Source organism: Equus przewalskii, chromosome 1 (genome assembly GCF_037783145.1).
Source record: "Equus przewalskii isolate Varuska chromosome 1, EquPr2, whole genome shotgun sequence".
Lineage (NCBI taxonomy): Eukaryota > Metazoa > Chordata > Mammalia > Perissodactyla > Equidae > Equus > Equus przewalskii.
The window spans coordinates 64083494-65133247 of NC_091831.1; the positions used below are offsets into that span (position 1 = coordinate 64083494).

Sequence of the window (1049754 nt, forward strand, 5' to 3'; positions counted from 1 at the left end):
TGATAAATATATAACTATAAGAAACTATACAAACTCTCTGGAAGTATAGTATATGTGTAGGTTAAGACTAAAAAAAAAAAGATATACCTTGCAAACACTAATCAAAAGAAAGCTGAAGCATCTATATTAATATCAGACAAAGTAGGATTTAGAGGGAAAAAATTACCAAGGATAAAGATGGACAATACATAATGATAAAAAATCAATTTACCAAAAAGGCATAATGATCCTAAGTAGGTATGCAACTAACTACAGAGCTTAAAAACTGACTGTTATGGGTTGAAATATATCCCTTCGAAAAATGTGTTGAGTGAGCCCCAATCCAATATAAATGGTGTCCTCATTTATAGAGGAAGAGACACAATTAATAGCTGTTTCCTTTGGAGGGGCAGTGACTGGAATGGGCCATGAGGGATCTTTGGTGGGACTGGTAAAGTATTTCTTGATCTGGGTTATGGTTATATGGCTGTGTCCACTTTGAGCTCTATTATGTTATGTTCTGTTTAGTGTCCCACATATATTCCAATAACAATTTTATTTAAAATTTCTAAAAATAAAGAAATAATATGCCTATTGTCACCATACCTACCTCGTATAGTCCTAGAACCAATTTTGGCTTCTAATACTGTACTCTAGAAAAATAAACAGACAGATACTTGGCAGACAGACAGATAGATAGATAGATCGATAGATATGTAGGTGACAGATAGAGATAGATACTCAGGGCTCCCTGGAGAGTACTCACTACGTGTTTAGGGCAGGAGAGCTTACCTTGATATTGGCACAAAAGAAGAATATCTTCAGCAGTTCCTGGGAATAATACTAACAATAATAGAGCAGTCAGCCTGAAGAAAAGGATGCCTCGCTGTCCCACAGTAACAATTGCAGGCTGTAGAAAATTTTAAAAAGCTATTATGGCAATTATTAGAACTTGCTAAACTGTGAAACATTGTAAGTCTGTTACTGATCCTCAAAAGAGACAGACAAAATACATAATATACTCACAAAAATGGGGAAATTATTCAATTGATGAAATAATGATTCATTTGCTTCATACTATTTCCCGTTATTGTGTAGTTCAAGTCGATTGTATACTACCCATAACAAAAGAGACTTTACAGAAAGACAAAACAAAACAAAAAACGCAAAGTAAGCCAACAATAAAACTAAATCTGCTAAATTGATACTGTGAGAATTTTTAATTTTAGATCAGAGGCTGTATTTCAGGAATGGACCTTACGCAGACTTGAAGCATGAGCCTGCTGGAAAATTAACCACTAATTTATGTAGCCCTGCAGTAAAGAAGAATGTGCTGGGATATAAAGTATTTGTCACTTGTGCCCAAGAAGCAATCAGGACCACAGTCAGAGACTTCACGTCAGATAGGTGGGTTAGGAAAGGGGGAGACAGGAAGGTTTTGTTGTCTTTATTGCTGAGGATAATTGGCCCTGAGTTAACATTTGTTCCAATTTTCCTCTATTTTTTTGTATGTGGGATGCCACCACAGCATGACTTGATGTACAGTGTGTATATCCACACCTGGGATGTGAACTCCAGGAACCCCAGGCCAACAAAGCAGATCTCACGAACTTAACCACTACGCCACCACGCCAGCCTCAGGAAGGTACTTTTAAAGACAGGAGAATGGCAAACACAGGCTTCTTGCAGCTGGCTGAATCCTCATTCCATAGAGGCATTGTTCACAGGGGGTTGTTTGTTCTATGTGGGCCTTGGGAAAGGGAGAAGCCCCTCCCTGTATCTGGTATCTGGGGGTCAAGCTCTCATCTCAGGGTTTGTCAGAACATCACTTATCCTTGACCATCAAAGAAATGTCATATTCTCTAACCACGTCTGTTGGTGTCTTTCACTCAACATTATGGTCCCACTGGCCAACCATCCACACAGACACAAGTTAAATTTTGCAGGGTCTTATTGCCATATTGAGAATGTTCCTCTATATATTAAGTATAATAGGAGTTTATGGAGTGATTTTGTCTTGGACTGACATGATTGTGTTTCACAATGACTACTGGCTATAAGGTGACATCAGATTGTAGGCAGTGACAGGAAACGTGGGCTTCGTTAGGAAGCTCTTGCAGAAATACAGTAAGAGATGGTGGTGTCTTAGATTAGGACAGGAGTCAGCAAACCTTTTCTGGAAAGGACTAGGTAGTAAATATTTTAGGCCTTGTCCACCATATGGTGTCTAGCAAAACTACTCAAAATACTCATAGACAATATGTTAATGAATGGTCATGACTGTGGTCCAATAAATTTGATTTACAAAAGCAGGAAGTGGACTGGCTTTAGCCTGCAGATCTAAGTTTGCTGAGCCCTGGACTAGGATGATGGCAAGGGAGACAGAAGGTTTTAAGATATGGTTAAAAATTAAATTAGATGGTATTCCTCAGGGATTGGATATGAAGAGAGAAGGGGGTGCCCAATGACCCCTAGATATGACTCAACATCCTAGACTGATGGTAGAGGCCCTTAGGCTCTATCTCCATCTCCCCACTCCATCCAACTGTAGTGCTCAACAGTCATTGCTTTTGGCTGTTCATCACATTTGAACACTTTTCCTAAGCTTCCAATTTTTACACCTATGAATCGGCACCACCATACAGTAGATGCCAGAAACTTGGTTTGCCAGTTTCTCTTGCAGTGCAGGCATGTGACCTAAGCTCCACTGATCAGATGTCCCTGTGTGAGACTCTGATTCAGAAGCTATGGACTCAGTGAAGTAGATGCCAGGAAGACTTCACTCTGAGGGAATGGGGGCATAGATGTCCCAGGGACAACAGTGACTGAGACTCTAGTGGCATGTCCTGACTCAGCATCAGGGCTGGGTGTGAGCTGCAAAGCCTTGGCCAAGTTGCAGTGATGTCCCCATTGACACAGCCCATGATGAAAGAGGCTGTGTTTCCCTGAATAGCTTCCAAGCCTGGTTCTCTGGCTCTCCCAGGTATTCTGTTCTACCAGGTATTATGAGCCACATAATTTCTTTCCTTCTTGAACTAGCCAGGTTGGATCTTACTGTCCATAACTAAAAAACCCTCACTGGTATCCTACTTCATCTCTCCTTCAGTCCTCTGTGCAGGCTAAAGAGGATTCTGTAGAAGTTCCCAAACAATTCCTTCCATGAGGGATCTTTTGGTCTCATCAGGGCTGTAAGGATTACACAAGTAAAAGATTTTTAAAAACCCAAATAAACAAAGCAGAATCATTGCAATTAAGCACTAAGTGGTAGAAGTTGAGAGGAGAGAATAATAAGCTTGGAATCAAGTATTCAAAAAATACTAATGTGGATGGCAGTTGATAAGAGAAGAGGAAGTCCTGCAGACTGGAAGTCTATAATCAGAGCCTACGAAGCAGTGGGAGACTGGTCTACCTTGTGTACAGTTCTGAGGGGAAGTAGATCAGGAGGCATTTGGATAGACAAGGCCAGTTCACATGCTGCAGACCTTGGGACATCAATGTGAGAGGGAGGACCCTCAGAGTGCAGCAGCCCTACAACTAGTGACCTACAATTACTTCCCAGTGCTTCTCCTTCTAGGGCTTTGCATGTGCTATTCCCACTGCCTGGAGAGATATCTCCCCCTTCTTCCTACTGCTGGCCTCAGCTAATGCCACTTCTTGGGATGGGCTGTATGATAGGTTGGGTCCTTAGGGAACCAGGCTCTGACACTCTGAGATTTGCATGCAGGTTTATTGAGGAACACTCACTAGAACAAGTCCTGTAAGAGAGTGAGGGGAGAAGGATGAGCAGAGAGAGAAGTTGAATTGGATGCATATGCACTAGAGGCCTCAGCAGATCCCATAGTGGGCCGTGGAGCTGGGATGGTCTTCTGAGCTGTCCAGGCCTGGGGATCAGGGTTTTGCAGCTCCGTGTGAACCAGTCATTGGATGTAAGTATTCCAGCAAGGGTGTGTTTACTTGGGTAGGGCAACTCTCTTCAGCTAAGGACAATTCCCCAAGAGTAGAGTAAAGAGGGAGTGAGCTCCTTGATCCAATCAGAAAGTTAGGAATCCACAGGCTGATTCCCACTCAAGTGGTACCCATCTCAAGTAGATGCCATGTTATTCTTTTTTTATAGCATGCTATTATTTTCCTTCCTAGCATTTATTATGATTTATAATTACATATTTATTTGTATGTAATTGATTACTCTCTCTCTCCCCGAATAAATTCTAACAATCATGAATACAAGGACCATGTCAATCATAATCATTGCTTTACCCCTAGAATCTAGTGGAGTGCCTGGCACATAGAAGGTGCTCAACCAATATTTGTTAAATGAATGAATGAATGAGTTTAAAAAAAAGAACTAGTGCAAGAAAGCAGACATGGCTGACATACGTGGTTGGATCAGAGCAGCAGGTCTAGGTGTGGCCTGGACCAGGGAAGGGGTGGCCAGTATTACAGGTCACCTGAAGCTTCCAGGAACCACAGGGGGAGTGACCACAGTGAATAGGGTACCATAACAGAGTGTGAGTCAAAGACATAATTGAACAGTCTATGTTTTATGGAAGATCAGCCACCTTTGACTTTGCTGACTAATACTGAGGTACTCAGACAAACAGCATTTAAAGCATGAATGCTGAATTGGAAGAACATTCCTGAGATGTCCCGCAGAGGTTGGTGCATCACCAACAAATCTCTAGGAGAATTCAGAGCACTTCCTGTCAAAAGATGGTTCATATCTCATATCATGGTACTGACAAGTGGTAAAATTAAATGTCAGCCAAACAACTTCCTGTGCGGGTGAATGCTTTCCCAATCTGTAATGCATGTTCACATGGTAATACATTAAGGGTGAGATTTGACATCAAGGCTAAGAAACCAGGTAATTAATCAAAACCCTGATTCATTCCCACAAACATATAAGCAAAGAATTGGGCTGTGTGTTGTGGTTGATACAGGACTTCCTATTCAAATGGAACAGACTATATAGCTCAAGACAATACGAGGTGGGAGTGTGAAAATGTCATTAAGAGGGAAGTGACTTGAAGACTGAGGCAAGAGGCATTATGCTCCATTTCACACAAATTTGTGCTTTAAATTACACATTCAGCTTCCCACCCAAGAACATGTTTAAACAAAATATTTCAATGAGAAATTTAGACAAGTTCATAGACAATATAAACTCTTAGCTGTATTAGTTTGTGTATAAAGCAAGGAATGGGAGAGGATCTCTCCTTGAGCTCACAGCTCAATGTGGGTAATTTGCTGGGGGATGACTTTTGGCACCTAATTCAGGTCTTTTGATTAGAGAGGCAGGGTCAGCAGAAGTTCATCATTTATATTCAGCACATACATCATGGGTTGTTCCCCCACTTGTAAGTCTATAGGGCAATGTCTGTGATCCACTGAATCATCATCTTGGTGACAAAAGAATAGATCCTGATAGTCTTAAAAATGGAGTGTTCTTAAAAAATCACTTTTCTGTTTACATTGACTTTCCAAGTGTAGCTTTCCAATGAGAGGAACACAGGGCTGTGACCATGATGAGGTCTGGGAAAGAAACTGAGTGTTAAAGAGAAAGTGAAAATGTCTCAGTGAAAACTGAAGAAACGCCATTTCAGAGCTTTACGTGGCAGGTACCATAGCAGAATGGAAGGAGGACAGGTTTTAGAGTAAGACCTATTCAAGTTCAAATGCTATGTGACCTTGGGTGTATTATTAGACCTCTCAGAGTCAGTTTCCTCATCAATATGATAGGGTATTAACACCAACCTCAGAGAGACACACACAATGCCGCATATGTATTTTCATAATAATGATAGATATTATTGTTGTTGTTGTTACTATCTCTACCAACTTGCCTAAAAGCTAGGAGCTATAGAAGTGTGATCCTTCTCTCAGTAGTTATTTCAGAAAATGGAACTGATCCAGTGCTCCTTAACCCTTTTGCCCTCAGGCTAACTTGTGGCTGAGTGCTTCCTGCAACTGAATGTCCATACCGAAATAGCTACCCTTGACAGAATGCTCCCTGAACCAAGTCTGAGCTTGGCCCTGGAGGATTGGAGAGGATTGAGACTCATGGGGCTCACAGTAACTCAGGGAGGGACAGGAAACAGGTCACTTACTGTAACATGTGGGTAAGGGTACCAAATACAGCCAGGGTGTACCCAGAGGGGATGCCTGAGGGGTAAGAGAGTGCTTTCTGGAAAAGCATCAGTCAGAAGAGCATGCCTGTCTAAAGCACAGCATCAGCTCCCTTGTGCCTCAGGGCCCCAGCAGAACCCTCTATGCAGCTCCTGCAGTCGAGTCACTTCCCCAGCCTCTTCCTCATTGTAGGAGGGCCTTCATCAGAAGACCCACGTCATCTAGAGCTCATCATGCCTTCAAGAGTCTTGCTCACAGAATATTTACAAATTAGGTGAAAACTTGGGATGATTGAAACCTAGGGTATCCTAGTAAAGAGGAGTAGTGATGCAGACTTGGGTGACTTAGCACTGAGAGTCACTTGCCTTATAGGCTTTCTTGATCTGCCACACAGTGACTTGGGTACCTATCAATTGAAACCTAGGGTATCCTAGTAAAGAGGAGTAGTGATGCAGACTTGGGTGACTTAGCACTGAGAGTCACTTGCCTTATAGGCTTTCTTGATCTGCCACACAGTGACTTGGGTACCTATCAATTGCTGTAGCAGATCATGAACTCGGTCCTCTAGCTCTGGGTCAGGAGGAGGCAATAGATTACCTTAAAGAGAAAGCCCCCCTACCTCCATGGAGCCCTTGACTTGGTGGGTTTTGCCTGGAAGAATGTTTACAGTGACTAGGTCAGGCGCCACTTATGCAAATTCTACAGGGACTCCCTCAGAAATTCATTCCCTTCTCAGCTAGATCTTAGACATCTCCACATGCTGTTTCCAGAGAGGGGCCTCGCCTCCGTCCCTCCCTCCTCTTTATACCCCTACTACTGCTCCTCAGTTGGAGAGCAGGGCCTCAGAATAGCCAGGGCTTCTCCAATTCCAGTCCACTGCTGCCTGTTCATGGAAGGAGTATCTTGATGCACCCACATTTCTTATGGTTGTTGGCCACCTCTTTGCCCAGAATCTTGCTCTTTGTATGTTTCCCATCTCTGGGATTCTGGCAGCCCTCATGGCGAGTGAGTGGTTTTATGCCACCCAGTGACTGGGAAATGAATCTTTGCCCTATCTTTGGGTGTGGGAAGAAGTGCGCCAGGGCTGGGGATATAGCAGAAATTCCATTACTGAGTCCAGGGGCAAAAATTGCCCCCTCTGCACACCCTCAACATAGTCACATTGGTCACATATTATAAAATGATAGACTACAACATGGTTGAATACATCACTGATTTGCCAATAATTGGTATTGGTGTATAACTCTAACAGGCGGTGCAGTGGCCTGTGGTATTGATTTTACTGTCTAATAGTTGAGAGAGATGTTATCTTGATTAATTATAAGTCAAAAACAAATACATCTTCTATTAGATCTCTTGTGGCATTCACCTGAAAAAAATTCTATGTGTGTCTCAAAAATGTTAGAAACCTAAAAGGATAGGGTGAGGAGGGAACAAACCACCCCCTCTGCCACCTGTCCTGAGTGAAGATAATGTCTGTGAGTACTGGGCAAGTTGATGTGAGTTTATAGACCAAAAGGAAAGGGAGGTGCCCATCTTTATCTTCTTTTCAACTGCGGCCTTAAATTCAGAAATTAAAAAGAGAAAGCACCACTGAATATAGAGATTTCCCTGGAGTTAAGTACTGCAGCCTTTGTGATCTCGGCTGGATGTAAACGTTCCACTTGCCTGCTATCCCAAAGACTAGTAAATGGTCGAGTATGGGATTTACTCAGCGAGAGGCATTTTGGAAGCACCCAGAGAATAATTTCCAGAAGCCATGGCTAGAGTGCTAAATAATGTTACGCTTAAAGATAAAAGACATATGCATATCATCTGTGCAATTGCTAAATTTTGGTCAAAGTATACTTGTACAGAAAATTCAAAAGACTTTAAGAAAGGGAAATACTACTTGGGTATTTAGTGAACTTGAAAAAAATTATTTACTGACATTAAAACATCAACCCATACAGTATGGTAAGCCATAATATACCACAAAGCTATAACGAGAGTTGATTTCCTTTTGGATTTATGAGCTAATGTCTGTGAAACAATGTACATTGGGTTGCTGTTTTTCTATATTTTTCTTTGTGATCTAGAACTTTCTCCTTTCTTCAACTTGAACACTACCTGTATCAATGAAGCTGAAGGTGCTTTACCTGCCATTGCGGATGTAGCAAGAGGCTGAGTTATTAACATACATGGAAAACATTCTGAGCTGCCTGTGCTAAAATGTAACTGCTCGGCCACTTATGAGCCATTTGACATTGGGAAAGGGATAGGGCATTTCTAAGCCTTAGTGTCCTATTTGCTGTCACTGATTTATTCAACAACGATTTGTTGAAATGAGGCGAATAGAGTGTAAAGAAAAGATGCCTGGTCCCTGCCCACATTGGAGCTTAAATTATGGTTGTGCCATTCTAAATGGGATAATGTATGTAAGAGGACTTTGGAGTCTTGATCTGTTTACTAACTATAAGATACTATTGATATTTTTATTGCAATTGCTAGATGATTTCTGTCTTTATTAGGGCTAAGCATAAGCTATCCTACGTCGTGTTGTAAAATGTCTACTTAGAAGTCTAAGCTACAGATTTGAAAGACTATTTGGCAAGTTCACTTAATTTTTTTAAGGACATTTTCCCAGCTAGGAGAGAAGGTTTTACCTGAAGAGTTAAGACTAGAGAACAGTCACCACGGTCAAGGTCACCTTGCTGAGGGCCCCAGGAGGCAGCTGTCCCCTACAGCTTGACAGAGAGTCTATTTTTCTTTCCAAGTGCCAGCATGTTATTCTTTCCCTAAATGCTTCCCCAATTTCCTTGACATTCCTTAATTTCCACATTAGCCAGATCAAATCAAATCAGATCTTGGCTTGAATTTAATGTGTCCATTCAACTGACAGTTCCTGAGTTGCCACTTGGGCCAGGCTCTGCACTGTGAGTCAGTGGCAAGGTGGCAGACTCTTCCACCCTCGTGGGGCTCAATGAGTTAGCTGAAGGTCCTCAGAGAAGTCCTAATCTCCTCCTTGTCTGGCAATTTTGAGGGAGAAGCACAGCAATGAACCCTTGGCTGCCTGGGAATGGGGTGAGGACTTGCGTAATAATCTTCCTCCTGATCCACCTATTTCAGCAGCTCTGCACACTCAGTGAAAAGAATGGCCTAAGAAAGCTGCCCTCAGCACCACACAATTTATAGGCAGAGAGTTGTTTAAAGGAGCCAATTTTTAAAGCTTCATGTTAAATTTATGTGCGTTTTTCCAAGAAGTTTACGAGGAGAAAAAAATATCTATGGTGTAAAATGTCCACAGTTTAGCTATTCAATTATCCCCTTCCTCCTAGTGGGGAAGAGACTTCATAAAAGGAAACTCCTTTTCTCTGACCCACTGAAATCATTCACTGAAAATAAGAACAAATTCCTCCTAAAGAGGTGCACACATGCATCAGACGTGCTCCTGGGCAGGCCTAATTGGCACCCCATCATCTGTTCAAGTCTTCACATCTACATCCATTTAATTAATGGGCAGTGACTATAGCAACCAGGGTAACCTACATTTTTCCTCCAATTCTTGTGGGATATTTGTGTGTGGCCATGGCTAAGAGCACATGGCTTTTGATACTTACGTGTTCATCTTCTTGGGCATATTCAATCATATAAACATAATTCCCTCGTAAGAATCGTTCAGATGAACTCGTTTATCTCATGGGAGAAGAAATTGAGGCCTGGTGATGAAAAGAATTTTCCCAAGGTCAGTAAGGAGAAAGAAGGGCCCATGATAGGCGTTATTTCTCTGTGTCCATTGGAACCTCACTTATTCTTCAACACCCGATTCAAATCCCACCTCTTCCAAGATACAATCTCTGAGCCCTGTTCTTTCCCTGTGTGGGCTGTGCTTTCTCCTACTTTTTATCCGGCTGGCTCCTTCTCCTCCTTCAGGACTCATCCTCAAATTCATCAGAGAACTTCTCTGATTATGCAACCAGAATTAGATCTCCCCCAGAATTTTCTCTGAGGGTACTCAATTATTTTCTCTTATAATACTCGTATTTTTTTTTTGTTTGTGTTTTGATTCTCCCACAGATTGATCCTCCCCATGAGGTGGGAACAACTGTCCACTTTGTTCACCAAATTAAACCTGGCACTGAGCCCAGAGCTGCCCCAGAGCAGGTACTCTGCTGAGTGAATGAATACAAGAACCTCCTGCCCTCATGTTGTAGCTCCCTGTAGACCCTGTGGTACATGCTTTCATCATCACTTAATGCTCATTATTTCATCACAGGTGGAGTTTTTCTTATATTGTTTATATTCACATGATACTTTTTCTGATAATATTATTTGCTATTATTAGTAACTATATATTCAGTGTTTATTATTTTTCAAGAACTTCAGTAAGTGTCTTACATATATTACAACAATTTACCCTGGGACACACTGTTTTAGAGTTGAGGAACCAGACTTAGAGAGACCAAAAGCGTTATAATGCTGGGCTGGCTAACTCTTATGGCAAGAAAGTTGTCTTATACTTAGATTAATCAACCATCATCACAGTTTTCCCAGGACTGTGCTATGCCATGGATCAGTAACTTACGTTTATATAATATTAACCCTATGCATGAAAACAAGGTCCATTTTCTAGCTACACAAGTGTCTGGAGTTCTGGAGTCAAAATATCAGGTAGTGTCCAGATATCTGGGGTTATAAAGATAGACCTCAAATCTCACACAATTTTCCTTCTCTCATTTGCCTTACACTTACACGAAAATCAAATCTTGTGAGGCACATTGATGTCCATGTCTTTATGGACACAGTAGCTGATGCCATCTCTCCACATACTGAGGAATTCTTTACTGGAATCTTTCTCCTCTAGGGTTCCTGGTTCTTACACCAACTGGACAATGAGTAATCCTGAGGATATGTGTGTATATATATAATCCTGAGGATATGTGGAGAAAGATTTATATATTTTTTTATACTAGATATTTTATGCTGGTTCTAGGGCCTGAAATCCATAGCAGACAGCCAAGAAAGAAAGGCAGATGTGAAGTGGGTAAATCAAGGACAAGCTGGAACCTCCAAGGCTGAGCTCAAGAGGTCAGTCTGGAATTTGTGTTGATCTCTTACCTCCTATATGCCACAAGCTTTGATGAGGGTGTGGGCTGCAGGAGAAGCTGGCCCCATTTTTCAGGCTGGCACCTGTTCCAGGAGTTGGAAAAGCTGAAGCAGAAGACCCAGCAGGAGCTGGAGGAGCTGAGAGCCTCACTTTTGTCCCACACCAATCTGATGAGCCAGCAGATAAGTGGCAAGGCATGAGCTGCCTCCACTGACCTTCCAAGAGCAAAAAAATGTGGCCACATCTCCATCGCTCCTTTCCAAATCTCAAACAAAATGCCTCGTGTGGTCCACATTAACTAGGACCTATGCAAGGAAGGGAATTCTGGGAACTGTTACAATTTAGCTAAGCTAAAATCTACCACAGTCCAGCCCTTGTTGACTTGGCTTCCATAAACAGCCTTTCCAGCACTAAAGAAAGACCGTGGCAAAATTACGTGAAGGATCCCAATACACCTAATACTGCACTAGTGACCCCACAGTCTCAAAGGCTTTCTAAGACCTTTCTCAAAAGAAGCTGTATCCAATGACTTTCCTGCTCCAAAGCCCATATTTCCCCATTGTTCTCATCACTATGCTTTGCAGCTATATTGCAGAGTTCTTCTTTATTCAGTGTTTTTATAATTTTCCCAAATTTATTCCTGCCAAACCTTGTCTGGGAGGCAAGCTGGGGTTATTCAATTCATGTTACAGTGCTTGGGTCATGCTCAAGGCCCAAGTGCAGGGACTTTAATTCTAGCCTCCTGACTTTCCTCCCAACTGAGTAACAATACACAGCTGAGCCTTTCTTTTCTGAAGTGTCTTTATCTTTTAAAAGATAATTCATTTGACAACTTATCTTAGAGAGCACAAAATAGAGCAAAAATACCCGTGGAAGAGAATAAACCAGGTGGTATTTTCAAAGGAGAGTTGCTTCTTTTTGTTACACTTTCCATCATTCCTGTAAATATGTGACTTTCGTGTGTATACCTAACGCTTTCAGAAAGGACTCTTCATGCCTATATGGGCATGTCTTGTCTTCCAAACTAGACTACAAGCTCCTAAAGCAAAAGAATCACATCATTTCTTCTCTTGTGCCTCCTTCCAGTGCTTCACATACAAGTGTGCCCACATTTCAAAGCAATGCCTGATGGAGAAGGTGCTGTGCCTCCAAAAATTGCATGCAAAATAAACCTTAAACACAAGAACAGTTTACACAATTAAATCACAAAGGGGCTTTTGGATAAAAAGTGGCCAGGGAAACTATCCACCTTGCCTCCCTTAAATGGTCCCCTGCAGTGAGCATCCCCAAAATGACCCCTATAGCATCTGCACAAAGCACAGGAGGCTTTTCCACTACCTCCATATCATCACCTGAGTAGGACGCGGTTGACAGTTAAGAAGAGCTTGGCTAATTCAGTAGGCTTGGCTCTCTCTGCCCTGTTCTGACTGACAGGCCAGGCCCCTGCTCATCCCTGAAAACCAGCATCAGGGAATGACATACAGTTTGATAACATAAGATGCTTAGGTTTTTTTGCTCAAGTGAGATGTTCAGAGCTAATAGCCCTGTGAGCTGAGTTTTAGCTGTGATCTGCACCTTGAGATATCCGTTATGTCTGGCTCAGGAAAAAGGGAAAAGAATGAGAGCTTATTTCTAGAAAGGTTTCCGATGAGCAGCATTTGTCATTGAAGGGGAAGATGGGTATAATTAGCTTGTCAGTCTAGTTTGGGCTGAGCAGGCTGTCTCTGCTAAGAAAGATGGACTAACTGCCAGAGCCACTGACAGGCAGTCGATAGCGCAGCAATTAATGTCATAAATAATTCCAGAACCAATTACATCAAAATGGACTCAGAGCTTTAAAAAGGTACAGAATTCTCTTATTCTTCCTGCTAACAGCAAGAAACAGCTTTCATTTTTCTCAGTAATTACTTTTCATTGTATATAGCAATACAGCTGAGCTTTTCTGTCCATATTTAAGCCTTGTCTTTCTCCCAGCCTCTTCCCCCACTGCCAGCCTCCTTCCTTCACCCCACAGGACAAGGCTGTTAAAGTCGATCTTCCCTGCCAGAGCAGTGGGGTGAATGTATAATCTTTTAGCTTGGCTGTTTCTGGAGAACTCCTGCTACACCTAAATGATTAAGAGCCAAGTTTTTGAAAATGTCATGGACAATGACAGCAGAGTGCCCCAAACAATGGCATTTGGAAATGAAGACATTTGTGAAATAAATGGATTTGTCTTATTATTTTAAAGGTTGCTGTGACTTTGCTTACACTGAATTTATTGATTTTTTTCCCTTCTCCCTCTTCTTCTTCGTCTTCCCTCCTCCTTCTATACAGTTGCAAGCATAGAAGCCAGGCTAAACTATTCCCTCTACACTGCAAACACAATTCAATACTGCCTGTGTGTACGAATGGGCATTTTTTTTAGAAGGATGATCAGTCTTTTTAGCATAACATTTTACTTAAAAGCTAGTCTCTTGAGCTGTCTCAACTCTTCAGTTCTCTATGCATTATAGTACATATGTAGATAACACAAAGGCTATTATACCCGTAATAGCAACGATATAGCAGATATCACTGGTGCTAATAGTTTTTTTTTTTTTTTTTTTTCGCTCTAGTCCCTCAGTGGCTTCTGTCGCTGGTTTAGAGAAAGGAAGGGATTGTGGGGGAAAGCAAATTATTATAGTATTCATTCACAGCTTTGTTCTGGGCCTGACAAACATTACCAACTTTTCAACCATGGTGGCATTTACTCCAGAGGGACCAGGGAAAATGGCTTATGAAGCTCCCACTGCTTCAAAACCAGAAAGAGCTGCTGGTGTTGCTTGCAGTTTCCGGAGTGTGCTCTGGCTTTGAGCTCCTGCAGCTGATGGCTCTCCTTTTAGCAGTAGGTGTCACTGTGGTGAGTGGTAATTACAGCGGAAAATTTTAGAGGACACAGGATAATTAGGCCTGCCCGTGCAAGCATAAACACTGACATTTACCATATTGAAAACTGAAGATGTTGGCATTTTCCTCCCTTCCAAGACCACAGCAATAGCAACCTCACCAACACAGACAAGTTTTCAAGAGAGCAAAAGGTCTTTGCATTTGGGTGCCTGGTGCTTGGCGGTTGGTCCTGAACGGGTTCTGCTGATCCCTTGGGAAAGGATCTGGTGAGGATACGTGGCTCGTGCTCTGTACTCATGCTCTTTACCCTTGGACCTGCAGAATGCCACATCCTGGGTTTGAATGGTAGAGGGGGTGGTAGAGTATGATAAATGATACCATGCAGAGAGCGCCACTCCTCTTCTACTTCAGGCTAGACATAGGTACTCTCTCAATACCCCCTTCACATGTACCTGGGTGATTCCATGGTAATAACACCAGGTATATTTTGTGTTTCTTTGGCAAGTGACAGTCAGGCAGTAGGAAGGTAGGTGACCTCAAACTCTAGTCCTATAAATCCAAACCACTCCTCTAAGAGCTGAAGCTGTGGAGATGTCCCTCAACTTCCGTCCCAAATAGAAATGGAACAAATGCCTGAAGAAAAGTTCAATAATACCTAGGCTACAGATGAATTCTCAGTAAGGGAACTCCTTCAGAAGGATACCAGCCTGTTTCAAGTGCAATGCTGTCGAACCAGATGCTTCTGGGTTTGAATCCCAGCTTGGTCACTTTCCTATTAAAGGGACTTAGATAACTCAGACTTGCAATTTTCCCATCTACAAAATGAGAAAATAAAACTATGTAGCTCAGAGGTTATTGTAAGGATAAAATAAATACATACATTTAAAGCACTGAGCACGTAGGAAGAGTCTGGTAAAATGATAGATAAAATGGTAGGAAGAGGGCCACCCGGTGGCGCAGGGGTTAAGTTTGCATGTTCGGCTTCGAGGGCCCCGGGGTTCCCCAGTTCGGATCCCGGGTGCGGACATGGCACCGCTGGGCAAGCCATGCTGTGGTACGTGTCCCACAGACAAAGTAGAGGAAGATGAGCATGGATGTTAGCTCAGGGCCGGTCTTCCTCAGCAACAAGAGGAGGATTGGCGGCAGATGTTAGCTCAAGGCTAATTTTCCTCAAAAAAAAAAATGATAGGAAGATTTTGATAAAATAGTAATTTTTTTTTTTTTGAGGAAGATTAGCCCTGAGTTAACTGCTACCAATCCTTCTCTTTTTGCTGAGGAAGACTGGACCTGAGCTACCATCCGTGCCCATCTTCCTCTACCTTGTATGTGGGACGACTACCACAGCATGGCTTGCCAAGCTGTGCCATGTCCGCACCCTAGATCAGAACCGGTGTACCCCCGGCCACCGAAGCAGAATGTGCGCACTTAACCACTGCACTACGGGACTAGCCCCCTGAAATTCTTTATGATTGCAAAAGTTCATTTGCCTCAAATAGGGAACTGTGTTTGAAGTTGATTTCCCCAAAGAAGAAAGAAGGCTCAAGTCCAAGTTTTCTATGCTTGGGAGACATGGCAGTGATTAAGCAAGGAACCCTGGGTCCTCTCTGAATGCAATACCTGTGAGATATCTGTGCCAGAAAATGAAGTGGTGTGAATCGTTTTTCACATTTGCTCCCTCACGACTCTGCAGATGTAGGGAGGGCTTTATTTAGGCTGAGACTACAAGCTAGCCTTTTGGATAGGAACTTCTCAATATGGTCAGGGCTTAAAAACATACTCCTAAACCTGGAGGCCTTCAGAGTCTACCCAAATTTTACTTCTCTATATGAGAATGGAGAGCATGCATCCCTTGAAGTGGGTTGTGGGGGATGGGAGCATGGAGACTTGTGGTCTTAGAGAGAAAGGTTGTGTGGACCCATGGAAAGAGCTGAAAGCCTTGTTCTTGGTGACTATGTGCCAACCCTGGGAAAATTACTTCAACCATCTGAAATTGAATTTCCTCACTTACAAATGAAAGAAAATAATTCACCTCCACCCACAAGTGCTGTGAGATGAGTAAATGAGCCAGCTCAGGTAAAACACTTGCCTACCAGATACTAGATCCCTGCCCCTTCCTTTGTGTATTCCCTTTCTCATCTGTAAGACACCTGGTCTTCCTCACAAGGAGTTTGTGAGGATCTGATGTCAAATGGTATATAAATATAAGGTACTTCCTTGTTATTATTATTCATGGTACTCTGAGGAGCTTTCTGGATGTGACTACTCCCCTCTTCAGGTTGTTAGGCTCTGAGTTCCTTGTTCTGACTCAGGCAGCAATGAAACCTTTCTGCAGGGTCAGCTGCAACAGGTGCTAGCAAGCTGAACCGGAGATGGGTCTTCTTCTCTCAGCTATATTTTCCAAACTAAAAATAAGCCCAATAAATTTATTTCAACTATTTCTAGGCATAAGAGTCAACGTAAGAGTGTTATAGAGCATAACAATCAGAATTTCTAGAGTATTTCAGTGACTAGTAAAAGAGTAGGACCACATATTTTATATGGTAACTATCTTGGACAATTTGGTCCCACTAGGGATATGCATCCGCACAGCAGAACTGAGAGGATGGTCCACCAGTGATCTACACTAAGCAAAAGCTGGTTTGCACCAGGAAGGTCTAGACAAAATTATGAGCTGGCTTCAGGCCCGGGGTGGTCTTTTTGGATGGTTATCCGAGATGGTCCCGGAGACATGCTCCCTCTGGTCCTCCTTGCTCTGCTAAGACTTTTTTGTACTCTTTAGGATCTTAAGCAACCATTCTTCTCTCTCTCTTTTCCTTGGGTCTGAAGGAGCTAGATTCTTGCCCACCCTATAGGACTATGGATTATTGGACAAGCACATAGGCTTTGAAGTCAAACAAACCTGGATTCAAATTCTAGTCCCACTACATCTTGGCTAGACAACATTGGACAAACTATTTAGTAGATATTAGTTTTACTTTTTCTTTTTCTTTTTTCCTTTCTTGTGTGTTCCTGTTGGTATAATGGGTATAGTAATATCTATTTCATAAGGTTTTATGGTGAATTATATAACACCCAACAAGGTAATTGTGATAGTATTTATAGTGGTAGTAAAAGTAATAGTCGTAGAGTAGCAGTAATAGTAATACTAATAGAAGATCCTGTATTTTACCCTCTTACTCAAGTCACAGCTGAAAGTTATCATAGCTAGAATTTCAATCCATTTTCTGACTTTAAAGCCACTTTTGAAAACACTTTAGAACATGCTCAAAGCACCTGGCGCATGGTAATATACGATTCTTGGTTTCCTTATTATTTGAATTGGATAACAGTCCTAGGTCCTCTCATTGAATTTGGATTCATTTGAGACATTTGGATCATCTTTTGGACTCTTATTCCTCCTAGGGCCCTTCCATGGGGACAGATGACCTCTCAACACCACTGCCAACGTCAGGCTCTCTCTGCTTGGAGGATTAGGAAGTGGGTTTGGTGGAGAAGCTGGCTGTGATGTTCCTCAAGATGCATAGAGGTGGGTGGAAAATTCCAGGCCTGGGGTGAAAGATGCTATAGAGTGTTGGACATTTACGAAATCCTTCAATTTGTTTTATTTTCTGTGCAATTCAGAAAGTTACCAAAGCCTATTCCCACCCCCACCCCAACCAGGATCTCTCTCATTTTCTTCAACTTCCAGGTCTGTCCTCTCTTAATTTCCCTGCTAGTGGAGGTGGGTACCCCTTGGTATGTTCCAAAGTCACTTATTTCCACTTGATTGTAAGCCAGAGAAGAGTAGGAACTTCTACAAATTTTGTTTGTCACTGTATCTCTACCTCCTGGAATAGTAAATGGAACGTGGAAACCACTCAGTGAACATTTGTTGAATGAATGATTGACTTTGATTTAATTACAGTCCTTTGAAATTTCCAATGCTCAAAGAACCTCTTTTCTCAGAATGAGGAAAACCAAATTTTCCAAGAGAAAACAAACCCCAACCTCTAAAATTTCAGGTTAAATTCTTTGAAATCACCAAGCTTTATTCTTATCAGAAGCAATTCAAGTGCTTCTACCAGTAAGGCCTGCTAGAAGCCCAGACTTCTGGTGGCTGACTTACAACTCCTTATTTGGGGGGGATCAAAAGAAAGGGTAAGAAAAGGAGGAGCTTAATACTCCATTTCCTTTGTGTTATTTTGAAACTCATTTTCCTACATTGTATGTCGTATGTATTCTGAATTTTGAGGACTAATGGAAAAAGCATTGTAGATCTCCCCTCAAATGTAGATTCCTTCATCCAAAGTTTGTGTCATCTACAGATTTGATGGGTATGTCTTCATTGTCATCATTCAAGTTTTCATACAAGAAAAATAATATCAACAAAAAAATTTTGAAAAGTTGTATTTTTCTATCATCCAAGATATAATATTTATACATATAATTATGTTAAATATAAATATTAACTACTACCTACATATATTTCCTGTGCTTCTTAACTGGGCAAAAATCCAATTCTGTGGGGTTATTATATTTTTTTAGTTGGTAACTTCCTTCTTCTCACCATTACCATCCATAAATAATTTCATAATAGTCAAGCATAAATAAATTTCTTTCTTTCTCTTCTAACAGAGTCAATTCTCTGAATGGATACCCTAGAGGGACACTTGAGTCTATTAACAAACGAAAATATCATCAGGAGCAGCACCCAAGAACAGGAGCTAGGATCTCAATGAGTGATTCATCTCATGAATGTATGCATGGTAAAGGAGGGACTCAATCCCTTTTGAGTCTGTCATTTATAAACAGAATGCAGAGTTGAATTCTGGGCTTTCCAGCAATTTATTCACCAACTTCTTACTTGACTTGACTGTGCTACTGCTCTTGCATTTCAGCCTGATTTAGACATATATTTTCAAGACTTAGGAAGACATCTCAAAAATCAAATTTAGAAATTCTGTATTTCTTGCACTGAACAAACTGTGTCCAAGTGTGAAGAGTAATGAAGAAGCATTTATCTGGAAACCCTGTAAAAAGGAATATAGATGTAGGTAGAACAGACTCTGGTCTTGTAGTGGGCAGATATTTTAGATTCCTCATGACATCATATGAGCCCTTATCCCAGAAGTGTCACTTGTGAGCCAATAAATGGACTCTAACTGATTTCTGTCTCTTATAGGTGAAAAAGACCTAACACGGTATCAAATGGTTCCCTTTTCCATTTAACTTAGATCGTCTTTCCTACTTCTTTTCTCTTTCTTTTCTCAACTCAAGGAATATTGCACTCTTTTATACACTTAGGAAATTTGCTATCTCATTTCTCACCATTTCATATTTTATAATATTGATTTTTTAATGTACATCCTTGGTTTTTATCAATAAATTGCAAGTTCATGGAAAGTAACATCAAATACTTTGAATAACACCTAGTATAATTTCCTTGCACACAGTAGGTACTCAGTTAGCATTTGAAAATGAGGATTAATGGCAGATTCATGGAAAATTCCACATGCCAGAGGATTAATGAGGTCTTCATTCATTAGTTTGTTCATCAAATATTTACTAGATATTTACTATATGTTTGATATTGTGATAATGAAATTATCCTGAAGATTCATGTGTTCTTCTTCAGAATTGTCACAGATTCCTGGCATGATTGAGGGAGCAAGTAGGAGAAGCAGACTTTGGAAGAACCACTTCTTGATATCATTTCACATTCAGATACAACATACGGCTCTGCCTATTGGAGAAAATTCAGATGAGAATTCCCTGTGTTTAACATCTGTTATTAAAATGACAGCAATAAAACCTAAAACTCAAAAAGGGAAAATAGCTGGGTCCTTATAGATTGTCACAGCCAAAAACAATAAAAACTAAATCCATCACAGATCATAGCAATAGATAATTTAGCTAGTTCTGGAAATTAAATGAAAGGACATTTCCAGTACTCAGCCCCCATTGCGAGAGGATGAACGTGCCCTCAGCATTCAGATGGGCTCATTGAACAGTCTAGGGTCAAGATGGGAAAAAGGGAAAGTTATTTAAATGAGATTTAAATTGCTTTGTTTCCTTATTCCTCCAAAGGTTGCCTTTGTTATTACATCGCAATATTTAGCCATCAACATTTCTGATACACATGGGTTTCTTGGCATTCCCACCTTTGTTCAAGGGGAGGAAAGGCGGCTTTCCTGAGAATGGGCGTGTAGTCTGAGCAGCTAAATCCCAGTCATCAGCTTATTGCTAGGGCCAGTTTTGGAGAAAGGATTTTTGGAACAGAGGCAAATGTAGAGAGGGGCAAAGAGGAGGCAGAAGATCTCTGTTTCAGGCCTATTTCTGCCACTATCAATCACAGATTGACAAATCTGGGCTTCACAGTTCTCACTGGCAAAGGGGAAAGATCTCACTCAATGACCCCTCAGATCTTGTCTATTGCTAGGGCTAGTGATTCTATTATGAATGATCAGTATGAAGAGCAGAGTCCTAGTATTATGGCCTTGACCTTGAGGAGTTTGGCTACTAGACTGAGTGAATGCCTTGAATGTAGAAATTCTTCCTCCCCACCCTCCAGCAAACATATCTAGAATTAATGGATAAATGAATGACCAACAGGCGGTCTTCCATTCTTTGTGGATTAGATCCAGTTCACTGTAGTGTTCCCAGTGAGGGACAATTTTTATTTCAAATACAATATTGCCTGTTCCTTTGGACTGATGTAAGGGGAATCTCTGGATCCATTTCCAATGTTTGCTTTGTCTGAAGAAAACTGCCTGTGTTTAATTTCAGGTTAGGGAATTTCCATTGGATGTTAAGCCACCTTTCCTGACCCCTGTCCGATATGGGCTATTTTCTTAGTATAACAACATGTGGGAAAGAGAGTTTATGCCACTTTCAGGAGAAGTGGATGGGGCTCAGGGGTATTACAACTACCCATATAGACACCAAAGGCAATATTTTAAGGAACAAAACACCTGCCCCCTCCCATTGGCATGAATAGTTAAATCTGGATGAATGAACTTAGATGTAATGTGTTACCTGTAAGGTGGGAAGTCCAGGTAGTAGTGGACTGTGCTAAGAATAAGGAAGGGAAAGGACAGATTAGAGGAGTGATTGGGAAGGCTCTTTGGAGCATATCAACTGATTGCTGAATTTTAAAACCATGTTCAAGGCAATTCTAAAGGCCTGAACATATTTCTTTGGATTTGAAAGTGAACGATATTTAGCGAACCATTTATAAAGGGACACTGATAGCCTCTTTGAAGCACTGTAGGGAAGGAGCGCAGTTTGAGAATAGCAAACAAGTTATGCTCTTACACACTCTGATGTTCATTTCCAGCTCCAGGGTTGGGACATGTTTCTGGCACCCACAGGCTTTCTGTTCTTTCAGGACTCTTATTTTCTCCACCAAAGTACTTTATTTCTTTTTACCTTTTTTTGTGTGTGTGAGGAAGATTGTCCCTGAGTTAACGTCTGTGTCAATCTTCCTCTATTTTTTGTATGTGGGATGACACCACAGCATGGCTTGACAAGCGGTGTGTAGGTCTAAGCCTGGGAGCCGAACCTGTGAACCCTGGGATGCTGAAGCAGAGCACACTAACTCAACCACTATGCCACCAGGCTGGCCTCACTCTTTTTCCTTTTTAACTCTCATGTCAAGTCCCTTCTCAGACATAAAGACTTGCCAGCTGTTGTCAGCAATCTCTTCACCATCTATTTATAGAACTTAGCATAACAGCAGACACTTGGTAAGTGCACCAGCCCCTGTGGTAGGCACAGTTCATGTATTACCTCAACTGGCCCTCTCAACATCACAAAGAGGAAGAAGGCCCACTTACTAAACTCATTTTAAAAATGATAAAGCTGAGGCTTTAAAGAAGTTAAGCCAACTTGCCTAGTGAGATGGGACTCAAACTCATGCATCCTAAATCCGGGCCCATGCCTTGAACCCACTACACTGTACTACATTATCTCTACAGTAATAGTTAGTACTTGGCCCTTCAGAAATAATTATGCATTGTTTGCTTTTGACATAGTTTTTATTTCTGTGTCACTGTAATGCTATTTAGATCTCTTCTGCCAACCTGGCCCTAAGCTCTAAAGACTCAGGCTCATGTCCCTTCCTTCTTTGCTCCATCCCTCCTCTGCCACCTCCAGCCTGCAACCCCAGCACAATGATACCAGCATGGCAGATCCCTCCAAGCCCACTCTCCCCTTGGGACCCTGACTAATTGCTCATCTCAGACTAGTTTCCTTCAGAATTGTCCTGTTGTCTGCCTCCTTCTCTCTGCCAAGCTGCACGAAGCCCTGGGGGCAATGTGAAGTCCCCATGTGTACATACAGCCACAGCACAGCTGGGCTGCACAGCCAGTTTATTATCTTAAGAAGAGGATCTAGTTTAGCCTGAGTTTATATCTCATCTGCATTCCATCCATTAGGTGGGCTCTGGGGCTCAGTTTACATTGAGTGAACTCAGCTGGTATGTATACAATGCCAGCAACATGGAGGAGGCTAACATGTGTTGAATACATCTACTGCATCTTAGGTCTCTGAAGGTCACTCACTAAAGTAATATATGGTGCTAGTCTTGGTGGCTGAAGGTCAAGTCATCTTGCTTTTCATAATGCATAAACCTGAAACTCACTCAGACACCAATCATATGACCTAAACCTTGGAACAAATATTTTACTAAGTAAATCAGTGAGCATGCTGGCATTTCTATTAACCTTCAATGCACTGCTGACAAAAAATGAATAATGATAAATAATAACTCAAGCCTGTAAATCATGCTTAACATCAGAAGCAAGAAAAAAATGCTCATGTGTGCTACCATCTGTTAGGCGGAGAGCAGCAGGGACTTCAGGAGCGAGGTGGGAGAAAGGAGAACAGGCTGCTGTTGGGTGGGGTGAGCACCTTTTGGATTCAATAAACTGACTGAGAAAGGGTAAGCCACTTCTAAGCAGGATTGATGGAATAAGGAAAACCTCTTTTCCTCCTGTCTTCTGTTTGACGGGCATCAGTTTCTGACTTTGATCTGCTACCCTTGGGTGTTTCCTCTTTTCCCCACCTTTTGCCTCATTAAATCTGTTTCTGCTTTACTCACTGGGTTTTGGAGTCATTTATAAATGGGTCCTCTAACTCTAACTACCAAGCCCTCTTGGGGGACATTCCTCTTCTTCCCTCAAATGTCTACTTGTAGCACTTGGTTCTCATTGTCCCATGGGCAGGGGTAGGAGTTAGATGGCTGCCCTGAAGTTGCTACCCTTCTTCATAAACGTCTCTGCAGAGGGAGGTCCCAGACAGAAGGGCCTCCACCCTTCCAACACAGAAAAATTCACTATGATTCCAAGCAGTTTCACACAGCTGAAACTGACCTCCAGATCTCCGAGGTGAGTGAGACAGTGAGGGCTCCATTGAAACATTCCCCTTATAGGGAAACCCTTAGGTCACTTGGGTGGGGAGTTTCTAGAAGTTAATGCTTGACATCCAAGAGCATCTCTTCCTGGAGTTGTAGGGGTACATTTGGTCTTCTCTCCTCTCTCTCCTCTTTCTTTCAGTGGGGCAAACATTTGCCAAGTTGGCATTCTTCAGATGCATTCTAGCCAAGAAACAGACAAAGGACGTTCTATGGTCAGATTTATTGGAATAAAAATCCATCTATACCGTTTTTTGCAGATTCTGTGAGCCCCCAAGTGCCACGGCAGCTCTGGCCCCAGATTCATGAGAAGTCTGACTCAAGGTCACACAGACCCTTCCTCCTTCCAGATGACCCCAGCCTAGCAGACAAGAGGTTTCTGGTAAAGAAGCCAGGACTGTCAACAGACTTTTCATCTCAGACCCCGTATCTGTTTCTCCACGAGAAATGGGGAGCAACCGTCCCTGCAAAGGTGCCAGATCATTGGGTTGAAAGGGATATTGCTGATTAGAATGTGGCCCCTGGAGCTCTATCCATGCTGGCTACTTTGTGAGTTAAATGTATTCTTCTCCTTGGGAATTATATAGTCAAAGGGACAATGCATTCCTTTTATTGTTTGAAACATGAGTCTTCTCTGAACGCCAGTAATTTAAAATCATTCTGTACCCCTTGAGATCAGAGTTATGCTAAGTGATGACAAACCAGATAGTGCAAATGGAAGAAAAGTAGTTCTAGCTGCCCACAGAAAATTTGGCTTTGGCCTTTCCTTTATTTGCTATTGGATCCATTTCCCCATTTGGATTTGGAGTCTCATCAAAGAATTGGCAGGGAAATCCAGCCAAAGAGCATTGAGTTTACAGTGGGAAACTTACTGTGACATCCCCAATAAACCGAGGACTGTGGACATCTCCCTCTGGGCCTCAGTTTCCCCTCCCATAAAACTGTCTAACATTGTGAATTCACATGGTAGGGTTTCTCCTCATCAGCTTTTCCCCTCCCTTTCTCCTTATTTCTCTATCTTTCCCATTTTTCTAATTAGAAGGGAAAACAGATGAAAGAAAAGGATAAAATGAAAAGCATAAAATTAGCATTTTCTCGGCTGCACATTTCAGTTATTAATATTGCAAGCTGAGGTAATGAAATTCACAAAATGCAAAAGGTTTAAGGTTTGCCTGGTGAGGTGGACCCCATCCCATGGTATATGGCTTGAATTTCAAGGTGAGGTTCATTATGCAGAATGCACAGTGTAGGCAAGCTAACAATGCCATAAACCCTTCACTTTTGCATTTCTTGACTTTAATGTTGCATTAGTGTAGGTTTGAGGTTTTAATATGCTGTAAAAATATGGAATACATATTTGTAAGTACAGGCACCATGAAAGGGAGGATTTTTCTGTTTTAAATCTCAGGCTTTAAAAGCCCAACTCTGTTTGCTCTCTGGTTGACTTTGTTAGAAAGCAGGTGGGAAGAAGTAAGGCAGGGTGAGTTACCTAGAAACAATCCTCTTTTATGCCCAAATCCATTATAAAAGGCAGAGTCTTGCTTTTTGTCCTCACTGCAATTTGCAGAGGATTTAGTAACGGAGACCGAAGGCCTCTGCGTCGGGAAGCATCAGGATAAAGGAAAGATTTTGCTTGGCTCGTCCCTGGCACCTGCCCGGGCCAGCCCTTCCTCTGGCTCTGCTGATGGTCAGTGCCAGCTCCCTCCCTTGTTATCTCTCCGATTAATCATGTTGCGCACACCGAGCAGTGGAGTGGAAGCTCTGAGCAACAGAAAAGATGAGAGTAGCTGCACAGTTTATCTCTAGGAGAGGACGTGGCAAATGCCCTGTACATAATATAGACAGTCAGTGAGCATGGGATGGATGCTCATAGTGGGTAATGTTGAGTCCTCACTGCCAAGGACTTTCCTGGCCCCCAGCCTGTAGGTGCTGTCTATTGTCAGAGGCAGCAAAGAGACCACTCTTTTCTCCCTTAGGAGGCATTGTTGTCAGCCTCAGCACTCATGGTTATCTGATGGGAGACCCCTTGTCCAATGGCTGGGCTCCCAAAAGTCTTCCCATTGGGTGTGGACTGAGATGGGAAAGGGCTTGATATTGCAGGAGAGACGAATATTGTTGAAGAAGCAGGTTTTAGGAAGAAAAACAAAAACCAACTTCTAGAACTGAAAGAGAAGATGCTTTATGCCCTAGGACTTCATTTGTGAGCCCTTATGCAGGTGTCCCCAGCACCATTCTGATCCATGCTGTGCCCCTTTGGTGACAGTATCTCTGCATCTCAGAATCACACATGCTTAGAGCCAAGGGAGGCCCTCAAGGTAACACAACTCTTCTCAGTTCTTTCCTTAACTAAACTGGTGTAACCTTTAAGACATGCACCTCTGCTAAGGGGCTTGGCACTTTCTACTTTGCCTTGAAACTATTGGTATAATCTTCTATCTCCTCTACTTTCCTAGATAAGGGAAATGTCATGTTTCCCATGTCATATTGAATCAACTCAGCATTCATTGAGGACCTACCATGTGCCAGGCCCTATGATATCTATGATATCCATTTAATAATACATAAGGCAACGGTCCCTGTCCTCAAGGTGCTCACAGCATGCTGAGGTAGGATATTGCATGAATAAACAGTGCTCATTCATTGGGATGAGGACTAGATCCAGAGGCCCAGAGGATCTACTTCTGAAGAAAGTCTTCATAAGACCAAACTTGGGCCTTCTAGCATCTGGAACCAACCCAGGGCATCCATACTGCAGTCAGTAGCGTTATTTGGGTCCTCTGTGGTCTACATGCTGCATTTGGAAGAGTGCACAAAGTTTCCCCTTTCCTGAAATACTTTTCCATGAGTTTATCTTAAAATGCAACATTTCTGGGGTCTGGTCACATGGCTGAGTGTTTAAAGTTCCCTCACTCTGCTTTGGCAGGCTGGGTTCGCAGGTTTGGAATGCTGGGCGTGGACCTCCACTACTCATCAGCTATGCTGTGGAGCCATCCCACATACAAAAAATAGAGGAAGATTGGTTCAGATGTTAGCTCAGGGCAAATCTTCCTCACCAAAAACAAAACAAAATGCAACATTTCCACCATTAGTGTTATTCATGTGGGTTCAGGTATGGTGTCCTAAAGGTATATATTAAACTTTAAATATTTTACTTGGTAAAGAGAAGATGCTCTGATGTATTTGTCCTGAAAAACTAGGACCTCATCTGGACAACTGCCACCACCACGAACCTACCAGATTACAAACAGGCATGTATCTCAGGGCATCTGGTGCAACTAGAAGATACTAAGTCCATGATAAGATGGAGGAAGCCCTCTTGGAGGGGCAGAAAGGTGGTTCTAGAAGCAAAGATTGCTATCTGTCCTGGCCTAGAACATCCTAGGTTCTCTCAGAGATCTTCTTCCCCAAATCAGTACTGGAGACCTTCACTAAACCACCTGGGGAATGTGTTTGTGTGTACGTGCGCTAATATGAAGGGAATTACACACTCAATGCTGGGAAACAGAGGCAATAGCTGATACATTAACATCCTGATCTGACATGGCTGTCTGAGAAATTATCAGTGACCCAGAAGGGGCCACACTAAAGGTGATTTATCCTCTTACTTGGCTTAGACTGAGCTCTCCCCATGGAAGGCCATACCAATTAAGTAAAGAATAAAACAAATGTGTGTGTTGTGGTGACTGGTGTTGACTGTTCCCGCAGAGAAACCTACAAATTAATTTTCTCATTGTATACTTATTCTGTAACCAGTTCCAAAATGGAAACCTCAGCAGTTTATCTCCTCAATCTCTTAGTCCCTTCTTCATCCACGTTTTTCAAAACAAAATAACAAAATTAAATCATTTAGCCACAATTTTAATAAGCACTAAAAAGTGTAATGAACCAGATAATGAAGAAGAACTCATATTATTCTCTTTATCTACTTTGTACTTAACTTATTTTGCATGTTTCCTTTGCATGGCTCTTCCCTGAGAGTGTTTTAAACAACATTAGGATTGTAGGTAAATGTTTCATTTAGTTCCACTGAAACCTGGTAAAGATCCTGATTTAAATGCTGTATATAATCCTGTCCAGACCACTCAGGAGAGGATCTCAAACTCATTCCCAGGACAAGGCAACCCCTTTTGGGACTTGATGTCACTCAGTCTCCAGTGAATTCCCTCCCAAGCCTCAAGCCAAATGGGTCCCACCTGGGTCTAAGGATGATGCCATGCTGGTTTCCACTTCAAGTGTAGAGTACATAATAGGAAGTATGGCCCATGCTAGACTGGACTTCTCCTTGTCTGTGGTTATGATACTTGGGTATTGGGGGCCCAGACTAGAGTGTGGCTGAAGCAACAGGATCCAAAGTCTCAAGTCCAGGCACTCATGGCTCCCAGGAGTTCTTTCATGTGGCTGGGCACCATTCATCCATTCTCTGTAAGATACTCATAATTATTCCATGGCCTGTAAAGCATGTAGATTGGGTAGGAGGAGTTAGCCAGGTATTCCTTCATGAACTCCTTCAGTGGCTCCCCATAGCAATGGTCCAGTGCTAGGATGAGCAGACTGAACAGATAACTGGAAGAGTACTGCTCTAGTAGACACTGTGTCCACATTCTGTACAGCTTATGGTGTGAGGTAGGCTAAACAGCCTGGGGAGTTTAGGCAGGGTGTATACTAGAGAGCAAGCGCAAAAGCCATTTTGCCTTTTCCCCCAAATACGTAGTACTTCTGCTTCAATAAAAGGAAAATACAAGTATGTATTTTAAACTCAGATCCCAGATTAAAAAAAAATATGAAGGAAGGGAACAGGGAAAAAAGCAATAAGGGAGGGAGAAGGGGAGGGAGAGAGGAAGGAAGGAAGATTAGAGAGGAGGGAGGGAAGATAATTCACTTATTTAATTATTTATCAGGGCAAGGAAAAACACATTAAATGGCTGCAAATATGACCCTACTTGAATTATCCTTGAGGTTGGGATCAAGGGTGAGGTTCCCAGCTACTGCAGGATCATTGATGTCTTTGGAATAAGTGCAAAAGGAAAGGGGATGAAAGGTGGCAGAGGTTTGCCTCCCAGATAAGCAATTTGGGGTATGTCTGAGAGGAGAAACCTAGAATCTGTACAATAGGAGGCACCCTAAGCTTCTGGAACCTAAAAACAAGTGCAGACTGAATTGTAGAGACACATTACTCAGCTCTCTCCAGGGTCCTCCGTGGAAGCCCTGGGTAGAGCAGAATGAGCTGTACAACCTGGCTGGAATTCTGGCTTGGACAATTCCTGGCTAGGAATCCTGGCTCTGCCTTTATTGCCATGCTAATTAATTTCTCAGGGCCTCAGTTTCCTCATCTGCACAACAGGCATGAAAAAATTACACCTATCACATGTGGTTGTTATGAGTATTACATGAGATTAAAACCGTAACCCAAGACCATCAATGCCGGTAGGTGTCTGGGTGCTTCCTATTGCTCTGAGGCTGTCCCTCTCCCCCAGTCCTCTTGCTTTTTGAAAGCTCCCTCCTTCCCCTGAAAACTTCTGATGTCCTCAGCTCTGTGCTAACGAGGGGTTTCGAGCAGAGATTGATTAAAATGTAGTGGCATACCCTCATTTTGCGTCACTGTGTGTGTGACTAATAGCCATGGAATTCGTGCCACAGATAAATAATTGGCCCTTCAGCCATCTTCCATGTCTTCAGAGACGCGCAACCACGATCTATCACAGCCGCAGACATCTCAATGAGCATCATCTCTAGATCATAATAGATCATGTTACATTTGTATATGCTCAGGAACATAATTTACTATTAAACGGGGCCAAGATCAGCACCAAAGAAATTATCCTTCTGCGGAGGCGGACTCTTCAATTGCATTATATGCACGCTGTGGTTTTTAAAATATTAATTATATTGTAAACTAAAGGTTTACTTTATGTACCATAAATCTGAGTGTCTCTTCTTTCTGTGTGCCCAATAAATATACTTCTCATCAACTTTTAATTATGCTGTTTGCATTATTCTGTCCTGAGGATGAGAGTGCATGCTAAATCATGGCCTTCTAATGTGGACTACAGCATAAGTTTACTTAATTAAACCATACATTTTATTAGTTCTTGCACCTCCATCTTGTAAAACCATGCGTTATTATGCTGAAGTTGGGGAGGGCATGAAATAACATAGCAAAGCTGTTTTATTATTATTGTTATTATTTATTCCGGAGATTCAGATAATTTAGGTAAAGTTGAATTGTTTTATCTCTGTGTGGTTCTGCTGCCCTCTGGACTCTGGGCACACCATCTCTCCAAAAGCAGGGAAGGGATGGACATGTTATCAATGGGCCAGGCCAGTTTTGAGACCAGTTCCAGAGCTGATGATGGAAACTCAAGCATGTGGCAGGTTCCAAGCTCTCTTCCAAGCAAAGAGCAGCAACCCAGGCAGACCCATAAAACCCAGTTCTTTTCCTCCTTTACTTGTGCCTTTGGACAAATGGCCTTTGGTCTTTAGGACCATTTCTCTGCTCTTTATGTCAGGTGCAAAATAGCAGGGGCTTCGGGATATAATTCTTCTTCCAGGTTTTAAAGCAGTTGGGCATAGGTTCTAGAATGCTAGTCTGAGCCATGCCTGAAGACAGGCAGCTTGAGAAAGGGACGAATCAAGGGAGAGATTCGAAGCCTGATTGGGTGACATTGCAGGTCTGCCCCTGCATTGCAGGTCACATGGCCCTGACAAGTAGAAGCTTAGGAGCCAAAGGAAATTGAGTTGGAACCTTGTTTTGCCACTTCCTAGCCATGTAACCAAGAAGAGATCTACAGTGGTGCCAGCCTTGGTTTCCTCATCTAAAAATCGGGTGCATAAAACTACACCTTCAAACTAATGTGATGATTGAGATATAATGTAAGTCAAATGCTTGATACAGTGTTGATATACAATAAATGTGTAATAATTGGCGTACCTGTTGCTGCTACTCTTACTGTTTACATTATCAGGATCTAGCAGGTCCCACAAGGGGATATACAGCACTGACCTGCAGGCCTGGGGGCCCAAATGTGTGGGGTCAGTCAATGGCTGTACCACAGGACGGCTTGACCCAAGCCACTCTTGAGTGAACCAGACTGTCACTAATAGCTAAAACTATTGTTTCTGGCAAGTTCCCTATGTTCTCTCTTGTCCTTGTTGACCACTGATTGCACTGTCCTGTAGGTCCCAACTGCTCCCTTAACCCACACCTTGGCATCATCTGTAGTCATTCCCTGGCTTTCCCATCTAGACAAGCATCCCTGGATGTACAATACCCCATGCCTCACAGCTCTTCTCCACACAGGCAGAGGGCAGCCTTGCACACAGTTGCTGGTGACTGCATCCCATTCAACAGCAAGAGGGTCCCTAAGACACACGGGACACTTTCAGTGCCTGCCCCTTTATAAAGGACTCCAAAGGAATGTGCTGGCTTTATCAGCTCCCTCATTCTCCTCCCCTTCCCCCCAACCAAAAAAATAAATAGAGAGCAGAGGCAAGATCTGTTTTGTTTCAACTTTTAAAGCCTTTGAAAGCACAGCTATTTGAGAACCAAAAAAAAAAGCATTTTGTTTCTTTGCTGCTCAGGTGGTGAAGCCCCTCTTGTCCTTCACAGGGAGAGGAGGGAGGGGCGGTTGTGTTTCATGGTTGGCTCAGGCCCTTCTCCTGCATCCTCTCAGCGAGCTCTCCAATTGCGCTGCCCTCAAGGACAGAGTCAGCCGCAGAGTTTGCAATGAACAAAGACAATGAGTCCCAGAAACATGACCAGAGTTGACTGGAAGAGCCTTTGCTTGCAGTCTCCCCTGCGGGAATGTGGGCGGGGATCAGCGGGAAGGAACCCCCAGAGGAAATCTTCTTGCCTGTAATGGATCCCATATGCCAAGGGCTGAGTTCTGATATTCTCCAGTCCCGAAGCACCTAGGCTTTGATTTTTTATTTTATTTTGGATGAGTGGAGGAATAGAATCAGTATGCTTGGGCCTCAGATCTCAAGTTGACAGTTCAGCGTTAAATAGAGCATTAAACTCAAACATGAGGTTTTTTTTTTTTTTCCCCAGTGTGCCTGTGTGTGGTCTTACCTCCCCCTTCTGCCCTATGGCTCTCTACTTCCTTTCCTTAAGACTTTCTTTATCTACCAGTTTTAAAAATTACCAAGAGGTTTATCCTCTTACCTTTGAGAACATCATTCGTCTCCGCCTAATCTGAGGTACTGAAAGGAGGCCGAAACTTTTCATAACGTATCTCCCGGCGGACGGAGTAAAGCTGGAAAACGTAGAGGGACGGAAGGGAAGGGACTTCAACAGAGGTCGCATACACAGGTGTCAACATTGCCAGTCCAATTGAGCAGTTGACAGCATGAAAATCTAATTTTGGAATTTTCTGTGCCTTGAACTAAACGGTACCTAGGCTCCTCCCTTTTCTGTTGCTAGTTTGTAGATAGAAAAGCAAAGAAAGTTTCGGCAAGATCTAGCCTGTTGACAAATAGGAATCCTCAACTATGTTCTAGAAGTCTGTAACTCCTACTCCAAGCAAGGGCTCTCCTGGCTCTATTTTTACACTCTAATTTCAAACTCACACCCCTTTGTAAGACTAAGGAATTTTATTAATCAACGGCTAAAGGCAGAGAACTTTTGAGAGAACGTAAGCTTGAACCACCATAGGCAGATAAGCCCCCACAATCCATGATGAATCCAAGAGGACCCGGATGGAGAACAGACAGGAGCATTGCGCGTTTGATCTGATGGGCTCCGCGTCTCCTCCAGGACACTGGGGCTTTTCAGGACAGCAGAAAGCAAACTGAATTCCAGATGGAAAGGAAATCCACTGTCACCCTGGGATGCTGATGATCTGGTTTAGTCATTATGAATGCCACAGCTAACAGAACGCTTCAATCTGAGCCGTTAAGAATTTACTAGTTTTGTCTCTCAACCCCTACTGCGGGAGACCCCTGAACCTTTATTTTCCTTCAAGGCTGTCCTGAGTTTTCTTCTTTAACAGTGTCCCTGATTTATGGTATGTCCACATTTCCCTGGATAGTACCATCTTTTGAGTTATACATCATCAGAGTGACTCATTCTGATGATGTATGGCCCCAATACATCATCAAAGCTCCTTGCTCTGCCGTTGCACTAATGATATGTTAGTGTAATACATCACTAGGCTGAGCTGCAGCCGTGATGGATGGTGCTGAATGTGATGGGAGCCCATGGAGAGGGAAGCTGAGGAGCAGGCTCTGAGTAGGAACAGGAGGAAAATCAGTCAATCCCAAGTCTACCTCCCTTTCTGGTACAAATGCCCAGGTTAAATTAGTACTGTGGCATGCATCTGGAAACCTTAAAGAAACACAGAAGCATGTATTATCCCCACAAAGGAGTGTGAGCTCAGAGCTCATGCACCTTAGAGGTACTTTAAAGGTTAGGTAGATACCTGAGATCATAGATTTCTTACAGGTTATATATATGACTATAATTAAGAGGTAGTAGGAGTCCAGTGAATTGAACTGGGACAAAGAGGAGCAAAAAAAGAGGGTAGTCTCTGGACCAAAGACTTCTTTGGCAGGAAAGAAGTGAATGCTCACAGAAGAAGGCAGGGATCAGCTGTCTACTACCCATCCTCACAGCTCCCCACAGGGTTGGGAGGGGAGAGCTCCGTGGTTTCTCAGTGGCTTTTCTCTCAGACCACCTTTCTGTCAGTGCTTAGAGCTTCTGAACAGCTGTGAATGTTCACCTTAAGGGAACTTTGATCTATGAGTGTTTGTTGGTAGACAGATCCAAGTGCTAGACTGAACCCCTGTCGCCCATTAAGTAGCTGGGACTCAGTTTCCTTATCTGTATATGGGGATAATAATGTAACCTACCTCACAGAGTTGCTATGAGGATTGTTGGAGTTAGCTATAATGTGCCTAGAACAGAATAAGAAGCAAACACTCATTAATATTAGCTGTTACCACAACAGCAGCTACTACTATACTACTACTAGCATCACACGGCTCTCTTTAAAGTCGGACTTCCCAATACCACTCCCCTACCCCCAGCGTCCTGTGTGTTCCCTCTCACTTGGAAGGCAACAGTGTAGATTGAATATTAAAACAGCTGAGGGATTCTGCAGTTAAACAAACAAAATGCTACTTCTAATTCCAGTGTATAATGGACTGGGTACACTGACGCATCTACCTGCTAAAATACACTGAGAACTGGTAAAATTACCATAAATAATTTTCTATTGAGCTGAAATTTACATTACATAAACTTAACCATTTTATAGTATAATTTAGTGGCATTTGGTATATTTCCAATGTTGTGCAACCACCACCTCTGTCTAGTTCCAGATTTTCATCATCCCAAAAGAAAACCATGCACTCATTAAACAGTCATTCTCCATTCTCCTCTACCCCATCTGCTGGCCACAACTAATCTTCTTTCTGTCCCTATGGGTTTAACTATTCCGGATGTTTCATATAAATGAAATCGTACAATGGGTGACCTTTTGTGTCTGGCTTCTTTCACTTAGCATAATATTTCGAGGTTCATCCATGTTGTAGCATATATCAGTTCTTTTTCCTTTTTATGGCTGAGTAATTATGTATATATCACGTTTTGTTTATCTGTTAGTCCACTGATGGACACTTAAGCTATTTCCACCTTTCGGCTATTGTGAATAGTGCTGCTATGAACATTCATGTTCAAGTATTTGTTTGAATACCTGTTTTCAATTCTTTGAGGTATATGCCTAGGAGTAGAATTGCTGGTCATTTGATGTTTAACTTTTTCAGAGCCGTCAGTTCTTTGAGTGAACGTTTGTTGATGGAAGTTGTCTGGCAATCTCTCTCTTTCATTTTCATTCTGGAAAAGTGGTTTTTCTGGTTACACAACTAAGCTCTTATATGTATTATCCATCATCTTTTGACTTCAATTATTGCTATAGCTTTAATCTCATATCATTTTTAAGTGTCTGATTTTTCTCTCTTGCTATTTTTAGGATCTTTTGTCTTTGGTGTGATATAGATTTATTTTATTATTAACTATTTTTGTTATTGTTATGTGTTTGTGGATTTCCTATTATTTAATAGCATATGTGTTCCTATATCTGTGGATTCCATTAAAAATATTAAATATATAATTATTAGAGAGAAAATACTTGATTATGTCAATAGTTACAGAAAAATCTTTTGATAAAATTAAACAACTATTAACAAAGAGGAAACAAAACAAAATGAGAAAACAAAAAAATCTTAGGAACAGAAGTGTCTTTCCTTAACTTAAAAAAAAGGTATTTAACAAAAAAAAACCCTACAGCAAATAGCATTCTTAACAAAAAAATTTAGAGGGGAGTTATTCCCTAAAATGTCAGGGGCATAAAGGAGTCCCAAATTACCACTTCTATTAAATATTGCAGTGGAGAGCCTAGCTGATGCAGTAGGAAAAGGGTAAAAACTAAAAGGCATAAAGATGGAAATGAAGAAGTATTATCAACACAGAGAATATAATTGACTACATTAAAAACTCAAAAGACTCTAAAGATAAGTTATAAAAATTAAAGTGCACTTTCCAAGGTGGCTGGATATAAGATCTATGTAAAAAAATCTGTTGCATCTCCTATGTCAAAAATAAACATTAGAAGTTGTAATTTAAATAAAAGTACATCATTTATAATAAACAACAAAAAATAAATACCTATGAATAAATTTAACAAAAGACCTTCAATTCCTTGATATAGAAACATTAAAAATATATATTGAAATATATTAAAGAAACTTAAATAAATGGAGAGTATTCCTTGTTTATGAATTGAAAGACTCAAAATCCTAAAGATGACATTTCTTCTAATTCTACGTGTAGATTCAATTCAATTCCAATAAAAATTCCAATTGAGGTTTTTTTAAGGAAGTTGGTAAGCTGTTTCTAAAATGTATAGGAGAGAGCCCCCAGATAGCTAAAGAAGATAAATAGTATGAGGGGACATTCCTTACCAGATATCGGGATTTGTTTCAAAGCCAAATAATTAAGGTGCTTTTGCTATTGTGTAGAGAAAGTTAATACGGAACAAAATAAAGAGCCCAGACAGAATTTCACGCATAAATAAACACTTGATATGTGCCAGAGGAAACATGTCATATCACTAAGGGACTAGTAAATAACAGATACAGAGACAGAAGTTTTTACTTATGAAAAAATGAAATAAAATTATATATTTACCTGATACCACACAATCAACTCCAGATGAATTACGTGCTTAAATAGAAATTAAACAATTAAAATTTGGAAGGATATTTAAGAGAACATCTTCATAAAATTGAGCTAGGAAATGATTTCTTAAATAAAACAGTAAAACTCAAAGAGTGCCAACCAAAAGAGCTAAATTCAACTACATTAAAATAAGGGTTTTTTTTCCCTCTAAGGACACCATAAGGAGAAAGAAAGACAAGCCATAATACCGGGAAAAGTATTTTTGTTGCATATTGCCAATAAAAGATTAGTATCTGAAAAACATAATGAACTTCTCCAAATTAAAAAAAAAAAGACATTTTAAAAAAATGGTTAAAGGAAATCCTAAAGATTCTATGAAAAAAAGACTTAGAACTAAGAAACCAATTCAGCAAAGTTGCAAGATATGAAACCAACATGCAAAAATAAGTTTCATTTCTATACACTGACAATGAACCATCTGAGAAGAAAGGAAGAAATAATTTCATTTAAAATAGCATCAAAAAGAATAAATACTTAGGAATAAACTTAACAAGGGGGCAAAAGACTTTTACAGTGAATACTACAAAGTGTTGCCGAAAGAAATTAAGACAAGACAAACAAATGGAAGGATATCTATGTTTATAGATTGGAAAGTTTAATATTTTATGTCAGTACTACCCAAGTGATTTACAGAATTGACACAATCCCTATCAAAATCGCACTGGCATTTTTTGCAGAAATAGAAAAATTTATCCTAAAATTCAGATGGAATCTCAAGGGACCCTGACTAACCAAAGCAATCTTGAAAAAGAATAAATTTGGGTCTCAGTCTTCATTATTTCAAAACTGATTAAAAAGCTACAGTAATCAACAAAGTGTGGTACTGGCATAAAGACAGACATATAGACCAATGGAATAGAATAGAGAGCCTAGAAGTAAAACCGTTTGGTCAAACAGTTTACCACACGAGTGTCAAGATCATCAAAGGGGGAAGGGACGGTCTTTTTACACACTGGTTTTTAAGACAATTGTTTGTCTTTTCAACAAATCCACTTGAGAAAACTGGATATACACATGTGAAAGAATGAAGTTGGACCCTTATCTTACACTGTATACAAAAATTAACTCAAAATTGATCAAAGAAAGACCTAAAACTATAAAACTCCTAGAAGACAACATAGAGTAAAAGCTTTATGACATTGGATTTGGGAATGATTTCTTGGCTATGACACCAAAAGCATAGGTAATAAAGTGAAAATAGATAAGTTTGACTACATCAAAATTAATCAAAATGAAAAACTTCTGTGCATCAAAGGACACAAAAGGCAATCTACAAAATGGGAGAAAGTGTTTGCACATCATATATCTGGTGAGGGGTTAATATCCAGAACATGTGAAGAGGAACTCGTACAATTCAACAACAATAACAACAATAAAAAAACCATATTAAAAAATACGCAAAGGACTTGAATAGACATTCTTCAAAGAAGACATGCAAATGACCAACAAGCATATAAAAGACAGTCAACATCACTAATTGTTAGGGTAACGCAAAACAAACCACAATGAGATACCACCTCACCTCTATTAGGATGGCTATTATAAAATAAATAAGTTGGCAAGGATTTGGAGAAATAGGAACCCTTGTGCACTGTTTGTGGGAATGTAAAATGCTGCAGCCGCTATGGAAAATAGGATGATGGCTCCTCAAAAACTTAAAAGTGGATATGATCCAGAAAATCCACTTTTGGGTATATATCTAAAAGAATCAAAAGCAAGGTCTTGAAGAGATATTGCACACCCATATTTATAGAAGCTTTATTCACAATAGTCAAAAGGTGGAAGCAATTCAAATGTCATTTGACAGATGAATGGATAAACAGAATGTGATATATACATACAATGGAATATTATTCATCCTTTAAAAGGAAGGAAGTTCTGACACATGTTACAACATGGATGAACCTTGAGGACACTGCTAACTGAAATAAGTTAGTCACAAAAAGACAATATTGTATGATTTCACTTATGTGAGATAGCTAAAGTAGTTTAATTCATTTTAGCAGAAAGCAGAATAGTAACTTATAGGGGCTAGGGGACAGGGAAAATGAGGAGTTGTTGTTTAATAGGTATAGAGTTTCAGTTTTGCAAGAGAAAAAGTTCTGGAGATTGGTTGTACAATGAAGTATATGAATATACTTGACAGTACTGAACTGTACACTTAAGAAATATTTAAGACAGTAAATATTATACTATGTGTATTTTACCACAATTTTAAAATAATAAAGGACCTGAGAAAGTATTTCACAGAAAAATTCTTGTAATGGCAAATAAAAATATGAAAAAATGATCAAATTAACTAGTAATCAGGGATAAGCAAATTACGACCACAATAAGATGCCATTTCACACCTGCTAGGTTGCAAAATTAAGAAGTTTGACAGTACTAAGTGGTGATGGGATTGTAGAATACTGAGAACTCTTCACATGACTCCTCCTAGAGTGTGTGGGCTTATAAGCAAATATATTTTTCAGGGGCTGTATCTATATAAACAATTAGAATCACCTCAAATCAGCTTGTCAGCACTATTCTGGCAGCCCAATCTCACACGACTCTGCGAAAGAAATACTGCCTCAGCCAGCAGAAGCCGTGTGCTAGCCAGGCCAATCGCTGGAACATAGAGCCCACCTCAAGGTCAGGACAGCCCCACAGATGGGAGCCTGGGAACTTCTCATTTGTGGATGGGGCAAGTGGGTTGGGTGGGAGTTTAGAAGGTCAGAGAGAACCCTAGAGAGGCTAAATAAGGCCGAGAATGCCCTACCCAGACACTGCTCCTGGTTCAAGCCAGTATTAGGCCTGGAGGGAATTTAGAAAATGTTCAGGAAGGCAGTCCAAAGTGCACAGTCCTCTGTGGTATAGGCCTGGGCAGAGACTTCTCACCTGGGTATAAAGGTTGTACTGTTCTTATGCACTGCTGGTAGGGACTGCATCAATATAATCACTTTGGAAAGCAATCTGCTTTTATCTTATTAAGTTAAACATGCACATTACTTATGACTCGGGAGTTCTACTCCTAGGTGTATATACTAGACAACTTCTTGCATATTTGTCATAGGAGTCATTTATAAGGCTATTCATTCCATCATTACTCACAATAGCTAAAAACTGGAAACAACGAAAATGTCCATCTACTATAGTACAGACAAATAAACAGTAGGATTTTCACATCATAGAATGTTAGCAGTTCCATAGTCTACAGTTGTGTACAACAACATGGTTGAATCTTAGACATATAACGATGAAAGACAAAACTCAAGTCATTTAAGACTATGTACAGTATGATTCAATTTTTATAAAATTACAAAAAAATAAAATTATATAATGTCTGATGTGTGTATATACGTATGTGTGTCAAGGGGCAGTTAAAGGAAGCAGGAAGGAATTCACAAGTAGATTCAGAGATATTGGCAATGTTTTCTTATTTAATTTGATTAGAGGCTCATGGATATTTATTTTACCATTAAGTGTCATAACTTATAAACACCCTATATTCTTTTTACATATCAAATATCACATAATTATTTATATGATTTTTAAAAAGAAAATAAATAAAGTTAAAAAAACCTTTAACCAAGAATTTTCAAAACATGTTTGAGATCAGGACATTCGTTCTACGGGACCTTCATTAATATGCAGAACTAGTGCCCTTGGAATGCTTTCAGTGCTAACTTGAGAGTAAACTGAGCTTTATTAATGTGGTTTCCCAAGAGAGCAGACTGGGATGAAGTGTGGTTTTGTGTCTCCTCATTTCAATAACAATGTCACCCAAGAGAGGACCATATTCAACCTGGTACTGATCCAAAAATGGGAGAAGAGATTACCTGGGACTATGACAAATAATCCCAGCCTGACTGGCCTTGGCACATGACTCCTTTGCTTTTCCTTCCTTGTGAGTATAAATTATTTTCTATTCAGAGAAGCGTTAGTTCACTCTGAAACAATGAGCATTTTTAGTGGCTGTCTGCCTAAATCTAATCCATCATGGCCTTGCCCACAGCCTATCTCTCCTTTCAAACCTAAACTGTGAGTGAGAAATTATGTGTCAGTTGCCCACCACACCTTCATGGTGAGTAGTGCTGTTGTCTGAAGACCCAGAGATATGAACCTAGTCCTGGATAAGGAGGCGTTTTAGCCCTTTGATCAAAATGTAACTTAAGAAACTGGTTATGCACAATCATACTTTTCCCCTACATGAGAGAAGACGACCCCCAGGGTATGTGGCACTCGTGACCTCTTGGCTGAACAGACTCAGAAATTTGGTTCTTAGCCATGTAACCAATGCTTACTCATTCCTAAATTAAGTAAACAAATATTTGTTGAGATTTATTGAGGGTTGGTTACAATTCCTGAACTGTGTGGAAGGTGAAAAAGATGATTTTTAAATTATCCCCTGACCTCAAGGAGATCAAATGAGAGACAATGTTGAAAAGGAAAGAAGCCCTGATCCTCTTCTCAGCTCTGCTGTTAACTTGCTGGGTGGGACCAGATAACTCACTTTATCTGTCTGGGGCTTTGTTATCTCTTTCATAAATTAAAGAGTTGGGACTGGATAATTTTGAAAGTTTCTTCCCAGGTTAAAAATTGATGTTTGTGTGAAAACTGGTTGAATAGAGAAGACTAATCAGAGAATTTTATGATTGCAAGCCATAAAGGTCATCTAGTGATCCAGTTCCTTAGGTTTGCAAATGTGGAAGTCCAGGCCTGGAAAGATAATGGGACTTACTCAAGGTTACCTAGCTACAATATAGGAAAGTACTGGGTGTCTTTGTGTGTGTGTGGTGGGGGGTGTAACTGGGTGTTCTGGGCGCACTGAAGTCTTTGTTTAGGTTGGAATAGAGTCTGTGGGCTGTGTCAGAAGGCAAGTGGACAACAGGAGATAGCTGACTTTCTTCCCTCAGGTATTTCTGCTATAGAAAGAGAGAGAAAATTAACTCTGTAGATAAAGGAGTTACATGACGAATTGTGTCTAAAGGACCATGTTGCCAGAGAGAGTTTGCTTTTAATACAATGAAAGATCCTAAGTAGAATTAAAACAGAGAATGGATAGATATCAAAGCACATACTTTCCCATTGACCGTAGCCAGTGTACCTGCCCCTCTTTTTGGTCTTAGTAACTCAAAAGCACTTATATACTATTATCATCTCACTTTCTTTCTGCTAATGTCCTCTCCTGATATTAACCTGAGTTAATAGAAGCCTTTCCTTCCCGTGAATCTTGCCTACAGTAATTTAAGAACAGTAATTGTTGGACATGGGGCAAAGCAGGTCAGGTGAACTCACCACAGGACACTTATAGAACAATTCTGGAAGAAGGATCTATGGAGTTATCCCCAAGATTTATGTGCAGGGGACAGATATAGAGAAAATTTCTCAGAGACTGGCGTTCAGGCCATGTCTGTATTGATAAGAATATCAGATCCCAAGGATCCTTGTGGAGATTTTAGAGCAGGCCAGCAATCTCTCCTTAAGTATCGGGAGCTGGAGCAGTTAACTATTGCTATGTAACAAACTATCCCAAATTCAATGGTTTAAAACTACAATCATTTATTATTATAGGGTACATATCTGTGGGTCAGCTGGGTGTTCCTGATAAAGACTAACTTTAGTTTGTCTCAGTCTCAGTTGGGCTTGCTCGTGTGTGTGAGGGTTGTCTGGGGGCTTTCCTTTAAGCTGAGCTTAGCTGAGGCATGTGGGTTGTGGCAGCTCAGAATTCATCATCCTCTTCTTAGGATCTGCAGGTCGGTCCAGGCATGTCTTTCCTAAGATGGCAGTAGCCTAAGAAACCAAGCAGAAACACGCAAGGTCTCTTAAGGCCTTAACCTGGAAATGGCATACTAAATATCTTCCTCATTCTGTTGGAGAAAGCAAATCACAGGACTGAGCCCAGATTCAAGGAATAGGAATATAGCAAGAACTGCACCATCATGTGGTCAAAATGTGGGTAGAGGGAAAGGTGAAGGATTTGAGTCATTAACAGAATCTACCATAGGAGCCTGGAAAGAGTAATACTTTTAAAACATTTTTGAAAATCAATAGATCATTTTGAGAGTCAAATAAAAAAGAATGTAGCTTCTCCCAAGACAAATCCGTGGTATGTAAAATGTTCTTATATTAATGCATGAAGTCTATCTGTAGACGTCAAATTAAAATCCCTGGCCAAGAAGGTCAAGATGGCTGACTAAGGGGTGGCACTACATTTCTATTATAGAGAGAAGAATACCTGCCGGCAAGTGAGTCCAGGAGGATGTTCCGGTATGAGATGTGCTAATCTATTGAGAATAGGAATTTTTCTATCACAGGGTTAAAAGTCTTGAGATCAACAAGTATGAGACCCAGTGCCAAAGACTGTACAAAAGGAAGAAATCTGTATGGGTGGCTATTCTAGAATGCACCCCACTGAAATACCATCTTGGCAGTATTTTCATTAAATACAATACTTTATGAATTCCAACGTTATTGCTTCATTAGCATAGTGACAGGAAGTTATATTTCACTTTTTAAAATAAGATTATTTGTCTCCCATTAATGGCCTACTGCTTCTGGAGAGGACATATGCAGTGAAAGGCAGTTGAGGCTGCAAAAGAGGTGGCAGAGCTGGTTCTTAAGAAACAGGACTTCTGCAGGCAGAGGTCCCCTGGCCCCCTGACCCCTCGCCAGCCAAGAGAAGGTGGGCAGGCCCAGTGACCTGCCAATCATGCCGCTGTGTACAGTTGACAAAGGCAGCTTGAGCAATTCCAAATGAACTTGTAAGGATAACTGGTGAATGAATAGCTCTCCAATAAACGCACATTAGTTTGTTTATTTTCAGTGAATTGACCCTCTGGAAAAGTAAATAAAATAATATCCATTTGATTTATTCACCTTTTCTTGGTTAATTACGTCAGAACAGATGGATTATTCATGAAAATGCGATCTGAAAAAGCAGGGACCCTCTAAAAACCAACTGAGAAAAACAAAATAGGAAAGGCTAAGTGGCAATATTCCGTTGTTTACCATCTTATATTGGAATTGCTTTATCTACAAACCAGAACTCCAGGTAGGAATATTTGCTCCTTGCGGCACTTATCACGTTCACAATTCTTCTTTTACGGCTGCATGCTTCCCTGAACCGTGAGCACCAGAGAGGGTTGAACCTGCACCTGCTTTTACTCCCTGTTGTATTTCTAGCACCTACCACAGTGTCTAGCACACAGTGGGTACTCAATAAACTTGTCAAATGAACAAAAAGAATACTACCAAAGCACTTGAAACAGTTCCTTCCACCACAGTAGGCACAATATTGACTATTAGCCATTTAAAACACGAATGAACCTGTATCTGTAACTAACTAAGATTATTCTCCTTGGGTTTTGCTGTATTTTCAGGATTCCTTGGGGAGGAATAAGAACATGAAAACTTTGGTATTATAATAGTATAATTTTGAGTCAAAAATCTTTTAATGAAGCTGAATTCGACCAAGGATTTGAAATGCAAAATTTAAAAGCTGTTTTCCCACACAGGTTTTATATGATGAAGACGTTTTTAAGGAAGTTTTTTCTTTTAACTCAGTGTTTACTCAGGAAATTTTAACATGTTCTATTTTACATGAAAAGTTGAGCATATTATTAAGAACAGGAATATTAATTGATAGTCACTGTGAACTATAATACTGTCTAGCCTTTGGGGTGAGCAATTAATTATCATCACTTTTTTGTTTTTATTTTAATTAAGCACTTATGTAACACTTTACATATTTGATGTATCTTATAACCATTAATTACCAAATTAATGCAAAAACATAAATTACACATGTTCAGAAGAAAGAATCATCTTTAAATTACAAATAAAGGAGCTGTTAAGTTTGCATAGCTTTTCTCTTTGGGGAGAAAATTCTGCCCATATATAATAGGAGTGTCAAAAAACATTTTCCTATAAAGAATGACAGGAATAGTAAATGTTAACTAACAGTTTATAAGATTGACTTGTAGCAGATATTAAAAAAATGGATATTGTTTAACTCTTAAAAAATACCTGCTGTTTTAAGGAACACACATTTTTAGGCGCCTATTAGTCGATACATGTGCCTGCTCCCCTTGTGCAGCTGGGTCCCTACAGGAAGAGGAGTTTTGTATTTTTCCTCCCTAACGGAGGATTTAAGGAAGGAGAATAAAGACATCCTTTCAGAGAAGGTGCCCTGTGCCTTCAGAAACAGAGGAAAAGCATGAGTTTGGGATGCAGAGGCTTTGTGAGGGTTTTGAGTTTGAAACAGAGAGGTGGAGCTAAGGGTCTCTGAGCTGGGGTGTATCTGTCATGAGCCCATGCAGCCTGCTCCGTGGACCCTGGAAGATCTCAGAAGGGACTGTGCTGAGGAGGGACTGGCCTTAGCTGGCTGGAACTAACTCTTCCTGAGCTAATAAAAAACATTGTGAGAGGGAAAGTGAGGTCTCCAGAACAAGACTGTTGGGGTTTGGTTATCTGAACAACTTTGGGCAAGTTCCTCCACCCTCAAAACCTCAGTTTCCTCATTTATGAATTGGGGACAATAATTATATGTACCTCGTGGGGTTGGTGTGAAGATGAAATGAGTTAATTCATGTGAAGCACTTTAAACAGTAGCTGGTATACAGTAAATTCTCAATCAATGTTAGTCATTTTTATTTGTTAGTATTTGTAGCAAAACTAGGAAATGGTTTAGAGAAGAGGCCCCTGTCATTACAATGCTTCCTTGAGGAAGATGATGGTCCTACTCTAACAGGTATCAGAGCAGGTTCGAAATTGGTCTACTGCCTCCCCATATCTAAGGAAATAGAATTGGTGCACGACCCCAGGCAGCACACCAGATCTGTGTCTATGGAAACGTACAACCCAGTAATTGGATTGGATTTGATAAAGAACTAAATATACGTAGGTTGAATGGAGAAATGAATAAATTAGAAAATAAATTTGTATGAGAAGGAAATTTCTAACAGTATCACCGAAAGAAAGTGAGCCCCTGTCACTGGAGGCAGGCAAAAAAATAGTCTGGGAGAGAACAGTGAGTAATACCTGGATTCTTTGGAGTCAGGTGGACCCGGCTAAAATTTGGGCACTGCCACTTAAAAGCTACATGACCCTGGGAATTTTTCCTAACCCTTCTCAGCTACAGCTCCTGTATCTGTAAAATGTATACATTAACTGTACCAATCTCATAGGGTTTCAGTGGCGGTTAAAAGAGATAATGCATGCACCATAAGAGTCCAATAAACCATAATCATAAATAGCAGTAAAAGTAGTTATTATCATCATCAGGATGGGTAAATACAGGTCAAAGACATTATAAGTGGGCCTGTGGGGTCAGTTCAGAGATGGGACTGAATGACTTCTCGGTTTCCTTTCAAATTTCTTGTCCTGTGCTTCTATTTTCAGCAATTCTATACTCTTTCTTAGAAACTTTTGAGAGTAGTAAGTGTGTGTTATATATTAAAGAGAGAGGGAGAAATCTGCCTGGTAACAGTAAGGAGTGTAGTCTGTGGCCAGGGAAAGGAATAACAACAATAGGTGCATCTGAAGAGGGATTACATCTGAGACCTTGATTTTATTGGCCTATATTCTAATCACCAAATTAAGCAACCACAGAACTAGCCATGAGAGACCAGAGGTAAAAAGAAGTGAACTAACTGTGGTCTCCGAGCAGTCATGAGCTCACCCGGCAAGCTCTGGGTCGCTCAGAGTATGGTCATTCTCCCTGGTCTCTCTATTTCTAGCACAGGATCAACAGGAAACTCTTTCATTCTTGTATTTATTTGCTCGCTCAGTTCTCTTTGGTATTAGTGTTAGACTTCAAGCTGAAGCTTCTACTTCTGGAAGGAATCCCTTGTAAGACAGATCCAACCTGTTCTAGGTGGTCCTAGATGGCAGAACCCAAGTCCAGGCTGTGACGACAAAGCAAGGTGGTGTCAGGAAAAACTTACTCATAGCCGTATCAGGGCCACCATGTTGCGTAATTCAAGGAAGTGCCATTAACATTGTGGTTATGTGCTGCAGTATCTGGATCAGCATGGAGATCTCCAAAGTTACTAGATGCATTGTCATAAGAGATGGCCCAACAGAGACTGGGAGACCTGGAAGTTATGATGATTAGATGGAATGTTGGCTCTCATCAAACCAGAACTTTTGGATGCTAAAACATTTTAAGATATAGCTCTTTCCTGCCTTCTGTGAACTGACATTCTCTCTAGGGAAAGGATTGAGTTAAGACACAGTGTAGCTATTGGTTATCTATGTTTGAATGCCATCACAGTTGCACAGGGAGTGCATTATGTATTATCTCATTTGAAATAAAATGTTATTTTCCTAATCTGGCCAAGGCAGGAAAGAGAGAGTTTACCAATAATACTGAAGTTTGTTTGGAGAGAAAAATGCTTATTAACAAAATCCTATCCACGAAAAGAGAGAGAGAAAGAGAGTTTGTCTTTCCACATTTAAATATATGCCTTCTAAATACAGATTGATAAAACTTGAACAAGAACAATCTGGTACACACAACCTCCTGGTCAGAATCTAAGGTGTTGGGTAAAAGATAAGAGGAAAGATAAGATGAGTTTGTCCACTTTGGCATATGTTAGCCTGGAGAACCAGATTTGGGAGCAGAGCCCCAGTATATAAGAGGGCTGTTACCTCTAACACAGTGGAGTTTATTTTAGAGACCCTTTGAGGATTTCAGTAAACTATGGATTTTTCTCCTCCCCCCAAAAAAGACATATATGTCTGTACTTCTGCACGTGTAAATATCTCACACACATGCATGCATGCACTATTACATACAGAATCCCATTTGTGGACCCTGGAATTCCTGGATTCCACATAAAGAACTCATGTGTAGAATAGCGTTTGTTGCTTGTCAAGTATGCTCCTGCTGTTTGTAGGGTGAAGATTTTGCTTCTGCAGCCCTTCTGGAACCTCCCCAGGAGTAGGAACCTCGTTTTCCTTTCTACCACATCAGTGCCTAGTGCGATGCCAAATGTAAGGGTAAGCGTTTAATAACTTCGTCAAATGAATAAATGTTGAAAGGCTGATTCCCAAGTTAGAGCCAGAACTAGACTTTTCCCCAACCATCCCAAACTGAAAGAAAAATCATGTTTTGATATGCTTTTCTCCTCTCATAGAAAGTACTCACTGGACAAGCAAGACTTTTCAACACCTCTTCTTGAAAGAGGACAGAAATTTCCTCATTCTAAAAAGAATCTAAAACCTGGGTCCAAAAAGGAATTTTCTAACCAGGGAGAAACAGCCAGAAACATGCAAACAAACATCATAAAACATTCAAATAAAATGGCATGAAAGGGTGAGTGACATGCGAGGAGTGCCAGGGAGCTTAACAAAGCAGCCTTGGGGAGGCCTTTAAGGAACACCTCCCACTGAGTTCCCTGCAGTGCCCTGGTCACTTGGGCTAGATTTTGGAAATGTGTCTGCCTCCTTGTTCTTGTCCAACCATCCCCTCAGCCAAAACCAACTAGGACACAAGGAATGTGTTCTGAGGGAGTGTGAATGCTACAACTGGCCCCTTTATGAGCCTTCCTGGAAGCCCCATGGTGCTCCAGCCCCACGGCTGGGATTCACAAGCTGGGATGAGCCTTTAACATGAACCTGGAGGCTCCTCCAGGCCATGGCTCAGCCCCTGGAAAATGCCATTGAGACAGTTGGGAGCAGTTCAGAGAGGACTGAGTAGGAGTGCTGCAGTGGGCCAGACCCCTTCTGAAGAAGGAAAAGCACGGGGTCACTCATTTGACATGAAATAAGAGAAAAGATGCCTACTGACTAGTTTTTCTGAACAACAACGGGCCTCTTGTGGTGGAGAGAAGTGAGGGGAATTCAGCTTCCCAGCTGCCAGATCTGCCCTTTTGGGTCTGAGCCCAGTAAGACTTAAGCCATCCTGGCCCGAGATGCTGACTTACTCATTGGCATTTCTGCCAACATTGGGCTCTTGATCAACCACTTATAAGGCATATTTGTGATTACTTGAGTTCTCAGAGTTTGGAAGACCAGGGTTTTGTGGCCCACGTTAAGCATGAGGCTTTGGGCAAAGAATCCACTTAGCAATATGGTTTATTTACCATTTGTGAATTCAATCATAATTTATTTAACATTGGCTTTGAACAAAAATGAATAAAACTCAATTATTTTCCTTTAGATATGCACAGTCTGAGAGAGAAGATGAATATGGATCTAAGCAATTGCAATGGCAGAAAATGATGATATACATACAAAGACCAATGGAGGACACAGAGGAAAGGGTTCAAATTTCAATTATAAAAATCAAGAAAGTTTCATGGAGGAAGAGGTGTTTGAACTGAGATGCAAATAGGATTATGTGAGAGAGAAATAGATGGTACATGCTCCAGCCCACCTTCAGAGGCTCTAAGAATAAAGATACATGTGATTAAGTAGTTAAAGTGCTGAGATTTACTTGGAAGAAAACATTTGTACGCTTAAGACCTTGGTGATTGATAATCATTTACTGTAATGGCCTCTCAATAATGTTGTGTTAGCCACTAGTAAGGTGCCGGCTGAAGCCTGATAAACACTGCATTGGCCCTAAAATGGGAGCTATGAAGGTGAGAGTTAAGGTGGCGACACTGTCTTTCACACAGAAAGCTTCCACAGATTTGGGTCAAGTTCACATCTTCAATATCCTTAAAACAGAATGTTTTGCAGTGGGATAGTCAGTCTGACTTAAGTTGGAATCCTGGTTCTGCCAATGCTACATGTTTGACCTGGGGCAGGCTACTTAGATTCTCTGAACCTGAATTTTCTCAACTAGGAAATAGTAGCAAATTTACTCACCACACAGGGTTCTTCTTTTTCTTTTCTTTTAGTGAGCAAGACTGGCCCTGAGCTAACATCTGTGCCAATCTACCTCTATTTTGTGTGTGGGACCTCTCTACAGCATGGCTTGATGAGCAGTGTGTAGGTCTGCACCAGGGATCCAAACCCATGGACCCCAGGGCTGCAGAAGCAGAGTGTGTGAACTTAACCACTAAACCACTGGGCTGGCCCCCTTTATTTTTTTAGTGAGGAAGATTCACCCTGAGCTAACATCTGTGCCAGTCTTCTTCTAGTTCATATATGGGATGCCTCCACAGCATGGCTGATGAATGGAGTAGGTCCAAGTCCGGGATCTGAACCCACGAACCCAGGCCACCAAAGCGGAGTGCAGGGAACTTGTAACCACTCAGCCACAGGGCTGGCCCCCCAGGATTGTTCTTAAGAGTAAAAGCAATGATGCTTCTAAAACACCAGCACCTATCAGGTCCCCAGTAGAGGTTAGCACCCCTCCTAAGGTGTCATAGAATTATGACACTTGATAGGGCTAATTCAAACTATCTGTCATGATCCTCAATCTGTAGTGATATTTCTCTTGCCTCTTACCCCAACTTCCGCTTGTATTGAGTATAAATCAAACTTCCTGGACTTGTGTAAATTTCAGGTAAGCCTTGGACTTAAAGCTAACTGAGTTACAAGTGACCACATAGAGGCTGCAACCACTAGGCCCATCATTAGCCCACCCCTTCATTCTCTCCCTTGGCAATTTCCCACTGAGTTCTCCTTAAGATATTCCCTCCAGAAAGGGCTTTAATTTGGTCAATATAATACATTTTTACCACCTCTAATAAGCCAAATTTGAGTGTAAAGAGAGCCAATGGGGGCCAAAGCTTTTGATTTTCATAGGCTTAAATCAAGCTATGAGAAAGACCAGAATTTTTTTGGTATTGGGATAGTCTACTCTCAGATAGTTGGCCCCATAGTGCCTGCATCTACCCACGTCACCCTGTGAATAAATTTTTTAGTGCAGACACTGCTGCCAAGAAACAGAGACGTGCTGGAGATGACCTGACAGAGGGCATCCTTGATTCTTGAAGTGTGGACTATGAACACCTTTTTATCAAGCATGAAGAATCACTTGTGCTACTTGATAAAAAGCAGATTCAAGGGACTCACTGCAGACTTAATGGATAGGGTAGTGAATTGGCATGCTTGACATGTTCTCCTGTTGATTCTGATTCCCACTATAGTTTGGTATTTACCAAACTGATGGGTATAACAGGGGCCTTCCACCAGCATCAAAGGATGGCCATCAACAGGCTTCCAATCCATGGAAAGATGCTGTGGCTGGAACTGAGGTAAGCTAGAGGGGCTGGTGAGGTCATGGTTAGGGTGGAGCCAGAGTTCTGGAAGAGATGAGTAGTCTGGACTGTATTATGTTTGGTGTCATAGGAAGGCAGGTACCAAATGTCAAAACAAGATAAGAGGTCAGAATCAATGCTGAGGAGACACAGCTGAGGAAACAAAGGGCCAGAGTAAGCAGCAGTAAGATAGGTAGTCAGATAGGAGCAAGAAAACTATAATGTCATTTCCAGAGATGTCATGGGTCCTATGAGGATTCTCAAAGTTTCTTGTCCTGGCTTCTAAAGGAGAAGAAGGTAAGATATCAGATGCTTAATTAGAGAAGAATAAGATCATCTTTGTCATTTGTTTACAAAATTCTGCAAGCAATCCTGAATCCCAGTGTCCGGCTCCTGTCTGTCACTTAGCTCTGATCATGGGACATTAAACACCAGCCATGGGTCACATTGGTGTGAGGAGCAGAGCCATACATCAGACAGTGTCCTGCACATTTTGGATATTAATCCTGACAGAAAAATCTTTAGCATTGCGTGGATTAGTCAATGTAAATTCATTAACTACTTGTCATGACTGTAATATAATCTGGCCTGACCGTAAAGACTCAACAGCACAGCGGTAATCAAATCTATGCAGAAAACAACACATTTCTGTTTAGACTCAATGACTGCTACTTTTGCTAGATCAGAGGCTGGGGCTTTAAAGAGAATAAAAAGGTACTCCTATGCACATCCCTGGGAGGGGCCTTCCTGTCTGAAGAAGAGTAGCGCAAGCCACGGCAATTTGAAGTTACCTTCCATTTCTGGCAAACCTCACACCCTCCACATAATAGAAATCTGTCAATCTCTAGACCCCATCAGCAAGAAGTTCACAGATGATAAAGCAGAATGTCTTCTGCAGAGTTGAACATTTCCTCCCAGGATGAGTCATTAACGGGTTTTAATCATGCTCATTAGCCAGCCATTAAAGTCATGTCCAGCTTTTCACCGCCAGAAAGGAGAGGAGAGAATGATTGTGGTGGGGGGACACCTCACCTGGTGAAATACTCACCATCTGTCCCCAGTTGGAACTCCTGGTATGAAGCGCCTTGATTTATGGCTCCAGCACTCTTAGATCACCAGCACTGACTCTACTTATTTCTCTACGTTGAGCCAGGCCCGAGCCCACCAGAACTCGAAACAGTACGAATTGAATATTCACTAAAATCAGAGGCAAGCCAGCGCCAACTGACCAATCACGAGGTCTCCATTTCGGTAAAACATGCATGTTAAATGCTGTAGCTTTGATGCATTAAAGAGCCAGTAAGAGTGTGGCTTTGGAACAAAAGAGTGCAACGGAAATTACTATGAATTTGTTTCTGTTCTATTCTGGAAGCAACTGCTACTAAGTAAAGCAACATGGACCTTATAAATGCAGAAAGAGTGAATATTTAAGATTTTTAATATCTCGCTATTTACCTATCATTCTCTGTCTCTTCCAAATTTTTTTTTACAGATTTTTTTTTTCCTTTTTCTCCCCAAAGCCCCCCAGTACATAGTTGTATATTCTTCATTGTGGGTTCTTCTAGTTGTGCCATGTGGGACGCTGCCTCAGCGTGGTTTGATGAGCAGTGCCATGTCCGCGCCCAGGATTCAATCCAACGAAACACTGGGCTGCATGCAGTGGAGTGCGCGAACTTAACCACTCGGACAGCCCCTGTCTCTCCCAAATTTTACTTGGTCTCTGAACTGTTCTGTGTTCTTTTATCTTTATACAAATCTGTACTTTATTTGAACAGAGTAACTGATGAAGGGCTTCATAAACAGTAGGTGTTTTATAAAGTTTTTTTTAAATGATGAAATAGCACATGTGTATTTTCTTAGCTAAGAATTATGAATACAAAGTGATTTCATTCATTTGCAGCATAAGAGTTTTTCTTTTTGTGCCTCTGTCTAGTGACCCAAAACAATCTGCTTATAGTAACCTATTTCCCTGTCTGAGCCTTTTCATTTATAACCTGCTCATTTAGATTTTTTTTGAGGAAGATTAGCCCTGAGCTAACATCTGTGCCTATTTTCTTCCACTGTATATGTGGGTCACCACCACAGCATGGCTCAGGAGTGGTATAGGTCCATGCCCGGGATCTGAACCTATGAACCTGGGCTGCCAAAGCAGAGCATGCTGAACTTCACCACTGCACATTGGGGCCCACCCCTCATTTAGAATTTTATCTGTACTGTAGAGCAGTTCAGTTTTTAAGTTAAGTTTTTTTTTTCTTTCCCTCCTTGTTGCAGTAGCTATAAAATCTCTCCTTCGTCTCTTCCCTAGACTCAGATTCTAGTCCACATTAATTTCTGTGGTAAATTTTCCTGCCTTTCCTCCTTGCTCCTCACTTAATTGCCTGTAGCGCTCAAACGTGGTATGATGGAACAACTAGGCAAGCCCTTGACCTCTAACTTCATGGCCTCACCTTCCAGTGCAGGAAGTCCAGGCATGTGGTGAAAAAGAGCGTCCTAAAGAGCATAGCATCCAGGATGGTCCAGGGAAGAGTTTGTATATTCCTGCGGGTGAACAGGTGGACTTTGCTAATGAGAAGTAAAGGAAGAGCCAAATAATGAACCAGCAAAGTAGACCACCTGAGTGGAGAGCAGCCACAAGAAACAATGCTATACATGCAGCACTGGGGGCATCCTAGCAAAACTAGAATATGGCCACAGTTCCAAAAGAACTTGATATTAAAGCAAGACCCAGTCCTTGAAACCAGACATTTGGCCTCAGGAATGAGCTAACTAGAACTTCAAACCTCATGCTCAGAGCCAGCGTACTCTCTGAGCATCAAGTTTGAACTCATAGTTACCTCCTACCTAGGACAGGAGTGAGTTGAGACCTCAAGTAGATGGTGGACAAGTGGCCCCAGCAGTGGGAAGAAGCTTGCTGTAAAGATAAACAGAAGGTAGGTCAGGATGGTCCTGGACAGTTAAAATCCATTAACTGACTTACAACAAATTCACCTGAGAAGAGCTCGGTGATTTAGCAATCGTTCTATGCAAATGTGGGTGACTAGGCCCTTGTCCAACAATTCCCAAGAGAATCATGTTAGTGCTAAAATTAAAAATTAGACCACAACTAGCATTGAATTATGAGAGACGAGCAATAACCTGTTATAAATCAACATTTAACTGCTATCCTTAAGGAAGTGTCAGTTATGAAGGACAATAAATCTGAATTACATGAAAACAAATGCTGTTGGTACACTGTGGGTCCTATTTGATTTAAGCATTTCTCACCAAGGCCGTCACTCCTAATATAGGCATAGGATAGAAGGAAGATGATAGGAACTTCTGCTAGAGTTGCCCTGTTCTCCCTGTCTATCAGCACAATTATTCTGCCCAGTGCTACCTATCCCTACCTCCTCACCTCCAGGCAGGACTTTCAGTGGAATCTTGAATTATTTTGGAAGCTGTTAAGGGAGATGGGGAGAAGGCTGTGGAAGATCATCCAATTTAGGTGTTGGATTCTCTAATGATGTCTTAATCTATTTCTTTACTGATGTTTCATTCATATTAGTGACAGAATCATGATGTTATAGAATGCTGAGGCCCTTTCTTTTGCTCATAAGGAAACCAAGACACAAAGAAGGGAAGTATCTTTTTGCGACTGAATAGCCAGTGAGATCCAGAGGTAAGACCAGAACCCAGGTTTTCTGGCTCCTGCTCTGAACCCTTTTCCCAGCTGTTTTTGTAAAGTGTGTAGGCCTCCGAGGACAGGCCCTGGGTGGTACTTTCTCTTCAGGGTTCAGCACAGCCCCGGGCTCACAGAGATGCTAGGTCAGACCTTGTCGTTCAATTAGATATTTGACTGGGCCTCTACAATGATGTTTTCTCCATTTACCGCCCCCCACCCCCATCCAAATGCCAGCCAGGCTGCTCAAGATAGGTCCTCATCTCAGCTGTGTGGCTTCCATTATAGCACAATCCTTGCCACCATTGCAGACCTGGTCTCCCTTTTTGTGACTTCTTTCCCACAAGCTTGTCTTGCTTCTAATGGTTGGGCAGTATCAGATGGTGGCTAAGAGCTTTAGAATCAAGCTCACCTGGATTCAAATCTCACAATTTAGCTCTGAGAACTCAGGTGCATTATCAACCTGCTCTCAGTCTTGGTTTCTTCATTTGTAAAAGGGAGGTAATCATAACTATGTGTTCATGGTGGGAGTGAGAATTACGTTAGATGAGGTATTACATTAGATTAAGTATGAGGAGTACCTGGCTCTTGATAAGTGCCCAAAATCTGGTAGCTATTAATTATAACGTGCATCCACATTAGAGGTGGAGGCAGAAGCTGGTGGAATTCAGTGCCAGAAGGCTATGTTTGAAGATGCCCCACTCTTTTTCTAATTCTATTTCCTGGTATCTAGTATTACATGTTTCCTATTGCATTTTCTCAAATCATCTTGAGCTCAGGCATGGAGATGTATCCTTCATTTATTCCACATTTGTCAAGCACGTGCTCTATCAGTCAAGCTGACAGACAGCAAACACCCTGCCCCCAGCCCTGCATTCCTTGCAAAGTTGGGTTTGCTAGATGGAGGGTAGCTTACAGATTCTATGACCTGAGGGTTCTAGGGGTGAGATGTGACATTTTTCAGTCATATGGGAGGTATAGCATTCAGAAATGGAGTGTATCTGGAGGCCTGCCCCCTGAGGACTCCCTGGGCTCCCTTTGTCTCCTGGAGGGAATCTCAACCCAGACAACAATGTCTTTACACCTCCTTAGATATAGAGACCCTCGTGCTTTTTAATGGCAAAAAGAAAAAAGCCCTCTTTTTGCTGACCCTGAATTGCCATCGCAACACTCCAGTCCTTCCATAGGTTATCTCCAGCTTGTCCAGTTGAGAGTCACTCTCATTCTCTAGTCAGGCCCTGGGGCTGGAGCCTCCACTAGCTGCAAAGCCCAGGTGATTGTGGCAGCCCTAATCAGAATAGTAAAGAAATATCAATTGGAAGACATCTCTACACCTATAAAATAAACCCATTCCAAAAAATAGTGACTTTTGCACTTCTGTGACTTTGCGTTTCCACTAGAATAATGTGAGCTCCATGAGAAAAAAGATCACCCTCATCTTCTATTGCATTTCCATCCACAGTGTCTCACACAGTGCCAGGTATAGTAGGTATTTGGTAAAAATTTGTTGAGTGAATGATCCCCAGTGTATAGAGATAATCTTCCAAAACTAAAGGGCTTATTATATGCCAGATGCTGTATACACACACTGTACACACCTTACACCTTATTATATACTAGATACTGTTCACACACTGTACACACCTTACACGAAGTAACCTCTCTATGCCTCAGTTTCCTCATCTGTAAAATGGACATAGTATTAGGAATGATACTTACTATCACATGGTAAGTATGTGATAAGTATGAGTTTAAGTAACTTGTGTGAGGTCATATGGCTGAGAAATGATGAAGCCAAGGCCGGAAATCAAGCAATCAGGATCTTGAGTCTAGGGTCTTGGCTAACAAGGCTGCAGAGCCATCTTAGTGGAGAAGTGGAGTCTGGGCCAACTGCCCTCATAAATGCTCATGTCTCCCAACACCCACACAATGTGTTCTGATAAAGTAACATTAAAATAACTGTTTCTACTAGCTTAATGGAGAAAGAGTGTGGACCAAATTGCAAGCTTGAAGGAGGAAGTTAGTACTACCCTCTGCCATGTGGTAGTCCTATGGAAAACTCTGGATTTGAAGTATTCCAGGGCTCCTCTCTTCTCCTAAGCACACTTCTCTTATCCCTGTCATATGTATAAGTCATGAGCTAGGCTGAGCTTGATGAGCACAGGGACCAAATCTACGCCATCATCCTATAGCTTTGTTGCCCAGCACAGTGCCTGACAATAGGAGGGTCCAAAAACAAATCTGCTGAATAAATGAAATGAGTGAATGAGGAGATTACCATGTGATGGGTGGGGCTTTTTTAAAAAGAAAGAGTGTTGAGTGTAACTGTTCACGGTTCAGGGAGAAAAAGCCAATAGACATCATTTTCTTTTATTGGGACTCAAGTTTTGAATCAAATCCCAGAACCCAGATTTCAGAAGAGACAACAAAAATAATTATCTTTAAAATTCACTTTGAGTAGTGTGACTTTTCTTTGGAAATTTTCAGTACATAATTTTGAGGATGCCAGTTGGGAGGGAGGATTTTTTTTTTCCTGATAAAACTGTACAGACCACTTCAATTATCCCTGGGAAAAGGGACCTTTGTTTTCCCTCCTCTGGTCTTTCATTGAACCATGCCTGTCCCATGAGGAACTATGGGAAAGAAGATGATGTGTCTGCTTGTCTCTTTTTCTCTAATAAAGTTTGTCATTTACTGAAAACTAAAATGCCATCCTCTTCCCTGCATGATTAATGCCCAGACAGCCTCTCCAAGCTTTAGACTGCTGAGCCACAGTGAAGAATGGAGCCCCATTGCCTTCCCTTCCCCTGGAGCCTGCCACACATGACACATGTGCAACCAGGCACACACAATGCAGATGCATGCGAGAGCACACCACACACAAACACGCCAATCTGCTCCATGTTTGTATCAACCTGGGCCAACATGCTCAGCCAAGGGAGAAGGGTTTTGCTTTACTTCTTACAGGGACTCCAGGTTGTGTTCTTGCTCTCTGCAGGTGGCGAAAAATGAGATCAGAGTTGGCCTTTCTCTCCTTGGGGAATCTAGTGAAGTATAGAACACGTTAGAGCTAGGCGTCAGCCAGCCTGCCTGAAAGGACATGAGGAAGTGGCTGTCCAATCTTCTTGCTGAAACATGGACAGCATCCCTGGTAAGCTACCAGCACGTAAGCTCCACAAGGACAGGGCTCCTTGTCTGCTTTGTTTACTGATGTACCCTAAGTCCCTACAAGTGTGCCTGGTACCTAGTAGGTGCTCAATAAATAGATTTTGAATAGTGGTTGAAAGAATGAGTAGCTGGATAGTTTTTAGAAAAATACATCATCTTTCCTGGAATATATCACCTGGAACATCCTTCCCTCTTCTACCCCTTCCCAAGGCAAAGTCCCACTATATTTCAAGGGCAGCTCAATGTCACCTCCTCTCTGCTGTTTGTGTAGAGTCTCCACTCCAGATATAGGTATTACTCTATCTTCCTAGCCTTCACAGTACTTTACACATTTCACTTAGAAAAATGGGCATATTGAGTTGCAATTATGTAGTTACATGTTTTTGTCTTCCACTAGTAGAACAGTTTTCTAATTAGACACCCCAATTGTTCATTTCTGTGTCCCTGGAATCTACTAAGATTATTACAAGTCACTATAGCACAGTGACTAAAAGGCTGTCTCTAGAGCCAGACCATTTTGGTTTGAATCCCAGCTCTGCTATTTGCTAACCATGCAGATATGCTCAGTTTCTGACTTTGTGTCTTCCTTTCAATTTTTTGTATTCATTTTTTCTGACATTAACAGTATCTCATAATAGTTGTGAAGGCTTTAATGAATTAATGTATGGAAAGCACTTAGACTCTGCTTTGCTTTGTGCAAATTAAGCACTCAGTAAATATTCACTTTTATTTTTTATTTAGAGTGGTGCTTATAATTGACATTTCTTTTTAAAAATGCATTTGTCTTCTGGTGTTTTAGTATTCAAGCAAATCTTTTACCAATAGTAACCCCTGATTTTTGTTTGGGAACTCATCTCACCCTAAATCCTAAATCTCAGTCTCTGTGGTTTCCCAGAGCTCATTCTCCTCTCTCCAGTGCAGCAGGCTTGTGAAGCAGGTCTAGCCAATCATTTCCCTGGTCCAATGATTGGGTCATAGATGGATACATGAGTCCATCACAGCCAGCAAGGTAGTGTGAAGTTTTTATCGGGATTCCTGGCACAAAGGAGAATGCCATTTCCACACTGGACTGAATGTGGAAAGATTTGAGTCACTTCCTCCAGCTGTCTTGCCTCCAGGAGGGCAGAACTTATCTGAGAAGAGTCAACAAGGAGGAGAGCTGGACCTAGAGATAGACAGGGGAAAACTGGAGCTCTCATGACAATGTTTGAGCCCCTGATCAATGTGCCAGGAGCCAGCAATGCTCCTGGACATTTCCTTTTATGAGCACTGTTCCCATGATGGGAACAATTACACAACAATTACTCTTCAATATAGTGGCTTTAAATAATGTCAAAATGTATTTTGCTCTCAAATCTATAAATTGGGCAGGGTTCAGCAGAGATAGCTCACATCTCCTCTATTATGTGTCAAAGGTGATGGCCCGAGGGCTGGAAGCTGGGATCTTTTGAAGGTTCGGTGGTTGATGCTGACTGTCAGCTAGGGGCACCAATTCCTCTCCACGTAGGTGTCTTTAGGTGGCCTTTCCTCATGGGCTAATTGGACTTCATCACATCATGGTGGCCACTTTTCCTTGAGTGAGCATCCCACTCCCACCCCTAGTAAAACAGAGAGCCAGGCAGAAATTGCACCCTTTTTAAGGAAAGTCACTCTGCACCAGTTCTTGACTAGTTGGAACACTCACAAATCAGCTTAGATTCAAGAGGAGGGGAAAGGTAATGTTCTGGAAGAGGATGTGGTACTGGAAATTGAACTGTGCCTCAAATCCTTTTCGACAAAGTCAGTCTGGGTTAGACTTTCTATCACTCATCACAGAAAGAATCCTAACTATACAAAGGTTGATAGACATTTGTTGAATAGATGACTTCATTGTTGAAAATCTGCCTTGCCTAACCTTATAGAGTTTGCTGTTTCCCCTTCAATCAAACCATAACTTTTATCATCTTTCATTCTGCTATACATTTTGTTCAGGAAAAAAAACTCTCACATTGTAGGAAAGCCTAACAAACAGTGGAAACTAAATAGATTCATTCAACTAATTAGTCTTGTCAATCAGGGCAAGCTCACTTCTGCAAGGCTTCAGCCTCATGGTACCTGGAGTACGTATTTGTGAAAACATTCTAAGCTTCTCAAAACAGTTTTATGCTCATATACACCGGGGAATGTCAGGGTAAACCAAAATGAAAGAAGATTTTTTAAAATTTTAGTCCAGGACTTTCAAAATTCTTAATGTGTCACTCACCAACAGGGTCTACAGAGCACAGACTATTCTGAGCAAATTGGACCACAGAACATTTTCTTCTAAGACCCTCTTGCTCAGCTCCGGTGTTCAGAGAAACACGGTTTGAGAAATAATGACATTCCTAAAACAGATCTCGGTGGCAACCATAAACCTTTTGCATTTTTTTCTCTACTTGCCTGTTTTTAAAGTTTTTAAAATTATTTTCTCTAGCCTATTAAATTTCATATTTATTGTATAAACATTCTACAAATGGTGTCCATATGAGTATGACCTTCTCTGATTCATTTGGGGGAGTAACTGCTATCTTCCTGGGTGGGATAATATCTTTCATCTACAGAATGTGAGCCTGTATGGTGTGTGGTAACATTGACACGCCATGGAGTAAGATAAGTCTTCCTGCCACCAAGAGACGTGCCTTTTCCCAATTTAGAGGGGCTCTAATTCTTTCTGACAGTCTCATGGGTGCACTATGTCTGGCATATATTTCCTAGCTCTGGAAACTGGATCCAATCCTTCAAACCAAGACTTCCTTTCAAAAGCAATGCCATGAACCAGCAAACAAATGGTGGGTATTCACTTTCTTCACTAACCATGTTGCTTTGCTAATATTCATTTGTTATGTTTCTTTAGTTATAGTTTGCTTGGAACTTGGCCATTTTGGATTGGTTATTCTAAGCAGAAATGGGAGTGAAGCAGCTCTAGAAATGTTGGCTTCCTCTCAACTGTCTTAATTTCCCAATTAAGTGCTCTGGTACTTGCTGCCTGCTAAGCATTCTTTTCAGGAAACTCCTCTATGGTTTCACATGGTAGCTGGTACCTATTGTTGTTGAATATTTACCAGCTGCCAGAACTCAATAGTTGACACCGAACAGACCCACACTGGACTGAGCATCTACCCAGCAATTTACAATCCTTTTCTTGTGGGTTTCTGATGGAGAGAATATCACAAACAGCAGGAGGAAATTTTATCCACCAGAGAAATGACACACAAGGCTCACTCTCTTCCAAATATCTCTGTCTTTAAGAGAAAATTCAGCCCAATCATACAGAGGTCCTTGGAAACAAGACTGTGACTTTTCTTTAGATCATGTAGGAAATGATAAGATAAAAGGGCCAGGACATAAACAGTGGGCTGAAAGGGCTCATGTTTGACTTGAACGTTGCTCAAAGTATTTTCCAATTAACATCTGTTATGCAGAATATTGATAGTTATTGAAAAAAGGGAGAGATTATTTAGTCAGATAAATTTAGAAAACCTGTGGTTAAGAACTTTTTTATTACAGGACTTATCAGAGCCTTTAATACATTAATGTGTTTTGTACATCTCCAAAAGGGACATGTTCCAAAAGGAAAATTATCTGGACACTTCACACGAGTTAACTGATTTTAATCCTCATGATTCCATGAAGTAGATAGGATTCCTACCCTTGTTTTACAAATGGGAAAGTCAAGGCACAAAGACATGACATTTCTTGTCCAAAGTCACTCAGCAAATAGGTGGTGGAATCAGAAATTAAACCCAGGCTATCTGGTTCCAGGACTTTTGCTTTGACCCATGATAGTGTACTGACTTGATAAATATTGAGAGAAGTGTAAATGTACCATGGGAATCATTACAGGGAAATGGAACGGCACTGCCCGTAAGTAGTTTTACAGTATGTTTAGAGTAGAGAATCTCTGATGGAAAGAATTTTGTGCTTTTTCATGTGACAATCATATTCGTAACTCTTTCTAATGACACCAGTTTCTCCCATTGTATTATACCCTTAAGCATGCAATGCACAGCATATGGGAAGGCACTGTGAATCATAGGGTTGTGTCTGGTGGCTCCTTCTTGAACTTGGAAAACTAATACTTTGGCTTTCTTGTTGCTTAAAATTTCTTAAATTATATTCCAAAATTTCACGTGCTTTTTTTAAAATTGAGACTATTTTTTAAAGCAGTTTTAGTTTTACAGAAAAGTTTAGCAGAAAGTACTGACAGTTCCTACATGCCCCCTTCCCACTCCCACAGTTTTCCTTTTTATTAATATCTTGCATTGTGATAATTTGTTACAATTGATGAACAAATATTGAAAGGTTATTATTAACTAAAGTCCATAGTTTACATGAGGATTCACGTTTTGGTGTTGTACAGTTCTATAGGTTCGTACAAATGCATAATTTCATGTATCCACCAGTATAGTATCACACAGAATAGTTTCACCCTAAAAATCCCCTGTGCTCCAATTATTAACCCTTCTGTCACTAGCCCCAAACGCTGGCAACTACCTTTTCCAGAATGTTATATAGTTGGAACCATAGAGTATGCAGCCTTTGCAGATTGACTTTTTTCACTTAGCAATATAAATTTAAGGTTCTTTCAAGTCTTTCACAGTGTGATAGTTCATTTCCTTTTACCACCGAATAATATTCCATTTTATGGACATACCATGGTTTGTTGATCCAATCACCTTTTGAAAAACATCTTGTTGCTTCCAAGTTTTGTCCATTATGAATATGGCTGCTATCAACATTCATGTGCAGGCTTTTCTGTGGAAGTAAATTTTCAACTAATCTGAGTAAACACCTAGGAGCACAATTGCTGAACCATACAGAAAGAGTATGTTTAGGTTTGTTAAGAAACTGCCGGACTGTCTTCCAAAGTGGCTGCTGTACTATTCTGCATTTCCAGCAGTAATGGTTAAGTGTTCCTATTGCTCCACATCCTCATCAGCATTTGAGGTTGTCAGTGTTTTAGATCTTAGCTATTCCAGTAGGTGGGTAGTGGTAGCTCATTGTTGTTTTCATATGCAATTTTCTAATGATTTATGATGTTGAGCATCTTTTCACATGCTAGTTTGTCATCTGTATATCTTCTTTTCTGAGGTCTGTTCAGCCTGTTTACCCATTTTTAAATTGGGCTGTCTGCTTTCTTATTGAGTTTTAAGAGTTCTTTGTATATTTTGGATACAAGTCCTTTATCACATACGTGTTTTGAAAATATTCTCCCAGTCTGTGGCTTGCCTTTTTATTCTCTTAACAGTAGTCTTTCAAAGAGAAGACGTTTTTAAGTTTAATGAAGTCCAACTTAACCAATTTTTTCTTTCATGAATCATGCTTCTGGTGTTATATCTAAAAAGTCATTGACAAACCCAAGGTCACCTAGATTGTCTCCCGTATTATCTTATAGGAGTCTTATATGTTTGCATTTTACATTTAGGTCTATGATCCATTTTGAGTTAATTTTTGTGAAAGATATAGTGTCTGTGTACAGATTAATTTTTTTTAACGTGGAAGTTCCAGTTGTTCAAACACCATTTGTTGAAAAGACTGTACTTTTTACATTGAATTGCCTGTGCTCCTTTGTCAAAGGTCAATTGACTACAGTAGTCCCCCCTTATCTAAGGGGGATACATTCTAAGACCCCCAGTGGATGCCTGAAACCACAGATGGTACCAAACCCTACAAACATTATGTTTCTTCCTATACATACATACCTATGATAAAGTTTAATTTACAAATATTAGGCACAGTAAGAGATTAATGACAATAACTTCTCTTGTGCATATCCAAATTGCCAGCATCACTACTCCTAAGCTTTGCAGCCATTATTAAGTAAATTAAAGGTTACTTGAACACAAGCACTGCGACATTGCAACAGTCAATCTGATAACTAAGAAGGTGACTAATGGGTGGGTAGCATATACAGTGTGGATATGCTGGACAAAGGGATGATTCACATCTGGGGCAAGACAGAGAGGAACAGCTTGAAATTGCATCGTGATATTCAGAACAGCGCTCACTTTAAAACTTAAGAATTGTTTACTTCTGGAATTTTCCATTTAATATTCTCGGACCATGGTTGCCTGGGATAACTGAAACCACAGAAAGTGAAACCACAGGTAAGGGGGGACTACTGTATATTTATAGGGGTCTACTTCTGGGCTCTCTACTCTGTTCCATTGATCTGTTTGTCTCTTCTTTTGCCAATATCACACTGTTTGATTACTGCAGCTTTACAGCAAGTCTTGAAATTGAGTAATGTGAGTCTTTCAAATTTGTTCTTCTTTGACAATATTGTGTAAACTATTCTGGTCTATTGCCTTTCCATGTAAATTTTATACTCAGTTTGTCAATTCCACAAAATAACTGTGGAGATTTTAATTGGGATGGCATTGAATCGAAGATCAAGTTGAGAAAAACTGCCAGCTCAACAGTATTAGGTCTTCTTATCCTTGAACATGGAATATCTCTCCATTTATTTAGATCTTCTGTTTTTCATCAGTATTTGGTAGTTTTCTTCATATATTTTTTGTATTATTTGTGTGAGTGTGTGTGTGTGTATACGCAGATACATTATATATATTATATAATGTATATATCTTGTTAGATTTATACCTAGGTATTTCTCTCTTTTTTTGGTGCCAATGTAAATGATGCTGTGTTTATCAATTAAAATTCCGGTTGTTCATTGATGGTATATAGGAAAACAATTAACTTTTTTATGTTAACCTTGTATCTTGCAAACTTGCTATAATCATTTATTATTTCCAATTTTTTTTGATTCTTTGGATTTTCTACATATACATAATGTCAGCTACAAACAAAGACAGTTTTATTTCTTCCTTCCCAATTGTATACCTTTTATCCCCTTTCCTTGTCTCATTGTATTAACTAGGACTTCCAGTTCAGTGTTAAACAGGGCTGGTTGAGGGGACATCCTTGTCTTATTTCTGATATTATGGGGAAAGCTTTTAGTTTCTCCCCATTAAGTGTGATGTTAGCTATAGGTTTTCTGTAGATGTGCATCAAGTTGTGGAAGTTCCCCTCCAATCTTATTTTGCTGAGAGATTTTTATCATGAATGAATGTTGGATTTTGTCAAATACTTTTTCTGCATCTATTGATATGGTCATCTGATTTTATATTTTAGCCCATTGATGTGATTGATTTTTGAATGTTGAACTAGCCTTGCATACCTGGGATAAATCTCACTTGGTTGTGCTGTGTAATTCTTTTTATATATTGTTGGATTCGATTTACTAATATTTTGTAGAGGTTTTCTGCATCTATGTTCATGAGAGATACTTGTCTCTAGTTTTTGGTTTTTTATAATGTCTTTGCCTAGTTCTGATATTAGGATAATGCTGACCTCAAGAAAAGTGATAGGAAATGTTCCCTCTAATTATATTTTTCTGGGCAAAATTGTGGATAAGTGTCATAATTTCTTCCTTAAATGTTTGGTAGAATTCATCAGTGAAACCGTTTGGGCCAGGAGTTTTCTGTTTTGGAAGGTTATTCATTTCTTTTTGAATGGTGACCACCATTATCATTTCATCCACCCACCGCCACTCCCCTGCTGTCTGGCAACCACCAATCTGTTCTCTGTATCTATGAGTGCAGTTTTGTTTTTGTTTTTTTAGAATCCATGTACAAGTGAGATCATACAATATTTGTCTGTCTCTGCCTGACTTTTTCAATTAGCCTAATGTCCTCAAGGTACATCCATGTTGTTGTAAATGGTAGGATTTCTTTCTTTTTATGGCTGAAAAATATTCCATTGTATATATATATATATACACCCTGTTTTCTTCATCAGCTCATTTGTCGATGGATACTTAGCTTGGGTATTATAAATAATACTGCAATAAATAAGGGGTGCAGATATCTTTTCGAGATAGTGATTTTGTTTCCTTCAGATAAATGGAAGTGGAATTACTGGATCTTCTGGTAGTTCTATTTTTAATTTTTTGAGGAATCTCCATACTGTTTTCCATAAAGGCACATCAATTTACATTTCCACCAACAGTGCACAGGGTTTCCTTTTCTCCACATCCTCACCTTTCCCTGCACGTCCCATTATTTGTTATTGATTCAATTTCTTTAATAGACATAGGCCTACTCAGGTTAGCCATTCCTCCTTGTGTGAGTTTTGGCAAATTTGTGTCATTCGAGGAATTGGTCCATTTCATCTTGGTTATCAAATTTGTGGGTATAGAGTTTTTAATAACGTTCTCTTGCTATCTTCTTAATGTCCACGGGATCAGTAATGATGGCACCTTTCATTTCTGATGTTAGTTATTTGGGTCTTCTCTCTTTTTTTCTGGGTTAGCCTGACTAGATGGTTATCAATTCTATTGATATTTGAAAAAGAACTAGCTTTTGTTTTCATTGATTTTCTCTACTGATTTTCTTATTTCAATTTCATCTCTAACTTTTATTTTTTCTTCTTTTTTTCTTACTTTAGATCTAATTTCCTCTTTTTTTTCTAGTTTCCTAAGGTGGAAGCTATGGTTATTCACTTTGGTCTTTCATCTTTTTTCATATGTGCACTCAATGCTATAAATTTCCCTCCAAGCACTGTTTTGCTGCATCCCACATACTTTGATAAGTTGTATTTTCATTTTCATTTGGTTCAAGATATTTTAAAATTTCCCTTGGCACTGCTTTTTTGACCCAGGTGCTATTTAAAAATGTGTTGTTTAATTTCCAAGTACTTTGGATTTTCCAGCTGTCTTTCTGTTATTTCTAGTTTAATTCCATTGTGGTCTCAGAAACTACTTTCTATGATTTCTATTCTTTTAAATATGCGATGGTATGTTTTATGGCCAAGAATGTGGTTGATTTTGATAAATGTTCTATGTGTGCTATAGGAAAATATGTATTCAGCTGTTGTTGGGTGAAATGTTCTGTAAATATCATCTAGATTCGGTCAATTGATGGTGCTGTTCTGTTCAACTATCCTCTTATATAGTTGACTGCTGGATCTGTCAATTACTGTTAGTGGGGTGTTGAAATCTCCAACTATAGTATTGAATTTGTCTCTTTCTCCTTGGAGGTTTGTCACATGTGTCAGGTTTTGTCACATGTGTTTTAATGCTCTGTTGCTAGACACATACACATTAAGGTTTCTTATTTCTTCTTGGAGAATTGGCCCCTTTATAATTATTTATCTAAATAAATTATCTAGATAAATCTCTACTTATCCTGAACATTTTCCTTGCTCTGAAGTTTGCTTTGTCTTAGTTTTTGCATAGTATTTTTCTCCATCCCTCTACTTTTAAAATATCAGTATCTTCTTATTTAAAGAGAGCTTCTTGTAGACAACATAAGGTTGGTAGTTGTTTTTTTTAATCCACTCTCCCAGTCTATCTTTTAATTGGTATATTTAAATCATTCCCATTTAAAGTGATTGTTGGTATAGTTAGCTTGTATCCAACACATTTGTAACTATCTTCAATCCATTGATCTTGTTCTTTGTTTCTTTTCTTGTCTTCCACTCTTTTTCTGCCTTCTCTGGTTTTAATTGAACATTTTATATGATTTCATTTTCTTTCCACTCATCATATCAACTGTAAAAGTTTTTAATGGTTTCACTAGCATTTTTAATATACATTTACAGTTAATCTAAGTCCACTTTCAAATAACACTTTACTGCTTGATGGCTAGTACAGGTACTTTGTAACAGAGTTTTCCCATTTCGTCCTCCCCATCCCTTATAACATTGTTGTCATTCATTTCACTTATGCATAAGTGACAATCACTTAATACATTGTTGCTATTGTTATTTTAAAGAAACTGCCATCCGTTAGATCAATTAGAAATAAGAAAAATTAAAAATTTAATTTTACTCTCATTTATTCCTTTTCTAGCACTCTTCCTTTGTATAGATCTGAGTTTCTCCCTTATGTCATTTTTCTTTTCTCTAAAGAGCTTCTTTTAAAACTTCTTTCAAGGCAGGTCTACTGGAGATAAGTTTTCTTAATTTTTGTTTGAGAGTCTTTAGCTATCTCTCACTTTTGAAGAATAATTTTGCAGGATATAGAATTCTAGGTTGAGGGGGGATTTTTTTTTATCCTTTCAACACTTTAAATTTTCCACTCCGATGTTTTCTTTCTTTCTTTTCTGTTTTAGATTGGCCCTGAGTTAACATCTGTTGCCAATCTTCTTTTGTTCTCCCCCAAACCCCAGTAAATATTTGTATATCCTAATAGTAAGTCCTTCTAGTTCTTCTGTGTGTGATGCCACCACAGCATGGCTTGATGAGTAGTGTGTAGGTCTGTGCCCGGGATCTGAACCGATGAACCCTGGGCTGCCGAAGCAGAGCATGCAAACGTAACCACTATGCCACCCAGCTGGCCCCCTTCTCCACTGTTTTCTTGCTTGCATGGTTTCTGTAATTTTTAACCTCGTTCCTCTATATGTAAGGTGACCCCACCCTTCTCTTTCTTTCAAGATTATCAGTTTTTCTTTGATTTTTTGCAGTTTAAATATGATATGCCTATGTGTAGGTTTTCTAGTATTTATCCTTTTTGGTATTTTTTAAGCTTTCTGGATCTGAGGTTTTTGTCTGTCATTAATTTTGGAAATTTCTTGGCCATTATTACTCCAAATATTTCTTCTGCTCCTTTTTCACTCACTTCTCCTCTGGTATTCCCATTATGCACATGTTACATCTTCTTTAACTCTCTTGCAGTTCTTGGATATTCTGTTCCTTTTTACTTACATCCATTCCTTTTTCTCTTTATTTTCAGTTTGTGAAGTTTCTGTGGATATATTTTCAAGTTCACTTATTCTCTCCTCAGTTGTGTCCAGTCTACACATGAGCCCTTCAAAGGCATTCTTAATTTCTATTACAGTGTTTTTGAATTTTCACATTTCCTTTTGATTCTTTCTTAGAGTTTCTATCTCTCTGCTTACATTAGCCATCTTTTCTGTAGTTCACCTGTTCCATTAGAGCCTTAGCATATTAATCAAATTAATTTTTAAATTCCTGGTCTGATAATTCTAAATCTGTGCCATAGCTGAGTCTGGTTCCAATGCTTGCTTTCTCTCTTAAAACTGCATTTTTCCCTCTTAATATGCCTGTAACTTTTTGTTTAAAGTCAGATGTGATATAGTGGGTTAAAGAGACTGAGGTAAACAGGCCCTTAGTGTGGGTTTTTATGTTTATCTGGCTAGGAGTTGGGCTGCATTTACTGTTTGCTGTTGCTGTAGGTATTGGAGACTAAAATTTCCTCTAGCATTTTTTATTTTGCCTGCCCTGTTGTCTTTGAGTTTCCCTAGAGATTTCTTAAATAGAGTCTGGCCCTTGATGTTCTTTTACCTTTTATGCACTGTTATTATGCAGGAGCCTGATTGACATGGTGGTAAATGTGGAAGGAGTGGAAGTGTTCCATAGTCCAGCAATTAGTTCTCATTGTTTTGGTGAGCTCGTGACCTGGGCTGTAACCTTCAGAAGCGATACTCAGCTTTTTTACCACTTAGGTGAGACAGGAAGCCTAGAGGGGGCTGCACATTGGCATTTCCCATCTTTATGTTGAAGGCTAGAGGGGCCTGAAGTTGGGTATTTTCCTTCCTCCAGGCTAGTTAGTCTCTGGTAAAACCCAAGTTATTAGGCTCTGGCAAAATAGTTTCCTTTTTTTTTTTTTTACACAGTTATTTATTTATTTATTAAGGTATAATTGACACATAACATTATATTAATTTCAGGTGTACAACACAATGATTCAATATATGTGTATACTGCAAAATGATCACCACAATGTCTAGTTAACATCTGTCACCATACATAGTGATTTCTATGTACCACCATTCATAGGGGTACATAAAATGGTTTCTTTTGAGGGACATACTTTGTTAAGGAGAATGGACTATCTAGGAGTATTTCAAAATGATTACTTCCCCAATCCCCTTACCCACCACCAGAAACACAAGGTGGTTTTTCTCCAGTGTACACCCTGAGAACCTAGTGGGTCTCCTGGAGGGAAAGCTCACAAAAGTGCATGGTCCCCCTAAGACTTTGTCTCTCAAACTAGTTCACATTGAGCCTCTAGAAAATTTCGGATTACAGTTTAATTGATCCTACCCGAACAGGCTCCAGGGGCAGCCTCTGCTCCTGAGCTTCTGCTCTCAATAAACTATGATTCTTTGAATCCAGTTATTTCTCCAGCTTTCAAGACAGTGGCTTACCCTATGATCTCAATTCTCTGATGCCCCAAGAAGAACTGTTGATTTTCACTTTGGTAGGTTTCTTATTGTTGTGAGGATGGGACTGACAACTTTCAAGTTCTTTACACGCCAGATCAGAAACTAGAAGTCAATTTCATATGCTTTTTTTTTGACTGGTAAACTTTAATGTAATTCATTATTGATTAAATGATTCAGTAAATTCAATAATGACTAAAATAATAATTTCTGAGTTGGTTGGTATAATTAGGTTGACCAGTTCATGCATACTTTCCATTAAAGAATTGTCTTCTTGGAATACCAAATCATTATCATACATAATGCCCAGAATACTGCTTGATTCATTCCTTTCCCTATTAAAAAGTGTACTTTGGAAACAAATAAAACCAGAAGATGTAGCCGTGAAGATTTCTATATTAGTTTTCTTTGCCGCCAAAACAAGTTACCACAGATTCAGCAGCTAAAAACAGTACCCATTTATTACCTCACAGAAGTCCGAGTACACCATAGTTCAGCTGAGTCCTTGGCTTAAGTCTCAGAGGGCTAAAATCAAAGTGTTGGTCAATGTGGGCTCTTATCTGGAGACTCTGGGGAAAACACTGCTTCCAAGCCCATTCAGGCTGGTGGCAGAATTCAGTTCCTTGAGGCTGGTTGGCTGATGTCTCTGATTCCTTGCTGGCTGTCAGCCAGGAGCCTCTTTCAGCTCTTCAAGGCTGCCTGCATTCCTCATCACATTGTCGCTATCTTCAAACCAGGAGTGACAGAAGTCGTTTTCATGCTTCAAACCTCTCTGGCTTCTTTTGCCAAATCACCTCTAACCCCAGCTGGAGAGAGTTCTCTGCTTTTAAAGGCTAATGTGATTAGATTGGGACCACCTGAATTGTCTAGGTAAATCTCTCTATATTTTTAAAATTCAGGTCATAATAGTTGACAGCATTGTAAAATTTCAGTTGTACATTATTGTTTGTCAGTCACCATATAAGTTCTCCCCTTCACCCTTTCTGCCCACCCTTCAGCCCCCTTCACCCTGGTAACCACTAATCTGTTCTCTTTGTGTGTTTGTTTATCTTCCACATATGAATAAAGTCCTATAGTGTTTGTCTTTCTCTGTTCAGCTTATTCACTTAACATGATACCCTCAAGATCTATCCATGTTCTTGCGAATGGCACAATTTTGTCTTTTTTATGGCTGAGTAGTATTCCATGTATATATATACCACATCTTGTATACATATACCAATCATCGGTAGATGGGCACTTGGGATGCTTCGACATCTTGGCTATATGAACATAGTGGTGCATAAATCTCTTTGAACTGTTGATTTCAAGTTCTTTGGATAAATACCCAGTAGTGGGATAGCTAGGTCATATGGTATTTCTATTCTTAACTTTTTGAGAAATCTCCATACTGTTTTCCATAGTGACAGCACCAGTTTGCATTCCCACCCACAGTGTATAAGGGTTCCCTTTTCTCCACAGCCTCTCCAACATTTATTATTTTTTGTCTTAGTGATTATAGCCCTTCTAACGGGTGTAAGGTGATATCTTAGCGTGGTTTTGATTTGCATTTCCCTGATGATCAGTGATGATGAACATCTCTTTATGTGCCTATTGGCCATCTGTACATCTTCTTTGGAGAAATGTCTGTTCATCTCCTCTGCCCATTTTTTGAATGGGTTGTTTTATTGTTGTTGTTCAGTTGTGTGAGTTCCTTATATATTATGGAGATTAACCCCTTGTTGTATATATGATTTGCAAATGTTTTCTCCCAATAGTGGGTTGTCTTTTTCTTTTGATCCTGGTTCCCTTTGCCTTGCAGAAGCTCTTTAGTCTGATGAATTCCCACATGTTTATTTTTTCTTTTGTTTCCCTTTTCCAAGAAGACATGGGATTTGAAAATATCCTTTTAAGACCGATGCCAAAGAGTCTACTATCTATATTTTCTTCTAGAAGTTTTATGGTTTCAGGTCTTACCTTTAAGTCTTTGATCCATTTTGAGTTTATTTTTGTGTATGGCAAAAGATAATGGTCTACTTTCATTGTTTTACATGTGGCTGTCCAGTTTTGAAACACCATCTACTGAAGAGACTTTCATTTCTCCACTGTATGTTCTTAGCAGCTTTGTTGAAGATTACTTGTCCATAGAGGTGTGGTTTTATTTCTGGGCTTTCAATTCTGTTCCATAGATCTGTGTGTCTGTTTTTGTGCCAATACCAAGCTGTTTTGATTACCATAGCTTTGTATACATTTTGAAGTTGGGGATTGTGACACCTCCAGCTTTGTTCTTCTATTCTCAGAATTGGTTCAGCTATTCGGGGTCTTTTGTTGTCCCATATGAATTTTAGGATTATTTGTTCTATATTCATGAAGAATGTCATTGGGATCCTGATTGGGATTGCATTGAATCTGTAGATTACTTTGGGTAGTATGGACATTTTAACCATGTTTATTCTTCTGATCCATATATATGCAGTATCTTTCCATTTCTTTATGTCATCATTGATTTCTTTCAGTAATGCCTTATAGTTTTCATTGTATAGGTCTTTCACCTCCTTGGTTAAATTTATTACTAGATATTTTATTCTTTTTGTTGCAACTGTAAATGGGATTATATTCTTGAGTTCTCTTCTGTTAGTTCATTAATAAAGCATAGAAATACAACTGATTTTTATAAGTTGATTTTGTACCCTGCCGTGTTACTGTAGTTGTTATTTCTAATAGTTTTCCAATGGATTGTTTAGGGTTTTCTATGTATAAAATCATGTTATCTGCAAACAGTAAGAGTTTCCCTTCTTCATTTCCTATTTGGATTCCTTTTTCTTGTCTAATTGCTCTGGTCAAAACCTCCAGTAGTACACTGAATAAGAGTGGTGAGAGTGGGCACCCTTGTCTTATTCCTGTTCTCATAAGGATGGCATTCAGTTTTTCCCCATTAAGCATGATGTTGGCTGCGGGTTTGTCATATATGGCCTTTATTATGTTGAGGTACTTTCCTTCTACTCCCAGTTTGTTGAGTTTTTTTTTTTTATCATAAATTGCCATTGGATGTTATCAAATGCTTTCTCTTCATCTATTGAGATGACGATGTGGTTTTTATTCCTCATTTTGTTAATGTGGTCTATCTCATTGATTGATTTGCTGATGTTGAACCATCCTTGTGTCCCTGGTATAAATCCCAGTTGGCCATGGTGTAAGATCTTTTTGATGTATTGCTGTATTCAGGTTGCCAATATTTTATTGAGGATTTTTGCATCTATGTTCATCAGCAGTGTTGGCCTGTAGTTTTCCTTTTTGTGTTGTCCTTGTCAGGCTTTGGTATCAGGGTGATGTTGGCCTTGTATAATGTGTTAGGAAGTTTTCTGTCTTCCCTGATTTTTTGGAGTAGTTTGAGAAGGATAGGTATTAAATCTTTGAATCTTTGGTAGAATTCTCCAGGGAAGCCACCTGGTCCTGGACTTTTATTTTTCAGGGGGGTTTTGATTACTGTTTCAATCTCTTTGCTTGTGATGATCTATTCAGATTCTCTATTTCTTCCTGATTCATTTTGAGAGGTTGTAAGAGTCCAATAATTTATCCATTTCTTCTAGATTGTCCAATTTATTGGCCTATAATATTTCATAGTATTCTCTTATAATCTTTTGTATTTCTGTGGTATCTGTTGTAATTTCTCCTCTTTCAGTTCTAATTCTACTTATTTGAACTTTCGCTCTTTTTTTCTTTGTGAATCTAGCTAAGGGTTTGTCAGTTTTGTTTATCTTCTCAGTTAAACCGCTCTTTGTTTCATTGATCCTTTCTACTGTGTTTTTGTTTCAATTTCATTTATTTCTGCTCTGATTTTTATTATTTCCCTCCTTCTTCTGACTTTGGACTTTGTTCTTCTTTTTCTAATTCAATTAGGTGTAGTTTGAGATTGCTTATTTTGGATTTTTCTTGTTTCTTAAGGTGATCATGTATGGTGATGAATTTCCCTCTTTGGACTGCTTTTTCTGCATCCTATATGAGTTGGGATGGTATGTTTTCATTTTCATTTGTTTCCAGATATTTTTTGATTTCTCCTTTAATTTCTTCAATGATCCATTGGTTGGTTAGTAGCACGTTGTTTAGTCTCCACAAACTTGTCCCTTTCTTGGCTTTTTTCTTGTATTTAATTTCTAGTTTCATGGCATTATGATCAGAAAAGATACTTGTTGCTGTTTCAATCTTCTTAAATTTATTTAGGCTTGCCTTGTTTCCCAAAATATGGTCTATCTTTGAGAATGTTCCTTGGGCCCTTGAGAAGAATGCGTGTTCTGCTGTTTTTGGATGGAGTGTTCTCTATATATCTATTAAGTACATCTGGTCTAGTTATTCATTTAATTCCAATGTTTCCTTGTTGAGTTTCTGTCTGGATGATCTATCCATTGATGTGAGTGGAGTGTTAAGATCACCTACTATTATTGTGTTGTTGTCAATATGTCCTTTCAGGTTTGTCAATAGTTGCTTTACGTACTTTGCTGCTCCTGTGTTGGGTTCATAGATATTGATAGTGTTATGTCTCCGTGTAGAGTGTCCTTTTGATCATTATATACTGCCCCGCTTTGTCTCTCTTTGTCTTATCTTGACGTCTGCTTTGTCTGATACAAGTATGGCAACACTTGCTTTATTTTGTTTTCCATTAGCTTGGAGTATCATCTTCCATCCTTTCACTCTAAGCCTGTGTTTGTCGTTAGAGCTGAGATGTGTTTCCTGGAGGCAGTACATTGTTAGGTCTTGTTTTTTAATCCATCCCACCACTCTGCCTGGGGAGTGGGTGTGAGAAGTAGTGGGTGGGAAATCATCACAGTTAACAGTGAGCCATGCTTTGGTCTTCAGAACAAAGAGTTTTCTCCCATTTTGCTTATGGGAAGACAAAAGGCCAGAGAATCCATTAGTTTGGTTGACTGACCTAATGCCACATAACGCTGATTTCTTTTGCATCTTAGGTCCAATTAGAACACAAATTCTTGTCAAATTTTTAAAAAATTTAAAATTTAAGGTATAAGAAGATGCTATTCATACATTTTTAAAGGTCCAAATACTGGACAGCTAGGTATTTTACCCCTTTGCCTTCTTTACCTCATCCTGCAGCCCCATCTCAATATCTATTGAACTATTTTCTACAATGCTCTGTAATTAAATGTGAGGACTTTTAGGGGCCCTCAGATACTGAAGAGGACCTGCGACAGTTGGTTGCAAAAGGGACATTAAAAACATGCTCTCTATTGTCTAAAATGTTTCTAATTATTTTTATAAAGTGTATGCCATTTACCAAGGCCCCATGCTCCACAGGGATAATATACTCAGTCTGTTTTATTTGGGGAGAAAACTGATGGGTTTCCCTTTGTATGTCACTTGTGGCCTTTCTCTTGCCATGTTTAGGATTCTCTCTTTATCTGTAATTTTGGACATTTAAATTATCATATGTCTTGGTGTGGGCCTCTTTGGGCTTATCTTGTTTGGAGCTCTCTGTGCTTCTTGAACTTGGATATCTATTTCCTTCCTCAGGTTAGGAAAATTTTCATCTATTATTTCTTCAAATAAGTTTTTTGCCCCTTTGTCTCTCTCTTCTCCTTCTGGGACACCTGTAATCCGAATATTAGCACACTTGATATTGTCCCAGAGTTCCCTTAGACTGTTCTCATTCTGTTCTGCTTGGGTGATTTCCCCAGTCTGATCCATTCTTCTGCATCCTCTACTTTGCTACTGAGTCCCTCTAGTGAATTTTTCACTTCCAGTATTGTATTCTTCATTTCTGATTTTTTTTTTATATCTTCCAGTTCTTTGCTGATGAGCTCACTGTGTTCATTCAGTCTTCTCCCAATATCTGTGAGCATTCTCATGATATTTTGTTTGAACTCTTTGTCAAGTAGGTCACTTGTTTCAGTTTCATTTAGTCCTTTTTCTTTGGTTTTGTCCTGTCCCCTTGCTTGGAAAGTATTCTTTTGTCTCCTCATTATTCCTCTTTCTCTGTGCTTATTTCTATGTGTTAGGTGAGTTGGCTATGTCTCCTGATCTTGGAGAAGTGGGCTGCATATGAGATGCCTTATGAGGCCCAGCAGTGTGCTTCCCTCTTGTCACCAGTCCAGAAGATCCAGAAGTGACCCCTTTCTGGGCTAATTGTGTCCTTCTTCTGTGGCAGGGTTGCTCCCACTGCAGGTACCCAGGGAGTCTAGTCTTTCCTTCACTGGCCAGCTGTTTGTAAATCCAGGCTTATGAAACTTGAATTCATATCTGTTACCATTTATTTTTATTTCTAGGATTTCCATATGGATTTTTCTTATAGTTTCTTTCTTTCTTCAAAAATTCCCCAACTGTTTATTGTTTATGATCATTGTCTACCAGTTTTACTGGAGCCTTTAACATGTTAATCATAGTTATGCTTAATTTCCTCTCTAATGTTTACAACATCTGGTTCACCTTTGCTTCTGATTCTGCTGATTACTTTGTCTTTTGCCAGTGGGTGCATTTTCTTGCTTTTTAACATCTTATCACTTTTGATTGAGTGGCAGACATTATGTATAAACCAGTAGCCACTGAGATAAATAGTATTTATACCTAGAATGGGCAAATTTTTCTGCTGGGCCATTAGTGTGAGGATTTAGTCAGTTGAGTTAGGACTTGAGGTGGTTTGGGTTTTATTGTTTCTGATGTTACCTACAATGTATTCTCACTTTAAATTTCCTAGCATCGGGGCTGGCCCCGTGGCCGAGTGGTTAAGTTCGCGCGCTCCGCTGCAGGCGGCCCAGTGTTTCATTGGTTCGAATCCTGGGCGCGGACATGGCACTGCTCGTCAGACCACGCTGAGGCAGCGTCCCACATGCCACAACTAGAGGAACCCACAACGAAGAATACACAACTATGTACCGGGGGGGTTTGGGGAGAAAAAGGAAAAAATAAAATCTTTAAAAAAAAAAAAAAAAAAATTTCCTAGCATTACCTTGTGTTTAAGTTGGGGGCTCTGGATGGGATAGGGCTTCTCAGTGCTCCTGTTCCACCTTCAACTATCAGCTTTCCCCATGCTCCTGTGACACAGAATGATGTCTCTCCATGCTCTTACCCATTCTCTACTTATGCTGTTGTTCTCTTCCTTGCACTCTTCTAATTTATAACCTCTCTCGCTCTTTTTTTTTTTTTTTTTTTTGCTGAGGAAGTTTGTCCCAAGCTAACATCTGTGCCAGTCTTCTTCTGCTTTGTGTATGGGACACCACCACAGCATGTTTGATGAGTGGTGTAGGTCCACACCTGAGATCTGAACCCACGAACCCAGGTTGCTGAAGTGGAGCATACCAAATTTAACCAATATGCCACAGGGCCGGCCCCTAACTTTTCCATATTTTTGTTGAGCTGAATATGTAATTTACTTACCCCCATTGTTTCATTTTTATTAAAGGAGTATTTATGGCTATGCAGTTTACTTAAATCATTGCTGTAAATATATTCATAGATTCTAATTATTGGTGATGCCATTATCATTAATTTTTACAAATTCTACATTTTCAATTTGTATTCTCCCTTTATATGAGATTGTTTTTCAATTAAGGTAGAAGTGCTTTTGGGTTTTTTAGTTTTCTTAATGGTATCTAGGTGCGTGTTTGTGTCTGCATAGTGATCAGACAGTATTATTTATATTTCTACTTCAAGAAACTTAACTGCCTATTTCTTTGTGACTTAATATAGAATTAATTATGTGATGATCTGTAAGTTTTTTAGAGGAAGGTATATTCTCTGTTATCAGTGTGTTGTGTGTGTGTTTGTCTACTTGAAGCCTCAGGATTTTTCCTTTATCTTCAAAGTCCAATAGTTTTATATAATACGTTTCAGTGTTGATCATCCTGGGTTAATTTTCCAAGAATTTGACAGGCCCTTTCAATATATAGATTCAAGTTTTCTTTTATTTCTGGAAAATAGTATTGAATTAAAGTTTTAAATATTAGCTATGTTCTATTATTTTACTTTTCTTGTTGTGGGCCTCCAATTATATGCATGTTATTTCTGCTTTGCCTGTCTTCCATTACCAACATTTTTTCTCTGACTTCTTCCTTTTTTCTTTACCTCTTTTACATTCTCTTGGCTATTTCCAAACTTTATTCAGTACCATTTATTAAATTTTCATTTGGATCTATTTTCTCCTCACTTTCTTGTAATTTAGTTTTCATTCCTAAAGTAATTTTGATTATTTTTTCTTTTCTTTCCTTGGTTCAGAGAACTATATTTTCATTTTTTCCTGATTTTTATTTATTTCTGGTTTTGTTTTTGGAATTTCTGATTCAAGATGATTTTTCATGTTTCCAAATGTTTGCTTGTGTATATATTTAACTACGGTGTTGTCTTGCAGGTTTTTTCTGTTTCGTGGTTATTTTTTTGAGGGAGAATTTTCATCAACTGAAATGTGTTTTCTTGTTTTCTGATGTTTTATAACTTTGAATAGACTTTTTTATCAGCTTCCATTGATTTCTTTTAAAAGATTTGTTGATATTTACAAGACGTCTAATTCAATGCCACCCTCTTCTGCCAGTGTGACAAAGTCCAGTTCTTTAGTGGATTTTGTGTCTGTGTGTGTGTGATGTGGGGGAGACCGTCCATGGCCTCTATTTTGGGGGTAGTTTTTTGCTTGTTTTCTTGCAGAACCCTGAAATCTTCCATTTTGCTTCTTTTCTCTTTCACTATTCAATGGTAAAAGGAGTCCTCACTCTTTCCTCTTCCTGAAGCCATGATTTTCAGAAAATCCTCTTTCAAATCATGTATACTTTTAAGGCCTGCAAGGACCTTTCTTGTCATTAATGATCACATCTGTTAATAGACATTTTTAGTATTTTCACACCTAAAGTAAACTTTGTCTTTCTGACTATTGTTTTAGAAAAATATTTTGTTTTTCATGTGGTTTTTGCAAGCTGCTTTTGTTCATATTAAATAGCTTTTGGTGGAAGCATGAGTGACAGCTCACTGGGATTTGGTAAATGTTATTTCTGCCATTATTTTTAGGTTTCATACTTCTTTATTCTGGCTATGCTGAGAAAAATGGGTTTTATGTAGTTTTATTTGTTCTTCTTGTTGTTCTCTATTATTTTTATAGGCTATATGGAAAGTGTAGACCTGGGTAGCTGCTATTATTTTCAACTACCCAGAAGTCTCCTATGTACCATTGTAGTACAACACTCCAATTTTATATTCAAAGGTAAAAATTTTGAGGTTGTATGGGTAGTATACTCAAAGTCATGCAGCTTGTCAGTGACAGAAGCTGAGAACAATAGAGTATAGTGCTAAAAGCCCAAACTATAGGATAAGATAAATGTGGTTTTAAATACTGATTTTCTAGCTGTGTGATTATGCATGACATTTAACTACTCTAATCCCTCCATATCCTCGCCCAACAATGAGGGATTATAGTACTTACCTCGTGGTCCTTTAGTGAAAATTAAATGAGATATACTAAAAAGAACTCTATAGTACATCTCTAACATGATATGCCTCAACAGACATAAATGGAAGGCCCCTTCACTAAAAAAATGTTTTCTTCACAACTTTTTTTCAGAGTTCTACAATATCCTGCAGCCTATCTAGTCAGAAAGAGCTTCAACCAATCCAATCTTGGCTTACTGCAAGGAAGAGTTAAGTTCATCCTAACATGAGAGTATTAAATGTAGCCCAAATATTTTCAAAACATCACAAATAATATCTCAGAGTCAGAAGGGAACATGAGAGTCTAATCTATTAGATGTTTAAATCCCTCCACAAGATCTTCAGCAGTTGGTTATTCATGTCATCTTGTAGGTTTCTCATCACAAACAAAAAATCACTATTTCCTAAGCAGCCTATTTTTTGTTTATATTTTTGGTATCTGTGGTTGTACAGATGCCTTTTCTTAGGCATGGGTTAACCTGACATCTCCTTCTCTTCTAGTTCCATCCACTGGATCCAGTGTAGCCAACTAAAAGTCACTATAATAATTCTACTTCCCAGCGCCCTGAGGGCCTCAGAAATACGTCTGGCTCACTGGAGTTGTTATTTGAAACCTAGTGCTCCAGTAAGCCTGTCTTCCTTGATTGTGGAGCTTTCCTTGTTTTGGTGGTTGATTCTGCTCTATTTGCAGAAATAACTAGGCTTCTGCATGATTGTCCCGAAGATAGGTTGTAGGATATTTTTCCAAGTTTTCTAAGTATACCAGATCCCTCTCAGAAATGATCATTTTGGATCTTCTCTAGAATCCAGCCCTTCCATACAGCAGAGCATCTATGGCAGTGATTTCTTTTTCTGCATCTTAGAGGGCATTAGTTAGTTATAGGATATAGACATGTGCCCAGGAGGGCTCAGGACCAGTAACAAAAGCTATTGTTTCTGATTTTCTCTCATACTTTCTCTCATTCACATTGTTTTGAAATGGATTCTCTTATTCTCATTCTCACTCTTCCCATTCCTGGCAGTATTTTGTTCTATTTGATTGAGTAGATCAATAATATAAACTGATGAGCTGCATAGACACGTGATGCAAATACACAGGCAGCTTTCATCAAACAAGTTTGGAATGGCCCCAAGTTTTAAAAATAGTTACAAATAGATTTGTCATGGAACCCCATTTTAGCAGCAAACATGTCAACAAAATAGTCAGAACATCGTCTAGTAGACTTAGGTTACCTGTATAGCTACGGTACTCATCAGTCTGCTATAACGCCCCTGATTTCAAATATAATATTTTTCACCACTTCAAGCCACATCATGAATTTTTCATTCAGTCAACACAATCACCAAACCCACAAAGCAAATGATATTCCTGTTTTCCCAAAGCAGTGATTATCATCCACAAAGTTGTGGTATTGTTAATAGCTGTAGTAATAATAATAATGACAGATAGCTTTTATTAAGTACTGTGTGCCCACTGGGCTAAATACTTTATGCTCGTTATTTAATTTAACCATCACAACAACCCTATACATAACCCATGGGCCATGCCTTTTCCTAAATTTACCACAAAATATCTCTTTCTCTTCACCAAACTTCTTGAAAGAGTCTCTACTTCATGACTTTCCCCAGCAACCCATTGGAATTTGGCTACTGCCCTCACCACTATTGAAACTGATCACCAACAATCATCTTATTGACCACTTCAAAGACTTCTCCTTATTTCTTATCCCACTGGACCTTTTCTGAAGCCTTCAACATTGTTGACCGTTCACTTGTTCATGCAATTTTCTAATGATTATTATTATCCCCATTTGACAGATGAAAACGTTGAGGATTCCAGGGGTTGAAGAACTTGCTCAAGCTTACACAGTTATTAAGTGAAAGAACCAGGTTTGCCAAATTTAGAGTTCAAGCTCTTTACCCCACTAGGCAATCTCATATCCCCAAACTGAAACTTCATACTCCTTAACCAATTCTACTCCAAAGATATTCACTCTCACTCCATCTGGGAAAGCCATCCCTGTGGCTATACTGTGTGGACTTGAGGTTCCAAGATCATAAACTAAAATCATGACTTACTAATCACAACAGTCCCCATGTAACCATGCCTCCTTCTTGAATGATGTTAGTACAGTTCTCTCCAATTCCCTCAGTTGTCTTCTCCCTGGTCACATGGCTGCATTTTTCCCTGTCAACCCCAGAACCAGATAGAGACAGACCTAGTTACTCTATTTATGAATAATTCTCCTCTGTTGCAAAAGAGTATCATTTTAGCAACATCTTTAGTGTTCTTACATTTCATATTCCTGTCCATTCCATTTACCTCTTTCCGTAAGTCCAACACTCCACTTCTGCTTCTTCACTCTCAACAGATGATGGAGGCTTTTACTTCTTTAATAGAAGCCATGGGAGTATGAGATAAGTATATTTTCCTCCCTACTTATTTCTATTCATCCTCATCTTTCCACATCTACATCTCAAACTTAGCTACATTTAGAATCCCATCATAAAAATTATAAAATTCTCAATATCCAGGCAGAACTCTATACCAATTAAATTAGCATCTCTTGGGGGTGGGATCCAGGCATGGATATATTTTTAAACCTCCTCAGTTGTTTCCAATGAACAGTCATATTCATGGACCACTGCTCTAATTGCAAATATTTCTAGAGCAACTTTGTGAACTATCTGATTAAAAGAATCACCTGGAATGTTTACTAGACATTCAGATCCCCAGGTCCCTCAGGTGGAAACAGAGGGAAAGGCCTGTATTGGGGCCCAGGAATATATTTAACAAGTACCCACACGTAATTCTTCTTTACAGGTTAATTTAGGAAACACTATCCTAGACTTTTCTGTAGCTCCTCTCTAATATTTTCATGCTCTATTGGCTTCTCTTCTGATCTCAAATATCTTTAAGTATTTCTCATTCTTAAGTCATCTTCCCTCTCTATATACCTTCTAGAGTTACCAACATATCTCTCATCCCTTTTTATCATCAAAAGTCTTGATCGTGCCTCCCATTTAGTCCTCACCCTAACCTCACCAGGTTAATTTGGTTTCTATTCACATTACTTTTCTAACCCAGGATTGCCAACAATTAGCCCAAAGGCTTTTCTGTTCTGTTTGGTGCTTAACTAAATTCATTTCCCCATAGCACTTGTTGTTAACCATCCCTTCACTTCAGAACTGTTATTCTCCCTTGACTTTCCTCCTGCTTCTCTGAGTAATCCTTCTCTGTCTCTTACAGGGAGTCAGCTCTCTCTGTCCTCTCCATAAGAATCTTTCATAGGATTCTGTTTTTCTCCCAGTTTTCCTCAGACAACTGCTTTTTGGGTGTTCTCATCCATTCCCATGACTTCAGCCACAGCTACATATTGATCAGTCTCAAAGTGTTATGTCTAATTCTAAGCTCTACCTCATTACATTCAACAAGCCACCAGTTAACATGTAGGTGATTTCAATTCATCATGCCCCAAAGTAAACTCAATATCACTGCCTACATCACCTTCTGTTTTCCCCACCTCTGTTAAAATCACCCTGCTTTGAATTGCCCAGCTAGAATTCTTGGAATAATTCCTGGTGTTATTGATTATATCTGAGTTTATATGAGCCCTTATATTAATAATCTCCTTACACTGGCACCACACCAAAGTGAGGAACCATCTCCTGCTCACCTGGCCTGAACGATTTGTCCAACTATGTATGCAGCCCTGCTTTCTGACCTCCACCAACACTGATGAGCTTCCCACCTCAGTAATCCAATACCTCACTCCTACCTTTGGACCTTCTTTCATGGTGATATTCTTGGCTACCCTCTTAGACTACGTGTCTCCCTTGACTGTGCTGCCTTAGTTAGCCCCGTGAAAATTCTTCTCAATGTCATACACTCCTCCAAGACTAACTTTCTAGGAACAGTTGCCAAGGTAACCCTTCAGCCATGTTTGCCCTATCCCGCAGAGTAGGCTCTTGATAGATCCTGTTTATAAACTGTTTCTCACATTTTTGTCCTTCTTTCTATTCCCTGATAGACCCTAATCCAGGATTTTATTCTTTTTTCCTGGGACTATTATAACAGGCTCTGCCTAGTCTTTCCTTATCTCCACACAGCCATGTGATTGCACTATTTCCTGCTTAAAGTCATTAATTGCTTTTTATTACCTTTAGTTGAATAAATCTGAATTCCTTAGCTTGTCATACAAATCCCTTTATCTGTTCCCCAAGTACCTCTCTAGTCTTTTCGGTAGCTAGTTTGTCTCCCAAAGTCTTCTTCCCTTTGCCTTGGCCCTCTTATTTCACTTGTCTGTTTCCGGATCTCCCTCTGTCCCTCCCTTCTCTCTCTCACCACACACACCCCCTCCTTTCTCTCTCTCATCATGCACACACACATGCACACAAACACTATAAACCCTGACCACACTGAATCTGTAATGCCCTTATCCACTCAGAGTTTCTTGAATGTGTAGCCCCCAAATCTCCTGTTTTCAGTCATTGTCTCTGACCTCTTTTGCCCTAGGAAGAATCTATTACTTTCATGTGCGTGTGTGTGTTTTTAAACTACGGCACCTAATGTATTGTATTATAGTCATGCACACAAATAGCTGTCTTCTCCACACACTGCACGTTCTTCACATGCAGGGACTGGGCCTGTGCCATCTTTTTTCTCTAACAGCTAGTCCTATACCTGAGAAATAGAAAGCACTCCATGAATGTTAGTTGGTTGAACAGAACTGATACAATCTTTTTGGTCACGGGTCTGAAAACTGCAGTCAGCAGGCCAAACTCAGTCCACACCCTGTTATTGTAAATAAAGGTTTTCTTGGAATACAACCACTCCTACTCATTTGCGTATTGTCTATGACTCTTTTCATGCTACAATGGTAGAGTTCGGTAGTTGCAGCAGAGATGATAAGGTCCACAAATCCTAAAATATTTACTATCTTACTCTTTACAGAAAAAGATTTGATGACCCCTGCTTTTGGTCATTGAAGAGTATCCTTAGTAAATGTTAAGTGTAATTTTACATATAAAAGTAAAATTTTCATTCTTTTATTTTTTTTGAGGAAGACTAGCCCTGAGCTAACATCTACTGCCAATCCTTCTCTTTGGCCCTGAGCTATCATCTGTGTACATCTTCCTCTATTTTGTACGTGGGTTGTTGCCACAGCATGGCTTGATAAGTAGTGCATAAGTTGATGCCCAAGATCCAAAACACCAATGCCCGGCTGCAGAAGCTGAGTGCACGAATTTAACCACTATGCCACCTGGCTGGCCCCTAAGATTTTCATTCTTGATGTCATTGTTCTACTTTGTTCATGCCAGATCCCATACCTTTAATTGTGTCAAGGATAGAATGTTCCAGTAAGAGAGAAAAAAAATTTCTGTCCACGAATCTCTGAACTGCTCATTTTCTTCCTTGGGAATTTTGTTCTCCTGCCATGAGGCACTTCCCTTATTTTGCTGAACCATCGATGGTTTGGAAAACATTGCTGTGGAATCATGGGCTTAGAAGATTTAAAATAAGGTAAAATATTTCTCCAGGAAAATATATTAAAAACTCTGTGTATTTATGGCTTTCCTGAGCCCAGGTTCATAAGCCTACAATAATCAGCTAGAGCCACTGGGGAGAGTAGCCTTCCCAGCTGATACGGGGAGGGGCACGTTCAGTGAATGCCTTGTATCCTTACACGTTGCCTTGGCAGGGTGTTAATGGGATTACCCACGCTTCATTTGGAGAAGGCTTGGCCCAGAATATATATCTGGATTGTACCTGAATATGAAAGGAAAGCTTCCTCCATCATAAACATCCCTAACGTAGATGTTAAAACCTTGGGTGCCTTTGTTATGGTCCTTAATTCTGTTAATCGCCCTGGGTAAAGATTAGCTGCTCTTGTCAATTTAATTCAGCTTCAAACAAAGCAACAAGGTCACTATTTTTTTCCCTGCTCTCTCTCTCTCCCTCTCTCTCTTTGCCAGTAAATAGGATTGAGTTGTCATGTAGCTCTAATAGGCAGCGCAGGGAATCGTTAGTCCACCTCAACGCCCTGACTGATGGGCACTTCACTTCAATCATCTGCCTGAGCAGTAGTGGCCCAGTACTATTGACACTGTGTCAGCTGCGAGCAAAGATGCCTTAATCGGCCTCGACACGCTCTGCATTGATTTGACAAGTTGCTGTAATGACCTTCTTGTTTTTCTGAAGGATTACTGTTTACTCGGGAGGTGCTGCTGACTAAATGTACTGCATTGTCATGGAAACGCTGATAGTGGAGGCTGCCTCCCCACTACGCCTGGGTGGAGGGTGACATTGATAGGAGACTCTGAATATTTCAATGAACTGGTTGGTCCCAATAGTGATAATTCCAGCCCATTAATCAGACCTACTCTGAAAAGCCAACTGGAATTAGGGCCCAGCCTTGTCAGGTCCCTTGTAAAAGACAGTTTGCTACAAAACTCATTAATTTCCCCAAAATTCATATTTAGGTTTTCATTGTAGTGAGAAAGTGCTGTTCATTGTGACCAACTCCTGAGTGCACCTGCAACTTAGTACCATTTACATGTCATTGAAGGAGGCTGTGTCTTCCCTTACAGACACCCCTTGCATTAGAAAAAGGGATCAGAACAGAAGGAAAGGAAACACCACTTTGAGCACCTACCACGTAACTGGCAATGTGTTAGCACTGTTACATTTATGAATTAACGTAAGAATTGCTCTATAAATGTTAGCTTCCATTATTATCTTATTTCATTGATTCTAGGGTACACCATTTGCCCATCTTAACATTTCTGAAATCAGGTACATCTTATAAATCAATCCCAGTGTACGTTTGTTGTCAGCCAGATAGCAGTTGTGACATAGTTGAGAGAAAAGGTTCTGTTGACATCTTCTAGTAAGAACAAAAAACAACAGCATCAGGGTCTTAGATTCAATATTGCAGATTTTTGCAATGAGTGCTTTATACAGATTACTTCTTGGATCCTTCAAAAATCTTGTACAATTACATATTGCATTTGGCTGCAAGTAACAGAGACCCAATTACAGAGGACTAGACACAAAAGGATTTATTGTTTCCTCAAATAACAGGAAGTCTAGATATAAGAGGTTGCTAGCATTGTTTCAACAGCTCAAGGATGTCAGAGCCAGTGTCTCAGTAATTCTCTTTTGTCTTTTCCTCATGGATTCAAAATAGCTGCTGAAGCTGAAGACATCACATGCTAATTGCAGATGGAAAGAAGAAATAAAGGTAAAAGAGTATAGCTCTCAGCTGCATCAGCCCCCTTGAAGAGGATTTCTCTACATCACTCTTAAGAATTTCCACTAATAGCTCATGGACCACACATATCTGGAAGGAAAGCTGGGTATTTTTAAAATCATAGCATATTGCCACCCCTACCAAAGCTTGGATTATGTCATTAAGGAAGATGAGCAGAATGGATATTGAGCAGACAACTCTGACTAACCCTATGAGCAAGGTATTACTATACGCCCATTGTTCAGATGATAAAATTGAAGCTTAAAGAGGTTAAGAGATTAAACTCTCACAACTGTCTCATGAAGTAAATATTCCTACTCCTATGTTAAAAATAAAGGATAAAGCAAGCTTACAGAGATTAGGTAACTTGCCCTCATTGTCATAAGTCTATCTTACTCTAGAATTTTAGCACCATGTACGACACCACAAGTCACTCTACAGAGGGCTTCTATTCGATGGCAAGATAATTTAGGGATGGAAAGAGGAACTGGGCTAGGAAACACAACTGAGAGTATGTTTTTCTTCTTCTTCCAGGGATCTAGCCAGTCATGAGAAGAACCCATTTTCATGGGTGCCTGTGATTTGTTTGATGTTTATTAAGTGTGCACAGAACATCTGGCTGTTTTTCCAAGACTTTTGAATGGAGACCATCTGCCCATCTTTCACTGCCTATTTTAAGGCTTATTGGCCATGCAAGTATTTTATCTCCTTGGCTCTTGTTGACTCATGACTTCCCTGGGAAAGTCCTGCATGACTTCAGCTGTGATTTAGAGAATGCTTAGGAAAAAAAGTAGTTGAGTCCTAGCTGGAGGGTAAGGGATTGGAAAGTCTCAAGTGTGGTAAAATAGGGAGAGATGATTATGTCAGGTGATCTGAGTCAAGGTACTTGGGTAGCTAAGGTGGGGTGAGGGTTTCTACTTCCATTTCCCCTTTTCTATGGCAGTTGCCCTCCCCAATCTACCCCCAACAACACGCATACCCTTCCATGTGGTTCTGATGGAACTGTTAATCATGGAACCCCATTTAGTCCCTTGGCCCTAAGCTGAGCTCAAGTGACCAGGCTAGACCCAATGTGTAAGCAGGTGCAGTGATCAGTCCAGTGATCTGGGATGTGATCAAGTAGGGCCAGTTAGAAACCTCCCTGAGAGCCTACATTTTGGCACTGAAAGAATATTTCTCCTCCTTTTAGATCATGAGCCATTAGTATAAAGGCCTGGGGATGTTAACAACCATCTTTCTCACCACCTGGAAAGAGCTTATCTGAGAATGAGACATCATACGGTGGGAAGTGAATTCAGACATGGCAAGATAGCTAGAGCCTCAAAAATATTATTTGAGCAGCTGGATCTAGCAATGCCTAAAGCTACATATCCTATAACCCATTTCAAACTAGGTTAAACAAAGCAACAGCAACAAAACATAACAACAAAGGAAATCATTGTCTGGTGTAACTGGAAAGTCATTAGCACTTTTGATAAAAATGATCTGGACTAATACTCTAGGAATGAAGCACCATTGCTAAATAAAGCCAAGGCATAGCCAACTGAAAGGTTTGAAGGAACATAAACAGGGCAGTTATCCAAGACCGCCTGAAGGACAAGTAAGGAATGAGCTGAGAAGAATGATTCAAAACCGAGTTTGAGAACGTGGAAGATGAGATATAACTTTCCTTCACACAGTGACTATATATATGTATACACACACATATTTTATGTATATTCAAACATACGCACATATATATTGTATAATCTCATGGATGTGTGTGTGCTTGTGCGTGTATGTGTATATATATACACTGTTACTTTTTAGATCTATTTGTGTGCTGTTGTGATTGAATTAGTAGTGCTTGTACACAAATTTGAATTTTCTTATGGGTCTTTTTTTATCATTTTCTAAAGCAACAAATAAGAAAAACGTTCCCACCATAATCACAAAAAGGTCAATGAATTTTTTGGCTGTGGTCTGGTGGCTAACTGAAAACTCTCCCCATCTCTTCTCCCAGAAGAGAGCCTCAGAAACGTAAAACTCACGCAGAGTCTCCAGTTCTTAAACTTCCTTCTTTAGACTGTTTCTTGTAATGAGCTTACAAATTCAATAATAATATGCATATTGGAGTAGAATCAATTGTGTCATCCTTGTGTAAATTTTTCACTATTAACATCATATATTTATAAATATTCTCATGGGAGGACAAGTGCATATTTCATACACCATGCTAGATGTGCTTTCTACACAGGTTGTCAGAAGACAAAATACAGTCATATATGAAATGTCCAATTAGATCATATGTGACTCAGTTAAATAAATACTAAGATGGCAGACTCTAACAGTAATTCACTGTAAAGTTGCTAATGTACTGTATGTTGTCTGTTACACCCATATTGTGTTACTACTACTCAAATTAAAGGTTGAAGAAGTTAAATTTGTGTGTCCCTTTAAATTGAAGGATGGTTGAGCATAATAAAAGAATACCTATACACCAGTATATGGTGGCATGGTAATATATAAAGCCAAGTTAAATGGGGTAGTCACCTGAATCAGCAACTAATGATGGCCAAATCTGTGGTTAACAAGACAGGATCCTGAAATGTATCAGGTTTAGAGAGACAGGGAGAAAACATTAACAGTCCTGCTGATCAACATCTGATGAGGATTAAAAAAAAGTTCATTGGATCTTGCTAACTCACACCTAAAAGGAAGTGTCACTTTTTTGTATTAGCAGTGGTTGCAATGTTTGGGAGAATTAGAACTCCTTATCTACATTCCTTATGCCACATCCCCACCTATGTCATCCCAGGATAACTGCCAGATGCCCCCCTTTTTTTTTTTTTTTGAGGAAGATTAGCCCTGAGCTAACATCTGCTGCCAATCCTCCTCTTTTTGCTGAGGAGGACTGGCCCTGAGCTAACATCTGTGCCCATCTTCCTCTGCTTTATATGTGGGACGCCTACCACAGCATGGCTTGCCATGTCCTTACCTGGGATCCGAACCCATTAACCCTGGGCCGCCAAAGCAGAATGTGTGCATTTAACTGCTGCGCCACTGGGCCAGCCCCTGCCAGATGCTTTAAGGTACTCTATAAAGCATACTTCCTGGCAGAAGGAGAGAAAACTGAAACTATAATTGACATTTCAGAGCTTAAATGATGGGTTGAGGGGTGTTTTTTGTTTCGGGGTTTTTCTTTTAGTTTCTATCTTGAAAGATTTGTGCTAGTCCACCATTCCAGTCCAGAATTCTATCTCATTTAGAGAGCAAGATAGTAATATCATGCCTCTGCTGAGCCTACAACCAACTCACTGACCTATGTAAATTCAGCCCACTCCTTCCCCAACAGAATCTTAAGCCACGAGCCTCATAGACAGGAGTTTTGCATTTGGTACCCAGGGCTGCCCCAACTATTCTCTTCTCTGTCCCTCTCTCTCCCAGTCCACTTTGAGTTTACTCCACTCCTCTCTTTCTCTTTATGCTGTATTTTTACACATTCCTAATGACCACCCACTTAGGTACCCACTGTCACCTTCTACCCCTAAGATATGGCTCCTAAAATTTTGATGTCCATTTGTTATTGGGGCAGTAAAACGGTTCTGGAGAGAATGTATGTGTCTACCTATATGAACCCTGAGGCAACCATCACATGGACTGAAATGAACTTGTCAATGAATATCAAATTGGATGTGTGTACAGATGCTCCTGGACACAGCTGTGTGTACATATGTCTGTCACAGTCAGGTGATTATAAATAGCAGTGACTTCTATGCAGGAGGAGACATCTATCAGGGAATAGACCCCAGGGTTGAGATAGACCCCTCTACTCCCCCTACCCCAGACCAGGCCATGGATAACAAGTAGACATCCTGATAAACTCCTCTCTATGACTGTATTCAAGAGGATTATGACAGTAATAAATTACCTTTCCTGCATACATATTTGCATATTAATAGGAGTCACTTGGTGATCCAATAGATTAAAAGGAATGCCACAATAGTTGGATTTGGAACCTCTTGAGCAAACAGTGGGACCTTCCAGTTCATCTCAAAACCACCTGCAGAAGCAGTCACCTATGTGATCACCGTAAAGAGCTGGATTTTGTCACAGACAAAGCCACATCATTGACTTGTGCATGTTTACTATTCTCAGTAGCAACTGAAGCATGAGGTCTGTCCAGCCCAGGCAAATTCTCCAAGAGAAGATGGAGGAAGGACATGTAAGTGATTGGAAATCTGACTTGCCTTTCATATCAAAAGATGACTTCACTTTTTGGAAGCAACAAACCCTATGTGGTACCTCAGTGGGATTTTTAGTGAGGAGTAGACCCTCTCCTGGATTGGGTGAGAGCTCTGTGAAATTTACCCAGCCCCTGAGTTGCCTCTTCGGCACCATCTCCTTTCCCTCACTAGCAGTTACCATTCATTGTGTGGTCTCACCCATCAGACTAGTTGTCCTTCAGAGCAGAGAATGAGCCTGTTGTTGCTTATATCCTTTGTGCCCAGGATGTGTTATTGGGGAAGTTTCAAGCCTGATTGACTGATGCCTAGTAGGGGCTCAATAAATATCTATTGAATGATGGGGCCAGCCCTGTGGCCAGGTGGTTAAGTTCACACGCACCACTTCAGCGGCCCAGGGTTTTGCTAGTTTGGATCCTGGGTGCGCTCATGGCACCGCTTATTAGGCCATGTTGAGGTGGCGTCCCACATGGTACAACTAGAAGGACCCACAACTAAAATATACAACTATGTACTGGGGGGTTTTGGGGAGAAGAAGAAGAAGAAAAAAAAAAAAAGATTGGCAACAGACATTAGTGCAGGTGCCAATCTTAATAAATAAATAAATATCTATTGAATGAATGAATGATTCAAATGTGATTGAGAGGCTGGGTTATAAGGTGGTCAAATGCCAAGACTCTGGAGCCAGACTGTACAGGATCAAATCCTGGCTATGTGGCCCTAGCTACTCAGTCTTTAAGCTTCCTGGAAAAACAGGCATGGTAATGGCCCCAATTTCTTAGGCTTGGCAGGTGGATTCCATATGTTAACACTGGTAAAGTACTTTGAACAATCCACGGTATCTAGTAAACAGCCACTATTAAGCATAAAAAAGGACTTTAATTCTGACGTATTCGTGTTGACAGAAGGATTTCGTTAGACTTCCCCAAAGGATATGTGGAATTAGAATCTGGAATGTGTGTGCGTGTGTGTATATATGTGTATATATATATATATATATATATATATATGTATGTGTATATATATATATACAGACATATACAGATAATCTCCTGATTCTATTTCTTGGAACTTTTTAGCACAGTGTCTTGAGAAGAGCTTCTTTTGATGATGTTGTTTTCCACCTAATTAACAGTGTTTATGAATTTGGAGCAGAGTCGATGAGAGCAGGGATTTGCTGAACAGTCTCTCTCTCACCCTCCCCTTCTCACCTCTCCCTTCTTTCAGCCCCCTTCTTCTTTTTTCTCTCTTTTTCCTTTTATTTACTGTGTCCCTCTTTCCCCTCTTTTCTTTCTTACTGCCTTTCTATCCATCTCTGCCCACCATTCTGTCCACTCCCACACTAAGGACTTCCTCTTTCTCTTCCTATCTCTCCCCCAGAAGCTCTGGATCTATCACAACTGGTTTCTGGCAAAACTTTTAAATGCTACAAAGAATTTGAGATATACAAGATTTATAAATGACTCTTAACTGCCCACAGTTTTTAGCCCAAATTAACATGCTAGGAAAGTGTCAGGGGAAAAGAAAAATTAATGTAAACAAAGCCCTCAAAGTTATTTTCGTTCACCAAACCTGAAACCGAGCTTCTTTTCCATACTTTCAGCTACGGGCATCTTGTTACAAAGCTGTCCACCAAGCAAAGGCAGGAGGGGCCGCCCGGGTGCCATCTTTGGTGTTCCCGGTGTCTGAAACCACCAGCAGAATGCCAATCTCACAGGGCACGCAAAGCAGACAGACTGCAGTTAGCTAAGCTGCTGTCTTGCATCACATGTTTCAACCACCCAAGCAGCATAGTGGAGACCTATAATGGAAAGAGCTAGTGATTTCCCTGTGTCTGGAAACTAAGTCAGCCCCCCGCATGTACTGCAGAGATGATTCTGATGTTAGGTGGGAGATTAGACAAGATTCCTTCAACGTGGAATTTCTATGATTATGTTAATTCTTGACTCCAAACTCTTGTTGGAGGGAACTGAATTTCTGCTGTACTTTAGGTTAACCCACCTAACCCCTCTAACCACGGATGTCTTTCTTAATGGTCAGCATCCTCTCAGTCCTCTGGCAGACAAACACACTTCCTCTGGGTTCTACCTTAGCCCTGTACTCTTTCTCAAGCATAAACAATAAGCTAAATACCTCCCTCTAAAGTGGCCAAGAAGATTGCCCACCAAAGCCAGCTGATGGTGGCTTATAGGCTCAGATGGGAGTATGGCTCGACATAAGAAGGAAGTTATGGTGAAATGGACCATATCCTTCTTTCCTCCCCTCTCAGCAGAGAATCCCTCTGCTCCTCCCAGGGATGCATCCTCCTCCCCCCTTAAAAGCCAAACCAAATTTATGCCCCCCTCTATCTGCCAGCCAAACAGGTGACTCCTGCCAGGTCAGAAAGAGAAAAAGGGCATTGTGTGCTTCTACCTCTGGCTCCCCTTCATTTCATTGAGCTCACGCATTCCCTCTTCATGTCACTGAAAATGTTATTTATCGATCCTGCTGACAGCGGCAGTAAATAGAGCCTGGCTGTTTTACATCGCTGATGAGAAGGCAGGTTCCATAACTCATCAGGCCCAATCTTATTCCACATCACTCCTCTTCCCCTTTTTTCTCCTCTGTATCTCATTACAGAAACAGGAATTAATACACATGGACAGAAGAGAAATGAGTTCAGCTGCTCTTAGGGCTTTTGTGGGAAGGCAAACATCCTCAGTGGCTCCTTAAGAAAAATTGATGGATGGGTCAGCCTGGTTGCTGTCTGCAGGCATACCCTCATCGAAGCCCATTAGCTGTGCCTTGATGATAATAGACTGTGGGGTCATCACACCATTCAGGCTTAAGCTGAGATTTGGGGATTACTGTAGAGATAGCCCCGCAAACATTCTGCTGAATCTCGGTACAGCTGCGGGCCATGGGTTCCCTGAACCGTAAGATAAAATGATACCTTTTCTTGGAATGCTTATTTTACTTCAAGATTTAAGGAGTAAATGTGTATTAAAATAAGCACATATATTTTAATGTGGAATTGACTCAACTGGATGTGAATTTTAATAGGGAACTTCAATGAAATTTCACTCGTGATGAGCCTCTTGGAGCTACGCTTCCGACCCTTGGTGACAGGCAATCGTCTTACTCTGACTTTGGGGCCTTCTCAAATAAAATACTTTCAGAAGTGAGCCAACCTATTTATCCTACTCTTCTGAATACACCACCCTTAAATAGAGACCTCACTTTATGAGATTCACCCCACAAAAACAGACAGTGAGTCTACATTGAGAGACAGGGTATTGAGAGGAATCCTTGGGGATGTAGGAAGGGAAACCTGAGATTATTTTCCAGGCCCACCCCCTTGTTACTGGACTTCTGGCACATAGCTCCCTTTTCCCCAAAACTCATTCTGCCATTCTCTTAAATGGGAATGGTGGTATCTGCCTGCCTGTGTTCTTGTGAGCACTAACTGAGACAAAGAGGGGGATTTTGGTGTTAATGTTCTTGTAAATGGAATTTTTCTGCAGTATTAAAACACAGAATCAGCATGGATTTCTGATGGCAGGTACATCATCATCATAGGGACACGTGGAAAAACTGCAGATTATAAGTTGTCCCACTGGTAAAACAAAATTTGTATCATTATTGAGCACCTGCTAATTGAATTAAGGCCTAGCACTGCGGGATACTAAATGAGACTAAAATATAACTCTGATCTAAGGAATTCCACGTCTAACTGAGAAAATTAGACAAATGTCACCAATGTGGGACAACTAGCAAGCTATAGAAAGAATGTCCAGGTGGGCTGTGTTCAAACTTCATTATAAAAACAAGACAATCACAGAGAACCTTTATGGAGGTCTACCATATGCCAGGCATTGTCGTACAGGCTTTACCTGTAGTTCGCTTCTAAACCTCCGAACGCACATCCAAAATTTATCTTCATTTTATAATTGAAGAATTTAGACTTAACAAGATGAACGGGCTTGCCCATGATCCTATAGTGTTGCACCCAGATCTGTTTGACTTCAAAGCCCCTGACTAAGATTTTTTCCCAGGGATCTGTGGTCACGTGGGAGGGGGTGCAGGAAAGTTGCTGAGAAAACCCAATTTTCTCCACTTCTCATCCCTTGGACACTAAGGATCCCAGCCCCCTCATTGTGCCTCAGTTTCTTCATTTGCAAAATAAAGGGATTGACTTATATGATCTCAATTTTGAGATTCCAGAAACACTTATGAAAAGGGAAACTAGGAAAATCCAACCTCAGTCTACAGAAGCTTCTGGTAGGTTTTAAAGTCTTTATTCTAAATAGAATGAAGAAGGTCACGATACAACCCTAAACCTGGACTCATTTATCTCTCAAGAGATGATGTCTTTTATTTTGGGAAAATACAGGTGGGAAAAAATCCCCACGTCTCATCCATTGCTTTGAAATAAATTTTGCATATATGTGTGTATATATACATATATATTCAAATATAAGGTACAGATATTCATATATATTATATATGGTATATACATATATAAGTCTATGTATCTGCATACAAACGTTTACCATTATTATCACTATAATTTTTATTAATCTACTCGAATTTTAAGCTGACTCTCCCTGTCCTATACTCAGAGTATACTCCTATACTTGAGCCCTGAATATTGAGACATCTGAAAATCCCAGCTCTTATTCCTGTCTTCACCATCCTTAGAAGTTGCTGCAGCTTGTTTTCCAGATATTTCATAGTTCCTAACTTTGCTTAAAAGCATTTCTAATTCCTCACATTGAAAAGCAGATTGCAAATGAAATTTAACATGGAATATTTTGTACCAAGAAAACTAATGCCCCATTCTCCCCCCCTAATGAATGCCCAAATCATCACAGACTCAAGACTCATGAATAATGTATATCGTCCAATTAAGTGCAAATGCTGTTCAGTTCTTGCAACTGGTATGTGATGCCAGTTCTGGCCTTAGAATGGGCACTGAGGCGGTTGGGGATGGGAGAAGGGGTTGGGGAGGATGTGTGGCTGTGAGCATGTGGGTGTGTGTCTGACAACTAAGCCCCCACAATTTGTAGCATGCTCATTATGTCCTGGAAGTTAAACTTTCCATGCTGGAGTCCACAGAGAGATGTTTTTTACAACCATAAATAGAACTCATCTTAAATTTCTAAAAACTCAATCCTTAATAGCTAGGAGCTTTTGCCTGGTCATGCTGTCCTCTGCCTGTAAAACCATCAACTCTAATTGGCCAGCAGACCTCTCTCCCCAAGCTGGACTGCTTCAGAAGGTCAGCCTCTGGAGGCCTCCTCTCCAAGGAAGCCACAGCCATGACTCTGTGGGTAGCTCATTTTATTCTTTTGGCTCCTGATCGAAATGTCCTTTATCACTAAGAGATCCTGGCAGTCCTTTGAGGCAGCTGAATTGGGTGTGTTCCTGATCTTCCTCCACCAAAAACAGATCCAGGAAGACATGGTATCAAGTCACCACCCTCACACACCCAGTGAAGGTGGTCATTTCACATATCTGAGCCTCAGTTTCCTCATCAAAAATAGAAGATAGTAAACAACAACTGTTGTATCCCCAGGTGGGTGTAAAAGCAGTGTTATCTGTAAATCCTGAAGCCTCATGCAAAGGTTTGTAATTACCCTCTTTGCTTTGAGTGTATAGACATCCTCACTTACAGCTTCACCACTAGACATGACAAATCTCCAGGACTTGGGCTGGCCCAAGCCTGACTAATGTTATTCATAAAAATATTCATCCATCAGGGTTTCCATTTGTAGCATTTAGTTGTGCCAAATAACAGAGACAGCCAGTGGTTTCTTAGAATTACGTTGTCTAATAATGAATGCTGGAGACAGAATTTTTTTTCAGCCTGAAATCTCTTCTTATAACTCAGGGCTGATGAAGGCTGCCCTACATTTCTCGATGGATCCAATTTAACACCAGACGAAGCAGTGACTCAGACTAACTTAAATATCTCAAGACAAGTTTCACCTTTTCCTCTGAGGCCGTATCAGTTCAATTGCATAAGTGCAAATTTATTGAAAGTGGTTTGGTGCTTAGCTTTTCTCTATTGGCAGTAATGGAGTTTAAATTTATAGCAGCTGATGAATTTCAGATAAGAGAACCATTACCTTACAACAACATTAAGGAAAAATATATAACTCTGATTGCTGAACCTCAAATGCATATTGTTTGAATGAGGGGAGATGGATGAGGTAGGCTGACATTTGCAAATGCAATTCCTTTTCATCCTCATGGTGCTAGCCCAGGAGTTTGAAAGCATGGCAAATTCCAGAAAGGGCTTGCGATAGTAAAGCACTACAAGTGTATTATAACAAAATAGCAGAAGTAGGATGTAATCTAGAGGTTAGAGATTTTCCCTTCTGTTTAGTAATATAATTGGAGGTGTCTTTTGGCAATGCACCAGGGCTGGCACAGGACTTAGGTCGTTCATTGGGTCCTTCTAATGTGCCTCCCCCAGATGTTATTTTCCTTTTACTACAGGGTGGGACTGTGACACTGTGGAGACTGAAATGAAGGATGCACAGTACAAAAGTGCAAGGCCATGAGAGGTTGAAAGAGGCCTGGGCTTCTCCATTTTTTAAGGCTCTTGGTATATGAAAAAAAATGAAGAAACACTGAAACAGAGTTATAAAAATCATGTTATATTTTTAAACGGTTATGCCAAACAAATAAACTCTTTAAGTTAAAAAAATAAAATAAAATGTGGGGCCAGCCCAGTGGCATAGTGGTTAAGTTAGCATGTTCCGCTTTGGCAGCCTGGGGTTCGTGGATTCAGATCCCAGGCACAGACCTACACACTGCCCATCAAGCCATGCTGTGGCTGCATCCCACATACAAAATAGAGGAAGATTGACACAGATGTCAGCTCAGGGACAATCTTCGTCACCAAAAAAAAAGCAATATTGCTGTCCTACACCTAAGATAATCACAGAATTGATAAAAATAGGGGTTATGGACAATATTTTTCCATCATGGTACACAGCTTCTGGTTGCATGATGAACTTTATTTTTTCTCCAATTCTGTCAGACACCTTACCAACTGTGTGAATAACCTCATTTCAAGATAAAGTTAGAGTCTACACGTGAAATCCTTTGTGTGTTGTGTGTCAAATGGGCTTTCTCCTTTCCCATTTCCATCCCATTCTCCTATAGGGCATAGCTTTCCAAAAAGCTTCATTCTTGGGCAACTTACTTATTTTTTCTGGCTCTTGTTCTCCTCATCTATAAAGCGCATGTGTGTCTGGCAAGGATAGAGACGGGGTTTCTCAGTGCTGCAGTAGTCCAGGGTGAGACCTCAAACCCAAAGGTCTCTAGCCCCTTTCCTCAGGATGAGAGCCAGTCTATTGCTGCAGTTACAGAGAAGAGCACCTTCAGCCAGCCTCCAAGGAAACCGCTTTCGGGGCGGTTTCTCTGTTAGGCCGCCCTCTGTCTGAGGCTTCTTCTCTGCGGTTTGTGCTGTGCAGGGTGAACCAGCCATGACTCTCCCTGAGGATGAGAAGAAATGGAGGAAAAGAATGCTTCATTTCTGTGAATCCCTCTCACCTTCCTGAGAAGGGAGTGGCTGAGGGATGAAGCCAGGAAAACTACCTCTGTCACTTTAGACACCACACCTCTGGCCTTTGTCCCGGCCCTGCAGGCAGGGGATGGAAGCCTACTCGAACTGCACGTGTAGGTTCCTTCTGTCTGGCTCGCAGCCTCTGTCCTAGAACACCAGAGGCAGCCCAGCACTAAAAATGCAGGGAGGTCTACAAGAAAGACCTCAGTTTTCTGTAAATAATACCAGAGGGATTTGTGTGGAATGAGACATTCGTTTTGTAGTTGGACACACAGCAAATTTGAAAGAAAAAGGGCTGAATTTGGTTGACTAGTTGTTTATTTTGAAAAGAACTAGCTGTTAACTGGACTCAGCAAAGTTTGAATGAAATTAAATAGGCAAACAACTTGATGTTTTGCCAGCAGTTTTCTCAGCCAACAAACAGCTTTTGGTGTGGCCCAATCTTGGAAAGGTTGAGACTGTCATTCTGGGCTGAAGCAATCAACTGTGGACTCTTGTTATAATAGCACAATAGAAAAGACCCAGACTAATGTGGCCTTTAGTGGAAAACAGTACTTCAAATGCAAATTGCAAAACAGCATCCAATGCTGCTCCAAGAACATCAACTATAATTTTAATCTGAAGTCTTTGAGGGTCTATCAATAACTACAAGTTGTTTGTTTGTTTGTTTGTTTTTTAATGGAAGGACGATGGCACATCAAAATAATAAAAATAAAAAGTAACAATAATAATCATATTGCATTTTGATTCACAGATAAACGTAATTTTGAGTTAGAGAAAAATGGGAAATTATTTACTTCAATTTTTTAATTTTATCGATGAGGAAGTTGAGGCCTATAGAAATGACTGCAGTGCCTTCCCTGAGGTAGCGAGGCCAGCACCATGCCCTCTTCTTAGCGCCGTGGTTTACAGAAATCGACATCATGGAGCTTCTGAATCAGGATGGATATACCACTCTGTTGGTACCATTTTAATTTTTCTCAAAACTCATAAAATATCATTAGAGTGCTTTTTAATTTTTTCTGAAAAGCAGGAAATCGTAAGAGTGATAAATAGTTTAATGTGAACCTGATGGCTTGATTAATTAATCACCAAGCTAAGGAACCACTACAATTCATATGTCAATTCAGACTATTTTCGGGAAATGATTTGAATCAATTGCTAATGAAATTGAGGAATTTAGGAGCCGCTTTCTGACTTCCAAATGACAGGGCTCATATTTAACTCAAGAGATGTGACAGTTAATGACAACATAAAAAGTGCCATGAATTATTTTCCGGATCATGGGAAAATTACAGCATCTCCTCCATTGAAACAGCGCTCAGCTCATCAGCATGAAAATAAACAGCCTTCATCACATGCTGAGAAATCTTTGATGCTGTTTAAAATCTAGGTTCTTTTTGAAATAAACAAAGACCATCCTCAGGAATAATTGTAATATTTCATAACCTCTTCCTTAATACAGAGTGATAGATGCACCTAGTAACCGATATTACAGCTGAAACCCTGTGAATCGTCATTCATAGATCTAATTACTTTAAACTCTTAAAGCAGGTAGAGTTTAATTTTTCCCTCTCTGCTTTAATTAACAGGCTAAGCTTTCCAATCCTGTTTATGTTTAAAAGGACTTGCTTTGTATATCTTTCCATAACTTTTCGTTTACTGCCAGACTCTTTAATTAATTTAAAGTTACATTCTAGATATAACAAGACGGTTATTGTGTGTTAATGAAATATCAACGGAAAGTGCACTGATCAATATTTAATCTAATTAAGGTGTATACAAAGCAATATTATTATGTAATTAACCTAAAACAGCATAAGTAATACATGCATGTTTAAATTTTTATTAATGTATTTGTTAAGAATTTTTAGATCATGCTGTTTTATGAGCTTACTTGAGAGATATAAAATTAAAATGTTTGTCAAGATACTACTGGAGCAACTATTTAATGTGGCTCTTAATCATCTTAACAGTCCTTAAGGTTCCCGTGCAGTTCTAATAGTCTCACTAAGGATGAAAGATGATTTTGCCGCAAACAAGAGTCCACATGTAAAACCTTTCTGGAATGGTCTTTCAATTTCTTTTTTCAGTCCCCATGCTAATTTGAAAGAATGATGTATAACAGGGCTGGTACATGCAAGAAAGTTTGAAACGTGTTCAATATTTTTAAGAACACTATTTAAAGAGCTATATGTTGCTGGAGAGAAAAATATATTGAACAGTAAATATCACTGGATTACTCTACATATATCTTAAGGGATTTTAATACCACAGGTTCACAAATTCCTGTAGAAATGCAACATAGCAGATGAAATTTGGTGGGACAGTGATTATCTCATACAGAGACCGGAACTGATTGTTATGATTTTCAGAGCTCCAAATATACAAAGTTACAATATGGGAACACATTTAAATAAGAATCTTGAAGCCAAATCCAGGAACAGGCCATTGTGCATAGAATTAACATGGGTCATGTTGCAGAATGTACATTTTTGCTGAGTAAGGTGAAGAACAAGTTCAAGGTTACAAAGTTGAAGCTCTTTTTTAGGGTTATTGCTCAGAAAGTTTGCAGTGTCTCATGGTTCCCTAAATCCCACAAACAAATCTAGTTCTCATATCAGAGAACTATCTACTTGAATCTGCCCATTCCAGGTACAAGTAGATGTGTTTAGAGACTCGGGTTCCTGTAGATGCTGGAATACGCAAAACACTGGGAGACTTTTTTCTTCCCCAAATAAGTATAAAAATTGAATTTGATGAAACAGTGATTTTATTCCAAAGGCTTCCATTGCTTCCCTTAATCCTACTATTTTTATTGTGGAAAGAATATAGGAGTCACTGGGACAATTTATTGTCCTCTGCCATTCCTAGTATGTATATCTTGCCTAAATGTTGAGACGGCGTTTCTGTGTTTTTATCTCTGTGAATGAAGGAGTGAGGGATAACTCATACCTTATGATTCTCTCTCTCTCCTATGAGTGATGATAACAATAGGGTTGAGTCTTCATATATTATATACACAACATAATTTTCTTCCTCTCTCTTGAGAATGGCTGCAAATGCTGAAGATGACAGTTATGGGAGATGAAAACGCTGTATAAGGTGTGGGATAAAGATGTTCCAAGTAGAAGTAAACTTTTAAATACTTCTGTGTGACTGAGTTGGTAATGAAGCCATTGATAGGTGCATGGCAAGTTAACAAGAATGGCTGAAAATGATTACCATCACCTCTGGGTTTTGTTTGTTTGTTTGTTTACCATAGTCAGAAATATCTTGAGTCTACAATTCCTGTTGTGTTACAAATCTTTTATAGCGAGACAGTTGCTAGGCCTAAGCAGCTGTTAAGGCAAGTAAGGGAAAGATTCACAAAGCTCTTCATTCTGCAGGCTATGTCTGAACCCAGACTGACGGTCGGGGCTAATGGTTCTGCAATCAGTCTTGGAGCTGCAGGTAACATGTTCCCGGGTGTTTGTGGAGGGACAGGAGGTAGGGGCTGGTGGGGGGCTGGGGAGGACTTTACCAGCCCAACAACAAACTCTCCCTCTCCCGTTCTGTCTCTTCAGAAATGAGGAAATGAGAATACTGGCATTTGTTTTCTCTTTTCATACCAAAACTGAAATTTTAAAGGTTCTTTGCCAATGAAGTAAAAATTAATCTTTAATCTCAAGAAAAAGGAAATAAAAGAAACTGGAAAGAAACGAGAACTTTGGTCTGGAGCAAAAAACACAGCTAGATTCTTTTGGAGAGTTTCCTCATGCCATCACTTCTGATTTTGGTGAAATTAAAATATTCTAACTGGTCTGTTATAATGCCCTCAGCTTTTTCTTCCAAAGAAAAATGCTTCTTTATTTTCTCTGTGATTTCTGAGCCTTTCTTTTTTTGTTATCAGTTTTATTGAGGTAAACTTTACATACAAAAAAATCATCAATTTTAAATGTACAAGTCTATCAGTTTGTCAAGTATATATAGTCATGTAACAGCAACAACAATCAAGGTATAGAATAATTCCATCAGCCCCACAAGTTCATTTCCGCCCCTTTGCAGTCAACTTCCTCCCATGCCAGCCATAGGTAATCACTGAATTGCTTGTTTTTGTTATGGTTTTGCCTTTTTTCGAATTTTATTCCAGTGGAATCATACAATATGCAGTCTTTTGTAACAGGCTTCTTTTAGTTAGCATAGCGCTTTTGAGATTCATCGTGTCGTTGATTATTTCAATAGTTTGTACTTTTGTACTGCTGAGTAGTGTGCCTTGAACGGATATGCCCAGTATATTTATTCATTCACCAATCACCAATTCACCAAAAACCTTTGGCTTTTTCCAGTTTTTAATTATTAAGAATAAAGCTGACATGAACATTTGAGTACAGATCTTTTGACAGATGTATGTTTTCATTTTCCTTGAATAAATACTCAGAAGTGGGATTGCTGCTTGAATGGTAAAGATGTTTAACTTTAATAGAAACTGTCGAGATTTTTTTAAAGTGGCTGTATAACTTTGTGTTCACACCAGCAATATATGAGAGGTCTAGCTGCTTCATATTCTCACCAAAACTTAGGTTGTTGGTCTTTTTGTTTTAGACATTCTGCTGGATGTGTAACAGTTTTTCATCTGGTTTTAACTTCCATTTCAATTTTTTACAGATGTTTAGCATCTTTGCATTTCTTATCTAGTTATATACACTCTTTGGTGAAGTATCTGTTCAAATCATTTGGCCGTTTTAAAATTTCATGGTAAGAGTTCTTTATTTATTATGAATACAAGTCCTTTATCAGATATGTTTGCAAATTTTCTCCCAGTGTGTAACTTGCTTTTTCATTTTCAAAACCATGTACTCCTTAATGTTGATGAAGTCACTTCATTTTTTTTCTCCTTATGATTCATGTTTATTGTGTCCTATCAAGAAAGCTTTGCTTAACTCAAGGTCACAAAGATTTTCTCCATTAAATTTTTCTAGAAATTGTGTGGTTTTAGCTGTTCACTTCAGTTCTATGATCCATGATGAGTTATTTATTATATATAATGTGAGATAAGGGTTGAGGTTCATTTCTTCTATACGAGATCCATTTGTTTCAGCACCATTTGTTGAAAATAATTTTCTTTATCCCACTGAATTACCTTGGCAGATTTGTTGAAAATCAATTAACCATATAGGTGTGAGATATTTCTAGAGTGTCTACTCTATTCCATTAAACTATATGTTTATGACACTGTTTTAATTACTGTAGCTTAATAGTTAGTCTTGCTAACAGGTAACATGCTCCAATGATCTTCACTTTCAAAATAGTCTTGACTATTCTGGCCTTTGCATTTCCATAAATAGAATGAAATTGTCAATCTCTTTAAAAATCCTGCTGGAATTTTGATTGAGATTGAGATTACCTTGAATCTCAAGATTAATTTTGTAAAATCTGGCGCTACAACATTATTCAGTCTCCAGATATATAAACACTGTATAACTTTCTCAGTAATATTTTGCAGTTTTCAACATACAGCTCTTGTACAGATTGTATTATATTTATCTGTACATATTTCATGTTTATGATATTGCCAATGTTATTATTTTTCATTGCAATTTCTAATTGTTGATTTTTAGTGTATAGAAACACAGTTATGTTTATTGACATCATATCCTGCCATCTTACTAAAATCACTTATTAGTTTGTAGAGCTTTTTATATATTTCTTGGATTTTCTACTTAGAGGATCATGTTTTCTGCAAATAAGCATCGTCTTCCTTATTCTTTTTAAATGTTTTATGTCTATTCACTTTTACCTCTTTTTCTTGCCTTTTTTCACTAGTTAAGTTCTCTCACACAACTTTAAGTAGAGATGATGAGAGCAGACATCCTTGTCTGTTTTCTATCATAGGCATAAAGCATTCAGTCCTATATATAATCTCAGCTGTAGGTTTTTCACTAGGTTGATGAATCTTCCTTCCTACAGCTGAAAGAAATTTAAGAATACCTAAGTAGTTGGAGAGGTATATTATATTCATGGATCTGAAGATTCAGTATCATTTTGATATCAATTCTTCCCAAATTGAACTATAGACTCAATGCAATTCCAACCAAATTTGTGGAAGGCTTTTCAGTAATATTGAAAAGCTATTTCTGAAATTCCTATGACAATGGAAAGGACCTAGGAATGATAAACAACTTTGAAAAATTTTTTTTGAAAAGTTGGAGGAATTAAACCATCTGACTTCAAGATTTATTATAAAGCTACAGTTATCAAAAAAGTGTGATATTAGATTCAAGATAGGTGAGCAACATAACAGAATAGAGAAATTAGAAGTAGACCTCACAGATATGGTTAGTTGACTTTCAACATAGAAGGAAAAGTTGTTTGGTAGAGAATAAAGTACCATCTCCATAAATGATACTGGAAAAAGTTGACATCAATATGCAAAAGAAAAGAACTTTAATTCATATCTTGCAATATTTACAAAAATTAACTCAAAGTGGATTATGGACCTAAATATAACACCTAAAACTATAAAATTTCTAGGAGAAAAGCTTTCTTAGATATAATATTAAAAGGAGAAATCATAAAAAATGATTTTCTCCAAATTAAGGACTTCTGCTCTTTGAATGATACTGTTAAGAGAATAAAGAGACAGACCACAGATTGGGAGAAAATATTTGCAAAGCGCATATCTGATAAAGGACCTGTATACAGAATATATAAAGAACTTCAAATATTTCATTATAAGAAGCAAAAAATCCAATTTTAAATAAAGATCTTCTATTCACAATGGAGTTACATCCCAATAAACACATCATAAGTTGAAAATGTATTTCATACATCTACCTACTGAACATCATAGCTTGGCCTAACCTATCTTAAACCGTGCTCAGAATACTTATATTAGCCTACAGTTGGGCAAAATCATATAACACAAATCCTATTTTACAATAAAATGTTTACAATAAAATGTTGACTATCTCATGTAATTTATTGAGTACTGTACTGAATGTGAAAAACAGAATGGTTGTATGGGTACCAGAATAGCAGTAAGTATACTGGTTGTTCACCCTTGTGATCTCATGGCTGACTGTGAGCTGTGGCTGGCGGTGCTGCCCAGAATCACAGGAGAGTATCATAGGGCATATCGTTAACCAGGGAAAGGATCAAAATTCAAAATTTGAAGTACGATTTCTACTGAATGTGTTTCAATTTTGCACCATTGTAAAGCCGAAAATTGTCAGTCAGGGCCCATCTGTATGTACAGACTATTATCACAGGGATAGAACAGAGTCTCAATACATATGTAACAGATGTTTTGGAGGGAAGAATAGAGAGAATGAATGGAAAGCAATATTTCAAATAATAACTGATAATTTGTAAGAACAAAAAGACATACATTCTTAAATTGAAAGAGATGACAGAGCAGTACTAAAATGCACACAACAACAACAGCACTAATATTGACGTAAATACACTTCAGGGCATTAACAGCAAAGAGAAAATCTGCTTATTATCATATCTTTGCCTCAGAACCTGCTTCAAGAATTGAGGTGACATTATATTTGTCATCAACAGTATTGGATACAAGAAGACAGGCAGCACTTGAAAGTGCTGAGAAAATACTTTGATTCTAGAAGTCCATACCCACACACACTGTGATTTAAGGGTATGTTTGGACACAGAAGGTCTATGACTTATAAACCATGTCTGAAAATAACTATTTAAAGGATGGACTACATCAGGAAAGAAAGTGAATCCAGAAAGAAGCAGGAGTACGTGTGAAGAAATAGTTCATGGAGAAGTGAGAACCACTTGTTATTAAATCTAATTAAGTATTTATTACGAGAAGAAAAGAATTTTAACAATAATATTAACTAAAATTCCTGGCGGTTTCCACAAGGGCATTGGTGGAGGCTAAGGGGAAAACTGAGGAAAATTAAAATTTCTTATGGTTTTTACATTGCTCTCGAGGAAACATAGTTACTAATTAACAGATTTTAAAAATTATAACTAATTACAGAATTACCTCACATATGGACTACTCAGTTAATGACGTTTTGCTATAACAGCTCTTGAAAAAGTATACCACTTTTTGAACACAGTTCCTTTTTTTTTCTTTTGGTGTAATGACTTTTCACCTACAAACACACTAAGTAAATATATTCTAAGATGTAGTATTTCAACATTACATTTTCAAGCAAAGACATGTTCACCAATTTACTAGACACACTTTCTAGTCAGAAAATATCATATGGAACAAATTTAAACTGCAGGTCATGGTTCAATGAACCAAAACATTTTTATTTGTGACTATTTGCCAAGTGAGAAAGATAAAGAGGAGCTGCTGCTTCATCTCTCCAGTCTATTGAGTATGTGTGATTTTCCCATATGTTTCAATGTGCTTTTGGATTTAGTCTTTATTTTTTTAGATGTTTTTCTGTTCTTTGATTTTATTTATAAGAGTTTGAGTGCAAGAACTCCAAAATGTTAAGAAATATGTGCAGAATCATGAAAAAACAATAGGTTTTTAAATTATTGCTTATATCTTATATAAAGTAGTTTAATTGTCCAACCTACATATCTTTCCATTTGTGCGAATTGTGTGGGTCTCTAGGTTTGAAATGGAACACCTTTAATTTTTCCCATTAAAGTTAATAGACACGGGTTTATCCATCTCAGCTCTGACATGTAAGGAGCTTGCAAGTCATCGCTCCTGTCATTACAAGAAAAAGCCTGGCAAAGTGAAAATCAACAACTGTTCTTAAACCCAGCAGAGAATTGAGGTCACAAGGCAAAGTGCCACTCCAAAATCTGGTAAGGCTGGTGAATCCAGAGAGATATAGCTGTAGAGATCTGCTTACCAGGAGCTGAAGTCACTGGAAGCCATAAGTTGTAAAACCACTTCCTTTACCAATTGCTATAGGCTGAGTGCTAACTAGTTTGATCATGACAAATTCCCAGAGACTGCATTCAAAAGAGAGCCTCCACACTTTTCTGAGCTTTCCTTTCAGAAATCCCACAAGTTCTCATAGTAAGGATCCAAGAAAAATCTCCTGTGGCTCTGACAAGGGGAGGCGAAAAGCAGCAAGTATAACTGTCTCATTTACTTTTCTATAACAAAGGCTTGTTTAAGCTCTAAGGATAAGTACTTTGCTATAGAGCAATACTGAAACCTTATCTCACCTGGGGAAAGAGATTTCCTTCTCCTTCAGTCCTTTCTAGCGTGTGTATTTCACCTAAGAGGGGAAAGAAAAAGTTAACAGGGGACAGAGCTTAAAGAAAATATATTGGGAACTTGGTACAAGGAAGATGGGGGGAGCTATGTGCCTTGAGGAGGGACAGAAACACTTGTGAAGGCCACACCCTGAGTTAGAGGTCCACTAAAAGACTGAGACTTCTTCCCTTCCCCCCACCCAGTCACTGCACCAACAAACCTTCAGTTTATTTCACATCATAACGCAGAATTACAACTGAAAAAGCTATAAGACATAGAGTCCTTATGAGAAGTAGTACAAAAAGAAGACTGAAAGCCAAGAGAAGAAACAGAAACAATGACCCCTAGAAGAATTTGGAGTCTCTACTACCTATAGCTACAGGAAACATTAAACACAGCCCAACATTTAATCACATAAACATAAATTCTCTCCTCCAAAAGTCTATCTACTTCAGTACCTACTATTGATCCAACATGGTGACTTTCAATAAAAAATTAAAAGGCACCACCAAAAGGCAAATAAAAACACAATTAGAAGAGAAAAACAATCATCATAACCACACTCAGATATGTGAATTAACAGAGGAGGAATTTAAAATAACTATGACTAATATGTTAAGAGTTCTAAAGAAAAAGAATAGACAACATGCAAGATCATTGAGCAATGTCAGCAGAATGGCAGAAACTATAAAAAAAAGGAAAGGAAATGTTAGAAATCAAAAACAGGAAATGAAGAATATCTTCAGCAGACTTAAAAGAAGACCTGACACAGCCAAGGAAAGAATAAGTGAACTTGAAGATAGATCAATAGAAACTTCCCAAACTGAAACACAAACAGAAAAATATAACAGGATAGAATACCCAAGAAGTATGGGGAGATTTTATATATATATGTATGCAATGTTTAAAGAACAGTTAAAAAGATGGTAGATTTTAATCCAACTATGTCAATAATCACTTTAAATGTAAATGGTCTAAACATAACAATTAAAAGTCAGAGATTGTCAGATTGGAGAAAGAAACATAATTACGTGCCATCTAGAAGAAAGCCACTTTAAATACAAAGACGCTGGCTAAAATGAAGGATGGAAAAGGATATAACATGCTAACATTAATCAAAATAAAGCTGGAGTAACTATATTGATTTCAGGCAAAGCAAACTTCAGAACAAGAAAAGATTATTAGGTATAAAGAGGGATGTTACATAATGATTGAGGGAAGTCAATTCCTCAAGAATACATTAAAAAATTATAAACATGTATGGACCTAACAAAAGAGCATCAAAATACATGAGGCAAAAACTAATGGAACAGAAAGAAAAATAGACAAGTCTACTATCATATTTGGAGACTTCAACAGATCCCTGTCAGTAATTGATAGATAGAGCAGGCCAAATATCAACAAAGATTTAAGTGACTTGAACGGTGCTGTAAGTCAGTTTGACCAAGTTGACATATATAGAAGACTCCCTCAAAGAACAGCAGGATACTCATCCTTCTCAAGCGCAGGTGGAATGTTCACTGAGATGGAAGATAACTGGGCCATGAAATGCACCTTAAAAATCTTTAAAGAATAGAAGTCATACAAAGTATGCTATCAGATCACCACAGACTTAAACAGAAAGATAGCTGGAAAATGCCCAAATATTTGGAGACTAAACAACATACTTCTACATAACCACTAGGTCAAATAAAAAGTTTCAAAAAAAATTAAAAATACTTTAACTAAGTGAAAATATAACATCAAAATTTGCACAGTACAGAAAAAGCAGTGCTTAGAGGGAAATTTATAGCATTAAATACATATATTAGAAAAGCAGAAAGATTTAAAGTCAATAATCTAAACATCCATCTAAGAAAACTAGAGAAAGAAGGACAAATTAAAGGTCAAGCAAGCAGAGGAAAGGAAATTATAAAAACTAGAACAGAAATCAACAAAAGTTAAACCAAGAAAAGTACAGAAAATAAATGAAACATAAAAGTGGTTTTTTTTTTGAAAAGATTAATAAAAATTGATAAGCCTCTAAACAGGCTAAACCTGAAAAAAAGAAATCTACAAATTATAAACATCAGGAATAAGAGAGGGGTCGTTATTGCTACTCCAAGTACATTGAAAGGATAACAAGGAAGTACTATGAACGACTCTATGCCCACAAATATGATAATTTAGAAGAAATACACCAATGTCTTGAATTACATAAACTACTGTAACTCACCTAAGGAAAAATAGATAATCTGAATAATACCACAACTGTTAAAGAAATTAAGTTCATCGTTTACAACCTTCCAAAAATGAAATCACCAAATCCAGGTGGTTTTACTAGTGAATTCTACCAAACATTTAAGGAAGAAATGATGCCAATTCTCCACAATCTCTTCAAGAAAATTTCTTCATGAAAGAAGAGGGAACACATCCGAACTCATTTTATGAGGCCAGCATTACCCTAATACAAAAACCAATTAAAGACGTTACAAGAAAGGAAACTATAGGCCAATATATCTCATAAACATGGACAATATATTTTTAAAAAGATATGAGTAAATTGACTCCAGCAATATATAAAAAGATAATACAGCACTACTAAGTGGGGTTCATTTCAGAAAGTTAAGGATGGTTCAATATCATAAATCAATCAATGTAACTCACTATGTTAACAGACTGAATAAGAAAACCCATATGCTCATATCAATAAATGTGGAAATTTAACAAAATTCAACACCATTTAGGATTTTTAAAAACTAGAATAAAGAGAATTTCCTTAACCTAATAAAGGATACATTAAAGAACCTCTATAGCTAACAGCAGGAGAAACTGAACTCTTTCTCCCTAAGTTTGGGAATAAAACAAAGATGTCTTCTCTCACTACATGTATTCAACATTATAATGGAAATTCTAGGAAGTGCAATAAGAGAAGAAAAAAATAAAAGTTACGCAGATTGGAAATCTGTATAGACATCACAGATGACATGATATCTATGGAGAAAACCTCAACAATTCTACAAAAAACAAATAAGCAAGCAAACTCTTGGAACTAACAAGCAAGTATAGCAAGACCACAGGATACAGGGTCAATATGCAAAAGTCAATTACTTTCCTATATAAAAGCAAATAATCAATTGGAATTTAAAATTTTAAAAATACCATTTACAATAGCACCAAAAACAAGAAATACTTAGCTATAAATCAACAAAATATGTACAAAATCTGTATGTAGGACACTGCGAAACACTGATAAGAGAAATGAAAAAAGATCTAACTAAATCAAGAGATGTTCCGTATCCATGCATTAGAAGTCTCATAATTGCTAAGATGTCAGTTCTTTCCCAACTTGATCTAAAGAGTCAATGCAATCCCAATCAAAGTGGCAGCAAGGCTTTTTGGTAACCGATTCTAAAATTTACATAGAAAAGCAAAAAACTTAGAATAGCCACACAATACTGAATCAAGAAGAACAAAGTTGGAGGGCTCACATTACCCAATTTCAAGACATAGTATACTTTACACTTCCATTAGAGACACTGTTATTGGTGAAAGAATAAACACACAGATCAATGGAAGAAAATAAAGATAACACATAAATATAGTCAACATACTTTTGACAAAGGTGCAAAGGCAACTCGATGGATAAATATTGTCTTTCCAACATATAATGTTGGAGCAAGTGGACATCCATATGATATATATGTATATATAGACGCAGACCTCACAATTTCACAAAAATTAACTCAAAATGGATATATACCTAAATGCTAATTGCAAAACTATAAAACTCTAGAAGAAAACCAGTATGACATTGGGTTTGGTGACAGCCTTTAGATACAAAACCAAAAGCATGATCTATGAAAGAAACACAACAGGATAGTTGGATGTTATTAAAATTAAAAACTTGTTCTGCAAAATACATTGTTAAGAGAACGAAAAGACAAGCCACAAACTGGGAGAAAATATTTGCAAATCCCATATCTGATAAAAGTCTTGTATTCAGACTGTACAAAGAACTCTTAAAACTCAGCACCAAGAAAACAAAAAACCCAATCAAAAAAGAAGCAAATTATCAAATACATCAGCAAAGGGGATCTCCAGATAGCAAATGAACATATGAAATGATACTCAACAACCATATGTAGTTAGGGAAATGCATATCAAAACAACAATGAGATATCAGTACACACCTGTTAGGATAGCTGAAAACAAAAACGAGAAAACAAACTGACAACTAAATGCTGTTTAGGATGTGGAGCAACGGGAACTCTCATTTATCACTGGTGGGAATGCAAAAAGGTACAACCACTTTGGAAACAAGTTGGCAAGATTTTTTCTTTTGATAAAATGTTGTTAAATTCCAGTAAAATATACATTACATAAAATTTACTATCTTAGTCATTTTTCAGTTTATAGTTTAGTGGCATTAAGTGCATTCACATTATTGTATAACCATCACTACTATCCATCTCCAGAACTTTTTTCATCTTCCAAAACTGAAACTCTTACCCACTAAAAAATAACTCCTTATTCCTCCCTCCCTTAAATACCATTCTCCAATAACAGAAACGAGGGCTTCTGGAAGAACTGTTTCCAGGGCTGAGGCAAGGACATACAGGATGATCCCGGAACATCTTGTAGTGTCAGAAAAAGTAACGAAGTGCTAAAAAAAAAAAAAAAAAATAGGGTTACATCAGAGGGACACATGAGCCAACTGAAAGAGCACCTACTGGCCAAAGCTGGAACAATTGGAGCAAGAAAATAAATAATATGTATTGGAATATAACCCAATGTATAAATATAAATATCTATGAGTCTATACTGATATAAATAAATGATTGAAGTAATCAGTTAATAAAGATAGATGTATCTCCCATACATAAGAATTACAAGCAATATATGTAGTTACTCTTCCCTCAAGGAGGCAGATAATAATTCCCCACTCCCTTAAGTGTGGGAGGGACTGACTTTCCTCTAAAGAGTATAATATGGAAAGTGAGGGTAGGAAGAGAGTAACTTTACAATGGAGAAACTTGACAAACACTACTTCAGCCATGTGATCAAGTTTAACATCATCAGTGATAAATCACATCAATAGCATGTACACTTAATATGCTGTAATAACAATGACACTTTAGAAACTCTGTGGTCTTCCAGGAGCCCCCAACTCTAGTTTAATTGTGAGAAGAAACATCAGACAAGCCCAAATTGAGAGACATGCTACTGAACACCTGTTAGTATTTTTCTAAAGTGTCAGAGTAATCAAAAGCAAGGAATATTTAAGAAATTTTCATAGTCTAGAAGGCTCTAAGGAGGATGATAGCCAAAGGTAATATTCTATTCTAGGTGGAATCCTGGAACAGAAATAAGACGTTAAGTAAAAACTAAGTAAATCTGTTTAAAGTTTGGATATTAGTTACCAGTAATGACTCAATACTGGTTAATTAGTTTTCTCAAATATATCATACTAATGTAAGATCTCTGTTTATCTCTGCCACAGAACATGAATGATTTATTAAGGTCTATGAAAACATGATTTATTAACAATAAACCCCTATATTCAACTTCTCAGAAGTTTGATAAATGAAGTAAACTATCAAAAAATATATGACCTCTTCTTTTGGGGCTGGCCCCGTGGCCGAGTGGTTAAGTTCGCACGCTCCGCTGCAGGTGGTCCAGTGTTTCGTTGGTTCGAATCCTGGGCGCGGACATGGCACTGCTTATCAAACCACGCTGAGGCAGCGTCCCACATACCACAACTAGAAGGACCCACAACGAAGAATATACAACTATGTACTGGAGGGGCTTTGGGGAGAAAAAGGAAAAAAATAAAAATCTTTAAAAAAATATATATATATATGACCTCTTCTTTCTTTCAGAGTCCCATCTCTCATTTCCTCATGGTCCAGTCCTCACAAGGCAAGACTATTCAAGAACACCTCAAACTCATAATCATTTGCATTGTGACCCAGTTAAGCTGAACTATTGTTTCTCAGACAAGTTTTCTTTCTGTAGATCCATTGAAAATTTAAGCAACATCCTTTGTGAAATGTCTCTGGTCCTTCACTCTCTCTGTCCTTGCTCAAAGAAGGAGATTCAGTGCTGGAGCTGATTCTAAAATCCATTTCAAAAATAAGGGAAGAGAGAGAGAAAATGACTCCAATCAAAATATCCCTGAGGTTTCTTCAGGGCACACTCCCTAAAGGGGGGAAGGGATACTCATTCCCAAGAGGATATTTTTATCATAAGAAGGAATCATAGATTATTGGAGTTGGAAAAAGCCATGGACACGATCCCTGGCCAAGATGTGGAGACCAAGCCCCAGAGAGATTAAATGACTTCCACAAGGTCATAGTTTATTAGTCTCTGAGAAAAAATAATACATCTTTCTAAAATAGCATGCTTCTCACATTTTAGTCATTTACCTCTTCAGCAAATTTAACCTTTGTTATACAGCTGTTGAGATAACCTTCTGCCGTACAAGCTAAATCAACACAAAGGACATATCTCAGAAAATGCCCCAAACTGCCTCCCTTTTCATTATTGAAAACCCCAAGATGAAAGTCTTTAATAACTCACTGCACAAGAGGACCATTACTGTCAGCGTATACCACTCAGCCATATATTACAGCTTTTTACTTCTCTGCACAAAATGGCTTTGAAATTTACATTTGCTAGAAAGGATTCAAGTTTATCACTAACAATTTTCTTCTACAAATTGTTTTTAATTATTGCCTCTTTCCACCTAGAAAGAAATCCCTCTTGTACCCCTGTCTCCACATAGCTCTCAAGAAGAGTTTCCTTGGCATGAATCTTTGATGGTGATTTCATCTCCCTTATTTGCCTTTCCTTGTCAAGCTCACACAACCTACTTAGAGATCTGGAAATGAACAGTTTGCCTGACTCTGCATTTCCTGCACACACATGAAATCTGGTCTCCCTAAGCAGGGAAAAAAAGGTAACATTTTTCAGCTTTAGCCTATGGACAATTAGGCTAGAAACATTCCATTTTAAGATTCAAAGCACCTTTGAAAGTCCATCCATGATTGATTGCTTAAAAGTTCATATTCTACATATACTAAAGAAACTTCTTGGAGATTCAGCTATGTTTCCAATGCTCCAAGAATCATCTTTATTCTCTCACTCAATTTTAGATTAAATTAACTTTAAAAAAAAAAGAAAGAGAAATCCAAAAGTATATTTTGTTATTATATATTTAATTCCTATGCTTCCTTATTACATGATATCATATAAATAGCATGGCGTTTGGAGTGAGAAACATCAGCAGTCAAACCATAACTCTACCAGAAACTTGGGCAACTTCAGGCAAATCACTGTCTCTGATATCCTGTTCTCTCAACCTTAAACATACAGCTATTTTAAGTTTAACTAAGATTAGCATGTGTTATGCTTGACAAATTCAAGGAATTCACATGTTCATTGTCTTCTCCTTCCATGTTCAATAAAGGAATAATTTGTCTAAAATCTTTTGTCTGCAACTGATCAAAACTCAACTCAAACTAGCTTAAGCAAAAACGGAATTTACTAATTCACATAACTAGGAAGTCTTGGCATGTCTCTGGCCTTAGATATAGCTGGATTTCGCTCCCCAAACAATGTTGTCTTGGCTCTTGGCTCTTGGCTCTGTTTGTCCCTGCTTGGAGTTGTTTTGAACATAAGCCCTAATCAAATGCCTGGCAGAATAGCCAGTGTAAGTTATAGACCTTCTGCCCCTCTCTAAGCAGTCCCTCAGTCATGAAACCTGACTCCTACCACCTGTATATCAAGTTCAGGGAAGAGTCTAATTGCACTTGCTTAACTTTTGCACCTGCCTCTAATCCAATCACTGTGACCATGGAAAAGGGACTACTCAGTTTGGCCAATCTGGGTAAGGATCTACCATTGTGGTAGAAAGCAAAATACCGTGATTTATATTCTTATGAGGATTATATAGAGTGAGAGATCCTGAAGAAATCAGAAGAGTGACTCTTGGAAATAATACTGAGTGGAAAAAATTAAAAATAAATAAAAACTCTAAGTGCCACTGTGAATTGTTGTCAATCAACAAATAAGTATTCAGCTTCATTTTTCATAACCTAGTTTTCTTTTTCTCCCTCTCAGTGGTCTTGTCTAGGAATCTGTAGTCTATGTCAAGGGTCAGCAAACTACAGCCTACAGACCAAATGTAGCCCACTGCCTATTTTGTAAGTAAAGTTTTATTGAAGCACAGCCACGCTCATTTCTTAATGTAGTGTCTATGGTTGTTTTCACACTACGACATCAGGATTTAGTAGTTTCAATAAGGTTCACTTAGACAGCAAAGCCTGAAATATTTACTATCTGACTCTTTTCAGAAAAAGTTTGCCAACCTCTGATCTATGTTACAACAACAAAGATAATGAGAGAGACAGAAAAAAATACTTACTTAGAATATTTACTTGAAATAAAATAGAAATGTTGATGACAATTAAATCTTTATGTAATTTGCATCCACGATCTGTTAGTAGTAAAAGTAATTTAGGAGTTAGAAAAGTATATCTTGCCAAAAAAGAGTCATCCACACGGTAGATGCTCAGTAAAATACAATGTTTAATGTATACTTAACAGCACCACCATCCACTAAACTCAGTCAAGCTTCCAAATTAGGAAGCATCCTTGATTTATCTGTTCCCCTCACACTCCACTTCATCCATACCTTCAAATTCTTTTAGCTCTACCTTCAAAGTATATCCTGAACACCTTTACTTCTCATCTTTCAGCTTCCTCCCTAGTACAAGCCACCATCATTTCTTGTCTAGACTGATGTAATAATTTTCTAACTGGTCTCCCCACTTCTGTTTTTACTCATCTATGCTCCATGATGCCCTCAACAGCCAAGAGAGGACCTTTCAAACACAAATCAGGTAATATTGCCTCCTTCCCTAAAATCATCCAATGGCTTCCCACTTTGCTTAGACTGAAATCCAACTTCTTGTCCTTGGACTGCAGGTCACTACTTGAACTGGCCCCTGTCCAACTCTCAACCTCAATAATTGGCTCTAAACCCTTCACTCGACTCCAGCTGCGAAAGGCTTCTTTGGTTCCTAAAATATAACATGTTCATTCCCAATTTAGGACTTTTCCCCTCTCTCTCCCTGCCCAGAACTTTCTGCTCCTATCCCCACATGGCTGGCTGATTTTCCCTAGTAATTCAGGAATCAATTTAAAGGTCACTTCTTCATTAGATTAAAAGATATTTTCCATAATTTTTATAGACTATATAATATTATGGCATTAAAAGTGATATTCTACTTTCTATCTGGTTACCACATGCATTATGAGATTTACATTATACATAAGTACAAAGTAATTGACATCCATAATCTTATTGTTTGTGACTTACCATCTACTTGTTAATAGCCTGACTTCCTAACGTGGTCTAGTTGGTGACTGGAGTGATATGAACACAATGATATATGCTAGGTGAATGACTCTTTTAATGTTATGTACCAATAGAATAGTCCTATATTTTTTATTTTAATTTTTAAATTTTTTTTAAAGATTGGCACCTGAGCTAACATCTATTGCCAATCTCCTTTTATTATTTGTTTTCTTCTCCTTCTCCCCAAAGCCCCCCAGTACATGGTTTACATAGTTGTATATTCTAGTTGTGAGTGCCTCTGGTTGTGCTATGTGGGATGCCACCTCAGCACAGCCTGATGAGAGATGCCACGTCCACACCCAGGATCTGAAGCAGTGAAACCCTGGGCCGCCAAAGAGGAGCATGTGAACTTAACCGCTCGGCCACCGGGCTGGTCCCCATATTTTTATCTTCACAGACTTTGACTAATTGTTTCATAATTATCTCCAACTCATCTACTTCCTTCAATTACTGAAGAGTTTTTTGGGCTTGTTGTTGAAGTTAACAATCATTGGCTGAAATAGATTTGACACTGATGTGTACTATGAAAATAAGAAACTCTACACACTGTTTAGATAACTCAGTGAGGCTATATATTTCGACCCAGGAGCTGTTGACTTCAGGCAACTCAGACAAAAAATATCATTATCATTAAAACATCAGAGGTCTTGTCAAGATGGTGGCATAGGTGGACTCTGAATTCACCTCCTCCCAAAAGTGCAACCAGGTTACAACTATTCTTGGAAGAATCACACATTAGAGAAAACTGAAAACTGGATAAAAAGAACCCCCACAACAAGAGACAGTCCGGACTGAGGCTGAAGAGACAGAAATTCCTTCTGGGAGAAAAAACCCACCTTCAAGAGCAGTGGAGCTTCACAGCTAGCTGAGTGGGAGCCATCCTAAGGTACGCAGCCTTCCCTGGAGAAGTGAGGACCTGATCCAGGGCACATTACTGCTATAAGCATCCTTCAGGCTCAGCACAAGTGAGATGAGTGTCCTACTATCTGGTTTCACTGGCTACTGACTACAACAGGGAATCTGCCAGAAAAGCTATGGACATAAGTAGAATAAAGCCAGCTCTTAAAGTGCCCATGCACAAATTCACTCATCTCAGAGAGCAACCTAAAATCACCGGAAAGAAAGGTGCACAGTACTTTGGAGAAAAGAGACTCACCTGGTAGGCTCTGGATGCATCTCAGTGAGAAGTGAGACATCTCCGGAGAATGAGACATTGGTGGCAGCCATTGTTATGACCTAGTACATGCATCCTGCCACAGACACTGGAAGACACCATTGGAGTTCTCCCCCTGGCCTGTTAACCCAGGGATCTGCCACACCCATGAGAGTGCAGATTTAATACAGTTCAGCCAGGGCAGGCAGCCTACCCCAGGGACTTGCCCCACCCAATAGAAAGCCCTCAGGCTACTTGTTGGCCTTCATAGACTGTGTGCCTCAATCCACTACAGGCAGGTAAGTGTGTCCACCTCTGTGGAACATGGCCTGTGTGAGGACAAGGTGAGCTGTGGGGCACATTGGTAGAGAGGTGGGGGCCTCTACAGTGGGGGGACTGGGTGCACTCCAGGGGTTCAGGAAGTGTGCATGGGCCAGGACTGTGTTGATGGTGTGTGTGGACCTGTGGTAGGTGGGGCTTACTGGTAGTGGAAGACCTGTGCTTCACAAACAGCCACAAAGGGGATTGGCTCCACTTTCCAAAGCCTGAAACAATTGGGTGCTCCCATGCCTGGGGCCAGGCCCACTCAGCTGCAATCCTAAGAGAGCTGACAACAGCCTTGTAGGCCTGAGGCCTACAACAACTGCAAGCCCCTGAGTTTAGCAAACAGCTACACTTGGTGCCTACTTATGTAACAGGAAAACTGCAACAGGAGTGTGCTATTAGACCTTATAGTAAATGGTGCTGGGGCTTCCCAAACAAGATTTACAAATAGTTGGCTAGGGAAGGAAAGACTAGACTCACTGGGTACCTGTAGTAAGAGCAACCTTGCCACAGCAGAAGGACTCAAGTAGTCCACACAGTGGTCACTCATGGAACATTTGGTCTGGTGACAAGAGGGAAGCATACTGCTGGGCCTCAAAGGGCATCTCTGATATAAGACCACATCTCCAAGATCAGGAGACATAGCTGAGTCACCTAATACACAGATATAAGCACAGAGAAAGAGCCACAGTGAGGAGTCAAAGGAATATATTCCAAGCAAGGGAACAAGACAAAACCCAGAAAAAGAACTAAGTGAAACAGAAATAAGCAATCTACCTGACAAAGAGTGCAAACAGAAACTCATAAGGATGGTCACAAATATTGGGAGAAGACGAGAGGAACACAGTGAGAATGACAACAAAGAATTGTAAAATATAAAAAGGAACCAATCAGAAATGAAGAATACAATACTGGAAATGAAGCATTCACTAGAGGGACTCAATAGGAGAGTAGAGGATAAAGAAGAATGAATCAGCAAGCTGGACTAAAGACTAGAAGAAATCACCCAAGCTGATCAGATAAAAGAAAAAAGAATTTGAAAGACTGAGAACAGTCTAAGGGCACTCTGGGACAATATCAAGTGTACTAACATTTGTATTATAGATGTCCCAGAAGGAGAGGAGAGAGACAGAAGGGCAGAGGCTCGATTTGAAGAAATAATAGCTGAAAACTTTCCTAACCTAAGGAAGTAAACAGACATACAAATACAGGAAGCACAGAGGACACCAAACAAGATAAGCCCAAAGAGGCCCACACCAAGACACATTATAATTAAAATGTCCAAAATTAAAGATAGAGAGAATCCTAAGAGCAGCAAGAGAAAGGCAACAAGTGGCATACTTAGGAAAGCCCATAAGGCTATCAGCGGACTTCTTAGCCAAAATCCTACAGGCTAGAAGAGAGTGGCACAACTTATTTAAAGTGCTGAAAGGAAAAAGCCTACAGCCAAGAATACTCTTTCTGACAAGGTTATCATTCAGAATGGAAGGAGAGATAAAGAGTTTCCTAGACAAGCAAAAATTAAAGGAGTTTATCACCAAGAAATGAGTTCTACAAGAAATGCTGAGGGACTTATTTAAGTGGCAAAGAGAAGACCACAAATAGGCATAAGAAAATTATCAAAAAAACTACAACCAGGCAATAAAAACACTGGTAAAGGCAAAAATACAGTAAAGGTAGCAGATCAACCACCTATGAAGATAATATGAAGGTTAAAAGACAAAAGTACTAAAATTATCTATTTCAGTGATAAGAGGGTAATGGACAGACACACAAAAAACAAGAGATTAGGTATGATTTCAAAAACAGAAAAGGTGGGAGGAGAGGAGTAAAAGAGTACAGCTTTTAGAAAGAGTTCAAACTAAAGAGACTATCAACTCAATTTAGATTGCTATATATGCAGAACATTGTATTGAACCTCATGCTAATCTTAAACCAGAAACTTGTAATAAATAAACAAACAAGTAAGAGGAAAGAAATCAAACATATTACTAAGAAAAGCTATCAAGGGAAGAGCACAAGAAGAAAGGATCAGAGGAGAGTTACAAAAACACCCATAAGAAAAAAGTGACAAAATGGCAATAAATATAAATTTATCAATAGCTACTTTAAATGTCAATGGACTAAATGCTCCAATCAAAAAGCACAGGGTGGATAACTAGAAAAAAATACCAGACCCATATATACACTGCATATAAGAGACACACTTCAGACCTAAAGACACTCACAAACTGAAAGTGAAAGGATGGAAAAAGATATTCCACACAAATGGCACAGAAAAGAAAGCAGGGGTAGCAATACTTATATCAGATAAAATAGACTTTAAAACAAAAACTGTAGCAAGAGGCAAAGAAGGGTCCTACATGATGATAAAGGGAACAATACAACAAGAGGATACAACACTTGTAAATATCTATGCTCCCAACATAGGAACACCTAAATATGTAAAACAATTATTAACAGACAAAAAAGGAGAAATAGATAGTAACACAATAATAGTATGGGATCTTAACACTCCATTTACACCAATAGATAGATCATCCAAAAGGAAGATCAATAGGAAGGATTGACCTTAAACAACACATTAGACCAGATGGTCTTAGTAGATGTATATAGAACATTCCACTCAAAAACTGCAGAATACACATTCTTTTCAAATGCACAGGCAATTCTCCAGGATTGATCACATATTAGGTCACAAAACAAGTCTCAATAAATTTAAGAATATCAAAATACTATCAAGCATCTTTTCTCTGCCTGCTGAAGTATGAAACTAGAAATCAACTACAGGAAGAAAATTATAAAAGCCACAAAAATGTGGAGATTAAACAAAATGCTAATGAATAACGATGGGGTCAATGAAGAAATCAAAGGAGAAATAAAAAAAATACTTGGAGACAAATGAAAATGAAAATACAACATGCCAAAATCAATGGGATACCGCAAAAGCAGTTCTAAGAGGAAAGCTTATAGCAATTCAGCTCTACTTTGACAAACAAGAAAAATCCCAAGTAAACAATTGAACGGTGCACCTAAAAGGACTGGAAAAAGAACAAACAAAGCCAAAAATCAGCAGAAGGAGGGAAATAATAAAAATCAGAGCAGAAATACATGAAATAGAGACTAAAAAAGAAATTAAAAATTGATGAAACCAAGAGCTGCTTCTTTGAAAAGATAATCAAAATCAACAAACCTTTAGCTAGACTCACCAAGAAAAAAGAGAGAAGGCTCAAATAAATAAAATCAGAAATCAAAGAGGAGAAATTACAATGGACACCTAAGAAATATGGAAGATTATAAAAGAATACTATGAAAAGCTATATGCCAACAAACTGGATAATCTAGAAGAAATGGATAAATTCTTAGAATCATATGACCTTCCAAAACTGAATCAAGAAGAAGTAGGGAATTTGAATAGACCAATCACCAATAAGGAGATCAAAACAGTAATCAAAAACCTCCCAAAAAATAAAAGTCCAGGATCAGACAGCTTCCCTGGTGAATTCTACACAACATTCAAAGAAGACTTAATACCTATCCTTCTCAAACTATTCCAAAATTTGAAGAAGAGGAGAAGTTTCTTAAGTCATTCTACAAAGCCAACGTTATCCTGATACCAAAGCCACACAAGGACAACACAAAAAAAGAAAATTACAGACCAACATCACTGATGAACATCAATGCAAAAATCCTCAATAAAATACTAGCAAATCAAATACAGCAATACATTAAAAGATCATACACCATGATCAAGGGGGATTTATTCCAGGGATGTAGGGATGGTTCAACATCTGCAAATCTATCAACGTGAAACACCACATTAACAAAATGAAGAATAAAAATCACATGATCATCTCAATAGATGCTGAGAAAGCATTTGACAAGATAAAGCATCCATTTATGATAAAAGCTCTAAATAAAATGGGTATAGAAGGAAAATACCTCAACATAATAAAGGCCATATATGACAAACCCACAGCTAATATCATTCTCAAAGGAGAAAATCTGAAAGCTATCCCTCTAAGAACAGGAACCAGTCAAGGATGCCCACTGTCACCACTCTTATTTAACATAGTATTGGAAGTCCTAGTCAGAACAATCAGGCAAGAAAAAGAAATAAAAGGGTTCCAAATTGGAAAAGAAGAAGTGAAACTGTCACTATTTGCATACAAGATGATTTAATATATAGAAAACCCTAAAGAATCCATTAAAAAATTTTAACAATAATAAATAAATACAGACAAATTGCAGGATATGAAATCAACATACAAAAATCATTTGCGGTTCTATACACTAACAACGAAGTAGCAGAAAGAGAAATTAACAATACAATCCCATTTCTAAGTGCAACAAAAACAATAAAATACCTAGGAATAAACTTAACCAAAGAGGTGAAAGATCTGTACACGGAAAACTATAAAACATTATTGAAAGAAATCGAAGAAGACACAAAAAAATGGAAAGCTGTTCTTGCTCTTGGATTGGAAGAATTAACATAGTTAAAATGTCCATACTTCCTAAAGCAATCTATAAATTCAATGCAATCCCTATCAAAGTTCCAATTTTTCACAGAAATAGAACAAAGAACCCTAAAATTTATGTGGAACAACAAAAGACCCCGAATAGCCAAAGGAATCCTGAGGAGAAAGAACAAAGCTGGAGGTATTATAGTCCCTGATTTCAAAATATACTACAAAGCTGTAGTGATCAAAACAGCATGGTACTACCACAAAAACAGACATACAGATCAATGGAACAGAGCCCAGGAATGAGCTCACACAAATATGGACAGCTAATATTCTACAAGGGAGCCAAGAGTACATGACTGAGAAAGGAGAGTCTCTTCAATAAATGGTGTTGGGAAAACTGGACAGGCACATGCAAAACGATGAAAACAAACCATTATCTTACACCATGCACAAAAATCAACTGAAGTGGATTAAAGGCTTGAACCACTCCTGAAACCATGAAACTTCTAGAAGAAAACGTAGGCAGTATGCTCTTTGACATCAGTCTTAGCAGCATTTTTTCAAATACCATGACTGACCAGGCAAGAGAAACAATAGAAAAAATAAACCTATGGGACTACATCAAAGTAAAAAGCTTCTGCACAGCAAAGGAATCAACAAAACTGAAAGACAGCCTGTCAACTCAGAGAAGATATTTGCAAACCATATATCAGATAAGGGATTAATATCCAAAATATATAAAGAATTCATACATCTCAACAACAAAAAACCAACAACCCAGTTAAAAAAAAAATGGGCAAAAGATCTGTACAGAGATTTCCCCCAAAGAAAGTGCATAGATGGCCAACAGGCACATCAAAAGATGTTCAATATCACTAGCTATCAGGGAAATGCAAATCAAAACTACAATGAGATATCACCTCACTCTGGTCAGAATGGCTATAATTAACAAGACAGGAATCAATAAGTGTTGGAGAGGATGTGGAGAGAAGGCAACTAGCGTACACTGCTGGTGGGAGTGCAAACTGGTACAGCCACTATGGGAAACAGTATGGAGTTTCCTCAGAAAATCAAGAATACATTTACCATATGATCCAGCTATTTCACTGTTGGGTATTTATCCAAAGAACTTGCAAACAGAAATGCATAAAGACACATGCATCCTTATGTTCATCTCAGCATTATTCATAATAGCGAAGACTTGGAAGCCACCTAGGTGCCCATCAAGGGAAGAATGGATAAAGAAGATGTGGTATTTATACACGATGGTATACTACTCAGCCATAAGAAATGATGAAATCCAGCCATTTAAGACAACATAGATGGATCTTGAGGGTATTATGCTAAGGGAAATAAGTCAGAGAGAGAAAGTGAAATTCCATGTGATCTCACTCATAAGTAGAAGATAAAAACAACAACAAACAAACACATAGCAACAGAGTTTAGATTAGCGCTTACCAGAGGGGAAGTGGGGAGGGAGGAGGGCAAAAAGGATCATTAGCCACGTGTGTGTGGGGATGGACTATAATTAGTCTTTGGGTGGTGAACAGGATGTAATCTACACAGAATTTGAAATACATTATGATGTACATCTGAAAGCTATATAATGTTATAATCCAATGTTGCTGCAATAAAATAATAAATAAAACATCAAATCTCATGATTTTTTAAAATATTGTGAGACAGGAAGCATTTACTGATTTTCTGTTGCAAGACATACAGAGTTTTAACTGATTCTGAATATAATCTTGGTCCATCAGGGTCTTATATATAATGTAAGCTTTTATTGCACTATGACTGACCTTTGCTGGTTTATAGTTATTCTGATATCCGCAAGTTGAATTGAATATATTAATAGAGGTTGAAACTAATATATTAATCCATACCCTTTGGGTATAATCCTTCAGCCAAGTACTAGCCACCTTACTGAGTATGTCAACCCCATATTTGTCCACAAAGATATTTTGAGGACTTGGTCAAATGCTATAAAAAAAAAAATTCCAAGTACAACGTATACAGATGCTTGATTTACAAACAACATCAAAAACAGGAAATGGGGCTTGTCATGATTTTTTCTGAATGACCCCAACTTAGGTCTTGATGGGAACTGCTTTTTCTCCTCAGCACTCATAAAGCAGGTTGTATTTTTTTTTATTAATGTTATGATAGATTACAACCTTGTGAGATTTCAGTTGTACATTTTTGTTAGTCATGTTGTGGGTACACCACTTCCCTCTTTGTGCCCTCCCCCCACCCCCCCTTTTCCCTGGTAACCACCCATCAGATCTCCTTGTCAATATACTAACTTCCACCTATGAGTGGAGTCATATAGAGTTCGTCTTTCTCTGACTGGCTTATTTTGCTTAACATAATACCCTCGAGGTCCATCCATGTTGCTGCGAATGGGCCAATTTTGTCTTTTTTTTTATGGCTGAGTAGTATTCCATTGTGTATATATACCATATCTTCTTTATCCAATCATCAGTTTCTGGGCATGTAGGTTGGTTCCACGTCTTGGCTATTGTAAATAATGCTGCGATGAACATAGGGGTGCAAGGGACTCTTGGGATTTCTAATTTCAGGTTCTTAGGATAGATACCCAGTAATGGGATGGCTGGGTCATAGGGTATTTCTATTTTTAACTTTTTGAGAAATCTCCATATTGTTTTCCATAGTGGCTGTACCAGTTTGCATTCCCACCAACAATGTATGAGGGTTCCTTTTTCTCCACAACCTCTCCAACATTTGTCGTTCTTGGTTTTGGATGTTTTTGCCAATCTAACAGGTGTAAGGTGATATCTTAGTGTAGTTTTGATTTGCATTTCCCTGATGATTAGCGATGATGAACATCTTTTCATGTGTCTATTGGCCATATTCATATCTTCTTTTGAGAAATGTCTGTTCATGTCCTCTGCCCATTTTTTGATCGGGTTGTTTGTTTTTTTGTTGTTAAGCCGTGTGAGTTCTTTGTATATTATGGAGATTAACCCTTTGTCAGATAAGTGTCTTGTAAATATTTTTTCCCAATCAGTGAGCTGTTTTTTTGTTTCAATCCTGTTTTCCCTTGCCTTAAAGAAGCTCTTTAGTCTGATGAAGTCCCATTTGTTTATTCTTTCTATTGTTTCCCTCAACTGAGGAGGTATAGTGTCCAAAAAGATTCTTTTGAAACTGATGTCAAAGAGTGTACTGCCTATATTCTCTTCTAGAAGACTTATTGTTTCAGGCCTAATCTTTAGGTCTTTGATCCATTTTGAGTTTATTTTGGTGTGTGGTGAAAAAGAATGGTCAATTTTCAATCTTTTGCATGTGGCTGTCCAGTTTTCCCAGCACCATTTGTTGAAGAGACTTTCTTTTCTCCATTGTAGGCCCTCTGCCCCTTTGTTGAAGATTAGCTGTCCATAGATGTGTGGTTATATCTCTGGGCTTTCAATTCTGTTCCATTGATCTGTGGACCTGTTTTTGTACCAGTACCATGCTGTTTTGATCACTGTAGCTTTGTAGTATGTTTTGAAATCTGGGATTTTGATTCCGCCGGCTTTGTTTGTCTTGCTCAGGATTGCTTTAGCAATTCGCAGTCTTTTGTAAGCAGCTTGTATTTTTGATCAAAAATATCTCAGATGTATAGTTTGTCGTGCCTTTCCTTTTTGGAAAACCAAATGTTGTCTCTCTCTCTTGTTGTCTAGCACTTCTGTTAATGTTAGGGATCTTATCTTGAAGCTGTCTTCATACCTTGGGATAAAAGTCCAGCCATTAATGAGCTATGCACTCAGGTAGGACCACAACTCACTCTCTTACAATCTTCCTAACTATCTAGGGACTCAGTTACCATACACTCAGTACCACAGATTTCAGTACCAAAAAACATGTTCTGGGGGCTGGCCCTGTGGCCAAGTGGTTAAGTTCCTGGGCTCCCCTCTGGCAGCCCATGGTTTCGCCAGTTTGGATCCTGGACTCAGACTTGGCACCACTCATCAAGCCATGCTGAGGTGGTATCCCACATAGCAGAACTAGAAGGACCTACCACTAAAATATACAACTATGTACTGGGGCGTTTTGGGGAGAAGAAGAAGGAAAAAAAAAGATTGGTGACAGATATTAGCTCAGGGCCAATCTTCAGAAAAAAAGAAAAACTGGAAGACCAAAGGAAACATGACTTTATTTTGAATATTACATGCATTGTTATGATAAGGAAGAGTCAGTGAAAGAGCTCTAGATATTCCGAAAAAAACCTTAGCCTTGTCACTACATGGAATGTGTAGCATTTTCCCCATCTTGAAGTCTCATCAGGCAATTGTTACTCTGACATGAGCTGAGATCCATATGTGTCCCACTCACTGATTAACTGTAGAGACACAGCTTTAACTGCAGGCTTTCCTGGAGCTTGAGTCATTTGTGTGTGTGTCTTAGAAACATGTGATCAGTTTTGGGCAGAGAAGAGGAGAATCCATCAACAGATATTGAATATGGTTTCCATAAATGGATCAAAAGCAAAATTGAGAAATCCTTGGCATTTTTTCCACATCACCTCTCCTTTATAAGTTTTAGCTCTTCTTTTTTCCCAAGGGCTGGATCATCTTGCCTCTTAATGGCTGCCCCAATTTCCCAAAGTGACATTTCCAAAACCTGTACTAAAACTTTGTGTTCCTGATTTTCTTTTTAAGATAGACTCTTAGAAATGAACTACTACAAAAAATTGTAAAAACGTTTTTAAAGACCTTAATATATATTGCCAAAATGGCTTTCCATTTATTTTTCTTAGAACTGAGACCTCCTGCAGCCACATAGCTTAACTCTCAGGAGGGAGAACTGAGGCCGGCTATATCAATATGATTTTACTTTTTCTTCCAGGGCACTGTTGCCAGTTAAGATAAGGATGTAAAAAAATAACTCACTGTTAGCTTCATAAATTTTCTGAAAACTAAGCTATATGAATAATTAATTTTTTCATCTGGATAAACAGATTCCTTGTGAAAAGAAGAGATTGCTCAGGGGGGTGAACAGGCCACATATCAAATTATTATTATTTAGAAGACTTGCTTAAAGATCCTTATCTTACTGTATTCACCAATCTTAAACTATTATGTGATAAACTTTGGCCATTCCTATCAGATCTTTACACTAAAGACCTGCCTTAAACCACTTGCACCCAGATTCCCAAACCCCTATAAATTTGTACCCATGATCTCTTCTGAGACATGACTGAGACTCTGTCAAGGTAGATTTTCCCTTAGTGCAGTAGGTTTAATAAAGTTAGCTTTGCTTCAGCCTCAGTTTATTCTAGTGGTCTTTTGGAAATTCAGCAGTCAAAACATCCAATAACTATGTATCAACCCTCTTATTTTCTGGCACCTTGCTATACACTGGACATTCAATGGTGACTAAACGTTACACAGTCCATGTAATTCTGGGAGAGAGAAACATATTAATCAAAAAATTACAAATATATAAGTTCCAATTGTGATTAGTGTTATAAGGGAAAATTGCAAGGTGTTACCAGAACAAATCACCAGACAATGAGACACTTTTAGGGACAATAAGGAGTCTACATTGAGTAAGTAATGTTTGATCTGAAATTTCAAGGATGAGTAAGTCTTAACTAGAAGAAGGTGGAGAGGAAGGGGAAGAGGAAGAGAAAGAATGGAAAGGAAAATGGAAGGAGGAGAGGAGCAAGGAAAATGGAGGAGGGGGCAGGGCCCCTGAGGAAGAGGGGAATGAAAAGGAAGAGGAGGAAGTGAGATGAGGGAAGAGAAGGGAAGTCTGAGAGCTTTCTAGGCATACGGAAAACCTGTGTGACAACAACTGGAAAGAAAATCTCCTTATCCTGGAATAGAGAGCAAAGGAGAAAGCAATGTGAGATAAGACCAGAGAGGTCAGGAGGGACAACATACAGCCATGTAGACCCCAAAAGTTGTACAATTTAATTAACCTTCATCCATAAGCATATGAGAGTGTCTTGTTTTATCAAATTATTGCTGACATTAAGTAGTATCATATTTTCATCTTTACTGACTTGATAAATGAAAAATAGCTCATTACTCAATTTTTAATACTTTGTTTACTGGTGAACTGACAAAGAAAAGGTAACGTAACACTTTTATTTTCTCCATTGTAATTTCTCTCTTCACCTCCTCGACCTCAGTGTATCCTTTAAGATTCCTGTTTTCTTATTTATATGAACAAGATTTTATATACTGTGATATTAGCCCTTCAGCATAATTTTTACAAGTATTTCTCCTAGTTTGTTGTTGACCTTTAATCTTTGCATTGTTTTGTAGATATACAGAAGTTTATTTTTGTGCATTAAATCCACCAATATTTTCATTTGTAATTTTTCCTTTGCTTTTTTGCTTAGAGAGGCTTTCATAATCTAAAGACTTAAATGACCACCTGAAGGTTTGAAGACTTGTGATTTGGATTTATGCATTTAAATATTGAAATGTTTGGCATTTATTTTGGAGCACAACACCTGTTAAGGATCTAAATATAATTTTTCCTCTTAATACTTTTATAATTTTTGCAGAGCCATTTGTTGACTAATCTTACCCATCCCCTCTCTACACATTTTTGATACCTCTTTTATCATACTTCACTTTTTCAAATACTAGAGTCTGTTACAAAGCCACCTATTCTACTTTGTCTGTTCGTCCATCCCTGGGGCCACCCGATTCAATTATTGGAGCTTTACACTAAATTTTCATATCTGGTTGCAGCCTGTCCTAGCTCTCACCTGGTTATTCCTCCAGTAGCACTTTAGAATAACAGTATTTAGTTCTGAAGAAACAAATCCTTTTGAAGTGTTAGCTTGGAGTGTGCTAACAGGTTCACCACCTTAGATTGGAATGCCATTCCAGACACTTCATAGAGCACGTATATTGTTTAGCCTGCCAATTCAGACTTCCAGAGCTGTAACTAGAAATTCAAAAATCCGAAGACCTGCATTTGAGGTCAGATTTCACAACTTCCAGAATCTATTCAAGGATGTCTTTAATTTCTGCTTTCCCATGTATAAGACGGTGCTCCCTGTGCAGCCCATGAAGTTATGGCAAGGACAAGGTAATAGATGAAAACCTTTCATGGGCAAGAGGCCAAGATGGGTCCTAGAGTCTGGTGCAGGGCTAGGCCTTCCTGTTGGTGGCCGTGACTGGGCCACAGTCACACCAGGCTCTCCCATTTTATCTTCATTGCCCTCCACACCTTAGATGGCCTCTTCAGCCTAAAACCTCGCAATTTTCAGGATCAAGTTTTGTAATCAATACTGTAAAAACAAATACCTCAATGCTTAAAAGATACCACAATATAATCCTGCTATAAAGTGAAGAATATTAAAGACAAGCAAACTAATGGCCTTCCTCAATCCCAAAGAGCTTGGATTTGAGGATACTGAGTTTTTGTCAAGAGCAGAGGGAGAAAAAATGATGGTTCCCTGTGTGTTCATCCTCTGTGAAGAAAGGAAGAGAGATCAGTCTGCCATGTGGTCGAGCAAATAGCTAACAGAAAAAAAATTAAAGAGAAACAGGAGTGCACCCTTTAAAATTCAGCTAGCTCCCTCACTCTATGAACTGAGATGAATTTCAATGAGGAGGAAAATCCCCACACTTTCCTAGATGAGACTCTTTTCCTCCAGCCAGAGTGCTTTTTGCCTAGGTCCAGCCTTATAGGAAAGGAAATCCCACAGAGGCCTCCCTGAAGGCACAGCCACCCTCCCTTCCTCTTAGGCTGGGCTCCAGGTAGTCACACATCCCAGCAAACTCCAACAAGTTAATTTGTAATCTTAGGGGGAAAATGATGGTCACACAGCATCTGTCACTGAGCGCTCTCCTTGCCAGTTTAAACAGCTGATTAGTTAGCACCACTGGAATCGATCCGCATCAGTTCCACCTACATGCACCCAGCAGGAACCACTTTATTGTAAATAAATCATTCTGAAAACATCTCACAAAGGGGCCAGGCTTTGCTAACAAGCCATCAATTCCCTGTGCATGTTGGCAGCACGCAGCAAATGAGGAGTGGAACCAACATTTATTCAAAAATTATCTCTTCAGGTTCTTTTGAGCCTGGGCAGGGGTGGAGAAGCAGAGATGGATTGGGGCTTCCTAATGCATGCACAGGCACAAGGTTGCAGATTTGTCTCCTTGTAATGAGGGCTAAGGTTTGACCAGACCCTATCTTAAAAAAAAAAATGGGCAAAAGATTTGAATAGACATTGCACAAAAGAAGATATATGAATGGACATAAGCATGTGAAAAAGTGTTCAACATCATTAGTCATCTTGGAAATGTAACTTAACACCTCAGTGAGATACCTACATCACCACCACAATGACTAAAATTAAAAAGACTGACAACACTCAATGTTGGTGAGAAGATAGAGCAAACTGAACTTTCAAACATTGGCAAGAGTGTAAAATGAGATAACTACTTTGGAAAAAACATTTGCAATTTCTTGTAAAACTAAACATACACTTACCCTATCACCAGCAATTCTACTCTTACGTATTTACCTGAAAATGAAAACCTACGTGTACACAAAGACTTGTACACGAATATTCACAGCAGCTTTATTCACAATAGCTAAAATCTGGAAACAGCCCAGGTGTTCAACAGCAGGTGATGGATAAACAAAGTGTGATCTATCCATCCACAGGGAATACTACTCAGCAATAAAAAAGAATGAATTGCTGATACATGCAGCAACATGGTTGAACCTCAAAGACATTATGCTGAGAGAGGAAATTTACACAAAAGAGTACTTACTCTATGATTCCATATATACGACACTCTAGAGCAGACAAAACTAATCTATGGTGGGCAAAATAATCATAATAGTGGTTGCCTCTGGGGAGGTGAGTTGAGGATTGACTGAGATATGGCATGAGGGAACTTTCTGAAGCAATGGCCATATTTTATATCTTGGTAGGGGTTTGTATTACACAGGTGTATACATATGTCAAACTCAGCGGAGGGTCCACTTAAGTTTTCTACATTATATTGCATGCAAACTCTACTTCAAAACTCAAAAGTAAGAAGAAGTATAAATAAATATTAAAATTAATTAATGATATGTGTGCTGAAGTATTTGGGGTAAAGTGTATCAAAGTCTGTAACTTACATTAAAATGCACTTTTAATATAAGTTGGATTAATACGTGGATAAAGGAATGGACAGGTGGATAGTTTTGGCATAAAGCAAATATAATAAAACCTAGGTTGTGGAGGGAGGGTCAGTGTAAAATCCTTTCAACTTTTCTGTATGTTGGAAATTTTTCATAACACAAAGTTGGGAGGAAAAAGAGAGTTGAGATGGAAGGTCTTTACCTGGTCAGCATTAACAGAACACAGGGGCTTTGTATGCTCAGAATCCCATGAGTTTCTAAATCAATTTTTACCTTTGTCTATTGACTAGAGAAAATGATTGAATTTTGACTATCTGGGAGACAAACCTGCCCACACGTGGAACACACTCCTTGGTGAAAAGGTATGTAGGAAATATTATAATTGATTTCCAAAAGCCTTCTATGAAATATATGCAATCTTTTTAAAGAGATGGGACAAAGGCAGCTTTTCTTAAGAGATTTTCCCCCTACCTTTGTAGTTTCTGTCTGAATCTCAGTGTGTGCCCAGGAAAGCCGAAGAAAACTGTGCTCCCATTCTGGGTAATGGAGAGCTCTACTGTTTGTGTTTGGTTAGAAGGCACGAAGGTAATAACCTGATTTTGCCAATTATGGTCCAGACAGCCTCATGCAGGAACCACTCAGCTCATTTGCTGACAGATGGTGGCATTGTCAGCGCTGCATGGTTGAGAGCAATTGTGTGATCATGACTTCCTTACAAACCTGGCATCAGGAGTCAAAACTGCAGCAGTAGTTTGAGCAGTGGGGAGGAGTAGAATTGGACTGCAAGGGAGAGCAGCTGAATGCCTGTGGCCCACCGACTTCAATGGGGGTTTGTGGAGGCACAGATGGGAGAATCAGCTTAGAGTCACTGGGGAGACAGTTATGGTAATGAGACATCACAAGGTAATGGTTACAGGATAACCTGCTTAGAAGGAACCTTGGATTGATTAGGACTTAGCAACTGAGGTGGAGCAGGATTTAAGTAGGCAGCAAGTGTGCTGAAACTACTGGTACTGGTATAAGAGTTAAGCACCCAGCTGCTAAATTTAGCTTTGCTGGGTTCAAGTCCCAGCTGGTCACTTACTAGCTCTGTGATCACAGGCAAATTGCTCCAACTCTCTAGACCTCTGTTTTACCATATCTGGAAAATGATTTAAATAATTGTGGCCCACATATGGTTGTTGTGAGGATTGTGAGCAAGGTGAAAAGCTGAGAATAACGCTGGGTGTGTGACGGCATCACACAAATATTCACTGTGACTTGAGGCAAATCGCTCTTCCTCTGGGCCTTGGGTGGGGGTCCTGAGCTACAGTAACACAGCGTTAGGCTGCAAATATTACTCTGTTGCTTCGCTACAATCTGCCCTCCATTCAGGGTGGAATTCTTGTTTTGGGCATAACCTGTTACAGGAAGTAGTATAAATGCAAGATACGAGCAAGGCTGTTCTAGGATGAGCAAGTACTTCTTGAGGATTCTTTCAGAGAATTAAGGCACAGGGTGCCTACCTTTCTAGTGGGTTATCTAACATTTCTAGGGCTTAGCTTCCTCTTCTTAGTAGGGATAATTATGCTAGCTTTTGCAGGGTTATTGTGATGCTGAAATCAATACATGTAAAGTGCCTGTCACCATACTTGGCACTTGGTAGTTGCTTAATAAATTATATATGTTATCATATATATGTATGTATATACACACATGTGTATATACATATGTGCATATATATACATATAGCTATAATAATAACCATATACATAGTTATAGTTATAGTAATAATTATAATTCTAAAAACTATAACCAGATGAATGAGGGTTTCAGGTGAATATTTATTAAGATATATGAGTACCCTTTTCTTTCAGCCCTAGGCAACTTAGAAAGCAAGGATCCAGCAAGTGATCCATCCAGCTGTGTTTGGTGAATTCTATTTAATTCTACCTTACTCTTTTTAAAAACTATATATGTTAGAGTAATAAAACTTGTGAGATATTTAATACCCCCTGTAGAACAAAGATTAAAAGGAAAAATTTTCTATGAAGTACTTATTAATAGTGATAGATTGGTAGTGGTATTAGTGATGTTGATGGTAACACAAAGCATGCAAAGTATTTTCCAGTTTAACAATTTATGTTCATTCAAATCCTTCTCCTCCTGAACACTTGAAAACCACCAAGCAAGATAACATGTATCTTAACTCTCCATATCTTGGATGAGCAAATTGAAAACTCAAGAAAATGCATTACTTCACTCATTATTTCATTAAACAAGTTTGATAATCTATCGTATGCTCAGCATAGTGCTCTATGTTTTGGGAACAAAGAGGACTAAGACATTATAACTGTGTACAGGGGTTTCAAATCTAGGTAAAGTAGTGTTTTTCAAGGTCCCACCAGATTGCCCGAAAAATGAAAGTTTCTGGTTCAACAAAAACATGTGCATTTTAACCTCCTTCTTATTCCCCTGGTGGAGATGTGCACTGCACCTGGGTATACTAAATGTTCTAGGAAGTCCTAGGAAAACCTCTCTATTTAATTCTGCACTTCAACAATTATTTGACCACAGAATCTTTTTGCCAGCAAGACATGTATTCGTATTATTTGAGAAATCCGTAGTAAGAGGGGATGACATGCAAACACATGCAATGGCCTGTAACAAAGTCTGGGACAGCTTGATGGCCTGAGCAGCCTGAGAACAGAGTGCACAGAGGGGTCAGATCTGCCTCTGCATTAGCCAAGGGGTCAAGAAGGGCTCCGCCATCTAAGCCAAGGTTACATAGCCAAATGACGGAGATACTGGGATCATCCCAGAGCACCTTGAACTAGACCACAGTGCTTCCAGCAAGAAAATATTTTCCACATTTACTCTTCCCAACCAAGAGAGATGCTCCAAGAAGTATGATATCTTTAAGGTTTTTGCTCTCTTTGGGAAGTTCAGCATTGGTTTTTCAACATGTAAACCACGGAGATTGAACTTGGTCTTTACAGCTGCCTGCTGGGGTTTCATGATTCTGTGCTTTAAACAGGCAGTCAGCATGGTTTTATTAAGGGCCATTGGCCCACAGGCCAGCACAATAGGACATTTCTGTGGCAGTCACAACCCCAGTCCAGCTAAAACGCAAAGCTCTTTACAAGGAGGTTTATCTAATTAATGGTGAAATGTATTGATTGAAGCTGGAGAGGATTATAGACTGCATCATAACAGTTACCATGAGAAAGAAGCTTCCAGGTTAGATTTGACTGTAATATAGAAATTGGAATTCAGAAAGCCATAGGATAATCACTTTGAAACTTTTGTTTATCAAGGACATAATCATACCAAATGGGCAACTCTAGGTTACTCTAGAACCCAGAGTTCTGTCCAACGGAAATACAAAGAAGAAGTGCACATATGAATGACCACCTTATAGCTCCACCTCTGTAGGCAGTGCTCCCATGCAACAACCCTCTTATATAGTCTTCACAGAGACTATAAGCTCAAACTGGTGTCTCTAACTCCATGCATCTGAATACATATTCTCAGGAGTTCATACATTTAGAAGGTGATGAAAAAAAGATGACAGAGTCCAGGAATATTTTAGAGATATATTTGCTCAGTTAAAGGATGAGGAGAAAGAGATAGAAATCATAAATGAGCTCCCAATTTCTGACTTGAGCAACTTTGTGATTTAGAGAACAATTTCATGCAGGTTTCACTAATAATGATGTTCACATTATCTTTAATCAAAATTGATGTACAGGACTGCCTGCTAGTAAAGTATCGATAAAGAAGGAGGTCTGGTTGTCCTGACCTAGCAAACAAAGTCTTGATGGTACTTGTAGTATTCTGAAAAGCTTACTTTGCAGGCAGACTTCCTCTGAATTAATATTATTAAAGTCAAAATACAGGAAAAATTCACTGTATAACTAGATCTTAGGCTAAATCTTTCTATAATTAATGACAACTTCTATGATTCAGTTTCAGCAAAAACAATATTATCTATCATAGTGAATTAACGTAAATTTGAATTTTATTGGTTTTATAGTTTGCTTGAACTTAATTTTCTATTCTTTTGCTTTATAGCTGATAGTTTCAAACTGCTCTATTTTATAGTTGAGTAACAGCTATATGCATAAAGATTTCATTCTTAGTTTTATATTTATAAAGCATTTTATTTAATACTTATATAACACCTATTAGATGACAGGCATCTGTTTTAAGTGCTTTTCAAATATTAACTCATTTAATTCTCATAATATTATAAATGTAGGTATTGTTATTACCCCCATTTTATAGTTGAAGAGACTGAGGCAAGGGAAAGTTTAGTGATTTGGCCAGCGTCACATAACCAGTAAATGCCAGATCTGAGATTCAAACCCAGGCAGTGTGGCTCCTGAATCTATGTTCTTAAATAATATTAAAAATTTAAGCTAACATTAGGAAGATCTGTGATTTTTTCTTCCTTTGGACATATTACTCAAATTTGAGAAACACTGTCATAGTCCATTTGATTTCTTGAGCAGAACTTAGCGAAGACTCAGTCTAACATTCTTCTTTTTATGTAGGAAGACACTAGGTCAGAGGGAAAGAGGCAAGTATTTTCTGGAATCATTCATTTGTTGCTTTGTAATATTATTCCCATTATTTCAAATATATCTGATCTCCCTATTCAGACTGTGAGGGGACAGAGTTAGTCTTTTCTATCCTCCAGGGACCCTAGGACGGCACTGCATACAGAGTAAAGACCTACAAAATTCACCATGGCTCAAATGGGCTCAGATGAGATTTAGACCAGTTAGGGATCTAGTTGGCTAAGGACAGCTGGTCACATCTCTCTCCTCCAAGTATCACAGAAGGTCCTTAATATGAGACATCACTGACCTGCATGGCCTGCTGGGTTGACACTGTTGACGAAAATAATCCATAACCAATCTACAAATGAAAATTTGGGTGAGTTTATTCTGAGTTTAAATCTTAGGATTATAACCTGGGAGAGTCTTTCCACAAAGGAACAGAGCACTCCAAAGAAGTGGGGGTACACAGGGTGGTTATATACCCTCAAAGAGGGTGTTTCACATATGATTGAAATGCCCCTCCCACAATAGTCACAAGATTGCCCTGTCGGCACAGCACTTGATGGACACAGCAGGTAGTGGGTCTGCTATCTTGGTGGGCGTAGCAGGAGGCAAGTCTATTGTCTCGAGCTGGGCCATTACAGGTGAGCGCAGCAATCAGTTTCTAGCCTAAGGAAAGATACTTAATCCTTAAGGAGATGCCAATGTTGGGAGGGGGAGGGAGGTTGCACCTTTATCTCAAGGACCTTTGCTCTTGCCATAGGGAATCTCTAAAGCAGATATACAATGCATGCTCAATGGCCTCGGTCAGGCCCTTTTGGAAAGACAAGGTCAGGCCAAATTAGGTTTACACCAAATGGCTTCCTCATATACTCCTATTGCTTGCCATTTTTATTTGTCAACCCTAAATACCTACCCTTATAAAATGTCTATACATTTCCTCACCCTTCCTTGATGGCCTGGAGAGCACCTACTAAACCTCAGGACCCTGTATAGATACTGTCTCCTTCTGGAGATTTTCTGTGATCCAGTCAAGCAACTTGCTTACTTTTCCTCTGTGCCTTCACTGTACTCAGTATCTGCCTCTATTGCTTCACTTCTTACACTGGGGTGTAACCAACTTTAGTTCTGTCTCAATGATTGGATCCTTGAGGGGCAGGGACAATGCTCCAATTATTTTTGTTGCAATAGTGCCTAGTGTTATGTCCTGAATTGTATCCCCCCACAAATTCTCATATTGAAGTCCCAACCCCTAGTGCCTCAGAATGTAACCATATTTGGAGATAAGGTCATTAAAGAGGTGATTAAGTTGAAATGAGGCAGTTATAAGAAGAGCAAGAGACACCAGGGGTGAGTGCACACAGAGGAAAAGTCACATGAGGACACAGCCAGAAGGCAGCCATCTACAAGAAAAGGAGAGAGGCCTCAGGAGAAACCAAACCTGCCACACCTTGGTCTTGGACTTCTGCCCTCCTGAACTGTGAAAAAATTAATGTCTGTTAGTTAAGCCACCCAGTCTACGATATTTTGTTTTGGCAACTCTAGTGTGGGGGACTGGAATTGGCCATCCCAAGACAGTCTCTTTCACATGAGGATTATTTTGGGCTGGTTACTTTTTAAAACTGCAGACATGAGAGTAACTCTGAAAAGTAGAATTTAACCCTTTGTAAAGAGACATTTACATTTGTAAAGGAAATCTCCATCTGTAAAGGTGTCTCCCTCTCTGTACCAGGAAGAAGGGAGGAAAACCTTATCTCTAGAAACTCTTATCAATGCAGAAGACAAGGACTGAAATCTGCATAATAATCTTACTCTTGTTTACTGTGCTTTTCTGGTAATCTCCCGTAACTGACTCTCCTCACCCCCAACATCCTCCTTTGTCTTTAGTTAAGGATGGTATTTAAGGTGAGAGGTTCCACCATTTTGGTGAGTTACTCAGTTTTTCTGGGAGTCTCTCCTATGTATACATGTTATAAATCTTTGCTTAATTTTCTCCTGTTATTCTGTCTCATGTGAATTTAATTTACTGTCTGGCCAGAGGGACCCAGAGCTGGTGGAGGAAATGTCTTCCTCCCCTACACTAGCAAACCAATACAACTAGTACAAAGAATTCACCTGTAGTTGGCGCTAAAGATATAGGTAGATAAATATTTGCATTTATAACTTTATTTACATTTATGCTTATATTTTAAAATAAAAATGACTTGTCCAAGGGCACAGAGCAAATTGGTGAGAAAGTATGATTAGAAAAACAGCTCTCTATTCATCTAGATCTCAACCCTATTTCAACCCGAATTAATGTGATTGTGTGATTCAATTTATATGATTTTCAGTTTATGTGAGGACCCTCCAAGAGGTACAACATGTTGGCTTTGACACCGTAAACCACATAAACAAATTCTTACATTTTGAAAGAAGGTGCCTGATTGACTTGACTATATTAGGATCAATTAAAGTAAAGAATAAGGCAACGAATGTAAAGTGTGTGTGTGTGCCCACATGCCCGAGCATGCACAAATGTGTGTGTTTGTGCATGTATACAATCACACACATGATTAAATTTGTCAGAATACTTATGGGCTTTTTTTGGAACCATGATCTCATTCATACTTTTAGAATTTTCCCAAATAAATGCCTGTGCTTTAAGCAGGAACTGCAGACAGGAGATGGGGAAGGATATGAATCCTATAAGAACAGGTAAGAGATGGAAAATCAGCAAAGGTACACATCCAGGTTCCTGTCTGAAGGCTAGGGCTAGAATAACTGAATGTCTGAGACTGGACTCATATGAAGCATCATGGAGAGAAAGGGGCAAAGAGAGAGATGGTGGGAGACATCAAAGCACATCAGGGATCTTCCCCACCAAGTGCCCCTGGCTAAGTTTTGTGCTGCCCTTTCTCGGACTGCAAATGCCTTCTAAGCTCTCCTCTGTGACTGCTGAGCCTCGAGAAGTATGTGTTGAATGGATGAATGAATCAAAGGAGCTGATTTACCTGGGAGCACACTTTTTCTTGCTCATAGAAAAAGAAGGTGAGTTCCCAAACTAGTGCACAGTAGAGAAAGCGATTCAATTACCAGCACTAACGGACAATAAACTCAGGCTAAAACACAGCAATTTTATGAGATTCTCAGCTGAGGCAACCTCACTTTTCTTTTCCTAGTTTCTCCTTTACTTTCCCTCCCGCTGACTATTTATAAGCACCACAGCACAGAATCCCGGCTTTTTTATTTTTTCCTGAATCTCCTCATCACTGTGTGGGCTCCAGGACGCCTAAGTTGGTTGATTAGTCGTTTGTTTTTCTTTTTCCTTCCCATACAGTTGGATAACTCATATAGCCTACAGGCTGAGGAATTTGGCATGTGCAGACAGTGCACACACAATGAACGAGAATCTTTTTTGTTTAGAACTGGGATATAGATTCAGGCAGAGTTTTAAAACACTGAAAAGACCAGAATTTGTCCTGACTCCCTGGTGGTTGAGTAGATCAGAGGATAATTGTAACCTTGAGATTTCTGGGTCTCCGCAAACAGGGCAAAGGTATTCAGACCAGGGGATTAGCTAGTCTGTTAGTTAACACATGAAAATGCCGTCACAGTTTTCCCTGTAGGAGTTTGGAGTAGGCATAGGGAAGAGGGATTAGTTGGGAGGAAAAAGAATCCTGAGGAAAGAAGGATGCTGATTTTTGGAAGCCGAGAGGACAAAGTCAGACGCCCATTGGAATCTGTCTTTGGATGACTGAGGGTAGGATAGGATTTGATCTATATTTAGTTCCTCAAGCTCAGAGCTTCCCAGTCACCTTTGTTATGCCAGAGAGCCTCATGTTGGACCCCAGAACAAAGGCAAGAGAGGACTGCGGGAAAGAAGAATTACAGAAGAGGGATAAGGGCACACAAGGGGGGGTCACTGCAGTGGGGGAAAGGGAACACTCTCTTCCCCTCCTTTGTGAATATCCAGACAGGTCCATCAAGCCCGTGGCAGGCTGCAGTGATGAGAAAGATACATAATATGATAAAGCTTGGTAGCAGGCATGTGTGATTGAACAGACCAATGAAGAGATAACATTTGAAAGCTTTACTGCTTGGAAAGCTGTTAGCAAGCTGGTGTCCCCTTCATCATGTTTAATTTTACTTTTACTACCCTTCATTTGCTTTGACGGGTTGATGTTGCCATGGTGCAGTTGGAATTCTCATAAAAGTGCTGTTACCCTTTCAAGATGGCCATTTTTTTCTAGGGTTTATACCACATTTTATAGTTATGTCAGAAGGTTTACTTGGTTTATGAATTCTCCAAGCTCTAAGATTGCTCTCGAAAAACTCTGGATTGCCTTCGGTTTTTGCTGTTTAATTTGTGATCTTTTAACAATAGTCACATCTTTGGGTGCTGTCCCTACATAATTAGAAATGCGTCTTTTGATTCATGCAAGTAAACATCGGACACAGAGAGAAACCAAGCCCACTTTTCATTGGTTATAAGCTCCTGAATATATGTAACTGTCTCTATGCTTCTGAATATTGCAGTTGATGCATAACATGGTAATAAATAAAATAACTATGACCAACCACAAAATATAATGATTAATATGTAACCATATAACTTGATGACTCCTTTATTTCCTCTCTAACAATTCAAGTCTGGTAAACTGTGTAAAAGGAAAACACTCTTTATTTAATCCCTACTGAGAAGCCCAGGAGGTAGGTTATGAATAAGCCTTTGAGTAGGTCTTCAACTTCATCAATTTCTATAGCCTATTCTCTTATTCAAAGAGATTTAATTACTCACCAGATCTGTTCCAACAATTTTAAGAAAGCAGAGGAATTCAAGGCACTATGTACCACCCCATTTGAGAGGTAACCCAGACTGAGATAGCCAAAAGCAGTGTATAATTGCAAGACACTGTGCTAAGATCTGTCATATGATATAATTTCAATGAGTGGAAATGTGTTTTTATGCTAAGATTTGAGGTGAGACATCAGAAATATATTCCAAGTTTATTTTCCAGGTTTATCCTGGTCAATAAAATATGTAAGTCCATTCCTCCACCTTTAATCTGTTCCTCACTGCCTTGCAAGATCTGACAAGAGTGAGCTTCTCACTGTATTAGTTTCCAATAGTTGATCTAACCAATTACAACAAACTTGGTGGCTTAAACAATAGAAATTTATTAACTTAGCGTTCTGAAGGCATAGTCCCAAATGGGTCTGACAGGGCTAAAATCAGAGTCAGCAGGACAGTGTTTCTCTGAGAGTTTAAGGGAGAATCTGTTTCTTCACCTTTCCCAGCTTCTGTGGACTGCCTGTAATTCCTTGGCTTGTAACCCCTTTCCTTCATCTTCAAAGCCAACAGTGTCCCATGTCTCCAGCCATTCTTTCATAGTCACAACTCCCTTTGACTCTCTTCTTCTTTCTACTTTCACTTTTAAGGACCCTTAAAAGTGGTCCTTAATCCACTAGGCCCACCCAAATAATCCAGGAAAATCTCCCTATTTTAAGGTCAGCTAATTAGCAACTTCAATCCCGCCTGCAACCTTAATTCTCTTTGCCGTATAAAATAACATATTTACAGGTTCGTTGGAATAAAGATGTAGACATCTTTGAGGGGTCTTCATTCTGCCTATCACAGTATCTATTGGGGGAAGCAAGTGTGTCAGAGGACCTCTTGGAGCAGTATATAGAAGACTCTCACTTAAATGAGAGTTGGACTAAATGACCAGAGGTCAATTTGCCAGCATAGAGATTATATGACACTTTAACTTTGTACCAGGAACTGAATCTTTATAACTTTAGCTTCCCTACTGGTATAATGAGTGTGGTAACATTTTACTACCAACAAGCAAGAGTTTTAAAAGCCACAGAGAATTTAATTATATATACATAAAGTGCTTATTTAACCTTTCTCTGGCGATTTTACATTTTAATAGCTTTGAATTTTGCTATTAAAAATAACACTGCAATAAGCATCCCTATGTAGCTGTGATTATTTTCCTATGATAATTTCTAATACTGGATCCAATGGTGTGAACATCTCTAAGGATCTTGATACTTTCCCCAAAAAAGGCAGCATAGGTGCAAGTGTATATCCTGGTGGGAGCACAAGACAGGACAAAACAAGCTACTCACGCTCAGTCCTTCTCGGTTCCTGAGGCCTGTCGTGAAATGTTTAATGATGGACATTTTTATACACTATGGCCACTAAGTACAAAGGAATCACTTTTTATCTATCATGCTCAACAAAAAAAACTTCAGAAAGAAAAAAATTTATTGTAGTTATTATGTGGAAAAATGGTCTAGAATGTCAAAGTTCAGTGTGGCTTACAAAGTCCTCCATGATATTCATCATGTGATAATTTTTATGAGACACAGCTCTCCTTTACAAATTCACTTTGGAATCTAACCTCTGTGTGAGATATGGTTCACTTATACAAATGTACATTTGTGCCAACAATGTGCATTCAATCCAGTTACTTAACCACTATTTATTGAGGGTCAACTATGTGCCATGCCTTGTCCTAGGCACTTGTGATGCATCAGCAAACCAAAGATTCCTGCCCTCATGGAGTTTACATTCTAATGGAATAGATGTGGCTACCGTTAAGTACTACTGATTGATGATGGCATTCTTAGAACAAAGCTAATTTGACTAACCTTGTTATTTTCTGTGGCCTAACTTGACCCATAAATAAGGCTGGAGAACCTAGGTAGATAACATATTCCTAAATTGTCTCCCACAAAGTCCATTGTCCCAGCCACCCTTTTGACTGAAAGTAGTGATGTCAATTGTTTTAATCTATTCAACATCACATCTTTTAGGGAAATACTCCTCCCTCATCATATGTGGCTCTGGTGAGATTGGCAATCATAAGACTCTTCCCCTTGACCACAGAGGTAAGATGATAATCCATGTGAAGATAAGCAGAATCTCTCTCCTATGGATTTAAATATTGGCCTAATCAGAGAGGACATACTGGGATGTAAGATATTTGGTGCCATACTGCAATATGGAGGGGCCCCAGAGAGATGGACCCATTGCTGCAAGCGCTGGGGGTGCTTTGCTTTCTTTCCTTCTCTGTGGCCCAGTTATTTTACTGCTCCTTTTGTTTGTGAGCCCCTATTATTCTTCCAATAAACTCCCTCCTCCCTCAAACCATTGTTTTGAGCTTGAGCTGGGCAGAGTCATTTCCTGTTGCTTAAAACAGAGAACGCTACAGATAGACATCAGATACAATCAGCTGGCTATATCTGCCATAAGAAATTCAGCAAGGTTTTGATTGCAGTTCTTTCAACGGACCCAAAATAAAACCATAAAATGACAAAGCTGTAGGGAGTTTAGTCACCATCTAATGCAAACTTCTTGCTTTTCAGGTAAGGAAATTAAGGCCCAAAGTGGGGAAAGGATTTATTGGTGCATTCAGAACAGTTTTATATGCTTAGGTCACACTAGTATTAACAGCAACCAAACTAAAAGAGTTACTGTTGTGGATTCTAAGAGAAACAATACAACAGTGTAATTTTAACTACTATATACAAAAAGATTCTGTTTGTAAGTAGTAGCTATGAAGATTACACATGTGCAGGTAGTAGTGGAAATGAGGGGGCACCTATAACTGATGATTATATTCTTCCTAGAACAATAATTTTGCTGTAAATATTGGGAAAGAAGCTAATTGATTAGACCCAGCCTCTAATTATCATATGAGGATTGGTCAAGTCTTGGATCCCCATTTGTCCTTGTGGTCAGTGACTTTTAAGATGACTCCCAATGATTGTCAGGTCCTGGTATTCACACCCTTGTGGAATCTTCTTATCTTGAGCATCAAATGAGTGACTTAGCAACTTAGTTCTAATTAATAAGATATGTTAAGGTGATGTGATGTCAATTCTATGATTAATTTAGCAAAGATTGTGACTTTCTCTTGCTAGCAGACTCTCTGGCTGGCTAGCCGGGATAAAACAAGCTCCAATATTGGAGAGGCCATGTGGCAAAGAACTGAGGGTGGCCTCCAGTCAATAGCCAGCAAGGAACTGAGGGCTTCAGTTCAACAGTCCTCAAGGCATTGAAGACTGACAGCAACCACTGAATGAATTAGAAAGCAGATGCCCCTTCAGTTAAATCTTGATTGCAGTCTAATGAGATACCCTCAGCTCAATGACCCAGCTAAGCTAGGCCCAAATTTCTGGCCCAAAAAACAGTGAGATAATAATTCTTTTTTTTTTTATTTCCAGCCACGTACATAGCAATAGGTTACAAATACAGCCCTTGATGGAGTAGAGGTGTTTTTTTTGCCTTCTTGGGAGATTAAGGCTTTCTTCTCGTGGTTACATCAGAAAGTAAGTTGGGCTCTAAGTTTTGAACACTCTCTGGCTAATGGTCCCTGTACAAAGTGGCAGGAAGTGCATTATGTCCTTCAGGGCCAACCAGTTCTAGAGCACCTAAAGGTTGTGCAGTGGGGAATTGGGATTTGCAGCCTTTCTACTACCCCATACAGAGTTTACTACAACTTAGAAGAAACTTCTGCAAGAAAGAAAAGTAAGAATCAAGTGGCAAGAGCAGGAGAGAGAGTTTTTTGAGATATTGTTGGTCTGACTGGTGTCCTTAATTGCACATTTTTAGTTAGTTTTAGCCAACTGGCAGTTAAACACCATTTTAATTATGTTAGCACTGGAAAAAGAAGAGTATTTAGGTTGAGTTTCTTGTTCCAACTTCCTTTCTTAATTGCCTTTTCATTCAAGCCAAAGACTTATGGTGGCAGCCACAGCCCAGTTGAAAAACAATTTATTGTATCAGTGAGTGAACCTCATAACAGAGCACCTTAATAAGACCAAGTTCTGTACTTCCTGACTCCCCAAGATGGATTATGTTCATAGTCCATTATTTGAACAAGGGGATCTGACTTATGGCAAATCTATCTCAAGCAGCATTGTAGAACTGTATTTTATCTTTAAGAAATGTATTTTATAAAAGTAAGATGTTTACTTCTGTTGCAGGAAGGAATTTAAGCAGAAAAATTTCTCTCTAATGTTTGTTGAATCTTACAAGAATGATGAGGGCGAACAAGGTAATACATCAACCAACTAACTTGAAAACCTCAGTTGTATTTTTATTTCAGGAACAAAGGCTGAACTAAGGGTGCCCTATAGTATTGCATGAAATACCTTTTTTCTTTTTCCAAATCACGCATATCACCCAGGAATTCACAAGGGTAGCATCTCTGTTCTCTATTACTTAAATTTGCACAAGTATGTGACCAATTCTTCTTTCCTTTCCTTCCTCTTAAGGGCTTGTGAAAGAAGCTGAAATTCATAGCCTTTGAGGGTGGCAATCTTTGCTATATAGACCGTAAGAACTAGACGGTACCTCCGAGATTATCTGGTCCAACCCACTCATTTTACAAGTGAGATAACCAAGGCCGTGTAGTGAGAGAGCCTATCTGTGACTGACGCTTTTAATGACACCTGGAGCCCTGAACCAAAGGATACCAGGGTGAGGTTTCACAGAGAGCAAGGAAATCATGCACACAGGTAAGGAAGTTTAATTTAATTTCATTTTATTTTCTTCTTATTTGAAGGAAGTTAGAGCAAGAATAGAGGGCCAAAGGTGCACAGACTGTGGTGGCAGAGCCCTGGATTCTCAGCGTGGCTCACCAACTCCCTAACTCTGTGGCCTTGGAAAAGCCACTTAATATGTCAATTTATGCATTGCTAAACATGGAGAAAAACAACAGGACCAGCCACTTGGGTTGTGGTAAGGATGACATGAGCAATTGCATGTAAAGCTCTTAGCGCAGGGCCTGACTCTTAGCAAGAGCTCATGAATGTTTGTAGTCATTGTTATTGGCTCCTATAACATTATACCATCCTTACTCTGCTGATCCTTGCCAATAGCAAATCGTTACACCTCTCGGGCCTCAGTTTGAGCATATGTAAATTGAAGGAATTTTAGCACTAAGACTCTTTTGATTTTGGGTCCTACTATCCTACTGATCTCAATTTAGAAGCTGTCTCCTCTGCCTTGAATGTCGTCTTCCATCAGCTCCCACCCTGGCTGTCTCTCCACCACTAGACAAGAAGAGCCTTGAGGGTAAAGCTCACGGTTGATCCTTCCATGTTTTTCCCTAGAGCCTAACACAGAGTCTTCAGCTAATAGGTCCTCATATTAAATCACCCCTTTGCTATTGAATTTTTATTGCTTCTAGAGATGAGGCAAGCTTGTTGGGTTCCTACAGAAGTAGATGAGAAGCTCCTGAATTATATAATAGCTGAAGATATACCCTAAACGTCTCTGGAGAGCTCATGATCAGTGCCAATAGTTCAGGGAACAGTTGGCTAGCCATGCATAGGAGTCTGTGGGAAAGCTAGGAGGAGGAATATGGAACAAGAATTGGACTGAGACATCAACTAAGAGTTGGAGTTGAATAGAAAGATCAGTTTTAATGGAGGGGGAAGCAAAGTGATAGTGGGAGGTTAGGCTAGAGGAGAGGATAGACAAATATTTATTAGTTATTTTTAGTCAGTTAACCTGAGACAAAAGAAGAAATGGTGCCTCAGTTGATTTTTAAAAAGTGCTTGAGTTGTAGTTTTAAGCATGAAGCTCTGTAGTTCCCAGCACAGTGTGCTCTAGGGAGCGGCCCTGGAGTTATTTTTTGTCCTTCTTTTTGGCCTTCTGCAGAGCTTCTATGACAAGCAAAGGCTTGGGAGAAAACAAAGTGCGGTGCTTGGCTCACTCAAATGGACGGTCCCCTGTTGTCAGGGCTTACGTTTTAAATCATTCTGGCCACTCAGTGTGGAACCCAGCAAAGAATCTTTGTCAGGGAAAGGTCAGATGCAGTTATTAACACAGAGTGACAACTATACTTCAGAAAACAATTGCCCTCTCCGGTCCCTGCAACCTTCACAGAAGTCTTCGCTGACAGCCTCTTCATTCCTCTACAGCGTCAGCCAAGATATTGCACAGCACCTGTCATCCATCTTGGTTCTCTCAGAAGTGTGGGCTGATCGAGTGCAGTGTAACTAGGGAGAATAAAGGCTAGAAAGAACATTTTAATCTCTGGCCAAGTCAATTCAATGCCACTGCAGTGAACATTTAACTTTTTTTTTTTTGGCTAGCAGGATTGAGGCAACTCTGCATCACAACCATGGAGTTTTAGAGCTGGGAAGAGTTCTAACCACCTCCCAGGAACCCTAAAGAATCCCAGGATTCTTTGACCCTGTGGCCAATATTGTGCTCTATATGGGGTCTATTATCCATCATTCTATCTGCTTGAGGTCTTGAACACTAGAGGAAGCTGTTGGCTTCTAGTGACCTCAGGCCAAGTCAACCAACATGCTGCTGTGACTTCTCAATGCTTTGCATCCTGGCACTGCTTGACGTTCTCCATCATTATGAAGTTTAATCACACCTATACTAAATGGATAATTTAATGCATTTCTCTAGACTTTCAGGATCAGGTCAAAATGAGCAAAGCCAAGAGGATATTTTGTTTAATAGATGATGGGGAAGTGACAGGGTTAACCCTTTCTGAACAATCCAGGTGTAGGAGAAAGGCAGTAATGCACAATCTTGCAGCCTTTCATGATGATAAAAGTTATGCAACTTGACCTAGCTAAGAAGAAATTTCAAAAGCAGAGTGGCAAACTGTGTTGACAACCTGCCTTCTACATGTGTGTTCGTGTGTGTACGTGTATGCACATGTGCATATGAGCATGCTTATATTTCCAAAGCCCATCATAGCTATGCATGTGGAGGGATGAAGAAGACTGAAAGCAATGTAAGGAGGAATGACATGTGGGCTGTTGGCAGCCGATGTTATTTCACTTAAGTACCCAAAACAAGTAATCACCATGAATTGCCAATTGCTGGTCTAAATGCTGGTATGAGTCAAGCTACTGGCCTCATGTCGGGGCAGGACCACTGTATCTCTCTGTTTTCTCAGTATGCAACTACCTTAGATGCCTGAACCAGGCCAGCCCTATCCTAGGCAGATTTTACTAGAGGGCTCTTTCCCCAGAATGGGTTGTGCCTGTGGAGGAAAGGCAATCTGCTCTGGAGAATGTGTTGAGACTGAGAGAAGCTGTGACATGTGACAAAATGATGGGCTCCCCAGGGAAATCTCCACAGGCTTGGCACTGGCTCTGTGATTAGTCTTGTCCTCATTGGGGCATGCATGTTGCCTTTTTCCAGCCTCTTGGAAGGAATAATATATGATCTGGATATTACTCTGCTATTGACATGCTGGCATCTATGCTTTAAGAATTTTTAAAGAAAGAAGTAGGAGTTTACAGTGCTGAGTACTTAATAATCCTGGAAGACAGCTGAGGGTGGTTGTATGAATGCATATTACATTTTTCCCAGTCTTCCTTAGGCCATTAAATATACCCTGAGCTCCACGTATAGGGATTGGCACCCTATCTACATTCAGAAAATGATTGTTGATGAGGTGGATTTTCAATAGGTGGGGTTAGAGATTTCAAATCAAAATCCCCCACCTCCTTTTTCCTCCTAACGTTTGGAACTTTTTTATTGCTCTAGTGTTATGTACACGGCTGATCTGTTTCATAGTGTTTCGGTGTCAGGGACTGTAATTGAGCTGTTTTTTCCAGATCTGTACAATAACAAGTCTTGCCAAAAATGGGTTCACCTCTGTTCTATCCATTTGAGTGTAGGCAGACACCACGGGCAGAGCTCATAGTTTTTAAGCCACTTTTTGAAGATGTCATCAATCATTACCTCTAATAATGTTCTCATTCTCTAAATGAGTCTCCACCACTTCAGGTCAATGACATGAGTTTGTTTTCATTTCCATTGTGAAGGAGTGCTGAATGAAAAAAAAACAACCGAGTTGAGGTAGAATAGAAAAGTTTGCAGCTAGATTAAAGAAAGATTTTCTTGTTTACAGTAACGTTTTGGTATTGTGATAGGGTCATTTTTAATTTGACTTTTTTAAAAAACAAACTTGTTCATGTTTATGAAGTTTAGAGTCTTACTTCTTACACACTAATGATTATTTGTTTGCTTTTGTTAGGCATAAATCCTGAGACCCCCAAAAAAAATCTTACAAGGAGATCCATATAGGATAGAAGATACGGAGCAAACCAGCAGAATGATCCATTGGTCTCTACGCTTTACATGTGGCATAGCTGTCTTTGTGGGGCTCGGTCTGAAGTGTTATAAGTTAATGTTTCAAAGGAAGGTCCTCAGATCCCTAAAGGGAACCCATTCACGGGCAGTCACACGGGTGGGAAAGGAATGGGATGCTCAAAGGAGATGCCCATGTGTATATGACTCGGCTTCCTAGAAGAAAGAGACAGGACAAGCTTAGCTGATGATTTACCTCAGGGCTAGGACCCTGAACAGGAGAGGAGAAGATGAGAGGATGGAAAAATATTGTGTGCACACAACTGTTGCGGGCCGAATTGTGTCAGTTCTAAATTCATATGTTGAAGTCCTAATCCCCTACCTCAGAGTGTGACTACATTTAGAATTAGGGCCTTTAAGGAGGTAATTAAGGTTAAATACTGTGATTAGGGTGGGCTCTAATCCAATATTATCCAATATAATCCAATCCCTCGTTCCCTCATAAGAAGAGATTAGAGCACAGGCATTCTCAGAGGAAAGACTATTTGAAAATATAGGGAAACGATGGCCATCTACAAGCCAAGGAGAGAGGCCTCAGAAGAAAAAATTCTGCCAACAGCTTGATCTCTGACTTTTAGATTCCAGAACTATGTGAAAATAAATTTTTGTTGTTTAAGCTAGTAGCTTAAACAATAGTCTGTGGTGTTTGCATTGGCAACCTTAGCATATTTATACACACGCATATGCATACACACAGAGTCACTTTTTTAAAATTTTAAAGAAAAGTGGATGAGTATAAAGTTTTGCAATTCACTTTCGTTTTTCATATTTTTTGTTATTATGAAAATTTCAAACATTCAGAAAAGTAGAAAGAATAATATAATGAACAATTATGTACCTACTATCAAGATTTAGCCAATCTTAACATTTTTCTATTTTTGCTTTGAATCATTTTGAAGGGAATAAAACATTACAGGTACAACTGAAATCCCTTTGGTACTCCACCCAAATCTTAGCCTTTCATTACCAACCTGGAGATTACACTATCAGGAAGGGTTGTTTTTTGTTTCTTTAATACTTTTTGGTGAGGAAGATTGGCCCTGAGCTAACATCTGTTGCCAGTCTTCCTCAAAGCCCCAGTACACAGTTGTATATCCCAGTTGCAAGTTATTCTAGTTCCTCTTTGTGAGATGGCGCCACAGCATGGCCTGATGAGCCATGTGTAGGTCCGCATCCAGTATCCGAACCTGCGAACCCCTGGCCACCGAAGTGGAGCATATGAACTTAACCACTTGGCCATGGGGCCCGCCCCTATCAGGAAGTTTTGTATGTCTGTCTCATGTATATTTTTGAAATTTTAATGCATATATATGTATCCATAAAATTCATGCTACTGTTTTATGTGTTTTAAATTTTTATATTAACGGCGTCCCACTATATGGATAATTCTGTAACCTGTCTTTTAACTAGGCACCCACTTTTACAGTTTACTCATATTGACACATCTGGCTGTAGTTGGTTCATTCCATCCGCTGTATAATGTTCCGTTGCAGGAATATGCCAACTTTATTCCTATTTACCTATTAATGGACTTTTAGGAAATTTTTAATTTGTTCTTATTAAAAACAATGCTTCAACGATTATTCTTGACCATGTCACCTTGTGTATATATGTGAGTTTATCTGGTGAGTATACTTATAAGTGAAATTTCCAAGATACTTTTCAAAATCATTAAACTAATCTGGCTCCCACAAGCTGTATACAAGAATTATTTTTCTTTTACTTCTTGCCAACACTTCATTTTTTCAGACTTCTAAGTGTGATGATTGTGAAATATCTCACTTTTAAAATTTACATTTTCCTCATTATTCATAAGATTCCTTCCTTTTCATAGGTACTGGTCACCCTGTTTCCTCCTCTGTAAGTTGCCTATTGTCACCTTGATAGGGTTGAGCAGCTTTTTCTTATTCATGTGTAGGGGTCCTTTGTCTATTCTGAATTCTAAAATTTTGTCGATTATATATGTTGCAAGTATCTTCTTCCTGTTTGTGGCTTGTCTTTTCACTTTTTTTTTGAAGACTTTGGTTAAACACAAGAATTTAATGTGGTTAAATGTATCAGTCTTGTTCTTTATGATCTGTGCTTTGTGTGTCTTATTGGGATATCCTTCCACAATCATGTAAAGATATTCTTCTATTCTTTCATCTAAAATTTTAAAGTTTTGGTTTTCACACATTTAATTTTCTGAAAAACAATCTAACGTGCGAGGCGAGGACATGATTTTATTTGCTTCCACGTGGCTAAACCGTTACCTCAACTTCCTTTACTTAGTGAGTCCTTTCCCCACTCATCTGTATTGGCACACCTGTCAGACAAGAGATTCCTACATTTATTTATGGCTCTAATGCTGGCTGCTCTGACCTACCAGTTAATTTTTCTATCCATGCACAAATACGACAGTGTCTTAACAAGTATCACTTTAATAAGACATTACTCAATAGGCAAGTTCCCCTCATTTTATTTTCAAAATTGGCCTTATTTTTGTTATATTTTTTACCTTTTCATATGAATTTTAGAAGCACCTTGCTAAGTTCCACAAAATGTCACTGCTGCCATTTTGCATTCTTTCAGATGGGTTATAGGTGGAGGGAGGAAGGGAGACCATACACAGGTGCTGTAAGTTCCTGATTTGTTTACACAAAAATAGAAACTCGACAGAAGTTAGACAGATGTCAGCATACATCAATGTGACTACCGCTAACCCAACGGCTCTGAGAAAGTGTGCAATTGTGGGTGCTGCCAAATCCAAAAACTGCTAAATCCTTGTTGCACTACTATTCCTTTATACTTGAAGATGTATGCGCCATGAAAACTCAATGCTTCCATCCAAGCAGTATTTGTTGACACTGGTCTGTCTTGGCACTTGAAAGCAAGTTCACAGCAAGCAATCTTGATCATTTTATTTGCCATCTGCTTTCTAGCATCCATAGAAGCTGTTTTCCCTCACATGTTTTGATTGAAATTGCCTGCAATTTATACATAAATTTAGACAGAATGAAAAATTTGGGAATATTGAAACTTCTCAGAAATAAACACAGTATATCTCTCCTTTTATCTATGCATTTTTCATGTCTATCAATAAAATGTATTTCTTTTATCCTTGATGTTCTAAAAGATTTGTTGCTGTTGGGAATTATGTTTTTTAAATTATATTTTTCAATTGGCTATTATCAGCACATAGAAATATTACTAATTTTTTCATTTTGATCTTTTATTCAACAATCTTATTATTCCTAATACTTTCTACTAGACTCTCTTGGAGTTTTTACTGTAAATGATATTCTCGTGACAGAATTTGCCCCTTTCTTTCCAATACTTATACTTTTTGTTTCTTTTCCTTCTCCTATGTTGGTTAGGAACTCCAATAAAATGTTAAATAGAAGCAGTGATAGCAGGAATCCTAAATTTGTATCAACTTTAAAGGTTTCTAAAGTTGTGCCACTAAGTAAGCTGTTTTCAGTAGGTTTATGAGAAATAATATTTTATCAGATTAAGGAAGGATTCCTTCATTTTGCGTTTTGATAGGATCTTTCCCTTTTTTAAAAGTGACAATAAGCATTGAATTTTATTAAATTCCTTTTCTGTTTATCAAAATGACCAGATTTCCTTCTCTTTACTCTTTTAATCTCATGATTTACAGGAGAGATTTCCTGATATGGAGCAATCCTTCCTTTGTCTAATACGCATACAGATATAGATTTCTTAATATACGTATTGATTTTATTTAATAAGTATATCATCATATATTATATATTTAATACCCAAATATAATATTTATATACTTAATATATTTGATGGTAATATGATAGAATACACAGAGTTTTCTTCATAATAAACTATGCTTGCATGGTTTTCATAAGTAAATAAGAAGTTAAACCATATACATTCATATACATCCATACAACCATATAGATCTGCCAATTTTCTATATAAATATATAGTCATACTACTGTATTTAATATAAATATTTGATATTATATATTTAATACAATGCTCACATACAATTAATAACATTATATATAGAATTCTTGCATCTATGTTTATAGGTAAAACCAGTCTATCACTTTATTTTCTTGACCTATCCATGTCTGATTATACTATCCAAGTTATACTAACCTAAACCAATGAGTGGGACATTTTTCCCGCTTTTCTCATCTAAAACAATTTATAAAATACACGTTTTTTGAAGGATAGCAAATTTCCTATAAAACTATTTTGTTGTTGCTGTTGTTTGGGGAAGAAAGGATTTTAAAAATTGATTTGATTTTTGATGGTTATTGATTTATCCAGGTCTTCAAGTTTTTTAAAGACAACTGTAGCAATCTGTAATGTCCTAGTCTGTTGTCCATTTTATCTACATTTGTCAAATTTATTGTCGTAATTATTCATCATGCTTTTAAATGATTTTTTATTTCCAGAGTATCTAGATTCAGCCTTCTTTTTCTTTATCTTCTTTATATTGTTTGTTTTGTCTCCCTGATCTATATAACCTAGGATTTGTCTATGTTATCAATCTGTTTTTAAAAAAAGTTTTTCAGTTTATTGTGATTACTGGTACTTCTTTGTTCTTTATTTTATTTTCTGCTTTTAACTTTATTTTGTTCTTCATTTCATTCACTTTGATGTACACTCATAATTTGTTTTGTTTTGTTTTGTCCTTTCTTACATAGTTGCAAGTTTACCTCTTTTATTTTCAGTATCTTTTTCTTTCAGTTTGTCTTTATATATGGACATAAATTTACCTCTGAGTAATATTTCATCTGCATCTTACAAACTTTTACATACAATATTCCTATTGTGATTCTAAATGTGTCATAAACTTCTTTGTGGTTTCTTCTCTAATTTGAGTGTTAAAGACAGGAATGTTCATTTCAAACTTATGTTTGTTCTTTATTGTCTTTTATTTTTTGTTTCTAACTTTATTTTATTGTGATTATAAAAGATGGTTTGCATAGTAGAGATCATTGTAAATGTGTCGAGTTTTTCTGTGTGTAACTGTTCTATTGGATCAAACTGTGAGTTTGAGAGGAGATGGGGAGGTGAACATGTCAACCGATAGTTAAAGCATGATGATTCACTTCTATATTCAGGGGATAGTTCTAAAAATAATTCTTAAAATGTTAAAAACAAATATACATAATAATAATTTTTTAATAATCTATAATTTTCAGTGAGGCAAGAAGGATGAACAGAAGGCAGGGAACAATGTAAACAAAATTCAAGAAAAAGAGATGGAAAAAAGAAAGACAAAATAGGATGGAAAACATGAGAGCAAATACTTCAGGAGTCAAGACAAAGAGAGACAGACTATACTCATTTAAAAAGACTGACTATCTGACTGAATTAAAAAAAACCACCCAATTATAAGCTAATGCCATAAAAAATGATGCAAAAAAGTTAGATACAACAATTTGGAAAAAAAGATAATCAGGAAAGCATCACCAAAAGGAAATTAGCGTGACTTTGCCAATAAAAACAACGTACAATTTAACATAAAAAATATCATTAGAAATACAATGACTACAGATAGAAGTAGCAATTAATCAAGACGTATATAAATCACCAACTCATGTATCCAACTACAACACACACAGACAAACAATTATAGTGAAAGGTTTCACACAGTTTTCTCATAAATTATCAGATAAAGAAGACAAAAAATGTAAGATATCTTGAACATTTTCTTATGTCATTTGATCTTTAATTTCGTTCTTAATGCCTTTATAGTTTTTGTTGAATAGCTGCACCATAAAATTTAATGACCTCTTTTTGTCTGCCATTTAGGATATTTCCAATTTTTTGCTTTTGTAAAGAGCATTGCAATAGGTATACATCTTACACTCTCTTGTTTCAGAGTCCTTTAGATTTGAATGTCCATCTGGTATCATTTTCCTTCAGTCTGAAGAGCGTCCTTTAGTATCTCTTATAGCGCAGGTCTGCTGTTGACGAATTCTTTCAGGTTTTGTTTGTCCAACAATTTTATCCTCATTTTTGAAAGATATTTTCACTGCATTTACATTTCTTGATTTCAGCACTTTAAAGATGACTTTCTATTGTTTTTTGGCCTTCATTGTTTCTAAGAAGTCAATGTTAACTCATGTTATTATTTCCCTGTATGTGAAGATATAAAGTGTGTTTTTCTCTTTATGTTTTCAAAATTTCGCTTGAAATTTTACTCAGCAATTTTACTATGTTGTGCTTAGGGGTGTGTGTGTATGTCTATATCTATCCTGCTTGAGGTTTTCTGAGTTTCTTGAATCTCAGAAAGATATATGTTTTTTAAATCATATTTGGGAAACATTGGCTATTATTCCTTCAAAATATTTTTCTGTCTCGTCTTCACTCTTTCCTCTTTCTGAGATTCCTATTACACATATTTTCTGCCATACAACATTATCCCACATGTCCTTGATGTACTGTTCACTTTTCCTCAACTCTTTTTTCCTGTTTTTAAGTTGGGATAATTTCTATTCATCTATCTTCTTTGCCTCTTTCTTCTGTCATCTGAAATTGGCTGTTAAGTACATTCATTTTTTTCCATTTCAGTATTTTGTTTCAGATCTAGAGTTTCCATTTGCTTTTCCTCTATAGTTTCCAGTTATCTGAAAGATTTCCTATCTATTCCTTTAAAAAGACAATATTTTCCTTTAATTCCTTGAACATATATTCCTTTAGTTCTTTGAATATATTTGTAATAGCAGCTTCAAAGTTTCTGTCTTGCTAATTCTAACATCTGGGCCTACTTGGATCTGTTTCCTGACTATGGACCATATTTTTCTTATTTCCTTCCAGGTCTAGTAGATTTTTGTTTTTCACTAGATATTGTTGACGATACATTTTAGAGACTCTAGATTTTATTACATTCTTCTGCAGAAAGTTGATTTTTATTCAAGTGTATACTTCCATTATGAGTTGATCAAATTAAATTTGTGTAGGCTTGATTTTATGCTTTCTTAAGGAAGACCTGTGAAAATTCTAAAGTTTTCTTAACTAAAAAATTTTGTTTTACCATGGAAGGACTCACCTTCACTTGGAAGGACTCTGCCCTCTCTATAGAATTTGTCAAGTGTCGGTTTTAGGCTTTATTATGGAGGCTCTAGAGTAGGCTTTCTAGAGCAGGTCCCTATTCTGAAGGTTTGGCCTTTTGGGTATCTCAGTTGGATGCCTGAGATGTCAGCAAGAAGTTAATGAAACCTCTCCACTCCAGCTAGGCTGGACTTCCATTGTTCCCTGGCACTGCTTGACCTCTCATTTCTCTGATATGCTCTCATCTCTGATGAACCTACCCTTTGGCAATCCTCAGCTTACCTTGTCCTGTGCATATATAGCCCAGCTCTTAGTCACAGCCTTCCAGAGAATTGTCACACGTACTTCTGGAGCCTCATCTCTGCACAGCTTTCTCCTTTCTCAAGTCCCATTCACAGATTCCAGACTCTTTAGCTGCCCTAAACTCTGATCTCTACCTTCTCAGTTTAGCAAGACCCTTGAACTCTGTTTGGACTCTAGCTTGCTGCATAATGATCTAAAATTTGTCCTCAGGCAGAAATCTAGGGCAATCATTCTGAAGTGGGGCCTATTTCTTCAGTTTCTCTTCTTCAGGGATTACAGTCCCATGCTCCTGATTGCCCAATGCTTTATAAACTTTTGTGGGGTTTGCATTTATTAATAGTAGGAGGGCTAGCTTAGTACCAGTTTCATCATCATAACTAGAAGCTAAATCCAGATACTGTGTTTTTTTAAATCTAGACATTTTATTTGATCTTTTTAATTTATTTGATCTCCCAGTCACTAGTCCCCTACAAGTAACTATTATTATGATTTTCCATCTCTACAAATCAGTTTTTATGCTTCATGTAAATGAAACAACGTTATGTACTCTTTTGTGTCTAACATCCTTCACTTTACGATAGATTCATCCGTGTTGTCCTGTGTATCCCGTAGTTTGTGCTTTTTCTCATTGTGTGTATTATTCCATTGTCTGAATTTACAAACATTGTTTACTATTCTATTCTTGATGGTCACAGAGGCTGCTTCCTGACGGGGGTATTTAAATATAGTTGCTATGAATACTCTTTTATATGACTTCTGATATATATAGCTCTCATTTCTGTTGGGTACATATCAAAGGGTGGAGTTATTGGGTTATGGCTTACATAGATATTTAGCTTTAGAAGGTATTTCCAAATAATTTACCAGATACTTTGCTCTCATCTCCATAGAACCTGCTCTTTGGAAACCTTCAAATAATCTTGTCTTGAGCAAGTACAGCCCAACTCTTAGTCACAGTCCTTCTGGGAATCCCCAAACATAAGATATTCCAGTTGTTCTACATCCTCTCCAACACCTCATTTTAGCCATGATGGGTATATAATAGTATCTCATAATGGTTTTATTTTGCATCTCTCTGATGACTAATGGTAGTAAGCACCTTTTTATGAGTTCATGGGTTCTAACAATTTATTTATTTTATAAATATATTTTAAAAATGTAGAGATGTGAGCTGATACTTCTTCTGAAGAAAGGTTCCCCTTCACCAGGCAGTAGAGGGGAGTTTAAACTGACGATTTCTCTTGCAGGTGTTTTTTGGGCTCCTCTGACTGTAATCCTGTGATATGAGAAGTGTACATTCTCCAGGCTTTTCTCCAGCTTTAGGTTGTTGGAGAACTCCTCTTCCTAAACCTCTCTCTCTTAGAACCCTATCACTCCTCTAGGTGGTACTCAACAGTAAAATTCTTAAATTACCCCAGGCTCACTCTTTTCCCTGGTATGGCCTGCCTTTGGTCCATAGGAAACACTCAATACCATGCTTCAGTGAGTGCACGGTTATTTTCAAATGCAGACATTTACTTTCTCTTAGCCCTGCTGTTCAGGTCAGCAGCCACAGCCCTTTTCTCTGAGATTCCTCAGACATGGCCTGACAGCAGTCAAACTCCAGGGGACATATATCAGCTCCCCAACTGGTTTCCCAGGAGTCATAAAGTGAGGGAGTAGGTGCTTCCTTTCTTGTCCTTTTGAGAAGGACTTACAGCCCAGCTTTCACCAAAGAAATCCTCCTCTCATAATCCACTCTTGATAACGCTATGCCTGGCAAGAGGCTGAGGGGTTTTAAGAGTCATGAAACCAGCTCAGTTAATTGCCTTGAAATTTTGCATGTTGGTGTGTCAGCTCACTTTGGAATTTTATATCTGTAGTATTGTGGTAGGCTGAATAATGGGTCTGAAAATATGTCCACATCCTAATTTCCAGAATTTTTTAATATGTTACTTTACCCAGTAAAAAGGACTTTGCTAACGTGATTAAGTAAGGATCTTGAGATGAGGAGATTATCCTGGATTATCTGAGTAGGACCAATAAAATCACTATGCTCCTTATAAGAGGAAGGCAGGAGGGTCAGAGTCAGCATTGAAGCTGTGATGACAGAAACAAGAGGTTGGAGTGATGTGAAGAAGGGGCCATGAGCCAAGGAATGCAGGTAGGCTCTAGAACCTGAAAAGAGCAAGGAAACAGATTCTCCCTCGGGGCCTCCAGAAGGAATCAGCCCTGCCAACACCTTGACTTTAGCACAGTGAGACTGATTGTAGACTTCTGATCTCCAGAACTATAAGATAATAAATTTGTGTTGTTTTAAACTACAAAGTTTGGGGTAAGTTGTTGCTGTAGCAATAGGAATCTAATACAGGTATCATGGTGCCTCAGGCAAAATTTCAAAATTTATATCTTGTTACCCAGGCACAAAATGCCCTTAGATAGTTGTGTTATATGAATAGTTGCACATGTTGCTTGTCACAACAGGACAGATTTGAAGTACTTGGAGGGCTCCTAAATTCCAAGTCTTATTCCCCCGTGGGTGGTGCTGGAACACATTGTGTTAAGATTGATCACCACTTTTGTGTTATACCTGGATGCAGATACCAACTCTCCCATTTAGCCAAGTGACTTTGGGAAAATGACTCTACCTATTTTTATTTATCTATAAATATATGTATACATATGCATATTTTTATATACATATTTTTATCTATATAAAGGGATAACATTATCTTCCTTTCCAGATTTGTCTGAGGATGAATGAAATTATGTAAAATTTGGAAACTTTTAGTCAGTACCTGCCATGCAGCAACTAATTTTAAAAGTATAGCCATTAAACAGTTAATAGTTAAATAATTGATGACAAAATTGGTGACATTTAAATTCACACTGAAGTCAATTTGGAAGTGTTTATTGAGCATTTACTCAGTGCTCAGGACAATCTGAGGTGCTGTAGTGGGTTTAAAAATATGTACCCTTAAGGTAGTTACAGGGGAGCCACCTTGGAACTTCTGTAGATTAGTACTGGGCCAGTCAGTGCCAGCCCAGTGAGGTGAGGTGTCTCCCTGATTCCAGAGACAGTGTCCCAGTGGAGGGTAGTTACCTTTGAAACATCAGTTTCCTTGTCTGGTAAATATAAGTGCTTGCAGCATACAAAATATATTTAGCAGTTCTATTGATGAATAAATCATAAAAGATGCACACTTAAAAGGTTAATATTGACATCCTGTAAGACATAACTTTATATACAGCACAACTATTGATCTAGCTGTGGTGGTGGATTGGGAAGTTCCAGTGTGGATCTTTTACAGGAAGGGCAAGGTGAGTGCTCAGAGGGCTCAGGCATTTTGAGAATGGGAGACTTTCTCTAAATACACATTTTGGAATTTCCAGTCCAGCCCATGAGTGGATTAGTTTGCCCGGTGCAACAATGAGAACAATAACAACTCCTCATGTAGAAGAAGAATATTTGCTGACCGTATACGTTTGGTTAACTATGACCCTCCCATGTGCCCAGATAAAGAGTCAACAGGAAGCTCCCAAGTGCCTGAATAAAACTTTTGAAGGGAACCATGTGTTTGCCTTGTTCAACCCACAAAAAACAAGTTTTTTGGCGATATCTTGAGCTCTTACTAATTTCTTTCTGGCTAGCAAACATCAATGAGATCACTATTAAAAGAAGATTCTCCATTTAAAAGTAATTTTAATTTCATTAATAAATGGGAGGGGGTGAATCGCTGAATGGCCAATAATTATCTTGGATAGAGGGTAAGATGAATATATTTAGTTTGGCAAGCTGAATGTCCAAAGGGTACTTTACATATTTCTTTCTAACTGCTATATCAAGAGAACACTGAAGGAAGCAGTGGCTAAATCTCTCTGTTTCTTGCATAATTACATAAAGAAAAAGAAAAAAAATGCTGTTGTGTACATCATTGAAGCATATGCCACTATACAAAAAAGGGAAATTTGATTATTAGAAGTTTGTTTCTTTAATTTTTCATTTCAAAATATTCTCAAATTTATAAAAGTGTTGCAAAAACAGTGCAAAGAATTCCTTTGTGAAATTCACCCAGATTTTTCAAATGTCAACAATAACCCAAATCAGGAAATTAGTATTGATACAATAGTATTACCTAAACTATAAGCCTTATTAAAATTTCATCAATTGGCCCACTAATGTCCATTTCCTGGTCCAGGGTCCAATCCAGTATCACACGTTACATTTAATTATTATGTCTCCTTAGTAACCATTAATCGGAAACAGTTCCTCAGTCTTTGTCTTTCATGACTTGACCTGTTTAAAGAGCATTAGTCATTTTGTAGAATGTCCTTGATTTGGGGTTTGTCTCCATATATTTTTTGATTTCTTCTTTAATTTCTTCAATGATCCATTGCTTGTTCAATAGCACGTTGTTTAGTCTCCACATCTTTGTCCCTTTCTCAGCTTTTTTCTTGTAATTAATTTCTAGCTTCATAGCATTGTGATTCGAGAAGATGCTTGTTATTATTTCAATCTCCTTAAATTTATTGAGGCTTGCCTTCTTTCCCAACATATGGTCTATCCTTGAGAATGTTCTGTGTACACTTGGGAAGAACGTGTATTCTGCTGTTTTTGGATGGAGTGTTCTATATATGTCTACTAAGTCCAACTATTTTAGCTTTTTGTTTAGCTCCACTGTTTCTTTGTTGATTTTCTGTCTGGATGATCTGTCCGATGACGTGAGTGGGGTGTTGAGGTCCCCTACTATTATTGTCTTATTTTTGATACCTTCTTTTAGGTTTGTTAATAGTTGCTTCATGAACTTTGGTGCTCCTGTGTTGGGTGCATAGATATTTATAAGCATTATTTCTTCTTGATGAAGTGTCCATTTGATCGTTATATATTGGCCCTCTATGTCTCTCTTTACCTGCCTTATCTTGAAGTCTGTTTTGTCTGATATAAGTATTGCAACACCTGCTTTCTCTTGCTTGCCATTATCTTGGAGTATAGTCTTCCAACCCTTCACTCTGAGCCTGTGTTTGTCCTTGGAGCTGAGGTGTGTTTCCTAGAGGTAACAAATTGTTGGATCTTGTTCTTTAATCCATTTTGCCACTCTGTGTCTTTTTATTGGAGAGCTCAATCCATTTACATTGAGGGTGATTATTGATTTATGAGGGCTTAATGCTGTCATTATATCATTCGTTTTCCTGCATTCCTTTGTTTCTCATACTGTGTGTTTTGATCTACTCATTGTGTTATGCAGTTTTTTATGCTCTGTTTCTTAGTTTTTCCTTATTTATTTTTTGTGTCTCTGTTCTACTCTTTAGTTTAGTGGCTACCCTGAAGTTTGTATTCAGAATTTCATGCATAAAATAGTCCAGTTCGTGGTGGCCTCTTATTTCCTCAGTCTAAACTGTTTCAGTCCCTCTCCTCCTCCCCTGCTAAGTTATTATTCTCATATGTTATTCCAACTTGTGTTGTGAGTTTGTGGTTAAAGTGACAAGATTGCCTTTGTTTTGGCTGTTTTCCTTCCCTTTAGCCTAATGCTATAGTTGAATATTTGCTATCCTATTCTGATTCTGTCTACCTATTTATCACCTTACTCTGTGTTTTGTGACCCCTTTCTCCCTTTTTACTATTTTCAGGTATGAGGGCCTTCTTGAGGGTTTCTTGTAGGGAGAGGTCTCATGGCTATGAAGTCCCTTAGCTTTTGTTTGTCTGGGAAAGATTTAATTTTTCCTTAATATCTGAAGGATATTTTTGCTGAATAGAGTATTCTTGGCTGAAGATTTTTATCTTTTAAAGTTTTAAGTATGTCATTCCATTCTTTCCTAGCTTGTAAGGTTTCTGTGGAGAAATCTGATGAAAGTCTGGTAGAGGTTCCTTTGTAGGTTTTTTTCTTCTGCCTTGTTGCCCTGAGTATTCTTTCTTTGTCATTCATTTTTTCCAGTTTTACTACTATATGCCTTGCAGTAGGTCTTTTTATGTTGAAAAATCTAGGAGATCTGAAATCTTCCTCCACACACATTTCCCTCTCATTCCCTAGATTTGGGAAGTTCTCTGCTATTATTTCTTTGAATATACTTTCTGCTCCATTCTTCTTCTCTTCACCTTCTTGAATACCTGTAATTCTTATTTTGCATTTCCTCATAGAGTCAGATATTTCTTGGAGACTTTTTTCATTTCTTTTTAGTCTCAGTTCTCTCTTCTCCTCTATCTGGAGCAATTCAACATGTCTATCTTCGATTATGCTGATTTGCTCCTCTATGGTGTCCACACGAGCATTCAGGGAATCCATATTTTGTTTTACCTCTTCCATTGTGTCTTTCATCTCTAGTATTTCTGATTGATTCTTCTTTATAGTTTCAATCTCTTTTGTGAAGTAGCTCCTGAACTTGTTCAATTGTTTCTCTATATTCTCTTTTACCTCATTGAGTTTTTTGACGATAGATATTTTGAATTCATTGTTATTTAGTTTACTTATTTCTGAGTCCTCAGGACTGAATTCTGGGTATTTATTTTCTCTCTGTTCTGGAGATTTGATGAACTGTCTGATGCTGGAAAAACGGGGTTTTCTCATTGTGATATTATTCGGTTGCAGTTATAGACTATCACCACTGGATGGGAGTCGAAAGCTGCTTATTCTGAGCCCTCCAACTTCAGCTGAGATGGTGTGATGCAGAGTGGCATGGCGTGGTGCTGGGGGGGGGGGTACTTTCTCCTGCATGCAGTCCCAGGTTTCCCGATCAGTTCTAGCTATCTGGTCTCCTGGGGTCTTGGCTTGCTGAGGTCACCCCGCGTGAAAGCTTTCACCCTGTTGGAGGCCTTCCCTTTAGGTTGCAAGGGCCCTAGGGTGTCCCGGGAAATCCCTCGGATGCACAACCCCTCCACCGCTCCTTCCATCACAGAGCCTCCTGCAGCAGCAGTCCCAGTCTTTAGGAGAGGAACCGAAGATCTCTCTTACCCTATTCCAGCTCCTCCGAGGGGGTCTCCAGCCTCTCTGCCCTCCGTCCTTTGGCTGCCATGACTCTCCGAGGATTCCTGTGCTATTAAGGTATTTTCTGTTGGACTACGGTGACCCCTTTTTGTTGTATGTTGGAGGGGAGAGAGTCCCCAGCAAGCTCACTATTCCATGATGCTGATGTCACTCCTCCTAGGTAGTTTTTAATAATTCAATTGTCCTGGTTTTTCTGTAGAAAAATAAAAGATGTTTTGTCAGAAAAAGGATTCCTTGTATTCTGGCTTAGGCTTGCCCTTGGCTGATTGCATTTGGGCTGTTTCCTAATGACTCTTTTCATCACATGTCTAGAAAAACCATTTAAAAAGTACATCTTCTTTGTTTGGAGATATGTTCTTAGATCTCAATGCCGGGTAGCCTCTTAAAATCACTTCAAAACATGTGTGTGTATGAATTTACATATATGTATATATGCATGCTATATGCCCACATTCTATATACATATGTGTGCATGTATATAAATATATGTAATATTTTACATTTCCTTACCTCAGCCACCCATTCTCAGTGTCACACTCTTTAACTTGTAAACATCGATCTACTACCTTCAGAATCTTGATCTCTAATATTCTGTTCTTAAGAGATCTTCCTATATTTACAGTTCTGTCTTTAATAGTTCTTTAGCTCTCATCTGACCTCATCAAAACTTGTCTTTGATTCATTAATCCTACCACACTCTCATCATCCTTTGGTTTTCTCTCTCTTCTCATTCCTTCTCATGCAGGTAAGAGCCCATCATCTATCACTATAATTCAGGGCTTGCAATCTCAAAAGCTTACAAAGTGAGGCAGGAGACAAACAAGTGAAACAGGCAAGACAGAACACAGCAAGAGCCTGTAGGGACGTGGCGTACCAAACTGTGCTCCATCTAATGGCATTCAAATGTGTAGTTTTAATACAACGTGCAAGCCAAACAAAATCTGCCTCCAGGCTAAATTTGTCCATTCACCTCCCACCTTATTTCCATTGATTGCTGATCTCTCAGACTTCAACTTTTGTTAAACTTACTACCTGCTTTCCCCATGTTTGCATCCAAGTTGCTTCAGATTGCAGAAGAGAAAAACCATACAATCAGACTTACCAGCTTCACTTTCAATTCACTCTCACATCCTGTGGCAAGTTCTCTGCACTGAGAAGCCATCCTTCCATACTTGCTAGTCTCTTCTTCTCTCAGAGCTGACAATTTCATAATTTATCCTCTCCACTTACTTTCTTATTAGGATGTTTTTAGCTGCAGCAATAGAGTTGCCAACTAAAATGGCTTCTATTTATAAGAAATCCACTTACTAACTCAGTTATTTGTTATCCTGTTTCTTTTTTTAATATCAGTTATTACAGCCTACAATCATTTGGGTTTTGCTATTTTTTTTTTTTAATTTCCCTCTGCCAGAACACAAACTTCTTGAAGGCAAGGAGCACATCTCTCTTATTCACCAAGTAGCTCCAAGATCTAGAACAATGGCTGCTTATATTAGGTACTCACTAAACACATGTTAAATGAAGGAATTCATCAAGACAAGGTTCTACATGTTTGAAATTCCAAGAAATCCATGCTAAAAGACTATTTCCAGTAAGATCTAGAATAGGGCTTGGCCTCTCCATACAGGGCGAAATAATAAATATTTTCAGCTTTGCAGGCCATACTGTCTCTGTCACAGCTATTCAAGTCTGCTATTGTAACATAGAAGCAGCCATAGGTAATACACGAAGAATGGGAGTGGCTGGATTTGGGCCACAGTCACAGTTTGCAGACCCCTGTTCTAGATGAACAGAGTTTTTGCATAAACCAAAGTCCTGGGCTCACACTGCTACTTGTGGATGCTCAAGAAATTATACATGAATGAATGTATTCACAGCTATACTCTTTACTGAAAGGCAGCACAGCAGAGTGATGGAGAGTATGGCCTCTAGGGCCAGATTGCTTGGTTCAAGTCCTGGTCTGCCACTTACATGCTTTGTGACCATGAACAAGTCACTACCCTCTCTACACCTCTCTTTCCTCATCCTTAAAATAGGAATAATAACAGTGTCTATGTCCTAGGGGTAAATTAGGATTAAATGAGATAATCTTTGTGAAACCCTTAGAGTAGAGCTTGACACATGGTATGAGCTAGATATGTGTATTGAATAAATATGGAATAGGTTCTTGCTAAGCACTTTACATACATTATCTCATTTCCTTCACGTGGAAGTCCAGTGAGGTAGGTATAAGTATTATCTCCATTTTAAAGACATGGGAAGTGGGATTCAGAGAAACCAGGCAAAATTCTTATCGTCACACAGCTAGTAAGTGATAGCATTAGGGCAAGATAAATACATTTAGAGATTAAAAAGCTCTGAAAAGAAAATATAATACATTTCTCCTACCCAATTTCAATTCAAATAAAGGTCACGAATTCAGATTGGCTTCTGTACTGGTTTTAAAACATGGCTGCTAATACTCTGACACAATTCCCATGAAGAGGAATCCCCTCATCTTGAATCTAGGTGGCTTTGAGACTGCTTAAACCAATAGATTATGGTGAAATTGTCATTATGTGACTTCCAAGGCTAGGCCATAAAGGGCCACTAAGCTTTTGCTTTCTTCACTGGAACACAATCTCCTAGAACTTTGAGCTGCCATATAAAATGCCCAATTATCCTGAGATTGCTGTGTTGTGAGGAAGTCAAAGCCACATAGACAGGCCATGCATAGGTGCTTAAGGCAATAGTCCCATCTGACCCCAGCCTTAGAGTCATCCTAGCCCAGGATCCAGACACGTGAGTGAAAGTCTTCAGATGATTCCAGCTCCCAGCCACGAAGTAAACCACAGGCATTTAACTCTTCCCACCTGAAGCCCCAGACATCATGGAGCAGACAGACCATCCCCACTGTCATCTGTCTGAGTTCTCGAACCACAGAATCCATAAGTATATTAAAACAGTCGGTGTTTTATGAGACTAAGTTCTGGGGTGCTTTGTTAGCACATAGACAAACAGAACAGCTCCTTTTCTGATTGCCCTAAACTAAAATTACTGTTCATCAGTGAAATCACTCATTTTCCAGTGGCCTTGCTTTGCTGCTCCATGAATGTCTTTTGAGTCATCCAGATGAGAAGGAGCTGGGATTTGAACCCAAGAAGACTTCCTTCAGAGCAGGGCTGCTGACCTCCACACTCTACTAGATGACCTTAAGACAATCATTTCATTTCTTTGGGCCAGTTTCTCCTTCTAAAATGGTGACCAAAGCCTGCTTTGCAGGATTGCCATGAGAATCAAATAATACCATGAGCGTAAAACTGATTTAAATGAATTTAGACTCCAGACCTTTGGCAAGAGACCTGGGGCAGAGGGCAGTTTTAATCTTCCTGGGGTTCCAGTCTTGCAAAGAAGCCTATTTTCCCAAACAAATCAATAGTGTTGATGCCACAGCCATCAGAAGAGCAACCACACTTCTCACCATACACTGGGGACTCCTAAAGAGTCCATGAGTGTGCACGTGTATGTAATTTAATAGTGGCTCAGCCTTGTGAATTTGAAACAACTCAAGTGCCTGACGTGAAAGCGAGTGACAGTACTTGGAACGAGGGCCATGAAATGCAAATACATTGCAAATCACTCAGTCTTGCTGTCAGGGGAATCATAGTCACCATATATATTTTCTTAAATGTAGTTTCCCAGAAAACCTTTCATAAAATTCATGACTGTGACTGACCTCTGCTACATTCTTGCCTCTATAGCTCCCACTTCCCTGTCAAATACAACCCAGACTTATAATGCACTTGTGGAAAACACTGTTGATTGGTTGCTGAACAGCCATTCTCAGCCCCCTTCTCTCTTTCTGCCTCCTATATAGTCCTAAAAACCAATGCTTGCCATCCTAGCTTCCTGTGCAGCTAAGGGCAGCCAGTTTACTTGAGGAATAAGCAGAAGTCTTCTGGGAAAGGTCTTTTGTAAAATATTTATCTTTCCTGATATAAGGACACATGAAGCTGACAAAGCCTTTCCCAATTACTTTTTCTACTGCCTTGAATGCATAGTGGATGGAGCTGCAGCAGCCATCTTATGACAATGAGGGAAACTCTAAAAGTGATAGCTGTTCTTTTTTTCCCACATTTTCTTTTTTTATTATTATTATTTTTAATTGCAGTAATATTGGATTATAACAATATATAGCTTTCAGATATACATCATAATATATTTCAAATTCTGTGTAGATTACACCATGTTCACCACCCAAAGACTAATTATAGTCCATCTCCTCACATGTGACCCTAATCACCCCTTTTGCCCTCCCCCCTTCCCCTATGATAAACACCAATCCAATCTCCACTGCTATGTGTTTGTTTGTCATTGCTTTTTCTTCTACTTATGAGTGAGATCATATGGTATTTGACTTTCTCCCTCTGACTTATTTCATTCAGCATAATACCCTCAAGGACCATCCATGTTGTCACAAATGGCTGGATTTCATAATTTCTTATGGCTGAGCAGTATTCCATTGTGTATATATACCACCTCTTCTTTATCCATTCATCCCTCGATGGGCACCTGGGTTGCTTCTAAATCTTGGCTATTGTGTATAATGCTGCAGTGAACATAGGGGTGCATGTATCTTTATGCATCTGTGTTTTCATGTTCTTTGGATAAATACCCAGCAATGGGATAGCTGGATCATATGGTAGATCTATTCTTAATTTTCTGAGGATACTCCATACTGCTTTCCATAGTGGCTGCACCACTTTGCACTCCCCCCAGCAGTGTATGAGGTTCCCTTCTCTCCACATCCTCTCCAACACTTGTTTCCTGTCTTGTTAATTACAGCCATTCTGATGGGAGTGAGGTGATATCTCATTGTAGTTTTGATTTGCATTTCCCTGATAGCTAATGATGTTGAGCATCTTTTTATATGTCTATTGGCCATCCATATATCTTCTTTGGAGAAATCTTTGTTCAGATCTTTTGCCCATTTTTTAATTGGGTTGTTGGTTTTTTGTTGTTGTTGTTGAGCTGTATGAGTTCTTTGTATATTTTGGATATTAACTCCTTATCTGATATATGGTTTGCAAATATCTTCTCCCAATTGTTAGGTTGTCTTTTCATGTTCTGATGTCTTTTGACTACCACCCTTTTCTGTAAGAATAGGTCCAAATTTATATAAGCCACTAGAGTTGTATTTTCTTTTACTCGCAGAAAATTCTGGTATGAAGCTATACCATGGGCGATTGAACCCTTGTCCTGAGTGAGCATGTAACTTTTACTTTCCTGCCCCTTATGCAGATGGTAGAAACTGAAACCCTTGAGTGTAAAGTCACTTGGAGGCCATGGATTTCTCTCCCTCTACTGGTCCATGACTTCATAGACCCTCTCTCCACATCTCCCCATAGCTTTGACACTGCTGGTACAGAGCATGATCTTCATCTTCCTGGACCACTGCCACAGCCTCCCTGATCTTCTTCTGTTCTCGCTTGTGGTGGCCTCCCATCCTCCACACTGAAGTCATACAGGTCTTTCTAAAAGCAAACATTCATCCATACATGCCTCCTGAAGGGAACATTCCAGTGCTCACTCAGGAAAGTCTGAACCTTTTCACTCTGCTGAGAAGGCCTTCTATGATTGGGCCTCTGTGTCCCTCTCTAGCCTCTCCTTCAGCCAGCTCTTTTCTACTGAACCCTCTCTACGAAGTTCTCAGCTCCTCAAACTCTCAGCTTCAGCTACACTGAACTTAAAATCCCCTCTCTCATTCTTTTAGTCCCTCTGCCTAGGTAACTGCTTATTGCCCCAGATTTCTCTGATGTAGGCACGCACACACACAGACACACACACACACACACACACTCCATGTTGGATTTGTTGTTCCTGTCATGTGCTCCCACAGCACTCTACCCCAGTACCTGGAGAAGCAGACACTCAATACAATCAAATATTTTTCTGACTAGATGGTAACCACCTGAGGGCAAAGCCTGAGTGTAACCTTGTTCATTGTTGTAGTGCCAGTGCCTGGAGAAGTGCCTGGCATGTTAGCAGTTAGGCAGGAAAGAAGAAAGAAGAAGGATGTTTGAAGGGTATTCTGATCACCAACTATGCAGCCCATTGGTGTGGAAAGGATCATCTCCCCTAAAAAATTTGAGATAGCCCAACACACAACAGAAGACATTGTACAGTGAAACTGATAGCAGTTGATCAGCCATAAATACAGCCCAGGGGAGGAGGACACCACAGGCCATGCAGGACCACACAAGGATTCCACTTGGGGGCAGAGTGGACCAGCTGGGGCTTTGTGGTGACAAGAGAATGAAATGACCCTTAATCCACATGGGAGGATGTGATTGGCATGTTTGAATAATTTCACAATCTGACATGGAGGCGAAACCCATTAGTTGGTAGGGTGCAGCTGTTCCAACTGATAGGGGAACTTATCAAGGAAGGAGCCTTTCCTGCTGGGTTGGGGGCAGATCTTAAAGAACAGGGAAACTCACAGCTATGCCTTTGGTGTCCTGTGAAGCTCAAAGCTGTCAAGGCAGTACTTGAAATTTCAGATCTTACAATATAAAGGAGGGAGGAAGGGAAGAAGGAATGAAGGAAGGGGGGTGATGTCAGCAACATGGCCACGTGAGCTCACCCAGGACTCTTTCCCCTCCAAATTACGACTAAAAAGAGCAACTGCTTTCCAACCAAAAAAAAAAAATCCTAATAACAGAAATCTTCAGAGACCCATAGCAGCCAAACTACGGAAGGCATAGAGTCTGGAGTCACACTCAGAGGAGCTAGAATGGGGTAGGAGATACCTTCTCTCCCTCCCCTAGAGAAGGGGATTGCTGCCAGGGGCTCAGGAAGGAGCGGGGGAGGGGCTGTGTGTCCGGGGATCGTCCAGGACTCCCACGCCATACAGCAGAAACCCTCTAACGGGGGAAAGCTTTTGTGTGGGGGAACTCCAGCAAGCCACGGCCCGGGAGACCAGAAAGCGAGAGCTGATCCAATCCAGGTCAGTGTGAGTGAAAGTGCCCCTCCTCCCTCAAACCACGCTGCATGCTGCCATCTCGGCTGAAGGCAGAGGGCTCAGAACGCAAGGCTGTTGACCCCCATCTAGTGGCGACAGGCTGTAACTGCAACCAGATAATAGCATCATGTGCAAAAACTGCTCTCTACCATCCAGCAATTTATAAAAGCTCCAGTCCAAAAGGAAAACAATAAAAATACAGAACTAGGTCCTGAGGGCTTGGAAATGGGTAAACTAAGTGAAGATGACTTCAAAATAGCTATCATCAAAATATTCAATGAGGTAAAGGAAAATATACAGAAACAAGTCAACAAGTTCTGGAGTTACTTCACAAAAGAGATTGAAATTATAAAGAAAAATCAATTAGAAATACTAGAGATGAAAAATACAATGGATCAGATAAAACAGAATACAGATTCCCTGAGTGCCTGTGTAGACACCATGGAGGAGCAAATTAGCATAATCGAAGATAGACAGACTGAATGGCTCCAGACAGAGGAAGAAAGAGAACTAAGAATTTAAAAAACTGAAGAAAATCTCAGGAAATAGCTGACTCAATGAGAAAATGCAACTTAAGAATCATTTGAATTCCTGAGGGTGTGGAAAAGGAAAATGTAGCAGAAAGTGTGCTCAACAAAATAATAGAAGAGAACTGCCAAAATCTAGGGATTGAGAGAGAAATGTGTGTGGAGGAAGCTTTCAGATCTCCTAGATTTGTCAATATAAAAAGACCTACTGCAAGGCATATAGTAGTAAAAATGGCAAAAATGAGTGACAAAGAAAGAACACTCAGGGCAGCAAGGCAGAATAAAATAACCTACAAAGGAACTCCCATCAGACTTTCAGTGGATTTCTCTACAGAAACCTTATGAGCTAGGAGAGATTGGAGTGACATATTCAAAACTTTAAAGGATAAAAATCTTCAGCCAAGAATACTTTATCCAGCAAAAATATCCTTCAGATATGAGGGAGAAATTAAATCTTTTCCAGACAAACAAAAGCTAAGGGACTTTGTAGTCACAAGACCTCCACTACAAGAAATCCTCAAGAAGGCTCTCATACCTGAAAAAAGAAAAAAAGGGAGTAAGGGGTCACAAAACATAGAGCAGGGAGACAAATAGATAGAATCTGAATAGGATAGCAAATATTCAACTATAGCATTAGAATAAAGGGAAGGAAATCACCAAAGCAAAGACAATCTTATCACTCTAACCACAAACTCACAACACAAGTTGGGATAAGACATGAAAATAATAATTTAGGAAGGGCAGAGGAAAGGGACTGAAACAGTCTAGGCTAAGGAAGTAAGAGACCACTAGAAACTGGACTATGTTATACATGAGATTCTGAATACAAACTGCAGGGTAGCCACTAAACTAAAAAACAGAACAGAGACACAAAACATAAATAAGGAAAAATCTAAGAAACCCAGCATAAGAAATTGCGGAAGTCAATGGGTAGGCTAAAACACACAGGACAAGAAACAAAGCAAACACAGGAAAACCGGAAAACGAGCAACAGAATGACAGCATTAAGCCCTCATGCATCAATACTCACCCTCAATGTAAATGGATTGAGCTCTCCAATAAAAAGACACAGAGTGGCAAAATGGATTAAAGAACAAGATCCAACAATTTGTTGCCTCCAGGAAACACACCTCAGCTCCAAGGACAAACACAGGCTCAGAGTGAAGGGGTGGAAGACAATACTCCAAGATAATGGCAAGCAAGAGAAAGCAGGTGTTGCAATACTTATATCAGACAAAACAGACGTCAAGATAAGGCAGGTAAAGAGAGACATAGAGGGCCAATATATAACGATCAAATGGACACTTCATCAAGAAGAAATAATGCTTATAAATATCTATGCACCCAACACAGGAGCACCAAAGTTCATGAAGCAACTATTAACAAACCTAAAAGAAGGTATCAAAAATAAGACAATAATAGTAGGGGACCTCAACACCCCACTCACATCAACAGACAGATCATCCAGACAGAAAATCAACAAAGAAACATTGGAGCTAAACAAAAAGCTAAAATAGTTGGACTTAATAGACATATATAGGCCACTCCATCCAAAAACAGCAGAATACACATTCTTCTCAAGCATTCATGGGACATTCTCAAGGATAAATCATATGTTGGGAAACAAGGCAAGCCTCTACAAATTTAAAAAAAATTGAAATAATAACAAGCATCTTCTCCAATCATAATGCTATAAAGCTAGAAATTAATTACAGGAAAAAAGCTGAGAAAGGCACAAGGATATGGAGTCTAAACAATATGATATTGAACAAGCAATGGATCATTGAAGAAATTAAAGAAGAAATCAAAAAATACCTGGAGACAAATGAAAATGATAACATGCCATACCAACTCATATGGGATGCAGCAAAAGCTGTATTAAGAGGAAAATTCATTGCAATTCAGGCACATTTTAACAAACAAGAAAAACCCCAAATCAGCAATCTTAAACTACTCCTAACTGAATTAGAGAAAGAAGAACAAACAAAGCCCAAAGTCAGCAGAAGAAGAGAAACAATAAAAATCAGAGCAGAAATAAATACTATTGAAACAAAAAAGGCAGTAGAAAGGATCAGTGAAACAAAGAGCTGGTTCTTTGAGAAGATAAATAAAATTGACAAACCCCTAGCCAAAATTACAAAGAAAAAAAGAGAGAAAGCTCAAATAAACAAAATCAGAAATGAAAGAGGAGTAATAACAACAGACTCCGCAGAAATATAACAGATTATAAGAGAATGCTATGAACTATATGCCAGCAAAATGGATAATCTAGAGGAAATGGATAAATTCTTGGATTCCTACAATCTCCCAAAGCTCACTCAAGAAGAAGCAGACAATTTGAACAGACCAATCACAAGGAAAGAGATTGAAATAGCCATCAAAAGCATCCCAAAGACTAAAACCCCAGGACCAGATGGCTTTCCTGGGGAATTCTACCAAACTTTCAGAGAGGCTTTAATACCTATCCTTTTCAAGCTATTCCAAAAAAATTAGGGAGGATGGAACACTTCCTAACACATTCTACGAGGTCAACATCACGCTGATACCAAAGCCTGCCAAGGACAGCATGAAAAAAGAGAACTACAGGCCAATATCGCTGATGAACATAGATGCAAAAATTCTCCACAAAATTTTGGCAACCCGAGTACAGAAATTCATCAAAAGGATCATACATCATGATCCAGTTGGATTCATACCAGGGACACAGGGATGGTTCAACATCCACAAATCAATCAACGTGATACACCACATCAACAAACTGAGGAATAAAAACCACATGATCATCTCAATAGATGCAGAGAAAGCATTTGACAAGATCCAACAGCCATTTATGATAAAAACTCTGAACAAAATGGGGATAGAAGGGAACTACCTCAACATAATAAAGGCCATATATGACACACCCACAGCCAACATCATACTCAATGGGCAAAAACTGAGTGACATCCCCCTGAGAACAGGAGCGAGACAAAGATGCCTTCTATCACCACTCTTATTTAACATAGTACTGGAGGTCCTGGCCAGAGCAATCAGGCAAGAAAAAGGAATAAAAGGAATCCAAATAGGGAGGGAAGAAGTGAAACTCTCGCTGTTTGCAGACGACATGATCTTATATATAGAAAACCCCAAGGAATCCGTTGAAAACTTTTAGAAGTGATCAACAACTACAGCAAAGTTGCAGGGTATATAATCAATTTACATAAATCAGTAGCATTTCTATATTCTAACAACGAACTAACAGAAAAAGAACTCAAGAACACAATACCATTCACAATGGCAACAAGAAGAATAAAATACCTCAGGGTGAATTTAAGGAAGTGAAAGACCTATACAATGAAAATTACAAGGCTTTCTGAAAGAAATGGATGACGACATAAAGAGATGGAAAGACATTCCATGCACATGGATTGGAAGAATAACCATAGTTAAAATGTCCATTCTACCTAAAGCAATCTACAGATTCAATGACATCCAAATCAGAATCCCAATGACATTCTTTACAGAAATAGAACAAAGAATCCTAAAATTCATATGGGGCAACAAAAGACCCCGAATTGCTAAAGAAATCCTGAGAAAAAAGAACACAGCTAGAGGCATCACAATCCCTGACTTCAAAACATACTACAAAGCTACAGTAATCAAAACAGCATGGTACTGGTACAAAAACAGGAGCACAGATCAATGGAACAGAATTGAACACCCAGAAATAAAACCACACGTCTATGGACAGCTAATCTTCGACAAAGGAGCTGAGGGTGTACAATGGAGAGAAGAAAGTCTTTTCAACAAATGGTGTTGGGAAAACTGGAAAGTCACATATAAAAGAATGAAAATTGACCATGCTTTCTCACCATTCACCAAAATAAACTCAAAATGGATCAAAGACCTAAAGCTGAGACCTGAAACCATAAGGGTTCTAGAAGAAAATGTAGGCAACACACTCTTTGACATCAGTATTAAAAGGATATTTTCAGACACCATGCCTTCTCAGACAGGGGAAACAATAGAAAGAATGAACAAATGGGACTTCATCAGATAAAGAGCTTCTTCAAGGCAAGGGAAAACAGGATTGAAACAACAAAACAACCCACTAACTGGGAAAAAATATTTGCAAGTAACACATCCGACAAAGGCTTAATATCCATAATATATAAAGAACTCACACAACTCAACAACAAAAAATTAAACAACCCGATCAAAACATGGGCAGGAGACATGAACAGACATTTCTCCAAAGAAGATATACAGATGACCAATAGGCACATGAAAAGATGTTCATCATCGTGATCATCAGGGAAATGCAAATTGAAACTACACTAAGATATCACCTTACACCCATTAGAATGACAAAAATAACTAAAACAAATAGTAAGAAATGTTGGAGAGGTTGTGGAGAAAAAGGAACCCTCATACACTGCTGGTGGGAATGCAAACTGGTGCAGCCACTATGGAAAACAGTATGGAGATTCCTCAAAAAATTAAAAATAGAACTACCATATGATCCAGCTATCCCACTACTGGGTGTCTATCCAAAGAGCTTGAAGTCAGCAATTCCAAAAGTCCCATGCGCCCCACTGTTCATTGCAGCATTATTTACAACAGCAAAGATGTGGAAGCAACCTAAGTGCCCATCAACAGATGTTTGGATAAAAACGATGTGGTATATATATATATATATATACAATGGAATACTGCTCAGCCATAAAAAAGAACAAAAGCGTCCCATTTGCAACAACATGGATGGACCTTGAGGGAATTTTGTTAAGTGAAATAAGCCAGATAGAGAAGGACAATTTCTGTATGACTCCACTCATATGAGGAATTTAAACATGTGGACAAAGAGAACAGATTGGTGGCTACCAGGGGAAAGGAGGGGTGGGGGGTGGGCACAAAGGGTGAAGGGGTGCACCTACAACACGACTGAGAGACAATAATGTACAACTGAAATTTCACAAGATTGTAACCTATCATTAACTCAATAAAAAATTTTTTAAAAAAAAGAAAGAAAGGAAGGAAGGAAGAAAATTTCTCTTTATATTCTGATCTTACTCAATTCAGTAGTTACTGTGATAGACTATTCCAAGCCCAGAACTTTTCATTTACCACCTAGGGCACTTATCAATTGACTGACTCAAACCCCATTCCCAAGCTTCTTTTCTTTATGTATTTTCCATCCAGGCCTTGTCATGTATCAAAGTGCTGGACAAAGGGATATAGATAGAATTGTGCCTTGGGATTTCGGGGAAAGCTTTTGCTTCTTGATTTAGGTAATATCCTTTTCTCCTTATTCCTCCTACCTGCTGGAATGTAGACTTGATGGTTAGTGCTGCAGCAGCCACCTTGTAACTGTCAGAAATAACCAGGAGAAACATAAAGATTTGCAATATCTCAAATAATTTGTTTTTTATTCATCACTTCTCATGAAGCTTTGTATAATTTGGTTTTACATTTTTTTCACTTAAGATTAAATCATAAATGTTTTTCATATGCCATTAAATATTATTCATTAGTATCAGTTAAATTGTCCACATACCATTACCTTGAATGAATATACCATAATATATTTAACCATTTTCCTATTGCTGTGAATATGTTTTTTTCAATTTCTGTATTATTTCCATTTGAGGAATTGAGAGCTATAGGCAGCTGTGTACTGTGATGGGCTGCCATTGTGGGTTGGTGTTGGGATGGGCTGATATGAATACCCTCTGGGTTTCAGAAGACATAATGAATGGATGTGGAGCTTGAAGGGCTTATATCTACACAGTGGTCATATTTCCTAATGCATGGTGGATATCCAAATCTGCCTATAGGGCCCAGGACTCAAGTGAGCCTGTGGACATTGTACCTATATAATAGGAGTCGGGCCTGGAGAGGGCTGGGGCTGGACTGAATTGTAAAAAGCATTATCCAAGGAGATCTGGGGCAGCATAGCTGGCATGGAGAAACAGAATCACCCTTGAGACAAATCATAGTAGTTACCAGAAACTACATAAATAAAATAATATTGACATAGAAAGAATGAAAACAGGAAATGAGAAACGGAGTCATCAGCTGGGAAATCAATACAGCATATAGTCTATTGCACGATTGTGGTCCAGGACTGTAGCCTCAGACACTGAGTAGATGCCAGGCACCCTGTTATAAGAGGCAGGCCTGCAATGTGGAGGTGGATATAAAGCTAAAGGACTCACTTTAGCTAGATAATCCTACTCTTCATTTGTCTGATTATTCTTCCAACTTTTTATAGAGTGAAACTATTTCTATATGAAAAAACAAGTTAAAAAAGAATTGCTCTTACTGAAGTGGGGGAGGCGGGGGCTGACCCTATATTCTCTGTCCTTCTTTTCCTGCCCCTGGTGGCAGCCTTTGAAGATTATTCAGTGGATGTCAAGGGAGTATACACTGTCCCATGTCATTCCTCCAAGCACAGCAGGGGAGGGGCAATTCACAGTCCTCTTTGAGAAGCTGATGAAATCTACCGACCCTCTTCTTAGAGAAAAAAAAATGCTCACATATATACACTCATAAAACTTTGCTCACAATTTCAGAGTATTAAGAATCCCACTTTAAAATCAGTAACACTGAGCTTAAGGGACCATAACTGCCTCTTTCTCACCTCTCTGCTACTAATCAGTCCATTCTTTGGAATTGTGTTCCCGGATCCCAGCCCATGACTGGGCATCCAGATGTGCCAAGGAGCTCAGGAGGTGCAGAGGTAAAGTCACTTTGGGGCACTCTCTTCCTACCAATGAAACTAAAGTTGCTTATAACCAACAAGAGTTAAAGATTAGGGATGAAGAAATAGGATAAACATGACTGTTGATGGCCCCTAACTATGTTGAGTGCCCCATAATTCATTTTGGAAATCTTCTATTTCCCCATCCAGGTTCTATGAACCACTGTCCTCATACAACTTCCCCCACAGAATCCCTATGCTCTAGGGGACTCCTCACACTGCAGAATATGCCCCACTCTCTCTGAGATAGGCATCAGGCACTCATCTGTTCCTCTCCTTTCTGAGCCCCGTCCTGCTTTTCTATTCATCCTATGAGCAGTCTATTCATTCTCCCTCCAGCCTTGCTCTGCCTCTATGAAGACGAGCTTTTTCCTGCACTGATCTTCATCTGGACTGAGTCCCCACCACATAATTTACTCATAGCCTGGGCTGCTTTGAGATTGTGCTTCTCCATGAGCAAAGCCAAAGAAAGAGACTCAGGAAATAGGCCAAGGAGGAAATACTACCAAATGAATTAAAAAGTCAAGAGCTAAACTTGATAGAACAGACAGCAAATATTAGTTGAGTTCAGAGGAAGATAAAATTAACAAGGGCTTTGAAAGGCAGGGTAGGGGTCACAGTGATGCTGGATGCAGGTGGGGCCTTAAAGCCACTACATTTATGGAGTTACCATGTGTTAAGCTCTGTTCTAAATACCTCGCTGTACAAGCTCTTTTAATCCTCATGATAACCCAAGGGAGGTATTATTGTTATGTTCATCTTGTGGATGAGGAAACTGAAGCTCAGAGACATTAAGGAACTTACTCAAATCACAGAGCCAGGATTTGAACCCAGATCCATCTGATGCCAAAGCTTTTACCAGATTCCAAAACATGTGATTAACAGTGCCCAGCACATGGTAACTGCTCTATCAGCATTTGTTAAATGAATATTTATCATAAATGAACAAACGAATGAATGAATGAATGAATGAAGCAGTGATGTGAGAATGAGGAGGCTCATATATCCTGTAATGTGGATTGCACATCCATGCTGGAGAGGCCAGGCTTAAATGCAGGAGGCGACTGTGCAGCTGCTGAATCACTGATATTTATTGAGCGCTTGCTATGTGCTAAGTGCTTTAACGCTTCAGCACTATCCTCTTAGAGTCAACAGAAATATACTGAGCACTAGACACTCTGGCTGGCTTTGTACTGGGCCCTCACAATGGCAAGTTGTCCACAAGCTTTCACAGCCCAAATGCAGAAGAAAGACCTGTAAATGTACTCCACACCATGGATAGGGCTATCGGGGGTTTAATTTACCTGCTCTTGACTCACCCTCTACACCCGCGAACAATTCATCGGGAGTTAGATTTCTTTGGCTCTGGGGATTTGAGAGTGATTGATGGGCTCTGAATATAGTAGGAATCCAGCCCCCTTTCCTAGTTCTCACAAACTCCTCCTAATAGACTCCCATAGAGTGCGAGCAATTTACAGTATAATGAATTTGCTTTATTCTGGTTCAGTCTGGGCACTGCAGCCCCCGCCTGCCTTCCTGTTGTTTTATTTACTCCTCAGCCATTCTCATTTTTGTGGCTATTCCCTTTAGCTCTCCTTTTCTGTAAGGTCATTCTAAGGACAGGATGTTGCAATAACCAAGATGAGTTGTGAACAAGTGCAAGCCAGGTGTGTCTTGGTGGTTCTCTCTCTTCTTTTGGACTCTCTGAAATCTTGCTCATAAAGAAAAATATCACATGCTCAAGATTTAGAACTCAAATTCTGATTTTGAGGTTAGTGTCATTCAGATGAATGCCCCTGAGCCGGGCACAACAGAGCAGTTACTGGAAGAGATAAGGTGATTCAGTGTCATACCTTAGTGAGCTGTAACTCTCGAGGGGTGGGGTGAGACTTTTTTGTAACCACTAAAATGTGTAAGGCCAGCCTAAGCCCTATATATTGCAGTTTTCCAGGATGGCTGTTTCCTGGAAAATCCATCTCTTTCACCACGGGGTGCTAGGGGCATTGAAAATTGGTCAGTTTGCTATACTAGCCTTGTTAATGCTTGTGGTAGGACATTAATGCAGGATAATAGTAATCACACTGGTGTTAAATATTTGCAGTGTTCAAGCAATACCTCTGAATCTCAACCCGCTGCTTTGATTAATAGCGACAGTGATGCTGGCATAAGGGAAGATGGACTCCCCAGCCTTCTTGTTTAGACAGTAGAAACACCCCAGTGATAAATGCTTTGTTTATTTATGAATGCAATTAAGATTAGCTTCTAATTATTTCTGGCACATGCTCTTTAATGCCAGAGCCTTTAAATAACAGTGGCCAAAGGGTAATGCATTGTAATAGGCTACAACATCCCCAAGGATTTCTCGATTGACATAAAAATATCTTTTTCCTCCAACTGATTGGCTCTATGGCAAGTGTGAAGTGATGGTTAAGCTTCTAGCTGTCCATTAAAAGATCTTAAATCAAGGAGGACGTGGCTTCAATAATTAGCTTCTACATTTGGGTGTTGAGATCAGCTGGACTGTGGATAGTGTTCTTTTGGGGGCTAAGGTGCTTCAAGATGGATAATTTTTAAGTTGAGTCTCTCAGTGTAAATAACTTGAGAAATTGATTTCCAAAATTTCTGGAATGTCTTTTGTTTTTTTCTGGGAGAACAAAAATGGAAACCAAAGATTTATAGTGAGGCAACAGGATGAACTCTAGCTAGAGTAGGAAATTTGCCAATGAGAAGAGTTTGTCTTTATCTTTGCAGAAACCTGTGCTAACAGGTGAAAAATGTGTTTACCTTAAAAAATTGGACCATGTATTTCAACTATTCATTGAGAGAAGGAGCAGATGTTGTGTCCCAAGGACTAGAATGCACCATTAACCAAATGAGTATGCTGGAGATGGGTTGCAGAATGGGCATCCCACTGTGTTCTAAAGCTCTGTGTGCCAGGAGAACAAGACTGACTTGATCTGCCCCAACTGATCTCCCATACTCCTGCTGCTTGCTCTATATCACTGCTTTGGTTTGGACAGAGTGTCTTCAAATGCATGTTTGTTCACTGGAGTGTTAGAAGTTTCGGAGGCAAGAAAACCATGGATTTGTAATGTGCTGTCCCCTCAGGAGCTCCTGGGGAACAAGGACCTGGATTTTCCTTCTGTCTGAGTGAACCAATAGGAGGAAGGAAGTATTATTAGGTAAAGGTGCGTCTAACGTCCTGGATAGGCAAACTGTCATGTTTCTGCTTAAAAACAATAAAACCCAAGCATACTGTTCAATGTGTTTGGTTGGGTTAACAGCTCTTAATCTTCTTGCCTTCAAGTTCTCCACCCAGCTAAACTAAATGAAAACTCAGAGTGTCTGTTGTGCAAGTTGATGGTAGAATCAAAAGAAGAAAACAAGCTTTTCAAGAAACTCACTTTGTAGGGTGAGAATAAGAGATAATACATATACTAAATAGTGAAATCCATAGTGCTGAAATACTTGGAAAAGGCAGTCACAAAGTGATGTGGAAAGACAAAGAAGGAAACAATTTCACTGGGAAGGGAGAAATAACCTACAGTGTCAACAAGGCTTAACACAGCAGTTCATATTTAAGTTGAGCTTGAAAACAAGTATGATTGAGCCAAGCGGGAAACACAGTGGCTTGATTTGGAAAAGGGAATTCCCAGCAGCAGCGTCTAAGGGATTAGCATCATGTGCGCTCCACCCAGTAGGAGCAACCCAGCAAGGTGGAGAGGAGGGCAGCAGCAAAGCCTCCCAGGCGCATTCATTTAGTCAGGAACTGTGTGTTGATGGTCCACTGTGTTCCAAGCCCTAAATGATGTGATACGCACCATGATGATACAGATGGGGAACTAACATTTAGCTTTTTTCCCCCCTTCTTCTTTTTCTTTTTTCTTCTTTTTTTTTTTTATTCTGTTACAAATGTGACAGTATTAGGGGCCAGCTGGTGGCACAGTGGTTAAGTTCGCACATTCCACTTCGGCGGCCCAGGGTTCGCTGGTTCGGATCCCAGGTGCAGACTTGCACACTGCTTGTCAAGCCATGCTGTGGCAGGGGTCTCACACATAAAGTAGAGGAAGATGGGCACGGATATTAGCTCAGGGCCAGTCTTCCTCAGCAAAAAGAGGAAGATTGACAGTGGATGTTAGCTCAGGGCTAATCTTCCTGGGGGGGAAAAAAAGGAAAAATAAATAAATTCAATATCATTATAGGAACTCATTACTCTATACATAATTTATATACTATATATTATATAATACATGCTGTTACATACACAAGAAAGTAACTTACAAGAAAATAAGTTAAAAGAATTCATATTTTACAGTAATTTTTGTTGTTGCCAAGTAGAAAAAGTCTGCTGGAGCGAGGGAAGGGAAGAATTGAGGTCTTTTAAAAGCAATGATATATATGAATATTTATAATAAATAATAAGTTATATAAATATATAATTTATATATAATATGTATATTATATATAGTACAATATGTACCTTTCCAAACCTCTAATTTTTAAGTAGAGATAAAGTTCTTGTGTCACGTCACAGTTAGTCATCCCATCAAGTTTATTTTGCTGACACCAGCGCTGAGCATTGATTTGAGGTGTGGATGAAAGAGAAAGGACGAGAAAAAGAAGAGAGAATTAAAAATCACCATGAAGATTGACACTGGGTGCAGTTCCAGGCAAGATGAGTGTGAGGTGTCTGTGGATTATAAAAAGTAGGACGTTCTGAGAGATAAACACATAGCAATTTAGGAGCCACTAGATTTTAAAGAAAAGATAGCGAAAGAATAGCCATTGAGGAAAAGACAGACGGCCAGAAGGGTAGGAGGAACTAAGAGAAGGGAACTAATATTTATCTAGTATCTGTTTTAAATCACACGCTGTTATGAGATTAAGCTGTGTTAGTCCATTGAATCCTCATAATAGGCCTAAAAATAATCTCATCCCATTTTATACACGTGGTTGAGATGTTTTGAAATATTAACTGACATTTTTCCTGCAGTCTCTGTGTACCCATTAGCCTTTTCCCATGTGGCACCCATTAATTCATAGAACGAATGTTACAAAAGAAAGTAGGAGAAAAAGTCTTTTGATTTTAAGGAGCCTAGGACTTAATTTTCAAAAATAAAAAGCTTTAGGCAATTTGAAGACGAAGAGATTCGTGTCTGTAATTCTCAGTTAGAGCCCTAGGAAGCAGGAAGGCCTGGGGCAGATATGGCACCCTGATGTGTCCTGCATTATGGGCCATAGGCAGCTTCACAGAGCTCCTGGTGTCCCAGCAAGGTGTAACGGCAGCAGAAGGATTCAAGTTGAGAGTGGAATGGAAGTGGAGAAGGATCTTAAAGAGCCCCTCTGAGTCTCTTACAGCCCGACAAAGCCAGGGAGAAGCAGACTGGCTCCCGTACACTCACATGAAGGGCATGAAACTAGCTCAGACTGGGGTGGGCCTGCCGAAGCCTTAGGTTCCCAAATGAGGCATGACTCAGGGGCAACCTGCATGGACTGACAACGAAAGACCGGATGGGAGTGGGCATCTCAGCAGATGTCAGTGTGGATGGATCCTGACTAATCCAGGATCAGAAATCCTCAACCCAGATAACTGTATGAGTCCTGGAGAACAAGGAAATCCTTGAAATGATTGAGTATTTGCTCCTCTAGCCAAATAGGAGCCTTAAACACTGGAGAAAAATAAAGGAAGTGATATTTCTTGCACTGCTAAATTTGTGGTCACAGAATCACATCTGCAATAGTCAGTAAAATTGCACCTAGGAGAAGAGGTTAAGGTGATTTCCAAAGGCCATGCAGGTAGGCCATGATGGAAGTTGTATATAGCGTTAGATCTGCCTGGCTCCAGAATTCTTGCTCTTGCTACTATGCTGTTTGTAAGGCACATTCCTATTTTGTAGAGTCAAGACAAAAAAGGCTGGCTGTGTCAGACTTTTAAGTCTAGCCAGGAGGAGGTCCCTAACCTTTCCTGCTTTTATTTCCCTTCAGTGCTGAGGGCAGATGATGGAGTAAGTCAGCCAAGGACCAGACCCGGGTCTTCATCTGTAAACCTCCCATTGTCCCATCTGCTTCAAGAAGCTAGCAACAAAGTCACACCTTCTTCCTTTGACACATGAAGGGAAAGGTTAGAGTTGGGTAAAAACATAAGTTTAGGGAGGCAAGAAAGTAAGTTAATAGAGTCTCTATTTTACAGTCATTCTTGTTGTTGCCAGGTAGAAGAAGTCGGCTAAAGTAGGAAAAGGAAAGATTGAGCTCTTTTAAAGCAATTATATAATGGAAATTTACTATAGGCCAGGAGCTGTATGTTAGTGCCACTGAAAGTGGAGCCCCTGTTCCAATATCATTAATGTCACCTCGAAGCTTGTTAGAGCTACAAGTTTTACTGCAGATCTTGAATCTATTGTAGATCTATTGAATCAGAATCTCTTGAAATGGGGCCAGAAATATGTTTTTAAAATCCCCTTAATTGACTATTATGCATGCTGAACTTTGTGAAGAGCTGCTTTAGAAATATGAAAAGCAAATTGCCCAGAGATGAGAAAATGGATTTGGAGAAATACAGGCCCAGGTGAGAATAGAAATTGTAAGCATGCGAAGTAGCTCGTCATCATGGTTATCAGCATCTCAGCGTGAACTCTGGGTAGTCGGCTGGGAGATAGATTCAAAGAGAAGGGAGGGATATGGTGATCCAGAATACATGAAATTTGAAGGATACGTAAGGAAGATATCAAGAAGATGAAACCAACAAGTCTAAGAGAATGTAGTTGATTTGATTAAACCAAAGTAACCACACAGGTAGGGTAGAAATAATCCCAGGATGGAGATGACTGATGGGGAGGCTTATCCAAGGTTAAGGGATTTAAGGATGCCATGATGTCTAAATGTCACTTTTCTGCAGTGAATGACAGGAGTTGGTCAGAAAAAGGCGTGGTGGTACAAGTAGTTTGCTGAAGTTGAATGGAGGTAAAAGACAATGGAAGCCTTTGCCCTCTTATTCACAATTGATTTCATGCTTTTTCTGATATCACAAGGAGTCCTGGTCACCAGCAATATGGGAACAAACTCCTGGGAAAATCAGAAAAATAATCTTCTTTCTCTCATCTCTATATCGGCTTTTTTCCTCCACGCCTCGTCTCCCCTTGCCTTCCTCAGAGTCTAGCATTTCCTGAGGGTAACTACATCTGCAATCCAGCTCCGTCTCCCCCACCTGTGAATTAAAATGGAGCACCTACCATGTGCACATACACGCCTTGCTTCTCCATGAGAGATTTTTTTCTTTTGCCTATCTAGAGAAATCACTTGACTTCTGTGTGTTGCGTTATACCACTGTCATTATCAACAATGGTGTCATTTTGATGCGCTCTGTGAGGCAATGGGTGCTTTGAAGGTGAGAGACAGAATAGACATGGATAAATAAAACTCTGAGTAGACTTCTATTGCACCATTACTGCCAGCAATTACTTCACCAAGTGACACGTCTGATAAAAATTCAGCCACCTTCCTCCAGAAGCATCTCAGTAGCTGCAACTAGGAATTTCTGCCTGGTTTCTTTTTTTTCAAGTGGACAGAAGCTTGTTAATTCTCTGGCTGGAGACTTGTGCTTCCTCCCTGGTTGGTTCTGTCTCCGTTTCTGTGAATGGGGGTCAAGGTTTTAGATACTGACTTCATGGGAGCTAGCCCAGGTTCAAGGCTGTTTCCTGGGATGAGCTACATAGTGGCCTTTTGATTGGTTCTTTCCAGGTTTCCTTTTTTTGCCCAATTTCTCCTCAGCCTGTCATTATTCTTGACAGTTTTCTTTTTCTGGTCTTGGAAATACAGATATGGCTTCTTAGAAAGTGAGCAGCTATGTCTAAAGAAGACTTTTAGCATTTGATGGGTTGTTGTTTTAATCATCACATACAGCACTAACTGTGTGCATGGCGTTGTCTTAAGCACGGCTACCAACATTAACTCGCTCGTCTTCATAGTAATGATTGTAAGCACTGTTATTATCATCTCTGTTTTTTCAAACAGTGAAACTGAGGAACAGAGATGAAACAGAGGCCACACAGCTAATGGTTAGCAGAGCAGGATTCAAACCCAGGCAGTTTGACTGTAGAAGCCACCCACCTCCAGTCCTGGCTTGCTGTGCTATGTGGAGGATGTGCCTGGCATCAGTGTTGGGTTGGGGGTGATATGATGTACACAGTGCTAGGTTAGAGGGGATGGAGGTGAGCTTTCTGAGGTTTTCACTGACATTTGTCCCTCTTTCTTGTTCTGGGAGGATAGTTGCAAGTACCTAACAAGGACACTGGTTGCTTGAATAGTGACTTCCAATAACATAGGACCCCCTGTGTTTGGGGCCGCTACAGCCAGAACTGGGAGAACTAGCTTCTGGTTAGAAAATTGTGCATGGGAAGGACTAGATGCACCCATTGATGGGGAGGTAGCTCCAATGCCAGTGATGGAGTAATGGCCCACATGTAAATGGGCCTGCGCAACTGAGAGATGCTCAGGAACATAGGAGATAGGAGGTAGGGCTTGGAGCGGTGGTGTCAGGGGTTGGGAAGACTGTTGCTGGCAGACATTCTTTGCAGTTGACTGCCTAATGGTTGGTCCTGTAGCTCTAATTTTAGTCTGGTTCAGTCAAAGGGGAAAGTTTTCTGAAATCTCTGCATCTCTGTATCCAAATTTGATGTCAGAGAACTTGTCTGGGCAGTCCATATGTGTGTGCATTTTCTTTTTTTCCCCCACAAAACTTACTATTTAGGTAGATTTCCTGCTTTAAGCAAGGATATCAGGACCTAGAAGTTTTGCCCATGCCTGATTCCCTAGTGTGACTTAAAGACTGTGTGGTCGAATCAGACGCCACACTGATGACAATAACTAAGGCTGTTACCTAGAAGTGAGCAAGTGTGTAGGCAGCTTTTCACTGTAAATGTGGAAGAATATTGTTACCACTTCACCTTCGTCTTTCCTTTCCTCATTCCTACTCCTAGTTGGAAATTGGGCTTTGGTAAAACTGGCTAAAGAGGCACATTGCCATCCTAAGACGTTTTAATTATGTTGAAAATAGACAAGGCAAAGATTTATTTGTCTTGTAGGTGTTCCAAATGTCAGTTAGTTGTTGGTTTTATTCTTTGCCATAACTCCCACTAATTTCCAATGTGGACAGAAAAGGAAAAATCTAAAGAATTGAATTTTCAAAAGTGTTGTTGAGAAACCAAAGCAAAAGAGCCATTGAGTTACAAGGAGATGGCAAATGTGAATTCAAAGTTATGTACTGAAATCAAAACAGAGGCAATCCGAACACATGGTGCACCCAAAAGTGGACAGGCTAAATAGGAAGTTCAGAAGAACGTATTACAGCCAAGGAGCGAGGAGAGTCAGTTTATCTTCAGCCTTGGGATATGAGGCAGGGGTGGGAGTAAAGGTGAAATAGCTATTGGGTGAGCAAAAGCAGTGTCTGCCATCGAGTGTTTAGGGGACATCTGAATCCATTCTTCCTTCATGTGCAACAATCTTGTAATTTTACTCCACTTTTGGGCCCTGTTTTCTAAGGAGGTATAATACCCACCCCCAGATCCAAGGGTAGACAGTTTATCCAAGCCAGGAAAAGAAATATATATCCTCAGACTTTTCCCGCAACAATCATGAATGGGAGGTTGCACAGCTGCTCAGTTATAAGCCTGGAGCTGCTGTTGGCCATCTTTACCACCACAATGAGAGAGCTTACCTGAGAATGATTTCAACACAGAGGAAAGCAGAGTAAAGGGACATGAAGACTAATTCTTATGATATCATTTGAGCACCTGGATCATGCTGCACCTGAAGCCATAATTCTGAATTTTTTAGACTTGTAAGCAAATAATTCACTCCTTTTGCTTAAGAGGGTTTTAGTTGTATTTCTATCCTTTGCAACTAATATAAAACTGCATCTACTCCATTGAGGCCATAGGAAGTTTTATAACTAAAAGTGGGTTTTTTGCTTCTGAACCAGATCAGTAAGATACACCCAGAATTACTAGGAAACAAACATTTAAATTTCCAAAAACCAGCAAACTTTTTCTCAAAGTGCCAGATAGTAAATATGTTAGGCTTTGTGGACTAAGAGGTAAAACTGAGTGTATTATGTAGACACTTATATAACCATTTAAAATGTAACCATTTAGAAAATGCAACAACCATCCTTAGCACCTGGGCTGAAAGAGGGTAAAGAAAGTCAGCTGCCTCAATTTAGCCTGAAGACCTGACAAAAAAAGCGACAGATCTTACTTTGAACATTCATTGTATTTCTGCCTCTTAGAAGAAAGTGTTCATTTCCTTTTCGTCCTTCAAGACTCAGCACATGTGTCTCCTTCCATGGAGCTTCCTGCAAGTGCCCGGGTTGGCCCTATGTCCCCTCTTTTGTGCTCATACTTCGCCTCGCTCACAACTTTAATTTTATTCCTTCACACATTTTGACATTTTAAAATTGTGAAACTTCAGATATAAAAAATGAAATAAAATATTGAAACAAATGCTTGTGTAACGTGTGTAAACTCAAGCATGACCGTTAAGGCATTATTTAATACATTGGAAGCCCATTTTGGACCCTTCCCAAAACACATTTCCTTCCTCCTCTGCAGGTTCCCATTACCCGGGATCCGGCACCTGTCATTCTTCTGCATTTCATTACAATTTTACACCATCTACCTTTATTCTTATAAATGTGAGTATAACGTTGTTAAATATGTTTAAAACTTTACACAAAACCTATAGAGTCTTCTAAAATTTGCTTTTTTCCTTTCCCTTTTTCTCATCTCCGGATTGTGTCTGTGAGAGTCATTGAAGATGATTTATATAGCTATAGTTCATTAACTTTTACTGCTCTATTGAAATACATTTGATGAATATACCACAATCTGTCTATTTTCCTGTTGATGGACAGCTAGGGTGCTTCTAATTTTTTTCACATGCAAAAATATGCTGCTCTGAAAATATTTTGCCTGCCTGCTTGTGCACATCTGTGAGAGTACCTCTACAGTTTATATGAGGGAGCAGAATTGGTTGGTTGTAGGTTATGCACATCTTCAAATATATTAGAGATTCCTATATTTCTACCCCAAAGTGAACCACTTTCCCCTCTTACCTGCAGTCTGTAAGAGTACTAGTTGCTCCAAATCCTTACTAAAACTTAGTGTTGTCAAAAACTTTGAAGTTTTTTTATGGAGAATTTCAAACATATGAAAAATAGAATACTATAATAGATCCTATGTAGCCATCACCCAGTTTCAAGAGTTATCATCTCACAGCCAATCTTGTTTCATTTGTGCTTCTACCCACTCCCTCCATCATATGTTATTTTTAAACAAACCTCTGGCATATGTATCATCATTTAATCTGTAAATATTTTATTATGTCAAAACTATAAGAAGTCTCCCAAAAAATGACCATAATACCATTACCACACCTTAAAAATAATTTCCTAATAGCATATTTCCACTAGCGTCATCATCATAAAAATGTTTAACAGTTTTTTTAACTAGTATCAAATAAAATCCACATATCACAGTTGGTTTATGTGTCTCTTACATCTTTTAGTCTATAGATTCCCTTTCCATTCTACCCTTTATTTATTTGTTAAAAAATTAGATATTTTGTCCTACAGAATGTCCCACAGACCAGATGCTGCTGACACACCTGTAAATAGCTAGTTTGTTCTACACCTACCGGGTTGGTGGCGTATTTTTCCTTCATGATGTCTGGTTGTCTGATTTCCTTTGATTTTAGCAGTTGGATAAAGATGATTCATTCCATTTATTTATCAGTTCTTGAAAAAATAACTTGGTTTACAACCACCCTTCAATGACAACCAATAAATTTATTTTTTTATCTTGAATTCATAGTGATAAGAAAATTTATAAAAGCTCATGAATTCAGATATATTTAATGAGCTTCAATCCTCTCTAGTTCTTGTTCTTTCTGATGCACAGATTTCTCAACTTTGTCTTGAGAAACAAACTTTGTCTTGGAACTTCCTTGAATTGAATCCTGAGTCCCTTTGACAGTTTTGTTGTCTTCCTTGCTATCTACTTTGACAGGATAGGCCATGCTCATCCTGTATTTATCCTTTCCCAGAACTGGAATCAGCCACTTCCCCAAGGAGTCCTGGTTTCTTTTAGAGGGAAATGGCATTTTGGAGTGCACAATCTGGGCACTCAGGGTTGTTCACAAGGTATTTAAATTCTTGTTAATCTGATGAGTGTGTAATGGCATAAATGTATAAAATCCCACTGTGGTTTTCATTTGTGTTACCTAGATAATTACTTAGGTTGAGTGTTTGTATGAATATTTTGACCATTTGAGTTTCTGCTCCCATATATTGTTAATTCATTTTAATTGTTCATTTTCTTCCATTTGATTATGGTCTTTCTTATCACTTTTGAGGAGTTCTTTACATATTCTACATACCTATTCCTGGTTTTATACGTTTTATTTTTTCAGAAAACTTCTTCCAATATGTGACCTATCTTTTTACTGTTGCTGTACTCTCTTTTAATTAAGAGAATTTCTTAATTCTTTTTTTTTGTGAGGAAGATTCTCCCTGAGCTAACATCTGTTGCCAATCTTCCTCTTTTTTTTGCTTGAGGAAGATTGGCCCTGAGCTAACCAACATCTGTGCCAATCTTCCTCTATGTTGTATATGGGTCACCACCACAGCATGGCTGATGAATGGTTTAGATCCACACCTGGGATCCAAACCCGTGAACCTAGGCCACTGAAGTGGAGGGTGCCAAACTAAACCACTATGCCATGGGGCTGGCCCTAGAATTTCTTAATTTTAATGCAGTTTAAGTATTTTTCTGTCTCTTGTGGTTTATATTACTTTATGTTTTGAAAAAGACCTTCCTGAAGAAGATAATGTCCAAAATGGTGGTGTGAGCTATGCAGAACCTCTCCTGAGTAGAATAACTATAACTGGTAAAGTTTATAAAAAGAACAGACATTTAAAGTCTCTGGAATTTGTCCTAGGGGTATGCAGTAGATGAAGAAACATTTATTGAAGAAGATCGACTAGATCTTGGTAAACACAGTGGGAGGCTGTTTTACTAGAGCCATGAGTCTCTCCCTCCCCTTTCCCAGCTCCGCATGATGGAAGCACTACTCTGAGTGAGTTTGATCCAAGAGATGAGGCTCCCTCTCCAACCAGCCCCCAGTCGTCAAGGAATACTGTATCTCTCTCTGAGAGGCAGGCCACCAGCATTTCTCATCCCCCTTCTAGCTCCATGTTGCAGAGGCTAAATTCCAGGTGGGTGTGACCAAGAGGTCAGGGGCTCCCTGACTCTACCCAGGCCTGACTTGTAGGGCAGAGGCTCTAGATCCTGTGTAGCAGACTAAGAATACTGGGGCCCTGATTGCCTTGCCTGGGCACAGTTGTAAGGCAAAAGTTCCATGTCTGGGGAGGTAATAAAATGCCAGAGACTGCTGTGCCTGTGGCATTCAACATGTGCTCATAAAGCAAGGGTGTCACTCAACAGAAGCATGCCACTGTCCCCACCCCTAGCTCCACAGCAGCTGCTAAAAAATTTTTCTCAGGAGAAGAAGTAGGGCATAAAGAATAGAGAGGTAGCTCCAAAGTTCTCCCCAAGGAAACTTACTTTATTTGGAACAGAGTATGGGAAAGTTCAAGCTTAAGAGCACTCTTGAAAATAATGGAGATTTTGATGGTAGGCAATTAAGAGGAGACTGGTATTTCCATGACCGTATCAGCTGAACTGTAGACCAGCTAGTTTACTTTTCTAGGAACCAGGGAAAGAGGCAGCTAAGAAGAGCTCTCCTGGAGTCAAAACAAGCCTCAACAACTTGCTTCAAAAACTACTCCTTAGAAAGGGAGTAATTTAATTGGATCAAACTTGGAACAATTTATGCCCCAGGGTATTGTCAAAAAACAATAGAGCAATCAGCCTGCAATGCATGGAGCCTAAACAGCTGGGTGTGACACCAAGAGAGAGAGTTTAACAGAGAAACAAGGCAAGAGATAGCCATAGAGCCCTGCCAAACCACTTAATCCCAGCATGACTATCCCCATGCCTTAGGTCAGACCCCTAAGGAGTGACATCAGAGGCTTCATGCTGTAGGGAGAAATAAAATTTACTAAAATAGTCCAGGTGAGTCAGTAAACAAATTAACAAGCAAACAGCAACAAAAACTGTCTAAGAAGATGTACTGATAAGATTAGTATTAAAAAAAAACCTCTTAACAAAGTAGGTATAGAAGGAACTTGCCTTAACACAATAAAGGCCATACATGAAAAATCCATACCTGGAGGCATCTTACTTCTTGAGTTCAAAATTTATTACAAAGCTAAAGTAATAAAAACTGTTTGATACTGGAATAAAAACAGACTTATAGACCAATAGAACAGAATAGGGAGCTCGCAAACAAATCCAGGCAATGTAGTCAACTGATCTTCAGCAAGGGTGCCAAGAATACATAATGGGGAGAGGATAGTCTCTTCAAGCAATGGTGCTGAGAAAGTGGATATTCACGTGCAAAAGAATGAAATTGGACCCTTAGCTCACACCATACACAGAAAATCAAGTCAAAGTGGATTAAAAACTTAAATGTAAGACCTGAAATCCTAAGACTCCTAGAAGAAAACATAAGGGAAAAGCTTTTTGACATTGACTTTGGCAATAATTTCCTGAATATGACACCAGAAGCACAGGTAACAAAGGAAAAATAGATAAGTGAGATTACATCAAACTAAAAAACTTCTGCACAGCAAAGGAAACAATCAACAAAATGAAAAGGCAACCTACATAATGGGAGAAAATATTTGCAAACCATATATGTGATAAAGGGTTTGTATCCAAAATATGTAAGGTACTCCTACAACTCAATAGCGAAAAACCAAATAACCCAATTTTAAAATGGGTAAAAGACCTGAATAGACATTTCCCCAAAGAAGATATACAAATATCCAAAAGTTACATGAGAAGGTGCTCAGTATCACTAATCATCAGGGGAATCCAAATCAAAACCACAATGAGATATCATCTCACATCTGTTAGGCTGGCAATCAGCAAAAAAAGAAAAAATAACAAGTGTTGGTGAGGATATGAAGAAAAAAAGAACCCTTGTACACTACTGATGGCAATGTGAATTGGTGCAGCCACTATGGAAAACAGCATGGAAGTTCCTCAAAAAATTAAAAATAGAACTGCCGTATGATCCAGTAATTCCACTTCTGGTTGTGTACCCAAAAGAATTGAAATCAGGATCTCAAAGAGATATCTGAACTCTCATGTTCATTGCAGCATTATTCACATAGCCAAGATATAAGAGCAGCTTAAATGCCTATCGCAGATGAACGGATAAAGAAAATACAGCATGCACATACAATGGAATGTTATTCAGCCTTTAAAAAGAAGGAAATCCTACCACTTGTGACAATACGGGTGAACCTGGAGAACGTTATACTAAGTGAAGTAAGCTAGACACAGAAGGACAAACACTGCATGATACCACTTATTTGAGGACTCTAAAATAGTCAAACTCATAGAAGCAGAGAGTAGAATGCTGGTTACCAATAGCTTGGCACAGGAGGAAATTAGGAGGTATCAGTCAAAGAGACAAAGTTTCAGTTATATAAGATGAAGTAGTCCTAGAAATATGCTACACAGCATAGTGTCTATAGTTGATGTTGTATTATATACTTAAAAATTAGCTAAGAGAGTAGATCTGATGTTAAGTATTTTTATCACAAAAATAATAAATAACTATATAGGGCAGGAGGAAAATTGTGGAGGTGATAGATATGTTTATGGCATAGCTTGTGGTAATGGTTTCATGCATGTATACTTATCTCCGAACTCATCAAGCTGTAAACAATAAATAGATACAGCTTTTTGTATGTCAATCATATCTCAATAAAGTGGTTAAAAGAGAAGTAGTCTCCAAGCACAAAAAACTTCATCAGTGAATTCTTCGAATAGTTAAGGTGGGGAAACCAACGAATTTCACACAAACTCTTCCAGAGAATAGAAAAAGTAGGAACACTTTCCAACTCATTTTTATCGGGCCAGGATGATCTTGACACCAACACCTGACAATGAATAGAAAACCTTTCCAAAGAGTGAAAAGTTACAGGATATTTCTCTCATGGACGTAGAAAAAATTCTTAACACTTAACAAATCAAATGAAGAGACAAAAAATAATATACCAGAGTTGACAATAGGAATACAAGGTGGTTATCATTCAAAAGCCAATGACTGTACTCTACTTATTGAGGTAAATAAAGGAGAAAAATCATAAGATCATCTCCAATGGCTTAAGGGGGAAAAAGATTTTATAAGATTCAATATTCATTTATGTGAACATGCAAAATTCTATAAACTAAGAAGAGAAGAGGATTTCTTTAATCTGATAATGAGTAACTACAGCAAACATCATTCTTAATGCTAAAATATTGAAAACTTACTCCCTGGTATCAGGAACAACACAAGTATGCTCACTACACCACTTCTATTAAACACTGCACTGGAGGTCTTAGCTGGAGCAATAAGCCAAAAAGGTAAATAGAAGTATTCTGATTGAAAATGAAGAATAGCACTGCCATTATTGGCATACGTAATTATGTATGCAGGATATACAAAGGAATAAAGCCAAGTTATTAGAATTGAGAGGTAAATTTGAGAAAGTCACTGTATTTATAGTCAACATACAAAAATCTATATGAATGTCTATGTGTGAGAAACATAAAAAATATGAAATTCTAAAAATTAATCCACTAAAGTTCATGAAAAAGCATTAAATATCTGGTAATAAATCTTGACCTTTTAACTCTTCATGCCTTTTTAGCTTGCCAATGCCTTTAGAAGACATTTTGTCTTTTAAAAAAATTTTATAGCTTTCCTGGTTGCTCTCAGTGGAACATTTAAAACAATTTACCAGCTTGTGATTATCAGAAATAGAAATATCATCTTTGTCCTTTTTGTTTCCTTTTTATTTTATTTCTTTATGTTGAGGAAGATTAGCCCTGAGCTAACATCTATGCCTATCTTCCTGTACTTTATATGTAGGATGCCTGCCACAGCATGGCCTGACAAATAGTGCATAGGTCCACACCCAGGATCCGAACAGTGAACCCTGGGCTGCCAAAGCAGAACATGCGAAGTTAACTGCTGTGCCACAGCGCCGGCTCCCCATCTTTGTCTTTTGACAAATTAATTTAGGATATTATATGTGATATTTAATTATTTTTTGATAAGAACACTTTAAAAATCATAGCTATTTACAGCAGTGTTTCACTTATGCCTTTTGAATGTTATGTCATAGTTAGAATACTTTTCCCACTCTGAGATTTACTTTTTATATCTGGTATGTTTTCTTCTATTACTTTTTCTTTTTAATCCTTCATTTATTTAGTTAGTTAGTTTTATCTTATTGTATTAAGAACACAACATGAGATCTACCCTTTTAATAGATTTTTAAGTGTGTAATACAATATTGTTAACTATAGGCACAATATTGTCCTGCAGATCTAGAACTTACTCATCTTGCAAGTAATTTATTTTGTGCATAAGGAGTTAGATAAGCCTTGTATCAGTTTCCTAGATCCATAATAAAGTAACACTAACTGGATGACAAAACAACAAAATTTATTCTCTCCCAGTTCTGAAGGCTAGAAGTCCTAAATCTTGGTATCAGCAGGTCCAGGCTCCCTCTGAGACTCTGAGTAGAATCATTCCTTGACTCTTCCCAGCTTCCAGTGGTGCCCAACAATCCTTCATGTTTCTTGACTTATAGATTCTTCATTCCAACCTCTGCCTCCATCATCCCATGGCCTTCTTCCATCTGTGTCTCTGTCTCCTCTTATAAGGACACCAGTCATATTGGATTAGGGGCCCATCCTATTCAGGTGTGACCTCTTCTTAATTAATTGTTTGCAATGATACTATTTCCAAATAAAGTCACACTCTGAGGTATTAGGAATTAGAACTTCAATACATCTTTTTGGGGGACACAATTTAACTCATAGAAGGCATGAAATTTTATTTTCCCCTATGAGTGCTCTATTATCTCAATGTCATTTGAATTACCACATTTTCTCCACTGATAAGTATTGCCATCTTTATCATAATCTAAATTACCAGATATTTGGGAGACATTTCTGGTCTCTCTATTTCTTTAATCAGTCTGCCAAGTTATACATCAGTACTACAGTTTTGATTATTGTCTCTTTATAATATGTCTCTTGTTTTTTAGTCAACTTTATCGAGGTACGGTTTACATGCCATAAAGTGGACTGGTTTTAACTATGTATTTGATTAATTATGACAAATTTATACAACCACATAACCATCACTACAATTAAGACCTAGAAAATTTCCATCACTCCCAGATTTTCCTCATATCACATCTCAGTCAATCCTCTCCTCCTATACCTGTCCTCAGGCAACCACATATATGCTTTTTGTCACTATAGAAGTGTTTTTTCCTAGGGTTTCATGGAAGTGAAATCATATAGCATGTATCTTTTTCGTGTTTCTTCGTTGGTTCAGCATCATATTTTTGAAATTCACCCATTTTCTTGTATATATCACTAGTGCATTCTTTTTTGTTATTGTGTAGCAATTCATTGCATGAATATATTATGATTCTTTTATACACTCACCTGTTGATGGATTTAGTGTTGTTTCCAGTTTGAGGTTCTTATGAATAAAGCTGCTATGTATTTTATTTCTAGAAGTGGGATTGCTGGGTTTCACTGAAAGTGTGTGTATAACGTTACTAGGCACTGTCAAACTTTTTTCCAAAGTAGCATTCCCACCAGCAATGTATGCGAGTTCTAGCTGCTCCACATCCTCACAGCCCTTGGCATTATCAGTCTTTTAGACTTTAGGCGTCCTAGCGGATGTGAACTGGCATCTCATTCTGGTTTTAGTTTGCATTTCCCTGATAGTAATGGTATTGAGTGAGCATGTGTACATGGACCATTTCTTTTAAGCTTACTATTAATATTTTAAAATATTTTTTACGTTATATTTTTACATTTATATGTTTTGTGATTGAATTTAGGAAAGCTATTGACTTCTGTGGTTCAATTTTTTACCCAGCCACCTTATTTAACTCTTTTGTAATTTGTCAATGTTTTCCAGTTGATTCTATTGGGTTTTTCATAGACATAATCATAATCTGAAAATTATAAAAACCGTACCTCCATTCCAAATTTGAAGACATTTTACTTATTCTTATTATCTGTTAAAATAAGCCAGGCATAATAAACAAAGTTAAATAATATTAGACTTTTTTTCTTGAATTGCTCCTTGAATGGAAAGACTTTTAGAGTATCTTCATCATGTGTAATGCTGGGTTTTAAATGTAATTTATCTTATTTATAATATTAAGAATATAATCATTGATATCTATTTTATTATAAGTTTTGATCAAGAATAGAAGTTGTGAGTGACATCAGCATCGTGGCAGAGTGAGCTCTTCCCTTAGTCTCTCCCCACTAAGGTACAATGCACAGGACACTCATAAACCAACAGAGGACAGTCACACAGCACAATAGATGTTGGAGAGATCCACACAGCCATGTGTCTGAAGGTGAGGGTCCTTGACACATCCAGGAGGCAATGGAAGGAGATACAGGGATCTCCTCTCCCTTCCAAGCAGCAGCAATCTAGGGTTAAGGACCTCGCATGGTGGCCGACATGCAACTCTGAGAGGGGAATGGAGAAAGTCTATCCCTTTGGTGGAACACTCTTGCTCTCAGAGTTTTTTCATGGCTCATAGAGTAGAGGATCCCCAACAGAGTGCCTGTGCTTATGTGTGTGGAGCAGTGGTGACCAGTGGGCAAGCACAGATGGGTCCTGTCAGCACAGCTTGCAAAGGACAGGCACATCTGCCAGGGTTCACAGTGGGTATAGAAAACAAAGCTCCTACCCTCCCCACAAGACAACAGGTGGAATCTGCAAAAGATTACCACCACTTTGTGATGGCAAAAGTCAACCACATAAAACAGCATGAAGAGGTATATTAACACTCCAGACCAGAAGGAAAATGACAAGTACCCAGAAATCAATCATGAAGTCACAGAATTTTACAATCTAAATGACAAAGAATTCAAAATAGTCATCATAAAGAAACTCAATGAGTTACAACAAAACTCATAAATACAGTTCAATGAACTCAGGAACAAAATTAATGAACAGAGGGAATTCTTCACAAAAGAGATTGAAACTATAAAAAAAATTAGAAATGTTGGAGATAAAAAAACAGTGAATGAGATAAAAGAAAATCTGAAATCCGTACAAAATAGAGCTGATATTATGGAGGACAGAATTAGCAGTGTAGAGGACAGAAATATAGAAATGTCAGATGGAGGAGGAGAGAGAACTAAAACTAAAAATAGATGAAGAAATTCTGCAAGAAATATCTGACTCAATTAGGAAATGCAAAATAAGGATTATAGGTACTCCAGTGGGGAAAGAGAAGGAGAAAGGAGCAGAGAGCTTGTTGAAAGTAATGGCTGAGAACTTCCCAAACCTGGGGAAGGAGCTGAAATTACATGTAAATGAAGACAATGGAACTCCTAATTACATCAATGTGAAAAGACCTTCTCCAAGGCAGATATTAATAAAACTGGGAAAAGTCAATGACAAAGAAAAAATATTCAGACCAGTAAGTCAGAAGAAAATAACCTACAAAGGAACCCCTTATCAGCTTTTCAGCATATTTCACAGCAGAAAACTGACCGGCGAGGAGACAGTGGAATGATATATTCAAAACTCTGAAAGACCAAAGCTTTAAGCTGTAAATAGTCTATCCAGTGAAACTATTCTGCAGATTCAATGGAGAAATAAAAACTTTCCCAGATAAACAAAAGCTGATGTAGTTCACTGCCCCAAGGTCCCCCCTACAAGAAATGATCAAGAAGGCCCTCATACCTGAAAAAAAAGCAAGGGTTTACAAAGCCCAGAGCAAGGTGATACATAGACAGACAAAACCAGAAAATTGCAGCTCTCTATCAGAACAGGTTAGCAAATGCTTAATTATAACATTAAAGATAAAGAGCAGGAAAGCATCAAAACAACTATAATCACTTTGTTTTAATCACAAACTCACAATACAAAATGGAATAAATTGTGACAACAAAAACTTAGATGGGGAAGAGGAAAGGGATAAAACCTGCTTAGACTAAGGAAATAAGAGGTAATCAGAAAATGGACTATCTTGTCAATGAGATCTTTTATACAAACTTCATGGTAACCACTAAACAAAATATCAGAACAGCGACACTAATGATAAATAAAGAGAAAACTGAGGAAACCATCATAGAGAATAACCAACATGAATGGGCACTCCGAAATACATGGAACAAGAAATAAGGGAAGTACATAACAACTAGAAAAAAAGTAATAAAATGGCAGCATTAAGCCTTCATATATCAATAATCACTCTAAATGGAAATGGATTGAATTCTCCAATAGAAAGACACTAAGGAGCTGGATGGATGAAAAAGCAAGACCCAAGAATATGCTGCCTCCAGGAAACACATCTCAGCTCTAAAAACAAACACAGGCTCAAAGTGAAGGGATGGAAGATGATACTCCAAGCAAACAAAAGAAAGCAGATGTTACCAAACTTATATCAGACAAAGTAGACTTCAAGATAAAACTAGTAAAGAGAAACAGAGAGTGACAGTATATAATGATAAAAGGAACATTCCACCAGGAGTACATAATACTTGTAAATACATATGCACCTAACACAGGAGCACCAACGTATATAAAGCAACTGTTAACAGACCTAAAAGGGAAAATTAACAGTAATAATTGTATAAATTGCTACTATTGAGTAGCAGAGGACCTCAACACCCCACTTCCATCAATAGATAGATCAGAGAGACAAAAGTCAAAAAAGAAATAGTGGACCTAAGCGAAAGACTAGACCAGATGGACTTGGTAGATATATAAAAAATATTTCATCCAAAATCAGATGAATTCACATTCTTCTCAAGTGCAGGTGGAACATTCTCAAAGATAGACCATATATTGGGAAACAAGGCAAGCCTCGACAAATTTAAGAAGACTGAAATCATATCAAGCATCTTTTCTGACCATAACCCTATGAAACTGGAAATCAACTACAAGAAAAAAGCTGGGAAAGTGACAAATATATGGACAGTAAACAGCATGCTACTGAGTAACTAATTGATCAGTGAAGAAGCTAGAGGAGAAATCAAAAAACATCTGGAGACAAATGAAAATACACCATAGAAATTTATATGGGATGCAGCAAAAGTAGCCCTAAAAGGGAAATTCGTAGCAATACAGGCCCACTTTAACAAAGAAGAGAAATCTCAAATAAGTAATCTTAACCTACACCTAAAAGAACTAGAAAAAGAACAGATTCCAAAGTCAGCAGAAGGAGGGAAATAATAAAAATCAGAGCAGAATTAAATGAAATAGAAAGCAAAAGAACAGTAGAAAGGATTGATGAAACTAAGAGCTGGTTCTCTAAGAAGATAAACAAAATTGACAAACCCTTAGCCAGACTCTCTAAGAAAAAAAGAAAGAAGACTCAAATAAATAAAACAAGAAATGAAAGAGTAGAAATTACAATGAACACCACAGAAATACGAAGGATTATAAGAGAATATTATGAAAAACTATATACCAACAAATTGGATAACCCAGAAAAAACAAAGTCTTAGGCTCACACAACCTCCCAAAACTGAATCAATAAGAAATAGAGAATCTGAATAGACCAATCATAAGGAAAGAAATTGAAACACTAATTAAAAACCTCTCAAAAATAAAAGTCCAAGATTAGAATGGCTTCTCTGGAGAATTCTACTAAACAGTCAAATAAGATTAATACCTATCCTTCTCAAACTATTCCAAAAAAATTGAAGAAGATGGAATGCTTCCTAACTCATTCTACAAGGTCAACATCACCCTGATCTCAAAGCCAGACAAGGACAACACAAAGAAGGAAAATTACAGGCCAACGTTGCCAATGAACATAGGTGCCAAAATCCTGAACAAAGCACTGGCAAACTGAATACAGCAATGCATTAAAAGGATCATACACTATGATCAAGTGGAATTTATACCAAGGACACAGTGATAGTTTACATCTGCAAATCAATCAATATGATGCACTACACTAACCAAATGAGGAATAAAAACTAGATGATCATCTCAATTGATGCAGAGAAAACATTTAACAAGATCCAACATCCATTTATGATAAACACTCTCAATAAAATGGGTATGGAAGGAAACTACCTCAACATAATAAAGGACATATATGACAAACCCACTGCCAACATCATTCTCAATGGTGAAAAACTGAAACCCATCCCTCTGAGAACAGGAACAAGACAAGGGTGCCCACTCCCACCACTTTCATTCAACATAGTACGGGGGGATTTGGCCAGAGCAATTAGGCAAGAAAAAGAAATAAAAGGTATCCAAATTGGCAAAGAAGAAGTGAAACTCTCACCGTTTGCAGACAACATGATTTTGTATATAGAAAACCTTAAAGAATCCATTGGAAAACTATTAGAAATGATCAACAACTACAGCAAAGTGGCAAAGTACAAAATCAACTTAAAAAAATGTTACATTTCTATGCTCTATTAATGAAACAACAGAAAGAGAACTCAAGAATACAATTCCATTTACAATTGCAACAAAAAGAAGAAAATATCTAGGAATAAATTTAACCAAGGAGGTGAAAGACCTACACAATGAAAACTCTAAGACATTATTGAAAGAAATCAATGATGACATAAAGAAATGGAAAGATATTCCATGCACATGGATTAGAAGAATAAACATAATTGAAATGTCCATACCATCCAAAGCAACCTACAGATTCAATGCATTTCTAATCAGAATCCCAAAGACATTCTTCACAGAAATAGAACAAAGAATCCTAAAATTCATTTGGGGCAACAAAAGACCCTGAATAGCTAAAGTAATCCTGAGACAAAAAGAACAAAGCTGGAGGCATCACAATCCCTGATTTCAAAATATACTACCAGGCAATTGTAATCAAAACAGCTTGGTACTGGTACAAAAACAGACACACAGATCAATGGAACAGAATTGAAAGCCCAGAAATAAAACTACACATCTACACACAGCTGATCTTCGACTAAAGAGCCAAGAGCATACAAAGGAGAAAGGAAAGTCTCTTCAGTAAACGGTGTTGGGAAAACTGGACAACCACTTGCAAAACAATGAAAGAAGACCATTATCTTATACCATACACAAAAAATAACTCAAAATGGATTAAAGGCTTGAATGTGAGACCTAAAACCATAAAAATCCTAGAATAAAATGTAGGCAGCAGCAGAGACCTTGGCAGAATGGTTAAAGTTCCATGCGCTCTACTGCGGTGGCCCAGGTTTGCAGGTTCGGATCCCAGGTGTGGACATACTCCACCCATCAACCGTGCTGTGGATGCATCCTACATACAAAATAGAGGAAGACTGACACAGATCTTACCTCAGGGTTAATCTTCCTCAAGCCAAAAAAAAGAGCAATATTGGCAATAGATGTTAGCTTAGGGCGAAACTTCCTCAATAAAAAGAAAAGAAAAAAAAAATGTAGGCAGTATGCTCTTTGATGTTGGTCTTAGAAGCATCTTTTTGAATACCATGTCTAGTTGGGCAATGGAAACAGAAGAAAAAATAAACAAATGGGACTATGTCAGACTGAAGAGCTTCTGCAAGACAAAGGAAACCAGGAACAAAATGAAAAGACAACCCACCAACTGTGAGAAAATATTTGCAAATCATATATCCCACGGGGGTTAATCTCCAAAATACATAAAGAACTCATACAACTCAACAGCAAAAAGCCAAATAACTCAACCAAAAAATGGGCAGAAGGTGTGAACGGACATTTTTCCAAAGAAGGTATGCAGATGCCAAACAGGCATATGAAACGATGTTCAACATCACTAATCATTAGGAAAATGCAAATCAAAATTACAGTGCGATATCGTGTTACACCCATTAGAATGGCTATAATTACCAAGACAAAAAATAACAAATGTTGGAGAGGATGGGGAGAAAAGGGAACTCTCACACACTGCTGGTGGGAATGCAAAGTTGTGTAGCTGCTATGGAAAAACAGTAAGGAGATTTCTCAAAAAATTAAAAATAGAAATACAGTACGACCCAGCTATCCCACTACTGAGTATTTATCCAAAGAACTTGAAATCAACAATTCAAAAAGACTTATGAACCCCTATGTTCATTGCAGCATTATTCACAATAGCCAAGACATGAAAGCAACCCAAGTGCCCATCAACTGAGGAATAGATAAAGAAGATGTGGTATACATATACAGTGGAATACTACTTAGCCATAAAAAGACAAAATTGTCGCATTTGCAACAACGTGAATGGATCTTGAGGGTATTATGTTAAGTGAAATAAGCCAGACAGAGAAAGACAAACACCACGTGACTTCACTCATATGTGACAGATAAACAAATGCATGGACAAAGAGAACAGATTAGAGGTTACCAGAAGGGAGCACGGTAGGAGGTGGGCATAAGAGGTAAAGAGGCACATATATATGGTGACTGAAAAACAATAATATGCAACTGAAATTTCATGGTATAAATTATTATAACCCTAATAAAATTTAAAAAAAGAGTAGATGTTGGATTTTATCAAATCTCTTTCACTATATATGGAAATGATATGATGATTTTTGCCTCAGATATAGTGGTATGAAGAATTATATTATTATAATTCCTAATATTGAAAGATTCATTTTGTATATATGCTCAGGGTTCATTTTATAATGTTTACTATATTTGAATCAATATTTATAAGTCAAATTGGTCTAAAATTTTTTATATAATTGGCAGGTTTTATAAGCAATGATTTGAACATTTCATAAAATAATTGGGAGCAATAATTCTTTTTCTATGCTCTGGAATAACATTGGAAATTTCTATTCTTTCAATTTTTGGTAGAATTTACCTGCAAAACTACATAGGCCTAACAAGTTTTGTATTAGAGGTCATTGTACTTCAAAAATTTTGCTATTTTTTTATGGAAATTGGTTAATTTCTATTTATATCTCTTCTAGCACTAGTTTATATTTTCCTAAGATTTTTCTTTCATTCAAATTTTCAAATTTACTTTAACAGAATTGAACACACTTGAGATTTGTATTATTTGTATTTGTAGTTATTTTTCCATTCATATTTTTACTTTATGAACTTGTGCTTTCTCCTTTGTTCTTTCATTTTTTGTTCTCGTTATTTAATTCTCTTTCATATGCATTAGTTCAACAACTTTTTTGTTATCTAATTCATTAACATCCACAGAAATCTTTTTATATTTAATTTCTTTTATTTCTTTAAAGTTGATTTAATTTATTTTCTTTCTAACTCCTTGTATTATACACTGAATTTATTTTATTTCTTGCATATAAATATATATATAAGATTATGAATTTTCCTTTGAGCAGTGTTTAGCAGCATTCCATAGATGTTGCATGTAGTATTTTTGTTATTGTCGTTTTCTAGATAATCTCTCAATTTGGTTTTTGCTTTAAAAAATTATTTAATTTCTTGTTAGTAGGTTTATTTTTACTTTCTGGTATTGTTATTAGCTATTAATTTTCTTGCATTAAATAATGCATATAATTTCTATTTGTGGCATTCATCAGCTTTTTGTGTGGTAATACATGGTATATTTTTGAGAATGTTTCATGGGAATCTAAAAATGGCGTGTATTCTCTGTTTTTAGTATATATATGTGTGTGTACATAAATATGAATATCTGCACATGTATGTGAAACTTACAGAGTGTATACTTTATTGATAATGTCCATTAATTCTTTTATAAACTTGCTTTTTTGTCCACTTGATAATACATGGAATAAGAGAAATGAGCTAATTTCTCTTACTCCTAATTTGCCTCTAAAGATTTATACTTACATTTCATGTATTTTCACTTTATGAAATGTAATAATGTGACTTTCAACTCTGACAACTGTGATTGTTAGACCTTGGTCTAACATTGCATTGTCATTGTACCTTTATCATAAAAAAACACAAGGATTTTTCTCATTTAATGATTTTTGTCCTGATGTTGCACATTGTCTAGTATTAAGAATCCGCTTAAAAAAAATGTGATTGCCCAAAATGCCTTTGCACATGCTTGAATTTTATTCTAAGTCCCTTTTTTGTTAATGTATTTTTTGTTTTTTGTGATTTTTTTGGTGAGGAAGATTAGCCCTGAGATAACATCAGTTGCCAATCTTCTTTTTGCTTGAGGAAGATTACTGCTGAGCTAACACCCGCGCCAATCCTACTGTTTTTTGTATGTGGGATGCTGCCACAGCATAGCTTGATAAGCAGTATATAGGTCCACGCCTGGGATCTTGGCCCACAAATCCCAGGCCAAAACAGAACAAGCAAACTTAACCACTATGCCACTGGGCTGGCCCCTGTTAATGTTTTTATACAGCATAATTTTAGGTTTTACTTTTCCATCATATGTCTTTTTAAAAAACAAAGTCATCTCATTTTTATTTTTTTTATATAATATGTCCAGTCTTAAATTTGCCATTGTATTTTCTATTTTTTGTCACCTCTTTTATCTTTCACAATATGCCTATGTTAGTTTTGCTTTGTGTAGTGTTTTAGTTCTGAAATTTCAGAATGTGTATATTCCACTTTTTGAGTATTACTATGCAAGAGCTGTTGGGGTTTTGGTGAGCAAGGGGAAAACTCTAATCTACAGACCATGATCCTTAAGACTCTTCACTTCAGCTGCACCCTCAATTGCACCCACTTTTTCACCTATGTCTCTTCAGGAGAGCATCACCCCTGCTCTCTCAGAGACTAGGAAGCTCCAGAGGTGGGGAAAGAAAGGAAACAGCCTGAATGTCATAAAAAATAAGTGGCTTTTTCCAGCAAGAGAAAGATAATCTGTGTATGACTCCACTCATATGAGGAATTTAAAACTATGGACCAAGAACAGTTTAGTGGATACCAGGGGAAAGGTGGGGTGGGGGGTGGGCACAAAGGGTGAAGTGGTGCACCTACAACATGACTGACAAACATTAATGTACAACCGAAATTTCACAAGATTGTAGCCTATCAATAACTCAATAAAAAAAAAACTGAAAAAAAAATAAGTGGCTTTTTAACTTAGGTATATGCATAATACAACATAGTAAATTTCAGTATCTTTTTATTGTTGCAATTTAATATGTAAAAGAATAAGCTAAATTTATATCTATTATTCTGGAGGGAATATATTTACATATTTTTAGTTAAGAAAAGCAAATTGCACGTTCATATTTACAGTATGAGCCTTTTTATTCAAAAAAATTGTTAAATATTTCTCCACATATTTTTACATATTTGCATGTCTTAACGTTGATTTCACAGTTGAGGGGCTTGAGAGAATAAAGTCGGTGTGGGGAGATTACTTCTTTATCATCTCATTGTTTGTGGTGAGCATGTGCTGCATTTGAAATTTTAAAGAGAAATTTAATGTACAAATTAAAGAAATGTATAATTTTAAAATAGGTTTAACAAGAAAAATTATAAAGGGAAAAATTGGCACTAAAAATATGAAAAAGCGCTTTGTTCACAATTTAAAAATTTAAGTTTAAGTGACAATGAAAGTCCATTTTGCAACTCCCAGAATGGTCTGCTATTTGGTGGCTGCTCTGTGACCACTTCTTCTTTTTCTGTTTGCTTGGTCCCCAACCCACGTAACGGGAGAGGTGATCACACCTCCAAGACTAACATGGATGAAGCAGGAATGCTGAAAGTCTAAACCAAACACAATTATCAGATCCTTTTCTGGTTATTATTTTGAGTGTGGTCACAGGACCCCATCTGAGCCGATGGCACCTGAGGGAAGTGTTCTGGGTACCTCTAGAAAACTCTTTTTATTATAAATGAGTCTCATGAGAGAAAATATCCTCTACTTCACAGGACATTGTTGTGTCTCGTGTGACTGCTGAAATAACTGAAGCCATCGTCTGTCCGTGAGCACAGACATTGTCAATATGCTGACGGCAACAGGACACAAAAATGGAAAGTGCTGGGACTCTTGGTAAAGACGGTGCGTTCTTGCATCTACCAACCCTGTGACCAAGTCATCTCTGGACTTTTCACTTTATCAGACGATAAACATTTAATGTGTTAGCCACTTTTATCTTCTGTTGCTTGCAGTCAAAAGCACCCTGGTTAATATAATATCCTACTTTGAAGAAGGTATGGAAAACCAGGGAGTCAGTGGTAGATGGACAAACCATGCTACAAGACACTCTCCTTTGGGGATAATTTGGCAATATCAAATACAATTAAAATGTTTTTTAAATGGCAGAGCAATCCCAGTTCTAGGAAGTTATCCTACTGTCATACTCACGTCTGTGCACAGAGATATATGCACAGGATGTTCATTGAAGCTGTGGGTGAAATAGAAACAGACTGAAAACAACCTAAATGTTAGTCAGTAGGAGAAATGCTAAATAAATTACTTTTTAAACAGAATACTATGTAGCCCTTTGAAAGATTGATGGATGGATTAAAAAACAACCTATATGTTATATTGTTTTTAAAAAGCTATATAGGGTGTAAATAAAGTGCATAGCATGCCATGCTTGGATTATGCTTGTATATGCATAAACTATTTCTGGAAGGATAAAGAAGAAAGTACTAACCGTGATTGCCTGTAAGGAGGGAGCTGGGTGACTCAGAAATAAGAGGGAGGCTTTCACTGCTTACTTATTCTATACCTTTAAGATGTGTGCGACTAGTATGCACGATTATAATTAATTAATTAATTTTTCTTTTAATTAGTTAATGGATAAAAGATCCTTAAAAGGCATATCCTTTCTTGGGACTGTGCCTTGATAAAAAAGACTGTGAAAAACAGAATAAGGCCATAATCCAGACTGGTGTTGCCAAGTTGAGGACTGTGCAAGAGTGCAGCCTTGGAGCTCGGAGTGAGGCAGCTCAGTCCTGCAGCCCACTCCTGCGGGTGTGTAGAGGGTGCTGTGTCCAGTGTGCAGAGAGTGCTGTGTTGGTGCTGAGTATGCAATTACAGGAAGAACAGTTTGTGGTGGAATAAGACACAGGCTTGCTAGCCTGGCAGGACCAGAGCTCAGCAAGTGCAATATACTCACAATGGTAGGGAAAATGTCACAGTGTCTCAGGCTTGCTTGCTGTATATTGGACACTTGGAAACAGGAAACTATGAGATGCAGAGCCCTAGAATGATCTACGGAGGGAGAAGAACTTCATTCCCATATTGGTAAAGCCACTTACATCCTTTGTGGCCTTAGGCCACAAATTTGTTTATTTTTTCTAAAAAGAAATATCTTAAGACTTCTCCTGGTGATTATTATGCATATTTAATCTATATAAGCCTAAATAAAACAAAAATGTATAAAATGAAAAACAAAATCCCTCATACATCGCTTAATTTTCTCCTCCACCTCCTGCCTTACCTTGACAATCACTGTTTATTTCCTTCCAAATTTTAATGAATGTATAAATGTACCTAATCATTTAGCATAAATGGAATTCTACTACACATTATATTTTCTCCCTGTATGAAATATAGGCTAGGAGTCAGCAAACTTTTTCTGTAAAAGGTAAGATAGTAAATATTCTAGGCTTCACATGCCATACAGTCTATGTTGCAATTACTCATCTCTGCTGTTACAGCAGGAAATCAGCCGTATATGATACACAATGAATGGATATAGCTGTGCTCCAATAAAACTTTATTTACAAAACAGGCAGCAGACCACATTTGGCCTATGAGACCAAGTTTCCCAACTAAGTTTGCCTGATACACTTAAATCTACCTCATCTTTTTCACTGGGTGCCTAGTACTCCATTGAACGAATAAAGAAATTCACTTAACTCATCCCTCGTTAATAGGTATCTACAATCACTTCCCTTAGAAGCCCTCTTAACCAAACACTACTTATTGACTAGCTGGGTTAGGTGATGCTCTCTTTCCATCCCCTTGTGTACGTGCTCACTGCTTTCCATGGTGCACTGACGTTGCATGCCTCGCAGGCTGCTCTTCACTCCAGCTGTCTTCTTGTGCTTTCACCAGCAGTCCCAGGCTTGTTTAAACATTTGCACTTGTTATTGTAGTAGGAAATTTAATTAAATAGTATGTTGACCAAGAAAGCAATTGTTGTTTCTACAAAAACAAAGTTGGTTATTCTTGGAAAGACCTGATTAAGGTTAATTGCTTAAAAAGAAATCTGTCAAGTTAGATTTGGATGAGATAACTACAACAGAGTGAAAACAAAAGAGCAGGAAGTGGGCAGTGGACGTGAAGGCCTCCACGTTAGCTCTTTGGAAACAGCAGGCCAAGCTGTGAGGGTGTGTCCGGTCTTAGACACTGCCCTCCTTCCTTGGCAGTTTTCATAGGCTGAACTGAGCAGGGGAATTGCCTTCTGCCTGAAGACACCCTAGGCTCCCACCTTGCCCAATCATCCTTTCCAGGTCTTGGGGGACGTCTTATCTCTGGTTTTTAGCCTACATTTTCAGAGTCTGAATATGAAAGGTTAGTAAGCAGGAGATTGTGTTTCTTCTCTCAAAGGCCTGGTCCATTACCATTTAAAATGGCAATAAGCCCGCATTTACATTTTGATGTTGTTCATGCTTTATTTCCTTTGCACACTGTCTATTCTGTGGCCCCTAGTTTTTCTTGCAGGCAGAATCTATCTTATCTGACATCGCAAAGCAGTTAACATTGATTCTGGTGAATGGTCTACTTTGATTTTTGCTACAGGGAGATTTTAGTACAAATTCACATATATTGTTTCCTCAGCAAATAGAAAAATATGTCCCACATTCATTGTGTTGGGAATGCCGAGCCTGCTATTTTGTAACTCACCGTCTCATCTCTTTTATTTGCTTTCTCTGTCACTGTCGATCTTTTCCTAATATTTCATTCGTTATGCAGACTTCTTTCTCAGAGCCGAGTTTGGCAGTGGAGTTTGCCTAACTAATGGGGACCATATGCTCTGCAATTATATTCCCCAACAATGCTCAGAGTTGTTAGCAACCATTAAGAAGGCAAGTTGAGAAACTAGAGTGCAAAGATTGTCAGGAATTGGCACATTGTGATAGGTAAACCTGCTTTTTGCTGACTCCTATGTATGAGTTCTGGTTTGGGCTGGTATTGGTTTAGGAAGAACAGGGATTTGTTTTTGAAAGTATAAGCAATTGGTATATTTTTCTTCAAATGTGTTTTGTTAAGATTGTTCTCTCTCATGTGTTCCCAATGGCATACTGTACTTATTCCTATAGAGTATTTTTTAACACATGACTATTACCTGTTTATTTGTTGGTTGCATCCCTCTCCAGGCTGTAAGCTGAGATCATGAAGATACACCCTGTTGTATCCCTAGCTCCCAGTAGAGGAATGCAAACATAATAGCTATTTGGTCAATATTTGGCTGATGAACAAATGAGACAATCTCTAGAATACTTTTCTCCACAGTTTATCTCCCTCCCTTCCTCCAGGCTAGACCAGCCTTAACCTTGGGAGTCCAGCCTTCCCAAAAGAGTTCAAAGCACGAGTTCTGAAGATTTAAACCATGGCTCTGAAATCACAGCACTAATTTTTTGGAGGCCTTTTTTTTTTTTTGCCTTGAGTTAAAGTTTCACCTATCACCTTATTAGGGGTGAGTGTGGGGCAGGATGAGTCAAACCTTTAGAAAGTTGTCCTGAGTTTTGATCAGTTAAACGCAGGAGAAAAGAACATTGCTTCACTGTGCAGATGTCAAGAAAGGGTAACTAGCTTAGGAGCAGGTGGCTGAGGAAAGAAACGTTCTAACTTTCCATGGCCAATCTGAGGACTGCTTGTTTCTTCAGAGGTCTGTATGCTGGGGCCTTCTGCAGGAGCATGTAGTCCTCTGGCCATGATGTGGCCCTGTGTGGATTCACAGGCGCTGCATCTAATGACGGCAGCTCTCCCTCTCCGCCACTGTCCATTGCAATCTTGGGCTGGCACCCAATGATGGTCTCCTTGGAGGTCTAGGGATCTGTCTGCACTTGAAGCTGGAAAGGCAAGCCCATGGCTTCTAGAAGTCCACAACTTGGCTAAAGCAGCCTGACAGGAACTCAGGGACTTTGCCACCCACCCCCCTATGGCCATGTGGGCGCCACAGAGACACAGAGAACACTCGTTGTTTTAGAACACAAATACATAAATTTTTATTCTGAGAAAAATACAAAATGAAACCATGTACAAGTTATGTACAAACCCTTTTTACAAGACAAGAGAGTTATCACTGGTTGTTACAGATGACAGAGGTGGGTAGATCATTTCAGAGCACCAGCATTCCTTCTTTCCTCCACTTCCTGTTAGGTCATAGTAATTAATCATAACGTAATGCCAGCAATCAAAGATTTGGAAGATAGATGAATAAGCCATGCTCTTTTCCTTAATGACCATGTAGGCTGACATCTGTGTAAGTGTACTTTTTTTCTTCCTCTCCTGAAGAAATGTTGAGTGCAGGTTTTGGTGTTAAGTGGGGGAAGGGTTCTTTTCAGCATCTGGGTGGGAGGATGTGGGCCAGAAGTTTTAGGCAGGATGTGATTGTGCCACCTGGGAATGGAACATTTTAATTAGTGTTTCTAAGCAGATCTTGGTTTATGTTTGAAATGTTGCAGTTCTGGTCAAACATGTCTCAGGCTGTCCTCAGTGGAAGGAAGGAAGAGGAGCAGGCCACTCTGGGTCAGTTGGGGCTTTGGTTTAGTGTGGAAGTGGGGCTCCCTCATCTGCTCACTGCTTTCTCACACTGACCCTGAATCCCCTTGTGAGGAAAGCTCTGGTTTGCTCTGGCAGGCATGTGTCAGTGCCGTTTGTACATTTCTGTCTAAGATTCTGAACAGTGGGCCCAGTAATGCTTCCTAACGCAGGCACACTGGAGAGCTTTCAAGTCACTTTCATCCTTGTTCTGCTGAATAGCAAGGTGGAGGAGAAGAAACACAGAAGTCCTCAAGGGGATAAACAGACCAAAGGAAATCTTTTTAAATTTAAAATCTACCTAGAGATTAAGGTTGGTTTTCACCAGGCCAAAAAAACCTCTCTCCTCATGCTGCCTGTCCAGAAAAGCCACCAACGCAAGGTGATGATCAAATTTATTTTAGGAACCATAAAGTCAAAGCTGCCAATATGTGTGCTGTTTGGTGGAGGATGAGGTACAATGAGCAACATGAACAGGAAGGTGGAATAAGAGGCCACCTCAAGATCTCTCTCTTTTGAGTCCGTCTCCAGGAAGAATGCCAGTGACCTAGAAATCCTGTCCAAACTCCATTACCCATGGCATCCAAAGTAACACATAGTGGCCTACTGACTGCCCACCCTGAGCGAGACCTCATGACAAGCTCTGGAGAGAAAGACAAATAAGCACAGCCCCTGCCCTTGTCAAGTGAGTTCTTTTACTTCTGAGTCACTATCTCCAATGCCCTTTATCTCCAACCTCATAGACGACCCACCCTCTCTATCTTAAAGTCCCCCTCTCTTGTTTCCCACTTTCCTGCTTCTGGAGTACCCTCAATCTCCTATCTCAAGAGTGTCTACTTATTTTGGTTTTTTGAGCCCCTAAAAATGTGGTTGTAGGGGCTGGTCCTGTGGCGTAGTGGTTAAGTTCAGCATTCTCCATTTTGGCAGCCATGGCCCATTAAGCTCCCCCTCCCTGGAAATCCATTATACTCCACATTTCTCTAGCCATCTATTTCCTATTGAAATACCTCCAAAGCCCATCAAGCATCATATTCCTCTGCACTCTTCCCAGTGGATTATAGTTCAATGTAATCTCTTTCTCCTTTCAACACAAAGCACTAACTCTGAACACCACATACATGCTCCTGGTTGATGGTGTCTTAAAATACTTTTTATATCCTTTTGTTTTTGTTCTTTCTTCCCACCTTTTTGATATATGTCCTGAGTTTGGCCTGTCGTTAGATGCAGAAGTGTCAGGCCCGTTTTCACACCAGAAAATGAGGCAAAAAGGAAGTCTGGTACAGATAGTCTAACACACAACTCCTCCCCTAGTCTAATCCTGTGGGGCTGTGATATCATGGTGCCTCCAACCATTGGCTAAAGGGCTACTGCCTTTGGACACACGGGCTCCTTTCTCTTCGTACCTGTTCCAAACAAATTTACCATAGGAATGGCAAATTAGGTTCTGTAATTCCTTGGGAAATAAAATTAAAGATAAAAGTATTCTCTGAATTGTCTTATTTTATGGAAATCTTGAAAATATTAACAACTGGCATTATGTGAGCAACAACCAACCAGAACAGATTTCACTTAAACAGATTTCGCCAATAAGGCACCACTAGTACAAACTGGTTGGAAACGGTTTCTAATGACTACTCTCTCATAAATAAACCCAAAGGGCCACATCACCTCCTCAAAAGATCATGGGATTTAAATGTCAAATCATCTCTACTGGATAGAAAAATAATGCCCTTTGGGGACATTGGGTGAGTAGAGGAGGGGCAGAAATGTAATTTATCAGGGAAGTGGTAAGTGAATTCTCAGTTCCTTCTGCTTTTTACAGAGGATGAGTCAAGCCCTAAATAGCAAAGGCCCTTTCAAGGGCCACAGTGATTGGTGATCTCACCACCATTCCAAAGCAGCAAAGAGGAACAGAATAGAAAATAGACGCTAGGGACAGAATGGAAAGTGGACGGATTCTGCTCTGGAACTTCTATCCACATTGAATGGATTTGCTTTGTTTCCTATGAGCAAGGCAGTTCATGTCGCAGTCAATTGATGTGATATTCTTTTTTTCTCTCTCTTCCTCCTTTTGTCCTTTCCTCCCTTTTTTCCTTTACTGAGATTCTCTTTGACAATAAAAAATGATTGATCAAAATTAGCCTTATGAATGTATGTGGCAAGGAGATAGTATACTAACGAGAAAAAAAAAATCAAACAGAGGATAGGAAATGAAGTAAGATTGGTTACTCCCAAAGCCCAGATCCACATGCAGAAATAAAAATGAGGAAAATTGCAGGAATCTAGGGGTCATGAGGCTCTAACTACATTTTGGAAATTGTAGCTATGGGTTAGAGATGCAGGGACAGACTTAAACTGTGCCTTAAACCAAGAACAAAGGCAGACAGGGATGAGATGGAGAAGAAAACCTTAGGAACATGCAGGAAACTCTGATCAACACGATTCAGGTGGATTAGAATTTTTAAATTTGTATTTTGACTCTAAAGAGACTCCAAAGTGTAAAGCAGAGGAATGAAGCTAACTCCTATATGTCCAGAGCAGAAAATATACATTACCCTCTGGAGTATTGCTTGGGTGATGCAGTAAGAAGGATCGTTATTCTAGGACAGGACAAGACTGTCTCCAAGGGCTTGGCTTGTTCGCATTCTCCCACTCCTAACTTAGGTCAGGTCCTCTCAGATCTGAAAGGGACCTTAGACTCATCTAGATGAACCACTTTCATTTACAAATGAGCTCACTGAGACTTGGAGAGTCTAAAGAACACTTTCGAAGTGCATAGCTAGTTATTTGCAGATGTAGCTGTTGAACCCTCACGTGAAAACTTAAGTAGGAAATTTGGACTCTCTTGCCTTTCGACATGAAAATATCCCCAATTTTCTTATGTTTTCTCACTTTCCTCCTTCCCAACCCTAACCAAACAGTTCTAATTCCCTGTTTATTTAAATTCTTCAATTAAATTTTTATAAAGTGCATCATAAGATGCTCCAACCTTTGGAAGGATAGAGCTTCTAGGTGTCATCAACTTGCTTTAGTCACAATCATTTTTATCTAAGGTGTCCTATCTTGGTTCAAAGTGACATTTTAAAATGTAAAATTGCTCAGACAAAAGTTAAAGTTTTCTTAATGAGAAAGATGATGATGGTGATGATGTCTTTGTAAGTAGGTGCTTTCTGCATTTTAAATAGCCTGTTTGTGAGTCTTTGATTCTCAAAGGATGCAAGAATCATTAGTGAGGGAAAAATGGCTTTTCTGGAACCCTAAACTGGAATAGGAGATCAGAACCTTATAACACAGACTGTACCAATGATGACCATCATTGGTCTATGCTCACTTTAGCCAGAAAGACGGCTCTTTTCACAGGGAGATGGGATGAGGACTCCTTCAAAGCCAGAGAGTTCAACAAATAGAGACAAATCAGGGAAACTCTGGCATGCTTTTGAGCCCTTGAGTGGTCTTACAGTCTAGTTTCTGTTTTGATTTCACTTTCAACCTACCAGGCACCAGTTTTTGCCAAAGGAGTTACCAACCAGTCATTTTGCATGCTCCTTTAAAAAAAAATGCCTGATTTTATTTTCTGGCCCAGAACAATTCATTATTACAAAGGCAAAATAGCATGAGCTTGCTTCTCTACCTTAGAAGAAAGTGGATTCCTGCCAATTGGTTTTTGGGGTGAAGTCTTTTGCTATAGGAAATCATCTTAGCCATTTTGGTTAAAAAAAAAGTAAAGAAGTTTAGATTCGGATCTCTAGCCATTATGGACATGGAGTTTTCACTTCTGCTTCCAGACTGCCTTGGTATGGAGAGATGGGGAGGAGGGGGCATCAGGCATGGGACACTGGCTTAATGGAAGATCTTCCTCTAACGGAAGATCGTTTAGGTGGCCACGGTGCCTGCCAGAGGGGACCACATAGTTACAACAAATTCAGAAAAGGTTATCAGGTTATTAGGATTCATGAAGGGGGTTCATGAAGGAAAGAAGAGCGTGGGCTGATGTGAATGTACTAAGGTGACCCAAATGCAAAATTGTCATATAGAAGAAGGCCTAGCTTTCAGGAAAGTTGTAAAATCCTAGCAAGAGATTTGCCCCAGAAACCTGTTTTACTTCTGTTGGAAACCAGAAAATGTTTATAAGCCTGAATATAGACTGCTGAAGTCATTTTCGTCTTCTGAATAGACTAGTGATTGGTTATAAGTAGTTTTTAAACCATCCAATTAGACATACATTATATTCACAATACTTTTATAGAACTAATGCTACAAAATGTGACGACACGGTAGCCACAGTCTGACAAGTCACTTTAGGATGGCGCTTATAAGGTGGGAGCACAACTACACTGGTTCTGCAGGGAGTGGACAGAGGTGGAAGCTCATTTTGCCTACGTTGACAATTGGAGTACTTAGTGGACATATGTTTTCATGGTGATTTCATTGCTTGGCTCTGATCTGATTTGCACTAACATACTAGGTACCACAGGGTCATGGCATAAAGAATTAATGGACTAGATATCATGGGACTTTAGGGGATATTTTGGTTGGTTTTGTTTCTCCAAGTGTTCACAATTTACATTTTTAAGAAAATAAAAATCACTGTCACAGCCATGCTTCTCCAGAGACCCTGATGATTGCATCAAAGATTGATAATTTTGAAGTTGAAAGACTTGCTAAATTGTTTGGAACATAACAGTTGCCTGGACAACTGTACATGGAGCATGCAAGTGACCACAGAGCTAGGAGACATCATAATTTGTGACTGATGGCTAGAAAAATCTTTTGATCACAGTTTAAAGTGGCTGATAGATTTAATTTCATTACTGGTAATTTTCAAAGGCCTTTTCTAATAGTCTATACTAAGTGCATTCATTGCTTTCCTTTTGTTGTTATTGTTTTTTATGTAGTTGTACCAAGTTTGTATGTTTTATCCCAGCAACTAAAGGGAAGTCTGCAAAATTAAAATCTGGGCAAAAGTCGTCTCTTTGAAAATTTTCTGGCTTTTACACAAAACCTCAGTGAAAAGAATGAATGTATTATCATATCCTATTGTTAAGTAAAACTACTCATTGGTGTTTACAAATTTTCAGGCTAAAAGCTCTGAGACCTAGGGAGTGGGGAGAAAGTCCGCCAGACTCTTGCAAAGTTGAGATTACTTGCTTGAGTGATTTGGAGACACAAAACAAAAAGCATAATAACATGTAGGAGTCCCCATCATTAGAACAACAAATAGAGCAGTATCTTGTATGTGTCTGATCCTCAACACCCGCGTCTTAGGCATGCTCACAACCCTCCAGGTATCCATAGCTGGCCGGGTAAGTCTAATCTGGCAATTACAGAAAAGCTGCAAGAAGGTCTTCCCTTTAAACACATGAACAGAGGGATGAGAAATACAGAAGGAAAACTAAAACTACAAAAATATGACTTTCAACTGTGAAAATAAATGTGTCCATTTATTAAGAGCTGGTGTCAATGCAGCCAAAATATACACCCATCCAGGAAATTCACCTGCTCCCTTTTGTCTTCGTTTTTGAATTTACTAAAATATATGTTTACATCACTGGACCACTTTTAAATTGTTTTAAAAACCCATTTCCCTTAATTGCAATTAATTCTGGTGGTAACCATCATTCTCCTTGAAGAAAAAGAGATAAATAAGAGAAATTGCATTAAAGAGCCTGGCCACAGAGTAAGTCATTTTGATTTTGCATTGTTAGATGAAGGGAAGATATTTGACAATGAAAAAAAAAAAGAAAAAATATATTTTCTTTCTAATAAATAAAAATAATTTAAAATGCTAGAGGCTATACATGACTATTTTAGTATGTTCATTTATAAATGAAATCATTTTCTTTTCCAAAATACATGGAAGCAATATTCAAGGCAGACAAAGAGAAAGATCTCTCTACTTTATTGTTCTTGCTATTCCTGCTTATCCTAACGTTTCCACCAGTGATTCAGCATGTAAGAGGAAGAAAAGTCACATCACCATTTATGAAGTTTGTCAGGCTTTAAAAAAATAGTTCTGGTCTCCTGGGAGTCAACATTCATCTTCAACTTCTCTGATTGGTGGAATCAAGCTGCTTGTGGATTTATATTGATTGATCTGGTTAGCCATGGGCTTGATTTGAATGTTTCTGGGATAGGCATTATCCGGTTCATCTGTAAACCATTTCTTTTCTGCTAAAGGACAAAATGGATAAAGAACAAAAAGGAGAAATGAGAAGCTTAATTAGTCCTAGGGTAAAGATGTTGGAAAGCTCATTGAAAACTGCAAAAAGGTAATTGATAGAAGCTTACGGTGAGTAATTGCTCAGAGACAGTGCAGTGTAGGGAGAACCCCAGAACCTGAAACATACCTCTGCTGCCTGTAGCAAGTGATGAACCAATGGAACACTGGGACTTGGAGGCACCGTGGGTGGACTTCAGAGAATAAAGAGGGTTGGAAGATAAACTCTGGCAATGTTCCCTGGGGTTCCTCTAGTGGCCTGAAAAACTTTGGTGAGGAGGAGATGCTGAGGACATCAAATAATGGATATGGACATTGTGGCTGAGGAAAGAATTGTGCATCCACCAATTTGAGTGGAATAAGTTTCTAGATCTTATTCCATTGTCCCTGCCGCAGAGTGAGTGGCCTAGAATCTTATGCAGGATCTCCTCCTCCCAGCCTTTACTTGGCTTTGCTTGTAACAAGCATACTTAAAGGTATACTCAATTAGACCTCTCTTCTGCTTCTTTTGCAGCCAGTTTTGGGGATCTTAAAGTAAGGCCACAGATTTTTCTGGCAAATGACAGCGAAAATCAGAATAGCACCCAATGTTTTAGAAGGATTTTGAGATGGCTTTTATTTCAAAAAGAAAACTCTGTGTTGGTGTAAAGTTATAAAAAGAATTCATAGTGGCAATATCTTAAACAACTATAATAACCCAAGCTGTCGACAGAAGAACTCCACACAGTCTTGGCATTTCATTTCCACCCTAAATACAGAGAGGGCTGAGAGAGAATGCTGAGTCAGGGCATCCGGGGCTGGGATGAGAATGGAAACAGCCTAACATCCTTGTAGCTGTTCAGTGCTCTTTCACAAGACTTGGTCCTCATCCCCACTGCCTTCCAGGATCAAAAATTTCTACAAAATCACCCAGGTGTGTAGATATGAAGAGACTGGGAGAATAGGACGTTCTAACTTGGGAATTACATGCCTCATTTTAGTTGCTTAGTAAAAGGAAAGAAAGAGGGAAAAAGCTTTCAAGCACACCCACTGCTATAGACAATGGCCTCTCTGGTCTCCTTTTCAGCCTATGAGAACAATTCAAACTGCCTTGTTAGGGGTCCTGGATTGATAACGTTAACAAAAATTGCTCACCTGGCTTGACAGAGGATCACATGTGTGTGTGTATGTGTTTCTCCCTGTTTGACTAATGATTCATAAATTCAGCATCGATGATGAGCTCACGATCACTCTGCTTCTATTCTCCTTGGTCCATACTTTCTCTTGCTGTGTCAAATGCCCTGAGCCCTCAATGTAAACACTGTCACTGGAGTAGGGTGTGCCCTGATGAAAGCCCACTCACTACCTTTTATTCAGCAGCTCAGTTTACCCCCAGGAAACTTACTGCCTCTTGGATCATTCTCCACTGCCCTTTCTCCTGTGCTGGCTCTCTCACCTATTATAATTAAGTTCACTTTGATTTGAACAGATTGGACGATAGGAATTCATAATGCTACATCCTCACAGTGAAGCTAACTGATTAAGTGCTTTAAATTATTCCCCCTGACAGAATGATAAAGTTACAATCTGTTCTGAGATGATCTACAGCTTGCCAGACTCCTACAGCTTCTTTCTACATTCATTTATCTTTTTGTCAAGCAGAGTTTTTTTTTTCCCCTAAGCTTCAATTCCATAGATCTTTTAAAGTCATCAGCACATCTGAATTATTAATGAGGCTTTAGAGGCAAGGTTCCTGATGGGCTGGTTAAAAAAGATTGTATAGAAATCCAGGACTGTGTACACATCAAAATAATTTCAGCTCCATTTAAAAAACCATTTAGTTCAAGTGTGACATAGATGAACCATTATGCATTTGTGGAAACCAATTTTTTGTGATCTACTATTAAACTAACCCTTCAGAGAGAAGTAAAGTGTAGTGGTTATCATGTTTTAAAAGCATTGCCAGGCTGCTGAAACAATTTCAAACCATGACTTTTTCCAACAGTTTATACGTAAAGATGATTTTCAGAAGAGCCCAGATCTGTGCTGTTTGTCTGAGCCGCCCTTGGTTTCGGCCAGCCATTATGTGGACTGATTTTGCAAAGGGATTTCGTACTAGGTTGGACATGCCAGGTTGGAAGGGAGAGTGAACTCTGCTGATGGAAACAAGTAGGTCTTCGGGGTGAAAGACCTAAGACAGCTGCAATTTGCTGAAATTTTATAACTGCTGCAGAGAATAATTGTTCAGAATTTAGTCTTTACAGTTCAATTCAAAGTCGGCATTTTGACCTTTCACAGTAGAGAGAATATCAATTTCCTTCTGCTGTCTGTAAGAAAGAGAACATTATTTCCCCATTTAAGCTTCTTTCTCTCTTTCTTTTTAAATTTCTTGCCATAAAAAAAAATCTAACCAGAGTAACACTGTGTTTTGCTTAGTCAACTTCAACACAACAAGGAGTTGTGTTAAAGCACACCCTGGTGATGAGGTGAGGTTTTCATTGTGCCTGAGAAATAGGCTTTTTAATTCAGCGTCTTGTAAGCTATAAATATATGTGTTGTTGGAGACTTGGTTAGTTTAGATAAATGGCGAGGAAATAGAAATATATTAATGTTCTGAGATTGTACTAAAATGTCTTGGGGCGAAGGTGTTTTTATGAAGAAATTCTCCCAAAGGGCTTCAGAGGGACGCACACTTCATCGATCGCCAGCCACTCCACTGCAATGAAGAGTGCTTCGATACGACAAGGACATTTTGGTCCATCGATTCTTGCCTTCCAAAGAAGAAACTGCACCAATGAGTGACTCCAAAAGGAGCCAGCAGGAAGAGTACTCAGAGAAGGAATTCAAATGAGTGCTGAAGTGGTCCAGGATAAATCCAGTCCCTGAGTTTATCTCCTTTCCCTGCCTCATTCTACATGCTGGAAAGATTTCCGGGAGCTTTATTTTTATCCCTAAAATGAGAAGGGCAATGGATCTGGTTGTGACAGTCTCCTCACTGTGAGAGAAAAATAGCTCCATTTGTTAATAAGCTTCTTGAGGATGCAACACATGATGTCATCACTGTGAGTACAATGTGTGACCTCCCTGGAGGGAGGGAAGGAGAGGATTTCACAGCCTGTGGCAAGCGGACTAGTAGAATATAACTACAGAGAGACGCTGGTAAAAAAAAAAAAAAAAAAAAAAACACTGCTATTGGGAGATGTCACTTGTCAAGACCAGCCATCCTGTGAGCTGTCCACCATGAATAAACAATGAGGCATAGGCCAAGGAGGTGGCGTAAGGCACTTGGTTAAGGTCCAATGGATCTGGCTCTCTCACAAATTTCTGAGCATGCAGAAGGCAACCTTCTCAATGTTGATGTTTCGATAAAAAGGGCTAGTGCCCATGAAGCACTTACCACAGGTCCAGATACATAGTACATACATGTGAGCTGTTAAGACTATCAGTATTATTAGTAGTATTAGCAGGCAATAGAGCAGAGTGGCAAAGTTCATAGACTTTAGTTTTAAATTCCACTCTGCCACTTCTTGGCTGGGTGACTTTGAACAAATCTGTTCCTCAGATCCCGCATCTTTCAAACGGAGATACTACCGGCATCTCCATCTGAGGTTGTCGTGAGGACTGGATGAGTTAAGATACGTAGAGAGCTTAGAAGAGTGTCTTGCCCGTGGTAAGCACTAAGGTGTTAGCTTTTAGTATAAGGTTAGCATTAATATGAGTACTCTCAGTACTAAAGGACTACATAAGGATGGGTAGTACCTTTTGGTGTGATTGAAAATGGCTGGAGGTGGGGAACTGAGGTGTATAAATTGGGGTGCTAGTCTGAAGAATGGGGATTGTGGCAGTAGAGATGACAGGAGGCTTTGGTTGGGTAGTCTTCATTTGGAAGGTGAAGAGAGGAAGGGATGGCCCAATGCTCTGTCTGGGGAGTTCAGGGCTGCTACCCTCCTGTGGTACCTGTGTCTTTGAAATGTTGGCTTTCACTTGACAGGTGTTCTACCCCATCTTCAAACCATCTGTATCTTCCATTTCTACTTTCGTCACTGAACTGAAAGGGTCCAGAATAAGAGTCACGACTTCCTCCAAAGGAGTGGGCTATGGTGGGGAAGGGCCCCAGACCTGGGCTCATATAACTGCCTGGTTACTCAGCAGCAGAGAAACAGACTGCCCTGTGAAAACTGAGCCTCCTTGTTGGTTCCGTGGGTTGTAAGTGCTGAGGGATTTAGTTTTTTCACATAACTACTCCCCAGAGAAGAGTGCATTAAAGGGGAGATGATGATACAGCAAAGGCATTTAGAATAATTGGCCCCGTTCTCACCCAACACAAGCTGAGGTTTAGAGAGAAAGGACTAGAAAGGAAAAAGTTCCATTTGGATAGAGACAATAGTTGAGAACAGTAAGAGCCAACAAGGAGCTCATGCCTTCAAGAGTAATGCTGCGTGGTTTTGCATCTCACATTTCTGAGAGGCAGTCTGGTATTCATCCTCTGCTGGGCAGAACTCAATGTCCCCAGTGGATCTGACCCATCTACACTGCCACCTTTCCTCTCCATGGGCAAAGTATGGCTATTTCATAGAAATGAAAATCATAGTATCAGAACCAGAGTAGTTTCTGTTTATGAATCTGTCTCACTTCTTTGCAACATGTCCACCATGACTGAAAGTCAAATGCTGCCATTCACTGAGCAGAGCTAACTGTACCCTCCTGGCCTCTTTTGTGGCCCTTGGTCCAGCTGACACCTCAAGGGCAGACTTTTCACTCCTCACTTTCAGGTGGCAGGGGATAATCCCTCTCACCTCCCTATGCAATGAATGTGCAACCTCCTGGTGGGAGATAGTCAACCAATATGGTGACAGGTGCTCACAGCTACTTCTTTATCATGTTATGACAAAGGAAGGATGGGCTGAAAGAAGTGATTGAGACATTGATTTTTACCCTGTCTTGACTTTCACAAGCCCTGAAGTTTCTGCGCTATCCTCTTTCTCCTTCAGCAGCCTGTTGCTATAGGAACCTGGCAGGTTGATTTAATTGTCTCTATTGGGACGCAGACACCTTTAGGCTTTTCCCATGTTGAGGAAGAGCCAGTCAAAAGGTTTTTCTGGTCATCTGGGATCTTGACAATGCTGGCAGGAAGCACAGTCAGTCTCTCTACTCACTGAACTTACAAGGCTGTCCTCCTTTTTCAGAAGCTGTGTACTTAGCTGGAGAAAGTGCCGACAGCACAGCAGCTTTCTGAAGCACCTAAAGGCGTCCGGTGTATTTTTTTAAACGATAAGCTGAGGAGGTAAAGATAATTTATAAGATGATGAAAGGTATAAAAGTGTTGAAGGTCAACTTATTTCACAACAGTCATTGATTACCTATTGTGAGTAAGGTTCTGGGTCATAACCTTTAATATTTATCACAGAATTTAAAACTTCTCTCACTTGTGGTAAATTTAACTATATGTATAAGGGTCCAGCTTTTTCTTCCTCCATTTGAACTGGTTTCTAGAAGGACACTGGGTAGCAGTCATTAGGGATGTTGATTTCATGATCATCTGAGCGTTGGGGCTGAGAAGTCTTCACTGCGCCTTCTGGTCTACCCACTTACTTAAGGCTCAACCCCTCAAAGCCTAAAGCAAATTGGACTGAATGGTTGACAAATTGCTTCTCTTCTAGAATGGTGCAGATAATTGAGATTCTGGCAGTTGTTCTTTCTAAATGCACGTACTTTCTCTTCAAATAACTCTTTCACTTTCTATCCTTATCTACTTGTTTCCTTTTTTTGGTGGGGAGGGGGAAGAGGAGAGACCTAATATAAGAGCCTTATATACTTTCTTCCAAAGAGAACCTGAAAGAGGAATGGGAAGTTTGGGGTCACATGGAAAACAATGGAGGAGACTCTTTGTTCTATTGAGGAAAGTATAATATAGTAGTTTTGGCTAATAAAATAGGAGTAATAATGACACTTTTTTCATCATTGAATATATCATTACCCAAGTACAGTCACCTCTTAGTTGTGTGGCCAAAGTCCGGGGAAAATCCCAAAATTTCACCTCATGTCACAGTCTGTTCCCACTCCATTCCCATCACAAATAATCTCATCAGAGTTGCTAACAGATTGTATATAAAATGCATTTCGGATTTACTTCTCTCTATCTGCCCAATCTCTGGTTGGGATTTAACAAATGTCTGAAAGACAGGTGGCAGGAGAGACCTGGGTAATAAAGAGACTGAATCGTCAGTGCCCCGATAACTGGGTGTGGGCTATTGAGTTGATAGATACAGCTAAACAGCTTTAATTCGAGGTCACACTGTTCAAACATAAAGGAGACCAGTGCTTTTGCCGTTAATAACCCTCCTGGTTTAAACCAAAAGGAGGATAAAATATTAACTGAGAAGCAGGTTTGCCAAATGGAATAGCTCCAAATGTTTTCCAGGAAAAATTATCACCTGGCATCATCACTTGATTTAGTAGGTCTTGCCAAGATAAACACAGAGATGTGGACAGACTGATGGGGGACTGGGTTGGGGTGGTGGTAATGGGGGGAAGTGGAGGAAGCTGGGTTTCTTGATGGGAAAATGCTTTTGGACTTGGAGCAAGGTACCAAGGTGGGCAGGGAGGCCACGTGCAGATTTAAAGGCAAGCCAGATGGAGAGAAGTTCCCCCCAAATTACCCAACCCCATACCCAGGAACACCAAAACAAACTCTAAGGGATCTAGCAGTAGCAGCAGCACAGCCTCATTGCGCTGAGCAATTTAGAAAGTGGAGGAAGGAGGAAGAGGAGAAGGAAGGGAAAAGGAGGGGAAATGGGGAGGAAGAAAGCAAAACAAAATAAATAAAACCACAAACAGAATAATATAAATAAAAATAAACAAACCAATAACAGAATAAAATTTTAACTCCTTTTTTTTTTTTTAATTTCACAAAAGTTTTCACAAGGACAACGTTATAGAAGAAAACCCCCAGCAGTGGCTAGGTCATGCAGAACCATTAATTGTCATACCTTGGCCCATTCTATTCATCCTTGTTGCACTTTAGAGAGAGAAGTAAGCTATGTGAGTTTTACAATGCTTTTAAACTGTCATATTTCCTGTTGAGCACTTTAACTGGCACATTCTTATAGTTATAAATGTTCTGAGGGCATAAATTTATGAAAGCATAACATATAGAACTCCTTTGCAAAGAATGCATGAAGAGCTCTTCATGGTCCAAAACTAGGGGATATGTGTGTGTGTGTATATATATATATGTAGTTATTATATATAAAAAGATACATAATATATAAATCAATATATAGGGACAGAAATAATTTGAAAAGAATCTTGCTCTCATAGGGCATTTTGATATACACGTATACAATTATTCCCCACCCCATTACTGGTTTGAATACTGCACTGCCCTGTCTTTGGTGTGGGGGCGGAGGTTTTGACTGAGTCTCACCATTTTGTCAGTAAAAGTGCTTGTCAATCCACACAGCAAGCAAATCTCCAAAACTATCATGCTTGGGGGGACAAGGGATCCAAAATCTAAACCCAAAACATTCACCATAAAAACACCTTTTTAGAGAGGTACAGCTGTGACAGTTTTCTCCTCCCATCGACCCCTATTCTGTTTGGTGGAATTTTTTAAAGTAAACATTTCACATATGTGTATACCAGGCCAGGGCTAGTCCATTCATCCCAGAATTTGGTTACGGTGGAGTTGGTTGATTTTTAAGAACTACTGCACTGCATAAAGCATGATTTGTGTGCATAAAACATCTGACAACTGTATATGGAAAAAAGGTTATTTTTCTACCTTTCCACTCATGCTTACTGTTAAAGAAAGAAAACAAAAGAAAAAATAATTAAACCAAAATGTGTTTGGCTCACTGTTGTACTCATCTTCTTCTCCCCATCTCATAATGACAAGGAGCAGTTCTCCATTTGTCATTCACCTGCCTAAGTGAATTGGCTGTGTTAAAGAACTTGCCGAGGAGCAATGTCTCCCACCAGCTTTCTGCTTTGGGACAGCCTACTCCATGCAGCTGTGCCAGCAGTTAAGGTGGTAGCTGGCTTTTGTGTTTGTTGCGTGAACTGTGGCTTGATCCTCCTACATTCTGATTTATTTAGCATGTCGGCTCCTAGAAAAACATGATCTGCTGCTGGGTTGATCTTCCCCTCCCGGACCATGGCCCTCACCCTGGCTCCTGCCTGGTGCTGGGGACCGAGCTAATCAAACAAAGGGGAGTAAAAAGGTCCCCTGAGAATTCGTGGAAAAATACTTGCTCTTTCCTGAGCATTATTTATTCTGTACATAAGGTAAGTGATTCACCTTTTAAAGGATGTAAAAGTCCCAGGAAGGCAGTTTTTAATGACTCACATCTGATATTTATGATACATATGGCTTTTCATCCCAAATGTCAAAAGTGAAAGAAAAAAACAGCTATTCATATGGCAGCATAAGGAGACAAAATAACAATATGCAATCAAAGCTCTTTTCACTTAAATTAAATGACTAGAATTTGATACATCCACGAATGGATCTACTCTCACTCTATAGTAAGAGTAGAAATGTTCATAGGAACTCCTAAAGGAAGCTAGCTCTGGGACAAAAGGCCTTGGTGAGTAACTAAAAAATCTCTAATGTTCTCTTATAACAAGCAGATACTTACTAATCATCTACACAAATGGCGAAAGCCTCTCAAATGCTTCTCGATACTTCGGCCCAGAGAGCGGAAACAATTGATATGGTTTCATTGCTTTTTGGTTGCTTATTTCAGATAAACGTGTGTATATATATTACTGTGTATGTATAAAAAAGAAAGAAAGGACAACAACAAAATCAAAACCCAAAGCACCCTGATAATCCTGATAAATCAGAATAAACTTTTCTTCTACATGAACTAAACTTGCTTTGCATAACTGACGTTGATCGCACGTGCTCTCTTCTAATCTGTGAACTCGTTCCTGCAGTGAGCTATTTATGTCGGGAGCATGCCTTCGGGTTATTTCTCCCCTAGAATCATAAATAACTTTTGGTCCTTCTGCTTATTTGCTGTTGTGCTCAAGGGTTTTATGGTGGTGAAATAAAAATGACAACCACATGCACACTATCATACATATGCAAATATGTGTAAAAAAAAGGGGGGACTACAGGGGAAAATGGGGAAAGTTACTGTTGGGAACACCCACTGGGGAAATGAGTGGCAGATACAGTTTCACACACGGTGGCAGTGGATACACATATCAAAGCCGCTCTTCCTGCACGTACTTCTGTTTGTCTCGGGACTCCCGGGACTTGGGCCGGTTCTGTCGGTTTGCTGTGGATGGGATGGAGTGAACGGAGGAACTCTTCTTGCTGGAGGACTGCGATGAGTGGGAGGAATGGGAGAGGCTGGCTCGGGACTGGCCGGCGTTGTGGTCAAACTGCATTAAGCAGAAGATCAGGTCCGTCGGCACAAGTTCAAACTCGTATGGGGGGTTGGTGATGACATACCTGGACGGGAAAGCAAAGAGGTCACAGCCTGGGGATAACTGGGTAGAGAATTCACTCCTGTCTGAACCAGAAGGAACTGCCTGGTTCCTCAGGTCTGCCAGAGGATCTGGATGATGGACTTCTAGCTGATCCAAGGCCTTAAAAATTATCTTCCAATCTGAACTAAATCTTCCTCTGTTTAAGACAACAGAAGAGGCCAACCATGAGCCCTGGCAGGGATGCTTAATTAGTGCCAATAATGGGAGAACCAAGCTGTGCTTCCTATGGTCTGTGTGCCCTTTCAATACAATGTCAAGTTCACTGCTGAGCCTGAGTAGCCCAACTGCATGAAGGAGGTTTCATGAACTGCACTGTGACTTTCATTCTAGAATGTTCTGACAAGCCCAGACACATGTCACAGGATCTTTGTTTACCATGACTTAGCATCCTGTTAGTCCTTCCTCATTCTTTACGTTTTAAAATTTGGTGGGATTTTTACGAAATGAAAGACTATCAAGCACACCCCTGCCTATTTGTCAGTCCTACTTTAACTGTTCTCAATATGATCAGGCTTTCTCTGGTTAATATCAGACATGACTAAAAAATCACTATGTTTCATGTACAGTGGTGGATCTCAAAGTGCAGTCCTCGGGTCAGACATATCAGCATCACCTGGGAACTTCTTAAAAATGCAAATTCCTAACCAACCCCACCCCAGACCTACTGAATCAACCACTTTGGATGTGGAGCCCAGCAATTTGCATGTTAATAGGCTCTGCAGGTGATTCTCAAACTTACTAAACTTTGAGAACACACTGGTCTACAGTAGTTACTCTCAACTCTAGGTATACACTGTAATCTCTGGGCATTAAAAAATTATATATATTTTCATTCCAGAACAGTTAAGTCAGAGTAATCAGAGTATTTTTTAAAAAGCACCCCTGGTCATTCTAATATGTGAGCAGGGCTGAGAAAACTCACTTCTATAGCATTGTTTCCCAGGGCATATTATGCAAAGGCACTGATTTTGGTAATTCTAGCAGGTAGTTTCAATTCGGGGCTGCTATGAATTTATTTTAATGCATATTAGAAAAATATAACTAGCACACAAAAACTTATTTTTTTCTTCTGCTTAAGACGATAATATATAATTTTCTTAAAATAAATATATAAAAGTAAAAAAGTGAGTCAATTAAAAACTGTATTAAATAAAAATATAGGTGTCTAAGACATGGCAAAGGAACTATTTATCTTAAACACTAGCAATATGCAATATCTCTATATTAAGTACCAACAGAATTATCCCAGTAGCTAGAGTTTGAAGGAGATGCTTCTATTCAGACTTTTGTAATTAGATGATAAAATTATTCTATAAAACTTGGCTTCTTCCCATGATGCCGTTACATCTGCTATGAGTAATTAAAGAAAAAAAGCTTCCCAAAGGGAAAAATCCTGCAAACTCAGTGTTGGCTGTAATCACGGCAGGGTAATTTGCACACTGAGAGCCTGTATTTAGACCTTTGCCTTCACAGTGGGGGACAGGAGAGGGCATTTGTGTCTCAGCTCTGGAATGAGAGAGCAGAGTGGAAACACACTCACCTTTTTGTGCATTGGCTAGGGGTGCTAAGGTGAGCATCTCTCAGCCGGTAAATTCCAAAACAAAGCATGTTATACGTTTTCAGAGCTTTGCAGAACAGATCACCATAACAACCACCATCCTGGGAGTCAACAAAAGAACAGAGAGAAACATCATCTTTATTTGCCTGAAAGCAGAGGTCCTGGGAGAAAAGGGCCTTTTCATGAAAGCTTGTTTTGGTATCTCCTGAGTTAGAGGGTCTGTACTGATGGATTGTGGCTGAAGAAGTCAATGTAGTTAACAGCCTACACCCAACACTGGTGATTTTTAGGGATCAGATAATAACGAGGTTTTCCTCTGGCTTTCTGCAGTTTTCCATCTGTAGCAATAAGAGCTCTGAGGAAACTGTACCTCTCCCTCACAGTGAGGGCATAAAGCTTCAAAATCTCGGATGTATGCTCACTGAGGAGAAGAAACCAGCTCTGCAAAATGGTGATTACGTTTAGCCCCAGCTCAGCTGTAATCACTGCGATCTGACTGTGTTGTCAAAACTGCTTGAGTGATAATTAATATCACTGCAAGGAGAAAAGACCCCACCAGGTACTATGGTGACAGACTCTTTCAGGGAAGGACTGTGCGAAAAGCACAATTTACAGACCTCAGAAATGGCAAGGGTGGAAGAGAATGTGTTTCCCCAGGAGCTGAAGGTCTGCAGGCTGAATAACTGGGATTCACAGTTCTAATCAGTTCACAATCACCTTCCAAGGGTCTGGGGCCTGATGTGGAAGGTGAAAGCAAATTCATTCACTTGGAAATGCTGGCTTCATGCAGCCAGGTGGCTTCAGGTAGGAGTTATTATAGGAAGGGCACTGAAGAATGACTTCAGTGGGAATAAAGTGACTGCATTTGTCCTTCCTGTCATTGGAATTTCCATGGGGCATCTTATTAGAGGACACAAACAGAACCAAATCTTACCATTATTTAAAGTTTTTGTCCTTTTAAAGTGTATCATTAAGTAAATGATAGACGAAAAGAGCCACTAGCTATGGAAGCTGCCTTTCAAAAAAGCCCAGTCTAACATAGGTCCCTGCCTATAAGCAAATTATAATACGGTACAAGTCGGCATCAGGGTTTCAGAAGAAATGGAGAAAGCGATGCTTTCCTTGGGTGACACTATTGTTTGTACAATGGGTCTACTGGTTCCCAAGGCTTGTGACTCCACCCCTTGAACACTTCCATGGAGTAGGCTTGGAATAAGGATCAAGGCTGCACACTTCTGCCAAAGTGCTTGAATCAGGCTGGTGCGTAGAACCCAAAGGGAGGCATTGGTCCCTCTGCAGCAGGGAGGGCATGGGAAAGAGCAACTGGGTCCAGCCCAGAAATCAGAAGATCTAGGTCTGGAATTGGAGACATTAAAGGATCTGCATGAGATGCTGTTTGTCTGGCCAGTGGTTCTGGATGCACATGATTTCCAGTGGTGTTTTGAAAACCACCAGTGCCTGGGTCATACTCGGATACAAAAATTCAGAATCCTGGAGGCAGCGCACATCCATCAGTGGTTTTTAAACACTCCTCATGGCTATTAATGTGCAGTTGGGGTTAAGTAGCTCTGAGCTTTGCTAAACCCTATAGAAAGGGTCCCCAGAACTGGCTACATGTTGGAATTACCTGCTGCCTCCTATCTCATGGTCAAAGATACCTGAGGTGAGTAAGTCCACTGGCTCTGAAGCCAGGGTTCCTGGTGCGAATTTCTGAGAGGGCTGGTCCTCAGTCTCTCTGAGCCTTAGTTTCCTTAGAGTGTCTGATAATAGAACCTACATCAAAGTGTCACCACGAGGATAAAAATGAATGACTATGCGTAAAGTACAGTTCCGCATACACAGTAAACCATCAACATCACCTCTTACTGTTATTTACCATACATAGAAAAGACAGATGCCTAGCTTGTCACTGTCTGGCACCCAGTTCATTTGGACCAAGCTGTTCCCAAACAGCAGGCCTAGGTGACCTCTGTGCCATGAACTTACCCCCAAGTCTGCAAAGGGCCCATCCAGCAGTGCTAACTGGGCTACGCGGCAGCGGTCCCTGTTGGCCAGCGTCTGGGGGGTGCTATAGCCCCCTCGAAGTGCATTCTCCTCAGCAATCAGAGCCTCGAGCTCCGGCGTAGCTCCTCCGGTCACCAGGGTCCGGATCAGGGTAAGGATATTGTCATTGAAGTATGTCTGGGAGGAGAGAGGGAGATGGGGGAAGAGTCCTTTAAGCAAACACCCTAAAGTCACAACAACCGATGTCCAAATTACAACTTTTCTTCGTATCTTCTGTTTAAAGTTCTGGCCTGTCTCTTCAAATAATTTTATGTGGGAAGTGACAAGACAGCAGCCTCCAATTATTCTAATCTTTTCTCTCCTACTTGGTTCTGCCACAGGAGCCTGACTTTTAAAAAACAATTCATGGGAGATTTTTCTTTTTTCTTTCTTTCTTTCTTTTTTTTTTTGGTGAGGAAGATTGTTCCTGAGCTAACATCTGTGTCAATTTCCTCTATTTTGTTTTTGGGACACCATCATAGCATGGCTTGATGAGCGGTATGTAGGTTCATGCCCGGGATCCAAACCTGTGAACCCCGGGCTGCTGAAGAGGAGCACACAAAATTAACCACTACACTACCAGGCCAGCTCCTCATGGGATTTTTATTAAAGGGCTAAAGTCTAGATGGTTGGTGTTTACCATAATTGGTGTTAGTAGGGATATAAATACTGCTTCCCCTCTTCGAGTCCCATGTGTCTACAAGAGACTTTGGAGGTGTGTAATAAAATGCAGCCTGCCCAGGCTGTTAACCCAAGCAGGACTGCCTCTCAGGTCCTGTCACCCATCTGCTAGGAAGCCACCTCCCCTCAATAGAGGCAAAACTTCTGTCTGTGTTGGAATGAGATGCTCGAGCATCTTAAGTCCACACACTTAACAATGTATCACATGCTTTGATAACAGTCTAACCCAGAAGTCTCTATCAATTAAATACGATAGACAAATTTATGATGAGGTGAATGTCCTGGTGTGTGCACTTTTGGTTTTATTTCTTAAATAACCTCAATAGTGTGAGGCAAAAATAGCTTATTGGAGAAGTTTCCCTCTATGTATATTTTTGTCTCACATCTGAAACATAATAGGTCTGTTAGGAACAAAACAATGGGAGTTTAAAAAAATTAGTAAGATGTCAAATAAAAGAGCTCCAAAAGACATTTGTCACCCAGTCTAACTCGAGAAAATCTCGGTTAAGGGCTGCATTCCATTTTCTGGTGTAAGAGGAAGTCCAACAGGCTAAATAAAATCAAACCAGATTTCACCTGTGGCTTCTGAGTACATATGGCCCTTTAGAAGAGGTTAGAAAAGACAGGTGCATTTTTACTTCAGCAGTCTCTTAGACAGTTTACCTGGAAAAACATAGTGGGGAAAGAACCAGGTAAGGATGAGTTCTCGTGCTTTGCCATCACTCTTTCTGTGTCTTCGGGGAGGCTGCCTAATCATTCTGGGTTTCAATTTTCTCATACATAAAATAAGCACAGCTATTAAGTTCAAGTTTATATGCAAAGAATTCCATGAGGACTTCTGAGTTAAGATGATAGCTGCTAGTGGGGGCTGGGTTCACTTTCCTCAGTGAAATGCTTGCAAAAACACCCAAAGTGATGCAAAATTCTAACAGCAAAGGAGACTGGGAATGTTATTCAAAACCTGCTGGAGGGTGAGGAGAGTGTATCATCCACCAGAGCTCAGATGTGTCCAGGGCAGAGAAGCAGAACACGGACAAGTAGGATGAAATGTTGCTGGAGTGGTTAAGGATGAGAGTCAGGCTGGGGGTTAATGCTGACTTCACCGCTCAGAAGCTGCAGGGCCTTGGAAAGTTACCTTACACTTTTGTGCGTCAGTTTCTTGATCTGTAAAATGTCATAATAGAGTGGTTATGAGGACTGTACAACCTAATACATGTAAAACACTTGGACAAGTACTTGGCTCAAAGGAAGCACCAATCAACACGTTGGGCCTGATATGAGAGAGGTGGGGTCTTTGCTGACAAAAGGAACAGTCAGCTCATTCCCAACCTTCCCTTTAAAAAAATCTTTTTTTTTTTCCAGGAGTGTGGGCAAACCAAGGCTGTTCATTTTACCCTTGAATCCACACTTCTCAGTCTGCTTCCATTCTAAGACCCCAGTGAGGGTCACAGGGGACCGCATCTTGGGATGGGACAGCAGCGGGACAGGCCACCAGAGGGGGACTCTAGTGGTTTGGGGCACATATACAAACATTTCCCAAAGTTTTCAGAAGTAACTCCTCTTCCCTACAGTCCAATAACCCACCCTTAGAAGCAGGAGGCCCCTCTGCAGCCCTGTAGCACACTAAATGAGTGAGTGCGAGACACAGAACTTTGACAAGGCCTTTGGGCTCTAATTACCCTTCTAGATCAAGACCGAGAAGAGTTCAGCAGCACCCAAGGTGGACAGCAAATCATTCAAGACCTCATATACTGAAAACCAGACCCCTCCTTGCTCAAAGGTAGTGAGACAAAAGAAAAGTCAATATAAGTATTTTTTAAAAAGGAATGACGGCGTTTAAGACAGAAAAGCACCCTTTTAACTGGCTAAATAGTTACTGGAAGAAGTAAAAGAAAAATTTAGGAAGCATGTGTTTTGGAATCAAAATGAAAACTTTAAAATAGAGTATCTATAACAAGTAAAAGATCAGATAATAAGAAAATTGAATTCATACAACTATCCAATTATTTTTATGTTAGATATTGAAATTAAAAGGGATGTAATAAGAAACAGTTAAAAGAATCCAATACACTTTCCTGATAAACACACTCAACAAACTAGGAATAGAAAGAAATATCCTCAGCATGATAAAGGGCATGTATCAAAAACCCACAGCTAACACCAGCCTTATTGGTGAAAGACTAGATGCTTCCCCTTTAAGACCAGGAACAAGACAAGGAAGTCAGATCTCACCACTTCTATTCAACATAGCACTGGAGGTTCTAGCCAGGGCTAGAAAGAAATAAAGGTATCCGTATCAGAAAGGAAGAAGTAAAATTGTCTCTATTCACAGAGAACATGATCTAATATATAGAAAATCATAAGGGATCCACTAAAATGCTATTATAGGGTAACAAGTGAGTTCAGCAAGGTTTCCAGATACAAAGTCAACATGCCACTATCATTTGTGTATCTATGCACTTGCAATGAACAACACAAAAATGGAATTAAGAAAACAATTCCACTTACAACAGCATCATAAAGAATAAAATAGTTAGGAATAAATTTAACCAAGGAAGTGAAAGACTGGTACACTGAAAACTACAAAATATTGTTGCAAGAAATTAAAGAAAATCTACATAAGTGGAAAGACATCCTATGTTCATGGATTGGAAGACTTGCTATTATTAAAATGGCAATAATCCCCGCACGATCTACAGATTCAATGCAATCTTTATCAAAATCCCCATGATCACTTTTACAGAAATGAAAAAGTTGATTCTAAAATTCATATGAAATTGCAAGCAATCCCAAATAACCAATCTTGAAAAAGAAAAAAAAAAGTTGGAGGGCTCACACTTGCTGATTTAAAAATGCACTGCAAAGCTACTGTAATCAAGACAGTGTGGAATGAACACCTAGGGAAATCTCATCAAGATGGCGGCATAAGCAGACTCTGAACTCATCTCCTCCCACAAACACAACCAGGTTACAACTATTTTTGGAAAAATCACCCTGGATAAAAAACTGAAAACAGGATAAAAAGAACCCCCACAACAAGGAACAGTCCTGACTAAGGCAGATGAGGCAGATATTCCTGCTGGAGAGAAAAAAGTCACCTTTGGGAGCAGTGGAGTTTCTCAGGTGGCCAGGTGGGAGCCACCATAAGGTACGCAGCCCTCCCTGGAGGAGTGAGGTCTGGAGCAGGGACTGATACTGCTATAAGCATCCTTCAGCCTCACCACAACTGAGACGAGGGTCTTACTATCTGGCTTCTCTGGCTATTAACTGCAGTGTGGAATACCCCCAGAAAAGCACCTGGATGAGAGCTGTAAAGACCCGGGTCTTAAAGTGCCCACACACAAACTCACCCGTCTCAGCAAGCTAAAATCATCAGAGGCTGACAGTCCCTTGGTGAAAAGAGACTCATCTGCTGGGCTCTGGGGGCATCTCGGAGAGAGGAGGGACCTCTCCAGAGACTGAGACATTGGTGGGGGCCATTGTTCTAACCTGGTCCTGGTGTGCTGACACAGACCCCAGAAGATGCCATTGAGGTTCTTCCCCTGGCCTGTCAGCCCAGGGATCTGCCACACCCACTAGAGCTCAGATTTAATCCAGTTCAGCCAGGGCAGGCAGCCCACCCTAGGGACCCATCCCACCCAACAGCAAGCCCTCAGGCTACTTGTTGGCCTGCATTGACTGCGTGTCTTGATCCTCCACAGGCAGGCAAGTGTCTCCACCTCTGTGGGGCAGGGCCTGTGTGAGGACCAGGTGAACTGTGGGGGGCATTAGTGGAGAGGTGGGGGCCTCTACAGTGGGATATCAGGGTACACTCCAGGGGGCTGGGCAGTGTGAATGGACCAGGACTGTTTGATGGTGTGTGTGGTCCTGTGGGGGGTGAGGCTTATCAGCAGCAGAAGACCTGTGCTTCACAAATAGCCCTAAAAATGATCAACCTCACCTTCCAAAGCCTGAAACAATTGAGTCCTCCTATGCCTAGGGCCAGCCCCACTCAGCTGCACTCTTAAGAGAACTGACAACAGCCTTGTAGGCCTCAGGCCTATAGCAACTGTAAGCCACTGAGCCTAGCAACCAGCTACACTGGGTACCTACCCAATTAAAAGGAAAACCGCAACAGGAGTGTGCTGTTACACCTTGTAGCCAATGGTGCTGAGGCTCCCCAAACCAGATTTACAAACAGCTGGGCAGGGAAGGAAAGACTAGACTCCCTGGGTACCTGCATTAAGAGCAACCCTGCCACAGAAGAAGGACACAAAGAGTCCACAAAGGGGTCACTCCTGGATCTTTGGGACTGGTGACGAGAGGAAAGCATACTGCTGGGCCTCAAAAGGCATCTCTTACGTAAGGTGACTTCTCCAAGATCAGGAGACATAGCCATCTCACCTAATACATAGAAATAAGTACAGAGAAAGAGGCATAATGAGTAGACAAAGGAATACATTCCAAGCAAGGGAACAGGACAAAACCCCAGAAAAAGGACTAAATAAAGCATAAATAAGCGACCTACCTGAGAAAGAGTTCAAACAAAATCTCACAGATATTAAGAGAAGACTGGATGAACTCAGTGAGCTCATTAACAAAGAACTGGAAAAGATGAAAAAGAACCAATCAGAAATGAAGACTACCATACTGGAAATGAAAAATTCACTAGAGGGACTCAATAGTAGAGTAGAGGGTACAGAAGAACAGATCAGTGAGCTAGACGAGGACTAGAGGAAATAACCCAGTTTCAACAGATAAAAAGAAAAAAGAATTAGACAGAATGAGAAAAGTCTAAGAGAGTTCTGGGACAATATCAAGTGCATTAACATTCATATAATAGGTGTCCCAGAAGGAGATGAGAGAGCCAAAGGGGCAGAAAATTTATTTGAAGAAATGATAGATGAAAATTGTTCTAATCTAAGGAAGGAAACAGACATTCAAGTACAGGAAGCACAGAGAGCTCCAAACAAGATAAGCCCAAAGAGGCCCACACCAAGACACATTATAATTAAAATGTGCAAAATTAAATATAAAGAGAGAATCCTAAAAGCAGCAAGAGAAAGGCAACAAGTGACATACAAACCCATAAGGCTATCAGTGGACTTCTCAGCTGACACCCTACAGGTGAGAAGAGAATGGCATGACATACTTAAAGTGCTAAAAGGAAAAAACCTACAGCCAAGAATACACTATCTATCAAGGTTGTCATTCAGAATGGAAGGAGAGATAAAGAGCTTCCCAGACAAGCAAAAATTAAAGGAGTTTATCGCCAAGAAATCAGTTCTACAAGAAATGTTGAAGGGATTTATTTAAGTGGGAACATGATGACCACAAATAGGGATAAAAAAACTATCAAAAAAAAAAAACTCAAAAAAACCCCACCAGGCAATAAAATCACTGATAAAGGTAAAAACACAGTAAAGCTAGCAGACCAACCACCTGTGAAGAAAAGATGAAGGGTAAAAGACTAAAGTACTAAAATTATCTATTTCAATGATAAGAGGGAAATGGATAGACACACACAAAACAAGAGATCATATATGATTTCAAAAACAGAAAATGTGGGAGGAGGGGAGTGAAAAACTGGAGCTTTTAGAAAGAGGTTAAGCTAAAGAGTCTGTCAACTTGATATAGACTGTTATATACGTAGAATATTATATAGGTTCCTCATGGTAATCACAAATCAGAAACCTAAAATAAGTAAGCAAATAAGATAAAGAAATCAAACATATTACTAAAGAAAGCCAGAAACCACAAGGGAAGAGACCAAGAGAAAAAGAAAGGAACAGAGAAGAACTGCTAAAACACTCAGAAAAGAAAAGTAACAAAATGGCAATAAATACATATTTATCAATAGCTACTTTAAGTGTCAATGGACTAAATGCTCCAATCCAAAGTCATAGGGTGGCCAAATGGATAAAAAAACAAGACTTATATATATGCTGCATACATGAGACACACTTCAGACCTAAAGACACTCACAAACTGAAAGTGAAAGGATGGAAAAAGATATTCCACACAAATCGCAAAGAAAAGAAAGCAGGGGTAGCAATACTTATATCAGACAAAATAGACTTTAAAACAAAAACTGTAACAAGAGACAAAGAAGGGCACTACGTAACGACAAAGGGAAGTATCCAACAAGAAGATGTAACACTTGTAAATATCTATGCACCCAACATAGGAGCACCTAAATATATAAAGCAATTATTACCAGACATAAAAGGAGAAATAGACAGTAACACAATAATAGTAGGGGACTTTAACACTCCACTTACACCAATGGATAGATCATCCAAACAGAAGATCAATAAGGAAACACTGGCCTTAAATGAGACATTTGAAGAGATTGTCTTAGTGGATATATATAGAACAACCCATCCAAAAACCATAGAATACACATTCTTTTCAAATGTACATGGAACATTCTCCAGGATTGATTACATATTAGGCCACAAAATAAGTCTCAATAAATTTAAGAATATCGAAATAACACCATGCATCTTTTCTGACCACAAAAGTATGAAGACTAGAAATCAACTACAGGAAGAAAACTAGAAAAGCCACAAAAATGTGGAGATTAAACACAATGCTACTGAACAACGATTGGTTCAATGAAGAAATCAAAGGAGAAATGAAAAAATTCCTGGAGACAAATGAAAATGAAAATATTACATGTCAAAATCTATGGGATACAGCAAAAGCGGTTCTAAGAGGAGGGTTTATAGCAATTCAGGCCTACTTCAACAAAGAAGAAAAATCCCACATAAACAATCTAACAGCATATCTAAGGGTCCTGGAAAAAGAAGAACAAACAAAGCCCAAAATCAGCAGAAGGAAGGAAATAATAAAAATCAGAGCAGAAATAAATGAAATAGAAACTAAAAAAACAATAGAAAAAATTAATGAAACGAAGAGCTGGTTCTTTGAAAAGAAAAACAAAATTGACAAACCCTTAGCTAGACTCACTAAGAAAAAAAGAAAGAAGGCTCAAATAAATAAAATCAGAAATGAAAGAGGAGAAATTACAAGAGACACCTCAGAAATACAAAAGATAATAAGAGAATACTATGAAAAGCTATAGGCCAACAAATTGGATAATCTAGAAGAAATGGATAAATTCTTAGAAACATACAACCTTCCAAAACTGGACCAAGAAGAAGTAGAGAATTTGAATAGATCACTCACCAGTAAGGAGATCGAAATGGCAATCAAAAACCACCCAAAAAATAAAAGTCCAGGATCAGATGGCTTCCCTGGTGAATTCTATCAAACATTCAAAGAAGACTTAATACCTATCCTTCTGAAACTCTTCCAAAAGAATTGAAGAGGAGGGGAGGCTTCCTAACTCATTCCATGAAGCCAACATCATCCTGATACCAAAGCCAGACAAGGACAACACACAAAAAAGAAAATTTCAGGCCAATATCACTGATGAACATTGATGCAAAAATCCTCAGCAAAATACTAGCAAGTCAAATACAACAATACATTAGAAAGATCATACATCATGATCAAGTGGGCTTCATTCCAGGGATGCAGGGATGGTTCAACATCTGCAAATCTATCAACGTGATACACCCCATTAACAAAATGAAGAATAAAAACCACATGATCATCTCAATAGATGCAGAGAAAGCATTTGACAACATACAGCATCCATTTATGATAAAAACTCTAAATAAAATGGGTATAGAAGGAAAATACCTCAAAATAATAAAGGTCATATGTGACAAACCCACAGCAAATATCATTCTCAATGGAGAAAAACTGAAAGCTATCCCTCTAAGAACAGGAACCAGACAAGGATGTCCACTGTCACCACTCTTATTTAACAGAGTATTGAAAGTCCTAGCCAGAGCAATCAGGCAAGAAAAAGAAATAAAAGGGATCCAAATTGGAAAAGAAGAAGTGAAACTGTCACTCTTTGCAGATGACATGCTTTTATATATAGAAAACACTAAAGAATCCACTAATAAACTTTTAGAAATAATGAATGAATAGTCAAGTTGCAGGATAGAAAATCAACATACAAAAATTGGTTGCGTTTCTATACACTAACAATGAAGTAGCAGAAATAGAAATTAAGAATACAATCCCAATTACAAATGCAAGAAAAAGAACAAAATACTTAGGAATAAACTTAACCAAAGAGGTGAAAGATCTGTGCATGGAAAACTATAAAACATTGCTGAAAGAAATCGAAGACGACACAAAGAAATAGAAAGATATTCTGTGCTCTTGGATTGGAAGAATTAACATAGTTAAAATGTCCATACTTCCAAAAGCAATCTACAGATTCAATGCAATCCCTATCAAAGTTCCAACAACACTTTTCACAGAAATAGAACAAAGAACCCTAAAATTTATATGGAAGAACAAAAGACCCCAAATAGCCAAAGGATTCCTAAGAACAAAGAACAAAGCTGGAGGTATCACACTCCCTGATCTCAAAATATACTACAAAGCCATAGTAACCAAAACAGCATAGTACTGGCACAAAAACGGACACACAGATCAACGGAACAGAATCAAGAACCCAGAAATAAACCCACACATTTATGGACAGCTAATATTTGGTAAGGGAGCCAAGAGCATACAATGGAGAAAGGAGAGTCTCTTCAACAAATGGTGTTGGGAAAACTGGACAGCCACATGCAAAAGAATGAAAGTAGACTATTACCTTACACCATGCACAAAAATTGACTCAAAATGGATTAAAGACTTGAATGTAAGACCCGAAATCATGAAACCTCTAGAAGAAAACATAGGCAGTATGCTCTTTGACATCTGTCTGAGCAGCATATTTTCAAGTACCATGTCTGACCAGGCAAGGGAAACAAAAGAAAAAATGAACAAATGGGACGACATCAAACTAAAAAGCTTCTGCACAGCAAAGGAAACCAGCAACAAAACACAAAGACAACCTAACAACTGAGAGAAGATATTTGCAAACCATATATCAGATAAGGGGTTAGTATCCAAAATATACAAAGAACTCATACAGCTCAACAACAAAAAAACCAACAACCCAATTATAAAATGGGCAAAAGATCTGAACAGAGATTTCTCCAAAGAAGATGCACAGATGGCCAACAGGCATATGAAAAGATGTTCAACATCATTAGCTATCAGGGAAATGCAAATCAAAACCACAATGAAGTATCACCTCACTCTAGTCAGAGTAGCTATAATTAACATGGCAGGAAACAAGAAGTGTTGGAGAGGATGTGGAGAGAAAGGAAGCCTCCTACACTGCTGGTGGAGTGCAAACTGGTGCAGCCACTATGGAAAGCAGTATGGAGTATCCTCAGAAAATTAAGAATAGATGTACCATATGATCCAGTTATCCCACTGCTGGGTATTTATCCAAAGAACTTGAAAACACAAATGCATAAAGATACATGCACCCTTATGTTCATGGCAGGACTATTCAGAATAGCCACGACTTGGAAGCAACCTAGGTGCCCATCGAGGGATGAATAGATATAGAAGATGTGGTATATATACACAATGGAATACTACTCAGCCATAAGAAATGATGAAATCCGGCCATTTGTGACATCATGGATGGACCTCGAGGGTATTATGTGAAGGGAAATAAGTGAGAGGGAGAAAGTCAAATACTGTATGATCTCACTCATAAGTAGAAGATAAAAATGACAACAAACAAATACATGTCAACGGAGATTGGATTGCTGGTTACCATAGGGGAAGGAGGACAGGGGGAGGGCAAAAGTGGTAATTAGGCTCACATGTGAGGTGATGGACTATAATTAGTTTTTGGGTGGTGAACATGATGTAATCTACCCAGAATTTGACATATATTACGATGTACATCTGAATGCTAAAAAAAAAAAAAGTGTGGTATTGACATAAGAAGAGACATGTGGACCATTGGAATCAAATTGAAGGACAGAAATAAACTCACACACTTTTGGTCAACTGATTTTCAACAAGACTGCCAAGACCATTCTATGGAGAAAGAATATAGTCTCTTAAACAACTGGTGTTACAACAACTAGGTGTCCACATTCAGAAGAATAAAGTTGGACCCCTCCCTCACACCATATACAAAAATTCATTCAAAATGGATCAAAGACCTAAATGTAAAAGCTAAAACTATAAAACACTTAGGGAGGGGCCAGCCCAGTGGCTCAGTGGTTAGGTGCGCTCGTTCCGCTTCGGCGGCCCGGGATTTGCTAGTTCGGATCCCGAGTGTGGACATGGCACCACTGGGAAAGCCATGCTGTGGCAGGCATCCCACATATAAACTAGAGGAAGATGGGCACAGATGTTAGCTCAGGGCCAGTCTTCCTCAGTAAAACGAGGAGGATTGGCAGCAGTTAGCTCAGGGCTAATCTTTCTCAAAAGAAAACAACAACAACAACAACAAAAAACACTTAGGAAAAAAACATAGGGGTAAATCATCAAGACTTTTGATTTGAAAATTGATTCTTAGATATAACACCCAAAACACAGGCAACATAAGAAAGAAATAGATAAGTTGAACTTCATCAAAATTAAGCAAATTTTGTGCATCAAAGAATACTATCTAAAAAGTGAAAAGAAAACCTACAGAATGAGAGAAAATGTTTGCAAATCATATATCCAACACAGGTCTAGTATCTATAATATATTAAAAAAATCTTATAGCTCTATAACGTAAATACAAATAACCCAATTTTTAAAATGGACAAAAAATTTTGACTAAAAATTTCTCCAAAAAAGATAACAAATGGTCAAGAAACAAATGAAAAGATGCTCAACATCGCTAATAATAATTGCAAATGAAAACCACAATGAGATACCTCTTCATACCCACCAGGGTAGTTATAATCAAAAACTTAGATCATAACAAGAGTTGGTGAGGATGTGGAGAAACTGAAACCCTAACACACTGCTGGTGGGAATATAAAATGATACAGCCACTTTGGGAAGCAGTTTGTCAGTTCCTCACATGGTTAAACATAGAGTTACCATATAACTCAGTGATTCTAATCCAATGTATACATTCAAAAGAAATGAAAAAAAAATATGTTCATATGAAAACTTGCAGATAGATGTTTATAGCAGCACTATTCATAATAGCCAAAAAGTGGAAACAATCCAAATGTCCATCTCCTAATGAATGCATGTACAAAATGTGTTATATCCATGCATGAATAAATATTATTTCGCCATAAAAAGGTATAAAGTACTAATACACGCTCCAGTATGGATGAAACTTGAGAACATTATGCTAAGTGAAAGAAAGCAGTCACAAAACACTACATATATGATTCAATTTAGATGAAATGTCCAGAAGAGGCAAATCTCCAAAGATAGGTAATGGTTAGTGGTTCCTTAGGGCTGGGGGAGGGAGAGGAAGGGGCAGTGGGCGTAGTTAAAGTGTATGGAGTTTCTTTTTGAGGAATGAAAATGTTCTAAATTTGACTGTGGTGATGGGTGTACATATCTGTGATTATACTAAAAACCATGGACTTGTACACTTTAAATGGGGGAATTGCTTGATGTTAAATTATATCTCAACAAAGACATTAAAAAAAATAAATAGCTAAAAGGTAGCTAAACTTCTGATAGTCAAGTTTTTATCTGTTATACTGTATTACATACTGAAATATTTGTTAAGTGGGTGATCTCATGTTAACTATTCTTATTACAATAAAGAAAAGAAGCAGCAATAAGTTGTAAAACTAAAAATCACACACACACACACTCACAAATCAGTGATGAGGAAGTAAAACTAAGAAGTTTGCCTAAAGTACATAGAGAAATGTGTAGATTTTCTTTCTTCTTTTTTTTTTCAATGAGAATGCTGGTAGATACTGATGAAAGACAACAGAGGTCAAATTGATAAATAGCAAGCGTCCACAAGTTAAAGCTGTAAACAAATTCAAGCAAGTAAAAATGAGCAAGCAAGGAAACAAATGAATACAACCTGTCCTGCGTTGAAGAATGAACTGAGGATGAGGACCAGAATGTTCACCAAGTAAATGTGGCCAACACTTAGACCTGTACTAGGTGAATGTTTGAATTTAAAATGTTAAATGAAGGAAAAAATGTGACCTAACACAATATTATGAGAAAAAAAATACAAGATCAGGTTAGCCAGAGACTGCTCTAGAAAACTTAAGAGCAATGTCAACTGAGTTTTGAAAGGACACATTTATTCCAAGAATTCTACATGCAGCTAAATTGTCAACCACTTGTGAAGTCAATAAAAGTATTTTTGAATCTCTGAGTACCTAAGCATTTATTGATTTATTCATTAAAAAAATACTCAAAAACAAAAGTCATCTTCCTTCAAGAATATTTAAAACTTTTAAAAATTAAAAAATGAGCATATTTGACTTTAAAATACTAGTGAAGCATACTGAAACATGGAATAGAAAAGCTGCTGTATACATTATTTCAAAAGTGAATGCAAATGTCAAAAGTAATTCTTGAAAGAAAAGAACAGGACAAATTAATACAGTAATATTAAATTATTTTTAAAAGTCAGAAAAATGAGGTAGGAGAAGGATGGACATAAAGGTATGTAAATTCCCTGATATAGAGGAAGGAATCAAGAGCTACCAAATTTTTCTAGATAATAATACTTAGAAAATATAGTTTCAAGTATATTTACAGAACATCTGGTAACCACTAACTACAGTTAAAAACAGAAGGAATAGCTACACACCACTAGAGAAAATAAGCATACAAAATATAGTTCATATACCCAAAGACAGAGACTAAAAGACACACTCATAGAAGCAAGTGCAAAGCATAATGCAAAATTATAGCATTATATGTCATCTAACTAAACATAAATGAGCTAAGTGATTTGATAAAATGGCAAAGATTCTCAGATTTGTTCAAAACCAAAATCAAAATCAAACTCTATCTTCAGAGACCAACAGGAAAAAAACAAAACAGTCAGAGAAAAGAATATTTAAAGGGAAAATTTTAAAGTAGTACACTGAGTTAACTTTATATTGATAGTCAAAATTTACAATAAAGATATAACTTATCTATTGACAAAATAACATAACTGAAATATAGAAAGCAAAACTAACAATTACAGTAAAATAAACATGGATTGAGAGTGACATGTGAAAGTGATATGTGATATATCGCTGTGTTTCTAACTTTCACAGCTCTAACAGACCAAAATATAAGAAAATTAAGGATATAATAAGAGTGATTTAGTAGATTTGTGCTAAACTTTGTAACATTTTTAGACAGCTTCCAAACAATAATTACAAAAAAAGATCAATGGCCCAAAATATAAAACTTCAATATATATAATAAATTATAAGCTATACAATCTACACTTTAAAAATTAATATAATAGTGGAAACAAAAGTAAATATCTCAACACTTCCAAGTTTAAAAAAAAAAGAATCCTCAATAACTGTAGGTCAAGATGGAAGTCAAACTTAGAACATAGAGTACTTCAAAATTAAAGACCATTTGAAAATGACATGTAAAAATTTTATGGATTAAGGCCAAAGCTACAGAGACAAATACAGAGCCTTAAATGCTTTTATTATTAAACAAGAAAATTACAATAAATAATGCTAAGCATTAAAATAATTGTCTTTTATTGTTCTTTTTTATCTAAGAAAAGCAGCAAGATGAAATAATAAAGCATCAATTAATGAAATAGCAAGAGGATATTTATTTAGTGAATTGATAAATTCAAGAAATAATTCTTTGAGATGTGGTATTTATACACAATGGAATACTACTCAGCCATAAGAAATTATGAAATCCAGCCAATTGTGACAACATGGATGGTCCTTGAGGGTATTACACTGAGTGAAATTAGTCAGAGGGAGAAAGTCAAATACTGTATGATCTCACTCATAAGTAGAAGATAAAAACAATGACAAACACACCGCAATGGAGATTGGATTGGTGGTTACCATAGGGGAAGGAGGGAGGGCAAAAGGGGCGATTAGGCTCACATGTGAGGGGATGGATAGTTTTTTGGTGGTGAACATGATGTAATCTACACAGAATTCAAAATATATAATGATATACATATGAAAGCTACATAATGTTATAACCCAATGTTACTGCAATTAAAAAAATTTTAAAAAATAAATAATTCTTTGAAAAAATAAAATAAACAAACATGACAAATATAATAAAAAAACCCCACAAAACCTTAGAAATAGGAAAGAGAACACAGTGTCGTACATGTTTGAGAATTAAGACTATTATTCTGGAAGCTCTCTTTAATACCACAGTCACTGGACATGAGCAAGAAGAAGAGCTACCATTTTTCAGCAGAAAGCAAAATAATGCTCATCTACAGAGAGAGAAGATTATTTTTTAAAAAAGAAATTCCATGTTCCATAACACGTAAACTGGACATTATAATGTCATATTTTTCTAGTAAAATTTTTAAGGTTGATATATGCCTAATTATAGATTCACCTGGATGTTTTTTAAACTTGATACAATTATGCTAAATTTCCACTGAAAATAGTTTATGAAATTGTCCTCCCAGGTATTATAATAAATATTAAAGATTTCATAATTAAACATTTTGAACAATACTAAAAATTAGAAGGTTAATCAACCAGAACAGGTTAATGAGAACCATAGTCTAGTAGTTATAAGATTATAAGATCTTTGCCAACAGGAGTTGGCAAATCCCGCCCTTGGGCCAAATCTGGCCTGACATTTGTTTTTGTAAATAAAGTTTTTTTGTGACCCAGACATGCCCATTTGTTTACAAATGGGCTTTTGTTCCATAGTGGCAGAGTTGAGTAGTTTCAACTCAAGTATGGCTCTCAAATACCTAAAATCTTTACCATCAGGTCCTTTACAAAAACATGATTGCTGATCCATTCCTTAATATGATAAGGAAAGGCTCACACACCATGGGGAAGGAATGTTTATTCATCAAATGATTTAAGGGAAACTGGCTATCTGGAAAAAAATTTCGAAAATATGGTAAAGATTCAATAAATAATGATACACTTACATGATTTGTATTGTACAGATACTAATATGCTTTCAGAGAATATTTAATAGCGTGCTAACAATAATATGATATAATATTACAACATTCAAAAAGGCAGGATCCCAAAACACCATCATCAAAAATTCACGTTAAAAGTACAGACCTGAATTGATAAATTTATATTTATTTAAAAATAACTATACTCAGGGCTGACCCAGTGACATAGTGGTTAACTTCACATGCTCTGCTTTGGCAGCCGAGGGTTCATGGGTTTGGATCCTGGGCATGGACCTAGCACTGCTTGTCGAGCCATATTGTGGCAGCATCCCACATAAAATAGAGGAAGATTGGCACAGATGTTAGCTCAGTGACGATCTTCCTCAAGAAAAAAGAAGAAGACTGGCAACAGATGTTAGCCCAGGGGCAATCTTCCCCACAAAAAACCAAACAAATAAATAACTATACTCAGTACCTTCAAATTTTATTTGGTGATTAATTCTTGTTGATAGAGTTCTGATTTTTATTTTTTCCTATAATTTTATTTATTTTATATATTTTCTACTGTGAAAATGTATTTATTTTAAACTTCTAAAAAAGGAAGTAAATGGAATTCATACAACTCAATAGCAAAAAACCAAAAATTCTAATTAAAAAATGGGCAAAAGAATTTAATAGACATTTTCCCAAAGAAGATATTTAAATCACCAATATGTACATGTAAAAGTGCTCACTCAACATCACTAATCATTAGAGAAATGCAAATCAAAATGTTAATGAGATATCACCTCACACCTGTTAGAACGACAAAAAGAAAAGAAATAAAAAGTGTTGGTGATGATATGGGGAAAAGGAAACCATTGTACATTGTTGGTGGAAATGTAAATTGGTGCAGCCACTATGGAAACAGTACACTGGTTTCTCAAAAAATTACAAATAGATTACCATGTGATCCAGCAATTCCACTTCTGGGTATATATCCAAAGGAAAGGAAATCACTATCTCAAAGAGATATCTTCTGCCTCCCAGTCCATTGCAGCATTACTTACAATAGCCAAGACATGGAAACAACCTAAGTGTCCACTGATGGACGAATGGGTAAAGAAAATGTGGCATATGTATATACAACGGAATATGATTCAGCCATAAAAAGAAGGAAATCCTGCCATTTGCAACAACATGGTTGAATCCTGAGAGCATTATGCTAAGTGAAATAAGTTAGACAGAGAAATACAAACACTGTATAATCTCACTTACGTGGAATCTAAAAAACAGCTGATCTCATAAAAACAGATGATAGATTGGTGGTTGTTGTGGGTAGGAGGTAGGAGGTGGGGGAAATGGGTGAAGGGGGTCAAAAGATGTAAACTTCCAGCTATCAGATGGATAAGGTCTGGGGATGTAATGTACAGCACAGTGACTACAGCTCATAATACCGTATCATATATGTGACAATTGCTAAGAGAGGAGATTTTAAAAATTCTCATACACAATAAAATTGTAATTCTGTGAGGTGATGAATGTATTAAATAACCTTACTGTGGTAATCATTTTGCAACATATACACATATCAAATCATTACACTGTACAACTTAAACTTACATAATGTTATAAGTAAATTATATCTCAATAAAGCTGAGGGGAAAAAAGGAAGTAAATATTATAAAATAGTTAAATACAAAAAATGTAGCCACAAACAACCTGATGAAAATATAGCTGAACACTTAACTGATCTCAGGATACCTGATAGTCCTCTTGTTGGGCAAGAACTTTTTAAGCATAAAAATTATAGAATTCACAAAAGACAACATGATTTATATGACTCCACACAAATTTAAATTTTATATGCTTCAAAACTATCATAAACACAATTAAATGCATAAGATGGCATTTACACACCAGAGATGTAGTGCGAATTGGGAAAATTGTTTCTGAGAGATAATATGGCAACATATATAAAGAACTTTAAAAATGTTTATATTTGTTGAAAATCCAGTCCCATGAAGTCCTGTAGAGGCTTTGCAAATCATGATACCCAAGAATATGACATGTTTAAAATGCTCTGGATAAAACACTAACTGTGAAAAGAAGAACCAAGACATAAAACTGGATGATTCCATATTTATGTACACATCTGGAAGTAAATATACAAAAATATTAACCATGCTTATCTTTGGGTTTTGTGAATACGGTTAATTTAAATTTTCTTCTTTATATGTTTCTGTGCTTTCCAAATTTCCACACTGAGCATGAATAACTTTTCTAATGAAAACACAGTCAATGATTTTTAAACAAAGAACATTCTAAGTTCTGCTTTGCAATGATAATTTTAGAAGATCAATATGAAAGTTTATTGTTTTACAGGTCTTTAGGATTTGACCTTCATATGTTTCCCCTTCGGTGCTGAAATCAGTTACACTGAAACAGCAGAATCTTTTTGATCAATGAGTCGCTGACATTTATTGAGCACCTACTAATCTCTGGCTCTTGGTTTGGCCTGAAATTGTATGCTTTTCAAAGAGAGTGTCACTTTCAAAATTGCCCATCAAAGGGTATAATTTGAGGGTGGGTCACAGGGTGTCAAAGGTGCCTGAATAACTCTGGCATCAGTCACAACTCTGAACACAATTCTTTACCCTCTGAGCTGGCACTGTATCCCAGATGTCTTTCCTTGATTTGTCCATGCAGGCATCAAGGAGCAGCGCTGTGGGCAGCAGTATCTGCTGTGACAGACAAGGATGACGTCTTTCTGTCAGTAGAGCACTCTTGCTCACATTTTAATGTCTCAATATTCAGCCGCAGAGAAGTACCTTGAGCATTGCATATGGGTGTGCTCTGAGTTTGTATCAAGGTCTTTTTGTGATCTGAGTAGCTTGGTGAAAAGAAATGACTTTCCTTGAAAAGAGATATAGTCAGTCATATTAGAGGGCACAAATTTCTTTATGTCATCGGAGTACTGCTCACAGAGCATATGGCAGTCTGCAATTAAGTATCATATCCAGGGCTTTCTGCACAGGAAGTGGCTGTTTCAGTATCATGTGGCAAACCTGGTGTTAGGACTTCAAATGCCAAGGATCAGAGACCATTTCTGCAGATGATGTACCAGCTAGAACAAACCTCTCTACAACTGACCTGACCCAGAAGGCACAATTCTTTTCTGGATTAACAGAAACACCAAAAGCGAAGAAAGAAAATTCTGAAGGAAGGATTGTAATAAGTAGGTGTGATCCTTTGCCTCCTAAGCTTTTGTACTGCTAGTCCTTTCTGTGCCTTACCACAGCCCATGTTCAGTACACCTGTGCTAGAAGTCTTGTGAAGAACTCTTCCATAGAACTTCTAACCCTGGCAGGACTCGTTTCAAGGGATGTTTTGGGCAGAGGCTTTTGCTATGGCTGTGTCTGTGTCACATGGGTATTGGGAAGGTTATGAGAACTGAGTTAGAGTCCTGCTCAGCCTGGAAACAGACCTGTGTACTCTAAGGCATATGTGAGTCCCTCCTCCCACTGCCAAGGTCAGGGTTCCACACCTGGTCAGGGAAGCTTTTCCTCTAAGTAATGCAACACAGCACCCCAGTTACATGTACAGACTTCAGAATACAGCTAGTATGGTTTTAAATCTCTCTTTTGTCATTCAACAATGGGAAAGTTGCCTAACTTTTCTATGCATCGGAATCCTCATCCATATAAGAGGGATTAAAAAAACAAAACAAAACAGCTCATAGGGTAGTGTTAAATGAGATACATCGTGAACTTCTAATGTACAACAAATACTCAATAAATAGTAGTTTATAAAAAGATCAACCAACTAGCCATGCAACCAAGTTAGAAAATTCCCTTCTCGCTGTGCCTCTGTGTTCTGAGCTCTAATATCAGAGAGCTGGCCCAGATCACATGGGTGAGCCCCCCTTGGCCTCTAAACTGATGATTCTCAGATCCTGTAAGTAGATAGAGTAACAGGCATGGAAGGAAACCAAGAAATGCTGGGGAAGGACCACTGATTGCAACAGGGAAATCTGAGCCCACAGCGCCATCTAGCCTGCTCTGTGGACGCCTTCTGAGTGTGTTTCCAACACGCTGGAGCGTCTTCCTCTTTTTATTTTTTTAAAGTATAATTACCAGAGCTTATGTTTCACAGTTAATGCTGTCAAGCCTTTTAAACTAATTGGTCTTTTATAGAAAATTTAACTGAAAATTAACACATCTTTTAATAACATTGCCTTAACTTTAATGGCACTCTGCCTTTCGTTTATAATTGCTCTAAAATTGTCATTTTCCATGTCATAGCTGCCATTTTTTATATTTGCTAGTTTTCATGGTGTAGATTTTTATTTTTAGTATTTTTCTTTCATGAGGGATGAAAACTATTTGAGATTTTTTTTTCAATCCAGGCCTGCCTGGCCTGATGTGACAGCCAGTGGTACATTCTGAGTCCAACAGAACACACTATTGTTTGCCATGCTGACACTGGGCTAGCTCATCTGCCTCAAGACTGCCCATGAATGGTGTCTCTCCTGGTGAACACTAGAAATGGAGGCTCTGGAGTACAGTGTAAGGAACAGGGCCATGGAGGAGTAACTTGTTTATGTAACTTACTTCACACGGCACCGGGTTAGCTTGGGTTGACCAAGAACTTGGTCTTCTCCATAACACACTTCAGGGGTTTGGCCCTAGATGCAAGTACAGTTAGGAAAATAAATCAAGTGAGTTCATCTTCTAGATGGTCACCTTCTCCAGTCTTACCAACATTAAGTTCAGTTATTTCTGGCAAACAGAGGCCAACTCTCTGATGTTAGAAAATAGAACAGAGAAACATTATATGTATATATGTGTGTGTGTATATGAGTGTGAGAGTGTGAGTGCACACACATATACATATGCATACATATACATAGACACACATATGTATATAATAAACCTACTTCTTTGGAGTTACATTTGATCTTGAGAGATATTTGTCTGCTCTGTGAAAGATTTTCATATAACTTTGTCCTTACCTGATTACTTTACAGTGGGAAGGGGTTGTTAATATCATTCCTGTTAACAGTTGGACCCAACTGAGTCCCAGATAGTGGAAAAGACATGGGGCTGTTGGTGAGCTGGGACCAGAAATCTATAAGCCCTAACCTATGGCCCAGTGCCACATTGTTCCTCCTCCAAGTCATTGCCTTTGTTGTGAAATACTAATTTATTGGACAGGCAACACCCACTACGGGTGCTGTGGCGTAGTGGGCAAAGCAAAGACACACCTGACATAATGCTTATATTGAAGCTTCTCTTGGGTTCCTGGGAGATTTGGCAGCAAGGATCCCTCAAGGATGAAGTCCTCTATTGTGCCTATAATGTTTCCTAGAGTGCACTGGCAAAGGGGGCCTCTGGATTTTCTCTACCCTTTCTCTTTACACTGTTAGGGTATGTATTTTTCTTTATTTTTTCCAGATTAGGTAGACCCTACAAATCTGAAACTTCATGAAATCTTATTTTCTAAAAAAGTGACCACACGACCAAGCTGTGTGCACTGAAATTCATTAGCTCTTATAGTAGGTTGCTCCTTTTTCTCCCCAGAAGGGGTTGTCTTCTCACTGCTCCTTCAATACTGGTGGTTCAGTGTGGTTTACATCTGTTTGGGAAAGGTCAAGGGCTCAAGGAAAATGGACATCATGTGCTCAACCTTCTGACTCAGAGGACAGTGAATGGCCAGAAGATCGAGGATGCTGACTGATGACAGACGTTGCAACATAGGCTCACAAAATTAGAAGCAGGAGGCTGGTAAGGCACATTCAGTGAAATGGACAAGGCCGGGACCAGTGGGATGAATGAAGCAGGCCTGGTGGTATGTAATAGGGCACAGTGTGGACTGTGGCTAAAGGGAGCACTGCTCAGCTCTAGCCAATTGTTTTGTGGGAATCTGGGAATCTACCTTATGACTACAATCAAAAGAAGCTGGAAATCCATATTTTATGTAAAATCTTGTAATTTAAAAATATTGTCAATAAATTCCATTTGAAAATTAAAACTTTGGGAAATGTAGAAGTCTATGGGATGGGTATCTCCTACAATGTGCTATTTTGAGAATTCTATGATAAATCATTTATTAGAAGCAAGATATCAAACCAGGTACTCACAGTAACATATTGTTCTGTTTCTCTTCCTTTCTTCTCCTAAAATAAGTGGACAAGGATGGGGTGTTGGATGGGAAAATAACCAGGGGTTACACTTCAGGAATCAACTCAGTGACGGGTTTGTCCTCCCAGTCAGTACACAGGGGAAACAGTGGCATTATGTGGATGCTGGTGGTATCCAAAAGAAAGTGCATCCTCTAACCAAGACTGAAGGGTCTAACCCCAGACCACGAACTGCACTGGATGTGGTCTTTTGTACTCAGAACACTCACAGTGTGGCTGATGGCCATGCCCGTCTGACTGCTTCTTGTGTATTTCTCTCCCACATCTACCATATTCCAACCACGACGGGCTGCAACCATTGTCTCAGATGAACCAAACCCAGGACATCACCACTTCTCAGTCTTTGTTTTTACTTTCCCTTCTGCCTAGGAAAGCTAGTCACTTTCACCCCTAGGTGCCCTCTTCTTCTGATTTTTCAGTGTCAGCTTCAAAGCTGCCTCCTAAGACAGCTTGAATCTGACCACTATGGCTAAAACAGGTCTCCACACCCATTCCAACTATTTCGTGTTCTTCAAATCAGTTACCCATCTAACATTGTTCACTTACTCACTTACAAAGTTACGGCCCACTAGAGTGAAGGTTCAAACAACATGAGAGCAGGGTCTTCACCTTTCTTCTTCACTGTTGAATCCCCAGCTGGTAAATAGTGCTTGGCATTTAGCAAGTGCCCAATAAATATATTGATTAATAACAACAAATACATACAGAGCTTGTCATATGCTCAGCACTACACTAATCCCTTTATGACCTAAACTCATTGAATCATCTCAACAATCCTATAATATCTATGAGGTATTATCTCCATTTTAAATACGAGAAAACTGAGGCACAGAGAGGTTCAGGTCACACAGCCAGTAAATGATGGTGCTGGGATTCACATTCAAGCAGCCTGGCTCTCATGTCCATGACCTATCTTTTCTTTCTAGCGAGGGTCCAGGTGGAACCCCTAAGCGGGATGAGGGTAGGGGGAAGTGGTGGCTGTGTGGAAAAGAAATCTGAATACTCATGTACCAGTTTCAGCTCTAAATAGACAGGCTTCTTTTCATCTTTTGTGTGTGTGTATGTGAGCAGCAAGCTGGTATCAATCTGAAAAATACATTTCTTAGTTACGATCTTCTTCTTAGAGGCATATACCCATAAGAATAATTATTCCCTCTCATCATGTGCTTCAGCTGCTGATTTGCAGGAGAAAGCCATAAGGCCATGTCTGTAACATCCCTATCTGTTCTAGGAATGCCTGTGAAGAATCAAAACATTGTTCTTTTAACAAATGAAGCAGTAAGCAGCAGGAGTTGAGTTATGAAGGACAATATTCAGGGAATGTTTAGACACATGATTAAATGGCAATTTTTGGAGGAGTGCTAGAAAAAGAAGATCATCGACATCTACAGAGATGTGTGTGTGGATGTCGTGATGTTGCATATAAAAGAATGCCTGAGATGGAAGCTGACCTCTGGCTCCTGCTGTTTGGAGGAACCTCACTTTCTCAATTTATATTCCTGCCAACCCTTTCAGTTCCTTCTAGTTATTGCCGCGGTACTTGACTGATCTCCTATTTTTTTTAATAAATTAGGGTTGGGTGGAATGCAAAGAAATCCCAGGTAACATTTTATCAGACAGTCTAGATCCAACTGAGTCTGTTGAACCAGATCCAATTCAAGACCTCATTGTGGAATTTGTTCATCCCAGACAATGAAAACAAGACCTGGAATAATTGGATAGGCATTTGATTAATGATTTGGAAAGTCACCATCAGTAGATCAGTGAAATATGTCTTGCTTCAACACTTAAACCAGGTTTATTCATATTATGATCAAAAGATCATATGCTGTGGCTGAAGTGCTTCACATAGTTCTGAGCCTCAATGCACGCTGCTGCTGCTAATTACAATGACAGTTACTAGATTCCCGACGCCCTCTTTTCCCAGGCTGGAATTCAGAAGAAACGCTGCTCACAGACTATTGTATCTATACAATAATGCCTTAGTCACCCTCTCCCAAACATTTTCGTTTGCATTTCAAAGGAGATTAGAGGTAACTTTTTTTTTTTTTACTTAAAACCAATCTACTTTGATTTCTCATCTGAGTTTCTAAAAACTGACTCCCTAGTGATGCTGAGACAGATAGTTGTGCAATTCAAATTCAGATGTGTCCACCACCCCCACCCTATGGCCACCATGCACCCCTTTGGCTATATAAAGGTAAAGTTCTTTGGTGCTTAAAACCAGTTTTATTCCTTGGAACCAAGGTTGGCTTCATGGGTGTGTGGCCTGTGCAGTCACCCAGGGCCCACGATCAGAAGGTCTTTTACTTGGTTTAATGTTCTTCTGTCACCTATTTTGAAATTCTTAATAATTTATGAAAAAGTAGCCTTGCAAATGATGTAGCAGGTCCTGCCTGGAATATACCAAATGGTCGATATGTAGAAACATAAATAATTTTATAAATTTGGATTTCAAAAAATTTTAATAAAGTATTTTGTAGTTCTGAAAAAAAACTATTGTAAAGAGTTTAATCATCTCTTAGTGAGAATAGTCTTCTGAAATCTCTCGAATTAGGATCAGAAGTAAAATGAAATTTCTAAACAGATGAATTACAGAAATCTGTTGAAACCGAATTTGGAGAATACGAGCACTATTACAGACAACATGGCCCTGTAAATGAGCACATCCTGTAGCTTCTCTCATTCCTTCCAGCCTGCTTTAGGCGTTTGCCCAATCTGAGCTCAACATCACTAGCAGGTAGAAGGGTTAAACTCAGTATCCTCAGGCCATCAGAAGATCCTGAGCCCTGGGAAACCAAGAAAGTCCTTCTCTAGGGACCATTTTCTCTCCTTCTTGGCTTGGAAAGCAATGGTATGGCATGCAGCCTAGTCAACCTTAATTCAGATGAATGTTGTTTCATAATTGTTTTTAAATCCATAATTCTGATTTTTAACCAAGATATGCTTGTAGTTGGACCACATTAAGGAATATAGAGTAACCTAAATTAGTCTTAAAATGCTTTATGTTTTCTTCTTTCTTCAAATAGAGGTCCTTCTGGGATTAGCTTTAATGAATAGATGGGAATAATGCATAATTAGCACATCAGTTGTTTAACACATTCAGGAGAATAGCCTTCTTAAGCACTTTAAGAAATGTATGTGTATAAAAACTCTCTGAGCTATGTTTATGGCTTTAATGTGTTCAATAAAACTTTTCTTCATGGATTCTCCAAAGGTCAATTTTTAGCCAGCCTATGTCTGTATTTTCACAAATCGTAAATTTGAGAATTCCAGAATAAAGAGGCTTTTCTATATAATAAATAAACACACTCAGTGGGAACACTTCACAATTTCCTGGTTATGACCCATTCTAATGTCTGCTTGCCTTTGCAGTTCAAGATGGTTCCATTAAAGTGGGACCTACTTTTTACTCATTATTTGTTTTCGGTCGCAAAAGTGAGAGAACAACCGGCTTGACTGTTTGATGCATATTGAGTTATAAAAGAAACCAAAGATGCTTTTGATCCCTCGTGCAGCCCACCCTTCTCTCTGCCACCACTCCATCCCTTCCCTGCAGCAGAGAACTGGCCAACCCTGGCCCTCATGCCTGGTGCTCTCCTAGGACTCTGTCTCAGTGACTGGCAGTGACCTAGGAGTCACCTCTGACACTTTGTCCTTCCCCCTTCTGCTCATATTCAATCTATTCCCAAGGCCTGTTGATTTTACTGACAAACTCCACTCAAATCCATCCACTGCCCTCCAGTTCTGCCAGCTCTAGCCTAGTCTAGGCTATGAGAGCCTCTCACTGAGACTTCCTGCGGCCATCTTGCCTCCTGAGCCTTTCTCCACACACTAGCTGAGGCAATCCTTTGAAAACATAAACCTGATCACATCACTTGCCAGCTTAAAACCCTTCAATACCTCCTCATTGCTCTTAAGAAAAAGACCAAAACTATGAAAATGGGTTCAAGGTCTTGGGGTCCACACTTGCCTCACCCTCCCCTTTCCCTCTCTCACTGTGGTCCAGCAACACCGGCTTCTTTGGCTTCCTTGAGATTGGTGTTCCCCCTTGCTGAGGGAGGGTCTTGCCTTGATATTGATGGCTGCTGACTGATCAGGGAGGTGGTTGCTGAAGGCTGGGATGGCTGCAGCAATTTCTTGAAATAAGCCAACTATAAAGTTTACTACATCAATTGACTCTTCCTTTCATGAACGATTTCTCTGTAGCATAGGATGCTGTTTGATAGCATTTTACCCACAGTAGAACTTCTTTCAAAATTGGAATCAATCCTCTCAAAGACTGCTGATGCTTTATCAACTAAGTTTATAGAATATTCTAAATCTTTCGTTGCCATTTCAGCAATCTTCACAGCGTCTTCACCAGGTGTAGATTCCATCTCAAGAAACCACTTTCTTTGCTCATCCATAAGAAGCAACTCCTCATCTGTTAAAGTTTTATCATGAGGTTGCAGCAATTCAGTCCCATCTTCAGGCTCCCCCTCTGATTCTAGTTCTCTTGCTGTTTGCATCACATCTGCAGTTACTTCCTCCACTAAAATCGTGAACCCCTCAAAATCATCCATGAGGGTTGGAATAAACTTCTACCAAACTCCTATTAATGTTGATATTTTGACCTCTTCCCATGAATCACAAATGTTCTTAATGGCATGTAGAATGGTGAATCCTTTCCAGAAGGTTTTCAACTTACTTTGCCCAGATCCATCAGAGGACTCATTGTCTAAGGCAGCTACAGCCTTATGAAATGTACTTCCTAAATAATAAGACCTGAAAGTCAAAATTACTCCTTGATCCATGGGCTGCAGTATGGATGTTAGCAGGCATGAAAACAACATTAATCTCATTGTACATCTCCATCAGAGCTCTTAAGTGACAAGGTGCTTTGTCAATGGGCAGTAATATTTTGAAAAGAATCTTTTTTCTGAGCATTGGGGCTCAGAGGTGGGCTTAAAATATTCAACAAACCACCTTGTAAACAGGTGTGCTGTCATCCAGGCTTTGTTGTTCCATTTATAGCACACAAGCAGAGTAGATTTAGCATAATTCTTAAGGGCCCTAGGATTTTCAGAATAGTAAATGAGCATTGGCTTCAACTGAAAGTCACCAGCTGCATTAGCCCCTAACAAGAGAATCAGCCAGGCACTGACTTCTCCTCTGTAGCTATGAAAGTCCTAGATGGCATCTTCTTTCAGTATAAGGCTATTTTGTCTACATTGAAAATTTGTCATTTAGTGTAGCCAAGTTCATTGATTATCTTAGCTAGATCTTCTGGATAACTTGCTGCAGCTTCTATATCACTTTGCAGTTTGATGTTACGGAGACGCCTTCTTTCCTTAAACCTCATGGACCAACCTCTGCTGGCTTTAAACTTTTCTCCTGCAGCTTCCTTATCTCTCTCAGCCTTCGTAGAATGGAAGAGAGTTAAGGCCTTGCTCCAGATTAGGCTTTGGCTTATGGGAATGTTGTGGCTGGTTTGATCTTTTGTCCAGACCACTAAAACTTTCTCCATATCAGCAATAAGGCTGTTTCACTTTCTTATCATTTGTGCGTTCACTGGAGTGGCACTTTTAATTTCGTTCAAGAACTTTTCCTTTGCATTCACCACTTGGCTATCTGGTGAAGAGGGCTAGCTTTCAGCCTATCTTGGCTTTCACTAGATCCTGATATGCCTTCCTCACTAAACTTAATCATTTCTAGCTTTTGATTTAAAGTGAGGGACTTGCAACTCTTCCTTTCACTTGAACACTTAGAGGCCATTGTAGGGTTATTAATTGACCTAATTCCAATATTCTTGATTCTCAGGGAATAGGAAGGCCCAAGGAGAGGAAGAGACATGAGAGGACAGCTGGTCGTTGGAGCAGTCAGAACACACACAACATTTATCAATTAAGTTCGCAGACTCATATGCGTCCATTTTGTGGTGCCCCAGACAATTACAACAGTAACATCAAAGATCACTGATCATAGATCACCATAACAAATATAGTAATAATGAAAAAGTTTGAAATATTATGAGAATTTCCAAAACATGACACAGAGACTCGAAGTGAGCAAATGCTGTTGGAATAATGGTACCGATAGACTTGCTTGATGCAGGGTTGCCACACACCTGCCATTTGTAAAACAAGCAATACCTGTGGAGCGCAATAAAGTGAAGCGCAATGAAAGAGGTATGCCTGTAGTTTGATTAACCTTGGTAACCCCTTCCAAACTGCAAGCTTTTTTGGTGGTTTTGATCTCCACTGTAGCTCAAGCTCCAGCCCAGTGCCTCTCATGTTGGAGGTTGGAGGTGTTCAACTCCCACACCCCCACCCACTCACCGCGCTCATGAGTGAGTCCAGGACGCTGACGGCAAATGCTGTCCCACATGCAAATGGCTGTGTGAGGTACAGTTCTGTGTCAGGGTCATCATCATCGTCTTGGTCCAAAAACTGAACATTAGTATCATTCACTAGAAAAAGCGTAAAATAAGAATTAACTCAAAAGTCACATACAGGCAGCTGAGCCAGAGAGAGAGCAGGCTAGTGGTTTAGAAACACTGAAGTCACTGAAAAGGAAAGAAAAGCATGGGAGAAGCCGGGGATGGATCTTAGGGTGGGGGTCAGTGGGACTCAATGGACTGCTCCTACTTGATTGTTCAAGTTTCCAGGGCCTAGAGAGCAATGAGTTCAAGCAGATTTGCTCCATGGCCAGCTGCTGGAGGACTAGTGACAGTAGTGGTCAATCCTTTGGTATAGTTTTAGAATCATGACTGAAAAACACCTTGAAGCGTTTTTTGGTAGCCAAGTCCTTTGAGAGATGGACATATTTCAATGATGAGTAGCCATGCTGGGATGGTAAGTTTAGCCACAAGGAAAAGAAAGCAACTTTTTGAGAGTGAAGAGCAATAGACTGAGAACACAGCAAAGGTAAACAGCAAGGAATTCACCAGCAGGCACAACCCACAGCCTGCCTGGGGATCTGCCTGAGTAGTGCCTGGTGTCCCTGGCCCTGAATACAGGCGCGCACCCAACAGGCCCTGTTTGGTACAAAGGTGATCCCAGGTGGGATAGATTCCTGGCTGTCTCCAGCTGCCTGCTGACAAGGACTTGCTCTGCATTCTGAGTTGCATGGAGATGCCCACGTGCTCCCTTTCCCCTTCTAAACAGCTGGATCTTTCATGTGCTCTAACTCAAGCAAATGCAGCATTTGATGCTGTATTTCATTTCCATCTGAGGATTCCTCAAGGACTCCTCCGGCATGCATGTGTAGACTGATTGGTTGTGTCACTGAGATGTCTTTAACTTATTAAAAATTAAATGACAAATTAATTTCCATTCCCATCTTGGCTTCAGAAATTATCAGTTTTGAAGAGCAAGTAATAGGAGAGAAAGTGTGTGGCTGGGGAAGAGATGAGCACTCATGATTTCTGGAATAATTATCGTGCTTTTAGGAAAAGAATAGATAGGTTTCCTTTTTCTGATTTCTTTCTAAAGGTATCAGCAGCTAATTCTCTTTCTCAGAGCTATTGTTGCAATTTTTTTCCAAAAGTAACTTTTTGGATACCTTTTCCCCTTTTTTAACATTTGTTTGTTTATTATATGAGGTAGAATAAATGATAATAGGATAAAGGCTAGACATGGAATTATTTTTAAATGACACCATCTTGTTTCCCTAGAGAAAGATCCTAATGGGGGAAATCTTTGCTCTGTTCTTCCACTTTATCACATCTGAGCCCCCCGCTGTCTCAGCAGCTCTTGAATCACAGACTAACGGGTGAAAATGCAAAATGCAGGATCTGACAACTAGGCTTTGAATCCAGGCTCTGCACTAACTCCATTGGGCAAAGTGTTTCATCAGTCTACCTCTTAATTTCTCTTTTTGTAAAATGGGAGAAATAGCAGCAGCTTTCATGAAGTTGTCAGGAGACTCCTATAAGATTGTGCTTGGTGAACCTGGCCTGGCTCCTTGATAAATGTTAGCTGCTCTCATGATCCATGTTCTGTCCACCCACTAAGTTGGTAAAATTCTCAGCTTCCCTGCCTCCCTTCAGAAGTATGTAATGACTTGCTCAGCGATCCTACCAGGGTCAAGTCATAGCCTTTCTTCCCCTTCCTCCATTTACCCAAAAGCATGTTGTGGGCCACAGTTTATTTAGTCTTCCTGCTTTGTGAATCAGAAAATGTGAACTCAGGACAACATACAGAGGAATGTGGTTTTAATTACTTGTGATAGGCAAGAGGGCATGTGCATCACACACCAAAAGAAGCAGTGTCTGTTACCCCTCCTCAGGATGATGGGGAAGTCTTGGGACTAGACTTGGAAGGGAAGTGGCCACAAGTAGGGAGAGATGACTCCAGATTTTCAGGGAGCTGGGGATTTGAGTCATTGGGAAAGAACTCCAAGGCATGAGCCAGGGTTCAGTGAAAATCCTCCGTATTGTTCTGGGTTACCCAGTCTGAGAGGGAGAGCAGCCAGTATTGCCTAAAGCCACTTTCACAGAACAGTAATTATATGGGTGCTAAGAGGTGATTAAAACAATCATTGCCAAATGTATGTGGTCAAATACAGCTAGGAAACAGGTTAAACAGCTTTAAACAAATTTCCTCCCTGGGAACTCCTAGGAGCCTTTGACCCACTAAGATGAAATGAGACTCTCCAAGTGGCTGAAGACTGGAATATACTATAGAGCTCAAAAAACTTGCTTGACCTTGGCATCCTCTGTGTCTTGAAAAAGGCATTTTACTAGTTTGATGTAAGGCAGAACACATCTCAGAACATGCAGCTCAATAGTAAATATTTGTGGGGCTGCAGAGAGGTGAAGTGGTCAGACAATGACGGTATGATTGTCAAAGGTGGTATGACCACTAGAAAAACAGGGCTTAAGGCAGAAGGTAAGGGTGATGTGAACAAATGGAAGGTTCTCTGAGCTCATAGAAGAAATCTGGTGCCAGACAAAGGCTTCAGGAGATTCAGTTACACTATTCGAATGCCTGAACTGTTGCCTCAGTTTTGGCGCACCAGGCTTTCTCTTTTCTTTCTTCTTTTTTTCCTGCTTTTTTCTCCCCAAAGACTCCTAGCACATAGTTGTATATTTTTAGTTGTCAGTCTGTCTAGTTGTGGACTGTGGGATGCTGCCTCAGCGTGGCCTGATGAGCGGTGCCATGTCCGTGCCCAGGATCTGAACCAGCGAAACCCTGGGCCGCCGCAGCGGAGCACGCGAACTTAACCACTCGGCCACGGGGCCAGGCCCTCTTTTCTTTTTCACTAATCACAAATCAAGATATTCTAATTAGTTGGCAGCACATGAATTCCAAATAGAAAAAGAAATTTCCAGCAGTGATGATTTTGAAACCCTCTTGAAGGTTTCTGAGATGGAGATGTTTGGATGAATTTTCCAAGCAGAGGTCTGGGCCACACAAGCTCCCTGGGTCTCTCACAACCCTAAGGTTCTGAGAAGAGCAATCCAGAAACCCAGGCTTTTAGCCCACTTCTCTAAACATGACAAAGACACCTCTTCTACTGTTGGAAATAGAAAATAGTGTGATACTCCTTGACCTGAGAGAATCTGTCCTGATAAATAGCTGTGTCCACAATAATGCAGTGCTGAATGGTGAACAATTTAGTCCTTAGTTTCTAGACACTTCACAAGCAAGATTACTGTGTTAAAAGTCTGATCTCTTATTTTGAAACATATTTTGGGGCCAAGAAAACGGCATGTTAGTTTCATTTGTGAGTCATTTGAAGGCAGGAGCCCCCTACCTCTTTATCCACCCTCCACCAAGCAGCACTTTTGCTGTCTCTATTTAGATCAATCCCCAGTTCTGGGACCTGCTGCTGATGGGTGCCTTTCATAGAATCATTAACCAAGTCATGGGGAATCATGGAAGGGCTTGACAAATGCAGTCGTGACCGAAGCCCTTCACCTTCCTGATAAGTCCTCTCTGAATCTCCCAGAGAGGGCTCTGGGCCAGTGGGGTGGGGGTCAGAGTGCCGGGCTGTGCCTCAGTGACTGCTAACCTCCTTCTTGGCATCCTTCTTGAAATCTGGCTTTAGTGAGAAAATGTCCCCTAGGAGCTGGCTGCTTTTATGGCTTCAGAACCCGAGCTTCTGAGAAGGGGTCTAGTAGGAGAAAAAAGGCAAATGAAGTCAGAATAAAGGAAAATAAACAGCTGGAGGGAAGGCATCGTCTCAGGTTTCTTATCTTAAAATTTTTATACTTCTCCTTTGACTTCCTCTGAGATCTGTGAAGACATGTCAGTCAAACTGACAGTGTGTTGGAAGAGAAATCTAAGGGAGAAGGCGAGAGAGGAGGGGGAACACGGAAAAGAAAAAAAGGCCCAGGCCAAAGAAAATGAATTAGAGCAAAGATGCTTTGGACACAACTGCCAGGTCAGATGGGTGTGATCAAAGGTTTAGTGATGCTGTGTGGGGAAAAAAATCATTAAGAAAGGCCAGAACAAGACAGTCGATTCCAACCAGAGCCACAAATAAAACACATTCAAAGCAGTGCCATGGGGTAGCCTTTCTGTTACAGCCGGTAAAATAAAAAACAAGCTGATGATAGTTGGAAACACCAACAACAGAACAAAAGGAGATACTGATGTGAAGAAAAACAGTGCTTCTTACCCAGTTCAGTTATCATTAGAATGTGCGTCCCACTGTTTTTTTCCTGATTGACTGATACCAAAGGCAACTTGCCAGGTTTAGCTAATTGGATACAGCATTTAAGGGTTGGGGAAAGGGAGTGGAGGAAAGTACAGAAAAAGAAAAGAGTGAGGGAATAACAGAGGAAACATTCTCAAGTAAAGGGACCCAGGACCAGAGGTAGGTAGTATTTGTCTTGGGGGAAAAAGACCACTCAGCAGTTTTGCAAATTCACAAATGGCCGCAAGGAGTGTCACGCCCCATTTAAAAGTTGGATTCCACTGGCCAATGATCATGGCCCTCAAGACCCCATTATGTTTTGGACCAGAGTGGCATTCACTGAAAATGGCCTTTGGCTGAGAAATTCAACTAGGATAGATCAAATGTAGTTATTACACATTAGCCCAGTGCTTCCACTCAGTTCTCAAAATGGGTTTGGCTTAGACCTGAGGCTTTGCACCTCAGTGGATGGTTCAGATAGTAGAAGCTGTCTTGAGGTGCTTCCAATGAAAATCACCAGAAGAATCCATGGTCTCTGCCTTTCTTTTCTTCCTTCTCCCTCCCTAGTTTATGACCCAATCTCAAATCCGTCATCTCAGGCTCCTTTGAAAACAGGGACCAGCATGAAGGAAACTGTCTATTCATCTTAGAGGAAAGACAGATCAGTTTTCCCTTTGATAATCTGTCATACTGTCACCCATACCTCTTTCCAACCTCCCCCAAAACAAACCTCACTAGAGCCTACTACGCTAAAGGAGCTAAGAAACAGGCCAACCTCTTCATATCCTACATGGTTGGAAGAGAGGACAAAAAAATTCATCCAAAGCTGACATTCACCCCTACCTAGTTCAGTGATGATGGGGATGTTGACCCCAGTCGTGATGGATGGCTGGCGTAACATCCCGTGCACTGGGCTGTTATCTGGAGAGGATCTGTCCATTCCTGGAGGTGTGAACCCTAGTGGGAAGGAAAGAGAGAAGGGAGAAAAATCAGAGACATGGAAATTTGGAAATAATGAAAGTATAATGTACATATACAATCCCCCCTGCAAAAAATGTAGCTTATGTATTATTTACAGGTCAAAAATTAGCACTCGCAGGACAAACTGTGATGAGTTGCTTTTTAGGAGAACAAAATAGGAGACCATTCTAAATAATTCCAACCCACTTTGATAGTTCTCTAAAAGCCAGTCTCCACACCAATTAGTGACCTTGCTCACAGATTTTTGTTCCCCTCTCCCTCCAGGTATAATTCACAAGGATTGTACCTCTGTGCCTCCTTGAAGTTAGATATGGCCATGTGACATGGGAAATGCTCTGGCCCATGAAAAGTGAGCAGAACAATGCACATCATCACTTCTGGTACAAGTATTTGACTCTCTGCCTCTCTCCCCTGGTCTCGTCAGCCATGGGAACACGGGTTACTATGGAAATGAAGGCCGGGCAGCAGCCCTGGACAGTAGCCCAGACCCACCAAGCATTCTGAGTGAAAAAGCAATCTGTGTTGTGCTTAAGCCACTGAGACTTATTTAGCTGTTGTTGTTACCACAGCATAACCTAACCTATCCTGACTTTTATCTTAAACGAATTGATTGCTTATTCTCTTGCAGTGAGTGACTTAAGCCTGGGTTTTTGACACAGTTCTAGTCAAGGAGAAGTGGGAGGAAATCTGCTTGGGGGCTTTTAGGAAGTGTTTCCTTGCTCTTAAAAAGAATCACATAGGAAGAGATTCTCTTTTAATCCACTGGGCATAGCTTTTTGGCCTGTAGTACTTGGAACTGCGGCAGCCATCTTGCAACTAGGATGGGCACCAGCTGAGGACAAAGCCAGCTTAATGATACTGGCTAAACTGAATGATAGAAAGATTGAATGACAGAAAGAACTGCCCATGAGTTCCTGAATTAATCAGCCCCAGAACCAAACCAACTGACCTCAGGATTTCCTACTACAGGAGATTTTATATATATACACATATATACACACACACACACACATATATATAAAATGAGGTTATAATATTCAATATGAAATTATATATATTAATAATGATAGATACACACACATATGTACATAGTTTCTTACAGTAAAAAATCCTAAGGTGGGATAATTTTATATATCTATAAATGTATAGAGAGAGAGAGAGAGAGAGAGAGAGAGAGAGTGTGTGTCTGTGTGTGTGTGTGTGTTTGTATTTCCCTTTGTTTAAGTCAATTGTGGAGTTTTTACTCGCACCTGAAGTCACCCCAACTGCCATGTGCGCCATCTGCCACAGTGGACCCTTGAACCTCCCAGTGTGTGCCTAACAAAGACCTCATGAGGCAGGTAAGAAGGCAACTTGGTTTTGATTTTTCCAGTTTGGGCTTCTTTGAGTCTCAGAACCAAATCCCAAGTACATATTAGAATGAGCTTGGTGCAACCACAACTTCAAGTTTACTGAGGGTGAGAAATCGTTTACTGAATGGCTGCCTCTTTAAGGATGTTCATAGAGACATGTAAACATGAGACATTTATTTACCTCATACATTCATTTGGTGAAAATTAATTTTACCAGGTGAGGCACATGACAAGGGGTACCACCAGCTCCACGCTGGCTGCAAGGCCCAATGTGCCCCCACCTTAGAGGACGGGCAGACGGACACTCACATTCACTTTGGTTTCTCCTCTTTGCCCTCAGTGGATGGCTATGCGGGCTTATCGATAAATTAGGGAATTACAGATAAAAAATCACTTGCTAAGTTTTCAAGGACAAAATTCCAAATAGATTGTGTGACCAGATTTCTGACTTACTCTCCAGTAATGTGACAAGATTGGGTTGATTCTAGTATAAGGATATGTGTGAAGCTTTCTCTCTCAGAAATGAAATGACAGGCGTTCAATAATTGCCTGTTGTTTTGGAGGTACATAATGCATGAAATGCCAGAAAAATATAAAGGGTTTTCCTATTTTCTGCTCTCCCCTGTATAAATTTCATACTATTGAGTGCCATACTTTCAGAAAGAAAAAGAAGTTTTATTTACTATTCATTCCCTGATTGCACATAAGCTTTCTCTATATATTGAAATACTGTGCACAGGGTAAGCAATTGTGAATGACAGTGTAGTGTCCATCTTTTCAGACTTTGGAATGTGTGCTTTTCAGCCAACCACATAACCAAGAACATGCATTTTAAATGCTACCTGTTTTCTTCCCCTAGAATAGTAGAGGGGAAAATTAAACTGTTTTCATCAGAAGTTTCACTCAAAAGCATGAAAAACTGCAAGTGACAGCTGTGCAGATTCAGTGGATGTGACGTTTTTGAATTTCTTCAACTTGACAAGTAAACACCTTAAATCGGTAATGCTATATGCATAATACATGGCCTGTATTTTGACATCCATCATCAAATGCTGACTTGAGAAAATACGAGCTTGTACATCAAGGAATAGCACCCGTAAAACAGGGAGAAATGCAGGTCACACGGTATTAGGAAAACTATATTTCATTACAGAATCTGCAACAAGCCAAAGCATCATTTTATTTCATCTTATTTAAAGACTCCATTTTCAGCTGTGAAAAGACTCAATTCCTTTGCATGAAACCTTCATTTAGAAATGACATGCCTGCCTCATAGGCCTCTCATTTTCCTTTCATATTCCATTTTCTCCTTCAGTCACCAAGCCTGGTTCCATTAGCATCTGCAAATGACAAACTAAGGTGGGTGTCCAAAGACATCTCTCCATTAAAGGTCTTCCTCTCTCCTACGCATGACCCCAAGAACAGGGCACTTTTGTTGGCAAGAAAACTTCAGCAATGATAATGTCTCTTTCTATTTGGCTACTTCTCTAGCCACACATCTTTAAAAACAAAAGGCAAAGAAAAGAAATAGGTTCAATTTTTTCCCCTTTGTGTAGAGTTGTGTTAAAGATGAAGAGAATTTATTAGCACTGTTTTCTTCTTCAGAGGTCCTAATATGGGAAAATTATGGTTTGGAATGGCAGCGCTAACCCAGATTCCCTAAGTGAGCTTGCAGAGAATAGAAATTCAGGCACCTTTCTTCTGAAAGGAGGAGGCAATCCAGCCTTTGATGCCATTTGATGACACCTACCCCATTCATCAAAGCAGCCATTGATAGAGGGGCAGGTGTAATTGGGTCCAGGTCTCTGATTGTCTTGCTCCCCATCCCATTATTGTCTGCTGCAGTGGATATATTTGTGGTTGAACTTTAAGTCTCTCTACATAAAACAGGGCTCTACTTCTGCATGTGAAAGTGCTGACACATGGAACATATCCCAGGGATCCTAATCTATAGCTAGAAAATAGTGAAACTGGGAAATACTCCCTTTAGTAGTTAAGCTAACACTTGGGAAATTAATTTTAGAAACAACCACTTTTTTGACAGAAGAGATGACTGAGAATGTTGTCTTTAGAGAGATGGAATGAGAAGGAAAAGATTCAAGTCATCTATACCCCAAGCTCTTACCGAGATGGCCTCCTGAATCTTCAGATGTGTCTGCATTGCTCTCTATTGAGCATGGATGTGGGGGGGAAGTTTGGGACTAAAAATGACTTCTAAAGACTACCGGACCTCCTTCCAATCCTCGGGGGCAGAGGTAATGGGTTTATGTTACCAGTTCTATTCCTTTGGCATCAGGCATAATTGGGCCCAACATTGCCCCATCAGGCATGCTCACTCCATATGCTGTATGAGAACTTTAGGCCAAAGACTGGGTTTTCTATTTCTCTAAACTCCTCAGATTGTCTGCAGAATGCCTGGCCCGTAGAGAAGAAACAGAGTGCAATAATTAAGAGCATGGACTTTGAAGTCTGTAGTCTTGGGTTCAAACTCTGGCTCACCAAATTATTAGCCATGTAACTGTGAGCATAGCACAAACTCTCTCCAAGTGTCTGATTCATTGTCTATAAACTGAAAGTATCTCCTACATAGGGCAGTTTTGAAGATAAAATTAAATAGTGTATTCAAAACGTTTAGTACAATGCCTCGTATGAAGCAAGTACTCAAAAATGTTGACTACTGATGTTAATATTTTACTAGGTACACAATAAATATTTGCAGACAGGCACAGCATCCATCACCACCCCTTCTCTATGGGTAAAGAACTGAAGTGGCTTTTGGTAGATTTTAAAAGGAATTTTCATATAGAGAAAATCCTGGAAAATTAATGGGAAGGCAATTAGAAGTATGAATATATTTTGGTAGAAATAATCAGACTAACCCAGTGATAAAAATATAGCCCAAAATATTTAAGGAAGGAAGATTCAGGATATGGGGATAACTAGGATTTTCTTTAGGTACGTGAAAAACTGGTGACCAGTCTTCATGTATGAATGGTTCCTAATTCCTTCTAGCATCTGGAGAATCTCTCTGTAGTCTTTTGTTTTCTAGACTTGATCTCCCATTTCCCTTAATTATTTAGGGGCATAAACTTTCCTCTTTTGTTTCTCAGGTTCCTTTTAAAATGGTTTTCACTACTCTCTACTTTCTCTTCCAGCATTCGTGTTCTTGACCGCTACTGGGCTCAAGTGAACAAAACCAGCAGGGTCTGATATTCTCTTCATGATGCTGCTTAGCCAAGGGCTGGCAGCACTCCGTCTCTGCCACACAAGTTACTGAAGGTTAAGTGACCTTTAGTTAAATTAGACAAGGATGTTTCAGTTAGGATGGATTGGAATTAAAGAATTTAATAAAAATCCTTGGCCTATTCCTAAGAAGTGCAAGGAGAAGAGACACTGAATAACAAGAAGACAACAGGAAGATTGCCAAGGTTTCATTTTTTTCAGTTAATTGTTTGGGGTACCTGATGCACGTATGCATACATGCACAGGATCGAAGAGGCACCATGTAGTTACAAGAAGAAAGACTGTGGGACTCAGACAAGATCTACCAGAGGGAAAGGCTATAAAAGGGTTCCAGGGTAAAGAAGACATGAATGCATTAGAAAACGAGAAAGACTCAATGGGATGGTCCCTGTGGAACTTAAAGCAAAGGCAAGGATGTTCTCAATCTAGACTAATTAAGATAATTGAGAATGAAGAAGATAGGCATAAACAGAACCTCAAGAAAAAAAAATAGCCAATATTTATTGAGTGCTTACTATACACCAAACTCTGCTCATGTAATAAGGTTTAGTTCTAAAACCTTCCTATGTAGATTCTACCATCTTACAGATGAGGAAACTGAAGCACAGAGAAGGCGAGCAATTAGCCCCAGGGCATACATCTAGGAATTAGCAGACCTCAGATTTAAACCCAGGTACGTTGGCTCCAGAGTCTCCTCTAAACCAGCACACCATATGGCTTCTTATCACGTGCCAAAGCTGTACTGAGGGGTTTTTCACAGGCCACCTCCTTTCCTCCTCATAACAACCCTATGAGTGTAGGGACTGTTGCTATTCCCATTTTGTAGAAGAGGAAAATAAGATTCAGAGCAGCCAAATAACTCCCTCAAGCATACACAGTTGCTAAGCAGATGTGAGAGCTGTAGCCAGGCACTCGGACTTCAGAGCCCAGGGACCACCGTGCCCTCTGCTGCCTCCCTCTGCAGGTGATGTTCTCTCCTCCTCACGTGCCGACCTCAGCAGGTAAGTCTGAGGCCCGAGCCAGTCTTACTCTTTTATTGTTTTCACTTTTAAACAATAGCAGATGACAACTGGGAGCCATTGTGGTTATGCTTAACTTGCTTTGGTATGGTAGCATGCACAGCTCAGTACCTATAACAAATGCTTTATTACAGCACTTTTCCATGGGGGAAAACACAAAGTACTTTCTAAATCTCCCCTAGTTAAATCCCTAAGCCTTTCCATGGAGAGAGGGAGACAGAAATTCTTATCAATCACCTCCCCTAGAATAGATGGAGAAATGAAGGTAAGTGCCTCCACCACCCCCATAGATTTAACATAAAGGAATTGGTTTGAATGGTGGGCCAAATTATCTTTTATTGTGTGCATATAAATGATAGTTAGAAATCCATATGCTACGTTAAACTAGGGAAATAAATTAGGCAGAGTCATCTCGGTTTGCTGAGACAGGTATTCAATATGAAGTTGTAAAAGGAAAAGATCACCATTAAAAATGATCTATAAAGACATGTTAAAATCAAGAGAAACATCTCATATTACATCATCTATGAGATGAATTAAATTTCCTGTTAATGCCGGGGAAAAAAATTCCCAAAGCCAAATGTCAAATGAAGTGAAGATCAATAAAAATATTTTGATAAGTAAACGCAACAATGCTATTTAACACATGATTGGCAACTGCTGAAACATAAATTATCCAAATTTCCCATTGCTGCTTATGGGAAAATTATGCAGATTAGAACTTGATTAGGCTTATATCATGAGACTCAATTTGGACTTTTAATCTATTAAGCTCCAATAAATGAGGCATCTGAATAGCTCCCCTGAGCAAATGCAGTAATAGCCACAGCAGTCATTTTTTTGCAGTATGTATTCCAACAAATTCTTTAGCAGCCGAAGTACAGAAAATTTCATGTATAGATGCACAATTGCTTTCTACCTTGTGGGGGGAAAATCCACATGAACAGGCTTAATTTGGGAAATAGGGGTTTGGAAAACTCTGTAAGAGAGATCTGTCAAAGACAAAACCTCAGTTTAACCTTGTAATATTTTTTACAGTAGTTTTCAGCGGCTTTCCACAAAGTTGGAGTCTTGAGTCCTGGAGGCCAGGCAGCTGACCAGTGTTGACTTAATGAAAAAGGATTATTTACCAAGGCAGTAGCTTCTCCTGACACTGCGCAAAGGCTACTCCAGCTGACCACTTTCCACTTAGGAGCCCAAGGGGGCACTGGCCCCAACAGGGTGCTGGAGGTCAATGTCGGGGAGGCATGGGGGGAAATGCCCCTGACAGTTTCCACTGTGTTGTTATCTGCTTTAGTCTACATAACGCGTGTGCTTGGAGCTGATAACTGCCCCTACCCAGAGGCTGAAAACAGAACTTAGAAACAGTATAAATAGAGAATTCTGAGAAACCTAAACCACACTATTGGGTCTCTTTTGCCTTTTTACCAATCACTCGATGTAAGAGATGCGAGGACTCTGGAAGCCCTCTAGTCAATCCCTCTATTTTACAGATGAAAAAACTGAGGCTCAGAGCAGAGAAGTTATTATATCCAAGGTCACAGAACCAGTTGGTAGCAGAGCCAGGATAGTTGATATCTGCTGTCATCTGCTCCTCTTTAACTCCTTCTCCACCTAAGGAACCCATTCCACAGTGTTTAGTGGTAGCGGTGGGTAGGGGCAGCCCTGTCCCCACTGTGGCCACAGGAGAGGCAACATGAAGACAGGAAATCTGACTTCACAGAGTCAGCAACATGATTTCCCATCATCCTGGACACATGGATGGTTTAAGATTGCCTGTTCCCCAAGCTGGGACCAATCCCTGTTCTCCCTAGGACCTGACATAAAAGATGTTAAAGATGCTGTGGTTGCAAAGCCAGAAAGATGTTAAGTATGGGACCGCTGGTGACCATTTAGCCCATGATGGGGCAAATGAATCAAGAGGTGAAGAGAACGAGGCACAGCTCTGACAGCACCATTCAAGCTCCTGGGCCCAAATGTGCCTAAAGCCACAGGCACCCCAGTTACATGACTCCCTTTTTGTTTAAGCCTTTTTGAGTTGGATTTCTGTCTCTTGCAACCAAAGTGCCCCAAATAGTACAGTAATTGAGAAAAATCTCTGTTCTTTACTTAGTGAAATGGTTCATGTATGTCTGAATTTCTATCAAAACAAGTGACTGTATCTTCATTCAAGGTTTCTTCTTCCTTTCTAGTGACCAGGGACGAGAACTGGGTCAATACTCACCTCTATTTTCTCTATTTGCAATAAGTACAAATGATATTTTTAACAGTACTTTTTCTAGAGACTGTATTTGATGAAGGCCTTGGGAAGTTGGTCCTAGCCACTGTGTAAAGTACCTCGTCTTTTTTAGAGTCTGTGTTTTGGGTCTGAACTAAACCAAAGCAAACTAAACCAACCAACCAACCAACCAACCAACCAACCAACCAAAATTCTCTATAGCTATTTGCTCATCAAGCTTCATAAGATCTATTCAGCACTTAGATAAGTCTTACACACATGAAGCAAATATATTTGCAAGAGTTGTCTCTCCAAGCAGACAGTCTCTTTCCTTAAAGTTAGCTTAAAGAGCTTACTGTTCCTAATATGCATCTCTCAGAAGGGCTGATAGAAAGGCGGAAGGGTGGGAGGGAGGGAGGGAGGGAAGAACCAAACTAGTCATAACTCAAACACAACTTTACCACAGATTTGGAAAGAAACCTAATTATTCACCTGGTCTAATGTCTGCATTTGCCCAAGCACTCACAGTGTCATAGTGAATTTTCCACTTTTCAATTGCTTTTTACCCACCTCTAATTCATCTTACAACTTAAAAGCAAGATATACTTTGGTGATATGAATCAACTGACTTAAAACTTCTCTTATCCTTTAGCGTAATCATTTTCACTCCTAAAAATATGTATACAGCCATAATTTCCTTATATTAAAGATTTGGTTACAACGTTCTTCCTTTGTAGTTATTAAGCAATAATGTTAAATTGAAAACAATGTGAATGTTCAGTTTTAGGAAACTGATTATGTTAAGTACGCATCCACTAAAACTATGCAGAAAAACATTTAATGACATGGAAAAATGGCCATGATAGAATATGTGTGGGAAAATACAGGTCTATACTAATACATATGATCTATTTTTGAAGAGAAAGTATTTATATCTACAGAAATGACACTAACGTGTCCACTTTCTTATATCTGCATGGTAAACCTATAGGGAGTGCATAATGTCTTCCTTCTGCTTATATGTAGCTGCTAAATTTTCTAAAATTAATACGTTTTATTTGTGCAGGGAGAAAAAAATTGCCCAAATCATAAACTAATAAAAGAAAAGAACCTGACACTTTGAAACCTTGTGTGATTTTTACAGGCTGAGACTAGCTGGTTGACATAGTGGATGGACTCAACTTGTTGAGCTGTGAGGATCCTAAAGGGCATTTTGAGAACCCACTTGCTTTGGAAGTTTGGGAAACTGAGGCTCTAGGATGGAAGTGACCAGTTGAAGGTTACAGATTAAGGGGCTTTAGAAGAACAGGGCCAAGAAAGAGTTTTTAGGGTTCCTGGATCTCTTTTATTTCAACTTTCCACCATTTTATAATAGCCACTCAATCTTAGAGCAAAGGATCCTGAGTGTTCATGTGGCTCTAAAGAGCCCATGGAAACCCACAGAGTTCCATGAACATGGCTGAGGGGAGGAGCAGTTACAGCTGGTTTCCAACACAGAAGAGAGGCACTTGCTGATTCTCATCCTTGCTCCCACCAAGGCTTACCCAGATCAGAAATCCATCCCCTGGCGTCTCCCAACCCAGCTCCTACCCCTCCTTCACCTCCTCCAGGAAGTCTGCCTTGACTAACTTCTCTCCCCCATTTACTTACTTCATGAAGACATTTTCTTCTGCACTTTTTTATTCCCTTTATTTACTATTTTAAACTGTGCTAATTACTACATGCTAATGTTTATATGTTTTGGGCATCTTTAATGTTCTCTTTGTTTTATCTTCATACCTGTTGAATTCTTCATTTCAATATGGCATAGACTATGCATGGACTCTTTGCTGCCACTGCAAGAGGACAAAGGCTGTTTTGCCACTAAGACAGGATCTCTTCTTTCATGCTGGATTGCATTTCCAATAAACTAAAGGCATACTGTGCCAGAGAAAAGGTAGATAGATACATTGCAAGCCAGTGATAAAGAGGATACTAATAAACACACAGAAACCTCCTTGTGCTGCCAAGACTATATACCAGTTTGTTTCCATTACATCAATTTTTTCTCCCCCTTTTATGAGCATTAATCAAAGAAATGCAAAGCGCTCATTAAAGTGATAGATTGACTGAAAATGTAGCCATCTTCACATTGTAAACAGTCTCTTTACATTCTCAGGGCTATGGGCTTTGTTTTTTCAGCATTTGTCATGTAGTTCAAATGTCCTTTTGCATTTAAAACACCAAATGCCAAATGGGCCCAGTTGTTTGGTTTAGTGTGAACCAATAGCCAGCGTAGCAAAAACCAGAGCTACGAAATCACAAGCAAACTAAAACATCCGCATCTTCAGTGCACAGAAAATTAAGTAGCTGTAAAAGATAGATTGGCAAAGTGATCCAAAGTATCGCCATGCAATTCAGAAAAGGCAGAATGCCATCACAGAACCTTTCCGCCAGCTGTCTCTGACAGGTTCTACAGACACGGCACCTGGCCTGAGATAGTGGCCAAGGGGCCAAACATTTGATAGTCCTTTAAAAGAAAGCACTGTAAATGTTTTCTTTTGAGTTTTAAAGGCTTTCCTGCATATATGTTTACGCTAGCAGATGAATATACAACCAGGATCTTGGATCTTTGGCGTCAGGCATTCCTACACACACACACACACAAAACCTTCACTAAAGAAGAGATTGATTGGTGCTAGTCTGATTTTGAGCAACTCTTTTTACACCATGGTCAATATCCTTTGACCACAACCTGAAATGAGCCATAACGTTGTGGTTAAGAACTTGAATTGTGGAGTTAGACTGCCCGAGTTTGAGTACTGCCTCATTTGGGTTCTAGTTTTGTGATCTGGGGCAATTTACTTAAATTCTCTGTCTTAGTCTCCTCATCTGTAAAACGGAACAGTAATACGTCAAAAAGATTAAATGAGTTAAGTAATACAGATACACTACTTACAACAGTTCCTGGCATAGAGTAAGCACTTTATAAGTACTAACTTACTTATTATTACTATTATTAAATTATTTCAATATAATAATGGTAATGCTGACAGAGAAATGGACAGAATCCAAAGACATGGTTTTGGCCCCAGGTCCATTACCAACTCCTTGTGAGAACTGAGAGGGATTCAATGTCTTACCCAAACTCAAGGCAATGCCCCAACCCCTTCTGACTCTCAAAAACCTATTATACTAGTTCTGGGGTATTGTATACAATATTGGAACCATGATAACTTTGGGTTTAATCACTCAATATTCAGGAATGACTGCAGGGTTGTTTTTTAAGGAAGTAGAAGATACAAGCCCTCTTTTCCAGCATCCTAGCACATAGTCTGTATCAACAAACACACCAATATATGCATACAAGAGACATAGACTAAATGCACTGTACCATGACAACCATGTGGCTTGCACATCCCAACTCTAGACATGACATCATATCTTCTCTCAGGAGTAACCCAGAAGGCGTGATCTTCCTTTCAGGAGCCCTGCATCCACCCCACTCACTAACAGACAATACAGGTCGATCACCTGCTGTGTGATCATAGTCACGGCAACTGCTCTAGTCCTCAGTCTATTCATCTGTAAAATGGGGATGAGTCTGAGGTCCCTTTCAGCTCCGAAGTTTCTGTCTCTTTCATCAGATCAAATTTAAAAAATAAGCTCACACAAAATAAACGAGCAAGAATCAAGAGACTCTTACAGAGGCTCTTTCCAGCTCTAGTGGTGATCCTGCCTTTCAATTCAATTTTATACCTTTGACCAAATAAAATTTCAGTGCCCAAACCAATGAGAAGGATGTACTTTCTCCAAAGTTGTTATAATGGCTGAAAAGCCCATAAATAACCATTTACTAAACAAACAGTATGGGCTAAAGGAAGAGAAATTGCTGCAATTAGGCTCCCAGAGTCCGCAGGCATGGTACATAACAGTGCGGCTTTCTCCTAATCCTCACAATATGCCACCAGTTTTTCCATTTTCTTGAAGTTATCTTCATATTCAAGATGCTATCCCCAGCCATTGTGGGCTTTAGAACTACTTTTAATTTTAATTTAAAGAGCAATTAAAGAAAGACAATGAATACTTTGGATAATAAAGTAAGTGATTAGCAGCATGCAAATGACAAAGGCTTAATGATAATACAGTTCTAGTCTCCAAAGGGCTTGTCTTCTTGAGAGAAAGCCCTTTCTACATGTGGTTGTTCAGCTAATGTGTCTCAACCCACAATTACAACATCGCTGACACCATTAACCAGTGAAACAACATCACTTCGCAAAATCCTTGTTGTCTCATTAAAATGGAAAGGGTCAGGTAATTCACCAGCATTGTATGTCTAGTTTTGCTGTTGGTAATTAGCAAACATTACCCAGCATGGACTCCTGCAAGGAGCTAGAGAAAACTTTGTGAAATATTAAAGAGGGAAGTCTTTATATTTCACTGGAAAATTGAAGAGGTGCAGTAATATTCTCCTAATATTCTCCCTGTCACTCCCTTCCATTTAGGAAAAGGAAGGAGCAAGCTGAGAGTCTGACTTGGGGAGAAATGTTAAGAATGCATTGGGAAGTCACTGTCCAAATCAATACTCTGAGTTGGGCTGTGTATGGGCAAAGAGAGTCTGTGTCTCTATTTGCAAAAGGCAATTGGGTGGGGAGGACAGGAAAACTGCAGACTATATCTTTATTACTCTTACTTAGGTTTTTTTGAATTAATCTCCTTGAAATAGAGGAAAGGAACTATAAAAAGTTTTCTCTTTGGAACACTTTATCATTTAAATAAGCACCAGAATTGTTTATTCAAAAAGTTATTTATATATATTTTTAAACGTAGAGATTGAGGAAATATATCCCAAGGCCCCGACTTCCTGCCTCTCTGCTTCCTAATGAAAACCTCTGTAGACACTGGAACTGAGACCCCGCCCAAAACGCCAGCCAGCACTTGGTGTGTTGTCAGGAAGCAGAATGGTATCTTATTCTTTAAATGGAACTTTTGGAACATAAAATACATTCCAATAAATGTGAACAGAAAATTATGAATTCATTAAACTACTTTGGTATCTTGTGCTATATATAATATTTATATTCCAACTACTGTAAAATATGCTTTAATATCTTTAGGCAACTGTAAGGACTTAAATATTTATAAAATAGCTAAAGATAAAGTATGGCCCTCTTATTCCTACATACAGATGATGTAAGACGTGCAATCAAAGACAATAACACTGTCTGCCCATTTGTCATCTTAAAAGAGCCGATCAACGCGCCGTCCCTCGTGTGCCATCTACTTAAGAGTTGTTGCCGACACAGGCAACTCCAGAGGAGTTTGTGCCTTAAAAACTACCTAGAGTGCTATACTTCACAGAAAACAGGGCTTTCTGAAAATGGAGACAAAACAATAAATTTGCAGGCAAAACAGCTCCAAGAGGGGCTTCAAAATACTGCTGTATTTATCTCTGGGACATCTGGGAATGGGAAGCATTTTGATTTAATATTTCATAACACAGAGGCAATTGCTTCCTTGCACGGTATATAATTAATGCTCATAAAAAGAGGGTTTTTAAAAAAAATTCCTCAGTATCCTAAAGGCAAATAAATAAATAAATAAATAAATCAGAAATAGACACACCTGGACTTCCTTTAGAAATGTAGAACGGCCTCATATAATCCAGTGAAAAGGAAGCTGCCATGAATTTATAATCACCTGGGGCCCATTAAAAGTAAGTTTATAGATTAAGTGTGGAACATCAACCCTGACATTCTCATTATTTACCATCCTTCCTTGTCGTTAGACCCAGGGTCTGATTGATTTTCAAAATTCTTCATTTCCTAACTGATTAGGCGTTCTGAGAACTACCTGCATCCACCGGCCTTGATCTCTCCCAGGCACACTTTCTGGGTTTATTTTCCCTGCTCTTGCTGGTTCAGGATGGTATAAGGCTGGGAACCACCTGGAAGTCCACGAGTCAGAGTCATTCCTCACATACCTTGCATTTTCATAATGTTCCTTATACCTTCCAAACTCTCGCAGTCACCCTTAGGAGGCTGCCAGTTCTATGGAGATGCAAGCTTGTTGAGTCAGCAGCCCTGGGGAGAGGATCACTGATGGTTACCTTGGGTAAAGAAGGGACTAGGCCTGTGCTTCTCAACTGGGGCAACACCATGGTTCTGCATCCTATGCTTGCAATCTGATGCCTGCATCCTATGCCTAGAGTCTGAGTTAATTGCTCTGGGATGTGCCCTGAGCACGGCATGGTTTAAAAGTTCCCTGGTTGATTATAATGTGCCCCTAAGGTGGAAAAATCACCGGACTAAGTAAACTTCCTGAATTGGTATGCAAATGTTTCAGCATACATCTTTAGGGACAGAGAGAAGATCCATCATTCTATTAGATATTTAAAGGGATCCAAGACCCCTTCCCTAATTAAGAACTAATAATCCCCTAGGTCTCCAGGCTGAGGGCCAAAATTACTTTTTTAAGGGAAAAAGAGGGAAGCCAGGTGCCACTTACCATCTAGCTGGAGTAGCACGGGCCCTATTCCGCCAGTAGCAAATTCAGATTGGTGTCATTTCACCCAATCATTAGGACTCCTGCCACAACCAAATGCCATAGAGCGGATGTGAATGAGGTCTTCTGTCAGTGAAGCTGTCTGAGGCCTAGCCTCTCTGCCTCATAGAGAAGCTCCGTTGTGAGGTGCCACCCTAGCCTGTCTACAGAGGAAAATCCCAGTGGCTGCCCCAGTTCTTCCTCAACTCTTCTGTAGGCTTTTGTAAGCCTACCTTACCTGGACTGCTCACGTCCCACAGCTGTCTTGGTTTCCATGTGTATCTACTGAGAAGCAGAATCAACAGGAATTCTGCCTGCTGGGTGCAAAGAGATAACCCCACCTTGCTATATGTTATTTTGGTGGAACATATAAAAGAAAATGATAAAAATATCAAATAATAATAGTAACAAAAATAGCTAATGTTGCTTGATCTCTATGTACATCCCAGGTACTAAGTGCTTTACATCCATTCACTCAGGGCTGCCATGTATGGTTGTGAACGTCGGGCACGGGACAATAGCTCATCTAAGTGGCCGCTACTCATATCATGGACATGCTATATTTGCATTTATTAAAATTTTTTTTCCTAGAACATGGTAGTAAAGTGTATTGTTCAAACATAATCAGTATATTATGAGAATTTTGCAACAGACGGAAGTAAAGCGTCTTGAGAAAGGAGTGACTTTTTCTGACTCATGTAAAGGTACCACATGGACTAGAGAAAGCCCCGATTCTCACTTATTTCTCACAGCAATTTGATGACTCAGGTGCAGTTAGTGTTCTCAGCAAGAAAATGAGGCACAGAGAGGTTAAATAGTTTGCCCAGATCTAGTAGATGGCAGAGCTGGCGTTCAAACCCAAGCTGTCTGTTCCAGAGCCCACATATGCCATGGTTAAACTTGACTGCAAAGTGCTATTTCTATAGACCCTGATGTTTTGTAAAACCCTTCTGCAGCCATCACCTCTTTGGATTCACACATGATCCCTTAGGGTATTTAGATGGGGCCACTTTAACAAACTCCACTTTACAGATGAAGAAATAAAATCACGGAGTGTTTATACAAAGTCAAATAACACATGATTGACGTAACGGGGAATTAAAACCTGGTACCTTGACCCTACGTGATTGTCTCATCACTCCTACAGCCCTGTTTGTGATTCACCATCATAAACTACAGCAACAAAACCCATCTGCTGAATTCCTCCTGCCAAGGTGCTAGAACACCATTTGCCAGTCTGCTGCTGAGAGGAAGGTCCACCTCCATGTGGCCAGGAAAGCTCTCAGGAACCATTCAAAGCTCCCTGGAGCAGAAAGTAGAGACATTTTCTGCCCTTTATTGAACTTTAGAGGTCTTAATCCTACAGCTTCCTCAGGCCTTGGGCTGGTACTGTGTAACCGTACCTGCAATGAGGCCAGTAAAAAGTGGATGATCAGGAGCTACTAGTAAAAGTTAAAGAAATGGGATGATTTATACTAGAGCTTGGACAAGTCTGACCACAGCTCCTACCAACAAGTCCAACATCTTCCATCTTTGTAAGCCTTGCCTAGTGCCCGGCTGTCAAATGAATGAAGAGTGACTTAAGCCTGGAAGGAAAGGATGTGGTGTTTAATAAAGATATTGAGCTGTTTCATCTCATTGGAGAGCAAACTAAGACAGAGCATCCTGCAAACAACAGATATTGGGCTTAAATCATTTACCTGCTCACACAAACCTCTACTAAGTGACCACTTTGTATGAGGTGCCCCGTAAGCATTTAAATATAGTTCTTACTGTTGGTGGGAGTGGGGAGGTCATTAAGATGATAGAACAGGCCATTCTTTTGAGGGCCTATCCAAGTAAACAGTGACTCACCTACAATCATTTCCTTTGACACTGTGAAACCTTTAAGCCCCCTCAGTTACATCATTAGAAGACACACAGCCAAGTGCCCTTTCATGAACGCACTTGGCCTTTCCTGCTTATGTGCCTTCTCTCACTCAGCCTTGATCCCTTTTATCTTCCCAAAGTCCTTTCACTTATGATAATTATATCTATTTTCAAATTCAACTCCGCTTACTCTGGAGTCCCCTCTCTGATCATTGCACCCAAAGCAACTTCTGCATTCACATAACACATTGTATGGTACCATCCATGGACTTAGAATATCTGGTAGAAAATCTTTACAGGAGATATCTAAGAGGATGCTCAATAACTACTACACTGCTCTTCTAGAATTTGGGGAATAATTTCCCCCCAAATCTTCCTTGAAGTATAATTGAAGTACTTAAGGACCATTCATATCCTTAAATATTCTATAAACCCAGAACTGAAGTCATTTATAAATCAGTTGGCTTCTTTGCAGGGCCTTTCTGAGCTAATGCCCATGCCGATCTTCCTCTACTTTTTAGTATGTGAGCTGCCAGCACAGTATGGCCACTAACAGAGTGGTGTAGGTCCACACCCAGAAACTAAACCCGGGCTGCCAAAGCAGAGTGCACTGAACTTAACCATTAGGGCACTGGGACTGGCTCAGCAGGGCCATTTTTTAAGAAAAGAAATAAACATTTTAGGATTACACATAAGTTTTTTCCTATAAGAGAATGAGTAAAGACAAAAATGCATTGGATGGTTGGCTGGGGTCATTTGCTAGCTTGAGGCGTGCATGCTATCTTCACAGTATGTGGATTAAATTCATGCCCCAGAAAATTACAAATGACTCACACCATGCATTTTGCAAGGTACTCTGGAATATTCCAAATCCCATATTGTTAAATATGTGCATTAAAGTTGTTCCATACAACTTATTTTATATGTCTATGTCACTTCTGCCTATAGATCCCATTAGCATCACGAGAGCATCATGGAAAGAGCAAGGACACTAACCTCAGGCATAGGATATAAACCAAATTGATGCTCAGGAAAAGAACTATTGGTTGATCCATCTTTGTCCAGAGTCTCAACAGGGCCCTTAGAGAGTCCATGGGATGACAAGACTTCTTTTACCTTTCTCTGATTATACAACTGCACTTTCCTCCTACAGGACAATTTGTCTGGACCATTTTCTGAGCATAACATACCACCTGAAACCCTAGGCTTTGGGAGCTAGAGTGGTCTGTTCACTCTCATCTTCTCCCTTCTATGGAAACTTTTACCCAGAGACTGGGATGAGTAGATAAAACCTGGAATTATTTTGTAAGTTTCTGGACAAAAGAAAGCAATATTTGGGTCTCAAACTTTCCACCCTCTTTCTGACAGCTCCAAAATCAAATCTTTTTTCCTGTTTATACAGGAAAAAAAAAAGCTCCAACAATTATACTATTTGAGGAGGTAGGCTAAGCAGAACTCTTCATACTTCTCCCAACTCCATTCATTTGTCTGGTTGTTGTAGTGAGGAAGACTGGGAGCAAGAGAATCCTAGAGTCTCTGATTGTTGAGACGGGGGTAGCCAGAGACCCACAAAATTGAGATACACAGAGACAGGAACATGCAAACAAACTCCAGCCCTTAGGTGCAAGGAGCAGTTTAGGAGAGGAGCTGGCACATGTCTTGAGTGCTTTCATTTTCCTGAATGTTTGTTCCCAGGGATGTTTCCATGGCCCTTAAAAGCAGATGTACAGATTCAGGCCTGTTCTCATCAGAATAACACTTGTTTTCTTTTATGGGGCAGATTGATGTGGTGAGAAAAGCCCAGGCTTTGGAATCAGACAGTTTGGGGATGAACTCCATCTGTTCTTGTCTAGCTAAGAGACTTGGACAAGTTGCTGAGTTTTCTTGAGCCTCAGTTTTCTCATCTGTAAAATGGAGATTATCAGGAAGATCAAGCAAGATATTGTATACGAATGTGCCTGGTGCATCACTTAGCTGAAAAATAAAGGAATTCTAATTTTTAACAAAGAGCATTAACTAGGCACACAAGTTTTGAGGAGTAAAGAAGCTTCTGAAAGCCCGATGCTAGGGCGATGAGTTCAACTCAAGCCCAACACCACCCCACATCTGTTTTCTGTCACTGAAGCTAAGATTTCCTTTCACGGCAATTGTCCCAGGCTGAGCACAGCCTGAGCAAGGAAGCGAATGTGCTCTGCATGCAGTTAGGAGGAAAAGGTCATTTTGTCTGTTGTTCCTTTTTCTTCCCCACATCCACTCCCCAAAGAAGACCTTCATTTATGAAGGGCCTAAAAACCTCCACAGGTTCAGAAAGTAGTCCAGCTTTCTCGATCTCTTGTTACAGCTACCGTTGTTTTCCTTGTTTCCTTCACTAGGAATTTATTATCGGAACAGTAAACAACAGTCTTAAGAGGATCTCTCATGTGGTGAAAAATGCCATGTAGGAAAAATTCTCCCAAGTTGAACTCATTTAGAAAACAGCTCCAATGGTTGCGTTGCTGAAATACATCTGCACCGCTGGGCTGAGATTCGTCTTGTGATGTCCACGGAAGAAATGCAACAGGGCAGGCCCCTTTCTGTATTGGAGACCTGCTCGGAGCCCTAAGCCAGATTTTCTTTATTGTTCAGTAAGCTCTTTTAATGAAATGTACTACTCTTATTATAGAGGACTCAAAATAAGATCTAAATCACAAACCAATAAAAGAAAATTATTGGGCTGGGTATCTAAAGTTACTACCTAGAGGCTACTCCAGTGTGGTATTTATAAATCTCTAAACAGTTAAGTATAATTGTCTTTCTGGTTTTTGGGAAGGAAGCCAACAGCAGTTTCAGTTACAACTGAAGAAAAATATTTTAGCACTGAGCTTTGTTCATTTGGTGGGTATAAAGAGAAATGGCTTCTCCCCCACAACCATTTCAGAACTGAGAGAGAACATTGTGGTCATGAAATGTTATATAGGAGCAGCTGAAAAATTGCTTCTCTGATTTCAGGGAGGGAGAATGTGTGTGAGGACATGTGTATGGGTATGTTTGCAAGTGAGAGGGGGCAACCTGTGTGCAGGGGCAAGGCTTGGAGGAATAGAAGAGGAGAAAAGTGGGAAGGGTGGGTGTTGAAGAGGGTGACGTGGGAGTTGAAGATGGGAGTGGTGTGTTAGATTAATGGAAAAGCCAGATGTGCAGCTGTTCACCCCATTGCAGGCTGCTCCCCATCTTAGACACAAAGACAGTGCCATTCTGGAAGGCTGTGAAAGCTTCCACTAAAAGACCCTTTATGACCCCAATCCTGCCAAACAGCACAGCTCTCTCTCTGGAGTAAGAATGTAAATCATCTAAAACACAGATCTCTATGTCATAAAAATCAAGAAAATACCAGAGACCCTCAGTTATAAAGAACCACAGAACTCATCTCATCCAATTTCTCTCCCATCACAAAGACCACATCAGTAACTTTCCTTTGGCAAAGGGACATGCGAAGATAGGATGCTCACTACATTTTTAGGCAGCCCATTCTGTTCTGGCAATGTCTTCTTCTGTAGAGCTAAAATCTTATTCTCTTTAATCATTAGCCATTGGTCCTGGTTTTGTCCAACGGAGCAGAAGATAAAATGGCCTTCTCGGTCCACTAGCCCCATTCTCTTAACTGCTTGGCAAGAGACATGTCGTCCAAGCATTTCCCCATTCTGGTCATCCCCTTGGCAACATTCTCATGTTTGTCAATTCCTCCCTTCAAATCTTCATAGCTCTTGACACACTCACTCTCAGACTGACCAGGATGAAACTACCACTGTTCAAAATAAATTATGCTTCTATCAATGAGGTCTATCCAGGCTGTCTTTAGTGATTATTTGAAACAATGCTCAATGGTCTTCATTACCTTCCATCCTATGGGTTTTGCCCCAAGGTTTCAGTTTAGGAAGATCATTTTGAATCCTGACTCCTGATATCCAATAATTTAGAGATCCTAATCCACATGGTCTTCCCCAAACATAAGATAGAAGTCACACTTTCTTCTCTGGAACAGTAAAATCTTTCTTAGACCTTAGGATTTTCCCTATGCCCCCAATTAATGCTGCCTTTTCAAGGACCACGGTCACACTTCCAAAAATAATGTCATTTCCAACTTGAGGCTCTTAACCTATGTTGAAATGCAGACAAAGAAAAGCATCCGCTTATATGTGGATATAACTTAGTGTAACTGTGGCTGAGGGCCATGGAAGGTTCAAGGAACCATGTGTGTGCGCATGCACATGCACATGTGTGCATTGTGAACATGCATACATACTTGTATGCCTGTTGGTGTGTTTGTGTAAGTCCACTATAATTTTTTTTAACTTGGTGGTTATAAAGAGGCATAGAATATGGAAAAATAATTTAGAGGAAGTGAGGAAAACCAGGCAGGGGACATTCGTCCTGGGTTTGGGACATATTCTCCTCCCCACTGGGGACATTGGGAGCCCAGCTCAGTTTGTGGTTTCGCTGCTTCTACCAATAGTTCTCTCTGCCCTTTCTAAGACATTCTTCAGACTTCTGTCTTTCACCTGTCTTTCCTCATCCTTTCCTCTGTTCCTAGAGCATGAGCAACGGGGCAGATCTCTAGCTGTGAACCTCTCCTGGATTCAGGACTTCATTTCCACCCATCTGCTTTTCATGCCCACCTGGATTTTCCACCAAGTCCAGGTGGAAATGAACCATCACTAAAACACAATGCTACCAATACCACTTTCTCCTGCGGTCAGCCCCTTCTCTCCACAGGCCTCTTCGCAGGAGTGTGTCACCATCCTCCCTCACTGGAAAGGAAGACCACTTTCATGCAGTCTGTTTTACATCTACTATGTTTCACACTAGAACTTCCTGTTCTTCGTCCATTCAAGGTTCCTGGTCTCCTTCTGGATAACCATAGTTCCTACCCCCTGTCCCTGTATCCTCTTCTTTTCCACTCTAAACAATGCTTCCCAGGGCTGCCAGATCAATCTCCCTAAATCTCAGGTCCAATCCCATGAATCTCTTGCATTGAAACCTTCCATAGCTCCTGAGTGCCTACTGAATTATTTATAGCTTCCTAACTCATAAACTGATAAAAGAATTATTTACAGCTTCTTAACCAAAGAAAAAATCCTCAACGCCCAACCCACACTTCAGCCTCATGCCTCCCTGCTGTCTTATATACATCCTGTATTTCTGCCAAATTGTACTCATTGCTGTCCCTCAAACATGTCCCCATGTACCTCTGCTCTTTCACTTCTGTTCTTCTCTCTGATTGCAGCCAACTCTATCTGTTTCTACTTACTGAAATCCTATGCATTTTTTTCAGAATGTCTCTTAAACCCAGCCTCTTCCTCTTCCTGTCTCTAATATTAGCCTCCATGGATTGTAATTCTCTCACAGTAATAAACCAGCATTCTGAACAGTTATACTTTTGCATCAGTAGTTGCAAGAATCAGGAATGTGTTTTATGACCCTATCTTCCCAGCAATACATGCCATGCACAGTCTGGGCACATGACAGGTGCTTAGTAAGTGTCTATAGAATTAGATTAACACCCTCAGGACAGGCAGCATGAACCAAATGAATGCAGAGCATATAACAGGAAAGGGAACAATAGAGGAACCTTAACACCAACATCCAAATTTAGCCCAGACATTGACATTCACATGCTCCATCTTCTTAAAGAGACCCAGGCTCTAAGGGGAGCCTGGCTGCTGGCTTTGGAGGTGAGCAACATTGCTCTTTAATAGCAGTATATTGCTAGATCTCAGCTCTGCTGCTTTTACAAAGTTGTGGTAAGGAAGACAGCCTGTCTACTGAGCAACTAATATCCTTACTTATCACCTTGAGACATGCGGCAGAGACAAGACTGACAAACACAGCCAGTGAGGCAAAAAGCAGTTAGAGTCTAGTGTCTCTACCACATGCCCTCATCCCTCTTTCTCCACTTAGGGCTTTTCCTTCTTGGGAGAGCTAATGACTATCAAAAAAATATGAAAGGTAGAAGGCAGACCAACAAGTTGAGCCAAAGAATTGTCCTGAAGAAGCAAAATGGTTTAAAGTTTAGGATTCCCAGGAGGTCAGGAGACCGAGGTTTAAATCATTACTCAATCTCTGCATGCCTCAGTGTCTTACTCTTTACAATCAAAATAGTAACCTCCTTCCCTCACACACCTTTTCTGAGTGCCATCTAGAACAGTGGGTCTCAACCCTGGCTCTACAGGGGAATCACCTGAGAGCTTATGAAACTCCTGACGCCCAGGCTGTACCCTAGACCAGTTAAATCACAAGTGCTTAGGTGCAACCCAGGCATCCATATTTATTAAAGTTTCTCAGGTGATTAAATGTGTGGCCAAGGGTGAAAAACAGTGATCTAAGAAAAGCATATTGTCTTGGTTGGCAAAATTCCTACCACAAAATGGCAGCAAATGTTCACAAAGCATTAGCATTATTATCATGGTTGTTGTTGGTAGTGTTGGCTTTTCGTCATGGTTCATTTCCACATGGACTTAGTGGAAAATCCAGGTGGGCATGAAAAGCAGATGGGTGGAAATGAAGTCCTGAATCCAGGTGAGGGTGACAGCTAGAGATCTACTAGGAGCAGAGGAGAGCCTCAGGGGAGAAGATGAGGTGGTGGTAGCAGTGATGGCAGTATTCAGATGGGCTTTGATTTGGGTGTGGAATTCTCATGGAGAAAAACTGTTTTCAGTGTAATACCACCAAGTTCTGTTCTGGCTCTGCAAGGAATATTTCATTCTCTGAGGTCATCACATATTCCTCTCTCTGATCAAACTTCCCACCCTTTGGCTCTCCCACCCCTTACTTCACACCCCTGTTCTTTGACCTCATAGGGATTTATTTCTTGCTTGTTTTCTGGCCTCTTTGTCAATAAGTCTCAACTCTGATTTATCTCCACCTACCATCTTAGACCCGGCAGCCACTCATTTTAATACTCTCTTAATTAACAGCACCATGGAATCCTTTGCCTCCTCCAAATGTGCATCCCAACCTAAAGCCAATTTCCACTTTTTCTGCTCTTTCTGACAAGCACTGCAGAGAAAACTGCAGCACTGTGCTGACTGGGTTCATTACACCTTCTCAGTGCCAACCTCAGCTGGTTCTCACCAGCGCTCACTCATGCTTTCCCCTAACTCCAGTCATTTCCCTTACCTGTTTCTCATGATATCTGCTCTAAGCCTTTATCACCATCAGTTCCCTGTCTCAACTGTCCTGTTCCCTAAACTCCTCAAGGAAAGCAAAACTGGCTGCTTCCTGAAGAAAGTAGAAGCCATGGGACTGAGCTTCCTCCAGCTTCTCTTCCCATCCAGCCTTCTGCATCAGAGGAATGAGTATCAATCCTTCTCAGTTTTAAAGCCACATTATCTCCTGCTTCTCTCTATCATTTAACAACTCTCTCCTATAGCTTCAAACTTTCCCTCTCTTTGTGAGTCTACTCACCTTTGTCTACTGCAGCCAGCAAATATGCTGTATTTCTGCCCATTCTAAAAACAAAAAGGAAATCTTTTCTTTGATGAGATCCTCAAAACATCCTATTTCTCTCCCTATCGGCACTTAAAGAGTAATATATGGTCTCCAATTCTCATCTCACCTTAAGGCTTCAGACCCCTGAATATGGGCTTCTACAGGCAACAAGCTACTCATCAACAACTTCCTGAGCATCAAATGCAGTGCTGCCTCTTTTCGGCCCTCATCTACTTGACTCTTTTGCAGTATCTGATAGCACTAATCATCGCTTCCTTTCAAATCAGTTCAGCTCAACAAATTTTTATGGCATACCAACTCTATGTCAGATCCTGTGCTAGAGGCACTTAGGGACATGAAGATGAGCAAGACAAGGAATAGTCCTTGTCTCTCAAAGAGCTCACAGGCTACTCAAGAAAGACACATATCAACAACAATTAGGATATATTCTAAGTTGCTATCTGGAATTTATTCAGCTCTCTTCTCCTTTGTCTTTCACAGCACCCATTCCTACTTCCCTAAGTCTTTGCCCTCAGCCCCTTTCACGGGATTCCTTTCTTCTGTCTGTCCCTTCAATATTGATGCTTCCCAAGGTTCCATGTTAAATTCTTTTCTCTTAGTTGCTCTGCCTGTCTCCCTGGGAAAAACCCACTTTCAAGGCCTATATACTGTCCATTACCGATGATTTCCAAGTCTATAGCTTCAAATCTAACTTCACCCCTATAGCTGTATGCTCTTATTTCTTGCTGGATGCTCTACAGATACTTCCAACTCAAATGGACCAGGACCAAATTCTTTACTTTCTGCCCCAAGCCTGTTTCTCCTCCTGGGTCCTCTGCTTACTTAATCACTTTTACATCTCCCCAGAAGCCAACCTCGAAACTCATTCCTCACTTCTCATTTTTGTTCACCCACACCTCTTTTCCATCCAACCAGCCTTCATTGGCTATCTTTTCTGTTTCAAATCCATCTGAATTTCTGTCTCACCTTTGTGACTGCCATCACTAAAGATGTACGTCAGCCGTCATCCCACCCCTTCTAGTCCATTGTAATAGTTTTCTTGCATAGCTCAGGCCATTTTCTCTTTTTTACCTCTAAACTGTGTTCATATTTTTGCCTGCTATCTTTTTAAAACATGGATTTAATAATCATCTTCCTATAAACCCGAACCCTTAGCAAGGCAACAAGCCTATGCTCTAGACCTGGGCTGTCCAATATGGTACACATTAGCCACATGCCACTTTTTAAATTTAAATTTGTTAAAATCAAATAAAAGGAAAAATTCAGTTCCTCAGTCACACTAGCCACATTTCAGTGCTCAATAGCCATCTACAAATGTCACTTCTTCTTGGAAGCCTTCTCGACTCCTTGAAATATATAAAATAAGGAGCTCTCTGTGCTCCTGTATTTCTAGCCTGGTCCTGTCTCACTGCACTGTAATTATTTATGGAGGTGCCTCCTCCACTCACCTGAGGATGGTGAGTGGCTGAATCCTAGTCATCTTTGTGTCCTGGGCCTTTATAGCACCTGATGCACAGCAGGAACTCATTTATTCCTCTTTCTTTCCCTTAAGAGTTACCCTTACTGGGAGAATAAGCAGGAAGAAACTATAAGATGCTCATTTCACAACTCGACATAAAGTATAATGGGAAACTCAACCACAGACTCCCTCTTTCCAGGTACTTACTCAAGCGGCTCTGAGAATAGACTTTTCCTCCCTCTGCTCACACTCCCTTCCAAAATCAGACTCAGTTCTTGTCTTTTAGAACCATAGGGAAACAGTCTGGCAAGAGCAACTGTTGTACCAGCTGATTTAAATTGAAATGTTTTCCCCAGATAAATGCATACTAAATAATACACCAGCTCTCCAGCCAAAGGGAAGTGACAGGCGTTCTGTAAATAAAGGCACTTAGTTGCTGGTAAAGAGCTGTAAAGTGGTTCTGAGCTGACGTTTGCTGACCAGCAAGAAGTGGCTTCACCTGCTTTAGATAATTGTCACAGCAGTCTTGCCTGCTGTATATTAAAACTGCATCTCATAGACCCAACTGTCACATCGGATACACCATCCAGCATGGGGTATGCACCTTTCTCTGTAATTGTTTTTGACAAGCAGCCATCACATCTCAGATCTTTTCAGAAACTGTCTGGTCCAGAATCCCTAGGCTTGGTCGGTTCTGACCACCATGTGGGCTAGAACAGTGACACCAGCAGAGAATGTAAAAAGAGAAGAGGGAAAAGAGGTTTTATTAGTCTAGGAGAGCAGGTAACACGCAGTGGCAAGTGTCCAAATACAAATCCCAATGAAGACTGCCTCCTCAATGTTAAGACACATTTTTGATGTTATATCTATTATGTTAGAAAAACTTTCCATAAGGATATAAGGATGTGTGAATACTCTGGTCCAAGAGCACACACATTTGTCCTGAGTCCACATTTCTATCCTGCTGTGTTCTGGAGAGATGATAATGTAGCTCTCAGGACAAAGGATGGGGTTTCGTAAGAACTCCAGAATAAATACCGATGAAAACCAGGCAGGAGCAGCCAAAAATCTATGTAGTTATCACTCAGGTTGGAAGTTAGATTTGTTTCCCAAAATGAAAAGAGTAACATAAAATCCACTTTGTACTCTGTAATTCCCATCCACTTGGAGCATGATCGTGCCAAATTTCCAGATGAAGGGTAACAAAAGTATCTGAAGCCAATGAGCATTTCAGTTGGTCAGAAGGGTCTCAAGAAGGGACAGTGGCAGGGAAATTTAGCTCGTCCATCTGGCTCCGCAGGCCAGGATGAGTCTGAAGAGTGAGCTGCACAGGAGCAGCCAGAGATGAACATACAGCACCCGCCTGTCAGGGAGGAAGCTACTTCCCATGTTGATGGCCACCACTGGACTACTGCCTTTTGGAAGGTCACAGTGTCACCAGAGAAGAGCGTTAGAAACCAAGGACAAGAGAAAAGCAGATGGAGTAAGAAGACGTGGGGAATTATGGGCTTGGTGGGCTATAGCTTCGACAGTCTCTCACTGAGAGAAGAACAGACAGCTGGCTACTGTGGGGCATATGTGCCACTCCACTGCTGACGAGGAGTCTACGAAAATTGCCACTGGCCAAAGGCACATCCTCTGTCTTCTTTTGGGGAGTGTGTGTGTGTGTGTACAAAATAAGGAGTGCCCTTCTCTTTTTTTGCAGGAGAAATGAGCTCCCTTTGCTTTTCTTCCCATCTCCCACCAAAACCTACTTTTCTTACTTATTCCTATGCTAAAAACAGTAAAGAAGGCTTTTGAAAATTGGGTGAATATCATGTGGCGGGGCGGGGAAGCATTTTTACCAGTTTTTCCATCATACAGGATCCGAGAGGCTGGGATAAAGTTTATGAGAGCTGGAAGGAACACCTATGTCAGATCCATACTAAATTATACATTGTATAATCGTGTAACTAAATTATACATTGATATTTTGATCTATGGACTGAAAAACATAATTAGTGGATTGGGAGGAGATAGGCACATTGGGGAAAGGGAGTGTTTTCCTGCCTCTCCTGCTTAGTTCCATCTCCTCCCGAAGGGAGCACTTCTCCAGCTTCCATTTCTTTCCATTCCCCTTACTAGTTCCAACCAGAAGAGGAGCGAGCATCTACTCGAGTTGGTCAGCTTGTTCACCGGACCTGGTTTTGTTAGTGTGAAGATTTATTGTGCCTTAAAGCAGTGCACTTGAGTCACCTGGGAACCCTGTTAGAATGCAGATTCTGGCCCAGAAGGTCTGGGGTGGACTTGAGATTCTGCATTTCTAACAAAGTCCCTGGGTGATGTCCTTGTAGGAGTGGGGGAAGGAGGAACCACATTGGAGAACAAGTACTTAAAAGCAGGAACCAAATGCTAGCTTGCCTCTTCCAGTTCCCAGAAGGCCAGCTTACTGTCTTCTCACATCCTTTGTCACCTCTACTCCCTGAGTAGGCGTGCAGGAGGCAGGCCCTGCCTCCCCAGTATGCACTTGGGTAGATAAGAGTTCTTTCTTAGAGCCTTGACATGTTGCTCTGCCCTGTGGGTACGGCTGAGCAAGTGGATACCAAGAGCTAGATTTGGGGGAGAGGTGGAGGAGGATGGAAGGGAGAGGTCAAAACTAGGCTTCAGGCTGTATCAGGCAGAGTTATGTCAAGAATAGAAGCCACTCTGTTCCAACTGTGGAGAAAATTACAATTGACACAACCATTGCAAGGACTGTAGCAGCACAAGTCAAAGAGGCCATCATTAGCCATTTCACCTGCAACACCAAGTGGAAGGTTCTCTTGAACTTCACCAGAAGGTGCTGTGAATCTCAAGACCCTCGAAGAAGCCCACAGACCCTTTGTCAGTCCCTAGCAGCAAAGCCAGGGGTTCTCAGAAAGCTCCCCTGAGAGTTTCTCTGAAGCTTGCACCTGCTCAGTGTCTGCATGCAGCTGCCTCCAAAGAATCAAGACTTCTTTATCTCTTCTAATGTCCAGATCTTACCCCTGTGCTCCTCTCTCATTAGCAGACTCCAGCCTAGAACCATGCAAGGAAGAAGATTCTAGGGACTCTTCTTCCTGTCTTTGCTGCAATGTTGAGCAGATATTAGAAGGAGGTGTCGTGATGCTGAGTCAACAGAAGATAATCCAGCACACAGGTCCAGGCCGCATGATCGAGCTGAGCTTTATCATATCAATAAGATGGAACTTCACATCCTAGCAGCCATAGTTCTCATGGGCTGTGCTCTCTCTACCTTTGATACTGGAAAGATGGGATTCAGGCCCCCATCAGGAACCCAATGCCACCCATCCAGTAGACTACACACAGTTCATGGCAAGCCTACACTGAGGCGTTATTTGGAGGAAAATGCTTCACATCCTATCCTGCCAGGCCCTGATGAGTGAAGTTGTTTGTTGTGGGGTTTTCCCTGTGCTGCCTCTCTAAGACCCATAGATGACATCTTTACTTGTAATTAGCTTGCTCCAGATCCTGGAGAAAATGACAGGGAAGACCGGGGCAAAGCAGAGAAGGCAGAGGTGCATCATTTCACGCTGTTTTATCTCCTATAGAGAATGTGTGGACTGATGAGCATCACCACTTGCTCAATGACTTTTAACATCCATATAGACATCACTCTCCAGAGATCACCATCCCTTGGTCAGCAGATCACAATGTAAAGCTTAACACCTCCATGCAGCTATAACAATAGCAAAGCTTAATAGGTCAAACGGAAATATATATACTGGGGAGAAACACTGGGAATTGTTCAGCCAGCATCTTTTCTGTGCTCTGACCATTTAGCTGATGACTCTGATCATTAAGCCACAGTTTGGAATGGCTGGGTGGGTGGTGATTTAAAGGTTGGTTTAATCTCTGGGAAGGCAGCCTATTCTGAATGCAGGAGTTCAGGTCTCAAGCCTGCTTCTCAGGACAGCAAGAAGAGGCAGCAGATGCCCTTTTGAAAACCATCACAGCGACCATAGGTTTCACTGCCAGGCAGGCTGATGTGAGCGTCTTTGAATTATTGAGTGAAGGATATCCCTTTTGCCAGCCCCTGTCCCCTGTAGGCACAGCAGAGAAGTATTACAGGCTGTCCTTACCTTGGGAATTAGCCTGCAAGACCCCGATGCTGTCATCAAACTGCATAGATTTGATGTTGAGTGACGCCAAGATGCATTCCTTGTCCTGCAGCGAAGTATCATCAATATTATTCTGATTGGCTGACAGGATAACGCACATGTCACAGAGGTTGATGTTGACGGCCCTTAAATCAGCCCGACTCAATGGCGTACCCTTCGGCATAGAAGAAAGAAGAAAAAGGAGAAGCAAAAGTGAGACTGAGGGACGAGAGGGAAAGAGGAAAAAATAAAAACAAATTAAAGATTGAGCTGGAGCTTTGGGAAATTATTTAACAAGTATCTTTTTTATGCCTTGACATTAAGCTGGCCTAACTGCATTCACGGGACTAGGAGCTGTGTGCTAATCTAAAGGGTAGTCGGTGCTGATGGCAGCATTTTAGGCTTGTTCTCAAAACTCAATCAAGCCATTACTAACAAACAAGGGAAAGGAATAAGGCCAGGGCTCTACATCTTCTTCCTGCCTGGCAATCGTCTTGATTTCAGTAACTGTCCTGTGGCAACCTCTGGCTTTCAGAACGTAACAAGGGGGTGGGTTTCAAATGCCTGTTTATTTAATAGCAGGTCACTTCTGCCTCAGGCAAAAGACAGCAGCTCCAACTAAAATTTCCAAGGCAGCCAAGGGGAAATAGCCAGTGAGGAGGGTGTGTTGGGGGGCGCTGAAACTGCTGCTCAATTTGGAGGATATGGGAGGCAGTGGAATTAATGTGCCTCTTGCAAAGGGGAGACGAAAAGGAGTTAAGCTTCAGGTCATATAATTTTTTTGCATATTTTCAGCAAGAAAAAACAAGGAAATTGGCTAATTGTCCAACAACATAGGAATGGTTAAACACACCACGGGACATATATACAACAGAAGTCTATGCAGCAGGTGAAGGGACTGACACAGCTGTCATGCAGGTGTCACCTTGGAAGGATCTCTAAAATAGATAAGTGAAAAAAAGTTCTAAACAACTCAAAAGGATGATTTCATTTATGTAAAAAGAAACTCACAAAATAAAACTATACATTTATGTAGCTATTAACTATGTATTTATAAGTGTATGTACATTCAGAGAGAAAGTTCAGGAAAAATTCACACTAAACTAATAACAGTAATTACCTCTGGGGAGGAGAATAAGATCAAGGGTGAAGGGAAAAGGTTTTTTTTTACTTTATATACTTCTGTACTGTTTGAATATTTTATAACAAGAATGTATTTGTATATTACTGGAGTAATTAAAAATAAATAAGCCAGTAAACAGATTTTTCAAACATCTCATAACAGCAAAAAACAGTGGGAAAAAACCCAGATCAAGGAGGTAATGACGAAGAGGCTGAGAATGCAAACACAGGTAAAAGAGAAGAGTGGCACGACCTCCACATGCTCTGTGTCCTCATGAGGGGTCACAGCAGAACTAATCAGGCCGTCCCATATTAGAGCTCCCCAGGGCCATGTGGCATTGTTTTGGAGTTCACAGCCAGCCACCAGCCTTCTTAGTCCTCCAGCCTGAATCCAGCTTCTACATGGAGACTCAAGTCACCTTCAACTCACTGACTGTGTAGAGGCCAGGTCTGCCAACTGCCATATATCTCTGGAGGCCTTCCTCTTGTTCTCCTTCCAGGAGATGGGACTTTTGAGAAGATGGGAATTGGCTGCAGAGATCGAAACCATCAACTCCCTTTTATAACTCAGTGACAGTCATGACTCTATTCTCAGCCCCCAAAATATTGCTGCAAAGTGGAATTATCAAGGAAGAGGCATTTAGTGCTACGGGGCTTAGAAGCTACTAGTTCCAGGCTCCAGAGCAGTATCTTGTGAGGGAAGGAGAAGAATCCCCTCTTTTCCTGGGATCTCTTCATACAAAATAAGTCTGACCGACTTTCTGAAACATTTCACCAGTGCATAAGCCTCAATTGCCTACATCAATATTCTTTTCATTTTCACTTTGTAGGGAATCCAGCAGTAATTGTGATATAAGACAATCCCTGCTTAGTCGTGTACACATGATTTTAAAACTCAAGGAATACAAATGACATACATAGAAACACCTTGTGTTTGTCTAGGCTGGCCCTAAATGTAGGGCACTGTTTAAACGATGAAATATGTGGAGACGTAGGTGAAGGCCCATTTTGTACAAATATGTTGTGCTTGAGTGTGCTGAATTTTGGAGGGTTTGAAAAGGACCCACAAATATGGCAGCTCATTTATATATATACGCAGGCAGGTGAGTGAATGTGTACAAGGGCACACAGAAGAAACATGCACACACACAACATGCACACATGCATACCAAACAAAATATACACACACCACCCAACAATACACACACACAAATGCATACCAAACATCACATACACACACCCAACACTCCACACACACACATACACAAATGCAAACCAAACATCATACACACACACCCAACACTCCACACATATACACACACACACAATACACACAGACTCACATAGCCCAGCAAAATAATAAGCTCTTTACAAAATACTTTTAGATCCTAGTCCATGTGTTCCCAGGGTACCATGTGGAAGCACACATGTAGGAAGATCATGCAAATATATAATCAAATCTATCATGTCTGAAATTACCAAGGTCTGTATCTGTTTATGCTCTTCTCTGTGTATGACAATTTGTTTTTCTGCAGGTGACTATTTTTACCTATATGCGTTTATTAAGTCAGTAAGTTTTTGGCCCAGCATTGAAAAGATATCTGTCTATATTTTTCTCACTTCTTTAAACATTTGTTGAGTACCTTGGTGCCAGGCATATGTAAGGTCAAATGGTGGCTTCTAATGAATATTACTTATGGGTAGATTCTTATGCATTCTTCATTGAACTATATTACTCGACTCTTTTTTTCCATTTCTGAGGTTCCAGCAGCTGATAATCGAAATAATGAATTTCAGCTCTGTAAGTGGGAAATAACCCAGATCTCTTGAAATGTAGCATCAAATTTGTGTTGCTCAATTTTAGGAATGTGAACTTCCAAGAAAAATGTGTCGAGAATAAGTGACATGTGCATGGATTTGTGACATGGAGAACTATATCAAATGTTGAAATGTAAAATACAATTTTTGGAAAGCTTATGGAAAATATATTGATTAGTGATTAACAAGTAGTTAGTTACATGACTCCCAGATCATGTATCCCATGTCCTTACACTAAATTGTGGTGTTCCAAACTATTCTTTCAGATTTGGGTACTAGTGTTTTTCAGTCAAGAATCACAAGCACATATGTGCACGCACACACACAAACCCATGAAAACATTGCTGGGTTTCTAAACTAATGGGAGGTAGGGGTTGACCAGCAGAAGAAGTTGGCCTTCTGTACAGCAGAAATAAATAAAGAACTTTGTTAAATACATTTGGTTAAAAATAGAACATGGTACAATCAAGATTTGCCAAGCATTAATAACGTCATAAATAAAATGATCTACATAGTTCCATAAGTAAATTGCGCTACAAGCATCATAATATCTCAAAGCATTAGGTTTGGATAGGCAAGAGAGAGAGTGTTTAGACACCAATATGGTTAATACATTTGAGACCAGAGAAACTTCATGCCTGATGAGCAGCTGAACTTGGCTGCAAATTCCTTTTAATAAGGTCTCCCAGGGTTTGGATATTCCTAGAGAGCACAGGGGAAGGGCTGAGTCCTCAGGCCCAAAACCAGATGAAGAAGCAGAGGCATGATCAAAGCTACAAGCATTATATTCACCTGGGATTTTCTTTCGCGAATGAAAAGAAAAAAACATCAATAACGTGACCTTGGACTTACAGGCAATATGGACACTTTGGGGAAGTTATGAAGTGTCTCCCATTCCCGCTTGAGGTACTCAATGGAGCCCACAAAGACGATGTGCTTGAGCTCATGGTAATGAAAATTGCTGGCACGGAGTGGCATCACCAGGTTCCGGAGGCCGATCAGGGCTGAGCTGACATCGCCAAAGATGCAGACCACGACATGGCCACTCAGGACAGTCATGGCGGCTTCACTTCGAGTCTGCAACAGGGAGAAGTGCACAAGGATTGGCGAAAAGACCTCACAGGGTTGCAGTAAAGACTAAAAGAACCATTTGTATAAAGGATCATGTAAACATTTGTTGAGTGTGTACTATGTGCTATTGTGTGCTATTATTTTTATTTCATTAATGTTATATATGTGCCATATATATTTATAATTTATAATTCATACTACACCATATGTGCATATATATTATATTGGTGTAATAAACATATGAAACATATATCCACACATATCACTACCTTTTTTGATAAAAGATTTAAGAAAGATAGGCATATGAGTAAGAGTCCTTTAATACTGATCTTCAGGTGGTAAAATAAGAAGAAATAGCAATATTTATGACATTTGGAAAGAGATGTCTTAGTTTCCATGAAATTGTTGATAAAATGAGCTGCCTTTTCCATGTCTCCTGCTGAGATGATGATAAAATGGTCAGATCCTATGTTGGTCTCAGCTTGAGAAATTTGAGTTTTGAGTTCTAGGCTCAGCAGTGGGATTTCACAGTACATCATTGCATCAGGGGATAGAACATGCTGTCCTAAGCCAGGTGCTGGCAAACTATGGCCCACGGGCAAAATCTCATCTACTACCTGCTTTTCTATGGCCATGGCCAGTGGGCTGAGATTGGTTTTCAAGTTTTAAAATGGTTGAAAAAATTTGAAAGGAGAATATTTCATAATATGTGAAAATTATGTGAAATTCGGATTTCAAAAAAATTTTACTGCAACATAGTCAACCTTATTCGTTTAGGTATTGCCTATGGCTGTTTTTACATTACAATGGCAGAGTTCATTAGCTGTGACAGAGACCGTATGGCCAGCAAAACTTAAACTATCTATTATATGACCCTTTACAGAAAGAGTTTGCTGACCGTTGTCCATTGCTGCCTTGGAGTTTCCAGGGGAATGTCTGGAGTGGCCCACCTGTGCAGACTGTGTAGAGGAAGATTCCCAAATAATAATTAAAAGGATCCAAAGATAGATCAGGAAGAGCAACAAGCCCACGTCTTCCCCCAACCCCAGGCCTGTATCCACAAAAAAGACAAATTAAAGAATAAAATCACCCCAGTTAAAGGAGGACCCCAGCTTCCCAGGAAATGAAAATGGTTAGCTGCTGCCGGCCCTTTTGCTTACTGCGTTAGTGAAGAGAACAACACAAGGAGGCCAGTTGTGGGCCTTTCTCTGCCTCTTCTAGTCCAATCCCTCTCATCTTGCCTTCCTCCCTCCCTGTCTACCCACGGCATGCCTGGATGGCCCCATGTGGCTTACAATGCTTTGGGGGAGGCATATTAATGTCCACTGCACATATCAAACTCTGCTCGATTTAATCCCTAGAATTGAGCAGTGTATTGACTGTTTAAATGCCAATATTGCAATTCATGACAATGTCACGGTTATTATAGTAACCCCCAAGGAGAGGAAGAAGCTAGCTCTCAGTCCCTAATCATTAGAATAAAGCAAGGGCTGTCACCGTTATTGGTTTCCCTCTGCAACAGTACAGGGACAAGTAAGACAGGGGCATTTATAAGAAATGTCTTATAAATGGTGACCAAGAAGGACACACTGGGGAGTCACATCCCACATCAGCACTTCAATGAAGAAGACCTGGAGTTAGTTATCTTGGCTGCATGGAAGTGTGAGTGCCTGGGTACCACCAGCATAGGGTCAACCAGTCTGTAATATGCTGTGATGGAGCTCCTAATTATTTTTAACTGTCCAGGTCACCTGGGAGGCTAGCTCTCTTTGGCAAGCCCAAGGAATACAAACTGGGTCTAGAGTGGAGGATAGAATTCTAGAATAGGGAGATAGGGAAGGCATGAGTTAGCAGAGTGGCCGAGGCACAGATGCTGACCCCATTAGCTTAGATCTGGGGACCAAGACACCAATCCTTAGACTGGCTACAGCAACAATACCAGGAGAACCTTGAAAAGGTCCCAATTCCTGGGCCTCAACACTGGAGAGTATGATTCTGCCAGGTTTAAGACTCACTAGAGAAACTACTCATGTGTGCATCTTGAGTTTCCTATGCAGCCTTCAAGGTCTAACCCAAGCTGGGCCTTAATGGCCTTAAATCCGTTGAAGCACAATCTGTTTGTGTCCAATAAGACTTTCTGGCCACTTAAATGCACACTAGTCTTCTCCCTTAAATTTGAACAGCACTTTGAGTCTCGTTAACACTTAGCTTCAAATATATTATATCATGGTTACATTTTGTGACTTCTCTCTAATGAGATGATCATTTCCTCAAGATTGAGGCCATCTCCCATTTCCTCACACCCAAAGTAGTTAGCATCCTGAACCCAGTGGGTACTCACAATCCCAAAACTTCACATAGCTGGCTCTTACAAGCATTCTCCTTTTGTGCTCTGATGTTACGTTAGAGAAAGCTTTTTGGACCACACCAGCTAAACAGCACCTCCCAGTCCCTTTCTAGCCCAGGACCCTATTTTATTTTCCTCATAGCACTTTATCAATATCTGAAATGTTATTACATATTCATTTGTCTACTTGGAGGTCTTCTCTTTGCCCCACTGGAATACAAACTTTATGAGAGAGGTCAATGTCAGGGGCTGTGCCCCCTGCAATGAGAACGGTGCCTAACACATAGAAGGCTTGTTATAAATGTTCATTAAATGATACTATTCTTCAGATGAGAGAAGTAGTAACTTGCCTCCTTAAACTCTTTCATGCCGAAAGGGAACTTTGATTGGACGTCAGTTAGCCATTTACTCCTCAGGAATATGTAGGCAAGCTGTTAAAACCCTTGATTCCAGAGAGGGCAGCAAGCTTTGCACCTGCCACAGGTAGGTAACGCTAGGCTGAGTTTAGATCACCAGAGCAAAAGTGCAGTGGACACAACATCAGGATGTAAATATATGGAGCAGCTTTGTGATTAGAACCATTTGCACTCCTGGTAAGTTGGATAATAGCTGTTTCCTGACAAATCTGACTTTCTGTGCTTTTGTCTGTGACTTTCACACCTCCGAGACAACCTCCAGCACAATGCTGTATTGGCCTTGAATGCTCGATTATAATTAGAGAAAACACGCACACTCACATTCAGATAAAACACAGGGAAAAATCTAGTGGATTAGAATACAAAACCATTCTGAGGAACTGGAACAGTCCTTTTTTAGGAAGGGAAGCCGTGACATCAGAAATGATAGGATTTTCCTGGCTGATATAAAGGAGCAGGCCACAGCAATACAGGGATTAGAAGGCACAAGGGAGAAAGAACTCTTCCATCTGACTTCCTGATTAGTAATGCATTTTTCATGGATTAGCAAGACAAGACACTGTAGGAGAGTCCATGTAGGCATTAAAACCTAAAGCTGTTAAGACGCCAACTCTAAAGAGTAGAATGGACTGTTATCTATGCTGACATTCCTGGGACAGACCAGAAGAAGCCTGCTGCTGCTACTGAGATGAGCCAACCAAAAAATAAAACTCTGAGCACCTACTCCCAGAGGTGCAACTGTGGATCATCACTGTCATCATCAGCAAATGCATTCTGCTTGTCTACATTGTATGCTAAGAAGGATCACAAATACACAAGGCTCTTATCTAGAAGGAAACAAGACGTTGTTACAAACAAGTAACAATACAGACAGCATTCAGATTTCTTCATGGCATTTAATAATAACAAACAATACTAATAACATGTAAGTTTATTGAGTCGTATGTTGGGTTTTAATCTTCACTACAACCTACGAGTTAGGGTCATTCTCATCTCATCTTCTTACAGATAAGAGAACTGAAGTGTGAAAAGGTCACGTGACTTGTCCAAGGCTGTGCAGCTACTAAATGGCGCAGGCAGGCTCTGGCTCCAGAGCCACGTCCGCAGGAGTTATGATGCATACTGCCTCCTATGATGCCTTTCATACAGCATGTGATCACTCCCTACTGTAATGAGTCAATAAATATTCAGAGTTTGAAAATACCACTCTCAGTTCATGTTCTGATGAGAGTTCTAGCTTCTTCAATATGTGTCCCGAATTTCAATTATCAAAAATAATTAGGACCAGAGATTGAATCATCCCACCATCCAGTTAGGAAAACTTCACTCCAAGCAAATGTAGTTTGGGACAGTAGTGGATGGCATCGATTCCACCGTCCATCACTCACCAGGATGACTTTCTCTATCTCTTTAGGTGCGCACCAGTGAAACATCCCAGTGGAGTCATATTTCTTCACATTGGAGTCCATGTTGTCAATCTGATCATTGCCAGGAATTAACAAGGGGTCATGCCTGAGGAGAAAGGGACAGGAAAACCTAAGTGGAAAATGTGATAAATTATAAATGGAAAGCATCCCCTGAGTTACATCTCAGAGGAGATGAAAGGTGCAGAGAAAGTGGTTGTTACTGAAGGCCATTCTTTTGCTTGCAGAACCCATTCATCCTTTAAAAGACAACTGTCCCAAACACCACCACCACCTGGAAGTACAGGTGACCTTTGTCAGCTAATAATTCTGTCTCTCTCTCCTGTTTCTCTTTTTCTAAAAGGGCCTTCACATCATTTTGTGGATTTAGTCTCCCTTTTTATGGATCTCTAACTTCTCCTTCTCTCATTTTACCAGCTATCTAGCACACACACATACACACCACAAACACACACACACATACACACACACACCCCCCCCGCAAAGGGTTGTTATTAGCAGTGGCAATGAAGAGGAAGGAATAGGAACAGAGCCTCGTGCTGACTGACTGGCATGAGGATGGAAAGCCAATTACTCGCTCTTTCTGACTACAACTTCTGACATGATGCTCTTCGCAGTAAAAGCTTTAACAGGCTGCACTTTAAATATTTTAGCAATTTGCCCAATCAGATTTTGCTCTCCCCGGCTGAAGCCCTTTAAAGATTCAGCAGCATGTCACTTCAGAGCAGACTGACTACCAATTGGCCACATCTGGAATACATGATTTCAATATTAAACACCACCCTCTCTCCTTGCCTTGACAACTGTATCTGCACTAACTGTCCGATGATTGTCTCCCCCTCCCCCATCTTCACCTTGCAACTGCAGCACTCCTTGGATGAGAGCCTCGAGCTCAGATGCATCTTAATAACTTGTCTTGAATTCTCAGGGCTACATTTACCCTCTCTTGCCTTTTTTACTAGTGGAAAAGGAAGATGCTTCTACAGAGGCCTCCCTTCCAGGGGCCTGGCAGAGTCTCACATACAAACTTAAGAATTTCAATAGAATCAGGCAGGTCTGACAAGCTTACAGCATAAGAAATACACTCCTGCATCTTGGACCATATTCACTGTCCACATTTTCTCTCTGATAGTGATTCTCTACCTCAGTTTTGAGGGAGGTCACTTGAGTTTCTACAACAATGACCGCATATAATTAGGCAATGTCCCAGGAATAGCTAACTGCCTGTGCAGTCGATTTATTTTCTCTGAATAACATTGCCAACTCAAGAGAGAAAATATAAAAAGCTTCAAATTCCAAATATTTACTATAAACTGATTTTATCTTTTAAAAGATCTATTTCAAGCATCAAAGGGTGAACTCGGTTTAGTTTTTAGCATTTCTCCCTCTGAAATTTATCTGATATTTCTCATTTATATATCCATAACACAGAGAGTGGGACAGCAATCCCACTACATGGTTCACAGACGTAGAATTAGGCCTTCGGGATATCGACCATGACCCTCCCAACACATCTTCCACCCCAACTTAAGACAGGAAAACTCTCGCCACATTTATTTATTACTGAGAATTTGATTTAATCCTACACCAAATGACAAATATCATATGAAGCAATCCTGCAAAGCTATCTTTAACGAACATGTTAGATTACTATATGAACTGTTACATATGATCTTAAAAGGAGAACAATCCACCTCTGAACTGCATCGCAGTAGCTGAGTTGTTGGGAAGTCTTGAGGGTGTTATAAACCACCAGGCCACCTTTCAAATACTGAACTTGGTAAAAAATGCTAAAATTAAAAGGCAGTTACTGATAAGAACTGGTCACAGATCAGAACAAGAACAAATTTTGATTTTTTTTGTCCTTGACGAAACTTTAATAGTTCTATAGATATCCATCTGAGATAGGTGGGTGGACAGAAATGACTATAAAGAAGACATTTGAGAAAATGAACAGAATGAACTCTTCCAGCCCCAGAACATATTTTAGTTACAAGAGGATCTTAATAAATGTGCTCTGAAGATATACAGCTAGATTCAAATGTCCTTGCCCTGTTTATTGTTTGGAGAGGAAGATTATCTCAGGAAGGGCTAAGACCTGACTCTAATGCATTCAGGCTTTAAAAGACATCCAGGACTTCATTCGCATAACATCAGCAAGCAAGCAAATTATACAGCAAGCTGGACAAAATTCTTTTTAGAAAATACATCCCTTGGAAGAGAGAACATACATTTTGGTTCCCCACCTTTTTGGGGAGGAATCATTCCTTGGTAATAAGGGCCTCCAACCCTCACCTTAGAAAACTAAATAAACAAGCCTGATGATGAATCTCCCCTCAAAGAAAGGGAGAAAAGACAGCTTTTCAATGGGGTACAGGTTTGGGGAAACCAGACATAATTTGACACTAGGGATGCAGGCCATGATTTGCACTGGAATTCCAGAAGCATCTGAGAAGTCTCAGTGGTATGCCATGCTGCACTCTGTACTCCCCAAAAGTCTCTTGGCCTGCACTGGAGAATTTAAATATACGTCTTCCAAAATTTTCCTCAAAGGGTCTGATCTAAACACCATCAAAAATCTCCCACAAAAAAGAAATTTCCCTTTCTGACCAGTTATGGTACCTTGAATTTGAACTTTGGTTTCCTGAATCAGCAAAGCAACCAATAAACGTGAATCCACTTCGAAGCCAGGAACGGGGCACACCGTAATGATTAAGGTTAAGACACAGTCCCTAGTCAAAGAGAGCTTCATAACATAGCAAGAGAGAAAATGTCAATCAAAGGTTGTGATACACTGTAGTAAGCGTTATAGCAAAGTCATATACTAGGTGGTATGAGAATGTCAAGAAAAAAGCTGTTAATTGCCTGATATTTGAGTAACATCAAGGAAGGCTTCAACAGGAAGTGACATTTGATCTGAGCCCTGAAAGGTGAGGAGTAATCTCAGCATACTTCAGCATTGATCCACTAGTAGCCATTAGGACCCACTCAGACAATTGAGGCCCAGATAAAAAGAGCCAAAAAATGGCACCCAAAACTTTGGTTGGAGATGTCAGTTATGGTAGTGCCTAACCTAAGGTATACAAGACTCAGGCGAGGCACACTAGCTGTCCTTAAATATGCAGTGGCAGTCAAGTGGAAGATGGAGTCAACTGATTGAGTATGACTCATAGAGATCAAGTTAGTAATGATGTGTGGGATTTAGATGGAACAAAAATCAAGTTTCCAAAAAGAAAGAACGTTATAAAAATTGAAGGTTTTTCAAAAATGACACGAGTTGTTTCCCAAGGCAGTGGATTTCTCATCATTTGAAATGTTTCAGAAGAGCTAGGGATATGGAGAGGATTTCATTATAAATGTTTGGTGAGCCTAGAAGACCTTTAAGGTTTGAAGCAGTGTGCTGTCATTGAGGGAGAGATGGCTAAAAGAATTTGGGAAGTATTGGACCACTGTTGGGCATCAAAAGGACAGAGGGTACCGAGTAAGTGAAGAAAAGTTGTTGTTGGAACGAAGATGGGAGACAAGAAGAACTGAAGACTGATTACTTTCTAGTTCCATTAAGGCTAAAACTGTTCCTCATTCACTGGATTCTACTGTCTGGGAGGAAGCTTGGAACATGATTCATTCTAGCAACACAGGAGTCTGTAACTACTTTGGGCCAGACAGGGTAAATTTCTTTACCCTGTCTCTTCCTACAGTAATTTCAAGTGCCTTAGGTTGGCTTAGGAGACATCTCTGACACAGGTGAAGAGTGAAGACTCAGTTTTCCATAGGAACTTATGTCTCTACATTGAGGTTTTTGGAGTTTATATTAATAGAAGAAAGTCCAAGCATTTGCCACTGAGCACAACAACCAACATTGCTGTGTGTCAGGGGAGGCCCAGGAGAAGAATTAGGCAGTTTGTTGTCCATGGCAAGAAGGACCATCAGAAACCTCCCTGAACAAAGCATCCGACATTATCAGTTTCCAAATGATGGAGAACCACTTCCACAGGCTCTTAGACAACTCCTCAAAGACTACTTACTTGGAACTGAAGAGCAATACTGGATATTGTCTTTCACATCTCAATTATTTTACGTATTCCCTCAACTCACAAAGTAATCCCAACCCCCCTAAAATGCACCCTAATTAATTCAAGGTTTGTTTGTCACTTAGCTCTTAGCCAATGTACAATGTACATAGAGCAATAGAAGCTCTATGAGATGAGGTGTATCTGCTGTATAGTTGATAGAGGCCACATTTTGTCCCCCATGAAGTCTGTATGTTCAAGTCCTCATCCCCAGTACCTCGTAATGTGACTATATTTTGAGATTCATTCTTTAAAGAGGTAATTAAGTTAAAATGAGATCATTAGGGTGGGACCTAATCCAATATGACTGGTGTCCTTATAAGAAGAGGAAATTTGGACACAGATATGTACAGAGGGAAGAAAATGCAAAGACATAGCGATAAGACAGCCATCTATAAGTCAAGGAGAGAGGCCTGGAACAGATCCTTCTTTCACAGCCTCAGAAGGAACAAACCCGGCTGACACCTTGATCTCGGACTTCCAACTCCCAGAACTGTGAGAAAATAAATATCTGTTGCTTATTACACCTAGTGTATGGTACTTGGTTATGGAAACCCTAATAAACTAATATAATAGTCCACCTTGAAGAAAAATGAACACATTATATCATATATCACTCCTCTGAAGACCCCTGCTGACCTTCTTGCACTTTAGTCTCACCTATTCCTTTACAGGAGAAAAGCATCCTGCCACCAGTTTAGGAATACATGGAAATATACCTTATCTTCACAATACACAATATATTCTTTAAAGAGTTTGAGCCCATGTCCCTCCCTTCCCCAACACCATCCCCCATGCCCAACATACATACACAATTAGACTTGCTCTGCTCCAGAGGGAACTTCTCTCTGGTCTTTAACTCTCACCTGCATTTGAGGATTAATACCTATCATGGCCCAACCCAAAGGAAAGAGGAAGCCTGGACACTGGCCAATTCATTTGTCCAAAAGTCTTTTTCCAAAGGGAGAGTTTTAGGGTGGATACTACTGAGGGCAGAAAACAACCTATTTCCTTAGTGACAATATAGCACAATGGCTCCTGAGCCAAAATGACTGTCTTCAAGTCCTGGCTCATCTATTCCTTGCTACGTTGTGCCTTGCCTCAGTTTCTTCATCTGTAAAAGGGGAGTGTTAATCATAATCATTATTTAATGGATTCAACTTGAGAATTACATGAGTAAAGTCCTGTTACACATTTAGCATAGAACCTGACACATAGCATGCCTTCAATAAGTGTTAATTACTATTATTATGATCATTCTTTATACTTTGCTTAGAACCCACTCATATAATTATAGCTCTTATAATGGTAAAAGGAGATAGCAAAGGTAGAGCAGTTCAAAAATAAACATGTGGGGTTACTATTACCACTACTGTTGCTGCTATGATGGATAGCTGCCATGAGTTGAACTGTTAAAAATGTTTCTGTGCTAAAACTTTTACCTACATTTTACCCATCACAACAACAGCTGTAGCTAATTTCTGTTATTATTACCCATATGTATGGATGGGAAACAGAGTGGATAGGTGACATGGCTAACGTGGCACAGCTAGTGAGAGGAGAGGGAAGGCTTTGAACAGAGAGGTCTTTTGACTAGAAGCCACTGCTGCTTGGCCCCCATCCCATGCTCTCCCACTTGCAAGAGGCAGCTGGATCTTGATTATTCTCCACTGCAGTGCCCCAAGCCACAGTGCCCTAAGCTGCACAGACAGGGAGACCAGCATGGCGGGCATTTATGAAATGCACCGCTGATGTGAATAATCAAGAGAATCCCCTTGAGCCCTTGTCAGGACACCATGCTAAGGAGAGCCTCAACAATCAATCAAGCCTGGCTGAACTTCTGCCTTCTCCCAATATCTGAAGGCTCCATTTAGGAGCACCCACATTTTAATAACAACCGAGGAGCTCCAGTGAGTTAAATCTTTCATATCTATGCCCCTTGAATCTCAGCTCTCGCCTCCAGAGTCCACAGCTAGAAATCAAGCATGCCTGACTTCAAGTAAAGAATAAAAGATCATTGTTTTGAGGGTTTGCAGAATAAGGAATGCCACTTGCCATCAATTAATCTCAGGAAGTGAACTAAACGCCCTGCTACAGCAGAGACACAAAAAGCTTGCCTTGAAGACAACAGCCTCAAGCAAAACCACAAACCCCTTTTCCAGCAAACCTGCTCTTAGGAAGCCAGCATTATAGTTTAAAGAGCACAGTTCCCCTTACAGGCAAATACACCAAATCCCAGTTTTTCCTGTGGCAGTGGGTACAATGCTGGACTTCAGAAATTTCCATTAAAATACAAGGAAACAAACCTAAAAAAATGTTACAAAAGAGGGAAGTTACAAAATGGTGTTAAAACTGCATCCTTTTCCTTGCTCAATTTTCAAGACCTCATTTCTCATCACAGAAGGTCTCTCCCATCATTAATAGCCCCCATTTAGGTTGAGGTGTACCCTGAATGGTTTCCCTGGGAAGCGGAGACTTGATAAAATGCAAACAAATTTCTATCCCTTTGCAGACTTTTCACCCAAGTGGTAAATACCAATTTTGTTGAGTACCTATGAGTTCAGGCCTCAACACAGGGGTACCAGGACATTTCTGAGGCCTCAAAGTTTGCTTCCAATGTCGCTCTCTAAGCTGTCCTCCTTGATGACACAGAGACAGAAGTCATTTTCCCTTCTAAGAAGCCCCTACAAAAGTCAGAGATGCTCTTTCAGAGATAATAATTTGCATGTCTGTGTCGTCCATTAGATGTGAGCTGCTTGAGGGGAGGGAAGTCCTATTTTACTCTTTGGTGTACTTCCAGAACCCAGCAGAGGACACAGTAGATACTCAATAAACCACTGACTAACAAGAGGAGCTGACCAATGATCTCTAGTCTCTGAACACTCTCAAACCAGTCAACAGAAACTCACCAGACCTTTTATGGAGGCCAGAAAATGTGCCCAGTGTGAGCCCATTATCTTTGCTACTTTGTGACAATTTGTTTGGGGAATAAGCAAGGCTCTTGCACTGTTTTTCACTTTATAGGGACTGTATTTGAAGTAAGGCATCACGATCTGAAGGGAGACTCTGAAATAAGTCTTTAACCAGTCAGGCTGCCTGAAATGTGCCTAGAGCCAGCTGCAGTAACTGATCAGCAGGGAGGACTCATGTTTGATGGCAACAGTGGACAGGACAGGTGTTCTTAATTAAGCAACTATTCAGTGCTCCAATGACAAGTCTGAACACTTCTGCGAGGAGGGCCCCTATCACGTCGAGCTTCCCTCACTGCTCTAATTTGTGTAAGAGTGATTCTCGAAGTGAGCCCCACACCGGCTGCAGCAGTATCATCTGGGAGTTTGACAGACACGCAGATTCTCCAGCCCATCCCAGACCTACTGAATCAGGCTCTGTTTTAACAGGTGCTCTAGATAATTCTGATGCATGTTAACATTTTAGAACTATTGTTATAAAGCTTTTCCCAGATAGAGAAACTGTGAGGTTTGAGTCAATTCTATTCAAGTTAGCAAGTGTTTTCAACATACTGACTGGAAGGCTGTGGTTCTACTCAGCAAGGCGAGGACTAGAGTGGGGCAAGCCAGGGGCCCACATACAAGATATAAGAAGGCACCTCACATGCCTTACCCTAATCCTGGCCATGCTATTCAAATGAGAAGCACAGAACTAGTGACAGGTCGCCTACCCTGACTGTCTCTGTGACTCTGGAACTTGAGGAGTTGTGTCAACACTTGATGGGGATTCCTAACCTAGATGCCACACTGACTCTCTCTTGCTGACCTCTATTTTCATAAGCTAGTCAGAAAATAAAGAAACATGAAAAACAAGTTAAATCTTAGTTCTTGTAAAGTGCAATACTTATAACTCAGTTTTTTTATCCTCCTTTCTCCCCACTGCTTCTTCCACTCCGTAGACGACAACATGGCAGTTAGTAACTAAGTCCCTAAATGCAACGTTCAAGAGGGTCAGGCCACACGAGTGAGTGTCTGGTGGTGCCGGTCACAGGATACCGGAGAGAGTCTCAGATGATGTCCTCAAAAGGGCTCATATTCACCATAAATGGTTCCCACTGGATCTGCCTCATTCTAGGGGTCATTTTATGGCTAGGTGAATACTAGTTCCTGTTGTATGTTACAAGGAGCCTGACTTTTAGATTCTGTCTCCTGCCTCAGCTCATCTTTCAACACTGTCTCTAGCCTCCTGTGTAATGATCATCTCTCCTGAGACACAGCTGGCCCCTACCCCTGCCCCCATCTCCCACCAGATGGCCATCCCTAGACCCACCTTGACAAAACCTTCAGGCTTGGCCCTAGCTACTCTGGCAAAATTATCCTTTTCAACTTCTCTGTAACTATCTACTTACATTTTTTTTTCTGCCTAACAAGTAAACAGTCAGTAACTACTGCCACCTAATACATCATTTCTTGTTAGGCAGCCACCATTCTCAGAGGAAGAAAGAAATTACTGCCTTTATGTTTGGGAGACAACACAGGAGAACTGACATGTTCCAGTCCAAAAGAAGAGTGTACAAGATGCTCCTGAAACAAGAGGACAGGATAACGACCCTCTGCTGAGCATGCATCTTGTCCAGGGACATTGTATCAAATCCACCCAAGCCTTGGTATGATGAGACCCACTATTTCTTTCCTCTCCGGTCCCATGGGGGCCTGCCATTTGCTATTTGTTTGTGCATTAAGAGGTGAATTTACTTAGCTAAGCTGTCCCTGCCTTCCTTCTTTCTTCTGCCCAGTGGAAGGAACAGTGAGAGTGGCATTCTGTCCCCGAGTCTGAGTGGGCTCAGGCCATTTTGCCATTTTCTATTACAAAACCTTTCAAGCTGACAGTCCTGACAAACACTCCATGAAAGGTATGAATCAAAAGAGAGGGAATGGGACTTAACAAGCAGATGAGTTTATTTCACTTAATGATCAGTTAATGCCCAAGAGGGTAATCTCTTTTCCTCAAATCATATTCAGGAAACCAACATCTAACATTTCCTGGGTCTCATGACACAAAGCTCCTTTTATAGTGTTCAATTGCTGTTTTTGGTGTCATCAGTTATCCTTGCTAGCCTGGCTGGGGGCTATCTCTTTGTGTAAATTGTCTACCTGATGTATCCTGCATCAATCCTCATGGCCCATGTTACTCTATCTTACTCCAAGGCCCCTAGATTCTGGACAAATAGGCGTAACATGGACTGATGTCAGGAATGCTGTGTGTCCTTCCTGGGAAGACTGTCTAGCCCACTTCTGGTCCACGGTTCTACAGTAGATCCTGAGTAGTCTGGGACCCAAAGGACTTGGCAGAGGCTGGGGCTGGGCTGGGCCTTCTCTTCCCACCTCTGTATTTACATTAGCTGTTTCTCTGGAAGGCTCTGAGAAAGGGTTCTACTTCCTTCTACTGCCATTAGTGATCTTCCTAAAACACCAGTTAGGGCACTGCCTCCTCAAAAACCTGAAAGGGTTCTCCAATGTCTCCAACAGGTCAAGGCCTTCAGGAGTGGATGCCAGAATACCTTCATATTTTCAACTCCGGTCATCCTACTCTAAGGATGCTCCACCTACGCCAAGTCACCTTCTGAGGCCTGAGCACTTTCCCTATTTCTTCCATTGAGCAGAATAGTGAAAGAGTTAATAACCCGGGCTTGGTAGCTAAATTATCTGGGTTCAGATCTTCTTAATTAAGTAAGACTTACTAGATTTACCAGATTTCACATCTCTGGGACTCAGCTTCCTCATCTGTAAATGGGGGAAAGAGTAATATGTACTCATGGAGTTGTAGTTAGGATTCAATGAGTTCAGAGGCATAACACGCTTAGAATGATGCCTGGCACCCGGGTAACGATGAACAAGCGTAGGTAATATCACACATCATAGCTCATCCTACACAGCTAGGTTAAATGAAACCTCCTTCACAAACCAGGCTCAGCCTCCCAAACCAGAGGTAATGACAGCTCTCTTTGCTCTCACAGCCCATGCTAGTAGATCTCTAAGCTGTTCCTCTTCTATTTTGCTGTACATGCCTGCCTGTCTCCTACATCAACCTGTAAGCATTTTGAAGATAGGGACCAACTCTAGTACATCTTACTTTACACCCCTCAAAGACCTCCCCAAACACCATGAATACAGTGCCATGAATACAGTAGGCTCTCACTAAACATTTCCTGGATCGGAATTAGTCTGAGAAAAGAAATAGAAGCAAGCAGCTGACATGCACAGTCTTTTCGGATTGCATTTGAGAATAAAGTGTGAGAGCCCACGCACTTACTCCATATCATCTACCCACTGGAGAAATATTCTCGGCATCCAAAAAGCATTTGTGAATGCAACTACTTGAAGGGGACTGTGGAATGAATTGAGTGTGATTGTAACCAGGGCAGCAATTTAGGGAATTCATGAATCTGCTCCACCTGTAGTCAAAACTGTGTCCATTGTACTTTTTTTTCTAGAGAGTTTCATTGAATATTCAATGCCGTCTGTGAGGCCCCCAAATTAAGAACGCCTGACTTAGTTATTTAGAGACAAAGTTCTTGCCCTCTAGGGCCTTTCAACTGAGGGAAGACACAGTTATCTTTACAAGGCAAAAACCCACCAAGTAGGGAGAATTACAAACAGGTGCTTGGTGATTTTAGAAGAAAACTAAGAAAAGCTCCTTGAATAATTCCATGTTAGGAGACCAACAAGGAAGGCAAATAACAGGGCCCTGGTAACCTCCATGGCTTGTCCTCCTCAGGGTGTGAAGCCAATGGTTATCTATCATGACACATGCATCCCTGGCTTCGAGCACAGACATTTGCCATTTGGCTCAGTCTGGCTGTGAGGGTTGTCTTCTGTCAGGGTGACTGAAAAACATACTGCTTCAGCACCCAGACACACAAAACAAGGCTGTTCACCTAATGATCGTGCAGAGAGTTAAGTGACTCTTAAAAACCAGGGTAAGTCTGACAGAGACCATTAGTGCAGAGTCTCAGTAGCATTTCATGCTGGCAGATGGTTTGCAAGGGACCCTCACACAGGAACCTGTTTTATTTGCAGAAGCCACAGTGGTAAATTAAAGCCCATCCTAGCCCATTCTGGGCTCTCCAGTTTCTTTTGGAGCTATTCCTACCACTGCCCATAGGCTACTAAAACCTGCCCACGTTCAGAGTGATTGATTCTGCTCAAACAGTAAGCCACAAACTCATGTCAAAACACCCACTTCAAATAAGTCATTAGTTTCTTTTATGGATGTTTCAGGTCATCAGGAATAGAACCTGGGAGTACTGGGAGAACCTGGGAACCTGGGAGAAGATATCTGTAAAGCATAAAGGGAGTGTCTGAAGATGTGAGGGGGACCTGGTGAAGCCACAAGGTCCAGAGGCATGAGCCCCTCTGTTTTCTGTCAATCAACAAGAGGGATCTAGTAAAATAGGTCCTGGCAACCGCATCGCCAGTGCCAAATATTCAAACCAAAGCAAGCTGCCCATGGGTTCTTCATTCATCCCATGGAAATGAAGGGAAATAGAGAGAGGGCTCAGCACCCTGTCTTTGCTCCCACATCAGATAGAGCATGAAGAGCACCTGGAACACGGAAAGTCATGATAAAGGAGGAATGTCTAAGACTTTCTGACTTGTCATGGGACAGCTCACCTATTCTGGCTGAGCTGCAACTGAGACCATTGTGGGCTGGTGGGATAAAATAGTAGCCACGCTGTAGCAGCCAAAGGCACCAATACCAGAAACCCAAGATCTGCAGCTTGGCAAGTTTCAGCTCACTGCCTGACCCACGTTTAGCAATTCTGATGTAGCACAGAGTAGACAGCTCCAGCCCAGGATGACTGCCTCCCTCAGCCCCTCTCCGACAGGCAGTGAAAGCAAGACCCACTTTGAAAATTCTCCCCCATCATGCAAACTGACAAAGGCATGCTTTTCAAAAACCCACAGCCAATCTGTTGATCATTACTTATTTACAAAGGCCTTCGGGCAGAAAGTCCTGTAAAAACCATACTTGATATGGTATACACTAGCTTTTTCTGCTTGTGGAAAAGAAGTCCCCCCAAGGCTACCTCAAACCATCACTTTCTATTGCACGTAAAATGTAGCATGTAACACTAAAGTATTTAATATATATGGTATAATATATCTACAGGAGAGGCATTTGTGTAGAAGTATGTTACCCTGGATTTGGTAATTTGATGTTTTGCTGAAGGCTACGACTTAAAAAAGCTTCCACCTCGTACAGAAGACCTGTCATCTTAGTACCCAAGAGCCAACAGAATAAAGAAGTACCCTTAAGCAGCAAAACTTTGACACAGCTTTGAAGCATATGAAAACAGTATAACTCCTCAGAATTATTATTACTCAAGATCAAAGAAATGAGCCATACTTTACATAGCAAACAGGGACAAATTGCTCCAAAGGTTTCGGATTTTTTAGATTTCTCTTTATTTATTTATTTGCTTCTCTATTTAGGCAAAAGGAAGCACATGGGCTTTTCTCTACTTTAAATGGATAAAACTATTAGCATTAGATAAGACGATTACCTAAAGGTGAATAAATAGGAAATAGATGCTAGCATGACAACTGGAGTCATAAAAATGAGAAGCTTGGCAGTTGGCGCATTTTATTCCTCCTCATAAACTGTAAACAAGCATGTAAATCAGCAACAGTCAAGCAGGACTGAGCCAAGGAGCAGACAGAGAACTGTTAAGGAAACATTTAACAGAAAGAGATGCTCATAATGGAAAAGGCCATGAGTCTGGGTGAGTCTTCCACTGGAACCTGTGTCCTCAACTGCGTGAAGAAGGGCTGCCCACGTCTACATCCTAGAAAGGTGGTTGTGGAGGGCCAGGAAGATGTAAATGTGATGGAGAAGTGGGGAAGGAGGAGAAATCGCCATTATTGTATTTCAATAATCATAGAGAGGAGAGTGGCCAATGGCAATGAAAAGAAGAAAGTAATGTCAAGATGGCAGGTGTTTCCATGGCAGTAACCATTTAGAGGAAGCAGTGCAAATCTGAAATCATTCTTGTTTCATTGAGGTGCTAGAGAGTTAGGATATTGGAAGAAATAAGCACTGAGCTTGGGAGATGGATTGAAGACAAAAAAGGGAGATGAAAGATGAAGAGGCCGAGAAGAGGGCCTTGCAGAGCTCTATTGAAATTTGCTTTCACTTGCCATTTCCTAGAGAAAGCCGTAGTCAAGACAGAAAGAAGGGAAGGAAAGAAGGAAGGAAGGAAGGGAGAAAAGGAGGAAGAAGAGAGAGAGAAAGAAAGAGTGCACACACACTGTATTTCATAATTAATATTCCTTTTAGCCTGAGCAGAACTGGATTACTTTTGAACTTTACTTTGGCAAGTCCACAGATTATTAGACTTTTTTATCAGTCAAAATCAATTAACAGAAATTTGATTTCAATCGACAGGATAAAAGGAAGGTAATCTTCAGGTTCATTTTTGATTGTGATGATACATCTCACATATGGCCTTAAGTACAGAAAACAGTCCTCGGAGGGACTCCAGCAGAAAGAGACTTGCCAGAGGCAAACTAACCACACGAGTGCCTCTGATTGGTTGCTGCCGTCATTAGTGCCACTGCTGTTTAGGAACTACACATAGACAGGACATGGTGACAGCTAAGACTTTAAAGCCTATGTATTTTTCAAACAGCTTTTCAAACTGTTTTTCATGACAGAATTTTTTCAGCTCTATCATTAACTGCTGACAAGCTGACAGAATAAATACTCCAGCCTTTAAGAAGCCATCTAATGATCCCGTCCCCTCCCCCGCCTTATGCTGGCTGGGGAGGGGAGGCTCTGGGCCTGGGCAGGCTAGGGAGGAGCGAGGAGAGGAAGAGAAGGAGCTGGGGGGGACCCCCGCGGCTGAGGCCCCTCTCCTTACCTCATCAGCTTGGGCGAGGAGCTCGGTGAGTTCCGCATGCCTCCGTTGCGTTGCTTCTTTTTTGGTGACAGTGTTGATGGCTGCTCATCTTCAACTGGAAATACAGGCAGCTCATGAGATTATGAACAGTTTGAAGGCAGACTGTGAAATACAGGCAAGATATCAAAGGACACACACTCACGGCTCAGTCACTCACTAGGAATTCATGGCTGTCTTTTAGGACCCAACGACAAAGACCAAATGTGTTAGTTAAAGAGGCCGGCTTAGAAAAGGTGGGAGCATCGCCTCTTCACACGCCAGCATTTGAACGTGCACTTTATACAGACTAAAACAGTTTGTAAACGCCCTGCCATAAGAAAGAATAGAAAGCATGATTTATCTGTATACAAAATATATATGTATATGGGAAGACTCAATCATTATTCTTAGATCTAATTTTGGTTACTTTGCTTTCCTGGGCAATCAAATGGGTTTCCTTGTAACCAAAATCAGATATAAAGTTGTATTTGAAATAGCCACATAATAGCTGCCAGCCTGCTGCTTCTGCAAATGAACCAACTTAACTGGTTCCTAATCCTTGCACATCAGAGGAAGCCTTGGAGAGGCAAGGATTTGAGGCCTCAGGAGCCAATGTTTCAGTCAGTCAGGACTAGGAGGATGGGTGCATGCTGGCTCAAGAATCCCCAGCCCAACCCAGCTCACCGCCCAAGAGGGAGGGCACGTGGGACCATGCACGTGGGATCCTTTCTTAACTCATTAAGACAGGAGGACCAGGCTGTGAGTTTGCAGAACTGGGCTGCAGAAGAGCATCAAATGAAGGAGGAGGTTGCCATTGAATGATTCTCTGATGCTGTGGTTGGGGGCAGGGAGGGAAGGCAGCACAGGGGATTGGAAACCAAAGGCTGTTTTCCAAATGTCTAAACCAGGCAGATCGCTAAGCAATGTGAAGCTCTGCTCACAAACAACGCAGCACACTCTATGGCTTTTGCCCAAAGACACCCACTAATAAGCTCTAGTAGATGTATTAGCCTGCATCATGCTTCTTTTTAAGAAAGCTGCTTGATAATTAGCAGATGCATACCCAGCCTGTCACCCAAGGGCATCAGCGGCAAAATTCTAGTCCTCCTCTCCCCACCCCCACGATCATGCCAAAGCTGTAATGTCAAGAGGGAAAAATAGGATCCTTGGATTCTTATAGTTGACTGCAACACAGACTGGGAGGAAGCACCCCTGAAACCCAGAATGCACAGCAGTTACCTTAAAGCTAAGAAGAGAAATATTAGCAGTGACAACATTAAAAGAAGCTTGACATATGTTAATGGTATACAAGTCTTAGGAGGGGGAGAAAATGCCATCTCAGCTACTTGATACTATCCAGGAAGACCCACATCAGGACATGCATTATATGGCATATCCATGAAAACTCTAAATAAATTTAGTATGTTATGATGCACGGTTCCAAAGGGATTATAATAATCAAACTACCCTCCAAACTTGCTGCAAAGTGTCACACTTGGTACAAAGCCCCTATTCTACGGGCAGTTAGGGATTGTCTAAATTCTGGCCAACACAGGGGAAGAGAACAAGCATGTGGTTCTAGGCGAGAGCAATACCAGAAGAAATGAAGGCCAGAAAGCACCTGCAAATGCCCACAGTCGACTCACTCTACCACCTGCTCCCCCCCGTGCTGCCCACCAGAGGCCCGGGCTCAGGCTTCAACCATATCAGTCACTTAGGGCTCCAAGTAGAAATTGTAACTGGGAGGATATCGCATCTTATCAGAAATGAGTATCCACAGCAAATCACACAGAGACTAAACAGCACTTAAAAGATTAAAGGAAATAAATACAAGCCACATAAATGGTATTGAAAAAAATCACTTAGAGTTGATATGCATCTCTCGGCAAGCAAACAGGCACTCTGAGCTTGACCTGAATTCATCTTCCTTTCACAGGACAGAGGGCCAGGCATCCCAGGCAATAATGGGTAGAAACGCAGTTATATTAAGAGAGAGAGAGAGAATGTGTGTGTGTATAGATAGGTATACTTTTGCACTTTCCCCATTTTAGGATGGGGGAGAAAGTCTTGCATTGACTCCACCCGTAATACAAGGTCATCCCTTTTAGTAGGGACCATTGTAATTGTATTGTGTTCAGGGTGGCCTAGATTAGTTGAGTAGCATGATGGACTAAATAACGTGTGCCTATCAGTGGGTCTCGTGAGGGTGAAACTACTTTTCTTCTCTATCACATAAGCCTTCTTATGATTAGAATGAAATATCCAAAAAGGTCTTTTACATAACCTAGTCTACTAGGGCTAGCTTTATTCAGGGCCACCAGACGTTGCCACAGTTTTGTCCAATCATACAATGAGTCTATATTAGCTAAGATCTGCACAAGAGTCACCCTCACTGGCATTTCTGTTGGATTCTTTGCACTGTGCCTACAATAAATAACCCTCTTCAGGTAAGCGTCCATTATCCTTGCACCTTGTCACTGTTTGATTACGTGTGGCAATCTTCAAATGGAAGACTTGCAAGTTAATACCTGTTACCCAGCTCCAGGGAGACACCTTGTTCTGGTGCTAAATTATGCCTCCTTCTATGCAAGGAAACTATTTTCACTGCAACTCAGAAAGATCATCCAGCATAATCATACTGCACTTAAACTGGGATTTGTTCTTTTAAAGGAAACTCGTGTTCAAAGGTTTCGTTCTGTACTCATAGCCTGGAAATGCAGATCTGTTCCCTGAAGAGATGGGGGAAAATGTCTCCAGCTTAAATATATGAACGTTGTGTAATGGAGACCATTACATACGGCTTAGATCCCACAAGAGAAGCTGTGATAACTTCTTTCTCATAAGTAGGATATAAACCACATTTAATTATTATCCTTTATATGGATTCTATCAATTTCTGCATAGTTAGAGAAAGTAGATCTAGGAAAACTTTTAGTAAAGCCATAAAATACAATTTTCATTTCATTGCTTCTGTGACTACATGAGAGGAATAAAAATTGAATTAAAAGGGAGACAAATTTACTTAATTTCACGAAAGACAAATGTATTGAAGTAACGGGCCACTATCTCATGTCGGCGCACACTTAACAGGTTCATATTTAACCTGCTTTTTGGCTAATTACAAAACACTTCTGTCTCCAGCATTTTCACTTGTATCGTGCTGTGGAAGCTGCATGAAGATATGGTCTTTTAAAAGAAGCTGACTTACCAGCTTCTTTAAAACACAAACAAGTTCAGGAATCCACTGTGGAATTTTTATAGGAGCTGAATTCAATCCAGTCTCCAAGCACTCATAAAATGCAAGGGCTTGTTTCTGCACAGCCCTAAGCATAACACCTAATGTGCTGTGGTAACTTCCCAGTACTCGCTTGTCTAATAGGCACTGAAGCTAACACTTCTACAGTTTGGGAAGACAGTGCTAGAAAAATGTCAGGCAATTCTAATGGGGCTCCAGATCCCTTGGTTTGCACTAGAGTTTAATTTAAAGTTACAATGATGTTTTAACATGTTTGCTTATACTTGACTAAAGAGGATTCATTATTTCAATGACATAACCTCCAGACAATGTTCTGGGAATTGATTTTAAGATGTGGTGGTAATTCCAACAGCCTTAATGCACAGCTGAACATCTGTAACAACATTTTACTCGACTTTTCATTGGCATTCTGTTTTCAAACGAAAGCAAGGCAACATCTTCCAGAAACACTGGCCAGAACTCTGGACTTACTTCAAGATGATCATCTATTTCACTGGATTTTTTTAAAAAAGAAATCTCTTTCTTTATTGGCCTAGCCACCTTGAAAACACTGTGTCAGTGTTCACCAATGCCTCTTTGTGGGCCCTTCCAGTAAAATGGAGCAACAGAAAACTTTCAGCTTTCCCAACTAGTCTAAAGCTGACATGTGATAGATCTGATGCTCAATTCCAGCCTGGGGGCACAATCCTTCTTCCCTGTTTCCTCATTAGTGTTTAGAGGGATAAAGTCCTTTGAGACTTACAGGTGAATTTGTTGGCTGGAGTTAAAAAATAGTTCAAAGCAAATAAATTCGGAAACGTAATAAAAGACAAACAACCCATAAACATGAGTCGACTGGCTATCTCCATTACGTTATTAATCACCACATCTGGAGAAACCCACATCTGCACACACTTAGCAGGTCGTTAGTAACGTCATATTCACACTGGAGCCACTCTGAGTAAGAGGCATGCACAGTGGCTTGACTGCAAAGGCTTCTAGCTAAAAGGCTTCCGACTGGAGTCTTGAGCAAGCTACTAATTTGGGGGCAAGGTAGCTTTAATTATTAATTGTTTTTTATGGTTTTGCTGTTTGGTATTTTGCCATCCGACAAGCTAAATGCATGCTGACATCCACAGCAGTGCATCTTTCTCCTTAACTGAACTCAGCATGTTAAGGTAGAACATTGAGGGGTGCAGTTATTACAAATTGGGACGGGCTCCAGACAGAACTCCTTCACCTGGTTCAGTCACAAGCTGAAAATTGTGAGTTGTGTTCTTGAACACAAATGGATCTTTGGGATAGCGGGATCTAGCTTGAATCTTGACTGCCAAATAATAACGAGAGAAGAAAATGCGAATTAATCCTTTGTGCATTTTTTCGTTAGAAATGTTCCAAACCAGTCTTAACAATGAATAGAAATATAGTTTTAAATTAAAATGGAAGTTTCTCCCTCACAACTGAATTCAAGTGTTTTTTTTCTTTTCTTTTACCCTGATGACTTCTTGAAACTCTTTTTGCTGTGTTATTTTCATCGACATCAGATGGGATAATATGCAGAAGACAATCTTGTGTGTGCAATAATTTCCAAAAACATACAGGGTCCCCCTCTCCTCTACAATATACAATAGACACAGAAAACTCAGTTTAGCAGCAAGACCAGACCATTATCTCCTGAAACCTGCTAAAATGCATCCTACTGAATAAGCATTATATTCTAAGTCATCAACTCTCAATGTTAAACTATCATTTTCATCTCAAACTGCTGGCTTGGTCAGACCTCTTGGTTGTGATATTGCTGCCTAAATTGCATTTAATGCCATGGGTTTGCCACTCTTAAGAAAAGGGGATGTGTAGCATCTCCTTGTATCATGAGTGACGTCAGTAAAACTTGGGTGTACGCTTTCAGTCTTTCAGGATGCAAACATCATTTTACTAAAACTGAGGGTAAGGAGAGAGGGAAAATTGCTGGATTAGGGATCTAACAGTGTGCTTCCTATTTTCTGTGGGCTTACCAAACTTTCCTCCCAAGAAAAATCATGTAAGTCATAGTATTACACTCATTTTGCAATAAGTAATTCAAAATGAACAAAACTCCCAAGTTGACCCGACCTCTCTCTAATATGACTGCCTTAGAACTTCACTGTAAAATCTGGGCTAGTTAACTATCAAGGTCTTACAATGTCACCATGAAAGAGCAGTCCCTGGATTGGAGCACAGAATGGTGCCTGCTTTCCAGATCAACATTTCCTGTCTTGTAATCATAGACTACCAGAAATCTGGCTGCCTGTCACATAAACCAGACTAGTGGGAAGGTATGGACATTTCCATAAGCAATGAAGGAAAAACAACAACAAGATCAACAAATGCCAGATAAATAACCCATACTGTGAGTTTGGTCCTATAACTACCATAAAGGAGCACTGGACTGTTATTTTAGGATGAAGCCCGTGGTGGGGAAGGCCATGTGCCCATCAGTGAGGTTGAGCAGCTAAGCACAGCTAGGAAGGTAAGACAGCCGTTGGAGCCAAGTTCTATGCCTAGAGGGTGAGGGGCAGCTCAATATCAGAACATGGGGGAGTTAAAGTGGGTGATATCCTTGGAACGAGAGTTTCTGGTCTAACGACCTTGGGACAACATCTATCACCAAAAAGTTTGGTGAACATTTTGCAGTATTATTGATAAGATCAATCCATAAAGCTATGTTTTTGAAAGATCTTGGTGAATATTAATACACAGATAATGAAAAGATGAAGGATGCTGCCTCTCAAAAGCAATGCCAACAATAATATCTCCGACATATATATAACTCTCTACAGTTGAACAATCACTTTATCACATACATTATCAGGCAGAATAATGTCACAACTTCTAGCTGAGAAATAGGAAATACATTTATTTGGGAAACCTAGATGATGTAGGTTGAAAACAACAACAACCTGTCATTTTGTAAAATGAGGACAGAAAGCATCTCCCAGTGGCCCGCCCTGCCCTGGCACAGGCACAGGGAGCACCCACCCCGAGGGAGGCTGAGGTGGCAGGGAACGGGAGGCTTGCTGGAGCTTTTTCATTTCTGGCTTTTGTGGTGCTAACAGGAGAATGGGCAGGGAGACTTTAAGGAATAATAGGTTATGTAGAAATTAATCACAGGGTATATTTCTGGCTCTATTCACTGCCTAGGAAACCTGAATTGTGTAAGTTTGAGTCCATCAACATGAGTAATGAAAGAATTCACCTCCTACATGGGAGACAGAAAAAATACTATATAAATATATTAATGGAATCCACATAACCTGAATTGCGATGTTCTCTACATATACACGGCGGGCCTAATGGATCCTCTAGAACCAAATTTGGTGGATTTTAGATGTATCTGCTGTACTTGCCCCCCATCTCAAACCATAAGCCTCAGGTTCCATATGTATCCTGGTAAGAATCCCACATTCATCAGTGTCCCCTGTGCCTAGAGTCTCAGTTCACACATCTTCACTAAAATCTTGACTTGCTATAGTAACTTGCCCAGTGCTCTGCTCTCCTCAGGATTTGGTAAAAAAAAATTCCTTCTAGAGATCTGGTTGTCTTTGGCTCTCCTCTTTCCTTTTTTCTTGGAACAGACTGCTTCTATCACCTCAAGGGCCAAGAAAAGACTCAGGCAAAGATCACTAGATATTAGCTTCTCAGAGATGAGACACAGAGATGAACAATGGAATTCTAGGACCAAATACACAACTGAAAGGAGAAATGTAAGAATTTCCTTGAATTATTGTAATGGAGTTTGGTGATTGGGAAGGTAGTAGAAGATAAAAGATAACTTTCACTTTGAATTAAACTGGAAAAAAAATGTACTGAAGTACAGCAAAAATAGCTTCTTCTTGGGCTGGCCCCGTGGTGTAGTGGTTAACCTTGGTGTGTTCCACTTCAGCAGCTCAGGTTCACCGGTTCACCTCTCAGGCACAGACCTACACTGCTCATCAGCCACACCCTAGCGGTCACCCACATATAAAGTAGAGGAAGACTGGCACAGGTGATAGCTCAGGGCTAATCTTCCTCAGGAAAAAAAAAAAAAAGCTTCTTCTCAACTTTCCTCCTTCTCTCTCTACTCCCTACTGTCACCACCAATGGTAAAGGCTTTGAGGCCAAAAAGTGTACGAGACTCCTTTACATAGCCCTGGCATGTGCAGTACATGTTTGTGGAGGACAAGTCTTTGAATAGGGATGAAACCTGCCAAGTCCCTGGCACAAACAACTACCTTCTTTCTTCTATTTCTCAAGTTGAGAGGCTAGCAAACTGTAGTCTGGAACACGCTTTTGTATGGCCCATGAGCTAAAAATGGTTTTTATATTTTTAAATGGTTGGGGGGGTAATATAAGAAGAAGAGTATTTCTTAAAACATTAAAATGATATGAAATTAAAATTGCAGTGACTATCAATAAAGTTTTTTCGAAACATGGCCATGGTCATTTGTTTATCTACTGCCTATGGTTATTTTCGCTCCACAACAACAGAGCTAAGTAGTTGCAATAGAGAGGTATGGCCCAAAAAGCCTAAGATATTCACCAGCTGGCCCTTGCTGATCCCTGCTCTCATTTATCTTCTCACATTTTCCTAGCTTTCCAGTTTTCAAAAAGGACGCTATCAATCCCAAACTGCCAAGACAGCCAAACAATGAAAGAAACACATATGGAGCCCACTTCAAGTGCACAGATTTGGGGAAGTCAGGCTGGACAGAGGTAGTTTAGTGACTCTAGTGTCCCTGCCACCCAACCTGCTGCTAGTCCTGAGGGTCTCCTTGCATTTAGGGATATGAGTTAGGTGAAAGTCCCATTTTCCAACTCAAGCTAAGTTAGAGTCATCCTATCCGTACTCTGAGAATTAAGGCAAACCACGTGTACCGTGAGCAATTCCTCGCAGCTGTCAGTGTGTGCTGCAAGTCCGCCCTGCAAGAGCCTGCACGAGACAACAGATTAACCATTAGGCCAGATATGCTGCAAATATACAGCCTCAACCTTTCCCCAGCTAGCTCACAGCCATATATAGATGATTATTTCAACCGTCAGCTGCCGCATAGATTTAAAGCCCTGCACAATAACTCCTGGATTCATCTGCCCCTTGTCAAACTTGCACAGCTTTAGTTGGAGGATACATGGTGTGGCAGTTTCACTGTGAATCCAGGATGATCCAGACGGCTGCTGTCTCTTTGTTAACAGGAAGCCAAACTGATGAGTTTGTAATGCATTTCTTATCAAAGGTAGTTTCAGAAAAGAAAATGTGCCACATCAGTTTGGCTGGAATTTCACATATGCTAGATTATGGGCTTAATCAGAACATCTCTGCTATTTTCGTGAGGAAATAGATAATTCTGCAATCATTCCATTAAAATCACTTTATGCCAAGGAATTATGTATTTATGAATTTATAATTATCCTTGATTTTTTTCCCCTCCTGCAGTATATTTAATAAAATCATCAGCTAGAGCCTACAAAGCAATAATGCTTAACAGATACAAGCATGCTAATATATTTTTTTAAGTTAATGCTGGTATTTTTGAGCTGAGTGTCTAAAATCATCATTGTGAATAAAGGGATCATAATCTGCAACTCATACATTTAACAAAGACAAAATGGACTGTAATGGGATTTGTGGAGCCTATAAAGGAACTCTTTTTCTAATACGGTTTATTACCAAATAGATTTGGATTTCCTGGAGGGAAATCTGGTCCCTCTGAAATACATCAAGAGAAAATGCCTGTAAGGTATTGCACACTGTTCCTGGCACACGGGAAGTGCGCACAGAAATGGACGCAGCTGTCAGTTTTCTGTTGTGCTTGTTGTTATAAGCCATACTGATTTGTGAAATTCAGTACTTAAATGCAGCATTAAAATGGCCATTTATTCTGTCTGTGTTTAAAATTCTGACCATTTCGTTCAGCATGGACTTTTTTGCATTTTGATTTTTCAAAAAATATTGCTTTAAACTATATTTATCTTGATTACTGAGGTTTTTGGTGCCCAAGGCAAATGCCCGCTCTCTTCACTCTACTCCTGGCCCTGCCCTGGCCCTTTCTCAAGGGGGTTCTAGGCGTTGGTTCTGCTGCCCTTCCTGTCATTACAAACAAGTTATCTTAGTTTGTATCTGCCTATGTGTCTAAGTGCTCCCTTGTTCAGCACTGGACAAAGCAAGGTTTTTCTGCTGATCACTTCACGCTGTTTGCATGAGATTGTTAAGGAAGAGCCTTGTGAGAAAGGCTTTCTTGTGGATTTACAAATTGTCAGATACCCAAAGGAGTGGAGAAAAGATCATGCTGCCTCAGGAATCTGAGATTTGCCACCTGCCCAGGCTGAGAAGCAGAAAACAGAAAGGGTCCGGTCTCTCATGGACCCGATTTCACACAACACATCACATTCCCCCGGTTAACACACTGTTGATCTACATTTCCACTTTGGGGTAAAAGTTTTTATTTGCTTCTATGTTTTGACTCGGATATTGACTTCCTTCTCTTTTTGTTTTTCCTCCCCTAAGTAGCTTCAAGGAAACATGACTGGCAGAAAATGTCAATCATATTTTCACTTTTCTATTTACATTTTTAAAATTAATGCTTGCCCCAATGATTCTATTTGAAGCCCAGCCTAGAATCTAAGTGCATATGTGAAATTGTTTTCTAAACCATAAAACGCTATACAGATAAAGACTATTATTATTATTAATATCATTATTATTATTTGCTCATCCATAAACACCATATCTTCCATTGAGCCAGTTTTGTCAAGAGCCTCCTAGAATTCTAATATGTATTCTAGATGTTTGCACTTTCTCTGAAACTCAGATAAAGATAAAATGCATGGGTTTTTAGTGCAACCCAGGTGCAAAGCATGGCCTGATGAGGAATGTTCTGCCAGAATACTTTAGAAAGACTGTTTGCTTTTAACCTTGGGAGGTAAGGACCAATCTGTATTGTGATTTTACACTAAACACAGCATTTAGTATATTTCTTAAGGGCATAGTCACCTTCTAAAGATGTTCTTGAACTATAAAATCATTGTCTGTATTCTACTATAATTTATCCTCAGATATATCCCATGCAACATTTTAAAATGCTAGTGCATGGTGGGCCCTGTTCTGATCAACAGAGTTAGAGAACAAGGTATGGAATGCAGGAGCAGGGCTGGAAAGGGCATAGGGATGTTCTGGCCTCGCTTTCTTTTGGCTCAAGGCTACACTAAAATGCAGACCTAGAACCAGGACCAAGGTCTGCTGATTTCTAATCCAGATCATTGCTGTCAGAATTCTGCACATGAGAAGAGTATGAGGATATGAGCTTCTAGAGTCAGGTCCCCTGCCCAAGTTCCAGCTCTGACCCTCGTCAGAGCTGTGATCTCAGACAAGTTACTCAACACCTCAGCGTCACAAGATCTCTTGTTATCCCCTCTGGACAGATGAAGACGCCAAGATTTGGAGACGCTGTGGGGTTAAATGAGATAACCAAAGGCCACATACACTGACAGCTTGAGGACCAAAATAGTGTCTTGGTGTGCTCTGCTTTAAGTCTGAAGATTGTCCATAAAAATATGGATTTCTAACCTCTGCTTTAAAATCTTGCAGAGGACTGGGCTCCTATTCCGGGAAGATAACTGTCTCATGGTGCATGAGGTCACCAGCTGGTCAACTGCCCCAAGGCTGCCCGGTATCCCCACCCTATGGCGGCACCCCGCCGTTACATCTCTGGCCCTGGCTCCAGCCACACTCGTGTGCTATCCCTGAGAAAAGAACTGTAAGGCATAGAAGATCCCTCTACAAATGGCAACTCAAACTGAGCTGCAATATGAATAAGAAAGATAATGGTTAATTAGGCACAAAGTCCTCAAAGCTACCCTGCTGGGTCCAAACCGGGGTATTTGACAAATTATCTAACTTCAATTTTCTCATCCATAAAATGGGAATAATCAGAGTACCTTCCTCATAAGGTTGTTGTGAGAATGGACTGAAGACATGAAAAGTGCTTAGAAGAGTTCCTGGTAAGCTCTTCATAAATGTTACCTATCACCATTATCTTGACTTTGAGAAATCAAAGCAATTAGAGCTCTCAAGCACAGGGTCCTTCACAATGCCCATGTGCTATCTTTCAACTCTCATCTACTTAAATGGGTTCACACTCTCTCTTCTGCCCCAAGCAATTGATCTGGTATTCAACCTCAAGAATGAGGTGAGATGTACCACCCCCACGCCCATCTTCTGCATCTTGTTCGACTGTCACCTTTGCCCCATATTTCTTGTGGCCCTAATGAACTGCTCAGGTCAACATAATTAGGTTATGCCAAGTGTTATAAAAACAAGAAAAGCCAGAAAATGTTTAAACAGGATTCAATTGGAGAAGGCTGGGGCCATTCAGAGCAATAACAAATGAAAATCAGATGGAGACATGGAGAAACCCCCACCATTCCCTCTAAATTAAAGGAAATCATGCTGCTTGATTGTGAGGGGCTCCGTCCCTGGAATTTCTTTGGGAGGTCATGGGATTGGGTGTGCATGTGGGAGATGGTGGGAGCGGCAGGGGAAAGAAGGACTAGAGCCGTGACTCCTTCACTATTCCTTCCCACCAGGTCTTCTTTCGCCTACCTACTCTACCCCCTCTTCAAGAAACAGGTTAGCCTACATCCTCCAGGAAGCCTTCCCTGATGACTGTAACGAGGTAGAATCTCTCCTTTCTTTAAACACCCCTTGGCACTTCTCATCTCACACCCCTCTGACGTCTCCTTACTTTTTGCATTATAATTTGTTTTCCATTTCAATGTGTCCTGCTCCCCAACTGGGACTTATAAGCACCCGTATGGTAGTTTACAAATCTCTGAATCTCTCGTAGTGCTGAACCCCTAGTGAGGTTCCTAATAAATAGCTCCTAGTTGCCAGGGAGGCGGCATTGCGGAGAGGAGAAGCACAGACTAATGGTGAGGAGCCTGGGTTCTAGTCTCAGCTTGGATCCACTGCGTGTCTTTGGCAAAATACTTCCACTCCTGGAGGATCAGTATTAATTAAGTATAAGGACCTTTACAGCTCTGACTTGTAATGGTTCTGGGCTTAATGCTCTCTTCTGTCACTTGATGGATATCACAGGAGCCAGCCATGGACTGACAGCCTCATAACTCTCCTGCCATAAATAATTATCCAGCACTTCCTACCAGACTCAACCCAGAAGCACTACAGAATAGGACAAACAGGATTCCTGGTCCAAGGAAAGTGCGGTCTAGCTCAGTGGTTCCCAACCCTGCTTTTCAATACAATGAAATGAAGAACTTTACAGAACACTGATGCTTGAGTCCCATGTCAGACCAACTCAACAAAAATCTGAGGGTGGGGGCTGGGCTTTGCTTTTTCTTTTTTTCAAAAATCTTTTTAAAGATGCACAATAAGAGAGAATCACAAGTCTAGCTGGAGAAATGAGACAATTGCATTAAATACATATGCATATTTGCAACTTATATGAAATAACAGTACAAAAGATGCATGATAATGGCAGCTGAGGGCTAAATGAAATGCTTTAGACAATAATTGCTAGAAAGATCTGGGGTGGTCAGGGGAAAAAAGCAAAACTTGAAACAAGAGTGGGATGGATAGAGATGTCAGCCTTGCTCACCTGCATATCCCCAGAACCAAATACAGGCCTGGCACACTGGGGGCACTTAAGCCATGATGCTAAATAAACTAGGGGTTGGCAGCAAAGGGTGGGAAGGGCATGCTGGGCAGAGGGGACAGCTTGAACAAAGGCAAGGAGGTAGCAAAGTACTAAGCTAGGGAACCATGAGAAAATCAGCTTGGTTGGAGCAGAAGATTCATTTGAGGGCATAGTCGGGAATAGAAGGGGCAGACAGTGTAGAGCTTTAAATTCCAAATGACAGAATTTTGATAATATTGGGTAATAATCTGAATCCTCTGAAAGTTATTTTTCCTTCAATTTAAATACTCAAATTCAAAGAGGGCAGTGGGTGATTTGCAGCTTGGCAAAGGCTATCAAAACTCCTTAACTCAGCCTATTTTCCTTCTGGCCACTTGAAAGTTATAAGGGTCCACGATAAGACACACACGTACGTGCGTGAAACTAAAGACGAGGAGGCCCCTGGCAATGGTCCAGTTCCACTGGAGGTCTTGCTTTTATTCTGGAGAGTGTATTTGACAGGAAAATAAAGTTATTTAATGCCTTGGAAAGGGGTCCTGTGAAACTCACAAGGCTGTTTCCTCAGAGCCAGGCAGGTGAATCCAACCTGTACCCTGGGATGATTACTTCCTGTCTCCAACTACTCAGGTTGATCCGTCCCCTATAAAAGAGAACTAGAAGGAACGTTAAAGAGAAACTGGTTGCAATCAACATTCCAAAAACATCTTCAACAAAACCAGTGCTTTCGAGCAGATTCACTGAGAAGGAAACGTTTCCCCAATCCTCTCCTCCTTGGTTCCACCTAATCAACAATGCTTCAGGATTTTCCATGCCAAATGCACATGAGTGAACAAAATAAGAGCGTACCTTATGTTATCTGGATCCTTGACCTGGCCCCCCAATCTAGTATACCTAAAAAGCATTTAAAAATTCAAAAGAGAGAATTCCTATTGGAGTCTCAAAATGAATGGTTTCAAATTTTTAAATTACAAAAAGAGTAAAATACTTGCATTCAAAGTTCTTTATGATATGATAGGTAACACTTAAAAATGAAGAATATAAACAAATATATGAGTCATCCTGGGATGTATTTTAATTCTCCCCCTCCATAACCTCAATAAATCCATTGTCTCCTGTACAGGCCCCTGTTTACACCCAAATATCATGTATAAAAGGAATAGTATAGGTTTAAAAGAAAAATAAAGCTAGTAAAAAGACATAGCAGTGTCTTTAAAAAATTTTTTTGAGAAATAGGCTATGTGTAGACTAAACAACCAAAAGAAAATAAATGTTTTGCTTGTACATCTTTTTTTTTTTTTTTGCTTCCTTGAGGCCCACATGGACAAGCTGATCCGCCTCTGTATGGACGATCTTATTAAGAAAAAAACAAATCTCTGATCCTGTTATCAGAAATTTAGTTCTGGCCAAGTAAGAAAAGCAACATTCTTTGGTTACTTGGATTTTGAAGTAATTCTCAGTGAAAGAGCATCACATTAAAATTATTTCTATACGGCACATTAATCTGGTACGTAGTCCACATTTATAAAAATGTTCCTCATTACCCTGGTCTGGAATGCAGCCTAGAGAATTTGTTTGTATAAATAATTATTAGATAAAAATGGAGACTTGCCCCATAACAATAATCAGATGGTGGAGGTAATCCGTTTTAGGGGTGAGAATCTGGCATTGTGTAGTTACCGTTTAAAAACATGGTAACTAGGACTTGTTCCAAACGAGCATTACATCGAACACGTTGGATTTAAAGAAATCTTAGCAATTGAGAGGTGTTGTCTGAGTGGTGGTATATCTCCTCAACAAACAAACAAGCAAACACAGTTTTCGAAATTCATTTGAGAGAAATAAAGGGGCATTTGGAAACGAAAAAGCAGAAAGTTAGGGGGTGGCGAGTACCTAGATACAGCCGGGTAGAGGGTTTCATTTATAGAAAAGCAGCGCCACCTGCTGGTAGATGTGTTTCAAGCCACTCTGCAGTTTGCCCGCCATCATCTGTCTTGCAGTCTATGCATAAATATACAGCAGTATTTCTCAGCTGCCGTTATACATAAGAATTTTATTACTAGTCGGCAGATTTCTAACACACTGGTTGCAGTTTAATAATCCTCTATTACCTGAAGCATGGGTTATATAAAAACCTAGAATGTTAATTGTTGACAAACCAATTCTAATATGTAAAGCACTGTAAGTCACCCAGTAAATATGCAAATAAATCAAAAGGGGTAGCTCTTTTTCCTCTAACAACGTGTTATTAAACACCACAACTTGATCACTTACATAAAAATAATGTCCATACATTTCGATGTACTAAGAAATCAGGAAAAGTGTATTATAATCTTACTGAGAGCTTTTCCCTCATTTACAATTTAGAGGAAAATGTTTTTGCAGAGAATATTTTCCCTTTCTTTAAAAAATGTACCTAAACCAAAATGTCACTTAGGAGATTTTCTCATCTAACAAAATCTGAGTTATAAATAACCTAAGATTACATCTATAAAATGTTATATTTTTTAAATGGCAATAGAGTAGTCATGGAGAATATAAGTCACAGATACAGGAAGCAGAGAAACCCTACCTGTCATTTTTCAGAAAAAGATCACACAAACACGATAGCAAAGGAACATAATAAAAGGAAGAAACAGGAATGTGATAGCTGACTCTGATTATATCTGCAGAGGAAACTGTGAAATAAATTAACACCCAAGCACCCACGAAAGGCATATTGTAGCTTCTACAAGTGATCGTTATGCAACAGAGAAGGCTGGTGATTTTGTAAGAATAGCAATAAAGTGTAGGTTGAGAAATCTGATGGTGATAACTAATGACCACACTGCTTACCACTCTGATTTGATCTCTAACAGAAAAAACTAAGAGTCTTCTACAGGATAGATGTATGCAGGAGGGACTGTATTTTTCACTTGAAACAAATAAACCCCAAATGGGATCAAAGGGCCCCAGTAAATGAAAAATGACAGTTCCTATGGTGCCCTGATTTGATCTCAAGCAAGACCACTATGCTGCGAACATTCCAGAGCTTAGGAGGGAGGCAGCCTGGATTGTTCTGAGAGGAGGCTGAGTGCCACTGCCCATTCCGTTGGTGGGAAGCCCACTCTAATTTCAAAAAGTTATTGAGATTTAATCTTTAACAACTACAACAAAAAAGATTGCTTATGCAGCAACCAAAAGGGTACCCCTTAAAACATGTCCACAAACAATTTTGTTCTTTCCGCCGGGAGCTGTGGAACCCCTCGACATTCAGTTCTTCCATCTGTCTGAGTTGGGTAAAGCATACATGTAAAGAGAATCAAATGTCAAAGTGCTTCCTTTGAGCCCAAAGTATCTCCGGTTACCTATTACAGGGAACTTGAATAGAAGGGTCTCAGGCGTAGGAGAGAGCATCTCATCTCCCACCTCCACTGGTTACCACTAGCTGTGGAGAGACGGGGTTGCCAGGAGCCATTTCACGCAGATGTGGAGCGTGCAGGGGAATCTGGTGGATATTAGGGCTGTCAGGATTTAAGCTGGGGGCTTACGCTGCCTGGACATAACTCCTAGTGTCTCAGCCAGTGTATCAGCAAAGCCAGAGAAGGTCCCCGCAGCCAGCTGGAGCCTGAGTGATTTAAGGTACAAGCCCTGGCTTCAGAACACTTAGGGTAAATTCAAATCAATGGGGAATCATAGATGGATGAAAAGAGCTTATCTGAGTTAGAAACGTGTTGCAGACCTGAAGGGCAGAGTGAGGTCACTCAGGGAGTAGTGAAGCACTAGTTTTGCCATGCATTCCCAATGTGCACCTCTATCCATCCAGACTCAACACCCAGTGGCGTATGGAAGGGGAATACGTCAGCATCCTCAGATCCACTAGAGTCCAAACACTGTGCCTGTCAGCAAAGCAGTGGAAAAAATATCACCTTCAAAAGAAACAGTGATCAATTCTAGTTCAAGTTATTCAAGAGTGCTCCAGCAGTCAAAGAAGCAGCTGTTCAGAAACACGTTTTGTTCAGGATGGTACAAGGTAACAAGAAGCAAGGCCTCTAAGTGCAAGGTCCTCTTTTCTCTTGAGAAAAGTGCCTAATAAACTATGGGAACATAGTCCCAACACAGTTTATAAGTTACTCAGCAAACACTTGTTGAATTTGTACTGTGTGCCTTGGCTGCTGTGTGCAATATGCTGAGAATTTGAAGACCAGTGAAAGTTGTTGTTTCTTGTTGTTGACTTCTAAAACACTCAACACAAAAACTACTCTAAATGGGGTTTATATGAAGTGTTACAGGATTACAGGAGAAAGATTCATTAATTCTGATCTGAGGTGGGGGGTAGGGCAGTCAGGAAGTTTTCAGAGATGCGGATATTTGAGCTGTGTGTTTAGAGCAAGAGTCAGCAAACTTTTTCTATAAAGATCAGGTAGTAACTATTTTGGGCTTTGTGAACCATATGCTTTCTGTTGCAATTACTCAACTCTGTTGCTTTCACTTGAAAGGAGCCATGGACAACATGCAAATGAGTGACCATGGCTGTGTTACAATAAAACTTTATTTACTAAAACAGGTGATGGGCCAGATTTGGCCCGTGGGCCATAATTTGCTGACCCTGCTTTAAAGGACGGGTAAGCTTCCATCAGCTAGAAAAGCAGGAGGAAAGAATCACAGGTACAGGAAAAAGTTATAGAAATATGTTAAGTAACAAAAACAAAAAATTTTTAGACAATGGTTAGACGAAGGATACTTACATGGAGGATAGAATTAGAAAAATAGGTTGAGGCCAAACTTTTTCCTCTTTAAAATGGAATGACAAGATCAAACCTGCGCTTTAACATAATAAAAGTGGTGGTGGTTTAGTGATAAAGGAGGCTAATTCATTGAAGGGCAGTGGTGGTAGGCCAGGTGAGAAAAAAATGAGTGTCTAAACTTGGCAGTGCCACTGAGAATGAGGAGAGAAGATCTGAAATGTAATCCATAGATCAAATCACAGAACTCAGCCATCAGCAGGATGCAGGAGAGAGCAGGATAATGGAATCCTTAGGATTTCAAAATGTGTATTGATACTCACTCAACCAGCTTCTAGACCCATCCTCATATCAGGTCTGCTCAAAGAAAGGGGCAATGTCAGGGCATAGGGAAAGGACTTGGCCTCGGTCCTTGCATTAATCTCATCAATGAGAAAATCAACAACAAGCAGAGCCCAACTACTCATAAAGCAATTCAGGAAAGGTGATGCTGTCAAGTCTCAACACCAAACTCAAAGATGAGTTGAGATCAAGACCATCATCAAGAAAAGAAATTTTAATAGAATTTGAAAGGAAAGAAATGTCATCTCTCTCCACCATCTCTTCCCCTCTTGTTTGCTCTCCAATCTTCCTTCCATCTTCCAAGAACACACTGAATTCGCTATCTCCCTGTCCATTTTAAAGACAGAAAAGTTATAAAGGCAGTTTCAGTAAAAGGAGGGATGATGAGAACCAAAGCCATAGTTGCTCCATGAGATAGGGCCTATTATTATGTCCATTTCACAGATGGGCAAATTAAGGAATAGAGAAGTTCTGGAATTTGCCCAAAGTCCCACGGTAGTAAGGGAGGATGCCTATTCTGAGTTTGCTGAGATGAAATGAGATGATGTTGGTGCCTTGAGAAGCATAAAGACTCATGGAAATGGAAAGCATTACTCTTACAGCAATCGGCAACCACTGAGCATTCATTTGGTGAACATATCAAAACATGATTGCACCAGGACTGATTTCCAAAGTCCCCAGAAAACACACAAATCTCACGCCTCATCTCCTTTTCCTGCTCTGAGGTTCCCTAGAATTTCAGGCTTTAATTGCCAAGGAAATGACTTAGCTCACCGCACATTGAGGAGAATGGCTTAGGAATCCCCTAATATACAGCAGAGAAAAGACAGCAGATGTCTGCCTAACAGATATCTATGTCGATCTTCATTGAAGAAATCTGTGGAGGAGTGGCTCTTCCAACAACAAGCCCCCTGCACATTTCACATCCACATCCCAAAACTTCCAGGCCACATGACCTGATGCCCTCCTCCTCCCCATCTACATTCCTAGCAAGTTTCATTCTGTCATTTTCACCAGCGTCTCTCCTCTCTGCAGGTCATTGACTTCCTTTCTCAGTACCACCTGTTTAGGGCTTTGGCTTTGAAGCATCCCTGCTGGACATGTTCTCTCAGTTGGATATATTACAGGCCATATGTGGAAATTTACTCATCTGCGCTGAAGAAATGGCCACATCAACCTTGACAAAACGCAGAGAGCAATTCAAAGCCACTCAAAGGTAAGAGAAGCCTTGGTGCAGCCTGAGAGGGCTCTGCAAGCAATCAAAAAAGCCCCCTGCCCCCTCCTTGTCTAGAGCAGAATAAACAGAATAATGATACTTAACAGAAGAGATCCATGAGGTACTCAGCCTTTGGACACCTTGAGGTGGGAGGAATTATCACTTGGGTGCTGTTGGATTCAATCTGCCCAGCTCAAGTCCGAGGCAATGATCCTAATAGGTATGACTGGCTCTAAATGTTGCTTCACATTTGGACAGGCAGACGTGGCCATGTGCAGATGGTAACAGCTCTCTACAAATGGGCCCCTTTCCTCATGTTGCCCCTACTTGATGCATTAATATTTTTGTGTCACCCTCACTCACAGGAAAATGATCAGGTTCATCAAAATTAGTAAAACTGAATCATATGTCCTCTATTTTCTAGGACAAATGCTCTACATATACGTGTATCTTTTGTGGGGTAATATCCCTCTCTCTCCTCACTTGAAACATTGGTGGATTTTTGCCTACTGTGATTTTGTGTCTTTGTTTCTAGATCGTCTTTCTTTCCCAATAGTTAACCTTCAGAAAGAATGTGTATTGTGCCTACTAGTTGATGATTTTCAAGACCGTTTAGTTATGTCCTTTTTTCTTGCTAGATTTCCCTCTTAATCTTCTTGTATCCCAGTTCTTAGCTGCTTAGAAAGTTTTAGGAAACTTCATGGATCCAGGGATATCCTGCTTCTCGCGTACCCCTATTCATTTAACTGACAATTGAGAATCGCTTAATTTATTCATTCTTTTACTCATCAAACATTTACTGAACTGGAATCCTTCAGGCCATTTCCTACTCAGGGCTTCTTGCCAACATCTGAAGCCCAGTCAAGGATGCCAGCATGTTACATTTCTGACCTTGGAAGGAAGGAAGGCAGCCCCTAGGTCCTTTCTTGACTGAGTGCAATCCAAGAGGCTCCAGCCCCAAAAGCTGGCATCAGCCAAAATGGAAATCACTGTGACGCAAGCAGTCAGCTCCACTCCCAGAAGAGGGCCCCACTCTGTGGTCTACAAATGCCCCTCTATGCACTGTCTGTACATCCTGCATGGCTCCAGCTCCAGGGAGCAGTCTTGCTCACTGCATTTAAAGCTTTCTTAGTGCAGTTGATCACCCCTGATGCAAATCTTCTTCAAAAGCTTCCACTTTGAGTTTGCATAGGGTTTCTCTGTAGCTCAGGAATATTTGGTGCTACTCACCCTGCCATATTGAAAGGCATAGAATGAGGGCTTCCAGGTTTACCAGAAGAGGCCAGGGGAGTTTTTCTCTTGCTGTTTCCCTTCCTTGTGGGAGGACAGCTCCTCATGAGGATGACTGAATGAGATGGTCAGAGAAGAATGGTCACTTTGGAATCTGCAGACTGTTCACCCAGCTTGTGTGAGCTGGACATCAGAAGATTGTCCCCTCAGAACAAGAATCTGTGAGCATGTCTAGAATCTCCCTCCAAACTAGGCACTATTTACAAAATGATTTTTAATGCCCTCTCAGATTTCAAATGTGTGGGCCTGACAAGGCTGGACTTTTAGAGTCCTCTTGGGAAAATCATTGGCTGGGTAAGCAAATCGTTGCTCTTGTAAGCAAATGTGGGGACGGAAGACTCGCTAATTATCTAATGATAATTCAACACGGTGGTTTGGGAGAAAGCCCCCAAGAGAAGAAAGACAACACATAGCCAATTGAGTGGGTACATTTTGCCTTATTCCACTTCCAGAAGTTGGCATTCTCAGCATTCACACTCTAACACTGTGAGAGAACCCAGGACTCAAGTGCTTTTCTGTGCTGTTTTAACAATCCTTTAGGGTCGACGGTGTGTACAAATCCTACAGTCATGGATGCTGACATACAGATACAATGAATGCAGGCAAAGGCCTTGTACACAAAGAAATAAAAGGGAAAAGAAAATAGTGCCATGGTACTTAGATGCCACATGACTTCCTCGTATTTTGTGTGGCAGTACTTCACAGAAAATGTGTTTTGTATTTCCACTGCAGTAGGATAAGTGGTTGAAAACTACAGTGGATTTTCAGTGAATGGGATGTGAAGCACTTTATTATTTTTTTTCCTCCATAGATGTAAGGGGACGTGCTGTCTCCCTGAGAAAGATGGGAGGAGAAAAGTCTCATTGCCATACACAGGGATTTAAAAAATAATTCCCAGGAGCTCTAACCAAAGCTACTGCATGCAGCTTGAGCCAAGACCCTCAGGGCTGGTCTCATGTCCCACATAGTGGCTTTGATTTGCTTTCTTTCTGCCCCCCAGCCTGGGCCAATGCCATCATGTCAGCAACTCAGAGCTGCCTGCCCTGTTACCTTCAACACACACAAGATGTGAGTCTTACTGGAAATAGGGAGAAATGATGAGGGAAGAAGAAGAAATATTGGTCAGAAAAAGGAAAGAGAGGGAATAGACCCCCAAGACCAGGGGTAGTCGATGCAGCCCTGTAGGTCTCCAGTCCTGGTCAAGACTTTAGTAAATTCTCCTCCAGTAAGAAGAAAACACCAGTGAGCCTAAGTAGGAATTGCGATGAGTGCCGGGTCAGCTGGGGAGAATTGTGCTCAAGAAACTTAACTAATAGAAGTCAACTGCTTCAGCGCCATTAATTAAACTTTCTTTTCAAAAGATTTTAATTCTTTTGATTTGCATTTGGGTAATGTGCTTCAGCTGTGGAGTCCTGGAGGCTGGCGATCCCACCTTCCTTCCTAAGACTTCTCAGAACAGCTCTGTGCTGCTTTTGCCTTCCACAGCCTCCGCAGCTCCAGCCCCTTCTTCCACATGGCCAGAGACATCTTCCCAAAACAAAGCCTCTGTAGCCATTTCCCTGATCAAACACCTTGAATACTTTCTATTGTATTACAGATTAAGAACAGAATCCCATCACCTGGCCCCTACCAAGGGTGGCCCTATTTATCCTTCAGGGCTCTCTCCCCGCACTCCCCTGAACAGGTCTTAAGCCCCAGCCAAACTGGGTGACCAGCTGTTGAGCAGGAGGCTCCAGGCGTCTCCACTGCGACGCCTTTTCTTATGCTGTTAGGCAGAACACCCTTTCTCTCTCATTCTTCAAGGCACTTCCGAAATGCCACATCCCATGGGACCTTTCCTCACTGACCAACAGGAGGTGAAATTTGCATTGTGAAGCACTTCGCACCTCTCTCTTACGGCACTCCCCATGAGTTTTCATTACTAGAATCTTTATCTTTTCTCCTTCCTTGGAGACGGACTGACCTATTAATCTTCTTCAACTGTGTAAGTAACTGAGAACTCAACTGACTCAGACTGTGGAGCCACCCAGTTTGTTTTCCAATCCCAGCACTGTCACTGATTTGCTGTGCGACTCCTGGCAACTCATTTAACCTCTTTGCACCTTCCTTGCCTCATCTGTAAATGGCACAGTTGACAGAGGCCTCAGTTTATAGTGCCTCAACTGTGAATAACAGTTACTACCTCATAATAAGGATTAAATTAATTAATACTCATAAAGGACATAGAACAGTGCCTGCAATGAAGCAAATGCCATGTGAGTGTTAAATTTAACAACAACATACACACATGCATACACACACACACACACACACCCTTCACGTGTTGGCAGAGTACCTTGCATATAGTAAGATTAGAGACTACACTAAGTTTAGTCTTAATGTGAATCCAAATTAAGCAATTGGCCATTTCCTAGAACCATCACATTAACAGCTATTAATGGGTAATGGAAGACACCTACAATGAGAGTAAATCTGTCTGGGGAGTGGGCTTATGCTCAGATAAGACAAAAACATCAACCTAGCCTCAAAAGGGGAAAGCAATTTTTCAGCAAATCTTGGTAGGCCTCACTCTCCTTGTCTCTTCACCACTGAGAATGATCTGTTTATAATCTCCACATCCACTCCACTCTGAAAATGGTTCCCATTACGCTGTTCTGTGCTCATTGCTTCTAGACTTAAACGCAAGTCAAAGATCACAAACACTAAGATCTTTCCCATAGGCATGCTGGCATATGTCCTAAGTTTGTTGGGCCAGATGACAAATGCCCATCTCAGACGAAGGAAGCATCCAACTGAAATGATGGGCACCATATGAGAAGGGAGGATCCCAAGGCATGATTGAGAGCAGAGGTGCTGAGATCAACTGCTCGTTTCCGTCTGGATGGGATTTGAAGGCAGAATGTAGTGGAGCCTGTGCTGTCTCACAGGCCTCTCTCCAGTGGCTTTACACCATTATTGGTCTGATACTAATTTGAGACAATGGCCAATCACAGTACAACAAATTAGCCACAGACACGTGATAGCAGTCAACTCAGGGGGCTATCCTGAACGCGGGCTGGGGGATTCCCTGTCTCCATGAGCCACACGTTCCCACAGATGTTTCTAAAAGCCTCTTCCCAGAGGCCCATTTAGAGAGAAATCAAATGCAACTTCGACTTAATTAACGTTTTAAATGATAATGAATACAATGTAGATTCATAGGAGGCATTTACATTGTGTTGTAAAATTGATAAAAATTTAATAACTCTTTGTTAATAAGTTATGTCTCTCCAGACCCATAAAGCCTAAGGCGATGCAAACTCCAGACTGGTGCAGGTGGAGGCGGGAGGCAGAGATGGACTTGACATTTGCTCCAAGCCTGCTCTAATTCAAACCTCTGCTTGTTCATCAGTACTTTATTTCATACAGTAAAGGTCAGGATTTGGGCTCAAGGCAGAGCCTTGACAAGAAAGCTCAAGTGAAAGGCGGGCTGGCCCTGACATCTGTCGCCCGAGATAGCAGAGAAGAGGGGAGACGAAGAGCTAACTGGCCTCATCTGTCCTCCACCATGGAGGCAAGATGGAGAATGTGCTGCCTGGTGGTAGGAGCTGTCAGGGTGAGTATCGTGACAACTGGCACTGTCTTGAATAGAAATGCAAACATAATTTCCATGTCACCTTGCATAAGGACCTCTGCTCAGCTTACTTGTGGCACGCCAACGTCTTTTCTAGTTTGTCCTTGAAGAGCCCAGTCACCTATTAAAGCATCATATCCCTGGGAAGGGAGGTGTCCAAGCAATGGGGTAAACACAGGGACCCTTTCATCTTTCCTCATTCTGACCTTTCTACTGCTTGTCTCCCAACTCTGTTGCAAAAGATTTCTTTTGAAAAGTTGACTGCCTTTTGCCTACTGTTCTATTCTCTTTCATCTATATGTGGTGCCTCTTCATAGCGTATTTACCTTAAAGAATTTAACAATACTTTTTTGGGGACAAGAGGAGAGCAGAATGAAGACCCCAAATGAAAGCCAACTGCTTCCCTGACACTAAACTGAAAAAAACCAGCTGTTTCCTACGTATGAAAACCTAGTTTGTTTGGAGCTCTTTAGAGATGGGTAATTTAAGGGATTTTTGTCAAAGGAAATTTTGCCCAGGCATGATTTTTGCCTTGCAATGCTGATTGAATGAGCTGACCACTGCGTAAGCACGTAGGAAGGCATATTTCCAGTCAACCATTGCTAAATATGGCTACCACAAAATCAAGTGAGAAGCATTGGCTTCTGTAGCCTTGCCCATTACCAGAGCAAGTGCCATAAGAAGCCCACCCAGGGACATTATTAGTCTCAAGGAATGACTAAGTGGCTGCCTAGCCCTATTGTCCTCCTGTTTTCACTTCCTGCAATGAAGTGCAGATCACCGAATCAGCACTCATGGGCCAGGGATAGCGAAAGAGCTAGAATTCAACAGCAGCTTTAGTGTTTGGTGTCATGAATATTGAGAGAGGGAGAGAGGAGAGAACCATACCAACGTGCATGAGGAAATGAGAGAAACTGCAGACCCAGAATGAATGGGCTTAAAAAAATGCATGGAAAACTATGACAGAATTGATTTGGGCTGAGCTTCCTCTGGCTCTCATGTTTCATATCTTTCTATCACTGATGGGTGATGGTAGGAAGGGAGAATCTTTGGTTTCAGGGCCCAGAAGTAAAATAAACAAATAAAATTTAGGATTGAGGAGCTTGAGGGAGTCATCCAAAACTATACATAAAAGGAATGAGATAATTCTAGGCTGTCGATTTGTAAATGAAGCTTATTAAATTGTCTCCCTTTAGCAGGCATTGGAGACTGTCGGCAGAGAGTGTGTCCTATTTTAGACATTTTCTTAGAGCTAGCTGCACCCCCGCCTCGTATCTGATTTTACATACTCCACAATGCCGTCGGTTCATGGAGTGACTTTAGTTCTATTGGCAATGTTAATTCTCTGCCTGTAGAAACTAAAGTCTACTCGGCATAAGGTGATTTTTGTTTATTATCTGAAAAGATTCAAGATTACACTAAACTGATTTTGGTATGGCTCCCTTCAACCTAATCATATCGGACTTCTCTCAACTTAACCAATGGAGTCGAATGCCTCCCTGTATTATATTTCTGTTCAAAATAAAAGTCATGCACAATTTAAAATTAGCTCCAGTAGTTTGCAAAGGTTGCAACTGTACAGGTTTAAACTATCAGCAAATTGAAAGGTTGATGTGAGTGATCACGCATGTACTTTAGCTAGAACTATTTCCAAGCGCAAGTCTAAAGATCTGTCTCTCTTCCAGCACATGATTAATTTGTTCATGCCAGGGTTACTGACGGTTTGTGGCCAGCCTCATGTCAGGCAGCTCTCAGCAGGTGTGAATCAATAGGATCCTATGTTGTCACTATATCATAATTTTAATTGTCCCTTTTTATTAGACTTAGCAATCAGATATCAAGCAAGACTGAAATAACAAGAATAGATGCTGAACAGAGAAAAAGGACCATTTTACAAAATTATATTGAGGGGAAATGAGACTGATATTTATCTGGGTGTGTATGTTGCTACACACACACACACACACACAGACACATATGCTTTTTTATTGAAGTATAATTGACATACAATATCCTATTAGTTTCAGGTGTACATCATAGCAATTCAGGAGCCCTCGTACACTGTTGGTGGGAATATAAATTGGTGCAGCCACTATGGAAAACAGTATGAAGGTTCTTCAAAAAATTAAAAGTAGACTACCATACAACCCAGCAATTCCACTTCTGGGTATTCATCTGAAAAAACAAAAACACTAATTCAAAGAGATGTATGCACCCCTATGTTCATTGCAGCATTATTCACAATAGCCTAGACATATATTTCTTATATTTGATAGTACTAGAATACAGCTACTTCTGTAAAGTCTGGGGCTCATACCATCCTAGCGTCTTTTAAGAGAGCTAGTACCCCTGCCCAGGACCACACGAAGTGGAAACAAAATTGGGATGATCAGAAAATGGTGCTATGTACACGTATTCTAGCCTACCATATTGAACAATTCAATCTTGCCAAAAATAGAATTATCTTGTGATGCATCATCATAGGTCACTCATTGCTTTTACTTTTCTGACACTGTTCTTTAAATCTTTTGTAAATGAGTCCTTCTTCTCTGCAGATATTTTTGTCAGCACAGTCTGGCCTTACACCTCCTGAGTTCAACAGAAGGAGACAACTGTTAGAACAGCACGTGACTTCACAACCGCCAAAGCAAGGTGATAGGCCACGCCTCCAAGGAGAGGTGCTTGGAGCAGGCAGCGCCTGCTGTTAGAAGGCAGACTTCTAAAACTGTGTGAACACTTTTAATGTATTACCACTCCCCTGGGAATTGGCTACTTCTCTTCCCACTTCAGAAAATGCATAATGGGACTTTGTGTTTCAATTTAAAGCCCCTTGAAAACGGAAATCTTTCCCTTTACGAGAGAAAAAATAGTAAGAAGGCAAGAGAGAAATGAATTAGGCAGTCTCCAAAGCACACTGGCTCAACTGGGAAACTGCGACCAAAGCAAGCACCGTAATAATATAATGACCTTTAATGAGTGTCTTGGGAAACAATACAGCCCTTGCAGAAAAGACAAAGGGCAAAACCCATCATGGCTCTGCTGACACTAATTCAACATGATTTTCAGAACAACTAAAGAATGTATGAGAAGTAATCTGATCCACCCATCTGACCTCACTTTGATTCAAGGGCCCTTCTCCTGCCATTTCTAATTGACAAACCCTCTACATTTCACATCTGCTCATATTTAATGAAAAGCCCACTCTCACCACTGCTCTTTGAGTCAACTAGCTCTGTCAAATGGGCACCACCCAACCCCACCACCAGTGAGGGAAGCCCAGGGATTGCTCTTGGAGCTCTGCCAGTGGAATTCCACAGAAAGAGAGACATTTTTTAATTGGAGAAAAAGGGCTTATGTGGGCACACGAAGGGGCTCAAATCGAAATGGATTTTTCTAACTTATTATTAATGGTCAAAGGTGAGTGGTCTCACCCACAGATGGATGAAATCTGCTTTTGTTTGGTGGAGTGATGACAGCAGGGAGACTGATGAAACAGAGGAGGCGAACCCCCCTGAGCTGTCAGTACCAGTTAAGTCTTCAATATACAACCCAAAGCCCCATGTTTTCCACAGTAAGGCTGATTTCAGAAGGGTAGGAAGGAGAGCAACCTCATGCACAGGATGTTTCTGAGAGGACAGGACAATCCCACCTCAAGTTTTTCTTCTCCTGGCCTCTATCAATGCTTGGATTAATTTGCAGAGCTGAATAATCCCTCCAATTATGGTTTCTCCCAGATAAAATGGAAATTACACACACTGGGTATCATGGGCCTCCTGCAGAGGACACAGATTTTTCTGTGATTGGTATGGGTGACCAGTGCCAAGACATGACCGCAGGGCCCTAGTTTAGAGCCTGAGTGGCTCCTTCCTTTTCTCCACTGAATCTCTGGCCAAGGTTCTAGAGCCTAGTGATTATCTGAAAACAGAAGATGAGCCTTAGGGCAGAAGGATAACCCAGGTGACTGGTGGTTACATGTGCCACAATCAAAGAGATGTGGCCAAACTGTGCCACCAGAGCTCACCCCTTTGCCTTTCCTCTGCAGCTCCTAGTGCCTCTCCACACACTGTAGACAAATTCTTTGTGTGGTTGTGACCTCATCCACCTCGGTAGTGTCATATGGACTAGAGAGAACTCTTAGGGTAAGGATAAAAGGGTAAGGGTTCATACTGTGGCATTTGTAAGAAAGATGTTAAAGGAAACTTCCTTTCTAAAAAGTTTGTTTTTAAGCCAATGTGGTTGGGACAGTCCAAAATCCCTCTCAATACATCCTCCATAAGGTATCACTTTTACAAACAAATGTCTCTTGGCACTGTCTGGAGGGGCAGTGAGTCATGAATCAGAAGATGAGTCTCTGGTCCCAGATGGAACTTCTCCAAATGCCTCTAAGACAGCTCAATGCACAGATCATGCCTCAGACCTGAACTGCAGGCACAAACATCACACCTGGCATGGCACAACACTCCGCTGCACACAGCGAAGTTAGGGCTCCCTCAACCCTGGAAGCCTCTATGGATCACCATCAAACAAGCACACCCCACAGGGACCACCTTCAACACCAGTACATGTGAGTTGAGCAAGTAATACTCAAGAGTTTAGTGCTCTTCTCCATCCTTGTTGCCAGTGTGAATTAACTCCTGTTGGTGAAAGTTTAGTTCAACCAGCTCTGGGCACTTAACGAGAGAGAATGGGTGTCAATACATGTGTTGGGTGCTTCAAGAGGAGGGATGAAGCACAGAAGGAAGAACTTTCTTCTATCTCCTGTGCTGCGAAAATGTGAAAATAAGGTTACAGCCACACTTTAAGGCATCCCTAGTCCTCCTGTGGAACCACAACCCCTTCGGCCCTTAGATGAGGACCCAGGTCCCAGCATCTCAGTGTATGAGCTGGAGCTTTCAGTAACATCACCTACAAACTATGTCAATAAAACACAAGCAAAGTCCACGCTGAATACCAGTGTGAGGGAGGTCTCAGGAATCTGGTGTATCTCAGCTTTGTCAGCTACCAGCTGCAAGACCTTGACAAGTTCTTTAACATCTCTGAGCGCGTGGGTGATAAAGACGACTGACCTCAAAGGCCTGTGCAATGTACTTAGGGAAATCATGGAGGTTCATGGCATACAGTTTTTGTTGTTATTTTGCTAAAATTGCTACAAGATATCTTAGTTAAACAGGGGGTTATATTTTTGGAAAAATAAAAGATATTAATGGAATGATCTTTTGAATTAGTCATCTTTCTGAGGGGAAGCTCTGGAATCCAGCAGTCTATATAGGTTGGCAGAGTTAGAAGACTCTTTTTCAGAACAGAGGACACAATCTGGCACTGGAGGAATGAGGTACAGGTGAGGCAGACACACTAAAAAATATCTCTGTGCATCGAAACCTTGTTGTATTTTGGAAGCCATCTAAGCTCACTAAAAGCAACTTAATGCTGGAGTTGGCTTGCTGTCTCTACACCCTTTTCCTCCCTCCCTCTGACCCAATCCAATGTCTATCCTTTCCCCAAATATTAAGATATACATTTCCACACATCTCTCTATTAACATAGCATTTGATTAGCTGTCACGTTAGTTTCCATCGATATTTACTTACAGGAGAGAGGGAGAATATCACCAGACTGTACTATCACAGTCCTGCATGCTATTACAGGAAGCATGAGTTAACAGAGTGGGAAAGGAGGCCTTCCCCAGCACGTACACAGTGACACAGGCAACTGGGGAAACACGTCACCACACACGAGGTCACACGGGGAAGAAAACATCAGTCTGACGGACTCACAGAACCGACAGGGCAGGACACAAGATGGGGATGATACCACAGACAGCACAGACATGGAAGTGCATGTGTTGGGGTTAAACTTACAGGCACGGAAACTGGTGGAGCAATCATTAACAGAGACAGAAGAAAGTGGGAAGGTTCTCTCAAGGGTGTCCATGTTACCACGCACACGGCCTGACATGCACGAGCAGTCACGCTCAGAACGTCCGCAATCAAAACAACATGCCCGTCGCATTCTCTTGTAGATGGACATCTTGGCTATAACCATGTGGTTGGATGAGAGGAGAGGAAGAGCGGTAGTTAATGGCAAGGTCACACACAGCGAGGCAGCCGGAAGGGAGCTAAAGGGATTTAACACAGGTCTTAGTTCACGTTAACAGTCTTGACCCAGAAAAAAATGCAGAGTGACTTTTGGGAACAGTTTGGTTGTACATCAAAAAAAGCAGCAAAAATATAAATTGCTTTTATAGTCTCCCAAAGCTATTGCATATTATTTTTCTCCCTTAGGTAAAGTGGGAGACCACAAGAAAAGAGCATAGCTGATTACAGTCAGGTTCTTGGATGAGAATAAGAGCACATTATAGACAGCAAAAATGTAACCAACATTTTTCCCCTGGCACAATTAATACAGGAGGACAACATACACACACAGCCAATCCATCAATTGCTTATTTGGTACCATAAATGGTTTTTGCAGATGCAAAAACATCTAATATGTAGGCTTCCTAATTTCCATCCATTTCTGAGCATTAGGCAGAGGCTGGGACAAGCTTTCATCAAATTAGATGTAAAACGATTACATGTTAATATAGAATCTGAGGATGCCTCTGTTGAACTTCCCCAGAGTGAGTTTACATGATGCCTACAGGAATTTAAATTTACTCTTGACAGAACAAATATCCAAATCTGTCCATATAAGAAATGCAGCTACTCAAGGCTAATGCTGCGTATTTGACATTAAAGGCAGTTCACAAATAAGAAATCACCAAAAGCATAAGAGATGTTGGTCTATTGGAATGCATTTAGCTACTCATGGGTGTATTTTCAGCTTAAAGCTTAAGAGAATCTGAAAATCGCATCTGCTCTTCTCTTCCAACCACCAAAAAGTCAGAAAGCAATTGGGCTATTGGTTAATCATAATTTTTTCTTATACAGAAAACATTGATTAAAATAGATTAAAAATTACAAAGCATGAAATAAGAGAATAGATCCCATTTAAAATATCTTATTGAGATTTGCATACAGCAATGATAGTTCTAAAGCTAGTATCAGAGGTTCTGTGCTGCCTGGGGATCCACTGCGGGTGCTAACCTACAAAAGTTGGTGGACATCACTGTAGCAGTTCTCAAGGCCCTTGACCTTTACCCTCAGGTCAATTTATATTCCAGTACAACAAGAAGCTTTTTGTACCTCATTTTGATGCTACAACAGGCAAACATGTTTGCTTTCACTTAGCGTGATCTGGCTTGCTTCTTTCACAGAATGGGAGAAGAATTCATATTTATTCCACGGATCACAGTCAAATTGCAAGCTGAACTGGAGAGGTGTTATTCCCTGGGCCCCTACCTTCCCTTTGGAAAGCCATTTTTTCCCCTCTTTCTTTTTCTTTATGGAGAATGGTTGCACTTTTACTTTAAAATATGGCTTGTGGTTTTGCCCTCTTTGAGTGTTACAGTCACCAGGAAGAAGGGTTTAAATCTCTCGAATGGGTCAAGTCCTGTTCTAAGACCTTTATGACTTGCCATACAGTATATTTGTCAAGCAAGGGTAACGTTATGATTGTGAAGAACAGGCACGGGGGGGATGAATGAGAGATCTCTTCAGCAGCAACTCCATTCCTGTAAACTTGGCTCACGTCTTAGTGGCACGTTCTTTCAGCATCCTAGCTAGTCAGTTGTTCAGATCATCATCATGCAGCCCTAGCCCCGTTCAATGCGTGGAACATCATTCCTGAGCTCAGCATTTACAAAAAAAAAAAAAGTTCCACTATAGCATTTGAATCAGAAGAATTGAGAAGGTATGGTGTGAATGCCCAGACACCCTAAACAGCAGCTGTTGAAGTCAAGAAATGGGAAAAAAGTCTTCAGTTGAAGACATGAAAATAAAGTTATTTTAAATGCATCCAGATCTGGTGTACGACTTGGGGAGAAATCGCTTGTTTTTTCTTTCTTAGTTCTTTTACTAGAAATATTGATTTGTTATTTACACAGAGGAGGGAAACGAAGATGATTTTTTTGTTTCACTGCAGATAAATTGTTTTGAAAAAAAATTTTAATCAAATGCTGTAGTAGAAGAGAAGCCCATCAAACTCTGAAATGCTATGCTTCTCATTAGCAACAGTCCCTGGTTTTCATTTCCATACTGCCATTTTGTGTTCATATACAATAACAGAATCTGACACATTTATAGCAAAAGAAACTTCTTATATACTATTTTTAAGGACAAGGGGAGGGAGGTTGGAGTGAAATAACTTTTGAAATGATTTTGTGAGAGGTAAGCCTATCATAGTGGATGATTTAAACCTCCTACTTGATAAGAGTCCAGGAGGAAACACACTTCAAACCAGTGCCTCTCAGGGACTGTTTGCAACTGTTAATGTTGGCTGTTGTGGAGACCATGCATTGTTCTAAAATTTCATATTGTTAGCATGCAGGAACAGGCTGAAACTGGTAATCGAAGCAGCAAAAAACCATTTGCTATAAGAAGATTAAATGTTAATTATAAGCAGTCACATTCCAAAGCAGCTTGTGCATAAAAAGGAAAACATGCTATTACTCGTCATTCCTTCCCAGTCAGCATGTTTACACTCACACCAAATACAAAATAGAAATCTCAGAAGACAAACAAGCACCGCCACAAAAAGTCAGCAAGAATGATCAATGAGAGGCTCAAAGACAAGACAGAAACGGTGAAAAAATGATTGAGCCCCAAACATTCACAAACCTTCGTGAAAAACAATGCCTAGACCAAGGTGCCACCGACTGGGTGAGTGGCTCTTTTGCTCTACTTCTGGAATAGTTTATTTTCATTGGCCCCCTGTCAGGTGTCTTCACCTATATACTTCCAGGTCGACTTTCTTAAAAGGTAAGGCCCATTCTGAGCTCCCATCTGGTGGAGTGATCCGTCAGACTTGAAGGATGTCTCCCAACCAGGAAAAGCCTTCCTCTGGGCTGTGATATGAGTCACAAACAAGCTCTTTAACTAAAAGCAGATGAGGATTTGTCCCCCTGGTGGTAGCTGTTCCAAAGGTGTGGACACTCTGTGTGTAACATTCTACTCTCAAGTTGTAAAATAAAATTATATCAAAATTACGTTGTGGACCTCCTGATTTGGAAAATACCACCCCTCGTCTCCCTCAACTCTCCCTCTGGCTTCCTGATCCTTTGATTTTGCTTTAGGGAATCATGAATATTCAGAACCACTGGTATTTTACTTCCATTTCTCCGTCATTGTTTCCTTGTCTAGAGCTCACGTAGGTTAGATGGTTAATTTCAGATAGCAGAGTACCACTTAAAACTCCCAAGGTTGGGTTTCAAAGAGCAACTTTGAAAGTTTCAGTATTTATTTAAAACAGAAGTAAATTTCATAGCTCTACTCCGTGGCCACATGAAGTGCTCTCTTTCCTTCGTTGTTTGCTGATCTTTTTTACATAGTCATCCGAGGCTCTCTTCCTAAATCCCAAACCTCAGGAAAGGCAGTTTTCCCCAGGGTTTCAATGGTAAAACAAAGTAGACCTATGAGGACATCTAGTGGATCTGTGTGGAAGAGCAGCTAGTTAACGGACCACCTGAACCAGCTAGCCTTTCTTTGAAAGGGAGTAGAAATAGGACGGTGTGTGTCTCTAGGAAGTGAAATGTGTGCAGTGTCATCTCAGTTCACTGGCTTCTCACAATCTACAGCAGATGTTTAGGGGACAGCGGGACAAAGGGGTGAGAGGTTCAAGGAGGTGGTGCTAGAGTGTTCAAAAGTGGCAACTGGCGAGCACATGGGCTCTGTAGCCATGGCCAAAAGAGTAGGACTGCTTCAGTACCAGCTAGCTGGGTCTCCAAGCCCTACTGCAGCTTCCTGAGACGGGAGACAGACGGAAGCCAGCCTCCGGTAGGTGTGAATGCTGCAGCTACTTGTCATTCCCTCTTAGGGCTCTTGGGACGTTATGCTCAATCAATTGCCCCATAGGCTGGTGTAACTCCAGGAAAGCAGAAAAAAAAGCCTCCAGGGACTCAGTTTTCTCTTTGGCCCACATCATAAGGTTCTTTTTCTTGGACCAGTGCCACAGATTCAAAGAGGTTATGTGGTTGCCAAAAATTAGACCCTGGGTCTCTCCTCCCAAGAACTCTGTCCTAGCAGTTTGACGATTTGCCAAAAAGCTTTTACGTGCTTTCCTTCACCACAATGAAGTGGATATTCAACCAGCATTTCCATATGACTTCCTAGTGCTATTTCTAGAGACAAAAATAAAAGAATTTCCCTAATGGACATCATCAAAGATATCTGTTTACTTTTAAGTGTTTAAAACTGGAAGATTTCTCAGACATACCCTTGGACAACTTTTCCTAAATTTTCAAAAGTGGTGATCACAAGAAAGGAAACCTGTGGAGAAATGGCTGCTGTCGATGTGGCTTAGTTACTGCTCTTTCCTTGCGTCAAACTGACAATCAGCTGTCAAACGCAGGTTCTCGGCTGGTTAGCCCTTCCCAGCCAAGCCTGCAATGGAAGAGGGAGTTGGATTCCATCCTGTTCTCAGCACCATCTGCCTCCCACATCAGCAACAAAATTTTCAGCCAATTTCCAATTGCAGAATCTTAATTTCCAGGGTGGATTGGAAGGGGCAGGAAAAGCAGCACTGGACTGTGAGGCTCAGGTGGAGTCTTCCAACAGCTGGGGAGAGTATTTTAGGTTTCAAATGGAGCAATTTAGGGGAAGACTGGTGTGGAAGAAAAAAAAAATCTGCCATTCAGTTCACAGACACCATCAGATCACAAGCTCATGTTTAAAATCAGTCCAGTGAAGGGCTGATTATTTCAAAGCCAGAACCCTGGAGCTGCTCTTTACATGCCCAGCAGGAACTAAAATGATAAGTAAAAATATGCATGGGAGAGAAAGTCCACCAAGGTGTAAAGCTAAGGCATTTGTCTGATGTGACACTGGGAATCAGAGAGCACTCTTTCACGTCCTATAAATGAGGAATGATGTCTTCACTTTGCAAAATTCCTCCTATTAGCTTCTGGAGGGAGAAGAGAGATCTTCCAGGTGGTTTTCCAAGAACAGAAAGAACGGAAAGAAAACACTAGTTAATGTCAGCAGCAAGAGCACACAGAGCTAGTTGATCCTGCCCTCAACATCATATTGTGGCTAGGGTGGGCAGAAGAAATTGGCACTAGAGTTGTTTGTTGATTGACATCACGTTTTCCCTCCAATTCTGAAGGACCGTTGGATACAGAAGGCAGCTCTGTAGGTATGAAAGTGGTTCATGCGCTCATGCCATCCTTAAAGGTGTTCTGCAGATAAAGGGAACCACGGAGTCAATTTTGGCAGAATTGTGCATCAAACTGAAGAAGGTCATTGTTTTGTGTTGTTTGTACATGGAACATTCTATACCCTCAAACTCTGAAGACTAGCCAAGATCAGACATCCAACTTGACTCTTCTGCTGCAAAGGAATATGAAAGGACTGAGTTGCTGGGACATCTTCTTCAAATATGAGGGTCGTTGGACTGAACTGGTCTGCAGGTTGCTTCTAGTTCTCAGTGGAGTCTTTTGTACATGAGTAAAGACCTGATGCTCATTGCTGGTGCCACTGAAAGCAGCATTGCTCTAAGTCACACACAAAAATACTGGCCTTAAAATTGCCGCATCTTGTCGGCTGAGAGGGATCCTACCCTTGAATCAGTTAGAGGCTTGAAGACTTACATTTACTCGTCCAGACTTCTCCATAGCTCACTAATGAAATGGAACGTTCTCCTTGAGCCATATTTTCCACCTTAAACAAGTAAATGGATTTTCCAAGATGCCTATATTCCTAATACCCATAGAGATAGAGGAAGTGAGTATATCCTAGTGGGTACTGATCGAAAAAGAAACTTTATTTTAAAGCAAGGAAACTTCATAGACTGTAGGAAATAATTACCACTGTGGAAAGACTTGTCTCCAGTAACATGGTTTAAATACTCGCAGTCCCAAAACTGGGCAGCCAGTTAATCCTCTAGCAAGCACTTTCTCGTATAGAGAGGCACAGATATTGTGATAAATATGTCACTCTCTATGAAATATCTCTATGCTTATATATAAAAATATATACATTTTTACATATAAAGTATTGGTACATATCATATATATATCACAACACAGGAATATATATGTAGCATATATGTTTCCTTCAGGATAGGAACTCAAGCTCAATAGCAGAGGAGATCAAGTATAATTTATCAAAGGCAAGCATGACAATGACCCTCAATTGACGAGGCATCTAGAGCTAGAGTGGTAATTACCTCAGCCTACTCAGTGTCCCCTAAAGGTCACTGAGACAAGGCCTTCAAAAGGAACACTGTTGTCAAGGTCTTATTTTCAAATGGAAAAATAAGACAGCACCAGAAGCTGGCAAGAGGCTGGGAGTGGGTGGATGAACGGAGGCGTGCCCTGCTCTCAGGGTTCTCCGGCTCCAGGCTACTCTGCGGACGGCGCTGGATGAGGGAGCTGGGGCAGGATGTCACTGCTACATGCAACACAAATACCAAAAGAAAAGAGGAACTGAAACTGTACAGAAAATAAAAGAAGTATCTCTTCTAGAAAAAGACAGGGGAACTGGACTCTGGGCTTCTGGGAACCCGTTTTACTCACAATATATCACTACCAGTGTGCAGTTAAAATAGAGTAGGGCCCGTATTCCAAGGCAGCAAAGAGGAAAAAAAATAAATCAAAAATATGTCAATGATTAGAAGTTAAAGAAATTCCTTCAAACACATTAATTTAGGCATGACTTGTCCCCTAGGAGTCCACCCTTTGGCAAACTTTTAGAGGCTATGGAGGAGAAAATGTAAATCATTAGACCAGCTTTGTTACACAGAGAAAGAAAATCAGTGAGTAGTGGACTCTGAGAGCTTGCTCCTTGGCCAGAAAGCTGAATTTGACTCTCTTCCTTGATGGAGAGCTATGAAGAAATGGAAAGAAATGCACAAGTTAAACTATACTACCACAGAATTTTCAGAAATGGAATGCCCACATTCAGTAGTTCTCCAGATAGTATGACATGAAGCATTTAAGGTTACTGAATGAAAGCGAACAGGGAGGTGGGGGAAGGGTTAGAAACGGAAGAGCTAGGTTGGGAAGGGAGGGTTAGGAAGTTGTAGATAAAGACCAGTGACTGTCACCAGCTCGGCCCTCATGGAGGTGTATCATTCCAGAGTGAATTATTAATACCTGGCCTAACAGGTTTGGAGAAATGACTATGTGGGTCAACTGCCCTCTCCAACTCAGGGCACCAGGCAATGTGCATTCAAAGGCACAGGAACTCCCCCAAAGCACTATTAACAATTCTAGCTCCTTCTAATGAAAGTTTCTTTGCAACCAAAACCTATCTTCCCCAATTTCCTCACTTTCCTGGTATGCATGGGGAGATTCATGCTTAATAATTCATTTTATTCTAACCACCCCTTACACGTACACATCTGCATCCTGCCCTCTGTAACACAGGCTGCTATGGCCTTTTAATTAGGAAGAACCATGTCTGGACAATTTGATTGTTATGAAATATTAACCTCACAGCTGAGGGTGTCTATGAAATGAAGAGCCCAAGGCAGGCATGGGGTGCAGAGAGAAGGGAGGGAGACCCTTGTCACACTGGCTTGGCTTTGGGGAGGTGGTCCTTTTGCAGCATCTGTGCCGAGCATGATGGGGGATCATACGCTTCATTAGCTGAACCAACTTTAAGGGAAATGAAGAGAATAAAATTATTCCAAACACTTATGTGCCTCTCTCTCCAGGATGAAGTTAACGTCAGCTTCTGTTTGCTTGCCTGGAACCATGATGGAAAATTATCCTAGAGGCCAAATCCTCATTTCTAGAGACTTAATAAACTGTGTGCTGGGTTCCACTACAGTGCCCTGTGAGGAACATTCCAGTACCAGAGTGGAAGTCAAAATGCTCTCTCTTCATCCTTCCACTTCCACTCTTGCCTCCCTAGAATCTGTTCTCTGTCCAGTCACCAGGAAGATTCTTTAAAATAGGAATTGATGATGTCATTTCCTTGCTTAAAATCTTCCAATGGATATATTTATTATAGGACTAAAACCCAAGTTTCTTACCACAGCCCCGCCTTCCTCTCTGATCTCTTCTTGTACCACGCTCTCCCCAATCCCACCAGCCCCACTCACCTTCTTCCTTCCCTCAAACACTACAGACTTATTCCCACCTCTTGGCCTTTGCCCTTGCTCTTCTGCCTACCTGGACCGGGTCTCAGTGTCACCTCCCAAGGGAGGCCTTCCAGACCTTTCAGCTAAAGCAGCATCCCTACAAGGTTCTTCACTCTCTCGGGCGGTCTCCTCTCTCTTCATAGCACCTCTCTCCATCTGAATGGATTTAATGGTTTCTATGATCACTGTTTGTCTACATTCATTAGAGTGAAGACTTCAGGAGGGCAGGGACACTCGTTCCCTAGTACTAAAAATAGCACCTAGCACAAAGAAGGTACTCAAAAATATGTGAATGATTAATCAATAAGTGAATTTCACTGATACCCCCATGGACCTAGGTTCTCTGGCAAACATGCTGTCATGGGTTATTGGCCTCAACACTCTCCTGGGCTTCCCAACCACCTCCACTACAAGAGTGTCCTTACAAAGGAGTTCACCCTCTTGCATTTGTTCCTCTCTGTTTACTTCCACCTTGCTGTGCGCCTTCTGATGGAAATAATCTGGGACATGCCTGCTCAGCTGAGCTGTGCTTCTGTGTTCACAACCAGCCCTGAGCAGAGTGGGGTGCACTGCCTCGTGAAAAGGGCCTTTTGTGTGTCATGGAGTGGGGGGATTCGTGGGGAGTGGGTTTGTTTTGTACCTTACATGCCCTTAGACGCTCTTCCTGGTAGGTGGTCAGAATCAGAGAATTCTTAGGCCCCAAGAAGTTCAAGGCTCTTGTTCTGAGACATCAATAAATACTCATCTTGGTGAGGTGTCAGAATTGAGTGAAGGCTGTGTGTTGTCAGTGGAGAAAAGGGGAACAAAACTGTGGGCCTAAGCTGCCCCAAACTTGGGAATCAGCCTGAGAGAATTTCTCCAGAAACTGCTCTAGACCAGGAGTGGTCCCCATGGGTATTTTCCTAAGAGAATGTCTTCTCCATGCTCCAGCAGAGTGATACTTATATCTCATTGGTTGTGTGTTTACTGTACCCCCCTTTGGGAGGGCAGTGAAAAAAGCCTTTGCTTCAGTTGGTGTATTTCAGGAATGGTGCTCTTCTGTCTGGTTTCTACTTGTGAAAAGTATTTTACGGGATGATCTTTCACAACTGGGTTCTTACTAATCAGACCCAAGGTCACTCACTTGTCCTTCTCTCCTGCAAAAAAAGATGAGGGCATTGAGAGCACAGTACCAACGGGCCTGAACGCCAGCCTGTTGGGTCTGTGTGACTCTCAGCAATCTCACCCTCACACTAAACTTAAAGCCTTAGTGTCCTCTTTTTGTAAAACAGAATTAGTAACACCCCTGCTGCCAATTACACAGGGTTACGGTGAGGATCAAAGAAAATAATGATCCTAAGAAGCTTTGAAAAGACCAAATCACCATAGGAAGGAAGGCATCATTACTACTGTTGTCTTTAGGGCTGTGAACAATTTCTATTAGGCAATGCAACGTAATTAACTGCAAAAGGCACAGGCTTCTCAAGGAAACGCCCACTTTAAGCCCCGGTTTCTCAGGGGCTCACAATCCAACATTCCTGACTGACCATATCTTTTTTAAGAGGCCCCACTGGCAAGCTGCTTTGGAAGGGATTTGAGAGAGGATATGCAGGAGGCTGCTGAGCCCAATCTAGTCCACCCCAAAGGGCATGTGTTTGAGGCTGGTCACTGGGACAATGGCAAAGCCCATGGGTGATGGCCAAGTTCTTTTCTTAGGCTAGTCTAGGGGTATCACAATTGAAAACTCCAGTCTTTGGTACCAAAACCTGCAGCAATCCCAAATGGAAAGAGAGTGAGCTCCCATTTGGGAGACCAAGTCCTCAGACTCAGTTTCCCTCTCAGCCCTAGTACGGCCATCTTTACACTTAGTCCCCCATCTGCTGGAGATCACTACTCAAAAATATTCCCTCCTTCACATCCTGAGCTGTCCTCCTTTTCACACACTGTACTTACTTTGTTGGACTGGATGCATCTACCTGGGCATCCCTTTAGAGTCAAGAAGTGGGGATTAGGCACTAGCTTCACTCCTGGGTGCTGATGGTGGTGATTTCTCATCCTCTGCTTTAATAAAGCGAGGACAGATATTTATTTCCTATCTCTTTAAACTGCTGGGTGAAACACAAACATATGCAAGAAATCTCTTGATGTTTAGTGTTTCTTTAATAGGAAAAGGAGAAGGGAAAGGACTTTGGGGAAAGGGAAGGAGAGAGGGAGGGAAGGGGGAAAGAAACACTACTTACGCCGTTTGCAGCCACATTTTTTTATTCTTTTGGGATCTGTGATGTCATCATGACAGGCCTTGCAGTAAAAAAATGCCCTGGAGAAAGAAAATGGAAAAACTGACACGTTTCATAATCCACCCAAATGAAACGAGTACCACATTTCCTCCACTGTGGTGCCAAATTAATGAAACACGCCAGCACTAATTTCCTTTAATCTTTTGAAACGTTTAGACATTTACAGACGGAAATGTTTGTTCCAAGACCATTTATTTCAAACACAGGACTCTGGAATTTGAGTTAGTGCTTCTTTTAATAAACTTTCATTTGAAAAGGAACGGGGGAAAGGTTGTTGATGTGACACACTGCGTCTGCTTGCTCATCTTTCATTTTTGAGAAGAGCATTCAATGCAGTTCACCAGGACATGTGGGCAACACCTGGATCCTAGGTGGGGAAGTTAAATATATGTCCGAAATTCTCACGATCTAGTCCAATACATTAAAGGGGAAGGATGATGTTCCTCAGTCAAATGAAAATATTAGCCTTGTCACTCTGAATGCACCATTTCTTTTCAAAGTGAGAGAGGTTGAGGAGGAAGGTGGAGTGGAAAAAACAAAAGTGATGCATCAAGCGAGTCTTCTGTCAAAATCCTTCTGGGATTTCACAGCCATATTGACTCCCAAACCGGAAGGAGCAATTCCCATACTCTCCAGCCCTGAAACATGTAATAAATGAAGGTTTTCTTCTCCCTATGGGGCACAGCGCAGTTGACCATTGGACTGGGGTGGGCAGGGGGTATTATAGGGTTGGGGTGGATAGAAGGACACTCACAGAAAGTAATCAACGAGAAAATCCCCTCCTCCGCCTTAAGCATCAATCTGCGATTACAAAGTACATTGGCTGTGTCAAAGTATTCTCGGTGAGACAAAATAAGATCATTCAAGGACTGTTTAAAAGGCACAGGGGCCGGCCCCATGGCCGAGTGGTTAAGTTCGTGTGCTCCGCTGTAGGCGGCCCAGTGTTTTGTTGGTTCGAATCCTGGGCACGGACTTGGCACTGCTCATGAAACCACGCTGAGGCGGCATCCCACATGCCACAACTAGAAAGGCCCACAACGAAGAATATACAACTATGTACCGGGGGGCTTTGGGGAGAAAAAGAAAAAAAAAATCTTTAAAAAATAAAATAAAATAAAATAAAATGCACAGGGCCTAGAAGAAGGGCACTGGAGGCCTACATCCTTTCAGTACTGGGGAGTACAGTGATAAAATTCATTGGAACAACCTTACAAACTTCTGGATATGGGGACTAACAAAATCCCTGGCTTAACACTTTGACTACTCCCCATGTGAAATTGGATGCCCAGGATAAACATGGTCTTTCCTTGACCAGGGCTATAAAGAAATAAACACAACTCTTAACCCTTTTCTTCCTGGATCCCTGTCCATGTTTTCACAGGACTTGCATTTGTGATGGGCACTGACTGGAAGTCAATGTTAAGACTTTTGGATCTGGAAGAGGTCTTGGAGATAAGCAGCCAAAGTCCCTGGGACTCAGTGTCCTCATCCGTAAATTGAGGAGGTCATCATGACCTGCCCACAGCCATCCGGTGCTGGAATCCGGCTGGCCGCAGGACTTCTAAATCCAAGCCCAACGCTCCTTCCAACCCAGCAGCTCATCCACTATTTCGTTTTTTTTTTTTTTTTTTTAAAGATTGGCACCTAGGCTAACAACTGTTGCTAATCTTCCTTTTTTTTTGAGGCGGGGGGTGCTAACAACTGTTGCCAATCTTTTTTTTTTTTTTTCTGCTTTATTTCCCGAACCCCCCTGGTACATAGTTGTATATCTTAGTTGCAGGTCCTTCTAGTTGTGGGATGTGGGACGCCGCCTCAACGTGGCCTGACGAGCGGTGCCATGTCCGAGCCCAGGATCCCAACCCTGGGCCGCTATATCGGAGCGCGCGAACTTAACCACTCGGCCACGGAGCTGGCCCCCACTATTTCTTTAAATGCCAGTTCTCACGCATGTTGCAAAAAAAGAAAAGGTAGCTGACTGTTTGCCTGGAGGGGCAATGTGGCTAAGAACCCAATCAGTGGTGACCTGCCTTGAAAGGGGAAGGACAGGAAAGGAGGAAGCAATTTTGCTTCCACTTCCTTTGGCCATTTTCTGTTCCATTTGATGCTCCTACACATAATAATAATGACAAGAAAAATAATAGCTAACATTTATAGAGCACAGACTATAGGCCAGGCACTAAGCATTTTATGTGTTAATGAATTTGATCCTCAAACAATCCTTTGAAGGAGGTATGATTGGTATCTCTGTTTCATGGATAAGAAAACTGAAGCACAGAGAGGTTAAGTGACCTGCCCAAGGTCACACAGCTAAAAGTGGCAGAGCCAGGATCCAAATCCACGTAGTCTAGTCCCAGAGCCCAAGGTCTTAAACACATCTCTACTAAAGAGGTGATGAAATGATGATGAGTCTGAATAGACTGTTGAAAACATGAAGTGTGATTTCTTCACGAATTAAAGCTAGATTCTGAAATGAAACAACCACAGGGGCCAGACAGGTAATGAGTGAAATGGAGCAGGGGTGAGGGTCTGTGGTGAGCTGGAGGGGGCAGAGTATCTAAGCTCCAGCTGATTTTTGCCGAGTGGCACTTCTTCGCAAGCACCATTCTCTGCCTCTCACCTGCTCACCTGGCAAAGCCCCCGCCTTACAGCACACCTGCACTGAGCAGCTGAGTGTTGCTGGGGAAAGGAAACACAACTGTCCTGACTGATCTCATTTGAAATCCATGGCTGTGGATTTCAGGGGCCTTCCCACACTCCTCAAGATCTGCTCTCTGCCTCCTCCTCCAGTCTCACTTCTCTCTGCTCTCCTTTCCACTTCCTCTCCTGCTCACGTCACCCTTTGCCCAGGCCGCCTTTAGCTGGCGATCTTGACACACGCATCATCAAGAAGACCAGATCCACATCCTAAGAGGCTGGTCTTTAGGGTCTCCTTGTCCTCTGGTTTCCTGTTGTGTTTGGCCAGTGGGAGAAGCCAGCAGGAGACTGGAGGGTGAGAAGAGATGAGTTCCTCCCTCCAGGTCATGAAATGGTAGTGACAACAATTCTCTCCTGAAGGACACAGCTCCTACCAGGCAGCCTTTCCCACACTCTGACCTCTCTCTCCAGGTTCTGACAGTCCTCCTGTCCCTTGACTCTGCACATCTAGGGTTGAGAGTGGCTCCCCTCTGCTGCTAGCTCTGGGGTGCTCTGCCATCCCTTGTTGACTTTCCTTAACTCTCTGCCCACAGCTTTATACAGACCCTTCATAAAACCCTCCTCCCTATTCGCATTTAAGTGTGTCATCTGTTTCTTCTCGGGACCCTTACTGATACAGCGCCCAAACTTACATCTCCATCCCTCACCTTTCCCTGGAACTCTAGAATCTTAGATCCAACTGCCTTTATGACATCTCCACGTGTATGTTTAGTAGATGTCTCTGAATTAATATAATCCAAATAGAATTCTTAATTTCCTACCGCATAAACTTTCTCCTCCTCCAGTTTTCCCCATCTCAGTAAGATGGAGCCATCATCCACCCAACTGTATAAGTTCCAAACCTAGGCTCCATTCTAGAGTACTCTTTTTTCCCCTCACTTCTTACATCCACTTCATCAGTGAGTCCCACAGACTCTCTAACATCTTCTGAAGTGGTCTCATTTCTCTCCACCTCCACTTACCGGTCTAGCCCAAGCTATCCTCTACCACCTAAACTCTGCAGCCGTCTCCACGTCTCTCAGCCTCCTTTCCCGCTCCACTACCTCCCATTCCCAGGTAGAAAGGCCTTTTAATAATAATCAGACTACATCACTCCCAGCTTAAAACCATCAATGACTGCATTGTATAACATATCCAACCACTCTATAAAGACTTATGGGAACCATCCTTCCTTTTTTCTCCAGCCTCATCTCGCCAGTCCACTCCCCACACACACTTTCTTTCCCTCGGCTCCCTAAACACAAGAAAACTGTTCCCACCATGTCTCCTCTTCCCTTCTGATCTTGGTATGATGGATTCTTTCCTATCGCCTCCATCTCTGCTCAGGTGTCACTCCCTCAGAGTAGCCTTCACTAATACCCAATCTCAATCAGTGACCCAGCTGCATTAATTCTTTGCACCATGAATAAACAAAACTACAACTCTCTCCTCCCTAGAGTGTGAGCCCATGGGAACAGGGACTTCCCGCCGTTGTTCACCACTATTTCCCCAGCACCTCGTATAGAATATTCTAGAAAGTGACTGACCTACAGAGATGAATGAATGAATGAGTGTAAGAATGCTGCTCAGTAATGCTGGATCTGCAGTTTTTCAGGAAAAACCAGTAAGGATTTTTATATAAAGATATGACTTCTTCATCTTGGCAACTAATTTATTTTTTAAAATTGTGACTCACATGAATTATGTCTGTAAGCCAAGGTGAGTCAATGAGGCACCATTTTGTGACTCTTACATTAAAGAATATGTTCCAAGGTTATTTAAAAAGGAAACTATTTAGTGGCAAGAACTAAAGGACAAGTGCCCAAATGCTCATCCCAAAGTGAGCTTTCTAAGACTGGAAATGGATGGTTTCACTCCTCTTTTCCTAAAACACCACATCTGAAACTTGCTACAAGGTAGAATCCATTCACTTCTTTGGTTGTTTTTTGCAGTGGAGGGTGCAAATTCAATACTAGATCATCATAATCTACTTTTCCATTTCTACAAAACTTGTTTAGTTTCATTCAAATCTCAAATGTCCAATCTGTGGTTTTTCTGCAGTCTTCATCTATTTGAAATCCCCTAACTGACAGCATTTGCTCTGACACATCACATACCATGGAAAATTACAGGCTGGTGTGGTAGCTGATTGTGTCAGCATGTATTTGTGAATACCATAAAGCAGTGAAATGAGACATACTGCACTCCCTAATATAGGAGGTAATTTGTTTTTTGGACTGCCTGGTATTTGTGACATTCATTAGTGAGAGATGCAATAGGAAATGGAATTACACAAATGGGAGCTTCATGTTATATTTGCTATCTGAGAGACACATGTGATCTGCGGTGCCGCTGTATTCCCCAGCCCCCGGACGTGGTGCTCAGATGCTGCTTTCAGCGTTTGTATCTCACAGTCTGGACGTGGGCACAACTTTCTCTTCCAGAGGTTGGGGGGGCTTCAGTCCCATTCACCCTCACTTTCTTCTCTCAGGTGAACACTGTTCTTGGGATACTCCATGAAATGGATAAGGAGGTTTTCCTCTCCCACATCTGAATAATGGCAATCCTTTCCCAATTTGCAGAAGTAAATTTAAGTGATTAGAGAGCTCACTTTTAAGGATTTTTTTTTTTTGCTTCTCCATCCCATTTTTTTTTCCCTAAAAGCTTCTATACCTGGTATGGCTAGTTTGCATAGAGTGAAGAGGAAGAAAATAATAAGCATCAGTTGTCAAATATTATAGCTCTGTGCTCAGCATGCCAGGCTCACCTCTTGGAAAATAATTAAGAACACAAGCTCTGGAACTGAACCTCCTGGTTTTGAAACCAGGCTTTACTGCTCACTCACAGAGTGGCTTTGGGCAAGTTAACCATGAGTGCTTCAGCTTCCTCACATGTAAAACTGGAATAGTAATGCCCCAAGCTCCTAAGGTTGTTGAGAGGGTTAAATGAGGTCAGCAATACCTGGCACCTGCTATTTAGGACAGTGCTGGCACACATTAAACTCTATGCAAAAATTTGCTAGTATTATTAAATTTGGTAGAATGTGTGGATTTTCGAAAAGGAAAGACCAATTCCAATCTGGGCTCTGCCACTTCCTTATCTGCTGCATGGCCTTGCACAATTCATTTATCTCAGTTTTACAGATGAGAAAACCAAAGCCCTGAGTGTTTTAGAAAACTTACCTTACAAGGTTATTTTGAGAAGCAGCAATAAAATATGTCGAACACCTAGCACAGGCCTGGCTTTGAGTAGGAACTCATTAAATGAAAACAATAGGCTTATATAAATAATTACAGACTTTTATAATTTATTTACTATTTATTTAAAATATTTTATGTGATATTATTGTTGAGCTGAGTGACCTGTCTGACCATGTGAGTCACATTTTCTGCTAATTTTTTTTCTAGTTCATAGGATAGAATCAAATATAACAATATTCCATGGTGTTCTGCAAAGAGCTCTGTGATTTCCTAAGCTGCTTAAACAGGTTCAAGGGTACTAATAAAAGTGTCATAAAACATTGAGGCCAGTGAAATCCTGGGCTGTACCTGCAGATACTTAAGAATTGAACCTGACAACTTCAGCCGCTTACCTAGAAGACCACAAATAGAAATATAGCCAGCTTAGTATTTCATCTGAAGTTAATACAAACTCTTTGAGATTCCATTCAGCATTCAAGGTAGAAAATCGATGATTCTCAAGTAAATTTGCATGCATGATATTAAATAAAGAGTATAGACAAGGAGCCAGTTGTCCTATGTTATATTGTTCTGGTCATTAAGAATCAGGATGATTCTCTTTGGGACTCACTTTCCTCATCTGGGAAATGAAGGAGCAGGTAACTAGGCCCTCCTAGTTCTAAAATGCTATTATTCTAAGTCAAAGATGTGGAATTGATTATGTGAAGAGGAGTCCATGGAAGCATTTGAAAGCACACTCTCTTTTTCCTAAGACTAGCACCTTTTGATGCCCATAGACATGTCAAGAAGTTTTGGGGTTAGGGCCTTGTACATAGTGGAAGCATGCCCCAGCTCAGTGAATCAAGATGTCTATAGCTGGGCCAGAAAGAAAGGCAGGTGAAAATAAACTCTTACCTTTTAACTTCTTTGGCATCACTTGCGATGAAAAATCCTAAAGTACCTTCTTGGATCTTAAGATGGTTTCCAGGATTAATTAATATACTGCTCAACGAACAAAAACAAACAAAGAAGACACATTTGTGAGGTCACACTCTGAGTAAAACTTTGAAGGCACACTGTGCTGTTAATTTTATAGGGGGCCCACCATTCTTTCCCCAAAGATTTTTGTCTAGAGCCTGATGTCCACTGTCCCACACGTTTAGTTGAATAATGCCATCATAAAGCTCTACTGCTTAAGTTCCAGGCTGGCATTCTCCCAAATGCAGAAATCAAAGCAAATCTAGGTTTTAAGGCTGGGTTTGTATAATGAGGCTGCCATGATGGGCTTCTGACTTAAAGCAAAGTTCTAATAATGTTTCCCCTTGGAAACTGCTAATGGATGGTCAACATTGAGTGTTATTGGTCTAATAAAGCTACTGCCACACCAATTTCTCATTACATGACAGAGCATTAATGGGACCCCTATATGTATACAGACACATATATGTATACATACCACGTGTTACTGCAGGGAATGGTACAAGACACCTGTGACCAATGCAGAAGCAAACAGAACAGCTGCATGACACTGAGAAGAACATGGAAGTAGATTCCATGTGCAGCCTATGTAGAAAGAATTAGGTCTACCAGAAAAGTGAAAAATGAAAATGTCAGCAGTTGGAAATACCTAATGATTCCAGTCTGCTGTTTACAAAAATGGATGGGAGTGCTTGAATAAGGTGCATGTGTAGTACATCCTGATTGGGGCAAACTCATTAGAAAACAAATGCAAATTACCCCTAAGAAAACTTTCCCTGCAGGGAACTATGAACCTAGAATTACCCTGTCCTATTTCAGAGTGGTAGAAATAGATTAGCTGACAAAGTTGTGTTTGGACTGACAGAAGAGATAAATGTATACTAGTCTAATAAATGGGTGAAATAAACAAGTTTAATTTTATGCAGATCAAAAACAGAATACAGGAATGTTTTACACAGAGACTGAGATGAGGCTCTGGGCTGAATGGACAGGCAAGTTGGGTCACTAAATGCAGCAGTGTATACAACAGAGAGATTCTTTGATCTGAAAAGCTGGTATTTAAGGTAATAAATGTTTGGAATCAGGCTAAAGGAAGTCCTCAACAGTCTAAAACAATCAAAATGGAGGAGGACAATTAACATGTAATCTTTTTCTGCTGGTAAAACCATTCCAGAAACGTGCTGTAGCCAATGCAGTGATGTAGCAACATAGGAAGGACTCAGGTGAACTTTTCTCCTGTTGGGACAACTCAGAGTAGATGATTATCGCAAAATAATTGTCATCATAAGAATATCCACTCTTACCCATAACAAGAGCTAACAGAAGGTGACCAATCCTGTGTCATCGCTGTTTTTAACGCTAAATAACAGCAAGAGTCCATGAAGATTTGACTGTTCTGCCCGAGAACCACAGGCAACAACGAGAATCCTCACAGATCAGGAAGCAGCAGGCCACACTGACAGCACAGCTTGCAATGGGCAGCAGCATTGTACCGGCACCGACTAATTACCCTGCACCCGCTCTTCGTGCTGGTCTATTAGCGCTCTGACGTTTCAAGATCACGAGAAAAGATTCAGGCCTTATACAGTTTAGATGGATTCTTTTTTCAAAGCCAATTAAATATGCTGTTTTAGAAGGCAGAATTCTGGATTTTACACATTTTCTTACCCTCTTTCCTGCAAGGCAGTTCTTATATGCCCTGGCTCTGTAATTAGAAATTGGCTCCAAATTCCAGCCTTGCTATTTAGTAGCTGTCTGACTTTGGTGGGTTACTAAACCTCCCTAAAACTCAATTTCCTCATCTACAAGTTAGGGATGATGATAATCACGGTCTTTCTTCAGAGAATTAAGGGAGATAATGCCCAGAAGGCTAAATGCATGTTGGTTCCTGTTACTTTTATTATTTATTATTGTAAAAAAAGCCAAAAGTATATTTCATTTCCAACGGAATTTTCAGATTTTCTTTAGCTGGCTCCATGGAACGGAACACAGGACTTCATATCAAAATATCCTGTCTACAATGAGATGAAGTTACAGGGTGAAGAACTGTACAGTCCAGAATATTGTACAAGGACACACAAAAAATTCCAGGTACTTCTGGGGTCTAAAGGAGTTAATTCCTAAAGTAGGAAAAGTCTACTTTCTAATATGTATTCATATAAGAGTATAAAAAAAGCTTCTGAGTGAAAAAAACCCTATCATGATTTCAACAACACAATTCAAAAGGAGAAACTGGACACTCATCAGTGTCTGGGTGATACATATGTGTAAAACAAGCCTCGCACAGAACCATTTCCCATTTGTACATTATGTGCTTCAGCAGCTGCACTCCCATGATCCATCCCACTGTGTCATGGTGCGAATACAATGATGGCAAGGCTCCTATCAATGGAAAGTTTCTTTTCATTTCCTCTGTTCTTTATCAACAGTGAACAAGCAGTGGCCTCCAGTGAGCATTTGGGATTGGCATTCCAGAGACTGCAGGTTGAAAGAATTTATTATAGCCTTCAAGCTTGCTTTAGTGAAGAGGTGGAAAGGAACGATTTGGGGCACAGATGTAAGGCAGATTTTTTTTAAGTCTCAGGTTTTCTGCCAATGTTGGTTAAACAAGCAGGTGCAGTTGTCAGGCCTTACAAGTTCAGGGTCTGGCCCTGGGCATGTGGATGCAGCTAAGCCTCACTCTCCTCGTCTGTAAAACGGGGTGAATAATCACTAGCTTACAGTGTCACTAAGAGAATTAAAGTACATACTATGTGCTGAGTGACTGTCACATAGTAGATCCCTAATACATGGTCACTATTAATGGTAAGAAAGGTGATTACAGCAACTAAATGAGAAGTAAATAATCTCTCACAGCATCATAGCTCTCCATTTTGTTCTTGGGTGCTAATAAACTACCCAGGAGGTACCCATTGTCAGTGAAAGACCTTTTTACTGACTGCAGTATCCAAAACATCTTATTGCTGCATAACATCTGGAGATGGGGTAATTTGGACCGGCTTTTGGCTGCACAGTGGAGTGTCTCTGTTCCTTAAACCTTATGGCTGATTGTGTAAGGCACCAAAGAACCTCCAAACGACATGACTGACCAAGCTACTCCAGGATGCCCTCTTGTTCTCTATGACGGGGTGAGAGGGTTTAAGTCATCTCTGCATGAGGTCTGAGGCTGTATCATTCACAGCTATCTGGATTAGGCTAAGGCAGACTTCTGGGTGGAAATCAAAAGGATGAGCCCAGCTCTTGAGAATAACGAAGGAGAGAAGTCTAGATACACAAAGATGCCCATTGTGCTGGATTCCACTCATATATTTAAGGGTTTGGCAAAGAACCATGTGTCCCTGATTCCAGGGGACCACTACTATAGTACTCCCTGTGTAAAGGTACAAAGTTTCAAAGACTTTGGGGAAATATATTAGCCTTTTCAATATTTTAGACATTAAGTCTTCTATGCACATTCCAAATCTATAAAGTTTAAATAAAGTTTAATCTTTCTCTTTCAAAAATATAAAAAGATAAGGATCCTAGACGGAAGTAACTTTTTTTCCCGGCAAAGTGCCTACTACTCTTAGAATTTGTTATTGACCTTCTAATGGGAATACACAAATCTTTCCAAAGATCTTTGATCTCCTAAAAGAATATCCAACGTCAAGTTTGTTTTGTTCTTATGACTGCCAAAGGTCTCCCTCCCTGTGCATCACTTGAAATTAATCTCTGGCTCCAACTTTGTCTAATTCACTAGTTTATCAGAGATAAACTTTGAGATGTGTCATGTGGAGAATCAAGAAAATCTCTAAGAAAAATACCCACAGATCAATTAGCAGAATTCCATTAGGGACATCTTGGCAAGGGCAAGCTTTCTCTCATTTCAAGGAACCTATAAATGATCCCCATTCTTGTATGACCTTGTTCATTTCCAGTGAAAACATTCAGTGGCAGCTGGAGGCGAAAGGCTGGTGTGGTCTCTTCCCCAAGGATTCTTGTTCTCTCTTTTTCTTTTGCTCTTAGGCTGGTTTTACAGATTTTATTTTTTTTCTTTTTCTCCCCAAAGCCCCCCAGTACATAGTTGTATATTCTTCATTGTGGGTCCTTCTAGTTGTGGCATGTGGGACACTGCCTCAGTGTGGTTTGATGAGCAGTGCCATGTCCGCACCCAGGTTTCGAAGCAACGAAACACTGAGCTGCCTGCAGCGGAGCGCGTGAACTTAACCACTCGGCCACGGGGCCAGCCCCCTTTAGGCTGGTTTTGAATCTAGACTTAGTCTCTGATTCCTCACCCACTGTATGGAGCAAATACATATTTTGTGTAAGGAACTCACAGTTGGGTAAAGGAGTGAAAGGTCTGATCATGTTTTATTTACTTTTGTAAATATGTTTCTCTTAGTATCAAGCTTTGAGCCCTGCATGCAATAGGCACTTTTCAACTGTTTACTGAATGAACGAAAAACATAAATCATTGGCCTCAGTTCCAAAAGCGTTCCTTTCCCTCTCTAGTAAGACCAAGCTACAATCTCATCGCTCATGCCAACCAAAGGAGGGATCACACTTCTTCTAGGAGGTGGGCAGATGAGCTAACAATCTCCTAGATGCAGAAAGTATAAATATGTAAATATAGAAACAGTTGGTAATTCAACTGAAACATATTTTTTAAAGGAAACTTTTATCCATTATGGATAAATATGACAGGTGTGTATTTCTCTCCTCCCCATTCCATTTTTGGTAGGTGTAATGTACCATTCCCCAAGCAAGTGCTAAAATATCACTCACGTGAGAATATAGTTTGTACTTGATACATGGTAATCATATGTGTCTAGCAAGCTACTGGGACTTCATTAACAAGAGCAAGAGAATTAGAACCATCAAGGCCTTCAGTTCATGCTGTGCCCAGATGAATCACGCCCCTGGGAAGTTGCCTCTCTGACCATACAAGGTCATAGACAATTGCTATTGGGTGGGGCTTTGAACCAATTGTTTCGCCTCTCAGGGAGCACAACTGCCCTCTGGTTGTGGGCTGTGTTAGGACACAGCCTACAGAAACCCCAAATCTCAAATCTTATTGCCTTTTTGGAACTTTTCATTTCTTCTGGGCCTTAAAATACATGCTGCTAGAGTCCCACACAACTAGACACACACACTTTTACTAATAAAATATATTTAGGAGACACAGTTGTGTATTCCATGCTTCAGTATACTTAAGCCCAGTTCACTTACACAGAGACAGCTTAATAAAGATTGCTCCCAGTTGGTCAGACTTGAATGACCACCACTGCGGTCTGCCAATGATACGGGCAAAGACTTGCTTAGCCTAAATCAATCTCAATAATTTTAGAAATGGTATTTTAAAATATACTTTGCACATAAGGAAAAAAAGCAGCCATATGAGATGGGGAAGAGGTAGTTCCTTTGGGAAGGACAATGCTGGATATTTGGTTCTGGGAGCAAGCCATGTCACTTTCTGGTACACTTTAGGACAAGTCATGCCTACATCACAACATGCCTTCACCACAAGATAAAAAGACTCAAAGGCCAAAAGCCAACAGTAGAGGTGCAACCACTGTGGACCTCTGAAGATGCAAAGTGTTGCAGTAACTTCTCGCAGTTGGATCATATCAATAATACCAAACTGACAGGAAGCCACCTCTATTTTCACACATCTACTCAAAAAATCATATAAGAATCTGACTTTGGAAAGAATTTCAGATACACACACGCACACACACGCACACACACAAGTACAAACATAAATATGACAGTGATGACAACTATGAAGAAAAACAACTCTTGAGAAGATGAACTAGTAGGCATCTCAATGGTATGTTTTCAACAATACTGTCTTAGAGAACACATTATTGAAAAACTACAGTAAAAATGTTAACCCCCAAATTAAAAAAAACAGTCAATGAAGATTTAGTCATGCTTCATGCAACATAAAACAGCAGCAAAACAGGGTGAGGTCACATGGTGAAAGTTGAGATGCTTCATATTAAGAAATATGCCCAAACACATTAGGAAAAAGATAAAGCCATGAGTTCATCTCAATAAACAGTACTCATTTAGTAAATCAAAAGTGATAATCTAGCAATTTAGTAGCAGTATTCTAAGTCTGTACTGAGTACTGCCTGAGAAATAAAAAATACAAAATATTATCATCAAAATAAGTGTAAGGAAAGAGAGTTAAGTGTAAGGGCTTGGTCTCTGTTTTGTGGATAAAAGAACACAAATTCTGCTCTACAAATTCGAACTAGACACAGGGAGGAGGAGGTCACTGGGAATGTGGATGTGGTATGCAGACAAATGGCACCACAGAGTCTGGCGGACACCAAGACACATCAGGACAGGACAGAAACAGACACCAAGGGCTGGAGAGACACACCCTCCTTTTCAACTTTAATAACATTTGTTCCCATCATTGGTGCCAGGACTGAAAACGGGATCGTGCCTTTCATTTTTTTTAGATTTCCTGCAAAGAAGTTAGTGCGTCATCCAAAAGAATCAACAAATCCAACAAGAAAAGCAATATGCTACTTTCAATTTTTATGTACTCTAGTTGGAGAGGTGTTTATATAAAAATATACATATATATAAAAATATATATATATACTAGACAAGGGAATGAGATTATATATACATATACACATATATATAATCTCTATCTTCCTGAATTCTTGGCAAATGGTTAGTCCTGTGGTTAGAAGTGAAGACAGAGGGTGAACAGTGGAAGGAAAGTTAACGAAGAGTGCATACCGCTTTCGGCTTCTGCAAAACGACAAGAAAAGAGTTTAAAATCAAACAACTTGATAATAAATTGACTGACACCAGAAGGAAAGAAGGAATAAAACCTTTGTTTCGAATTATTTGAAGGATGTATGTGAAAACAAGGTTTTTCAGCAAAGCATGGAAACAGTATCATGGGGTGAAACAACCACAAAGGAGGTAGTTAAACACAGGTTGGAGGCAGGGGCGGGCAGGAGAAGCGGGGTTGTCTGAATTTTAACATCCGGTCACTGAGAAAATGTGAGAGGAAAAAAAATGCGAAATCTTTAAATGAAGAAAAAACTCAAAATTATTATCTCAGGAAGGGTCAAATCTTGATCCATCTTAACATGGATACTGTGTTTGAGAAGTCCTGTGTTTTCTCAAAGACATGATCCACATTCCCTCAAACACACCTTTTTCCACAAGAACCAACGTGCTTCCACACTGAGACCAAGCCACTTTTGAGGATTAAAGCTAGTAACCGCACACAGAAAGCCAAAACAAAGCCAAACAAGTTCTTTCTGCCCTTTTCTGAAAAAAAAAAAAAAAAATCTAAAAAACTATCAACAAAGCTTTGTTGAAAACATCAGACTTGTGAATTAACTGGAGGGCCCATCAAAGAAAAGACTTTTGTCTTCAGGGAGAGCTATGAGTTATTTTCTTAAACTGGTGACAGCAGATTCACACTGAATCATTAACAGCCTTTCACCCTCCCTCCTTGTGACCAAATGGTGGCAGGTGGGAGATGACTGGTCAAGGTTCAGGGTGCAGTCTTCTGCCATGAAATTATTCTGGAATGGCCGAGAAACACTACTCAGCATCAGCATCACCCACATCATCACACTTTTTTGAGAGATGCACAAAAGTGATGAAGAGAGAACGCTGAATTACACAAAGATTTACTAACTTGGCAACATGAAGAATATCGTTTGCAAAAACCCAGGATACACATTTTCCCCAAGACAGGTACAAGTCAGTATTGGCAACAACATGGGCAAGCAGCAATCCCAGAGACATCCACCTTATCTGTTGAACAGCAAATATCCAGGGCTCTAAGGTTTTGCAAATAATGTTCTTCATTTTGCCAACAAAGAAAAGAAGAATGTATATCTGTATACATATTTGTTAACTGCTATGGCCATGTTCTACATGTGGCCACCAAATCTACCATTTTTTTTTTGAGGAAGTTTAGCCCTGAGCTAACTGCTGCCAATCCTCCTCTTTTTGCTGAGGAAGACCGGCCCTGAGCTAACATCCATGCCCATCTTCCTCTACTTTATACGTGGGACGCCTACCACAGCATGGCTTGCCAAGCAGTGCCATGTCCACACCCTGGATCCGAACTAGCGGACCCCGGGCTGCTGAAGCGGAACGTGTGAACTTAACCGCTGCACCACCGGGCTGGCCCCCCATTTTTTCTTTGTGCTGGTTGATTTGGATTTTCAAAATAGCTTAACATTTGATCAGATTGACTTTGTGAGCAATCTGATCTGGAGATTAAGGTAACAGAGAACATTCGATCGACTTGCTTACAGTCCAGTGTTTTTGTCATAGAGACACAGACTGCACATTTGGAAGGCTGGCTTTATTAAGTCATTCATCCAGATAATGAAAACTCCTTAAATGACGATAGTAGGAAACTTCTAGTCTTGCCCTGCACTCTGCTGAGTTATTGAGGCCTATGTTGGAGTGCATCTGTACTCCACACTTGGGCATGTACAGGATGACTAATTTTCTATAGGTGGGAGCAAACCATGAATGTCATTTCAGAGGACAAAAGCCCGGGCATCTCTCAATGAGCTCTCTTTCCCCCAAAACTATTGCTAAGAAGTGGGAAGCAAAAACCATCTGTATTTCATCTGTAATGCGTACAGTACTCCATCAACAAAACTCCTTGTTTATGTGAGGCTTCCTTCTTCCAGCATGAACTCATATATTGACTGGGGTGTTATCTATTCCAACCAGACCCAGGTCCTCATCAGTGTGATTTGCACATAATTAAGTGCAAAATAAATAAATAAAGAGGGCTCCTGCCTCTGAGCCCTGCTCTCCTGGCTAATTTACATGAGGCTGATATTACGCCACCTGGATTTCAGTAGCACCGGGAGAAGCACATATGGTACACAACAGGCTGCTTGTAATTTGGCTATCAAGAGAGCTGGTATCTACCATCACAACCCTACCCCATGCTTGCTGTGAAGGAGACCAGAGTCCACCTGCTTTTTGCTCACAGCAGTAAAAAAAATGGGTTTAGGACAGGGTCTGTCCCCTTGTTTCATGCTGAGGGGTGAAAAGTACAAGTTGACATGATTGGGTGGAGACTGAGATGCCTCATCGCTTTCCCCTGGAGAAACTCTCTGTGAATGCCCAGTGGGCTTGGGACGCCAGGCAGCTCTGAGATAGAAGCGGCAGTGTTTAGTTGAGCATGCCTTGAAATGTGCCCTAGGGTCAGAGAGGTATTGCATCAGGGTTACAAGCAAAGAAATAATGTGTAAAAAAGGAGAAGTGGACTGAGCGTTCTGTGCGCATTCTCACCATCATAATGTCAGCTGGCTGCTGGGTCATGCCAAACTTACCGGCTCTCTCGATTGGCGGACTTGTACTCAATGGCTATCATTAGGAGCTTGAGCTTCACAAAACACAGCCTGCAATGAAATGGAGAAACCTCCTAGTCAGTGCTTCCGAACAACCAGAGCCACATAACAAACACTGTTGCAACCTTTCCATCTCCTAATGCAGTCATTATGCAAGAGACCCTCATTCCACAGTCACTGTGCCAAAGGTAGGGGGGTGGGAGCGACACCTCCCCATCTTCCCCATTAAACCTGATTTCTTGCAAGTGATAAGGCGCTGAATGTTCCAAGTGCAAATTGCGCTCAGGTCTGGATGTCTAGACACAGACCCCAAGCAGGGATTTATGCCTGGGGATTCATGCCTGGCCAGATTCATTAGCTACTTAGTTGGGTAGTAAAATGTTAACTGCAGGGGGAGGGAGGTATTTGGAGCAGCTGGACCTGTTATTTGGATTCCATTTTGTCTTTTGTGCAAATAGCTCATATTGTTGTTCCAAGCAGACCCCTGTGCGCTCGGAATGATGGTAATAATCTTTAGCCTCCGTGTAACTGCCCAGCACATGTCTGCAGCACTGTCACTCCTGGCTTCATCCAAGCTGTCTTACCTCATCTGCCCAGTGCTCATGCCCGCAGCCCAGACAGCTTTGAGGCTAGCTCATTCCTGCCTCCAGGCCTTCACTGATGCTGTTCCTACCCCCCGGGAATGTCTTCTCCTTGCCTCTCCACCCCACCCATCCTTCCAGGCCCATGTCAAATCTAGCCTTCTGTGTAGGTCTTCTCCAGCTGCTGCCAGCCTCTGATTTTCTATTCTCAGAACTCCTCCAGCACCTTCTCTGCAGCCACATCATTTAGCCCTTCGTCAATTTTATACTGACTGTGGCTACTCCTGATGTTTCATGTGTAGGAACTTTCTCTCCTCAACCAGCATAACTTCTTTAAGAGTTTGGGGCTTGTTTAAAATTCCCCATAGTGCCATATATGGAACCACTGATATAGAGAAGCTCAACAAATGAATGATTTCGACTTAGCGGGGTTCAATTCTTAGAAAATAATAAAAGGTCCAGTAAAATATTTATACACAAAGATGTTCAAGGTAGTAATATTTATACAGAGTAAAAAAAATTGAAAGCAACCTAAATGTCCAATAATGAGGCAATGGTTAAGTAAAGTATGGTACAATATAGTAATAGCATTCAAAATAACTTTCTGAAGAATATTTCAAGGTAAAAGGTCAACAAATAATATTATATGGATATGAACATGTGAATAACATGATACAATTTGATGAAAATATATATTTATATGCTCATAGAAATAAAAGCTCACACCAACAAAAAAAGAATTATATATTATATTACAAGTTTCTACTATGAGCATTATCACTTACGTTTTATGGACATTTTGGATAATAAAACATTAGTTGACTGCTAGATTAAGAAATGAGCTGATGGTTATTTAGTTCCAGCATTCTAAGGGGGAGGAGAGGCTGGGGCACAGGTCAGGGCCTTTCTTGGTGGTCTCAATCCCCGTGATATCCCAAAGAGGGAGATATTACCCTCGTTATTCACACTTCTATTTATATCTCTATTTTACGGGTAATGAAACTAAGGCTCAGAAAGCCCATGTAACTTGTCCAAGGTCTCCAGCTAGTGCCTGGCAAGATATACAACATCTTCATCCTCAGTGAAGCCTATTTTGTCTTGGGAGAGATAGGCAATAGGCAAATATATAAGTGAATAAGGAATAAATTTCCAGATGAGGACAAGTACTATGCAGAAAATAAAACAACCTAACAGGATAAAGAGGAACTTGGAAGGTATGTTATTTGCAATGGTCCAGGAGGATCATTTTGAGGAAGTGACCCTAGAGCACAGAGCACAGGAGCATGAGGAGAAGAGGCAGGCAATGAAAGGATCCAGAGAAAGAGCTTTCTGGGGAGTGGAAACAGCGAGTGCATGGGCCCTGAGGCAGGAAGAAACTCAGGGTTTTTGAGGATCAGCAATAAAGACAGAGAGACTCCAGCTGATTGAGAAAAGTCTAGAGTGATAGGTCTAGGGGCTAGGCAGGAGCAAGATCATGAAGCCTTTGCTGACCACGGCAAGGAGTCTGCAGCTTATTCTAAGTGGAATGGGAGGCTTTGTGTCAGTTTTAAATTGAAAAGCAACATAATCAGATGTGTTGGCCTTGTGGATGTGTCGCTTGCAGGTAAGGTACTGGTGAAGGCCCCATGCTCTCCACTAATAAGAGCAACTGCTCATTCTTTCATGTGAAGTCACGGTCCCCGATATTGCTCTGAACAGACAGTCAGATTTCAAAGGACCACTTTCATCCAGGCATATTTGGGCCCTCCCAGTGATTTGCAGGTTTTCTGATTCCTGTCAGACTCTAATGACCTGGGCTTTGTGCTGATCATTCAGTTGGCTTAAGCACCAAGCCATGTATCCAACTACAGCTGGGAAAATGTTCTTCTTAATTTGTCCCATAGAGCACCGTCAACATGCACCATTGACGGGGCTGTTACTTCTGGAGCTTAAGTTGTTTTAAGTATCAGATGGCTTATGCAGTATTTGTTGAACCAAATTACCAGATTAAGTAATCACTTTCTAATGTAAATAGCACCTAAATGCCAAAAACTCAAAGAAAAGACTGGTCTTAACTTAGCATGGATTATGAAGAGGCCACTCAGCTGTTATTCTATGAGCAATGGCCACGCCAGTTTGGGAGTCTGGCAGTTCATGGGATCAAGGATCTTAATTGCTGTAAAGACCTGATCCTACTGGTGAGAAGGGAAGAAACAATTCATAGTAATGGTGAAGTATGTCTTCCTAGCTACTATGATACCATTTACCAACTAGATTTAAAAGAAAGGAGCTTTCTAATGCAGAAAAGTCAATAAAATCTATGTGGCCTTGTGCACATTCCTTAATCTAGCAAGGAGTGGGCCAGCAGATCTCTGAGTCCTCTTTCACAACTTTCGAATACATATCTTGGATGATTCTATATTGCCTTATGGAAGTCTCTTTTTAAGAAGCCCTCTGGCCCAAAACAAACCTTTGCTCACTAGCCGAAGACGCAAAGAGGAAAGGGACAGAGTGATATAAACCAGGTGATCATATGCAAATAGTGCCACAGCTGCAGATTTTCAGACTCAGGCTCCCAAAGTTGGCTGGGCCTGTGCTTCTTATACAGATGACCAACTGAGGTCAAAAGAGGGGAAAGTGACTTGCCCAAAGTCAAATGGCCTTTACGTAGAAAAACAAAAGTGGAAATCAAGCAACTTGTTCAAGGCTAAACAACTTTTATGTAGAAATGTCAAAGTAGAAATCAAGTCTCAGTGCAGTGTGCTACACAGACGCTTCTCATCAAAGCAGAGGAAATGAAGTGGGGGCCAGAAGCCCAACAAGCAGACTTGCTCTATTTGCTCAGTGCAGCGTTTTTAAAAAACTGGAATTAGATACCAACAGGTGATTTCATATAAAAATTAGCTTTTCAGCTTTCCTTGATAAATCAGATATGGCCACCCTGGAGCCACATTTTGTATGGCTAAAAGGGACCAGAGCTTCGAAGCACTTAACCCTCTGAATGGGACATGTGCTCTCCAATGAGCCACAGTCCCCCCCGCTCCCTGTGTCTCAGATCTCCTCTCTCTTCCACTCTTTGTTGCTAATGGCCTGCCCCCTACAGGCATCTAAGCTTTTAATCTCTGCTGTAATGAGTATCATAGTCTGGAAGTTTGCAAAATACAAATCTTGAGTAAGTTACAATTTACATTGGAAACACAACTATGTCTCCCCCTGTTAAAATGACAGTTTTTTGTTAGATTCTGCCACAAAGAGTTGCCAACGTCAGGGTCCTGGGCTTAAGGCTGCAGCAGAGGTGCAGCCTCTGTTGAGGTGCCAGTGGAGAAGAGCAGATCAAGGCAAGTAAACAGGAGACTGGGTGTTGGATTTGTGGTCATCACTTGTTTACTCATCTCTCTGCCCTCAAGACTGAGCTTCTTCAGTGCAAGACATGGCTTTGTCTCCCTGGTATTTTGCAAAGAGCAGAGAGTAAGCTTTGACTAAATGCTGATTAAATACATGTATGAAAGACTGGGGAGCAGAACGTCATGAGTTGCTGGAATGACACAGAGGAGATAAAGTGGTAAACTAGGAAAGGCTAGTTTAGGCAGAGAAGGCTTGGAAGTGGGTACAGAATCCTGAAACAAGATGCTTCTTAACTTGTCTTGCTCCTTAGAAGCAGACAGATTGGAAAAGAAGGCCGTAGAAGGAAGTAACAGTGACATGCTCTGGGGATCTAATTTTTGCCTTCAATCCACTATGCCATGATGTAAGTACAATTCTAAAATATAGACAGAAATTTCTCCTTGGGACTGTCTACAGATCCTGTTCCAAGGGGTTCATTCTCAGGAATGGGCCTTCAGGCTACCTAGAACTGATGTCCTGAGATTACATATTTACTTGCATTATTCAATATCATTTTTTTGGTGAAGCAAAATGGGCTTTGCTCAACCAAGCTCTATAGTCATTCTATGGCTTTACTCAGTCTATGGTGTTTTAACACATACAGGACTAGGGTAGGTGAGAAAAAAGGCTTAGGGTGAGGTAGGGTATTAGAAAGAAGCAAGAAAGCTTTCACAATGTGATAAACAGGAAGAAATTAGCCTTAAGATAGCCAGAATTTATCTCTTGGTTTCTAAAATAAAATGTCTCAATATGTCCAATGCAGAAAGTTGTCACCGGTTGCAAAAATAATTACAGGGGAATAGAAATGCCTTCTTTAAAAAAAAAAAATGCCACGTCACAAAATGGTCTTAAACCAGCAATCTGCAATAAAACTGTTGTAATAAAAAGTTAGATTGCTTTCTTGATAATTATTAAGTAGAGGTCTACCAAATTTGACAACGACATTATACAAAGCCTTCTTTTTTTTACTGCCAACATCATCTGTTAACTACAGTAGTTTCAACCCAGATGTTCCTGAACAAAGGCTCTTAAGAATTAGAGTCCAACTGTTTCTACCTACCCGGAGGGAAATAAAATGTTCTTGCCATTAAATCAGTCCCCTTGACTAGAAAGATTGCTTGCTAGTGTGAATTAAGCATAGAAACTTGCGGTAAGGATTGCACCTTCTAATGTGCTCAGGAAGAGTACGCAAAGACGTGGTTTGGGGCTGCTGAAGATGGCTCCCCCAGGAGCGAGCTGGGCGAGGACAAAAGAGGCAGCTCTCACTGTGCCCTCCAAACCCAATTCCACCCAGAAGCACAGGCTCCTCTTCAGTTATCCAGAGGGACCCTGGGAATGTCAGGCTGACACATGCAATCAGAGTAGATGCAGATGGAAATCCTGGACATTGGGAAACCAGATCTTTAGGATCTAGGGGCTAGAATGAAAAAGACTTACATATAAAAGCTTTGATTTAAATGATAGGCTCTTGAAATGGAAACATCTAGCTAAAGAAAATTTGAAACAGTGTGATTTGTAAAACTCAGAACCAAGAAAACAGAAGTGATTTAAAATGATGTTTAGACTCCATTTCCAAATGACTTTGATAGAGGTGGAATGGGAAGCTTTGGAACACCCCCACCCTCAAACACACACACACACACATACACACACTCACCTTATCTCCACTAGCAGACCTATGACACTTGAATTTAAAAATAATTACATTCTTTGATACAGACAATTAGAATTTTCCTAAAATGTGAATAAATGCATTTTTAGAAGGCTTTGCTATTATTATTAATCAGAAACATAACATGTAAACTGTGTGTTTGTTATGCATACCCAGCATCAAGTCAAGCCCCTAGCATTCATCCCATTTCCAATTGGACTGCATCCCTGACCCCTCCTGTAGAGACTTCTAGACCTGCCATTGCCTCTGTAGCCTTTGATAAAGGGTTTTAATGGATTAAAGGTGATAATAGATTTTGGTTTGTTCACTAGCATGTAGAAGGGTAATTGGTCCTTTTCTGGGTCCCTGCAGCAGAAATAATCATACATACTGTATTACTGTTTTCCTATATGCTCAGCCCTATGTATAAGACCACCAAAATAATTGGATGAATAGGGCTAGTTTTTTGAGGAAAAATATTTTTTAAATATGAGACTTGAGCCTTTCCACAAATTCTCATAAAATGCTCATTTCTGCAGCCTGGCTAAATAAATCGATCATATAATATTCGGGTCTGCCAGTTTCTTTATGCTCCATGTTCAAATTCAAATGTCTTTCTCTAAAAACTAATGATTTCACAGAACTCAAGTTAAACTAGCTGTAGCTTTCATTGGGCAGGAGACCCAGCTTTCTCTAGGTAGCTAGTCTTAAGTTTTGCTTTCTCAAGTGGCTTCACTAGAAAGATCTGTCCATGAAAACAACAAAGGATGAGAGCATGATTTTCTGAATGTTTAGGGGCCCTGAATGCAGGTGGATGAGAGGATAGAGAACCGCCCTCCACCAGGCCCCACACTCTTAAGCCAGCACAAGAGCATCCACACTTCCATCTGGGCTTGAGGGCAGAATTCCTGCCCTTTAGCACAGCAAAGATCTGATCAGAGTTCCCCAAGTTACCCAGGCATTAAATACTCCACATCAAATCTGAATTTTAACTGCTCCATCATCTGCAGGGGACAAAGAGGGACACCTTATTTTAAATACATCCTTTGTCCTAATCCCCTCTGAGCTGTAAAACCTGATACAGTTAAGATTTTCTATTTTGCAGGTGATGACTGACTGGCTAATGTGCTCACTGTGAGATTCAGAACCTGGAACATAGTGTTCTTGCTCTTGGAGTAGCCCAACCTCTGAACCTGTGGTTTCCTTCAGTTCCTCCTTCCCTCCCTCCCTCCCTCCTCTCCCCTCTGCCTTCACATTCTTACCTTGAGGCAGCGGGGTGCATCCTCACCTTTTCTAGCTCTCATCATAAAAACACTATCGCTGTTTCCCCCTGAAAACATCACATGTCAAAAGAAATCTGATTTTTCTTCTTCTCTCATCTAAAGGGGAAACCAATTGGCTGTTATTGGAAAATCTCAAAGAGACATGGGTGTTAAGATGGTTCTGTTTGGTACTGTGTACTCCCAGCCTCCTGATTCCCTACCACTTAGAATTCCCTTTTCCGTCTTTAGTTCCTCTCTGAATCCAACTGCCTTACAAGGCACAGCTCAAATGTCATTTCTTCCAAGAACCCTCTCCTGGTCACCTCCAGCCTACAGGGAGCTCTCTCTCCCTGTAACTCTTAGCATCCGTCCTCCAGTTGCATATATTCATCAAACACTTATCAATGGGTGTTTAGCTCTCCCTGAGGATGGGTATTATGTTCCTTGGCCAGACTGCAAACTCTCAGAAGGCAGCTGCTGTAGGGAAACAGATCCTTTACCTGGCATTCACAAGTACTGGTATTAATCTTTTAATGTGCATATATTTGACCAAATCTAATTGCAGGTTCCTCTAGGGATGGCACCATGCCTGGCATACTGGCACACATATACCAAGTTCATTAAATATCTAATTGATTGGCTGGCTGGTAACTGATGGCAGAATTTTCTAAAAGGTAAGAGTAAATATAACCTGGAATGCCACAATGTATTTCTTTCTTTCTCAATGCTTACATTATATTCCATGGGACAAGATAGAGAGGGGGTGGGAGGAAGAGAGGTAGGAGAGTGGAAAAGGATATTAACTACTACTGAGAGATAAGTAACATCATTCTTGTTTCAGAAATGAGGAAACTGGGGGGCAGCTGGTACCTAGCAAAGGAAGGAGGTATGCGGAAATCAAATACCTTGTCCCAAATCACATATCCAGCAAGTGGCTGATCTAGGGGTTTGACCCCAGGCCTTTGTGACTCCATAGTTCATACTCCATGACATCACACAGCATCTTATTATTGGAACTGCTCATAGTGTCAAACATGGCCTCATACCCCAGCCCCTCACTTCTGCCAGGGGTGAGCTAGCCATCTGCACCCTCCACAGTTGCCTGCTGAGGAAGGAAAGGAGTGGGAGGAAAAAGGAAGCAGGTAGTTTTCTGGTGTTCAGAGAACAACGGGTGGCACTCTCTCCTTCATATCCCAAAGCTCCTTGCCTTGATCTTACAGCCACACAGACCCAGGGGTAAGCCAGCCATGCAAAACCCAGGGGAGATGCTCAGGAGTTGCTGGAGCTTAAAGGGGCATCCTGGGGAAGGTCCAGAACATGTCTACCATGATCTCCAACAAGGCCAAGAGGCATCTTTGAGGGTTGCATCCTGAACTGCCCTTGTTTCCTCTGTACTTCTTTGCATTTTAGCACTTATCAGTTCTCCCACCCTTAAAGTGCTGTTACTATCCTTAGTGAAAACCTGGTGGAGAGCATTAAGGGGCTCAGTGCCCCCAGATCCTTTCTCTATATTGAATTGGATGAGGTCTGGGGAGTAGGGAGAGCAGTCAGAGGTTTACTTGGCATGGTAGAGTGCAGATTTATTCCTGGAGATTGTAGAATAGCCTAAGTGAAGAAGGAATGATGGCAAGCAAGCTCACACAAAGGCTCCAATCCCAAAAACATTAGCTTGCAAGATGTGGCCCACCTACGATTCTATGACTTGGCTACAATCAAAGAAAAACATTCCAGTCACTGAGCCCAAAGTGGGGAATAAGAAGAGGTTATTCCAGCCTGTGGTGTGGAGAGATGGAGTCAGTTGGGGCTCCCAGTCATCAGACTTTGAATCAGAATCACCCGACTTGCATGTAAAAGATTCAGATTTTTTAGAACTTATCCCATACGTTAAAATCTGGAAATGGTGCCTAGAAACCTCTCCACTTAATAAGCTCCCTAGGAGTTTCTTAATTAGCTAGCCTCATCTAGCAGCTACTCCAAGCTGCTCCCAATTGCAAGAGGCCCCAGCATCGAAATCCTGGTTCTATAACTTGTCGGCTAGGTGGCTTTGGAAGGGGCACCAACGTCCTCTGAGTCACAGCGTCCTCATTTATAAACAGAGACAGTGATATTAATATAAACCTCACAGGATTGTTGTGAGGATTAAATGAGAAAACATAAATGAAATATTTAGAAATGATATTGCATTTTGCCTAAATTAGTTACTGTTTTTGGAACAAAGCTGCATCTTCTAGTGATATACATGGTGAAGCCAAAAGGCTGGTGCAGAGAAGTCAAAATGTATAACTGGCATGAGTCTCACCTGGACAGGAGAGCATCTCTCTGCTTGAAATTTTTAAAAAGCTTGCCTCAGGGTGTCTTCGGCCCCTCTTGCCTCTCTTCCTCCCCCATTCTGTTCTCTTTGGAAACAACTTCAAATTTCACCCCTTTCTCCTTCCCCTTTATCTTTTCATAGAATGACTCTCCCAGCTTCTGAGAAAACGCCAAGCTCTCCTGTGTGATGACTCCACTCTTCAAGGGGGCTCTGCCAGCTCAGGGCAAGAGCAAATTTATTTCTTTTCATGCTTTAAGATGTTATTGGCTGCATATTGTTTTAATGCAGCACGTAATTACAGAAACTGCTCTGAAAATCTGTATATTTTATCTGTGCTTTATTATACCCAGAATAATCCCCAATTCTTTTTCTTCTACATGAACCAGCTTAAAATATATTTTGGCGTCCTTTATGTCATCTTGAAATTGAATAGCCAATTCTTACTGTAATGAAAATACTTCTGCACCAGCCTGGTGATATACAACACTACACTCTAATTACGGCTGTGCTTTAATTAACCTGAATTGAAGAGTGTTATCATTAAACTGCTGGTAACTTTGAGTTATGGCTTTTCTTTAATTTAAAGTAGAAAGCACAGATAATTAAGCCTCCAGATAATCAAATGCTTGAGGAGAGCTTCAATGTTTTGGGAGGTTCCTAAATCTCATTAAATGTCCTTTCTTTATTGATTATTTCTACCTCTGCTGTATCATTGTGTTAAACGAATAATAGCACTAAGTTGAACACATTCTCACTCACATCAGAAGTTTCTTTGTATTGCAGACGCTGTACTGAACAAATACTAAATTCTCTGACAAGAAGGTGTGTCTGAGGCGTTTTCTCCTCCTTGGCGACTGTTCTAAACTTGGAAATCTATCAAGGGAAATGTTTTCAGCAGCCACTAGTGTCCAGCACTAGCTCCAAAGGCTCCAAAGGACAGTGAAGTTTCACACCACACAGTGGGTCAGAGTTGGCAAACTGACAGGTCTACAGGGCCAGGCCTGGGATGTAAATGCAAATTTGGTCTGGTTTAAGACATCAGGGAGGGGAAGGCCTACACTAAACCCTTTCTTACAGCAGACTGGAGCCAGTGAGCATTTGGCAGAAATGCAACTCCTGTGTTGGCTCATCAGATTTTCAAGAGAGGCCAGAAATCCAGTTTTTATGTGAAATACAACTCTTTTGAAATATTGGCAACTAACTTTTAGGAAATTAAATACTGTATAGGGCAAAAACATGAGTCAAATTTACCCTGTAGGTATCACAGTTGCAGCCCCTAGGGGTAGCAGTCCTAATCCTCTAGGTTAACACTCTTAAGCTTGGTTCCAAGGAGCAGAGTAAGAGAAGCAGTGGGAAAGTCCCGAGGGAAAACTTATGTTAGACATAAACACTGGTCAAGCCAGGGAAAATCAACAGCCAAGGAAGGGGGCTTTGCACGCTCCCCTGCTAATGCCCCCAATGCCAGAGGACATCTCCAGGCCCCGGCAGCTCTGCTGTGTGCTCAGACTATCCCTGCCTTAGCTATAGGGGGCCTCGATTGCCTTTTTATAAAGCCAGCTTCTATTGTAAGTCCTGAATTCTCCTGGGCTTTCTATCCTAGGCAGGCCAAGCTCCAAGGTGGAAATGATCCCCTGGGACAGCTTCAGTGTTCCAGGACCCAATGTCTCTGAATGGTTAACTTCTTTGTGTGGCAGAAAGAGAAATAGCTCTCAAATAAAGGAACACGTGGGAGTTACAACAGGGCATCCATTTTCAGAAAATAACTCCTTCCGAATCAATTACCTATTCACTTTTCCAGTGCATTGAGCATTTAGACTTTCCCTTAGAGACAGGGTGGGAAATGTCAGTAAACAGCCAAACCATTTTGGACTGCTTCAGGTCTGGGCCAGGGATGGAGAGAGTGCGCCTGCTGTGCTCACTGACAGGAGGCTCCAGGCAAACACCAGACTCCTAGGCACTCTGTCCCCTCTCCACTGCACACCGACAGGAAACCGTGAGACAGAGGAGCCCGAGAGCCCCCAGGACTAGCCTCTTCAGATCTCCCTTTCCAGAAGGCAGGTTTGGTGTGTAGACAGGCAGACAGCACAAGAGAGCAGCTTTGCTTCCTCAGCCCAATGGGTTCCCAGATTCCCATTTCTTCCTAGTTTTTATCAGTGAGACTGAGCTTATCAAATCCTTTGCTAAGGTGTCGGTAATCAGGCTTAATGTTTCAGCATTCCCAGGAAAATTGTGTTTTCACAGGGGACAGAGCCCCTGTTTGACTTAAACCCAACATCTGAGATTCTAAGTGGGGAATCGGAGGCAGTGTCATTAAGGAAGTTTCTTGGGGACCAAGACACCTGGAGCTTCTGAGATTATACCCCTTAGGTATTCCCTGTTCTACCTCGAGGTGCCATGACAGGCTGGGACTGGTCCTGCTCAGATCCATCCTGCTGAGCCAGTATAAGGACAAGTTAAGCCTTCTTCTTTTTAGTGAAGAAGACTGGCCCTGAGCTAACATCAGTTGCCAATCTTCCTCTTTTTGCTTTAGGAAGATTGTTGCTGAGCTAACACCTGTGCCAATCTTCCTCTATTTTCTATGGGGGATGCCGCCCCAGCAAGGCTTGATGAGCGGTGTGTAGGTATGTGCCCAGGATCTGAACCAGCAAACTCCAGGCCGCCAAAGTGAAGTGGGCGAACTTAACCACTACGCCACTGGGCCAGCCTCAAGCCTTCTTGTTGTAACACGGTGGTTGTCCATGTTGGGCCAAATTGCTAAGGACTTTTCCAAGGCCTCCTTCTGTACATTTGGTTCCACATTTTCTCAGCAAATTGAGGACACACTTTGAACAGTGGCTTCTCTGATGTCTCTATGATCTGATTTAATTGAAAAAGAGATTAAAATCCCTTTCATCAAGGAGTTAGCAAGATTGGTTTGGCCTGGTAAAATCAGAGAGTCATGGGTTCATGCCACCCTTCACAAATGAGTCTCTGTCGCAGGAGAATAATTCAAGACAAGCAGGAAAACTGCAGTTCATAATTTCGTACAAATGATACGTCCAAGCCTGAGATTCTCAGGACTGGAGGGAAATGTAGGGCCAGCAGAAATCCCCAAGGCAGGGACCATGTAATGACCCACTTTCCCACTCATCGTACAAGGCTGAGCACACAGGATACCCTCAGTAACTGTTGAGTGCCCCAACTGTGCTGGGCAGAGGTGGGATGTCTGTCCTACAAGGGGCACATTAAATATCCCTGAGAGCCAAAGAGCGTATGGTTAATGGTCACTTACTCACAAACAGTAGGGAAGGACAGACCCACGAAGGCACTGGAGAGATATTCTGTGTACATTTCATTTGAGACTCCTTCCAAGTAGTACTTCTGCCACGTGTCTTCCTCAATCTAAAGGAGAACACAAGAGGAGGGTTTAAGATATGACAGTAGGATGGAAAAGGGAAACTTGAGTTATACCATTTAGTAAACAAATGAATGCACTGGTTATGTGATGGTGACCTTCTTTAGCAACCAGGCACACAATTACACAGCCCACATGAAGCTTTCCATGACCCTAAACTCATAGACTACAAGTATGTCCCCCCTAAGGCACCACCTCTTTTTAACCTGTGTGTTTCCCAAGGGTGTGGAGGCATGGGCGCTCACTCACAATGCTGGTGGGCAGGTAAATAGATACAAGTTTTTGGAAAGAAATTTTACAATTGTTATCAAAATTTATAAAAGTACATAGTCTTTCACACAACAATTCCATTTTAAGCGTTCATAGCAAAGAAACAAGCAGACAAGTATAAAAGACATGTATAAGAATATCCCTTCTATTCATGCAAAATTGGAAATAACCACAAATGGTATGTTTATTCAATGGAATAGAGAAAAGCAATTAAAAATTATGATGAAAATGTGTACCTGTTCATATGGAAATTACGTAAAAAGGTACAGTACTAGTACGTATAGTCCGATCCTATTCTTTTAAAACATACTATAATTACCTGAATGTTGGTAAAGCCATAGAAAAATCTAGAAAGCTTTATACCAAAATACTAATAGTTGTTATCTCTGAGATGTAAAATGACATTTTTTTCTCTATAGATTTCTTCATTGTTTGATATTACAGTGAAACAATACATCTATTTCTAGTTTGGAAAAAAAAATAGTAGATTTTTCCAACTCCACCTTGAATATCACAAAAGGTAAAATATAGTTTCAGAGTTATCTTACCCCAAATATCATTAAAATGCTTTTTTTTTTTTCTAATCAATTAAGTTCAACTGGTTTTCCCAACACCCTTCTTCCTGGTAGTCATTTCTGGAAGGATTTTACATTAGAATCAATCTTTAAAAACTAAAAAGTGAGGGGGCCAGCCCGTGGTTGAGTGGTTAAGTTCACACACTCCACCTGGGCAGCCCAGGGTTTGCCAATTTGGATCCTGGGTGCCGACCTACACACTGCTCATTAAGCCATGATGTGGCAGCATCCCACATAGAAGAAATAAAATAACCTACAACTAGGATATACAATTTCTGGGGCTTTGGGGAGAAAAAAAAAAGAAGAAGACTTGGCAACAGATGTTAGCTCAGGGCCAATCATCTTCACCAAAAAATAAAAAGAAAGAAAGAAAGAAAAAAGGAAGAAGAAGTTTCTTCTCCACAAAACAAGAAAAAAAAAAGAATTCACCAATGACAGGAAATTTCAAATAACATTAGAAAAAAATTATAAAGTGAATAAGAACAAGAATGCTGATGATCTCAGGGATTCCCAAGACAGGCGGGCAGGCTGTGTGGTCCTGGGGTCTCTGCAAGCTGCTGCCTCCCACGTTCACCTCTACTGAGGTTAGCGAGAAGACGATAGGCAGTTTCCCAGCCAAGAGAAAGTGTCTCTTTACAATTTTTTGTGCTGATATTGAATTAAAAGTCATCTTGCCTGTGGCCCAATAGTCAATGAGGGGAAATGCAATGTGTGAAGTTGAGAGAGTTGGAAACACTGGGAAATGCACACCTACCATCTACTTGGTGACATTCTGCAATACAAAAGCCAGGAATAATTTAGAAATAAATTGAATGCTCCCTGCTTCTATGCTATTTGTCTGCTTTGTGCTCAGTCTGGGGGATTAGATTATGTGGGTTAACTTCATTAGCTTGAGCTGCTTCTAACCTACTCCCACCCGTTAGACATTAGCTATGCACTGCTGCTGGGTATGGGTTGTTTATCTACAAATTGGTCTTCCCCAGAGTGCGGTATTTTAAAAAAAAGGCACTCAACCATTTCTATTGTTAAACTGTATGATTTTAAAAATTAACTGCAATGTGTTTAGCTAAGCACAAACTTCTTAATTTCCTTGAATCATAAGATGTCAACTTTTTTCAAATAAAAGATATTCTTGACTTTGTAAGCAAAAGTCATTAATTCTAACTAATTTGAAAAAATCCTAGTCTACATTAGTAAATAACTGAAAATATTTGTTTTACCAGTGGATAGGATACTATATGAGCAACTGCCAATTATAAATCCTTATAGTAGATATTTATGGGCAAGTAGTATTGTTAAAGTGGAAGAATTTAGCCTATTCTTTTAGCAAAGACGTTCTTTTTATAACGTGTTATTTAAATATTACACTTGATTTTCAAAAATAATGAAAATATGAACCTTTATCTCCATTATTATTGATTTTGGTGGTATTCCTCAATTAATATGGTTCTTTTAGTTATGGTCATATTTTCATGTCTCTATGTGCTAATGGAATTACTCTTTAGATCAAATTTTATTAATTACTAAAGTTAATCATTAAACTTTTTAAGTAGAAACAGATTTTTTTGTAGGATAACAATATTATTCATGTTCATTTTGAATTAGCAAAGATTGTTTCATTCATTCATTCATTCATTCATTCAGCAAATACTTATACTCATTCAGCAAATACTTCTGTATCTTAGGACCTATTCTAATTACCAATTAAATCTTATTTAAACTGGTATTTATTTTCCCATATTTTTCTCTTTGCCAGAAAAAGCACCAGCCAGATGTATCTGGCTAAGATATATCTGACTAGATATATGTGACTTTCACTGATTTTTCCCATATTTCTTTTTCTGCAAGTTTGCCTTTGAGGCTGATCTGAAATGCTTGAGGACTGAAAGTCAACAAACTGGAAAAAATATATAGAACTTTTCTAGAAAGCCAAATTCCTCTTCACATCCGTATGCAGATTCCCAGTTGGTGTCTACAGTGCTAGATACAGTAGCACTGAATGCGCTGTATACATGCTGAGGAGTTTAAATTCAGCAGCAGAACCCTTTAAGATTTCCACATCTTTAACAGTATTTCTGAAGAAAACACTTAAAAATGGTTAAGATGTTAAATTTTATGTTACATGTATTTTACCACAATCAAAAAAAATCTTTAAACCCATATCTATAACAGAAGAACAGAAGAATCAATAATCATAATTACACTGAGACTCTTTAATCCGTAAGGTCAAGAATGACAAGTTGTAATAGAACAAGCATAGGAACAGGCCGTCACACCAGGAGAGTCAGGGAGTGGACAGCCAGCCTTCTGACACTGTAGGACGTCACAAACTTAGGCAACAGGCCGTCAACCTTCATCCCAAGGCGAGTGCTTAAATGATCACTTCCTGTCAAGGTTTACCCTTCTAAATCTCAACCTTGACAACTTTGACTGACTTTGGAAAAGCAAAAACAAAAGTGCACCTTTGTCACTTTTACCTTTGTCCGCAGTAATGAAATGCATTCTTAGGAAAGGAAAAATAAGTGTAAAATATGTTGAGTTTAAAACATTTGTGCCTTAACACGGAGAAAATGACAGTAAACAAAGAGATCTAGAGAGGGTGGAGCAAGTTGTTGTCATTATGACTGCTCTTTAACAGATGATAAAACAGAGGCACAGAGAGGTTAGGTAACCCACTGAAGGTCACAAAGCCACTTAGCGGTACAGACAGGATCCAGAGTTCACGTTCTTTACCACCCACCATAATACCTCTTGCTAGAGATGACAAGGTAAATATATAGGGTAGTGGTGTGCTAGGATTTTAGCGGGCAGGGAGGGTTTGCTGTATATAAGTACCTAAGGGGAAAATATCAGAACAGAAGCCCCTCAATGACTCAAAATCTTAAACCCTGGAGCCCATGACTTTGTAAGCGTTCACTGAGAAGTAAAACGGATTTTGAGTAGAGCTGAAAGGAGAGTTCAGGCTCCCTCTCAGAGCATGACAGCATCATTCCTATCCTATGAAATGGAACCATCCTAGCCTACAACTTCTTTCCTAAAATAGTACATGCTGTTCTCCACATTTGTGTTGTCAACGTATTTTTAGCTGTAATGCAAATACACACATCCCAGCAGAAAAATGAAAGAATGGGACCAAAATGACTTAGGGAAAGGCACCAAAATTAATTTGCCAGCCATTCAACAATCAGTCAAAGGCGAAGCATTTCCTGAGGCAGCAATTTCTCCCTTGGCTGTCAGATCAAACTCCGGCTGCTTTAGAAGAGCATCCAGCAAAGATGTGCAGGTGGTGTGCTGTAAGTCCTTATTCATCAAATGCTCACAGAACCTTCAGTGCGAAAAGAGAATTGAGCCATTGGGCTAGCTCGTTTACACTTCTCATGGTCTTATTTATCTACCTTTCATTATCTAATTTTTCAACCAGTCTAGTTCAACCCCCAAAGTAAATGGTTCATACCAATCCATCAAAGACTCCTTCCAACCAGAAACATCAGCTTTGGCTCCCAGGAAAGTAACACCTTCTTGATCCCAGATTCTGCATGTGTTACTAGTGGTAGGTTGATAACGACACCCTTTATTTTTTATGCTTTCTCTGATTAGAGTGAAACTGTGTTTCTCTAATGCTAACAGCCCTGTGAATGTAAAAAATCAACCATCTTGGCTAGGATATGTTACAACCACCATCTTCTGTTCCCAGCAAAGAGTCTGAATAACTGTATTGATTACAGCCAAATAATTTCGCAAAAGTCCATCCCTACCTCTGGAGTCATGTAAATAATTCCAAAGATTAGCATATAAAAATCCTTATTCAATTGAAAACAAGCACACTGTTTTAATCAAAATATATGTCATATTATGCACATCAAAAATAATGAACTAAAAGGAAATTATAAAAACCAATAACCATTATGCTAATAGCTGCAATAAGAAAAGGTGAGTTGTGATATACACACTAACCTTGTCCCAAACTGGTAGTAGGAGGCTACTGTATTATCAGGTATTTATTGCATTTACTAATTTTTAAAAATGTATCCAAATTCTCAGTTAACATGCTTCCTCTAAAGAACGCACAGTTTTATATCATAAAACTGCTTAATAAGAATTAATTGGCCACATGTGAATGAACATTTGTACATATAAATTACACAGTACATTGTCACTATCCTTTATAATGTGACAGTCTAAAACAGAATGCAGTGACATGAACTGATCAACATACCTCAGATCCCATAAAAACATTTAATATGTTCCTACAAAAAAGACAGAATACCCACAGGAAGTGTCGAGCCCTTGACTACAATAATAAACACGGAATCAGCATTTACGGGCTCTAGGCTGAAGAGCGTAGAGGCTGGTTACTAAAATGTATGGGGTCATTTATCCCCATTTCTCAATCGCATGGGGAAAATCTGATTTAATGTCGCATCTAATTGTTTCTTGCTGGAAAGAACAATGTTAAGGACAATTGAGTATAATTGGGCTTCCTGGACTCTCTCCCCCTTTATCTCCCTCTATGGTCCAGTGCTAACAAACTTGCCCAATGGCATGTGGCTATCTCTTCCTCCCTCCCTTTCTCACCTCAACATTATTCAGTTTAGTTACAAATCCTAAAATCAATTCACGGAATTCAAAAACGAAGCGCCTGCATCTTGTTTGTGTAAGTCCTCACAGGTGCCAGAACAGAGAATGTCTCACTGCACAGATTTCCAGGGGTGGAGCAAACCGGTGATAAAGTTAGTTGAAACCAAGGGAGGAGACAGAAAAGACGGGGAACAAATGGTGATTTGCACCTTTTCAGAATATATTTCTTCTCTGTGCCAAATTGCATATCAACACTGGACTTCTTGGATGTGGACTCAGGTCAGCTGCCCTTTCGAGAGCAGCAATGGATTTCAGGAGCTCCGTTACGATTTGGCATTCCACAATTATGGCCTATTTCAGATTGCATTTTCCAGAATGTGAGAATGGACGAAAGGATCTCACACTTTTCCAAAGGCTTCAGGACAATGTCCATTAAAACAAATCAGTTGGGATTTGAGGGAATGCCAGATAACTGGTTGCTTCAGCTCTGAATGAATAAACAAACAACTCCAAAGATTAATTTTGGGTGGACTTGAGCCAAATCTCTTATTCCAGACTAGTGGGCTGCAGACTATCAAATGAGATTTCTTCCATCAGATTTCTTCCATTTCCAATATGAAGAAAAAATTAGCCCACATGAGATGTACAAAGAGAGATTAACAGACCTGCAAAAGTGTTAGAATACGAGTCATTTTCCTCACTACTTTACCCCAAACCAGATTATTTCTGAAGAGACAGAGTGCCAGAGAAACCAAGGTTAAAGGAAGGGTTAGCAGAAAGAGTGATATGAGAACTTTTAAAAATAATTATTATTTAGAAATTATCTAAGAAAGTGTTGCCTATGTGGCAGGAAATTGGTATTTTTTTCAACACGTAGAAGGTTTTCTACCCTCTCCTTATTTTTCTCTCCAACATGGAAGAGGTATTTATGCTCAAGATGTCAGACCTTTCAAAAGATTGGCCTAGTCCCTACCTGTCCAAATAGGACTTCAGTTTTGCAATCTTGCTAATAGTTAAGAACATTCTCATTTGTGCTTCAAATAGTAAGGTCCTTAAAGTACCACTAAAAATAATTCTAATCTGGGCAGAGCAAGCAGGAAGTAAATGTCCTCAAGCAGACATCTGCCGAGCAATCCTCATGAGGACAATTCAGCCCCCAGCATGCAGAATTTTCTAGGACAGAGCTTCTCAGCCTATTGGAAGTGAAGGACCAGGGTTTCGTTTTTATTTCTAATATCCATTCTTTTGCAGGCTCAAACTCCTACAAAATCTAACAGAAATGAATTCCAAAAAGAGAAATAAAAAGACAAGACACACAAAGTATAAGTCTCAAATGTTTACCATCAGAGTCAACCAAGATAAAATTAATCTTTCAAATTGCTATAAAAGCGTCTAAGCACTTACTCTCATTGTCTGTACTTATCTCTTCATGGATAACTAACAAACAGTTCCTTGCAACTAACCACGGACTGAACTTGAAGTTGTGCTGGTCCCACTGTATTTTACAAACCTTACTTCCCACAATTAGCCCCAAGTTTCAGTAGATAAGAATTATCCTCAACTAAGATTTCCCAAAATAAGCTTGAGAGAACTTACTAACAGGTGTTATCTTGCACATAAGAGAGTAGAGAGGTGGTTTTATGGGTTATTTTGAAGGCAGAAAATTTTATCTGAATCTCTAGTGCCTGGAACAATGCACAGTACATAGTAGTGGCTCAATAATATTTATCAAAAGGAATAAGTAAATTTGGGAAGCACTGGATTTAATGAAGCCAAATTGGGGATTTTTTAGGGCCATGCTTAGAGCATTTAACATGTTAATATGAACTGTAAATTTCCAAGGGGGAAACATGGTACTTAGTCTCAGAATCCTGTATTTCAAGGAGCAGCTGCTCCAACATGGAGATGGACAATGTTAATCTAAAAACCTCCTCTCCCTTCCACTGCCTTATTCCCCTTGATCTTCTGTAGAAACGTATCTTTCTATGGCCATTTCCGGTTGTCAAAATCCAACTCTTCCTATAAAGTTCACATCATATGCCACTTCCTCGTGAGACCTTCCCTCATTTTCCCAACTTGATGTGTTCTGCCTTGCCTCACTGGGAACACTAATTGTGCCCACCTCCAGGAAGGTTGGGAGGGGTAAAGGAGATGATCAATATAGGATGCTGAGAACACAACCTGGCCCATAGTAAGCACCCAGTACATGTTAGTTATCGTTAGCTACCATCACAGCATCTGAGTCTTCTAGCCATCTGATGAGAACTACAATAAAGTGGAGTTTGGAACATGAGCCCCTCCCTTGATGTGCTCAACTTTGTATCTTCTAGAACAAGCAGGATATTACTTTATAAGGTAATTATAGTTATTAATAATTAATATTTGTTGAATTTAACTGAGCAAGACAAAACTGGAGAAGAGACACAAAGAAACAAACACAATTTCTCCAGGCATCTAATCGTAAGTGAGCATTGATAACTTCATAGCATTTAATGTCAGACCATGAAATGAACCAACTTCTGCCTGCAAATACTGAAAAACTCTGCTTTCTTGGGATCTAATAGGGAGCATATATAATTGGGTCATTTTTAAACTTCCCAGAAAACTTCTTATTATGAGCAATATTTTTCTGGGAGATGTTGTTATCACAGAACATCTTGGGCTACTTAGCAAGCAGCTTATGCTTTTCTAAATTCTAAATCCCATAACTTAGAAGCCTGCATTTGAAAGAAATAACTCTCAGAAACTAGTGTATCACCACCAATCTAACTGAAGTCCTTCCAACTACGAACTAGGAGTCCCATCACCAGCCCTGCGGAAAGGAGCCCCTTTTCTCCCTTGTTTCGTGACTCTCCTGTCTTCCCCATGAGACTTAGCCCTGTCTTCTGCTTATCTTCACTTTTTGGATTCCAATGTAGAGGTGAACAACAATTCAACAGGAAATAGACTGAGCACAGCAAAGGCTATATTTGGCAATTCCATCACTCCTAAATTCTAAAATTGAGGTCAGAAACAATGATTGGTTATCTATCTATCTATCTATCTACCTACCTATTTAGAACTGGCAGAAGAGGAAATGAGTTAGAAAGAAAAGTATTTGAATCAGCACAGGAATTATGAACTTGCTTTTGAGGAAATAAACCACTAGAAATTTGCCTATGCCTTTATAGAATCTTCAACATTTTAGACAGTTTAGTGAGAATCCCACCACATCCACTGATGTTAACACTCTGGATAATTTCTCACCAAGGGGTGTGTCTGAGGGCTTACTTAACAAACGTCCTTTCAAGCTCTGAGTCCAACATGTCCCAAACACTAATGTGCATGTGAATCACCCAATGGTCTTAGTAAAATGTGGTTTGTGATGCTGGTAGTCCTGGTGGGGAGCAGGGGCAAGGCGGGGTGTCTAAGATTCTGCATTTGTAACAAGCTCCCAGACAACACTGATGCTGCCCGAACATGGACCACTCTTTGAGTAGCAAAGAGCTATTCCAAAAGACAGAGAAGAACAAGAAACAAGTATTCTCCATCATGCCTTTGAGGACCCAAGATTAAAGGGAATCAATTGCAGTCCAAAGGATTTGAGTTAAAGATGAAAAAGAATGCTTTCCATGAGTATCCCTAAATATTGGAGCCACTTACAGAGAAAGCTTGGAGATAATTAAGCACAAGATGGGTATCAAAGTGTTTGGGTTGCTGTGGTAATTAGTCTAAATAATATTTCAGGGGTCCAGATTTATCTACTCAGTCTCTCTCCATTGATCAAGTGACCTCAATGATAGCTTAGTCTCCAGTTCAGCGTGGGCTTGTAAAGAGAGAACAAGAACATGGCTATATTTAATTCGCCTAAAAATAAAGTTTCAGAAAATGGCCCTGATTTGTATCCCTAATTTCTATTCAACTTTCCCATTTTAGGACACAGTGTTGAGTGTGAGGATGAAAATGCTTGCCAACTCAGTTCTGTTTTAGTGACAGCAGATTCTGGATACTTATGTCTCCTATCGCTGTACAATACGGCCTAATAAAGTCGAGCCAAAGAGACTAGATTTCATTTCAGAGCAAAGGGTTCAGCCATAAACTTTTGCTTTCTGGCTGAACAGAGCCATTCCAGCCATGAGCATAAATTCTGCTAGTTTTAGGTATCAGGGTGATTGGGAAGCCAAATGGGTTATTTGTGAGCCAGGTATCCAAGGCTGAGCCACCCGCTTTATTGTGTATTCATTGTTATCTGGAAAATCTCTTGCCAGCTAGAGAATATTTTCACAGGAAGTTAGAAATGACTTCAGAAATTTCCCTCTGTGACTTCCTAGAATGGATTTTAGGCCTCATCAAAAAGACATTTGGTTCAGAGATTGAAAGTGGGTAGCCTATAAATTGCTGAGGTGTTTAGCTAGGCTGAGCAGTTTCCTTTTAAGGGGTGCCATGATCCTGAGGTGCAGTAGCAGTGTAAGAAGTACTGAAGCACATGCAAGCTTGGGTTCAAATCGCAGCTTCACCGAGTGCCCCTGGGCCAAGTTGTATAACCTCTCCAAGGCCTCATTCCCATCACCTGCAAAATGACAACAACAATAGTACCTCCCTCCTAGGAAGGCAGTGAAATGAGATGATGTATATAAAGTGCTTAACATAGTGCCTGGCAAATAGCTAATGTTTGCTGTGTGCTTCCTATGTGTCAGGTGCCCTTGTGGTCTAATCATACTAAAAGATAGCATTTATTGAGCATGTACTGTGCAGATGTTCTATAAATGTTAGCTATCATTATAAGTAATGAGTGATGATGATGGTGACAGTGATGGTGATAATGGTGTTGGTGATGATAATGGTGATAATAATGATGATGGTGGTGATCATGGTGATGGTGATGATGATGATGATGGTGATGACGGTGATGGTGACGATGAAGACATCTTTACTGCTAATACAAAGCAACATAGGCCAGTTAGATGTTGGGCCTGTAATTCATGGCTTCCTATTGCTTAGCTGCTGCTGGAAAAGCATGGAATATCACTGATCATCAAATGATCCTCTGTGCTGAAGCGAAAAACTAAGCAGCTTGAGTTTGTCCCCACAAGATAACAGTGTTCTCTGGAGGTCCTCCTTACTCACCTCCTTTCCCAGTGGCCAGCAAGTTCACTCTGAACAGATATGATGATAAGAGAAAAGTTAAGTATTTGGAAGAAATGATGGTCTCCCAAAATAGGAGAAGGGTCATGTGTGGACAGTACCTTTAAGTGAATATAGGAAGACCCAGCCTGGCCTTCTGAAGGGAGCCCTGAGGCAGCAACCCTGATGAGTAGACAGGATTAGCATCTTCTGGTTCTTGGACTTGACTTTTGTCCACATTCCTCAGCTGGGGACTCCCTACACTTTACTCTTACCTCTCATCCTCCTTCCTAGCAAATGGCTTTCCTTCTTGTTTCCAGCCTTGCCTCCAAGACTGATTTTGAGCTGACACCTGGCACATCTTTGGTCCACAGGATAGATGTGCAAATAAACTGGTGCTTGTTCAAACATTTTTTTTTTTTTTAAAGATTTTATTTTTTCCTTTTTCTCCCCAAAGCCCCCCGGTACATAGTTATATATTCTTCGTTGTGGGTTCTTCTAGTTGTGGCATGTGGGACGCTGCCTCAGCGTGGTCTGATGAGCAGTGCCATGTCCGCACCCAGGATTCGAACTAACGAAACACTGGGCCGCCTGCAGCGGAGCGCGCGAACTTAACCACTCGGCCACGGGGCCAGCCCCTCAAACATTATTTTTAAAAATACTTCTTCATTTTGTATTTGGAGGAGAGGCTGAGCACTGGTTGGGGAGAAAAAAGAGAAGAATGACCACTGGTCAGAGCCCTCAGCCTCTCCTGCCCTCAGCAATTCAATCTGGCCCCAATTTTGAATACTCCCCTCAGTAAAAGCAAAGCCTTGCAGTTAAGTGGACTCACCCTCTTTAGAAGGCAAGTTAGAAAACATCTGTTGTGGGGCCGGGCCGGTGGTGCAGTGGTTAAGTGCGCATGTTCTGCTTTGGTGGCCCGGGGTTCACCGGTTCGGATCCCGGGTACGGACATGGCACCACTTGGCAAGCCATGCTATGGTAGGCGTCCCACATATAAAGCAGAGGAAGATGGGCATGGATGTTAGCTCAGGGCCAGGCTTCCTGAGCAAAAAGAGGAGGATTGGCAGCAGATGTTAGCTCAGAGCTAATCTTCCTCAAAAAAAAAGAAAAGAAAAGAAAACATCTGTTGCTACTTGAACATACCTCTTGGGAAAAACTAACTCGTCCCTCCCATACCAAATAGTTTACCAAAGCATTCATTCCAACCATGGACTTTAAGGCCCCTGAGAAGAGCTCTAGGAGGCACATTTCTCTCCTTGTTGCACTTCTAGGAAGATTTTAGCACTCACTATAGTTCAATGTTCCCAGAAAACTGCCAGGCTGGCCCTCACCCTGCAGTTGGTCTGAGATGAGAAGAAGGAGAGGATTTGTGATGATCCTGTTTGGGTAGGGAGACATCTCTCTGTCCCTCTCCTCACTGGTCCCATGAGCAAGTTCAAGTCAATAGCACATTTCAATCCTGGGAAGGCCCCAGGAGTTTGCTACTCTCTTTGAGTCCTCCACAGGTGTTCACTCCAGCACATAGCCATTCATCCTTCCAGTCACTGCCACTGCAGGGCTCTGTCCTGGGCGCGGCTGCATTTGCTCATTGGGCTTTCATTACACATGAGAAAGAACAGTCATCCATTCACTGCAGAGGTCCAGGAAAAGCCAGACAGATGCACTCAGCTTTCACCTGTATGTGCAGATAAAATCTTCTAGCTCTGGGGGTAGGAGGTGGATTTTTGAGAGAAATTTTGAAGGGGCAGAGGGAACCAGTGTCATTTAGGCTGATGAACAATGCTGCTGCCCAAGAAAACACATCCAGGCCGAAAATTCTGCCAGCTCTGTATCTCACCACAAAGAATTCCAGGGACTTCCCCCAAAATCAGTTATTTACAAAGATGTTGGCAACACAAAATTGCAAGCAATATAGGGAGGGATGGATTTATGCCATCCTATAGGATGGTTTTATATTAAGCCCATCGCTCTACCTTCTCCCACCAGTGACGCAATCCTAACCCAGTCTCAAGTCTCATCAAAAATAGAAACTCAAACAGTACCACCCACTCCTGAGAGGGAAGAAGGGGGTTAGGTGCTATCATACACTGGTAATCTTTCCAACGGCCCTCTAGGCTCTTCCAATTTTTACAGTGGGTGAACAGGAAGCTCAGGAAAATTGAGTAGGCAGTCCAAGTTCTTACAACAAATCATGTCCTACATCAGAGTCTTAGAACTCTTCCCCTACCCCATCCTTCTGCCCGCTGCACAGCTACACAACTTCCTTCACATTTCACAAATGTGAAGAGTGAGGGCTGTGCTGACAAATTTGGATAACATAGTGGTCCATGGATATATCTAGATAGGGAGACACCATCCAAGATCTTCCAACAATCAAGTCTAATACCTAATCCAGTTCTGAAACAGGCACTACATATTCCCCTCTCACTAGTCTTTCCTCACTCATCTATTCACGGAGAAGAAAAAATACCCATCCACTGAAAGAAATGGCCTTCTCACTGCAAAACTTTAACTAAAACAAGAAACCAACAGAAACTCCGTAAAAAATGATGTTTATTTTGTCACAGTCTAGAAAAAGGAGAAACTGATTAAATCCATTGTCCTAAAAAGCAGCACCATAAATAGGGAGGCTAGGAATAAACACAGATTTCTCTTGGCAGACTGACAATAAAGTGTGCAACCTTGCACACCAAGGTCAGTGGGCACAGAGATGTACGTTACTTCTCAGTGGGCAGAGATACCCTTCCTACTGACACGGTATGGGGAAAAGGGAAGAAGTGCTATCTCTCACTCATATAGGTTAATTAATTCCATCCACTTCCCATCCTACTTCTCATCCCCTAGTGTACACAAAGCACAGCACTGAGGCAGGAAATCTGTATTTCTTTGAACTTGAAACCCTAACCAGTGGGCCTGCATCACTCTTCTTACTGTGAAATACATGTGGCAGTTAATGATAAAAACTACAAAAATTATACCCAGTTGACAGGTTTTGTCGCATGTCATTTTTCAGGATGGCAGATGGATGCCTAAATTGATCTCAGCATCATTTTACTGGTGTCCCAAAGTTTCTCTAAATCAGCCAAATGAGTGTGAAGTTGAAACAGCCACCTCACATTGTTCTACCAGGAGAGGCAAAGGATTCCACTGTAACCCGGCTTCCCATATTATGTTATTCATAGCCTCTGATGAAAAGGCGGATTATCTCAAACTCCCCCCAAAGAGAAATGATTATTGAATATGCTAAAAGGACACGATGATGATGACACTGCCTTGGAGGCAATATTCTCCCTAGTCCTGCTATAAAGGACAAACATAGAAAATGGCTTCTAAAATCGTATCTGGGTTTCTGGTTCTGGATAAGACAGCATAAGCACACTACCCCATACCTTTCATCTATTAAACATGCATCTATTAAACATGGACAGAATGCATGGAGCAGCAATTTGAAGACTGAGAAGTAAATAGTAGCAGGCACACTGGGGAAAATGACCAGAATTGGAAGCACCACCAAATCAGCAGTGAGCTTGCCATTGTTTTTCCTCTTGTATCCTCTAGCTTGACCTTAGGGCATCCCAGACCTGTAAGTAAGGACCAGGGTGTAGACAGAGAAAGCTCCAAGAGAAGCTCTCGTTCTGGCTCAAAGACCAGTAGGGTGAATTCCTAGCACTTAAACAGAATGGGGGGAAATCATAGTTTCTCTTTTTTCTCTTTTATTCTCTACTCTTTTCTTGTACCCTCGCCCCTAAGGCATCCAGTGGTAGCAGTAGCAGCAGTGGCAAAGGGAGGTGGAAGGAGATCAAAGGAGGCGAAAGAACCTTCTCTGGCTAGAGAATCTGAGGCACCAAGAGAATGGGGCAAGGCCCTGCTGCTTTTTATCTCTCCTTGTCCTCCCACTGGTTTGCCCCAGGTAAAGGCACAGTATCAGGAAGTGTACAGCAAAGCAGGGTAACTAAAGCCCCAGCTTTCTGTTCAGAGGATAAAAAGGAAGGTCCCACGGAAACTGAAAGTTCCCTGGAGATCACAGAGAAAGAAGACTTGGGAAAGTAGCTCCTTACAATTGTTTGTGAATCCCTGGGCTCACCCTGAGTTGTCCATGGAGAGAAGTGACCCTACACAGCATATATAGATTTTAGAACTAAACTATAATATAGACTACCACCCAGTCTCGGGCTGATGTGGGACAGATCCAAACAGCACTGCCAATACTTTGAAAACTGAACTACCATTCGAATCACAATCCACAGAAGCTTTGTCAGAACTTGCAGCCTAAAATCAAACAGGCCAGTTACATGCCAAAATAAAATTATTAACATTTTTGTAAGATTTAAACAAGGTCCAGACTTTCGTAATAAAATAATCAAAATGTCAAGGATACAATAAAACATTATTTGACATATAAATAATAAGAAAAATCTCAACTTGTATCCAATGCCTAGACGGCACAAATATTAGAATTATCTAACAAGGGCCTAAATCAGCTATTATAAAATGTTCCAATAACTAAGGAATAGCACTTTTGTAAAGAATTGAAAGGCAGAAAGCCCTAGTGAAAAAAAACAAGATAAAAAAAAGACTGGGGCTGACCCAGTAGCATAGCGGTTAAGTTCTCGTGCTCTGCTTCAGCAGCCCGGGGTTCACAGGTTCGGATCTGGGGTGTGGACCTGGCACTGCTCATCAAGCCATGCTGTGGCAGCATCCCACATAAAATAGAGGAAGATTGGTACAGATGTTAGCTCAGCAACAATCTTCCTCAAGCAAAAAAAAGAAAAAAAGAGGAAGATTGACAACAGATGTTAGCTTACGGCCAATCTTCCTCACAAAAAAATAAATAAATAAAAATAAAACTCATATGGAAATTCTAGAATTGAAAAATACACTAATTAACACACTCAGTGGATGGGCTCAATGCAGAATGGAGATGATAGAAGAAAGAGTTATTGAACTTGAAGTTAGATCAATATAAATTGTGCAATTTGAACAACAGAGAGGGAACAAAAAGATTGAAAAAACAACATAACTAGAGCCTTAGGGTCCTGTGGTGCATTAGACAAAGGCCCAACATTTGTGTTATAGGAATCCCAGAAAGAGAGCACAAAGTGTATGGTGCAGAAAAAATAATGAATGAAAACTTCCCAAATTCCTCGAAAGAGAAACCTAGAGATTCAAGAATCTCAGTGATCCCTGGCAGAAAAAACAAAAGAAATAATGCTCAAACACATTGTAATCAAATGACAGAGAACTAAAGACAAAAAGAACAATCTTGAAAGCAACCAGAGAATAATGCCTCATTACTTACAGTTAACAACAATTCAAATGGCTATAGATTTCTCATCAGAAGCAATGGAGGCAAGAAGGAAGTGAAACATTTTTATAGTACCAAAAGAAAAGAACTGTCAACCTAGAATTCTATATCCACTAAAAATGTCCTTCAGGAATGAAGGTGAAATAAAAACATTGTCAGATGAGGAAAAATAATATTTGTTTCCAGGAGACTACTCTGAAGGAATTGCTAAGGGAAATTTTACAGTCAGAATGGAAAGGATGCCAACGGGAAAATTAGAACATCAGAAATGAAGAAAAAACAATAGAAATGGGAAATAGGACAAATACAAAAAGACAATACTTCTACTGAGTTCTTTAAAAAAATGTTTGATGGTTGAAACCAAAAACTTATAACATTGTCTGATGGAGTTTTCAATGTATAGATGTAATATATAACACAACTGTAACATAAAACATGGAAAATAAAGAAAGCTATAGGTTGGTAAGATTTCTACACTACACTTGAAGAGGTAAGTAGACTTGAAAAGTTAAGTATGTACATTACAGTGCCAAGAGCAACCAGTTAGAAAACTATATAAAGAAACACTGTAAATAAAAGGGAATACTACAAACATTCAAATAACCCAAAATCATAAAGGAAAGAGGAGAACTAAAACAGAGGAAACAAAATATTAGATCTAAATCCAAACATATCAATAATTACACTACAGATAAATAGTCTAGCACACCTTTTGACAAACAGAGATTCAGTGAATGGGTTTTTTAAAAATGACCCAACAACAAGCTGTCTACATGAAAATCACTTAAAATTTAAAGTTATAGTTTGGTTCAAACAAAAAATGATGAGAAACGATATATTTTTTCTATGAAAACACTAATCAAAAAGAAAGCTTGAGTGGGTCTATTAATATCAGATCTGGAGACTACTAGACTTCAGAACAAAGAGAATTACCAAGGATATTAAAGACAATATATAACAATAAAAAGGTCAATTCACCAAGAAATACAACAATCCAAATGTATATATACTTAACAGAGTTTCAAAATACACAAGGCAAAACCTGACAGAAGTAAAATAGACAAATCCACAATTACAGTTGGAGACTTCAGCACTTTTCTCATTGTAATGGGTAGAACTAGTAGACGTAAAATCAGCAAGGGTATAGAAGAAGTGAACACCACCATCAACCAACGGGCTCTAATTGGCATTTATAGAACACTCTGCCCAACAACAGCACAACCCACATTCTTTCCAAGCTCACATGGAACATTCACCAAGATAGATCACATAAAACACACTTGAACAAATTTAAAAGAATTGAAGTCATACAAAGTAGGTTCCCTAACTAGAATGGAATCAGACCACAAATCAATAAAAGAAAGATGAAAGGAATATCTCCAAATACTTGGAAATTAAGCAACACACATTTAAATAATCCATGGGTCAAAGAAGAAGTCTCAAGTGAAATTATAAAATATTTTTAACTGAATGAAAATGAAAATACAACATATCAAAATTTGCAGAATGCAGCTAATGCAGTTAAAGCGTGCTTAGAAGGAAATATGCAGCATTAAATGCTTATGTTAAAAAAGAAGAGTCTCAAATAAATAACCTAAGCTTCATCTTAAGAAGCTAGAAGAGGAAACTAACCCCACCATATTAACAGTCTAAAGAAGAAAACCAACATGCTTATATCAACTGATGCACAAAAAGCATTTGGAAAAATTCAACATCCACTCATGAGAAAAACTCTCATCAAATTATTAACAGAAAAGAACTTCCTCAAGCTCAAAAGAAGGCCATCTACAGCTAACATTATACTTAATGGTGAAACACTGAATATCTTCCCCCAAGAGTGGGAACAAATTAAAGATGTCTTCTCTCACTACTCCTAGTCAATACCTTGCAAGAAGTGCTAGCCAGTGCAGTGTGGTTGCATGATAAAAGGTCAACATAGAAAAATAATGTGTATTTCTACGTACCACCAATGAACTGAACAATTGGTAACTGAATTTTTTTAAGATGCCATTTACAATAGCTCAAAAAAATGTAATATTTACATATAAATCTAACAGAAATATACTGAATCTGTTTGCTGAAAACTACGAAACACTGATGAAAGTTAAAGATTATCTAAATAAATAGAGAGTCAATGTTCATGGATTGGAATCCACGTTCATGAATGCCAATGCCCCCTAATTTGGTCTGTAGGTTTAACATAATTCCAACCAAAATATTAGTAGGATTTTTTGTAGATATAGACAAGCTGATCCTAAAATTTATATGGAAAGGCCAAAACACTAGAATAGCCGAAGCAATTCTAAAAAAGAATACATTTGGAGGAATCACATTATCTAATGCCAATTTGAAGCCACAGGAGATTATTCCCAGATCTTGAAAGCTAAAGGAATTTGTTTGATTAGATTTTGAAGGTACTTGGGGGCGGTAGCTCTTTTCTTCCTTCTATTTTCCCCCCTTTGGAATGGGAATGCCTATAACTGTTATCCTATGGCTGCCCTACCACTATATTTTGGAGGCGGAATACTTGTTTTCTAGTTTTTCAGATCTACAAATGGAAAGGAATTTTGCCCCAGTATGGATCATACCCAGAGTCTTACCCATAACTGATTTAGATAATTTAGATGATGAAATTTGGGACTTTTGAGTTCATGATATTTAGATGAAGCTTTGAACTTGAATTGGTACTTCAGGGTTGAGACTTCTAAGGATGTTAGGATGAGTGAATACATTTTGCATGTGGGATGAATGTGGATCTTTGAGGGCCAGAGAGCAGATTATGGTAGACTGAGTAATGGCTCCCAAAGATATCCATGCCCTACATCTCTGGAACCTGTGAATGTTACCTTGTATGGCAAAAAGGACTTTGCAGATATAATTAAGTTAAAGATGTTGGGATGGGAGATTATTCTGTATTATCCAAGAGGGCCCTAATTGTAATCTCAAGTGTTCTTATAAGAAGGAGGCAGGTGAAGATTTGACTAAAAAGAGGAAATAGGAGATGTGACTTAGGAGGCAAAAGCTCAGAACGATGTGAGGAAGGAGTCATGAGCCAAGGAATGCAGGCAGCCTCCATACACTAGAGAAGGCAAGGAAACCGATTCTCCCCGAGCACCTCCAGCAGGAACCAGCCCTGCCAACACCTTGACTTCAGGCCAGTGAGACTCATTTCAGACTTTTGGCCTCCAGAAAAGGAAGAGAAAAACTTGTGCTGTTTTAAGCAACTAAGTTTGTGGTAATGTATTATAGCAGCCATGGGAAATTAATACATATGGTATTAATACATAGGTATCTTGGGTAAATACCTAAGAGTGGAATTATTAGGTTACATGGAAACTCTATATTTAACATTTGAGACAACCTTCCAAATTTTAAAATTTAAAAAGTTTTATCCAGAAAAGGCAGTGTTAAGAAAATGAAAACACAAGCTACAAACTGGGAGAAAAAATTTCCAAATCCCATACCCAACAAGATATCCAGAATATATAAGGAAATTTTAAACTCAACAGTAAAAAACAAACAAGCCAATTTAAAAATGAGCCAAACACTGATTACATCAAATGCCAGCAAGGATTCCCACCACCAAATTGCTGGTGGGAATGCAAATAGTACAGTCACTTTGGAAGACAGTTTGGTGATTTCTTGAAAAACTAAACATACTCTTACCATATGATCTAGCAATTGCACATCTTGGTATTCAACCAAAGAAGCTGAAAACATATCCACACAAAAACCTGCACCAAACGTTTGCAGCAGCTTCATTCATAATTGCCAAAATTTGGAATCAACCAAGATGTCCTTCAGTAGGTGGATGGATAAATAAACTGTGGTACATCCAGACAATGGAATATTATTCAGTGCTAAAGAGAAATGAGCTACCAAGTTATGAAAAGACATGGAGGAAACTTAGAAGCATATTACTAAGTAAAAGAAGCTAATCCACAAAGGCTGCAAACTGTATGACTTCAAGCACGTGACACTCTGGAAAAGGCGGAACTCTGGAGAGAGTAAAAAGATCAGCGTTTGCCAGAGACGAGAGTGGAGGAAGGTTTATCAACTGTAGCGAATGTACCACTCTGGTGAAAGATGTTGACGATGGGGAGGCTCTGCATGTGCAGGGGCAGGGAGTATATGGGAATTCTCTGTATCTTCACTCAATTTTCCTGTGAACCTAAAAGTGCTTTAAAAAACAAAGCCTATTAAAAATAATAGGCCAAACACTTCACCAAAAAGGAGATACAGATGACAAATTAGCATATGAAGATACGTTAAACATCATTAGCCATTAGGGAAATATATATTAAAACCACAATGAGATACCACTACATACCCATTAGAAAGGACAAAATAAAAAATACCAGTAATACCAAGTGCTAGCAAGGATACAGAGTAACGAGAACTCTCATACATTGCTGGTGGGAATAATAAATGGTACAGCCATTCTGGAAAACACTTTGGCAGTTTCTTTTAAACATACACTTACCCTATAATCCAGCAATCCTACTTCTAGGTATTTACCCTAGAGAAATTAAAACTTACGTCCACACAAACTTCTACACAAATATTTCTATCAGTTCTATTCATAATCATCCCAAACTGGAAACAACCTAAATGCCACTGAGGGAAAGAATGGATAAACAAACCAGGCACATCCATAAAAGCCATACTATTCAGCAATAGAAAGGAATGAAATATTGATATACACAATAACCTGGATGGATCTCAAGGGACTTGTACTGAGTGAAAAAAGTTGGTCTCAAAAGGTTACACACTGTATGATTTCATTTACAAGACACTCTCAAAAAGACAAAACAATAGTGATGGAGAATAAATCAGTGGTTGCCGGGGGCTAGGGGGCTGGGGGTGCAGGGATGGCATGACTGCAAAGTGAGGGAATTTGGGGGGTATTGAAACTGTTCTGTATCCTGACTTTAGTGGTGACTGCACGACTCTACATATGTGTTAAAAGGCAAAGAGCTACAGACACACAGACACACAATCAATTTTACTGTAAATTGATTTAAAAACAATTAAAGGAGATATCCAGACAATAATTGAAATTACTTCTGACTCAGTGGGACCACATACTGTGAGCATGTTCCTATAATGGAAAACGGCCAGAAGTAAACACAACTAGGTTTCTCTACTAATCTACAGGACATCCCAATTCAAAGCTCTACCACGTGTGCCCAAGTTGTTTGAGTTACGTGAATGTTTTATTATGATCAGAGGGAGCCTGCCAGGATTAGGATCAGCCATTCTTCTTCCCCTTACACATGTTCATTCCTTCCTTCCTTTGATCAGCACTGCCTAACCCTTCGGCATCACTCCCTGCTCATGTTGGAAATCCGCCATACTGTATTCTGACCCACTCAATCCTTCCTTAAGCTTTTTAGCTTTCTTACATCGCCCTGAGCAAGTGGGTCATCATCTCTCTGCCCTGTTCAATTATAAGACGACGTGAGCAACAAATTCCTGCCCATGACAAGGCATTACGGTCTAGGAAGACAGCACTGCCTGGGTCTTTTTCAGACTAAGGCACCATGGAGGGAATGTGGCAGATATCTGTACTTCCTACCTTTGAAAAATATATTAATTTTTATATCACAGAGTTTGCTACAGCTGGGGAAACCTAGGATGCTACTTTTACAAATATTGCGAAGTGATTTCTATTCTTAGAAGCTATTGATTTGAATACAAAACCAAGCAGTGTTTACATTTGAGACATTTCTCTAGCAGAAGCAACATTTAATGGTGGGGAAAGGATAGAGCTAAAAACTCAATGATCTAGTGGAGTTCTGGCCCTCACTCTCCCATTTCCCATCCAGCTGTGCAACCAGAAGTCAATCAACTTCCTATTTCCCTTCCTCCTATTTCTTCCAACTCTACAAATGAGGAAGAGTGAGAGATGGCAGCTACTCTGAATTAGGCATGTTTCCCAAGTGATATTCAATAAAATGCTTGTGTATCTGGTCAAATAGAAAATAATATAGGTAAAAATTTATGTCTTATAAACTGTAAAGTGCCATGCAAATTTAGGGTACTATTATAATTTTAAAGTCCCTGACAAAATATCCACTGTATTGAATCAATGGTGGCTCCCTGCTTTGCACCCCCTAGATATGTAGAATAGTCCCCTCAAAGTCCCAGGTTCCTCATCATTGCTCTGGGCATAGATTTACATTTGGTATCACTCTAGGGCAGTGACAACCAATAGGTTCAATAAGGGAGTCAGAGATTTTATTACTAATGGTTTAATAACATTTTCAGATTTTTGCTTGAAAAATCACCAATGGTGGGTGGCACCCATAAAACCTAAGTTTGAAAACTGGAAGGAGGGCTAGGCCAGGAGGACTCAGCCTGTGGATGCCCAGATGGACTCAGAAGTGCACACAATTAAAGGCCAATAATCTCTGAAATGGCTCATTTTTATGTTTGACCAGAGGCTCGGTCAAGAGGGCCTCATTTCACATTAGTGACAATGTCTTGCCAGCTGATAAGGACCAGGGTGAATGGCAGTTTCTCCTGGTTTTCATATTGAGTCTTGGCCATTGCAGCTTCTGTGGCTCCATCCTCACTGGGCACAGGGCTCTGTTTGTACGTTACATAATCTTTTTCTGTGCTGCCTTCTTCTTTGTTCAGTCCATGCCAAGAGCCAAATAAAAGAATCCATATGTGATTACAGCTATAAAACCAAAAGGAAAATATTAGAGAAAAATATAACATTTTGGGATTTCTAAGTTTGTTTTACCTTTAATGTTAGGCAGACAGTTTACACAAATCATTTTGCTGCAAAGTAAAGAATAATGAGTTAAATGTGTTCCCTGTCACCATCAATCATGTATGTTTGCCTTTGATTGAGCAAACATATAAGACACATGAAATGACTTTCTAATCATGCTATGGGAAGGGAGGGAGAAGAGGAGAAAATGGGGAGGTGGAGTTTCAATTTCTTTTATTTTATTCAGAAATTTCACTGACATTTTCTGGCAATCTTCTAACATGCTGTATGGGCTTCTCTCTGCTAATAATGTTTGCCTAGAGAATTTGTAAAGGTCTGAGAACTCCTTAATTCAATGTTCTAGAAATTACCAGGGCCAGAGGGGAAAGGAATCCTTGTTAATACTTCATGGATTAATTCTCTCTCCATTTGAAATTGTTTTCAGGGAAGTTGCTCTGCTTTCAGGTGGGTGTTGCTCATCTTGGGCAGGGTGAACAGCATTAGGGGAGGCAGGCAGAGCTGCTAGCTAATGAGATTTGAATAAGAAAAAAAAGGATGGACAATGACATTGACCCAAATGGCACACTGAGGTTTAGCAAATTCATTTCAATTCATGAGTATTTATTTTGATTTGTGAATTTAAACAACACATTGACTGGATTTTCTGGCAGTCCAAATGGTTTATAACCAAATCTAACCAGCCTCCACGAATCCTCGCCAAGGATTACAAAGCTTTGCATTTCAAGTTTCTACATGGAGTCAAAGCTCTTTAATTTGGCAAGGGAACCATGTACAGTAGCAAAGGAAGTTTTCAGCACCAAAATCACCCCAAATCATAAGTTCTTGCTGGTCCTGGCCCCACCGAGCTGTCTGTAACAAAGGCTGGCCAGGCTAGGCTGAGGCCAATTTATTAATTCATTTATTCAACACACATTTATCGAGGACCTGTTATGAGTCAGGTGCTATTCTAGGCACTGGGGATTCAGCAAGTAGACCTAAGCTTCACAGTGCTTACACTGTTTCAGGGAAAAGCGGCAAGAAACAACACGACGGAGAAAAACAAAGCCAGGAGGGTAGATAAGGACATAAGGATGTGGATGTACGGGGTGTGGAAGAGAGAGCGATGCAAATTTTTAAAATGCAATTCTGATGTTTTTTCACCTGGAAACTTTATTCACCCCATGAAGCCAAGGAGAACATCTAGATCCTTCCTAGAGAACATGGTGAAGTAGGACATCTACTCCCTGTAGGGACTTTCAGAAGCCCCAGAGAAATTTATGAGCTTACTCACTTTCTTCTTGACTTTCCTACATTTGCCAGGAAAATTGCTGAATCACAAAGCATCCTTTCACGAGAGATATCTCATATTCATAGACTGGAGAAGTCAACATTGTGGAAATGTCAATACTCCCCAAGGGAACCCAGAAACACACCCACACATATGCTGTTACATGACATAAAAAAACAGGGGCTCCCGGGGTACAGACAATGTACTGTTTCTTAATCTGGGTCCTGGTTACATGGGGGTGTTAAGTTTGTGAATATTTAACAAGCTGTCCATTTACTGGATGCGCACTTTTACGTTTGTATATTACACTTCAACTGAAAGTTTGTTTCTAATCTCTTTTTAAAAATACAATTCTAATGTTTTAGAGAAAGGTCTCACTGAGAAATTAACACTGAGCAAAGACATGAAGGATTTGATGGAGGGACTTCATGCAGCCAAAGGGAAGAGCACTTTGGCCAGAGGGAACAGTAAGCACAAAACCCCTATAGCTAAAAAGAGTGTGGCTGACATTAAGGAGCAGAGGAGCACTTACAAGATGAGATAGTGAGGTCACAGGAACCTGATTGCTTGGGACCTACAGACCTTTGTAAGAACTTTATTCTGATGAGACTGGACATCATGGAGAGATTTTTGCAGAGGGGTGACGGGGATCTGATTCATGCTTGAGAAGACTGTTCAGGATAGATGTTTTTGAGGATAGGTTAGAGTGGAGGAGGAAAAGAGCAGGGTGGCGACATCAGTTAGGAGGCTAGTGTAATACTCTAGGAGATAGATGATGGTGGTTTGGATCTGGTAGGAAGAATAGAAGTGATAAGAAGTGCTCTGATTCTGGGCATATTTTGAAAATTGAACCAAGAGGAAGCTTCCTGCTGAATTGCACATGGTACATGAGAAAAAGAAAGGAGCTGAGGTTGACTCCAAAGATTTTAGTCTGACCAGTGGGAAGGATGGCATTGCCAACAGTGCAATGGTGGAAGACGTGGTTTAAGAATATAGAATATATTCAATTCTGGAAACGTTAGGTCTCAGATGAGATGAGACATTCAAATAGAGATGCTGACTAGCAATTAAATAGATGATACTAGGTTCAGAGGAGAGATTCTGGATGGAGATACAAATCTGGGAGTCATCTGTGTATGCAGAAGTTATGAGAATAAATGAGATTACTGAGAAAGTGAATACACTTTTATTGGGAGGTGCTGTCCTCTGGTAAAGGGTATCTGCAGAAGTCCACTGTCATGACACCATATGTAATTAGGGTGACATTGCCCATGGGTATGGAATAAGCAATAGTTTGCATCTCACTACCTATACACTATGTGGGTTTACTTTGCCTGACAAACCCTCTACTTTGGCACAATTAGCATTCTCTCCTGGAAGTAGGAAAGCCGCCTTGATCCCAGCCACATCAGTTGGAGCCCTGGCCCCATTTCAGAGACCTTGTCACCTACCTCTCTCGCACTCCACACAGGGTCAAGCCTTGCTTCTAGGCCTCCCTCGCCTGGAGGAACACCCCCGTCTACAGAGCTTACACACGTCAGCCAGTAAGGGTTGCTTGTTATCTCCCAGAAGCATCAACCTGAGCCAATTAGCTTTACCGCCCGAGAAAAGCAGTGTGTAATGTCATTTCCCTCTTGAGAGTCTAGTTCATTTCCTCACCCTGACTCATCCCAGCCTAGGCTAACCCCTCATCTGTCTTGATGTAGCAGCCTCTGCCCTTGCAGAGTTGGCCAGAGATAAAGGCCAAGAAGATCCACAGGATGGGGCTGTGCCTACCCATCCCAATGAGAACAGAAGCTTCCTGAAGCTTATAAGTGCCTCTTAGCCTTTAGGATGACAGAGTGATTAGCACACTGCCTGGAATATGGTAAGTGCTCAGGGAATCTCTATTGAATCAATAGTTTCTATAAAATAAACTATAGAAAGCTAAGATGATGGCACTAGCTAAGGTTCCCTCTTGTCATCTACCATATTTCCTCTTGGTATACTCAGGACAAACCTAGAACTAGCTTACCCAGTTTGACACGAGAGTTTGTCGATTCTAGGCTTTATGTCCTCACACAGATTGCTGAACTTCTCCTAACCCACAGTGTCTGTCACTGGAAAGTGGGGATAATAGTAGTGCCAAGTTTGGGTAGGGTCATTGTGGGAATTAAACACGATGATACCTATAAAGCACTTAGCATAGGGCTTCACACAGTTAGAACTCAGTATATCTTAGCTATTATTAAAGATCCTTGTTTATATTTCTAGCTCCCAAACCATAATGTTTTTATACATGCATATATAAAAACACACATATGCACATAAACATAACCCAACATAAAGGTATTAAAAATGATTCCCTTGGCTACAATTAGTGCTAGGACTATATATTGCTGAACGTTTATCTCAGTATGGTAAAAATAATAATGAACAAGTGATTTTCATGTCCAGCAAAGTCTACTCAGCCAAGATACAGTCTGAATAACATGGGCCTGATTTAACAATTCCTCATTCAGAAAATGTGATAGAGAAGACTGTGTTGTGATGAATATTAAGTAACATCTCACTCACAAATTCCAAATCTTGTAAAATAGGGGGAAAAAATACAAGAAGTGCATCACATTCTTTCTCCAATTTCATAATTGATTTATTCAACCAAGAACGCATGCCATGTTTCAGGCTGTGTGAATGTGAGTGTGTGTGTGTGTGTGTGTGTGTCAAATGGTAGATTAGCAGAGTTAAAATAGTTGGCAACCCTGTGAATGATTTCAATGTGCTAAATCTGAAGATTCAGAGTAGACTGAAAAGAAATGTTAAGATTTAATCACTCTCTAAACACACACACCCCGTCACATATACAATTTATCATGTCCAAGGACAGCTAATCCCAGTAAGAATAACAGCACAATTTGCAAAGATGGCAGGTCAAGCTCCAAGTTGAAACCAGATACGTTGAAGAGAAAATTAAGTATTACATGGTAAAACTCTAAAACCAAACAAAAAAAGAATCAGTGGATCTTAAATTATATCCAAGTGAGGAAGCCAAGTAGAGGATAAGTGGCTACTTATTCAGGGAGGAGGTGACAGCAGATAGGCTAAGTCAGTTCATTGTCCTGGTCTTTACAGCAGACATTAGGAAGATTGTGACTTGAACCTGACAAGGGCATGATAGGAGATCAGATAGTGGTAAATGAGCAAGATGTTCCAGGCCTGGAAGATAATGTAGATGCTGATAAGGCACAGGAACCAGGACATTCTCCTGCGCTCCTTAAAGGAACTCAAGGGCAAAAACTGGGTGTTGCTGTATAAAATGCTTAACCTATCATTAGCAGCACGCCAGAGGACTCCTGAGTGGCCAACCTGACCTCTTTCATAAAGGTAATGGCTACAAAGTTAGCATGGAATTGTTAAATAAATCTCAGCACAACAGAAACTGTAGAGAGCATGCCTTGAAGGTTAAGTGGAGCAAATCAGGGACAAATAGCCAGAAAAAAGTCTTTAATTGTAGTTAGCAAACTTAAGGAATTCATTACCCCTGGAGATGTGGGCTAAAAATAGAAATAGATTCCCAAAAAGTGTAGATCGATTTAGAAATAACACACTCAAAATGGAAACCAGGCTTTCAGGGCCAAAGACTTGGATCCTTGAAAGTGACATTGCTGAGGGCATAAACAAGTGACAAATAAAAACGGCAAGCAATAGGATACATTGGAGTATATGAGGAAGCCATTTGGTATAAACCTCGACCTGACTTTGTTTTTCCCAAAAGGGCCTGACTGTGGCTATTGAGCACGCATTGTATATCTGCTTTAAAACACTTCCTATGGCAAGAACAAATGGCCTTAGGATAAAGGTGCAACTTCCCCCCACATTGGAATTTCCTTAGGGATAAGCATCTTTCCTTAGGCTAGGAACTGATTGCTGCATTCACCTTTGACCACCCAGCTCACCTGCGACCACCCAGTTCCACCCTGCTGTGTTCACCGAGAGCAGCAGACATATCGCTGTGCCGACAGAGCAGTCTCGTGACTATTGTAAAAGGGACATTTCAGTCATATGTGAAACATCCTGTTTGGGGTATATAACCACTCTGTGCACCCCACTTCTTCAGTGGGCCATGGTCCTCAGATTTCAGCTCAGAATAAACTCTCCCAAATTTTCATTTATAGATTGGTTATGGATTATTTTCATCAACACAAGTGCTCCCCTAACACTTCCTGGTACCTTTGGGCTGCGTCTCTTTTGTAACTCCTATATACCAACCATCTCTCTCTCTCTCTTTTGTTGAGCTGTATCACTCTCACTTTCAGTCTTGGTTTTTGGTCTCTTGGTCTCACACATACTAAAAGCCTGGTGGATAGTCACTGTGCTTCTGCCTGTGACATAGTATCACTGTTTCGGTCTTGTTTCTCTCTCTTCTTCTTTCAGCAGGAGCAGAGTACAACGCATTCTGCAGAACCAAGAAACAGACACTGTACCTGCCCGGGGCAAGGGAGCAGGTAGGCTCACATTCTACCTTTGGCTTCCAGAAACGCTAAGTGTTCTCAAGAGAGCAAACGCTGCTAAAACCTCATTCCATCTCCCTCCATCCTAATAGGCCCACCTGTCCCCATGGAAGCGCTGATGAATTCTTTCTGGTAGGACATTAAGGGACACTGAGGAAGGAAGCCATTCCTGTAAACAATAATCCATTTATAGATTCCCTTTTTTTCCATCTGCCCCCCAAACAAAAATCAGTGAAGCTTTTGTGACCCCTGGAATGGGAGATAATATATAAGACTTCTCAAGGGGAGCATCATTATGTTTTTATTATGACCTAAAAGAGACATGGATCTGGGATTTGGAGAGTAAGTGCACAAAGAGGACACTACAGAATGGGGAACACATACTGCCTCTATTCTAAATGAAAAAAATATATGAAGGGAGGCCTTGTTATTTCCAGGTCATGTGCCTTAGCAAATTCCAACACAAAGACCATCTCGATGTCAAAAGGCTGTATTCAGAGAGCTACCTCCAAATTCAGAGGAGTTGGCCTCCAACACAAATTACATAACCCAAGAGGGAAATGTGTTTTCAGTTATATCAGGACTGAACAGGCGTCTCCCACAGGATCTTTCTAAATAGGAACTTGGCAATGAGATTTAGTTAGGCCGGAGGGGATGTCTTTGGCTGCAGAGTTGAAGCCCTTCAGGGTCTTGAGGAAAGTTGGACAGAAGTTCTTTCTCCCTGCTGGTAACAACACTGAAGAATCAGCGTCACATTCATTTTATTAATTTTCTTGACAGGCAGCTCTAGTTTCCGTGCAGGCACCACAAAATCAAAACACACGCATGTCAAATGCCCCACGTGTGGTGAGGCTCTGCCAAGGCCATGTTACATCAACATGAGGAAGCAGAGCCCAGGTCCTCAGACCCTGTGCCTGGTCCTGTGGGCAATTCCTGCTGGAAGAAACCACCAGAACTTGGATCAACAAGCCAGAGGAACTCTCTTAGTGACAGTCCTTATCCTGGGTCTGGGCTCCTTGTGTTAAATATAAAAGCCCTGGGAGACACAAGGCTACATCTGGCTTTTGGGCTTGTTTCTAAGTCCAGCCACACAGACCTCCCTGTTGTGCCCATTTTGCCTGCATTCAGCTTCATCCAGGGAGGGGAACAGCAGTCTGGATAAAAGAAGCCATTTAAAGGAATGCAACGCCCTTATTTGTGAGCTGGGTCTGAGCCAGGAGTTCTGTGGAGTTGAGGTCTTTGGGCACATAGTGAGTGGGAGGATTTTTAAATCAAAGCATCCTTTGCTAATGTGATTGAAGGGACTCTCAAACAATTTGTTCTTTTACGTAGAGTAATACTAACTACAAATTGGCTAAATAATGTAAACTAGATGGGTATAGAGGGTAAAGAACCAGAAAAAAACCCTGTTCTAAGTCACACAACTTGTGGATGCCCAGGATGAACATTAACATAGAGTTATTCCATCACCTGCATCCGCATCCTTCCCACCCATCCCTCTCATTGCACCCAGGGCTATTTCCTCAACTCCTTCGAATAACTTATTGCCGGTGGTTACAGCACAATGGCAGCAAAAGGCTGGAGAGCTCACACCTTTGATTTCAGAGCTTCTAGCCTGCTTTGAGGGACCTCCTGGTGACTCACTAATTTCCTACCACAACCACTACTAATTCAGGGAAAGGAATGTAAATCAATGAATAACAGGGAGGGAAATCTAAGCCCAGATCCTGAGCGAATGGCCAAATCAGAAAGGCCCAAACTAGACAGGCTTTACTGGACTGGTTTGCCATCTTGACTGTCTAGCTGAAGAATAATCCAAGGATAAGGACTGGTGTTATCATTCTCCTGCACTCCTAAAGCCCTCTACTAAGAGGCCAGGAACCTCAACGTAATGTCCTGGAAACACTCCTGGCCTGGCCTATGAGGACAGAGTTGGGTCTTTCTTTGTCTGAGTTGATCCAGCAGGCAGGGGCCACTTTGGGAACTTCGGAGCGGCTGCCCAGTCAGCTCTGTGGGGTGAACCGGCTGACAAGGAGATGAGCGTAACCAGACTGCCTGTCTCATGGTGTAAAGGGCGCCGCCGCTGAGGACTCAGTTCATCGTTTAACTCTTCATTCAAATAACCATGGCATGTCAGCCCTGCTGGCTTCCTTGATTGTGCAGAAATAAATAAATGAATTATGTTGTTGGGGTTTGGGCTTCAGCACAAACACATGGTCTGCATTTATCTGCACAGTGAGAGGTCCACCAGCCACTTGATGTAAGAGAGCAAAATGATAATTCTTTTCTTTAGGCGCTCTGGAGCCATATGGAATGGATATAAATCATATTTTTGTTTTAACAGCGGAGGCTTTGTTGATAGATAAACATGTGGTTTATCTAAAAAGAGAGAGGATTGTGCTTTGAACAATCATTTAATGGCCGTGGATGTGCCAAATAAAAATAAAAACATAATTTTGAAAGAAGTTGGCCTCATGCCCAAATCTGTAACAAGGAATTTCTCCTTAACCAAAGTGGTTAAAGCCTGTCGATCTGTTTTGAGTTTAAGCTGTGCTCTCTACTCAACCCCATGACAAACTGAATCCGGGGCTAATGTGCTCTAATAGGACAAGACGTTACCTTTATGAATGACCTCATGGAGAAGAGGTTGGCGAGCATGGTGGAGAGGCCTTGAGCCAGGCAGCTCTGGGCTATGAACCCCAGCTTCAGCTCTGCGAGGCAGATTGCATCATCACCCTCTTTCCAATTCCAGCTTGGGATGTTTAGCAGATGGGCCTGTAGAAACAAAAACAGGTACGAGACCTTACTGTGTTAAATGTTCAATTGTTTAAAATCTCCTCTGAGAAATGCAGCATTGCCCAATGTTCAGGGTCATCCAGACTCCTTTCTTTCTCTTCCTGTGTCTGGTGTTTGGTGTTTTATTCAACTTTTATATTGATCAGACTTCAGTCTCTCTGGAACATTGCTTCTGCACCTACCAAGACCAAGTCCTCCCCTAGGGTCTGTCATTCGGCCAGATAGAGTCCAGAAGGAATTTCATCTTGTAACAGACACATCAGCGCATGCTACTAAGGTGTCTGGCTGGCTAGGTTATTCTAAACTGGATCCTCAAACAGACTCTAAGACTGCCAGATGTCTGTGTATTTTAGATTTCTTTTTTATCTGCCTTCCCAATTCTCCAGATCAGTGGCTCCCAAAGTGGAGTGGGCATCAGAATCACCTGGAAGGTTTATGCAACAAATACATATTGCTGGCCCCTCTCCCACAGTTTCTGATTCAGTGGGCAGGGGGTAAGGCTGGAAAATTTGCATTTCTAACAAGTTCAAGGTGATGCTGAGTGCTGATCTGGGGACCAAACTTTGAGAAGCACTGCCCTAAATCATCAGGGACACACCCAGCATAGACATGCTACAATCTCTTGCTCTCTTGCAGACAGACTGATCCTATTCGACAGCTAGGTCAGACCCTAAGATAAGGACCAAAAGGCACACTTATCCAATTATTTTTAAGGGGCATGAAGCAGAGAGTCAGAGATGATACATTGGATAAAATAATCAAGATTCAAAAAGTTCTCCAGAGTTGAAAAAAATGGGCAAAAAACCAACCAGAAAAGATTTAAAAGATCTTACTGTGAAGTACAGCATTTAGATTAAAAAAAAAAAATCAATTATATCAATTCAAAATGAGAAGAATTAACTTGGCAGCAGACATGAGGGGAAAGAAAAGAAAAACTTGAGTGTATGGGTAACTAAAACCCCAAAGAGAGGCCAACTGTGTGACAGATTATAGAGAAAGCCAAGGCTCGCTTGTTAGAAATGGTCTCAGGATCAAGGGAAAGGACTGTTTCATTCTGCTGGGAACCGGTCAGGCTAGTTCCAGAGTGCTTGACCCAGTTGTAACAGTCAGATTTAAAAAGGGAAGCTGATAAATTGAATAACTTCCAGGGAAAAATGACAAACACAAGGAGAGGTATGGGTTCTGGAAACTATCTTTTGAGGAACAGTGAAGAGAGCCAGCAGCGCTTGGCTGAAGAAGGGCCGCGCCATCGTGGAGACAGGATGGTCACCTTGCAACACCTTGTGCTGCTGTGAGGAAGGGAGATTAGGCTTGTCTTGCTTTGTTCCAGGGCCCAGAAGTAGGACTGACAAGTGTATACAACAAGAAAGCAGTTGTTTGGCTTGTTTTATAAGAGACCTCTCTAAGGATGTAATTTGTCTAATAAATGTAGATGGCTGCCTCCAAAAGTACAAGGTCTTTGTCCTTAAAACTCGGTAACTGCTTCTCCAAGTCGCAGTGGAAGGACTTCTTGCTTTGCATGGGAGGTTGAATCCGAGAGCCCTTCTGGGTCCCTGCTAATGCCAAGACTCTATGGCCCTGAAATGACTATTTCTCTCCAAGTATCCACAAACTCAAAGAGCACTCAGGAGGCTTCCCTTCAGTTTCAGGACAACATACAATAGTTGTACTAGAAGGAGATGGAAGACTCCACTGTGGAAACAAAGAGCAAGTCCAATGGCTCTGTGCTCTGCTTTCGGAAATACCACTCTTGTGAAATTCCTTCTTGCAAAATTCAGTTCTATAACAATATCGTGAGTCCTAACCCAGCAGTGTTTATTCCTGGGAGAGATGATTTATCCTCCCTGACGAGAGCGCAGTTAAAATAGTCCCATGTGTGGGCCGTAGCAGATGGTAATTTCTATCAAGTTGAGTATGAGACCTTCCCACATCCTATACTCAATTCCAGCAAGTAGGCCTGCCCTTTACCCCATTTCTCTACCTACTCTTCACTAGCTTCAGAAGGCCACTTTTCCCCTTACTTCTCTGTCATCATAGAGAATAATACATTAGTCTAAGTGAAGAAATACTCATTTGCATTAACATCAACTGAGAAAAATGAGGAGAAATTAAATCTAAGTAATGAACAAATAAATCATCAAGTATGAAAGGAGATTTGGGTGGTCCAAGACCCAGTTAGACACCACATAACCTTCATGGCACCTCCAAACAAACCAAACCTTTTCATGTGCCATCCCCATGCGCCATCCATGGGATGATGTCCAGGCTTTTAGGCTTTGGGTCCTTCATGTTCCCATCTGGTTTGTGTTCCTTAGACATATTTTACATGTTATTACACAAAGAAAGTCAAGTTTGTTTCATTTCTCAGACTTCCACAGCCTCCTTTTCTTGCCACCATATTTTCTCCAATTGTAGGGCAGGGAGCCATAACGGATGTGCCAAAGGCTGAGAGGGAAGTCTATGTGCATGAAACAAAAGAGAGATTGACCCAGGAATTCAAATTCTTTGCTTCTGGCAACATTATCCTTTTTCATTTGAAGGAAATTTTGGTCTGGTGAAAAGTGCCAGCATTACTGCACGGGAGTCTAGAGGCAAATCCTCTCTAATCTGCAGAAATAGACCTGCTGAAGCAGGTCTAGCAAGACCAGGGCTTCCCTCTGTTTCTGCAACTGGACCACGCCTCATCTCAAGAAGAAGGAATGTAAAAGTAAGCTGTCCTGGGAAACCAGCAGAGATGAATTCCAGTCCCAGTTCCACCTCTCACTACACATGCAACTTTGGGGGAGCCACCCTGAAGAACAAAGAAGGTTATTTCAGTGAAAACACTTAACACTCCTGCCCAAGTGTAAGGGTTTATATGGAGAAAACTCAGAGAACTTGCATGTCCACTGGGCCATTGGGACTTGGCTTCTAGGTCAGAGACAAAGACCTCTTTCTCTGAGTCTGCTGGGACAATTAAAAAAATTCACTAAAAGCTAAATCACCAGGAGTGATGCTTTTCCAAAATGTCATAAACCATTCTTTCCTTGAAGAGCTCCAAGCCATTTACACTCAAGCCAGAAAATGCCCTGCACCATCTTCTATTGGTGTCCAGAGATGGCCAGGCTGAGTGCTCTTCTTCAAGAATTCCAGCAATATTAAACAGATCCACTTGGAGAACATCAGTGCTTCTAGAAGGCCTACTCTGAGGAACCACAGTTTGGTTCATTGGGCTGTGGCCCTATTTAAAGAGCAGGTGGTATTTGGCAGTTCTGTCTGCCAAGAGACTGTGAGTTGTACCCATCAGAGCTGCTGTGTCTGAGACACAGCTTAGACCCTGCTCAGGAGTCACATTGGGATGCTAAAATGCACAGATGGTCAAATGAGGACTAAATGAGATAATGTATGTCAAAGCTCTTTTAAAACCATAAAATATGACACAAATGTCTGAGATTACTATGATGACAAACTCAGGACCAGTTTTACATGGAGAGAAAGTAGGCAGCTTCCCTAAATGCTACTAGGCCCTAGGATACCACCATCACTAGATCATAGGGGATTGAAATTCTTTGTATTTTAAATCAGGTATCAATTGTGGAATTAACTATCTCTTGGAACATGTCAACAGTGACATAAGCTTACACACATGTACCAGGTTCTTTCTGGAAAGCAAGTTTTAATGGTGGAGATCGCTGGACATCTAGTCACAGGTGAAGAGAAAGTGCCAATAGAGAAAGAAAAATAATATTGTAAGGGAATAGGAAAAAAACATATTGAAAGGGAAGGTGGAGCATCTTAGGAAACAGAGCAAAATTGTTAAGCAGCATGAAGAATGCACATGAAGGAATGATATGACAAACAATGACCAGCGGACTTTCTGTTCTTTCTCTAGAAGAAAGAAATGAAATGATAGAGAAAATCCCCTGTATCAAAGTCACTATGTCCCTTGCACCCTTACTAATCTTATAGGGGCAAAGTCTCATAAGTGAGTTTGCCTAACTCTGAAACCCAAATAGACTGGCATGGTTATAAACAAAATGTGTTTTCTGCAAATAATCACGGATCGGTTGATGTCTTCGTCATTGTTTCTGAATAATTACATGGCAGAGGTTTGTAAAAGACATTCCGCATGCTATGATCATGTGAATACTGACCAGGTGCCATCTGGATCCTAGGTCTATTGAGATACTTTGAGTTTGGCAAGAACCACATAGCTGAAATCCTCCTTAATTTCTTGAAGACACTGCATCAGCACTCATTAGAAGGAGAAAAAAAGGAACTGCCCTCCCTTCCTAAACATACAACATTAATTTTCCTATTCAATCTAAATGCAGCCAAAAATCCAAACACCAGCTTAAAGCACACCCACACTAAATGAAATTTCAAATCACAAATGAAAGAAGGAGAGTTCGTTGCCTCAGGAGCTGTCACCAGCCGCAGCCTTGCTAATAAAATTCACCTCCACCTACAGAAGTTGCTGTCAAAAACTTCTCCAGACCGATGCATATGAGTTACCAATTATCCTCACTTTATTTCTTCAGTCCTTGGTTTTTCCAGAGACAGACAGGAAAATGTGACCTTGGGTGCCCACCACCAAACCAACTGGCTGGAGTGCAACATGTTCTGCAACAGAAGCACCTGCCGAGGGCTGGGCAATGGTTGGCACTGGGCAGCAGCCCCGGGTGACAGGCCAGTCACTGACAGCAGGCTCCACTCAACGACAGCCTCTGATGGGCCTCAACACAGCAAAATGGGGCAGCTCTTGCCAGCAATTAAGGAATAATGGCATGGCTCTGGTGCATTTGGCAGAACAGGCTCTTCTCTGGGTCACCTGACTGCCTATTTCGTAGGGAATATGGCCTATAAGATGGGACACACGCTCACTCATAACCGAGCAGGGAGTTATTCTGTTCATACAGGACACCTGGTTCCAGGTGCTGAGCAGCCTCCAGTTTCTGAGCCTCATTAAGGGCATAACCGGTTCCATATCAGAGAGAAAGGTGCCACTTTCCCTCCCCGAAAGCTGTCTTCCTAGGAGTTTAATGACAGTCCAAGTGAAGAAGCCTTGCCTCTGAATGAGAGACTGGACTCTGGTTTACTGAGAAGTAATCACAAGTCTATATCACACCACAGACTCCAACATTTGTTTTCTTTCCAGTCCCCCTTATAAACTGCAAAACTAGGAAAATTCCACTATGTTTAATCTCTGGATAGCCAACTATTTTCCTGAATTCAACCATGCAAATTCTGATCTTGAATTTGGGAATTCCATGTTCCATATTCTCCACCCAGCGTGCGTTCCATTCCTCCTAGCTCACCTGGTCTCAGGTAGAAAAGTCCTACCACTTGTTTGGGACACTCTCTATGCCTTGACTGCTAAATTTCTGAGGGCACAAAAAGGGACTTCTCCTTCAGTTTTATCCCTGGAGGCTGAGAAGGGTCAAGTAGAGTGTTGACCACACAGGTATTCAATAAATGCTGACTGAAGAAATGAGAGCAGCACATAAAAATGGAAGCTGTTGCAATGGGATCTAAGAATGCATTAATATTTCTAAACCTAGGGGTTCAACAGAAGCTTCCTGAATGAATGATCAGTACATGAAGGAGCTTCCTTCTAGTCACCAACTGTAATCAAGGTGTTTGGACTGAAGAACTGTCCCATGGAGGTTTTTACCCATATCCCTCTTTATCCAGGTGTTTGGATTGCATCAGTGGGTTGCAGCTGTATGGTGAGGGAGAAGAGCCTGGACTCACACATGCATCTTTGAGCCCCGGACCGGCTCTCACCATCCTACCTTGTTGTGATACTGCAGCATCTGAGTGATGATTCTTATCTTCGGATGGTAGTTCTTTATAGAGATTACTCTGAAAAAGAAAGAGCCAAAGTGAGGGAGGGTCAACTTTACAATTCGAATCTGATGAGTAGATTAATTTGATTACATCCTTTATGGAGTGAATCTGGGGCCAGCAGCCAGGGCCACCCAGAGGGGTTGCAGGCATTGGGCCAAGTTAAACCCTGTTTCCACCACTGTATCCTGTGGTAGTGTGAAAAAGAAATCACAAAATGGCCACAGACTGTGTCCTGGCCATAAAAGAAGAGAGAGGTCCTGTGGTGCCCTGGTGATGGTGTGTGAGGATGTGTGTACTGGGGCTGCGGGTTCCGGAGCAGGGGTCACGAGCTTACTGCCTATGCAGGCATCTAAATAAAGCAAGCTCAACTCCTGGGGCCAACAGAGGTTTGCAATCTTACATACCCTAGGGACCAGCCTAGAAACAATTTGCTCTGGGTCCAATTCAACAAGATAACAATTTGAGACAATAATGAGAAATCAAACAAGCAGCCTAACAAATGATTCTAATTATCAGACACACATGACCACTCTGACAAAAATGATTTCTAAGCAGGGCTCTTAGGATGGGTTCAATGCTAATAGCATCTAAACGATGACTTTAAGGCTACTTAGAGATAAGCATCAAGGCCTTGTGGGGGTTGTAACCAGGTAGAAAATTCCCTCCAAACTGCCCTCAGTCCATACTCAGGATTAACCACTGCCTGCCTCCACCAGAATCCTCATTTCTGCTCCCTGTGACAATCACTGAGCTCAATGGGGAGTGGCAGGGAGCAAAGGAACAGAAACACCTGGATTCCAGTCCCAGCTATTGTACTAAGGAACTGGGTGATCTTCAGGAAATTCCTGGCCTCTCTGTGACTGTTTCCTCATCAGGACATTGGGAGCAACAGCACCTGCTTTATTTATTTCACAGTCTTGGTATGAAGAGCAAATGAAAGACCAGATGTGAAAATACTTTGAAATCATTAAAAGCTCTCTCCATGTGTAAGTTATGGTTTTTGTCATTACCGACTCTGTCAGAGGTGACATTGTACATTTCCTTCTGTGACAAGGAAGTCTAAAGAATGGAATTCCACAGAAAGGCCCACCTCCTAAGCCTAATCAGAAATGCAAGTGCATTTATTGTGACCACCAGGAAACACTCTACGCTTCGTCCCTTTTTGTGCAAAGATGGAAAGAAGGGAGCCAGGGAGCAGCTTTGCTTGAAAAGCCACAACTTGTGAATTTAGGAAATGGATCATGCATAAGCCTTTCCCTGCACAAATTCACCCTGGGCTTCTGCACTTGAAGGATTTCATTTTATTTTAAAAAATGTGTTGTGTTGGCCTGTGCTTATAACTCAAGGACTTTGAGGCTCTGTCAGCCCTCTGAATTCAGTTCACAGCATCAGCCAGTTTTCTGCATTAGCTCATTTCAAATGGATCTTTGACATTTTAATTTCAAAAGGGGCAGACTGGTTTCATTAAACTAAGGAGAAAGGAGGATTATACAAATAAGGGAAAGACAGAGCCCATTTTTTAACCCTGAACTTTCCCTTTTCCTTTGCTGCCTGGGCCTCAGTTCTGATTCTGGTTAACGCATGGCTTAATTACATTTCTGACACCACCTTTGCTGTTATTTTTATGCCTTGGCATCATGCCAATCACCCTGATAACCTATATGTCTTCATATTAACCCTATTGCAGTCAGGGTTAAGAAAATACTGTGTTTAAGAGAAATGCCCATTTCAAAGCTATTATTCATTTCAGTTATTCACTTTTGAAAAACAAAACAGGGCTAGCCCCAAACTTCTATGTGGGATCAAAATGTTAAACTTCATCCTCTTTTGGTTATTTATTTGCAAATTTGAAGATACTGAAGCCTAGTTCCTTAAAGGCTACATTTTTATCATTTAAAATGACACAAAAACGTGGTGAAGGATGGAAATCCTTGTTCAAGGAAAGGGCCAACTGACCCTAAGCTGAAGCTGTTGCAGTCACTTTCCAGCTGTGACTAGCGAGAGGGTGGACTAGGTATGGAAGCATGTCCCTGCACCACCATCTCCCTGCAGCCTGGCAAGCCCAATGCTTACAAGAGTTTACACATCAACTTCCTTAAAATGAGATCACTAAGCCTATTGCCAAAGAAAAGCAAGTGGAAAGAGAAAATTGTGCCAGATGTCGCTTGCCAGACACAAGGACCAGATGCTGAGGGAAGGCCTTGCTCATCCAAAACGTGCCAGAGGAATTCCCCCACCCCGATGGGAAAGATCGTGTCACTTGAGGCCATTGATTAAAAGCAAAGAAACGGAGATGCGAGCATTATAATGATGTAAAGGCCACCTCCCAGCCCTCCACCTCAGGTAAACTCCCAGGACACAGTAAACCAAGCTGCAGAGAGAGGGGAATCTTTGCCTGGACTGAAAGGATGGCTGTTCACAATCAGGCAAGAGTTCCTGGGAATACAGTGGGAGTGAATTGTTTTCTCTTAGTTCATCTTTTCTCTAGAAGGTTCTCTTTATTATTCCCTCCCAGCTCTCTTAACTATTCTGCAATTTATGCCGAAGGAGAAATAATCCAAAAGGGCTTCAAGTATCTGGAGCAAAATATCTTAACTTTTTGGTCACGTCATAGTCACAAGATGTCTAGAATATGGGTCTATGAAAAGAACAAAAATGGCACGATTTTCTTCTGAAATGAGAAAAGAATGAGGAGTAGGAGTTGAGCGGAGAATGGCTGTAGATGGGTCAGGCATTTGCAGAAAAGGCATTGGGCAGTGTTTTCCAAAGCGTGCTCCCCCAGGAGATGTTCTGTAGAAATTGGGGGCATGGGTTGTGACCAAATAGGCTTGATAAATTCTCTGTAGAATATTATTGTAGAAATTCCTGTCAGTATTAAAAGCACTGAGAAGGCTTTCAGTGAACAAAACTATTTCGTTTTGGGAAACTATTTCATAATCGGTCAACAAACTCCTCTTTGTGGGGAATATTCATCAATGTGCTATAGACACACTTGGAAAGTTCTAATGTGGGGCTCTCAACCTTGGCTCTAGTGACATTGTGGGCCACAGAATTCTCTGCTGTGAGGGATTCTCCCATGCATTGTAGGATGTTGAGCAGCATCCGTAATCTCTACCCACTAGACATGAGTTATCCCCTAGTTATGACACTATCCCCTAGTTATGACAACAAAGAACATCTCCAGATATTTCAAAATGTCCCCAGGGAGACAAAACTGGCCACAGTTAAGATATCTCAGGCCCACTCCTCCTTAGGAAACATAGTACCTTATTTCAGGCCTGCACTCATTTAAATCTGTCTCTCCTTTTCTAGTCCTGTCTGAAGTATCTCAAACCAAGACAGATGGTAAGCCCCAGAGCTCCCACCTGCTAAGGATGAGCTTTCTGTTGACGACGGCTTGCATCCTTGCCCCGCAGCCACCATAGCCTTAATTTCCCCGAGACCTATGCTTGTGGCAAGTTGTGGGGTGGCCTATGGGGGAAAGAGGGTCCCACAGAGATGGTGCTCTGCAGAGGACACAAAAGGGCTGCAGAGTGCCAAGCCCCGAGCCTTCCCGGCCTCCCTACAGTTACCTCATGATGTTGGAGGCATCTTCCGCATCTGGGTCAGCGCAGTACTTATTGGCAAGGATTAGGCACGCATCTGCTGACTCTATCTAAGACACCAAAAGGAAAATCACAGAACAGAAACATATAAATAGCCATGCTTGGTTGTAGTTTCTCTCTGTTGACGGCTCTTAGGGAACCCAGCACTTTGCAAGGAAAGAAAAAAATAATCCTGAGAGATTACAGTTTTTGTCAAAAGTGTAGGTTGCAAGTTCTTGTTATGGTATAAACATTTCATCTGGTTGCTGTTGGAGGGTCCAACATGTACCTTGGTAATTATACTTTTCATTTTGCATAGTCTCTTACATGTAAGCTTTCCAGATTTCTTTAAATAACAATTAATTAAGCCTCAGTCCCCTCCTTGCCTCCTTTCCCCACCATCTGCACCATCATCTTAATTTTTCCAGTCAGGAAATGTTAGGTGGGCTAACCCCCTCCTCTCGGGTTACCAAGTCAACTGAGTAGTTGACGATTCAGAAATTTAGACTCCAAAGTCCTTCGTCTAAACTTTTTCACATCTTCATTAACTACGGAAGAAGAGGAAATGAGAGCCCTAAATCAGATAACAGCCCAGGGCTGTTTAGTATTCAGTTAGCATTCAGATATTCAAAAGACAACAAATCTACGTGTATGAAATGATGTGTTACAGATGAGCTCAAAATACAACCTACTGACTCATCTAAACATGAGCCAAAAAAAATTTACTCCTTTGAGGGGATGATGAGTTGTGCTAATAATTGTTTGCATCTAAATTAGGTCCATGAACAATAAGTATTTTCTCCAAGTTCTATAAGAGTTCACATTAGCTACAACTTGGATCATGTCTGGATAATATTAAGATTAACTGGACTCTAGAAGCATAAGAATTCTCATGCTAGCTCAGATCTGCAATCTGTCCTACTTGGTATGTCGTACTTAACAGGCCATTCCTGCAGTTGGTGGGAGGGCATGGTTTCTTCCATGGTATGTTACAAATTGTCTCTACTTTTCTTTAATAATCCAAAGAATTTACCCAAATCCTCTTGGGCTTACTCATGTTTGCCAGTTATATCATTTACTGAATTATGTGGTGATCACAGTTAGCATTTAGAAATCAGTGGATTCACAATATTAATCTCTACCCACTCACATGCAAATATTGGACATGCTTACAAAACCTGTATAAAATGAGTAAAGTAGCAGATGCCCCTTCCTGTACAAGGTGTGCTTTATAAGAAGATTCTAACTTAGCAGGTTCTGGAAAGAAAGATTAGCCCATTCTCAAGTGACATCAGATACCTGCATATTTAGTTTTGCACCTTTAGTCTTTGGCAGGGGAAAAGAAGAAATTCAAAATGTTTATGGCTTGGTAAATTTTTATTTTACACTTTATCCTTAATGTTCCTGTCTGATGCAAATAATAGATTTCAGAGCTACGATGAGTTCAATTTAAGTATTCAAGATGGGATTACTCGATTATTATGTTGTATATGAGACTACTGAGTCCATACAACTGGTCTGTTTCCTTTGGCAATGCTGATATTGAGGGAACTAGCAAAGTAAATTTCACATTATAACTAGTCCAAGTGTGGAACACTTATAGGTGGTCTAGCATGTGCCAGCAGAATGAGTTCCCGGGACCAGTGCAAGCGTGATGTCAAGGCTGGTGGTATCTGACAACTCATTAGGGGTTTGGAAGTGACTCTTGGCCATCCTGGGAGGCATGTTCCCTTACCACAGAGTCAGACTATCCTCACAGATGGAGTAAAAGCAGAAGTCACCTCTTCCTTCTTACCTTGACTCTTGCAAGATCATGTGGATTGAGGACTGAACCCTGATAAAATTCCACCTGAGTAAAATGTCGTTTGAACAGAGCTTCAAGCTCCAGGTTAGGAGAAATGCTGTAGAGAAAGAAGAAACAGGCATTAATATAACAGACTCAGGCATTTCAGCCTCCATGGCCTCCCTTCTCTTGGATTTCCACAGAGGAAGACCTTGGAAAGGCTTTCACCTTCAAAGCAGCCCCCTTTCTTGCCATAAATAAAAGGCTCACACTCAAGAGAAGTAAAACTCCAGCCCGACAGAAAACCGAAACCAGCACCAAGCTCAAATAAAGAGGCTCCCAACCTTTACAAAGTCTGAGGTCTCTGGGGAGAAATGTCTTTGACTTCATTATGAATGGAATCCCTATTTTAGAATACAGAAACTGAGGTTGTGACATCAGGATTGGCAGAAGGGCCCCCTGGCAGAGCCTCCTGCCCCAACCTCCATCAAAAGCCTCTTCTCTGCTTCTCTACCTCATGGACTTCTCATCCCCCAGGGCCTGATTCAAAAACATCACCCCAGAGCAGCCACATGTAGAGTTAATTTACTCTCAGTACTGCTCTTGAGTCACACATGTGAACTCCCACTGGAGGACAAGAAGTAAAACACTGATTGACCTATTCATTAATTTGTTAATTCTGCAGGGATGGAAAATATCTACTCTCTCTATAGGGTAAACTGCTAGGCCCAAGGAGACAATATTTAGTTAGAATCTACTAGGTGCCAAGGACTGTGTTAATCAACACTTGTCTAACATTTGTTAAGTACTTAGTAATAATAATAATTGGTAATGTTTTTGAGCATTTACTATGTGGCAGACACCATTCTAAGCACTTGACAAGTATTAACTCATTTAAACTTCAAAACAACCCTAGAGAAAGGCATGTTATCAACCCAAAGCTTTGAGAGCTTAATTAACTGGGCCATCTTCCACAATGCTGACACTGATAGATGCAGGGGACACAAAGATGAATCCTAACAATTGAAGCATCAGCAGCCAGCTTGTTGATCGAGACTAAAGCAGTAGGTAAGAGAAAAGCACCTGCCTGTGCAAATGCAACCGGTCTTCCAGGTCCATTACAAGTTAGGCCTCTTTTAGGAAGCCTGCCCTGGTAATGCAAGAATTGGTGGTCTCTCCCTAATACAGACGTCCCATGCAGTTCTGCCTCTTGATTAAGCAGACTTCAGTCTGTTAATAAATGGTCAATGTTGTGGTCTAATATCTTGAAATGTGTGACCACTACAAGGGCAGAACTCACACATTATACTTCTCTTGAACCTTCTAAACGCTCAGCAGAGGACGGGCTCCACAGCTGGTAATCAGTGGCTAAGCACTGTTGGATCTGTAGGTTCTGCTCCTATGCCTATGGCCTAGCTGGTCTTTTCAGAACTTAGAGAAGTCAGTGCTGAGAGGAAAAATGTTGGTGCTCAAACATGGTGGCCAGTTTGGTATTCTGTGAACAAATGCCAAAATGAAGGAGAAGCACAGAATGGAGCTTGTAGGGAAGTCAGCCTCAGTGGGCTCTCAGAGCAGGACTGAGTTCTGGTCAGTCAACCCCATATCGAACCAACACCAATATGTGAGCTTTTATCCCCTGGCAACTTGGGGCTAGAGCTGGCTCCATGAGTGCCTTGTCCCCATAAAAAAAGATGGTGTCACCGTCAACATGCCTGAGCCCTCCAGCACATCCCTGTGGCACACTACCTTTTACCTAAAAGGCAAAGCTTAAAAATCTCAAAACATTCAGTGGATGGAAGCTATCTCGCTTTCCTCACCTGTAAAACAAACATGATAAGAGCTACCTCCTAAGTTGACAATACAGCCTAATATATTTTATCTTTCACATAATAGCTAACATTCATTGAGCACTTACTGTGTGTCTGATTCTGCTCTGCATGTTTTATATAGATTACTTCTGTTCATGTCACAACAGCCCAAGGAGGTAGATAGAAACCGTTATGATCTCCCCACCTTATGGATGTGGAAACCGAGGCTCAGGGAAGTTAAGTAACTTGTTCAGCAAGTAATTGGTTGAGTCAGGATTCGGATAGAGGATGCTGAGTCCAGAGCATGTACTCTATTGATTAAAGGAAGACAGTGCGCATGGTGTCCAGCAGTGTCCCACACTGAAGGGCTCTAGGAACGGCAGTTGTTATTGTTATTATTACCTTATCCTCTGCTTCCTCTTGTATTTGCATCTTGCTTGGTCATTATGTCACTCCTGCAGTCATAAAGCGTCCACACCACATAGCTAATAATTCCACACCAGACCCTGTGGACACACCTGGATCGCACAGATCCAGACAGCTGAGGGGACAGTATGACGTGTTTGACCCATAATGAACTCTACTGTTATTTGCCAGAATTGCCTCCACACAGGCAGGTGCTGCTGTCATCACTGAACTAATGTGTTGCTTCCCTTTCCATTGGTTCCATATCGTCTTCTCCTATGAGGGCGGTAGAGATGGTGCTGATTCAACTCTGCCCTTTCCACAACGGTGCCCCACTCACCACCTACAGACACTCAGGCCCCTCAGGGTGCCTGGTTGGGTAGAGGGTCTCAAAACAGCAGGGGGTGGGCTGGCCCAGTGGCGCAGTGGTTAAGTGCGCACGTTTGCTTCGGCAGCCCGGGATTCACGGGTTCAGATGCCAGGTGCAGACATGGCACTGCTCATCAAGCCATGCTGTGGCAGGTGTCCCACATATAAAGTGGAGGAAGATGGGCATGGATGCTAGCTCAGGGCCAGTCTTCCTCAGCCAAAGGAGGAGGATTGGCTGCAGATATTAGCTCAGGGCTGGTCTTCCTCAAAAAAAAAAAAAAAACAGCAGGGGCAGCAGGGGCCTCTTACTTGTGAAGAAAGACAATCTCCACGTTGACATCATCCCGGTCCTTGTGTAGAAAGTCCTTCAGGAAGTTGGAAACACTCTCCAGAGTGATGTGTCCACAAACCACAATGTGCCTGAATGGGAGAGGCCAGTTAGTGGAGGCCAACCCAGTGACGACCAGGCACCCACACCCAGCAAGACAGAGGAAGCAAGCAGCTGCAGGGAAGCAGTCATCTCCCCCCAGGCCTCAATAAAAGCCCAGCTCCCGTCCCCAGAGGGCTGTGAGGCAAAGCTGCGGTGCTGGCAGGTGCTCAGAGACTCCTCGACAGAAAAGGCATATGGCTTCTCACCTGATGCTGCACAAAATCCTATTAAAAGCCCAACCGTTTGGCCAAGTGATTTTATGCATTTAACAATAAGTGACATAATGCTTGTGCTTAAATGCTGCATTATCAAGTCTCTTGAAGATTCATATCTCTCCCTTTCTGCCCACAAAGCGTCCTCCTGGGAGATTTACCGAATGAGTCTTGGTTTATGACATAGAGCTTATCAGGTAATGAGATAACAAATCTTGCTGAAACGATGATTTTGTGTGTAAGAAAGCGGACTTTTATCAGGGTGGCTAATGTGCGGCTTGACACATTATGGGCTCTGCTGGCCATAAGCAGTAAAAAGGAAATTTTGCATTTTTCTGCCATAACTCCTCCGACAATGGGGGCATGTAACACTTTACAGTAAGTGAGCATTACTCAGGGCTAAATGAAGATGGGATGCCTATGGAATGGGAGATCATGCTGCAGGCTGCGTGTCCCCAGACAGCTGATTCCTTAGGGTGCCTAGGACTTCCACAAGAGCCAAAGGAATTCACCTCAAGATGAGGAGAAGCTAAGAAGGGAGGAGGCTGAAATTGTTTGCCCTGTTCCAGGGTGGTTTGGACTTCTGTTTCTGGAGATGGTAGCTCCCCTTGAGGAAATGAGCCTTTCTTCCAGAACTGCTGAAACAACAATCTCCCCAATATCTTTGCACTCCTGGACTGATTTGACTTTGACACCGGGCTGTACTGTGGCCGCTTATGTTCGATACACGATGCTCGATTGAGAGTAAGCAATTTGGTGCAAGAGTCAGCCCCATGACCAAAAGCTGGGGACTGACCTTGGAGATGAAACCCACTGGCTTCTAGTAAAGAGACTGTAGCAAAGGGCAACCCAGGTCCCTGCACCTCTCAGGCTGAGAGTGATATAGGCTGAATCGCTGGCTGGGCAAGTGGCAAACAGGAAGCACGTAATTTCGTGGGAAAAATTTAGAATGGCCAGGCCCCTTGCACTTCATAATTGCTCTGTACACATTCCAATAAGGCAGAAACTCATTGGCTGGAGATTGCTCATAATAGGAGGCAGTGATGATCACTTACGCAATGTTCCTTTAGATGCCATTACAAGAGCCTGCCCTTTCATTGTAATTTGGTGCTTGACTAAGTATGTGAGAATAAGGCAGCAAACTCATTGGTGAAAGGATAATGATGCAGAACAAAGAGTAAATCAATAATATGCACGATGCAGTTAATAATATCACCATTATGGACTGTTATTTTTACGGCGCTGCCTTAGCAAATGGGCAAGCAGAGGCCATCATGGGGAGGGAAGAATGTCAATGAGCTACCTCAGAAGAGAGGTTTTACCATGATCACTTTGCTCTCTAGCCAGTACCAGGTAGGTTGAGCAAGATCCCTTGGTCACCCATTCAAATTTTATGCCCAAAACCCATGTGGCTAACTTCCTCCTGAAACACACAGTATGTCAGAATACACAACGTAAACTGAACACTTGGATTATATACATTTTTATCATGTCATATCTTAAAATATTTCTTGTGGTATATGTGCATTTATATGGACAAAACAGGCTGAAAATGAATTTTCATGTTCTGAATAAGATTTCTGACGCTGCATTTGCCAAGTGTGTGCAGAAAGTGACCAAGAAACAGAATCTCTGTCTTGATTTGACCTCTCCACAAATGACGGTGAGGCTGCTGGGAGCAATTCTAACATTTTCCGCACTTTCTAACACTTTCTAAGTTTCTAACACAAACTTCCATGATTTAGAACAAAGCCAGCATAAATCCAACTATGGGCCCCTCTACAGGACAGTTAAGTGGTTGGGGCTCTGCCCCTCACCTGGATGTGAAAGTAAGCCAGATTTGGTTCGTACTTTGCCACCAAGAGTGTGTGTGATCTTGGGCAAGCGACTTATGCCCATTCAGTAGATGAAGGAGCTGAGAGGTTAATACCACCCAGCCAGCCTCCTGCACCAGGCATTGCAAAACTCAAAGTTCTGTACCAGCATAAGCCTGGTTATTATTCAAAACTGGACTCAAATCAATGATAAGTCCAGGGAAATGCCTGAACATCCATCCTTTCTATCCTCTATGAAAAGAAGTGAATGAACATCTGCCAGCATTCCCTCTTCCTCTTCTGAGATCATTCATCTCTAGGACAGAGGTGTGAGAAGTGAAAGGGATGGAGATGAGCTCACCCTCCCACCCTTGAATCAAAGGCTCGGCCAGCTGATTTATTCAGCCTTAGAAAGAGTCAGGGTTCTCTTAGTTGAAAATGTGCTGGGTCCATATAAAATATATTCCACTGCAATCAATATTATCCCTTAAGCCTTTAATTAGCTTTCACTTCTCTTAAGAAGTAGACAAATGCTGGCAGGAGAGAGAAGAAAAAAAGGATTGACCTTTCTCATTTGGTGCTAGCTGTCCAATACCATTCTAGACAATTGAAAATATATATCTTTTAGCTACAGCATGATTTCTGGGGTGGAGAACAGTCTTTATCAAAAAGGGAGGAAAAAATCTTCCTTCAACATAATCGGTATTTTTGCTCAGAAAAAGCGAGATTGATTGAAAGCAGATTGCCTTCTTGCCCCAGGAGAGTTATTAGGTACATTATCACGGCACCCTTGGAGAACCCATATTGTTCCAATCTGTCCTATATCTGATTTGAAGATTTATGGCTTCCTCCTTTTGTGCCAATAATCATTTCCGTCCATTTTGTTTTCCATACAGTGAAAGTTATCAAGGAGCCCACATATTGAAAATGTTTGAATGCAGTTAGAGTTGATGGATGAGGAGAAGTCAGCTCTCTAACTCAGCATCTGCATTAGAAGATCTGCTCCTACCAGCCTGTGTCTGTGTCTAGGCATGCTGAGGGCCTACAGGGGCCTGAGGGATGGATGGTGAAAGGGGAAAATTTATTTTCCAGAAATATCCTCAGGACACTTGAACTTTCCAGGGGCAGAAGTTTTGGGAAGGATACTATTTCAGGGAGAAGAGAAATAGAATTTCTTGTATCTCCAATGACTGAAAATATTCTAAGACTGAGAGCAGGGTATGCCCGCCTTGGAAACAGTCATGGTTGTTTGTGGTGCATGATTTGAAGAATGCCAAAAAGATCCTCATCCAGAATTATCCCTGTCGGGTTCCATGACACCTACAAATCTACTGTGTAAGATTCATACTTTGATAGCCCTGTGTTAGCTCAGGTCAGACACTAAATAACTAAATAGTCTTGGGCTACGTACCAATTCTGCATCTTACAACTATAAAGTTAGAGTCTCTGAGGGGCTGGAGCTAGTAGCTGATTCATGAAGTTATCTTGAGGATTTATTTAAATAGATAATACACATGAAGGGCATGGTGAAGGGTCTGGCTCATTGTAAGTATTATTAAATGGCAGGATTCATGAGATATCTGTAAATCAGTGTGTAACAGACATAAAGTGCTCTGTGACCTTTAGAGTCTCACCTAATCCTCAAACAACCTTGTGTTCCTGCTATCTGCATCTTTTCAGATAACTTCTCTGAACTTCAATTTTCTTAAGTCACATGTTTGGCATCTCACAACAAGTAAAAGCCACTTGCCCAGGATGAGATCCAGGTTGCTGACTCTAATTCTCACTAAGACAAAGGTGATATAGAGAGAGCAAAGGCTTGAGTATTTCAGCTTCCGCTCTTTCATGACAGGCTAGGCTGGGTCAACAAGAGATTCTCTCGGACACGTGGTGGAGGGGCTGTTGAAGGGGTCCTCAGTGGGCCAGGAGAGAGGCTTAGCCTGCGGACTGAGGTGGACAGAGATGCACCTCACTTAAAGCATCACAGCACTGCGGCATCACTAGATTCTGACTACACCTAGTCAGCTGGACCAGTGGATTCAAGACAGCAAAGGCTGAGTGACAGTGGAAACTCTACACCAAGTTTTTAACTTAAGCCACACAATTTGGCAAGCCAAGGGGCTACAACATGATGCAAATGTCCATTTTAGATATTATATGCCATGTCCAGCTTAGGACTTCCTCATCAGCCCAAGGATCCAGAAGATAACAGAAAGCTAAATGATCCATTTACGGTGGAGAATAATTAGGAAAGCTATGCCATGAAGGTAGCTAAAATTGTTTCCATCTGTGGCTCTGAATTCGAATTTTTTAGATTACTAGCAATCTTAATGACTGATTTCTAGAGGGCCTGGCAACCTGGTTTGTGAAGATGGCCAACAAACCTAAATCAATAACTATTTCTGTTCTGACAGATCAAAGTTTGATTAAAGTTTGATTAAAATCAAAGTTTGATTAAAGTTTGTCTAGTTCTGTGAACAAGTCTTTCTTGGGATAAAATAATATTAACGGCTTGCATTAAAAGATCCATCTCAGGGGCCGGCCCAGTGGCGCAGTGGTCAAGTTTGCATGTTCTGCTTCTCAGTGGCCCAGAGTTCGCCACTTTGGATCCCGGGTGCTGCCATGGCACCGCTTGGCACGCCATGCTGTGGTAGGCATCCCACATATAAAAGTAGAGGAAGATGGGCATGGATGTTAGCTCAGGGCCAGTCTTCCTCAGTGAAAAGAGGAGGACTGGCAGTAGTTAGCTCAGGGCTAAACTTCCTTAAAAAAAAGAAAAATCCATCTCAAACCCACAAGGAAGCATCTTAAATGTCAAAATTGTAGCAGATGGCATTTTACGGGAACAAGTAACTCTTCCAGTGTAAGCAAGCATGTCCGTTTTGGGGTAAGGGCTCCATAAACACAAGCTAGATTGAAGTAGGGATGGGTAACACTGGGTCATGGAACAAGCATAGCATCAAGTGGCTGAGTGTGACTTAATCAGAGTAAGAATAATGCTTAACGCTTATGAACTCTATCAGGGCTCACCAGAAAAGTGTCAATTGCTTATTTCACGGGTGCATCTTCACTGTATAATGGTGTACCTCTCCCATTAGTAAGCCTCTCCACCTCCAGAATGAAATCCTGGCCATCCTGCTCAATCACTCTGCTCCCTTCTTGGATATGGACCAGGAAAGCTGGAAGGCCCCACTTGAGTTGGAACCTCAGTTTTAGAGCTCAATTCCACTGATGCCTTTCAGAATGGAAAACTTAGGAGAACTGACTTATGGCAGGAAGCATAAGAGGAGGATAGAGAGGAGGCCACCAGATAAAGCTTTTCAAGACTCCAGGGAATGAGGCATCCAGAGATCCACTGAGGTTGAGTTTAGCTCAATGAAAAATAAAATCTACACACTTTTAAAAATACTCAGGTAGTGTTTCTTAGCGCCAGTAGCCCTTTAAAAAGGGAGCCGTGATAGTGATGTGCTCCCTTCCGTGTTCTCATGTTTATCAGAATGACCCTTGGGGAATGGTTAGTCTAGTGCCTGCATTATTTTGATGTGGAAACTGAGGTCCAGAGACTCAGTGCAAGGTGAATGCCAGAGCAAGGGCAGACCTACCCCCACAGTGTAATGCCTTCTAAATAGAGGAAGCAGCTGGTATGGCTGAAAGGAGCCCGGGCTGGGAATCAGGAGACTTGGATGCCAGTCCCGTGTGACCTGGAGCTGGTCACTATAAAACAAAGAGGCCTAGACTGAATGGGCTGCACCCACAGACACTGATGAATCTTCCCACACGGTTCCAGTTCTCTGCTCCCACCGTACTTCGCGCCATCATCCTATCTTGTCTAGATGGCTGCAATAGCTTCCTAATTCAGTTGCCTGTTTACTCTCCTCACAACTCCCAACCCCTCCAAAAGCTAAAGAGTGAAGACTGAGCAAATGCAACTGCATCAGATCCCACAAGGACAGGGGGGTCTTAGCTCTCTCTTTAGCAGAGCCTCACTCTAGGAAGACAATATAAAATGCACAGCTCCGGGCTGTTTATTTTTAAAGATACTATATCCATTTTTACTGGAACAAATATAAATAACTTTAAAAACCCATAGCTATCCTGTCACAATAAATCATACAGAGTAAATTGGAAATCCTATACAGCTTTCCCTGAATACATCGTGCTCACTTTGTCAAAGAGGTAGAGGAAATGTGGCATATATTGATCTAGATGTCTCTGTAAAACTATAATATTTATATCAGATACACAGGCTAGAATCTCTTCTGTCTTTCTGCTAAGCCTTCTCATCATGCATTCCTCGTCCCACCTCCTCCCCAATGCCTCCAACCATTGGTAGCCACTGACTAGATGGGAATGAATTTTAAGAAGGACTTGTAAAGGGAATTCAGCAGCATTTTATCATATAGAAAGCAGTGGGGGGAGACAAGAGACCCCACCATCCAAATCACACAGTGGTCAGGACTCAAAGTATCGTCCAAAGGGAGAAGGCTAATCCAACTCCTGCCTTCCCACCTTCCCCTGTACTGAGAGCATGTCCCAAAGGCTTCCATGCCAGGGAGATCATCAGGCAAAAAAAATGTAAATCCAGGCTGTCTGGGCCCCATCCTTCCCCCTGCATCCCAAGGCCTAGCTCAGGACGCCGAGACTTGCTGGGCTTATAAGAACTATCTGTTGACCACTGAACTGGTTGGCGAAGTGTGCTTGCCTTGGACACCCTATGCTATCGTAAGCGGAGAAGAAATCTAACAGTTAACAGCAAGCCTGTCTGATCATTGGCTGATTCTGCCTCATCAGATCTATTACCATATTTAAAGTTTCTGGGAGAACAGTACATGTGAGGGTCACAAAAACCAAAACAAAACAATTGCAAGCACATATGATGCCCCCAGTCTCAAACCCTGCCTTTAACTATTTCCTAAGAAAACACAAAAACAAGCAAACAAAAAAAAATCCAAGGAGGTTGGAGATAAGATAATTTCCTACTCAGGGCAACATCTAGTGCTTTGCTATCACAAAGCAAGGAAATGCTTTCTCCCTCCCAGTGAGGAAGAAAATAAAGTAACCATCTTACCCAGCTGTCAATAGAGCTCTTCTGAGGGAGACAGGCTATTTTGCTCTTTCCCTAAATGGGGGCAGAAGGCTGAGCAAATCCCAACAGGGCAGCAAAAGCACCTCTGTAAGACAGAGCCCAAGCTCAGAGGACAGACTAATGGCCCCCCCCCGTAGAGAATACTGAGATGTCCTGACCAGATCAGAACTTTCTGCATGAAGGGGGTGCATCTTATCATATGCTAACGGTCAGGATATCCCCACCTTAGAGGGGTGTGAGTCTGCACCTCCACCATCCCAAATCACAATTACACCTCCATAATTACACCATGCCCATGAGGAATGAGCACACATTTTTTATAGCTTGTTGCCTAAAGGGATTCTCAGCCTAAGACTTAAAACTAAATTCTGAGAACCTCAGTGTAGGAGACATTGGTTGTTTCTGCCTGTCTAGCACGCACCCTCCCTTCTGTCAATAGCACCTCATTTTTAATTTGGGGAACCACCCCTCCCTAATCACATACAGTCTTGGGACCTTTAATGAAGGTTCCCTGTCCAAGCTAAGCCAATCAGTGCTTCTCAGCCTCAAATGGAGAGACACTAGTTCAGGTTGGGAGCTGATTCATCCTGATGGCAAAACCCTGTAATGACTGCCCCTGAGTTTCTCTTGCTGGATCCAGAGCTGCTTCTCTGGCTCACCCCTATCCTTTCTGGAATCTTGCTTTTCAGCTTTCTTCTGAATTCCATAAGGTACTCTAACCTTCAAAAACAAAAAAAATTCCTTTTCTGCTTAAGTCAGCACGACTCAGTTTCTGTTGCCTGTAATCAAAGAACTCTAACTGGTTGATTTGTTTACCTTAACTTTAGTTTCTCATTTAAGTCTCACAATAACCCAGTATGCAGATATTATCACCAGCATTTTGGTTTCTTTCTCTCTCTTCTTTCTTTCCTTCCTTCCTGGAAGAGGAATTATATAGCCTTCTTAAGTAAGCAATTCCATAATTGCCCAACTCTCACAAATTGCACTGGTTCTTCCTTGTGTCTCTCCCCAACACCTTCGTTCCTCTGCATTTTATTCATCTCATTACTGCAAGCTTGGTGACTTTTGGCCATTTTTAAGTAAGCCACTCTTTCCTTGACCTGACTCTTCCAATCCTAGATGGTTCTTTCCTCTTACAGATTAATTAGGGCACCACCGAACAGCACTTTCCTCTATTCAGATCAAAGCAGAGTTGCCTATCTCCACATGGTAATTCTGCTTCTGAACAGGAGGGACCAAGAGAAGAGAAGATTAAGGCAAAGGTCAGCCACTCCCTTTGGGGATGAAAGTGGAATAGAGGGAGAATGAGTCCCAAGCAAAGAAATGGTTCTTAATTTTGCCCTGGAGAGGGGAGGTGTGTAGCTTTGACTTGCAAATTGAGCCCCACCTTCCTGCCTAAGACTTCTGGTAACTCATGCATCCTAGCCCTAGAGTACATGATGTTGGTATTGACCCTCCCATAATGACAATCAAATTGACACATCCTGGCCTTGTTCCCCAGCGAGACCCAAGGGTGTTGCCCCAGCTAGCATATGCTGCTAGCCACCACTCTGAGTAAACCCAACACATTTGCAAAGGCCTCATCAGGCCTCCAGGACCCGTTACGCACACAAGACCTGGAAGGAGTTCACAGGTTCCAGGGCATCACATGCCACAGAGGGACAGGTGTACAGTATAGAAAGGAGCAGAACTCAGGATAGCATCAGCAGCTCCCCACCCTGCAACTATCTCTGCACCTCTCTTTTACTGGGTCCATCACGAGATCCATAGGTTTTCAGGTGTGCAAGTCACCCTGCTGTTACCTCTCCCCTAAACTACTCCAGTGGGTACATTTAACAACGTGAACTATCAAATGCTTTTAGGAGCATTCCTTCTGAAATGCTTACAGCCTCCATGATTGTTTCATACCTTAAATGATTTTATTGAATGAAATTCCTGACAAAAGAGCATTTCACTGGGACAATGCTCCTATGTAATCAAGCTTCTGTTTAGCTGCCACTGGCTTCTTGCATGATTCTGATTGGTCAAAGTCTTGGATAAGCTCCAGGAGAGCAAGAAACACATTTCTTGGTCATTCCTTTAACCACAGCACCCGGTACAGTGCCTGGAACATGGCAGGGGCTCAAATAACTGTTGGTTGAGCAAATATGTTGGGACGGGAGCTTTCCCAAAGCTGTTCTATATACTAGCTGACATTTGCCTTTGGGGTCTGTGGCTAAAGGTCACTCTCACAGAGATGAGCACGCATCTATCTCTGAACTGCCTCCATGTCCTCTTTTTGAGAAGGTATACGGAGGAGAGATAAGATTGCTTTTACTGACAATTGGTACCCACACTTGGAGCAGTCACTGTGGTTCTGGGAGTTAGAGCAGGCCATTATTATGCGACACCAGTACTAACTGTGGAGGCTCCAACTCTGAGAGCCAGAGAATCAGGGTTCCATGAGTCTCACGTTGCATCAGCCTCTACAGTTATTTTAGTAAAAAGAGACACTGGACTTGGCCACTTAGAAAGTTTCCTGGTGTATTTTCAATGTGCTATGGCAGCATCAGTGGTATGAACCTTAAATCTGCTAGGAACCACTTTGCACAGCTATGGAAAGACTTCTATCAGAACAAATGACATAGCAGGAAGAGAGAACACAGTGCAACTTAGTCTCGGATGGTTGGGTTTCTTCTATATTCAGAATCTACCCAGCAAGGATTCACCCAATCAAATGTGAAGTTGAGCAGAAAGAATCTTCAGGGGTTATAAATAGAAAAGTCATACTCAGAGGTATTTTAATGGAAGAAAGAATATTTGAAGGCAAAAGTCTAGGCTTGAATATGACTTTTTGTTTTTTTAGGTACACAGTTCATCTCCCACCTACATTTCTATTCTTGTTTTCAGAACAATAGCTGGAACATTTTGATAAGTGTGTGGAAAGGAAGAGAGACAGCAGTAAAGTGCTGAGGGGTGGGGAACAAGTCTTCATTCCATTAGGATTATCAGGAAATTGATTTAGTATGCATCCAAGTCTCTTTAAATAGAGCTTCAAGTTTGAAAGGGACTGAAGACGTGGCTTGCAAGAATCCAAAGCAGAGGCAGAGAAAGAAGTGCCCACATCCACATCCACCAAGACCTCTCTCACCGGAAAGGAATACCTGGCATACTACATTATACAATACGGCATCTAATGACACTTGCTTTTGGTATCTGCCCCTCAGTACTGAATTTCAGAAGTAGTCAAGGGGTCATTTTTCCAAAGTATTAGGGCAATCTTATTTTTTTTCTTCCTCAAAAATTTAATGCTAATCAAAGCAGAATGCCTAATCCATCCAAGATGGCCTGTCAACTTGAATTATCTGTTTGTCTTCCTATTTACTGTATCTGTCTGTCTACAGTTCTTCATATCTTTGTGAAGATCAGTTATTGGGGCCTGTGTTTCCGTCTGACTAGAATGGCTACCAGATGATCCTTCCTGGTGATATGTTGATGATTTGCTAATTTGTGGCTTTTAAAATCTAGGAATCTGAAGACGTTGCTGGGGAGTTCAGGCTGGGGGTCACGTGGGCAACGCAACAAAAGGGCTGAATGGCTTACTTGTCAAGGGATCAAAGTTTGTATAAAATGCGGAGCTTCAGTCACATTTCAACCAGAGTGATGTCTGTGACACAGAAATTTTAAGTGCCTTCTTATAGGGAACATCCCTCACAGGGGCAGTCCCTCCTTGCAGGTTGTGATGAAGGGAGAGTGAGTGTCGCCCAAGCCACATATAGACGAGAAAGGAAAGGATGCCCAAGACAATCAGCCCAAGACAACCCCAGGTAAATTAACACCGCATCCTATTTCCAAGCCCTGGGGTCAGGCCTCCTCAAAAATAATAGAGATGGAAATATTGTTTAGGAAGACTGTCACCTCTGGGAGCCAACACGGGAGATTTAAATAAGCTCTGAGTTTGAACTCCCCAACCACTCTGGTGGCCAAATAATATAACGTGAAGTTCAAGAGAGATGTGGAGTATGTGGAGACTTTTACAAGTGTGTAGAAACACATCTATCCCCAGTGCTGGCATGTAGCAAGCACTCAATAAACACACGTGAAACAGACGAAGATGAAGGCATGACTCATGTTAGTTCTCTTGTAGGTGGGGGTGGACTATGGGGGGAAGATTAAATGAGTCTTTGCAAAGAAATAATCCATATTCTGGCATCTCAAATCATTTAAAACTCTAATTCTCTGAAGGAAAAAAAAAAAAAAGACCTACAAGCATGGTGGGCAAAACCTGAGTGTGGCAGAGAAAATGGAGTGGAATTTCATGCTATACGAGACAGCCAGGCAGAAGGGACTAGAAAGTGGTCTCAGAAAGGAATCCTATTTTTAATAAGAGGAAAGACACAGAGTAAAATAAGGACCCAATAAGAAGGAGCCAGGAAAGGTATGCAGGATGCCCTCTCCTGCTAGGTCATGGGGAGCACTGTTCAGGCAAACTAGAGCCGGAGAGAGAAATCAGGTTTTAAGACTTAGTCTCATGGAGGCAGAACTAAAGACTGATGATTGCGACAGGGGTTCAGGTAATCAGAATTTTAAAACCTAGAGTGTTAGCTCCCCTCAGCATATGAGGTGACAAAAGCTGGGTTAAGAAGTCATTGAACAGGCTGTAACTTCCGTTCCTCTGAGGTGTCACCTGTCAGCACCACTTTATCAAGGGTAAATAATCCCTGTTTTGCTCCATAACAGAAACTTAGTTTTTTTGCTTTCATTTTTGCTGCACGTATTAAAATTTGTATTTCGTATTTCCTTAGTTATATCCTTGCTCATTGCCTGTAACCTCCTGGAGACTGTATCTCCATGAGGACAGGTTCCATGGGTAGCTTGCTCACTACCAAATCCCTGGCACCAACACGACCCAGCACTGTGCCTGGCACAGAGGTACTCAGTGAATGCCCAAGGACTGAATGAATGAACCAACAGAGATGAGAAGAGGAATGGATAGTGAGGCAGGTAACTAACTGTGCCTAGAAACTCTTAGTTCTTGAAATTTTGTTCTAGATTACTGACTACTCTTTAAAATATGAGCATTCACATAAAAGAACAAATTAAAACACTCTATTTTCATTTTTAAGTGGAAAAACAAGATAAATTCTGCCCTCCTCTGTGGCTTTAAGGCTCCTTCTTACAACTCTGAGGATACGTCTGGGGTTGAAGGCAGACTCCCCAACTCCCTCCAGGAGGATGCAGCCCCATGAGGGCTAATAGTCCAACTCAAAGCTGGGAAATAAACCCAGAGAGTGCACCCTGCAGAGGATTTCCCAGGAGAGCTCAGCTACTCTGATTCTCACCAACAATTAAGAAGTCACCCTTGGAGCAGTCCTCTGAGCTGTGCTGCAGACCAGCCAAGGAATGGAAGGGACAGTACGACAGGTCTGCCAGGGCACAGGACGCTCCTCCTAAGGTGGGATGCAGTGAGGCTCTGCCCAGGAACAAGAGTCCACCTCTGGCAGATCATGGCCCCAGAAGGGATGGAGCCGGGAAAGGGTTGAAAGTGTTAAAACCCACAAATAAGGCACACATCTCATTTGGGGCGATGGTGTGTCTGCCCATCCCTGAGAGCCCTTCATTGCTACAAGTGTTCAGGAGGTAAATACATTTTTAGTCTAACCAAATGAGATAAATCATGGAAAAAAGGGTTTAGTCTCCTCCCCACCTTTCTGTCCTTGACCCCAGGGCCAAGATCCTTACAGGTAACAGGTGAGCAGAAGGAGGAGACACTGATACTCATGCCTTTCTCTTCTTCCCCATCATGGGCACGGTGAAGGAAAACATACGATAGGATGGAGTTTAGGGCGGAAAGGGGTCTCAAGAGATGATCTAGAGTGGCCACATGGCCCAATGGAGCAGACTGCCCCTGGGTTCAAATCCAAAATCTACCCTTTACTAGCTGTGTGATGTCAGACAATTCACTTAACCTCTCTGTTCCTCAGTTTCCTCACCCATTCCAAATGAAGATGATGATAATACCTCCCTCACAAGGTTCCTGTGAGAATTAAGAAATACGCAAGTGTTTGTAGGTATTATTACCATCATAGGCCTTTGGGCTGTATTGATCCACGTTCTCATTGCCAGAAGTGTGTGGCACTCTTCTGTCTATATAAAGAAGACTTCTAAAAGAAGCCATAGCACTTAAATTTCACAGATGAGTTGAAGCTAAAGCTAGGTTAGTCTGTGACAACTATTCCCCCAACCAGAAGTGGGGCCCAGTTGCCTCATCCAGCCAGGACCCTTCCTCCAGTTAATCACACTCACTCTCCTGTCCTTTTTTGCCTACTCGTTGTCGTCTGTTATTCATTCTTCTCTTTGTGTCCTCTCAGCATTTGGCTACCAAGAATCAGTACAATCATCCATACCCATCCCATTCTCCTGTCCCAAACATCTGGCCTAGGACTGCCTCAGTTTCAGGCCCCAGAAGCCCATCATGGGAAGTACAAGGTCTGGAGGGCTCCCCGGCCCAACCGCCTCTAACAAGGAGGTTACAGCAGATGGATTCCTCTCTGTGGTCGACTATTTCCCATGGCCCTTAGCCATGTGACCTCGGACCATGATCTTGTCAGTTCTCATAAACTAACCAGGAGTGGGCTGAGTCACACGCAGAGAGGAAACCTCTGGGGGAAACAGCGGGAGCTGTGGGAGGAAGGAGAGCAGGCTGGGATCCCAAAGGCCATGGGAGCCTCAACCCACCTCTGAGCTGCTTTGACCTTACATGAAGGGAAGGAGGAGGAGGCAGTGGACTCCGGCGGCAGGCTGGGCTCTACGAGGGCTACTCTTTTGAATAAGATTTGGGGACTCCACCCAAGAGACTAATTGTCCCCAAGACCTCCCACTCAGAGATACCGCCTGTGTTGGCCACTCATTGAACCCTTGGTTGTTAACACCCAAGTCTCTATTTTTAGGAGCCTGATATCATCATAATGAGATAAACCAGCTGACACTCACACACATGCACATGTCCCCACACCCAATGCTAGCTCTCGACATCCTGCGGGAGGTCAGGTGAGGAATACTGGTGAGAGCATTGAAGTAAGCCACTATAGGCTCTTGGTACCAGGTTGATGGTAAAGATATTCTGCGGATGCTTCTGAAGTGTTTACATTATGCCAAACGCAGATTAAACTGAAAATGAGGTGCCAATGAAATCTTCATATTCCCCAATATCCTGAAATTGGGTGTTGCATAAACAAAACTCTGAGTTTCTCTGTCTAATTTTTCTTTACTTTAAACACTCTTTGAATTTCAAAGTTGTGTGTCTCCGTAGCTTTGGTCAAGAGTTACCTTGAGTTCTCTGACAAGTTAATGCATTGTTAGAGAGGTGATTACTGAGTAAAATACACACATGTAAACAAATCCTTTAATTATGTATATGTTGTAATTACTTTCTGGACATTCATTCTACTAAATCTTAGGGAGAAGCATATATGTACATGTGTCCAAGAGTACAGCACACACATTTATGCATACACAAAAACATGGGCACAGCATTCTATTTTAAGAGTCTGAAGTCTATCTTTCAACAAAGTTTAGCTGCTTTCCTTTTGCAAATGCATTTAATTTTATCTGGAAACTTTTTGACGTTAGAAATAGAACAACTGTAGTTTCTCATTATGTTTGCTGCCAGAATCCATGCTTGGTTGCTCAACTAAAGACCTTATATTGCTAATTACTACCACATGCCCATATCCCAAGCGAAAGAAAACTTATTGATTCTGACAGCCCATTCTCTCAACACTGAATTCCAAATGAAAACTCAAATTTTGGCCAAACATAACATTTCATCAATCTTGTTCTACTGACTGGAAAAACAACATCAAACAAAGGGAGCTAATGGCCCTTTATTACCGTTCCTTTCCCAAGCTTATATTTTCTGATGAAAGATCTAAGTGACCAAAAGGCTTTTTTAAACTACTTAGTAATTAGCTTTGAACCAGGAAACAATGCCTAAAGTGAACAGTCCCAGTGTTGATGACAGAACCGACTCGCTGTCCACAGGGTTGGGGGACACTGGAGACCCAAAGAGAAGATTAAAAGCAAAGTGTGCATTTTCATAAAGAGAGAAGAAAAAAAGAGAGAGAAAAAACCAGGCTAAAAGCGGTGATAAAAGATTACAGAGATGGACCCAGAACAAAAGTTGAGGGAAGTCTATGATCTGAAGTCAGCAGCACGTGGCACTTTGAGTGGAAGCGTCAAGGCAAAAAGATGACTGAATCAGACCAGGGGCCATGAGCAAGCACTAGTCAGAGGGCCTTCTCTGGATCACGCGTCAACAAGAGCTTCCAGCCACCAGGCCCACCCACATTTGACTAGAGAAAGTATTTTGGGGGAAAAAATTTTACTTGGAATGAGAGTCAAAAAATATTTTCAATATAGACTCCCGGGAAACTGATTTTATTGACTTCTTCAGGGCCAGTGATAAGAAAATGCTGGCTAAGACAGTGGGTAGGAAGGCCATAAAGAGCCCAGCCCTCAGAATGCCTTCTGCTTTATGGCAACCTGTCCACACCTTAAAGGCAAAATGAACAGAGAAGCTGTTTTCCTCTTGGCATGGAACAAATGACCAATGGGAATCTCTGGACCTATTTGGCCTTTTGGATCCAACCAATGGCCCAGAACTCAGAACAGCTTGGTTCTAATCTCATGCAGGGCTGTTAAGATAATAGGAAGAGGAGGGCTCCATTAGAGGGAAGGTGGAGGAACGTGCTGCCTCCATGGGAAAGATGCCAACTGGCCTCCTCTCACCCACTGTCCTCTGTTCCTTTGAAAGGAAACTGCTGTCCTGTGGGTAGTTCAAGAAAACGAGGGTTTTTTCCACCTCCTCATTTTCTGAACGGAGGACTGGACACCTGAGCTCAGGATGCACTGGAATTACCGACAGGAGGGGAGGTTCGCTCCATCTAACATGACTGTCAGGCAAAGGAGGAACGGTGATGGAGAGAAATGTGATGCTACTGGTCTTATTCTCTCTTAAAAAATACAATAGACTATCCAAGAGTTCATTTGAAAATGAATGGGGGAAAAAAATAACTAGTTCCCTGTATGGAGCGTCCATGACTGGGAAGGGGCATGAGTGATAAAAATATTCTACATCGTGATCTGGTGGTAGTTACTGGGTGCGTACATAGGTATATATTCCTCAAGCTGCACATTAAAGATGTATATATCTTACTCTACGGCAGTTAAAACAAAAATTCAAAGTCAAAAACCAAAAACCTCAAAAACAAAAACAAAGCTGAGTGCACAAGAAGAAACTTTGAAAAAAAGGTCAAGCATGGTTGCTGCCAGCCCTGCCTCCCTCCAGCACTCTCCTCGCAAGATGGCGCTCTAGCAGAGAGGGCAGAGCGGTAAGATCCTGCCGTTTACTTAGGAGTAAAACTTCTGGTTGATAATGGACCCACATATTGATATTAACAGTGATAAAGCGATCTGAGCACAAATTAAATAGTCCCCAAGAAGAAAGCATTCATGTATGGGGAGCCAAATAAAGACTCATCAAGAAGAATGTGTAGTGCCCTGACATCCCATAAATGTGCTATTTCTTGCCCAGAAGGGATTTCAACTAACTAATAGTCTCTGTGAGGACAAGCTGAGTGTCTCCTGGCTAAAGAGAACTGGTTTCCTGTGGCCACAATGCCTTACAGTTGGCAAGATGACCTTGATCTCGCCTTCCCCAGGACTTCCCTGCTGGAGTATGAGCCCATGTTGCTGCTGCACAAAAACCCCAAAGGATGTCATTACATTAGTCTGAGGGACCAGAACGTAACATTTGTAACAACAGCCACTTGGTGTGAAGAATGAATCAGCTTGGTTTAGGGATCAGAACAGAAAATATGGGCCCAGCGACATACGGACCCCTTCAAGGATAAATCCATTATGTCTCTTGGAAAGATGGGTGGGGAAGAAAGCTGTGAATGGGAACAGGCCTAAGGAGTTGACCATGTGTGACAACTTCCTAGGTAACTTCTGACCTCACACCCCATGCAGAATGTGGCCCTTCCCTCACAGAAGCAGCGAGTGGGGCGGGAGAAGGGCAGGATTCAGGTATCATCGCCAGAGGGACTCTTGAAAGTCACTCAACCACATCTTGTCTGATGCAACTGACTTACTTTCTGCCTCCATGTTTGTTAAAAGTCCCGCCGAATTTATTCCGATTCAGGATGAGAGCAGCAATTTCGGGCACGTAGCGGGCAAACATTGCCTACATGCATGAAACAAAGAAACAAGAGCCAAAAAAAAAATGGCATGCAGAGAGGATTCTACCACAGGGGAGGCAGCAAAACCTCTTGGCATACTTACTTTCTTCCACTAACCGCACTATAGGAGCCCCCGTATTTCTTGCGGTTGCCTATTAACTCTATGATTTCAGGGACGTAGCTGGCAAACATGGCCTGAGGAGAAGATAGGAGACAGAAGAGAGACTAAAAAGACAGGCCAAAGAAAGGGGGAGACCTTTTCAGAAGGGGGGATACTAAGATCTGAAAACACAAGAGGATTAGAACTGCAAAGGTATACATTAATATGTTGAATTATAAAAAATTAAAGCACAAAAAGGTCAAGCTCCTGAAAATACACAGGACAAAACAAACATCAGCCAACCTAGACAACTGAAAAAAATCACAGTTGAGAAAACTACAAGGGAGACAGAAATAAATAAGCTGACATCTACTTCTGCCTGAAGAGAAATAAGTGAAGGGGGTGCATGCTGAAATCACACACACACACATCAGTACAAGAGGAGACCTTTCTTTCTAGTTAAAACTCAAAGGAAAGTCAATGCCTTTATGAGTGATTAAAGACAACAAACACCAAAAGGAGATTAAAAAAATATTAAACTTTTCCATTTAAAAAAAATCGCTAAAAAGCACTAGAGGTAAATCTAGGAAACCACATAGGAGGAAGGGACAGCGAGGAGAAACACAAACCTGCCATGTTTCGTCCAACAGACATTGTGCTCGTGGCGGATAAATGGGTCTCCTTATCTACAAGGACCTCATAGATGCTGAGAAAATGTTCGCCTTAATGTACATATGCACATGGACATTTATATACATTTTCAAATGTATATGTCATATGCATACAAAGAAGAGACGTGTATGCATAATATAAATGCTTGTGCAGTGTACATACGTGAAAGCTGTGCATGAATCAGGATTTTAATCACTTACCTCACACACAGCAAAAATCTAAACTTAAAATGAGCTACTTTGAAAGATAAAATGCAGCAACTGCCAATGTGTTGCCAGAAGTCCCCCTTGAAAATTAAACCATAACAGACCATGATGATCTGTATAGACCAGAAAAGCAAATAGCAAAACTCTGTGACTTAGAATGGGGGAGGAAAAATATCTCACGTGCTGCTGCATATGGAGTTTGCCAGCTGTTTACAAATGCGTCCTCAGCTCATGTGGTGACGTCCACCTGGACGTGACCAGGAGGCTGTCTATCTTCTGACGCGGGACTCGAATCTTGAGGGCAGGCTTCAGCCACAGTGTTTGTTGGAAGTTTGGGGAGGACCATGAAGGGGCTGTGGGAGCTCTTAAAACCGCAAACTGTCTACAGAATATGGGCAGCATCTATCAGGTCAGGTGACAGCCACTGCCCTTGCAGAATATCAGATGCTGAGTTACATTACTAAGGGACAGACACTCTCACTTAATAAGCAAGCATCACTTCCTTAAGACAATTAGATTTTCTCTTGGCTAAATGGCTGTCCCTGACAGGGGCAATCTGCCTAAGTCTCTGGGAAACAATTTAATACACTAAAGACATATGCAGAAAAGTCACCATCGCATTTGGATCCACTTGACTTGATTGTAACACTAAGGCAATCACTTGCTTCCAACGCAGAAACACAATACGAAAATTCAGAGTTTTCAGGAAATGAATAATAGAAAATATTAACGACCATGAAATCAAGAGCATAATAAAGAGTTTTTACCAGTCCCCCGAGGATGAAGAAGACCATGAAGAGGCGCCCGAGTGTGGTTTTTGCATAAACGTCCCCATAACCAACAGTGGACATTGTGACCATGAGTAAATAGACACATTCCCAGTATGTGAGAGCCTGGTTGTTTTGGAAATTTTCCCATGGGTCCCCTGAATTCTCCACCTAAAGCAAGGAGAAAGGGAGAAAAAGGAAAATGTTATATATACACAATAAACCAGGAACAGAAAAGCTCAGGACACGCAGCCCCCTCAACACAAGGAGTCTGCTGCCTGGGCCAAGTCCTGTAAGTGACGGCTCAGAACCCCCAGCAGGTCAGAGAGAGTGGAGTGGTCAGAACACAGACAAGCCTGCCTCGCTGTCTCGGGCAGAGAGGGAAGGAATGGAGGGAGACATCCTCGACTGTTTTTCTTCTCATGAAAATTTTGAGGCCAGCTGAATTTTAGGGCATTGCCTCTGGCCATGTTTTACAGCCTTCTCTTCACAGAAAGAGCCTGAGAGCCCTGCCCCACCCTTTCTCTGAGACTTCCTGCTCCATATCTAAAGGCCGAGGTCAGGGGCTCCCAAAGAAATCCTAGACCCTCCCACAGAGGGCCCCTGTCTTTCATCATTTTGACCAAGGAGACGCCTGGTGGGCCTCGCTCCTTCAGATCTCATGGCCGAACCCCAAACAGCACCTCCTGGAGTCTGACTCTGCTCTCCCTGCTTTGCAGAATGTCCACAATGATTCTATCCTGCACACCGCAGGAATTTCCCCGGGGAGCAGGAAAAGTAAGCTCATGAGAACAGTTTGCATTTGCACAGTCTTTAGACTGAGGGCCACCAAGCTTTTTCTGTAAAAGGCCAGACAGTAAATATTTTCAGCTTTGTGGCCGATAGTTTCTGATCTCTGTAACAACAACTCAAGGCTGCAGTTGTAGCACGAGATCAGCCAGAGTCAATACTTAAAGGATGGGCGTGGTCAGGTTTGAGGAGCCTCAGCCCCAGGGTTGTAGTTGGCCCATCTCTGCTTTAGACTTTACGAAACACTTCCTTTCCTCTCATCACACTTGACCTGCCAACAAAGCTGTGAGGCACCTAGGAGAGGTACTTTAGCCACTCTCAGGAGAGAGCGGGAGACGGGGGCTGGATCTCCAGGTCTACCCCAGATCACAGCCCTACGATATATACCAGATGGCCAAGGCCTATGATCCCCGAGCACGGCCCCAGGCCCCCAGGCCTACAGCTCTGCCTCTGCAGAAAGTTTCCAGGACCCGGCCTGTTCCACACATCAGTATTTGTCCTCACCATGCCATTTTCGTAGAGATTTCCTGGTGAAGCAGAAGGTACTTTACCAGGGGAAGTACCAGGTGGGGTCACTGGGCTAGTGAATACAACTAAGCCCTCTCTATCTGTGATTTGCGCACTTGACAGAATTAGGGCGATTATCTAAGGGTGATTTCAGCCAAGAATCCCGCTAGCAGAAAGTGGGGCGGGGACGACCATCAGATCCAGTGACTGAATGTGAGCCCCGGCTTCCAACCCAGGCTATCTTCCTTTGGATGATAACTACAGAAATCCCAGGGGTAGGTAACTAAATGCATCCTCTAAGCCTTAAGCAGAGAGAGGCTCGGCAAGGGAAGGGTACCTTTACTCAAAGCTTCAGAGTTAGCTGAGGCTCCTTCCAGTTGTAACAGTTTGTGTTTGGATGAAATGTGCTTCCGACAATCGCTATGTTCCCTAAAAGCAGAAAGAAAATCTGCCTTGGGAGGTTAAGAACAGCTTGACTTAATGATACAAGGCTTTCAAAGAGTTATTAATTTAAAGGAATTAATATTTTTGAGATACAAAATAACTTGACAAGTAATCAAGCAAAAGGATCAAAGGTAGCTTTTCGTAAGGGGAAGGTGGAGAGAAACTGAAGGATGTGAATTTGTTGTTTACTGAGAGATGTGGGTCAAACTTCCAACCTCGTCCCCAGGCCTTTTCATGTGTTTGCTGAGGAAGCACTGCCATCTTGTGGCTCATTGGGGTTATTGCAGACAGAATGAAAAATCTACCAAAGCCCCAGGGGCAATACCAGTGCACTGACAAACGCAGGTTAACAGTGTGAACATTGCTCACCATTTGGAACTAGTTTGGGGTAAAAGGGTTGGAAACCCAGACAATTGTGCAATTGCTTCTCCTTTTCCTACATTCTACAGCTGGGCTGAAGTTTCTCTCCAGGGAGAAAAATTTCAGGTAATAAAATGACTGAGAGAGGGGTTTGTTCCAGAAAAGCCAGAGCTAAAGCATCTGCAAAGACACTTACCAAATGGATGAACCCGGCTGCTGTTAGCCACGTGCTGATAAATATGGAGAGCAGATTCACCAGCTTGATGGAATTACTGTGCAAAAGAGACAACAAGCAAAATCCCCAAGTTACACAAGACCGTGGCGGGGCTGCTTCCACAGTGACGATGCCCCCTAGGGGAGAGGCAATCCCCCCTCACTCTGCAGTGTTTTCTCCATTGTAGGGGGATACCCAGAAGGCCAGAGCCTAGAGGAAGAGTACATCTGGGCTACTGAAAATGCTCCCTAAATTAACCCCTCCAATTGTGCGTAGATTTTTTTTTAATTAACTTTTATTTAAAAATTTTTTAAATCTACAGAAGTATTGAAAGAACAGTGTAATGAACACTTGTATGCCCTTCACCTAGATTGATCAACATTTTGCCATATTTGCTTTATCTCTATTCTTTTTCTTTTTCTTTTTTGTTTTTTGAGGAAGATTAGCCCTGAGCTAACATCTGCTGCCAATCCTCCTCTTTTTGCTGAGGAAGACTGGGCCTGGGCTAACATCCACGCCCATCGTCCTCTACTTTATATGTGGGACACCTGCTACAGCATGGCTTGCCAAGCGGTGCTGTGTCCACACCCGGGATCCGAACTGGTGAACCCCGGGCCAACGAAGCAGAACATGTGAACTTTGCTGCACCACCGGGCCAGCCCCTATTCTTTTTCTTTCATTTTATCTTTTTCTAGTCTTTCTCTTCTTTTGGCTGACCCATTTACAGTACAAGTACGTTGCAAACTACATGAGACACCCCCTCAATACTTCAGCATTCAACACCTAAGAAGGACACTGTGCAACACGATCACATACGATTGTCACGCCTAAGAAAGTGAACATGAATTCCATAATGTCATCTAACAAGCACTCTTTATTTAAATGTCTTCAGTTGCCCTGAAATTATGTGTATTGGTGTTTTCATTTCTTCACCCTGATCCAGGAACTAATCGAGGTTCATGTATTGCATTTGGTTATGATGCTGCTTTAGTCCAGGGGTAAAGGACAGATAGTAAATATTTTAGGCTTAGCAGGTCATAGGGTCTGTTACAATTACTCAACTCTGACACTGTAGCATGAAAACAGCCTTAGAGCACATGTAAAGGAATGGGTGTGGCTGTGTTCCAATAAAGGTTTACCTAGAAAAACAGGCAGTGGGCTAGATTATTCATGGGCTGTGTAATTCGCCATTCCCTGCTTTATTTCCCTTAATCTATAATCTGCCCCCTGCTCTTTTTGTTCTTTTTTAATGACATTTACGTTTCTGTGCACCCAGGTCAGCTGTCTTATAGAAGGTCCCAGATTCTGGATTTGTCTGATCGTTCCCCCATGATTAGATTCTGTATAAATTCTTCTGTTATGAACATCTGGCTAGGATGGCGTCACATCTGAAAACCCTAACTCAGTTGCTTGATTCAGGTAGGAACATCAGATTTTGCCACTGAAAGGCATCCATTTCCCTTCATAATTAATGTGTCAACCGTGCAGTGACACTCTGAGACTATATGAATATTTTGTTCCCCAACAACCTTATATCTAATAATTTCAGTATCCACCCGTGTTCCTTGAGTGGCTCAGTTGGAACTCACTAAATTTTCAGCACCCTGAAAGCAGGGGCCTTGTCTGTCTGTATCCTGGGAGCAGTGAGTCCCTGGTGCATAGTAGGGCCTCTATGAAAATGTACTGATGCTAACTGGTCTCCTCCTTGGTACTCTTCCCACTAAACTTCACCCTGTTCACCCCGACTGGGGTATAGCTCCTTGAATGCTACTGTCAGCAGGTCACTTCCCCATCCAAAGGCTCCCTTCCACCTAAATGTTATGTCCAAACTCTCTCCTTTCATCTTCAACACCCACTGAGGTCCCAGGCTCACCTACCATAAGCTCTTGGAACTCTCATCACAGCCAAACTTATTTACTATGTCTACATTTATGCTATTACTCAGCTGGAAAGCCCTGTCCATTTATCCAAATAGTTCCCTCTCTTCAAAGCCTGGTTCAATCCCCACCTCCTCCTTCAAGTGGTTCCACCCACCTGCCATACAGAGTGACTTCTCCTCGTGGCTCTGACCTGCAGGTACTCATTGGTAATGGATCCCACTGTTTTAAGACATCTTTCGTAACGTTGTTTTAGATTGCTGTTTGACTCTTGTGTCCCTAACTGCATCTTGCAGACAAGAACTCTGGGTTCTACCTCTTTCAGTCTCCCCAGAGTGGCCTAACAGCCCACAGTGGGGTGCAGCCCGTCATCATTGATTGATTGATCTCTGCCCTCTCCCACTTCCCTCTCAAGGGGAACCAACGACGTGAATTCTAAGAGTCTATGCTCACAGTAATAGGAAGGGCTAACACTTTTACGGTTCTTTTACAGTGCTTGCCATATGCACCACAGTGCTAAGTGCTTCATGCATATTAACTCTTCTAACCTTCACAACCTCTCTATGAGGTCATCCAGAGGTTAAGAAATTGACCCAAGTTCACACAGAAAGCAGCCGAGTTGGCATCTGAACCCAGGCAGTTTGGCGGCAGAGTCTGCCGTCTGGGCCACCACACTGCAGAACAACAGTCACAGACCGGCATCCATCAGAAAGTCTTTCTTGATCGTGAAAGCAAAGCTGCGCCTCCCCCACAGTCTGCGCACAGGATGTCAAAAAGGTCAGAAAGCGCTGCTCCAAGGAGGAGGGAGACAATCTCGACATATTGATCACCCTCTTGAACTGCCACAGAAAAGAACGGAAAGGAAAAACTCTGCTAACTACGTCTCTATGGGGGCCACATGTGGAGGAATGCAGGAAGAGGCTGTAGTGGGCCAGGCAGCCCAGGGGTTGGAGGAGGACCCCTCAGAGGAGGTCAGGGTCAATGGTTCGAGGACAGGCACGATGCCAGAGCCCAGCTTTCCTTTCTCTTCAATCTTTTTTCTCTTAGTAACTGAGCAGAGGAACCCACGGTCTTAGTCTCCCAGAGTTGGTTCTGACAGTCCAGGGAAAGAAACAGCAGGTATTCTCAGTTTTGTGGGTGAGACTGATCTTTTGAAATGTGTGGAAAAACCTCCTTCTGGTTCAAAAACAGACTAGAAAAACAACAAAGATGTCCATTCTGTCTTTCTTGGTCATTTCTAGAGTTTCCAGATTATAATAATTGTCAATATTTATCAAGCTTTGTTATCCTTTAGGCACTGTGTTGAGTTCTTCATTTTCTTCAGAGTTTTACCATCTATCCTTGGATATAGATACATCATTGGTCCCACCAACTAGATAAGGAAACTGAGGCTTAGTGTGCTTAAGAAGCTTCCCAAGGACACATGGTTGGTAAGTGGTGGGGTCAATATTCAAACCTGAGAGCATCTGATCCAAAGGCTGCTCACCTAAAGCCTTGGGAGAGGCAGTACAGAGGAGCCATGTGGACCACTGTTTCTATCACTCTTTCTACAGCTCTTCCTCAAGGACAGCCCTGTGGATGCGTTGGGTGTCAATCAAAGGTCCCCACCTCTCCCTCTACCCAAGTGGCCTGAGCCAGGCTGGCCAGTGGAGGAACTCCCAGCTCTGAAGAGCTCCGAGGTAGGGCTTATCAGAGACATTTTTCAGAAACTGAATGGGAGAGAGAGATTTGGGTGTAAAAAAACATAAGCCTGGAATGCTAGAGGGCCACCTGCCCTGGAGAAAGCCTGCCTGAGAGGGAAACTCCAAAGAGACAGAGAGAGAGACAGAATCCGGATGAGAGAATCTGAACCCCTTGATCTAGACATGCCTAGTTCCCCCTTGGACCTCCAGTCATTACCAAGGCTAGCTTGAGGTGGACTTATCACTTGCAATTAAAAGTCATCTGCTTATGGGGCTGGCCCTGTGGCCGAGTGGTTAAGTTCGCGCGCTCCGCTGCAGGCGGCCCCGTGTTTCGTTAGTTCGAATCCTGGGCGCGGACATGGCACTGCTCATCAGACCACGCTGAGGCAGCGTCCCACATGCCACAACTAGAAGAACCCACAACGAAGAATACACAACTATGTACCGGGGGGCTTTGGGGAGAAAAAGGAAAAAATAAAATCTTTAAAAAAAAAAAAAAAGTCATCTGCTTATAATGGAAGGGACTGATATCCAAAATGCTCTCTGAGAACCTAACAAGGGATCAGGTCTATGAAGTAGATCTGGGACTCTCCATCTGAGTAAGGAGGGCAGATCCTGTATGACCCACTATTGTGCAATTAGTTCTGTGGCTCTGGAAGCTCTGCTATGAATCTGGCATTTACAAAGGAAAGCACACATCCGGCAAACCCTGGCCTTGGTCTCCTTTTCCAGACACTACCATGGGCCACGTTAGCACCACCTCACCTCTAAATGTTTTCTATAGCTGTGAATGGAGATCACCAACTGACAAAATAATGTTTAAAGTCTTCCATCTAAGCCTCTCCTTAGAGCTGAAAGATACCGTAACTCTTGCCTTTCTGTTCCCTGGAGCAGCTGACCAGCCCTGGAGGCCTAATCAATGGCCTTCTAGGGTCTTTTTGTTTGGAAGGACACCCCCCCACAACCAGAGATTGGAGGAATGGAAGTAAGACACATAGATATAAGGCATCCACCAAACGAGCTGTATCAGGTGAAGCAACCCTGGCAATCGATAAGCTGAACATTGTTGTGGCTACATCCCCACCACATCCTGTCGCCAACTAGTTCTCAATGGGGAGTCAAAATAGAGTGAAATCCTCCTGCCTCTACCTGCTAAGCCCTCCACGGTGTGCTCCAACACAAATGATGAGGAGCAGGTGGCTGGTGGCAAATGGAGAAATCTCAGGGAAGCATGTAGTGTTCACTTTCTCAGACGATAATTAAGTACCAGGTTGCTTCACTTATATACTCCCAGATCCTTGGGGCCTAAACAAAGCAGTGTCCCAACAATAACCATGTGGAGCCCTCTTGAGAGATGAAAACTATTGGAGTCTCTGAGCCTCTTGGTGCTTTGGAAAAATGACCTAAATACGGTGGTGGTTATTAATCTCTAAATGATTGTCACAGTGCTGGTAATAGTGCTTAAGGGAGCTCTTGCTGTGCGTAGAACATTTAATCATGGTTGCTGAAAGGGTCCATATTCAGCACTGAAATCTGATTACTTGTATGGCATCGGCATCATTATGGAACCCCAGTATTAGGAATTTGCTTTCCAAATTAAACTCTACGACCAGGCAATCATCTAAAAGCTCTGTGCAAAAGATGCAAGATTAAGTCTTGGGGGACTTTCTCCATACTCTGAAATTCGATCCTCATCAGGTTGTGTAGGGGTCTTTGAAAGGAGGAGGGGCAGGGCTGTGTGTTTTGCAGGCAAAAGAGGCCACTGGAGATAGTCATAGGCTTCATGGCCAAGCCCAGGGGTCTGAGCCAAACTAAGTTCCCAATGGTTAGAATGATTGGAACTCTTTAGATTCTAGCCCCCTTCCCATGACTTGAGGGAGGGATGGATTGTGACCTTATCATGAGAACCTAACTCATCTAAAGAAAATCATTTTCAAGTTTTCCATTGTTGTTTCTGGGTCCCTATCTTGTGAGTTCTTACCAGCCATTAGAGAAATGTGCATGAGTGGATGCAGTGAATCATCCAAGGGCAGGCACAAGAAACTTTTCTGTTCTTGTGGATCAGAGACCTTTTCCAGGGCTTCATAGATCCTAGGAGACACAGTCTGTCTCCATAGATACCGGAAGAATGAGAGTCTGTCTCCAGAGACACTGGGAAAATGAGAGTCTATTTCTTTCTGAGATGATAGCTGTAAGCCCAGAGCCATTGGGGGACATCTTTGCCTTCAGTGTAGTCAACAAGATATGTTTTGGTTAATATTGAAAATATCATCCATTTTCAACAAAAAAGTGTAAATTTGTCCCTATTCTACCAGTCCACTATTTTCCTCTTTGTTTATGGCTGAGGGTACAGCCAGGTACCAACAGCCTTAATTTGGTTTATGCTCCCTTTGCTGGACAGATGTGAAATACCCACCCTGAAAAGTCGACTGGACTGTACCACACTGAGATAAACGGTCTGAACTATATGATACGGAATGAAGCAAAATTGAGTTCTGTCAATTCTACCCCTTAAATATCTCTAGATCCCTCCTCCTCTGCTCCCCCTGACTCGCACTGCCTGAGACCATTCCCCAATACCACTTTCCTGGACAATTGCCCCAACTGGTCTCTTGGTCAATGACCTTAGACACTTCAAATGCACTCTCTAAACAATTGGTGAAATAGTGGATCTTTCTAAAACGTAAATCTGACCTTTCCCTCTCCTGTTAAACACTTCAACAACTCTCTCTCTCCCTCTGAGTGCAATCCATGACATGTCAGGGCCTTCATGAGGTGGCTTCTACCTACACCTCCCCTTACAGTCTCCACATCAAATATTCTTTTTTAAGACCTTAGCCTTGGAGCTATTTCTGAGGTCATATAGGTAGTACAGTGATTTTAGTTCCCAAAATGCCCTCCCAAAAATGTGTTTTTTAGGTAAATGATGATACATACATATCATGGAATGGAATGCTATGTGAGAAATAAAAGTGACACGGTAGAATATCAGTAATGGTTATCTCAACCATTGGTGGTGGTGGGGAAATTTTACTTTATCTTTGATGTTTTTCCATATTGTTGACATGCTTACAATGAGCACATTATACTTTAATAATTAGAGGAAACAGTAATGCAATTTCCACTTTAAAAACATCACTAGGTGATATCATGTTTTCGTTAACAATATCTACTACATTAAATGAGAATTGGAATGATGGCCTTTACACAGAGCTGTTTACTCTGCTCTGATGGTAGAATAAGTGTCTGGTCACCTGTAAGTCTGCTCGCCAGTTTGCAGGGCAACAGAGGAACTTCCAGAAGTTCAGACAATGACACGGAGTCTCCCAGTGCCCCCCTTAAAAAGTCATTTTCAGGATACAGGGTATTTTAGGCCCTTCTGTTGGCAGGTCCTGATGCTGTCCCATAACTGTGATTTGTCTCTTCCATCTATGTTTTTTTCCTGTAATCCTATTTACTCTGGTTTCCTTTTGCTGCTTCTTAATTCTTTCTCTCTTGTTCTCATTCTCTCCTCTCCAGCCACCCCCAACCCATATAACTCTCTGCTTTGTTTCTTCCAGCTCTTGGCCAAGTGAGGCAGCCAAAGAACAGAAAATGAAACTGCAATTTCAAATCATGTCTGCGATGTCTCCATCCCTACCTGTGCCACAGATTGGTGGGGACTGGCCACCAGAGAAAATCCAGACAAAAACCCCCTAAAGATTACGGGGCTCCACCCACCCTCCTGGACAGTCCCCATGAAAGTAGCAGAGTACAGACAAGTCACCAGGAAATCGCTCAAAGTCTGAAGCCCTACAAAAACCAAGGCTTCCATTTCTCTGTGGCAGAGCCTGTGGGATCTGTGCTTGTGCTTGGTGTACAGAAGGAAGGAGCCAAGATTAGCCAGGCACCTGGAGAGAGAACGGGCTCAGAGAGTTGTTCTAAAGCTCTCGACTTCTTACAATTAAATGAAGTTTTAACCTGTGCCTGGTGATCTGGCCTCTTCACCTGCCCTCCTAACCTCATCTTGCTTTTTTCCACCACAGAACCCCTAGTCTCCAGGAGCAGAGAATCACTCAAAGTTCTTCAAAGGGCCATGTTCGCTCACCTGTGTGCTTTCTGCAGCTTCCTTGCTTGGAAGTCAGCCTCACCTTCCCTATCTCTCACATGCAACCCCAGCCTCAACAGCATAACACCTAGCTTTCCACAAGGCTTACCTAAGATACCCCTTTTGCCTTGAAAACATCATTGACTGCCCCACACTCATGCCAAGCCTTGCTAAATTACCCTCCTCCGTGCCTCACACCCCTGGGCGTACCTGTATCTCAGAGCAAGCACACTGCCAGTTAGTCTGGCTCTCCCGCCCCCAGTGAGCTCTCTAATAGCAGGACAATATCCTAGTACCCACCTTGCTGCTGGCACAAAAGGGTGCTGAATTCAAGCTTGTTGAATGGACTCAATCACCTGATAGTGACCATAAGCAACAGGGACTGGGAAATCCAGGTTGTGGGGTTGTGATGAAAAGCACCCTCTGACAATAGAAGGAGTTTAATTCCAGGGGGCGGGTGGTGCTGGGGAAATGCAGACTGCCCAGCAGCCTGCCACTCCATGACTCTTCCCGAGGGCCACTCTCTCTCAATTTACAGCCACCTCTTTCCCTAGCTGGCTGCTCAGCTTTCTCCCCTCTGCCCTGGGAGAATGAGCCACCCATGGCTGGAGAGTTAGCAGGTGGACTGTTCAGCAGGATGCCAATGCTACTTCCTGCATCCAAAAGAAAGACATTTTCTCCAAGGAATGGGAAGCCCCTGGGTCTCTCAGCAAAAGTCCAGAAAAAGCTATTTTATTCAGATGGCTCATCATTCTCCCAAGTCCAGAAAGGATCCACACAGAATACAAGGAAGGTGAGAACACAGTTCTCTTCACATTATTCCTCAGAGTAATGGCACCTTCCTAAAACGCTGGTGTCAGAGAAGCAAAATTCCCCTAATTTATGAGGTAAATGCAAAACAGGGAGACAGAGGCATTATACCAGGTTAGAGTGTGGATGATTACACATAAAACTGTCCCTAATAGAAAAAACAAAAACAAGTGTCTCTTAAGGACAGCCCCTGTACTCACCGATTCTACCTTTCAAGATATCTAGTGGAGCAAATACAATATGGGCAAACATTGGAGATTGTTAGCTTTGTTGATAATTTTAATTTCAAGAGTACCATGAGTTCATTGCACCGAAGAGCCATAAAAAGGCAGAATCAAGATTATTGTCACTAAAAGGAAATTGGAAGAATAACAATATTCACTCTATATCAATGATATTGATTATTGTTATGTGCCATCCAGTTGGCTCCAACTCCTGCTGCACCTATGAATGCATGATGCCCACAATGTCCTGTCCTCAACAGCCCTACTCAGCTCCTGTAGACTCATGCCTACGGTTTCGTTTTTGGAATCAATCCATCTCACATTTGGTCTTCCTCTTCTCCTGCGGCTTTCTACTTTTCCCAGCATTATTATCTTTTCCAAAGAATCCTGCCTTCTCATGACATGCCCAAGGTATGACAGCTTCAGTTTTATCATTTTATATTACATACTATTAAATAGAGGGCAGATAAATTCTGACTCCAAGATAATGAAAGTGAAGGGTGGTAGGACATACTACAGAAGACTTCTATGACATTAGACGCTCATTTTCTTTTTAACTTGGCTATTAGAAAATGAATTGACCCCACATCCACATAGACCAATAGTTGGGGAGGGGAAACCAATTTGGATTAAAACAAACCAAAATAAACAAATAAAAAACACTGAGACCCAAAGAGGAAGACCAAGATCCAGTTGCATTTATTGGTTGTGACAAAGTTGGGAAGCTGAGTCCCAGCTCAGTTATTGGGAAAACGGCGCTGAATCCAAAGCCCCCAAAATGCAGGTACGTTAATTATAAATCACAAAATACAGAGGTGCCCCGTTTTTAATCACTTATCAAACATGTTAAAGCCAACCAAAGAGGAAATGGAACATTAGCAGTGAGCTTCGTAAAGTGTAATTTCCTATAAGAGAAATTTATGACCTGTACTTATTCTCCATTAGAGCACATCTAACCTCTTTTATTAGTTTATTCATCAAGGCAGCCCTGGGCTCGGGCCAACTCTGTGAAACCACAGGTCATCAGGAAAGGAATCTCTGGGGGATTTTTCCTCCTGGTCCAGTAGTGTTTTCCAGATCACAACACAGTTAACAGAAGTAGCCATGGTGCATTCGGCAGGAGGTTTTTAGGTATTCCCCAAAAGGCAATTCACAGAGCAAGCTCCAGGGGCTACACTAGCTGTAAAGTGAACAACTAAAATGTACTTTGAAATGAAATGATTTTCTGTTTGCCGTATGAGGTTTGTGATTGCCTCTCAAAGAGTATTGCCTCTATTGCTTTTACAGCCAGGTGCAGTTCTTATTTAGTGATGTAATAAAGAGGCGATTTAGAACCTGGGAGCAAGGACTTCCCAGTCAATGAGCAGATTTATCCCTCACCCACTGCGCACCTCTCCCCAGGATGTTAGGCTGATTTCCAAGCAACCTCACACAGTCCCCCAAAACTGTCTCTACTTCCCCACATGCATGGCTGTTTCTCTCTCTTTACCATACAGACCCCAGCCCTGCAAAAGAGAGCAAGCCAACCCCTATTCTGGGCTTTCTCCACATCTCTGTGTTAAACCACTCTTTCTGTGAATGAAAGAACTTCAACTTTATTGTGATGAAAGCAAAGACATTTGATATTTACAACTTGGCATCGGGGACTAGAATGAGGGAAAAATATGAAAAATAACATCTTACCTTGTTTTAAGGATATTCAGAAACTGCAAAATTTCTGAAAACTGGATCAGTCTGAGAGCTCTTAAAAATCTCAAACCTGGAAAGAGAAATGAAATAGAGATGCTTTATTTACAATGTGTGGTTTTAGCTGTTTGATTTACAGCTGCCAGGGGTGAAGGGAGATGAAGTTCTTGCAGAAGATTGAACCATCTGGTGCCTTGGACTTAGTCCTTCCTTTTGATTCTTGACTGGTTTAATCTCAGCTGGTAAACTGACCTCATTACGGGAGGCCTGTGAGAGCCTCTGTAGAGGAAGGTCTGGTGGGGAGAGCCCAGTTCAGTGAGCTTTCTCATTTGTCCATCTCTGATTTAAAGCACTGTTTTTAAGTTACCTCGTTGTCTGAGAGGATTTTGTTTCTGAAAAATACTGGGAATAGCTCAGGGTAACCCTTGTGCTAAGAGTAGATTAGGAAAAAATCAGATAACCTTATATCCTTGACGGACTTTATTAATCTTTATCTTTAGTCCTGATAAAATGAAAAGCATAGCCCACAGTGTTATCTGTTTTCTACAAGGTTCCATATTTTTCTCCCAATCAAAAAAAAAAATCAGATCCGTAAGATCTCACCCCATAACTTTAGGATTCAAAACTTATATATAATTCTACTTTACTAAGTGTCAAGATAAATGTTTGTCCTTTCTAAATCAGCAACCTCTCATGAATGGAGAAGAGCCAGTGTTCTAGGTGGCAGAAGAGAGAGGGAGATGGGGAAGGAAGACACAACTAAGGATCAAAGGAAATATACAATATTGTTGTGTTCTTATAGCCCAGGGTAAAACATATTTCTGTTGAGATCAAATTCATCAGTCAAAAACATTCTGAGTCACTCATGGGGCTTTGATGCTTGGCCATCATGCAAGAGAATTGCTTACAAAATACTGATTAGCACAGCTTGGAGGTACTTTCAATATCATGTCCTCTCCAGAGGGGATCTTCTTTTGCAGATTTTCTGAAAGCATTTTATTAAGTGTCTCCACGTGCCAGGGTGGGCTAAAGTGCTGACAGGCAGGTCAAAGTCAACAGGTGAGACTTTATTCTGCCCCCAAAAGTGAAGCAGAAAGGGGAGTAGAATGCACAGTGGTGGGAAGAAGCAGTAAGGATTCACTAGAGATCCAGGAAGGATCAAGGAAAGGAAACAGACTGAAGTGTTTCCCAAACAGCTCCACTGTGGGCCCAGTTGATTACTTCTTCTTTAGCATAAGGTAACAAGGAAAAACCAACCTAAAGCCCTTGGGGGGAAATCCCCACTGCACAAGAGGGAGAAAGGATAACGACTCAAGAGGAAAATTTCTCATCTGAAAAGGATTTGCCTTCATGAAGAGAAGATTTTTTCAGAAAGCACTGGCCTCTAGCCTAAATGATATTTATATTCCTTTTATTAAACAAGAAAGTGCAGAGATGAGAAGGGATGTTGATGAACTGAAAAGGCTCAGGAGCCAAAACACAGTCCTAACCAAACTAAAGAAAGGTTGACGTAACACTGCTGAAAAGTGAACTGGAAGCAGAGTGCAAAATGGGGAAGTCACCTCAGACCACAGAGAAAATAACAAAAGAGAGGAAAAAAGATGAAAGATGAAACTTCCGAAGATAGAAGTGGATATCACAGAGATCCAGCCTATGAATAAAATGTGTTCCCAAGGAAAGTACAAATCACACAACATGTAGATCATAAGTAATGGCCAGGACATGATGGGAAAGAACTTTCTAGATATGAAATAGTCACTCGAGATTAAAAGGTAAAATGAATGACCAGCTCTTAGAGACCAATGCCAAAAAGTATCTGACCTTTTTTCTTCAAATTTCAAGCATTAAAATAAATGAAAAAAATAAAAATAGGAATGATGTATCAGGGTGGGGAGAGAGTCACCATTAACACAACTAAGATCATATCATATACACAGCAGGTGATAAACAGCAACTGGGCAACACGCAGAATGTTAAAACAAGGAGAGTCCAACCCAAGATTTTTATACCAGTCAAGTAAGTTGTTCAACAGTAAACACAATTGAAAAAATATTCTCAAATATCCAAGGTCTCAGAAAATACATTGTTTGCGCAAAACATCTTCAAAGAAGTTCCCAAGCCTTATTCAATCAGAATGAACAGCGGGGACTGGAAGGCGCATGCTAAACAAACTGCTTTTTGTCCTAAGCATCCAGCACACCAGATACAGCTGATCTCACTCCATCACCATCATCACACACTACGGAAGATAAAATAACAATTTAGAAACTTGAGGCAGAAAAAGACTGTCTGCGCTGAAACCAGTCAGGGACTTAACGAATGCTTTAGTAATGAATTACCCACTAATAGTTTTATCCTGAAAATCTTGTTTGTGCATATTTTTTTTCCATTTATGGAAACAAAAATAGAATACAAATGACCCAAACTTTGAACTGATTTCTTTCTTTTTATCATTAAGTGATGCCTTTTGCATCCTGTAGTATTATTTGCTTGTAGCTTGCCATTGTTTTAAAGTGACTCACAAAAATATAATAGAATAAAAGCTTTCCTTTTAATTGAGATGTACGAAAATAAAGGTGGGGAAAAAAATGAATGCAGCAGCCACAGGTCCTGTACACTTGCTAGAGGTAAAGTGTAGATCTAGCCCCGAGTACTATGTCAACAAAGGCAAGCAGGGAGACACTATAAGATTAATAAGCTATTAAAAAGAAAAACAATGGGGCCAGCCCAGTGGTGTAGTGGTTAAGTTCCCGCACTCTGCTTTGACAGCCTGGGGTTCACGGGTTGGATCCTGGGCGTGGACCGCCACACTGCTCATCAAGCCATGCTGTGGCAGTGTCCGACATGCAAAATAGAGGAAGATTGGCACAGATGTTAGCTCTGCAACACTCTTCCTCAAGTGAAAAAGAGGAAGATTGGCAACAGATGTTAGCTCAGGGCAAATCTTTCTCACCAAACAAACAAACAAACAAAAAAGAAGCCAGTTCTCAGGAGAGCAGTTTTTCCCAGGATGAAGACCAGAGAGAAATGTCTCCCTGCAAAAGGAACTCAGGATCAACAGGAGCAACATGCTCATGGGCTCAACATAGATGGGCTTTCTGTATTTGATTGCTTTGTGTTGGTCATTTTCAAGGCATTGGGTTTCATTAACGTGAAGGAGTAAACAAAGTTCTACATGGGTTAAAAAAAAATCAGTCTACATTTTATCCTTAGATCAAGCCAAGCTATCTGGAGAAAAGGTGGGTCTGAAGTATGTATCCTTCAGCCTGCAGTTCACAACAGCTCCCTAACTGCTTTCTGTCTGGGACCCACTGAGGATTATTCTCGGCACAGCAGCCAGAGTGAGCCTGGTAAAAGGTAAAATGGATCACGCTACCCCTCTGCTCAGAATCTTCCCACGTCCCCTAGTTCACACATAGTAAAAGTCAAAGTCCGTCAAGGACCTGCAGCAACTCCACCTACCGCTTCCTTTTGGAGCTGACAGCCTCCTCTTTCTATTACATTTCCTCTGATCTGGCTGTCTTCCTCAGTGATTCTTGACTGTACAGGCATGCTCTGCCTCATGGCCTTTGCAAATGCTGTTCTCTCTGCTTGGAATGGTCTTTCCCAGATGACCACATGATGCACTCCCTCACCTCCTTCAGGTGTTTACTCAATGTCACTATCTCAGTGAGACCTTCCCTGGCTGCCCTAACCAAAACTGCAACGCCCCCTCACCACCCTCCAAAACTCTTTACTCCTGTTGTCTGCTTCACTCTTCTCCACAGCATGAAGCACTAGTGTTTTATGTACTTATGTTATTTCCTTTCTGTCCTCTTATTTCTAGTGTCAGGTCTGTGAGAGGAGGGGCTGCTGTCAGCTTCGCGCATGGCTTCACTTCACGTACCTAAAACAGTGGCTGGCATGGTGGAAATGCAGTAAATACTTGCTTGAATTGAATGAGTGAATCAAACTTTTGAGAAAGAATTAGATGGTGGAGAGCTAAAGGTTAGATACTCTGAATTCAGAACTCTGAGACCACACACTGCTTACTGAAAGGAAAAGCCACAAGCTCTGAAGGTTCACCTGACAGAGGTCAGGGCTGACGCTCTCAGGAAATATAAAGAAGCCCAATCAGGGAAGAGCCTTCACCAGTGGTCACTCTGCTGCATCCAGAGAGGTTCTCAGGAGCATGGACAGCAACCTCAGGTTACAGAAGGAGGCCAAGGAAAGGGATGGGCAATGCCTAAGTGACGAATTATTCATCTTCTTTGCTTTATACTACTATATTCGTATTATTTATTCCATACAACTTAAAATCTCTGAAATAAAATGATTTTCTAAGGAAATAGGAAATGGCTATAACAGTTGTGAGCAAGAAAATGTGTGTGTACCAAAAAACACAAATTATGCCACCCCCCCACAAAGGTACCAGGTCCAGATGGTTTTACAAGTGAGTTCCTTTAACCTCACTTGAAAATGGAATTTTCTCCCTTGTTCTGTGCTCTGTATTGGTTTAGAAAGCTGGCATTACCTAGAAACAGGTACCCGACACATTTTTAAAAAATTGGCAAGCTCATCACACTAATGACTAACCACAAGAATCCTACATAAAACACTAACATATCCTATCATATATTAAGTGAAAAATGAGTTGTAGTGGGTGTTGTGGGGTGCAGCCCATATCCCTTCCTTCTTCAGGGATCTTGATTCATCCCTGGCTCCTGGGAAGTGACCTTACCCAAGGCATGGGAATTTTTTATAACTCCCCAGATGATTCCATCGTGCAGACAAGTTTGGGAACCACCAGTTTAGAGTATCTTTTCTTTACTTCTTTTAACATTTAACTTGTTAATCCATCTTGATGTGTTTATTTATTTTTGGTTAATAGTGTACCAAAGGGACCAAGTTTTATTTTTTCCCCTAAACAGTTAGCAAATTTCCCTCTACCTGAGTAATCACTTGAAAATCTAAAACTGGTAATATACCCACTAAACCTGCTGCCTCTTTACTTAAAGTAATTTTAAAGAACATGCTGGCTAACTATAAGTTAGAAGAAATCAATAGTATAATAAGAAACTAATTATAAAATAAAGCATTCACCTTAAGATCTTAGAGAAAAAGTAGTCTTAATATTAAGATGTAGATGATTTCTACTTTAGTGTTTATAATCAAATAATGAGAAAACCAACGAAGATTAAAAGTGATAAAATGTTCCAAATTATTTTATGGTGGCAAACCATAACAATAATATTATAGACAAAATAATATAAAGTACTGGCTGATCCAATAAAGAAGCAAATAGAAAAAATGTCGTGCACAATTAATTCCTAATAAAACTTGAAAATCTCAAGGAGGGGACGACTTTCTGAAAAATGTAAACTTTAAAGTTGACACACACTCACAAAAAAATTATAGAATAATAATTGAGATATAACTTGAGAAATTTATTAACAGTTTCCTCTCAGAGAATTTGTACACATATAATTTATTATTAAATTCTTAAAAATGTTTACATTTTACTGCAATACTAAACTATTCCATAACACAAAAAAAGATGGAAAGCTACATAAACCTGGTACCAAAAACTGACTTTCAAAGCACAAAAGTAAAATAATCTCACTAAGATTAGAGATGCTAAAATTCTACATAAAATATCAATAGAGAAAATTCATTAAAATAATAATCCAGAGCATTCTGGTTAAACATAGCAGATTGAACCAAATAGTTTATCTCTGCCTCCTCTCAAAACCTCACTAAATAATACTAAAGGGGGAAAAAAAACAGTATAATCTCGCAAGGACAAAAAGAAGGAAAAAGAGACTAAAGTATATAAGAGAAAACGATAACATGTTGGTAAATGAAAAGTGGATATTCTATTGGAAAACCTAACTTCACATTTGTACAACATATATAGTAAGAATATATATATATATTCTTCTATATATATTCTATCATATGTATTCTAAGAAAAAATATATTATCCATAATAATAACATAATATCAGAAATGTCCTTGGAAAATAAATTTCGATGAGGAATACCACAAAGACTGAGACAGAGATGGGGGGTGGGGGGATCATAGTGAAGAAAAGAAAAACTGTTCAAAAGATGAAATGAGGTGACTGAGACTGGAAGGAGGGAAGCTGCGACAACGACACTGACTGGGGCACAAACAAGATCACCCAGTACACAGTATAAGTGTGGGCATTTTAGTTGTTAAAGCAATATCCTGAGTGAACTGGAACTCCTAGAAAAAAGAGGTTTTGTCCACAGCTGTAAAACCAGCTATTGGACCAAAACGCACTGCTGCACACTCCAGCACTCCCCAGACAAGTTGCAACAAACAAAGACAGCATTCACATACAGCCCAGTAGAAAATCTCAAATGCAAAGAGGAGCATCAAATCAAGAATCACCAAACATCTGAGGAAAGTCAATCCTTCTTTGAAGAAAGGCACAGATTCTAGCAAATTGACACCTTGAGGATACAATATTGACAAAGCAACAACTTTAGAAAAAGTTTAATTGGAACACATAAAGAGTTGTGAGATAATACGTCAACTCAACAAAAATCAACTAAATATCTTAGAAATTAAAATCTTGAGTATTAAAAATTGAAAAGACTAACTAAACAGAAGAATGGACATAGCTACATACAAACCAGAGGGCTGGACTATCTAACAGAGGTCTCCTCATACAAAGAGACAAAAGCATGAAAAGTACAAAAGAAAAATTAAGAGACATGGAAGACAGGGGTTCATTCCAGAAGGAGTAAAGGCAATAGAAAGCAGGAAAAATTCAAAATAATATTAGAAGAAAGTTTCCCAGACCAAAAAAGCAGTCTGCATCCTCAGACTGGAAAGGTCTGCTAAGTATCCAGCAGGCTAAAATTTAAAAGACCCAAATCTAAGCATAGTATGGTCAAATTTTAGAACATCTGCGTGAAGATATAAACCCCTCAAAGCAGTGAGAATCAATCTATTGTCACAATTTTCCTGGCTGCACTAGATGCAAGAAAACAAAGGAAAGATATCTTCATAATTCTCAGGATAAACTTTTTTTTTTTTTTTTTTGGCGTATAAGCCTCCATTTTTTTTTTTTTTTAAAGATTTTATTTTTTCCTTTTTCTCCCCAAAGCCCCCCGGTACATAGTTGTGTATTCTTCGTTGTGGCATGTGGGACGCTGCCTCAGCATGGTCTGATGAGCAGTGCCATGTCCGCGCCCAGGATTCGAACCAACGAAACACTGGGCCGCCTGCAGCAGAGCGCGCGAACTTAACCACTCGGCCACGGGGCCAGCCCCTCAGGATAAACTATTTTGAGCCAAGAAAGACATACTTAGCTGGCTGGTAGAAAAATAAATCCAAAAAGAAGTGATAAACAAGAAGCAATGTGGGAAAAGAGTAAAAGAAACGGATTACTTTATATGTTGACTGAATATTATAAAAAATAATAAATAACAGTAATGATCCAAAAGTAAAACCTCCAGATGACACTATATGGAAGATGGAGGTATGAAGGAGAAAGGGCAGTGAAGGTAAGAAAAGTGTGCTAAAGTTCTTGTCTTGCTTCAGGAGAAGATACTACTGATTATTAATAGAAAATTGATACTTATATTAATTAGACATCAATATTGATACTAATATCAATATTGATATTAATTAGATATCAATCTATAATTGATATTAATAGAAAAATTTACATTTAAGTACATGTATCAAAAACTTAAGAATATATTTGGAATTATAAGTTCCAAATCTTAGAGGGGAAAACAGAACAAAAGAATTTGATCAATTCAAATAAAGGAAAAGAATTGTGAAAAAGGAAACTAAAAAAAGCATATTAATTAGAAAATACTACTGCAACAGCAAAAAGAGCCTAATTATGTTAGTAGTCACAACAAAACTGAATGAGTTAAATTCATCTGTTAATAGACAAAGACTCAGATAGTATATAAACAGCAATAACACATTCCAGTTGCACGCTATTTGTAAGAGATACACTGAGAACAAATTTATAGGAAAGTTAGAAATGAAAGGCTGAAAGATATGTAGACAAATGCTGACAAAAAATGAGGCAAACAAAGCAATAACAATATCAAATAAAGTGGCAGCTGCTGTGGAAATGTATAAAAGAAATAAAGAATAATACTTTATATTGATAAAAGGAACAATCCACCAAGAATATGTGACAGTGAAGAAACTTTATACACCTAAGAATATACCTTTGAGATACATACAGAAGAGAACCTGACAAAAATGCATCAAACAACAAAAAATTGGCAATGACACATCACAGTGGGAAACTCTAATCTCCATTTTTCAGAAACCATCCAAAAAGTAAGCAAAAATACAGAATATTTGCAAAATATAGAATTCCTTGGGATTTATTCATATATATCTATCCGAATGGATGGACAGACAGAACATCTGTATATTCTTCAGTAAACAAGGATCACACATTCTTAAGTAACAACCACTGAACAGTCACAAAAACTAACCATGTATTAGACCACAGAGAAATTTCACCAAATTCCAAAATTCAGAAATCATATAGGCCACATTTAGCACAAAACAACAGAATAAGAAAATCACAAAAGGATAGGGCAAATAGATTATATTATATAGAGAAGAATTTAATATATGATAAAGAAGTCATAACAAACCAAGAGGGAGGCAAGCACTATGCAAGAATAAAGGAACAATTGCTTCAACCTAACCCATTCAATCAATTTAAACAGCCACCTCATATCACAATGGCAATTAATTTGAGAAGAACTAAAGTTAAATATAAATAATAAGCCATGTAAAAACTGAAGAAAATGTAATTATATATTTATTAGTTCTCTGAAGACACGAAGGATTTCTAAACTCAGAAGTGAAAGGAATCATAAAAATTTTTAAATATCAGATCAGCCATCATAAAAACATCAAAATTCTACATGTCAAAAAAAAGTAAGGAAGATAAAATGATAACCTACTAGAAAAATAACTTAATCAAATATGATATAATATGGATAAATTCTTTGTAATGTCAAAAGCATGTCTGTAAAATACTAGTTCACTAGTTCATGAATAGGCAAAAAAAAAAATCATAAACAGGTACCTCACGAAATCAGAAATACAACTAGTAAGCAACCACTAAAAATTATTACACTTGGCTGAAATAAAAGAAATGCAAATTAAACAAAAATACAGTAACATTGTGTTTATTGTACTTCACTAGCAATAAATTTGAGTTTCACCTACTAGAGACGACTCTGCAATGAAACTCTTATAATTTGATGATGGAATTGTAAATTGATACAGCATTTTCAAGTAACTCCGCATTCTGAGACAAACTGACTCCATCTCTGGGAATATAGCCTAAGAAAATATGACAAAATATGGGAAAATGCTACAAAAACAAAGATGTCCATTGCAAAATTATTCATTAAAGAAGAAAAACAGACAGCAGCTTAATATCTAAAAATAGGTCTGCTTAACCTTAGTCCATCTTCTTCCCGGGATATTATATGAGTTCAAAAAATAATGTAACAACGAGGAAAATGCTTATGATATAATGTTAAATTAAAGCAGTAGGCTATAGAAGACACAGAAAGTAGAATGGTAGTTACCAGAGGCTGGGGCAGGACGGGAGGCGGGGCGTGGGCAGCAGGGGGAAGAGTAACTGTTTAAGGGACACAGTTTCAGATTTGCAAGATGAAAAGATCCTGGAGATCTGTTTCACAACAATGTGAATGCACTTAACACTACTCAACTGTACGCTTAGAAACAGTTAAGATGGAAAATTTTACGTTCTGTGTTTTTTACCACAATAAAAAAAATAGCAAACTGGAAACACTGAAGAAAAAAAGTAAAATATAACATGCATGTTCTCTATGATAAAACTATGAAAACTATAGGTATGCAAAAAATAAAAACTAGAAGAATAAATAAAATGATGAAAGTAGTTGTGTTACAGAGGGAAGATTTTTGGATTTCTCTAATTTTCTATAATATTTATAGAAAATTTCTGTTTTTATTTGTAATGTTTTGTTGCTGTTGTAATAAACTCAGTGGCAAGTCAGGACTGAGCGCAGGTCTTCTGGCTTTGAGCCCTGTGCCCATAGCAAAGATTTAACTTGAGGCCAGCAGCTCCAGGTGGGGAGGACCCCCAGCCACTGCTGTCCCTTCAGAGGGTCCAACTCAGTCCAATTCAGTCTGAGACTTGAATAACCAGGTTAGGGTCGTCCTGTGAACTATTGCCATGGAATTTTTCACTGGCCAACTAAGGTTAAGAGATTTAAAACCCCTTTCTCAGATCAAAGCTGGATGGAATACTGACAGATTGACGGACATGCAGGTAATGAAAAATCATCCACCATTCAGGGTTCCCATTATCCCAGGAGAGAAGGGACTCAGGAGTCTCCTACAAGCAAGGTTCCTTTAGAGTACAAGACTGAGAAAACACAAAAGCAAACTCAACCCAGCCCATGGTGGAAAGCCTGCTGGGGGTTTTCCAATTTGCTATTTTCCATTCCCTTTAACTCCTTAATCTTTAAATCCAGAAAGCAGAAACATTCACATAAACCTCTATCCTTTCCAATCCCTCCACCCCCAGGCAAATCCTGAAGAGTAATTATTTTTGTGGTGTCTGACAAGGTCACAGCCATCTGGCCTTGGAGCTCAAGAGAGCTCTAAACGAGGAGAGGAGTTATCAGGGTAAAGAAGGAGAGACACAAGCACAGGGAGGCTTCCCCAGGGTGGGCCCCTGCACCCTGCTGCCATCACCAGGCCCCAGCTCCAGCTCTGCCGGGCCCACGTGCTCCTCAACCCCAGCCCAGAGTGAATCAGAGCCTCTCCTTCCCAGCTAGAGGGAGAGGACTGTCTTGTTCTCAGACGCCCCTGGGCTTTTGTTCCCCTAGTCAGAGAGCATGTTTCATAAACAGTACTTGCTTGTCTGACCTTTTCAGATCTTTTCCCTGGGTAATTGCCCAGGCTGTTTTGTTCCCTACCTTATACCAGTCCTGCTTCCTGTCTCTCAGATACTAAGCATCAGTTGATAGTCAAATTGCGATTGTCACCTAGTCATTCATTCATTCATTGATCCCATACATGTGCAGTGAGTCCCTGCTCTGTGCCAGTCACTCACTGCTCCAGATTCTGAAGGCCCAGGAGTGAAGCTCCTGTTTCAGGAGTCTTCTATTTGAATAGGGGAGCCAGAGAGCAGACATAAATTATTTTTAAAGGCGACCAACAAGTCTTATTGATTTTACCTCTTAAATATATAAGAAATTACTCATCTGTTCCCTCTCCACTGCCAGAACCATGGTCCAAGCCACTGTTGCCTCTAGCTTGGCCAACAGCCCCCAAGCTGGTCTTTTGGCTTCATTTTTATTCCCTCAAGCCTGTCGTGCCCCACTGTCCCTTCTCCAGAAAGCAGCCAGTATGACCTTTTCAGATGTCAATCAGATCACATCACTCCCAAATAAAAGCCCTCAAATGCCTTCCATCTCACCAAAAATAAAGTTCAGATTCCTCACCTTGCTCTGGGAGGCTTTACATGATCTCATTTCTACTCTCCCCATCCTCATACCCTCCACACTGCACCTCTGCTCCTCAAACGTACTCCAGTTCATTCTCAGCTCAGGGCCTTCTCTTCCATTCCTTTCTGGAATGTTCTTCCTCTAGATCATCGTAAGGCTGGCTCAACTGACACTGCTTCAGAGAGGTCTTTTCTGGCCAGCAAATCTGAAGCCCCACCCCAATTACTCTATTCTTCTTGAGAGTATGTATCTCTATCTACAATGATCTCATGTGCCCCCCATCACTCTGTTCTTCTTTAGAGTATCTATCACTATCTAACATCATCTCATTGGCTTGTTTATTTACGTATCTCCCTCAGTAGAAGTCAGCTTCACTACAACACGCACCTCATAAACCTGTTCACCACTGTGTCCATCATCTTCTAGAACAGTGATGGCTGACACATAGTAAGCACTCAACTACTGAAAATGAATGAATGAATTTATAAGAAACCCTTTCAAAGGAAAAGTAAGAAGAAGGTTGAATACTAAGTTAAACCTGTGGTTTTACTCAGTTACAACTCTTTCTCAGGAAATGGTCTGTTTCCTCTCATCTTAATAATCCCATCATTCATGCTCCTCTCTCTAGCTGCTTTAATATCGTCCCTCACCAATGCTGGATGTTATAAAGCATAAAGCAGCTCTTTCCTGAAGTGAAGGGAAAGGGAAGATAATAACCTGGTCAGCAGATCCGGGGTCATAGACATGGGGCATGAATATTGGATTCCAGATGAAGTCCAAGCAGATGCTTCAGACCAGGGAAGACTTTCATGCCAGTTTCTAATGAAAAGGACTGACTAGGAATCACCGATCTCCTGCTTGCTAATTAGAATTTTGCCATACATAATTATATAATGCAGAGGTAGTTCGAGCCATGCCTATCCACATCAGAATCCTAAGTGGGGTTCCAACGGGAATATACATCATTTTAAAGAAGCTCCTGGTACCACTAACCTTTCTGGAAATAAAAGAAATCTCTTCCTAAGACTGGGATTTTAGGTCCAGAAATGTAAATTTAAGCCATTTATTTCAAACTCTTATACATTATGGATGCCCAAATAAAACCAAATCCCTGTCGGAAAGCAGTTGAGACAAGAAAATCTGCCCAGAGTACATCTCTTATGATCTCTGCCGGGTGAGAATAATGAAGTGCCACCCAAGACAGGCAAGAAAGCACTCCTATGGCACAATGTGAGGACAGAAGAAAACATACCGCAATGGCACTGTTGGCCCTGAAAAGAAATATTGTCGATACCTTCAAACGCCTCTTGTGAACACGCTGACTCACTGGAAATTATTACCACTTAATAAATAAGAAGGAGGCTGTTCCCATCATTTGCCAAGCTTTCCCCAGCATTTCTGAAATATATTCTTTAATAGCTCAGAAACATTCAGAAGCACTACAGGGCAGTTAAATTCATCTAAAAAGGAAGGACAGGATTTCTGCCTGGCTCAGCACATCTGAGTTCAGGGGGTATGCCAAGCAAAGGGAAATGGAGAAGGTTATCACCCGTCCATGGGACAGTACACCAAATCCAGTCATTAGGGAGGGCACTTCTTTCCTGGGCAGCTTCCAGGCATATGGGATACTTTGCAGGGGATAAATGCCGGGGTTGGGAGGGACCTTACCCCAAGAGGTGCAAACCCTGCAGCAAGACACCAAAGACTGCCAGAAGTCCTGCGATTCCTCCTTCTCAGGAGTGGCGGGCCCGGACCTCACCCGGTAGCCGTTATGAAACAAATCCCCCAGGGACTTTTTGCGGCGCCTGGTGGGTCTATAAACCTCTGTGCTGGTGCTGTTGGGTTGGTGATGGTAGGCCAGAATCTTACTGGGGATCATTGTAGAGGAAGAGAGCTGGGCTGGGGTCCAGTTCCCTTCGATTCACTTCTTGCACAAGCTGATGCTCTGGAAGGACCTGGAGGAGCCTGTGTTCCCCTGACACAGGCTGCTGCAAACAGGTCCTCCTGTCCAGCACGGTACGGCTCTCCAGCATTTATGTTCTCATGGAGCACACAGAGACACTCCCTTCCTTCACTCATCAGCGCACTTGCAAGAACCCCAGCATGCTCTGGGCATTAGCTGCACGAAGCCACCTCAGAAAGGCGGCTGGGAAGGGAGGGGGAAGTACTCTGATCCATTATGTTCTACAAGCTGATCAATCAGCTTCACTCTGGAAATTACTACATAAGCTCCTTTGGACATGCTTTAGGGGGATGGAAGGAGAAAAGGCTATAATTTTCAAATCAGGGAATATGAAATAGGGTGGGGGGGAGGCTGCAGTTTGGGGCCCACTGGGCCATTTCTTTTATTTTAAGGATCTTGTCTGATGATTGAGGATTCACAGGGAGGACTTCCTTATAGGATGTGATGCCCAACTAGAGAGAAAAATCGAATGGCCCCATTCCTTATGTCCCACCTCCCACCACCAACATAACCCAAATACGTAAATCCTCTGCTAATCCTACGTGTAGGACTGAGGCAGAGGAAAGGCTCTGGGCTTCCCAGAGGAAGACAAGAGGAGACACTCTTGTGAGAGCTCCTGGTCCCCTACACTCCCCTATCCTGTAGTTCTCAGCATATCCTCTCATTACCAACACCATCCCCTTTCCCTCAGGGCACTGAGCATAAACAAAAATATAGCAGGGATAGAGACAGAGAAAATATTAAAAATACAAACAGAGAAATAGCTAGATTCCATAAGTTGTTAGTCAGGGCTCCCCACAATCTGTCCCCGTCCTCTTTTCCAGTCTTCACACTGCTTTCTAGCAAAGCTAACATTATCAGAAGGAATTTTCATAAAAAATAACTTATTTCTCCTCAATGTAGATTCTTTCATCCACTCGAGCATGTCATATTGAGCATCAATCATATGCCAAGCATGGTGCTGGGAACCAGGTACTCAGCAGTCCCCTGGAACAATGCAAGTCCAGCCTTGATGGAGTTTATAGTGTAGTAGGCAAGAGAAGCAATGTAAAGGTTCTATCATAATTTTAATTAATTAATAATTTTAGTAAAGTGCTGCAAAGGAAAAGCACAAATAGCTATCTATGTGAGTGTGGGTGTGTGTATGGTATGCATATGTCTATCTGGATGCATACGTGGGTGGAAAATGTTGCGATGTATGTATCAGAAAGGGCTTCACATTAATTGTGAATACTAACAGTTGAGTAGCAGGTAGCCAGGTGAAAAGAAACAAAGGTTGTAGCGAGGGGAATTTTTTTAGGCTGAGGAAAGAGCATGACAAATATCCTGAAGAGGGAAGAAAATTTCCTGTTCCTGACTTGAAGTGAACTCAATGTGTCTAAAATGAAACAATTGAAAGGAGACTAACTTTTTTACACTGTAGGCTCTCTAGAAATGATAGATGTAACTATAGGTCCTACAGGCATTAACAAGACAATGAAGAAATATCATAAACAATATTATGTGTACAAATCTGAAAACTAAATGAAACAAATTTTGTTAAAAATACAACTTTTTCAAAATGACACAAGTAGAAATAGAAAATCTAAACAGCCTTATATCTGCTAAAGAAAATGAAACTTCAATTAAAAACATCATCACAAAGGAAATTCCAGGTAAGGTGGTTTCCACTGGAGAATTCTACCAAACATTTAAGAAGGAAACAATACTAACCTTACACAAACTTTTTTTAGAGAATAGAGGAAGAGGAAACACTTCCAAAATTGTTTTATGATGTCAGCCTAACCATGACACCAAAACCTGACAAGGGCATTACCAAAAAAGAAAAGAAATTACAGACCCATATACCTCATCAAATAGGCACAACAATCCTTAAATACATACTATTACAATTAATCTGGAAGAATATAAAAAGGATAATACATCATAACCAAGTAGAGTTTATCCCAGGAATACAAGATTAGTTTAACAAATGAAAACCAATAATGTAATTCACCACGTTAACAAACTAAAAGAGAAAAATCAGATGGCCATTTTAATAGATGCCAGAAAAAAAAACCTTGACAAAATACAACATATAAAGCTATATACAATAAGTGTTTAAGACAGTGTGTTATGGCCTAAACAAAGACAAGTTGATTAACAAAACAGAATAGAATCCAGAAACAGACCCACAGATACAGTCAATCAACGTACAGCAAAAGCACCAATGTAATTCCATGGGGAAGGGCAGAGTCCTCAGCAAATGCTGCTGGGAGTACTGGGTGTCTGTAAAGGGAAAGGAATGCTCCTCAGCTCTTATCTAACACCACATACAAAATCAGTTTGGGATGGATCACAGACTTAAGTGTAAAAGCTAAATATAAAGCTTCTAAAAAGCAGCGTTGGAGAGTATCTTGAGAACACAGGAGTAGGTAAAGATTTCTCAGGCCACAAAAGGCACTGACTGTTAAAAAAAAGGACTGATAAGTTAAATATCGTTAAACTTAAAAACTTCTCATCAAAAGACACTTAAGAACATTAAAAGATAAGCCACAGACTGGGAGAAAATATTTGCAAAACACTTACCTGACAAAGAACTTAAGGAAATGCAAAGTAAAACTTCAGTAAAATAGCACCATAAATCCAGTAAAAAGGTGAAAATTAAAAAGTTGGCAATACCAGTTGTTAGTGGGGAAACCAAGCAGTTGCCACTCTCATACATTAATGGCACGGGTGTAAAATAGTGTAACCTCTGGAAAATTGTTTGGCAGTTTCTCATAAAGTTAATCATACATCTATCCTATGACCCATTTCCAATTGGTCCAATTTCCAATTGGAAATTCCATTTCCAAGTATTTATTCAAGAAAAATCAAAACATGCCCACTAAATCACTTGTACAGGATGTTCATAACAATTGTATTCAAAATAACCAAGGTCAGAAACAACCTACATGTCCCTCAACAGGCGACTGGATAAATACATTGTGGCATATCCACATAATAGGACAGTATTAATGATAGAAAGGAACAATCTACTGATATATACAGCAACATGTACAAATCTCAAAAACTTTACTTTGACTGAAAGGAGCTAGAGACAAAAAGGAATACCCTGTCAGATTCCATTTATATGAAGTTCAGAAGCAGGAAATACTAGTTTATAGTGATAGAAGCAGGACGATGACTGCCTGTGGTTGAGGGAAGAGGGCAGCTATTGACTAGAAGCACGAGGAAACTTCGCAGGATAAGGGGAGCGTCCTGCATCTTGATACGGGGGACAGACGATTTCACAGAGGTGCATACATCTGTCAAACTCACTGAACTGCAACACTAAAATCTAGGCATTTTATTGTATGTCTAATACACCTCACTAAAAATATTGAGATGGGCTGCCTCCTGAGACAGTGATCCCCTGGTCACTAGAGGTATTCAAACAAAGGCTGCTTGTACCAACTGGGGGAACGGTGAAGTTGACCTTGATGTCTCGCACAGAGATCATCTGTTGTAACCCTATAAATTCCCTCCCAACTTTGAGGGGACAGCAGGGTCATGAAACCCCAGCAACTCAGAGAGATGGCTGGTTGAACGGAAAGAGCAAAGGACTTGAATTTAGGCTCTGCCATCATAGCTGTGGGCTGAACAAAATATGCGACCCCTAGCCTCAGTTTCCCTGTCTCTCAAATAGTGATTTTAATATCTACCTCACAGACAACTATCCAGATTTATAATGTGTGTGACGCCCTGCAAAGGAGCTGACACAAGGTCACATGCAGCAGATTCTCCTCCATCGATTATCAAAGTTCTGAGGCCTGGCCAAACTGGTCTGTCTTTGGTTCATGGAATGCCCCAGCATTCATGGGCAACCTGGCTTCCTAGTGTCGATACTAAAATCCCTTCCTATGTCCACACAGCAGGGCTGCCAGCTCCTACATAACACCCCACTGGTGTGGTCCTGAGAAGTGTGGCTTCTGGAGCCAGACTGTTAGGATTTGGTCCTGGCATCTCCATTTATGAACCACGTGCTCCTGGGAAAGTTATTCAAACCCTGCCTCAAGTCATTGATTTTTAAAATGGGAAAAACTTCTCAAAATAAATCTGTTCACCACGATAAAGCATTTCTTACAATAATTTTTAAAAATTTAAAAAGAATTCTATGCAAACATCTGCACACTCTCAGATGAATTGGGGCTCATTTCTCTGCACATGTGTGTTTTGCAAAGAAGTGTCCTCAACTGTATCCACATTTTATACCCACCTCAGTGCGTCCCACAGTTGCTACCCTATGTCATCTGCCCTAAGTCATTCTATGAGAGTGTTATTTGTCCCTGAAGGCCCAGTGTTGCCAACACGGAATACTGTCCTTCCTCTACAGTCACTGTGTGAAAACACCCTGCTTCTTCTCCTCGGCACCGGGCTTGTTTCTCACCGGGGGGAAGGGGGAGGGTCAAGAAAGAAGAACATGAGAATATTAATCCATTCCTTTAAAAATATTGACCAAGCAATTAACTCTGACACAATTGACCTCTTCAGTGAAATCAATAGATATCCAGTTCCCTAGATCCTGTACAAATTGGTAGTATATTTATCCAACTACAAATTTTAATTAAACACCTATTTAGAAGAGAGGCAAGCTTCTGGACCCAGAATGACGAGATTCAAATCCCTGCTCTGCCATTACTTGGGAGTGAACATTGGCAAGTTCCTTCAACTCACAATATCTCAGTATCTCCAAGTATAAAATGAGAATAGCAACATTAACGCCCCTCATAGGGTGGTTGTAAGGAATAAATCATGTATCTAGAATAGTTAAAATTGTCCTAGGCACATAGTATCAATGAATGTTTTCTATTATTGTCACAATCTTCCTTTGCTATCCTTGGGGGATTGGTTCCACGACCCCCAAGGATAGCAAAATCTGCAGATGCTCAAGTCCCTTTTATAAAATGGCATAATATTTGCATATAACCTATGCACACCCTCCTGTACACTTTAAATCATCTCTAGATTACTTATAATACCTAATACAATGTAAATGCTATGTAAATAGCTGTTATACTATATTGTTTAGGGAATAATGACAAGAAAAACAAGTCTGTACATGTTCAGTACAGATGCAACCATGATAGGCCTTTCCATCTGAGGCTGGCTGAATCCTCGGACAGGAACCCGCAGATACGGAGGGCCGCCTGCACTGCAAGTCAGATACTGAGCCAGGCACACTGGGGAAACAAACATGCTGAGTTATAAATCCATCCACAAGGAATTTATAGTCTTGTGGAGCAGCTTAAATATACAGTTATACTTAATTAGACAGGAAAAGCAACTACCTACCTCATTTTATTTCAGGGGAAGACCCCAAAATTAACACCTTCCCTCACTCATTCGTTGATGCCTGAATCCCATCCGTAGAGAAGCACCATTACTTAGTAAGACACACCCGTGCTTCTGGCTTCAGATGGATGTGGGCTTGAACCTGGCTCCCTTCCTTATGCACTGTGAGAACCTGGGCAGGTTATATGAAACCTGAAAGCCTATTACTGCACACAAAAAATGAAGATAATAGAGGCCGGCCCAGTGGCATAGCGGTAAAGTTTGCTTTGGCAACCAGGCGTTCGCCAGTCAGGATCCTGGGTGTGGACCTATACACCACTCATCAAGCCATGCTGCGGCAGGCGTCCCACATATAAAGTAGAGGAAGATGGGCACAGATGTTAGCTCAGGGCCAGTCTTCCTCAGCAGAAAAAAGAGGAGGATTGGCAGCAGATGTTAGCTAAGGCCAACCTTCCTCAAATAAATAAATAAATAAATATAATAATTATGCCTCTAAGGGGTTGTGAAAATAAGTTAACGGATGTTTTAAAATACTCAACACACAGAATGTGCTGCATAATGCTCACTCCTGGTCTCTTGTGAAGCCTCTGCACACTTCCTAGGCTCTAGTGGTCTCGTCCCTCTTAACCTGCACATCAGCCTAGGAGTCATTTATCCCTCAGGTAGAGAGAAGAGGTTGATAGGGGTGGGAGAAAAGCTATAAAGCCATCAGCCAGGGGGAGGGGAGCAGGTGCAGAGGATGGAGTAGAAAGGGGAGACTGTGAAGCAAATCATGAGCTAAACCACCTCCACTTGTGGGCAAGCGATGGCCCTCTTTTCAGCTAAGAGTCATCCAACGTCTGTGATTTGAATAGAGACAACACATGTCAAGGCTGAATCTATGATCAGGCACATATTACTTGTACTATAAGTTATTCCTCAAATCCCAGACCATTTGAATTAAGTGCCTCCAGGTCACCTCCTCACACTCTTATTCTTTTTAAAATTGGAGACCAGAAGCCTGCAGCGTTTGCACAGGCCTCAAGTGACAAGGGAAAAGAATGCGTCACTTTGGTCCCTGGTTTGTCTAGCTCAGAAAATGTCACTGAATCTCCAGTCAATCTGCCTCCCCCACCTCACACCATCTTCCTCCCTTCATCCTTCCCTTCCATCCTTCCTTCCTCCTGAGAACTAACCATGTGAGGGGCAGAGGAGTCTATAATTCAGCCCATTCTCCCCTCCCCATTCTCCCCCTCATTGCTAGCTAGCAGTGCATATCACCAACTTCTTGGTGCCTGTACTTTCCTCTCATTTCCAAATAACAGCCTCTGTCTGTCCTAGCACACCACATGTGAGGTTGGAGATGCATCCAATATCCCCTCCTCTTCCTCAGGATGAAAATCTCAGTTCAATGAAGAGAACTGGAATAATCCTCCCCAATCCCACTTCCCATGGTAAACCCAGCTGGGAAGCTGACACACGGCCCTGAGCTTCCCTCCTACCTGACATTTGGACCAACAGGGGACAGATGGCAGTCTCCGGTCACTGAAGTGCCCACAAGTTTGATTTTTGAGATTTGTACTCCCATCTACTGAAGGGAGGACCTGAATCAGTTTACATTGTCAGAAAAAAAACCCAAACAAATCCATGTATAGGGATAAACCAGGACAGCTCCCTAGCCATCTGGAAGTAGAAGGGATGGATGTTACCAGGAACCTAACAGCATCAGGATAAAAGAGAGGCACTTAAGGCACAAAATTTAAGGAGGTACCCCTTTTTAAGGCCAATCCTGCCTTTGCATTGCCCTGGGAGTGAGTGCCTCCTTAAATCTTGCACCTTACGTCCCTCTCTTGCCTCACCCTAGTTCCAGTACTAGCACCTGCAACAGGTCTACTACTACGTTCGGCTCTGAAATTGGCTCAGAATTTCCTGTCACCTATGGCAAGAGGGAAACATACTAGGTTATGGTTGTTGTGAACTGGGAAAATCTATAAAGTCAATTCAGAGATCAACATTATCCTAAAATTAAATTCAAGCAGAATTTTTGTGCCAGCAGCTTTGAATAAAGACTGAGGAACACAGTGAATTATATCTTCAATTACAGTTTGCAAAGAACAGAGGTATTCCTTCCAAATGGGTGTTCTTGATTTAGCTATCTATAACAGTAGGAAACAGAATGCTGAATCTCCGGTCAGGAAAATCATTTTCACAAGGGCCTCAGGTGCCATGAGATTTAGCTATGTTTAATTCTGGTACTTAAAATCAATTTAAGGTAAACTCAGAGGATGAAAATGAAGTTTGTTTTAGGGAGATTAATTTGCCACCCAGGTATACCTCAGCTATGTTTTGTTCTGATGCTCTAAATTAACACAAGGATGAACCTGGATAATCGAAATCAGGAGTCAGCACAATTTTTTCTGTAAAAGACCAATAACAAATACCTCAGGGTTGTGAGCCATATAATTTCTGTTGAAGCTACTCAACTTGGCCATTGTAGTGTGAAAACGAGCCATAGACATGTAAGAAAATGAACTTGGAGTCAGGTCAGCATCATGGCAGAGTGAGCTTGTCCCTTGGACTCTCCGTTCTAAGATACAACTAAAAGGACATTCATACACCAACAGAGGACATATACACATCACAAAAGATGTTTGGGAGACCCTTGCAACCATCCACCTGAAGGTGGTGGTGGGGCTGGATCCTCCAGAGGAAGTGGCAGCTGATCTGCAGGAGCTCTGTGGTGAGAGAAGGGCCACGGAGGTGGGAAGGCACAGGTGAGAAGGGTGCCTCATCCCCACCCAGCACTCCAGCCCCAGAACCATCTGGAGCATGGCGCAGAGAGTGTGGCAGTGGCAGCAGAGAAAGGGAAAGTGCACAGTCCTGCAATCGCCCAGAGCTCCAAACAGAGAGACAAGCAGGGGCTGGGGGAAGCACTGGGGAAGGATTGTATCCCTCCCCCTGCCCAGTGCTCCAGATCTGCCATGGATCAGTTGCTCAGAGAGAAAAGCAGTCAGTGGCCAGAGCTGGGGAGGCCCTGCTCGTGCCAGACCCAGAATACACAGTGCCTAATCCCCACCCTGTGGTGGTACATGGCAGCTGTGACCAGATAAGAGCACCATGAGGAAGCAAAAATCCACTCCATCAAGCAGTATGAGTAGATATACTAAATCTCCAGACCAGAAGGAAAGTGACAAGTACCCAGAAACCAACCCTGAAGGCAGAGAAATCCATAACCTAAATGACAAAGAATTCAAAAGAGGTATCATTAAAAAACCTCAACTAGTTATAAGAAAACACAGAAAGACAAATTAACAAATTCAGGAGCTTCTTCACAAAGAAGATTGAAACCACAAAGAAGAACCAATCAGAATTGTTGGAGATGAAAACCACAATGGATGAAATAAAGAAAAATCTGGATTCCCTAAATAACAGAGCTGACAACATGGAGGAGAGAATCAGCCAGTTAGAGGACAGTGCTATAGAAATGCTTCAGAGGGAGGAAAAGAGAGAACTAAGACTAAAAAGAAATGAGGAAGCTCTCAGAGAAATGTCTGACTCAATCAGGAAATGCAACATAAGGATTATAGGTATTCCAGAGGGAGAAAAGGAGAATGGAGCAGAGACCTTGTTCAAAGAAATAATAGCTAAGAACTTCCCAAACCTGGGGAGGGAGCTGGAAATCCATGTGAAAGTAGCCTCCAGATCTCCTAACATTGTCAATGTAAAAAGACCCACTCCAAGGCATATAGTAGTGCAGCTAGCAAAAGTCAGGGACAAAGAAAATATTTTCTTCAGCAGGGCAGAATAAAATAACTTACAAAGGATCCCGTATCAGGCTTTCAGTGGATTTCTCAGCAGAAACCTTACAGGCTAGGAGAGAGTTGAATGATATATTCAAAATCCTGAAAGACAAAAATTTTCAGCCAACAATACTCTATCCAGCGAAAATCTCCTTCAGATATGATGGAGAAATAAAAACTTTTCCAGATAAACAAAAACTAAGGGAGTTCACTGTCACAAGACGCCCCCTACAAGAAATCCTCAAGAAGGCCCTCATACCTGAAAAAAAATAGGAAAGGGTCTACAAAGCACCGAGCAAGGAGACGAATAAGTAGGCAATAATCAGAAAACAGCAGCTCTGTATCAAATCAGGTTAGTAAACACTTAATTTTAACATCAAGGATAAACCAAAGGAAAACACCAAGACAAAAATGATCCCATCTTTTTAACCACAAACTCACAACACAAGATGGAAAAAGATATGACAAAAATAGAAGGGGACGAGGACAGGGATGGAATTAGTATAGTCTAAGGAAACAAGAGGCTATCAGAAAATGAACTATCTCAACTATGAGATTTTTTTATACGAACCTAAGGGTAACCACTAAACAAATAATTAGAACAGAGACATTTATGATAAACAAGGAGAAAAAGAAGAAAACCAACATAGAAAACTACCTAAATCAAAGTGGTAGTCCAAAATACATGGGACGAGAAACAAAGGAAATGCAGAAGAACCAGGAAACATGCAACAAGATGGCAGTATAAAGCCTCATATATCAATAATCACTCTAAATGTAAATGAACTGAACTCTCCAATCAAAAGACAGAGTGGCAGGATGGATTAAAGAACAAGATCCAATAATATGCTCCCTCTAGGAAACACATCTCAACTCTAGGGACAAACATAGGTTCAGAGTGAAGGGATGGAAGACAATACTCCAAGCTAATGACAAAGAAAGCAGATGTTGCCATACTTATATGAGACAAAGTAGACTTCAAGATAAAACTGGTAAAGAGAGACACAGAAGGGCAGTATATAATGATGAAAGGGACTCTCCCTCACAAAGACATAACACATAAATATGTACGCACCCACAACAGGAGCACCAAAATACATAAAGCAACTATTAACAAACCTGAAAGGAGATATCAATGACAACACAGTAATAGTAGGGGACCTCAACACCCGACTTACATCAATGGATAGATCATCCACACAAAAAGTCAACAAGGAGATAGTGGACTTAAATGAAAAACTAGACCAGATAAACTTAATAGATATATAGAGAGAGCACTCCATCCCCAAACAGCAGAATACACATTCTTCTCAAGTGCACAAGGAATATTCTCAAGGATAGCCCATATATTGGAAAACAAGGCAAACCTCAGTAAATTTAAGAAGACTGAAATCATATCTACTATCTTTTCCAACCACAATGCCGTGAAACTAGAAATCAACCACAAGAAAAAAGCTGGAAAAGGAATAAAATGTAGAGACCGAACAACATGCTACTGAACAACCAATGGGACATCAAAGAAATAAAGGGAGAACTCAAAAAATTCCAACAAATGAGAACAAAAACACACCATACCAAATCTTAGGGGATGCAGCAAAAGTGGTCCTAAGTGGGAAATTTATAGCAATAGAGGCCCATGTTAACAAACAAGGAAAAGTTCAAATACACAATCTTAAACTACAACCTAAAAGAATTAGAAAAAGAACAAAGCCCAAACTCAGCAGAAGGAGGGAAATAGTAGAAATTAGAGCAGAAATAAATTAAATTGAAACAAAAAAGACTGTAAAAAGGATCAATGAAACAAGGAGCTGGTTCTTTGAGAGCAGAAACAAAACTGACAAACCCTTAGCCAGACTCACTAAGAAAAAAAAAGAGAAGGCTCAAGTAAATAAAATTAGAAATGAAAGAGGAGAAATTACAAAGGATACTGCAAAGATACAAAAGATTATAAGGGAATATTATGAAAAACTAGACAGTCTAGAAGAAATGGATAAATTCTTAGACTCTTACAACCTCCCCAGAATGAATCAAGAAGAAATAAAGAATCTAAACAGACCAATCACAAGTAAAGAGATTGAGACAGCAACAAAAAACCTCCCCCAAAATAAAAGTCCAGGACCACACGGCTTCTCAGGAGAATTCTACCAAATATTTAAAGATAATTTATTACCTATTATTCTCAAAATATTCCAAAACCTTGAGGAAGATGGAAATATTCCTAAGACATTCTACAAGGCCAACATTGCCCTGATCCCAAAACCAGACAAGGACAACACAAAGAAGACAAATTACAGGTCAATATCACTGATGAACATAGATGCAAAAATCCTCAACAAAATATTGGCAAACTGGATACAGCAGTACGTTAAAAACATTATACACCATGATCAAGTGAGATTCATACCAGGAACACAGGGATGGTTCAACATCTGCAAATCAGTCAATGTGATACACCATATTAACAAAAGGAGGAATAAAAACCACATGGTCATCTCCATAGACACAGAGAAAGCATTTGACAAGATGCAACATCTGTTCATGATAAAAACTCTCAATAAAATGGGTATAGAAGGAAAATACCTCAATATAATAAAGGCCCTTTATGACAAACCCACAGCCAACATCATACTCAGTGAGGAAAAACTGAAAGCCATCCTGCTGAGAATAGGACAAGACAAGGGTGCCACTATCACCTCTCTTCTTCAACATAGTACTAGAGGTTTTGGCCAGAGCAATCAGGCAGGATAAAGAAATAAAAGGAATCCATATAGGCATTGAAGAAGTGAAACTCTCGCTCTTTGCAAATGACATGATTTTATATATAGGAAATCCTAAAGAATCCATCAGAAATCTATTAGAAATAATCGACAACTACAGCAAAGTTGCAGGATACAAAGTCAACATACAAAAATCACTGGCATTTCTATACTCTAATAACAGACTAACAGAACAAGAACTCAGGAATACAACCCCATTTACAATCACAACAAAAAGAATAAAATATCTAGGAATAAATTTAACCAAGGAGATGAAAGACCTATACAAGGAAAACTATGGGATATCACTGAACAAAATCTATAATGACATAAAGAAATGGAAAGATATTCCACATACATGGACTGGAAGAATAAACATAGTTAAAATGGTCATACTACCTAAAGCAATCTACAGATTCAATGCAATCCCGATCAGAATCCCAATGACAGTCTTCACAGAAATAGAATAAAGAATCTTAAAATTCATATGGGGCAACAAAAAAACCCTCAAATAGCCAAAGCAATCCTGAGAAACAAGAACAAAGCTGGTGGCATCTCAATCCCTGACTTCAAAATATATTACAAAACTATAGTAATCAAAACAGCATGGTACTGGTACAAAAACAGACACACAGGTCAATGGAACAGAACTGAAAGCCCAGAAATAAAACCACACATCTATAGACAACTAATCTGCAACAAAGGAGCCAAGAATATACAATGGAGAAAGGAAAGCCTCTTCAATAAGTGGTGCTGGGAAAACTGGACAGCCAGGTGCAAAAGAAAGTAGATCATTATCTTTCTCCACACACAAAAACAGACTCAAAATCGACCAAAGACTTGAAGACTTGATGGTAAGACTGGAAACCATAAAACTTCTGGAAGAAAATATAGGCAGCATACTCTGACATGAACCTTAAAAGGATCTTTACAAATGCAATGTCCACTCAGAAAAGGGAAATAAAAGAAAAAAAAAAATGAGTGGGACTTCATCAAACTAAAGAGCTTCTGGAAGGCAAAGTAAACCAAGATCAAAATGAAAAAACAGGGGCAGGCCCGATGGTGCAGTGGTTAAGTGTGCACGTTCCACTTTGGCGGCCTGAGGTTCACCAGTTTGGACCCCAGGTGTGGACATGGCACTGCTTGGCAAGCCATGCTGTAGTAGGCATCCCACATATAAAGTAGAGGAAGATGGGCACAAATGTTAGCTCAGGGCCAGTCTTCCTCAGCAAAAAGAGGAGGATTGGCAGTAGATGTTGGCTCAGGGCTAATGCTCCTCAAAAAAAAAAAAAAAAAAAGCAAACACAACCCAACAACTAGGAGAAAATATTTGCAAATCATATATCTGATAAGGGGTTAATCTCCATAATATATAAAGAGCTCCCACAACTGAACTACAAAAAAATAAACAATCCCATCAAAAAGTGGGCAGAGGATATGAACATTTTTCTAAAGAAGATATACAGATGGCCAATAGGTACATAAAAAGATGCTTAACATCACTAATCATCAGGGAGATGCAAATCAAAACTACACTTAGATATCATCTTATGCCCATTAGAATGGCTATAATCACCAAGACAAAGAATAATAAATGTTGGAGAGGTTGTGGAGAAAATGGAACCCTCATCCACTGCTGGTGGGAATGCAGACTGGTGCAGCCACTCTGGAAAAACTGTATGGCGGTTTCTCAAAAAACTAAAAATAGAATTATCACATGATCCAGCTATCCCACTACTGGGTATTTATCCGAAGATCTTGAAATCAACAATACAAAGAGACTTACGCACCCTTATGTTCATTGCAGCATTATTCACAATAGCCAAGACTTAGATGCAACACAAGTGCCCATCAACTGATGAATGGATAAAGAAGATGTGGTATATATATATATACAATGGAATACTACTCAGCCATAAAAAAGACATAATCGTCCCATTCGCAACCACATGGATGGACCTTGAGGGCATCATGTTAAGCAAAATAAGCCAGACAGAGAAAGACAAACACTGTATGATTTCACTCATATGTGGAATATAAACAAACACACACAAAGAGAACAAGTTAGTGGTTACCAGGGGGAAGGTGGGCACAAGGGGTGCAGGGGCACATTTATATGGTGTTTGACAAATAGTAATGTACAACTGAAATTTCACAATGTTATAAACTATTTAGACCACAATTTAAAAAAAAATTTTAAAAAGAAAATGAGCTTGGCTATGTTCCAATAAAAGTTTATTTCCAAAAATAGGTGGGGGATCAGATTCAGCCTGCAGGCCTTACCATGCCAGCCTCTGATCTACTGATGTTTTGGAGAGAGGAATGAATAGTTAATTCGCCAACAGGTACTTTTACAAGTTAGATTTCCATTACTAGCAACACTTGGCATTTCTTCTGCTTTCTGTAACACTCATTTCAGCACCTAAAATCATGCTGTCTTTATTTTCCTAACTCAATTCCAGCACGTATAAACCATTTCAGACTACAAAATCCTCGAGTCAGGGTCTCTGTTCCTTTTCTTTCTGTATAATCTTTAATGCCTAGCAAGCCCAGCATGTTGCACTTGCTTAAAATGACTTCTTCCCTTGCTGAAGGACAGTGATACACATCTCTGGTTTTGATATGTAAGGACTTGGAGATCTTTTTAACCTCATAGGAGAAAGAGCTTCACCAAAGGATGGATTGTCATGCCCCCTCCCCACGTGCATCATGCTTCTAATAAGTCCTGAATAAAACTATGTTAAAGGCACCAACCAATTTGTTCTGACAAAAACCAAGTTAGCAAATCCCACTTTGTGATTTCAAAGTCCTTGGCTCATGTGCTTATTTCAGCATTTTTTCCTATAAATAAATGGCTATATAATTTCTGTCTCCTTCTGTCATATTCCCCAATGTCCAGCATAAGGTAGCATTCAATAAATATCTGTTGAAGGGATGAGGAAATGAATATAAGTTGGGCTTAGCTCATAAACCCTTTATTATGCTGAAGACCTTTGCCAATGTCTCAGATAGTTACAACACTCTGTTAGGCAAGACCTTGTGCTGTTGGGCTGCTTAGTTCAAACCCAAATTCAGCACTACCTAATGAAATAATCCCTCTCCAATCTCAGCCTGCATTCTTAACCCCAATTGGTGCCCAAGTACTAGAACGTCACTGATCTGAGTTTGAACAGCAGGCTTCATTGACCTGCCAGTTCTGTTGGCCTCACCCATTCCTGCATCCAAATCTGAGTGACAGGGGATGAAGACTGAAATCTCCATCATTTCACAGAACCAGTGCGGGAGGCATAAAACCGTCTGCTTAAGGGTCACATGGCAACAGATAATGTCTGGAAAGTCCTTACAGCATATTACTTCACTGATGAAGATGGATCACACTTAAGCACTGATTCTTGATCTCTACAAAATAGCTCACACACAACAGGAAACATCTCACAGATAAGACAAACAAACTGCCTCGAGCTGGTCTTGGACTCCGAGAACTCCTGCTGAGACATGATTTATGTGAAAATAAGTAAGGTAAGTCACTGCTTTATCATTAGCAATAAGTGGATTCTTGCTTACTGCCACAGATGAACTGAGGATGTAAATAAACAACACACTTGTGTTATTACTTATGCTGTTTTTCTTCACCAATTGCCTGAGGTGTGGGTTTGCAAATAAAATCAAGCCACCATTATTCTGCACTGATGATTTAATTAGGGGGTAAAATAGGCCAGCCCTTTCTTCTTCTTCCATCAGTTGCCTTCCTTGTGGTCACTGCACTGGGTGCGTGAGAGAACAAGAGAGGAAATAAATGGGCACAACTCTCAAACCCAGTAAACAAACAGGAAGAATATAGATAAAAGAAATGAATTAATCAGCAATAAGTCACTGCATCCCTAATACATGTTTGGTCCTTTTCTGGGAGCTTTTAGGGCCAAAAACACTTTAAGTCATGGTCTCTACTCTAAAGAAGCACAAACAATAACAAAAAATAAAATCAAAACTGAAAAATCACAAATAGATAATCATAACCATCTATTGGAACAGATTATGAAGATTTTAAGAGCGTGGACAGCATGGTCCAGAAGGCAGAAATTCATGGATAAGGCAAAAGCTTACGTTGGTCGACAAAGGAAACTTCCCTTCATGATAATTATTATGTCAGAACTGCTGAGAGAGATAAAGAAGACAATTTTTTTAAAAACTTAACATTTTTGGTGACTCTGGAAAGAAAATGTATGAGAGTTTGAAGAACTAAGTGGGTTCTAGTTTCAGAGTGCTCCAGCATACCGTGTTAACTTAGACAAGTCATTTCCCTCTTTATGATTTAGGTTTCTCATCAGAAGGAAGGAGCAAGGGATGGAAGGAAGGAAGGAACTGGGACTGTTAGTAGTAGATAATTCCACTTTCAAATCAAATTTCTATAATTATGTGGCTCTCTGCTTCTAGAGATCACTCATGAGCAAAGAGATAATACTTTAAAAATAGCCAAAAGAGGAAAAATACAACTCATTTTCATAAATCTGTGATTTCTGTAACTACTTTGTAACCACGAGCAAATGCTCCTGTATATGGAGCAGACTCACTCCTGTATAACTCCCTGTGCCTGGTGCAGAGCCTGTCCTCCCAGCTGGACCAGATGCATTTGAATGCTGGAGCACCAGGCTTATTAAGATGCCTAATTTCTGAATGATCCCATTCACACCAGGAGGACAGCTTTGGAACAAGATGTTACATCTCAGTGGCCTCACCTCGTAAAACGATTTCTTTTTCTGAATGCTAATTACAACTCATTAATTAAGAGAGATGTTACACCGGGCAGGAAAATCAGTGAGTCAGCAAATCTTACCATTTTCTCCAGCATTTATCATGAACCAAAAGCCTTGATCTGATGCATTTTTGTGTGGCTTAAAGGGCAGTGTAGGAGCCAAACATCACGGCTTCTAACTCAGAGGTCACCATGGGTCTGGTACGGAAAGGGTCTCCCAGTTTAGAAGGGGTCTAGCATCCATCCTGGGCAAATTGGTAGAGGACTGCGGTTAAGGGCAGAGACTGGGAAGAAAGATAGGCCTGGACTAATTCATTTCTGTCTATTGCGCAAGACAGAGGGCTCTTTTCCATCTTCTCATCTCAGCATCTAGGATAGTGCCCGGCACATAGTAGGTGCTCAATAAATGTGTTATTAAATTAAAATCTTGGCTTCACTATTCATAAGAAGAAGATATGCAAGGAAACCTCACCTGGGGGGAGGACACTACACTTTAAAATACTTAATTAAGACTAAATAAAAATGAGTACTCTAGTTCCAGAAGAGAATGTTATAAAACCTTGACAAAATGAAAATAACAACATAACTAATTAGGGAGGGGGAAAAAATGTGGGAGGAAATGTAAATATGGTAATTTTCTCTCCTTTCATAGCAGAAAGTTCATCTGTATTACATCACATTAAAAAATAGAGTTGAAAGAAAACATGACTGCACTGGCATTATTTTTCCTAATTGTTTTCCCAAAATCATACCAGCATGTCTTGGGAACAAAAAGTTACCAAAGTTTAGCAATTCCTTCAATTTTCTTTTCCTGTTATGTTCACATAAACTTAAATTAACATTTTTATTTTAAAAATAGTATATATAGTATGAACTCATTTTATATAAATTTCTATTTATCTAACATTCATTTACCTAATGTATAGAAAGATGTCTAAAATGATCTTCATCTAGTTATCAAAATTTTTATATTGTTTGTTTTAGCTTGACATATTCTTTGTAATTTCTGTGTTGCTTCCATTTCTTTCAAATGACACTGTATCATTTTTATAAAAATTACAAAGGAATTACTTTGAAAATATAAAATTAAGATGTCCAGACTTCATTTACTCAATCCCATGAGATAAAATCTTCTTCGTGTTAGGATAAAATAAGAGCTTCCTTCTCTTGGAGGATTTTGAAGCATTTTTATGATTTCTGGGATGCAATCTACCAACCAAAAAACAAAGCCCCTCATCCTGCCTTGAGCTACGCCAGGTTCCCCAGTGAGGGCCCCAGTCTGGGAGGTTCTGAGCATGACGCTGCAGTGCCCTCCAAGCTCCACTGCTTTTAATGGGAACAGAGTCCTGTCACCTTCTTGGGGACCAGTGCAGTGAGCTCTGGCCTCTGATCACCTGCATCCCAAATGCCCCAGCAAGTTCCTTCTGCTCAGTGATGAGCTGACTTCCTTCTCCTTGCTTCTGGTGCCCCGTGGGTTGGGGGCAGGCAGGAAATGAGCCAGAAGAATCAAGGGTCTGATCTAGAGAAGCTGGTGGTCACGTCAAAGAAGGAGTGTGAGCAGGTCCTACCCAGGGAAATGATCAGATTTCCAACAAGCTCAGAGAAAACAATCAGGAATAACTGGAAAGACAAAAATGAGATCGAACAGAAGAAAATACGTTTAGAGAGAAGGAAGTCTGAGTCAGGTCATCATCCTCAAAATCTTCTTTGAGGTAAAAGGGCTGCACGAAATAAGAGGAAAATGAAACAGGCAGAGCAAGAGGAAAATAATGACCCTAGTCATTGGCTTAGGATTAAAAGATATATTTCCTTTGATTTTCACAATAACTCCCTTAGGTAGCAAAGGCAAGAGCTCAGCTCCTTTTTACAGGGGAGTTGTTCAAGGTCAACCAGAGTGACTGAGTCTAGCCTGGGCCACAGCTGGGTCTCTGGACTCATGTCCAGGCTTTGCTCACCTGATCACTGGGATGTGGGGTGTCCTCTCTCTCTCCCTCCACCTTCTCACAGAAGTGAGAGTTTTACAACTCTGATCTTCCCCACGGTCCCTGTTCCAGGGGTCCTAGCCTGCTCCTAGCTCCTTCCCTTACTAGTTCCATCACAGGGCTCAAAACCATACTGATTTGAAAAGCTTGGTGGAAATCCCATTTATGACTTCCTAACAGGCTGCCCTGCAGAACCCCTTTTTTCCTGGGGGGGAAGGATTCCCAGGGGAGGTTAAGTTTCTTGATTGGGTTTAATGCTAGTCAAGGTCAAGCTCTCGTAGATGCTCAGGTATCATTTCAAGGGAAGAAGGGGTTCAAGGTGACAGCTCTCTTTGGGGAAGAGAGAGGAGTAGGATTGCACATCTGGATGTTGCATCCTGGCCACCCAATGTGTAAATGTAATAAGTAATCCTCACTCCCTCACCCCTGCCTGCAGGAGCTATGCCAATAACCTTGACCAAGAAGACCCCCTGCCCCCTCGCCGCCTGTCAATACAGGTTTAGGTGAAACCTATTACACATTAAAAATAACAACACTTTATAAACTTTCTGTTGTGTGAGTTTTTTCTTCATTCTTTTCCAAAGCAACTGGCTTGGTATATAAATCACACTGTGGGCTACAGAATTTATGACACAGGCTGTGAATTACAAGCTCATAATTTTACCAGCAATTTTAGATGCTGCCATAAACCATCCAAAGTCTGAAGAGAGCTCCAATACATTTTGATTTTTTCCTAAGCCCAAAGAATGGCATTCTATTAAAAGGTACATCATTTCTTGCTTTTGTTTTTGGAAAAAAATTGTCCAGTATCACCATTCCCTCCCTTCTTTCTTTTCTTCTATGTTGTGTCATTGCCTTTTCTCTTTCTTCCTAAATGACTGGGCATCTAGCCTTAGACAGCTGTTCCTTCAGCCCTCTTGTCAGAAATATGAGCTCAGTTTTGGGATCTGAATCAGAAAACTTCTGCGAGCAGTACCATTCTTGTCCAGGGCCTGCCTAACGGGATGTAGACATGACCTTGGGCCAGGTGGTCCTGTTCTGTCTGACATGGAAGCATTTTCCTGCATCTTCTGCCATTACCTTCCTCCCCACTTCAGCTTGAGTTACACCTACTTTCTTGCTTTTCCACAAATTTTGAGATCTTTGTTCATTGGCAAACAGTAACTCAATGTCACCTGCCTATCCTCCCCTTCTATAGCTAGCAAAATCCTGCTTTTGACTCCAAGAACCAACCAAAACATGGTTTCTTTTGGGAAGCCTTTCCTGGGCTTCTCTTGTCTGTCTGTTCTCAGAGCACTACACTGCCATACTAAGCTCCACACACTAGAATTCTTATTTACTTCTCTCTTCCCTATGAAAGAGCTCCTCAGCCTGTGTCCCACTTCCCACAGGAAAGGCTCTCCTCCAGTTCCCCAGTCTTCCCCAAAGGCTTCAACCAGGCTGCCTTCCCTGGAGTAAATCCACTTCAGTTATTTTCACCACCACTGCAGATCCAGTGGCTACCCCCCACTCCCACAAATACTGAAATATCCACCCTTAGTGTACTTACTGGCTCCCCAAAGCAGCAGGCACCTTCCTCCCCCTGCTTTCCTCTCCACTCCATTTAGTCAAACTCTACCCATGCTGTAAGACTCAAGTCCCACACCCTGAGCCAGGCCCCATGGAACAGGCCCATCTCCCTGCTTTCAGCTCACAGCACTGTGCACACCATACATTTGTCTCCTAAGCAGATGATAACTTACCCATCTGAACATATGCCTAAACCAGCTGCTCAGCACTGAGAAGGCAGGGACACTCCATAGCTCTCACATGATAGTGGGAACGTGACTGGTGAAAAGAATGCTCATTCTAGCCCTGGCCATGCCACGTCATAGTTGTGGAGTATTGGACCAATCACACACCTCTTGGAACATCCTTGTCCACATCTCCCAAACTGGGGAGAACAATAACACCTACCTCACAGAATTGATTAAATACAACAGTATTCACAAAATGTTGAACAGCTGCAGAAATGTTGTATGTCTCATAAATACACGTAAATAAACTCAAGCAGTCCTGATAGGCCCTGGTTTCTGTTAGTCATTGAGGCCACACTTTTCCTATTTGTACTCCCCTAGCACTGAGCTTCCTTTCAAATTAAGAATTGAATATTTGAGCAGGAGACCCAACAACTCATAATTTAGGTCTGCTTTCATTTCCCCCATGAACTACACACAGGGAGTTGACACCCGCTCTGGACTTGCAAGCCGATTTTCCCGGGAGGCCCAGTCCCTCCAAGGCTCTTTCCTCCACTCAGCATGGTCAGCCACAGGCTTGACCAGCTGATGGAAACATTGCCTGCTCCATGGTCCTCGCCCAGGTGATGGCCTTCAAGGACAGATGTGAGGTAGGGAAATAAATAACAGTTGTTTCTCTGATGCCTGTATTCATTCATTCAGGGCAAGGTGAAGACAGAGACTTTCCATTTGCACTCACTGACATAGTCACTGGTTTAATACTAGTTACTGCATTATGCCAACAAGATACCTGATCTGAGAAAGTCAGGCACACTAGAGTCCATCAGTTAATTACTATCCTACTTGGTTGAACCCAATTATGTGTGTGTATAGGTATGTGTGTGTCTCATGTAATCAACACATGGATAATATGTGAATTATATCCAAAGTAAAAAGGACATTTGCATGCATTTCAATGCATACCTTCTTATGGTTACTCTTGTATTATTATTTAACTTTTATTCATTTCTCTGTTATATTTACTCACCAAAGACTTTAAAATCCTGTTGTAGACAAGATATTTTGAACTCCCAAATCCATAACTAGATTAAGATACTCTAATCTGAAATTGTATCTTACATTTCACAGTATACTCTGCATAACAAGCACAGTGCTATGATCAATACACTATCTGTCAAATGAGTCATTTTCAAATCCTGCTCTTTCCTCTCTTTCTCTTTTTTTTCCAGACCTTGAGAGGCACATTGATTGTACTCAATTGTTATTACTTTGGAGCACCCAAAATTGGCACCCTGGGTGGCCCCATTCCAAGCATCTTTTTATGTAAAAAGAACTGTAATCCTTTGAGCAAGAACTGTAAAGCTGACTGCAGCTAATGGAATTATTCCCCATGCAGACGATGCTGGGGACCTAATAGTTCTAATAAGCAAACAAAATCTCTCAGACAATTAAGTTCCTGTTGAAGGTCATTTGCTCTGGAATCCTCAAAAGGATTCTGAAATCTTGCAAAATTGTTGGTGATGGAGAAATAAACTACTAGCTGGGGTATAACAGATCACTGAATTAAGAGAGGCCAGAAAGAGATAAATGAGAAAAGTATTACACAAAACCTTTTAAGGGTCTGATCTCACCTTCTATTTTTACTAGTATTTTTCTGGACAACTTTCCATTTTCAGGAAATAAAATAGACAGGGAGTTTTACTGTTTTGGGGCTACAATTCAGAGATACATCTTTGCCTCCAGTTTTAACCAGGATGAAGAATGGGAAGATCCAAGCCAAAGGACAGGAGCTTGGAATGCTTTTCTCTAAATCTCTCTCTCTAATCTCTAAGGAAGTTATCTAGAAATCCACTGGCAGTCTCCAATGGCAAAGAACAAGAGAATGAGCAGAAAGCTTTTGAGCACTAGACAGGCAAATGGACTTAGAGATAGTGGGACAATCACTTCATCTACATTGATTTTTCCAACCTGTAAACAGGGAATGTTCGAAAGATGCTTGTGATGTTTGGGAGGTGTAGTCTATAAATCCCTAATTAATTTTAGAGTGCTTCACATATATTCATTAAATGGACTGTGAGGTTTTTATTTACTACATGATCATGACTCATCCTTCAAAGGTCTGACCTGCTGAGGATAATGATCTTATCTTTATACCAGTGGCTAATCATCGTTATGACTGCCATCAGAGGCTGGTCATACCAATTCTGTTTCCCAAAAGTACAGAAATAATTATACACAGATGTAGGAATGAAATTTCATGAGGAGAACTCTTCAAAACTCACCAAAGAAGGAATCACCAGAGATGCAATCAGCCTCTCCCAAAACATGCCCCCGCTTCACTATTTTCTGTGTGGATGATGTCTCCCCATCAATGGGAAGACAAGCTGGTCAAAAACCAGTCATTCTAGATTTTTCCTACTCCCTCATCCTCCACATACCTATCAGCCACAAAATCTATTGGAGTCTTCCTCCTTAATGTTCCTCTTGATTTTCCCCTCCTCTCCATAACTCTTGCTACTGCCTTAATGAACACAGGCCCTTAGGACTTCTTCCCTAGATTCTGAACTGGTGGCGAGTAGTCCCCTGTCTCCAACCTAACACCCCACAGGGTGTTCTCCACACTCTTTCCTGTAGGCTATAGCATTCCAAAAGATTTTCAGAGAGACGCTGTCAAGATCAGACTTGCACATTTCAAACTCCCTCACATGATACTCAAGGTCCTGGCAGATAGGACCCCTGCCTCCCACAGCTGCCTATTCAGGGTTTTGTCCTCGTCACATCTACCTATAGGAGAGCAATTAGGGTCCCATAAAAGACACTGCCTCTGAGCTTTTCCTCATGTGGCTCCTTCCCTGTCTATTCCTCGCCATCACTTACTCATCATTCAGACCTTGATGCAGGCAACGTCGTCTCCATGAGGTTCTCCTTTCCTTCTAGAATAGAACTGACCACTCCCTCCCTATGTCAAGCTAAGGTCACTCCACTATATGTTTATTGCCCTTATTTTTTTTTACATGTATTTTCTTTAATTAGATGCTAAACCATCTGAGGACAGATTCTATGTCTTATTTCTGGTCCCGGTACAGAGCCTGGGATAGAGCAGCTGCTTGACAAAAGCTTGAATGGATGAATGAATGAATAAATCAAAAATTTCATACAACCTGGGGCCAGCCCCATGGCCTAGCAGTTAAGTTTGGTGCACTCAGCTTCAGTGGCCCGAGTTCAGTTCCCAGGCATGGACCCACACCACTCATCAGTGGCCATGCTGTGGCGGTGACCCATACACAAAAAATAGAGGAAGACTGGCACAGATGTTAGCTCAGGGCAAATATTCCTCAGCAAAAAAATAAATAAATATATAAAAATAACAAAAATTTCATACAACCTTTACTCTAACCATTCATCTACTCCTATAGCAGAGGTTGGTAAGCTACAGCCTGTGGGCCAAATCTGACCTGTCACCTCTTTCTGTACAGCCTCAAGCTAAGAATTTTTTTCCTACATTTTTAAATAATTGAAAAAATATTACAATAATATTTCATGGGTGTGAAAATTGGATGAATTAAAATTTCAGGGCCCATGTGTAAAGGCTCACTGGGATACAGCCAGACCTGTTCTTTCATATACTGTCTGTGGCTACTTTCCTACTACAAAGGCAGAGTTGAATAGTTGGGACAGAGGCTCTATAGTCCCCAAAGCCTCAAAGGTTTACTTTCTGGCTCTTTCCAAAAGTGTGCTGACCCCTGTCCCACAGAATGGAACCTGAGCACCCTGATTGTTTTATCATTCATTCTCTTGTTCACTGAATGGAGATCTACCACATGTCAAGTGTTCTACCAGGTTCTGTGGATAAAATACAGAGCCAAGAAAGGTACTGGCACAATGAAACTCACAGTCTGGAGCAGGAGAAAGAAACCAATCAAATAATCTTACAGGAACTTTCGCAATTACAACTCTAATGCTTGCTATGAAATACTGCATGGGGGGACTTTCCTTATACAGTGATAGTTACCAAAGTTATTTAAGATTGTCAAATAAGTGCCCAAACTATATACCACTGAGATGGCTCTCTTTTTCTGCCCTAAGACTCTTGCTTCTCAAAAGAGTTTCTCTTTTAGATTGACTCGTGACAAGCTTCTGCTCCTTGTGTGGCATTCATCCTACCTACAAGAAAGCCTGACACACAGGAGACACTCGGGCATTACTGCTGAATAAACGAAAGAATTCATCAATTAATGGAAGATATGTGGGCAAACTCCTTGGCATCCCTGGGCCTCAGTTTTCTAAGTAAAATAAAGGACGTGATGTTCCCAAGTCTTTCCAGTTTTGTGCTATGTGATTCCTCATGTCCTTAGAGCTGGCCCCCATCTGGCTTTCTGGTTCCTCATTTCCGTGGACATAAGGCAGCCTCCTTCTGCCTCTGCAGCCCGATTCATTGTCTCCTGAATGACGTGTGAACTCTGCCCAAGGCAAAGCAGCCCACACCAATCCACTCCACAGATGGCTGCTGACAGTGAGCAGGGAGCACACCTTGGGGCTTTAGCCAAGGTCTGCTCAAGGTCTTTGGCAGAAAGTGTGGCCAGGCTGAACACACACCAGCAGAGAAGAGAGATGACACTGGCTTCATAAATTGTACCATTAGAGCTAAGAATCATGGTTTTCTTTCCACAACCATTTTTAAATTGCAACTTCAAGATGGGTGGCTATTTTAAAACACACACAAACACACACAAATCACCCCCTTTGTCCCCATGCACAACACACACACACACACACACACACGCTACTGGTTGTTTTTTAAAGATCCTGGAACATAAGGAGCTCTGAAAACCTGATTTCAGGATTACTTTGTAGCTCTTTCTTCCTTCGGAAGCAGTTGGTTTTCTTTGCAATCCAGAACCCATGGAAGTGGTTTGGACAAAAGCACACTTGCACCATGGGTCATTTGTTTTTCTTGCCCTGTTAATTAACTGCCTGGGTCTACAGCCACCATAGCCAGATAACTGGGGTGTCCCTTGCCCAGCCACAAATGCTTCCAGGATTCCTGTTAGCCCTGGAATAACAGAACCCATTGCGTGAATGTGTTTCCTCCTTGAAAACCCTGAACAATCCCTATGGCTACAGGGCATCCAGAGTTCTGTTTCTCCTTGTGTCATGGCTTACACTCCTCTTCAAGTTTCTTCCCATTTTGTTCCTATCGAAAATATATTTTTTTCAACTTTTCTGAGATCAAGTCCAGCCAGAGTGTCAAAGGAAACGACAGAAACGTCATAACAGAAAAAGGCCAGGCTTTCACTTCCCTAAAAATGAGTTGATACAAGGAATGACAACTCAGGATAAAAATATTCACCACTTTTTTTGGCCTCTTTTCATATTATGCCACATCTTCTAGGTGGCTGAATGCATATCATATGAAAAGCTCTATTATCTTCCACAGAAATGACCTTTGGGACCCACCCAGTGGTAGTCACTGGTAATATTATGCTAACTCGCCTCCCAGGAAGAGAGTATTAAATAATAACACTTAAGACACTAACAGAGGGCAGTCCTCACTTCAGTGCTGGAGTTCTGGTTCAGACCTCAGTGCCGCTTTATTGGGGTACACATATCATGACTACATTCGAGTTTATTCATACAGTTCCTATTTCTGTTCAGGTTTAATAAACGTATCTTTCAGAATCTGTGCATTCTTTCATTTCTTGAAGCTGATAGCTTGACATGCAAAAAGGAAAGTGACAGATCACCTCAATATTTTTTCAAATCCAAAATCAATTCAGTCAGAAGACATAAGGAAAGTATCTTATTGGGATTAGAAAGATTACATAAACAATTGAAGATGGTCCTTCATTTTAGTGGAACAGGTCACGTCTTCACTCTGGAGTCGGGCTAGAATTCCTCCCTCCCACCTGCCTTGGAAGTCCAGTGAGATTTGGTTTTGTAAGGGGAGTGGTTTCAGTGCTTGCTTAGCCTGAAGACGTATGCATACTTTTCAAATCCTAGCTATTGGCCTGACATTTGTCCTTTTCAGGCTTCTCCACATAGTCTTGGGCCCCTTTGAGGAATGTGTTATCTTCTAGGAGTCAACAACTTAGGGGTTGATTTCAGCTGAGGTTAATTAACCAGGATTCAAGGAGAGAGAATTCCGAGAACAGCCACTATGCTTTACATTCCACTTTCTCTCACTAGGTGGCAGAAGCGCACAACAAATCTTTTCAGAACAGTGGCCTGGGAAACCAGCTGTGCCGAGGTGGGAGACTAGGGAGAGCCTCCGAGGGCTGTGGGAAGACGGCAGACCCTGGGGGCAGGTGAGCGCAGAGAAAAGCCTGTAACATCTGCGTTTCCCACAAGTTCCCTTGTGCTTACAATGGAGCCTGGAACCTTCCTCCTCACCAGACTAGAAGCAATTTTACTGATGGGAGGGAAGTAAAGGCGATTGCGTAAGATGAATAAAAAGCCAAAAATGGGAAGAATAAATCCTCAGAGCTCTTTGTTCCAAATGCCATAACATCTGAAAAAGGATTTCTGACTCAGTTTGCAAAATCAAGTTATAGTGTTCTAAGTTTCCTAAGATATTCACCTACCACACTAAGAATTATTTGTCAATTTGCTGTAAACTGGTATTGTTAGCAGACGTCAAGTTTCATACAAAGAGAGGCTTTGTAATGATACTGGACAATAGGTGGGGTAAGAAGGAAAACAGTCTAAGACGACCATTTCCTACAGAGAAGAAATCAGAATTGCCTGTGTCCCAAGCAGAGAAATAACGCTGCAACCTACACCAGTTTCCAAAGGGCAAGTCACTATGGCCAAAAATAATTCATTGTTGGGGGTGGGGGCAGGGAGGAAGGTGGGGTCAGGAGGAGAAGGTACTACTGGACATTAAGAAGGTGTCAATATGGCAAGAATCGCCAAAAGTGATCAATAGCTGCCCTTTAAGAGGGGTTTTCGCTCTCCCACTAGAAACAGCCTCCACCTGGCATGCTTCACTCACTTGTTATCTTCCTGTCCCTGTAAACATCTGGGTTTGCAACCTGGGGTTTATAGACTTGTCTTTCCCACAGCAGGGGAAAGATGTCTTACGGTTTAAACTCCAAGCTCAGCACAGTAACTAACACATTACACTTGTTTCACAGTTTGTTTAGTGAATGCATAAACGAAGATGATAATAATAATAACAGTGGCAATAGTTAATAGAGTTTCTTAACCAAGGCCAAGATTAGGGTAAAGTGAGCGAGGTGCACAGGGAACACAGGCTCAGGAAGTACTCACTTCCAGGGCACTGCCTCTTCCTGGTTCCCTTTATAACATACACCAGTTTTGTTTACAGGCCTTATCTCATTGATAGGGTTTCTGAATATTTCTGTCTCTGATCACATGTAAGGGTTAGCATACCTAAGCCTCTCTAAGTCCCAGGTTCTTCTACCTATCTTATAGGGCTGTTAGAGATTAAATGAGATAGGCATATAAAGAGCTTATCCAATGCCTGCCACATAATACATGGTAGCTAGAATACTAACAACAATAACAACAGCAAAAATAATGCTTTATTTTATTACTATTACATTTCTAATTGATTCCAGAGAAAAGTCCATGCCCAGTTTATCAATACTGATTATTAGCTACTATGTGCAAAACACAGTGCCAGACATTTAGAGGAATGCAACAATATATAAGGTAACTACTAATCTAGAGCAAGAATCAGATCAGAAACTTTTTGTAAAGAGCCAGATAGTAGATATTTTAGGCTTTGTGGGCTGTAGGCCTCTGTCTCATTGCCATAGACAATATGTAAATGAATGAGTATGGCTGTGTTCTAATAAAACTTTATTTATAAAAACAAGCAGTGGACCAGATTTGCCAATTCCTGATCTAGTTGATGAGCCAGGATATGTACATATTACTTATAAAAATACAGCCAACATGAGAAGACCACCACGAGTGATTCAGATGATAATTGTCTTAGAAGAGGCAAGATCATATCTGGTTGAGTTCAGGTGAGTAGAGAGGATGGGTCAGCACCTGCTAGACAGAGGAACTATCAAATTCATGGAGATGGAATATATTTGGGGTAGGAGAGTCTGGTAAACAGGCTGGTTGGAGAAGGAATTCAAAGAGAAGCAGACAACGGGGTGGAAAAGGAGGCTGGGTGAGAATATAAAAGACAAAGACAATAAGAGTGAGTTTTTACAAAAAGGAAGAGTTTACTTGTTTACTGTGCTCCAATCTGTCAGGGGGCAGTTTTGTAATCCACCTGGGAAATAAGAAGTTAATGGTACCCTTTATGAGGTGGGTTGCTAAATTCTTACCTGGCCTTAAAGAGAGAAGTTTAATTTAGTGATTGTGACATGGAAGCAAAGTTGCACCACATTGGTATTTGGTATTTATTTAGAGTAATATGAGGTACTCCATTAAAAACGGAGCTCTTCTCATCACTAGCATCTGCCTTTTCTTTTGCAAGCAGTCCCAGGTCCAGGCCTGGGCATCTCAGTGTCTCCAGGCAGAATGATTAGGAAAGAATGTCTGTTAAAATAAATTATCTTGGGGGTGGAGGGGGTCAGGTCCTAAGAGAATCCTTCCCTGGAGGAGGGAGCTGAAGGGCTCTATCTCTGGGGAGGGAGGAGGTCAGGCTTGAAGGAAGGAATGACAATTGGGCGTGGGATCTGCCTCCTCCCCTCTCCTTCCCAACTCTCCAACACACCCTCTTCCTATTTTTCCTAATGAGCCTACTCTATCCCAGTTCCAGGGAGTTTAGGAGGAGATAACCCAGACTGGCTCTAGAGGAAATATTAGTGACTAATAAACACAAGCAAAGGTCGTCACTCTCACTAGCAACCCAGGATTTGGAACACCTTGGAAGAGGATCACATATGGGAGACCAGAAGTCTTTCTAAAGAGAGTTCCTCTGTTCAAGTTGAATTCATAATGTGGAATATAATATACAGGGTATACCTGAAGATGTAAATGATTCAGACATTAATTTAAAAAACATACTGAAATAAGGGATTGCATCAATAAAGATACTGATATTTTCCTGCACAAAAATGGCAAGGTTTACTGGAATGCAAGAATCCTGGAAACTGGTATAGCAGCCTCTACTAGAATTCAAGTTCATCCTCATGTCCGGCTAGACCAGTGGTGCTCAAAGTGTGGCCCCAGACCAGCAGTATCAGCCATCATTTGGGAACTTGGTAGCAATGCAAGTCCATGGGCCACACCCCAGATGTACTGAATCAGAAACTCTGAGAATGGGGCCCAGCAGCCTGTGTTTTAACCAGCCCTCCAGGTGATTCTGATGCAGGCTGAAGCTTGAGAACCATTGGTCTATTGAGAGTATGTAGTGTCCATGTTCTAATGCAACTGTCTGTAATCACGACCAGAGAGTCTGACTCAACAGAGCTGGGAAGGGGCTTAAATGTTGTGTTTTTGGGTTTTAAGCTTCTCGGGTATACAGGTGCATTCCAGATTTAAGAACCACCACCATGCAGGGCTTTTCAACTCTGGCTGCATGACGGAATTACCCCAGGGAACTTTCAAACATTCCAATAGCTGAGTTCCAAGCCAGCTGTTCTCATGTACTTGGTCTGAAGTATAGCCTGGCTGGGGGAAATTTCAAAGCTCCTCAGGTGACTCTAATATACTGCTAAGGTCACTTGAGCCTGTGTAAGAATTGTGTGTCTAATATATTAAACCGATTCCTCAGTGCCACCCCCCAAAGAGTCTATAGGTTTGGGGTTGGGCCCAAGAATTTTCATTTCTAGTGAGCTCCCAGGTGATGTGCTGGGCTGCAGAACACACCTTAGTAGCATTGCTCTAGGAGGAAGACACATGCTTGTTAGAGATCTGAAATCTATTCTGGGCTGGAATGGCCAACTTTCCTCCCTCTGATTCTCCTCTGAATTCCTATACATTTATTGTTCTTCCTTATAAAGTACCTACTCAACTAAATTATGAACATCTTAAGGGCAAAGTCTATGTTTTCCCCACCTTTGGGGCACTCCTAGGCATCAGTACCTTGCCCATAGTAGGTGTTCAAGTGAATAAGTGCGGTAGTGTCTCAGAGCTACTTTCCCGCGTTCATCTTCTCCCTACCTAATCTGCTAGCCAGGTGAATCCCTTACCGCCCTGATCTCTTTGAGGAGAATCAAGGTATTTGTTTTTTTTAAGGTGATGCAAAGGTAAATATACGTCCAGTCCTAGAGATTTAGGTTGTTCGAGAAGGCTGTTCCAATAACACTCCAGATAAAGTAGAGCCATCTGGAGAAGGTTTGGCATCTATGAAAACCTACTGCTGACTTTGTTCCTTGAAGACATTCATTTTAGGATGCTATTTCCAATTTGGCATATAGCAGAGTTGTGCGAGTCAATGAGGATTTAGAATCTCTGCTACCTACAGAGGGAATCTTATTTAAAGCATGTTCCTGACAAAGCAATATAAAGGGAACAAAATTAGAAATCTCTTACAGGGGAATAATTTTTCTAGAAGCTGTTTCAGCTACAGCAGCTACCGGAACAGCAATCAGCTTCCTGAAAAACACCTAAACTTTAGTATTCCACTTTGCCAGGCTGCCTTCTTCAGAGCCCAACCACAGCAACAGAAGTTAATGAGTTCATTTCTCTTGCCCCACTACAGGAATTCAGTCTCAATGCTATTCCCAAGATGCATACTGCCATTGAGGGCCCCCCACACAAAATAAGCACAAGCAAAGAGTAGAGCCCATAATCTCTAATATGACACTATTTCAAGATAGTCTAACAGTCTAAAAAACATGGGCATTTTTACTTGTCTGGCTACTTGTATAGAATAAACCAAGAAGCTCAGAAGTGGGGCCTGGTAAAAAGGAAACAATACTTTTTTAAAGAGGGAAAAAGAGTAGTGTGGAGGCTGGTGAGCTGAAAGGGTTGCATTAACTCAATTTTTCCAAAAACTGGACTGAGTTACTTTTCTTCTTAATTTCCTTTCTCACCTGGGAGTACCAGTGACATTCTGTTAGGGAGTCTCTCTGCCTTTTGTCAGGGAGCTGGAGTGCAGAAGCAGCAGCATCCAGTACTTGATCTGATTGGACAAAACCATTAGACTGATTTTTTTAAGTGTAACTATTATGGCTGGGTAAGGTTATAGTTTGGGAGCCAGCATAATACAGTATCGAGGGCCATGGAGCTCAGAGGGAGACTGCCTGGGTCCGGGCTCTGCCACTTCCTCTCTGTGAGACTCTCAGCAAGTGACTGAACCTCTCTAGGCCTTGGTTTCCCTATCTGTGAAATGGGCTAAAAATGACACCTATTTCACAGTATTGTTTGGAAGAGTACCTGAAATAATTACATTGTATCTGCATATGCACACAAACACACAAACATACACACACACACACACACATATGTATAATATAAGCACATCCAACACTACTCTGGCTATAGAAGTATTGTCTCTTTTAGAGCTCTGTCTCTCCCTCTCCCTGTCCCCAAAGACATTTGGCCCCCCAAAAAGAAGCCATGCCTTTTCTTTTCTTTATTTTATTATTATTATTTTAAATAAAACCACTGACTATATAGAGGCATTTGCTTAGAAGGCTTTGGGCTGGGGGCAGGCCCGGTGGCACAGCAGTTAAGTGCTCACGTTTCCCTTCAGCGGCCCAGGGTTCGCTGGTTCGGATCCCGGGTGCGGACATGGCACTGCTTGGCAAGCCATGCTGTGGTAGGCGTCCCACATATAAAAAGTAGAGGAAGATGGGCACGGATGTGAGCTCAGGGCCAGTCTTCCTCAGCAAAAAGAGGAGGATTGCCAGCAGATGTTAGCTCAGGGCTCATCTTCCTCAAAAAAAAAGGTGGCTTTGGGCTTTAGAGGATCAAGATGTCTGACTCAGGTTACGGAGCAGGTGACCTTCCTTCCAGACCTTGGGCACAATGACCCAGAACCCCCTTGAAGTGGGAAAATGGGGAGTTCATGGTCATAGTGGTTGAGTCAAGTCATGAGAGGCCAAAGACCTTATGGGAGTGCAAAGTGAGCCTACCCCTACCTCTGCTAGCCACAGACTGCTCATTTGAGTGTGAGCTAATTTGTCACCCTTCCCTCCTCCAGCCTACTTAATCTCACTCTAATCCAGCAAACTCCGGGACAGTCCTGTAGGGGGAACCAGAGACCTTTCCTTTCAGAGCCCAAAAGGTCATTTCAGCTGCAGTAAGAGAGTCCTGGGGAAGAAGTCTGGGCTCCGGCCAGGCCCAAGTCTTCTGTGCTTTTGTGCTCACCAGGGCGTTAAGTCCATTTAATTTAATTTTAGATAGGGTGGTGGTGGGGTTTCATTCTGACAGTGTACTAATGCTCTATCACGCATCCAAGAAAGTTATTTACTTCTTTTAGATATAGATTTTTTACCACTGGTCCTTTCACTAAAAATCACCTCAATAAACATTTGTTAAGCTTCCACTGTGTGCAAGAGTGTCCTGGAGTTACAAAAAGTAAAACTTCCTGGTGCTCTCTATCACAAGACTCCCATTCCAGAGAGCATGGCCTAATAGAGCTTTCTACAATGATGGAGATGTTCTGTATCTGTGCTGTCCAACACCATAGCCACTAGCCACATGGGGCCATTGAGTACTTGGAATGTGGCTAGTACGAGTGAGAAACTGAGATTTTCTCTTATTTCATTTCATTAATCTACATTTACAAAGACAAATGTGACTAGTGGCTGCTCTATTGGACAGACAGTCCAGACTGGAGAGTCTTGCTACTTAAAATATGTTCCCTGGACCAGAAGCACCAGCATCACCTGGGAGTTTTTAGAAATGCAGAACCTCCGATTCCACTTCACGCCTCCTAAATCAGAAGTTGCGTTCTAACAAGAGCTCTCGGTGCTTCCTATGCACACTGAAATTTAGAAAGCCCTCTTCTAGGGAGGAATTAACTCAGCATTCACAGTTAGAAGATATATACAAGTGGTTCTCATCCTTATTTCACTTTAGACGTAACTGGGGAGAGTTAAAAACTGCTGAGCCTAGGTGAACCCCCTCCAGACCAGAGACTCTGATTTAACTGGTCGGAGGTTTGGCCTGATCATGATGAATTTTAAGAGCTCTCCAGGGGACTGCAATGCACGGCCAAATGTGATAACCATCCCAGCAGAGCCTAGGACAGCGGTTCTCAAAATTGGGTGAAGATCGGGATCACCAGGAGGGCTTGTTAAAACCCAGATTGCTGGATCCAACACTGAGTTTCCGATTCAGTGAGACTGGGTTGGGTTCTGAGAATCTTCATTTCTACTCAGTTTTCAGGAGATGCTTATGCTATTGGTCTGGGAACCACACTTTGAGAACCACCAGCCTTATAATTTTCAAAATATGAGCTCCAGATTCAAACTGACCTCGGCTGAGTTCTGAATCCACCATTTACTACCTGGGAAATTACCTAACCCCAAACCTCAGCCTCTTAAATTGAAAAATTGGACTAAAAGCATTTACCCATTGAGTTGCCATGAATATTAACTGAGATAATGCCTGTGAGTTGCTGAGCCCAGTGTCCGCTCTTAATAAGCAATCATAAATGTCCATTACTATTTTATTGTACAGAGACTCACTCATTTACCTGGCTTGGCACTTTAAAATTCCGTTTTCTCTCTACTCTCTTAAGTAAACTCCAAAAAAGCAGGAAGGAATGAGTTACAAGAAAAGAGGGCAGGGGCCGGCCCTGTGGCGCAGCAGTTAAGTTCACACTTTCTGCTTCTCGGCGGCTCGGGGTTCACTGGTTCGGATCCCGGGTGCAGACATGGCACCGCTTGGCACGCCATGCTGTGGTAGGCATCCCACGTATAAAGTAGAGGGAGATGGGCACAATGTTAGCTCAGGGCCAGGCTTCCTCAGCAAAAAAGAGGAGGACTGGCAGTAGTTAGCTCAGGGCTAATCTTCCTCAAAAAAAAAAAAAAAGAAAGAAAGAAAGGAGGGCTTTTAAGCAGGGGATATGCAGAACTAACCCGTTCCCCTCAGAGCTGCAGCCTCGCAGGAAGGGGTGCCCAGACCTCAGTGTAACTTGCTTAACAACAATGGATAATAGGCATGTCTGTCTAGTAATTCACCTGTTTCCAAGGGGGAAAATAACCACATGGAAGTAAGGAGAAGGGAAGGTCTCAGGCCCCAAACAAGATCTCCCCAAGGGTCTCCCCCCATGACAGGCTGGAAAAGTATGAGGCACAGACACAAACAGTCTGAGTGCCTGCTAGGGCTTGCGGGCTCCCAAAGGCTGGGCAGAACCACTGGCGGGTCTGAACAAGGGCATGGGTCCCAGCTCTTAACTTTTCCTGGCTCTCTGACTTTGGGCAAGTTACTTAACTCCTCTGGGCCTCAGTTTCCTCTTTGGCAAAATGTGAATAATAATATCTCTTTTGGTGGGCAGAATAATGGCCCTGCAAATGTTCACTGTAGTCCTCAGACCCTGTGAATATTGTAACTTATGTGATAAAAGGTAATCAATGTAGGAGACAAATTAATGTTGCTAATCAGCTGACCTTAATATGGGGAGATTAGCCTGGATTATCCAGGTGGGCCCCCAATGTAATCACAAGGGTCCTTAAAAACAGAAGAGGGAGGCAGAAAAGAGAATAAGAGAGAGGTGACGATAGAGAGCAAGATCAGTGAGACGCAATACAAGAAGGACTCAACCCACTATTGCCAGCTTTGAAGATGGAGGAAGGGGCTGTGAGCCAAGGAATGTGGGCGGCCTCTGGAAGCTGGAAAAGGCAACAAAATGGAGTCTTCCTTAGAGCTTCCAGAAAGGAGTACAGCCGTGAAACACTTTACCTTAGCCCAGAAAGACCCATGTTGGCTTCTAACCTATGGAACTGTAACACGATAAATTTGTATTGTTTTAAGACACTATGTTTGTGGCAATCCATTACTGCAGCAAGAGGAAACATACACCCATCTTACAGGGTTGTGAGGCTGATGCCTGGCACACAAAAAAGATGCTTCCTTATCTAGGAGGGTATTATCATTCATGGGCACTTGTCATCCTGTCTTCCTTCAGAAATGCTTCTCTTCCCCCAGAAATGTTCACAACTTCCCTCTCTGCTTCTCACACCCATCACCGCAAACCTCGGCTGAGTCCCAGCCTCTGGCAGAAGCCTCCTCACCTCCCTCCACCCACGTGAGCTCTTTCTCCTCCGAACTCCCACAGCTCTTACAGCCTGTGCCTTGCAATTTTGGACTTAATTATACAGCGGGTAGTGTTACCTGCTGTTGATGCATGTGTGTTTATTCTGGTTCCAAATCTAGATTGAAACCTTGGTCTCAAACAGAAACTATTCTGTCCTTTTGTTGTTATTGTCTTGAAGGACCTGTACTTTTTTTTATAATCCTGTTTTTATCATTTTTGACACAAAAAGGGACTGCCCAGGCAGTTATAAGCAGATATCCTAAATCATTTTAATTGCCCCGCGGCTGGGCACTAACTCGTTTTTCTATTTTTTGGAAGAGTTTTCTATTTTCTAGTAAAGTTTGCTGAAGGGTCTAAGGTGCAAGGCCAGGTCTAACACGGGGTAGAGAACGAGTTTTGCAGTTTTTCAACCAGAGTTCCAGTGACTGCAGCTCCTTACCATACCCTGATTTCATCAGTCAGAGAAGAGGGGACAATGTTGGAAGTCATAGTAAAACTAGGAAAGGTTTTCTAGGGGGACTCAGCCGAGGTTTGCGGTGACGGGTGTGAGAAAAACTAGGAAAGGTGGCTATGCATGTGTTCCTCTCATGCCAGTGCTGAGTACACAGTATGTGCTCAATAAAACCAGTTAGCTGACTGGCCAGGGAGGGCATTATTATTTCTTCTCTGCTCTCTTCCTTTCACCACACAAGGTAGCCCTCAACAAAAACATATAAATAAATATACAAAGGAGGCACAGACCACTGACTACCTTGGGGATACAGTTCCCAAAAGGATGAGACAAACAAAGGAGTTCTCCCCAGAAAGTGTTCAAGTCTCAAAATAAGACACATCTCTCATGTCAAGGCCCATTTATTTTAGTGAGGTAGGATAAGGATTTGTGAGAAACAAAAATGAATAAGCTGGTATGTGGCAACGGGAATTAAAATAAGCAGTGACTTGCTGCCTGCCAATATGGATGTCCTCACATCTCACTGCTTATTTTTGGTTCTATTCTGGTTTGTTTTCTTCCCTAGCACTTTAAAATATGATAGGTTAGAAAGAAAGGCCAGGGGTAATGATTAATTGTGTCCAATGCACATGGTACTTGACTCAGGTTACCTCACTGAATCCCCACTACCACCCTAGGAGGTGAGTACTATAATTACCCCCATTGCACAGGTGAGAGAGCTGAGTTTAAGACAGGTAAAATGACCTTGCTCAAAGTAGCAAGTGGCTTAGCAAGTGGCTGAGCAAGATGTGAATTGAGGTGGTTGAGCCCAAAGCTTGACTCTGGACCACCGTGCTCTATTGATGGAAGACATGGAGCAGGCCCAGTCCCCACGCTGCTGAGTCCCCTGGCACTCAGGAGACACCATCCTAGCTCTACGTCTTTGTCTGATCCTGGTGGCAACTCTAGAAACTGAAGGTGGGCAAGGAGGAGTGGGAAGGCGAAGAAGAGACATGAGGATGTGTGTTCTTAAAAAAGATCTCTTCCCTTCCCTTCCTGCCTGAAGTGACACCCTCTATGAGTAAGAAGAGATGGAAGGGTGCCAACATAAAGCATCAAAATCAGCTCAGTCATGTCCAACCAGTCCTCAAAACCCAAAAGCTCTCAAGGGTAAGGACAGAGGCAGAAGAACAGCATGAATATGGACATAGTCAGACCAAACCTGGGCAAATCATCCCTTCCATCACTCCCAGGCTCTGTGACCTTGGACAGAGAGTTATCGTTAATCTCTGAGCCTCAGTTTCCATATCTGCAAAATGGAGAAAATAATTCCTAGCTCACAGGTTTGCTCTGAAGATTAAGCGAGTTCATGTATGTAAGGGGCTTTTCAGGGTGCCCCACACATAGTAGAAACAGAATAAATACTGGCTGTTATTAGTAATACACTGTCAAATGCACTAAGATGATACATGCGATAAAGTAACTAAATACTATACTAGATAATGTGCAACGACATACTAACAATAAGAAATCAAATGTGGTGTGGGCTGTGCTCTGGGAAAGGTATGGGCGGGGGTTGTGGCATTCATTCTGTTTTTTTCTCCACCAAGGAGCCTGCTGTAGCACCGCCCTCTGCTCACAGCACTGCTCCGGCCGTATGTGCAAGATAGATTCAGTTTCCTGCATTTTATCCCAAACTTCAGCCAGTGAAGGTGGCGCCTTTTCATTCTCCTAGAGGAGGGCAGCACTTCCTGAAATGCCCCTTTTAATGGGATTACTCCTTCTACTATAAGCCATACCTCACGGGAATGTTCATTTTATCTCTGGCATCATCATCAGTACAATAATTGTCTCACAATGTAATAGCCTGTGTATTAAATCAGACATGGGAACCTCCTTGAAATATTATGCTGAATTTTCCTCCATAACAGGCAAACTAGGTTTACTTTTCACCCAAGAGGGCTTAGTTACCAAAGAACCAAAAGTATTTCATTAAATGTGCCTTCTCCTACAGAGGGGAAAGGTTATTTTTGTTGTTATTTTTGCTATTATTATTATTACTATTTCATGACCCCAAAAGTTATGTTTTGAGTTTCCATAGCACTTACGCTTTCTAACATACTACATAATGTACTTATTTATTAGGTTCTTTTTTTTCCTGTTCCCCTCGCTGCCACCACTGCAATGTCAGAGGGCAGGATGCTGTGTATTTTAATCACTGTTGTTTTCTAATCATCTGGAATAGGGCCTGGCACATAGTAGGTTCTTAATAAATCTCGTTCAATTAATGAACAAATTGAAGCACATTTTAGAGGATATTTCTTTTGAAGAGCAACCACAGCTGATGCAAAGGTGTATCTCATTACTCTTTCCTTTTCCTTTTTGTTCTGTTTCTTCCCTTTTTACTGTTTGCTTTGATAAATTTTCACTAAATCAGAACACATCTCCAAAAATCAGGATTAAATCATCCACAAAGAGGCATGGATTTAAAAACATTCAGGTTCTCCTGACCCTAAGATGCTTTAGGGGATATTTCCCTCCCAACAAGGAGACTCGGCTCCACACTCTCACCCGGGGCGAGATCTGCTCGCACAGAGGAGGGATGTCTCCACCACAAGCATGAGGGCGTCCCCTCAATCATCTAGGATCACAAGGAGCCAAGAGAGAATGGACCCAGACATAAAATTTAGATCCACGAAGTGTGAAGACTGAGGTAATTTAGTCTAGACTTTCTGAGCTTCAGCTCAGAACCTTTCAAGAACCTTTGCGATCACGTAGTCTAGCTTTTATCTTATAGATGAAAAGCAACAGGCTAAGCGCAGAAAAACGAGTTCCCCAAATCACAAAGCCAGTTACCAGCTAAGCTGAGGCAGCCAGGAGCCTTGGGACCTGAGCACATTTAGGTCACACTCAGGATGTTTCTGAGACTGGTGTGTGGCTCTAATGGTCTCATCATGCTGGCTAGAAAACCCAATCAAAGCAAGCACGTCTCACCTCAAGGGTGAAAACTTCTCCACTGAGCAAGTGAATATAATTCTAATAACCAGTAGAAATTAGAAACCTTAAAGGATACACACACATGCATGCACACACACACATAGAGGTACACACATATATGTGTATAGGTGATCATTGCATACATTATATATAAAGTATGCTCGCTTTCCTAAATACTTGCTACTGGGTATATAATAAATTCACAGTGATAGCAAGAACATCAAAACATATTGCTAGTGGAAGCATATCTTGACACATTTTTGGCAAGTTGTCCAACGATATCCGTATAGACTAAAATACACATATTCTTTGATCCAACAAGTCTTCTTCCAGGAACCTGGAATTATCAATAGAAATAGAACTGTATATATATGTGGATGAGGGTGTTTATGAAACCATGCTTTAGAGTGGAAGAAAAAGGCAAAAGAAAACAACCAGGTGGCCCAACATTAGGGTTATGGCTGAATAAACTGTGGTACAACAATTTATAGAACCTCGCGCTACTGTTACAAAGTGAATTATTACAGAGCTGAAGGGATGTCCATCATTTATTAATTAGCAGGAAAACTAAATTGCAGTGCAATGTGATTGATACGATTGTTTGGTACAAAGACCACCAGCTGTATAACACTATTATACGTGCACATCCATGTTGATTTGTGTTGGAATGAGCATAACAGATACGGAAACTGTTAACACTGAACATCCCAGGGAGAAAGCAGTGATGGGTGTAGGGGGAAGAGATGATTAATATTTTCTTTATATATCTTTGAATGTTTATAGTGACTCAATACATATATATTACTTTGAAAAATATTAGGTTAAGAAAATAAATTTAAAAAAAAAGAAAGACAGAAGGAACCCACAAATAGTCCTCCAAGACCTGTTTCAACCTCCCTTCTTCCCCAGTGGTCTATGTGGCAGCAGGAACATTTTGAGAAAAGTATTCAGCATAGCAAAGAGAACGTTTGAAGCTGTCTCTCTGAGCCTTTGGCTGCCACAGCCATCCTCTGAGCTAGCAGTTACTTTTCCCACCAAAGTGTCCTAGTCCTGATACAGGAAGTGACATGCCAAGTAGATACAGGAAGTGAGATGTGAATACAGCACCAGCAAAAGCTCTTCCTTTAACACAGGAAGGGAGCTCAACCTCCTTCAAGACGAGAGGTGACTGAAGATGCTTTACCTTAGCCTGTCCAACAAAGGAATTCATAACATAAATAAAGCATGCTGGACCCACTCTTCAGAAAACTAAGAAGCAGACAGAAGCTAACTTTGGCATGGAGGCCTTTGGGACACCTGAACCAGCTACTTGGAAAGTTGGTTTTGTCCCTGTGGGCTTCTTTGTCTAGTCCTAATTCCATGTTCCTGAATGAAAATTGACAGAAGCATGAACATAGAGGTCCTGGCTGTGACAGTGATGACCACTAGTCTTCAACAATGACAAAACTGCATTACGTGAAGCACTAACTGTGCAAATCCTTCTGGGCTAGTGCTTGAAAGAGAACTGTCACCATCAACTTTGAAAACTCTAAGAGCTGTTCACAGTAATACAGAAAACTTTCTTTCTGTGGGGACAGCCGAACCCTCTGATCCACCCTAGATTCTATATTTCAGCCATGGCTCAGGACAAAGAAAAGAGATGGACTTACCGAGCCAACTTCTGTTTAAGTACACAGACACAAACACTGGGGGGACCGTGAAGAAATCTACCACAGAGTTCACTTCCAGCCAGAACCACAGCTTATCATTGGCTGCAATAAACTGAGGGTAAGAAAAAAAACAAAGAGAGAAAAATGAGAAGCACGGTGCCAGCATTCAAACTATACTCTTTTGCCAAAGGGTATCTTTAGGTTTTTCATGGGTTCCAGAGGGAGATGTTATACTCTACTCATATCTACACAACTCACATGCTATTTTTGTCCTAGAATTCCAATACACAGCCTTTTTCAGAGTGTGACTATATGCTCTGTTAGCCTTAGAGACAGATCAGGTAGTATATTTTTACGTGGTTTTCAACAGCGCCATAGGGAAGGCTGAGTGATCTCACCTTCATTAGACTCTCTAAAGTAAACATAACTGTAAATAAAGCATACATGTACGCATTCCTTCACACGCATACACACATGGCATGCACGGAAGCATACACACGCACACCTCTATAATCTACATTCTGAACAGCTCCCTTCATAACCAGAGTCTAGTATAAGTCCCCAAATCTGCCAATTTACCCCCTTCATTTCACCCTCACAACTGTTCTCTCAGGATTCAGCCAAGTGAGCACTGATAAACATAATTTTAAGAATAGAAAGCTTTTTTTTCTATTTAAAGAAACAATGCACTCATGTTTGAATAGAGGGAAGAGAAACAGTCAACCAGTAGAGGTATACGGTGATTTCAACCCCTATGTCTCCTCCTGGGAACAAAACTAACATGTACTTCAGAGAATGCTGAGCTAAAGAAGGGGCTCTCTCATAGCCTGAAAATCAGAATGCGGGTCTGCTATCTCCCCTGGAAACACTGGGCTTCATCTGCCCTGCGAGAGCAGACGCTGACGGGGAATTGTCCCTGCGGACAAGACTTGCATGCCCCATTGCAACACCGAGCGGGGTTGCGCAAACTTACCCGCAAGCCAAAGTAGAGAAGGAAGAATACGTTGAAAGCCATGTCGATCTGTAATGTGAAATCTTTGTAGAAATTCTGGCAGGATTCTATTGGGCTATTAGACAGGAAGAAGAAAAAACAAGAGGTAAATGGAAAGCATCATCAAGTCTTCCACAAGGCTGTGCAGTGCTGGTGCTCAGGGTAGAGGACAAAATGAATGTCCATAGAATCAAACATTTGGTCTTTCTACCCCCTGTGATAATCAAGCAAGCATTGCCAAGGGATCTTTCCATTCAACCATTCAGTCTTTTGTTCTTTTATTTGTTTTCGTAATTTTATATATATATATTATTTTTTATTATTATTCAACAGTTGAGCTAAGAATCTAAAGAGGACCATGCAGACACCCTGGAAGAAGGACAAGCAGGAGAGACCAACAAATCCCTTAATTTCATATTAACCCTTAAAGAACTGACTTCTTTCTTTTAAAGGACACAGACCAAAGCTAAAAACAGTCCCTCACACCCTCCAGCACGTTGGAAGTGGAGCCCATTGTCAATCAAACACAGTGGCTATATTTTGGACATTTCTAAAGCCATTAGTTGATTAATGAAAAAGGACCCAGGAGCATCTCAGGAAAGCTGTAGAGGAGAAGATCCTGGCTGGTGTTCTGACTAGACTGTGTGGACATTATGTATAGCTCTCTGATCCGAGGAAAGAAGCATTGCCCAACTGGTGACAGTGAAGACCACAAAACAAAATGCTGAAGCAGTACTCTAAGGGTTAATTGCTTTTCTTTTTTCGGCATGCAGGTTAATTGGCTCTGTGGGTGTCAAGCAGCCAACGCAAACCCCCAGCACACTCTACTTTGTTTAAGAGTAGGCGGGTCAAAAGGGTACTACTATACAAACTGGTACGTGGCTTCTGCGTGCTTTCCCACATCAAACTGATCAGAGGATCAGTGTGTGAAAAGTCCCAAGTTTGGGGCTGGGTGGGGAGCAGGAAAGCCTCATAAGCATCTCAAAGCTGTGAATGAAAATTCATAGTATACTGTTATTGGTAAGCAAATGATAACAGGCCAGGGACATAAAGAAGGTGAGGTGAGAGAAGGGGGCAGGGGGAGAGGGAGAAGCAAAATACTTTCCCCAGTGGGGAAGCAACATGGACCTCTGGGCCAGGAGAGGGCTAGCTTGAGAAATGGAGGATGGAGGATTTCCTAGTATCACCACTTTGGAAATCGCTGTATGCAATACCAGTTAGTATAGTTGTACTTCTATAAGGATAATGCTTGGTTTTTCAACAGGCAGGAATCTGTGCAGTACGGGAATGCAGGGCTCACTTAGAGGCATGGTGGGTGAGTCCGTGGGACTCTCTGATCATATTACATGCACTGAATTGATCCATTCTTCATCTCCATTACAAGTCAAACATGCCCTTTGTAATCTCCCAAATCACAAATACACGGAAAAACCTTCAGACAAGCATTAAGAGGAATCTATGTTTACATTTACAAACTAAGCAGACTGAACAAAAAACACACTGAAAAATAGTTCTTTTACAAAAAAAAGAAGACAACTGCTGGATTTTCACTAAAGTAGGGAAGTGGGCAGAAAGACAGCATGAATTTGCCTAGTCCAATGCTGAAAGGAGACAGGAGCAAAAGAAGCTAAAACATCACAGCCTACCACTGCTCTTTGCCTGCTCTCCTATATAGGTGTTAATTTGAATGAAAAAAGGAAAATACAGATCTAGAGTTAATACAGGACACTTCTGCAACTCCCAAGCCATGAGAGAGTTCTGTTTAACTCAAGAACAAGACCCAAAAGGCCCACAGGTGTCAGAGTTCTTAGCCACTCTATTTGCAGTGAAAAGAAGTACATGAACTAGGTTGTCCAGAAACCCACTATAGATTCCAACGGATGAAGACATAATGCATCTCTGTGCTATGTAAGCCACTGCTATGATGTGCTACTGAAGAATAAATGGGGTGTGTGGGTAAGAAAGTAAGCAAGAGAGTGAGAATGGAGAGCTCTGTTGGTAAACATTGCACTCACGTCTTCACTCTTGCCTGCAGTGACTAAGCTGTGAATTCTAAATTTGTATTCATCAAGATTGATGTGTACACAGTAAGGGGACAGAAGGAAAGTCTTGGTTCCCAAGACTATTATGGAAAACCCAATATCACATCATCAAAGCCAAACAATAACCTTTGATTGCCATAGTTATTGGTGGCATATTTGGGGTTCCTGTGAGTTCCCAAGCTTCTATTAATTCCATGGCCTCCTGGTTAATTTGGTAGTAACACTGAAATACATCTCTTATGGAAAGTATTTGCTAGGCTATGGAAGAGAATGGAATAGTAGGGGGAGAGATGTTAGCTGAATGCCATTGAGGATATTTTGGTTCAACATAAGTGGAAGCAGATGTTCTAGAGTATAAGGAAGCAGGCTGTAGCAGCTTCTTTCCATTGTTTCTTGCCTTCCTTGTCATTTCTGCTGCTCCCTCTTATATTGCCCATACCCAAAGGCAACAATGAGAGGGCTGGATGCTAAAGCACACTGTGCTGAAAAATATTTCTCAACAGTACCCCTGATTTACAGAGACCAATGCCGAAACTATAATAGACCTCTTCTCTAGTCTTTCTTTCAAAAATTTAGAACTGATTTAATCATTGTTTTATATCATGCCTTGAGTCCTAGACTTTGAGCTGAAATAATAAAGGGAGTAAATTACATTGCTGGTGCCAGCAGCTTTTCCTCTGGCTGAAGTTCACCAATAATATGAGCACACTCTGCTGAGATGAAGCAGGGAGAGACGCAGGAAGCTCTGGGACAAGAGAGCCAAGCCCTAGGACCCAGCTATGACCAGAGTGATCAGGGAGTTTGTTTTCTATCCCTTTAGCTCTTTCCTGCTAGCCATAACAGTCCAAGGAGAAATGTCTTGCCTAGTTTTCTCAAGTGTCAACACAATTGTTTATTAGGATCCCCTCCAAGATAAATCCTCCGAGTGCCTTTAGTACAGTAGCTTACCCAATCAGAGACCACGGAGTGAGATTATAAAGCTCCATCATTTCATTATCCAAATGGAAACAACCCATGGAGAAGTTCATTGATCTTATAAAAAGAAAATACATAATTCAACAACAAAAGGGTTGGCTATATCAGCTAGGGTTTATTTCCCTCCTAAAGAGACTTCATCTTAATGATTAATGCTCATTGTAGGATGGAGAATGAAATAGAAATTCCTCTCCCTTTTTGTGTAAAATAGAGAGTTCCTTGTCTAGATACACAGAACTTTCAAAAACTACAAGAGAAATCACTTTTTTTAAACTATAAAGCAAAGTGACTCTGGATTACTCACAAATTTGGATTGCCATTCTGACAAGGTATGCCCACATCAGAATAGACTTTATATGGGCATACGTTGCCAAAAGGAAAAAAAAGAGGAGTTTTAAAAGCTAAAATATGGATGGAAGTTCTGATCCTAGTAGTAGCAAACTGATTTTCCCTAAATTGTTCTTGATTAACTAATGACTTACTAATTAGAGGACAGAGGATACTTGCTAAGCTGATGGACTATTCATTCCTAGGCTCTCACAGTCCACAGATCTAGTGTGATACTAAAACCTTAGACCAGTTTAGTGTTTTGCCCAGGACTCTATGATTGGGGCACCTTCAAAAGAACCTCAGTGGAGAGCTTCCTCTCACGGGATAAATGTTCAGTGTAGGATAGAGGTTGAAAGACGAACTCCTAATTCCTCTTGACCATCATGTAAGCACATCCGGTATTTAGATGTCTCTATAGAGGAAAATAAGACTCATCCAAAGTAGGAAGTATACTTTTTCTTCATCCATTTAACAATATAATGTCCAATGAAAACCCTTGAGCAGGAAGATCCAACAGTCCTTCCCGAAGACTGACTTAAGAACTTGTCTTTCTAAAGCTCGAGACAAGCAATGGCTACTCAGGTTTACTTTCAAAGGGCAGGTAGCTAAGGACAAAAATCCCACTTCTCACGGTTGATCCTCTAGACGTCTGCATCATCTCCAAGAGGGAAGTAATTGCCCTCTCTTCTCAGCCTCTAAACTTTCCTGCTGTTTTCTGGGTCTGTTTTCCTACCTCCTTGAGTCTGGTTGCCCAACCCTGTGAAGACACTTCTCCAGGACATGATTCTCAAACTTCAGCATGCACCTGGAGGGCTTGTTAAAATGTTGCTGGGCCCCAGCTCCCAGAGCTTCTGATTTAGTAGGTCTGGGATGAAGTCCTAAGAATTTGCATTTCTAACAATTTCTCAGATCCTGCTGCTCTTCTGGGGACCACACTTTGAGAACCACTGCTCAGAAGAACTTTCTTGCAATTATACACTAATCACAAGTGTTACTGTTTGAGAAGATCCCCATTCAGACCTGAATAGAGATGATGAAGCGTTTGAGCCCACACCCCAGATAACCAGCTGCATACCACTTAACTAATTGCTGAGATCAAGGTGTTGAACAGATATTTTCAGTTTCAGATGTGAACAAGGGGGAAAAAATTAAGACGATACAGGGAAGTAATTACAACACCAGCATGCAAGCTTCACCAGTGACATCCAATTAACAATGAGAGAGTGCCTGAGGAGCACATTTTTAGTTTAAGATTAAAAGGAAAATGGTAAAATATAGATGGGGAGAGGTTATGGAGACCACCATTTATAGGGGATAAAGAAATGCTAAACAGCTTAGGAACAACAACAACAATAGCAAACATCCAACGTGATTTAATAAATAACCACATGAGAGCCAAGGGGCTAGCTGAGGAACAAAACAGCACTTTGTGAAATAATTTCCAACATGTAAATTATCCTCACTCTTGTGGCTAGTCTCTTTTTAAATTGGATGGAGGCTTCTCAATTCCCACCAGGATTATGGACCACCAGAGTTCAGGCCCACATCACTGAAGATATGGATCAATACAATAAGCTTAGTGATTCCAGACCCTTCTCCTAGTCTCAGCTCTGCAATGTTGCCAGATTAATTTAATTAAAAGATGTCATTCAGCCACCATCATGGCTCTCTCCTGCCTCGTACATCAACTCTACGCCTGGCTGTGAAGAACCTCTAACACCTAGCCTCACTCCACCTCCCATTTTATTTTCTACTGTGCTTTTTGCTACCATGAGCTGGTGTCTTCATGATTTCATGAATGTGACCCACACATTCCTATATTCCTAATTCTAAATCTATGCTTTTGCTCTTCAAATGCTCTTCCCTCTTTGTGTTCAAACCTTAGGTAGCCTTCAAGGCCAACGTAAAGGCATGGCTTGGCAAATTACTTGTGCTCTCACTGACCTCCCCCGTCTCTGAAATCCTATGGTATGAGGAGCAAGGAATTCTAAACTGCCTCATAATGTTGGTTCGTATTGAATTCAATATAATAATACCTGGCAATTGTACAGCGTTTACACATACTATTGCGTTTGGTCCTCACAGCTTGGCAAAACAAAGTAAATATTTTGTCATCATCTCCATTTCACAGACAGAGAAGCAGAGGCTCAGAAACCTAACCAAGATCATGTAGCTAAGTGGTGGAGGTGGGACAGAGACCCAATATCCCTTCTCTCATACCAACTCACTTCTCCTGTTGAATTGCAACAGGAAGAGGCACAAGACATGGTATCTGCTATCCACAGAGCCTGGCATGGAGCTCATGCAAAAACAATGGGGGTTGATGGATTTATCGAGGAAGTCAAACTGCCCTAGAAAAAATTCATGCATTTGTCAAAAGGCCTGGGAAAATTCAGAGGAAGTTGACCTGTACAAACTGTATCTAACTCTGCTCTGTAAAGACTGTCTTGTGGGACATTATTAATTCCCAGAAGTCCTTCTTAGGACCCTGAATGGTAGTGGCATCATAGAGCCTGACCCCCTCTGCTGAGGGAAAGTTTCTCTGCTTATAGAGGAATAACTCCTAGTTATCCATCTGCTTAAAGATGGATGATCCTCAAGGTTCCTCAGTTTTCTCTCACCCTCTCTTATTTTAGAAGAACAAGAATGAACATAGTGATGGATTATAATGTTTAGATACTTTGAATACTTTTAACTATAGACTAGACAATTAATAAGCTTCATATCCCATTCCATTCAATCGAAATAAAGAAAAATGATGACATCATATAGTCATGGATACTATGGAAGGTAGCTGGAACCAAGAGTGAGTAAATCTAAGTGATTTGAGATTTTCCTAGTAATGTCTGGATATACTGGATAAGCAAAATGTCTCAGTTTTCCTGCCTACAAAATAGGAACAAATGCACCTAGCTAATCTGATTATGAGGCAAAGAAATTATAAAATTAGAAAAAATTATAAAATATATAAAATTATATAAAATTATAAAAAATGTACTTCAAATTAGAAATCAATAGTATTATTTACATAATTTTAGGTCTCAGAAAAATATCTTGCAAGCTAATAACAATAGTGGATTTAGTGTGAATGTCATGATATCAATTAATCATTGAGAAAGCAATAATCTTTATGTAGCAGACTGCCCTCTAAACTGGCCAGCACCCACGGACTGCTCAGATCCTGAAAGGATCAAAGTTGAAGGCTTTTTATCTTTTTGCTTTTCTTAGTGCCCCAATTTTAATCACCTTCTCAGAGCTACGTATTTAAGAGCTTATCTTTCTAACATTGGTGCTTTTAGTGTTTACATGGGGTGGGGCATGTATTCAATGAGTTGTGTAGTTTTTAATAGTTTTAACAAATAGAAGCAAGGCTTTTCTGTTGACTATCATCGTGACTTTATCCCAGAACAACTTGGAGTAGTTATCTTCTAAGATGTTGTTATCGTTGATGGGTAAGTTTGTGTTTCAATCATTAATCAATACTAATGACAACAACATCAAAATGGTCCCTTTGTTTTATCTCAAAACACTTTTCTTAGACCGTGCAATGATTCTAATGTGAAGAGAAAACACTTTTTGTTACTTGCGATATTGATCTATCACAATCCCAAGCCACTGGTTAAATGGCTTTGTTGAGAAATCTTCAGTTATGAGTTTGTATCAATAGATCTATTAATCTTTCTGACAGCAGCAGGCTTCTAATTTGTTCCTCTCCTCAACTGATGAGATGTGATCCAATAGCCACAATCACATGCCTCACAAGTGTCATGTAGAAATGAATTGGAACAAAAGGAGAGGTGGTATGTAAACCCTCACTACTCTTCAGAATTCTATGTGCTCTGTCTTCCTGAGCTTTGAGTGATATGGAGAATTCTGGAACAATGATAGCGGTAGACCTCAGAGCAGTTGTATGGCTCAGGGTGTCTACCTGAATAGTCCTAATAATTATGTATTCTTCTAGCAGACAAAGAAAACGACAGAAATCGCTGATGGAGAGAGAACAAAATATGTCAGTGTCTTACACATTGGATTTCTCAATGAAACATAGATAATTTGTTTTCATGAAACTCAGATGGTGAAATCTCTGTCACTTTCTCATGGAGCTCTTCTAAATTTTCTTACAAGATTTCAGTAAACTATCTGAGCTTAGGTTCTCCCTCTCATCCTCATTCCACATCTTTGCAGCCACAAATGCACCCAAATAAATAAATCAAAAGCAAAATGTGAGCATTACAAGTTGACCTAAAGAGGAGTAGCCGTTAGGTAGTTTTGAAGTTCTATGGAAGAGTTAAAATCCCACCTCCATCGCTTGCTAGCTAAATGACAGTAGGCAAATAATTTGACCTCTCTAAGCCTTGGTTTTCTCATCTGTAAACTGGAGATAAGGATACAAACCTCGAGGGCTGTTGTGAGGATGAAATCAAATGAGTAAAGACTAAGCACTGAACAAGTGATAGTTATTCTAGAAACTAGGGTAATAACTACAGTGGTCATAAGAACTATTTAGAGAAGAACGCCAAAAAAGGCAATCATCCAAATGAACAAAAACTGATAGAATCAATTACTTCACACCTTATTTTTCCATTTGTATCCACTTTATGGCCTCCTTCTCAGGGGTTGCAATATAATTCAAATGCTCAATAAGGTGTGCAATGAGCTAACATCTGATGTGATTCTATCATTTAGAGCATCAACTTTGGGTAATATTAAAGAAGAAACACCAGTAAAATCCTGTTTCCATGAAGGCAGCCACACAGTCTCATAAATACTAAATAATTAACCAAGCTTTCCTGACAGAGAAAGGCATGAGTCACCTTAACAGGTGGCCACAGGAGATTGTGCACTCTCCTTTTCCCAAGTCGTTAGCCATGGAGGCAGTTTCATTTGCCTGGTTGGCTTAGCGTGGATCTGGAGGAGAGGCAGGGGGAGGAACCACTCACATGTCTTCTGAATGTCTCTTCCAGTTCTAGGTCTGTAAGATTATGTATTTCTTCCCTGTTGGACTCTCAGAATGATATCCAAGACAACCTACCCACTAAGGCTTGTTTTCTCCAGCTTGTCTACAGACTACAATTATTTCAATCACAGTTGTTACCAGAGTAGAATTAGTGTTCATATTTGCCAGCAACTTTTATCTAATAAATCACAATTAAGCTACTACATAAAACAGAGACTTGACGAATGAATGCTGCTTTAGTTTTCACTGAACTGTCTGAGAAGTCATAACTGACTGATTCTCACTCTCTCGTTTCCCTACCTCCACTGACTCTAGCTGTTTCTTCATTAATAAATTCTTGTTTATCTATTAGAAGGACATGATGCAGTAGATGATTCAAATAGTAATTAATGTATACACACTCACATACAAATACTACAAAACAGACTGAGGATTCTTCAAGGGAAGGGTCAGTGAGCCATGTATAGTTGTGGGGTGGTACAAGTGGGTGGGCACACACACATTCATATATCCAAAGCCTTCCAGCACAAATGCATGTTCTCTACCCAGCCCCAAACCACTCTGGGACCATACACAAAACATGACAGTCTGGGTGAGATAAATAGAAATGGAGAGAAGAAGCGGGAAGAGAGGAAGTCCCAGGTCTGAATGGAAAGCAGGGAATCCAGACACAATGCCTGAAACCATACTCCTCTCATGCCTACTAAAACTTATACCTGAGGAAGCAAGAATAGAGCATTCATCCTACCACTAGGTTCAGCCTCCAATGCCTTTTTTCTGGATATTAAGTGTTGCCACACATGTATGAAGAGGCCCATAAACAATCATCTCTAGCCAGTAATAACTGATAGCCATCTCCCAGACATTGGGGGGCAATTGCCTGGTGTCACCGTCTCTTAAGGAGAGAGTAACCATGAGGAAGCAGCCTGAGGGCACAGTTTCAAGGCATTTTGGCCTCAAGTCTTCCCAAATAAGAAGCTCTCATAATCGCATAGAGAATGGTAAGGGTGCCTAAGAAAAAGCATGAGCCCTCTATTTACAAAGGCTGGCCAGTCAGGGCAAGATTGAGTAGGTAGGTTGGGATTCCCACAACACAACAGGCTTTCAGATCATTGTGGCACCTCTTTGGGTGGCTACTGAGTGCAGATCTCAAAATTCTTCTGTTTGAGCCTTCTTTGCCAGATGTTTGTCTTGGATTCTTCTGGGCATTCCCTGGTCAGCTCACTAGTCTCCCACCTAGCTTATGCCCTATGCTCCCATCCCTGGCCTCCTCCTTGGCTTTGATGTAATCCTGACTCACCTGGATAGCCTCACATTGGCAATGCCTCCTTGCTATAGATCTACTTGCAAGGACTTAGAGTGGGGAAGCCGAAATTGTTCATGCTATAGCCAGGCCCACCCAGACTAGTGGTCTAATCAGATGGAGATACTGAGGATGCGTGAGACAGATCCCTTTCCTAGTCTCTTCAAGGAACTCCAATATTCTGCCAGTAGCCTAAGACCTACTACAGTTTCACCTTTGCCACCTCCCAGCCACTTCTAGACCCAAGCAGAATGGCAAAAAATCCCTTGAGTGGTCTCAATCAAAGAGCTACAATGACAAAGAGTGCCAACACTGAAGACCTGCCTGGCACTGATAATTATGTAAAGAAATTGTTGTTTCATTTATCTGTTGCTTCACTTTGAAGAACAGAAAATGCTGTCACATGTGATATTCACCACTACGACACTAGTGTTTCTTAAAAGTTACACATAAATTTATATGTGGTGCTAAAAGATAATTATGCTATTTCTGACATCCTGAGGTTGTTTTTCAGCTGAGAATTTTTTTCAAGAAGATACAGAGAAAGACCCAGTACAAGTCTTTCTGACATCTGGCATAGAAAACAGTTATACCTTTATTACACAAGGCAATAAAATAGCTGTGTCTTAGCTCTGTCTTTGGCTGACAGCTGAGGCATGGAAGTTTTGTAAGTATTCCTATTTAGGAGATTTGTGGAGAGCCCAGCAGCCTCACAGCCAAAAAGGAGAGTCTGAGATGTTGCTGATTAGAAGTCATGAGTCTGCTCAGTACAAAGCAGTAGTCACTCCTTAGGAATGCCATAAAGCAACCTGGGTAGTGGAGACCAACAGAAAATCAGATGTGACAAGTTATCTTTAGAAACAAGTTGTCATCATTAACAGAGAAATTATAATATCTCATTAAATTCTATGATTATACAATATACATACCTGCAAGTATATACTCTTTTAATTTCCTTCTTAACTACTTCATGAAAATAACTTCTTATCTCCTGGAACATTTCTTCCCTTCATTTTTTCCTTTCCTGCTTGCTTCTGGTTAGCATTGGAAATCACTTATTTATCAAAATTTTCCTGCTCATGCCTCAGAAATAATAGCTCTTTTCACCATACCAATGGTGTCCACTTGACTTTGGATCCAAATTTAGAAAGGAATAGCATGAATGACATGCTCTCGGGGTAAGGTTTCCTTTTGCTTGCTTTCTCTTGCAGTTTCCCGGTTTAGTTCTATTGCCGTATCTCTGATTTTCTCTAGAGTTGTTCTTCCCATCACAGTAAAAACATCCCTGTGAGGGACCCAGGATGCCCCTAGGAAGCTGATTTCTTATGATTTTCTCCTTTGCCTTCATGAATGGATCCGCTTACCCTCACCCTATGCTGGGTGTTGGAAATCCTTTCATCTTATCTGCAAGCACTGTGTTTTTCTGAGAAAGAGGAGTGGGTCTCTTTACTGAAGGACATCACAAAGGAGAACCAGTTGTTTCCTTTACCAAACCCCTAGAGGAGAGCTCTGGTGAAGTGAGAGCATGTCAGTGAGCTGTTCAGGATTACCTGCTCTGCACAGGTCTGCACTGTAACTCCGCCTAAGCTCCTTTCAAAAAGAGAATGCTCTCAATTCACAGGACCTTTATACTGGTTACCACAAGAACATGTTATGAAATTCTAAGCAAAGTCTCTTTCTATAGGGTGAATAGGATATGTTTAAAAGAATCAGGGAAAAAAGGAGTGTGGAAAGAGCTTCAATTTACTCAATCCCCCAGATATGAGGAAATCACGACTCAGGAGGAAAAATAAAAACAAGATACAAAGCCTTCAATTTTGTGCCATTATGACTGTGTAGTGTGTAGTTTTAATGTAAGAGGCTCTAGCAAGCCAGTACCACTGGGAATTCTCTGGGAACTCCTATTCCTACCCTAGGATTATCAAAGCTTGGTAACACCCATCCGTCATCTTTCTCAATTTACAGTCAAGTTACGTCTAAAATATAAAGCATCTACTTCTATGAAATAACAAAAAAAATCCAGTAAGAAAACAGATCTTGACAATAATGTTTTAAAAAAGTCCATTCTGCAAATAAAAGGGAGAAAAAACAAGGGACAAAAACACATGTTAAAAAAAGAAAAGCAGTTTTAGAGAAAGTCATTAGACAGGCCTAAGGCAAAAATATATTTCAAAGAGAGAAAATGATCACAATTACTAATCAATAATGCAACGCCAACATGCTTCAACGAATATGGTATTCCTTTATAGCACTGCCATCTCATGTCTTTTGAGGTTAAATTAGTGTCACTCTTGTCTACACAATAAACTAAGACAAAGGCCAATGATTGTACTTCCCAGAGCATTTAGCTTAAGAGGTGTTCTTTTTAAGTGTATACATTTAGATATTTATTAGATCTAAGCAAAACCAAACTAGATAACAGTGTTAAGAAAGATGTGATAAGGTATCATAATACTGGTCACTTTAGGCACACCCAGCAGAGTTTGGAATTTGTAAGACTGATCATCAGGCAAGTTGTTACCTGGAAAACTGACCCTCTCTTCTAAATTCCTTATCATTAGCCTTTGCTCAGCATACACCTAAAAACAAGAGATTTATTTCTCTCTTTCCCAATGTTCTAGTCTTGAGTTTTTAAGGGAGATAGTGGCCTTTGTGGTATCACAGCAAATTGGGGGCCCACAAGGATATCCAAAGAGAATGCCAAATCCCAGTGCTTCAGACTATTGGAGCGCTCTCTGCTTCAATCCATGCATGTACCCAGTGCTCACCACATTCAGGTCCGGGCCCTGGGAGAAAGCACGCGACATGCATGGGCAATGCAGGAAAAGGATCTGGTTAACCTGGAGGCGACAACCAAAAGGGTGAAGTTGCATCATGCAATGAAAACCACAGCTTGGCCTTAGCTGCCATGCAGAAAAGACCTACATCAAAGAGTCTGCAGTGCGGCTCCTGGGTAAGAGTCGATATGAGAGAGGTGAGTTACTTCAGCAATGAAAGACATGGGCAGAAAAACGTTCAAACCACTATAAACAGAACACTGTACAGAGCACTGGCATTACACGTGAGAAGAGGAAGCTTTGGGGACGAGGAGGGAAGAAACAGAGCAGGGAGGGTAAGGACAGAACTGGTTGTTACTCTGATGAGATGGTTTCCCTGGCCATCCTTTCATGTGCATGTCTTTTTATAATATATATTGCTTCAACAAATAACCTCATTAGAGTCTTTAACATCAACCATCATTTTTAAGATATTGTGAAAATTCACGAGAAGCAACGCATCAGTTACATAAAGATACACACCATGATTTCCTGTGGTTAGAGTTCATTATAGAAGCAGAGCTAAGCTGGTCAGATAAATAAGAGACAGTTAAGTGCCAACATTCTCAACACCTTGGTTATAGAGCTCATGGTGACTCCCGAGGCATAACATGGCATTGAAGGAACCCAACAGTCATGAAAGCTTGGGATGGTGCAAGGGTAGGTGACTCTATGCAACTACAACCCCCAGGAGCCACCTATGACCTTGAATTTAAACCCACTCCCAGGGGGAACCATCTTTTCTTCATCTCAGCACGCATGGCATCAAAAGTGAGTTCACCACATATACCTTGACCATTTCACAGGACTTTAGTTATAGGTGAGATTCCGCAAAGGTATTTTTATCAAAATCAATTGATCAGCAAAAACAAACAAAAAAAAACACAAAATACCATTTAAAGTTCTCCTTAAAGAAATAAAAATACTACTGATTCAGCCGGGGCCCCTCAAGCTCCCCTCTGATATCAAGGTTACATGGGATGTCTGAGAAATGCTTTCTTGTAAACTGCCTACTAAACACAAGATCTGTTTTCTTTTTTCCTCCCCTTTTGCCTCATGTGATCTCTAACACATTCCCCTGACTCACAACTTCTCCCTCCTGGTTCTGACCGGAAATAGTGGGAAGGAAGCAGCTTCTTCTCTTAAAATGTTCTCCTGGAGCTCAGCCTTCTCATCCCCTGCATGTGTGATTACAGCCATGAGGGTGAACCCAGGCCCCGTGTGAATGAGCAGGGACTATCTCAACCTTCCGTGCTCAGTGAGAGCTGAACATCCAGCAGGACTTGAGCACAGTGGAACATGTGAGTGAATGCAGGCAGAGATGACACACAGGATGCCTCCCAGCTCCACCTTCCTCATGCCGCAAGATGCAGCTGTTTCCACTTGATCACAATTTATTCCCTCTTATCAATTAAACACTTAAAAGCTTAAGTTGAATGGCATGTTTTCAAAAAGATTATAGTTTTGAACGAAAACATAATAGTCTGTACATTCATTCAACAAATTTCCCCAAGCTTCTTCTTCTGTGACAGGCACTATACTAGTTTTAGGGACATAAAATTCAATCAAACATGATACCTACTCTTGAGGAGCTTTCCATTTCGTAGAGGAATCCACCCAGATTTTAATTTCTGGAAGCATATATGCAAGAGTGCCTTGCTGAGAAATTCTATATGACCTTGGGCATGTTGCTTAATCTCTCTGTACCTCAGTCTCCTCATGTATAAAATGAAATAATACCTACCTCCTCAAGTCACGGAGAAGAATAAATGAATTAGTAAATGTTAAATGTTTCATTAGTGGCTGGCTGGTAAATGCAATGTCACTTTTAGATAATATGATCATTGGTACTTAAATACAGGTAAGAAACAAAGGACTCTGAAAGTAAAAGAGGCCTGTGCCTAACTTTGAGATGGGTCTTGAGCGATGAGCAGAAATTTGTCAGGGAGAGAAGGCAAGATAAGGCATTGAAGCAGAGGGTTAAGCATGGGCAGAAACTCGCAGGCACGAGAGGACACAGTGCACTCTGGGAATGTAAGGAGGCACCATATGACTGGAGCCTAAGTAGACTTTAGGATTGGCAAGAGAGGAGGCCGGATAGGAGACTGTGGAGCACGTATGTGCCTCTGCAGCATGTTTAGTCTTTATCCTACAGGGAAAAGGAAGTTGATAGAAGTTTAAATGCAGGAGAATATGCCACTGTCCTTCTTTTGCAGGAAGTGAACTCTGGTGATGATATGGAGAAGGAATTGGAAGCAGGAGAAAGTGGAGGCAAAGAGGTCAACGAGTCAAATAAAATTCCAAAGGAAAAAAGTCACCTCTGCAAATGCTAAGATGGAAACTGTTGTTGCAGCACAATTAAAGTACCCTAAAAGTCCTGGGAAATGCCCCTTCTTCAGGGCAGGAGCTACCAGGGGTTCTTTAGGAAGAAGGATTATGCTCACACTATTACTGAAGCAGTTACCGAAATCGCACGGTTATTTCTCCTACACCATAATCTGCTTCCATATCTACTGCAATCTTTGTGTCACAAAGTATGTGTTTCCCTTTCTTTTGAAAGGACCCCCCCTGTTAAGAGCTACTCTCTCTGCTCTTTGGAGAGCAGCCTCTAAATTAGAGACAGAATCTACATGCAATGGAAAAGTTTCAGTATCTTGAATGAGGGGCACCTGTACATGCCGACAATTATAGACAAATTACATGTGAACACACAGAGGCGTGTAGAAGAAAGTTACAGCTAACACTTTCTCTGCCTCCACCTTCTCTGCTCTTTTTCTAAAGAACTTGGTTAGCAATGCCACCAAGCTGTCATACTTAAGCACTTTTGAAACGTTCATCAAACCCTATATACATCTAGGCTTCTGTGAGCATAATGAATTGGTTTTCCTTCACAGAGTCATGTTTTCAGGGGGTTTAGATTTCCTCAGACCCCAGAGGGTTACCTGAGAATATGAATCCTGAGGGATATAGCTTTCTTTTGGTTGGAGTCAAGACAGCGAGAGGAAAAGGCCATTTCTGATAACGTGCTTTCTCTTTAAAAGTTACCAAGTGTGTTGGATGCTCACTTAGCCCAACTTTCAAGCAGAAGCATGCTAGGAACTCTGTACCTTCAGCTGGTGAAGCAGAAACAGGAAATTTTGGTTTATATACTGCTGTGACCATGTGACCATACTTACTTGGTGGATTTTCATTTGTCCCAAGTCCATCCTAATTTGTAGTTTCCATGAAGCCGGGACAACAGTACGAATGCTGACATGGGGGAAAAATAAACCTTCTGCACTTGGACTTGTAAAGAAGAAAACATGATGAACGGAACTCTTGGTGGGAATATAGACTGATATTCTTTAAAGTGACTGCTGCTGTGTTATTAGCAGACACTCGAGGAAATGGTCAGGCTCAACAAGAAGGCATCCTTATGGGGCAGTCACCAGCACGTTCCCTCATTTCAAAGGAGAGTGTACTAGGTTGTAACTGAAGCTGAAAAGAAAACATCCAATCCAGGTGGCTACTATCTCTGAAGAATGGAGGAAGGCATAGGTTTATCTTGTCTGGGACTATTGTGAATTATTCTCAGCTACATAATGCCTCTCCCTTTCTCTCCCAACTGGGTAAAAAGACGGATACCTGACAAAAGCAGCTTTCTCCCTAATGCTGCCCCAGCAGATGAACGAATATACATGCAGAGAATTCCAAAGAGGTCACAATATAAAGTAGCATCAGGCCTCATCACCTCTCCCAGGTTACTCTCCTGGTATTTTTCAAATGGAAACCAACAGAAAAAAGACAAGAGCTGAGAGCGCTTGTCCATGTTCCCCAACGTCTTTCTCAGCAACTCAGTAAGCAGGTCTGCTTCACCGGCTCCCACCAAAATCTGTGCTCTGGCCAAGAAACAGGGATGACTGTGTGCACCTCCGTATGTATGCATCTGGGTGTGACTTTAGATGAGCATGACAAAGTGAGAATAACTTTCAGCAGACGGCAAGTTTACATTTTGATCAAAAGAACTGGCCAAAGTTCTAGGATGGTTTTCTTTGCAGAGACTAAAAAAAGAAAACCAATGATTTTTTCAAACGTACACATACTGTATTTACAAGTAGTCAACTGAATAACAATTGGTTTTTAGTTGATTTTAAACCTCAATCTAAGTGATTTTGAAATTAATACCATTTTGAAATCCATTAATGTGACCTTATTAAAATTTGGCGGCATGTTGTTCAATTTGTTTATTTCACTTTGAAAAATTTAGTTTCTCACATAGGAGTGTCTTTGTGCTGATGGAAAAGTTCTGTATTCTGATTGGGGAAGAAAAAACACAAATCTACATGTGATAAAATGTCCTCTAACCATAAAGGAAAAAAAGTGCTTCTAAAAACTGGCAAAAACTCAAAAAAGGTCTGTATCTGAGTACAGTATGGTGGCAATGTCAATTTTCTGATTATGGCTGTGTAACATACAGTACTATCATTGGGGGAAGGGTACACGGAAACTCTGTACTACTTTTGCAACTTCTGGAGAATCTTAAATTATTTCAAAATAAAGTTATAATAACAAAACAATCAGTTATTTTGCCTGCTTGGTTTTACATTAGCCAGGTGTCAGGCTAGTATTCTATTTGTGGTGATATGAACCTGAAAAAAATATGTCAACTGATTTATTTAAAAAGCATTTATTTGGCACCTCTTGTATGTGTAGTAATGTATTCAATTCCAAAAGATACAAAACAGGTATAAGACAGACTGGCAATACCAATCAGTATTAACTATCTTACTCCCTTTCTCAGAGGAACGCTAATTGAGGCAGAGACGTTGTTTATCTACTATGCAAATTCTCATAGACAATCTCTCAAGACAGAATCCCTGTCAGTAAATAGAGGTTGTTCATGTGATGAGGAAGCTCGTGGAATTAACCCACAGTAGTCTCCTCAGGTAACCAGATGTCAGGTAACAAGCTGCCTTGAATGATGCTACTGATGTTACGGTGACCTCCCCACTGCACATAAAGCTGGGCCTGGACTAAGCTCTCCTTTTGCTTGTTTGTTCAGCCTCTCTTCCCTTTTTCAGGCTCAGCGCTTGCCAGAGTAAGGAGCCAATAACGGATGCCTGCTTCATTAAGGTAAAAGGTGACACCAAGAGCTACTGAGGTTTTTAAAAACAACCAGGAAGGCTTCAAGAAGAAATTTCTAATTGTAGAATTTCCAGTAATTTCCAAGTTACAAGGAGGGATATTTTGGAGTATAGGGGTCTTTGCAGCACCCCCAAAATCACCCAAGGGTGGCCATCCACTCTACCTACTAAAATAATGCTTGTCCTGGGCAATTCTATCAGAAGTCAAGCCAAGGCCAAAACGAGGCAGTAAGGAAGGATCCTTAGAGTGTCCAAGACTTTACAAGGAACATGTCCACCGATTTATCTTTTAAGAAGCTTTCTCTAATAGGAATGAAAGAAAAATGGAGAAATGTGCAAAGAATAAAATCTTCTGAATTGAAGCCTCACAAATGAATATCCAGGAAGAGCCAATTCAACCCTTCATGAAATAGAAGATGTGGCCTTGCCATTCACCTGACACTGTTATTACAGCAGGTGGCCTGGGCCTATAAGGAGTCTGGAGCGGGCACCTTTCTCTAGCTGTTTAAAAGATAAACAGCCAGAACAGCTCGAACTGGAAACTGAGTTCTTCAAACCCTTCCCTCACGGCTGGGAAACTCCTCCTCTGAACAAGGATCCTATCCTAATTGCAATAATTTTTTTATGAATTTCTTAACCAGTGGAAGACAGAAGATGCACAGAAATATCTAGCATCTCTAAGAATGAACAACAGCTAAGAAAGAATAGGCTGCTAAACTCACCCTTCTGTTTCACCCTCATACTATACCTTCGCAAACTCTACTCATTTGCCTCTGAACAACCAGCTCAGTGGTTACCTCTTCCAGGAAGGCTTCCTTGATCCTCCCCTCACCCTGCGGTAACTGAGCCCTTCCTTTGCTGGGTTTTCCCTCCCTTCTTGGGCACTTCTACGGGGGCACTCATCATTCATGCAGCGCTCATTTATGTGTTTGTTCATCTCTCTCCCTTCTCTGCTAGACAGTGAGCTCCACAAGGAGAGGGTCTTTGTTTTTTGTGTCTGTGTCCTCACCAGCACAGTGCCCATGCAGGCCCTCGGCAAATGTTTAAGAAAGAGGAGAAAAACACAATGACAGAGTGAGAAAATGAAAGGGCCTGGGGAAAACTGATGAGGTGCCAAGCCTGCTAGGGACATGTCACCTTCCGACTTGACTTTAAATGGCCTCAGGATCCTGTACGGATTCAGAACTTAAATGGTATGACAGGAACATCAGCTATGACATTACTACAATCTCTAGAGGATGCAGTGTCCTCAAAGGACTGATTCCTAACTCCTCCCCTCTCCCAGGAGTTACAGGTTACCTCACCTAAGATGTGTAAAGAGAAAAGTCTAAGCCTTAGAAGGGGAATGGTCTTGGAGACAGCAGGATTCACCACTCAGCAAAGCCATCTGACCTGTTACCATGAAATGCCACAGCCAGGAGAGGGTTATGGGAGATTTTATCCTACAGTAGGAAGAGTGCCCCCAGGGCATTTGGTTTCTCTGTGTCATTAAGCATCACAAAACTAAATACCTAAAATCAATTAAAACTCATTTCTCTTAAACTCATGGATATGTATTTTTCTCTTTAAATGAGGATTATCCTCTGTCGCGGGGAGGCCTAGATGGAAATAATACATAAGGATGACTGGAGTCTCACTTCATTCTTCAAATGATATATTTTTTTCTGCTCTGGATCAAGAAGCTCCATCCAAACTTGACATTAAGTGTATTAACGATACAAGCTAAAAATCTAGATATGTCTGCAGATCAGATGTTAGGAAATCAACTCAAGTCTCTCTTGCTGATCCACTTCTCCAGGAATCCAACCCAAAGAATCAAGTGTTGCAGTAACAATGGAAAGAGACAAATTAAAGGGTCCCATAAAAACACATGGAGTGGGGGTTTAGATGAGGATTTGAACCTAACAGGTCTGCTTGCAAACACACTAGTCTTAGTAGATATGAACCAACATGCTCTATTGTTCAAGTAATGCTGAATATAATACATTCTAACATTCAAAAAATACAGTAACATTTAATGCAGTCTCACACAGATGAAGAGGGGCCTAATCACAGCCTTTACTCTGTGCTGCACATGTGATGAAGGCTCCATTAGAAACTGCCTCTGAACCCAGTATTTAAATCATCTAACAGTGACTTTCCCGTTAATTAGTCCTCTCAAATCACCATATTTTGATGGACAGCTCCTTCTAGTCATCACCCTCCCTAAATATTAAGTGGATACAAAAATCAGGATTATTTTCTTAAATTGCATAAAATTGTAAAAATTTTTAAAGTTGTCACTAGCTTCTGAAACACCATGCTCTGTGTAAGCTATTGTAAAAAGACTATGTGAAGTTATTTGTGAGCTAACTAATAGTAAAGAAGCAAAGATGTAATAATATTTGTTTATTTTGAGTAGTAACGAAATTGTATAAAGGAAAACACCACTTTTCCTCAGAAGAAACTATGAGCAACATATCATAGTGGCAACAGAGCAAAACAAACCCATTCAGCGGACTCACTTGCAAATGAGCCAGTTTCACCATAAGTAGAGAGAACACCAGTTTAAAGCTTAAAAACTATCCCGTTAAATATGAAATACTTTTCCTCAGTTAAAAATTATCTCCGGGCTGCTCAGTGGCATAGTGGTTAAGTTAGTGTGCTCTGCTTTAGTGGCACAGAGTTCGCAGGTTTGGATCCTGGGCACAGACCTACACAGTGCTCATTAAGCCATTCTGCAATAGCATCCCACCTACAAAATAGAGGAAGACTGACACAGATGTTAGCTCAGGGACAATCTTCCTCAAGCGAAAAAAGGAAGATGTGTTAGCTCACGGCAAAAGTCTTCCTCACCAAAAAAAAAAAAAAAAAACAATCTATTAGTGCTAAGGCAATTAAATTAGAACAGTACCTTCACTGTTTAAAAAATATAATTAATGTTGTGTCCTAAGTCACTGTTAAGTCAATAAAAATTTTTAGAATTATTAATCTGACATTGACTTCACTATTTTTCAATTTAGTAGAGATGTTTCAAAATTCATTGAGTGGAGTTGTGACGTTTAAAAGAGTTAAAATATAACAGGTGCTTAGACAGACACTGGCACCCAGTAAGGGCTCATTAACTGTTACTTGTTGATGTTGTACAATGTAAAGCCACAGACCAAGCTGCTGCCTGCTCTTGGGCAGGTCTCACTGCAAACGACCTCTTTTGCTTTTATGCAAGGTTCTACACCTCACAGTACAGCGTGCTCTCCCTCTTGCCTGCTAAGCTCCAACTACATTCACCTTCTTTCTGTTTCTCCAAACTCCCCAAGTTTTTGTCCACCTCCACCGAAATACAAGCTCCATGAAAGCAGAAAACTTACTTGTCTTGTTCACTGTCTCCCCAGAGCCAACACTAGTGCCTGGAACATGGTAGGTACTCAACAAACTTTGCTAAATAAATAAAAAAATAAATGGAGGACAGAAGGAATAAAAGAAAGGGAGGGAGGGGGATTAAAGTTCTAGCTCAACCTCTCTAAGATTCAGTCTATGGTCAATAATAGTTTGCTAGTGTTGCCCATGTCAAACCATCAGTATTAGCATGAGGTTGCACCCTCCTCAGTTCCTATGTATGTATGACTTTTGTACCAACATGAAAGGATTTTCATTTCTCTCATTCCAACGTAAGGAGTCTCTTGATAATTTAATATTCTATAATATATGCACCTGGAAAGATGTTTAACATTTAATTTTTGACTTAACACTTAACCACATACTTCCAATCTCATTTGAAGGCAAAACAGAACATTTCCTTGTCACTTGCTTTTCTAGGATATGTGAAGAAGAAATTGACAGCCTATCCCATGTCAATCCAAAGCTCTTCTTATTAGGTACATTTAATAGAGAAGTACCCTTAAATAAATTTTAGCCCACTTATGCAAATCTCCCACACTTAAAGTGAGCTTACAATGATGAAATTGTCCAGGGTTCCTTAGATATTGGCATATTACAAGTATATAATTTTGGAATTAAGAACAAAAACTCTGGATTCAGACCAGGGGTTCAAATTTTGCTGCTAATTAGTACCATGTGACCTCGGGCAAGTTATTTAATCTTTCTCAGGCTCCCTTTCTTCATCAATCAAATGAAGAAAATCACAGGGGTGCTACTGAATAGAACAATAAGTTCGTAAAGGGCTTATCTTTGCACATAGTCAGCTTTCAATAAATACAGAAACTGCTTACAGGCCTAAAGAGAGCAAATCAGAACTAAAGCCAGAATCTCTTAATGAGAGATAGCTAAGCCAGTGTGTGACTTCATGAACATCTGATCAATATTGGCCAAATGAATTGCTGCTTCATAGTGACTGGCCCCATGATGGCCCTCCCCTCCTTTCTTTGCTGATGTCTGTTCAGGTTGTATGGTGCTTCCTACACTTATGCAATGCAATTCATAGAATCTCTTTCCTTGAGCCTATTATAGCCAGAATTGCATGCATACCATCATATATGCTTAATTAGGGAAGTGCCTCTGGAAGACTCTGATGCTAGCTCCTGCTCATACCTTCATACGCCAGAACACTCCACTTTAATCTCTACATTGGCATTTCTGTTTAGAAGAGCTAACCAGGAATGACCAGCTCTGGGCTGAGAATCTGGAATGCAGATTACAAGAGCTCAGTGAGCTGACTTGTTTGTGCAAACTGCTTATGCTTTTATCGCTCTCATTTAGAAAATAGCTTTGGCTGCTTAATATTAGCACATCTTCCTTTTCACACACTTCTCGCACTTCTAATTTCTTTTCTTTCTTTTTTTTTTTAAAGATTTTATTTTTCCTTTTTCTCCCAAAGCCCGCCGCTACATAGCTGTGTATTTTTAGTTGTGGCATGTGTGATACTGCCTCAGCATGGCTTGAGGAGGAGTGCCATGTCCGCGCCCGGGATTTGAACCGGTGAAACCCTGGGCCACCGAAGCAGAGTGCGGGAACTTAACCACTCTGCCATGGGGCCAGTCCCTGCCTCTAGTTTCTGACAAGAAAAGCAGAGAGTGGAATGCCACACTGTTGCAAACTTGCTGATAACCATCGACTTAACCTTATTTGATCTGGTGGACTTTTGGAGAGGAGAAGAGAGAGATTTGGGCAGCAAAATTCCAGCCAGACTGCCCCACCTTAGTTCCAACTTCACAGGATTTGCTTGCTCAAATTTCTAACATCACAGTACTAAACTAACTGGGTGCCACCTTCCACAACTGCAGGTTGACCTCAACAGGCATTAAAATTCATGCAGAAATGAATGCCCATCATAGACAGCAAAAAATGAAACGCAATTCTGGAGCTATGAAGAAACCAGAGGACAGATGAATATGTCTAGATCAAGATCCCTTAGCTTCCACTGTCTATATCAGGGGCTTCCATAGACAAACCCATAGAAAAGAGAATGCATTAACATGCCTTTAGTTTAAATTTAAAGGCGTATTTTACCCCTCATTTGTGTTATTGCAGCTAGGCAGTTTGTTCATTTTTAACACAGGCAAGAGCTAACCAAGTACACTGAACCACCAATCTGATCCTCAATAGCATTGAGACTTATTTTTATAGCAGTGTGAAGTACATGCACCAGCCATTACGTATACTTTTGAAGTAATCCTCATCCTGTCAACCATTGTAAGATCCCGGTGCAGATGCTGAGCAATCCTGGTGCTCAGTAACTATGTGTACCCAGCCGAGCCCAGTGGGTAATTTTCCCTAAGTATATACGTGCTTAAATGGCACCTACCAATTATATCTCTTTGTCAGAGTGCAAATGTGTCGGGTGCTCTCCCAGATGAGTGCATGCTCCCATCCCCACAGAGTCCTCTCTGCCTCCCCTCTCTAGAAGCACTGGAGTAGTCTTTTTCCCAGGCACAGAAGAAGCTCAGAAAACTGCAATGAGTGCAGTTATCACTGTTCCACATTCTGGCTCTGAGACTTGAGCCAGAAAAAACCCACTCTCAAGGAGACCACCCCTCTGGGATATCTCCATAGAAAAAACTGGTCACCTGCGAGATAGCCCCTGGCCCTAAAGTGAAACTTGTTCTATTCTTTCCCTCTCCTTTCCCTCCCCCTCCTTTCTACCTCTCCCTCTCTCCGCCCTGTCCCTGCCTCCCTCTCATCAACTTGTCTTGCTCTTTTCTCTCTCTTGCTCTCTTCCCTTCCCTCTTCCCTTATTAGGGAAATAAGAGTAATCTGCTCTTCCAGGCATGGCAAAGGCAGATCAGTATTCTTGACTTCAGCATCTTCAGTTCTTACCACCACACTCTGTGGGAGTTAAAAATGACAGGAAACTTCCAGACAAGGTGATTCCCTGACATGATCCTTAAAGATCTGTCCAGATCACACCCTTCCTTCACTTGCTAATTGCTTTCATAAGCCTTCTTTCTTTTCTTGTTTTCTATTCTTGTTTTCAGGGAAATTGCTGACATATGCACAGTTCTGGATTTTATTTTAAGTAATTTGTAGTTGACTATCGTTTATTTGTGCAATTGGTGTAATTAAATCTAATTACATAATTGGTGAAAGACTGAGTAATCACATAATTAGAATGTTCAATAACGCCTGTTAAAATCCCATTGTTATGACGTGCAATGATACAATTATGATGGGCAACAATGTGGTATAATTCACAGAGTACCCTGCAAAGAGCAAACAGCTCTAGTCCTGAATGTGTGGAATGCAGCTAAGCTTGGAGACCTGGGAAGTAGCTGTCAGCATCTAGACGAACATCCTATTCATCTTTATCACATTAATCTAACCCTCAATGTCTATACTCTGTGCAAATCAAAGGCAGCAGCAGAGGAGGCATAAAGAAGACATTTGTGAGGGCAGAAGCACCCACATCTCCAAGGACCAGGTCACCAAAACAACCATCCTTAGAGCATAAAGCAGGAACTGCAAGGGAAGGACTTGGGTTTGTGAAATTTTCATTCCTGCATGTCAATTGTAAGTTCAAAATTATAATCAGAGCACAAGACTCACGCAGACAATTACAAGCGGCCTAACGATCATGACTGGGGACGCAGCTCCTGGCTCAGAGTCCTCCCCATCCACTCCACCTCCTGTCATCTTCTTGATAACTGTGACATGGATGAGACACTGGAAATGCTGGCCTCTCAGTTTCTTGCTCTGCTAATTGTCCGTGACCTTTCCTTTCACTGCACGCCACCCACCCACTTCTGTAGTCATGCTTTGGACTGGTCAGCAGCAGCAACTGCAACACATCTATCACGACCACAAACACCCCATTCTTCAGCCACAGGCTCTTAGCCCTTGGGCTCACCTGCTCAAGAGTTCCCCACTGGCATGATTCTTCAAACTCAGGGAACCCTCCAAATCCCACCTCCCACCACCATCCACCTCTACCCCCTCAGACAGCCATTAGCTCCCTGCCTCACCTCACAACCCTCCTTGTCCAGCCTAATTTCTACAGTCCAGCATTATCATCGCCCCTCTGCAGCCACCCTCCATCCCTAACAAGAGTCCCCCCCACGATAGACTTAACTCTTCCTCGCTCCACCTGGGCTCTTGAGCAGCTGAAAATTCCTGGATGAAACCACACAACTGACACAATTGGTTTCGTTTTAAACTCATGTTCTCACTCTGCAAATTGACACTCAATACCGACTGGCAAACTGCCGTTTTTCTGAATTGGTTTGCTTTCCAATTTCCCAAGGCTGCCACCTCAGAGTTTCTCTCTCACCTCTAACCTCCCATGTCCTTTTCTGCACCATCACGCTCAGCTGATGGCCTCGCTTCATGTCATTAAAAATAATATGCGAAATCAGATTCAAGTTTTGCTCTTTATCCTACCAGCAGCCCCCCAAGCCTGTGCTCTCAGACAACCAGTCCCTCCTCTTATCTCCTCCCACCAAAGTTTCCCTCCTCCCACCAAAGGCCAAGGCTTCATGGATGCTCTTTCAGCTTTGTTCTGTCTATGCTGCTCTTGTCATCTCTCCCTCACTACTGCAGTCGTGGCATCAAAATATAAACTTGCTCAGCTATCTTCCATTGTATGAAACAAAACCTTCCTTGATCCCATATCCCACTCTCAGCTCTTATTATCTTTATAGACAGCAGATTTCCAAAAGAGCTCCATCCCTCAGTCCACCTTACTGTGGTCCCCTCTACCACCTGCAAAGTCTGAACTCACCAAGGACACCAACAACGCCCAAGTAACAAACTCTCTAGACTCTGGGCCCAGGTCTTTCCTGACGTCTCAGCAGCTTTTTGCGGTAGACCACTTCCTCCTCCTTGAAATGCTCTCTTCCTCAGGCTTCTACCATCCCACTCTCTCAGGTTCCCATCCAGGCCATTCCTGATTTACCCAACCTCTAAATGTTGGGGACACTCCTCCCTCCACCCAGGACCACTTTCTCCTCTCTCCCCTAGAGGTTCTCATCCATTCCCATAAGTTCAAAATCATCTTTATATTTCCCAAAAGTATAACTCCATCCCAGACTCTCTTCCAAGTTCTGAATGCTCATATCTAACTTCCTACTTGACATCTCCTCTTCCATGTCTTGCAGACTTCTCAAATTTAACATATCCATGACATAAATCCTGATTTCTCCCCCAAACAACTTACCCCCAATGCAGCCCTTCGCTTCTCAGTAAATGGCACTACCATTGACCACCTGTCATTCAAGTCAAACACTGAGAAGGATCCCTGATTCGTCCTTTCATTCACTCCACATCCACCCCATCAGTCACTGCTGTCCGAGATGTCTTTTTTCTCCTCTTTAACTTCTCTGCTTTACCACCTACCTAGGTCAAGCCACTGCCACCTTCTGTTTGACCAGTCTCCTTTTTTATCTTCAGAGCATGATTGAAATTGTTTTTTTATCTTTGTTTGTTTGTTTGTTATTTTTTGGCCTGTCTCCCCCACTAGATTATAAGTGATCCCTGATTATGTTTACCAGCTTGCTAATTTACAGCATCCAGCACAGATCAGGTAAGTTTCCACTGAATGAACAAATGAATGACCATGGTGTTGGCATCAGTAAGCTGCAGATTATATACCTCATAGTAAACTCATAGGGGTCACAATAAAAGCTGGGGTCAAAACAGAGCTAATAATAAAAGAAGCTAAAAGTTCTTCAAGAAGTTAAACATAGAGAGATCATATGCTACAAACAGAATTGTGTCTCCCCAAAATTCATATGTTGAAGGCCTAACTCCAATGTGATGGTATTTGGAGATGTGGCCTTTGGGGGATAATTAGGTTTAGATGAGGTCATGAGGGTGGGGCCGTCACAATGGGATTAGTGCCCTTACAAAAAGACACACAAGAGGGCATGCTTGCTCCCTCTCTCTGCCATGTGACAATGCAGGGAGAAGGTGGCTGTCTGCAAGCCGAGCAGAGGGACGCCACCAGGGGCCCACCACGCTGGCACCTTGGTCTTGGACTTCCCAACCTCCAGAAGTAGAAGAAATACGTCTCATTGTTTAACCATCCAGTATAAGGTATTTTGTTATGGCAGCCCAAGCTGACTAAGACATCATATGACTCAGTAAATCCACTTCTAGGTATATACTCAAGAGAAATGACAACATTCATCCACACAAAAACCTGTACACAAATGTTCATAGAAGCACTATTTGTAATAGAAAAAAAGTGGAATCAACTTAAATGTCCATCAGCTGATGAATGGAGAAACAAAATTTGGCATATCCATACAACGGAATATTATTTGGATGAGGTACTAATACACACTATGACATGGATGAACTTTGAAAATATGTTAAGTGAAAGATGCCAGTCACAAAAGGCCATGTATTGTAAGATTCTATTTATGTGAAATGCCGTAACAGGAAAATCTATAAAGAAAGTAGATTAGTGGTTGTCTAGGGATGGGAAGATTGGGGGCAGGGGAGTCACTCCCACTCCTCTCAAAAGAGTGAGGATAATGGAGTGACTGATAACAGATACAGGGTTTCTTTTTGGGGTGTTGAAAATGTTCTAGTATTAGATTGTGGTGATGGTTGCACAACTCTGGTGAATATACTAAAAACCACTGAACCATTTTAAATGGGTAAATTTTATCATATATGAGATGTATCTCAATAAAGTTGTTAATAAGAAGAAAAAGAAAGAAGAGGAAGGAGGAGGAGGAAGAGGAGAAGGAGAAGTGATACATTACGAATGCAATCGATAGCTTACAGGCTCACCTTTAAAATTACAAATACTCAATTTCCTTGAAACTAAATTGCCATCAGTAAGATGGACCACTATTTTATGTACCACCAAGAAGGAAATTATAGCCTTTAAGGCTATAATTATATTATATTATATTATATTATATTATATTATATTATATAATTATAGCCTGCCAATTATAGCCTTAAGAAGCCATCAATTTTAAAGACATTTCTTGATTTTGGAAATGTTAAAATAGTTTTTAAAATTGTACGTCTTAGAATGAAATATGGTAGCTTTCCTCAGTTCTAAGCCTCAGTTTCTGATGTCTTCTAAATAGAAATTACTTTTTTGAAGGAACTCCTTAACCATGAATTCATTCATAAGAAAAAAAGAACTAACATTTATCAAATGAGTACTATAAGCTGGACATTAGCTTTGCATGTGACTTTGACTTTGAATACATCATTCATTTAATCCTCAACAACTATCCTTCAAGACAAGTATTATGCTCCCAATTTACCCACAAGGAAATGGGCTGCAGAAATGTCCCATAGTAAGTAGCATAGCCAGGATTCTAAGCCACATCTCTAAGTCTCTACTCTGCCACAAGATTATGAATGAAAAGCTCAAATGAGAAAACTTGGTGAGCAGAGGCTTTCAGTATGGGTTTTTTTAATGAACCCTATTTTTTCCTATATCAGCTCTAGAGATATAGACGCCAGATCAATCCCTATCATCTCATCCCCCACTTTTTCTTGGTCACCTCCTCCCAACATCAATTGGTATATAGTATAGGAATAGGAATTATGATGCATTTGTGGAGAGTGTTTTTGGCCATCTGTGGACTCCCTACCTTCAATATGTAGGTTTGCAATTACGTCCCCAAGAGCTGCAATAATGAAAACACAGAGATACTTAAAGAAGACACAGACAGAACAAAGTGGAAAATGAAAAACAAAATGAGAAAAAACTGGTCCGAAGTGCAAGTCCACCTCAATTTATGCTGCAGATGTTTTCTGGAAAATTATGTATAGATCAAATTAACTTATAAATTAAATCCTATTGTAAATTCAACAAGAACACTGTGATGGAATCTTGTGATGGAAGCTTTTATAATGAGAAGGATCCTTTCCTCTGAGAACAGTCAATTCCCAATTTCTGTTTTGAATTCAGTTTTCGTTTTTCTTCTTAAGTGGGGCCCACCTATAAATAAATATTCTATAACCCCATTCGGACCTTGGTGGGCAGGAATGTCATGAGACTAAAAGATTTTTAAAACACTTTAAAAACATGCCTATCTACTCTAATTATAACAGTCATTTCCATAAGGCTTTAACTATATATTTCAATACAATGGGAGGGCTGAAGGGATGCTTCCCAGAAGAGCATGAGGAAGCGGAAGCCCTGTAATGGAATTCCAGGACCACCATTGGAGGCGGGGTGGGGGCATGCATAGAGGAGAAGAGTATCTCCCTCAGGTTCGCAGAAGCTGTGAGCCCTTTTCTCTTGACAGCTGATGGGGTGGCCAAAGTTGAAGGAGTCCAGCACCCCATTGCCACATGACCCCTATGACCTCCTTACACAAAGAAAGCAACTAGCTTCCTGGTCTTCTTCTATAGTCAAAGTTTGCAAAATGGCCACCCACATAGTTTTTAAAATCAAAAGTGCTACATTAAAAAAAAACACACAAACTGCATTTCCAGAATCACCTGAATAAATAGAAGACCTGAAAAACTTATATCATGTTCCTACTGGGGAATAATTCACTAGGCTGAGTAGGTGTCCCCTATAGATAGGTCTCTCCAGTCCCCACTACTCCTTCTTCCAGCTTGACTCCTGTGGGCCATTTTAATCCCCGAAGAAGGCCCTTTGGAGCTAAGCCACAGCACGTGGTTCAACCACTTCAGCTCAGGGCAGTTCAGCTTTACCCAACCCCACCAAGAGCCCGCAAACATCCATGATCTCCTCTGATCATGAAGTGCCTGCCTGGCTCTCTTCGTCTAGTGACATCACTGCTGTCCCCAGTGTCAACATTGGAGTCATACCCCCGGAGCTTCTGCTTCACAGACATGCTTAATAAATTAATTTCACCCTTTGAGGCCACAAGGCCTAGAAAGGAGCATTGACTTATGTTCTACTTTCCATCAGCACAGTGTAATCTTGAAGTCATTCTTCTAAGAAGAACCTAATACATTCATTTCTTTTAAGCACTATTACCAGTGAGCTGGCACCAGAAACTTCATATACAAAGGCACACGCACTCAGGTTCACTGTGCTCAAACTGGGGGCTATGACAAAGATGCAAATCCCACCCCTGGCAGGCCTGATATGTCAGCTGCCAAGAGGTGTGATTTGGCACTGACTGAAGCTACCGAGGACATGGGAGGTAAAGACTAGCATTTTCAGGGCTCTTACTGACTATAAGGTTTCCCAGCAACTGCAACTCTTAATCCACGCGGGAACTGTCGAGGTCCCCCCTTGTCTGTTTCTTGTGCCTAGAGTTACGACCTGGGACTGCCAAACTCTGACTGAGCATGAGTGCTCTGCCTCCACTGTTTTAAGCCCATTTGCTGCATTATCTCACTATCCTCACAACAGCTCCACTATTATCAGCTCTATTCTATAAAGTGGAGAACCTGAAACTGAGAAGAATAACTAAGATTCCTTAAGGGCTCTCTAACCCTCTAAACATGTCAGGCACTGTTCTAAGTGCTTTCATATGTTGATTCAATCAATCCTCATAACAACCTATTTGTCTTATGACTGATGTTATTACCTTCGTGTTACGGGGGAGGAAACCGAGGCAGAGAGAGAAGGTTAAGTAACATGCCCAAGTTCACCAAGTTCTCGAGTGATTAGGCAGAGTTTGAACACAAGCAGTTTGACACCAAAGCTGTGCTTTAACTTCGAGGCTGCCTTGTCAAGATCATACCACTGGTCAGGACTACAGTTGCAAGTTGACCCGTATGGTGGGAATTGAGAGTCTCAGGAGTAGCTGTGCACTCTGGGACCTCTCTAGATCACTGTGGAGTCAAGTCTCCTCTGCAGTATCTCCAAAGACTGGCCAACAGGGGCTGGGCCTTCCTCAGAGCTGGGCTGGAAAAATGTTGCCTTGTCTTATTTATTTCTGAAATCTCAGGAGATTAAAAACTCCCAGCAGAGGAGATAAGCCCTATGAAGGAATTCTGGGTCATTCTTGTGCATATAAAGAGGGCACTCTGATAGTGGTCCCAAGGTGTCTTCTCTAAAGACAAGGAGAAGGAACTTGTATCAGGTATCCTTCCTGGTGGGTCCAAAATACTTTCTAGTTTTGAAATCTAAAAATCCCCAAGCTCTTGGATCTAATCCTCCTTACTCCCTTAGCCATATATTCTAGTTTCTTTTAAAAAGTCTGCCTGAAGACATAAATGACACTCAGACTCCTGAGGCCACCTGTGTTCTCTTTCCATAGGGGCTCTCTTTCTGGGGCTCTGAGAAGTCTCTGCAGTCACTGACCCAGCCACCATCATCTGGGTTTACTAACAATGGCCCTGCAGAACTCAACATCATCAATCGCGTACCCCCAGTGATCTTAACAGAGAGAGGATAGGTGGAAGGTTTATAAATCAAGATGAGTCATTTGTTTCACCAAGGGAAAAGATAAATGAACCAACACTCCAATTAATTTTAACCTGAAAAGAAAGTGCTTGTGAATGGTGCTTTAGCCAAGTCCATAGCGTCTGAACAACCTTAATTATTCACAATCCAAATTGCTTTTACTGCTTGCCGGATAATTCCTTAATGCTGTCCATCCTGCTTCCTCTTTCCTTTACTCATTTCCTATCCATCCTCCCATCTCCTTATCCCTGTTCTTTATTCTTGAAGAGCCCAAAGAAAATTTCTGGAAATGGTCTTCCAATCACCCAATCTTTTTCTTTAAAAAATTTTAATGAACCTATTACTTTTAATGAACCTTCCTAAGACCCTAATTAGTTTAACCTGGGATCCAGGGACTCCTCTAGGCCTAAATAATCCAGAAATGGGCTTCAGGGGCCACAAGGACTCCCAGAAACTGTATGCAAAATTGTGGAGTAGGGTGTTTCCTGACTCCCTTCCCACCCAGAGGTCTAGTTTTCCTAAAATTCTCAAGGAGGTCTACATCGGCCACCACCCACCAAAAAAGAGTATTAAGCATTAAAGAACTAATTCATACCTACCTCACTGCTGCATCACAAGTCCAAGGAGAGCCTGGACTTTGGAGCTAGACAGACTCAGGTTCAAATCCCAGCTCTGTCACTTACAGGCTGTATGAATTTACACAAGTGTCTTAACTTCCCTGAGCCTCCATTTCCTCATCTGTACAATGATGATCATTACAACATTTTCATTACACGATTTTTGGGTGATTAAACAAAATGATACATGAAAGCATACAGCATTCATATACAGAAGAAACAAAATCAAAATCCTCTCTACATGAGAGAGAAAAAGGTAGATTTGGGCTCATTAGCAATGAACTTGCTCTCCTGTCTTTGAGAGGTGCACCCCAAGCTTTGTTACAATGAAAGTCACTGTTCTACAAAGACAATCAGATAGGCATGGTCCCTGGGAAATCTAACAAAAACCAGATAACAGGAGTACTCTTTTTTTAGCATCATATTAGATTATAATGCTTTTTATGGATCTCACAGTGAAATGCCCAGACTGAATTAAAATAAACCTCCAACCCTCTGCTTTCCCACCCACTCTACCCACTAGTCCCTCGCCCCCAACATAATATGATATACAAGGTCTAAATATTTCAGTCATGTAAACTGTGAAGTTGCATCACTGTAAGTGTACAAAAATGACCTGAAGGAGCCTGCACAGCCAGCCACCAGGGGTTCTGCTGCAAGATCCACATCTTCTCCATCCCTGGTTCTACCTGGGCCAGTTGGCTGCTCTGGGTTAAACACCAAAGGGATGATTCTAGATCCTTTGGTTGTGGGTGCTTCCGGGACAACAGCAATAATTCCAAGAACATCCTGATTAGATGGCTCCCATTTTATTGGGCAGATTCAGACTCCAGGGAGATAAAGATAAAAGAACAGTGGAGACAAGAGGACCCCACCCTCCACATTTCTGCTTCCCAAGGCGAAGTAGCCCCAACCACCAGAAAAAAAGAACTTTAGCCTAACTGGCTGAAACTAGGCCAGAGATTGAAGCTAATTGCCATTCTCTAGATCTCTGATTTTACATTACGAATTGGAGTGTGGGATGTGTTACTGCAGGGTTGAACTGCATTTAAACAATTATGCTATTTCTCTTTGGCTTTAAAGAACTATAATTTGGAAGCCATTTATAATGGTCATAGTTTTTCTCATCAGACCGTGTTGTAGCAGAGAATGTGTTGATTTTTTGGATGACACTGACCCAGCCACTTGCTCATTTTGGTACTTCTCAGGTGATTCTGGTCCATCTGTGTTATCATCTTTAAAATCCTTATTCTCATCCTCACTCCCCAGTTAGAGAAGTTATCTGACCCAAAAACAAGTTTAAAAGAAAGTGCAGGAGAGTTAGGATGTGCCCAGGTTGAATCAAAGATGAGAACCACATAACCGTGGTGGCATCTTAGGATACCTTCTTGACTGGACATGCAGACATGGTGGCAGGAAACCCAGAAGGCAGGAAGATCAGGCTGAAGGCTCTAAGAGCCACTGCCAGGGCCAATGACACTCACTAGGCCACAAGTCCATTTTCTCAAACACAGGTGTTTTGCCTTCTCTCCTGGCTCTCACTGGTTGCCATGCCTCCTTTCCTGCCTCATTTTGCAGGGGTGGTCCCCTAAGCGAGGACGCTTTCTCTAGGCAGCACAGTTTCAGATAGCACAGTGTCAAGGAGGGTGAGCTTAGGCCAAGAATGTAGCCACCTGACAGAGGTCACGGGCGAAGTGAAGAGGGAGGTAGAAAGTCTTGATGGTGCTGGTTCACTTGCAGAGCCAAACAGTCCAACGAGCCAGAGATCTATGGCACTAAGTAAGTGTGTGGGAGTCTTCCCTACTTGAAACACTGCCTGACGTCAGAGGAGTCCCAGAATAGAGGAGTCCTTGAACAACCTGACTGTGACTCTCCCAGCACAAACCTGGTGGCTACAGAAGGGTTTGCACTGATTTCCTCGCCACACCTCTGCTATTGGCCTGCTGCTGACATCGGGGTAGAGAAAAAGGAGTGCTTTCCATGAGTCAGCTGATCTCATTCTCAGCCTCTGTCTCTCTCCTTTTGCCATCTTTGCTGAATATCTGGGATGTCACACGACTCAGACACACCTGGGGTTCAACTGATCTAATTAGCCCTAGGTGTTTCTGATCCCAAAATGAAGAGTCAACTGTCCTAATTTCTGTACTAACCAACAAGGCATGGCATAGGCCATGGCTCATAACCCAAGATTGGGAGAAGCACCATTCCTTCTGAATGGCTCCTAAAGGCTTTCGTGACTTTGAAAGTTGTGTTCTAAAGACAGAGCTGAGCACATAGATATACATATCTTCTCCTCTTCGCATACAGTTCCCAAATCCTTGGATCCAATTGAAGAACATTGGTGAACTTGTCTCCTTTGTGAAAGTCCTCACACTATAAGCAAAGGCTATGAAGCAATCCCAGCACCTAGAGCTCAAGTCCAGAGGATCAGGAAAGCAGGGCTGCTTCCTATCAACACCGAAGACCAGGATGTCTTGGGAGGACTCAGGACCCAACTCAAACATCAGCTCTCTAGAGCAGCTTTCCCTTACCCCATTAAGGTGCTGACCACTCTCTCCCCTTACAGCCACCCTGCCCTAGACTCACCTTCACTGGAGCACCAATTTAGAGCATCTATCCCTGGAGCTGGAGTTCCCCGGATTCAGATCTTGGTGGTGCTGCCTCCTACCTATGTGACTCTGAACCCTAGTCTCCTCATCTATAAAATGAGGATGACGATAGTGGTAAGGCTCAGATGAGTTAATAAGAAGGAGCTTAGAACATAGACTGGAGAACACAGCAATCACTCTCTATACTTCTGTTGCTGTTGCTGTCGTCACCACTACTACCACTTGTCAGATTCCATGTGAGACTCTGAGCCCCTTGAGGGCAGGAAACTTTTTCTATTTCCTTCTGTGGCCCCAGCACACAGTGTGTATAATAAGGGTACATAATAAGGTTCAATAAATGTTTGATGGATGAGCGAATGATGTCAGCCCAGGAGGCACTGCTAGTCCACCTGCAGTATGCTGAGAGACGAGAGATTGTCACTGGGCACACTAGGCAAAGAGGATCTGAGTGAGGTGAGAACAGACAAAAGGGAATGGATGTTGCAGCAAAACAGACTAGCAGTGAAGTTGACCAGCTGGGTGGTCTTCGGCACATCTAATTGTGCATTTAAACAGAGGCTGAAACTATTAGGAAGAAGAGGCATTATTTCAGGAAGAACCAGGTGGGGAGGGAGAAAGACCCATTTTTCTCCACCTGCCCCAGGAGACTCCATCATCAATAACCAACATTAGAAAAACCAGCAAGCTCTCAATAAGCCCTGCTTCTGAAATGACACTAGAATGCAACTGGCATCCCCAGTAATTCTCCAGGGTGTCTTTGCCCCCCACCTACCTGGGAGCCAGTTCCTCCTTAGCACAGGTGCTTGGAGTGTGGCATTCCCCCATGTCTCCCCTCTGAACCCATGCAGCAGGAAGCTTGTGACTCTCCTGCAGCTCACAGGGCTGGCCTGGGTTGTTGCCCACTGTGTAACTGTCACTGCAAAGGCATTTGTGGCCTTCTTCTTGTGGTCTCAGGAGGAAGCAGGGACTGGGACCTGGCAGGCAGCCAAGGAGCCATGGAGGCCATGGGTCCAAATGGACAAGAATAACAACCCCCTTTGAAACTTGGACTGCTGGGGTCCCAACTGAGCTCAGACATCACTGTGGCCCCCTACTGCAGGATCATTATCTCAACCAGGCCCTGACTAAATGACCCAGTGATGCTGCAGACTGAGACTCCAGATTCTAGCTCTAGAGGTATCTTCCTGCTGTTGCCCTGGGGGCCTCTGTTGCCAAGTGGCAAGTGATTGTCACACAGGAGGCCCCTACTCTTCAGAAATCTATGGGAGAAAGGGGGCTGTGTACAGCTAGGAAAGGCATGCTCTGACAGTCCTTGCAATTTTAGACATGGTATTTAATCTCTTTTGAAATGCCAAATAATATTAAAGGAGGACATGCTATTTTTATGACTTTTCAGGAAAGGCCATGGACTAAGAGGTTGAGAACGTCACCTAGAGGGTTTCTACCCTGTTGTGTGTATATATCACTGTTCTATTTATAACCAGCGTTAGTCGTCTCCCTCCTAATAGCTATACACCAAAATGACATAATAATCCAGAATTAACAAGTGTGTACATCCCTTACCTTCTTCTTCTCTCACATCTGGAATATTCTAGATTTTCAGAAGCCATAAATAGGTTTTTAGCAGCAGCAGAAAAGAACTGACCAAATGCACAGCCCAGAAACAAAGATCTCTGTTCCTCTTTGTCTTCATCCAAGAGATACCTTATTTGCTCCATCCCGGCTTGAGATCCCAGCCTCCACTCCCCCAAGCATGAGACAGCAGCAGAAGGCCCCTGCAGCTACAAACGTTTGTCAGGGTGATTTGGTGAGGTTCCGCACTGAAAGCAATTTCTTACTCAGAAAATCATTTATCATGGATAGTTTGTCGAAAACAATCTCATTTTAAACCCTTCCCAGGGAGAAAAGAACGGACAACTGGCACTAAGTAATCTACAACACGGCCACTGGGAGTCATTTATCTCTCCCTTGCCCAGCCCAGGACTTGATCCTTTCAGGAGAGAAGAGGAATAATTCATATCAGCTCTGAGGAAACCTGTTCGCCTCATACAGGGGCTTCAGATAGAAGGGGGTCCTACTAGGACAGTCACACACCCCATGTGTGTAACTGGAGATTTTTTATGATCTCCATTTTACTAACGGCCAACATCCAGAAGAATAATTTCAGTATTCTGGGAGGTGTACCTCCCTCATTACAAAATACGCTTTTTTGTACCTTTAGTTCATCTTAAAAGCCAGAATTCTAATTCTTTGGGACTAATTAAGGAATGGCTTATTGCTTTTTTATATAACCAGACTTCTCCTTTGCCTGGGGCAGCATTTCCTTTGCCAGACTATAGCATGGAGTTTATGGCATATTAGATAATTATTCTGTGCATGCCATTTCCACTGACGTCAACACCCTAGAAACAGCCAGAATATCAAGCAATATAAAGGTCCTTGGAAAAAAGCAGAAGACGGAAAATTTTTCCTGTTAAGTTCCCAGTATTTTTTTGCAGTGAGTTACAGATAGGAAAAGCAATCGATCACTTTGCTTCCTGAGCGTCTGATTAAACCCAGGTTCTGCTTCTGAGGTTCACCAGGCCCCAGAAGACGCCTGCAAATTTCAGAGTTCCATCATTCTAAAGCTTTGGTATTAGTCAGTGATTTGGTAGGTACTGCCAAACACTAATTATGACATTAATGCTATACTTCCTGGGAACCAAATTAAAACAGAACTGCCTTTATAGACAGATAGCTCCTACCTGTTCTCAGAAAGACCTATGTTACAGATACTTCTACTTCATGATTATAACAATTTTGATTCTGAAATAAATCAGTAGGGTTGGTACATGTGATGTTTTAGGATCAAATTGTCCCCAAACTGCTTTCATGTTGCTGCCATTATCAGGGGTCAGAAATCCTGATTTTGAAGTAAATAATATGTGATTTTGCCCAAGACCAATGTAGGGATTAATGTTAAAGGTCTGGATTCAAATCCTCCCTCTGCCATGTCCCAGCTGTCACTTTGAACAAGCCTCTTTAACCTCTCTGTGCCTTGGTTTCCTCACCTGTACAATGGAGAGAACACTAGTACCTACCTATAGGCTGTTGCGAGGATTAAATGAGGTGAGACTTACAAAGGCTTAGCACAATGCCTGCCACAGAGTAAGCATTTAATTAAAAATTTTCTAGAAAACTCTCGGCCAGAGATGTATTGGCGTGGGCCAACTGGTCAGTTGCCTGGAGAGTCAATCTATTAGATGCTCAAGAGATCACTGGAAAAGGAACAAGATGGAAAAATGGGATTTTTAGCAAGAGTACTTACTACCCATGATTAGGAAGAATACTTGGAAAAGCACCCTGTGAGGAGCTAAGACTCCATAAGGACAAATTCAAAGATCAGAGGGTCTCTGAACGGCTAAGGCAGCTGGCCAAGGCCTCAGAGGCACTTCTGTAATAGTGGTCTTCCTCCACATCTTTCTCTTCCCCCGACAAAGCTCTGTCTCTCAACCAAATAAATATCTAATACATATGTAGAGTATCGATTTGAAGGCATGCAAAATTATTAGCCTGTCCAGGCATCTCCTTGGTCTGCCGTGCTCTGAGCTAACTGGACATTGGGCCTAAACATTCTCACTGCTTTTCTCATTTTCTTCCATTATTCAACCACTTCCAGTGATCAGGAATTCCAACACAGACCACCTATAGTCACGTAGCACCTCCCTCCTCACGAGGCACCAGTCCAAAACCCTCACCCCCATGAGAGCCAAACCCCAAGGAAGGGGTAGCTCTCAGCTGTGTGAGGACTTACAGTGCTTGGGAAGAAGAAAAGAATAATCTACAATGGAAACTATATCACTGGGACTTATCAGTGGGTATTACTTGGGAGATGTGGCTAAAACTTTTATGTAGAGATGCATATTTACATCATAAGCAATATAAATAGTTGTTGACTCCTCCAAAATTAATGAAGCAGTTGGTGGCCAACAGTTTTCATTTTTTTTAGAATGGATAAGAATGCCATGTTCTAGAAGGAACACAGAGATCAATAACCACTCCAAGTCCATCCTGAAACATGGACACAATGGAAAGTAAACAAGGGTGGATCATCCACCTGAGAGATCTCAGGGTCAAGAGTTAGCCCAGGGCCAACCCGGTAGCACAGCGGTTAAGTTCACATGCCTCGTTTCAGCTGCCTGGGGTTCACCGAATTGGATCCCAGGTGTGGACCTATGCACTGCTTGTTAAGCCATGCTGTGCCAGGCGTCTCATGTATAAAGTAGAGGAAGATGGGCACGGATGTTAGCTCAAGGCCAGTCTTCCTCAGCAAAAAGAGGAGGATTGGTGGCAGATGTTAGCTCAGGGTTAATCTTCCTAAAAAAAAGAAAAGAGTTAGCCCAGTTTATCTTCCTGATTTTGTCATGCAGATTGTCTCCCTCACTCCCACCATCTGGTATACACATAGAGAATAAAATATTAAAATTTTAATATTAATTTAATCAAGCATCATTTGGCAAGAAACCCACTGCAAAGAAGACATTTTATGACAAAAGTTCTAATACCAAAAATATGAAGAAGAATTTAAAATCAAAATGTTTAAAATCCATCTCTTTCTCTATGCTGGTATTCATCATTGAGAAGAAAGAGCATTTAGTCAGCCTACTCTCTGCCCGGCATGTGCTAGGAAGTTATTCATATCTTTGCCCCAGTGTTAAGGAAGGTGGCATCACGGCCATTGTACAGGTGAAATTACAAGATTTGCAGAGATTATAATTTGCCCAAGGTTACACTCCTAGAAAGAGGCATACCCGAATTTGAATCCCAACTCTGTCTGAGCCCAAAGTCTGTGCTCTTCCTACATGGCCCTGCTGGCCCATTCCTGAAGCTGTCATGGTAGGTGGAACACACTCCCTGAGATGAAACAGAGTGGGAATCAAATGCTGACCGTGAGCTGCTTTTACTCTAGAAATCACAAACAAAGAGTAGTGGCTATAAACAAAAGAAAAAAATAGACAATAACAAATGTTGGCAAGGATGTGGACAGACTGCAATCCTCATACGTTGTTGGTGGGAATGTAAAATGGTACAGTTACAGCAGAAGACAGTTTAGTGATTGCTCAGAAAGTTAAAGTTAAAGTTATCAGACAACCCAGCAATTCCACTCCTAGATCTGTAAGAATTGAAAACAGGAATTCAAACAAGTACTCCTGCACAAACGTTCATAGCAGCATTATTCACAAGAGTGAAAAGGTAGAAACAACCCAAATGCCCATCAACTGATGAATGAATAAACAAAATGTGATATATCCATACAATGGAATGTTAATCAGTCATAAAAAGGAATGAAGAAAAAATACATGCTACAGCACAGATGAACCTTGAAGATATGCTCAGTGAAAGAAGGCAGACATAAAAGGTCACATATGTATCATTCCTTTTATAGGAAACATCCAGAAAAGGCAAAATCCATAGACACAAAAAGCAAATTGGTGGTTGCCAGGAGCAGGGAGAATGGGAGAACAGGAAGTGACTGCTTAATGGGTACAAGGTTTCCTTTTGGTGTGATGAAAATGTCTTGGAACTAGATAGAGGTGATGGTTGGATAACACTGGGAATGCACTAAATGCCACTAAATACACTCTAATATGGGTAATGGTGAATTTTATGCTACGTGAATTTCTTCTCAATTTTAAAAACGAACCAAGTGGGGCCAGCCCAATAGCATAGTGGTTGAGTTCATGCACCCCACTTTGGCGGCCCAGGGTTCACAGGTTCAGATCCTGGGCACGGACTTAGCACCACTTGTCAAGCCACACTGTGGTGGTATCCCACATAAAATAGAGGAAAATTGGCACAGATGTTAACTCAGGGCCAATCTTCCTCTCTCTCACACACACACACACGCACAACCACTGAGTGGTAAAGAGCAGAAGATGACTTCTCAAGTTTTCTATTCCACCATCTCCTCCGTGGATGAGGAAAGTAAGCCAGGTATGTCTAACTCTCTAACCTGGAGTTATACAGTTAAAGTTCCGCTGGTGCAGACAGGATTAGAAATGACCCTTCTGTCAATTAATTTAACAGAGCTGGACATCTTGGCTCCCAAGGGACACCAGAGGAACAGGAGAAAAATATTGAGGGAAATACAACTTCTTCAAGCATAAGTGAGTGGGTCCCAACTCCTGCCTCTCTGGCTCAAGGCTATGGTTCTTGGGAAGGCTTCCTCCACCCGGATCCCAGGGAAAATGGCCTTCTATTTTTATGTGAACACAGACATGGAGAATTCAGCACCAAGCAACACCTTTGACTCCCCTCAACAGAGCAATTTACATGTTCAGGAAGAGTCTGTTTCATTTTCTTCTGCTTGAGGTGAAGCAGATAATCTCAATTAACAATCTGATTACTTCTTTAATTTCCAGAGTTCATTCACTACTGAAGCCATGCTGCCTCTAGAGAAGGACCCTAAATAACTCAGATTTTAACATGTCTGGACTGACAATTTACTTAGCCTGGGCTTTAGTTGGTACCAAATGACTGGAGAAATCATGGTTATTTTATCCATTATTTTGCTGACTTTATCCAAATCCTGCAATATTTAAGGCCCTGAAATGATATTTTCCTCTCTTTTACTATTTGAACATGTGACTGGGAGAAAATGATGCTTGATGGACATATTTAAGATACATAAATTCTTGAATAGATTCTTTCCTACATGCTCTGATCACTGATCTCTTTCCACTGAACAAGTTTAGCATCATCATGAGAAATCATGAGGCTGTGGGTTCATTCTTTCTCCCCTGGCTTGGTTTTCTCAAGTGTGTAGTTTTTATGTTGTTGCTTTGTATGCATGAATGTTCATTTGAATATGCATGTGATTGTGTGCATATGCATGTGCATAATGAATATTTTTCCCTTGTTAAAATGTACAATGAAATTGATGATGATAATACCTGTAACCCAACTCTCCAAGGAGTTTGCAGTGTTTAGGTCTACCACTAATCCTCTCAACGTTTCTACAGATCGTAACTGAAACTCAGGTCTTCTAAGAGGAAAATACCAGTAATTAAGGTCAGCAACCTAGAAATCATCCTTGATTTCTCTCTGTTTTCAACTAAACAGCACATTCTGTCCATGATACCTCCAGCATATGTTCACCACCTCGACTGCCTCCATCCCAGCCTAAGACATCATCCTCTCAACTGAGACTAATGAAACAGCCTCCCAAATATTCTCCTTGCTTTTTTCTTGCATGTTACACTCTATGATCCACATCAAGATGAGAATGACTGTTTTTGGTAACAGCTTTATTGAGTTATAATTCATATACCACACAATTCACCCATTTAAAGTGTACAATTCAAAGGTTTTTAGTATATTGACAGAGTTGTGCAACCATCTCCACAATCAATTTTAGAACATATTCATCACCTCAAAAAGAAACCCTGCATCCTTTAGTTATCAATCCCCAATCTTCTCACCCTAGAAGCCCTAAGCAACCACTAATCTATTCCCCATCTCTATATATTTGCCTATTGTGGACATTTAATATAAGTGTAATCATAATATGTGGTCTTTTGTGACTGACTTCTTTCACTTAGCATGTTTTTAAGGTTCATTCATGTTGTGGCTATTATCAGTACTTCATTCCTGTATATGGCCAAATAATATTCCATTGTATGACTAATACCACATTTTGTTAGTCCAGTTGTCTACTGATTATTAGAAATAATGCTGCTATAAACATTCAGGTACAAGTTTTATGTGGACATATGTTTTCATTTCTCTTGCTTATATACCTAGGATTAGAATAGCCCTGTCTTATGGTAACTCTATGTTTAACTTTTTGAGGAATTGCCAGACTGCTTTCCAGAGCTGTTGCATTTTACATTCCCACCAGCAATGTACAAGGGTTGCAATTTGTCCACATCCTCATCCTCACCAACACTTGTTATGCGCTATCTTTGATTAGAGCTATATCAGTGAGTGAGAAGTGGTATTTCATTGTGGTTTTGGTTTTCACTTCTGTGTTGATGAATGTCTATCCTTTGCTCATTTTTTAATTGGGTTGTCTTTTTATTCCTGAGTTGTAAGAGTTCTTTATATAGTCTAGATACAATTCTCTTACCAGATAGATGATATGCAAATATTTTCTCCCATCTTATGGGTTGTCTTTTCACTTCTTGGTAGTGTCCTTTTAAAGACAAAAGTTTTACATTTTGATGAGGTCCAATTCATCTATTTTTTCTTTTGTTGCTTATGCTTTTGATAGCATATCTAAGAATTAATTGACAAATCCAATATCACAAAGGTTTATCCCTATGTTTTCTCCTAAAAGTTTAATAGTTTCTGCTCTTACATTTAGGTCTTTGATCCATTTTGAGTTAATTTTGTATATGGTGTGAGGTAAGGGTCCAACTTCATTCTTCTACATGTGGCTATCCATTTGTCCCAGCACCATTTTTGGAAAATACTCTTCTTTCTCCATTGAATGATCTTGGCATTCTTGCCGAAAGTCTGTCAACTATAGTATATGTGGGTTTAATTCTGGACTCTCCATTTTATTCCATTAATCCATATGTACAGAATGGCTTTTTAAAAGCAGAAATTACATTAGTCATCTCTCAGTAAAACAGCTTAACCTCTAGCACAAGTCACTCTATTCCAAGAGTTCTTACCCAGGGCACAGAGTCCCAAGAAGTCTTTGGATAATAATCAGGGAGTCCATGAACTTGTATGAGAAAACTTACATCTTTATTTTTATTAACCTCTAACTCAAGTTTAGCATTTCCTTTAATTATAAATGTGGACAATAAACTAGAAAAGCATTAATGATACTAATGACTTTGTTAGCAATAAAAATCCCAGATATTTGCATAGAAGATTATAATTGTTGCAGATATCTCAAAATATCATTTACATTAATCCTACCTTAAAATTATAGAGCATGTTAGAACTGTTGCACTTGGTCTTGATAATAATGCCCTAATCAAGAAGCATACATGCTCTATCATGAATTTGTTTTTTATAGTCTAATAACTGTATTCAGTATAATTGGTTTTCCTTATAATCCAATGTTTTATATTATGCATTTATAACTATTTTGAAAAGGAGCTCATGGTCTTCACTAAACTGCCAAATGAGTCCTCAGCACAAAAAATGTTAAGAAACTCTGCTTTTCCCATTAGCAGTTTTATTTTTTTCCCAGCACTGATTGTCAACTGAAATTGTCTTATTTATTTACTTGTCGACATGTTTGTTGTCTGTCTTCATCTGACACTACAATTGGTAAGTGCCTAGTGCTTAAAATAGTGCCTAACGCCTAATAGCCATTCAATAAATATTTATTGAGTTAATTACTGAGTCATCAGTCATATTCTAAACAAGAGCTAAATGATAAGCTTAATGAAAATAATAACTATTGATATCAAGATAGTGATGTATAATTCATACTGAAAATAATTTCATATTTATATTGTCATCATCAGATTAAATAAACGCCAATCTGTCCTATGTCCCGTACTAAGTGCTTTGTGTACAGCATCTTATTTACTGTTCTCAGTACTAAGGAGAAGAATTATTATTATCCATATTTACCATTGCAGAAGCTAAGGCTCAGAGAGGTGAATTTCTTCCCAAGGTCACACAGCTAGTAGGTGACAGAGTCAAGATTTGTAACAAGGTCTACCTACCTCCAGAACATCAGTTTTTAACTACAACAAAACACTTCCAGGGGATGGGGCCAGCCCAGCGGCTCAGTGGTTAAATTCTCATGTTCTGCTTCTGCAGCCCGGGTTTCACCTGTTAGGATCCCAGGTGCGGACATGGCACCACTTGGCAAGCCATGCTGTGACAGGTGTCCCACATATAAAGTAGAGGAAGATGGGCAAGGATGTTAGTCCAGGGCCAGTGTTCCTCAGCAAAAAGAGGAGGATTGGTGGCAGATGTTCACTCAGGGCTAATCTTGGCCCCCCCCCCCCAAAAAAAACCACTTCTAGGGGAAAAAATAAGAATTTCAAAGAATGAGAGGAGGATTTTTCTTATTATTCAATTGAGAGAGCTGAGATCCTGTGAAGTTAAGAAATATGCCCTGGGACGTAGAGTTCAGCAAAGATTTCCAGTAAAATGTTCTTTCCACTGTCCTGTTTATGAGCCACAGCAGGAAGACCCCTTAGCAAAAATACAGCATAACTGGGTGCTAATGGATTGCCTCATATGAGAGGATGAATTTCTGAAAAGGTTTACTTTGCAAGCGCAATTAATACTAACAGACATTAATTGAAATCTGTTCTTTCCTTTCTTGGGGTCCAGCTTGTTTCTCTAAATATTACAGCGCAGCCTCATTCAGGACATTAAGCACTTCATTAAGCTGAAATCCAAGTTAATTTGATTGCACAATTACAAACTGTCCCTAGCTGGAGATTGTCTCATTTGTCAGGGGGCAAGGGGGCAGCATGGCCTAATGACATGCTGGATCTGCCTTTTATCCCCAGCTTGAGGTTTCAGTGTTTTCCGGTTTTGACCTCATCAAGCCTCACAGTAAGGAAGTAAAACTGGAGCAGAGAGACAGATGTTCCCCTTACCAAAGCAGCTGAGGGCACCTAGAGGCCCATCCACTGGATCTGCAAAGGAACAGGGTGCAGGAAGAGTCCTGGTCACCTGGAGATGGCAGCAAATGCAGTCAAACCAAAGGCCCACGGTGCCCAGGGCAGCTCACCCACATGCGGAGCATGTATCCAAGCAGCCCCTTTCCTAACCCCTGGGCCCAGTTTTACTGTACCAGCCACAGGCTCACCTGATAACTCATTCAACATGGTGTACACAGCAGTCAAGGGGATGGATAAATCACATTGTTTTCAACAGTGATCTTGCTGACATTACCAGACCCTGGAAACACCAGACTTTTTGGAGCAGCATTTCTCTTTTCTCTGCCATTCCTGCATGTGACCAAAGAACTCACTCCCAGTCCTCTCCAGGAGAGAGTCCTCTTCCAGCCAGCCCAGTTCCCTCACTGAGTCTGCTGTAAAGATGTTAACCTTGCCCAAAGAGAGGTCTGGCCTTGGGCCTCAGCTTCTGGGACACAATCTCTAAGCTCTTGGTATGTCGTGCCTGATAAAATTTTTTGCCTGAGTGTCTTGGGTCAGCTAGATGGTGACGTGATTGCGGAGGGAAGGAGAGTGGTTAACCACACCAGAAAGTCTAACCATGTAATATATGGTGGGGGCTTTGGGTCATATTGGTATTTGTCAACCTCCAAAACAGCTGGAGCCTGAGGTCGGCCACATGGGCAGTCGCCCAAATTTATGTGATCAAACTCCAGTAAAAATTCTGAACAATAAGGCTAGATGAGCTTCCCCCGTTGGCACTACTCCTTGTATGTTGTCTCACACAGATGCTGAAAGTAGCACTGTCCATGACTCCACAAGGAGAGAACAATGGAAGCTTCGCGTTTGGGGCTTTCCCAGGTCTGCCTCGGGTGCCTTTCCCCTCGGCTGATTTTAACCCCTATCTTTTCCCTGTAGCAAACTGTATGCGAGTATAACAGCTTTCAATGAGTTCTGTGGTCCTTCTAGTGAATTGTCAAAGCTGAAGGTAGTTTGGTGAACTCCCTGAACTTGCAGTTAGTGTCAGAAGTGAGGGGGTCTTGTGGACTGCTCACCCTCTCCTCTTCTTATGCGTTATCTAAGTTCCAGCCATGCCTGGAGACCCAGTTCTTGTCTCCCTTCCTCCCTGAAGGAATTACTGCAGCCCAGAGAGCACACTGTCTTCTGGACTCAAAGCCAGTGTTTCTCAAACCACTTTTTAGCAAAACCCACAGTAAGAAATATATTTTAAATCACGAATCAGTACACACATATGTTTATACAGTATATATGGATCTCTGTATATAACTGAAACAAAAGTTTCATGTAATCACATTGAGCTTCCAGAGCAGTAATTTTCTCTAAAACTGTTCAATCCAATCTTTTTAAAATGCTCATTGTGACCCCCTCTATTGCTTTCACAAATCATCAATGAGTCGAGATTTGCAGTTTAAAGCAGCTCAGGTCTTGTCCACCACCTCGCTAATTAACCACAGCACTGCCTTGCAATACGTCTTGTTTTGTTTCTTAACTTTAATGTATCCACATCTTGTCTCTCTAAAAACCTGATTAAAAGCTTCAAAACAAACCTCCAAAGGAAAACAACAATAACATGTAACACTTTTTTGGCCACTTTCATGCTAGGCATTGTACTAAGAGCTTTTCCATACATCATCTCATTCTTTCCACACACTACTACAAAGTAGGTATTACTGTCATCCTTCATCATCATTTTCACCCCATTTCACAAAGTAAAGACCCTATAACTGGCTTGCCCAAGGGCACATGGCCATAAAGAGGGAGAGCAGGATCAAGCCCAGGAAATTCTCATTCTGAATCCTGACGCTAACCACCAGACAGCTCTGCCTTTCCTTTTCACCCATTCTCAATCTGGGCCACAGCCTCCAAGCCGACCTCTGTCCCTCAGTGGGCAGGGGACTGACAATACACAGGAACACATGATACTGGCCCAGGTGGCTTGGGGAGGAGGAAGCTGGCAAACATTTCCTCTTCAGCCAGTGCTCTTTCCAAACAAGGGTCAGCGACCTTCTGCCCGTACACCACACTCTCAGGCCTCTCTGTCATGGTTCCCTTCACTCATCTCTGGGGAGTCTCCTTCTTGCAGAACGCCAGTCACCACTGCCTGCTTCTCCTTGCCCTGCCTCCCCTACACCAATTAAACTGTCACAGTTGGCTGGCTTGGAGAAAGGTGCAAGCAGGAAGAAATCAGAAGGAAGCAGAGAATTCAGGGGAGGTGGGGCTCGTCTCAGAAGCCACTCTTCCGTCAAACTGGTCTGAAGACTGGTCAGCCCACCGAGGTCCCCAGGGACTCTCCAGTGGTGGGTAAGAGACACAGCTGCTTGCATCCGTTTGGGCACCCCAGCAGTGCCTAGGTCCTGGTGTCCCGGCACTGGGTCTCAGAAGAAATGATTTTGGCTGGTGAGTATTTGCATTCCTGAATAACAGCCCAAGGGGGAAATTTTCCCCCCAAAACAGGCACTAACCCATGATGTATAAGAGAAGCAGAAAACAAAGAGGGCTTAGGCTCTGTGCTGTGGACTCACCCCACCTCATAGACTGCTCTCAGTGTTGCCTGGTATTAAAAGAATAGCTAGGAAGCCTAGGGCCTCCCTTCCCCAGTTTCAATAGCATTGCCCCTACATTTTCCAGATTTCAAATGCACTCGGGGAAGCGGGATGCTTGTTCAAAAAGAAAGAACACTGTAGAGAGACCCGCACTCAGACATGTTTTGTATGTCAGGAGAAGGAGGGCTCCTGATCAATCTCTGCTTGACCTTTGGGTAGGAAGACTGCCCTCTGTCTGCCATGTGATCTTCAGAGCAGAAGAAAGAGGAGTAAGTGAGCAGACGAACCAATCCTACACGCAAAAATCCTTAGCTTGGGGTCCAGGGACCAACTTTAGGGTTCCTGGTAAGCAAAATATCTACAGCATTCACCAAATTCCCAAAGGGGTACTTGGCTCACAAAATACCACCACCAGTCTACATGGTAATCTGTACACATTGTCTTCTATAATTTCAATTGCTGTAGCTACCAACTCTTATTCATCCACGCCTTCTCCAAGCATATGTACATGCGTGCACACAGACACAGAGCCACTAAATGCACCCTCCTGGCCTACTCCCAAGCTCACCACATACTTGACAACAGATTGTGCTCAAAGGCCCTGACAGGTGGTATGGCTGCCTGGAGCACATCTCAATTATTAATGCTGCTCTTTATAGACCTTGCCTTATTATCCCTGTTCATGCTATTATGAAGAGGGCAAAATCTCTAATGCACTCCTTGCCCACTTCCTCCTGCTGTTAGAGGAAAAGCAAATGCCAGGTAGAGTCATCTAATAGCATCCATGGTCTTCACCTTTCTCCATCTCCTGTCCCTGCAGTTTCCTCTAGGGATCAAGACCAAGTGTATCTCAAACTGGGCATGGGTTCAATTTCTGGGGTGGGGGAGGGGAGGTGAAAACACCAGCTCTCAAAGGAAGAGATGGGGGTTCTCTGCCTGGGTGTGAACAGGAACATGGGACAGAGAAGGACAAATGCCTTCCAGTAGATTCCAACATCTAGCAAGTAGGCTTGGAGTCCTACCTAGAGTTTCCTCCTGACAGAATCATGCTAGGTGAAAGGTAATGCAAGTATTTTCCATTTGGAAACCAGGCTGATAAATTAATGTTGTCATAATGGAGCAGCCATCTTTTCCTCAGCTCTGAAAGCATCTATTCAAGCAGAACCTAATACTACCCTAACATTAACAGTCAAGTTTCCACTTGAAAAGTGAAAGGTCGGGAGGTGGTGATATAGCTCAGACTTGGGACCATGTCTGGGAAGAAAGGTCCAGTGATGCTCCTAATTTTTCCAATTTATCTATATTAACCCACGCCCTCATATCCATATATGTTAGAAATTAAAAGAAGTTTCATATAACGTGCCCATTTAGCCAAATAAGTCAGAAAATAGTCTCAAACAATTATCAACACGCACATCCTTAGTATAATCACCTCTGCTTTGGTCAAGTTAATACACTGGCAGAACAGACAGATTTGGGCCTCTTTTCTCATAAAGAATCTGACAATTTAAGGGGTTATGTTTGCTTCCATTTATGTCCTGGAAAATACACTCTTGTGACTTAGCAACCATGTTTAAAAAGCTTTCGCATTTCTTAAACAAACAGAGTGTATGTTTATGAGGTCTGAAGGACGTTATTTTCAGGGATGACGTAAAGTCAGTGATATGTAGCTCTGGGGCTTTACAGTAAGTTGTGGGTGATTTATTGCTGTGACATACAGTATTTGCCTGGAGAAATGTGGACATTTACTTTAGCAGTGTTTGAAAACGTGTTAAGTGGGAAACAAGCCAGAATGCCTAGGGACCAAAGACACCTCCCTTGGAGAGGGAAGGAGCCCTTTGGGTGATGGAAGACCAAGAGTTAAGAACATTTTCTGGCACTCAGGGAGCAGAGCTAATTCAAGACCAGAAAGAGGGACAGTTTATAACAGAGAGTGAAATCGGGAGGCCCAAAGCTGACCTGCAGAGCTATCTGGTTTGGCCTGCAGAGGACATGAAAAGTTTTGGAGTCGTGGGCAAGATTTTAAAACTGGAGATTCAACATAAAAGCCCAGTTTCCTCTCCTCTCTTTGAAAGCCGGGAAGATCTGGCCGTACAGTCTGCACTCCTGGTTGGGGCCCACTAGCCAGAGTTAGGAAGTCTCTTGAGGGGAGGCTCAGGCTCTCGGCTCACCCTGTCCTCACCAGCTCGGCTTCCCAGGTCTCTAACATCCTCCTGCCGGTGTGGGAAAAGTGACTTTTTTACTGTGGCGCTCTCAGCAAACAGATCTCCTAACTGCCAAGACGCCTTTTCAGACAGAAGGACGGACAGAGCACACGTTTCTCCAAAACTCAAGAAAAGCAAGATTATTATGTTTTCTTAAAATTTTTGACATATTCACAGGTGTCATTATTTTTTTTAATGCTGGATTACTGAAGTTAATATTTCCCAAAGCCAAGTCAGAAGACATGGTTTGAAATGGAATGTTCATTTTTATTTTCTCATCTGAAACAATTAGATGACACTGGGAGGGGTATGGTTGAAGGCATCTGTCTCTGGGCATGTTTTCTTATTTGTGAAAAGGAAGGGCTGACAAGAAGGAAGGAAATAGGGCCAACTTCTCCACTAGGCACAGCAGACAGCGCCTATGGCCTACCATACTTCTTGCAACCCACAAAAATATCTTCGTTTTAATTTATTTAAAATCAGAAGAAAAATAAATATAGTAATAATGAATATGTAATAATGAATCCAGCCTGGATTATATTCATCTTTATATAAACACAGTAGTAAAATATAACTTTTAATAATCTTTATGGAGAAGGCATAAGTACCTAGGGCCCATGAACATCACCCTGCATCCTCGGGCAAACACTGGTCTCCAGAAAGATCTCGGGTCATGCTGTGGTCAGTTTGCCAGTAGCACAGCCTCACTTTCCTCCCCACCACATCCCTGGATGGTCTGCATGTGGCACGTACATAAACGAGGCCCCTGCAAGGCACATAACACCTTGACCTTGGTTTCAAAAAGCTGGAGTGGATGCCTTTCAGTCCACAACTTGCGGAAATTTCCAAACAGAAGTTTCCAAAGGTTTTCATCATGTGCAATTGGAGAATAGGTATTACTGCCACCAGAGACAGTCTGATTTTCTGATTCCATTATGCCATCCTTGAAGCATTCTCAACCCTTAATTTCAGTGGCTGATTTCAAGGCAGGGCCTCGCCAGACTCAGCACACACTGAAAATAAAAGCCAAGAAGCCAAAGTGCAGGTCATGATGAGAGTCCCATCTTGTGGATTCCTAGAGTTGGTGGGAGCCTGAGTTTTCTGTATCTGCAACTCAAAACTTCCCCCCAAAATTCCATAAGATCCAGCTATCTTGTCAGCTCTTCATCCTTAGCACTTATTGTTAGCAATGTTCATATTAGTAATTGATAATATATTGCTTCATGATATCTCACTTGTTATCTTATTTTGTTACCCCATTTTTCCTATATTATAGCTGGACTTCCTGACCCTTGGTAAAAACATATATAATTTAAACATATTAATAAAAAAGATCTAGCCTTATGCATAGTTTTTGAAATCCCACAGTACCTAGTAAAATGTCTTGCACACAGTCGTTACTTAATAGAGATCTACTACCTGACTGATACCTTTAAGGGCACAGATACATGGCTCTCAGTCTCGTCTCCATTATTACAATGAGACTGGTGGCCAATCCTCCCATGGTATGCTTTCTCATCAATTTATAGGTGGGACAGGAACATCCCCTACACACATGCACGTGCGCGCGTGCACACACACACACACACATACACACTCGCTTCTCTCAAATTCTGTGAATAGTGACGTGTATCAAAAAGCCCCAAGGACATCCTTGCTGCCAAGGGATTCTATTTTTAAACCACAGATGACTCATCACTGACCAGGGTCTCCCCAAAGCTACAATTTGTCAGGCTGTCAGGAAGAAGGGCAGGGGAATAAAAGCAAAGACAGAGGTCACATCCCCATGCCCGTCTGCCGCCCATAAACCCCGTGACGAAACTGTGACAGTCAACACTACAGCTCAACACAACCATGGTTGTGTTAAGCACGAGCTCTTCCCTTGTGTTTGGATTAAACTGTTCCCAGCTCTAACCTTGCCTTCCAGCTGGCTCCTACCCTGATTCTTGGCAGTTTCTGCCTGCATGTCTGGCCATGACTTTAGGTAGAGGACCAGTGTTGTGCAATGAGGAGAACATAGAGCCCTCTGTGGTATAAACACATGCTAATTGCAGAAGATATAAATAACTAACCGGGCCTAAAAGGGAATGCATTTTCTTCAATTTGCCCTGAAATAATCATTCTTTTAAAAGAAGCAAGAGGGCTAAGACAGGGTGAGATAATCCAAAGCTTTCTTTTTTAAATTCTGGAGAGTGGTAAGAAGAGAAGAAATCATTCATCCTAATTTTGGAGGGTAGAGTAGACGTGAATTTACAGACATAGTTATCAGATAGTGTTTGCATGGGAGAAACAAATGAGCAATTGGGCAAAATGTCCTCAAAAGTTATGCACAATAAATGCCAAACAGCTCAAACCAATGCCTTCAGTCTTGTTAACCCTCCACAACAGAGTTAAACTCTTCCCTCCCACATGATAGTACAAAAAAAAGAAAAAAACAGCAGCAGGATCATAAAATCAAGGATTCCAAGGCCTCTTGCCAAAGGAGGTGAAATAAGCGATTCCCAAGCACCCACCTGGCTGGGCTTGATCTTTTCTACCTGGTACTTTATCTTTTCCATGGCCCTGAAGTTTCCCCCATGATGACAGCCTGAAACTCCAAAATTGGAGTAAAAAGTCACTATTTGCTTCACTATTCAACGGACGATATTTGCTATCACATCTTTGTTCATTTTTTCTTTAGCAGAAAGAACCCAACAGATCAAGTAGAAAAGGGCCTGGATTGAGAGGGAAGAGCTCTGGCCACTGACTGCTCCTGGCTAGTTGGGTGACCTTGAGCAGGTCACTTAACCCTTCTTCTCAGGAGAGGATGCTGAGGCACAGGGAAGGTGCAGAGGTCACATCAAGTAGATTCTGAAGCCTCCTCAGATCTAATATTATATTCTGAAGTCACCTTCTGTAGAAAACTTGGAAGATATAGCTCCATCCTCCCTCCCACTCCTAACAGAGTCCCTGATGTTTTCCAAGGAAATCCCAAAGGTGAGCAGTTCTCTTGATGCTTTTAGATGCTGTCATATGTGGTACCTATGTATCACCCACACAACGAGAGACAAGCAAGGAAGCTGAGACCACTCACCAGTGTGGACGGTGGAAGGAGGAAGAGTGCTTACCCTCTTGGTAATCCTCCACCTGTCTTCTCTACCAGGTTTATACCCAATTGATGAAGGAATGGCAATTTGGAAAACTAGATGAGGTAGAATGGCTGAGTTAGGGTTGCTCCCATGTCAGAGAATTGACTGTTGTCTTTAAAGGTTAAATTCTAAGAGGAAACAAGGACTTCCCATTGGGAGTTATTTAGGGCCTCTTTGCCCCAAAGGCATCTCCTCTTACCCCATCCCTTAGTGGGCTCTGCTCCTCCACCATCTGACATTCCATTCTTTCAACAGCTGCTGGCTCTCCCGTTGTGTTCTCTTCACAGATGTGCAGTGCTGTTCTGAACATCCTGCCCTTGAACTTTCCCTACCCATAATTTTCCAAACCAAAGCCTGGCAATAAAAATGTCAGTGAAGGATGGAGAAAATTGGGGGAAGTATTTAAAAAGGAAAAAAACAATTAGGGAGACGCTTTACATACACAGTGATTTGTGTTGACTTCCTCAACAAAGCTTAAATGCATGCCATGACTTCTCAAAAAGGGCATAAAGGCAGAGAGCTGGAGCAAATTTCCCAGAACACTCCCTAGAAAGACTGAGTTCCATAAAGGAGCTGGGCACAGAGGGAGATGGTGAGCTTTATTCTCTATGCCAGGGGCTACACAGCTGTTCTTGCTGCAGGGCAGAGCATGTGCTAATGGTGATAATGAAAGTAGCATTTCAGTACTTTACAGTTTACAATGCACTGTCATGGATGTGATCTATGCTGTCCTCATAGCTCCACTAGGTACCTACCTGCTCGAGGCACGTGGGAGACGCTGGGTCAACACCTGTGTGCACAGTAAGACCAAGAATGGAGGAGGAGGTCAGATATCTTAATTGTTTTAAAGACTTCCATAGAAACCTCTTTTGGACCAAATTTTCCTCAAGTTCATCGGTTTGATAATACTAACTCTCTAGGCACACAATGAAAAACTATACAAATTACCTCTAAAGAGATAAAGACTCTATCTCATGGGGAAGCAAGGCCTCTGTCATTATTGACTTTGGTATGTCAAATAACAGGCACAGAGAACTAGGTAAGGAGGGGAGGGCAAAGAGTCTTTCTACTGGGAAAGAATCCTTAAGTGGGAGGAGCCCTGCGGAAACAATCAACTTTCCTTGTTCTTTGCTAACTTGACCCTATTCCATCATGAAATCCTGCCACTTCACGGAGATAAAAGAGAGTCATATTAAGCCATAATTTAGGTGGAAATGAAATAAGGCCCAAATAGACATCAGATAGCACATGTCCATGTCCTAAGGAGAAAGCTGTGATAGGACCCTCGTAAGCACTGCTGACTTACAGACTTGGCCCCAAAGGTGAGAAATGGGGATGGAGAGATGGAGAACAAAAGAGAAAACAAGACAGACGAGTGGGTAAGATGAGAATAAGCCACCTCTCATTCTTGCAACATCTCACTCAAACCATTTAGCCACTTCCACAATTGGTACTTTCACTTCTTAAGATTCAGAAGAGAGCAATGCCTTTAGATACCCTGGATTCAAATCCAGGCTCCATGGCTTATTAGCTATGTGGTTTTGGGCAGATGTTGCAGCCTGAGCCTCCTCATGTGGAAAGTGGGAAAGGTAACAATACCTACCCTGTCAAGCTGTTAGGAGACATCAATAAGATTGCATGTTATATTTATTTTAAAGTGCTCAGCACTATACCTCGCACACAGCACATGATCAGTGAGTGTTAGGTCCTTCCAACCACCTGCCCCTCTCTTCCCTTTTGAGGAGAATTTCTAGGCTGAGGGACTAGAGGCCTGGCTGTGTAAAGACTCAGGTGGGTAAAATAATTGAGTGACTAGCCGGTTCTGCTAAAGCTCTGGATATCCCCATTACATCAATGGTGCCAGTTTTATTTTCAGAGGCTACGAAAACAATCTGGTCAATTTCTATTGCAATCTTAAAGATAGTTTTCCTTAACCATAGCTAACTATAAGCTATTTTACCAAATGGAAAATATTCAGCATTATCACATGAAGGTGTCTCGAATGAATGAATGAATACAAAATGAATGAATCAATGAATACAAATGTAAAATTTTAAAGACAGGGGAAGGCCGTTTTCACATCATAACACCACTGTTACCCTAGAATCCAGCCCTTGGATTAACGGCTCTCCACAATTTGTACTGCTATTCCGTCTCCCTTCCTGATGTCCATATCCTCAAAACAGCACTGCTGATACCAGAAGCCAAGAGCAAAGACTGGAGAAATCAGCAGGTGCCCCCACTGTGCACGAGCCGTTTTGGAGGAGATAAAGTCATTAAGAAAAATTTGAACAATGTATAACCTTTCAGCTTTACTCTGCTAACAGCAGGTAGCTTGCCCTTCAGAGACATGAGCCTGCACTGAAGTCACCAGTAAGCAGGACTTGACCTTCATTTTCAGTACACGCAGCATTAAATATTCATAATTCACGTAACTGTAGCATAAGAAATAGCAGAGTTTAAACATGAATCAAAGGAATAAATATCTTCACACAGGTGAGTCACCCTTTCCCAGAATGCCTCTGGAAAAAATGCAAATAACCAAGATCTGGAGCCTCTCTCTCTCCCAAGGGTCTCTTGAAATTCTAGAAGCAGCAGGAACTGCTGTGTTATGCAGTCCCTGAATCCTGCCCTCACACTGACATCACTGGGTCTCTTTTTTTTTCTTATCTGTTAGAAAAGAATTACTGTTCCTATGTCAAAGGGAGAAAATAGACAAAGATGGAACAGCAATGGTGACATTATCACCCACCAGGCATCTAGGGGTACTTTTGACTTGGTTGGACAATTTTTTAAAAATCTTTGCTTCACAGAGCATCAGAGAATTTGGGAGGAAAGGGTTGGCATAGGCATGGAGAGACATCAGAATTAGGAGCTGGAGTGCCATGTACCTTACACTGGGCACAATGCCTTTAAAAAGAATAAAAAGGAAATGGAGTTCTTTTGGACAATATCTGCCATGCATGGCTAATTTAATATCTTTTGGGGGATGGGATTACTGTGTGTGGCAGGCTTAATATTTCTCTGAGTCTGTCAAGAAATTGACATTTGTATCAATCCAGACACTGGGTGGAATATCTCCCTCTGCTTGGGTGTTTCCAGAGTCTACTCCTGGGATGATAAAGCATCACTTTAACAGTTTAATGTAATTCTTTTTGGCTTTCAACTCCAGGAGCTCTGAGCACGATCCATCTTAGCTAGGTAGTAATCACTTGAGGCTGCACAAGTGATCCTTCTGTGGCAATCACTCCAAGAAAATTAAGACCCAAAGACAGGCTTCTCAAACTCCCGAATGAAAAAGATCTACTCAGGGATATATCTGGGCCCAATAAAGGAAAAGGAAAGATGTGTAGGAGAGGACATCTTTGGAAATGACTTATCAACTGCCTCTTGATAGTAAGATAAGATTTGAAAGGTTAAAAAGATCATAAACCCACCCATTATGACATTTATCTGAACTGCCCTGCCCACCTGCTGCTGCACAGAAGCAGAACAAGCACCAGGCCTGCCTGTCTGCTCACCCAAGCTGAACTGGCCTGCCTTGACACTGAGCGAGCAGAGCAGACCAGGAGAGCCTGTTTTATACACGAATCTGCATTCTCCCTCTTCTCAAAAGGTTGGGTGCAGAGAACCTCACATCCTGAACTTGTGCTGCTGGGGCATTCCCACCATTTGGGGGGAGGCCAGCTCTGGTTAAAATTCACTGGGACAAGCCATTTCATGGACAATGTCTGCCCAATTAGGTTCATGCAAACGAAAGCCTATGTATTGTCTTTTGACTTATTTATTTGAAGCATATACAGTCACATGTCACTTAACGACAGGGATATGTTCTGAGAAATGCACTGTTAGGCAATTTTGTTGTTGTGTGAACATCATAGAGTGTACTCACAGAAACCTAGATGGTATAGCCTACTACACAGCTAGGCTACATGGCAGTAATCTTGGGGGACCACCATTGTATATATGGTCTATCATTCACTGAAATGTCATTATAAGGTACATGACTATACTAACTAAAGCTCATCTGAAAAATATTGGGTACTCTTTTTCAGGGTGATGACTTAGCATAACTTCCAAGAAAAGTTTACAGCTCTCTTTCCAAGCTGCTTGGGTGGCCAGCCAACCACGAGTGTATAAAACCAGCAACAGTTTTGAATGAAAAGGATTGATTTTAAGAATTTACATCCTGATTTCCGTTTGCATCTTATATGTGGATAGAACTTTTTATCTTGTTTACTATGCTTAATTCTGATGGGTTATTTTTTTTATTCCTGAGAATCTCTGGATTATCATAAAGGTTATTTTAGAGATTCTACTTTAATCCTCCCCTTTAGTTAAAGTGAGCATGCTTGCTGGCTTTCCCCAGGAAGAGGGTAGCCTCCTTGGTTTGAGTCTGCTGATCAGGTCACCCACAGAATAGAACCTTGGGATACAGCTTCAGAACTAAATGTAATTCAAATGAAAAGTGGAAAGAGCTACATAAATAAACATAAGGTCATCTTATAAACAAAGTTTCACTATGCCAAACCACACAGTTTAGTGACAAAAAAGAAAGACTGAGGTTAGGACAAGGCTAGGACAGTCCTCAGGGAAAGTGAGGTCAGCCTTGGTTCTAAGATTATTGGTATTTTTGCTGAGCAAAGCTGAGAATAGGCCGAAGGTCCATCCTTGGGATTAACTCTTTGCAAGTCCATAAAAGAAAGCACAGCCAGAGAGGATTCTCAATGCCAGCTTTCCCAAGGCTTAGCAGAATTATAACTAAATCCAAAGGACACTGAAGTGGTGCAGGGCTCCAGGGAAGTGGGTCTTCCTTGGGGAATTCCATCCCTTTCCATCCTCTCACATGGAGCCGAGAACACCCAGATCTACAGAGCAAAAGACTGCCTTATAGTAGACACCATAAAAAAGGACACAATTCAAATCCATCTAGCAAGAGCATTTTATTGATGAGAAATACAGAGGAGTAAAAAGAGACAGAAAGGGAAAGAAGGCACCGAGGCAACAGTCCATCTGAGCAATCAACACATTCACCTCCATGTAAGGGTTTGCTCTGTCTGGGGCACACAGACTACATACTTGAACCTATTTCCTGAGCCTGGCAGGTAGTTGGCAGGGTATGCACTCCATGACTGTGAGAACACTCCTCACTCCTAGCGAGAGAATGGAGAAAAAAGACCAGGGGCTTTAGAAGATCTTGGTTCAATTCAAATATGATCCAAAATTATTAAGAGGAGATATTGAAAAGAGGCTTACCTTCGGTAACGTATCGCTTGGAGTTTCCAAACTTAAAAAGCTGTTCTTTTTCTTGGTCAGGAAGAGCTGATGAAGGAGCTTGTAGAATCTCGTCTTCTGGAGGACTTTTAAAGGACCCTCCAACTGAGATGGGCAAGGGCAGACCAGCTTTGTATGGGGGCATGGGCTGAAGAATCTCTAACATTCTCAGACGCGGCTGATTCCCAGAGACAGGTGATTAGAGAAGATGTTTTCTTTATTTTCCCTGCCAAGACGTTTTGGCCTTGGCACCCAAATGCACAAAATCCTTTTGCTGGTGACCAGATCACTCTGAGAAATTCAGAGTTTGGGAGTGCATGAAACTATCACCATCCTGAGCCACAGGAAAAGAACTCTAAGCTCAGAATTCAGGTACACCAGGGTCTAAGCCAACAACAACACCAAGCAGGTTTCCTTGGATCAAACTCCAGCATCTAGCCATATCAGGAATAGAGTTCAAGGAGTTAAAAACACTCTCACAATGGACAACGCAGGCAAAGAGCTCAAGGCCACTGTGCAGTTGTCAAGTTCAAGTCACCACAGAAAGGCGAGTCAGATGACTCAACTCTAGTTTCCCAGATGTGGACAGCTTCAAGCTTGCAATAGAATAGTTGGAACAAATGATGCACCCAGGGTAACACCTGCATGAACCAGGGCAGAACTGGCCACCACCTAGCAGCTCTGCTCAGTGACCTCTTCTGTCTCCTACAAAGCCTTTACTATCTGTTGCACAGACTCCACCCCAGGCTGGAGCACCAGTTCACTCAACCGGACCCCAGGGACCTGCACGAGTGCCCACCATAGGAATTCTCAGATGGCCACGGGCCTCCACCTCTGGGAGTCATCATGAACTCCTCTATCCCATCTCCTTACCTTCAGAAGTCAGGAAGCACCAGTGAGTGATACTTCTGCTGAATGTTCGGTTGGCAGGTGCAAAGGATAGCATCATGCTTTCTAACTAGACCTCCAATAAGGTTAAAGCATAGGAAACCCTAATAAGAAAAGGACCCTACCACCGTGACAAGAATGGTTCATTCTTGTAACTCTACCAGAGGTTGTCAATTCACATGAAAGCCCTCTTAACCTCTTGACACCTTCAGTGCAAATACTTGATGATCAGGAAACAGCTATTTAAAAATAAATAATAACCAGCAAAAAGGTTTGACTTCAGCTGCCTCTCTCTCCCTCCTAGGCCAGCATAATCAAAGTGGCCTTCCTCATGAAAGCTTGCTTTCCCACTCAGAAAATCAGCACAAACAGCCCTGCCTTCCTCTAAAAGTCATCCCCACTCAGGAGGCTCTTGCAAAGGTTGGTGTTAAAGTAAATCAATTGATCAATGTAAAGAAAAGAGGACAAGACAGCATATTTGAATACTCACTTTGACGAATCTATGAAGTATATTACAAGTGCACCAATGCTGAGAGCAAAGACTAAGACAACCTGCAAAGGAAGAGAAAACGCCATCACTTCAGAGCTGAACACTGGGGTTTCATTGATTTATTATTTGACAAATGCAGCAGCAGCGCCGAAGCCTGGTGTCCATCGCTTTCTGGGGCCTGCCTGGAAAGTTCATCCCCTTGGGGCCCCCACATACCACCCTGACGTTGGCTCTTTACTTTGCAGTGGGCAGCAACCTCGCTGCTGGCCAACAGGGGTCAGGTCAGACTTTTGTATGGCATGGCCCTAGGTTTTTATCTGGCCCTGTTATCTCAGGGTCCAGCTTCTCCACAACTGAAGGCAATACACTTCAGCGGGGAAAAAAGCAGGTAAAAAACTGAGATGATACAATTTTTCATATTATGTATAATCTAGGCCTAAAGGAACTCAAATACAGGAATATCAATTTTTAACAGCTTTACTGAGGTATAATTTACATACCATAAAATTCATCCATTTTATGTGTACAATTCAATGACTGAATAAATTTACTAAGTTGTGCAATCATCACCATAATATAGTTTAATCATCCCAGTAAGATCCCTCATGCCCGTTAACAGTTAATCCCTGTTCCTACCTGCAGCCGTAGACAACCACTAATTCACTAATTTACTTTCTGTTTGTATGCAAGAAATATCAATCAAAAAGTACAAATTTCCACATATGTGGGTACGTACGCTGCTTGGACAAATGTCCATATATGTGTGTACCTGTATGTGTGTGTGTGTGTATACATATATATATATTCACCCCATATATGCAAAGTATGTGTGTGTGTGCATGCACGCTCATGTGTATGTGTGTGTGTGGTTATAGTACATCTGAAGGATTCTGAAAACCGTTTAGGTGCAGGAAGCCAACTTAGGTAACACATTAGTCCAGTTAAAGGACAATCCTTGTTCTTCTTTAAACTTGTCACTCAAAATTAATCACCATTGATATAAAAGGCTGTTTTGGCATCTCCTTCGAAGGATGCCTGTCACACTAAAGTCCGTCAAATGAACATGCGGCCGATTAGGCCGATACTGACACTTCTATCCTCACTCAACATTCCAATTTGTTTCTTTAATCTTCCGCAGAGGAGACTAGTAATGCCACTAAAAGGATGTTCAAAAATAAAAAAAGACGCCAGAGACAACAATTAAGCTTCAGAACAAAAGGTAAACACCACCACCACACACAATGCCAGGGATCAACAAAGACCTTTCAGACATGCTAGTATCCTGTAGAGACTGCAGACTGAAAGGTATTAGAAGTGTCAGTCTCCTCAGAGTACCCCCATATTGACATCCCTCTGACATTGGCTGGTAGAGAGAAACGATCCCAACTGATGTAAAGACTAGGCGTGATCGAGCTGTGTGTGTGTATGTGTGTGTGTGTGTGAGAGAGAGAATCATGCACACACATCTGTGTACGCATACACATCTGTATTGTGTGTGCGTGTGCCAAAGTGGCTGATAGAAAAGGAAATCTATATGAGATACTCATTTAAAACATTACAAACTCCATGAGGCTACTGGGGAGGGATGGGGGTTACAAAGTAAAGAACTAACACTTAAAACAACTGGACACTGTAAGAGGAATAAGCAATTTCACAGCACCTGATAAATGCTCCTTATGAAAGGTAGTGTTAAAACAATACACCACTGGGACTTGTTTTATTCTTCCATTTCATTTTAAAAACTAAAACATGCTTTGGTGGAAGCCAAGGAAACTCCTGCAGTCCGTCAGTAACTGCCATGGACCAGCGCTCGTCCCCCAGGCTCACCTCAGTCTCTCCCCTGACACACATTCATTCACGCATTCCTTGCAAAGGTACGCACAAAACCAAACAAAACATAACAAGGCCTCTGCTTTTCCCTCTCTTATCTGAATGAGGCAGCAAAACAAATAGCTTAAGATTAATGTTGATCTGTGCTGCTATTTCTGAGACATAAGCAGTTCGATCCTAGCCCTGACCTCATTCTCAAAATGCTGCAGAGAAGGGGTGTGGCCAGAATGGAGAGGAGGCCCTCGTCTTCATTCATAAACAGCTGATCCAAGACTAATCTCTTCAATTTGGCTGTGTGTGCTTGTGTCTGTGAATGCTGAGCTTCTGTCAGTGCTGGCTACACACGCCTATTCCATTAAAGCTGGAGAGAAGATGAGAAAGGCCGAGGGGGAGGGGAGGAGGGGAGGAGAGAAAGGAAAGAGGAAAGGAAAAGGAAAGAAGTTCTTACAAATAGCATGGACATCATTCTGAAATGAACTCAAAATCTAAGCTCTCCTGCAACGGTGATGATTCCCCAGCCTTGGGGTGGCCAGACGAAGTAGCTGACACTAATTTGTCCCAGCTGCCTCCGCTTGGCCTCTGTGATGGGGAATAATGTGCAGCATATTTAAGCAAATCACCCACCAATGAGAGGGAAGGAATCCTGCTATCCTCTTAAGATGCAAACTCATGTATCAGCATCTCTCTGAGTGGGTAAGGGAGAAAGAAGGCCAGGAGGAAAAGGACCTGCAAAGCCCCAGGAAGTAAAGGTTGTGACGAGTGGACCTGTGCTCAGGCTCAGCCAGAAGGATTTCTCTAAATGAGGTGCATGGGGGCCAACTACCCCCCGCACCCCCACCCAGCCTCCAGGCAGGAACAATCAAGGGGAGAGGACCTGCTTCTCAGCATTGGGGCAACTGTGCGTGTGATTTTTAAACTTGCTAAATGGCTCTTTATCATGTCAGGCTTGAATACACTGTCAACCTGGATCCAAGTGCTGCAGAAAATGAATCAACCCTTTGGATTTGGCCATGAAAACAGGAATCCAACAGAGATGCATCTTCTACAGAGCCCTAGCAAAGGACCAGTTCTCTCTCCCTCTCTATCTCTCTGTCTCAATCTCTCTGTCTCTCCATCTCTTATTTTTATCTCTCTGATAAATACCCCATTGTCTGAAAACCCTACTCTAAATATGAAAAACTTCAGTCCAAGTACACAAAACAATTAGATTTTAGCCTAAATGGTAATGTTTATGTGATAGAGTACCTCCAAATAATCATCTAAGTACTTAGTTCATATCAGCTATGCATAAGCCCCTAGGAAAAACAAGAGAATGACGTCCACTTGGAGTCATAAAATATACTCCCTTATAGAGGAATCCTTACATACACGTATCTCTGTTATTATGCAATTAGTGCTCACTTGTACAGTATAGGTCTAGTCAGTATATAATAAGCTATTAACTAGGTGGAACATACATAAATGGAGAAGGAGTTCGGGAAGGGTAGGAACCACAGGGGCTCTTGTCTCAATATCATCTTCGTTCTCAAAGTGTCCCTTCTTCCCCCATGTTATGGCCACTCTAACACCCCTTATGTAAGAGGGAGGGCCACTGGGAATCCTTCCATGTGCTTCTATAGTCCCAGGGATGAGGGACACTGAAGCCCGAGGGACATGGTAAGATGAGGCCAAGAAAAGCATAATACACGAAACAAGGCAGCACTTGCCCTCCAGCAGCTGAGTCATGGAATATCCCTCACCAAGCACCTTACAAAGCACTGTTACAAACAAGAGCTTGTGAACACACTGTGACACACGGGATAGGTGAGCACTCCTTCTCTGGGCACACCTGTGCTAACCTTCGCTAGAGCTTGTCCAGCCTTTCTAACTTTTCATAGTCTGGGTTCACCAGAGCGCCTCAGCTACCTTGCATGGTGCTCACTGCCATATTCTTAGGTTTACTGAAAACACTCATAGGCTGTGTGGTGATACTGAATATACTGAGTACTGAGTGATATTTACAGAGAGCCAGATTCCTAAATACAAAAGCAATTTGATAAATATCATTGGAACAATGGTGCCCATGAGTCATCTATTTTCAAAACTCCAAGATCAAACAGGACGTGTGTTTGCACAGAAGAATGCCAGGAACACAGACACACACAGAGTGTACTAAAAGAATGTCTGTGCCTCACACCTGACACCAGGAGTCTGATGATAAATGGAGAACAGAGAGGAGAAATGCACAGCCATCTTCGTGACGGAAATTCCAACAGGCCCTGAAGATCTTCCAAATGTCTCCGAAAGTTCGTAAAAATGGAAAACAATATGGCAAAGCACAGAGTATCCTCCCTCAGTTCACCAGAGCGCCTCAAGGAAGAGACAGGTCCAGAGATGTGAATACAGAGGCAAATGAATCAGGAGAGTTGGCTCTTCAGAGATATTGCCTGTTCTAGGACCTGGTTTCCAGCTGTCGGATTTAGGCCTAAATGCTTTCAATCAGCACATGAGGCTACACGGGCCTTCAGACATGGATTTGGAGCAGAGGCCCACAAAGGTGGCTACCGCCAGAATCCTAAAAAGCCAAGAGGTCCTTCTCCTGCTCTGGGACCAGAGAATCGGGAGCTTGGGAATGGGGAGGCTGGGCATCTCTATTTTTAACAAGCCCCTCCAGTGAATCTGATGTGTGGCCAACAACTGCAGTTACTGAATTAGAAGAAACCACTTAGCTCAAGTCAGAGATTAATTTAGAAATGTCACCTTAACAATTAGCCCATTAGAACACATGTATGCGGCCTGCAGGCTTTGAGAATCATGCTAGGAGCGCTCTAAAAAAGTACAGAGACGAGGAGGAATTAATTCTCTCCTGAGCAGGTTTTACACATTCTGCTCAGCTCACAGCAGAACAAATGACCCTAATTAATGATTCTGCATGTTTGATGGGGACCTAGCCATCTACTGGCGGCTGCGACCCCTCAGATAATGGACAGCTTTCTATCTATGATCCCGAAGGTACATGACTTTTTTTTTAATTGAGGTATAATTTATATATAATAAGATTACCTATGTATAAAAAATAGACATAAGAACTCCCAGGGCAAAACCATCTGGGGACATTTTGTTTATGAGAGATAACTTCATTCCAACATCCAAATTATAAGGTTTGGTCTGGTGAATTTAACACCTCCGACAAACATTTATTGAACTCTTGTGCACAAGGTCCAGAGGGAGAGAGAGGGAAAGAGAAAATGAAAACAGCTAAGTCAGCCCTGGTCTTTGCCCTCAATGCTGCATGGGATCCAGAAGTTTAAATTACTGAGCAGTCCCTTGTGAATTTAGTGAATGCTACACATATAAACAGACACCTCTGGGATGTCTAAGTAGGGAGGGGCATAGAAGTAACACAACCACCATAGCAAACTCCCAAAGGGGAAGGGGAAGGAGAGAATAGAAAACCAAGGAAGAGGAGAGGAGAATTCCTGACACTTCACAGCCACCTGGCTATTCCAGAGAAGGGCAGACGCCAGGTGCATCATAGGCCGGACACATGACGGGTGGAGCGCAGGATTCCAGTCAGGAGGCTGGCCTGAGTTTGAATCTCGACTCTGCCCCAATAAGCAGTATGCCCTTGAGCACATCACTTAATGTCTCTGGGACTCAGTTTCCCAATCTGTGAAATGGTGGGATTGGAACAGATTATTATCAGAGGTACCTTTATAGGTTACTACATACAGGGAAAGAACTAAAAATTTCTGGTCTGAAAAGGCGGCGCTCTTTTATGCCACCTCTATGCCATTTAAAACACAACCTAGAGGGGCCATTGACTGGCTCTTTCCTGGGTCTGTGCTGAACTCTGCCAGTGCTACAGGGAGCTGAGTGGTGGTCTGGCCCAGCCCCCTCTCCTGCCTCTGTGATTCTTTGAAAAGTCCATGTTTCTGTTGGTTTTACCCCAAGAAGCTCACCCACTTTGTCCCAGCGTTTTCTTAAGGGAAATAGGGAAGGCTGTTTTTTTCCTTCACAATCTGGCAAGTATAGTAATATGTTTTTCTCGTCCTAAACCATTAGTGATTCTCAATGGAAGAAGATATAAAAGGTATTTTTGTTATCATAAATAACAAAAGGTTTGTAAAGTATAAAACCAGTATTTTGATAGAGCCATTTAAACACCCAAAGGTCCCCTAAGTTCCCAATCTAACGTAGGGCACACGACACGACTTCTGGCAGTGCTTACACAAAATGCTGTAAACTGACTCCCTGGAAACAGTCAGTTTGACTCCAAACAACGGTCTAGGTATAGACGTATTCAAGATGAAAGGAAAGAGGAAGAAAGAAGGGCTTTCATAGTTGGTATTTAGAATAATAGCATTAAAATAGAATACATGGGACTTTCAGATAAGAGTAAAACCACTTTACTCAAAAGTAAAGAAGCCTGGTCAAAATGCCTGTGATTTTGTGGGCATTTAAATCTGGTGCTTCCAAAAATGCAATACTATAAAGCCATACTCCATGTAGAATGGACTTGATGTTTAGGAAACATGATATAAACTGGAGACGGCCCCCCTTCAATTGCTTCAAATGACTTCCATGGATTTAGTATAAAGCAAAAAACTTCCTGACACAGCTTACAAGACCCTGAAAACTCTGGCCCTTTTCCTCCTTTCTGGCTTTATCTCACACTCTCTCCCTCTCTAGACTCAAGTTAAGGGAAATTTGTGTTCTTCTTATTCACCATGTGCTCCCCCCTCTGCCTGACTACCACAGGGCCTTTGCACAAGCACTTTCTTCCTCCTAGAAAACTTACCTCCTCCCCCTCAAAGACTATTCATCCTTCAGATCTCAGCTTGACTGCCACTTCTCTGCCCACTTAATGTAGGCAGGTCCCCTGCGAGTGTAGTCTGTACTCTGTAGCACTTATGACAGAAGCAATTTTACATTTCCTTGTGCAATCATTTGGTTAGTTCCGCTCTCCTCTGCTGGACTGCAAGTTCTATAAAGACAGGGTGCATGTCCTTTTCACTCATTGCTAAATTCCCAGAAGCTAACAAAGTGTCTCAATGCATATTTGTTAAATAAATGAGTATTTGGGGAATAAGTTTAGAAACTGGGTACAGTGAAAGCAAAAAATTTCTGGAAGGATTTGGAATCTCACTGAATAAGACTTCGGAGTTTCAAATCTCAGACAGCGGTGAGGAGTAGTTCCCTGTGATGGCAAGATCTAAGGGACATCTGGCTGAAGCTCATCATAGTTGAGGAGGTCAAGGATCTGGGATGCACAGGGTGGCTGGGAGATTCACATGCACAGACTTGAAGGTGATGGCTGGAGATGAGGTTGAAAGCAGAAAGAGTCAAGGATGGAAGCCATCACTGAGTACTGGAGGGGCTTGGAGGTTGACAGAGGACAGCAGCAGGGAGAGGAGACAGAGTGAGGATTTAGCTGGATGGCAGGAGCCTCAAGAGAAAAGGTTTTGCACAAGGATGGAAGAGGCAACAGAGGGCCAGAGTGTCCAGTGGTACCTGGGCTATGAAGAAATAAGCAACCTCCACAGAGAGAAGTGAGGTAAACCATGTCTCTAGGAAAAAGAGGCTCAGTTAAGGTGGTGGATGTCAGGAGTGGTAGGTGAAGAAGTTGAGAATTTAGAGTGGGATCAGGGCTAGGAATATGTGAAAACCAAGTGAAGCACATGTCCTGAGGAGGTGAGACACAAAATAATATACGTATAAATATATAAATAAAACATGAATGTAAACGTACGTATGTATACACACACATACACCCTGCAAAGGACAGAGAGATAAACCGATACTCCATTAACCAATCAATACTTATCTATCAATATTTACTGATCAACTACATTTGCAGCAATGCGTCTCTGTCCATTTTCAAATTAGGTAATTTTGGAATTACCAAAGATACAAAGGAAGCCCTGGAAAACAACAGGGCTCCTTCTTAGTGTAAGCTGCAAAGGGTAAGTTTATGATAAGTCACACATCTGCTGGCATATAAACAAAATTAAGTACAAGAAGAGGCTTTTTGGAGAGGACAGAGGAGAATTTGGCTAATACAGATAGACAAAGAGGGTCTGGATTCTTGGATTATTTTATGTTTCCCAGAGAAGGATCTGGGCATAAATTACAAGCCAGTTACCTAATCTTTTCCTTTCTGAGAATCCATGTTGATGTAACTCTAGGGTGTGAGCTGGGTGAGCTTCTGCAAGTGAATGTTGGCCAGCCATCACGGGAGTGTCACCTCTCTTACATCCTGGATTTTGTTGACCACGCTCATTTCATTTTGCATAACTTAAAATACAGAAGACTTAAATGTGTTCCTCTAAGGCCTCAATTTATTATAACCGAAATAAGAAACTGAAATGATGGAAAGCAATTGTAGCATTGTCAGAAAATTTTCCCTAAAATCTGTGTCCTTCCTGAGAGTCAAGGTTTAATGACACTGAAATCTGACATTGTTGCATCATAAAGTTTAAAAGGTTGATTTTTGCATATTTTTACCAAGGGTATTAAAACAAATGCATTGGCAAGCAAGATAAAATCTCCCATTTGAGGTCTAAAGTTTGAAAGACCTTTTCTAATTACTGAAAAATCTAGAGAAAAAGTTCCATCTGCTGATAGAGCTCCCAAGTTTGCAGCTAATGAGCTTTTTGAGAAATTGTCTGGCTTAAGTGCACGTGGGTTTGGCCAACTGGATTTTTAATTTAATTAGGTTTATAAGACAAGAAAACTTTGGTAGCACTGTCAGATCACCAGTTGCCAGTTATTGTCACCAAGGACTAAATTTATGGCCATCTTTGTCCTACTTTCTAAAATCTTGGATGTTCTTCTAGTATATTAAAGACAAAAATGGAATTGAATGCAAGGACTAAACAGATACTTGTATACCCAAGTTCACAGCAGCTTTGCTCATAATAGCCAAGAGGTGGAAGCAACCCAAGTGTCCATTGACGGATGTATGTGATATATACATCCAATAGAATATTACTCAGCCTTAAAAAGGAAGGAAAGCCTGACACATGCTACAACATGGATGAACCTTGAAGAGATTATGCTAAGTGAAATAAGTCAGACACAAAAGTACAAATATTGCATGATTTCACTTCTCTGAGGTACCTAGAGTGCCAAGTTCATGGAGACAAAGTAGAATGGTGGTTGTCAGGTGGGAGAAGGAGATGGGGAGTAATTGTTTAATGTGCATAGAGTTTTTGTTTAGGCTGATGAAAAATGTCTGGAAATGGATAGTGGTGATGATTGTACAATGTTGTGAATGTACTTAAGCCACTGAATTGTACACATACATATGGCTAAAATGGTAAATCTTATATATGTATATGTCATCACAATACAAAAAATGGAAGGAAAATTCTGAGAACCTGCAAGTAGAACCCAGCAGTATATTTACATTTCAAAACTCAAACATAATCACCTTCTCAGAGGTATACTAATATCTCTCCTTTCAATGGCAGTGGGTATCTCTAAGAAACTTGTGTTACATACAAGTGACTCTTGCCTCTCTGGGATGTTTAATCTGATCTCTCAGTAAGCTAGACTTTTCCCTTTAGTTTCCAGAGTCTACCCCACTCAGCCACAGAGACCTTATGTGGATCTCTACCTTCTCCTCCCATTCCCATCCTCGTCTATTACCTATACACAAAGTGAGCTATGAGTTTCCTAGGGATCGGGCATTCTGACTGGAGCCAGAACCTACTTGTCTTTTGGTAACTGCAGCTGAAATCCCAGATGTAGTTGGGAGTTTTAAAAGGGTGTGCCTTTTACCACAGTAAGAAAAAAAGAGTGTGCCCTTAGCTTATAACTACTTTAAAAAACACATAATTTCCTCTAGAAGACAACGGAATAGACACAGGGCATTTTTTAAAAAGGATTGTCAATGTACCCTAGAAAAAAGTGCCACCAAAGCCCCTCAGCATCAAGAAAGTTAGCCAAAGACGATAAACAATCACTCACTGACAATACAACATTGACACTGACACCGACCAAGCTTCAAAATTAGTCATCCACACCATGCTGGGCTTGAGCAGGGATGTGAACATTCACACACTTGGTTCCAAAAGCATTACACTCCATTTTCTCCTCTGTAGCACCAACTGCTGACCATTACAAAGGGGCTGGTCTTGGCAAGTGCCATCTGGGATAAGAAGGAAACTAGCAAGCCCCTTTCATTAAGGTTTACAGATGGAAACAAAGCCAGGTCTCCAAAGAGAAGGCACTGGCTTGCCCACTTCTGACATCTCTCCCCTCTCCCCTCACCTCAGGGAAAATAATTTTGTCTGTATGGTATTTACTATTGACTTCTTCCAGATAAGCTACCCTTCCTGAAGGAAGTAGAAGGCTTCTCAAGACAACACTCCTCATGCTTACAAATTCTCACTCCCACAGCCTGGAAAATCAGAAGGCAGGGTCAATCGGCAGCACAGTCCTCAACACATGTAATGATGGTTGCCCTGAGCGATGCTTGACGCCCCACCAAACACTGCATCATTTCTAATTTAGAAAGGTTGGGCCATAGCCCCAGCTGCCACCCCACTTCCTGCAACGTCTCACAAATCTCCCTGTCACCCAGTGAGGATCAGATACTAATAATGCCGCACAGGGTAACTGGAGCTCCGGCTTACTAGAGACCAACAGTCAGAAAGCCACAAGCTCCACTTTCATGTGACACATATTAGGGGGTAGGGAATGTGAACATGGTCAGGTAACTCAAGCTTTCCTGCCTGTCTCAGCCTTACACTTATTTTGGAAACAAAAAAGGAGAAAAGAAGACTGTAGAATACCACTTGTTGTCTTTTCAAGGCCATTTAAAAAGAGGAACAACATGTGTCTGATGTTTAGGTCTGCTTCATACTTCAGCATCTCTGACAGGCAGACCAGGCACATGGTTAGCACTTCAGCAAGGCAGGGAAATGTGCCAAAAAATGGGGGAAGAATTTTTTATTTCCTATTTTTAAGAGCTTCAATGTAGTTATCGAGGAGAAATCAGAACTGAGGTGGATGTCCTTCAGCCTTTTGTATGGGTTTTCCAAGTTTTCAATTTCTATGTTGGGGAGAACCACCACCTTCTTGGGATTTAGGGGCTCTATTGTCGTAGTCTACCATCACCAAACTCCCCTCTCCATCCATCCCATTAAAAGATCTTTATGCACATTCCTCTGAACGCCCTACACCATTCTACAGTATCCTTTCATTCATTCATTCAGTGCACACAGTGACTCAGTGTCCACTATGGACTCAGCTGTCAGGGGATAGAGTTGGAGAAGAATGCTCCTGCTTTAGAGAGCTTGAACTCTAGTATTCATTCTTGTGCAAAGCAGGATGACAGATGCCAAGATGAGATTCTGACCATCAAAAGCCTTTCAAGACGTTTACACCCTAGCCTAACAGTGGTTCTCAAACTTGAGAGTGCATCAGAATTATCAGTAGGGCCTATGAAAACATGGACTGCTGAACCCATCCCAGAGACTCTGATGCTGGAGGTCTGAGGGAGCCAGAGAAGCTGCATCTTTAATAAGTTCCAGGTGATATTAATGCTGCTGGATCAGGGACCACATTTTGAGAACCACTGCTTTAAACCATCAAAAAATAAGAAAATATCCTTTCAAGATATTCTTTCTTTTTTGAACATGGGTGTAAAAACATTTTAAATTGGTTATTTTAGGTATGTGCTACTTGGACAAAATTCTCTTAAAATATCTATAAAGAGATACTTCAAAGTCTTCTGAAAGGGAAAAATTTGGCTATAACTCTTTATCTTGAAATATTATTCAAAATCATTCTCATACTCTAGTTTGATGAGCTAGACAAGGCAAGCAAGATGTTTTTGGTTTTTAATTAAGTCGATATATCTTCTCCACAGAAAGCTATCTCGTGAATTTAGATAGGATGCTCCTCCTGCTAAGAAAACTATTAAAACTCCCAGTTCCAATCCATAGGCTTAGACTTCTGGAGACATACTTCCACTCAGGATTATAAGATTTATAAAAGGTGTGGCTGAGCAGACTTCAGTTTCCAAAGGAAGTAATCAGAAAGTACCACAAACGGAAAATGGGAGCTCATCAAGAAACTATTGCCTTTGTTGTTGGAGAGGAACAGTGTTACAGAAGAACAGTTGGCCACGTGGCTTCCCAAAACAAAAGAAGCAAAGGTCATGCCTCTGCCACCTTCCTTAGACATGTCTAAGACAGAGAGAGAACAGATCAACACTCTTTGTTTACGCTCCACCCCTGCAAGAACTTTCTGGAAGTAATTTGGCTTCCCTGTGTCCTCTGTGCTGACAGACCTTCATGAGAACAAAGTCTGCTTGGAACTTTCTCTCCAGTAGCAGCCATGTGTGTCATTTTAAGTTGCCATTCTAGATTTTGTTTTAAATGCTCATTCAACTACACAGAGTGGTTGGATTATTTTTGACTTGTTTCTTTTTCTTCTTTTTTTTTTGGTTTGTTTCTTCTATTGAAGAAACAAAATCAAGCCATTCAGACGTAGATGAAGTGACAACTCTTAGCCTTCCCTAACTACCTTTCATGTGCTGCTCCACTGAGAGGGCCTCCTGAAAGACCCTGGAAGACTTGAATCAAAGCACTTTTCACATTCTCTACTGTAGTCACCAGTTTTCTTCTCAGCGTCTTGTCTGTGATGTCCTTCAGGGGAGAACATGTGTCATTCATGTCTGTGTCCCCACCATTCACTTATTCATTCCACAAACATTTATTGAGTGACTATTGCATACCAAGCTTTGTGGTAGACTTGGATATACAGCAGAGAACCAAAGAGGTCCCTGCCCTCATGAACCTTACGGTCTAGAGGAAAGACAGACACTCAACCAATGGTCACACTAATGTGGAGAGAGCTTTGTCTACTGTGGGGCCGAAAGAAGTTGCCAGAGGAAGAAGCATGAGAAGGAGTTAACTAGAATAAGACGAGTGTTTCACACACAGAAAACAGCACTTCCAAAGGTTCTTAATCACTGTCCCATTGATGTTTGCTGAGTGAATGAAGGGACCACGATGTTCTGCACTCATCATGACAGGATGGGGTAAGGGCAGGGTGAATCACTGGCTAAATTGAATTGAATGACAACCTACTGTCCTCAAGAAGTTAGAGGTACCTCCATTCTGAGAGTGGGGAAACTGAGGCACAAGGAGTTCTGCAATAGGCAGAGCTGGGCCTCAAATCCAAGTTTGCCTCCCTGCCTTTGTTCTTTTAATCCATGACACCAAAGCCACTTCCTGAATTTGGAGTTATGATGCCCACAATGTTCCAGAAACCCTCTTCATCACACTTTCCTTGGTGGAACTTTATGGAGTTCCATCAGCTTTCTCTGAGCTCCACGGTGAAGAAGCCTCAAGGCTGGAAGGTTTTCTTGGATGGCCATGATGGTAGACCCCCAAAAATGGAGACACAAAAGGTAGACATTGATTCCATTTGTCCCCCAAACCATAAGCAACCCTTTCTCTCATTTCTAAGGAAATTGTATGTTTACTGCATTACTGTATGTATTATTAGCATATTTTCCGGTCTTATACCCATACTGGAAAATTCTTCTATTAAATCTTAATCTAACAATGAGAATCATCCAACAATGGAATGACCTGCTGCATGTGGTACTGAGCTTTCTGTCCCCAGGGATATTCAAGTAGATGCAGGAGATCACCTTCCAGGAATACCATGGAAGTAATTTGCTTATTATATCAGCTTCTCATCCCACCTTAATTAGCCAAGACTAGAAGTTTCTTAACAGTAGAGACTGTGTCAAGTCTGTATGAGCATGGTGACTATACTTCCTAGTCTGCCTGATATCCTGGAATAATTATTACGAGTGTCCCCTTTTCACTCTCAAGTGACAAAGAATATGATCATCTGATTTAAGACACACTTGGACCCTTGGAAAGGCTGAATACACTGGCTGCTAAATATCCAGAAGAAGATGGGAAAGGACTATTAAGAACTTGTAGTGTTCTCATAGCCTCATCAGAAGAACTTCTTGTTCTCTGTTTAATAACCTGATATACCTGACATACCAATAGGTGAATGATGATATCTAAAACTTCTATTATTTCTGACAAATGCTTTCTCACTTGTGCACATGTGCACACACACAGACACTCATATAGTTTGCATAGTGCAAGAAAGGCAGAGGCTGGTAGCCTTTCTATGAAACCTGTGGGACCTTGATGAATGAAATTTTTTTAAAGGTCTTTGCTGGCGTTGAACATGACTAATAAATTGCTGGAGATGATGGGGACTGATTCACTTCAACTGAATCATTGGATGCTGAGAAGGAGGAAAATGGATCTTGAAATTTCAGATCAAAAGCAGACCATGAAAGCCAGTTCTTGAAGCCATAAGAAGTGGTATCTGCAGGCTAGAGGGGCATCTAACACAATTTGCTCTCAAAATTCGTTCTTAGTGAAAAGAACACTCCAGCTTCTGATCCCACATTGAACTCCAACCCATGGAGGGGTCTGGGCCTGGTCACATGCTCTTTGAACAAAATAATAAAGTGGGAAGTGGTGGGAACAAATTGTTCAAGGCTACTACTTTGTTTCTTTTTTTTAAAGCTTTATTGAGGCATACTCGGCAAATAAAAATTGTATATATTTAAGGTGTACAACGTGATGATTTGATATATGTATATACTATGGAATGATTACCTCAATCAAGCTAATTAACACATCCATTACCTCATATAGTTACCATTTGTGTGTGTGTGGTGAGAACACTTAAGTTCAACTCCCCAGGCAAATTTCAAGTATACAATAGAGTATTATCAACTATAGTTACCAAGTTGTTTGTTAGGTCCCCAGAAGCTATTTATCTTATATCTGAAAGTCTGTACCTTTTGGCCAACATCTCTTCATCCCCACCCATGACCCAGCCCCTGGCAACCACCATTCTACTCTCTGCTTTTCTGAGTTCGGCTTTTCTAGATTACACATATAACTGATCAGGCAATGTTTGTCTTTCTTTATCTGGCCTATTTCGCTTATCATAATATCCTCCAGACTCAAACGTGTTACCACAAATGACAGGATTTCCTTCTTTTTACGGGTGAATAATAGTCCATTGTAGATATATATATTTTACATTTTCTTTATCCTTTCATCCATCAATGGACACATAGGCTGTTTCCATGTCTTGGCTCTTCCAAATAATGCCACAATGAACACGGACGTGCAGGTACCTTTTTGAGATATTGATTTCATTACCTTTGGATATATACCCAGAAATAAAATTACTGGATCATATGGTAGCTCTATTTTTAAATTTTTGAAGAACTTCCATACTGTTTTCTATAATGGCTGTAGCAATTTACATTCCCACCAACAATGCACAGGGCTTCCCTTTTCTTCACACCCTTAACAACACTTGTTATTGCTTGTTTTTTTTTTATTATAGCCATTCTAATAGGTATGAGTTGATATCTCATTGTGATTTTGACTTGCATTTCCCAAATGATTAGTGATGTTGAGCATCTTTTCAACTATCTGTTGGCCATTTGTATGTCTTCTTTGGAAAAATGTCTATTTGGGTCCTTTGCCCATTTTTTAATTGGGTTGCTTTTTTGCTATTGGGTTGTATGAGATCCTCATATATTTGGGATATTAACTCCTTATCAGATGGATGGTTTGCAAACACTTTCTCCCATTCTTTGTAGGTCCCTTTTCATTTTGCTGATTGTTATCTTGCTGTGCAGAGCTTTCTAGTATGATATAGTCCCACTTTATTTTTGCTTTTGTGCCTGTGCTTTTGGTGTCACATTCAAAAACTCATTGCCAAGACCAACGTCAGGGAGCTTTCTCCCTACAGGAGAAAGTTTTCTTTTAGGAGTTTTATGGTTTTAGGCCTTAACAGTTAAGTCTTTAATGCATTGGGAATTAATTTTTATGCATGGTGTAAGGTAAGGGTCCGATTTAGTTCTTTTACATGTGGATATCCAGTTTTCCCAACACCATTTATTGAAGAGACTATCCTTTCCCCATTGTATATTCTCGGTGCCCTTGTCAAAGATTAGTTGACCATATATGCATGGGTTTATTCTGGGCTGTCTATTCTGTTCCATAATACAAAACAATAGGGGACTTCAATATCCCACTTCCAATGATGAATTGATCCTCCAGACAGAAAAACAATAAGAAAATAGCACACTTGAATGACACTATACACCAGAGGATCTAACAAGCATATATAGAACATTCCTTCCAATAGCAGCAGAATAGACATTCTTCTCAATTTAACACAGAACATTCTCCAGGATAGATCATATGTTGGCCACAAAACAAGGCTTAACAAATTTAAGAAGACTGAAATCATATCAAAATTCTTTTCCTATCACAATGGTATGAAACTAGAAATCAATAAGAGGAAAATTAGAAAATTCACAAATATGTGTAAACTAAATGACACACTCATGAACAACTAATGAGTCAAAGAAGAAATCAAAAGGGAAATAAAAAAGTATCTGAGAGAAATGAAAATGGAAACACAACACACCAAAACTTATGGGATGCAGCCAGAGCAGTCCCAAGAGGGATGTTTATAGTGATAAATGCCTTCATTAAGAAAAAAGAGGGGCCGGCCCGGCAGTTCAGCGGTTAAGTTCGCACGTTCTGCTTCTTGGCACCTCAGGGTTCGCAATTGGATCCTGGATGCGGACATGGCATCGCTTGGCAAAAGTCATGCTGTGGTAGGAATCCCATATATAAAGTAGAGGAAGATGGGCAAGAATGTTAGCTCAAGGCCAGTCTTCCTCAGCAAAAAGAGGAGGATTGGCAGCAGTTAGTTCAGAGCTAATCTTCCTCAAAAAAAAAGGAAAAGAAAAAAGAAAGATTTCACATAAACAACCTAAGTTTACACTTCAAGGAGCTAGAAAAAGAACACCTAAGCCCAGAGTTAGCAGAAGGAAGGAAATAATAAGAATTAGAACAGAAATAAATTAAACAAAGACTAGAAAGACAATAGAAAAGATCAACAAAACTAAGAGGTTTTTTTTAAAGATAAAATTGACAAACCTTTAGTTAGACTAACCAAGAAAAAAGAGAAAGAGGATTCAAATGAATAAAATTATAAATGAAAGAGGAGACTAGTATGAACAATTATACACCAACAAATTGGATAACCTAGAATAAATGGACAAATTCTGAAAAACATACAACTCTCAAGATTGAATCATGAAGAAATAGAAAATCTGGACAGACCAATAACATGTAAGGAGATTGAAGCAGTAATTTAACACTTCCCAACACAGCAAAACTCAGGACCAGATGGTTTCACTGGTGAATTCTACCAAACATTTAAAGAAGACTTAACACCAATCCTTCTCAACCTCTTCCCAAAAACTGAAGAGGAGGGAACACTTCCAAACTAATTTTATGAGGCCAGCATTACCCTGATATCAAAGGCAGATGAGGACACTACAGGAAAAGAAAATTGCAGGCCAATATTCTTGAGGAACATAGATGCAAAAATACTCAACAAAATACCAGCAAATTGTATTCAACAGTGGCTACTATTTCTAAAGAAAATGTTAAACTGCACAGAATGGGCTGGAACACAATGCCACATACGGTTGGCTCAATTTTGGCAGAGGGTGACTCTGAATTGCTGCCATGTAAGCAGAGTGATTCACTGAACACAAGCCCCAATATAACTAAACATAAAGCGATCCCCAGGAGACATTGCACCAATATAGAGAAACATAACCCAAGCATTTCATGGCAGAAGATCCCGGAAATCCTCAGCTTGCAAAGAAGAGAACGACTCAAGGAGGCTTGGCCAAGCCAAGACATAGGCTGCTTTCCCACTGCATAGTCATTGCCCTCCACCACGAATGACTCATTGAAACACTGCCCCAGTTCTAGCTTAAGGAATGGGTGATCACCTCTACATCATCACTTCAGGAGCTTCTGGAAGAGCCCCCTCATCCCCAAAAAGATCTCCTCATCAACGATTGTGAAATTTTACCATTAGAGATTACTTCCTTTGAGTTTTACATTAACCCTTTCTTGGCCCTCTTAATAAGCACGGGGGTTAACAAACAAATCCCTACTAAGCTGTCAGTGATTGAATATAGTGATGCTGAAATCATGGTGTGCCTGTGATCCACTGAGGCTGTTGGTCAAAAATGCATTTTCACATATTCTGATTCCAATGGTATGAGAAAGAACTCAGAATGCATGTTCAACAAGCACGCCGTACCCCTGTAATTCTAACAATTCTGAGAAAGGTCTGTTTAATGCATCAGTTCCTCTCTGGGAAGAAGAACTCAAGAATTTTTAAAACGCAGATCACCAAGTTACACCCCAGAGCAATGACATCAGCATCTCTGGGGAAAAAGACCAGGCATCAGTATTTTTCTTATGTATCTGAAAATAAAGCTCCCCAGGTAATTCAAACGTGCCAGCCTGCACTAAGAACCACTAATTACATGTATCTAAAAACCGTGATCACCTGAGCAGTGATTGGGAGGAACCTTAAGGCAGAGGGAAATAGAATATGCAACGACAGTCAGGGGCCTGGGGAAATGAAAGCCCAGCACAGAGGGTCAGGTCTCTGTTGACAAAGTAGGGGTCTACCTGGTCTCCAATGTTTCCACTTGAGAGGCCCTGTAAGAGTGGTCCTCAGTTAACTCAGTCATTGAGGAGCCTCGCCTCTCCCACACATACCCACACCCGTCTTTGAAATCAAGGCCAACAGGGAGGCTGCTGCACAGCAGACCTCTAGGGTGACAGGGATGGCATGTGAAGGCTAGCACTGAGCCAGAGTCTGGCATTGATTGAGCCATTGATGCCGCCTGAGTTTCAGCAGCCTCAGTTGTTTTGGTAGGCTGTTCCCTGGCTCTGCAGGGTCCCTTGAGCAAGCACAGCCATCTCACTCCCTGCTCCGTGGCAACCCTGGGGCCAGATTCAGGGTTTGGTCCTCAAGCATCAGGATGGGTGGACAGCTGCTTCTTGCCAGTGGTAATACAGGCGTCAGCCCTTGACAAGAAATAGGCAAGAGCAGAAGGTAGGAATGGGATCTGGTTCAGAGACTCTCCCAAACTCCAATGAATTCCACAGCTTTTTGAGCAAAACAAGGGTCATACGCAATCTACAAGTTTCCACAAACCTCTATCTTGTGGCACTCCATCTGCAAAACCTGAGTAACAGCAGCATATGTTGGTCCCTGGGAACTGGGGACTGCAATGAGGAGAGTGAGGACCCCAGGGTCCATGGAGAACTGGCCATCAGGATGATGGCACAATGTCCACCAAAAACACAATAGGAATTGTTTTCTCTTTGCTCAAGCACTCTTTCTAGTGGAATAAGGGTGAACTTTAGGCCAGCGTCATCCAACAGCAACGGATTTCAAACCACATTTGCAATTTTAAATTTCCTAGTTTGTTGTTGTTAGTGCTGCCCAGTTGATTGTGACTCCTAGCGCCCCTGTGGACAGCAGAGTGAACCCTGCCTGGTGTTTGTGCGCCATCCTCTCCCCTTTCGGCACTGTATCAATGCTCCACTGCTCTTCATAGGGTTTTCATGGCCAATATTTCGGAAGTCAGTGGCCAAATCATTTTTTCTAGTCTCTCTTAGTCTGGAAGCTCTGTTGAAATCTGTCCACCATGGGTGACCCTGCTAGTACTTGAAATACCAGTGGCATAGCTTTCAGCATCACAGCAACATGCAGCCACCACAGTATGACAACCGACAGAGGGGTGCTGTTGTTCCCTGACTGGGAAACAAACCTGGATGGCAGCAGTGAGAGCACCAAATCTTCACCACTAGACCATCAGTAAATTCCTAGTAGTCACATTTAAAAAAATAAAATAAAATAAACAAGTGATATTAATTTTAAAATATTTCATATTTAACCCAATATATCCAAAATATTTTTATTTCAACATGTAATTAATACTGAAAATTATTAATGAGTTGCTAGAAACAGTCTGTGAGCTCAACACACTCACTATATTACACCGTATGTAACGCAACAGTTGTTGCATTTAGTGGGAATTATTCCTACTGAAACAACAAAGTTGTTTTTAACAGAAAATATTTTCAATTGATTCAGTTTTTTGTCTTTGTTTTTTTGATGAGGAAAACCAGCCCTGAGCTAACATCTGTTGCCAATCTTCCTCTTTTTGCTAAGGAAGATTAGCCCTTAGCTAACATCTGTGCCCATTTTCTATTTTGTATGTGGGACATCTGCCACAGCGTGGCTTGATGAGCGATGAATAGGTCCACACCAGGGATCCGAACCTGCAAACCCCAGGCTGCCAAAGCGAGGTACGTGAACTTAACCACTACACCACTACGCTAGCCCCTTGATTGCTTCAGTTTTGAGACTTACATTGAAATTAACTAAAGTTAAATAAAACTTGAAAACTCGGTCCTCTGGAGCATCTGACATTTCAGATGCCCAATAGACACACGTGGCTAGTGGCTAAGATACTGGACAGCACAGATAGAGAATGTTTTCACCCTCGTAGAAAGTACTTTTGGGCAGCACCACTCTAGACCCCTTATCCAATGGAAAAGGTCCCTATTCTCTTTCTACTGGTCCAGGATAAGGATGGTCAGAAATGTCCTGAGTGACGTGGGCATTCCCTCCTTTCATGGAAAGGAATCACAATGGTTAAAGGCTTGCACTATGCACCCAGACACTTACCAGCCATGTGACCTTAACAGATCACTCTCCTCTGTGCCTGTTTCCCACATCTGTCAGAAGGGAGTAAAAAGAGCATCGACCTCAGAGTTATAAGGATTAAATAAGTTAATATTTGTAAAGCACTCAAAACAGTGTCTGCCATGTAGTAAGTGCTCTATAAGTAAATGTAAAATAAATAAATTTCTAGCATGATGGCTGCCAATTGGGCACTGAGCACACTAATATATTTCATTCCAGAATGATCTTACTGGAAGATATAAAAAAAAAATCTCACCTGTAAACAGCTACCAACCTTCTGGCTACCAGTATCATTCACTGATTCATTCGAGAAATATTTACTGATTCTTACTTTATGTAAAGCACTGTGACCCTATGCCTTGGGGGAAAGGAGCTCAGATAGTCTGAAATGTTTCAGAATGTCTGTCCCTTTCCCATCCTCCAAATCATATCTTTCTGGTCTTCCAAGGCAAGGATGAAAAGCCATCCCTTCTGTAGGCTCCCTTTCCTTATTCAGGCCTGAGCTCAGGCCAGCTCCTCCACAGAAGCCTTTCCACAGAAGCCTATCCTTTCTAAAGCCATGTCATGTGTGTGCGAGTGAGCATGCACATGTACACAGGTGCACAGCACTGGCCTGTCCCATCACACTGTTTCAATCCCTGAAATCACTTCATTTATTTACTTCTTTATTTGTTTATGGTTTGTCTAACCTCAAGAGAAGATAAACTCTATAAGGACAGAGACCAGGTCTGTTTTGTCCTTGCTGTAACCCCAACACCCAGATCAGTGGCTGGAACACAGCAGGGGTTTTATATAGAACTGCTAAATGAATGAATGAATGTCCTCCTTGATGAATGGATTCCCCTGCTTCTCCTTGTTTGATATTCCAAAGCACATTTCATTTTTCACATTTTGAGGACACTCCATTCCATACTGCTTGATATATATGGTTAACTATTTTTGTGCATATGTCTTGTGTCCCCAACTAGACTACAAGCCCCTTGAGTTTGTGTCCTGAATGTTACATTCCTCCTGTGGCTCTGTTAATGCCCAGCATAAGTCACGTTCTCAGTGAATACTTCCTGATGAATGAATGAGAAGGATAAAGCACAGTCCCTAAATTAATTTTTCTGTCACATATAGTGGACTATTTCTGCAAATAATAACTTGCCAGATGAAGTAAATATATATACACAAATACATATATACGTGTGTGTTTATGTTTCTCATTCTAATTCAATGAAGCTATTTTTGCAACTATTTTCCAGTCCAAGAGTACAACTGTAAAGGATAATGTCAAATGTTAGATCATTAAGTTGGTTTCCTTTAATTATTAATTATTAATTATTCTTCAGAAAAGCTTTGAGTCATCTTTAAAATTCTTTGCCAGGGGTACAGCACACTACATTTAAAATGGCACTTATCTTAGAAAACGTATTTCTATTGCAAATAATTTGTTCCAATAAAGCAATTCCTTGGCAAAAAGCTGCCATATCTTCTAAACCCCCTACCAAGAAGAGATACATGGAAACATTATAATCGCCAGGGATGAGAAGCTTGAAAAGTTCCCTTTATCAGAAATCACCAAGATACACTCCCTAAAGCAGAAGAAGCATCAATCTCTCTACCCTCTCTTCTCCGATTTCAAATCCTATGGCACTTACTTTTTGTAAGTATTTTCTATAAGATAGTTGTAAGTCAGTCCTCAAAACCTATAATAAAGTAAGCTATGGGCATGAATATACACCTATATTTTCTTTCTCTTTCTTTCGTTTTCTTTTGTCCTGCCTCCCCTTATGCTTCTTCTCTTTCTGTCTTTCTAAAACAAAAATCACAAAGTTGGTCGCATGCAAATATAAATTCAGTTTCTATGGAAAGCTGAGTTCTTAAGCAATTAAGCATACAGACCAGTCATTTGAAACGGGGAAAAAAAATCCCATTAAGGCTAAATTATTTTCTGATGTACTTATTACATGAAGGGTCTGTTATGATAAGCTATTACACTTGCAAATGAATTGAATTCACATTTATACAACTCATCTATTCCTAGAGCAATGCAGATAAAAATGTTATAGCAACCTGCAAAGTTTTGTGGAATGGATATAAAAAAGATCAATACTATAAGATTTTAATGTCAAATTGAGACAACAGAAAAGATGGTTCAAAGCAAGGACTCAATTTCCAATTAAAAAAAGGTAGAGTTGCTCAGGTGAGCAGAGGGGAGAATAGTCATTCAGGCGGGTGCAGTCGGGGAAGGAACCGGTGGAAGTGTGGTTAAACTGGGAAGGAATAAGGGTAGAATTTGGAGGGTGGAAAATAGTCCACTGATAATTTCATTTATTTACACATATTTATTGATCTCCTACTATATGTTGGGCAACCTTCCCAGCATGAGGAATATTGCTGAGGACAAGGGACAAAGACCCCTCATGCAGCTGATCTTCCGACGGGGAGAGGACCCTTTCCAGAAATTAGTTATGACAAGACACGCATGACTGAGTGGTTGATTTCACGTCCTCCACTTGGACAGCCCAGGGTTCACCGGTTTGGATCCTGGGCGCGGACATGGCACCACTCATCAAGCCTCGCTGAGGCGGCATCCCACATAGAAGAACTAGAATGAGTTACAACTACAATACACAACTATGTGCTGGGCCTTTGGGGAGGAAAAAAAAGAGGAAGATTGGTCACAGATGTTAGCTCAGGGCCAATCTTCCTCACCAAAAAAAGCATACCTCTGAAAAAAAAAAGACACACACAATGTGATGTTTACATGTACATACAGGAAAGGGAGGGATTTATTTTTTCTTTTCTGTTCCTTTTTCTTCAGTCTCGAAGGTTTTCCTTTATGATGACATCTAGAATTTCTCTGGGCTTTGAGATTTGCATTGCAAACAAGGAGCAACCTCTCACAGAGTCTGTCCTTTCCTTTCTCCTTCCCTCTCACCATTATTAACCATAGGATGGAGTTAATGACTATGACAAATCATAAAAGATTTCTCTAACACCTTCAAGTGTGACTATCCTGATTATAGCCTGCAGGTACAGCCAGCCATGAACCACACACTATTTATAGGCTTAAAACCCATGCAGAATTTGTATCACACATGATGAAAATGCAAGCCTCTCCCAGGACCCAAAATCCTAAACAAATCTCCTCCTCTTCCCCAAATCCCCCAGAAGCAGCAACAATTGACCACACACCTCCTCCCAGGGATGTATTTAATCAGGATCCCCTCCCCCACCCCCAATCAAGGAAGCTACACAATTACTGAGCTAATCATTTAAATGACACTACTGAGAAACAGAGCCATTTTCCTTGTTAAAAATGTACTTGCTGTTGTATCCATTTATCTCTTTCCTTGGCAGTGCTCTGTATTAATTTATTGCCCAATAAAGCACAGACACTAGCAGAGCTGCCGAGCCACGCCTAGTGGAAGGCCCACTATTTCATCCTTAGCAAAGGCAGTCCGTGAGCCAAAAGTACAAACACAAGTGCACCGGGCATCACAAACCTTGGCTAGTTAAACCCTGGCTCCATTTGCTGTACCAGAGACACAAAAGGGAGGCAGGTAGACAGCTTTTGGAAGAAAGGAGGAGCTTAATAATTATCAATTGTCAGAGGAAATGGAGTCAGTTTGGTCTGTTAGCCAAGTGCTCTTGGGTTTCCTTTCTGTTGGATGGTAAACCTCACTGCCACAAGTGATCTCGTGGTAAGCTTTGGAGGGAGAGAAGCTGAGAAAGGAAGTAATAAAAATGGAGATGGGCATGGTACTCAGCTTGCCACAGCGTCCACCATCCCAGGAGATTTTTCTCCCTCTAGATGGAAGAGTGATGCTTGTTGCTTCCTTTGCAGTTCACACCCAGTGATTAGTCATAAGGTCCCTGTTCAGATCTGTGCTTCTGTGCAAAACCTTGGCAATGATATCTTGTGTATGGAAAGGCTTATCATCTGAGAATCTCTTGCACGGATGGTCACTGGATGATCACAGATGGTCATCTGCACAGACGGCAGGTTCTTCCTATTTGGAAGGCTTTGATCGCAGACCTCAGACCTTTGCCAATTAAAAGTTCATGAGCAGGGCTAGCTCTGGTAGCCTTGTGGTTAAGCTTAGCACTATTCTGCTTTCATGGCCTGGGTTCGGTTCCTGGGTACAGATCTATACCACTTGTCGGTGGCCATGCTGTGGTGGTGGCCCAGATACAAAATAAAGGAAGATTAGAAACAGATGTTAGCTCAGGATGAATCTTCCTCAGCAAAAAAAAGTTCATGAGCAAAAGATTGAGGGAATGGCCCTAGGCATCAGGATTCCCTTCTTGACATCTTGACTAGCTCCAGTCTAGAAGGAGGTTCAAAGGGAATGAACCCAGGAAGTCTGGGCCCTTGCTGGAGTACCTAACAGCAAAGGAGGAAGTACTTTCAAAGCCAAGAGAACCGCACACCAAGGATGGTTCCAAGGATTCCAAAAAGTCATTGAATGTTACACTGAGAAGGAATCATCAAGGTCATCTAGGCCAGGGCCTGCATTTTAGAAGAGAAAATTGGGACCCAGTGAGAAATTGATTTGTCCAAGGTCCTACTGTGAGTCAGAGGCAAAGGCAATATTAGGAGGATGGATGACAAAGAAGGAAGGGAAAAGCCCAGAGGGTCTGCCTTCAACTTTCCATAGTCCTAGTGGTTGTTCCCGCAGAGAGGGCACCCCTGGTCAATCTACTCACAAGCACAAGACTTACAAACCCACAGCAAAGCACACAAAACAGATGGGCACCTTTCACTTCTGCAGGACGTTGTCAGTGTGCTACCCTGGTCTACCATCACCTCTCAGCAGAAGGGCAAGAGGGAGATAAGAGGAGCATGCAACACTGTCAATAGGAAAAAGAGGATGACAAGGGAGGCCCCAGACATTTAGGTCCACATGAGGTCCAACTCATTTATTGCAATACCTTTCTTCCACTCCTCTTGCCAAATGGGGAGCTTACACCACCTTCCAACTCTCCTCCAAGCGTCCCCTTGGTGAAAGCAGAGGAAAGCAATGTGAAAAAGCCACTGATTTTGCAGGAAAAGTCTTCAGTTCACTGGAGAGAGTGAGGAAATATGCCAAGGGACAGTCCTCATCATCACTGTTGGATGCCATTATTTCTTTCACTTCTGAACCTTTCTTCAAATGGTGCCCCCATGTGCACTGCCCTAACTCCTCTTGTCCACATTCATAAATTTTCCCAGTCTGTGGAGCTCTATTCATGAAGCTTCTCACAGTGACTCCTGGCCCCCAGAACATCATCTTTCCCTGAGCATGGACAACATGCATGTCACGGACTTCACCAGTTAAACGGGCTGCTTCTCAGAGCGGCCATAGCAGACATGCACAGAATTAGTGCCTCTATGCACCTTTTTTTAAATTTGGTGATCACCTCCATCATGAGACCCCCTCAGGAGCTGAGGCCATCCTTTGAATAGCTCCCACCAATGTGCCTGGAGTATGCTCTGAGGCCGCCTGCGCTGGAAGCTCCCAGAGGTGCCTGCTAACATGCAGAAGCCTAGGCTTAACACCAGACTTGCAAACTCAGGATCTTAATGCAGGTTGAGAATAGCTGCCTCCGAGTGCCTCGCATAGCACTGGATGCAGAGTGGCCATGAGGACACACATGCTGACCCAACACTGTAAATGCTGGTCATGGAGAGGGGCCTGGGCTGGCAGTCAGGGGACCTGATTTTAAGCCTCTTCATGAGGCCCATGGAAGTTTCTTAACCCTCTTGGCTTCAGCTTCTTCACCTCTAAAACAGACACTGCAGGTTCGTGGCTCATGGATGTGGAGTTTCCTACAATAGATCTGTGCATAGTAGGTACTCAATTTGAAGTGTGTGCATTAGGACTGAGGTCTGCCAGGATTCACACAGGCTGACCAAGTAACTAACCTGAACCAAATCAACAGGGGGTAGGTATCAAAGGGCTAGCAATTGGGCCTGGCTTGGGAGCATACCAACAGCATAAAAACTATATAATAACAATGTTATAAATATATAACATATTATATAATAAATTAATAATATAATATTAATAGCAGCAAACATGTATATGGTAATTATTTTCTGCCAGGCACTATTCTAAATGTTTTACTTATATTTACCCATTTAATCCCCACAAAACATTCTAGGAGACAAGAATTATTACTCTTCTCCCCATCTTATAGCTGAGGAAAGTGAGGCCTAGGGCTATGGGTCATTTGCCCAACATCCCACAGCAGCAAATGGCAGAGTTTGGATTCTTATAAGCGCCCCTCCTTCCTGAGACGTCTGCTGGCTGCAGGGTTCGTCCCTTCTCTTTGTTGTCTCTGCCCTGGGATCTGCTGAGATGTGCTCAGCAAGCAGTCCTGCCTTCGAGACAGCTTTACTTTCCCCCGGAAAAAGCCTTCCTTCCCCCAGGGAAAGAGCGGAGGAGGTGAGGCGCTGTCAATATGCCTGTGCCAGCCACTGGCAGCGCTTGCAGGGCAGTGCCTGGATCTCCATTCCGAGGGGCTTGGATTCTGGGATCTTCACAATAAAGAGGAGGACTAATGCAAATGCAGAGGCTGCACCCTAACAGCTTTTCCATGACGTGGCTAGGTTCAGGTTGGGAGGACTGTCCAGCCAGCTGACGCATTTTTAAAACTTCTGAATGGTTGATGCTGCCTCTCTAGAGAGAGGAATTAGCCAAGAGGATCGCACAGTCTACATGCCAACTCACCAGAGAAGCTGGGACGGACAACAACACAGACACCAGCACCCAAGATCTGCCTCTGGCAACTCACCTATAGAGACAGGGAGCATCTCCACAGTGAGAGTGGCATTTCTCCTGGGCCTCATTCTCTGGACTTCTGGAATCACTAAAAGGGCCCCGATCATTTGTCCATGTAACTAACCGGCTCTGCCTTCTAAATAGCTTCAGCAGATCACACTTCTCACCACTCCCATTGCACCAAACTGAGTCCAAGGCCCCATCGCCTTTCACCACATCATTCCACTGGCCTCCTAACTGGTCTCCCTGCTTCCACCCCTGGCCCAGCGCCAGCTTGATGGGAGGGTGCTGCCGGTAAAAGCCGCTGCGGACGTCTGCAGTTATCCCCATGGAAACGGGCTATGGAGCTCTCTCAGTTTCTAATAGCTCATCCAAGAAGAAGAAGAACGCTCGAGATGTTTCCTTTCCACCCAAACAACTAACCAATGCCAAGGGCTGCCCATTCAGCTAAATCGCTCCATGCCCACTCCCTTCAGAACTGAGCATGGCTTACTTCCCAAGTCACTCCTGCTGATTCTGTGCATACAACCAGTGTGCTCTGTTGTAGACCTTTGTGACGATCTAGGTAACTTAGTGCAGGAGTAGCCACTGGCATTTGCATTTAGGAAACTGAAAAGCATTTGCTCAACACCTATGGTGACTCTGGTCACCTGCCAGGTGCTACAGAGGACAAAAGAGAAATATGAACTGATTCTGTCTTTTAACAAATATATACGTCCCACGGGGAGACAAAATGAACACCCAACAAACAGACTGATGATCATACCAGATTGTATGGTTAAATGAAACTTTCGCTAGGAAAGATGATAAAAACCTTGGGAATTGAGAAGCAGATAATCAGTGTGGCTGGAATAACTGGGAAAATAATCTATCAAAAGTAGGTAAAGTGATAAATGTGTAGAGCGTAATGGAGCCCCAGCACTGCGTCCGAAAAGCAACAAATATTTAGTGCACTGGACTAACGTGCTGCTGTTGGTCCTCCCTCCTGCCTCTGTCTGGAAATAACACAGCTGTCTCCAAACTCCAGCCTCATCTGAGGCCCATGGAAATTTGTCCTGATGGTGAAGACAAAAATATTTCCCCTGCCACATCGGGTCACCCAAAGCAACTCATCAATCGAAGTCAGGTATATAAGATTTGGTGTGGTAAAAGTTAAGAATCACATGACTTAATTTGTAAAGAATATTACCTCAGCCCAAGAGGAAAACTGAGGCACAGGAAAGTCATTGCAGCAGCACACCTAAAAGGAAACATACGTCTTCCAGCCCCCATTAGCCATCCCACTGCTAGTCAGTTTTGTGAAATAAGCTGACTGAGTAGATACACAGCATATTACATGGCAAATATTACAGACCTTCCTACATAAATGGCTTTTTCTCAAAAAGTGAAAATATACCTGAAGACTCCCTCATAATAGGAACAGAGTCAATTCTAGACCTGTAGATCTCGGAAGCATTCCCACACTTTTTTTTTCCGGAAAGCTCCAGCATTTTCCTTTCCACCACCTGCAACACTCGGCCAGTAGGGCCGTGCCTGGCAGAGCCGAAGAATCGCACTAAGCTTTGACATGACTACTTTTGAATTTATAGCAAGTTTTATAAGACAACGTGATACTCTACTACGTTTGGAATAACTATTCCATCAGCTAATTATTTAAACATTTTAGAGCAAAGCAAAGAAATTTGGGTGGAGGTTTTAGGCTTTTTTATAACTGATTTTCTGAGAATAACCAGAGAAATGCCAAAGCAGCTATTGAAAATACTTAATCCCATGGTGGGACCCCACCTGCTACAGTGAAAATTAATGGAGGCAAGAGAGAAGCGATAGAAGACAAATCTACCCAGGGTGTCAAAATCGAGCAGGAATACAAAGGGCAAGGCTGAGCAAATTAATAATACCACTCTGCAGTTAACTGGTACCTTTCATCAGGGAACCTCAACACACTTTACAAAGAATACTTATTTTCCTGTCTCCAAGAGGCAGGGAGATAAATGGCAAGTCCAAAGGTCACACAGGAAGTGTGGATGGTTTCAAGAATAAAAGCCAGACCTTATTCCCCGTCTCTGGTTTCACAGGTTCCTCCCTCCAAGCCCGCCAGTGCATCTCACTCTTGTTCTTTCAATCAACCCTAGTGTCTTTGAAAACATCCAGATTCGTGTTCTCTGATGGAGAACATCACACAGCAAAGTTTGTCAGTGGTGCACTCCCTAAGCAGCTAGAAGAAAGTTTAAGATGCTTACCACTCCCTCAAGGCTGTTTCTCAGAGCTATGCCAAGAAGAGGTACCAGTGTCAACCAGCCAGAACCTGATCGAGCCCCACTGCAAGGGCAGCGCCTGTGCAGATGGCCCGAAGATGAGCAGAAAACACCCTTTTTCAAGGAGCATCCTAGGACTTATTAGCATAACAAGCGATGTATGCTAGAGTGTTTTCAGACTGTGCCTGTGCCAGCTAATACTCACCTTTATATGTGATGACAAAACTCCCTTCTAAATATTCATTTCCCACCCAAAATAAGAGGCACCTGCTTCCCTTTGGGGGGGGGCGTCACAACTTTGGAAATGATTCTGTGTGGTCTGTATGCTACAGATATACTTTACTTTGTGTGACAACTACTTGTGGTGGAGAGGCTGATTTCAGCTCACCAGGGAGCAAACTCATTTTGGTTCAGTAGCAAGATAACATGGAACCAGAAGGAAATCTTGGCCTCGTCTTGAAATCTCCATCGGAACGACACAATCTTACCTAAGTTGGCTAATGTGCTAGAGACACCACAAATACCCATGTAGGGGAAATGTGTGATTTCATGGAAAAAGACCACATTGTTAGACTAGAGAATAGCCCTGAGTTATCTGATTCTGATCGGGTAGAAGCGACTTTGCAATTCTGTAAACTGTAGACAAATGATAGCAATGCAAGTAATTCTTGTCTAATAGACATGTAAATTCTGTCCTGCCCCAGAGACCTCAATTGACTTCTCCCTCCCCTTGTGGAAAAAAAACAGCTTTCCCTCCATTTGCACATTCCTTCCAATATTCCTGATGTATATGTGTCTGTTCTTTTCAATCAGTTATAACATTTGCCTGGTTAACTCATTGATTAGGAAGTAGAATAAAATCTGTAACACATATTCATTTTGATATACGACAGTCAGGACTTTAAGCTTTTCGTGAAAATTATTTTTTAACACCAATTCAGCCTCAGAAATGCTCTAACCCAAAGTTAGAAACACAGATGGGAACAGCAAGAGATGTTAGAACTCAGAAGAAAACTGATGGAGAAAATAGAGAGGTTGAAAATTTCCCTTGCGCATGGTAGAGTTGTAGATTTCTGAACGTTTCTCTTATAGCAAGAAATCCACAAATTAGGAAGTATCTGTAATTTTATCCTGTTACTTGTCACTACCTAAATCTTTTTAACTCAAATATAACGCATGTTAACTGGGCCTAAGACCTCAGCTCTCACAAGTGCCAAAGACAGGGCAGCATGCCATGCAAAGAACTGCCAGAAGCCCTGGTAAAGCTTCATGTGAGTTAGAAAAAGAAGACCTCCTCTGGTTGGAAATAGCCCCATCTGGGACTTGTGGCTTGTGATGAATAAATGAAAAGCAATAGGACATATTGGAGTATATGAGGAAACCATTTGGTTTAAAACTAATTTGGCCTGAACTTATTTTCCCAGAAAGGCCTGACATGGCCTGTTGAGCATGCATTGTACATCTGCTTTAAATGTTTTCAATGTCCCAAAGACAAGAATGATGTCCTTAAAGATAAGGATATAGCTTTCTCCCTACATCAGCATTTCTTTAAGGATAAGTATCTCTTCCTAGAAACTAAGAATTAATTTCTGACCTGCTGTGTTCACCTTGTGACCACTGACCTGCTCACCACCGACCTGTTGTGCTCACCTTGTGACCACTGACTTGCTGTGCCAGCTAAGTACCTCGCGACAGGAGTAAAAGAGATGTTCCTGGCATATGTGATATATGCTTCTTTGCTCCAAGATGATATATAACCACTCTGTATGCCTCACTTCTTTGGTGTGCTTCCTTCCTTGGGGAAGGAAGGCCCCAGGCTATAGTCCTCAGACCTGGCTCATATAATAAACTCGCCCCAATTTTGATTTATAGACTGATTATGGATTATTGGCATCAACATTTGGGAAGAGGGATGCAGATTGTATTTGAGCCCTTTCTTGTGCCTTCAGCTGGGTACCCTTGGGCAGTGCTCAACCTATACAACTGTACATGGTGACCCTGGTTGGAAGGAACACTCATAGCCCAAGACCCAGAACCATAACAAGAATGTACAGCTAGAAAATAGTTGTTACTCAGCAAGGCAAGAGAGAAACTGAGGGGCCTGTGCCCAGGTTGACCTGTGTAGGGGAGGAAGACTTTTCCTCTATCCAATGAGGGTTCGTCTGGCTGGAGAACGAATTAAATTCACATGAGACAGAATAGCAAGAGAAAATTAAACAAAGCTTTATGAGGAACCATGGCCCGGGGCCTGTCTTCCCGAAGGAAGAAAGGGCACCGAAGAAGTGGGGTGCACACAGTGGTTATGAACCCCCAAACAGGATATTTCACATATGATTGAAATGTCCCTCCCACAATAGTCGCAAGATTGCCCTGTGGCACAGCGCTTGATAGACACAGCAGATAGTGGGTCTGCTATCTCGGTGGGCATAGCAGGAGGCAATTCTGTTGTCTCGAGCTGGGTGGTCACAGGTGAGTGCAGCAATCAGTTCCTAGCCTAAGGAAAGATGCTTAAACCTGAAGGAAATGCCACCGTTGGGAGGGGGAGGGAAGTCAGTTACAGGAGGTTACCAGACAAGCACAATAAAATGCAGATTTAAGTCCTTGCCTTCCCCATTGATTAAGAGTTTCTAGAGATATCTTTACAGATGGAGAGTTCCTTTACAATGTAAATGTCTCTTACAAAGGGTAAGTAAATTCTACTTTTCAGTTTCTTTCCTGTCTGCAAAGTAACTACCCTCAAATAATCCTCATGCCAAAGAGACATATCTTGGGGTGGCCATTTCCAGGTCCCCACACCTGATTTAGACCACTGAGATCCAAAAGGATTGAAAACAATCACTAACTCTGTGGCACTCTGCTCCAACCAGACATGAGAACTAGTGACTGCCCCATGATTGAATGCTTTTCTCAGGGGTCAAGAAGTACCTGAGCATCAATAAAAAGGAATGAAGCACTGATACCTGCTATGACATGGATCAACCTTGAAATCAGTATGCTAAGGGAAAGAAGCCAGACACAAAAGATGGCGAATGATATGATTCAATTTATATTAAATGTCCAGAATAGGCAGATCTAAAGAAACAGAAAACAGATTAGTGGTTGCCTAGGGCTAGGGTTTGGTGCAGATGGTCGAAGGAGTTTCCCCAAGACACCCCAGCTGTGTCCCTGGATGTTATGCTACTGTTGATGACGAAGAGTCCAGGAGTTCAGGGAACAGTGACCTCAGGATAGGTTAACTCATTGTTAGGCTTTATTCTCCCAACCCTCACTACTGGCTAGTTCTGCCACTAGCCTTAAAATATGCTCTTAGAACCCTTATTTTCAGTTACGATCATAGTCCTTCTCACCAGCTTTTTCACACCATCACTTAGCTCCTACCCCTTATCCCCTGTATTCTTTTCCTGACAGGATGGCAAGAGAACAATATCTATACAGACTGGGTCCTTCTCACTGCCCTGATATCTGGCATCAGGCTCCCTACCCTCTACAAGCCGCGGCCACACTGGCCTTTCCTCAGTGACTCAGTGTGCCTTCCTCCATCCCCCTCTAGGCCTTTGCAAATGCTATTCACTCGTCCTTTCCCACCCTCTTCCATCCACACCACTTCCACCAGATAACACTTATTCCTTCAGAGCTCAAGCCAAGTCTTGCTCTGGAAAGCCTTTCCTGATGTTTAATCCACTGGCTCTCACAGCAACACTTTTCACGTATGTGTGTCCATGCACAGGGCAGATGTATTTGAATTCTATAAGTTAAATTCACATATTGTAGGACTCTGTTGACTAGATGGTGCCCCAGGAATCAGAGGCAGACAGACTTCTTCTATGGAATAGTGTTTCATCCATTCTCTCTTTTTTTTTCCCACTGCGGTAACATTAGTTTATAACATTGTATAAATTTCAGGTGTACATCATTATATTTCGATTTCTGTGTAGACTACATCATGCCTACCACCCAAAGACTAATTACCACCCATCATTGTAAACATGTGCCCTATCACCCTGTGGGGACCTGGAACTGGCCACCCCAAGATGTGTCTCTTTGGCATCAGGATTATTTGAGGCTGATTGCTTTTGATAAACTGGGACAGGGAAGGAGGCTCTGAGGAATGGAACTTGCCCTTTGTTAGGACACATTTACATTTGTAAGGTAAATCTCTATCTGTAAAGGTGCCTCCCTCTCTGTACCAGGAAGAAGAAAGGAGATGACCTTCTCTCTAGAAACTCTTAATCAATGGGGAAGGCAAGGACTTAAATCTGCATTTTATTGTGCTTGTCTGGTAACCTCCTGTAACTGACTTCCCTCCCCCTCCCAACGGTGGCATTTCTTTAAGGATTAAGCATCTTTCCTTAGGCTAGGAACCGATTGCTGCACTCACCTGTGACCACCCAGCTCCAGACAATAGACTTGCCTCCTGCTACACCCTCTGAGACAGCAGACCACTACCTGCTGTGTCCATCAAGCACTGTGCTGACAGGGCAATCTTGTGACTATTGTGGGAGGGACATTTCAATCACACGTGAAACACCCCGTTTGGGGGTATATAACCACTGTGTGCACCCCACTTCTTCGGTGCCCTTTCTTTCTTCGGGAAGACAGGCCCCGGGCCATGGTTCCTCATAAAGCTTTGTTTAATTTTCTCTTGCTATTCTGTCTCATGTGAATTTAACTCGTTCTCCAGCCAGACGAACCCCCATTTGGGAAGAGGAAATATCTTCCTCCCCTACAACGCCTTTCACCCTCCTCCCTTCCCTCTTCCCCTCTGGTAACCACCAATGTAATTTCTGTTTCTACGTGTTTGTTTGTTGCTGTTGTTGTTTTTATCTTCTATTTATGAGCGAAATCATACGGTATTTGACTTTCTCCCTCTGACTAATTTCTCTTAGCATAATACCCTCAAGGTCCATCCATGTTGTCACAAATGGCAAGATTTCACCTTTTTTTTTATAGCTCAGTACTATTCCATTGTGTGTGTGTGTGTGTATATATATACCACATCTTCTTTATCCATTCATCCATTGATGGGCATTTACATTGTTTCCCAGTCTTAGCTATTGTGAGTAATGCTGCAATGAATGTAGGGGTGCATATATGTCTAAACATTCATGTTTTTGTGTTCTTTGGATAAATACCAAGCAGTGGAATAGCTGGATCAGATGGTAGTTCTATTCTTAACTTTTTGAGGAATCTCCATACTGCTTTCCATAGTGGCTGCACCAGTTTAAATTCCTACCAACAGTGTAGGAGAGTTCCCTTCTCTCCACATCTTCTTTAACACTTGTTATTTCTTGTCCTCTTAACTATAGCCATTCTGACAGGAGTGAGGTGATATCTCATTGTAGTTTTGATTTGCATTTCCCTCATAATTAGTGATGCTGAACGTCTTTTTGTGTGCCTGTTGGCCATCTGTATGTCATCTTTGGAAAAGTGTCTGTTCATATCTTTTGCCCATTTTTTAATTGGGTTGCTAGTTTTTTTATTGTTGAGATGTATGAGTTCTTTATATATTTTGGATATTAACCCCTTATCAGATATGTGGTTGGCAAATATCTTCTCCCAATTGTTAGGTCGGCTTTTCATTTCGTTAATGGTCATCCATTCTGCCCTTCTAGCGATCATGGTCATGATCATCAGCCTAAGAAACACAAGCTGCCCCAGGGCCCGAGCCCCTGAAGCCAAATACATCCCACCTCTGTAGTATGCGCTTCCGTGCTGTTGGAGTTGGACCAGAAAGGGTGGAGGTGCCTTTGTGGATGCATGTTGTAGTGGAAAACACAGGCTTTGGAGCCAAACAGGCCTCGGTTTAAATACCAACACTTTCCCTCTTTATTAGCTTACTAATGGGTGACAATAGCTGAATGAAAGGAGGTCATTGGTGCATGTCCTAGCCCAGCACTGGCTTCATGGTGAGTAGTCAGTAAATATCCATTTTCTTTCTTCACCTGCAGCATCTTCTTTCTTTATCAATAATTTCAATAAGACTTTATATTTTCTCTTCTGCCAATCTCTGGACTCTCTAAATAGAACCTAAAACCACCTCCCTCTGACTCGAGGAGGAGTGTGGAAGAGGCAGGGTTTCCTCTCCAAATCAGTCAGTCCATTGCACCTGGTCAGCCTGTGGCCCAGAAAGAAACCCCAGTGGTCCGACAGCTAGCCAGGATGGTGCTTACCAGGATAGTGACACACAGATGTACAGACTGATAGCTCAACAGAGACAGCCACTCTCCCCATCAGGTTCTTGAGAAGTTACAGCAAATGCCAGGAATTCTCTGGGCCCTTCACATACTCATCGTGTGAGGTCAAAATCAGAGGCCGTGTCAGTGAGAATTCAAGGAGGATGGTAGAGACCTGAGTTCCTTGGCATTGTGGGGAGAGTGGCAGAACATGGAGGGAGGCTGGCAAACACCTCTATTCACTTACATATTCCACAAATACTTATTTGAGTGCTTATCGTGTACTGGGCACAGAGTCAGATGCTGGGGATGGCTATAACTGTAGCAAAACCTAGACTTTAGCTACTTTCAGGGAACTTAATTTATCAAGGAAGGTAGACACTCATCCAATAGTCACCCCCAATGACAGGTGAACTCAAACTGAGATAAAAGTATAAAAGAACAGAATGCAATTCTAGGAGAGCTGCTGCAACAAAGGCACAGAGTGAAGGAAAGCTTCCCAAGAAAGGAGCACTTGAGGTGACATCTGAAGGGTAAGCAGGTACTGTCCAAGTGAAAGGTGTGCGTTGTAGTGGAAGGGAGAGGAGAAGAGGAGAAGGAATTCTCCAAGCAGAGGGAGCAGAATGACGAAGCCCACTGACAAGAAAGGGTACGGTACGTTGGAAAATTGGGCAAAGCCAACACGATTGGAGCCCAAACTCTGAGGAGAGGGAAATAGAGGGCTTGGGAAGAGGAGGACCATTCGAAATGGTTCAGGGGCAGGACTGGGTTACAGGGCGTGCGTAGAAGAAGGGGGTACGCTGTCAAACTCTGTGATGGAAATACAGCCCGCACAGTTAGCATCTGGAACAAAAGTGCCAGAACAAAATCCTGCAGAGCAGGGCAAAATGCAATTGAACGGAGGATGAGACTGACCAGTGATAATTTTTATTTCTTAAAATGGGCAAAGTTGTGATACAGCCATATTAAAATGTTAAAATGAGAGCAGAACCAACTCAAATGTATCTTTGACTGATGCCACATGGTTTTGCAATCCTCTTTCAGGAGAGACTCTGTTAAGCTGAAAACAATGAACTAAATGGCAGTGTTATTTCTCTGTAAATACATGTAATTGCTTTTTAAAGAATTCTCAAATGAAGGTTTTAACAGCTAGTGATAAACAGTCATTTATTTCTCACAATATCAGAGAAAGGGACCAGCATTAACACACTGCCGTTTCCTGTTTTCTCATGAAATGGTCTTAAGTGTTCTCATTTATCGTGAGTTTCTATAAGCATTAACAAGTTGTAAAATGAGTTAATTATGTTCTTGGAGGCTTAATAAAATCTATCAACTTAAGTAATATCCTGATAGTCTTGAAATTTATCCAGAAAACTTACAAAAAAGGAGTAAGTGCATTCAGCTGAGCTGAACATCGTGTATATTTATAGGCAGCATATATTATTCTACAATGGCTGTGCTAAATATGTAAGAATACTGCTGATGGACTCTAAATCAAGTCTAGCTGCGAAATGATTCCTCCTTTAAAGTTTCAAAAACCTTCAGATCAATGTATAAATATTGGCATATAGCCAAGCCAGGCATTCCAAATCCAAAGGCTTTAGTGATCCCGACTTTGAGAAAAGAATAATAAAATCCAATTGTTAATGAGCAAAGTAGGGATTTCAAGAACATTCATCAATCTTCAGTAGTGACCAGCATGAGGAAAACAGAATGGACGGGGAAACAGAGGTAAAACTAAGGTGTCACATAGGGACCGCATATGGATCTCAACTGTGTAAGTTTAGGTTGGTGTTTTCTCTCTCTCTCTCTTTTTTAAAAATGTGTTTTTCTTTTCCCTCACTGTAAATTCAACTTGCCAAGAGGGAGTAAACTGGAATCACTAGAATCTCTTTTCTTTTTCCATTTCCCAGGTCAGTTGCCTGGGGTGTTAGTAGGTGTGAAATGGGATATGGCGTAAGAGTGCAACTCCAGGCTCCTCCAGGCTCCGGAGTCACATTGCCTGTGTTCAAGCGCTGGCTCTGCCCCTTCCTAGGCCTGTGTCCTTAGAAATATCAGTCACCACCTCTAAGCTCCAGCTTCCATGTCTTTAAAACAAGAGAATTATAATAATACACATCACATAAGGTTGTTTGAATGACTAAATGAGATATACAAAAGGTACTTGCTTAGCCTCTGTACAGGTTAGAGATGAGCATTCCTCTGCTGGAAATGGTGGCAGTGTTTACAAGGTGAAGGAGGAGCCCATCCCTCCTGCTTCACCCCCGATCAGAGCACTCATCATCCCCATGCCAGGGTCTGCTAACCTGTCCTGTCCTGAAACATTGCGCAATTAATTATGCAATATTTTTCTAGTTAAATTGCATCCTTCTAATTTTCTTGCTTAAATGGAACTTTCTATTACCACCAGAAATGGAAAGCCCATCTCACTTACTATAACTAGAAAGTAACCCTGAATATATAGGGAAAAAAAAAACCCATATAATTTAGATTCTACCTTGATACTGTTATCTCAGCTAAGACTCAGAGCCTGAGGCTTGAGGCTGATTAGAGAGGTGTTAAAGATGGAGTAGAACCAAGCAGAGACTTTCTCCCTGTGGTAAACAGAAGGTAAAGGGAAACAACCCTCTCACCACAGGAGTCTGTACTATATGTTGCTGGGTCAGTCTATCATCTAAAATCCTAGTAATATCCATCTCTCACAAAGTCATCTAGTGTGACTGCTGTTGCAATTTGTAATGTTTCATTGATAAACAAACAGTGTTTCATGGCAGCCAAGAATACTGCCAATATTCCCTTGGAAGGAAGACTTCCAATTAATTCTAGCCCATTCATTTCTAAAATTGCAGAGTGAGACATTAGAATTCATGAAATTTACAGACCTGTGAATTCCCCTGGCAAGCAGTAATGTTATTAGCTTATCAGTGAGCCTTTGCAAATTTGAGCAGGGATGGTGTGTATACATACATATATATGCATACATATATATACATGTATTTATATGTATGCATATATATGTATGCGGGGTGGGGAGCAATTCAGACTTTATGATCCTCAGTCAGATACTCATTTCTGATACCTTCCATCTCTGTCTATAAATGCTTTTGACCCAAATATTATGAGTCCACCAATACACATGTCCTTTAAAACACCCCAAGTGGAAAGCGTTGCCTGTTGAGAATTAGAGTAGACATGTAATCACGTTTCATACTGAGCCACGGCCTTCATCCAATACAAATGCCACATTCACTTAGGAAGGGTGTCTGTACACCGTAAACAGCAGGGGAATCAAGGACAGCTTCCTGAATTGGCCTGCTCAGCAAATCTGAACTCATTCAGCCACAGGCCCAGTTAATTCTTGCTTCAGGATTTGCACCACTCTAATAAGATGAATGGAAAGGCAAAGACATACACGTGGAGGAAGTCCCTTCCCTGTGTGTACAATCACCTTCTGCTTCCTCACGCTCCGAGTGGCAAATGTATTGCACAGGTAACTCAGAAGCACTCCACAAACAATCCTCATAGTCATGGATCCTAAACCAGGCAAGCCCTATCTACCTGCACAGAGAGGCTCTGAATCGGTGTTAGCTCCTCCTCTCTGCCTGTCACCTTCACTTTAGCAAGGTTAGATGATGCCGCCTAGTCCAGAAAGTCGATCGGCGACAGGAAATCCCAATCTGGGATTCTAAATTTTACTACAGATCGTTCATATGGACAATGGGAGTTATCTGATTTGTGGACTGAGCAAAAGCCTAAACTCTGAACACCTTCTGTGCATCTAAGAAAATGTATTTCTAAGCCAAAGGCATTTATTTTTTAGATGGGAGTTATTTTTAGATGGGAGTTTAGATGAGTATTGTCTACAAGGAGAGAGAGAGGTTTCCTGGAAGGGGTGGAGTGCTGGCCAGCTAAGTGCCGAGCCTGGGGACACATGTGCAAGCTGAAGGCACACCAAGTGCTTTTCCCCATTCCCAGAAACTCACCTGTCAGCTCAGAGGGCTGACAGGTCCCTGGATCACTCAACAGGCAGGCAGCAAACTCTCAGCAAAGGGAGTTAACACTGCCTTATCTTGAGCTCCACTGTTAACAAACTTGTCATCACTGAACCAGGCTGTTAGTCACTGGAACGATTGATGGAAGGGGTGAACACCAGAGAGAAACAAGTTGACCCAGATGGGCTGGCCAAGGGGATCAAGAGGCCATCAACTGTCACCTCTCCTGGTCAGCAAAAAAACAGTTCTTGCTCCGAAGCAAACATTAGGTTCACTCTGAACTACTGCATGTACCATAGATGGTGGTCATTATGCAGATAAATAAGCAGGCAAAAATATGCTTCACAAGAGAACTGCACTGAAGCAAGGGACAACCTTCTCCAGTGACTTGGGTTTGTTTATCTGCAAATCAATTACTACTGTCTTGACAAGGCATGAGAGCCCAAGTTATAAGAGATTTCCAGTTAACAAAGTGCCCAAGAACAGTTTATATAGATCATCAGTTTTCTGCGTCACGGTGTGAAGAAAGGGATTAAGAGTCAAGGGACATCTCCAGTCCTGTTTCTGTCCCTGGGCACATCACCGAGCCTTCACAGACCTCAGCTTTCTTCTCTGCAAAGTGAGACTATTAGACTGAGCAGCAGTTCTCAACCTGAACATGGCAACACACTAGTGGAAGAGTCCAGATACAACGGCCTCAAAATTAATTTATAATGAAAGGCTGGTATTTGTCAGGTGCTTTATCTGTATTGACTAATTTAATCATCACACTGATCCTGTGAAGGAGGTATTATTGGCCCCCCCCCTTTTACAGATGGAGAAACCAAGACTCAGAAAGGTCGACAACTTGCCCAGGGGTCACCCAGCCAGCCAGAGGCTGAGGTGGGACTTGGAACACATGTGGTTTTGATGTGGATTAAGGCTGCCCCAGGTAGAGAAGCCCAAGGTGACCTGGCCTACATGCCAATCTATAGGACCAGATTCATATCTAAAGTTATACAACCGCACAATAACCAGACCCCATCTACACTGAAATCATTTAAAGACTTTTTATATCATCTTTTCTTTTTCCAGTAAAAATAAGTCACGTACCCATGCCTTATAAATTTAGCCCTAACCCTCAACTCAGGGCAGCAGCAGGAGCTCTGACTGCCCATGGGTCCTGTCCCCATGCCTACAGCTCTTTACTGCCCATGGGTCCTGTCCCCATGCTATTCCGCACTATTCTCTAAATAAAAGAGCATCACTGCCAGACCTTAAGAGTCCAAGAAATCTTTCTTTCGACTCTTCGGCTCACCGTCCCTGCATCATTTCGGCTCCAGGGCCCTGCTCTTAACTACTCTACTATAATGTCCCTCAATAATGGTTAATAACAACCATCAGTTATTGCCATCAATTGACAGATTGTCAATTAGAGGAGATGTGAGGCTTAAGATAAAAGGCTATTCTCACCCACATTTCAACATGTTTTCTTTGAGAGACAGGGATGGATTTATAACACAAGCTGAACCTTGTATCTCTAAAGTGAATACCATCCACTCTCTAGACCCAAAGAAAGGTTGATCGGCATCTGCTGACCAGACGACATGATTGGTTCCACCGAGCTTAGCCATGGGGTCTGTGATTCCTTGGCGCTGCTGCAACTTTCTTGCTCCCTTTTTGGGAAGACCAAAGCCCTGCCTTGCAGCAGTGATAGTCCTGGGCCTGAAACAGCAGGAAGGGTCCTGACATCTCCTCTTGCTCCCTGAGAAATCTCCTGTTGGCTGTCAGATGGAGAGCTCCAAACCGATTCTCCCAATTACCTCCTTGGCTAGGGACCACAAGGAAGCCGTTCCTTTACCACCTTGAGCCCAGCAACCTCTTGCCCTCTATGCAGACAGCCCCACTCTCCTGGCAGAGGCCAGTCCCAGAGGCACGGGGCTCCCCAGGGCATTAATGTGACTCCTGCCGCCACCACAACCATATGTCATCAGTGTTTGAGAGGGCCCCGTGGCTCCAGCACCCTTGGCTAAGAGGATGATGTTCCAGTTATCAGCAGGCGTCTGGGATTCCAGCCGGCCTCCCTCCAGGAGCACAACCCACACCTGCACTTTTGTAAGAGAAACAGATAGGAGCTAGAAGTTAGCAAGGGCCCACTAGGTGTCAGTGTCTGGGACAGAAGTTTGGGTCTCAAAGCCACTCTTTAGTCCCTGGCACCAATTTCCTGAGTAAGTTCTCTTTTAGCCTTTCAAACGCTTCCAAGCTTGTATAAAAGGAGTAAGTAATGAAATGATACAGATGACCCCAAAGGATGAGCGTCTGCTTCAACCAAAAAAGACCCATAAGAGAAGCCAGTCTCTAAAGGTCACATACTGCGAATTCTCCTTATCTGACACTCTATGAAAGACAAAACGATAGTGATGGGAAATAGACCAACGGGTGCCAGGGGTTATGGGTGGAGGACAGGAGCTTTATGGGGTAAAAGAACAGTTCCACATCCTGATTATGAGGTGGATACATGCATCTTCACCTGTCCTAAAATTCACACAACTGTACACAAAAGGAAAAAAATCCAATTCACTGTATGATCATTTGCAAAATAAAAATGTTTAAATGGCCCATGAACAGATTGTTCTCCAGAAGATGATTTTTCTTCATATTTTTTTGTAAATTGGATCATATTTAGAATACTATTGATTATCTAATAAGAACTTTAAGTGGATATATTGCAATGGAGATTAAATAAAATAACATTAAAATGCTTTTAAAATAAAAAAGACATGCAAGATGTAATGGGAATTGTAGTGTTTGGAGAAAGAAATCGAATTAGGCTTTGCAAGCTCCCATTAAAGCCCAGAGGGCATGGATCCCCCCCACCCATGGCCCCGGCCCCTTAGAACTTCCCTCTCCTCATTTGTAAAGCAGGCACTTGAGGGGAGATGGTTTCTTCGTGTCCTTAAATTCTATTTCACTCTTATTTAAATGCACAGACCCATAATTGGAAGTTAGCTGTTTTCCTTCAACATTCAAAGTAGGGCAAATTTGTCCTTTAAAACTGAAAGTACTAAGGTCATGAATGAAGGCCCTGTGGGAAATTCCACTTTCTGACAGCCCTGACGGTGCCTCTGAAAAAGAAAAACACAATGACTCTGCTTTTGAAGAGCAGGAGACAAAAAGACTTAACCAGTACTTTTGAAAGCGAGGAAAATTCTGTGTCATCACAAGCTTGACTCAGCCCAGTTCTGTGAATTGATAGGGGAGAGGTTAACTGTTTGGAAAGCTGCAGCCTATTTTCCATCAGCGTCTCATAAGCCGAGGAGTGGCTGTGGAAAACAGACCGGGAGATTCAATCTACAGGATGTTTACCAGACGTACAGTGTTCTTTAAAAGGCGCCCTTCACCTACTGTCATACTAGCAATTCAGACTGAAATCTTGCAAAGTTAACACACACATACCCCTGACACCACACTCTCCAGGACCACAGCTTCCCTGCATTTCCGTCTCAAGAATTCAGTGCCAGCCCCCGAGAGCTGTTACCTTCCTTTCTGCAATTCAATGGAAGTAACTTCCAGAAATGCCTTAATTACAGGTCATCGTCACTGTTACATTGGAGGCTTAAATAAAAGTCCCTGAATTCAAACCCGCTGAGATTTCCTGTAACAAAAGGTACTTACAGAACTTTGATAAAACACCAGTCAACCCTAACATTTAAACGGAAAAAACAGCTGCAGCTCAAAATTTAACCGTCATGCAAAACTCCAGGGACGAGGCAGCAAAGGCAAGAAAAAGAGAAAAAAAAAGAAAAACACGCACTTCATAAATTACCCACATAAATCAGTTCAGGCAGACTACAATTTTTTTTTAACACAGAAAACCCTTAAAGAAAAATTCATGGAAAACACACAATTACTCCTTTAGCAGGGCAAAATGTCACAACGAAAAGGAGATGTGTTAATGAGTGGCTAACGGTCGCCTTTGCTCCAGCCAAATTCTTCCCTGGAAGATAATCAGAGGACGAAAGCTGAAAGTCAATGCAGAGGCTGCAATGAGCCATGGGTGGGACCTGGAAGAGGGGACCCTGGAGCCGCCTCCCAGTGTTTGGCGGAAAGGAATCCAACATCATCAAGTGCCTCCTTAGTGCTAGTGCTCTGCTTGGGTTGTTTATTTCACTATTTCACGCTCCCTCCAAAGTGCTCTTAACTCCACTTCGCAGACAAATAGAGATGCCCCTACAGGGAATCAGTTCCCCAGGATCACCACAGAGAGATCAAGAGGAAGTGAAATTCACCTCCAGTCCCTTCACACCCTGAAGCCACGAATAAACCCAGGGCTCTGGGAAGCGCCCCAAAGGTTGCAAAGTTTAAAACTGCAGGAAGGAATGAAAGTTTGAAATTGTCTTCAAAGGAATTCCTCAAGTAATATGACCCTGCACTTATAAAAGCGTCAGCAGGCTCAGATTAAAGGGCTCATGAATGAGTGTTATTTCCAGAAAGGAGAATCTTTCTCACTCCCCGAGGAGAAGGCAACAGAGAGAGAAGACACACTGGGCTCAGAACCTCTCAGGGCCACAGGGAGTGACTGCCAAGCCCAGGCCTCAAAGCTCCTCCGGCTCAGGTTCTGGCACTTTTAACAGGGATCAGCCCCATTAGAGCTGACACTGCAACTGATTCATGTGGAATGGTGTGTTCCATTCCCGCATCCCTTCAACAACTACTTATTGAGGACCTACTATGTGCCAAAGACTGGCCGGGCATAGGGCAAGTCACTCGTCATTGGCTTGTTCTCAGACCTACTCCCTGCCTTTCTCCTGCTCTGTTCTTGGTTACAGGTGCGAACCCCACAGACTGAGTTTTCCTGGTGGTACCCTACCCAGCTGGTTCACTGGTGGGTTCAGCCAATGGGAGCACAGCAGGAGCCTGGACATGGGCGGAAGGAGAAGCGGGACTGTGCCAGCTCCTCTCTTCTTCTCCCTCCCACGTCCGTCTCCCTCTTCCTCCCCACTTCCTCTCCTCCTCCTCCTCCTCCTCCTCTCCCTCTGCCTTAGGTGGTGCCTCCAGCAGTGATGGGATCGCCTCCATATCACCAGCTCCTCCTTTGGTCCCTCCAGGTCCAGGTTCCCTTCTCTTCCTAACCTCTGGGTTGCCCTCTAGTGGCCTATTTGGCTTCTCTGCTCTTCCTAAACCCTGGTACCTAGTTCCCCACATTAAATTCCCTCTCTTGAGCCATCTTGTGTTCTTGACTGGACTCTGACCCCTAAAGGCATGGCAGACACCTGACCAGATCCCTGCCCTCTTAGAACTTACATTCTAGTGGGGTGAAACCCAAAGGGCCAGAAAACCGTCAAATAAATGAATAAATAATAGTTCCTGGTGATTTGAAGGAAATTAGTAGCAAGATGGCAGGAGCCAGGGGCACAGGCTATGTCAGATGGTGAGGGCACATCTCCCCCAAGGTCTAGGGCATGCAGTGGAATCCGCCTATGAGAGGCCAGGGGAAGGGCACTCAGGCAGAGGAGACAGCCTGACAAAGATCATGATGCAAAAACTAGCTTGTGTGTTTAAAGAGCCACAATCACTTTGGCCAACGTATAGGGAATTTTCCTTGTTATCCAGAGAGACAGAGAGATTCTTAAATCCCCTACCCCCAAAATGCTTCCATATCCAGATATATTACCCCATCTAAGAGACAACTAACCACCCCCCTAATCAACTGGCACAAAGAGGGAGACAGGGGACAACCACAGCTCCTGAAGCATGGTTTTTAGGGAGTTATCTTGGTTCCCTTGATAACACCTCCACCATGTTCTAAGACCACATGAGAGGAGGGGTAACCTCTGGTGTGCATGATGGTCTGTCACTCAAAGGCCCTGGTGGTCCCCTCCTCAAGCATTCTGGAAGGTTCCTGGTGGAAAGACTGGTACACACCAGCATAGCCTTGCATTCCAAGGTGGTCCACTGGACCGTCCAGACTTTCCTTTCAGGACTCTCGTTGTCAGTAGCTCTCAACCACCCCCTGGGACTACCAGAGAGCTGCAAGTTTCCACACTTTGCTTTGCTTTCCAGTTCTTTCTCTGCTACATCAGCCGGCCTCTTTCTTATTTGCTCAAAGTGACAAATGTATGCTGCCAAGCAAAGCTGAGGGAAAAGAGAAAGTAGAATCGCAATCCCCATCGTGCATTCTTCCCTGAAATGCTACTGATCTGGCATTTAGGTTGTTTGCTCCTTTAATCAGAATGCCATTAAGAAATCTCTGCCGATTTCTGTACACAGTTTTTCTCTGATGAAGCATCAAATCTCTTTCACAAACAATAGCCGTGTCATATCCACGCACTCTCGCCCCAGCCAGCACGGCTGCAAATCTGGCAAATGCAGTGCATCTGTCAGCTCTGGTTCTCTCAGAACAGCCCACCACTGTGGTACTCGAGTCAAAGTCTTGACACTGTCTGGCTCCAGTGACTGGGAGAGACAAAAGGAATTGGTGGTTTTCAAGGAGACACAATATTGTGTCTCCAGCATTTGATACAGTATCTGGGAATGCGATGCTTCATGAATATCCCTTTGAGCGCCCATGTCCATCCTGGCTGCAACTCGGTCCAGGTCTGCAGTGGCTCATCCAGTGGGGCGGGGGTTGTAATCCTGGACTTATTCTTCATATAAGGCGGGTGGACGTGGTCAGAGGCAGGGCTCTGATGTGGTGCCCCACGGGTGGCCAGTGAGCCCTGCTGAGCACTGCATTTGGCCATGCCCACTTGCCAGGGTCTCCAAGTGCATGGTGACATATTCCTCTTGGAAGGCAATGTGGCAATAACTATCAAAGTTTAAGATGCACATAACCTGGGACCTGATAATGACACTCATAGGAGCTCACCCCATAAATATACTGGCACAAATGTGCAAAGACAAATGTAAGAAGGTCTTTATTGTTACAGCAAAATATTAGAAACAAAAATAAGGTCTATGAATAAGGAGCTGGTTAAATATATTCTGACACATCAATGTAATGGAAAATTATGTAGGTGTTAAAAAGGGCAGGTATATAAATCCTGATATGAACAGATCACTAACATAGTAGCGTGGAAAGGAGCTATCATTTGTTTTAAAAGATGGGAGAGTTATACATAGACACACATATTTGTATATACATGTATAATGTCTGCATGGATTGCTTGTATATGCACAGATTCCTACTGGAAGGATACACTAGAAATTGTTAATGAATGCGTTTTCACCTCTGGGCAGGGGAAAAGGAGAACTAGAAACCAGAGGTGAAGAGACATTTTTAAGTATATCCATTTCTGTACTTTATCTTTTGCAAGTGCATATTTTATCTCTCAAAAATAATTTTTTAAAAGAGCAAATGCAATTTGCTCCTGAGGATTTGGTGAATAAAACAGAGAAATCACTGATTGGCTGTTGTGGTAGACAGAATAGTGGTCCCCAAAGATGTCCACATCTTAACCCCTAGAACCCGTGAATGTATCACCTTACACAGAAAAAGGCACTTTGCTGATGGCATTAAGTTAAGGATCTTGAGATGAAAGATTGTCCTAGATTATTCAGGTGGGCCCTTCACGTAATCACAGGGTCCTTATAAAAGGAAAGCAGGAGGGTCAGCGTCAGAGGAGAAGTGACAATGGAAGCAAAGGTCAGAGTGATGTGAGGAAGAAGCCCCGAGTCACGAAATGCTGGCAGCCTCTACAAGCTGGTAAAGGCAAGGGAATGGATTCTCCCCTAGAGCCTTTAGTCCTGTGGATGCCCTGACTTTAACTCAGTGAGACTAATTCTAGACCTCCAAGTTCCAGAATAGCAAGAAAATAAGTCTGTGTTGCGTTAAGCCTCTAAGTTTGCGGCAGTTTGTTACAGCAGGAATCAGAAACTAACACCGGAGTACACCTTTAAAACAGTCTCATTCATGTGTCAGAAGGGAGACAGGCAGACAGGATTGCCCCAAATGGCAGCTCATCAGCCATGACTGATCCTTTGCTGGAGAGGCAACAGGTTTTCCAGAACATTATCAGTTACAGTAAAGTCTGACGAATGACAAACATCTCCCTTAGTCAGTCTGGTACACCTGCCATCCCCAGCCCCACACTAGGGTGAACTCAGCATCCATCTGGCCTAATTGCTACTCTCTTAAAAGAATGGCATCTCTACCCTAGCATGTGTCAGTCCCATTTGTCACGCAGGTGACACGCCAATAGACAGGAAACAGATGAGATGCCCTACCCGCCAACCTGTTTGATGGGGTTACAAAATGTAAGAGGAATGTCTAGGTGGTGAATGTGGAGAGAAACAAAGCTCTTCCTGGGCCTTTGGAAAAGCCCATTGTGAGCCTGAACTTCCCCTGCCTTTGACCCATTCACCTGGTTGCACTCAAGACATCCAAGGAGGATGTAGACTTGTCTCACTGCTCTAGAACTGAAGCCCACCCCTCACTATGAAGACCAAGGACCTGGTCCCTCTGAAGAAGGCTTTGCTGAGACACAAAGGAAATTGGGAGTTGTGAGGCTTATAATCATAGCCTTCCTCTGGCTTCAAGAGAACTACAAACCAAGACAGAGTCCCACTGTCTCTTTTCTGAAGAATACAGCCATACCAGGCGGCCCTGTCTCACCCAACGTTATGCAACGTGGAGCCCAATCAGTTGTCTTAACCCACATTTCGTTTACAGAGGGTTGTTCCCAAAATTCTTAGAGAACTTAAACAGGAGATTATTAAAGAGCTAAAGATATAATAGCAATAACCTCAATGGAAAGTTTAGAGCTATTTTCTTTTTCTGCTTAGGGAACACAGCCTTAATCACTGTCTTGCATTCAGGTGACAACTTCACCTAAGCTCCGAGGTTGTCATGCATGGTGCACGGCGCTGCTTTGGTGATTTATAACCCACTAAATCATCACCTTGCTAAGTCAAAGGAGATTGGTATGTGAACCCATTGTGTAAACTGAGGCACTATACACACGTCTGATGCAAGGCTAGTAAAGCTCTAACTACACATATAATTAATTTTCAGCGCTCTAAGCCAGATGGTACAAAAGAGACAGTTTTCACCTATGAGAGGAAGGGGAGGAAAAAAAAACCACGCTTCTTTCTTCAGCCAGGTTATATCTGCTCTCCATTCCTCAGCCTCTTTATTCCCAAGATCTGAACATCACAGCTGTGGAGAAATGGAGATGCACTTCACTCCCTGGTTAATCTCTCCTGCCTGGATTCCAAGAGGGAAACCCAAATGAAGAGATCTGTGCATTAACTGGCCCCCACATGAGTGTCCCAGTAGCCACACCAAACAGCGCTAACCCTCAGGGCAGCAATTGGTATCCATCCCAAAAGCCTTCAGCTTACTATTTCCTTCCAAGGCAGGCCCTTAAAGTTGTCAAGAGATAACCTCTTTTGTGTATCCAAACCAGCTTCAGGAATTGTATCATAAGAATGCAACAATAATTGTAACCTAGCGTGCTCTGCTAAACCAGAAAAAGCTTGTCACAAGGAGAACTGAGTGGCCACAAATGCCCCTCTAAGAGTCATGCAGAAGGAGTTTATCAGAGGGGCTCCCCGAACCACCAGATATAATTGAGAAGCTTATTCAAAACGGATGTCCGGGCTCCACTGCAGACTGCTTTAATGGGGAAGAGGGGTATCCTCTACTAAAAAAATCTCCAGATGATTCTAATACCCAGCTGAGTTTAGGCCCTCCCACATCAGGTGACCTTCCAAAGGTCCCCTCATTTAAGGTCCCCTGTCACTGCCTGCCTGAGAGCCAGCAAGTCTAGAGAGGAACGGCCCTCAGAATCCAGTGGTGTTTTTCCCAATGTCCACCTCAGTGATGGCCACCGAACCCACAGCCAGACTGGGCTCCTGCTGTGTGCGGGGCAGGGAGGAGAGCGTGTAGGAGGTCTTCACTGTGGGCAGCTGGGGCAGGGGCTGGTCTGGGCAGAGCTGATCCTGGACGCCCACCCTACAGCCACCCTAGAAATCTGCCCCCCAGAAAGTCAGATGGGCCTCCCCTTTAAGGAATACTAAGTCAGTGTGTGGGACAACTGTTTCTGCATTCAAACCCATTCACCAGCGCTGGCTCTACAATCACGCGGTCTCACTGCACAGGGGAGCTTGGGGTCTTCTTAACATGCATTTGCAGAGCCAGCACACTATTTTAATTTAGACTGTATGCTGAAATAGAGTTGATTTTTGGAATGGGATAGAGCTGGAGAGAGTTAACAACGACATCCTCTAACATTCCCACCCACCTCACGCACCCCTGACTTCCTGCTGCCCCCATGTCCTTCCACCACTCTAATCAACAACCCTCATTCTAATGCCAGTGAAACACCACGTGTACTGGTTAAACATTCCCTCCCATCGGAAATTCTCCCCACAGAGCAACATTTTAAGGCTTGCAGTGAGGGTCCTAAGGATGCTGCTGCTTTGACAGCCAAATGAGCAGCAAAAAGGACCTCATTCACCAGGCCATCGTCTGGATTTCCCATCTGGCCCACGCCCGGAGCTGCGTAACCCCTGGCCCCCCTCCAGGAGGCTGTGAAATGTGATTTCATATTCTGGGTCCAAATGGATGCTTTCTGAGAAGTCAGTGTAAGCATCACAGCTTTGGAGACAAGTGTAAGTTGTTCTTGCACTTTCCATTACCAGGTTACTCTGGAATGCAGCTCCTAAGAGATGCAGCTGCCCTTCCCGTCAGGAGCTTGAGAGAAGGAAAAAACAAAGGAGGCGAAACCTGCACAAGAAGGACTGGGGTCAGGAACGCAGAGCTGGTGGTCCTGCGGTTCCTGCTCAGCCCGTCAGCCCCACTTCCACTTTCACCACGCTCGTCAGAGCGAACTGCCATGGAAAGCAGAGACTTGGTTCTGAAAGCACAGCGTCGAGGGCCCCAGGGCTAGAAGGACCTCAAATTCCTTCTCCCTCATCCTCCGCCATCAACAGGGCCACCACAGTGATTCTTCCCGAAGAGGTGCATGAGAGGTGAAAGCCACCAGGAAGTGCAGGGAGGCCCTGCGCACCACTCAGTGCTCTCTCCTGGGCCCCGTCACGTGGGCTGCTCTCCCGCAGGCAGGGTTCCACTGGCTCACGCTAAGCCCTTGCAGAATAAGAAGAAGAAACCCGTTGAGTTCAGGGCCTAGTGAGGGACCTCAAGTTGGATTTCATTCCCATTCATTCCCTCAACCAGGCACCCATCTGCAGTGCACAACAGGAGCAACTGTACAGGATGCTCCTACTGTTGAGGGATATAGGGCCCTGGTTATGGGGAAAGCCACCTCCCTAGGCTCTGGGGAAGAGAGGAAAACTAAGAAAGTGCAGCCTTGGCTCTCACTACATTTTCTATGCTATCTCTGAAAACTAAATTCCACTTCCATTACTAAGCAGCTCTGTGACATTGGACAGATTATTCAACCTCTCTGTGCCTTAAATTCCTCCCCCATAAAATAGAGACAATGGTAGCCCTTGTTTCATAGGGTTGTTGTGAGGATTAAATGAGCATATTTATGTAAAGCACTATATCATTATGTTATTAGATCAATTCTGAGTCACATTTTACAACATATGATTGTGAAGTTGAGATATATTTTATAATCAATGGATATTTTAGTACATATTTAGTATACAGTTTTCTCCTATCCCTATCTTCCAAAAGAGCAGTTATTAAATCAATGGTGTATCTGACTAACAATGTATTTTAGAATCAAGGAAATATAGTCTTTTAATTACCATTTCATGTATACCAACAAATGCAGTGTTCGAGAATCCCCTTTTCTTGGAGAACTTTGCAACTTAGTCTCTACTAACACCCCTTGGGGTACACGTGCCATTCAGCATCCTTCCCCTTGCCGGGCCCCCAGCCTCCAGACTCCTTCCAGTGCTCTCAAAGCCAAGCTCCGAGGAGCCTTGCGGGAGGATCTGAGACCCTGGGGAGCTGGGCCGTGCCAGAGTCTTGCTTTATTTAGTGGAAGTGAGGCCTGGGCCTCAGGAGTTTTGAAAGCTCGGCGACGACTCTAATTGCAGCCGAGATGGAGAACTGTTGCTCTAGTCCATCCGCCACCTGCCGATGTCTGAGCCCCCTAAGCCCGGCAGCTGGCAAGTAGTCGGCCAGCCTCTTGAGTCCCAGGAGACTCACAGCCCTCAGGAGCTGAGGTTGCAGAACACTGGAACAAAGGAGAAGCTCTTCCTCACACAGGGCCTCTGTTGTTTGCTATGGGGAGAAGACCTTGAAGACGATTTTAAGCTGAGAAATGAAGAAATCTACCTTAAAATGATCCCTTCTTCCTAGCCAGCTAAGTGCAGATACCTGGATATCAACCTATTTTGAATTTTGTAGAAATCTTTTGACTTACAAATGATTTAATTCTCTAAACCAGTCATGCTGAGGATGCAAGACAACTTTTTTGCTGGCTGATTCCATCAGAAATGGTGAGGCCAGGATAATCATCAGAAGCAAGTTTCTTCTCACATTTGAGGTCAGCCTGTTCCGGGTAAACAAGATCCTCTTCTGAGGAATCTTTCCCCTTTCCTTCTCCTCTTGCCTCCATGCCAGGCTTTTCCCTTTATGGCAGATCTTGTTTCCCCTCCATCTTCTACTTTCAGAAATACACTCCAGCAAATTATAAACATTCCTCATTTCAGCAACCACAAAGACGCTCCGTCGCATCGATCAATTAGTGTGAGTCGGCTTCAAGTGCACTTTAATTGACCCCCTAGAGAGAGTGCACAGATTTCCACGTGTATTCAGTATTGGAAGCTATCTGATTGGGCACTAAATGTTTAATTCTCTGGGAAATAGGCAATCCGGTGCATAGCTCCACTAGGCATCCAGGATGCTTTTAAATCACAATAATGGGAACATCTCACAACAGATTAATGTTTTCAACCCATCCAGAAGCAGAGTCGCTGCTAGCCTAGGAAACAATGTGGCAAATCAAAGCCAATTAAAGCTGGGCAGGGTGACGTCTCACCCCAGATTCCAGGGCCCGGGAGCAGAGACGCGATGGGCCAAGTGGAGAAGAGCTACCAAATACTGAGGGGACACTGGGCGCCCGGAGTTGGGCTGGGTCCTTCACATGGACTACCTCATTTAACTTCCTTCTCACAGGGCCAGGAGGCAGGGATTCAATTCCGGCTGCCACAGGTCACAGAGATAATGAACAGCAGACCGGGGCGATTCAGCCCTGGTCCCTCTGACTTCCAAGGATCTTTCCACCAAAACGGGGAAGAACTTGCTCCCACCCCATGAGCCCAGAGCTGGAGAATGGGGTGCTCTCCTGAGTTCCAGAAGCTCTCGGTGGAGAACTCTGTTTTTGCATTTGTATTCTCCCCCTCTACACTGCTCCTTAAGGACTTATCTAATGCTGTCCTGTGACCAACTGTGGGTTCAAACCCCCATTCTGTCAATTACAAACTGTGTAGCCTTGAGCAAGTTACCTAACCTCTCTGGCCTCAGTTTCTTTACCCTTGAAATGGAAATAACACCTATTATGCTATGAATATTAAATGAGTTCATTTATGATGACCTTTGGAAGAGTGAACAAGAATTGGCTGCTCATTCTCACCACTATGAGTATGTCTCCAGCAGCACAGGTTCACGCAGCTCTGTTATCCACCTTTTCAAGGGTGTGGTCTCATATATCCCTTCAGGGTGGGTCTTGTTTTTGCTTTATCCCCTCAGGGCCTAGCTCGCTGTAGGTGCCTAATGGTCAGTGTCTCAGAATGGATTCTGAAGCCCATTCAGGACATTTGTCTCAACTGAAGGGGCTTCCAGCAGACCCCTACTACTTAACCCAGCCATCCTGTTCTCCGCCTGTAACTCCCATTTCAGAAAAATCCACAGGTGCTGTAAGTGAAGCTAAATCTCATGTTGCCCCTGGGCCTCCACAGCCTTCACGTGTGGCCCACAGACAGCGCATTCCCTCCCGCCCTGTGCTCTGACCCCGCTGCTCCGTGTGGCCTGAGACCAATAGCACCAGCACCCTGGGAACTGGCTCAAAATGCCAGCTCTTGGACCCCAATCTACAGAATCAGAATAGCTGGGGCGGAGGTCCAGAAGCTGTTTTAACGAGATTACAAGATAATTTTTGTAAGACTTGTGAAGCTGTGACCACTATTTTGACACTCTGGCTGCACATTAGAATCATCTGGGAGAAATTTAAAAAATGCTAAAGAGTTGGCCCCACTTACAGAGACTGATTTAGTTGCTATGGAGGGAGGGATGGGCCAGGCGCTGGGGTTTTAGGAAGTTCCCTGAGTGCTCTAATGTGCACTGATGGAGATCTTTGTCACCAGGCCTCCTTGGTCCTCACCGCCCCATCCAAATGTTTTGGTCACATCACTTACATCTAAGTGACAGGCTCCTCAGAATCTTTGTGGTCCTGGGAAAATGCACATTTCTAGTTTCAGGTCTTCAAAGACCAGCAGTGCACCCTTAGGCAAAAGAAATTTTAGCAAACACTTAAGTAGTGACTATTCTGTTCCAGGCACTGTTCTCAGTGTATGTTAACACAAGAGCTTTATCCACTAAAATTTTTATCTTATATTTATCCAAATATAAGTACTAATATTGTCCACATTTTATATATGAGGAAACTAAGGAACAAAGAGGATGAGTAACTTGTCCAATCCAGAAAATTCCAGAATTTGAGCCCATGGAGTCCTGCTCCAGGGTCTGCTCTCTGAACCATTACACCACACAGTTTTTCTCTCTCAGCAACCAAGCCGAGGATTAGACTCATTGCAAGGTACTCATTGCCAGCCCCAAACTGACTATGGACTGTAAAACAATTTCAGCTTTTCACATTAAATTAGTTAATCACCTCTTATTTTCTATATCAGAGAAAAGACTGGCATTTTGACAGATGTCTGTATGCTTTGACCCAAAGGAAGAAGAAATACAAACATTTCAGGCCAATGATAAGGAATCAATAGGACACCTGGATGGGCCACAGGTCCATAATGGGTACCTCAAACCACAGCCCAGCCTCCTGATTTTCCTACTCACGGAGCTGAACTTCCTTCTGCCCCCACCCCCGCCCTGAAATATATGAAGGGAGAAATGATAGAAGGAAAAATGGCAAAGAGAAAGAATGAGGCCGCAGTCCTCACCTTATAGGCATCTTCTGCAACTGTGGAGGTCTTTGAGAAATAATTGAATGCTATTAGCAAGGGATTGGAAAAATAATATTATCTTGCCATCTGTTACTACTTAGCAATAGCCAATAATCATGTCTTCAAGAATCTGAGGAGATGATCCCCTTCAAATCCCCCGTCCACTGTGAGTCACACCTCTTGTCTTCATCTCCACAGGAGAGAGACCCTCAGTACCAGGGTCTCCACAAACTCCCTGCCCTGGGCCTTCAGGCCAGTCCCCGAGGCCAGGAGCAGGGAGTCCTGACAGCCAACTGGAGGAGGACCCTCTTCCTGTTTGCTTCCTGTTTCTGGAGAATGGGTATTCCAGGGCCAACATGTGCTGAGATGGTTAAATGACTTGGGGAGATCATTTTGGGGTGAATGGTCAAAGAAATATTTGCTTTTGTCTTAAGCCACCCAGAGGTGAGTTATTGGTCACCAGTTGCATGATCTCAGCCTTTCCCGAGTGACTCAGTACTGGGGTCCTGTGCAGCCCTGAGCAACCAGTTAACGCCTGTGCAAAGGGCAGGACTGACTCCAGCTGCTTCAAGATGCTGCTCCTGTTCTTCTGGCTCTGAAACATGTGATGGGATAATTTCCAGAAACACCAATTTACGTTTTTCCTCCCTGTAGACTGCTCACATACAGCGGGTGGTCTCACCCGGGGGATTTCTGCAGACAAGAAAACATAGGTGGCTTGACGACAAGGGCTCTTCTTCTGCTTCATACAACGGGGTTCACAGAAGAGATGGGTGCCAGGGAAAGCCTTTAAGGGCAGCCAAAGGAGAGAGGGAGAGAATTTCTCCAAACTAAAGAGAAGTAGGAGGTGGGGGCTTATGAGTAAGAGATTCTCAACCTCCTGGTGGCAGCGAGAGGAGAAGACCTTGGGTGGGGTGGGGGTGGCATGGGACCCTGAGGAGGAGGTACTGCCAGCGCAGGTTTCCAGCCTGATTGGAGACTCCCACGCTCTGTGTGCATCACAAATGCAGCAGGACCCCAAACCCAGAGGGACTCGGCTGTCACGACATGCACCTAGCAGGGACCAGGTGCACTAGTGGCCAGGACCCTGTGACCGGGTGCTTTCTTAGGCCCAACAGCTTTGCACAACCCTGAGTAGGAGAAAATCCCCCCAACAAACATGTAGGTGAAAACGTGGAATCAGATTTCAGTTGATTAGAAGATAAAAAGTAAATATGATGTAGTCTGCACACCTAAGTTTGTGAATTGAGCTGCTCACTACAGGTGCTATGGTTATGGATTACCCAATCGCCCCGTGTCTGCCTGGATCTTTGTCCAGGTGTTTTTCTCCCTCAAAAAGCCCACGCATTGGTCTTCTCATCCTCAGGTCCAGCTGCAGCGCCGTGTCCTCCACGAAGCCCTGCCTCATCCCCAGGTCTCAAGGCCCTCTCCTCCTCTCACTTCCGCCTGTGCACTCAAGTCATAAATTACATTCCACCTTGTGTGAACAGTGGCATTTTTCCTATGATTTAGATTTACCTTGGCAACTAGAGAGCAAACTCATGGAAGGCAGAAGCAATGGCATCATTTTCTCTCTCCCTCTGCTTAGCGGAGGGCTGGACTCACCGCTGACGCTTATTAAGCCCTAGGTCGACAGAAAGAACAGACCACTGCTCAGACTGTGGACCCCAAACTTGAACTCGGAAGATGCTTTTTAGAAGGTGAGCTAGGACAAGGCGGCCCTGACAGTCACGCTCCTTTCCCCAAGAGAAGCGGGGCTCTTGAGGACCCCAGATACTGGTAGGACTGCTGCAACTCCAATGCGGCACTAGGGGACAGGGCCTTGCCTTCCTCCTCTGGTTGGCCAGCAAGTTACACCACAGGCAGACGTCATCTGCAGATAGTCAGGTTGAGGGCAAGGCCAAGTGCAATTCCCACATTAAATATTTAAAGCACCTTCTCAAAGACAAACCCAATCAATACTATTCTAAAGGACCTGCCCTTCCTTCCCCAGCCGCTCCGTAGCTCCAGTCTCCGGGCTGCTGCAAAGACTCCAGGTGCACCTAATGCACTGATGCACCCAGTTGAGGCTCCAAAGAAACCTCCAAGACAGAACATGTGCAGCCAGTGAATAAAGACTTCAAAAAAGACCTGCTCAAAGCAGAGGCTGCAGAGGACACAGGTGCCTTGGCTCACCTCCACATCAGTTTTTTGACGGATACCTCCAATGATGGCCCAAACCAGGGATTGGGAGCCCTCTAGTTTGAGGGCACAGCAGTCAGTCAGCCTATCAGGAAGCAGGTATATCTGCCACCGGCACCTAGTGCTGTCCAGGCAAGGCCTCCTCCTTATCTCTGAGGGGTCTAGCAGCCTAACTCCTGGGAATAAATCTCAGAAACAGCACGAGAACAATCAACAGGGTTGAAGTCCACAACATACTCTGCAACTGTCTTGGTAAGTTGTTGATTAGCAATCATGATTGGCTTTCTCATGTTTATTTCATCAAATCCCACAACCAGCCCAGGACTCAGAGAAAGTGGGCACAGTGAGGGCAGGGACCACATCTGCTTTCCTCACTACACAGGGCCTGGCCCAGTGTCAGTACTTAATAGACACTCAATAAACACCAGCAGAAAAATAAACATTCCCATTTTAGAAATGAGGAAATTTTGCCTCTCTAAGTGTAAATGACTTGTCCAAGGTCACAGAGCAAATTAGGAAACGTGAGTTCTGGTCCCTTATCTTCCATCCCACTCAAAGTCCTACGTAGTTATATTTGTGGAGCCGTGAGGAGGAGGAGGAAGAGGACACTAATGGCAACTCAGTACTGATTCTGCGCAGGTCCTATGGCACTCTTCTCACGTAACTCACATAATCCCCAAAACGACCCTATAATATAGGTGCAAGTTATAGATGAGGAAAATGGGGCCCAGTGGGTTGAATAACTTGACCCAGGAAGAGGCAGTGGCCATACCACTGAGAGGGAACCAAGCGGTGGCTGCACAGACAGCCTCTTGCATCAGGCTGCCGGGGTTCAAATCTCAACTAGGATTGGATTTAGGTTCCTGTGCTCTTTCTCCTACTCCATTCTGTTCCTCCTCTTGCCAAAGGCCGCTGTGGTTGAAGACCCCAAGGAAGAAGGCTCCAGGGGGGACTGCTGCTTGGGGAGCCAACATTAGACATGAATTTAGGGCCATGGACATGACATGTTAGAGCCAGAAGTTAACATAGAGCCTGAGAATCTTCATTACTAATAAATCCCCAGGTGATGCTGGCCCATAGACCACACTTTGAGCAGCACCATCTTCAAGATAATTTGAGCCAAACCTCTCATTTCATTTCAATCTGGGACCAGAGAGGCTGATTAATTTGCCCAAGATTACCCAGCATGTCAGTGACAGAGTTGGGACCAAGTGTCCTGACTCTTAGTGTTCACTTTGTTCCCACTGTACCAGGCTTACTGTAAAATAGCAATCACCATAATCATTTTATTACCTACAGCTCTTTTTGAGTACCAAGGGCTTTTCCTATTTCATCTCCATTGTCTTTACAATCACCCTTTGAGGTTGGGGACAGTGATCACCATTAATAGAGTAAGAAAAGGAGAATCAAAAAATTAACAACAACAAAAACTGGCTCGAGATCATCAGCTAAGGGGCAGAGCCGGATTCCACACAGTTCTGTCCAACCCAACGCCACTCCTCCTCAGGCCTCCTCAAGCTCTCAGAAAGTTAGCTCTCTCTGCCCAGTGTTGAATGCAGAATCCCACATCACCACTTAGCTTACAGGAAGGAGGGGGAATTGATAAAACAGTGAACAAATATTTTAAAAAATTATGTCCAGGAGGAGAGTTAGAAGAAAGGACCCTGAGCCCCAATCACACAAAGACTGCTTCTCCTTCTCTTCCCAAAACCGTTCAGCATTGAAGGCCTGGATCCACACGGCTGACACCACAGCCCTATAAATTCTGTCCCCAAGAGTCCTGGCTTTCCACAAACAAAATTAATAGCCTGCAAACTCTAAATGGGTGATTACAATCTATAAAGTAGCTCATAAAATGACATCATGGGGGATTCATATTTATTCTCTCCCACTGATTTCCACTATAAATTTGCTCAGTTTATGAGTCGAAATAGTTTCTTTTGCTATGCACCTGGGCATAAAGCTCATCTCAAGATGGAAACATCTGCCTGAGCTGGCTGGTGCTCGTGTCACCCCCACAGATCCCTGGTCAGTAGAACACATGGCAGGAACCCCTGCGGAAGCTCTGGAAGCCCAAAGGATCCACTGCCTCTGTGAACATGTCCTCATTCCTGCTGAGCTGCAGGCTCTGTGCTGGGTCCTGAGCAGTAGCCAATAAGACAGCAGTGGTTCCTGTCCTCGGGGACCTTGTGAGTGGTTGGAAGGAGGAGAGGAGAGGAAAAATAGACGTGCAGCATCAAACAGACAAAAAACTACACAGACAACATATGGTAATTCACGAGTTGCTACAAAGGAAAAGTTCAGCACGCTGTGACGTAGGAGAACAGCCATCCTGGTCTGGTAAGGGATGATGTCCATGAAGGATGGATAGGAGGGAGCGAGGCAAAATGGGGGGAGGGCAGCAGAGAGGGGAGACATTCCTAGTGGAGGGATCCATGGGGATAGGGGCCAGTTGTTGTTTGTTTCTAAGTTACATTATGAGTAGCACATAGAGAATGAGACAAGTTCAGAAGCCAAGAACCTATGATAAGGACACTGGATTTTCTTCTAAGCACAACGGGGACAAGTGAAGAGTTTTTTAAAGGGAATTAACAGGATCAGAAAAACATTTTAGAAAGATCCCACTGGTCATTGTTGGACGAATGGATCTGATGGGGAAGGAGTGGCCAGGAGGGAATGCCAGTGGATTTTTAGGACACAATTACAGCTGCCTACACAAGAAGTGATGGTGGCATGAGCCAGGGGAGAAGCGAACGGACCACAGCAACACCTGGGAGGCTGGACTGATTGGAGCTGTCAGCCTCGGCATGGGCTTTGTTGGTGCTCAGCACATCACAGGGCAGGGCTCTGAGGAGGTGCACCAGAGCTAAATGCAATCTTTCACTGACAGCATCTGCAACGTGCTTTGAATCCAATCTCACTAGCCAAGGTCACAGCTAGAAGCCACTCAGCAGCCAGTATTAGTACTAACTTAAGTGACCCCCTATCCAGGCCATCAGCGCAGATGTATGGCAACCTCAAGCAGTCCCCAGGCCAGAAAGAAGCCTTAGCTTGCAAGAGGACACATGAGGCAGAACTTTCTTCCTTCTGTTTAACTCAGACTCTGCTATTGCCTCAGGCTCAAAGTTCATCAAATGCAGGGTCAGCAGAGGGGGCATGGCCCCTGAAGATGGTGCATTTCCAAATAAGCTGTACAGGGCTCTGGTTTTATATGGCTCACCCCAAAACATTCTCTGCCAGCCTTGAGAAGTTTCTTCCTCTTCTGAGCTCCAAGGGCATTTATATCAACCCTCTACATAACTATCCTGCTTAGATTCAATTTACAACCATAATTTATACGGTCTTCATTCTTCATTGTAATTGTACATTCATTAGTCATAGTTCCCAAAAAGACTTTAAACCACTAGAAGACAGGCACAGTACACCCAGCAGTGTGATGCCACAGGGTAGCACCAACTAAATATTAGGAAATGGAATTGATTGATTAGAGAGAAGAACATCTGGGCTTGAAAGAGAGGGAGACACCTAATGGGACTCTTATGATGCCAGATAAACAGGGAAGAGTGAGTAGGGGGATGGGCTCAGGGCACTGTGCTGTTCACAGTTGTCCTCATGTACTGGCTGTCACTCCCCCAGGTGCCTGGAGACGGTGGCCTCCTTGAGCATTTGCTCTGAAAAGAGGTCTCCCAATCAGATCCATTCATTCATTTCACACACTATCCGACCTCCGTCATATGTTGAGTACAACCCAGATGAAATTACTGCTCATACTTGCAGCACAGTCACAGGCCTGTGCTTTTTGTGTCTCACCCACTACAGAAGGAAAGAGCCTGCTCTCATACTCTCAAACATTAGCTTGGCTTACAGAAATGCATTCCCATTTCTCAATGTCCGCTGTGATTCCAGGGAATTCCTCTAAGTGCGCCATGAAATCCCGGCAGCTGTTCAGACGTCAGCAAAGAAGACTCCAGGCGCTGCCCTGTCAGGACGCAGGGAATGAAGCAGGCCAGCTGGCAGTTTCCGAACAGGGACATGTGGCCAAAATGGCAGCGCAAGGGGTCACTTTATGTGTGGGTCTCTCCACCACCATATTTACCTTTTCCTGACCTGAGTCCACTCTGATGTCTAAGGCTGGAAGACTCAAAACTATGAGCCATTTTCCCCTGAGATACTCAGCTGTGTTTATCCTTGAAAGCCCCAAGAAAAAGAACCTGGAATTTACACTGAGCCCCTACACACAAAGCAGGCTCAAGGGTTGGAGAGGTGCCTAAGGACACTCAGGTGAGGGCAGCAAAGTCAGGATTTGAACTCCAGTCCTGTGAGCTCCAACGCGCCATGCTTCCCTATCCTATACTGTCCCCTGTGCTCCAGGAGCCACTCTATGTCCCTGACCCAAAGGATCCTGGCCATCTCAACAGTACTTTCCCCATCTGGGGCCAACCATGTTCAACTCAGTGCACAAATACCATTTTTATGACCAACAGTGTATTTCTTGAATGGATCCAACATCAGCATCTTTGTACCTGCTACTTTCCTTAGGAAAGATTTTTCCATGATGCAATGACAGAATTTGAAGCCAGCAAAAGGGATCTGACACACATGCACACACAAACACACAAATGTCTACCTCATGGCCTCTTAGCCTGAATAACGCCCTCCAGATGTTTCTATAACCCAGGTGCTTCAGAGACTGGCCAGCAATCCCCTGACAGTAGAACAAGTCTGTCTAAGAATTTCCATTTAAAAGCAAATCCTAGAAAAGCTAAGCCAAGGAAGATATCTAATCAACAGTAAAACTGCCACCATCCCAGTATATGTCTTAAAAATACCCCTGCCTCACCAGATGGGTAAGAAAGATGCCAGTGCTTTTCATCTCCCCAGCACCCAAACCCTGATGTGAGTGTTGGAGTGCGAACCCAGATGGAAGACCTCACCCATACTGACTGCCTGCCTTCAGGTTTCCTCACTGGTGCCTTCATTCTCCAAAAAAATGTGAGTTCTTCCCCCTACTGGCCTCCCCTCCCAGTGACTCAGCAGGGGTAGTAGAGGTGCTATGCAGGGTCAGGGCTGACTCTGTCCTAATTCCAGGCTTGAAGAACAGCCTCAGTAAAGGAGTACTGAATAAGAAGCCTAGGCAGCAAGTCAGGAGACTAAAGTTCTAGACCTTGTTGTTGATGAGTGGGGCGAGTCCCTGCCCCGCTCTGGCCTTGGTTTTCTCATCTATGATTCTCGGGCTGAATGCGTTCAGAGGCTCTGCAATGACTTGACTCAGCCAGTGGCTCCACCAGCCATGCAGGGACAACCTGTCCTCCTCTTTCTTCCCTCTCAGATAAAGAATGCAAAGCATGAGGTTTATGGGTTTGAAGCTGAGGCATATTGACATTTGAGGCTGGACTTGAGTTTGGTCTTCATTGACGGTTGGGTGGGATTCACAAAGGCAGTCAAAGCATGGGGGTGCAAGTGGCACAGACAAGGACTTGGAGGTAGAGATTTGCTTGGCATTTTTGAAAGGACCACCAAGGCTGATACTTTAGACAGTATGTGCTGGTACAGCCAAACAGGCCCCTAAAATAGAGAAACCTTTTGTACTGGTTGGTAAACAGCCCATGGTCAAGCCCCATGAGTGCCCTCAGTTGCCCCTACTGCTCCAGTCCCCCATTCCCCATCAACCCTATAATCCAACAACCAAAGGGTTAATGCCTAAGGTCCTGATCCAAAAGGTACCCAGACAGTGGCATGCCCCCGCCAACCCAGAGCAACGTGACGCATTTGTTGAGCATCACAAAATGTCAGGCCCCATGTTAAGCACATGCACATGTATTACTTCCTATAACCTTCACAATGACCTTCCCAGATTAAGAAACTGAGGCTTGGAACAGTTAAGTGACTTGTCCAAGGTCATTTATTCTATGAGTGGAAAGGGTAGGACTTGAATGTCAATGATAATTCCAAGTCCATGCTCATTTCATAAAATCCCAGCTGCCTCTGAGCAGCCTCGGCCCGGAGACAGACCAGCTTTGGAGGCAGCAGCAGGAATCTGGCCCTGCTATAAGTGAGATGGTTTCAAGATCAAGGCTTGTTAGACAGTGGAACAAATTATTGTGGAGTTTATGAAATCACCGTCTCCAGGGAGTCTTATAAACATGAGGGAGTAGACCAGGCCTGGAGGCAGAGGGATGGATGAGATGACCCAGTAAGTCCCTTCCCAACCCCTGAACTCTTCAGTCCCAGGTGAACAGGAAAGTCTATTGATTTTTATGGCCCCAACTTAACTCCTGGAGGATTTAGGAGACTGAAATACATCTGAAAACAAAACAGATTTCCTCCTTCTCTCTTTCCCTCAACTCCATTTCTTCATTTTAGATTTTCTTCTGGCGGGTCTGACAAACAGAACCTTTTCAGCAAGAGCTGCTGTCAGTTCAAAAGTTTAGTTCTGGCATCTGAACACCAAAGTCAGCTGAAGGCTGATTCTTTCTAAAAATGATTCTTAAATCCTGTTAGCATTCTCTGGCAGAGGAGAAACTGGTGTAAGAAAGCAAAAACTTGGCCACAACGCACACTCAGGCCCACTGTGCTAAGCCTGTCAATTTATGTTAGAAGATGTCTGTCGTTCATCCAGCTTTCTCTCTTGACAAATATGGTGACTGGTCCCATTGCCTCCACCAAAACTCAGCAACAGAATCAGCAATAGCCCCTGTCAGCAGAGCTAGAGTCAGTGGGGAGAGCAGCCTACCCGTGCTGTGGGCTGGTTTCCATGGCAATAGATGCTCCTTCCTCCCTGTCTCTTGGCTCCTGGGAAAGACAAAGACACCCAAGAGAAGACAGTGGCAACTGGGGGAGGAGAAGTAGCAACAAGCCTCCTTTCCTTGCAGCCCAGGACGCTACCACCCCACATGTTGGTGGTTATAGCTCTCATTGACCTTGGGCGAGTCATGCCCCAGCTCTGCACCTCAGCTTGTTCATCTGTAAAAGGAGAGGGTTGGGCTAGAGATGATCCAGCAAAACCTTTGCAACTCCAATGTCCCAGAATCCAATCGCTTGTCTAACCAGGCTAGTCATTAGGAATGGCCCTGTCTTGTCTTGCAGCCCTCAGTATGAAAGACATAAATAAGCATGACACTCTGCAGGACTAGAATCTATTTGCCTCATTCAGAGACCTGAGCCTTATCTATCTGCCAAGCCACACTGCCTCCCTTACAGTGGTCTGCTCTCAAGGAGATCATCTCAGTGGGCCCATCACACACATTCCCGAGGGTGCCTGGGTCTCCTGGAGCTCACCCAAGCCACAGTATGGCAGGCAAGCCAGAACGTCATGGTACCCACCCAGCCAGTTGCACCTCACCTTGTTGATGTCATTGGGTTCAACTTTCAAATTCAGGTGTGCATAGCCCACTAGGTGCTGACCCCTGTTATACTGCTCAAGTGAAGAAACTCAAGAGAGAACACCAAAAGAGGTCATTCTGTTCGGTGTGGAGAGTGCTGGGGTGAGGTGATTGCAGGGAGAGAGAAGCAGACTACCAGGCAAAGGGTAAACCATGAGCAGAAGCAGGGGACTGTGAACTCCAACAGTCTCTTGAGTTTGGGGAGGTATTTGTAATTCTGCCTGATTGGTCTAAAGTGGAATTAGGGGTGCAGCATGAAATGAGGGCAGAGAGGTAGGACAGAAGCATGGATGAAATGTCAGGAGGTTCACTGACATGCTGATATTTCCCGGCCTGGATTGAGGGAAGCAAAGGGAGTTATTGGGTTGGAGGTGCAAGCCATGTGGCCAGTGCCGGCTTTCCAGGCAGTGGCGGGGGACTAGAGGGAGAGCCTGCTGGGCAGCATACTTGTTCCCATTTTATGCATGAAAAAGGAGCACCTCAGAGCCATGGAGTGACTGGACAAGTCAGCCAGCTACTCCTTTCCAGGAGTATAAAATCTAGCTGGGGAGAAAAATAAACAAGCAAGAAAAAATCAGCAAATGATTCTAAACCAACATGTGGCTGCCCTCCCCACTGCCCTCAGAAGTCCTAAGGCTCAGGAAGGGCCAACATCGAATGGGACATCTGAGGAGAGATTCTCACTGTGGGAGAGCCTTAGGGAATGTCTGGGCCTGCTCTTCACAACCCCAGGCACAGTTTACCTCTGACCCGTCTGGGGAATGGTTAAACAGAGCATTTCCCGGACTCAGTCAAGAGCTCCCTTAAGCCCCAGCATAAAGCAGATCTAAACATAAGAAATCTAATTAGCCCCAAACACTGAGCAATCTCATTTATTAGTCCCTGTGAGTCAGTCCACAGGATGAGTGGTCTATATAGGAAACTTATCAATACACAGCAACTAATTAGGGCTCCTGATACCTGTGAGAGAGCCCAACAGGAGACGGGGCCTCCACAGCTCCACTGGCCTTATTTTCTAGCATATGTTCATTCTGAGTTTTCTGTTTATTAACTGCAGCATGTTAAATTCTCTGCTGTTGGACCAAGACTTTAGAGCCAACTTTAGGTTGCTCGGACCCTCACAACCCCAGGAAACCTAATTAGTGTCCCTATAACCATGAACTCTTTGAGGGCAGGGGCCCCATGTTTGATTGACTGTACGTCACATGATGGCCTAGCACAGGACCTGGTACATGGTAAATAATGAGTGGAATGAATGAGCGAGTGAATCAATGAGTGATTAATAATAGATGGTTTTCAGTCAACAACTTTATCTGGGACCGTTCTGCACATACAAATTTACACCCTCATATCATGGTGGTAATTTACACTGGATTCACAGAATTTTGGGATTGAAAGGGAATTTGAATGTAACCTAATCAGGTGTTTTTTAAATTGCAACCCATTAGTAGATCATGAAATTGATCTACCTAATGAGTCCTGACTATCATTCTATAGATGAAATGAGAATGGAATAGAAAAGGATAGAATAGATCAGAGTACATCACACGTGGTAAAGATAAGTATAGATGAATCAGACTTGTGTTGTGGGGTAAGGGTGTGTGTACTGAGTGTACCCTGTCTTAACAAGTCCAGAAGCCACTGACGAATCCAACATTCACCCAGCAATTTCACTACCTTAGAGACTACATCCGGGACAAATAATTTTCCAGCCCTTCTGGACTCCTCTTATTATAGGAAACAAATTTCATCTCGAAGCAGTCTGTTCCATTTACAAACTGTCTGGCTGTGGGAACTGCAACATGGTTCGGAACACACCACATCACACAGACACACACACATACACATACACACATACAAACCAAGATACAGTTTCATGAAGCAATACTCTTCCCTACTATATATAAAAAGAGATGTACTATGATATTTCATTTTATTCTATTTCATTTTTAATGATGTTGGTGATGACCCAACACAAGCTACTAATGCATCATGGCCCAGAGTGACACTGGACTAGATGGTGTCTCATACCCTGAAAATGGCAGGATGGGGTTCTGGGAAGAATTTCACATCAATCTCATTTCTTTTTATTATGTTCAGCTGCATGCCTACCTTTGGCTGTGTGTAAAGAAAGATAACCACCTGGTAAGCTGGATCCTGGCTGGTCTGGTAGCTCACAAAGGAGTGGTCACAATCTCCTGCCTATCTCTTATTGACCCTGTGGGCAAGCTCATTGAGAGAAGACTGTGTGAGTCTTGTTCAGAGCATGTGAATAGCTATTGTAAAAAAGGATTATTCTTGGTTCTCTTGCTGATAACAACATGGCGGCCATCGTGTGTTTCCTCTGAAGATTTAAGAGCAAAAGCATTTCCAAGATTAAAAGTTAGGAGCAAAATTCAAATGGTCATCTTTTTCCCCAACCCAACTTGGAAGAATTTGTCTTTGGAGAACCAACCTAATCAAATAGAGTAGAATCAATTTACTGGAGACATACTCAACTTGCATAATTGTCCTGGCTAGTTTACACCACAGCTGTTCACAACGACATGGTTCATTAAATAATGAAGTCTTCATCAGACTCTGCTTCACCAGGCTGCAGTTGTCTTACCCCACACCATCAAAGAGTGCTGCCTTCACTAGTATGGAGGGTCACTGATCACCAAAGAGGTAATCAGGGGATTTATTTTTAAGACACTCTATTAACGAGATATCATTAATTGCATTAACCAAAAGCCACTGTATTCTCCCCAATGAAGAATCCCATCACTAACTAATCGAACTAGACTGTGGATTCCCTGTGGGCAGGGACCACATCCCTTCATCTTGCTATTCCCTGACCTAAGCAAAGTGCCTGGCATTTGGTGGGTGCAAGATAAGTCTGTTCAGTCAAGAAGAAAACCTCTCCAGTGTGGGATTCCTAACAGCTTCACAAGAGCAATGCTTAGAAGTATGACAGCGCCCTGGTTGCAATGAACATTTGGTCTCAAATCATGTCCCCTTCCTTTCTGGTTTGTTAATTTTCCACTTGACTGACCAAATTGTCCAAGTTCATATGAAAGTAGACAGAACTCTCAAAATCCCCTCTGGCAAACAGAAGGTTGAGCAATGCCAATTTTGCTGTCTTCAAGCTCAGACACACACTTACCCCTCTGGGTGGCGGAGACCCTGTGCCAATCTCAGGCTTCCTGAAGAATCTCATTGTTAAAGGGGCTACTGGAAGCTGGGCTGCTGAGAGACAGCAATGACCTTGTAAATTTCCTGAGCTGTGAGAAGTGAGCAATTTGGTTTACAAAAGAAGACCCACTATAAAACCAGCGGATTTGTGGCCTAAATGGTTTAGACCAACTCAAACTTATTCAAACACAGATGGCTAGTCCCACCTCCAGAGTTTCTGATTCAGGAATTTGCATCTCTAACAAGTTCCCAGGTTGATTCTGCTCCTCCAGGCACCCCACTTTGAGAAGCACTGGTTTAGATTGCTGATTATAAGCAACGCTCTGGAGCCGGCTGACTAGATTGGAGCCCTGAATCCACCACTTACTAGTCTGGAACTTTAGGAAAGTCACTTAAACTCTCCCAGCCCCGTGACGCCAAGTGTCAACAAAGGCACCAAAAACATCTTTCTGAGAAGGTTGTTGTGAGGGTCAATGGAGAACATCCATTGCTTAGCAGAGTGCTTGGCAAGTAGAAAGGGTTCAATTAAAGGTAATCACATAAGGGAAAAAAAAAGGGATGTGGTCTTGTGGAAAGACTGCTGGACAGGGAAGCTAGACATCCAATCTAGTTCTAGCCCTGCTACCACTGCTGTGTGATCCTGGGCAAATGGCTTCCCTTCTCTGGGCTTCACGTCCTCATTAATAAAATGAGGGAATTAGACATTTTATAATAGACTGAAGGTGCCTTCAAGCTAGAAGCTTCCAAAGCCATTTGCTCCTCCAACTACCACTCAGCCCTATATACCAGCACAGCCTCCCCAAACACTCCCTGCCACCTCAGGCTTCCCACTGCCAGCAGGACAACTCAAGACTGCCTTGGAATAATGGGTCTGATTCTTCTGCTCTGGAGGGTCCTTAGATTGGCTGTACCCTACCTGACTCAGCTAACGTAGGCTAAGGGGCCCACTTCCTCAGCAGCTCAAGCCGGGATCCTTCTTGCTGAAGCCCTACTGCATGCTGCCATGATTTTCTTCTCTCATTTGCAGCCATGCTCCACTTATACCACTCATCGATATTCTTTTGTGGTTGCACTCTAGGCTGGAAGATAAGTGGAATGCATGAAGTGTTCAGAGGGGACAAGTATGGTTTCATTGGGAGTGTTGTGTTCAGATGCGTATTGGAGGATAAGGCACACAATCTCAGAGGGAGACGCAGTTCTGAAATTTATTTTCACAGCCCAGTTTGGGGAAGTGAGGCCTCTGGAGGAGGTTGGAAGTCCAAATTCCACACTAAAGATACAAAACTCATTTCCCCGTTATATTTTCATTAGCCCCATCGCAGCCCGCTGCACCAGCTGTCTGCTAACAGCTGATGACAGGGAAAGGGTTCTTGTTGGCACAAGGCCACTGTGCATTTTGCTTTTATCAGATGCTGGCAAAATTTCCCCATCGAAGAAGATAAATTTGAGGTGATATTAATAAACCTCTGAATGTGGAGATCAGATCTGGCTGGCGCTCTTAATGATCCCATCAGCACCGAGTCATTTCCAGCCTGGAGAGTCCAGGAGTTTACGATTCTGAATCTGAAGGCTGGAATCTCCCTGCCTGGCTCCTTAGAGACTCTTGAGCCCAACTGGGGCTCCAACCAGGGGGCTTCTCCAGGCACCCAGGTGAGGCAGGAGCTGAGAGAGGAGGGACACTGACCAAAAAGAGGCCCAAGTAAATGGCACCCGTCATTATGTTGTACCCAGAAAGTGCTAATAAGTGTTTTGTACCAATCATCTCATTTAATTATCATAAACTCAGTAGAGGAGGCACTATTTTTAGGCGAGGACACTCAACTTGAAGAGGCTATCATTAGCAATATCGGCATCATCACATTGGCTGACACTTACTGGGTGCTTTCTAGGTAACTGAGCTTAGGGTTCACCTGTATTTTCACAATAGCCCTATCAGTTGAACACTATTACTATCCGCATTTTCAAAGTTAGAACTTGAGGCTTAGAGAGGTGAAACATGTTGCCCAAGGTCACGCAACAAAGTTGCTCAGCCGGTATTGGAATTCATGTCTATTGGATTCTGATGCCAGTGCTGCCATTTGTTGCCCTTGTTACAGGGGTGTTGCAGGGGACGTCACCAGAGAGGACCCTCTGGCCTCTGTCATACCACCCACTGCTCCATGAATCTTCTGTGGATCTACCTTCCCGTAAGAAAGTTGTGTGAAGTTACGGGCCACGTCTCACTGGAGGTTGCAGTGCCAGCTTTTGGTACAGGTCCTGGCACCTAGTAGGCATCTTTAAAGGTTTTATACACAAATGAACTGATGGGGAGTTCCCACTCATGTCCTAGAAGACTTGACAAATGTGCGCCGCTCCACTCTCCTTTGGGAGAGCTGAGATTAGGCTTAGGAAAAAGTGAGTTGCGAAATTCTCTAAGAGGGCTTGGAGCAGAGCAGTGGGGACACTAAAGAAAAGAACCCAGAAAATCCTGTGGAGGGGAGAGCGGGACACAGAGGTGGCCATCTGCGTGGGGCTTGTAATAATAGTAAAAGCAAACACTTCCTTACATAGCACGGGCACAGCTAAGTCTGTAAGTCCTCTACAGATGCTAACATATTTAATATTCACAGCAACCCACTTTACAGATAGAGAAAGTGAGGCACAGCAAGGTTGAAGTACTTGCTCAAGAGCCTACAGGCTATGAGTTGTAGAGCTGGGATTCGAACCCAAGCCATGCAGCACCAGAGCCCGAGCTCTGGATCCCTCCATTCATGGCTGCCCAGGTGCTGGCTGTGGGCAGGGCTAGGGAGGCTCCCCGGGGCCAGAGGGAGCCCCCGGAGAATCCAGCACACCAGGCCTCAGGCTCAGGTCGAGGAGAAACTCCACCAAGGCTGCAGCTGGAGGTTAAATTCTGAGTAATTAACATGTTTATCCATCAGAGCAGAATTGTTCCCCGGAGAATTCAAGTGTCATTTCACCGTGCCTTTAATTCAGGGACGCTTTTACTGTGTCTTGCCAACAAAACTAAGTGGACAACGGGTTGGCAGCTCCTTGACAAAAAAAGGAGGGAGTGGAGCTTGTGCCTGAACCAGGCAGAGTCTCACTGCCTGGACTGTTCCCAAGGATATCACGCTAGGGACGTGGGGGCAACTCGGGTCTGCTTTTGGGGACCCAAGACTTGGAGCAAACAGCCTGCAGCACCTGAGTTAAAAATCAGAGTCCGAAGGAGAGAAGGGGCTGCAAGTCAGTAGAGGCTGGGCTCTGTCCTGGCTGCACCGCTTACCAGCTGTGGCACCTTGACTAGTTACTTCTTTTACTATACATATAAAATGGGGAGAATAACGTGAGTCTTCCGTTGAGTTCCTCCTAAAGCAGGTCTGAGGGCTAAGGCCTGGTACAAGTAATTTATTGGGAAGATGATCCAGGGAAACACAATGACAGGTAGGAAAGTGAGACAGGGAAAGGAGGACACCAATAACGGGTGCGTTGACAAACGGGTTATTCCCGCTGTGGGCAACTAGGGCTCAGTCCCACCAGGGGCTCTCACTGAGGGTGAGGAAATTGGGTTATCTATTCCACCCACCCACTCGACATTACTAGAGGGTCACTGCTGGGTGACTAACTCCCTGGCACTTCAGGCCTGCCCCCTACAGAGATAGAACATCCTCAGGCAGGAGATGCAGGGAGCCATCTGTGTGGATGAGGTCCATCCTCAGGGGACCATCTTCAGGACTCACCTTCCAGCGACCTCTGGGATTGGCATGGGGATATGGGCAAGGCACTGGGAACTTCTGCTTCAATACAGGTAAACTTTTTGAAACAGACCTGGTAAGAAGGGAACACTCCATCCTAGGTGCTATTTGCTGTCATCATGATGACAATGATCAGTATGACTACTGCTGGCCTCAGGAAGATGAGAAGGAAGACTGGAACCATCAGAGGATAATGAAGGCAATAGCTGATGGAATGACTCCCTCTCCCAGCAGCTCAGCCACACTCTCATCCAGTTCCCGCAACAACTCAAGAGGAGTCCTGCTGAAGACAGACCTGCCTCCCTTCTGTGCCCTGGCGGAGGCTCAGAGGAAAGGCCAACAGCTGAAGGTCAGTGATGGGATGACATTCAGTAGATGGTGAGTTGGGGGTATACAAGGATTTCTAGGCTGTTGGCCTCCTCAAAGCCCCATGTGAGAGTTTGGGGACCTGAAAGTTAGAGGTCAGTTCCTACATAAAACCATGTGAAGTCCAATGACACTGATGAAAGAATATTGATTGGCTCATTGGACAACATTCACACACCATGTGTCTTCCCAGCAGTGTGCTGGGCACTGTGAGTGCAGGGGTGAATCAGATGCTGCACATAGCTGGGAGACAGAGAGAAACAGGGAGGAGTGAGGGACAGGAATGATGAAGGAAACTAAATATCTCCTTGGGAAAGGACATCCAAGTGGGCTCTTGTCCACACACAATCTTTCAGGACTATTCAGGGCTCTCTTCTATTTGGCTGGCCACACCTTCCAAGACGGATCCTCCAACCCTCCTCTTTTATTCATGTATTGATATAACAAACCTGTATGTAGTGGTTGTTTGTATGTAGTGGTTAGCCCCATAATGTTCCAGGAGTTTCACAAAATATTAACTCACACAAGCCTTTTGAGGTTTTACAGAGGAGGAAAAGGAGCACAGAGAGGTTAGGCAACTTGTGCACAGTCACAAAGCTAGTATAGAGTAGAGCAGTCTGCAGTTCCAATCCATCCCGCCACATTTCACCCTTGTCCCACCCCCCGAGATCCATCCCTGCCCCTGGTCCTTGCCAGAGCGTGAAGCTGCCAGGAGCACCCCCTCCCCCGGGGTCTGACAGCCGGACCACACAGCCCTTGGGGCCCTCACAGAGCCCTCTTCATGGTGTTTCATATTCCATGTGTGTGTGTTTTGTCTCACACTAGTTTTTCACCTACCTGAGGAGTGAGACCATGTTGTCAATTTCTATGGATTCCCATAACATCATAAATACTTCAAAGTAATAATAATAACTCCCGCCCATCCACGTGAATGCAAGCTCCACAAGAGCAGAGACCTTGGTCTGTCTGTTTGTTCTCTGCTATGCCCCAGGCTCCGGTGGAGCGCCTGGTACAAAAGAGGCACTCAAAAGACACTGCTGATGAAGGAATGAGCCACACACATTTCCCTGGCTCTCATTCTGTGCCAGGCACCATATCAGGAGCTCTGTGTACACGATCCTGTTTTATCATTGTGGATAACAGAGGGAATGAATGAAGTCACAAATAAAAGAGTGAAGGAGTGAGTGAGCAAATGAGTGAGCGGGCAAGTGAAGGAAGGTATTCCAAGGCCAGCGTCCCATCCATCACCCACAACACCCATCCCTCACTCCTCACAGGTGTTTTGCTCCCCTGCCTGCCGGCCCCTGACCACTTCCTAGTCCAGGGCTACTACACTGACGTCCACCTCTTGGCAGAATGGTGCAGCCACTCTCCAGAGCCAAATATCCATCAGCACAAGAACAGTTGAGGAAGCTTCCTATATCCCACTCTGAGAGCAGTTGGAGCCTTCATTCCTGTAACAGGCTTAGAAGTCAAGGCTGGATGCAGGGTGAGGAGAGTTGCTTTTCTGAGCCTAGAGAGCTCTGGCAACACATGTCCCTCCCTGGCCACCGGCCCACAGCAAGGCTTCCAAGCACAAAGGAAAGAGGCAGAAATGCACTCACTCATTTATTCATTCACCCACAAACACGCTTCAAGCAACTGAGCACCTACTGCATCCAAAGTAGTCCTGTGCTCTGCAGAGGACATACATGTAAATAAGAAGCAGTCCTTGACCCAGAGAAATTTATGATCTAGGAGGAAAATAACAGATTAACTCAGATGTCAGCCATCTCTGGCTTATCCAGTGCCTGACTCCAGCCTCTGGTTTTCCCTGAATGACTTACAACTGAATGTGGCACTTGTTTGACACCTCCACCCCATGCTCCCAGACACCAGCGATAAGAAATAGCACAGACTTGAAGATTTCACAGGTAAGCTGGCGAAGGGATTTAAATCATACACCTCATGGCAAATGGGTCTAGTAGGAGATTTTGAGTTCACCTCAATTCTTCTAGGCCATGGCACAACCAAGGATTCCTTCCCTGACCCTTCCCCACGCAGCCCCTCCAGATAGAAATGGCCCTGAGAACCCTAAGTCCCTCACTCTCCCTCCAAATGCCCCTTGACCCTCGCCCTCCCTCTAGCGTGGGCTTCACCCTATGGACATCATCAGGAATATTCACAAACATTCCAATTCTTTCCTCTTCCTGGGCAATTGGTAGGATACTTTCCAGTCTCCTTTGAAATTAAATTTGGCCAAGAGGTTTGCTCTAGCCAGTAAATCATGAACCAAGCGATGTGTGCCATTTCCAGATGGAAGCTTTCAGGCATTTCAGGCAGAGTGGTGCACCACTTCCTTGGGCCAGGACGATGTTCAAAGCAAATGCCAAGATGGAGCGTCCATCACTTTGGTTCACTGAGTGACTTTAATGAAGAGCCTCACCCTTTCTCCCCACCGCCCTCCATGACTGATACTACATATGCATTGAGTATGAAATAAACCTTTCTTGTGTTACACCGCTGTCGGGGGGTTGTTACTGTAGCATAGCATGGCCTAACCTGACTGATACAGCCTCTATGATGCGGAACCATTCAGCTCTGCCTTGATCTACATGCACACTGTCACACTCAACTAATTCTGGTGCTCACCAAACAAAAAAAGATCCTGCAGGTAATAGAATCCACACTATGCAAAAGGTAGTTTACGGCATCTTTTTATAGTTGATGACTCTCTTTGAGGTCTCACCCCTCGCCCTCAAGAGACTCATCAACATATTTTTTCTAAACAAAATGGTGGAGACTCCAAGAAGAATTCTGGAGAAGGAACTTCTAAGTGGCACAAAAGAAACATGTTCTGGTAAGTGCCATGAAAAAGGTAGGTGTCAACATAGTGGGGGCACCAGAAATAGTAGGATTAATTTGGATTTAAGATGCCTTCAGGAGGGAGGTGATATCCTCCAAACCCTCACGAAAGCTCTTCTGTGAGCAAGGAAGGGAATAATTCCCTAAGAATCTAATTTGAAGGGGGCTCTGAACTCTAAAGCTGAGGTTGGAAGCGCTGGCAAACTTGAAGAAGGAAGAAGGAGCTCTGTGGTGCTCGGCCCTCTGCGTCACCGGGCCAAACCTTCTAGGTGTGCTGGTGCCAGAGCCTTGGCAGACCTCCCCAATCCTGTCCCCTCCCAGCCCACTCCCCAGACCAGCATGCACAAAGATCAGTTCTTCCTGATTTCACCCCTGCCTCACTTCTCTCTCCCTCTTACCTGCCAGCCCCACCACATCTGAGGATAGCAGACAGATCACTTGACCAATATATGTTATGACATGACTCCAGCCTAGGAGTTACAGGAAAAACCCCTACACAGTTCTGAGACGTTCAGGAAGCCTGTATGTAATGTACAAGAAATCAACCCTACAGGACCTTTATGACACACCAAGGCAAGCACTCATGGCCGACCCTTAAAAACAGATCTGTCATCGCCCAAAACCACTTCATCATCCACATCTAGGGCCAGAGCTCTCGGGCTGCCCAGCCTCCACTACAGCATCCTGCTCACGCTTGCCCTACTACACTCTGTCCTAAGTGGCTCATCTCCCTATTTCACATCCCACATCAAAACCTATCTGACCTGTGTCCCGTTGTCTCAAGGATTTTACAAGGAAATTTCCATTTTATGCTGTTAACGGCTCACTAGGAAGATACTTAATTTAACCAAACCACTTCTGGGGATGCTATATCTTTATATCTTCTTTTTTTTTTTTAAATCTTTTTTGGTGTGGAAGATTCGCTCTGAGCTAACATCTGCTGCCAATCTTCCTCTTTTCTTTTTTGCTTGAGGAAGATTAGCTCTGCGTTAACATCCATGCCAATCTTCCTCTATTTTACACATGGGTTGCCACCACAGCATGGCTTGACAAGTGGTGTAGGTCCACGCCTGGAATCCAAATCTGCGAACCCAGTCCACCGAAGCCAAGCATGCCAGACTTAACCACTATGCCATGGGGCCAGCCCCTATATCTTTATATTTTTAATGTAAAGACATGCATTACTCGTAGAGGAATTTTTCAGTTTGCAATGGGTCACAATAGACAGAAGACCCTTTTGATGTCATGATGGACAAAAGACCTTTTCTTGAGTACCTCACCCTTCATGTCATTCTATATATCACATATGCCAAATAAGACCCTTACACACAACTCTGAAAATACCACGTAAGTATCCATTCTCAAAGAAACAACTTTGCCATTGCTAGAGGGAAAAGGGTCAGATTAGATAACTCTGCTGAGTGGTAAAATTCCCCTAAAGAGGAAATCACTTCTCTCAAAGACAGAAAAGCAGCTCTAAGAAGCCCAAGTCCTGAGGATATTGTCAGTGAAAACACACATAGGCTATAGCTCGTTATTAATCAATTAATTCTCAGCTGACTTTGTCCCAAATCGTCCAGCAGATGGAATAAGAAGAGATTTATAAGCTGCGTGCATTTAAATTAATATTTTTAAATGGCATGAGTGTGTAATTTATACTTTCAAAGAAGACATCCACACCAGATCAGGCAGAGTTGTTGTTTTTTTCCCCTTCTATATGCCTCTATTTTTAATTCCTTTCTGGGGGAAGACAACAGTTCTAAGTTTGTTTTGTTTTGTTCTTTTGTGGCTCAAAATAACCGTGTTCTTTCTGCTTCAGTAAATCATTACTGCAGCTTGAAAGGGTTCCTGGAAAGTTCTAGTTCCATTCAGTCTTTTGGAGGAGAAGTAACCCACAAATGTGAAGAACTAGAAGCTTCATCCACAAGGAAGTCTGCTTCAGGAAGACATCAACTGTATTAATCAGGATAGGCAAGGTTATGCTGCAGTAACAAGGAAACCCAAAAATTCCAAAGACTTCACATTTCATCATTTATTTCTCACTTATACAAAGTCACTTTGGGTCTGGCAGCTCTCCAAAGTAGCTTCTTTTAAAGAGATGACTCAGGGATCCAGGCTGGTTTTATCTCATGCTTCTACCTCTGCGATTGCCATAAGAGGGCAAAGGAGAGCATGGGGAAGCAGGCAAGGTTTTCTCACCAACTCAGGCTGGAAGTGACACACATAATTTCTGTAGAGTCCACCCAACTGCAAGGGGCCATGGAAGCATGGTAGAGTCCATGGTTACCTGGTAATCATTAAATGTCTTTCCACATTGGTTATCACTTTACAGTGTTGGGACTCTTTATTATGTTGTTACCTACTTAGCAACTCTTGAATACCAGCCTTTAAAGTTTGTGCTCCAAGTTCACCATGAAATCATGACCAGAGGTGACAAGTGGATACAGAACACTCTGCAACTCACCAAGTATGTGGTGCAGGTGTGTTTATCAGAACTCAAAGGTTCCCTCTCCTCTCTTTGTCCTCTGAGTATCCCAGGAGTACCACATGGAACTACTTCCTGTGCTTTGGGAAGAGAAGAATGGACTAGAGGAGGGTCACCCTGAGCTTCTGATGAGAGACCTGCTCCTCAGAAGCAGAATAAAACTCATCAGGGTTGGGGAACAAGTGAGGACTGGCCAAGAGCACCCACGCTTGGAGAATTTCATTGCAAATCTTCCTCTGCCTGGGACCTGGCAGATAAATGAGACCATTATTCCCAAACACCAGAAGGAGGACTGACTGTTAAAAGTATATATAGACTCTAGAAATTCTAAGTCAGTCAATGTAGTATGGAGCCAGGAATCTGCATACTAATAAACACCCCCAGGTAATCCTAATATACAACCATGTTTGGCCGCCATTGCACTGGAGGAAAATACAAGGTCCCCGCTAGTACTAGGATTGACTTATTCAGTTTTAAAATGAGAGCCTGGGGCCGGCCCCATGGCCGAGTAGTTAAGTTCGCTCACTCTGCTTCGGCAGCCCAGGGTTTTGCTGGTTCGGATCCTGGGTGTAGACATGGCACCACTCACCAGGCCATGCTGAGGCAGCATCCCACATAGCACAGCCAGAGGCACTCACAACTAGAATATACAACTATGTACTGGGGGGATTCGGGCAGAAGAAGAAAAAGAACAGATTGGCAACAGATGTTAGTGCAGGTGCCAATCTTAAAATAAAATAAAATAAGAGCCAAAGCCAAGTAATTGATTTGAACCAAACCAAGATCAGCAGACCACTGAGCTCTCATCAACATATGGTGGAGGGCAAAGGGGCTGAGACTGGTCTTCATATTGACAACAGACTAGCACATCACATAAGTGACTGGTCCCCTCGTTTGGAAACCAAGTCTCCTAAACGGAAGCCGTGGTTGCATTTTCCCTTTAGTGACAAGTGGAACTCCCTTGAAGGATGTTTATAGGCTTGGAACAATGAGTTTGAGGTGGGAACAAATTCTAATGAACAAAATCTTTGCTAATGGTAAGTACTACTGGCTTTTCCATTCCATGCCAGATTGGGAATCCACTTGGGACACAGGCACATGGATGGGTCTAAAAGAACAGGACTTCACTCTGGACCTGTGGGTTTGCTTCTTGTCTCCTCCACAACTGTGGTTAGGCCCATCACTTTACAAGAGCACAACTTTGTGGCAAGAGATTTATCATACCTATTGAGCTATGAGAGGGGTGATATGAATGTGTGGATAGCTTGGGAGAGCTGAGAATGCTAATTTAGAGATTGAAGAAAAGTTGCATAACATATAGTAGAACATGGTCAGTGCTCCGTATCTGCGGGTTCCACATCTGCGAACTCAACCAACCATGGATGCAAATGCCTATGATGGTTGTTATGTCTGTACTGAAAATGTACAGATTTGTTTTTTCTTGTCATTATTCCCTAAACAATACAGTATAACAACTATTCACATAACATTTACATTGTACTAGATATTATAAGTAATCTAAGATGATTTAAAGTATACAGGAGGATATACGTAGGTTATAGGCAAATACTATGCCATTTTATATAAGGAACTTTAGCATCTGCAGATTTTGGTATCCGTGGAGAGCCCTAGAACCAATCCCCCATGGATATCGAGGGACAACTGTATGTGTTTTCCACTTCTCACTCCTGCCTCACATATCACTGTAAACCCTAGAGGTCAAGTATCATGTCAGGCCTTGGGATCTTCCTCTTGGGGCAGAGTGATTGAGGGGTAAGAGTGTTCCAGAGTTGAGACTGGGCTCAAAGCAGTAGAGCCATCCACTAGCCTAGGGTTGTCATGGGTGAGGTTTGGAGGAAATTTCTGGAGGGAATATTTTATGAGCTTCTGAGTGGTTCTGACGTAGATATTCAGATGCTGAGTTACCAGATCAAGTTTCAGCAAGAAAAGAGGGTAAGAAGCAATGTTTGCTCTGGTTATTCTGGGGACAGGATGGATGTTGAAGCAAAAGGAATGTTGCCACCTCCTCCAGCATACCCACCCCTCCATCATGGACCACTGCAGGCTACTGGAGTGACTGAGGACCAGAAAGCGTAGCACCCACTGGATACTACCCACTCTCCAGATTGACCCATGCCCCCTGCGGCAATGGGGTGCCAGCTTTCAGGGTCATGGAGATATAGTGTCCTTCCCAGCTCTGCCACTTCCAAGCTGAGAAAATTCTCAAACTCTTCCAGTCTCCTCACCTATAAAATGGGACAACTAGACCCACCCCACTGGGTCCTGGTGAGAATTAAATAATGTAATGCAGTTAAAGAACTCAGTACTGAGCCTAGGTAAGTATCCAAGAGCCTAGGTCTTAGCTTCCTCACCTAGAATGGCACCTGCCCTACCCGTCTCCCAGAACCACTGGGGGATGATGAAAGGGCAAAAGTCCTGTAAATACTAAAATCCTGTGTGGCTCTGTAGGTGATTTTTGTCATGTTCTCAGCGTTCCTGAATGTATACAGCATGAGTTCAATCCATGCTCCATCCTGTGTGGAAATGGTTTTTGCTAGTAGCTGGAAAGCCAGGCCAGGATGGAGGTATTTCAAAACATCCAAGTGATTTGGGCTAGAGCACCAACTTTAGGAATATCAAGGAGGGAACCAGGGAGAAGCAGACTTCTGAACAACCAGTATAGCTCTGTGGACTCTGTGTGTGTCTGTGTATGTGTGAGAGAGAGTTAAGAGACAGAGAGAGAGAGAGACTGCCTTTGGACTGACTAGGAGACTTCCCTTCATCACCATGCTGATTTAAACTGCCAAGACTGCAGCCTGGACAGACCCCTGAGGAGGAAAGACAAGAGGAAAACAGAAGGCGACTCAGGATACAAACACTTCATTGTTGCAGCGCAATAAATGGATTCACTCTTTTGCTAAATGTCAAGTTAATATTTCTCCTGGCACCAGCTGCGTCCCTCCCCTCTGCCCCCCACCATAAGCCTGGTCTCCCAGAAGCCTGCCCTTCAGCAGCTGCCCAGCCTCAGCACTGGGAACTGAGGAGGCAGGAGTGGCTGGCACAGCAAACGCAAACACGCCCAGCCCAGCCACAGAGGGGAAACAGTCTTTGTGTGGAGTGAGATCTTCTGACAGCCCTGAGCTCGAGCTGTGGGGAGCTCCGGGCTTCAGGCTGAAGCTCTGGCACCTGACCATGCCAGGGAGTGGCACTAACAGAAGTTCTCCCTGTCCTGCTCACAGGCAGGGAATAGGCAGGCAGGGAGAGAGGACAACCTTCAAGGCTAGTTACCAGCTGGGACCTTGTGTTCACCTGCACTGCCCCAACAGGTCTCCTTGTCCCCAGGCCATCCTTCACAGTATCAGCAGTGTCTCCCCAAATGGATGACCTGCCCAGGTCACACTCTCACTCTGAATCCTTCCCAAGCTCCTCTAGCTTTCAATAGAAAGCCCAAACCCTTAGCAAGCCACTGAGGATTGAGTTTGACCCCATTCCTCTGAACGCACACGGCCCCTTAAGTTTCCCCCTTGCCCAGCCCTTATCATACAGAATAATGGTTGTCTATTTTGGGATCTTCTCCTCAATTCTTTAGTGCAGGGTTTGCATGCCCAGTGCCACCTTGCACCCTTGCACAGGGTCTGGGTGAGTGAATGTGCTCAGCAGTGACCGAAAGGTCATTCATTCATTACTCAGACCACTGTACACATTGTTCCCTGGTCTAACTTTCAGCTTTCTTCACTCCAAAAACCATTAAGATAGTCCCTCTCTCTAGAGTGTCCTCTCCATCCTGTTCATTTTCACTGTCCTAATCACACTTTGCAGCTTAGCTCAAGGTCCCCTGCAAGACTCACCTTCTCCCTGAAGCCTCTAAACTGTTCGACTTTTTCTAAGCTTCTATCATACCCGATTAACTGTATCCCCCACGTGGAACTTCATAAGGGAAGGCTTTGTAATAGTTATTTAACACCTCTGAACCTAACCTGTAAGCATGGTTAATAATAGGTTTGCCACAAGTTTTAAATTAAGACACAACATAAATAAAGCATGTTGCACAGTTCTTGGCACATAGTAAGTGCTCAAAATAGGTTTCTTCGATGGTGATGGTGGTGACGATGATGGTGATAACTCTTGTTTTATATCTCAAATTGTCAATCCTCTCGTTAAGGGGAAGAACCACTACTTACTTTGCATTGACAAGCTTCAAAGCATATAGTCTAATGCTTTATCCTTAGTGGGAGCTTACTGATAATATTAATACTATTGATAATGTTTTATATTACTGATATTAATCATGCTTGCAGGTTTGACAGCATAGAATCATGGAGAGAGCATTGGATTAGAGGTCAAATACTGACTTTTACTCCTGCTTTTAGTCAGCTTCCTCTGCTACATAAAAATGAGTTTTCTAGAAGGATCTGAGGTTCCATCTAGTGATGATATTGCAATTCTGTGGTTATTAATGAGACTAGCTGACACCAAAGTGCCCTGGCCCTCCATCCAGATGGGTCATCCCTACCCTGTATGCCTTGGAACACAAATGCAAGCACACCACTGGGGAAATGGCCGAAACTGGGATTTATGGTTTCAACCAACCAACAGAACACCAGCCTCACTGCAACACGCAAATGTTTTCTGTTTTAAAGGTTACTCCAGGCAGCACCATGGTTGACATTCCCTCTCCCAGCAGTGGGTTAGCAGCAGCAGTTACAGCAAAATGATCCAGATAGGCGGTGCTTATTATCCCTTCTGCATGGCACATCCATTTCTGCTTCTGGACCCACGCTTTATGCCTCTTAATGCAACTACACCTGCCATCTCTGGCTTCCAGAGTATCACTACCCTCTTAACTGGACAAGCTTGGATCATAAGCAGAACAAGAAACTGAGCATCAAATCCTATCCAATACCAACCACGTCTCCTACAGCTGCTTGGAAAAGTTCATCCCTCCCTTTCTCCCCTGAGGACTCCATGGGAGTGGACACAGGATGATACTGAGGTTCAGAGTGTGGGCTCTACTCCACTGCTTACTGCCTAACTGGGTTCTCTTGAGCAATTTACCTAGTCTCTCTGTGTCTCATTTTCTTCATCTATAAACATGTGATAGTTACCCATATTGCCTAGGACCATCATGGTTGTGGAGATTAAATAAAAGAATACATGCAAAGCACTCAGGGCAGAGCCTGGCTCTTATTTATTTCTTTGATTTTGGCACTAACCACACTGGAAAACCAAAATCTCAGGCAAGCAGGCCATACTATAAAGCAAAGAGTCAAACCTGACAAGTCCCAATAAGGCCAGAGAAAGCAGAAAAGGGCCACTTACTGACCTTGAAGATTATCCTTTAAAAATGTCTAAAGCATGTCAGCATGTGTGTACTCAGACAGTGCTAGTGTGACTTCCTACAAGGTTTAGAAAAATGTCCTATGGAAGATAAACTGAGCTAAAAACACAGGCGTAGTTTAAATAAAATGTTCACCCACTCCAACGCCCAGGCTCCTGTCCATGGTCCTGAAAAAGAGAAGAGGCCAAAGACTGATAGGAAGCCATGACTTCTGAGAGATTGCCAAGGAGGAAAGAGGGAGACTCTTTGAAATCATGTTTATGTAAACACACTTATTGAGAACAAATGTGATTTGGCTTAGCAACTTGGCTTCCCCACCTATTGTGCTCCCAGTTCTAAACTTATCATCAAAAAGAACCTCATAATGCATACCAGAGCTAACATAAACTACTTGAGGAATCATTGGCTCCCCTCTGTTGGCTTGGACAATAAGAAATTGAAAAACATGGGTCTCTTATCCTGAAATTAGTTAATTCTTCTATTCTCTAATTTACCTACTTCAAAGAGGTGGCAGAGAACACTTATTAAGTGTGAGGCTCTGGAGTCAAACTACCTGGATTCCAATCCTAACTCCTCACTTATCAAGAGGTAACTTTGGGCAAGTTCCTTCATGTCTTCATGTCTCAGTTCATTCATCTATAAAAACAACCATAAAAATAGTACTCAGTTTGGGGCCGGCCCGGTGGTGCAGTGGTTAAGTTTGCACGCTCCACTTCAGCAGCCTGGGGTTCACAGGTTCAGATCCTAGGCGTGAACCTAGCACTACTCGTTAGGCCACACTATGGCAGTATCCCACATAAAATAGAGGAAGATTGGCCACAGATGTTAGCTCAGGGCCAATCTTCCTCACACACACACACACAAAATAGTACTCAGTTCATAAGGTTATTTTAAAAATTAAACAGGATAATGCACCTAAATCTCTCAGAAAGTGCATGTATCATAGTAAGAACTCAGTAGGTATAAGTGTTAAGTTATTAATATTATAATTGTCTTTGTTGTTATCATTATTCCAAATCAGACTTAACCAAGACAAAACTTTCTTTTTCTCTCCTACATCTTGGTTTGCATGGATGCCCTTCCTTCTCTCTGCTCCGATTGTCTGCTCCCTTCTAGCGCTCTCCTAAGCAAACTGTGGAGACTCATCAAGTAAGACATGAGGAGAGTTTGTTTACTCACCCACCCACTGAGTTCAACATAAAAAGAACTCAGGAATTTCTTAAAATGTGAGAGAGTAAAAACACAAAGGCCACAATTCCCCTAAGAGCCATGGATAGCTTAAGTGCCCGCAGTCCACAGCACAACAGAGCCACTCTCCACCCCTTGCTCAGTCAGGCTTGAGGCCACCCCCCATGTGCTTCTCCATCACTCTGTCAGCCTCCAGAGGAGCCCAGTAGGCTCACAAGGCTGACATAATCTGTGCAGATCCCCAAAGCCAAGGCCTCAACTGCTTGGCTCCTTTGAAGAAAGCTCAATGTTAGCTCAGCGTTCCCAGTCTGTGACCCAGAAAATTCAGCAGTCAGGATGGAAGACAAGCAAAGATAATGACCCCATCTAATCCTGAACTCACGATACCTAAACACTGCCATGCACCTTAGTTCACTCAATCTTCTTAGCATCTCTCCAAAGCAGGCAATGAGTGTCCTCCTCATTATACAGAAAAGGTAGCTGAGGCCCAGAGATTGATATGACTTGCTAAAAGTCACACTGCTACCACTGAATGGCAAATTCAGGACAACCCAGGCTGGCTCTTTAGGCAGCAAGATTTAGTGGGAAAAACATGGAAAAGCAGCCAAGGAGAACTCTGAATCCCAGTTCCACTTACCAGCTGCGTGATTTTTGGAAAGTGACTTAACTTATGAACACTCACTTTCATCATCTGAAAAATGGAAATACAGAGTATTTTCCATTCAGGATGTGGGAGGGTGAACAATAATGCCAGCAAAGCACTGAGCCTACCATCTGACACAGAGATGAGGTTAAATAAAAAGACACTATTGTCATTATTGTCACTGTCAAGCCAGCTCAGTTCTATTTCCAATGTGCAAAGACACACAGAATCTAGACTAAAGGAGGCAGTGACATACACTGGCTTCAAACAAATGCAGTGTCCTACTGTACCCTCCCCTCCCCCTCTGATGTACCTGCCAGTCACATACCTGGGCTGCAAGGAGCTCAGTTATCACATGTGGCTTATCTGTTGAACTTTTCAATCTCATTCTGGCCTGGCTCACCCCACTTGGCATACTCTCAGACTCCTAACACTGACTGGTAGCAGGTTTGAACATGAAGAATATAATAGCTAATAACTTAGGAAACCCTGCTCATCCTCACATTCAATTTATACAATAGTCCTTTATGATGTACGGCATCATGGCAATGGTAGGTCAAAGAAACATCTATTTCTATAAGCAATCTTTCCTGCCTTGACTAAGTAGAACAAATAAGGATGAAATGATGCCAAAAAGGGAGGCAGTGAAAAACATTTTATAATTATTGATATTCAAACCACCAAAATCCTCATTTTTATTTAACAAATGTAGCAACGATCAAGAAGATAGATAATCTTTCCCCTTCCTCAAATTGCCCGATGGAGCACTACTAAGCCTTAAAGAAATAAATTTGAGATTATCTGCTCTTCTGGCTTTTCCAGCCTGCTACTTCCTTTCACTTAGTGGATAATCTAGAGATGTCTGTAATTAACTAAATGATACCATGCACATAGATGGGATCCACTCAAGGCTACAAATATTCACAGTGCCAGGTATACTTTTCAGTATACCTGGGTCCTGGAAATACAATGAAAGACAAGACATGGTCCCAGCCACCAAGGAAGTCACCACCGAGTGTGGGAAAGAGACTATAGAGGCAACTACAAAGCACTGTGGTGGGCCAAGTGCTTTGGGCTGGGGAAGCACAGAGGAGGGGCACTTTACCTGAACTCAGGAGATTCAGCTCAAAGAGTTGGCCAGAGAGGGAGAGGGGGAAAATAAGAGGAATTTGCTCTGGATCAAGAACACTTGGGCAAAAACCCATTTATCACAGAGCTTGAGGACCTCAGTGTAGTCACTGCAAAGATGTGAGGTGGTGAGCAGCAACTGAGGATCCACAAATACAGCAACTCCCAGTCACCTACCCAGCATTGCTCCTTGCTTGCTCAAGAGCTGAGGCAGCCCCCAGCTGCTGCCACCTTCCGCTGGCAGTGCTAGTTCCAGGTGAGCTTCTCTGCCCCAGGGCTGTGGATGATTTGATGTCTCCTTCAAGCTCAGCCCTGAAGCCCTGCCTCCCCACCCGCTGCTGTAACCCTAGGTACCCCTCCACCTGCCTCCTTGGGTGGCAGAATGAACAGCCCTGCCATCTGCTTCCCTCCCCAAAGCACCAGATATGAAACACTGGGGATTTATGGGGTCACCAGGCAGAGCTAGCAGCGTTTTAAAGTGACAAGAAACTAGCAGTCTACTTGAACACATTGGCAGGATGGCAGCAAGAAAGCCAGAAGAAGATAGATTAGGGACTGAAAGAAAAGAAATGGAAACCACAGAAGCACATACCTCTCAGAAGAAAGTCATTTAACCAGCCTCATCCAGGTTCCAAATTTCAGACTAACTCAGAGAGATACTGGATTACTTTAGCTGTGAGTGTGTGTTAATCTAGTTAAAGACAATTTTTCTAGTTTCAAAGGTGAAATTAACAAAGAAGAGATCCTTCTCTCTTTAACCAATAGGGCCGTTACACAGAGAATGCAGACTCACCAGCTATGAGTTAAACAAACACATGTTGTCATTCTGCTTCCTGCCTGTAGTTCCAGGATGGCCTCATATGGTCAAGTTGGATCTTGATTCTGCCAGTCAGTTCCAAAGGTAAAAAAAGCAATGGCATAGATGGTATAGAGCAGAATGTGAGCTCTACTACCTTGGACTGCCCTGGAGAGAGGGCCTATTGGCTCCACTCTTAATGGACTAAGTGAGTGAGACACAGCGTCCATCAAGAATGGCTTGGAAAATAACCCACAGTCTTCTTAAACCACATCACCACAAACTAATCAGATGCTTATAATTCCAAAATAACCTTTGTGCCTAAATTCAAACTACCAGACTGCAATGAAATTGCAGCATTTTTAGCCCTCAACTCATTTTTGGCTCAAAAGGATAACCAGAGCCTCAGAGCGTTTGCTCACAGGATCCATGCACCTTGAGAGGTCTCTCCCCAGACAACAGCTCCAGTGCATCCTGCATCAGAGGACATCTCAGATGAGATGCACTTGTGTTACCTGAGAATACTACAGAGTATATATACCACTACAGAGGCTGAAGTGTTGCCTAATTGAGGATCTTCCTTAAAGAGGATGTGAGTGTGATGTACATAATTGGTGCATTTTTCACGCTTCTGAGACTAAGCTGTGAGCTCCTTGCGGGGTGGAAGCCACTTCCTCACCTCATTATTGCTTGAAGCATGTAAAAAGATTTCAACACATTATTCGTGGAATAAATCAATGAATGAAAGAAACATATTAGGTGAATTACAGAAATAATAAGATAAAGCGAGCCCTGAGAGATTTCCTCATCGTCTTCAGCCATTTGGTTAACTGTCATTAATTTGATGACACCCCTATGGAAAATTCACAAGTCACTCACCTGACTCCACTGCACCCGTCTCCTTTGCCTTGTTTTACTTTTCTCCAGGCTGCGTATTACACCATCTGACTTAGAAACATTTTACGTGGAAATGTGTTGATGTTCACATATTGTGCAAGCCAAAGAGCAGGGATTTTATCTCATTTGTTCACTGCTCTGGCAAACCTAGTACTGGCCCCTAGCAACAGTTCACTAAACTTTTTCGGAGAGCTTTAAGCATGAGACTTTTTAAAAACTGCTGCATCTCTAAATAGAAACAACTGAAGATGTTTCTGATCCATGTACCAAAGATTTTTATATGTGTAAATTAATCAATTAAGACGTATGTGAGGACTCCTATTCTAAAAAAAGTAACCATTTCATTTTCATGTTTTTTTCAAAAATTTTGCAACTTGGCCCCAATATATCATTTGAGCTTTATTACATTATCATCATCTTCTTCATCACCATAACCACCTACACCACCACCATCAGCAGCAATTACAGAAAACATTTACCACTGCCTATTGAGTACAATGTGTTTTGATGATAGGTGTTTGGGGGACATAAAACAAATGAGATGCTAAGCTCCCTGTCCTCAAACTGCCCGTCCAATGGAAGTGTGAAGACATACACATGAAACATGTACTGACTGTCAAATGAGAGGTTAAACCAGGGCTATCTGATACAAATAAAACAATGTGAGCTACCCAGGAAATTTAAATTTTTCTAGTAGCCACATTAAAAATTTAAAAGAAACACAGCCCAATATATCCAAGATATTATCATTTCAACATGTACCCAATATTTTAAAAATTTTGTCAATGAGATATTTTACATTCTTTTTTGTACTTATTCTTTTTTATTTAGTCTTTATATATGTATAGGACACAGCACATCTCAATTCAGAGCAGCCATACTTCATGTGTCTAATAGCCATGTGTGGTTAGTGGCCACATCAACTCATACTGGACAGCTCAAGGTTAGACCAAAGGGTTTTCAGAGTATAGAGGAGACGAGTACCTTAGTGGTCAACAGAGTCTGGAGAAGACCCCATGAGAGTCACCCCTCCTCCCTCCTTTCTTCTTCCTCTTTCCTTCCCTCCCTTCCCCCTCCACCCACCATTTGGAAGCAAGGGTGATGGTTGCAGGAATGCACAGGCATCCCAAGAAAGAAACAAAGGGAGTGCCTAGTCCCACCCACTGAGAACTCCTGCTCCACCCCACCTCTTCTCTCAGTCAGAAAAGGTGAAATTCCATGCCAGTGCCAATGAGAGACCTGGGTCTTTGCCCACAAGCACTATAATCAGATTCCTCTGATCTCAAAAGAAAAGCATATTCAGGCTTTAGGCAACCCTAGGGACTCAGACGTGTTCTCAACCCTTGCATGCATCAGACTTACCTGGAAAGAATTTTTAAAGTTAAGATGCCACAAACATACACCCCCAGATTCTGATTTAATTGGTCTAGAGTGAAGCCTGGGGATTCTGGCATCTTTTAAAGGTTCGTAGGTGAGTCCAATGCATGCCTAAGACCGAAAACCACTGGGCTAGGGTAGGATCCACAGGGTGGAGGAGAGGAAGGAATGGCCTGTTAGTTATAGATGCCACAGTTATCCACAGTGTTTTATGTACATTTTCTCATTTGATCCATACCATAATCCTCTGAGATAGGTGTCACTAACCCAATTTTACAGGGAGGAAACTGAGGCTCTGAGAGACTAAGTGACTTTTCCAGGGTCACACAGTTAGCAATTGCCAAAGAAAGAAATTCAAACCAGGTCTGACTCCAAAACCCACACTCATCCCTCCTTATCAGCCCTTGTCCCTCCTCATTATCAATTCTGTCTCTATCTCCCCCACCCCAATTCTTGGTCCAAGGTGAGAAACTGGGATGGGAATGAGAGGATGAAGATAACCAGGTAGGAAGGGGTTCTGCGTTGGCGGGGGGGGGGGGGTGGTGGCGGTTTGGGGGTTGGAATGGAGTTGGGAAAGAACAATAGTAGTGGATGCATCAGGGAGGGAGAAGCATCCTTCACCAAAGGCCAGCCTTTCCTGGCAGACTTTTGCCAATACTGAAGAGACTAAGCATTGAAAGAGCACATGCGCAAAGGGCACCAATGTTGATCGCTAAACTTGTTTGGTATCAAAACAAAGAGGTAGTGAGGAGAAAAGATGCCCCAGAAAAAAATACCATTATCTATCTCCCACAGAGGAGCCAGCCTTCTCTCCTCAGTGGATAGACTGGAAAGAAGGCCAGAGAGGAGAAGAGGAAGAAGAAAAGGGCTGTGAGCAAAGACAGAGTCTCTTTCTTAGAGTTCTCACCCTGGAAAATCACCAAGTACTGAAAAATTAACTTAATACAAAGATAAAGGAAGAAAAAAACAGAGGAAGGAAAGAAGGAGGGAAGGAAGGAGGGAAGGAAGGAAGGATCTGGTAATACTGGAAGAGAAATCAGTCTTGCCTGACAGTATTTAAATTGAATGTCTGTGAGCAGGGCTCATAATTTTTAGTGAAAGTAGAAGCTATTAAAAAGTCGATGCACAAGATTAAAATTTAGAATGCTATTTTAATAATACTGAATTCTACTCAATTTCAAATGGCTGTCATTTTTAAGCTCCATCAATTTGGGAACGTTTGATTGATGGCGTTGGAAGCTGAGTGATGGGAAGTTTGAACTTGGCAGGTCCAGCTCAGCAGACACAGCCAGAGATGAGATAAGCTCTCATCCTCAAGGAAGTAAGCCGACCAGGTTAACCGGCCAACTCTGAGACTGTTCACCTGTCAAATGGGGCTAATAATATCTGCTGTACTTAAAGGAACAAGTGGCATAAGAGGATGAATGAACCAATGCCAAAAGCAAAGTACTATGAAGGTCAAGAATTCATCATACAGAGCCAGCCCTGATGACCTACTGGCTAAAGCTCAGTGTGCTCCTCTTTGGCAGCCAGGGTTGGGCTCCCAGGTGCAGAACCACACCACTCATCTGTGAGTGACCATGCTGCGGCGGCAGCTCACATAGAAGAACCAGAAGAACTTACAACTATACACAACTATGTACTGGGGCTTTGAGGGGGAAAAAGGAAGAAAAAAGGAGGAAGACTGGCAATAGATGTTAGCTTAGGGCGAATCTTCCCCTGAAAAAAAAAAAAAGAAAGAATGCATCATACACCTATCATGTGGGGCCTTTGCTAGGTCACTGGTTCACAGACCATCTTCTTCTGGAAGCTCCTTCCACCCCACTTCTCATTTCTAACTCAGAGAGTCAGTCAACAAGCAGTTGGACTAGTTAGTGCTAGGATAGAGCTATTCTCAGGCTGTTCTGGAAGTCAGAGGAAACTCATCTGTTACCTTCATTAGACCTATCACCCTGAGAGACTGGGATTTTGTTCTGTGTAACAGCACTGTGCCTGGTATATAGTGCGTTGGACCTCAATAAATATTTGTAGGTCTCTCATTCAACACACTCCTTTGCCCTCATGAGTTTTGGCTATAGTTGGGGCAATAAATAAACATTTACCAAATAGCATAATACGAGCACTAATGGAGAAACAGAGTGCTAGCAGTGAGAACAGAGAAAAAAAGATTTCTACTTGATCTTGAAAAATCAAATTAATATCTTCATTTTTTATTATCATTGTGGTCATCTTTAGTGTTGTTCGCAAATATCTCCTGCTCTTCACATCCGGAGCACACGGTAGGAGTACATTTCCCTGCTCCCTTTGAAGTTAGGCTAAGCCATGTAACCTACGTTGGCCAATGAAATGTCCACAGAAGTGGCATGAGTCACATCTTGGCAGAAACTTCAGAAGCCGTGCATGATTCTCCATGTTCTCTCCCCGACTGCAGAGACAGCGAAAGCGCATGTGAAAATAAACGCTCTGGGGGAAAAATGTAATCCAGAAGCCTGTTCCAGTAGAAAGCACGAGGAGCATGAAACATGAGTGGGAAGCACAGTTTTGCTGCACTGCCCTACGAGATTTGGGGTGGTTTGTTACTGAAGTCTCTCCTCACGGATCTAGTCACGTCCAGAAGAGCTCCAGCGAAGTCCCCGTAAGGGAGTGGGTGAGAGAGCCAGAGGGTCTTGGGAGTGAAAAGGAAACAAGATTCTAGTCTCTCCCTGGTCACACACACTGTACTTTTTTCCACAGGGACACTCTGAAAAGACCACTCAGTTTCCAAAAGCCCCTGAGTTAGGAAGCCTAGACTCCTGCCTTTTATGTCTCCACCTCCTGCCCTCACCCACAGCAAGAATGCATTGGTGCCTTACGGCAGTCATGCTAAGTATGGGGCAGGATCCCTAGCTCTGGAGCCGGTAGAATAAACAGGCAACCCGTGGCTGCTGCTTCTTGCCTTGGATGGCTCCACCTCAGTTTCCCTCAGCCCCACAGGGAGAATCCTCAGTTTCAGTCAGGGTTCCCTACAGACCCTAAGCCTCCTAAGCTCCTGTTGTCCCCACTGCCTCCTGCTTCTTATTTCTGGGCCTTCAAAGCCTGTTCCCATTCATCTCCTCCAGAAAGAGCCACACGAACTCCAGCCCATTCTGTTCTTATCCTACCAGCTCTGATGAACCATTTGACACCCAACCATACCTTGTCACAGGAATAATGTTACCTCGTTCACCTGGGCAAGTTTGGTCTCTTCAAAGGAGGGGTGAACCTCTAAATCTTGATGCCCTCATTTGTGAACTGGGGTCACAGCTCTGCCCACCCGTTGGGTGAGATGATATATCCAAAGCACCTGTCTTGGGGCCTGGCATATAACAGGTGCTCCATAAATGCAAGTCTCCTCCCAGTTCCCGTTCTCCACACAAAGGTCTGAGCTTAGAGGGGTTGGGGGGGAGCAGGGGATAGCTCTTCCCCGCCCCAAGGAAGCCCAGATGTGCCCCAGAGATGTGTCTAATGCATCTATTCTCAATAGGGGCAATATCTCCTCCCAGGAGGCAAAAACTGGCATTTGGGGTGCAAAAAAATCTTACACCTCTTATGTACAAGCACAGATATACATACAGTACATAAATAGATATACAGTATCTCTGTGACATTAAAATTTCATTGGTGGAGGGGAGATGATTAGGAAAAAATGTTTTGAAAGTCTCCATAGGTGGGCAGTAATGAAAAATAGGTTGAGAAACACTGGTCTGATGTTACCTCCAACCTAAAACGGGGCAGCCTCTCTCATGCCCATCTCAGTTGAGCCTCTTATCACCTGTCTCTTACATTTCCTCTCTTGTGTCGCTTCCAAATCAATAATATGACATTTTCAAAAATTCTGTGAAATCCACATTCATTCCTCCTCCTCGTGCTTCTTGGCCTCTCTGCTCCTTCACTGATCTAATCTGCTGCCTCTCCTGGGATGTGAGCCGTGCAGTTGGCTGCGGAGACAGCAGGCACTGGAGAGCTGAGAGACTCTAGTGTTGGTTTTCCAGACAGACAGATGTGACTGTGTTCATACCCGCCTCCAGCAGCAGCAGGGCAGGAAGGAGCTGAGCGCTTCTGTCGCCCCTGCACTCGGCCACCCAGCTCCACTCAGAATGGCTTGCCTGCAACTTTCATGAGAACTAAATGAGCCGCCTCCCCCCACCCAAGAGCTGACGGTTACCCACTGTTAGGGCTTCAGTTGCTTTGCTGGAAAATGGCAGACACCGTAGTTTGGCTCACCCAAGATGGATTCCCAGCCTGCCTATCCCAGAGGCTGGAAAGCTAAATAATCCCCTTCTAGCCTCTCTTGCAGCTATGGGTGGCCATGTCATATACTCTGCGGGGGAGGAAGTCTAAGAAGGAGGAGGAAACAGCTCAACCTGATGTTGCTGTTCCTCTTTCTTCCTACCTTGAAGTACGCACCAAGTCTGAAACTGCCCATTGGTCTTGAAACTATAAGGGAAAAGCCAAGAGAATCTTGACATTCTAGAGAGGTCAACCTTGACACAATATAGCAGCTGAACTAGTACCAGCAACCACCTCTGGCAAGACCTCTTTTTGTGTAGAAAAATCCTTTTCTTTGTTGTTTCCCAAAAGCATTCTGAGTAACACAGGGTCAGGGGTGAGATGCAGAATACTCACCCATCTGCTTCCCTGAAGTCTCTTTACAAACACACCTCTACTACAAAAGAGAAAAGAGAATGCCTTATGCCTCTCAACGTCTGGGCATGCAGGGGGGCTCAGGGAGGCTCTGCCACACTGATCCCCACTTCTGGGGTCACAGCCTCTCTGCAAGAGCATAAGCACGTGAGCTTTAAAGTCAAGTGGACCTGTGTCCTAGTCCTGACTCCTTATCAAAACCTGTGTGACCTTGATAAGGTACCTGACCTTTCTGAATGTCCATTCTTTTTACTGTAAAATGAAATTGAGGACAGTACTTACACCATAGTGTTGTTGCAAAGATTAAATGAATCAGAACATGCAAAGTGTGTATCTCAGTCCCCGGTACACGCTACGTTGTCAATACTTGATAGCTATCATGATGATTTTCTGCCTTCCCTTCTGTGAGTTTGTCTCATTTCCCGACTCATTTTCTAAGTGTTTTCTCATTTCCTGGTCTCACTCTACTTCTCTCCGTCTCCATCTCTGCAGGTGTCTCTGTCTCTATCTGGCTTTTCCTCCCTTCTCCCCAACCCCCATTCATTTTCACAGTGGAGGGACACAGCAATTTGCCTAGATGGCCCAAGTTTCTGAAGATCTCATCCCTTGCTGGCACAGCACCAGGTCTCCATACATGGCAGACCCACCTATTTTTACTAAAAAAAAAAAATCTTTTTAATAAAAGAAACTTTTCAATAAAAGAAAAACTTACGTAGCATTTACTATATGCCAACCACCGTTATTAGTGCTTTTCATATATTAGCTCATTTAATCTCACACCAACCCTGTAGATAACTACTATTATTACTCTCATTTTACAAATGGAAGTGGAGGCCCAGGGAGGGTCAGTAATTTACCCAAGGCCTCAGCGATTCAAGGCCCAGGAGTGTGACTCCCGGGCTCTGCTCACTGCAGCCCTGTTCCCTATGAGCCCTGAGGCAGTCACCCCTGCGAGGAAGCAGTTCCAGCCACCTGCAGGTTTGAACACGCAGGCCACTAAGGACTGGCCACCAAACGGCCATTTCCTCCTTGGTCTCACAATATGTAAAAAGTGCTATTATCACAGAAGCTGAGGCTGCTTGCAAACTACAGAGGTGACACGAGGTAAATTCATTTCCTTCCTGTCAAGAGAAACTTGACAAGGGTATAATCAGAAGCTAATGTGTGTGCCTGTGATTGGGCTCATCACAGGGTGGCACATAATTGAACAAGTTCTCTGTGCCCAGAGGAGCAGAGCACAGCCCCATCACTGGAAAGTGTCACTCATCTGGCCAGCACATGTCAGTTTTTAATAACATTACGGAAATATTCCTGAAGGGCTGAGGAAAGGACAGAGCCTTGAGGACAGCATCTCACTGAGCCTCGGAGAACAACCTTGAGAGAAGGATCGTCTGTCCTCTTCCAGGTTGGCCATTTTTCTCAGGGTCTCCTCCTCTAGGCTGGCTCGGTCCATGCCTCCTGGGCTTACAGGCTGGAGTTCACTGTGACTGTATCTTCTTGCTGAATGGACCCCGGGGGCCCCAGGTGAGCAGTGAGGCCAGGTCTCCAGGTGACTGAAGGGGGTTGCCAGATAGGGGACAGGCCCCCTCCTCCCTCAACAATTGGTGACAGTGGTAATACTTACATGCCCTTATTATCAGTCAGGCACTTTTCTAGTGTTTTGCATATAATAACTTATTTAATCTGAAAAAGAATCTTAGGTGATAGATAGGTACTGCTACTATCCTGATTTTATAGATAAGGAAACTGAGGCACAAGATGAACTCGCACAAGGTCGCACAGGTGGTATGCTGGATTTCAGCCATCGTCCTAACCGTACGTACGTTCTCCTGCTTCAGGAGTCCACACAGCCAAGCCCTGAAGTAAGGGATGGAGGATGGGAGACGTGACAGGGTAGGCATTGGCTCACTCTCATTTTTATCAGGCACCTTCTTTGCATCAGATATTATTCTAGGCACTGAGGAGATGGTGGAGCGTAAAGAGACAGGAGATTATAGTCTAATGAGAGGACACAGATAATACATAAACATACAAATAAGACAATGTCATAGAATGGCAAATATAATAAAGAAAACAAAACAGGGAAGGTTAGATAGAGTGACCAGGCAGGAAGAGGTTTAGAAGTTGTTTCAAGAGGGAAAAAGTTAAGAATCAGAGAAAACTATTTAGAAGCAGGCCTAGCCAAGGCTGATAATTCATTGGTAGAGGTTTCTGAATGCCTTCAAAATGCAGGGAGTAACCAGTCCTTGAGGCCCTTGAGAAGTCAGAAGTTAGAGACCCATGAAGACAAAGGAAGCAGCCTCAGCTCTACTACCCTCTCAGGGCTGGCCCAGGCTCACGGGGCTCTGCCATCTTCATGGCCCCATCAGCAGCACCCCATCTCCTCAGGTGCCATTGCGAGGAAAGGGAGTGACAGCAGCACCCCACACAGAGATTCCCCACCTAGCCCAGAGGTGACCCCTGTCTCCTAGGTTCCCATGTCCCCCCAACCATAGAGGATGGAAATGTACAGGAGCAAATGGAATATTCATGGGCATTACTGCCTCGGCCCCAGGCCCAAAAGGGCCACTAATGGAGACAGCAGAGATGCACAAGGTCTCACACCCTGAGAGGTGGAATCCAGCCAGGCTGAGTGGAAAGGGAGCCATCTAGGAGCAGGGACTGAAAAGGGTTTGCCAAATGAATGGCTCTTAATTTCAGTTCAATGAGACAAGAAAATCAGGTGAAGGAAGCCAGGCGAAAGAAGGATTAATCCATCTATCAAGGACCTTTGCTACTGAAAACATGAAAAGATAAGTTTATTTGTGAGCCATAATGATTCACTACCAGGAGAAATAATTATCTTGAAGCCTGTTTGGCCCCAGAATCAATCTTTATTTAACTGTATTTATTTTGGGCTGCTCATCCAGCTTGCCTCTCTTGGAAACTCAAGGAGTGCTTTCTCTCACTTCTCTGTCTCTCTCTCTGTCTCTCTCTGTCTCCCTCTCTCTCTCTCTGTCTCTCTCTCTGGTAAATTCCAAAGACTTGCTTATTTCCTCTTTTTCAATAGAATGGTCTTTGTGTGGAGCCTGCTTCCCGGCCTCTCTATGTCCTTTTGGTCCTTACCCCAATCATTCACTTCCCAGTATCCTCTTGTTGCCTTCAGAGCACTTATCATGACCTGAAAATATATTATTTGTCGGTTTATTTGCTTTTTTGATAATCTGGCTCTTCCACTGGAATATAAGATGAGTAAAAGCAGGGACCTTGCCTGTCCCCACAGACTAGATCCCAACCCCTGACCAATGAACAGCCATTGAAGAGATGAACAAAAAGATAATGATGACAACAAAAAGATACTAATAGCAAATGCATGCAGCTCTTAGTCTTTTTTAGTCCTCATAACAACCTCCATTTTTTGTTACTGATTATTCCCATTTTACAAATAAGGAAACTGAGGCACAGAGAATAATTAAGTAACTTGCTCAAGATTATAAAGATAATAAATACAACAGCAAGAATTTGAACCCAGGCAGTCTGGCTCCAGAATCCACGCCCTTTTGACTTTGGTATTTAAAAAACATCTGTCAATTAAATGAATGAATATGGAATGAATGGCTACCTTGGGTTTCCTGCTTTCCTTCCCAGGACTATTTCTTTTCAACTTTTATTGAAGCCCCTACATGCCAGGCATGGTCCTACATTCTCTCCATGTATTATTCAGTTGAACTCTCACCTCTAGCCTGTTCTCCCTGGCCTCGACCCCAAGTCTGGTACTCATTGTCCAGCTCAGGTCTCCCAGCTCCCCTTTTGCCAGGCGGTGCTGCCTTGATCTCAAATGACAGACTCAGTTCCTTCAGAAAACAAATCCAAACCAAAGATTCACGAGAAGCACAGGGCTACCTTAGTGGGTCCAGAAGACCCTGGCCTCCCTCCTTCTGTCCAGAAACTGAATCCCAGAGAGATGAAGTTACGAGTTTCATATCTGTGTCCACCTTTCAGCCTGAGGGGCAAGGGCAAAATAAATATCCTAGAGTACCAGTTGCTGGGTGGGAGGAAGGAGAGGAAGAAAGTAAAGTGCTTTTCCTACTAAGTTGGCTCTGAGAGTGGAAAAGAAGAATGAGGATGGGTTATTAAGGAAGCATCGTCATACAACACATCTGTGACCCCCAATCAAGCACTCCCTCCCCTCTACCACGCTGCTCCCATGGCTCACTCTGTCTGTGAGGTGACTCTGTGGAGTTCTGCTTGACCTCATCTACCACGGATTTACACTCGTGCCTTGAACAATGCCTGATACACAGTGGGTACTCAGTAAATGCTGACTGGATCAATGACTGAAGGATCCCCATTCCCCCCTGCCTTGGCTTTGCCTTCATCCTCCTCTTCCATAACAGCCCAATTGTACCCGGTTCCATCCCCTTGGACCCACGTCTTGGACACATTCATGTACTGACTAACCTTGGATGTGTACTCCCCTCCCCCAGAAGGATCCTTTAGGACCCTGAGCCAAGAAACATAAAATAAGAAAATCCTGGGAAAATGTGCTTTAATTGAGCCCTGGAATCTGCTGCTCCCACGACCAACCTTGAAATGCAAAAGTGATGTTCTTCCCAAACTATGGCACTTCACAGACTCAGGCCAGTGCCAAGTGATGCTCTGCTGAGGAATTTAAAACCCAATCATGCAAAGCCAAGTGTGCTATCTTGTCTGGGAAACAAAAACATTCCATCCTCTCAGCACATCCAAATCAATGCTCCCTTAATAACCCAACTTGGGTCTTCCCCTGGATTCAGAGAGCCAACTGCACAGGAAAAGCATGGTAGTCATCTTGGACTCTCCCTTGCATTCTTTCCCTCCCTCCTATTCCAGTGTCTTGCATCTGGTACCTTGGGTCATTTGTTTTGCTCTTTTCCCTCAGGCTGAAGGGCATCCACAGTTTTGAAATCATTAACTTGAGTTTATCTGGAGAATTCAGATTATGAATTTGTTCAAATTCTCATTGTCCTGCAACGCATTGAGTTTCTTACCCTAATCAGCTGGAAGACTGCCTGGGTACTTCTTCAGTTCGTCTTGCAACAAAGTGTCTCTTCTGGTCACCTGGACTGTTAAATAGGTAAATAGACCCAGGGGATTGCTGGGTCCTGTGCTGGGGGCACAGATGCTAACCCCAGCCAAGCATGCACCTATGAATGGACCATCAGCACTGACAGAACCGGTGGACCCAAGACTGGAGATAGTGAATCCCTCCTGGCGAACAGCACTCAACTGCTGCCTCACTATCCTGCCTCAGGAACATTGTCCTCAAGTCCAAATGACAGTACTGTCCCACAAAGAAATGACAAAAATGGTCATTGCCCGACTGTCCTGCTGACCGAGGAATGTGGTCATGCACAAACCCTGCATACAGGCACATGGCTCTAAAGAAGAGGAATGGGAAAGGTCTTTCCATGGAGTAAGGCTGCCAGGTTTGAACCTCAACTTCACAATCCATGGCTTTATGACCTTCAGCAAGTCACTTAATCGCACAGTCTTCATTTCCCCATCTGAAAAATGAAGAATACAGATCTCCCTCAGGTGGTGTTGTAAGGATTACATGATATCATGCATGTTAAGCAGCCTAGCGCAAAGTCTGATGCAGAGTATCATTATGAGCTAAGACTTATTGAGCACTAACTATATGCCAGGTCTTGTGCTGGACCCTTGCACACATTGTATGTCATTAGCCTCATTGTGCCCATAAGACATCGGTATTACTATCTCTATTTTACAGCAGAGAAAACTGAAGATCAGAGAAGTCAAGTAACCTGCATAAAGGCAAGGAATAGGGGAGGGGTGAAATTAGGATTTGAACCCAGGTTTCCCTTCACCATGTGAGGAGGATCCATGTGGAGCTGACACCAGGCTCATGTCTCCAGGTGCCCATCAAGGGCTGGTTGACAGGCAGCTCTACAGAGATGCTTGGGGATCGTGGACTTGGAGCCAGCAAGGCTGACCTTGAGTCCTCTGTGCTGTGGGACTAAGGACTAGTCTCTACTGCTCAGGTGTGTATACTTCACCTTCCTCCGCTAGGAGACAGACAACTGCAATTTCCTTGTAAGTCTGTTGTGAGGCTTAAACAAAACAACGGTGCTTACAATCCTTCCCAAAGGTAGGATTCTTATACTATCCCATGCTCTACAACACAAAGAGAAGGCATTGACAACACTTAGCACAATGGTAAAAGCTTTCAGTAAACAATAATTAATACATTAATAATAATAATAGCTAACACATATAGGACATATTATATTTCAGGAATTGTGCTAAGAACCTAACTAAAGCACTTAATTCTTTTTCTTTTTTAAAGATCAGCTCTGAGCTAACATCTGGTGCCAATCTTTCTCTTTTTTTTTTCTTCTCCCCAAGGCCCCCAGTACTTAGTTATATATTCTAGTTGTAGGTCCTTCTAGCGCTGCTATGTGGGACACTGCCACAGCATGACCTGATGAGTGGTGCTAGGTCCACACCCAGGATCTGAACCAGCAAAACCCTGGGCTGCTGAAGTGGAGTGCACAAACTTAACCACTCGGCCATGGGGCCCGCCCCAGCACTTAATTCTTATGACAATGAAGTAGGTATGAAGCTATGAAGTAGCTATGAAGTATGTACTTCCCCTTTTACAGATGAGGAAACTGAGGTATGTAACAGTTAGGTAACTTACTCAAGGGCACAAAATCAGATGCCAAAAACTTAGTCTTGATAGTCACCTGATTGCATCCAAACTTTATTCACAGGATGAGTCAGTGCAGGAAGCAGCACATCTACACTGTGCCCTGTAGAACAGCAGCAGCCTGGTCTCATAGGGACTGCTGGCACTAACAGAGGAAAGCTTGTCCAGGTCACTTTACTGCAGGACTTTCATGGTCCTTAATACGTAAATAAGTATGCAAATCATCAAGAGGCCGATAGAGTATGCAGAATATGAAATATCATTTCAGAAATACCATATCTGAGTTGTTTACTCTGCATAGAACAGCCTCCCATCAGCCGTTGGAAACATTAAGTTCAAGGCAAAAGGAGAGAGAAGGGAAAAGTGAACAGCCCAATGTCCTTCCTCCTATGTCTTCTGTCCTCCAGTCCAGAGCTGTAGAAGAAGTGTATCTGCCTGCAGACCTGGACATCCACAAGCCACACGCTAAATGGATGACCCACAGAGGACCCAGCAAGGGGTGAGCCCAAGGAAAGGAGGTCAGCCTGGCACAGTCCTGGGAAGTGGAGGCCCTGGTTGGAGCCTGCTGGGAATCAATGGCTCTTTTACCACAGATGTGACATTCACCTGGGCTGTTGGGACCCATCTGGTGGGAAAGAAGGAGGTTTTTATATCCTTGTTCTTAACCCCAGCACACTCCAGAAACATATTGCTGTAATTCCCTTAGCTGACAAGTATGAAAAAGAGAATATTGAATATTCCAACAGGAATGTGACAGAAGAGGGTTACATTCATTAGGTGCTGAATTTCCCAATGACTCCTAGAAATTGCCACAATTAGACCAAATTAAGTACTTCCACTCCAAGTATAGGCTGTTGCTGTTCTTTGGGGTATATCTCTGCATTGCTGGCCTTGCAAAGGAAGACACCGGAATTCCAGACAAAAGCAGCATCTCCTTTCCTCTCTCTCACTCTCTGAACAAATCTAAAATCTGGTGCCAAATTCCTTGCAGCTACTTCTAAAACTAGGAAGGCTTTTCATAAGCTTACTAAGATTTTATTGGCCTCTGAGGAGGAGTTCCTTTGCTCTGCGACTCACTTTCTTAATGCAATCCTTGGAATTCTCCGCATCTTCCCATTGGCTGGGCAAAAGGGTAACATCACCCCCATCTCTATGGTGGATATGGAGATTCAGAAAGTTGTTCCCAATCCATTGGGTGAGTCAGCAGGGAAAGGGAGTTTGGAAAATAAGCTCAGGTCCTTTCCTTCCCATCCTCTGCTTTCCCCTATAAGAAAGTGCTCAGCACAGAGAGTCCCTCTGAAAACAATTAGCAAAGGTTAGACAAGAAGCCACAGCTTTGGTTCCTTTGGTTTCAGGTTCAGAATAAGAACAGCAATGATATTTCATAGAGCATGGTGGTAACTGTCTCTGAGATAGAGGCCAGCCATTCTAACTTTCTGGGCCTACAATCAACACTTATTTGGGAAAATTTGCTGTTAGACAATTTTTATTTAGGAGCTTTAATTTCCAGTGAGTCTTACATAGATTTATTTATATGCTCATTTCACAGGCAAAAATACTGATGCATTGGGTACATCGCACATTACAGAGACAAGAGTCCCTGGAGGACAACTTTCTTTCATCCTTGTGCAAAAACCAAATGCGCCCAAGGACAATATGACTGCAGCTGTGGCATTTCTGGTGACAGTGTAAGAGGCCAAATGAGCACGGTGGATCTTATGAGCCTCGGTGGAGACTACAGCAGGAGCTTCCAGGTGCTCATGCCTGAGTTTGCAAATCCAGAGGAACTGGAGCAGCCTAGAGTTCAAGATAGGTTGAAAAATTTCCTAAGGGTCTTAGCAGCAGAACCCTTGAGTGGAGCCCACAGCCACTGTGAAGACAGGTTCCATGGAGGCCAGTGCTCAAAAACTCTAACTTTGCTTAGGAAAGTGAGTCAAGTTCTATTAGAACGTGCTCTACTCTAGAAAAGAGCCTACGGGGAATCTAGTCCCTACCCCACCAGTGACCTTGGACAAGTCCCTTCCCCTGCATTCCTATCACTACAGATCTGCCTTGAATTGAGCCAAGCAGGGTGGGGGCCACTCTCTCCTCTTCAGCTGCCTCCCTAATTCTAGGGCAGCACTGTGTCACTGTGATGACCAGAGGACACGATACCCTCCCTGGTGACTGAGGATTCAGTGGGTGGTGCTCTGATATTGCTCAGTGGAGACGCAGGAGCTGACTCAAAGGCTAGGGGAGGGTCTTGGGGGCCAGAGGTTCAGTGATCTGGGCTCTACCCTTTCTCTGCCTTCAGTTACAGTGCCACTTTTATCTGTACTATATTGGGTTCTAGCCAAAGTGCCATTTGAACAAAAATTTTGAAGGACCCAAAAAAAAGTTTGAAACCCACTAGGATAATGTTTCCAGGGGGTTTTATTCAAAAGCCTGCAAAAATGTAAAGAGATATTATTACATTTTTTAATGTGATATGTTTACAGTATTATAAATCTTTCTATCAGTGACAAGAGTCAAGAAATTCTCATCTTAATGTCACCAGTCAACTCTGAGGAGACTAAAGCTCAAAGGGCACCAAAAAGATGACCCTTAACATGGGTTGAAATTCCCAGGATGCTACAAGTAGCTCAAGATAAAGAGGATATTTGGGGAAGATCAACTTCTTGTCCTGAGAGTTCTGGTTTCTGGAAAATTCTACAGATATTCTCCACCAGATTCCAGCCTATTTGGTAAGCTGGCCACAGACGATTTGGAACACCATGACCCCAATACTCACCAGAGGCTCTGGGCACTGCTTGGATGAGCCCACTTCAGGCAGCTACATGAGCACTTCCCTGCAGCATAGACCCTCCCTGCTTTCATGTTAGCCCAGACAGCCAATGTCACCCTCTGCTTTTCCTTCCTTCCAAGGACAGAAGGATTCAGAAGCCTTGTCTGAGTATGTGAATTAAACTCTGCAAACTGATTAAAATAGTCATTACCAAAACCAGGTCTGGAGGATCCCCAAGAGGTCCACAGATTTTTTACAATGTTCGTGCAATGATTCTCATCTCTTTGGATCTGGTACTATTGAGTAATCTACTGATAGTAACAAAACAACAGCAAACACCAACCTGATATTATTCAAAGCAGTCTGTTCTTCCAGTCATTCCATGTGTGCTTTTTGGAAACAAATTAGTAGACTGGGTTGTCCACAAGCAGATGTGCCCACCACAGTGGTCCACAGCCAGAAATTTTAAAGTTCAGACTGTAGAGGAATATTGAAAAGTGTTTGACCGGTGCTCGATTTGTCAGGCAATGTCCACAAACAGTCTTCCTGAACCTCCCCTCTCTAATATAAGCAAGGCTCTACCCTGCTTTCTGGTCACACAAGGCCAGCCACCACAGAATGAAACACATGAAATATGTTGTCCAAGTTCATTGTTCACATTAGGTAACAAAATATGCATTTATATCTCTCTACAACATAAAAAAAAATCCTATTTTCATTGAATGCTTGTGTTAGATCAGGGAACAATAGTCTCTTATTTCTCCTGACATATGGGTCCTTGGAAATTGCAGGGCAAATATACGCAAAGAGTTATGAAAGAGGAATACTTAATATTTGTTGGTCTGCAGTGCCATGTAGCTAAACCCTGACACTCATGTGCCAGGCCCCCTCCCTTTCTCCTTTATGGAAAACCTCTCCAACACAACTTTCTCCACTGATGGAAATGTTCTCTATCTGTGCTATCCAATATGGTTGCCACTAGCCACATCTGGCTTTTGAGCACTAATGAGACTGAGGAGCTGAACTTGTGATTTCATTTAAATTTAAATAGCTACACATGGCTAGTTACCATATTCAACAGTGAATTAATCTATAAGTCAAGACTTGGGAGTGTGTGTCTGTGTGTGTGTGTGTTTTAACAAAACAAACACTGCTCTTTCTGTAGTAAACACTGATCTGTGGTCAGGGTCTAAGGAATATGCACAGGGTGGGTGACTGGAAGTTCTAGGCTTCTTGCTGCTCTAAGGTCTTATCCAAAGGAATTTCCTTAGCACCTCCCTCTGGGCAGTATAGCTCAACATCCATTAGGAGGAAGAGCACTTGCAGACAGAGAACAACAAAAAATACAGACACATTAGAGGCAAAATATAGACACAACTTTGTAAACTGGTTGATAATTCAGAAGGCAACAGATCACCCCGACTTAGCTGGAAAACCAAACACCAAATGGGAAACATCAGTCTCTTCACGTCCACAGAAAACAATCCCCTGAATGAAAAATTAGGACTTGGTGACTATTTCCTGATCTGGCCCTTTGTATTTTTCATGAAGCTTAAAGGAGATTAATGGGACAATCAGGATATTACAGATGAGAACCACATGCATTTCAAACGAGCCTATGACAAATGGCTGGGAAGCCCCAGGGATTAAGGAAGGGGGGTGTGAAACGAGCCCTGGCCTGGGAAGCTTCTCCCCGTGAGTTCTGTCCTGGTCCTGATAGTGACCACCTGGCCATGACGCCCTGGAAAGGCACTCAACCGTCCCCTGAGAGCCACTGGACAGGAGAAGGAACCCCATCATTGAGCAGTGGTGAGATCCAAGGGGCAATTTTGGCAGCAAGCACTCCAGAAATGACAAAGCTCTATTTAGATGACTCACGTTATTATTAAGCACTTGATCAACATAATTATAATTATAATGGCTAACATTTATCAGGTGTCTGCTATATGCCAGACAATATATATCCAATGTCTCAAAGGCTTACAGCAACCCTACAAGATCTGCACTGTTAGTGCCTGCTAGATGCTTTTCCAAGTGTTTTCCACATATTAACTCATTTAATCCTTACAACAACCCTATAGTGTGGATATTATTCATATCCATATTTTACGGATGAAACAATTACAGCCAAGGAGGTCAGGTGACAGTCATCACCCTCCCAACTAAATTGGAAGGCCAAATGACGAGAGGAAACCTCAGAAAACCATCCCCTGAATGGAAGACTCAGACTTGATGACCGTTTCCTGATCCAGGTCTAGTAAATGGTAGAGCTGGGACTGAACCCAGGCATAGCTCATAAGCAGTAGAGCCAGGATTTAGATACAAATCATCTGACTACAGTCTGTATTCTTCGCCCCCATGGCATTCTGCCTCTTAAAAAGTGAGAGAACCAGGACTTGAAATCCAGGTCTGCCTGCCTCCAACTACTCAGCCTTTCCTAGAACCACCTTACCTCAGTTAGATCCACATAGGATTTGCCACCTCTGGCTAATGGCCTTGCATATTTCTTCCTCTCATCCTGCAAAACATCTTGGGAAGCCCCTTTTTTTGCTATTCCATGACTGAGAATACATTTAGCTAAAGTAGTGGTCTTGGTGATTAGAAAGAGTTTTAGAAAATGCCGTGTCAGATTTTTACCCTCTTTGAAGAAAGCAGCTCTGTGAAAGGCCTAAGAAATTAGTTGCTATAAAGTTTTAGACCATTCTGAGTGATACTTATGTCATTGTGCCCAGAGCACCCTTGTCTGTCCACAAAATTCATCATATACTAACAGAGAGTGGGTGTCCGTAGACAAAGTCAAAGCAAGCTTGTCCAAAGGACAAACTAGGAAGAGAGGACACAGAGAAAAAAGGTAATTCAATGGCTGGGCTGCCCAAGGTCAAGCCTAGAGTTTGAGGTACCACAGACTGAGCATCAAAGGTTATGTGCACTAAGTGTATACCACCTTTACACTCAAAAGAGAGAATATACAAACTTGAGTGCTGTAATAAACATTTCTTCGGTGCCTTCTCAGCATCCATTGTCCAGTTCCTCCTTCCATCAGTCCTCAAAAATTCCATTTGGGAGGGGGCCGGCCCCGTGGCCGAGTGGTTAAGTTCGCACGCTCCACTGCAGGTGGCCCAGGGTTTCGTCTGTTCGAATCCTGGGCGCGGACATGGCACCGCTCATCAAACCACGCTGAGGCGGCGTCCCACATGCTACAGCTGGAAGGACCCACAACTAAGAATATACAACTATGTACTGGGGGGCTTTGGGGAGAAAAAGGAAAAAAATAAAATCTTAAAAAAAAAATTAAAAAAAAAAAAATTCCATTTGGGAAAAAAGAAAAAAAAAATTCCATTTGGGAATCCATGTGGTTCTAGGGAAACTGACTCCATCAATGTACTCTGTCCCCTGGCAACAAGGGTTGAGCATGTGACTAAGCCATTCCAATCAGAGTGACTCTCAGGTCTTTGGCTGGGAATGCTGGGACAAAACCACCTATCCTTCCTTATGGGCATGACAAAAGAAGCACATAGCCCCAGGAGCTCTGTCAGCCATCTTAGGGCTCTAAAAGGAGCCAGGCTTTGATGAAAACACCACAGCAAAAGACAGAACAGAGAGAGGGAAAGAAGCCAGACCCTTGGTGATATTATTGAGCCAACGGATCAAGCCTCGCCCTAAGCCAGCCCTAATTTTGTGCTTTTAAATTAGATGAGACAATAAATCCCCTTTATTGTTTAAGCCAGCTCGTGTTGGAGTTTCTGTTCTTTGCAAATTAAAGCATCTGAACTAATACAAATACATATCACTTAGGCCATACAGTATAATGAGAAGGCAGAGCCCAAGGTGATACTACATCCCCTGAGACTGGCAGCTCCCTCTCATACAGAACTCATGCATTACTCAGCTAAAGAACAAATTCCCTCTGCACTGTAGCCATGTGGGAAACTCCTACTCACTCATCAAAGGCTAGCTCAAATGTCCCTTCCTTCCTTCTAGACTGCACTCAGGCAAAATTAATCACTTCCTTCTGTTCTATTTTTTATTCCAGTAGAAGCATATTACTCATTGTTTTATGTAACTATAAACACACAGCAATTACACACTGCTCAAGGGCACAGAACATGTCTTATGCATCCCTATATGTATCAAACCCAGCACAAACACATAAGCACACAGGATGCTCCAGGCTGCACAGCCTCTGACAAGTCACGTAACACTCTGACCCTGTTTCCTCTCCTGTAAAATATGGCTAATCATGTATCTCATGGGGTTGTTGTCAAAATATGACTTAACATTATAAGGCATGTAACTTCTTGGTACAGAGTAAGTACTCAATAACAGGCAGCTGAGGTATTTCATAAAAATTTGTTCAATTGATAAAATTAAGTCAGATAGTAAAATTAAATAGATAGAAAGATAGATATATAGGTAATTTTTTAAATCTCCAACAGCCATCAGCTCTCAATTGATGGCCAAAAATTAACATTAAACCTAGAGGATAGAAGTGGTTTCTTTACTCTGTAATCGGGAAGGAAGCGTGAGCACAGAGTTTGCCTTGCCTTCTAGATCAGATCGAAGTTGGTAAATTAGGCTTTGTGTGACCTTTCAGCATGTAGGATCAGGATGGCAGGAATACCATGCCAACAACTGAGGTACTTTGCAGGAAATCAAACAGGAAGAAATCACCAAACAGTATCAGTTGGCAAACATGGGTCACCCCAGGCCTGGCCCCTCAAATCTACCTGAGCACCATATAACAGTGAATAGCTATTGTCTTTACCTGCCTAGCATCCACTGACCCTTCTGATAACAAAACTCCTCCTCACTCTCAATCTTAGAAAGGCCCCACCTCTGCCTTCCAGCTCCAGGAATGGGTATCCACCAGGTTTGCCCATTAAGAGCACCAGGCTCATCTTCACAGCCATGATGACTGGTTCAGGCACGAGCATGTGAACAAACCTGTTCCAATGAGAGTCAGCTCTGGGACTTTTGCTGGAACTTCTTATCTAAAAGACAAGTTGTCTTTCCACTGAGAGCTAAGGGTTAGAAGCGAATATAATACGTATTTTATTCTGTTGTGGGACCCCACGAGGAGGAAGCCTGCTGAAGTATAAAACCAACACAGAAGCAGACATGTGAGAGGGAAGGAGAAATGGAGGGAGCCAGGCATGATGAGACTTAAAGACATCATTCAAGTGCCTGGAGTTAGCTAAGTCGGAAGCCAAACCTAACTCCCTGGGCTTTTCAGTTCCCAGCATCATCCGATCCCTCCCCACTCTTCCTCTGTTTGTGGTTTGCCTTTGTTTGCACTTAAGCCGCTTGAACCAGATTTCTCTCATTTGTATACAAAAAAATCCCGGATGATACAGGCTCTCACCCTGGTGAGGCTTTCCATCCCTTAACCGATCCTGGCTTTACCCCTGACACTCCTGAGCTCTGGGAGTATTCCGGCAGCCTCCTCTGCTAAAGCCAGGACAGGGAGGGCCCAGGAGAGGCTCTGCCTGGGGAGAATCCACTGAGAAGGACAGATGATAAATTCAGCCTCAATCTCAAAATATGGTCTTATAGATTCCATTCAGACTTTTTCCCTTCCTCTATTCCCCTGGTGCCTCTCTAGCTGAATAAAGAATCATTTTTTAAGCACACATCTTCATTGTTTATCTAGCAGCGTTTTTTCCTCTTTATTGGAATATGTGACTTATTTTAAAAATTACATTTCCCATGAGATGCAGTCACTTAAATTAAGAGAAAAGCTAGTATTTCTTAAACTATAGTTTCCTGTATATAAACTGATGTTTTATAGATTCCAGAAACTTCCATAGTTATAAAGAAGGCTTTCAGTTTTACTGCCAGATTCAGATTCTCTTCATTACTTAAAACAATGTGAAGAGGATTAGTCACAAATATAATTTGGGGAAATGTAGAAAGAACAACCTAGGGATTCAAATGTCAGCTTAAGAAAGAAAGAGGAGCTTAAAAATAAAAAGCAAGATAAGGTGAAGCGGGCTGGGGTCTTTGGGACACCAAGTCACAAAACCAGCTTAGAGTCAGAGGGAGCTTGCAGATAATCTGATCCAGGATATAAAGAAACATTTTAGCTCCTGATGACGTTTTCCAAACAAAATATTTAAGCACAAGCAAAATATAAGAAAAATATATAAGTAGAAGGGCTCTGTGAAAGAGGAGGGTTTAAGAGGAACAGTTGAAGATCAGCTGAGAATCTGAGTCCCTCCAGGATTCCACCAGTCTTCTTCAACTAGTGGTCTTTTATAAGCATTCATAGTAAACAGTAGGACTTATCAACTTATCTGTAGTAGAACTGGTTAAATATATTTAACAGTCTCCTTCCCCAATTTCCCACGCCCAACCACCAGAGCAGGATGTTATCTATGGGTTGATATCTCCCCCACCCTCCCATCTGGGACAGGACACCAGGACACTGCCTAGGACCTAACAAATGATTGTCCCCGCGATGCCTGGACTCACCTCTTCCTTTTTCTCTCAAAGGCCCCAGGGACCTGGCCCTCCAGCATCTTCCCCCGGGCTACCCTCTCCCTCCAGGAGCCTCCCAAGGAGGAAGATATTCCCTACACTCAACCCAACCTTTTCCATAACAAGTCCACAAACTTGTTTCAGCATTATTACTGCTAGGATAGGGAGGGAGTGATAAAGTATCAAAAACTAGGATGATTTTATGCTTTAGAAGTCATCCTCAGTCAAGCCTTCCCTCTCTTATAATACGGGCAGAGCATCCTCAGTTTCCCCTTAACACTAAAAGTGAGCTCCATTTTTTGTGTGTCCATACCATTTCCCCACGCTCTCTCTCCCAAAGAGAACAGGGCCAAGTGAAGCCCTTCCCATAGGAAGACCCATTCATATCCCAAAGGAGCTAACGTCCTGTCTGCTTTTCCCATGTGCTCCAATTAACCATCCAAATCCTGCTCCAGCTCAGAGAAGCGGGGCTGTGCTCACTGCCCAGCAGGCACTTACAATCTACAATTCTGCAGTGGGACACTCCTTTGCATCTCATAGGCTCAAACCCTCTTGCTCAAGTCTGCTGAGTGTCATAGCACACACAGGTACTGTTGGTTCTGTACCTGCAGAGTGGAAACACAGGTTGGCAGGGAAGTGCAGGAAGTTGTGCCCAGCAGGAGGAAGGGCAGGCCACAGGATGGGAAAACAAGGGTGCAGTGTCTGAGCCAGGGTGGCAATAACAGAGCTACTGCTGCTGTGTGTGTGTTTAAACGGATGCCACTTACTTGAATGTGGCATCTGTCAAGTCTCAGCAAGGATGACAGATGTCTCTCTGCTCCAGGAACAAATAACGCAGCCCTGTGGGGGTGACAAAAACAGCCCTAGCTAAACCAGATCGGAGAGGTGCAGTTCTCTGGGAATAATCAGAAGACAGCCACGTAGGAGTCCAGAATCTACTACACACCTGCTCCCCTAAAAAAAGCATGTTCTCATTATGAAACCTTAGAAGGAGGCTCCAACTCCAGGAACAAGTGTGTGAGCCTGGGTGCCCTCATTCATTACCAGATGAACTACTCATTCAAGATAGACTTGAGGCTTGTCCAGGAAATGGTCCCCAATTACTTAACCCACAAAGGGAACTCCCACGGGGATGTCAGCTCCAGAAGTGACATTGTTGAGCCAACGGATCGAGCCTCACCCCAAGCTGGCCCTAATTCTGTACTTTCAATTGCATGAGCCAATCAATATTTTGTTCACTTCTGTACTCCCAGCACCTAAAACTGTGTCTGACAGATAGTGGGTGCTCAATGACTATTTGCTGAAAAAACAGATACAGGCCAATGAGGGAAAGGCAGCGAGAAGCAAAGCTGTAAAAAAGAAACAACTAGGCAGAGCAAAGTGAGAATAAGAATAATTAATAGCAACTACAAAGAAAGGGAGGATAAACTGATCTAAACATACAAGAGGAGAAACTCATTGTGTATGTTAAATTATGCCACTGGTATTTTTATTTTTTAAAGATTGGCACCTGAGCTAACAACTGTTGCCAATCTTCTTCTTTTTCGTTTTTTTTCTTCTTCTTCTTCCCCGCAAAGCCCCCCAGTATATAGTTGTATATTCTAGTTGTAGGTCCCTCTGGCTGTGCTATGTGGGATGCCACTTCAGCATGGCCTGATGAGAGGTGCCATATCTGCTCCCAGGAGCCAAACCAGAGAAACCCCAGGCCACCGAAGCAGAGCACACAAACGTAACCACTGGGCCACAGGGCCCACCCTGACAGCAATATTTTAAATATTTCAAGGAACTGAGTATGCACAGAAAAAGAGACCATCCCAGGCTCAAAAGAGTTCATGGTCTTGTCTTGGAGAAAAGGAAGAAAAGTATATAAAGTGGTAAGTAGACTACAATGCAATAGATGTTCTAGAATGAGGTCTGGAGCCATGATTCTGGGGCAGCCAGGGAAGGCTTCCCAGAGCAGGTGACGAGTGGGCCTTCAAGGAAGGATAAGAGCCTAGGGAGAAGCAGGAGAGCCAATGCGGATAGAGAGGACGGCTTCCAAGAACTGTCTACTCTGTGGGCCCAGGGGCCAGAGAGCTGCTGGACTTCCCAGCCCTCCCAGGGATGGGGTGGCCTGGCCCCTGGTGGAGTGTGAGGCTATGTCCAGCCTGGGGAAGCCCTCCTTGTTCTGGTCTCTGGTTGTCTCAGCAAAGTAGAGAGTCAAGGCTAGCAGAGTCTCACTCCCCTTTGACCTCTGTGGTGCCAGGGGGTGCAATCCCTCCTCAGGGCACTCTGAAGCTAAGTGCTTCCCTGAGCACCTGGGGAGATGAACATCCTCTGCACATCCAAGGTCTTCTGTCTTCTTGTTCCAGTTTTACTCACTTCTCCTCTTCCCATCCACTTCCGAGAGGTGTTTCTCAGGCCTCCAAAAGGAAACTCAGGGGAGAAGCTGAGTCAAGCCGCTTTGAGTTTCCTTCACTGCCCGGGACTTTCCAAAGCATCCAGCCTAGAGAAGACTTGCTCAGATAGCTGGGCTCTCTGCAAGTCGCATGGAGGGCAGGAGGCAGGAACTAAGGAGCCAGGGCACAGCATCATCACTGCCAGGGTGAGGGAGCTGGAATGATCTGGAGCCCCACCAGCTCTGGCGGGGCCTGTGAGTAAGTGATCCTGGGGCTCTCTGAAGTCACATGTCAGAGTGTGTCAGTGAACAGAGTTAGGCTTTATAGTCATGGAGATATGGGTGCAAAGCTCAGTTTAGTAATCTTCCAGTTGTTTACCTCTGGGCAAGTCATTTAACCTCTCTGGGCATTAATTTTCTTATCTGTAAAACAACTAAAATGCCTGTCTTTCAGAAATGTTGTTAGGATTAAATGTAATGAGGTCTATTTCTTTGGCACTAAATAGGCCATTGGTGAAAGATAGCTATTTTAACTAAAATATTAAGTATTAAGTATTGCTATCATCATCATCATTATCATCATGAAAGTTAGATAGATCTCAGACCAGGCCCCAGGCCTGAATTCCCAATTCTGAATCCAGAGCCCTTTGCTCTGGCAGACAAGAATGAGAAGGGGGGCCCTGAAGTATAACAGGCCTAGAGGAGTCCCAAACAGTGTGTGCTCCCAAACATGAGACTTTCCTCCCAGGGAGGCCACTGTGCCACTTGCCTGGGGTTCCATTTTCCCCCCAGCAACAAGGTGACTGGCTGGTGTCTGGATGTGCTTTTAGCAAAGAACAGACAGACAGGGCAGGAGAGCACTAGAACCAATGAGATTCCGAGAGCTCCAAGATTGGAGGCAATAGGAAGCATGTTTCCACCTAACTGCTCCACAACCTCCCACTGCAACTGCAGAGTAATTGCAAGGAGGAGGTGAGAGCAGAAGTAGGAGGAGAGCTGGGGAGGGGTGGTGGTCCAGGTCATTGGCTGCCAACAGGAGTACTGACTCCAGCTGGGAGTAGCCCAAGGGCCTTTCTGGCTAGTCTGCGTCGTCCATCTTGCGAGTCAAGAGCTGCCCCTGGCTAGTGCTGGGCTCTAAGACAAGGGATGAGTGTGTCTACACCCACAGCCAGGCAGGGAGAAGTACACCCAGGCACTTCCTCGGCCATTCAAATGGAAGCTGGTAATGTGGCTCAGGAAATACTGTTTCTGACCCAGCCAAGGCAAACCATGGCCCAATTCTCCATCCTCTCAGAACTGAGCTGATCCAGGCCCAGGGTCTCCCTCAGCAGGCAGCTGCAGTCCTGGCTGCCCATTAACACCTTGGCCTCCTCTCCTGCACTCTGTCCTCCCAAGACATTTCACATCCACTATCTCACTCAGGCTCACAGCAGGCTGGCAGAGGGCAGGCCAGCAAGGCAGGCACACTGACCCTGCCTCACAGAGGAGGAAATGATTGCCAGCCGACCGTCCAGAGCCAACACTGGGACCCTCCGAAGCCAGTGCCCCTTCATTGCTGCCCCCCTAAAGACAATGGCTTAGCTCTAGGACACATGCTTGAGAGGAGAACATCACTGACCCTCTCCCTCACACACACACACACACACACACACACACACACACACACACACACACGGAGGAAACTGGGATAGGCTGTGAGACAATGCGGACAGAGCCAGAAAGATTTGCATTCAAATCCAGTCCTACCCATGTTTTAGTCCATTTGGGCTGTGATGACAAAAATACCATAGATTGGGTGGCTTAAACAACACACATTTATTTCTCACAGTTCTGGAGGCTGTGGAGTCCGAGATCAAGGCCCCGGCAGATTCAGTGTCTGGTGAGAACCCGCCTCCTTGTTCACAGATGGCTGTCTTCTCCCCATGTCCTCACATGATAGAAGGGGTGAGGGAGCTGTCTGAGACCTTTTAGAAGGGCACTGATCCCATGACAGGTGCGCCTTCATGACCTAATCACCTCCCAAAGGTCCCACTTCCAAATACCATCATATTAGAGATTAGGTTTCAACATATGAATTTGGGGTGACAGAAAAATTCAGTCTATATCAACCTCTTCTTGCCCTTATGCCTTTGGGCACTGTATGTAACCACTCCAAGCCTCACTGGCTCCATCTAAAAAGCAGAGCATCACTAGGAAGAGTAAACAGGATGGTATGAGGAATGGGCAGAGCCCCAAAGGTAGTGGGCTCTCAATAAATGCAAGATGCTCTTTGGGTGGACCTTGCCTGATGCCCTGCCTCAGCCCTGGCTACCCAGCTTACAGGGCAGCTGCAGCCTTGCAGGACGTGGGAGCTGCAGCCTGTCTTCCTGAGTTTCCCTTATCTTGCTCTGCCATAGCCTCTTCCTAGAAGGGACTCTCCCCTGCAGGGTTAGCTTATAAAAAGACACGCATCAGTCAAAGGGACCTCTGATGAATCTCTCCCAAGACTCTTGCTTGTATAAAGAGGAGGAACACTGGAAAGGGTCCCTGCTGCTCTCTAGACCAGGCCACTCCACAGATGAGGCTGAAGAGGGGACTTTCAAAGTGCTTAGGGTCCTCTGGTAGGTGGAAGGAGAGAGACACAGCTGGCTTAGCATGAACCATCTCCCAATGGGGAGTTTGAGTTTCTTAAGAATTTTTTTTCTGAAAAATACATGGTGTGCCTCCTCAACCCAGTTTATTTCAGCTGACATCACAGCTTCACTATTCTTCTTCCAATCAATAGTGGAATTAAATCATCAAGTTGGAGTTCCAGTTCAGGCCACGCAGCTGACGTTTTCTGGATTCCCACTCCTGGGGATTCTCAGAACTAAAGGTGTAATAGGCCCAGGTCATGGGAAAGTCTACAGCTTCAGATGAGCAGAACCTCATGGACCCCAGAGGCTGCAGCATCTATGAGCCTGTCCCCAGCTCCACAGCAGGGACCAGAGTCAGGAAGAACCAAAGAGAATCATCAACAGCAACCTTGCTTTATGCCAGAACCTCAGGGCTGAGTGCACAGCTCTTCCCATAAAAATGGCATTTGTACTCTTAGTAATCTTTTATTCAATTCAACTTCATCTGGTCCTAATAAATAGAATTACACTATGTCCTTGCTTAAAACCCTTTGATGGCTTTTGGTGGTGCCCAGGATAAGATGCAAAATACTTCCTATGGCCTGCAAGGCTCACATGCTCTTGCCTGTCTCTCCAGCCTCCTTTCTGTCAGACCCCTCCTTGCTCACCACACTTCAGCCTCCTTGGCCTTATTTTTCCTTCCTTGCATATGTGTAGCTGTTTCTTGCCTTAGGAGTGGGTAGATGCTCTTCCTCCTCTCTGCTCAGTTAATCCCCACCCCCCTTTCTGGTCTCAGCTCCAATGCTGCCTGCTCAAAGAACAACTCCCCTGACTACTCCCCTAGGCAAGTTATTCCCACGCCTTTCTCCCTTCCAGGTCTTTTAAAACCAGACTTAAGATGCATGATTATACATTTCTGTATTCACTGTCCTCTCCTTCCCCATCATGTAAGCTCTGTGAAACCAGGGACAATAATTTTCTCCACCAGCTTGTATACTGTCTCACGCCTAGCAGATTCTCAACAAATTGTTGCTGAACAAATGTGTTCATTTCTTCATTCAACTCTCCAATGTCAGACTTCATTCATTCAAAGAGCTTCCACAAACCATGAATTAAGAAACCACTGCCTACCAAACACTGTGCTGGAGGCTTACATTAGCTCTTTTATATTTGTAGTTAGTAATACTGTCATTTTACAATGAGTAAATCCTGACTCCAAGAAGCTAAGTAACTTTTCCAAGTCATGGTGCCAGCAAGCAGCCAAACCAGAATAGGAACCTTTGGCTCATAACTTCTTGCTTTTCCCACCAAATGACATAAGTGGCAATAACCTGGGCACCCAGAACTGAATGGGGAGCAGGACTTAACTGTGTTGGTCCCCAATCCACTGGCAGCCAGGACCAGACCCAACATGGCATCATTCCTTCACCACAGCAGAGAAGGCTGCTTGGGTAATAAAATGGAATTGGCAGGTTTACCTGCCTCGGATTAAACAGAATTTTCACTTTGACAGCAGTTGCAGAAATAACTTGGGCTATAAATAAATAGGAACTGGGCTAAAATCTGAACCTGCTTTCAAAGCTGACTCCTTTTCCAACGGAGCTGCAGAAAATCCAGTCTGCTCAGAGGGAACAAGAGGAACAAGGGCAAACAGCCTTTCAGTCTCTGTGCATTTTAACCAAGGATTAATTGAGGTTGTACGCAGCAATGAGGGTCCTGTCGAGGAGTAACTGTCAAGAAAATTGAGGCGCGAGACCCATCTGCACAGAGGAATCAACTGAGGTTTTTAACTAAAGCACAACTGAGGACAGCGGCTCTTGGAGCAAATGAGAGAGCCATCACAACTTCACACCTCAAACCCCAACCTACAAAATAGTGCACCTTGCCCTGGAGGTCCCCTGGCTCCTCTTGCTGCCTCACTCAAAAGCACCACAACCCACTCCAGGGCAGACAATGGTAATTGTCCATGGACATCTTCCACTCCCAAACCTAGAGCAACCCAGATACCCTTTCCAGGGACCTTCCGGAGGCATTAATTGATTGTTCAAGAAGCCTCAACAAGGTAGCTGTCAGCTGAAGCAGGACTGAAGCCCAGATATTCTGATTCTAAAGAGCCTACCATTCAACCCTGGAACTTTCATGCCCAACCTCCATTGGTTGGAAGCAGAGGAAAAGTAATTAGGAGGAGGTATGGCTTCCCGCAGACTCGCCATTTGTCAAAGGTGCGCACCCTCGGTCCTTCACTATATATTTGAACCTGCACTTGACAGCCACATTTTGCTTCTGCTCTTCTTTTCCTCCCTCCTGCTCTTTACTCTACTTCCATCCAGCCTCTTATACTGCTATCTTCACCCTCATGTGTGAGCTTGCAGCAGACTCCCTACAAGAATCCTGAGAACCTATTCCCTGTGCTTTGTGCTCCGTGCTGGTTCAGGCCACTCAACATGCCTTCAGCAGGCTCCTGGGCACTCTGGTGGGTAAGATACCAACTTCCTCCTTGCTCTTTCACTAACAGTCCTCTATAACTTTAACTTCCCAGGGTCTCAGTGATACTGCCTGAAGATGCAGAGAAGAATCCTTACCGAGCATCCCACATAAATGTAGAATGTCTGAAGAGAATAATACATAATAGCTTTGAGAAAAGAATAAAACTCTGAAAGACTGTGCTGAGGTGAATAATTCCAGGTATCTTCCTTAGGATTCTCCTAACTTGTGGAGTTAGTTACAAGGGAGCACTTTGCCAACTGTCAGACACTGACAGTTGATGAAGTATTTGTTCAAGTCTTTTGCCCATTTTTGAATTGGGCTGTTTTCTTACTATTGAATTTTGATAGTTTTTCATGTATCCTAGCTATACAAAGTCCCCTGTGAGATGTGTGATTTTCAAATATTTTCTCCAGGTATGTAGCATGCCTTTTCATTCTCAAAGTAGTGTCTTTCACAGAGCAAAAGTTTTTAACTCTGATGAAGTCCAATTGATGCATTTTTCTTTCATGGATCGTCTTTGTGGTATTGCGTCCAAGAACTCTTTGCCTAACCATGGGTCACAAAGATTTTCTCCTGCATTTTCTTCTAAAAGTTTTATAGTTTTACATTTATATCTGCAGTCCATTTTGAGTAAACTTTTGTATGACTGTGAAGTTTAGGTACAGGTGAGGGTTTTTTTGCCTTTGGATGTTCAATTGTTTCAACTCCATTTGTGGAAAAAATTGTCTTTTCTTCATTCAGTTACTTTTGCACCTCGGTCAAAAAGCAATTGCCATATTTGTTGTGGGTCTATTTCTGGACTCTATTCTGCTCTATTGACCTCTGTGTCTATTTCTTTGCCAATACCACATTCTCTTGACTACTATAGTTTATAAGTCTTAAAATCAGGTAACGTGATTCCTCCAAATATACTCTTTTTCAAAAATTATTTTAGCTGTTGTAGCTACTTTGCCTTTCTACATAAATTTTAAAAATTGGCTTATTTATATCTACAAGAAGTCCTGCTTAGATCTTGATTGGAAATACATTAAATCTACAGAGAAACTTGGGGAGAACTGACACCTTTACTGATGAGTCTTCCAGTCCATGAACATGATACATCTTGCCATTTATTCAGGTCTTCAGAATCTTCATTTTAACAAGATCCCCACTAACTCTTCTGCATGTTACAGTTTGAGAGGCACACCGTTCTAGAGCGGAAATCACAGTGAAGTCATCTAGGAAGAGTTAAAAAATATGGATGTCTGTGTCCCACCTAGACCAAGTGAATAAGAATCTTAGGCACTAGAATCTTCCAGGTTCTCCAGGTGATTCTAAGTGGCAGCTAGGTGTGAAAGCCTAGGCTAGACTCAGACAAGGGCTTATAAGAATCTGGGCTCCATGACTCTTGCCCCATGCTCATTAAGTCAGTCTGATTAAGGCCCCCGGTTCATTGCTCCTCAACCCCATTGCACATTAGAATCACCTAAGGACAAGAGTTACCTCACTGAGAATTTTTAAGGAGCAATTTTGATACACAGATTTACCAAACTCCCTCTGTTGCTCCAAGACCTCTCCTATACTTGAGGATTTCCTTTCCCCAGCCAATCCAGGAACTGATGCAAGATTCCAGAAGCCCATCTTCTGGCTGCCTCTGTCTTCAGAAGTCTCTCTGGAAATTATTGAGGCAGTAGGAGATAGGGGAGAGAGAGAACGTGTGTGTGCACAAGAGAAATGTCCAATTGCATAAGTCTAATCAATAAGATCCACGACCCAAAATACTTGTTTCATGGCAAGAGGACATCTTTTGCCTTCATATCCACCTCATTCCCCTGCTGAGTCAGAGAAACAGCTCCACATTTAAAAAAAAAAACCATCCTCTAATCTCTAAGGGCAAGTGCAAGTTTTCCTGTGTTTTTTTCTGTGGCTCCATGGAAATCTTAAATGCATGTCTCAGCTATGGCGAGGTGAGGCATGACATATTGGCCCCCAAAATATGAACCAACTGAACGTTGCCTGAAGACAGCTCTGTTTCTGTTATTTTTTTAAGGGATTTGGGGGAGAGAGTAGCTGATATAGATAAAATGGATGTAAAACTTAATGCTTTCATTTTGGATGTGCACCAACCCCAGCCAGCCAAAAATAGACTCAACACATCAAAAATATTTCTCTTTGAAGCTGCAGGTCCTCTGGGGGGTTTGTGAACATTCACAGAGGACAGAAGGGCAGAAAGATATGAAAACAGCAAAAGCTGCATTCTAAGCCCCTAGGTTGGAGCCTCAGTGACCGCCGTTCTGGAATGCCTATTTTTTAGACATCCATGTACCTATTTCCTACAAAAAGCCCTTCTGAGAATGATGAGAACACATCCTTTCCTGCAGGTCTGCCAAGTTCATTCTCAACACTGCCACCACTGGCTATCTGAGGATGACACATCTCTGAATCCTAGCTCCTTGTTTAAAGCTAAACATTCAAGACCTTTAGATCATAAAGTCCCAACAAACAAATGCCTCAATTACAGAATCACAGCATGCTGAGGTTGGACCAGGCAAGCCCTGTGGTTTCCTCTCTTGCTCTTCAGTGAGAAGGTGGAAGTGACCAACCAAGGTGACACAGTGCTGGACATGGAGCATGGGGAGGGACTCAGCACGAGCCAGAGCAGTAGTAGGGTCCACGGGGAAGGACCTGGCCTTTGGATCTAACTGACTTGAATTCCAATACTAGCCTTGCCATTGATCAGCTCTGTGACTTTGACCTTGAACAAGTACAGTCAGTGTTCTCTACTTCACAGGGAAGCTTAGGGAATTAGGAGAATTAGTGAGAAGATGCACCGAGTACGTGACACACAGTGGATACTCAGTAAACAGCAATGACTTCCATAAGCCTGATCTCCCGACTCCCAGTCCAGTGCTCTCTTTACAGTGCCACTATAAGAAGACACTGAGCCATCCCAATAAGCCCACCTGGTTTAAGGGTGCCCTTCTCACAAGTACAGACCAGCGCTACCTAGGCTTCTCTAAAGACAGCAAGGAAAAAAACTGGATTCATGCTGTTCACTCAGCCCTGAACCAGACACCTTGTTCCCTTTCCTTTAGTTTCCCTCTGTTCTGAGTCTGTGGTTCTTGGTCAGGGTGAGCCCTGCTCAGTATTAATTGTGACCCCTGGCCACAACTGCACATGGCCCTGACCGTGATGCTGCTGCTCCCTGCTTAGTTCTTTAGGTCAGCACCTCCATCTTCCCTCCACCATCTGCCCTGTGGCACCAAGCCTGTAAGGACCTTCAGTGACCACATTGTCTATCGAGAAGTCATAGGCCGGAGCCCCACAGGTCACATATCTATTTCTTGATCCAGAGAGTGATTTCAATTTTTTTTTTCACTTAGTTGACAACATGTAAAAAGCCAGAAAACTTCACAAGAACTCAGATTTCTGACTTCCCCTGAAAAATCACAAACTAGCCAAATGGCCACAGTCAGCCAGAGCTCCAAGGCAGCCGCTCCCTCTGCTGGGAATTCTCTCACTTTGCTGATCAAGACCCCCAGTTCCCTCATTGCATGACTTTCCTAGCCCCTATCAGCATCTGAGTTTTCAATCCCTAATACAATACCGACTTTCCATTCACCAACTGGACACTCAAGGTGTTCACCACTGGGCCCGCCAGACCTGTTCAAACTCTTCTCGCAGGAACCCTGGAAAATCTTCCCGCTTCCAGCCCTCTGCCAGGAGCTGTTATCCTGCCTAGAATGCCCTCTCTGCTCTTGTTTACCCAACTCAATCTAGAACGCCCCCTCTCCAGAAATTCTTCCTGACCACCCAAGCCACAAAGTGCTCCCCATCCCCCAGAGCCTCGAGCAACCAGTTATCTCACCCACCATCGCACACTGATTGCTTTCCCTGTGAGTGTGTCCTTTTTCCCCAGCCTGAGAGCTTCACCAGGTGCCTACACTCATTTGCCTCCCCCAGAGGGCAGACACAGGCTTTGCACAGAGAAAGTTCTGGACAAAGATGAATTGTTTGGTCAAGGGTTATCATCTGTATCACCGCTCAGCTAAAGGCTGGGCTCTCCCGTCTCTCCAGCCTCCTTTGTCTCTACTCCACTCCATCTCCCTTCCATCCTCCCAGATGCACCCAAGACCCCAGTGTCCTGGAAAACTCCTAAAGGACTAGGACTTGTTTTCCACCTCACTGATGAGTCTCCCCTTCTCTTCCACTCCCTACAGACATCCCAGGGTCAAACACAGAACTTAGCACACGACAGAAGCTCAAGAAATACACACTAAATAAAAAGCACCTTACTTTTTATTCGCTACACCTTTGCATATGCTGTTCACCTGGCCAAACATGTCTCTCCTCCTTTTCACCCACCACCAGATCTATGGGGCTTGGAAACTCCATATCTAACATTCGTGTCTCGGCCCTTTCTCTTCCCTTACTCTGCCAGGTCACCCCTCTCTCTGGGCTCCCACAGTACTTCACTCTTGCCTGTCATAGCCATTGCTAAATGGTTGTGCAATTATCTGCACAAGTTGGCTTCTCTAAGTGCTGTCAAGTTCCTGCAGTGCCGGGACTGTGTGACCCTCTGCCCTGCCACTGCCCAGTGCCAAGCCATAAATGAGCATAACCAGCCCACAAGGGAGGTACCACGATCCTCATTTTAACAATGATGAAATGGAAGCAAGGACCCCAGCTCTATGTACGTATGGGGAGAGCAGAAAGAGGAAGGAAAGGGAGTGGGTTTGGTGAGAAGACTTGGTTCTATTATCAGGATTAAAGCACAGGAAGGGCAGCATGTCCTTTCAATGTCATATTTGGGGACTTGCTTAACATCCCACCCAAAGAATATTTAATTACCTCCGGGAAAGCCCCTCTGTTTGACTTGTTGTTTACTATCATTAAAGATTCAGAGTCCATGAAGTCGCATGCTCATGTGTGGGGTTTTGCCGAGTAGAAATTCAAATGATTTCTGTTCAGTAGAGAAGATAATCCCAAAGTTTATGCTTTTACTGCCCTGTAAGGCATCAACTAGTTTTGTCTCTAATCTAGCAATCTTATTTCAATGTTCTTTCTCCAGCACCTGTATAATTACACTTTGCTATCCTGTTGACTCCCTCATTAAGGAGCTAAATGCACTTTTTGACATGTGCACATTTGATGCTTGTACGAGTCATTGTTTCTAACTTTTGGAAAATTGTGCTTTGACACCACGCCTGCCTCCACCTCTGAGAGTGTAGGCAAGTCTCACCCTTCCTCTTTTGGACTCAGTTTCCTCATCAGCAACATGAAGGAGTGGGTCTAGATGGGGAAATGCAAGCCCAAGGAATCTCTGAATTTTAATATAGAATCTTAAAAAGGATAATTTCTTCATACGGTTGAACATGTTATGGAGTTATTTCCAAAAACCACAATAACAATAGCTAACACTTATCCAACCCCAGGCATCAAGCACTTCCAATTTAATTCTCACAGAATGAGATAGGTGCTATTGTTACTAGTCCTATTTACAGATGAGGTTAAGAAAGCTGAAATCTAGTGTTTTTCAGTCAGAAGACACTACGTTCATCCCTCTATCCATGTTTCCTTCCATTCATTTCTTCACCTGTCTACTCATCCATCTTTCCACCCATCCAGCCAACTAATACAAAACAAAGATGGTTCACACTTTCACTCTGGATCTATCAAATTGACTTACGTGGCATTTAGAAGAGATTGTGATTGTTTCTAGCTGGCGGGTCCGGGAAGAGATGCCATTTTGAGCTTGCCCCTGAAGGTTTAAGCAGGACTATTTAGAGAGAGGTCACATGAGCATCCTCCACTGAAGGAACCGTGGGTGACAGAAAGGACTGGAGGCAGCAGGGGAGGGGGACATGCAGAGTGACCAGGGAGCAATTGTGGCTGGCTGCTGAGAAGTCTTGTGGGAAGGGTGGATAGCAGCAGATGGAGATGGAAAGAGAGATTGATTGGTCTGGATGTATGTCAATACCTGATTGAGAATCATAAGTTTCCTTGATCTGATCCTTCTCCACACTTGCCCAGACGGGAGTACCATACGTGGTGGTAAATTAGCAGAGACAAACGCTTCCCCAGGTGCCCTGATCTGGCCTAGGCTGGATACTGCCACTACTACAGTCCTGAACGCTTGGAAGTAGAGCTGAAAACAACCATGGAGGGAGTCTCCTCCAACCTCTAGTTTCCTTTTCCAAACATGCAGCCCTGAGCTAATTTAAGCTAGTCTGAGCTCACTTTGCAAGCAGTTGTCACAAGGTGCTACATCAAAAGATTCCCAAGGCCCAAATATTTAACAATCAGAGTACTCCCTCCATCCATCAGTTTGGTAATTCTACCCAAGGGGAAAAAAAAGCTATGGGGGTTTCTCTTCTGGCCTGCTCATTTCTTATAAACATGCCAGGGCCATTTACAGCTCACAACTCACTGCTCTCTAAACATTTACACATTTCTCCCACTTAACGTGTCCTTGGTCATTTGATTAAGTGGTAGGTCACGGGGGCTAGATGTCAAGGCCTTGGAACCTTTGGGTTTTGTCTAAACCTACTTTCAAATGGCTTCAATGTTAGCCCCCTCCTTCAGTAAACATGGGGATTACTGGACTACTTCAGACCTGCTGATGCCCTGGTCTGTCCTCCACCTCCTCTCACAGGTACATGAGGTCAAAGAAGACAGACCCCTCAAGCAGGCACAGACATGAGGACATTTGACCAGTTGGACTTCCAGTGGGCATGCTCGTGGGTTCCCCATGACCCCCGAGGTTGAGTGGGTGCCAGAGTTTCACAACACCCTGATTCCCAGAGAGGAGAGTTAGAGAAGTAGTTTTGTTGGGGGAAGGAAGCAGCTCACACCAAACTTCCTAGGCTATGAGCACAGGAATCTCCCACCAAGCCTAGGTCAGCACATATACAACACTCCTGCCTTTTGGAAGTGTGCAGGCTTATAGCATTAGTGGGACTTTTCCAGTGCAGCGACATGAGAACATAATTACGGCCAGCTGAGAAAAGTCGAGGTGAGGAAGAAGCCATGTGGGCTGGAGAAGGGGGCAAGGTTTTGTGGAGGAAGCGTGGAGAGACGGCATCACAGGCAGGGGTATGGCTCCAGCCAGGGCCCCGATGTAAGACTGGGCATGGGCAGGGGTAGCAGAGGGGCGGCTTCCGAGCTCCCACAGTTGCATCTTTCTTGTTGGCCCTGCCTCCAGTTTCAGAGGCAATTTTGAATAAGAGAAAGCACACAGCCTTCAGAGTCAGACCTCAATCTGAACCCTGGTGCTTCCCCTACCAGCTGTCTGACCCCTGCAAGTTACTCAACATCTCAGAGCCTCATTATCCTCATCAGCAAAATGAGGTGCTGGCAATATACCTCATAAGGGTGCCAAGGCGGGTAACAAGGCCGTGGAGGACCAGGTATGTGCCCTCCATGGCAGCATCCGTCACACTGGAGTCTGAGCCACAAGATTGTAGGCACTTTCAGGGCAGAGACTCAGCCTTTCGCCTCTGCCTGCAGTGCCTTAACACAGTGCCACAGCCATGAGAAAACCCTGACAGACACGGACCCCTTCTTCCAGGCCAGACTTGCCACCCAGCTGTAGGGAGGTCTGTCGGCAACCTCTTCAGGGCTTGCTCAGAAGCAGAGAGCTGCCTGGCCCAAGGTCATGCCATTCAGGGGCAGCCCACCTCCTATGACTGACTGAGGCAAGGGGATAGAGGCCCATTTCAGCTCCTCCCTGGACAATGCTGGCAAACCATCTTAGTTCCAGCTCTCTCCACCCAGTTGGCTGAGGCTACAGCAGGCCTGCATCACAGCTCAACCTCTGTGGAATCCTGCCTCTTTCCCCTCCTCCCATGGGCACTGGGCCCATAGACACTCCCTAATAAACATCCTGCACACTCAACTCTGCCTCAGAACCTGCTTACTAAGAACTCTACCTGCAACAAACCCTGGATTTGTTGATTGAATAAATCCTGGAAACAAGACTCCCTGCCTGCTAAATCCAGGGCATTACCCAGGCCCATGTGCACAGCCAGGCTGTGGTCCTGGCCCCTCTAGGTCATAGGTGCTCTTGCTGTTGGCATGGCCAAGAGACCAGGGTAAGCGAAATGGCACGTGGGGGGGCTGTGGCCACCCAGAGGGCCGCCCTTCCACATGGGTAACGACCACATCAGGGAAAATCAGTTATCTAGTTGTCAGGGGCTAGGAAATTTCAGGTATAGGCTGGGCTCTGTAGACATTCTCCACCACAAAAGCCACCAGGTTCAATGTCCCCATGTAGCTAGAAGGGTCAGTCCTGGGCAGGGAGATGAATGAAGCAATGGAACACACAAGAGGGAAACCCGCAATGGGACAGTGCCCACTTCTTTACCCCAGGAGTCACTGAGGGCCTTGAATGGCTCAGATAACAGAAATTGTGAAGGATAGTCACCTCAGGGCATTATTTGGAAAGTCACCTGAAGGAGGAAGAAGCGCCTACCAATATCAGAAGAACCAGAAAAACTTTTTTCTAGAAGATAAATGACTAATTTCAAAATAATTATTTTATCAACTGTGGCTTTTTTTTTTTTTTTTTGGTAACTCAAAGAAACAGGAAATGCTTCACTTTTTAAACAAAGAGTTGGAACACTTAGATTTAAAATGCCGTTAAGTTCTTTTTTTGGCAGTGAGGTGAGGAAGCAAGGGAGCTGGCAGAGCCCGCCTGCCCTCAGGCCTGGGCGGAGCCGGCTCCCACAGAGTGGGCAGCTGGGGAAGAAGGGGGCGTAGTGGGATCTAGGCAGGTCTGCCCACAGCACACTGCGGAGCAGCCTCCTTGGCTCACCTTGCCTTAGAAGTCTCAGCTCACCTTTCAGCAACCTCCAGCCACCACGGGAGAATGGCATTTTCTACCTCACCCCTCCCCAACCTGCGCTTTCCCCCCAAACCAGGGGCTTGCTGAGAAGGACCCCCATCTCCTGCACTCACATCTATGTCTTCACAAACAAGGCCTGCTCCCTTTCCCACTCCCAAGGACCAAGAGGACACCTCTGCGACTCCTGGCGGCTGGTTCGCCAAAGGAAGAAGGCCAAGGAGACAGCTGCTGGCTCTTCCCTGCCTAGAGGATGGGACTCCTGATTTTACAGGAGGGAAGCAAAGGCTCAACAGGCAGCACTGATTGCAGTGGGTCCCTACTGGGTGTGGTGGAAACGGACCCCTCTTCAAAGTAGACAGGCTCCCAGAAAAGGGAGCTCTAGCCTCCCCCAACTCTAGCCCTGTAACCAAAGCACATATGTTTTGTCAGTTTACACAGAGCTCTGGGCCTGGAAGAGTGCGAAAGCCACTGCTCTAGAGGACCTCCCTTGCTGGAGATCCTGGGGAGCAGAGGCCCAAAGTCAGACCACTTAGTGGCTGTACAGCCCTCAGCAAGTCACTCAGCCACCCTGAGCCAGGGGTTCTTTTTGTGTAAAACGCTGATTATAACAGTGCGTACCTCCTGGTCTGGGTGTGAGGGTTAAATGAGGAAAGGCCCACTCAGTGCTTCCTGCCTGGCTCAGAGTGACTCCTCAACAAATGTGAGAAACCACTGGCAGAACACGATATATTCTTTAAGTGAGCATTTGCCCTTTTCAGTGTCTGGAGTAGAAGATGCACTTCCAATCTTAGGGATACAAAGGCAGGGGCCTTATTTCTTTTACTGAGTTCAAAGAAGTCTCTAGCGTTTAAATAGTTTAAAACCTGAGAAAATAAGGCCTAGTTCTGAAAGTGCTCTGTCCTTGTCCCTCTGAAGCAACACTGGTTCCCACAGCCCCGGGCGCCCCTGGAGCCAACGGATGGCTGATACAATGCGCTGACTCAGGCCAGCAGGGGAAGGGTTTCAGCAAGGCAGTGAGGCTGTCGCCTTCATGTGGGTCACATGTTTGCAGCTCCTCACTGTCCCACCCCCGTCTCACAAGGGCCTAAGGTTTGGGGCAAAGGATTAGCTGGGAAAAGTGTACACCGTTTGTTCTTGTCTTGGCTTTTCAGGAAGAGGAAGGAGACTCTGTCTCTTGCTAAGGTGAGGGCCACAAAGCTGGTGAGCTGACTGCCCAGTTCTCCATCCCCCACCTTCAGCATATGCATAGAGTGATGTCGTCCTCCCACCATAGGCATTCAGGAAACAACCTTGGCTCTGGAGTCTGGAGACCTGGATTAGGTCAACTGTCACCACCGACTTGCTGTATGTCATAAGGCAAGTGACGCAACCTCTCTGATCCCCAGCTTCCACAACGCAAAGAGAGATTTTAGTTCCAGGTCTCCTTATTTTCAGTACATTTGAGATTTTCAAAGGCCGAATAAGGTAGTGTATGAGAGAGTAACTTGATGAGCAAGAAGTACTATATGCACATATAAAGCAGTATTATCTTCATGTTAAACCAACTAACCTATAGTGATCACTTGGCAGGAAGAATGTAAGGAAGTCATTTCAAGACAGAATTATTATTCATTATACGACTGTTCGTGCGATGCTGTAAGCGACAGCTCTTCACCCAGCGTCTGATCCAAGTTAAAAGCTGCATCCACAGCCCTCCATGTACATTCGTTTTCATCGTTCAGTTACAAACACCAACACGAGATGCGGATGACACCCAGGCAACTGTCTGGTTTCTATTCAGAAGTTCTTGGTTTTCGAGCATTGTTTCATTTGATGTTTGGGAAATAACAAGGCCTTCCCCTGACACTGTAGAAAACAGTGTTTGCTTAACAATTTCTGTTAAATCAAGTAATAACTAACAAGGAGAAACAACAGCTCAAACAGGAACTTCCTGACACGACTGTTCACAGAGAACTGCAACCTGTCCCCCATCAAAGACCCCTGCCCAACAGGGAATCAGTATTTTTCGGATACTAATTAAGTAAAAAACCAGCTTAACAGTGTTATATTTTAAAGAGAGAAGTATTAAAATCATCAACAATTTTAACATTGAAGCATAAAACTGTCTTCTATTCAACAAGCAATGAGAACATACTTGAATTTTTTTTCACGGGCATTTAAGGGATGCTGATAGTACAGAGAAAAGGGAAAAGTTAAAAAAAAAAACAAGACAGCTGGATAAATATATAGGAGGAGAAAACAAGAGTGATGGAAAAGAAACAGAGAGAAGTGGTTGAGAAAAACCTCTAGGATGCAGACAGAAAGAAAAAATCAGACCAGGTAAGCAGAAAAGACAATAATCAACCAACCAAACAACAACAATAAAATGAGAAATAAAGAGAAACTGTCATAAAGCACCCTCTAATTTTGGAAGATTATCACTAAAAGCTTTTAAAGCTACGTGACAGATTTACAATTATAGGAGTTAAAGCGTAGGTAACCTCTTAGTAAATGCTTCCTCAGAGGCACAAAGTGGCATCAAGACTGCATCCAGCTCCCAGGCCAGCAGCTCCTCATCTCCGGCCCACAGCGCCATGCTGTATTATTTTTCAATGTGAAACATTTGGTGTCTAAATGGGCCAGCATTTCCATCGGGGCTGCCACTTACTAAGGGAAGTTACATAGCCTCCTCACACCAGATTCCTCACCTACAGGGTCCATAGAGTGGGGATGCACATGTCCCACCTCAGATAGGGATGTGAGGATTAAAGAGAGAACATAGACCTGGCACCAGACGTGGCACTCAGTAAACCCTTAATAAATATTCGAATTTGCTAAAGAATGAATGTGTGTATAGAGACTAAACAAAAATATTTTGGAAATTTTCTATCATCACCCTGAAGTTCTTCCTTAGGTTGAGGCCGTCCTACTCAGCAGCATCCTCCTCTCATACCCAACATTAAGAACATTCTTCAGTTTCTACCAAAGACTTGCATTGCCTTCCTGCCTCTGTCTGGGTTTTCACACTGAGCCCTCCAGCTCGGTGGGTCCCCCTGCCCATGAGTCTTCTCTAGGAAGCCGAGCCGGACTCTAATTTTGAGAAGCATTTCCCTTATTTCAGGTCTTCATTCAGCCTGTGGTTCAACCACAGAATCACTTCTGTTTCCTTCCTTCATTTCCCTCACAAAGGAACCCTTTCATCTAGAGCTCCTAGCACAGTTCCTTTGACGAGACTCTTCCTGCCTTTCTTTCTTGCTCAGCCTACATCAGGGAAGAATGAAGGCAGATTTCAGGAACCTGGCAGAAAATGTTAATCCTTCTCTCCCTCAGTGTCCTAGTCATGAACCCTTATTCCCTCAAGTGCACCCATAAAGAACCCACAGATCCACATCCAGCTCAGAGCCCAGCACAGGAGAGGTGCCCAGATGAAGGATCACTGAATGGAGGAGCGCGCCTGCCTTCACAGCTTTGCTTCCAGCAGTCCCTTCATTTGGAACACCTGCTCCCTTCCCCTTAGCCTAGTAAAACCCTGCCGGTACTTCATAGGAAAGATGCCTTCCATTTTGAAGGAATGATGCCCCAAGTATCCACCCTGTCTACTGTTTATTTCAAGCAGCATAGTGGGCATGATGATGTGAAATGACTTTTCTACCTCAAAAGAGGAAAGTACAACGTCCCAAAACTTATGACCTCTTAGAAAGTCAATATTTACAGCTTTGTCCTAGGCAAATCTATGTCTTTCTGACCTTAGAGTCCCAATTAAGGTGGAAATGGCTTTCTTATTTCTTTCCAAGAGAGTCTGAATTAGATGGATCAATGAAACCCATTAGTCTCTCATCGACTCATTCAACAGATTCATTCATTCAGCACATAACATATTCCAGGAACTGGATGCTAACGATACAGCAGTGATCCAAATGGACAAAAATCCCTGCTCTTAAGGAGCTAGTATGGATTCGGGGGGAGGAGGATGACAAGAGAAGATAGATGACAAATACAATAAATAAGTAAGTATATACTATACTAGAGAATTATGAGTGTTATAAAGAAAAATGAAAGGTCCTAAGCCAGGAAATAGAAGTAATTTAAAATAGGGGGAAGTTACAAAAAAAAAATTGAAAGTTACAAAAATATAAGGAAAACTCCTTCAGCAAAAGGTGATGCTTGACACTAATTTGCTGTGTAAACACACACACATCTCCTACTGATGCGGGATGGGTGAGCCGAGGAGTCGAAAGAAAGATTTCTTAGACTCTTAAGATCTGGCAGTAGTGCTCTTTTATTTAGAGAATAGTATGGAATAGCATGGGGACAGGACCCAAGGGCAGTCAGAGATGCTGCTGGCATGGGGAGCTGCTGCTGCCGCTGCTGGCATGGGGACAGGACCCATGGGCAGGCAGAGCTGCTGACGGCATGTTGCTGCTGCCGCTGCTTCTGCTGCAAAGTTGGGTGGAGAGTAAGGCTAAATTTAAGGCATAGGTATGTGAGTTATCTCTTTACAAGACAAAGGAAAGAATATGTAAAAAAGTTAAAATGGTATCAGTGCCCTGTATGGTCTGGCCATTTGGCGGTCCCACAACTTTTAGATAAGAATCAAACCGGATTGAGTAAATGGCAGAAGTCACCGCTTAAATATTATCCTCAGCTAAAGACAAAGGAGGATTTGGGGGGGGGGGTCAGTTACATGAGGTTGCCAGACAGTAAACAACTTAAGTTCTTGCCTCTGGCATTGATTAAGAGTTTCTAGAGATAAGGCCCTCCCCCTTCTTCCTGGCACAGAGAGGGAGGCATCTTCACAGACAGAGGTTTCCCTTAGAAATGTAAATGTTTCCCAACAAAGGGACAAGCAAATTCCACTCCCCGGAGCCTGCTTCTCATCTGTAGTTTTAAAATTAACCAGCCTAAAAATCCTCATCACTACTCCCTCCAAGCCTCAGTTTCCTCTCTGCTGTACTCTCCACGGTACCTTCTAGCACTGAAATTCTATTTCTCTAGGTAATAAGTAGCAATTTGAGTTGAGACTAGAGTTTGTCAAGATCTAATGATTGCAGTCTAAGCTTCAATGACATAAAGAACGTCCCCATTCCCTGGAGATCCCACCAAATCCTCCATGTGTGCCCTTGGTCCCAAATAATTGTGAGAGCAATCACAAATTCACTTGTGGTTTTATTTTCTTCAATTGTTGACTTGGAAACAACTTTAAACCTTTAAACCTTCTTCCCCTGAGACACCATCAAGATACCTTCCTGATAGGCATGAACCCCTAAAAAGAGTCATAAAGTGGGACTCTGGCAGCAAGGACACTGGCCAACCTGGCTTTAAATGCCTGCTTATCCTGGAGACACGCAAGTGAGCACAGCAGCTCGAATTCAGTTACTTCAGAGCTGCCCTGATGAGATAGCACCCCAAAACAGTTTCCTTTTGTGGATCTTTTTTCCTCTCTGTATTTTCCACAAAACTGACACAAGGCTCAGGAAGAAGCCCTTCACCTACGAAGAGTCAGCTTGGGACCATCCAGAGGAGGAAAGCCATCCATCAAGTACTCATCACCGCATCTGATTAAAACTCCCTTTGGGGTGATTCCTCTGCATCTCGGATTCAGCTCTGCCTGCAGGAGGAGCTGTGGCGTACAGGTTAGGGAAGGCATGGAGGCTCTGGTAAGAGCCACTAGTCCCCATGCAGCTCTCATGAGAGCTGAGCTTCCTTCGGTTTTTCCTACATGCCAGACACGGTTCTAAGTACTTTACGTGTATAAACTCAACTCACAACCCTATGAAGCAGGTGTTATCATTCTTCCCATGTAATGGATGAAGCAAATGAGACAAAGTAAAGCAGCTTCTCTGAGGTCACAGAGTTTGCAAATGGGAGATAATAGCCCAGACCCTGCATTTAACCACTAATGGTACAGAGCAGCACTGTCAAAAGAAATATAATGCAACTATGTATGGAATTTTAAATTTTCTAACACTTACTTCTAACATATTTTTAACACTTAACTGATTTACTTACAACTATAGACAGATTTAAAGACAGTAATATTCTGAGTGAGGGGAGGACTTTTTCAAATTGTTTTCATCTGAAGCTCACATACATTGATTTTCTTGTATGTTTCCCTTTAAGATCACAGTATTGGCTGCCATTTTTCCCTGTCTTCCATCCTCAGAGAGTCCTAGTTTTGTTCAGCGAGGCAAGTAACACACAGCAGAGACCCTGGTCTCACTCCTAAATAGGTAGACCTATTTAGTCGGAGCCAGCCAGGCCGTCTCATCCCTTTACCAGCAATTAGTTTAGGACCAAGCATGTGATTCAGTCCTGGCCCCTGAGATAAACAGGAGGTGTCCTGGGGGCATCTGGGAAAGTGGTCCAGACGCCTGAGAAAGAGGCCTGGAAGAGATGGCTCCTTTCCCATCAAACATTTTCTTCTTTTCGCTTTCTTTCAATTATGGTAAAAAATACAAAAGGTAAGATTTATCATTTTAACCATTTTTAAGTAACAGTTCAGTGGCATTAACTACACTTACATTGTACAGTCATCACCACTGTCCATTTAGGAGGTACATTTTTAAAAAGTAAAAAGAAACAGGTGAAATTAATTTTAATAAGAAACGTAATTTAATCTGGATTAGGTTTTTGATACATTATCTGAAATATTTCAAGGTGTAATCAACATAAAAATTATTAATAAGATATTTTGCAGTCTTCTTTCTGTACTAAACTTTTGTGCTAAATTTTACACTTAGAGCACAACTTTTTTGGACTGACCATATTTCAAATGCTCAACAGCCACCTGGGGTTGGTGACTCCTGTGTTGGACAGCCAGGTCTAGAGTTTCTCAGACGCATGCACACTCAGCCAGCTCACAGGCATCCCCAGGAGCACGTAACAAGCCGTCCATTTATGAAAGGTAGGTGCATCACCATCAGCCCTCAGGGCAGTTTGTGATTCACCCTAGGACCCTTCATGGTGTCTGACTAATGGTTCTAGATCAGCATCTCTAATGCCCCCCACCCCTGGGATCACCATCATCATGCTTATAATAGCAGAAGGTCTGGGGCCTAAAGGAGAGCTTCTCTTGCTAGGACAAATCTTGTGCCTCTGGCCACCCATCTGAGGGTCCACCTCCAAACTGAGAGAGTGACTCAGCAGTAGAGGGGGCGATGGCACCTCTGTAGCCACTCCGGCACCCCCAGGCTGAGGCAATAATAAATAAACACATTGTCTCCATGGAAAGAGGGAAGCATGTGCAGGGTTGAGCCAAGCAGCGGTTGCCATGGAAACCAGCCAGCCTCACTCCAGTCTTTCCCCTGATGCCTTGATCATTTGGTGGCTGAAGAACCCCAGTGGAGAGGCATTGTCCCTGTACCTATGGAAACCTTACAAACGGGGCCATTACGATGAAAGTAGATGAAAGAGGGAATGATTACATACCTTTTCCATCCATCATCACATCCACCTTTTGTCCTGGGTTACCCAACAGAGAAGAAAATAAAGCCACCTTTGCCTCAGAGAGAAATGGCTGGAGGACATCAAGGTATGACAATTGAGGTGAGGTGGCCCCAAAAAGAGAAGCAATGAAACTGCCCGAACTGTCGACCATAGCAAATGCTTACTGGACAAATGATTATCGCTTCAGGTGTTTACTACCTGCCCAACCTGACTTAGAACTCATCCTCTACGGCAAATCTCTGGTTTGATCTCCTCTTCCTAGAGCCATGTGTTTTTGGGACCTTCTAATTCGTTCTTTCATACATTCATTCATTCCTTCAGTCTTTCTTCAATGAGAAGCACCATGACACAGCGGAAAGAGTCTGGACCATCAAGTCACTGGAACCCAGGTTTAAATTCCAATTCTGATGCTTATTGGACAGTCTTCCCTAAGTTATTAAAAAATCTCTGTGCTTTGGTTTCCTTATCTGTAACATGGGAGTGAGAACAGAATAATGTTTGCCATTTGTCTTCCATACAGTTATAGTCAACGTGTTTAGACACTGATTTATATCTCTGTCTTTTCCCCTAGACTGAGCTCCTTGAACACCAAAACCATACCTCACTCCATTTTGACCATCAACAACTACCTAGCAGAGAGGCTGGTACTTCTAGACACTCAACAATATCAGTTGAATGAAGAAGTAACAAAGTGCTTTCACATGTTTTCTCTCTCTTGCTTTTCAATTCATTGTCATGGCAATTGGGTTCAGGACTATTTTAGCTCAGTACAAGACAAAGCGGATTATACTACTAAAATACATGTTTCCTATTCTCAAGGAATTTACAGTTTGCTATATTTGTTTAACAAACAATTTATATAATGTTTAGTCTGTGCCAGCTACTGTTCTAAGCACTTTGTAAATATTAGCTCATTTAATTTTCATAATAATCCAATGAAGTAGGTACTATCTGTAGGACTGTCACTGGCCCAAGGTTACATTAATACATGGCAGAGCAAAAGTCAAACTCAGCCAGGCTGGCTCTACAACCAGTGTCCTTAACCATTCAGTTTTTGCCTTTAATGAGGCACATATGTCACCTGCACAAATGTACATGAAGAGTGTCCAAGAGAAGTGGGTTACAGAAGAGGGGAAGAGCCTATGCTGCATCTTACAGACCAGTAGGATTTGCAGACACAAAAGCATTGGAGGAGAAGAGAGGGAAGATTGTCTGGAAAGAGAGTGGGGGTCAGATGATGGTGAGCCCTGACCATCTGCATAAGCAATTTGGACTTTAGGCCATGGGATGCCACTGAAAGTCTCTGAGCCATGGGGGAACCTAAGCACAGCTGGCTTTGGGGAAAATTCATCTGGCAATAGCATGCAAGGTGGACTAAAAGGATGAGATGGGGCAACTTGGGAGAGTGACACAGCAGCCATTCTAATGAGCGAAGGAAGAGGTCATGGGGTCTAAACCAGGACAATGGAGGCAGGAACATGGAGGGCAAATCCACAGGATTTGGCTATGGCCAGGATGTAAGATGTCTATATCAGTTTCAAATCACTCCTATCAGAAACAAGTTCCAGGGAGCATTCACTGAGCACTTTCCTGGCCATCCAGAGTGGCACCTGGGCTCCCCGCAGCACTGGCTTCCAGAGAAGGTGAAGCATGGGGCTCTCTTGAGCAGTGCTTGGAAGTGTAGGCTGAGCTTTTCCCATCTGTATGCAGCTGGTTACTGAAGCCAAGATGGCAATTCAGTCCTGACGAAGAATCCCAGCCACCTCAAACGTGAAAGATAGCCTGGTCCATCAAACTGCAGTCCTGTCTGTTGCATTGCCCTATCAATCACAACCCAGGAATCTGAGCCCAGCCTGGGTCTTCCAGCTAGTGGAGCTTTCTATTCCAATTCCCATTAAGCTGGAAGGGAGGATCAAGAATTGAGGAATGGATGAGGAGTTTGGGAGTGAGTTATGGCCCAAGAACATGATTTGTCAGCCTTCTTCCAAGCGCTACCAATTGTCTAAAATCCTCTATTCAGCCCCAGTTTTGCATAAATTCCTGAAGAAGGTTCTGTCTGACATCAGAATGAAATAGATGCCAGGAAACAGACACAACAGGTAGACTCATAAAACTGATGAAGAGAATTTTGTTTACAAAAGCAGGAGTTTTCCTTATTATTTATCTATCACATTTGAAGCCTTGGAATCCCATTTTCATTTTGATGGAAGCAATAAAATCTTAGCAAACTTTTATGGCTCCAGGATGAAGCTGAGGACTCTATCCCTGCTCCCACCTGCAACTGTCGCAGCCTTTTCAGTTCAAGTCAGGGCAGAAACTGCTTTTGGTCAGAGGCAAAATGTATTTATCTTTGAAAGCATAGCCATTAAGATGTGAGCATAAATACCTGAAGAGAGAAAACATTAAGGGAGAAAATAGGAGGAAATAGAAAGTGAGGCTTCTTCAGAAGAAGAGGAAACAATGACGCATCAACCCCCACGGAAAGCTTTTCATGGTGTGGTGCCAGGGGAGTGGGGCGTGGGGAAAGGCATCTGCAGAGATTGGGAGAATGGAACCCCAGGAGCTGGCCAAGGAGAAAGCTTTGCAGTGGGAGGGCCATGATCAATGTGTGCTCTGTGCTAAAAGAGTGTTGAGAGTGGACCTAACAAGTGGGAAAATTGTGCTTGCATTTCTGTTTGTAGAATCACTGTGAATCTGAAGTCCACCCCCTCCACTTCTCCAGACACTAAAGAAAGTCTCCAGATGGTAAAATATGAAGTCAGGCTGCAATACGAAAAAAAAAAGAAAAGGAAAGGAAAAAAGGCTCACATAGGAAGCTGACAACTTTCTGCTCCTCTGAGATCTAACCTATGGAGCTGGAGTATCAAATACTAGACAGAGTCAGGAAACATGAGTTTTTGTCCATTTGCTGCTTGGGACTGACTGTGTGACCTTGGACAAGCCTCACTTAAATCACACATAAAGCAAATTTGGGGGAAAACGATCCAGAACAGAGATAGCCAAGGCACAAAAAGGCATAAATAACACTGGTACTGCCACCCTCCAAGCCATGGCTCATGGCAGACATCACTAATCAATCACAGCATTCTGTACAGCAGAGCCCCAAGTACTCTGTTGCTGAGCTTTGAATCTCGGGCAAAGCATTCTCAGTAACCACTACCAATTAATCAGAACGGGCCTCGGACTTGAAACTTGTTCACTGTCCCCGGACTAGATCTCTTCTAATCCTTGAACACCAAAGCTATAAAATGCTACATGTCACATGTGTTCTAATTGCAAATACCCTTAACTAAGTTCCATCTCTCTTTTCTCCTCTGCTTGGTATTTTTCCCAAGTCTTAGCAGCCAAGGCTATGAAGACAAAACCAGCTTGAAGGCCATTCACTCAACTCCATGTCCGAACCTCCAAAAGTGACCTTGTACATTTTTCCTGACCCTCTTTACCTTAGGTTCCCCCATTCTGCTATAAAGTTCCTCCTGAGGCCAAGGTCCCCTCTACCCTCTTAAAAATTTCATCAAGGTAGAGAATTCCTTTCCTTTTCAAATGCTTTGAGATTATGGAAAAGAAGACAGCCTGGGGAAGTTCAAATAAATTTAATTATTACCCTCAGTTCTTCTGAAAATTACTAAAGAGCCCAGAATTAGAAATTCAGATTCCCTCCAGATTCCTAAGAACAAACAACTCACTTGTAAATGAGTTAACATGTCTGTTTAACGTACACAAAATTATCTTTCAGGAAAGCGGATTGTTTTTCATGTCATATTGCATCTCTAAAATATACCACCTATGGCAGAGGATTGGGATTCAAGGTCTGACAAAATCTACAGCAGAAATAATTAGCACCAGAGGCTGTGTTTGAAAGAGTTAGGAAAGAGAATCTGGTTACTTATTTATTTCTGTTCTATCTAGATCTCTCCATCACAACCCAGGGAGGAGGAATTGTATCTTTTGGCACTGGAAGGGTGGCCTGCCGAACTGCCTCTACAAGCTTTGCTTGCTGGAGACGACCCTGAGCCCCCACACAGCAACTCCCTCTGGGCCAAGACGCCATGGAAACCTGCTTCAGTGCTGAAACTTTCTGGGAAAAACCATCAGATAAATGCGCTGGTTTGCAAAGTGAACACAGGTCAGAGGAACAGTGAGGTTTTGTAATTTGGCATCCCGAGAAGGGCTCAGTCCTCACTCCCAAGGATACGGACAGTCTTTGCTTCAACTGTGTTTTTAAACTGGAAACATTTGAAACTGTCAGCCAATTGAGGGTTTGTTGTGGTTGTTTTTTAAGTTCATTTAAGAAGTTCACCTAAAATGAATCTTCATTTGGAGAATCCCTACAACACCAAAGCCATTAGTAACCCTCCACATTCGCGTCCTTGCTATAAATGTAGGGGTTAGCCTGGCAGCTCCCGCCAGCTCCAGAAATAAAAAATGACTTTTGCAATGGTGATGTTTCCTCACTCCCCAGCCCCTCCTGGGTGCTTCTGCCGGTCATTATTTTAAATAAATGTGCCTCTTATGAAATGTTTACAGGCACCAAGAGATGGAGCTGCTTCTGCCTCCAGAAGAGGAACGGACTTTCAGGAACAATGACTGCCTCAGCAGCTGTTCTGTCAAAGCAAAGCAAAGAGCACAGGACAGAGGCTGTATCTCACCCAGAGTCTCCCCAAGCAGAGACTGCTCAATGGGAAAAAGGCTCTTTTGACACTGGGGGGAATTGGAACGTCATCCTCTCAGAGGTTTCCCACTGTTTGAAGACAGCTCAAGGAGCGGGATTCAAGACTGAAATGGCTTCAAAGAAGGCAACTTCTCTGGGAAGGACCTGGCCCTTGGGGATGTGATCCCTCCTCCCAAGGCATCCTTCCTCCTGCTCAACTCCACAGTCACAGGCCATGCTCGCTCTGCTGGATGCTTCCCTTCTCTGCATATTGAGATCCACCTGGAAAGGAATCTAGAAGGAAAACAATTGTAGGAGACTAGTGAGAGGCACAGACCTTATCACACAGACGGAGTTTCAGGATTTATTTTTAATGAAATGCAAAGCCAGGAGAGGGCCACACAGGGACGCCCCTGGACTATATCCTGCTTCTCTCTGGCTGCTCCAGCAGCTGAGAAGAGGACTAACCTTCTTTCTCCTTCTGCAGCTCTCCCAGTGCCTAGCACATTGCCAAGTGCATTACAGTTCTGAGGTAAACCCTTGCTGCCTTGGCTGATTGAAGGGCAGTAGAGGAAATGAGAAAACATAGAAACATTTTGGGCTACAAGTCATAGATGCTTGCTACCCACTCATACTATCCATGGAGGCACCGAGAACTTGAAAGGGAATTGACTTGTCCAAGGTCACCAGAGAGGTTACCACAGAGCCAGGATAAGAACCCAGTTTTCTGCTGATCACAGTTCCTCAGATGAAAGTGATTGTCACCTCTACTCTCAGATCCCAAATTGATCTCAAACACAGTCACCAAGCCCCAAGGCCCAGAGAGACAACACGGGATGAACCTAGGTGAGTAAACTCTTCCTTCTTTCTGATGATCTAAGCTTTCTTCCTGGAGAGGTCTAAGGTGGCAAGAAACCAAGTTGCCCCCTTCATGGCTCAGAGGGAGACAAGGGCCTCATGGCAGCTTCCCTGGGAGCCCACGCAGGTACCAGTGGGATTAAGCAGCTCCTGAAAACAGCTGCTTTCCTTCGCAGGAAGTTATTTTTCAGCCCCAGGGCACAGGCCCAGGCAGAAGGCTCTGTGAGTGCCCAGCTGGTATAATTAGCGCCAGAGAGCTCTAGCAGACACATAAGGAAGATGGTCTGGAGCCCTCCCAATGAGATGGCAAACCCCACGCCTTCCTGTGCAAGTTGGGGCCCAGAGGCCAACTAACGCAGCAGGCTGGTGTGGAGCCAGCAGCCTCTGCCCTCTGAAATGCCACCTTTTTGTGATTCAGCCTCTGTTTCAAGCTATTTTTACTGTAAACAAAGCCTGAATTTGAGGGAGGGTAGTGTGGAAACAGGGTCTTTTCTTCCTCTCTCCTTTCCAAAGACCTGTTCCCCGTTTCCCTTAGTCACTCCACCAACAGCCACAAAAAGGAAAGGAAAAAAAAAGACTAAAAAGAGAAATGGGGAAAAGGTCAAAATTCAGCCTCTTTGCTAGGGCAGTCTGGGAACAGCTCTGGGAAGGTCATGCTTTCTCAAGCCTTCAGACTAATCTGTTGGAGCCTAAATTCTCCACAGGTGCAAGAAACCAGTATGCCCAGTCCATTTACTTTCTGGATTAACCCACCTCCAACAAACAAGGAAGGCTCCGAGGTCTGCTGCCCAGGAAAGAGGCACAAACAGTCGACAGGTAACCCTCCACGCCCTCGGGAAAGATCTGTGCCCCCGCAGGCTAGTGAACTGGGAAGCGAGCTTCCACTCTGACAGGCCCCTGGCTTCGCAGTTTCTTTGTGCCGTCCATGTCAGCACCAAGCCAATTTCATGAACTAAAATTAACTGGATGAGCAAAACGATAGCCCTGGCGCGTAAGACGCCTGGTGCATTTAATTGAGTTTTCAAGTGCCCTAATTCCTTAGGAAAGACAAAGAAGCAACTGTCCTGTCCTAGTTCCCTCACTACTCAAACACTAGACAATATTTTTTGAAATAAAATTTTTAGGGAAAATGGTGGATTTCTGTTGTCATTCCCCTGAAGTAGTTGTTTTTCTGGAAAAAGCCTCACTCTGGATCTAGACCCTAAAAATGGGGCTTCTAGTGCACCAAATTGGGATGTTTGGGGCCTGGAAGCACACGTCAGTCTGCCTCCTCCTAAACATAGCTCAGTAAACTAAACTTGGAAGCATCAGCTTGCGTATGGTCCCGAGTGTGACTTTCCAAGCACGTGCTCCCCCACAATGACAATGGCTGGCAACTTTATCATCATCATCTCTATTTTTGAGCATCCCTGCTGAACAAACTTCCTCGCAGCTGAAATGGAGGCTCTAAAGAGAGTCTCAGTCCACCAGCATATTTTTCTGGTAAATAGGGGCTGCTACACCATAGGCATCCTCTGAAGGCCCTGGGGGAAAAGCTGGGTGAGAAACCGAAGATGGTGGGCTCCAAAAACAGGCGCTCCATTTCCAGGGGGCGCCAGCTTTTACTGATTGGGAAGGAAGGAAAGAAGGATGGAAGGAAGGGAGGAGGGGAGGAAGGAGTTAGTTTCATATTAGTCATAGAAACACATTTGTTGAGGCCCCTTGGGTCCAGCAGCAGGAAGCCACAGGATGTGAGATCAAGATTAGAAGAGTCAGGCTCCCAGGCCTGTCCAAGGACTGATGCACAGATCACAGGCTCTGATTTATCACCAAACTACTTCACAAACCTTGCCACCCAAAAGCATTGTAGCAAAAGGCAGGCATCACATTTTCACTTTCAGTACTTTGGATGATTTCACTCTGCAGATTTTGCTAGAGGAACCAACATGTGTCCAGTGCCTGAAAAGCATCTGACACCTAGTAGGCGCTCCAGGAAATTTGAAGAAATGGATGAATAGCTCAGAGGAGATGCCTTGTGGGTACAGTAGAATCTGTGTCCTTACTGTCTAGTGCCTTAACACACTTTCCTGCCTCCTTCCAATGGATTTGTGGTTGTTGCCCACCAAAATGGATGTTAAAGACAGCTCCCCACATACTGATGCTGTTGTGCCCTCTGAAACCAGCCCCATATCTGTCAGCCTCATCCTGCATCCAGGGAGGACTAGATATGGGGACCACAGTGAACGCACTTGACCCTCTTTCCAGAAGACTCATCTGTCATCCTGCCAAGGCGTTTCCTGTGACACACGTACCAAAAACGCCCACCTCCCAGGGAGAGCCCAGTCCACCCTTGGCCCCAGCCCAGCTTAGGGCGGCTATAGGAAGTGAGAATTTCCTGGCTGACTTGACAATGGTGAGTCAGGCTACATGAGCCAGCTTCAGAAATGACAGGGCCTGAATTGTGTGCATGGAGCAAACATCATCAGCTGGTTGGACCCAAACCAGGGTCCCTCAAGTGGCCATGCCAGAGCTAGCTCAGCACTCTAAGAGGACGGCTGAGTTTGGTGAGGTCTGAGGGCTGCTCCATCTCTGTCACAGGAAAGGATTTATACTCCACTCCCTACCCTGTGTGTCTCCACACCAGCCCATTTCCTCCATGACATAGTGACTGGGCTCACACAACAATAACACAATAATAATACTAATGCTTATTAAGCACTAACCATGTAATAAGCACTATTCCGAACATTCCACATGCATTAATGCATCAAATCCTCACAACAACATTAAGAGACAGGAACTATTATTATGCCCATTGAACAGATGAGGAAACTGAGGCACCAAAAGATGAAGTGACTAGCTGAGGGTAAAAGCCCTAGGGAGGGGTGGAGCTGGAACTCAGCAGAGTGACTATAGAGGCTGGGTTCCTAACCACCCTACTGCACCACACATAGCAGCCTTCCACGTTCCAAGGGCCTCAGCACCCCTTCCCATGGAAGCATGTTCCAGGGACAGAGAAGCATGAGCTGGAGATCTGGGGATGCTAAGTGCTCCACCTATCCTCCTTGATGGTTCCAATCAAATGAGAAAGAGAAACAAGGAGCCAGATGGAGATCAAAAGAGAGCAGGAGCCCCAGTTCAGATAATGCTGGAACAGCAAAGGGGCAGGGCTCCTATCTCCAGTCCTGACAGAGAAGCTGAAACAGAGAGAACAGAGGCACAGGTGACTGGCAAGGGAAGGCGCCGGAGTGCCCTGCCTTAGTCATTAGGTACCCACTGACTGGGCGCTACCCTCAATTTTCTGTGCCAGCGAACACCTTAAAGGCATGTGGACTGGATAGATGGATGAATGGATATAGATGGATGAACGCACAGACAGATGAGGTGGAAGGACAAAGGAGGCACTCACTCCCCCCAGAAACTCCAGAGGAGAGAGCCAACAGTAGCATAAGCAATTGCCATGGGAGCCCAGAGGCCCTGGGAGCCGTAGATGAATAGCCGGGATGAAGCAGGCTCCTCCTGGGCCAGGAAGATTTTCCTCTCTCCAGAGTTGAAGATTGATTTCTGAACCTCTCCTTCATTTTCCCAGGGGAGATCAGAGGAGCCAATAAACCAGCTAGTAAAATTAACAGCTGCTCTTTACAGAATGCACAGGAGAGGCTGGCACACAGAGCATGTGGCCTGCAGACCAGCTGTGCAGACCAGCAGCCAGGGCGGCTGAGGCGCCTGGCCTGCAGGCCTGAACCAGGGGTGCCCTCATGGTAGGGACTAGACTCTGGGCTACCGGGCGGGGCCTAGAGAGTGCTGACTGCAAGGGACACAGTCAGGTGGAGGGAAGACTTCGGGAGTAACCCTGCTACAGAATTCCCAGACACATTCCACTGACATTGGGAACAGGAAATCCATATTTTGAGCCAGTTGAGAACCTGCTATGGAACTTGGGGGCCCAGCTGGCTCTGGCCTCTGTCTCCCCATCTCTACTGCATTATTGAGTTGAGCTAGTGAAAGTAAATGTAGTGGGTCTCTATGAGAACAGGATAGATGGTATATCTTACCCATCACTTTGTGCCATAGGGAAGTGTGGAGCAAGTCCTATTGGCTACTTAGGAATATTGACAGTCACGGATGTCATAGATGATCTAGTCCAGAGGTTGGCACAATTTTTCTGTACAGGGCCAGACAATAACTATTTTAGGCTGGCAGGTATTTCGGACTCTGTGGATACTACTCAATTCTGCTACTGTAGCACATTGCAAAAGCAGCCACAGACAATATGTAAATAAGTGAGCATGGCTGCGTCCCAATAAAACGGTGTTTACGAACACTGATATTTGAATTTCATATAATTTTCACGTCACAAAATATTCTTCTTTTGATTTTTTAAAAAACCGTTTAAAAATGTAAAAACCATCCTTAGCTTGTGAGCCATACAAAACAGGCAGTGAGCCAGCTGCTGCCCACAGGTCACAGTTTGCCCATCTCTAGGCAGTTACATGTTTCCCAGAGTGTGTGCTTTGTGATGCCCACAGGTGCTTAATGGGGAAAAAGTTCCATGCTGAAAGAGGAATGGGAAATGGTGGGCAAAACAAAGTCCTTCTGCTTTCTTACTGCAAGATGTCTTTGCGCCTTACATGTTGATAAGCATGGCCATCTCGAAAAGGGGATGAGAAATGAAATCTGTCCAAGTTCCATTTTTATCCTGGAGCATCTCCTAGATCTAGTTTTCTGTAAACCTAATTAAAGCTATGAGGATGAAGTCTGACCAACCATCAGCAACAGTGCCGCCAAGCGTGATCCTTTTGAACATTTTCAGTGGCAGGCAGCTCACTATCTATCGTGGGCGCCTGCTGGATTAAGTGATTCCTCTGACTCATGTTTTCCCATTTGGTGATGCTGGGTCACAAGTAACAAGTCTAGTGCAATGTAGTGCATCTTTCATCAGACGAAGACAAAAGTTCATGTTTAATAATATAAAGAAAGCGTACCTTCGACTTATTGATTCATCCCCAAAATATAACTCTATTTATGCACAGGATAAAACAAAGAGGGGAAGGAAGTCCTGGAGGGGAATTACCATGTGGTTCCTTGAGAAGAAACCTTACTTAGGGGACTTAAAAAAAAAAAAAACCAAAATCTCAATTTACTCCCAATTGCACAGAGAGAAGGACCTACCTGTTTGCTAGGGGGCATTCTTACTAAAAGTACAGGCCTGTGAAACCTCTGGTCTTTACATAGGGCATCTGCAGGTGAATATATAGAATTTTATATAGATTTACCTAAAATGTAAAAAAATAAATAAATAAATAAGCGGGGCAGGGAGTATGAGCTTAGATGAGAGGAAGAAAGAGTGAGATGGAAATGTGAACCAGGTGTGAAGCTGCCACCAGGGACCACTGAAAAAGAAAAGTAGAGGATGCTGAGGAGAAATGTCATCAGCAGCATGAGCCACCCAAAGAGAGGAATGAAGGCCATGAATGTCACATATTTGGTTAAGTGTACACCCACGTGCACCTCCATTTTGTTCAACTGGTCCAAATTCATGTGCAAACAGCACAGCAGGGAATGCACCTATTTGCCTCTATTAAACCAATAGGATTATTTGTATTTGGAAGGCGTATTTGATACACATTTTCTTTTGGGCCCTAGGAGATAAGGATAGAATGGTCCAGCTTATGTTAATGTAACATGCCACACATGCGATATATTTAAGAAGATAAAGGGAAAGGTCTGTGTTTTCCTTTCTCCGGACTTCAATGGATCATCCCCCTGACATTAAAGCAAGTAGCATATATTTTCAGTTCATAGATTAGACGTGCATGTTTCCTGGAGCCATATTCAAAAGTAGTAGCATGGAAATAGGGGGGAAATCAACCAAAAGAGTAATTCTCAGGGCTCTATCTTTCCTCAAGGAGCTGATGGCTATATTGGCAAGACCTGTCTTTGAAGAGCAGCACAAAACACTGAATTTGTAAAGGGGTTGAGGTACAGCCCAAGCAGCGTAAACACTGCTTACTCCTTGAGGTGAGGCCATGCTTGGCCCCAAGACATAGTTTTCCCAGGGAGATAGTCACTCTGAGGTCAAGGTGGAAATTATATCAATATTCAGAAACAAGGTGCTAATGGAGATGGCATGCATGTGTGTGCCTACATTTATCTGTGTGTGTCTCTGTGTGTCTATAACTTTTCCCACTATAAATGGGTTCTCTGATACTGTCATTGTTGTGCTATATTATCTTAAGAAATTCCTCCCTAAGGAAGTTCTGCCTTTCAATTTCTTTATTTATAAAATAAGGGGTTGAACAAGATCGAAGAGTCAGCAAACAATGGCCCATGAAACAAATCTTGCCCACATCTGTTTTTGTAAATTAAGTTTTATTGGAACACAGTGACACTCCTGTATTGTCTGTGTCTGCCTTCAAACGACAATGGCACAGTTGAGTAGTTGTAACAGAGTCCCTATGGTCTGCAAAGTCTGAAATATTTACTATGTGGTCCTTTACAGAAAAACTTACCAATCCTGAATTAGACTATCTCCAATATTGATTTTGGCCTACGATTCTATAAAGTACAACCAAACAATACAAAAGTCTACTGTGTGTTTCTTGCCCTCTTTATTTATATATATCCTGCCTTACTCTTCAAAGGATTAATTTGGCTCACAAAACTGTATGGAGCACATAACCACAAACTTACATGTAAAGTTCCAAAAAGACAGTGAGGAAATGAGGGCAAGGAGAAAATGACAGAAGAGATGTGGCGACAAAGCCAGGGAGATGTAAATACATAGAATAAAAACTCTGAGATGCTGTGTATTTTCACTGGGCCACGAACTTGGCTCCAAGCGGCCACTAGAAAAAGAGGGCCACAGTCCCCCCTCCCCTTCTTGTTTTCAAGCTCAAGAATGTTTTTATTTTTTTATTTTTTATATCATCTCTATCATAAAGCATGTGTTCAATTCATCTTGAAACAGAGGTTTCAGCTTAAAGGCTTTCCTCCCTAGCAAGGCTTTCATGATCCCCTATACTTCCTGTAGACTCGGCCACCCCCCATACACACACACACACACAATGCTTGTACCCATAGTATTTCTCCTCCGGACATTCCTTCAAAAACTTCCACCCATGGTACAATGAAATCAGGATCATTCTTGTTTTCCACACGCCTGAAAAAAACACCTGGCCCAGAGTAAGTGCTTGGTAGCTCTCGGTTAATGCTGACAAAGATAATTAGAACTGTTGACAACGGCCACATGGAAGTAGCAGGTGTTATTTGTGTAACCAAACGGTCAGCTGTTCATCATCTATCATCACCACCATCCGTATAGAATGCACTGCCGCCATTTCATCCCATATGAATGCCCAGACCCAGAATTCAGTGTCTTTAAGTTTCCCATATAGAATCCACTCATATACAAGCACAAAAGAGCAATGGAAACTTTACTGAAGAATCAGGAGGGCAGACAGGATGGTGGTTACAAAGCACAGTCCAGAATAAGCCACCCTCAATGCCTCATTAGACACTCAGTGCTGCCCAGTCTCTCCTGGGCCCCACCAACCCAGATCGTCCCCTCTCTGTCTTCCTCATGCAGCACCTGGCCTCACCAGTTTCTCTTTCCTCCTCCGCCAAAACCCCAACTTTAAATTTCTCCCCTTTCTATTATGCCACCAATTGATATCAGCCAGGGCTTCATATCTGGACTCTTCAGAAGGCTCAGCTCAGGACTGGTCCCTCAGTTAACAGAACCCTGTCCTCTTTAAAGCCTGCTTGGCCATCGCCTTTGTCACTCAAGCATGGCATTCAGTGTCTTACTTTTTCCTTCAAGCCATTTGTGAGGTATTTATCCCAAACATAACGTAGAGTTCTCCCCAAGAAGGATTCTGATGGTGAAATTTTCACTACCTCCCTACAGCTACTATCATCTCCTCACTGAGTTTTTGCCACAAAACGTTGAGGGCGCTGACATCTATTTTCCAGCATCTCTGCCTGATCTTTGATCCTCCCAGCCATCAGGGCACCCCCATTCATTCTATCTATGAGCCAAATGATTCTTGACTGAGCCCCAGCTTCAGGCCCAGGAAGGGCAGCCCATACAAAACAGCTTCCAGAATCATAACAAGAAATCATTTTGAAGGTTACATCCTTCTCAGGGAAACTCCTGACCCAAAGCAGGCCAAAGAAAGCTGGTGGGCATGGCTACCCCAGGGAAGAGCCCACATATGGCAGGAGTACAGCCAGTTCAGAGTGAATAATTCATGCCTGTTTGCCTAGTCTTTGCACTGAAAGACCAATGTCCCAGGTACTCTTCAGTCCCAGGCAAACTGGGATGGTTGGTCATTCTATGCTTGTCCCACCCTCAATACTTGCCAAGAACCAGAAACTCACTCATGGTCTCAACCAGCCAGTGAAGCCAAGCTCTATACAAGCAGATCAGAGAGAATGCAGGAGATGCACAGAGAAGGAGGAGGATGAGTGCTGGCTGTAGATGGAGCTAGGAGACAGCCTCATCAGAAATAAAGTCATATGGGCAATGCACCAAATGGGGCAAGGCGGCTGCAGGTAGGCTGCCAACAAGTTTCACCACCAGCATGACTGAGGATTTCCACTGTGGGCAAGATCCAGGTCACAGAGGGCAGGAGATTAGGAAACTGCCCCCAAAAGAGGCTCTCTGCATGATGGCCAGAGGAGCACAGTAGCATCCTCAGAAGGCTAGCAAACGCACACACACACACACACACACTCAGAACTCCCTGGCTCCCTCCCCAAAAGACCTTCTCTCCCTGGACACTGGCCCACTCTCTGCAAATCCTTCCAAAAACCACTGGGTTAGATGTGCATGAAGAACCCAGACTGTCCTCCATGACCATATATAAGCACTTCCTGCTCACCCCCACCTCCCAATAGCCAGTGGCCTGGAGAAGACTCAGTGAAACACCACGTCCCTATAAACAAAGCAATCAAGGACCAGAGAGCAGGACCAATGTGAAGAGGGAGTTGGGGACTCACCAGGACTCTGCCAGTCAGTGTCTGGGCAGATATCATCACCCCCGCCCAGTCCTTCACGGAGGTCATCCAGCCGACCTCAGCAGCCACCGCCTCCTCTTTTTCATCCACTGGCTTGAGAGTGCCATCCGCCTGGCTTGAGCCATTATTAATCTTCTGGGCCTCCTGGCAACAGAGAGAACAAAGGTTGAGACATAGGGACCAACTGGATTTAAAAAACACAACCCCACCCAAAGAACCAAACTGGAAGGGTCCAGGCTGAGGTGGGAACTGGCTTGAAGGCACAGGTGTAGCGTAGAAGGGATGGATATGGCTTTGATCTTTTTAAAGTCATTTTTAAAAGAATCTTCTCTTTATTTCCTCTTAAAATATCTTTGTGAAAGAAAGAAGAAGGAGATTATTCTCTTCCTGCTTTAAAGAAAAAAAATCGCACAGCTCAGAAGGCGAAGCATCCTGCAGGGGTCACAGAGTGGCTGGGAGGAACGTGGGTTGGCATGCTGTGTTCTGCCTGCTCAGCCTTCATGCCCTTCCCACAGGAACACATTTCCTGAGGAAATCTCCATCTCGTCATCTCAGTCTGTGTGATTCTAAAGGGACTAATAGGCTCACGCTGGCTCCAAGAATGAAGACGGGTCAATTGGACCATTCCACGTCCCTGGCAACAGTGATTGGGCCAGGGATGGCCATGCGACCCATGCCAACCCAATATGACTCAAGCACAAGACTTGTGCTGGGAAGAGTAGGAAGGGCAATCCTTCCCTGAGAATGAAGCAGCAGAGAGGAAAGTAGAAGTGAGAGAATACTGATGTCATCATTTGAACACCAGAATCCAGCTGTGCCTGAAATCCGAACTTTTCAGTTATAGGAGACAATACATTCCCTTTCATGGCTTAAAATGTGCTTGAGGAAACAAGACTGAACTCATCAGATGACTGAGCCCCATATGGGACCCTAAACTGTCCATTTCTACATGCAGTGTGCCCTCTGCCTGGAATACTCTTCTCCCACAGAGAGCATGGCTTGCTGCCTCACAGCTCTCAAGTCTACTCAGATATTACCTTTTCAATGAGGTCTTCTCTGGCTACTCTTTTAAAGTTGCAACTCTGCCTTCTGACAGTACCACCTTTCTGCTTTATTCTTCCCCATAGCATTTAAAACCTCTAATACACTCTATAATTCACACACTTATTTCCTTTACAGTCTGCCTCCCCCAACTGCTGTATCCTGAGTGCCTAAAAGAGCACCTGGCTCAACAAACCTAAATGAATGAATAAAAAGGGTTATGAGTGTAAGCCCCTCACTGACCACAGAGCCCAGGCTTAGGGTGGCCCAGTAAAATACAGGATACCCAGAGAAATGCGAATTTCACATAAACAGTAGATACCTTTTTAGTGTAAGTATGCCTCAAACATCACATGGTACTCATAATAAAAACTTATTCATTATATATCTAAAATTTAAATTTAACTGGGCCCCCTACTCAAATACCCACTGACTATTTTTGCAGACATAGATGTTCAAAAAGATATCAGCAAAGTATGTTCATCATTGAAAATGCTAGAATTAATTTCCAAAGCAAATCGACACTGGAAATCACTGTGATTTAGAGTAGGGGGTGGGGTAACCTACGGCAGAGGTGAAAACCTCTGTCTGAAGCAGCAGCGGGCAAGGGGTGAGGCAGAGTGGGGAGAGGGGAGCTGGGAGGTACTGGGTGAGTCATCCTCTTGGAGACTTGCAGGCAGGCCGGAAGCTGCTCCTGACGCCTCCCCCTGCAGCCTCCCCTGGCTTGGAGAAGCTGGGAAGAGGGAAACAACACCAGAGCTCATGTTTTATTTCCAAGCATATTGGGCCCCACAGGACTAGAACAGTCCAAGAGGAAACTGGGCAGGGGGTGGGGGAGCACAGGTTAGGCATATTTGGGGGCTGCCTGCTGACATCCATGGAGCGTTCTGCCCAAGTCTAAGGACAGTCTCAGTGGCCTGTTAGGACCCCAAGTCTTGGCCATGTGAAGACTCTGCACAGGTGCGTGTTGTGGAAGACATGGAGGCCCAGACCCAGGGCAGCCTTAGTAACCGAAGATGTAGATTCAGTTCCTCCACCCCTGTGGGCCCTTCCCTATAAGACAGGGACTATATTGCCTGCCCCATGGGTTTTTCTGGGATTAACCAGTGCCCAAAGCACATAGTACATGTTCAATTAATTAGTCCCCCCACCTCCCACTTCTCCTTGAGCCATTGACACTCTAGGAGTGGTTCTCAAACTTCAGCGGGCATCAGAAGCACCTGGAGGGCTGGTTAAAGCACCGAGTGCTGCACCCCTCCTCAAACCAGCATTTCTAACGAGTTCCCAGGTAATGCTGATGCTGCTGGCCTGGGAATCCCACTTTGAGAACTATTGCTCTTACTTATCCTGGCATGGCTTGATCATCCCTGCCCTGAACTGAAATGGGACACACATATTAACCCCAGCTCTTTCCTGGCCTCGCCCTTCACCCAAGCACAGAAACAGAGAATGTGGGGTGGACTGGGAAGAGATTAGGGAAGGGAGAAGGCCCACAAATCAGAGGCTCTTATGTTTCCTTTTGAGTAGTGTCCCTTAGGGACATTTCTGAACTGGTCCATGGCCACAGCCTGGAGGCCTGGAGGGCTAGCTCACTGCTCCTCAACCCTCCGGGCTCAGGCTCCACAGCCACCTGGCTGACCCTGGAGGAGAGAATGGCATGAAGAGGGCTGGGAGGCAGGGAGTTCTCTCCATCACAGTGGTTTCCATGCTTCAGTACTTTACGGCACAAGAGGTATATGGCAGATAACGCTCTCGCCAGTTCTCTTACAGATTGTTTAACAAGGCATTCGTTATTTTAATTACTTTATGAAAGGCAAAGAAACACACAGACTAAAGGGAGATAATGCCCTTGTTATTATTTGCTTACACTAGATGTTGTGTGCTTAATTATCAAGTGTGCGAGGCAGGACTGGGGGAGTGGCGGGGGTCGGGGAATGAGGAGGAGGTGGGAGCTCTGCAAAGCCGGATGCCAGTGGCCAGGTTAGGGCTCCTTGGCCTGACGGGAAAGGCCCTGTCTATCTCTAACCTACTCTGGCCAAAGCACCCCTCACCGGGAGCAGGTATAATCCACACCCCAGAGGAAAGACGGCAGAGGCCCAGAGAGGTTTTGGGCTTGTTGAGGACACATGAGGGAGGTGGGGGTGGTGCAAAGGGGCAGAGTCTATAGTGATTGACCACCATTTATCAAGCCAGAACTGGGTGCCAGCAGCTAAAAATGAAGTGCTTTCTATGCATCATCTCACTTAGAGCTTATGCTAAATCCAACAGGCAGGTGGAATTATCCCCATTTTACAGGCAGAGCAACTGAGAGCAGGCATTTCTCAGGGGGAGGCACAGAGTCTGAGAGCTTGGGCTGGAGGCAGAGGGCCCATCTGGGCTTAGGTCTGCTCCACCGCTTACAAGCTGACTACCACGGGCATGTCAGCTCACGAGCCTCAGCCTCCTCCACGTGAAACAGGGGTAGGCATGCCAACCCCATCAAGGTGGTGGCAAAGCTGACGTGAGATAAGTGATGCACAGTGCTTGGCATGGTGCCTGGCATACAGCAGTTATAGCTTATGAGGCAGAGCACCCACCCATTGATGGGACTGGCTACCTCCAAGGATGTTCAGTTAAAGCTGCACCACTTCATCAATTGGTGGCCCGGGGAGGGACACTTGGTCAAAGTGAAACCTTAATAAATAATTAAAGAATGGAGGGGCCAGCCCTGGTGGCCTAGTGGTTAAGTTCAGCATGCTCCACTTCAGTGGCCCAGGTTCAGTTCCCAGGCGCAGATCTACACCACTCATCTGTCAGTGGCCGTGCTGTGGTGACAGCTCACATACAAAAAGAGGAAGATGGGCAGCAGATGTTAGCTCAGGCAAATCTTCCTCGGCAAAAACAAAAACAAACAAGCAAAAAGAATTACAGAATGGAGGATAACCAAGTTTAGGTTCTAACGGCTATGATCCTTCATACAGGCAATGGGCGCCTGGGAGCTCAGGTGCCTCAACTTCTGGAGGGGTTCCAGCAGGAGCTGTGTGGCACTCTCCCAAGGACAGCTAGGGCAGGGATTCCTACACAGAGTGAGCCCTGGACCAGATGACTCCTAGATCTCTCCTGACTCTAAACTCCATCAGATCAACGTCCCATTTGAGATGAGACTGAGGCCCCTAGAGAGGTTGACTCCTGGGTCCCCGCACACTGCTCTCTCCTGTGCCCCGCAGAGTGCTGCCTCAGGGGGAAGAGGTGCTTTGGTCTGAATAGCGCAGTGGGCATCATCAAGCCCCACATCTTCCACTTCCCACTGCAGGGAAGGACCCAGCCCCTGTGCAGGGAGGACTCCTGAGCAAGGTCAGACAGGCTCCCCCATGTCAGGAAAGACCTGGTCCTGATCCCCGCTCATCCTCTAGAAAATCACTGTGTGTGTGTGCACATGCGTGTGTGTGTAAAAGAGAGAAACCCAACCAGCTGCAGGCTCTGGCTACCCGGGCCACAGACAGGCCACCGGAAATTCTCTGAAATGGAGAAAAGGATGCCTAGTAGGGAAGAGGAACATGGGGGAGGGAGGAGCAGAGAAAAGCTGGGACTGGGTAGGGCATGGGGGTATCCTGGAAGGTGGAGGTCCGGCTGTAGCCATCCCCTTGAGAAAGCGGCTCGGTGTTGCCTTGGAGGCCATTCTTCCCTCCAGCCCTGACCACTCCCCCACCAGAGTCTTGTGTAAAACAAGCCACAGCTGCCTCCTGGGGACAATGCCAAGACCAGAGGGTGAGGAGGGCTGCAGGGTACAGGTATCTGGGGGGGACACTGGAGAACAGGGTGGCCAGCAGTCCCCTCCTACTGCCTGCCCACATGGGCAGCCTCTCACAGGCTCATGGCCTCATCCCTTTTTTGCCTTCTCCCCATTCCTTTTACCAGCATTCTGTTCAGTGGCTTTCTGTTGACATGGCCACAGAAAGCCTCATACCTCCTACGTCACCTGTGGCCTACGGCCCAACAGTACCACAATCCCCAGTACCCACTATACAGAGCACGTATCTCAAAGCCTGAGAAGGGACCTCAGCAATCCCTTCAGATGCCCAACCCCTCACTGTAGAGATGAGAACACTGAGGACCTGGGGGGAAGCCACATGCCCAGTGTCACCCAGCCCAGCCAGGCAACCACCGAGCCAAGACATAAACTCCTGGCTGGCTTTATTTCTCACATTCTTGTTGCCTCCCTGACAAGATGATTCCTCCAAATCTAGCTCAAGGCAAGCCATCACTCCCAAGCAGTTCCCTCTGCCTCACCAGCCTGCAACCTGGAGTCTGGGTGTTCCTAGGACCAGCAGAAGCCTCCACCTGGCCTCTTTCGGGCAGGTTTGGGTGTCGGGGCCCCACAGGGCAGCCCTTCTTAGCTTCAAAGGCCCAGCCTTCCCCAGAAGTGGGAGCTGCCCTGGCCCAGTGCTGGGGAGCAAGGCTGTCCTAATCCCAGGACCCCACAGCCCCCAGTCATCAGATCCGGGCTGTCTCTCCGTCTCTCATCCTTCCTGAATTGGACCCAGTATACTGGGAACATTGAGTCTGTGATGTGGTAGGGTGATCTCCGAGGATGGAAAGATACCCAAGTCCAAGTCCAGCTCTTCTGGATAGCCTTGGACAAGTCATTTCATTTCTCAAAGACTCTTCTGTAAATAGAGACGAGTCCTGCCTTGTAATCTGGTAAGGGGGAAACACAGCACTTTCTGAAAGGACCAACTGCTTTATGAAAGGTGCGCAAGGATAGCATTGCTGTCCTCTGATTCTGAGCAGGAAGCAGTGCTGCTGTGGAGAAAGGAGTCCTGGACTCCAAAGCCAGCCCTCGCAGAACATGTGGCTCAACTCTCAGATCCCCACCCAACTGCGCCTTGTCAGGCAGGGCCCTGGTTATCTACCTGCACCCCAACAGGATGTTGGAACTGCCAAGTCCTGCCATGAGGCAGGCCATGCTGGCCACACCCGTCCTGTGAGGCACTGCCACACCTGCTCCCGCCCGACTGAGTTTGCTCACCCCTGGGCACACTTGCACCAACACCTGTCAGGCTGAGCCAGGTGCCAAGGGCCACCCTGGGCACCACACCTGCCAGGTGACTGCATTGGGGATGGGGAGGCCAGCCACCAGGAGCGTTCCAGAGTCCACTCACTGCTCCGTGCTGGGACTGCCCCTAGTCCTGAAACTCCAAGTCTGTCTCGGGTTTAATTATGTCTCAATTCTTTGGACACTGGCTCCTCATCCCAGATCTGGGAAGCTGTTGAAGTAGTGATCATCTGGGAGGAAAACTACTCTTAAAAATATAGTTCAGATCCTGTCCCTGCCAGGCCGACACCCACCCCTTAGCTTCTCGTCCTACTCAGAGGACAAGTCATACTTTACACGGTCCAACTCACCCATCTGTCCCGCTCCTGCCCATCACCCTACGAGTCTCCCACTCACTCACTCACTCACTGTAGGCTCATCAGCCTCCTTATGCTGCCTGAATGTTCCAGGCCCACCCCCATCTCGGGCTGATTGCACTGGCTGCTCCCCGACCCAAGATATCCACATAGCTGCTCTGGCGTCTTGCTCAGGTCTTTGTTCAAATCCTTACCTTACTGATGAATGCTTCCCTGCCACCCCACCTCACCCTGATCACTCCCCATCCATGCTCTATACCTCCTCGGAGCATTTATACCACCATCTGGTAACCTGCGTACTGTAAGCTCCATAAGGGAAAGAATTTCATCTCTTTTGCTCACTGCTGGATCCTCAACAAGGAAACATTAGGAGCTCAGAGTAAGCACTTGACACATCTTGGTGAAAGGTACGAAGGAATGGTGGAGGAAGGGAAGGAGTAGAAGAAGGAGAAAGGAGAGCTGCAGCAAATGGGAAGTCGATTCTTGGCAAGCACAATATCTAGAACAGATAATACTACTAATCAGTGGTGATGATAACACTGCCTACCGTTTTTGAGCATCGTCCCAGTAACTCTATGATGTGGGTACGAATGCACTCATTTGTAGACAAGGGGTCAAGGAGCTGTTCCAGGAAGACACAGTTGAGATTTAAACCCAGCTGTCTGACACCAGAAAGAGACAAGAATCTGTCCTAACGTCCTCCCAGAGGCAGCATGAGTAGCTGTGCATGCACAAGGATTATTGGCTGTTGCAAAGTACCGGCGAAAGGTTAATCATCATCATGAGCACTCAATTCACCCCACGTCTGGGTACTGTGTGGGCCTCAGACACCCTTCTTCTAGGTCCCTGTGCCTTGAGAGGGCGGTTAAATCAAGGACAGAGGGACACGGGTCCTTTCTCAGCCAAGAACCAGCTTGGAACCATAAATCATCCTTCACGGAGCAGAGCATCGAATTGGAAATGGACATGGCAGAGCTGACAGGCTGTGAAACCTCCTGCTAAGCACCACGGTTCTCTAGGCAGATGCCACCAAAGGAGAAGATTCAGCCTCCCTCAGCGCCATCAGCATCCTCAGAGGGCCTTAATGCCTGCCTGCTCTGCCCAGTGGCCCTAGGCACTCCAACACCCTGGGAGGCAATCTTGGCCGAGTCCTGCAGGGAGGGTCTGAGGCACCCGGGGGGCAGGGAGTCTGATAGAGAACTGCCTCCCCTAATCCCTCTGGTATCAGAGTAGGGGCCAGGAGCACCTTCCATCCCTGGATGTCCATGCCTGGACCCTCTGCCCAGGGCCTTGGCACCACAGGGCATTTCCTCTGTGCTCCACTTCCAGAGGCTGCAGGGCAAAGAAGGACCTAGAAGCCACCACCTGTCCTCTCCTCATGTCTCACAGGCCTACTTTGTCCTCAAGTTTCTCTGGTCGACATCAGAAAGCCATTTCTCCCGAACTGGCACTGACAGATTCTGCTTCTGAGTTATTCCTTCCATCTGCCTGGAACCCCCATCCTCGCTCCATCCCCAGCAACCTCCCCTGCCTCTCCCTGCCCCCTCTCATCCACCAAAACTGACCCAGCAGTCCCGTATGCAGCCACCCTCTGCTGAGCACAGAGCGGCAGTCCTTCTCTCCTGTTAGGCAGATGGTGGCAGGGTGAAGAGCTCTGTGCCGAAAGTTAGGAATCTTGCATTCTAGCCCCGCCTCTGCCAGGGACAGGCTGTGTGACCTTGGCCAGTCACTTAACCTCTCCAAGCAAAGTCGTCATCTGAGAAACAGGGCGAGAAGTGGGTTTAACCCACAGTTTTCTGCTCTTTGGAGCCCAGTGTTATGCATTCTGTTAGATGCCTTAGGGGGTTAGCAAAGGAAGACAAAGGAGGCAAGGTCCCCCGGCCCCCAGGAAAATCAAGGCCTTTCTACACTAAGTAGTTTTCACCTTTAAAGTTCTGTGCTAGATTGCATCTGAGTGAAGGGGCTTTCTGCAGAAAAAAAATTTGAAATCCACTGAGTAAAAGTCCACAGACCCGTTTTAGCTTTTAAAAGATGCTTTATTTCATGGCAATGATTATGACATTCTGTGGCACAGTTTGGCCTAAGACCCAGAAATGCCTGAACTTCAAAACCTACAATACCTCCATGTGGGCCTCTCTCCTGGCTCCTCTGCCCAGGTCTAAATGCTGGGGAAGGGTCCTCCAGCTACCTCCACTCCTGCCAAAGAAGCTAAGAGGGAACTCCCCCGGCAGCCTCTTCCCCATCCTGGGCAGGTGGCCCGGCTGTGGGATTCTCCTAGGTACCAATAATCCTGCATATTAGGGATTAGGCCGATTACCTAAAGCAGCTCAAGCAAATAAAGCGTAATGTGGGCACCACCAGCTGGAATTTTCATGGCAAGAGTTCTGCAAAGGGAGAGGAGAGGGAGGCGGTTGCTCTAATATTCATGGGCAGGGGAGAGAGGGCGGCAGAGGACCCAGGCCCCACCCAGAGCTGGTGGGAGGGAGTGGCATGGTGGGTTTCTGCCCTTGGGAAGGTCCACTTACCCAGCCCCTCCCTGGAAGGTCAGAGGCCCCTTGCACCTTGCAGCCTCCCGATCCATCCCCTGGGACCACATTTGTCTCAGATGAACCCGTGTGCTAACTGCAGGCTACACATCCAGGAAAGAGGCACAGATTCAGGCCACTGGAGCTTAAAAAGAAGCTTGGATAAAGTGATTGTTCTGGGATGTTGGGAAACCATCCGAGTTTACTGGGTCTCACAAGATATTTCACCATCATAGGCATTTTTAGCTATTGCTTCCTGTGTGCGCCGACCAGATTCTCACTCTGAGGAGCACCCCTGTGCTGTGTGTGAACAAGTGCTCTTCACAGGTCTTTGTGGGGGAAAAGGTGACAGCAGAAATGGGCTGTGTGACCTTCAACAAGTTGCTTACCATCTTTGTGCCTCAGGTTTCTTTGTCTCAATTTCAAAGAGGCTGTGTAAACGCTCCCCAAGGTTCTGTCTGGCTCTGAAACTGTGTGACCTTGAGGTCTGGATTGTAAATCCCTCACTTACACATGTCCAGTGGTGTGAAATTCTGGGGGAGGATGGAGGTCCTTTCGGGCTCTTCTCCGGGCCACACTCTAAGCTGCTCACCAGTCTCCTGAGCACTGAGGGGGTCAGCTGGCCCTCAGGAAATGCTTGATTCCCTCTTGCATCTACGTGCCGTATTCTCTCCTTGGTGGTTCTACAGCATCTTATTCAATCCTCACAACAAGCCTGTGAGGTAGGAATGTTATGAGGCTCAGAGAGATTGGGTAATTTCCAAGATCACTCATCTTGTAAGTGGCAGAGCTGAAATTTAAATCTAGCCTATTCTAAGACTAAAGGCCATGTTTTTCTTCTAGTCCTTGCTGCCTCAGGATAGACAAACATACAAAGAAGAGATGGAATCTCCTTATGAAATGCTGTTTATTACTACTACTGAAACAATCCTCTTAGATCCTATGGCTTCTAAATAACAACATTTTGTAATACAGACATCTAAATCTGGTTCTAAGCAGCCATGGATGGATAGGGAGTTGGAGAAATGGCCTAGGGGAGTGGGTTCTAACCTGGGAAGAGAATGACACATTAGACATAATGTCCTGTGCTGAGATGTGTTCTCAAATGGCCACATTTGCTACTTAAAATTAATGTCAACCCCAAACTTTCAGGACTAATGCAAACATCTTGGCCAATATACCACATTTGCAAAATAATGATCTCCTTCTCCTTCAATTAGCTTCATAACATGGAAACATATGAGTGACAATCCAGAGTCCACTCTCTGAGCATCCAAGACATGGAGCTGGATTAGCAGAGTCCTCAGCTCTGCTCCCTCAGCCACAGCGACTGGGAGAACTGCTCAGGAATCACCCAGCCAAGAAAACCGGCAGAGGGGCCCAGTCTGAAGACAAAAATCACATTCGTTTTCCAGTTGAGGAATAACTTATAATCACACCAGGCAAGGCTGAGGCAGGGCCAGAAGTTCAGGAGGATTAATAATGAATCCAATTTTCTGAATATCTCGTGTTAGCTCAGTTAATCCTGTTAATATCGCAAGTTAGGCATTATTACACATTTGAAAGATGGACAACTGAGGCACTGGGGCTCTCTGAAGGTCTATGGTTAGCACAGTGGCCTTGCAAATCCCACTGAGGCCCAGTGAGCTCAATACAAATCCCTTTTCCATGTAGGAAGAATCTTGCATTTTATGAGAAGGCAATCTAGCATGACTTCTCGTTTCAAGGAGATCACTCAAATCCCTTAGAAAGTGCTTTGTTGGTTTTTTTTTTTGGAAAATGAAATGACTCTCAAAGTCACAAAGCTGTAGAGGTCAGAGCTGCAAGGGACCTTAGAATTTGTGGGGTCTGGTTCCCTTCCTTTAGAAAGGAAGAGCCTGTGGTCATAGAAGGGTGGGAGCCTTTTCGAGGAAATACACCTTGTTCGTACAAGAGGCTGTGGCACGAGAAGTGTGGGAGGCACAGGCATCATTGTCTGAGAGTCTGAGTCTGATTCCTGGCTTCCCCTCTTCCCAGCTACGTGACTCAATGCAAGTCACTCCACCTCATCCTAGCCTCGGTTTCCTCACTGGAAAAGTAGGCTTCCAAATACCTTCCTCAGAGAGTACCTGTGAGGGTCAACCATGATGACGAATGCAAAGCACATGGTGAGGGCTCAGTAAATAGCAGTTACTATTAATAGCTAAGTGTCCGACTATGCACTTGTATGACCTTGGACAATGATCTGCCTAAGGTCCCACAGCTAACAAACAGTTCATCAAGATGTGAATCCATATTTTCCAGACAGTAAATCTCATCTGTCCACTTCACCAAAGCAGAGGCCAAATTTGGTTTCTAGTCAAGCAGCCTGGATATGGATAACTAAGACCTACGGAAAATCCAAACCCCTCATTTTCACAAAAGAAGGGGAAAATCTCCATACCATGGCCACAGGAACTTTTATAACTCAAGGTATTGGGGGAGAGGCAAATAAAGTCTAAAGAAGCATGTGACCATGGTTGGAGAACAACTGAATGCCACCCAAAGACAAGGAGCTTAGATGTTCGAGGGACCAGCACCTTTGGTCAGTGAGGTCACAGGCTCTTCCCCTCTTTCAGCTTCTCCTAGCTCCCAAAAGGCAGCCTAGGACAATCGGGGATGTCCCCACTTCTGGAGAGGAATTACTGAGAGAAAGAGACACTGGAACGGTCAAGAAGGGAGAAGCACAAGAAGGAAGGGAGCATATCGCCATCTGTGGATTGGGAAGAAGACCTGACCCAGGTGGGGTCTTGCCTTCCATAGCAAAGGATCCTGGGAGGTTGGCTCACAGGCCCTCTGGGCCGCAGTCCATGCGTGTTAGGCCATGGAACAGCACTGCTCCGGAATGGAGTTTGGAGATGAAAAGCAGCAGCATGATGTAACGTATGCATGTCAGTGAAAGATGGCTGAAACATTCTCCAGGGAAGAACTGTCCTTTTCTTTGACATTATGTCATCACTCCTTTGTTGGGTATTAACATGCCCTTTTAATGAAATGACAATGATGGCAGAGCTGGCATTTGACAGTTTCTTTTTTATGCCTTTGCTTGTCAAAATAAAAAGCTGGCAACCCTGTGATATTCCATATGTTTTTTAAAGTTTAATTGACTGTCCCATGGAAAGTCTAGGAACCATTCACCTAGTTCTCATTCTACAGAGGGCAGATTAAGACCCAGAGAGGTCACTCTCATAGTGGCCAGGCCAACTACGTGGAGCTGAGGGTGTGCCTGTCACCTCAGTCAGGGGCAGACTCAGGCCAGCAAAAAGTAGGGCCTGAGGAATAGAAGCAAGGTCCCTCAGGCTCCAACAGCTCAGCTAGCACTGGCCCAGAGAGCAGGGAGAAGGGAACGCGTTGGCTGTCAGGGGTCAGGGCCGAACCAAAGAGCTCGAGTTCCCATCTTCACTGCTGAGTTTGGAAGCCCTCACTACCTCTTCAGTGGGAAACACACAGAACTAAAACAACCTCCCTGGAAACCCTGCAATTGTTGCCATGGCTCAAACTACTCGGGGGACAAGTGGGGAGAATTTACCAACAGATAGCAAGTGGGATAAATTGCTTGTGGTTGAACGTTGCCCTCCAAGTCAACAGACAGAAGCAACACAAAGTAAAAAGCTGAGTAACTCATGAACAATCTAAACAAGAGCCTCATGCCCCAGAGGAGACAGATAGCTTTCATCCCCTTGGCTTGTGCACTTTTCCTCACAATACTCACCACTACCTAACCTCCGACACGGCACACTTATTCCCCATCAACCTCCATGGCGGGGTAAGCTCCAGGAGGGCAAGGTCTTGGCCTGATTTTCTCCCTCCACATCCTCAGAGCCTGGAACAGTGCCTGGCACATAGTGGGCACTTAATAAGGTATTAAAAGAATGATTAATCAAATTCTGTTTTTTTGTTTTGTTCTGCTTTGCTTTCATTATGTTCATATTTTCTGGAATCTCAAAATCTCCCCCATTCCTCACTGCCCATAGGACAGAACTCAAAGCCCTAACGGCCTAGTCTTCAGGCCTGCCTGCTGCCCTCCCTGCTCCCACTGAGCCTGCTCTCCCACCAGATATCTCTGATCTGATTTGGTCCTCCTTACCTGCACACCTTTGTGCCCACCATTCCCACTCCTAGGACGCCCTCTCCATTGCTCTCCGCCCATCTTCATCCCCCCTCAATCAAATCCCAGGGGTCTGGTGAAGCCCTCTCCCTGGCTACAGCACCCTAAAGCTCTCCCTGCCCTAACTCCCATGCCAACACCCCAGTCCCCTCACTCAACACCAGACAGGCACTGGCTGGTAGCCTCAGCTGTCTTTTTATTCATGCATGTCATATTGCCCCAATTAGTCTGAAAGCTCCTTGAAGTCAAGGTCCATTTTTTTCATACCCAGAGTGTTTGGCATACAGCAAGTGATTAATAGATATGTACTGATTGAGTAAATTAAAACTCTGTTCAGTAAGCACTGGAGAAGCAAGCCCTTTCCCAGGCAGCACTGACATCCTAGCTAAAGCAGGCCAGTTTCCATGATTCAAGCTCAAACTGAGTGCTGGCTCCCAAATCGCTGTTCCTCAGTGCAGCTACATTTTCAAATACAAACACCAAATCCCAACAAGATCAGATGTCACGGGGCTTCTGAAAGGCACATGCCTCACCAGGCACGTCAGTCAAAGAAAGATGAATGTTCTTGTTTACAAAAGGATTTGTCCCGTTCCAGGAAAATTTCCACCGTGATTTAGGACCTAATCCAGTACGCGCCTATAGCCCTCACCAAATGAACATTTTTCTGCCTCATCCATTTGCTAAACTTGGATTGGGTTTCGCTTCAGGTCAAAAGAGCTGTCGCAATTAGGTCATTCCACTGCCTTTCCCAATGACCCCCACTCAGGAAACTAAAGCCTAGCAAGTGAGAGAGACCTTGAGAAGGAGAAAGATGGCCAGGTTACCAGGCATACAGATGCACTCAGGACCAAGTAATGCTAACAGCTGCCCAGCGTGGGGCCCCAGGCTCAGACTTCCAGGCCCCAAAGAGCTGCCTGTCTTCCTGCGCTCTGATTCTGCACCCCCTCGGGAGGCCTGGTTGGGTTCCGAAACCTCAGCCTCCTATGCTCCCGGCTTCCCACAGTCCTAGTCTCCATCTAGGTTTCCAATCCAGCAGCCAAATACAAGAGAGTCTGGGCTGGCTGTTAATGTGAAATAATAACAATAATTCAACAGCCGGGAGAGAGGGGAGAGGACTTCTATCTCTATCAGGTTCAGGCAGCTACTTCTTCTCCTTCTTGCTCCCTGATGGGAGTTAGGAATGGCAAGCACCCCGGCACTGCGAAGCCTCAGCTCACCACTTGGCACCCCTGGACCCATCAATCTCCTCCCTGTGGCCTGGGACCCCTCCAACCCTGGACGTCGGCGAGAGGCTCAGCAGCTGTGAGAACCTTCTTTCTCGAAGAAGGTTTTTCCAAAATTATATCAGGTTTCCTTCTACCCCAGCTTGTCAGCAGGGGACTCTTTTGCCTAACATGGTTGAGGAATGTCTTAGAAACTGGTGTGATTCAGTCTGGCTTCAGATGAGGTTTTCCACCCAGACAGAGCACACCAAGTGTCTGGACCTCGGCTTGCTACCCCCAGGGGCACCCACACCCTTTCCTGGTCTCCAGACCTCCGTCAGGAGGGCCACAATTGACAAAGTGGCAGGTCCACTCCAAAGATGAGGTCAGAGAGAGAACACCAGCCAACAGGAAGCCAAAAGGTCTTGCCCACACGCGTGCATACACAGGGGTCTCCTTCCCTACAGCATCCCTCTCTCCCCCAAATTTTCTGAATGTGCAAATCTGGTGTCAATGCACCCAGTATAAATATTGGAGAGTTACTGGGGCAAGCAATGAAATCACGAGAAGAACATACTTTCTTCTGCAAGAGAAGGCAAAGCTTTTCAGCCTTCTCTTCTGATGGAAATCGTCTTTCTCCTCCTGCCTGTTCAGACTACCCTCCTTCCACAAATACAGACTCGAACCAGAAGGGAACCAAAGACAATTGCTAGAAAATGCAGTTTGCAAAAATGGCCTTAACCTGAATGTCAGGCTTACAAGTGAGTTATTACTGAACTGTTGTTGGTTCTGCCACATTCTCACCTGAGGACCCAGAACCTCCCCTGGACAATCCCCCTAGAGGGAGAAGCCCACCACGACAAAGGTAACATGAAATGGGAAGCTTCTTTTAAATCTCAGAAGTCTCTTCTTAAGAGGATCTAAGAACTGCACTGAGGACAGGGTTCCCTGTCTGAGCAGTGTGGTCATCACCTGAGAACGGCAGCCTGAGAGCCCCTGTGGCCATAACATCTGTGAGTCCAGCCCCTAGAACACATGGAGAAGGGACCACCTTTACGTGGGCTGCTCTGGAAGAAAGGTCAGATTCTTGCCTGGATCCCAAGTCTCTGTGTTTCTTCTTCTGAAGCTGCTTTTCTGACCGAAAGCTAGACAGAGATCATTTTTACTCAGATTTCTTAGACTTGCTACATCAAAGGTAAGAAGCCAGCCAAGGAGAAGGGACACATGGAGAAGCTTCTGGGGAGACTGGAAATATTCTACGTCTTGACCCAGTTGGTGGATACACAGATTTTCTCATGATTATTCACTATTTTGTACTTTTATGTTTTATATGCTTTTCCAGATGTTTGTTTCATTTCACTATTTTTAAAAGGACTTTTAAAAATCAATCAGCCAAACTATTCTTAAGGGACCCATCATCATCGCCCACATTTATTAAGTATCTTCTGGCACAGGACAGAAATAACTGCATCACAGCCCTGGACAGTAGGACCAAGAACCAGAAAATTGGTCTTGGGGCACAGCCAGGGGCCAACCACCATCCAGAAGGAGAAAGTTGGAAGCAGAGGTCAAAGGCAATTAAAGTCATAGGATGGATGGAAAGAAACCCAAAGAGGACTTGTTGATACAACAGTCTGCTGTTGGCCCAGGTTGAGGGCTGTGCCTATAAACAAGGTCATGGGGAGGTGGATGTGTTTCATGGTTTGTACCTGCCTTGGGAGGCCATGAAATGAGGGAGGCAGGGCCCTGACCATCAGAGAAAGGGTGAGCCTTCTGCTGCCCTGTTGATCCACTCCTGAGATTTAGTCATAGCCTCAGCACAGCCTGATGGCTGATGGATTAAGGTGGCAAGAACATGGAGCAAACAGCAGTTTGGGTCAAGTTTCCAAGCCAGATAGGGAGCCCGAGGACCACCTCTTTGCCCTCCATAAGCCGCTACTTATCACTCATTCCAGCTGTTCCCCTAGTCCCCCAGTCCGTCCCTGCCCATACCTCACACTGTCACAAATCCATCACTGGGCTCGTTAGATTAATTACCTCTCCCCTCCTGTCCAAATCCTACACATTCTTTAAGATACAGTTTAAAAGCTGCCTCTGTCATGAAGTCTCTCCAGATTTCTTAATTAGAATTAACATCTCCCAGTAGTGTTAGCTCAACACTTCCTCTGTGTCCCCTCAGAGTATTACTTGTTCCTCTGGTTATTAGCTCTCATTACATTCAAGGACTATGGACACATCCATCATTCCCCCAGCTAAGAACCTTGAGGTCAGACACCGGGTCTTATTAAGTTTTATATCTATAGAATATATGTACACATTTTATAGAATAAATAAATAAATAAATATTCTTATATCTACGTCTAGCACTGTGCCTAAGGATAGGTAATAGGCATGCAATAAGCAATCAATGTTTATTAATAAATCAGGGTCCAAAAGGATGCAGGCCTAGCACCCAGGCAACAAGATTCTTTTGGTTTTCAAGGAACACATAGGGCCCAGGAGGTTGGGTGAGCATCACAGGGAGCCTTTACACCTCAAATCCACTCACTTCTCTCCATCCCTACCTTCTCTCCCCTGGTTGACTGCTAAGCTTCATAATTATTTGCCGAGTCTCCATTCCTGCTCCAGTCTCCCATCCATTCTCCACACTGAAGCCAGGGAGACCTCACAAAGGTTAGACCACTCATATCATTCCTGTACTGAAACTCTTCAGTGACTCTCCACTGCTCTTAGGGTAAAGTCTAAAATCCTCAGCATGGCCTTCAAAGGTGCTCTTGCATGTCTGCCTTTGCCTGGCAGCTGGTCACATATCAAACTACTATTGGCCTCACCTTCCATATGCTCTGCCATACAGGACTTTCTTCCACCCCTTCAATGAGTGATCCTCTTTTCTGACTCAGGGATTTGCACATACCATTTCCTTTCCCTGTAAAAACCTTCTCCATTTAGTCACATTGCAGACTTTCTACTCATCCTTAAGATCTGTCACCAGAAAGCCTTTCCTAACACCCCATCTCCCTCCCCCTCTACCACCACCATCACCATCAGTAAATAAAGCCCTGCAATCATGTGGTCCTTGCACTCCTCCTCCACAACATTCAAGGCACCTGCAAAAACTTGTGCAGCACCTCTTTGCTTCACTAGACCAGGAGTCGGCAGACTATTTCTGTGAAGGGTCAGACAGTAAATATTTTAGGCTCTGTGGGCTATACACCATATGGTCTCTACAGTAACTACTCAACTCTGTCATCGTAGAGCAAAAGTGGCCACAGACAATATGCAAACAAATGAGAGTGGTCACATCCCAATAAAATTTTACTTAGGGACACTGAAATTTGAATTTCATACAATTTTCACATTTCATGAAATAGCCTTCATTTAAAATTTTTTTCAACTATTTAAAAAATGTAAAAACCATTCTTAGCTAACAGGCCATACAAAAACAGATGGCAAGCCAGACTTGGCCCATGGCCTGTATTTTGCCAGCTCCTGCACTAGACTGTAAGATCCATGGAGAGAGAAGCTATGTCTTGTTCACTGATGTATTCCCCCAGCACAGGGCCTGGTTCTTAGAAGGCGATTCAAAAAAACTTGGTGACTGTCTTGATATGCAGACTAGAGCAGTATTTCCCAGTGTGTGCTCTGCATAACACCAGTCCAATGGGATACTCCACACAAAAATGACAGTCTCTTTATCAATGAAATCTGGAAATGCTACTGTTCTCCTTCCTGGAAATTTTCAGCATTCAGTCCATAAAGCATATCAAAAGCTCAGAACTACCCTTCAGTCAAGGAACTTCTTTGACTTAGACCAATACAGTGCTTCCCAAACTCATTTGACCAAGGAACTTTCTACTTTAACCCAAAACATTTACCAATATCCACAGGCAACCCCATTAGAAAGGGCTGCAGTGAGGATAAAAGGCAAGAACTTAGAGGAATGGTTCTCAAACTTTAGCGTGCATGAGAATCACCTGGAAAACTTGTTAAACCAGAGACTGCTGAGCCCTATCCCCAAGTTTCTGATTCAGTAGGTCTGGGATGGGGCCTAAGAATTTACATTTCTCACAAGTTCCCAGCTGATACTGATGCTGCTAGTCTGAGGACCCCTTTGAGAAACACTGAGCTAAAAAACAAGGACCTTCAAGGCTTAAGTCCTCCCCCTGAGGTTTCCTCCTCCTTCCAAGGACCTGATTCCCAGGAAAGCCCCAAGTGGCAGAAGAAACCCTGACCCATCTCTCCAGCATCAGGGCAAGGTACCTGTAATGGGTTGTGTTGTGTCCCCCCGAAAGATATGTATAAGTCCTAACCCTCAGTACCTGAAGGTGACTTTATTTGGAAATAAGGTCTTTGCCAATGTAATCAAGTGTGCCCTTAATCCAATATGACTGGTGTCCTCAGAAGAGGAGGTGAAGGAGAGACACAGGGAGAAGAATTCCATGTGAAGACAGAGACACAGGAAGAAGGCCATGTGGTGGCAGAAGCAGAGAGTGGTGTGACACAGCTGCAAATCAAGGAACTCCAAGGATGGACAGCCAATGCCAGAGGTTAGGAAGAGGCAAGGAAGCCTGGTCCTGCAGACCCTTTATCTTGGACATCCGGCCTCCAGAATTGTGAAAGAATACATTTCTGTTGTTCTAAGCACCCAGTTTGTAAGATCCTTTCCCCAGACTGAGTGTTTCTCACCATCACAGATACAAAAGTCTCACATATGCACACACAATCCTCAAACATTCTAATCTGAGGACAGATGAAGCTCCGGCCAAGCCTTAACCTTGGTGGGTGTTCATGCGAATTTTAAGGGAACGACAGGCCCCAGCTCTCTGATCCTTTTCTCATCTCTGCATCAGTGCTAGCTGGTGAGTGTTTGAGCTAGGGTCTCTCTTTGGAAATTAGATTAACTAACTAATGTGATGTTTTGTTGGATTCTTGCCCCAGGGCTGGTTTTGGCAAAAAGCATGTGATTATTTTTCAGTCTAAAAAGAAAGTCAATGAATAAATTAAGGAGATTTGGCTTTTCCCCATCGTGGTTCTACTGGTCCTGCTCTCACCAGGAGACACTCCCAAGGGGCTTCTCAGTGACAGAGAAAGTTTCTTCTCCTCTGGGTCTGAGCTAGAAATGCCTTCTCTAATTGACATGGAAATGGCTAAACAGGAGATATTTTCGCAGTCTGAGCACCCTCGTTTTAGTCATAAATTATACCCCTCTCCTTTTGGAAAAATAAGGGGTATAATTTTTATTCTCAAAAGAGGCAGACATAGTTATGTGCCCAATACCTTAGGAAGGAGCCAAGAAGAGAATGTGACAGAGCTTGTCATTGCTGATGGAGAGAAAAGAGACACCAAGGGTAGGGAATCTATATCCTCAAGCTCAGAGGCCACAGAATGAAAAATCAAAACCAAGCAATTGCCCTCCTTGCCTCTTCAGTCCATGCCAACCAGGCTGGCTACTCACACAGAGTCGGTGTGAACTGAAAACGTTCAGGGGTTTCACAAGTGGGATAAGGCCATGCTTGCTGCCACAGCAGAGCATGATCTTTCAGGATGCCATCTCCACCCCAAGGCCCTTGAAAGATAAGAGAGGAGTCTGATTCTTTGAGATGGGCAGAGCAGAGACCCGCCTCCCAGAAGTTAAGTATTCCCTCCCTCATCCCTTCCAAGGCCAGCATCTAATCTCAAATGCCCAGCCCATCCATGAACAGCACATTAGTCTGTGGCCAGGAGAGGGGACTTTGGAACATCCACGTCTCAGCCTCCGACTCCGGAGTCGAGAATTAAGCTGGTCATAGGAATGGTATGCTCTCATAAGGGATAAACAGTCCTGGGTTTGCAGGGTTTCCTCATTTTATGTTTGTTTATTTTGTAGTAAATGCTAATTTGCTGAGCAGGTAGTACACCCTTTGAAACCTCAGGTTTCTGAGCTATAAGATAAAAATAACAACAAATGCTTTGCAAGGGGTTTGTGGGGATTTTGTGAGATATTGAATGTGTCTGATTCATTACTGCTCACTTGTCAAGCACTTACTATGTGCCAAGTACGAATCTAAGCAACACACATGCACTCACCCTTTTCATCCTCACAACTATTACTAACACCTCGCATTCTGCAGAGAAGGACTCAGAGGCACAGAAAGGTCAAAGCACTTGCCCATGGTCACACAGCCAGTAAGCAACTGAGATAAGCCCAGGCAACCTGGCTGTGGAACCTGTGCTCTCAGCACAGGGATCTGCCACATTCCCATAGGGTACCTCTAGGGTTAGGAAAGAAGGCCTATATTCATTCCTTCATTCAACAACAATTTACCTGTGCACCGCTCACAGAGGGAATGCTCGTAGCAGGTTCTCAGACAATAAAATACGGCCTCTCCTTCCAGGAGTTGAAGATCTATCAGGGCAAATAAAACAAGTGCCCAAAACTAAATAAAAGTAGAATACGACACCAGAGAAGAAGACAGAGCAGGGCAGAGGCCTGTGAAGTGGAAGGAGATGGCCTCTGGGGAGCAGGCTGACTTCACAAAGGAGGGGGGATCTCTGCAGAGCTCAAAGGACAGGCATGGTTCTGACAGATGCACACAGCATGGCTCAGCCTAAATTAGGGCCCCCTTGTTCTTCTTTCTCACAGCAACCCATTTGTTTCCTCTGTCAGACTCTCTGTATCTGAATTTCACATACATTTGCAGATTTATTTAATGTTGATGTCCCTCACTAGACCATGAGCCCAGAGGGAGAGGCAGTGTGCTACTGTGTTCACCATGGTTCCCCCAGGGCCTGGGTCAGAGCAGGCACATAGGAGATATTTGTTGAATGAATGAATGAATGAGGTAAGTGTTGGAGGGCTGGTGGTTGCTTCCAGAAGGAGTGAATGTTATACGTAAAGACACTGCCCAGATCTACCATCGTAGTAATTCCACATCCTTCATTACCCTTGCCTGAGTTCTCTCCTGTGGGAAGTTCTTCACGACCCTGCAGCCCCGTGTCCCACCCCCAGGCTCCCACTGTGCTCGGTTTAGGCTCGTGAGCAGGTGTCTCCCCAGCCCTGCCTTCTCCTTCCTGTTTGTCCACCATGCTTGGGGGAGGCCGGGGCATCCACTGGCTGTTGAGTGGAAGTCTACTGACGGGGTGTAGCTGAGGGGCCCACCTTCACGCTGACCTCATTTGTTCCCATCAGTCAGCTGCCAATCAGCCCACACCCACCTGGAAGCATGACAGCAGGACTTCTGCTGAGAATAGAGGCAAAATCCTCAGTTCCCCGGTGCTGAGCCAGATGACTAAGAGCCCTAATGATTCCAGCCGTTTTCTAGGACCTTTCTCCAAAGGCAGGAGGGCATTTAAAATGCATAGGCTTCTGCTGGGCTGAGCATCCTGTTTGGAAGCCTCTTATCACAGCACTGCAAATAGGGACCTGCGTCTGTCACAGGCTCTCTGTCCAGGCAGGGCCTTAGCTTCTGAGATTGAGAGAGGATGAACCAGGCATGAGGCAGAGTGGGCTGTTGACACATCTCAGACCTCAGCGCTACCAGACAAGGCCATCTGGGGGGCCGAACAACCATCGGAGCCATCAGGAAACCAGGTCTCCACAGCGGACGTCTGAATGCTCCCTCAGGGTGGGCCTGGGGCACTCTGCAGAACCCATGGGCTTCAAAACCCTCCCTCTGCCCCATGGAGAGGCCAGCACCCTTTCTCAGGACCGGGAAAAGACCAAAGTGGCCACATCTTCAAAGGAAGCCGTGGCAGCAGGCCAAGGACAGAATGAATCCTCTGGTTCAAGAGCACAGCCTTCAGAGCCAGACCCACCGGGGGTCTAGGGACTGACTCAGCCCCTTTAAACATTCATTTCTCATCTGTAAAATGGGCATAATGATTCCCACTTCACTGGACATATGTGGAAGACTGCACAGTGTCTGAAATATATTTATACTAAGAGTTGTTATGGATGATCATGATAGGAAGAAGAATAATAAATGGAGTAATCTTCAAGACCTGCTTCAAGTCTTGCCTTGGTAAAGCTGTCTCTTAGGCACTCGAATAAAGCTCCTATAACTCACTCTTATATAACAAACACAAATCTACGGTGGCTCTGTGCCAGGCATTGTTCTCAGCATTCTGTAAATACTAACTCGATCCTCATAACAACTTTATGCAGTGTGTACCATTATTATGCCCATTTTAGACATGAGGAAACTGAGGCACAGAGAAGTTAGGTGATCTACCCAAGGTCACAGAGCTATAAGAAGTTGAAGTGAGCTGAGATTTAAACCCAGGCAGGCTGCTCTGGAGTTCCTGCTCTAAACCACGGCTACGTTGCACTGCTCAATTATTATTCTTGCAGTTGTTGCCTGGCTACATCCTGTCGTCTTGGGCAGAGCTGCTCTCTCTAACTGGAAACGAGGAGCTTAAGGACTGGCAGATGCCTCCTCTCTAACGTCTCTGAAGCGCCCAAAGCCCCTCACAGAGTCCAGCATGGAGTGGACTCTCAGCCAACCCTTGCTGACCGACCTACCGAGACCTGCTGTGCCCTCTGCCTCCTTCAACCCACACCCTAGCAGAGATTCAAAGAGCAACACTACACGCCTCTCTTGGGAGAGTCTGCTGCCTGCCTATCTTCCCTCTAGGGCTGTGCTTTCAAACTTGTGACCTTCACTGAAAGTAAGAAATATGTATTACATCATGACGCATACACATCTAGTATATAAGTAATGACAACAAGGGACTACCTACGAAACAATACCTAACCTTATTACAACAGACATACTTTCATATCTTCTTTTTTTTAGCAGTGGTTGTGACCCACTAAATTGATTTTATAATCCACTTATTCGTTGCGGCTACAGCTTAAAAAAATTCTTCTTAGAGGAGTTGAGTTCTAACATGGTCGTACAATTTCTGGGTGTAGTGCACAGCTGTCCTTCCCAAAGGAGGAGCTAGACAGCCCTGCCTACTACTGCATGTGAGCATCAGGGTGCTGTCACGGCCCAGACGGTCACTCAGACCCTCCTCCAGAGCCCCGAGCCAGGCTCAAGCCTGAGGCCACAGAGACCGGGTACAAGCGGGGAGCTAAGGACCCAGATTCAAGTCAGCACTCATGGGAGGCACAGAATTAAGATCATGGCTTTAGAGTCTGCTGGAAATGAGTTCAAATCCTGGCTCTGCTGGTTACTAATTTGAGTGGGTTCTTAACCTCCCATGAGCCTCCGTTCCCTCACCTGGAAATGGGAGTTGTTAATATCCACCACAGAGGGTATCGGTGAGAATTAGCTGAGACACAGAAAACAGTAGGCAAACTGCCAGGGCTGCACTGGTGCTGACTGGTGGTGGTGGAGGTCTTTGATGTCCCCTCTTAAGCCTGACCAAAACCTTACAAGAGCCTTCCCACCTCTTCTCTATGTCTCCATATTTACAGATTCTGCAACCTTCAGAAGAAATAGCAGCACTCCCTAGTCCATGGTTAACACTCCATAATATCTGAACCAATTAAGCTGGAGCCTGGAGTTGCACCCAATAAGTCATCCATCACTGAATGCCCTTTTGAAAAAGGTGTTTCATACAATCCCCTCCAGGGCCAGTGGCCAACAATGTTTGTTGCATAAATTTCAGCATTCTCATCTGATATCTCTGGACAAAGAACACTGCTCCCCTCTCTACAGATGGGAAAGACAGAGATGGCAAATCCCAACATGGTTTCCCCAAGGGCCTCCTAAGTCACTATTGGTGACAGAGCTGGGCTTGCTGAGCCTGCTGATCATTGCGTACGCTGCCTTCCAAGGCCTTCCAAGGGAGAAGCAAGTTTCTCAGTAAACGGCTCATATCCCTAAAGATAATGAGGCTCCCTGTGATGAGAATAAGCACAGGATTGATGGGGTGGAGGCTGGGCAGGAAGTGAGTTTCCATCTTGGGTTGGACTGTTCCCCTGACCCAATGGAGGCAGAGAATCCTTAGAGAGATCGTACCTCTGAAGCTTAGAGAACGAAGGGAAGCTAACAAAGAGTATACCCCGAGATGTGGGAGGCTGATGTGCCTGAAGCTGTCCATAGGAAAATGCATTTCTGTGAGAGGCTAATTAGTCATGACAGTACCTTGTTCGCATAAAATTGCACCGATCCCCTTCAGGTCTCTGTGGGTCAGCCTGTGATGGAATTTCCATTACATGTTGTGTTTTGGTTACTGGAGAAAAATTTACATTTGTGGAAGGTGAGGGGTGGGGGGATCAACAGGAAGCATGAAAAGCTGGAATACCTTGAGCATCCACAAAAACCATCTGTGATTCTAAAACTTCATAAAGATGATGAATCTCTGTGAGCTAGAGATTCTTCTTGAATCCCAGCTCCATCTGTGGGAATGGGCTCCTGGCCGGCTGTGGGCTTTGAAATCCAAGGTTCTTAGGCAACAGAGCAAAGTGAGCTCCCCTAGCTTGGCCACTGAGGGTGGAAACAAGACCTAGGGAAGTGAGACTTCGTGTTCTTCCCACCTAGATACTAGTCCTTGAACTGCCAGAAAGCCAGGACCATGGCTCCTGAATATATGGATCTACAGATACATGGCTCTTAAGCCAAGAGTATGCAAGTATCTACAAGGAGGAGGCAGAATGGCCTCACCTCTCCCGCTTTCTTGAGAGAAACGACATTCAAGGACCAGAGATCCCTCAAGGTGGACTGCTGTGCCAAGTGGAGGAGTGTCACCAAACCACCCAATCCCCCAAGTGTTAGAGCTGGAAAGAGGGTGGGGGCTTCAGGGACCATTTCATCCAGGGTCTCTCAATCTTGGCACTGTTGACATTTTGGCTGGATAAACCTTTGCTGTGGGCCTCTGTCCTGTGCATTGTAGGATGGTTAGCAGCATCCCCAACCTCTATTCACTGGATGCTAATAGCACCCGCTCCCCTCCCCAGCTGTGACAACTAAGATGTCTCCAGACATTGCCAAATGTCCCCTAGGGGGCAAAATTGACACCAGTTGAGAACCACTGCTCTAGACTATCAATTCTCAAAGTAGATGACAAGGAACATTAGTTCAGTAAGCTCCTCTACAACACAGGTATTCCACGGTCAACTAAGTTTGGGAATCACTGCATACTGTAACCCCTGTGATGATTCCCCATATTAGTATATGAAAGGCCCTGAAAAGTTTTGCCGTAAGAAGAAACCTGTTTAATAATTTTGGTTAACCTAGTATTTTGCAAATTTTCTCAAACAAAATCCCTTTACTATCTATTTACCTCTTTCAGAGCTAATGTTCAAAAGAATACATTGTGAGATTTTCATATATGTGTGTGCATGCACAAAATACCAGGCAACCCAGCCTCTCCCTTGACCAGATGAACTGAAGCAATAAGCCAATCATGTTTCTAAGTCCTGTTAACAGATGTGTGGGAAGCCATGTCTAGAAGCCTGGTGTCCTGATTCCCAGTCTACTTCTTGCTGTACAAATTATTTGGATGTTATCCACAACAAAAGAGAAATCCATCCTCCCACAGCCATGCCACAATTTGGTTCCAGCACCATCCAGAACATTCACCAGGGAAGCTAAAGCTAGTGAACTATCAGCATAAATACTCCCCAGGAGAGCCAACAAAGCAGGTGCTTTCTGCAAGCAGTCAAGGAGGAGCTCACAATGGGGACACTCATAACCACGGAGGATGCAGAGAGGTGCCGTTCACTCAACGTTACGTCCATGCACACCTCACCAGCCTACCTCAGCGCAGTTCCTGCCACAGTCACTCAACCTAACTCATCTTGCTATGGATACAATGCACCTTTGTATCGTGGCTGGCACAAAGTGGGCCTCAGTGAAGTTTGGTGGAAGGAATATGTCAGCCAACAAAGTCTGGAGCCTTGACTATCAACGTGCCTTGATTAAAATTCACAGATCATCCCTAACACAACAAAGCCCTTCCACTCCTCTCTGTCTTCTTCCCAATTTTCTTGGGTCACATTCCACCCTGGTCTTTCAAGGCTGCAGAGAACCGCTCTCTTTAGGGACAGCAGCTGCCCCTTCCCTCAAAGTGTCCACTGTCCATCTCTGCACCTGCACCAGTTCCTAGAGATAAAAGATTAATTTCCAGCTCAGATCAGCTAGTCTGATGTCTCTCCTGAAAGCAGCATATCAAGGCACCAGTTTCCTGTTACTCTAGGCCAGACCACACGTAGTGAGTGATCATTTGCTTACCTGAAGGTCTCAGTTGTCGAGACCAAGCGCTGAAGGGGCCAGAGACTCGCTCCCATTCTCAGATTGCAAAACTATCAAAATATTCTCAAAAGGGAAACTGTTCATGGTGTGACAATCTACAATCTTGCATGAGGATTAAAATATAATCGTATCTCGAGGCCCCTGGTATGCCACAGACACTCTTTCGGCCCTGGGGAGCAGAAGAGGATCCTAGGGATTGCATCAGGCCCTTTGTGACTATCGAAGCAGAAGGGCATAAGGACCTGGGGATGAGGAAGGTTCTGAGCTGGAGGGCAGGCCTGGGACCCCTCTCCTAGTTTACTTTGGCTCCAGCCAGTCTGAAGAATACAGAGGTGACCACAGGCCACTGAGCGGAAGCTGAGGGCTCGGCCTCAGGGTAGCTGCAGCCAACAGGTGTCTCAATAGCTACAATATGAATGTAGCAGCTTCTGCTGGATATTTGCAGCCTCCCCTTGGAGTCTGTGCAATTAGAAAACTAAGCAAGGGGCTCCGAGGCTGGGACCCTCAGGACTGGAAAAACTCTCACATGTGCAGGATTCCAGACTCAGAGAGCCACATTTTCACTCTTCCTTTCTCCTTCTCTTTCCCCTTGCTGGCACATTTGGGTTACTGGGGTAGGATGATACTTAAGGAGAGGCCAAAGAGACTTTGCCTCCTTGAGGCTTATTTATTGCTTTGCACAAAACACACAATCACCAAGTGTTGTTTCATTCAACCAGTCCATTTTATTGGCACTATTCTAGGCATCTGGCATATGGTGGTGAACAAGACAGAGAAGGCCCTGCTCATTTGTTGATCTTATTCTCTTACGATGCCTTTCTCATAAAATCCATCTAGAACAAGGAGTTGTCCTCATTTTACTTCCTCATTTCACAACTGTGGGACTCAAGTACAGCCATTCAGTGTCAGACTCATGGAACTTTACAATGGGAAGGGGCCTTGGAGATTAGCTTTGGCGTCACTGTCACACCTAGGAGCAGACTGACATCCAGAAATAACAAGACTCACTCATCTGGCCCAAACCCCTTCAACAGCCAGTGAGAAAACGGGGTCCCAGGAAAATGAAAGGCCCCAGGTATCAGCACACAGGGAAGTGGCGTCGAGCCAGGCCCAGAAGGCAGAGAACTCAAAGACCCTCACTTTCAACCCAGCACTCTCCTTACACAGTCATTTAAAGCCGGGACATTCTGCTACAACTTAAAAAACAAAGGCTTAAACTTTCAACTTTTTTAAATTATCAAGCAAGATGCAAAACTGACTTTGCCCTCCTCTACCTGGGTGGGAGAGACTTACAGAGGGACCAGGGGTGGGATGGGGAGAAAGGTGTGGGTCAAGAATGGTGGGTGTGAGGTAAGGGAGTGAGCGAGGGCCATGGAGGGGTCAAGGTCAGGGATGGAGCAGGGTCAGGGGTGAGGAAAGATCACCAAAGTCTGTTCAGAGTAAGAAAGAAGAAATGACTCCATATCTCAGAATTGAGAAACGTCAGGGGCTCAGGAATCAGGCAACGATCATGACATCTGCTTTAATTTTTCACAAAAAAGGCATTTCATTTTTTGACAGATCATTTTGTCATCACCAATCCACATGGTGGCATCAGGCCTGTGTGTATCAAAATGTCCTAATCATCCCAAGCCTGGATCCCAGGCTACAAAGGTAACTGCGATGCAATCAGAGCCACATCTGGGCCACAGAATGCCTCCCCTTTGAGGAGCTCAGCTAAACTTTACGGCACCAACATGCCGTCACCTCAAAGATATCCCTCCCTTGCCCAACACAGGACTTTTATCCCCACCATCCCCAGTTACCTTCCAGCTTCCTTCTGCTTTCCCAACCGTACAACCATAGCACCTGCCTCTTTGAAGTAACACACAAAGGCTAGCCTCAGAGCTGCGCGGATCACTGAGGGGGTGGGGCGGAGGCTTAAGCACACTCTCTGACATCTGCGGCAGGGCCTGTCTCTCACCTTCATAGCCATTTTCCCCACGGAAGAACCAACTGCTGGGAAATTGGACTGCACTGGAACAAGTATCCTTCCTGCCATGTTGGGGGAGAATGACAGGCTCCTGGGGAAGGATCATGGTTCTGGACAGTGTGGAAGAGAGCTGGAGGTGACCAGAACCAGGAGATATGGTGTTCTGGAGAAGCAGCCATTACCGAGAACCCCCTCCCCATACCTCGAGATGGCAGCATAGCCCTTACCTCAGTGAGAGGCCGACCTGATTGTGTGACGAGTGTTTGGGATCATTATGAATCTAGTGTTAATTCTTTCACATAAAGACATTCCACATTCAACACAGCATCTACCAGTGTCCTCATAGCCCCGAGAGCCTGATGCGTGTTGGCTCTCACTCTCGGATCCTCAGGCCCAGCACAAAGCTGCTGAAAAGCAGGTGGCTCATAGATATGTGAGTTAAAAAGATGAACAATAATATGCCGAGGTCCCTGTGCAGGGTGCAGGATGACAAGGATGAAAAAGATGCTGCCCCAACTTCAATGAACTTTCTGGCTGGTGGAAGTTGCCCCGATGTTATTTGTCAATGGTGAGGTCACAAATGGAGTCAAGGTCAGCTGCTCTTGGACTAATCCAGAAGAAGGACTCAAGCAGTGCCTCCTAAAGGTGCTGTTCACACACCCCATCACAGCCTCTGCCCTATCTGCATGCCACCTACACTTTTAACTACTGAAGCTTTTTCCTTAAGCAGACTCGTATTTTTTTAATTAAGTACAGATATTTTTTTGTTCTTCTCCCCAAAGCCCCCTAGTACATAGTTGTATATGCTAGTTGTAGGTCCTTCTAGTTCTGCTGTGTGGGATGCCACCTCAGCATGGCCTGATGAGCAGTGTTAGGTCTGCACTCAGGATCTGAACCTGCAAACCCTGGGCCACCAAAGCGGATGCACAAACTTAACCACTCGGTCCTGGAGCCCGCCCCAAGTAGATATATTTTAATGAAACCCTGTAACACTACCATATGTGAAAAACTGGTATTACTTGTGAAAAAAACAGAAGATAACTTTCAAAATAAACAATGCAAAACAAAACCGGGTCACAAAATTCCAGCAGGCTGTCACTGCTGGCAAAGGCTCCTGGCAGGAGGCTGGCTGCACCTTCGTTCAAAAGGGACACAGGCAAGCGAGCATTGCGAGGTGTTCAAAACACCAACCGGAAACTTTCTCCTTGAGATAGTTGGAAGGACTAGAAGAAAACTAAAAAGGGACTCTCTTCCTCCTGGTGATTCCAGGGCTTGTCCATATATCACCAGAAGGGCCCTGGCATATTTCCCATGGGGTGCTTCTCGCACGCAGGGAAACCCTAAAGCCTAAACAAACTCTAAGTTTCTGTCCATGGCCAGATTCTCTAACGTGGTAAGTACACGACTAAATGTCTGAGAAATCAGGCACCAGGAAGACAGACAATGCTCACACAACACTGGGCTGCTGCATGAATTAGGTTTCCAAATTTTCCAGCCCCTCCAGGGTTAAATATATCCTTGGTCTTCAGGTTACAAATGAGCACACAAAAGACCAGCGAGGAGAGGGACTTGCTCAGTTCACCGGCTGGCAGTGACAAGGTGAAGAGTTCTCAGTCTTTGATTGTACCACGGGACCCAGAACCCTGAAAAGGAGGAGGGCTTTTCAAATGCTTTCATTCCCCATCTTAGACCATGAGTGGAATTCAGACAAATGACACCCAAAAAGTGGAGGCAGTGAAGCAGTCTCGGCAGGTGCAGACGTATCTGAATTGGGAGGGGAAGATGAAACGGGATCCCCAGATGTTCCTAAGAGCGGCTGTAGGCGGCTTGTACAACAGGCCCAATCCAAGCCCCTTCCTAAGGAAATCAAGACCCCAGCACAGCCGGCCTCCACGGGTCACGGGCCCTGGCCCTGCTTCTCAGTGGAGACCCAGCGGGGACTGAGTCCCAGAATCCCAGCTAGAGCTTAACAGGTTAAACTAGAGGCTTAGCAAAGTTCAAAACTTAAATTGGAGTTGACTATTTACATTACAAGAAGATTCTTCACTCTCCAAAAGCAATCCTTTGTAGTCTGAGCTTCCCTGGAACACTTAAGTGTTTGTTAACAGCTTATTAACTCCTTGGCAGTTTCACAAGCTCTAAAGAAAAGTTTTCGGGAAAGGAAGAAGGAGGGGACTGCTATCCCCGCTCTGCTATTTGCCAGGCTTTCTGCTCGGGGCTTTACACACAGCATCTCATTCGACTAATGCGCCAAGCGTGGTTAGGAGTGATCACCTCCATTTTACAGAGAAGGAAACTGAGCATAGAGAAGTAAAGTAACGTACCCAAGGTCACACAGCTACTACGGCACCAAAAGCATGGGCTGTTTCCAGCAGCACAGGGCATGGCCTTCCCAGGGAAGTGCCATTTGCATTTTGTTATCACATGTACTGAAATATGCCCCTCTGGCACACAATTCAATAACTGTCTAAAATGAACATACGCAAGTGCTAAGAAAGCCATATGCAGTAAAGATGACTATATAGAGCTTAAAACTTACTACAGGTCAGAGGCACCAAAAGAAAATTATCTGAATGTACCAGGCTAGAAAGTGAGGGGGTTCCTGGTGCCTAAAACTATTCCAGTCCTATTTCTTTACACACACACACACACACACACACACATACACACCATCCTTCAGCCAAAATGCTCCACTTGAGTGGATGGAAAAGTAAGGACTAAGGAGGCATTTCCAGCTTCTCCCTGCTGCCTAGCTTTCCCCTTGGCCTTCTAGCATCTGGAACTTATGTGGCCGCCAGACGGCAGAGCAAAGAGCTCCAATACCAAGAGTGAGCCAGGGCTGCTTTCTGAGTGGGATCTGGCGACTGCATCCTCCTTCAGGAGATAAACTCTGGACAGAGGGTGGAAGCATCATGTTACCCAGAGGTTATCAGGTGGGAAGGATGGAAGGAAAGGGAAAGAAAGGACGGGAAGGCAGGAAGTGCCGTTAAAATATACTGTCATTGGCACAGGATAAAAATAAGAATAATTTTTTCAGGGATTTAAAGTATTTTTAAAAATGAAAGATAGGGACAGCTGTCGTGCTATGCTGGTGGAATTATGACTGATTTTTTAAATGTCTTTTAAAGTGCTTATTCTATAGTTTTTACAACAGGTAAGAATTTGGAGTGAAAAGGTATAAGAGCTGCCCTCAATAGGGCAGCACATGAAAAGAAAGGCCTTGTGGCCCCTGGAGCACTGCAATCTCAGCCCTGCCACCTTAGGCCCTCTGCTACTTCCTGCTGTGTGACCTTCAGAAACCCTCCTACCCTCTCTGAGTCAGAGCTTTCTCATCTGTACAAATGACTCTACACCAGATGAAAAGAACAAGCAGGTCTAGCCTGTGTACTGCGTCCAAGGTGGTGGGCTGTGGCCGGGTGGAGAGGAAGTGGGCATATAAGGATCTTGGCAAACACTATCAAGCCCTGTTCTAAGCCCTTTCTTTGCACATATTAACTCACTGAATCCTTACAACTCTAAGAGATGGGTGCAATTTTTATCCACAGTTTATAGTTGGGGAAACTGAGACACAAAGAAGTTAAAACTTTCCTAAGATTCCACGGTTAGTAAAAGGCAGAGCGAGGATGAGACGTGTCAGCAGGCTCTGGAGACCGCGTGGGCGACCACCACACATCACTGCCCACTGGAGAAGCAAGGACCCTGTCTCTGCTCTCTAGCAGACTCAGTCCAGCTGAGGTGGCAGGACAAACATGAAGACTAAACGCTGATGAAATATTTAAATAACTCTTTGAGATAATAGTGGGGAAAATACTGCCAGGCAGAACATGATTAATTGCCAAATGAAAGCGCTCAGACAGAATTGCTCTAAAGGTCCAGAAAAAAAAAAGACATCATTCTGAGATTGTAGGAAGCCCAGGAGATTGAATGTGAACTGGATTTTGCGGGGTGAGCAGGATTTGAACAGGCAAAGAGGAAGTGAGAGAGCATTCCAGGGAGAGTCAAACTTCTAAGAGGCAGCCCCCGTATCTGGAAGGGTGGGGCGGCCCAAGTGACTGAAGATGGCGTAGGAGAGTAGGGTACAGAGCTGGAAAGGTGGGCTGAGCCCAAGCCTCAGCGGCCTTGGACACTAGTTTAAGGAGTTGGATCTTTACCCTCTAAGTAATAGTGAGCCATGGAGGGATTGGAGTGAGGGTAGAGAAGTCTTATGATATACTGGATGCACTAGAGGGTGGCAAGGAGAGAATATGATGAACTATCACAGGAGTTGGCCAAGAAGCCCTTGGGTCTTGACAAAAGCAAACAAGAAGTTACGGTCATGATACACCTCAGAAACCGACCAAGAAAGGGGACACCTGGAGTCTTCAGCTGGGCTTCTTCCTATGGCTGTTTAGAATTTAGCACACTGTGTCACCAGGGAAGCAAGTAAATGTGATCCAAAGAGCCCTCCAGGGTCATATCCAGCGAGCAGAATTTTTTTTTTTCAAATGCTATTTTTAATCCTTCTGTTGATCAAAAACACACTGGGAAGAAATGAAGCATGAACATCAACAAGAGGCTCTCCAAACTCTCCTCTCTCCTATTAGCCACTTGGTGACCCTGCAGACTCACCATATGGCCCACCAGCCGGGTGGCCCCTACTGATCCTGGACAGGTTGATCTGCTTAATTATTTGGTGGCTGTAAATAGAAGTGTTGGACAATAGGCTGAGATTTTTTTCTGTCTTGCAAACAAAGATAGGGTCCCCAGGTGGCAGAATGAGGAACATGGGGGTTTCACTCACCTGATCCAGGCCAGTGTAGCCTAAGGAAAGCTTCAGAAACTCCCTGGGTCTATGGGGACCACCCTTCTCCCACCTGAGCCAGCAGTGGAGACTGCTTGGCCACTCACAGTTCTTAGAGGAGGGTGGGGGTCAGGAAAGTGATCGGCCAGGAGACGGGAAAGGTCCATTTGCTTTGAGTGTCTCCTTGCTCACGGAGTCAAGACCTAGCTCCAGCCACCCAAGGCCTTTCCTACCTGACCACCCACTGTGTCCCTGTTCAGCCATCACTCCCACCCCACCATATTCCCAGGCTATACCAGCCACCCCAAGGGGTCGATTCTCCTGACCTAGAACCAGGAGGTGAGTTAAATGAACATCCAAGGGCAGGAGCACCAGTCCTAGATTCCCCATGACTGCAAAAGGAAGCCTGGAACCGAGGGCTCCTCTCCCCATGCCACCTGGACATATGCCACCTCTCCAACTCCATCACTGCTGTCACTCCTGCCCCACTGGTGTCCTCACCCTCCCAGATGGGATTTTTGCACCCTACACGTTAGCCCTCTCTTGCCCCGGCTCCTATGCTGCCCTCCAGGCCCTGCAACCCCAGTGGGGACCCAGGTTTGATGTCAGATGAGCCTGGCCTTGCCTTCTGGATCTGTTACTTTACCAGTTGTAAGACCTTGGGCAAGTGCCTTAGTCACTCAGTGCCTTAGTTTCCTCAACTATCCAATGGGCACAATAAAGGTACTGACCTGGGATTGCTGATGAGGACCAGTGAGAGAGAAATCTCTCCTGGAGCCTGGCACATGGCAATGCTCCCTAAAGAGTGTCACTGGCAGCTTTTATCTACATCTGGCCCCGACTCCCCATGTGCACTGGACTTAGTATGCAAGTGGCTGGTTTCTCCCCCTCCCGCTTACCTCTTCAGCCCCCAGCGGAAGGCAAGGTGGCAACAGGAGTCTGCACATTCGACTTCTGTACTTGGGGCTGCTGATCCTGTTCAGTGTGAATCTGAATACATTTCCCTAAGTGTCTGACACCTGCTGTTTACCCTGTCATCTTTCCTCCTCCCATCCTGGCTCAGGAGTCCTCGCTCTGCACAGGTCACCAAGGTGCAGGGAGAGCCCTCCTTCCTGGCATGTGTTTGCTTTTCAGCTAATGTGTTGGCCCAGCAACACAGATACCATGGTGATGGCCCAAGATCACCCAGGATGCAGGAGCAGATGGGTACACACATACAGATGGGCAACTGGGTGAGAGAAAAGCCCCTGGGGAACACCAGTCTCCCACTGAGAGGCCAGACTGTCTCCTCGTGCATGTTTTCCCATAGGAAAATTCTTCTCAGTGGTCCCAGCAGGCTTCTGGGATGCTCCAGCCGACAGGGGCTGCCACAGACACCTGCCTCCTTTGGATCCATCACTAAATCCCCTCATGGGCATTTTCAGAGTCACTTATTGGTGGTGGTCATGGCTTGCAAAATCCTTCTTAGGGGAGTTCATCTAGGCTGGGCTTCATGGGGTCCATGGAGGACAGGATGAGATAACTGCCCAATGGAGAGAATGACAGTCCTCATGAAGTGCAGAGACCTCAGCACACAAGGAATCAGGCCTGCCTGGCCCTGCATTGGCTCTCAGGTGGAACATGAAGGGATCAGCCTTTGGAATCAGAGACCAAGGTCAAATCTTAGCTATGCCACTTCCTAGCTAGGCGAACGTTGGTGATTCATTTAATTTTCTGAGCCTCAATCTCCTCATCTGAGAAATGGGGATTAAAAAATGCCTCCCACAAAGGGCTGTTTTGAGAATACAAGGATATAATTTAGAAAGGTGGTAAGCACATAGTAGGAACTTGCTTAATGGGGCTGAGACTTCCAAGCATATGGAATTATTGTGGTGAGCTGTCTAGACTCCTTCTGCTCTGGCAAAGACTCAGTCCTGAGAATCACCCAGTATTTCACCAGAGTAAATTCTCCAAGGATGAGCAGCAGCGAAGAGAAAGAGACCATTTCTCCCTCTTCTTCAAAAGCTGCAGGCAGCCGGATGAAGTATGGTGTAGGGGGCCAAGCAGACAGATCCTTAAATAGTAACTAATGACTTTGATTGAAATTAATAATGAAACAGCACTGTAAGCTTAATTTGCCACATGGCAATTACATTCACCATCCCATTAGCTGGTTCTCGAGATGTAAAATGCCACATGAAATGCCTCAGTTGTCTCCAGGTTTAGGGGGAGGCTGCCCCAGGGTGGCTATCAGCCTTAGTGTTCCCAACCACTCTAGAGGTTATCCTGGTGCCTCCCAGGCATTCCCAAATGCCCGAGGACACCCTGCCCCAGTGAGCGCTGCGGAGCCCCGAGGGGCAGCTGGGCAGCCTGTCTAAAGGTGAAGGCTCCCCCGAGCAAGGGAAAAACACACCTCAAGAATTCCTGACCCCCTGCGGTGGTCGCCATGGTTGGGGCCTTGCAAAGCCTTGCTGGATGGAACAGGGAATTCCCCACTGGGGCTGTGAGCAAGGGTGTCACTGTCACTGTTACTCCCCAGGCCGGGGCGGCACATGGAGAACTAAAGAGGCCCCATGCCGCACAGTGACATCTGGTTCCTATAGCAACCCAACTACAGCTGCGGAACACCTACGAGATGCCCAAAGCTTGCCCCAGATAGGCCCAAATGCTGGAATCCCAACAGCAAAAACCAGCCAGCAGTATTTAGAGATGGAAAACAAGCTTTGCTCAGGTTCAGAAAACCCAGGGAAGCCACAAGAAAAAAATGTGGCTAGTATGTCAGCTTTCTATCAAGGCAAGTTCCAAGAATATCTCGTGTGCTGAGCTGACGCAAGCCCCATTTAAAGGGAAACAACCCATTCAGGATCTTCCACAGAAAGATTCCCTCTCTCTCTCTCTCTCTCTTTCTCTCTCTCTCCCTCTCTCTCCCTCTCTCTCTCTCTCATAGATACACACACAATGCTAGCACATATGGGAAAATAAAAAGATATAAATGTCCCTACGGTTGATTTGTAGATCAGAAAAATATAAACGAATGACCAATTTCAACAAGATCCTTTAATGAAAATTCCTAATTAACTTTACCTTCTGACACTTCTATTACTATACTTATAAGTAATTGCTATTTTTAGGTATGCAATATTTCCTAATAGAACTCAGTAGTGAGTGGGCAGGAGGGACCTGAAACCCAAACTCCACACCAGGTACCAGCGAGCAGAATTAGCAGCCAAGCGGTCTGGCTTCTTGACTGCTGATATGGATAACTCAGGAAACTCAGTCACACAGGGCTGCGCTGGGACCCGCTTACTATCCACAGATGTCACCACAGTCATCAGTTAAGGCCAAGGGAGGTTAGCCACAAACAGGCCAAGGGGCCACTCTATCTCTCCTCCTTTGTCAAAGCCTAAAATACCACCACAACACCCAAGCCAGGGCCTCTGAGGACAGTCAGGAGGAAATCCTACTTCATGCAATGAGGACTCACGGTGTGGCCCTTGTCGGTCACGTGATAGCATGGGCTAGAGAGCCAGAGGAAGGCAGGAGGCTGGGAGAGGAACAGGGAGCATGTGAGAGGAAGGCACTGAGTGGGGAAGGCAGGTGCCAGGAGGGAGCTGGCTGGACCTGGTAACCTGCCTCCTTGGGATATGACTTCTGTTTCCATGTTCTTTTCTTTGATGCCTCAAGCACCTGGCTAAGGAGATTCCCAGACCACCAGTGAAGCTGAACAGAGTCACTGCCTACAAAATTCCCTTCAGCTTGGGGGCTTTCTCAGGAATCAAAACAGACAAGCCATCAGGCCAAAGACCAGTCTTTCTTCATCTGAGGGGCTATGAGATGCCCAGCAATCTGGCTGTCTGGCAGGCAGCTTCATCCAGATGTGGGTCAGAGGGCGAGGGCAGCCCTACCAAGCTTGGGAGTTGGAGAGTTCTATCCAGATCCCCTGTGCCCACCTCAGAAGAGCCTGTGAACTGAAATGGGTGCCCAGGTTCAATGAGATTCTCAAGGCCCTGGTCAGCTGCCCCAGAGGTCACCGCCACCTCTATGAAGGACGAGCCCTGAAAACCCAGGCTCTGTGCAGGAAGAAGCAGACAATCTCCCCAGGTGCCCAAGGGGCACTGGCTGGAGGACACAGAGCAAAGGCCACTCCAGGTCACTTGCGAAGATGCATCACCAGGTTTGCCTGTCTTCCGTAAAGGTGATGGGAGTTACAGGCTTCAGAGAATAGCTACACAGCAAACAACAGGAAAGGTCACATAAGAGGTGACCCGTTTCTCAATGGTGACAGGATCTCTGCCTAGACCTCCAAGCTGCAATGATTTTCATACTCTCTCTGCCTTGTGATGTGCTATTTTCCTACCTCCCTACCTTCACTCACACTGTCCTCCTCACCTGGAAGCCCTCCCTGTTCCTTTGTGACTCCCAGAGCCCGAGGTGTCCTTCAAGGTTCCTGTGGAACTCATACGCCCTCCCTCATCAGCCGTGCCTGCCTGTGGAGACACCCTGGCCCGATGCCCCTTCAGGGAAAGACGTGTGGCTCAGCTAAAGGAGGTGGGGTCAGCAGACAGCCTGCAGCTCCATCAGGATCTGCCTCAGCTACAAAGTAGCTTGACCCAAGGTCACACCCTTCCTGGAATAGTCAGCATCTGGTGACTGCATGAGAGGTGAGTATAGAGGTCCAGCCCTTCCGGCCCAAAGGGATCAACTCTGTCGGGCAACATTCACTCTGAGCTTCCTGCAGGGCTGGCTGAGGCGTGGGGGGTCCTGCATCAGCCCTCCACTTGTCCCTCTGATCCTGCCTCTGCCCCTCCTTTCACAGGCATTGATGCCTAATAAACATCCTTCGCCAAACTCAGTATCAGTTTCCAGAGAACCCAGTCTGCAGCAGTGCTCATCCCCCTTGGTATCAAGGGTTTCCTCTTATTATTATAATCTGGGTTTCTCCCAGAGAAGATGCTCAATAAACATTTGACAAATAGATGGAATTATATAAGTTTCTACCTGGTGACTGAGCTCTCACAGGGCCTGCCCCTCTTCCAGGCACACTCAGAGTAGCTGTTGATCAGGTAGATTAAATGATGCTGAGGCCACTAAAATAGAAACACCTTACAAAAAACTGCCTTCCTCTGGCTCCCTTGGAATCACACAGCGCACTTGCTCTTTCATCTCGCACCTGCAGCCTGAAGACCACACGGGAGACGCTTGATCTGGGATGTTTTGGATCCTGGGATCCAGAGCAGTGGCTCATTGGGTCCTCAGTATTCTAAATGATGGCTCAGCCTTTTTTTCCTGGAGGTCAGTTTAGTGGCACCTTCTCATTAGCAATGCTGCCACTAGGTGCAAACAGCTTTACTCACTACGGCACTTTAATCAGGATGGCATGACAGCACGAGAAACGTTAAAAAGGTTATAATTAGAGATGCTGTTAAAACAACCCAGCGCTTAGTGTTACTAAAGATATTTGCAGAATTTAGTGCAATATAAATAGCAGGGTATATGGTGTCATGCCTACAATTTTGAGCAGGCTGACATTCCAAGGGGACACTCGCTGGGACTTCTCTTGCCTGATTCTTCTCTCCTTACTGTCAGAGTTCTCAGGAAGAATAAGGCAGGGTGTGTCCATCCTAATAAAAGAGCGATGATATCCTCTTAGTCGAAGGGCCTAGACAACCACACCAGGACACAAGCTGAAGCTCAGTGGAACAGCTGTAGCTCCCCACGCTGCTGGGAATGCTGTCTCCTACTTGGGGAGCTCACAGCATTGTGATTCTATCAGCTCAGACTGAAAGCAATCTCACAGAGAAGGACCGGCATTCATCAGAATGAGGGTATTGCTTTCTAGCACGATTTCAGCCTGAGTCTGTGGATTACACCTCACACAGAGAACAGCAGTCAGTCATTCAACAAAGACCACAATAGTAATAGTGCCGACCGTTGGCCAGGCCCTCTGCATACACCCACCTCATCCTCACACAATCTGACAAGGCGAGGGTTGGCACATTCATTTTACAGATGGGAGACCAAATCCCAGCAACTGCTTAACCAACCCACCACCACACAGCTAATCAATGGCAACATCCGCGCTCCAACCCAGGTCTGTCCGATTCCTGGTTCGGCTCCACCAGACCTTATTTCAGAGGAGAGGTGAGATGGTGATGAGGGTTGCCTTTTACTTTTCATTCCACAAACTTCTGTACCATTGGAACTTGTTATAAAGAGCAGGTCTTCTTGTATTACTTTTTTAATCTTCAAAATATCAAAAAGAATTTATGGGAAAAAGAAATGGTCCTATTTCTACAGAAAAATATATATCATAATTTGACAGTATCTACCAACAGCCATACAAGTTCCTGTCCTTTGCTAAAATAATTCCATTTCTGGAAATCTGTCCAGAAAAAATAAGCAGAGGCAGGAAAAATTATACGTAAAAGATGTTTTTATTATGAAGTGTTACTTTTAGTAACAAATAAACTGGAAAGAAACTAAATGTCCAACAACAGAGTAAACAGTCATGACAGACTGAGGTGGTGCCATTAAAAATATATTAGAAATAGCAGAAGAAAATGCTCATTTCCTATTTCTAAGTTTAAAAAGTAAGAAATAAGCTTAACGACTCACACACAGAAAACCCAGTGAATGCACACCCCTCCATGGAGGGTACAAGAGGCTCTCTGAGAGTAGACACCTTTAGAGAGAGGTGTCAGGGACGGTGAGGGGGAGGAGTAAAACTTTTCCTTTTCATTTTATACTTTATGAATTATTTGAATGTTTATCATATGTGTTAATTCTATTTTTAAACATAACTATATTTTGAAGCTTTACATACATTATGATCCAATCATGTTTTCAGAATAACATTTCATTATAATAATAAAATACACCAAAATATGATGGCTGCATTGTAGAATTACAGTTGAACTTGCTTTCTCCTTATAATTTTTTTGCATTTCTCAAGTTTTCTACCATAGACACATGATTTTATCATAAAAAGCCTCTTTTTTAAACTTTAAGATATTCTATGAGGAAGAGGATGTACTGCCCCTCATACAGACGTTCGAGACTTCAGGGTTTCAGCCGTCATGTCCTGCCACAGACCCACCCAAAGGCCGCACTGTCCTGAGTCCAGGTGAGGGGGAGGGCCACGTGAGACCCACTACAAGAGGCCAGCTAATGCAGCAGACCAAAACTCTTATTGGCTTAGCTTCAAATCTCAGCTGAAGCCATTCTCCATCAGCTCTGAGCCCCTGAAATACAAGGGCAGCCGGACCCAGAGGCTCCCAGAATACAGAGGAGGAACCACCCTCTTATTTTCACCCTGAGCAACACATTGGCTGGAGGACATTGGGGAGAAAGAAAAAGGAACCTCTTAACCCGAAGGTGACCTGTCCACCAAGGAGAGGTCACAAAGATGACCCAGACCTGGACCCTGTCCTCAAAGGAGGGTACAGTCCAGGTAAGGAGGTAAAAAGGTATGTAACCGACTCAAATCTGAGGCAGAGAGTGTCCAGAGCCCTAATAGCACAGATATGGATGAAGCGCAACTGGGGTTCAGAGGAGGAAAGCTCACTTCTAGCCTGGGCTACAAGGACAGGCTCCAGAAGAGGTAACCTGTAAACTGGGTTGGCAGCCTGGTGTACTCACACAGAGGCCAGATGTTCACCCGCCCAGGTGTGGGCAGTCTCTGTAGCGTGTGGACCACGTGTTCTAGTGACTGCCCCTCCTGCTTACAGGCCAGGCTACCAGCCATCGCCATGTCAGGGCACCTGTATTTACAGAGACCTACATGCCTGGGTTTTTCTACCCAAAGCATATAGCTCAATTATAACCCTGCAGTAAACAAAAGTTTGCAGATATTCACCAAACATTTTTTTTAATTTCACGAGTCTTTTCACCACAGAAAACTACGTCTCACAAGCATTTTGCGTGGGAAAACCCCTGGCTCTGACTCAACTCCCCACTTGATGTCTCCTTCCCATCAAAACTTTGCTAAAAGCGTGACAATAAAAGCACAAATCCTATATTTCCTCACTGCTCTGGACATGAGCTGGCATTCCAAGACAGCAAAGTGCTCTTTTAATAAAATTCAGCAAGACTCTCCCCTTCCCCCCACTGCCCTACCCGGCCCCTGGAAGGAGGAAGTTACCAGACGGTGATCTTCTCCTCACCTGCCCCTGCTCTCCCTCAGTCCAGGTCCCCCACACAATAGAGTAAGACTGGTGATGCCTTGTGTGGTTACCCAGACCACATGCGTGACCCCAGATCAGGCATGATGGTCACGCAGAGTGAGTTACACTCACAGGACAGAGGGAAGCGGGTGCCCAGGAGAGCAAGGCATAATTGACATCTAACCAGGGTTCTTCTCCAGATGGAGTCAAGGGGGTTAACTTTCAGAAAAGTTTATTAGAGAAAGAAGTAAGTGAGCTAATTTAATTGGAGCGTGAAAGACATTTTGATGGTGATGAGGAGGCGAGGTGATGATTTATTTATAATCGACAAAGTTGTATCCACCAGCTACTCGGATAATTATACAATTTAGAAATGTACAAGGAAAAGTCCCTCCATACAACGGAGATTGGGACCACGGGGAGAAAGTCCTGCCAGGGAAGCTTCCTGTCTGCCCATGAGTGTGACACGAACTCAGGAGCTATTGGCTGCTGGCCACCACTAACCCCAGCTGTAAGTTGGGAACTGAATAAGCCCTAAGTTCCCTTTCAAAAAGGAGGCCTTTTCCAGGACTAAGTATTTAGCTTCCATCTGCTTCTGAGGATGTTTTCTTCTCTCAATGCAGGGACAAAGAAGGACCCTTCATCTCGTGTCTGATCTGTTGCTTCTGTTTTGCTGATTTGAGTTGAAGTTCCAGCTCTTGGATCTTCCCTAATCAAGATGCTGATGAAGATGCTGGACAATGTAGCATCTCATTTAAGGGCCGGGAGAACTGAGTTCAAACCCTAGATTTGGGAAATTTCCTTAATCTCTCTGTAGTTTCCTCATATGGAAAACAGGGATGACAGCAACTGACTGACAGAGATACTGTAGGGACAAAACCTGGCACAGAGGAAATCCTGGTACATAGCAAAACTCACTCCTGTGACTTTAGGTTAACTCATGGTAAAGGAAGCCCTACAGGTTGAGATGTGTTCCTTAATAATTGGTGGTTCTAGCTTGACCTGTGTGTATGGAGCCCAGGTTGGCTCCTAGGACCACCACTTGCATCTTTAAGAGCTCACAAGCACTCAGCTTAACAATCCAATCAAAAATTATTCCCAGGGATAAACCACATCATTAGAATGAAGATTCCAGAACCCATCTTCTAACACTCACTGAGAAATACTAGCAAGAATGAAAAGTTCCAGAACACTAGAGGTGTTTCCCACTACTCAAAGACCCTCCAGAGGAAGCAGCAGGGACCTGATTTACCCCCCTCATGAAACAACTGCAAAATAAGACTTGACATTTGAAACAAGGGGTTGCAGACAGTGGAGCTCAGGCAGGGCAGGAGAGCAATTCCTGAGAATTCCTGAGAGAAACAAAGGAGGGGAGCCCACGAATGCCCCAGCCTCCAGCCTTGGCCTCCCTGGAATCCCAGCTCCATCTCCTCAACTCAGCAAGACCCCTGGGCTCCACCTGGGGCCCCCTTCACTGTGCTGTGGCCTGGACAGTCTCCGGGCTGGAGGCTGGGCACCAAAGAGAAGGGCTCAGGCAACACTCTGGAGATCAGCCGAGGCGCCCCCATGAGTCTTTAGCTAAGCGTTGATCAGCACAGGTGTGTGAGACAACTGCCCAAGGCAGGGGGAGACACGCCTTGAAGGAGCACAGAGAACAGCCGCCGGAGCTCACATGGGCTGGGAACAGGTCATGTCCCACCAGTCAGAGCAGGAAGTCTCAAATTCACAGGGCACCAGGTGGGGTACTATTATGGGCTGAATTGTGCCCCCTCAAAAGTCCTATGTTGATGTCCTAACCCCCCAGTGCCTCCAAATGTGACGGTATTTGGAAATAAGGTCTTTAAAGAGGTAAATGAATTGGGGCTGGCCCCGTGGCCGAGTGGTTAAGTTCGCGCACTCTGCAGCAGGCGGCCCAGTGTTTCGTTAGTTCGAATCCTGGGCGCGGACATGGCACTGCTCATCAGACCACGCTGAGGCAGCGTCCCACATGCCACAACTAGAGGAACCCACAACGAAGAATACACAACTATGTACCGGGGGGCTTTGGGGAGAAAAAGGAAAAAAATAAAATCTTTAAAAAAAAAAAAAAGAGGTAAATGAATTAAAATAGGGTCATTAGAGCCGGCTCTAATCCAATACGACTGGCGTCCTCATAAGAGGAGGTCAGGACACAGACATGCAGACAGAGGAACAACCATGTGAAGACACAGCAGAAGACCCGCATCTGTAAGCCCAGGAGAGCTGCCTCAGACAGAGCCACCCAGCCAACACCTTCATCTCGGACTTCTGGCCTCCATCTTCTTCAGTGAGAAGACTAATTTCTGTGTTAAGCCACCCAAGCTGGGTGTTTTGTTGTGGGATCAAAGACCCTCCAAAGGAAGTAGCAGAGACCTGATTGTTAGGTTGTCTTTTCATTTCATTGATGGTTTCCTTTGCTGTGCAGAAGCTTTTTAGCTCGCTGTAGTCCCATTCATTCATTTTCTCTTTTGTTTCCCTTGCCCTGTCAGACATGGCATTTGAAAATACGCTGCTCAGACCGATGTCAAAGAGCGTACTGCCTATGTTTTCTTCTAGAAGTTTCATGGTTTTCGGTCTTACATTCAAGTCTTTAATCCATTTTGAGTTGACTTTTGTGCACGGTGTAAGGGAATGGTTACTTTCATTCTTTTGCAAGTGGCTGTGCAGTTTTCCCAACACCATTTATTGAAGAGACTCTCCTTTCTACATCCTGTGCTCTTGGCTCCCTTGTCAAATATCAGCTGTCCATAGATATGTGGGTTTATTTCTGGGCTCTCACTTCTGTTCCATTGATCTGTGTGTCTGTTTTTGTGCCAGTACCATGCTGTTTTGGTTACTATGGCTTTGTAGTATATTTTGAAATCAAGGAGTGTGATACCTCCAGCTTTGTTCTTTTTTCTCAGGATTCCTTTGGCTTTTCGGGATCTTTTGTTGTTCCTAGCTCTATCTTTTAGAAAAACAATTCTAGGTGGAGAATATAGAGAGAAAACACAGAAATGCTCACTTTCTGTTTTGTCCCTCTGTCTGCTAACAGAGTCACCTGTCCTGAGTAGTGATATCATCCTGGCTCATTCATCTTCTAACTCTGGGCCTATTATTTTACAAAGGTCTGTGGCTATCTTTAGCCATTTTTACTAGTTTGGGTTTATCCTGTGTTTCAGCCTTCCTGAACCTCTTTTGACCAGCCCTAAGTTAGAGAAGTCTTCATTCCTCATTCATAAGGGCCTGTCACAATCAGAGCTTGTCGGCGATCACTACATATGAACGTGTCCTGTTTTTTTGACGCCTTCACTCTTTCCTTCCTCATTTGGGGATCAATGATGTAATTATTTAATTAGTGGAGCACACTCAAAATGCCATAGTTAGAGCCTTCCACCACTCTTGGGCTCTATTCTCCTTTAAGGTCCTCACATGAACAGCTGTCTAAAAGCTATCTAGAGGAACAAGAAATCCATAAACAGACCCAAGCACCCCAGGGTTGTGCTTCCCAGGTACCCATCCTGCATGAGCAGGACAAGCTGCGATTTGTCCAGAGACTGATCTTCCTGCAGCGAGGGCTCCTGAAAGAGCTGACCAAGCCCCTGGGGCGGTGGACCTCCATGGGTCCTTTGCAACCGTCTCCCTTAACTTCCTCCCTGTCACTACCATATTAATCATCATTCCTCACAGTTGTAAAGTTCTAGAATAATATACCAGCTTTGGTCTCTTTCACTTATTCATGCATTCTTTCATTTAAGCAACCCAGTATTTACTGAGTACCTACTATGTGCCCGGCAGCACATTCAAGCCCTGTGTCCCTTTGGAACCTCACACCAACCCTGAAAGGTAAAACAAACAGGTATCATTACCCCCATTTTAGAGGTAAGGGAGCTGAGGCCTCTAAAAGAGACAGAGTGATCTTATCAACGGCACACAGCTAATGAAATGTGGACCAGGAACATGAACCCACAACTCCCAGAACCAAGCTTCTCATGGGCACATCTTGCTCACTGTGACCACAGCACTAATTAGTTATTCCAGCAATTAGTTGGAATGTCCCCTGCCCTCACTGCCCAGCCCACTCACGGCCTCCTCAGAATTCCCCATTTTGAATGCTCTTTTGCAGTCTAGAAGAGCAGTGGTTTCTTCTCCCCAGTTCATTCACATTTGATGGCTTCATAAAAAAATTAAAGTGACCTTCACTACATCTACACCTGCCCTCACTGCTAGGGTGAGGGGGTAATGTCAGGCAGACCTGAAGGATCAGACAGTGCACGAGGCTGCTGCACACCATGAGCCTCCGCCCCTCCTCCCGAGCTACCTTCAAGGGCACTTGCATCAAGCCTGACTTACGCAGAGGGCCGTCCCCCATGAAAGGGCAGGCTGGAGAAGTGACTGGCCCCTGGGCCAGCGCAGAGAGAACTGGAATGCAATTCCCTCCCCCATCACTGCTCTGCTGGGTGGAAACTGGGTCAGAGCTGGCCAGCCCATTCATTTAATCCAAACTCCCCCCCCTCCATTCAGCTTTTAGTCTTCAGAGCTTTCAGTCCAAGGAAGCACTATTTCCTCTGCAAAATAAACAAAATAAATTAAGCCCATGCTCTTTGATCTCAGGGCTTTTGTGAGACTGATGGACTGAACAGAAACAATCTGCCGTCCTCCTGGCATCTTGGAGACACCAAAAATGTTCACCATTGTTTTGGGAGGAAGAGAGCCAGCTTCTAGCCACCTGCCAGACATCCAGCTGAGAACGGAGCATGGCTAAGAAAGGGGCACTTTGCAGCCCATTCACGCACTAAAGAAGAGTCTGCATGAGGCGAGGCAGGGCCAGTCTGAAGATTCAAGGACTGTAAGGCAAGAGCTCTCATTTGGCTTTAATGGCATAGGCCTGTTTTGGGGGGTTTGTTTTGTTTTTGTCCTTATTCTCAGGGTCTTTGCACGGGCTCTTGTCCTCATCTGATATGCTTTCTCTCCAGATCTTGGAAAGCCGACTCCTCACCCCTCACATCTCAGCTTAAAAATGACCTCCTAGGAGAGGGCTTTCTCATCAAAAGTAACTCCCATACTCCACGCTCAATACTCTATTCCATCACCCTGTTCTGTTATCTTCTCAGCATTTATCATGATTAGAAATGATCTTGTTTGTGTTTTTGCTGTCTTATTTTCTGACTCTACCCCTGCCTCTGTGACAGCAGGGACATCATCTATCTTGATCAGCATTGTCTGCCCAGCAAGTAGCCAAAGGCCTGGCACATGGTAGGTGCAAGGCACATGTTTTTTAAAGGAGGGAAATGAATGAAGGCGAACTGACTTCTATTTCCAGGGCCAGCTCTGCCTGCCTCACACACTGTGCGGTGCACCTGGACTAGATCGATGGCACGGCTGCCATGGGCGGCAGGAGCATGGTGGAGGCAGCTGGTCTGTGTGCTTGAATTCAGGAAGGCTGCCCGGGAGGAGAAGATACACACCTGGCTCTGGAGACGCAGAGAGCAGAGTGAGGACTTTCCTAACAGGCTCACTCAGGATAATTGAAGGACAACAGCCACTTAGCAGAGTTTCTATTATAGATAAAGATACAGGTATAATATAGGCACCTATGGTTGTTTCTCTGCACCCTCAGATTTCCCATGCATAAGACGAGGTGTTTGGACTATTGATTATGCTGAAACTGAAACTTTTGGTGGGTACAGGCCAATTTGAGAATCTGAAGAAAGATACTGACTCTCTTTCTAGTGAAAGGCACAAGCAGACATAGAGACAAAATAGCGCCTACATTTCCCAGAGGTACACAGACTCCCCGAAGCTCATCCCCAGGCCCCAGGGGGAGAACATCTCATCTAAAGGCTCTCTCTCCGGTCCTCACACTGGGCATTCGCCTGCTTGCCCTCAGACTCGCCCTGCTCCCTTCTTTTGCCTTCTAGTAGGCCTGGCCAGTAGGAAGACAGGCAGAAGACTGCATTCTGCCTGTAAGGAGGAGGAGAGAAGGGTATTTCTCCCTCTCTCTCTGCTTTGGGTGGTATGTCCACAGGGCCTCTCCACCTCACATCTCCTGCTCTCCCCAGAGAGTCCTTCCCCTGTGGCAGTCCTGCCCCACTCAGCAGGCCTCCCAAAGTCCCAGCATCCCCAGGTGCTGCTGGAGCCTGGGTCCAGGAAACTAAACTGCCTCCTCCCTGTCCCTCCAGCCCGAGGGACGCAAGCAGCCTCCTACCACTGCTCCTTCCTGCTTGCCTCTCCATCGCCTGCTTGACTTTTGACCTCTTCCAACACCTTTATACCTAAGCTCCCCATATAAACTCCTGCTACACTTGTTGGCATGAGCTCGGGTTTCCTGAATGGTCTGATGGACCAGCAGCCTCCCTCCAGCATGGGCATTCTAGGATGCTCTCAGCTCTGGGAAAGGCCAGCCTGAGCTGAAGAAACAAACCCCTAGGAAGTTCACGAAGATGGAGGGGCTAGGAAAATCCACAGGGTTGAGGTGCATTGCCCCATCCTGTCCAATTCCATTCCGGGAAAAAGCCAAAAATGAAAAACCTCACCGTCACCTCCTAGTTAGACTGTTTGCTGACTTTTTGTGGACGAGGGAAATAAATGTGAGGCCCTGAGCAGCCATCCGTTAAATAGTGCTCCCGCTCTGATCAAATGGCAGCCAGGCTGAGTTTTCCCAGCATTCCTGCTCAGGAGCTCATGCTAGCTGCTAAGTGCTCCCTGCCAAAAAGACCCAAATATGCAAAGACAGCTTTAGGGTACTCACATTCAGCGGCCTGGGGCAGGCGAGAATGCCAGTTCTATAGCATCAAAGATACAAACCGTTTGGATTCCATCAGCCATGAATGGGCATCCTTCCACCCAGAGAGAATACAGCTGGGACACTGCAGCTGGGAACGGCCCCACACAGGAGGGTACCTTACGTTCTCACTGGACTCACTTCCTTTAATGAATAGTCCCACCCATGAGCTCCCTTGTTCCTTCTAAACATTCTGCAAGGCAGGCAGGGCAGGCACCAAGCCAGGGGTACAGGCAGGATTATCGTTACTGAGGACAGAGGCACAGAAAGGGTCAGTGGCTTGCCCAAGGCCACAAAGCCACTTTGAGGCACAGTGGGGATTAGAACCCAGCCAGAGCAGCGAATGACCTCAACCCCCTCCCACGGCTTGCACACAAGAACCAACACAAACCTCAACACCCCGTGAGGCTGGGTTCCCCCAGGCACAGACCCAAAGCATAGATGTCAGCGCCAAACTCAGTCATATGAGAGTACAGCCATTCAACCATTTTCTGACCTAAAAAATGGTGATTTCATATGACTTGCACGAATAGTTTCTTTGGGTGGCAGTTCCAGGGAAGAAACAAGCAGGGAGCAGGGAAGCAGAGGCATTTGATGCAGGGTTTGATAACGGTCAGGACACTGCTATGGACGGGGGCGGCTCAGTCCCACTGCAGACCTCTGGGAAGCAGGGCACAACTGCCCTGATCAATGTGGCAGGCACCAGCTACACCTGGCTACTTACATTTAAATTACTTAAAATTAAAAAATCAGTTCCTCAGTCTTACTAGCCACATTTCAAGAGCTCAATAGCCACATGTGCCTGGTAGACGTCATATTAGATAGCACTGATACAGAATGTTTCCATCATCCCAGAAAGTTCTACGGGCAGCGCTGGCATAGAACACGCCTCAGAACATGCTACCTGAGGGGCTGGAGTCTGGGGTACTTATACTCCCTTCAGGGTCTATGGTTGGGGTTGCTCCTGGGGGTGTTGACTCTGGGCACTTCCAGCTGTCCTGGCTCACTTTGGCTTCAGGAAGTGGGGGGCGGGAGGAGCTGACAGGAGGAGCAGCTGGGTGGGATAGGAATGGAGAGTGCTGGGGGACATGCGCAGGGCACTGACAGCATCTGCTACCATCACTGGTCACTCCTGTACGTAACTCTGCTCGTGTTGAAGCCCCTCTGGGTACAGGCATTTTGACAGCTCCTTCCCGATAGGATAGTGGCCTTGGAATCCTCTGACCTGATGAGAAGCCATTCTCCCCTGGACAACATACCAAGAAAGACATAACCCAGGTCTTCCAATCATTTACAATCCAAGGCAGGCAACTAGGACACATACCACAGCACATGGCAACTGAATAAACACTGACTAATAAACTAAATTAGGAAGTCTTTATGGAGAAGCCCTTGTGAACAGCACCTGGGTAATACACGCAGGTGCTGCCTCCAAGAACTATCTAGAGCCTGAGAGAGAGAGTTTGGAGACTGGGCACCCCCATTAGGCAGGCTGGCCCCTGAATATCCATGCTATGGCAATTTCCAAAACAGAGCTCTGAGACATCACTGCCCTGGTCAAAAGCCTAGCAAGGTCAAAGTAGTGTTCTGAAGACCAGCGCTCAAAAACTTCCGTCTGTCTTCCCTCCACAGGGAGCTGCTCTCAGCACAGCACAGGAGCCAGAGCTCAGGCCCTCTGGAGCCCAAGAGCCTGGGTCATGCCCCATCTCCTCCTTCCTAACTGTGTGGAGTCAGGCACATTATCTGATATCTCTGAGCTTGAATTTCTTCATCTGTAACATGGGCGCAATAATACTTTCTCAAACTGTGAGGACTGAATGAGTCCACGTTTGTAAAGGACTTAGAATGGGGCGGCACACATTTTCCATAAAGGGCCCAGTAGTAAGTATTTTAGGCTTTGCGCCCATGTAGTCTCTTGCAACTTCTCAACTCTGTCCTAGAGCCCAAAGCAGCCACAGGCAATAGGTAAACAAATGGGCATGGATATTCCAATAAAACTTTATTTATAAAGCAGGGGTGGGGGCCAGATTGCCCTGCAGGCCATATCTTAGAACAATGCCAACCCCTATCTTAGAACAATGCCTGCTTTATGTAAGTGCTTTATGAATGTTTGCTAAATGAATCAAATATGCTGTGCCATCCTGTGCCTCTCAGATTCTTCTTGCATTCTTTTCTCTGTCTCCCCCTACACACCCATCCTTCAAGTCCAAGTTCAAGGAGCCTTTCTAGACTCTCCCTCTTTTCTAGCCTTATTCCCAGAGCACTGTGCTTTCTCTTCTATTGTGACACTTGTCCAGACTGCCACTTGTGCAGTGACTTGTTCAGTTACAGAATTTAATGGTTCCTATAAGATGAGGAGATGATCCAGTGTCTTCATTTTACAGGTAGGGAAGTGAGGCCCAGAGAGGTCAAGTGACTTTCTCAAAGTCACACAGTAAGGGTCAGGACCAGACATGGATGTGCTGGGTCTCAACTCTGTGTAGTCTTAAGCTTAACGAAGCTACAATATTGGAGGGGGGAGGGGGCAGATTGCCCAGCAGTGGAAGCTCGACTGCCAACCACCTACTGTCCATTTCCAGGGGCCATTCCAGTCTCAATTTAAGGCTGGGCTACACTGCCCCCTCCCCCAGAGGCTCTTTACTTCCTGCCTCAGCTTCCCTCTGCGCAGAGCACAGGAGACAGGTCTGGTGCACTCCAGGTCTGCTGTGCATGCAGTGTGGGACCAGGCACATGCTGAATCAAGTGAAGTCGGTCCTGTTTGCTTTTTCTTCTTCTCCTTTCACCTGTAAGTACTGCCCAGTGTATTCTGTGCAGCGGGGACATCTAGGATGGACCCAAACAGAGACATTCCACAGGGAACGTGTCCTTGTCTCATCCGCTATCCAAGGTATCAAGGGCCAACTCCAGAGCAGCGTGGACCTGGGGCTGTTTGGGTGCCTCCCACTGAGGGTGGACTTCAAACAGCCACAGCCCAAAGCATGCTTGCAGACACACAAACTCAGACACATCCACCCAGGTGCATGCACACACACACTTGCACATAGACATACACATACCTGCACATAGAGACAGAGAAACACAGACACATGCACAAATTGGCATAAGCACAGAGGCTCACATATTCACACAGACATATGCACACACAAACACACATATAAACACTAACACTGATGGACAACACAGAACATCCATACACGTGAGCACGCAGGCACACAGACACATACAGATACATGCACACAGAGACACATAAACACACATGTAAACTCACACATAAACACACACTGTAACAGACATATTCACACACATAAACACAAATATGTGCACTCAGACACATAGACACACGCTCACACGTACACCTATACATGCCCACATACTCCCACAGACCCATACACACAAGCACACACAGGCACACACTGCCTGATGCTTTTAGCCTTTACTTTCACAGATATACACAGTACGCTTTCCCAGGAAGACATCTCAAGTCCCTGAGAAAGAAACTGTCCTGTTCACGTCCTGCCCCACCCCGAGCCCTGTAACACCGACAGCATCCCACCTGGTGCCTTAAACACAGCTGATGCTCACATTTAATGGGTGGAAGAATAAACGAAGCTGTCACATCCACGGGCCTTAGGTCCAGGACAGAGCTTGGTTAAGAAGTGCTGGCCACTGACCACATCACCCCCGAGTTTCAGAGCACCTCCCTCCCCACAACCCAGAGAGGCCTCCCCAGCCCAGCCCAGCTTGGGAGCTAGTCTGCCTCTTGCAGCCTCCTGGCTGAGTGCTGCTCATCTGCACCTCTGCCAGATGGGGAGACACTGGGGTGAAACTCAAACAGAGGCATTTGGCCACTTGTCTCCGGCTGGAGTCAACGGTCTCCGTGGGGTGGGGAGGGTGTAGCAGAAACCACTGGCTTAAGTGGCCCTGACCCCATTCTCCCAGCATGTGGATTTTTCCAGCTGAACTTTATAAATAAAAACCAGAGCCAGGAGCTCACTCTACCTGCAGGTGACACGGGACACGGCCCCCACCTGGCTTCCCTTCAGACCGCCATCTCATCTGGCTCAGAGAGAGCCCTTGACCCTGCTTGGCCTGGGACGATGTCCCTTTTCCATGACCTCTGCCCAGTGGGGAGGTGAAGGGCTTTGGAGCCCTGCTTCTCGGCCGTGTCACACTGTGCTGCCCAAGCCTGACCTGTCACTCACTCTGGGCCTCAGTGTTTCCACCACATCTACCAAATGGGGTGAATAAACTCTCCATCCTAAATGCTAAGGATACTGCACCAAGGAAAAAGGACTCTGAGCTCATGAGAGACAGGAACAAGGAGGGAGGTAGCTCGAGAAAGCCTGAGGAAGAACACTCCTTGCTGGCACCTCCCCAATGAGCAGAGAGGAGCTGCTCTGCAAGTTAAGCAATCGATGGAGCACACTCTAAAAATACAAACTAGGTTAGCACTCAGGATGGTTGCTGCTCCAAGAGGAGGTCATTCCAGCGTTCAGATCTCCGTGGAACGGGGACTGCGCACCTAGACCAGCAGGCTTGCAAGAAACTGGCTGAGACGTGACGTTTACTTCAACACTGAGCAAGATGAAACTGGAGCCAGCGGGCCAGGGAAGCAGTCGGGCAGGAGCCCAGGCCCTCACAGCACAGGGAAGGAAGCCTCGGGAGCGAGCCAGGGGCACACAAATCAGTAAAGGGGGGGCTGAGGTTTCACACAGGCAGAGGGCTCACTCCTGCTTGATCAGGCTGCAAAGACCCCAGCCTCCTGGCTTCAGTGGGCCGCTTGCTACTCCAAGTGAGGTCCCCAGACCAGCAGCATCAATATCATCTTGGCCCTTGTCAGAAATACCAAATCTCAGGCTCCAGCCCAGATCTCCTGAGCTGCATTTTCACAAGATCCTCAGGAGATTCCTGTGCAAACTAAAGTTTGATAAGCACTGGATCGGGAGTCAAAACCCCTGAGTTCTGCCCCAGCTATTGCCTTCAAATTGCTGTGTGATTTTGTGAAAATCACTTGACCTCTCTGGGTGCTGGCATGTCCTCATCTGGGCTACCAGGTAAGTGAGCCTTGTTCCTCTCTCACCCGTTCTGGGAGGCTCAAGTCAAATCCTCCATCTGCAAGCCCTTGGAGAAGTGGGAAGGCCTTTACAAGTAAATTATTCCATTCCTACCAGGCTGCTCCCTTCCCCCTTCTTGAGGTCATCATTGCACAGAGAGAAAGGTGAGGAGATGATCCTTGAAGGACACAGAGACTGGAAAGATGGTCTCCTAATTTCATTTCAAATCTTAATAGCTCTCAATCCGCCCCCCACAAAGCCTCTTGCTAATGGGGAAGCAGCAAATCTGAGGTATGCCATAGAGCATTCCACTTGCAATCGCAGTCTAGCACTGTCCCTTCCTTTGGGCAATTCAGGTATCGCTACTGAATTCCCATTTGAGAAATGAGTCTTCCCAGGCTCAGAGAGGTTAAGTGGGTGTGTCAAAGTCACACAACCAGTGAGACGTAGGGGCAGGACAAGGACCAGGCTCCCTGCCTTCTAAGGCAAACTCTCTTCAGGGCTTCAGGGTACTCGTGTTCTTGACAGCCAACCCAGACTGGTGTGCAGACAGGAAGGGGAAAGCCATTCTCATACTGGTCTGAGTTGAACAGAATTGAGGAGGTAAATCTGCCGTGGGAGAAAATTATATCATAGAACTTAGACAGAACGTTCTAAATTATTGCTTATCTTGTTACATCAAAGTCGTTGCTTCCCTCCATTAGCCCCAGGGGCTGAGATGGCCGAGCACCTGTCTTCTACACAGGACTGTGGTTGTGTGTAAATCGGCAGGGGCAGGCAAGAAAGAGATATGACACAAATTCTAAACCAAAAATAGATGACAGACTGAAGCACACCCAAAATGGAACTCACGAAAAGGCCAGCCCACCTGAGGCCCAAACACAGTCTCTGACGATGCTGGGGGCAGCAGAGAGGCCTCAGCAGAAGCCAGGCTCCTTGCTCACAGCTGGCTTCAGAGAGCAAGCGCTGAGAGCAACTGGTTGGCCTTCTCCGGCTCTGGGAAGGGCTCGGAGGCTGGAGATCCACGGGCCCAGGCACACCAGGCAGCCTGCAGCCACAAGGGCATTTTAGTGCGAGTGGAAAGAGGGAGTCCTGGCGTCCCGGCTGGGCCTCCCTGCTGGCCCCAGGACAGGACCTCCGGTCTCCTGGGTTCTCCCAGGTCTTAGGAGGGACGGTGGTATCATGGAAATACTTGTGGGGTCAGAGTGGGAGGAGCCTGAGTTTGAATCTGGACTCTGCTACTTACTGGCTTTGCCCACCTTGAGTGAGCCACTGAAAAACACTGAACCTCAGCCTTCTCATCTGTAAAATGGGGATAACAACAGTATCAGCCTCAGAGGGCAGTAGGGAGGATTAAATACAATACCACATGCAAAGCCTTCTTGGCACCTGGCAAACAGCAGGCATCTAATGAGTGTTGGCTCCTTCCCCCACTGTAAAGCAAATGCTGTTCAGGGGTGGGCCCTTCCTGCAAATGATCGCTTCCCTCATATATTCAGAGAGTGTGCCAGTCCCTGCCAGTCCCTGTCCCATCCCTCAGCCACTGCACAGGGACAGAGGGTGCTGCCTACATCACAGTCTTGATGTCCGGTGGCCCCTAGGGCTGCGCAGTCCACACCCTGCTCAGCCTATGGAGGTGTCCATGGGATGCTGGGAGGAAAAGGACAGACCCAAATCCGCCCTGGCAGGGAACAGGAGCACCCCAGAAAAGTGTTCCTGGCAGGGGCTCAGCCAGCAGGAGGTGAGAAGTCCTGTAAAGTCACACCCTTGGCAAGAACATCGGGAGCCAACTGCAGCTGCTGAAGGTGGAGGCAAAGACAGGCCATGTGGCTCAGGGGTGACCCACTCATCTGTGGCCCAGAGCTCCCTGCCCCTCTGAAGCCTGGCTGCCCATGCCTCCCCTCACTCTGCCTAGCATGGGCTCCTTGCACAGCTCTCCCCTTCCTTCCCCCGGTCTCCCCAACTAGACAGTAAGCTCCCCATGGGCAGGGGAGTGGCTGCTGCCACTGTGGTCCCTTTGAATGGAGTGCACTGAGAGAGCCCAGGTCTGTGTCATCTGCTGCCTAGCAGGGGTGCTTTGGACAAGCCACCTAGCTATCTGAACCTGTTTCTTCAGCTCCAAAGAAGACTGGTTTACCTTCCCACCCACCTCACACACTCACTCAACGAACACACTTTGAGAACCTACTGTAAGCCACATCCTGTGCTAAGCTCTGGGAGGGCAACAGTGAAAAAGGCAGAAAGGGTCCCTGTCCTCAAAGAGCCATACTCTAGTGAGAGACAAAGGCCAGCCAAGCATACAACTGTATTATGTATATTATATACGTGTTAAATCGTGATGACTTCTAAGAAAGGAGTCACTGTTATTTTATAATCAATCATTGAAGGCATCAATAGTCAGAGAAAGAGTCACAGATGAGACGGGCTGAATCTAGCTCCACCAAGATAGTAAGGGGCCAGAAAGATAAGAGAGAAGGGAGAACAGGAGCAAATAACCCTTCTATGCGAGAGAGTTCTGTACGCTTCGACACTCATTCGCAGAGCTGAGGACGCGCGTGTTATGTCACATGGAATGGTGACGCCCACAAGGGAGGCAAGTTGTCACCTTTAATTTGAAAGCCCTGGAGAGAGTGAAGCCTAAATCACATAAACGGTACTCAAAAGAAAAAAGAGAGGAAGGAAGGAGAGAGGGATGGGGGAGAGAGGAAGAAAGGAAAGGAATGAAAAGGAAGAGGAGGGGAAAAAGTAAAGAAAGAAAAAAGATAGAAACTGTGAAGGGGAAAACCCAGCTGGAAGAACACGGAGCCTTTCCCAAGATCTCACAGTGACCTCTAGCCAGACACCATGAAGGACACCATATTATAAAGCTATTGCCACCTCTCTCTGACATGCAGCATCACCTTCAGTGGCTCCTGGCCTTATATATCCATCTGTTAAAACAAATCTTGGGTTGCAGAGGCTATTGCTACACTGTTGGTAGGAAAGGACAGGCTTCACATCAAACAACTACACTTTAACCATCCCCTCTTTATTGATCGTATTTTTTCATGATGGAAAGTTCGTCTCGCATGCAGTTGTCTGGAATGATGTTGGCTGAGCAGCATTCAGCAGATAAAATGCTGGGCGATTAGAAGACCCCAAAGATTCTGGGTGCCATCCAGGACAATCCAATAGAGTCCCAGACCTTGCAGTTTAGTTTGGCTTAATAAGCAGCACAGAATCAGGTGGCAGAGCTCTCAGTCACGGCATCAGAGTCATGGGGACATTTGGAGCTGCAGAGCCCAGAAGGGTCACCTTTTACCCAACACCTCCATTTGCAGACAGGGAAGATAACCGTGAGGCATTTGACCTTCCCAAGGTCACTGCTGCTTCTTGATAGAGTAGAGACCAGAACCCAAGTTTCTAGACTTTGGAGGAAGCAGAGCACAGTGGTTCAAGACCAAAAACTGGGGAGTCCCAAAGTTTCAGAAAGGATTCCCCAAGGGGGCAGGGAGGCGCAGGAGGCCACTAGCCAAGTTCTACAGAGAGCCTCAAATTTAGAGCCTGAAGCTATCCCTGATGAGGGTGTACACACATCCACGCACATGCGCTCATGGGATGGGGAAGAGATACCATTGCCTGTCAAGCTTAGGCTTCTATCCTGTACCAGATTTTATCCCTGGTGGTACACTAAGAATTAATATTGTTTACATATTAACTAATTGTCCTCTGATAGCGTAGTCATATTGTATTCAACTTTTTTCTTTTTAAAAGACCTCCTTTTTAAATTAATTAAAAGACATTAAACATTTAAAATAGACCATAATTTGCATAACCCTGCTTTGGCATTTTCTCATTTTTGTATGCACAGAATCAGGGGATTCTGGAGTCAGACTGCCTGGCTTCTAATCCTGTAGCTGTGTGACCTCAAGCAAGTTACCTAGCCTGTCTGTGCCTGTTACGGAACTGTTAAGGAACTGTGTCCCCTTCAAAAAAATGATGTTGAAGTCCTAACCTCCAGTACCTCAGAATGTGACTATACTTGGAGATAAGGTCGTTAAGGAGGTGATTAAGTTAAATGAGGTCATTAGAGTGGGCACTAATCCAAAAGGACGGTATCCTTCTAATAAGAGGAAATTGGAGACAGGTGAAGGGAAGTACAGAAGGGACGACAACGTGAAGACACAGGGAGAAGATGGCCGTCCACAAGCCAAGGAGAGAGGCCTAGAACAGGGCCTTCCCTCACGGCCCGAGAAGGAACCATCCCTGCTGACATCTTGATCTCAGAATTCTGGCCTCCAGAACTGAAAGATAATGCATTTCTGTTGTTTGAGCCACCCAGTCTGTGGTATTTGTTGCAGCAGCCTCGCAAACTAATACAGCGGCTTACTTTTCTCATCAGGAAAATGCAGATAATAATGGTCCCTTCCTCACAGAGCTGTGTTGAGTCTCCAAGTCCTGGCACTCAGCAAGTGCCCAATAAATGCTTCTCACACTTCTTATTACTAACAAGGAAATTTAACCCAACCTGGTCTTGGCAAACCACTTTATCTTACTCTTCTGTGTGAGCAAAGAGGCTTACAATTAAAGCTGAGAACAACAAATTCTCCGGGTTAGCCAAACTCTTCACCATTCTGCCTCTCCCCCAAAAACCCCTTCGCCCCAAGTACCTCAAAGCACAAGGGTCTGAATTCCCACCCTGCACTCACAGGACTTCCTTCTGCTCCTCCCACCCATCTGGCCGTCACTCCCACAGATCACTGCTTTAGGGCCTGCCTGCCAATCCCCACCTCCTCCCCACCAACACCTTCGGAGGTCCAATAGGAACTCTGATTCTCCTCCAGTTTATCAAAGTCAGACAACGTAGAATGCAGCTCCAGAAAATAGAGGTGAAAGAAAAACATCTGCAGGCCACCAAAGCCCGGAATTATGGAAATCGGAAGCCTCCCCTTTCAGTTTATTGGAGAGGGAGGATTTCTGGTCAAGATAGTTCACTTTGAAATGAGCTGGGGAGTTGCCATGACGCTGGACAGCTCTCTCAGCCAACCAAGGATAACTCAGCCTGTTGGGGGCAGCTTGAGAACTGAGTCTCACTTGTTCTCAATGTGTCTTTCAAAAGGCTCCTAAAGGTAGTAACAGTCTCCAGAGGGGACTCCTGAGGGGCTAGAATACCTTAACCCGAGGTGGTGGAAAACTTCCCATGACTGTGTGAACTTTTAAAAAGTGACCTGAGAAACTGTTTGGGACAGGCCAATAAAGGAAGGAGCGCAAAGACCTTCAGAAACCAACAAGACGTTCAGAGGGATCACCAAGAGCCCAGAAGCTTGGCCAAACTGTGGAAACCCCAGCATTCTGGTGTCTCAACAAATAACAAGAGTTTCAGTGACTGTGGATGCTTCCAAACCTGTATGGCATTGGTGATTAAAATTAAGGTCACTTAAGAAAAAGTCACCCAGAAACTAAAGCCGTTCTGACTCTGGGGGGAATTTTAATTTGTTACTGGATTTTCCCACTGATGGTGGGGGGAAAGATAACAATTCACAATGGGTTTGAGGCCAAAAATAGGACCACAGGAGCCAGGAAGTAGCTGATATAACTCCTTAGTCTTTCTTCAACTGCATCAAGAACAGGCTGTCCGGGAATGCAGATTTTTTTTTGTAATTTCAATTAGCTAATAGCAGATGAAGACCTAAGGATGCTGCCAACACTATACTAATTCCATCAGTCATGGTGAACAAGGAGGCAATGGTCAGATGCCTACTTGTGCCTCTAGCTCTCCATTCTCTGAGCCTCTTTTGGATGGACGTAGGATTTGGGAGCTGGGGGAGAAACCCAGAGCCATCTTCTCCAACGCTCACTGACTGGAGGGATCTAGGAAAGAGACACAGGTGTAATTCTCTGCTCCCTGTGCCAATTCTGGGGAGGGCTTTGGAAAATGGAAATATATTCACTTATCCCACAAATGATTATGGACTGTCTACACTATGCCGTGGATACAATGAAAATTAAGATGGATCCAGTCTCTGCCCTCATGGAGTTTATGGTCCAGCAACGATTCTGGTTAAGCAAACCAAGGTGATGCTACAGAATCTTGTCATTAAAGTCCCTCACTGGTCACTGCAAAGGGAACACCTGGAGTGTGTAATATTGTGATTTATAATAAGCAATACATATTTAGTCTTTAACCCCTTTCCTGGCACAGAGCCCCTAAATTCCTTAAATTTTCCTAAATGCTGAGCACCCTATAAAGGTGTCTTTTGTTACATTAATGAGATGACTTTTGGACCATCCCTGAGTTACCCAAGGATGGGGCTAGCTACCAGAGGAAGCAGCAATCTGATTAGAGGACTGGAACTTCCACCCCTACCCCCAGCTCTGAGGAGGGGTGAGGGGCTGGAGGTTGAATTTAATCACCAACGGCCAACGACTTAATCAATGGTGCCTGTGTGATGGAGTCTCCACGAAAACCCAAAAGGACAGGCTTTGGAGAGCTTCAGGGTCGGAGACACGTGGAGACTGGGGTGCTGGGAGAGAGCATGTAAGCTCCACGCCCTTTCCCCATACCTTGCCCTACATATCTCTTCCATCTGGCTGTTCCTGAGTTATATCCTTTTATAATACACTGGTAATCTGGTGGGTAAGATGCTTCTGTGAGTTATGTGAGCCTAGTCTTGTGGGACTGAGCCCTTAACCTGTGGGATCTGACACTATCTCTAGGTAAATAGAGTCAGAATTGAGTTGAACTGTAGGACACCCAGCTGGTGTCCAAGAGTTGCTTGTTGGTAGGAAAAAACCCCACACATTGTAACTGGTGACTAGAATCTTACTTGGTAATCAGGATTGGGATTGGTGTCACAATTGTAGGACGGCATCCAGATGGAGTCTACCCTTGGAAGAAGGGCACGTCAGAAGAGCTTCACCCCAGCAACGTAAACCAAAGGCTGCACACCTTATCCTGAGCGCCCAGAGCTGCAGAAAGACTCGGTCACTGTACAAGGCCTCTGAGGAGGGACTCTTCTTGGGAACAGTGCCAGCACTCACAGAGGTTGCTCTTTGGTGAAGACAAAAAGAAAAATCTAATACCTGAATCTTATTTTTAGCTGCAAGCCAGGCAGAAGAGTAGAAATAAGCCAGTGGACTATAATCCTGGTCATACTGACAACTACTGTAATCGTTTTTAAAAGCGTGCCCACAGGATCTGCAGCCTTGCTTGGGTCTAACTTGGGAAAATCTCATCTTACTTCAGCGACAAGGGTTTCTCCAGAAGAGCCACCAAAAGCTATTTCCCTGAGAAGTGTGATTTCTAGGCATTTGTTCGTCCTGAAACTTGGATTCTCCTGTTGTGATCCTTCAGGTAATGTAAGCACAACTATGCCAGCCAAGGAGGAGAGGAGGAAACCGGGGTGGGGTGTGGGAGTGGGTATGAGGGCTTTCCTGCCCAGAGAAACATCCCCGGTTTGTCCAAAGAATAAATTCACACTACACACCACACACATCCACATACTACATCCACACACCCACTACATACACACACCACACACTATATATACACATTACATATACGTACACACATACCACACACATTACATATACACACCACACACCACACATACATACACATTCTACATACAAGCACTACATACACACGCACACACCACATACTACGTACACACACAACACATACTTCATACACATACATATACACATGCACATACACACATATCCACACATATACATACACATAGTTTGTTTTCTTGTTTTTAATAGAAAATAGAGAATTTTTAAAGGGAATAGAAAAAAAATTGGTGTTTGGACAATTAGGCCAACCCCACTACAACAGTTCCTATAAAGCATCTTCTGAAGTCTGATTTTCCCACAGGTGAAAACTAATTTCTTTCTTTCTGTTCTGTTCTTGTTGTTAGGCACTGAAATATAAATACCTGTGCATGCAGAGGCAGCTTCCTAATCTTCCATCTGTGACATGTGTGGAGAACTTCAGAGCTTGTGTTTATGACAGGCATCATGGCACCTCATCCTTAGAACAACAAAGGAGGCAGGGAGAGCCTGAAGGCACAAGAAGTGAGGACACGCTCAAGTTCCCACGAGGGGTAGCTCAGCTGCAGAGTGGGGGCTTGAGTGCACGAAAGCCATTCAGTGTGACACTGAAGGCGTGCCACTGTGACCTGGGGAGACAGCCATGCACAAGATGCACCCCAGGCTCTCCCTGTCAGGGGCACCGACAGAGACTGAGACTCCACTGTTCTCAGGCTGGGCAGGCTTGGAGTGCAAAGCAAAGCTCTCCAAACACTCATTTCCCGGAAGGACTACCCGTCGTTGGCGTGCTGTGGCTTATCCCCCCCGCCCCGTGCTGTAGCCAGACCTGGGTCCCCGCACGTGTATGGTGCTGGCCCTCACATGGGGAAATGCCCCTCTATCAACACTCAGGCTTTGTCTTTCTCCTCGCCGAACCTACAGCACAGGTACCTGTGGAGGGATTTCTTTTTAGAAGTAGCCTGTTTTCCCCAAACTTCCTCAACAAAAGTCAGTTTACTACAACTGGCAAAGTGGATAGAATTTCAGCTGTCCCAATGAGGCAAGTCATTGGAGGAGATCCTGGACCCCAGAACTGAACATTCATATCTCTCAAAAAAACAGGGTGCAACTATATCCTGAGAGGAACTGCTGAAGGATAAACTGGGGCCCTTAGCCTGAAGCAGGGAAGGCCAAGAAGACCTTTAGCTCGGTCTTCAAGATCTCTGAAGAGGCTGCCAAATAGTTAGACATATTCCGTCCTCCCAAAGGTGGAACCACAAGCGGCAGCTGAATGATGTAGAAAGAAGAAAGTTCCTTCTGACTTTCCTAGGAAGGATGGCCCTTCTTGGATGGAAAGAGCTCCCTGGCACTAGAGGCATTTAAGAGGAGCTTGGGTGGTCCCTTGATGGGGACACTGGAGCAGTGATACAAGCATCACGTGGAAGGATGGGTTGACAGGACCTTTCAATTTCTTCCAACCTTGAGAGCCTCAAATTCAACGGAATGAACCCACAGCCACTGGAGACCTCCTGGTCACCTACCTGAAAAACTCTCCTCTAGGCCTAAAAATAAGATTCCCAGAGTCTCGATCCAAATTAGATCCTTAATAACATGTCACCATGGCTATAAATATGTCTCTCTGAGGGCCAGTAAATATGATTGTTTTAATCAGCCACGCACCCTTGAAGGACAACCAGCTCCCTCCTCAGTACTGACCGTGTTCTGAGCAGACTCCATCCTCCCATCCTCACTCCAAGCAGGTCCATGGAGCAGTCACTGTGGGATGAAGGTGGGGGTGACCACAGGCAGCCCCTGCTGCTTCCCGCTCTCTATCATCCCTGGGACATTCATTCCATTCTGGGGGTCTCTCCTGATCATCCACCAAGACTCCCAGTAGATAATAGGGTTGAAAATGCAAATGCCCACAGGGGTCACACAAACAGCCAGAGGTGTAAATCCGACACGAGAATGTGAGAGGGAGTTTTAGGGGGCTGATCTGCGCTCACAAAATCCATATGTTGAAGTCCTAACCTGCAGTACCTCAGAATGGGACTGGATTTGGAGACAGAGTCTTTAAAGAGGTGATTAAGTTAAGATGAGGTCATTAAGGTGGGCCTTAAGCCAATATGAGCTGATATGGCAACCCTATAAGAAGAGGAGATCAGGACACAGACACACAGAGGGGAGACCATGTGAGGACAGAGAGAGAAGACAGCCATCTAAAAGTCAAGGAGAGAGGCCTCAGAAGAAACCAACCTGGCCAGCACCTTGATCTTGGACTTCTAGCCTCCAGAACTGAGACGAAAAGCATCTGTTGTCTAGCCACCCCGTCTGAGGTATTTGTTATAGCAGCCCAAGCTGACTGATATGGGGAGTGTGGTGCATGTCATGTCTGGAGGCTTTAAATACTTTTTTTCCCTCTCTCTCAAAGATCAGCCAAACAAAACAGAGCCCTGGACCTTGCTTTCACCAGTTTCTGACTCCTTGATGGAATTCCAAGGGAAGAAAGGCAATAGAGTGTGGGAGAAAGGGCAATGGCCCCCTGGTCAGTAGAGCTGGTAACCCCAGGCTCTTTCAACAAGCTATGAGGTCACGGAACTACTCCACCATTTTAGCCCCTACTCCAGCATCGGTTGACTGAAACAGTTGGACCAAATGACATCTAAGGGTCCCTCCAACACTAACACTCTCTCCTTTCAAATTCTAAGGCTTGAGGACCTTACCTAGAAAGGGACAGTTTTAGGGCACAAGCCCAGACCGAGAGGCCTGGAGGGGATATTGGGACAACCACAAGAGAAGCATATAGAGGTGGGGAGTGACACAATGGGGCTGTTGGGCTGTTTCTTGGAGCTAGAAACTTCAGTTCCTGTCCTGTCCCTGTCTTGTTCCCCAGTTCACTAGCTACATGGGCCTTGGGCACCTCCCTCCCCCACTTAGCATCTATAAATATGATAATGACAGCTTATGGGCTGTGTACCAGTAAAACATCCTTGCATGCCACACATTCTCGCCATTAAACGCACAAGAAAGCGCGGATGCCCAGTGGTTCTCAGGACTGACGTCCATGTCCATCAGAGTCCCCACAAGGCAACTCCCCCACAAAGCAGGGTGAGTCTTCAGTCAGAGTTGGCCCTGGAGCATCCGTCCTCTCCCCACCAGAATTCTGGGCACCCAACTGCTACAAGGCCCTAAAGATGCTTTAGGATTGTGGCCCTATGTGGAATGAGGCAGTGAAGAAAGTGTCACATGCCTCTTCCAAAGGATCAGTGCAAGCCCAGAGTGATAGTATGAAGATGCCTTCAGCATGCTTATGGCTCTGTACCTTATACAGAGCTTCACCGAGACTGTCTCCCAAGGATCATCATTCCCATTTCACAGATGAAGAAATCAAGGCTGGGGAGGTTAAGCAAGACAATGTGTTAGGGTGGAAAAAAACACAGGGCTTGGACTCTTACTTTGACCTTGAACAAAGTTATTTAATATCTTGTTATCAAATTACATGCAAATGAAGTCACGGAGCTAGCCCTGGAAGAGTCATTCCATCATCTGAGGGCTTCAACTCAGAATACACTATGACCACATTTCACAGATTCAAATATCTTGGAACTGGAACAGCCCCGGGAAATCAGAGATCTGACTCCCTAGGTCTACAGGCAAGGAAACTGAGGTTCAAAGAGTCCCTTGCCCAGCGTCCCACAGTGAGGCTCTGGCCAGGCTAGGACCAGAACCCGGGTCTATTCCTGAGACCACCCTGCCCCATCCATTTGCCTTGAAAACATTCCACTTTAAAAATAACAAACCACAAAGAGAAGGTCTTCTGGGACATTTGTATTGGGTTGCAAGAAGTTTCCATGCCTAATCCCCAAATCTGGATCTTTCCTCCAGCCTGCGTGCCCCTGGCCTCCTGCAGTGACTTTGAGCAGGACAGCAAATGTGTCAAGTGTTCCTCTCTCAGGATCAGGCTGCTGGGAGCAGCGCAGAAGACTGGAATTAGAAATTCTAATTATTAGAACTCTCAAAATGCACCAAAAGACAATTTATAATTAGCACATGTCAAAAGGCCATCCCCTAAGGGGACGCATTCTAAATCAGAAAACAAAGATGGTCCAGGGAGGGACTGGGGAGCTTGGCTATTTGGCCTCCCATCCTTCTCGACAGCCCTAAATCCAATCTACTTCCCACCCACTCCCTCCTGGTGCTGGTCTGACCTGCTGCCTTGCCCTGAGTGCCCGGCATGGGAGTCCCTGGTCCCCAAGGCTTTGCAATGAAGGCACCGCCACTCTCCTGGAAGTCCTACAGAGGGTCCCCTCCATTCAGGACCCAAGCAGCTCTAAACCCTGTTCTTGGGGCTGTTCTCCTGCTGTCAGGGGCTACAAATAAGGATTTAATGACTAGCCTCTTTGTGGGGAAGAAAGCCTCCAGTGAAGTGATAATGTCATTATCTGCTACTCCGGTGCCTGTGCCAAAGCAGCCTCACAGCCCGACTGCTCTTGCGACTAAACCTCAGCACACTCCCCCCTAGAAGGGACTGGAAAAGGCCAGCATGGATGGGAGGGAGCATCCCCGTTTCTTACCTGAATGAATGAATCTTCTGCTGACTTATATGCCATAAATACTTTCTTGAGCACTTCCTGTGTGTTAGTCACAGTACTTCTGATTGGGGAGGAAAAGTAGTCAAAGATACAGAAATAAGTAAGACATGACCCTACCCTAGGGGAATTCACATTAGCACAAACTCGACAGCTTAAAACAATTTAAATATTTTTAAAAAGGAGCCCCAAGAGAACTTGCACCTGGAGGCAGGCACACCTGGTTTCCAGGAAAAGCTCCTGGTTGTGAGACTTGCTGCGTCAGGGTCACATCCTCCTTGAGCCTCCATCATCTGCCCCGTGGAGATAACACCGACCTGGCCAAGCCCTCAGGTGTTGCTATGGAGGACGCATGAGAAATCGCAGCGACGAGCCCTTTGGGAAGTGCCCATAACAGAACTCCTTATCATAACAGGGACAAACTTCATTCTGGTGACTGGTAATAAAAAGAATATTTGTATTTTTTCACATTCGCTGGCCTTACTTAAGACAGCACCCACTTCCATGGAAAACATCACAAGAGGAGAGAAAGGCAATTTATCAGGCCACCATATGTCTCTGTTTACCAAGGAACCTTCTAGATGGTGACTTATTTTTCCATATGGTGTCGCCCATAGAAGAAATAACGCATCTACGTGTGGGAATGACAAAAAGGTTTTACTCCAGGAGCAAATTAACTCCATTTGTTTGGCAATGGCTGCTTAGAGCACTGTATCAAGAAGGATTCTGAGTCTGCGTCTTGGCTTGGCTGAAAGGAGTGTCCTGATAAATTAAGGATGTCTGCTATGAGTATGGCATAGGAGGTGGCACTTTGTCATTTATGACAGATGATACTCCCACTCAACCACACTCTGTTGCATTCCTTTGTGGTTGTATCCTCCAGTCATGCCAGAGTAAGCTGAGTATTGGCCAATTTCCTGATCCTGATTCCTTCTGTGTGAATTGTTAACACTAAGTTCTTTGAGCTAGCAAAGCTACAGGCGTGATCCCAGCAGGAAACTATGATCTTTAATAAAGTAGCTGGTCTCTCAGTTTCTGTTTAAATGTGCTAGCTTGTCTCAATCATGTTATTTACAAACCAAGAACAATATCTCATAAATTTGCGTGCCATAATCTGGGGTCTGTGGAACGTGGGCCCTGCCACACAAAATCACTCAGCTAACGTACCTTGCAGGTACCAGACATCCTCTGGCCTTTAATTCCATGGCACCTTTTAAAAGTCAGGGCTTTCAACACTTCTCAGGACAATACGTCCTTTAAGTTTATCATGGGCTTAAGGCAGCAGGGCTTCCTCCCATTTGTCCAAGATTTACCCTGTTCAAGGTTTAAAGGGGACTTCTCTCTTGGCACGTCAGCATTTGGTGAAGAGTCTTACTTCTTTGGTTGCTCTGCTCACAATTTTACAAAACTCCATTCTATCTGTGCTAATTCCCAATGGACTGGGTTGCAGTCAAGCCCTGAACTATTTACACAAAAGATGAGCTGAGCAAATGAACACCATGATCATGACCAAGAGAAGAAGAGAGCAGGCTGTGTCCAGGCCCAGCAGCAGCAGCATCTGTGCACCAGGAACACTACAGACATAAATAGCCTCAGGCAGGCATCAGGAAAGAGGGACCCTTGAGTGATCTTACATGTGTAGTTGGAACCACAGACTATTGGAGGCAGGGAGCAGCTTTGAACCCATCTAGTGACTATAGATATAGAAACTGAGGCCCAGAACAATTAACCTGCCCACGGTCCTATCACAAGCCTGGAACAGTGGCTATCAATAACAGCATCACAAAACCGTGCATATTCTTAACTAATTCATATATGTGCCTTTTTGCCATTTCCTCCGAAGGTTCCCTCCCAAGTTGTCCCGTAACATTTTCAATACCCAACTCTGTGTCCAAAGGCCCTTTCCCTCTCAGGGCTGAAAGCCCCCTGTCTTGCACACTGCAGATACTCCAAGTTTTTTAAATAAATGAACAGATAAGATAATGTATATAAATCTGCAGGAAGATACTAAGTGCAATTCTACCTAAAATAGCCCAAAAAAGAGGAAAAACTAAAGGGCAAATATAAGGAAAAGGAGTAAGTCTCCATATCATAGCATAATAGTCATTTAAAAATATGTTTATAGTGTCCCCAAGACATGTGGAAATGCTGACAGTATGATGATATTAAGGGAAAAAGCAAAACCCTAAACTGCACGTACTCTGTGATCTCAGCATTATAAAGAAAACCGCATAGTACTACCGTTGGGAGAAAATAAAGCAAAATGTGAAGAGTCGTCAATGTTTCTGACATGACTATGGGTGATTCTACTTCTGCTTCTTTGCACTCTTCTGTTCTTTGCAAATATTTACAATGTGCCCATAAGACTTCCATAAGCAGTGGGAGGAGACTAGGAAATAGAAAAGGATGTCCAGATATTATTCATCCTTGTTGGGATTTGGAAAGAGACAGAATTTCTCTCTTTTCACGTAAAGAAGCTAGTGAAACAGACACAGAAGCTGCCCAAGGAGGCGGGCTCTCCGCTCCGTGCCCAGCCGGTTATTCCCTGCTCTGGACTTGTGTAGCACTGAGCAGATCCTGCCTTAGGACGTCTCCTGGATTATTGCTCGTAGTTCTTATCTTTGAGGCTAGTATAAGTTGTTTAACCTTTCACATGTGTCTCTTTCTTGCTTCCCTTGATGGGACTGGGAGCTCCTTGGGTGGAGGACGGGGTCCCTACATTATAATATCTGTGTCCCCTGCAGAGCCAAACCTAGAGATTTTTTCCAATACTTGACACCTCAGGACTCAGGAAATACTTGCTCATCGACTGACTGATTGAATAGGCTAAAGAGGAGAATGGTCCCATGGGGCACCTCGACCTTCAACCAAGAAAGAAGCCGGATGTACCTCCCTCGGGACATGCTGACCTCGCCAATCAGGACACCAATGTATGGCAACCAAGAAGTTGGCGTTTGCTCCCTAAGGGACTGAGCTACCGGCCAATAAATCACAGGGCACTCAGACATCAGGACGTGTCCCTCACTTCCCACCAAACCTGGGCTGGCTATAGGCCAGTGACAGGGAAGGGCTGGCCCTGCCCGCCTCCCATCTGGCTGCAGAGATCTAGTTCAAGCTTCTGCCCTGTGGTTGGGTCTGGCACAGTGACCCAGGGCTCCAGTAGGCAAATCCAAGTCATAAAACTCTGGTCTGACGTGAACTGATACACGATGCCCCCTCCTAAATTGCAGCAGAGCAGATCTTCTTCCAGCTGAGCCAAAGGTACTCAGACAGGGCCATGTTTACTTTTACCACACCAGTAAAGCACCCAGGCAAATAAGGAAGCAGTCCCCCTTTCCCAGAGCAGGAAATTCAGCAAATAAAGGCCTGGGGAAGAAGACTTGTATTTACAATTGCATCCTTTAGGCCTAGGCTTGCCCCAAGGGTGCTGCACATTTGGAGACAGTGGGCTGTGTCTCCACACTCTGAATTCTTTTGAAACCACAGGGTCTGCTGCAGGCTTCTCCAAAGTGCTGGACCCACACCTTGCCCTCACAGGTCTCACCTTCCAGTAAAGCCCTCCCTGATACCCCTACCTATAGTAATCCCAACTTCTATGACCCTTTCTTCTCCCTGTATGACGAACATATTAAGACACACACACATACATATATACATAGTGTATACATGTTATTTCTCCAGTGAAAGCATATTTTACTTAAAAGCAGGAGTCCAGTCACTTATACTTCCTGCATCTAGCTAAAGAATGGATCCAACAGCCTTGAACTAGCGAACAAATGAAGAAGTGGGCTTGTTAATGGACGGGTCAGTTGATAACTCCAAGGAACTGCGAGCAGCAGCCTGGATAAGCACATCCTCCTCCAAAATTATGCTTTTCCAAAATACAAGGAGATAATCAACCCAATCATGGTATTGTAGAAACAAAGCAATAATGATAGTAATAATTTCTTAGCACCTACTCGGTGCTAGGTATGAGGCATTTGATATTTATCTGACACAATAATCTTATAAGTAAAGTATTATTATTGTTCTCATTTTATAGGTAAGGAAAATGAAGATCAGAGGGTTATCCAAGGCTGAGAACAATGGAGTTGGGATCTGTTGAGATAATGCTTTATAAAGGGCTGCTGCCTTAGAACTGGCCTTCTTGACCACAACCCGGGCAAAGTCCAAACCTCTGGAGCAGAGAGAGGCAGCAATGACACACGGGCAGGTGCATTCTGCAGGACTCCAGCTGTTAACCAAGACCACACTGTGGGCAGAAAGTAACTGTTCTGACCCGCCTTTGGCTAAAGTGCTGAGAAGACAACTCCCATCCTTCAATTTTATTTAATCAAAGCAAAGAATTCATAAGAATCTGCAAGCCTTTCTTCTTCGGGCAAATTAAATATTCGGTAACCTTGCAGTTTAATTTTTTATGGCTCAGTGTGTGGCGGGAACTGCTCCCAAAGAGGGAGCACTGTCCCTGGGACACAGCAAGAGCTGGCCAAGGCAACCAGAAGCAGAGGCATGACAGGGCTCTGCTCCCTGCCTGCTCATCTGCCCTGACCACGAGGAGACATTCCGTCTGGATTCTCGGGCCAAAGGATCACAGCTGCCATTTTCCAAGTTCTTAAAGAGAATTTACAAAAAGGAAATAGACATTGTGGGGAAGCAGACTGAGGACCTCACAAGGTCAGGGAGGAACTGAGGTGACCCAAAATGCCCAGGAAGGAGAGGCAGCCTCCTCCTTCTGTCTCTCCGAGGTCACCTGACCACATAGTGGAAAAAGCTTCCAGACAAATGTGTGACACTGCATAAGGGCAAAGTCATCCCGTCTATCTCCCTGCCAACTAATAGCACCATGGGGCCATTCTGGACCTTTCACTTGCCCTTTCCAGCAACACTCTCACAGTCACAAAAGTCTTCCTTATAGCTCATTTTATCCTTCACAAGGCTTGAGAGTCTATAGAGAAAAAGAAGAATTTAGAGGCAAGAGTGCTTCACAGCCTCAAACTGTTTTCTCCAGGGCTAGAGAAGGTCTCTCTCCCAGTCCCTTGATTATCTTCAAGATGAAATCTCAGCAGATTTTGTCTCCTCTACCCTTAAATGCTTTCAATCCCTGAACGGCCCCCAAGATGCCCCCATCCCCCCTGAGCCCTCCCACCTCCATACACTCCTTCTTCCTCTCTGCCCACCACAGAAAGAAGAACTGGTATCTAAGAATTTGGCTGATACCCGGTCAATATCCATCCGATTAATTTGTTCAAGTGTTCAGAGGGGCCAGGACGAGCCTTTGCATTTCAGCAGCCAGAAGAGATTTTAATTTCTTTTTAATTGGCTGAGCCACTAAGAGCATATCAGAAATCTCTCTACTCCAACCCTTCCCCTCTCCTCCATTCCCTTCAGCTCTTACAGGAGAACGACATCCTGGCAGTTTGCTGGAAAAGTAGAGAAATGCCACCGCAGAGCCCAACTCATTTTTCCTGCTGTCCTTATTCATCATCAGCCTAATGAGGAGTCATGGTTGTGACACAGCTCTCACTTCATCAACTTGTGGCTCATTGAGGCAGGCAACGAGGAGGAAAGTGACGTGCCTCTCCTCCTGGAGGGAAGAGCTATTGCCTCCTGATGGGAAATACCAGGGTGGAGGGCTCTCTTCGCCCAGATCTCCGCTCTATCCCTGCTCTGCAGACACCCTCACAGGGCCCTCAGTATTCTTGGGGGAAGACAGGAACCTTCTCACAGCCCGTGCTGGCAGACTCAGGGTGGCTCTGGTGATGGATGTGTTGTCATTGGACATTGTCATGGAAAAAGTGGGAGTGTGTGGGGAAGGGAAAGCTGTTTGCCCATTTTCCTCATTTAAGAATCTGGTGAAATTATGAGCAAAGCTTATCTCCACACTGGGGCAATTCACGTTGCAAAAACAGCATGGAGACATTTAATGGGAGGAGGCAATTTATTTGCTGTCTTGGCACAGCCACCCAAGCAATTATTGTAATGACAAAAGGGCAAGCTGGATAGTCACCACCACCCTCCCTCCTCCAGGAAACCAGACAGAGTTTTCATGACTTGCAGCTGACATTTTAATAAAGGATCAACATCAGACCACGGGGGTAATGAGTTGAGGACAGGATCTGGAGGGTAGGATCATGGTGGGAGGGAACAGAAGTGGCACAGAGAGAAAACAAAGTGATTCTTGGGGTGAAAAGGCCTCTGTGGCACAACCTGCAGGTCCAGCAAGCAGAGGTTCCTGACTGTCTTTTATTATTTGGGAGGAGGGGCAGTATTTTCCAAGAGGACAGAGTATGAGCCTCCTCAGTGAATAACTACCTAGACATTTCTCATATCTGATTGGTATTTTACAAATTACAAAGTACTTTAGGCACCTTATCTCATTTGATCCTGTTAGATGGATGTTGTTCTCCCCATCGGATTGACATCGAGACAAACCTGCCCAAGGTCACAGAGGTGGTGAGTGAAGGAACTGGGAATCAGACGTTTCTGCGCCTCCTTCTTACAGAAAGGTACTACCACCTCATTGCAATCCAGTTAATGAGGAAAACAATAGCTTATGCTGATATTAAGCACCTCTTACATGTTCTGCATGGTGCTACACACTTTGCATCAATTATCTCCTATTTTAATCCTCATATTAAAGTTGGGAGAGAGGTGTGACAACTCCTGTTAGTCGGATGGGAAAACCAAGCCTCAGGGCCATTAGTAACCTGCCCAATGCCACAGAACCAGCAGAACCCATTCTCACACTCCAGGCTCCTGCCAGTGTATCTTAATGGCTCTCAATTTCCCCCATGCATCAGAATCACCCGGAGGGTGGATTAAAGCAAAGCATGCTGGGCAAATGGGGGCAAGAGTCTCTGATTCTGGGGGTCTGAGGTGAAGCCTAAGAATTTACACTTCCAACAAGTTCCAAGGTAATGCTCATGCTGCTCATCCAAGGAACCCACTTTAAGAACCACTGCTCTATTTAATGCTGCCTCCTGTCACCCATCAACTACCACATTCATCCTGTTAGGGAGGTGATGAAACAAGGTGTGCAAAATGTGACTGCAGGAAGCTACCTCCCCGGTGCACAGAACCACTCTCTTGAGACTTGTTGCCATAAATAGATTACACATCATCCACAGAAACACTTAAGCACCATCTGCATCAATCAAACATCAACTGAGGGATGTTCTAAGCCAATTTACTCTAAAACTGACTCTGTTTGTTCTTCATCCAGACCTCCCCCTGCTGAAAGAGATTCTAACGTCTATCCTCAAGCCAGGCAATCTCGTTGTCATTAAAGTACTTCTACTTTGGAATCATGCAGGACTCCTGGATGAGCAGCCCCCATCAGTGTACACCCTTATGTGGGTGCCTGTATGTGCATCAGACACCATACTGTGCTAATATTGCATACATTACAAATATACATGGAAACGGTCATTTAAAAGGATGGTAAAAGAAATGGAAGTCTTACTATTTTCTTCCCATATGCCAAAGGACAGCTTTGTTCAGATTCCTACAGCCTCAGTATTCTTTTCTTTAAAATGGGGCCAATTATACAACTACTTCTGTGGGTTGTTTTAAAGATTAAATGAGTAACACAGGCAGAGTGCTTCAGACCTGTGTCTGAGAGCATGTACTCCATTAATATTGACCATTCCTAACCTCTCTTGACCCTTTTTAATCTGTTATGAATCTAAAGTTATTTGTAAAGAACAGTCCTCCGCACAAAGTAAGTGCTCCACGAGTGTGAGCTGTTACGAATACTTTTGTTATTCATGATGGCACATCAGGCTTAGTTCTTCTCCTGTCTGCCACTCCTGAAGCTAGAGAGAAGAGCAGAGGTGGGTGGAGGAAAAGCCACAGGGAAGCCAGCCCTGGCCCTGGGCAAAGCCGGGGGTTTCTCCTGGCCCTGGTCAGAACAAGCAGCAGGCTTTTCCTATCTCATTTCCAGTCGTAGCCCCAAGCAGTCACCATGGAGGGGGTTCGCTCCCTCCTCAGTCCCCAGGTTCTGAGGAAAGAAAGTTACCCAGGCCTCCTCCTCCTGCTCGGGCCATAAGGCTCTTGGAAAGAAGCCTGCTAAGAGCACGGCAGGTTTCAAGAATCCCTGAAGGTGAGATGTCAACAGCATTCGCCATAAACTCAGGTAGAGAGCTGATGCTGGGGACCAGGGAGGTGCCCTCCTGCTTACGCTGGCCTCCATCCAGGTCAGCACCAGAAGTAGGCATATATAATAGAATCCAAATCAGTAAGCCCCCACAAACACCTGGGCTTGAAATTGCACCATTAGGGATTCACTTCTTTGCCACTGACATCTTTTCTTTGGGCAATACATTTTTTGGTTGCCTACTATGCCCCCAGAACTAAAACACACTTGGAAAAAGAAGACCAAAATTCACCTTAGCCTCTGCCCTTAGGGATTTCACAGGTCAACTAGAGAGACAAGCCACACAGAAGTACAATACACAGAGCGAGAGATAGCATCACACTCGCCTTCAAAGGGATGCCCCCATGCCCCTTCTACACTCCCAGGGCACTTCTGACAAAACATCCCAGTAAAAGCAATTAGATTAGTTGGTGAGTGTTTTTAATGTGCAGTTCCCTCACTGTCCTATGAGTTCCTTGAGGCCATTTTTCTTTTATCCCCCAAACTTGGTGCATGGGACATGGCAGATATTCAATAAAGATTTGTCTAATTGGTTAATTAATGAATATTTTAAGAAAAATAAAATTAAAATGCAAAGCCTTTGAGAAGGGTAGTAATTTAAGGCAGTGGTTCTCAAAGTGTGGCCCTGGACCAGCAGCATCACCTAGGAACACGTTAGAAATGCGAGTCTTAGTCCCTACCCCAGACCTCTGGAGCCAGGAATCCTGAGGTTGGGGCCGGTCTCTGTCTTAGCAAGGCCTTGATGCTGACAGCCACTCACGGCTGAGAACATTTATCATCAGACACCTTCTGCAAATGCAGTTACTGCGCTCTTCTCTTTCACGTATTTGCTCAACATGCACTTATTAAGCACCTACACAGCAAAGGCCAGATGCACCTGTTGGTCCTCAAGTGACCATGGATGTCCACAAGATGGCAGGCAATGTGGTAAATCCCCTAAGCAGTGACCCCTAAAGACCCTTGAAGGCTGTTCTCAGTCAACATGAAGAAAGGCCACCATGCTGAGGCCATGGCCAGCTGAGTGTCCTTCAGGAACGGCTAGGGGGATGAGCTTCCCTAGCAGGAAGCCACAGGAGAGGGAAACGGTAGCATCCTGACACCCAGGAGCAGCAAGCCTGGACCTTAGGTCAGGAGGCAGAGGGGATGCTCTGGGACAGCAACCGACCCATCTACCCCCGCTACTGGCTGTCAGCACCTCACCTCTACCAGCTTTGGAGCCCAGTGTCTGGGCTAGCAAAGAAGCAGGGCCAACAGAGAAGGCAGGACAGGGTGAGGCTGAGAGGGTGGGGCGGCCAGGCCAGCATCCCTACTCACCCAGCCTGTTGACAGCCTCCACAACTAGTCCTCTTCCAAACAAGGGGGCCAGGGCCTAGGAGCTGGTAATGGCCAGGCCCACCAGCTCAGACGCAGCTCTGTGGGTGCATGTGCCTGCACCCATCTCTCCCCCTGCACTGACTGCAGCTGCCTGGCTTTGGCCCTGGGGGCAGGCCCAGAGCGCATGGACCATGCAGAGACAGCACCTCAGGCCTGGAAGGTGCCTTGGCCCAGCTGCAGCTCACACGTTCCTTGGTCCCAGGTGGCAGTGTTCTCTGGAAGCCAGTGGAATGAAGAGGACACTCTGCTCCTGGTTCAGGAGCAAAGTAGCCACGACTTCCCCAGACCTGATGTTCCAGGGACACAGGTCACTTGCTGATGCTTCACTTGAACTATTCTCTAGTTATAAAAAGGGACAGCTTGGCCCCCCTCTCAGCTTACAGGCCATATCCCTTTAGCCCAGTGTGGATGGCCAGTCCCTCCCAAACACCTGAGGGGCAGGAGCTAGGGATGTGTGCTCACCTCTCAGGGCTACCCATCCCTTTCCACCTTCCTGTCCAGGCGGAGGGACCTACAGGTAAGGATGGAATCCTCATGAAGGGGCGGAGAGGTCCCCCGGCCTGCATGTGATCTCAGTTCACAGAGTTGCCACGTCAAAGATAGGATGCCCAGTGACATTTGAATTTCAGATAAACAAAAAGTAACTTATTAATATAGTATGCCCAAATATTGCAGAAGACATACTTAAACTAAAAACTTATATCCTGTTTATCTGAAATTTAAATGTCACTAGGCATCTAGTATTTTCATTTGCTAAATCTAGCAACCTGATTCTATCAGCAAGCCCAAATGGGAAGACTGGATTTCCCCAAACAGGACTCAGCATATCACGAGAGAATGTCTCTTGAACGTGATGAAGTGTAGACTAAGGCCCCAGGAGTACGATCCAGTTGACGATTTGCTTCGCACAATGAGATGAAGGCACCAAGGCGCATTAGGAAACCACCTGGCCTCTGGTCAGCCAACTCAGTACTGGGTCCCAGCTCGGGCTCAGACAGGCTGGACAACCTCAGCAAGTCACCTCCCCTCATCAGGGGTTGGTTCTCTCATCTTCAGGTTCGGGCAGAGCTTCTCAACCCTGGCACTAGTGACATTTTGGTCCAGATAGTTCTTTATTGTTGGGGGCTGTCTTGGGCATTGTAGGATGTTTAGCAGCATCCCTGGCTTCTTCCCATCAGACACCAGTAACATCCCACCTAAGTTGTACCAAATGTCCCCGGGGCGGGGTGGGGCGGGGCGGGGGCAGGTACAAAATCACGCCTGGTGGAGAATCACTGGGTTAGAGGACCATTTGCTCTGATGCTTAAAGTTGGTCCCTGCCAACTTTAAGAGTCAACAATTTCTGGCTTTATACATAGGTTTGTGGAAAAGATTCCTCTTAAATATCCAGCTCCCATAATGAATCTAACATAGGTGGTGATTCACCAAGATTTGATTACATGTAAACTTTAAAAAATGTACCCCATCTCACTCTGACTCTAACTTTCAGAAATGAACCTAACCAGTCTCCAGTAAGTAACTCAAGCTTTTTGAGGTCCTTACAGACAGCAATGACTTGATAATACTCAAAAATGAAATTATCATCACCCTGAATGAAGGCGATGATTATTGGAACTTCTCTGGCAAACACACAGTTTTGATCAGTTTAATACTAATATGACTATGACTGCTAATATCTATAATATGTGAAATGCCTGCTACACACCAGGCCCGTGCTTGGCACTTTGGATCTGTTATGTCATTTAATCCTTACAACAGCCCTTAGAGGGCGGTGCTCTGCTGATTCACATTTAGCAGTTGAAAAAATAGGTTCAGAGAGGTTAAGCAATTTGCCTAAGGTCACACAGTCCCCCTGACTCCAGAACCTGTGCTCTTTCCACTATAAAAACATTCCCACAAGGAACCGGAAATTGACTTCTCCCTGGGCCTCCATTGTGGGTAAAATGCTCATAGGACCCAAATCTCTAGGGACCATTCAAGGCCAGCAGCACGGTGATGCAGCTGGCCCGTCCAGGATGCATTTCTCACCTTGGACAATGCAGAACCCCAGGCCCTATGGGGCTGCCACACACTCACGCACACTGGCTTGTAAATGCTTCTTGCCCTCATTCTCACTTTGACCCAGTCTCTGTAACTCAGTGCCTACCACAGAGCCAGGCCCACACAGGTACTCAATAAATGCTGGATCACTAAATATTCCTCTGTTTCAAAAAAGGGCACATTGAGGCCTACCTCCTTCAATGCAAGTCATTAGCTCTGGGAAAACCAGCCACTGGCCCTCAGCTTCTGTTTGTCCTGCATCCAAATGTCCCCACCGTGCTGACTCACTTTGTTTTGTCACTGCTCTCAGGATACCCACGTTCCATTTCGGATCATGAGTGAATGGAGAGCAGAGTGGACCTGAGTGGCCTGACTGCCTGGGGGCCCAAAGGACTGAAGAATTTCGGAGGCTTGGCCTGGAACGATGGCCTGAACAGCATGTGTCCGCGCCCTCAGTTACGAGGGCACCTTGAGTGGGGCTGCCTCACTGCTCCGTGGCCCACTTCCCCCCCAGGACAGCGTGCTGAGTGAGATTCCCCCACGGCGTGCTATTATTACCTGGCGCATTGAGGAATGAGGCCACTGCTACAATGAGGCCACCCCGCCCCCCAAGATTCTTCAAAATTCTGCTCCTGGGGCAGGACACCCAGGCAATGTAGGGCAGCAGCTGTTCCAACCTGCCGAGGGCTGGAGGGTGGAAGAGGGCATCTCAAGATGAGCCAGTAAACACACTCAGAACACCCAGCGATGGCAGGAGGAACCACAGAACAAAAGGGCACAAACTGTGGGCCTCACCCTGGGGGAAATGGGTTTAAAAATCTCACACACACACTCTCCAGGGAGTCTAATTTTAGTAGCCATTCGCCTCAGCAAAGCACTTTGCAAGCAGTTATTTTGAGAAATGCTATTAGCCACTGGGTTATTTTTAATGCCCCTGGTGGGACAGGCATTTGTGACACAAACAGCAGCTGAAAAGCAATAAACTTGCAGCCTTGGATGTGTCCAGGGTCTGGGCCAGGCCCTTGGGACAGCAGGTGGAGGGAACCCACGAGCACCCTATGTGCCCTGCTGGTCCCTGCCTTTGTGACTACCGCTCTGCTCACCAGGGATAGGTGACCAATTCAAATGAACGAGAAGTCCCTCCCGTCCATGACAGCCAACCTGTGAACAGGCCAGAAGACTCTGAAATGATCCCACGAGCATGACAAGCCTCAGTGCCTCCCCATGGCCCACAGGTCACAATCCACACTGAAAGTCCCCAGCTAACTTCCCAAACCCTCATGGCACGCCAGCCTCTGTGTTCTGCTTTCCCACCTCCACCCTGTTGCCCAACTAACGCTCATTTGGAACGCCCTCCCCATCTCTCCTAGTCCAGCCCACGCTGAGCTCCACACTCTAAACACCTGTAATGAAAGAGCTGTGTCACCTTGCTGGCATTCTGTATGTCATCATTTGCACCTTTGTTCACCTGTGCACATGTGCTCCTTACTGAATGACCTGCTGCCCTTTACTAAGTGCTTATGATGTGCCAGCATCCTGTAAGCCCTTTACAAAGCTCCAGGAATTCTCCCAAGGCTCATCCCAAATATAAAGATGAGGAAACCGAGGGTTAGGGAAGTTGTCCAAGGTCTCAAAGGTGGATCTAAGCAAGGCCACATAGCATGGTGGTGAAGGTGCAATTCGGGGCTGGACTGCCTGTGTCCAACCCTGGTCCGCACCTTGGAGTCTTAGACAGTTCCTAATAACCAGTCTGTGCCTCAGTCTTCCCCTGACCTCCTGTGAGGATGAAATGAGTTAATGCTTATAAAGCCCTTTTAAAGGGGCCTACACACAGCAGGCACTGTCGACAGGTCAGCTGTCATCACTGCAGGGGAGGTACAGATGCCAGTGTTTTAAGCTGACATTTACTGGGTACCTGCAATGTGCCATGTGCTATGCTAATGCTCACGAAAACCTTGTGAAAGTTTACAAAGAAATTAAGAGACATGAAATCATTCACTTAAGGTCAAAGCTAGTAAATGTGGATCTGAACCAGTAGTTGAACACAAGTCTGACTTTTAACTAGAATTCTCTGCTGGTTGTCTTGTCTCTCTGGAAACAGTGATTGTGTTTTCACTTTCCCCACAGTTCCTGGCACTGGGTCGTACCCTTTAAACAGACTCAATAACAACTCTAGGTTTCTGGCAAGGTTTTCTAACTGGGGGGCCCTAGCTGCGGATAAGGAGCCCAGCACCCTCCCTGGCACCCTGGCTTCTCACCCTCTTCCACACCCACCACCAGGCAGGCACCGTGCTTCGAAAGCAGAGGAAGGCATCAGGACACTTAGAGGAGACTCACTGAGGGCCAGAGCCCAGCGTTCAGATGGCAGTACACTGCCCACAGGGACCCAAGGCCTAAAGGTCAGGAATTTGGGACAGGCCAGCCATGCCACCATGTGCTGGAGGAGGAGTCCAGACTTGTAAGGCATCAAGCGTGAGCTGGAGGCAGGATGGCAGAGCGAATGTAAGCCCGACTGAGCAGATACATGTGAGTGAATTATGTGTGTGGTTCCATTTCAGGCACCAGGCAGATCTGTAAAGCTCATCACCCTCCTAGAGTTGCCTGCAAAAGGCCACACGTTTCACACCCCCCCCCCATCAATCAGCACAGGAGGGGAACATGTCCAAGCAGGGCTGGGTGTCCTGGGGCTGCAGAGATCTTATCCCTGTCCCCGGTGGTTCATGGTCTTAGCCGAGGACACAAGATTGGCACCAGTGGAACAATGGAGGGCATGATTAAACACAGAACTTCAATATGGTGCCAATCAAGTTACCCTATTTCTTATGATCCTACTATGTGCCAGGGGACTCCTGTGTCTAGTTCTGCTAGACAAAAATCACTCCAGCCCTGGAGTCTTGTTTCCTCCCGTGCACAATGAGGATGACACTGATAAAACATCCCAGGCAGGCCTGCTGACTGAGGCCGAAGGAGGCAAGCCCAGGGCAAATGTCGGCTGCCCCTGTGCAACAGTGAACAAGATAGCGAGAGTCTTTGCCCTCCAGGAGCTTGTAAGTAATATAAAGGCGATGCAACCAAACATTGAAAAGTCGACAACCACAATACAGGGCAGACGGGATAAACACACAAGCCACTGTGCCACTCAGGAGAATGAGATAACCATGGCAGAGGACTTTGAATGTCAAAGAAACTCACCACATTGCACTTGACTTTGAAAGATAGCCTCTGTTTAGTCTGCGTGTCTCATCAACCAGCCTGTGGGGGCCCCAAACATGAGGTCCCAGTCTTCATGATCCAGCCCCTCCTTAGTTTAGGGTCAAGGGCAAGAGAGGCGCTGAGGGAATTCCTAAGGAGGGCTGTGCAGAAGGAGGGTGGCCCAGCTGCCTGGTTGGGCTCAGCACACACATTCGGTGGCAGGGGCAGCTCCACCTGCTGGCAGACCCCACGGGGGTTTTGGAGGGGCTGGTCAGGCGGGTACACGGGGAGGAAAGGGAGGAAGGAGGAAAGGCCCCAGGAACTGGCAGCCTCTGCCCATAGGAGCCGCCTGGATTCCCTGTGGCTCAGAGAGCAGCCTCTGCCACCCAATGAGGAGGGCTTATCATCGTGAACTCCTCAGGGTCAGGGAGTCAGACACGTGATCATTTGACATCAGTGGAAGCAAGCTTCCAAGGAGTGGAAAAATAGGACCTGGAAAGCTTAGTGTACTGATCTGCCAAGGACTGCGGTAAGAAAGTCCCACAGACTAGGTGGCTCAAACAACAGAAATTTATTGTCTCGCAGTTCTGGGGGCCAGAAGTCTGAGATCAAGGTATCAACAGGGCTCTGAGGGAGAATCTGTTCCAGGCCTCTCCCCTGGCTTCTGGGGCTGTGCTGGCAATCTCTGGCATTCCCTAGCTTACAGATGCATCACCCCCATCTCTGCCTTACTCTCCACACGACATTCTCCCTGTGTGTGTGTGTCTGTGTCCAAACTTTCCTTTTCTACAAGGACACCAGTCATCTTGGATTAGGGTTCACCCTAATGACCTCATCTTAACTTAACTCCCAACTTGTAAGTTAACTCATAACTCGCAAGTTAACTCTTAACTCATCATCTGCAAAGACTATTTCCAAATTAAGTCACATTCACAGGTACTGGGGGGCGGCCTAGGACTTCAATATCTTTGGGGGGACATAATTCAATTTATAACACTTGGGTTCCCCAAAAGAAAAACAGTTTTTAAAAAAATCCAAGTTGGAATTCCTAACATTACTAGTATACCGGGGCAGAGTCCCAAGAAGCAGGCTAGAAGTCCAAAATGCCTTCCTGGCTCTGGCCCCTGCCTTCGTGGCCTGGTGCTGGCATCACCGTGACGGATGCCTTGCTGGCTGCTCTGACTTTGGTCTGTCTCTTTCCCACACCCTCCAGCATCAGGCTGCCCGACCTTGAATCTTACCATCAAGTCCCATCTCTGTCATGCCACTGTCCTGCTCTACAGCCCCCAACGGCTCCCCACAGCTAGAGGATAGGACATGGCCTGCCCATTTCCTTCTGCACATATCCCTGGAGATACGTGCCAACAAGAACATTAGCCAATGAGTGCCCTTAACTTCTCAGTGCCCTGTTTTCTCATTTGTGAAAAGGAGAAACAGCAAATTCTCCATGCATCCACTCCCAGAATGTCCCCCTGAGAAACCACGAGGAAGTGCGCTAGGAGCCCGAGTCCAGGCTGCTGCCTCAGATACTGGCACAGGCAGTCACAGGTGGCCGTGCTCTGGCCTCAGCCTAAGGTGTGGGCAAAGAAGGGAAGCAGCCCCACGCCATGCAGAGGCAGACCAGAGACAGACATCTCCTTTCCCTGAGGAGGAAGCAGAGGACTACTGAGCCACCTCTACCTGCTCCCTGTGGTTTCTCACTGAAGGCTGCCAGTCTCTGGAAATCTTCCTGCCTGGGAAGCTCGCTGGCAGCAAGGCTGGCCGAGACCATCTGCCAGAGATTCTCAGCAAGCAACAGCCTGCTAAAGAAGCAGAGCCCTCCTTGGAGGCCTAGAAGCCCCAACCTCGGAAGTAGGCAGAAGGCTCATCTGGGTACGGATGGTCTTGGAGAGCACTTAATCTCCAACAAGGTTTGCCTGCGGACTCTCCTGCCCACCTCTTCTTCCCTGGCCCCAGGGCCCCCGAATCATCTGTGATGCAGCTGTAGCCACCTGACCACATAGCCTGGCCAGCCTGCAGTACCATCCTAGACTCCAGAACCTTCCCTACCACCCCACTGACAAAATCCTATGTCTGTCACCCTTCTACTCAAAATCCTCCTCACCAGGGGACAGGCCCTCCAGATAAGAGAACACTTCATGGCTGTCTTATTTCCTGGAATATTCTAGAAAAAGCACTCTTCAAGGAAGAAGTTTTCAGCACCCTGTCAGACCAGTAGCAACAAATGATGATAAACAAATATCGTGTGGTTTCTCGTGATAATTAAACATCATGTGATGAGAATGTAAATTATAATTGCTATAAACTTTCTGAAAGACAATTGGGGAATATTAATTAATTTTAAATTGACTCACCCAATTATGTGCACCTGAGGTCTAAGATATGTTTATAATTTCTAATAAAAGTTGAGTCCATTTATTCCAATATATGCATAAGTAAATTCATCTTTGCATCCTCCTCCTAGGAACTGCATAAATGACATAAATATGTATGTGTGTATGTGTGCACACAAACACACTTGGTGGTGCTGTTTATATCATCTAATATAAACCCAAAGCAACACCAGGTTTGTTGACTTACTTGATTTCACAACAGCACTGGGAGAGAGCTATGAACACTCCTATTTTATAGGTAAGGTAACTGAAGTTCAAAAGCCTTAAGTGAGTTTCCCAAAACAAAGAGCTAAATAGGACCCTGATGACACCCTCTGCACCACCATGGACCTATTTTCCTCACTCCTGCTATCTACTGGCTGTCTTTACCTAGTGTCCCGTGGGCACCTCAAACTCAGCCTCTCCAAAGTTCAACTCATTGTCTTCCTCCCCTCGAGCTTCCTGCTCCCCTTCCTCACCAGCCCCCTGCCCTCCAACCTTGCTCTTGTACTCTTTCTCCTCACTAGGTCATCACCATCTACTCTTCTAACAAGGCAAACCAAAAGACCAGTGTCTCCCAGAGGCCAATGCATGTCAGCAAGCAACATCTCAGAAAGCAAACTTCAAACTCATCTGGGGAGTTAATCACTGATCTTAATGTGTCCTTTTGGTTTTCTGTCCTAGCTTTCACTGGAAAATCCCTGCAACCTTGCTTAATGAATCTTCTGAAGCAGCCAGTGCTTTATTATCAACCATCACTTATGAATAATCAAAGTCCAAGGAGGAAAGATCATCCTTTCTCAGCCTGGGAGCAAAAGCCACTTGCATATCACATTTGATGCTTCTGGAATATCAGGTACCTTGGTTGAAATGACTGTCCAGCAACTAAACCTCAAGGATGTGACTATGCCTGGAATGTATTTGGAAGTGATACACCAAGTCCATTCCCATTGAGAGCAACTGAGCTTATACATTCAGTCTATTCCTGACACTGCTGCTGCTCTCACCTCCCAACAGTGAACCAATGCTGCATTACTGCACCTACCTCTGAGTTCCAGAAACCACCAGACAGGCTTCTAAAACCCAAGTCCCTAATCTGAGACCATGTGATGTACAAGGAGAGCTGGCAGAGGACTCACTCTTTATTATAAAGTCTCTTGGTCTCCTAAAAGAAAGCTTAGTTCAGCCTGACTTCGATCACCAGGACAAGTGCTGTCACAGAGTCGTAGAATCTGAGGCTTCAATGGCCTCAATGTCAAATCTGGAGGCCCCAGTCCTCTCCTGCCAAGACTTGAGAGCTGAGGTGGGGAGAAAGGGAGAAGGTGGAAGATGCAAGTAGTAGGTGAGTAGAGAAGTCAGGAGGAAGTAGGAACTTGTCCCCGGGCACGGGCAGTGGAGGGAGAAAGGCTATCCAACCAGCTTCACAGGGAACAGTCCATTTATGAGTCACTTCGGCAACATAAGCACAGGTGTGCAACGCCTTCCTGCCCAGAGTCCTGTTGACATAACCAAACAAGTACAGCAAGCCTGGAAAACCTGCACAGCTCAGGAAACTAGGAATAGGTGCCATCCCTGTGCCAGAAACCTAAAAGAATCTCTGAAAAAGAAAGTGATGAAGAAAGAGAGAAGGCAGTGAGTCCCCTTGGGCAGGCTTGCCTTGTGAGAAGTGGCAGAATGCTTGTGCAACAGGAGTGGAGGCGTTGAAGAACTGCACATCAGAGCTGCCTAGATGGGGAGGACTGACTGGGATGGTGAGCCACGCACGGGGCAGAGAAGCCGCATGCACTAGGCGCTCTCTCCTCACTGAGGATCTGCAGCAGCATGTGTCAGCAGCAGCCCTGCGAAGCCCCAGGGATCACATGGCAGGTAAGCCAAGCACAGAACTGGCTGGGGCTAGGACTTGTCCCTGATATGGCAGGTGGCAGCTCCAGGAAGGAGGACAAGTTCAAGCACAGTTTGTACCCAGCATGGTGGCCAGGTCAAACAACAAACCAGATGCAAACAGTTGGCTCATGGTGCAATGGGTTCACCAAAGTCAGAGAAGAAATATCACAGGGATTAAGTTTCCCTTCTGGGACTACTCATGACTTGAGCTCACCTGCCCTGCCTTACAGTTTGCTGGATCATACAAGACTTCATTTCATCAACCAGTGCTCTAGTGTAAGAGCTGAAAGGACACCTCACTGGTATATCAGCAGTGAGGTGGACAGCAAAGGGACCCAGGAGAACTGACCCTCCCTATTTACAAGCAAACACTGTCCACATTCATGGGTGGAAAACACAAAAACCTCCCAGCAGACCTGTTAAAGTATTCTTAAACACAAAAAGCAGAGAACGTAGCATTCCAAGTGAAGAAAGAAGAGATGTGAAAAAGAATTAGTGGTTAGAAAAGCATTACATATCATCATGGCCAAGAGCAGAGGTTCTATCATGAAACCAGCTGGCCCCGAATGCTGGCCCCAGCACTCACGGCTGCCCAGGTGAGCCTGAGTAGGGTTCAACCTCTCTGAGCACCTGTTTCCCCAATCTATAGAGTGAGGAACTCAGAGTGCATGCCTCTCAGACTTGTCCCAAGCATTATAGGGGGTAATGCACGCAAAACGCTTAGCACAGCGCCTAGAGCACAGAGGTGCTCGGTGAAGGATAACTCTTAGGATAACTGAAGCATTCGGAAACCATATCTACTCCATGTCTGCAATAAAAGTCAAGAGAATTTATCTCTGAAACAAGATGTGCTGTGAAGGACAAATTATAAAAGCACTCCCAAAAAGAAGGAGAAGAAAGATATAGGCAGAAATACTGTGAAGTCTAAGACAGCAGGTTACACAAAAATATGACAGATACAGAGGACAGATACAGAATGAACTGAATTGAAAAATTATGAAAATATAAGAAAATGTTCCAACACTGAAGATGGACTAGGTCTGAAGGTCAAAAGGCTCACTGACCACTAGGGACATATATATATATGTCCCTACATGTATACGTATATGTGTGTGTGTGTGTGTATATATCTATACATATATATATTGTATATATACAATATTGTGTGTATATGTACATGTATACATACACATATATATATATATATGTATTTCATGATGAAAAAGTATAAGCATCCAAAGAGAAAATGGCAGATTACCCACGAAAGAAAGAAAACTCTGGCTGGTATCTGACTTGTCTCCTGCAAAACTCAACAAAAGGGCCAAGTTGTCACTCATATGGAAAGACACAAAGGGCAATAAATCAGAACAAATTTTTTCAGGAAGCTTATGTAGATGTTAAGCTTTTCATATTTACGACAAAGACATTAACCCAAATAAGGAATTCAATAATAGGGGATGCAATGGTAATAAAGATCCCACAGTGAACATTAAGATCCATTAGGTGTAAATAATTGCTATAACTGTGTAGATCACACATCACAAAGAAAATCAGAATAAAACTTCTTTAAAGAGAAGATAGTGTAAAAACGTAAAATATAATAATAATGCAATAGAGATTTAAAATACCAGATTATATAATAAAAGCAGGAATGTTACATTATTGGGGGGGAGAATGAAAAGAAGGAAACTTACTGTTGTTTACTGTACACAGTAGGGAGCCAGGAGATGCTGTCTCACACTGCACTAACCATCGGCAAACACGGCGGAAGAGTAACTATAAATACATGAGAAGCAACGAATGTAGAGCCAACATTTCAATTTACTAGAGAAAAGCATAAAATAAAATTAAAAATGGTTCATTATAGCAAGACAAAAGAGATGGCAAAGAAACACAAAAAAATAGAAGAAAGTCAGAAGGCCAAAACATAGTCACTTTTAGAATAAAATATAGAGAGAGAATAAAATCTATACATGTCACATATATGTGTGTCATATACATATACACACGTACACACAAACATACATACACTATAAAATATACAACATATGATGAATAAATGTATAAAGTTATATACTTTTTATAAGAAATATACCCTACACAAAGTGATAAAATAAAGTTAAAAGTAAAAGAACAGACCAAAATACGTCAGCAAAAATCAAGTAAAAGGAATGATACCAGGCTGGAGGCAATGGTATCTGGAGCAAGACAAGAGACATTGAATCAGACAATACAAGAGGTTTTATATTGATAAAGGGTATAATCCAAAGTGAACTCCTGGAAGTTCAGGACCTTAGGTGAAGTAAGAAAGGGTCAAAACATGTAACAGCAAACTGTCAACAATGAAAGGAGACAAGTGACAGAAACACAGTGGCAGTAGGAGAGTTTATGAAACTGCTGTTGCTCTTTCATAAATTAGATTGGCCAAAACAAAATGTAATTATAAATGATTAGAAGGATGGCATTCATGGTAGGAGACTCCAGCCCTCTCATTTCACAGGTGTGGAGACTGGGATGGGGAGGATGAGTAGAGTATACAATAGTGGTTCTCAAAGTGTGGTCCCTGATCCACAGCATCAGCATCACCTGCAAACTTACTAGAAATGCACATTCTCGGGCCCATCCCAGGCCAAATCAGAATCAGACACTACGGCATGGGGCCCAGGCCTTCAGGTGGTTCTGATGCAGGTTCCAGGCTGAGAATCACTGATGCAGCAATTAAGCCCATAGGTTCCCAAGGCCAAGAGCAATCCAGACCTGTTTAGTCATTGCTGGGTGACTTCAGACGAGATGCTTAACCTCTCTGTGCCTCAGAGTCATCATCCACAAACTGAGAAGAATAATAGTGCCTCCCTCCAGGTATGGCAATGAGGAGGGGATGAGATCACTTTTGTAAGCACTCATGGTGCCTGCAGTGTGAGCACCAATGGACGGCTCTCGCTCCCATTCATGGATGCACAGCAAAGCCCACCTCCAAGCCCTCTGCTCTCCTGCCTCCTAGGCCAGTGAACCTTCTTCCGCGCCCGCTCCTCCATGCCTGTACCCAGGGAGGATGTGCCACCCCCGACAATGAATTGATGCCATCTCATGGTTGGTTCCTTGCCTGCTGCATGAGGCAGTGCCATCAACCCCTCCGTGACTCTCTCCAGCTGGAGCAGACACTGAGTGACTCACTGAGCTTATCATTTCAGGCCTGCTTCCCCCACCCACATTGCCCTCCATCCTTGCCTCCTGGCTCCATTCCTCCTCCCCCTGGTGAGTCTGCAGAGCTGGTCATCAGCAGACCCAGACCCCAGGCCCTAGTCTCTGCAGAGGAGAGAAAGTCAGCACATATGGGGCCCCAGGCATGTCCCAGGACACTGCCTTCAAGTACCAAACCCCAAACAGGCACTGCTCTCATGGGGAAAGGGAGCAGGGGTGGGCACATGCCTCGGCCTCCTTGGCAAATGCTCCAAGACTGTAAGCAGACCAGGGTCAGGTGTGTCCTAGTTAAATGCAAATGTCCCAGGAGGCAGGAGACAATTTTTCCACTCAAAAAGATGTAATTCAAATTTGAGATGTGGCAGGGATTTCACAGTTGCTGACTGTGTGTCATCACAATTAGATCATCCGCTTGAGCATTTGAGAGCGACAAGTGCCCAAGGGAATCTCCCGGGGTAACCCCTCATCCGGCAGGTGAGCCGCACAAAGCAGAGTCTCTGGGCAGTCCCGCTGACCCACAGCAGGGAGCCCTAGCAGCGAAGACCGAAACACACGTCTGAGACTCCCAAAGTAGCTTCTCTCTACTACTTCCTGGTGCCATGAGACACAACAGCTGCCTGGGATGAAAGAGAAAGTCACAAAAAGAGACGTTTCTACCTGGCACTCCCACTGATGATCATGCTCCTGACACTGGGAATGCCCTTCCTTTCTTGATAACACTTTTCTTACTTGGAGAAAATGCCTCCTGTATTGCTTCATTCATAGTTAAACATGCCTAGGAAGACAGGGAGACTGAGGCCAGAACACTTGAGCATGCTGCCTCTGAATCCTTTCTCAGGTTACCGCCTGCACACAAACACCTGCCCCTCCTCCTACCTGTCCAGAAGCTCCCAGCCCTTACAGAGCCTCTCCTCCAGGAAGCCCTCTCTGCAAACTTCATCTTACTCTGCGCTTTTCCACCAGGATCCCCTAGAGGAATGAGAGCTCAGGTTTAACCATATACCATCTGGATTGTCCTCAGACTGCCTGCTGTGTCTGATCTGGAAGGAAAGAGCATGGTGCCCACCTCTCTGACATCGCATGGACACCAAGAGAAGGACCAGGTCTGTGGAGGGCAAAGCCCAACTTCTCACCTGGTCGAGTTCAAATTTCACTCACCCCTTGTGTAACTGGGGAAACTACTTAAACTCTCTGAGCCTCAGTTTTCCCATCTAGAAATCAGCAGTAACAATACCTTCTTTCCACGTTGTTGTGAGGATTAAATGAGATTATATGTGTACAGCTCCAAGCACCCCCAATAGATACCAAATACAAGTCGTTATAATAAAAATGACAATGACAATGATGATAGTAAATATCGCGTGTATAATACAAACTTTTCAATTTGTTTTGATTTGTCCAAGACCACTTGGCCACTCCAAGAAGCGTAGAAAGGTAAGACCCTTTTTTGTAGAGAGGTAAGACCCTTTTTGGCTAGAATATTGCAGATTCATCAACTCCAAACCCTCTAGGTCAAGGAAGAAGATGGGATGGTAACAGACTTTTTGGTTTAAAAATGTAATAATAAAATCCATCTCGCAAACAAAACCTAACCTCACCACCTCACGAATCTCAGTGAAGTAGACAAAGGGTAGTTCAAAGGTGAAACTCTCACCTCTTCACCATAGGGATCAACGTCTTTCTTTCCTTTTCTTTTTTTTTTTTTTTTTGAGTGATGAATATATATGGTACATAAAGGCACAAAAGCCACATCATATCCGGGGTGTTAAGTTTTTTGGAGAAGGAGGCCCAACTCATGTAAGTAAAATATACCAAAGGAAAGATACAGTTGAGTGTGGCAGTGATTTCCTAGAGACAGTTGATGACCTCATGACTCAGATAAACACAGCCCAGGTAAAGCAGTCTACCTGGGGGAGCATCACGGCGGCCTCCGCAAAGGCTGATTCTTGATCTCCTCAAACACTGTTTTAATATATGTCAAGATTTTTTTCTCTTTCCTCCAAGGCTCAGACAGTCAGTTCAATCCCTTAAAAAGAGAGCACGCTGACTTCTCCCCCCAGGACCAGTGGCTTGGAGAGAGAGGTCACTTCACTTGGTATTCTATACACATCTACATGAAGGGACTCCCACCGAGCCACCCAGCCGGGGGACTGCATGAGACCCAGAGTTTAGTTCTAGGCTCCTAAAGAAAGATCCAGAAAAGCCTGGTAGCTTTATTTCAAATTGAAGAGGTCATTAAATTCACAACATTTTAGTAAACAACTTTCTCAGAGATTCTGAACACATCCTCTGGTGCCTGGCTGCCTTGTGTGTTCACAGATCTACTTCCTGCATCTGGCCATCTAACGTTGGTCCAGCACCTACTAAGCCCCAGGCACTGTTCCAGCAGGTAGGGATATGGGGATGAATCAGGCAAGACCCTGCCTGAGTGGAGCTGGCATTCTTTAAACTGTTTCTCTAGAAACCCAAGGGAGCAAACAACTGGTCGATTCCCCTGTTTGAACTGCAAAGGTGCTGTGGGATTCTCCAGTACAGGGAGGGGCCCGTGCCATATTAATCACAAGGCATCAAGCACAAAAAAACTTATGTGAATTGTCATTACAAGAACCTTCTGCATCAGGTGTTTACTCATTTAACAAGCCAGACACTGAGAGAGAGAGCATGTGAGGCAATGTTCAGTGAGACTGAAAGGTGGGAGGGGTTCTAGGAGGGGGAGCAGCACACGCTGCTGGGATGTGGCACTGGAGGGTCTCTCCACGACCGGCACAGCTGAGCAGCAGCAGCAGCTGAAGTGCCCCAGTTGTCCCTCTTTTGGGTCATGCTCCTGCCTGAAAAGAGTGTGTTTCTTACACTGAGCCCCATGGGCTTATTACACGTCACCAGCTATGTAAGTTCTGCCACATGTACCTTTCACAGTCTCATCGTGTTTCCAGCATTCACACCTCTCCTCTGGAAAGACAGAGCATGAGGGACCCTCCCCCATCATGCTCTGGATATAGCATCTGTCCATCAGGAGAGATTCGGACCCAGCTCTGTGCAGGCTCCAAGTCACATCTCTAGTCACAGTCTACACCCTGCTGAAGACTGGCCATGGGGTGGGGAGGCAGTGATGGGGCAACTAGCAACCAGGTCAGGGGGTGGGTGAACTAGCCCAGATCCTTGCAAACTTTTCCATCACAGCCCCTGAAGGCAAGAAGAATGAACACCTCCTACCTGGGGGAGCCTAGGCTGAAATCTAAAGCAAGCCTTCCACAGGCAGGAGGCTTCTGTAAAGTGTTACATTTCATCTTTTAAAATGCATGCATATTTGCATTCCTCCCCATGACAACTGGGATTGAATATTAAAGAATATTTATTCCAAAACCTTCAAGAAGAACTAGTTCCCCAAGAAAACGTTCCATGTTTATACTGAGGCTTCCAGCACTCCTGCATGAGGCCCTGGGCTGTGTACTTCTAAAGCTGGGAAGTACCGATCCAGAAGACCCAGGCCCCCTGAGATTCCATAACTGTCTGTTCATTCATACCATCGCTCTTGAGTCACAGCCCAAAGAAGCCCCAGGTTAGTGGCTGGCGGCTGAGTCACCAGCTCTTGAGGTGATCACCTTTTCCACCTACTCATGAATCCCTAACCTGCTGCCCCTTGCTGCATGCCTGGAAATTCCCCAGCATGCTTAAGTGAAGTGGTACCTGGGCAGCACGTTGCTTGCCAGTAGGAACCAGTCCAAGTGAGGTCTGGGCAAACCACAGGACCCCCTTGGTCATTTGTGCACTTAGTCATCAAATACTATTGCATATTTGCCACATGCAAGGCACGTACTCTGACAACGGGGCACTCAATGGTGAATCAGAGCTTTACATAGTTCCAGGAGGTGAGACTAGTGTCCAGAAAACTTTAATAGAAGGCACAAAAGATCAGTGCTTTAAGAGAGGGAATTGAGGGGAGGGGTGCTGGTTAGAGGAGGGAGCGATTACTCCTAGTTTGGAGCATTTTAGAAGATCTAGATTTGGCTCTGGACTAGGAAGAATTAGTGGGATTTAGAGTGCACAGACAAGGAAGCAGAAAGGATAGAATGAACTACCACGGGAGGAAGGAAATAGAGGTGCACAAACAGGAAGGAGTTCGGCGGGCTGGTGCCAGGGACATATAGGGGAAGGAAGACAGGCAGGAACTATGGAGATCTTTGAACACCGAGAAAAGATGTTTGGATTTTTCATTTTCCTTTGGCTAATGAGGAGCCATGAAAAAATATTTGATGAGAAAAGTGAAATAATCAGCTAATGTTTAGAAACTTTAATTGGGTACTCAGATGTATCAATAATCAAACACAAGAGAGTCATAAGGCCAGCTGGAAGAATACTGCAATAGTCCAAGCAAGCAGCGTTGGTAGCCTGAACTAGACAAGAGGCAGCGGCGATGGAGAGGAGGAATGCACGCAGGGAATGGCTAAGGGAGAACGACTAGGATTTAGCAACAGACTAGAAAAGGTACCAGGGGATATCAATCCCTGAAACCATGCTACTTGGGAGACACAGACTCTGTTTGCCATGTCCTTTTAGGGACCTGTACCATGGCTTCCCCATCCCTCTTTGGTGAATTTAATCCCACTGGCTCACGCATAAAGCTAATTAGACTTTCTTCTGAAAGTTCTCAAACCACCGACAGTGAGCTTTCTCAGAGGAACCCTAATCGTTAGGTCCATGACTCATCCTGTTTCCTCGCATCATTTCCACATCCAAGGGATACAGATCAAGGGAGCCCCACTCCCCTGGGCATGATTGAAACTGCCCGGAGACACGTCCTTTCCAGAACAATCCAAAATCGAAAGCAATTTTCAGGGAGTCTTGTTGGACTTCCAACACTCAGAAAGAAACCAAGGACACAGTCAAAGCTGATGCTGCCAAGTCCCAAATGTGTGTGTGTGTGTGTGTGTGTGTGTGTGTGTGTGTAAAAGAGAGAGAGAAAGGAAACTTTTAAACGTGGAGAGACAGAAAAAGGGAGAGGGAGAGAGAAAGAGAGATGCAGATAAAGAGTTTTTCTTCTGACGCCTTCAGGTCCCGGCCACCTCCCAGGCTAGATCTCTAAGTCCCTCCCAGCGCCCATCACAGAGCTTAATTCCAAAGGAATAGGCCATTCATTCCAGACCAATGTTTATGCTGCTGGCTCAGAATAAAGAGCAGCATGCTATGGCCCAAATTGGCTGGGGCAAACAAACATTTGCTTCTACAATCCGCAAAAAAATTTAAAAATTTAAAAAACAGAAAATGCTTTCCAGCCTCCCAATTCATTTTTTTCATTCAAAAGGTAAATGGCTATCTGGAACACTACAGGAAAACATACATTCTTGCAACTTAGTTTAGCTCCTTGTTGAATAGAAGACTGTCCATGAGAGAGCAGGCGCTATTTTCTCCCTCCTTAAAACATCCCACCAGGGAATACTGGAGAAAAGCAGCTCAGAGGCGGCTTTCAAGCCTTCCCCCGGAAATGAGACCTGAGGGCTGATTCAGGAGGCTCAGTGAACTACGCCTGACCAGCTGGGCAGACTGCCCGGCACTGCCCCAGCCCAGAGCTGGACTGGCAATCGGCCCTGATACGAATCTCTAGACTGGAACCACAGCGCCAATACCAAGGGATTATCCCTGAACTGGCTGTTCTTTCCCGCAGGCGGGCTCCGAACCCCTGGCCACTCAGCTAATCAGCCCAGACCTGGCTCACTAGCCAGGCGCCCACTCACTGCCCAAGAGGAAAGTGCACAGGCCAAGCCCCAGCCCTGAGGGCTGAGGTGACCAGGCTGCCCTTCTGTTTTTCCCTCTGCACCCTCTAGGCTCCCTTTCAGGAAGCAAGGAAAGGTAATTAGAAAAGACACTCTTTCTCACACACTTTTGGTGAGATTGCCTGAAAGCTACACGACCTTTCTGGAAAGCAACTTGGCAATGCACAGAAAGAATCTTAAAAACATGCACATTCTGGCCCAGTGAACTCCACTTCTCAGAGTCTAGCCCAAGGAAACAATCTGCAATGCGAACAGAAATGAACATACACAGACCTGAACTACAGCACAGCCTACAACAGTGCAGAACTGAAACTACCTTACAGGACCAACAACAGGGAGATGGCTAAACATTTTAACCGTCTGTTTTATTTGATTGCAGCACATCTACTTGAGAAACCAATATGCATCATTAAAAAGGATATTTTCAAAGCATTGCTGATGAAATGGGAAAAGATCTATAAGTGCATCTAAATGCATAGAGAAAAGAGTGACATGAAATATACCCAAATATTAACAGCAATCATCTCTGGGATGTAACAGTTGCTTTCATTTTTATAGTTTTTAAAAATTGTGGTAAAATATACATAACATAAAATTTATGATTTTAACTATTTTTAAGTGTACAATCTGTGGCATTAAGTATATTCACATTGTCATACAACCATCACCACTACCCATCTCAAGAACTTTCATCTGCCCCAACCTGTTAAACACTAACTCCACCTCCCCCCACCACCACCCCAGACAACTCTTCTACTTTCTGTCTCTAAGAACGTGACTAGTCTAGGAATCTCATACAAGTAGAATCATACAGCACTGTGCTTTTGTGACTGGCTTATTTCCCTTAGTATAATATCTTCAAGGGTCATCCATGTTATAGCACGTGTCAGAATTTCTTTCCTTTTTAAAGCTGAATAATATTCCAGTGTGTGTATGTACCGCATTTTGTTTATCCACTCTTCTGTCAATGGACACTTGGGTTGCTTCCACCTTTCAGCTATTCTGAATAATGCTGCTATGAACGTGGATGTACAAATATGTTTGACTCCTTGTTTCCACCTCTTTTGGGTATATACCCAATAGTGGAATTGTGGAGTCTATGATAATCCTATCTTTAATTTTTTGAGCAACCGCCATACCGTTTACCACAGCAGCTATTCCCTCCAGCAATGCACAACAGTTCCAACTTCTCTACCTCCTCAACAACACATACTTTCTGGTTTTTTGATAATAGCCATCTTAACAGGTATGCATTTTTAAACTTTTATGTATTTTCAGAGTTTCCTACCAGGAGCATGAATTATGTGTATAATCAGAAAAATAACTAATGTTGTTTTTTAAAACTGTGCTGAGGAATGGCTCATCGAATGCGCCTACCTCATCTATCAATGCTGCCAGGCTGACTCAAGTCCTCCTTCAGCCCTCAGCACTGCACAGCATAATCTCTCAGCTGCCACTTGGGGGTTTGGTCCTCTGCTCCATGAGTGGCTCCTGTCTCCCTCTCCAAGCTCCATGAGGTGATACAGAGAGAGAAAGGGAAGAGACTGGGGCTCACACAGTCCTCGAGTGCACCCCAGCTCCACCACCTACCAGCTATAAGACAAGCAATTTCACCTCTCTGTGCCTTGGTTTTCTCATCTGCTAATTGGGGCCGATGGTATCAACCCCTTAAGGTAATAGGGCCTTGCACCCAGCCTGCCATAGAGTAGGTGTTTGATAAATAATGATCCTTATTCATTTCTGGAACTGTTCATAGCTTCTGACGCAGGAAGGAACACAGCATACCTCCCAGGAAATACTGCTTAATTGATTGACTGAAACTCATCACTGTGAGGATCCCAATCCAATCATTTGTATCTCCCCGATGCCTCTATGGAGTGTAATGTTTCACAAAAATTAGTCTTATCATTTGCTTCCCCAAAAAGGGAGTGGTGGCAAATAAGTTCAAGAAATACAAATATCAGGATCTCCAAAAAGAGCAAAAGAAGAATCAATATATTAAAGATCTGCAATAAAGAAACCCACGTTTCTCAAACATATTGACCACAGACATCTTTCTGGCGTAACACCTACTAACATCACATGGAACTGACTTTGAGAGATGCTGCTCTAGTCCTCATCCCACCTGCCTTGAAATCTGGTTCTTCAAGGATATCCAGCCATGGATTTCCAAATGCAAACTCCTGCTAGTATGTTGGGGTTGACATGGACCAGTAGTCTCAAAATTCAGCAAGCATGAGAATCACCTGAAAGGTTTGTTAAACCACAGAGTGCTAGATCCATCCTAGCCTCAGTTTCTGATTCAGTAGACCTGGAGTAGGGCCTGGGAATTTGCATTTCTAACAAATTCTGAAATTCTCAGATGCTGATGCTGCTAATCCAGGGACCCCACTTTGAGAACCACTGGTGTAGCCAGGAAAAAACTCCTCACGTACAAACTTAACACTCGACATAGATGAAATCTGTCTACTTTCTGCAACACCAAAGAAATCAAGTCTAATTCAGAACTTGAAACATCCATTCTCTTCGGGACAAGTTCTTAAAGGAAGCATTTCATAGTAGTTCAATAAACAGGCTCTTGTATCCGAAAAGAGCAGAGGTGCAAATCCCTGCCCCAGCACCACCTGGCCGAGGAGCACGGGCAAGTCACTAAAACTGTACAAGCGGCAGTTCCCTCGTCTCTGAAATGAGGAGGATGATAATGATAACATCTAGCTCCTAGAATCTCTGTGATGTCAAAATAGAGCACGCGGGATGCTGGGGAGAGTGCCTGCTACTTACTAAGTGCACGAGAAACACTGGTTATTCCTTTTGATAACTTTGTTATTTAACCACCTGATCCGGCGAACAGCTCATCGTCTGTGCGCTGCCAGGTGACACTTTGTAAAGTCAGTTGTTATGAGAGATACTGTAGTTCACTCCTTCTTCCACTCACCTCCTCGCACAAACAAAGTGCACCGCCCTCTTTGTGGACCCCATCTTCCCTCCCACACTTGTGGCAATGGGGCTGGACTCTTGCACATGGCCACCATAAATGTCTGTTAGCACTGGCCGGTCATCGTCCTGGAGACAAACCAAGTGTGGGCCCCGAGTGTTGAAAGGAAAGCAGCCCCACGTGTAGACTTCACGCTGCCCACCAAGCTGGCTCTGTGAAGAAAGAGGCCGTGAAGGGCTGAACTGTGTCCCCTCAAATTCCTCTGTTGAAGTCCTAACCCTCAGTCCCTCAGAACGTGACTGTGTGTTGAGACAGGACTTTAAAGAGGTGATCAAGTTAAAACGAGGTCATTACAGTGAGCCCTAATGTAATCTGACTGGTGTCTTCAGATGAGATGAGGACACAGACACGTACAGAGGGCAGGCCACGTGCAGACAGGGAGAAGGCAGCCATCCACAAGCCAAGGAGAGAGGCTTCAGAAGGAACCAGCCCTGCCGACACCTTGAGCTCAGACTCCTAACCTGCAGAACTGTGAGACAATAAAATTTTGTTGTCTAAGTCACTGTTGGAGGAGGTCATCAAGAGGACGTGACCATCAGTTGACCTGTCAGTGGGACCCAGGCAACCAGAGGCTCCTCACCCCTGCCCCTGTCCCTGAAATGTATATTCTGCCCGCTGGTCCCACAGTGGAGCTTTTCCAAGGACGCAGCCTTGAGAGGGTAAGGTGTTGCTGAGACCATCTGAACTGAACAACAGGGGCCTGAACCCAGTTACGTCCTCTATACAAACTTCTAAGATTCTGGTGGGCGGGTGCAGAGATCTCATTTAGAGGCCGCCCAAAACAAGCCTCATAAGTAAGTCCCCTTGCTTGTTAAACCTGCCACCTACCAATCTGGAGAGGTCTCCTCTTTATCCAGTCTCTCCTTGCCCTCTGCGTCGGGGGCCGCTTTGTGAAGTAACAGCCACCCAGTCAGTGGTATTTGTTATGGCAGGCCGGAGCAAACTAACACAGGACTCACAGGGAGCCCCTCAGCTCACAGCCCAGCATCACGTCATGCAAGGCAGAGGCAGGAGGCCTCCCAAGACACAAGAGCTGAGGTCAGGAGAGTGTGGAAGTCCTTAAACCGGGGCTCTGGGTGCGAGTTTAGTGCTGCTGCTTGCTGGCCATGGGACAAGTCATTGGTACTCTTTGAAGCTCTGTTTCTTCCTCTCTCTCTAGTGGGGCTGCCCAAAGGATGGAGACAGTAAATTTGCATTGAGCCTTAGAGTCTACGCTACAGTTGCATCATTGACTCTCAGCAAGATACACACAGTAGCCTCCTTCTAGGTCCTTCTGCTTCTACTCCCACCTGCACTTCCTGGCCTCATGCTACAAGAGCAAGCTTTTAAAAATGTTAATCAGGTCACATGCACAGCTACTTAAACCCCTCCAATAATACCCCATCACACTGGGAAGGAAATCCAGACTCTGCACCACCACCTACACAGCCCTACAGAAATGGCCCCTGCCAACCTTCTTCCATAGTATTTTCCCCCCAACATGCCCCAAACTCCATTCAGATTGGCTTTTTTGCTGTCTCTAAAACAATCCAGCTTATTCCTACCTCAGGGCCTTTGCACTAGCTGTTCCCACTGCCTAGAATGCTTTTCCCCCCAATTTCCACCTGGCTGGCTTCCTCTCAGATCAAATGTCTCCTCCTCAGAGAGGCCTTTCCCACCTATCACAAAGAAACACTCAGTATCATTTCTTTCTGTTGTCTTCCTAGATGTTAGCAATAGCTTATCATCGCATTCCCAAGAGCAAGTACCACGTCTGCCTATATGCTGCTGCTTCTCCAGCACCTATCTAGCACCTAGAAGGAGCGCAGTATATACGTGGTGCCTGAAAGGACCTTGCAAACTGTAAAGCACTGCATAAATACAAATGAATATCCCAAGTACCCAAAAGAGCCAATTCAGGGAAAATAGGGAAAAGAGTAATTCAGGGAAAATAGGGAAAAAAGAAGGGGAGGATGGACAATTCAGGATGAATGCGGAAGGACTTCAAATGGAAATTTAAGAAATAAACCAAGCAACCCATCTTCTTAAATATGTGAGGCTTTCTGGCCTGAGAAGCACAAATGGCAATGACAATTCATTTATTCTTTTCAGGCTTTATCTGCTCCACTCAGCCATAGGAACCACATAAATTACAGGCGGCTGCAGTCTCCCCGGACCAGGCAGCAGAACCCTCTCCTTGGGGGTGGCCCAGGAGGAGATCCTGGCCTAGCAAGAAGGCTGACTCACCCTCGTTGCACTAGCCCTCCCTCCCGCATCTGGGCCCCTCTCCTTGCAGCACTGCCCGCCCAGGGCCCGTGCTGCCCAGATGGTCCGTCATTCCTGGTGCCAGCAGAACACCACTCAAGCCTATCTTTAGAAGTTCTGAAGGCTGAGAAACCAACTTACTTGCCTGGACCCAAGCCTGGAACCTCCCTGCTAACATCAGTGGCAGGCGGCATGTGCTCCCCCACCTGCCCTAGTACAGCAGGCCTTGCTCTAGCTCCAGAGCACCTGGCAGTGCCACCTTACAGACCTCTGAGCCCAAGGGTTATCTGCCCTCAGAGTGAGGCCAGGCCTCTCCAGAAGCTGCAGGCAAACCCCACACCTTGGAAAGGACTGGGCTGGCGGGGGGGGGGGGGGGGCGCGGGGCGGGAAGCAAATCCCTCTGTGTCCTGGCTGTCCAATTAGCACATTCCCCAGGTAGTCATCTGATGCCTACTCCACGTGTGGTCCCATCAGAGAAGCTTACCCAGGCAGTATGAGCTCAGTCCCCTCCTCTGAGCATGGGCCAGAGGTGAGAGAACAGAACACGATTCCCCACTTCAGCGAAGACGCAAGAGGCAAATTCCCAGTGCAGTGCCTCCTCCCAGTCCACTCTCAGGCTTCCCACTTATTGGAAATGACCACATGTGAATCCTAGAAGCCAGCGGGAACCCTGTGCTATGGGTATAGTGGAGGGGTAACCAGCTCGTTAGACCCGTTGCCATATCAGCCATGTCTTCTTTCTTCCTATAAAGATTCACTGAGGACCTGGCTTAGTGAGTAGACCTGGATGAGAGAAAAGTTGAGGAGTGAGAGAGAAGAAAAGGAGACCCTGGCTGTGCCCCCACTCTCGGCCCCTGTGAGCTCTCTGCACTCAGCCTTTGAGATTTCCAAGACCTCTGACCTTCTACCTCTTCATCCACATCTAGACACCAGTTTTACAGAAGTTGGCAGATGTGGCCTGTATCTGGAGCCCTGCCCACTCCCACTCCCCCCCCGACAATATACAGTGAAACCCAGCTCTCCTGCAGCAAATGAAAACAGAGAGGGGGCTCCCACCCACTGGCTTCTAGCTGAGAAGTGAGAATGACCTGGAAGAGTTTAAGGGCTCAAAAGCCATCCCTGAGAACTTGCAGAAGCACGATTCTACGCGTTTGATTCCTGAATGCAAAAAAGGGTCCAAGCCCATGTGCCTACAGGGCCAGGCTGCCACGGTAGGCAAGGGGCCCTGCGTGAGAGGGCTGTAACTATTCTCTCAGCAATCCTCACCACAAGGGGACACGGCCCACAAATGCCCATCTTCAATCTTGTTTTCAAGAAAAGTTAGAAATTCAATTATTTTAAGAAAAACTTCTTGCTTTGTAAATGTAGGCAATTAACTCAAAAACAAATCTATGATACCCTGAAGGCCAAACCAAATGCACTTGCAGACCACCAGTCATTCCCTCTGAAAGGGAGCATGGGGTCACTGGATTCTGGGGGGCACACTCAGAGGCCTCCATCGTACTCTGCTTATCCCTAGGGAGGCCTTCCTGGCCTGTCTCTCAAACAGCAGCACGGGCCAGAAGGCCAGACGGGACCCGTAAGCCAGGAAATTTGGCTCCCAGCACTTGGGGGAGGGAACTAGGATGATGAGCAGGAGGGACAGGGCACGGCGCGACTCAGGTGTTCCACCCCCCAGTCCCAGGGGTTAGGGAGGGAGGACAGGGAGCTGCAGGGCTTGGCCCATGACAGCAGCAGCTCGCCAGGTGAAGTACTAGGGGCCTGTCTTGCTCCCTCCTTTGCGCAGCACAAACAGAGCAGGAATGCAAGAGTAGACAGAACTGCTGGAGCCCCCAACTGCTGGGAGCCCCCACCGCACACTGTGTGGGTGTCATTCTCAGCTCCTTGTGAGTCAGCCCTCTGCCTGCAGTGGCTCCTTCCTCTTCCTTCCCCCATTCAATGCCAATTTCTCTCCTTCCTGAAGATTCTGGTCAAGTATCAGCTCCTCCAAAGAGTTGTCCCCTGTGTAGTGCCCTCCTGCCAGCCCTGGGTCCACCAGTCTCAGCACACCCCTCTCGGGGCACTCAAAATAGTCACTCATCCTTGAGTATGTCCTTAGCTGGGAGCTTCTCGAGGGACGAGCTAGGTCTTTCCATCCCATCATCTCCAAAGCCAGCCTCACAAATATCTCAGAACACAGAAGCAGCTCCGTGTAGAACTGAACCAGACAGAGCGTCAAGGAGCAAATGTGATCAGAGCATCAACGGGTGCCAGGTGCCACACGAGGGGCACATAAGGCCACTGAGACGAGTCCCATTCATCCAGGGGCTTCAAGGGATCACAGTCATTTGAGGGTAACACATGTTTAAGAAACCCTCATCAAGGGGACCTTCCTCCTGCCACCTGGGGCCCCCACCCAAGGGTGCCGTGGTCCTGGCCTTTGCCTACTGCAGCCCCTTCCATCCCCCCATCCACTCCACACCCAGCACTTGCTGCCCCTTCTCCTGCAATGCTCTCCCCACAGCTGCTAACAGCTCGCCTTCCCAAAGAGCTGGTCTGGCCCTGTCTACTAAGCGCCTCCTCATCGCTAGGGCCCCCTTTCCTCCTTTATTTGTCCATTTGCCCCTATCACCATCTGACTTACTCTGTTTACCTAATTATCCCACCACCAGAACAGAAACCCACGAGAGCAGGGCCCACGTGTGCCTCGTTCTCTGGCATATCCCCAGTGCCTAGGACAGTGCCTGACACACGGTGGGGCATAATAAATGCTGGCTGAAGAGTACATTTCAGAAGGAGAAAGTAAGATCCTTCCCAAAAGCACTGCCTGAAGCCAAGGCCTCTAAGTCCCCATGTGCCCGAGAAGCAGCTGGGACCCTGCACCCTCCTGCTCTTATGGTATCAGTGAGCAGGACACCTGCAGAACTTTCCGCTTCTCATGCCTCATCACATTTCTGCAGCTCAGGTGCCCCAAAGCAGGTCAAGAACCCCTCTGTGTACGTGTAAAAGGATATGATGGGGGTGCCCATGTGAGGGGAGCTGGTGTGGGGTGAGCATCTGAGTGCATGGAGGTGGACCGATGGAGGCATGTTTGGGGAGCTGCAGGCGTGTGAGCAAATGTACACAATCGGGCAATGGGTGTGTGGGGGCACACGAGTGAGGGGGTGAGGGGCAAGGGTGTTGTGGACATGAGGATGTGCATTTAAAAAAGCAAGGGTCGGGGCCGGTCCCATGGCATAGTGGTTAAGTTCGCACACTCCACTTTGGTGGCCCGGGGTTCGCAGATTCGCACAAAACTACACACTGCTCATCAAACCATGCAGTGGTGGCATCCCATATACAAAAGAGAGGAAGACTGGCACAGATGGTAGCTCAGGGACAATCCTCCTCACCAAAAACAAAACAAAAAGAAAGGCGACGGTGAGCGGGAGCGGGCATGCGTGCGTGCGCAGGCGTGTGCGAACGCAGGGGAGGCGTGTTGTGGGGAGAAGGTGCTAGTGCTTCCTCTCCCTGCTGCAAACTCTGGCTGGAGAGACAAAGACAAGGAGGACAGACTGCCCTTGGGTCCTCAGCAAGAATTCCGCCCTGTTTCCAGCTGCCTAACTTATATCAAACCATATCAGAAGGAAACCCAGGCCTCCTGCGTTAAAGAACCGGAAGGCAAATACACAGCTACAAGCAGGCAGTCCAAACAGCCCCTGGAAAACACAGGCCAACACCAAGCATGGGGGCTGCAGGCTCCCTGGGCGTGGGGTCACAGCCTTCCTCAGAGGCAGCCCAGGCTCCTAGAGATTTTGCATCAGGGCTAAACACACAGAACTGGATTCCCTGGAGATTCCAGAAAGCAACAGAGGCATTAGTGCAGTTAGGTGAGCGCTTTATTATGAGCTATGCATCTAATGAACATCACAGTCTGTGGGAACAGCAGGGCTCAGAGGTACGACGACCTGCTGGTCTTTTTGCTGGGCTGGGGCTCACAGGGCAAGAAGCCCTCTTCCCTGCCAGCCCCTCCCTGAGGGGCTGAGACAAGGAGACAAATACCTACGGGGTGTTCTCAGCCCACCCCCTTGCCCCTCTGCGGAGGAGGAAAAAAGCCCAGGACTGCCTTCCAGAGCACAGGACTGGACAGGAGGAGACGTGGGCACCAGTCCCAGCTCCGTCCTCAACTTCTGGGTAACCTCACTAAGCAGCCGTTTCTTCATGACATTGCTGAAAGGGAGCTCTGTGGTCACCTAAGGCTTGGGGATTCCGGGGGAAGGGGGGTCAATTAGGAGATTAGACAAATTTAGCTGCCTCCCCACTTTGCCATCAAGAACAATAGGTTGGTGGTCTGACAGTGACAGAAACAAAATGGGGAAAATCCAACATTGGTGGGAAGGCACGTGCACTTTTATTAATGCACATTCGGTGAAGATCATCTCCCCGTTGCTAAGCACCAGCTGTACACACACAGTTACTATTAGAAAGTTAATCATGGAAAATGCTGAGGTCTCTTTCCCCAGCCCGGCATCTCTCAGCTCCATGCTACAATTTCATCTTCTGTATAATGTTACGGGACAGTGCCATTGGCTCCGTGCATTCCCTTGTCTCAGGCCTTTATGACCTTTCCATTCCCTTCAAGCTGCACGCCACGTCAGCCCTACAGAGCTCTAAGACATGCTGGCCTCAACCTGCGCCTGGCCCAGACCAGCACGCCGACATTTTCCATGCAGCTGCACCAGCCAGCAAAATGCTCAGGGGTGATTAAGACAACTTGCTCCATCACCCACATTGCTTTAGGAAAGAGAAAAACAGTACTAGCCCCACCTGGCTGCTGATGCTATCCACACACCATCTCTACCCAGAGATGAAAGGCCAGAGCAAAAGCTGCTTCTCCATCCCTGACTTGCAAAGTATGGATTATTTCCCACCTTGCACATTTGAAGCCCCCCTCATAAAAGGCTTAGTACGTACTCGTCAGTCAACACCCCAGGGAGCAGATAATTGATTTTTTTTGTTTTATGATTATTTGGGAGCACTGGTTCCCATTCCATTAGCCTGAATAATCGAGAGGAGGCTGCAAAAGAGTATTAATATCCCAGCCAAGGTCACCCAGCTCCCTCCTGCTGCCTCTCTAACCCAACGCCTGAGTTATTGTAGTTTTTATTAATAGCAAGAAGAATAAATACCATGAGTGCTTATAAAGCAAATTAATTCTTCTATTACCTCAACAGTTAAGGCCTTCCCTGGTGAAACACAGAATGGAAAATGTTTTCTAAGGTTCAAGCTAGAAATCTGTTGACAAGGTAAGTGCCTTCTGTTTCACACTAAAAGTGAGAAAAGGGACATGTTTGAGGGTACAGAGTGTGCGGTCTGGGGCTGGTTTGGGCTGGGTTCCTAGCTCCACTGGCTGTGTGACCTTGGGCAAGTCACTTCACCTGGCAGGTTCCCACATCACACAGGAGCCAGTGAAGACTCCACGGAAGGATGTACTTAAAGGTCCTGGCGCGGTTTCCGGCATGCAGCAGCACTCCCTAAACGTTAGCTACCATTATAACAGTTATTAAGCATAATAACATCTCAAGTACGATGATGTGATCTCTTTGGTCCCCATGCCAACCCAGGAATGCAGACTAGAATGGTGTGTCATCTGCTCTCCCTCAGCCTGCCCTCTGTGCAGCACTCACCCCAGCGGGGTCCACCAGCCAGCCCACACCATACAGTCCTTGTTCCTGGAGCAGCTCACCCCATGCCTGCTCCCTCACCCTGCCTCCTCACCTAACGAGAGGAAAGGGCGCTACTAGCCCCACTTTAAAGAGACAGCCTCTGAGGCATCCAGGAGACTTTCTCAAGGACTGCCTGGAGGGAAAGGCACAGATTAGAGCTCGGGTGACGTCCTGTGTTGGGATGGGCACCATTTCTCCCAACAACCCTGGCCTTTGGAAGGCATCGAAATCTCAAAAAGCTCAGCTAGAGAAAATTCTTTCAAACTTCTCAATATAGCTACTCCCCAAAGTCCAAGAGCCTTACTTGTCATTTGTTTATTTAGCAATTACTGGGCATCTGCTGCATACCAGGCTCTCAACTGGGCACTTGGGACACAGAGTGACCAAGACAGCCAAGGTCCCTGTCCTCATGGGACCTCACTGGAGGTTAGCAGACAAGGATCAAGCCAAAACAAAGCAAATAATGACAAATCATGATAAGGGCTTTAAAAGAAGCAAACAGGATGCTGAAATAGAGAATAACAGAATCACACACTATAAAATCTTACTTACATGTTGTGTTTATTATGTATTTTCTATCTCCCCCCAGTAGAATTAAGCTCTTTAAGGGCACTGATTTGTTTCTGTTCAATACTATGTGCCCTATACCTCGAATAATGTGTATGAATGCACAATAAATATTTGTTGAATCAGTGTGATTGGAGGATCAGGAAAGCTTCTCTGTCCCAGTGGCTAAGAGTGACAGATGAGAAGGAGCCAGCATACAAAAAGCAGGCAGAACAATGATTCTAGCCACCTGAAAACAGCACATGCAAAGGCCCTGAGGTACACAATAGCGAGGCATGTTCTTCGTACACAGGATTCTAGGGGCAGACAATATCCAGGACAGACTGGCACTTTTGTGACACCCTCATCCAAAAGCAACCTTTAAAAAGCCCCAGGATGCACCATCTTCAATTCAGCAAATCTCTCTGAGCCTCATCTCCCATCTTCCACTACCACATTCTTGCCCTCGTCTGGTTTCCTTAGTTTCCATCCTGGTGCCTAATTCCTGGTGGCAACAAAGTGCAAGGTTAGAGGCAGGCACACTAATGCTAGGAAGCCAGGATTTCAACTCCAGCTCTACCACTCACTGCTTCAGTGATGTGGTTACTTAACCTCTCTGTGCCTCAGTTCCCACATCTCTAAACCATGGATAACAGAGAACCAATTCTGAGAGCTGCTGGAAGTATTAGCGAAGTTAAAATATGTGAAGCTCTTAGTTCAGTCCCTAACACATAGGTGGTACCCAGTAAATGTGAGCATTATCTGTATCTATTTTAAGCATTATCATTTTTATTATTAGAGTCCCCTTTTCCACCTGGTCCCTTGGGAGTGATGACTGGGTAGATGAATGACACCCACCTCAATACCTCATCTAGATTCCCAAACACCCAACCCCTCTCTGTGGTTATCAGTCAGATGTGCCCATCCCAAATCTTCACTCAGTACAGTGCTGTCCAGGGACCCAAAGAGGACTCAGGACCTCCTAGATGTTCCCACAAGCCATTTCCAACTGGCTCCTCGAGGCCACCGCTAGCACCTTGGGGCAGAATAGAGGGGTTCTGTCATCCCACAGGGGGGTTCTGCAACCATGCTGAGACTTGCATTCCTGCAGCTGACATTCTTTCCTTTATTTAACTTCTTAAAAAACACCCCCAATGTTTTGCCTTTTCAATTTGCCTCTCCTCCCCCTCAACACCCCCCACATGCCCCCAAATCCTCAGTAGTTTCAAAATGGAATAACTTTTGGGAAGTGCATTTAAAGATGCTAATTTAAACACACATGTCAGACAAGGCAAGGTGGAATCAGCGTTTTCTTAGCAACAGCCCCTCACCCACACCTCCCAGCTGCTGCTGCCCAGGAGCAGGGCTTGAGCAAGCTGGCAGGGCAGCGGGGTATGGAGGGAGCAGAGTTGGGGGCCCTAGCTTAAGGCCTGCCTCTGGCCTCTACCCTCGGAGGGTGACCTGCAAAGTCTCAAACTCTGCTGACCTGCCAACTGTACGAGCAATGGATCTCAGGGCAGCCACCTGGTGAAGTACACCTGGGGATCACATTGTGAACTTATAGAGCTGCTAACACAGAGAGCTCTAATTTCCTTCAATAAACCCAAAATCTTCCCTTTGAGTAAGCTTCATGCATTAAATAGCAGCACGTACTATCAAAGCATAATAAGACTCCTTTCCCTGTTGTTCACATCATAACAGGAAGCACAGGTCCCATCGAGGGGCAGAGTCATGTCTCCACGTGGCAGTGTAAAAGGTGCCCCCCTTCACACAGTCCTCCTGAATCTCCCTCCCCATCCTCAGATGGGGATATTTTCCCTCCCCCAATTCTCTCACAGCAGCTCTCCCCGCTCTCACTCACGTAGCAAGATGACAGTCAAGCCAGTGCACATCTCGTCTCCCCCCAGACTGGCACATCCTGGAGAACAGAAACCATGTCTCACTCAACCCTGGATCTTCCTCCACTGCACTCACATCACAGACACATGCACACAGTCTCTGCCAGAACGCCTGGCACACAGTAGGTGCTTAATAGTTATGGCTTGTTAAGGTGAATCACTTTATAAATGCAAGAGAGGACCTCATCCATTTGAGGGAACAGTGAAAAAGAAAGCAACACTGGTGTTAAATAAGACAGCTCCCAGTTGGTTTCATTGGTAAATTTGGCTTTTCATATGTTGGGTTTGCTTAAAATGGAGGTATATGAATACTCATACAAAAAGACAAAGACAGACGCTCAGACACAGGAAACGCAAGCCGGGTACCCCCATGCAGGAGAGAAATTCCCACACTGGTGATGTGTAGTCAGGATGGTGTCAGAGAGGAGAGGCTGGAGTACAGAAGTGCTACTGAAAGAACATACATGTGCCTTGTATCTCTAAGTGTTTATTTCAAGACATTATGAAGATATTCTGTTTCTTGATTTGGGTGTTGGTGACGTGGGTATGTTGAGTTTATGTAGACGCATAGACTTTGTGGTGTGTTCACCTCTCAGTATCATATTACAGTTCAATTAAAAAGTAGAAAAGAAATGATTAAATAATATTTCCCCCACGGGAATGTATCTGCGCTGTCCAAGTGAAGTCAATGCAAGAAGAGAATTTGTTTTACAAAAATTCACTCTACAGAGAACTCAGGTGCTGACACCTAGAAAGTGAGAGGAGTCTCCACTGCGCAAAGGCCGGTAGTGGGAGTGCGCGCCGTGGAGAGGGAGCACAGGGCACGCGATCAATACCACAGGCGCAGAGAACTGCCCCTCAGGCAGCAAGAGGAGCAGCTTGGACGGAGTCTGCTCTTCATCCCCGATCGACAGAGCTCAAGAATCCAAATGTCCAGGAAGCCAAGAATGTGCAAACTACACACTCTCGGAATAAGAAGAAGGCTGTGACTTGCTCCTCCGGGCATCTTCAAATGCCTTAGAGTTTCTGACGCTCTCGAGATCACACAGGAACCCGATCCTGATTTTAGAAACCTTGGCATGGTGGTGGGTGCGTGCAGTGTTCTGAGTTCTGAATGATTTACAGCCCTGGTGACTCAGTTCTAGAGGAGAAAAGGAAAATGCCAGGCACACTGATGCAGCTCTGGGTTGCTTTTTTGCTTTATTTAGGGCAGCACCTAGAGACTGAGGGGTCTGAGCCTAGTTATCCATGAGCCACTCTCCACCCACATCTTCTCCAATTGATGTCAGATCATAACGGACAACCAGAGGCACTTGACAGCGAGAGAAGGCTCTGAGGAGGGCCTGAGGGTCAGGTAGGAGGCGAGAGGAGGACACATTTCCTCTAGAAACTGGGGTCAAGGGCAGTCACAGACGCTGCACAGACACGAGCTCCAGCCTCCCTCGGTACCAGCCGGCTGCACCACCATCACTGCCCGATTCCCCAACCAAGTCAATACCTAACCACCAAGGTCTCAGCCCCCAAGGGAGGCCAGACAGGGTCACTTTCAGGAAGGCAAGGGGGTTAATAGTTTTCTTTGGAGAAGCTTGTCTAGAGAATCATTACCAGAACTTAATTTTATAGCCACCTTGTACAGGTTAAAATAAGATGAAATCAACATTTCCTGGGCCTCATGCAGTTGTAATTGATGTAATTTGACATGCATTTATGGAGCACCAGTTGTGTTCCAGACATTGTAGTAAGTCCTTGGAATCAGGTAGCGAGAATATGAAAAACAAAAACTCTCTCCAGAAGAGAACACATACCCAGTTTCTGCTACACCATCATGGTCGGAGCATATTTTCCTGTGGATCCCTTAAGGCTCCCTGACTGTGCTTTTCCTGCAGCATCCAGAGGGGGCAGGGTTAGAGACTCGGTGGTTCATCACTAAATCTACTGAATGAAAATGACAGGCCTTACAAATACTTTCTAGAAGCCCTGCCATCATTCGCCCACCCAGGTCTGGTACTTTTCCACAAGCTGTGTAACATCAGTCAGTATAAGCTCGACTGCCTGGTCACATCCACACAATGGGACCTTGGGTTCCAGGGTGGGTCCAGTGAGTCTGGTCAAGTCACCTCCACTCTTGGGGCTCAGTGTCTTCATCTGTAAAGTGAAGAGATTGACACTGTCTCTAATTTTCCTTCCGAGTTCTGGCATTCCATGATGCCTTGTGCATCCCAGGTAAACGGGAGTTGCCTTCCGCTATTCATCGATGCAAAAGAAGTCAGACATTACCCCTCCTCTTTTCTAGCATGGCTCCTTTTTGTTCAGGTTCCCACCTCTTCTCTACACTGCCTTGGGCCTCAGGTAGGCTGAGCCCATTCCCTCGCCAGCTGATGGGTGCTGTCTAGTCTACATCAATGGGCATTCCAATTCCACCTGCCACTGACTGTGTTAGGGGTGGGCAATTGGCTGAGTTCCAGTCAATGAGATAGATGGAGAACTTGTTGGGGAGCTTTCCCAGAAAGGTTTCCTCTCTATAGAAAGCCCTCCAGAAGAGATGGTCCCTGCCCTGCTTCAGCACTGCCATGACCAATGTGATGCCTGGAACTGCTGCAGCCATTTTGCAGCCATGAAAGCAAACAGACTTAAGATGAAGCTGTCACTAAGGACAGCAGAGCAGAGAAACAAAAGGATCCAGGGCTTCAACCACATCACTCAGCCACTGAGCCATCTACACAGGAGGGCCCCCACCCCCACCCGTCACTTCTCTCTACTTATGAAACATACACTTCCTTACTATTTAAGCCAATTTGAGTCAGTGTTTCCCATTACTTGCAGCCAAAAGCATCCTAACTACTATAGTGGACCACCAATTTGAAAAGAATAAAAGTATTCTAAAACATGAAACACTCAACACTAAAACTATACTACACACAGCTGAATCTTCCTTTAATGTCTAGGAAAATGTTGTAGGACACCATCTGCATAGAGGTTACCCTTTCAAACAGATCACTCACACCCCTTTCGTTTTTTCCTCATAAGCCAGTAGCATCCAGATATTTACACTATGCAGTTGCTAGGTTTCTGGACAAGTGCAAGTGGCCCGAATAGTCCAACAAGAAACAGCACTGACTTGCCCTTCCCTGTGGTAACAATAGGCACAGCCATGAACTCAAGTACAAGAGCAGATGAGTAGAAATCGGCACCTTGAACGTAGAACTCTCGGTTATGTTGGTGGGTCTGAGCTTTCAAAGTGTTATCCGTCCTGTTCTACCCGTGAGTGAGACCTAGCCTTCTCAATCTGCTTACCAACTGAAAGAGTTCAGCAAAATACCAGACAGAAACATAGGCTTCCTCCTCTTCTCTCTTCTCTCTCTCATTCTCCCCCTCCTCATCAAGGTAACAAAAGAAAAAATAATTAAGTCAATGACATTAAACGGTGCTACCATGTGCAATAAAAAACACCTCCCAAGTCTTCCATTGCCATTTCCTTTTTTGTGCACATATAGTAAACAGCATTAGAGGGAAATAATGCTGCACATACTTCTGGGAACACGTCATGTCCCTTTAAGACAAGGCCCACTGTTCAGTTCCATTCTAGGCCAGGGCTCCAGTTTCAAGCCCAAGGTCCCCTTACTGCCTCATGCAGTATTAATACAGCCCTGGCATGCTCCCAAATTTGCACTGTAAACCATAATCGGGGTCAGCTCCCACAGGACAAACTTGTTTGGGGCTCCCTCTTCACTTCCCAGGAGGGCCCGCCCCCTCTCCAAGGCTAGGCCACCCCTTCCCCACGGTTCCCCACCTGCAGCCTCAGCCAGGGGAGCACACATGGGCTCTTCAACAAGCCGTTAATAGCCCCAGCATGGAGTGTCCTCTGTGGGCACTGCTTACAACAGCAGATGAAGGCGACAGTTCTGTGGGCAGTCACAAGGCGGGGCGCACTCAGACATCAGAGCCCCAGCCCAACTCAGGGTCACCTCTGCAGCAGGCCTAGATGCACCATGAAAACCCCCAGGCTGGGTGGTCTCGTGGGTCCTCCCCAGATGTGCTGAAAGAGCTCACGTGCTCTCTCTCTCTCTTCTCGCTCTCTCTCTCCCTCTCCAGATAACCAAGGCAGGGTCTTTCTATGGTGTTTTTCTAGAAGAGCCCATAAACCATCTCCATTTATTAAAGAGACAGAGAAGTGAGGCTGGCAGGGGTGGGAGAGGAGAGGCAAGGCAAAAAAAAGAACAAAAAGATGGTGGTACAGCTGAGTGGGCCCCACAGCAGCCCTCAAACCCATGGACTTGAGTGGCTCCGTGCTGCACAGAGAGCCTCCCATCGCAAGTCAGGAGGCCTCCCAGGCTCAGCCCGTGATGTCATCTGCGGATACTCCCATCTCTAAGGTATCATGTGGTGTGTCGGGGAAAGACCAGGCTCTGGACACAATCTGTCTGAGTTCGCATCCCAGATCCACTACTCAGGAGCTGCATGACTGACCTTGGGTATGATGTTTAAATACTATGTACCTCAGTCTCCTCATCTGAAAATTGGGAACGAGAATAGTGCCCACCTCCTGGGGTTGCTAGTGAGGATGCAACGCCGTGCCTGCACATGGTAATTGTTCAGCCCCTTTCTCAGAGCTTGCCCCTAATTGTGCCCGTGAGAAGGGCTCAGCTCTAAGTAGAGAGTAGAGCTGAGATGTTCCCTCCAAAATCCAGCAATTCCTCACTACATTAAACACGGAATTACCTTTACGATCCAGTAATTTCACTCCTAGGCATATAACCAAAAGAATTAAAAACAAGTGTTCAAACAAAACCTTGTACACAAAGTTTCATAGCAGCATTATTCATGATAGCCAAAGGTGGAAACACCCCAGTGTCCATCACAGAGGAATGACTGAACAAGATGTGGTAGATCCATATGACAGAGTATTACTGAGCCACGGAAAGGAAGGGAGACCTGATACATGTTATAACATAGGTGAACCTTGAAAACAGGATGCTGAGAGAAAGAAGCCAGGTACAAAGGCCATATCTTGTAGGCTTCCATATATTGGATGATCCATAGAAGCAGAAAGTAGGTCCATGGGTCCAGGGGCTAAGGGAAGGAGGAAATGCGGGGTCACTGCTAACAGACAGGGGGTTTCTATTTGGGGTGTTGAAAGAGTTCTGGCATAGACAGCAGTAATGACTACACAACATTGTGATTGTATATTTTAAAATGGCTAAAACAGTACATTTTATGGTATGTATACTTTGACACACACACACAAAAGAACCCAGAAAAGGCGTAGCACTCGGACCCTTCTCCCCTGAGACCTCCTGCATGACGGGGGAATGGCGGACAGAGGGACCAGTGTTCGGGGTTGGGGGACTGCTGTTATGCACTGAGCTCCACTCCTGCGCCCATGCCTGCCCCCTCCTTCCCCGCCCACACTGCCTGTAGTTTCTCTCCTATGCCATGTAGGTCGTCCCCTCTGGGCCTTTCTTGTGTTATTCCCTCCACCAGGAGTGCACCCCCTGCCACTCCAAGCACCCTGCCCACTCCCCTCATGCCCCAGGACCCAGCTCAAGCACTGCCTGCTTTGTAAGCCTTTCCCTTGAGCTGCCTTTTCCCAAGTTGGGTTGGGTGGCCTCCTCTGGGCTCCCACCTTGGCACCCCCACTTACCCTTATCAAAACACTGCGTTCTGTGCATTTCCCACAGAGCCCCCTCACCCGACTGCAAGTTCTCCCAAGCAAAGGCTCCATCTAATTCCCCCGGTATCCCTACAACCTAGCACAGAATAATCACATAAATGAAGGGACGAGGTAAAATTACAGACTATTATCTAGAAATCATGAGAAAGGAAGTAGAAAGTAGTATAAATAATGGAGATTTGATTCCGAGATCATCTAACCCCAACCCCAACCCCCATGCCAGAAGCCACCCAGAAAAAAGGACCTTGAGACTCCAAGCAGGCAGTGACCAGGCCAATTCAAAGTGCCAGAATGAGCCCCTATCAGAAAAGTCGGGGGCTGGGGAGTGGAAAGGTCCTGAGCTCACGTTAGAGCACACAGTCTGGCCTCAGATTCAGTCTCAACTACATGGATCAAGGGAGCCAGGCACTAGGTCTTTCCCATCTCTTATCCCATTCAAACCTGCAAAAGTCAAACCATCCCACAGAGGTGGAAACTCAGGCTCCAGGAGGCAAGCAGCAGGCCCAGGTCACTTAGCTAGTATGCAACACTGCAGGCACAAAAAGCCAAAACTTGTGATTTTAAAATTCCTTTCCTCTTCTTCCCACAGAGTCCAAACAGTTGGCTCTCCACTCCTCTCACCAACAGGAGAAACACAGGCACTGCTGAAGAGTAGATCCTCATGGTACTGGACTTACACATCGGAGGCCAGGGTGGTCCTGTTCTGAGAAGGCACTTCAAACAATGAAGCTACTGCCCATGATGAGAAGCAGGACAGAGGAAAGAAAGATCTTCAGGGAAAGACACCTCAAGACTGGTCCCAGCCACTTCACTATTTGTGTGTCTTTGAATAAGTCTATACCTCTCTGGGTTCTCTTTTTGTAAAACAACTGTTTTTAAAAAGTAACCTAAGTCTAGTATGAAACGGAGTAGATGGTCTCCAGGATCACTTCTAGCTCCAGGGCTCTAATTCTGTAATGACTAACACTTGTCCTGGAAGGCTCTGGAAAAGTGGCCATCTTGCCCATAATCACTTAGCAAACTCATGGCTGGGAACAAACAGCGTCGCCCATCAGGGTGACATGATATGCAAAGCTGAGATACCAGCAACCTTTCTCCTTGAGCTTCTTACACCTGCTCCCCACACCTCTCCTGCCCCAGGAGTGGACAAGAAAGCAAAGACACATTGATGCTACTCCTACCGTGTGTCCTATATGAGATTTTCAGTATAACATAGCTTGGAGTACCCAAAATTCTGTCCTATTCACCCACTGTTTGGTTTCTGCCATATCTGTATGCCCTACACTAAAATTCACTGCACATTATTCTTTAAATCAACTTTAAATTCTCTCGCTTCTTTAAAATTAGCATTGTCCTGAGCAATAATGTCTACGAAATCACGAGCTCTGATGTGCTAGTTCTATTTTTTCATACATGAATTCAAAAACACGACTATAATAAGAAATTTCGTCTGTGTCCCACCAGTGTGGGGATGCTGCAAAACATAGCATTCGCTCACTTAGTCTTCATCAGCAAACCTCTCAGGTCAATGCTATTTTCCACCATTTAGAGAAGGTAAACTGAGGCTCAGGGAGGCCAGTGTTTGAGGCAACACAGCAAAAGCAGCACTGCTGGGCTTCAAATGCGGGTGTGCCTGATTCCAAATCCCAAGATTCTGCCATTCTTGTAAGCATCCAACTTGTCTACAGGCTACAGGGGTGAATAAAAGTCAAGAGACTGTAAATAACACTGACGACCTTTATCACCTATTCTACTTAATCCTGTCGTAAGAACCTGACAGCAAGATTTTCCATGATAATCTGAAACAAGAGTAATTCATCTAAGCATAAGCAACGCTGACAGCCAGAGTAGCGGAATGGAGAAGAGATCGCTGTCTGAGCCCAGATGGGTTAGCTCCATGGGCAGGTCTCCCTCCCCGACACTGGCAAGGTCACAGTTTATTCCTCATCCAGGCAACAGTAGGTTCAGGCTGTCCCAGTCCAAAGGCTGCACCACTGGCCCTGCCAGCCCTCCCGAAAATGCACAGCTTAGTCACAAGGGCCTCTGACTGTGCCTGTGTGTGACTCAGCACACATCCCTCAGGCCTCCTGGGAAAACAATGGTAAGAACTCATGGGGTCAGCGGTGTCATCCGTGAATGCAGGAATGCCCAAGCCTTCACACGCCAAACTACCAAACAAAAGGGCTTCCACCTCAGCCCGGAAAATGGGAGAACTGGGAGGGCTGGCGCCCAAAGCCACCTCGTCCGACCACTGGTAGGAGAGCATAGGAAAACTAGAGCCAGGGAAGAGGCACTAAGGGACTTGCTCAAGGGTACTTAGCTGTGTCAACCCCGGGCTGGATAGAAGTGCCCTCATCTCAGGCAAGAGCCTTGGTCCTAGAGTCACATGGTTTCTGGCAAAGTCAGCATCCACAGGTATAATACTTCTTTCTGCCCACATTGCATGGAGGAAATTGTCAATTACAGAGCCATCCCCTAAATTCAGGAATCAATAAAGTGTAAGTGGAGAGCCCAGTCACCCATATGAATTCAACGACAACAATAACAAAGAAAAATGAAAAGGAAAACTATCCAGCTCATTATCCCTCTGAAGTGTTTTGCAGTACCAAGTCAATATGCATCAGAAATAATCTCCTACAAAAAGCAGCAACTGGGAGGGAAACGCACTGAATAGACGTTCCCAGAGAGAAGACACTTGCCATGCATTTCAGCGTGATGTGAAACCCCACCATGTGTCATGCAATGTGTCGACTGCGGAAGGATCTCCCCAAGCAGGCACGTGCTAAGATGTCATTTGACTCCAACACAAGATGACTTTGAGGCTCTCCACGATGTGTACAAAAGGGGCAGATTTTCTCCTGCAGAGCAGTGGGCTCTCTGGACCATCTGACCAAATAGGGAGGGCAAGAGGCTGGCAGCAGATGAGGGACTGATCGGCAAATGAAAAGAGAAATGTGTCCCCTACCAAGCACACTCCCATTGGGTAGGAAGGAGCTGGGGTCATTATATTTCTTCCCAGATCTTTTCTTTACTCACTTAAGCCTGGAAAACATCTCCCTCCCTCCAAGTTTTACCCACCAGGAACCAGTCAATGGTCAAATCCCACTCAAAAGAGAAAACACAGGGAGCTGGCCCCATGGCCTATTGGTTAAGTTCAGTGTGCTCTGTTTTGGTGGCCTGGGTTCGGTTCCCTGGCACAGACCTATACCACTTGTTGGTGGCCATACGAAATAGAGGAAGACTGGTACAGGTGTTAGCTCAGAGAGAGTCTTCCGAAGCAAAAAAAGAAAAAAAGAGAGAGAGAGAACACTAAAATATTGCATGTACTGAATATTTTTAAGGCAGGGTTAAGAGTTCCTGGGTATGTTTCCATTGGGGAGGTAAGGGGGAGGTAATGGGGTAGTTAAATGATTTACAGCAGGATTTTAAAATGTCTTCATTCAAGTAATCTCTTGCTTATAGATAAAGCAAATGAGATGTAAAGAAGCAAATGCTTTTTTGAAAGTAATCTGGCTAGTCAACAGTAGAGCCAAAAACCAGAGTCCAAGTGGAAAAATCTAGTTATTTTAATGAAACTCTCCCCTTAGCACTATGAGACCCTGAATTCTGAGCCCAGGACATCTGATGATCCTGAAAGGTGGCCCCAAATACAGCCATGCCGTTCTGCATATATTCTCTTGGCACCTGGAAACACTCTTCCTTGGCTCTTCTACCATCTGTAATTAATTAATTCTATAACTCTTGTTGATGACTTTCTCCTCCGCAGAAATAGAAGTTCTCTTTTATGCTCAGGATAGACATAGTAAGTGCTTAAAATTATTTGTAGAATGAAGGAATGCACGTGTGTTTCTGATGAAGAACACTCATGCATTCCCCAAACATGGGCTGACCATCTGCCCCATGATAGGCCCTTGCCTTCTTCACCCTGGGAAACCACCCAGTGTTGCTAACATGCCCATAGTGTCCTCACAAGGTCATGTCACACATGTAGGGGATTCAACAAGGTAAGACACAACCCTGACGCAAGGGCACCAGGCAAGCTGGAGCTCTCTGGTCCAGTTTCCTGTCCCCATTCAATGACTACATGGCTTTGGACAAATAACTTCTCTAGGACTTGACTGCTTCATATGCAAAAACAAGCTAAACAAGAAGAAGAAAGGCATCCCAGGATGGGGAACATCCAGGGCTGGAAGGACTCCTGAGGATCATAACCTCCTTGAGTTTCTCTTTCTTCCATATCCCACCCTCCACCCTTCTTTGTGCCAGGCTCTGCCCCTCCCTCTCCTCTCCTGTTCCCTCCCTGCAAGATTCACCCACCCCTATGAAAGCGTCACTCTTCCAGCCACTGACCTTCAAAGATCCCTCTGATCAGCATCAACTAGGTTTTCCCAAACTCTGACAAAGGAGGGAAAATTGCCGCTGCTTAGGCTTTGGCTGTGAGAGAGAATCATCTGTCACTTATTGACAACTTATAGCAGAAATGTGAGAGGGACATGTTATGGGGTGGTTCCAAATGTGTGGCTATTCCTTCCAACCCTGGGCCTACCTCTACTGGCTCTCTAATGCAAATCTCTGATAGGCATCCATTTTCCTTAGCTCTGTGCCTGAATACCCTACTACTGTCTAAAGGAGAGAGAACCTTCCCCTCTATTGATCCATCTACCCAAGGGCTAGCCCACTGTACTCCCCAGTGCTGGCCTCCTGACCAGCAGCCCCTGCCAAGGGCACACTTGAGCCAGGCAGCCATGTAACCCCAGGCCAGGCTTCCCCATCAAAGAGTAACCAGGCCTTCCCCAGCCTCTCCTAGGTGTGGCAACACCCAACCCCACACTCCCCCTGGAAACCTAAAGATATCATTAAGAAAAGTTTTAGCACAAAGATGATTGCTGTTATCTTAGCTATAAAGCCAAACAGTATAAACAGCCTAAACATCCCACACTAGACAAAGTCTGAAAAAGGGTGGTACAGCCACACCGAGAAGCAAGCAGTCATTAAAAATGTTTACAGACTTACAGCAGCACAGGGAATGTTAGAGCAACTGGGGATGGGGGAAAGGCAGCATACAAAATTGGATAAAGAGTACTATCATAGCTAAGGAAAAGGAAATAATTTAAACATCTGTACAGAATAAAAAGGCTTGAAGGAAATGCATCAAAAGGTAACCAATGGGTGTCTCTATGTAGAGAGACCAGAGATAAGGTCCCTCTTCTACCCACATTTATGTATATTTATAACAGCAAAATATAAACATTACCTTTGAAATACATCTCATTTCTCATGGAGAAACATATACTCAGAAAGATCAAGGATGTTTGCATCAAAAGATCTGAGTTTTAGGTCCGGGTCTGTCTACTCCCAAAGCTATGTGACCTTGAGATGTGAAAGGCCTCTTGCTTCTATTTCTCAGCTACAATCTATACCTACAACCCACATCTACAACCTATAACCTACCAACTACACCCACACCTACAATCTACAAATACAACCTAAATCTATAACCTATGCCTCTACCTACAACCTAAATCTACAAGCTAGAGAGTTCTTATAAGGGTGTGGGGATCACCCCGGGGGCCAATCTTTACATGAAGATGTTATGTGAAGGTGAGGCAGGAAATTACTATGATTTCTTGAGATCTACACACACATACACACTCCAATACCAAAAACATCAGTTTACTCCGTGGATCTTGATTCCAGAAGGAAAAGCTAACCTTCTAGAAGGTCCCTACCAGGGTTCAAAAGTCAAAATGGCCACCATGTGAGTCCTCTTCATCTACTGACAGTTCCCAGGACCTCTCAGGTTTGGTTCAAGAAGTTTATCACTCTTCTTTTGAAAAATACAGATACAAGACTTAAGTTAGTTTTTTTTTTTTAAAAAAGACAAAGAAAAGGAAAACACATGATGGCAGGCGCTTTGTGTGTGATTATTCAAATTGGCAACTACTCTTTCTCTAGAGATTAGGGTTTAGAATTTGCCCTCAGGTGAGGGCATGGTGGCGGGCATCTCGGAGCAGAAGGAAGCCAGCACACCTTCTTGTTAAAATCAGCAAGCAAGGGCTTTCCCAGAGGGCTTACATCCCGCCATGGTCTTTCCAGCGTTGTTCCAATAGCACTGAAGGAGTTGCCACTGAGACTCAGAGTCCCCGAAGACAAAAAGCTTCTCCTTTCTCTAACAGAAAACACTGCAAAAGCCAAGGTTGGGGTGTGGCTTCCCTCTGAAGGAGGATTTGAAATCCACCTCTACCAGGTGTTGGTAAATGACCATGGGCCAGTTACCTCACCTCACCAAGCTTAAATCTCCTCATTGATAACAGTAATATCAATATTTTTTAGCACTTAGAATGTGCTAAATACTAAAGCTAAGGCTCTTACATTCAAGAACTCATCTATTCCTCTCAACAACCCGATTATGAGAATAGCAACAGTACTGCTGTTATCACCCCCATTTTAGAGATGAGGAAGTAGAGGCACAGGAGGTGAGGAACTCCGCCAGGGTCCTCCGGCTAACTGGCAGTAGGCTGGGACTGAACAAGGCAGTCTGTCTCCCATGCTCTTACCATTACACTCTAACACATCTGTCAGCTGGAGGGTAAAAAAGCCCATTGGACAGGGTCATCATCTGGACTTCAAAAGCCAACTATCTAAAATGCCCCAGTAGGTCCTCAATAAACAGTAGTAGTATTACTAGTTTCCTCCCAACAGAAGCCAAACTCTGTACATTTCTTTCAACAGCCATCTTGACAATATTTTCTGTTGGATACAAGGAGGATGCATAATTCACCATAGCCAATGACTGGGAAAACAAACAAAAACCAGACTTTACTGTACAGAGCCTGAGGTCCTAGAGGCAAATGCCATGTCTGATTCTTTTCTGAGCAATTTGCTTGACCTGGTATCATGCCTGGCATAGAAGAGGAAATCATAGCTTATTGACCCTCACTTATTTCCTTCAAAGGGGCCCCTTGTTATTTTGTGTTCATGTTTATTTCCCAGAAACAGCCCTAAACACTGGGTATCACTAATTCTAAAATCTCCAAGGGAACACAGAGCCCCAGAGTTGAGGGAACCGTGTCACCTAACCCTCAACTCCCAAGATCTTTGAATTCTCTCTACATCCAAGCTTGTCTTCTCCATCCTTTCCTTTCACTTTCAATTTCAGTGACAAGAAATGCCTTCCTTTTGCTCCATCGTATGCCATGCCTCACCAGGACCACTCACTCAACAGAATCAAATTGAGTCTGCAATGCCCAAGCCTTGTTACAGGAGAAATCTCATCCTCACCAGTTCCCCATTGGCTCACCTTCCCCAAACCACAAACACACCAGAATGAGGGCTGAGAAGGGCTCTGCCACAGTCAAAGACATGTGACTTTGCTTAGAAAGTATATTCCATATCGAAACCCTCCCATGACTGCAAAAACAAATAAAAATCGCCCAGAATTCTCTTTCTTCTGACTTAGAGCCTCAGAATTTACTCGATGATGTCTGAAATCTCTCAGTCTCTCTTGCTCTCTGTCTCCCACTCTTCCTCCTTCTGTTCTGCCTTTAAAAGAAGAAATAATATTTTAAAAAACCTATTTAGCACTGAGAAACTGAGAACATTCTGTTATTTAGAATATAACAGCTCCTAAGGAGTCATTAAGACTCTTGGTGGCAATGCAGGCCCCACTGTCACCCAAATCATCACAATGGGTCATTCAGACCATAAACTGCTGCCTGCTCCTCGGTAGGCATGCACATTCTTTACGCCTCTCCCTCACTCTAATTTTTTGGCAGGGTTCAGCGGGAAGGGAATGGGCTTCGGTTATGATGATGGATGAGCACGCTGCTGGCAGAGTGGAGCCTCTGAGGAGCACTCTATACACACACACACACACACACACACACTCACACAGACACAATCCCCACCCTACACACACACTCACACACACACAATCCCCACCCTACACACACACTTGCACACACACACAATCCCCACCCTACACACACACTCAAGCAGACACAATCCTCACCCTACACACACACTCACACACTCTACACACTCACACACTCTACACCCTACATACACAATCCCCACCCTACACACATACTCCCACAGACACAATCCCCACCCTATACACACACAGAATCTCCACCCTACACACACATTCTGTACACAAGTTACACCCTACAGCCTCCTCACACACACTCACACATACTCACACTCTCACTCTTGGCCATCAGCACCCAAGAATGCCAACTGTGGTCTTGTGGGCCAGGATTCCCCACCGGGCTCTTTGGCCACTGAAGCACCCCTGTCGCTACTTTTCTCTGACCTCTTCCAACTCTGGAGCCATTATTGGTATCAGTATCCCCACATACACTCCTTAGTTAGCCAGATTTGAGTTCAAATCCCAGCTCCACTGCTTATTAGCCGTGTGGCCTTGGCAAAGTCACTTAAGCTCTCTGAACATCAATTTCCTCATGTGTGTCTTGGAGGATGCCAGTACCAAAGTCCAGGGCTAATCTGAAGCCAGTCCTCATTGGCCCAGCTAGACCATGAAGTCCTGAGTCTATGAATCCCCAAACACCCCCCTACCCTGGTCCTTCCTCTGTGGACCCCCTGGATCTTCCCACAACCTATGACCAAAGTATTAAGCCTGACTTAACAGGGGGCCTGTAGGATCCTGTTCCAGCTCCACAAAAAGCATCTAATCTGATTGACCCATGCCTGTGAGGGGCTGGTTGTTAAGATACTGATCTAGTGGGATGCTGCATGGGAACTGGTTAGCACAGGGCCTGGCATAGAGCCCCGCTTAGTACAAGTCACCTCTAAGGCTGGGCTGCTTTCTGAGCACGTCCCTCCTCCCTCTGAGCAGTGACCTGTCTCCTTTGTGCTACCAGTCATGGCCCTGCATCTATCCATGGAGCTGAAGAGATGCCAGTACAGACTGGTTGGTCCAGGAGAACCTCTGGGAAGAGGCTGGGGACTCTGAGACCTACACCACCCATCTACCAGCTCCCCCCACGGTAGCTAAGAAGCAGATGTCCCTGAGGAACTCTCTTATCTCTAATTCTCTTTCAGCTCCAGAACCTACAAGGTCATTCTCTCACTTGCCCTTCTCAGTTTCCCTGGGAGGGAGCAAGGGCAGGTGTTGTTATTTTGCATTTTACAGATACTGAAGCACCCGAGTCAGGAGGCTTGTCCAAGAACATGCAGTGATGGAGGTGGAATTAAAGCCTAGATCTCGTCTCCTGACCCCTAATCCACTAAATTACCTGCAATTCTCATTATACAGGTTAGGGAATAGACACCCAGATGGGATAAGTGAGTGGCCTAGGACTTCCCAGACAATGTATTGTGGAGGTGAGGCAGAACTGAGACTTGGGGACCAGAACTCTGTCCTCTCAAGGGTAGATCTGGGAGACAACTACAAGGAGAGGACCCAGGTCTGGCAGGGTCCCTCGTCCCCAGACATTCAGGCTCACCCTACTGCTAGCCCCTTCTATTTTCAGGGTCCATCAGAGATGGGTAACCCAGGCACTAGGGAGCCATGGGTTGGATCCCCAGCCATACTTCTCTGTTCTGAGCTCAGTCTGTGGGCACCAGGCATGGCAACACCCCATCTCAGAGTATCTGCACCACCTACCTCTGGGAACACTATAGCCACCGAGGGAAAACAGAGCAAAGCTCACTGCCAGCCCAGCCCTACTTAGTAATCTGCCCTTTGCATTGCCGGGGGAGCAGTGGGAATACAGCTGCAGTACCTGATGGTACATCTAAAAAAAGCCAGCTGAGGGGGCCCACAGACTCCCACCTGTCCTCTCCCACCCACCACTCCAGGAGAGGGGTGAGGAGCTGCTGCTTCTTTTTTCTCCCACCCCAAGAAGATCAATATGCTATGCAAAAACAACTTCATCTAGCAAAGTTCTGCTTTACACCTACCTCCATCTGGGCCATCCATCGTAGCATTCCGCTAATTCACCAATAATTCCTCCTAGAATCATCGTGATTGATTTCACAGCACTGGGTTGCCTCCCACCCGGCTGTGCCCCAGCCAAGTGAAGCTGAGTGGTCGCAGCCATGCTTAGCCCACAGGAGCTTTGAGTCAGGGGCCAGAGCCAGAGGGACACACACTAAGAACTGCCTTTTAGGGGAACAGGGGAAGGTAATGAGTTAAGTCTGTGATCTTTGAAAAGGGAAGTTCAGCTTGGTATCAATAAAACAGCTACCAATTATGGAACACCTACTATGTGCTAAGCACTTTGCAACATTTATCTCATTGATTACTCAGTGTAACATTTTACAAATGAGAAGACTCATGTGAAAAGATGTTGTCATAAGCCCAGGGACAAAATTCACCAGGACACAGAGCTATCTTTCCTAACAGGCCCTCCTTTGGGAAAAACTGTCACTATTCAGACTGAAATTCCTTCTGAATTATTTTCATAATGTTCAGCTTCTTGATAATGTACTCATGGATAAAAATAATGCTTAGCAGCTCTTTGGGTAAAATGATGATACTAATGTTAATTGTAGTGTTGGCAGTAGTAAGGCAGCACTAGTAACTGGAAATTATTATGCATTTTAATGGCTTTTGGGCACTGTTCTGGATCCTTTATATACAGTATTTTATTAATAATACTGTATCACTTTCAATATTTCTAAAAAGATTTTTGGCTAAGTATGCATATTAAAAATTTAAGAGTAATCACCAAGAGAATAGAAAATGATCTATAGTTTTTGAATCAGCAAAGGAAAAAAGGAGGGGATGTCCTCACGTCCCATCAACATGAGACAAGAAAGAAAAGAAGAGCAAAGGAAAGGACTGGTAAACAGAAACGCAAAATAAAACAGTAGGAAAAACTCAGAAATTATATCAGTAATTATAATAAACATAAATGGATTAAATTTACCTATTAAAAGATAGAGATTATCAGACTGGATTACAAAGTTAACAAAATTCAATTAAGTGATGACTACAAAAGACATATCTAAAGCAAAATCTTATTGAAAGGCTGAGAATAAAGAGACAGAAAAGAATACACCAGGAAAACACTAACCAAAATAAGACTAGTATAATATGTAATGATTGTCATTCAAAACTAATTTGAGTCCTTAAAACTAATTTGGGTCCTCAAAACAGTGCCAGGTAGATCTGAAATCCCTATTTTACATAAAGAGGCTAAAGAATCTAACACAGGTTAGGCTACTTGCCAAGGTCACACAGGCAGCAGGGGCGAAAAGAGGATCCACACTCAGCTTTCTCTTACTCCAAAGCCCTTGTTCTCAACCACAACACTCTATTGTTCTAAGTAACATTACCCTGGGAGATATTTAGTGGGTGGAAAATACATGTGCCATAACCAAGGCCTGGAGTATGAGTAGGGGAAATGGAGAAAGGGTCATGAGTCACTAAAGAAATAAGAAAGAACAATCTACTGATTCTCAATCCTGGAAGAAGATTAGTTAGAACACCTAGGGGAGCTCTAAGAAAAGGTCAGTGATTTGGGCCCCAGACCAATGAACACAGCATCTCTAGGGGTAAGGCCCAGGCAACAGTATTTTTAGAGCCCCAAAGTGATCCTAACATACATGCAGGGTGGAGAACAATTTATCAGTACACAAACTCAAGGGCAAGTCTGCTAAAAGATACAGGGTACTTTTAGGTCGCTGTGGAAAGCAGGAATTAGATGACCCTCCAACCTCTGCCCTCCTACCTACAGCTGGAAAAAGAAATAATTAGAATGAGGGGAGATATGTCACGCCTCTCCCACACAGCAAGAAGAAACCAAGGGAACATCTGGGAGAAGAGCTGGCAGGAACCCTGTGCTAACACCCCCTCCCTGCTTCTTCAAGAGAACAGAATGAATGGCAGAATCCTGGTGGTGCAGAGAATCTTACAGGAAACTTACAATGGACACTAGACTTGGTTGAGTTAGAACTACCTCGGAAACTGTAAAAATATTCATTCCTGTACCCTTGCCCAGGAGGGGAATCTGATTCTATGTATCGGGCCCAAGCCTGGGAAATGGCATTTTTTTAAAAGGTACTCAGAGAGGCTTTTGGAGAAAGATGGCAGGGTGTAGCCAGATCACAGTAACTCCATGCCCCAATACATAATTAAACAAAAAAAAAAAGGACGAGAAAAACCAGCAGCGATCAAACAAAGAATGCTATCAACATTCATCCAGCAGGGAGGAGAACTGGGGTGAGGGTAGGGGAACAGGATTTGGCATGACTTTCGAGCTTGCTGTCCCCACCCCACCCCCAGAAGCATTACTGCTGAGACCAAAATCCTGAGATACTTCGCTAGTTGTAACATTTGGAAAAAAGCAGACTTTGGCTGTATGCAAGCAGGATGATCGTATCATTTTTTTTCCCTTTTCTGACTTGATAGGGAGAGAGATGAAGAGAGAAATTGGAAACAACTGTAAAACAGTGTGAAGAATTAGGGGTTTCTCTCTGTCACAGAAGCATGGGCTCCAGGGTTCAATGTTTAATTAAGGAGATCATGTAAATGTTAAAGGCATCCCCTCATGGAAGACGGTACATCCTCCATGAGTGGAACGAACCTTGGAACAGGACATCTAACAAAATCTCGGGAAAGCAGCGTGCAGTCCTACCCAAAAGAACACAGAGCTCTGAGCTCTTACCCTCCCTCGTCTCCAGGTTCCCCTACCGTGCTCTCGGGCATCAGAAATCATCTCAAACTTCAGCTCAGACACCAAGGCAGAGATTTTAGATCAATTACAAAAGGAGTCATAAAGCACCTGCCCAGAGTATCAGAGCTATTGGAAGGACTAGACACAGCTACAGAAGTTCAGCATAAGCAAGGTAAAAACAATATGGCATTTGTATACACATACTACAGGGGAAAAACAAGGAACATAGCACCAAGAAGATGAAGAACCCCATTTAGAAGAAAACAGAAAAAGAAATAGAAGAAATTTCCTACGAATGCTTAACGCATAGAAGAAATTAATCAGAATATATATTCAATAAAACAAGAAAAGTTAGACTACAGATCAAAGAAAACAAACTGAAGGCGAAAATAACACCATTTCAGATTGCTGGATAAATTAGAGACAGAGAGAATACAAGTGAAAATTGAATGCCTGCATTAGGGAAAGGCTTGACACTAAACAACTCTGGGATTTATTAAATATTATCAACTTTAACAATGTAAAAACAATGCTATTACCAAAATAAGGCAGAGGCAGGAGCAGGAGAAGGTATGTGAATGCTAATCTCTTTTTTGTCTTTTATAGTATGGACTCAAAAGACTAAAATTGAAAGTAGTTGATAATGGAAAGTAATAACTCCAACTTCTTAATATTTTTCATAACCTTAGTGAGATCTTTTAAAAAACAACTGTTTCAATGAAGAAATATTTATACAGAGTTCAGCACTTCCTTCAGATGTTCCACCTCAGAAACTTAAGCAAAGTAAGTTAATACTCTGTTAAAATTAGGATGTAGAGTGTGATCCTATTATTCTAAAATTATTTCTGTCAATCTATGATTTATGTATCCTTCCAGCTGTATATATCCATAGAAAGATTCTTCAGTGACTTTCTCTTGCTGTTCAAGATGGTTATTTCTAGGTGGTGAGATTCTGAATTATTTTAAAAATTTCTCTCTGAACATTGCTGTTGCTTGAATTATTTGTAGCGAATATTTTCTAAAACAATTGTTATTATTTTTAAGAGGAAAAAACTCCCCAGAGGTTGAGATAGTCACAGCCAAGTTTGAAGATCACTAAATCCAGTCCAAGAATTTGATTTCTGAATCTCCTCCAGAAATCTCCATGCAGTACCGCTGCGAAGAAGCCAGCCAGCTGTTGCCAAAATCTCCAGGGACAAAGAAGCATTCACTGTCAGCCAATCGTCCCATCTCACTGCAAGGCAACTTTAAATATATAGTATACCTAATTTTCTTACTACTGCTAGCAACGCTATATCTTCCATCAACAATGCCTACTTTTATTGAATTGGCCTAACTATGAGTTAATTGTATTCTTCTACATTCTCCTTTAATCCTCAGAGCAATCCTACGAGTTTACGAGGTTTCATTACCATTTTATCCACCTTCCTGTTGAAGAAACTGAGACCCAGAGAAGTGAATTTCCCCAAGGCCTCACAGCTAGTAAGTGGTAGATCTGGACGTCAAACCACATTCCAGTTGACTCTCAAATCCATGTTTTTAACCAAAATGCTTTGCTGGAAAGAGATCCCTTGTATTGATCCAAGATCCACCTTTCTATAACCTCTAACCAATGGCACTTAATCTGCTCTCTGGGGACACACCAAAAAAGTCTACTCTCTTTCCATACGGAATTGCCTTCCAGCATAGAAAGACAAGCATCCCATGATCCTCACTGCCAGACTCCTTCCTCCTCCTGTGCCACACCAGGTGCAAAAGGTGCCAAAAAGAGATTGCATTTTTTTCTGATCCATGATGAAGTCATTGAAAGACAAATTTAAATGGAATCATGAGGGTTCCAAGATGCTCTAATCTATGTGCTATCATTTAAGTTCTGCTTTTAAGGAGTTCCTAGGAGCTGGGTTCCCTGGGAAAATCTCCCAAGAGAGTTTCATGCCGCAGACAACTCCCAAGTCTCCAGGTTAATGGGTGGGTGTAGTGGTGTAGATAAAAGTAATTTATATCTGGCATGTAAGCATATTATATGCATTTTTCAATTTATCTCCCTAATTATATTATTTCATAAACTCATATTGAAATGAGTTTCTACTCCCCTAACACACTGACTGGCAGTGACGGGAGGGAGAGCAGGCTGAAAATGTTGAGCAGATTTTCCAGCAAGTGTGAATCCTCCCTACAGCATCACTGAGCGCTCTCTGGGGAAGGTAGGGCCTCAGGGTTGGGCTGGGGGAGTCTGTCTGGTTTATAATCTCCCCAAGTTTGATTTTCACACACACACGCAACAGCCTGTCCAGCCAGCTGTGCATATGGCCTGGCATCTCCCGTGCCAGGAGCCACAAGGCAGCTGGGCACAGGGGTGCCCCAGGCCTTGCCTGGAACACATTCTCCCAGGACTGCATACTTCCCAGCCGGGTATTAGTCCAAGGAAAGATTCCACTGCCTGGTTTTGTACAGAGGTCGGCAGGCCTCCACCAAAATGTACACCTGTGTTGGCAGTGGGGCCAGGGAACAGGGCCTGGAAAACATGGCTTCGTGCCTCGGCGTAGGAACAGAGACCCAATATAGCTCAGCCCAGACTGAGTCAGGCTGATGACCCCACTACCTTGTCCCTAAATCCTCTGCAATATCCTTGATGTTACCTCCACGTCCCCAAATCCAAGCCCCCCAGGCCTCCTGGGCACATGCATTACTCTCCACTTCCTCCTCAGGCTGTTCCCCAGGAGACATCCAAACTCACTTATCCTGGCTGGACGGCTGGCCGCTGCAGGGGAAGGACGATACCCAACACCACAGCCCAGAAGGAACCTCTGCAGGGAATCAGACAAAAAAGCCAGACACTAAAATTACATTTTCTCATTCCTTTCTCATTTGGAGAAAAGTCTGCACGGGGCTGGCTGAGATCACATTCTCTGCGGTGAGCGAGCGCCATCTCAGCTGCCTCCTTCTCCTCCTTTGTCTTCTCCTCGTCCTGTCCTGTCCCCTCTCCATGCCTTCAAGGCCTCCGTCCTACACTCATTCCCAGCTTACTGCCTCCCACTGGCTCACTGTGTGCTAGGGGCACCCAGCTCGATGGAGAACCTGCAGAAAGCTCTGGTCCACCTGCCAGGAAAAGGGTGAGCAGGACCACCGCCTGCACAGATATATGGGACACAGGAAGCAGGGGAAGTAGGTTGTGTTTGGACAAAAGGTGCCTCATGTAGGGCAACAATAAAAGAACATTTCGGCCTCCAAGAATCTACAAAAGCACCCGTTCTAGAAGAGGGGCAAGACAAGATCTTCAAAGCAGGTATCCTGAAATATCCAGAGCCCCAGGCCACTCCCGTCCCCTTCTTCTGGAAAAGTGCACACAAAAAGGTTATTTCCCAAGATTCTCAGACTAGACCCCTTCCCCTGATGCTTCTGGCTCCCATCCTAGCTGAATGTTTCCAATGGGGAAAGGAAGGAACAGGCCGACTCTCAAAAATGCCTGTTCCTCACATAGTGGCCACTTCTTTCAGGCCTCCTTCACATCTTAAAACATTACTGCTGGGGGGTTACTTGTTAGGGAAGCATATAGACAACCTCAAAGATGTTGAGCCAGACCTGGATATTACACTTGAATTTTTCTTTTCTTTTGCAGGGTACCTACTATGTGTCAGGCACTCTGCTCAGTGCTTCGTATATCAACTTTCATTCAGTCCTCTCCAGAAACAGTAGGGACAGTGCCACCAGCCCCTCATGCAGGTGAAGTCTGAAGCTCAGAGAGGTTAAGGAACTTGCCTGAGGCCATTACAAGTAATGGCACATGGCCAAGACATAAATCTCATCCCAGAAACCATGATCTTCCTACCACACCAAATGTTTCCCCTAAAGACTGCCCGTAACTCCACACAGGAACCCAGCCCAGCCTGGATAATCCATCAGAGCAGAGGAAGAAAACTCCTCTGTCAAAAGGAAAGATGCTAATAGCAAGGGTGTTTAGTTGGGAGTGGTCAAATTTCCATAAAAATCTCCTTGTGCAAAGATGAGCTGCAAAATAGTACCAAATCTGCTCTCAGAAGGCAGTAGCTCCTGAGATCCAGACATCTATCCCAAGCCTGCTGAGGCTCCCCACTGGCTCCCTACCAATCTGCAATCCCCACCATGAATGTCTCAGGAATCAGGCGGGCTTGGCTGAAGGAGCAGACTGGTCACTTATATTTCATCCTACCCACTAAACCTTAAATATTTTGCCCAAGTTCAGACAGCCCTTGCCTTTCATTTTTCTTGGCTTTAGGAAGGCTGGGAGGGGCTATGGAGCCAGGAACTCACGGGTCTGAGCATTTACAGTAATCCGGCCCCACCCAAGACTAGACACCCCATCCAGGCCCACCTCTGTGTGGCTTTTCCAGATCAACTGGAATTTGGAGAGACAGCCAGCCTTTCCACACACAGCAAGCCTTCTGCATTGAGGCACATGTTTCCAGAACATCTCAGGCCCTCTCCTGAACAGGTATTCTCTGAGAAGGGTTTTGAAGCAGAGGCTGAAAATTCGACATGGAACTGCCTTCCCCTTGGATGATCTGACTCCAGCAGTACCCAGGACCAGCAAGACCAAAGGAAAGGAGCTGACCCCAAAGATGATCATCTAGAATAAGGGTTGGCAAACAAACAGAACCTGAGCCAAATCTGGCCCCATGTTTGTTTCTGTAAATAAAGTTTTATTGGAACACACCCATGCTCATCCCTTATGGATGGTCTATAGCTGATTCCATGCTACACATGCGCAGTTGAGTAGTTGCAACAGCATGATCCACAAGGCCTAAAAAATTTACCATCTGGCTCTTTACAGAAAAAAAAATTTGCAACCTTCAATTTAGAAAAATTTTCAGAAGTGGTTGGGCCTATTTCTTGCACCTTTTAAAGGACAACTAATATCTCTAAACTATATCTGGTACAATCTTGCATGGAGGGAAAAAAGATTTAAAAAATGGCCCTGGAGGACCCTTCCAGCCCCACAGGAAGCTGAAAAAGGGACAAGGGGTGCCTGGTACCCAGTACCTCAGGTAACAGATATCCTATTCACAGAAGGGCAATCTGTGCACCACCATCAGGAAACCAAACCAACCTGCCTGGTGCACCCTCACCTTGCACCCACATCCAGACCTGGAAGCCTAATGCAGGCAATGCCTGCTTCAGGAGGGCATGCAGCAATCTGCTCCACCCCACTCAGCAAGGGGGTGGAAGAAGCCTGGCCCGAAGCTGTCCCCTGGGAGGATTTCATGCAGCAGACACCACTGGTTGACAAGCTCCAGAGCCTCCAACTCGCAGCATACACACGTAAGTGCACACAGAGAGACCCAGGGCAGCAGGGTGGATGAGGTGCAGGAAGCTGACCTGAGAGCAGCCCACCTTTTATCTAGGCCCTGCTACAGCCTACGCAAGGGCAAGACTCTTGATAGAGAAAACAGCACATTGGGGCAGGAGCACTGGACCAGGTCTCCTGAGTCCTCCTCCTGAGCGAGACCCCAGGTCTCCTCCGGCTCTGTTGCTGACTCCTCATGCAACCTTAGGAGAGTCACTTCATGTCTCTGGACCTCAGCTTTTTCTTCTGTCACATGGGTTAATACTACCTGCTATACCTAACCCACAGAGCTCAGTCATTCAACAAGTAATTATTGAGCATCTACTACTAGTCAGACATTGTTCCAAGCACTTGAGATACAGTGGCCAACAAGATGGGCAAAAGTCCCACCTCACAGAGCTTACATGCTAGGGTTGGATGGAACCTAATAAGGAACACACGCAGGAACACTCTGAGAAACCAGGCTGTGCTACATTGCATCATGGTGGTAACTTCCCACTCTGGGCCCTTTATGGGCTGGACTCACACACAGAGCAGACTTGCTGGGAATAAATCACCAACAATAGTCATTGACCAGGAACTGTTCTAAATGCCTTGTGTGTATTAACCCCACAATCACAAGCTGCCCTCAACACTGAGGGAGACACTATAATACACACACTTGACAAACAAGCAAGCTGGGGCCCAGAGCAGCAAAGCCATTTTCCCAAGATAATACAACTAGTCAAAGGCAGAGACAGGATTACGACCCCAGCAGTGACAGTAGGGCACATGTTTCTAACCACTACGTTATCCTGCTTCTACTAAGAAGGAAATGTAAGTGCCGCACCCCTTTTGATATCTCCTATGCTGGCCAGAGGTGTTGAACTTACCGTGTTGAAATCGTCTCATCATGATCTTGAGGAGTAAGGTCACACCCCTCCAGACTGGGAGGAAGTCTCCCAGAATGAGGAAAGGCAGCTCTCATTCCCTGTTTCAGGCATTGCAGAAGAGGATGGCTTCCAACAGGAGAGCTGTACCCAGGAGACAGGCCTAAAACTGCCCAGGAGATGGTCCTTGCATCTCCCTCTCTGGGCTGCACTCTCTTGGTGGGGATTTCTGGAGGGCTGACATCTAGTTGTGGGCTGCAGAGACACCAGTGACCCCAGCCCATGGAGACAGGCCAAAAACTAGGACGCTGACAGGGGGCTTGTGAGCTAAGAGGGATATGTTATGCCCTGTAAGCCAGTTATCTGCCTCTGTTACCCTCTGTTTATTTCCCTTTTGCTATCCCCAAGTTTTCAGTAAAGTCCTATTTAAATGCTAGGCCAGATTCTCAACACAACAGAAGGGATAAGGAAAAGGTTGGAAAGCCATGCACCCAAGCTTGGGCCACCATGGTTAGAGGAAAATGGCACCCCCTTAAAACTAGTATCTTGGTGGTAGTACTAATAAGTAAGAAATTCCCCAAGACATAAGTAAAATCAGAGAGAGTCAGGGACATTCAGCTACCTTTGCCCACATAGAGTATTTTTCTCCATTGCCAATGTTGAAGGATGAAAGTGCTAGTTTATTTAGGGAGATAACAGCTTCCTTTTCAGAAGAGGAGGATGTTAAGAGGGAGGGAGAATGGAGCGCAGAGAAGTGTAAGATTCAGGGGCTTTGCAGGTACCCCACCCTAGCCATCCAAAAGACTCTCTGGAGCCAGGCAATGATGCTCATGCCTGGTATGCTCACCACCAAAGCCAGTGCAGAGCAAAGGAGAAAGGAAAAGAAGGCAGAGATGGAACTTGCCTCCTGGGAAGTCCTGGTGCATCCGGTTACAAGGGTGGAGTGTCAGAGAAGACAGAGGACTGGCCCTGCTCCCAGACCACATCGGATCATCGCTCCCCGGAGGGTCCCATCTGATATTGGTTCTGGCTGGGGCTGCCTCTCTCTCAATGCCTGCAGTGTAGACTTGAGCATGTTTGGTCCCCAGAGGTGCCACGGCATCCAGAGTTGTCTTCGTTCTGTTGCTGGAAGCAATGGGAAGTCTCTGGGGCCTCGAGCTCCCTCTGGGATTTCACACTGTTCTCTCTTGCTTTGCTTTCTCTTTTATCTCTTGGATTAACATATTGCTGTGCCATCTACACAGTTGTCAGCGTGCCTGTCTTAGCTGTGACCTCACGTAGACCCACAGAAAGAAGAGCTGGAAGGGGCCTTGGAAAATATTCCTGAGCAAACATCTCAGATCTGGGCATGCCTCTCCCCAGGGAACCAGGCTGTGTCTAGGCAGAAGCAAGCAAGGCTGGGGAGTGGCAAGGGCTGGATGTGCTCCTTCTGAGCACATTTCAAGAGTGAAGCATTCTTAAGATAAGATGTTGACATAATCGTTAAGTCTGTGAAGGAAAGATGCTAGAGCAGTGTTAGAATAAGACCCTGAAACAAGCAGAAAAGGAGAAAAGCACGAGTCCACGTGGGTTATTTTTTGTATGCTGCCCCCCAAACCCAAGCATGGCACAGGCCCTGCTCCCTAACCTTTGTCTCCCAAAGGTAAGGCCTCAACCAAGATTCTGGGTGTCAGTGGTATGCAAAGCCACTCAGAGAACATACTCATAGAGAATAAAATTGATTCAAAGATGTAGGGAAAATACTGTTTTTATACTGAATAAAACACAAACATCATGCAGTGACAGGAACAACCTGCACAAGTTTATTAAGTAAATGTTGTACACACAGTGGGTGATTTTGGATTTTGCTCCTATATTTTGAGGGAAGAGATGGAGGAATGGGATCATTCACTTTATTCTTCTCTCTCCTTTAAGAACTTCTGTAGAAAATTCTCAAAAGCACCAAGTTTCTTTTTTTCTCCAGCTTTATTGAGATGTAATTGACAGATAACATCGTGTAAGTTTAAGATGTCATGTTGTGCACTGTTTCTCATTTTACAGATGAGAAAACTGAGATCAGAGAAAGAGAAGAGCAGATGCAGACTGGATTCCACGCCCCTGAGTTCCATGATCAATGCTCTTTCCAGGAAACTATCACTCAGCCTTAGGGAGCCCCCCAAGAGGCCAGGAACTGTTTCCAATTTAACTTGTCCTGCCCAGTGCCTGGGACAATGCGCTACTAAGATGCATTCCTAGTTAAATAATTCTGATGAGCACAGTGATGCTTTGAGATTTCGGCCAGGGTTTAGCTGATGCTGCAGTCTTGATCGTGCAAGGAAGACCCTCTCTTCCCCAAGCATGATGTGTGTGAAGCACCGACAGAGGACCAGAACCCTACCGTCCAGCCTGGCCAGCACGTCTACTCCAGCCATCACTCAGATGGCAGATGTGCACCTAGAAGTCACACTCTCCTTCCCAGGATGACTCGGGGAAGTCAATTTCCACAAAGAGGACACAACACTTCTAAGCATAGAGATGCCTGCACAGTCCAGCCCCAGTGAAAGGCCAGAAGTGGCAAGGAGGAGGTCAATGTCAGCAACAGAGGCACAGACCTTCCTGAGCCGCGGTGGGAAAACACTCCCTGGACAAATCTGCAATTTCCAGACATTTCTGAAACCTAGAGGGTTAAGGAAAGGGTTTGGATGCAGAAGGCTAGGAAGACTATATGCAAAGAGACGGGGAGATGCCTAGGAGCAGAGATCCCTGCCAGTACAAAGGGTGGCAGGAAAGCAGAAGGTGTCATACGGGGTGGGACTGCCCTGAACCAGGCTATCCTCTGCTTCATGAAACACAGTGCTGCGCAGCAGCTAAACCCAAGGCCTCCAGTGGTTCAAATCCCTGACCAGGTTTAAAACCTAACTCCTCCATTTACCAGCTGTGTGACCTTAAGAAGGGTATTTAATTCTCTGCATCTGTTTCCTCATCTGAAAGCAGGGATGGTAACTGCGTACATACATCGTTGGGGTGTGGGGAGGACTACAAGTGTTAAGACAGGTCAAGCACTTAGCACTTCCTAGGTGGTAGCTATCATAAACACCCAAGGAGGCACTTGTCTACCAGGTGGGTAGGCAGCCCATATATGCATGTTCTACATTTGGAATTTCAAGTATTGGGGATTTGTTTTTAGAAACATACACATATATTTATGAACTATGAAATCTAAATCTGTTTTCACTTTTTGCCCCCTTGGGTCTCCATAAAATTACTTTAGTTATGAATTTTTGAAAATGCGGCCCAAAGATCTTTTCAATGTTCCTGAATTGGCCTTCATGAATAAATGGTGCTTCACCATCGCCCAAGCCTCCCTCTCCCCCTGCAACACAGAAAGGGGCACTTGGGAGATGAGAGGACAGAGGGCAGGGGCAGGCGGCACTCCTTGGGTGAGATGTAAGCTCCCCACCACTGGGCCCACAGTGAGCACTAGTCCAGAAGAATGCCAGTCTCCCACTGGGCAGTCACCCAGCACCCCTGCACCATGAACCAAGCTGCTCGTCCATGATGCAACCTAGCCAGGACCTGGGCGCCTCTGTGGGCCAGGAGGACCCGCTGAATTGCTCAGCAGTGAGCCCATCTGCAATGCGTCAGGAGCATCCCACTCACAGAAAGCTGCTTCTATCTCAGGGCTGTGCCCAGAGAAATGCGCCTACCGGAGCCTAGAGTATTCTACTGACCCCCCAACCTCCCAGGCTCAATGTCAACAGCAGGCTATTTCTAGTGCCATGAAGGTGAACAGCCAGAAGCTGAGCTCCAGGAGACCAAAAGGACACAAGGACCCACCTGAGTGTCATCTCACCCCTCTTCCTGCCTTCTCCCACTGCCTGGTCGATGAGTAAAGAGTCCAAGGGTTCTCAGGCCTGGAAAAGCAACAGAATCCCCTGTAGAGTAGGTTTAAATGGTACAGATTTCACATTCCTCTCCTGGATATTCCAATTCAGTCGGTCTGGGGTGGAAGTTGATTTCTTTTTTCCAGGTTCCAACAACAGGTGACTCTTGTGGCCGTGACTGGGAAGCACTGGCCTAGGCCACTTGCTACAGATAATGGAAGGAGAAGCCACAGGCCCCTCAGCAGGGCAATACAAGCTCTTCAAAGCAGGCTGAGCAATTACGTTGGTGCGAGGTCAGAGCCAGATTTTCCACATCTGAGGCAAGCCTGCTGTTTCTTGAACCCTCTGACAGCCCAGTTTATGCCATAGGGCCCAGCAGAGAAACTCTCAAAGGCTCCCTGAAGACATTCCCTGAGAACAAAGTCCTCTCTGATGAGGTGAGGAAGATTCTGCGGAAATTGCTTTTACAATTTGGAAATGACGAAGACCAAGAAAGCATCCAAAAGAACCTTTGCCTCTAGCTAATGAGCTCAAATACTTTCCAAGGCCTTCCTGTTCCTGGAAACGTTGCCATCTGCAAAGACTCCTTGCACTTGGAAGGCCCTGACTTCATGGTCATGGCAAAAAGCCTATGGAGTCAATCATCACTGTGCATCCTCTTGGACTAGGCAATTCCTGAGGGAGTCGGAGAAGATGGGAAACAAGGAAGATGCAGGAACAATCAGTCACAAAGGGAGTGTGGTGGGGTTGGCGTAGACATCTTACTAACTTCTCCCTTCATGTGAAAGTGTCTCTTCCGCAAAAAAACCATTCCCCAATGAGAACTCTACCTACAATACCTCTTCCCTCACCATCTCTTCCCTCTGACACACATATTTGCACACATACATGTGCACATGGGTGTGTACCACAGAAACATGTATCAGACAAAGAATTCCCCCTGACTGAGAAGAGGAGGGCATTCATCCTAGGGGAGTGAGCTGGATGGCTGGGGAAACAGAGAGATGGGGAGATGTGGCTGATGGACTCCACAGGGCCCTTCCTCACAGGCCACAGTCACTATTGACAACGTCACAAGGCCTTTGGTGCCTCTTAAGACTTGATTTGAACCCAAATAAAACTCTATGGATCAAGGGTCATTTCAGACTATTACAAGTAATGAGTATCCAGGACTGAAGACCCTATGGGTCAGGAAAAAAAACCAGAAATGTGGATCTTGGAGAAATAACCTGAAAATTAGAATCAAAGAATAACCAACCTCCCTTCTAACAGGAAAAAAAATCATTCACTAAAATACACTTCAGCGTCACCTGTTTTTTCAAGCTTGTCTTTCTGAACCGAACACAAAAAACAATTGTAAAACTGTAAGTTCTGCTAGTTCAGCTAACTTCACAACCAAAAAAAAATCCAAAAACTTCTCATAGCTTTAAGCAGAGTCCTGTGCTAAGTATCTTGAAGTGTTCCAAGATCCCAGCCCCCAAGCAGGAGTTAAAAATGATGTATGAAGCAATATAAAAACATCATTTTCCATTTGGCACAGAAAACGTGGTATAAGACTTTGGAGGTTAAACTAAACAGATGAAAAGGGAACAGAGCAGAGATCCAAACTTAGCTTCCCCACGCCCCTTGCACACACACTCCTCAAGAGGACAGCATCTACGGAGGGACTTAATGCCAGAGAAGCCAGGCATCTTGGTGTTTTGGGCCTCTGGCTCTGTGCTAGAATCAACTAGGTAAATCCCAATGAACTATTATATTCTTGATCATCACTACCTAAGAACTAACTTGGGCAAACACTGACATTCTATAAAGGAGCAATAGCAAAATTCATGTTTTCAAAAGCATTCTGAGCTCTTCTCAAAGAGGACTGGACAAGAATCCAGAGTGGATACACAGTGTGGCCAGAGAGAAAGAGCTTAGGCTTCAAGATTGAGGTTCAAAGCCACTTTCCACCACCTACCATCTGGGGGACTTTCGGCAAGTCACTTAACCTCACTGAACCTGTTTCCTCACCTTTAAGAATGGGATTCCAGTCTTCAAAGTGATTGGGAGGAATGGAAAGTCATATTTCAGGGGACAGATCGCTGTCACCTCTAAAGTGCTCCTATGGAAGTGTCCGTGTTGTTGATGACGATGAAGACAGTGAAAAAATAAGGCCACTCCTCACTCGTCTTGAAGCTATGATCATGCTGCCTCAGGTGGAGCCCAGGACCTTGGAGACATGGATCAGATCCATCCAGAACTGAGGATCAAGACGAGCATGGATCCCTGGGTCATGAACACACCCAGCCAAGTGCCTCATACCCAACACCAAGGAACCATCTTCCATCAACACCCAATGGTCATGCCACAACAATGTACACCTGTGAGCCAAAAACACCTGTAAGTCTAAGAAAATATAACCATTGGGGCATTTCCCCAGCTCCAGCCTCTGACCCACTGATCATATGCACAACCATACCCCAATCCCTCAACCCATCTCCTGTGGGCCCTGCAAGGGCCCAGACTGAAAGTCACTAAGGCAATTGCGCATGTGTTCTATTTGACGGGTCTCTAGTTGCAATAGTTGGCTGGTTGTAGACTAATATAAATAACTCACTCAGATAATTCTGGCAATTAAGTCTGGCAAAAGAGTAGGAGATGGACATGAACAGAATGAGCGAAGAGAAGCACAAGAAGCAGTTTTTCAAAAGGTAGAGAGAGCCATGCAAGGAGATTGACCCCAGAGTGGTTTGCGGGGAATCAGGGCCTCTGGGCTCATTATTTCAATCTTGGCAGCTGTCAATAACTGCCAAAAGGAAGTTTAGTCTTGCCCCAGAGCTTTCAGGAACACTATGAATCAAGGCCCACAATTAGCACTTCAACATAGAGTTCCTGAGTTACAGGCAATCTCTAGCTGGGAGGACACAAGCTTCACCTATACAGTGTGTGCCCTGGGCATAAAGGATGTGTGGATAAATACAAACACCCAGCCAGCCAGAGGTGACAGAAACAGGTCTATAATGTTAGCCCAACTGGATTTATGAGAAACAAGTGTGCAGCTCAGTACTGTTTATATGGTTCTTGGGCAGTGACGTAGAATATAATTCTCATCCTTTTTAAGATTTCCGGAGATGAACAGGAGATGGAGAAAACACAGTAATAATGTGCTGGTAGAAGAGGGGCTGGATGATTCTGGACCCCTCTCCCCCATGTTTACAAAAACATTTAAGCCATCTGGCCAAGTTAAGAAATCGAGATTGTTCGGAAAGTGATTTTTTTCTCTTTATACTATTCTGTAAGCAAGTAAGCCAACATCCCAGCCCGGAATCACAGAAAGATTGCACCAAATAAGGCATTTGGATATGCAAATTATAAGAAATGCTAAATAAGGGCAATACTAATGAATGACAGTAAACTCCTTTCTTTCACCTAGAGCTGAATCATTTGCCGAGCTTTTTCATGTTCTCTGTCTTGTTTGATCTTCAAACTGTGAAATGGGTATTCTTATCCCCACTGTATGGATAAGGAAAAAGGCTCAGAAAGTGGGCTCTCACTTCTCCAGATTCCAGTTGACTCCTGGAATGTTTGTAACTCTGGTCTTACAAAAATAAGAACACAAATGACAGGACATGCCTCTTGAGTCAAGTGCTACCCAGTGGCACCTCCCTCAGAGCAGAGACTTGCAGAGGGATGTGCTGAGCACCACTCCTCGCCAAGCCGTGAGGAGAGAGCAAGTTCATCAGATCCATTTGATCACGATTCTGCTGGAACAGGGGGACAATCAAGGCCCTGGAAGGGAGTAACCGAGAACTCAGACCCATGGTTCACCAGCTTAAAGACAGTGCCAGAAAGTGCCTTAGATGGCAGGTGACCTAAGGAAGAAGAGGCTCGGCTTCCAACCAGGTCCAAGGATTCCTACAATAAAGTAGACCTGCCCCTGCCAGTCAGGGACATTGCTTCGTCTCAAGAGAGGCCTCAACAGCAGTCCTGGAATTCCAAATAAGATCTCTGCCCGTCCAGATGGAAGACGACAGAAGGCACAAAATAAACCCAAGAAACAGAGGCTCGGAAGTAAGCCAGGTGTCTAGACATAGAAGTCCTGGCACAGTCCCCATCTGCTGGGCCTCGGGGCCTCCCCAAGCAATACACTTTCTAATGAGTCTTTCTTTAAAGTGGTTGCAGCCTATAAGCCTTAGGTGGAGAGCTGCTGAAACAACTTCATCATAATACAGCGGTGTATGTTTAGGCTCCAACGCTGCCCTGAGAGTGTGAGTGACTGACTTCTGGACACACACTTGAAAAGACCTATTGGGTTATTCTGCCTGAGGGCTTCAGCTCCAAAAGTCTAGTCACTCTCCATGCCCTTGGTCAGCACAGCCTTTGTCACCTGACAACACTCAGTACATGCTCAGACCACCCTCAGCTGGTCCACACTAGGTGAGGTCTAATGGTGGCCTCTTTGGGACAATCTAAGGCAACAGGGCATAGCCCAGGGCTGAGAATGGGATGTACACCGTGATGCAGCTCTACCAGTGTTAAAATAATGAAATACTTTGTACATGTTAATAAGTAGCTGCTGCACTCAACTCCTGCGTCCCTGCCACCATCACCCTGGCCCCTAACCTGCAACCCCAGACCTCCTCAGGATCATGCAACTCAAGAGTTAGCAGCTGGTGCAGTAGGTGGACCTGATCCAGGACTGCATCAGTACCTGGGCTGCGCAATTGTCAAACAATCTGAATATCCTCCCTGCATGCACTCAGTCCATGGGGCTGCAGCTTGACCCACAGCGCCACACTGATGGGAAGGCTGAAGGGCCCAGCCACGCTGGGGACCAGTTGAGATCACACTATCTATTGTTCCCCACAGGGTGAGAGGGGCTCACCCCAGGTCTCCTCTTCGGCTGGGGATCCCCCCCTTCATTCCCACTGTAACTGGGGAATACTGGAGGAGGAGCTCGAGCTCCACACGATTGTATCCAGACCTTTGAGTCTATGCAGCTCTGTAAAGACCCTTTTGTTTTTGAGGCAAAAAAGGAAAGCAGCATCAGCAGCTCCTGGCTCCACCCCCAGAATTAAAAACCTGCTTGGTATAAAACACTAGACATTTCATCCAGTCTCTGGCCCAAAAGAGAGAAGCCACTGCTCCCTCCACTGCTGTCCTGGCAGAATCACAGCATAACGGTGCTCAAGGGCCCCCAACTATTATTCAGCCTGGTGTTTTTAAACTGCAGGTTATGATCCACTAGCGGGTCACAGAATCAATTTAATAGTTTAGCATTTTTCAACTGAAATGAAAATCACAGAACAGCATAGAAAATGCAAAGTACTGCATATAGGAAGGTGCTGCTCTGTGACACTTTCGTTTAATTATATACATGGTTGTGTGTGCTGGGTGGAGGAAAAAAGTGTATCTCTTGTTGTGGGTCTCAAGGAAAATAATAAACTTTAAAAGCCCCTAATCTAGCTAATTCCACCCTATCCCTGATGAGGAAACTGAGCCTCAGAGAAGCAGCCTGACCTGTGCGTGGCCACTAGAGAGAGGGTGGAGCAGGGTTTACGATCCATGTGGCCTGGGGCCTTCACCTCTCTTCTAAGCGGCTCTGGCTCTGGACACAGGTATTGGGCTTCCTGGATGCTAAGTAGCTGACTCTTCAGCCCCCAAGAGCTGCACTCAAATGGTCTGTAGTGTGGTTGGTCTTACCGCACCAGCAGACTAAACCTTAGCACCTGACCTCCTGACCCTGGCCAGGGGGCCGCGAGAGAGACACGCTTGTTGGGGCCTCCATTCCCACAGCCAGGCTGAGGATAGCACAGTTTGGGCCAGGCCTCCACCTCGAGTACCCTCCTCTGCCACTTCCAAAGTCCCTACAGACACCAGCAAACCATGAGGCCACTGGGCCCAAGGGGGACTTCCTCAAGCTGAGATGTAGCAAGGAACTAGAGCTTTAGCCAGCCTTCCTGTTTCCACAGATGGCCCACCCCTGGGGCCACTGGAAAAATGAGGATAGTGTGTGCTTTGTGAGAGCCTGGGACAGGTGAAATCTCCTTCCGATAACGTTATCTCACTTGCTATCTAACAAAGCCCTATGACACAGGTGCTATATTAACACCATGCACACACAGAGCTATCATTTCTACCATGCTTATCTAGTCGAAGCATTTCACATGCATTATTCAATCTCATCATCAGCTCGATAAACTAAGTGCTAGTATAATCCCCATTTTGCAGGCAATAAATTGGGGTAAGAAAGGCTACATGACTTGCCCAAGATCACTCAGCTAATAGGTGGCAGAGCCAAGACTTGAACTTCGGCAGTCCGGCTTCAGAGCCCACCCTCCTAACGACTTCCACTCTACTGCTTATGATCAGCTCCATTTTCAGGTGCAGAAACAGAGACTCAAAAATGTTACATCATCTATGTCAACTCCACCCAGAGACAGTACTCGTAAGTCAGGGGGATGGTCAACATATTTAACAATGGGAAAGGCAGAGCCATGACCATCAGGATAGACAGGGGCCTAGGCTGAAGACCCCTGCAGTGCCAGACCGTGAGCCTTCAGTATCTGCCTCACAGGAGGTCCAGAGGCTTTCAGGGAAGGAGTCAGAATGATGAGATCCTCACAGAGCTTAGGGCAATGGCTATTTTAACCAGAGGGGAAGTTTTTCACTATGTTATCAATTTTGACCACTACAAACAGCCCAGATAAGAGACAGCTAAAGTTCCTACTTGAATCTTTGAATTCTGGTTTGTTAATTACAGAGTTGGGGATCTGGAAAGGACCCTTGAGCATATATGACTCAACACCCTCATTTTGCAGATGAAGAAACCAAGGCTGCAACTGGAAGCCTCAAGCCCAAGGTCACACAGCCAGTATATGACAGAGTAAGATGAAAACTCAGGGCGCCTGGATTGGTGCAAACTGGAGGGTTTGTTCATGGTGGTTCGTCTTTTCTCCATCCATGCTGATTCTGCTCAATAAGTATTTGTTGATGCACATGTCTAAAGCCTGTCCACAGCTGGTATGCCACACCCTCACAATCCTGGGATCCTAAGAGAGAAGCTCAGCTGCTTAAATTTTCATCAGTGACTGTGCCAGCCTCATGGGTATCCAGACTTTTTCAGTAAGCACCTGAATGTTGTGTAACTGATTTTGGCATCCATTGGCAGCTTCTAAATTTAGAATTAACATCCGAGGCAATCTGTTGCACAAATGTATACTTTCTCAGAAGATGTTGTCAGAAACAGTAAAATTAACATACATAAAACAGTTTCTTCACATCTTAACAATATTAAACTATAAAAAGAAAGTACACTAAAACCCCCCCTTATCCACGGGGGATATTCCACGACCCCCAGCAGATGCCTGAATCCATGGATAGTACCAAAACCTACAGTAGTCCCTGCTTATCTGCGGTTTTGCTCTCCTCCTACCCGCGGTTTCGAGTTCCGAGATTTCCGTCACCCGCAGAAACCTTTGTTTCCCAGGAAACTGCAGAAAAGGAAACCATGGCTAAGAGGGTGCATACAATATCTCAAACAAACAAAGCTTTAACCATAATATCCTTCAAAATTAACTACAGTAGTCAAGGACTGTCCAGATTTTTGTTTAATGAAAACTCAAGTGTCCCCATCCTTATTCTCACTTGCCAGTGCAATTCCTTAGGCCTGGCAGTTACCTCTAGACATTGGTCACTAACTAATCTAGAGCTTTGGTAATTGATCCTTTGGGATACTAACCTGCACTTTATGTTATGAAACTGCCTTTGTAGGAGCTGAAGCTTCCATTAATTTTAATCATCTCCTCCTTTGCCCATCCAGCTGGCTGCTTACACTCAGTCGCAGTCTCCCTGAGCTCCGCGCGTCCAGTTGTGCCAGGCGGAGGGAGGGGCCTCTCAGCGAGGGCACCTTAACCAAGCAGGCACTGCACGCCAGTGACGGACTGGGACACACACCCACCATTTACACACAACCTCCCATCAAAACGTCTTATCGTCCCTTGCCAGGACAGATGGAAAAAAATTACTCTTGTGCCCTAAAATTTTCCATTCTTGGTCTCAGCCCAAAGGTGACCTTTTTATTTTTAAACTTGAGCAAAAAAAAAAGTTCAACTATTTTTGATTCACAGCCAGGCTAAAGAAACACATTTTGTTCTTGTTAAAGTAAGGTAAGATTTTTTTTTTTTTTCTTAACACATAGATAGCTCAAACAGCTGAGCTTCAAAAGCCCAACCGTTCCAGCTAGCTAGTATTCACCATGGCCGGCAGCACCTCCGCTGTAAATGCACAGCCAAACCTCAACAGCAGGGCAGAGAGGGAGCTGGGTTCCACTTTCTGCATACCTTGTCCCCAGTTCCACTGAACACTTTAAAGAACCCCGAAGAATTCTGAAATTCTTAAACTGGGTGGGCCTGAAGCTTTTCCTCCTCTCTTGGTGATAAGGAAACCCGAGGGCCCATCCCAGTACAGGGAGAAGTAACAGGTCACCTGACTGCCTCTGGCCCTAGGCGTTGTTCGCTGGCTCTCTGCTCATCCATCCTATCCCACTCCTGCCCCGCCTCCACCCCTTTATCCCTTCAACTCGCTGCATGCAGCCATTCCCAGTCTCCACAGAGGAAGAGAAGGAGTGGAGTGCCTAGATAAGAATAATTAGGGGTACAAATCACGCATTACCTAACCAGCCCCGACCCCGCTGTGTACCTCTCTGCTCCGTAATGAACCCCCTGTATTTCAGCCACGAGATTCTGCTCTCCACTCTCTCATCCCACCCTTAGCAAACGCCCTGCAGGCCCAGGGTAGAGTCCACAGTGACAGGACTGCCTCCATCCACCTCTCTGTGGGGCTGTGTGGCACACACATGCAAGACCCCAGGCCCTAGTCCTGGCTCTACCACATATGAACATAGTGACTAGGAGCAAGTCACTAATCGCTCTGCATACTGGGGCCGATCACATCTGTCCTGCCTGTCCCACAGTGTTGTTATGAGAATCACGGAGAATCACAGATATGAACATATGTGCTTTGTAATAAGACCTCAATAGAAACTCGTATTCCTATTAATAAGCACGTGGTGCAGTGCAGTATGATATGTTCCTTTAGGATTAAGTCCAAGAGAAACTGGCAATAAATGAAAGTGAATAACACCAGGCAGAAAACAAGGCACTAAAAGAGAACAGGGACTGGGATCTATCTGTGGGGCTCCAGCAAAGGGCAAGTTCACAGTGACAGAGCAATCAGTGACGGCTTCCTGTAAGTGGAGGCTTTGTACACGACCTGGAGTGGCTCTCACTATGTTGATCAAAGGTGCTTTCACACATGCCCCTACTCTACACGGAGAGCTCTTCAAGGGCAAGAGACCTGTCTTTACATCTAGGCTCTCCCGGCCTCTTTCTGGCACCAAGTCACCTCATGAGAGATGAGTATTGAGTGAATGAAAGAATGAACTAAGCCCTGAATGAACAGGGAACTTGGACACGTTGCAGAGGAGGAGAGAATCCCAGATAAGAACAAGTATGTCAGTCGTGAGGGCTTGTTGAGGACGCACTGCAGACCAGTCTGGGTCGGGTGGGGTTCATGGAGGGCAGACGAAGAAGGGGAGGTCGGAAAGGCAAGCCAGGGTCTCAGGGCAGAGGCCTGGACTTCAGGGTAGAGGAGTTCAGGCTTCTGGCACAGAGCAGAGTAAAGGGAGTTCAGAGTGACATCACGACATCGGTATTTGAGGAGATGAATCTGGCAGCTGCATGCAGGACAGCCTGGAGAAGGGAGTGAAGCAAACCTGGCAGAGCAGTCAGGAGGCAGCCGCAATAGCTCAGGCAGGTGGTGAGAAGGCCAGGATGCCATCACCTCCCCGGCCGAATCACGCTTCTGGCAGCACCCATCTCTACGACGGTGGGAGCGCCATCAAGGGCCACACCGGGAACTGTCCTCATTAGACTGGACCCCAAGTGTCCTCTAGTCTCCCGCACTACACTCAGCAGTGGCTTCCTGCACGTGGTCACCTCCCCCTCCTGAATCCATCTCGAGCTGAGCTGGTCCATTTTTAGATGACAACTGCCATAGTACGCGCTCCCTGAAAGGAGACGAACAGTGACAAGGCAGAGGAGGAGGGACAGAGCTTTCACTGGGAAGCACATTTTCCCAAAGTGGTATCTTCTCAGCAGTTTTATAAGGTAATATGTTAACATGACAGTTAAGACTACGGTAAAAAGAAGTAGAGAAGAAAGCGTGAAAAGAAGGACCAGTGGGTTGAACCCACATTAAAAGAACATGGGGCAGTAAGTCCTGGTGGTTAAGAGCTGGGAGGAGGGGGGCACTGATGTCAGCCTGCCTCAGTCCCAGTTCAGCCCCTGCCACTTACTAGCCTGTGACCTTGGGCAACCGGACTCTTTGTGAGTCAACCTCCCCCATCTGTAATATGAAGTTAATGAGAGCTCCCACCCAACAGGGCAGTCATGAGATTAAATAAGGTGATCAGTACAGCCCTTAGCACTAAAGTGGCCAGTAACTGATGTCTATTCGAGGCACCATGCTGGCGGCTATCTCCGAAAGCATAAAGGGTCTCTAACACTTGAGGCTCATGAGCAAACCCCCTACACCGTGGCTGTCCCACAGTAGGTGCAAGATGTGAGCTCCCCACCCCGACTGGAATTCCAAGACGAAATGTGCCTCCCCACAGCCTGAATTCCCTTATCAGGGGACACACAGAATCAGCTAATGCCTCTTTCCCATTACAGACCTTCAGACACAGGAAGGCAGCTGCTGCATCTCCACAAAACTCGCTTCTCTAAAATCCTTCTTTGTGTTTCTCTCTCCTTTCACTTCTGTTATGTTCACCTGCTGCACAGAGAAGATTAGGCAGCAGAGATAGGTAAATAAAAAGAAAATATTTTTTAAATGGAATAACCAAAAAGGGCCTTGAAAATTATTGCCTAGGAATGATCCCATGGCTCTGGAGGCCTATTCAAATGGAATCCCACTGACATGAAGCTGCGGCCCTCCGGGCAGTGTCCACGCGTCCCGCCCCACAGGAGCCCTGCTCCGGGAAGGACGGAGGTTGCCTTCAGGGACCCTGGTCTCCCAGGTGCCCTGCTCAGGGCAGCCACCTGAGAAGTCCCACAGCAGAGGCACTTCTCTACACATCAATGCTGTGGGAAGCATGTGAAAATAAAGTTTCCAATTACTGCTGGCGTTTCTGGAGTGTCCGGGTGCTGGCTGCAGCTGTCCCAGGAAGGTCAGTGACGTCATCTGCAGGCCTGACCATGGTGAGTTCCAAGACTGGGCCGTGCCCGTGTCACTGGGGAGTGGGAACCTGCCATTTCCTCCTGGAGGCCGGCGCTGCTCAGGTTTGCTGCTTCTCTTCCTGGGTAGAATTCTACTGTCATGACTTAGACACACACCAGGAAGATCCAGAAGCTATTCCAAGGTCCAGGACAACCCCAGTGTATAGAAGTAAAGCTTCTAAAACTTTACTATGTGCCAAGCATTGTCCTGGGTCCAGGCAAGCCCAGATGAGACCCACCCCTCAAGTTCTCATTGTACTCCTTTCCCGGAATGAAAAACAAATGCTCTGGCATTCCTCTGCTAAGAGAGAGAGAAAGTAAGGGAGATAAAAGAGGAAAGAGAAAAAGGAGAGAAAGTAAAAGAGGAATGGCTGGAAAGAAAGTGAAAAGAGGAAAAAGCGGGGAAGGGGGAAGGAAGGAGGGAGAAAGTGGGGAAGAAAATCTGGACACAAGGCTGTTTTTGCCACTAAGCACCCCTACTCAGGGACCTCCCATCCTCCGTCCTCACCGTTCAGGGCCTGGGCCCTGGGACGTCCTCTGCCAGAGCTGACCAAGAGGCCAGGGGACAGGATGCCTGCAGGGCCATGTAACAGATTGGGCCTGAGCCCTAAAGTAGAGTTCAAGCTCAATGCGCAGTTCAGATTCCCCAAGAGTTGGGATTAGATTAATTGGGGATAGGATTTGCAGGCTGTGTCTGACCAAGACCCGTTATCTGTCACCATATTAACCACATTCAGGCCCCTTTCAAAGTCAGAACCCTGCCGTCCATCACCACCCCAGGATGGGAGGCCTGGCCAGAGCCACGCTCCCCGGGCCTGGCTTCTCTGGCCAGCAGTTGACCTTTCAGGCCTCCTGGCGCTCTCCTCATAGAGCCACCAGGCTCCCCTACTAGCTTCCAGATGAAAATGTGTAACTCTTGAGCATATACAAGGCCCTGGAGGAACTAACGGCAATTACGAATAGAGTCCCTTTATTTGTCTGAGGAGCTAATTTAATTAAACAAGAAATTGCAGGACCCTTCCCAAGGGAGAAGGAGGTGGAAACTATGTAGTCTCCAGAATCAAGGGAAGTGAAGGGAAAAGTGAAATCAAGACTCTTTCAAAAACTATCTAATTGAACCTTCAGAGCAAACTTGTGGGGTCAGACTACACAAGCGGAAGTTGAGAATCAGAGAGGTTAAGAAGTAACCCCAGGTTATACAGACATTAAATGAAAGCCTGCCTGGATCCCACAACTGGTTTCTTTCTAACACATTATAATGCATCCTGCAAAACTGTGCAAATTGATATTTTTCATGTTGTTTTTGAGGTATCCTTATTTAGAATTGCTATCTTAATGTTTCTAATAAAAAGAACCTATAAAAGTGCATGCTTGATGCTGAAGAAGGTATTTTCAAATTCAATTTCAGTCATTATACTTTTCATTTCTGGAAGTTCTATTTGTTTTTCTTCAAACATCCATAGATTTTTTAAATTAGTATAGTGTTTCTTGCTCATTTTTTACAACTTACTTTATTCTATTAACATTTTAAATACATTATACAGGCATACCTTGTTTTATTCCGTTTCACTTTACTGTGTTTCACAGATATTACATTTTTTACACCCTGCACCAGCAAAAAGATTATGACTTGCTGAAGGCTTAAATGATGGTTAGCATTTTTTTTTAACGATTGGCCCTTGAGCAGTGTCAATCTTCTTTTTTTTTCTCCTCCCCAAAGCCCCCAGTACATAGTTGTATATTTTACTTGTGGGTCCTTCTAGTTGTGGCATGTGGGACAGGGCCTCAGTGTGGCTTGATGAGTGGTGCCATGTCCGCGCCCAGGATCCAAACCGGCGAAACCCTGGACACCAAAGCAGAGCACATGAACTTAACCACAGGGCCGGCCCCGTGCTTGGCATTTTTTAGCAATAAAGTATCTTTTAATTAAGGTATGTACATTGTTTTCTTAGACATAATGCTATTGGACACTTACTAAACTACAGCATAGTGTAAATATAACTTTTATATGTACTGGGAAACAAAAAGTTCGTGTGACTCGCTTTATCGCAATATTCACTTTATAGTGATGGTCTGGAACCGAACCCGCACTATCTCTGTATAGCCAATTAGTCTTATGTCTGAAACACTTGGGGGTCTGATTCTTCTATTTGCTGTTTCTGCTGACTTTCACTTATGGTGACTTGTTTGCTCGTCTGTTTTGTAATTTGAAAGAAAAAGCTCATGTTTGAATGGCTAGGTTTTACCTACAGGAAACTTTCAAAGCTTGAGCGATGAGTATATCCCTCCAGAGAGGATTTTCATTCGATTCTGAGAGACACTATGGGGTACTACCAACCCAAACTTACATCAGATTAATTTCACAGCTTGGGGCTCCTGGGTCACGCAGGTAGTATACATGAACCTGTAATCAGGCAGATCTGACTACAAATTCTCACAGGAGACACTGTTCCATCCTCCCACCACCAAGCCAAAGTCAAAACAGGTAAGTTCCTGTCTGCTCCCTTTGCCCTCTGGTGGATGTATCCCTGAGGATACAGCCCCCTGGACAGGCTGGCTTTATGCAGGAATCTCACATCCAGCTTCCCACCTGGCAAGGGCCCCAGGTCTGGTCTCCAGGGCCTTCATAAAGGCCACACTTTCAATCCTGGCTTCAAATCTGATGCTCCCTTAGCCTGATTTCCTGGATCTGTGCTCTTTCCTGTACCTGACTGAAAGCTGGATATGCACTTCTTTAGTCTCAGGAGCCCAGAGTTCCCAGGACCTTCTAAGGCAGAAGCTTTAAAAACTTTGAAATTTCAAAGCCTTTATTGGGAACAAAAAAAACCAGCAAGAGTGCGGTTTTAATGACCTACAAGGCTAATAGTAATGAAGAAAAGCACATTCCAGTGTGTAGTCAGCAGTTTCTATTAAGGGGTCTCTGAAATATTATAAAGAAGAAAGAACAAAGAGGAAGAAGGAAATATTAGAGCAGAGTAGATGTGAACAGAATCTACAAAGAATGCAGAGACATTCCTCTCTGTCTTTTTGTTCAGCTTAGTTATTCCTCATCTGTGACACAGCAAAATAAAAGTGACACCTTTTCAGCACACACACACTCACACACGACACATACTCACACACACGACGCAGGCCTTTGTTAAAGTTGGAAAAGAGTGCATCATTAGAGACTACAGTTCAGTTTTCCAAAAAAACCAGACCACACCAAACACCTGCTATAGGTACAGACTGTTACAGTTTGCGAAGTGCTTTCACAGGCATCACCCGCTCCATCCTCACAGAGCCCAGCAGCGTTCATTTTATAGCCGTAACAGTTGACCTTCTGATTACTGGTCCTCTACCATCTACCAATCTTTCCTCTCAAAAAACATTCACTGAGGGCCGGCCCGGTGGCGCAGCGGTTAAGTGCACACGTTCTGCTTTGGCAGCCCAGGGTTCTCCAGTTCGGATCCTGGGTGCGGACATGGCACCACTTGGCAAGCCATCCTGTGGTAGGTGTCCCACATATAAAGTAGAGGAAGGTGGACACAGATGTTAGCTCAGGGCCAGTCTTCCCCAGCAACAAGAGGAGGATTGGCAGCAGATGTTAGCTCAGGGCTAATCATCCTCAAAAAAAAAATTTTTTTTTAATTCATTGATTAATCAATAACACACTGACACACACTTCAAATATATCTACAGGTCCACAATTCCTTACTCAAAACCCTGGGGCCAGATGTGTTTTAGAATTCCAACGATTTCCGATTTTAGAAAATTAATCAGTGGGGTTTGGGCTACTCACCACAGTCACACACACCACCATTTCTGCATGAGATGTACGACCATTCGGACTTAGCTGGATGAATAAAGACCAGCAACAGCCTCACATCAGTTCAGGGCAGGTTTGCACCCACGTGAATTACATAAAAACCCTCACTTTTCAGAGCTTTAAGGATGTCAGAATTGTGAACAAGGGGTTGTGGACTTGGATAAATGAGTTCTCTCTCAGAATACCTCACACTTAAATCCACCAACCCAAAACTCCTCGGGACTCAGTCTCAAAATCCACGCTCTGATTCTTAAAAGGGGAGCCAAGGAACAGTGGCCAGGAGAGGAGCGAAGCACTGGGATGGGCGATGCCAGACAGGGCCTGGCCAGGCTACTGCAGTGCACTCGTAAGAGGAGAAAAGCGTGGGCACAAAAGCACAGAGCATGTTAGCAAGTGGCCCCAAAATGTTCTTAGCGAAGTCTCAGGCGCAATGGCGGGGTTGGCAAGGGTGGTAATGGCGATCAGTGAAGCTGGATCCTAGTCTCTGATTTGTGACTGAGAAATATGTAATGTGAGGCAAAGCTTCAGCTCCCTCTTACGCAATGGGAGAGAGCTGGGCCACGCCAGTAATTTGCAAATGGCAGGATTTAGCCTATTGGGTGAACATGAAATCTACTTACTGGATTATGAGCAATATTTTTCTTAATAAAAAAGAATAGAACAGAAACATCAAGTTGGCCCATGTGGTAAGAACAGCTACTATTTCATTAACTTTTGTTTCTGTGAGATATACATATGTAGATAGGTAGAGATACAGATATATACATACACACACTACATATAATCCAAAATAGTACATACAAATATATGTATACATACGCATGTGTGTACATATATACATGCATATATAATATACACATATAAAAATATACACACAACGTACAATATGTTTCTTACTGTGAGACATGATCTAAAAAGTTTCAACTTTACTGGCTAGATGATTTCTTGTGAATCTTTTCAGGACAAATATCCTGCGAACTATTTTTTCTGGTGTTACATAATCCAGGCACTGTGTATTAAAGTCATCCCAGACTGAAAACCAAGAAGAGGTTTCGCTAAACCCTTTGGTTTTCAAGACGTGCTTTAAGGATTGGGACTTGACTTCTAATTACGTCTCTGCTGCTTGCTCACTATGACTCCTAGGGCACGTACCGCACCTCTGTGCCTCAGTCTCCTCATTTGTGAAATGCAGAGGGCTGACCATCACAGACTCCCCAGAAGCAACTGCTCCTGTAAAATGGGGGAAAGGATGACACATGGCTCATGGGGTGGTTGTGAGGATCATGTGAGGTGATACTTAGAACAGTGCCTCTGGGTAAGTACCATGTAACGTCGTTTCTAAGATTAAATTATGGTTACTTTCCACATCTGGTATTTCATGACGCTTTTGAATCCAGCATTTATGATGCCCATGCAGCTTGCCCCTTGTCGTCGGAGCTAACGGCTACTTTCAGGAGCCCCCAGACCCTGGCCACTGCAGGGCCTGGGCCTGGAGACCATAACCACCGCCTTTCTTCCTGCCTTGTCCCAGCCCTTGGAAGGCTCAGCCCATCGCCTCAATAAATTACGAGCAGAACCCTGTGTTTGTTATCTAGCTTCCTGGGAGACCAGCAGTGGCATAGCAGAGGGATTACTTTGGGTAAATATTTCTCTAAACCTCATTCTTGCCACCACCAGTACTCAGAGTGAGGGGGCCCAGCTCCCCCAACAGCCACACCATTCTAATCCAAGGGAGCGTGGGAGGGCGCAGAGTTCATCATCTCCCCAACATAAAGGCAAGCCCCAGAATTAGGCCCTGGTGGCAGAGGGTGGGCAGCACAGGAGAAGGAAGCCTGCGCTGGGCTCTCAAGGAACTAGCGAGCTCCTTCTCTGGAGCAGAGCACTGCATCAAGCAGGGTATCACCTGTATAGCATTTAGTACAGCCAGCCACCACATGACAATCCCCCCCGAGGAGGGAGCAGTATCCAGTCCAGCCTCCCCCAGCACAGGAATCTTGGCTGCACCTTTCCTGACAGAGGGAAGCCCACCTCCCTGTGTGATTTTCCAGGTCCCAGGGTTCTAAATGAAAGGCTCCCAAGGCACTGTCACTATGCTGCCAGGCACAGGGGTCATTCCACTCAACTCTACCCAATTTACAGCTGAGGAAACTGAGGCTTATTTCATGGGCCTAAAGCATTGGTTCTCAAGCCTAGCTGCGCATTAGAATCACCTAGGTAGCTTCTGACATTCCTGGTGCCCCTGCCACACTAGATGCTCTTTGGTGACCCATGCACTTCCTTTGTTCATCTTCCCAAGTGATTCCAGCACACAGCGGGCAGAGGAGCAGTGCTCTCGCTCCCGCTCCCGGGTATCAAGCTCACTCATGCTTTAGAGCCACCTGGAGCACTGGTTGCAACAGCCCCACCCCACCCTAGAGGTTCTGACTCACTGGCTCTGGGGTGGGGCCTGAGAATTTCCATTTCTAACAAGCTCCCAGGTGCGGCTGATGCTGCTACTCGAGGAAAACAGTTGATGCTCCCTGGCGGCCCAGGGACAGAAACAGAACTTTGAGCACCAGTGCTCACGGCCCATGTAACAGCCTCAGTTTTCTCAGCTGTGGGTTGGGCAGAATGACTCCTGGCTTCAGAAGCACTGGTCTAGAGTAGTGTTCCTCGGACTTCTGTGTGCACATCTGGGCATCTTAAAATTCAGAGTGGGGCTCAGCAGGTCTGGGGAGGGACTCATGCTACTGGTCCTCTCTCCATGCTTGGAGTTGGAAGGCCTGGACTAGCTAGGTACCTAATCCCAGAGAACTCGCCCTTTCCCTGACAGATTGCTTCGTTGACACTCCACTCTGACCTCCTTGCTCGAGGGCGCAGGATAAAGTGAATGTGTCCTTCTTCCAGGAGAGCTCCCAGGTATCTTGTCCCTTCCTCCACCCCTTGGCCTCTCTCCATACAGAACAAATGATTCCCACTCCTTTAATTCTTCTTCCTTTGTCACAACAAACACAACTGTCCACTGCGGACGCATCTCCCAGGTGGCTGCCACATGCTGTGTCCGGGACAAGGCACTCAGAACCCAGCTTGGACGCAAGGACAGAGAAACGGCATTGGAAGAGAAGGTTCCATGGGGCCTAAGAGGAGGGACACTAACAGCTAAAAGCTGGAACAGCGGACTGGAAAGGAAGGAGACTCGGCCTCCCATCATCAGGCCCAGGCGTCTCAAGACTGCTGCCCTCTGCCGTCTAAGGTACTGGCCCCTTTCTCCAGGTGACATAACTCCATCAGACTGGAGATGCCGCCTGACCTACCAAAGTGAGATGAGAAGAGGAGTATTAACAATGACTACATCATTTAGCAGTTACTACGTGCTAGGCACTATGTTAAGTGTTCTACAAATATTGTCTCATTCACTCCTACCAAAACCCCATGATTGCTCATTACCGTGGCGCCCCATTTCAATGACAAAGAATGGACACTTACAGATGGCAAGTTATATGCCCAAAAGGAAGTAACAGAGCTAAAACTTAACCCCAGGTTGAAAAACCTACACTCTTAACTGCAACACAGTACTGTCTCCTCAAAGGCTGGGAGGGGCCTCAACTCAGCGCTCTTCCAAGATCAAGGTTTCCAAGCAAGACGGTCACTCCTGGACAGGTTACACCTGGAGCTGTACTTAGGCCATTTCATACAATAATAAATTAACAAACAATTTCATTACCCTTAAGATACCAGGCTATTCTAAATAATATACACATATTTATATATAAATATATAATTATATTACAGAATGGAATAATTACATATAATAATAATTATATAACTATACCATATAAATGAATATATAAAATATAATTTACATATATATACATTCATGTAATCTTACAACATCCTTGTTATGTAGATGTTAAGACCTGCATTTTGCATGAGAAAATTGAAGGACAGAGAGTTTGAGTAACTTTCCCAAGGTCTCAAAGCTGTGAAAAGCCAGGGTTTGAACTCTGACAGCCTGGTTCCCAAGTCATGGTCTTGACCTCCTACTCCACTATTCACATTGACTTCTCCGACTAAACTATAAATTAAGAGCACAGTTTATGGCTTCCAGATGCCTACTGTGCCCACACAATGCTTAGCCCAGTGGCTGAATCCTTTGTAGGTACCTTGATAAATGCCTACTAATGACCAAACAGGTGCCTCCCCCCACTACTTACAGCTCCAAGCATGGTCAGCCGGCTATAATTAGCACAGCCTCCCTCAGGACTGGAGCTAAATTAAACCAGTGGGATTAGAGGCCATTAGCTTTGGACAGTGCCCCTGGACACTTCCATCAAAGAGCGCCGGTGACACTTAGGAGGAGTCTCAGCCAGTGGGCCTTCTTCTCTTGGGTGGTGCATTGATCCAAAGGGTTTCTCAATGGCCTCTAATGGCCTTATCTCAATCCTGGCATCCCCCAATAAAATCAAAAAATGAGTGATCTGTTTCTCTGAGGGCCAGGAGACCAGGATCTGGTCCTGGCTCTGCCACCGATTAGCCCAATGACCAAGGCACTCAACTTCTGTGGGCTTCAGTTTGCCTCTTGAAATAAAGAGTCAGACAGGTCCATTGCTTGAAGTCCCTCCAAGCCATTTCACAGGTCTCAAAAGGGGGCTGCTGTTTAAATACTGTGTTTGGGACAAAATGCCAGGAGGCTCTAGAGAAGAGCCTGAGAGAAGGTACAGCCCACCCATGAGGGAAGGCTCTGACTTGAGAGCCTGGTGTGACCTCTCAGGCTGCTGGTGCTGTGGGCCTGGGGAGAAGAGAAAGAAGAGAAGGACTGCCTCTCACCATCCCCTCAGGGCTGAGGAGGAAATGGGAAGAGACAACTTTAAGAGAGCTCAACTTTCCCTCTAGCTCCAGAGCTTTCGGCTCTCTGGTGCTCTACCTTCCTGGCCTCCTTAACTAGACAACACACCCTCCCATCACCCCCACCTCCTTTCCAGAGCACTTGCAAGGACTGGCAGCTCTTTCTCACACATTTGTTAACGTATGTGTTAATCATCTGTCTTCCTGAGAGACAAGGCCCAAGTCTGTGGTCTCCACCTCTAGACTACGGGACATGTACCAGCCTCTCCATCCACATCTGCTGACTGGGTGAGCCATTTCTGCCCCAGGCCCTGGTTCCCCTGTGCTGAGCACTCAGAGCATCTGGCCTTCTCTCTCTTTTTCCTATCCAAACAGTGAGTCCCAGAGCAGGGAGCTGGAAAAGACCCGAGCAAAGGAAATGAGACATAGAGACTCCTCCTGGAAGTGGTTGTCATTCTAACCCACTGGGGCAATTAGGCAGGTGTCCAGGGATCTTTCTTACCAAAATTATGAGCCACTGCCTTCTATGGATAGCAACTAAATTAAATATAAACAAGCATACAGAGTTTGAATTTGCATAACAGCCCTTCACCCTAGCAAATCTACACTAATCACTTTACCTCCCCACGTACACCCAGCTAAACTTTCCATGAAATGCTGTTTAAAAGAAAAGAAAACCTTGATGTCTACAATAATGTTATTGTGCATATATAAGAAAATATCCTTATTTTTCAGAAAGGCGGAGTCAAATCTTTAAGGTTGAAATGCTGTGACGTTAGTAATTGACTTTAACATACTTCAGCAAATAAAAAATGAATGCAGCAACAACAGCAGCCATCTCTGCTGACCCTCCTCCAGTCCTCGGCAGGGGACAGCAGGGCCCAGCCTGTGTACATGTAGGAAGCCTCTTGCTCCCTCAGAGGAAGCACCCATGCTTTGCAAAGAAGGTGAAAGTCCCAAGTCACAGCAGACAAGGGCAGAGAACAAAGCCCAGAACTGTTCCTTACACTGAGTCATTCCTGAGGGTCCCTTCACTCTACCAGTCCTTTACCAATGGTGCAAAAAGAGGCTGTAAATCTCTGACATTGTGCTCATAAGAGCTAACATTTATCAAGCCCTTACCACGTGGCCTAAGGCTTTGTGTGCATTATTGTCTTTTGTAAACCTCACAACAAGCCCATGAGGGATATATTACTATTAGCTGCATTTTGCAGATGAGAAACTGAGGCTTCAAGTACAACCTATACAGTCATACAGGTCCCCACACTCAGAAAGGCCCCACTGTCACCATCTTCAAATACTTAATAATTTTTGAACAAGGAGCTTCGCATTTTCACTTTGCCCCGGCCCCTGCAAGTTAGGTAGCTGTCTGCTTAGAGTAAAGAGGCTCAGGTCACATGGCTCACTAGTGAACTCAGGCCATCGGACCCCAGCACACGCCTGCCTGACCACGACACAGCTAGAAATCACAATTGTGAAGTGCCTCCTTGATTCTAGGCTCCTAAGAGGCAAAGCCAGGACAGGCACTAGGATCTGTCTGACACCCACATCTGGACTTTTAACCCAGGCAAGACAAAGACTTGGTGGCCGGGGCTAATCAGTCCCTGAGCCCAATTGCCTCCTCCTACCACTCTCTCCCTCCCTGGGGAATGGCCCACGTGGCCGTCCCCATGTACTCCACAGCAGCCTGGGCTGGTGACTGGAAACCTGCCCAGGGGCCGGCCTTGGAAGGACTGCCCACCCTGCCGTGTCCAGCCCTGCTCTCTGGCTCTCACTACAGAGGTACACACCTCTTGACAGGTAAAGGGAGGCCTTCAAAGAGCATTTGAGTTTTAGGAGGGGTGGAAGAGAGCCAGGACAGAGGCCAGTTCTGTAAGCCATCATAGGTCTCCCATATCCTGGCAAGAAGGGCTGCCATAAAAAGGAAAGTAAAATCTCTTTTTTAAAAATTCAGCAAACCAAGAGACGTACCCTCGGGATACAGCTCTGAGGTTCCACTTCCCAAATTGCCACGAGCTAAGATTGTCAATTTCTCCAGCAAGATCAAATGCATCTCAACCCAGCCCCACCGAGGCACAAGTGGAGTCCATCCCCAAGGTCGTGGACGCCGTCACTGACACTGAGCCCAGCACGCGGCTCTGGAGCTGCTCAGGCCTGGGGTTGAATCCCTGGCCCTGACACTCACTGGCTAATTGGCCTTGGCAAGTCACTTAACCTCCTTGTACCTCGGCTTCTGCCTCTGTAAAACAGAAAAAACAATGCCTGCCATACAGGGTTGTTATGAGGAGTAAATGTGTTAATACGTGTGGAATAAGCTTAACAAGTGCTAGCAATTAGTATTAATATCATCTTCAAGCTGGAATTTAGGAACCTGAAGAAATGCTCACTCACCAGGAAGCAGCCTCTGCTTTGCCATGCCCTGAATCTCTCCCCTTTGGGTTCCCTAAGACAAGCAAGTCATTTGCCCTCTCTTGACCAACTGCAAGGGAGCGCCTGCCCCCGCCAGGACACCCACAAGAGCAGCAAACAGAGCCGTGCCCATCTAGAGGCCTTCTTGACCTGAGTGGTGGAGACCTTGGCAGACACCCAGGTGTTTGGTTCCATATTAGCTTCCAGATGAGACTTTCAGATGACTTTATTTAATAGACATGTGGCTGCTTAGCCATGGGCATGGCCCCAAAGCATGGGGCAAGCAGCCAGCCAGGGAGGCCCCATTTTCTGTGCAATTTGTCTGCACCCATGACTGGCTACCAGCCACATCTGCCAATTTGCGGGGCAAAGCTGACTCTCCGAGGTGAGTTAATCCTAGCGTCTCCATCCCTTCCTGCTCTAGTCAGCAGCATTGTGGGCCTCCAGCCTTCTTCTGGCTACAAATATCACTCACAGGTCCAGGACTGTCATGGCTAATGGGCACCTCTGTGCCAAACTCACAAGCAGGGCTGCTCTTGCCAACCTCTGACCACTCAGCCTGACCCCCATGGTTCTGCCCATTCCTCCTTGACCCTGACTCTGCTTCTGATCCCTGGACTCCCAGGCTGGGCTTCTTCCTGGTCAGCCCTATCCTGGCCTGACCACAGTGAATTCTACTCTGAGAAGCTGAAGATCATCAGAAATCAGGTCAATGTATCACTGGCCCAGTTTGACAGAAAGAAGGATGGGGACACAAATGGCTACTCGAATCCAGATCCTGGCAAACACAGGCTTAACAAAGCCTGAGTGGGTATCATTTCTCACACAGGGACACCAGTTCAGAAGGCAGTGTCTCCAGGGACTAGTCCTAACACCTGGAGAGTCTAATCCCAAAAAAGAAATGATTATAAAATATTTGGTCTTTGGAGCCTGTGGTGCTATAATTTTCTAAAATCTGAAAATTTTAGAGAGCAATACAATAATCAGCTTTATGACAAAAAGCCCATCCTCGAGGGAGACTGGTCCATCCTTCTCTGATGAATGACTTAACTCTCCACACAAGCAGAGCAGGATCGAGGTTAGTCCTGGCTTTGAGGCAGAAGAGATACGGAGAAGATGGGGTGTTGACTCTTTACGGCTTTGGGACTCTCCCAGAGACAGCCCATCCTTGTCAGCCTCAGCGCTGGCTTCCAAGTTCAGCCTCAGTGCTGGCTCAACAGGAGAGGCAACCACATCCAACTCCACTTCCTGAAGACCTGGTCTCCCACCCCAAGTCATGACCATAAGGAGACACTAAGGAGGTATAACCCTGTGTCAATTTAACAGGAGCTTCCCATTTCTGAAGAGTAAAGTCTCATTCATAAATGACACAGATTGCAGAGGGCTTGATTTATGGGGTAGGATAATCAACTTGCATCCTTTTTCATATGTTATCCTTTATCATACTTTACTAAGGACCTGATTTAGTGACAATTTGTTGATTTCTTCAATTGCTTAGCTCAGTTACAAAGACCCAGAAAGCAGGACATGGGTATTCCACCAATCAGCAACTCGGGTCAGAGAACAGCGTCCATGTACAGTGCTGGTTCTTTCTAAGCCCAGGCTGTCTTGGGCTGGACCTTGGGCCTCACCACCCAGATAGTCTTCTCCCAGCAACAAGCACCAACAAGCCAACATACAGATAAGAGCATTAGGCTGTGAGCAACCCTTATTTGTCTCTCCAGCCACAGATTGTGGTACATTTAAGTTGTTCAATAAATGTTTCTAACCAAGGAAATGCTCCCTGGAATCCAGTCCATGGGTCATTCAGTCCCAAACTCTATCTCTGGTACATACACAAAGCATGATTGGGAGAAGGCCTGGCCATCTGATATCAACTCAGAGGTCGGAGGTTTGACCCAATCCTTCAGACCCTGAGAAGCCAGCACTCCCGAGCATTTCAGCATGACCCACCACAGCATGGCCTCCACCTCCCTCCCCAGCATCATCTCCAGCTCCCTATGTGCACCCCACACTCCTGCCCAAGGGACACCAGGATCCTTCATTCTCTTCACAGCCCTCTCACTTACCCACTTGGGCTCTTTGCTTATGTTCTTCTCTTACCCTGAAATGCCCTCCCTAACCTTCTCCAAGCTGTCCCTCAAAACCCAGAAGATGTCATCACTCCCTCCTTAAAATCTCCATAGCAAATCTTTTGTACTTGACGTACGCTTACTGAACTCAGACCACGTGCTGGACAGTGTGCTGGATGATAGGGACCCGAGAAGAGTGAACGAGTTCCTGCTCTCAAGCTGCTCACACTCTGCTAGGGAGGTGAGCAGAGCAAGACACACTGCAGCTCAGGGTGAGAAGTGGCAGTGCACAGTGCCACAGCCGACAGCACAAGCTCCAGGGTGGGACTAGCAGGACCGAGTCTCTTCTTAGCAGACTAGCTGCATGACCTCAAGCAAGTCACTTAACTACAAGCATCTCAGTTTGCTCTTCTATAACATGAGAACAATTACAGTGCTTACTTCCTCATGTTGTTGTCACAACTAAACTAACTGATACAGTTAAAGATATTATTATAGTCAATAATTTCCTAAGGAGTGAAGATAAGTGCAAGGTATATTGCTCAGGTTTGAATCAAGTACTTTTCTGATCTCTTTCAATGGATTGGAGCTCCACGCTCAGAATAGGCTCCCAAAAAATATTCCTTAACCTCCCTTGAAAATGTTCTGCACATTATCACCTTTTTCTCTTCCCTTTACCTATTCCATCTGTTCCTTATTCCTCAAGGATAAGCTCAAAGGCCACCTCCTGTAGGAAAGCTCACATGCCTGTGAGCCCCCAGATGCACAGCTTTCCTGCCTTATTGGTGGATTTCCTCGGCATCCAAGAGCACAGGTCCTCACCACCTTTAGTCACACACAGCACAGGTGTCCTGTACGCCCTATCAGACTGCACGCTCCTTGAGGACAAAGACTGATCCTACTCCTGCTTTTCTTCTTCAGTGTCAAGCCTCTATGAATGATTATAGCCATGCTACTTCTGCGAGGGAATACACCAAAACTCCTTTCTAAAAACTCTTTCTCCTAAGTGCATAAGCCAGAATGGCCTTCTGGGATCTCATTTTTACCAAAAATAGAAGCCAATTTGACCAAGCACAATTTATACCACAATGAAATTGAATGTCCAAGTCAAACAATGTGTTTATCTAAACACACATTTTTCTATCCCCTCTACATAATAAAGGGCCTCAATTTTCAATGGACATTTTCCTGAAATCAGGATGTCACACCCTCCACTTTGACTGAACTCAGTCAGCTTCAGAGTTATCACTAGAGAGTCTCTAGGGCAGATTTTGTCTCCGTTTGTCACACAAGACCACACAGGCACTCCGCTGAGCTATTCCCACCCATGTTCTTGATTCTGGGGATGGTGGAATAAGACTGATTCTAGCATTCAGACACAGATTGCATTGTCTCATGTTGGATGGTCTCTTCTCGTGCTCCATGTGAAATGTGTCCTGGATCCTGCACAGGCCACCCTCCACTATCCACATACATAGAAGCACAGGCAACAAGTCCAGTTTCTGGTAGGTAATGTTCCACTTTGTTTGTTCCATTTCAGAAACAACACAGAGATATAGTAATAAATTAAATGATTTGAGGCCTCATCAGTAGATAGTAAATGCTATTGTTTATTAAAAAGCTAATAATCCATTCCGTTTTTTAAATTAAGCAATAAGCCTCTAACATAATAAATCAGAATAATTAAGCCCAGTATTAATGGAGTGAAATCATGAGGGAGGAGGAAAGGAAGTTCTAGAACTTACTTTTTTTCCCACACAGAAAACGCACTGATAATGAAACAATAGCAGAAAGAAGTTTTCCTCTGTATGATTTGCCAAAGCTAAGGCTCACATACATGCTCAGACGGCTGTACCCTTCTCAGGAAGTACACAGAATTCTAACTCAGCCCTCACTCCGGCTCCTAGCCCTATTTTTATTTTATCTGTTTTTATTGTTTTATCTCTTTCCAATAAAGACAAAGAATTTCCAGTCCCGTTACAGAGAGCTCTGACTCCGGCCCAGGTTCACAACCTTGATGGGTGGTCCCCGCAAGGCTCTCTTCTCCCCGCTCATGTTCTACATAACCTTGAGCAATGACTACAAACAAAGCGCTGTTTGAAATTATTTTTTCTGCAATATAACCTTCCTGCCACGTAACTGGAAAGAAGACGTGAGGCCTGAGCGCCATGTCTGCTTGGAGACTCCACACAAAGTTGTGCTGTCACACCCTGAGGAAGGCGAGGAACCCTTGCTGAGGCCGCAGAGCACAGGCCTGTGTAAACACACAGTATAACTCTCGAGGCAGAGATGAAACATTTGCACTTCTCTCCGGGCATTTTAAGTGGGAAAGCAAAACTCATTACACAAGCTAAACCCTCTTCTACATTCTTAAGTGTCCAAACAAAGTTTTCCCGGCAGCATGCACTTCTATGGCTTTGCATTATTGGGATAAGCCCAAAGGAGAGGGAAAAAAGGAGCCTTTTGCATAAGCCTAGGGAGATCAAAGTAAAGAGAACAGAGCTACAGAGGCCCACGGGATTCTGCTTGGTGAGCATTTCTCAGGGGCTGCCTCTCTGTGTTGGGGCTGCAGAGTCCCCGGAGATCTGAGGATGTCCTCAGCAGCATCCATAGAAGGCACACATAGGCCTGCGCCGATAACAAACCCCTGCTTTGCAGAGCCTGTTTTGCTTTCCCGAGCACTTTCATATCTTGTATCGATCAAGAAGCAAATTTACTGAGCGCCTACCAGATGCAGGCCCGATGTAGGGGATAATCTCACGGACAAATCATCCCACAGCCCTCATCTTCACACATGTATGTGCTCCTCTGGATAAGGTGAGACCCAGGTCTGGCCTTAGACATTTCTAGTCTATTTGAAGAGACAAGAAAGAGTCCCATGAGAGGATAAATACTACTGTAAAGCACTCTATTTTCATGTAGCACTCCTCAAACTGTGGTCAGAATCAGAACCACATGAGGTGGTTGTTAAAAACAAATAAGCGGGCTGAGTCCCCCGTGGAGATTCTACTTCCCCGGGTCTGGGGTCTGGGCTCCTGTTTTTTTAACAAGCATCCACAAGAATTAAAATATAACAACAGAAACACTACACTGAGTGGCAAATGAGACAGTCACTCACGCTGGCCAAAGTCAAAGGACTCTAGCAAGGTCAGCACAAGGGGGACCTGCAAGCACAGACAGCAGAGAAGCAAGAAGAGGGAAGGTCGGGTGGGAGGTAGGGTCCCAGGCAAAGGTGCAATAAATATATAGGGGACACCATGCAGAAGATTCTGGATGCAGCAGAAGGTTACACTGGAGAAGTGAAAAATCAAGACAGACAAGTCGATTGGGCCAAAGTAAGGAGGGTCATGAATGACAGGCCCAATGAGTACTCTAGCCTGTAGGCAAAAGGGAGCTTCTGAGAGGGTGGTAGCAGGAGAGCAAGACAGTCTGAGAAAGAGAAATCCAGTGCCAATCTGAGCTAGAATGGTCAGGAAGATCCGAAGCCAGGCCTGCGGCTCTAATTAGATATTTTAATATCCTGTTCTATACTCACCACACACCAATGAACTCAGCAGGGCAGACAATATTATCTTTTTTATCTAGAGGGAAAACTGGGGCACACAGTGGGATGAAAGCTGGGGAAGCCAGGACAGCCAAGTGGTGGCTCTAGCCCTGCACACTCAATCTTTGACAAATCAATCCACTGCATTTCAAGCCTAGTCAACACACATTTATTGAGCACCTACTATGAGCAAGGAATGGAAGATGAAAAGATAAATGAAACTCCATTCCTGCCCTCAGGATGCTCACCTTCTAGTGCAAGGGCCAGCAAACTTCTTCTGTAAAGGGTCAGATAATCAATATTTTAAGCTGCGCAGGTCATTGGGTCTCTGCAGCAAATACTCACCTCTGCCACTGTAGTGCAAAAGCAGCCATGTCCAGTACATAAACAAATGAGCACAGCTGCGTTCTAATAAAACTTTATCTAAAAAAACAGGCAGTGAATCAGGGCTAGAATGCTATTGTCTTCATGTGCTTTTAAATGCCAAGCGTTTTAGAAAGTTAGATACACTTGGGCTTGAACTGTGCAATATTCAATTATGCTGTTAGTGGTGTCTACCATTGGATTCTCTATATTAGGGAAAGTTTAACACCCGAGGCACAATTGTATCAAATGTGTTTTTGACAATTTTTGATGATTTAATTGAACAAACATTTACTGACCACCAACTGTCTGTTAGGTGCTTATGTGTAATTATAAATGTTATGTAACATTGCATATTGGTAGAAATAAAAAGAATTTGGCCTAGCTTTTTTTTTTAAAAAAAAAAAAAAAAAACAGGCAATGGGCCAGATTGGACTGGCAGCCTGTAATTTGCTGACCCCTGCTTTAGTGGGTAAAACAAACCTGTACGTGACTACTTATAAAACAAAAGAGGTCTGTTATAAATAAAACAACTTTGGAGCACAGAGGAAAGAGAGAACAATTTGGTCTGGCCTGGGAGAGTTGAGGGGGGTACATTTGAGCAGGGCAAGTCACTTAGCCTTTCAAGGTCTCAGTTAAAATGATGGGGTTGAACCAGAAGCACACCGATGACCCTCTTATTCCAACATTGTGTGATCTGGATGACACACCGCCTTCCTGTCCAGAGTCTTCCAACCACACAAACAACATGACCTCTCCCAAGCTTCCTGATGCCTCCCTTCACCTCTAACGTCAATTTTTGAATGTCACTTAAAGGAACAAAAATTCCCAAATGATTCTGGAAGTTTAAACACACACACACACATGTGAACACTCCTATCATCAGTGTGTCTAGTCCAAACATAATTTCATTATTTATCTCCCTAAAGGCTTTCTCCCTCCTTCACAAAATTTCTCTCTCCTGAAAAGAACCCATTTGCTTCCATGGCAGATACTCTGGTGAGACGCAAATGCTCTATTTTACTAAGTGCCGGCCTCCAAAAGAACATGGAGCCAGGAAGAAAGGAACGGTGGCCACACACCTTGTCTGTCTCCGCCAAGCTGGTGCCAGACAGGAAAACAGAAACAGAGCCCCAAAGCCCGGCAGCAACACCTCCAACAGCGCCAACAGGTAGCAAGGGAGGCCAGGCAAATAAACACATTTTGAAAGCCTGTGCCATACGGGTCACGTCCCGGCCTCAGAATGACTTCATGCAAGCCAGCCAAGGTCAACTCCCATCAAAAGGTCAGTCAGCCTCCTCCTCTGGGGCTCGGACTCCCCTGGCCAAGACTGCTCATTGGTACCAAGAAGGTTGGACAGGGCCACAGTGAGACCAGAGGCCAACAGGACAAAGGCAGGCAAAAGGCACCCACAGACTGCACGTGGTGGCAGCAAGACAGCTGTGTGTGATTCAAGTCCCACCCCAACCTGTGTAAATCCTATCCCACTCAAGCCTGACCTCCTCCTCCATGAAGCCTTCCTGGCTTTGCTAACTGACAGGGGCATGTTTCTCCTTCTAACATCTAGAACAGTGGTTCTCAAAGCAGGGTCACCGGACCTGCAGCGTCATCACCTGGGAACTTGGAAATGCAAATTCTCGGGCCCTACCCCAGACAAAGTGAATCAGAAACTCTGTGGGTAAGAGCCAGCAAACTGTTATAACAAGTCAGCTGGGTGATTCCGAAGCAAGCTGGAACTTTGGAACCACTGATCTAGAGTCGAGATTCTAGACCAGTAAGTCTGCAGCATGCCCACTGGCCCTTCCCATGCATTTCCCTGGGCTCTTGGCACACAGGGAATATAAATCCACTCCAGAGCGCAGCTCCCAGATGCCCATGAGTGCCCCACCTTGCCCAGCACAGGCTCTACAGCAAGCACATGTTCAGCTAACACCTGTGGAATTTCATGAACTTGAGCTCATATACCACCACTGGGTTATAAAACCACAGAATCTGAATGTTGGAAGAGACTTCAGGGCCCGTCCAGCGCAGCTGCCTGCCGAGGCTCTGCCAGGCCCCAGCTGCTCTGGTTTCTCTCACTCCAGCTCAGAGGCTCTGCTGACACCATGGAGCTCACCCCCTCGTCTTTTCACCAGGCCAATATTGACTGAGCACAGGTGCCAGGCACTCCAGTAGAGGCTGGGGTACATCAGTAAACCAGACAGGCAAGTCTGCTTGCTCTGAGGGAGCCCACAATCCAGTTCAGGAAGAGACCCAACAAACAGTAAAGAAAATCAATGCATACTAACTATAAGAAGACATCAGACAAACCCAAATTGAGGGCCATTCTGCAAAAAAACTAAACAGTGCTCTTCACAAATGTCAGTCATGAAAGATGAAGTCATGTCACAGATTGGAGAAGACTAAGGAGACATGACAGAAAAATGTAATGTGGGCTCCTGTTTATTGGATCCTGCAAAAGAAAAAGGACATTAGTGGAAAAACTGGTGACGTTCTAAGAAGGTCTATGAATGACGTTCAGTGAATGGTATTATACCAATGTTAAATGTGTGGGCTCCAGTAGTGCTCTGTCTGTGGTCATCTAAGATGTGAGCATTAGGGGAAGCTGGGAGAAGGCTAGACAGGATATCTCTGTGCCAATGTGCAACTTTTCTGTATATTTTGGATGGTGAACCCAGTCCAGAAAGAGACCCAAGTGTGGGGGCGTGAGTCACATGTTTAAATAGAGGGGATCCTGTAGGCCTCTAGAAGGTGACATGTGAACAAGACCTGAAGACAGTAAAGGGATCTATCGGGGTGGTTGTGAATGAATAGGAAGCCAAAATCAGTCTAGTCAGGACTTCCACCCAGTGGTCTTTATTCCTCTGTCTAGACTCAGCCTGACTGCTCTCTGAACACTTCAAGCATCACTGGTGCCTCCCCAGTCTTCTCTCCAGGGGGGCCTCGCAATCTGACAGCTGCACTTCCTGCGTGTGCCCTGGTAGCCAGCACCCCCTGAAGAGGCAATTAGAGACCACAGAAGGAGGAGCGAGGCCTGACAAGGACTAAGGTCAGAAGCAGGGGCACCTCTGTCTTCCTTGTTCTGGAACTGCCCTGGTCTTCTTTTCTTGCTGGCAAACCACTTCAGTTCCTACTCCCCTCTCTTTTGGACCCTGTGCCCAACTCTCCCAGCATCTGAGCTTCTCCTGTGAGCACTGTCCAAATTTGCCCAGAGCTTCGAACAATGGAGCTCGGAGTGGGGTCAGTGTGAGCAAGCAGACATGAGTCAGAGGTGCAACTCCACCTAATGATTAAGGAAAAATGCCCCACCCAAAGCTCCCAGTTTCCAGCCTCTTCAGAAAGCACAAGGTATCAGAACCCAAAAAGCAAAACACCCCCTCTGCAGAACTGAGAGTCTGAAGGCCCGGGTTCCAGAGACCACAGATAAGTCTCTTCCCTCCAGGTCAATTTCACCATCTACAAAGTGATAGAGTTGGATTAGTTAATCTCCAAGATTCTCTCCAGTACTAACATTCCATGATCATTAAGAATCAAATTAAATTGCACATGATAATTGCAGCTTTGAAGCACAATGAGGAGTAATAATTTGAAGCACAATGAGGGGTAATAACAGTAGCAGTGGTAAGATCCATGGTCTCCTACCCCAGATGAATCACCAGGATTGCAAATGACAGTTGTTGCTATTAATATAATAATTTATATTGCAAAGGGGTTTTCATTTTACAAGGCACTTTTATACATATTATCTTGTGTGATCCTCATAAGAACCCAGTGAGAGTAGTTGGAAAGATCTAATTTCTTTTGTACAGATGAGAAAACCAAGCCCAGTGGCCATTCAATTAAGACTAACAGTGCTGAGCCCTGACCATCAGTATTTTGATGGCTCCTCTTCTTTCTGTTGCTTGGTGCTGTCTTTGCTACCATGACCATCCACGCAACCACCTGTGATTCTGTTTCTACAGGCTTTGACCAGGTTAGTTCAAGGTGTTCACACTACAAGGAAACCCAGGCATCCACTCTGGAGGTGAAAGCATCCAAAGTGTACCCAGAGCTGCCTTGGCTCAGTCCATCCAATGGGCTCTTGGAGACACAGTCCATACTCAGAAGGGAGGCCACAGCATCCCACATTTGTTTCCCTGCTGCTAGAAATAGAACAGATGAGCTAGCGCAGCTCACATGTTGATCGCACTGCAGCATCAGATGTTTTAAAATAACTAATTAAAAGGAAATGGGAGTGTGAAGAAGAAAGCCCTAATTTCAATGCTCATGTCCCATGGAAATGATGAGAAAGAGATCATGGCCAAAGTCAAGATGAAGGAAAGCTCCCCTAGAGGCACCAGGTTTGCAGTGATTCTGTCCTACATGGGACACCTCGGCCAAGCCTTCCTACCAGAAGAAGTACTGTCACACCTCGCCATTTGGCTGCTATTTTACAAAGGGTGAAAGACATCTTCCACTCTTGCCACACACCAGGGTAGAGGATGTGCTCCGGCCAACCTCCCCTGTCCCCTAACCAAAAAGCCCTGTTCTCCCATGCACAGAGGTTGGCCCAGCCATGCCCAGAGTGGATGATTGCTCTTGTGTCATGTTAGTAAGGGCCAGCCAGGTGAGAGCTTTGTTCTCCAGCCTAGTCTACATGCACCTTGTGTCCATACTTAAGTGCCTCGCCTTGAGCAGGATACTTACCTCCCTGGGCCTTCTTGGCTCCAAACAGAGGTTATAAGCACCCATCTTGCCCCCATCACAGAGCTGTTGAAGGACGGAGATCACACTTGAGAAAACACTTTGAAAACTTACAAGTCCCACACAGTGCTAAGATATCATGGCACATGAAGCACCTGGGCTCAGGACTGACCACCTCGGGCACGGCCTCCACTGCCCAGCCTCCCTCTGGTTAGATGGGACACAAGACTGATTTCTGGCCAGTGGAGTGTAGGCAGAGCGTCTGGCCCACAAAACCCTCCCACTCATGATCGTCTTCTCCCTTTTCCCCTCTGCCAGCTGAGGACACAGAGGAGCCCTCTGGGGACCTAGATAGAGCTGAGCCACAGACAGAAGGAGCCTGGATCCTTGACCAGACCCTGGGGTGGGGGGGCTGCCCCATCAGGAACACCCACGTTGGTGTTATAACACATATCTTGAAGGCGGGCGATCCCCTTTTATTGTGTTACTGAAGTTGGGAGTTGTTTGCAGTAGCAGTTAGGCCACCTGGACTAGCAGAATGACCCAGTGGAGTCGTTGACTCGACAGCTCCCACAATGGGGTTGTAAATTTGAGCAAATGGAGAAAAAAGCCACAGTAGCAAACAGCCACATTTCCTCATATTTCCTCAAACCAGTGACAGGATAAAAATGAGACCATATAAAAGATGTTCCCAGGCTGACGGGCTCTGGAGTCCCAACAGCTCTCCATGACATCTGCATTTAACCTGTCTGAGGAACAGTCAGTACAACACACTTGTCAGAAGACAGCCATGATCTACAGCTCGTTGCTGAGACGTGCTTCCTCTTCTCCAACACCTAGATTTTCACTCCTGACAATAAAGCATGGACCGACCTCTAATTAGTCACACAGGTTAGGTTATCTGATCGCAGTGTCAAATGTCCTTATAATGTGGACAGACCATGCTGGAAGGGGCCAGAGAAGGAACTAATAATCCACCAGAAAAATACAACAGGGCAAAGGATTTGAAAGGCAGTTCACCAACACAAAACAGAAATAGCTCTTGAACATCTGAAGAGGTGTTCGCCCTTACGAGAAATAAACATAAAATGAAACGGCAACGAGATACGACATCTCACCCATCAGACTGGCAAAAATAAAAATGTGTGACAAGACCCTATGCTGCAGAGGGTTTGAGGAGAAAGCACTCTTTTGCACTGCCTGTGGATGAGGACACTAGTCCCTCTTGGAGGAAAGTCAATTTTGCAATATCTATCAACATGTAAGTGGCAAATTTCTTTTGCTTCAGTGGCTCCACTCCTAGAAATCTACCCGACAGACACCCTCACACATGTGTGAAAAGACTCATCACAAGATTATTCCTTGTTTGAACTGTGACAGATGGGAAACAGCCTGAATGTCCAACAGTACAAATCGCACAAGTACATATGGCTATTAAACAGATAAGTCGGCTTCAAACTTTATAAGCTCCCGCTCCAGAATGTCCCGGGGAGCGGAAGGGGTCAAGCAAGCGCACGCCCATCGCCGCTCCACCAGCATTCACATGCTCACAGACAGAACGGGGCGCAATGAGGAAGCTCATCCTTAAGATGCTACAGGAACACAGTCCAGCATTGGACAAGGTGTGAATCGGTGTCCGTGCAGCTCCTCCCTGTTGTGCTTATTTTAAGCATATGGAAAATTAGCCATAAAGCAAACAACACAGCAACAGCTGTGTTTTCATCTTCTTGGCTATCTTGACGTCACAACCATCAAACACAAGCTCCAAAAAAGAAGCAAATGATATTGTTACCATCAGTACACTTCAAAAGGCCACGCACCTTCCCACCAGATGGAGGGTTCCAGAGCTGTTCTTTTCTGAGGTGTGAGCTCCCCTCTCTGCAGATGAGCTATTTAGCAACTTGGGGACAAAGCTAGTCATCTAAAACACAAGAACAGTTCCATCAGAAAAAGCGGCTACAACCTTTCTAGAGAGAAATCTAACAACATCTATTAAAAATAAATACACACACACCCCTTGATCTGGAAATCCTACACTCTAACATATAAAAAGCACCAGAATGGAAGGTAACATATACAAGGATATTTATTACAGCACTGCCATAGTGGAGAAAGAAAGAACCTCAAAATAACCTGAAAGTCCATCAAAAGAGAATAGCTGAATCAATTATGGTACATGAATATTTAGTAATTATTTTTAAAAATGAGATCTCTATCTATGGACCTAGAGGGGTGGCCATAATGTACTATTAAATGAGAAAATTAAGCTGCAAGGAAAAAGAGTATAATAAGATTCCCTTTTCATTACACAATGAGACAGCCCTACACAAAGCCCACAAGGCCCTACACCATCTTCCCTCCTCCAATTCCTTCCCCCTCCCTCTATGACTTCATTTCCTTCCTCTCTTCCCGTCACATGTTCTGCTCCACTTGACAGAATGCACTACCAGGCACAATCCCGCCCCAGGGCCTTTGCACTCACCCTCAATGCTCCTCCCCAGAGATCTGCATGGCTTTCTCCCACGTCTTCTAGGTCTCTGTACAAACTTCACCTTCTCAGTAAATTCTACCCTGACCGCCTCATTCAAAATTACAAAGGGGGAGGGGAGTTCCTCCTGTATTTTTTCCATAGCCCTTATCACTGGCTGGCACTTTAGACACCTCACTATCAGATATTTCACCCCCAGACTGTAAGTTCCACAAGAGCAGGGATTTTTCTCTCTTGTTCACTGCAGTAACCCCAGCATCTAGACAGTGCCCGTCAACCCTCCCAGCATGAATGGGAAACCTGTCTGCACGTTTTGACGTGCACCTGGAGACAAGAATGGAAGTGTCTGTATTAGGCTCCTACCACTGGTGAGTGAAGCTGAGAGCTGTCAAAGAAGGAATAAAGAAGACTACCTTTTCTTTATATTATTATTCCACCAGTTACAGTGAACACATGCTATTGTTATAAGTGTTGAAGAGGAGTTTAATAAAACAAAAAAGCAAAGATGTAAATCAGACTAAGAGGAAGCAGAGTGGAGGGCACACAAGCCAAAATTAAAAGAGGGAACCCAGACCATGCCCCAAAACTGCTTGACCTGTCTTCCTCCTCCCATCTCAGGCTGGGCATCCTCAGAAGAAAGCCACCCCTCCCAGCATCACACACACAAGCATACTAGGAAGGACAAGCTGTTGCTTATAAAAGAAATCATAGAGCACATTCTAACCCAAATATAAAGGCTTCTGGACCATGCCTCCCATCGAGTTCTGCCACTACTGGAGATGAATAACAAAGAATTGACAGGACAAGACCAACTGCTGGGGACAGTAAGATCTGAAGCAGGAGTGGAGAGCAGCAAAGAGGAAGGTGTGCTGAGCTGGGAGGCTAGGTCCCAGCTCTGCCTCCTATTCACAGAGGGATCTTGAGCAAGGTCACTTTAACCTCTCTGAGCCACAGGTTCCTCCTCTGTAAAAATCAAAACAAAGATATCTGTCTTGCCCCAGTGGGCTGGCTGTGCGTGACAGTGCTTTACTGCACTGTATAAATATAAGTTAGGAGACAATCACCACCACGGATGCCACATGGGATAATGTCAATGTCTCGCACTACACAGAACCTTGGTTTCCTTGACCTGGTTTTCCAATTAGTTGCTATTGGTGTATTAGAAAGCCATGCATTTTTGTACTTGGCCTTTGGCCACCTGGCTAAACTCCATTGATTCTAATAATTTATAAATTCAGAGTCTAGGATTTCCTCTGGCCAGACAATCAGATTACCGACAAATAATGACACTTTTATCTCTTTCTGTCTGCTGCTTATGTCTCTCTTGCCCTTTTCTTGTCTTATTGCATTGGCTAGGACCTACAGTTCAATGTCAAATAAGAGAGGTGACAGTGGGTATTCCTGTTGTATCCTGAACTTGAAGGGAATGCATCTCACATTTATCTATTAAGAATAATAACATTTGCTATAGATTCTAGTAACTATCCATCATCAAATTAAGAAAATTCCTTTCTATGCCAAGTTTGCCACGTTCTCTCACAAAGTGCCCACTGGATTATATTAAATGCTTCTTCCGCAATTAGAGAGATCATCACACAGTTGTCCCCCCTTAATCTGTTTTAAGAGAGGACTGCACAGCACTGGACACCCCTAACCCAATGCTGACTTTAGAGGTCAGGCACAACAAGGGCTGTGACCCTGGACATAATGATGTCATGCTACCTCAGCTGCCAGAGCTCTCCTGATGGCAACCTCCCCTCTTCAACCCTATCATTCCCTGGGCAAATCTCCACCTTTATCCTGAATGCTCAGTAGTCCCTAAAATGCCACGGGCCTTCGTCTATATGCAGGGGACATCAAGTCAAGATAGAGTTCACTGCCAACCCATCTCCATGTGATGAAAAATCATCCCAAGCCTGTACTGTGGGAAGTGGGCTGAGCATATCACTTTTTCAAGATGAACAGCTCATTACTGTGATGTAAATACATCACCATCCACCTCAGCATACTGGAAGATTTCTGTGAAGCTACTCCAAAATGAACAGGATGCCTCAGAGTGTAGTAAGCTCCCTCTCCCCCAGGGGTATTCAAACAGAGGTGGGAATGACCCCCACCCCCAATATTGTTACAGAAGGTATTCCTAACTAGATAAAGAGTGACCCAGGTCTCCTCATCTGTAAAATGAGGGTCGCAGACCAACCAAAAGGAGGAGGAGAAGGAGGAGGCCTGGAGGGTGGAGCAAGCAGTAGGATTTATTGATCATGTCCAAGCACTTCACACGTAGTTCTCACTGAGCCCTCACAATCGTTCTTTTAGGTATTAGGACACATAGAGAAGTTACTATGAAATACACAAGGTATAGTGTAACAGGTAACACAGTCACAAGGTAACAGAATCAGTAGGTTACAGAGCCTAGGTATGCACCAATGGCCTCTGCTCCAGTCCTCGGGTCCCCTCCACTATGCCACTCTGCCTCCCACTACAGGGCATGAAATTGCTTGTTAAACTGCCTAACACAGTGACAGCCACATGATGATTCTCCCCATATGGAGATGGTCAAAGGTTCCTCCCACTGAACAAAGGCCATTTTCTCATCTGTGAAGCAAAGGAAAGACTGCATCCTGGCCCTTCACGCACAGGAAGATCTGACTGTGTGGTATGGCTAGCTCCTTTCACCTTTTCAAAATACATTCAGAAACATGATCTCATCTGAGCTTTACACCCCTGGGAGTCAGAGACTTGACAGAGAAGGTTACTGAGGCTCACAAGTGAAGATTCTGCCCAAGGTCCCACAGCTGGACCAGCACACTCGTGTCCAGGGACACAAGGGCCCATTGTGATCTCCATCCCAACCAAAGCCTCACAGGTGGAAAGAAAGTACAACCTCAAAAATTTCATTAAAAAGCAGAGCTACAAGGAAACCTATATTCAAACCCAAACTTGTGATGTTGATTAGTGTGTGTTGGTGATATGAATGAGGAGGGAGTCAATCCATGATTTGGTCAATCAAGCACAAATAGTGCCATTGCCTTAGACTCGGACCATATGACCTTTATACCCATGGCGTGTGCATTTGCTCCCCTTTCATAATCTAGGAACCAAAATATCTATTGGCAGCTCACTCCCACCAGTCGCAGGACGATTAGATCCTGTGTTTGGTTCCAACACAGAAGGCTCAGGCTTTTGGAGGCCACAGTCTTGTTCTAATGGTCAGATGAACCTATCATCAGAGGTCAGATGCTCAACCCTTGCTCCTTTGTTTACAAGAGGATCCATGCCACCTAAGAAACTAACTTTGCTTCTCACCAAAAGTATACTGTACTAAAGGGCACTGAGAATGAGGCAGCCCTTTATACATTTCACCATGCCCGTTGGCAGGAGGGGCCTTCTGAATTTACTCCACCTGGAAAGGCACACAAAATTTACCAATGCTTGACAGTAAAATTTGATAGTAGACATGCCAGGTGTCCCATCTCCACCCAGACACTGAAGCCTGAGTTGGGAGAGAGAGAGAGATGCCCTCATGGTGGTACCTTGTCCAGTTCTGATGACTCCTGTGTCTACTGCAGACAAAAGTGCTTAGAGAAAGGATAGAGGCTCACTCGTGTGGCGTGACCTGGAGACCAGAGAAGCCAAATATCGTGTGATCTGAATTATAGGACAGTCTGACCAGAAGAGGCAAATCGTAGAGGCTGAGCGCAGTCTAGTGGCTGCCAGGGCTGCGGGCTGAAGGGAATGGGGAGTGACTGCTCAGGGGCAAAGTGTTTCTTTCTGGGGTGATGAAAATGTTCTGGAATTAGACTATGGTGACGGTGGCACAATTTCGTGAATATACTAAAAACCATTTTAAAAGGGTAAACTTTATGGTATGTGAGTGATATCTCAATAAAACTGCTATTTTTTAAAAAACTTTGATGATGGAGAGAAAGAATAAGAGTTAGGAGATGCCTCCCTGCCCCACATCTTACCATCTGTCACCCCTGCCCACGTACTCACATCCTTGGTGCTCCTAGCAGTCCTACAGTGGTGGGACTAGCACCCAACACATTGTCCTCTAATTGTCCAGCCCTCAGCAGACCCCTCCTTTGAAGCAGCTGTCCTCATCCCTCCCACAGACTCGAGACTTCTAAGCAATAAGGGCAGGCGTGGGAACATTCTCAGAACATTCCCAGGAAACATCTCTGGGAATATTCATTCATCTGACGGAGAAGCTGACTGCTTTTACCCAAGCCCAGGATGGGGAAGCATACGAAACCAGAGACAGCTACTTTCTTTCTTGGAGAAGCTGGAGCTGGTAGGAAGGGAGTCTGTGAGCCCAACAGTTGACGCCATCATCATCATCTGTGTTCCTCCAAGCTGTGTCTAAGGAAAAGCACAATTTGGGGCTGCAGGTACGACAGACTTCAGAGGAAAACAAACAAGGCATAAAAGCTGCTGGAGGTTCCATTAGCAAGACAGAGCAAAAAATAGGATTCCCACATCCCCCTGTTGCCCTCAGGGCCCCTCATACTGCTAAAAATAAAGCAACAGGCCCTGGCATCTGCGATGCTGGAGTTCTCAGGAGTCTCTGCAGGGCCAGCCTCACTCTGGGCTTCCTTCGATTTTTCTTGCCTCCCCTTCCCCATCACTTAGGCATGGATTTCTGTAGCACAAGGTGGGGCAGCAAGGAGTGCAGGACTGAGAGAAATGTTTCTACGGACCACGGGGCTGGGATAGACTGCCTTCTGATGTCCCACTTCAAGGACGTAGTTCGGGGCTTGAGAAAAAAACGTGCAGACAAGTGCTCTGTCCCTTCAGAACAGTGTCTAAGCATCTGTGTTGGCGGGGGTCGGGGTAGGGAGCAGTACAGACCCATTCAGTGATGGGACACCCCACCCTCAACTCTCTGGGGTCCTGGTCAGTGTTTAGGGGAAGGAGTCAAAATGTGGGGGTGGGGGTGAGGCGGAACAGCTCGGGCAATATGTCAGCCTGAGTTCACACCCATCACCTCCCATTACACAGCAGGAAGTGCCACCTCCTGCTCCTTCCACAGACCCCCACCCCTAGGCCTACCCAATACTCATGCAGAACCATGGTCTTTTGGAGAAAGAACAGCTTCAGGAGCAATATAGCTTGATGATCATGAGTCTAGACCTGGCGTCAGCTGCCTGGGTTCTAATTCTGGCTCTACCACTTACCAGCGGTGTGAACTCAGACAAGTTACTCAAGCTCAGTTCTCCCCCTCTAAAATGAGGATAATAATGTTTCCTACCTCACAGGGTTAATCCGAAGCTCTTACAACAGTGCCTGACACAAGAAGGGAATGCAATAAATGCCAGGTATTGTTGGGGACCTGCTAATAACGTCTCTCCAGGGAAGCGACTGGCACTGGGGGCCAGGCAACTCCTGACTGTCCAGGGCTGCCCCATACACAGCGGATGCTGACTCTCCCAGGCCTCTGGGAAGTACATGCTTGCAGTGCTCCCCTAGTCCAGTGACAGTCCAAACAATCGAGCAGTGAGGACAGGATTCAAACCAAGATTTGTCTGACCTGAACCCCGTGCCTCTCACTAGTATACCAAACTGCCTCCTATAACACCCACAGTGAGCACAAAAAGGCTTTCTTATCAGGGACAGCAAGGAAGAGGGAAATAGGAACCAAACAAGAAAATAAAATAAGCCTCTTCAAAAAAAAAATCAGCAGGCATGGCATTTATTAGTTTTTAAAAGTTACCAAATTCTCCTCTTCAGGTCCTTTGAGATTAACTTAGGTCAGAGTACAGAGAGCAGATTGTCATTCCCTTCCCAAAGATTAGCAAATGGCTCTCATCAGAGGGGGGCTCCTGGAAATGCAACACTTTTCTGTGAGGGCCTTGGGGTCACTGGAAACCCTAGGTCCTCGTCTGGTGACCTCGCTCCCCCCACTGGCCCCTTCCTTTCACGGGCGGCTGGCTGTGGCTACCATATGCCACTGTAGCCCATAGAGGCTCTGGGACATCTCAAAGGCCTGGCTCCATCTGAGGTGTGGCTCCAAGAACACAGAGACCCATAAAACAGCCTGGAGGCTGAGCACAAGGGAACAGCCATAAAACCCACAGTTCTAACAGCAAACACTCCAGCGGCTGGAGCAAAGAAGCCAGCTGCTGGGCTCCCCATGAACTGCAGAGGGATGTTCCTCCCTAGAACCCCACCCGATCCTGCAGCCACAGGATTGCGAGGTCCTCAGAGGCCACCTGTAAGAAGAGGGGCTTCGGGCTGGCCGGGTGGTGCAGCAGTTAAGTGTACACATTCAGCTTCGGTGGCCCGGGGTTCACTGGTTCAGATCCCAGGTGCGGACATAGCACCGCCTGGCAAGCCATACTGTGGTAGGCGTCCCACATATAAAGTAGAGAAAGTTGGGCACGGATATTAGCTCAGGGCCAGTCTTCCTCAGCAAAAAGAGGAGGAATGGCAGCAGTTAGCTCAGGGCTAATCTTCCTCAAAAAAAGAAAAAAGAAGAGGCGCTTCACTGAGTCCTCGCTAGCACTCACACCAGGGACTGCCTCAGATGCCTGCCTTGAAGGAGGTCAAGTAGAAAGAGTTGGCATTGTGCCTGGAGCCAGGAAGGACTCCACGAATGGTACCCTCCATCTTTCCTAAGCCTAAAAGCACCCCAACAAGTTGGGCATGATTCTTATCTTTCAGATGGAGAAACTGAGGTTCTGAGAAGTTGCACAACTAGGAAGTGACTGCACTGAGCTTCAAGCCAGGTCTGTCTGTCTCCAAACATGAGCTTTGCCCACTTCCCTCCTTCTCAATTGCTCTCGGAGAGGCCAGGTGGCAGGCCATCAGGGATGCTAGACGGGGCTTGGCAGCCTCTCAGCCCTCTGCTAAGTGCCCTCCCGACCCAGGGCATGTCAGCTTCCAGGGCAGCCTCCTGAATCTGCCGGGACAGTCCCCAGTGGTGTCCCGGGGGAGCGAGCCCCAGGAAGCCTCCCCACACTCTCCCATGGCTGGGGGAGGGGCGGCCTCCATCGCTTACTCCCCTTTCTAGAAAGGTTTTCCATGTTCCAGGCCATACCCTGCAGGCCTTCCAGCCAGCTGACACTTGGTAATGACAACAGAAGTGGCTCACATTTAGTGCTTCCTAAATACCCCGTACTTTACCACTACTAACTCACTGCATCGCCACAAACTCTCTATGAGGGAGGTGCCCATTTTCCAGAAAACTGAGATTTATGAAGAATATGCAATTTGCCCAAGACCCCACAGCTACAAATGGCAGAGCTGGGACTGAATCCGCCCCTGCTGCCACACCATTCTAACCCCTGGGGCCACACCCATAGACAGGCCCACTGGGCCGCCATCATCTCAGCCATGTGAAAAACTGCAGCCCGGGCAGTCTCCTCAGGCTCTGCCTTCCACCTCTCACTCAGACGCCCTGCCTGCCTGGGCCCCTCTGTGTTAGTCCCTTTGCAGGCAAAGCTGCTGAAAGTCTAGGCTGGCTCCAAGTTTAGGGTCACCCAGCCCTGCCCCAAGTCTGGAAGGAAGGAGATGGAACAGTCAGGTACAAGCACCTATTCCAGAGAAACATCCAGACCCAGAGCAGCAAGTGTCAAGAACCCATGGAAAGGCATTTCTCCCTAGAGGCAAGAAAGATATGCCAGATTGCATCTGGCACTTCCCTTCTTCCTAAGCCCTTTCTTGGGGCCCCGAGCCGAGCAGGCAGCGTCACTCCATCACGAGGCCTCCCTTGGTGCGTGGAGCACTCCCTTCCTGAAGCAGGCAGAGCCATCAGGGGTTGACGGTGTTCAGCCAACAATCTCTTGCAAAAAGCTGTGTTAGTCACCCCGTGCCACCTTGGGCACCTTGACCAGCGACAAGCCATCTGGGAAGCTGACCTGCCCAGAGACTCCCCCACTGGCAGCAGGCCCTTGGCAGTGGCCTTGCTGGATTTTCCCTTCCCAGGACTGTCTGCCTCCAATAAATCACACTGGCCTGGCCCCAAATTCTGACTCCCCTAACCCAACAGGGCAGGGGTGAGGTGAGTCACGCCAGACTTGGGGCGCCTCTAGGGCAAGATCTTTAGGCAACCTTTTGGCAAATACAGGGATTTATCAGCTAGAAAGGGAAACAAGACAGGAAGAAGAACCACGGGGCAGGAAAGGAGCTGAACGTCAGGAAAGGATGTGAGTGGGATGCTTCTGAGACTGAGGACACCAGCTCGCCTCACTCAGTGGTAAGAGGGGATCAGGAGCAGCCGCAGACGAAGGGCAGCACGGCAGAGTCGGGCCAGTCAAGCCAAGTGCAGGACTGGTCCTCATCACCTCTTTTCAAGGGGCTGCTCCCCTGCTGAGCGTGCTTCTTAGACTCCCTACCCTCCCTCTCCCTGAAATACATTACCCATTGCACACTGTGGTGGGCTGAAGCAGGCCCCCAACGAAGTCCATGTCCTAATCCCCAGAACGTGCAAATGTTCCTTATATGGCAAAGGGGGCTCTGCAGATGTGACTAAGTGAAGGATCTGGAGATGGGGAAAGAATCCTGGATTATCCCTAAATGTAGTCACAAGGGTCCTGCTAAGAGGGAGGCAGTGGGAGCTCTGACTACAGAAGAGAACGTAAGAGATGTGATGGTGGAAATAGACTGCACGGATGTGCTGTGAAAATGGAATAAGGGGCGCAAGACAGGAAACACAGGCAGCCACTGGACACTGCAAAAGGCAAGCACAGGATTCTCCCCTCAGAGGCCCCAGAAGGAGCCAGCCCTGTGGACACCTTGACTTAAGCCCAGTGAAACAGATTACAAACTTTTGACCTTCAGAACTGTAGGAGAATAATTTATGGTGTCTTAAGCCACTAAGTTTGGGGTCATTTGTCACAGCAGCAGTAAGAAACTAAGACACACTCAGTCCCCCTGAGAAGTTCAGTGCCTTCTCCACACTCAGCACTGTGCCAGCCACTAGAGGTTGAGCGAGGAGCAAAAGAGACCTATCTCTCCCCTCCTAGAGGTTAGAGTTATTCTCTCTCCCTCCGTCTTCTTGCCGAGGGTCTCTGTGGCCTGGAATATGCTGCCATCCGCCCCTCTAAGTCCTCTCTGTCTCTCCAGCTTGCAGCCCACTCCCTCCAAGAAGCTTCACTGGAGCCATGGAGACTTCAAACGTGCTGATCCTTCTGCATATTCTTCGCCCACCTGGGCCTGGCTAGCACCTCCTCTCCTTTAGGTCCCGCTTCTGCAGAGGCGCCTCCCCTGAGCCCCGCAGCAGATGAGGATGGACCCTGCCATGCTCCATGGTCTTTCATCAGTCTCTAGACTTCTGTGTGTGCATGTGTGTAAGAAGGAGATTATCTGGTCAACTCAGGCCCTGACAAACTGACCACTTGGCCCTGAAGGCAGGGATTGTGGACATCTTGTTCACTCCTGAATCCATTCCCACTGTGGTGGGCATTTTCAGTGATGCCCTCTGCCTGGAACTGCTTCATTAGCACCCCCACCAAAACAAGCCATTCCATTGCTGCTGTGGTGTGGGTTGTATGGTGTGTGCTAGGTCTTTCCTCTCCACTACAGAACATCCCTGAAGGCAAGAACCTCATCTTCTTGCCCATCTCCACTCCCTGACACGGTGGACTCAGCAAACACTAGCCTCCGTAGCTCCCATCGGAGCGCCTGGACCAGGCCCTAAAGTCCCTGAAATCTGGCTGACCCAACGCTGAAAGAGAAAGAGCATGAAGGCCTTTGAATAACCAAACTTTTCTTTAAAAAAAAACAAAAACGAAAAGACAGCTAATCAGCACCCTCAGGCCTGAGTCAGAAACAGGAGGAAGTCTGGGCTTAAGTTTCAAAAAAAAAACAGGACATAAAGCCCCAAGCAGCCTCCTAAGCCTTCAGGGATGAACCTCACCACAACCTTTGGGCAGCGGCCAATGCCTCTGGGGCAGAGGCTGCTGTAAAAGAAGGTCCTGATGAAGGCGGAGCCATTTGGGAAAAGCAGAAACAAGGTGGCAGTCACCATCATCTCTGATTAGCTGGAACACCGCCCAGTTCCCACTCTCAGGCCCCACACTGGCAGTTCCTCGGTCCCGGCCCAGGGCCCTGCCCGGAATCCTCAACCGCCATTCTCCTCAGGCAGGTCTCAGCCCCAAGACCACTTCCTCAGAAAAGCCCTTCCTGACCATCCACTGAGGTGGCCCCCTCAAACACCATCAAGCCCATCACCCTCTTCATTTTGCTCCATTGTGCCACTAGAAAGTATCCCATTCAGTTATTGATTATGGATTATCTGCCCCATCCACCCCTACTCCCAACCAGCCCTCTTCCTTGTTGTTCTCCCAAGGCTTCAAACAGCACCTGGCCCATGCAGATGCCAGAGAATGCAGAATAAACCCTTGCCATGCATATCTGGACGACACAGGGGTACAGAGACAAAGGTTCCGCCCCACCCTCACAGAACCCCAGCCTGGTGGCTCCCCAGAAAGTAAAGAGAGAGCCTGTCCACGGAGCATCTCTCTCTCAATAGCAGAGAATCTCTTTCTTCCCCAGCCCACCAGCAGCACTGTCCTTTTCATGATGGGAAAGACTGGAATGGAGAATCCTTGGGGTCAAGCATAGCAAATCCCAGTCACAAACAACTCACTGGCTAAGTGAAAGAAGCCAGACACAAAGGCCACATGCTATGTGATCCCATTTACATGAAATGTCCAGATTAGGCACATGTGCAGAGAAAGAAAGTAGATTATTCAGGGGCTGGGACAAGGGGAAATGGGGAGTGACAACTTAATGGGTACAAGGCTTCCTTTTGGAGTGACGAAAATGTTCGAAAATTAGTGGTGATCATTGCACAACTTTGTAAATATACTAAAAACTACTGAGCTATACATTTTAAAAGGATAAATTGTATCTCAATTTAAAAAAAAGACAAGACTCATTGAAACATGCCGTGGAGTAGTCAGAATTGCAGGCTCTGGAGTCAGACTGTCTAGCCTCAACTCCTGGCTCGAGTCATGAGCTGCAGGAACTCAGAAAAATTACAACTTGGCCTCTCGGTACCTCAGTCTCCCTATCTGTAAATGGTGGTAATAGTCATGCCAACCTCGCAAAGGTGTTGGGAGGATTAAATGCAGCCATCCATGTGTAGAGGACTTTGGTTGACTGGTTTCCAAACATTCATCTTCCCACATCCTTGCAAACTCTGTTTTCCATTTGGGGATCTTTAAGGTTCTGGGGACACTGACCACACCCCCTGACCTCAGCCTGTCCAATTACTGTGACCCTCAGGACCTGTGCAAGGAATGCTGGAACAAAGGTGTTTTATTTCCTGCCAAGTATAAACATAACAGCAAGTGCCCTCCGGAGCTGTAGCAGCCATCCTGGAACCCAGAGGCAAAGCAGCCTCAGCATGAGGCCACCTGTAAGGAAACTAGATTGGAGAGACAGAAAGAAACTGGGTCCTTGGAGACATCATTGAGCCACTGGATCAAGCCTCACCTGAAATCACACACCTTTTCAATTATATGAGCCAATGAAGTCCTTTTAATGTTTAAGCCAATTAAAGTCAGCACTTATGCTACTTGCCACCAAAAAGCACCATAAGTGATTCAGCTACATAAAGTCCTTCACTCTGGGCCTGGCATATAGTGAGTTCTCAATAAGTGTGAGCTATTGCAATTTGTGTGGGGGTGTGTGTGAGGAAGATTGGCCCTGGGCTAACATCTGTTGCCCAATCTTCCTCTTTTCGCTTAAGGAAGATTGTCACTGAGCTAACATCTGTGCCAATCTTCCTCTATTTTACGTAGGATGCCGCCAGAGCGTGGCCCAAGGAGCCATGCTAGGTCTGCACCCAGGGTCTGAACCCAGGAACCCCGGGCCACTGAAGTGGAGCATGCGAATTCAACCACTATGCCACTGGGCTGGCCCCGTGACATTGTGATTTTTTTTCCAAATTCCTCCTATGCTATTCACCGCGGTCAATGTTCACCCAGATGTCTAGAAATGAGCACTGTTGGCTTACAATCAGATATTGGCTTATAACCTGATAATCCAGTTCCATATCCCTGTGATGGCAAGGCAGGGACAACTTCACCAAAGACCCCAACAGAGCACACAACAAGGTGGGTGATCTACTGGGTGTGCTCAGACAAGACGAGGCAAGGCAGGGGAAAGGCTGTATGGGAAGAACATGGCACTGTGATTATGAACTGAGAGAGGAGTTTATGATCCAACCTGCAAGGCAAGACGACCAAGGTCCACCAAATAGTAAAGCATACATTTGCTCGTTACATAATGGAAGCAATTCGACAGCAAAAGCTAAGAGCCCGAGGAAGAAAGAGCTGGGAGTTCTGGTGGCTGTCTGGTTTCTCCTGGCTCTCTGCTCCCAAACATGGGCCTACCCAGATCCAAATACACTTCCCCCACAAAGCCCAAAGAAAATGTACACATTCCAGGGACCAGAGACCCAGACACGTTCCAGAGCACTCACACAAAGCTGGCTAAACTATTCAGGGAATCCAGGCATTTTTCTCTTTCCCTCAGTTTCTTTTCTTCTCCCCTCTTTTCCTCCCAATGCAGTAGGAATATGATGCGTGAAACAATTATTTTTCAGAACCCATTGGCAGGCGGGGAACTTCAAATCCAGAGAAAGCAAAATGTAAACGATGCAAAAAGAGATCAAGATACATGAATATTCATCGTCTTTTCCCTTATGATGGAAAGCAGATTTGGGGAGGGTCGCTGAGCTCTGTTTCCTCTTGGTTCCTCCGAGCACGCCCAGTCCGCAGCTCATCATTCTGCCTGAACACACAACACAAGACAGGATTCTTGCCTCCAAGAACTGGCAGTTACACAGGGGCACACCTCTGTAAAAATTCACCAACCTGGATATTTAAGATGCATGCCCAGTATGTATTTAGACCTCAATTTACAAAATGAAAGTCAAAAGATTGGCAGATTCCTTCTCATCATTCAAAGCATGTGACTTCATCGAGGGAGCTGCTTCTCTTCACCGACAAAAATGAGTCCCTACTTTCTCATCTTGTCATACATCCTTGACACCGCTCCTGACCCCAAAACAAAGCAATGAAGGTGAAGAGTCCCCTCGAGGCTATTTGCTCCCAGGAAGACAAAGCTAGGGCTGATTCATTTCTGGATCACTTGCACTGTGCAGAGGCATACAACAGGTGCCCAATAATTGTTTATTGTGGGAATATACTACAAAGGTCTGGAATTTGTGCCCACACAATAAGGTTGTAAGTTCTCAAGGTCTGCGTCTTCCACCTCTTGGGATGTCTGTGTGACCCTAGGGCAATTACTTAACCTCTCTGAGTCTCAGCTCCTGAAGAACACCTGCCCTTCAAGCTTGCTATGAGAATTTCACCAGTTAAGGTGCAAAGTGGCCAGTTCATAATATAACACACTGTAAGCTCTCAGTAAATGGCAGCTCCCCTGCCCTAACCTTCCCCCAGTCACAGCACTGGGTTTAAAACTCCCCAGGAGCCCAATAAACCCTGGTTGACTGGAATTGACCAGCCCCACCCCTAGCTGCTGTGTACCTCTCTCCAGCACACTCTGTGCCTCGTTAAGGAACTTAATGCCATCTGGCCCCAAAACAATGCTTTTGTCTCAAATCAGACCCAGTAGGGGTAACAAGTAAAGCAAGAAGCCCATGGGGGCATCTGGGCCAACTGAGTTTGGCTTCCAAGGGTCCTTCCTTAGAGAAGGCGGTTCAGGCTGCAGGCCGGCTCACACCGCAATGCGAGTGTGCACTGTGGGGTTAATTAGCATGAAGCAGATGCCAAGATTCACCTCTGTGCTGATATCCCCCGTGTGCAGCAAAAACCATCATCACTCTGTTCTCTGACAGGATGTTTGCTTTCAAGCTAAGATTGCCTCCTCCGTCCCACTTGCAGCAATTCGGCTGAGCAGTGTGACGAGAAACTTGGCTCCTCTCACAATGGCTGGTGGCTGGCCTGACAAAGGCCCCTTCACATGGGGATGAAAAAAGGAGACAGGGTGAGGTGGGGAAGAAAAGAGCAAATTCGTCACTTTATCAAACACAGCCAAAGACTGTCTGTAGGCAGGAAGCTGCTGTCCCACACACACAGAGCATATAAATACCCTTTCTTCTGGGGAAGCTGGGCGTGAGGCGCTTCAGGACCCCGTGCCAAACCACGGGCACAGGGAATGGGGAGAGGTTACCTTTGCAGGCCCACCCCCAGGCATCCACACCCTGCCACTGCCCAGGCCTGGATGGACATCTCATCTCCTTGGAGCCCAAAACTTGGTGAAGGTGACCTGAAAGGCTCAACCTCAGCCTCCAGAGATAATTAAATACTCTCAGAGCTCAAGAAACCACAGACAAGAAAGAGATTCAGTGCCCAAAATATAAACTTACCCAGTGTGGAATATGAGTCAACCCATCAGCAAGAGTTTGTTGAATGCCCATCTGTTCATTCATTCACCAGTGTCTTCCAAGTGCTTACCCTGTGTCATACTGCATGCTTGGTTCTGGGGATACAGAGGAAGAGGAAGCCCACAGCCCAGAGTGTGTGGAATCCTGAAGGACCAGAGTTAGGAGCTCACAATCTAGCTGGAGAGCTGGGCAAGTGAAGCAATACGGACTTCTCCAGGGTTCGTCTCCACCACAACTAACACAGCACTTTGTGTAAGGCAGGCTTAACTGGGGGCTTGAAGATATCTACTTCTGCTAAATGGCATCATTCCACCTGGATCCATAATAAAAACGGTGGCCACTATCTTATTGAGTATGTCTCATGGGCTAGGTAGAATCTTCTCTGTGATCTGCTACAACGGGCAAAGGCAGCTAAGGCTTGGGGAAGATAGACAACTTGCCCAAGACCACACAGCCCATCTGCAGGGAAGGCACAAGCTGAGCCCAGGTCCTTGAGCCCCAAATCCCATGCCCCTTCCACCTCACTGCACCAGCAGAGGAAGGAGCCCCCATGTCTATCCCTCACCCAGCCCGAGCTCCACTGTGGGCTCCCCCAAGGAAGCACCACCATGACTGAAGCCCTGGGACCTCTTCACAGCCTAATCTGGTTTGAGACAAGTTGCTGATGAGCAAAATATTTGCTTAACTAATGACTGTGGCAGAATAAACTTGAGATAAGAGGAAGTAGGAGGTGGGAAAGAAAGATGATCCAGAAGTCTTTCTGGAGTTCAGTGTATAGAAAGATGTTTTTGGTGCCTCAGAACACATAATCCCCAGTAGAGGAAAAAGTCTGAGGACAAATAACACATATTATGTAAACCTTAAAACAGGCACCTGGCCTACCTCCAGTATCCGAGAAACACTTTTTCCTAAATGGGAGAAATTGTCAAATAAGAAACGAGCCACACAGGTGGGGAGGCTGAGGTTCGAGAAGCCCTTTCCTCTTCACCCTTACAGCCCCAAAGGTCCTCTGGTCCATTCACAGCTCAGTAGGCCCCTGCGGGCATTCACAGGACAGGAAGGCTGCCCAAGACAGAAGACAGACGGGCCCACCTGACTCAAAAGCCTCTTCACAGACCCTGGAAGCAGCGCTTTCCAGGCCCTCCATAACTTGCCATCCCTTTTGTCTCCATCTGCCTGAGGTTGTGGAAGGTGAGTGGCACAGGGCAGAAGACTTAGGAACAAACTTAAAATTCTTACAAAAACAGAGGGGTTGCAAGAGACCCTTGGAATTGCCTCATCCAAGCCTCATTTTGCAGGTGGGCCAACTGAGGCCCCCTCACTTTTAAAGTGAAGTCTCTCATCCTCCAAACTTCTTCTGTTCCCCTCCCCTCATTTTCCCCCTTCCTCCTCTTTCATATAGTGGGCTGGGGATGGAGGGTGATGTTGAGGCAGAAGGTAGGAAGCATTTCTGGCTCCACTTTTCTCTTGCTCTAAGCTCTGCCTCCACCTGGAGTGTCCCAAGGAAAAGTCACCTCCTCACTATTGGCCCATCTTGGTACTCACTGCTGATCCCACTACCATGTTCCCTCCAGCAGCCTCCTCTTCCTCATCCTGGCACCCTCACCATGGCCACTGAAGGAGGAGAGTGGTCTAAAATAAGTCAACCTCATCAGAACAGGAGCCATCTATTGAGCCCCCAAGAGATGTTAAGTGCTCAGGGTGACCACCTCATTTAATCTGCACACAGACCCTATGTGGCAGGTATTTTTAGTATTCACGCTTTACTGATGAAGAACGTAAGTTTGGCAAGATGAAGTAAATTGTCCAAAGCTATTGAGCTAGTACAAGATGGAGCTGGATTCCAGCCCACATTTATCCAACTCTAAGGCTATGCTATTAAGTTCACAAGCTTGAATTTAAGAGACTGAAGTTAACATTAAAATGAGTGCTGCCCCTCTGCAGTGGGGAGGAGGGAGAAGAAATTACACATTTATTCCAATGCTGCTAAAACTCAAAGCACCTCTGGAACCTTTCTTTGGAAATCGCCTACAGAGGTAATCTATACGCCACCCAGAACCTTCAGATTCGATACATCATAATTACACATTTGGGGGACCAGAAATACCTTACCCATGTTGGTTTCTTCTCTCATTCCTTATACTTGCCTGCGAACTACCCCAGATGGTTCCCTAAAATCAAACTGACTCTCAAATGCTGAGAGATGTCACCCCAGCAACATTCTAAAGACCACACCAATGCTATCACAAACCTGTTCCCAAGGAGAGATCCTCATTTTCCAAGTATGGATGAAACCATTCATTCTTTCAGTCCTGCATTTATTCAAAAAGCATTTTGTGAGGCTGGACCCTGTTTTAGGTTGCTAAGGAAACAGAGATAAACATAACAAGGTCCCCGTCCTCTTGGACCCCTTAACATGGGGACGATACTTCAACTTCTGCAAAGGACCTCAACAGCCCCAAGCACTGCAGATGTAAAGGAGGATACCCATAGTCCCAGACTTCAGGAATGCTACATTCCAGCAGGGGCACAGGCATGCCAGCCATCCCTCTGGAGCTGGGGGGACTAGAGTGGAGAGTTCTGGACGATAAAGCAACCACCTAGGATATTACTGTCATGTTCCATGTCAGGCAAAAGTCAGTCTCCCAACGACGACCAAAGTGAATTAACAAGAATACCTGACACTTACATAGCCCTTAATACGTATCAGGTGCTACTCTATGCAATTAACACATATTATCCCCCCCAACAACCCCCGGAAGTGGTTACTATTATTAATCCCACTTTCCAGGTGAGTAAACTGAGGCCTGGAGAGGTGAAGCAACTTGCCAAAGGTCTAAAAGTCAGCAAAGTAGCAGAACTATGATTTGAACCCAAGCAGTCTAGCTCCAGAGGACACGCTCTTGGGAACTACACTGAACCAACTAGAATGAGAGATGTTGCTCATTTGGACATATACGTTCTCCACTGGGCTTCAGAAAAGCAGCCACGTTACTCACGTTATTACTCACCTTCAATCCCCTATTGTCTCAGCAGTGAACTCTTGAAGTCGCTCAGCTAGCATGTGAAATTTGAACTGGGTGGAACAGGCTAAAGTGAAGTGACATTTCCCAGGGGGAAGCACTTCACCACAGGGAGGAAGAGGAGAGGGATCCGGGACCCAGCCTGTGCCATCCTTCTCCCTTATGCTCTCCATGTTCCAGGCAAAGAGCCACTTACGGTAATATTCAAAGCGGGAGAGAGCTGAGGGGCAGAGGATGCTTTCAAACCATAGGGACTAGCACAGGCAACCACCGTCAATTCACCACCGCTCACCAGGACGAATCAGGGGCAATGCCATCCGGCCACAGCTGAGACACCTTTGTTCTCTTTGGAATGTGGAGAGAGGAGGCAGTTAAGCCCCTTGGTCCCTTTGTTCCTGAAGGTGTTTAAGAAGCAGAGTAGCTTATAAGCTGAAAGCAGGGACAAGAAGGGGGAGAGTTGAGGAACACCAGAGCATCACAGGAAGCAGCTAAGAGTTAACACTCTGGAGCTAGAAAACCCTGGGTTCAGATGGAGTCCCCTGTCACTATTAACTGACACCCTTTGGGCAAGTGCTATCACCACTGCAAGCCTCAGTTTTTGCTCAACTGTAAAATGGGGATGACGATAACAATGCCTACATCATAGGCTTATTGAGAGGATTAAGTCAGATGAAACGTGTAGAGTGCTTACCACCACATCTGACACCTAGCAGCACCCAGTAAACAGTCAGTATTATTATTGCATCACCGTAATCGTTAATTATGGCAGAGCCAGCTACTGACAGCAGAAGCCCTCACTGCAGTTCTCTCCCAGCATGGCATTCTGGAGCCCCTTCTGCAGTCTGGGTGTTCTCCAAATCCATTTACTACTCCTCCTGGGCACACTACTACATTTCCCAGGATCCCTTGCAGTTAAGGTACCACGTGACTGAGTTCTGGCCAATGAACTGTGTGGCGGAAGTGATGGGAATGATTCCAGGACTACTCCCACAAAAACCACACCTCATGATCCCTACTTCTCATTCCCCATCTGTCAGATGGATGCAGAGGACCCAGCAGAGACCTTCAGGGCCCCCTAGAAGATGGCAAGTCCACAGGTGTAAGAAGCCAAGTTCCCTGAATGACTGCATGAACAAGTCCCCACACCTCCCCATACACACACACCCCATCAATGGTACCTTATATGAGTAATACATAAACTCCTACTGTATTAAATCCCTGGCATATCTGGGTTTCTTGTTACAGCAGCTGGCCTACCCTGACTGATACACACAGTTAATCAAGCCTCAAAATGGACTCACGGGTCCCTGTTGGCTCCCTGCTTTCCATAACCACTACCTGAACCAGAGTCTAGATAACATAATATGGCTCCAAGAGAGAAACGAGCCGCTGTGACTGGTTAGGTAGGTAAGTGTGAAGAAGATGCAGCAGCAACTCAAGAGAAGCAATGGAAGGACCACTACTCTAGAAGTAGGACAATCCAACATTACTACACAGCAATATTTCCTGTGCTCAGGGTCAGCTGCCGGTTCTTCATGAGAACAGCACAGTACAGGGGAATGAGCATGGTCTTCGCAGACCAGAATCCATATCTGTTTGTGATCTACCTAGGAAAGTAAGTGAACCTCTCTGAGCTTCAGTTCCCACATCTGAAAAATGCGGAAAATAATACCTCCCTCCGTGTTCCGTGACATCATGTTGGTATCTTGAAATTGGCCACGAGGGGAGTACTTACACCACAGGAATTGACAAATGCTACAAATAGGGGCTTTTTTCCTGGAGATCCAGTTGTTAAACATTTACCAGCATATCACCAGATAAATAGGAGTCAGCTAAGCCGAATAGGAGAGGAGGGAGAAGGAAAGAAAATTCCAGGTAGAGTGGACAGCATGTTTGAAGGCCTGGAGGTATAAAAACAAAAAGTTTAATGAAATGAAGGAAGTCCTATATGGCTAGGTACAGAGAGCTTGGGAAGAGAGGCTAACGGGAACCTAGAGAGAGGGCAAGAGCTGGATCTTGTGGAAGGACCACTCTAAACAGTAGTTACTTGCTCTAGTCATCTGTTGCTGTGTAAAAAATCACCTCACAATGTAGTGGCTTAAAACATTTTATTTTGTTCACGCTTTTTAAGTCAGGAATTCAGGAAGGAATGAGCTGGCTGGTTCATCTCTGATTTATGTCAGCTGGGGCTAGAGGATCCACTTCCAAGATGGGGTCTTCCCCCCATGTCTGGTGCCTTGGTGCTCCTTGGAGAATCTCTCTCTCTCTCCCTACATGTGGCATCTCATCCTCCAGGGCCTTTCCACGTGGCCTGGACATCTCTCAACAACACTACCTGTGCTCAGAGCTCTCAGACTCAGGGTCTCAGAATAGTCAGACTTCTTATATACTGTGGCTGGCTTCCCAAAAGCCAGTGTTCCAAGAGACCAAGAGAAAGGTGCAGGGTCCTTCTGACGGAGCCTCAGAAGTCACAGTGTCACTCCCAACATGTTCTATTGGTTATGAGCAAGTCCCAGAGCCATCCCTGATTCAAAGGAGAGAACCACACAAGAGCAAGAATACCAGGAGTTGTGGTTCATCGAGGGCCTTCTTTGAAGACTGCTCCCACACTGGTGTTGATCAGCCAACACTCACTGCCTGCTCTCCAGGACCACCTGCCAGGCACAGGACGAGTTCAAAAAAGGAAAACTACCAGATCTGTCCACAAGGAGCATCAGATGGATGATCTCCACATGAGATGGAAAAGACAAACAGTGGGGAGTATCAGGGGAGAGAGCAAGATCTGACTCAGGTGGGTTTCCCAGGAAGGTGACATTCCCAGCAAGTGAGCTGAGCCTTGAAGGATGGGGGAGGCAAAGTGGAGGGTGGAAGAGAAGGAGTGGGCCATTTCTTAGGTCACGCCCAGCCTTCCACCACATCTGGACCACTTGTGGACCAGGCCAGGCCATCTCCACACTTCCCAGTACAGGTATGTCACTCAGGCCTGGGCACTCTGCAGCAATGGTCAGGCAGCTCAGAGTAAAAGCAGCTCCTGACTGTGCCAGCTTGTTGCTGGGCCCGTGAGCCAATCCAATGCACCAGGGCTCGGGAGGGGCAGTGGACTGTGGACCTGTTTGCTCTGGCTCAACCTCCTCACCCAGAACCAGCAGGCACCACGACCAGCAGAAAGGCCAGTTATGCAACGACCCTCACAGCAGCCTGCCAGGCTCAGAGACTCAGCCTGGTCACCAGGCCTGGTAGTGAGACTACTGTGGCCTACTAGGCAGGCCTGGGCTCTGACTGCCATTTTCCACATAGGCAGGCACAGGATGCTCTGCTGACAAACACCTGGGGACAGCCAGGGCCGTGAGAGGGACCTAAAAATAGCACAGCTGGCAACAGAGAAGCTTTTTCCAAATCCTTGGGGTCCTGTTATATCTCATCTACAGGCCTTAGGGACACACACGGGCTGGCACCCAAGCATTCACCCATCTCACAGGCTCGTGCTCAAAACAAGTATGGGGACCTGGGAGGCTTCCAATGTCACATCAGGAGCCACTTAGTGGTCAGAGTCATGGAAACAGTCTGTCCTCGGGGCTGGGCCTAGGGATGACCAGGCTGGGTCTGCCTTCACAACCCCATTCCCCACTGGGCTCTCTCTAGCCACCCCCTCTGACCAATTCTCAGTGTTCTCCACCTTTTCTGAATTTCAAGTTCTTAGTGCTTCTCTTACTCATTTGGCCGTTAAGAATTATGGGCCTTGCACTGTGTTTTTAATTTCTCATGTGAGTATATTATATCAACCCAGCTAGATGCCTAGAAAAACCACGATATGGACATGTGGGCTGTGCACTGCACAATTCCAGGGAATTCGTTCATGACTATGGAGTGAATGGTGCCCCTGGACTCATGTGATGTGGCTACTGGCATTGCCAGAGAGGAAACGATGTCTTACACGACTCTGCATCCCTGGGCAAGGCACAGCCACCCTTCCAAAGCTGTGCGGACTGACTGACCCAGTTCCTGCTGCCCAAACGATCCGGCATGAGGCTTGGCACACACAAGGCCTCAATGCCCAACGGTCTGGGAGGAAATCCGTGTTGTGATACAATAACGTATTTCCAGGCTGTGGAGGTGGAGAGGAGCAACGAACCAACCTTCCTAAGGCAAGGGGAGATTCATAACCAGCAAAGGAGTTACTACCACCTCTTCTGAGGGTGCAGACTGAATTCTGTGTCCCACCCACACCCTAAATGCACTTTATGTACAACAGATCAGGGAATTCAGATATATTTATCTGCTTTTCATAGAATTCCCATTCTTTTATTAACAGTTTCAGAGTTTGAGATATGAGCAAACAGCATGTGAAGACTAAGGCATCATCGTTCCACATCAGGATGTGTAGCTCCATACTTTAATAAGAAGACTTTGCTGGTGGATGTCAAACTTTTCCACGTCTCTATGCTTTCCTGCATGTGTGCGCCCATGTGTGCGTGCACGCACACACACACCCCTCTCTCAAGTTTTTAAAAATATGCTTGAATTCTGCATCCTGCTCCTAATATCTGCCATGTATGTAATAATGGAAGATATAATGTATGGAAGATATAATAATGGAAGAATAATGTAATAGTGGAACTAAAATAATTTACTATTTTATAATAAAAATAGTGTTTTTATCCAAAACTTCAAGGAAGACTGATACTCAGAAAAATGCCCCAATATTTATTCTGTGCCTCCACATACATGTGGTACATGTGCCATCGTTCATAAAGTATAGTTAGGTATTATCTGATGTGAATCTCATCTTATAGGAGCCCTAGAGTTGTGCAGTGAGCAACCTGCACAACTGCACACAGCACATCTGACTATCAGATAGAGAAAAAGTGATTATCCCATTTTCCAGCAAGGAATACCAGGACTTAGAGACACTAAAAGGACTAGATAACCCTTAATGTTCGTTTCTATCCTGACAGTACAGAATTCTTTGAACTTGTTCAAGGAATCTCACGTCTCATCCAGGCATGGTACATGAGTCTCAATACACCACCTCCTCTTTTCTGTCCTATCCATGTTCTCAAAGTTCCCCTCACTCCATGGCAGGGATGAGCTGAGCAGAGCTGACCTACCACTACAGGAGGTGTAACTATAGGTGCACAGTGCAGGGGTTAGACACATGGGCTCCAACGCCTGCCTGCCTGCACTGAAACCTGGCTCTGCCCCTCACTACTGGGTGACCCTGGGGGAGTTACTCACCCTCTCATGCCTCAGCATCCTAATCTATAAAGTGAGGGTGATAATACCACCTATTCACTGGGCTGTTGTGAGGATCAAATAAGATAATACATAGAAATACTACCAGACACATACTAAGCACTCAAACTTTGTTATCCAAAAAAATACATATATTTATTCTCTATGCCTCAGTCTTCTAATTTATAAAATGGAGATTACAAAACTGTTTACTCCAGAGGATTGTTTTGAGGATTAAATAACATAATAAACATGAGGAGCTTAAAACAATGCTTAATGCTTAGTAACTACTCGAAAAAGTTTATTATTAATTTTTTTCCTAAGAAGCCAGTTACTCCAGGTCACACAGAAAGACTCACCCAAACAAAAGCACCACCAAGTGTGGAGGTCAGCGCAGCGCCTGCGGAGGGAGACAGAGAGGCTAGGAGAGTGTTCGAGAATCAACTGCTGTTTTCTAAAACGGGTGGCGGACAGGCTATAGTAGAGATCAGAGGTCTTTGTTCTAAATTCGTACTTTCTGAGGTCGGGAGGGAAAGAGGCGCATAAGTGAAGAGGCGCCCATGAGATAGGGAGGAAAGAACAGGACCGGCCTGACTTGCTGGTTTCTCTTCTCACGACTAAAATCATTTCAAAGCCCTGCCTGGCGTGTAAACAGGATCATCCCGGAGGAAGCCGCTGCAGTTTCATTACACTCTGTGTTCATGGAGCACAAACAGAAACCTCCACAATTTTATTAGTTTCCATACAACTCAGGAGAGATTTGCATGCTAACATTTCAGCTCCTGACTTAAAAAAGGGACCAATTAAAAATACAGTGCTTGCATTGCCTGCCACTGGAAAGTGAAAAGATGCCCTGAGTTTTAAAAGTCCCTGTCATATCTGGTTCATGGCCGTACACCAACTATTCAGTACTGCAGATACAAAAACTACTGCCTAAATTTTTAGTTTATTTTGCAAGAAATATTTGCAGGCTGTCTGCAGCCCCCCAATAAAAGTTAAACTATGATTAGAAAAATCTAACAAGTATTTTTGTCTGGGCTTTGTCAAGTCCTACACAATCACCAATTCACTCAATAACACCAAAAAGCTACCTGATACACTATGGATCTGTGAACTGTTAATGCAATGTATTTGTGACAAGTTAAAATTTAATACACAGCCCCAGTAGCATCAGCTAATTGATGTTATGTAACCTAAGAGACTCTTCCGTAAGTTCTGATGTACTGGCTGCTCTTGATTTGGGGGAAATCGTATTTCAGAAGTTATTAAGTGTGTGGGGATCATTCCTTCAGACGCTCACTCCTTTGTCACAGAAGCTCCGGTCTTCTTACCCCTGCTTTCGGCGGCTGGAACACTCCATGCAGCAGAGCTGAGATGCTCCGTCTCACTCCAGGCTTGCCTTCTGAGGCAAGTTAAGGAACAGCATCAAAGTTGACTTGCACGACCTCCCTTTTTACCAAATGTTTCTTTTTATGCCCAGCCTCAACAAAGCCAGCCTATCATATGACACTATTTATAGTCTATAATCAAAGAGGTTTTTAACATTTCCCCCACAGCAAAAATTAAAATTAAAACCTCAACAGTGATGTGGCTGTCATTAGAAGTAACAGTAGAGTCACAAAAACCTATTTCTGAGAATTTTTTTAAGTGACAATTTAAATGATGATATTTCCAATGGGGCCTGTGTCCTGAGAATGTAATACTTAAATACGCCACCTCATCGAAGTCAATATTGAATTTCTGGGGACATGTCAATCAAACTTCACTCTTGCGGTTTATAGTGGAACCAGCACTGCTCCCTTGGCCATCGCCTTGAATAAGTTAGTCTTGGGTTCTTTATCGGATAAAAATGGTAGCTTTGAAATCTGATTTAAGACATGGTTGTAAACTGAAATCACTGACGCAGAGAGCATGTTACATATGTGAGAACTGGGGCCCAGAGACAATGACATGCCTAAGATACCACAGCTACTCATACATCAAATCAAAAATCCAGTAGTCCTTCAACTTCACTCTAAGAATAGACGCCATTAAACCAGACTCTATGCGCAGAAAGAGGGTTGTTCTGTCTGTTCTTCTGCTCTCAGTGTGGATTCCATCTAAACCAAACAGGGCCAGCCTGGGAACTTCTCATGGGAGGGCCACTTACCAGTCCTTGGACGACAAATATTAACTGCCCCACCAACCAATGAGAGGACCGTGGTGAAGAGCGTGTCTTGGGAAGAAAACGTGCCCACGGATGATGGTCATCTCCCAGAAGTAGGATTTGGAGGGATTTTTTCCCCTTTCTTTTTTTTTAAGTGTGGAAAAATAGACATAAAATTACCATCTTAACTATTTTTAAGTGTCCAGTTCAGTAGTGTTAAGTATATTCACATAGTTGTGCATTTTTTCATCTCGCAAAACTGAAACCCTATGCCTATTAAACAGCAACTCCCCATTCCCCACCCCCTAGCCCCTGGCAACCACCCTTCTACTTCTCTTTCTATGAATGTGACCACTCTAGGTGCCTCACATGAGTAGAATCATACAGTATTCCTTTTGTGTCTGGCTTATTTTAGTTAGCATAATGTCTTCAAGATTCATCCATGTTGTGGCCCATGTCAGAATTTCCTTCATTTTTCAAGATGAATAATATTCCATTGCATGTATATATCACATTTTGTTTATCCATTCTTCCACTGATGGACATTTGGGCTGCTTCCACCTTTTGGCTACTATGAATAATGCTGCTATGAACATGGGTGTGCAAATATCTTCTTCTGGATATGTAAACAGAAGTGGAAGGGCTGGATCATATGCTAATTCTGTTTGTAATTTTTTGAGGAACCTCCATACCATTTTCCATAGTGGCTGCATCATTTTACATTCCCATTAACAGTGCACAAGGTTCCCGTTTCTCCACATCCTCGCCCACACTTGTTGTTTTCTGGTTTTTTGTGGAAAAAAAAGCACCTGGTGGGTGTGAGGTGTCTTTTTTTTAACCTCTCTCTATTGCCTACATTTTGTTCAATGAACACATAGTGCACTTAAGATGAAGGCCAAAAGTGTAAAACACTGAAATTGAAAAAGAAATATTATGAGGAAAATAGGGTTGCATATGAACTTAAGAAATGGATATCTTTTTTAAGACTGAAGCAAATCATTGATATCTGTGGTTTCAGCTAGAGACACCATTCCTATACCATTCAGGAATCTTACCACCTGACCAGCTGTGGTTGCCACAATCCAGGGGAGAAGTGGCCGTAATTCACGTGTAGCTAAAACAACTCCTCTGAGCACTGTAAGGAAAGTGCTCCCAGACACACAAAGAAGAAAAGCACTGTATACGGCTGCTGCCAGCTCATGCTAGTCCTGAAAAACCCCAGCACTAGGATAAACCTTTCATCTTCTGAACCTTTCTTCCAAGCCTCAGAGCCCCCAGCTCTGAGTTCTCCATTTGATGCTCGTGGGGTGCCCACTTTTTCCCCTTCCAGAACCACAAAAGGTCTACTTTCCAAAGTCTTGCAAAGGAAGAATTCTGCTCCCCATGTAACACGCACGTAAACAAGACCCCACAAAGCCTTACAACTCCTAGCATCAGGGCCACAGAGCCACACAGGCCACCATTAGCAATTAATTAGATAGAACTTCTCACTTGGAAAGCTAAAATCTTCAAAAGTGAAATCACTCTTTCCACTGGTCTTTGTATAACGCTTCACTCCTTGGGCGTGAGGTCATTAGTCATGATTTACTCATTAAGACAAAGACGAACAGACTAAAAACAAAATCCATCAAATTATATATTTATCCAACCTCTAGCCCCCAGAAAAGAGATTCCATTTTTCTTTGTGTGAACATCTCCCTCGCCTTATTCTCTTGTATGTTCTTTTCTTTTCTGGTTTCCTTCTGCTCAACAAAATAGAGGAAATGTCAGCAGTGATATAGAGAAGCCTAGAAGAGCAGAGACAGATGAGCGGTGGGGAGGGACAACCTCAATTCTAGGAAGCAGCTGTCTTTAAGTGATGCAGATAGAGGCCCAAGATCGCTACATCTTCTTCCTCTTTTGGGGAGAGCCAACACCTAGAAAGCAGAGTCCAACTGCAGCATCCTAACAAAGGATCACTCTCCACATCTGGGTTCTTGGCATGGCCCCAAAATCACATCTGCTCTCAGCCAAGCCCAGCACTAAACTGTGAAGGAAGCAAAACTCTGGAAACCCGGGGCACATGCCAGTGAAGAAGAGGTGACATGACGGCCCAGGGGCAGTCAAAACCTCCAGCCACAGCTTCTGACAAGACCCAACAGCTCTCAGAGGGCAGACTACCAGAAACAACCACCAAAATGGGCCATTTTCCAAACTTTGGGGAATGGGGCAAGAGAAAACCTCACCACCTAAGGACAAGGAGGACACTGGAAGTCGTGAGACAGGAAACAAAAGTGGCCTGCACGGGAGCAATTAAATTAAGGGCTTCTACGTCTCAACAACATTGCCAACATCTAAACACTACCCAGCTCTGGGCCTTCCTTGGCCGCATTTAGAATTTGAAATCTATCATTCATCAAGATTTGTTCTGTGTGTCCTGGAAACAGACCAGAAGCAAAGAGGTGCTAGTGCAAGGAGAAAGTTTTTCTGTTTATTCTAAGGCGGATTTGTCTCCAATGGAATGGTGACCTCAGGAGATGATGAACACCCTCGTCGCCTCTGGCAATGGAGCAGAGGGCTCCCAGCACTGGCTCTGGGGAGGAAGTAGGACCCAGGCCCCAAAGTTCCCTTCCACCACCATGACTTTGTAATTCCATGTGCTTATCAACTTGTAAGATCCAGACCCTATCCATTAACCTGCAAACTTCAGTCCCTCTGCTCCTGGACTTGGCAGGACTCACTAGGGAATAATGGAAGGAATGGAAAAGATGAAGAGCAGAAGGAAGGGGAGAAGAAAGGAACACAGGCTTCCCTGCTAACTACCTTTGAAATGCCAGAGTCAACAGGAAGCAGTCCCTGAGAAAATCTGGTGGGGAGGCCAAAGAAACAGCACAAAGAATACAAAGTAAATGAGATGTTTTAAATAATTTGGCTTTGGGCCATGTAAAGAAGCATTAGTCATACAGGTACTAAGATCTTAGAGGGAGATGATTCCGAGGCTGGATTGACAATGTGAAGTATATCCACTCCTGACCTGGAGTGAGACTCACATTTCCAAATTGGCAATTAGACATAATGTCCCAAAGACAATCACCAAATCACGCAGAAAACAAGGCAAATTCCATTTTCAAGCAGCCATTCTTTTGAAGCTACCCTTCCTTCCCCTGCCTGACTCATTCACCTCACCAGCTTGTCATGAACTAAATCCTTGTTATCCACTGGTCACGAGAGACCTGAGCGGCGTGAATAATTAAAACCCAGGAATGACTCAAATATCGTTTTGTCACCAAATCAAGCCCATCCCTTTCACCTAGAGTTTCTCCATAGCTTCTAACAAATTACCGCAAAAAAGCACCAAAATGTGTTTGCACTAACTACATTCCCACCCAGCCCCTCAGCCAAGCACGATGGAAAGGGTCCTCCCAACATACATGTGCACTTGTGTTTCTGTGACTCAGCTCCCGCCTCCACTCAGAGACCAGACATGTGCACACCTATGAGAAGATAACTGTTTCTTTCCCTCCCACCCTGTCAAATAAAAGTCAGAAGTGGGTCTATTGTTTTCCTAGCTCAGTTTTATTTTTCACCTAGCTCTGTTTCCAGCACACAGTATGTACTTACTATGTAATAAAAGCAAAACAACAACGATAACAATAACCATAGGATTTATTTGAGAACCCATCTTGTGCTGGGCATTATGCTAAGTCCTTCTTCATTGTGGCTGCTGAAGATGCTAATGGCTGAAGTTTATTCCAAGTTCTCCTCTTTGATGACGGAACAACATAAAAAGCACATCTCAAGGAAAGAGTCCTCGGCAGTATGAGCTGTGAAAAACCTTGCTATGGCGAGAAAAGAAGCTACTTTCAATTTCAATCTGCTGGAATTCTTGAGAAGTACAACCGGAGGGTTGCACAGCACAGGGCCACACATCTCTCCCCACTCAGTGAAGAAGTCTGGAGCCTGAGCCTTTCAAGTTGAACCCTCCCTTTGGGAAGGCCCGCCCAGGTCCCTATGGAAACTCAGGCTGGCAGTTTCAGCTGCCTGCTGACTTCAAACACTCCAGAGGGAGTGGCCAGCAGCTGGCTTCCTGGAGCATCACCACAGTGCAACCCTGGCTACACCGCGAGCCTTTAATTTTGCAAGAAGGTGGTTTGGCTGAGTTGCCATTTGGACTTCGGAAAGCCTCACCCCTTGCAGCAGGACCAATGGCGCGCGAGAGAGCCCACATGTTGATTGGCAAGACAGACCACACTCTGTACATCCACAAAATGCTGCTCTGGCCACCACAGCCCAACTCCAAACCTCCAGTGCTCGTGGGTTCCTTGGGAGCAGGCGCCAGAACAATGAGCTTTAGCAATATGCGTCCAGACTGAACCGCACAGGAGAGGCCTGAGCAGTTTTCTTGAGCTGGCTGACCCAGCACAGGGAATCTTCCTCTTCCCATCCGCCTCCTGCTAACGAGCTGGGAATTTCCGTATTTAAAAATAGGCACGTCTTCCGGGAGGGACTGCCTGGAGACTGAGGAATGGACCGGCTCCTTGCTACTCAAAACGTGGCCTACACAGCCTCGGCATCACCTGTGTCTTTGTCAGAAATGCAGAATCTCAGGCCCCAGCCTGGACCTTCTGAATCAGAATCTGCATTTTAATAACTCCCCAAGTGATTCATGTGCATGTTGAGGTGTGAGAAGCCCCAGGACTAGACGAAGTAGATGCTCTCTCCAGCCCTTAGAGGTAGAGGCTGATACCCTAATTGACATTCCTGAGCCCTAGGCCCAGAGTGCTAAGACAACCCTAACTCTGACGGTGGAGCCCCCAAGTTTCCTTCCTCGTGTGCCCAGAGCCAGGATTCCAGCTACTCAAAAAGCATTTCAAAAACAGAGACTCTCTTGATCCACTCCTTGCTGTGCACAAAAAGGCTGTGGAATTTCAAAGGTCTTGAGGGAGGTGTGATCTTGCGGGACCCCCAGGCACATCTCCATGAGGACCAGTGTTCTCTGCAGGGCCCCAGGAGCTGCGGCATCACAGCACACACACAGTCCTTTTCACCAGAACCACAGAGGTGTTCCTCCAGGGGCTCCCCGGCCCTGAAGTCCCAGGAAGGTGGTGTTGGCTGCTGTGATTCTCAGGTTCACACGACCACTGCCACTGTGAGCTGGGACACCCCTGCTGCCCACTCTGGGAAGGATGTCCTGGCACTGCAATCCAATCCTGCTTGCTTCAGCACCAGGCTTCTCTTGCCCTGGTAAGAGAGAGAGGCTCAAAGCAAGCACTTACTCCCTGCTACCAGGCACCCAGAGAACGTCCCCTTCCAGGGAGGAAGACTCTAGTGCAGTGCCTCCTTGGCCTTGCCCTTCGGAATCCCTTCTCCCCTAGGCCAAACACCAAGGCACCTCTTCCTTTCTTCCTGATGCATGTGTGGAAAGGCCCCTGGGTACCTAGAAGCAGGGCCAGCCCATGGCTTGCGGTCATCCAGTGTCCTCCCAGGAAATGCTACGTGATGGGGTTAATGAGAGTACCTAGCGCTAGGGCTGTGTTCTATTACAATCCCCAATTTTCAGACGAGGAGACTGAGGCATAAAACAGTGAAGCCCTGGCCCAAGGTCACAGGCTGACTCTTGGGTAGTGCATGCGCAGCAGGCTTGACATCTAGGCAAGGCTGCTCACAGTGAACACAGTCACGAGCAGTTAAACCAATTTCTCCACCGCAGGACTTCTCCAAGCCTCTGATGGGACCCTCCAAGGGGGCACTCAGGTATGCCATGACTCTCAATTTTTTTTCACAAGGTAACTTCAAGGGCAACTGCTCCACAGAACACACTTTGGGAAACATTGCTCTGGGGGCGGTCAAGGTAAAGCTGGTCCAGGTAGAGAGCACCCTGGCCAAGAAACTCTTACATTACTGGGGACATGTCTAGGAGCTCTGGGCCAGGGATAAGAGGGATGGAATTTGTCCTTTCTCAAGGGACCCTTGACAGCTACATTTGCCCACGAAGCCTTTCATTTCTGCTAGGTCTACAGCTCCCGGAGCCCCACAACGTCAATGCTTGTCCACTGACTTCCCTACCATCACAATACTAGCCATCCTGCCAAGCCCTCATCCACGGACCCTTCCTTGGCTGTCCTCCCCAATCTTCTGGCTTTGCAAGAGCCAAAGGCCATGAGCCCAAATCTCAGTCTGACCCTAACTGGTTGTTTGACCCAAGGACAGTAGACTTCAGGGTCTAGAGGTTCTTATTGGCTCAAAAGTTCTATCTGTTGTAGTCTGTGCCCTACTGATACCAAGAGTTCAAGGAATCAAAGAGACAATAAACTCATCACCTTGTGGACCTATTGTAGCTCCCATTTACAGGAAACCTACTAAGTGCCAGGCATTTGCTGGGTGCTATACACCCATTATTGTCACTCCTTATAAGAATCCTACAAAGTAAGCATCATCATGCTCTTTTTATAGATGAAGAGATCGAGGCTTGAAGTGGCTGCCAGCCAAAGACGCTCTGCTAATAAGTGTGAGGTGCACGATTTGCACTTGGGTCTGTCTGACTGCAGGGACTCTACTAAAAGTGTGCATCTCAATGAAGAGAGCCAGGAATGAGAAGCAAAAGCTCTCTGGTCAAGGGCAGGTGAGTTCAAGCTCCCCTGAGACTGAGACCTGAGAACTTCTCCAAGGCCACCCTAAGTGATCTGATCAAAAAGGATTATCTGAAGGTCGTCCAATGTAGCCAATTTCCCAGAACAAGATAAGACCCCAGGGCCAACCTGGAATCAAGAATTCTGAGACACTGAAGCACCAGCCCTGATTGGATGCATCAGGCCAGACCCTGGGTAACTTCCAAGACGTACTGGGATCTGATATTTATATTAGTCACAAACCTGACAGAGAAAATGTGTTGTTTTCTCAGACACAGCCATGGAGATAATACCTCAAGAATTCATCATATGCAGACCAGCCTCGATCAAGCCCAAACCTATACAAGGAGGACAGCTCAAATTGAGAGCAGGAGTGAGTCCATGCCCAGTCACAGGCAGGCCCCTTAGCAAACCACAGCTCCATCAGAAAGCTGGCCTCAGTCTCCCCAGAGATTTAAATAGAAGCAGACTGTGTGCCAGAAGGAGAGGAGAAGATGGGAATAAAGACACATAGGCATTGCGAGGCTGAATTCCTACAGGAATTGCAAAACACGTTTTGAGCTAGAAACTTTACCCATACTTCCTCAACTCCTTCCACTCTCCTACACTAAACCATAGAGCAGGAAGGGACCTTAAAACTCACAGAATTCAATCGCAACATTTTAAACACAGGGAAAGAGAGACCAAAAGGTTAAATGACTTCTTCAAGGTCATGGCCTTATTCAAGCTGCCAGAGTAGCTCCCTGTTAACTACAGCCTGTGACTGGATTGGACCTCAAACATCACGGCCAAGTGAATAAAGAGCTCTGATGAAACCCAACAGAGAAAAAAAGAGGAACGTGAAAAAGTACACTTGAAGAACACAGTACTGGAATGATTGTGCCCAGTTCCCAACAGGTGGGAAATGTGATTATTTTGCTTCTTTATTTCCTAAAAAAATCCACACACCATTCTTTTTAAAATAGGAAAGTCATTCACCATTTGAGATTTGGAGCCGAAAGGTCCTAATGATGAGAGGCCTCATCACGCACACCCCCAGTTCCGGGTGCCTGTGATCAAACAGGACGGTGCAGTCTCAGCGGCTGAACACTTGCGAATCCAGAGCTCCCTGCTGAAACTCACCTCCCATGGAATCTCAGACGCTAAAAAGACCAGCCTTCCTCCCAGCCAGACCATTTGAGGGCTGAAGGAGGATGAGGGTGAACACATCTGAGGTAGAATTCAGGGGAGAAGCAGCTAGGTTTGCCTGGGAAACCCAGCACTAAAACAATTATTCCAAACAAGCCAAGTGCATTCTTCCGTATGGAGTCTTTACAATTATCAAATACTTGGAAAGCAAAAAGAATGAAGGACACAAAACTATGACTGCAGTAAAAATACAGACCTCAATGGTAGAAAAAAAGCTTATAAAAAGCCTAAGTTACTATTATTGGGTATAATGAGCTGGCTACACACAGTTTAATGAGGCAAATCAAAGGGCAGGTTTTAAGAGATCCTGGGTGTGTTTTAAAATGGACACTAAGGGTATCAAAAGTGACCTGATCTTATTCTCCATTGGCCTCACATCTTCCCAACCACCTGCAAGCATCTCTCGTTCCACGTAGATTCTTTGTTGAAACTTCCAGTTACGTCAACTCAGCAGGTCTTGTAGCTACAAAATATAGGCAAATATTTAGGGATTGTTTTTTCTGATGATCACTGCCAAAAACCTACTTTCTTGAGAAAACTGACAGAAGTTGTGCTTGGTCACCATTTAGGAAAGAGATTCTTTATGGGAACGATCAGATTTGCATTTCATCATCACAGGCACTGCAGCAGCACTGATGTACCCTCTAGAGTAGAAAGACTTTAGTAGCTGCGCTGAAAACCCGAGTCACAAACACCAAAACTGGCTCACTGAAAAAAGTTTTCATTATGATCCAGATTGCCCAGTTCCTTAAGGATAAGGAGGCAGTTAAAAAGTTCACCAAGATCACTTAGTCTAGAGAACATCTGAGGTGCACACAACTCTGAGCCACCTTTCGCCTCAGGGCAGGCTGAATCTCAGTAAAGGGAAAGACTCCCAGGGCTGAAGACTGTCGGGAGGTAGGGGGCAGGGGAAGTGCCAGTAAGAAGGCTCTGTGAATCAGCGCTTGTTAGGATGAGCACTGGGCAAGGGGCATGGTCTCGGGGTCTCACAGTTAGGATTTTGCTTAGTCGGAGGGCTTCTCTGGAATGTGGGTTTTCCACCTTGTCAAGTAAGGAGAAACCTCTATGGCTGGGAAGGGAACTCCAAAGAAAGCTGGCTGGTCAACATCTAGAGGAGGAGGAAGAAGGGGAGGAAGAGAATGATGGCTTTTATTTTTCTCCCTTATTTCCAACACACCAGTATTTTCCAAAACACAAATGTGCTGCCACAAAACACAGCTGAGCTCCAGCACCCAACAGAATGTATAATTAATGATCAGGAGAGAGCTTCAGTTCACCCCGGTCTTTCACTCATAGTCCCTTGCTTTCCTTTTCTTCCCATAGCAACTAAGGAGGCTGGTACAAGTTGCTGTACCCCGTAGAAGTTTGAGGGGTCCTCTGGATTAACTTTACTAGAAAAGGCATGAACACTCGGAGGTGCACTGTTGCCCTCTTCCCCTTGACCACCCCTCCCTCTGAAAACGTTGGCGCTGGGAAGTCCCCTGGGACGGGAATTATTCAAACAGAAAGCAGCTTGGCCACTCTTTTTTCCAGTTCTTTCTTTTTCATTCTGCAGTTGTCAATGAGAAACTGCCCCCATCCCTCACCTTCAGCCAGTGGGGGGGGGGGGGGCGGGCCGCAGGACATCTCTAGGGAGACAGGGACAGACCAGGCAGTCAGCCTAGCAACTATACATGAAGTGTAGTGAGCCTTGGTGCTGGTGGGCGTCTCTGTGCCAGGAATAGCTTAAGCCCACATCCAGCCACCTCAAAAGCGTCAGGGAGGAGGCTCTGCGTGAAACCGCGGTCTCTGCCAGCTTTCGGGCGGATCTCCCGCTCCAGCTCAGCGTTGCTGGTGGCATTTCCGGGGACCTAAAGGGGATGCCCAGGAGCGAGAATACACAGAACGAAAAACTTGGGGTGGGAAAATATTCCACGAGAAAATCTAAGGGATGGAGGGGGAGGTGGCATCAGGTTTGTGACCTGGCTACATTCCTAAACTGGCAGCCTCCATGGGTTGCCTCCAAAACTGGGCTGGATCTCCCCAACTTTCTCTAGCCCCTCCAAGATCCCTCACTTCCTCTGGCCATGTTTCTCTCCCGGGATTCCTTAGTCCAAAAGACTTTCTCCCTTGCCCAAAGGATTTTCTCTTCCGACTCCACAAACTCATCTCACCAACAGGTTTCTAAAGCGCGGGCTGTGTGCTCCCCCTTGCCCACCTCAAGGAGCCGAGCCGCGGCAGGTGAGCCGTGCGGAACACGCACCTAGCGGCCCCGAGCTTCCTCCCTGCCCGTGGGGTTGACTCTCCCTACCCCGCACCAAGGCACTCCAGCAGCGCGCGCCCCCGACCCGGCCCCGGCCCCGGCCCCGGCCCAGCCGCAAACAACCCTACAATAAACAAGGGGACAGGATTGGGGGTCCGCGTCCCGGAGCGCACCGGTTGGGGGCAACTCCTCACCCCCGGCGCGCCACCCGCTGCCCCAATCCAGGGCGCAGGGAGCGCGGAGGGAAGGGAACGCGGCGAGAGAAAAGCAGGCAGGGATGGAGGGAGGCACGGCGCCGTGTGGAGCTAGGAGGTGGGCTGCAGGGAACACCGAGAAGCCGCGGGGCTGGCGCAGGGGGCGGACGCCCGGGCCGCGCGGTTACCTTCGTCTTGCCCCCGCAGTGGCAGCAAACGGTCCACAGGTACTTGAGCGTCCGCCAGAGCAAGATAATGAAGAGGCCCCCGAAGAAAGTCACCATGGAGGAGGCCAGGAAAGCCCACCACATGCGTTGGCCCCGGCTGTCGCACGGCACCTCCATGGTCACCGGGATGATGAGCGCATCCATCTTGGGCTCGTGGACCGAAGACGAGGAGGAAGAAGAGGAGGAAGAGGAGGAGGAGGACGCGTCTAGGCTGAGATGGTTGGCGTGGATATTGCTACTCATTCTAAGACTGCTGCTGCCGCCGCCGCCGCCGCCGCCGCCGCTGCTGCTGCCGCCGCCGCCGCCGCCACCATTTGCCATAGCTAGCAACGGGCAGCCGGCGCAGGGGCTCGGGGGAGCTCCTCCCGCGGCCAGCGCCACCCCGAACACCCATCAACAGCCATATTGCTGCTACTGCTGCCGCCGCGGAGCGCGGGGAGGGGGGCAGGGAGGCAGGGAGGCGCCTGGGCTCGGGGTGCTGTGCGCGGCCTGGCGGGGTGCGCGGAGATATATACAGCGAGCCTCCGCCGCCCGCCCTCCCCCTGGCCGCCGGCCCGCCCGCCCGGGGGGGGGGATGGAGCGCGCGGGCAGCTCCCCCTCCGCGGTCCGCGCCCCGCTCTCCCGGGGCCGCGCTGGCCCAGAGCGCCAAGAGCGAGGGGGAGCCGCAGGCCGCCCGCGTCCGGGGGTCCGCGCCGCCCCCGGGCCCGCCCCGGCTCTTCGCTCGGGCTCCGGTGCCCTAGGCGCCGCGCCGCTCGCGTGTGCCCTGCGCTCCAGCTGGGGACACCCCCCCCCTCCCCTCCCCGCGCACCGCCCTCTCCGCTCGCGCCGCTAAAGAGCCGCTCTTTGCTTATTAGGCGGTAACTCGTTAATAATGTATAATCAGCCCTCTCCGCCCGGACGCCCCCGCACCAGGCTTCCTCCCTCGGCTACGCCCGGCTCCGGCTCGCCGCCCCTCTGTGCGCGCCGGGCCGCGGCAGGTTCACCGCGTCCAGCTCCCGGGCCGCCGCCGCCGCTGCCAGCCCATGCTCCCAGGATCTCTGAGCTGCGTCGCCACGCCGCTGAGCCTCCTCGGCCTCCGCTCTCGTTCTTCCTCCTCGCCTCCTCCGGCTCCTCCTCGTCCTGGTCCTCGCCGCCCAAGCCTCTTCGGCGCGCGCCCTACGATCCCCGCAGCCGCCAGCAGCTGCAGCTGCAGCAACTGGAGCGGGCGCGGGCTCAGGCCGCCCGGGCGGGAAGGGAGGAGGCTCGCCACGCTGGCTCGCCTCGCCTCGGGGCTGGGCAGGGAGCAAGCAGACCCCTCGGCGGCGGCCTGGCACACACCCCTGAGCCCCAGTGCGCAAGGTAGAGCGCCCCAAACCCAAGCGCGGGACCGGCACCTCTCTCCAAGGTGCTGTGCGCCCCAGCCGAGCGCCCTGAGGGACCCGAAAAGGATAGCGGGGCACCCCTGGTAGGCCATTTTTCCCAAAGGAGTCCCCAGTGGGTAAGGGAGAAGTGCCCGGCTGTGGACTCGATTCCACTGGCCGGACACCCCAAGATTCTCGGGCTTCCTGAGTGGGAAGGACCGTTCTTCAGGATACACACCTTAGTTCGGCCCCTACTGACCCCTAATTCGCTCTTCCCTCTCCCCTTCCCAGTTGCCCCAGTGCCCCTTGCATGGCTGGAAGACAGGACCACCCGGGAGGCTGGCAAGTGGTCTGTGACCTTTGACGGCAGCAGGTGGCTTTTCTTCCTTTTCCTTATGAAGCACAGAGACTGCCTAAGAGAATAGGCGGAGGTGGGCAGGAGGGACCTGGCCTCAGGAACAGACCTGAGAGTTCCCTAAAGTCTTCCTCTTTTTTTTTTTTTTTTCAAGATTTTATTTTTCCTTTTTCTCCCCAAAGCCCCCAGGTACATAGTTGTATATTTTTAGTTGTGGGTCCTTCTAGTTGTGGCATGTGGGACGCTGCCTCAGCGTGGCCCGATGAGCAGTGCCATGTCGGCGCCCAGGATCCAAACTGGTGAAACCCTGGGCCGGGGAAGCGGGGTGCGTGAACTTAACCACTTGGCCACCGGCCGACCCCTAAAGTCTTCCTCTTTTATCTAGCCTCTGACTCCATTGTGTGAGGAGGGCAGCTGGGAGAAGGGGTGCTCTACGTTCCATTCAAGCCCAATTTTCCCCATTTAGGGTCTTCCCTCCTCCCCCCTTAAAGATGAAGAAGGGAGTCTGGGTTTGCTCAGCAGCCTCTGTCCCTACACCACCAAGGGAATCTCCCTTCTGATACTCTCAGAAACTTTGCTCCCTCTGGACACTGTCCATCCTCCTGCTACCAGCTGGACCACAAGCTTTTCCAGTGCTAATTAAAAGGAAAATGCGTACCCTATCCCCTCATTGCCCACAGTGGTTTCCCCAAAGTTTCCAGCTCATTAGTTTAAGCCCAACTGGAATTCTCAGGCTCCTCGCAGCCCTTCCAGTGATGATGGCCAAGTTAGCATCCTTCACTGTATAGACCAGTGCTCTTTCTGCCTGAGCCAGAGCTCAGCCCTTCCCCTCACCCTCAGAGGCCCTAGGATGCAGGGGAGGACCAGGCAAGGGAGGCAGAGCTGGGCAGAGAGGCTGAAGGGGATGTTTGCAGCTTCTCCTGCTTGATTTCAGAATTCCTTCATTGGACTTAAGACACATATCCATTAGAAAAGAGTTAAAGCCAAGGTCAAAGGCGAAAATGGAATAAGGGAAGAGTTCCTTAAGTATTTGGTACTCAAAAAGCAGCACGTAAAAAAGAGCTACAGACAGTATTTTCCAGAAAGTGAAACTGTCTATCTCTAGGGTGGTAGCTCCTGCCTCTGTCTCCCGTGTTCAACAGCCACTCTGAAGACCTCCCTGACGCATCAGTCCCATGTGTGCAAAGGCCCTGGGTCCTTTCAGTGGTCTTGAGGTTCCCTGAATTATTAGCCTTCTAAATGGCTGTATTTTGCTACCTTTGGGCCTCCGCCTCTGCCAGGAAAGTTAAGGACTTTCCTTAAATCAAGTCCAAGATCTGAAATTTAAAAACAAAACAACCATAACATACAAAGAGCAGCAAAGGATACCATCTCTCCAGTAGAGGAGACAGTGAACCCCCAGAATAGATTCTCTCCCCCACAAAACTGAGCTTTGCAAACCAATGAATCCCCTCTAGGCCTTCTTGGACCTCCCCCACTGCCTCGGTTCCTCTAAAATGCCAGTCTGGGGCTATTAGCAAGAGGCCACTGGTTGCTGTGACTTCACTCACCTCGACTACAGAATCCTCAGCTGTGTTTCTCGTCCACCATCAGCTTCATTATCTCATCATCCTTCCAGAGGGTGCTGGGCGGCCCCTAGACATCATCTCCTCTTATTTTCTTTATCTCCCCTGCCTTTGCTAATTGAAGCTTTTAGTAACTTTTTTGTTTTAAAGGTTGACACCTGCACTAACATCTGTTGCCAATCTTGTTTTTTCTTCTTCTTCTCCCCAAGGCCCCCAAGTACATAGTTGTATGTTCCAGTTGTGAGTGCCTCTGGTTATGCTGTGTGGGACGCTGCCTCAGCATGGCCTGATGAGTGGTGCTGTTCTGCACCTGGGATCCAAACCAGCAAGACCCTCGGCCACCGAAGCAGAGCGTGCGAACTTAACCACTCGGCCACAGGGCCGGCCCCAGCAACTTCTATGTTATCCCAAACCTAGGCTTAGTTGGGATTCATCAGAGACCCTTACCGTCAAAGTCAAGAGCCTACCATTCCTACAATCCCCAGTCCCTCACCTCCCCAAATGGCCTGACTGGTTGACACTGAACAAAACAGTGCCCCCATCCACCACCATCCGCCAGAAGTAGGTTTCATCAGGCCTTGCCCAACTCTCTCCTGGTACTTCCTTATCATCCACAAACTTCTGTGTCAGGTTCAGAAAACCCGGCAGCTGGCCTCACCAATTGAAGAAGAGGTTCTACTCAAACAGGACAGAACCTCAAACTTAAAAGGAACCCTAAGTTTCTTTCATTCATTGTGTTTCTTCACTTGTAAATTGGAATAAAAACAGGAATTTCCCTGCCTGCCTCAAATGGTTATTTGTAAGGATGAAAAAGAAGACATACAGACCTTGTCTGTAATTACTCTGACCCAAAAGCAGACAGCCGAACCAGGACCAGATCTTCTGACCCACAAGCCACTGCTCAAGTGTGTGCATGCACCATGCCATGAAAGAGGTGAGCACAAGCAGAATTGTTTCTCCCTGTCCCCACTTTGCTGATCTGCACCCCACAAAGGCCCTTCATTGGGATAAGAACAGAGGCGAGTTGCCCCTGCCCTCTGCTGCAGCCATTACACCACATTACACTACAGCCCACAGCCAGCCAGGTGTGGACAGTCTCCAGGGCCTGGCAGAGCCACTCCAGCCTGAATGGGCTCTCTCACCCCTGACATGCGTGCCCACTCATTGCCTCTCTGGGACAGCCTCGGAAGTGTAAAGAGTACAGAGAAGCACCTATGAATAGCCCAGTGCTTTTCACTTCCTGTTGGTGTGTCTGCAGGCTGGGAATTGAGGGCCACTACACGAGAATGGAAAGCCTCAACAAAAATAGAAATTTCACCCTCCTGTGTTCTGAAAACAATACGGCCCACTTATTTATTTCTAAATTCATTTACAAGCTTCTCAGAGAGGAGAGCTTCTCAGAGAGCCTCTTTACCATATGAACCCATGCCTGTGGCAGCTTTCAAAGCCAATCAGGGTTTCAAGTTTCTAAAGAATTCTAATCTGAACAATCTCTACTGATTTAAGAGAAATAGATAAAAGAAAGTGCATAAACATGCAAACCAAAAAAGTAGAGGGACTAAAGTAATAGCCAAGGAGATCAATTAAACTTACTTACTTAAATGTTGGCCCAACATCATAATTAATGTACACTAGATTTCATTTTTCTGGGGCCTGGACCCAGTTCCAATACTTGACATAATCTTGGTGATTTTGCTGTGGAGCCAGGTGGATTCTGTCAGTGATCTAGCACCCTCTGGTGACTCTTCCTGGCACATAACATTATTTTGTGACTGTCCGGAAAGGGGGCATATTAAAATGGTCAGAAATTTGAGATATGAAAATTCCAAAGAGAAAACTTGTGCTGTAAAAACAGCCAACCACAATAATATTAACTATCCAGTTGCCGCTCCTACCAGCTATTGTGATAAAGGCAGCTGACAGGGTTCATATTGTTACCATGATTTCATGTCAGATCTTGCAAGCTATAACTACTGTTAGTAACTTACCACTCCTTAAATTACCGTGTGTTCTCTTCTAAATGGCTAATGGTACTTTCTCCTTCCTTATTTTTTTTTGTATTTATATGTAATCTCTTTGTTTTGTAAGAAAGGGCAGTAGCTATTCTCCCACTTTCAGATAAGGAAGCTGAGGCTTGGATCTGCTGAGTTACATGGCATGACAAGAGACCCACTACGGTTGGAGTAGCTTACCTCTTTGTGATTTAGAGTGAAGGAGAAAGACCACAGCAGCCCACTCCTTGAAATCATGCCCAGGGGCCTTTGAGTACCAGGTGGAACACTGATCTCCAGGATGGAGAAGGGACTCCAAAAAAGCTTTAAGGGTTTACTATAAATATTTCTTTTATATTTATTTCTGTATAAGAATAATTCGGACTCAGAAAGAATTTAGAAAAGAAAAGTTTCAGAATAGAATATAAAATCTCACCACCCACAGATAACCATTATTAATATTTTAACAGATTTCTTCCACAGTTTTTTCTTAGGTATGTTTGCAAAATTAGGGCTAGATTAAATATCTAATTTTTATCCTATTTTCCTTTTATGTTAAATGGTAAGCACTTTTCTCCATGTCATTAAGTATCATGAAAAACACTTTTTAAAAAATAATTGAATAATACTCCATTAGATGGTGTAGTGCTGATATTTAGGTTATTCGGAAATTTATCATGTTTTAAATAAGTCCTAAAATTGTGTGTAAATGATTCATAGTAGTCACAAAGATGTCCTGAGGAAGACTTCCACTGATCTGACATCCTAGAGCCAGGCCTGTCTTCTAGGGAGGGAGCCTGGCTGTGGGCTACTCCCCAGCCTTTCTTGCATCACTGGCCTCATGTCAGACAATTCCGAGTGAAGAATTTGTGGGCCAGGACAAGGCACCTACAGAAAAATTCTCTCCTTTTCCAACACATTAAAGCCAGTGCCTTTGGGGAAAATGATATCTTCAGCCATCATTGTCCCCAGTGCCAGCCAAGATACCAACTTGCAGGAACATAGTCTCCATTCCCCTAAACTGCATCTGTGGCTGGGTCAAAAGAGACCGGCTCCCAGACCATGCCTCGTTAGAACTCATCTTCCACTTCTATTCTGCAGGGCTTCCAGAATAACAGTTCTGCAGATTCCCATCTCCCTCTCGTCTCTGTGATCAATATGGTCCCATCAGAACAGCAGTACTGTGGCCCTTGCCGGGAGATAGGTGGGGCAAAAATGAGTCCACTCATCTTTACTGATGGGAAGAGAAGGCACTAAAGAGAAAGAGATTCTATCCAGTACTCCCTACTTGTTCTTCTGACTTCCAGACCAATAGACCTTCTAATCCTTTTCTTAGAGGGTCCCTGGTTTGATGTTTGCAAGAACTCTGGTTCAAGATCTGGGCAGTCTAGGGCTCAACTCCTCCCTCATGCTCCAAGGTGCTCTAATGACTCCATCATAAAAGACACTGCAGACAAGTCAAAATCCTGCCCCTGCTTAGTAGCTCTTGCCACATTTGCAAATAAGGACAATGCTGAGACCATCCTTCCCACTTATAAACCCACTGGAGAATAAGAAGAGATGAGTCAAAAGTCCGCCGTCTTTGTGCGTTTCATTGACTTCTGACCCCAGCTTGCTCCCTTGGTGTCTGCTTTGGCAGAATGTTATCTGAAGCAGGATCCCTTCGTTTCACACTGACAGCTGGCCTCCCTGAAGTCATCTCCCTTCTTCAATTTTAATATCTATTCCCACAGTTGCCAAGCTTCCTGCTTCCCAAAGATGAGGTAATAATTTAATGGCTTAGAAAATTATAAACCATGATATTCTTATGAGAGGTAAAGCTCTCCATGTGAAACCAAGAAATCCTGCTTTTTTCAATGTTTTTGCAGAAACAAACAAGACAAACCCCAATTTGGCAATGTCCTGGGAGTTGCAGAGGAATAAGCCGTAAAGGAAACATGGCCCAATAAACTGGCCGCCAAGTTCAAGAGGAAAGTTCATTAAAAGCTTTTAAGGAAGGGGCTTGCCATGTTTGAGCAGAAGATCACTATTAGATTTCCAGAATGTGTGAAACACCATTCTAGGAATACTGCCTGAGGACAAGAAGGAGAGAGAGATCCTCACCATTGGCCAGGACCTGAGTCCTTGAGTCTGCCACCAAGGGAGTTTTTCCTTGTGGACTTTGCATGGCTGTCCTACCAATCCACAAGGAGAGCTGTGGCAATTGCCTGACCATTTTAGGAAGTCCAAACACAGAGAAGAGTGACCTCTGGTTTCTCCACAAGTGCTAAAGCCACTGCTGTTTGGGGGCATCCACCGAGTACCTCACCAGCTCTTCGTCCCTGGGAACCTCTGACATGGGCTTATGTGAGCACAAACCCCAGATACGGTTGACACTTCTAGAAAGACACCTTGCACTACACAGCTGGGACAGAGCACACTGTTAGAGGCAGACCCTGTGGGGCATGTGGCTGAGTCTTCACTTCCAGAAATCCCCCAGAAGCACCCAGATACTGTGTAAAATGCATTTTCTGCAAGGTGCTAGGCTGGATTGGAGGCTTGCAAAAACCTCCTCTTGGTTATCTATAAATCTCACTTTGTTCTTCCCTCCTTATAACAAAATTGAAAGCTGTAAGTTGAACAAAGTAACCCACAAGCTGCCCTTAACAGACCTGGGAACTCCCTGGTGATGGATAGTCATGGACTGAAAGCTTGTATTTGACTTGCTCTTGGCTCTTCTGTCAAGATCTGTCTTGGTGACACTATACTGAGATAGATTGGTTGGTATGCATAAGTGGCTTTTATTTCAGCGGGAAATACATATTCCGTTTAAAATACAGTGGCTCAGATGGGAATTCCAGCCCCTTTATCATTAGTGTAGAAATTCAGTGGTTCATAATGTGGCAGTCATTGCGATGACTTTCCATTAAATTCAATGGGGGAGACCTCTGGAGTCAGAACCAATCTAAAGACTGAACAGAACTGATCCCCACATCACACTGCCCAGAGGGCTTTCTCTACTCGCTCATCCCTGGATCTTCCAGGGAGACTGCTGGCATGAGCACTACCTGGGAGCAGAAGTGACAGGCGGAGAACGGCATGCGGGCAGTAAGTGCCCTTCCTTCTAGGGCAGATATAGTCATGATTATCCACTGAAGATGTCAGGGACCCTGGGGGCATTTTACATGTCCCCAACTTGAATGCAAACATTTCCCCAATTCTTAGATTGCCTTCACTGTTTTTACCAGATCGTCATGCTGCCTTTACTGTTACTTACTTAATATTTGTCTCCAATTGGTTCCTTTTATTTACTCAAATTTATTTCAAAAGGAAATTTGGTAACATTACCTTCATGGAAAACCAGCATCACCATAAATAGAAGGTAAATGATAATAAATAAAATTAACATAAGTGAGATAATATAAATAAATAATAACTAGAAGGGCAGTGTAAAAATAGACAGAATGAATAAAAACGATGTTATCAAGTCAGAGCTTGGTGTTGTCAACTGAGGGCCCTTACCCCGCGGCCTGCACTCTCTTTGCTAAAAGGAGAAATTGGCAAGTGTTACAGAGGTGTTAGAAGTGCACCAGCTATCCCCACGGCAGTCAGGGTGGAGAAAGAATTGCACAGGACACAACTTTCTCAGTGAGTGTCTGGATCAAGCATGGCACACATCCTTTGTGCCACCAGGGGTCTCGCAGCTCATCCTTCAGGAAACACTGTACTTTGCTATTTGGTTCAGTTCTCACAAGATCCCATAAAGTAAGTCTTACCTTCACTAGACAGATTTGGAAACTGAGGCTCAGATAGGTCGAGTATCCCATCCAAAGTCACACAAAGAGCTAGTGTTTGTTCTAAGGCTTTTCCCCAGGCTGGTGGACAGCAGTCGCCAACCTCTGCCGCCTCCCTGGACCATCATAATTCTAGAGCCGGAAGGAATTCAGAGAACACTTTGTTGGACTTTTTCTCTTGAGAGGGGAGGGAGGTGAGGTTTAGAGATAATAAGTAACCTGCCCAGACTCTTTTCTTATCAGTGACTGAGCTGAAGTTGGAATCCACCACTCCCTCTTCCTTATCTGGTGCCTTTTCTGCCCTCTCAAATGCCACCTTGTCAGCAGATGGGCTTGTTGGGAGCCTGGGGGTGGTGAACTTTCCTCAACATCGTGCTTCCTGTTCCCAGCAGGTCTCAGAAATACTTTCTTGCTGACCTTTCTTTAAAATGCTAATCAGGGTCTCTGAGCCCCATGGGGCCCATTGCCCCATTGGAAGCCCACTACCAGGTGAGGCCTTGCTGTAGGTCACACAGAGGACCTCAGAATTCCCCTGGGCTGATAACAGGCACCCAGGGAGTTTGCCTCCACAGCATCTGGGCCTCTGTGCATCCTGCACTCTGTGCCACCCACCTCAGTCCAGGAAATGCTCCTTCGGAGGGACTTTAAACTCAGCAGGTGCATCTGGCAGCCCAGCTCCTTGGCCTCTCCCTGGAACCCAGACGCAGCCTGAGGCCAGGATGGGAGCTTTGAAGAACCTCTGTGGGATGAGCCCTGGGGTTGCAGGCAAGCCAGGACCTTTTCAGGCCTGGTGGGGGTAAGGGAGAATGGCAGGACTGGGTGTCATGCTGCTACCTTGGAGAGAAGGAAGGCATTGGGAGGTGAATGGAGCTATGGAAAAGTTCACAGAGACAAAAGTGTGAGGCATGGGAGAGGAACTGGGAGAGCAGGGAAGGAGAGGGAAGAAAGGCAATGAAAAGTTAAGGGACGGAGAGAGGGTGGGAGAGGGAGGGATGCAGAGGGAGGGAGAGGGGGGAGGGAAGAAGACAGAGAGAGGGAGAGAGAAAGAAAGAGAAAGAAAGAAAGGAGACTCAAGACAGAAGGAAGACAAAGAAACACAGAGCTGCCCCAGTTGGTGGCCTCTTCTGGGTGCTCCACTTCCCTGGTAAACACAGACAGGTTGCAGCTGTACTATAAGGAGGTTTAAAGCTTCAACAGTAGGAAACAAGGCGCTTCTCTTATAAAGGAAAGATATAGAATCATGGTGGCAAACTCCCGGCAGATGAACCGTCCCACCGCTCCCCATCCCCCCAGACTCCTGTCACTCTGGGCTGTCTCCTTTCCCAGGGAGAACAGATACTTGAGATGATGGGTCTGCCTGCACAGCACAGATCGAGGGAGACCCCACAGCATGGGCATTCCAGCCCTACAACGTCTTGAAGTTTGCACTGGCTGGGGGTGAGCCTGGGCTGTGTGTGCAGAAGGTGGGACAAGGGAGGAATCCCTTCATTATGTGTTCTATCCAAGGTGAGGATTGACAATAATAGGGCTCAGCAGGATCAGTATCTAGAAATTGCCCCCCAGCCAGGAGAGGGTCAAACAGCCAGCCAGTGACTCCCAGTCACTGTTATCAGCCTGCAGTGTGGCGTGCCTCTTGAGAATCCCACCCAGCCCGGCCTCCTTGCCAGGGAAAGCGATCAGGACACTGGTCTCTCCAGCTGACTCTGCAGTTCTTTAAACCCAAGGGAAGAACAGGGAGGAAAATCCTAAAATGTCCTATTCCACTTCTCCAGGCCTCAGCTCCTCAAATCTACAAAGGAAAAAACATTATTTATTTATTAGGCAAATATTTATTAAGCGCCCACCATGTGCTTTGTGCTGTTAATAATTTCAATACATGGGGTCTTCCCATCCACAGCAGCTCTCCCCACCACCACGTGAGGGATCCCTCGAGAACTACCACACAGATTAAAGGATTTTACATTATAAGCCAGTGGAAGTGCTAGTTCAGCCCTGAATCGGCTACACGTTCCTGCTCTGGAGTTGAACAGAGCTGGGTTCAAATTTCACCTTTACTTCTCTCTCTGGCTGTGGAGTGTGGGTTAAGTTCCTTAGCTTCTCAAATTTCAGTTTCCTCATCTGTATATTAGAGAGAATGAAAGTGTCTCCTCAATGAGTTGTTAGGAGGGTCAAACGAAAGAATCCGAATAAAGCTCTTACCACAGTACCTGGCACAGGGTAAGTCTTGGCCTTTTGTTGTCCTTTGCTATTATTAATAAAAGCAGAAAAGTGGTTATAAACACCTATTTCCACTTTCTTGGAGTCTCCATCCTCTGAAGCATACAATGAGATACCTCCCTCCACCTCTTTGGTCCATCACCATGTTATTCCTGTCTTTGCTCCCCTATCTCAACCCGGGAATGATAGCATTCTTATTTACTCATCTTTGTTTGCTGTTTAATATTGTTATTCCTCCTGTGACTGAAGGATTATTCCATTCGCTTTTCCTCCTTTCCAGAAACTTTGCTCGCTTCTCTTCTCCCAAAGTCAGCTGCATTCTCTTGTTCCAAGAACGTATGTCTCAACAACAATGAAAATCTCACAGTGTTAAGCAAAAATGCTTAGAGGGAATGTGGTGGAGAGATAGGTCCCCTTCCACTAAGGAGAGTAAGGAGATTTAGTTATCTTTTTGTAGGTTGTCCATATCATCAACAAAGACAAGAGTGTATTGGACATCTAAGGTGCACATGAAAGTATATTAAATGCCAAGAATAAAAAAACTTGAAAGAAGAAGATACCATCCTCAACTCAAGATGGGAAGGATTCCCAAAGATAAAGCCTCATTGAATATGAGTGAATAATCCCAAATTTAAAAACTGGTGAAAAACAGTCACATCATGCAGAAAGGTCAATAGATAGAAGGAAACCAAGATCAGACAAGACTGCCAAGAACTTCAGGTAGGTGAATAATATGAGCAAGAACATTAAATTAGTAACTTTAAATTATTAAAGGTATAAAAGAAGGAAATAGAAAAATTGGAAAAAACCCACAATAGAACAAAAAACAAACAGATTTGCGAAAGAACCAAAAATAACTTACGGAAAAAAATGTTTTGTATCCACTGAAAATTTAAAACTCAGTGAGTAGAATAAATAGCAGATTAGACTTGATTGGACTATAAGAATTAGGTAAATAAAAGTAGATCTGAGAGGGGCTGGCCCAGTGGTGCAGCAGTTAAGTGCCCACACTCCGCTTCGGCAGCCCAGCGTTCACCAGTTCGGATCCCAGGTGTGGACCTAGACTCCACTTGTCAAGCCATGCTGTGGCAGGCATCCCACATAAAACAGAGGAAGATGGGCACAGATGTTAGCTCAGGGCCAGTCTTCCTCAGCAAAAAGAGGAGGATTGGCGGCAGATGTTAGCTCAAGGCTAATCTCCCTCAAAAAAGAAAAAGATTTGAGAAAAATGCCCAGAATGTAATATACAAAAGGAAAAACGAATAAGAGCACTGACATGGAGGTGCAGCAGATAGAATGAGAATGACTGTCATATAGTATATCTAATGAGAGTTCCAATAAAAGATCACAAGCAATGGGGAGAGATAATATTCAAAGAGATAATGGCTGAGAATTGGTGAGAAACAAGAATTCATAAATTCAGGAAGCACAAGTTCTAAGCAGGATAAATAAAAATCCACCTCTGCCTTGTAGAAAAACTGGAATTCACCAAAGTCAAAGAGTGAAATGTTAAAAGCAACAAGAGAGGAAAGAGAAATCACCTATGGGGGAAAGACAATTAGCAGACTTCTCAACAGCAAAACTGAAACCAGGGACGCTGGAACAGTATCTTCAAAGGACTGAATGAAATGACTGTCGACCTAGAATTCTGTGCTGAGCTGCATTGTGACTCACTGAGAGGCCGAAGTGAAATGTTTTTAGACAAATAAAAACTGAGAGAATCTGTCACCAACCGACTCCCTGAAAGACTTTCTGGAGGATGAACTTCAGAGGGTAAGAAAGTGAACCTAGAAGGGAGTCAGGAAGAAGCACTGATGAGCAAAGATAACTGTTACCAGATGGGTAATACTAAATGAGCACTGATTTCTGAAAAAATGGCAATAATATTAATGATAAATTTGGACAGTATCAAACAAGATGGAACCAAAATACTAGACACACTAACGTGTTAGAGACAGCGCATCAGGACACATCAAGATTCTTCGTTTGTAAGAGATATGAATTAACTTGAGATTGTTAAGTCAAGTAAACATGTTAAAATTTTAGGGGTAACCACTGAAAGAATTAAAGTGGAATGGATAGCTCCCAAATCAAAGAGGGATTAAAAGGGAAATAAAGATGCCAGAAAAGAGGAGGGCAGGGGCAAGCTGCATAAAGTAAACAGAGATAATAAAAGAAAATGGCAGAATGTACTCAAACATATCTAAAATTGTGGTGAGTATAAATAGATTCAACCTACCAGTTAAAAGAAAGAAGTACCTATTGGATTTAACTTGTTTAGGAATGTGCAATTTCCCAGAAACACATCTATAATTTAAGAAGCTAGAAAAGTTGAAAGTAAAGACTGGGGAAAGATGCACCAGACAAATGTAACCCAAAAAAAAGCTGTTTAGCTGTTTCATTATCAGGCAAAATAGACTTTAGCATAAGAATAAGCAGAACTGACATAGTGTGATGGCCAGTGCAGAGGGGAGCCATTGCAAGCAGAGAGATCTGCAGGAGCAAAGACACAAAGGGAGGGTGTGCCTAATACATTTCAGCAGCCCAAATTCAAATATGGGGTAAATAGAAATTCTTAATTGCAACACTTTGTTCTGTTATTTTTTAAAATGTATGTTTTTAAGCATCTAGGTGCCAGGTACCACACTAGCTATTCTATATACATTATTTCTACTTCTTCAGTAACTGTCCAATGTAGGTGCTTTGCTAGTCAGTACAATTTGGGTTGCAGAAAATAGCCCCAATTTAAATCAGTCTAACCTAAAAGTCAGGACAGAGATGGATCTCCCATTTAAAAAATCCCATGGAAAGACTTTGACTGGCCAAGTTTGAATCCCAGCCCCACTGCCAGCCCTTCAGTGAGCCCAGGAGGATAGGCCATTTTGATTGGACAAACCCACATCAAATGTCTCTCCAGCCTGGGGCGTGGGGCATTGTAGTCAACATCCCACCCGGAGCCTCTGATGGAGGTGGGGAAGGAGCACTTCTCCAGCTGAAGGGAACAGACAAAACAACCCACTCGCAAGAGACTTTACTGTCATTGTTTCACAAATGAGGTTCTGAGGCTCAGAGGCTGAGTGACTTGTCCAAGCCCCAACCTTCTACAGGGCAGAGCTGTTGGGAAACCAGGCTGTTTGTCCTCTAAAGGCTGCTCTTTTTCTCCAAACAATGGACACAGAACTTTGGATAGAGCAGGTTCTCAAGATAGATACGAATGGATTTTAAAGAAGCTATAGTATATAGTGACAAGTGACCACTTTTCTTCGTAGTCACTAAAAGTTTTGAACCAAAGAACCTGAGAGCCAAAAACCCTAAAGCCCTCCCAGGGGTCCTCCACAGGTACCAGTGAAGCTGGCACCGTAACTGATCCTCCATTTGGAACCCCTCTGCACTGATCACTTGTGCCGTGCAGTCCAGCCCTGAGATGATCTTTACTTGTTTCATAGCTGGTCTGAGTCTAGCGCCTCCCTGTCTCCCCGCAGCACTCAGCTAAGCCAGCAGTTGGTGTTTAGATTGTTGGCTCTAGGTTATGCGGCTAAAGCAATTATTCTTAACAGCTTTTAACTCACAGATCCATTGGGAAAACTGATGAAACCTGGGGGATCCCACCCCCAGGGGGAAAGAAATCAATGCCTGTTTGCACATATACAAAAAACTTTCAGCAAATTTGCAGACCGCCTGAAGTGCATCCAAGAATCCCTGGGGGTTAAGAACTGCCTCAGCGAGAGTAGAAGAGAACTTATTACCCCCAATAGATAGTACTGGCAGGCTATTTAAGCAACTTGAAAAGATTGGGGCCAATTCATGCGTGACCATCTTAAGTGGCCAGGATGTGCCAACCCTCTAGAGAGGATACACCCCACAGTTTGCTATTGGCTACATGGATCCCATTCAGCTGAGCGCCTTCCAGGTACCAGGTACTCTACAGTCTAGAGTAAGATCCTGTCCTGGATCCCTAGGAGCTCAAGGGAGATGCATAAGCAATGACCACTCCAACATGGTCAAAGCTAGGGCAGAGCCGTGCAGAGATCCAGTGGGAACACTGGCAGGAGGGGGAGGTAAGGGAAGCCTTCCCGGGAGAGAAAGTCTCAGTGGAAAGAGGATCAGGTGTTTGCTGGCAAGGAACTGGGGAGGAGGGAAGCATCCCTGATGGTAGGAACATGAGCAAAGATCAAACCGCCTGTGGCGTGATATGTGCAGGGAACTCTAAGCAGGTTGGTATCATTAGAGCAGTGGTTCTCCACCAGAGTGATTTTGCCACCCCACTTACAAACCTCCCCCCCAACAAGAGACATTTGGCAACGTCTGGAGACATTTTTGGTTGTCACATCTAGGGGAGGAGGGTATTGCTACTGGCGTCTATTAGGTGGAACCCAGGACTGCTGCTACAAATGCTTCAGTGCACAGAACAGCCTCCAACAACAAAGAACTGTCTGGTCCAAATGCCCATAGTGTTGAGAAAGCCTGCGTTAGAGGATCGAGTGTGAATGGTGGAGTGGTTGCCTATGTGGGAAACCAACATTCCTGTGTCCGTGGAGCTGCTCCCATCAGGCCCTGCCTTCCCTGAAGCAGGGATGCAAGACCCGCGCCACTTCAGCAGCAGCAGAGCAGGAGACGACTGCCTGTGTACAGTGAAAATATAAACGGATTCTTGGAGGCAGCTGGACGTCTCCACTCATACCTCACTTGTGTTTGTTGAACAAGACTCTGCTGTACCTGACCCTAAGTGAAAATAACCTAGGGGTCATGTTGGAGATGATTTGCACGCCCATCCCAAGGAGCAGGGGGAACTCCGGTTATCCATGGGATTTCGTTTGCCTGGTTAGCCCACAATGGGACACAGGAAGGAGAATTTGGACCTGTCACCAATGGCCACCTGAGGTCAGAGGCAACCACCAAGGACTAGTGAATTCTCTCTGCAATCCCAGGAGCATTTTCTTATGGAGTAAGAAGCTCCAGGTGTAACTGTGTCTCTACAGTGACTTCCTAACTCTAGGAACATGGGAACAATTTCCTTAAAAGGGCTGCCAGGAAGCAGGCTGAGAACTCTAAAGCAAGATACAAAATCGCAGGAGCAGCATCTTGCTGGGGGCTCGCTGAAGCTTGCTACAGGAAAGAGAAACTACCCACAGCATAGGCAAATAACTACATTGAGCAGCCACTACCAAATGTGTCACTAACTGGAGGGGACCTCCAGGATCACTGATCGCCAGATGCTCCAGCAGCATGTGAGACCTGCACAGGAGCCAGTGCTCCCAAAGCTGGAAACCCCCAGTGAGATGGTCAGACAGTGTCTAGTTTCAGGGACTTGTTTATCAGTCCTCTCTCCCCATCGTAGTACGTGCCACCCTTGACATCTTTGCAGAAAGCATCACTGGTTTTCAACATATCCATAGCTGGGAGGAAATGTCAGTTCCCCACCAATAAACTCTACCAGGAAGAAGTCTAGAAACCCAGAAAGGAAACTTGATTTAGCCAGGGAGACTGCAACTGTAACCTCGTGCTCAGATCCCGGGTGGAGGAGAAGGCCTGAGTGAAGATGATATTCTGGGATACCTTGCCTGCTGGTTATGGCAAAAAACAGACACACACTACTTTTTCTTCTCCCTACCCCAATGCTACACCCAAATGCACTAGGCTGGCTGTGGGAAATCAGCTGAGATAAGAAAAACAGAACACAAAATGGCCATTTATCCTGAAACAAACTGGTCCTTCAGCTCCCATAAGACATCCCATAACTCATCCCTCCAGGGAAGCACTTGCACGTCAGTTGCCTCACTCTCTGGGCACAGAGCACCACTAACTTAAAAAATGTATCAACTGTCCTGGGAGAGACAAGTCGTTAAGCATGGTGCTGGGAAATGGGGTTTGGGCTCTATTTGTGGAAACACTGTGCACTGGCAGGCTGCAAACTTCCCCAATGGAATCTTTTGAAAAGCCTTCTCCTTCCATCTGGCGATCCCACTAGCAGCAGACACTGGAAAATGTAGCCTGGAATTTCAATCTGCAAAATACCAGCACGTTTGCGTCTCGACTTTGGATCCCTTCTCTGGAGTCAGATGAAGATGGAGCCGGCACCTCTACCTCTGGACTCTATTTTTAAATATCCTGCAATCCAATTATTTTTACAACTAAATTTTTGTTTGACTGTTGGGCCTCCTCTGGGACCATGTAATTACCTGGCCCTATTTGCAGGTTTAAGTGCACAGCTCTGAGGTTGTCTGAACACAGGAAACGATTCTGTTGTGCATACGTGTGCATATTGCCTTTGTTGCCAAGTTTTTCCTAAATCGTTAACCAGCTTAAAGACGTGTTCCATAAAAACCTTCTTCTGGGCTCCATCCAAGGCGGTGGAGTCAGCATGGTCCTGAATGGATATTTCAGGAAGGCTAGGAGCAACCGCAAGGAAGCATGGTGTCTAATCATGGCAGTTGCCCGGATATTGTAGGAAAATTGAGACCAAAAATACCTCCTGAAGACAGAATGACCACACGGCCTAAGGCAGACTGACAGTGTCAAGGTGTTTGGTTTTTTCCAAGAATGGCACATGGAAGAAGACTACTAAAGAGTTGAGCTTTCCTTGGCAAATGGCCATGTCAATGGCAAGGGACGCTCTGGCAGTGTGGAAAATAAAGAAAGCTCCCTGTGTAATAAAATCTACCATAGGGCAAGGGCATGAAGGGAAGAGTGGCACAGATCAAGAGCCACGTGTGGCAGCAAACAGATCTGGGTTCAAATCCCAGCTCCATGCCTTTCTAGAAGTGTGGCTTTGGACAGTCTAATTAACTCCTCTGATTGACAGTTCTCCCATCTAGAAAAATGAAGATCATTATGTCCATAAGGTTTTGTAAGGATCAGAGAAGATGACAGAAATAAAGTATTTAGCAAGCATCTGGTACTTGAGAAATGGTAGCAATTAGAGTATTATTATTATCGTTATTGTTCTCTTACTGTTAACTCCTTGTATCTGTACAGTGTGTTAGAATTTGCAAAGGGTCCTCCTAGTCATTCTTTTGTTGTTGTTTTTTAAAGAAAATCTGACTAGAGCCAGCCCTGATGGCCTAGTGGTTAAGGGTCGGTGCACTCTGCTTCGGGCTGCTCTGGTTCGGTTCCCAGGCACAGAACCACACCACTTATCTGTCAGTAGCCATGCTCTGGCAGCATCTCACAAAGAAGAACTAGAAGGACTCACAACTAAAATGTACAACTATGTACTGGGGCTTTGGGGAGAAAAAAAAAAGAGAGAGAAATATTGGCAAGAGATGTTAACTCAGAGCAAATCTTAAAGAAAACAAAGAAAAACTCTCTTTAAAAAAAAAAGAAAATCTGACTAGGTAATTTATTCATACAGTTAAAAAATCAAAACAATATACAAACATACAATGAGAGTCCAGCTCCCACCCCTGTCTCTGCCTACTCACTCCCTTCCTCACGGCTGCCCCCTCAGGCAGCCACATTTTTTAGTTTCTTATGTATCCTCCAGTGTTCTTTTATGCATATACAGTTCGCATATATTCAGATTTTCACCTCTTTTCCTACACAAAGGCAGCATTCTATTTACACGATCCTGTTCTTTGATATTTTTACCTTGTAATAAATCTTTATCATGGACAGATCCTCCTGGAGACGCTTCCACATTAGTATTTAGGAAGCTTGCTCTCTCGCTCGCTCTCTCACACACACACACAGATCTACACTGCATTCCACGGTGTGGCTCCATCATAGTTTCTTTAACCAGCCCCCTCTGAGTAGACACTGGGCTGTTTCCAATGTCAGTCTTCTATTGTTCCTGACGCCATTTCAGTGAAGACCCTCGTCTGTCGCGATTTTGTCTAAGAGCAGGACACTCCTAGAATGAATTCCCAGTAATGAGATCCTTGACTCCAAAGGAGTGAGCACCTGTGATTCTGATCCATATTGCAAATTGCTCCCTTTTGGGGTTTACCATTTTGCACCCCCTCCGCCAGCAATGTACAAGAGGAACCAATCCCTTTTAATTCTTTTCATTGTTTCTTTTGCTAGCTACCACCCACGTCTCCAAACATTATGCCTAGCCACTGTTTCCTTTCTTTTCTTTGACCATTTTAACTATTTTTAAGTGTACAATTCAATGGCATTAAGTACATGCACAATATTGTGCAACCATCACCACTAACCATCTCTAGAATTTTTTCATCATTGCAAACTTAAGCTCTGTACCCATTAAACACAAACTCCACATCCCCCTTCTGTCCATCCTTATCTGTCCCTGTAGCATGGCTAGAGGGGAACCAAGCCACCTGCCAAGCCCCCTGAAATACTCCCACTTACTCTCAGAACCGTAACATTCTTTTAATAATAAGGAAACAAAAACTTTCATTGTACTATGAGAGATCAGCTCTAGTAGAAAAAATTGCCCTGGAAAAGGAAAACAAAATCTTTAAATTTCACTTAAACTTGTGGATCACTCATTTCTCTATGCACTTTCCACACAGGGTAGGATGGGGAGTGGTTATGGTATATCTCATGCCGCTTGAGGTGAAGGGGCTCAGAAAGGGAAGGCTGGGCCAAGTGGTACATTTATCTGTTTACTTGACTAAGGGTGAGTCTTAGTTGTCAGATACACGAGGGCGAATCTATTTCTGCATCTGGCGAGGACTTTGTTTTCTACGCCCTGCAGTTTTGTAGGCGCCTCCCTACTCGACCTACCCTCTCCCCAGACTTTCCATCTTTGTCGAGACTGCTGGTCTCGTGCTCCAAACCTTACGAGGACCAGAGCCAGGGGGGTTAGGGGATAGAGAGGATGAGCCTCCGAGAGAAAGGACTGCGGCAGTAAGTAGAAGGCACACTAACAGATCGTGCAGGTAAAGTGCTTAGCAGAGGTGCCCAGCAAGTGCTCAGTAAATAGTGATGATGATGAAGACGATGATAATGTTGATAACAGATAAACTTCCTGCAGTATCAGCTGCTTGAATGGTGGCTCAGTTCCTATTAGAGCTGCTAACTTCCTTACACTGACCTGGAATCTGCCCCTCTCTAGCTCCCATCCATGGATCTTAATTCTACCTCTGGGGCCACCCCAAATCTGATTAGTCTTCCAGATATACACACACGTAACGGTGGGTTGAAGAGAGTGATGATAGTTCTTTCTGGCATTTCATCTTCTCCAATCTAAATATCCCATCATTCTTCAGGCATCTTTCATAAACCTTGGTTTCTAGAATCTCATCAAGTATTTTGACAGATTGAAACAAGAGAGGCAAGGAGAGAGCAGTTACTGTCCCATGAAAGGGAGATGCAATGCAGCCGAGGAGCAGGTAGAACTTGATGGACCCAGAGACTGAGGGAACAGGATGAAAAATGAGGGGCATCTTGGATCAGAGGCTCAAAGAAATGGTTCCTGACGTCTCACTGCAGAGTGGAGATCGGTGAGGACACCAGTTCTGGACTATCGGCTGGGTTAGCTCTGGCCAAGGATGCCAGGATTTGATAGAGCTCCATGGCTGAATCCCTGGAGATTTTGTTATTTAATTAGTATTTCTGAGGTTTGCCTCATGTGAGCCCATCTCAGTAGGGTATTAGGGAGGCTCACCACACCCTCTCCAAGTCACCCTCTCTATCTAGGTGAAGAATTAAGCTGGGGGATGACAACTTTGAGCTCTGCATTCCAGGGGCCAAGTCCCACCTTGACCAGAAGATCTCTCTCTCACTTCCCTGTGATAACCTGGTTGCAGTGCAGGACAGAGTGGAGGGGCAAAGTGCTGTGAAACAGGGAGGAGACACTGAGGACGACAGTACTGTCTTCCCCCGGAAATCCCTGCAGACTCCTGTGGGGGAGCTTTGGCATCAACATCAAGATCTACTGATGGATTGTGGTTACTAGGTTGGCAGATCCCTGGTGTAGAAGCCCCATTCGATTATATGTATGTGCGCAATTTTTTGCGCTATGTGATTTTTCAGCTCAAATTATCCAGTACTGTGTTCACTGCTGCAACTCAACAGCTTAATTTCCTAAACATTCATTCATTCCTTTCCATTGATAAAACCTCCTCCATCCCTTATCCCTCCTCCTCACATCACTCTTTACTTCTAGAAACCTCCCCGGAGCAAATACCACATCAACATTCCCTTCTCTATCAAGCCCAGCAGCAATTTCAAGGACGAAGGCAGAAGGGGTCTTTGATATACAGAACACAACACCAAGAAAGAAAGTTCATGGCCACTGGTGTCCCCTCTAAGGGTGTCACCACATAACCGTGAGCAGAATAGCAATCGTTGGCTCCCTGCTTCTGCCGGTTCACTGATCACAGGGCCACGCAGCAAGTTGCAAGATGCCTGGTCAGTGTGAACAGTGTTAGATCACCAGACTGGTTACTTCTCGAGACCAGGACAGATGGGACCTGGGAGGATTCACCTTCACAGCGCGTGGATGTGGAGGTCAAGGTCAGGCTCCATTTCTTGCCTTGGCCCCAGCTGGAGGATATGTGTGGCTGCACGTAGCCAGCCTTGTCCCCTCCCAGGCTGTGGCTGAAAGTTCTTCCCAGTAAAGTACCATCTTCGCTGATGCTGCCCAATTTCCTCCTCATCCACCTTCTCTTTTCTTTTTTGGATGGTAACGACTGCCTGAGTTGGCTCTTATGAGTCAATTCCACCTACTTTTGGTCAAACTCCATTCCTCGCTTGGTAATCTTCCAAGACAAATGCAGAAGCCACAGGGGGCTGGAGAGTTGCCCTCGCAGAGAGTTGCCCAACAGAACCTCAATTAATTTCTCAGATTGCCATCAGGACCTCCAACATGGAAGCTGGGCTCAGTGTCCTAGCCTGGCAGGGCACTTGGCTGGCATCCTGGGTAGACATTTAGGATGTTGAGGCCTCTGTACCTCTGCCTTTCAATATGAGAACCAGTTCCTGATTCCAACACTCACACACACACAATAGAGACAAAGCTTCTGAATTCCACATATTTCCTGAAGTCAAGAGTCAGAATGAAAGGAAGGCAAGAGAGGCAGTGAGGCAGGCAGAGACCAAAGCAGAGAGAAAGCTCAGCAAGGCTGATGCAGAAGTAGAGAGAAGAATGTTCCACGTCTAGCTCTGGTCCCTCTCTCACACTCAGACCTTTAACTGTGCCCACCCCACATCTTTAAACTCACACCCTCCTTGTCCCCACACACGCAGTCGCTATAGAATTTTTATGTAAGAGGTTGATAATTTGGTTGGAAGAGGGGCTGGTGAACTCGTTTTGAGGCTGCAGTTGCGTATTAAGCACACTGTTTTGATTTAGAATAAATACTTATTTGGGGTGACTGATGGGAATTATCAGGGTGTTCCCACTGCCCAGCTCAATCTCTGTTGCAGTCAGTGAGTCATTCTCTTTCCCCTCAACTCATGATGTCCAGTAGCTTTGCCTAGCTTTGCTCCTCTCCCTTCCTTACTCTTCCCCAGAGGAAAACTGCACAGCCCTTCCCAGTCTCAGCTTCTCAATGAGAACCAATTAAACCCCATTCAGTGAATATTGCTCACTTACTTGGCAACTGGGTATGGTATCTGGATGGATGCCAGGCACTGCCTAACAAGCCCTGAATCTATCCAAAACTTTACAGTTTGCAAAGCTTTCCCATCTAGTATCTCACTGAATTCTTACCGCAACTGCTTACGGCAGTCAGGAGACAAAGGGTCATCTTAAAGTTGAGGACACATCCAGGCATGGCAGCATATACACAGATTTGAGACACACAGACCTGAACTGAAAGTCCGCCTCTAATAGCTATTGCTTTGTGTGAGCTGGGACAGGTGTGAGTCTCAGTTTTCTCATCTATAAAATGGGACTACAGCTACCCCCCTTGCAAGACTTTTGTTAGATTTAGGGATAACGTATTTAAGATGCCTAGCAAAGTATGTGGAATGGAGTATAAACTCCTAAATGGTAGCAATTTTGATGGTGATGATGATGATGGTGGTGTGGATGATGATGGCTATACTAACCAGGATGTTGGTAGTGATTTTGTTGTTTATATTTTCCAATTTTTCTACAGATAGTTATGACTAGTATCATTTAAGAAAAAAAAAAGATTCAAGTCCTCTCAAATACTCCAGATGAGTGCTTTATTCCTCTACTCTGGAGCCACATGTTAGTTCTATAGAAAACCCATTAAGAAGGCAGAAGCCACAGGCAGGTGCTATCTGCATGCCTAGCCAATGTCTCGTTGCCTTCCATTGGTCTCACTTACCACATATTCCAGTCCAGGTAATTGTTCTCAACAGCCACTGGTTCCCATGTAATTGTCCTCCAGTTGCTCCAGTGGCCTTTCTGTGCAGGAGCTTTTCACAATTAGTCGTTGCATCAAGATGTTAAAAGACAAGTGATTATTTGGAGGAATTACATGTCAGCAAGAAGATGCAGTTCCAAGAGGACATAATAGAGACTGTGTGTTAATTACAATCTGCAAGATGCTATCACATCATTTCTTAATCCACAGCTCATTAGGTATTCCAGCCTCAGCTCCCTGTCATTACTGAGGGCTTGTTGCAATGTACGAAGGAAAAAGCATCTCAAATGAGGACAATTTAAGGACTGTTGGGACGCATCCATATGCAGGTGGTCAGCAAGCATCTTCTTAATGAGCCTAATTTTGGATCCAAAGCACCACATGTATACCTATAAGGGCAAGCACACCCACATATACACACACATGTGCACATACACAGGAGGCACAGTTAGAATATCTTGCGAAAAATATCCAAATGCTTCCTGATTATATTTCTTCTACTTCATCTTCTTTGTTTTTTTTTTTAAAAAAAACAACTAGGAATTATTCGTTGAGATTAGAAACCAAAATTCTCAATCAATTATTCAGTATTTCCTGAGGGCCTACTGCTTACCAAGCCTGTGGTAGGCACAGGGGGTAATAGAGGAGGAGACATGTCCTCATGGAGTTTGTAATCAAGTTAGGAAGAAAGGCTCAATGCCCATAAAACAAGGAGCTGAAACAGTGACAGGAGAAGCAAAGGAGGGTATAGTCGTGTTCTAAATGCTCCTGCGTTCTGAGAAGAGAAGGACATGCGCATCAGAGGAGCCCTGGGGCAAAAGAAGACGGCCAGGCTTAGGCTGGAGGGAGGAGGCCCCTTGCGCAGGGAGGGAGGGCTTTCGTGAGGAGAGGGAAAGTCTGTTTTACCCCCAGAGGTTAGGAAGATAATGATGCCCTTGACCTCAGGAAAGTTTCAGAGGGATTGACTCCCACAACTTGTTTTATAGCTCATAACCCCGTCGTCCAATTTGGCAGGACCCTTGCACATCCATATTATCCTTGACTAAGGATTTTTCATGCTGGCTGAGGGCGTACATATTTGTGGTTTACTTGTTACCTACAGTTCAAGGGACCCAAATTCCTAAGGGCAGTGCCTCAGATTTAGTGTCTCATTGTCCATCCCATAAGTATGAGCCTCCACTTTCATTCCATCCCACCTCCCAAGCCAAGTCATGTTAGGATCTAGCCACAGGGCGCCAGTGTGGAGTCAGCTCTGAGCACTGGGCAGGAAGCTTACAGGGATTCAGGCGAGACGGGGGACGCCAGATTTGGTTTCAAAGTGATATTCACCAGGATATTGGATTGCATTTTAAGAAGCCACTAATGGAGATAGGGGTGGGAGGTGGCCAGCCCTTTGGAAAATAATAACCCCTGAAGATTTGCCATCCTGCTAGTGAAATCGAGTCGCCTATCTGCGGACTGCCACTCAGGATTGTTGCTCCTCTTTGCTTATTTAAAGAGAGTCAATGACACTGGAAGGCCTTGTACCAGGGCCAGGGAAGGGAAAAGCCACCAGCAGTACTCTCTCTGAGTTAGCATCAAGACCGGAAAAGTCGTTTACTGAGCTCCCCAACTTCCTGAGCCGGTGGACCATTAGGGTACGCTTGGGAGCAGGCAAAGCACAGTCCCCCAGACAGTAAGGGGTGCCAGGAGATCCTCCTGCAGCCTGTACACCACCCAAATGCCCATGGTGGCAATTCCTTCTCCACAGACAGCCCAGAAGGCTTTCAGGTCTCTGAGAATCCCTTAAGTGGAGTAAATATCCACAGAAGCACAGGACTGAAGCTTGACATGGAGTGGGGGAGACAGAGAGCTGACATGTAGCTGACAGAAGGGGCTCATAGGATCAGCCGCCAATCTGCGCTCAGGGAGTGGGGTGGAAAAGTAACTAAACTTTATTGATATCACCATTTTGCCAAGGTCAGCCACTCAGGGGAATGTGAGCTTCAGTATTGCTGACTCAGAGGTTATCCCTTAACGCAGAGCCTGGGTTTAATCCCTCTCGTGTCTCCTTACTGCGAGACCAAACTGTTTACCCATCCCTCTCAGAGCCTGTTGCCTTCCCCGGGGGCCATTCACACGCCTCCTCCAACTCACCTTCCAGGCAGCCTCGGGCTCCTGCGCTGCCACCCTAGATTTCCCCATGTGCGTTAGACCTCGCGTTCCTGTGGGAGGGCGGCAAGATACAATAGAAAGAACGTGGGCACTGCAGACCTGGGGTTGGAATTCCAGCTCTGACTCTGGTGAGTAGGGAGACTTTGTGACCCTCACTCTCTGAGACTGTTTATGGACATCATTGAGCTCCCTCTTGAGTTGTGGTGAGGACTAAGTGAAATATGATGCGTGTGAGGTGGCCTGCATCCGGCCTGGCACATAGTAGGTGTTAAATTATCTCTGTCCCTTCAGAACGTGGACCCCTGAGGGTGAAGTGCCCCTTTTCTCTCCTTTGAGCTGTCCCAAAGTGGCTAGAATAGGATTGTGTGTGCAGGGAGGGCCACAAAGTACCAGAGGTCTGTATTACCCTCCACAGGACCACCAACCAAGAGGCCCAGACTTAGCCGCAAGGGGCCAATGTTACATCACTGTTCCCAGGGGCCCCAAGACACCGCAGCTTAGACCTGTTCATCCAGATAATGAGTTGAGGAATGTCTAGGCTGCCACCCCTCTCTCACTCATCCCCAAAGACCCACAGCCCTACCCCACCTTCCCAGAGTCCCACACAAAGCTACCTTTGCTGGCAGGGACAAAATCAACAGCAACTTCTGGGGGCACAACTTCCCTCCCTCACTTCCTTCTTCCCCCTGAGTGATAGCTTTTCAAAAAAGTCACATGGCATTATCAAGGTAGAAAATCTTCAGATCTACTTCCCAAAGGATGGTCAACTAAACAGCAGTACAGCCCAATGGAAAGAACCGGAAGGCTATGAAGGAATCCCACTCTGCCATTTATTAGCTGAGCAATCTTGAGCCAGTCACTGAACATCTCTCAACCTCTTTTTCCATATCTGTAAAAGGAGAATTAAGAAGGAAAAATTTGCAGGCTTTTGATGAGAGGGTCAAGCAAGATAATGTCTATGAAAGGGCTTTGTTACCAGAAAGGGCTATAGAAATGTGAGGGGCAATTATTGGGAAGGACATTTTTGATAGGAGACAGCCTAAGGCTATCAGTGCTTGTCCCATTTCGTTGACCACATATGGTTTGCATGTCTCCTATGTGACAGGCACAGCACTAGGCTGGAGGGAACAGCAGTGAACAAAAGGACCTGTTTCTGCCCTGGAAGAGCTTATATTCCCATGGGGGAGACAGTGTTTCCTGAGCCACGTCATCAGTGCTCAGAGGAGTTGAAGGTGGAGGTGAGGAGGCTGAGCTGGCAGGGTGACTATTGCGTACAGCGTGGTCATGGAGGGCCTGTCTAGCGAGGACTGCCTGTCCTTAGAGGGCTGTCATGGCAAACTGCCCCCCTTTCCTGAGAGAGTTTGATGGCAGCCAACAGATGACAAAAGAGCACCTCCTGTTGGTGGCAGATTGAATATTTTTCTGGAAGTGTAAGCCAAGACGATTAGATAAGGAGAAAAACAAGAAGTAAATATATTATAAAGGAGGAAGCAGGTTGAATAAGATTTGCAGAGGATATGATTATAAATTCAAATCATCTGAAAAACTTTAGAAACAAAACCACAGTTGCGTTGGGTGGTTTCTTCTTAGACAAACAACAGCCAGTTAGAGAATATACTGGAAGAAAAGACCCCATTTATAATAAGAAGAAAAAAGATAAAGTACCTAAGAATAAATTTCACAAGAACTGTGCAGGATCTGTATGAAAAAAGCTTTAACTCTCCCCTGAGGAATTTTAATAATATTTTGAATAAATTAAGTGACATATATTCTTTAACACAAATTTCAGTCTTGTAAAAATTTCACTTTTCCTCATTGAAAGCAAAAGTATCCCAGCAAAAGTATCCACATAATTTCTTTTGACTACACAAATTCTTTCTAAAGTTTATCTGGAGAAACAAATATAGGAAAATGATGGGGAACAAATGAAGATAGAGGGGCTGGCCCAGTGGCAAAGTAGTTAAGTGAGCGTACTCTGGTTTGGCGACCCAGGGTTCATGGGTTCAGATCCCAGGAGCAGACCTACACACTGCTCATCAAGCCATGCTGTGGCAGTGTCCCACATATGAAGTAGAAGAAGATTGGCATGGATGTTAGCTCAAAGACAATCTTCCTCAAGCAAAAAGAGGAAGATTGACAACAGATGTTAGCCCAGGGCCACTCTTCCTCAAAAGAAAGGAAGGAAGGAAGAAATAGAGAGACAGAGAGAGAGAGAGAGAAAGAAAGAAAAAAGAAAGAAAGACAGACTTTCTTACTAGATATTTTAAAGTATTTATCGTAAATGTACATTAATTAAAACACTTTGGCATAGTGCATTAATAGACAAACAAACTGGCAAACAGGAGAGAGTCTATATAAAAACCCAAATGCATGTTTGAATTTGGTATATGATAAACATGTAATTCAAATCAGTGATTAAAAAAAGATTATTCAATAAATGGAATGGTGACAACTGCCTAACCATTTAGGGAAAGAAAAAAAACTAAGCTGGAAACCCACTTTATACCTTACCCTGCACTCAACTACAGATGGAGCAAAAATTTTAATGAAAAATGTAAACCTTAAAACTTCTAGGTGACTTAAAAAATAATCTTGAGGTAGAGAGAGTCTCTCCAAGTACAACACAAAACCCAAGTAATTTTTTTAAAAATGACCATATAAAACTTTTAAAAAATCTGTATGGTTAAAAAATAAATAGCATGGAAAATGTAAAAAAATAAATACTACACATATTTAATATGGAAGTTAGACTAGATTACTTGTTAGGTATTTTGTGTACGAGTTAGTGGAGGCTAACTATTGTTTAAAAATAGAGAGACCCTAAAACGCACAATGGTTCAAGCCCAGTAGTTTCAACTGACGGGCAGCACAGGGCAGCTCTACTCCTCTAAATCATCCAGAGACCAAGCTGACAGCGGGCTTGCCGGCCGAGACCCTCAGCATCAAGGAGGAGAGCTGCTGGCTAAGTTCTAATGGGCTAAGGTTGGCAGTAGCATATCATCCACGCTGTAGCCATTGGCTGGAACTCAGTCACACGGCCCCACCCACCCTAAAATGGGCTTGGAAGTGAAGTCCCCAGCTGGTAACCTCCCAGGGACAACTCCACACAACGGGAGGGAGAGCGCATATTTCTGATGAAGGTCAGTGATCTCAGCCTCCTTGCGAATTTATGTCACATATAGAAAAGCAAAGGGCCAATATTGTTAAACTAAATGGAGTTTCACAAATCTATTTTAAAAGATCAGCACAGCAAAGGATATGAACTCGTAGTTCATAGAAAAATAGGTGCAAATATCCATTAAACACGTGAAAAATGTTAAAACTCATTCGAAATTAAAGAAATTTAAATAGAAACAACAGTAAGATATCACTTTTTATTTATCAGACTGGTAAGGATGAAAAAGTTTGGTAATGATTGGTGAGTGGGTGTGCAATACACACTTTTAAATACTGTTAGTGGGATTATAAATTAGTGCAACAATTTTGGAGAACAATTTTCAATGTCAATAAAAAATTTAAATACATATATCTTTTGTTTGACCCAGCAATTCCACACTAAGAAATGTATGCTGCCGATATATACCGGTTAAAGTACATCCACGTATATGAGACAGGAGGCTCAGGGGCCCGCCCGGTGGTGCAGCCGTTAAGTTCGCACATTCTGCTTCGGTGGCCCGGGGTTCCCCAATTCGGATCCCAGGTACAGATATGGCACTGCTTGTCAAGCCATGCTGTGGTAGGCATCCCATGTACAAAGTAGAGGAAGATGGGCATGGATGTTAGCTCAGGGCTAATCTTCCTCAAAAAAAAAAAAAAGGAAGAAAGAAAGGAGGCTCAGTAGAACATTTTATATATTGGCAAAAAGCAAAATGAACAGACAGAAACTAGAAGCAATTTCTATGTCTACCAATAAGAAACATATAGGGTAAGACATATGGCATGTCTATGCAATAGATGCTATGCAATATATGAAAAGAATGATGTGGAGCCATTTGTGCTAATAAAAAAGACTCCCAAAAATACCCGGAAGAAGCTCATTTATTCAGTCTCCACCTAACAGACTTACAAAATCATTTGATGCTCTTAGTTTCTCCATAAAACACACCATGGGCTGACCCACCCTCCAGTATTCCAAGGCCCTTCTGCAAGTACTTGAGTAGGATCCTTAGCAGGAATTAGTTGTGTTTATTCCCAAACCTATTTATGCCAGCTGTATTTGTTACTATTGACTCACAACTAAGTATTATGAAAAACTAACTAAGTATGAGTAAAAAAATGAGAGTCATTTCTGTGAAAGCTAAGGTAAATGCTTTGGAAATGTACAATGAAAGTGAGTTTCTTAAAAAAACCAAAATGATGTCAAAATAGGTGTGAGCGAGACAACTATAAAAGATGATGGAGAAGAGTAATAACCACCTGGGAGAATCCTGTTCTCATTTCTTCAAAAATATCTTTAAATTCTCATTCCATGTTAAAAAACTCTAACTGCACATTGCGGATTGTGCCTTACGGATGTGGTTTTCACTGAAAGGCAACACAGGGCTCCGATGAGCTGCTGCACGCCCAGGAGAAGAGCCTGAGCCCCACGCCGCAAGTTCACCTGCTGATATCTGAGGAAATGAAGGAGTCAGTGATACGTTCTTTAGGGACAATCATGTTATTGTTACTATGTTTGTTTGTTTTAAAGAATCTTTATCTTTGAGAGATGCTCTATTTGCGCGCATGGGCTGCCATAGCAAAATGCCACAGACCGGGCGGCTTAAACAACAGGCATTCATTTCTCACAGTTCAGGAGACTGGAAGCCCACGGTCAAGGTGCAGCGAGGTTGGTCCCTGACAAGGGCTCTCTTCTTTGGTTGGAGATGGACACTTTCTCACTGTGTCCTCCTGCGGCCTTTCCTCGGTGTGTGTGGGTGGGACCAGAGGAAGCCAGCTGTCTGGTGTCTCTTCTTATGAATCTCCAAACCTCCAAACACCATCACATATGAAGTTTGGAGGAACACAGTTCAGTCCATAGCAGATGCAGACTGAAATATACAGGATGAAGTAAAAATACATCTGAAATTTGCTTCAAAGTAATAATGGGTTGGGGGAACAGATACAGAAACAAGCTTGGCTCTGATTCAATAACTTTTTTTTTCTTCTGAGGAAGATTAGCCCTGAGCTAACATCTGTCACCAATATTCCTCTATTTTGTATGTGAGTCGCCACCACGGAATTGATGACGAGTGGTGTATGTCCACGCCCAGGATCTAAACCTGTGAACCCAGGCTGCCAAAGCAGAGTGCGCCAAACTTAACCACCACGCCACCAGGTTAGCCCCATGATTCAATAATTTTTGACGCTGGATGATGGGTACATGATGGTTCATTATACTATTCTATTATGTATACATTAAAAATTTTCCATAATAAAGAGTAAAAAAAAGCCAAATTAATAAGTACTCATGTATTTTAAATTAGAATAAAATGTTTAAAGTATGTAAACATAATTTTTATAATTACTCTCTTCACCTACTCTTTAACCAGCAATGACAGCATCGAGGCTTCAGCTATATCATTAAAGGAAACATAAAACGGTATGGATCCATATTGTTCTATTACACTGAAGTATGCTAGTAATAGACATCTATAGCAAATTTACATTTTATCCCAACACTCACACACAAGAAACATTACTTTCTTTAGCACTTTTCTGAAACCAAACTTAATCTGTCCTGAGTCCCCATCCTACAAGGGTTAATCTCAGGCATTCTGGGACTCTTCTCATCCCGTCTAGTGGACATCCAATTAAGATAATTATCCTTGCCATCCTCCTCTCCACCTGTCAAGATGGTGATGAGACGCTGCAACACTCTCATAGTAGCAAACCCTACTCCCTTACCTGGTGTCAGACGTCACCAGTGTCCTTCCTCCATTCAAACTCCCCAGTAGCAGCCTCCACTGCCCATTTCTCCCATCCCTCGCCTCCATGCAGAGCACATCAGGGCATACTGAGCCCCGAGAGGTTGACACGGGCAGGCCAGGGCTTCCTGGTCAGCTGCTACACAGGGATCCCAGACCTTATTCTCCCTGCACAGGTGGCTGGCCCTGCTACAGAGAGAGGCAGCCAGAAAAAGATGCAGTGACACTTGCCCTAGTCTTTAAGGAGTCTGTAAGGCTCTTCAGGGACTACCTAGGGGAAGTCCCTTGGCCCCTACCTGTGTCCCCCAATTACTTTTTTTTTTTTTTACCAAATTTTGATTATCGCTGATAGTTTAGAAAAGCTCCTTTCAACTTCACAGCTTATTATTGGTAACGTCATGTATATCTTCAGAATTGTTACCAAATTTGGGAAAACCTCTATCAAGTTTCTTTCATATATCAGCTTCAAAATGTCAGGACATTTCAATTTTTCTGATGTGTACAAGTCAGTGGTTATTTTTATGTTCTCAATTACCTTTTGAAATACTTTTTTGAGCCTCCAGACTCTGTGATTTCTGAGCCATCAGTTAAAATGCTGATTCCTTTGGGAAAAGGATGCAAGGCCCTGATCTTTCTTGGAAGTAGCCATTGGTTTGCAGGTAGGAGAGAAAAGAGAATTAACAATTGCTTACTGCCTACTATGCTGCGTGTTATGGATTTGAGATCCTTTCCATCACGCGTGTTTTATCCTCTCTACAATGCTGGAGGTGGGTATTCTCATCCACTTTTAGAAGGTGAATGGTTGCACGTGGTGGGCTGGGAATGGAACCCAAGACCTTGTGACTATGTATCTTGTGCTGTGGGCTGCAGGCCTCAGGACTGTGGGCAGCCCACAATTCAGGTAGCAGGAGCTTGGCCAAACCCTCTGCTGGCCTGAGCACAAGACCCCTGAGCATCTGTCTGGGGTACCTGGGCCCACCCATATTTTTTTCCATTCTGTTTAGAATTCCATCATTTGCTTTGTTTTAAGCAGCGACCAGGGCCATCTGACCACGGGCAATAACATATTTTAGGACTGTTGAAGAATTAAAAATGATGTGTGTAAAGAGGCCCGTTCACAGTGCCTGGCTCGCAGTAGGTCTTCAATAAGTCAAAGCCATTACTATCAATGTCATTATTCCCTTTTTCCCACTCCTCTTCCTTCTCCTCCTCCCATGAAGGCCCTTCAAACCGCAAGGGTTACCCGGCTCCTCCCTGCCTCCTGCCTCTCCAATTTGGGCTGCTAATGAGCAGATGTTCCTGGAGATCAGAGAGAGTCACTGGAGAGGAGAGGCAGGGGCTCGGTGCATGGACTCCTCTAGGAGAAGCACCCGCAGACCTCAGCCACCTGGTGCCATAGAAAGAACACCTCTTCTAAAGTGCACAGCCAGAGGCTGGCCTGGTTCTCTGTGTCTCCTCTTTGTTAGTTATAAATAGAGGCTTAGCTGAGCCACTTCTCCGAGCTGGGCCTCAGTTTCCTGAGAAGATTGGACTAGATAGGATTTACTTTCCTTTTCAGCCCTTTCATTCAACAGATATTCCCTGAGTGCCTACTCGGCACGGCCCTGGCCTAGGCAGTGGAGTGTAGCCATGAACAAGACTCGGCAGCCCCACCGCTCGCTGCTTAGCAGAAAGCTCCTGTGGCCTAGCTTCTTGGATTCTCAGGGTCCTTGGCATGTTTCTCCACCCCATGACTCCTGCTCAGAGACACTTCGGAAGTCCTTTTTTTTAAGGAAGATTAGCCCTGAGCTAACAGCTGCCGCCAATCCTCCTCTTTTTGCTGAGGAAGACTGGCCCTGAGCTAACATCTGTGCCTATCTTCCTCTACTTTATACATGGGACGCCTACCACAGCATGGCGTGGCAAGCAGTGCCACGTCCGCACCTGGGATCCGAACCGGCGAACCCCAGGCCACCAAAGCAGAATGTGCGCACTTAACCACTGCACCACCGGGCTGGCCCCCAAAAGTCCATTTTAAGTAACAGAACCAAAGGTGCTGAGACCAACCTTTGATGGACCACCCCACCCTCTACAGGGAGAGACCCAGAGGACATTCACAGGCCACCCGGGTTAGGGAGAAAATGTGCACAGACCCCACTTAGTCCCCTGCTCCCTGCCTTCCTCCCTCCCACAGCTTCTGGAAGGCTCTCTGCCCTGCCTGGGGACGCTGACCAGGCCCGGCACAGGAAGTAAGGTTCCTGACTCTTAAGCCCTTGCCACAGCCATGAGGTCACTCAGTGACTGCCAGGAATGGGTGCAGATTCTTGCTAGGACTCTTGCTAGAAGGGCAGCATAGGCGCTAGAAGGAGCAAACTCTGGGAGGGTCAGTTTCAAGGGCATGAGGTCATGGACCACACAGCCTGACGACAGCCATAGGGGAACAGATAGATGATAGAGTGGGTCCTTGCCTCCACTCTGATGACCTGGCTAGCTTGCCACCAACCCAAATATCCCAGGCCTGTGCCAAGCAGATTGGATCCAATGAATAAAAACTGTGGCAAGCAGGCCTCAGAGCACAGAAAGCCAACTCAGACCAAGTTCATGCCTGCTTCCTGTCCATTGAGAGGGGCCGGAGCATAAAGGTCAAGCACGCAAGCACTGTGGCCACGTGCCTGCGTTCAAATCCTGTCTTTCCCACTTACTGTACGGTCCTGGGCAAGTTACTTAACCTCTCTGTGCCTCAGTTTTCTCAACTATAAAGTGGATATGGTAATAATAACTTCTACTTCATAAGGTTGTTGTGAGAATTAAATGGATTTTTACATATTTTTGTGCATATATGTATGAAATGTATATAAAATTCCATTTAGTCCTCATACATGATTCTTATATATATTATATATAATGCTCATATTATATAATACATACATATATGTATGCATATAGTTTAGAATAGTGACTGGCACATAGTCAATGCCACTCCATAGCTGCTATGTTTAGTATCGTTGCCATTTCTTCATGAATATGCTCCTTTATTTCATGTAGCGTGTAAAGCTTACAAGTTCCCTTTGCATTCATTGTCTCCAACACAAATTTGTAAACTTTATTCTTTCATCCGCTAGAAAGTAAGTCTCAAGAGAACAGGAATTTTTAGTTGCTTTATTCACTGCTGTATCCCCGAAGCCTAGAACAGTGCCTGACGCAAAGTAGATGCTGAATAAATATTTGTTGGATGGATGGATGAATTCAACAAACATTTACCAAAACCTACTATATGCCAGACACTGAGGATTCGAAGGCTAAAAACTATGATTATTGCCCTTTGAAAAAGACTTAAATTACTGATAATTCACTTGTAAAGTGATGAAATTCATGACCCTGTGAAATATCAGCCACAAGAGAAGTGGTTCTCAGTGCTGATTTTGCCCCAGCATCCCTGAGGGACCAGCCTGAGCAGAGATGGCGGCAGCCTGTGGGGAGAGTTGGAGGGAAGGAGGGCGTGGTGGGCGCACACCGTTAAGAATCACTGTGCTTGTTGACTCTGTTGGCAGCACAGACTTGGGTTCAAATCCCAGGTGTGCATCAGGGAAATGCAAGTCAAAACCACAAGGAGATAATGCTTCACACCCACGAGGATGGCTTGAACAACAGGACGGACAATGACGAGTGTTGGTGAGGCTATGGGGCAACCAGAACTCTCACCCATTACTGGTGGGAATGTAAAATGGTGCAGCTGCCACAGAAAACAGTCTGGCAGTTTCTCAAAAATTAAACACAGAGTTACCATATGGTTCAGCAATTCTACTCATAGGTGTATACCAAGAGAAGATGAAAACATATGTCCACACAGAAACCTGTCTGCAAATGTTCATAGCAGCGTTATTGACAATAGCCAAAGAGTGGAAACAATCCACATGTCAATCAGCTGATGAGTAGATGAATAAAAGTTGGTATAGCCACACAATGGAGGATTATTATTCAGCCATAAAAAGGAATGAAATTCTGACACACGCTACAACATGGATGGACCTTGAAAACATTATGCTAAGTGAAAGAAGCCAGACACAAAAAGCCACATGTTATATGATTTCATTTTTGTGAAATGCCCAGAATATGCAAATCCATAGAGACAGAAAGGAGATTAGCAGTTTACAGGAGGAAATTAATCCCCAAAAGGCATCTGGTTGAAACATGGTCGTCTTATTAAGTCCTTACCACACTCTGGGAAGAAATAGAATTTTATTTAAAAGTCACCAGGGATTGCCTGTTTAAAGGATTCCTTATAGAAATCCTTCTTGTGTAAAGTGCATAATTACCCACTAATTTACCTTTCCTTCCTCCGGCCTAACTTTCACTTGGTGAACTTGCTTCAAGCTAGGTGCTGAGGTATCCTGGCATAGATGTTCTGCTTAACCTGGCATCACCCTGCAGACCACCCACTGGTGAAGATATTTCAAAGCATTTTTCCAAGTTATAAACGAAACCCCAAAAGAAACCTTCTTCTCTGTCTCTCTCTCAGAGATAAATAGTCTCCCCCACCCCCTTCTTTAGAAAGTGCCCCTGAACCAAATCAAATAAGGACAGGCTCCATCTTAGAGGCCTGAGCAAGGAGGCAGACAATAATCTTCTAATGGAATCCTATTTTTCAAACTGACATTTAGCCTACATGAAGCTCTCAATGCTGTCAGACTCCAAGCGGGGAGGATGGTGGGGGAGGGGGGGCCGGGGGGCGGTACAGAGAGGCTCTGAGGAGAGTTTGGAGACAGAAGCATGCTTTTCCCGTGGGGCTAGCAGCTGCTTATGGTGCATCCCTGACCCCGTCTCCCTCCCTGGACATCAGCTGGTTATAGCCCACCTGAGAAATCATACAGGAATGGAAGAATCCTAGAAGAGGAAAGTTGGAAGGAATGTTAGAGCTGCACAGGACCCTAGCAATTGTCCTGTAATCAAACCCTTCATTTTTCAAATGGCAGAATGGGAGTGAGGGGTATCTCCCTAGGCTGTAGTGGGAAGGAAAGAACCAAGGGGCAGTTGGAGGTGGTGCTGGAGCTGGCGTTAGATGGAATTCCCCAGGGAGGAAGCTGTTCGTTTCTCTGATCATTCCCAATCCTTTTGACGATCCGTAGGAGAAAGCCTTATTTGGAGCGCATCTCTCTTCATCTTCTCTCCAACACTTGCTGTTGCCTTTTTGACCTAGATAATGGGGCAGGCAACAGTAGGATTTGATAACAGCCAGCTAGGATTTGATAACACTGTTTCAGTTTGTGGTGGTGGTGGTGGTGGTGGTGGCAATTTTAAGAGCTATCCTCTATTTATAATACACGATTCCGGCTTTCCTTTATGGTGTTGATTTCCACCCATCCTTCCTTCTCTTTCCTTCCTCCCTTCCCTTTTTCCTTCCTTCCTTCTTTCTATCCCTTCCATCCCTTCCATCTGAGTGGTGGGCAGCAAGTAAGGTGTAGGCGTAAAACACATAGACTCCGGAGTCAGACTGCCAGGATTTGAATTCTGATTTACCAGGCATATGAATTTGTAACATGGTACATTTTAACCTCTCTGTGCCTCAGTTTCCCAACTGGTAAAATAGGAATAAGAATAATACTTGCCTTACTTGGATGTCATGAGAATTAAATGAAATAAACCACACAAAATCGTCATTATTATGATGATTATTACTACTACTATTGTTTATTGAGGATTGTAGATGGCAATGCTGGTGCTGGAGTGGAGGTCAGGAGTGAATTCAGAAGCCCACAGGAAGGCAGAGTCCTGATGACTCAGAGCTGAACTGGAGCCATCCAGACTCCACAGGAGGGGAGGGTGGAGGTATCAGGATACTCTCTCCCCTCCCAAAGTGAACGCCTGAGCTCCCTTCTGCCCTGGCGTGGAGGCGTTTCCCCTTAGAGACAGATTACCTTTTGCTCGTGAATCTCCTTTCCAAAAACTGTCTCCTTTCTGACCAACTGGGGTGAAGAACCCCCAGGACCATCACCACCGTGTTTAATGATCCATCTCTTGCTGCCCAGCAAGCAGCGTGCCAGCCCCTTCTCTCTGGAGCCTGCAGTCAAGAAGGGAAATTGATAGGATCAAACTAAGGCAGCGAAAGGGATTTCTGGACTCTCCTATCTTCCCATCAGCCTGTCAGGGTGGGAAGATGGAAAAACCAATTGCTAGTAAACTGTGTGTTTGTGTGTGTGTGTGTGTGTGTGTGGAGAGAGAGAGAGAGAGAGAGAGAGAGAGAAAGCCTTTACATTTACAGAGCATCACACTTAGGAGCTAATTCGATCCTTGATCTAAAAGGGCAGGTATTATTTATTCCCATTTTTTGAGATATGAATTGAGTCAGAGGGGGGCTAAATGGCCAACCCAGGATCAGCTGTATCAAATCTCACTATGTGTTATTAGCATCCCACCAGTTATTACACGTCTGGAAAGTTCCCTGGAAAGGCACCACCTTTAATCAGCAAGGACATTGCTGAAGTCACAGCCAGGTATCTGTCCAATAGGGTCCTCCTTGCTTCATTGTCCTTGGCCCCATACCCAGGCATTGCCATTATGCCATCCCTCTGGAACAACTTCCCCCAGCTGGTGGATGGCACATTCAGTTCTGGTGAGCAGATCATTATGGAGAACACTGTGCTAAGCTCTGTGCCTGGGGCAGGAAGGGGGCCGGGGGGTGGGATACAGAGCTGCACCAGATGCAGACGCTGGCTTCGTGAAGGTAATAGGCATTTAGGAGCTTAGGCACCAGGGCTCCAAACTGAGCTATGATTCATGTCCACAACTGGGGAGAACAATTTGTTGATATTTTGGTTGCAAAGATAATGCTTTGTAAGTCTCAGTGAGATTCTGTGTCTTAATTGTGGTCATAGCTATCACTATGGAGCAGCTCCTGTTTGCCAGGCCCTGGGCTAAGTGCCCTCTGTAACACGGCCTCAATTAAGCCTCATCTTATTGGACAGATACCTTGTGAAACAGACACCGCTATCATCACCGTCCTACACAGGAGGAAGCTGCTGCTTGCCAACAGGCCCCCAGCCCAGCCAATCAGTGGTGGAACCAGGATTTGATCTCAGGCAGTGTGATTCCAAGCCTCAAGCCAAGTTGTCAGTGTGGATCTCACACTAGCAAGACTCTTTCCTGAGCCCATGTACAGAAATTCAAGTGTGTTTCAGAGGCAGTACACAACAAGCAGAATATGTCCTTTAAAACCCATATGAAAGCTTTAGCCACAAAGGTATAAATAAAGTTTCTCTTCATTCAGTTTCCTAATCCCCCAGCCACCCCAGCTGAAGACTTTGGCACGCTTTTGTCCACAGCGTGACACAAACCAGATAAAACACACCCCTGCCCACCTAAGAGCACAGGGGTCCCAGGCTGACCTCTGGGTCCTCAACTTGATTGTTGTATTTTGTGCAGTTCACAGGGCCCCTGCACTGGAGGTGACAATGTGCCCAGGACATATTACCTTGGGTAGAGGGCACCGGGGCTTGAAATAGGGCTCTATCCTTTAGCAGCCACATGTCCTGGGATAGTCTCTTCACCTCCCTGAAGCCTCGTCTGATCTGTCAAATAAACTCTAGAACCCTGCCCAGCCCAGCACAGCAGAAATGACACCGTAACAGACAACTCCATCACTGACTGATCACCCGCCGTGGGCCAGGCACCACTCCTGCCTTTTCTAGCTTGAGCCACACAACAACCCTAGAAGGGAGGTACCATCACAACTTGCATTTTACAGATGAGGAAGCTGAGGCTCAGAGAGACAAATGATTTGTGCAGGGTCAGACGACTAGTTAGTGGCATGCCCACGTTCATTCTATGCAAGGCCTTGCTTTTGAGCCACCCTCGGGTCCGCAGGTGCCCTGCAGACTGCAGAGCCCTACAGAAGGTGAGGGCCCAGCAGATGAGCAGAAACGCGTCCCAGCTCCTGGCACCTGGTCTCACTGGTCTCACTGGGCATCCTGGGTTCCTGCCTAATCCTGTTCTCTTGGTCTTGCATAATGATGGGGATGTGTTCTGAGAAACACATCATTAGGCGATTTTCTCATTGTGTGAACGTGATGGAGTGTACTTACAAAACCTGGATAGTATAGCCTATTACACACCTAGGCTATATGGTACTAATCTTATGGGACCACTGCAGTAGATGTGGTCCATAGTTGACCAAAATGTCATTATGTGGCACGACTGTAGTTGTCTCAGCTCCTTCTTGACCCCTACCCCATTCTGCTGTGTCTGTCTTCCTCAGGTGAGAATCACTACGTCTAATGAGAGCTGTTATTCATGAGAGAATGTTATGCACGTGAACAGTCTAGAGGCAAGAAAAGGGGTTGAGACCAGTGTGTGAAGGGGCACCTTAGCTGGTTGTATTAGTATTTAGTTGGAGCCTTAGTGGTCCCTTGCACACGCTGCAGCATTTCAGAGAGATCTCATACTCACTTTCTTAATGAGTTCTTGACCAACCCAGTGAAAAATTCAGGCAGATGACGATAAAACCAAGACAAACCACAATTAGCTTAAATTGACAAGGTAATAGATGACATTAAGGAATTAGTGTTAGTGTTGTTGAGTGTGATGATTTTGTGGTTATGCTTTTAAAAAGTCCATATCTGTTAGAAAAATATACTACTGTCTTGGATTTGCTTTAAATTACTCCACTGAAGAAGGAGAAAGAAGAGGAAGAGAAGGAGGAGGAGGAGGAAGAAGACGCAGGAGGAGGAAGAGAAGGAAGAAGAGAGGAAGAATACAGACAGCAGCAGGAGGGGACAATATATCTTGTAAAAGAATGAAAGAATATTGATATTTATTGAAGAAGAACAATGAGTACATGGGAAATCATTATACTATTTTTTCCACTCTATGTATGTTTGATATGCAGATCCATATATACACTAATGTCCGTAATAAAGTTTTCTTTTTAATCTGTGCTTACTATGTTCAAGGACATAAAAGAAAAAAAAACTATGTTGACAAAAAAAAGCCCTGGAAACTCTACAAAAAAGACATACCAGACTTGAAAAAGAAACAAATGGGAATTCTATAATTTAAAAATGCAACAACTAAAAGTAATAATTCGATGGGTGGGTCAATATACCTAAACAGGAATCAGTGAATTAGAAAATTAGTTAGAAAAAATTGTCCAGAATGAAGCACAGAGAGGAAAATACGTATGGGAATGTACAAAGAAAGGGTTAGAGACTCAGATAAAACACCAAGAAGGTCCAAAATATTTGTAGCTAGAGTCTCAGAAAAAATAGAGAGGAAATGGAATAAAAGCAATATTTAAACTCATAGCAACTGAGAATGCTCCCATATTGATGAAAGACATAAAGTCACAGATTTAAGTGTTCCCTACAACCCCCAAGCAAGATTTATTAAGGGGTAGGGGAGAAAACACCTAGGCACATCATAGTAAAACTGTAGAGAATGAAGGACAAAAAGAAAATCTTAAAAGCAGATAAGTAAAGAAAAACACAACAGATTACCTTTGAAGAAACAGCAATTAGACAAACAACTGACTTCTCAAAAGAAACAAGAGAGGAGCCAGCCCCCTGGCCTAGTGGTTAAGTTTGGCATGCTCCACTTGCACAGCCTGGGTTCTGCTCCCTGGTGTGGACCTACACCACTCATCAGCAGCCACACTGTGATGGTGACCCACATACAAAATAGAGAAAGATTGGCACAGATATTAGCTCAGGGCAAATCTTCCTTAAACAAAAAGAGGAAGATTGGCAACATATGTTAGCTCAGGGTGAATCTTCCTCAGAGAAATGAAAAGAAAAAAAAGAAAAAGAAACAAGAGAGACTAAGGGTTAACGGAATGATATCTTTAAAGAACTGAAAGAAAATACCTGCAACCTAGACGTCTATGCTTAGCAAAAAATAACTTTCAAAATGAAAATAAGGACATTTTCAGACGATCTGAGGAAAATTTTTAGTAGCAAATCAGCAAAAGGGAGTACTAAAGGGCGTTCTTCCAATAGAAGAAGAGTGATTCCAGACTGAAGGTTTGGAGATGCAGGGAGGAATAAAGAGCGATGAAGATGATGAAAATGTGGGTAAATGCAAATGGCCATGGGTGCTTAAACAAGAATAATAATGTATTGCTGAGTTTAAAATATTAAGAAATTTAAATATATGCCAGCAACGGAAACATAAGTTAAGAAGGGGATGAAGGGACTTAAAAATGTTCTGACAACCTTCCTTTGTCCAGAAAGATGGTAATGTTACTAATCACTAGTAGACGTTTCATAAGTCAAGGATGAATGTTGTAATTTCTAGGGTGAACACCAAAAGAATATTTGTACAATGTATGTATAACTCCCAAGCTAATAATGTCAAAGGTGTAATATAGTCAATAAATCAAACAGAAAGCAAGAAAGGAAGAATTGGGGAACTATAATAGGCAAGAAAAATAGAAAGATCCTAGTAAAATGGTAAATTTAAACTCAAATATATCAGTAACTACATTAAATAATTAACATATTACTAATGTATTATTAATATAGTGTTTATATACTATTGGTATTCAAATTTATACTGCCTAACTAATATAAAACTACTATATTAAAATTATGCATTTAAGCCTATACATTTCCCTATAAGCATAGCTTTAGCTATAACCTACGTATTTTGGTATATAGCATTTTTATTATCATTCAGTTTAAAATAATTTACAATTTTCATTGTGATTACTTCTTTGGCTTAAGTTATTTGAAAGCAAATTTTAGATTTCCAAATGTTTGTAAATTTTTTACTTATCTTTTTCTAATTTTCAAATTGAATTCTAACTGAATGACATTTTGGGGCGATAAAGCCTCTGTATTTTTTTCATCTTTTGACATTTTTTTGATACTTGCTTTATGGCCCAGAACATGGTCAAGGTTTTGTAAATGTTCTATGTAAGCTTGAAAAGAATGTGCGCTCTGCAGTTATTGGGTTCTGTGTTCCACATTGTTATTGGGCCTGGTTTGCTAACTGTGTTGTTTAAATCTTTTTTATTTGTCAGTTACAGAGAGAAGAATGTTAAAATCTGATCATGATTTTGTCAATTTTTTTGTTTTAGTTTGTCAATTTTTACTTTATATATTTGAGGCTGTGTTATTAAGTGCATATGAATTTGAGTTGTTTTAATTTTCTGGTTCATATGCCTTCTGCATGGAGTTTAACTAAACATTTAAAGAGAAAATGCCAATCTTTACAAATTTTTCCAGATATTAGAAGAAGAAGAAATACAATCCAAGTCATATTATGAGGCCTACAGAATATTGATATTAAAACTGCCAAAAAACACTAGGAGAAAGGAAGACTACAGGCCAAATCTTGTTCTTGAGATTTAATTAGTGCAAAATTCATTAACGAAATATTAGCAAGTTAATTTCAACAGTCTATAAAATTGATAATACACCATGACTACATTGGGTTTATACCAAGAATACAAAGAAGGTTTAACATTGTGCCATATACCACATTAATGAAATAAAGAATAAAAATCATGTTATGATCTCAATAGATTCATAAAAAGCACTTGATAAAACTCAACATTGATTCACACTTTTTTAAAAAACTCAGCTAGGACCGGCCCAGTTGTGCAGTGGTTAAGTGCGCACGTTCTGCTTCAGCCGCCCAGGGTTCGCCAGTTCAGATCCTGGCCACAGACATGGCACCCCTTGGCATGCCATGCTGTGGTAGGTGTCCCACATATAAAAGTAGAGGAAGATGGGCATGATGCTAGCTCAGGGCCAGTCTTCCTCAGCAAAAAGAGGAAGATTGGTGGCAGTTAGCTCAGGGCTAATCTTCCTCAAAACAAAAAAAAACTCAGCTAAATAGAAATAGAAGGAAAATTCCTTATCTGATAAAGGCAAACTAAATAAAAATGTACATTAAACTTCAATTGTTCTGGAGACCCAACCGAAAGCAGACAGCACCCTCAGATGGGGTGATTTGAAAAGAATTTAATATGGGCATTTTTATGAAGGTGGGGTAGAGTTTAAAGAAACTAACAACGGATAATGTAGTATCCTAAGGCTAATAATGGGTAGAAAGACCTGAAGAGGCAAGAGAAGGAAGGAATTACTATAAGAAGGAAAGAGTGGCTATATGGACAGGGCTACATGACATAAGCTGTGGCCTTTGGTAGAAGGACACATCTAATCTATGTGACATGGCAGTGTGGTAGACTGGGGAATATATACCCCAATTTAATTTTCCTCCCTACTCTATCTCATATCAGTGCCTTTATTTGGCCATAACCAATCTAAAGCAAAAGGGGAATGGAGCCCATTGATTCAGTCCCTGCAAGTTGCCTCCTGGAGCACAGTGCAGGTGGAAAAGTGTGGAGAATGGATCAGGGGAAGTAAACAAAAAGTATACACCATAATCCAATTTACTAGTAAAACAGGGGAAATTTGCCTCTTGAGATTTGGACCAAGACAAATATGTCCACTTTTATTCAACATTGTACAAGAAGTAGGCAGTACAATAAGGCAAGGAAAATAAATATAAGGCATAAGGATTAGAAAGAAAGAAATAAAACAATCAGTAACAGATTATTCTATTGTGTACAGAGAAAATCCAAATGACGTGCAAATAAATTGTCAGAATTAATAATGAGTTTAGCAAGGTTGCTCTATAGAAGGTCAATATACAAGAATCAATTGCATTTGTATTGTGGGGGATTGGAACTGGCCACCCCAAAATGAGTCTCTTTGGCATAAGGATTATTTTGGGCTGGTTACTTTTAAAAACTGCAGACATGAGAGAAACTCTGGAAAGTAGAATTTACTTACCCTTTGTGAGAAACATTTACATTTGTAAGGGAAATCTCCATCTGTAAATGTGTCTCCCTCTCTGTACCAGGAAGAAGGGGGGATGACCTTATCTCTAGAAACTCTTATCAATGCAGAAGGCAAGGACTTAAATCTCCGGAATAACCTTACTCTTGTTTACTGTGCTTTTCTGGTGATCTCGCATAACTGACTCTCCCCACCCCCAAAATTCTACTTTGTCTTTAGCTGAAGATGGTATTTAATGAGAGACTCTGCCATTTTGGCAAGTTGCTCAGTTTTCCTGAGTCTCTTCCACGTATACATGTTATAAAGCTTTGTTTGATATTCTCCTGTTATTCTATCTCATGTCAATTTAATTCATAGCCAAGCCAGAAGGACCTAGAGTGGGTGGAAGAAGTGTCTTCCTCCCCTACAGTGTACACTAGCAACAAACAGCAAAAAGTATGAAATACATAGGAATTAATTCAACGAACAGTAAGACCTTGCAGAAAGCAATGAAACGCCGTGAACAGAAATAAAAGAAGATGTAACTAAACAAAGCTGCATGTCAGTTTCATGGATTGGGTGACCTATATTTTAAAGATAACAATTCTTCCCAAACCGATCTGTAGATTGAATGTAATCTTGATCAGATCCCAACAGGCAAGTTTATAGAAGCTGTTCTCTAAACTTGTGTGGAGACGAAGATCTGCCCACAACAAGGTGTAGACTGTGACAGTCAGGAGCATGAGACTTGAAGACCTCCAACTACAGGGAGAGTAAATGACCAAGGGCCCCAGTTACTGCACTTTGAGATTCATCACCAAATTTGTACTGAGGCCACACCTTTCATGGGCTGCTCCCAGCCAATGACAATGCACTTAGGATACTAAAGCAGACCTGTTCTTGGGAGACACAAGACCCTTCTGATAGCCAGCTTTGTCTCTATGAATCACCAATAACTTTGCCAAGCCTTCCTTTGACTGCACAGCAGCCTAGAATGATTCTACCCAATCTTCTCTTCTCCCCTTCACTTGGAATCAGACTTACATTACAGTCTGACAGCTCTCCCAGTCTTAGCAAGCTCCCTCCCTTATTTTCTCTCACATAAGTATTTCCCTTAATAAAATTTACTTGTTAATTTTTAATGTCACCTTGGGGTCTGCTTCTTGGAGGACCCAGACTACCATAATACCCAAGACATTCAAGAAGAAGAAGTTGGGGGAACACACTCTACTTAATATCAAGATTTGTTATAAAAGCACAATATTTAAAACAGTGTTGTTTTGACACATTGTTGGACAAATAGAGCAAAAGAATAGAAAAGACCCCAGAAACCTTGCAATGCAACACAATACACACGCTCACACACACACGCACACACATGCACGATATATAACAAGTGTGGCTCTACACAAGAGTGGGAAAGGGACGATATTTTAATAAATAAAGCTGGAATACTGAATATCCGTAGAGGGGGAAGAATAAGAATAAAACAACCCCTACTTCACACAAAAATCAATTCCAGGTGTTTTGTAAACCTGAGTATAAAAGCAAACAATAAAGCTTCTAGAAGATAGTATGTGAAACTATCTTCATGGCCCCAGAGTAGGAAAAAAACATTCTAATCAGAATACCAAAAGCACCAACCGATAAGGAAAAGATTGTTATTCAGATTCATTAAATTAACAACGTCTTATTCATCAAAAACAACCATTTAAAGGTTGGAAAGACAAACCACAGAGTGGGAGATCTTTGCAACATATATAACTGACGATGGGATCACATACAAAACAGCAAGGAGCAAACATTCCAATAGAAGAATGGCAAGTCTTGAACAAAGAATTCACAGGAGGAACTCAGCCCCATTCATTAACAGAGAAATGCAAATTAAAATCACAGTGCCGTATCAGTATATACCTACCAAAACTGACAAAAGGACAAAGACTGACAGATACACAGGAGTTACAAAGAATGTATGAATGCACAGTGTTTGAACTGATGAATCCCAGTGTGGGTGAGGATGAGAAGCAATGGGGACTCTCATATCAAGAGTAGGAGGGTAATTTTGGTATGACCACTTTGGAAAACAGGTTGGCACTATATACTATAATTGAAGATAAGCATACCCTAGAATTCAGCAACTCTACTTCTAGGTGGAACAAAATGCACATTCATAGCAACATGATTCATGATCCCAAACTGGAAATTACTCGAATGTCCATTAATAGCAGAATGGATAAACATTTGTGGTAATTTCATATGATGGACAACTGTATCAAAATGAAAACGTTAGCACACTACTACTAGATATACACATACATGTGAATTTCTCAAACATAATGTTGACACGTTTCAGAAAAACACACAGTAAGATTCTATTTATAAAAATTCAAAATTAAGCAAAACTGTATTGCTTAGGGATGAGTATATACATGGCAAAATTATAAGGAAGAAAAGAGTGGTTACCATAAAAGTCAGGAAAGTGGTACCCTCCAGGAGAAAGGGAGGGAGGGATGTGTGGAGAGGGCCTCCAGGTGGGCTTCCGGCAGAGGCAATGATCATGTGATTTTCCTTTTTCGTTTATTGACCCATAAATGTTTGCCTAGTGAACTTTCTGAATGTGCATCACATTTCAAAATAAGTAAACTTGACTTGGGCAATTAGTTTGGCAATGAGAACAAACTTTGCCATCCAGGATATTTGGTGGACATTTTCAAAGGTTTGGATGAAAATATATTTAAAGCTTGCAATGAGACAAAAGCATTTCATCAAAAATGTTATGTGGATAAGGGTAAGTTGAAATTTATGTTTGGATTTTTCCCAACTCTTTTTGTGACTATCAGTTTAAACAAATGTCCCTCTGTAAAGGAATGAGAGGATAATTAGCAGTCATTTGATAGGTCTTGGTACATAGACTTTTCAACATACTTCCCAGAAATTGAGAACGTGAATTAACTCTAATGATTGAGTTACAAATCCTTTGCAAATCAATAGTTTCTAATTCTTTGCCTTCAACAAAACTAAAGGAAGACTTAGTCAAACTATTAGCTGATAGAATGTTAAAAATGGTTTTTAGTGATATTATGTGATTTTTAGCATATAACTCATAAAAAGCTCAAAGAATTGAATTACGATGCTGTAAAAAAATTCCATTCCTACTTACTTGTTTACGTGAACAAAGTTTCCTACTGCTTACCTCTATAAGAACAATCAATAGGAACAGAAATTAGCTGAACTCTGTCTCATTCTAGCAGTAAGTAATATTCAACCATGGAAAAATGAAACAATTTTTAAAATGCTCAATTTGTGTTACTAAGAAATGGATTTCCGTATATTTTTACTTTTATATTTATTATTTATAAAATATTTTATTTACTTATATTGTTTTGTTCAATTGTGCATTCATTAAGATATTAATATAACTCAATCCAGGACAAATTTTTGATCTTTGGAGACATATGGTCACAAGAAATTTTTAAAAATTTAATGTGTGTATATGTACGTGTGTGTACGTGTGTGTGATTTTATTGCAGAGACACAAGATAGAGTAATCTGTAAAAGACTTTTAAGCATAAAAAATATGTTCAGATGAAATTCTGTAAGATACATGGAATGGAAATAAGAGTTCAAGAAGAAAGATGACTGATCTATAATTTGACTGTTATTTTGTTCATTTATTTTCAAATACATGATGGTATAAGTTTACTAGGAAATTTACATTTCCTTAAATACATTTTTTTTCAGGAAGGTTAGCCCTGAGCTAACATCTGCCAATCCTCCTCTTTGTCCTGAGGAAGACTGTCCCTGAGCTAGCATCCATGCCCATCTTCCTCTATTTTACATGTGGGACACCTACCACAGCATGGTTTGCCAAGCAGTGCCATGTCCGCACCCAGGACTCAAACGGGTGTACCCCAGGCTGCCAAAGCAGAACGTGCACACTTAACCACTGAGCCACCAGGCCAGCCCCTAAATACATTTTAAAGTGATGTGACAGCTTTACCATGTTAACAGTTTCAATAAGTCAGAATTATATCCTTTGCAACTATGTAAACGTATAAAATATTTTAGATGTCAACTTAAAAATGTACATAGGAACACATAGTTTTTTGTTTTGTTTTGTTTTGTTTTAAGATTTTATTTTTTCCTTTTTCTCCCCAAAGCCCCCCCGGTACATAGCTGTGTATTCTTCGTTGTGGGTTCTTCTAGTTGTGGCATGTGGGACGCTGCCTCAGCGTGGTCTGATGAGCAGTGCCATGTCCGCGCCCAGGATTCGAACTAACGAAACACTGGGCCGCCTGCAGCGGAGCGCGCGAACTTAACCACTCGGCCACGGGGCCAGCCCCAGGAACACATAGTTTTTAAAGGCCAATGGCTTAAACAGACTAATGGTTTATTCTCTTAACACAAAAGAAGTTAGAGACAGACAGTTCAAGCTGATGTGGCAGTGCCTTGAAATCATCAGAGGCTCAGGATCCTTCAGTCCTACTGTTCTGCCATTCTTGGAAGGTGGCTTCTGCTCTCAAGGCCACAATACGACTACTGGCTTCAGCCATCAGTTCCCATCATCTGAGAATCCCAGAGAAGGGCCACAACAGCTTTGCCAGGAGCCTTGCTAAGCCACATCCATTCAGTGGCCACTCCCAACTGCCATGGAGCCTGGAAAAGGGAATGTTTCAACTGGGCATGTTGCCCAGATTCCTGTTACCAATGGAGAAAATGAGAAGATATATTTGGCAGCAATCATCAGTCTTGGTTACATGGAGTATGACCCCATGCCCATTAAATTATGTGCATACATGTGTATTTACACATTGTTATATCTGGAAGGATATATAGCAGCGTATTAATGGTTTATCACTGGTGATGTGTGGATTTCAGGTTATTTTTATTTACTTCTTAGCACTTTCATATATTGAATTTTCTTTACAATAAACATGGTAATTCTTACAAAAACATAACATCATAAGTTAAAAAGGGGCAAGCTGGGAAATAGAAAGAAAGAATCAGAGACTTTAGAGTCAACAGATCTGAGTTTAAATTCCACTTTGCAGTATGATTTAAGACTATATATATATTTGTGTGTGTGTGTGTGTGTGTGAGGAAGAGTGGCCCTGAGCTCACATCTGTGCCAATCTTCCTCTATTTTGTATGGGATGCTGCCACAGCATGGCTTGATGAGCAGTGTGTAGGTCCACACCTGGGATCTGAACTTGTGAACTCTGGGTCACTGAAGTGGAATACATGAGCTTAACCACTACACCACCAAGCCAGCAATATCTTAATTTCTATGAGACACAATTTCTTGGTTAGATTTTTCCGTTATCTTCTGGCTTGCATTGTTTCTGATAAGAAGTCAATAATCATTTTTATTTTCATTCTACTATATGTAATTTTTTCCTCAGGCTGCTTTTAAGAATCGTCTCTGTATCATTAGTTTTCAGCAATTCTCTGATGTGCCTGGTATGGTTTTCTTTGCGTTTCTTCTGTAGTTTGTTGAAATTCCCACATCTGTATATTCAGCCTATTTGCAAAAATTTCGGTCATTATTTCTTCAAATATTTTTTCTGCTTCCATCATCTTTCTGGTAAGCCAATTACATGTATGTTAGTTCAGATGATATTTTTCCACAGGCAGTGAGGCTCTGTTAACTTTTTCCAATGTTTTTTTTTCTCTATATACCTCCATTTGTGTAGTTTATATTTCCTGGTTGAAACTCACTGGTCTTTCCATCTACAGTGCATACTCTAATCTGCTGTTACGTGTGTACAGGAAATTTCACATTTCAGATATTCTATCTTTCACTATACAAGCTCTATTTTGTTATTTTTATTTTCCATCAATCTTATTATTAAGTTCATGTTTTCCTTTAAGTCCTTTACATATTTTTTAAAACTCATTCAAAAGTCTATGTTTGCTAGTTCTATCATCTCTGTCATTTCTAGGTCTGTTTCTAACAACTGAATTTTTCCTGTTGTTTTTTTTTTTAAAGATTGGCACCTGAGGGGCTGGCCTGGTGGTGCAGTGGTTAAGTTAACACGTTCTGCTTCTCGGCGGCCTGGGGTTCGCCAGTTCCATCCCGGGTGCAGACACAGCACCGCTTGGCATGCCATGCTGTGGTAGGCATCCCGCATATAAAGTAGAGGAAGATGGGCACGGATGTTAGCTCAGGGCCAGGCTTCCTCAGCAAAAAGAGGAGGATTGGCAGCAGACGTTAGCTCAGGGCTAATCTTCCTCAAAAAAAAAAAAAAAAAGAATAAGGATTGGCACCTGAGCTAACATCTGTTGCCAACCTTCTTCTTTTTTCTCTTTCTTCTTCTTCTCCCCAAAGACACCCCAGTACATAGTTGTATATTCCAGTTGTGAGTGCCTCTGGTTGTGCTTGGTGAGACACCGCCTCAGCATGGCTTGATGAGTGGTGCCATGTCCATGCCCAGGAAATGAACTGGAAAAACCCTGGGCCACCGAAGCAGAAAGCATAAACTTAACTACTTGGCCATGGGGCTGGCCCCCTCTTTTTTCTGATTTACAAAAATTGTTATTAGATGCTGGACATTATGAATGATATGTTTTTGAGTATTGGAATGTGTCATTTTCCTTAAAAATAAATGTATTTTGTTCTGGCAGTTAAGTTACTTGTGGATCTGCCTGCTACTTTCAAGGCAATTTCTTAGCAGTTTTTGTTAAAGTATATCTAGAATAGCCTTCTTTAGGGCTAGTTTAACCCTTTCTCTAACGTGAGGTCGTCTGAAGTCACTGCTAAATGCTCCCAGCCGAGATTTCCCTGTTCTGATTGGTCAGAACTCAAAAGTCTTCCAACCTTGAGCATCATGGTGGAGTGAACTTGCCCAGGACTTTCTCCCCTCCAACATATAACAAAAAGGGACATCCATACTCCAACAGAAGACACCCTAACAACACAAAAACCTCAGAGAGACATGCAGCCACCTGACAGAGGATGGAGAGGCTGGAGCCCCCATCAGAGGAGCTGGAATGGGGTAAGAGAGATCTTCACTCCTTCGCCTAAAGACTGCCAGCATGACCCCAGGAGGATCCGTGAGGGAAGGAGCAGGGGAGGGGCCGCTTGATCGCGGGATCACCAAGGACACCCTAGGGCCCTTGCAGCCTAGAAGAAAGCCCTTGAATGGGGGCCGCTTGATCGCGGGATCACCAAGGACACCCTAGGGCCCTTGCAGCCTAGAAGAAAGCCCTTGAATGGGGTGAAAGCTTTTGCAGGGGGTGACCTCATCAAGCCAAGACCCCAGGAGACCAGATAATGAGACCTGATTGAGAAATCCTGCAGTGCATGCAGGAGAAAGAGCCCCTCCCCTCCACGCACCCTGTGCTGTTCCACTGCCTGGGATTTCGGCTGAAGGCAGAGGGCTCAGAATACACAGCTCTCGACCCCTACCCATGGCGATAGGCAGCAACTGCAACCGAATAATATCAGAATGAGAAAGACCCAATCTTCCAACATCAGACATTACATCAAATTTCCAGACCAGAGAGAAAACAACAAGCACCCAGAAGTCAGTCCTGAGAACACAGAAATATGTAACCTAAATGACAATGAATTCAAAATAGCTATCATCAAAAAACTCAATGAGGTAAAACAGAATGTAGAGAAACAATTCAACAAGTTCAGGAGCTACTTCACAAAAGAGATTGAAACTATAAAGAAGAATCAATCAGAAATATTAGAGATGAAAGACACAATGGAAGAGATAAACAAAATACAGATTCCCTGAACGCTCATGTGGACATCACAGATAAGCGTATCAGCATAATCGAAGACAGAAATGTTGAAATGCTCCAGACAGAGGAGGAGAGAGAACTAAGACTAAAAAGAAATGAAGAAAGTCCCCAAGAAACGTCCGATTTAATAAGGAAATGCAACATAAGAATTATAGGTATTCTAGAAGATGAAGAGAAGGAGAATGGAGCAGAAAGTGTGTTCAAAGAAATAATAGCAGAGAACTTCCCAAATCTAGGAAATAAGAGGGAAATATGTGTGGAGGAAGCTTTCAGATCTCCTAGATTTGTCAATGTAAAAAGACCTACTGCAAGGCAAATAGTAGTAAAACTGGCAAAAATGAATGACAAAGAAAGAATACTCAGGGCAGCAAGGCAGAAGTAAGTAACCTACAAAAGAACCCCTATCAGGCTTTCACTGGATTTCTCTGCAGAAAACTTACAAGCTAGTAGAGAATGGAATGACATATTCAAATCTTTGCAAGACAAGAGTCTTCAGCCAAGAATACTCTATCCATTAAAAAATATCCTTCAGATATGAGGGAGAAATTAAATCTTTCCCAGACAAACAAAAGCTAAGGGACTTTGTAGCCATGAGATGCCCCCTACAAGAAATCCTAAAGAAGGCCTTCATACCTCAAAAAAGAAAAAAATAGACAAAGGGGTCACAAAACACAGAGTAAGGTGATAAATAGGTAGACAGAATCAGAATAGGACAGCAAATATTCAACTATAGCATTAGGCTAAAGGGAAGAAAAACACCAAAAACAAAGACGATCTTGTCACTTTAACCACAAACTCACAACATAAGTCAGAATAAGATATGAGAAAAACAGCTTAGGAGGCGAGGAGGAAAGGGACTGAATTGATTTAGACTAAGAAAATAAGAGGCCATCAGAAAATGGACTATGTTATACACAAGATTCTGAATACAAACCTCAGGGTAACCACTAAACAAAAAAGCAGAACAGAGACACAAAAAATAAATAAGGAAAAAACAAATAAACACATGATAGAAAACTACATAATTCAATGGGTAGACCAGAACACACAGGACGAGATAACAAAGGAAATGCAGGAAAACCAGAAAATGAGTGATAAAATGATAGCATTAAGCCCTCATACATCAATAATCACCCTAAATGTAAATGGATTGAACTCTCCAATAAAAAGACACAGAGTGGTGAGATGGATTAAAGAACAAGACCCAACAATTTGCTGCCTCCAGGAAACACATCTCAGCTCCAATGACAAACACAGGCTCAGAATGAAGGGGGGGAAGACAATGCTCCAAGCTAATGGCAAACAAAAGAAAGCAGGTGTCACAATACTTATATCAGACAAAGTAGACTTCAAGATAAGACAGGTAAAGAGAGACAAGGAGGGTCAGTTTATAATGATCAAAGGGACATTCCATCAAGAAGAAACAACACATATAAATATCTATGCACCCAACACAGGAGCACCAAAGTTCATAAAGCAACCATTAACAAACCTAAAAGAAGATATTAATAATAACACAATAATAGTAGAGGACCTCAACACCCCACTCACATCAATAGATAGATCATCCAGATAGAAAATCAACAAGGAAACAGTGGAATTAAATGAAAAGCTAGACCAGCTGGACTTATATATAAAACACTCCATTTAAAAACAACAGAATACACATTCTCCAAGTGCACGGAACATTCTCAAGGATAGACTATGTTGGGAAATAAGGAAAGATTCAATAAATTTAAGAAAATTGAAATAATAACAAGCATCTTTTCTGATCATAATGCTATAAAGCTAGAAATTAATTACAAGAAAAAAGCTGAGAAAGGGACAAAGATATGGAGACTAAACAATATGCTATTGAACAAGCAATGGATTATTGAAAAAATTAAAGGAGAAATCAAAAAATATCTGGAGACAAATGAAAATGATAACATACCATACCAACTCATATGGGATGCAGCAAAAACCAGATTAAGAGGGAAATTCATCACAATACAGGCACACCTTAACAAACAAGAAAAATCCCAAATAAGGAATCTCAAATTACACCTAACTGAAATTAAAAAAAAAAAACAAAAACAAACAGGGGCTGGCCCTGTGGCCAAGTGTTTAAGTTTGAGCACTCTGCTGCAGGCAGCCCAGTGTTTCGTTGGTTCGAATCCTGGGCGCGGACATGGCACTGCTCATCAGGCCACGCTGAGGCAGCGTCCCACATGCCACAACTAGAAGGACCCACAACGAAGAATATACAACTATGTACTGGGGGGCTTTGGGGAGAAAAAGGAAAAAATAAAATCTTTAAAAAAAAACAAAACAAAGCCTAAAGTCAGCAGAAGGAGAGAAATAATAAAAATCAGAGCAGAAATAAATGCTATTGAAACAAAAAAGGCAGTAGAAAGGATCGATGAAACAAACAGCTGGGTCTTTGAGAAGATAAATAAAATTGACAAACTCCTAGCCAGATTAACACAGGAAAAAAGAGAGAAAGCTCAGATAAACAAAATCAAAAATGAAAGAGGAGAAATAACAACAGACTTCACAGAAATACAATGGATTATAAGAGAATACTATGAAAAACTATATGCCAACAAAATGGACAATCTAGAGGTTGGTGAATACACCAATCACAAGAAAAGAGATTGAAACAGTAATCAAAAGCATCCCAAAGAATAAAATGCCAGGACCAGATGGCTTTCCTGGCGAATTTTACCAAACTTACAGAGAGGATTTAATACCTATCCTTCTCAAGCTATTCCAAAAGATTAGGGAAGATGGAACACTTCCTAACACATTCTACAAGGCCAACATCACTCTGATACCAAAGCCTGACAAGGACAGCACAAAAAAGGAAATCTACAGGTCAATGTCACTGATGAACATACATGCAAAAATCCTCAACAAATTTTTGCAACCTGAATTCAGCAATACATCAAAAGGATCACACATCATGATCAAGTGGAATTCACACCAGGGACACAGGGATGGTTCAACATCTGCCAATCAATCAACGTGATACACCACATCAACAAATTCAGGAATAAAAACTACAGGATCATCTCAATAGATGCAGAGAAATCATTTCACAAGATCCAACAGCCATTTATGATAAAAACTCTTAACAAAAATAGAAGGAATTACCTCAACATAATAAAGGCCATATATGAGAAACCCACAGCCAACATCATACTCAATGGGCAAAAACTAAAAGCCATCCTCCTGAGAACAGGAACAAGACAAGGATGCCCACTATCACCACTCTTATGCAACATAGTACTGGAGGTTTTGGCCAGAGCAATCAGGCAAGAGAAAGGAATAAAAGGAATCCAAATAGGGAGGGAAGAAGTGAAACTCCTGCTGTTTGCAGATGACATGATCTTATATATAGAAAACCCCAAAGAATCCATTGGAAAACTAATAGCACAGCATGGTTAGCACCCCAGCCTTCTCACTCCAAGCCCCAAAACTCCTTTTGCTCCAAGCTGCTGTCTCCCACCATCCTCTGGTCTGGGACACAGACCCATAGAGGATGAGATCCTGGTCTGGCAGTGATGACTGTAAATCTCTGCTGTTAAGACCCGTCTTCATCCTCAGCACTCTGCCAAAGTGAGCTGCCAGCCCTTAAACGAACAGTGGGACAGAGAGCCAGGACAGTCCCAAGTGGCCTGGAAATGTGAGCACTGGGAACCCATCCTGCTGAGTCCCTGAATGAAGAAGGCAGGGACGCCGGCCCAGCCAGGCCCAACTCACCCCGCCCTGGCGGAAAACCAGTTGGGCCCATCGCATTTTGCAAATGGTGTTTCAGCAGGCATCATGTGGGCACTTACTGTGAGCCAAGAATGGGGCTTGTCTGTCTCATCAAAAACAAAAGTGTACCCCGTAGGGGAATATGCCCACTCCAGGAGAGCCGTGCCAGTGGGGAGCACGGAGAGAAGCCTGAGCAGAGCCCCTCCTCAGGAAGGGAGGCACTTCCCAGAGGGGAGCACAACTCCACCTCTTCTGCCTCTAATCCATGGGTTCTCACCCCAGGCTCCTCTGTGCACCTGCAGAATCCCTGTAGTTGTGGGTATAACTAAGGAGGACTCATACAGATATGCTTTTCCTGTGGAGAGGGTTGCTAGCTTGTCTCAGATTCTCAATCCTTCTTTGCAGGACACTGCAGTGCCCATGGACAGATGGAAATAGACTTCTTGCCTCCCCAGGTCATAGGTCCCTGCAATGAGAGGGACCAAGAAGGGAGGGGATAGAGCCAGGCCCTCCCCACCATGAACAAGGAGTCTTTGAGGTCCAACGTCCAGCTCTACCGCTCCCTTCTCAAGCTGGGCTAACTCTCCCTCACCTTAGGTTCTTCTTCCTCCAGGAAGCCCTTCTTGATCTTCCATGTGTACTTCCCCCACTGGGGCACTTCTCATCCCTTTTGGCAGTTGCCTTCTCAATTGTCTGTTTCCTCCAATAAACCTCAGATCCCCCTGAAGCAGTGGGTGGTGTCTGTTGGGTTCTCAGCCCTGTCTCCAGCCCACTGCCAGGGTGCCTGGCACAGAGGTACCCAGTCCATGCCGAATGAGTGAATGAATGAATGAATAGTAGTCCTAAATTAGGTGGCTTTCAGGTGCCCCACATGTGTAAGGAGGGTTCTACATTTTATTTTTTAAGAAAATAGAGCTAGAGGGGAACCTGGAGTCCCCAGTTTGCTCCTGCCAGCTTACAGGTGAGGGAAGAAGCTGCAGTCAGAGGGAAGACCAGTGGAGCAAGTGCCCAAGGCCCTGCTTTCCTTTTGCAGAATGAGGGAGAGGCAGGAGGCACTCCCACCACCAGGCTCTGCGCACTGGGGTGGGCCCAGGCCTCCTCCGTTTTCTGAGGGCCCTGGCATACAAAAATGAGGAAATGCAATACCTGGCTTACAGAAATGATGGTCCAACTTAAATGGTCACATTGAACAATGAAGTTGTTTTGGCCTTTGTCCTGTACGCTGGCAGGGGCTCTCCCTCAATGTACCCACGCTCTGATTTGGAGATTACGTCCGCAATCTAAATTTGAGGCCTTTTGTGATTTGGGCCTGGGTCTGAGGGCCCTCTTGGTACCCCCGGACCTCCACCCTGGGCTGTGATAGGCCTCAGCTATTATTTCTTACTGTCCACGTCAGGGTGGTCATGCTCAGAGCATCTCAGGCTCAGAAAAGTCCTAATGGCCAGCCCAGGGTGGCCCAGCTTCGTCAGTGCTGCAGGGCTGGGGCTGCATAGCCACCCTGGCTGTCCCCAGGAAAGCTGGAACCCTGAGCACTCGGTCCACTTTAGGGCTGGGCTCGCAAATGGCCACACCCTGCTCCAGTCTTCCTGCTCCCCTGGGCCTCTCTCCTTGCCACCCATCCCCGGGAGAATGCCAGTAACTGGTGCTTCTCTGGCTGGGGGCCCCCCGAGGCGCCTCGAGGCTGCGTTGTCTGCTCTGAGCCAGCACCAGCCACTCAGGGAGCCTGGCCTGGCCTGCGGACTGGCGCCACTGCCTGGTGGGGAGGGGGCCTGACATGCTCCTTCTCATCCCTCTTCCCACCCAAATCTCCAGTCAGGGGGCTTTTCCAGAGTGCTGGCTGCGCCCTCTGCCCTCAGGGCGGGGTGTGAGGGGCACAGATGCTTCAGGCACAACGTCCACCACACAGAGCTTATCATCTAGTCGGGGAAACGGTCAGGCCAAAGGAGCACAAAGATGAAGAAGACCAAACGCCAGTGGACCGAGGATAAGCTTGTAGGTAAACTGGCCCCCCTGACTCAGGGAGGAGGCGAGGCAGACGGGAAGGCCTGGCTGGGGCCTCCAGGATGCCCAGGCTCAGCCTCCAGCAGAAGCTGCCTCCAAGACAGGGGTCAAGCGTACCCGCTTTGCAGCTGGACAAGCTGGTTTGAATCTCGGCTCCTCCATGAGCCCAGTGTGTGACCTCTAGAAAGTTGCTGTTCCTCTCCCGGGGAGCCGCGTCCCCTGAATGTGTAAGAGAGCGGTGAGAACACTTGCCTTGCTGTGTTGTTGTGACAATTAAATTAAATCATGGATGTGAAGCACGTGACACAGTGCTCAGAATAGAATCTATTCTTGAAAGCAGTCCATTAATAATAGGGAAACTAGGCTCTGGAACGATTACTTTAAAAAATATAAATTAGAGCAGATTCAAGTTCATTCCTATCAGAACATCCCTTTTAGTTCTTACTGGTGTTCTTGAGCAGCAGAGAAAGGTGGAGAGTGGCCACCAGCTGAGGAGGGAATGGCCCACAGTTCACAAGCCAGCGCTGCTCCGTGCTCCTTAGGCACAACTCATTTAATCCTCACAATGCCCTCATCAGTAAGTGTTATTATTATCCCTACATAGGAGATGAGGAAGCGGGGCACCCAGAGACGGGGGGCCTGCCGAGGGTGCTCTGCTTCCAGGGACTGGGACTGCAATTGGGCAGTCTGGCCCCAGAGTCTCTACTCTCAACCACTAGGTGACGACTGCCTCTCTGATCTGGGAACTTTGTCCCGATTTCTCAGATGAGAAAACAGCTGTTCAGGGAGGTGAAGTAACTTTTGTAAGGTCACACAGTAGTCACTGGCAGAGCTAGGACAGTCATGATTTTGAGCTGTGATTTTTAGTCACTTGAGTTTTCTTCTTTAGTTCAGCTTGGGACCGACCCAGAAAGTAAAAGTCAGCCTCTCTCCAGTAGTGGGAATTGCAAAGGGTGAACTGAGGGCCCTGTTGGCAGCCATGTTTCACACCACGTGGCAGAGGTGGTCTCTGGGGAGAGACACACAGAGAGAAGCAAAGGCGAGACAGCCGGCAGATGTGAGCCCTGGCTCCAGCCCTTCTGATGGCCAGCTGCACCCTTCCTTTTGAAGACTGGTTGTTTAAATTCAAGATTTGATTCCACGAACCAATAAAGTCCCCCTGTGTCCCCAAGTTGTTATGAGTTAGGTATCAGTCATTTGCAATCAAAATGGGTTCTTGTAGAGAAGGAGGCATGCAGAAACAAGAAGCTGAAACCCAGAGGACTGGAGGACCAGGAAGAAGCGCAGAGGGGCAAAGGGATGGCGAGGGAGGCAGACAGACCATCAAAGGGCACAAAGCGTGAGAGCGTCATTAGCTCATCCTCCCAAACTGCAGCACTGTCTGGTTCCTGAGCTTGCTTCTCCTGCCCCCAAACAGCCATGAAAACATCGTGAGCCAGTGCTTTTGAACACTTCCTGTTCTAAATGTATGTGAGTTTCACAGCCCCTCTGAATTCCAGGTAGACACTCATTTATACCAATTTCTCCTTAGAAAATGCTCACTTCCGATAAATCCTCATACCAGCTGGCAAAGCTCTCCATCCTTCAGAACCCCTGTGTACTCTCCCTAAATGCCTGCTGTTCCTGCCCCTCCGTCCCCCGCCCCACCCGGCCCTACTCCAGCAGGGCGCTGCTGGGAAGGCAGATGGTATTAGCTCAGAGCTGACCCCCAGTGCCGCCCTCAGGAAGGCAGGGCTGTTGGTGAGTCAGCAGGGTCTGCACCGAAGCATCTGGCCCAAATTACCAAGATGAAGACTTCTTCAGCAGATTGCTCACAACCCAACAGGCAGCACTCTGTGCAGGCCACCCCATGGCTGCTGTTAGTCATGCATGCATCTTAATTTAGCTACAAAAGAGGAAAGAATGAAGAGCACAGAATAATCCTCTCCTTCAGAGAGAGAAAACGGGGACCTGGGGAGGTTGCATGACTTCCCTAAGGTCACCAGCCAGTCAACAAAGAAGCTGTGCTGGGGCAGGTTTCCTGGGACTTGTTCTAATCCTGGTCTGGGCAGAACTCTAGTCATTCTGCCTGGAATCAATATCAAGAATCAAGATGTGGTTTCTTACCTTCCCCCTGCCCCCTAATTTTACCTTCTCTTGGAGCTCAAACTAGAGGAGATCCAGTTTCATTCCGTCAACAGCATTTATTGACACATTCATTCAGAGTGTGGTGGGCTGGAACAGACCGTATGGGTTACCTCACCAAATCCGTCCCATCTAGTGTCAGTTGGGCTCTTTGATTCTAAGAAATAGAAATTGACTCTAGCTAACTGAAGCAAAATTAAAAAACAAAAACAAAAGACTTAATTGGAGAAGATGGGGAAACTCATAGAATTGAAGAAAAGCTGAAGACTTGGGTCCCTGACAGGACAGGCTCCAGGAATCTCAGGAGCAAGAATGCCTCGCCAGTCTCTTGAGAGTCACACAGCCCATCTCCCCACCTCACCCCTACTCCTGGCCAGCAGACATTAGGTACAGAGTGTTTTCAATGTTTTGGTGGAATCAAGAGTCAAACCCTCAGATAATGCTGAGACCCCCTTTAACATCAGAATGCCCTGGAGGGCTTGCTAAAACACAGATTGCTGGGCCCCATCCCCAAAGCTTCTGATTCCGAGATAGGATTCAAGGATTTTGCATTTCTAACAAGTTCTTAGGCAAGGCTAGTGCTGCCGGTCCAGGGCCTGTCCTGTGAGAGCCGCCACTCTAGGGAAACCTAGTTTGGATCACGTGCCACCCAGCCAGGGAGCCTCGGGCACCTGAGAAATAGTCCCACCAAGGCTGTACTCATGGGATCAGCAGGTCCCACAGGGCCGTACTCAATGGAATTTCCAAAGTAAAATCAGGATACGGTGACTAAATGAGGGAATGGTTGTTAGTCAGGTAGGAGAAAACACAGATGTGCATTATTCCACTACTTGAGGAAGACTCTCAGGCTTCTCCGGGTTGGTTGGGTTAAATATTCCCCAGTTACTTCTGCTACTCTCCACAAGGCGCACTGATGACCCTCCCTGCAGTCTGGAAGGACAAGATCTCCCTCTGTTAGATAGGTAACACGTTTATTGCAAGTCCGCTATCTGACAATGCGTTTACTGGCAATAGAGTAACAAAAAAAGCAAACTTTGTCCCAACTCTCATGAAGCTTTAGAGGTAATCAAAATGAAACTTAGTTCTAGAGGTGAGGTCTCTACAGCATGCAACAGTGAGGCTATCACCTTCCTCATTCTAGTTAACATGCTTCTATTAATGCAGCCTGAGATGATATTAAGTTTTCCAGGAGCCACACGATTTATTACCTACCACTGATTTATTACCATTTTTCAAAAATACTTAGTGAACATTTACAGTGCACCCAGCCCTATGCTACACATCACACAGGCGTAAGAGAAGCAAGAGGCTGGTCTCAGGCTCCTAAGAGCTGTCTTTAGTCCTGCTGAAATGTTGGCTAACTGGCAACTGGACAAGATCTCCAGACCCCAAATTGGACACCCAAGGAGTCATCATCACCTATCCCATTGGGAACATTTGGATCCTTTGCATCAGCAGAGTCCATGTTTGGAGGTAGGACGCACAGGCTGAGCAATCTGGCATCGTATCTCTATGGTATGATATGTAGCCTGGCCCTCTTGAGCCTCCCCCAGATGCAGCAGACGGGGCACCCCTGCCATTCCCTTTACGGGGTTTACGAATGATCAGTTCTGAGTCAGGAGTGGGGAGAAGAGCTGAAGCATCAAAGAATTCTGAGTTAGAAGGATCCTTAGCAATCACCTTAGTCCAATCATCTCATTTAACAGAAGACCCTGGGCCCCAACACGTGAAAGGATTGCTCAAGTTCACACAGTTGATAGATGATAGGAGGGATCCAGAACCCAGAGATCTCTCTACTATACCACCAGAAGCAGAGGGGATTGAGGCAAGGGAAAGAGATACGGGGTCACATTTTGCTCATGAACTAGTCCAGCCAGGAGACACTAATGGAAAAGTACTAGAAAATGCACTCTGTGTATCATTAAGTGATTGCTGCGATTTAAGCAATATATCAGGGGAAAACCTTCTGTGCCTATAATGGAAGGGCCCAAGAAAGAACATTCTTCAGTATAGCCAGGCAACAGAAACAGTGGGCAGACATAACTCAAAGCTCAGAATGCTTTTTGTTTTTAAACTTGCAACACCAAGGGAGTGAAGCAAGGGGGCTGCTTCTTAAGGAGACAGGGCACTGGGGCCGAACGCATTCAGGTCATCTATCGCTCAGATGGTCCAGGTTTGTTTACTCTGAGAGGAAAGATGGCTTGTTAACCTGTTCTGTGGGAGAGACGAGATGGGGCCTGCCTGTTTTCAAAGCCAGAGCTACACCTAGTGTATGCAAAAGAACCGCAGAGATGGTGAGCACAGGGGTGTGGAGCATCTAGGGGTTGAAAGGAAGCAAGACCCTCCTCCCCTGGAGCCCTTGATTTTATGGTGCTCAGTTTTCAGAAGAATAGGACTGAGCTTCCTGCGTTGATAATAACAAGAGCTAACCCAGGCATGGTGCTTACCACTTGCCAGACACTGTTCGAAGCACTCTGTAGGTAGGAACTCCTCACAATAACACCATGAGGGAAGCATGCTACCACTACTCCTATTTCACGTATGAGTAAACTTTGTCACAGAGAGGCTGAGGAGGTTGTCCAAGGTCACACAGCTAGTGCAGCTCAGGTAGGGTTGAATCCAGGGAGTCCGGTTAACAGCACCAAACCTCTCCACTGTCTCACCATCGATCAGAAGAATTGGGGAGATGCTGTTGATGCCCCCAACATGCCCATAGAAACCTTCAGAGTACCCCAGGACTCTGGCTTCTCACCTGCCATCTGGGACCTGTCGAAGCTTTCCAACTTGAGCTGTTGCTCACTGCTATCAGCACAAAGTTCTTCAATAAATTCTGGCAATAATAATTTGTTTCTTTTGTTTGTTGATTAGAGAGCTCTTAGGTATAGCTAAACCGCAGTGCTTTAGCTTTCCTAAAAGACATATAATTGGTGCATCAATATAGTGTATAATGGCCATTTATGTTCTTCCCATCTGCTTCATACTACCCATGATGCAATGAGGCGTTGCATTTGACCCTAAACTCAAGGAGTGACCACCTCTGTATGCTAAGTGAGCCCACAGGATGATCTGTCCCGTTCTTCAACACTGCCTAGCCTGGCACTGTGCTAGTCACCAAGGGGATACCAGTGGATTAGATACAATCTCTGCCTTCAATGAACTGACAGTTCAATGAACTGACAATGAGAGACTGAGCGCAAACAACCGTCACAACACCACCTGATGACTGACACTGTAGAAGTGTTCAGATGCTTTGGGAACAGAAGGAAAGAGCACCTGGCTCCTGGGAGAAGGGATGGGGGAGAGGCTCAGCAGGAGCCTGGAGTCCGACTGTACACAGCTAAGCAGGCCAGACAGTCTCAGAGGAGGTGAGGAGACCCTGGGAGGCTCAAGGGGGAGGTATATTTCAGGAATATCAGTCTTCCAGATGCATGGAGAAGGGCTAGGATGAGGAAGACCAGTTAGGAGTTGACTGCAGAGTCCAGGCGGGAGATGAGGTGTAAACTGAGGCAGAGGCACGGAAGAGGGAAAAGAGGCGACAAGATTTGAGGGAGAAAATCAGAGGTGATATAAATAGGGCTTTTTTTCTCCTGTAGGGTTCCCTTGGGCTTCACATTCATTTGCCATAAAAATAGCTTTGCATCTGACTCTGATCATGGCTGAAGAATCATGGAGATCTGGTTTTTAGGTTAATTTCAAGCTTCTGGGAAATGTAAGTCAGATCAGAAGACCAGAGTTCAAATCATGCCTGTGTGCTCTGGAGCAAGTCACGTACATTCTCTGAAACTTGGTGGCAACATTTGCAAAGTGAGAATCGCTCCAGCTACCCCTGAGCTTGTTCCAGCATCAGCTAACTTGGTGCCAATACTGTCTCATTTCACTTTATCTTTTCTAACAACAATAACAACATGAGCCTCCATCGTTTACTGAGCACTCACTGGGTGCCAGGCATTATTCTACCATGCATTAACTCATTTAATCCTCACAACAACCTTAGGAGATAGGTAGTATTATTATCATCATTCTGCAGATAAAGAAACTGAGACATAAAGAGATGCAGTAACTTGCCAACCTCTCACAGATCATGGCAGAGCAAGGATGTGAACTCAGTGGAGCCACCTCTCACAAGCATCCGCCTACCGTTACGTACAGGAAGCCCAGGCTCTCCCTCTTGAGCCCTCCCTCCTCCCCTGCATAGTCCAAGAATCGTAATTCTTCAGTCCAGTTTCCTGGCACCAGATGGACGAAGAACAAGCTCAGCCCTCTGCTGCCATTGCTAGATGCTGCCACAAGGTGTCACTATTGAAAGCCAAGCTGCAAGGTTGGTTCAGGTTGTCTGTTGACAGATTCTTGCTGGTTCAGCTTCCTGTCCCAGCTAAAGTGAGGTCCAACGCTGGGGCTCCGAGACTTCACTTCTTCTACAGTTCGCACCCACATGCTTAGATATTGTTCCTCAAATCACGCTGGAGCAGGGGCTCTGAATCCATCGGGGCTTCTAGCCCCTCATTGGTTCTGGACCATCAACACAGACTCCTCTTTCCTTTCTGGTGGATCCCTTTTGAGTCCTTGGGGTTCTTTCCTACCACAATCCTGTGGGCATGGCCATGCTAATCAACCTCACCAGGTCCCCTAACTTCAAGTTTCAGGAGAAACTGAAATTGTAGTCAAAGTGTCTTTGCACACAGGAGACCCTCCCGGGCAACTTGCGCAAATTGGTTCGCCCCCTCTGAAACTGACTACTAAAGGGAAAAGCAGCATTTTCTAAACACACGCACACACTCAAAGAAACCCAAGATGCCCTGCTGTACCTTTTCCAAGGATAATGGGTGTCAACTCCTCTTACCTGTGCATAACTTACAAGGGCTCAGTGACTACAGTCTGAACAAAAGCTGACTCTAGAGAGCACAGTTCTGCTCACTGACATGTAGAAGTGCTGGAAGATTCTTCCTCTCACTATGTCCAAAGGGGCTATCACATACTTTATGGGCATTCAGACCCCTCACCTACACCAGCGAAAGGTTCCCACACAGACGTTAGGATGGCCAAGGAGCACCAAGACCTTATGGAGTGCTGTGAAAGATTCTTTCTGGACTTATTTCAGAGGGTTGATGAATGTCCTTTTCTGTCCCAGGCAGAGAGAATCTGAGGCTGAAATCTATTATAAACACAAAATTTTCATAAAACGGAGAGTCCCAATACCAATCCTTGGCTAAAGCAGGGGAATACCCCAGAAAATCAGAAATACCTTACCATACATAATGAAGAAAAATTATAATTCCTGCAAAAATCAAACAATAGGACAATGGCTAAACAAAATTTTGATACACTTATGTTGAGATATTACAAAGCCAACAAAACCATTTTTTCACAAAATATTTAACTATGGGTGAAAATGTTGGCAATATGATTTTAAGAAATAGAAGCAGGATATAAAAATGTATATGCATTAGAATTCTTTTAGTTAAATACACAGAGAAAAAAGAGTAAAATGAAATACACCACAACATCAACAAATATTAATCTCTGCCTGGTGGTATTCCTAGAGCAGATATTTCCTCATCTTTGTTTTTTTGTTTTAGTTTTCAAAATTCAATACAGTGAATGGGTATAACTTTCATAGCTAGGGAAATCAATATTTCTTTAATTTAGTAAAAATATTTCTTTTAAGAACAGATTAGTGGTTACCAGGGGAAAGGGGGAGTGGGGGGTGAGCACAAAGGGTGAAGGGGTGCACCTACAACACGACTGACAGACAATAATGTACAACTGAAATTTCACAAGGTTGTAAACTATCATAATCTTAATAAAAACTAAAAAAAGGGAGAGAGAAAAAATTTCTTTTAAATATCAGTGTTAAATTTTCAAGACTCTCAATAGCAAACTAGGTGATTTAGACAAACTCTTACTGAATAAAGCTATAAAGGTTGGACAAAATACAAAAAAAATAAGTATGTTCTTAAAAGCATCACACAGCTCAAAAGATAGTAAAAGATTGTCTGGCCAAGAGCCCAGAGAGGCCTGGAACGTAGAGAGGATGTGAGGTACTTGGGCCTCTATTGCCCTAAGTTGAGCTGCAGTTTTAGGCTTTTGGGGGCCTCAAGGGCCTATGGGAAAAAATGTTGCATTCCAGGTCCCTCCAAGTGTGGGATCAGGATGCAACCTCTGGCTGTGGGCTGTGAGCCCCAAAGGCTGAACACTACAAGTAAGAGTAAGCAGAAATAAGCTGGCCTCACAAAGATGAGATAAAATCTGTCTTCAGAGTATTCAGGAGACTGAGGAATAACATGGCCTGAATTTGGAGCAAGTGATTCTGGATTGAAAGAGCTCCCAGTCACCTGGCAAAAGCAGTAGAAAACTCACTTTCAGAAAGATGAGGACATATCCTAGACTTTAAATTAGTTTTCCCAACACAATGTCCAGCATACAAAGATAACCAGTCATATGTGAAGATAAGATCCTATGAATGAGAATGAGCAGAAAAAACAAAGAAACAGACCCACAGGGACTTTAAATAATGGAATTGTCACCTCAGGCTATAAAATAAATAGGTTTACTATGTTCCAGGAGATAAAAAGCCAGTCTAAACCATTTGGGCAGAAAACTAGAAACTATAAAAAGTGACATAACAGATGTGTAAGGGAACCAAATAGAATTTGTAGAACTGCAAAATACAATATGTGAAAATTAAAAATCCAATGAAATTTTTTCTGCCCTATCTTCTGCTTTATCTTTTTACTTTATACTTTTTATTGAGGTATAATTTACATACAGTAAAATCCATCTATTAAAAGTGCATACTTTGATGAACTATAGACGTGCAACCACCACTAGGATAAAAAGATAAAACATTTCCCCCAACATTTCAATAATCACTCTAAATGTAAATGGATTGAACTCTCCAATCAAAAGACACAGAGTGGCAGGATGGATCAAAGAACAAGACCCAACAATGTGCTGCCTCCAGGAAACACACCGCAGCCCCAAAGACAAACACAGACTCAGAGTGAAGGGATGGAAGACAATACTCCAAGCTAATAATGAACAAAAGAAAGCAGGTGTCACCATACTTATATCAGACAAAGTAGACTTCAAAGAAAAACAGACAAGAAAGGCAAAGAGGGGCAATTTATAATGATAAAAGGGACACTCCACCAAGATGACATAACACTTATAAATATATAGACACCCAACACAGGAGCACCAAAATTTGTAAAGCAACTCTTAACAAAACTAAAAGGAGACATCAACAACAATACAATAATAGTAGGGGACCTCAACACCCCATTAACACCATTGGATATATCATCCAGACAGAAAGTCAACAAGGAAATTATAGAATTAAATGAAAAGTTAGACCAGATGGACTTATTAGATATATATCGAACACTTCATCCAAAAACAGCAGGTTACACATTCTTCTCAAGCGCACACGGAACATTCTCAAGGATAGACCATATCTTGGGAAACAAAGCAAGCATCAATAAATTCAAGAGGGTTGAAATAATATCGAGCATCTTTTTTGATCACAATGCTATGAAACTAGAAATCAACTATAAGAATAAAGCTGGGAAAGGGGCAAAAATGTGGAGACTAAACAACATGCTACTGAACAAACAATGGATTATTGAAGAAATTAAAGAAGAAATCAAATATTATCTGGAGACAAATGAAAATGAAAACACGTCATACCAACTCATTTGGGACACAGCAAAAGCAATCCTAAGAGGGAAATTCATTGCAATACAGGCCCACCTCAATAAACAAGAAAAATCTCACACAAGCAACTTCAAATGACACCTAACAGAATTAGAAAAAGAAGAAAAACAAAGCCCAAAGTCAGTAGAAGGAGGGAAATAATAAAAATTAGAGCAGAAATAAACGATATTGAAACAAAAATGACAGTAGAAAGGATCAATGAAACAAAGAGTTATTTCTTCGAAAAAATTAACAAAATCGACAAACCCTTAGCCAGACTCACTAAGAAAAAAAGAGAGAAGACTCAAATAAATAAAATTAGAAATGAGAGAGGAGAAATCACAATGGATACTGCAGAAATACAAAGGATCATAAGAGGATACTATGAAAAACTATACACCAAAAAATTGGACAACCTAGAAGAAATGGATAAATTCCTAGACTCTTACAACCTCCCAAAACTGAAGCAGGAAGAAATAGAATCTGAATAGACCAATCACAAGTAAAGAAATCGAAACAGTAATCAAAAACCTCCCCAAAAATAAAAGTCCAGGACCAGACGGCTTCTCTGGAGAATTCTACCAAACATTCAAAGAAGATTTAATACCTATCCTTCTCAAACTATTCCAGAAATTGAGGAAGCTGGAGCACTCCCTAACACATTCTATGAAGCCAACATCACCCTGATCCCCAAACCTGACAAGGACAACACAAAGAAGGAAAACTACAGGCCAATATCACTGATGAACATAGATGCAAAAATCCTCAACAAAATTTTGGCAAACTGAATACAGCAATACATCAAAAAGGTCATACACCACGATCAAGTGGGATTTATACCAGGGACACAGGGATGGTTCAACATCTGCAAGTCAATCAACATGATACACTACATTAACAAAATGAGAAACAAAAGCCACATGATCATCTCAATAGATGCAGAGAAAGCTTTTGACAAGATCCAACATCCATTTATGATAAAAACCCTTAATAAAATGGGTGTAGAAGAAAAGCACCTCAACATAATAAAGGCCATATACAATAAACCCACAGCCAACATCATACTCAATGGACAAAAACTGAAAGCCGTCCCTCTGAAAACAGGAACAAGACAAGCGTGCCCACTTTCACCACTCTTACTCAACATAGTACTGGAGGTGTTGGCCAGAGCAATTCAGCAGGAAAAAGAAATAAAAGGAATCCAAATAGGCAATGAAGAAGTAAAACTCTCACTGTTTGCAGATGATATGATTGTATATATAGAAAACCCCAAAGAATCCATAGGAAAACTTTTAGAAATAATAAACGGCTACAGCAAAGTTGCAGGGTATAAAACCAACATACATAAATCAGTAGCATTTCTATACGCTAACAACGAACTAACAGAAAAAGAACTCAAGAACTCAATCCCACTCACAATCGCAACAAAAAGAACAAAATACCTTGGGATAAATTTAACCAAGGAAGTGAAAGATCTATACAACGAAAATTACAATACTTTCCTGAAAGAAATTGATGACGACATAAAGAGATGGAAAGACATTCCATGCACATGGATTGGAAGAATAAAGATAGTTAAAATGTCCATACTACCTAAAGCAATCTACAGATTCAACACTATCCCAATCAAAGTCCCAATGAGATTCTTTAGAGAAATTGAACAAAGAATCCTAAAATTCATATGGGGCAACAAAAGACCCCGAATTGCTAAAGCAATCCTGAGAAAGAAGAACAAAGCCAGAGGCATCACAATCCCTGACTTTAAAGCATGCTACAAAGCTACAGTAATCAAAACAGCACGGTACTGGTACAAAAACAGGTGCACAGATCAATGGAACAGAATTGAAAGCTCAGAAATAGAACCACACATCTATGGAAAGATAATCTTCGACAAAGGAGCTGAGGGCATACAATGGAGAAAAGAAAGTCTCTTCAACAGATGGTGCTGGGGAAACTGGAAAGCCACATGTAAAAGAATGAAAATCAACCATTCTTTTTCACCATTCACAAAAATAAACTCAAAATGGATCAAAGACCTAAAGATTAGACCTGAAACAATAAGTCTTCTAGAAGAGAATATAGGCAGTACACTCTTTGACATGAGTATCAAAAGGATCTTTTTGGACACCATAACTCCTCAGATGAGGGAAACAATAGAAAGAATAAACAAATGGGACTTCATCAGACTAAAGAGCTTCTTCAAGGCAAGGGAAAACAGGATTGAAACAAAAAACCAACCCATTAGTTGCAAAAAAATATTTACAAGTTATTTATCTAACAAAGGGTTAATCTCCATAATGTATAAAAAACTCACACAGCTCAACAACAAAAAATCAAACGACCCGATCAAAAAATGGGCAGGGGACATGAACAGACATTTCTTGAAAGAAGATATGCAGATGGCCAATAGGCACATGAAAAGATGCTCACCATCACTCATCATCAGGGAAATGCAAATCAAAACTACACTAAGATATCACCTTACACCTGTTAGAATGGCAAAAATATCCAAAACAAAAAGTGACAAATGTTGGAGAGGTTGTGGAGAAAAAGGAACCCTCATACACTGTTGGTGGGAATGCAAACTGGTGCAGCCACTATGGAAAACAGTATGGAGATTTCTCAAAAAATTAAAAATAGAAATACCTTATAACCCAGCCATCCCACTACTGGGTATCTATCCAAAGAACTTGAAATCAGCAATTCCAAAAGTCCCATGCACCCCTATGTTCATCGCAGCATTATTCACAATAGCCAAGACGTGGAAGCAACCTAAGTGCCCATCAACAGATGACTGGATAAAGAAGATATGGTATATATATATAACAATGGAATACTACTCAGCCATAAAAAAGGATAAAATCGTCCCATTCACAACAACATGGATGGACCTTGAGGGTATTATGTTAAGTGAAATAAGCCAGATGGAGAAAGACGAATTCTGTATGACTCCACTCATAGGTGGAAGTTAAACATAGAGACAAAGAGAACTGATTAGTGGTTACCAAGGGAAAGGAGCATGGGGGGAGGGCACAAAGGGTGAAGGGGTGCACCTACAACATGACTAACAATAATGTACAACTGAAATTTCACAAGGTTGTAAACTATCATAATCTTAATAAAAAGTTCAAAAAAAAGAAAAACCCATAAAACATTTCTATTACCAAAAGCTATTTCAACGGATGGTTTAATGGTAGATTACAAAACCGAAGAGAGAATTTGTGAACTAAAATGAAGAAACTAAAACCAGAAGAGACTATTCGGAGAATAATCAAGACAAGAAGACAGAAAATAAAGAAGAAAGACTAAGTGATAAGTTTTAAATATCTCTATTTTGCCTGTTATCCTGAATGAAAACATGAGGTTTTGGAATAAGGCAGATTATAATTTACATCAATAACTATATCAGTTCCCTGTGCTTAATTTCTTCCACCTTCAGGGTGACGCAATAAAGGCCATATGGTTAGGTCTGTATGTGCAAAGAGTTTTTTGCGCTACAGGAGAGAAATCCTGAAATTATGAGGCTGGCAGTTTATATAAGCTACATGATGCCCAGCTACCACCTCCTCTTTCTAAGAGAGCAGGGGAGATGGGGTGAAACATCGGCTCTCCAGTCATTTACTATCCTTCCAAATGTAAACAATTGGCTCCATGTTCCAGGTTTTGTTCCCCTGTGAAATGTAAAGGAATTATGTCAGGAAGTAAAGTAGGGAAGTCACCAATCCAGAATGCAAGCATTTGGCTTGGAGAGACAGGGAGTTTGGTGAAGATAAGTTTTGTTACTTTTTGAATGAGAGAAGATGGCTTCAGTCCTAACACTCTTTAACTTCCTTTAACTAAGTTATCAATAACATTTGCTCAGAAAGTCCTAACTATGCAGATACGTGGAAATATTTACTTCCTGATAGACAAAGACATAGAGGACATAGTGAGAAGGTCTAACAGATGAGAGAATGGGCACAGAGGCAATGTGAACAAATGATGACTGAGAATTGTTCAAAACCAATAAAAGAGGCTGCTACAGTCTGAATGTGTCCCCCCCAAATCCATATGTTGAAATCTTAACCCTCAAAGATGATAGTATTAGGAGGTGGAGACTTTGGTGCCTACACCATGAGGGTGGATTCCTCATGAGTGGAATTAGTGCCTTATAAAGAGGCTCCAGAGACACCTCTAGCCTCTTCCATCATGTAAGGACACAGCAAGAAGGCGCTGGCTATTAACAGTAAGAGAGCCCTTACCCAACCAGGTTAGTCCATGGTCCTTGACTTCCAGCCTCCAGAACTGTGAGAAATAAATTTCTCTTGTTTTTAAGCCACCCAGTCCATGGTATCTTGTTATAGCAGCCTGAACAGACTAAGACAGATGCCAACTAAATTCCAGGCAGAAAATTTTAAAAACAAAGCCACATCTACACACATTGCAGTGAAACTGCAAAAAATCAAAGATAAAGAGAAGACCTGGGTGGGCCCCGTGGCCAAGTGGTTAAGTTCGAGCACTCTGCTTTGGTGGCCCAGGTTGTCACCAGTTTGGATCCTGGGCGCAGACGTGGCACCACTCATTGGGCCACGCGGAGGTGGGCGGCCCACATAGCACAATCAGAGGCAGTCACAAGTAGAATATACAACTATGTACTGAAGGGCTTGTAAAAATTTTATTTTATTGCAGTAACATTGGATTATAACATTATATGGCTTTCAGATGTATATCGTGATATAGTTCGAATTTTGTGATTACATCATGTTCACCACCTAAAAACTAATTATAGTCCATCACTTCTCATGTGAGCCTAATCACGCCTTTTGCCCTCCCTCCTCCTCTCTTCCCCTGTGGTAACCACCAATCCAATCTCTGTTGCTATGTGTTTGTCATTGTTTTTATCTTCTACTTATGAGTAAGATCATACGGTATTTGATTTTCTCCCTCTGACTTATTTCACTCAGCATAATACCCTCAAGGTCCATCCATGTTGTCACAAATGGCCGGATTTCATCATTTCTTATGGCTGAGTAGTAGTCCATCGTGTATAAATACCACATCTTCTTTATCCATTCGTCCCTTGATGGGCACCTAGGTTGCTTCCAAGTCTTGGCTATTGTGAATAATGCTACAATGAACATGGGGGTGCACGTATCTTTATGCCTTTGTGTTTTCAAGTTCTTTGGATAAATGCCCAGCAGTGGGATAGCTGGATCATATGGTAGATCTATTCTTAATTTTCTGAGGATACTCCATGCTGCTTTCCATAGTGGCTGCACCAGTTTTCACTCCACGAGTAGTGTACAAGGGTTCCTTTCTCTCCATGTCCTCTCCAACACTTCTGGCTTCCTGTCTTGTCCATTCTGACTAGAGTGAGATGATACCTCATTTTAGTTTTGATTTGCATTTCCGTGATACCTAATGATGTTGAGCATCTTTTCATATGCCTGTTGGCCATCTGTATATCTTCTTTGGAGAAATCTCTCTTCAGATCTTTTGCCCATTTTTTTAATTGGGTTATTGGGTTTTTTGTTGTTGAGATGTATGAGTTCTTTGTATATTTTGGATATTAACCCCTTAACTGATATATGGTTTGCAAACATCTTCTTTCAATTGTTAGGTTGTCTTTTCGTTTTGTTGATGGTTTCCTTTGCTGTGCAGAAGATTTTTAGTTTGATGTAGTCCCATTTGCTCATTTTTTCTTTTGTTTCCCTTGCCCAGTCAGACATGGGACTTGAAAATATGCTGCTAAGACTGATGTCAAAGAGCATACTGCCTATATTTTCTTCTAGAAGTTTCATGGTTTCGGGTCTTATATTCAAGTCTTTAATCCATTTTGAGTCGATTTTTGTGCGTGGTGTAAGAGAAAGGTCTACTTTCATTCTTTTGCTTGTGGCTGTCCAGTTCTCCCAACACCATTTATTGAAGAGACTCTCCTTTCTCCAGTGTAGGCCCTCAGCATCTTTGTCGAAGATTAGCTGTCCATAGATATGTGGTATTATTTCTGGGTTTTTAATTCTGTTCCATTGGTCTGGTACCTGTTTTTGTATCAGTACCATGCTGTTTTGATTACTGTAGCTTTGTAATATGTTTTGAAGTCAGGGATTGTGATGCCTCCACCTTTCTTTTTTCTCAGGATTGCTTTAGCAATTCAGGGTCTTTTGTTGCCCCATATGAATTTTAGGATTCTTTGTTCTATTTCTGTAAAGAATGTTATTGGGATTCTGATTGGGATGGCATTGAATCTGTAGATTGCTTTAGGTAGTATGGACATTTTAACTATGTTAATTCTTCCAATCCAAGAGCACGGAATACCTTTCCATTTATTTGTGTCTTTGATTTCTCTCAACAATGTATTATAGTTTTCTGTGTACAGATCTTTCACTTCTTTAGTTTATTCCTAGGTATTTTATTCTTTTTGTTACAATTGTAAATGGGATTGTATTCTTACTTTCTTTTTCTGCTACTTTGTTGTTAGTGTATAGAAACACAACGGATTTTTGTATATTGATTTTGTATCCTGCGACTTGACTGTATTCGTTTATTATCCTAAAAGTTTTTTAGTGGATTCTTTAGGGTTTTCTATATATAAAAGCATGTCATCTGCAAAGAGTGACAGTTTCACTTCTTCTTTTCCAATATGGATCCCTTTTACTTCTTTTTCTTGCCTGCTTGCTCTGGCTAGAACTTTCAATACTCTGTTAAATAAGAGTGGTGACAGTGGGCATCCTTGTCTGTTTCCTGTTCTTAGAGGGCTAGCTTTCAGTTTTTCTCCATTGAGAATGATATTTACTGAGGGTTTGTCATATATGGTATTTTCCTTCTATACTCATTTTATTTAGAGTTTTTATCATAAATGGATGCAGTATCTTGTCAAATGCTTTCTCTGCATCTATTGAGAAGATCATGTGGTTTTTATTGTTCATTTTGTTAATGTGGTATATCACGTTGATAGATTTGCGGATGTTGAACCATCCCTGCATCCCTGGAATGAAACCCACTTGATCATGATGTATGATCATTTTAATATATTGTATTCATTTGCTAGTATTTTGTTGAGGATTTTTGCATCGATGTTCATCACTGATATTGGCCTGTAATTTTCTTTTTTTGTGTTGCCCTTGTCTGGTTTGGGTATCGGGGTAATGTTGGCTTCGTAGAATGATTTAGGAAGCCTCCCCTCCTCTTCAATTTTTTGGAAGAGTTTTAGAAGGATAGGTATTAAGTCTTTGAATCTTTGGTAGAATTCACCAGGGAAGCCATCTGGTCCTGGACTTTTATTTTTTGGGAGGTTTTTGATTGCTGTTTCCATCTCCTTACTGGTGATTGGTCTATTCAAATTCTCTACTTCTTCTTGGTCCAGTTTTGGAATGTTGTATGTTTCTAAGAATTTATCCATTTCTTCTAGATTGTCCAATTTGTTGGTGTATAGTTTTTCATAGTATCTCTTATTATCTTTTGTATTTCTGAGGTATCCTTTGTAATTTCTCCTCTTTCATTTCTGATTTTATTTATTTAAGCCTTCTCTCTTTTTTTCTTGGTGAGTCTAGCTAAGGGTTTGTCAATTTTGTTTATCTTTTCAAAGAACCAGCTCTTGGTTTCATTAATATTTTCTATTGGTTTTTAGTCTCTATTTTGTTTATTTCTTCTCTGATTTTTATTATTTCCTTCCTTCTGCTGATTTTGGGATTTGTTTGTTCTTCCTTTTCCAGGACCATAGATGTGCTGTTAGATTGTTTATTTGGGATTTTTCTTCTTTGTTGAAGTAGGCCTGAATTGCTATAAACTTCCCTCTTAGAACCACTTTTGCTGTATCCCATAGATTTTGGTATGTCGTATTTTCATTTTCATTTGTCTCCAGGAATTTTCTTGATTTCTCCTTTGATTTCTTCATTGACCCAATCGTTGTCGGCAGCATTTTGTTTAATCTCCACATTTTTGTGGGTTTTCTGGTTTTCTTCCTGTAGTTGATTTCTAGTTTCATACCTTTGTGGTCAGAAAAGATGCATGGTATTATTTCAATCTTCTTAAATTTATTGAGACTTGTTTTGCAGCCTAATATGTGACCAATCCTGGAGAATGTTCCATGTGCATTTGAAAAGAATGTATATTCTGTGGTTTTGGGATAGAATGTTCTATGTATATCCACTAAGTCCATCTGGTCAAATGTGTCATTTAAGGCCAGTGTTTCCTTATTGATCTTCTGTTTGGATGATCTATCCATTGGTGTAACTAAAGTGTTAAAGTCCCCTACTATTATTGTGTTACTGTCTATTTCTCCTTTTATGTCTGTTAATAATTGCTTTATATATTTAGGTGCTCCTATGTCGGGTACATAGATATCCGCAAGTGTTATATCTTCTTGTTGGATTGTTCCCTTTATCATTATGTAGTGCCCTTCTTTGCCTCTTGTTACAGTTTTTGTTTTAAAGTCTGTTTTGTCTGATATAAGTATTGCTACCCCTGCTTTATTTTCTTTGCCATTTGCATGGAATATCTTTTTCCATCCTTTCACTTTCAGTTTGTGACTGTCTTTGGGTCTGAATTGTGTCTCTTTTATGCAGCATAAATATGGGTCTTATTTTTTATCCAGGTGGCCACCTATGCCTTTTGATTGGAGCATTTAGTCCATTGACATCTAAAGTAGCTATTGATAAATATGTATTTATGGACTTTTTGTTACTTTTTTTTCTGGGTGTTTTAGTAGTTCTCTGTTCCTTTCTTTTTCTCTTGCTCTCTTCCCGTGTGGTTTGATGGCTTTCTTTAGCCATATGTTTGATATCTTTTGTGTTACTTACTTGCTTACTTATTACAGGTTTCTGATTTGTGATGACCATGAGGAACCTATATAATAGTCTATGTATATAACAGTCTATATTGAGTTGATAGACTCTTTAGCTTAACCTCTTTCTAAAAGTTCTTTTTCACTCCCCTCCTCCCTCATTTTACGTTTTTGAAATCATATATAATCTCTTGTTTTGTGTGCTCCTATCCATTACCCTCTTATCATTGAAATAGTTAATTTTAGTACATTTGTCTTTTAACCTTAATCTTATCTTCACAGCTGGTTGATCTGCTACCTTTACTATATTTTTACCTTTACCAGTGATTTTATTGCCTGTTTTTGTTGGGGGGGGGGGAGGTTTGATTTTTTTTTATCCCTATTTGTGGTCATCACTTTCCCACTTAAATAAGTCCCTTCAGCATGTCTTGTAGAACTGGTTGCTTGGTGATAAACTCCTTTAATTTTTGCTTGTCTGGGAAGCTCTTTATCTCTCCTTCCATTGTGAATGACAACCTTGATGGATAGAATATTCTTGGCTGTAAGTTTTTTCCTTTTAGCACTTTAAATACGTCATGCCATTCTCTTCTCACCTGTAGGGTTTTGGCTGAGAAGTCCACTGATAGCCTTATGGGCTTTGTATGTCATTTATGGGCTTTCTCTTGCCACTTTTAGGACTCTCTGTTTATCTTTAACTTTGGACATTTTAATTATAATGTGTCTTGGTGTGGGCCTCTTTGGGCTTATCTTGTTTGGAACTCTCTGTGCTTCCTGTACTTGAATGTCTGTTTCCTTTCTTAGATTAGGAAAATTTTCATCTATTATTTCTTCAAATAAATTTTCTGCTCCTTTGGCTCTCTCTTCTCCCTCTGGAATGCCTATAATACATATGTTAGTGTGCTTGATATTGTCCCAGAGTTCCCTTAGACTGTTCTTATTCTGTCTAATTCTTTTTTCTGTTCTGCTTTGGTGATTTCCTCTAGTCTTTACACTAACTCGCTGTTCTGTTCTTCTGTATCCTCTACTCTGCTACTGAGTCCCTCTAGTGAAATTTTCATTTCCAGTGTTGTATTCTTCATTTCTGATTGGTTCATTTTTATATTTTCCAGTTCTTTGTTGATGAGCTCACTGTGTTCATCCAGTCTTCTCCTAATATCTGTAAGCATCCTTATGAGATTTTGTTTGAGCTGTTTGTCAGGTAAGTCACTTATTTCTGTTTCATTTACTCCTTTTTCTGGGATTTTGTCCTGTTCCCTTGCTTGGAATGTATTCCTTTGCCTCCTCATTATGCCTCTTTCTCTGTGCTTATTTCTATGTATTAGGTGAGTTGGCTCTGTCTCCTGATCTTGGAGAAGTGGCCTTATGTAAGAGATGTGTTTTGAGGCCCAGCAGTGTGCTTCCCTCTCATCACCAATCCCAAAGATCCAGGAGTGACTCCTTTGTGGGCTACTTGTGTCCTGCTGCTGTGGCAGGGTTGCTCCCACTGCAGGTACCCAGGGAGTCTAGTCTTTCCTTCCTTGGCCAGCTGTTTGTAAATCCGGTTTGGGGAGCTTCAGCACCATTGGCTACAAGGTCTAACTGCACACTCCTGTTACAGTTTTCCTGTTAATTGGGTAGGTACCCAGTGTAGCTGGTTGCTAGGCTCAGGGGCTTACAGCTGCTATAGGCCTCAGGCCTACAAGGCTGTTATCAGTTCTCTTAGGAGTGCAGCTGAGTGGGGCTGGCCCTAGGCAGGGAGCACTCAATTGTTTCAGGCTTTGGAAGGTGGGGCTGATACTTTTTATGGCTATTTGTGAAGCACAGATCTTCTGCCACTGATAAGCCTTATCCCCCACAGGACCACACACACCATCAAACAGTCCTGGTCCATGCACACTGCCCAACCCCCTGTAGTGTACACCGATGTCCCACTGTAGAGGCCCCCACCTCTCCACCAATGCCCTCCACAGTTCACCTGGTCCTCACACAGGCCCTGCCTCACAGAGGCAGACACACTTGCCTGCCTGTAGAGGATCAAGGCATCCAGTCAATGCAAGCCAACAAGTAGCCTGAGGGCTTGCTGTTGGGTGGGGTGGGTCCCTAGGGCAGGAGGCCTGCCCTGGCTGAACTGGATTAAATCTGTGCTCTAGTGGGTGTGGTAGACCCCTGGGCTAACAGGCCAGGGGAAGAACCTCAATGGCGTCTGCCTGGGTCTGTGTCAGCATGCCTGGACCAGGTCAGAACAATGGCCCCTACCAACGTCTCAGTCTCCAGAGAGGTCCCTCCTCTCACCAAGATGCCCCCCCCAACCCACCAGGTGAGTCTCGTTTCACCAAAGGACTGTCAGCCTTCTCTCTGGTGATTTTATTTTGCTGAGACAGGTGAGTTTGTGCATGGGCCCTTTAAGACCTGGGTCTTTTCGGCTTTTGTCCAATAGCTTTTCTGGGGGTATCCCCACTGCAGTTAATAGCCAGTGAAGCCAGATAGTAAGACCCTCATCTCTGTTGTGCTGAGTCTGAAGGATGCTTATAGCAGTATTGCCTCCCCCTCTGGACCTCAATCCTCCAGGGAGGGCTGTGTACCTTAGGGTGGCTTCCGCCTGGCTGGCTGAGAAACTCTGTTTCTCCTGAAGGTGACTTTTTTCTCTCCGGCAGGAATTTCTGCCCCTTCTGCCTTAGTCAGGACTGTCCCTTGTTGTGGGGGTTCTTTTTATGCAGTTTTCAGTATTCTATCCAGGGTAATTTTTCCAAAAATAGTTGTAACCTGGTTGTGTTCATGGGAGGAGATGAGTTCAGAGTCTGCTTATGCTGCCATCTTGACGAGATCTCTGGAGGGCTTTGGAGAGAATAAGAAGGAAGGAGAAAAAAAGAAGAAGAAGATTGGCAACAGTTGTTACTCGTTGCCAATCTTAAAAAAAAAGAGAGAGAGAGAGAAAACCTTAAAAGAAATCTTTAGAGATGCAGCATTTAGACTGATAGCTGAATTCTCAGAAGACACAATGGAATCCAGAAGACAATGGAATGACCATCTCAGTGTGCTGAAAGAAAATAACTGCCAACATAAAAATTTTTTACCTGGAAAAAAAAATTAACAATTGATATGAACTAAAGATAAATTCAACAAACAAAATCTGAGAGAGTTCACCACCAGTATACCAGTATTCATGCTTTAATATGAAGTAAAGACAGTGTTACATATACGGGTAAATCTAAATACCCCTTGAGCAAATAAAACAATAATAATTACATCCTGATGCCCATGCACACAGGTGCACACACACACATCTTCAAACTTCTTTACTCTTTCCAGTGTTCCTCCTTCATACAGATCCAGGTTTCATCTGGAATCATTTTCCTTTTGCCTGAAGAACTTCTTTTTATGATTTCTTATACTGAAATTCTACTAGTGCTGAGTTCTCTCAGCTTCTTTCTGCCTGAAAATGTCTTCATTTTTCTTTCATCTTTGAAGTAAGTATTTTGAATGATTTTTTCTTTCAGCATTTTAAAGAAATCATCCCACTGTCTTCTGGATTCTATTGTTTTTGATGAGAAGTCAGCTGTCATTCTTATTATTGTATCCTTACAATACATATCCTTTTTCTCTGACTGTGCTTAAGACATTCTTTTTAATTTTGCTTTTCAGCAATTTGACTATAATGTGCCTTAGTATGATTTTCTTTGTATTTATTCTGCTTCAGTTTTCCTGAGATTCTCAGATCTGTGAATTGATATTTTCCATTAATTTTTTAAAATTCTCAAGCATAAACCCTTCAAATATTCCCTCTGCCCCATTTTCTTTCTCCTCTATTTTAGAGACTCCAAGTATACATATGTTACAATGTTTGATATTGACCTACAGTTCTCTGAAAGTTTGTTGTAACTTTTTCATTTATTTAAATTTTATTTAATTTTTCTCTCCATATGCATCAGTTTGGATACATTTTATTAACCAATCTTAATGTTCACTGATCTTTTCTTCTGTTATATGTAGTGTGCTGTTAAGTCCTTCAAATGAAATTTTCATTTCATTTCTAGAATTTCCATTTTATTCTTTCATAGAGATTCAGATTCTCTCCTGGAATTTCCCATCTGTTCACTAATTTTGCCCATCTTTTCCACTGAACACTTTAACAGAGTTACAATACTTATTTTAAAGTTTTTGTGTGCTAATTCCAACATCTAGGTCATTCCTTCCTGTTTTTATTGGCTATTTTTTCCTCTTGATTATGGGGTGCATCTTCCTTCTTATTTACATATCTTCTCAATTTGCTTATGTGCTCATTTGGAAAGAACTAGTGGGCAGGTGTGCCTCAAGGTAGTCTCTCTATCCTCCTTCCCTGTCCTCACTGCTACTATGAACTCAGTGAAGACTTGGAAAGAATTGATGGGTGAGTCTTCCTAGGCAGTCTCCCTCCACATTCATCCCCTGGTCTTGACCTTCACCAGGCCAGGGCCATGCAGTTGGTGAGGCCCTATGGGTGAGGACTGGCAGGTGGATGCCACTTTATGTTTAGGTCATCTCAGGATTTTACTACATCATGTCAGCTCATGTGAATTTCAGCCAGCTCAGCTAGTTTCTCAGTGAGTCTTCAAAAATTCCCCATCTATGGTGGGTTTGCTCTTCCATCCACCATACCCCTTTGATGAAAGCAGCCTCATGTCTTACTCCCCTAAAAAGGACTCTTTTCTCTCTGTAATTTAGTTCATTTTAAATTTTTTGCATCCTCGGGTCTGTGATGAATTTTTTACAACTATGATTTTGTGGCTTTTCCAGCTTACTCTCATTGTTCCAGTGAGAGTAATGGTCTCTTGCAACTTTTTATGTCCTAACTGGAAGTGGAAGCTGAAATGTTTTTCAAAAAGACTTATAAATTGAAAATACAGAGAGAAAGGGTGATAAGAAAGTTTCTGATGTTAGTAGACTCTGAGACTATCCATCTCCTCTCCGTTTCTCCATCTCCTTCACATTTAATGCTAACTTAACTCAGGGAAAATACCTTAGGTGTCTTAGCCAGGCCTTGTATCCCTGCTGAGAAAGCCCAGGAAGGCTACTGCATCCAGTGCCCATCACAAAAAAAGTCTGTCTTTAAAAGGTCATCTCTTTTAAAATGGAATTTCAGGAAATGAAATAAAAAGGAATTTACTCTTATTTCACCAAATAGGATCTCTGATATAATTTTAAGTGCCTTTATCCTCATTTCAATATATTTCCATTTCTTGGTCCATACTGGACTAGAACCAAATCTGGAAGCCTGTTTCTCTAACAAATCCACTGAGTCTGAAGAGATAGTTCAACTTTCTGCTCACCAAAAACTTGGGTATAACTAGAGTTCATGCGATTTCACATGAAGAAAAATAGGAGAAAAGGAGGCTGACATAAGAGACCCTTTGCAGCAACAATTCTTCTGAAGCAGGAGAGAGAGAATACAAAATCTGAAACACATCTCTTCTTCCCCGAGAACATTCAGTCAACTGCTCTAGGTCTTATTATGTAGAAAGATACTATGTCGATTCAGGAGGAAATTACCTAAAAACCCATACTTAAGTGGTTTTAAATATCTAGAACTTTATGGTCACAAAACTCCTTTTAAAATCTGAGGAGGAGTCACAATGCAGGAGGCTGCAGCTGCATGGACTGAGAAACTCACTAGTGCCCTCCCAGGATCAGACACACCAATCAGGACTGAAAAAGAAAAAAAGACATTTGTAGAATAGATGAGGCAATGCTTAGAAGGAAGACAGAAGGTCTAAAAGCAATCATCTAAGCTCCCAGATTAAGAAAGTAGGAAGAAAAGTGCAGCTTAAACCAAAAATAAATAGAAGACAGTGGAAAATGAAGGCAGGAATAAGAATGATGAAATAGAAAATGGACAAAGAGCAGAGACAAACTAATTAAGCCAAAAGTTGTATCATTTAAATATGTAATAAAATTGGTAAATCTCTAGACTTAGCAAGAAACAGCACAAATTACCAACATCAGGAGTTAAAGAGGAGACGTAACTAGATGTCCTAACAACACTAAAATGATAGAAAGGAATTATATAAACAAATTTATGCCGATATATTCATCAACATAATGAAATTACCTATTCCTTAAAAGAGGCAAATTACAAAAACTGGCATAAGAAGAGAGATAATCTAAGTGATACTGTATCTATGAAAGAAATTGAATTCATAATAATTTTAAAAAACCCTTTTCACAAAGAAAGCACCAGTCCAGACAGCTTCACTGGTGAAGTATACCAAACATTTAGGGAGGAAATAATAGTTTCAAAAAACGGGTGGAAGGAGCACTTCTCCTATCATTATACGATGCCAGCATTATCCTGATAAGAAAAACAGGTTCTTGCAAGAAAGGAAAACTGTAGACTAATATCTCTCATGAACAGAAATTCTTAACAAAATATTAGCAAATTGAATCCAGCAATATATATAAAAAGATAATACTTAGTGGGGTTTATCTCAGGAATACAGAGTTTGTTTAACATTTGAAAAATCAATGTAATTCACGACATTAACAGAATAAAAGAGAGAGATCATGATGATCATAAGAGACATAGAAAAAACAACAAAATTAAACAACTATTTATGATTTTAAAAACTCTCAGCAAAATATTGAAATAGAAGGGGACTTTCTCAATCTGATAAAAGGTATCTACGAAAAACCTATAGCTTCCACATATGAACAGAAAAATAAGCTGAGGAAGGAGAGTTGCCTAAAACAGGAACAGGACAGTCCAAAAAAAGAGTAATACTAGTCCCACAGGAAACCAAAAATATCTTACGATCACAAAGTCATTTATGGTACTAAATGCTCAAGTGAAGAGACAAAGTCTGCAGATAAATATCATTGGAAGGATCATGAGAAGCACGTATGAGAAGCAAGGAACAACACAGAACCAAGTGGTAAGTTATTTTGTATTCTTAACCCACTAGACACACAGATTCAAAAAAGAGCAGATTAATGGGCAAATTGACAAGAATGTCATCCAGCCTAAACCCCAGTTAAGCCACTCCTCTCCATCTTCCCACTTAACTAGAGAAACTGATGAAGAAGAAGAGAAACTGGTTCAAACCAGATTATAAGGAAGGTAAGAGTGACAGTAATGTATCTGTAAAAAAACGAGGAAATATCAGGAAAAATGTCTAAGGAACTGAACAATAAAGTGATGGAGGAAGCAAAAGAGCCTGGACACAGCAGCAGGGGCCAGACAGGCTCAGCGAGAGCCAGCGGCACAGCAGTTCCAGCGCAGTCCAATGTGGTAGACCTGTGATTTCCATGAGCATGAACTTATTGCTGTACTTCATGTGCTAAGGTGGAATACCATCGTGGTGAAGAAGATATTCTGTCAGTGCAAGGATAATAGTTTTGGAAGAAGGATGGCAGTCAGGAAAAATAAACCCATACCAAGAATAAGTGTCACTATGTTGTACACCTGAAACTAATATAATATTGTATGTCAACTATACCTCAATTAAAAAAAAAAAAAGAGTGTCTATGTCAGTGAAATCAAAATACTATCCCTTACATGTTGAAAGTGGCTCACTGATTCTCCCAAAGGATGGTGCTATACAGGGGGCACGGTGTTGGTCTCTGCTGTTGGCAGTTTGGCCACTCAGCAGGGCTGTAGGCAGATAGGCTTTAGTAAGTGGATGGTCCATGTTTTTGAGCCTAAGCACAATCTCCAACACTGTTGCCTTGGCCACTTTGATCATGAGGTCTTAGGGCAAGGACAGAGGTGACTGGGGAAAGAAGCTAACTGACACTCAGAGAACAGATTATTTAATCCACCTGATTATCAAAATCTTCCTCTGCTATAGTTACTCTTAGATGACTATTGGGCTGCAGGTGTTCACATTCTGTGGTCATCAGAGAGGTTTATCCACACACCTCTTCCCAGAATACCTCGTGATCATTTAATTGTGTCCTTTCCAAGTCCCTCACCAGCCAGCCAAACCTTTAGCCACTGCCCATGAATCACACCTCTAGTCATCTCTTCTTTGCAATGAACAGCCAGTTGCACTGTTTGAAGCTCTGCCCAGGGGAAGTATTTTCCTCCACTACTCTCCTTCAGGGCCACAACAGAATGGCCTCTTGTTCAGGCCTCGATACAAACAAACCAACTGCAAAAAGACATTCATGAGAGATTGTAAATGGAATGTGTATTGATATTAGATTTCATTAAGACAAAAGTAATAATTTGTTGGATATGATAAAGTTGTGGCACATCATGTTTTTAAAAATCGTTATCTGTTGTAAATATGTTCTGAAGTGTTTCAAGGTAAAACCATAAGATGTATGGGGAATTTTCTTTAAAGTTTTTCAACAGAAAAAACTAGAGGGATAACAAAGAAGAACAGAAGAATGATGTTTGTTGAAGCTGGGTGATGAGTTCATGGGGGTCAGTAAACTGTTCCTCTGCTTTAGTCTGTGTTTAAAACTTCACATTATAAAAAGCCTTAAAAAAATTCTAGTGAAAGCTATAGACAACCTCCCCTTGTAAATGTACCTAAAAATGTAACTTAAATGTCACCTGGTCTCACCAGCCTGTGCCCTCAAAATAGGGCCAAATTTCTATTTAGACCCAACTTAGAATGACTGTAAGCCACACCCACCCATCCGACGCCCCAGAAGCATATGCTCACCCTCTCCAGAATAAGTCCTCAAAAGGGTTCCACATATTAGACCACTGGCTAGGCTGAAGCTGGTAACCAGCCCCAGTGTTTCCCATCCTCTGGATCACCTGTTCCAGCTCCCACCTGCCTACATCTACTGCCTCAGAAGCCACTTAAAGGGGCTTAATCATTGCTGCTGTTGACAAAAAGATAAAGAAAGGCAAAGGAACCATTCCAACTTATAGGAGACTAAAATACATGACAACTAAATGCAACATGTGATCCTGAGATGGGTCCCAGACGGGGAAAAAAATGGCTATTAAGTCATTATTGAGACAGCTGAAATTTCAGTATGGACTGTGGATTAGGTGACAGTATATTAATGTTAAATTTCCAGATTTTGACCATTGCATGGTGGTTATGTTAGAGAATGTCCACACACTTAGGAAATACACACTAAATTATTTAGGGGTGTAAGAATAAAGTCCATCGGAAATATGTTATAAAGTTCCCCCCTCAACCCAGTCTTTCAGCCACATGATTTCCCTTCCAACAGGCAACAAATGTTATCTTATTCTTGGATATATCTTCCCAGAGATATTTCTTGCTTTTGCAAGCCAACACATGTTCTAACGTCTCGTTTGTACCAAAAACGGGAGCATTCTCTACACTCTGTTCTGCACTTGGCTCTTTCTCAATATGCCTTGGAGGTCATTCCATATCAAGACATGAAGTGCCTCCTCATTATTTTTTAAGACTGTGTAGTATTCCACGGGCAATGTATCATAATTTATTAAAGCAGTCTCCATTTTATGGATATTTGGCTCATTTCCAATCTTTGATTGTCCTTTATTAAGACCTGCAGGATATCAACCTTCAAGGGACCCAGGAAGATTTGGGAACAGAAGCATACAACACAAATATGATATTAATATGTCAATAATTTTGCCAGGGATTGTATTTTAAATGGCTACTAATGAGTGCAATGTTTTATGTTATTAACCAGAAAGTAGACTTGAGAATGAATGATTGGTGGGTATGAAAAAACAAGAGTGTATTTGGGGACGTCAGTGTTAAAAGCTCTCTGTCTTGACCATTAAATCTGTCTGAAAAAGCATTTTAACACAATGGGATTTTTTTTTTTCAGAACTCTATCAGATACTGAACCCAATAAATGACAATCAGGAGTAGCAGTAGAGCCACTGATGATGTTGTTATTATTGTGTCATTAATGAAAGTATTGACTGAAAAAGAGTAGGACTTTGGGTTCCTTAATAAAACACCTGAAGAAATGTAATATCTTAGAGTTAAAACAACAAATAAAGTTACCTTTCACTTCACTCTGCCAAACAAAGTCATACTGGAAGGAGAAGAAATTAACTACGCACTAAGAGTCAAGAGTAGGCATAAGTGTGTATATCCACATCTACACATACACTGAGTGTATGTGTTTTGGGGTTGTAGGATTTTTTGTTGTTGCTAATAAATATAAATTCTGTGTCCACTTTTATCTTCAATATTTTTCCTTAGTTTCTTGAATTGCAACAGATGGCAACTTAACTTGACATAGATTTAGAAAATATCCCAGGAACCCGAGGACACATATATCAATTATCTTGACCTAAAACCCTCTCTTCTTCCAGGAATCAGAGTCCAGTGTCTCTCTTTCCTTGCACACTCACCACTTTCTCTTCCATTACAATGTCCTTTTATGGGTTTTCATTCCTCCAACTTGACAGTTAGCCCTTTGAGGGTAGAAACCATAATTTAGTCATCTAGGTTGTGTAGAATCCATTCAAGCAATGGTGGTGCCAGCCCCTGCTCTCCAGAGGCAGCCCAGTAGAGTCTCTATCCACAGTGTCTGCTGTCCACCATTGCAGTGATGGTAGTGTAAGTTGCTGTATCTGTGTTTGCAGGAGTAGCGTTGATGTCCCCATGGAAGCAGTTGGCACATGATTTAGGGCATTGTATCTGAGCATGGAGCCATCAAACCTAGTTTTTTGGCTTTATTGGTCAGAATAGGCCAGGCCATTCCACGAAACAAATAAACCCTGACATCTCAGCACCTAACCATAACCAGGTTTATTTCCCAGTCACAGGCAGGTCCACACAGGTTGGACAGCTCACCTGGGCAGTACTAATCCAGGCAGTGACTTGGGGCCTGAGCTGCTTCTGTAGTGTGGCTTCACTGTCTCAGATTCCTTCTCTTTCACAGGAGAGTGAAAACCAAAGATCTGGCAAGAAATTTTAGGGCCAGGCCTGGAAGTGCTATACATCATTCCCCCACTCTCCATTGCCCTAAGTGGAAGGTGAGAAATATCATCTTCCTATGTGGTTAGAAACATGAAATGGGATCGGGGAGCATCCAGCCAGAATCCACCTTCTCAGAGATTCCATGGTCCACTTCTTATCCTTCAGAAATCCATTTCTGATTACACCAGCCCAGGTTGGTTTCTCTATCTGTGCCTAACCTCCCTGACTGATACACAAATTGGAGGCACAATAGAATGCAGAGGTCAAGAGCACACACCTGTGCTCCAGCTCCAGGCTCTTGCCCTGCTAAATGGCGTGCTGCGGCAGGTGACCGGGTCTGCTCCTCCATAAACTCCAGATAATAGAGTCTCTAGCTCGTGAAGTTGTTGTTAAGGGTTAAGTAAATAATGTGAGGGCAGTGCCTAGAACAGTGCCCGCGCTGCACTCAGCGCTCAATGATGTTACCTATCATCCATCCTCCCCACAGGATCCAACCCTGAGACTTCTTGAGAGGGGGTACTCAGAAAGACTTGAATGAGTGAAAAAATTTATGATTGTAGAAGAGGACTGGACAAAGGAAGGGACCTTAAAGGAAAATGAGTTTCTCCAGGCAGGACAGCTGTGTTTTCTTTAATTAACACATGCTGAGCCCCATAGAAAGGGCCCCCGGGACCTGAGCATCGCTGTCGTGTGCTCCAGGGAGCCTCCTTGCCTGAGTCCAGACAAGCTTCTCCTTTTAAAGTCCTACCTTTAGGAGTTTGATGTGCAGCCAGCAGGCCCAGGTGTCTGTGCCCAGGCTGTCTTCCAGCTCTGGGGCAGGTGTGGAGGTTGGCAAGCCCATGGGAGCCATGCCTGTGTGGAGAGAGCAATGCCACTGGCCAACCCCTGCCAGGCAGGGCCCGGGCTTGGGCTTAGCATGTGCAGAGGGGAAACGGCTGTTGTGAAATCCCAGGTACAGGCTGAAGACCCTCCTCTAAGTGCAAGGGCATTGGGCTCACAGGATATTTGTAGCACAGCAGCAGTGAGCAGGCCTGCATTGGCTCCAGCATTTGCCAAGTCACTTGCTGAGGCTGTGAAAATCCCATCCCTTGTTTCTCCACCAACATCTCCTCTGTTAGTGCAAGGACCACTCTGCAAAAGAGGCAGTCTCCTGTGCCAGAGCCCAACAGACCCAGACCCCCACCCTCAGTGTGCTCCCATGGAGGACACAGCAGTGGTGGGGAAGGTCTCTTTGTGGGACAGTTATAAAATTGCTGGGTGATAAGCCCTCCCTCTGGAATGTGGCCCTTCTTGCCAAGAACAACTCCAGTATGTTGAAAAATGAGTATGTTTCAGGCTGAGCCTTCTTTCGCTGGAGAAATGTTTTCCAAATATGAAAGGATAAAGCTTCCTATTTTGAGCATCTCTTCTTAAAGGGTGACAGCCCAAGTTCTCACTAAAACAACAGTAGCGTGCAGCAGAAAAAAGTGCAGGAAGTGGGGAGAAGAAGTGGAGGCATGGATGTGGTGGACTGGATGACGTGGCCAAGGCAACAGACATTGACACTTTCAGCATCAGGCATTCATTCAACAGGCTGGGCCCATCTACTACTGGGGGTCAGGGTGCTGAAGCAGCAATGGGCCAGCACTGGGAGTCTAGATCTGATTTTGTCACTTACTAGTTGTGGAGCCTTGGTCCATGTTAACTGTCTGAGCCTCGGTTTCTTCCTTTGCCAACTAGAGAGAAAACTCCTTACTCAGACTGCTTCACAGGATTCTGACGAATTAAAAAGAAAAAGCCCATGAAAGCACTTCATAACCCAGAAACAGTTGTTTTCAGACAAAGCATTGTTATCATTGTGGTTGTTAAGATAAATCTTAGCTCTCCAGGAACCACAAGCCAGTGGCAGAAATAAAGTACCCAAAACAGTTAAAGTGGCAGTCTATACTCAGCACAAATAGTGTCATCAAAATTACATGGAGTAAGTTTTCTGAAGAAAGAGAGGTAAAGAATGAATCATATAGAACAAATTTCATGGAAGTGGTAGGAAGAATTGAAATGGGCCCTGGAAAAAGAAAACGTTGTGGAGACATTGGAAGTAAACCATTAATAGTGTGTGTATGCGTGCATGTGTGTTTTAAGCAGAAAAGCTCATCCAGGACATGCACCATGCCAGGCTAGAGACACACGCTCAAAATATGGAGGCTGAGGAAGGGGTATAAAGCAGGGGTTGGTAAACTGTAGCCCCACAAACCAGCTTTGGTATGGCATACAAGCTAAGAATGGTTTTACGGTTTTAAATGCTACACACCTGTCAGAATGGCCAAAATCAAGAACAGTGACAGCAGCAAGTGCTGATGAGGAAGTGGAGCAACAGGAACTCTCATTCACTGAGGGTGGGAACACAAAATGGTACAGCCACTTTGGAAGACAGTTTGGCAGTTTCTAACAAAACTAATCATACTTTTACCATATGATCAAGCAATCACACTCCTAACCAAAGGAGTTGAAAACTTATGTCTACACAGAAACCTGCACATGGATGCTTATAGCAGCTTTATTCATAATTGCCAAAACCTGGAAGCAAACAAGTTGTCCCCAGGTAGGCAAATGGATTTTTTAAAAAACCTGTGTTTTTTTAACATTCCAGAAGATGGAATGCTAGTTAGCATGAAAAAGAAATAAACTATCAAGCCATGAAATGACATAGACCAATCTTAGATGTATATTAGTTATTGAAAGACACCAAAGTGAAAAGGCTACATACTGTATGATTCCAACTATATGACACTCTGGAAAAGGCAAAGCCATGGAGACAATAAAATATCAGTGTTTGTCAGGGGTTGGGGAGAGAGAAGGATGAATAGGTGGAACACAGAGGACTTTTAGAGCAGTGAAAATATGCTGTATACTATAATGGCGGATACATGTCATTATACATTTGTCCAAACCCATAGAATGTACAACACCAAGAGTGAACCCTCATGTAAACTATGATTCTGGGTGATAATGATATGTCAATATAGGCTCATCAATTGTAACAAACACACCACTCTGCTGGGGGGTGTTGATAATGGGGGGGGGGGGGCTGGCCTGTGCATGTGTAGGGGCAGAGAATATATGGGAAATTTATTTACCTTCCCCTGAATTTTGCTGTGAACCTAAAACTGTTCTTAATAAATAAAGTCTATTGAAAAAATGTTATAAGGAAGAAGAAAAAAGAAAAGGAAGAGTGACATAGAACTTAGAAGTCACACAAAGCCTAAGGTACTTACTATCTGGCCCTTTACCAAGAAGGTTTACTGACCCCTGGTCCAAAGGATGAACATCTAGACTGAATGACAATGGAAATACAACACAACCAAATTTATGTGATGCAGCTAGGCAGTGCTGATAGGAAAATTCATGGCACCAAATTAAATGCTTACATTTAGGAAAAGGCTCAAATCAACAGTCCAATATCACACAAAAAGAAATTAGAAGAAGAGCAAACTAAACCAAAAGCAAGCAGAAGGAAAGAAATAATAATGATAATAGCAGAAATAAATGAAATCGAAAACAGAAAAATATAGAAAATCAACAAAACAAAAACTGTTTCTTCAACAAGAGCAGTAAAATTGACAAACTTCTAGTAATACTGATAAAGAAAAAAAGAGAGAAGACACAAATTACCAATATCGAGAATGAAACAGAGGATATCACTACAGACCCTGCAGACATCAAAAGGGTAATATGGGAATACTACAAGCAACTCAATACACATTAATTTGACAAGTTAGATGAAATGGACCAGTTCCTTGAAAAGCACAGATTTACACAAATCATCTAATACAGCATGGATAATCTAAATAGCCCTATAAAACTATTAAGAAAATTGAACTCATAGTTTTAAAACTTCCAAAAAAGAAATTTCTAGGCACAAATGACTTCACCACTAAATTCTACCAAACACTAAAAGAATTAACACTAGTTCTATAGAATCTCTTCCAGAAAATAGAAGATGACAGAACTTGCCAGTTCATTTTTTCCAGCTTTATTGAGGTATAATTAACAAATAAAAATTGCATATATCTAATATGTACAAGGTGATGATTTGATATATGTACATATTGTGAAATAATTATCACAATCAAGTTAATTAACATATTCATCACTTCACATAGTCACCACTTTGTGTGTGTGTGGCAAGAATACTTAATTAAGATCTACTCTCTTAGCAAATTTCAAGTATACAATACAGTATTATTAACTATAGTTACCATGCTGTATATTAGATCCCCAGAACTTATCCATTTTATATCTGAAAGTTGGTACCTTTTGACCAACATCTCCTCATTTCTCGCAGCCCCCAGCCCCTGTCAACCACCATTCTATGCTCTGCATCCATGTGTTCTACTTTCTTAAAGTTCACATGTAAATGAGATCATGCAATCTTTGTCTTTTTGGGTCTAACTGATTTCACTTAGAGTAACATCCTCCAGGTTGATCCATGTTGTTGCCAATGGCAGGATTTCTTTCTTTTTTATGGTGGAATAATATTCCATTGTATATATGCAATGGAATATTTTTTATCCATTCATCTGTCAATGGACAATTAGTTGTTTCCACATCTTGGCTATTGTGAATAATGCTGCCATGAACATGGGGTGCAGATATCTTTTCAAGATTAATTTTACAAAACCAGTATTACTCTGATGCCAAAAACAGACAAATACATTCAAAACACAAAAACAAAAAAATCCCAAGAAACAAAAAACCAGATCAATATCCCTCAAAAATCCTTAATGAAGTATTAGTAAAGAGAATTCAACAATATATTAAAAGAATTATACACCATGATCAAGTAGGGCTATTCCAGGAATGCAGAGCTGATTCAATAATTGAAAATCAATCAATGCAATCTACCATATTGACAAGTTAAAGAAGAAAACCCACATGATCATATGAATTGATGAAGAAAAAGCATTCGACAAAATTCAACACTCATTCATGATAAAAATTCTCAGAGTACTACTAATAAAGAACTTCCTCAACTTAATAAAAAACTGGTTTTTTTGAAATGATAAACAAAATTGACAAGCTTTAGCTAGACTAAGAAAAAAAGAGAGAAGACATAAATAAATAAAATCAAAAGTGAAAGAGGAGCCATTGTAACTAATACCACAGAAATACAAAGATTCAAAACAGACTACCATGAACAATTATGTATCAACAAATGGGAAAACCTAGAAGAAATGGCATAATTCCTAGAAATATACAACCTTCCATGACTAAATCATGAAGAAATGGAAAATATGAACAGACCAATAATGAGTAAGAAGCTTGAATTAGTAATCAAAAATCTCCCAACAAAGAAAAGCCCAGGACCAGATGGCTTCCCTGTGAATTGTACCAACATTTAAAGAAGAATTAAGGTCAATCCTTCTCAAACTCCTGCAAAAAAATTGAAGAGGAGGGAACACTCCTAACTCAGTTTAAGAGGCCAGAATTAACCTGATAGCAAAGCCAGAAAAAAACTACAGACCAATATTCCTGATGAATTATAGATGCAAAAATTCTCAACAAAATAATAGCAAATAGAATTCAGTATCACATTAAAAGGGTCACACACCATGATCAAGCTGGAATTATCCCTGGGATGCAAGGATGGCCTATAACATACTCACATCAATAAATGTGCTACATCAAATTAACAGAATGAAAGATAAAAATCATATGACCATCTCAATAGATGCAGAAAAAGCATCTGAAAAAGTTCAACATCATTTCATGGTAAAAACCCTCAACAAATTGGGTATAGAAGGAATATACTTCAACATAATAAAGGCCATATATCGCAAGCCCACAGCTAACATCACACTCAACGGTGAAAAGTTGAAAGCTTTTCCTCTAAGATCAGGGACAAGACAAGGGGGCCCACTCTTACCACTCCTACTCAACATAGTACTGGAAGTCCTAGCCAGAGAAATTAGGCAAGAAAAAGAAATAAAAGGCATCCAAATCAGAAAAGAGGAAGTAAAGTTGTCTCTGTTTGTAGATGACATGATCTTACATAGAGAAAATCCTACAGACACCACCAAACACTCTTAGAACTAATAAACAAATTCAGTAAAGTTGCAGGAGATAAAATCAACATAAAGAAATTAGTTGTGTTTCTCTGTACTAACAGTGTAATATCTGAGAAAGAAATAAAGAAAACAATTCCATCAGTAGCATCAAAAACAGTAAAATACTTAGAAATATACTCAACAAAGAAAGTGAAAGATTTGTACGCTGAAAACAAAATTTTGATGAAAGAAATTGAAGAAGACACAAACAAGTGGAAAGATATCCAGTGTTCATGGGTTGGAAGAATTAGTATTGTTAAAATGTTCATACTACCCAAAGCTGTCTATAGATTCAGTGCAATCCAAAATTCCAGAGGCATTTTTCACAGAAATAGAGAAAACAATCCTATGATTTGTGAGACCACAAAAGGTCCCAAATAGCCAAAGTAATCTTAAGAAAGAAGAACAAAGCTGGAGGCATCACACTTCCTAATTTCAGACTATATTACAAAGCTATAGTGATCAGAACAGTATCTTACTGGCATAAAAATAGACATATAGACAAATGGAACAGAAACAAGAACCAGAAATAAACCCTCACATATATGGTCAACTAATATTTGACAAGAGCCTCAGGATACCAAATGGGAACAGGAGAGTCCCTTCAATAAATGGTGTTGGAAAAACTGGATTAACCACACAGAAGAATGCAACTGGGCCCCTATCTTGCATCACTCACAAAAATTAACTTGAAAAGGATTAAAGATTTAAACATAAGACCTGAAACCTTAAAACTAGAAAAAAAACATAGTGAAAATCTCAAATTCCTTGACATTGGTCTTGGCAATGATATTTTGGATATCACACCAAAAGCACAAGCAATAAAAATGAAAAAGCAACCTACAGAATGGGAGAAAGTATTTGCAAATCATATATCTGATAAGGGATTAATAACCAAAGTATATAAAGAACTTGTAAACTCAATAGCAAAAAAAAAAAAAACCCAAACAATACAATTTAAAAATGGGCAGAGGATATTTTTCCAAAGAAGACATAAATTGGTCAACAGATACATGAAAAGATGTTCAACATCGCTAATCATCAGGGAAAAACAATTCAAAATCACAATGAGATATCACCTCACACCTGTCAGGATGGCTTTTATCAAAAAGACAAGAGATAAGTGTTGGCAAGAATGTGGAAAAAAGGGAACCCTTGTACTCTGTCAGTGGGAATGTGAACTGGTACAGCCATTCTGGCTAACGGTATGGAAGCTCCTCAAAAAATTAACCTATCATATGATCCAGCAATCTCCTACCTCCAGGTCGATATCTGAAGAAAACAAAATCAGTATTGTGAAGAGATGTCTGCACTCCCATGTTCGTTGCAGCATTATTCACAATAGCCAAGATATGGAAACAACTTAAATATCTGTTGACAGAAGAACGAGTAAAGAGGATGTGGTATGTCTATATATGATGGAAATTTATTCAGCCATGAGAAAGAAGGAAATCTTTCCATTTGCAACAACATGGATGAACCTAGAGGACATTATGTGCCAGAGGAAGACAAATACTGTATAACCTCACTTATATGTAGCATCTAAAAAAAAAAGTTGAACTCACAGAAGAATAGAGTAGAATGGCGGTTAGCAGGGCCTTGGGGCAGGGGAAATGGAGGGACGCTGCTCAAAGGGTACAAGCCTTCAGTTATAAGATGAATGAGCTCTGGGGATCTAACAAACGGTATGGTGACTAAAGTTAACAATACTGCACTGTGTACTTAAACTGCTACAAGAGTAGACTTTTAGCATTCTCACAAGAACAACAATAACAAAAGTAACTGTGAGGTGACAGATGTATTAAGTTGATTGTGGTAATCATTTCACAATGTATATGTATGCTAAATCATCACATCCTTCACTTTAAATATACATAATTTTACCTATCAATTATACCTCAATAAAGCTGGAAAAAAATAAGGGACACCTATAAAAAATCTACAGCTAACATCTTACTTAATGGCAAAAGATCAAACGTTTTCCCCGTAAGATCAGGTACAAGATAAGGATTTCTTCTCTGACCACTGCTAGTTAACATAGTGCTGAAAGTTCTAGCTAGTGAAATAACATAAGAAAAGGAAATAAAAGCATAAAGACCAGAAAAGAAGACGTAAGATTGTCCCATTTGCAGATGACATGATAATCTACATAGAAACCCCCGGGAATATACCAAAACGAAACAATCAAAAAAGAACACCCAACTCCTGGAACTAGTGGTAAGATTGTAAGATACAAGTTTAACATACAAAAATCTATTGTAATACTATATACCCATGGAAACTGAAATTTTAAATACTTACCATTTACAATTGTTAAAATTTTTTTACATACTTAGGTGTAAATATAACAAAACGTATACTGGACTGAATGCAAAACATGACAAAATGCCAATAAAAAAATTAAGAATGTTCTAAATAAATAGAGAGACACAGCATATTCATTGATTAGTATGCTCAACATAGTATTGGAATATATATATATTTGGAAATAAGGAATAAAGTGGGAGGAATAGCTCTACCCCATTTCAAGACATTATATAGCTACAGTAATCAAGACTGTGTGATATTGGTGGAGTGAGAGAGAGACATATAGATCAATGGAACAGAATAGAGAACCCAGTAATAGCCTCAGACAAGTACAGCCAAATGATTTTTTTTTAATGTGCAAAAGCTATCCAACGCAGGAAGAACGGTACTTTCAATAAATGGTGGTTGATGGGACCAGCCCAGTGGCATAGTAGTTATGTTCCCGTGCTCCGCTTAAGTGGCCCAGGATTCATAGGTTCGGATCCTGGGCATGGTCCCAGCTCCACTCATCAGGCCATGCTGTGGCATCATCCCACATAAAATAAAGGAAGATTGGCACAGATGTTAGCTCAAGGCCAATCTTCCTCAAAAGAAGAAAACAAATGGTGTTTGAGAAACTAGACATCTTTAGGCAAAAAAGTTAAACTTGATTTAAACCTCAAATCTTATATGAAAATTAACTCAAAATGGGTCATTGATTTAAATGTAAAACTCAAAGACTTCTAGAAGAAAACATAGGAGAAAATCTTCAGCACTTAGGGCTTGGTAAAGAATTCTTAGACATGACACCAAAAAAAGGAGTTCTTAGACATGACAATCCATAAAAGAAAAAAATTGATAAATAGTACTTCATCAAAACGAAGAGCTTTTGTTTTGTAAAAGACCTTGTTAAGAGAATGAAAAGGCAAGCTATAGACTGGGAGAAAATATTTAGAAATCTTATATCTAACAGAGGACTCATGTCTAGAATATATAAAGAGTGCTCAAAATTCAACAGTAAAAAAAAAATACAAAGAATCCCATTGGAAAATGGGCAAAAGACATGAAGAAATACTGCAGCAAAGATGACATACAGATGACAATAAGCACATGAAAAGACGTTCAACATGAGTAGCCATCAAAGAAATGCAGATTAAAACCATGATGAGCTATCACTACATGGGGAGGCTGAAGCAGTTAGAATTTGCAAGGCAGAGTACTGGAGAGGAGGGAGCTCCACAGAGAACGAGCCCCAGAAATCTGCACGGGGTGCACTTGAATCTTTAGCTAAATATGAATGTGTGCATGCACAGCGTCAAACTCAGTGAAGCTGGACGGGAACAACTCCTAGGGCAAGGACACTTCCAGGGAGCTCTAAGCCAGACAGCTCTGAGAGCTCACACAGCGCTGGGATCATCTCAATGCCTACAAGCCAGAGTGGAGCCACTTTGTTGAATACATACGGGATTTAGTAGAAATCCCAGAAGAGCCATGTCTTAATAGTATGGCTAAGCAACTCTAGAGCAGGATAATCTAGAACTGCCCTTTAAAAGTTTGAAAAAAATCTTCAAAAGGATTGAGATGAACCATGAGTATCTTAACAGCCTGCCACAACAAAACCAAACACTCTTTAATGCAACAAAAGACAGCACTGATAAACATAAGATTAAAAATGCACAATAAAAGGGGCTGGCCCCGTGGCCGAGTGGTTAAGTTCGCGCGCTCTGCTGCAGGCGGCCCAGTGTTTCGTCGGTTCGAATCCTGGGCGCGGACATGGCACTGCTCGTCAGACCACGCTGAGGCAGCGTCCCACATGCCACAACTAAAGGAACCCACAACGAAGAATACACAACTATGTACCGGGGGGCTTTGGGGAGAAAAAGGAAAAAATAAAATCTTTAAAAAAAAAAAAAAAAAAAAAATGCACAATAAAAATTACCAGGTCGATGAAGAAGAAAGAAAGTGCTACCTGTAACCAGAGGGGAAATCACTTAATGGATAAAAAATCCAATCACATATATGATGGGAGAACAGCAAAGTGACAGGAGCCAACTGAAAAGAGCACCCAACAACCAGGCCTGGGACAACTTAAACACGAAAACATAGTAATAGTAACGGATTATAACCCATAGAATAAAATAAATATCCGAGAGTCCACACTGATATAAATAATGAATAAATGGAGGAGAAGAGATAGCTCTTCCTTTGAGTAAAATTCGATTTATACATGTAGAAGGAATGATGAAAATAGAAAATCACCATTTGGGAAATACTCTGTTAATAATTATTGCTGGCAAGAATCTTCAATGGATACTAAAATTAGTGGCAAAAGTATGAAAAAAAGGAGATATTCGGTCTCAAACTATATCCCCAGAAAGATATTTATTATAAAAGGGAAATCGTAACTTTACAGTGGACAAATCTGGTGACACCACCTTAAGCAAATGCTGAAAGTTAACAACACAAGTAATAAAACACACTGACGTCTTGTATCTCTTGATAAAACGCACTAAGAGGGCACAGCATGACTTCTGCAGTGTTCCGGCCAAAACTGCGAACCTCAACCTAATCAGGAGACAGTATCAGACAAAGCCAAATTGAGGAACATTGTGCAAAAGAATGCTATACAAAAGTGTCAAAGTCATGAGCTGCCTCGAATTTGTAGGAGACTGAGGAAATGCAAAGTGGGGTCTGGGATTGGATTGTGGGCCAGAAAAATCACATTAGAAGGCAACTGGCAAAATCTGAATAAGGTATGCAGATTTGTTAATAGTATTGAATCTATGTTAATTTCCTGGTTCAGATCATTGTACTATGGTTATGTGAGATGTTACAAAAATTACAGTAGGGGCCAGCCCCGTGGCTGAGTGGTTAAGTTCACGCGCTCCACTTTGGTGGCCCAGGGTTTTGCCGTTCGGACATGGCACCTGTGCGTGGACATGGCCCTGCTCATCAGGCCATGCTGAGGCAGTGTCCCACATAGCACAACCAGAGGCACTCACAACTAGAATATACAACTATGTACTGGGGAGCTTTGGGGAGAAGAAGGAAAAAAAAGAAGATTGGCAACAGTTATTAGGTCAGGTGCCAATCCTCAAAAAAAAAAAAGAATCCTACAGTCATCATCACACAGAATAATGAAAAATCAAATTCTTTCTCCCCTAAGATCAGGAGAATGTTCTTACCAGTTTTATTCAATATTTTACTGAAGACTCTATCCATTACAATAGGGCAACGAGAGAGAAATAAAAAGATATACAGATTAGAAAAGAAGTAAAATTGTCTTTATTCACCACTGACATGATTACGTATGTAGAAAATCCTTAAGAATATATCACAAAGCTAAGAGAATAAGAGTTTAGCAAAGTTGCAGGATACAAGGTCAATATATGAAAATCAATTGTATTTCCATATACTACATACTAGCAACAAACAGTTGGAAAAATGACACAAGAGCAGCCAAAAATATGAAATATTTGAGGAATAAATTAAAATACATGCAAGATCTGTACATTAAAAGCCTACAAAACATTTCTAAAATTTAAAAAGATTTGACTAGATATACCATATTTATTGACTAAAAGTCTCAATATTGTTAAGATGTCAATTTTTCCCAAATTGATCTACAGATTCTACATAATCCTTATCAATATCCCAGCAGCCTTTTTGTAGAAATCAATAAGCTAACTCTAATATTTATATGGAACGCAAAGAATATGTAATAGAATTTTGGGGACTCGCACTACCTGATTTTAACTTTTACTCTAAAGCTATAGTAATTAGCAAAATGGGGAATTAGCTTGGAGGTAGCCATGTAGATTGATGGAGTTATAAAGGCCAGAAATGGACTCCACACATATATGGCCAGTTGACTTTCAATAAAGGTGCCAAGATAATTCAGTGGGGGAAAGAAGAGTCTTTTCAATAAATGGTGCTGGAACAACTAGATACCATTATTAGTCTGGGGGGAAAAAAAAAGCATCTCAACTCTTACCTCACGCCAAACAGAAAAATTAACTTTGGTTGCACTGCAGAATGTTTATAACAACTTTATTCATAATAGCCAAAATTTGGAAACAACCCAAACCAAAACAAGTGAATGGATAATCAAAGTCTTGTATATCCAAACAATAGACTATCGTTCAGCAATTAAAAGGAACCAAGTATTGATAAGTGCAACAACATGCATCTCGAAAACATTATGCTGAGAAGTCAGACACAAAAGAGGACATACTGTATAATTCTATTTATATGAAATTCTAGAAAGGTAAAGCTAATTTGTTGTACTAGAAAGCAAATCAGTGGGTCTGGAGCTGGGTTGGGGGTCGGGGTGAGGGTGGGGACTGACCTCAAATGGACTAAAGGAAATGTCCTTTATCTGGATTGTGATGATGGTTACAAAGTATAAACATTTGTCAAAGCTCTTCAAACCGTACATTTTATTGTATGTAAATTAAACCTCAATAAAGTTGCTTTTTAAAAATGAACTATAAATATTATAATTTTCTGCTCATGCCTTCATATCTCTATATGTAGATACATCATCCCCTCTATCTGTGGTCCTCAAAAACGTCAGTCAACTGGGAGGCTTGTTAAAAACTCATCTTCCCGAGGCCCTCCCCAGGAGTAGGAGGGGGACCTGGCACTTGGCATTTGAAACAAGTATCCTAAACGGTACTGAACTCAGATCACACTTCGGAAAACTTGCCCTAAGTGGACTTTGGCGTTAGATTTTTTTCTCCTAGATCAGAATTATCAGGTAAGAACATCTTTGAGATGCCCTCAGGTGCAGCATTTCCAGTTTAGGGCTGTAGGTGACACTGGAGCTATTGTGGCAGACTGTGAAATGCAGTTAAATAGCCGTTGCCTATTCAACCTTTCCAGCTGTTGAGGACCAACAGAAAGTTCTTGAGTAACTGTCATCGGCAATTGGTAGGCTTAGCCCCACCCACGTTGCCAGGGCAACCAGGCCTGCCAAGACTGGGGCAGCCTCCCAGGTCCAAGTTTCCAGGGCAACTAGGTCCAGTGAAGAGAGGAGGGCAGGGAGAAAGAGCCCACAAAGAAGCACTCCGGGGCGCTGCTCCACTCCCTGAGGCCGGAAAGACGCTTAGGGATGGGGAGAAAGGGAAACAGGTAGTCCCTACAAGGGTTTAGAGAGCCAGGGCCTATGGGACCCTAACATGGGTCCCATAAATGCAGGAGCCTTCTGAAGCTGTCTTTCAGAAGCTGGGTTAGAAGGAGGCCTCAGAGCTGTTGCCAGGTCTGGGAGGAGCCGCCATCAGAAGCCACTGCTGAGGAGAAAGTCCTTCTGCTCAGTCCTGAAGGGAAGAAAGCTGTGCTACCATGAGTCCCAGCTCGGGGTGGCCCAGGTTTCTCATACAGGGAATAGATGAAATGGAGGATTCAGCTAAAGCTTCAAACTGACCTATGTAAATACATTAAAATATAATAGAACCAAAGCTCGTTAACACAAAAAGTAGGGGGAGGCGGGGATTCAGGCAGTGGAGAGGAGGGGAGAAATGTAATCCCAAAGAATTAGCCTCAGGAGGCTGGTAACTAACTGCACAAAATGTAGCTCTGAGCTTCTTGCCAGCAAAAGCAGAGAAGGGAGTAGGTGGGTGACATGAGCTTCTTTGACTAGTAGAAGGAAGCATCAGTACCAATTTTCAGGAAAGGAAATTGACTTCCTGATATCTGAGCAAGACAGCAAGCCACAGCTTCTCTGTTTTTCTTTATACTTGAAACAGGGTTTTGGCATCCATAGCACAGGGAGCTCTTACCTCAAAGAAATGACAGAGAGGAGTACCAAATCAAGGAGAATGAAGAGTTTAGCTCAAAAGGAAGAACAAGGTTGACCAGAAGCTATTGCCTTGAAGCTAATGAAGACCCCACACTTGCAGGGCCTCTCCTCAAGTTCTCTGCCCTTTTTCTGTCCACCCAGGGCAAACTGTATAGACTTAGTTTTTGCTTTCATTGATTTTATAAATTCAAAAAGATTCATGGACACAGAAAGGGATTTAGAAACAAAAGGAAAAGTAGTGAGTGCTCTCCTCAAAGCCTCGCCCTTTGGAAAGCTAGCCTGGGGAGCACTTCAACCTCTTTTCAGACCACAGCTTGCTGGGGAAGCCGGGAAAGAGCTGGCGGGCAGGATCAGGAGCATAGGGAATGGCTCGTCAGCTGCTGTGGAGGGGTCCAGTGGGAGAGGGTGGTGGGCTAGGCACCAGGAAGAAATTCAGACTCCCCTTGTCCCCTCACTGTCAGTCTTGAGGCTTGGCTGATGTTCTCTCCCCTCCCAGCATACCCAGAATGCCCTGCTGGGATGTGGGAACACTGTGGGTAAAAAGCCAGTCTGGGAACACTCTGTTTGTACTTCTCTTAGGGTACTTACTTTACCTGCCTCCTTTCACAGCCATTTGTACTTAATCCTCCCAAAGACATGTCCCTTGATGCCAAGTGCAAAATCTTCCCTTCCTCTGCTCCATCCAGGAGCTCTTAAGTTTTGCACAAAATACATATCAACATACTCTTGGGGATTTGATCCAAATGGAAGTAAAAGAAGTAGGAGACAGTGTAGCTCTGAGCATGTTTCCAATCCTATTGTAACAAGAAATTTGTAAGCAAACTCAGCCCCACAGATCAGTTAAACAGCAAATGAGTTGCCATGGTCAGGAGCTGAGAGGGGTGCAGGTTTTATGTGGGCTGGAAGTTTATAAAATCGGGAGATCTTCTTTAAGAAAAATAATGCAAGATTACAAATACGAAATAAGGCCCAGAGCTAGTGAGTGTGGGGCACTGAAGGTTAAGCTTCAAGAACTTCAAGGGCAAATAGCCTGTGGTCTTCATAAGCAGCTGGCGAAGGTGTCAAAGAGATGGGACTTGAGCCTGGTGAGCCTTGAAGAACAGACAGGATTTGCAAAGACCAAAAAAATGGGCTGTGGAGCAGGATGAAAAAAGAGATTTAAGAATGCCAGAGTCCTGCTGGGGAGCCATTGAGCAATCAGCTGGACAGGAACTTTGCAAAGTACAGGTGAAAAGAGGAAGGCTAAGAATCTGCTAGTCAGATTGGGGAGGCCTTGAGTGCAGGCTAAATCATCTGAGTAGTATTTCACCGGTTACAGGAACCACGGACATTTTTATTTGTTAAATGTTGACTGACTTGAATAAAGAAATGTTTTAGGAAGGTTAGCCTGGTTGTAGAAGGCAATGAAGCAGAAGTCTTTTCACAAGAGTCCAGGTTTGGGTGACAAAGGCCTAAACCTAGGTTGTAGCTGTGTGGAGGTAAAAAGAAACAACCAGCTCAACGATGATTTCGGGATGAAGAGGGGAAGGATTCCAAGATGACTGAGCTTTCTGCTGAGGTGTAGAAAATGACTGTACCATTAGAAGAAATGGGAAGGTCAAGAAGGAGGGCAGATTTTAAGGAGAAAATAGAAGAGACGATTTTAGACATTGGGACTTGAGGTGATGGAAGAACTATGGACTCTGAGTTGCTCATCTGGTGCCTAGGAATTTAGGAATGGAGAAGTCTCATTTGATTATCAGAGCATTCATTTATTCATTCATGCAACATACATTTGTTGATAACCTATGGCACAGTCAGCCCTGTGTTAGGTGACAAAGGGATGCAAAAGATGAAGTGTTTCTTCCCTTTGAAGAATGAAATTTAGAATCTCAAGAGAGAAGAGACAGAGGTGGAACTAGCTGAGTAAGGCAGGGTCTGTAGGGTATAGAATGAGCAACCCAAAAGTGGGGGAGTTGGTTGTGCCATCAGTCATCCTATTGTTTCCCAGGAAGTATCAGACTCAACTCACTTACCATGTGGATATCCCTTTACTTCTCCCCTATTCCACTTGTGTTCCTCCCCAAATGGTAGACTTGTCTAAAGAGAACAGTGTTCCCAGAGGCCATGACTGTACTCTGGTCAACGGCCCTTGAGTAAAATGAGTGGTATAGACAACAAAAGTGATGCCAGTTCTCAGAATGGAGAAATCTCTGAGAGGAGGGACAGTTAGGGCAATACTCCTGGATCCTGGAAGAGGCGGGACTGGATCTGAATCCTAAGTGGAGTGGAAGAGGAAGGCAGACCTGTCCCTAAGAGATAATAGCCAAACTGCATCTACTAGAAGGTACCTGATATTGGGCAAATCCTCTTCAATCTTAAAACCTCAGCTACTAGGAGGAGGAAGCAGCCTTCCCAATGGCAGCTGTGTTAAAAGGGGAGATGTCCCCTAGGAAGGTAATGTGAGTCCCTGGGGAAACTCACCTGACTTTTCTTGTGCTGCCCCATCCGTCGGAATGGCTTCACCAAGAAGCAAGTATCAAAAACTAAAGAAGGGGAAACAAGGAGGAGAGTAGAGTTGGGCAGACAGAAGGATAGACAGGTCCCCAGGAGAAACGGGCAACAACTCCAAGATATTCATGTGACTCTAAACTCCTCGACTCTAACTTGAAGATGTTTTCTTGGCCAGAACTGTTTTTGCAGTACCTTAAAATTAACAGAAGTGATCTTGTGTATTTTTTTTAACTTCTATCAGTGTGTATTTCAACCTCCTTGTTTCATCATACCCTTTCTTGAACTTTTTATGTGAATGTGTAAAATATATATATTTTCTAATGCAACACGCTATTTTAGGCATTTCAGATCGAAACAGACACTGTTGAGGGCAGCCTGAAATCCACAAGGACTGATTGTCCTCTTAATTGCCAATGAAGCAGTGTGCCCTCATGCTGTTAAGCAAAAACTTTTCACCAAAAACCTTCAAAGCATACCTCTGAGATGGTCGTGGTCCTGTAGATGCTGCATCTGAACTATCCTTACTCTCAGTGTCTCCTTGGCTGCCTGCTGTCTCTTTATGAGTTTTCTTTACCTACCTGAGTAAACTGAAGACAGGAAGGCTCAGAAGAAGGAAGAAGTAGCAATCACAGTAGTTTTGCCACTTATTCCCACTTGGCCACCAGGGTACAATATGATGCTGAGGCTGCGAGTAGGATGAGGATTTGTAGTCATTTCCATAAATGGCCACACCCCATACAGATGGACAGATAGTCCATCTGGCAAGAAGAGTTGGTAACTTCTTGGTGAATGGAATAGGACTCCCTGTGCCCAGTGCTGAATAAGCTCATACTCATCCAGCCTGGGGTAGAGGGTCAAAGCCCTAGAGGCTTTGCCTGTAACTTCTATTACCCTGTATCCATGAAGCCAAACTTCTTATCCCAACCCCTGAAAAGTTTTCACACCAAAGAATCCTATCCTCTCTCTGAAACTCGCTCACACACTTAAAGCTACTCCTAGTTGGAAACAGAAAGGGACATTAGATATGAAGCAGGACCCCTTTGTTTTTTATGAAATATTTCAACAAACTGAAAAATATTCAGGATGAATGCCCATATACCCGCCTCCCAGCTCTAGCAAATGTGGTTCAGATAGTTTTTCAAAAAGTAAAATGCTGCTGATGCCCATGAGTCTTCTGTTCTGGCATGAGGGCAGGCAGGATGACCTGAAGAGTTTCCATGCAACAAAACACCTAGAAAATACTGGGTAAAACTTCTAACATAATTTTGATGCAGAGCTGAGCTTGCAAGAGGGTAAGGAAATGCCCTGCTGCCAGAACACCAAGGGAACAGAACTCCAGAGCATTAAGCATCAGCAGCTGCTCTAGCTGCCTAAGGTGGGAGAGGGTGGTAGGATGGGGCTGTATTTTAGGAAACTTTGCCTTCAATGCCCACACAGGGAGAGGGGACAGAAGCCCCTGGCCTTGCTAAGGTGTTGGAACTAAGACACTCCTCACACAGACACATAAAACTGAGACTCTCTAAAAGTAATATTTACTCTCAGATGTAGGGGAAATTAGAAAAGTTCACACAGGAAGACAAGGGAATCTATCTTAGCTTGGGTTCTGGGTAAGAAAGTCTCCCCAAAGAATTCTTAACCAAGGTATAGGACTCAAAGGCTTTGGAGTTTAAATATACAATACCAACATATTTGGGGAACTCAAAAAATTGACACTGATCTCCCTAGGTTACCTGGCATAAGCAAATGAAATAACTCTGTAAGGGGCCCACCCACAAGCCAGGCCTCACAGGGGTCTCACAGATAAAACTCTGCTAAAGACGAGCTCATAGCCCAAGAGGTAATACAGTTAAAGAAACAATACACCCCTGGGCTTAGATATTTCCCCACTCTTTCAGCTACAAGATACCCCTGCTGTATGAAAACAACTGCTCCTATCATGCAGCAGAATTAGTCCCTGAGAACCGTGCGTCACTCTCCTATCCTATTCCTTCCCTCCCTGAAAGTAACCACTGAATCCTTGACAATTCCCATGCATCATTTTATACCTAAACCACACTGAATGATTCCATAAATCACATGCACAGTTGTTTGCAATCTCAAACTTACAGATGATGAAAATGATGCTCAGTACAAAAGCCTGTGAGTCGGCTCATGTCAGAATCAAGACTAGAATACAGGACCGCAGACTTCTGGGCTCTGACTCTCCATTATTTTGCTTCTCTCTTTCTTACAGCCAATATTTGCAACATTAAAATTAGTCTCACTTCTCTGAGAATACAGCAACAATATTTGAGATAAAGCATCTGAGAAGTCGTTTTTTTAAAACTATGACTAACTCCCAAGACAAATGATCTCTGAATGGATAGTTGTCACTTGACTGTGTGTAGAGGATTGGGGAGGGAGGTGTGTCGGGGTTATGTTCTGAAGTCCATTCCTGGGGAGAAAAGCCACTTATGGTCAAGAATGATTAATGAGGATCTCTGAAAGACCTGGAGGTGGGGGGGTAGTAGAAGGATTAAGGGGAAGATGACAGCATAAGTAAAGAACTCTGTGTTTTGCTGGGAGCTAAATGAAGTGCACATTCCACAGTCTTTGACAGAGGCTGAGTGCTCCCCATGATTGTGTGAAGTGACAGATCCTCCTAGCATCAGCATCACCAGGTAGCTGCTAGCATCTCAAGGTCAGGGCCCATGTCTGATTCAATGTCCTTGTATATTGAGCACTCAGAAAAGAATATGGGGGGGCCGGCCCCATGACTGAGTGGTTAAGTACACGCGCTCCGCTTCGGCGGCCCAGGGTTTCGCTAGTTCAAATCCTGGGCGCTGACATGGCACCACTCATCAGGCCACACTGAGGCAGAGTCCCACATGCCACAACTAGAAGGGACCCACAACTAAAAATATACAACTATGTACCAGGGGGCTTTGGGAGAAAAAGGAAAAATAAAACATTTTTAAAAAAAGAAAAGAATCTGGTACACTGTCAATGCTCCATCAAAAAGTCAGTTGGATGGTGCATTACCCAAGCAACACAGCGGGGTCAGTCCAGAGGCAATGGAGTGACACCCACTCCCCTGGTCCAGTATAACATGTAAATCCCCAATTCTGTGAGTGCAGGTTCAAGGTATACAGGCGGGAGAAGAAGAGAGAGACCCGAGGTGGGGAGGCTCTGAATCCTCCACCCACAGCTACAGGGCTAGCCGTTCACTTGGAGACCCTGGAATGGGTGTCACACTGTTGGCAGCGCCCTTCTCATGGCTCACACATCCCCACCCCTCGGCTCACATTTTCTCCCCACTCTTTCCAGCTACAGGTTACCCCTGCTGTATGATGCCAACTGCTCCTCTTGTGCATATTTTTTCTTGCCCTGATCCACTGCGGTTTCCATGAAGGTTTTTGCCATGACTGAGCTGATCGTCATCATGTGCTTGGAGAGCTGAGCCCAGTGCATAGGGGCTTAAGAGGAAAGAGGAGGCCTACAGGAGCTGAGACGCAGCCGGGCAGTGCCGGCGTGGGCTCGGGGGCCTCTTCCTACTCCAAATGCTGATGACAGAATGATTATCCTGGCTGGGGACCCACTGCCCCAAACTAGGTGAGTCACCACAGGCCTCACCTCTTCTGCCACCATCATGCCTTGTCCACCACTGAGTCTCTGTGAGGTGATTGTCCTCCTGCCGTTGGACTTGGCCCTCCAACCCAAACAGCGCACCGTGGTCCTTCAAAACAATGTTTACTGATCTTGAGGCCAGAGAGAGAAGGGAGGAAAATGGGGAGGTGAGGGTAGGAGCATTTTTGAGTTCTGAACTAGACAAGCTGAAACATTAGCTCTATGCTGGCATGAGCTTTTCTGAAACACAAATTTGTATAAGTCCCCTCATCATTGTAAAATCCTTAGACTCCCTTCTAGGGAAAAAGCCACATGTCTGTTAACCATGAATTATGCTGATTTCTCCCTTCTACATCCTATAGTCCCACCATCTTTAAGAGCTGGGCTCCTTCCTGATCCCACCCGTGCCCTGGCCTTCCTGGCTTCTCTACCTGTACTGTTCCCCCTCACCAGCCCTCCCACCCAGTCCCCCTTGTCTGTGCAGCAAAGCCTTCCCACTCATCCTGTTCATCATCCAGGAAGGTTTTTAGCTCCCCTGTGAAAACTTCCAAAATTGGCTCAGACAGACTGAAGTAATTGTCTGTCACCACAGTCAGCATCCCCTTTTGATGCTTCTTGCCTTTTGGAGACCCTGAAGTGAGCTAAAAAAAGAGAAGAAACGACACAAGCCAAAAAGGCTGGTGAGCCCTTGGGCACCAAGACTACTCCGCCAGAGCATCAAAGCAGACAGCCCTGTCTCAAAGGCGTGCGTGTGACCAAGACTTACCCAGCTCACAGGGATCCCTTTTCCACAGCCAAACAATTGACTATCTCACCCCATTTCTCTGTTCTCCCAACTACCATTGAACACTACTGTATTCTACCATCACCTCAAATGGTGCTGGCAAAGAGGGACTCTCTCTGCACAGCTGGGCTATAACACTTGCTCACTGCCATATTGGTCCTTTGTTCCAGAGCTGCCCCTCATCTTATGCTTGTGAGCTCATCGTGTAACAGCCACTCTGCCCAGAAGCACTCAGGGATCCTAACTGTATGAGCCACCCTGGCCCTTGATCCTGGTCCCACATCCAACATAACCAGGACAGCAAGAAAATCCCAGAATTTGAATGATCTTCCATGCTCACAGAGGAAAGGGAAAAAGCACTCTAAACCCAGGGAGTGGTGGCCACACAGAAGGACAGTGGTACGCGGAGAAGGCAGGGAGCGGCCTCGACAGACTCTACCGCAGCGCTCAGCCATCGATGCACAGCCGCTTGGCGTGCCTGTCTCCCCACAAGACTGTGGGCTCCTCAGGACGGGACCATGTCTTATTCACCTCTGTTCCCCTGCGCCTAGCACATGCAGGTGTTCGATGAAGAACAGCAATGAATGGCACTTGAAAGGTGTAGTTAGGAGCCCATGAGGGTGGGACAAAGAAAGAATGACCTCTCTAATCCAAATCTCCACATCAACTAGGAGTGAGTTGGCTCTCTGGACTCAGGAGCTGATGGAGGTCTAGGCAATAAATAACAGCCCTGTCCACTCAGCCCAATAGGAAGATGGGCTTCCTAAGAGACTGAACAGAGGGAACTGGGCTTCTGATGTTACCACCCAGAGACTGCCTCTCACTTCCTCTCCTCTTAGCAGAGCTCTGCCCATAGGTCAGGGCCTATTTCAAAAACACTTTTGCTGAGAAGTCCACTGGAGTTCCCATCGCATCACTCTCTACCTCACAAAAGGAGCTCGCCTTTGTCTGACCTCCCAGAGCCTGGTGCCCAGATGGCCCACTCAGGTGTGGAGCCAGGACAGACGTCAGGAAACAAAGCAAACAAAACAACAACAGTTAAATAACCCAGGAATACTGTGGCCCCCTTGTGATTTTCTATTTGAGTGTCTTGTTTCCACAGCTAAACTAGAAGCTTCTGAGATTAAGACCGTGGTCTTCTTTTTCCTTATCTGCTGCACTGCTTCCAGCACTGGACTGGGCACATGCAGCCTACGAAGGCTGCCTGAGCCACTGCCTGAGCATAGAGCCCCCCAGGCCTCTGTCTCCATTGCTTTGGCCCATATGGGAGCCTCTCATGTGCAAAGGGACCCACTATAAATCCCCACTCCCTGTTTCAGGAAGAGACATCTTCTGGTTTCTCCTCCTTCCAAAAGACAGCGTTGCTTAACAGACCTGCTTGTGAAGGGCAGTGTAAAGAAGGTGGGCTCCATAACTTCCAATTCTAGCTTTACCACTTTCTGTATTTGTGATCTAGGGCCAAATTATTTATAGTCATCGTGGGTTTCCTCATTTATTAAGTGAAAGTAAGAAGCAGTTATTTTTCAATGTCATTTTGAGGATACAAATGATACATGTAAAATATTTGGCACATGATAGGCCCTGAATAGATCAAGTACAGTCATCATCAGCTCATCATTAGAGCAAATAGAACCAGCCACATGCTCGCTGGCCGACAAAGCTCCAGACTTCTGCTGCCCGAGCCTGATTTCCCTGCTGGTGCCCCCTCATGTGGAGGGGTAAGGCAGCACTGCTTGGAAAGTGGCAGGGGCTCTCCAGATATGATAGACAGATGGCCTGAGTTGTTGTTTCCTCTTTAGTGATTTTTCTGTCTATTGTCTTCTTGTTAAGCTTAGTATATCTGCCCAAAACAATCCTCTCCAACCTCTAGTTCAATTTTCTGTCAATTAAAAAACACAGATAATAAAATGTATTAACGCTAAGAACCAAAATATGCCCCAATATGTTCGTTGTCCAAACAAGGAAGGGTTGTTTGGGTTTTTTTTTAATGCAGTGTTGTGAATTCTAGCGCATGGTCTTTGTGGCATCTATTCTCACTGTTCTGATGTCTTTTTTTAATTTTCCTTTTGACCACTTCAGATAACTGAGGTTGCAAGGTAAAAGAACCTCTACACAAATGAGGTGTTGCTAAGTATTCTCAACTATGACATAAATTAGGGATCCTAAGCTTTTTGTAAAAAAATTAAAATAATGGTATAGAAAAGTTCAAACAGATCTGAACATGTTGATAGCTCTTACAGAGATAAAGCGTGAGGTGCTCTGGGAGTAGTATAAAGAGGAAGATGCTCCGAGCAGGGAGGGCATCCTTCCAGCTCTAGGCCATCAGAGAATGTGACCTGGAGGCTCTGTGCTAGACCAGCAAAGTTTATAAGGGAAATGGCCAGGAGGGCACTGCAAGAGGTATGGTAAAGACAGCAGATGGAGGTTTAGGACATGGAAGGGGAAGTCACACACAAAAATAATCCATTAAATTAAAATTTCTCTTTTTTTCTATATCAGAGGCATATACAATTGCAGCTTTGTTGATAAAATATTTGAAAAACACATCTACTCCATCAGGCAACCAACTATATGTCTATTTCTAGCAGTTCCTTCTAGTTAAATTCTAAAAATATTTTCTTGAAAATAATTCCTTAAAAGGATTTTTAAGGAGTCTACCACTCTCATAGTCAATGGTGTCCATCCTGGAAATGGATTACCTCCACGTCCTAATGACCTCTAGAGGGGATAGGGGCGTGGCAGGGAAGAGGGTGTCATGCTTGACTTGTTCCAAAAGCTAACAGACTCTTGTGAGACAACATTTTAAGTCATTCTCCTAAGTGAACAGATCCTCTGTCTGCACATTGGGCCACAATTACTAGCGCATGGGGTCTCAATGTAGTACAGGGTTCCGCACCCCTCTCTGGCCCTTCCCTAATGGCTGATGCCCATCCTGCCTTCATCTTGGAAGTGAGCAAGGCTTGCTATCTCAGGCCTCCAGCCACGCCTTCAGCCAGCCAGCTCAGAAACTTCCCTGAGGGCTTACATGCCTTCTGGGCAGGGCATAAGGAGGCTGGAGAGGCAGCTGTCCCTGCCCTAAGGATGTCACACTGCTCAGCTGTGCTTGATGTCTCCACAGAGGAGAGGTTCCAGGTCCTGCTTGGTTCCCCTTTCTTCTGGCTCCCATTTCCCTTGGCAAAGCTATGTCCTTTGCTGGATCAGCACACCTGCCCACTCCTCCAAACACAGGTCCATCTCCTAGGGCTGGCCCAGTGCCCCAGGTCTGGGTTTGGGATGGCCACTTCTCAACCCCCTGGCAGGCATTCCAGGAGAGGAGTTAAGAGCACAGACTCTGGCACTGCCACTGATTAGTTGTTAGGACCTTAAGCAAGTTTCTCAACTTCTCTGTGCCTCAGTTTCTCCATCTGTAAATGTTGCAAGTTAATACATATGAAATAGTTAGGGAAGCACCTGGCACATAGCAAGAATCATATGACTGTCATCATTACTATTATCACTGCTTCCTCAGGACATCACAGGTCTTCACTTCCTCTGATGGCCCATGATTGGCCATACAACTAGTTGAGAAACTCTGATTCAACACCTACAGACCAGAGAGACACTCTCACCCTTACCAAGGATTCCACCTCTCTTACACTTCTTTCTGTCTTGGGGTAGAAGTGTTGACAAGGGATAGAGAGGCTGCACCTGGCCACAAGAGGTGCACAGGCCACCCTACTAACCCTGCAATCACACTGATGTCAGGGAGGCAGAGAGACCACATCTCCTGAGCAGAAGCAGAAGCCCTTCAAGGACTCTGAGACCCTGGGCAAGTCACTTTCCATAAAATTTCCATAAATGTAACACCCATGTTACAAGGTTTCCTTATTCCTAATTTGTAAGGCTGAAACCAGATAATCTCCAGTTTTCTTCCCTTTAAGTACTGACATTTTAGGATCTTGCTTATTCTAAAAGGTCCCTGGAGTTACCTATGGATCTTTATAATCCACAGAACCTAAATTCAGGGACCGTGGAACACGCCTGGTAGAAGAAGAAACCCTCAGCAGATAGCAGGGCTTAAAATCTGAATTAATTAAAATCAGAATCATAAAATGACGTTCTTCACATAAATGGGCTGGTTTTCCAGATGACCGACCCTCACTTTTGTAAAGCACCAAAGCTTAGAACTCAAGACCACAGAACAGTAGAAAAGAAAACAGCTTTAGAGTTTTCAGCTACCTCCTCATCCTCTTTAAAGGCAAATTTTCAGGAAAACCAAATCACAAACTGAATTTTAAAAAGTGGTAAATGGTGGGAGAGAGCAAACTTAGGTGGTAGAGCTACTAAAGAAAGCACAGAAGCAACTGCTCTGACGTCAGGCTGCAGGTTCCCTTCTTGAGGGCTTCCACGTGCCCACGGAGGGGACTGCAGGGGCCCCGGGGACGAGGGCTGGCTCTCCACCAGAGTGCTGGTTACACGGATGCTTGCTGTACGATTATTGTCTATAGTCATAACTTAGTACATTGTGTACATGTGTCATATTTCCCAGTAATAAGGAATTCAAAAGAGTAGCAAACGGGTTACTTGGGCAGTTTTAATAACCACTGTTTGCTATACAATACGCCTTGTCCGCAAAGAAACATGGCTCGAAAGTCACCCTTCATTTTATCAACATGTTGTGCTGGCCAGGAGGATGTACCCCTCGATCTCCTTCAGAACCTGCTGTTAGCACAGAGTTCCTCACAGACTGACAGCTTTTAGCTGCTGCCCCCGTGAGCCCAAGGCCACAGTTTCCCTGGGTTGCTTCCAGAAAGCGATTGAGCACAGCAGAGGTGGCAGCGCTGGCCCACTGCTGCCCAACGTGGGACTCTTCTAAAGAGCAGTCTTTGCTCAGGGCCTTTGGCCTGGTGAAGATTTTCTCAGAACTGCACTGCAGTCTGAGGCTCTTCCTACTCAGTCCCTCCTTCCCTCTTTCTTCACAGGAGTCAGAGCTGCTCTAGTCTGAAGGCTTCTCTGCACACTCGATGCCCTCCCCCTTTATCTTCACAGGCGTTTTCCCCAGTAAACCTCTCGTACATCTAATCCCCATGTTGGCATCTGCTTCTCAGAGGACCCAAATGGACACCCATGTTACAAGGCTTTTTCCCTATGCATCATTTTAAAAACTGAGACCATCTTCAGTGTAGGGTTTTGTATATTTTTTCATATAACATATTTTGAGCATTTTTCCATGCTAAATTTTCTTCAAAATAGGCTTATAAAATGGCTGCATGATGTTATTACATGTTATGAATTATTTATCTTATCTGAAGACATTTAGATTCATGGTGTACATTTTTTATGCTTGAAGCTACCCAGCATCTTTTGAATAGTCCTTCCTCCATTTGGGAAATTCCCCACATAAGTGGGTCCTGCCTCTCCAAGCTAGAAACCCAAATTTGCTTTCTCAGGCTCCCTTGCAGCTAGGATACAGGCAGATGACTCTATCAGACACACTTGCAGGAAAGCTGAATCAGAAAGAGAGCAGCGCATGGTGTGGGACACATTTTCCATTGATGGTGGTGAGTGAGCTCTTTGGCTTTCTGGGCAGTGGTTGCTGCTTGTTCCTCACCCTTCAATGACATTATGTTATTGGTTATAAGAAAGTAGCAGCCCCATTTATACAAAAGGAAACTAAATCAGAGGTTATTGTTTAAAGTGACCCGTCCATTGTTAGATCCAAAATGGTGGTTGAAGTATTTTGACTCTTGATCAAGTGCCCCCAAATTATACACCAGGTGACAGATCCCTCTCTGAGAGGCCAAAGATAACTCAGTTCCAAAATGGGGGTGCTAGAGGGAGCACTGGTTTTATGAGCCCTGTTTCCAGGGCCCTGGAAACAACACGAACTTAGCCTCAAAGCCTGGTTTTCTTACTTGGCTGTGTGTCTTGGGGCAAGCATTCAGCCCAGTTCCATTAACACCTCCTTCACTGTTTCTTTGAGAGTAGGATTAGATAATCCTTTTAACAGTAGAAAAGCTTATAAAAAACTAAGTCATCTATATTAAATAATGGTTTATTCATCCAATTACTCTGTGTGTAGTTGTAAAAGGAATGAGACAGATACACATGTTCTGATAAGGAAAATTCTCCATCCCATTGGATGGGGGAAAATCAAGTAGGTAGGTTATGATTTTCACTAGGTAAAAATAGGAAGGGGGAATGCAAGTCTTTTTCCTCTGTAGGCATAACGAGTAATGGTAATTCCTTGAAGTAAGTAGAACTGAGGATAGATCAAAGTAGGCTCCTTTCAAAGCATTATTATAAGTTCAAACAGACTAGTCTGCTTTTCTGTGATGAAAACCCATGTACCCACCATCCAGATCTCAAATTGCAACATGGTGCCACTTTGTGTCACCTACCCTTTGCTGGACCATTTCAAAAGAAATTACATTAGACATCACATCTCTGAAGAGTTAAGCTTGCATTGCCATACATAGTCCCCTACATAATGCCACCAGCACCCTAACATCATTAACAATTACCTAACATCAGTTAATTCTGAAACCATATTCGAATCTCAATTGTTTCCCAAATCTTCCTCACTTTTTTTCTTGTATTTGGTTATATATGTCTCTTAAGTCTCTTTTAATCTAAAATAGTCCCCTCACCCATCCAACCCCCCCCCACCACGCACACCTTTTTTTTATGCGTACCATTGAAGAGACTGGGTCATTGTCTTGTAGAATATTCCTTATGGTAGATTTGCCTGATTGTTTCTTCATTCCCTAAACTTCCTCTAAACTGGCAGCTGGATTTAACAGCTAGTCCAGGAAGCCAAACTACTGTAACAATCGGCCCCAAACAGCCAAGATTTGATCAACACCTGCCAACTTCCCTAGTTTTTGACCTGGCTTCCAGCTTAGTAGGACCACCCAAAGAAAGCTATGAACTCCTAACCCATGGCATAGGATGCCCCACTGCTAGTTAGCCCGCCTCCAGCTTCCCCATGCCAACAGCTGAAGACTTCCCTTTCCCACTACAAAGCTTTCTCACTCCCCTGCCTGCCTCTGAGTCTCTCCCAAGGCACGTGAGGGTGGCTGACCCCCTTGCTATAGCAAGCTGGGAATAAATAGCCTTTGCTTGTTCTCATTTGATTTTTTTTTTCTCATTTGATTTTTTCATGTATTTCCACAATGATTACTGATGCTAAGTGTGATCACAGTTAAGGTGGTTATTACCAGACCTCTCCCACTGTCAGACGATGGAATCTGACTTCTTGTTCATGCCCTGCTATATCGTTTGCCTGTTTTGCCATGTGCTTATATTAATATTTGCAATAAAAAGAGGTTTTTCATCTAGAATTTATTTTAATCTTAAGTGCTTTCAAGCATGTGATTTTAAGTCAAGCTTTGCATATCTGATTAATAAATCCATGTTTTGTTTTAAAATGACATGGTTTGGCCCTCTTTTCATCTAATGAAAGTTAATGTAGTTAAATTGGTCTCATAAAAATGAGATTAATTTTGATTTCGATAAAAGAATGCTACAATTAAATATTGACCATTAAAAAAAAAATTTAACCCTGGGAAAATGTCAAGTGTAGAGCCTATGAAGGACAGCTAGTATAACATATGGCACACAGTAGGTGTTTTGCAATTATTAGGGCCCATTCCCATGGCAGTGCACACAGCACAAGATCGCTGGGGGCCAGCCCTTTTTTCTTCCAGGTTATGTTCAGTCATGACCTGCAGTGCATCCTAATAGCATTGCCACCCCCACAGCACGGTGGCATTACTAGAGGACCACGACTCCTCCTAGCGCTTAGTGGAAACTGCACTGCCATTTTCCTCTGTGGGCAGCCATTACACTCTCTTTCCTTCACTTCCCAGGACCCCTGAAAAATAACACTTGGTGTCCCCTTCTCCAAGCTCCTCCCTTCATGTATCAAGGTCTCAGCCAACACACCAAGCTCAAAAATTATATAGTGATTAAAAGGGGGATGCAAGGGGGGCAATCTTACTTTTCCATTCCAGCAAAAAATCTCCACCTCTCGTAACACCAGGGTCTGCAAGGCTATTCCACATATAGAAATTACTACCCACACACCCCAAAGCAGGGCCCGAGTCTTCTCTTGCCCCCTTACCTCAAAGTGTGGGCACAAAGCAGGGCTTCCAGTCTGGCTCAACATAAAACATCTTTAAAACCTTTTTGTTTCCATTTTCTATACACCACGTTCCCTGTTCTGAACTTGCCTAAAAAGAATAGGGAATGATAGCAGCTCAAGTAGCCCCAGGGATGCCCAGCTCCCCATGTACACCCACCCACCCCTAGACACCGTCTCCATCTCTGCCTTCCCTGAGGGGCTGGGCAGCATTTTCACAGTGCCTGCGTTGTCAGGGAAACAGGCTCCACATGATGGGATTTGAAGCTGGTGTCCTCCTGACCTGGCTTGCGTTCTCCTGCCTCCAGGCTCTTTGCCTGGTGCCTCTGCATTCTCAGCTCCATTTGCCACCACAGCAGTTGAGTTGAACACAGAGCAAAAGGCTAATCCAGTATTTTGGGTTACGTGAGAAAAGTAAGACAAAGAACACTGCATATGCTCCTCCTGGGTGAGAACGGGAGGGATTCCTCTTTGATTTCGCTGGTGTCTGCATCAACAAGCAGTAGGGATAAACTGACAAAAATGTGCTATATGTCTGGGATGAAGGCTGCAGTGAGACTGGGATGAGACACCTCAGTGTACGTTATTTTTCTATCTTTTCTACTTTCAAAGCAACAAAAGGAAAAAATAACACTTCAGGAAGATCTGGTCACCAAATCCTTCCAGAGAGAGGCCTTCTAAGCCCAGGAGGCGCTTTCAGTGTCCCTCCCCACTGACCCCCGACAAGGAAATCCTGAAGACCTTTCTTCTCCCACCCCCACCCCTTCACTGACGCGTTTCATGCCACGTCCCTTCACGCAACAGACAGGCCTCCATAGGGTCCGAGAGGGTCATCTGAGGCCTGCAGTGGGGAAACCACAACAAAGACTCCAAGAAGACTTTTCCCCCAGCACTTCCCACACATAGGTGGGCTCCCAACCACGGGACATGCACCTCCCCCATTGTGGGCCTCTGGCTTTTCATCCTCACATTTCTTTTTCCCATAGATTTGTTCATTGTCATGTCCGACTATCTCAACTAGCGTGAGGACACTGAGTGCATCCTGGGGGATGTCTTCACCGCCAGAGAAACACACTGGATCCTGTCAGCTGATCTGGGTATTGTCACTATAGCTCCTGGTATCCTTTCCAGGGCTCTGAACCTGGCACATGGTGGTGTGTGCTTCTTTGTTCCACCAACTGACTGCAGTGGAGACATCAGGATACCTTTTGGGTGAGAGTTTAATCCCTGCGGGATAACTGATGGTGCTTGCTTATGGGCCCTCTTAACCTCTTCTGCTGCAGCCAGGATGGCTGAATCTCCGCTAGCAGTTGAAGGACTACAACTGTCTCACTCCTACCTTGGTCTTGGTACCCTCCCACCTGAGTTAGCTGCTGTCATCTGGGCACATTCAGCCACATCTTGACTTGCTCAGCTAGTTCCTCCTCTGGGAAGTGGAATGATTTTGTGATGTTATTTGGGGCTGAGCTGTAAGCGACCAGATGCTGACTCAGTTCCTGCTTGTGGATAGATATATAAAGGCCTTCAACTTCTTCGAATGTGATCAGCCCTTGCAATTATCCTCTCTGTGGATCTGACATAACGCTGAAGAGTGTTATCAGGAAGACATGTGTGTACTGGCACAACTTCAATGGCAGTAGCCTGTCATCCTGAGCTCTCTTCCTGGGCAGTGGCTATGGCACCAACTTTTGCTGACTGGGTAGTTGGATGGTTAGCAGTAACGCTTGACCTCTTGTGAATACCAGCAGTGTCGAGAGCGTCATATAATCCACCCATTACACAGCCTAGGAAATCAAGCCTGCTGTTACAGGATTGAAAGATGGACTCCAGTCAGGATGAAGCTTTGGCATGGAGGCCAGTACTCTCCCATTCCCCAACACCTGGGCCCTCCACCAGGGACTGCTGGGGAAACAAGTGCACAGCCTGTGAGGGACCCAGAGAAGTTCTCCCGATGGGCTTCCATCGCAGGTTCTTGTGCATTTGTTGACATTTTGATTAGTCCCGTCCCTGCATTTTTAAGGGCCAGTTACCTGGGCTTTGATGGGAAATAAGGAACTTGCCTTCTGATCTTCAAGGATATGCACATGGACACATACCTTTCAGACTCAACTCTGAGATTTTTCGTTTTAAACAAACAAGTGTATTCCCCATAGATGAAGACGACCTCAAGCAGCAGACTCCTAGAGAATCACCTGCTTAGTCTAGACACGTAATATGTAGAAACACAGTCACGTGTCACTTAACGATGGGTATACATTCTGAGAAATGCGTTGTTAGGTGATTTTGTCATGATGCGAACATCACAGAGTCAACTTACACAAACCTAGATGGTAAAACACACCTAGGCTATATGGAATTAATCTTATGGAACCACCATTGTATACATGGTCAGTTATTGACTGAAATGTCATTATGCAGCATGTGACTGTAACAGATTATTTAGGATGTCATAAAAAATGTAATTTAAAAAAATACATTGGCGTTTAAGAACAAAGGGAAGGTTTATACAATGGAATACGACTCAGCCGTCAAAAGGTGAAATCTTGCCATTTGCAACAACATGGATAGACCTTGAGGGTATTATACGCAGTGACAGACAGACAGAAAAGGACAAATACCATATGATTTCACTCATATGTGGAAGAAGAAAAAACAACAACAAACAAACACATATATACAAAGAATAGATTGATGGTTACCAGAGGGGAAGGGGGTTGGGGGAGGGCGAAAGGGGTAAATGGGGACATTTGTATGGTGACAGATGAAAACTAGACTTTTGGTAGTGAACACAATGTAGCCTATACAGAAGTCAAAATATAATGATGTACACCTGAATTTTATATAATGTTATAAACCAATGCTACCTCAATAAAAAATTAAAGAAAAATAGCAAAGGGAATTATTTAGAAATTATAAAATCTTATCAAAAGTAAGTATCTGATATATGTCAAACACAAAAATGTAAAAACAAGTTTCTGTACTTCAAGGAAAATGTAAACTTGTATAATGCAGAAGTTAAACATATATTATCTTCATTCTATTAGCAGATATACCTCAATAAAAATAAACTGTCAAAGAGTCACTGCCATTTCCAAAAAAAGGTTGCAATTTTCAATTTATCATTTTTATTACTTCCACAGAGAACCAACGCCAGCACGCACTGTCACTGAACTGGAAGTAGCTTTTGATTCCGTTCTTTATTGTCACGTGTTTTGAGATGCATACCATATGCCAGCCATATCCCACGATGTGCTTGGGGGCAGCCTGGCCTCCTGAACTCCAGTCTGCACGTGGGCACCCAGGGCCTTGCCAGTCTCTCTTCTTATTCTCACAGTTGCTTAGTTCTTAGCATCTATGTCTACCTTTAATTGACTCAAATAGTAGCTTAGATGGTTAACTTCCTCAGAGTAGGTAGCATCTATGAGACATTAAAGAGAGCAACTCCAGAATAAGCACAAGTTTGCTTTTATCCTAAAGGTAACAAGGCATAAGGAAAGAGCTTAGGCAATTTACTGTAACTGCCTGAAGTCTTGACGTCCTTATCTATAAGCTATAAACTCAGCATAAAAGTTTCCATGAAGATAAAGTTAAATAAGTCTATAAACCCAACAACCACCATCTTAAGCTGAATGCCCATTTGTTGGGAACTGGCTAAGTTAGTTACTGGTAAAGCCACTGTGATGGTTTTCCGATGTGTCAGCTCGGCCAGGCTACAGTCCCCAGTTATTCAGTTAAACACGAAGCTTGGTGTTGTTGTGAAGGGATTTTGCAGAATGTGATTAAACCCCCTAAACAGTCGACATGAAGAGTAAGGGAGCATCCTGGATAACCTGGGTGGGACTGATTTAATCACCTGGAAGGCCTTAGAAGCAGAAGCCTTAAAATGTCTTAAAAACTGAAATTTCCCTGAAAAGAACAAAAAGAGAAAAAATTCCACCAGTGGAAAGCAGCGTCAGCTGTACCTGTGGAGTTGAACCTGTTGCTACTCTTCCCTTCCTGCCTTGCCTCACAGCCCTACAGAGCTCAGGCTTGCTGAATCAGCACCCACGATCATATAAGCTAAGTCCCTGTGACAAATCTATACATTTACATTTATATATTGTACTGACTCCTACTGGTTTTGCCTCTCTGGTTGAAGTCTGACTGACAGACCCATGAACTGGAAGGGGATGCTGTTGTTAAAAGGAATGAGGTATACAATTTAGGTCCTTCCAAGACCCTAGTGAGAATAAAATAACAGTAAAGGAATACAAAAAGGTATAAAACTTGCTTCTGGGTTAAGAAAGGAGGTTGATACATAAGCTTAATTTCGCTCCTCTATTAAAACCTCATTAAAACAAAGTAAATATAGTGAAAAGATTTCTTTAAAAAGACATAAGTCCAGAAATACGGGGAGAGCAGAGAGGCAACAAGCACAAAATCATTTTAGAAGCTAGACCAGTGGCAAATTACTTAACAGACAGACCTGAGCATGCCAAATCCTAAACTAAGAG

General features: G+C 43.0%; 1 protein-coding gene and 1 long non-coding RNA gene across 29 annotated transcripts; one reads left to right on the plus strand and one right to left on the minus strand.

The window, feature by feature from the left end:
* Positions 1-210359: 210359 nt before the first annotated feature.
* KCNMA1 (potassium calcium-activated channel subfamily M alpha 1) lies at positions 210360-929424 on the minus strand. Of its 28 annotated transcripts, XM_070612839.1 has the most exons (32): positions 928830-929338; positions 891162-891224; positions 723155-723316; positions 576081-576142; positions 516425-516518; positions 515452-515563; positions 461445-461520; positions 451064-451139; positions 448768-448938; positions 447126-447217; positions 429570-429680; positions 426691-426796; positions 424884-424966; positions 421257-421326; positions 415306-415461; positions 384231-384340; positions 371774-371842; positions 369186-369197; positions 362382-362468; positions 355558-355634; positions 345016-345189; positions 315055-315148; positions 301078-301201; positions 296708-296932; positions 292898-293090; positions 263493-263606; positions 262632-262712; positions 258344-258474; positions 230164-230358; positions 228160-228278; positions 226357-226581; positions 210360-217093 (listed from the first exon to the last, which is right to left on the minus strand). In XM_070612839.1, the coding sequence occupies exons 1-32, from the start codon at positions 929187-929189 to the stop codon at positions 217069-217071; spliced, it is 3849 nt and encodes a 1282-aa protein (XP_070468940.1). In that variant the 5' UTR covers positions 929190-929338; the 3' UTR covers positions 210360-217068. The 28 variants fall into 28 exon arrangements, with proteins under 28 accessions (XP_070468940.1, XP_070469012.1, XP_070469002.1 ...); XM_070612911.1 differs by lacking the exons at positions 345016-345189; positions 891162-891224 and having other exon boundaries at positions 210360-217090; positions 928830-929354; XM_070612901.1 differs by lacking the exons at positions 345016-345189; positions 891162-891224 and having other exon boundaries at positions 928830-929354.
* LOC139082342 (uncharacterized) lies at positions 379655-381651 on the plus strand. The gene is made up of 2 exons (XR_011538242.1): positions 379655-379790; positions 381101-381651. It is a non-coding gene; the product is annotated as an uncharacterized lncRNA (long non-coding RNA).
* Positions 929425-1049754: the final 120330 nt, after the last annotated feature.

Bases quoted from the DNA above. Each gene is read 5' to 3' on its own strand.
- KCNMA1 (XM_070612839.1), bottom strand. From the start codon at position 929,189: ATGGCAAATGGTGGCGGCGGCGGCGGCGGCAGCAGCAGCGGCGGCGGC. The intron at 230,359-258,343 runs GTGAGTGGGTGG...CTCTCCTCCCAG, and splicing joins TGGACTCACTCATGAGCGCG to ACATACTTCAATGACAATAT. The intron at 217,094-226,356 runs GTACGTGCAGGA...TTTGTCCTTTAG, and splicing joins GAGTCCCGAGACAAACAGAA to CAGAAAAGAAATGGTTTACA.